Genomic DNA, 867,808 nt, shown 5'->3' on the forward strand with positions numbered 1-867,808 from the left:
GTTTTGCAAGGCACACCATATAAAACAGAAAATGAAAATCACTTAATTCTGCTACCTGCCATAAGGGAACACTTACTCTCATGGATTTTCTGGAAAGGAGAAAATGAGTAAAATCACAGAAAGATGGATTTTAAATCTTGAATGTGGCAATTACCCAATAGAGATACAAGTCACCACCAAACACCTTGTTTCCAGGAGATCTCACTCGTTCCTCAGACTCTGTCTTCCACCACTGAGTCCAGGAGGTGTATCTTCACTGATGCAGAATCATCTTCCAAAGGCACGAGGGTCCCCCAGGAAGTTGGCAGGTATATTCCCCCAAAACTCCAGCAGCTCTTCTTCAGACTAGGGCTGGTATGGCCAGCTCCCCACTCCTGCACAGCACCTGCCATGTCCCCCCACCAGCCTCGCCCCCCTCGAATTTTCTCACAGCCCCTGCTCCACTCTTGCTTGTCTTCATTCTTGTCCCTGAGCCCTTCCTCTTTCATGGCAGCTCGGCTGAAGCTGTTACAACATACCTCAGATCAGGGCATCCGCCCAGTGGCTTCTCACCTCCCGTAGGACAGAGGTCAATGGCTGAGGATGGCCCTGGTGACCCTGCGCATGGCCTCATGTCACCTGCCTACCTCAGCTGTGAATCTCTTCCTCACTCTGCTGCAGGAAAACTGTCCCTCTCGCTCCACCCAGCGCCTCCCCATGTGCTCAGAGCTGCTCATCCAAGGGGCACCAGGCCTCCCAAGGGATATGTTCCAATGTTGGGAGATGTTTTTGTCACAAAGGAGGGGGAGACGCTATTGGATCTAATGGATGGGAGGAAGAGGTGATGCTAACAGTCTTACGACACCTAGGACAGCCCCCACAGCACTGCCAAATCGGACAGTGTGCGTCCATCTGCAGACCCCCCTCCCTCAGACTCAGCATAGCATCTTCTGCACCAGTCGAAGTGTCCGTGTGCATGTCATCTCCTCATGAAGACCTTCCCTGGCCACCTTCCCTATCGCTGTGCCGTCCCTCCTCCTCCTGACACTCACTGCCCCCCCTGCATAGCACCCATCACCTCTTGACACTCCGCGGCATCTTGTTAGCGATACCACTTCCATTTCCCGAGATGTCGATTTCTGAGCACTCTGTGCACTGCCGTCTCCCTGGCATGGGGAGCAGAGTGAGTATATAGTAGGAGCTCGATAAACATTTCCTGGGTGGGTAAAATGCGTGTCTAAGCAGGGTTCTTTGGCACCGCTGTCTCCACTTTTTATTTTATTTTATTTTATTTTATTTTATTTTTTATTTTTTTATTTTTTTTTTAATTTTTTTTATTTATTTATGATAGTCACAGAGGGAGAGAGAGAGAGAGGCAGAGACACAGGCAGAGGGAGAAGCAGGCTCCATGCACCGGGAGCCCGATGTGGGATTCGATCCTGGGTCTCCAGGATCGCGCCCTAGGCCGAAGGCAGGCGCCAAACCGCTGCGCCACCTAGGGATCCCTCCACTTTTTATTTTAGAATAAAATCTGAGCATTACTTTTGTCTGTCCGAAAGATGGATTGAGTGTTACCCCCTGACCAAAGAAACAGCACACTCCATCTAGGAGCTCTGTCTGACTCGTGGAGCAAACAGGACAAGAAGTACTCCCTTTGAAGATCATTTTCCTTTCACGTCCTCCTTGTCCTTTTTCACAAAACAAAATAAAACCACAACCCCTGAGCACCTGCTTTGTGGAAGCTGCTAATTTTACCTTCCATTTATTCTCAGGACCTTGTCCAGTTCCGCAATATCTTCTCAAAGAGAACAGGACAGAGCCACCTTTACTATTCTAGGTGGAGGAGCTCTGTAAGTTTATAAATAAGGAGAGGTTGATGTTTTTCTTCTTTCTTTTAAAGTTTGAGGCTCTGGGACACCTGGGTGGCTCAGTGATTGAGCATCTGCCTTCGGCTCAGGTTGTGATCCTGGAGTCCCGGGACTGAGCCCCACATTGGGCTCCCCACGGGGAGCCTGCTTCTCCCTCTGCCTGTGTCTCTGCCTCTGTCTGTGTCTCTCATGAATAAATAAATAAAAATCTTTAAAAGGAATAAAGTTTGAGGCTCCATCTTCTTAAGGACACCCAACTCCTGTGCTTCTATTTGGTCAGCACAGCACACTGGCCGCATACCTCGAGAGTGTGGAATAATAATATGTCAGTGATACTGCTCTATTTCACTATTGTGGCACTCTCTTTTCTTCCAGTTTCTAGAGAAATCCACATAAGAATACATCCCAAAGATGCTGCAATTCCATTTATATCTAGCTCATCCACTATTGGCATAATCTATATTTCAAAAAGTAATTTATTGTTCCTCTGAAGGAAGTTCAATATTTGAAATCAGTTATCACACAATGAATAAAATAAAAGTTTGAAGACAATTTAACCTTTCCACTACCTGGCAGTCCAGCCAAGGCAATTAAGAGGCGTCTTGCAGATGGAAGCTGAACTTGCAATAATTGAATAGATCTCATTCCAAGCTTTCCTGACCGAGACATTACCTTGATGCTCAATTTACTATGGATGTGGATCCCAGCCTGTGCTCCTGCAAGTTGGTATAGCACAGGCTCGTTTCCAAAAGAAGCTTGAATGGGAGTATCTCATTCGTACCTGGAGATACTTAGTAGTTGGTAGAGATCACGGTGAGGATGAAAACCGATGGACGCTGGTCTTGTTACTAGGAGTGTTCTCAGCCCTGCTGCCCCCCATGGCCATGCTCTCAGGGATGGGTCTGTTCTCCATGTTCTCCATGTGGGGCATGGTGCTCATTCACTCAACCTGTGCTGGGTGTCAGGGCTCGCGTGACAGACACTATTGCTAGGATCAGGACATTTAAATAAGTAGATAAAATGGTTTTGGTGTTGGTTCATTCATTCATCCGCCACATCTCTGGCTGACCTGGCTCCTGCCCCATGGACCGTCTGGACCAGGCAGGGAGGCATAGACTCAACAACCAATCACATAAACAAATGTGTATTTGCAACTTTGTTTTTCAAATCCATCACGAGTCATGAATTTGACTGAATTGCAACTAACGTTTTAGAAATAAGTTGAGTAGAATAGAATAGAAAAAAAGGTACAAAATATCAGCATATCATTGATAGTAAAGGTAGCAGACACATGGGTACACCAGTCAGCATGGGCTCGGTTATGCTGTGAATAAGCAATCCATTAACCTCAGCAGCTTAAAAAAAAAGTTGAGGTCTTATTCATGCTGCCTGTCCACAGCTCATCCATGGAGTCTGCCATTCTGATCGTAGCCCCCACAGGACCAGGTCAACAGAGCACTTACCACGTGCCTGAAAGGCCAGCCAGCAGCACCAGGACTGTGAGGGTGATAACTGTAAAGTGTATTTCTTTCATGGTGTAGTGACCATTCAAAATGTAGTGACCATTGCTCCAGACAATATTAATTTTAGTGCTTAATTCCAGTGGAGTGGTGTTAAGCCATCTTTGAGAATGATCCCTCCCCTTCCCATCCTGCCCTGTGGGTGGATCCTGCCCACAGCACCCACCCTTCAGCATCCAGTTATTCTCCACTGGCAGCTAACTGCAGTCTCGTGGACACCACTGGAAACGTTACCTCTATTCCGCCCTTCCAGAGACAAAATGTGTCCAGTGATATGCGAGGGGCTCTCTCTCAATGGGAGCCCAGCTCTGACTGGCTCTCCCTTGCTAGCTGCATTGGATGAGGTCACCCATGCACTTGCCTTCCTGTGATTCATGACCCACGTATATGCGCCTTCTGTCCCCCGATGGGAGGGCAAAAGAAATGGGTTTGTAGGAGACTGACCTTGGAATCACTCATGTCCTACCATAAGCCCCCAACTCGGCCATCCCCAGTTTGGAGAGGGTTTGTGATCTAAAACCCTGCCAAGGTTTCCATGCTGAATTTCAAGTTGTCCAAAGAATCACAGGATGAAAGACATTTTATCTTTTAACAGGGGTTGGAAAGCTGATGGAAACAAGGTGGGCGATTCTCTGCTCATACAACATGATTGATTTTTGGATCGAGACAGAGAGACCAGATGTGTAGCTCTGTATGCTGAATGCCTCCCCCAAACACCAACCTACCCATTCAGCCATCTAATTCAGTTAATTAGAGGACTCACAAAGCAGAAATATTTTTGCTGTGTGATATAATTATTTCACGTAGAATCAGAGGTACATGGCTCCTGCTCTGGGCTGGCAGTGTCCTAAATTTGCCTTCAGGGTTAGAGAGAAAGAAAGCTATTTGGGAGCTGCCTTCCCAAAGTGAAGCCCTTTGGGGTGACCACCAGAGGTCACCAAGGAGAAGGGAGTCATGAGAGATCCTGGGTGAGTGGCACGCCAAGGACAAGTGTTGCTGTGGCTCCAGCAGAGCTGGGCTAGTCAGACCCATGGTGGTTCAGACCCGGGTGGACAGTCACACCGGCTTTCACCGGGCCAGGGCCTCTGCCCCTCTCTCCCTGCTGTCTGGCTTGCCAGCTCCTCCTCTCTGGGCTCTCAGCGGACACTCACCGCACCATTCCCTTCTCCCACCTCCTCCTTCCCCTGTCCACAGCCAGCCTGACTGCTGTGCAAGGGGGCCCCCTCTCAGGAGTTCCACGGAAACCAAGGAGCACAGTGAATGGTCTCTATCAAGACCTCATCCCAGTGCCTCCCCAGGGAGTCCACGGCAGGAGCACTGGCATGGTTGCCAACGGTGAGGGGGCCATGCACTAACTGGGCTTTCCTGGGAAGAACAAGAAAAAGTCCCCGGAGACCTCTTTGGCTTACCATGGGTGTCTGTCCATTCTAGACAACCAAGGCCTGCGCTTTCCTCCTTGGAGTGTGTTAAGAGTGTCATTTCATTACTTTGGACCAGAGATCAGTGATCCAAAAATAACAAATGTCTTTCAACCATTTTCCTGCAACGTTTACAGATTTTTTAAAGATTTATTTATTTATTTATTTATTTATTTATTTATTTATTTATTTATGAAATAGCAAGAGAGAGAGCACAAAGGCAGAGGGAGAAGCAGACTCCCCAATGATCAGGGAGCCCGACACAGGAATCAATCCCAGGACCCTGAGATCATGACCTGAGCCGAAGGCAGATGCTTCACTGAGTGAGCCACCCAGGTGCCCCTGTTTATGTATTTTTTTAAGTAAACTCTGTCCACAACGTGGGGCTTGGACTCACAACCTCAAGATCAAGAGTCACATGCTCCACCAACTGAGCCCACTGGGTGCCCTGCAATGTTTGTGTGTGTTCTTCTATCTTCATGTCTGTCTTTATCTCCTCTCTCTTCTCAATTTCCCGTTCACCCCTCCAAGCCTGTTTTTGGCCTCCCCTCCCATGGCAGACAGATTCCTCAGGTGGCCCTATCATCACCCCTCCTGATAGTCACCCCCTCTGTGACCCCCTCCCTGAGTGTGGTACTCATGCACATTTATAGCTACAATATGGTAACACCTACCTTCCTAGGATTGATTGTTAGCTCAATGCAGCAAGTGTTCACTTGGGGCACACAAGGCAGAGGGCAGGGGCAGCCCAAGAACTTCTACCTGTGGCCAGAGTGGGTGTGGAACCCACCCCTTCCCCCGCCAAGCACTTGGAGGACACACCATCCCTACGTGACCCTTGGATCACCCTTCCTAGGGGACTCAGCACAGCAACACCCATGTCCTCACTTTGAAACTATGAAATAATAAAAGTAAGGGATTTTATTACAAAGCAACTGATACAGCCACTGTGCCTCTTTTAAAAGAGGAATCTTGGGGCGCCTGGGTGGCTCATGGGTTGAGCGTCTGCCTTCGGTTCAGGGCGTGATCCCAGGGTCCTGGGATTGAGTCCCTCATCGGGCTTCTTGCAGGGAGCCTGCTTCTCCCTCTGCCTGTGTCTCTGCCTCTCTCTCTGTCTCTCTGTGTCTCTCATGAAGAAATAAATGAAATCTTTAAAAAAAATAAAATAAAAGAGGAAACTTGGTAGCCCCTGATGTATATTTTGTGACGTGTATCGCACGTGGCATTTCTCTGCTACTGTGGCCCTACCGCCTCCCTTGGCATTCCCCTCACCCATCGGAGTGCTGTGTTCCCATCCTGAAGTGTTGAAATAATGATCAGATATGGATACAGGCTTATCTTGTCAGGGATTAATATGTAGCCTCCTTCCTGCTGACATTGCATTCCTCATGAATAATTTGTTTCAAACGAAACCGCTGGATAATTTGTAGGCCACCTTCACTTTAAAGAGTGTTTCAAGCAGCTGCTGTCATCTGTGAAATAAGTTTGGTTTTTATAAATGAACTGTATTATAAATCAATGAACCTGACTCTTAAAGTACACGGGGATAATTTATGGATGTTATGTAAGGTGGCACAATCTTCCCTGGAGCTTATGATTAAATATGATCGCACCTGTAAGTGGAGAGCCCATCCCTCAGACGGTATCCTGCACGCGCTATGTGATGGCGTTTGGTGGCTGCCCCGTTTCCATCACTGAAGGCAGCAACAACTACCCCCGAACTGATGTTTCTCCTACACAATTATTGTTCGTTGGCCAGCTTCTACCTGGTGGGCGTCAGAGGGTACACAGCGGTTGGATCCCTCAGCCCCGTCCCTTAAGTACACATCTAGGTTACAGGAAGCAGGACAAAATTCTTCCCTGCAGAGAAGATCGTAGTGTTTGTCATTTCAGATCCGAACAGAAGCTCTTGCACCAGACATTTCCCATTGGTCCCCCTGATTCTTCTCCACTGCTCTCTGCCTCAGGTACTAAATCTTGTGAATGGCACCCATTGTTTAATTGTCCGCTGGTTGGACTTGGAAGCAATGGGGTGCTCTGGCAGGTGATGGGGCAGGGGGGAGAGATGGGGTGTGTACCTCACTGGCTGTTTCCCTGTGGGGTCCCCACTGGCGGGCTGCACCCTCCGTACACGGCCCGCCCTGGCTGACACACGCTGGCCCTGACAGCCGCCTGCACACGTGTACACTGGGTGGGATAATCTTTCTGTGTCATACCCATCTTTTCCTTCTCCTTCTCCCTTGTGTAGAGGCAGCCCTGCATTCAATGTCTCTGGACATGATGGAGAAAAGAGAGGAAGTCACCTGGAAATCCTCGGCTTTTCTCTGAAATGAATATCCCAGAGTGGAGAGGGGATTTGGGGAACAATACGGCCTAATTCAGAGCAAGAGGGATCATGCAGGGGCTTCTCCACAGGCCAACAGGCTGGATGGATATCTTGGCACTGGTGAGAAGGTGCCCAGAACCTAAAGAAGGATGCTGCAGGGTATGCTTAAGAAGAGATGTCATGGCAGACTCCTGGGAAGACAGTCATGTGGCAAGGATGGAGCTGGGTGGAGGTGCCCACCCCTCATCAGTCACCTGACTGGAAACTTTTGTGGACAATCTACCTGGGCCCTATATTCCCGGCACCTCCCCTAAAGAATCTCAGCAGCATGTGGAAACCTCTGGAGTGAGGATAGCCAGCACATACTGGCTTGCACGTATGGCCAGACATCAAAAGCCTTGCACGTCCTGGGTAATTGCCCTTCCCAAATGTATGAGGACTTTACAGAGGGGACACTGAAGTACAGAGCGGTCAAGGAAATCCTCCAAGGTCACACGGTTAGTAAACGGCAGAGCCAGGTTCAAACCCAGCACATCCAGCTCTCTCTACTGTCATTTGTAAAGATCCTTACCAAATTGGATAAACCCAGTACAATGTTAAGAAAGCTGTGTTTTTGTACCTGAGCTTCCAGGTGTAAGAACTCAGCTCGGCTAAACTGGTGATGCCTAGCAATGCTCCCTCTAATCCCCGCTGAGAGCTGTCCATGTCTTTCCTGTCCTAGACTCCTGGGTCCTCAGAGAGAAGGGTTAAGATTTAAGATTTGCTCATGTTCTGGAAAGCTGTAAGATCCAAATCTGGAAGGGGTGCTGAGAAGTCATTCTGTTCAGCTCCCTGCCAGTAGGTAAGGGCTGAAGATCTCCTTCCCCACAGATGACCAGGCAACCAGCCTCAGCACCAACCCCAGACCTCCTCCCAGGTCTTTCCAAATGAGTCTGCGGTCTCTGGCTGAGCCTGAGTGCCCTTTCTTGACTGTGCAACGTAAAATCCCACACCAGCCCATCTCTATCATGACAATCTGCGGATTTCTTCCAATATCCTTCTGAAGCTATCTGGGATGTACATTATCTGGATGACGGCCTGTTCTCTGGTCTAGGAAGGAAGCTCCTTGAGAGCAGGTGTCATGTCTGTCCTGGTCTCTGCTCCATTCCCTACACCCACGGCAGTGCTAGGCAGACGGCAGGAGATAGATCAGAATGTGTCCAATGACTGAGTCATCCTCACTGTTGAGAGTCACTGGATGAATCATGGATACACAGGCTCTCCAAGTTGGAAAGGATTTTAAACTTCTTCCAGTCCAATTTTCTACACAACGCATGAATCCAGAGCTCCATCTATTACAGAATCATGTCCATGAATGTTTTTCTTACTTTAATTTAAGGCACTTTAAAAAAAAAATACTGTTCTTTTGTTGGCAAAGAAGCAGCTGCTGTTCCGTCACGCACATAAAGTGAAGCTTCTTAATGACATCTCGTTTGGAATCTAAGTGTTTATCATTTGGTAACAACTTACAAAGACTGCCAATTTTACAAATAACTATTGGAAGGAGTGAATGGCAAAAATCCTGCAAATGGTCATTTGCTTTTAAAAGTCAGCTTTTGTTAATGAAACGCTGTGCTTTGCTCCAACTATCTTCACATTTTGCAAGTGCCCATCAGCTGCCTGCAACGCATGAACCCAACGTGCACGGATCACATTTCAGTTTCTAAAACTGCTGCTTGAGAAAATGGTAATAGAACAGTAAAAGGATTGTCAGTATCGAGTGTTGATGAGTATATGAGAAACAGGTATTGCTTCGCTGTGCTGGTAGGAGCATCAGATGGAATCTTAAAAGCATACACCAATTCCATGTCTTATAAATCCCTCCTGAAGAAATGCTCCCTGCCACGCACAATGACGTTTATTTCAGCAGTTGGTACAGAAAAACTGGAAACAACTCTAAATGTCCATTAGTAGGGAAGCGTGGTTTTAAACGAACAAGGTAGACGTATAAGTAACAATGTTTGAATTATCTCCCTGATGCTGTGTTGAATAAAAAAGCCGCATGAGTTCATCTATGGTTTTGTTGACTTTCCACGAAAAACCTACTTATGTGCACAACAAACACACACCTCTCCAATTCTCTGTGCTGGCACATGCCTGTAAATTCATAGGAAGAAGTCTGAGAAGATACGAAATAAAACAGGGACCAGAGGTTATTCCTGAGGAAGACAGAAGGATCTGTGCTCTCAGGCAAAGTCGATGAGAACTTCAGTGTTCTCCTTGAATTTCATCATCTTACAAGGAGAATATATGCATGTATTCCTGGTGCAATTAAAATTTAACTAAAATGCTACCATTATAAATCAGAACACCAAATGGAAGCATGAGGTTGGGGGAAACAATGGCAATGTTAGCATAAGATGTCATATTCCTATTCCTGCTTTCCATGTAAGATGAAGACTATTTTTCCCCAACAGGCCACAGGGGCTTTCTGGAAAAGGTTCAGTCATGACCAGCTGCCACCACTTCTCACCAGAGGCTGTAGGTCAGCACTCTCATTGCCTGCACTCAGCATCCCTGTGGGAATAGCCCGGAGACAAACAGGTACAGGATGGAGGACCATGAAAGCAGAGAAAGTGGAGAAGGCTCCCACCTGGCTTGTCCCACACCCAGGGCAGTGGAAGGGGGTGGTTTCAGTTGCCTGGCCTGGGAATAACTGGTTCTTCCCAGGACCTGCTGCATGCCATGGTTCCCAGACAGGTGGCCATGCTTCCATAACCCCTTCCCTCTGTGCACCCCATGTTTGGTTAGTCCACGGTGGCCAGTAGGCCCAATCTTCGAAGCCCATCAGAAAACATCTCAGGATGTTTGGAGCTGGGATTGAGCAAGGGATTAGGGTCCCAGACTGCAGTGGGAACATCATCCACCCAACCTGGTTGCCACTGGCAGCCACATTTCCCACTTGAGGGAGAATTCAGGCTCATGGCCAGGGAGAATAAAGTGATGTGCATAGAGAGGGATGAGAGAGGAAACAAGAGTCCAAATGGCTTTCAAACCTCCTTCTGCTTTTCCTGACAGCTGACCCCCTTTTTAGAGTCCCTGAGCCAGCCCATTCCTACCTGCAGAGGTGAGTCCTTACTAAGTTGAGGGCAGAGGCTCCAGGGAGCCCATCTCAGGAGACGGGACCCAGGCCTCAATCACAGGGGCTCCCTTCCTGCAATGCAGTCACTGCACACCCTAGCAGCTTCCACTCCTGCCTCTGGAGTCTGCCAGAGCCAAAAGAAAGCAGTCCTTGGAGTCCCGGATAATTCCAGCCTTTTTGGCAAGAAAGGATGTCAGAGAAGCCAGCTAACTACTCTAACATTCAAGGTTGCTGCGCCTCTACCGAGCGCCAACATTACTTCATATTTATGAAATATGTATTGGATTAGGTATTAAACTCAAGGAGTGTGTAAAGAGAGCTCTGCTTCTACAGTCAGCTGTCTTAGTCACAGAATGTTCTAGAAGTACCTTTGCCCTAACAGGAGACGGTGGCCTGCACTTAACTTCAGGACTCACAGCATTGCTTCCCAGAGGAATTCCCCTCCCAAGTTCTGCTTCTCTGCTTTGATGAAAATCAGCTCCTCCAGGAGGACCAGGCCAGCCATGGGCACATGATTTCTTACTCCCAGGCTCCAAAGATATAAGCAAGTACATTTGTGACTTTCTAGAACATTCTGGAGGCTCCACACTCCTGTCTGCTACCCCACATAGCAACTCTTCTGCAGAGAGGTCTGGTACATGTGGACACAGAAGGAGGCAGGACGGCAGATTGTCCTGAAGCATATTTCCTCCTGTGAAAGTTAGCTGGCTTCTCTGACATCTTTTCTTGCCAAAATGCTGGAATTATCCGGGACTCCAAAGACTGCTTTCTTTTGGCTCTGGCAGATTCCAGAGGCAGGAGTGGAAGCTGCTAGGGTGTGGAAGCTGTGAAGATGCGTGATGGATCACCCCTGTTTTACTCTAAAGAACTATTTCTACCGATCCTAAAATAACTGTTAAGTCCCCTAAATAGGACTGGACAAATACTTGTATCCTTGATTTCCTATTCATTCCTTTTTACATTGTAGGAATGCAATGGCTTCAGAAGAACCTGGATCCGGTGCTGGCTTGGCAGCTCACAGCCTTGGGAATGTCTCCTAACTTCCCTGTGCCTTAATTTCCTCAGTTGGACAAAAGACTCATATTAATCAGAAACATGTTAAAAAAAAAAAAAGAAACATGTTAACTTTTAGTAATGAATGTGCATGGGAAGTTTGTTCTCACAAATGATAAGACCTAAGGCATCAGTTTGTGGCTCAGTCATGTCCCAGAGCAACATGTTTATGATTCCCCTGATCCTTCCCTCATAGTTATAGGATGGCTGCTGTAGCTCCTGCCATCATATCAGTGTTCAAGTCAGAAGCAATTGGGTATGGTGGCAGCTATGCTGGTTCTCTTCTTTTCCAAATTTGTTATTTTTTTAATAAGAAAACACAAGCTTTAGCAGACTTGTGACTACTGTCCTCTCCCTGCTACATTTATATTTACTGGTTCTTGGCCAGTACTGTGTGTCGGTCTACTTTTGCTGTAGGGAAGCAGTATTCGGTTTTCCAGCCTTAGTTGAGAGCAGCAGCAGGGGAAGTTGGAGATGGATTTGAAGTTAATTTAATGGCATTATGAAGATTAAATAAATGATCAATGTGAAGTACCCAGCTGTGTCATGGTTATGGATGATCATTCTGTGTATTGGTTCACATTGAATACAATAGAATAATCACATTTTTTATCTGCTCCATATCATGCTAGTTTCATGCTTGATGAAATCCTGATGCACTCGTCAATGTCTCAAGTACCTGTGTCCAAATACCATGACTCTGAGTGGGAGGGCAAGAGTTCTCTTTTTGTCTCCTTTCAAGGTATTAATCAAGCTTATCATTTATTTTTCCATTACAAAGTAACATGGTCCCAGAAATGTAGTAATTGATTAATGGACGTCATCATAAATCCTTCATCACTCACCTTATGGGAATACATTTTTCCCATATTTGGAAACTTAAAAAAAAAGGAATCTGGAAAACACAGAAAAACTCAGAGAAAGATACAAACAAGTCATTGGTAATCTTGTAAAGGGTAAAATAGGAAAATGAAAACCCATGAACCTTTGTACGGTAGCTGGCCTGTGGGATGGGTGTCTTCAGTTGGGGTCTGCGTGTTAGTTGTGGTAAGTAATGCTGGTTAGTGTCACAGATAAAGTGTCCCCGTGTCCCTGTGTCTGAGCACAGGGAGGCCACCTCTTCACCATGCCACCACAAGCCAGCAGGATCCACAGAGACTTCTCTCTGAAGTCACTCGAGGATGCTGGTCCTTCCTCCTCTTGGCTCGCTGTTCCTCTGGATGTTCTTCAGAAGCCAGCATGCAGAGGGAGAGAAAGCCGTCGGTGTGTGTGTGGGTGGGGGGGGCGTCCTGGGCATGCCTGTGGGGGAACATCCACCCCCACCCCGGCCTCCTTGGCCAGCACTCCCCACGGGGCCTCATCCAGCTGCAGGGGAGGCTGGGGAGTGGCCTCACTGTGTGCCTCTTATTCCACAACAGAGACTGCATGCATCAGTGGTTGGGGTCACCACGGGGAGCACCCCACACAGATCAGAGGCCACCCTGCTGCCCAGTCACCCACAGGGTGCTGCATCCACATCGAGACTGGACATGTCTCTCTCATACTATCCCACCAATAGCACTTTTGGCATCTTTGCTGTGGCATGTGGCTTTTAAATGGAGAGATCCTGTGAGTCATTCAATGCCCTCTTGATAGATCCATTTTCTGCTGAAATTGGCCAGACTCGGTTTCTGTTGGTCACAACTCCAATGCCTAATGGATGTAGCTTATGGCGTAGCTCTCGAGCATTCTCACCGAGTGGGAGATAAAGGGTGACCCTGTGAAATAAGGACATGCTAATTAACATGACTATGCTATTTTGCAACGTACCCCAAAACATCATCCTGTGCACAACCTTAACATGGACAATTTTTATTTGTTACACACATCTCAGTGAAGCTGGAGAAAATACAATTGCCCCCTGAAAATACTGATCGGGGTTGCCTTGCTCATAGTCGACAACTAATATTTGCTGCATCAAAAGAATGACAAATTAATAAACACCTCCTGAGTGCTAGAGATTTAGCTGAACATTCACCTCAGAAGCAGAACTCTAAGGACCCAAGTGAGAACAGGGACCGTGAGGTCCAGGAGGACATCCTGTCTGGCACAAAATGTTTATGAGGGGAGAGCTGGCAGCTGGAGACCGTTGAGCAGCACTCAGGGCACAATACAGAAATTGTGTTTTCCAGTGTGGCAGTGAGTGTCTGGCGGGTGCTGTTTGCTCTCACTTCTATTGCTATGTTCATGGTCTGCTCTCTGGGGTTCCCTTTATACCTGGGGCCCTGCCCATAGTCTGGCTTGATGCTATTACTTCAAGTTGGTAAATAATGAATGTACAACAGGGAGTGTCAAGCATGCTGTTGGCACGTACTTGCATATACATGTGCCGTTCAGTATGGTTGAATTGGCTCCCATCTGGCCTAAATTTAGAGACATCAATTTTTTTCTCCAGATGGTGCCATGGCTTTCAGCTGATTGCTCTCTTTTATACTAATAGACACGGAAGTCATCTCGCCAAATGAGAGAGCTCTGGATGTGAACATGTGTGGGAACTCAAGGTGTCTTGTTAGTCCGGGTAGGCATGCCCCGGAAGACTTCACTGAGTCCTCGGTGGAGGGAGGTGCTCTGGCCGCCGAATGGTGTCGGGGCCAGAATCCGAGCAGGGCATGGAGATGGTGAGTCAGGGCCGCGGGCTTTCTCTGTCCTGTGCACGAGGGAGTGCCTGGATGGGCCTGATGATGAAGTCTGCTCAGCTCTTGGGAACCCCGCGGCTTCCCCAGCAATGCTTGGGGATGTGCACTCCTGCCCTCCAGGGAAGAGGGCGTGTGGGCAGGGCAGAGGCCGTCGGCCCAGGAACCCAGGTGAGGTCACCCCGGTGCCCGGCAGGGCATAGATCATGAACAGGAATGGACCTCATACTCGCACGGCCAAGGAAGACTCGGAAGTCCGTCTGCTGCATACCGTCCTCCCTTTCAGCAAGAAAGGAGTGTGTAATAGTAAAAGAATGGAAGAGGAACCTTGCTTGGGAAGACTGTGGCCCTGTGCTCCTGACTGTGTGGTGGGGGACCATACCCACAGGCAGAGCGGCATGGTGCTGGACAGCCCAGGACCTGCCCTGGGTCCCCATCCTGACACCGCCTAGTTGTGAGATCCTGGGGAAGCCAGGATAAGGCCTGTGAAGTGATTCGAGTGGCACCTGACACTCAGTGAGTGCTGTGTGTTTGATGTACAATTCGAAAAAAAAAACCTTTTATTTTATTAGTTTATGATAATATATCAAAAATTATTTAAATGAAACAGAAATACATGACCAACATGATACCACTGAAAAGTATTATTTTGGGACAGGATGAGGGGATGAACTGTTTCTGCATTAGCCTGACCAACAAGGCACATAAACGAGTCACAAAATGGTCCATGAATGCCTCCAGCATTAAGTATTAGGAATTACAAGCCAAAATATTTAGGAATGCTCCAGTACTCATGGTGGGGTCAACCAAAATCCACTAAGAATAATGAACCCAAAGCAATGTTTTTTGTTTGTTTGTTTGTTTGTTTTAAAATTTTATTTTTATTTTATTAATGAGAGACACACAGAGAGAGGCAGAGATGTAGGCAGAGGGAGAAGCAGGCTCCCTGTGAGGAGCCCCATGTGGGACTCAATCCCAGGACGTTGAGATCACAACCTGAGCCAAAGGCAGACACTCAACCACTGAGCCACTCAGGTGCCCTGAAGCCAAAGCAATGTTAGAGATTACCAAACAAAAATATTAGTGATTGAAAAATACAACCAGCTTAAGGTAAAACCGAAGATTCACCAATGAGTATCCATCCCCACAAATTGTAGAAATTCCAACCATCCACGTCTTTTATTTGTTGATTTGCAAATATTCTTTATCTATTGAAGATTTAATCCTCTGTCTCATGCAAATATGTTTCCCACTTTTTATTCACCTTATGTGTGTATATGTATTCCTGTGTGTGTTCATGCATCTGAGGGTCTTGACATTCAGGAGAAGTTGGTTTTCATTCATTCTCTCTAATCGATGTTTCTTCTCTTGTGGCTCCTCTCTTTGGGGTCTTGTTCACAAAGTTCATTCCTATCAAATATTTATATATTAAATTTTAACTACATTTTGCTGCAATCTCATTATATTCACTTCTACTCCTAAAGCATGAATGGCAGCCGGAAGAAGAATCCCAGAAATGCTCTGGGACAGGTCACTCGACATTAAAAGTTTAATGATTTTTTTATTTGTAAGTGTCGTGATTGTAGTTCCCAGGGAATGATTTCCAAATGGATGAGTCAGAAGTAAACGGTGTTGCCACATGATGGGTCCCCTACAGAACAGTCACTTTGGGTGCCTGATTAATAACAAGCAAATAAAATACAAGCGGGACAACTTTGCCGAAGCTATTGCAGAAACGTCACTTCGAGAATCTTTTGCTTGAAGGAAAGTTCTGTCTTAATTCTGTCCGAAAGTTACCCCCTACACCATGCATGACATGCCAGAATCATGTTGGATTTAATTAAGATCAACAATCTCTCCTGTCAGTTTCTGGATTCAGCTAACGTCCTTGATCTGTGTCAGGAATGCCATCAGTGAAATAAGGTAGCATCCCACCATGTCAGCTGCGTAAGGGCCCTAGTGGCATCCAGACCCTGATCCCTGGAACCAGTGAATGCTGTCTACATGGCAAAAGGGATTTGCACAGATAATTAAGTTAGATTATCCTGGATTATCTGGAGGTCTGAAATGTAATCACAAATTCCTCATCAGCAGGAGGCAGTCAGAGAGCAGAACTGGATGAGGTCATGAAAGCAAGAGGCAAAAGGCTGGATTCTCCCTCAGGATCTCCAGAAGGAGCTGACTCCGCTTGGTTGACACCTGTTGACGCTCAGTGACATAGATTTCAGACTTCTGGCTGCCAGGACAAGGGGACAAAAGCATCTGTGATGTTTCAAGCCCCCCAAGCTTGTGGTAATTGGTTACAACAGTTATAGCAAAGTAATATGCCAGCCTAATATATTTTGTACAATTTACGTGAGAAGCTTCACTAAAAATCCACTCTAAGATTGACGAATTTAAAAACATTGAGGTTGAGCCCTTAAAATCCCCCTTCAGGATCTGCTCTAGGTAAACCTGTTAAATAGGAGCAAGGTCCCATCTTCCTTTTTGGGAAAGATAGAAAAGTTTTTTATACTTCTCTCTCAAACTTCCCCTCTCTGGCTACAAGAAAACTCTGATAAATTCTGTCTTACTCAAGTGCTAAGGAAATAACATGTTGAGTAATTTGCTACTCAGCTCAGAGTATTTGCATTTTAATAAAAGTCTGGGGAGGAGGCAACTCCTTACACAAAGGAAAAATTCTGGGGTGGAATTGTAAGAATCAGCCTGGAAGATATTGGTGACTCAGAGGTCCGCCCAGATGTCCTCCGACAATGCAGTGGTGGCAGCTGCCTGGTAAGCTGAAGAAAAGTCCCTGCCTCTGTGAGATGCTAATCTGAGGTCCTGGGGTACTTATAGGGCAGCGTCTGATAGAAGAGTTTCAGAAGAAAGAAAACCAGCTATTTGGAGCAGGAGATCCTGAGAGAGCACAGACTGCAAGGCAGCCAGTGTGGATGCAGTGCAGTGAGGAAGGGGCTGGTGGAGAGGTCTTGAAGGTGATGGGGCCAGCTCATGCAGGGTCCTGTGGACTACTCTAAGGAATCTGGATTTGACGCAGCATGAGAAAGCTGGAAGCTACAGGGGCATTTGAGCAGAGGAGGTGTATCAGGGCTCTCCAGAGAAACAAAATCTATGTACGTATCAGGACGCCCAGATCCGTGGTTGCACGTTATTTCTGGGTGTGTCAGTGGTTGGGATGGATGAAACAGAATCATGGGGATGTGGGGTCCTCTCCTGGAAGGCTCTGAACAGCTCACTAGGCTGGTCAGCATGATCAATCTTAACAAAGACAGGAAGGTTGGGGTTACACTTGCAGACGAACATCTCAGGGCAATATGCCTTTCCCTGGCTGATCTGGGCCCGTGTGCAAACGTGAGCAACCACCTTGTGATTTCTTGTCTTTAAGATCACAGCTCATTTTTTATCGTATTCTCCAAATATCAAAAATTCGTCCCTCCATAGAAGCTTTAATTAACCACCCCATTGAGTCACTAGAAAGGAGAATAGGAACCACTAATATTACCCAGTTAACCCCCCTCACCTAGTAGATGCTCAATAAATCCTTATTGAACTGCTTTAGAGAAGCAGAGGAATCTCTCCATTCATTATTAAGCAGTACTTTCTCCATGGTCGGACTTGGCAAAATTAAAACCACCAACTGCCTTTGATTTCAGATTTAATTATTGAAGACCAGAGCTGCAAGAAATTGTCAAGATAACTTTGCATAAAAACCAGTGATATTTGAGGGTGTCTTTATTGCTCAGAACTTCTACAGTAATGCAATTTTTTTTCTCTCCTACGTAAAAAATAAAAAAAGACATTTCAGACTCTGGCTATAATTATTCAACACCAGAGTCTCCAGGATGAAAAGTAAAATATTCACGTCTATCAGGGTCTGTCACCCATCCTGATATTTGGTTGGAAGCACAGCCTTGAGGTTCTTGCCTCACTCCTGCCTGTGTGTAGACTTGAGGCTAAAATAGATTCCATCCACCTTTCTGACTAAGATTGGCTGGTGGAGCTTCCAGGGGTCTGTGTTGAGGGGTATTCCGAAGTCTGCTCTGTGGGTGAAGGAAGGGACACAGCATCACGCCTCTCACAGATCTGACCCTTCCGGAACTCCCTGAGGTTATTGCGAGGTGGTCAGCATCTTTGCTTTTACCCACAGGTTTGTAAACAATGACCTTTATCAGCTCAAAGTCACCCTCCTTTCAAGTCTTAGCTCAGACAAGTCTCTGTTTGCCCAGGGGAGCTCCTGTACTTGCACTGCCATTCTGGGCAAGAAGCTCTTTAATTCATTACTTTTCTGCAATCTTTGCTGAACCATAATCTCATTCCTCTAAGCCTAAACCTGAGATTTCCCGTAAGAATGAACATAGCAGTTCAAGAATCCACAGATAACAGGACCAAAGGACTGGCTTCTCTTTGTTCAAGGCAGGGGCACAGGAAGATGAGAGCAGAGCAGAAACCAACCTGAAAGGTTGGGAATAAGATGTGTTAGTCTGACTCTCATAAAAATAAACCCTCAGGGTCCTGCTAGCCTTTGGAATCTAGATCCCTGTTATCTTAATTCACTCTTAAGAGTTTAAATTGATGTCGTGGAAATTGGTCATCACTTATGAAGAAACAAAGCAGCGTCACACGGCTCAGATGGCAAAGCATAAGGCCATATGGGACAGGACAGGCTCGGGAGCAACAGGAACATTCCGCGGAATAGAGGTAGTAGAGGGAGCAGTGTTTTCTGAGATCTCGTTTTAGTCGGGATGCGTGTGTATGTGCATGTGCCTCTGTGTTCTAGGTCAGGTCAAATCTAGTTCTTACTGTGAACTGCAGTCCAAAAAGCGTAAAAGACATCGGAGCGGATGGCCTGTACCACAGGAGAGGACGCCTGTGTGTCCCCAGCTGCCCCAGCGTCCCCCGGCAGCATGTGTGCCCGGCGGGGGACAGGCCCTGGCGGCCGCCAGCCGCGTGCTGCGTGCTCGTGGGCATCGTACCCACACCTCCTGGCCGTGATGGCAGCGGAGAGAGCCCCTTGGGGGAGAGTGAAGCGGAGGTTCCGTCCACCCACCCTCAGAAGCAGGGGGACCCGGAGAGGGACGCGCAGCATATTGTAGACAGCCCCGTGGCCAGCGTGAGGCAGAATCAGGCCGCAGAGGCACACGCTGCAGTTCTGAATTCTGCTGAGCCACGTGGAAGTCGGCTTCCAGGAAGACGGGAGCTTCCAGAACTTTCTGTTTGGCCTGCAGGTTTGGAAGAAGAGCGCCTTTGGCTCACCTTGAGGATAGCCTTCCTTCCCCCACCCCGCCCTCTCTCTCCTTCCTCCCTCCCTCCCTCTCTTTCTTTCTTTCTTTCTTTCTTTCTTTCTTTCTTTCTTTCTTTCTTTCTTTCTTTCTTTTTCTTTCTTTCTTTTTCTTTCTCTTTTCTGTCAGTTCTTTCTTTTGCCTGCCCTCCCTCTCTTCCTCCCGCCCTGCTCTCCCTCCTTCTCAGGGTGCCTATCTTCAAGACGCCCCTTCTGCTCCCGACTTCTGCAGACAATTTTGTCCGTGTGTGGCTGAAAACATCCATTTCGAGGGGAGGGATTCCCACCTGTAGACTTTTTATGTGGACTTCAAAGAAAGGCAAACACCACTCGCTCACTTACTTCCCTCCACCATAATTTAAAACCAACTCTCAAGCGTAATGGGATGTTACAGCCAATATTTATTTTTTCCTTTCATTAGATAAATAGTATTAAATTGGGATCCTTGAGAAAATTGTACCAGTGGTATCATATTTGAATGTATTTCGAGCTCAAGACTCACTCAGGCAAATTTTGATCATATGCAAATCACCATCATTATGCAAATAAGAGCATCCTCATTGCCAAGCAAGTGCGAAATGGATGTTTGTTTTATGGTGATGAATTATCTTTCCCAGTTGCAGTCTATGGCGTGTGTGTGGCTAGGGAAGCTGCGTGGGGCTCCTGTTTGTTTTTCAGACATTTTTGTTGGTTCCAACATAAATCTTTTGCCAATGTGGGCAATATAGGGTCTCTCTTTTTTTTTTTTTTTTTCTAGGCCTGGGATTGACATCGCTTTGTTGAAGCGTTACTGGGATTCTTTATTGTAATTTGGAGTTTATATGTAAGAGCGGGTCTGCAGCTGACTTGAAAAGCTGTCAGTATTTGGGTAAACTGGGAGCTTCCCTGCTTACCTTCAAAATCTTCTGCACCCGTGTGACAGCCACAGGATTTCCTAGAGCCCCTCAAGGAAGACAGTGGTGCAGAGTGGGAGGTTATTTTATTGTGCTGCTGTCCGGGGTAGGGATAATATTAGCAACAATAAATCATTAGCCACTAATGCTTCCTGAGTGGACACTGTGTGCTAAGTTTTGAACCGGGTTTCTCATTTAATCCTCATGTAGTCTTGGAGGAATATACCATCAGTATCCCCATTTCATACATGAGGACCTGAGCTCAGAGAGGTTAGATAACCTGCTCATGGTCACACAGCCAATGTGTGTTAGAATCCGGGCTCAGACCCAGGTCCCTGCTTCTCCAAAGCCTACGCTCTTAGACACCATGTGTCTCTAAAGGTTGGAGCCATATATGCTGAATGAAGTCAGGAACCCGTCCGGGAGAAGGCAGTTCAAGGGACATGCTGGTGGACGTGTGTGTGTGGTATAACATCCACATGGACCGCTGGGTCCCTGTGCAGTCTAAGTGGAGGGAGGGGAGTATGCAGTGGCCTGAATGGGCTGCAAGGGCTGGGAGGATGGGCTGTGGGGGAGAACCAGCCAGGAAGGAGCCCTGCCCTCTGCCAAAGTGACCAGTGGCTCTGAGGGAGACAGAGGTAGGACCCAGGTCCCCAGGAAGTTGGTGGGACAGGTAAGTGGTCCATTAAGACCCCATGGCCTGACTCCTCTCAGCCCTAACATGCTTCTACCTCTTCCCATCTGCTTCACCTGCAGGGGTAGATCCCAGTAAGTTATTCCAGGATTAAGAGGGATAAGGCTGTGAGTGAGAATCCCAACTGTTCTAGAGCATTTCTTCTCAGATTCTGTGAGGTATCTTATTGCAGGAGATGCACACACCTGTAAGGATAGTACAGGCACACACATGCACCTGCACACATGTGCACACGCACACACAAGTGCCAGCTTCTAATATTCCATTTTTACCCACAGAAATGCATGGGGCAGGAGGCAGGTCCACCAGTCAACTGCCCCCCATGGAAGGGTCCTGATTTGTTTGTTTGTTTGTTGTTAGTTTCCAGGGAGGGGGAGCAGGAGAAGAGAAAGTCATGCCAGCAAAGGACCTTGTGAGGAGGCCTCAGAGAGCAGATGGCTGGGCCGGGAGTGTGGGTGTGTGTGTGAGCATGGCTGGTGTGGGAGGCCAGAGTGCACCTCCTTCCAGAAAATTGCCATGCACTGCCTGGACCAGGCTGGTTGGGAGGACAGTGTCACCCATGAGGCCTTGCACCCCAGGTCTTACACTAGCCTGTGTCTGGCCTGAAAGATCATATGCAGGATTTTGTCTGCAACCCATCTCCTCGGGCCTCATGATCTGACGGCCACAGGGATGCTTTAAGTGCCACTCTTCAGGGATGAAAACCAGAATCCTTCCTGGTCTTCCTCCACAGGAGCTCTTCCCTGCCCTCTGAGTCCCCGCCGCAAAATACAGAGGTATTTTCGGAGCACAGGAGCAACACATGTGTGCAAACAGTGGCCTGCAAGCAACTCGGAAGAGCTGTTCACAAGTCAGGGAAGGTGCAATGGAAAGGACAGAGGTGCGTGGTTCACAATCTGTGTCTTCCGCATGGGTCCACCCCACCCGTCTCCCACCCCAACATCGAGCTTGAGACACAGGCCCCTGGGAGACAACCTGAAGCCCTTCAGCCTGGTCGCACGCCTACCCAGACCAAGGCTCCATGTGTGGAGGTCCTTCCTTGGAAAACAGGTGTTGCTCCCAGGGGCAGGAGGGGCTGGAGGGATGTGCACTGCAGCCGTGCCTCCCCTCCTGGTCCTCAGCACTGCCAGAGCTGACATACTTCTGAGCCTGAATCTGCTGTGCCCCTTGCTATCTTCCTTGGGGAGAAAGTGGTTACAATATGTCCACATTTTAAAGAGAAAAGTAATACTGTGCAATTATAGGATTTTTACATACTCACGAAGCCCTCTCTTCACATTGTAGAAAGTCACTGTTCTTCGCAGCAATAGCAGTATGTCCCTGGTAGGGGCTGAGTTGTGGGCTCCCCTCGCTTTATGTGTTCAAGTCCTAACCCCCGGGCTCCTGTATGGGACTATACTCGGAGGTAAGATCTTTCATTTATTTTTTTAAAAGATTTTATTTATTTATTTGAGAGAGAGAGAGAGAGAGAGAGAGAGAGAGAGAATGAGTGGGAGGGGAGGGGAGGAGTTCAAAGCCCCAGGAAGGAACAACCCTGTGGAAACTCTGATCTCAGACTTTTATTTCATTTATTTATTTTTTAAGATTTTATTTATTTATTCATGAGAGACACAAAGAGAGAGAGAGAGAGAGAAAGAGAGAGAGAGAGAGAGAAAGGCAGCGACACAGGCAGAGGGAGGAGCAGGGTCCCTGTGGGGAGCCTGATGTGGGACTCGATCCCGGGGCCCCAGATCAGGACCTGAGTCAAAGGCAGTCGCTCAACCTCTGACCTCCCAGGTGCTCCCTGATCTCAGATTTTAGCCTCCAGAATTGTGAAAGAATAAAGTTTCTGGGTTTTAAGCCCCTGTCTCCTATCTGTATTACTATTTTACAGCTTCCAAGCCCACAAAGAGGGCCCCCTAAATTCTATACCTTTTAGGAAAAGTTATAGTGTAACCTACCACAGAAGTTTGGGGGAATATCTTGAAGGTTATTTTTGTTTGTTTTTCAAAAGTCCTCTTGTTTTCCTCCTGTAAGCAGACAGACTTTGAACCTTTCGATAAGATTAATTGTCCGGAAAACTGTGTAGATTAATTGCTTACATCATTAAAAGGTCAGTAGGAAATGGATGAGCCTTTTCCGAGATGTGGTTTGCTGTGTGGGTTTTTCTGGCTGCTGGGGGCTTCCATGAGCTCAGAGCTGCAGAATAGCACACAGCCACTCCCCTGGCACAAGAAGAGGCGCAGCAGGTGATGTGTAGGTGAGACCTTCCCCGCCAAGCCTGCGACTACATTCTGAGACGTCAAGGACTTCACAGGAGCAATGGCAAAAATGTCCACTTTTCTTCAGGATTTTTGTTTATCTGTTTTTGAGATCTAGGAGGTAATTTTGGCTTGGCTTCCCAGTATCTAGGCCTCTAAAAGGTAGTTATGGTGCACAGATTTGTCTTGAAGCAGCTTTAGTTCCCGTGGTCCAGGGCCAGTGCTCGGCTGGACCAAGCACACCATCCTCCAGACTGGCCATCAAGATTGGCTCAGGCATGGGCACATGACCAAAGCAGGTCCAATCAGAACGGGGCTCAGGGCTTTGTATGAGCCAATAGAGAAGATTCTGAGCATCCTGCACCTGAATCTGGAGGGCCGTGAGCCTCAGGTGCTCCCAGAAGAGGGCTGGGCTGGGGATGGAGTCCACACCCAAGCACCACTGAGAGCTGAGAGGAAAAGAGACAAATCAGATTCCCGTGACATCATCTGACCTTGCCGTGAGCCATGTGTGAAGCCAGATCTGAGCCTTTCCAGGTACACTGTCCAATAAATTATTGTCTTCCTATGCCAGCTTGGGTTGGGTGCTGAAAGTTTCACTTCTAAGCAAAACATCAAATGACAAAAGCTTCATGTTTGATGGGTAGCTTGAATTATTTGCTTCATACAGAGGAGAAAAGGTGGCCCATTTATTTCCTACATGATGCTTGTGCTAAGGATTAGGAGAGAGCTTATGCCACCTGCCATTTGCAATTTTGCCCCTTGAGGTCACCGAGAGATCTAAGCATGGATGTCAATGTCCTTCTAGGCAATCATTTGTTTGTTCAGACAACATCAAGACTCAGCCTTCAGGCAACAATACCCAAAACCAAGTTTGCTTTCACTGTAACTAGTAGGTGACAATGAGCTTTATCTTCTCAAGACACAAGGGAGAAGATGGTGGTTTCAAAAGAAAAAAAAATAGTCACCTTCCTCCCTCTGCGATATGCTCTCGTATTTCTCTCTTGTATTAATTATCACAATAATAATTACATCATTGGCAGCATTGTAAGTATAATTAATTTTTATGACTTCTCTCTTCTGCTATGATATTGACTGCATAAAGACATGGTTATATTATTGGCTGACACTTCTTCCCTTGTCTAGTGTAGGACCTCAGGAACAATTTGGTGCAGGAATGAGGAAACTGGGCTCAGAGATGCTGAGGAAGTTGCTCAAGATAGCACATTAGGTGAATAGAGGAGCTGGGATGAAATTTCCCCTTCATAATCCCTGGAGTGAGAAGATAAAGGAGGACAGGGAACATAACATCACATGACGTAGAAGTTGACCCCTAGCAGTGGTGGAAATTATGGTAAAGGACAAATGCACTGGACCAGTTCTCCATAAAACTGATGGATTGTCTTAAAGGTCAACATTTAAGAGGCACCAGGATGGGAGGGGGATTTGCTGGTGTGAGCTTCAGCAGGGAGACACTTTCTGTTGAGCACAGGAGAGTAGGGATCCAGAGAAGACAACCACTGACCAGGAGATGCAGGACACCTGTTGAGGGTCACTGATGGGAGTTGGAAGTGCCCATCTGAAAGAAATGAATCCCTAGGTCAGGAAGAAGCAGAATTAACAAGATTTTAGGAGGTACAAGGGAACAGGTTCCTGCAGGAAGAGACAGGTGAGTCTGTACAGTAGGCAGAGTCTGGTCAGGAAAGCCATCTACACCAGGTACTTGACAGGAGGACATGAATTGGAGCACTGGTTAAAATTGTTGGAGGAGCAGAAATACCAACCAGAGGACAGCGAGGAACCCCAAAGGAACTGCTAGCATCCTAGAGCTGGGACACAGAGGGAGGGAGGTGGCAGTTCTGAGGCCACTTGGTGAGAACAGGTGCCATGGAGACCCCTTTCATGCACCTGAGGCCCCTGTTGGCTGACTTACTCAGAAACCAGGTGGCCAAGGATCTTAGGAAAAGTAAACTTCAAGGGTCAAGCCTCACTGATAGAAGAAAGGGGGGGGGGGACCGAGACTGGATGGGAGGCAGGGAGGCGGAGTGGAGGACCATGGGAGGACGAGAGACCAAAGCGGTGCCTGAAAAGGCTTGAAATCAGTTCTTTGCTTGAAAATGAGGGGCATGAATGGAAGGGATGCAATTAAAGATAAATTACTTCTGAAATTTCATTAGTGCCCAAATGTTTTGTTCTTAGATAATAATTAAATAATAATAAAACAGAAAATGTAGTGTAATGGTCATACATTATTAAAATATAAACAATGCCCCCAGGAATCTGAATTTTCTTCTTTTCTCACTTAGCTGAGGGCCTCTTAGCTTTTGGGATGCAAATGTTTATCCAACACATTAGGCAAAAGCAATTCAAATTATTTATTAATGGTGCTCATTTAATTTGATATCTTGGGTGTTTTCTGTGCATGTCTGATGTCATTTGGGAAACAGACCTTTGTTTATCATTTTTATTCCTATAAAACAGATTTGAGAGTGAATTATTCATGGATGTGCTTAATTCTGTGGGAGTTTGACAATGCTGAGGCTGTGTCATCCCCCCCTTTATTAGGACCGCCAGAAGTCAATTATCCATCCCTAAATGAAATACAACAGATATCTCATTACCAGTCAGCTTAATATTTTTTCTAGATTCCTTTTCATTTATAGTAATAGCTTTTGTTAAGATGAATGATCTTACAGATACTTTGAAATCCATATGTAGAGCTTTTTTTTAAAAGTCAGTGAAAGATGACCATATCATTGCCAAATCCAAAAAAGAAACTTTCCTGAATGGTAAGCTGTTTGAGAGCAGGGACCACATTGTAATCCTCTTTTTAGGAATATTGGTTAACATTTAGATGATATAAACTATATGTAAGACACTGTGCAGTGAGAGTTGCAAATGTGACCTGATTAAATTCTCCCAAAAGCATTGTGATTTACGGGTTAAGAAGGAATCCAAGCTCACAATTGGCACTGGCCATTCCAAATCCTGTTACTTTAACCATTGATAATCTCCCTAAATCTGTCATAGTGACTAATAAACAAACTATAAATACTAGGTAAAATTTTATTTTGTGAATGAATGAAAAAATACAGCAGTAGGGAGCTGTTTCAGAGCTACTCCTGAGAAAGGTATAACATCACCTGGCAATCATGCAATCCATTTTGTTTTTAATGTCCATGGGCAATGTGGTGGTTGGTTAGTTAGGACCCCTTGTTGCAAATGACAGTATCTCAACTCAAACTTACTTAAGGAAAAAAAATGGAAATTTGGTTCATGTCCCCATAGAGGGGATGGGAAGTGTCAGATTCAGGCATGGCTGCATTCAGGTGTTCCAGTGATGGCCTGATCTCCCTTCATCACTAAGCTTTCCATTCTTCTAAGTTGTTTCCACCCTTGGGCAGCATGTCCCCAAGACACAAATGGAGGACAGGGAATCCACCTCCCAAACTCTTAGTGCCTCTTCCAGGGGCTCCAGCAAAAGACCCAAGAGAAGCTTTGGTTCACTGTGACCATGTCATGTGCCCACCCTTCAGCCAATTGCTGTGCAGAGAAGTGTGACGCTCTGATTGCCCATCCCAGGGCCATTTGCCCATACCAGGCCCAGGGCTGAGGTCAGCGCCATCCACACTGCTCGGCCTGACTGGGGGGCAGGTGTGTCATCTGCAGAGACTCTAAAGATTTTCACTCTTGAAGAAGGGAGGACTGATCCAAAGTAGGCACAACGCATAAACATTCACTTGTTGAACTTTGAGAAAGGTGTTTAAGATGCTTGTCACTTCTGATCATATCGTCTGCTCTCAATGTTTGAGTAACTCTTCCAGAAGATTCCAGCATTTTCCATTGTCTTTGCCTCAAGCTCCAGGTAGGAAGTCTGGGGTGTGGACCAGGAATTGTCTTACTTCTCTTTGGTTTTGTGTGCTTGGCATGTGATTCACCATGGATTCTGTTCTTCAAACAGGTGAAACAGGAATCCTGATGAAATCCCAGACTTGAGATGTTCTTTTCTGTCTTGTCATTTCTGCAAGTATCACTGAAAGCCTTGAAGGCGTCTTCGGGGAGACGAGTAATAGAAGTTAGGAGCTTCTATTACTGAGAGCCTCTCTTCTTCCTCACCTGCATCTCAGGTTACTATTAGCCCATTACTATCAGTGCATTTCCTCGCTGGCTGATGATAGCACAGAAATGCCTTTACGACAAGGTGTCCAGGTTGACAAAGAAACATAATATGAACAGGTACACAGTTCAAGGCTCTGTTAATTACTTAATGGAGATTCCTTAGTCTTGGATACTTTGGCTTTTCCCAGGACCAGTTTCTTCCCTAGCTTTGTGTCTGTCTGGTTCTGGGAAAAGTTGATTCCTTCCTTGGCATATCCAGTTTCCTCCACAGCCAGCCCACAGAACCTGCCGTTTTCTTTGGATTCACTCCCTGATTACCAAGAGATCCAAATCTGCTCTTTCACTGCAGTGGGCCTTCCTTTGCAGCTCAGTTTGTATGGCAGGTGGAAGAAAGGTGTCCACCTCATGATTCAGTTCCCAATCCCAGGGAAAGCTCTCTGACTGGTCTGGCTTGTGAGTCACCTCCCTGTCATCCATCCGGCAGTGGACAAGAGAAAATCTCCTGTTGTACTCATAGAACTGCTGGGAATCCCCACCGCAGGAAGAAGTGAATGCAATCTTTGGACCACTGTTGATACTTGTGCACGAGAGGGAAAGAGTAAGCCAGAAGGAGGAACCAAGCATGGTCAGGACTGAGGGGCTTTGTGGGGGCCTTGTCCCCTGCTGGCGGAGTAGCAGGAGAGTGTGCTGGGCCCTGAGACAGGGAAGTAAGTGAGAAAGTGGTCTAATTTATTCACAAGACTCCCTGAGCAGGCCTGGAGGTGCTCACATAAACCACCATTTCCACAAAGCCCTTCTCTACACGGATTAAGAGCTCCCAGGGTGGAAGGCCCTTTTCTCTGAAGCAAACATCACCTTAATCCTGTTTGCCAGGAAACAGGGAGTAAATAAATGCACTTGGAAACATAAATGCATAATAAATAAAATAAAAATGGCAATAGGACACAGCTTACCTTTTGAGTTACCTCCTTATTTTAATGAAAGCTTTTTTACCGCACGGTTTACCAACTGCATGTCTGATCAATATGGACCTTAATAATGTAAGAAGATCCCACAGTGCTTTCTGATGGGGCTTGTAAATTGTGTGTGTGTGTGGGGGGGGCGGTTACTTCTTGTTAGACTAAGATTAACTATGGCTATGAGAATTCTGCAATAGGGATCTAGAAGGAAAAGCTTTATTTCTGCCATTTCACAAGAAATGGCTCCAAATCTCAGTGACACATGAAAAGATCCCATTGTGATGAGCCCTGGCGGCACAGCAAGCCGTGGAGTGCGTGACTTGGAACAAAGCACTTAATTTTATTTATTTTTTTTTCAAAGCACTTACTTTTAATGAGTAGCCTTATACGTCTGAGGGTAGTGGACTTTGAAGACAAAAATGCTTGGTGTTTGACTGGCTGCCAAATGTTAAATAATTGCAGATAAAATATACTCAGGATACATCCATAATTGTGATTCCCAATGATTAGGATGAGGCTGATGCACCATGGAGATGGTGACATATTTCATCATAACACCCACGATCTCACAAACGCCGCTCCACGTTCTTAAGAAGCTCAGAAGTGCCACTGACACTTCCGGTCACAAGGAGAACCGGGCAACTTCATCCCTGGCGTTGGGACAGTTGGCTGTAGATGTAGAAGAGAATTACATCCTCCCTCCACATCACAGAGCACAGTGAACTCCAGGTTGTTTAGAGTTTAACTAAGAAAATGAAACCAAGAAAGTGGATGTGGTTAGTTTTCAGTTTTGACTAGAAAAACACAAATGCTAGTTTCTACACACCTCACAGAGCATAAATACAGTTAAGAAGCTAATGAGCCACTGGGAGGAATATTTGCCATGTACGACAAAGCATTTGCATCTTATGAAAGATACTTGTCAGCCACTCTGGAAGGCTGACACGTGATGGAAGTAACAAATAGACAAGTCACACCAAGAAGTAAAAAGTGACAAACTTGACATTTCCTGGTGGCAATAAGAGGAAATAAAAGTAGAGGCACCTGAGTGGCTCAGTGGTTGAGTGTCTGCCTTTGGCTCAGGGTGTGATCCCAGGGTCCCAGGATCGAGTTCCACATTAGGCTCCTCACAGGGAGCCTGCTCCTCCCTCTGCCTGTGTCTCTGCCTCTCTCTCTGTGTGTCTTTCATGAATAAATAAATTAAAAATCTAAAAAAAAAAGAAATAAAAGGTAGAAACCATTTAAGACAATGAGATACAACTTTTCAACTCTAAAACAGCAGATCACTTTAAAAATAGAAACACCCTTGTCTTTAGGTAGACAGCATCCTTCATAGGGGCACTGTTGATAATTCTGGAGAATTCTTTTTGGGCCATGAGTGTCTTGCATCCCAGGCTTCTACCCTCCAGATGTCAGTGGCCCTTTTTCATTGCAAGTGACGGTGAGAAATGTCTCCAGACGGTGCCAAACATACCTCTACCCGCACTGGGGGGCCGAAGTTACATACTTGGTTAAAATATGAGAAAATGCGTAGTCTCATACATTTCTGGCAGATAAGATAGAAATATTCATCTATATTAATAATAGTGAAAGGGAATATAAGGGAAGGGAGAAGAAATGTGTGGGAAATATCAGAAAGGGAGACAGAACATAAAGACTCCTAACTCTGGGAAACGAACTAGAGGTGGTGGAAGGGGAGGAGGGCGGGGGGTTGGGGTTACTGGGTGATGGGCACTGAGGGGGGCACTTGACGGGATGAGCACTGGGTGTTATTCTGTATGCTGGCAAACTGAACACCAATAAAAATTATTTTATTAAAAAAAAGAAATAAAGGGAGACAGAACATAAAGACTCCTAACTCTGGGAAACGAACTAGGGGTGGTGGAAGGGGAGGAGGGCGGGGGGTGGGGGTGAATGGGTGACGGGCACTGAGGGGGGCACTTGATGGGATGAGCACTGGGTGTTATTCTGTATGTTGGTAAATTGAACACCAATAAAAATAAATTTATTATTAAAAAAATATTCATCTAAAGACTTAGGACATACATCCTCTTTTATGTAGCAATAAACTCATAGTAGTTATCCTAAGGAAAATATGTGTGCTCTAAAATTTCATCTACTATAATATTCACAGCCTGTTTATAATTGCAAATAATTAAAAATAACCGAATCTCCAACAGCAGGGATTAAATTGGTTGTTAGAAAAGGTCATGCCACTTCTGGAATCACTACAACTATGAAAACCATGACAAAGTGTACACAGAATGTCCAGCCATAAAAGAGCAGTGAATGTATGTGGGAGGAGAAGAGGATACAAATGTGCATAGACAAACACCATTAGGGCAATTAGCAACCATTTTGCTGGATGGCAGATGAGGGCTATATTCCTTATCTACTGTGGTAACAAGCCCCAGACTATCTAGCTGAAAGCAACAATGACTATCTCATTTTTTCTGTGGGTCAGGAATTCAGGAGCAGCTTAGCTGGGTGGTTCTGGCTCAGGACCTCTCAGGAAGTTGCCATGAAGACTTTGGCTTGCACTGTATTGCCTGAAGGCTTCTCTAAGGCTGGAGGATCCACTCCTAAATTGGCCTGTGTGCAGCCTTGTTTAGAGGAGGCCTCCATTCCCAGCCCCCTGAACTTTCTGTGGGGCTTCTTGAGGATTCTCTCAAATTATGTGTTCCAAGAAGCTGAGAGCCAGGGTGACATATGATGCTTGTGGAGCTCCAGCCAGGGAGGTCACACACCGTAAGTACTGCTTCCTTCTGGTCACTAAAGGCTGAGGACCATGTGTATCTGGCATTTGAGGGGAGGGTGTGGTAGGGAGGCCAGACAAGGACAGGACAGATGGCATCTAAGTCTTCAAGGGAGAGCTCAGCAGAACACAATAGAAGATGCTCTCTTTCCCCCCAAAATGGAATAGTATATGCAAAAGCATGGGGTTTAGAAAAGCCTGATAAACCCATAGGACTGTTTTTGGAACATTTGAAACCTCCAATAATATGTGGAATAGAGGTGTGGGGGGGCAGGTGTGGTGGGAGACGAGGCTCACATGAGGGGTCAGGCCTTGTCTAGAAGGTCTCAGAAAGCCATAAATGATTTTAAGCAGGAAAAGAACACAATCAGATCATATTTTAATAACATCACCCTGCAGGCTGTGGGGCTATGGGAGGCAGCAGAGAACATAATCAAAAGAGCCCTGGGATACCCCTCAGTGAGAAACAGCACGGACAGTGGGCTCAGCAGCAGTGTGCAGGGGAAAAGAAGAGAGGACACTCCCATATGTTCAACAGGAAAGATCAACAGAATTCCATGATCAATTCTACATGGAGTTGAGGGAGGCCTAACACTAAGGGAGACTTCCAAGTCTGTGAGCAGCTGGGGGATGGTCAGAGACATTTATAGATACGAGATGGGAAAGAGAAAGAGAGGCTAGAGGGTGTATATATCTTGTGACATTATAGAAAAATTAAATCTTAATTGTCTAAAGAAGATGTCCAACAGGCAGCTGGGACTTCAGCATGGGTTTCAAGAATGATCTCTTGGGTAGACATGTGGCCATCTCATCATGATTGCTGGTTGAAGTGATGATGTCACCAAGGTGCCAAGGAGAATACATGGAATTGAAGAGGAATATATTCCTAGAGGATACATAAGAGGCAGGAAGAGAAACAGAAATCGACAGATTAATACTGAGGACAAATCATAAAGGGACAAATCACAAATCACAGTGGAATCACAGACTCAGGAGGTAGAAAGTGAATGGCGTCAAATATTGCAGAGAAATAAGATAGATCAGAAATTCAACATATCCTTGAGATTTGCAATTAGCAGGCCACTCGTGACATATTAGAAATGGTTTCCACAGATTTATGGGGAAAAGATTGATCACAGCCCACTGAACAATGGAAAATCTATTTAGGACTGGCAGACAAAAGATGTTTTCTTTTTTTTTATTTTTTATCTATTTATTTATTTATTTTTTTACAAAAGATGTTTTCAACAGAAACCTTGGATCATAACAATTAAGGATAAATGATTATTTGTACCCTATGACCAATTAATGAAGGAGCTTTCTACTCATCAGAAGATTTAACATTAGATACATGTAAAGATTAATGACAAAATGAACAATCAAAGCTTTGATACTTGTAGTGGGGACCGTAGCTTTCAAAGCCAACACAACATTGTTGCTCCTGGAGGGAAGTCGAGTATTGATGCAAATTGATGCCACTCACAGGTGGGATAAGCATAATAGGAAAGAGCTAACATTTACGGAACAATTCTTATGAGCCAGAAATCTTACATATCTCATTTCTGTCCACCCATCCTTGTAACTCCAGCTCCATGGGTTCCTGAGAACAAATGCAGCCATGGATGCTGATGCTCAAATGTGTTGGCTTTGAGCTTTCCTCTTACCTGTCACTTATCTTTCTGCCTGGGAGTCATCGCGCAGGGAGGTTTGTAGACATCGCTCAATGGAAACCCACTCCAAGTAGCTCAAGCAAAATGGCAATTCATTGGTTCACATTATAAAGCTGCTCACAGCGTAGGCAGGGATGCAGTGGGGTTCTCTCTTTTGCTCTCTAAATGTTGACTTAAATCTTTCAGCTCTGCTTTCTTCTACCAAGTAGAGGACCTGGTTACTGAAGACTCTGGACCTCACATTGTTTCAGCTTTTTTTCTTTTTTCCTTTTTTTTTTTTCTGGTCAGTCCCTTGTGAGAACCAAGTCTGTTCAGATTCTCGGGAAAGGGCCAGAGCCTGCCTCTAGATGAGGCAGTGTTGAGATGACGTTGGAAAGAGCTCACGGCTGGGGGACATGGTTTCTACCATCTTTGGGTACTACAGCATGCCACAGTCAGCTTGTGAAAGGACACTGACTTGGTTGGTGGTGGGGAGAGGTGGGCATTACTGGATAAATTAAATTATTGAAATTAGCAATGGATTATTTATTATTTATTTGCACTAGTTCACATAGTCCTGGTTTCTCTGCCCAGCCTGAAGGCAGTGAGTCTTGGACAAGGGTGCTCCAGAGGAGGAAGAGCCAAGGGCGTACCCTCACTGGGCTTGGAAGGCTGCCAGGGGCACCTACACGATTCGCCACCTGGTCATGTAGTTGCAGGCACAGCTGGGGCTGGACTCCGGAGGGGCACCAGGTCCCCAGCCCAGGTGAGCCGCTCATCTTCCTGCCACAGTGCACAAGTTATATAAACCCCCAGCAACACCATTTTAAAACAGCAAGTCTGACACTCGACTTGAACTCAGAGGTGCCACAGCTAACTAACAGAACCTGAAAATGTGGCAGGACTTTTATAACCTAGTCAGCACTTTTTCCTAAGTGTGTGCACCAGAATGAAAAATCAACAAACAGAGCTTACACCTGCAGACACTTCATCATGGAAAATTTGCAATTATATAAGGTGCCTCATGGATTTTTTGTCTGTTCGTTTTGGTGTTTTCCCCCCAAGCCTTGGAATTTTTATGCAGGAAAGAAAAACTTTGAGAACAACAACAACAACAACAAAAGCAAATTATTTTAAACTCCAGGATGAGTAAAGTTGATTTGTAGGAATTGTTTCTCTGACTTCTGGGTTATTGATGTCCTTAGAGGTCTAATGCAAGCATAATACCAACAAGACCTTCTCTTATGAGTCTGATCCCCATGGAGATCATTTAGCATCATGCTAAGAAAATCTGTATCTGGCCTTGACCCTGCAGAAACACCATAAATTACGTGGATAGTCAAATAGGGAAACTGGACGAGGAAAAACACAACATTTGGAAGAACGCATTGCTATTCCGCTAGAAAAGGATAATAGACATGCTCTCTTTTTAATGCTAACTATGTGCTAGGATGCCACGTACCATGTAGGTGCTTTATGCAGGCATCCTTAATCAATTATAGGACAGCCCAACAAGTCAAGTGATAGTATACTGTGCAATTTTTAGGATAAGGAAATGGAGGCTCAGAGAAGTTAAGCAACATGCCAAGGTCACACAGCTGTCAGTCCAAGTCCAAGCAGGGGCTTCGCTGCAATCATCCTACCGCACTGCCTCAGAACAGCCCTGGGTGGACATGCAAACTGGGAAATTATCAGTGTGGCAAGTTTTATACTAACAAACTCCAGGTGGGGGAAAAAATGTTCCAGAATGCCTGCATTATCCTGCATTGCTCTGGGCAGTGAGAATACAGCAGTGAACAAAGCAGACAAATCTATTGTTCTCAGGGTATTCACATTCCAGGTGGGAGGGAGTGACATTAATCCAACGTGATATTTTGTATCTTATATACAGTGTTTTATTTTAGTATTTAAAATGTGTTTTATTTAGTATTTAGTATTTAGTATTTAGTATTCGTGTAGTATTTTGGTGTTGATAGGTGACGTGACCCAACACAGAATGAGGACAGAAAGCGATTCTGTCCAGAGAAGGGATCTGCCATAGAGTGATATTTAGCAGAGACCAGATGAACCATGTAGGTATCCAATGGAGGGGTGCTCCGAGTGGAGGGGTGCTCCTAGCAGAGGGATCCATCTGTGCAGAGGCCCGATGTCAGGAGCCATGCCAGTGTGTTGGAGGAGGCAACACAGCTGGCTGAAACAGGAGAGGTGCAAGGCAAGGCTTGCAGGGCGCTGTGCAGAGTTGAGACTCGCACTGACTGAGATGGGAACCGTGGAAGGTCTGAGCTAGAGTGACAAGAGCTCATTTGCGTTTCTCCAGTGTTTCTTCAACCAGGCCGGAAGCAGGAGCCCGGCTAGTGGAGCCAGTTAGAGGACTGATGAAAGATGATCCCTTGAGAGCGAGGGACCACCTCGACCTGGACAGGCATAAGCAGTGGACTTTGTGTGGACCCTGACGTGTTTCCTGGAATGTGAGAGATAACTGGAATGAAGAACCAGGACGTCAGCCCGCCTTGGCCTCAAATCTGTTCCCCTGGTGTTGCCGCCCCCAGGGCTCCAGACCATGTCGTGGGCCACACAGCCAGCAACATCTAAGTTTAATAGTATATGTTTCAGACATCCAAAGACAGATAGCTCTCCCCTTCCCATCTCCTGCCTCAGGGGCAAAGGTCCTTGGGCAAGGCTGTGGTTGGCCTGGCTTAGGTGCCACTCTAGAACAGCAGTGGGAGCACTCCCAGGCAGTGGGTGTACCGTCTTGTGGTGGAGACACAGCAGTGCCAGATGTGGCAACGCGGCACACATTGGAGAATCTACCGGTTATTGACAAGCATCCATCCCAGGTGGGTGCATGTGTGACAAACTCCAATTTTGCTAGTGTGATAATATTAGCCAAACTGCGATTTTTTGAAGACCAATTTTGAGAAAAAAATTGAAATATTTGATAAATATGCATGCTTTAAATGCAGATTTTCTCATGACAGATTTTCTACAAATTAATTTCTAAAGCAGTCCCAGTACAGAAATGTCAAAATAAAAGAAAAAGAAGCCTCAATGACTTGAGTTTTAGTTTATTTGAAGCATGAAACTGAGTCACAGCTACATGTGGACACTCCCATTTCTTGCACTCAGACTTTCTACTGAGTGATTTAATCCACAGGGCAGGGTCTTTAAAAGGCCACAATAGTTGAGTCTGTGACTTCCCCCTTTCTGGCTCTCATTTTCTCAGATCCAACCTGCAGGGTTGAATCAGGGGAGGGATGTCTGGATGCTCCCCTGAAAGACCATCTGTTTTAACTGGGCACTGCCATGGTCAGCGGTGCTGGTACGAGTCCATACTTCTTACAAACTCATTTGTCTCTGGGGCGCCTGGGTGGCTCAGTGGTGGAGCATCTTCCTGTGGCTCAGGTCCTGATCCTGGCGTTCTGGGATCAAATCCCGCGTAGGGCTCTCCGCAGGGAGCCTGCTTCTCCTTCTGCCTGTGTCTCTGCCTCTCTCTCTTGTCTTTACATGACACATAAAATTACATCCTTCCAGAGCAGGACCCTGGGGCTCCTTGCTCCAGGTCCCTCTTGTGCAGCCCCTTAAAGAGCCCCTCCCCAAAGGAACCAAGGTTTTTTTCTTTTACTGGAGAGACTTTATCCTGCAGGGCAAGAGGACGGACCCAAAACGTGAAGGATGCTGTTGGAAGCATCTTGTTGGGAAACATTCCCTTGGATAATCAAGATAGGTGCAATAAGCTCATTTAAAAATATAATTTGACTAATTCAAATGTGACAACTTGTGTCCGTTGGTGACAGTGGGCTATGTCAATCATTTACTCTTCTTTGGGAAAACAGGTGTCCTGAGCTGTCAACTCTTCACCACCAGGGGTCACTGCAGGCCCACAGATGCTGCCTCGAGGCCCCAGGCTGTGCAAGAGGGAATGTTCCAGAAAGTCCTGTCTCCAGGTATTGCCTTTCAGCCTTTTTGATCCATTGACATCATAATGAAAATATTGATCCAGTGCCACCTGTTTTTACAATTTTGAAGTAACAATGTAAAATGATCTTTCCGAGCATCCCTCCCAGCCACCCTGCCGCTGCATTGGTGTTCAGACTCAGAGCTCACAAATGGTCACGAGTCATGTTCGTGGATACAGATATCCCTCCTGTGATGACTCAAAAGTCCATGTACATGTAATTAATATTATGTATTCACAACAGTTACTCTGTGTGGATTGAGTGAAACACCAAGCAAAGACCTTTTGATGAAATAAAGAAGAATTGTTAGAAATAATTTTTTTCAAAAAAAGATTTTATTTATTTATTCATGAGGGACACACACAGAGAGGCAGAGGCATAGGCAGAGGGAGAAGCAGGCTCCCTGTGGGGAACCCAATGCAGGACTCATCCCAGGACCCCGGGATCATGACCCGAGCCAAAGGCAGACGCTCAACCACTGAGCCACCCGAAATAATGTTTTTAAGAGACTTTTGTTATCATGTGGAGGTGGGATCCCTCCATTCTACCTTGGACCAATGCGTCTATGGAGTGGAAGGATATGGGGGCAGAAGCAGGTCTCTCTTCTGTCATTAGCATCCCTGGCAGATGAACCTGTGCCACTGTGGGATGAAACCGGAATATACATATGATTTAAGTGCTGGACAAGGAGGACTTTTATTAGGAGGGAAAACAGAGTTCTCCTTGGCCAGAAGTATTCCCAGCTCTATTATTTCCATTTGTTTATTCCCCAAAGAGTCTTTAAATCACTTCCAAATTAGGCCATTGAACATGTCCTCAGATTTGGGCTTTGAAGCTGTTACATGTTCATATGTGACAACAGCTCCCTTTGATGCTGGCAAACTCCACAAACCGCCAGCCAAGCCTTCCCCTTCTGGCCAATCCGACCCCTCCAGGGCAGGATCGGCTCCCTTATGTGCGACTGTCAGAAACCTTTTCTGGACGGGGGCAGGGGCATTTTCTCCACAGTAGCCCTGGGGTGTGTATGTAGTCTGACTCTGGGGCTTCGCAACCTACTCACCCATTCCCTGATGGTCAGAGCCCAGTCCTGCTGGTCTTGACAAACACCTGTTTTAAAGGGACTCAGGAAACCAAACCATCTGGGAGCTTAGTTAGAAAAGCAAGTGTGGGTCTTCTCGATGTGTCAGCCTGATGGGACAGTGTTTGGGGCCCAGGAAACTCCAGTTTTCCCTCCTTCGTGGTCAGAGCTCTGAGGAATTAGGTGGGGATTGGGTCTTTCTCTGGGTTAAGACCTTCAGATGGTCACCCCCCTGTTTCTCCTATGTGTTGCCATCCCACCTCCTGTGAGGAGCCGGCTCCCAGTTACCACAGAGACAGGTGCTGGAACGGCTGCCAGCTGTCCAACAGATTCCTGTTCTGGCCTGGACTCTGATGCCCATGAACCTGGGTACCATCCATCCTGTGCCCTCTGCCCCTTGCACAGAAAAGGCACAGTCAATCATTGCTAGGTGAGTGATGAGCAGGGGTGAGCCAGACCAGAGACACCAGAAATAGGAGAGGACAGTGGGAGCAGGCTCAGCACGCCGAAGGCCAGGAAGAGCCAGCACCCCAGGGCAAGAGCAGAGCCCATCTGACTACTGGAGGCCAGAGGCCGTGTGCCCTTCTCGGGGGGCCAGCTGTTAGCTCCGCAGCCTCCCTGGCACACCTGTAGCCCAGGGAAGGCAGGACACAGGGCTCTCCTGGAGGGGAGGAGAGCCAGCTGCGCCGCATTTTGCCAGAACCACACACACTGTGCCCCTGCCTCTTGGGTGCTATAGGACCTTCTCTGCTAAAAATATGAATTGAGTGGGGAAAAATTAGAGAGGAAGACAAACCATGAGAGACTCTTAAATTGGGAAACAAACTGAGGGTTGCTGAAGGGGAGAAGAGTGGGGGAATAGGGTAACTGGGTGACAGGCACCAAGGAGGGCACATGATGTGATGAGCACTGAGTGTTACACTATATGTTGGCAAACTGAATTTAAATTAAAAAAGACTAAGGGTTTTGTGTATGAAAATGCACATAAAAATAAATAAATAAAAATATGAATCCACTCACAGGACTTGACGCCCTCCCCTGCCTCCAGATGCCCTTATACTGACCCGAACCAACGAGCTCTGCACCTGAGTCTCCAGCCAGGATCCCAGACCTCACCTCCTCCCATTGGCCTCCCGGCTCCCTCAGCTCCAGCCACACAGTTCCTTTTGACCCAGCAGCTCTGACATGCCTCTCAGCCTTCACCCCCGCTGTCCCCTCTGCCCACATGTTATGACTCAGATCTCACAGGGGCACCTTCTCATCAGTGAGGCCTCGCTTCTGAGGCCACCTTCCCACAGAAGCCCTGCTGGACCCTCTCTCAAGATGAACATGATCCTGTCTGAATTTCTTCTAGAGTCTTTCTAAAACAGTCATGTTCCTTATTTGCTTGGTCCCTGTCTGTCCCCATGAGAACACAAGCTCCAAGGTGGTATGTTCCCAGCTCGATTTCAGTGCCCTGTCAACAACAGGTACATCATAAATACAGACTGTGTGGACTAAGAAATCCGTCTAAATCTCTCCCCACTGAGAACCCTGCACTTCCCCCTTAGAAGCCTAGAGCATGTGCTCCAGCCACGTGTCTCATAGGTAGATGGAGTGGGATGCACACAGCCAGTGGCACCATGACCAGCTCAATGAAGGACAAGTGTACAAAAAGTCCAGGAGGTCCTTTTGCAGGGGGCTTGCTGTAGGAGAGGAGGCCTGTACCTTATCCCCGACCCCCGTGGAATCCTCACCCTGGACCCAGTACCCTACAGGGCCTGACCAGGCTGGAGGTAGAAATGCAGGATTTATTCTGGGAGTTACAGCATACAAATTCAAAGAAGACCATTTAAGATTGATTGAACTTTTGGTATGGATCCATAAATCAGTAAATTAGGCCAAGGGGCTTGATGCTATTGATCTGTTCCTTTAGGTTCACTGAGGGCTCACCCAAAGATGCCACACGTGGGTGATTGGGAGACTGATGTGCTGGGTTCTTAACATTTGCTTAGGGAGCCCAAGGAGATAAGCAAGAAAGGACAGAGTAGCAGAGGGTGGAAGAACAATCTAGATATTAGTAAGGTAACTCAGAAGAGTCCACAAGTACAGTGACTTAACATAGTACTAATCTGTGTCTCCTGCAGGGTGTCTTGCATGGGTTGGCAGGGGTTTTGCCCTGGACCTGATGGGCTGGCTGATGGAGACTCACCACCCTGTAGCATTGCGGCACCTACTCAAACACGTTGTGTCCTCCAGCCTCCCACTGGGGGACATACAGAATAAAGAACCATAGGTGGGCTCTTCATTGCCTTATCTTGGAAGGGACCTTCATTGCTTCTGCTCATATTCCATCGGTCACCTCCCAGGGGCCCAAGAAGCATCATCATCCTTGTGTCCAGAAGGGCAGAATGACAGGCACTGGCGAATAGCAGTAGTGCCGTCCTCAAGGACACTTTCTGGAATCTCCCAGAGATAATCCTGTTGGAGGGATGCACTCCCCCAGCCTCCCCAGGAAGGGCAGGAGGTTCTCCTGATGGCTACCATGAACTCCAAATCAGAATGCTGTCCCCACTCTTGAAACAGGCAAGCTGTTTCTGGCCTTTTTATTTCCTCGCCATTCCACATATTTGGGGAGATTGCGAACAAAAAAGGAGTTCCAGAAAGTCTCCTCTGCACTTGCAGAAGGGATTGATCTGGTGGCTCACATGCAACGTTTTGGATTCTTGAGCTACTTCTCAAGTGTCTTCATGAGTTTTGTCACAGAGAGAAGATGGTACACATGCCTGTACCCGTGGTGATGGGATGCTCTGTGTCAGGTCAACCCATCCCGCAGAAACTTACCTCACGTAATTTGAAAGGAAACATACCACCAAAGTAAAGGGAACGTGGGAAAGGAAAAACATATTAATAATCAAAGAAGAAATAAAGCAACGTTAACACAATCTAGCTAGATAGTGTCACTCCCAGCAGAAAGATGTTTCCTCTATTTTAAAAGTGAGGGCATTTGCCACTGTGAACAGCTTGGAAGGCTTGAGCCTTTCTCCTTGATGCCATTGGAGGCACTGGAGGACTTCCAGTTTTAAATACTGCCCCAACATTTGGCACCTAGAAACACCTTCTACACCACCATGGTCTAATTCTCCTCCACGCTGAATTCTAGCAGGCTCCTTCCACCTTTACCAGCTCCTGGACAAAGCTGGCACTTCCTGAAACCTGCTGCAGGGAATGTTTTGTTTTCTTGAAAGACAGCGACTCCAAACTGCCTTACCTAAAAGCGTAATCCATACAGCATAATTAGTACACTTTAGTTACTGACAAAATTAGCGTTACAAATTGATTTATGGTCCTGCAGATGAACCACATATTCTTGCAGGAAAGCAGATTTCTTACAATTAATTTGAGAGACACAAGGCAGGAGATTTGGAGGGGATGTTGTCCCAGAGGCATAGGCTGCAGCTAGGGACCTGGCAGGCCTCAAGCGCTTCTCCAAGGCTTTGAAGGTTCGGCTTCCCCCATGATTAGTTGTGCTAATTTCCCAAAGAAGATTAGACATATTAGCTGGAACGACATATTGGAGAAGCCATTCTTGCATCTTATTTTAGCCACTGATCAGGTTTCTGGAGTTCTGGCTTCCCCAAAAGCTTCCACACCAAAGAGTAGAAAAAACTTTGCCTAACTAACTACGCAAAATGGGGAAGCAGTTGCATGTCCTGGGCAGGAGCTGGAAGCTGTCAGCCACCTTTCATCCTAAGGACACAGATGGAGAAATCTTTTGCAATGACACTCCTCCTCACCAGCCCCTCCCCAAAAGGGACATCTGATGATTGCAATTCTGAAAAAAATCTTAGTTTGATTTAAGGAATATAAAGTGGATTGTTTTCAATAAAGAAAATAGATCATGAATTCTAGTCTATACATTTGGGAGATGCTAAAAAAGAAGACCCCCTTTCACATTAAAGCTGACTTTGCCACCCTGGAGTTGGCATTTACAACAGACTTTGGCTCTGCCAGGAGGAGGCCAGATGAAGATGTGCAGGGGGCTAAGCCTCAGTGTCCCCATCTTGGAGGTGAAGGGACACAGTGAACTAGGCCAGGAGTCCTGGGACAAGCTGCATCGGCTGGGCCAGGAGCCTGTTAATGCAGACATTTAAGTACCATCCAGACCTGCTGAATCAGAGGCTCCGGGGAGGGCTCTGCACTCTGCAGGCAGTTTTTAACAAAGCTTCCCCAGGGATGTTGATGTTGTCTCAAGTTTCAGAGATGGTGAAATACACAATCTCCTAGCACCTTTGCTGCATTAACTCTTTATAATTTGATAGGAGACCCAAGGAGAAGAGGCTGAAGTTTAAGAAATAAACAAAAGAAAAACAGAAAGATGGGCATCCATTCAGAAAAGTGCAGAATAAAGGCGAAGTGCACCTCTCAAAAAGAGTGAAAGCCAGAGAGACAGTCTTTTGTAGGAAAACACTTGCTTGTCTGATCTTCCTTGAAACTTTGAAAACTAAAAACTCTTAAAGCTCTGGTATATCTTTGCAACCACGGGCATCTGGAATAAAACATCTGTTGCTCTGTTAGCCAGATGACAATGACCCATTTTTACCTACTGGGGAAATTCACCTCATTTGATTTGGTGGTTGTTGTCTTGCAAGATATTTTGGATATTCAGAATGCTCCGCTTTCCCTCTGATTTTGATCTGGTTAATTCAGATGCTCACGTGGAGCAGAAGGGTCCTTGGATTAAAATCACAGGCTGATGCTTTAGTGATCTCGGTTTCAGGGTTGTTTTAATTAAGGATTCAGGAAGGTATAAACCGAGAACCTTGTCTTTTCTCTTCTCAAGGCCACGTTGGCACACCACAGGGCCATTCCGGGTTCCGGATGGTCCCGTGGGGGGTGGGGTGGGGGGCGTGGGCGGGGGAGAGACATGGTGGAATTGTTTCAGGACCCCTGACCTGGCCATTCAGGGGTGGGGGCGGGGGGGCGGGAGGGCGCGTCCCAGGCCCGGGGACTCAGAGCTGGTCGGGGATGCCCAGGCCGGCGAGGGACCCTCCGCGGCCGCCTCTGCGTGCACGGGCCGGAGGACTCGCCCTTTGCCGGAGGCTCGGGGCCGAGGGAGGGCAGCTGCCCCCGGCCACCTGTTGGGGGGTGGGGGCCGGGTCGCACCTCCCGGCAGCCGGTGCCAGCCGCGCCCGCGGGGAGGGCGGGGGGCGGGGGGCGGGCCGGGGGAGGTGGGCTCTCCTTCGCGGATTGGGGCTCGCCGCTGTCACTCCGGAAGGGTGGGGCTTTTCAAAACAGGACAGATTGGGAAGGCAGAGGCCCCCAGGCGCGCAGGGCCCGGCGGCGCTCGGCTCGGCGCCGGGGGCGGGTCGGCGGAGCGGGGCCACCGCGCGGGTCCCCGAGCCGGCGGGCCTCCTCCGCGCGCGGGGCCGCGTCTCCCGGTGCCGTGCGCTCTGCGCGCCGGGGCCGCGGGCGGGGGCGGGGGCCGGGGCCGGGCGCGCGGGGCCGGGGCCGCGGGCGGGGCCGGGGGCGGGGGCGGGGGCGGGGGCGGCGGCGCCAAACTTCGGGCGCGGGCGGCATGGGGACCGCGCGCCCGGCCTGCCCGCCGGGGGCCCCAGCGCCGCTGCCGCCCGCGCCCCGGACGCCGCCGCCCCGCCGCCCCGCCGCCCGCGCGCTCTAGCCGGCTGCCGCGCTCCCGAGGCGCCCCTCGCCCGCCCGCGGGAGGGCCGACCCCGCGCGGACCCGAGCCCGAGCCCGAGCCGGGCGCCCGGCGGGGGCGAGGGGTGGGGTTTGCGGCGCGCGCCGGCCTCGGGGGAGCGAGTCCGGAGCCGCGCGCGGTCGTCCCCGGCCGGCCATGGGCTGGCGGGCGGAGGGCGCAGGGCCCCTCGGCTGCTCGCGCCCCTAGCCCGGCCGCGGCTCGGCCCCCGCTGGTCTGCGCCCCGACGGCGCCCGGAGCAGAGGAGCCGCGCTCGGGCGTCCGGGATGAGCCCGTCTGAGATGGGGACGCCGTGGCACCACTGGTCCCGCGTGCTCCTCGGCCTGGCCGCCCTATTCTCCGAAGGTGAGCGCCGCCGCCGCCGCCCCCGGCCCGGCACCAACTTTGCCGGGAGTGAGGGTGTGGGAGCGTGCGTGGCTGGGGTGCCCGGGACGGAGGGCGTGGAGGGCGTGGGTGCCGTGTGCGCGTGTGCACGCGCGCGGGCGGCCGCTCTGCAGCAGGTGCCCCCCCGGGAGGACTTGGCGGGGACGCCCGGGCGGACACTGCCCAGGGACGCGAGGAGAGACCGCCCCGAATTAGGGGAGGGGGCCCCGGCGACCCCGGAAAGGCGAGGGGGGCGCGGGGAGGGCTGGGCTCCGGGTCAGGGGAGGAGGCTTGGGGGAACCGGGAAGGGCCCCGGCAAGTGCGCTCGGCTTTCCCCGCTGGCGCCGACCTGCGAGCAAATGATTCCAGCGCACTCCTGCGCATGGGAATGCGTTTGGGGTCTGGGAGGCAGCCGCCCACAGGGCCCGGCTCTTGGCTCCCAGAGTGACCCGAGTGCCCCTAGGACAGGCCTGAGGGCTTTTGTGCGCGGGGTCTGCCGGGGTGCGGGTCCGCGCGGAGTTGCACCCCTCCTCGGGTCACCCAAGTTATCCCCGCAGAGCGGGGACCGGAGCTGTGAGTAGAGGCGGATAGTCTCCAGGTGACCCCCTCTCCCTCCGCCGGCACCCCAGCGGCTTTGGAAGCCCCGGACACCTCATTCTTTGAAGAGAAATTATGTGATTCGCGCCGGGGGTTGTAGAAGGAACCAGCAATTCTTTCTCATTATTGATCAGGACTCTTTATTTGTGTGCAGTTCCCTGCGAGCGCCTCCTTTCCTCCAGGGAAATCAATTAGGAAAGTGGATGTTCCTGCAAGTCTGCAGTGTGTACCCCCAAATCCCTGAAAACGGATTTTTCTGCTAAGATTTTCCAGATGAGACCCCTCTCAGAAACTTCAAAGCCACTTATCATGTGCAGAGTCTTTTAATTACAGAAATCTCCTTCTGTGAGCTTTATCAGAATCAGGGAGGTTTTGATACTAGAGGTTCTGATACTAGAAGAAGACGGGCCACTTACTGGGGTCTGAGCTGCCGTGGGTTGAGGGAGAGGAAGCCTGCTCAGCCTGCCAGCTGTCTTCTGAGTGCTGTTGCAGGGGGTTCACTGCTCCTAATGAGGAATTGGTGCAGTCCTGAGGACCAGAGCCTCCAGGATTTAGGATGTGCACAAGAAACCAAAGAAAAGGTTGATGAATTCAGTGAATCCAACCCAGGCAGATGTTAGGTTAAAAACAAAACAAAACAAAACAAAACCCTAATCCAAGGCAACAGCAGCCCAGCAGACTTGCCTATGGCTGCAAGGCATGGTTTTTATTGGTTGTCACTTGATTTTCTAATAGGAATAGGCTTCTCTGTTTTTATGCTGCAATAACAAGGCTTTATTAAGAAAGGTACAGAATAGCTTGGTAAATAGGACGTAACTATCGTGTCTCTCTGGGTACGTCCATAGTTTTGTTACTGATTTCTTTACTAGACTGAGTAGTGCCGAAGAAAACAGTTATTACCTCTGATGCCTTTGAACTTTTTCAAGTGGAAACCTGGAAATGTCCTTAAAACAGGGGCCTCTGTGATGTGTGTGTCTGGGAGGGGGGGTGGCGGGGGGGGGGTGCTCTGCTCATGAAATAATGCTACCAGCCCAGCATGTGACCTATTTTGTGTGTTGAATGGAGAGACCTTAACTCAGCCACACTGTTCAGAAGTGAGTCAGTTTTGTGTGGATTTTCAGAGTGAGCGTGGTGCTGAGCCCAGGGTCGGTTGTTCAGCGATTTTTCACACTATACCCAAGAATAAGAAAAAGTTTGACCCTTCTAATTAATGCCTTTGTGCTGTATGCAATTTTCTGGTGATTTCTAAATGCAGGGATGGTTTGTTGTGGTTCCCGTGTGTTCGCATCACTTTTCCTTCTAAGATTCTCTGACCACCTGAAAGTGTTAAACCAGCTGGAAATCAAATATGGATTATATTTATTTAAATTTTAAAATATGGACTATATTTAAACGGATTTTAATTGGAAGCAAACATACACACACACACACAGAGGCATGCATGCATGTAATCCAAAGTGCACAGTTGGTCTGGGGCTGATAGAAGAATGGAGATTGTGTCCAAATACTAAATGTCTCCTTCGGCAGATCATTGTTTTTACTGTATTGCTTTCGTTCCTTCCAAACATGAATCCTTGAATGAACAGATATGCACATTTTAATGCAGACTGATTTCCTTGAACCTCACATATATTTACATTTCACAAGCAGGAAGTCATCCGTCACAGAGCGAACCCACTCTTCTATAGATCTTTTGAAAAACAAAAAGAAAGCTTCATTACTTGTACTTCTGTCCCCAGGGACCTAGAGACGATATTTTGAAATCAACAAGTTCCCAGCAATGCTGACCTATGGTCCCAGCCTTTTCTGGAGAATGGGCTTATGTCCAGCTGCCAGAGAGCTTGTGTCTTATGTGTAGGGTCCAGTCTTATTGGGAACTTGATGGAAGTTCATTCTGGGGCAGGGGCCAGGCAGGAGTATGTCAGGTAAGGGCTGATAAGACAAATGAATCTGAACACAGGACGTGGGCAGAGAGCACGCAGTTCTCATGCACAAGATCAAGGTGGCCACACTTAGGCTGCTTGTCTGGACTTTCACCTGCATCCTGCAGAGTTACTTTGTTCTCCTGCAAATGCCGGTGAGGAGCAGACCATCAGAGCCCTGGGGCTGGACCTCTCTCAGGGCTGTGCTGGCCCAGTAGCATCCTGGGCAGTGGCCTTCTTGGTGTGTCTTCCTGCACAGTGTGTTTCTGTATGTAAAGCTTCCATCTTAGGTCAGAAGAGAAGCATCAGGCGGCAGAGTGCCTCCTCTTGGAGGATATGCCCAGGAGAAGTCCAGTACAGCCCTGGACTCAAAGGAGCTTTGGTTTACAGTGATGCCTTGTCTGGGCTTTCAGGGGAGGAGCTATCTAGGAGGGAGCCCGTTGGTGTGGGTGAGAGAGACAGAGACAGAGACTGAGACAGACTTTTTTGCTTACATTTAAACAATGTCGTAATTAAAGGGCCATGGGAACAGGGAGATCATTAACTTTCATTTTTTCTGAATAAAGTTGAATAAGAAATATGATTTCATAAATTTTTATATGCATAGAAAGGTAGAATTCCAAGTATGAGAATCTGTTTAATTTGGTTCCATTCTGGAAGCCAAGAAAAAAATGAAAAACAAAACAAAACTCCAAAAATACACTATTGCAGAAGCTTATACTACTACCTTCTATTTTTGTCTCATCTATCCATTTATCTGCTCGTCCATTTATTCAGCCAATCATTATCCATCCATCCATCCTTTTATTCATCAATCTGTTCTATCCATCCATCCACCCATCTCATTCATCCACCCAGCCCCTATCCATCCATCCATCCTTCCATCCATTCTCCTATCCATCCATCCATCCATCCATCCATCCACAAATTACCACAGACATGGTGGCTTAAAACAACAAATTTATTCTCTCACAATTCTGGAGGCCAGAAGTCCAAAATCAGTAGCAATGGGCCAAAATCGAGGTGTCCGCAGAAGGCTTCAGGGGAGAGATGTGTCTTACCTCTTTCAGCTTCTGGTGGCTGGCTGCCTGCACCTTGCCCCTCGGCAGCATCACTACAGTCGTGCAGGCCAGTGGCTTCCCGCCTCTCTTCTCTGTCCTCACATCATCTTCTGCTCTCTGTGTTTGAGTGTGAAGTCTCCCACCACCTCCTTTTAGAAGCATGCCCTTGCATTGAGGGACCACCAGAACAATCCACAACGTCATCTCCCACCTTACTCAATCTTATCTGAAAAGATCCTCCCCCCACTAAGGGGACATTCAGAGGTTCAAGGGATTTGGACATGGATATCTTTCATGTGTTCATTTTCCAACCTTTTATGGGAGTGACATCCTACAACTATATTCTATCTCCTGTTCTAAATTTCAAGTTCCTCTGGGGGCCACCCTGTGTATTTTTCTCTCTGGCTTCGATTTCTCTTCGGTACATAGTATGCTTCTTTGGACCTTGCAGGGGTTCAATCAGTTTTCAAGTATGGTTAACACTGTGGAATACTGCTGAAAGAACCTTAGCCTGATGGTAAAATTATTTGATGCTGTTTTTCCTGCCAGTTATTCAGAGTGCTGCAGGAAATACTTTGGTCAATCATCATAACAGCTAATTTCTTGAGTAATTAGTGTATGCCAGCCACTGTGCTGAGTGATTTATGAAAATGATTTTTGGGGAGAATTTTCCATAAACCTCACTGGGTGGAATTTGCTATTAACCCCATCTTACAGATGCAGAAAGTAAGGCTCAGAGCATAAGTAACAACCAGAAAGTGGCAGAGTCTGAATTCTGATTAGCCCATCCTGTTAGCCTGCCTCCATTCTGCTTGTGGTTTTTGTGATCACTAAAAACTAATCCGTTCATGTGAGGAGCCACACATGTGGATGATTGAGTACTGAGAGGCTTCCATTTGAGTTTTGGCTCAGAGCCTAGTGTATGGTTGGCGCTCAACACAACACACAAGGGTTGAGGCACCGACCTCCACCCTGCAGAGTAAAAATCACTTATAACCTTGACTCCCCCAAACATCACTGCTCATAGCCCACCATTGACTGGGAGGGAGCCTTACTGATAATGCACACAGTCGATGAGCACATATCGTGCATGTTATATGTATTACTGTATTCTTATAATAAAGTCAGATAGAGAAAATAAAATATTACTCAGGAAACCGTAAGAGGATACATTTTCAGGACAAGACTGTGTTTATCGAAAAAGATCCACATACAAGTTCAAACCCGTGTTTGACAAATGGGTAAATGAACATCCTGCTCTTTAATTTCTTCCACCATTATTTTCTGGCAGTGGTCAGGTTGGGACCTGAAAGGGGCTACAATGGAGATTTTAAAAAATGCCTTATTTTAAAATTTTTTAAATTTACTTTTATTACTTTTTATCTACTGATTAGTTTATAATTTATTATTACTTTTATTTACTTATTTATTTTATTTTTAAATACTTATCATTGAAGTGTAGTTGACGTACCGCATTCTCTTAGTTTCGGACACACAGCGTGGTGCTTGGCGCTCACCGTGATCACTGCTGTCACTGCCTGTCACCGCCTCTCACCAGACAGCATTGTTCCGGTCTCATTGACTGTCTTCCCCACGCTGTACTCTTCATCCCTGTGACATACTTATTTTATACCTGGAAGTTTGAACCTCTTAATCTCTTAATCCCTTAATCTCTTAAAATACAGATTTTAATTCCCAGACTGTCAGAAAGGGCAAGGGCAGTGATCTGATGTTGTGGAGTGTTAACTAGCATTCTAACACACCCTGGGGAGGAGAGGACTGATGTGTGGCCCCCAGGCCTGGGCATAGGGGTGGCCCTTTGGAGAAATTATGAAGAATGAGGAAGAAGCATGTGAAATGAAGGCAAAAATATTTTTTGCTCTCAAAAGGAGAATGATGGGTCCGGTGGATGTGTGCACTAGTGAGTTTGACTCTGATGCCAGACCGTGAGCAGGAGTGAGCTGCAGAGTCTCCTGGGGGTGCCAGCACAGGAAGGGGGTGGTCACTGGGGTCTGCCCTGCACTTGTCCGGGAGTGAGACTAAAGGCTCAGAATATACATCTATCATTTTTGTCATTTATTCAAGAAACACCTGCTTCTAGGAAGGAATGAGGGGAGCATCCAGCAGCCTGTGGCCGTGTCTTCTTCACCTCTGCTATCAGACACTGGTTATTTACTTATTTATACACACACACACACACATACATACATACGCTGGTTTTAAGGGTTATTTTTGTACAGAAAGACCGCCCAAGACTTCCTGCCACTTCCAGAGACTGTGTAAGACTCTGCAAAGGTAGAAGATCCTTGAACTTAAAAGTAAACAAACTGCTGACATCCATTGGAAAAGAGACTCGAGTGTGTATTGTCAGAGCAGATAGAACAACAGGAGCCAAGGTAAAAAATATATTTGAAAGAGCAGAAAGAATATGAGCGTCCGTCTCTTTGAAGGAAAGCGTGGAAGGAGATTTGGGTACACATTTGAAAAGACAGGCCGTCACAGAGCTTTTAGCTCCTACTGCCATTATGTTCTTTTGTGCATGTGAGACACAGTAAGTTCTCGTGTTTATGAAGGCATCACAGAGCAGGCTTACTAAGTTAAGAGGAGGACAGTCAGGTTTCAGGTTTCATCAGCGTCCTTGCGTGTGTTTATTATGTTCCTCGTGGGGAAAGCCGTCCTGACAGGTGGAGGATGCTGTAGCTAGCAAGGTATTTGACACACTCTTTTAAGACAATGTGGCAGTGAGTGATTTTGACTTGATCTCGCCGGTTCCCCCACCTGCTCCCATTCCCTGTTCCCCGGGTGCCTCTCTTCAGGCAGGTGACACAGGGCAGCTACCGCTTCTCGCTGCAGCAGAAGGCAGGCAGCAGAAGAGCCACATGCCTGACTTTTGGCTCCGAGAGCCGATGTCCAGCAACAAAAGGCCAAAGATTTGGGAGAACAGATATTGACAGGCACGTTTGCTTGCTCCCTCTCTCCTTCCTTACCATGGTAAATATTTTTCGTGGGGAGCAAGGGGAGGGAAACGTACAGTGAGCTTAGATGCTTCAATGCTTCTGAGATGCTCAGTCACTTTACTTCAGTGGTAGAGGAGACAATGATATTTTCCCAGATGTGCTGGAGAGTCCCCAAGGAGGAGCACCTGCCCTGAATCTTGTGGGGAGATGCAGAGGAAATGCCTGTGCATGAAGACCAGGCAGGGTGCTCCCAAGAAGTTTTGGGAGCCATAGAATGTTTTCCTGGTCAGTCGGGGCGTGGTGCAGACATGGCTGTGTGGGTGGGGAGGTGGCACAGGTGACCTCCGGAGGCCCTGAGGTCAAGACCATGGAGATGTAGCCGTGGTCCTCATGGAATGACTCCAGGAGACCAGATGCCGTGTGGACACATGACGAAGTCTTTAGCAGAAATGAACCCTTCTGGTGGCTATGGCCACTTTGACCCTCCCAGACCTTAGACATGATCCCTGGAACCATGGGGCTTGGTGGATCTGGGCACTCCCTGGTGGCAGATGGTGGGGGAGGGAGGTCAACCTTGAGCACAGCCTGTGGGGTCCAGTCCCAGGGCTCCGAGCCAGTCCTTCCTGGGTGAGTGTCTGCATCTCAGGCTGGCTGGGAAAGCAAGCAGAATACTGGTGCCTGCCGTAGACAGGCAGGTGCACAGTACTGCTGTCCCGACATGGGGGCCATCTAACAGATGGGGTGGGTGGCAGGCGTGCAGCACACTGACCCCAGGGCCACCGCAGATGCCAGCCGGGGAAGTGCAGCAGTCAGGAGCTCGGGAGCAACGTTGTAGGAGGAGGCTTGGGTGCCTAGGAAGACAAGCTTAACATGGGGTGGCGGGATGGATGGGTATTTTAAGGATTTTTGTGAGAACACAGTCTTTTTCCTAAGTGCCTTTTCTGAGAACTGTTTCTTAGATCACAGTACAGGGCGGGGGAATGGGTGGGGGGAAGCTGTGTTTATCCTGAGAAGTGGTTTGCACTTTCTCCTGTGAACACCGTGAATTTTCTAAGTGAATTTCTAAGTGTCTGTCTTTGCTGTAGCTCCTAGGACTCTCTGAGCCAGATTTGCTCTGTGTATGTGTAGGAACTTAAGACAGGCCTCTTTGCATCAGCTCTATCCTTGGCTTTGTCTTCTTTTCCTGCTCCTGTCTGCCTCCGTGCCTGCGTATTCTATCCCACAGCATTGCTTTTTTGAAAGCTACTTCAGATTAATTTTGAGATGAGGGAGAGGTAAAAATAGTCTCACCATCCAAGGACAACTGTTTTCCATTTTGATGTGTCTCATTCTTACTGTTTTCTGTGGATTTTTAATTTTTAAAAAATTTCTATTTATTTTTAAAGATTTTATTTACTTCAGAGAGAGAGAGAGAGAGAGAAAGCGCAAGCACTGCAGGAGGGAGGGGAGAGGGAAAAGCAGACTCCCTGCTGAGCAGGGAGCCCAATACAGGACTTGATCCCAGGACCCTGATACCATGACCTGAGCTGAAGGCAGACGCTCAACCACTGAGCTACCCAGGCACCCTTATGTGGATTTTTAAAATCATGTGTTCATACTGTGGGTGGTACACATAATTTGGGTTTTGGACTTTTTGAATTCTTATTTTTTTGTTGTTCTAATGTTTATATAATACATTCTCATATTTTAAAAACCTACCACAAATGTATTTTTAATGTCTGTATCATAGGTTGAAGGTTTTAGCTCTTGTTGGACATTTCCATAATTTCTAGTTTTCCACTATTATAAGGAAATCATTACCTTTGTGCATAGTTTGCTTTGAGTTACTTTCTTAGATTGATTCACAGTCATTTCATTACTGGGCCAGAGAGTATGGGTAGACCTTTTGTTGCCATGCTCTTTCCCAGAAGGGCTGTGCCTTTTCACATAGGTGTGAGCAACATGCGAGAGCATTGGTTTCTTTGAACATTGATGGTCTTCATGATGGCAGGTGGCGGTGTCCCTGGTACCCCACAACCGAAATTGCTGAGCACCTCAGTGTCCCTGGACACTATTCTCAATGTGTCATGGAGAAAGTCACTGCTCTTTGAGGCTGTGGCTCCTAATGCCCCAAGCTCTGTGTTTTCCTCCAAAGTGTGGTCTAGTGCCCAGAGGGGCTTTGCCTTATGGAGGCTGAAGGGTTGGAGGGAGTGAAATGACAAAGTCCATGGCCACAGTAGGAGATCCAGGATTGTTTATGGCAGGCACTCCCTAGGCTGCAAGTGAGGAGCCCCTCAGTCAGCAGGTGATGTGAGATGGAGAGACCATGGCTTTAGGCCTGGGGGGTTAAAGAAAGATGTGTTTAAGAATGGGGCTGAGAGGATGCTATTATTTGGTGGGAAAGAGACGGTCCCTTCTAGGACATGCTGTTTGGGAATCCCCATGACTGAAGGGCATCAGAGCAACAGGTAGATGTTCTAGTTTGCAATTTGTGGTTCTGTGATGGGATGGCATTTGAGAGACCCCCTGCTGCCCACATCATTAAATATTCCAGTTCAGCCTGCACTCTGCCTAGTTCCGAGTTTGTATGTCCAGGGAATGCCATGGTTCTGGGCACAGAGGGCCGTGGTTTATCTAACAGCGAGATGGGTTCCAAGGGCGCAGAAATGGGTATGAAATCCACTCTGGCCTCACGAGATTACAGTGCAGTGTGGGAAATGGTCATAACTGTCTCTGACGAGCCGTGTGATCCAGGGCTGGGGACATTCTTGGATGAGATGGAGGGAGGGAGGATGACATCCTTGATCTCCCCTGAAGAACTCTTTGGAAATCTCTTTCCTGTGCACTGGGCTCGTTTGGTGCTGGCCAGGATTCCTGGTCGCTGCCAGTGGGTCCGTCCTGTGCAGAGCGGTTTGCTGGGCCATGTGTGCCCACCCGCTGAGCGCCGTGGGGCCTCAGCCTGCCCGGGGCACTGCCACAGCTGCCAGGACCTCCCACCCACAGTCTTCTCCCACGCCGGCCCTCTCTTCCGTACTGTGATGACCTCGGGGCGATGTGCCCAGCACCTGCCTTCGCCCCTGCCCTCCTTCTGGCACCCGGGGTCCCAGGGGCTGTGTGCTGCCACTTCCCCAGGGTTCCCTGCTAAATAAGCAGACACCTGGCCCTGAGCCCGCCCTGGAACTCTGCACCCAGAGATGCCTGCCCGTCTGCTTAATAGGACTTGAGTCTCTTCAGCGCAGGAACACATGTCAGGAGGGATCTGGAATCGGTGAATATTCCAGTCTTTGGTATCCAGAGAGATTCTCATCGTGTTAAAATTGATGTGTGACACTATTGACCTTGCAGAAGTCATGCTGGAGCATCTCACCTTTGTTATCTTTGTCTTCCCAGGAGGACCCCTCCTGGGTGTTTCTGACATTCCTTGCCATGGTGTTGGTAAGGAAGTGCTCAACTAACGACTCATTTGATTTTGGTTTTTCTAGGCAATCCCTCTGCCTTCTAGGATTTGCAAGTATTCCTTGTGTTCCTTGGACCAGGAGGCCCAAAGAGGAGGAACATTCTGTTTTAACATCCCAAAGGCCTCTAGATTACTGTCCTCAGGCAGCATTTAACAGACGCTATAAAGGAAGAAGTCAAAGCAGGTCTTCAGCTGGGATACAGAGCAAAGTGTAATACCGTCTCCAGGAAGCTATGGATTCAGTGGAAATGCTCCACCTGAGTTTTTTTGTTTAAAGAAACACTTTGTAGAGATGCCTGAGTGGCTCAGTGGTTGAGCTTCTGCCTCTGGCTCAGGCAGGGCATGATCCCAGAGTTCTGGCATTCAGTCCCACATCGGGCTCCCCGCAGGGAGCCTGCTTCTCCCACTGCCTGTATCTCTGCCTCTCTGTGTCTCTCATGAATAAATAAATAACATCTTTTAAAAAAGAAAAAGAAAAAAAATAAAAAAGAAAAAAATAAAAAAGAAAAAGAAATACTTTGTAGTGATAAATAATTGGGCATATTTTGGTTGCAGGCATGAAACAAAAATGTGAGGTGGCCTAAGGGGTACATTAGTGAGGACAGGGCAGCTCAAGTGCAGTAATGAGCAAGATTCCGTGTCTTAGTGGCTTAATCTGGGAAATATTTCTTATCCACTGCGAGTCTAATTGACCTGCTTTCATCTTGTTGTTATGCCTTTTGGAGCACCCGGTCCCCAAGGTTGTCGCAGTAAGGGAAGAGAGGGCTAGGATATCATGTGGGATTCACTTAAAGTGCAGGGTTGGAACTGCCTTCACTACTTACGCTGACATCCCATTGATCAGCATTTAGAAACAGCCTTGTTCTAACTGCAGGGAGGACTGGACAATGTAAAGCAGCACATACACATTTGGTAAACCCTCACAGTCTTTGCCAGGAGGGAGAGGAAACATGTTGGTTCATGTACCTGAAATTCTATGGGCAGATGGCATCAGGCAAGGCTTGATCCAGGTGCTTAGGTGATGCCAAAAGGACCTAGAGTCTCTCTGCTCCTCTTTATCTGTATTTTTTTAAAAAAGAGATTTTATTTATTTATTCACGAGAGACAGAGAGAGAGGCAGAGACATAGGCAGAGGGAGAAGGAGGATCCATGCAGGGAGCCTGATGCAGGACTCAATCCCAGGACCCCAGGATCATGACCTGAGCCAAAGGCAGATACTCAACCACTGAGCCACCCATGTGTCCCCTCTTTAACTGTATTGCTTCTATAATTAGAGACACTGACCCTCACTTAGGCAAGATGTTTCCCAGCTCAGAATTATATCTCCTTTCTTGAGATTCACTGAAAAGAAAGCATTCCTGATAATAGTTCCATCGAAGTTCTGGACCTGCTCTGGATAGGCCACATTGCTCCATGAGCTTCCCTGAACCAGTGGCTATGCCCAGGAGGACGAGGCTGTGTCCCATAAGCATGTGCCCCATGCTTCAGGAAGAAGCAGTGAGCTCCCCCTTTGGAGCCTGGAGAAGGAATCCACCCAGATCACCTGTTTGGAAAAGAAGAGAGCATGATGCATACCATTCAGAATACTATTACCCAAAAGGGGTCATGGATGCTGGACGTTCGCCATAAGAGCAATATTCCACTCTTAGAGTTGTGGTCATTTTAAACCTGTTATGAAAATGTTCACGTGTTCTCCAATATTTAACCTTGAAGGGAATTTTGTATTCCTGCTCAGGTGACATCTCTCAGTATAGAATTGTACCCTCTCAGAGAAGTGATTCTATCCTTCTAGTGTTTAAATGTAATGTACGCTTTTGTCTCCAATGGTTGTAATTTTTCAGAGTCCTTAATTAGATGTAAAATCTATGCACAATGGAAATTACTGCTGTGGTTAAATATTTGCATTATGTGCTGTTAAAAGCAAGCATCAAAACACGCAATTGCTTGTTTTACAAGCATTCAATATTTTGAAATGTGAGGTCCCTGAAAGCCCTGGGAATTCTTTTGGAAGGGAGAGAGAACTGCTCAGATCATGTAATTTACATTTTTGGGAGAGGCATGTCCGCATGGGGAGGGGAATGGTGGTTTTGATGCACAGTCATGTAAAGTGCAGCTCAGCCGGGTCCCTGTCCCACAAAGTGAGCCTTCTCCTCAATTTCTGGAGCTCCAGTTTCACGTTAGGGAGTCACATAGTACAAAGAAGTGTAACCTGGAAATGATGCAGAGAAACGATTTCCAAGGTGCTCTGGATTATAGATTAATATTTTACATTTTGGAGAAGGGTTCTAAGGTGTATTTGGGTCAAATGTCTCATTTATACTCTTTTACAGTGATTTTCCCAGGAATTGTTTTGGATGCAGTAAAGAGACTTTTGATAAAGGACATTATTACTGTTCTTTTACAATTTAAATTTAAAAGTAGGCCTCGTGAATCTAAAGGATGAAAAACAAAGAGCTAGGGCACATTATGCCTTCAACAGATAGAGAAGATGACTGGCCATCCCTTTCTTTGTGTGCTTTTGGTCAGGGGTGTGGCTTTTGGTGGACGGGTGTCAGGTAGTACACCTGTGGCCTGCAAAGATGTCTCACATGGCTGCCACGACAGATGTGTCGGTATTTTGAAATCAGGAGACTTTCATAGATGTGTGGATCTTCCTGCTTCCATCAGTGGATAAGCAGCACTGATATATCTGCGTGGTGACAGGTGGCTCCAGCTAAGCAAGCAGCGGCTACAGCCACCAGACGGTGGGGCCCACTCCTGTACCGTTGTTGAGAGCTGGAACTGCCGTGTCATGGAGCAGAGAACTACGTGTCCGTGCCATGTGTCCATCCGATGGGGAGATGAAATGCGGAGTGCAGTGTCCATGTCCCTTGAGTGTGATGACATTCCCTCACTTATGGGATCTCCCTGTGCCCTGGCAGCAGGGGGAGTGTGTACAGGTCCTTCTGTGCGAGAGTTACCTTGAATTTCAGGAATTGCTTGGTTTTACGTGATGTGTTGTTTTTTTTTATGTTGTTTGTTGGAGTGATGACCCAGAAATGGGATGTGCGTGTGGAGGAGTGTGAGACAGAGACCTCCTGAGATGAGATGAATTTACTGGGGGCATTGGAGAGGTCATGAGTTTACAGATCCTTTGACTTCTATGTGCATTCACTCTTAAATGTAAATAAAAGTGTTTGAGTATAGTCGACACACACAATGATCTGTTTAAAGTGTACTATTCATGGGGCGCCTGGGTGGCTCAGTGGTTGAGTGTCTGCCTTTGACTCAGGTCATGATCCCAGGGTCCTGGGATCAAGTCCCGCATCAGGCTCCTCATAGGGAGCCTGCTTCTCCCTCTGCCTATGTCTCTGTCTCTGTGTCTCTCATGAATAAAGAAAATCCAAAAAAAAAAAAAAAAAAAGGTGTACTATTCACTCCTCAATTTGATCTCTCTAGATTTATGGTTTAGAGACATCTTTGTCTATTTGCATCTGGTGCTTGCTCTCTCACCTTTGATTTCACGAGAGAATGGACTCCTTCATCTACTCTCTCACTGTGATTCCCTCAGGTGTTCAAACCTCCACGGTCCCATAAGTACAACTAGACAATTCTTTTTTCAAGACAGCAAAACACTCCCACCCCATAGCTCATTAAGAGGTGCGTTTACAAGAAGGGAATTGCTTTTTGTTAAAAAAAAACTTATGAAATGGGATGCAATGATGTTGTTTGGCTTGTGCGACAATCATCACTACAATAATGCCAACTTGACATTTCTGAATGCTGAGAATCTTACAGTCTGAAGAAGCAAAAAAGTTTATGTTCGGTGTGTACCTACATGTATTTTTCCTGTAAGAAGGTTTAGTGAGATAATGGGCACATTATTTTCAAGATTGGACTCTATTACATTAGGATCCAATGTAATAGTATCCTCTCTCAGAGAGGCATGGAACGGAAATCCGGAGTTCAGGAGAAAGAAGAACAATGGTGCATTTCTGATTGTTAATGGAGACTTTTTCATGGATTTTATAAATGGATGGTAGTGGGTGTCAAGTCATTCTGTTATTTATATTCCAATGGATATATTTAAGAGAATGATGTAGCAGTTTAATTTTAAATGTCAAGATTTACAATACACTAGAAACTTTATCCTTAGCAACTGTTGAAAGTCTGATGAGAAACAATAGGTATCAATTTTCAAATGTGCGGGTGGGTACATGGTTTTAAAAGGTTTCTCTTAGGAATTTCAGGAGAAAGGCTCTTGGGAGAGCCTTGTCTTTAGAACAGGACTCTCAGGCTGGGCTCCACATGCAAGTCAACTGTCCACATCTTGCTGCCCAAGCTACCTGTAGACCAGGGGCATCAGAGTAGCCAGAGATCAGACTGGGATCAGACTGGGTGCTGGCAGTTTTGAAAGGGCCTCCAGGTGATTCTGATGTGAAGTCAAGACTGAGCGCCATGAGGCAAAGCCATCAAAGAAAGGCATCTGTATGTGTGGGCAAGAGGTACAGCAATGATTCTGAATCTGAGCTGCACATTAGAATCATGTGGGAAGGTATTTTTGGAGAGTTATGTGTGTTGTGTTAATTGAGGTAAATTTGCATAGAATACAATTCAGCTTTTTACAATACAGTTCTATGAATTTTGGCAAATGCATATAGTCTTGTAATCATCAGGATGTAGAACATTTCCATCACCCTCAAAAGTTTCCTTTTATCCTTCATAGCTGGCCCCTCCTGCCCTCATCTCCTGGCAGCCACTGATCTATAGTTGTGCTTCTTCCAGAATGTTACATAAGTGGTGTCATACACCATTTTGAGTTAGGCTTCCTTCACTCAGCATGATGCATTTGATATTCTTCCAGGTTGTGGGATATTTCAGGAGGTCCCTTTCCTTCGTGACTGAGGATACTATAGTATGGCAAACCAGAGTTTGTTTTTCCCTTTGCCAGGTGAAAGACACCAAAGTTGCTAATAGTTTTGGCTGTTATGAACAAATCCACTCTAAGTATCTGTGTACATGTTTTGGTGTGAATATATGTTTCCATTTCTTTGTAGATGAATACCTGGGGATGAGATGGCTGGGTTATATGCTGAGTGCATGTCTAACATAGAAGAAACTCTCAAACGGTTTTGCAGGATGGTTGAACCATTTGGCATTTGTGCCAGTGATGTATAATGTTCCAGCTGTTCCACACCCTTGCCAACACTTGATATTTTCACGCTGTAATTTTATTCTAGTTATTCTAATATGTGTGTAATGATATCTTATGGTTGTTTTCATTTGCATTTCCTTCATTACTAATGATGCTGAACAAGTTTTAGTGGCTTATTTGCCATCTGTATATCTTTTTTGGTAATCTTTCTTTTCAAATCCTTTGCTGTTTTAAAATGGGCAGCAAATGTGGGTTGTCTTATTCTGTTTTGAAGATTATTTGTGTGGCTTGGATACACATCTCTTATCATGTAATGTGATTTGAAAATAGTTTTTCCTCAGTCTGCCGCATGCTGTTTCTTCCTTTTAACAGGTCTTCGGCAGGGCAGAAAAAATATTTTGATGAAGTCCAGTTTCTCTTTGTATTTTATGGAATGGCTTTTGTTCTTATATCTTGAAATATTTGTCAAGCAAAAGGTCAGAAAGCATGTTCTTCTAGAAATGTAATTGGTTTGGGTTTTACATTGAGGTCTGTGACCCACTTTGCAGTCAGTTTTTGTGTGTCATGCCATGCATGGGTCCAGTGTCAATTTATTTGCTTATGAATGTCCTATTGTTCCAGATAATGTGTTGTCAAGACTGTTATTTCTTAAATTGGCTTTCTGTTTTTCTGAAGATCATTTGACTGTAAGTGGAAGGCATATTCTGGACTCTCCGTTTTGTTCCCCTGGTCCATGTGTCTATTCCTCCACTTATACCACCTTGTCTTGATGACTGTTCTTTATAATGGATCATAAAGTCAGGTAATGTGAATCCTCCAATTCTCTTCCTTTTCAGAAATGTTTCAGCTGTTCTGATTTCTTTGATTTGCAATATGCATTTTGGAACTAACTTGTCATTTTCTTTAAAAAAAAAAAGTCCTACTGGGACTTAATTTTAATTTTTTTTAAGTTAAAGATTTTACTTATTTGTTTGAGACAGAGAGAGTGAGGGAGAGGGAGAAGCAGACTCCCTCCTGAGCAGGGAGCCTGATGCAGGACTCTATCACAGGACCCTGGGACCATGATCTGAGCAGAAAGCAGACACTTAGCCACCCAGGTGCCACTGGGATTTTGATTGGGATTGCACTGAATCAGCAGAAAATATACCTTTGTAATAATGAGAACTGCCATCTTAACAATAATGAGCCCTCTGATCTATGAACATGGTACATCTGGCAGTCTATTAAGATTTTCTTCGTTTTTTATCATCACTGTGCTATCATTTTTAGCATACAGATGCTACACGTAACTTTTAGATTTATACCAAAGTGTTCTATGTTTTTAGGGTGCTATTGTGAATATTCTTTTTAAGATTTGAATATACAATCTTTATTACAATTATATGGGAAAACAATCAGTTTTGTATTTTGGCCTTGTATCCTAAACTCATTAGTCTTAGTAGCTGTTTTTTTGTTTTTTTTTTTTTGTAGACTCTTGGGGATATTTTACATAGTCAGTTGTGCCATTTGTGAGTATAGTTTTATGGTTTCCTTTTCCATTTGTTGACCTTTTCCCTTTGGACTGGCCAGAACCCTGAGGATGATGCTAAGAGTGACGATAATTCCTATCCCTGCCCTATTGCCAATCTTACACCATTAACTATGACATTGTAGGTTTCTTGTGGGTGCTTTTTATGAAAATGAGGAAATTCTGCTCTATTCTTCAGTGTTGAGAGGTTTTATCATAAATGGATACTGAACTTTGTCCAAATGTTTATTGTGTCAATGCCACAATCACATGATTTTTCTTGGTTAGCCTCTTGACTTTGTAGATTATGTCAATTTTCAGATACTGAATCACCTGTATTCCTGCACCAACCCAACTTGGTTATGGTACATTTCTTTTTATTGCTGTATTGGGTTTTCTAATATTTTGTTGATGGTTTGTGCATCTATGCTCTTTTCTATAGTTTTATTTATTTTTTAATATATTGCCTTTGACTAGTTTTGGTATCAGAGTCATGCTGGTGTCATAGAATGAAGTGTGGAGTGTTCCCTCCCATTCTGTTTTCTGGTAGAGAACATAAATTCAATGTTAGCACTTCTTTACATGTTCAGTTTATATTGTCTGGCAAAATCACCTGGTCTGAAGTTATTTTTTTTTAGAAGCTTTTAAATTGCAAATTTTGTTTAATAGTTTTAGGAATCTTCACATTATGTATTTTATATGGAGTGAGTTTTGGTAGTTTATGATTTTTTGATGACTTAATCCATTGTATCTAAATTGTCAGATATATGGAAGTAATGTTCATATTATCGCTTTATCCACTTTTTCATGACTGTGAGATCTGTAGTGATGTACCCTATTTCATTCCTGCAATTAATGGTATTTTTTTTCTCTTTGTTCTTGGTCAGTTTGGGTAGAGGTTTATGAATTTTACGTGTCTTTTCAAAGAACCAGCTTTCACTTTTCATTTATTTTTTTCTTTTTCATTTTAATTGATTTTTACTCTGATTTTTATTATTTTGTTTTGTGGCTTTAGTTTTAATTTTTTCTTTTTTTAAAAATCTAGTTACTTCACATGGAAGCTTAGATCATTTTTTGAGACATTTCTTCTTTTTCTGATAAAAGCACCTAATGCTATACATTTTCCTCTCGGCGCTGTTTTAGCTCTGTCCCTCAAACTTTTATAGTATACTTTTATTTTCATGTAATTTACAGTTGTTTCTCCTAATTTCTCTTAATTTCTTTTGTAACTTCCTTTTTGACCCATACGTTAGATATTTATTGTTTACTTTTGAAATATTTGAGGATTTTCCAGATGTCTTTCTGATACTGATTTCTAAGGGTTTTTTCCTTAAGAATTTATTTATTTGAGAGAGAAAGAGAGAGAGCAGAGTGAGAGAGAGCACAAGCAGGGGGAGCAGCAGAGGGAGAGGGAGAGGGGGGGAAGCAGGCTCCCTGCTGAGCAGAGAGGCTTGATCCTGGGATCATGACCTGAGCTGAAGGCAGATGCTAACCAACTGAGCCACCAGGTGCCCTTGATTTCTAGTTTAATCCCAGTTTGGTCAGAGAATACATATTGTAAGATGTCATTCATTTATATGTGTGAGTATTTTTTATGTTCCAAAGTAAGCTCTATCTTGCTAGCTGCTCCTTGAGTTCTTGAAAGGAATATTATATTGTTTCTGTTGGGTGGAGTGCCCTGTAGCTATCAGTTAGGTTACTTGGTTGATAGTGTTGTCCAAATATTCTATATTCTTACTAGTTTTCTCTTCCTTTCGTAATTAAGAGAGGAGTGTTGACCTCTCCAAATATAGGTAGGGATTTTTCTGTTTCTCTATTAGTTCTGGGAGTTTTTGCTTTAAGTATTTTTAAAGTTCCTTTGTTAAGTGCATACACATTTAGGATTATCACCTGTATATCACCAATATATTCAACTATTTGTAGGTGAATTGGTCCCTTTACAAATATATAATACTTCTTCCTGCCACCTCATATTATGGCTTATTTGGAAGTCTATTTTCCAGTTCATCTTAATATACATACTTCAGGTTTTTTTTGTTAATGTTTGCATGGTATATTTTCCCCATATGACTGGGGGTTGCTTTTATATCCACCACAGCAATCTATGGTTTTTAGTTGTTGTGTTTAGACAATTTATATGTCATAAAATTATGTAATTTTGTGTATATTTGGGTTAAAATCTGCCATCTCTTTACTTTAGTTTAGTTAGGTTATTCTGTCTGTTTTTTGTGCTCCCTGCCTTGCCTACTTTTTAGTTAATAGAATATTGTTTACAATTGTATTTTATCTTGACTGTTGGATTATTATTTATACTTTAAAAAAATCATGGCAGTAGCTGCCCGAGGGTTTTCAATACAGACCTCTACTTTATCACAATCTAATTTCCAAGTGACATTATACCACTTAACATGCAGTGTGAAAACCTTGCAACAGTAAATTTCCAATTTCTCTCTCTTACTCTTAGTTTTATGAAGGCCATTTATTTTTATTTTTAGATATGGTATAAACCTACACTATATTGTTACTATTTTTGTATTATACAGTCAATTATCTTTTAGAGCAATTGAAAATAAGAAAAATTGGATTTTATATCTACTTTCATTTTAACCATTACAAGGAGTCTTCATTTCTTTGTGTAGATCCTCATCCCTGCCTGATATCTTCTTTCTGTCTGAAGATCTGCCTTTGCCCTCCCTAATCTCAGAAGTCTCGTGGCAATGTATTCCTCCTTAGCTTTTACTTTTCTGGGATATTTTTATTTCTGAAAATATTTTATCTATTTAAAAATGCTGCTTTATTGTTGCCTGGCTTCTCTAGCTTCTGACAGAAAGCCCACCAGAATCCTCATCTTTGTTTTTCTGCATGTAATGTGTCTTTTTCTTTGGCTGTCCTAAAGATTTTCTCTTTATTTTTCTTTTTTGGTTATTCAGAGGTGATGTGTCAATATGTGCTTTTGCTAATTTATTTATCCCATTTGAGATTCTTTGAGCTTCCTGGTCTGTAGAAGCTGATGTCTTTCATTATTTTTGGAAAATCGGCACTCATTTCTCCTTCCAGATATTCCTCTTCCTGTTTTTCACCCTCTCTTCCTCTTGGAATTCCAGTTCAGGCATGGCAGACTTCTGCACCGTTCTGTGGTCCTGGATGCTCTGCGTATCTTTCTTTATTTTTTCCCTGTAGTGTGTCACTTTCAGTAAATTTTTTAAAGATTTTATTCATTTACTCATGAGAGACACACGAAGAGAGGCAGAGACATAGGCAGAGGGAGAGGCAGGCTCCCTGTGGGGAGCCCAGTGTGGGACTCGATCCCAGGACCCCGGGGATCCTGAACCAAAGGCAGATGCTCAACCACTGAGCCACCCAGGCAGACCCTTTCGGGTCTTGTCTTGTTGAAGAACATTTACTTCTTGACATTTATGTCCTAGTGAACTATTTTATGTATCTCCTAGGGTCTAACCTGGAAGACAGAAAGCATATGAATCACTTTCCAGAAGGGGACTTTAGTACAAGAAGTGAAGAGAGGCTGACAATTGATGCAGGGAAGGGATGGAGCCAGAGATTCCCTGCAGCAGGAGTCTGGCCATCTCCAGGTGAGGGGACAAAGGGAAGAGGTGGTACTCCCACAGTCTGGTTTCCTGGACAAGTGTTTGCTGCCGGGGATGCCAAGAAAAAAGATACAGCTGATTTTTAAGAAGCCCCTCCATACATAGCATATGGGGGTAGAAGCCCTGGGCCCTCTTCCTTTGCTAGTGGCTTTCTTTGCTCTCACTGAGTATAAGACCCACTGACCTGGGAACCTGGGGATGCAGCCTGCAGAGGTCAGTGTACCTGTGGTGCAGAATAGGACAGGGACTGTTAAGAAATGCTCGGAGGTGGCAACTATCCATTTCCCAGAGATCTCTAGTGTAACCACGTAATTAGACAAAGCTTAATTTTATTGCCTACCGCAGTAAGGAAAAGCGCCTGTGGTGACTCTCAGTAGTATACCAGGAAAGGGAGGTCAGGAATGGATGTTTAGGATTTTGAGGTCTGAGCCCAGCTGATTGAAGATGAGCCGTTCAGTGTGGGCATCGGTACACATCAAAGTGAAGAGAATGTGCATGCAGTTATTTTATGAGTGAGCTTTGCATCCAGGTGAGCCATCTGTTGTTCTGAAAGGGGGCTCTTTGCCCAGATGAGCAATATCTTGTTTACATAAATCAGTTTTCAGGAAATTTCCTGAAGCAAACAGTGAAGTTATTTATCATTTCAGTCTTAACTTCCTGAGTGGGAATTTCCTGGCATAGAACGTGAAGTCATTTTGATATAGATGCTCTTGGTTTTGAGTCTTGTTGGTTAAACTTTGTGGCTACAGACAGCCTCAGTTCCTAGCGCACAGTTGACAGAAACTGACCTCATTCTATAACATGGATAACAGCTTCCCAATTCCAGGGTTGGGGATAAATGTGGACAGCCCCTCGTGCGCGTTCTCAGCACATGATTAATATGAAGCCGTTAGAATAACTTACCCTGGCATGCTTGGAGGAGGAACAGTTACCTCTGTGCCTATTTACAGACACCCAGGAGTCAGCTTTCTGAAACACATCGATATCACTGCTTAACAGCTGTGTAAGGAGGCTGCAGGATGACACTTTGGGAGATAGCTGTGTGTGCATGCATGCCTATGTGTATGTGTGTGTGCCTATGCACGTGTGTGTCGTTAACAGGTGGTGGTAGGCTGCTGTTCTTGAATCGCTGTGCCTGGTGTTTGACCTATGTCTATTTGCAGGCTGACTGTAGGAGGCGGATGAAGGAGGCCCTCTGTGACCTTATTTGTCTTGAGCATTTAAGGATGTTTCTCAGCCGAGCAAATAGGAATGGATGCCTCCCTCTGCGAGCAAGTGCCTTGGAGCATCAGCTGTTGATGAGCTGGATGTGCAGTTCTGACGTGTGTACCAGAAATGGCTGGGATTGGGGAAAGAGCACAGACATCTCTGTGTACTTCATCCCATCGTCATGTGGTTCTCCAGAGGTGTTTGTGTCTCAGCCGTGGCTAATATTCTTTATTCCATCTGAGCTCTGGAATGATGGCATGAGTTTGTGTTCCTTTCCTGATGGGCATAGAAGGAGGTTGTTTCTTCATAAAGCTATGCCCCCTCCTGGAGTCAGGGTGGGATTAACTATCATCGTGGTGGGCGACAACTGTGTTTGCACATTCAGCTTCCATCCTGCATCTTTCTGTAGCATCTTTGTTTCCTTCTGGGAACCATCCCCTTGTCCGTATCAATCCGTATAGTGAGTGTAGGCTGAGCCCACCTCAATTCCAGAGGTGGGTATGTGGACCAGCAGTCACTGCAGTCCACCTCTTGGCTCAGTGACTGGGTCGAGGGTTGGTCCCTGATCCCATTCTAGTGAGAGAGAGGCAGGCTCATGACCTTTGGTGGAAACCACCAAAAAGATAAAGTCACATTTTGTGGGGTGAATAGTAGTAAGAATGACGTGTGCTGGGGTAGCCACCTCACAGAACACAGGAATGCAGCCTACACAGAGACAGGGAGAAGGCAAGCATAGTAGTGTCATTTGAGGCTTGATCCAGCCATGCCTAAAACTGTAACCTTCAGTGACATGAGCCAATAAAGCTTTTTTTTTTTTTAATCTGATTTTATCTATGTTTTTCTCATTCTCTGTTGAAAGAATACTGACTGATGTGCTTGTCAAAGGAGTAGAGCGATAGCCATGGAAATAGTCATGAGAAGCAATAGCCAAGCACACAGCCCCGAGCTAGCATCTCCACTGAATCTCCAAACAAGTCTCTCAGCAGAGACCTCTTGCTCAGTTGGCACCTATAATGTCTTGGCTCTTTCTCTGGGCTTTGTGAGCATCACTAAAACACTGGAAGTCCTGTTGTAAAAGGTAGAATTTAGTGATGGGGATGTAAACAGCTGAGTTTAAATCAGCGAATAGCTCTGTTTGAGATGGAATGAACATACTGCCTGCCCTTTAGTCATTAGATTTCACACACAGCATCATGGAACCCACTTGGTTCATTTGCTTGTGCTTTTACTTATTCGTCTACTTTCTGGAGCTCCATGGTGGGCCATCTGAGGCCAGGGGCTGTGTGTTGGGTCCCTCAGGGCTGAGAACATAGCCTGAGAATGCCTTCACGGCTCTCATAAATAATAGGTGAAGGAGTGAGTGAATACGGCAATGTTGATTAATTTGGAAATCTCCAGGTCAGAGTTAACAAAATGGCAGCTGGCAGGTCGAACATCGCCTCTGGACATGTGTTTGATCGATAGAATCTTGCTGTTGTTTTCTTAATTGAATTGTCAACATCAAATCACAAGAATTAACATGAATTTGGATTTCCAGTGTCTCTTGAAGGTTGGCAGCCCTGGCAGGGCTGGAGTCCCTACAGGCCCTCCTCCATGGGGCCCAGTGCTCGCTGTGCCCCCTAAAGAGGCACGTGCCCTTCTGTTTGCCCACCAAGCCAGCCCCACACATTCTGCTGTCTGTCGCCCACTGAACTGCAGAGCCAGGCCACGCAGCTGGTAAGACGCCAGTGCCTCTCTTCTGAGCTGTGCCCGCTGGAGGCTATGTATTGTCTTTTAAACAGTTGTCCTATTTTGTATCTATGGGGCCTTTCTAAATAGGAGTCAGGACAGCACAGTTCATCACCTTATGTGTCTGTTATTACGTAGAAGACGAAGATGGGAGACGAGAAGCAGAAGAAATGCCCAGCGGAGCAACCCAGATTCTGACATGCGCTGGACACTTCCATCAAATAAATTAGTGCTTCTGGCACATATGCGTTACACATACATACACAAACCCTTTAAGATCTCATTGTTAATGATGTTAGATGTTTGCTTTCCTGGGAGGTCGTTTGGGAAGGTAAGGTCAGATAGTTCACCTGATGCTACGGTCCATCCATCCATCTATTCATCCATCTATCCACCCACCCATCCTTTCATCTACCTACCCACCCATCCACCCACCCACCCACCCGTCCATCTACCCAACTATCTACCCATCCATCTATCCATCCATCCATACATACATACACTCACTCACCTACCCACCATCCATCCACCCATACACTCACCTACCCACCATCCATCCATCCATCCATCCATCCATCCATCCTTTCAGTATTTGGGAGCAGCTATAGTGTGCAGGGTACGGTTCCAAATAGGACAAGGGTGTCCACTTACATGGGGAATTGTAACAAAAGTTCTGATGGGGAGGCAGATAACAAAAAACTGATAAATGGAATAAACTCAGAGGTGATAAGTGCTAGGAAGGAGATACTACTGCATGTCCAGAGTGGGAGGTGGTATTTGGATGATGAGGAGGGAAGCCAGCCCAGTAGAGGAGGCATTTAAGTAGTTGACACCTGTTATGTGTGACCTGGGTCCCTAGTGTGATGGTATCAGGAGGTGGAGCCTTTGGGGGTGACAAGGGTCAGATGAGGTCATGAGGGCCGAGTCCACGTGCATCTGGAGGGCTTGCTTCCTCCCTGTGCTATCTGCCCAGTGGGGATACAGGGAGAAGATGGTGGTGGCAGCCAGGAAGCTGGGCCTTGCCATCACCTGACCACACCAGTGCCCCCTGACCCGCAGCCTCTGGAAGTGCAGGAAACAAATATATATTGTTTATAAGTCCCTGGGCTTATGTTATAGTGACCCAAACAATTGACCCTGAAGCACTTGTTAGGATTATGTGGGACCAGAACTTTATAGGGTCCGAGTGAAGGCCCCATGTGTGGAGAGCCTTGATGTTTGAAGCCGCGGTTCAGCAAATTCAGGCTTTGTGCTCCTTACAGTTGAGGTCACACCTGATCCATCACTTCTATCGTCATAGCGCTAAAGCAGCCAGACAGTGTGTACACACAATGTCCCGGCCTCTCTTCCAATCAAACTTTATTTATAAACACTAACAATAGCATTTCATATGCTTTTCACATGTCATGAAATGTTATCCTTTTATTGTTGGGGCCATTTAAAGGTGTGAGGCCATATTCACTCTGGGCTGTAAGGGAAACCGGTGGCTGTCTAGATTTGGTCCGGGAGCCAGTTTTCTGACTTCTGCTGTGTGCAGGGCACTGGCATTGGGATGTAGCAGGTAAAGAGGGTGGTAGGCAGTGGGATCTGTAGGTAGGAAGCAGACCACGCAGGGTAAATCAAGGGGGGACCCCTGGCAGGTTTTAAAAAGCAGAGGAACTGATCCAATTTACATGTAAAAATTGCAATCATTTCATCAACCCTCAGTTCAGGGTGGAAAGCTTTTCTTTTGCAAATTCTATGAAATTTGTCCTCAAAAAAAGCCCCCTTTTCACCCACAAAGAGGAAAACAAGGGTTCTTTTCTGCTTTGGTCAAGTTGGGTCTGTGTGAGTTTCATTTCCAGGGCTTTGACTCTGCGTGGTTCACCTGCTTCTTCAGTCTGCTGGTGAGAGAGGCAGTTGGAGACCCAGCGGCTGAGACCCCCAACAAGATGGATGGTGCTTTGTTGGTTTTTTTGTTTTTAAGATTTTATTTATTTATCCATGAGAGACACAGAGAGGCAGAGGGAGAAGCAGGCTCCATGCAGGGAGCCCGACCCGGGACTCGATTCTGGGACTCGATCCTGGGACTCCAGGATCAGGCCCCAGGCTGAAGGCAGGCTCTAAACCACTGAGCTATCCAGGGATCCCCTGGAGGGTGCTTTGTGAGGGGCTCAGGCTGGCTCCGCAGAGAGCTGGGATTTCAGCAATTTTATTCCTGACATTTCCTGCTGCTTTGGACGAGTCAGCTTAAGTTCCTATTGTTTGTTTTTATAATCACAGAGGCAACACCGGTCTGGGTCTCCCTTAATTGTCTTCCTTCCTGCCCGCACTTGAGTTGCAGCAAATCAGTGAAATGGTGGGATGATAACAATCATCAGAGCAGCGTCTTCCCTCCTGCAGAGCAGTCCGCCTTCTGCAGGATCATCACATCAGAGTGCTGCCTGGGCTGTGAGTGAGCCCCTCTTCCATCAGACGCAGGGATGGGAGGCAAAGAGATCTGAAGGTGGTCCTTGCTGCCTAGATCTGATGCAGAGGATTCAAGGCGCCAAACCCTCTGAGCTCCTGGACTAGATGGCATGTCTGGGCTCCAGGGCAGCTCCAGCATCCACAGTGCATCCCCCTGGTTTGCTGGGGGCTGTCAGAGGCCAGCTTGCTGGGGGTCTTTGCATGGGATCAGCACTCAGGCTTTCCCCGGAGAGCTGCCTGCCTCCTCATGAAGAGGTGGTGCTCTTAGACGCCACTGGAGATGTCCCTGGTTCTCCGTCCCCCTTGGCATGACTGCCAGTGCGTGTGTGGCTCATGCTCCCTCGAATTTACACAAAGTACACCTTTTATTAACGAGTTTGTTGACATGGTCGAAATTACCTTAACCATCCAAGCATGCACAGTTGGCATCCTGCTCAGCATTTAACCCAGAAATTTTCCTTTGAGATTCATCCCCGCCGTGGATGCAGAGGTATTTGAAGACGGCATACCCCACGATGTTCACCGGCTTCTGCTCTGCAGGTGTAGCAGATTTGGCTCCTCTGGACACACAGCACCAGTAGCTGGCTTCCAAACAACATCCCTGTATTTGTTTTCTTCCCTGGGGGGAGCAGATTTGACCTTTAAAGCTTTTGGACTGAGAAAAAAATAAGTTTATAAGTGACTCTGCAGTTCAGATAAAAAGTCTTTTTGAACAGCTAATCCTGAGGAGATAATAGCTCAGTTGGGGAGCCCTGAGCAGAGGATGCATCACAGTGGATCCCGATGCTCAACCTGGACATCATGATGGCCCTTTGATCAAAAAGTTCACGTGCTCCGTCTTCCCTTCTTTCCATCTCCTGTACAGACTGGATTATGGATTCTGTGCCTCTGATCTCCTACCTCTGCTTGGGGAGATTTCCTCGTATCCAGGAGAAGAGGCGGGGTATTAAAACAGGCTCACTGTGCGGGAGGGATTTAATCTTCTCCGTGGAGGCACCGTGATCACCGAGAAGTCACCAATTTAGAAAGTGATGGTCTTTGATTGAAGTTGCCGCAGGAGGAGTGCCGGCCGCATCGAAGAGTCTGATAACCTTCAGGAGCCCATAACTTGTGTGAGCAGAGCCTGTAGACGAAGGGAGGCAGCTCCTTGGCGAAGGTAGATGGAGCAGAGTGTTCCCAGCCGGCGCCCTGGCCTCCGCGGCTGGGACTGGAAACGGAGGGCCGCCTCTCGGGGAGGGGCTGCAGTTCAGCGCGGGTTCGGAGTCCGGCCCTGAGCCGTCCCACGGCCTCTGAGGATCGTTTTTTGGCCCAAGAGCTAGAACCAGAACATTTGCTGGTAACATTTAACGATTGGTTCTCACACCTGCAGGGCTAATTTCAAGGTGTGAAGAGTTTAACAACTGACATGCAAAATTCTTGAAGAATTTAACAGTTGGCCCCTGAAGACTGGTGTGAGCTGGCAGGGGCGGATAGAGCTAAGTGTCGGGGGCTTCCTGAGTTGCCTGTGTTTGTGGGGAGCATACCAGTGGCTTTCAGCCCCGTGTAGTCGGACAGTGCTACAGAAAACCCCTTTCTAACCTGCTAGCAGGGAAGGGGGTTTCATGACTGCTAATGGCATGCCGGGCGCTCCGCCTTGGGCCTGGGAGGATGGAGATGGTGCAGGGGATACCCCAAGGACCCAGTCTCTTCCTGAGGCTTGGCTTGGCCCTCATTTGCAGAGGGCCTGCCCTTGTGGAAGCAGAGGGGCATTCTCAGCTCCAGGCTTGCTTCCCATCTGCCTGACTACTTCAGCAGCGGAACAGGAGGGACTTCTTTGTCCTGAGGGTTTCCAGAAAGTTTCAGACTTTGCTCTCATTGGATTTGCAACAGTTTACAAGCTCACCTCGAACTAATCATTGGTTGGTTCCATGATGAGCTGATTGCCTTCAGTCTGTGGTCCATGTGGAAGTGGTACATAGAGCACAAGCATGCATTCCCACTTCTCCTGGGCTGCCTGCTAACCCCAAGTGCAGTGGGTGTGACTCATGGGGCCAGGGTTTGGAGGATACCAACCTCGTGGCAACCAGTCAGCTCCCATCTGCCATCTGTGAGTCTTGATATATATAGATGGAGATGCCCATGCTGTTTACCGTACTTACGATGACAGTTTCGTTGTAAAGCATACGAGTCAGGAACAGACAAGCAGAAGAGATGCAAAGGGCAAGGTCTGGGGGTGGACACAAAGCTTTTACATGGAATCTGGGCAGACTGCCCTCACACAGGGATGTGTTCACCAGCCAGGTAGTGCCATGGAGCATCGAGGCACGGGGGTTCATGTGGGGTTTCATTATGTTGGCACGGTTGGATAAAATCCTGGGAATACTCACTTCCCAGAGTTCGGGGCATGGGGCTGCAGCCTCCAGCCCTGTAGCCATCTGTTGGGTCTTTCTGCCTTGGTCTGCCCCTCCTGAAGGTCATCCTATTAGCATAAACTCAGGTGTGGTGCCCAGAGGCTTGTTATGAATAATGGACTGTTGTCACTCAGGGAATTCCAAGGATTTCCGAGGCTCTGTGATGGGAACTAGGGGTGCAGTCAGGTGCGGTGTTTATTATATCAGGTCTGGATATAGCTGTCAAGATACACAGAGTTATAGAGCTGTCCATGCGTCCACAGTGTGTGGGATCGTTGATCCTAAAACAGCCACTTCGCGCGTACATCCCCACTGATGTGCAGAGCCCAGGAAGATCATGGTCATCGTTCCTCATTCAGATACAAAAGGATTTTCATGCCTATTTTGAAAAATAATGATTTTTTCTTATTTACTGTATTTAATTTGATGCATAAAATTTAAGCTAAAACAGGCATTCCATTGGCAGTGTGCCATTTCCCCTGTGCCTCAATAAGGGCATGCTTGGTCTAAACCAAAGTTGTTAGTCAGAAAGTTCTAGGCACCAGCAGGTGCTTTCATATGGGAGTTGGCTCGGTGTAAGAGACTAGAGTGTGGGGAGAGTCAGGGTCCTGCTAAAGACATGCTAACAAATGAACAAAGCCTGAAGTGAAAGAGGGATCCTGGCAGAGGGGAAAGCTGGATGTGGCCAGGGGGTGACGCACAGGTGCACCAGCGCTCAGAGCCCTGGGAGTCTGCACCTTTGATGTAAAGCTGGTGTTACTCTGTCAGGAGTTGGTTCCTCCTCTTGCTCTTTGCCTTTTGGTGGCCGGACAGGGCTCCTCTGCACTCAGTCCTTCTGCTGGAGGACAGCTCAATGCTGAGGACAGGACAGGGGCACACCTGTTGTATCTCCCACTGCTGGAGAAATGACCTTTTGGGAGGTCAGTGTGTTGCGGCCTTAGAAGGGCTGTCCTGCAGTCCCATGCTTTTGAAACATCTGCCTGGGTGTCATGGAGATGTGGGTGGCACCTGCCCAGGGTATGGATGGGATGGAGGGGGGATAGGACCAATGCGTTCACTGCGTGAAATCCTGTGTAGATGAAGTGTGTCTCCACCACAGGGGCTATAGGAAGGAGGCTGCTCATGCTTGTATCTTCTGGGAGGTGCTGCAGAAGGTTTCAGGATGGCTTTTCAATGTGCTCCACTTACCTAAGTCCAAATAAGAAGTGAATATATGCCTCTAAAATCATTCTAAATCATTTTCTTGGGGCACAATTTGCATGAAGTACACCCCCCTTAAGTTTATTTATTTTTTTAAGATTTTATTTATTAATGAGAGAGAGAGAAAGAAAGAGGCAGAGACACAGGCAGAGGGAGAAGCAGGATCCTTGTAGCGAGCCTGACATGGAACTTGATCCCAGGTCTCCAGGATCACACCCTGGGCTGAAGGCAGGCACTAAACCGCTGAGCCACCCAGGGATTCCCCCCCCCCCCCTTAAGTTTATAGTCAATGTTATTTTGACGAATGTACGTACCACCTAAGTGTCATCACTTTGGGATAGAAAACATTTCTATCAACCCCAGAAACTGCCTTCTGGCCACTCGATGTCCACGCCCCTATCCCTGGTGTCACATTACTCCTGTTTTAGACCGGTTAACCTCCGGCCGCATTGAATGGAACCTCAGCATTGTGAGGAGACATCCAGCCAGCCACTCCTGATGGGGGCACAGTGGCTATGGCACCCCGACAAGGAAAGTATACCACCATAGGGAAGCTCCGGAGCCCGGCTGCCTGAGTTCACATTCAGGCTTCTCAGCCTCTGGCCACAAGACCATGGTCTTGTGCATCCCTGCATCCCTCTGTCTGCCTGATGGAATTGACGTTGGGAGAAGCACATGGGGTGAGCCTGTGAGGAGCTGAGAGCAGCACTCGGTGCAGAGGAAGCCCCGCAGTCCAGCCCTGTATGTGACACATTCCGTACATTCTGTGTACTAGGCTGGCAACACCTGATCCCACATCCATCCTTCACTTGCAGCCAGGATAGTGGGAGAACACACAGGTCAGATCCCTGCCCTTGCGACAGACCCACATCACTTCTGTGCCCACTAATCCTCAGATGTGGTCTCATTCCTGCTTCTGTTCCTGGGACTCCCCTCCTGCCATTCTCTCCGTTTCCTGTGCTCCAGCCACACGAGCATTTGCTGTCCTTGGGATTCCCCACTTCTGAGGTCAGTGCCTCCTCAGGGCCTCTGCACCTGTGGGACCCTTGCCTAGAATCTGTCCCCAGACTTTGCATCTCACTGAGCTGCCCGTCAGTATTTGGTGCCAGTTAATGATCACCCTGGGAGGGGGTTTGCCTACCCCATCTGTGTGTGCCAGTTCTGCAGGGCCTCTCCCTGAGGTGATCTTGTGGATGTACTTGTGTGTCTCTTACTTTCTGGATCCTCGGCTCCTCCTGCTAGGAAATAGCTTGAGTCCAAGCACATTTGTAACCAGCAGAAGTTCTCTGACTGCAGACTCCATAACGAACTCTCAGGTTTGGATGTGGCTCACCTCCTCTGGACCCACTTTGTACCCACCTGTCCTTGGTCTCATTGGCTGTGGCCAGGGTAGCACTATTGCTTTTGGTCCAAACATTTGGACCTACCCAGTTTCCTTAGAAGGACATAGCCTGTCTGGTGTACCACATAGTGTAACTGCAAGCAGGCAGCACACCGAGTATGTGGAGTCACCTAATGAGAGAAATCCCACCCAAACTGACTTAAAGTGAAAACACAGATGTTTGGAAGACTTACTGGCTCAAACAACCATAAACTTCAGGGTGGCCTTCAGGCGTAGTTTGATCAAGGGACTCAAATGACATCATGAGCACTCAGCTTCTCCCCACATCTTGTCTCTGCCCTTCTTTGGATTAGTTTTTCCACAGGCAGTCTCTGTACATGGTGGCCTCCAGCACCTCCTCCTGACTTGTCCAAGCTTCGTGTTCAGCAGGAAAAGCCCCCCTTTTTCCCAGTGGTTACAACAGAAGATCCTTGCTTGAGTCTTACTTGCCTGTGGGCGTGAGCTCAGCCCCCACATTAGTTATCAGTTGCTGTGTAATAGTCACTAGACAGGGACAGTTACATCCAGCAAGTTAACCATTTGTTATTTCAGTTTCTATAGGACAGAGACTGAGGTGGGGCCTGTGGAGTGCTTTGTCTTTCTTTATGCTTTCAGGGGGCTTGGCTCAGAGACTGGAAGGCTGGATTGTGGAATTACTGGAAAGCCTGGCTGGGCTGGAGATCTGCTCTGAGGTGGCTCCCTCCAAAGGCCAGCAGGTCGGCCTTGGTGCCCCCCCTTGGCTGGCCATGCACCGGGGCTGCTGGAGATGCCTTGTAAGGTAGTGCTGGCTCTCCCAGGAGAGCCATCAGGAAGGCCAGGATGGGAGCAGCATGTCCCTTGGGGCCTCTTGCTGCCCTCATGGAGTCACACATCATCTGTTCCATACGCCAGTCCTCGGAAGGAACCACGCGGTGGTTCTAGCACGCCTTGTCATGGCAGATGTGGGCTTCAGCTCATGCTTTAGAGGACTGAGTGGTAAAGAATTTTGACACCATTGCAGCCCTAAACTCATCTCTCTTGCTGGCAAGGTGGGTGCTGCTGATGAGCAAGGGGGAGCTGCAGTAGCTCATGGGGGCACCATCACCAGGACAGACCAACAGATTCTGTTATGCTCCCCTCCCTGCCCACAATCCCGCCCAAAATCCAGCTGCCGTCACAGTGCTACTTTATGTATTAAAATATGCTGGGCATATAGGAGATCTTTCTTCCTCCCTGGGGAAGGACACTGGTTTTACACTGGTCCCAATGTTTTTGAATTCTTGTTTTCGATCAGCCCTTAGGACACAAGTGTTACAGTGAAGGTAGTACTTGCCAGGCTCGCTCATATTCCTTGCTTGAGTGGGGATGTATGAGGGCTGCTTTAGCAAGCTCAATATACCGAAGAGAAATGCACTGCTGTCAAGTGGAAAAATTAAAGTGTAAGAGGATTCTTCATTTTATAAAAGAACAGACCAACAGGTTATTTAAAATACTAGGTTCTCCATTTTAATGCGAAATGGCACACACTCTGCCTCCGAGAATCAGCACGAATGAACGACGCCACAGCAAGGCAGGTGCACTTCCTCCATCCCTGGGAAGGATGTGGTTTTTGCATCTGCGCACCTGCTGGTTTCTGTTCCTGTGGACCAGTACTTTAGCAGGGGTCCCCAATCAATCCTCTGTTTGGTAAGAGCTTCGTCGCGTTCCCTGCCAAGCATTCCCATAAAAGAACCATCTCTTTTTTTCACCCAGCTTCTAAGACAGACACAGAGGTCTGTGGTTCATGCTCTTGCTTGAGCTAAAAATTATAGTACATTTCATTTCACACAGACCGTATTTGTCTGACCGCCAGCCTGTGCCCCTTCCAAGGCCAAGCTCTGCACACTTTCCAGTGCCCCAGATCTCCAAATGAATTGATGAATGGTCTGGAGTCCCCCTCTAAGCCTCTCCTGGAATGCCTCCACCACTGCAGAGGGCAGGTCTGCGGCAGCCAGGCCAGCTCCCTCCATCAGGATGCAGCGTGTGTCGCCACGTGCAGCTCTTCTGTCGCCTGGCTGCTGTGGATTTCTTTTATATATATACATACATCTATAAACGGCATTCATCTAGCTGCTGCTCAAAGCATTAAGCCTTTATCCCAGGCTGTGTCAACGTGCAGTGGCGTTTTATTTTATTACAATGGAATGGTTCTATTCAGCACAGGGGTACATGGCTTGGCTAAGTGCTTTTGAATCACAGACCATTCACTGATTATACTTGTGTCCCCTCTTGATAGAATTCAAATAAACAGTTCTTGGGCGTGAAAGGCCCTCTATTAGATTTATTTCTAAATTCTTTTAAGGATGTCAGTGTGCAGCCCGTAGGATGTGACAGGAAAGGCCTAGCCCATCAACCTGTGTGGCTGCTGTGAATTAGTCTGAATCCATTGGAGATGAAAAGCTCAGAGAGCATAGACGGGATGGATTGAACCAGCACCTCACGGTGCATGGAAAGGGCAGGTGTGCCATCTGCCTTATGGGCTGCCTTTGACCTGTGAGTCGAAGGTGTCGTGCTCGTGCAGCCTTCCACATGCCCGCAGGTCTGTTTCCCGGTGTGTCTTGGGCCTGCAGAGCACCCCCTGGTCCCCGGGAGGAGGAGCTCTCCCACATCAGCTGACTTGGGAAACACAGGTGAGGGCACCTGCCTTCTGTGGCTTCTGGACTCAGGCTTTGTAAAGCAGGTCTGCAGGGCAGAGCGTTCCTAGGTTCCTTCCATGGCAGCAAAGGTATGTCAGAGTGTAACGGACTGAAAATTACTATTCACAGAAAGCTAAACATTTTCAAACAGTGATCATTTCTCAAAAGGTTAAAAATGTAGTGTGGCCCATAAGTGAGGATCAGAGATTCATGTAATTTGTTGATGAGGGAATCAGTGACATGAAACAGCCAGATAGAAGGTGGTTACAAGAAACAGCACACACATGTGTGCAGACACATGCTCTCACACACGTGCACATGTATATACATACCCTCACACAGCACACACACTAGTGTACGTGCATGTGCAATGTACATGTGGACACATGCATGCACACAGATGCATGCAGACACGTTTGCAAGCACATGCACATATATACACATGTACTCACATACACAGCACACACACATAAGTGCATGTGCATATGCACACAGGAATGGGTATGCATGTGAACACATGCACACACATGCACACATGCATGCACATATACATATGTGCACACAGACGTACTCATATCTGCATACACGTACAAAATGCACAAGTGCATATACATGCATGAACACATATACATAGACAATACATGCACGCATGCAACTACATGCATGCACACACGTGCACACCTATGCACACACATGCATGCATGTTTAGCAGAAAAGAGGAAGCTGGGAAAGGCCTACAGAGTTTGATGTAGTGAAGGCCCCATGGACAATGCAACACAACCACTGAGGTGTCTTTTCCACACGACACCTGCTATTTGCCTGGCTCCTGGACATGAGTCATTGGCAGTTTCCCCATGTTCTCCAAGTTGACATCTGCATGTACAGAATCCGGGCCCTAATCAACAGAAAGTCAAGTGAAATCCCTTTTCCTGGCGGATCCTATGACATTTAGGTGAGCTTGTAGAGTGTTCTGGCGTGACTTTGAAAGGGCACACGGTAGTCTTTCTGCCTTATTTCCAAACCATGCCTGGTTTTCTTTAACCTGTCACCCTGCTCCATGCCCACAGGCAGGGTGGGGTATGCCAGCCTGGGGTGGGGAAGCCCTGTCAGAGGTAGCCAAGGGCCTGCTCGCAGATGCCGTATGAATGTCCTGTGGCCTGAGCTTCATGTTTTCCACGAGAAACTCTAAATCCAGATTTGTATGGGAAATTCCCAATTTTAGAATACAGGCTACTGGTCCAACGGAAACAAAGTAGGTCTGAGGTTGCCAGCCTCATTCTTCCAAAGGGGCTGCACAGACCCACCCAGTGTCACACACAGGGTGGTGAGGAGTCAGGGGCAGAGTGACTCCATTCTCATCCCAGTACGGGGGGTTGCTCCCTGGGCCTCATTTGTGGGGTGGTGACAGGGTTCTTGTGTGATCCCCCTGCATGCAGGAGCAAGAGAGCCCTGGTATGGAGTCGCTGGCACATGGTAAGTGTCATCTGGTGTCCCTAGTGTGCGGTGGGGAGAGAATATTTCCACGCTCTCTCCTGGTGGACAGTTTCCACCATGATTTTGTCATTGTTCTATGAGGATGGTCTTTCTCACACTTTCATTCAACCAGGCTTTTCTTGAAGGACTACAGGGAGGGTTTGGGGAATTTCACACCGCTGAGTTGGTACTGTTCCCACACCATTTGCCACATGGGGCAGATCCTGTGTCTGTTGATTTCTGGTCCCCTCCCCCATGGGCTCTGAGTCCCGATTATCTCCTGAGGTGTGGCAAGGGGGCCCACCTTGTCGGCTCAGTGGGGCTGGATGGGGCGGCATATGGCCAGAGCATGGAACAGGGCCTGGAACAGGGCAGCAGCTCCATGAAGCTGGCTGTTCCATGTTATCGTATGACCACCCTGTAGGTGTTACAGCTCATTTCGCTCCATGCCTTCAAACACCATGTACTCGAAGGGTAGGAGGTGACACGTAATGGGAAGTGCAAGCCATGAGGACTTGACATGAGTTGTGTGCCACCTGGTCTTACTTACTTTGCATTACTGCCTTACTTTGCATGATGTCACTGCTGATCTTCTGCTGAGCATGACTAGACTCTGTCCTGTTGCAACAGTTGTGTGTATCTTGATTTCTCATGGAGTCAGTCAGACGCTCTTGGGATTGTAGGATGGAATTGTCCTAACTTCAGCTAATGTGCTGAATCTAAAACCATCCCTTTTCCCAGAACATGTCTCCAGCTCCATGAGATGCTGCTCGTAAGGAGACAGAGATCAATGGCCAGGGTGGAAGCATCCAGCTGGGACCCTGGTGGTGCAGACCAGTTGCAGAGGGGTTCTCTTCTGCAGTTCCTCAGTGAGCAGGAGACCAATTAGCATGTGGACCTCTGTCGAACTCAAATCCAAAACATCAACCCAGTACTTACTGTGTGGTAAACATGGAGGGATGGTTGCTTTCAAACCAACAGCCCCTGTTACAGTTTGAAACATTAAGAAACAGGTCTGGTACCATGACTTTCACTTTTACAGAAGATTTCAGATTAAAGCAGAAGGAAGTAGGAGCACCTGCGTGGCTCAATGGTTGAGCATCTGCCTTTGACTCAGGTCGTGATCCTGGGGTCCTGGGATCCAGTCCCACATCAGGCTCCCTGCAAGGAGCCTGCTTCTCTCTCTGCCTGTGTCTCTGCCTCTCTCTGTGTGTCTCTCATGAATAAATAAAATCTTTTAAAAAAATTTTAAAAAGCAAAATGAAGTGAAACAAGTGGGGAGACCCGAGTGTTGGTCACCCTCCATGTGTCGCTCCAGGCAGAGCAGCTGTGCCAGGGGGTCTGCATGCAGACCTGTCTTTCCCTCTAGCTCTGTGGTCCTTACACATATGAGTCAGGAGCGTTCTGTACCAGAACATGTACCTGAAACCTGTGTTCTGTGCGTCATTGGAAGCTGAAGAGTTCTATAAACATGACTTTGACTATATGTTTTTGCTGTGGGCCCTCACTTTGGATCCCCTTTCTTCCACGTGTTAAGCTTTAGGTGCACTGGGCACACAGATGTCCTGTTAGTAAGTAATTGGAATTTATTTTCTTCTATCCAGTGGCAAGCATCTTTAGGAATATTGAAAGTCCAGTATCTCTCCATATGAGAAAATGAGAAAATATTCCAGAAAGATGTACTAGAGCTGCAAAGCCGAAGGTAGTCCAGATATATTCTTGAACTTTTGTGCCATGCTTTGGATAATTTTCTTCCACTTTTTCCAAACCATCTTACCCATGTTCCACACACTGTGTATTTAGTGGAATTAAAACATCACTCATTCTGAAAACCTCCAACAAAACATCTACCTTGGAACACTCAGCCAGTTTTTTTGCTGGTTTCTGTAAATATTTAGTCTAGAGTGGGGCATGGGTGGTCAGGCATAGGAAGAAGAGGAGAAGGAGTGGGGGTGGGGGGAGGCTGGTTCACTAATGAGGAGCCCTACACAAGGAACACACACATAGAGAAACAGAGATGTGCACAAACACACCCAGAGAACAGTTTTAGAATTAGAAACGGGATGAAGAGACGGAGACACCAATCAAAGGGGCAGAGAAGTAGACAGCATAGAGAGAATTACCCACCTGAGTGAGTGTGGGGTCATATGATCCTAAACCTTTTCCAAAATGCCCAGAAGGTAATAAGTAGGCAGCCCCCAGCAACAGAACACTTGATGTCATTTTTGGAAAGAGATAAGGTAAATTATATAAAAACTTGTAATAAAAGGTGGAAGTGCCAATGGGTCTGGAGTTCTTTTAAAAATGAAAGTAGGGAATAAGATACATAGCTTTATTCAAAGGAAGCCAAGAGGACACAGGACAGGTGAGGAGGGGAATCCTTTGGGGCTGGTGGTTGGTCATCTGTATCCTAGCGGAAGTTGATGGCCCTTTGGAAGAGATCATATCAACAAAACTCCAGAGGCTCTTGCACATAGCGATTCCCTGTCGATCCCAATGCTGGCCCTGTGGGGGCAAGGCACAGTTGTGGGGACTGGGGAGAAGCTTGAAACGGTCACAGCTTTGGTCTTCCTTGGGGTGTCTCCCCTTCTGGAGAGGAGGTGCACGTTGTACAGCGGCCTGTCCTTCCAGCTGACTAGCTCTCCCTGTGTTTCTATGCTACTCTCCAGGGATTTGGACATCTGGCGCTCATCTGACCACCCTACAAAGCCCTTATTTCTCATTTAAAAAGAACTTGATTTCCAAAGTTGAATGTGAACCAGAGTGGATTCTGCACATCCATGTGTCCCCTTCTATATTGTGAACTGGCAGGCGGGCTCGGAAGGTGGTCAAATGACCAGGACATGCTCTTACGAATCAGGTTTTCAACAGGCATTTCTTTAGCTATGATTGGGTCCCCAGTCCCTCTGCACCGTTCAGAGTAGAGGACATTTCCATCAGCCTTTTCCGTTACCCGTTTGTGGCAGTGAAGTGGATGAAACAGTCATAGTTTAGATGTGATATTTTATTTTAATGGTTGATGGTCAGACTCAGCCTCCCGACTCCGCTTCAGGGAAGTTTGAAGAGTACGTGGAAGGATGAATATCAGTCTGTCATAGAATCTTCCTTTGGAAATTTCTTTCATCAGAGATGATACACATTCTGGAAAATCCGTAATATGTAAGTGGAGCTTGATGACATGCAGTGAAGCACTCCCTGTGTGACCACGGTTAGGGGCAACATGTGAAACTTCGTCACCACCCCACTGTGGTGCTTCCGCTCAAAGCTCCTTCTCCACTGTGGAGCCTCTGCTCCGACTCCAGGGAACTACTTCTACTCAGGCACACGCCCCTCACCATGGCCTTTGGGCCTCAATTTTATAGTCTTTGAAAAGAAGTGGCTGTGCATGTCTATTGAGAAAAATGTGTACACGCAGCAAATAAGGTTCAACGTGGAAACACTTCATCAGCACTGCCCACCACCCCAATCCCAGAAGCCCCTACAGATAACATCTGTTACAGTTATTAACCATTGGTTGAGAAATTTTCAGCCCTTATGCATTTGTACTAGGTATCTGTGAGGCAGTGCAGGTTTTATAGGGCATAACTTTGGTGGGTGACATTCATATAGATCAGGGTCGCAATGGGTGGCTCACAGTCAAAGGTCATTTTTACCCTGCCCCTTGTTGTTGGGTGGTTTGTACGCTAAAAGCAGTTTTTACATTTTTAAATGGTTTAAAAAGTCAAAAAAATATTACATGACATGTGAAAATTATATGATATTCCAATTTCAGTGTCCAAATATAAAATGTTGTTGGAACAGAGCCATATTCATTCAGATGGCTGCTTTTTTGCTACAGTCTCAGAGTTGAGTAGTTGTGGCAGAGACCCTGTGGCTCTCAGAGCCTTTAATATTTACTGTTTGAGAACTAGGGGTGGTGGAAGGGGAGGAGGGTGGGGGGTGGGGGTGAATGGGTGACGGGCACTGAGGGGGGCACTTGATGGGATGAGCACTGGGTGTTATTCCGTATGTTGGCAAATTGAACACCAATAAAAAATAAATTTATTATTAAATAAAAATATTTACTGTTTGACCCTTTACAGAAACAGTTTGCTGAGCCCTGACATAGACTATGATGTGGACATCCCCCCTGGAGTTGTGCAGTGCATGCCATGCACAGCTGTATTTAAGCAGTGTTTTGGCCACAAGTGCACACGTATTTTACAAAAATAAAACAATGCTATCATGCAGTAATTTATTTTATCACTGCTGACATTTTGGTTGTCTATAATTTTTCACTCTTACAAATACTGCTGTGGTAAACATCCTTGTACATTCATAGAGTCTTCTGAGTGTTACTAAAGTTACAATTATCTCCAACTGAGAGCCATGTAAATGCTGGCATGTGTACAATTTAATCAACAATGTGGCAACTTGTGGTATATGAACAATTTTTCAATTTAATATTTATGATGGCAGCCTAAGAGAAGAAAATCTGTTCTGGTTAAGGAAAAAAAAAAAAGTCTATAATGAGTCAGGAGGTTTTAAAATCCTAAATGTGAAAAGCAAGTCAACTAATTTCCAAATAATTGAGAAACTATTCAGCGTGGAGAAAATATAGCTTTCACGTGCTTGGATGAGCTATCTCTGCAAACGTGATCCTGATTCACTTGTAGAAGTCAGTTTCCCCGTGGATAGCAACATCTGCCTTTGTCTGCATCTGTGCTAGTATTTGGACAGAAGCCTTCAGAACAGAGGCTGTGTTTTCCAAACTGAGCTCATATTTGCATGGATATTGAGATGTTCCCTCCAAAGTAAATATTGACCTCAGTTTTTCTCTGATTTGAGTGCTCAGATCAACACTCACCAATAACTGTTTATGAAATTGGGTTTTCATCATGGGAGAATCTGCTAGAACCATTAAAAGTGTCTGGCTGTGGATGTCTCTTGAGGCACTGCTTCTTTTAAAAGAATCTAATGAAGAAAAGTATTTTGTGTCTTGGCATGAAAAAGTCCTCCGTGCATGTGGCGCTGCATGCATATTAATAACTCCTAGTTGGGCAGCCCGGGTGGCCCAGCGGTTTCGCTGCCGTTAGCCCAGGGCGAGATCCTGGAGACCCGGGATCGAGTCCCGTGTCGGGCTCCTTGCATGGAGCCTGCTTCTCCTTCTGCCTGTGTCTCTGCGTCTCTCTCTCTCTCTCTCTCTCTCTCTGTGTCTCTCATAAATAAATAAATAAATAATCTTAAAAAAAAAAAAAACCTCCTATTTGACAGTGATTAACAGCATATGTCCTGAATATGTAGAGTATGTAACCTCACCTGTGGATTCTCTTCCCTTCCTTGAAGGTCCAGATGGATCTGCAGAAAGTTTACCCTGAGTGAATGACACTGATTTCTGACCTGTCAGGCTATCTTACTCAGTTCGGGGAAGTACTTTAGAAAGCACTCTGGTTCCTACAGAGAACATGTTTGTAAAGTGTCCTGTTCACCCTAGACCCTCACGAACAAACAAACCAACAGTCATGGGGTCTCTGTGTGGCTCAGTGACTGAGCATCTATCTTCTGCTCAGGTCATGATCCCGGGGTCCTGGAATTGAATCCCACATCAGGCTCCCTGCAGGGAGCCTGCTTCTCCCTCTGCCTGTGTCTCTACCTTTCTGGGTCTCTCGTGAATAAATAAAATATTAAAACAAAGCAAAAATCAAAAACCCACAGTTGTAGCTCACAAACCACCCCAAGCCCACTCAGTGTACATTTCGTATTTGCACAAAGCTTGATGTCACCTTTGCTTGCTTTTGCTCCCTCTTGTCCCCATAACCTGTTTTGTATTTGCATGGCAGATTTTTTCATAAGCTTTAAAATAAGCAACTGGCATATGTCCTTGGAGAAGTGGGATGGGCCCATTCCAAAGGCATATTTAGTAACAGGTTCAGAGTTATTATTTAGGGCACTCTGGAGTGTTTTCTGCCTGGCACTGGAGAGAAGACCCCTGATTTGCTCTCTTCTCTCTCTGAGTCTTGCTTGAACTCGCCTCCCTGACTGTGGCCCCACCAAGCCAACGTGAGCAGGAGAGAGGGATCCACCATTGTTTTCACACTTGAGCCAATAAATTCCTCAGCTCTCACATTAACTGCCCCCCAAATTAATTAAATTAGGGATCATAGTTTTCAAAACTTAAATCTAATATGTGGGAATTCCACATTTCACTGGATGCTCTTACCAAACAGAAGTCCATTGCTGTGTGTGTGAACAGTTTTCTCCTGCTGTTATGAATGCTTCGAATATCCCTTGACAAGACAGAGGATCTGCTGCGGTGTGGGCAGAGCCCATGGGTTCGTTAGGTGGTCAGTCAGCAACAAGGTAAATCTTCAGCTCTGCTCATATATTAACTCTTCACCTGAACATTCTCTGACCACTTCCCTTATCTGCATAATGGAGGAACTAATATCATTGTCACAGCAATGTTGCAAGATTCAAGTGGGATAATGTGTGTGAAATAGGAAGCAACCTGCCCGGCAAGGAGTTTCCATCAGCTTCCCTGATGAGTGACATTCACTAAGTGACCAACTCCTTTCTCTGTGTGATAAAGCTGTGTCTTTTTTTTGTCAGTGGTGTTGTAATTTAATAATTATCTTATGCTTGTATTCATCGTGTGTAGCTTATTAACAAAACCCAGGTAGATTCAAATCTAATTATCCTGTAAATAAAGCAATTAACTGTGTGTAGAGTGAAAGCAAACTGTATCCTAAGGTTTTGGTTTTGGTTGTGGATTGATGATTCAGACTAAGGGAGGGATTTGGAGTTTTTTCCCGTAGAAAAACAGAAGTGTGGTTTTATGCTTGTACTTGTTTGCTATTGAGTTCTACATTTTAGGAGAACTCATACATGCTGTATTTTTTTATATAGAAAAATATCAAAATGGAATAACTTTGGGTTTAGAAAATGGGATTTGATCCAACATGGCTATAGCACCATGTAGCCTGGAGGTGTCCCTTTGTAAAAGTGGAACCTGGGAAACGAGAAGCGGGCAAGGTGTACCCAGTGGCTTTGTAAGCTGCTGTCCATGAGTGAGTGCACATTTCTCTGGAGCATTTCCTTTGTAATTATTGAGTGTGCACTGAGTCTGGGAGTGAATGATTTGCAAGCTGAGGCAGGAAGGGGCAGGACACTGGCCCGGATGCAACCAGAGGGCAAAGGCGTTACCAGGAACAAAAGGGTAGAATTCAGCAAAGCAGAAAGGAAGGTGAGCCACAACATGAAAATTCATTTCTTCTTCCTCTTCTCTGACTCACATCTAGTGAAGGCACCTTGAAACTGGTGGGTCCATTGAGTCTTTGGGAGTAATGATTGAAAAAATCCCTCAAAATTATTTTTAATTTTCACAAAACAAAATGATAAACGGGAAAAATTGAAGTGACTAATCAAAGGGTTTTCAAGCCTAAGAAAAGACCATGTGCCTCAGTTTTCCCAATTTTCAGTGTGCCCCAATGAAAACTAAAGTCTTTCATTTTCTTTACCCACTGGTCTCTACCCATGCCTGGTAGTTGTTGCTAAGAGCCACATAGACTATTTTATCTTCTGAAGATATTTTTCTACCTTCTTCCTCATTGGAAAAGGTGTGTGTGTGTGTGTCTGTGTGTGTGTGTGTGTGTTTGATTTTCAAATCTCCTTTACTACTAGGACCAACTTATCAAAACAAGCTGTTTATATCTCAAGACTAAGCTAAAGTATTTATGTACTGGGTGACAGTTCTTTTTTTTGTATCAAAGAACAAAACTATCATTTCTGTGTCCCAATTCGAATCTCCATGTTTCATTTAAGGGCAGATCCTTAGGGGACCATTTACACTAAGTCTTTACAAAATCGCCGTGATAATTTTCAAAGGAGCCATTAGGAACTTATTTTTGGGTATTTCAGATATCGAAAGCCAAGAAGGTACCCACAGCTCCCAGGGAAAATCATACTGGAATGACAGTAATGCTCACTGTCTGGAGGGCAGTCATCTCTCCCTTAATTGAGTTAATTGAGTAGATTCATAATCTACTAAAGATGTAAAGTCATTGCTAAACTGCAAATTATATGTAGTGCTTCTAATCTGGAGTGGGCACACCCCCGTTTCAGATAATACTCATTGTCTCTTTAAAAACATGATAATTTGGGTGAGTGAAGGTGAATGGCTTACCTTGGAGAGAATATCAAATTCAGTTTATTATTTAGCTATGAATAAAATCTAATACAGTGAAAGTAAACATGGGGATAAATAATTTTCCATGCAATTCTGCTCTTAGGCCTAAAGGGTATCATGGAGAGAATGATTCATCATCTCTAAAACTTAGTTATATCTTAAATAACATTGGGAAGAGAATTCTTGAATTTGTTTGCTTTGCAACAATTCCTGAATTCAATTATTGAATTTTGTTTGTCAGATACATATGAATATCATCTCTGTGTGCTAAAGCTCTGATCCATGGCCATGACAGTAACACATAGCATTGTGCTCCATGTAATCGGGATGGGCTATCATGTGCTACAGTAACAAATAGCCCCTGAATTTCTAGTGTTTATTTTTTTTAAAGATAGATTTATTTATTTATTTATTTATTTATTTATTTATTTATGAAAGACAGAGAGAGAAAGAGAGAGGGGCAGAGACACAGGAGGAGGGAGAAGCAGGCTCCATGCTGGGATCCCGACGTGGGACTCGATCCCGGGACTCTAGGATCGTGCCTTGGGCCAAAGGCAGGCGCTAAACCGCTGAGCCACCCAGGAATCCCTGAATTTCTAGTGTTTAAAGCAGCAGAGATTTATGTCTCTCCATTCTCCATATCCACTGAGTTTCAGCTGCAGGCTGTGCTGGGCACTCCGAGTTCCCATTCTGGGACTCAGACAGATGGAGGCAGCATCCCCAACTGGATGCTGAATATACACATAGACACAGATACACATGCACAGACACACACACACAGATTTGCAGATGCACACACAGAGATTCACATGTACAGACACACACACCCCTACAGACACATACAGACACACACTGGAAAGACTCCCAAGCAGCTGAAATCGGAAGAAAGAAGATGTGGTTGTATATTACAGAGAAGGAAACCACTCCCAAAGTTAGCGTATTAAACCTACAATTTATCAGTGCCCTTCATGGTTCTTGGAGTTGATGGGGTCAGCTCAGTTTTTCTTGTTTGGGGCCCCTGATACTACTGTAGGCAGATGGTGGCTGAGGCTGGAGTCATCAAGGCTTCTCTGTGCTCATGTCTGAACCAGGGGCTGGTTGACACCATGCAGCCTCTCCACTCAGCTGCCTCAGGCATCCTCAAAGCTTGGTGGCTTTAGGGTAATCAGACTTCTTACATAACACCTTCTTTGCTGGAGCAAGTATTCCAAACTTCAGGAAGGAAAAGCTGCCATTCTCTTCTGGCATGGGCCTGGCAGAGCATCCCTTCCCCGTATTCTGTGGGTCACTGTGGTCACAGAACCTGCCCAGATTCCAGGATAAGCCTCCCTTCTCCATAGGAGGAGAGTCAGGATGTACCTGTAATCTGCCACAGAAAACATGTGCCTTGAACATTTCAGAACCACTGTTGCATTTGCTGATTTTAAGCCATGGCAAGAGGAAACTAAGTGGACCAGAGCCATCGGAAGTCCCTGGAATCTGGGAAGACCAAAGCTGGAGTTCAAGGTGACCCAGGCAGCAGTGCTGATGTAAGAGACACAGAGGAGGAAGAGGCTGGGAAGTGAGCCCAGCATTCTGCATCAGTGTTTGTCTTGAGGTGTTTGCCAGTTAATCGCAGCAGTGGGAATGCTTAGGAATGAACAGAATGGCAGCTGTGAAGCTGATGAGCTAAGCCAGTGTCCTCAGCAGTCTCATGATAGAGTTTTGCCAAGGACAAAAATGGGGTTCAGGACCTGTCCATGGGGCTTGGCCCATAAACACCCAGGCTTCTGGTTGGGGCTCCCCGGGGGCAAGAATAAGGGTGAACCGGATCACAAAAGCTCAACATCAGCTTTGAAATAGCTCAATTGCAGACTGGATTAAGATGATTTCTTCTAACTTGAATTGACTGCTGGAAGCAAAATAAGACCTCTCTGGGAAGAAGTTAATATAATCAGAGCCTTTACAGTTTTTCATATGTGTTGTCTGACATTCAGTAAAAAATTGCCCAGACACACCAGGAGCCAGGACCAACAGTAGAGGGGGTGGAAGTAGACCCCTGGGGGGGATCCAGGTACTAGAATTTTGATAATGGATTTAAAAATACCTATCCTGAGATGGCATAATGGCCAGATTCAGCAGGAAATCAAACTATGTTCAGTAGAATCAAATGAAAGGGGTAGGTACAGCTGAATAATAGAGTGATTGAAAATAATAGTTGGTTTATGAGCAAATTAGGATTAGTGAACTGGAATGGAGGTCAGTAGAAATATTCTGAAGTGCAAAGACAGGGAGAGAAATGAATTGGAGAATTTCCCCAATTGATAAAAAAACATCAAGGCACAGAATCAAGAAAACCTGTGACCTGACCTCAGCCCTCACTAATGCAAAGGGAACCGCATCCAAGTAAATCATCATAAAATTTCTCAAAAGAGACGAATGGCATTTAACTTCAAGGTAGAAACAGACTGACTTTGTACATTTCAAAGGAAATAATGAAACACAGAAGACAATGGAATCACATATTTAAAATGCAGAAGGAAAAAATATCTGTTCAAAATCTAGAATTCTATATATTAAGAAAGCTGTATTCAAATATAAAGACTAAATTGTGATATTTTCTTTATATTTTCATGATATATTTCATCTAGAACCATAGCAAATGTATCCCAGAAACCTTCCGTGGAAGGTATGACTAAAGGGCATAGGCAGGAAGGGATAAAGGGTGATGGTGAGTGTGTGGGCAATTGATTACACAAAGTAATGATCAGATAAAATGTGTAGGATCATTTTATTTGAATTTTAGTAGAACCTGCTTATGACATGATGATTCTGTGCTTGGAATCATTTTAATTTGGGATAAATCTGATATGAAGTTGTGGCTAAATTTTGGGACACACTTTACCAGTGGGCTGCTGATTGGCCTTGGTGGAATGATGTTTGAATGTGGTTGATCTATCTGGAATTTGAATCTAGCAAGACAGAGAGGGAAATTACTGGAATTATAATCATGGTGGCTCCAGTCTCAAACATTTTGCTTTCCCCAGAAAGATTATAAATGGTTTTACTATTGTTGATTTCCGACTCATGTAGGACAGGGGACTCTGGATATGTCTATAACAGCAAAAAGGGGAAAACATTCAGGTTCTCTCTGGGTTTTAGAAGTGATCCTTGCATGAGGCCATTTTCCAGCAATTTGTTCTGCCTCTAAACACTTTACTGTGGAAGCAATGTTTTGATTATGAGCCGTCCCTGGAATATGAACCACAAAACAGATTTACTTCACATGCAAGCTTAAATATATATATCTCAACTTCATGTTATTTCCCTTGGGTAATTTGCCTATATTTTCCTTTTAGATATTGAAATATAATGAATAAGGAAAGTGGCTGATGTCACCCATTCTGTGTCCACCAATAAGTCAACTTCTCAATTCAAGAACACAGGGAAAGTTTTCATATTAGGTCCCAACCATTCTCTTGAACTCCCATCTGAGGCGAAGGAAGGACATGTAAGCAGACAATGGAGCGTCGTAGTGCCCATCTCATGAATTAGGTGATTCCATCCTTTTTCCAAATGGGCAGTGCTTCATGTCACTTCCAGCACATAAAACTAAAATAGGAAATGCATTCTAAGTTGACACCCTATTGTCACTCATCCTTGGAGCCCTGTGGGTCAGCGGCTTGGCAGTACAGAGGAACTGTAAAGGGGAGAGTGTGGCCTGTGTTGGGGCTGCAATGTGATTTCCCTACTCTGGCCTAGGACAGCTGCTGACATTCTAGATGCTTCCAGGGGCGTGGTGGCTGGCATTCCATCTTATTAAGATGTACGTGAGGGGCTCATGTGCCTTCCTCAGGGAGGCCAGTACAGGAATTTGTCTTTCAGAGCTAGGAAAGGTCCCTCTGTCTTCAGATGAGCATCAGATAAAATGGCTGGATCTTTTAATAGGGGTAAATAATATCCTAATCATTGGGATTACACTTGCCTTATCAAGATACTTGTGGTAGGAGAGGTGTAGGGACTCCAGAAGTCTGACGAAAGGGTAGATCTGCACCCTGACTCACACTCCCTCCAAGACAGGTGCTCCGGTGGTAGAACAGTTTGCAGACTTACCTGCATCGTTTAAATTACTCTCTCTCCTCCCTCTCTGCACCTCCCTCTCACCTCACCTCCCTTACAAGCACACAAAGTTGAATTGGTTTAAGGTACTGTATTTGACTGAAAAGATGTCATCTTGCAAGATTAATCCCATTTTCAGATATGTTAAACCACACATCCCCATATAGACCAGATACAAAGGCTGCCTGTTTCAGGGGACTCATAATTTCAAATAGATTCCAGATAAAGGTTACTTAGATGGTCCTTAAAGTATCTTTCGAATTCTATTTTATCAGTAGTAATTTTTTGTGTATTTGGTCTTGTGTTTCTTCAATTATAAAAGCAATACATTTGCATTGTAAAAAACTGTGATTATGAAGAGCACACAGAGGTGGTCACAGGGGCTCGTCCTGCATGCGCACCCAGCACTCGGCGCCTCTTCATGGCTTCTGCAGAGCACCCACTCACGACACCAGTGTTCTAGTTCTTCTGCGCCCATGTATTTGATTTCTATTTTCCATTTCCTGAGGAATTTTAGTTACTTATGAGCTGGAATCACATCATGATTTTGCATATTCCATCATAGTAAGGATATGGCAAATACTTGAAAAATTCAGCATTGGTAGAATATTTCAATAGTTGTATTCTTAAGCATATTTATAATTCATTTTTAAATTAAAAAGTGCACTTCTAATTTTTTTTTATTCTGAAAAAAGTCTTATATGAACCAATTGGAGACCATATTTACACCAATTTTTGGCGATTCTTCTTTACAAGATGGGCCTTGTGGGGGCACCTGGATGGTTCAGTTGGTTGGGCGTCTCAATCTTGGTTTTAGCTCAGGTTGTGATCTCGGGGTTGTGAGATCGAGCCCTGCATTGGGCTCTGCACTCAGCAGGGAGTCTGCTTTGAGGATTCTCTCTCTCTCTCTTTCTCTCTCTCTCCTCCTCCCTCTCTGCCCCTCCCCTCCCCACTTGTTTTCTCTCTCTCTCTCGCTCTCTCTAGTAAATAAAAAAAAAATATTTTAAAAAATGGTCCTTGCGGGGGATCCCTGGGTGGCTCAGCGGTTTAGCGCTTGCCTTCAGCCCAGGGCGTGATTATGGAGTCCCGGGATCGAGTCCTGCATCAGGCTCCCTGCATGGAGCCTGCTTCTCCCTCTGCCTGTGTCTCTGCCTCTCTCTCTCTCTCTCTCTCTGTGTCTCTCATGAATAAATAAATAAAATATTTTTTTTAAAATGGTCCTTGCATTTAAATACATTGAAAGAATTCATGTCTGACATCGTGCATTCATGAGGCTGTAGCATACTAGTGAGCCAGCCAGGACTTCCAAACACAAGTTGTTTGCACTTTCCCTTAGTAATTTTTGCCATATCCACAACCAACCATGCTGTTATTGGCTTAATGTTCTTTTTTTTTTTGTAAAGGACACTTATAAAATACTTATTTTATAGTAGAATTTCATATTATAAAGATAAGTGGGAAGCCAGAATTATTTATGAAAATAGAAATAAGAAATGCAGTGAAAACAAATGAGATGACTGTTGTCTCCCTGGATGCTCTGACCTGTTTCATCCTCACCGGAACCAGAGATCAGTAACGCTGGAAATTTGATACTCCAGCCTCACCTGCACATTTTCCCTCATGTCATCAGCTGGAAAGACACAGGAAAGATAGTACCTTCATTGTGTTGGTATGACTATATCCTTGATTGGGTTGTGAGCCTCCTGGAATCTCTGTGTGGGCCATCAGGGTGTCCCTCCAACTGTGTGGGAAAACTGGATGTGATGTTTATGGCATGAAACATTTTCAAGCGAGACCGCAGTAGTGCTCTGGCTCATAGTAAGGACAACAAATACTAGCCATCCTCATCCTCCTTAGTCTTTGTTTTCTTGTATCTGATCTTAATTTTTATTAAAGGGACCAGATATCTATTTTTCCTGTTGAATATTCCTGAGGACATTGCTTTGGCACCGTAGGGCAATTCTCATTTAAATACAATTAATATTTCCGTGTTGGTGTGCTCACCATTAGCTTCTGTGCTACCCACCGTATTCTATCCTTGCCTCTGTCTGCAAATCTGAACTTTATCTATTAGAGGTAAGGAACTCAGGACAGAAGTCTAAGAAATAGTATAAGTGGAAATTCCAAACAGCATTAACATGTCAGAGCACCTCATTATTATAGAGGAGGGCAGAAAACAGAAAAGGTAAAATTCACACCCTCTTGGCTGATGTTCATGGTTTTGAAATTGTTCCCTCCAAGGAGTGATGGGACTTAGGGTTGATTAAACTGTGATTTCACCATCTCTCATCCCCAAATGCCTGAGATAAAAAGTCGTTTGATCTAATTAGAGATCTAATGGGGGCTTTGAAATACCCACCTATGGTGATACTTCTTTTTTTAAAACTTAGAAATGGATTTTAAACTTAGAAATGGGAAAAAAATCTTTTTCTTTCATTTGAGTTTTGTTATTTTCCAAGAAGGAAAAATGTAATACCTAGCACCCTAAAAACTGTTGGTGACTATATTATTGAGACTTAAAAAAAATCATAATTTAAAAAAATTATAATTTTATATGTATACATATAAATGTGGGTTTTACATGTGCATATACACCATGTAATGCATGTTAGGTAGGTATGTGCATCTTTACCGTTCCCCATACTGCACCTCTGCATTGTGATAAAGTTGCATAAATCCAACCTATACTTTTTTTTTTAATATTTTTTTTAAGGTATTTATTTATTTATTTGTGATAGTCACAGAGAGAGAGAGAGGCAGAGACACAGGCAGAGGGAGAAGCAGGCTCCATGCACCGGGAGCCCGACGTGGGATTCGATCCCGGGTCTCCAGGATCGCGCCCTGGGCCAAAGGCAGGCGCCAAACCGCTGCGCCATCCAGGGATCCCAATCCAACCTATACTATTCTATAGACTTCTGCCGCTTTATGATCTAACATACCCAACTAATTAATGATCATTCTTAAATTTAGTCACATGGTCAGTGGTAACGCATTCAGGTGATACTCCTCAGGCAAGTAGCACGGGTTAGCCATTGTTCTTGGGTATGGCCTTGTCGATTGGCACTGTGGTGCCTTGGAGGAGGGGTCCTGTCCCATGTTGCAGGTGAGAGATGGACACAAAGATTCAAACACTTGCCCAGGCTCCAGGTGATAAGGGACAAACTGGAATCCCCTAGTGTTGGCTGGAGAGGGATGGATTACTTCACAGGCCACTTGCTAGGGCTTCAAGAAGCCACAACCCAGTGAACCGAACTTTTTACTTTTATTTTTTTATTTTATAATTTTTTTAAAGATTTTATTTATTCATGAGAGACAGAGAGAGAGGCAGAGACACAGGCAGAGGGAGAAGCAGGCTCCATGCACGGAGCCTGACGTGGGACTCGATCCCAGGACTCTAGGATCACACCCTGAGTTGAAGGCAGACGTTCAACCACAGAGCCACCCAGGTGTCCCATGAACTTTTTACTTTTATTTGGTCATTTTAGAAGGCCTGGATTATCCTTCTGTTTTTACTTTTTTCTAAGGGGAATTTGCTTCCTAGGTTGAACTGGAAGGTCTGGGTTTTTTATTCCTATTTATTATATACTGAGAACTAGAATACTTAAAAATAAAGGAATTCAATACTAGGCCCCAGAAACTTGACCTCTGCCATTCATCCTCACACCAGGCCTATGTGGCAGGTATCCCCAGGGTCCCTGCAAGTGGGGGGCTGAAGCTCACCAGTGGTCAGGTCTGCCTCCCTCCCAGCCACACCCCCTTCTTGTGCCACCAGGCACATTCTAGAGAGGGAGAGAGGAGCCTTTCTGAGCTGTGGTCTCCAAGAGGGTGATGCTCCTGGGGGTGCAGACAGAAGAAAATACTGGAGCTTCTACTTGCATGTTTAATTTAAATTTTCTCATGAGCAATGTTTAGAGAAAGTTTTGAGATTACATTTCACAATACACATATTATTAGAATAGTTTGTGTATATAATCCATACATAAGAAAAAACATGTAAGTATATATCTTGTATTATATACATGTATGTAGATATAGTACAGTATGTACAATATTACATATATAGGAATATGTGTGAATTATGAATACGTGCTACTATACTAATATGCTACTATGTGTTATCTATAATATATGACATATCGTAATCTATATATGTTTATGTGTATTTACTTATGTGGGAATATAAGTGCATGTATATATATGGTGGGTATTCAAAATATCCTTTACTGCCTGGGGAGTGCATTTGGTTTTGGGCAGTGCAGAAGCTGGTGGGTGTGTGAGTCCAAGCCCTGGGAAGTCCTCGTGTCCTCTGCCTTGGCTGGCTCTGCCCTCCCAGGCACTGAAGGCTTTGGACAGCCTCAGACAGGTCCTTCTGCCATCAGGGAGGTTCCTTGGGGCCCTGGGCTTTTCATGGAAATATCTTTGATTGTAATTAGATTAAATCATTTTCTTGTTCATTTGCCCCTGTATTGTCTTTCTTTCTGAGGATCATCTTTGCTCTATTTTTCCTATCTTGTTTCTGTTTTTTTTTTCTTTAATTTTGGGTGTTCATCTTTTTAAAAAATTAGTTTCCAAGCTGTTTCATATTGGGGGGGTTACTTTACCATATGTGACAGGTCATTTTTTTTTTTTTTTTTTTTTTTTACAAAGCTTCAGCAGAGAGCCACGTCTGTGTTAAGCTGGCCCTATTTTACTTATCTTCCTTGGAATCAGCATGGAAGGGCCTGATATCAAATTTGAGTGAAGGAGGAACCTGTACCTGCCGACCTGCAAACAGTTGCATGGCCCCCAGCCCTGTACCTGGAGGTGTCCTTGCCCTCACTCACATTAGGTCTGGACAACATAGGCCTTTGTTTACTTCTGATTTTTATGGAGAAACTTACAGAGGAGTTTCTGTTCTAGAGGTCTTACTTTCTTATTTTTATCTGAGTTGAAGAGTGATTTAGGGAAGATGCCATTGACATCTCTGAGTTAACAGTAGCTTCATCCATGGCTTTTTGTCCTGATTTACAGCCACGGTTTCAGGGCAGGAATGCAGTGTGATGGGGACAGCCACTCTTCCCGAAAAGCACATCACGCGATCACATTTTATTGGTTCCTGAAAACGTCGGAGGGTTAATATCTTTGGCAGGACAGCTGTTTAGTGTCAAGCCTGGGAAATTGCTTTATTTTTTGTTTGGAGAGAGAAAACATAGATATTTTGGATTACATTTTGTGTGTGATCGTGAAAGACACGTGATAAATTAGCTTTGCCAGGGCTTTTGGAGATTGGCCTCCAAACTATAAGTTTTACTTGATGTTTTCATCTGCAGGTGGCATGAAGCTGCGTCATGTATGTTTCATGGGCTCCCCGGGGCCACGGACATGTCAGGACGAACTTGAGGCTATAGCTCATTCATTTGGAAGCACATGGTTGGGGGGCCAAGTTGTCTACACTGATGTTTTGGGTTACAGATATGAACAATCATAAGAGTGCCTGCGTGGCTCAGTTGGTTAAGAATCTGCCATCTGCTCACGTCATGATCTTAGGGTCCTGGATTGAGCTCAGGCTCCCTGCCTTGCGGGGAGCCTGTTTCTCCCTCTTCCTCTGTCCCTTCCCCTGCTCATTTTCTCTCTCTCGCTCTCAAATAAAAAAATAAAATATTTTTTTAAAAATATGAACAACAAAACAAAACCACAGAAACACTAAAACAAAGCTTTTTGTTTGGTGCAACAAACCCTATTACTCAGGCCTGAGCATGTTTATGGTCAGAATACATTACTTCTTTCCTCTCCTGTAAAAGCACAGACACTTCTATTTAGAGAACTTGCCTCACTGAGGAAGACAAAATAAAGATGTGATTTTTTTTTTTTTTTACTAATTCTACTACAGAAAGTTTTAGAAGGCATTTTGTTTGTAAATCTAGGAATTTAAATGAATTCCTTTGCATGTGTGAATGTGGTGCTAAAATCTTCACCACAGAACTCCTCACCTTGTAAAGAACACTCAGGAATGAAGGTAGTTGGGTCCAGGTGTATTTCCCATTAAAAAAAGAATATCCTTGAAAATAAATTATTTTTTGGGAGATGTCAAATGAAAAATATTATCAAGGAGTATTTGCCACAAATGTACATATTTCAAATAAAGCAAGCTGTGCCTATAAAAAAAATAATTATTAGAGTTAGGTGACACATCTGTTACTGTGTAAATGCCATGATCTTTCCTGAGGAGACGTGATGTGGTGGTTGTCACACATGTGGGTGTTTATGGACAGTTAACAAGCACCAAAGTCACGTTTTCTATTTCCTAGCAAGTGATCTTGAAACAAATTCCCTTTCCCTGTAGGTAAAGAATAGATTTTTCACCCTCCCTTTATCTGTTTTTTTCTTCTTTGCAAAATTTGGAATCAATTAGGGAATAGATTTGTTAATGGTTGTCTTAATTAATCTGTTAATAGCTATAGCTACAAAGTGATTTTTTTACAAACTACCCAAATCTATAAGTTTGTGGAAATAAAAGTGTAATAATCATTGCCTCAGACTGCTGTGTTTTACGAACAGTGTGTGTAAACACCAGGAGACAGCCAGGGAGTGATTTTACTGCAGTAATTCATCTCTTTATGGTGTTAGGGAGGGGACCCTTTCTCTGATTTTAATGATTCATGGGAAGCGTTTATAGGAACATAGAAGGGGAAGAGTGTTGTTACTTTGTTAGGTAATCCCCTGTTGCTTGGTAAAGAGCTAATACATATACATCCTTACATTGAAGAAATGCAGCACGTACTTGTGTGGCGTTAATGCACGCGCACACACATACATGCACACACTCAACGCTCGCATGCACACACACAGAGTCTCCACCCTTGGAGACACTGGTTGTCTACACCATCATAAAAGCCCTTCGGGGCACACACAGCAGTCCTGCAGATAGATGGAGCCGTGCATGGGTGTCAAGAGCCAGCAGATGGAAAACCATCTCTCTGCTGTCCCCAGAGGACCCCAAAATCCTGCGGTCTGCGCTGCATACGGCTGCAGAGATCAGAGGGGTGATGGCAGTGGGTTGTGCCATCCCTAGAACCGTGGTGGTGGCTGCAGCCCCTTTGAGGGACTTAACGGAGTCCTTCCTTTTGGAGGTTCCTCCTTGGTCACGTCCCATGTGTGAAGTGCGCTCACTCCACATGAATATGACTAAGTGGTGCCAACGTCTGGGATGCCTTGCAGCAGAGGCGCTGATGCAGTTGTGTCTGCTGCAGCATTAGGGCAGGTGAGCACCGGGAGGTTTCGAACTTGACCTGTGGTTCCATTCCTTGTTCTTACCACACACCAACTGCAGGGCAGCAGAGGTCCCCCCGCCTCCCCCGCAGGCTGGTGGAACCGTCATCAGTGTGCAGCTGCCATCCTGCTAAGCAGGAGGGGGCAGCAGGATGACCCCTTCCCACTAAGAGCAGCAATTCTAAAACCAGGCAGGGCAGCACAATCCTCTGGAGGGCTTGTCTGAATGTGAAAGATCCTGGCCATCATCTCCCCGTAGCTTGCAGGGGTTGAAAAAAATACATATCCCCTGAGTTTTAGGCAGGCTGTTGTAAAGAATGCTTGGGATCTGCAGTCCTGGTTACTTCATTAGCCTGAGAAGTATTTTGTTGAGGACACATGCCAGATGCTTTGATGAGTGGCCCATGGGGAGATGGGTGGAAACCAGAGCTGGGTTTGCCAAATGTATCTGTGGGACGGAGTGGGGATTTCCCTTTGATGTCACTTTATTCTGCCTGGATCATGGCAGGAGCTGACAGCCTGTGTGACCTGCCCTCCGTGCCACAGGGGATGGAAACAGACGCCGGGAAGCAGGAGAGGCGGTGCTGGCGTTCCTGTCGTCGAGCACTGCCACACTGTGCTTCCACGTACGGCATTGTTGGGCGTCCCAAAGCCTGGTGAGGAAGACCGGGCACACTCCACCCCCGTTTCACAAGTAGACAGGTGGGGTGCAGGCACATGATGCAGCTTGAGCCACTCTGTCCCTGAGAGGCATGGGGCCTGGTGACCTCACACTTGGATTCTTTTTCACAAGTGAGACATGAGATCTAACCCAGGGTGGGACAGACCTGGAGCCTGGCATGCCAGCTAGATCTGAACAGGGTTTGATGCCCCAGTCCATTGTTGATGTTGAGCATTGCTGCCCTGGTAGTTCTTTGCTCTGGGACCTTGGGTCATTTCAGACTGAGTATTGAGAGTCACTTTATTCAGGTGGCAGGGTTCACGCTGGGATGAAACCTTCCTATCTGCCCCCAGGTCACAGCTGAGGCCTCCCCCCACCCCCCGCCTGCCTGCCTTCCTTCCTTCCTTCCTTCCTTCCTTCCTTCCTTCCTTCCTTCCCCTCTGCCACCCCCCCTCCCCCATCATTGCTTCCTATTAGCAGAGACATAGGATACAGGTCTTGGCCTAGCCAACCAACCGTGTCTGCCAGTGACAACCACTTGGATTTAATTTCAGTGCTCACACTGTATCCAATCATAGGTGATAGGTTGTAATTTGGCAGGGTGGGTACGGCGCGGGGTGGGAGATGTAAGACTGCTGTGAATGCTAACAGATATTTTGAGATTTATGTGCATGGATAAATTAGAATTGTTAACATTATTTATAAAGATAATAATTACATAATTTCTAAAATCACAAAAATAGTTTGGCTTAATGATTTCTAAATGCACACAATAGTACATTAGGCGGTTTTTATTAATCCTATTTATGTATAGAGAAGCAGAGACTAAGAATCTTGAATCTTAAATATGCCCAAAAAGCACGCTGTAGAAAATTCTCTTGCCCTGTGAGTTGGATTTTTGAGCCATAGCAGTGGAGACAATATTGTGTCACAGAATCTTTGCTGATAATTTCTGCTTCCAAGAACCCCCACTCTGCCATGATTTGGCTACTGTGGGTACCTTTGCATATAATTTACATACAGTCATTTTCACTGCAGTAAGAGAATATAGTTATTAATGTGCCTGCTGTAAACTCGGGTGAGCATAAGCTTTCATTTACAGAGTCTGTCTTTAGGGCACACTTCATTTCACTTAGAATAAATTATCATACATTTATCATTAGTTAGCAAGTTATTAACATTAATATAAACAAATATGTGGCACATTTCTTCAGGAAGATTACGTTTTTAATCACTTAGTGAATGTAGCAGGCAGCTTATACATATTTTATTTTTTAATGGATGTGCTTTTACTAGTTCCCGTGATCACATTAAGAACACGACTCCAGCACTTTGCATCTGTTAGCTCAGAATGGGCTTCATCGAGGTGAGGGAGTGAGAAATGAACTTTACTCTTCCACTGATGAAAGAGCTTCCTCAGACACCTTTGTACCCTTCAGATTTACTGAATAATTCCCTGGGGGAGGATGGCTCATTCTACAACCAAGCAGGTTTGGAAATGCGACTTTAGTGACATGTCAAATCGGGAAACAAGGCATCATAGTGCTCCTGAGGTGTCTCATTCAGAACATGGGTTCTTACAGCAAGAATTAGGACAGAAATTTACCACGGACCATGTCTTGTAAGCTCTAACACTAAAATATCATCAAGGGATATTTTGCAAATTCTACTCTCGGCTTACATGAGCACCAGGTACAGGAGGAGTGAACCAGCATTGGTACAGGTGTTATGTTTCCTGTGAGCCCCAGGTCTCCAGAATTCTCCACAATCACTGACTCCCCAGGTTGAAACCTGCATTTTGGGCCAACAAAGACTATTTGTTAACTATTTGTTAACCAGGGGCCAGCAGGCAAGTTCCAAAGTTTCTTCACCCTTCAGTTTTTTTACCCAAGACCGGGGATGATAATAATAGTCTTTATTTCACAGGAGAACAGGAAGGTCAAGCATGCAAAGAGGTCATGCAAGACCAAACAGAAAGAAGTGCTCCATTATTAATTGCCATTATTAATATTTATTGCTGTGGGAGGCGCACATGCCTTAGGAACCGCCAGATCGTGATCCTGTGTTCACTAAAATGGTTTTGTATCTTTCACATTTTGTCATATCCTCCTTTTTAGAATATACCTATTAGCACAACCCTGTTTGAGTTTTACAGTTTAGTTCCAGACAGAATTCATTTACTCTGCTCTCTGAGAATAGACATCTTCAAACTGCGTCTGGTTCATCCTCTCGCACGGAGTTCTCAGCTGGGTTTCTGACGTCCTGGGATATCTCACCTCTGGTCTCTCTGCCGGCGCAGCAGGGAGGCTACCCGGGGGTGGGAACGGGATGGGAAGGTACTGGTCAGAGGGTGTGGGTACACAGCACGGGTCCTTCTAGGGAGCAGGTGGACGGCGTGGTGACCATGGTTCCCCAAACCCTGCTGAGTACTGGAAATGGGCAGCAAGTCACTTCAGGTGCTCTTAGCACGCAGACCAGGGAGACTCTATGCGGATGTAGGGCAGTTAGCGTGACAGTGACAGTCATCTCCCCACACACATGAATATATCACATTGCCATGCTGCTCACCTTACATGTATGCCATTTCATTTCATTTTTTTTTGAAGTTTTTTTTTTTTTTTTTTAAGGAATCTCTATACCCAACATGGGGCTCAAACTCACGACCCTGAGATCAAGCATAGCACATTCTACTGACTGACTGAGCCAGCCAGGTGCCCCCATTTTCTTTGTGGCTTTGAGGTCAGCTCCAAGCCCTGCATTTTGGCTTCTGAAATCCACTGTAAAGTGTGGGGATAGTGAGGGGTCACTGAAATGACTTTCCCTGACCTGCGTAGCTGTAAGTTGGTGTTAGGGTTCTGGCACTTCCATGAAGACAGTGTTGCTGAACTTCCCCAGATTGAGTTCAGATGGGGCCTCTTCCTATGTGTTCTTGGCATCGTGGAAGGCTGAGTACTCAGTGTGCTTTCCCATCTGGAAACACAGGAAGGGATGACACAGGAAGGGGAGGTGGGCTTTGAGGTCTCCATCCCAGGGAGACACTGGCTGTATCACCCTGTATCCTCAAACACCCCGGAGAAGACTGACCTCTCACTCCTGGAATGACAAGCCCAGCCTTGGCCAGCAGGATGGGTCCCCTCTGGTCCTGCTCACTCAGAAACACAAGTGGATGCAGGCTCCTTGGCAGCACCTGCCAGGCTCCCCATGAAATCCAGTGCTTCCCTTGGAAATTTCTACCTGAAATGACACATAGCACTTCTGCTCAGTCATGAGTGGAGCATGTGACTGGGCCACTCCCGACCTTAGGGAGGATGCCTGGAAGGAGAACTATTTGTGGACAGTGCTGATGATGACCCCAGGGTCATTCTGTCTGCCCTATCTGCTCCTAAACCACCCACCCCTCCTGGGCACGTGTCTGGTGTCTGAATGTGGCAGATCCACCAACCCAGCAGCACACATGATGCCCCTGGGACATAGGGAAGAAAGAGGGCCTGGATCCCACAGAGGGCTTTCCTGTGCCCCCTGACACGGCACGGCATGGCAGAGATGCTTGTGTCTCCCGCAGATGAGAGGACATTGTGGGGCATGGCCAGAGTTCCAGCCCCTTGCCGGCCATCCTGCTGACAGAGCCATCGGTGAGGAGATGACAGGCAGCAGCAGCAGCAGGAGGCTTCAGGGCGCCCTGCTTGGGATAGATGGAGAAGCAGGGAGAGCTGCAACCTGGACCTTGTATCCCCTCAAGGACACTGTCCTCGGTGGGGCCCATTCACTCTGAAGAACCCAAAGGGAAAGCCATCTTTGGACCTGGGAGAAGATAACTCACAGTCTGCCTTAAAGGAACAAGGTTCGCAGTTGTTCAAGACCAACAGGGAACAGCCAAGTAGCCAGGGACGATCATTGGCGGAGGGGGGTCTTCTTCGCTGCCCTCTTCTCTGCCCTGAATTAGAAGGGACGCTTGCTGGGTGGCAGCACAGTGAGCCCACAGAGTCCCTGACTCCACCCAGGCCACCAGACAGCTAATCTGCCTCGGCCAGCTCGGCTGCCTGACCAGACAACAGACGGTTATGTCTCCCAGTGGTGGGGGCTGGACATGCAAGGCTGGGTCCCAGCTGACAGATGGCCGGTGTCTCCCATGTCCTCACGTGGTGGACAGAGGGCATGCTGGTGCCTGTCCCTGTCTGGCTAGGTGCACTGACCCCACCATGGGGCCACCCTCATGCTCTTCTCTAGCCCCCATCCATCACCTGCCACAGCCTCCGCCTCCGAGTGGCACAGTGGGGGCTCGGCTCCGTGAATTCTGGGGGACACCAACAGTCCCCGACGTAATCTCACCTTTGCTGGGGACTGATGGGCTAAAACATGATTGAAACCTACAAATGGACAGAATGGAGTATTCATAGCCACGATAAACACTTTTTAGAAACAAAAAGTAACTAAAGAGTTACGGAGTTGCTCTGAGGCCCTGATGCGAGAGCATGCTTGCTGCTCAGTAGAGACCCAGTTGACCGAGCATAGTCCACAAAAAAGATAAAACTGCTTAATGTCCTGCCCTGTGAATTGAAGCTTATTGATCAAAGTGGTTTCCTTGATGGTTTGGCAGGTCCCCGACTTAAATTCTTGCCAAGCCCCTGGTGGCTCTGTGACATGGGGCAAGTCACTCGATCTCTCTGTGCCTCTGTTTTGTTGTCTCTGAAATGGGAGCATGATAAGCCTATATGTTGCAGCGTCGTTGTGGGAACTAAAGCCATTAAAAGATGAAAAGCACTTTTTCATACTGATGCCTGGCTCATTGTAGGGCCTCAGGGGATGTCAGTTCCTGGAGGCTAATGATGATAGTCCAGTGCTGCTTTTTCATAAGTAGGCACTCTGCTTCTTTGCATTAAGCCTGCAGCTAACGAGCTGAGGTCGAGAGAGGTTAAATGTGACATAGCCAGTAAGTGCTACAGCCTGGGATTTGATCACTAACCACCCAGGGATCTTCTAGCCGACGAAGCTCCAAGCAAACTGGCCTGCTTCCCTTTTCACGACCTGGACTGTGTTTGTTTCTTTCCCCAGGGCCCTTGCACGGAGCATTGCGAACAGAAGACACATGCAGGGAACAGTTCACATGGCAGGCCTGGTGTGGTGCTCGATGCTAGAAGGGCTGTTTGCAAAGTTGGCCCTTGGATGTGGGGTCTGGGGACCTCAGGCTGTAGGAGGGTCCCCCCAGCCCATTCCCTGATTGATAAAAGGAGGTCACTGGGGCTCGCTGTCAGTATAAACCTCGTGGTTTATGCCAAACACCTGCTCTCCCTCGGGCAGGCTGGTTATTGGCAGGTGCCAGGCAGAAGATGTCTACCTAACGGTCCCCAGTAAACGCCCTGGGCGGTGAGTCTCTGCTGGGCTTTCTGGTGATAGCTCCTTGCTCATGTTTGTCACAAGTCCTTGCTGGGGAGAACTAAATGCATCTTATGTGACTCCCCTGGGAGGGGATCCTTGGAGCTTGAGCGTGGCTCCCCCAGACCTCACCCTGAGTACCTTTTTCCCTTTGCTAGTATTGCTTTGTGTCCCTTCAGGGAGTCCATGGCTGTGAGCGGAATCTTAGCGGGTCCCTGAGCCGGTGCTCCTGAGGAGTCTTGGCATATCTCAGCTTCTCCTTTTTCTTTGGTTCCTTCTGCCCTCCAGCTGCAGCTCCAGTCCTCGGGGACACCCACCGGGCATCCTCTCTCCAGCTGACCAGCCCTCTGCTGTCCTCTGTCCTCTGACATATCCTCCAGCTTTTTTTTTTTTAATTTTATTTATTTATGATAGTCATCAGAGAGAGAGAGAGAGAGAGGCAGAGACACAGGCAGAGGGAGAAGCAGGCTCCACGCACCGGGAGCCCGACGTGGGATTCGATCCCGGGTCTCCAGGATCGCGTCCTGGGCCAAAGGCAGGCGCCAAACCGCTGCGCTACCCAGGGATTCCCACCTCCAGCTTTGTTGGTTTGTTTTCCCCAGTTCTCCAGAATCTCTCTGATGTGTTGATTCTGTCTCCACAATTTGCTCTGTGAGCACACACGTCTTTCAAACACCCTCTCAGATCAGACAGTTTCATTATTCCCTAAATCTCGGCTGGTCCAAGTTGTAGCCAGTGAAGGCCACAGACATCCGCAGCAAGTGGGGGTCTGATACAAATGCACATTCCCATCCTCACCTACCTCCCAGATCTTCTGAGTCAAAATCCGCATTTCAGGAAGGTCCTAGCTGGTCCATCAGTCCACCTGCAGGTTCACATTTGAGCCGCATTATCCAAATGGTCCATGTGTCTTTCCCTTCCCTTTTGTCCCTGACCAACACTGTTCCCATGGATGTTTTTACATTTTTTTTTAGGCCAAATAGGTTACTGCTTGCAATCTATTTTCCCTCTGAAAAATTCCCCTCTGGATGCCTTTGCAGGCAACCTTATTTTTGGCATAGAGGGTATGTAACCCATGTCCTGAAGCTTGGGGATGACAGACTGACTTCTGGTACCTTCCATTTCCTGATGATGGAGATGTCAGTTAGCTAAGGGCTTTGTCACCTGTTAGAGTTCTGGTCCCCTGGAAGTCCAACCCTGTGACTTCCTTTGGTCATTATCTGCCACCCCTTTGTACTTGGCACGTGTGTTCCCCAGGAAACCAAGCCCGTGGCAAAACTTAATGGCAGTTCTCTGTGGTCAGATACATTCTGGAGGCGTGAACTCACAGCACACATCCTCATGTTCAGGAATCCAAGGAGTCTCTGAGAGGATCTATCTCCACTCTTTGAACCCAGTGTTCTCCAAATGACTTTGACCAGGGACTGTTTTTTACTATAGAATGTGTAAAATCAAAAAAAAAAAAAAAAAAAAAAAAAAAAAGAATGTGTAAAATCAGGATCAGAATCAGAAAATACGAAAATACCACCTTAGGGTGGTTAATTTCACTCCGTTCTTAAAACTGGCGTAGGGAGGGTGGGTGGAGGGTGGAGGGTGTACTGAGGGAGGAGGGAAAGGAAAGGAAGGGAGCACCATGGAGGGGCTGAACAGAGACTCAGGTCATCTGTGCTACTTGTCATATTTATCAAGGCTTGTGTTGCGCCTTTACTGAGTCCTTAATGATTTATTAATTAAAATTTGGGGAGCACTAAATCCAGTTTTGTTTTTTTCTCTAGCTTTTGCATGCCTATACATTGTATCTTTGTACCCCAAATATGAACTCCTTCATGGGGGAGCTCTTACATGTATTTTACAGTTGGTGCCGGACAGCATAGTGGGGATAAAATGTAAGTATGTACAGTTGGAATTACATGGGCCTCCTCTGATTATATGTGAACACTCCATTTCAAGAACCTTGTGGCTAAATCTGAGTTTGAGATACTTGTAACGTGTGGGTAAGTGTTCCAGAGTGGAAACTAATGCCAGACCTGGGTCAGAAGCCCTGGCTTCGTGCCCCAGCTCTGCCACACTTGAGTTAAGACCCCAGAGCCTCTCTATGCCTTGACTCCTTTACCTGAAGAAGGCATCCCTCACAGGGTTGTTGGGAGGAGCAAGTGCCTGGTAATTGGAAAGGGCTTTGTCAGTACTTATGATGAGGTGGGAACTGCATGCTTTCCAACAAGTGGCTCTTGAATTCTTGGCACAAGGAGAATGGCTTTTGAAATAAAACTGAAATAAGTCAGGGTCCCCAGGGCCGTGGTGTCTGCTGTGGCCAGCATCTCAGAGATGGAGCAGAACTGCCGACGGAGAGGACAGGATGTTTGCCATAGCTTCGGAGAGAAAGGGGGAGAAGAGGAAGGAAGGGGCAGTGACCAGGAGAGGAAGGCATGCTTCCCACTTCTCACAGGGAAGGGGAAGATGCTCCTGAGCAGCATCACGAAGATTCAGAGCAGGAGTGTCCGCTGCTGGCAGCAGTAAGTGTGGCCATCCTCTCACTTGGCCTCTGCTCCCAGTACCACCCAGAGCCCCGGTGAACACAGGAAGAGCAGAGGGGAGGACGTGCCCAGAACCAGAGGAGAGAGCCTGCAGTAGATGACACGGATGGAGTGACAGCCAGGGCTGTGCCTGGACCAGCAGGAATCACACCGGCAGCAGCACTGATAGCTGACCCAGTGCTTCATGCTCACCCCCCACCAGGCACACTGTCCAGACCCAGTTGTATTCACTCTTACTTATCAGGACCATTCTCGTTCCCATTTCACAGGTGGAAGAGGTGATAGAGGAAGAGGTGACAGTGTCTCTGGGTCTTAGGTTCCCTGGACTCTAGAGTTTGCACGGTTAATGAGCATGCTAAATGCCACAGGAAACCGGTGATGAATCTGTACCTCCATATATGGTGGCGCTGGGGGCTTGAACTGGTTTTACCCAGATTTCACCCAACATCGAAGTTCACATGTGTGTGATGTTTCTGGTTCTTAGCATATTTTATTTGTCCAGGAGGATGAATGTCACGGCAGGGACAGTGAGCACAGAGGCCAGCTTTGCTCACGATGCCCTTCCCTGGCGCACCGTGCTGCCACCTTGGGTACTACCAGGTGGGGGTGTGTGAAAAAGGAAAAACAGGCTTCCTTGTCTTTAAGGAATGTGTGAACCAAGAGTGCATCCTTGCACTTGGTAGTGTGAATCTATGTTTGTATTCTATTTAAAGGTTTCCTGCCGCAGTTGGCAGGGGAGGGAGGGGGCCATAGGCTTTATGCAAACTTCAATAGATCGTGAGACATGAGAGTGACCACATGGGCTGTCTTGTGTACCACGGCTGTGGCGGAGCACCGCGCACATTCTGCGCGTGAGAACATCCATCTGTCCATTAAGACACGCCTTATGACAGACAGCCTGCCCTCTTGGGAAAGACCTAGAAACACACATTCCATCTCATCTTTAGGTTTTGACCTGATCCTTCCATCCTTCCTCCTGGCTGACATTTGGCCTCCTTCCCTTCTGTAACGGAGTGAGAACCTTAGGGTTCTTAGGGCCTTTCCCTACAGAGCCTTCAGAATTACATATAGATAGTATGCGGATGTCAAGAGCCAGACTTTATTTCCCCAGGCTCTTCATTGCAGAGACTAAATTAGTGAATTCTTCCTTCTTATTATCTGTTCTGATCTTGGATATTCCCAGGGAAGGAGGGTTACCTGTGGTCACCTGCTGCTCTGTGCACTGTTAGAGCTTTCAGCTCCTTGTCCCTTGCAGAAACAAAACATCTGTGCCTGAGCAGAGAAACCTAATAGCATCCCATACCTAGTAGGACTTCAATGCTTACACTTTGGATGAATGCATGAATATATGAAGGTGTCGTCAAGATTTTACTGCCAGGAATTTTAGTTGCAAGCATGGCGTATTTGTAAGAAATGAATTTATGGTCACTCCAACTTTATACAGTACCGTACCAGCTTTGACCATTCTTTTGCAGTCGTGAAAATTTTTTCCCTATAATCCATTTCTATTCTTATTAATGTCAGCTAGTTATTAAACTGACTCCTGCCTAATTAGCCAAGTGCTATTCTTGGATGAAATTGGATGGCTGTAATAAAAGCTGACTCATTGTTGGAATAGGGAAATATGGTGTCTATTTATGTTCCTGTTTGTGATTATATTCCAGAATTTTTGTCTTTGATAAAACTATCTCAGTATTTTAGAAATACTCATTTAAGCCTGAGAATATCATTTGCATTCGTTTTAGCAAATGCTGTAATCAAAGGCCTCACATGGGACAAGCAGCGTCAGCTATAGAATAAATAGTCTTAGGGTGAGCTCATGATGAGCCTCTGACATATGTCTTACAAGGAAACCTTTTTCTTGGCACTTAGGAAGATGGGTGGTTACGAAATAGATCTCTCTCCCACCTCATCTTAATTGTTGCATTCATCATTTTTATCTGCCATTTATGGGCTCAAAGATAGACTTTGCATCTCTTTTATTTTGACTTTTTCTATTTATGAGTGTTTTATTTTATTTCTATTTTCCTGTAATTAATATTTAGTCTTTCCATGGTGCAAATCACATGGAAGACCAAGTGTGCCGTTTGCAATCAATCTGAAGGGAGCATTGGTTAGTTCTCCTGCGTAGTTAGTAACTTGGTTTTTCCGTCTGGAAAGTGGAGCCAGTCCCTGCCCATGATCCACTCTGACACAGTTCGAGGTGCACAAATGGCCGTATTTGTTAAAAATGATTTATTTATTTGAGAGAGAGAGTGAGTATGTGGGGAGGAGCAGAGGGAGAAGGAGAATCTCAGGCAGACTCCCTGCTGAGTGCGGAGCCCGACATGGGGCTGGATCCCACGACCCTGAGATCATGACCTGCACTGAAACCACGAGTCAGCCACTCAACCGACCAGCCACCCAGGTGCCCCAATGGCAGACTTTGTAACACTGTGTAAGAAACGCAAACTGTAATTGTAAGACTTAGATGTTTTTATATGTTTCACATTTACACAGATATTCCCGTCTGGCTGATGATCCTTTTCTGTGTTCTCAAAAAAGAGGGCCGTGGCTCCAGAAAACGTATTCTGAGGTGTTAAAGTAGAAGTAGGGCAGTTTTGCAGGAGTCTCCTCCCAACCACCTGTCTGGCAGGTGCTATGGTTTGAGGTCAGTGTTGGGGGAGCACTGGTCCTGAGCAGAGCAGACACCCCGCACACTTTTTTGTTCACCTTCGTATCCTAATGATCCGGATGAAGAGAAGAGGGAGACAAAGAAGGCAAACCCCACATGTGGTCATTTTGCACCTGCTGGCTAGTGTTTCCTTGTGGTCACCAGCCTTCCTTAGCTTTTGCTGATTTATACCGCGTCTTGGTCTTGCATCTGCCTCTGTTCTCCAAAAGGAAACAGCTTTGGTTTCTAATTGTAAACAATACAAAATAATCGTAGAACATTCAGACGGTGAAAACAAGCCTAAAGTGAAAAATAAGTAACACCTGAAATGCCATGACCCGGACAAAATACCTCTTGTGTTTGGGGGAACTTTCCTTTCCATTGGGCATGCAGACAGACACACACACCTTTATAAACAGGAAACCAAGTCCCTGACAGCCATTGCATGTGCATCTGATTTAAAAAGAAATGCTTGGAGTGGTTTGACCAAATATCAGCCATTGGTGTACTCTAGAAATGCAGCAGGTGCCCAGATGCGGGGTAGCACCTGGAACAGGTGAACACGCGCCTGCCCTGCTGGCTGCGGCCCTCACGGCTGGGACTGCTGCACACACCGGCACTTCTGCACTGATGTTCCTCCCTGTGAGGTAATGGAGATTTATTTATTATGTTGTTTAATGATTCTCACAAAGCAGTGCCTGGGAGAATCATATTATTATGCTATTTTAAAATCTGCTATTTTCACCACACAATATATCCTGGATTTTGACATGTTTTTATAGAACTAAGAACGACCTCACTCTCTTAATGGCTGCATATTAATCCACCGCACGTATGTATTAACCTTTATTTAACAAATGCTCTTAGGTTCATTACCACACAATTAACACTCCTGTGTATGTCTTAAAATATTTTCCCCATAAATATCCACTAAGCATCTAGTATGTTCCAGGAAAAGTGTACAGTCTCATGGAGCTCTTAGGTTAGTTGGAGGAGAGTGAGGGCAAAATGTAAGAAATGGAAAAGATGATCTGAAGGAAGGTAATGGCAGATACAGGGGCTTGAGGCAGGCTTGTCTATGGCAGCCGCTGTCCCCTAGGTTTAAGCTGGATCATGACAGATGCCAAAGAGTTGTTAAGTGAACAGCAGGAAAAAGGCATCCTGGAGTGACAGGGGACCATCCCTGATTCCGGGTTGGGAAGAGCGTGGCGTGCAGGGACCATAAGCCGGCCAGAGCACCCTCTGTGCTGGCTACGCTGAAGCTGAGCTGGAGTCTGGTCCACACAGCCCCCGTAGACCAGGAATTTCTGATTTTATTCACAGTGAAGTAGTACGTGGGAAACTGATGAGGGTTTTAATAAAAGTGGGAAGTTATTTCTTGTATGCATTGTTTCCAAGTTCATGCTTACAACTGATGATGCATGAATGGGATAGAGGATGGGAAGGAGGGAGGAAAGCAGTGGCCCAATTTTGCTGGGGTTCACGGAACAGGTGACTGTGGCTGGGACTAGGGTGATGGCCAGGACTGGAGGAACACGGACAGATCCGGGAGATGTTTAGCAGGTGAAATGAACAGAAGTCCCTGAAGGATCAGGTGGGAGCGTGAGGGAGGAGGCAACACTCGAGTATTTCAGATTTGTGCAGCTGTCATGATGGTGCCACTGAGACAGGAAGATGTGGTGAGAACATATTAGGAAGAAATGCCTCATCCCATTGTCCAGTGTTGCGGACATTGCAGAAGCTTTTATGACACCTGAGCAGATATGTCAAGCAGGCATTGGATCTGCAAATCTGGGGTTATGGGAGTGGCACACCCAGACACATATGCAAGGGGTGAAAACTTACAGAGGCCATTTGAGCCACAGGGCTAGAGGGGTCATCCTAGGGAAGGAGGATGGAGAAGAAGGAATAGGAGGGACCACGGCTGGAGGGAATCCAGTGTTCAGTAGTTGTGGGCACAGGATTATCCTGGAGAAGAGAGAGTGGCCAGAGAGAAGCCAAGTCAGGAGCTAGCTGTGTCCGAGAGAGGACATTGGGACACGGAGAGGAGGCTGACTGTCGCACCCTGTGGAGAGGTCAGGAGGGACAGGTACCATTCCTCTGACTCCAAGCCCCATGACAGGTGGCCTCAGCTGTGGTGGTGGAGTTGGACAACACCAGGGTGGAAAGTCTTCATGGCTCAGCTGCAGGAACTAGAGACCTTCAAGAGCTGCTTCTTTGAGGGGTTTGAACTGTAGTGCCGAGGACAGAACAATGAGGCCTGTGAAGGCACAGGGATCTTTCTAAGACATGCTATGGTGGAGTGTGGTGCTATCACTTGGGTGCTTTGATGCCAACCAGAAAATCCATCATGGTAGATTTCAGCAGAAGTGTGGTTTTGGAAAAGGATGGCAGGTGGTTCACAGAAACTCGGGGAGGGCCATGGGGCAGCTGCCAGGACCCCTGAGCTGGGAATTATGCTCAGTGATTGTGCAGAGGCTCCTCTTGCGGACTCAATGCTGGCCAGGAGGAGAGATAGAGGGTAGGTGAGAACGTGGGCACCCAGTGCAGGGTGGTGTAGAGGCAGACCCAGCTCTTTCTGCACCCATGCGACCGAATGGCAGGGTGCATGGCACTGCAGGAACCTGCTAGTTTTTTGTGGCCACATGAGAGGTTGCCACCAACTTCACCGTGGCACAACACCCATAGATTAGCTCCTGGTCTACACGTCAGATGTCTAGGTGGGCTCCGTCCTCTGCTCAGGGGGCCTCACGGGGCTGATACCAGGTGTCAGGAGCCTGGGCTCTTAGCTGCAGGCTTTAGGGGTGACTCTGTCCCAGGCTCCCCAAGCCAACAGGAGAATCTAGTCCCCCAGGCATTTTAGGACAGAAATCCCTGTCTCCTTGCTGGCTGTCAGCTGGGTCTCCCTCCTCCCTTCTCCCATTGCCACCTCTGTCCCCAAAGCCAGTGGTAGCCCCTGGGCCCCTCTCAGTTGTCATTCTGCCTGGCTTCCTTTCCCAGGTCTGCTTTCAGGGGCTCCCACAGTGGCACTGGGTTCCCTGAGCAACCCGGAATGACCGCCCTGCTTCACAGGCAGCTCATTAGTCACCTGAACCGCATCTGCCAAGTGGTAGGGAAGCTGAAGGACTCCATGAAAGCCTGATGTTTGATCCTTTTGTTGCTGCTGTTCTTGCTAGGACTTGCACCCCCACTTTACACATGCCCCAGAATGCAAACAGTGTGTGTCCTCCTTGTAAGAGATGAGGAGTTAGTGTTTTCTTTACACTAGACCACACCTAGGGAAGGACTAGGGGAGAATGAGCAGATGAAGCCATCCTAGGTTCACAGCCGGCCACCCGCGCTGGATATCTTGGTGTCGAGACTCACCACCCCCAACCCCAGCTCCAAGGAGTTACTCCTGGGTTCTTGTCTTTGTTCTAACCTGTTCCCGGATGCCTGAAGGCACACATACACCCAACCACAATCCTCAATAAAAACTCCAAGACCCCACCCGGGCAAAGAAGAGTCTCCTGGACATGCTGTACCTGTACCCTCTCTACCTTCAGTGAACTCTGCTCTCACCTCCTGGGGCCCCTGGTTGATTTCCATCCGGAGCCCAGCCAGGGGCCCTCTTGTCTGGTCCTGGGGAACCCCTTCCTGCCCGGTCACTGTCGGTAACACATTCACAGAGGCCGTGTCACCTCGCTGTCATCCCGGGACCACGGCAGGAATCTTCTCGGGGCCCGTGACTCTGCCCACCCCAGAGGGTAGAGGCACACAAAGGAACGGAGTGTCATCTTTGAGGATGTTGAGGTCACTGAGAATGTGGACAGGCGCTGAGGATCCGAGGGGACTCACAGCTGGGTCTTTAGGTGTTCGGGTGGGGAGGGACCCTGGAGGGGGGTGACACCCACCGCTGTGAGCCCCATAGAGCAGGACAGGGTGTCCGAAGCAGGACAAGGCTGATCCCCATCAGCCCCGGGTGTGTTAAGTGCAGGAGCAATTGTTCCAGGGAAGAATTGATACCTGCAATTTCCCCAACATTGTGTGCTCCTCGGGATAGCATAAGCATTTCCTTAAAGAGATCTGACAGTTTTCCTGTTAGATCTGCTCGTGGATATCGTATTCTCTATTGAAGAATATAAATGGAAACTTGCCACCGCTGCCTTTGTACCAGGTTAATGGTTTCTGTAAACAGGTTCTTGACTTTGTGTTTTGTGCCCACAGCCTCCTCGCTGAATGCTCTTATGATTTGGGATTGTTTTTCTGTGGCTTTGAATGGATTTTGCAGGCATGCAGTGTTGTCAGTGTAAATATCAATATGGGTTTTTTTTTCTTTAAGAATATCTATTTCTTTTATTTTGGCTTAATTTTTATTTGGAGAGATTTTTGACTTTCCTTAAATATATCTTTTGGGCATGGCTCAAGATGGTGATATGCTTTCTCTTCTTCATTCTGTTAACATAGTGAATAACAAGTTAATAAATGTTTTAACAGTTCTGTTTTTACTCTTAGAGGGGTTCCCCTTCATCATAATGCTGAAGTTTATTTTGTGTAGATTTTTAGAGAAACATTCCTATATTGCTGTTCTCCTGGAATATTTTTCTTTATGTTAGGGAACAGGTTAAATAGTGTATGTGTGCATATATTTTCCTTAAATATGGGAAACAGTTTACATATGAAATCACCAAGGTGGCCTGATTTCCCACTGCCCCCTTTTGGCTAAATGTTAAATGCATACACGTGCATACACATGTTTCTGGGTACTGCCAAAAATAATGTTAACAGTCACTTATTTACTGATCACCCTAAATGAAGAAATGCTTTATTATGTGATTTTTGTTTTTTGACTTTTTTCTTTAGGTTTTTTTTCCCCCCATTAGGCTTCATGCCCAGTATTGAACCCAATGCAGGGCTTGAACTCATAACACTAAGATCAAGACCTGAGCTGAGATCAAGAGTCAGGTGCTCAACTGACTGAGCCACCCCATGTGCTCCTCTTTAGATTTTTTTAAATAAGGAAAAATAGACTTTAGGATTTGCCAGTGGCATACCTTAGATTTTTTGTAGGTAGACACTCCTGTTGTCTGCCATACTAAATCTTTCCCTCTTTCAAATCCATATGTCTCTTACTTCCTCTTTCTTGGTTCTGTTCTTTCACTAGGGCCTCTGCTGAGAAGTGCTAGTGATAGACATATTCTATTCTTCTTCCTACTAAAAACACCAGTGATATTTTGCTATTGAGTTAATTTTTATGTTTTGTTCTAAATTTTTGGTAGGATCCGGGTTGCGAATTTCTTTTTACCACTGGTTAGCTGGATGCCCTTCCCCTCCTCCTTCTGATGACCCATCCTTTTCTTTTTTCTTTTCTCTCTCTCTCTCTTTTTTAAAGATTTTATTTATTTATTCATGAGAGACACAAAAAGGGAGGCAGGGACACAGGCAGAAGGAGAAGCAGGCTCCCTGCGGGGAGCCCAATGTGGGACTCATCCCAAGACCCCAGGATCATGACCTGAGCCAAAGACAGACGCTCATCCTCATCCGCTGAGCCACCCAGGCGTCCCTGATTATTGGCCTTTGTAAAGGATTCTTTTTTTTCCCCCCAAACATGCATATCAGCTACTACTTTCCTAAGCTGTACTGGGGCCAGATTTTCAAAAATACAGGATTTGTTAATATTGGTTACGTGTTCACTTAAACGCTAAGTGTTAGAGCAAAACTTTCCCTGACCTTTTCTCTCAGGGCCGGCAGGAGTCCTCTTTCCACCAAGATAGGGAGACCCTCGTTAAGTGGCTCCCTGAGCTGGCTCCCCCCGCCCCCCCCACCCGGGTTGACCACAGGCTTCCATGCGTCCTCTTCCCATCTGAGCGCCTTTCCACCCAGTCTGCATCACAGCTTTGATTTCCAGCTTGAGCCCAGGTTTGCTAGTAGAGTTTATATATTTGTAAGCCATCAACTTGTTGCTGTTATTTTCTTATTTTAAAATAGCTTACAATATTACTAGATTGCAGTCTAAAAATTTACTCTCTTTCTCAGGGATTTATTGATACTTCTTGTGGACAAGGTCTCTAAATGTTTTTGGACACTGGAAACAGTAGAGTCCTTGTGCTGTTTTAGTTTCATATGTACAGAAGGCCATGAACTAAACATTATTGTTTATATTTCTCATATTCTCTTTAGCTACTTTCTTTCCTTCCATTCCATGCATATGACCTCTCAGAAGTAAAAGTAGCATGTTAAATATTATCTCCCATTTCTATTGTGTTCTGTCCAATTTTTCCTTATTTCTTTGTGTATCACCTTTGGCTTTACGTATTTCAATATATAACTCTGTTTTTAATATTCTGCAAGGGAGCCCTTGAGAGTTAATCATCGTGTCTGCATTGTACGTGTTACTCTTCAGATTCATAAATTTTGTTCCTTGATCTTGATTTTACTTTTTCTCTTATTACTGTTACTTACAACCCTGCTTTCTTAATAGACCCGTCCTCGGTCTTTATCTTCACTCTTCCCGCATTTCACAGACGGGTTGATTTTATTTTCTGAACGAACCTGAGAGTGTCTTTCTTTTAGTGGGTCCCTGTTTTGATTCTACATCTGTATTTTATTTTATTTTTGTTTAAAAACTTTTTTAAAGATTTTATTTACGCATTTTAGAGAGGGGGAGAGAGAGAGAGAGAGAGAGAGAGAGAGAGAGAGAGAGAGAGAGAACACATGCATGTGCGCTTGAGCAGGGAAGGGGACCGGAGAAAGAGCATGGAGCCCATCACAGAGCTTGATCCTGCGACCCTGAGATCATGACCTGAGCCGAAACTAAGAGTCAGACACTTACCGAGCCACTCAGGTGCCCCACTAAGTCTATATTTAGATGGGACCATATGGAATAATGCTTGTTCCCATTTCTTCCATAAAGAATAGATTTCTGCAGTCAGGAATGGCAGGAGAGTACAGTGTCATGACTGTGAGTAAGCTGTGCTCTGCAATATTTGTGTGATTTAAATTTCTTTTATGGTTAACTGTACTGTTTGGCAGGCCTGCACCAATTTCCTCTAAGCTGAGGATCTAAATCACCGTGTCCTAAATAGAGTCCTGTATTTGTAATGGCAGTGTTAAATAAGAAGCCAAGACAAACAGTAAGAGTTTTGTCAGCAAAAATAATTACATTTTTAGGGTTTTTCTCATGCTAATTCCCAAGACTGCCAGCTGCTTTGGAGTTCATTGTTTGGTCTCCATCAGCACCTTTATGGAAACCTCCTGCCTGAGGCTGAATGTTAAACCAGGCTATCTCAGATAACACGGATGGCTTTAAAAGGAGTGATAATGGAGAGAGGGAGGGAGGCTTTGTGAATGGCTGTTTGGTTGTTTATCAGCTGCGGTTGGACCTCAGTCAAATGGAGCTATTTCCATTGGACAGGTCCAGCCTCCACAGGATTGGGCCAGCCTGCCTGACTTTTAGGGGCAGGAAAGGCTTGCAGGTAGAAGAAAAGGAAAAATGAAAGATAGATTTGAACAACCAATATTACATCCGCTCTTAACTTTGCAGAAATAAAATACAAGAGCCAACAGTGGCAGTGCCCAACGTGAGCGCTTTGTTCCCAAGCGTTGGTAGTGGGAAGGGCTGCAGAATGTGATCAATGAGACCAAAAGTTCTGTTTTCACTTTTCCATAAAGTGATGGGGAGACTCTGGGTGTGGCAGGGCCGGGGATGCTGACGTGTGTCTGTCTATGTGTTAGCTTTTACGGGAACCTTGAAAGGGAATCATAGCTTCTCTGCTAACTGCCACATTGGGGAGCCATGTACGGTCTGTCTCCCAAATTCACAACCCATCCTGGCCCAGCCAGTTCAGCAATGCATAGGAGTGAGGTGCTGGGAGTGGGGAAGCCTCCCTTTCCAGGACCAGGGTGGGGGCAGGGGTGTCTTGCTTGTCATGGTCACCAGCGAACGGGGTTCCAGCCAGGTCAAATCTTCAATTGTTTGCTCAAGAGAATAGAAAATCACACTTTTGTGTATAATCTCTTAATTCTTTTTACCGGACACATATTTTAAACAAAAAGGAAAAAAGCCACCGTAACCACGATTCTGCATGCTTAGACACGTCTGTAGGCTTCTTGGGCTGCCACCCTGGGTATCAGGCAATGTGTGTTCTAGAGCATGTTCTAAAGCACCATTGCCCAGAAGGGCCTATGCCAGTTCCTCCTTCCCTTAGCCCTAGACGCCTCGGCTCTATTGCAGCCTTCTGCACAGGGGATGCTGCTCCCCTCTCTGTACCCTTCACAAACAGAAAATTGTTCAGCATCTGGGTGGGTAACCCACAACTCCAGAAAAAGAGAGATCAGAGAGTGCAGGCATCCCCCTGAGCTCAGCCCACGGTCTAGCGCACAACAGACTCAAAGGAGACTTGCAGAAACACGAACATTTGTCCTTTAACTCCTGGTTTTCTTCCTTCTCATCTTGCCCCCTCATTTAGGGAGCCTAGACTGGTTTTGGTTCTAAACACATCCTCTTCTTTTACATACTTTCCATTCCCCCATTCTCCCTCCCTTTGAAACTCTTGGAAAGACTTCCAGCAAGATGTATCCCCTCCTTAAGTCCATCCATATCTTGTTTCTAGAGGGATTTCTCTCAAGCCACATATTCAATTACGTGATAATGGACTGACTTTCTGGTTAGGAAAGCACACGGGTTAGGGACGCCTGGGTGGCTCAGTGGTTGAGCATCCGCCTTCAGCTCCCGGCATGATCCCGGCCGGAGTCCTGGGATCAAGGTTCACATCGGGCTCCCTGCAGGGAAGCTCCCTGCTTCTCCCTCTACCTATGTCTCTCTCTCTCTCTCTCTCTCTTTCTTTCTCTGTGTGTGTCTCTCATGAATAAATAAATTAAATCTTAAAAAAAAAAAAAAAAAAAGGAGAGCACACAGTGAGATGTTCCGTGGTTGGCTGTCAGGTCATATAGAATGTTTTCTTCAAGTTTCAGGATTATCAAGGACATCTCCAGTTCAAAAGCTGGAATAACAAATAAATGTGTATGTCTGAGGCACTGTGTCCTGTGGCCTCAGTGGTCTTGTGCCACTGACTCAGGGTGGAATGAGATTTGGCAGAAACAGGATATAGGATCCAGTGGAAGGTCTCCTGAGGAGGGCGCAGCCCGTGTCACCAGGCTGCAGAGCTGTGTGAGCATAGAGAACCCTCAGATGCAAATGCATCACCTTCATCAACCCCACAGCATCTGGGCGGAGATGGCTCATTCCTCTCTGGACAGCTTGATGCCAGTCCCCTGATACTCCTCAGTATCAGCACCTAGATTCCTCTAGAGTAGGGCTAGAAAACACACATACTTTTAAGGACCAGCCCATCTTTGAAAGTGAGTGAAGTGTGTGAGAGTGAGGTTCCCAAGAATCAAGTGGGCCGACCAGAGAACCACTGCCAGGGTGAGTCTGGCAGTGGAGGGCATTGTGTCCCATAGAGGCTAGAATCTGTTTCCCTCAGGTGACAGCTGACCTGTGGAATGCAGGCCCTATGTTGCTGGAACTTCCTACATCCAAAGGAAACCTGAAATTTGCATTTTTAGGTGAAGTCTTCTAATTCTTTAAGGCTCATAACTAATTTAAAAAATTAAACATTGTATAAGTCAAATGAAACCAGTTCATAAGTTGGATTGGCCTGTAGGTTACCAGTCTGCAATTTCCGCTGAAGCCAGAAGCCAGGAATTCTGGAACAGGAAGTGTTTGGAGAGTCAGACATGCCTGACTTCTCAGTGTCACCCAGGCAGAAGGCTGGACAGGAAGGCTCACTGGGTGCTTGGGGCACCGTCTCCGAGTCCTGCTTAACTCCAGGACAGGCACTCATTGGATGGCAGTATGGTCAAGAATTGTCCTGCACTATTTAAATTGTTACTTATTTTATTGCTTTAATTTGGCTGATTCCATGCAGTTAAGTTAATAAAAATTAAATAAGTTTAGATGTGTTTCTACTAATTATCTTATCTCTCCAATTTCCTTTACAGAATTCAAAAACCGCTAACCTGCTTGGCTTTTCCAGAATGTTTATATTAATAAACAAACATCTATTTTACCATTTGCATGTCTTTTGCCAAACTGCAGAGATTTTTTTTTAAATTTTACTCAGTTTTTCATAGGAAGGGTAAATTAGTCCAGTGGTAACTCTGAAATCTGACATCTCTACCCTCTTTTGTCACACCAACTACTCCCTGGGTCTTCTTACCGAGATAGGTGTGTGACCCAGAATTCAGAATATCTACAGAGTTCCGGGTGTCAAGGGAGATGTCTGTGGATAGAGCTCAAAGGAAGCCCTCAGACAAGATGGCTACTACCTGGATGGGGGATGACCAGGAAGGAAGACTGTAAGTTTCCATTACTCATTAAAAATGTGTAATAAGGGGGCACCTGGATGGCTTAGAAGTTGAGCATCTGCCTTTGACTCAGGTCATGATCCTGGAGTCCTGGGACCAAGCCCAGCATCAGACTTCCCATAGGGAGCCTGCTTCTCCCTCTGCCATGTCTGTGTCTCTCATGAATGAATAAATAAAGTCATTAAAAAGAAAGTTTAATGAATGTCCTAGAGATATATGGGAGTTTTAATAATAAGTGCATAGCAGCTACTTCTAGAACCTTTGGAGGCATTTCTCTTGGCCTTCCTCCCCAACCCGGGCTCCTCAATTAATATTGTTTTGGGATTATAATCAGCAATGTAATGAAGCATCCATGGAAATGGTGGTGCAGGCTGCACTACGAAAGAGCAAACCCAGAAGGCCCATGTGAACAGGATGCTCTGGGTGCCCCTGAGTAGGAAATATGATAGTGACACATCATGTGCCATGTTGTTGAGAAATTAAACTCCATTTCTCAAATGCAGCAGGATCAGAGAGTTGTCCCAAAGGTCAACAGATCTGCCCAACACATGGTACTGAACATTTAAAATGGGCTAGCCCTTAGGCTGATAATGTACACAGAGCCAAGAAAACAGTCAGGAGTCCTTCAGAAGAGATGCTTGATGTCTTGATGGCACCTGGACTGGATAGAAGTCTTAGCCATGTATGCAGAGAAAGAAACAGCAAAAGAATGACATGACTTGGTGCCATGAAAGATGGGGAAAGTGGTGTGGGAGGTTTCAGAGGATGTGTAATGTGTATAGTTTTGAAAGAAAATGTTGCTGAAAAACACCCCAATAATGTTCGAGTAAGATGGCCTTCATGTAGTGAGACCGAAAGCTGAGACAAGGTAGCAGGAGAATACAGAATTGAGTAAAGCAAGAATTAAAAGAGCTACATTTGAAACCCATATGTTTATAGAAGTGAAAACTATAGAAGCAATAAGTATCATTGTAGGCAAACTTTTTTTTTTTTAAACAAACACAAGTTGTAACAAATGAGTATGTAGGAAAAAACTTAAAATGTTATTAAACTCTTCTCCCATGGGGAAAGAAAAGGCACTGGGCCCAGATGGGTTTATCTGATTTCTTCACATTTTTAAAGAATATTCAATTCCATTGGCTATGAAAAATAAATAGAAAGGAAATGGAAATAAAATGTAGGTAAAAATAAAGCTCTGTTAGTGAATTTTATGAAGCCAACATAACCTCAAACCAAAATCTAAAAAGATAGTAAAAGAAATTTTAGAGAAACATCTCATTCACAAAAACAGCTCTAAATATCTCCAGTAAAATACTAACAAGTTAAACAGAGTAATACGATTCATTAATAAAGTTAATTTTTTTAGAAAAACCTTCGAGATTGTATAGCATTAAATGATAGGTTATGAAGGAAGATGCCTTGGTGTATGTCACCAGTTAGTTTGGATGAAACCCAACCTGCATTTTTCATTTAAAAAAATAAAAGCAGTAAGGTAGGAATCCCACATTGTAGATACCTTATAGTATCTCTGAATCCAGTAGCCACCTTACATGTAATGGCAAAAAAGAAGGAACATCAAAATAAGGATGCCAATTATTGGCACCATAACTTAGCAATATAGAGGTAAGTGAGACTGGTAGCTCTGGTGCCATGAACTGCTGTTTTTCCAGAATCACTTGTAAGGTGAGTCAAGACTAACGTTTTTATTATGGTGTATATTCTTCAGTGTCTAGAAATGATTTTGTTTAGGGGATATAGTGTAATCTGGTTGACACTGTTGCTTCCACCTGGGCATAGCATGGTCTTGCATACTTGTGCAGGTATGGAGGTGTGGCTTCATACCTGGGGAACTTCATACCTGGAGAACTCTGCATTTCTTCTGTGCACAGTTCATTCTTAGGGATTCTCTGAGCATGTGAGCATCCTCTGTCCTTTTTAACGCTGAAGTTAAAAACAATAAGGACTCTATCATAGCCAACACCATGAGACAAGAAAGGCATCTTGACTAACTACTGGAAAGGGTGACAGTGGATCATGTTACGTGACTATTAATGTTTTCACCATACAGAAGTATAAAGAAGGACACTATAAAATAGTCAACAATTCACCACCTTCAGATAAACCTCTTTCATGTTAAAGAACAATAAAGGAAATACATACACAAAGTTATTAACCAAATAAATATGTATAGTCTGGTGCCAAATAAGAAACCAAAGCCACTTCCCCTTCAGGCTGCCTATTCACATATAGTACACTTTACTACCATTCTTTAAATTTCTTCCAGAAATGCATATATGTGTGTGTTATTTTTTATTTACATGAGGAAAATCATTATTGAGAGATAATATGATTGTCTTCCAAAGAGTCAGAGAAACTCAGACAGGTGTAATAAAGCCACAACAGTCATTTTGTCCAATTACAGTAGCACTCGCATTGGAAATAGCATGGAGACAAGATCCCACTCAAAAATAACAAAAAATAGGGGATCCCTGGGTGGTTCAGCAGTTTAGCGCCTGCCTTTGGCCCAGGGCGCAATCCTGGAGTCCCGGGATCGAGTCCTGCGTCGGGCTCCCGGCATGGAGCCTGCTTCTCCCTCCTCCTATGTCTCTGCTTCTCTCTCTCTCTCTCTCTATCATGAATAAATAAATAAATCTTTAAAAAATATTTAAAAATATTTTAATATATTTAAAATATAAATGATTTAGGAAGAATTTAATAACAATGCTCAAAATTGAAGGAACAATTTGACAGAACTAAATTCTATCAGTCATAAGGAAAGGCAGAGAGGGCCACTTGCATAAAATTATGAAGTGTTCTGTATTATATAATATACTTATCCAGAATTCATCTGTGATTCTACCTTTTCAATCAAAATAGCAGTGTTTTTCTTAAGGGTAACATGACAAAATGATTCTGAAGTTCACTAAGAAAAAGAAATGCCTAAGTGGAACAAAGCAAATACTTAAGAAAGAATAATGTCGAAGACCTTCACTGTAAGATATTAAAACACACTATATAAAAAGATAAATAAAATACTGCAGTATAGGCAGTAATCCAAGAAAAGCCAAGATTTCGATGGTATAAAACTGAAAGTGATTTTATGTGTGTGTTTGTAAAAAGAACTTATTTATTTATTTATTTATTTATTCATTTATTTATTTATTTAGAGAGAAAGAGAGAGCAAGAGTGATAGAATGAGCGGGGGAGAGGGACAGAGAGAGAGATAAGCAGACTCCCTACAGAGCTGAAGGTAGGTGCTTAACTGACTGAACCACCCAGGCACCCCTGTTCATTCATTTATTTTTTTAATTTAAATTTTAGTTAACAAACAGTGCAATATTGACTTCTGAAGTAGAATTCAGTGATTCATCCTTTGCATACAACACCCCAGTGCTCATCACAAAAAGTGCCCTCCTTAATGCCCATCCCCCATCTAGCCCATCCCCCACCCACCTCCCTCCCTCAACCCTCTGTTCTCTGTCATTACGAGTCTCTTCTAGTTTGTTTCCCTATCTCCTTTTCTTTTCACCCTTCCTCTATGTTCATCTGTTTTCTTTATTAAATTCCACATATGAATGAGATCATATGGTGTCTTTCTCTTACTGACTTATTTTGCTTAGTATAATACTGTCTAGCTCCATCCACATCATTGCAAATGGAAGATTCCATTCCTTTGTATGGCTAATATTTTATTATATATATATATTTATATATGTATATATATGTATGTATATACAAACACTGTATCTTTTTATTCCGTTCATTAGTTGATGGACATCTGGGCTCTTTCCATGGTTTGTCTATTGTCAATAATGCTCCATAAACATCGGGAGTGCAGTTGCCCATTCAAGTCTATTTTTGTATCCTTTGGGTAAATGTCTAGTAGTGCAATTGCTGAATCATAGAGTAGCTCTATTTTTAACTTTTAAAAAAAGATTTTATTTATTTATTTGAGATAGAGAATGACCAAGAGAAGGAGAGAGAGACCAGGGGGAGGGGGAGGAGAAAAGGGAGAAGCAGGCTCTTAACTGAGAAAGGAGAGCTCAACACAGGGCTTGATCCCAGGACCCTGGGATCATATGGCCTGAGCCAAAGGCAGAAGCTTAACCAACTGAGCCACCCAGGTGCCCCTATTTTTAGCTTTTTGAGGAACTTCCATACTGTTTCCCAGAGTGGCTGCACCAGTTTGCATTCCCACCAACAGTGCATGAGGGTTTCCCTTTCTTTACATCCTCACCAATATGTGTTGTTTCTCATCTTGTTGATTTTAGCCATCCTGACAGGTGTGAGGGGCCATCTCACTGTGGTTTAGATTTGCATTTCCCTGATATGAGTGATGTTGAGCATCTTTCCATGTGTCTCTGAGCCATCTGGATATCTTCTTTGGAAGAATGTAAAAGAACACCTTCAAAGCATCAATAGCCCTGATTACTTACAGACAAAAATTACATTTCTGAATATTTAAAATGCCATATCCAAAGTAAAAAAAAAAGTGATTTGCTCTCCCGTGCCACCATTTTCCAAATACCTAACGATATATAATATGATTTTACAAGTAGGAGTGGGCCAGTATAGAATAGATCATATAAAAAAGTGAAACAGGACATTGACAGACAATTCACAAAACCATTTATAATAAAATTTGAAAAATAGCACCATCCTCCTGTAAAGCCAAAGGTGCCATTTTCACTTAACACAGTGGCAGAGGTTTGAGGACCTGCCAGGTCATGGGTGTCAAGGTGTTCCTGTACTCCCAAAGAGAATAGAACCTGCAAAGTGTTGTAAAAGGTTTTTAAAGGTTTTTAAAGGCCAATACTTACTAGAGTCATTCAGATGTTTCTGCCCTCTTTCTGGAGAATCTATCCTGTGGGAAAAAATTGGATGATGTGCCAAGATCCACTCTCAAATATATTCTCTGCATCTTTACTTATCTCAAAATTCTTTTTAAAAATTATTTATTTATTTATTCATGAGAGACAGAGAGAGGCAGAGACACAGGCAGAGGGAGAAGCAATCTCCTTGCAGGGAACCTGATGTGGGACTTGATCCCAGAACCCCGGGATCACGCCCTGAGCCAAAGGCAGACACTCAAACACTGAGCCACCCAGGTGCCCCTATCACAGAATTCTTGAGGGCAGATGTGCTCAAGGTGCAGTATTACGTGGAAGTGGTGGTTGCAGTCAACATGCACACACATACAGTGTGATGCCATCTAACATATATTTTCCTGGAAAGAAACATCTGGTGGTATTTGCACCACTTTGCCCCTTGGTGGTAGATTGTGAGTGGCAGTAATGTTCTTTATATTTTTATATCTTTTCCATATCATCTCAATGAAAATGCAATAAATGATGGGGAAAAAAAAATGTCAGACATGAGCCTCCTGGAAGCTTCCCTTTGATAATACCTATTCACTTTAAACTCACTTTTTTAAAGAGACTTCCCCCCTCCCCGCCCCAGAAACCTCCAGTCCAATTAAGGTTTTTCTCTGAATCCCTTAACCATTTTTTTCTTAAAATTACTTATTATGGATATTACTTATGTATCTATTGGTGTATTGATCTGTGTATGCCTGTCACTGTGCACTAGATGGTAAATCCTATGTTGGCAAGGACCATGTGTGGTTTGTCTGCTACTTTGTACTTAACACAATACCCAGCACCCTTCGGGTTCTCAGTCAATATTTACTGGATGAATTAATGAACCCTCAGTGATGATTAAAATGGCTAATATTCATCAGCTGCTCCTCATGTGCTGTTCATTGAACGCATCCTACCTCATTTACTCCCACCTCATCAACCCTGTACATGTTTATCCCATTTCCCAGCAAGGAAACTGAGGCCCATAAAGAGTACATATCCTGGTCAAGATTGCGTTGGGGCACCTGGGTGGTTCATTCGGTTGAGTGTCTGAGTCTTGATTTCAGCTCAAGTCATGATGTCAGAGTTAGGAGATCAAACCCTGAGTTGGCCCTGGGCTCAGTGGGAAGTCTACTTAAGGATTCTCTCTCTCCCTCTCCCTCTGCCCCTCCCCCCCCACCCGTGTGCACATGCAATCGCACGCTCTCTCTCTCTCTCTCTCTCAAATAAATAAAATGAATCTTTAAAACAAAGATTACATAGATGATGGGAAAGATAGTTGGTGTTTGAGATGAATTCCATTGCCTGGGCTTTTAGCTACAGTTCCCCGCAGTGTCTGACCCTATAAAAAAGGATACCCAGCCATACACGTATCTTAAATGAGGCTGATGTGGAGGAGAACATCCTTTACACTGAAATGCTCAGTCCATCTAGGAATCTGTAAGGTAGCCCTTTTGCGTTTTACTCAGTCATTCAAACATTTGCTTTGGTGTCTGAATGTCACCCTAGGAAATCAATATACTTATCCCATAAGCACTAGAACAAAATCACCCTGCAGAAGTGAAAACAGGTCTTCTCCCCCATCAGGAAGACCATCAGAAAAGAGGTTCCGTAGCTGCTACTGTCTTTGCCTCAAGTGTTGTGCACACGGGGGGGTATTAAGCATGCTCCATGGGAAGTGGGTCTGTGGATTGTCCAATACTACTGATGGCTCTGAGGCTATTTGCTTTTCAAATTGATTTTTGACAGCCCAGATTCCTGGCATCAGTGGCTAAGAAACTCCAAGCAGGCTGAGATTGAGAGATTCATTTGCTAATTAGATTTTGAAAAATCATAGCCTTGGTTTTTGCAACTGTTCAGAGTAGCACAGGTTGTTACTGTGGAGGTTAACCCAGGCTATTCCTTTCAAGAAATAGGATGTTTGGGATTGGAGGGGGAAGAACAATCTACATTCAAATATTTTTATTTTGTACTTTGAAGTGGTCAGAGTTCAAGCCAATGACAGCTTCTTAAACCATTTAAAATATTTTTTAACTCCCTTCTGTTGCTTAACTGTGAGTCGGAATGAATAACTTTATTTTTCTCACCACTTTGGTTGTGGAGCAATATTTTACATTCAAAAAAGATGAAACTGTGTGTAATTTCAAATGCTGCTCTTAATGCTGCACATAATTAATGGTGAAAGGTCAATTTCCCCTTTGTTGGGAGTCTGCAGGTACATTTCCATAAGGTTTATTCCCATTATATTTTTGATCAATATATTTGCAGACCTCGCTTCCTGAAGCAACTCAGATAAAAATGCATTTTTTTGTGATTTTAATGATGTAGGACCTGCTTGTCTGTCCTGATGTCTTTGAGCAGACACTGCTAATTTGACTGTCTCACTGCCGGCAGCATGCAAGCTATAAGTGAAGTAACATATACAATTTACATTAAGCTTGCAGCACTTCCAGTGGGGAGTGAGTAGGAATGTGCCACCAGAATACAGATATCAGTAGTATTAGATTGGGGATGTCAGTACTGAGGCCCCTTGGGTCGTTTGTCGGTTGAGCATCTGACTCTTGGTTTTGACTCAGGTCATGATCTCCAGATCATGGGATTAAGCCTTATGTGAGGCTCCAGGCTCAGGGGAGACTCTGCTTGTCCCTCTCTCTGCTTCTTCCCGCCCTGAGCTCTTGCTCTCATAAACAAATAAAATATTTTAAAAATAAAGGTCTCAGGACTTTTGGCTCTTCAATGATTCCCAGTTCAGAAATGTTTTCCACTGAAAACAAATTCAGAATTTCATAGGTGGATGTACTTTCATAGGTGGAATGTTTGGGAAGTTGTTCAGATTCAGTGGAACTCCAATCTCGTTTCAGAGACTTGGTTTGCCTTGGCCAGGCGAATGAGAGGTTTCTTTGCTGGGAGAACAGAATTAGGAGTGTTGTGCCATAGCCAGTGCAGAAGGTCACCTGGGTGCTGATGTGTGGGTTTAGACAGGTATCGTCCTCATGGACCACTGCATGATATAGAAAGACTAATGGTTCTCGTTTCTTGGTGGATTTTGATCGTCTGTCAAGAACTTTCCGGGGTTACAAGATGTTGTGGCTCCTCGTGTGTGGTTGTAGGACAAGTGTGCAGAAGACACCGGGACCCTACCTGGCACAGCCGTGCCTCCATGACACACCCACGCGGGGTCATCTGTCCTGGCTGGTCTCTTCCAGGTGGCTCTACCTGCCTCCAGGCAGTGATTGAAGACGTCTGTCCCTGTAAACATTGGGGGGTTGCAGATGCTTGCCGAAAACCCTGCTCTGGTTTGCAGTCATACTTAGGACCAGTCCACGCTTGGCCCTGGGCTCGCCATGGGAGCTTATGTCTCGTCTGAGTTCTGCACTTCTGTCCTGCTATCTTCTCTCATGCCATCCTAGCTGCAATGGCCTTCTCTCTGTCTTGCAAGGATGCTGGGCCGCAGTCTGTGTATTTTCTTCCATCCATCTGGGAAGCTCGTCCCCAGGCCCTCACATACATAGCTTAGCTCCTTGTCATTGATGCTGACCACCAGCTGCTCAGAGGGAATGTTGGCTCTGTGAGAGCAGAGATGTGTGAGTCTTGTTCATGGGCGGATCCTCCAGTACCTCGTGCAGCATCTGGCATGGACTACATCTCGATCAGTATTTGTTTGGTGGAGGAATGAGCCTGGCAACTAAAAAGGAGACAAAAACTCTGCTCTCACTGAGTTTCTAACCTAATGTTTGCAATTGATCGTGAAGTGTTCATTACGACTCAGGAGCAGGAACTTAACAGAGCGTTCTGGGGTGCACTGGAGGCTACCCTGCAAGAAAATCCAGGTCCTGAATGTCCGGACATAACAGCGAAGGCAGAACTGTCCGTTTCCAGCACTGCACTGATGACCCTGTGCTGGGGCTTTCCGGGGACTCAGAGAGGGCCCCAGGTTAGTGCCTTGGCGTCCAGCCACTCAGCATCCTGAGGGTCCCTGTGTCCTACCTGGCCCTTCGTGAAGTTTAGGACTGAGGTTTGAAGGAAAGTCAATTAGATGTTATCGTCTCTGTGTTTGGGTCAGTTTGGACAGATAAAACTTCACCTCTTTCAGCAGTTAGGGTGATCTACGGAATTTCAGAAACCACCTAGCACCTCCCCACTCCTCCTCTCCCCACCCCCTCTACCTCATCCTTCCTTCCTTCCTCCCTCCCTCCCCCTTCCCTCCCTCTTCCCCTTCTCCTCCCCTCCTGCCTTCCCTCCTTCCTTCCATCAAATCACTGGTAGCCAAAAATCTTAATATCTGCAAATTTAGGATTCAAGCCTTAATAAATGAAGGGATTTTGTAGTAACATGGGAAGTTCATTTTTTTTTTTTGTTGCTTGTTTTTTTGTTTTTGTAGTGATTGCCGTGAGGACGGGAAGAGGTATTTCCTTCATTAAATGTCCCTCAATTGGGGAGACACAGCTTTTCCTAGCTGCCTGTCGGCTGCAGGCTGCAGCATCCCGCAAGTTCCCTTCTTTGATGGGGCTGCTTGGGAGCCCACTGGCCTCTGCAGCACATCATCATTCTCTGCCCTGCCCCTCCCATTTGAGTGCACTCTGGGCTTGTGCCTTCACCATCTTACTTCGCTATCTTTTATTTTATGTGACAGTTTGGGACCGTCCAGTTGGCTGTGGAACATTTCATACACCGGAGTGGAGGCAGAAATGTGCCGTCGGGACACAGTGCCATGGAAGTCTGTCTGCACTGCTGTGGGGAGCTGATTAATTGCAGGTGCCTTTTCTGTAGGCTCCTGTCCCAGGGACAAAGCAGGACATGTTTGCATAGGACCTGGGGTCCTTTCCAGACTTGGAAGCTCTGATTGACAAGCATCAGCCATGAGACTTAAAAGCCACATGTTTTCTGACAAATAAACTAGGTTCAGATGCACTACTGGTGCTACATGGTAAATACAGTCAGTGTAAGCTGTCAGGAAACTCCGTGACAATTCACTTCATTTCTGGGTACGCTGGATGTCAGGTACACGTTGAGAGAGTATGTACCTGAGGAACCATCTGCTTTAACACAGAGTAAAAATCTCTGAATCACATGGCCGTTGGGAGCCACCTGCACTCCTGCAGTGAGCTGCCTGGTAATGACCTTCAGGCCAAAAATCTATACTCCTCCTGCCCTGGTCTTCTCTTGGGAACAGGCGGGAGAGCACGGTGTCAGTGCCAGCCCAGCCCCATCCTCCTCACTTCTGCTGTCTGCAGAGGAGCTCTGTAACCTGTGCATTCGACGGCATGTGTATGCTCGTGCATGTGTTTCCCGAGCATTCTGTCTCTTTCAAACTTGGCTCAACTTGTTGGAAGGCAGCACTTGTTCATACTTTACAGTGTAAGCACCAGTTTGTATTTTTTTTTTTCATTTGAAATCTTATTTGAAGCCCCAATCTATAACAGAGTAAGCGGGTGTGCTGGCCCAGGTGGTGAGCTGCCGTAAGAAAGCACCACAGATGAGCGGCTTAAACAACACATTGCTTTTCTCCCAATCTGGAGGCCAGAAATCCCCAATCTGGGTGCTGGCATTGTAGGGCTCTGGTGACCTTCCCACTGTGTCCTCACCTGGCAGAGAGAGTGGTTTTAAGGACACTACTCCCAACATAGGGCCCCACCCTCATGACCCCACCCAGCCCTGATGCTCTCTCAAAGGCCTCAGGTCATATACCACTGTGAGGGCATGGTTAGGGTGTGGGGAGAACGCAACTCTGTCCTGAGCAGATGTCAGGGAGAGGGCACACTGTAAAAGTCCCGCACAAGGGAAACTTCACACCTGACAGTCTCTGGTTCCTTAATGCCACATGGATTTGTACAGACAGCCATCATGAGTCAAGAAAGAGTGTGTCTTTAGCACATCTGAATACCAGGCAGCCCCATGTGTCACCTAAATCCTTACAGAGTCCTTGGAGGGAGATGGGACTGTCTCCATTTCACCTGTAAGAAGACTTGACCCTCCTACTGATTACCTATTGCCAGCATCACTCCTGGTGTCCGGCGTCACACCTGGTGCTTGGCGTCACTTCTGGTGCTCAGCATCATGCCTGGTGCCCGGCATCATGCCTGGTGCTTGGTGTCACTCCTGGTGTCCTGAGTCACACCTGGTGCCTGGCATCACACCTGGAGCTTAGCGTCACTCCTGGTGTCCGGAGTCACACCTGGTGCACAGCATCACTCCTGGTGCTCAGTGTCACACTTGGTGTCCGGCATCACTCCTGGTGCCCAGCGTCACACCTGGTATCCAGCATTGCACCTGGTGCACAGCATCACACCTGGCACCTGGCATCACTCCTAGTGCACAGTGTTACACATGGTGCCCAGCGTCACTCCTGGTGCCTGGTGTCACTCCTAGTGCACAGCATCACACCTGGTGCCCGATGTCACACCGGGTGCACAGCATCACTCCTGGTGTCCAACATTGCACCTGGTGCCCGGCATCACACCTGGTGCTTGGCGTCACTTCTGATGCTCAGCGTCATGCCTGGCGCCCGGCATCATGCCTGGTACTTGGTGTCACTCCTGGTGTCCTGAGTCACACCTGGTGCCTGGCATCATACCTGGTGCTTAGCATCACTCCTGGTGTCCAGAGTCACATCTGGTGCTTGGTGTCACACCTGGTGCACAGCATCACTCCTGGTTCCCAGCACAGAATCACACCTGGTGCCTAGCGTCACTCCTGGTGCCTGGCGTCACTCCTAGTGTACAGAATCACACCTGGTGCCTGGCGTCACTCCTAGTGCCTGGGTCACTCCTAGTGCACAGCATCACACCTGGTGCCCAGCATCACTTAGCACATAGCATTACACCTGGTGCCCAGCATCACTCCTGGTGCCTGGTGTCACACCTGGTGCACAGCATCACTCTTGGTGTCCAGCACCACACCTGGTGCACAGCATCATTCCTAGTGTCCAGCATCGCACCTGGTGCACAGCATCGCTCCTAGTGTTGAGCATCACACCTGGTGCCCGGTGTCACTCCTGGTGCCCGATGTCACAGCTGGTGCTCAGCATCACACCTGGTGCATGGCATCACTCTTGGTGCACAGCATCACTCCTGGTGCACAGCATCACACCTGGTGCACAGCTTCACACCTGTTGCACAGCAGAGTGGACACCAAAAGTGTGGTAGCCATTTCCAGAGTCTGACACTAACCAGATGAGGAAGAGGGTAGTAGTGAGTGGATCAGGCTGATTGTCGGATGGTGATAGCAGCCAGGTCAGGCTCCCTGACGCCCAGGATGCTGTCTGCTTGGCTCCTGGCTGCAATCCCCAGCATCTACCACAGAGCCTGGCATGCAGCAGGTGCATGCTGCATCTTCACTGGGGGTACCTGCTAATGCCATCTGATGCAGGAGAATTCAGAAATTTGCATTTTAAGGTGATGTTGAAAGCTCACAAAATGTTGGTGGCAATAAAAATAAATTTGCCACTAAGTGGGCCAATCGTATGTCATCCAAGCAAAAACAACTGTAGGCCTCGTGAAATTCACACTGCTAGTTTTTCACCTTTGTTTCATGTTGGCACCATAGGTGCCTGTGAGGATTAGCTGGAAAGCTGTGGGAAATTGCCTGTGTGCACATAGTGTGACATTTTGTGTGGGCCAACTTGCTGACTGTGTATGGTCTGTGGGATTAAAATGAAAGCCATATGCTCTACACCCAATGGTGTGTTCTATGGGATAAGCCTCCCATCAGAAATTATGTAAAAGGATCAGCCTTCATTCACTCAGTTGCTCACTACTAATAGGGAACTAAATGGTATATTCTCCAGCTCAGCTGACTTTAGAGTTGAAAGAAGTGCTTGCAGAAGGAAGGATGAGAAAAAGAGTGAGCAAGAGATAAGTCCTGTGGGCTGTCCTGAGCCTCGGCCTGCACACCGGCTGGATATGGGTGTGCCGTTTCCTCAGGAGCCTAAAAATCATGCCTTCTACCTTTTATCTGCTGTACTATGGAAATAAATTGGAAAACATCCATGGTATATGAAATGGATTTTATTTTATTTTTTTTAAAGATTGTATTTATTGAGCAAGAGCAAGAATAAGAGAGCACGAGCAGAGGGAGAGGGAGAGGGAGAACAAGACTCCCAGCTGAGCAGGGAGCCTGATGGGGGGCTAGAACCCAGGACCCCGGGAGCGTGACCTGAGCCGGAGGCAGACGCTTAACCCACTGAGCCACCCAGGCACCCCTGAAATGGGTTTTAATGAATTAATTTGAACATTGAAAAAGGAAGAAGAAAAGAAAGCACAGATGAGGACAGTTACACTCTCCAGCTTTGGCAGCTGGACCTTGTGCCCAGAGTGAGCTTCAGAAGTAAGACGGCTTGGCTTTGCTGTTCTGTTTTGACTTTAAGTTCCCACTTACCATTCCTACAATGAGCTTCCTGCTACTCAGAGAACAATTTTAGGATTTCGAGATGAGTATTTTATACGAAATGGGCCCTACATGCCAGCTACTGTCATCACCTGGGGACATCCTGAGGAAACGGTTATCTCCTTTGATTTTTGAAGAGGGTGAGGGGTTGAGGGAAGCAAACATAAAACTCTGGAAATTCCTGGATGTTAGGGTCGCTCCTGAGGGTATGCCATGATGCACTTTCAGGGGTAATTTACTGCCCTCCTTGCCGCCCCACAGGAGAGCTGACCTGCTGGGATGACAGGTGCAGGATGCCAGCAAACAGCCAGGTCACCAGTACTGTCTTGAATGGTCCTGCTACTCACACGTTGCTATTACTGCCCTCCCCCACCTCCCACCCCCGAATTCGGTTTTTATAAATCTCAACTACTGAACTTTGGACTCAAAACCAAAATATTAAAAACTGAAGATGTTCTAAGCATTTGGTGCAAATGCAAACTGTCATGCATACCTGTTCTCCCTGCACATCGGGCCCCACGGTGAGAACAGGTATGCCTGGAAATCGGATTCTGGTTTGATCACACACCAGCCCCCTGCCTGACCTTGTGCCCTGTGACCAGTCCCTCAGAGTGTTTGCAGAACAACGTGGGATGAAGTGAAGGAAAGCAGTTTATTACCTGCAGAACTCTTCCAGAGCAAAGATCACATTTATGAGCTTGTTACTGATCATTTGCAACTCTGAACATGAGACTTGCCTTGTATGTTACTAACCCTGTGACCCTCTGAGGCAAAATCAAGGCCCTGGCTTTCTTTTCTTTTTTTAAAAGATTTTTATTTATTTTTGAGAGACAGAGAGAGGGGGGGAGGCGCAGAGACACAGGCAGAGGGAGAAGCAGGCTCCATGCAGGGAGTCCGACGTGGGACTCGATCCCGGGACTCCAGGATCACACCCTGAGCTGAAGGCAGGCGCTTAACCGCTGAGCTACCCAGGTGTCCCCCTGGTTTTCTTTTTACTGTGAACTCTGAATTGAAGCATACCCACCTCTGGGCTCCCCAATGGGTTCATTGAGAGTTTTAGAAAGAGACCCATGAACCTGATGTGTGGCTCTTCCCAGAATGTGCGCCCATCAAGTCTTCACATCCCAGAGCCTCGAGAAATGGGAGTTGCTATTCGAAGAGGTAGAGCAATGTCTGGTTTCCAAGGAGAAGGGGACACTTACGGGCAGGGACTTCACCTCCCTCCCCACCGCAGCTGGTGCAAAAACCAGAAGCAAACGCACAGAGCTTGGGAAGCAGGATTAGGGATTAGTATGAGCAGGAGTTGAACCATGTGTAGTGCCCATCTCTTTGTCAGAGTTTTGAGAGAGAAAATAAGTTCAGACTCCCTTGCAGCTTTGGTGCAGCCATGTGACTGATTTCTGGCCACCGAGATGTGAGCAGGCATGATGCATGCCACCTTGCAGACACTGATTTGGAAGGGATAAACGTGAGCTTCCGGTGGCCTCTCTTTATCCCCCCTGTCTGGGGTGCAAGCAGGACGCAATGACGGAAGCTAGGCTGGCTTTGCGGCTTGGCCAGCATTATGCCTTTAGATTCTCACATGGGTGCACCAAGGTAGGGATTGTTTTCATCCCGTTTTTGCCAATAAAGAACAGAGGCACAGAGAGCTTGTCTAACTGGCCTGAGGTCAAACAGCTAGAAAGAAGGAATAACAGAAATCAGATACGAAGTGTCCAGCTGCAGAGCCTGTGGTCTGAGGTGCTGTGTGCAACGGTTCCACAGTCCCACCTTGGGGATCCCATGATGCATGGGCCTCTTTGTGAGTTCCCCCAAGTCTTTCCCAAGAGGTATCATGGCTTTGCAGGTGACGTTGCATTCAGAAGGGATGTGAACATTTTGAACTATTCTGTTTTAAATTCAGGAAGGGCTCTGTCCTCTACTGTAAATGTGGCAGCTAATTGCCCACCAGGAAATTTTCCCACATTCTTTCTTTCTTTTTTTAAAGATTTTTTATCTATTTGAGAGCGAGCAAGCAGAAGGAGGGACAGAGGGAGAAGGAGGAGGCGAGAATCTCAAGCAGACTCTATGCTGAGCACGGAGCCCAACACAGAGCTTGTTTTCATGACCCTGAGATCATGACCTGAGTGGAAATCAAGAGTTGGATGCTCAACCTACTGAGCTACCCAGGCACCTCCCACCTTATTTCTTTAATAAAGTAACTCCCAACCTTTCCCTGGACACATGGATGCCCAGCTGGAGGCTACATTCTCCAGCCTCCATTGTAGTTCAGTTAGCTCATGGGACCGTTCTCTTTCTAGTGAGTGGTGGGAAGTGAGAATGCAACACCAGTGCTCTCTTTTTATTTATTTATTTTAAATATTTTATTTGTTTGAGATACAGAGAGAGCACAAGTAGGGGGAGCTGCATGCAGAGGGAGAAGCAAACTCCCCACTGAGCAGGGAACCCAACATGGGGCTCGATCCCAGGACCCTGAGATCATGACTTGAGCTGGAGGCAGACGCTTAGATGACTGAGCCACCCAGGCACCCCAGGGACCTTTCCTTTTAAAAGTGCTTCCCCTGGCTGGATGTAGATGTGAGAGTGGACCATAGAAGCCACTTTGGACACAGAGGTGGAAGCCACATGTTGAGAGTTTCAGAAGTGCCTGCTGGCTCATGACTCAGACTTGAGAAAAAAGTAAACTTGTATGCTGCATAAGCCACTGTATTTTGGGGTTACTTTATGGTTTCCCGACTAAAACACTCAGAAATATGCCTCGTATCTGGCCATCCTCAGGAATTTTCCCAGGCTGCTTTGCAAAGTGTGTCTCATGTTGTGCTTGGAGTTTCTTCTGTGACTCATGAGTCAGAGATATTGTGAGGTTTACATGGGTTAAGACAATTAAACCACTTTAACGCTTATAGATATAGGGCCAAGGAAGACAAATGTGGCAGTTTCTGCATTGTTAGTATCTGCTGGGATCCCACATAAGTTCTAGAACTTTTTTTTAGGATGTTACAGATTTTATTTTATTTTTTATTTTTTTATTTTTTTTAATTTATTTTTTTTATTGGTGTTCAATTTACTAACATACAGAATAACACCCAGTGCCCGTCACCCATTCACTCCCACCCCCCGCCCTCCTCCCCTTCTACCACCCCTAGTTCGTTTCCCAGAGTTAGCAGTCTTTACGTTCTGTCTCCCTTTCTGATATTTCCCACACATTTCTTCTCCCTTCCCTTATTTTCCCTTTCACTATTATTTATATTCCCCAAATGAATGAGAACATATAATGTTTGTCCTTCTCCGACTGACTCACTTCACTCAGCATAATACCCTCCAGTTCCATCCACGTTGAAGCAAATGGCGGGTATTTGTCATTTCTAATAGCTGAGTAATATTCCATTGTATACATAAACCACATCTTCTTTATCCATTCATCTTTCGTTGGACACCGAGGCTCCTGCACCCCGATGTTTCTAGCAGCAATGGCCACTATAGCCAAACTGTGGAAGGAGCCTCGGTGTCCAACGAAAGATGTCACAGATTTTAAAATGTAGATTGCAACAAAGCTTTTGACGAAATGACCTTTTGTCATTCACTTTGCACCCCCAAAATACTCCTTTGGGCCCACAAAGCTCAGGCTGCCTTCACCTGTCAAGAGTGAATGGCGTTACCAACCCGAAAGATCCTCTTATGTACGTATTCACAAGCTAGTCAGAAATTCATTTCCTGTGCATGTTCCTGACATTAGCTCTTGGAGAAATACCACTAAGTTCCCTGCTAAGCAGCTCTCTTCCCAGAAACATGGTTATTAACATGCCTTTGCTGTAGATCAGAGAGATTCCAGCCACTGTTTCTTTTTTTTTAAACAGAGTATTAGAATTTTATTTTATTTTTAAATAAATTTATTTTTTATTGGAGTTCAATTTGCCAACATACAGAATAACACCCAGTGCTCATCCCATCAAGTGCCCCCCTCAGTGCCCATCACCCAGTCACTCTCACCCCCCGCCCACCTCCCCTTCCACCAACCCCTAGTTCGTTTCTCAGAGTTAGGAGTCTCTCATGTTCTGTCTCCCTTTCTGATATTTCCCACTCATTTTTTCTCCTTTCCCCTTTATTCCCTTTCACTATATTTTATGTTTCCCAAATGCCATCAGGGAAATACAAATCAAAACCACAATGAGATACCGCCTCACACCAGTGAGAATGGGGAAAATTAACAAAGCAGGAAACCACAAATGTTGGAGAGGATGTGGAGAAAGGGGAACCCTCCAGCCACTGTTTCAAGTGTTTCCTTCAATTAAATGATAAAGGGTTCTGGACTAATGTCCCTGAGGTCCTTTTTGGTTATTTATCTACAGAGCAGGTATAGGGGGCTTTTGGAAGCTTGAAATTCAGTGATTACAATCTCTGCCTGGAGCCTAGTCCCCATGAAATCCCCCACCTCCCGCAGGTCCTAAACTCACAAGCTCATGGAGCCAGGCAGGTGGAGTAGATTTGAGTGAGGTGGGCCAGGTGGGAGCTCGTCTCCATGGAGATGCATCCTGGCTCAAGGAGACAGCAGCTTCTCCATCCTGATGCTTGCCATATGCGAATGAGAGCCCAGGGTTACTGGATCTTTCTCTTTCTTAAGAGAAGGCAGATGTCCCGATATTGGTGAGAAACCTCCGATTTTTAAAGGTCATCATTAATTTGCGCGAAAGATTTCAAAATACTTTGGGCCAAAAAAAATTAAAACCCCAGGTGCCTCTTGAAGACTTACCTGCTGGCCTGTAGAAGCCTGATGGGCAGAGGGATCATAGCCCAGCACGGCACCCTGCGCACAGTCAGGCTGCCTGCTTGTGCAGCTATGTCTTTCAAGTGATACGTAAACATCAAGAAAGCAGTGCATCCTGGGCCTGGGTGAACCAGGCGAGACTCATGTTGGCAGGTTTGAAGCCAGGGACCAAAGGACTGCAATTAGCAGGAGGGGGTGCGTCTGTGGGCATCTCAGCAGCAGGCTGGTCCTCGCATTGGAGCAGGGCAGGGGCTCTTCACACAGGTCGCCGTGTCACTGCGGGAGGGTGCGCATCTGAGCCTGGCTCTGCTGTTGAAATGGGCAGAGGCTTCTACCTTGGAGGATGGCCATAGAGATTTCATGTAAAAGCACGTGGCCCTGTGACATTCGGTAATTAATGAGTGATGATCATAACGAGGAGACATAGTATATGAGACTTGGCCCTTGCAGGGGCTGTGAGTGAAAATGGCAGAGCCTTCAGATAGATGGTCTTTCCCAATATCTGGTCTCCTTCCTTAACAACAGGACCCTCGTTTAAAATGAACCCACGGCCTTCATGGAATAGAAACCACATTTTCTTGTAGTTAGATGTAGCCATGTGGCTGCAAGTGGCAGTGTCCAAAAGAACTTCTCAGAAATGTCCTTGAAGAGCATATGTCCTCCAGCAACTTCCTGCTGCCTGGATTCTACACGTGATGCCTGGAGCTGATGCAACTATTATGTTTCATGAGAATGTTAAGACATGAGTGCAGAAAGATGGAAGGGGCCAGGTTCACCACTGGCCATGGAGGCAAAGTTTCAGTTCTGGAGAATTTAGCACTGGATGGTGTTTACATGAGAGAGATATAAACTTACCTGGTTAAAGACACTGTTCTTTACCGTCTATGGAGCCTTTGTCACAAATGCAGTGCCCTATGTCCATTTTGAGTGCAACAGTAAGGCACTGTCTAAAGATGATGAGCAAGTCCAGGTGTGGTTGAAAGCAACACCCCACCCTCCTAATGAGAAAACAAAATTGTGTACAACACCTGAAGTTCCTCAAGGTTGGGATTATAGCAGCTCCCTTTATACCACATCTCATTCCCAAATAAGTCAAAATAAAGCCATACCTGGGTCAGAGTTCAGGTCACTCTTTTACAGTCACCCCTTCCAAACATTTGTTTAGTGTAAAAGTCTTGGATTGTCTGCAATCATCCCCGTGCATCAGCAACTTGCAAACAATTTCCTGAAGCGTCTTTGATGCATAGGATTATGGTACCCAGTGGTGTGACTGAGTGATATTAATGTGAACTTGATCAGGCTGAGCATTCCTACGAGTCTTCCAGGAATAGTAAACAGCTGGAAATAACTACTGACAAATTCTCCAGATGCTTTTTACTGGTGTGTTTGCAACTGTGTTCATGCTAGATCAATGCAGATTATCCAGACTTTTATAGAATTGAGCTAAGCATCTACCCCCAGTTGTTTGAGCGTCAGGCTTGGGAACAGTATAGTCAAGGAGGTAGAGCATTTGGGTTTGCATAGTAAATTAGCAAAACTTTTTGAACTTAAAAGAGAGCCATTTCTGATAATAGCTTTCTTTATACTGGGGAAGGAGGAGGAGAGAAGTTTTTTGTTGAAAATATTTTTAAAATCTAGGCAATATCCTATAGGGGAAAAATATATCTTCTCTATAATGATGGGAACCTGGATCTTGACTTCCTCTTGAGGCAGAGCACCATCTCCCAGTTCCCCCATAGCTCCTGCCTGAATACATTTTCTCATTCACCATATTGGACTGGCCCTGACACCCCGAGGAGTTTGGGTTTCCCATTTCTGCCTTAATAAATGCCACGTAAAGTAACAGTAACAAACATCACAAATGACACTTCCCTGGGGAAGGCTTACAATGTATAGATGCAACCAATAACAAGTCTCAGCTTCTCTTTAGCAATTTGTTAAGAAGAGTGAATCTGATATGCATGGCAGGTATTTAAAAACACCTTTGTGAGTAGGAAGGAAGATGTCCCAGTACCTGCCTTTATTGTTGGAAATGCCACTATTCAAAGGTATAGATTGATTTTCCTACTCAGGGGTGTAGACATCAATTAGCAACAGTTAAAGAAAGAGTGGACTTTAGTGATTAATAAGAGGATGTCTTTTTTTCCCCTCCCTGGAAAGAAGGAATTTTTTTTGAAGCCTATTATCTAAAAATGTAGCTACAGACCTGACAAGCTGTTCTTGTTACTTTTTTTCCTAGTTAAGAAGCAAGAACTTGCATAAATGATTAAGGAGCACAGTCTTTTGCTTCTTAAGTATCCAATTTAAATATGTTTATCACCAAGTGTGCTGCTACTTGAAAAAATGAATTAAGCAATTTTTACAAAACAGCCAACTGCATGTAAGCAGCACGGTAGGGCTGCCGTTTGTCTGTGATGTGTAAGGAGCATGGAACCACTGTTCCACCACCCTAACGAGTAGCCAGACATATGCACAGCAGGGCTGAGCTCACTCCACCATCAACCACAAGTCTGGGGAAGGAAGTGGAAAAGACAAGACTTCAGGAAATTGGGGGCCAAGTGAGGCTGAGGGGCCTTCAGTGCCTGACAACACACAGTCATTAAAAGGGGTTGGGCTTTCCTATTTTACCTTACAGCAGTCTCAAATCTCAGTGGCTGTCTGGAGAACTCAGGTCAGATGTGTTTAGACCCTGAGCTCTGGGGGGCATGTTCTTCCCTCCTGGCTTTCTTGTGGACCCTGGGATGTAAGGCGGCCCAGCTGTGGAGTACTGGCCTGGTGAACAGGCATCGGACTGTCCCAGGGCGGGAGAGCCATGCTCCCCTTCTACTTCTTTCCAAGGCTTTGCTCTCATGGAACATAGGGGTTAAAGACATTCCCCTTTCCCAGCCTTCCTGGAATGATTCTGTTCAAACCAGCAGCACAACACAAAATTCATTATAGCTCAATTTTAGGATTCATTAGTTGCTGGATCTTGGTTTCTGACCAAGACAGAGGACAATTTGTTTTCTTATTGTTGAAGTAGGGTAGCATGGAGTACTCAGTATCAAAAAAAAAAAATATATATATATACACACACACACACATACAGATATGCAAATAGGTGTATCGGTGTGTCTGTATATTTGTGTGTATATAGTTATGCATTTTACCATAATTATAAGTGGTGTGCATTTTTATGCAACAGATTTACTGCCTCCAGGAGCTGACATATGGGGAGAGAGAGAGAGAGAGCACAGCAGGGTGTCCCTAGGGGCCAGAATGAAGTCAGAGCACTTTTAACAGATTGCTACTTGGTGTTACCTATGGCAGCATCATCCTCTTCACTTCCTGATTCCCTCCTACTTTTCATAGTCATCTACCCACATCCCTTTTACAGATGCCATTGCTTCCCATCCCTTGGTTAATTGGCTTCATCTTCTGCCACAGATATGCTAACGGCGGCAGAAATGTGACAGCCCCCCAAATCCCAGGGCGACAGTAAACCGTGCATGGGGGCAATTTGTACCCTCTCTCCGGCAGCCTGAGAGGGATCCCTGTGTGCAGCCAGGTGGCCTCAGAAGCCTGGTTCTTTGGTGAATTAGGATGCTCACCTCAGCAGGAGATGTCGCAGGTTGATGCCTGCAGTATGCAGCTGTGATGCCTTCAGATAAGTGGAGTCTAACCATTTGGATTTTGTTGTACCGAGACCTGGGTGCGGCAGAGTGGAGTGCAGGGATGGCAGAGAGGTGTATGAGAAGACGAGGTGTGTCTTGAGAAAATACAGGATATTAGTCAAAATTTTAGGAACACCTCTAACTCTTCAACTGCTGGGTATTCACTGCATACATGTATTTGCTTTCTGCTTTTTGTTTACTGACATGTTTTCAGAAACTTAATCTGGGTTTCTGTTCTGTTGCAATCACTGTGTAACTCTAGGGGTCACATATGTGGAGAATCTGCCAGACACATAAGTCTGTCATGTTTCCACCCTTTTTTCACGATGCATCCCTGGTTATTCCCCACCCCATCCAGCAATGATTTCAACAACCATGCAGCAAATGCAGTGACATCCCCATCTGCTTGACTGACGGGGGCCTCACCTTAAGATAACACCTGATGTAGATAGCATCCATGAAAATCCCTCCCTGGAGAACATAGAGGTGGACCCAAGACAGGTAGATGGTCACTGTGCATAAGTTTGGACCCGAGGCAGGTCACCCTGAGAGCTGAAGGGCAGGCTCATGGCACAGATGGAGGTGGGTCTACAGAAGGAGAAAAGTGGAAGACACATAAGTTCCCAAGTAGCACAAATGAACGACAGGGAATGTGTCGCCGTGTGGCCATGGTAAAGTGTCTCTTCCCCTTGGAAGCATTTTTTGCCTCCCTGACAGGTTCAGTCTCTCTTTATGTCCTTGTGGTTCCCTGCAGTTCTCAAACACAGGACTTATGCAATTTTACATTTATTTATGTGGTTATTTGATTAATACTCTTCTCTTGCTTTTTGTTCACCGGGGCATCACCAGCCTGTACCTCATAAATAATGGCAAATATTTTTTAAGTGTGTACATGGTTCCCAGCATCATTCACAATTTTTACAAACGTTTTCCCAACTCAATATGGACAATAACCCACAGATCTATTTCTTACTATCCTCATTTAATTGCTGAGAAAATGGAGGCTTTGAGAAATTTGCCCAAGTTCCCATAGATTGTAAGTGGTGGGGTGAGAATTTCCTTCCAGTCCTTCTGACCCTGGAGGCCTAGCCAATGTGCACATATTCCATCCATTCCTGCACTCATAATAGCATTAGTTTGCTCCCATTCTTCATTAGTCATCCTGCTCTGAACATCTTTGGGGATGTATAAAGATACTCAGTATACGTACTGCAGCCGCTCAAGCCTTCTGTCCTTGGGAGCGATCACTTACCTCCACCTCGGAGCCTTTGCACTTGCTGTTCCTTTGCTGGCAACATGCTGCTCCTTCCAAATTTCCACTCACCTGACTCCTTGAGACTCAGCCCTCAAATCAAATTCAGCTCTCTGGTAGAGGCTCTCTCGAGTCCATTGAAATGACCACCGTGCCCTTACCTGCTATTTACCATCTTAGAATGTCTCAATAGCACTTACTGGGCTCTGCAGCTCATCTCCAAGACTGTGCCCTGCCCATTTCCTATCTCCCACCAGTACACTGTGTCTGTCTAGTGGTCATTGGCCCCCAGCACCTGGAGCAGTACGTAGCATAGAGTAAGCTTGCCATGTTGAAAACATGATACATGGAATCAGTATACCTTTTCATTTTATTCAGTTATTTCATCAGAATGAATCTCTTAGAAAAGGAGTTATTCTGCCCAAAGGAAGTTTGTATCTGAGATACCCAGGCACCCAGAAGTGGCCGATGCACAGAAGCAGCCTGTGTTTCCGCCGGCTTGCTGTAACAAACCCCCGACTCTTCCCAGGGGTTCTCTGCCCCACAGAGATGAAAAGAGTTCTGTCTCCTCTTGCTTCCTTTGCTCAGTGGTGTGGCAATGAATCTTGTACACCCTGTCAGCGTCTCTGTCTCCTCTGTTCCTCAAAGATGCAGAGGAAGATCAGCGATGCCGGGAAAGTCCCAGCAAAGCCTGGCTTAAAGGCCTGGTGACTTCCGTCCTGTGGTCCCTTGGTCCAAAGGCTCAGTCAGCCTTTGGAAAGGTCAGCAGCTCGGTTATGCAATTCCTGGCCTCTGCTGGCTTTAATGATCTCCTTTCAGACTCTGATAGGACTTCTTGTTACGCTTTTAGAGACATCTAGATTCTGTTATCCTGGGAAATGAAAAAGTGGGAAGAGAAAAACTCATAGCTTATTTACGTGCATGCGGCAGGAGAGCTATGTTTTCAGGGGCCCGTAGGAGATGGTGCCTTTACATTCATGCCCGGCGGGGAGTTGAACGCAGCTGTTATATGCATGCGAATCCCTTTCTGCAGGTTGTCAGCAGGATTTAGGTATCTGAGATGTAGGCTGAATGTGCACATTTATGTTATTTAAAATACCCTGCTGTTCCCTTCTTTGATCCTGTGATTTTTTATCCCAATTAAATGGACCCAGTTACTCACTGTATATGCAGTCCACATCACTAAGGCATTTGGAATTCCAAATCCAAATCACTCCAACTGTATGGGATCCATATCATTCAATTAAAAAAAACACTTTACAATTTTTCCTACAAAAGTTGTACTTTCTTAACAGCAAAAACTTCAAATTTTACAGTGAATCTTTGATGCAGATCCTAATCAATTTAAATGATATGTGTATGAAATAACTCAAATTCTATTACAGTCATGCTTTGGAATATTGTGACCTATTGAGAAGGACAGAGGTCAATAGTTTTTATACTAGAAATAATCATATGGTTCATTGAGTGAAGAATGGCGCAATCCAGGCACTACGTGATCCCATTTGTGACTGATAGATGCACAAGTTGTGTTTTACCCAGTGCTGCTGCTTGTGAAAATCCGGAACTCTACCCTCTTGGATGAGAGCCATGGCTCCATGGTTTATCCGAGCTGGGCAGTTACTTGGGGAGGGGGAAAACAGAGGTAGGTGATAGTTCTGACCTCACAGATTTGTACTGAACATTGATAAGCTGATATTTGTAAGGCACTAAACGTTTTGTTCAATTCTTACGTGTGTATGTGAAAGTGATTGATAGATTTGCCCTGGTCCCCATCATCAGAGAATCTGATTCAATAAGGGACCAGCAGAAACATCTAGTCTTCAAGGGGATTACTTAGTAGGAAGTGGTAGTGTCTATAACCGGAAGCCAGAGACCAGGGGTTGAGAATGGCACTGTCCTTTGAGACCTTTGGTGCTAAGGCACTCACTCGCTTTGGCATCAATGCTGAGCATCCTTCTGAGGCACACAGAAGGCCTCACTTTGCAGGTTGGCAAGACCGGTTGTGGCAAGATCAACCGTAGCATCTGTTCAAAGAGCGATTGAGAAATGCTGCTGTGTTTTACCACGCTGTTAATAATAATAATCGTACCAAGCCTTGGGCTCAGTCGTGTTCATATTTTACCTCCCTTAATCACCACTGAACCTCAGCCAGCCAGGGGTTGTTACTCTCCATATATTACATATGGGGAAACTGAGGCAGGGAGTGGGTAAACTTGCTCAAAACCACACAGCTGGGAAATAGAGGGGTTAGAGGGGTTTGAACCACTATCCCATACTGCCTCTTGGGCAAGGGCATACAAACCAAGCAGTCCATTGTTGTCTTGGTCCTGGAAAAACCAAGGGGCTTGGGAGCACCAGTGGTGAGCTTGATGCAAGTGATTCCAGTGTGTGCTCTGGAGAAAGAGATGCCCTCCCTCATTTGTGCCCACAGAGCTCTGGGATACTTGAGAGCCTGAGAGCTGTGTGTTCAGGGGCCTCCCGTGCCCTGAGTCTCTCAGATCTCAGGAATATGCAAGCTCACAATTCAGAGTAAGGCAGCTTACTTCATTGGGTTCTTGGCAAAGTGTTCCGGTGGGGTATGTCTGTCTCCACTGTGGTGCATGCATGTGGCTGACATCAGGATGCCAGCCCTTCATCTCCAGTGGAGTTCCTTCTGTGTGTCCTGAAGGCAAAACTCCAACTGACACAGAGGTGCTTACTGGTTTGCTCCCCTGGCCACCTTTCCGGCCTTCACTGTTTTATTCCCTGCATCAATACCCCTCGTGAATTCCAGAACTCCTCCTAGACCAGGACTGTGCCCTCCATCAGTGTATATGGTCGGCATCCTTCCCAGTGGCTTTCCCAGGACTTGCCAGCTTTCAGAAAGTCCTTGCAAGGCCTCACCTTCTCTCCCCTGTGTCAGGAGGACTTGCCTCCCTCCACAGCCAAGGCAGTTCTCAGAGGGGAGGTGTGTGTACTCAGGGAGTAGAAGAAGCCCTCTGCTCCATGTGGTGGAGCACCTCTCCCCCTCCCTCCCAACACGCTGTTCCTATAAAACGGATAAGTCTTTTTGTCAAACCGCGAGTCTGTAATCTTTCCCTGCACAACCACCATGATTGCACAGGCTTGCTTGTATGCTCCATTTGCACTGTATCTTCCGTGTGTTGGAGGAGATTTTGAGGATAGGCTGAAACAAATGTGATTTTCTCCTTGCCTGGTAACTTTGGGACCACATTGCGAACACAAAGCACAATCCCACCGTATCTAGAAAGATTGCAAAAATCTGCCATAGATTTCTATCAACTGATCAGTGTAGGAATGATTTGGGCTGAAAGAATAGAAAGCCAGGTTGCTGGCACCTGAAGTAAATGGAAGTGCATCTTCCTAACTCCACAGGAACTCTGGAGGGAGACAGCTGCTGGCATCGTGTAACTGGACTGGGCAGTTGGCTCCAGGCTCCGTCCCCGTTTCTTCTCCACAATCTTTAGCACTTTGACTTCTTCCTCATCCTTGGCACTCTGAGGTCTCGAGATGATGGATATACTCTCAGGCAGAAACAGGGGGAACCTGGCCATGAGGAGATTATCAGACACCTGTCCAGATGACCATGATGGAAAAATCAGAAGACGACAGTCCTGGCACAGATGTGGAGAAAGGGGAGCCAGCCCCCATGCGCTGCTGGTGGGAATGTAAACTGGTGCAGCCACTGTGGGCAACAGCATGGAGGTGCCTCAAAAAGCTAAAAATGGGTTTACTACGTGATCCTGCAATTTCACTTCTGAGTATATACCTCAATTAATTGGAATTGGGAGAGATATTTGTACACCTGTGTTCCCAGCAGCACTAGCCACAATAGCTGAAACATGGAAGCAACCTGGGTATCCTTCAAGGGGTGAAAGGAGGAAGAGAATGTGGTCCATCCACACAGTGGATTATGATTCAGCCTTAGAAAGGAAGGGGATTCGGACACCTGCCCCAGCATGGATGAACGTGGAGGACAGTGTACAATGTGAAATGAGTGGCACATGAAAGGACAAATGCTGCATGATGGCACTTGCATGAATTTTCTAGGATAGATTCATAGAAGCACGGAGTCAAAGGGTGGTTGGCAAGGCTGGGGGAAGGGAGTGGGGAAATTAGTGTTAATGTGGACAGTTTCTGTTTTGGAAGATGGAAAAACCCTGAAGACGGAGGGTGGTGATGGTTGCCCAGCATTGAGAGCATACTTAACTCTACTGAACTGTATGCTTATTAGAAATTATGGGGGATCCCTGGGTGGCGCAGCGGTTTGGCGCCTGCCTTTGGCCCAGGGCGCGATCCTGGAGACCTGGAATCGAATCCCACGTCGGGCTCCCGGTGCATGGAGCCTGCTTCTCCCTCTGCCTGTGTCTCTGCCTCTATCTCTCTCTCTCTGTGTGACTATCATTAAAAAAAGAAAAAATTATGGTGTGTCTATTGTATATTTCACCACAATGAAAAATAAAAATAAAAGCACAGAAATATACATGTGCACACACATGCACACACATGGCATTCTCCTTGAGAGGCTTTGCTGTTTTATTGGGGAAAGGGAATGGGTGCTAAGCAGTATAAGTAATTTCAAACTAGCATTGAAAAAGAGCTTCCAAAATAATCAGATAACCAACCCCAGGAGTACCCCACAGAATCGAGACAGTCCTGACTTCTTCACTGATACACAAGTACTTTCCTGTAGCCAGATGCCAGTCACATACCCACTTTCAGAATGATCATGGGCCAAAAAGAGTGGGTTTTCCAGGACAGGATCTTGGCAGCTGGTGCAGTGCTGGCTGCAACCTGGCTGGGCTCAGGGCTGCTTATTTCCAGGGGATGGGTGGAGGTCAGCTGTAGGGAGCCATGAACACACCCCACTATGTAACCTGTCACGTAAAGCCGATAGCATCATTCCTCAAGGGACATGACCTAATTGTTGCTGGCAGATCCACCCTGTTTCTGTGCAATGGAAAGACCACTGGGGAGAGAAGCCTATAAATTGCAAAGCTCTTTTTCAGGTTATTTTCCTGTTGTACGGAAGTAATTTTGCTTTCCACCTTTACTGACACTACCATTTTATTGTGGTTTGAATTTGGGGGGAGAAGCCCAGGAGAGAAGAGACTTTACCATTTCATATTTTTCTCTCCTGCTTTCTGAGGTGGATGGGATGTTGCTGTACATTGCGTTTGCATATGTTATACACTGGGATTCTCAAGATGCAAAAGAAAGAGAAACTAATGTGATGAGATTATCACCATTTACCTTGTGAATGTTGAGAGTTTCTATTATTCAAAGTGTTTCTGAACACCAGAATGTCTTATTGAGAAGACTTTCTTGGGAGTTAAATGTCTCAGAATCTAAAAACAGAAGCAAAAACAGGACGGGCTTTCAAAAAGGGTTTTATAAACTCAAGTGACAGCTGGGGCCAGTTGGGTGACCTATATGTGTGAAGAGCACAAGACGGTAGGGTGGCCAAGCTGGTGGCTCACCTGCGGGTATATCACATTTTCTATTCCACAGCCAGGGCTGCTGATGCTTTGAAATTTCAGGGTGAAAAAAAAAAAAAAGCCAGACATCCAGATTCTCCCTTGGAATTTCTCCTTTGAAAAGGTGAGTTCTAATTCGATTTTAAAAATGTGTATCATATAGATCAGACTTGGCCCTGGGAGGCTGGTTTACAACCCTTGGTTTAATAACTATCAGAAGTGCTTCTCCTTTTAAATGTAAATGTGAAAAAAATGTGCTTTGGAGTTGTGAGTTAGTGGGCTGTTGATTCCATCTGCACAGAATCTATCCTTTTGTACATTTCAGGCAAAGTGTAGGAAAAACAAAACTGTGGTGTTCAATAGACGGGCTTCCACCCACCCTAGCGCATTTGCATGGGTGGCACAAAACATATTGCCTGGCTTTTTCAGTGAGTTGATGCGTGAAACGGTTAGAGTGACAACAATAGCTTTCCATCCATCTCCCCAAACAGGGATAAACCAGTTGATTTGCACCATAAATGGCTCATGACTGCAGAAGCAGACTGCCTGGCTCTGGTGGATTGGCCAGACTCCACATCAGGAGAAGTTATGCGTGACAGAAGCCCCCCGAGTATGCAGCTTTGATGAGGCATCTTCATCCATTAGCACTGTCTGTCTCACCTGCTTGCTTATGAAGGCAGAATGCTGATGCTGACTTAGAAAGGGGGTGACCGCCTGACACTTGGAAGGGTGGAGAGGAGACAGAGGCAGAGGACCCACACAGAACAAGTTCCTGGGGCATGCTTGGAATGACTCTGCCCGCTGAATGAAGAGTCACTGCAATGTAGCATGGTTCTGGGATTTAAAAACAAAGACAAAAAACAAAAACAAAAACAAAAAACAAACTTGTTGGAGAAGTATGGCTGCTTTTTTAAAAAAAGAATTTATCTGCTTATCTTAAGTAGATGGAGATTGTCCACTCAGGTGATCAATGGGAATAGAAAATTAGTTTTGAACTGCTTCAGGCAATTACCCATCACTACCTTCAGGATGTTTTATTTGTAAGTAACAGAAAAGACAAACTGGGTTACACAATAAAAAAGAATTCATTGGCACACATAATTGAAACATCCAGGGGGTAGTCAGCATCAGGTACAGATCGAGCCAGGGTTTGCAATATAAGGGACTCTTCCTTATAGTTCTGGTCTCTTCCAGGTGTGAGTCTATCCTTAGGCTATAGTTTTTCATGGCAGAAAGATCACTGCATGGACTCTGGGCCTGCAGTGAAGCGAGCACTTTGGTCTAGCATTGGAATATGATAGCTTGATGTTTTCACGGTGGTAGGACCTATTTGGTCAGGCTCCCACTTGTGCCCCGTCACTGTTGGCCAGTCTGATGAGGTAGTCTAGGTTTGCAGCTTTATTTCTGGGGAAAGGATGTGAAGTCAGCTTCCTGGAACCTGTTGTAGACTCACACAGCTGAAGTTGTTGGCAGCTGGAAGGGAATCTGGAGGGAAGAGGTTGCTCAGGAGTCATCTCAACCCAGATTCCCAAAAAGCAGGCCCTGAAAAGCAGCCTACATGCTGTCATTTGTGTGTGTGTGTGTGTATGTGTGTGTGTGGTGGGGGCACAGTCCCAGAGTGAGCAAAAAGCATGAGAGACAGGAAGGAAGGGAAGTGAATAGCAGGTGTGGTGGGGCTGGCCCCTAGGGTCTTTCATGAAGACAAGGAAACACAGCGGGTCGCTGTTTGCGTGGTTGTGTTGACAGAGACCGGGTGGAATCCTGGTGGTTGGGACAATCCAACAGCAAGATGGAAATGCATTTATCTGCCTCTCCTTACTGATTCCTGAATGCCTTGCAAATTCCAGGCTGTCATCAGCCTTCTGGGCAGCCACTTGGGAAGCCAGATCTGCCCTGGTGCTGCTCCTGAGTTCAGCGGTGGGGAAGGAAGCCACATCCTCCAGGCTCATGTGGTTCAGCCCAGGGGCTTATCCTGGGGTCTGAGGTAGGGGATGTGTGGTGGCCCAGGCCCTAGGGAACAGTTCAGGCCTGTGTATGCAACCTGAGCATGAGGAGGGCATAGGATCCAGGCGTCCTATGGGAAGCAGCCAGCCTGGTGCTCGTCCGAGTGAGTGTCTGCTCCTGAATGCAGCTCGCCCTTTCTGCTGACATGGCAGCAGGTGTACAATGTGTAATGCACTGTTTAGAGATTACAGTCGGGTCTTCCAACCCCTTGTTATTCTCTTTAAAAGGCATTTATCTTCTAATGGACTAGACGTGTGAAGATGCATGAACTATATAACAATGAGCATGTCCTACATTCCTTCATCATGTCATGTGCTTTACCAGATGCTATTAAGTACATCTACACAAATGGGCATTTGTTTTGTTTCTCAAATTCCTATATTTAGAACACATGTTCTTCCTCAGCACATAATTATAGCCACATACATAATATTCTCTCAATCTGTCTTAACATCATAATGATCGGGTGATTTCAATGCCAAAAGTTTAAGCCCTGGGCTGCATTTTGGCTAAGTTTGGTTATATGTGTTTTTAAAAATTATTTTTAGATGTATTTTTTTAAATAAATTTATTTTTTATTGGTGTTCAATTTACCAACATACAGAATAACACCCGGTGCTCATCCCGTCAAGTGCCCCCCTCAGTGCCCGTCACCCATTCACCCCCACCCCCCGCCCTCCTCCCCTTCCACCACCCCTAGTTCGTTTCCCAGAGTTAGGAGTCTTATGTTCTGTCTCCCTTTCTGATATTTCCCACACATTTCTTCTCCCTTCCCTTATATTCCCTTTCACTATTGTTTATATTCCCCAAGTGAATGAGAACATACACTGTTTGTCCTTCTCCGATTGACTTACTTCACTCAGCATAATACCCTCCAGTTCCATCCATGTTGAAGCAAATGGTGGGTATTTGTCGTTTCTAATGGCTGAGGAATATTCCATTGTATACATAGACCACAGCTTCTTTATCCATTCATTTAGATGTATTTTTAAAATTAAATGTGATTTGCAGGGCACATGGCTGGCTCAGTCGGTAGAGCATGTGACTCTTGATCGCAGGGATGTGAGTTTGAGTCCTGCATTGGGTGTAGAGATTACTTAAAAAAAAATCTTAAAAAGAAAAAATAATAATTTAATGTAATTTGTTTTTGAAGGCTATATATAACATGGTAGACAATATTAGAATATAGAAAAATAAAGTTTGCTTAGTATTTTAATATTCAGATATATCAACTATTATTGGCATTTGGGGACTGTCATTTTGGTTTTTTTTTTCCTATGCATATTCATGGATCATTATTTATCTGGGGTCATAAACACCCATTTACATGCTATTTCTTGTGTGTGTTTTGACATAACTATCAGGATAAGACAGGCTCGGCTGCAGTAACAAATCCCAAATATCAGTAGTCTCATACAGCAGATCTATATGTCTTCATCATGCCGTGTGCCCTTCCATCTAGAGTTCCTGGCCGCCAGCTCCGACCCAAGTGTCCAGCCGCATGCACCACGCAGTTACCCACTGAGAACACATAATATCCCAGGTCCATGTGGAAAGGGAGGATAAAGTTGGAGATTCAAAGATGGACGGTTTTGAGGGCTAGTTTAGAGGTGACTTCATCACTCGTTTGGCTACACCTCAGTCACACAGTGTCACTGAAATCTCAGGACAGACTTTCCATGTGTCCCAGATGGGACGTGAGACAGACAGTGGCCACATTAAGTTTTTAAATGTTTGTTGAGAATTTAACTAATGGTTTATCTTGCATAGTCTCATGGAGGCAGGAGGGAGGCTGTGTCATTAAGAAAAAAATAGCAAAATAAGGAAGAACAAGGTGGTCGAATAGAGGGAGTGGGGAGAAGGAAGAAGACTGGGGGCACAAGACAGGTGGGGACGGTCCCAGGTGGACACATCTTGGATGTTTCCCAAGGCATGGAATACTGTCAGAGGCTTTGCTGTGAAGAGGAGGTGTGATTGTGTTTGCATTAAGAAGAAACAAGCAATAGTTTACTCTTGCTGTGTTGAGTAGTTTTGAGGACCACAGGGGTGCCCTGGGAAAGTGACGCAGACTTGGGTGGTGGCCGCGGTGGGGAGAGGAGTGGACAGGTCTAGGAAGACCTGGCAAACGAGGGACTGAGTTCTGGAGGACAGGGAGTGCTAAGTACCCAAGGTTCACTCCCTCTGTGAAGACATCAGACTGGCCAGAAGGAGCGGGTTGGAGGTGGAGATGGCCTTGAGGCTGGCTCTGAACTCCTCAAGTGGAAGATGCCAGGAGGACATCCATATGGGGCTGCTTGGTGGGCAGCTGCTACCAGGGTCTGCAGCTCAGTGGCAGGATTCTGGTGGAGGATACGAATTTTTGAGTCATTGGCATATAGATGGTATTTGAAATGACAAATACACCGTTGGAACAGAGCTAAATTGCCAACCTTTAAGCAATGACCCCACTGCAAAAGCATGAGATTAAAAGAAAAAAAAAAAGACGACTCATAACGGATTATTCTTTAATACCCAATGCCATCATCCCACAAGCACTGTTACTATTTGAAATAATGATAGAGTCTGCACACTGGTAAACTAGGGCTGCATTTAAAACTGCTTTTTGATGTTGAAACTTTGAGGCCCTGTCTTCCAGTTACAAATGGCAAATCCCATAACGCTGTGGGGCAGTGCTCCACCTTTTCCTGGTGACTGTGACTTCAGCTGGGATTCATTTCCCAAATTACCGTGACAGAGTCCTTTTCATTTGGTTTGTTTTGCGTCCCCTTGTCTGCAATCAGGGACCTGCTGTCGGTGAAGGTGAAGGAAGAGCCAGTCAGTTGGAAGAGCAGTGGAGGGAGCCTGTGGGAGAGAAGCAGGGAGGCAGGGAGGCAGGCCCCAATGGGGAAGGAAATGTCAGAGTCAGACCTTTCAGCTCTGAAGGGAGGTGGAGGGTGCGGGATTTGGGGTGAAGGAGCCCTGCGAACAGTTGAGCTCCTTGGAGTGTCAAGGGACTGGATGAAGAAGCTCGATTTCAATTATTCTGGCACTGAATAAAATTACCTCACAGTCCTTGCTCCTTTTTTGTTTTCTTTTTAAAATTTTATTTTTAATTGTGGTAAAATATGCATAACAAAATTTGCTATCTTAACCATTTTTAAGCGAATGGCTCAGTGGTATTAAGTAAGCACATTCACATTGTGCATCCACCGCCTCCATGGACCACCCCCATGGACCACCCACCCGGGCTACCCCTATAGAACTCCCCTCCGCCAAGGGTCACCCCCACAGGCCAACTCCAGGACCACCCCCACAGACCATCGCCATGGACTACCCCACGGGCCACCCCCACAGGCCAGCCACCCAGACCACCTCTGGGACCAACTTCATAGGCCATCCCCACGGGCCATTCCCATAGACTACTCCCACTGGCCACCTCCGGGACTGTTCACCCTGTAACCTCGATACTCTGTCCTGGTGAAACATTAATGCCTCTCTCTGTCCCTCAGCCCCTGGCAACCACCCTTCTCTCAGTGTCTGTGAATGGGACTCCTCTTGCAGGTCTCGTATGAGTACAGTCAGACACCCTTTGTCTTTTTGTGATCAGCTTGTTTCACTGAACATCATGTCCTCTGCTTCCATTCATGGAATCCCCTTCTTTTTAAAAGCAGGATAATATTCCATTGTATGAGCATGCCACATTCTGTTTGTTGTGGTTAAGAATACTTCTCGTGGCATCTACCCACTGATCTCATTTTTATATGTGTCATATGGTATTGTTAGTGGCAGGCACTGTGTTGCCCAGCCACGCTCTGGATGGCATTCATGTAGCATCACTGAAACCCCTCCCAGAGGAGCAGCCTCCCTCCGCCTCCCCTCCCCCAGCCCCTGGGAGCCACCCTTTGCCCTCTGCTCCCTGCGGAGTGACTATTTTAGGTGCCCTACGTGAGTGTAGTGACGCAACATGTGTCCTCATCAGGCCAAATGAAATACATCTGCCACAGAAGGACAGATCGATGGCTTTTTCTTAATTTTATTCAGATTTGTGTGTCACCTGGCCCAGGCACAAATAAAATCATCAATGTTTTGGGTGGTCTCTGAGCCCAGGCACACAAGGGATTCTCCATGTGGTCCTCAGGGGGTAGGGTGGGCAGGAGGGGGGCCTGAGAAAACCAGGTGGGCTTGACCTGGGCTTGGGGCAGAGGTTGGGGGAGGGGAGCAGAGAAGTTTTATGATCTTTTTACCTTTCCTGAGAACAAACATGCTGCCCTAATGGTTATCTTTTCATTCTTTTTCCCTTCTCTCAAATTCAAATTAATAAGCTAATGACAAAAAGCTAGAAAAGTAGTCTACATCCATTTCTCATCTGATAAAAGGCAGACAGATGAGGCAGCAAGAAATCCTGGGATCTGGAGGCAGACCTGAGTTTTGCTAGTGCTCCCTTGCTTGGTTTTCCTCCCAAACCTCAGAACTCAAATGAGTGTGATTGGATCCTGGGAGCTCCTATCCTGGGACTTCCTCCAGCCCTGCCAGGATCGGGGTGGCCATCCCAGGGGCTGTTCATACCATGGGCTCCCCTGGAAAGGGGTCCTCCGTGTGTGTACAGTAACACTTCTGTGAAAATATGCCACAGACGCATGTCAACACTAACATGAGCACCGTGCACTCTGTTGATCAGTGAGGACCGGATAGATGGGAAGCCTGGCTTACAGAGCCGTGGAGGAGCCGGGTGTTTATTGGCAGTTTGATGAAGGACTGTTGCACTGAGCTTGCCACATTTGCTGCAGAACCAGTGTCCTCTACGGCAATAAGCCGTAACTCTGAGTGCCCCCAGAGCTTCGCTGTGTGCACACTCCAGGCCAATAGTAAATAACCAGGTCAAGCACGGTGCCTTCTGCTAGATGACCAAGCAGCTCTTGGGTCAGCCAGTTAACCAAATAGGAAAGAACAGGAGTTACCTTCTGCCTTGTTTCCAAGTCTTAGGCAAGATTTCTTAACAGAAACATCCTTGCTGTTGAGAAATGCCGTGTGGGTGAGGGGTGTGGTGGCTTTGTCACTGCCATCTCCACTCCACTGTCAGCGGACCATACAGGATGTTTCCAGTCCCCCCATAAATCTGAGTTGGACGGTTTCTCTGTTTTCAGTGCTAAGTCTTGGTCCAGATGATACACACTGAAGGCACGATTCCTGTCTCTTTTGACGTTATTCACCTCCCTCCGTGGTTGTGGTTCTCCAGGCCACTTCTCCAGCTGTGAAAGCACTGCAGTTTCAACTTTGAGGATTCTGTGGCCACCCCTTTTCCTGCCTTGGGAGGAATCCAAGTCCCAGGTCACGGGGAAGGCATCTCTTCCTCTTTCAGTTGAATGCACCTTACTTATCGCATCTGGGAGCCACCTATCTGCCCCGTTGCATGTTGGCATCTTCCGAGAGCAGGTTCCTCCAGCTGCTCCCTGGATGCTTCATCCAGATCCCTGTCAACTGTGTGGTCCCTCCATCCAGAGCCCCCAATTCCTGCTCAGCATGAACTCACAGAGAATAGCAGTGCTCCTGACCTTCTTTGGGGCCACAGACTCTTGCTGTGTTGCCTCTACTCCTAAAGTTCCTGACTTAATGACCAGACCTGATTTGCTCCCTGGTTCTCTGTTCACAGTAGAAGTGTGGAACTGATGGGCTCAACACTCACGATGCTACATGGGACTTTAGGGCACAGATCCCTCTGCCTCACCATATCCCACTGTATCTGGGTGAGGTATGTTCGTTCTGTCTCCCCCACCCCCACTTCCCTCAGAGGTGGTTCTGCAGGCTGGCTGGACTGCTTCTCCTCAGAGTCCCTGTCCAGTATCTACTCTTCCTGTTCATGTCTTCCTATCTCTTCCCTTTCTCAAGCCAGAAAATTATCCCTTAAGAATTTGACTAGGGCATGCATTCTTTGACACCTCTTGTATATGACTTGGTGGACCCTGGCTTTTCAGACTCTAAAGCCAAGAGTTTGCTTCTATTCCTCACACTGGTGCTGTTAACATAAAGGGGAATTTGAGGCCTGGGAGCATCTGGGTCTTGGAGAGGGACATCAGGAGAAGGAATGAAATAAGAGACTGTAACAAAGATGACAGAGAAGCAATCAAGTAACAGGTAACTATTTTCCTACCTTAGCACCTTGCGTGCTCAGAGATTCACGTATAGTCACTGAGTGCACACACACACCCGAAGTAATAGGAAACATACAGGCAATGTGTCATTTTAATTTCCTTTTGTTGAAATTGATGGATTTTAAGTTTGTCATTTCTAGTACTTGCTGAATATTGTGTGACTGTATGTGAGTAGATCCTTTCTTCTTTTTTTTTTTTTTTTTCAATTAACTTGTCAAGCCTACCCTTATTTTTCAGGAAAAGAAAGCATTTCAGATCACTCTAAATTGTTTAAATAGATGTGGTTACTGATTTGTGAATGTCCAGGATTTGGTCTGAAATGTTTTTATGGGTATCTCTTTGATTTGGAGAACATTTGGAAGGCCTATGTAAAAGAAAGAAAAAAAACCAACAACAATTCTTACTTTAATCGATTGGATTAAGTTTAGGGAAGAATAGTCTTTCTGATTTCTTTCAGATGTGAATAATGCAAGAGCTATTGGTTTTAAAGGCCTTTAAACATTACATTCTGTTTTATGCATTTTGGCATAGTGCAGCCCCTCTGGCACTTTCAGGACAAGGACGATGAAGGATGATGTCCAGGGGCACGTTCACTCTGAGACGTTCAGATGTTAATGTGGGGGCGCAGATCAAAGGGAATCTGGGAGAACTTTATCCTAAGTTCTGAGGATGGCAGCACTCACAGATGGTTCAAGTAAATCTGGGTTATACAGAAGGCTTCATTCAAAGGACCATCTCCAGCTTTTTGAGAGATCAAAAGCTTGGGAAATGACACTTTCACTTGCCTCACCCTAAGCAAATCCTGATAAAAAAATGGGCACCATGCCTTTCGGTGTGGAAAGCTTATGTAACATTCTCAGCCACGGATGGGTCGCCACCTGTGGCTGTCTCTGTCCATCTACGCTGCTCCTCCAGTTGTGTCCTGCCAGAGTTGCTTTGAGGTACCATCCTCCCTCCTTTGGATGTGGTCTTGGTGGGAATATTAATTATGATGCCTCACTTTTCCTGGCGGAGAAGCAGCAGGTCTGTGAGCCAGACTGGGCCAGTCGGGTGCTATTTGCCACTGTAACAGCACAAAGACTAGAAATGGTGAGTTTATCCCAACAGGGCATCTTGGGGATGATCTCTCCGGGTTCATACACTGGAATCACCAACGCTGCTCAAGGATCTGTCTTGTCTTTCAAGTTTGGTGGTGTTTCAGTGACTACTTTTTCTCAGACATTTCCAGTGTGTGTTGGAGGGTTCCCGCACCCCCAGGAGGCGGTCCAACACCAACTGGTGTCCTCCAGGGAACTCCATCCTGACCCGGTCTACCCGGAGATGGCATTGGATCCCCCAGGCGAGGGGTAAGGTCCTGCAGGACTGCCTCCCCCGCCCCCCGCAGGTGCCAGTGGCAGTTCCAAGCCTGTCCCCTGTAGATCAGAGGTTCCCAACACCCCTTCGTCTGCATTGATTAATTTGCTGGAACAGCTGGCAGGACTTGGAGAAACCCCGACTGGCTGGGGTAAAGGATGTAACTCAGGAGCAGCATCCAGATGGAGGAGACGCCCAGGGTGGTGTGGACCTTCATATATCTTCCAGGTGCCACTCACCCTGAATCTCCATGGGCTTCCTGTCAAAAACTGACCTCTGTCCTTGGAGCCAAAATATAATGCCAAGACAGAGTTTGGGGTAAAGTGGAACAATAGCTTTCCTGGTTTGCCCAGCAACAGGCTGTGGCCTTCAAATCCTGTGAGGCTGCCTGGAGGAAAAGGCCAGGGTGTTTTATAGAGAAATACAGGATCTACTGGTTTTGGTAAACAGTAAGTCTCTTCTACCAGCCTCCTCTGTCAGGTGTTCCAGGGTGGTTACTGGGTTCCTGAAACAAAAGGCTAAGAAGAGAGGAGGGGAGTTTGCAGAAGAGATGGGAAGGCGTGTCTTACAATCCCTGAAGCATTCCTAACTTCATGCTCACCCACCTGCAAGCTCCAGGAACCCCGTCCTCCTGGGTTTCTCTGGAGCCTCCACTGCATAGGCACGACCAATAAATCGCTGGCCGTGGAAGATTGAACTCAATTTCTCCATTCAGTCAGACCCTGGAGGTCCTGGGTGGGGCTGAAATTTCCACCCCTCTAGCCTCCTAGCTAGCACTCCTGGCCACCTGCCCCACACGCAGGTGCTTTCAAAGTCGCTTTATTAACATAACAAAAGACATCTTTATGGCTCTCCTTACAGGAGATTCCAAGGGTTTTAGGAGCTCTGAATCAGAAATGGGGACCAAGACCAAACTTGTGTTTCTTGTTATAAATCATGGTATCCTGGTGACTGACCCCCAGGGTCTTTCTGAAACCTGTTCCTGACATAGAAGCCCTGTGTCAGGTAGTAGCAGGCAGTGCCTTTGGGTAAAACATGAGAGTCTTCCAGTTTCCAGATCGTGTAGAGGGATAATTTGATGGACTTTATCTGGGCACAGAAGCCCACTTCCTTGGGGTTTTTTACATTTGATATTTTGAATTTCCTTCCAGCGATGGCACACAGATACTGGGGTGAATGCATATGTGTGTATGTGGTCGGAGGGATAGATTTTAAGATTAGGCATTGAAGATATGGCACAATTTTTTCTAAAAGTTTTGTTTATCTATTCATGAGAGACACAGAGAGAGGCAGAGACATAGGCAAAGGGAGAAGCAGGCTCCCTGCGGGGGCCTCATGCGGGAACCTCATGCGGGAACCTCATGCAGGAACCTCATGAGGGACTTGATCCCAAGAACCCAGGATCATGACCTGAGTCCAAGGCAGATACTCAACCACTGAGCCACCCAGGAGCCCTGCTAAAGCACAATTTTAACTCCCTTTTAACATGTCTTTAGTTTTAAAATATTGAAATTATCTGGGTTTTCTTCCCCATCTGAAAGACTGGTGATATATAATCCATGAAAAACAATCTTTACAGTTGTGAGGATGGGGGTGCAGAGTGCTTGCAAATGGTTGTGTCTCTCACCATCATTCTAAAGCTTTGGGGTTTTGTTAAGCCAATAACAGTTGGAAGTTTGATGACATATTATACAAGATTAACACAGTATAAATTAGAGTGTCTGATGAGATTGTTTTAATTTAGATCATAAGGAAGAGAAAAATATTGAGAAGAGAGCATAGTGTAGTGAAGGGAAGGAGGAAAATTATGCTAAAATCAGCTTTATGTCCAACAAAGCGGTTTGAAAAAGGTCTTTACGCTCTCTGAGGAAAACTTTTCAACAGAAAACAAAATCATCACAGTGTTCGTTGTGAGGTTGCAAATCCTAGTCAGTATGTGCCTTGTCCAAATGCACAAAACAAGCGCGTCTCTGCCATTTATCATCCAGTGATAGTGGTGCAGTCTGTAACTTGGGCAATGGTCCAGTCTGGGAGCAAAAGGCTTACAAAGTTACCTTTATGTTTCAACTAATGTTTTATTTTATTTTTTAGCATTTGTTTTTATTTAAGTTCAATTTCCCAACCTATAGTATAACACTCAGTGCTCATCCCATCAAGTGCCCTCATCAGTGCCTGTCACCCAGTCACCCTAACCCCCTGCCTACCTCTCCTCCACTACCCCTTGTTCGTTTCCCAGAGTTAAGAGTCTCTCATGGGTTGTCTCCCTCTCTAATTTTTCCCACTCATTTTCCCTCCTTTCCCTTATAATCCCTTTCACGATTTCTTATATTCCCCTTATGAGTGAAACCACATGATGATTCCTTCTCCGATTGACTTACTTCACTCGGCATCATACCCTCCAGATCCATCCACATCAAAGCAAGTGGTGGGTATTAGTCCTTTCTAATGGCTGAGTAATATTCCATTGTATACATATACCACCTCTTCTTTATTCACTCATCTGTTGATGGACACATCGATGTCCTCCAACCAACATTTTATTTATTTTTTTTAAGGTTTGATTTATTTATTCATGAGACACACACACACACACACAGAGGCAGAGACACAGGCAGAGGGAGAAGCAGGCTCCATGCAGGGAGCCCGACGTGGGACTCGATCCCGGGTCTCCAGGATCAGGCCCTTGGCTGAAGGTGGCACTAAACCGCTGAGCCACCTGGGTTGCCCCAACCAACATTTTAAAAGCAAGTCTTGAGTCAATGCCCATAGGGAAGCTGATGGAGGTGGTGATGCTGGGAAGGGGTAGGGGAGTAAGAGGCAGTGGGGGCTTTGTGTCCAGAAGCAGAGATGTGCCCCCAGTAGGATTTTTAAATGCAAAACCCTTGGTTTTTAAAACCAGAAGGCATCCCAGCAGCCAACAGGTATGTGAAATGAGGCTCTCATCACTACTTAGGGAAATACTAATCAAAACCACAGTGTGAGGAAATCAAAGAGGGAGACAAACCATAAGGGAGTCAAGTCTGGGAAACAAACTGAGGGTAGCTGTAGAGGGTGGGGGATGGGGTACCTGGGTGATGGGCATGAAGGAGGGCACATGATGTGATGAGCCCTGAATGCGATATGCAACTGATGAAGCATGGACCTCTACCTCTGAAACTAGTAATACAGTATATGTTAATTAATTGAAGTTAAGTAACATTCACTTAAAAAAAAAAACAAAGAAAACACAAAAATCACGGATTCTTCAGAGTCCGGTGTCTTTTGCACCTCTCCCTTTTCCACAGGCAGAGCCAGAAAGAGAAGTAGCTGCCCTAGAGGTGGGGACAAGTGGTGGCATTTGTGCACCATGTAGAGGTGGATCCAGCAGAATTTGGTGATGGTCCATGAGCAGTCTGTGATGGTCTCTGAACGGGGAGGGATAGAGCTGCTGTCTACAGATCCAAGAAGATGTCAGGAGCAGCAGATTCAGGGGTGGAGATCCCAGGAGTGTGTTGTAATCCCCTTTTGCTGTGCCTCCCTCACTGCAATGCACCTGTCCAGAAGCTCTGTGCAGAATTAAGTAAGTGATTAAGTAAGTGATGGAATCTCTTTCCAGCCAGTGAGACAGGCTTCTGTGTGTCTGGATGTGTGTGTGTGTGATTATATATATGATACTATTTCTTTACCGAGAGACAGATGGACATCCTTGGTCCTGCACAGCATCCTGGCCCCCTGCCCCCATGCCTCACAGTGCTTCCCAGGCTGAACCCTCTCGAAGGCATTTTGAACGTGATGAGGTCTTCGCACCTCCAAGTCCACTGAAGACAACATTTTCCTCTGTGTCCCCTAATTGGTGGCCCCCATTCTGCTTCTGGCTCTTCACAGCAGCAAGAGCGATCTTAAATGCAAGCAAAATCAAATCACTCTGCAGTTTAAAGACCAGACACAGATTCCTCACCTGCCAGGTGGAGCAGGACCACACCAGCCAGCACGCTCACAGCCTCATGACCCTATGTTCCACCCACCAGGGCTCCTGTCTGTCTCTGGAAGGCTGATTCCTTGGCTGTGTTTCCTTCATCCATAAATGTCATTCCCCGTTGGTCTGGCTCTCTCTTAGGACATAGGTCCTGGGCTGAGTGTCACCCCTGAGGGAGCTTTTCCCACACTGCATGCAGCACCCTGCCCCCTCACCCCAAGAGCTTCTCTGAGACCCTCATTCTGTAGGGCAGGGGTCTGTGTGTAGGAAAGAGCAATTTATGGATAAGGTAGAGTCAGAGACCTTAACTCTACAGGTGAACAATTTATGCCATTCTTACCTTTGGAATTGGTTCCTCCAGCTCATTAGTTTGAGTCCTGTTTTATTTATTTAGTGAAGGTCATAGTGCGAGTATGTCATGCTATGTGTCCTGCAGGACCTCCAGGCAGGAGCGGCATAGCTAATCATCTTCATGGTGATGTCAAGAGCTGACACTCAGGCCCTGCCATGTGCCAGACCCTGTCCTGCATTGAACCTTAGCATTATATATAACCACGATTATGATTTCTATTTCAAAAGGAAGAAAATGAGGGATGGACAGGTTCGTGAGAGAGAAGGGGTTTGCACCTTTAGTCTGGGACTTTGAGCTGCTCAGCTCAGAGCAGCAGGACAAGAGGATGCTTGGGACACAGTGGAGTGACAGCACCATCCAGTCATGAGAAGCCAGTCATGAGAAGGTAGCAGCTCCTAGACACTCCCACCCCTGTGAGTAGGTGCATTTGGGACCTTGAAACAGTGCCCCAGTCTGTGTTTGCAAGTCCTGATCCTAGAAGAGTCACTATTGCAAAGCTGAGCAAGCATTATGAAGTAGAATTTGTCCTACCCAAAGCTTCCAGCCAGTCTTGGGATTAGCTTTGAAGCTGATGTGTATAGAACTTATACAGATGCTCTGGCTTTGTGTCATTGTACATTTTCCTGGGTCTTTTTTGCTTGTCTAGCTTGAGCACTTTCTCCTCGTTGTACCCGCTCGGGGCCAGGTCACTTGGATGGGATGCCCAGGACGCTCAGTGTCCAATCCACAGTCCCTGTGGAGGAGAGAGGGCCTGCCTGCATCCTGAGCCCTGGGCTCCTCACCTGCGCAGCCCCCTCCAGCCCTGCAGGTGCTCACAGCCTGGTGAGCTGTGTGATCCGAAAATATTCCCAGGGCTGGGAGATGTGCAGCCTCCCCACTTGGCATGGCCTTTTGCAATTCTCTGCAGACATTTGTCAGAGGTTCCCTTGTGGCCTGTTCCCTGTTGCCCACACCAGTGCAAGATCTCCCTCCCCACACACGTTTAATAATTAAAAAGGAATCCTTCAGGCATATGGGATTCTGGAGGAGAAACTTTTTTTTTAAGATTTTATTTATTTTTTCATGAGACACAGAGAGAGAGAGAGAGAGAGAGAGAGACAGGCAGAGGGAGAAGCAGGCTCCCCACGGGGAACCCTGTGTGGGACTCCATCCCGGGACTGCAGGATCACACCCTGAGCCAAAGGCAGACGCTCAACTGCTGAGCTACCCAGGCATCCCTGGAGGAGAAACTTTAAGTGTAGCAGTAATACTCACCACACAGAGTTAGGGACAGACAGCACTGCAGCTGTCTTAACTTTGTAACATTTGTAATATTTAGCAGTGGAAAACTGAGCATTCAATAGTTCTGTAGTAGCAAACATGGATTTCATGTCTAGTGTATGCTGGGCACCATGTTAAGGGTAATAATCTTCAGAAGAGCCCAAGAGCTGGCAATTGCTGCTACCCCCGCTATACAGGTGAGGAAGGTGAGGTCATCTACCCACACCGCAGCATCCAGTGTGCCTCCAAGAGCCACAGGCAAGTGGCAGCCCTGTGGATACCTGTGTGCATCTCCTACTCTTACTAAATTTCCACAAAATTAGTAGCTTAAAACAACACACATTTGTTTTCTCTTACAATTTTGGGGGGCGAAAGTGTGAAATGAGTCTCAGGAACCAAAACCAAGGTGTCAGCAGGGCTGGTTCCTTCTGGAGGTGCCAGGGGAGATTCTGTTTCTTTGGGTTTCCCACTTCCAGTGGCTCCTGGCTCTTCCTCCATCATCCAGAGGAAGCATCACTCCATCTTCTGCAACTTCATTGTATCTCTTCCTCTCTCCCTTTTATTAGGACCCTTGGCATCACACTGAGCATACCTGGACCATCCAGGCCAGTCGTCATCTCCAGTCACATCTGTAGTGCCACCTTTCCCATGTGAGGTTACATATTCACAGGTCCCGGGGATTGCTATGTGGCATCCTTGGGAGGGGGATGCATTATCCTGTCTACCACGATCCCCAGGAGCAAATCAGGAATTGTCCAGCATAGGAGAGAGGCCATATGGATGTAGGGGTGTTCTTACCATGAGCAGAGGTGCCTGTGAACAAGGCTCAGACCAAGAGGTCAGATTATTGGATTGGAGAGACCTTCTCGAAAACCTTCTTGGGGATACTTTCCCAGAGTGGATCCTCAGTAATTTTAAACAAAGGTAGCATGTTCATTTTCTCAATTTTGCCGGGTCAGTGTCTTTCAGCTAACTTCTCAGTGGGTTCCTATTCTGGAAGCCAGAAGCCAATTGAAATTGATGAAATCCTCACATTCCAGTGCTTCAAAGAACGGGGCTTTCATCAATTTCAGGCTCCAGGATGGAGCCAATCAGCAGAGCCACAGAGCTGGAGGACACAGGTCTGCGTGAGATGTGTGCAGGTGACAATTTGTTTTAAAGGATTCTCAGAGAGCAAAGATCCTAGGCACCCCAGGAGAAGCAACTCTCCCCTGGAACACACAGTTCTTATTGTTTGGATTTATATATTTTCTGCAACTATACAGAGAGCAAAACCTTAATTGTTCAAGGACCCAGACTGAATGCACTCTGAATGGCTTTGTCTTCTCAAGGCTAGAGTTGCAAGTTTTCAGCATCTGAATTTTTTTTTTAAATAAGATTTTATCTGGCAACCCAGGTGGCTCAGCGGTTTAGTGCCGCCTTCAGCCCAGGGCGTGATCCTGGAGACCCGGGATCAAGTCCCACGTTGGGCTCCCTGCATGGAGCCTGCTTCTCCCTCTGCCTGTGTCTCTGCCTCTCTCTCTCTCTCTCTCTGTGTCTCTCATGAATAAATAAAAAATATTTAAAAATATAAATAAATACGATTTTATCTATTTATTTGACAGAGAGAAAGGGCAAGAGCAGGAGAGGGAGAGAGAGAAGCAGACTCCCCACGAGCAGGAAGCCTGACTTAGGGCTCGATCCTAGGACTCTAGGATCATGACCTGAGTCAAAGGCAGATGCTTAACCAATTGAGCCATCCAGGTGCCCCTTCAGTATTTGAATCTTTTTTTTTAAGCCATTCTAACGTACCTGCCACCATACCCTTACCTTTGTAAGAAGAATGCACCAAAAAAAAGAAAAAAATCATTTAATGTTCTTTTCCTTGGTGTGATGGTTCATTTTAGGTGTCCACCTGATTGGGCTAAGGGATGCTTGGACAGGTAGTAAATAGGATTTCCAGTGTGTCTGTGAGGATGTTTCCTTAAGGAGCTGGCATTGGAATCAGTAGATGAGTGAAGAAGATGGTCCTCACTTTTGCGGGTGGACATCTTCCAGTACTTTGAGGGTCTGAAGAGAAGGAAAAAACAGAAGAACACATCCTCTCTCTTGAGCTGAGACATCCATCTCTGCTGCCCACAGACCTTGGTGTTCCTGGTTCTCCAGCTTTCAGAGGTGTGAGACTTCCCACTTCCAATGAAAATGCTTCTCCCTCCCCTCCCCTCCCCTCCCCTCCCCTCCCCTCCCCTCCCCTCCCCTCCCCTCCCCTCCCCTCCCCTCCCCTCCCCTCCCCTCCCCTCCCCTCCCCTCCCCTCCCCTCCTCTCCTCTCCTCTCCTCTCCTCTCCTCTCCTCTCCTCTCCTCTCCTCTCCTCTCCTCTCCCTCTTTCCCCTCCCCTCTCTTCCCTCCTTTTTCCTTTTCTTTATTTTCTCCAGCAAAAGCCTCTCCTCTGAGGGCCCCTGTGTGGCTCAGTCATTTAAGCATCTGACTCTTGATTTTGATTCAGGCTGTGATTTCAAGGTCCTGGGATCAAGCCCCATAGTGGACTCCATGCTCAGCGGGCTCTGTGCTTGGGATTCTCTCTCTCTTCTGTTTTCCACCCCACTTGCACATCCTCACTCGTGCTCTCTCTCTCTTTTTCTCTTAAAAAAAAAAAAAGATTCTCCTCCTCTGTTTGGTGCAGGTGTGCACTTGCAGTGCCCACGATGGTTATTTGAATGCCTTTCACTGCTTAGCGAGGACTAACATGACCACTTAGGTTTAGCAGCAAGGTCTCTAATCTCATTGATTTTTCTTGGTATTTGCTAGAATATTATAGCTGAGACAATTTAAATAAGATTTTGAAAATGAATGGAGGAGTTACTTAATCTGCTTAGCTTGTTCAGTAATAGCTGATCTATACAGTGCATTATTTTTTTGACTATAGAAATTCCATACACGCTGCAGCATGATGGATGACCCTTACCAATGATCAGGGGGCAACTGATTTTTTTTTTTAGCATTTCAGTGTTATGGGCTGCTGGTGAGTATTTGTGACATTGGCACAGTGGCTACAAACCAGAGTTGGACAGCAGGTGGTGATTTTCACCCTACAGGTTGCATAATGGGCAGCGATCCTGAGCCTCAGAGAGAGCCTGGTGACTATTCTTAATGTTGATCTTTAGGTAATTCCCTTTGGTGCTGTTTGTATGTTATTTACCCAACATTAGTTATTTTGTTCATCACAGAAGTGTCTAGGTCCTTTGGGTTTGGAGCAGGTGCAGCAAATGTTCAACCCTATAGGGACCAGAGATGAATTGTGCTATGAGTGAAGCATGCAGGTGTGAGCAGGAAAGAACAGTGTGAACCTGAGGACAGGTGGCTGTGACCATGGTGGTTGGGGGAGCACACAGGGCCACGGGGCTGCTGGTTCTGTCAGCCAGGGGGAGCCACAGAGCCCCCTACAAGACAGTGCCTTGTCTTCTGATAACTCAAGAGATACACAGAATTGAGATTTCTGTGTGGATTATCCAGAGCATTGAGTGTTTTCAGCTACTTAAAAACTTTAGGAGGCTGTCGAGCCACATGTGGGGATGCTCCTGGTGTCACACCTGGAGGAGGTGCCGCTGGCATCTCAGGGACCGCTGGCATCTCAGGGACCACAGGTGCTGCCGCACGTCTGCACACAGCCGGGGCCCTGCATGGAGCCGTCCAGCCGCTGCTGTCACTGTTGCTGGGGAGTGACCACAGCTTGGGTGGCATCACGCAAGCACAGCCGACCCACTGATGCTTCTCTGAGTATGTATGCTTAAGGCTTTCTTTGTCTTTTAAGAAGTACAGATTCAGTTTTATATAAAGAGAGGACATTTTTGTCTCTTTTAGAGCATTTTAATCTGAGGGTTTATGTGTGGCATCTATGTGTTTTTCAGCATCAAACTGACTTTTTTTTAGCGGCATTCGTCAGGAAGCCTGGAATTCCCTGGTTCCGCACCACTTCCTTCCTCACTGACGGCTGGCTCCAGTCTCAGGTTCCTAGTTCATGCTGCTGTGTTTGCTTCCCTGGAATGTGGTGTGTAGGTTGTAGTGTTACCCAGTATTCCATGTTATGTGTAGACTGTTGATGGAAATGCTTGGGAGAGCAATATTTCACATAGAAAGCACATTTCTGGGGCAGCTGGGGGGCTCAGTCCATGAAACATCTGCCTTTGGCTCAGGTCATGATCCCGGGGTCCTGGGATCCAGCCCCACAGGGACTCCCTGCTCAGTAGGGAGTCTGCTTCTCCCTCTGCCTCTGCCCCACCTCTACTCTATCTCACTCTCTCTCTCTCTCTCTCTCTCACAAATAAATAGATAGAATCTTTAAAAAAAAAAAAAAGAAAGAAAGCACGTTTCTCTCCACATGGCTTGCTTTGCTACCACTAGCCAAATAACATTTACTTGTGCGCCTGTGAAACCAATGTCAAGGGAAGCCAGTTCCTGGCGCCATAAAAAAGAAGTCTCATACTGTTAGAAGTGAGAAGTCTGTGTAGGCAGAGGGTGACTTCTGTAGGGCACATACCTCTTTAGAGAAATGGCAGTAAGTACAATTGTTTTCTGTTTGCCAATTTACCCAAAAGGAAAAACAGTGGAACCAAAGAAAAACACACTCATAGTGTGGAAATCTGGACAAGGGTGAGATCCTGACCTGCCTTCTAAGTGCAGAGAAAGGAATCAGGTGATCCAGAGATGCCTGAGTTTGGGAGACGTGGGAACCTGAGCTCACAGGTCAGGGTGGGATTCCACTCCCTGGGACGGTCACTCCTCAGGTATCTCCAGCCTTCCCCACCTGTGTGGAGCACCTCGAGGGTGATCTTTGCAGATTGCAGGAGGGAGGAGCAGTGGTTGGTTTGGTTTCTTTATTCCTCTCTTTATTCCTTTATTCCTCTCTTCTGGGGAGACCCCGATCACTCCCCAGGGCTGGCCCTGGGTGACAGCAGCAGCACCTGGTAGCTTTCATGGCAGGAACTACCCCTTGATACCTGGTTTGAGTGAGCTGTATCTTCCCTGATACGTCAATGCAGGGCACTCTAGCAGTGGTCCAGGGTGCTCTAACGAAAATAAAAACACGTTTTAATATTATGGAATTCTTATAAAAGTAATATTTGATTGTCATAGAAAGTAGACAACACAGAAAATGAGCAAAAATAAGAAAACAAGGAAATCAATCATAAATTCTATACCCAGCGAGAACTCGTGTTAATATTTTTAAAATAAATGGTATTCATCGAAGTATAACATCTATAAAGGAAAGAGAACAAGAATACAACTAAAGAGGTTAAACATCAGGGTTAAAAAGAAAAAAGAAGAGAGAACAAATGAATAATTACAAATAATTAACATATCCAGGATCAAGAGAGAAAAGTAGTTGCCAGGGGCTTGGAGGTGTGGGAGATAGGGAGGGGGTAGCAGAAGGGAGCAGATTCCGGGCACCTGGGTGGCTCAGTGGTTAGGCATTTGCCTTCGACTCAGGTTGTGATCCTGGGGTCCTGGGATCAAGTCCCTCATTGGGCTCCCTGCAGGGAGCCTGCTTCTCCCTCTGTCTGTGTCTCTGCCTCTCTCTGTGTCTAAAATAGTAAAGAAATAAATTTTTTTAAAAAAAGGAAGAGAGCAGATTCTCAGCTGTAAGATGAGTAAGCTCTGGGGATCTGTTGTGTCACATGGTGCCTATGGTCCATAACACTTGCACAATTGAAATTTGCTAAGAGAGTAGAACTTTGGTGCTTCCTATGTGTAGGGTTGTGTAGGGATGTGTAGGGATGGATGTGCTAATTAGATGATGGGAGTCCGGTCCCAATGGTACAGATCACCACTATGTACACTTTAAATATCTTACAATTTTACTTGTTGTTTATAACTTAATAAAGCTGAAAAAAAAAACAACCAACCCAAAGCCCCAGATAGAATTTGCATGGCACCCAGAACCTACAGTTACCCTGTTGCCTGGCACAATCCCAGGGGGGACCATTATCCTGAACATACATTGGTTTTGCCTGCTTTTGAATTTTACGTAAATGGCATTATGTACTGGGCAGCTGTGTGTGTATGGCTTTTTACACTACGTGTCATGTTTATGAAATCCATATAGGTTGTTGTGTCCTTTTGGGTCTTCTGCTGACTTACTGTCAGGTTTCCTGTTTTGTTCTTTCCTCGTTTATATGCCTAAGTATGTAGGGCTCTGTGATTTTGTTTCCAAAAATGTGATAGCCTTGTCGATTTACACATATACCTATGATGCATATAGTCCCGGGCCATCACATGGGCTTATTGCCCTGGACCCCTTTATTTCTTTAAAAGATTTATTTATTTTAGTGAGAGAGAGTGTGTGTGCAGGGCAAGGAGGGGCAGAGGAAGAGGGAGAGAGAGAATCTCAAGCAGACTCCCCACTTAGTGTGGAGCCCGATATGGGGCCCATCTCACAACCCCGAGATCAAGACCAGAGCCAAAACCAAGAGTCAGATGCTTAACCGACTGAGCCACCTAGGCACCTCCATCATGGAGGAGGTAACAGCTTCTAACAGCTGCCTAATGGCTGTAACCACTGTGCTTACAGTGCAAGGAGGTGTTGGCCAGAGGACGTTGTGCTAGGTTATATGGTCAGTGGTGAGCAGGGTAGGTAAAGTCCTTCCTCTCTCCATGTTCTGCTCACAGATGACTAGACCCAAGCGTTCAGCAGGTGATGAAGACAAAGACAGGGAGTGCCAGTAGTCTCTTCATCCCTTGTTGCTGTGTGATTGGCGGTGGCCAGATGATGGCTGTAAAATTCGAGTATTTTTTCCTGAATTATGTTATTTTGAATGTTGAACATTCAAATCCTTCTAGCCCTTAATGTTTACTGTGTTTGTCATGACTCCATAAAATGGGAGGCTCTGGTTTGTTCTCATGTCTGCTATCCCAGCACCTGCAGAGATACCGTTGATTTGTGCTTTTCCTGATAATTTGTGGTTATCAGCGTGACTTTTATGCTTTCTTTGTCTTCGCTTGTCTCCTGGTCTTTGTACTCTTATCGAGAAATAGGAATTTTTTTTCAAAGATTTTATTTATGTATTCATGAGAGACAGAGAGGCAGAGACATAGGCAGAGGGATAAGCAGGCTCCCTGAGGGGAGCCCGATGTGGAACTCGATCCTAGGACCCCGGGATCACCACCTAGTGATGGCAAATGGCAAATGCTCAACCACTGAGCCACCCAGGTGCCCTAGGATGTTTGTTTAGATTCAGAAATTTAAGTTAGTTATGTCTTCAGTATGAGGCAGCTTTGCTGTGTGGAAAGAGATCATATTCCCCAACACTTCAGAATTGAACCCTTTAAAAAATTTTTTTTAATCCTTAGGAATATCGGAGGTGGGTGGTAATAGAGTATCTGTTGGGAATTGGATTCTTTTTTCTTTTTTTTTAAATTGGAGTTCAATTTGCCAATGTATAGCATAACACCCAGTGCTCATCCCATCAAGTGCCCCCCTCAGTGCCCGTCACCCAGTCACCCCCACCCCCCGCCCACCTCCCTTTCCACCACCCCTTGCTCGTTTCCCAGAGTTAGGAGTCTCTCATGTTCTGTCTCCCTTTCTGATATTTCCCACACATTTTTTCTCCTTTCCCGTTTATTCCTTTTCACTATTTTTTATGGGAATTGGATTCTAATTTAAATAAAATCATTTCCATTTTTCTGTTAATCTGCAATAGTGTTTTTCTTTTATAATCAGTATGCCCAAAGAACAGGGGATCTCAGTTTGGGTAAACTTGATTTTGATTGAGTTTACAGGGTTATGCATTTGGTAAAGCATTCTGTTGTTCGTTAACAATTAATAATCTCAGAGCAGCTTCTCAGTGATGGAAGGAGTGTCCCGTGGAACTCTGAGGCTAATTGCACCATGAACTGAACAAACATTAATTGCTATAGAAGTTCAGAGAAAAATGGGATCAGGGATGGTGGTGGTGTTCAGAACAAAAGCCCCACTCAGGGGGTGGAATTGGGCCTGATTCTAAAAACATGAAAAGGATTTTGGTTAAAGGGGCAGAAGCTCATTTCAAGTGGCTAGGACACCAAAAACAATAGTTGGAGGGTTTTTCAGGGTATCATTTTTGGCTTTTGCAAACACATTCTCTTTATGACATCTTACATTTCCATTTGGTTCGTATACAAGGGCAGCATGAGTGGAATGAGCAAGATAGCTAATTATGGGTAATTAAGTGTCATGATTTTCTGTTCTCCAAGGGGAGCTGGCGCCGGGTCCCACCTCACTGGCCAATATTGTCCTTTTTCCATCATGAATGACTGATACTCATATTGCAAGCTATTTAAAAGCCACTGTGTCAGACACTGGGCTGCCAGCTGCATCTGAGAACAGATGAGAAAGGGTTCCATGTTTACCTCCTGAATCTCCCGTTGTGCTTTGCTTTGGAAGGCAGAGCCACAAGGCATGTGGAGTGTGAGTTGCAATGGGGCAAGGTTAGCTTGGCTAAGAGGCCGAGGGGGTCAATGTCTGATGCTCATGTCTCTAATATATCAGCAAACCCCTTTGAGCTGTGTCCATATTGTGGCCACAACTTCTCACCTGCACAGCTGCCATGTTGGCCCAAGCCAGCAGCCTCTGTCACCTGAGTTATTGCCGTGCCCCCTGTCTGGCCATCCTTCTTCACCCTTACTCCTTCTCCCACCTCGTCTCCATGGAGTTGCCAGAGTGATCGTTTGAAACATCTGAGTTTAGCGAATAATCCTACAGTCCAGAGGTTAAAAAAAACCCAAGTGCCTGGAGGGAGTGAGCACAACATGAATGAGGCATAAGTGCTGGGTGGGGACTGTGTCCAACTGGTAAGTTACTGCCCCACCTAATGGGCACCTTTCTTTTGCTTGGGGCAGTATGGCAGTAGACTCACAGGCTTGTCACATCTTGCAGTGTTTTAAAGAAACAACCTAGGATCAAGATTTTTATGTGATGTCTTCTGTTTTATAAATATTGGCATTAAAAACGAATTATGAATTTAAAATCACTCCGTGAAGAATCAAATAAAACAGTCTTCGCAGCCAGATTTGGCTCACGGGCCTTTGGTTTACATCTGCCGCGGGCAGTGGGGAGGGTTATAAAAAAAAGAAGAAGTAACAAAAAGACCAGTGGGGTGACATTCTGCATCCGTCTACCTGGGCTTCCTCCTACGACCATGTTTGGGGGGTGACAGTTTACTCTTGGAATAGTGAAGAGCTGGCAAGCCCTATATTCCTCTTTATAACTACAGATGCCCCTTTGCCACATGAAGGCCATCTTGGAATTTAATAATCAGAATTATTTTTTAAGATCTTATTTATTCATTCATGAGAGAGGCAAAGACACAGGTAAAGACACGGGCAGAGGGAAAAGCAGACTCCCTGTGGGAAGCCTGATGTGGGACTGGATCCCAGGACCCCAGGACCCCAGATCACGACCTGAGCCAAAGGCAGACGCTCAACCACTGAGCTTACCCAGGTGTCCTTAATTAGAATTTTTTTATAAAGGATTTGAAACTGGCTCTTTTCTTTTTTAGAAGGCAAGAATCTGAGCGCAGGAAAACAGAATTTACTGCAGAAATTAAAAAGGCCTTTGCTTCTCAGCCCTTGAATGTTCTAAACAAAGACCAAGTCTCGCAGGCTCCGGTGATTCTGCTCAGATTTCCCAGGTTGTTAAGGCTCCACACAGCAGGCGCCAGGCATCCAGAGTCCTCTCAAGAGAAAGGGGCTGATTGCTTTAGGATTAAGAATTTCCAGACAAACCTGAGTGGACTGCATATTAATTATAATCACTCGCAGAGAGAGTGTTGTGCTCACTGAGAGACAAAATTTGTTGTCAGATGAATCAAGAAACAGGAACAAATATTATAAGATGTGAATTTCTGTCTTGAATAATACTTTGAGGAAAACAGCTTATTTCTGTCCTCATTTTAGAGAACCCTCTGTACTGATAGATTTTTCTCTGGCTTCTTGTCATATTGCTTTTTTTTTTTTTTTTTTTTTTTACATTCTGTGTCTGTATTCTTTTATGATGGAATGATGTGAGAGATTTTTGGGGACCCATCTCATGGCTCCTCACCACCAGTACCCTCCATGTACCTCCACCTATTAACATGCTTGCAAAAGAGATTTAGAAGCACAGCCAGCCTAATGGCCGTGATGGAGGGATAAATGCTGACATGCTGGGTACAGCCTATGATCAGGAAAGAGGCCATTTCCTTATTGGAAAGGACGGTCACGGTAGCAGAGGGTTAGTGCTAACGGTATGTGTGTAGGGTGTCCCCTGTTCTTGCTCTGTACACTTTGCTTTTTTTCCATCCATCCAAAAAATATGTAAGGCATTTGAGGTTGCAGTTTGAAATTTTGTTCCGGCTATACCCTATTAATCCACCCACATTTAACATGCCATGTTTGAATCGTTAATTTGATTATAAGTCACTTGGGAGAAGACTGTCTCCTGCCGAGTAACCAGATCTTAGTAATAGACACTGTTGGAAGCTGGTGGAGGGTGCGGGAGAGACCCACTGGGTCCCAGCCATCCTTCTGCTGTCCCTGCAGCCCTAGACCTATGCCTTCATTCTGTTTTGTTTTGTGCTTGGTCTTGGTCTTCAAGTCTCCAAAATGGGGACAGTCGCATGATAATACAAGTGCTCTAACATGGGAGGATCCTCGGAGATCACCTGGTCCGGGGCTGCCACTCCAAGCTGCACGTTGGAGCCACCTGGGAGTTTTGAACAGTTCTGAGGTTTGGGCCAAATCCACACAAATGTATCAGTAAGGGGTGGGGTGGGCATCCATATCGCTCTAAAGGAGCCCCGTGTACAGCTGGATGGGGGCTCAGTCCTTCTTGGACAGAGTCGGGCTCCTGCCAGGCAGGATCTGAGCTGGAGGAGGGCTCCCTGGGCACATGTAGTCAGCTGCAGGGGGTGCCCAGACCTCTGGCCTGAGTTTGCTGTGGACTCACTTCACCTCTGACCCACACTAACCCAGGATGCATGGTTATCGTAGCTTGCTAACCAGTCCCTGTTCAGCAAGATGACCTTCCAACAAAGGTCAGCCTCTTCATGCCTCAGGGGCATGCATAGGATAAAGTCCAAAGACCTTATGTGCTCTGGCCCTTGGCTGTGTGTCTGCCTCAGGGCCTTTGCTCTTGCTGTACTCCCAATCTGGAAAGCCTCTCCAGCTGTGTTTGCATGGCCACCACATCCTAGCTTCCTGTGGGTGTCTGTTAAATGTCGCCTACTCAGGGAGGCTGAGTTGGGCATAGGCCAATCCAGATGCACAAATGGAGGACTGAGTATTCCTTCAATTGCTGATTCAGGATTTAAGATTCTTTACCTGTTCACGATCTGGTATTCCTGTGGCCGTAGGAGATTTGGAAAAGCCTCTTGTAGAAAACAGATGGATGTGGGACTTGTCAGGTGTCTGTGGCACCTGCTGGGTGGACAGTGACAAGCAGTTGGCACTGGGACCGTGAGCCGGTGACACTGCCTGCCGGGCTGTGGTTGGGCTCTGACTGCCAGCCCTGTGTTTTATGCTGCAGCCTGCTGTGCAGGGGCCTCCTCGTTTCTCACTGGGAAGGAGGAATTATCAGAAAAGAGGCTCATTGATGTGGGCAGGGGAATGGATCAGGCTAGTGCACAGAGTGAGGACTTGTCATGGGCAAATTAAGAAAATTATATTTACTGCGACCCAAGCCGGCGAAGGAAGGTTTGGAGCTTCTGCATGGGGTGCATGGCCGATGGATGGCAGCTGGCAGGGGGAGCGCCCTCCTGACAGGTGTCTGCACCCATGCACTCTCCCGCTGTGTCCACAGCCCTCTTCCCCCCAGGCTCTGCCATTTATTTGTGCAGGGTGCCTGTGGGCCAGGGGTCTGTCCATCTCGCTCCCATTCCCTGGAGTCACCTGCCCTGGACACGTCCCAGCAGGTGAACCTGGACAGCTGCGGGGAGGTCCCTCCACCCCCTAGTCGGGCTCCGGCAGTTAGCCCCAGGGACCCGGGGACGCAGGCCCTCCCTCCCCTCTCCTGGCAGCATCCGATGGGGTTCTGGGTTTTATCACAGTGACCTGGCTTATCTCTGGGCCCTGAGAGAGACAACGTCAGGACCTCCCACCCCTTTTTGTTACCTGTCCAATTCAGGGCAAAGCACCCTCCAGACGGAGCCCCATGGTGGTCAGATTCTTCAGTGGAGGGGACTGTCCCAGGTGAGGATGTGCTGTGCATACGTCTAGCTCCCAGGACCATGGCTGAGTCCTTTCAACATTTCATTTTAATTTTAGACATTGTCATAATTAGCCTGAGAGTAGGGATGGCACCATTCCTGTATGCCATGCTTTTATTAAAACCGTGTCTTTAAGTAATGTGTGGTGCATCTAATGTGGATCCCTTCCACGTGGAGGACGATCCAAAATTTAGTCTTCCTAGAACATTGACTGTATTCTGATTATGAATCTTTAATGGCTCACTTGAAATAGTGTGTTGTGTGTGAGTGTGAGTGTGTGTGTGTGTATATGTACGTGTGGAGGGGGATCAGGGGCCCAGATCACTGGTTATGACATTTGATTGATAAATTCGGCCCTTAAGGAGCTCAGAGGAGGGCAGTAAACAAACAAGTCGCAAGTGTCCTATTTGAAAAAGACTCACCTGTGTTTAGAACCCGATTTGTCAGGTGGAAGAGCCTTGTAATCAGAAGTTTGACCTGATGGTGGTTACTGTCTCGGGCAGTGCTCCACTGAGAAGCCAGCGCCCCGAGTAAGTACTTTCTGCTAGAATAAATAATTCCTGTGTCATTTTCAAAGCATCTTGGCTCCCTGGTGATTACAGATGTCTGGGTTTTAACCATGCTTTTCCTGTGGGAGACACTGAATGTTCACAGAAGCAGGTCCTTGGTGAATAAATGAAAAAGATAAACAATTAGGGGTTGGCCTGCATCTGTCATTCATGTAGATGCACAATATTATAGACAGACAAACCGAAATGCTGGTGATCGATCATGTTACTGCGTTGTATGATCACAGTATGTTTTCTTTTTTTTTTTTTTTTTTTTTTCACAGTATGTTTTCAGTCCTGTTATGGAGTTGAGCTTTTTTTCTGTTCTAGGAAATGCATTTTTTGATTATCAGACTGAACTGGACCTACCAATTTCTCACGTCTTTACTTTTGAGTCTACGCTTTCAGTATATAGGCAGCTGTCGGGTGTGGAGGGGGTTCGTGAGGACGGCCAGATTGCTGTTTCTGAGAATAGTGATATTGATAATACACTGGCTGATAGGTGTGGAGCTCTGTCTGGAGTAATTCATGTGGTCTCTGCGTGAGGTACCTGTAGCTTTTATTGATGCAGACATTGACAGGAAGAGTGACTGAATGATCTCCCAGAGTCACGCAGCAGGCGTGCGTGGGCTGCGATGAGGTACAGACCAGGTGGCCTGCCCCACATCCTACTTTTTCACCCACCTGCTTTTCTGTCTGAATTTCATTGTCTGCTTTGCCCTTTTAACAGTGGCAAAGTGAGCTAGTTGTTGGCTGTTTATTCCGTGCCACATAAATTAAGAGGAAAATAAATTATGACTTGGAGTGTGTTGGGGCTGTGGTGGTTTCTCTAACTCCTGTTTATCTTCAGAGATGCATAGAAAGGAAATGCCTTCTTCTAATACCCAACTTACTACTTTTATAATCAGTTTCCATTGTGCAGTGAAACCAGGCGGTCGAAAGATGAAGATTCTGTAATCAGATGGAGCTCGGCCACTTTCTACCTCCATCCAGGCTTCGGATTTCACGTTATCAAGGAGGAGGAGTTCCTGTCTCTGATGGACTTGGCTGTGGGAGAAGAGAGGCCACGAGCCGCTGGGGGCCCTGGGCAAGAGTGAGCCACCCTGAAAATAAACCCGTTAACTTTTGAGGAAACAGATGCTATTATATATACCTGGCTCCTAACATTTGATACCTCTGGATCCCTTATTTTGGATTAAGGGGAATTACTTACTTTGCTTAACTTGCTTCGATTTGGATTTTCTGACCGTTTTTATGAAAACAGTCAAACAAGCAACACAATACTTGGGAGATGGTTCTTCTCCCACTTATGTGAGGACTTTAAACTGAAACAAAGCATACACCTGTAAAATATGATGGAGGCTACAAGGCAGTCAAGAAGTGCCAGATGACAGGTTTCATACCATGTAGGAAACTAGGCGCACTGTCTTCTGTGGAGTGCAGATTAAGCACAGACAGAAAAGGCCTTCGAGGATGAAATTGGGCATGATCCCTTCTCAGCATCACCATGTATAGTTGTTCAGGTTGTGTACTGCACAAGTGCTCCTGTGTCAGAGGACTAGCGGGAGAAGGCCAGTCTGAGTCCCTCAGTGAGCTCTGCTAGCTGCCATGAGACCCCATTGGCCTGGAAAGGACACATTTCTAATTAACATGAAGATGTCATGTATGTTAGTTGCAGCATTCGTAGAACTCCACCTCAGTGGGGTGGCCTGCTCCATCCTACTCTCAGATGCTAGATGTGAGAACAATAATGCTAATAATGCTATGATCATGCGAATTAGTGCCACGATTCATCGACAGTTGCCACCTGGGTTTGTTTTCTATTGTTTCTGTAACAAATCCACACAAATGTGATGCTTGGAACAACATGCATTTATTTTCTGTGGGTCCTGTGAGTCAGCAGTCTGACGTGGTCCCCGTGAGCCCCAGGGTGTCACTGGGGTGGTGTTCCTGTCGGGAGGGTTCAGGGGAGGATCTGTCCCCTTGCTGTGTCCAGCTTTTGAAAGTTCTTACTGCATTGCCTGGCCCCGGCTCACCTCCTCCGCCTGCAAAGCCAGCGGCAGGGAGATGAGTCTCCTGTCCTGTCATTCACACCTGTGCTTACTTCGCTCTTTCACTGGCACAGACCCTGTGATTGCACGGAGCCTGTGCACACATTCTGAGATACTCTCCCTGCCATAATCACACCAGAACAGTTCCTTTTGAAGCATGCGATGCCAGAGTCATGCGTGATGGCGTCTGGATGTGGGCGTTGGGGGGGACAGTACTCTCCCTTTCTTAGAAAAGGAGGTCAGTTACACAAGGACTCAATCTGATGTTTCTAGCTTCTGGGCCGTGATAGAGGTACGTTGGGGTTCAATGTTGGTTTCCAGGCCGATGTGTGCTCTGATCTCACTGCCCGTACAGGGGTGTCGGCAGCAAGGCTTGCTCACTGCACTCGGGAAGCCTTTGGTACTCGAAGCCTCTTCTCACTTCCCAGGTAACTGAGCAGAAAGTCTGCTTCAGAGGATCCTGCTGGGCATTGGATGTCCCCCTGATGCCACAGATGGGCCTCTTCCTGGCCACCTTTTTGGCATTTTCAAGCTGCTCTCAGGCGGTTTGAGACCGTAGATCTGAAGCTGCTTGGAAAAGAGAAGTGATTCCTGAGGTCTTTCTAGAAGCTGAGTGTGACTGGGTGCACTTGCTGTATTTCCCATCCTGGGCTTAGGAACTCTTGGGACTGTGGACATCAACATGTGAGAAATAATGATCACTTTCCCCATGGAAACATATCCGTTGGCTTCTTCAGAGGAGGGTCCCACAGATGTGTAGGCTGCACGCAGCTGCTGAGCGTAACGATTCTCTGTCTCTGGGTGACCACGTGCCTGGCCGTCTCTGAGCCTCCAGCGGTGTCCACTCGGGCAGCTCAGTGAGTGCGCACTGTGGCTGCAGGCTTGAGATTCACTATCCCCTGTCTTCACAGGCTGGGCACCCAGAGGATGCACCCTGCGTCCTTTCTTCCCCGACAAGGAGATTTCACAAGGAGCTATAAGGGTCATGACTCTTATGCAAATGTAACATAACATCTGTTAAAAATTGTATTTAACACATTAATTCAGGACATCAAGCAGACATTCTAACAGGTGCAGAGGAGAAGCCGGAGAACACAGGTGTCTGGGCAGCGAGGGAATTTTGAGATGCATGCGTGCAGGTCCCCACAAAGCTGCCCCGGGTGTGTGGAAGGGCGTCCCTCCGCCAGGGCGTTGATTTGCGTGTCCAGGCAGGAATGATTTTGGATTACTCTCAGTTCTCTGCCGCATCGGAGGATAGCTTCATTCACGCCCTGGAAAGCCCGGAGGGTGTGCCAGGTTTTGCGTCAAGGCGTGGATCTTCCCCTGCCGCCCTGTGCTGTGTAAGTTCCCTTCCAGGCTGCCAGAACGGTTGTCCATACTTCTGACTGTTCTATGTCCATCTGTCCTTGGACTAAGGTGAACCTCACAGATGGGAGGCAGCATTGGTTTCTGTGCCCTGTGACCTCTCCTCTCCTCCCCCTCCCTCTCCCTTCCTCCTCCTCTCTCCTCCCCTTCCTCCCTCCTTTTTTCTCCTTTCTTCCCCCTCCCTCCTCACCTCTCCCTTCTCTCCCTTCCCTCCTCCTCCCTCTCTTCCCTTCCCATTTCCCTCGTTCCCTCTCCCTCCCCTCCCTTTTCCTCCTCACCTTTTCTTTCCCTCTTTTATCCTCCCTCAGGAAATATGGCATATTGATTAAATCACTCAAAAGGACTTTGCTCTCAGAAAGTTTGGATGGAGAAGAGTTATCTGTGAGATTTTTAAAAAATGCTGTTTAATCCCAGAACTAATCAAACCTTAATGTAAACAATCTTCAAAAAATTATGAGACGTGACACTCTACTAGTTTTAATATGAAACTGCTTGATGAAGTTCCTTAGCCGCATACTGAGCACACAGAGGGTGGCGAGGCCTCCTTGGGAGAGAGGTTGGGGTGGAGTCAGGGCTCCAAACCCACGTGGCATCTTCTCCCTAGCTCTCACTGTGGTCCTGGTCTGCAGGTAATGAGCTGCTGACCCAGCCTCGTGAGATCGGCTCTGTACAGTTTGCCCAGCATCCCTTTGTTTATCTGTTTATTCCGTCTTTTGCACATTTACTTAATGTCCGTACATGTCCTGGTATCATGCTGGGCTCAGAATCTGGAGCCCTGAACAAGCCAGTTCAGGTCTCCACCTCCAGGGACCCTTCCAAGAAGGAGGGGTCTGTGATTCAATAAGGAAAACTAACAGAAAAGACAATTTAGGATAGGAAGCAACTAAACAGGGCATCAGGGAGAGACCAGGTAGGGCTATGTCAGGCCACCTGCTGCCTCTTAGGCCAAGACCCGAATCAGGAGGGTTAGCCATGCAGAAGAGGGGCAGAAGAGGGGGCAAGTGCAAAGGCCCTGAGGCAGATCTAGAGAGAGAGCATTCAGGGCAGTGTAAATGGAGGCAGGTGGGCAGGAGCAGCTGTGGCAGTTGGAGAGAGGAGCATTGAAGAAGCCCTCTGAGCCATTCTGATGCAGGTCACAGTTGAGGAAGCACCGTGTTTGATGAAAGGAGGAGAGTTTTGCTTTTTTGTGTTTGATTCTTTGCAAATTCAAAAATTATGGTGGGAACTCACACATCTCCCTCTCTCTAATTACCAGGGAAGACCATCAGTGTAGTTACAGAATTTGAGTTAGATACTTTAGTGAAACCCACCAGGTGAGGATGGGACTAGACTTGCATATGGGATTATCTGCTATGCCTGGCTGGTTACATTTTTAAAAATTATGTTGGATTTACCCTCTTTTCTTCCTAAAATCACAAAACTTTTCCACACACACATTATTTGAAGGAATCTTGCAGTTTTTTAATTAGGAAAAAAATATGAGTGAGGTAAGAGGGATCTACATTTGAGCAACCACACACCAAAAAATTCTTCTGCAAATGGATTTATATGTATGTATGCAGTCATAAATGCATGTCTGCACATCACTGCACATTACTGCATATAAGAGAACCATTTTATCATAATTGGCTAGAATAGTGGTTCTCAAGCCATAGCCCATGTTGGAATCCCTTGGCAATAGTTACAGTGATTTTGCTTCACAGAGGGTCTGTGGTGGGACCTGAGGATCTGTATGTCTAAACAGTTCCTAGGTGTCTAAGCAGTTTGATGCTGCTGGTGTAGGGACCACACACACACGGGTCACACCGCTAAAACACAGAGCTAGGGAAAGAGGACTCTCATGAAGTGAAGGATGGGTTCAGCTGGGAGTAGCAGATGCTGCAAAACAGTGGAGATGAAACCAGCTGGGAGTTTGTTCTCTTGCTCAAAAAAATTCAAACTCACATGGCAGCATTTTGGCCAGCTGGGGCCCAGACCCCTTCTGTCTTGTTGCTCTTCTGTTTGCAACCTGTGCTTCCTCCTAAGGTCCAGTGTGCTTGCTCTATGCTCTGGTTTCAGCCCTCATATCTGGTCTGTCATTGTAACAGGAAGGAAGGGAAGGGGCACAGGGCACGGCTGCTCTGTGTATCACTTCTTGGAAACTGCAAACCCTGTTTTGCTTACGTCCCATTGACTAGAGTGGCCCAGTGTGGAAGCCATAAACCACATGTGGCTGTTTACTTCTATTAATTGAAATTAAATACATTTGGACTTCAGAATTTACTTTTAGTAAATCACTGGAAGATTTTCTGCAGAGGAAATACTAACTGCCTTATGTTTTCACAAAGTAACTCTAGCTGCTGTATTTCTCCACATATACTATACACTTTATAATATACTCTGATGTGTAATGTACCATATGCTATTATAATATGCCTTGTAATATTTAGTATGCTACAGAATGTAGATACACTGTATAGAATATATGAGTAGGAGACAAGGATGGAAGCACACGACCAGTTAAGGGGCAGTTGCAGTAACCCAAGTGAGTAAATGGACATTGTTTGGTGCAGAGTAGCTGTACTGTATATTCACTGTTTATCAGTTTTCCTCCCTACCCTGTACTCTGAAATGCTAACATTCATAAACTGCTGTCTGGCTTCCATGTGGCTTTGGCTATAGGAAGATAAAGCCAGAGGAGGAAGAGGGCGTGGGTTGGCAGAGACTGTATCTCTCCATTGAGGACCACTGCTCTGCTGGGCAGCCTTCCTTCAGCTGTGGCCCCAGCCATCCAGCACCTGCTCTTCCACATGCCCTTTCGAATCTAGGAATGTGTAGTTTTAGCTTTAACTTCTGCTAGCTCAGGGTGCATCTTTATCTCTGCTACATCTTTACATAACTCATCTTAAAACATCCTCAATCAATTTTAGCAGGATAAATGTTTTCTGCAGGGGCCCTGGGTGATTGAGCGTGGTGGTGGAAATGGACAGAAGAGTTCAGATTCTAGATATGTTTTTAAGGCACAGGCAGGAGCTTATGCATATAAATTAGATATGCAATATGAGAGGAAGAGAAGAGTAACCTACAACCTCAAGTTTTTGTCAAGGATACTGGGCTGATGAAGTTGCATTTTCTGAGATGGGGGCATCTAATATAGGAGAGATTTTAGAAAGACCAAGAAATAGATGTATTTCGGGCATGTCAGGTTTTGGATGCCTATGAAGTCTCCACAACATGATGTTGAGAAGGAAGACGGATGCAGGTGATGTTCAAGGAAAGATCCAGCCTGGAGATGTGAACATAACACCCAGAGACTGAATGGGACCAGCAAGGGGATGAGTGAAGATAACAAGGGCCAAGCTCTGGGCACTGTCTACAGGTAGTGTAGAAGAAGGAGCCAGCAAAGAAGAAATGTGAGGGAATACATAAGACCCAAGAGGTGAATAACAAAGAGTGCAAATCCTCATTTCTCTCTCCTCACCTTGTATGTCTTAAATTCATGTTTTAAAAGTGATCATCATAGTAGAAGAGAGGAAAAAATAAAACAAGATGAAATTAGAGGGATAGACAAACCGTAAGAGATTCTTAGTCATAGAAAACAAACTGAGGGTTGCTGGAGGGGAGGGAGTGGGAGAATGGGGTGATTGGGTGATGGACATGCAGGAGGGCACGTGATGTGATGAGCACTGGGCATTATACAAGACATTATATAAAACTGATGAATCACTAAACTCTACCTCTGAAGCCAAAAAAAAATTTTAAAAATAAATAAAAGTCAAAAAGACATTCCAGAATGCAGTTTGATATTTGGGATAAGCAAGAGATTCTTTTGTACACGACACATTATTCAAATAAAAAATAATAAGTGATATTTAGCGATAATGAAAAAATTTAGAGGAAAAAAACATAAAGAAAAAATTAACGCTCCAAATATCACCAGGTAGATACAACTCTTATTCCTGCTTCATATTTGGTATACTTCCTATTATTCTACTTCATGTAGTTATACTGTATTTTATTGTTACTGGGACTTTTTTTCATGTATAGTATCTCTAAAATTATGGCATCTTAAATTTCCTAGTGTTCTGAAATCAGTTATGATTTAGTATACATTGCTGTCCTGCTAGTATCACCTGCTTTCTGGGGTCATACCTTTTTCATATTCCATTGCTGCTATGAGTAAATAGTTTTAAATAAATATTCAGTAGGTATAAAATAAAAAACAAAAAAATCTTTGTGACATAGTTTAATCTTTTAGAGGTATATAAAATAATGTCTTATTTTAAAATTAATGGGATCTTAGAGTCTATGAAATATAATATGCAGTTTTGTATTGTAAACTAAATATCCTCATTTTCTTCAATCAATAATAAATTGTGTGATATTTGCTTCAGGCTAGTGGCCCAGACTTCCTGCTGAGTAGAAAAGCTGAATAACAGCAAAAAAATGCTTTAACGCATTAGTGAGCTATGGAGGCAGACAGGATATTAAGGAATGCAGAAGCCAGGAGGAAGGGAGGCACACTGTGGTAAATCCAACATTCTGAGATGTTTTCCCCTTGGGACATTGCTTATGCTTAGTTCATACAAGACAAAGAAACATAGAAGCTGAGAAGAAAGTGGTAGCTAAGAGGCAGGAAGCTGAGTGAAGTTTTCACAGTCTCATGGAACTGGGCAAACAAAAAATAGTATATTTTATGCCAAGGAGTAGGGGTAAACTCCCTAGGCCTTCAGAGAGATTTTCTGATTGCTTCATCTTGTCTATAAGCAAAAATACTGGAAATAACTAGTCCTCACAAGCACTATAATCCAATTTCAAACCAGGTCAACTCCCACTATATGAAGGTGATACAATCCTATTCTCCCCACTTTCCAGAAGCAAATTAAGTCATCCCTGGACAAATATAATTCCCATTTTATATTCTGGGTATGCCTGGATAATCCTCTATTCACAGGGTCTGGCACTCAATGAAAATGTCCTAGACACATCAGAAGACAAGATGAGACAAATGAAGTAGATTATAGAAAAATAAACAGAGGTATGTAGAAATTAAAGTTGAATTATTAGATGTATAATTTTGAATAAATGGGATACATATGGTGAGGTAAACAAAGAGCAAGATACAACATTAGCAGAAAAACAGAATCTACAAACTAAAATACAATAGGAATTTTGAACTGAAAAAGTATAATTACTGAAATGAGAAACTTCATACATGTATTATGCAGATTAATTAGAGCTGGAGTGACAATCACTGGAATGAAAAATAGTGTTGAAAATACACAGAACTAGAGAGATATAAAAAAATAAATAAGAAGAAATATGGCAATAAACTTATGTGACATTGTATAAATTTCTGAGGTATAATTGGAGTCCCAAAAAGAGGGGATTTGTAAAGAGGTATAAAGCCTGTGAAAAAATAACATCTGAGAATTTTTCAAAGCTAGGGAGATATTTTAAGATGGTTATTCTTTAGAGTACAGGCAGAGTTAGTCTGTTAACTTGTCTTCCTTGTCTTTTTGACTTTAGCCATTCTGACAGGCTAAGATGTTAGCTTGTGATTGACTTACTTCACTCAGCATTATACCCTCCAGGTCCATCCATGTTGAAGAAAATGGTGGGTATTTGTCATTTCTAATGGCTGAGTAATATTCCATTGTATACATAGGCCACAGCTTCTTTATCCATTCATCTTTCGATGGGCACCAAGGCTCCTTCCACAGTTTGGCTATTCTGGACATTGTTGCTAGAAACATCGGGGTGCAGGTGTTCCGGTGTTTCACTGTATCTGTATCTTTGGGGTAAATCCCCAGCAGTGCAATTGCTGGGTCGTAGGGCAGGTCTATTTTTAACTCTTCCAGGAACCTCCACACAGTTTTCCAGAGTGGCTGCACCAGTTCCCATTCCCACCAACAGTGCAAGAGGGTTCCCTTTTCTCCGCATCCTCTCCAACATTTGTGGTTTCCTGCCTTGTTAATTTTCCCCATTCTCACTGGTGTGAGGTGGTATCTCATTGTGGTTTTGATTTGTATTTCCCTGATGGCAAGTGATATGGAGCATTTCCTCATGTGCTTATTGGCCATGTCTATGTCTTCTTTGGTGAAATTTCTGTTCATGTCTTTTGCCCATTTCATGATGGGATTGTTTGTTTCTTTGCTGTTGAGTTTAATAAGTTCTTTATAGATCTTGGAAACTAGCCCTTTATCTGATAGGTCATTTGCAAATATCTTCTCCCATTCTGTAGGTTGTCTTTTGGTTTTGTTGACTATTTCTTTTGCTGTGCAAAGCTTTTTATCTTGGTGAAGTCGCAATAATTCATTTTTGCTTTTGTTTCCCTTGCCTTCATGGATGTATCTTGTAAGAAGTTACTGTGGCCAAGTTCAAAAAGGGTGTTTCCTGTGTTCTCCTCTAGGATTTTGATGGATTCTTGTCTCACATTTAGATCTTTCATCCATTTTGATTTTATCTTTGTGTATGGTCTAGTTTCATTGGTCTAGCTTCATTCTTCTGCACGTGGCTGTCCAATTTTCCAGAACCATTTATTGAAGAGACTGTTCTTTGTCCAATGGATAGTCTTTCCTGCTTTGTCGAATATTAGTTGACCACAGAGTTGAGGGCCCATTTCTGGTTTCTCTATTCTGTTCCATTGATCTATGTGTCTGTTTTTGTGCCTGTACCACACTGTCTTGATGACCACAGCTTTGTAGTACAACTTGAAATCTGGCATTGTGATGCCCCCAGCTCTTGTTTTCTTTTTCAATATTTCCCTGGCTATTCAGGGTCTTTTCTAATTCCACACAAATCTTAAGATGATTTGTTCCAGCTCTCTGAAGAAAGTCCATGGTATTTTGATAGGGATTGCATTGAATGTGAAAATTGCCCTGGGTAGCATGGACATTTTCACAATATTAATTCTTCCAATCCATGAGAATAGAATATTTTTCCATCTTTTTGTGTCTTCCTCCATTTCTTTCAGAAGTGTTCTGGAGTTTTTACGGTATAGATCCTTTACCTCTTTGGTTAGGTTTATTCCTAGGTATCTTATGGTTTTGGGTGCAACTGTAAATGGGATTGACTCCTTAATTTCCTTAATTTCTCTTTCTTCAGTCTCATTGATTGCGTATAGAAATGCCACTGATTTCTGGGCATTGATTTTGTATCCTGCCACACTGCCGAATTGGTGTATGAGTTCTAGCTATCTTGGGGTGGAGTCTTTTGGGTTTTCTATATACAGTATCATGTCTTCTGCAAAGAGGGAGAGTTTGACTTCTTCTTTGCCAATTTGAATGCCTTTTATTTCTTTTTGTTGCCCGATTGCTGAGTATAGGACTTCTAGCACTATGTTGAATAGCAGTGGTGAGAGTGGACATCCCTGCCATGTTCCTGATCTTAAGGAAAAGGCTCTCAGGTTTTCTCCATTGAGAATGATATTCACTGTGGGCTTTTCATAAATTACTTTTAAGATATTGAGGAATATTCCCTCTATCCCTACACTCTGAAGAGTTTTGATCAGGAATGGATGCTGTATTTTGTCAAATGCTTACTCTGCATCTATTGAGAGGATCATATGGTTCTTGTTTTTTTCTCTTGTTGATGTGATCTATCACACTGATTGTTTTACAAGTGTTGAACCAACCTTGCATCCCGGGGATAAATCCCACTTGGTCATGGTGAATAATCTTCTTAATGTACTACTGGATCCTATTGGCTAGTATCTTGGTGAAAATTTTTGCATTCATGTTCATCCAGGATGCTGCTCCTATAATTCTCCCTTTTGGTGGGGTCTTTGTCTGGTTTTGGAATCAACTAATGCTGCTTTAGCCCGGCTAGTTGTGGTTCCCCTCCCCCAATGTTTTTTGTTTGTTTGTTTGTTTGTTTTGCCTTCCTACATTGTTAGAAGTGAATACTTTTCTCTCTGTCGCATTACAGCTATTCTCTCTTTAAATTTTAGCTTGAATTTGTAGGTGTTCAGGATGCTTTGAAATTTATGTAGGTAAGTTTTTGGGGCCAGGTGTGTTGAGGATGCCTACTCTTCACTATCTGGCCCCTCGGCCACTCCCCGTTTTTCTTTTAAAAAGTTTGCATTTATTTATTTATTTATTTATTTATTTATTTATTTATTCTTTTGTTTGTTTATTTGTTTATTTATTTATTTGTTAAGTAATCTCTACACCCAAGGTGGAGCTCAGACTCCCAATCCCAAGATCAAGAGTCACATTCTCTTCCACCTGAGCCAGCCAGGCACCCCTCCTTTCCCCTTTTTTAATTGGATTCATTATTATTATTATTTGCTGTTGAGTTGTATAAGTTCTTTAGATACTTTGGATACTATCCCTTTATTGGTATATGATTTGCAAATGTCTTCTATACAGTAGGTTGTCTTTTACTTCTGTTGGCTGTTTCCTTTGCTGCGCAGAAGCCTTTTATTTTGATGTAGTCCCTATAGTTTATTTTTCTTTTGATTCTCTTGCCTCAGGAGACATATCTAGAAAAATATTGCTGTGGTTGGTGTCAGATAAGTAGTTGAGGGCTCTACTCTAGAATTTTGATGGATTCAGGTCTCATATTTAGGCCTTTAATCCATTTTGAGTTTGTTTTTGTGTATGGTGTAAGAAAGTGACTTCTGCATATGGTTGGCCAGTTTTCCTGACACCATGTTATGAAGAGACTGTCTTTTTCCCAGTGTGTATTCTTTCCTTCTTTGTTGAGGATTATTTGACTGTAAAATTTGGGATTTTTTCTGGATGCTCCACTCTTTTCCCTTGATCTGTGTATCTGCATTTGTGCCAGTCTCATACTGCTTTGATCACTACAGCTTTGTAGAATATCTTGAAATCTGGAATTGTGAAGGCTTCAGTTTTGTTCTTTGTTCAAAATAATAGTGGGAAAATTGAACACATGCTTCCCAGTAACTAAATAGACAAAGCTAGCAAATTTTCCATAAGATAAAAAATATCTGGGCAATACAAATTTTTAAAAATTAAATTAAATCATGGGCTTTAAAGCATGTTTGGCACTTTTTAAATGTTTGTGATCATATTTTTTCTCAGCCTTTTGTTGAAGTAAGCTAGAGTTCAGTAACAAAAACATAACTAGAAGTTAATTTAGAAAATTAATAGTCTTTATTATTTTTAACAGTTCTATGTTTATAGGAAATAATTGAGTGAAAACTCCAAAGCTCCCATCAATCCTTGCATTAGTGTGGTACATTTGTTGCAACTGTTGAGTAATGTTGATACATTATTATTAACTAGAGTCCATAGTTTACATTAGGATTCACTTTAGGGGTATACATTCTATAGATTTGGACAAATGTATAATGACATGTTTCCACCTTGATAGAAGCATTTGGGATACTTTTACTGATATATAAACCCTTAGTGCTTCTTTTATTCATATATCCCTTCTTCCTCCCCCCTCCCCCCACCAGGTTCTGGAAAACAGTGATTTTTTTTCTTTTTTTTTTTACTGGCTTTATAGTTCTGCCTTTTTCAGAATGTAATATAGTTGGAATTAAATACTGTGTGGCCTTTCTAAATTGGCATATTTCACTTAGCCATAATCATATAAGGTCCCTCTATGTCTTTTTATGGCTTGATACCTCATTTTTTAAAAACGATTTTATTTATTTATTCATGGGAAACACAGAGAGAGAGGCAGAGACATAGGCAGAGGGAGAATCAGGCTCATGTGGAAAGCCCCATGTGGGACTCGATCCCAGGACCTTGGGGTCATGACCTGAGCCAAAGGCAGATGCTCAACCACTGAGCCACCCAGGTGTCCCTTGAGAGCTCTTTTCACACTGAATAATACTTCATCATCTGGATATACCATAATTTGTTTATCCATCACCTACTAAAGGACATCTTGGTTGCTTCCAAGTTTGGACAATTATGAATAAGCGGTTCTAAACATTCATGTGAGGTTTTGTGGTCGACATGAATTTTCAGCTTCTTTGAGTAAATATCAAGGGGCATGACTACTGAATTGGATTTTAAGAGTATGCTTAGTTTTTTAAGAAATTACTAAACTGACTTTGAAAGTGGGTGTACCATTTTGCATTCCCACCAATAATGAATGAGAGCTCCTATTGCCCCATATCTTCACCAGTATTTGCTATTGTTGATATTTGGTATTTTGGTTGTTTTAATGGGGGGTGAAAGTGGTTATATAAAAATTCATTTGATATTTAGTTTGTTGCCATTTTTTTTAACTTTAGGCCTGAAATTGCACTAAACATTTTTAAAATACAGACTTTCCTAGGTGCTTTCTTATTTTTTCATGTCTTGAAATAGATTCCAAGGAATACAATGAAGGGGGCAGATAGAATGGGAATTTCATCCTTCCCTTTGATAATGTCAATCATCTTCTGGTTGGATGGCCCTAGATATCCTTCCTCACAAGCCCTGTTTTCCATTGTAGCTGTGGCTGAATTCTGGGCAGCATCATTTGTTGTGAATTAAAAACCATTTGCCAAGTTTGAGAGGAAAACTATGTCACATTGAATATGACTTTTATCTCTATTTTCAGAACCTGTAATAACAGATCCTGGTCTCCTTAATCTCATCCAAGTGAATCTTCCATACTCTGTCTGGAAGTTCAGTTGCAATTGTGTGTTCATTAATCTGAATGGTCAGAATATTTGATTGTGTCCCTTTGGCATGTATATCCATGACTGACATGCATGCATACACACATACATGTGTGCACACATACATACAGTTTTTTAAATTATAAATCTGGAGTAGTGGTTTTCAAGAACAATTTTGCTTCCTAACTAGGGTTGCCAGATAGAGCAAATAAAAATACAGACTGTCCACTTAAATTTGATTTTCAGATAAACAATAAATGTCTTATGCAATATTTAGGGCATACTTATATTAAGAAAAGTATTCATTGTTATTCTGAAATTCAGATTTAAATAAGAATCTTGTGTTTATCTGGCATCTGTACCCTGAGTGGACATCCGGCAATGTCCGGAGACATGTATGGCTGTCACAACTGAGTAAGGGGGCTCTACTGGCATCTGGTGGATTGAGGTCAGTGTTCCTGATAAATATTAGCAATGCACAAAACAACTTCCTGCAGTGACAAATTATCCTCAGTAGTCCTGGACTGAGAGTTCCTGATTGAGACCTTCTCAGTTTCTTTCGTTCCAAACTTTTGCATTTAGCTCCTGAAATGTTGAGACTGACAAGGCCTGAACATGAGTGATACATATGGGGATGTAGATAGGTCCTCACTGCCTCTCCCTGTCTTAGAGTTCAGTCTGACTTGACTGGGTATGCCACCCTCTACCCTCTGCCCTTTACCCCTGGTTTGCTTTCTTCATGGCTTGCTGTTGCAGGGACTAATCATTGCTGGTGTTTTAAATGTGTCCCTCACAACAGGATGTCGCCTCATGGGGATGGAGACCTTTCTGTTTAAGTGGCACTTCTCAGCACCGTGGACAGCGTCTCTGCATGCTGAGCTCAGCACATAGAGGCAGAGATGTGTCTTGCTTTTAAGATAACTTCACAGCCTCTAAACATGTTTCTTATAACAAATTATTGGTCAAGTGAGAGTGCTTCTCATATTTAAATCCACACAGGGGGCTGCTGCCTTTGTCATTGGCTACCTCCTTCAGTCATCCTGCTCCTTTGAGAAGCGGCAGTAAAATACCTGTTTCCTGACTCATTCAAAGCATAAAAATGTGCTTGAGAAATGACAAATTCCCCTCTGATATATCTGAAACAACAAATTCGGGTTTTAGAAGCAAATTAAGAACAGTTCATTGGAAGGAAATGTGTTAATCTCCATCTCAGGACCTTTCTCCTATATTCCCAGGGCAGTGCTATGGGGATGTAGAGGGGTGTGCAGTTCTCTGCAAGTGTCTCTAAAAGGGTCCTTGTATTGACAGAGATCCCAAAGAATAATTCATGTGTTTTTTCTGGAGCTATCATTTCCTCACTTGATGAATGTGTAATATGCCCCAAACTGTCCAGCTCTGTGCTTGGTCTGGGGGCCTTACACATGTCACCCTCACAACTTTTGAGCATTGGTAGGTTCTATAAGCCCTTCACATGTAATCCATGCAGCCAGTGTAGACAGATTAGCATGAAGTACTTCATATAGTGTCAACCTAAGCAATAGTAGTAGCCATGATTCTTGGACTTGATATGCGAATTATATTGTTTCCCATATTCTTTAAGGGAAATACATGGCTAATTACAATTTTATAAATATGCTTTTCTGTGGCCACTGGGAATTGTCAAGCATGATGCCACTGACACTCATGCCACATTCTTGGAAAAGCATGATTTCACATGGAAAGATGAACAAAATAGGGCTGGGTCCTTGGCTTAGTCCTAGAGAGGGTCACATTGTGTGGTGGTAAAGGAGCCAGACTATTGGGTTTGAATCGTGTCTTTGCCACTTAGCACCTGTGTGACTTCAGGCAAACAACTTAACTGCTCTGCTCCTCCATTTCTTCATTGTAAAGTGAGGATGATAAAATAATACATGAGGTCACTGAGAGTAACAGGGTCGTCCATCCTTCTAGAGCATACAGGACAGTGTTTGGAACTAATTCTGCATAATTATTACATACATAACTTGATGGGGGAAATAAACCCACTTAACTGCAGTGTAAAGCAGAGTTTGCTACTTTTATCCAAGGAGAAAAACAGAATCAAATACTGCATATACATGAAGACCCCTTTTGAATGGGGTCAATGGGGTGGATTTCTTAGATGGCGGAGCCCCAATAGGCAATGTTTTAGGACAGATGGCAATTTTCCTGCTAGAGATTTGCTTTGTTGGAGAAGCCATTGCAATTTGAAGAGTGAGAGCACTGCAGGAGGAGACTCAGAGGTTGTGTTTGGTGAATGACCAGTGTTCAGACTGGTGGGAGTGGAGGTTAAGTGCAGAGCAAGTGAGATGCCGAGACTGGACCGGGAGAAAAGCTGCACATACCAGTTCATTATGAATGTTGAATTGTAGGTTATGAATTTTACATGGGAGTCATTGGACAGCCAAGGAAACCTTTTTAACAACAAGAAGGACAGCAACAAAGTGATGGGATCACAGTGGAGTGTGGGGAGTAAAACCCCAGTCTTCAGACCAACAGAAATGTTTCACAGCTGGTTCTGGTGGGAGGTAGAGAGGGAGACTCCTGATCTATAGGGTCTGCCAGTTTCCATCATGGAACCAAGGCATGATGTCACCAGACGTGGGGCCCAAATGAGGTGTGAAATCAGCTCCTGTTGCCTGTGTCCATCAGCACCAGCACTCCACCCATCTGCATCCATCCCAGGCCCACACAGAATTGGTTGTGCAACCTTAGCCAAGGCATTAGTCCCTTTGGCTCTTAGTTTCCTTATCTGCAAAAGAAGAAAATCCTATAAAATAAACGACATGACATTTTCAATGATTAAAAGACAAGGAAGGCCAGAAGTACCCAGGGCAGTGTTCCTCTGTCTCCAGCTGCCAGAGGCTGTCTCCATCCCTTGGCTCATGGCCCATTCCTTCATCTTCGAAGCCAGCAAGGAGCATCTCTCTTCTCTGACCTCCTGCCTTTCTCTTATTAGGAACCTTGTGATTACATTGGATACACCTGGATAATCCAGGGTAATCTCTCCATCTCAAGATATTTAACTGAATAACATCTGCAAAGTCCTCTTTGACCTGGAAGGTCACATAGTCACAGGTTCTGGGGGTTAGATTGTGGATATTTTTGGTGGAGCCATTATTTAGCCTATCACAGTGACCATAGACAACCACCTGTGTTTGTGTGGGTATCTGTGTGCATAGAGCAGTCTATAGTCATTGATGCAAATATAAACATGTCTGTGTGTATATTTATAATAGCATATAATAGCATATCTGTGCATGCATACAAATATGAAGAGGTGAGGTGGTAAGGATGGAGTATTTGCTTCTCCCTCCTCCTGTGTCTCTGCCTCTCTCTCTCTCTATGTCTATCATAAATAAATAAATAAATCTTTTAAAAAAAGATTTTTTTCTTTGAACTGAAGTATAGTTAACAAGGATTGGGTTTTGATGAGGACTGTCAAGGAAATGGACCCTATATATATACGTTATTTATATATTATAATATAACATATATAATATATAAATATATAAATATTATAATATTTAAAATATTAAATATATAATAAATATAAATAATAGACAAAGACGGGTAGCAGATTTTAAGTCACTGACTAATTCGCTGGAGGGGAGATGAGAGGATTCCTTTCTAGTGGATTCTGTTTTCTTAGTGGAGTCTCCAGCTGAGAATGTGTTAGGTGTGGGGTAGAATAGAAGGTAGTGGGGGGCTGTTGATTATTCATCTTTGCATAGGGTAGCCAACCATGCCCAGGAGTGGGAAGGAGCAAGGCAAGGGAGCTGAGGCAGTTAGGGACTTTGCTTTGGTTCTGTCATCTTGAACACTCTCGAATCCAGGTTCCTGGGGGCACTTCTCAGTCTGGGGCTCTCTGTAAAGTCATCTGTCTGTTACTGCATCCCCTTCCCTCTCACCTTCATCTCTCCTCACTCCTGATGCTCACTGACCTTGGGTAAAGTCATAGCAAACATGAGTGTCCATGTCCATAGAATCCCTACTGTGGGCTGTCTGCTATGTCCTGGGGTTTTGTTGTCCTAAGCAAGTTAGACTCTTCTGTACCATGAAGCGATCTCCAGTGGCTCTGGAGGGAAGTTATCTCATCAAGGATAAATAATTATAGGGACGCCTGGGTGGCTTAGTGGTTGAGTGCCTGCCCTCGCGCCCGGGCATAATCCTGGAGTCCAGGGATCGAGTCCCACATTGGGCTCCCTGCATGGAGCCTGCTTCTCCCTCAGCCTATGTCTCTGCCTCTTTCTGTGTGTCTCTCATGAATAAATAAATAAAATCTTAAAAAAGAGATAAATAATTATATTTGCCATTGACATTAATAAATATCTCATACAGTGTTACCTGACAACAGATTTTTGCTACACTCGTGGTGAGCACAGCATGACAGACAGGTTTGTCCAGTCATGTTGTTCCACTTGAAACCAATGCAACTTTGTGCCAACTCTTCTTCAAGAAAAAAGTCATAAAATAAAAAGTATCTTTAGAAGCAATCCTAAAGGTGGTGCTCTCTGTTTCCGGAATTTGGTGAAATATTTATTTTTTGAAATCAGGGATATTTTCTTTTCTCTGTTGTCTTTCTAGGATGCTGCTTTTGAGTTTTTCTGGTATCTTCCCAGGAAGCCTATCTGCATTGAACAACTGGTGTGTGTGACTCATGTGTTGGCAGAGTGGCCTTGGCCATTTTTATTTCTTTGTCTTTAGCATTTACCTTTAGGGAGAGCTTCCAAAGTTTCTCATCTCATTTGATAAATTCAATTTTCTGCTTTTTCAAATCTGTTTTATTGCCTCTGGAACCATTTTAAATCCCTTACTTTTAATACTGCCAGGTCTTCTTCCCTCTTAGCCTTTATTTTATTTTATTATAAATAACAAAGGGCTTGTATGGTCTTGATTGTTAAGGGCTTCAAAATTATTCTGTGTAAAATGCACTTCTATATTCTTTGGTAAATATTCTTCAGAGCGTTATTGCTTTCTACCTCTTGAATGCCTGTTTAAATGTTTTTCTTTTATTTTACAGCTTTTGTGTATAGATTTTCTTCCTCTTCTGCTTTTTGTTTGTTTGCTTTTTCTCTTTAGATTGTCTCTTGCAGGGCAATTTCCCTTCACATAATGGAGTGTGTTTTCCTTGTCCCTGGTTTTCACTTGATCCTATTAGAGGTCACAAGAATTCACCTGGAGGGGCCACCTATCCTGTATTAATAACCCATGTTGTGACCCCGGTGGCTTGCAGCTTGAGCAGTGTGAGGGTGCACTGGGCTGGTTGATGCTCCCAGCAGGGGGACTGTGCTCTAGACTAGGTTAGGGTTGGTCTGGACTCATCCCAGGATCACAGGAGGCTATGTCGCAGCTCCTTCCTATTCCTTGTTAGCAAGACACTTCGATTGTTTGGGGCTTTCTGTGCATGTGACCAAGCTTACTCTTGGGTCTTTGAGCTCAGCTGATTGCAAAAGTTGACTACCAGCATCATGAACATCATCACCAAGTGTGGGGCGTCCTTGGGGTTCATGGATTTCACTCTGAGAACTATCAAGGGAGTTTCTATCAGGATACCTGCTGTTTTGTTTTTATGATCCTGCTTAGGGTTGCCAGACCTAGCAAACAAAAATACAGGATTCCCCAGGTACATTTGAATTTCAAATAAACAACAAATTTATTTACTTTCTCTTAGAAACATGTCCCCATGCGTTACTGTTTATTGGAAATTGAGACACAATTGGGTTCCCATATTTTATCTGGCAGCGTTAACCATGCTGTATTTTTGCATGTGTTGTTTGAGTCTCATGTGATCTCTCAGGAATTTCTGTGATTCCTGGTGTGCAGACTGAACTTCCATGTTTAGCACAGGTGATGATTCTTTACTGCTACCATATCCCCTCAGGTACTGCTTTCCCATCTCCCCAGGGGAAGATGTAAAGGTCGGTGCTCAAATTGCTATCTTCCCCATCTTTCTTAAAAGTATTATTAGGGGAAAATTATGTTTTCAAAAATGCTAAAATTAATATAAAATCTCTCCAGCATCACTGAATTGCTTTAAGATGGGAACATATTGCTTTCCTTCAACTTAGTGTGGAAAGCCATGGCATCAAAATCAAATGTAATTTTGTTCTTAATGGCTTATTAATTGAGATTTACAGCTTCTTGTTTCTCTGACACCTCACTCGTGTTAATGTGGAATTGGTGTTTGTAGGTTGTAAGAGCCACCCCTGTGGGGATTCAAGGGTAATGAGTTTTACTTCTTAGTGTGTTCTGTGTCTTGTGGAGCAGAATTGGCATTATTTTTACAATTTTATTTTAAAAAAAGAAAAGAATAAAGGAAGTGTAAGTAAATACCATGAACTTTAGTTCAACTTGGAGCACTTTTAAGCAATAAACATTGAGGCCAGCTACTAGGCAAAAAGATCAATAGGCCATCTGTGGAAGAAAGCTTAGAAATTACTTACCTTTTTTGAACAATGTTTGCAGTGACTTCCTTATTGCTTTCCCAAATAAAGTCAGGGGACTCATGGTCATTCCTTGGAATATGTAATTAGCTGCACAATTAAGTTTGATGTCTTCAAGGAGTAGGGGTTGTGTGTTCCACAGCAGAGTTCACATGGTCTTGCTGTCTATCGTGCATGCTTAACTCTCTGCAGCTTGGTGATTTGGTTTTGGCAGTTTCTGGGATGAATGAGAAGCTGGTGTGAGACAGCTTAAGGCCATTATTCTGAGGGGTTCTGAGGTGTATTTTTAAGAATCAGGAGACCCCGTGTCATTGATGTAGGTCTTTTTATGGATCTCATTGTGTGTAGAAACTTCTGTCTTCCTTGGCCCCAAATAGCTAACATCTATTTGGAGCTCCTGATGGGGTTAAGGATCCTGATTGTAGAGAGATGGCGGACAGAACACAACATCCACAATCCTGATGTAAAAATACAATTCGGGGATGCCTGGGTGGCTCAGCGGTTGAGTATCTGCCTTCAGCTCAGGGCATAATCCCGGAGTCTCAGAATCAAGTCCCACATCGGGCTCCCTGCATGGAGCCTGCTTCTCCCTCAGCCTGTGTATCTGCCTCTCTTTCTCTCTCCATGTCTCTCATGAATAAACAAATTCTTAAAAATAAAAGTAAAAATTAAAAAAATAGTCTTAAAAATAAAAATAAAAATACAATTTGCTCTTTGTACTATTAATGTCATAATTCATTTGTCGATCCATCCATTCATGCATTTATCAAATACTTATTGGGTACTTGGTATTTTCCAGGCGCCCTCCCAAGGATGTGAAAACGTAGAGTAAAGGCCCATCTGTTGTGTGTGCTCACTTGCACATAACCCACGGAGCATGGGAGCAGTTACAGCCTAGCATGAAGTCCTACAGAGGGGTATGCGGGATACATGGAAGAATGGGATGGCACCTGTGACCCAGAAGCAGGCAGCCAAGGGAGGCATTCCAGAAAAGTGACTTTATATTGAGACCTGGGGAATGGCAACGATGCAGCAGAGGGTGCGGAGGGCAGACCCAGTGAAGGGATGAAGCATTCAGTGCAGAATATTAGCAGAAAATCCACACCCTGTTCTTAGCTTTCACTAAAACTCACATGGGAAAGTACAGGATTATGAGAAATACGAATCCTGAGTGATTTCCGGAAAGTTTTTTAAAAAAGGTAATCCTGTTAAGGAGTGAAGTATCTGGTTATACCTATGATATTTTGATTTTTGAAAAGGAAATTCCTATTTATTGGTTGAACCGCGTGAAGTCACTGCTCACGTCAGTCAAAACTGCTCACTTTTTCGTCGATTTTAAATGGTTCAGCACCACGCAAACCTTGGTTGCTTCACTGGGGCTTAGCCTGGCCTGGGTTTGGTAATGCCACCCACTGACTGTTCTTCCCTGGGGGCTGTCTGTACACTCAGAACAATTGTATGAGTCAGACTGGCTGCTGGTCCAGAAGGGGGAGTGAATGCAGGTTAGCACCTGTAGCATTGCAGCTGGACAGGGCGTCGATGCCCTGGTCGGGGCCCTCACTCTGCACACCAGCCCCACGAGGCCAAAGGAGTCAGTGACTTGTCTGTCCCCTGGCAAACGTGCAGCCAAGCCACGCACAGAACCTCTTTCCTGAGTTCTTTGCTTTCTCCTCCGCTCACAGTCAGCTGCCTCCAGGGTTCCAGGTCGGGTTGGTGTCATGCATCCGAACAGGTTTTCACATGGGCCTTTTAAGCACGTGGGCACAGTGAATGTCAGGGTTTGAGTTGCTTTTATTGCAGAATAACCAGAGATAGTCACATGGCTACTAATGGGAAGGGCTTTGTACGACTTGTGGAACTTGGCCTAGAAAGTCAGTGTTCCCAAAGCCAGTAATTTCCATTTCTAAAACCCGTAAAATTCATTCTTGCATTGAATTTCTATGTCTGTGTTTTTCTTAGAGAAAATAAGGCATACTGTAAAAATGGCAGTTTGGTCTCCCTCTCCCCTCCCCCCGCCATGGAGGGATATGATCAGTAAGGAAGAAAAAGAATACCTTTTGTGCTCCGGGATCAAAACAGCTTTCAGGGAGGAGGTGGCTGTAAAGAAAATGATGTGTTTCTTGGGGGCATGAGGTGTGTGCTGTGCACACCTGGGCCCGCCGTGAGAGACATGGTCAGGTTGCCTCCTAGAAGACTCCTCCAGGCAAATCCTTCTGGGCTCTGAGTCTGTCAGCTGACATCCAAGGGGTGTGTGTGACATGCACGCGATTGTGAGATCCCATCTTCATTTACCATCGCCCAGCGTCCTTTATCATTCTCTGGTAGCCCAAGTGTCCTTAAGTGTTGCACGTGTTATCAGTGGAGGGAGGTACACAGGGTGTCAGGTGAGATGTGGCTGAAGCATTGAAGCCCACGCCAAGGAAGTTATTTCTGCACCTAGTCTCTGTCCTGGAGTTAATGGGAGCAGCCTCCTCTGTCTGATGCTAGCATGTTCTTCAGACTCCTAATCCCGGGTGATCTCACTTTTTAGCAAAGGGAGCGAGTCCTAGGCTCACCCCGTTGTAGAAGCAACACACGTCTTAGACAGTGAGTGGATGGCATCTGAGGTTTTGGGTAGAGAGGTGCATGGTTGGGACAAAGCTGGCAATCAGGGAGGAAGGGGTATGGAGACGGCGGAAGCATTGTTAGCACTGGCCTGGGTTCCTAACGCCTGCGCTCTGATTCCTCCTGACAGTGACTGAGAGCCGAGGGGTCCTGGAGAGCATCCAGAGGTTCTCCTTGCTGCCTACCTACCTCCCTGTGACCTACCACATCAACAACGCCGACGTGTCCTTCTTCCTGAAGGAGGCCAACCAGGACATCATGCGCAACTCTAGCCTGCAGTCCCGCGTGGAGTCCTTCCTAATTTACAGAGCCCAGAGGCTCCCCGTGCTCAGCGCCAGCTACGGGCCCTTCTCCATCGAGCAGGTGGTGCCTCAGGACCTCCTGCTGCCCTCCAGCCCCTTCGGAGCCACCAGCAAGCTCTCCCTCAACTGGAGGCTGAGGGCGCACATCCTGCGGGACAAGGTGTACCTGAGCCGGCCCCGGGTGCAGGTGCTCTTCCACCTGCTGGGCCGGGACTGGGCGGCACAGAGCCCCGGTGAGCGGCTGCCCTGCCTGCGGCTGTTCGCCTTCCGGGAGACCCGGGAGGTGCGGGCCGGCTGCCGGCTGCAGGGCGCCCTGGGGCTGTGCGTGGCCGAACTGGAGCTGCTGGCCGCCTGGTTCGGGCCCCCCACCGTGGTGGCCGGGAGGAAGCGGGCGCCCGGGCCGCCCGAGGGGAGCCCCGTGGAGCTCTACTACTCCGTGCAGCCGGGGGATGCGCGCGGGGACTGTGCGGGCGGCGGCGGCGACGTCAGGAAGGGCAACGCCATCCGGCCCGGGAAGGACGGGCTGGACGAGGCCGTGCCCCACCTGCAGAGGATCGGCAGCGTCTTCCTCTATCAGACGGGGGGCAGACCCGCGCTGCGGGAGCTGCATTTGGACAGCAACGTGGCCATCCTGTACTCCGCCAGGACAGCGAGGCAAGGCGATGTGCTCACCTTCCTTGTGGCCGTGTCCCGGAACTGCAGCGCCGATCGCTTCACGCTGAGGTGAGTCCCTGGGAGCTCCTGCCCCTGTGCCTCTGGGAGCACCTGCCCCTGCGCCTCCGGGGGCGCCTGTCCTTGAACCTTCCAGGCCTGGCCAGGCCTCCAGACTCTCACTCCCTGACCCTGTGAGCTGCGTTAGCACCTTCACAGGTGTAACACCTTCCAAATTTTATAAATCTCCTTTTCAGGGAAAAATGCAGAAAATAGTTTGCTCTTTCATGGTCGACAGTTTGGTGGTAAAGACTCTCCCTTTACAGGATCATTCGGGCCCTCCCAGAACAGCCAGGTGGCTGTGGATCTGTGCTCTGTCCTGAGCCTGGGTTCTCCCCAGAAGTTTGAGGAACGCGGGTGTGGAGGGGTGTGTCCCAGGGGGTCCTTTGCACATCAGGGTGTCAAATGGCTCACAGTTGAAATGAGTCTAGTCAGCACATGGGATGGTAACAGTTGTCTGAGGAGAGAGGATACAGTTTTGCCAACTCCAGTCTATGCCAAGCCTGTGCATTCTAAGTATGATATGGTACCAACCTCACTTTGTTTCTCCCTGGAAATAGAACTCAGTGTTCGAAACATAAAAGAGCATAATGTGTGAAGAATATACAGTAGAATTTGTTGAGTATCTTACATACGAACATACAAAGACAAGACATTTAAAGGAGTACTGTGTACTTTGGGTGGAAAATGAGTTAGTTTTCACTTTGGAATGTCATATATGAGAGAAGCCACTTGCCTTGACTTGGGATTTTCATTAAAGCGTTTTCCATTTGTTTTAAATACGACACAGCTTTGCTACACAGCTACTTGGGTGTCAGGGTGATGGGGTCACTAAAAGCGTCCTGCCATTGTTACCAACTCAGAACGTTGATTTCACGTGCCATGGATGACATTGGAGATGACCCCGGAAAATGTCTGTACATGAGATGCGGTTTCTGGGCGGTTTTTACTTTCTTTTTTTTTTTTTTAAATAAGAAATTTATTTTTTATTGGTGTTCAATTTGCCAACATACAGAATAACACCCAGTGCTCATCCCATCAAGTGCCCCCCTCGTTGCCCATCACTCATTCACCCCCACCCCCTGCCCTTCTCCCCTTCCACCACCCCTAGTTCGTTTCTCTGGGCGGTTTTTAAAGTCATGCCAGGATTATTGGTTCTCTCGTCCTTCTCCATGTGGGCTTCATATCTGTTTTTTCTTTGTTCTCTTTCTCCCCTTTCTCTTTGTTTTTGTTAAGAGGTGCAGGAGTTTCAGAAAGGAATCCTCCTTTTGCTTATACCTTCCACATTTAAGATTTGTTGATTGTGACCTTTTACTCTTAACTAAAGAAATAGGAGCTAATGCATGACATTAATCTAATGATTGAATGTGGCTGATTCTTGGCAGGGACAGACCTTTGGCATGGGCTGATAGTGTATTGGGGGGGGGTTGACCCTGGGGATTAGGCTGCATCAGCACATCTGTAGGGCTGAGGCCTCATTAATTCTCCTTTTGTCCCTGGAAGCAGACCCAATTCCGCTGCTCACAGACCTGCTGCATGGTGTGCGGGCTTTGTGCTCTGCTTTTCCAGGATCAACGGTCTTATATAATATTCTCTGTGGAGATGGCTGCTTATGTAGAGAACTGTTTGCTGGTAGAAACCAAAGGTTTGGAATAAGGAGAGCTTTGTTCTTGCATGATTTTGGAGCCTCTGCCGTCCTGTAGGTTTGCCAGCTGCTGGTTGTTGATTTCCTGATCCCGGGGTGAAAACCCAAAATCTACTGAAGTTTTAACTCTCCAGGAGATGATATCTGCATCCAGCTGTTTTGGGGAGGTAGTTGTATGTGTAGTATTAAACTTCACAGAAATCTTTGTATCTGATGACCGCCTACTGCACATTAAGACACGGGTGTCGGAGTCCTGAGGGCAGCTCTGTCTTGGCAAGCTGTAACGAAGCCAGCAGAAATTTGGTTTGCTGGGCTGCATAATCTAAGGAGTCTAAATCTTTGCAAATTCAGAAACAAACACATTTGAAACTCCTTGATGTGGTTGCTCTACATTAGAAGTCAAAGAGTTGAGAATTTTGGATATATAGCAAAAGTGTATTTGCTCAGAGTTCACCAATTAGAAATTTGAAAAGAAATAAATTCAGTATTTTGGTTCAGGTAATAGTGAAATGAATATTTCATGGCTATGTGTTTAACTTGGTCAGGTGGTACACTTTCTGTCCCCTTAAAAGCAGCATTCGTATGCTTGCTGCATACTTCAAATGCTGTTATTACGAGTGAGTCATAGGGGTTGTGACAACAGCTGGAGGTGAACGTGGATCTGGTCATGCTTTGAGCATTTAGTTTGAATTCTCATAATTAGAAAATAACACAGTATATCTTTTTTAATGAAGTCAATTTTACACTAATTTAGCATAGCTTCCAATATGTAGAATGAGTATGGGTCTGCTCTATCTGGCCTTCTGCTATAAATAGCTCTGCAGGATCCAGCCATGTATCTTTGGATGCTTTCCTCTGAATTTGTGATTTTTATTTCTAGACGCTCTGTTGACATGCTAATGTCATTGGGTGCCAGTTGGACGTCCACACCACTTAAGGATGACCAGGGTGAGAAAGGGACTGAAGTAAGTGCCACCAACAGGAGGGAGCCCTCCAGCCTGCACAGCAGCTGACATTTGAGCCCTTTTCTGATAGCGATTGATTGCCTTTGGCCACCACCCTATTATTTCTGTGCCTGTAACCTGAGGGTGACACAATGGCTAATGCACAGTGCTTCTGTTCTAGGAATCAAGTTTTGTCCTGCAAATTATCACTAAGTGTAGTTTAAAGCAGTTGCTGTGTATGTGCGAAGGTGGGTGTGTGCATGTATCTGCGTGTGTGTGCAGAGGAGTGTGTGCATGTGTACAGGTGGGTGTCTGCATATGTGGATGTGTGCCTGCTGTGTGCATATGTGTATGCATGGGTGAGTGCATATGTGATATGTGTGCAGGCGAGTATGTGCAGGTGGATGTGTGCATGTGTGTGCAGGTATGGATGTGTGCATGTGTGTGGGTGTGTGCATGTATGCAGGTGGGTCTATGCATGTGTGCATGTGTCTGCAGGAAGGTGTGTGCATATGAGTGCATGTGTGTGAGTGTATACGTGTGTGCATATGTGTACGTGTGTGTGATTGTGTGCATGCACAGTTGTGCATGTTAACTGTCGAGAAGAAGAGAAGCTGGGTGGGGCTATTTGTCATCTGATGAATTCTGTTCTCTCCTGGAGCTCCTGTCTTCCTAAGCAGACCACCACAAAAGAAGAAAAGCAAATGCTTTCATTCCTTAGACATCTGAGGATCCTTTTTAATTTCAGAAAATGTTTTCCTTCAAATGAACAACTGAAGCATCCCATGTACTTGGGCCCTTTCTTCATGTTCTCACTTCCTGTTCTGTACCACCTGCCCCCCTGGAGCCAATTTCAGAAGTATCTCAGGTCTCTAATCACCTGCTTATGTGTCTGGAAGAAAAACAGAATGCAGACTCTCTCTCACATCCCCACCACCACCACCTATTCTGTTCCTTTTCCTCACAGGACATCACTTTGAAAAGGGTCCCGGTCATCAGATCTGAATGTGGGGCTAGAGCCAAATATTTGCATAGCATGAGCTTGGTGCAAGCGAAAAGGTCCAAAACAGTAGCACAAAACTCAAACAGGGACTTGTATCAAAGTCAGAGATGTTCTTAAATTGATTGAACAAATGAATGAGTGAGTGGACACATTGTTGCTTATGAACAAGTGCATATACTTTACTGAGGCCTTTGCTGTATTAATGCTAAGTGCTCCAGAGTGTGAAGAGCCATGTGCCTGCCACAGTGGTCAGACGCAAGGCTGTCTCTGAATAAGGCATTATTGCCAAGGAAATGTTCTTGGAAACATGAGGGTTATGAAAGCAGCAGGAAGAGAATAAAATAAGAATAGGTGATGCGGGGAGAAAGGCAATCTGGGATGGGTAAGGCTTGAAAGGTCTTCATTGGTGGTTTGGGAAGCCCATTTGGCCAGATTCTGAGCTTGCTAGGAATTGATGTGGCAGTTTGAGTTTGGCCCTGAGCTTAAATCACTTGAAGGATACAGACTTTGAACCTGCCCTGACCTAGAATAGGCTCCTCTTCTTATTCTATTTCAGGTAAAATATGCCTTGGTGTAGCCAATAATATTCTTAGCTGCAGGCCATAAGGCCAGCCTAGCTTCTTTAAGAAAAAAATAAATAAAAGACTTGCAGGGTATGTATTATGGGTCTCAAGAATTAATAAGAGATGGGGGCACTGAGCTTGGTGTCTGAGAGGTGGTGGGTGGAGCAGCCTACCCCAAGCATCCCGCACTGTGAGCTCCTTCCTCTGCCCTTGCAGGCTCATAACAGGTGCTGAGACTTGGGAGAGGCTCCCACTGGCTCTTGTGTCTACTTGCTGTCTGCGCCGGGGGTGGGTGGGAGGGGGTGGGAGGGGGCCCCGTGTGGCTCTGGTACTGAAACATGGGGTCCTGCAATTACCTGTCACTAATATTCCCCAGGAGGAGGTATCTCACTCATGAGGACCCTGGAGTGCCATTGAGAAGGGGTGCATGCGGGGGTCCCCGGACCCCAGTGAGGTCTCTGACATCTGTGCCTGGGGATTTCCTTTCTTGATCACCCAATGGACATTCAGAGTTGCGTGGAGTAGACTATGGGTCAGCGGCAGATAGAGAAAGGAGGGTGTTCCATCTGTTTTAAATAAACTTTTGGTTGTAGAATTGATGTCGATTTACAGGGATGTTGTGGAGTCAACATAGGACAGTCTCAGATGCCTCATGGCTGATTTCTCCCATTAGTAACATGTTACATCATTGTGGGACATTTGTCACAATTAACAAACCATGCCTGATTCACATTCCTGTCTCTATGCCTCGTGCCGGGATTCCAGTCAGGATGTCCCATGCATGTGGTGTTGGGTCTCCTGAGACCCTCTGGACTGTGACCATTTCCCACACAAACGTTTTTGATGGACTCTGAAAGGTTAGAGACTTCACTGTTCAGACATTTGAAGAGCGTCCCTCCAGGGGTACTTGTCAGATGGTTTTCTCAAGACCAGATTGGAGTGATGAGTTTGGGTTGGAAACCAGAGAGGAAAAGTAATACAAATGTCATCACATCGTATCAGGGATGTGCCTGACTCCCCACATCTGACTTTGCCTTCGTGAGGGGCTGGGTGAGGGTTTACCTGCCCCCACCCCACCCTACCCCCAAGGATGCTCCCCTCCCTCCTCCCATGAGACTGTCCCCCCCCTCCCGCCCCCATGCCACCTGCTCTGGAAGGAAGCTCACAATTATGGAGAAGAGCGCCACACTTCACCTCCTCCAGGTTCTCATAGGTACCTACATTATTTGGAATTCTACAGGTGAAATTTATTCATTCATTCATTTATTTATTTCAGTAGGGGCATCTGGATATTTATTATTTTACCATTTGGGTTGTATCCCAGTAGAGCCGATGGGGTTTCTCCACCTCATCCTGCGGACATTCGCATTGGACAGTATTTTGGTGGGGGGTCTGGTCTCTGCTGTCAGCCTCCCAAGCTCCTATCATGAGTTGCTGTAGAATGGAAACCTGAGCTGCAACAGCCCAGAAGGTGCCCAGATACTGCCACACATCCCCTGTGGGAGAAAATACCCTTGCAAGTTAAAAACCACCAAATTCTCCAAGTAGAGTATGGTCGTTGGGGGAAAAAATGTTTACAGAGTGAGCTCATCTCTTGCACAGAGGGGGGTTCAAAGTTTAGAATTAAGGTGACCGTGTGTGTAGTCAGATTGTTCTCAAAAATCTTTTACATTGCATGCAGTGGTACCTTCTTCCTTTTACTAGAACATAACGCTCCACAAAGCAGAGACTGCTCACTGCTTACACTGCGTGAAAGAAACTACTTTCCCCTCCTGCCTCCAAGCACAGAACTCAGGGTCCCAAAACTCAGCTCTGGGAGTGGACTTGATCTTCCCAACTAGGGAAACAGCCAGAAGGGGGAAACTGGGAGGCCCAGGGAAGCATGTCACACTCTCTTATCTGCTCCAGTGGGGGGTGAGAGCTGTAGGAATGAGAGTCTCCACACCCCCCGCAGTGTCTGCCTTCTGATGCCACATCCAGGAAATGTGGGAGAGGAGACAGAGGCAGTGGGCCTGAGGAGATGTGGCAGTTCTCGTCTCCATCGTGGTTCTGGGAGGTTCTCTTGGGGACAGGTGGACAGATGTGTGGATGTGGTTCGGCAGAATGTGAGGGTACGGCCTTGGTAGCTGCTGGTCCCCCTTTGACCAGGGGGCCTGTCCGGCGATTTTTATGAAAGGGATTTCTCATATGGTTAGCCTTTTTGGTTTAAATGCTATAATTATTACTGTTATTTTATTTATTGCTTTAAAACATATTTTATTTATTTATTCATAAGACACACAGAGGCCGAGGCATAGGCAGAGGGAGAAGCAGACTCCTTTGGGGAGCCTGATGTGGGACTCCGTCCCAGGACCCCAGGATCATGACCTGAGCCTAAGGCAGACACTCAACCACTGAACCACCCAGGAGTTCCTCATTACTGTTATTTTAGGATGGACAGGGTTGTCTTGCAGCTAAAGTTCTCTGTGGTCCCCTTTGGCTCTGCAGACTTCTGGCCACTGATGTTTGCTCTCTGTCACCATGAACTGACCTTCATTTCCATAGGAGTCCCTCTCCATCACATCACCCTATATCATAGGGCCACTCTCAACCAGACAGAGGGCAGTGAGAGGGAATGGACCATGGTCCATCTCCAGGTCAGTGAAGCACCTGCTGGAATGCTCTGATGGCCAGGATGAGCTCTGGTCCATAGATCTGGGTGAGCTGGGAGATGTGGTGGCTGAGTAAGCCCAGGTGGGTCATCTCTGAGTTTCCCCACCACCACCTCCGAGGACATCGCTGTGCTCCAGGGTGGGGAGGGGTGAGGAAGGGTGGAGGACACCCCATGCCAAGGCAAAGAGGAATCCAAGCTGGGTTCTGGTCCTACAGGTTGTCCATTCATGTGGTCTCCATGGAGACGTCCACATCCTAGGTAGATTTGGTCGCAGTGCACAGAGCTATGGAGGGAGCATCTTCATGTCCTCCTCCAGCATGTTCAGATTCCGTTTCCCTGTGTATGGCTTCTGGGTTCCTCCTAGGAGCCCAGGGTGATGTGTGGGGCAGGGGAGTGGGGTGCATGAGATTGCTGAGTGCGTCAGGAGTAAGATCGATTGTACTCCCAGTAGCCGACACTTGTTATCTGTGGCAGGCACTGCTCAGAGTGATTCAGGTATTTTTTTACACATTTAATCCTCAAAACAGCCTTACAGATTGGACATAATTATTACCTACGTTTCCAGAAGGGGAAATTGAAACACAGGTGGTCCAGCGGCTTGCCAGAGTCCCCATAGCTTGTGACAGATGTAACTTAACGTCCTGAGAACTTACCCTTGCCGACACTCACCCCAGAGCACATATTAGAAAACCCATCTGTGTAAGTGCAGGGTGGAGAGCCAGGCACAGCTTCTCTGAGATCCATTTTGTCAAAGCACTTAAGAGAATGAGTCACCTGAACGGTTTTCCCTATTTTACAACAATTTGATGAGTATGGAGCTTGGTGCTGGAGATGTAACAGGGACCAGAGCACCCAGAGCTGGCTCTTGACTGGGGGATGGATCAGTGAGAACCAGCCATGTTTCCACTGGGGGCGTAGGTGCCCACACGAGCCCCTGCTCTCAAGAGGAGACCAAGGGAGGTTCTGTCCACCATCACCCACACCCATGAGTCCCCAGGGGCTCTGAGGGCAGGTAGTGGATTGTGGTGGCCCTGTCTTTGTGCTTCACACGTGGTAATGGCCACGAGGAGCAGCACTTTCCGATCCATGGGGTAGAGTTCACCTGCTGCAGGAAGCAGCAGAGTCTGGGGTCTGGAGTCCGGGGCCCTGGTCGCCTGGTGTTGTCACCCACCGTGTGCCCTGGGAAGGGCACTGAAGCTCACAGAGTGATGTGGGGTGTAAATAAAAGTTCACAGTGAACCTTGAACAGATTGTGTGGTGTCAGATGAGGCATTTAGTAAATCAGCAATCAACCGAGAAATGCATCAGGGTCCGCTGAAATGCAAACCTGACTGAAGGCCGCCTCAGATAAGCAGGCCCAGCTTACTGTGAAAGGGGCAGGAGTTAACACAAGGCGCAGGTTAGTTGCACCATACCCATAAAGAATGAATAAAGATGGAGCGTGTCCAAAGGTGCTTAGGGGCGTTTCCCGGCATAACGTAGGAAAGCAACTAACTCAGTGTATCCTGGGATGAGGTGGTAGAATGAAGCCACATGTCAACATCTTTTCCCCAAAATCTGAAGGCATGAAAAGCAAATTGATGAAAACAGACCAGCATAAATAATACCGGCATCAGCAAAGGACTGGTGAAGGGGTCAGCCTAAAGAGTGAGACAGAAGTTTCTAGAAAAAAAAAGTTTCTAGACACCAACTCTGCATCTCTCCACAGCTGTGTGTGTCCCTCTGTGAGAGGAGACCATTGGGTGATGGGTCCAGCATGGCCATGCATTCTCTGGTGCTCTTTCTGGGGGGATGTGGGCTCCCTCCTCCCTGAATGTGCCCTGGCTTCAGTGCATAGCTTTCCCAGTAGACAGGGAAGATGTGAGGATTTGGAAGTCTGAGGCTAGACCATAGCAAGCTTTGACCTTCCCCCAGGGTCTCCAGAGCACTTGTCCTTGGAGCCTGGAGCCACCATCTGAACAAGCCAGCTTGTCTTCTGGGAGAGGCTCTGAGACTACCTGGACAGGGAAGGACCAGGTGGGCCTGGTCTTCATGCCCCAGATGTGTGAATGAAGCTGTCTTGGATGCTCTAGACCAGCTGGCGACCTCAGCCAGTTCCAGGGGGAGCAGGTGGATCTTACATTGGAGCCCTGCTCACATCCCTCATACATAGAGTTGCCATGTCTAAAGAATCTGGTGTAGGGGCACCTGAGTGGCTCAGTGGTTGAACATCTGCCTTTGGCTCAGGGCGTGATCCCAGGGTCCCAGGATCTTTAGATTGTATTTCTTTATTCATGAGAGACACACATAGAGAGAGGCAGAGACACAGGCAGAGGGAGAAGCAGGCTCCACATGGGAAACCTGATGCAGGACTTGATCCCAGTCCCTCCAGGGAGACCTGGCCATTGGCCTCTGACAGCACCAGCTCCATGCTGTGTTCTCCTGACCTGGGAGAGAGGCGTCCTGCAGGTGTCGACCTCGGGATTCCAGCACCATTGTCTGGCTGGTCTTGGAGCAAGTTCAGCTGCTCTGTCTGTAACTAGTGCCTTGTATTCAAGTGCTCTGGTCAGTTGTGTGCTGTGGGGTCTCATCCCTGATGTGACCCTGTGAGTGTAGCAGTTTGAGGAGATATTTTTTTATGGAAAGTAGAATATCTTTTCTGATTACTTCTACATTGTACCAGAAGAAGAGACAGTCACTGGGATTTCTCATTTGTGTCTGTCTCAGCTAGAAGCAGAGGCAGAAGGGTCGTAGGCAATGCAGAAATGAATTCAGCCAAACAGAAAATGTAATAAATTAGATACAAACTTTGAAAGACCTAGAGGCAGCAGAAAGAGAACATGGCTAGTGAGATAATATTTTTCTCTCTACTCTGTGAACTCTTTGTGCATAGGTAAAAAATCAACCCTTGTATTTCTTTTCCTTTCTCATTTTGGGCAGTTGAAGGGTAGGCAGTGATTAAAGACACCATCCATGGATGCCTCTCTTTTGAAAACCAAGGATTCAAGATGCAGAGATGAACTGGAGTGATCACCTGAAGCTCAAGTTTATTCAAGCAGATGGCATGTACACACAGAGGGTTGAGTGATTTCAGGTGCAGTGTAAAGGGAGGGCACTCACCCCAGAGCACATGTTAGAAAACCCATCTGTGTAAGTGCCTGACTTACAACAGCCTGACTGAGCTCTTTTCAACAGCCTGACTGAGCTCTTTTCCTGTTGAAAACTCAAGTGTTGATACACACTTTGAAAGATAAAGCATGCCAGGTGAAATTCATCCACAGTACGTCAGCACAGATGGAAGGCTGGGGTCTGGGTCAGAGTTCTCCAGATTGGGCACTGATCAGATTAAAATCAAGATGGCAGCCCATTTTGTAAATATATTGTAGGAAGAAAGAAAGAAGGAAGGAAGAAAGAAGGACAAACATACAAGAGAGGGGAAGAATTTACTTTGGAAGAACATGTAAACCAAGGGAAAATAAAGAGATGTCTCTGAGTGCTTTAAATGGGTAGGGAGCATTTTGTTTGTTTTGTTTTTTAAGGAACATGAAATTAATCAACCAAGAATTCAAATATAAAAAAAGACAAAGACAGAGATGGTAAGGTAGACTAGAGAGATAGTCCATGAATGGAGGACCCAAATAGTGCAAAACAGAAATTACAAATAAGGAATATAACTGAATTATAAAGTTTCAATCATAATGAAACAATTAGCTAATTATTGAGACAGAATACATATTAGTAAGAACTAGAGAGATGGCTATGTCATGTTCAGAGACAGAAAGACAGGATGGCATGAAAGTGTCTGTTCTTCCCAAATTAATATGTGGAGCCAATGCAGTTCCACCCAGGCCAAGAATGGGTAAGACACTGAAGAGTAGAATAATATCGATGAGTCATTGAAAATCCAAGTCTATTTGAAGAGTGTGGTAGTGGAACGCAAGATCTAAATACAGTAATGAACAGAGCTCCAGAATCACCAGCAAATAGGAGGTCTCATGCGACAGACTATGATTATTGATCGCTCAAAAGAGATATAATTTTCAGAAATGGCACTGGGGGCATTATCCAAATGAGAAAAGAAAGAATCCGATCTCTATTTCATGCCATTTACAGACATCAATTTCAGATCAATTAGGCATCCAAAGGGGGAAAAAGGAAATCGATGTAGAAGAAAGTACAAAGCGTATCTTTGTAAGCTCTGCGGGGAAAAGATTTCTTCAACAAGATATGGAACAGTGACCACAAAGGGGACATCAATACTTTTGTCTAGGTTTTAAAACTAAATACTTAAAAAAAAAGCAAACCATAAATTTGGGGAGAGTGTTTGTAACACATAAGCCCAACAAAGAATTAGGATGCAGAATATATAAAGAATGCCTATAATGCAACAATTAAAAGCAAATAAACAAATAGGAAAATGGGTAAGAGCCTCTCACAGAAGAGAAAACACAAAGGACCAAGAAATTTAAGAAAAATACTCCATCTCATCTGAAATCAGAGAAAAACAAATTAAAACCATGATAGAGTTCAGTTTTGTAACCACCAGGTTGCCGAGAGTCAGGCAGTCAGCTGTTCTCCAGGGCTGTGTATGTGGGGAGAAGAAAAGCCTCATTATTGCTGCTGGAGGAAAATACAGGTGCAGCCTTCTTAGAAAGTACACTTTAAATGTATGTATGTGTGTGTGTGTGTGTGTGTGTGTGTGAGAGAGAGAGAGAGAGAGAGAGAGAGAGAGAGAAGCTAGATTTTAAAACATTTTGTCAGGAAAAAGCAAGTCACTTGTCAATTACAAGGGGAAGAAAATCAGGCTGGCTTTGGACTTCTCCATAGTAACATTGAGTGCCATTCATGTGAAAAGATGATAGAGCGATGTCTACAATCGTTAAGTGCTCATTAAAGATATTGATTATTTTATATTCACACAATCTGTTTCATGGAATACTATATAGCTACTTTGATATGAAAATTTTGCGAGGTTAGGTACAATAAAGTGAAGTACAAAAGATGGGATAGGATAGATGGTTGGATGGATGGATGAATGGATGGGTGATACATAGCTGAGTGGATGGATGGATGGATGGATGGATGATAGGTGGGTGGATGGGTAGAGGGATGGGTGGGTGATAAACAGGTAGGTAAATGGATGGATGGATGGATGAAGATAGGTGGGTAGATGGATCGATACACAGATAATATTCTTTAAATGTTGCATCTTAAGTAAAATCCCACACTTCCCTGCATCATTTTGCTTTATTTTATTAAAAATATTTTATTTATTTATTAGAGAGAGAGAGAATAAGCAGGGAAGCTGTTAGAGGCAGAGGGAGACAGAGGGAGAGGGAGAGGCAGACCCTTCCTGAGAGTGAGCCTGATGTGGGTCTTGATCCCAGGACCCCGGGATCATGACCCGAGCTGAAGGCAGACACCCAACCAAGTAGCCACCCAAGCACCTCCATCATCTTGCTTTAATCTGTGGGGCTTTTTTTGAGATCTTATTTTTAAGTAATCTCTATACCAGTGTGGGGCTCAAACTTAAAACCTTGAGACAAAAAGTTGCATGTTCTACCGACTGAGCCAGTCAGGCACCCCTGAAATTTGTGTTTAAAATAATTTTTTAAAAAGATTTTATTATTTGAGGTAGAGGAGGGGCAGAGAGAAAGGGAGAGAATCTCAAAAAAATTCCCCACTGAGCACAGAGCCCAACGTGGGACTAAATCTCCCTGATATCATGACCTGAGTGAAAACCAAGAGTCAGACACTTAACCAAGGGAGCCACTCAGATGCCCCCAATTTGTGTTTTATTTATTTTTAAAAAGATTTTATTTATTTATTCATGAGAGACACAAAGAGAGGCAGAGACACAGGCAGAGGGAGAAGCAGGCTTCCTGTGGGGAATCCCATGTGGGACTCGATCCCAGGACCCCAGGATGATGACCTGAGCCAAAGGCAGACACTCAACCACTGAGCCACCTAGGTACCCTCCCCCCCCCCCCAATTTATGTTTTGATAGCACTTAACCACTGCCTGAGATTTAGCTATTTACATAATTGTGCTTTGACCAGCTTGCTATCCTCCCTCTGCAAACTCCATGAGTTTGGCAAATTTCTTTCTTGTGTATCCTCAAAACCACAGTCTCTGCTGATCGAGTGCTTTGATTAGTTTAAAGCCAAAGATTATGACAAATTCAATGGCCCTAAGAGATTCTCTGCATGTTAATAAAGCCAGGTTTGCTGATACAGAGTTGGGACCACCCACGGCCATGCATCTCAGACTCTGTCATTTGATTTTTCCCAGCTCTGATCCTAAGGATGGTTTCTTAATCTTGGCACAACTGACATTTTGGACTGGATAATTCTTTGGAGTGTGTGTGTGTGTGTCTGTGTGTGTGTGTGTTAGTCTATGATAGTGTTGTACAAGATGGATGGATGGATGGATAGGTGGATGGATGGATGGATGGATGGATGGATGGATGGATAGGGTGTTGTAGGGAATGGACAGCATCCCTCGCCTCTACCCGCTAATAGCTAACAGTGTGCTACCTTCCTCTTCTGTTGTGACATCCCAGAAGATCTCCAGACGTTGCCAAACGTCCATTATCCCAAGGAAACTTTTCCTTCATATCAGAAAATGAAATATCAGTTGAATCCTAGATTTGCCTTCTAACTTACACAGTGATTTTCCATGAGGTTTGTATCCATTTTCTTTGACTCACTTGATTTAGAGTCTTCTACTATGGTCTCATTGTGTGTGTGTTTTAAGATTTATTTATTTATTTGAAAGAGAGAGAGAATTAGGGGGGGCCGGGTTGGGAGGGGCAGAGGGAGAAGGAGAGGGTGAGGGAGAACCCAAAGCAGATTCCCTGATGACCATGGATCCTTACGTGGGGCTCAACCCCAGGACCCTGAGATCATGATCTGAGCTGAAACCAAGAGTTGGACTCCCAACCTACTGAGTCACCTGGACTCCTCACTGTATTTTCTGGGCATTTCTCATTGCTTACTCACTGAAAATCACATTTGGGTGTGAGGATGAGTGTGTTACCCACTTTCTACATACTGTTGAGAGAAACCAGAAAAAGCAGAGGATGTGTTTATGGTCCAGAAGTTACATGCTAAGTTCAGAGGATAGCTGAGCAGGACTGGTTCTGGAATACAGTAAAACACAGTGCCACACTCACTGGGGAAAGCCCCCATGACGGATGCCATTTTGGATGAAGACATAAAATAAATGTAGACTTAGAGCTCAGTATTGAAGTGTCTTTTAAACCAATAATCATACATACAAGAGACTCCATTTGCAGGGGCAGACCTGGTTCATGCCTGAATGCAGTTATTTTGGTCAAACTAGATCCACATTATCAGAAGAAAATAAACTTTCTGACATTCTATATATTAGTAAAAATCTAATTGAATGAAAAGCTACCTTAGGGGTTTTTAAGGTGAATTTTTTCCCATTCTTTTTGCCAGAAGGGACATCTATACAGGAATGCCTGGATTTCCAAAATGCTGCTCAGAAAATGTGCCCTTTTCAGAGCCTATTTCAATTCCCTAAAGCCTTCAAAATTAACACCTGAGGCCCCTTCCCACTGGTTAGAGGAAGATTTGCTTTAATTCTGCTCTTCAAACTCTTGACCTGTTACAGCAGAGAAGACTCTGGGGTGGCTGCATTTCAGACCGGCATGAACGGAGGAACAGGGAGATGTACGCCTTTGTGCACCACGTGTGGTCTGGGCAGGAAGGAATCGTGTTGTGCTGGGCAGGTGGGAGCCTGTAACATCCCTAGAATCAGGCCTTCTCTCCCTATAGACTGGTCATCTTAGAGAAGGAGAAAAATTATTATTATTATTATTATTATTATTATTATTATTATTATTACAATAGCTAGCTGCTCCTCACCATCCCCTCTCCATTTTGTAGATTTTACTGGCCTATTTCTGTTGTATCAAGCCTTTGAATCAGAAACTTAAGGGATTCTTAGATTGGCAAAGAGCAAAGGTTTGATATTGTTTTTTTCCCAGAGAAGTAGGACATTGCAGCTGGGTCCTTTAGACATTGGGAACAGTCTGATCCTAAAAATGCAGACTCAGAAGTTATCAGGGTGGAATTTTGACAGTCTGCCCCCTGCCTCTTGCAAGGGTACGAGCATAATTCCAGTATCAGTATGGTTCCATTTATGTGACATTCTGGAAAAGGCAAATACAGGGATGGAGAACTGATCAGTGGGCTAGGGGTGACAGGGGAGATGTTGAAAGCACAAGGGGGTGTATGGGTGATGAAGCTGTTCTGTATCTTGATTTCTTGATTATATTGGTGGTTACCGGACTCTAGACAGGTCTGAAAAACTCATCCAGCTCTCTAGCAAAATTCTTATATACACACACGTGCATACATATATATGTGCATATCGAGTGCATGATTATGTGGGTCTATAAAACTGTCCAACCTGAAATGGATGAATTTGTCCAAACTCAACAATCACCTGAAATGGATGAATTGTATGAAACAATATAGGTTTTTAACCTGATATTTTAGTGTCTAACACTGACCTTACTAGCGTCAGTGGAAAAAGCAATGGGACATTCTCACCCAGGTAGTATCTGTCCATCTGTAAGCCTGTAGGCTCTGCCCTCCTCGGGGTTCCTAAACCAGACTTGCTTTTTGCGTGAGGTGGAGTAGTTAACCCCAGAAGCTTGTAGCAGATCAGCCCCTACTCTCAGGTGCCCAACGCAGGAAGTGTGTGCTGCTTGCTCACACGAAGTCCACGGTTCGTGGGTGGCTTCCACAGGGGACATAGGGACCCGGGATCCCCTGAGTCTCTGCCTTCTTATAGGGCTTAAAGTCCTTCACTTCCAGCCAGTAGACAGGGAGGCAGCAGTGAGGGTGTGGAGGAGCACGGAGGAGGCTTCCCAGTCCTGGAGATGGACATCCCTCTGCCCATATGCCATTGGCCAGACATCATCGCTCACGTGGCCAGGTGATCGTATTCTTGTCCCTCCTGATCTTATTCTTGGGCCTCAAAGGTAGATGGGTCTGCCTGAGACTTCACCCCTAGGCACAGCCCACCTCTTCTGCGTGCTTTTCTTCCCATCACATTGTTCCCATGTGGTGGGAATTCTGTTATTAGAATGACTCCATGTCCTGCAGTGGATGCATCCTGAAGCTTAGCATTGCTTCTGTCCTAACCCCTAACCCCACATGGTCTGATTCCCACATCTCTCCTCTGAGTGGGGCTTGCAACCTAATGGAATACAGACCATCCATCCCCATCCTTGATGGCTGCCATGCTGTTCCCTCACTTGGTCTTCAAGATCAGACGAACTACAATCCCTCCTACATTTACAGAGTAGCTATTACGTAAGCTAATATTGGTGCCTCCCCCCTTCTGTTATTTGTGGGATGATCTATGTGGTGCTCACCTTTGCACCTTTACCTCTTCGGGACATTCCTTCCCCATGTTTTCACCTGTTGCTCCTGTCCTTGGTGCTCCATCTCTCCAGGTCGTTCATGTGCATTCCTCATGGCCTTCCCTTATCACTGTGGCTGCTCTGTTTCCTCCCTTTGATGGTTAACCAGTATTCCAGATTCTTTAATTGACCTCAACAGCCAGTATTGTGATTTTTAAAAAAGATTTTATCTATTTATTCATGAGAGACACAGAGAGAAAGACAGAGACACAGGCAGAGGGAGAAGCAGGCTCCCTGCGGGGAGCCCGAGGCAGGACTTGATTCCAGGACGCTGGAATCACGACCTGAGCTAAAGGCAGATGCTTTACCACTGAGCCACTGAGGTGCTCCCAGTATTATGATTTCTGAGGGCAGATATCCCTTCCCCAGGCAGGGTTCTTGCCCTTTTTACCTCTTCCTATCTAAAGATGCACACACCTTAATTTGTTGGGATGCATTTTTTCCCCCTCGGAAACCCATTTTTAACTTAACATTAGCAGCCTGTTGAAAGCGACCATTATACCAGTGACTGGAGCTCATATGCCCCATGGAGGAAGGTCCAGCCCTAACCTCTGAAGCTGCCTCTCTTCCTCCAAAATAACACAGGGAGTGTCGCACATGTGGCTTCTCTCCTCTGGCCCCAAGTGTTTGCTCTTCCACTCTTTCATGAGGAGTGTTGAGAAACAATTGTTTTATATGTTACTTCAGTGTTTACTTTTCTGTGTGTTTCCTCTCCTTGCCATGCGAAGCTCTCAGTGCCTCTTCACCCCCTGAGAAGGGAGCATCAGAAGCAATTCCAAGGTTTTTAACAAAAGCTTCCAAATTCAGACTTATACTTTTGCTTTTGCAAGTGGGGAAGACATCCGATGCAGAGTCACACCAAACATAAGCACGTTTGTCTTCCAGGGTCTCCCCCACCCCAGCCACCACCCTGGGCACTTGGTTCCCACGGGCTGGCACCGGGTCAGGTTCTGGGGTAGCCAGGACTCCAGACACGTCCCTAAAACAGCAGTGAGTTTTAGTTCTTTATAAAGTGAGTTAAAATATCATGCCCTTAATGTGAGAAGAGAGAGTGATTGAGGGTCCCTCAGAACTTCCCAAATAAAGCCGCAGTGGCCCTCAAATCCAGAGGAAAGTTATAGGGTATTAGTTCTGGAGACTTTTTAAAAAATGTGCTTAAACAGATTAGTGCTTTGAAGTTCCCGACTCTTAGCTTAGGCAATAAATCAAAATGTATTTGAATGTCTTCTATATACTTATTACTGTGTGCAAAATACATATACAGGTTGTATATCACAAAATATTGCCTTTTTAATTTTTTTTTTATTTATGATAGTCACACACAGAGAGAGAGAGAGAGAGAGGGGCAGAGACACAGGCAGAGGGAGAAGCAGGCTCCATGCCGGGAGCCCGACGTGGGATTCGATCCTGGGTCTCCAGGATCGCGCCCTGGGCCAAAGGCAGGCGCCAAACCGCTGTGCCACCCAGGGATCCCTTTTTTTTTTTATTTAACAAAATATTGTCTTATATACAATACATATATAATAATAATGCATATATCTATAATAGGTAGAAAATGGGAGCATATATAATCTCTCCCCCTGGAGATACTCAGAAAGTTTAAAAACCCTCATGAAACTATTTACAGCAAATAAATAGTTATTCAGCAAATAAATAAATATTTATTCAGCAAATAAAGAAGAGCTCAGTTGTTCCATGTTGAAAGAGATCAGTATTTTAAGTTGAATACCCAAATGCAACAGTTGCTCTTTTTGGCTGGATGAGGCTTCAGACTCTTCTGCTTTCTACTTTGGACTTGCCCCGCTGCCCCTGGCTCTGGGTCCTCTTGGACATGCACTGGTTTCCTGTCTTCTCCCATGTCTGGCAACAGCTGGCAGCTCCACTTGTGACACTTTCAGGATGGCATGCTCAGGCAGTGACCTGAGCAACTCCTGATGCTGGTGTGTCTAAGCCTCCCTCTGGTTCCTAGTTTTCTGCCTAGGTGGCACTTGGGCCAGCTCTTCCTGGAGCATCACGGCTGTTGGAGGAGTTGTAGCACATCACTCCCCTGAGATGGCCGGCCCATCAGCCAAGCTGGAGGTGCCACTGGTTAGTCTGAAGTAGGGTGGCCTCTGCGCAACTACACATGCCTGCTTTCCTATACACAGGCGACCAGAGTCTTCCTTGTAGGTGGCAAGTGCTACCTGTACCTCTGTGCATAGGTGATACGGGGCAGTAGTGCGGAAGGCCGGCTGCCTGCCTCCTGCAGATGTCTGGTTCTTCAACCACAACACAGGGACAGGCACAGTATCTATCTCTTGTGATGGGAAATGCATACCGGTCACTTAGGACGGCGCCCTGCATTCAGGAAGTGCTCAGGAAGTGTCAGTGGTCAGCATCCTTTCTATCGTTGTTGCCACATTAGTGGTTGAAGGATTTTGTATCTGGTTTTGTTTCACGTGTTTCGGGACTGACCCAAATGGAGCATTCCTACCTTCTCTGAGCAAGCCTCCTTTTTGATATTTCTTAAATATTCTTCTGATTAAAATTGCAAAACACCAAGAGACAAATAGCAGTTCAAAGTGCTTCGGTCTCACTTTATTAGGGCATGCTCTTGTTACCCTACCAGGCTGGTTCACACAGACTTGAAGGTGGGGTTCTATAGATGTCTAGAACGTCCAGATGTGCCAGCTGGAGCCCTGGATGTGGAGAGGCCAGGCAAGCTGCCCCTTCCAGTGTCGATTTTCTCAGGATTGTGCAGTCAGTCTCTGACGACATGTCATCATGGCCTCCATATAAAGCCTGATGGCAAATTTCTCCCTGGCTTTTTTTTTTTTTTCTTTAATACAAACTAAAAAATCAAGTCAGATTTCTTTTTTTTTAATATTTTATTTATTTATTCATGAGAGACAGAGAGAGAGAGAAAGAGAGAGAGAGAGGCAGAGACACAGGCAGAGGGAGAAGCAGGCCCCATGCAGGGAGCCCCACGTGGGACTCGATCCTGGGTCTCCAGGATCAGGCCCTGGGCTGAAGTCAACGCTAAACCACTGAGCCACCTGGGCTGCCCTCAAGTCAGATTTCTAATCACAAAAAACTCCTTGTAAGAGAGTGTAAAGATTCCATTTCTTTTTTTTTTTTAAGATTTATTTATTTATTCAGGGGGGAGGGCAGAGACACAGACAGAGGGAGAAGCAGGCTCCATGCAGGAAGCCCGACGTGGGACTCGATCCCGGGTCTCCAGGATCGCGCCCTAGGCTGCAGGCGGCGCTAAACTGCTGCGCCACCAGCACTGCCCAAAGATTCCATTTCTCCTCTATTGTTTTGAATGTATAGACTACCCTTCTGCAAAGGACTCCCGGATAGTGATTTTCCTAATTGGAGGATAATTGTGAAAGTCTCTTAATCTCATATGATTTTTTCTTTGGAGAGGGAGAGAGATAAAAAGCACTGTATGATTACATGGGGAAGGGTTTCCCCCAGGATATCTGCTAATGCAAAGCAAAATATTTTGGGGAGGTTGGATATATTCATGGCCTTGGATTGAAAGTCTCTCTTCGTCTTTTATTCCTTAGGTGGATAGTCATAGATGGACTGCACAGTGCTGTGGTCTCAGCTATTCAGAATTTAGTCCTGGACACCGTGCCAGAAGCTGCTAGTTACCTAGCCAACATCCCATTCCTCCTTGTTCTTATCTAATAGAATTCTGATTTTATCCAGGGGGCAAAACATCCAGTGATGATTGTTACTTCTAGATGGTTTGATGGTTTGTGGCAGATGTGGGTCTTTGATCCCGTCTGCTCTGGTGAGGTCTGAATCTCGATCTTTGGGAATGACTTGCATGGAACCCTATCCTGCCTTGATTAAAAAAAATGGGGGGGGGTGGTAGATGTAGCCAGGACATGGCTTTACCTCTTACACTTTCTGCTTCCTGGAACAGCACCACACAACTCAGAGTCACAACCTGAATATGGCCCGAACAATGCAGAGAGCAAATGTCGCTACCAGTGACATTTTTTTTTCCTCTTTGAGATGCTGCCTTTCCTACCTGCCCTGTCGTAGCTTGTGTTTTAGCAGTGCTGTTTGTGAGTGGCTAAGACTAGAGAACAACCCTGGACAGTGAGAGAGTAAACTAACTAGAACAGGCTTTGATGGCAGTACACTACAGCCACTCGCGTGCCTCCCACCCGAGTACCTCCCACCTCTGTTCTGCTGGTGGCACTAGTGATATGCTCACCAAATCTGTGGATAGAGCATTTACACCTGAGAAAATAAGTTAGAAACCAGCTAGCATGGAGAGTCATTTGTCAGATCCCATAGGGTATCTGCTCCCACTGCCTGGCAAATCCCCACCCGGTGGACAAGGGGTTTTGAGATGGTGTGTTTAGGTGCCAAGTGTACAGATTGATACTTGGACACCCAAACATGGGCTCCTCCTCACACTCTATGAGATGGCTCCTTTCTGAAGGACAGCAACAGCATGCAGGCTTCATGCCACACGAGCCTTTTACTGACTTGCACAGTTGCTTGGACCAGGGGATTCCTGGGTGGCGCAGCAGTTTAGCGCCTGCCTTTGGCCCAGGGCGCGATTCTGGGGTCCTGGAATCTAGTCCCACGTCGGGCTCCCGGCATGGAGCCTGCTTCTCCCTCTGCCTGTGTCTCTGCCTCTCTCTCTCTCTCTCTCTCTCTCTGTCTATCATGAATAAATAAATAAATCTTAAAAAAAAAAAAAAAAAAAACAGTTGCTTGGACCAGACTTCGGGATCAACACAAAAGCCAACAAAATGCACACCAGCCATAAAGGAGGGCCGGCTGCATCAGTGAGTTATATTCCACACGGTACTTGACACAGCAGTCTGCCCAGCATAGTCCGCCATATTGGGTGGTTGCAGCCAATCCCACCAGACCTCTGTCTGGCCGTGTGAACACGAGATGCAAGAAGAAGAGGCAGGAGGAGGAAGTGACGGTTTCAGAAGTGATGGTAAGAAAGTGGTGCCTTTATGACTCCCCTGAGAGCTGGTTTTGCACCCAGGTCACTGCACTACAGCTGCCCTTCCCCAGGGAGTCTCAGAGTCTTGGGTACAGAATGAGTCACCTTTCTCATTGATTTATTTATTACTTTCCTATATATCCATGTAGGGTTGACCCCTGAACAATGCAAGAGTTGGGGTCATGACCCCCTCTTCTCCACCACATAGTGGAAAATCCATGCATAACTTTAATTCCTCCAAAACCTAACCACCTAGCCTACTGATGGCCTTCCCAATAACATAACCAATTGATTAGCACCTATTTTGTATGCTGTTTGTGTTATATACTGTGTGCTTACAATCAAGTAAGCAAAAGAAAAGAAAATGCTAGCAAAATCATGAGGGAGAGAAAATGCATTTAGAGTCCTAGACTGTATTTATTTAAAAAAAAAATCTGTGTCAGTGGACCCATGCAGTTTAAACATGTGTTGTTCAAGGGTCAGCTGTGATGTGATCACTTTACCTTCACTATGGAGCATGCCACTTTACAACATGGATTTCACCCCACCCTCTGGCCTCCACCCCCACTACCCATTCCTATGCCACACTGTCCCTTTTCAGGGGTTGCAGGCAATGACTGAACCGTGCCCCTGCAATAACTCCCTTACAGCTCGGATAATGCCTTTCTGCAAGCATCTCCTCCAGGTCTCCGTAATCCCGTCTAGTTTAGCCTCACTTCACAGGTGTGCCTCATTAACATTCCTTGGCTTTGACCTAAAGATAGGCACAGTGTTGTTCATGAGGTGAAAATTATACCTACTTTAAAGATTTAGAGAATGCTGTTAAATAAATTCAGCTGAATCATTCTCTGAAATAGCTATTATTTTTTAGAGCTGAATTGCATTTCATAAGAAAGCAGTTATAATCAAAATCTACTCTACTGTGTCATATACCCTCATATTGCAAAGGCTTTTTACAGTAATCTGCAAAAAAAGATATTCTGTGTTAAGACTCATTGCACAAAACTTAACAGAGCAGAGTTGTTTCTGGATTTTGTTTTTTTTTTTGGGGGGGGGGTTTACTTGCTGATTATCTTACCCATTATTAGAAGAAAATCAAGCTGTTCTCAGTTCACAAATAACAGCCCTTCAATCTGACTACTCTTTTGTGCTCTATTGGAGCAGAGAACATGAGTAAACACCTATTTGCTTTTGAGAATTTCTAAGGATCTGGAATGTAAGAAAATTATCTTTTTTCCCCTAGGCCAAACATTTTAGAAAGTTTCCTTTTTGAGTGGCAGCACAATATAGCAGTCAATTTTATAATGCTGGAATTCTTAATAAAAAGATGCATTCTGGTTATTAATCACTATATATATTCATCACCAAATTTGGTGGCTTACAATAGCACAGTTTATATCCTATATTTCTGTAGGCTAGAAGTCTTAAATGTATCTCAATGAATTAAATCACGATGTTGACAGGGATCTTTTTTTTGGTAGAAGCTCTAGGGAAGAATCTGTTTCCATGCACGTTTTCCAGCTTCTGGAGGCTGTCTATTCCCTGGCTCATGGCCCTTTCCTTCATCTGGAAACTCAGTAGTATAACATCTTCAGATCTTTCTGACTCTGACTTCCTGCCTCTCTGTTCTACATGTAAAGGACCTTCAAGCTTATATTGGGCCACCTCCTTGCATCAGTGTCAGCTGGTTAGAAACCTTAACTCCACCTGCAAGTTTAATCCCCCTTGCCTAGTAACATAAAGTGGTCCCAGGTTCCTGGGCATAGGACATGGACACCTTTGGTGCCATTTCCCTGTCTACTACCAGTACTCAAAATGTAATGGTTGAATGAATGAATGAATGAATGAGGGCTCTATGCTGAAAGTTGTTGGTTGGAGGTGGGCTTCCATAGTCATCTGTTGACCAGGTTCTATGCCATTCTTCTCTGTGGAACAGATACAGATTCAGGCATATTACATTGCTTAAAGAAGGTGTTTTCTACAAGTGACTCATGATCAAGGTTTCAAAGTGCCAGTAGAGTTGGTAGAAACCCCCTTATAGGCTGTTTGATCTAAAGCTGCATATCCTTGCTTTGATTCTTACAGGTGAATAGCTTACAATTCCATAGATTTCATTTTTACATGTGACTAAAGCTTACTACTTACTAGAACCTACTAAGTGAATTATCAATGTTACAAAAATTTGGAATTCAAAACCTAGAATCAGTATTTTACTCCAATTTGCTGAAGACGTTATAAAGTCTCTTATAGTCCCGTAATCCCTGGCACTATTGGAATGGATTAAAGGCCTAAATGTGAGACCTCAAACCATAAAATCCTTGAAGAGTACATAGGCAGTAATGTCTCTGACATCAGCCATAGCAACATTTTTGTAGATATGTCTCCTGAGGCAAGGGAAATAAAGCAAAAATAAACTATTGGGACTATGTAAAATTAAAAGCTTCTGCACAGTGAAAGAAACAGTCAGCAAAACTGAAAGAGAGCCTACAGAATGGGAGAAGATATTTGCAAATGATGCATCTGATAAGAGTTAATAACCAAAATATATAAAGAACTAATACAAGTCAACATCCCAGAGAATTTTTTTTTCCAATTAAAAAATGGGCAGAAGACATGAGTAGCCATTTCCCTAGAGAAGACATCCAGATGACCAGCAGGCACATGAGAAGATGCCCAATATCTTTCATCATCGGAGAGATGCAAATCAAAAACTACAATATCACCCCACACCTGCCAGAATGGCTAAAATCAACAACATATGAAGCAAGTGTTGGCAAGGATGGTGAGAAAAAGCAACCCTATTGCACGGTTGGTAGGAATGCAAACTGGTGCAGTTCCTCTGGAAGACAGTATAGAGGTTCCTCAAAAAGTTAAAAATAGGGGGCAGGGCAAGATGGTGAAGGAGTAGGGTCCCCAAGTCCCCTGTCCCCACCAACTTACCTAGAGAACTTTCACAGCATCCCGAAAACCTACGGATTCGGCCTGAGATTTAAAGAGAGAAGAGCTGGAATGCTTCAGAGACCAGAGTTCGCTCTTCAAACAAGCTACAAAGGCGGAAAAATAAAAATAAAAAAGGATCCAGTTGGGGCGGGGCCTCCAGGATAGGAAGGCCCAGGCCCGCAGAGGCGGGAACTTGGCAAATCCTCGGATCCTTCCCGGACGGAAAGGGAAAGGCGCTCGTAGGGAGCTCGGGCAGGATCCCAGGAGGGCGGGGGGGCCCCCAGGCTCCCGGGGTCGCTGATCCGGGAGGTGCCCCTGGGACGGCGCCCCACACCGCGGGCCAGTCTCCGGGGGGGCCCTGGGAGCAGCTCGGGCGCGGCCCCGGGAGGGCGACCCGGCGGCGCAGGCCCCGGAGCCCAGGGCGCGGGGGACACAGCCCCCATCCTGCGCTCCCCGGGCCGGGCGGAGGCGGGGAGGGCCCAGGACGCTCCTGCCGCCGGGTGCCCCGAGGGGTGCAGGTCAGCGCCCCCGCCCCGGGAGCACCCGGGCCCTGCGGACTGGGAGCGGCAGGGGGGGGGACTGCGGGAGCTGACCCCGGGGCTGCAGAGCTGGCCGCCGCCAGTGCCAGTGCGGTGGTTCCTCCTGGGGTCACCCTGTGCCTGGGATGGAGTGGGGCCGCCAGGGGACAGGGGCCTCACGGGGTAACAGCGCCCACGGAGCCGTGCACCTGGCGGGGGCGGGGCAGCTCCCCCAGGTGCACACACCTGAGGATCAGCGCAGCAGCCCCTCGCCCAGAAGACCAGCTGGAAGGACTGGGGAAGAGCAAGTGTTGACGGAGCAGCGCTGGGAAGCTCCAGGGGAAGGCGAGGGATTTACAGTATATAGAACCGAGGATACCTCTCATGTTTTTGTTTTTTTCTTTTTCTTCCTTTTTCCAATACAACTTGCTTTTAGCCACTCTGCACTGAGCAAAATGACAAAGAGAAGAACTCACCACAAAAGAAATAATCAGAAACAGTACTCCCTGCCACAGAGTTACAGCATTTGGATTGCAATTCGATGTCAGAAAGCCAATTCAGAAGCACAATTATGAAGCTACTGGTGGCTCTGGAAAAAAGCATAAAGGATTCATGAGACTTCATGACTGCAGAATTTAGATCCAATCAGGCTGAAATTAAAAATCAATTAAGTGAGATGCAATCCAAACTGGAGGTCCTAAGGATGAGGGTTAATGAGGTAGAAGAACGAGTGAGTGACATAGAAGACAACTTGAGGGCAAGGAAGGAAGGTGAGGAAAAGAGAAAAACAATTAAAAGATCATGAGGAAAGGTTAAGGGAAATAAATGACAGCCTCAGAAGGAAAAAATCTACATTTAATTGGGGATCCAGAGGGTGCTGAAAGGGACAGAGGACCAGAAAGCATATTTGAACAAATCATAGCTGAAAACTTCCGTAATTTGTGGAGGGAAACAGGCATTCAGGTCCAGGAGATAGAAAGATCCCCCCTAAAATTAATAAAAATTGTTCAACCCCCTGACATTTAATAGTGAAACTTGCAAATTCCAAAGATAAAGAGAAAATCCTTAAAGAAGTGAGAGACAAAAGATCCCTAACTTATATGGGGAGAAATATTAGATTAACAGCCGACCTCTCCACAGAGACCTGGGAGGCCAGAAAGGGTTGGCAGGATATATTCAGGGTCCTGAATGAGAAGAACATGCAGCCAAGAATACTTTATCCAGCAAGGCTCTCATTTAGAATAGAAGGAGAGATAAAGAGCTTCCAAGATAGGCAGGAACTGAAAGAATATGTGACCTCCAAACCAGCTCTGTAAGAAATATTAAGGGGGATTCTGTAAAAGAAAGAGGATGTCGAAAGAACCCACAAAACAGGGACTGAATAGTTATTATGATGACATTAAATTCATATCTTTCAATAGTAACTCTGAATGTGAATGGGCTTAATGATCCCATTAAAGGCGCAGGGTTTCAGACTGGATAAAAAAGCAAGACACATCTATTTGCTGTCTACAAGAGACTCATTTTAGACCTAAGGACATCTACAGCCTGAAAATAAAAGGTTGGAGAATCATTTACCATTCAAATGGTCCTTAAAAGAAAGCAGGGGTAGCCATCCTTATATCAGATAAAGTTTATCCCAAAGACTAGTAAGAGATGAAGAGGGACACTATATCATACTTAAAGGATCTATCTAACAAGAGGACCTAACAAACATGAATATTTATGCTCCTAATATGGGAGCTGCCAAGTATATCAATCAATTAATAACCAAAGTTAAGACATACTTAGATAATAATACACTAATACTGGGAGACTTTAACATGGCACTTTCTACAAATGACAGATTTTCTAAACATAACATCTCCAAAGAAATGAGAGCTTTAAATAATACAATGGATCAGATGGATTCCACAGATATTTTCAGAACTTTACATCCAAATGCAACTGACTACACATTCTTCTCAAGTGCACATGGAACTTTCTCCAGAATAAACCATATACTGGGTCACAAATCAGGTCTTTTTTTTTTTTTTTTTTGGCTTTCACTGACTTCTTTTTTTTTATAATAAATTTATTTTTTATTGGTGTTCAATTTACCAACATACAGAATAACAACCAGTGCTCATCCCGTCAAGTGCCCCCCTCAGTGCCCATCACCCAGTCACCCTCACCGCCTGCCCTCCTCCCCTTCCACCACCCCTAGTTCGTTTCCCAGAGTTAGGAGTCTTTATGTTCTGTCTCCCTTTCTGCAATTTCCCACACATTTCTTCCCCCTTCCCTTATATTCCCTTTCACTATTATTTATATTCCCCAAATGAATGAGAACATACACTGTTTGTCCTTCTCCGATTGACTTACTTCACTCAGCATAATACCCTCCAGGTCTATCCACGTTGAAGCAAATGGTGGGTATTTGTCGCTTCTAATGGCTGAGTAATATTCCATTGTATACATAAACCACATCTTCTTTATCCATTCATCTTTCGATGGACCCCGAATCTCCTTCCACAGTTTGGCTATTGTGGACATTGCTGCTATAAACATCGGGGTGCAGGTGTCCCAGTGTTTCACTGCATCTGAATCTTTGGGGTAAATCCCCAACAGTGCAATTGCTGGGTCATAGGGCAGGTCTATTTTTAACTCTTTGAGGAACCTCCACACAATTTTCCAGAGCGGCTGCACCAGTTCACATTCCCACCAACAGTGCAAGAGGGTTCCCCTTTCTCCGCATCCTCTCCAACATTTGTGGTTTCCTGCCTTGTTAATTTTCCCCATTCTCACTGGTGTGAGGTGGTATCTCACTGTAGTTTTGATTTGTATTTCTCTGATGGCAAGTGATGCAGAGCATTTTCTCATGTTGGTGTTGGCCATGTCTATGTCTTCTTCTGTGAGATTTCTGTTCATGTCTTTTGCCCATTTCGTGATTGGATTGTTTGTTTCTTTGCTGTTGAGTTGAATAAGTTCTTTATAGAAGTTGGATAGTAGCCCTTTATCTGATATGTCATTTGCAAATATCTTCTCCCATTCTGTGGGTTGTCTTTTAGTTTTGTTGACTGTATCCTTTGCTGTGCAAAAGCTTCTTATCTTGATGAAGTCCCTATAGTTCATTTTTGCTTTTGTTTCTTTTGCCTTCGTGGATATATATTGGAAGAAGTTACTGTGGCTGAGTTCAAAAAGGGTGTTTCCTGTGTTCTCCTCTAGGATTTTGATGGATTCTTGTCTCACATTTAGATCTTTCATCCATTTTGAGTTTATCTCTGTATATGGTGCAAGAGAGTGGTCTAGTTTCATTCTTCTGCATGTGGCTGTCCAATTTTCCCAGCACCATCTATTGAAGAGACTGTCTTTCTTCCAATGGATAGTCTTTCCTCCTTTATCGAATATTAGTTGACCATACAGTTCAGCGTCCACTTCTGGGTTCTCTATTCTGTTCCATTGATCTATGTGTCTGTTTCTGTGCCAGTACCACACTGTCTTGATGACCACAGCTTTGTAGTACAACCTGAAATCTGGCATTGTGATGCCCCCAGCTATGGTTTTCTTTTTAAAAATCCCCCTGGCTATTCGGGGTCTTTTTTGATTCCACACAAATCTTAAAGTAATTTGTTCTAACTCTCTAAAGAAAGTTCATGGTATTTTGATAGGGATTGCATTAAACGTGTACATTGCCCTGGGTAACATTGACATTTTCACAATATTAATTCTGCCAATCCATGAGCATGGAATATTTTTCCATCTCTTTGTGTCTTCCTCAATTTCTTTTAGAAGTGTTCTATAGTTTTTAGGGTATAGATCCTTTGTCTCTTTGGTTAGGTTTATTCCTAGGTATCTTATGCTTTTGGGTGCAATTGTAAATGGGATTGACTCATTAATTTCTCTTTCTTCAGTCTCATTGTTAGTGTATAGAAATGCCACTGATTTCTGGGTATTGATTTTGTATCCTGCCACGCTACCAAACTGCTATATGAGTTCTAGCAATCTTGGGGTGGAGGCTTTTGCATTTTCTAGGTAGAGTATCATGTCATCGGCGAAGAGGGAGAGTTTGACTACTTCTTTGCCAATTTGAATGCCTTTAATGTCTTTTTGTTGTCTGATTGCTGAGGCTAGGACTTCCAGTACTATGCTGAATAGCAGTGGTGAGAGTGGACATCCCTGTCTTGTTCCTGATCTTAGGGGAAAGGCTCCCAGTGCTTCCCCATTGAGAATGATATTTGCTGTGGGCTTTTCATAGATGGCTTTTAAGATGTTGAGGGATGTTCCCTCTATCCCTACACTCTGAAGAGTTTTGATCAGGAATGGATGCTGTATTTTGTCAAATGCTTTCTCTGCATCTATTGAGATGATCATATGGTTCCTGGTTTTTCTCTTGCTGATATGATGAATCACATTGATTGTTTTATGAGTGTTGAACCAGCCTTGTGTCCCGGGGATAAATCCTACTTGGTCATAGTGAATAATTTTCTTAATGTACTATTGGATCCTATTGGCTAGTATCTTGTTGAGAATTTTTGCATCCATGTTCATCAGGGATATTGGTCTGTAATTCTCCTTTTTGGTGGGGTCTTTGGTTTTGGAATTAAGGTGATGCTGGCCTCATAGAACGAAGAATGTGTATTCAGTTGAGTTTGGATGTAAAGTTCTGTAGAAATCTGTGAAATCCATCTGGTCCAGTGCATCATTTAAAGCTCTTGTTTCTTTGGAGATGTTGTGCTTAGAAGACCTATCTAGTATAGAAAGAGCTAGATTGAAGTCATCAAGTATAAGTGTATTATTATCCAAGTATTTCTTCACTTTAGTTATTAATTGATTTAAATATTTGGCAATTCCCACATTCAGGGCATATATATTGAGGATTGTTAAGTCCTCTTGTTGGATAGATCCTTTAAGTATGATATAGTGTCCCTCTTCATCTCTCACTACAGTCTGCAGGGTAAATTTTATTTTATCTGATATAAGGATGGCTACCCCTGCTTTCTTTTGAGGACCATTTGAATGGGAAATGGTTCTCCAACCTTTTATTTTCAGGTTGTAGGTGTCCTTATGTCTAAAATGAGTCTCTTGTAGACAGCAAATAGATGGGTCCTGCTTTTTTATCCAGTCTGAAACCCTGCGCCTTTTGATGGGGTCATTAAGCCCGTTCACGTTCAGAGTTACTATTGACAGATATGAGTTTAGTGTCATCATGATATCTATTCAGTCCTTGTTTTTGTGGATTGTTCCACTGAACTTCTTCATAGGTTTTTTTTTTAATTTTTATTTATTTATGGTAGTCACACAGAGAGAGAGAGAGAGAGAGGCAGAGACATAGGCAGAGGGAGAAGCAGGCTCCATGCACCGGGAACCTGACGTGGGATTCGATCCTGGGTCTCCAGGATTGCGCCCTGGGCCAAAGGCAGGCGCCAAACCGCTGCGCCACCCAGGGATCCCCACTGAACTTCTTCTTAAAGGGGAATTTTAAGAGTCCCCCTTAACATTTCTGGCAGAGCTGGTTTGGAGGTCACATATTCTTTCAGTTCCTGCCTGTCTTGAAAGCTCTTTATCTCTCGTTCCATTTTGAATTAGAGCCTTGCTGGATAAAATATTCTTGGTTGCATGTTCTTCTCATTTAGGACCCTGATACATCCTGCCAGCCCTTTCTGGCCTGCTAGGTCTCTGTGGGGAGGTCTGCTGTTACCCTAATACTCCTCCCCATAAAAGTCAGGGATTTCTTGTCTCTTGCTGCTAAGGATCTTCTCTTTATCTGTGGAATTTGCAAGCTTAACTGTTAAATGTCGAGGTGTTGAACGGTTTTTATTGATTTTAGGGGGGAATTTCTCTATTTCCTGTATCTGAATGCCTGTTTCCTTTCCCAGATTAGGAAAGTTCTCAGCTATGATTTGTTCAAATACATATTCTGGCCCTCTGGCCCTTTCGGCACCCTCGGGAACCCCAATTCAACGTAGGTTTTTCTTCCTCAGGCTGTTGTTTATTTCCCTTAATCTATCTTCATAGTCTTTTAATTGTTTGTCTCTTTTTTCCTCAGTTTCCCTCTTTGCCATCAACTTGTCTTCTATGTCACTCACTCGTTCTTCCACCTCGTTAACCCTTGTCGTTAGGTCTTCTAGTTTGGATTGCATCTCATTCAATTGAATTTTAATGTCTGCCTGATTAGATCTAAATTCTGCAGTCATGAAGTCTCTTGAGTCCTTTATGCTTTTCTTCTAGAGCCATCAGTAGCTGTATAATAGTGCTTCTGAATTGGCTTTCTGACATTGAATCGTAATCCAGATTTTGTAATTCTGTGGGAGAGAGGAATGTTTCTGATTCTTTCTTTTGAGGTGAGGTTTTCCTTCTAGTCATTTGGCTCAGTGCAGAGTGGCGAAAAACAAGTTGTATTGGGAAAAGGAGAAAAAGAGAGGAGAGAAAGAAGGAAAGAAAAGAGAAAAAGAAAAAAGAAAAAAGGAAGAAAAAAGAAAAAAGAGAAGAAAAAGAGAAAGAAAAAGAAAGAAAGGAAAAAAAAGGGTGGGGGAAGCAAACAGAAATCAAAAAGCAAAAAAAACAAAAAACAAAAAACAAAAAACAAAAAAACAAAACAAAACGTGGGGGAGTATCTTCTGCTTATGTATACTTTAAGTCCCTTGACTTCCCCTGGAACTTGTCCGTCTAGCTGGTCTTCTGGGGAGGGGGCCTGTTGTGCTGATTTTCAGGTGTTAGCACTTGGGGGAGCTGCTCTGCCCCCTGCCTGGTGAGGGCTCAGTGGGGGTTGTTTACCCCGTGAGGCCCCAGGAGGAACAACCCCAGTGGCGGGGCCAGCTCTGGAGCCCTGGAGTCAGCTCCCGCAGTAGCTCCAGAGCTCTCCGTCTGCAGGGCCTGGAGGCTCCGGGGCGGGGCCGCTGATCTGCTCAGCTGGGGCAGGAGCATCCTCGCTCTCCTGGGCCCTCCCGGCCTCTGCCTATCCCGGGGGGAGGCCAGATCCTGGGCTGTGTCCCGGCGCCCTGTGCACCGGGGCCTGCGCTGTTGGATTCTTGCTCCCGCCCCACAGCCCCCCTCCGCCGAGCTGCTCCCGCCCCGCAGCCCCCTCCGCGGAGCCTCCCCGAACCCCTCCGAGCTGCTCCGGGTCCCGCCGCGGGTGCTGCAGCCCTTAGGGAGCTTGGCGCACTCTCCCGGGGCGCAGGTGTCTGTTAGTGTCTCAGGGAGCCTGAGGGCATCCCCGCCCTCCTGGGTCCTGCTCCAACTCCCTGCGAGCCCCTTTCCGCCCGGGAGGGTTTGTGCAGCTCCTGCTTCTCCAGGAAGGGGCTCTCCTGTCCTGGGGACACTCGCCCCGGCCTCAGCCCGGCTCCTCGCGGGGCCCCTCCCCCTTGGATGCCTTTTGTTTCTTTATTTCTTTTTCCGCGTCTTCCTACCTTGATAGAAGCGCGAACTCTTCTCACTGTAGCATTCCAGCTGTTCTCTTTAAATCTCAGGCCAAATTCGTAGATTTTCAGGATGATTTGAAGGTTATCTAGGTAATTTGGTGGGGACAGGTGATTTGGAGACCTTACTCTTCTGCCATCTTGCCCCTCCTCTCACAAATCAGGTCTTAACTGATCTGGGATTGTCAGTTGGGATTGACAGGTCTTAACTGATTTGGGATTGACAATTGGGATTGTCCCCTGCATATTTTCAGACCATAATGCTTTGAAACTTGAACTCAATCACACGAAGAAATTTGGATGAAATTCAAACACGAGGAGGTTAAAGACCATCCTGCTAAAAGATGAAAATGTCAACCAGGAAATTAGAGAAGAATTAAAAAGATTCATGGAAACTAATGAGAATGAAGATACAACCATTCAAAATCTTTGGGATACAGGAAAAGCAGTCATGTGAGGGAAAAACATCACAATACAAGCATCCCTCAAAAAATTGGAAAAAACTCAAATACACAAGCTAAACTTGCACCTAAGGGACATAGAGAAAGAACAGCAAATAAAACCTACAGCAAGCAGAAGAGAGTTAATAAAGATTCGAGCAGAACTCAATGAAATAGAGACCAAAAGAACTTTAGAACAGATCAACAAAACCAGGAGTTGGTTCTTTGAAAGAATTAATGAGATACATAAATCATTAGCCAGCCTTATTAAAAACAAAAGAGAAAAGATTAATTAATAAAATTACGAATGAAAATGGAGACATCAAAACCAATACCAAAGAAATACAAATGATTTTAAAAACATATTATGAGCAGCTATACACCAATAAATTAGGCAATCTGAGGAAATGGACGCATTTCTCGAAAACCACAAACTACCAGAACTGGAACAAGAAGAAATAGAAAACCTCAACAGGCCAATAATCAGGGAGAAAATTGAAGCAGTCATCAAATACCTCCCAAGACACAAAAGTCCAGGGCCAGATGGCTCCCCAGGGGAATTATATCAAACTTTTAAGGAAGAAACAATACCTATTCTACTAAAGCTGTTCCAAAAGATAGAAAGAGAGAGAATATTTCCAAACTCATTCTATGAGGCCAGCATCACCTTAATTCTAAAACCAGACAAAGACCCCACCAAAATAGGAGAATTATATAGACCAATATCCCTGATGAACACAGATGCAAAAATTCTCAACAAGATACTAGCCAATAGGATCCAATAGTACATTAAGACGATTATTTACCATGACCAAGTGAGATTTAACCCTGGGATGCAAGGCTGGTTCAACACTCGTGAAGAAATCAACGTGAGAGATTATATCAACAAGAGAAAAAACAAGAACCATATGATCCTTTGAAAGGATTTGACAAAGAATTTGTCAGAGAAAGCATTTGACAGAGAAAGCATTTGACAAAATACAGCATCCATTCCTGATCAAAACTCTTCAGAGTGTAGGGATAGAGGGAACCTACCTCAGCATCTTAAAAGCCATCTACAAAAAGCCCACAGCAAATATCATTCTTAATGGGGAAACACTGAGAGCCTTTCCCCTAAGATTAGGAACAAGACAGGGATGTCCACTCTCACCACTGCTATTCAACATAGTACTAGAAGTCCTGGCCTCAGCAATCAGACAACAAAAAGAAATAAAAGACATTCAAATTGGCAAAGAAGAAGTCAAACTCTCCCTCTTTGCAGATGACATGATAATGTACATAGAAAACCCAAAAGACTCCACTCCAAGATTGCTAGAACTCATACAGCAATTCGGCAGTGTGGCAGGATACAAAATCAATGCCCAGAAATCAATGGCATTTCTATAGACTAATAATGAGACTGAAGAAAGAGAAATTAAGGAGTCAATCCCATTTAAAATTGCACCGAAAAGCATAAGATATCTAGGAATAAAACTAACCAAAGAGGTAAAGGATGTATACCCTAAAAACTACAGAACACTTCTGAAATAAATGGAATAAGATGCAAAGAGATGGAAAAAATTCCATGCTCATGGATTGGAAGAATTAATAATGAGAAAATATCAATGCTACCCAGGGCAATTTACACATTTAATGCAATCCCTATCAAAATACCATGGACTTTCTTCAGAGAGTCGGAACAAATAATCGTAAGATTTGTGTGGAATTACAAAAAACAGATCAATGGAACATAATACAGAATTCAGAAGTGGACCCTCAACTGACTATCCATTGGAAAAAAGACAGTCTTTTCAATAAATGGTGCTGCGAAAATTGGACATCCACATGAATGAAACTAGACCACTCTCTTGCACCATATACAAAGATAAACTCAAAATGGATGAAAGATCTAAATGTGAGACAAGAATCCATCAAAATCCTAGAGGAGAACACAGGCAATACCCTTTTTGAACTTAGCCACAGTAATTTCTTGCAAGATACATCCACGAAAGCAAGAGAAACAAAAACAAAAATGACCTAATGGGACTTCATCAAGATAAGAAGCTTTTGCACAGCAAAGGATACAGACAACAAAACTAAAAGACAACCCACAGAATGGGAGAAGATATTTGCAAATGACGTATCAGATTAAGGGCTAGTATCCAAGATCTATAAAGAACTTATTAAACTCAACAGCAAAAAAAAAAAAAAAATTCCCATCATGAAATGGGCAAAAGATATGAACAGAAATCTCACAGAGGAAGACATAGACATGGCCAACAAGCACATGAGAAAATGCTCCGCATCACTTGCCATAAGGAAATACAAATCAAAACCACAATGAGATACCACCTCACACCAGTGAGAATGGGGAAAATTAACAAGGCAGGAAACCACAAATGTTGGAGAGGATGCGGAGAAAGGGTAACCCTCCTGCACTGTTGGTGGGAATGTGAACTGGTGCAGCCACTCTGGAAAACTGTGTGAAGGTTCCTCAAAGAGTTAAAAATAGACCTGCCCTACGACCCAGCAATTGCACTGCTGGGGATTTATCCCAAAGACACAGATGCAGTGAAATCGCAGGACACCTGCACCCTGATGTTTATAGCAGCAATGTCCACAATAGCCAACCTGTGGAAGGAGCCTCGGTGTCCATTGAAAGATGAATGGATAAAGAAGATGTGGTTTATGTATACAATGGAATATTACTCAGCCATTAGAAGCGACAAATACTCACCATTTGCTTCGACATGGATGGACCTGGAGGGTATTATGCTGAGTGAAGTAAGTCAATCGGAGAAGGACAAACATTATATGTTCTCATTCATTTGGGGAATATAAATAATAGTGAAAAGGAATAAAGGGGCAAGGAGAATAAAATGGGTGGGAAATATCAGAGAGGGAGACAGAACATGAGAGACTCCTAACTCTGGGAAATGAACTAGGGATGGTGGAAGGGGAGGTGGGCGGGGGGTGAGGTTGACTGGGTGATGGGCACTGAGGGGGGCACTTGACGGGATGAGCACTGGGTGTTATTTTATATGTTGGCAAATAGAACACCCATAAAAAATAAATTGATAAAAAAAAGATTTGTGTGGAATTAGAAAAGACCCCAAATAGCCAGGGGAATATTGAAAAAGAATACCATAGCTGAGGACATCACAATGCCAGATTTCAGGTTGTACTACATAGCTATGATCATTAAGACAGTGTGGTACTGGCAGAAAAACAGACACATAGATGAATGGAACAGAATAGAGATACCAGAAATGGGCCCTAAACCCTATGGTCAACTAATATTCAACAAAGCAGGAAAGACTATCCACTGGACAAAGGACAGTCTCTTCAATAAATGATACTGGGAAAATTGGACAGCTACATGCAGAAGAATGAAACTAGACCATTCTCTTACACCATACACAAAGATAAAATCAAAATGGATGAAAGATCTAAATGTGAGACAAGAATCCAACAAAATCCTAGAGGAGAACACAGGCAATATACCCTTTTTGAACAGCAACTTCTTGCAAGATACATCTATGAAGGCAAGGGAAACAAATGCACAAATGAATTTTTGGGACTTCATCAAGATAAAAAGCTTTTGCATAGCAAAAGAAACAGCCAACAAAACTAAAAGACAACCTACAGAATGGGAGAAGATATTTGCAAATGACATATCAGGTAAAGGGCTACTATCCAACTTCTATAAAGAACTTATTCAACTCAACAGCAAAGAAACAAACAATCCCATCATGAAATGGGCAAAAGACATGAACAGAAATCTCACAGAGGAAGACATAGACATGGCCAACACCAACATGAGAAAATGCTCCGCATTACTGGCCATCAGGGAAATACAAACCAAAACCACAGTGAGATACCACCTCACACCAGGGAGAATGGGGAAAATTAACAAGACAGGAAACAACAAATGTTAGAGAGGATGTGGAGAAAGGGGAACCTTCTTGCACTGTTGATGGGAATGTGAACTGGTGCAGCCACTCTGGAAAACTGTGTGGAGGTTCCTCAAAGAGTTAAAAATAGACCTGCCCTATGACCCAGCAATTGCACTGGGGGATTTACCCCAAAGACACAGATGCAGTGAAATGGCAGGACACCTGCACCCCAATATTTATAGCAGCAGTGTCCACAATAGCCAATCTGTGGAAGGAGCCATGGCGTCCATCGAAAGATGAATGGATAAAGAAGATGTGGTCTATATATACAACGGAATATTACTCATCCATTAGAAACGACAAATACCCGCTATTTGCTTTGAGGTGGATGGAACTGGGGGTATTGTGCTGAGTGAAATAAGTCGATTGGAGAAGGACAATCATTATATGGTCTCATTCATTGGGGATTATAAAAAAAATAGTGAAAGGGAATAAAGGGGAAAGGAGAGAAAATGAGTGGGAAATATCAGAAAGGGAGACTGAACATGAGAAACACCTAACTCTGGGAAAGGAACAAGGGGGGTGGAAAAGGAGGTGGGCGGGGGATTGGGATGACTGGGTGTAGGGCACTGATGGGGGCACTTGACAGGATGAGCCCTGGGTGTTATGCTATATGTTGGCATATTGAACTCCAATAAATAAATATATACAAAAAAAAGTTAAAAATAGAATAACTGTATGATGTAGTAATTCCACTACTGGGTATTTACCCCCAAAATACAAAAACACTAATTCAGAGGCATCCATGCACGCTGATGTTTATAGCGGCATTATCTACAATTGCCAACTATAGAAGCAACCCAAGTGTCTACTGGGTGATAAATGGATAAAGATGATGTGGTATACGTGTGTGTATATGTGCAATCATGCCCCCAATACACACTGGAAAATTATTCAGTAATAAAAAATAATGAAGTCTTGCAATTTGCAACAACATGAATGGAGCTAGAATGCTAAGTGAAGTAAGTCAATCAGAAACAGTCAAAAGCCATATGATTTCATTCAGATATGAAATTTCAGAAAGAAAACAAATAAGCAAAGAGAAATAGAGAAACCAAGAAAAAGACTCTTATCTACAGAGAACACACTGGTGGTCACCAGAGGGGAGGTGGGTGGGCAGATGGGTAAAATTGGTGATGGGGATGCATCTGTTGTGATGTGCACCAGGTGATGTATGGAAGTATTGAGTCACTATATTGTACACTTGAAACTAATATAATATTGCAGGTTAACTATACTGGAATTTGAAATAAAATTTAAAATATTGGGTACAGATGTGTACTGTTCACACGTCACACCCCTGCCTTGTAGTTTTCATGTGGCTCATTCACAAAGGGCAGAGGACGCATCGGAGTGGGGCTGATTTCTCTGTCTCCCCAGGAGTTGGTCAGTATCCAAGGTCAAACAGGGGAGCCGTCACGTACCTGTCAAGTTTTAAGGGTGTAACATTATTGGCAGCTGGCATATTGCAAAGTGTATTCAAAACAAAATAGACAAACATGTGAAGAGTCTGTTCCTCAGAAAGCAAACCTGTGTTGTGGATGGCCCTGGAAACAATGCTCAGTTTCACAGATAAATGAAATAAAGTCATGGAAATGGAGATTGAACACGAATCAAGGTATGATTTGCACCCATGAGATGGACAAAAATTACCAAGTGTGATAATATCAACTGTTGATGAAATGAAGCAACGAGGACCCTTCTGGATCAATCGTTACAACTCTGTTGACAAGTGATTTTGCAATGCCTGGTAGATTTGAAGATGCATGATCTGCGGAGTGACCAATGGGTTTTTTAAAAAATGATCTGTTCCAGAGGAAATGCTCGTAAAGCCTGGGATTAAGACTGTTCCGAGCAGCATTGCTACTGGCAGTTAAAACATTAGAAACAACTTCCATATTCATCCGAAAAGGAATGTGTACATAAAAGATGAAGTTATTCATTCAATGTGTATGCTAGGGCAGAGAAAATGAATGAACTGCAGCCAGTTTACTAGTCACAAATGTTCTATTTAGAAAAAAGGTCAAACTCTAGGTAGGCACATATAGTATGATCTACTTTGTGTAAACTTGCAAAGTAATTACATGCAAACAGTTGTAGATATGCGTATATTGAATGTGCAGTTGTATCCATATAAATGGCAGCACCCAGGACATAATAGAGATTCCTCTGTGTATGAGGCAGGGACATGTGGCAAAGTAAACATGAGGCAGGAGAGTCAGTGATGCTTCAGTGGGATTTGTAAGATTTTATTTCTTCAGCCAAGTGTTAGGTGTATATGTCTTACCATATGTCTGAGATAGTTACTGTACATCTGAAATAGTTTGCAAGTTTCATAAAGAATGTCAAATGAACCCAGTATTTCCTTTTAGAGTCAAAGATTCTCTCAAGATCAGAGAAAAAGTTATATTCATCATAATTTTTTTGCAAAGATTAAAGAGTAATGGGTGGGAACAGGTACACATCAAATGATCAAGATTTCCATCTCATTTATTGCACTATCGTACCTTTTGGGTCTTTCTTATGCTTGTATTGAAATATACTGAATTGATAGCTTTTAGGGGGGAAGTGGGGCACAGGGGAGCAGGGGACATTTCATACCTGAGAATACAAGCCCAAATTATTCACTACCATCCCTGCTATTTGAGGATGCACACATGAGAGAGGATTTGGAAGCCAGTTCAGTAATGACACGTCATTTATGTCTGTTGTCAGAACTCTGTATCTGTAAGCAAATACCTGTTGAATAAGAAATGAGAGATCTGAGTGTGAGTCCTGCCTCCATCACTCCTGGTGTGACTTGAGGGAAGTTTCTGATCCTCTCTGAGTCTTTTCTTCATTTGAAAACATGAGAAAATATTACCCACCGTACATCGTGAAGATTACATGAAAGCACTAAGGAAGGTGTGTAGATTTGTGTCCACCCACAGTAGCTGTGTCCTTTGTCTTGCCTGAGGGGTGTTCATCATCAGGTTTGGGGGACTCACCTATTTTGCTTTGTAGTCTGTAGTTAATTCATTTTGGAGTTTTATTTTGTCAATTACACACACTAATTTATGAGGGTATAACACTATTAGATAGATTTTATTTGAGTGAAAATGTGTAACATGAAAATTTTGGAGCTGTATTTCCTATTTATTTGGTGCATTATTCATTGAAATCACATTTTATGTTAATCAAATACAGTTGTTTAGACAGGACATACACGATTTGCGGCAAATAAAATTGACTTGTATCACAAGTGAATGTAAACAGATACATCCTTGAGGGTGAAACTAATTAATCAGTAATACTCACTTTTTTAAACACAGGCTGTGTGCTTGGCACAGTGCTATGTGCAGAGTGTATGTATGACAAGAGAATTATAAAACAGGCTGTGTCTGAAACAACAAAGAAGAAATAAAAATCAGAATAATTAAAGGGCTCATGCAAATCAGCAAGAAAAAGCTAAACAATGCAATAGAAAATTTAGCAGAGTGTGGACAAGCTATTCTCAGAGAAGGGAATGCTGTCGGCCAATCATAAGCACATGAAGAGCTACTCAGTATCTCCAAGAATGAGGTAAACACAGAACATGCAGTACCATTTCATATTCATCCCATAGGCAAAAAGGTAAAGTCTGAAGAGAGGCAAATAATAGGCATGTGTGTATGGGCAAACATGCTGTGGGCATGTAAACTGATGTGTCCCCTTGGGAGAGCTATCCACGGTATCTTGCAAAGCCCCGCTGCTCTTCCTCTATGATGTGGTGGTTCTTCTGCTGGACAGATGCCACCCCCCCAATTGTATGCATCTAAGACCAGAGGCAGCAACAGAGATGTTCACTGATTGTAGCAGAGAAACATTTAGAAATGACCTAAGCTCTGTCAAGAAAGAAATGGATATGAATCTTCCATGCGTTCAGTAGAGCAGTATACCTGAGTTAACATGAATGAACTAGGATTTATGCATTGAAACGGACAAATCACAAACAAGTCAACGTTTCAGCAAATAAAATAAGTTAAAGGAAAATCATATGACACCAGGGCAACTTGAAAACCATGCCAGACAATGCCATGTTTGGTTTGTGTGTGTATATACATTGACAACATGTGCATATATTTATAATATATATGTATTTACATATACATGCATTTAAATTTGCATGATTTTTCGGTATCTATAGACCATTAATATTGTTGTATACTGAATGTATATGGGCTTATATTGTGATTAATAGAAGTTCATGATGTTGAACTCAAGTTGATGATAGTAGTTACCTTGAGGGAAGGAGAGAGTACAGTAGAATCAGGAAGAGCATTTATCTCTTAAACTGTGTGGTGGGGACATGGCTGTTCACTATCATACATCTACATCTTCTGTACGTCTCATATATTCCCTGATACAGAAGCCTTGCCCCTCCCTTACCTACAGGAGGAGACATCCTAAGAAGCCTAGGAGGTGTGGCCATTATGGTGTGCAGGAGACAGGTCAGGAGCAGGAGTCCAGGTGCCAGCAGCGACTAGCAAGTACCTGCAGACAGAGCGCTCACCCAAATGGACACTCTGCATCCTCTCTGCAAAATGGGAAAGATGATGCCTGTTCAGGGGTATTTGTGAAGAATTATTGAGACAGTAGGAAGTGTACTTTGTTAACTCTGGGGCAGTGTTGCCCAAGAGAAATACGGTGTGAACCACACTGTGTGCCACATACATAATTTTAAAGTTTTAATAACCACACTAAAAATAAATACATACAAAGAGACAAATTAATTTTGACAATAGAGGTCATTTAATTTTTAAAAATCCAAATTATTGGGTTGCCTGGCTGGCTCCATCAGTGGAGCGTGAGACTCTTGATCTCAGGGTTATGAGTTCGAGCCCCAGTGTGGGGTGTCGAGATTACTTGAATAAGTAAATAACTTAATAAATGATATATAAATAAACTTAAAAAATCCAAATCATTGTCCTTTAAACTTACAGTCAATGTAAATGTGTTATTAATGTTCTTTTATAAGGTAGGGCCTTTGAAATCCAGCGTCCCACGCTCAGAGCACATCTCAATTAAGAATAGGCGTGCAAGTCTGTGACTGGCGTCCATGTCATTGGGCAACGTAGCCCTCAAGAACTACACTAACATTGTTGGTTGGTTATATTCTCTAATAACTCAAAGGGCTTCAGGTATGGAATACAGGGGAAAATACATGTGAGTTAAAAATACATGGATTGGTAGATTTATTCATTCATTTATTCACAGAAGACTCACTGGGTGTTAGTGATATGCTTGCTGGTTTTTGTACATTATTCTCTCATCAATGTCATGGCAAAGTAGGTATTATAATTCCCCTCTCCGTGAAAGGGAACCAGAGCTCCTCCCTTGAGGGATCCTATAAAAAAAAAAAAAATAACTGACTTTGGGCAAAAAGGCATGATTCTCTAAGAATTGTCCATCCACTAGTGCAGGGGTTGACAAACATTATCCACAAAGGGCTACATAGTAAATATTGTTGGCTTTGTGGGATGTACAATTTCTACTGTGACTGTCCAACTCTGCCACTGTGTAGACAAAGCAGCCACAGAAAAAGCAAGAATGAATGGTGCACACCCGCATTCCTATGAGATCATTTGTAACAGCAGGTGGTGGGCTGGCTTGGGTAGCTGGGTTGCAGTTTGCAGCCCCTTCGCTGGTGGTAAGTCAAGTGATTTTAGGCGATATAGCAGCACGGCACATGTAATATTTAAGCCCACCGAGAGAAAGTAATTCCTTTTTAAATTATTTGTAAGGCTTTCTGTCTGCATGAAGGAGAAATCCTCAATTTTTGTTAGAATGTGTGTAACATTTCTCTAAATCTTGAAAATTTCTAATTTCAGCAGAAAGATACCTATCAAGGATGTACAATCACCAAACTTAAGACTTTTCCTAGAGTGCTATCGAGGTTCAATTTATAGGAATATGTGAGGCTTCTTTTCGAAGTAAATTTTTTTTAAAAAATGGAGTTGTTTTAAAGGACAATATTTAGTATATAACACTATTGGTAGTATATATAGATACTGAAAAAAGTCACAAAGGGTTTTCCTGAATATCTGAGGTTCAGAAAAGACAGTCCGTGTTCAAATTCCCCATTTGGTGGTAGATGTACTCAGAGTAGGGTGAGCCAGTTAGGGGCAGGTGGTTCTGCAAAGGAGCAGGGGGTGTAGAGTGGTGGAGCTGGGGGCTGGAACCTGCACTGAGTTTGGGTGGTGAGAGAGAATGCCGGGAGAAGAGCTGGTCTTGGGATCAGAAGTGGAACTGGGTTTGGGCTCAGGAGGACACAGTGAGCATGAGCCCGGCTGAGCTTTTCCATGAAACAGCAACTAGGGGCTGTTCTCCGTGGTTTAGTGCTTTCCCAACCACTGTTATTCGACCCTGGCCAGGAACTGGCTCTGATGTCTGCTGGGGCGAACGTGAACATCTATAACAACATTTGCTGGACACCAGGGCCCTCTGCCCTCTTTTGCTTGGGATCTGATGAGATTATTTTCGGCAGCACAGGAAGTGGAACTTAGAGGAGTGTTTTCTTTGGTTATAGAAGGTGAATTCATCTGTGTGCTGTTGTTAAGTGCTAAAAGACTGTAATGAAATCTCTGCTTTCTCTTATTTCTTCCTCCCTCCCTCTCTCCCTCTCTGCTTGATAACAGAGAGCTCTTCGATACAGAGCTGCCCAATTAATCTGTGATGCCCAGTGCTAGCCCGCCCAGCCAGCCCCTCTGTCCGCTAGCCCTACTGCCGCCCGCACCTCTGAACTGCTGGATTTTCTGCTTCGTTTGCGACGGGATGGAGCTATAATAGTGTTCCCTGAGACATGTTCAGTTTGTACTTGGACACTTTTCATGATATAACACAGCTCAGTAAGCTACAAAATGAGCTGCAATGAGACATTTGCACTGTTAAAATCTGAAAATAGAATAATGGGCTTTTAAAATGCACTGCCTCTGGATTGTTATGGTAAAAGGAACAGTGTATTCTGAATCCTCATTTGCATCTGCAAGGTGAGTGCCTCCTGCTGCCTGCCCCACTCAGCTCCAGAGAGCCAGTGGCTCTGGCCCCAGCAGTGCAGGTGCGGGGAAGACAGGGGTTTGAGGATCCAAGGCCACTTGGGGCCAGTCTGGATGATACTAATGTGAGCCAGAACATAACTGGGTACACAGGGTCCTGGTGGGGCTCTCAGAGGCTTCCCTGGAAATCACAGGATCTGCAGGACACCATCTGGCTTAGTTATAAAGGTTGTATAGATGCTTTCTTAGCATCTCATGGTCCCTCGGATGCCAACCTTCCTCTGCTTGCAGGGTGCATTCATTCATTCATTCACTCATTCATTCATTATTTTTTGAGAGCCTTTCATGGGCCAGGTGTTGATCTGGCTCTGGATGTGGAACAAAGCGACTGGTCTCATGGAACTTACTTTTCTAGTTGAGCTGAGGAAGAATGTATGATCAAATGAATGAGTGAGTGAAAGCGTGCGGAAACAGTGAGTGCTCCAGAGTGTTGGACTAGAGCTGGATTTCCTAATAAGCACCTGGCTGTTGTTCTGTATGCCACAGTGCGGTCGGGGGCTGCACAGGAGGTCATGGCTGGTGGGGACAGACCTAGAGGCTGGCAGAAATCAACCCTGTTGACTTCCCATAGCTCCTTCTGCACCATGGGAGCTCGCCAGAAAGGGCTGGGATGGCCGTGCTGGCAGCTGCTTGGAATAATGTGGTCAAAGGAGGTGACAAACAGCGTCAAGGAGTCACTTGTGGGAACATAAGGTGTCGTGGGGAGGTGCTACGTTGTAGGAAGTGAGGTCAGCAGGAGAGCAGGCATGGCAAATGTGAGCTGCAGGTGTCATTTACAGAAATAAATTCTTATTGGGACACAGATATGCTCTGTTAGGGTCTGTCCATGGCTGCTTTCATGCGGACAGCTCAGCTGCATAGTTATAGGGGAAGTGCATGACCCACAGAGCCTAAGATATTTATTCTCTGCCACTTTACAGAAAAAGGATGCTGGCCCCTGAAGTAAGTGAAGAAGGAAATAGGAGATTCATTTGAAAGATCGTGCCTTATAACTGCCTTATTTCCTTTGCTTTGGAAATTTGGTGTGCATGTGTGTCCATGTGTATACCTCTGTTATTTCTATTTCATGCTGAGAAGTAAGTGTGGTAGCATCCTAAATTGTGTCCATTTTAGAGCATTTGATACATAGTAGTTTTATATCTGATACATAGCAGTTTTCTTTATTATAGGTACTTTATAAATGCAAATTAGTATTATAACTCTGATACACAGTTATCCTCCATCTGCACATAGTTTTTGATTGTCCAAAAAAAGGAGAAAAAATTCACCTAGAATAAGGGAGTTTCCTCCCAGTGAACAAGTTCTGGTAGTGCTTGTCCCAGAGCCATGTAAACTGTCTTTGGGAGTGAGGACATAAGTCAGCAGGGAAGCCCTGGAGGGTCTTGAGCAGGCTGGCAGTGTGGATTGATTGACATTTTTGAAGCTGTTGCCTGTTGCTGACTATATGGTCTTTGGGAAAGGGGGTGGCTGATGTGCAAATGCAGAAGTGGTGTCCACACTCCGGGCCTTGGGACTGTGAGCTGGGCAGAGAGAGAGGGTACCGGACAGAGAATGAACAGAACCTCAAAAAAATAGCAGTGGGAATCCCCTTGAGGGAAGAGGTCATTCTGTGAATGCATATTGAAACCTTATGGATGTAAAGAAGTGATTCCTGACTTGTAGTACCTTCTATAATGATTATTTCGCCCAGAATGAGAAACTGCTGACCCAAACCTAAATCCATTTGTAGTGGACCTCATGCTACACTAACTCAAAGATTAGAAAGATATCATCCCTTCCACACACCAACCCCCTGGGTCTTGTTTTTGCCATTTGGAACTCTTGGCTTCGTAGTGCGACACGAATCTCTGCTTCATCTAAATGTGCTTTCACACTTACCATCCCCAAAGAGGAAGTTCTGTGGACACTTTCAGTGCTAATTACCTTGTGGATGCATCATTGCAGGACTGCTTATCACATTTGGCTTCCGTGGGAATCCTGTTCACACACATCACACCTGTGCAGTTGATAAATTCCCTGCCAGAGCTGAGAAGGCACTCTGAAAGAGATACCAGCAGTATCCACTTGGCTCAGAGATTGTGATAGTTCCACTTTCCATATGCCTTAGGAGATCCAGAAAAAATATTGTTTGCTGAATTTTTGATAGTGAAAAAGGAAATAAAGGGACTCCTGGGTGGCTCAGCCATTAAGCGCCTGCCTTAGGCTCAGATCATGATCCTGGGGTCTTAGGATAGAGTCCCACATCAGGCTCCCCACATAAGGCTCCCCACAGCCTGCTTCTCCCTCTACCTGTGTCTCTGTGTCTCTCATGAATAATAAATAAAACTTAAAGAAATGAAAAAGGAAATAAAATTTTAAAATTCCAGTTGTGGTCTTTCCTTGGTGTTGGTAGTGATCTCTCCTTTCTCATTCATGATTTTATTAATTTGAGTCTTCTCTCTCTTCTTTTTAATAAGGCTGGCTAATGGTTTATCTATCTTATTAATTCTTTCAATTCTTTCTTTGAAACCAGGAGTTGGTTTTGTTGATCTGTTCCACAGTTCTTCTGGTCTCGAATCTTAATTAACTCTCTTCTTCTGCTGGGTGTGGGATCTATTTGCTGTTTTTTCTCTAGCTCCTTTATGTGTAAGGTTAGCTTTTGTATTTGAGTTCTTTCCAGTTTTTGAGTGGATGCTTGTATTGCGATGTATTTCCCCCTTAGGACTGCTTTTGCTGCATCCAAAGATTTTGAACGGTTGTATCTTCATTCTCATTAGTTTCCATGAATCTTTTTAATTCTTCCTTAATTTCCTGGTTGACCCTTTCATCTTTTAGCAGGATGGTCCTTAACCTCCACGTGTTTGAAGTCCTTCCAAAGTTCTTGTTGTGATTTAGTTCTAATTTCAAGGCATTATGGTCTGAGAATATGCAGGGGACGATCCCAATCTTTTGGATTCCAGTTGTGGTCTTTGCTTCACCTTCATTCATGAATAGAATCATTCAAGTAGCTGCGCTGAGCCCAGAACAATGCCCTTCTTACCTCTACCAACGATGTGTCCCATTTTGTGGGTAGAGGTTGGAGTTGACTTTGGCAGCCATTGAACAGTGAATCTGGATGTTCCCTTCATTGTCTTGGGGTTTACCCTTATGCACCTTTTATCCTCCAAAAGTTATTGGAAGAGAAATAATCCTTAAAGTCAAATGATGCATTTTCCTCTAGAACAATTTGTAACTTCATGGGCTTTACAAACAGGGATACAGAAGAACCAAGGAATTTAGGCAACTCTGTATTCTACTTGAATCTCATTTATTGGAGCTATTCCATGCAGGGTCTCTTCTGCTCTGAAATCAAGATGATGGAATAAGACCAGTTAATAAAACACCTCAGGCACACACACACAGGGACACACGTGGGCAAACTTCCAAAACAAAGGAGACCCAGGGGGAGATAATCTCTCCCTTCCCATGTGGCTTTTGTCCCCTAAGGGGAATAAACAGCAAAGCAGATAAGAATGATTTACAATTGTTTATTTTCATAATCTCCTGGGTGTTCATGAAACCATAACACAAATCTTTTAAAAGGCAAAACGTTTTTTAAAAACTCTTAATGTGGGATCCCAGAAAATACTAAGAAGGCAAAAATGATACAGCTTTTCCTAGAAAACAAAATGCCTTGACCTAACTTTTTGAATAAAGTATTCAAACCATGACATGTCAAGATCCTGTGCTCTTTGTCACTGACATTTTCATTTAGACACAAAGTGATCACTCAAATCATTTTAGGATAGTCTAAAAGATGTAAAAAGCACCAGAATTGTTCCCAGGATTTCAATGGAAAGAAAGTCATGCAGATTCTTGGGTATATTTAGAAGTTGTAAAATGTAGGGTGCCTGGGGGGCTCAGTCAATGAAGCATCTGCCTTTGGCTCAGGTCATGATCCCAGGGTCCTGGGATAGAATCCCACGTCGGGCTCACTGCTCACTGGGGAGACTGCTTCTCCTTCTCCCTCTGTAGCTCCCCCTGCTTGTGCTCTCTCTCTGTCAAATAAATACATAAAATCTTAAAAAAAAACCCCACAAAAGTTATAGATCGTGGTGGCACTCTGCATGGTTCCCTCTATACCTGCTGCTCACCAGGCTCTGAGCGTGGGACACAGGGTGCCTGGCCCGGAGACGGGCAGGTCCTGGCAGCTGCAGGGAGTAGGGAGGTGGCCCATGGCTGTGCGCATGGGCTGCATAGAATGTTTTGAGAATTGGAATAATTCAGCAAGGGCCCACTGCTCCTTCTGCAGCAGAGACAGATTCTAGTGGAGAAGGTTGCCTTCTTCTTTTCTTTTTCTTTTTTTTTTTTAATATTCTTTTAGCTTAGAGGGGAGCTCATGTCTCAAAAGTTAATGGCTTACCTACTTTTGGCTGAGTATTTTTAAGTTTTAGGGGCAAAAGCCTCCAAAGCCACAGTGTTTTTGTTTTCTATTGCTTCTGAGTTCCCTGTGAGGCACACATTAGTGGTTCCCGGGCAATAAGAAAATGAGACGATATGAAGGAAGGCTGTCGGGCCAGACGGGCGAGCGGGAGATGGATGGCGGGCGGGATGGGCCCTGACAGCCGCGTACAGGCGGGCTTGCGGCGGCTCCCGTCCCATCCATCACCCTACTGCCAGGTCCCCAATATCATTCGGATATACTGAGACTCCCAAAGAGCTGGCAAAACGAATCCAGTTGGGGAAGGCTCAGGCGGTTAATCCTGCTCCCTGGACTTCAGAGGGGATTGATGCATATGAAGGAATACAAGCGAGGGATTCTGCGTTCACTGGGCCCTCAGGCACGGTTTGCTGCGAAGTCCTGTTTTTTCTCAAGACGAAGGACGTATGAGGCGACTGTGAGTTTTCCTGCTGTGTGGCATTGGCCACAGGTTTCTGGCAGGCTGATTCACAGATCAGGTCTCTCTTGCCAGGCTCCAACATGCACCTGATTTGGACAATGCTCAGGTCATTGAGTTTAAGTTGTTTCTTCCACTTAAATAGGTAGAAGCTTTTTATAACAGTTGGAAACTTGATCAAGACTTCTGAAAACTTTGGGTTGGCCTGGTTCCAGAATACCCATAGATGGTTGCTCCATAACACAGAAGTGCCACAGAACTTTGGAGAAAAAATACAAGGGACAACTCAGCCAAAACCTGTGGGGAAGACACTTGCCTGATGGCACACAGTTTTGCTTTATCGGTGATGTGCTGGTGAGCTGGACCCTGTTGTTTCAGTTTGGAGGGGAGGTGACTGCTCTGCTAAAATGAAAATTTCAGTAGCATTAGGTTCAGGAAACTTGTATCATAACCAGGCTCCTGCTTCCCCTGTGTGGGATTCAGGGTGGATCAGTTGTGGCTGTGGGGTTTGCAGTCTACTCAGGGGCAGGGGACCATCAGAACGTGGAGAACGACAGGGTGTGTGAAGGAACGTACCTACGTCAATGAAGGTAGGGACAGGATAGGGATGCTTGCTGTTGACAAGGCAGGTCTATAGGATGGCATTGACAGGAGGGTGGGATCATGTAAGAAAGTCTCAAGAACATCTTGGATGGTTTCATGAGTTTCCATAGCCAGGAATGGGGAAGAAAGCAGGTGTGGTGACTTCCCAGAGAGTGGGAGCCTTGTCTGACAGCCTTAGGCTCCCTGAGGGGGAAATGCGTCACTGCCAGCGTGGATGCAGGACGTAATGGGAAACAGAGGTGAGTGTCTCATCCTAGTGGGTCTCCAAGGCTGACCTTCCAAGATGAGATCCAATCCACAGGAAGAGGGGAAAACAGGAGCATTAGTGAGTTTTGAACTGAGGATCAATATCATTAGAGGTAAACATAATATTCCTCTTTTCTTCTTCCTCTTCTCCTCTCCCTTCTCCTTCTTCCCCTCCTCTTCCTTTTTCTCCTCCTTCTCCTTCCTGAAAAGCATTAAGGAAGAACAAAATAGAGTCTCCCATCTCACCACTCCGATTAAACGAACTATTCTGTGTCCTCTTTCTTTCAGTCCTTGGCCACCGTGGGTGGACTGTCACCTCCTCATAATTACATACAGACATGGCTCAGGTCTGGCCTTTTCTGTTTGTGCCACCATTTCTCAGTGTGCAAAATTAATTCCTAATTACAGTTTTCAGCCCCCATTAATAGTCTGTCACGAGTAAGCACCAGGCTATCTGCAGTCACTTCTCAGAGTGCTGAGGATGCGAGTTGGGCTCTGCTGCTGTAAGCAATGCTGTAGCGAACATCTTCATGCATTTCCCTTCGCCCATGTTTATTCCTGCAATAGGGAGTTAATAATCTTAAATTTTAGAGTTCTGGTATGCTAAGTTTGGACATCTACTGGATTTTCCAGGGTTTAAGAGTTAGTCATCTTTACAACCCATTAGCAAGGGCTCCCCATCCCCCAACCCATGATGCCAGGGGCTCATCCACTTTGCATCCCTCTGCTTGTCAATCAAAATGACATGAGCAGTCTGGCAGCTCCTCAGGGAAGATTTCATTTGCCTGAGAGGTGAGACTTTGCAGAATCTTGATGTCTCATTTTGTCTCCAAATGATCTTTCTCTGGCTAAGAGTTTGTCAGACGCATCAGTGGAGATCATCCATCATGCAAGCATCTCTGTGCTCCATTGAGGATTTCTATGCTTTCCCAGGGTGCACGTCCAGAACTTGCCCCTGCCACTCACCTAAGACATTTGTTCTTTGGGGTGCAGGGTGTTTCCAAAGTCATGCCTGTGTCCGTCTCTTCCATTGTCTGGGAGGTTTGCAGGCTGAGCATCTCGGGATCCTTTCTGCCCTTTCTCTTGATCAAATGAAGCTTTCCTCTTTCAGTTGCATTTTGCTGCTTTCTGCTCTTGTTATGAGACTGGCCTGATTGGAGGTCTCGAGATGGTGCACAGCTTTTGTGCAGAGCACTTAAGAAGTAAGAAATTTGCAGTTGTCCCAAGGGAAGCAGGGTCTGAGGTCATACCTTCTACCTGGGTGGCTTTGGGCAACTGAGTCAGCACACCAGAGCCCTCATATTCACGTCTGCAAAATGGAAACAATGAAACAATAATTACAATCCCCTGCCTGAGTCATTGTGAGGATTAAGAATAATTCTGTGGGGATTTACCGAGTGCTCAGCATGTCACCAGTGGTCTGGAGCCCCCGTTACTACTGTGCCCTGCTGTGATCACTGCAATGCTGGATCTGAAGTGCTTTCGGGGTCTCCCAACCGCCGCATCTCTGTGGGCATTGCTTCAGCAGCTCGGGTCTTCGTCCTAGGACATGTTCCAGGAGACCTTCTTTCCGTGTCACCCGGGCCAAGCTCTGACCCCTCTGTCCAACCTGTGCAAGGAATGTATGGCCTCTGGAGTCCTCACTTTCCTTGTTACCCAATTTGATTTCAGGATGTCTTCTGAATCTTGGCAATGGGGTCTTTCCTTTTCCTTTCTGTTCTCTGTTTCTAGTTGCCCTGAACTCCAATCTTAAACCACTTGGTCCCACTGTTTCCATCTGTCTGTTTTTCCTCAAACACAGACATGCCACATATAGTCTGAGTACCAAGCTGGAGCACGTTTACATTGAAAAAAGACAGCACCCACAACTACATCTAGGCGACAGGAGCAAACCAGAGCTCCGGGGCCAGCTGGGACATCTGGAAAATCTGCATACAGGGACCACATGCAACAGCTTTTCCTGCACTTGGTGTGTATCCAAATATGCCACTTTTTAAAAACGACTTAGCCAGCCACCCAGCAAATCTGTATCAACTACCTGCTATGTGCAAAGCTCCTTTGCAATTGCTGTGTAAATCCAAAGATAACAGAAACAAATCTCATTCTTCAAGAATATATTGTAGTTTTCCAAATGAATATTTAACTTCACAAATTCAACTCTATGTGCTCATATTTTTATACAAAATGGATCCTAAACACGAGCCAAGCTGTGTCATCTAGTGCACCACAAAAAATACCAGTCTGCCTCCCTATAATGGGCATATTGAGGGACCACAGAGTGTTGTGGGTTTGCATACAAGCCATGTGTCCTGAGCTTATAGGTCACCTGGGGCTATCCAAGGATGATCTGGATTGTATTGCTTTTCTTCCTCATGCATTAGCTGTAGGGATTAAGCCTAGGTGAGCTGTAGCAGCACAAAAGAAACAATAGGAAGGGTGTATAAGAATGTGGGAGACAGAACCCCTGGAAGAGGCATCAATAAACTGAGGGAAATTAAGGAAATTGTCTTTGAATTGAGAGCCAGGGTAGAGAGAAGGTGGACCCAGACAGGGAAGGCTCCCAGTGGCAGAGAGGCTTTAGACAAGAACTGAAAGATAAGTAGAAGGCCATTTAGGGGGAGAGGAAAGGGAGGGGTTTGCCAGACAGAGGGGACAGCAGGTGCAAGGCACTACGGTGGGGGCCTGTGGGGAGGGCAGAGGATTTGGGAATAAGGTAGGTTTGGCCGGAGCAGAGAAAGAGCTGGAGGGAGAGAGAGACAGAGTATATGCCTGTGTGTGAGAGAAGACTGATAAGAACAGAAGTGTGTAGGAATAAGACAGCATGGGATGTGTCTGTGGTGAGGAATTTTGGCTTCATTCTAAAACCAACAGCAAGTATGTGACAAAGATCACTAGCAGATGAGAGGAGGGATGCAGATGTGGCTGTCACACTGAACATCCTCTGGTTTTTACCGAGCAGCACTATCCACCTGTAGGTGCCTTGTCCGGATTTTCATGTGTTTGTCTGCTGTTTCCCTGGTTGGACAGTGGGTCACACAGAGCTGGGGACTCTGAACCTCTTGTTTCCCGCTGGATCCCCAAAGTCTGGTAAAATTCCTGGCATGTGGTAGGTGCTCACTATGTTTGTCAAGCAAAGGAAAAATCCAGGTATGACTGGACAAGCCTCTCTGCCTGAGGATGACTTTGTCCATGATGGGAAGACCTCCAGTGACACCTGGGGGGCTGAACAGACTGTCTCTGTGCATGTTCCTTCCTGCCTCCCACAGAATCCTCTGCCCTCTCTCGTAGTTGCCCTCTGGGAGCTAGGCAAGTCATGATGCATACTGTGAAGAGCAAACACTGTTCCTTCCCTGGTCAGGGTTTCCTGAAACTACTGGGCGTCGGTAACCTAGTCGTTTGGGGGGGAGCGTATGCAGCCTGGATGCGGTCATCATTAGGTGCATTTGGAGAGCGCTGCCTCCCGTCTTCCTCCTGGAGCTTCACAATGACCTGGACCAAGAATCCTTGCCAAGTCATGCAGACCGGAAACTCACTGAGCTTTATTCAACCTGGTGTTTCTCAAAATTAATAGACCATGGAGCTTTTTTGTTTTCAACTTAACACTGATTAAAATTCCATTAGAAACCAGTGTTCCAGGAAACACATTTGGAAAACTAGTGTACTTTGATAAGGTTATAATAGCCATGGAGTGTTCACTGCTACCGTGAATTATATACTTTCAACCTGTATTTGAAGAGTTCTCCAAGTTAAATTGTTGAAAGTTGGGAGTTATTTATGTAATTTGCAACAACAGCAATCATCTTTAAACACTCGAAATTGAGACTTCAGGTACCCCCTCTGAGTGGGTGTTTTTAAATGCAGCCTCATAGGCCGGAGTGGGGAGGGAGGGATACAGAATTCCTGTGGGTGTAAAGTATCTAATTGTGTTGAAGGTAATAAATCCTGTCTTTAAATAAGGCAACAACTGTGTGGGGCTTTCTTTGAAACACCTTGCATTTGACACCTATTTCTAAAGTGTTGCGGATCTCGCACTGTCAGAGACACAGTAATTGCTTTGCTGGTCTGTGGGTTGGAGCAATCTGTGCGAACGGTAAGGATAATGTCAGCCTGGAACTGTGAGGTGCTCCTCGCTGGGGAGACCACACTCATGTGAGCGTATTGATCCTGGAGACAGAGCCTTGGCTTCTCAGCTCTTGCTTTATCTTCCCCCGCTCCTCTGGGCATGAAGATCTCTCTCCCACAGACCATGGGTTAGCCCATCATTCCCTTCTTCTTCCAAATATTTCCACCTTCACTGGATTGTGTGTGTGTGTGTGTGTGTGTGTGTGTGTGTGTGTGTCTAAGAAGAGAGAGTTGGCCCACGGGCCAGATGAATCTCTTTCTGAGAAAAGGAGGAGTTGCCTTTGAGGGCAACATTTAAGCGCACAATCTTTACTTTTCCAAAAAAGTCCAGTGGGTTCTGGGTAGAGAATGGACCAGAGCATAGACAAAATATATTAATTATTTAATAAATTAAGTAACAGAACTTAGTGGAAGTGGCCATGGGGGATGGTTACACACAGGGGCTCTGGACCAGACCACCTGGTGTCAAAGCTTGCCTCTGCTAAGCAGCTGGGTGTCCTTGGGAAATTATTGTGCCTCTCTCTGCCTCAGACTCTTTGTTGGCAAAATGGAATAATAATAATAGAACCTACTTCACATAGTTGAAAGATTTAATGTGTTAATATTTTAAACACTCAGAACAGAGCCAGCACTGGTCAGCATGCCCTCTGCATTGGCGTACATTATTAGGATGCTAAAGCAGAGGGCAAACATCAGTGTGCATCAGACATTTGTTATCATGGACATTGTGCCAAGCACACAGTTTTGGCCAATAAGGCTATAATAGTGAATAAACAGACCCAGGGACTTCATGAAACATGCATTCTAGGTGGGGCAGAGGGGAAAAACATGTGGATACATGCCACGGCAGTGCTAAGCACTCTGGAGAGAACGTAACAGCAGAGGAGGGTAGGGGGACATAAGAGAGGTGGCTGTGTCTCGTTGCTTGGCAGGGAGGGCCCCTGTGATGCACAGAGCTGTCAGGAAGAGGACAGGTGGGGTCAGAGCGCTTTGGGCAGAGGAAGAAGTGGTGACAAGGCCTTGAGAATGGAGTGTGCTTGGTGCCTTCCAGAGAGCAAGGTGGCAGGTGGGCTGAAGTGAGAGGAGCAACTGGAAGACAGGTGTTTAGAGAAGTAGGGATGGCCAGGAACATGAGGGACCAGACAGACCACAGTGGGGGACTTTGGCCTTCACCATGAGCTATATGGAAAGCCGTGGTTGGCTTGGATCTGGGCAGTGGCTTGGCCTGACACACTTCAGGAGGCTGTCCTTGGCTTCTGTTGTGGAGAACAGATTGGAAATGGGAGAGTGGGAGCAGGAGTGGGAAGCGTGCTATCCCAACAGCATCTGGGCCAGAGGAGATGGTGGCTTGTCCAGGGTGGTAGCAGGGGAGGTGGTGACAGGTGGCTGGGTGCCAGGTGAGCCCCAAAGGTCGAGTTGCCAGCATCTGCTGGTGTATTGGTTGTGACTTTGAAAAAATAGACAGAGTCAAAGATGCCCCCAGAGACTTGACAGATGGCTCTAATAGGAAGAACAGGCTTGTGAACAAAACCAGAAATAAATTTATATAGACTAGAAATATTGCTGACTCAGTATTGTGTAGTTTGAGGCCATTTGAGAGTCCTGCAATCCAATACAACTGATTCTAGGTGCCTATCTGGAGAGGAATTCTGGTTTTTGTATTTTAAACATCCTTTTCCTTTAGGGCAGGTGCACTCAATTGAAAAATGAAATGTCCTTTAAGAAAAAAATTCCCCCTGGTGTTTAAGAAGGAAATGATTACTGAAACTCAGTTTGAGTCAAAGAAGGTTGTTTAACGAGTTCCATTAACACTACTGATTGAAACCTTTAAACCAAATGTCAGATGATCCTCATATTTAAAACACTGAAAACAGGAATTTGTAATGGGAACACGAAGGGAATTTAGATCAGCAAATGGGATTAAGGTGATACCTTTCCTTTTAAAAGTTAATTGAGTTTAAATGAACGCAATTTGGCTGACGTTAAAAAAAATCAAATGGGTGGGGGACGAAGGGTGGATAACCCAAGACAAATGAATGCCTAAGGAATAGGAATACTCTGGAAAATTAGCTAAACATAGGGAAATTGGAAGTGTCTCCATATTTAATTAGGCAATAAGTCCTGGGTTGGCAAGGACGTTCCCGGACACACACTTAGTCTCTGCTGACGTTATGAGTATCATGGTGCAGGGAACCTCGTCCCTTATAAGGAGGCTGTGTTCATGGGGGAATCTCAGTGGAGTCATGGATATATTCTGTTCTAGCACATGTATGTGTATACATGTGTGTATATTTTAAACATACACACCAAAAGTATGTTGACTCCAGTTATCACTGAAGCTAAAAAAAATATAGGAAATTTGATTCTCCCTGTGCAGCTTCTCCCTTAGTTCCTGAGTTTAGCTTGAATATAATTGTGTATCTGCAAGAGAGACTATATAGCCAGCAAAGCCAAAAGTACTGACTGTTTGGCGTTTACAGAAAAGATTTGCCAAACCATGAGATAGAACACCAACTGTTACAAAATGGATAAACAGTGATCTGTTGAATGAGCAAACACCTCAGGTGCATTTCCTGGGGGTTCAGATTGCTTCCAGTACTGTTACAACACTTAAAGCTTTAATACTCTAGGGACGCCTGGGTAGCTCAGTGGATGAGCATCTGCCATTAGCTCAGGGCATGATCCTGGAGTCCCGGGATCAAGTCCCACGTTAGGCTCCCTGTAGAGAACCTTCTCTGCTTCTCCTCCTTCCTGTATGTGCCTCTCATGAATAAATAAATAAAATCTTAAAAAAAAAAAGCTTTAATACTTTAGGCTTGATTATGATTTTATTTCATTTTCTGCTTCATTTAGAAATATTTATAGCTATTTTTATGAAAAAACAACCTCATAGTTATAGGTCCAGACACTAACAAATGACATATGGTCTTAAAAAACTCAGAGGAATAAAAAGCTCAGTGGAGAAAGACTGTTATGTCTATGTAATATTACACGTGCGTGGCATTTTGCATTGTTTTATCTAATTTAAACTCTGCCACTTGCGGGCCTGGTGTGAGGCATGTCCCCAGCATTGTCTGTGGTCCTCATAACAGCACTACAAAGTAGGTGCAGATTCCCCCTTGTTGTAGCTCGGGACATTCACCCGCTGGGAGGTAACGTGACTTCCCCAGGGCTTTAGCGCTTGGAGGGAGGCGAAGGATCAGATCTGAGAACTGAAAAGTCACTGGTCTGCTTCCGACACCAATGACAGAGGTATGGGGTTCAGGGAGATGAGGCAGACTTGAAGTCGGTTCCCACGACTCGACTGAAGGGGTGGAGGAAGGCCTGCCGTCGATGAGCCTCGCTCACCTGTGTCTGGCGGCTAGCATCTCTTTTCCTAGATTCTGTTTATCTTACCCATTCTTCCTTTTCTGCGTCATCCTTGATAATGGAAGTTTGCGGGGTGCCTGAATGGCTGGCACCCTGGCTCCGTGTCCCTCCGCTAGTGCACACCTGCAAGTTTAGCACTACACGTGTGGCTTTTGGGGCTCCTCCTGCCCTCCGTTAGGGAGTGCTTGTGAGTGTTTGTAAGGAGCTCTGTGACTCTGCATTGCAGGTGTGTATGAAGGCCCTTTCCGCCTGGTATCCTAGTTCCACCCCTGCGCGCTGCTCCTGTTCCTTATGAACAGGCACAGCCTGGCTGCCACAGTCCTTCCCTAGGTCGCCGTGTTGGGCCTGGCGTAGGGGATCCATGTCCATCAGGACTGTTATCCTTCTCCGAGTCCCTGTGGCTCTGCTCGCTCAGGCCTATTCTGTTCGCACCCGAGCTGCTCCATCTGTGGTCAGGCACACAGAACTGCTCTAGGATTTTGAGCAGAAAGGTATTTAATGGAGGGAATGAGCTGCTCACAAAACTGCTGACAGGTTGTCAGCTGTGCATCCATAGCTGGGGCCCAGAGGGTGCAAAAGCTGTGTTTTTGCTGCCCAAGACAAGAATGCTGATGCTGTAGTTCCTCAGCATCCCTGAGAAGGCTCCATGCAGGGGATGCAAACACCACCACAAACCCACACCCACCACGTGGTGGACGTGTCCCCGCCGTGAGAGGAATGGCCACCATCCTCCACCTCCTTTCCAGGTACCACACAAGTGCATTGGGTCGCCAACATGTAGAATGCCTCTGGAATTCCGGAGGCAAGGAGTCTGCAAAATGCCTGGCTTCCAGCCCTGATTTTGAGGGAGGTAAAGGAAGGGAACACAAGTAAGTAAATGATGCGTGTGCGAACAACAGAAGCCAGCATCCTCCATCACGTTGTCCTCCACCTCCATGTACAGGCTCACTCTCAAGTGGTAACAAAACCATAGCACACATAATTCTATGACCCTCACCTCTCTCATAGGCAAACAGAAGTGTATCTCCTGCCCCCCTCAAAGGAAAGGAAGCCCAAAGGCCCCTTACCATTGAGTCCATCTCTGGGTGATCTCCATGCCTCCTCCGGCTCCCTCCGCTCTCCCCTGGGTGTTGGGTCAGCCAAAGACAGAATTGTAAGGTTGCTGCGCATGTGGACCAGCCGCTTTGACTTCTGCAGCTCTCACTTCCTTCAGTGAGTGAGTCCCAGCACATGGGTGCTCTCACATTTTGGCACCTCTCACAGTTGTTCTGAAATTAAAGTTTTGGCTCTTTTTGAGCATCTGCCTGCCAAACACAGGAGTGGAGGAAGGGTGGCCTTAGTCATGTAATTTCTTGTTTGTTTCTTCAGTTTTAGTGGTGTTAATTTTGCTTAGTGGACTCACTGCAAACTTCCATGCCTTCCAGGGCTAGGCAGGTGCTAGGAATGTCAGAAGGGAGATAGCAATGTCCTGGGGCTGGATGGAGATTGGGGTGCCAGTACTGTGTTCTCAGAGCTCTTTTTTTTTTTAAATAAAAAAGCTCACATACATGGATTTATAAGGAAAGTTTTTCTAATTTAAGTGTAATTGCAAATTAAACTATTTGTGGGCCAAATGAAGCATTATTTGTGGTAAGGAACTGTGAGCCTCTTTTGCAAACTTTCACCTAAATCTCACCTCCTGATCCCAACAGGTCAGATATCTGCAGATATGACTTATGATGTTGGGGTTACTGTGGACCCCCAGATCCATCTTGAAGTGAAATTGTTCAGTGATTCCTTCACAGACAAAATCCACACGTCTGTTTTCTGAGTTCATGCCATGTGATGGCAGCGGTGGTGTCCAACCTCATGGCCGTCATTACATTGTTGTATGCTAAGCCTTTAGGCAACATTGGGAGAAGTAGTTATTTCCTTAGATCCACAGACATTTACTCAGACGTGATTTTGATTGCAAGAGAACAAAAGTACAAGGTGCAAACCCCATGTTGTTGTATTGATTGAGTCAGCTGTTAGAAATGGAAGATTCTCAGATCAAGGATGGGTTGGTTTGCCTTGTACGTTAACAAATCAGACAACACCAACCTTTTACAAGATATGTCACGTAAAGTCCACATTTCTATTATCCTTGGCAATCCCAGGAGACACAGGGTGACTGGGCTTGTGTGGCCTTGACTTCCTTGCACTGAGTGCTGCTGCCATGTGTCCATGGGACATGTGCCCCTTTTTCCTAGTTTTCATAGCCCCTACCAATCAGTTTGCTCCTTTCCTCTATCCCCCTGAACCCTGTAGATGTTTGGTTAAATTCTGCTCCTTCCTAGCAGAATTCTGTCCTGTAGTTCACAACAATCAAGGTATTATAGAGATGTGACTGGAATCAAATCTTGTGGACAAGAATTGTTTCAATAAGAGGGAGCAGGGAGATTGTATGTGACCCTGTTGGTCATCCGCCATTCCATTATCTTCCTCTGCCACGGAACTCCGGTTAATCCAGGCCATTCATGACAAAGCGTTCATCCACCCTTTCCACCCTTTCACCCACCCGTTTACAGCTGGGATGACTCATTCTGGTCTGGAAATCGCTGGGCTGTTGAAACTATGTGGGAAATAGCTTGATTCTAGACATTCTGTTATGTGGGGGAAAATAAATGCCTCTTTGGTTAAGCCACTCTTGCTGCATTTCTGTCATTCGTGCACAAGTTCACTGCTATCCAATAGGACCTGAGAGCTTTGGTGCTGACTTTCTCTACTGTAGTCATGGACCACAGCCTGCCCTTGTCCTGAAGCTTTCCTTTTGCAAATGGATATGCTTAGCTTACTTATGCTGTCCTTTGTCCACCATTGCATGGTGGGTGTTGCTAATGCGAAATACCCTGGAAATACAATATCTCTGTGATCCTGCTCGTGCATGTTTGTTTTCCTCTCCATGCCTCCATTTCCTAATAAATACCGTCTGGCTGACAAGGATTATATAAAGCACGTGTAAAGATCTTTGGACAGTGTCTGATACATGGTCGACATGAGACAGAAACAGGAATCTTCTAATACGTTTTAAGCAATCATGATTTGAATTCTCCCACTGTTTTGTTTTGTTTTGTTTTTTTGTTTTTGTTTTTGTTTTTGTTTTTGTTTTTTTTCTCCTGTGGCGCATCTGAGACTGTGAGGTTGGGGATTAATGAATATGGTAGTTCTTCCTGGATCTAGGTGAACTCAAGCTACTCCCTGGGGAAAAAAATTGGACCAGTGCCTCAGTCGATCTGTTATCAGAACATTGGTGCGGTGTCAGACTAATGCACTTTCGTCAGTACTTAACCTAATTGCCCTGTAAAATTCCTCCGATTATGTGCTGTTTACTTCCTAATGCATCCTAGGAACACACTTGTAATTCACTTATGGATGAACACAGCAATCTCCTAATAGTTTTTTTGTGTTAACCTCAGTAATTACTTACCTGCTTGTCACCCAAGGACTAGAACCCACTTATTTAGGAATTTGAGGTTTTTAGTGAATTTGGCTCAATGGACTGCAATGATAAGGACTATTTGCTCCCATCTCATTGGCTGGGTGGTAGCTTCACCTTAACTGGGCCCCCACCCTCCAGGAAACAGCCAGACTTCGAGAAAAGGAAACTCAGATGTTGTGAGTTGTCTCAGTGTTTGGCTCAGCTGGGTGATAAAGAAGAAAGAAGGAGTGAAGACTTGGTATTGTAAGAAGAACAGATCCATTAACATATTGGGGGAATAGCTATTGAAGCATGTTGCAAAGCTTGAGGTAGGAAAAAGGGCATCACCTGTGTCAGTTCTGGATGATAATGTCCTGCCTCCCTGACCCTCTCTCACCTGATCTGGTTCCCAATGGGGAAGATTGAACTAGGGTCCTCATAAACTATAGCTGAAACTCCTGTGTTGGCTGGGACTTGAGGGATGAAACCCCACTCAAGAGTGTGTTCTTGAGATAATGACAATGTCTTGCTCCTGTTTGTATTTTCACCATGAGATCTGCTGATGGGCACGGCTCAGAGAATACATGGGTGATTTAATACCAAGGAGGCACAGAAACATTTGCCATGAATAGCCTCAGACTCTGTTGTGAAAAATTGAACACAGAAATAAGATGATACCTATCCCACTTTGAGCACTGCCACATCACACACACATCCTGATTAATTCAACAAGATTTTCTTTATTGTGTTAAGATTTATATAACATAAAATTTATTATTCAACCCATTTTTAAGTGTGCAGTTCAGTGGCATTAGTACTTTGACACTGCCATGCAGCCATCACCACCATCATCTCTAGAACTTTTTCACCTTGCAAAAGCGAAGCTCTGTCCCTGGTAAGCACTTACCGCCACCTTCTTCTCTGGGACTGCAACAACTCTAGGGACCTCATAGAAGTGGATTCATACAATGTCCTTTTGTGTCTGGCTGATTTCACTCATGTAACGTTTTCAGGGTTCATCCATGTTAGAGCATATGTCAGAATTTCCTTCCTTTTTAAGACTGAGTAGGAACTGTAGGAATAGACCAGATTCTGTTGATCTACTCGTCTATCAGTGGGCTTCATCAGCAAGTTTTAAAGCCCAAATGGTTGTCCTCATTCATTCAGACTCAGAGAGGTGAAAGAACCTGCCCCAAATCAGAAACCTATTGATTGCTAAACTCTAACTTCAAGGAGTCTGGTTCATATTTTTCTATATAGCTCCCTCAAACTCTTTGAGTGATGATAAGATTTTAAAGATGGTCAATGCAGACTCATTTAAAAGCACCGAGTCAGGGCATGCACTAATAATCTGCTCACCTCCCTTAATTTCTCTGCAATTAAGAGGGTGGGTGCCCTCTAGGTCAGCTGTCTTGCATTGATTTCCCTTCTCTAAAAGCATCCAAGATTCCATAGTTAGAATTATCTTTCATGGATTGGACACAGTCTAGGGAGATGACATCAAATCTTGCTGATTTCCCGTGTGGGGCAGGCACTCGACCCGAACCAGTCCAACCATGTGTCTTTCGGTGGAAGGTGAATATGAAGCAGGCACCAAGAAACATGGTGAAGTGGTAGGAAGATTCCCTGCCCTCTGAGTGATAGTGTTCTGACCATAGCATTCTAACTCTAAGACCCCTTCACACTTGCCTCCAGTACCCCACCCATACCCAGGCCCTACACCTCACCTCTCATCAATCCTATGGACTTCTGGTGTCTTTGCAGTTGGTTCTGTCTTTTTGAAATTAACCAGAGTTGGTTTCTGCTGTTTGCAATGAAGAATTTTAAGTAATTCAAGAGTATGGTGCTCACATATTCCCATTAAACTAGGGCTTATTCAATTTTGGGTGCATTATGTACCAATTATTCTTTTACACTCCTGGAATTAAAAAAGAAAAATAATATGAGATAAAACCATGCTGCTTAAAGTTTGAATTGCATCACCTGGGAGCTGGTTAGAAATATAAAATTTCAGGTCCCACCCCAGACCACAGAATCAGAATCTCCAGTTTAACCAAAGCTTTGAGAAATATTGACTTAGCACATAATCTTTGATCACAAAAATATCAGCTGGTTTGGAGAGATAGAAATATAATTACAATAATAGGCAGATTAACAAAATAGTAGAGAAGTAGAGCCTGTTAGCTTTTTCTGCTGCCTCTTACAAATGCTTCTGGCTCCTAACAAAAGGAACATCACTTTCTAGTTTTTCGTTTTATTTTAGGCGTTCTTTTGGTTTATTATGTCCGTGAAGAGGTGGTTAAATACATTAATTTATTTCTCTTTTCATAATAATCAATCTAAGAAATTTTATACTAACTTGTCTAATGAAAAAGTTGCTCAGGTTTATCTGGATGAGTTGAGAGTGTTCGGACAACTGTCCTCTTGTGGACGCTGAGAAAAGAACTATGCCCACCAAAGCCTTGGAATGTCTTTTTCTGATTTAAGACATTTTCTCTGGCCTTCTCAACTGAATATGATCTCTATATTTCTTTTCAGAATTTATAACTCTTGCAGTATTTGCCAGGTTTTACCTTATGTTATGGGACTTACTTGAGAAAGAGCTCCAGAGTTCAGCAGATGATGACTTCCAGGCTTTTTCTTGTTCACGTTTGTGTCCCTTTCATTTTTTCTCAGGCTCTGGAGGATAGTATTTATTAATATTGTTGGCTGCATTTCTTGAATACCTGAGTATTTCTTGTTGTTATTTTCATTGTTCATCCTTTGTTCGATATGAGTGTTTGGATGCATCTAAAATTTAGATTTGGAAATTTAAAACCATCAAATCTCAAGAAGGGTAGAATTTAATGCCATATTAATCATGTCTGCTCTAAAAATATTTTCTCTGACGTATATTTTGATGTTGCCTTTAACGTATAGTGATGTTGCCTTTAACGTATAGTGATGTTGCCTTTATAATTAACGTATAGTGCTGGGAAGTGCTACATGAGAAAGGATGAAATGGGACTACTGTCTTACCCTGTACACAAAATAAACTCCAAATGGATTAAAGATCTAGTTGTTTATTAAACAATGGCAGCTGGACAACTGAGACATATACCAAACAGTTGTATATTGCCTGATGAGGAAAAAAAAATCACAGAAATAGGAGAGATAGCAGGTGTGTAGGTCTTGTTAACGATACTTCTAGAACAGCATGCAGAGATCTAGCGGGTGGGAAATCAGATTAAAGGGGAGAGGTCTTAACCCTTGATCTTGATGCAGAATGCACTGGCTCTCCCTCCAGCATAGTGTGGGATCAGAGCATAGATGACAATATCAACTGGTAGAGTCTTGACTTGAGCAATCCCAGGAGCTCCAGCCCCTCTCTGGTGTGATCAGAAGGTTAAGTCATGGGGCTGAGTCCTCCAAGACCTTCTATGACCTTCCATGACCTTAACTGATTGCCTCAAGTACTGCACCAGTGTCCATTTCCCTATAACTTTGTAAGAGGCCATCATCTCTCTTGGGAGGCCACCCATGCCTCCAGTAGGTAGGGGGTGGGGGTGGGGCAAATCCAGCTCTCAAAAGGTGGTCCCCAAACCAACTCCATCAGCATCACCTGGAAACTTATTAGAAATGAAATAATGCAGACCTACATTGTTGGAAAATATGGTAGTTAGGTCCAGGAATCTGTGATTCCACAAGCCCACTAGGTGGTTTGGGTACACCTGGACTTTGAGAACCACTGCTCTAGCAGCCAAAATAGGAGTAGTGTTGTTTGGGATTTGAGGTATGTGAAGCAATGAGGGTAATATAAAGAAGAGGGAGAAAGACGGGAGCTCGGAGCTTAATACATGGACTTTGATATTCTGGGTTTATCCATTAACAGAGGTCACCTGGTTTTCAATAGGCATACAATTTTGTTCTTACCTGTAAACTTAGCATTTTTTTCAGAAACAAAGTACATATAAAGGAGACTCTTTACAGGTTTTAGAAAGAAAATCAATTGCCATTTCCATCCAGTGAACAGACTGGTGTCTTATTAACTATATCAGTCATTTGTCTGATTGGAGCTTTGGATCTCTAAGAGCTGTCCTGACTCATAGGGTTTCTCTTTCTGGTGACATCTGAACCTTCATCCATCATCAACATGTTTGTGCTCCATCTTTGCAGACGGAATGTAGTTTGCATCTGGATGGCTTGAAGATGGGTTTGCAGAAAGGCTTTAGTCTTCTTGGCTGGGCATCACCACCCACTCCCTGCAAGAAAGTCAGCATTCTGGCACACCTTTTGCAAAGCACTCTGGTCTGTTAAGTGGAAAACCAATGCTTTTCAAGTGCATAAACATCACAGTTCTTATTTCTGCTACTTCTGGTCAAAAGGGCAGAATTAAAACTCCTTAAAACACACTTCACTGTTCCTTTGCAGTGATTTTAGTTTAAAAGCCAGGGATTTGTGGGTGATTATTCTGTTCTTTCTGCCATGTGTTTATCTGTTTTCCCCCATAGCAATCAATATTTCACAGAATCAAGCAGAAACAACTGCTCATCTGTTAGACTCCCCCACTCCACCCCAGTCAGCATATTCACTGGGGGCTGGGCATCATTATCTGGTGCAATACACTTGGGCAGTAGTGATTCCAGCCTTGAGAAGTATGTTATATGTTGATTGGTAAAATTAAATGCTGAACTCATGCCATGAACAACTCAGCAAGCAATCTCTAAATCTTTTGAGAGCTGTAGATGCAAGTTGAATATGCAAGTACTCATGAATAGGTAAAGACATTTAAAATACATAATTAATTTTGGTATTAGTGTCCATCCATCCTTCCATCCTTCCATCTATCCATCTAACCATCCATCCATCTATCCATCCAGTAGTCAGCCATTCTGTTTCTTCCACAAACACTGAATATGTGCTGGAAAGGATTGACCTTCCTCAAACATGGTTTTGGCCCTTTGTCCCTTGCTCCTGGGGTAACCTCTAAGCCTGACAAGAATGTCTTTGTTTATTCAGGGACATTGGGCCATGCTGGATGGTCTTTGCTAACAATGTGATCTATGGCAAAGCCTTGATCCCCAAGACACTAGCTCCATCTTTAGAGGAATTTGAGTCTAAGATCAGGCATGCAGGTGGTCAGTCATCTCTATGGGACCAATGTCCAATAATAGCTCTGGACACCAAGCTTTGGGTGAGCTTCCTAGTTGGCAATATCCATGTCTGTCCTTACACGTCATTGATGGGAGAATTACCACTGTATGCAGAACTATGCTAGGAGAGGACAACAGGAAGTTGTACCCCTGGGTTGCCCAAAGCATTCTTCCCTGTTGCAAACCTAATTTGTATCCCTTCACTCTAATGAACCATAATTCAGTGTAACAGTCTTCCTGAATTCTGTGAGTTCTAATGATTAAATTGTACTAGCTGGTCTTAGGGACCTGTCCTCATGGACAGGAATTTTCACAGCTTTCTCAAGTGGCTATGAGGCTATGGCAAACTCTGAAGCTATCTTAGGGTCTATGTACATAGACATGACAGACTTGTCTCTAACCTCCTATATCTTCCTTGCCAATTTCCCCACTTTTCCTGAGACCTACTCAAGAAAGTCTGGAGGAAGCTATGTATTGGCTTCCTTAACACCCTTCCGAACCCCTCCAAACATTCTTTCTGAGCTCTGGAAAGTAAAAACTAAACTAAAATGACGTTTCCCAAAGACCCTTGTAACTAGGGTTCCAACTATAAGCTGGGTTCTGCCAAAAAGATACTGCTCGTAAGACCAAGGGGGATGAAGTGAGTTCCATACAAGTTCAGGTTACCCTGTGCAGAAAAGTTAGCAAGCACAGTGGCTAAGGAGTCTGGTCCTTTCAAACCAGCTTTCATGGTGAGAGTATCATGCATTCTCTAACATGTATAGCTGCATGGGAAGTAGTAGCATCTGCCATGATTTTTTTTTTTTTTTTGCTAGAATAGTGTGGTGATAATTGTTGGAGAGGATGTGGAGAAAGGGGAACCCTCTTGAACTGTTGGTGAGAATGTGAGTTGGTACAGCCACTCTGGAGAACAGTGTGGAGGTTCCTCAAGAAATTTAAAATAGAGCTACCCTATGACCCAGCAATTGTACTACTGGGTACTTATCCCAAAGATAGAGATGCAGTGAAACGACAGGACACGTGCACCCCAACCTCATAGCAGCAGTGTCCACAATAGCCAAACAGTGCAAGGAGCCATAATGTCCTTCAACAGATGGCTGGATAAAGAAGATGTGGAATGGAATATTACTCAGCCATTAGACGATGAATACCCACCATTTGCTTCGACGTGGATGGACCTGGAGGGTATTATGCTGAGTAAAGTAAGTCAGTCGGAGAAGGACAATCATCATGTGGTTTCACTCAGATGGGGAATATAAGAATTAGTGAAAGGGATTATAAGGGAAAGGAGAGGAATTGAGAGGGAAAAATTAGAGAGGGTGACAAATCCTGAGAAGACTCCTAACTCTGGGAAACACACAAAGGGTTGTGGAAAGGGAGGTGGGTGGGTCGTTGGGGTGACTGGGTGACGGGCACTGAGGAGGGCACTTGATGAGCACTGGGTGTTATACTATGTGTTGGAAATTTGAATTAAAATTTAAAAAAATGTAAAAAAAAAGATGGGAAATCCCCAATGCCATAAATGTCCCCACAAGTGCACATCATTTTTATAATCATATCCATCATGTTTAAAAGTCTTCAGTGACACATTGATGTGTTTTTGTGTGCTACACAGCAGAACACAAACTACAAAATATTGAGAAAAAAATGTGAAAGCTGAACAATGATTAGAACATTCCAGAGTGTACCCCATCAAGGTCGTCTTAGATTTATATCTCTTGTATATTTTTAAGGATAAATTATCCATTTTTATAAACATCTACACTACAAAGAGAAGAATTCTAAAATTAACACATAGATAGGTTATAAAGTGAGAAAAATCTTGGTTCTAAAATTAATACCTCACACTTCTTGTTTACCACCCCAGCTCCCCAAGGCCAAGGCTGTTTTAATTAGAACTGTTTTCTTACCAAGGTATGCATTTGTATTGTTTAATATTAAGTCTGCTAGCAGCATCTTAATCTTATGCCTTGGCTGGGTACCTAGAACTCAGAATTCATTTGCAGCTAGCCAAGCTTAGGTAACGATAATGATAATTAAATCTCATGCTTCAGTATCTAAGTATGATAATGCTTCAGGCATGAGGGAGGAACTTTTCTCTTTTCTATGCCATTTTCCGATTGGTTAGGTGCATTAGAGTGATTTGAATGCATCTTTTCTTTCCTAATGCCACTGAAAACAATTACCAGAGGCCAGACAGTTGGGTCAGGTCTGGAAATGATGACATTTGTAATGTTTTGAATCAAAACGGCATATGCCCATGTGACTAAAATCAATAGCAGAGGCAAAGAATTGCAGTAACGAGACCATGAAATCTATGTCCTAGAGATTGAAGGTAACTGGCGTGAACCTACGATCTTACCTCTATTTCCTGCTTCCTCCGTGTTTCTTTTTATCTCCTTGCAAATTATTTTATCCTCTTCTCCCTTGTACTTTTCATTTCATCATTCTCTCCTCTCCACATTTAAAGAAATCACTGGCATCTCAGGCATTACTCCTGTCTACCTTTAGAAGTAATTTGACGTTATCATTGATAGCTGTGTTAATGTCCTAGAATCAATATTAGTTCCTCAGTACACTATTTTTTTTTATTTTTGGAAAGATGAGATATTGAGATATCGGTAGATGTTGGCACATTGGTTTTTTTGTGGGTTTTTTTTTTTTTTTGAAAGAGAGGGTGTGCAGGTGCGAGCAAGCAGGCGGTGGGGGACAGAGGGAGGGAGAGAGAGAGAGAAAGACAGAGAGAGAGAGAGAGAATCTTAAGCAGGCTCCATATCCAGCTCAGAGACTAACGTGGGGCTTGATCTCACAACCCTGAGATCATGACCGGAGCGGAAATCAAGAATTGGACACTCAACCAACTGAGCCACCCAGGCACCCCAGATTTCGGCACATTCTTAACTGACAATGTGAATGTAATAATTAGAGGCAGGTTGCTAGCTTTTACTTTTAACCTTTCTTCCCGATGGCTTATAATGTTATCAGTTGGCACTTGCAACTGTTCTACTGACAGAGCACCTCCTCTTTGCAAAGCGTTCTCCTGGGTACTGAAGTTAGAGGAACGATGTGGCTTCACCTGGGGAGACAGAAATAAATAATTGCAACACCATTCAATACAAGTGATAATGAAAAATATAGATGAAACATTTAAAGTGCATGAATTATAAAGTGTATGAGTGCTACTGATTCATGGCAATGAACTTTTTTATGGTTCTAAGATTATGCTTACAATGTGACAACTTGAGAACAATTATACCTTTTAACTGATCTAACATGTGATATGAGTAGTCATATTTTGGGTTTAAATTCTTTTTTATTTATCTGGATGGATTTTTTTGTATGAGGACTATATAATCACTGGTGGTTAAATCTTCTGTAATTCCAAGTCACATACTTATTATTACTTCTGCTGCAGATTGTAAACAAGGAATTACAAATGCTTGCACCAGAATGCATTAGTTGTGAATATGTTAATTGCAAGAGACAAAAACCCTACTGAAACCAGATTAGGCAAAATGCGAATTTATTGGTTCATAAAACTGGGAATTCCGAGGGTGGCACTGCTTTGATGCATGACTGATTCTAAGATTTAAACAGAGCCATTGGCAGTAAATCTTTCCTGCTTCTCAACTCCACCTTCCTCTGTCCATTCGCAGAATGGTTCCTCTCTTGGGTGAAAATGTGGCTTCCAGAAACCACAAGCGTGCCTTCTATCCCTCAACAATCCCAGGGAAAAGATGATATTCCCCAGGGTCCCTCAGAAGTGAATATATTCTCTGTGATTGGTTTGATTGCATCAAACATCCATCTGTGGCCACTTTTGATGCCATGAAATGATATGACCGGCCAGGCCTTGATCAAACGCCCACCTTGGCTTGGAGTAGAATGAACCTATCCAGTCCACTGGACCCGGACTTTGAGTGAGGAATAGGTGGAAATAGGACTTATTTTATCAGAGAAAGAGGCAGTGAATTCTTGGGAAACAGAGAAACCAACCAATGTCCACTATTCATTAACAGAACAGATCTTTAGACTTTGGTTCAGTCTCCCTGTGAGCCATGACTGTTCCTTGTGTCATTTTTTGTTTGTGTTTGCTTTGAAGTTCTGTTTTGTTTTTCCTTTCCTGATGGTATTCCTTTGGCTGATATGTGTCATGACTATGGCATCTCTTGCTTATTTTCTGCCATTATTGACACTAGGAACTTAGAACTATGGCAACCGCGATAGAAAACATAGACACACAAAATCTGTTTCTGATTTTTCGGTGGAGGTGGAAACCTGCATGAAGGGAGAGGTGATGGTTCTATTGGAGGGTGGTATGGTTCTGGAGTGTTCACATGGCCAGGGGAGTTGACCTCTTGCATGTCTGTCCTTCCTGTCCTCTGGAAGGAGTGGTTGGAGTCATTCTTGAGTACATTGTGCTCCTCAATAGCCCATGAAGGAATAAAGAGCATTCCGTAGGATGCATTTTCCTCATGGAGGATGAAATGTGTGAAAACGCTTCTGAGTTTCATAAGAATCTGTCCTAGGAATCTGGCTTACAATGTGCTAGAATTCTACACCTCCCAAATGTGTACAATTTATATTTGTGATTGAATTTCATTGTAGAATTTTTTTTTCAAAGAATGTCATGCTGGGTTCTTACTTTGAAAATTTTCCTATATCTTTTTACTACTTGTGGCTATTCCATCTGCCTCTGACCTTATCCAAATGTCCTTTTAAGAAACTCATGTTTGAATATACAGGTCACCTGCCAATAAAGTACATCTAAATGGAGGAGCCAGTTTGAACTCTGTGGGAAATTCTGTGATTGCCTGAGCTCTGCCATGAGGCCAAGCCCGATGGGAAGTACTTGGTCTATAGATAATGTCAGGCTCACCTTGGGGGCATTTTGTGGTCTGCAGAGACCAGCTCAGCCTGTGCAGCTACAAGTTCTAAATGCTATGTCATGGTGAAAATGCAGGTAAGAATCTGAACATAATATTTGGATTTCCTAGTTATATATATTTATTTTTAAAGGGATTTGCCCATGATCCATTTAGGGGAATGACATTTATGTCTTTGCACTGCCTCAGGGAATACGTCCATATGATGGGTTGAGAGATAATACTCTTCTCTCAGGGGGCTCTCTCACTTGTACTGCATGGATGTGCTATTTGCTTCTGGGAAATCCTGATGGAACATTTCTCTTTATAATCATTTTACTTATCACTCTGAAAAGTATCACAACTCTGTTTTATGTAAATACTGGTGTACATTAGAGGAGATTTGGCTACATTTTTTTTGTAAGTGTATCCTTATAATACTTTAGGATCCCAAAAATATTTTGTGATATTCTGGTCATTTTTTATGCAAATGAATTAGGATTATATCAGTATTATTTTGAATATCCCTTCCAATTGATATGAGCACAACTATTATCCATTATTTTGATATTATCATCCACTATCACATTTATATGATATATCTGATTATGTATATTTTACATATGATTCTTCATAGCTACATCATATATATCCCGTGCTTCTTCGGGATCATGAGGAAGTGCATTGTTTCACCTGAATGATCAAACTAGCTTTCTTTTGTCTACCTGCTTCTGTTCCTACTGCCTGTGTTCCATGCCCTACAGAATATCCAATTATCTATCAACAAGATAAATAGATCACGTCAGTCCCTTGTTCTGTAGCTTCCCATTGTGGTCATGATAAAATCTCTACCACATCCTACGGGGCCACACTCAATCTGTCCCCTTTCTACATATGTGCAGCTGCATTCCACCATGCTTTCACACATTGAACAAACCACTTTGCATTCTGGAATGACTCCTTTCTGTTCCGCAGAGTCCAACCTGTACTTTCCTTGGAGCCTTTGAAGGTACTGTTCTATTTTGCGGGAACATTTGTTTCCTAGTTCAGTATATCAGTGAACTATGGCCATGATGTGCTGCCGGACAGGTGTACCTAAAAGATGTGCAGCGTAACACAGTGGGCATTTCTGTGGCTCCTGTGTCACGGGGCAGCTGGGAGTCAACCAGAGAGACCGGTTGGTGCAGGCAGGGCTCAGCGAGGCAGCTCTTCTGGTCTCGGCTCACACGCCTGCAATACATTGGCTGTGCTGGGTGTGTATTGGTTCCACGTGCCTTTCCTCTCACTCCTGGAATCAGCACACTAGCCTGGGGATGGTCTCACGGCTGTAACTGATGTGCACATGTGCAAATGGGAATGTATAAGACTTCTTGAGCACTGGCTCAGAGGTGTGCCTGCCCATCCTGTTGACCAAAGCATGTCCCATGGGCTGAATTCAGAGTCAGGCCAGGCAGAAATATTCCTCTCCTTTCATGGGAGGAACTTCAAAGTCACACAGCAAAGCTGTGAATGTATGACAGATGGAGAATCGTGTCTGTGAATCAAAGTACAGCATCTTGGCTGATCCTTCTTGTCATTCAGTTAAGACACCTTCCAGATATCTTAGCTCTCCATCCTAACATCACACACCACTGGAGACATCTCTGTTACATTGCTGTGCCTTATTTCCTAAAATGACAGTGTTTGCACATGTACTGTATGTGTCCCTCCTTCCACACTAGAATGGAAAGTCCCCAGATATGCCCTCAGGATCTGAACCAGCCCAGGTACAGACAGGTACTCAGTAAAGTGTTGTCAGATTAATGACAGGTGGAAATGTCAGTTTATGTCACATTCTGGTTTGCATATTTCCAATTTCACTTAGAATTAATGAGGAGGTCAGATTTTGAGCCCAGGATCTACTTGGAACGTAGTCTGTGTCCAGGAGCCAGTTACTTTCACTCTTGCCCCTGTTTTGCCACCTGTGAAAAGAAACTATTAAGACGTATAGGTTCATACTCTGCTCTCAGTACTGCCTGTCTGTGATTATAGTCCTTGAGCCTATTGAATGTGGTAAAAATTTACGTTGCTTTCATTTGTAAATGCCTTGGGAAGTGGTCCATCTGCAATCTGAACATCATGAATACTGAAAGCCTTCTCAGTAGGGGCCGCCTAGGTCCCTATACGGTGCATGCTCCCTGCCCGGGCTTGAAGACAAGGTACGCCAGGCAAAGACTCTGCTATTAGAGTCTTACAAGAATAGCAAATGTGAAACACCAACATCTACAGGTCAGGTGCACTGTACCCAGAAATAATTCCCAAGGGGTCTGGGAAAGAAAGTGCTGAAGACTTGGGTGCAGGACTGAGTGTATTTGCTAAAATAGTTTTGGCTACATACATACTTTAACCTTAGTGGTGAATGATATTAGCCTTTATCATTCTGGCTGTCACACCTTCAAATGTCCTCTGTTTTGCCTTAATGAACAATATGTGATATATCTCCTTTTACCTTTGTTCCAGTGAGAACTAGAGGCATCTGTGTGCATGGCAGAGAATCTCTCCTGATGGTCACTCCTCCTAACAGTGAGGAAAACAGCATCTTAATTGCCCCTGGACTTGGGTGGGACTTGAATGCTCATTTAGCTGATCACGTCTCTGATAACTGTCAAGAACATCTCTTGGCTAATCTTAAATTACAAATCACGTGCAAGCAAATCATGTCTTAAATGAGGCCATGTGGCTTAGGGGTTGCAGAGCCAATAAAATAAAAGTTTTATGAAGCCTCTCTGCATACTGAGGGGAAGCCACGGGAAATGCTGTGTTTGTGGCATCAAGTACTTCCTATTCCCTGCACTGTGCAGGTGAAAGTGATGTGATCTCATGTACTTGTTGCTTAAACATGAACCACGAATGCCCAGAAGCAAGCCCTTTATTTTTTGGGAGGATGTCTTGGAAAGCTATCAAAATGGGACCTGTAATAAATTATCTTAGTCTGACATGAAACAATACCTGATAGGAGGTCACTTAATGGCAGGATGGTATGTACATAGATGGAGAAGGCATTGGAAAGCAGTAATTGAAATCATGAAACTTTAGAACTCTGGAGGCTCTAATGAACTTAAATTTTAAAGAAATACATGCCAAGTGGAGGAGCTCCTGATGATATCCACTCACAGCTGAATTTCCCTGTGCCTCCTGATACTTTCAGGTGTTGAAACAGTCTTTAAACTCAGTGCTATACTAATATAGTTTAGCCTAAAATATTGAATATTAAGCACGTAGAGGAAGGATATCTGGGGCTCAGAGTTGGCCTCAACTTCTTGGTGACATTTGCTAGGCTTCCCCAAAAGCCAAAGTCACACTATCTTCGTGTTTGGTGTCAGTATTTTTTCTCTTAACCCACCCTCTGCTCCTTCCTGCTACCCACCCACTTTCCAGCACATCTAAAACCAGCAAAAAACCCTTCCCAGCTTTCACGTGTCTGAGACCAAATCTTCAATTGGTCAATATAAACTCTCTATAAACTGATCTATGTCCTTGATCTATTAGCACACCCTTGGATTCAGAGACATGTGTGACCAGGCTTATTTGCCTTTCTCCTGTGCTTGGTAATGGGGATTTTATGGCAGAAGAAATACGTGGGGTCACAAGGTGATTTCTTCTCCTGTTTCCTTGAGTGAGTGTAGTTTTACCAGCACGGTGCTGAGGAAGCCTGCCTGCTTCTCCATGATCCTGCCCCCTGGGCTGGCCCACTGCCAGACGTGCGGCTCAGCACGAGGCTCTCCAAACTTTCCTCCGATCTTTCAGGCACACTCCTCTCCAACAGCCATTTTACATGGTGATTGGTCTAAGAAATGTGTGTTTAGACTTTTGGGAGAAAGTTTAGAATACATAAACTTCATAGGGCTCTATACCTCTTCGTAGTTGATGTGATGTCATTTGCAAATCAATCCTGGTTTCCACCCTGCTTCTCTTCCCCTTTTTCCTCATCTTCATCCCTATGAGAATCCTCATCCTCACCAATGAGTAGCTAATATATTACCTGAACAAAGCACAAAGTACAAAGGGCTCTGCTATTAATATATTCATCTTTCTAGTGGCTCCTGACAACCCTTTCCCCATATTTCCTTACTGACACACCATCCTTGTTATATATATGTGATTATATATAGAGATCATACAAGACCTACATAATGTTTGTTTTCTCCTCACAGACATCGACAAAATGCACACAGTTCTGCATGTTGCTTTGGGTCCATTAAGAGTATATCTTACATGGCATTTCCATGTCAGAACATATAGAGCTGGCTCATCCTTTTTAATAGGTGCAGAGTGTTTTATTGGGCAGATGTATCATTATTTATGTGATCAGTCCCCCACTGTTGGATATTTGGCTTATTCCCGATCTTCATTTCAGGTAATGCTGCACAGAATATTCTTGTGCGTGTATCATTTCATACACCTGGAAACATGACTGCCTGCTAAACACGTAGGAATCAAGTCAAAGGAAAGATATCGCCAAATTCTGTAGGCCTTTTGGGCTGTCCTGTGAAATGGCAGATTTCTAAAATGAGGACAATTTCATAGAGCTTAGGATAGGCAAGAGTAGCGGGGGTTTTTCTTACTCTATCTTGTTCCATCTGGAAAGCTGATCAGTAGAACCTGGAAGACAGTCTGCAACAAGAAAGCGAGATACTTCACCTTATTTTACCAACTTCAAGTCACAATCTTTTCTCATTCCTCGAATCTAGAGAAGTGTGTCACACTCGGGCTTGTCATAGCGTTACCTTCGTGGTATTTTTGCCTTCTTAGTAATGCATGAATAAAAGGCATGTCTTGTAATTGGTGGTTGAGATTCAATGAAACATGATGCTTTTTGTAATAAGAAATAGGGAAAATAATGTGATTTAGAAACAATGAAACCCTTTGCTTCTCGTCAGATATGCTATTTAGATAAATCTTCGATTGGTCAATATAAACTCTCTAGGTTAGTAACTCCGTATGACTTTTATTGTCGGTGCTGATTTTTGCTGTTAGTGTGGACACATCTTGAATTCCTGAAGGAAAGAGATGACCTTTTATTCATCCTTCAGTTAAATAATTCAACAGTCAGAAATATCCATTCAGAAGATGCATCAGATCATGGGTTCTTAAGCTCACAAGCACCATGCTTCATGTATTCTCACTCTTCTTCGAATGAGTCCTAACGGATTTCACCAATACCTGGTCCCTGCCTCCTCTTTGAAAGAAAGCTTCCTCAGGGCAGGATTTTTTTAACCTAGCACCAAACCTGCAGTGCCTGTCTCCTGATCAACACTGGATAAGTATGTGTTGAGTGAACGTGTCTCTGTAGCTGCACCACAGTTCTTGAGACACAAACACAAACCTCAGCCAGCGTGCTGATGGAACTCCTGTCTAGTGAGAAGGCTCTCTTTGGTCAGAGGGAAAAGAGTGTGTGGGTGCAGCTGAGTGCATCATGCAGCCTTTGTTTGTCTTACACCTTCTTCCAAAGCATGATGTCCCTGTTGATATGGAAACACAGTGACTTTCTGTATTGTGGGTGACCCAAGCCAGAGGCTCTCCACTCCAGAAAGAAGACATGTAATAATAAGTAATGGTGTCACGTGAGGGTTGATCAGGAACTCTTGGAAAGCCCTGGTGAAACTCTCACTTGCCATACTCTTGATTTCATCTGCCAGGACCTTTGCAATGCCTTTGCCCTTCTGCCTTCATTCTGGGGCTTCACCTGCCATTCAGACTTTGCATTTGTCTCTTCCTCCCTTTTCACTGATGTGAAGGTTTCCTGCCCTCATCCCCAATATGAATTCTGGGAATTCCTGGTTGTCCCTGATATTCTGATTTTTCTTCTCCATCATAACACAACCGCACCTTCATCTGGTCACCTGACCACCTTGGATAAAGACTAGATGTTTTAACCTGCCTTTCCACTGGGGAAATGTCATGTGCCATGTGATTAAGGGTAATGAGCACGATTTTCAAGTTGTGCCATGAAAGGATGCAGGCCCTGAAGACCCCATGACAGTTTGAATGTGGGTGTGGAAGTGAGACATCTTGGACCCAACAGGAAGCTGTTGGGAGCCCTCACCTCCTCCTCACTGAGCTGCCCCATGACGCTGGGCTGCTCACATCCTGGGAGCCTAGTGAAAGATCTCAGGTCCTCTTCAAGCTGCTGGTAGTGTTGGTCTCTGCTTCAGCCATGGAAATGTGGCCTGCACTAATGTGCCCGTTGTCTGTCCTCTCCACAGCCAGGTAAGAAGCACGGGGTACAACTCTTTGTCCCAATCTTTGGACATCAAGCCAGGATTGCAAGACTAATGGGAAAAAAAGGGACAGGAAGAGCAGTGGTGTTTGGAAGAATATCCATCTTAAACTTACACTCGTGAGTGTCAGCTGGAAGAAGACCCTGCAGGGTGATTGTTTGAAAGGGTGTCGGGAGGCAGGTGCACGTAGATCTGTTTCGGTCCTGGCAGGCCCAAGAGGATGTCCGTCCTGAATGGCCTGCTATGTGCCTCAAGATGCAAGCCAACATGCTACGCAAGAGGCTTTGCTCACCACAAGTGGGATGGAGTCTGCAGAAAATTACTTCATGCACACACACACCCACACACAATAATAATAATCAGACTTGGAAATCCACACCAGTAGCCGCTGGAGACCGATGCACCGCTGACCAGCACCCGACGGTGGAACCGTGGTCTCCCTTCCAGCTGTTCCTGGCCCTGAGCCTTTGCAAGAATGGAAACTGTGTAGCTTGGTGGAACTCACCTGCCGAACTGAGGTGCTTACGACAGGTCATGACAGGGAGCGCTGGAGGCCACAGTGGCATGGGAGTCTGCATGGGGATGGGATTCTGAAGGAAGTAAGGCATCTGTACAAATACAAGTCCTCCCATGTGGGCAGGTTTGGAAGTGTATTTTCTAGGATCTCTGGAGGGATTTGTTTCCCAGTGAGGTCCCACTCTAGTTGAAATTACTACTTGAATAATATTTTACAATCTGTATTTTTCATTTACTATTTTATTAGCATTTCCCAAATTATTTTGTGGTCTTTAGGCCTATATTCCAACTGTGTCATGAGGGATGAAGATACATCTTAGTTGTGTGAACCCAGTGGAGTTTTGTGTGGGGGGGTACAGTATTTAGCTCACATTTTCTCATTTTCAAAGTGAATGGGTAATAATTTGAACACAATGTAATGAGTCACCTTTTCTTCCCTTTATTTTAAACACTATTGCTCTTTTTATTACATATTATGTACCCTTAATGGTCAAAATAGGCGAGGTTATGGCACTGTGACACACCAGCCTTGAAATTCACCCCACACATGCTGGTCAAGGGGACCTTGTCCATCCTGGTGTTAGGGAATCCACTCCAGATGCCCTTCACGGTGGACACTACAGAACAGAAACAGTCTGGGGATCCAAGGCATGATTGTGAGTGGTAAGCCTAGATTTGCCTTAAATGATATTCTGCAGTCAAAACTCAGTTGCATGTCACAATCTAATTGCAAACATGGTTGAGAAAATTGATTATCCTGTATGCATAGGGAGAGACAAAGATACCGTGAGCCTATAGCAATATCTACTGTGGTACCAATAGGTGCATGCTTCTGCTTTTACATGCTCTGTTTGGTTCCAAAGAGCTATTTATCTATTTGTATTTCAACACAATTATTATATTAATTATTCAAATATTGTTATAAAACTTAAATTTTATTTTATTATATAGAAATTATATTTATTTTAAATAAAAATTATTATAATTTTTAGTGCATGCTGATATATAGAATGGCAAATCTATTTCTGTCAGGTCTTTTTTCCCTCCTAAATATTCTTGACTTTTCCTAGGCAAATACATTTATTTTATAAAATTATCAAGATGATTTCTACCTCCTCACACATACACAGCACATACACAAATCTCATTGGCATGTTGGTTGAAAAAACATTGTATTTATACTTTCATTTGGGGGACCATCAATATCTGTATGCTATTCACCCTTTCCTCTAGATGTGTCTACTCTGCAAACAAAACAAAACAAAAATATCCAAAATCTTTATTTGAAATCCATTTGAAAGAGTCCCCGGGGCATTTACTATATGATAAAAATTACTTAGGGAAAGTAGAAAAAAATCAACCTTGGAAATCTATGTCAGCATCACACCATCCACCAGTCCATTGTGCATTGGAAGAATCATTTGAGATAGCTCCTAACAGGTCCATAATGCATGCAAGTGTTGCACTCGTGGTGAATAATACACAGGGGTGCTCCGGTCAACGTCTGTCCAATAAATGACAGTGCTTGCTGCCTGCCATGTGTTTGCTCCACTTTCTCATGCTTTGAGACATTGCTCATCTTTTCTGCAAGTTCCTGAATTGCGCCCAGAACAAGCTGATAGATTTGAGAGCATGAGGATGTGTTTTCCCCTCCCCACTCAGCACAGACACGGGCTTGGCAGTGTGTAGATGTCACACTTGAGTCTTCAAAGTAGAGCACAGTTCTTGTTCAGATGTTCCACTTATGTTAGTAACAGATAAGATTTTGCTTGCATTTTATTAAAATCATTAAAAAATGTTCTAGCACTCAAATGATCACATATACTTCTTTACTACAGATGAAACCCTCTTTAATGCATAATGAAGCCTCTACTTAATTAATGATGTTGGTAACAAAGCTCTTATTTATTGAGCGTGTTTTGTGTGTCTGCTGTATTCTAATGGTTTCATCTGCATCAATATATTCCATGCTCAAATCCACTTATCAAATAGGTCCTGTTATTTTCTTCATGTTTCAGATGGGGAAACCAAGGCATACAGAGTAATTTCCCAAGGTCTTTTGCACTGTAAGCACAGAGTCAAGATCCAATCCCATATGCTTGGTACTGTTGCCATCCTCCTTCCATCATGTGATGGGACTCCCTTTCCATTCCCTTTAGGTACCTGACATACTCATTTAGAGCTATTCCTTTTTTCTGCCATTAGTTATTTCACTATACTTACTGAATGACTGGAGGAAGTCTCTATCTTTTTCACACCATCTTGAATCATCCAATGTCACTTGAATTAATGCAGTGTAACCAACTTGAAGGTTGGAGTGAAGCCCCATGGAGCCCGAGCCAGGCCAGCTAGTTCCTTCACCGTCCTACGACCAGTGGATAGCCAAGGAATGTTCTCCACTGTGAAGGTGAAAGTGCAACAGAGAAAGTCTGATCAGGCCTGCTTGTGTTGCACCTGCTCACGTCCATTGGCCAGAGCTAGTCACACAAAGACCCTAAAGGTGTGGGCAAGAAACATTCATTCACCAAGTGTCCAAAGGAATCCACCTAGCATACTCACAGATCATTAAGGTGCAAAGTACCAATTATTTATAAATAATAATCTAATCTTAGATTCATTTTAGAAACAGTGTCTAAACCATCCTTGGAGTTTTCTAAATATAGAAAAATTTCAAAACCTTAAACATTTCATATTATTTAGATAAAAATAAATATTAATACAAATGCAAGTCCTCAGCTAGTTCCTGAGTTACCAATAACAACAGGCAGTAACATATTGATGTTCAAAATTTGCTATCGTGGGTTCCCACTAGAGAGGAAAAACTTTAAAAAATTCAACAACAGGAAATAAATTTTTTGGGTATTTTGATTTAGAGCTTTTTGGCCAACTCTTTTTAGAAATTATTTTCCTAAAATTTACTTGATGGGAGCCGAGATGAAGCATACTTTTAGAAATTTCTTTGCATTTCTTTAAAATACATTTTATAGAAATTTTCATAAGAATAGTAGTAACAAACTGAAAATTAAAAGATTAAATTACTCATGATTCTTTTAAAAATTTGTGTTAAAATCTCTGTGACAGTTTTCCATTATGGAATCTTTAAGATACTACTTCTGTGTAACTCTGGGGCAAGGAGCAAGGTTTTCCCAAGTGAGTAGGAAGTGTCTTTCTCAGAGAGAAAGGGAAAAAATGGGTAGAATTTTAAAAAGCAACTTAGACCTGTTTCTTGAGAAAACCTATCTTATGGGTTTATAAGTCAATAGGTGTCACCATGTACAAGAATTTTCCTCCTTACATAAAGTAAATGAATATGAAACATCTGCACAACAGTGTCAGAATCACCTGCTAAAAATTCAAATCTGAATATACTAATTGGAGTCCAGTTCAAGTTTATTAAATTCGTAAAACGTTTATATATTCCTATTGATTCTCAAAAAACCTCAGAAAACCTCAGACAATATTATCTAACAAGTCTATGAAATTTTATTACCTTTTCCAAATGTTTGCTTAAAATATTGATCCCATTGTGCATATATCAATGACAAGTATACAAAGATGGTACATATTACTTTTCAGACAGTTAATTTTCTTTTTTTTTTAAAGATTTATTTATTTATTCGTGAGAGACACAGATTAAGAGAGAGAGAGGCAGAGACACAGGCAGAGGAAGAAGCAGGCTCCTCACAGGGAGCCTGATGCAGGACTTGATCCCGAATCCTGGGATCATGACCTGAGCCAAAGGCAGGCGCCCAACCACTAAGTCACCAAGATGTCCCTTGGAGGGTTAATTTTGTAATATCAAGGTAAAATATATTATTTCAGAAAACAGTCTTTTGTAAAAGACCTTCATTCGCACATTAAGAGAACAAGATTTTTTATTTTTTTTTATTTTTATTTTTTTTGAGAACAAGATTTTTTAAAACATAATCCAGATTTATTTTTTTTAAGATTTTATTTATTTATTTATTTATTTATTTATTTATTTATTTATTTGAGACACAGAGAGACAGGCAGAGACATAGGCAGAGGGAGAAGCAGGCTCCTCCATGCGGGAAGCCCGATGTGGGACTCGATCCCGGGACTCTGGGATCACACCCTGAGCCAAAGGCAAATGTTCAACCGCTGAGCCACTGAGGCATCCAAGATAATCTAGATTTCTGAACATATCTTCAGATTTTGGTGATTAAGATAAATTTTTCCTCCACAAGTATTTCCGTAATTAAGGAAAATATTATTTTGGTACGTTAGTTCCTGGGATGGAAAATTCTGAGGAAGAAAGCAATCTAAAAGTGACATGCCACTGGGAAAGGTAATTTGAGGACTTTTCACTTAAGTAGATAAGAGATTTCTAGCAAGATTACTATAATGTTTTCTATGCAGGTTTTAGGTTTGTTTCAAAAAAACAGACTGTTTTAAAACATCCCACGTATGAGAGTTTCTAAAAGAAACAGTGACTAATAATAATAATAAAAATACAGGAAGAGTCAAGTCTCCCCCTGGATGGTGTATGAGTTGTACACAACCCAACCAATTGGTCATGTTTTCCTAGTGCCATTTTGAATTTGAGTCTATAGAGAATTCTTACTTAACTAGAAAAAGGACCAGAAGCAGTTTTAATTTCCCTCAAGGTAACTTATCCTGTAAGGAGCCAGCTGGTAATATTTTTGGTTTTGCAGCTCTTCAGCTCTTCAATTGTATCATGAAAGCAGTTGGAGATAGCACGGGGACAAATGGATGTGGCTGTCTTTCCAATAAAACTTTATTGACAGTTAAATTTGAATTGCATATGCTATATATCCTGAAATGTTACTCTTCTTTTGATTTTTTCAACAATTAAAAATACAAAAATTACCAAACATTTAAGTTTGCCAATTGTAAAAAAAAAAAAAAAAAAAAAGAAAAAAGAAAAAACAGATGTTAGGATGGATTTGACCCAGTGACCTGTAATTTGGTTAACCCTTGATATAAAGATTATAAATTGGAAAGTGGATACAAAGTGATAACATCCTTTAACTGTCTGAGTGTATAAAAAATAATTCATACATTTAAATTTGGGATAAAAAGGCTAATTTTGTAATATTAAAAGCTCCTAAAACAATAAGAAAAACTAACAATTCAATAAAAAAATAGTCAAATGACAAGAACAGAAAATTTGCCAAAATTATCTGCAGATGGCTCTAAAGCATTGAACAGACAGACACAGCCTCACTCAGGATAAAAGCAGCGCAAATTGTCATCCAACAGATTGGTGAGAATCAGAATTCTTGATAAAGAAAAGTGTTGGTGAGGCTTGTAAAAGGAGGCCCTGTTTACATTGTTCTTGGCAAGTTTAGTATAGTACAATCATGTTGAAAGACAATTTGACCCTACCTCTATTTTTTAAATGAAAATCATTGTCCACCCAGAAATTTCATTTTTAGAAATGTTGCCTATGGCTGTGTGTGCAGAGATGCTGTAGAGGGACACTCACTGTGGCAGCATTTACACCATCAAGGGCTGGGAGCCATGAAATGCTTATCGAAATAGAACTGGTCAACTTTGGGATGGTCTACTTAAAGCATGGCTGCGTGTGGAGTGGAGAAAACACCAAGGTCTAATAGGTGGATCTAAGTCAATCTCCAAGATCTGTTATTATGTGAGAAAAAAAAAGTACAGAGAATGGAGAAAACTATCAATTATGTGAATAATAAACTCAAAATAGAGGTTGCATAGACGGAGACTGGCAGAAGAAAAATGTCTTATTTTTCTTCTTTGAAACTTTCTGACAGTTTGAGTTTCTTGCCATGTGCCCCTTCCATCAGATGTTTAAAAAGTTAGGATGAATTGTTTCCAACCAATTACTTATTTGTTTCCTCTCCTGCTTACTAAGGAATGTATTTTAAGATTTCCGACTTGGATCCGTGTTTCACCGAAGCGAGGTGGGAAAATCGAGTTGTCCATATTGAACAAAGCTAGAGTTTTGGAAAGTGAAATGTTTATTTGTGAGAAAGAAACTATATAAGGATGCTCTCTGTTGAACTAATAATAATGATAAGAGTCACTTAAAACAGAAACAAATTACCTTTTATTCCTTTGATTTTTTTCAATCAGAAGATGATATCCAACGTGTTGACAAAAGTGTGGTGGGTAAAGCGCTCCATCCCTGTCTGCACCTGGTTGGCTAGTTCTTTCTAGTAAAATCAGGTGCTGCCTTGACTCCCCTTCAGGGAGGACTGCACATTGTTCTCTGTAACGCAGACCCCCACCCCCACAGCTCGTTCTCTATCATATCGTCTTGTTTTATATTTATCACTCTGTGGAGTTACCTTGCATACTTTACTAGTTTGTCTGCCCCTGGAACATGAGCTGTATGAAAACAAGTCTTTTCACCTCTGAATCCACAGAGACTAGGACTATGGCTGCTAACAACACCAACCCAAATAATGTTTGTTAAGTTAATTTTTAACTTTCAAAGAGTTACAAAAAGTAACTCTTTTCTCTGGTATACAGCTCTATGAGTTTTGACAGATTCAAAGAGGTCCATAACCACCATTGCAATCAAGACACAGAACATTCTGTCGCCCTAAAAATTTCTATCATGTTGCCCTCCTTTAGTTAAATCCACCCTCTACCCAACACCTGGCAACCACTGATTTGCTTACCAACCCATAGTTTTATATTTTCCAAACTATAAATTCAATGTAATCAAATCATAAATAGCCATAACAAACATCAGTTTTTGGAGAGCTAACCATGTGCCAAACACTAATTTAAATGCTTTACACGCATAATCTAAAAAATGTCTTCTATGTCATTCCAGTATATAGATAATGAAGATGGGGCTCAGTTTCACAGGTAATGGGTACTAGTTACTTTAATTCTCAACACTAGTAAGGGGTTGAGCTGATGTATAAACCCAAGCGTGGAGCCTCCAAGCCAGAGCTCCCAAGCAGACTGCTTCCCAGGTGCTCAGCAGCATCAGAGACGATGAGCAAGTGTATATTTTATGGACCTGGAGTTCCACTTCCACAGCCATGATCCTGGGAACACAGAACCTCTGCTGAGGATCAGTCCTAAGCTGTGCTCTTAAATCAATATCTGTTGACTCTTGCAGAAGCATGGCCAATAAAAATGGCAGCGAACCAATATTCAACCACCTTGATGGGGGCACAAGCTCCCAAAACATTCTAGAAGGAAAAAAGAACTTTGCTAGGGTCACAATTATGATAGAAGCATGAGATTGGCCGTGTGGGTTGTACAATACAAGCCACATCCTTTTGTTGTGCCACAGTGTAAAAGCTCAACATTTTTCATTGAGATAGGGCATAAAACTACAGAAAATACAGGAGTACTTGGCATAAGTCAGCAATGTCAGCACGTCCATTTGTGCCAGCTGTCATTACTGATGCTGTTCCCTTCACTGCGAACGTGATGTCTGTGTCAGCAGTGAGGCCAATGAAGATGTTCAGGGCAATGGATAGTACTGGAACATCATGTTTCACCAAAGTTTGTGTTTTTAACAAAATGATGTCAGAATGCATCGAGGAGTGACCTGGGTGGAGAAGTCCGGAGCAATCTAGTGGTCTTCACTATTAATCATTAATCACTGTCTGTCTGGTGCCAGGGTAGAGAGGGAGATTTTCCCACTGGGCTCCTGCCTGTGATTTGAAATTTTGCATGAAGGGTGATGGGATTAAGTCAATGTAATTTACATTAATAGGGAAAAAGTCAAGACAAATGGTGACTTTTTCAGGAATCTTAGTATTTTGAAATTTTTAGTGTGATACTCAACAAGATGTAGACTCTTCTGTTACTGAGTAAATATTACCCTAGCTTCCCCCTAAACCTCCCCACATGCTCTTTTGTACCACATGACGTTTCTGGATCAGACCCTTCTGGGCACTACTTCATGTTCTTTCAAGTTCAACTCTGACTCCAGACGCAGATGCAGCGACTCTTTCTGCCCAGGCTTTGGCTAGGCTAGTTCAGGGATCATCTGACTGCTTCACAGCTTGGATATGCTGTGAATGCATCTGACTTCTATCCCCAGGGTTTTTCTTGCCTTGAAGTAACCACCGGGCATTCAGGTGTGCACATCCCAGAAACATGGGAGAATAAATGTCTCCTGGAGCCATCCTTGCCTGCCTGAGGAGATGCACCCAAGAGTTAAGTGCTTCCCTCTCTTCTCCCTTAGTGATGGCTCTTCATTGACCCCATTGCCTCTCAGAAAGTCCTCTGGGTCAAGCAACCTCTTGCCTCTTTTGACAGACAACTTGATGACACATCTTCCATTTACTGTCTTCTTTTCTCTGCTCATTTCTTGTCCCTCACTCTTGCACCCTGAAATCACATATCCAAATAAACCACTTGTGTTAGACTTTATCGGAGACTTTATTTTTCTAGAAGAATCCAGGCTAAGATATCTCTAAATGGGAAAAATTCTCTGCAAATGCTCATGACATATGAAAGAAGGTAAATTGAGTTGAAATCATTCTAATTTCCTTTTTGTGGTAATATTGTCAATAAATTCAATGTTTCTTTCTCTAAAAAGGGCAAAGAAACTCTAGATGGGATCAGCATTCATGATTAAAATGTGTTTTTTCCCTTGAAAAATGTATTTAATATTAGAGAGGCAGCTATTCATTTATTCTTTTAACAAATGTACAACACCTACAGCGAAGTCCCCTTCTGGATAATGGCCCACTATGGTAATAAGACAGGATTTCCATTTTCATGGAACTCATTCTGTGAGTCTGTTTCAATTACAAATTCAGAAAATTATTAATTGCTAAAAATCATACTGAAAGATCCCCCAGGCAGCATTCAAGAAAAATTGTTACTTTGAGCCACTCCATTTTGGGTTGGTTTGTTAGGTGGCATTATTTTGAATATAGCTAACTGATGTGGGGTATGGCACATCTTTCTAGAGAAACAATTGAATTTTGCACACAAAGACTCATGGATTGAAACTGGATCATAAATATGAAAATAGCATGAAAATATTTAAAGCATTCAATGTGTAATTGAACTAATATCCAACATTTGTATAGATGTTACATAAAACTGGATTTTTTTTCTTTCATTAAGAAATCAAATCTGACAACACTCCATCCCTATTTCCAGTTGGCAACAATTGGTTGGATCTTTCTAGCCTATGCTAACCTTAGCGATCCTTGCATTTCGTTTGGTCCTCTGTTGCCATCATCCCTATTTTGTGTTCGACACCTGCACATTCATATTACCAACTGCCTCCTATAATCATTTAATCATTTCAGCATTGACCATTGCAATAAAGGATTATCTCCACACCGATTTAGGGAGAGATTTGTAACACCTGCAGGCAAGCAAATAGCATTGAATAATTTTAACAAACAGCCTCTGTGGAGCCATAATAATGCATGAACCATTAACTGTACTGATGGGATGAAAATGGTCTGGGGCATGGAGGCTTTCAGTGACCAGTTGTTCTGGAAAGCCTCCTTCTCAGTGGCAGAAGGGTCTTCTTAGACTGCGTCTACAGCACCTGGCAGACATGATGAAGAAATTAGTCACCGTCCTGTAGAGTTTTGGCTTACCTGTTGCTCTGGTTCCATCGCTGCAGGCAGGCAGCTGCACTTGGTTGCATAGTTGACATCTGTATCTTGTTTTCTCTGGCATGGGGCTTCTTAGCTTCTATCACTTTGACCTTGCTGCTTCCTTAGCTGGAGGTCTTTCTTATCTGCTTCATTTTGCATTCCGTCATCTATCCTTTGATATTGGAGAGCACGAGGGATAGGGCAAATCCCAAATTCCCCAAGTGTTCATGTTAAGACTCACTGTGATTGTGGAGTCCTGTGGAGGGACCCTGGGCTAGATTCTTGGGTTTTCATCCTTGTGGATTCTGAGGGATTCTATGAGCTTGGACACATCACGTTCCTTCTCTAGGCGTCAGCTTCCTCCTTGCTCTAAAGGGCACCGATACCATCTGACCTCAGTGCTCCTCCTGCTGTCAGACAAGCTGGGTGGGAGGGACACATCTGAAAGGCGTTTTGCTTTGCACACAATGGCAGCTCTTGCTCATGGGGCATCATTTGCCTCTCTAGAAAAACAGAAATCCAAATCCTAGTGCATATCACATCTTTGCCTTTCATGAGATTTTTTTGAAAGTTTGTGATTTTTAATATTCCCTGAGATTCCAATTAGAATGGAGGGAGCTCAAGCATGTACGTTTTTCTCAATATTTCATTATAACAAGCCTTAGACATGCAGTCATATTGATTAGATTTTATAAGTTAGCACCCATATCACTACCACCTAGATTCTGTAATTAACATTTTAATTATGTCTGTGTTTTCATATATCTACCAATTTATCCTTCTTTGCATGTATGAATCCATCTTACTTTTGACACATTTCAGAATACACTGCAAACATCAGTGTACTTCATGCAAATGTTTTGGGATGCATATCGTTAGTTCAAATTTGTTGATAGTTCTTAATGTAAAATTTACACACAGTGATATGTGGCTGTTGATGAGTTACATCGAATGCAAACCCCTATCAAGACAGAGATGATCTTGCTCCATAGACTTTCTTCATGCCCTTCCTAGTCTGTGCTCACTCCTTTCCTACCAGAGGCAGTCATTATTCTATTTTAATTCCACCACAGATTGGGGTGGCATCATCTAGAGTCTTTTTTTTTTAATAAATGGAATCACACAGTATGTGCTCTTTTGTATGATGCTTCTTTCACTCAGAGTGATATTTGGGGGCTCATCCATGTCATGCTGTGTATCATTAGTGTGTTCCCTTCTATTGTTGAGTAATTTTTGATTATGTGAAGAAACCATCAATTGTTTATCCCTCATCCTCTTGGGGTCTCCTGGCTGTTCCCAGTTGGGGCTATTAGAAATAAGGCTACTATGAATATTTGAACAAAGAAAATCCATACACACACTTTCTAAGTTGTCATGATCCACAGTTTTATGTTAAAAAAGCATTTGTGCAGGGCCACCTGGGTGGCTCAGTCTGTGAAGCATCTGCCTTTGGCTCAGGTCATGATCTCAGGGTTCTGGGATCGAGCCCTCCATCAGGCTCCCTGCTCAGTGAGGAGTCTGCTTCTCCCTCTGCCTGTTGTTCCCCGTGCTCCTTCTCTCTCGCTCTCTCTCTGTCTCTCTCTCTCTCACTCATTCTCTTTCTCTCTCTCTCTCTCTCCAAAAAGAAAATAAAAGAACTTCCGTGGAGAATTTGGACCTTAGACTTCAGTGTCAGAGAGACCTGCGGCGGCGTCCACCTGCTCCACCTGCTAAGGGAGGGGAGAGGGCACTACTCCTCTCCCCTGAGATACAGGGGAACCTACAGGTAGAAATCCTCACCTGATCTGTGAAAACTAAGATACTGTAGCTTAATCAGGTGTCTTCTCAATAGTACACAGTGGACACCCAATAAACGGGAGCTCCTAGGTGTTTGATACACATTATGAGAGCAGTGAAAATACCCAGACTCCGACTGACTTACTTCACTCAGCATAATACCCTCCAGTTCCATCCACGTTGAAGCAAATGGTGGGTATTTGTCATTTCTAATAGCTGAAGTAAGTCAGTCGGAGAAGGACAAACATTATATGTTCTCATTCATTTGGGGAATATAAATAATAGTGAAAGGGAAAATAAGGGAAGGGAGAAGAAATGTGTGGGAAATATCAGAAAGGGAGACAGAACATAAAGACTGCTAACTCTGGGAAACGAACTAGGGGTGGTAGAAGGGGAGGAGGGCGGGGGGTGGGAGTGAATGGGTGACGGGCACTGGGTGTTATTCTGTATGTTAGTAAATTGAACACCAATAAAAAAAAAAAAAAAAAAAAAAAATACCCAGACTCTCCTTTTTCAGATCGGGCTCCTCTGGTCTGTGTGCAAACACAGGAGCGTCAGGTTTTGTTCTCTCTGGAGCTGTGGACTATTGACCTCCTCCTCAGTGACCTCTGCTCTTTGCTTTTGTCATCCCCGCCACACTGTGCCTGCTCCTCGAATAATGACTGTGTCTGAGTCCATGACTGGGCCGAGGTCCTGCTCAATGGGAGAGGAGCCTGGAGGGGCAGAAGCCTTGTGCTCTGGGTCATTCAGGGCCCCCTACTCGTCTCCAGGCCATGTCTCCTTGTGCTCCTCTGCCTCTTACATCTTGTGAACAAAACAATTAAAGAAGACAACTTAGGTCACAGGACAGACTTTATCTAACCCTTCTGAAAGTGGGCAGCCTCCTTCCGGAGAGCTGCAAAATGGGGATACGTTAGGAAAAAGAATAAAGAACAAGGAAGGGATTGGCTGGGGCCACACGGTGGGCTTCGTGTGGAGTGGGCATGGCGGGAGGGCTGGCTGCATATACTCTGATTCTGGGCAGATCCCCGTCCCCAGGGACACACAGGTGACCAGATACCAAGGCAGGAGCGGCACCATCTGCATCTAGAAAAGCATGTGAACAATGCCCTTCAGCTCAGTTTATGGGCATACCCTGCTGCTCTCACCTACTGTTTGTTGAGTGGATGCTGTCTTCATCTCCCAGTTTCAAGTGGTCATTTTCTGGACCTGGACCATCTAACATTTGTAATAAGGAATGGCTGGCTTTCCTAAATTTCTCCTTGTCTGCAAGGCTTTCCCCCACTAATCTCTAAACAACACCCTTTCATAGGGTAGTGGGTAGCACCTATCTTCCCTTTCCATCATGGGGTCAGGTTACATCTTACTGGCCTCTGCCTAGATTTGTCAGTGTCCATGCCTCAAAATGACCCCTTGATCCTGTCAGTACAAGCCACTCCTAGGTTATATCTGCCACCCAACATCCTCCACACACATTAATTTTAAATTAATGTTTGAAGGGAGAATAAAGGATAATCTGCAAATAACTTTTTACATTCATAAGGGTTTTTAGTTAAGTTTCTACTCAGCGGTGCCCATCTGGGCACAGGGAAGAGGACACCCTCTCTTGATGACATGTATAGGGGATGGAGTTATCTGTCTCCTGCCCCCATTGAGCGTGGTAGCTCTCAGGTCCCCTTAGAGTTGCCCCAAAGTTTTCTATAGTGGCAAGGGGCATGATAACAGGTCTGCAACCAGCAGCCTTTCCTTCCAGGCCTTCTTCCAGCCTTTTCCTGCTAATTCTTGGAGTTACTCCTTAAACTCTTTGCACTTGGGTGCTTGTCTCGGGGTCTGTTTCTAGATGGCAATAAATTAACTCAGATGTCACTGTGTCGCCATGAGGTGCTTGGAACTGTCCAGCCGTCTTGAGATCTGGAGGAGACGAACCCACAGGTTTCGATGGCAGAAAGCAGAGTCTTTAGTGAGCTGCTCTTTTTCTGGGTTGAATGGTTTGTGAGATGGAAAACCCCTGACCTGCTTAAGAAACTTCTAGATGGTCTTTTGTTACTTCATGCTCAAAGTATCCAAACTAATGAACCAATGTTTGGTTTGAGATTTGGATCCCACCATCATCATCATATCCACTAAATTGTGTCTGTCTGATTTTATTCAGCCAATAAGAAATACTAAAGTTTACTGTGTCATCAGGCTTCTTTCAAGAGTTAAAGAAGCTGCTGGCTTTATTTGCTGTCCAATAAAACCCACACACTGACGGCTTCATGGGGATTTAGAATTAAAATAAGATGTGTCCAGTTTCTCTAAAAGTACCCAGTGCACCTTTCCACCCACCTGCACAAAAACCCAAGTATGAAAATAAAAAGCCCCATCCTCCCACCGTGGTAGCACTGTTAGGTGATAATTGGCCTTGACTTTTGTTTGCAGATCTCTGGGCTCAGGAGACCACCATCTCTTGGCAGTGCTTGGTTAAACGAAGCTGTTGCTTCATTAGAGCTGCTTCATGAAGCCTGCGGATTCAGCTTTGATGGACATCATGTAATTGGCATGTTGTATAACCTTAAGCAATGCTTTTATTTGTGTTTATGCCTTCTGAAAATGTAGTTTCCAAAAGTCCAGTGAACTTGTGTTTAAAATTTGAAATACAAAAATGTTTTCATTCCACACTGAAATCCAGAGGATAAATGACTTCATGTTCATTCATGTCCATCACCCCAAGGTTTATACAGTGTCTAGTACACAGTAGGATTTCAGTGAGCATCTCAATCACTGATCAAATCCAGAACATGATGACATTGGCATAGTTGCTAAGGCAGGTGGCCAGGGTAGCACCCAGTCTGAAAACTCTTTCTTCCTTTTGGCACCTGTATGAATGAAACCATCCCTCAGTGCCTTCAGTTGGATCCCGACGTCTGGTGTTTCTGCGTGTTTTTGAACCGTCGTTGCTTTGGAAATGACAGGTGAGTTGATCTAAGCCCGAAGAGCTCTGTGATTTTATAATCAGAAGAGCATCCACTTGAAATCTTACAAGTCAGGTAATTTAATTAGGATGCTTCATGCACTTCTGTCCTGAAGATCTTCTTACTGCTCTGGTCTTTCCAAATCTCACTTGTAGAAGTTTGTCTCTAAGAATGGTACACGTTAAAAAAAAAAAAAAGAATGGTGCACGTTGCTTTGCTCTGTTAACCTAGGACGGTGGTTCTCAAGGTGTGAGCCATGGACCAGCAGCCCTGGGAGCACCTGGGAACTTAGACTTACTGATTGTGCAGACCCGCAGAGCCAGAGACTCTGGGGGTGGTGCCCAGAATTCTGTTTGTTTTTATCGAAGTATAGATAGACTGTCTGACATCACATGTATATGTAGTTGGAAAAGAGAGGAATCTTTAATAGCCTTTTCAGATCATTGTGTGTATATATATTTTTAATACTACACCAAAACTTATCATGTAGTGGCTTTTGAAAGGTTAGTTGCATTGTGGATGCTAGAACTTGAGTGGCTCCCTTACCCAAGCCTGAATGTAGCGTGCCATCATGCATTTGTCATTTGGAAAATGTTGATTTGCTCGTTATGCAAGACTTCCCCATGTGGACCCACTCCATTATACAATATTGAAAATCCACTTTCCTTTAAATATCAGCACCAATCTCATCAGAAAAAGGCTTTATGTATTGAAGAAACTTTCAAATCACAGTGGCAGATAACAGTTTTCTAAAAGTATGTTTTTTTTGTTTGACAACTATAATTTTGTCATCGGTAACAAATACTGTGAGTTGTTTTTCTTAAAATCGCAGACTCACGTTGCTCATTATCAAGAAAATGTTTGTCAGATACCCACATTGAATAATCACGGTGTATTAGTCATTCTTGTAAGTGAAAATGGTGTATCACAAGAAAAGGAGCTAGCCCAGCATGCAGTTCAAAGAATAACACACGTGTCTGTCAAGATAAGTGCGAAAACTCCATAGGTAGTAGACCTGGCACCTGTGTTTTGTCGTGCAGGGTATTAAAGAGACATGGTTTCAAGGACACATATTTAATAAAAATAGGCAGTTCTTACTACTGTATCAAGGACGTCTTTAAGTAAGATCAGCATTTTTCACAATGTGAATTACAGTGCATAATATAATAACTACTAGTACAGGTAGTTTCGTTGCCTTCATCCATGCCAAGGGGACACAGTATTATCCACCACTGCCTCTGCATCATTAGGACAAAGGACAGTACAGTGAAATATGTGAATAGCATTGTGGTAGTTATTATGAAAATAGTTGTGACTTTGCATCATCCTTGATGGGGCTGGTGAATCCTGCAGAGGTTCACAGGTGAGACTCAGAGAATCCTGGACATCAGCCACCAACAACGCTCTTATAACTAGGTCCTCTAAGAGTGGGGTTATGTCCTCAGAGCCGCAGGGCTTGGGCAGAGGTGATGGAAATGTTCTCTGGAGAAACAGAAGTGCGTTGTTTCCCCAAAAAAGTATAAAAGTAAGCTGAGTGATAGAAACAGCAGATCCTCAAAACAGTTGTCCGAGGAAGTTATGGAGTCCTTTTATCCACAGAGTTCTCGAGGGGGAGGAAACCATCCTTGTCCTCGATGATCCAGAATTCTGTCTCTCTTTACTGGCTGGAAGCACCAGGCTGTCCTCCATCAGACCTTGAGACCTCGATGCAACATCTGCCCTGGCGTTGGGTAGCAGCTGTCATGTGGCCTGTCAGGGAAATGCCCATTTTTATTTTAATGAATTCCTGAAGTTGAGGATACTTAGCTGCCAAGGCCACCACTGCCACTGATGAACATTTTACTCCAGATTTTTGTCATTCAGCTTCTCTTACCTCTAGTTTTCCCATCTATAAAATAAGGCAGATTGACTGGATAATCATGAAAATTAATGCATACTGCATTCTGTGGGAGAAATAAATCCTGTGAACTATCTTATTTATCATCAAAATGATACTGACTTGTAAAAGCAGCTGTTTTCTGTTTTCAAAGCAATAGAGGCCTGCTTCCTTTGGCCAAGGGTTTGACTCTTTATTTGCTCTCATTTCCTTTGGCCCTCTATGCTGTCCCAGGTCAAGGACACTGTCCCAGGTCAAGGACAGCCATAGTAGTATTGATGGCTGCCATGGCTGGTTCCTGTAACAAGTGAATTGCTAAATAATTTGGTTCTTACCCTCAGATACAAGACTGTAGTTCAGACAGGCATTCAGGTAAAGCTTTGATGTCTCTCTTCTTCCTCCCCCAAAATCCTAGATCTTTTCCCAGTCAGGCTATCCCTCCTGCAGGGTCCTGAATTCATCCTGAAAGGGGAACTTTGTTTGATCTTTGGTGTTCAATGCAGGAGGAGGCTTTAGGCCCTTTTGATTTTACAGAATGAAATATGTACCAGAGAAATAAATCTCACTCTTGTAAACTTGCTGACAGGTTAGCTGGGATGCCCTGTCACGCTGACCACCTGCGTGTCTCTGTAGTGTACCTTTTCTTTTCCCCTCTCAAGAAGGGTCAGGGGAGGGGCAGCCTGGTGGCTCAGTGATTTGGCGCCTGCCTTCAGTCCAGGGCCTGATCCTGGAGACCCGGGATCAAGTCCCACATCAGGCTCCCTGCATGGAGCCTGCTTCTCCCTCTGCCTGTGTCTCTGCCTCTCTTTCTGTGTGTCTCTTATAAATAAATAAAATCTTAAAAAAACTAAGAAGGGTCAGGGGAGGGCTGGACGAAAGAAGAGTGGGGAAAGATATTTACATATATCTATCCCCATACGCTGATACACATATACCAGGAGCACTGCAGATCGAAAACCCATAAAAGAACAAAAAAGGCTCTAAGCGTTCTGGAATGGTGGGAATTTATGTCCATGGTTAAGGTCTCCTATTCACACAGTTTTCACTGATCCTCAAGATAACCCTTTACTTGGATCACGTTTGTTCTTTAGCATTTCCCATAGGAAGAAGCTGAAGTGTAGAGAGGTTGTCAGGCTTCATCGTCCAAGGATGAAGAGCGCAGGAGGCTATCTTGAGCTGGAATCTAAGTCTTCCTTCTGCTAGGGTAGGATCTTCTTACCACTCTCTGAGGTTCCAGGAATCTGTTCTCTGCTGTCTGGTTATCTACCTGTAAGCAATTTGTTTAGTATCTTGATGGAAAGTAGTATTGCTTGCTGCTATACAGTGCTCTTCAAACTGAGTAAATTGGTTTACAGCAGCATTCTCTTTCTCATTAAAAGTAGACTATGTCCCAAATCTATTAAATTCTAATATGGAAGAATTGACAAATTCCATGATACCTTTCAAACATGTGGTTTGGGAACTCGAGTATCACCTAGACATGGACTAGGCAGAGAACAATCTATAAGAGATAACCCACAGTCAGAATCTTGTACCATTGTGAGTCAGGTGCTTGGGACTTTGTAGAAATCTATGGTTAGTTGAAACCAAAGTCCTCATAATTTTTATGAATTCATTAATAAATATGTAATGTATTCTACCCAAAGTTTCACTGTGTCACTTTAAAAAGTCATCAATAAATATATATATGTTTACACACACATACACACACACAAAAGCCATCAAAATAAAGTGGCATTTCTATTTCTATAGAGAAATCTACTGTGCTCTGAATTAATTTACATGGGAACTTATCACTTTCCTTCAGTTTAAGTGGATGGTATCTGAAAAGTCCTGCTCTAAACTCACAGCGCAGATAGTTCATAGGCTGAGTCCCAACTGGTCTTCTGCCCTTTTGATAATTAAATTTAGTACTAAAACCTCCCAAGACTTCTATTTTTTAATATCTTGATTTGAACGAGTGTTGTCCTCATATCTGGACAGAATGCCTTTCTTTCTGAACTGTTAATTGGGCAGAGAACCCAGAGATAAACAAATTGATTTAATTTTAATCTGCTTTCATGGTGATGCATAATAGTAACTGGTTTCTGTCTCATAGGGTTGAAAACCACAGCCCTTAATAAGAGTTTGTGGGTATATTATGCAGCTTTAAATAGCTTATGTTGTGCTAGACCGCTCTCCATAAATTATTCCAACTCCAGCAGCATCCGAGGGACTCCCAGTTCTTGTCTGCTGCAGATTTTCAATCAGCGAAACTATTAGTGTGACACGAAGAAGCTCGGAGCCTTCTCCTGTGAAGAACAGTGCTGATTCCATGCCTCATGTGCCGTAAATGAGATTTGTTCTGGAGAAAGCAGGGTTGCTCTCTGTTGTTACGTGAGAAGCCTGGGCAGGAGGCTTCAAAGACTGGGCATTCAGGCTCAGGAATTGGAAATGATCTTTATATAGTGAGGTACCCAGAAGTTGGTTGGATGAGTGGTTCAGGGTGTGGATCCTGAATTAGGGCAAGTTATGATCCAGGTAGAGTCAGAATGGTAATATTGTTGACTGTCAAAGCAGGACATGGTTTCTAGTTCTCCTCCAAGTAGCTCTCTTCTATCCTCTGCATTCTGTGTCTTTTCCTGAGAGGGGCATTCTCTGAATCTCTCCACCTAGTCTACTTTCTCATGCCTTAGACTTCTCTCTATTCCACTCATCACTGTCCGCCATCATATCGTCGCTATGTCTGTCTCTCTTTACTGGCCATTGCTACCACCCACTAAAAAAACCCACTCTGGGAAGATGTGGGGTATTCTCCTCCGCATCACTGTGAGATTGGTCATGCTCATACGGTTTTTCAGACTGAGGACAAGTAAGTGAATGTGATATTTAAGGCCCAGGTGCATACAGGGCACAAGGAGAGAGTGGCATGGGAGTTTCCATCATTTTTTTCTCCAAATGAGGTGTCCATCAATACTTCTGATGGTAGAGCCTCTGCTGGCTCTCCCTGAGGGAGACATCACTGATCTTGGGTGCAGAGGAAGAAGGAATAAATTGGTGTTGTTTACTTTGTAGATGTCTTTGTCACTGCAGTGTACAATGCCCTGACCTGACTCATCCCCACTCATGCCAGTATGAACTAGGACTGTTCTGTCCTCTGCTGTATCCCAACAGTTAGCAAGTACCCAGCACACAGAAGACACACATTCAATTTTTTTAAAATTTATTCAGACCCATCCTTGGAAATCCCCATAGTTCCATAACATGAGTTTGCCCCTTACACTTCGATTGACTTTGAGTGTTAGGAGACTCTTCATATTGAACAGAAATATATCTTCTCTGGATTTTCCTACATTTTTCTGGCCCCTGTGGTTGTTAATTTGCCATTCACGCTCACTTCACATAATGGTTCACATTTTTCCTGAAGCTAGCATCTGTGTCCTACCTGTGTCTTCTCTTACCAGCAGATTTTCAATATGAAAATTTCCTTGTATCTTTGGATTTTTATTAGACTTATGTGAGAGAAAGCAAGGGCATGCTTGTTCCTTCTACATTAGAAAATAATACTAAAGGAATTGAAGTCTTATAAAAGTGGGCTCAATGTCAAAAATTCTGTTGGGTTGACTTTCTGGAGTGTATTCTAGCACAGAGCCTAAGGTAGAAGAGCTGACTATTAATAAACACTTTGGATTTAGGGAAGAAGAAGAATTCTAGGTTAAATTGTGACCTCTGTATGTTAGGTGAAGTGGAAGGAGCCTCTCAGGTACATAAAATAGTACATGTGCAGAGAACTCATAACCTCTGCACCTGTTGGGAAGAATAGCTGGTGTGTTCAGTTATGTGTTGGCAGGTTGTCTTGTGATTATTCATCTAGCAGGGTGTTAGTCCCTTTTGGATTTCTGAGGGAAGTTTTGCATTGCGGAGGTCTTCACCTAGGACATGAAGGTGGCTGATGTTATGGAAAACCATTTAAGGAGTATAGAGACAGGAATTATTTTATTTTATTAAAGATTTTTATTTATTTATTTATGAGATACACAGAGAGAGGGAGAGAGAGGCAGAGACACAGGCAGAGGGAAAGCAGGCTCCACGCAGGGAGCCCGACGCAGAACTCGATCCCAGGTCCCCAGGATCACGCCCTGGGCCGGAGGCAGGTGCTAAACCTCTGAGCCACCCAGGAATCCCCCAGGAATAATTTTAAATGAATCTATTTGCTGAGTCCACTCCTCCCATATGTCCTCTCTCCTGAAATTAGTCTGCCCGTGAAAGCAGCAGAGGTGGAGGTGCTGAGCTGCACATTTGCCCTGCTCATGCATGTAGGGACATGGTGATGAGTTGCGGTGGATGTAAACTCTTATGGGTTGACAGCCCTATAGACAATCCACTTATGTTACTGCCTTTGAGAAGGCAAATTACTCTAATGACTACGTAACAAATCCTTTTTGTGAAAGCCATGTAATCTTGAGTTCTTTGCTTTCAAGATGAGAGGAGGAGGAGGACCTGGTCTCATTGACAGATCTTTAAACCTAACTGTCTACAATGGATCCCATGTGATTTCTGTCTTATGGGGCGTTCAGAGCATTGGGGTACCCTGCTGCAGCACAGCACACTCCATTCAGGGTTTCCAAGGACTCAATGTATTAAACAGAGAGGTTGAGATTGGGGTGACACTGACCTTGCCTCATTCTTTTCTTAAAAGGCCCCCACAGACAGAACATAAAGACTCCTAACTCTGGGAAACGAACTAGGGGTGGTGGAAGGGGAGGAGGGCGGGGGGTGGGGGTGACTGGGTGAAGGACACTGAGGGGGGCACTTGACGGGATGAACACTGGGTGTTATTCTGTATGTTGGTAAATTGAACACCAATAAAAAATAAATTTATTTAAAAAAAAGGCCCCCACAGACCCACCAACATGTGTCCTAACTAGAGAAAGTGTCCCTGTGCTAGGATATCTGTTATCAAGTCACAGGGACTGGCATCTCTTCCATATCCTTTTCTGGATTTCAGGGCAGGAACTGACATCTCCATGTCCCCAGCATCCTTTTCCTGTGTGGTTCTGGGTTAGAGTCTGCCAAGGAGAGGCATGGAGATTTGGAGAGCAGAAAAGAATGCAGTGTCATCTTGTGGATTCATAGAGATTGTTGAGGTCCCCAGCGGCTGGGGAGCTAGTGTTGGAAGTCACCCCCATTCATGTTGCAGGTGGTGGGGACAGTTGTCGGGGGTTTCTTCACCCTTGCTTCCAGCCTGCCAGTGGCTTCTGTGTCCTGTTCTTAAAGACTTTCTGCTTGGACTGTGCTAGACTTGCTTCAGTTTTTCTGTCCCGGTGGGACCCTATGGGAGGGCTACCTTTCCCTGGTTCCAGTGCAGGAAGTTGTGACCATGTGACATGCTTTGGTCAACATGCGTGAATGTTCCAGGCTCTCTGTTTTTGGGTTTGGGATGTTTTGAAGCACCAGATAGTGATGACATCATCAGAATATGGGTTCCATCAGCCTCAATTCGGCCATAGAATACCCTAAGTATGAACAAAAATAAATAAATCTGCTATTCTAAGGCAGTAAGAGTCAGGGTTGCTTGTTCCTCTGGCACAACATAGAATACGAGCCCATTCCTGTTTCTGATTGAAACGGTGCATTTCTGATCTTCCCTATTTTATGTTGAACATTCTTTAAAAGTTATACTGTTTTTGCCTAAGTGGGTATTGAATACAATTGTAATAAATCTCAATCTAGAATTTTAAAAACCACATTTAGAGACTGATGGACAGAGGAAACATAAATTTGAATTTATATACATATTTTTGTTGCAGAACAGTATGACAGAGTGATCAATAAAGAACTTTCAGACTTAAAAAATAGAACACATTAGGGTAAAATTCTGTGAACGAAACAAAATGAATACACTAGCTAAAGGAGAAAAAAACAAATCTAGAATTCAAGCTTGGGAAAGAAGAGATCTTCTGCATATTTTTTAAAATGAATAATGGTCAGTATCAAATCACCATGGTATTTAGATTCCAGTGAATACTTTTAAAAGAATGATATAACAGTTTAATTTTTAAATGTCAATAGTTACAATATACTGAAAATCTCAACCTTTGCAACTTAGGAGGGAAAATTTTAAATGTCAGCTTTAAAATGTGCCTGGGGAAGCATAGAAATTATTCCAGAGCATCGCTATCCAAAGAATTTCTCTGTAGTGGTGGACATGCTCTCTGCCTGTACTGTATAATCTGGTAGCCCCTGTCTACATGTGGCTCTCAGGTTCTTAAAATGTGGTCATGCAACTGAGGAACTGAATCTATTTTATCTTAACTCTTCTAAATTTAAATAGATTCACATGTCTGGGGGCTACCTTTTTGGAGAGTACTTTTTCAGAGCATATACAAGCAAGGCAGTTGGGTTACTGGGACATCGGATGTAAAAAAGTTCGAAGTCAAATTGCAAAATTATTTGTTTGCTGTTTTTATAGGAGGTAACCTAATATAGTAGCATCTGTGGTCTTTCCTACAATTTTAACTTCTGGTAAGACAACCCTGTGCTTCACATCGGAGCACCTTTGGGAGATAGAGCCTCATCTCATCACCAGGGGAGATGAGGAATCTGTGTAGTAATGATGGATATGCTGGATTCAGGCTGAGCTCAGGGGCCCCTCAGCCAAGGGCCGATCCAGGGGCAGGTGGCTGGCAGGTGTGGGCAGAAGTGATGGTCGAGACAGAAATGGCACCTTTGTCTCCCATGCTGGTGCAGAGACCCCTACAAGATGTTTGCATTAGAGGATAAGCATATTAGAATCAGAGTGAGCATTCATCTCATCTCCACACACACCCTCAGGGCCTTCTAAAGGCACTGTGGATTTGCAATCAGGGAAGGCAGAAGGGAAGTGGGTCGCTCCACATGACACCTTCTCCACTTTACCTTTGGGTGCACATCCTGTGCATGTAGGACAGAAGACTGGAGTTTTGGTGGCGAATAGACAAAGCAAAATATGTAAATCACCTGTCACCTAGTCACCCAAGATGTGACTCTAGTTTTGACATACATGTCCAGCTCTCTCATGCATAACTATGTTTTTATCTTTAAGATGTATAGAGAGATCATAACCCATTAACACTAAAATGTCAGAAAATCTTTTCACTCAAATATATATTATAAACAAATTTTTCCTTATCTTTAAGTCCTGCTTTTCACTTTATTCAGGTCCTAGGAGGGATAAGAAATGCATTAGCAGAGTCGTGCTAAGAATTTGGAAAGGCCTGGCCACCGGTAGATCATCGTAACTACTACCTTTCTCTGCTCCTTAATTTGAAATATAAACAAAATATGCACCATAAAATAGATTTAAAAGGTCCAGCAAAATCTATTTCCCCCCCAAATGATTATCTTTTTATAAATCAAAACCTTTGAGATAAATGTCTTCTTCAAACATATATGTCCAAAAAAAACCCAACCAACCAACCAACCAAACAAACAAACAAACAAACAAACATGTATGTCCTTAACAGGACCCGACACTGCTTAGCAGACAATCCTGCCCATCTCAAGCATCCACAAGGGCAAGAGGTCACCCCAGGGCAGTTCTGTGGCTGGAGATCCAAGCTTCCAACCACCTGTATACTTGTTCTTTGAAAGGTACCCTGGGGTCACCTGGGTGGCTCAGTGGTTGAGTGTCTGCCTTCAGCTCAAGTCATGGTCCTGGGGTCCTGGGATCGAGTCCTGAATCAGGCTTCCCTCAGGGAGCCTACTTCTCCTTCTGCCTATGTCTCTGACTTTCTCTGTGTGTCTCATCAATAAATAACATCTAAAAAAAAAAAATAAAAGATACTGCTTGAAAGTGCCCAACCTTTCCCTTAGGGCATTTTGAAACTGTAGTATGTTCCGTGGGAGGTTACCTAGATTCCCATGCATGCAGTGCGACCCCACTGTGTGGCTGGCTCTGTATCTGTGCCACTGAGCTGTTAAACAACAGTCAGCAATAGGGCCGCCTAAGTTCTGAATAATAAGCTTCTCTTTCCAAGTTGGAAGAGAAGGCATTCTAGTGGGTTTAGGGATGTGGAGCAGTTGCTATTATTGTCGTTGTTTTTACTGACAACCTACGAATTGGCAGGATATTTGATGTTTTGGAAGGACGGAGAGAGACCATAAAATAGCTGGAGAGAAAGCACTGTTTGGGACACTTGGAAGTTTTAAGCCATGATGGGCTGGAGGAGAGAATTATTCAAGTGACTGGTACCCTGTCAGCAGTAGGAGAAAGCAACAAAGGGATCTAGGCTTTCAGCATCTCAGACAAATGGACTGGGTGCCTTGAGCCTCAGCCTTAGCTCTGGTCCACATTGCCCAGAAATTCTGGGAAGGTGGACTCAGGTCCCCCAGTCCTTCTCGACCATAAGTCTTCTAGCCTCCAAGTTGCAGAGGGGTAGGTCTCCAGGTTTTTCTTCCCAATAAAGGAGAGTTACATGCTAGGAAATATCAAATGCAATAGGTGAGAACATTTTCTAGGCCTCTCTGTCAAGGATGGTAGTGTAGAGAAGGTGATGATAATTGGGCAAGGTGTCAAGATTTGGATTCAGAAAAGAGAGGGTTCTTTAAAAAGCAGGTATGGAGCTAGAAGGGAAACAGTGCATCACTAGAGAGGATGAAAGGTGTTAGAGATAGATAAGCAACAGTCAGATAGAGATAACCAGTCATAGATGGTAGATGGATAGAGAGATGGAGAGATAGAAGTTAATAGATGGAGAGATAGAATTGAATATGGGAGAAAACACAGTTACAATGTTACTTTCCATTGCAAATTCAAACTTTCCACTGCCAGTCTACACACATTACATGGTTTGGTTGGAAGCTGTCAATGTAACAGGTGGATGGGCCTTCCTGTGTCTTTTTGTTACATTATTTTCCAGGCACAGTTTATTTCATTTACTCTGAAGCCTGGACAGACAGAGGCTTTCCAGTCTTGTAGGAAGGAATTTAGAGCAATAGAGAAGGCTCACTAGTCTACGGATAAGGACCTTCCAGCAGAAGAGGACTAACCTTTATCTGTGCCCACGTATGTCACTTGGTTCTTACTTGCAATCTGTTCTTCACTCCAACTAAAATATCAGAGGGTGAGTTCTCCTTCTCCTTTCCTGGCACGGGGCAGTGATCCAACCACTTGAACCTGTGGTTCCTGATTTGGTTGCAAGTTTGGATCCTTTGTGAATCCCAAAGCTAAAAGCAGGGATCCCAAACCCAGTTGCCTTCAGGGGACAAGCAGGTGATAAAAATGAGAGAGCTGGTGGAGGTCAGGCATAAGAAAAGTGTTTGTGAAGCTCATTCATTTGGGGAATATAAATAATAGTGAAAGGGAATAGAAGGGAAGGGAGAAGAAATGTGTGGGAAATATCAGAAAGAGAGAGAGAACATGAAGACTCCTAACTCTGGGAAATGAACTAGGGGTGGTGGAAGGGGAGGGGGGTGGGGGGTGGAGGTGACTGGGTGACGGGCATTGAGGGGGGCACTTGACGGGATGAGCACTGGGTGTTATTCTGAATGTCGGCAAATTGAACACCAATAAAAAATAAATTTATTATTTAAAAAAAAAAAGGAAAGAAAAGTGTTTGTGCTTGGAGAGGCTCGGGGGAGGAGGAGGGAGCAGCGAGCACTGTAGAACACCTGTGCTGTTTGAAGGTGGTGGTGCAGCGGGCTGCTGTGTTAAGGCCTGCAGACCGAGTATCACTGTACTGTTTCAGGACAAGCCAAAAATCTGGATTTTGAAAGGAAATATAGTTTTAAAATAATTGGTTCAGATGGTCAAGTGGAATAAAATATGTCAGACAAGAAGTTTGCAGGCTACCTTCAGCCTGTGAGCCACCACCGATGACTCAGGACTGGGGGGAGGCCCACTTTCCTGAGGAGAACCAAGCCTCTAATGAACAGCTAGGATGAATAGGCAGTGGTGTCCACTTCCTGTCAGAACGTTGCTATTCTGCTGTCTTTTGCAGCAGAACAGACCACCCCAAACAGCGCTCTAGACAGAAACCATTTTCTTATGTTTATGGGTTCTGTGGGTCAGGAATCATGAAGGGGCATATCTGGGGTACATGTCTTTGCTCCCTAATGTTTGGGGCTCAGCCAGGATGGCTGGAAAGATGTGACAAGGCCCTGACAGCTGCACCCTCTGAAGGCTGGCTCTGCACATGTCTGATGTCGGATACAGGTGCCACGTGGAGCCTCAGCTGGGTGGGTAGTCAGCTGAGCGCCCGCCTCACTTCGTGGCGGAGCCTCCTTAAGATAGGGGCCTCTGGCTTCTGAGTAGTGGCGCCAAGCTCTAAAAACAAGCATCCTGCAAAGCCGATGGAAGCTGATCAACCTCGAAGGACCGAGCTCACATGCATCACTTCGCTATGGGTGCGAGCCTCCTCCTGGATGGGAGGGCAGGCAGGGCACATTGTTGCGAGAGTGTGGGGGGCAGGAGACAGGGACTGTCACAGTCATCACCTTTGGGAAACACAACCTGCCCTATCTGCCAAACAAACACCAAGCAGACTGAGATGATGAAAGCGGAGTGGAATGGAGGTTTAATTCAGCCAATTAAAATGCATAGCTGCCCCTTCTTATTTATGGAAGTGTCTGTCTTCCCCTCTCTTGCCTTTCTTTGTGGTTTACAACTAGTTGAGCCCTTGGCTTTCAGCTGGTGTCATTGTCACTGATTGGGATGGTTGTGAAATCTGTGAAATCTGTGGTTCCTGCCGGGGACAGGGGCACAGCAGGGGTGGGGGGTGGGCAGAGGCACCGGCTCGCAGGCTCGCAGGCTCCCAGGCATGCTGCTCGGAGTGAGGCTTCTGTGCCAGCCACAAGTCAGGGGCAGTAGCGAGAGAGCACAGCTTCAGAGAGACAGTCAGGGCTCAGGAGCACGGAGCCTCTGCTCCTTAAACAGACCCCATCTTGCCGTTGTGAAAGTGAAGGGATCAAGTCCTCTCTTTGACCTCCTGGGCTACAAAATCAAGCCTCTCTCTCAGAGCTTTTTAAGTATGAAAATGTAGGAAAATAGATCAGTGTGGAAGAGTAATTGGTCTCATCATAAAAATTCACCAGTACCATAGAATCCGGAAAATCCTCTGTTTTACACAAAAGATACATCTCTGTACTGGCCACCTGGTCAGTTGTGTCTTACGTAATCAGGACTGAGTTCACACCCATGGATTCTCACTCAGCCTTTTAGTTCAGTTGCTGGCAGCAGGAAGATGCAGGGAAGGGTTCTCTAAGTGGCAGCCTCGTCCGGGCCCCACTGCATCCCACAGAAGTCCCAGCCCTCTGTGTTAAAAGTCACCCAGTTGATCCGCTGATGCCCTTGCTCTGGTCTGTCCTGGGTCAGGGCCGGGATGACGGAGTAGCACCATGTAGACTGTTGACAGTCCGTGGGGTGTGGGGGAAAGACACCACAGCAAAGCATGCTTAAACTCTTCCAGCTTCACCCAGTTGTGAGAAGTGTCCCTGAAGCTCACGTTTTATTGAATGAAGCTACAGGAGCATGCCCGACTGCAAAGGGAGTGGAGAAGTGAGTCCTCCCAGGTGCCTGAACAGACATTGAGAGCGGCCCTGTCAGCTGCCACCGGGCAGCTGCCAACTGGGCAGTTGATAGTACCATGTCCCATGGCATCTTTCCTTTCTGTGTCCATCAGGCCACCTGCCTGAGCTCAGAAAATATCCCGTCTTTGTAGCCTGTTTATTTATTTTTTTATAAATATTGTATTTATTTATTCATGAGAGACACACAGAGAGAGAAGAAGCAGAGATGGGACTCCGGGATCACGCCCTGGGCCAAAGGGAGACACTCAACCTCTGAGCCACCCAGGCATCCCTCTTTTCTTTTTTTTAAGATTTAATTTATTTATTCATGAAAGACACACAGAGAGAGGCAGAGACACAGGCAGAAGGAGAAGCAGGCTCCATGCAGGGGGCCTAATGCAGGACTCGATTCCAGGATCCCTGGGATCATTTTCTGAGCCAAAGGCAGATGCTCAACCACTGAGCCACCCAGGTCCCCCAGTACCCTCTTTTAAATCTTGGGTTTCTCATTTGTAAGATGCAAGCAGAAGCGACATACATCCAGGTGAGAGGAGCACCGTGGGGTTGCAACATGTTCTCCTATGCTCAGGGAACAGGTTCTTCCAGCATCCAGAGAGAGGGAAAAGGTCCCTATTCGGGTTCTTACATCCCCAGTGTGGTGCTCCTTTCCCCAGAAAGACAGCCAGCCTGAAAGCCAGATTTCATGGAATGAGCCAGAGAAGAATATTTTGAAGATCTTTCTTATCTCCCCACATTCTCGATTTTTAGCTCCTCTGACAGATTAAATGAGTAGATTTTATTGTACTCCAGGGGCAGGGGGGATACAAGTGGGAGGTAGGAAGACCAGACCCTACCTCTCCGATCATGAATATAGGCCAGGGGACTGTGAGAAGGAGAAAGGGAGGGAGATGCTGGGAACAATGGGGCAGAAACCCAGATGAAGGAGAGAAGAATTTTCTGGAAGGATCAGCAGGAACTCTGAGGCCAGAAGGACCTACTTGGGTTCTGGAAGGAGTTTGCCTCTCCCATGAGTTACACAATGACTGCATCTTCAGGGTTTGGTGAGCTAGCCTGCCTCCACCCTGCAGGATGGAAGCTTCTGCGCACCAAGTCCCCATGTGCCCTGCAGGGCAGGGAAGGTAGCTACAGGTGCGCTTGTCAGGTTTGCTGAAAGATACCCTTCAGGGACAGAAAAGTTGCAGCAGATCACAGCCAGAATAGGGCTCCTGGAGCCAGCTTCAACCATCTGTCAGCTGTGTGGCCTTGGGCAAAATACTTAACTTCTCTGTGCCTCACTCTCTTCACCTGAAGATGGGATAAAGCTTGTCTGCACAACAGCCCCTGCTATACTAGTTTTTTAGATGAGACTCTTAGATGATGCATTGATTTTTTTTCACTCCACAAACACAGCATGAGAACTGTCATTGTAGGCTCATCAATCGTCAGGGATGTGCCTCGGTGGTGTTGCAGGACCGTGTTTACAGCAGGGCGGGGGTTATGTGGGAACTTTGTACTTTCTGCTTAGTGCTGCTGTGAACCAAAAACTCTAAAAACTAAAGCTTATGAATTTTTAAAACATTATATTTAAACATTAATGTTTTCCTGAAAGGCACAGGTACTGATTTGCTCACCTGACAGTTTCTGGTCAGAGGATGCTGTGTAAACAAATTTTAATTGGCCGTCATGTGTGTGTGGGTGAAAATTAATAAACGTCTGCCCACTGGAGTTTGCAGAGAACCCACTGTGATGACCTGCATTAGGGGGTTGAATTCTGTCCCCACAGATCCTAAGTCCCGGTCCTTACAGGAGATTTTACTGGGAGGTAGAGTCTTTGCAGACACAACCCCTATAGTATGCTATCGAGCACTTAAAAATGTGTTCACAGAGTAGATTGCATGATAAGTGTTGTTTTCACAATTAAAAAAAAAGGTAAAAATGAAAATGGAAAAAAAATAAAACCTACACTCACAATAATGAAAACAAAATTAAAAGCCAGAATAAGAGGGAATTAGTAGCTCTTGCTTCAGGCATGTGTCTGAAATCCAGAAATAGCAAAATTAAAACTGCGAGACCAATGAAAAAGCACTTAGTAAGAGTTTGTCGTGCATATAAGAAGTTTTCAGACTGGGTGCCTTCAAGTTCGAAACTGATGTGAAGCTCAGGGACACGATGTCAGAAGGTGGCTTATCAGGTGAAACAGGGAGGCTCTTTAACCTTTTCAAGGATATTTATTTATCACCCGGGGTTTCCAAATGGCAGAGGGTTAGTTAAAACCACTTTTAGGAACATTTCTTAAGTTTCTTTGATGATTATAAGGGGCACTGAAAAGAAATAACCTAAGTTTTGCATTCATTCATGAAATAAGCTGGACTTAGGTTTGCTCACATGGCTTACTGGATTTATTTGCTTGGCGGTGGGGGGGAATCTTCAAGCTTGGCCTCCAATTTATTTTCATTTAACTGTTGGATTCAGGGCTTGTGTACCAGCAAAGATCATCTCTTTCCTCCGGGTTCTTTCCTTCCCGTGAGTTCACATCCTGCTGGGTCCCTTCAGAGTACAATAGCTGAAGTTGTATGTCCTCCCAAGACTCACCTCGGATCAGGGATGAGGCCCGGGGTGGGGTGGAGATACTCTTCTAGTAGCTCCTGAGAAATTCCCGAGCCCACCAATCCCATTGGACCCAATCACTGTGACTAGAAGGAAGAAAAGTGCTGATTATCTGTGGGTCACCTCTTCTGTTTCCAGGACCCAGGCTGTTGCCCAAGAAAGTTGAGTAATTTCAAGGTAGACCGCACGTCCCTGTAAGCATGTCATTGTTCTGAAAGATGTTGTGTGTGAAGCAGCCAGGGTCATGTTCGGATTTAGGAGGCGCCTGGGCCCAGGGACAGTACACCTCTTTTGGGGAGAGGGCTGCTGCTGTGGCCACCGCCCCTATCATGGACTGTCTGAGGTGTTACTGTTTTAGACAGGGATGTTTGAAGGGAGCATCTTTCTCTTTCTCTTTCTTTCCTTCTTTTATAAACCAAAAGTCTATCTTCCAGAATGTGCTAACAGAAGATGATTTTTGTTGAAATAGCTATGAAGATATCCCTGAAAAATGAAAAAGAATAGGAAGGAAATAGCCCTACCAGATACTAAAACATGTCATAAGCTATTGTGTTTAAAACATTTGGGTCCTGCCTCACGAGAAGGCAGACAGATCAATAAAAGCAAATGCAGAGGCTAAAAATAAGCCTAAGGAGCAGACAAATTTAGTATAGATCAAAGATGGCATTTTAAATCAATGGGGTACTGGGTGAATCATTTAATAAATAGGACTAATGAAACCCATATGGGTAGAAGTAAAGCCAGATCCCTCTTCTACTCATGTCTCACATGAAAATACATTTCAGATGGATCAAAGGATTAATTTCTTAATAAATCAATTTCCTAATAAACAATAAAAATAAAACCAATAAAAGGATAAGGAAGTGGACAAATGATGTGAACAGACATTTGATAAAAAATTATTCAAATGTAAGCCTATGAAAACTATATTCAATGTCCTTCAGACTTAATGAAATACTATTTTTATTTGTCAAATATGCAACAATGAAAAAGGCAGAAAATGGGCAGCCCGGGTGGCTCAGCGGTTTAGCGCTGCCTTCAGCCCAGGGCCTGATCCTGGAGACCCGGGATCAAGTCCCACGTCGGGCTCCCTGCATGGAGTCTGCTTCTCCCTCTGCCTGTGTCTGTGCCTCTCTCTCTCTCTGTGTCTCTCATGAATAAATAAATAAAATCTTTTTTTAAAAAAGGCACAAAAAGGCACATGAAGACTCTCTGTGAATGTGTAAATTGCTAGAATCTCTTTGAATGGCAATGTAGTGAGTTCTATCAGAATTAAGCACCGGCATCTCTTCTGACTTGGCCCTTCCTCCTTTAGACATTTTTGCTGTGGACATGCTTGCCTGTGTATGCCAAGCTCTGCAGATGTGGAGCTTCTCTGAAGTGCTGACTGTAGCAGTAGAGATTGGAAACCACCAAGGTGCCCATCACACGGGCACTGGTCAGTGAGATGTTCTGGGACACCTGCACAGTGGATTCTTCTGTAGTTGTGACTCAAGGGTGCTTAGGTCTCTAAATGCTGATATAGATGTACCTACTAGATATGTATTTTAAATACATAGATAGTGTATAAGAGTGTGTGTGGTACTGCATTGGTATTTTTAGTTTTTTTTTTTTTTTTTTAGATTTTATTTATTTATTCATGAGAGACACACAGAGAGGCAGAGACACAGGCAGAGGGAGAAGCAGGCTCCCTGCAAGGAGGGTGATGCGGGACTCAATTCCAGGACCCCGAGATCATGACCTAAGCCAAAGGCAGACACTCCACTGATGAGCCACCAGGTGCCCCTGATTATTGGTATTTTAAACAATCAACATAGCTGCATATATTGATCACCCAGAAAATGTAAGTTACATTGGATAGAATTGAGAGGAGGGAAGTCTCCAGTGAGAGGAACTTTGTATCCCATTTGTAACATTTAGGTATTTATAACATGCCTGCATTGTTTCTTCGAAAAAAAAAATGATAATTAAAAATTAAAAAAAAAAAAAAAACAACCAAAAGACATCCCTGAAAGTGTGAGTTTGTTGCCCAAAGCTCTGGTTTTGACTTAGAATGTTTCCCTTAATTAAATAAGTATATTTAAGTAATTCCTTTAAAACACTAGTAACCTCGAGGACTAGAGAAAACAGCAATCCCATTCCATTATGTGCTTTCGTGAAATTAGAGGGTTGGCTCATAGCAGACAGCAAGATTAGGTCTCATCCCGAAGCCTGGGAACCATACACGGCGCATGGCCGTGCCCTGGAGCAGGAAAGCCAACAGTTTTCAGAAGTACTAGTCACGGCGCAGAAAAGCCACCCAACTAGCTTCTCTGCAAATACAAGTCCTGCTTGCTGTCTGAGGTCCTGCATAACTTTGAGTCCTTGTCTTCCATCTCCTGTGGGAGTACAAAGGTGGTTGTATTTTGCTATTTTGTATTTTGCTCTGTTTTGAGTGTGTGTGTGTGTGTGTGTGTGTGTGTGTTGTTGTTGTTGTTGTTGTCGTTGTTTTTAGAATCAGGGCTTTGATTAGTGATTATTGTATGGATGACATGGAAAGAGTAAAATTCCAAATAGCCAAGCGTCCAGGTTTCTGTGTCAAGAGCGATGTAATGATGATGATGATGATGATGATGATGATGATGGGTAAGGTCTGTTTTCTATGGGACACTCTAGGAAGGGCTAGGCATACGGTCGTCTCTGACAGTCTATCACATTCAGCAATAAATAGAGCTTTTTCCTGCACATCTGCTGGTTGGTTGGATGAGTCTACGATGGGAGAGTAAATAAGACGCAGAATGAGTGAAGCTGTAACATTGATCTCCATGTGTGGGCATCATGGAGACTGTGGGCACTTACTGCTTTAGTATCAGGGGCAAATGATATGATCATCTTTCTGGAAATGGTGATGAGTTTCCTTCTCTTGCCACCCATCCAGCTGAGCCATCATGGGAGCTGTGTTAAGGACTGCTGTCTCTCTCCATCAAGGCTTCGCTTGTCTGAACGGGAATCCTGGTTTGCATGGGGTGGTAATGATCGCTGTGAATCCGTAGACAGTGGGCTCATATAATAAGCCAAGGAACATTTAAACAGTGCCTTTCACTGTTGGGTGGTAGGCTGTTTTCAGCAGGAACAAGTAGAGTTTCCTTCCCCACTCAGATGCTGGGCAAAAACCAATCCACTGGAGAAGATGTCCATATATGTATGCATACTCCCCTCCTGCCTGCCCACTTGATTAATCACTGGCTGTACCATTGGGCAGGTCTGTTGATAATTAACTCTTTCTGGGGTAGCCACCCTATGCTGGGCTCTCTCTACCCTTCTCTTGCTTTTTTTAAAAATCCTTCATAGAACTTACACACGTTGAATGTGTGTTTGTGTGTGTGTGTGTGTTCTGTCTTTCTCTTTGGATATAAGTTCCGAGTCGATAGGAAATGTGTGTTTTGTTCATATTTGCATTTCCTGTCCTGTGACGGTCTCCAGGAAAATCAAACTGTGTTTGATGAATGAATCCAGGAACAAATAAACAGTTTGGTTTATCTTAGTGTTATTCATTACCTACTTCAGTTGCGTATACAGTCACGTATTTATAAAACTTTTTTGGGGTGGAGGGTGGGATCCCTCTCTCCAGAGCTTCTCACAGTTGGCTTCCACACTCCTCATGCCCACGGGGTTCCATCTGTCACACAGTCCTATTTCTACCCATCATGTGTCTGTTTGAACTTGTGTCTGCATGAAACTGGCCTTTGCACCCTTCTCATGGGCAGAGAGTCAGAAGGAAAACCAAGTGCTTGGGAGGAGTAGAGATTGTGTGCAGGAAACACTCAGCTTTAGATGCTTTTAAAAAAGTCATTCAGTCTCTGTCTAGGCTGGCAGAGAAAACCCATGGGCCAGGTTTATCAGGATGGCAAGTACTGACCCACCCAGGCTCCAGGGTAAACAGGAGGTCCTCAGAGCCAGCAGCCTGCCTGGCTAGAGACTGGTAGCACATGTTGCTCACCTTTTGGGCCAAGGTGTAATGTTCTGCTGTTTTGGCTTTTCTCCTCACTGGATTCTCCTGAGTTGATAGGTGGCCAGCCAGGTTCCTGCTTTAGTTATTTTATTTGTCCCTGGACAAAGTCAAGGAGAGAGACCAGGATGATCTGTGAATAAAGCAGCACATTTAATATAATAATGGTTGTCGCATACAGTTATGCAGGTTGTGCACTGCTCAACTCTAGAAGTGACACTTCATATCATAATCTACATAAATAATGCTTCCTGGGGTTGGCCAGTGCCCAAATTGTATGGTCATGTAGCAGTCCTGGGCATGATCCTATTTATGTAAATCTACAGGTCGGGTGTGGATAAAGCAGTACGTAGAAGGATGATGACTAAAATACTGTTGATTTAGTTTCAACGAGATGGAAGTTCAGGTCATTTCTACTTTCTTCCTCATATCTGTGTAGCACTCATTGTTTTCCCACAAAGAACATATTCCATCCACTTAGGACAAAAATGAGAAAGTTAACTCATCACTGTGAGTTGTACGTATGGGGGGGGGGTGTAGACGTGGGCGCATTTGTGTGCATGAATGCCTCGGTCCCACCCTGGTTGTAGCAGGGAGCTCTCCCATGGCTTCTTGATTCACTCACTCAGAAGAGGCCTGACTTACTGAACCCCAGCTAGTGGAGGTCACAAACTGGTGACCTTGGACACTTTCCAGTCCTCACTTGTTATGTCTAGCCGGGATGATGTTTTCCAAACGGGATCTTACACTCAAGTGGGGATCTCTGGCCTCTCTTCAAGATTGCAAAGGCTTGGCAACACCGGGCCTGCAGGGCAGCGGGAGGTGAGGGCTCTGGTCTGTATGCGAGATCTGTGCTCACAGCCTGAGTAGCCGATCCCTTGCTTGGTTGGTACTTTCTAGTGGATGCCAAAGCCCCACAGGCAGGGCCTTGTGATGTCTAATCAGTAAATCATTCACAGAGAGCTGTTCACCTCTCCACCTGGCCATGGGTCCCAGCCTCCCAAGGCCACATGCCCAAGTCTCCTCTGCCCCAGCTCCTCCCCCTGAGGGTCTTGGAGATGCCCCCTTCTCTTGAGGACAGACTCTGCCCACTGGTATTGACTGTTCTATAATGTCTCACACAGGTGATCCTTCAACAGTCAGGACTGTGCTACATTCCTTTGGTCCCAGTGCCTCACTGATAGCACAACATCAAAAACACTTTGCTGTAGACTGACTTGCCTTTATTCTAAATTTAACATTCCCCAAGAAATCGCCACATGGAAACAGATTCCCTCACCCCCTGATGCTGTGAACAGCAGAACTGGCAGGAGAGGTTCAGCATCTTGCCAGTACCCATCCACCTGCTTCATTGTACCATGACCTCTGGTCATCACGTTTCCTTGTCCTGTACTCAGAAGGCAGCTCGAATGGGACTTTCTCATGGATGTTCACCCCAAGTAGTGTGCAGTGATTCACTGAGTTGGTGGAGAATCAGGACTCCTCAACATGTGTCTCTTAATCTCATTATTTTCATGCATCCTTTTTTTTGGTGTGTGTTTTATAGTATAGCATGTTGCAATAGTCCAAGCACAAAATTGACAAAAAATATATGCCCACATTAAGGGTGAATGCTGACAAATAATTTACTGGCTTGAGTGCATGATGATCAACAATTGTGGGAATCTGCTATTTTAGATTTAGATTTTATGTAGCAGCAGCTCTTCCATAGAGCCACTGTATATATTGGGATCATCCTGAAGCCACGGCAGGGAGACTTAGCCAAGTACCTCCCAGGGGTAGAAAGAGGGGTGCAGTGTCACACAAGCCACAGAGAACTGCTGATAACATTGGAAACAAGCACACAAACGCACCTGCTGGCTGAGGCAAGGCCAGGACATGGGGACAGGCTGAAAGTGGCTCTGACAATAAATTAAATGCTCTGTGTCATGTAGTACGTGGACTAGTGGGGAGTGGCGCTGTTATCAAGTGCTCCTGGTGAAGCAGCGGTTAGATGCAGTGCGTGGTTGTCAGCCACGGTGAGATAGCTATGGCATCTGAGGATACAGAGCCGCATTGTTCTTTTCCACAGTTAATGAGAGAAAAAGAGTGCGTGTGTGAGGAACATTTTTTTTTTAAAGCTTTGCTTTGACCCAAAGGGGTTTTCCTTGGACTTTGAACCAACAGGGAAAACACAGGTTTCTATCACTTAATGGGCAGGGATGCTGATAACTAAATCGACAACACTTATAAGTGTGCTGTGTCCTTCTGTCATCCATAATAGGAGATGCTGGGTATGGGGGAGCAAAATCAGGTGTGCATGGGGTCGGCACTGGGTTACCAGCTGCTGGGATCATGTTGCTGGATGCTGTATTGGAACCCACATATGTTGTGTGTGTGCATGTGTGTATATGTGTGCAGAGGTATACAACTGACCCTGCACAACACGGGAGTTAGGAGTGTCAACTCACATTTAGATCTTTCATCCATTTTGAGTTTATCTTTGTGTATGGTGCAAATCCTAGAGGAGAACACAGGCAACACCCTTTTTGAACTTGGCCACAGTAACTTCTTGCAAGATACATCCATGAAGGCAAGAGAAACAAAAGCAAAAATGAACTATTGGGACTTCATCAAGATAAGAAGGTTTTGCACAGCAAAGGATACAGTCAACAAAACTAAAAGACAACCTACAGAATGGGAGAAGATATTTGCAAATGACCTATCAGATAAAGGGCTAGTATCCAAGATCTATAAAGAACTTATTAAACTCAACAGCAAAGAAACAAACAATCCAATCATGAAATGGGCAAAAGACATGAACAGAAATCTCACAGAGGAAGATATCGGCATGGCCAACATGCACATGAGGAAATGCTCTGCATCACTGGCCATCAGGGAAATACAAATCAAAACCTCAATGAGATACCACCTCACACCAGTGAGAATGGGGAAAATTAACAAGGCAGGAAACCACAAATGCTGGAGAGAATGCGGAGAAAAGGGAACCCTCTTACACTGTTGGTGGGAATGTGAACTGGTGCAGCCACTCTGGAAACTGTGTGGAGGTTCCTCAAACAGTTAAAAATAGACCTGCCCTACGACCCAGCAATTGCACTGCTGGGGATTTACCCCAAAGATACAGATGCAGTGAAATGCCGGGACACCTGCACCCCGATGTTTATAGCAGCAATGGCCACGATAGCCAAACTGTGGAAGGAGCCTCCATTGAAAGATGAATGGATGAAGAATATGTGGTCTATGTATACAATGGAATATTCCTCAACCATTAGAAACGACAAATACCCACCATTTGCTTTGACGTGGATGGGACTGGAGGGTATTATGCTGAGTGAAATGAGTCAATTGGAGAAGGACAAACATTATATGGTCTCATTCATTTGGGGAATATAAAAAATAGTGAAAGGGAATAAAGGGGAAAGGAGAGAAAATGAGTGGGAAATATCAGAGAGGGAGACAGAACATGAGAGACTCCTAACTCTGCGAAACGAACTAGAGGTGGTGGAAGGGAGGTGGGTGGGGGGTGGTGACTGGGTGACAGGCATTGAGGGGAGCACTTGATGGGATGAGCACTGGGTGCTATGCTATATGTTGGCAATTGAACACCAATAAAAAATAAATTTATTAAATAAAAAAATAAATAAATAAAATAAAAAAGGAGTGTCAACTCACCATGTCGTCAAAAATCTGAGTATAACCCTGACTCCTCAAAACATAACTCCCAACAGCCTGCTGTTGACCAGAAGTTTTAATAACATATGCCATTGAAAAAAGCACATATTTTGTATGTTCTGTGTATTATATACTGTATCGTTGCAAGAGGGAAGCTAGAGAAAATCAAATGTTACTAGGAAAACCATCAGGAAGAGGAGACACATTTACTTTGCTGTATTTATTGAAAAAAACTCATATGAGTAAGTGAATGTGAGCAGTTCAAACCCGTGTTGTTCAAGGGTCAACTGTGTGTGTGTATGTGTGTGTGGCGGGGGGGGGGTACTGTAGCTCTGCTATTTTTTTAAAGATTTTATTTATTTATCCATGAGAGACACAAAGAGAGGCAGAGACATAGGCAGAGGGAGAAGCAGGCTCCATGCAGGGAGCCCGATGTAGGACTTGATTCCAGGACCCCGGGATCATGACCTGAGCCAAAGGCAGATGCTCAACCACTGAGCCACACCCAAGTGTCCCTCTGCTATGTTTTAAAAACAGAATATACCCTTAACCCAAGCAGGTTTTACCGTGTCCATCCCCATGTGTGTGCCCACCATGGGGGAAATTGTGGCCCTGTCACTATGGGAGATACATTTTCATGCATAAATATGCAGCAGAGTGTCCTCGGAAATCAAGCACTGTGCTTATCTCTGTGTAATGAAGCTGTCAGTATAACCCGTATGTATTGAGGCACAAGTAGGTTATAAAACTTCCATTAATGAGTGTAAGTAACTCAGTTGTCATAAACAAAGGCAGGAATTAGCAGTTGGTTCAAACCCAGTGAAGCCAAACTGCACGTGTCCTACAAATTATCTAATAGTTCCAAAACACTGCAACTTAACTGCTCTGAGATTAGCATTCAAACATGATCAAGCCGACACAAACCGAGCTCAGTATACGCTGTCCATGTGTCTTCGAGGGACAACTGTCCAATGTCTTGTGTGGATTCATACTTGATGCAAGCTGTTCAGTGACATCTCTTGAGCAAGGATCGTCCTTCAGCTCAGAACATCTGGAACAGCCCCTGGAAATGTGTCTTCTCTTATGAAAACATTCTGTGTCTATGAAAAGTAACCTCCTAGTGTCCCACGCTACATTTCAGAAAGAATGTTCTCTTAAAAATAATGCTCTAACTTACAGCTTCATGTTACTGCAGTAGGATCGCCAAGAACAGATACTGGATACTCTGTAGGTTAAATAAGCAACTGTGTTCTTTCCTGAGAACTTAAGAATGATTCATGGAAGAAATATTATCTGAGTTCCACATGGCCTACTTGTGAATAAAATTTAAGAAAAATATGAGCCTGTTCTGTATCCGAAATGTATCCGAAAAGTCTTATGCAAGGATATCTCCTCTATAATGAAAAGATCACCACATCCAGGATGATGACCTATTTATTTAAAGCAAATTTGATTCAATAAAATTCCAGTGCACAATAATTGGGACAGCCCTTAGAATTCATCTCAATATAATAGCAGCTGTCCATAGTGAATTGAACTTTTTATTTTTCAACCACCACATCCTGGTTTCTTGCTATTTAATTGAGTTCCCGCGAGGCAGAAATCATAGCTTACTCACCTGCGGTGTTTCACCCAAGTATCCAGAAAATGAGATGGCTTTCTGGCCTATGCATTCAATTCCTAATTTATAAATGGCTGCATTCAAAGTGTTGGCTTGTATGATAATTATTTAAGACACAAAACATGCAATTTTTTTTTCTTGCAGAAATCATGCTATCCATTGAAGCTCACTTCCTAAAACTGCCTGATTAGCACCGAGGGCCACACATGAGACACACTTCCTCTTCTCTTTATAGAGCAGTCGCATCAGTATGTGTGAGTTGGGGCTCCCAGGACCACGCTCAGGTTTGATGACTTGCTAGGAGGACTCAGGATGGAGCATATTGTCTTAATCGTGACTGTGATTTGTTACAGCAAAGGACAGAAATCACATTCAGCAAAGGAAAAGACTTGTGGGGCGAAGTCTGGGGGAGCCAGGCTCAGGCTTCTAGAGCCCCACGGGGAGTCATGCCGACATCTCTAGTCCTTAGCAGTGACTTGTGACCTTTCGTGTGAGTGTCCCCTGAGCCTGGAAGCCCAGGGTTTGTCCTGGGGACTGGTCACCGGGCCTCTCTGCCAGGTGCGCACCATGATTTCAGATTCCGTGGGTGTAGGGCAGACACCGCATTGTTTGTGTAAATGGTGTGGGCACATCCTCTTCTTAGGGAATGGAGGGAACCCCCGCCCCATAAGCCTGGTGCCTGGATGCCAGCCAGGGGCCTCCCTGCCAATGGCCTTTCTAGAACGGCAGCCTCATACCCGCTGTTGACTCTTCTACACCATAACTTTGCAGTTGTTTCTGTGGGAGGTCATGTTCTTGGGGTTAGTGGCATATGCGTCCCTTTCTCTTCCCTGAGTCCTGCGAGTGTCTCATCCCCTTCCGCCCTGCTTGTCTCTGGCTGTGCATGAGGGTCAGAGGTGGAGGGCCCATGTCTGTGGCTTGGGCGCCTTGTCCATGCAAGCACAGCAGTTTCCCATCCGGAGGATGCCCCTCCCAGACCATCTTCTCCTCAGCCGCCCGCTCATTCCCACCGCCCTTGCTGCAAAGCTCTTCAACCCAACAGGAGCACGAAGCTCAAACACGAGGCCAGTTCATACATCAGGCGGTGGGCGATGCATTGCATTTTGTACTGTACACTCGCCATTCCATATGTTTTTCACTCGAAACTTCTTGGAGCAAAGAAGGGTTCTGCTGTGATATTCCCTTCCTCCTCCCTCATCAGCCTCCTGGGGAGGAACGAGGCCCCTCGTATCTTGGTGAGGAGCCCCTGGTCATATCATTGTCCCTCTGCCATGGGCGATGAGGAAAGAATAAACAAATGGGTGGGAGGGTACACGTGTGGCAGACAAGACACAGGCTTCTGTAAATTTGTCTTTCTGTAGCTGACCAGTGTTGGGTAGCAGAGGATGTGAGTGGGATCAGAGTAAGTGGTTTCCATGGTTTTCATGGGTTTGAGTGATGCCAAGGGGAGTCCTGGGCATAGTTCGAGCTGCCTGGTGGTTCAGGGCCATGTGACACTTAAGGCACCTGCTCCTGAGTGTGTGGTGCCCAGGTCCTCAGCCGCTTGGTGCAAGCGGACCCCATAGGGCACGTGTGATACTTAACAGAGTTGAGGCTGTCACACCTGGGAAGAGTGCCTGGTATGTGGCGCACAGTTTCTAAGCAGCGGCCGTGACCGTGATGCTCAGGGTAATGATGACAGTAAAGCCTGCATGGAGGGAGGGGCACAGGCAGGACTCAGATCCTGTGTTCCTGGGGCTGTCTCTGGTCCCAAATCCGTGTGCGCTACAGCCCCTCATTCTACACTGAGAACACCGGGGGTAGCAGGTAGTCCAGGTGAGGCATCTGTCAGTGCCTGGCACAGAGGGGACGGTCTGTGAACACGCAGTGTCATTACTAACTTCACTCATATGGTTTTAATTCACTCCCTTTTCTTGTTTAGTCTTTATAGTATGGGGTCTTTAGGAAAGTCATTAAAAAAAAAAAAAACTGAAGCCATCCATGAGTGCAACTTTCTTTATGCCTGCAGACTGCCAGTGTGCTGCGGCCAGCTCCTATGCCAAAGGTGGGAATAAGTGGGGCACCATTATTGCAAGGTGATGGCAAAGATGTGATTAAACCCTGTTTCACACAAGCATGCGCCTACCGGGCAGCCGCGTGCGGCTGCATTGCCCATGTCCCCAGAACCAGGTATCCTGGGATTCCCCAGAGCCGTCTGAGCTGTGCACTCACTGTCTCTTACAGGGCCAAGGTGAAGAAGGGCGTGAGCATCGTGGGGGTGAGAGCCAGCAGCCCTTCCATTTGGGAGGTCACAGAGGGCACAGAGTACACTGGCAAGTACGCACCGGCTGTCATCGTTTGTCAGAAGAAATCTGCTAGCTCAGAAAACAGGTGAGTCCCAGCGGCCTTCAACATGTTCAGACTCGCTGTGACGGGGGTTCGTTTCCCCTACATTTGCTAACAACCGTTCCCACTGTGGTTTGTATGTGGTGCCTGTATTCTGTGTTACTCGTATTTCCGGGAAGATGGATGGAATCCGTCCCTTGGGAAAGGTGAGCTATTATTACAGCAGACCTCCTTCACATTTTAGCGGAGCTCCGGGTCATCTGCAAGGACCACTCCTGCAGGTGGGATTTATGTACAGATGGTGCTGCACTGCCCCATGGCCTCCTCCTCGCCCGTCAGGGCAGCTCTGATAAAACAGCCTGTCCTGTGAGTGTCGCAACAACACTGTGTAACTCTTGGCACCTGTGGAGTGTGTTCCACATTTGCCATGTAGGTGTCTGTGATTATATTTGTGTGCACGTGTTTCTGATGAACGGTAAACTGTCTACTGTGCAATTATGGGACATTGTGAGTCACTCTAGAGACAAATTAAAACTTGAATCTGAGTCTGATACCCACCAAATTAGAAACCGTCAACTCCCAGCGGGGCAGAGAGACTTGAAAACTCAGTGGTTCTTGATTTGTTTCTGTTTCCTGAAACCTCATTTGTGGTTCTCGAGAATTCCTAGTCTGGTCACATATTTTTGCCACTTTTTGGCTGGTTGCTTTTTTGCTCTTTATATTACCGAAGATTGAAAAACAAACAAACAAAGAAACAAGCCAGTCGGAGAAGGACAAACATTATATGTTCTCATTCATTTGGGGAATATAAATAATAGTGAAAGGGAATATAAGGGAAGGGGGAAGAAATGTGTGGGAAATATCAGAAAGGGAGACAGAACGTAAAGACTGCTAACTCTGGGAAACGAACTAGGGGTGTTGGAAGGGGAGGAGGGCGGGGGGTGGGAGTGAATGGGTGACGGGCACTGGGGGTTATTCTGTATGTTAGTAAATTGAACACCAATAAAAAAAAATTAAAAAATAAAAAAAATAAAAAAAAGAAACAAACAAGCAGATTAATCCCAGGTGTGTAACACATTATTTTTCGGTGTCAGATTATTAAACTCCATTGGTCAGTGTTTGGAAAAAATAAAAATTTTCCATTTACTTATTCTAATATTGAAGTCCTGAATCTCAATGGACGCTTATGACACTTTTTTTTGGTTCATTATCAGGGAGCATTTGATGCCAGTTTGGGGATAGTTTGACTTGGGATCCCTTGTGCATTCCTTCTGGTTCACACTGGAGCACCAGGATTCAGGTTGTCAATTCTTGAGCTCTGGCTTGTGTCTCTTCTTTTGTGACCAGTGTCCTAAGAGTGCTTTTTGAAGATTTTCTTAAGAGAGTAGATGAGAAGAAAAAGAAGAAATGTGCATCTGAGCTCTGCCCCAAATGTCTGTGTAGTAATAGGACGCCATATGGATTCACAGAGTGAACTTGCACATAACCACACGTCCAGATATGTCTGCACCAGTCATGGGATTTGGGAAGTTAGGTGCCACCTCAGTAAAGGTTTCTTTTGTGTTGTGAAGTTAGCACAAATAAGGAAGGAAGGATGGATGGATGCATGGATGGATATGTGATAGACAGGCAGGCAGGTTCTTTACCAGAAGAGGAGAGGAATTTGAGAGGAAGGATCTCAATCACTCTGTTCTGTTTTCTGCTCTTTTTCTTGCATTTCCTTGGTGGGGAGGGGTATTATTAATAGTAGTAGTTGAAGTGTTTTCTATGACATGTGAAGAAATATGAACCATTTTAAACTTTTATGTTGCTGGTTTTTTTGTTTGTATTTTTTGTTTGTTTGTTTTGCTTTTGATTTTATGGCTAAGCATTAGATCAGTTTGTCTTGGGCCTGGAGGAGAGGTAAGGAAACTTTCTGAGGGTGCCTCATCCCCATTAAGATGTAAACTGATTTCCCATGGGTCAAGCAAAGGGCTTCCAAGGGGTGCTTGAACACTTCTGAGCGTCTGCAGAGCACGTGGAAACATAACAATGCATGGTGCTTGCCACTTCTCTTCTTTGATTTGTATCAGTATCTTCCTTAAGAAGCAAGTGCCCTGAGTGGAATATCAAGTTATTTCTTCAAAGCCCTGGTATCATATCACCATTCCCTATGGAGAACATGCCTTATCCTTTTTTTATCTAAGATTTTATTTGTTTATTTGTGATAGACACACAGAGAGAGGTAGAGATATAGGCCGAGGGAGAAGCAGGCTCCCCACAGGGAGCCCGATGTGGGACTCGATCCCAGGACCCCAGGATCACACCCTGAGCTGAAGACAGATACTCAACCACTGAGACACCCAGGTGCCCCAACATGTCTTATGCTTTGTAGATCCTGATGGCTATTTTCTATTTTCCTGCTATTGGTCCAGATGATATTAAAAGCACACAGGCACACTTGGCATACACATTTATGTATGTCTGTGTAGCTAATATGTGATATGTGATACACAGCATATTATGCATGTACATATACAACATGTGTTTGTTCTGAGAGACATGCACATCTATGTATAGATACATGTACATGTATTTAGTAGCACTACTATATAGAACATATATACAATGTATTTATTATATAGGTGTTTAAGTATGTGCATGCATGTACACACGCATTGCCATGTGATTTATGTGTACTCACGTGCATGGATATGGAGGTTATGGTTTTGGAATCCAGTTTTTAGGCCACAGCTAGGAAGCCTTTGCTTAAATGAGGAAGCCTGGAAATGGGAGCTCTCTCAGTTGGTAACATGTGTCTCCCTGTTTGCAGCTACGGCTCCAGTCCCTAGAGCAGCGTCTGGTGCACATGGGTTTCTCCAAAAATGTTTGTTTGCTGCAGTTCTAAAATTATACTTCATCTCTGTTACTGTATGCATTATGATGCAAACCATACATACTGAATCCCCTCCAAGACACCTGCTTAAAAAAGCAAGGCATATAACAGGATGTATATATTGAAGCCCTGTTTGGGGAAAACCCAGAGAAAGGTACTTTCCTGAGCAGAGGGTCTGGCAACTGTGCTTTCTCCTGAGTGGCTGTCAGGAAGTTGAGGCAGAAGGCTGAATGTAAGTTATCTTATATTGTGAACCATTTGGACTGTGAATTTTTTTGCTTTGTGCATGTATTACCGTTTAATAAAATGTATACAGATAAATTGACATTTTTTTAATATCATACATTCATTAATATATTCCATTTCTATCCTCACTTCAGAATGTTTCATTTCACTTCTGTCTGTACTATATTCAATGAAGAAACATCATGCTCCAGTATTTGGAGTAGTGAGTGGCCTGGGAGGTGATCTATTTCTCTTTATCTGAAGGATAATTGGAAAATGTATTACGGAGTGGATATTTTAGTGTTAGGAGGTTTTGCTTCAGAAGTTGTCTTGCTTTATAAACTCTTCCCAGTCTCTTTGAATATTTTTTAGTTATTCTTAAAAGTCAGAATCAGATCATCAGAATTCAAAGAGGCAATCTTAATTAGCTTGATAGTCATGGATTTTGTATTGCTAATAATTCACCATGGTTCACAAAGTTGTGTTAATGAAGTTAAGTCACTGTGACAGGTGTAATTTTATGGATTAAGGAGACACTTGTGGTAGTGATGAATTCAACAGGAAAGAGAGAAGATCTCTCACCTGAGTTAAAATACATTCTTTCCTTTCTGGAAAAGTTTGTTGCTGAAAACCTTATCATCATAGTATTAACATATGAATGTCATTGCAGCTATGGGGGTCTCTTGACTAAAGGGTTGCCAGGAAATACTATGGAACAGAGCAGAAGAACTAATGCTCCATCCATCAGATTCCATTTTGCACTTTTAGAATCTTACTCACTACAGCACAATGGAAACTGAGACCAATGTATAACAAAAGCCATATATTTTTTATGTACGTGCTCTTCTCTGCATAGATGAGTGTTTTCCAAAGTCTGTCACTGTTGCTATGCAAATGATATTAGGTGGTAACATAGATGTGGGTTTGAATAAATTTGAATGACAGAAGCTCCCATGGTTTTCTGTTCTCCAGCAAGACTTCTAATGGAAGCATTCATCTACCTTGTCCTAACAGCATCTCTCCTTTGCCAGCAGATCCTAGACAGGCAAGAGTACACAGCTAGAATTTAATTTTTTTCAGAATTATCATCTCCTTATTATATACGGCACTGGTGTTATGCTTATCATAGGTAGTATGTCTTGCTTTGAAATGTATATGAAGGACATGAACTGCCATAAAAATAATTGATATTTCAAATATAGACAGATACGATTAAAGTCATGAATGTATATTCAAAGTGACGATATTCTGGCATCAATAAGTATATCTCAAATTATATTTGTTAGGATTACTTGATTATTTAATTTTTAATGCAAATAAAAGTTATGGAAGACAGAATTTTATTTCTCTGTCACCCAGAAGAAGCCTGCAGTAAGCAGGCCAGGACTGGTACGTCAACTCTCCAATACAGTCAGGGTCCCAGGCACTTGTCTTTCTTTTCCTTTTTTAAAAGAATTTATTTGAGAGAGAGAGAGAAAGTGAGCGAGCGAAAGAACACAGCAAGGGAAGGAGCAGAAACAGAGGGAGAAGCAGACTCCTCGTTGATCAGGGAACCCAATGTGAAGCTCGATGAGATCATGACCTAAGCTGAAGGCAGATGCTCAAACAACTGAGCCATCCAGGTGCCCCAACTCCTGTCTTTATTGCACAGCATTCCAGTTCAGGGCTTCCATTCTCATGGACTAAGATGACAATCATTCCATCTGCCCTGTGGAAAAGATTTTCTCAGCTGGGTCAGCTCTCTTTCAGCAACTTTCCTGGAAACCATGCCAAACCCTGGTTTCCTTTTACATCTCCTTGGCTAGGACTTAACCAAGTGGCTGCACCAGACAGACAATGGTATGTTCAACTCAGTATCATTTTTTTTGCTCCAGAGACAGAAGAACATGGGTCAGGCAGCCCAAATCTTCTTTCTCGGCAATTTGTAAAGGGCAGGTGTTGTGAGACTTCCAATAGGATGATGACAAGTGCATGGTACCTGGTGATCACCTTCACTCTGTCAGGCATGAATGGAGGTTTCTAGAGAAGTATAAAGGAAGAATATGAGAAAGTGAGTTAGGGCAGCATTTGTTAGGTGCAGATGGGAATGAACTGAAGGAGGGTGCCAAAGTGGCTGGTCCCAAGTGCACACACATAGAGAGAGAGAGAGAGCTGGAATGAGAGTGGAGACGCAGGCCTGAAACACCAGGATGGCATCTTGATAGGGCAGGCGGTACACAGGTGCCTATGAACATGTTGAGCCACAGGCTTCCTCGCTGGAGCAGGCAGGGTCTCCATGGCAGGGGCATACCCAAGGATGGATGGGAGCATCACTCTGAGAATGAACTTGGGGAAACCCTTGAAAGTGAGAGACAAAGACAGAGCTGCCTGCATGATACAGAGATGGTTTGTGACACTGATCAGTGTTCTCAGACTCATGTCCTGAAGATCCAGCCTCAAGGACAGGAAGCCATAAGATTAGGAGGGCAAAGAGAAGCTGGAACCCTATGGCTGTCAGGGTTGGTGCTGCAGAAACTCAGATCAGCACAGTTGGGCAAAACCTTCAGGAAAAAGAAACTTCAGAAGTGGAAGTGATGAGAGACTCCTGAAAACCAGCCAACCAAGAGTATAAACATGGCCACAGGAACAGGAGAGTGAACCTAGTTACCATGAGGTCCAGCACTAATAGTTATACACTCGGGGGGATGGAAAGCAAACATTTGCACAAAAACTGTTGCACAAACTCTCACACCAGCAGCACCCACCACAGGTGAAAGGTGAATGGATAAACCATGTGGTGTGCCCACCCAAGGGGACATTGCCTGCAGTTACACGGAGAGAAGTGTTGACCCACCTATAACATGGACCAGCTTTGAGGATGCCACACCATGTGACACAAACCATTTAGATGACATGTCCCAAGTAGGCCAGTTCCTAGATCTGCATCTAAGCAGCTCAGGGGCTGCCTGAGGATTGGGGGCTGAGCCTGATTGCTGGTGGATATGTGTTTCTTTTGGAATCAATAACCAGATCCTGCAGGTAGGTAGTGGGGGATGCTTGGACCATGCTGTGAAAAAACTAAAAGCCACTCACTTGTATACTTTAAAAATGGTGACTTTGACAATGTATGTATTACATCTTACTAAATGTATTATAGAAGTAAATTAAAAAGAGCTCACAATATAATGTTTCTAAATAAATAGAGGGCAGCAAAAATTGAACCGGGTTCAATCAGAATGTTGACCGTGTTCATCCCCAGTTGGTGATGTCACACGTGACCCATGATTTCCCCATTGTTTGCTCAAGGTGTGTTTCTGAAAATACCCATAATGAACATGGATTGTTTTGAATTAGGAAAACATAAGATAGGGAAAACAGGAAAAAATGAAGCTGTAATGCACTGTGGCAATTGTTTAACAGAGGCGTGGATGTTTGTCCTTGTCATTGCTGAGTGGAATACGGACTCTTTTGGGATGCTGTGTCCATCTGCCAGGTTGCCCAGATTTGAAGTGAGAAAGAGCTGGCCTCTTTGTTTTCAGGTAATAATTACTTGTAATAGAGATCTTATAGATTGAAAATGTTCTGTGTGGCTTTAAAAACCAAAGTGTTGGGCAGCCCGGGTGGCTCAGCGGTTTAGCACTGCCTTCAGCCCAGGGTGTGATCCTGGAGACCCGGGATCGAATCCCACGTTCAGGCTCCCTGCATGGAGCCTACTTCTCCCTCTGCCTGTGTCTGTACCTCTCTCTCTGTGTCTCTCATGAATAAATAAATAAAATCTTTAAAAAGAAAAAAAGCAAAGTGTTAACAATTTGTACTTTGCTGCTGCTCGGCTCTACCAAGATGACAAACCAAGTGATGGAAAAGAAAAATCTTGAGGTTTTTTTTTTAATGTAATGATTTGATTAGATATATTTTTTCAGCAAGACAATTCAACTCTTTTGAGGTATAGAACCCAAGTTTAACAACAACAAAGCCAGAGACAGTGGTATAAAGTTGTCAGAATGGTACGTTTTTCCTGTGTGATTTGTTTGATGCCCTAAATGCTGGCAACATCCTTATCATTGACTTAGGGATTATGATACGCATAAATATTACCATTTGAATGATAATTCCTTTCCGAAGGGTAGAAGAGCATGGGCATCAGAGTCAGGAAATCTGGTATGTATTTCCCATTTTATTTTGGCCAGGTCATGTGCCAGACAGGTAATAAGAGGTAAAGCATCCTCTTCTGTAATATCAGCAACGGGAGATCAGCTTTTGCTGACCTCTTGTGAGCATCTCATATAATCCTGCGTGTGAACACGCTGAAATTATCAAGAGCACCATGCTAAGAGAAACATCTATTAATTGTTTTCAGATTGTTAAAATGGTGTATAATACAGGGAGCCTGCATACCAAGTTCTCCTAGATTGTGGAGAATTATATTTTATTTCCATACTCTAAATGAAAATTTCCTGGAGGACGAGATGAATTATGTTAGTTGGATGTGGAGGTTTTATCAAGTGTTGGGTCTGAATTTAGAACCTGTCAGAAGTATTTCCGTTCAAGTATGTTTTAATAACTTCTGCATTAGGAATACAACAAACCGAGGTATTGTTTCCAATATCATTTCTTCTAATCGTATTGTGGGGGCGGGGAGGGAGAAGATGCACATAATAAAATGTTTTCCTGAGAATGAGGAAGCACAAGGGATGCTTATACTCTCTGTGCTGAAAGAATTATAAAATACTTCATCCACTTTGGAGAGATATCTGTCAGTATCTGGCTAATAACATTGAAGACGTACATCCGTATAACCCTAAAACTGCATTTCTGGATACATCTAGTCCAGATTAAAGTTTGATTATGGACATGGAGAGATGTATACAATGGCATTCGTTGCTGCATCTTTAAAAATAGCTGAGGGCCACAACCAAACTAAATATTCATCAAGGGGTGAATTGATTTTTTAAAAAAATGCTACATTCATATGGTGGAATCCTATTCTGCCATTGTGAGAAGCAGCTGAGAGCTAGTTATTATTTTTTTAAGATTTTGTTTATATGAGAGAGAGCAAGTGGCGGGAGGAGCAGAGGGAGAGGGAGACAAGCAGACTCCCCACTAGGCACAGAGCTCACTGCGGGACCGATCCCACGACCCTGAGATCACAACCTGAGCTGAAATCAAGAGTGAGATGCTCACCTAACCAACTGCGCCCCCAAGCACCCCTAGATCTAGTTAGCAATGTATGTCAGCCTCCAATTGACCTGAACATCCAATGTTGTGCAGAGCAGGAAGTTGGAATACTGTGTCCAATGCTATCTCTCAAGTACTTACAAAAGAGACCCGTGGACGTGTGTTGTTTTTGAGGGCAACACTGAGTTAATGTAGACAGAGGCAGGATGGGATATCGCAGCTCCTGGAAAGGCTGGCCCCGAGCGCGTGCCTCGGAGGAAGGAAGGTGTGTGCGATGCTCAGCGGGCAGCGTGGAGGAGGTGGCTCTGGGATTGGCCTGAGACCATGCTGCCTTCTGCCCCAGGACATGGACGCTTCCCTGAGCAACATACCGACTATGGAAGGTGGCGTGATAATTCAGGCACATGGTGTTACCGTTAAGGGAAAATTATAAGCCCAATTCTCTGTGAAATTATACCTCAGGCTGACTCATTTACCATTTCCTGATGCCCACCCAATCCCGTTATGTGGAAGTGCGGGGAAGTGTGAGCTTTGCCTTAATTTACCTTTGTGTTGCTTTACTTTTATTACACCCATATATTTGATATTTAATATCTCCCGTTTCCAAGTAGAGTACCAAATTTGGAATTAAATTATTTAACACCCACTTTCAGCGGGTGACAGCAGTGCTTTAGTGCCACTCGTCCTTCCTTGCACAAGCTGCCTTGACTTTCATTAGGACCTCTGGGGCACGTGGGACTCAAGCGCCCGCTGCTCCAGCTGCAAAGTTAACGATTGCGGCGTGACTAATAACCTCATCGCAGCAGGGATTGTATCATGCCGCTCGCTGGCGTTTATCACCATGCTCTGTACACACCAGTGCCATGGATCACGGCTGATGTCCTGTTGCTGGCGACTTGTGATTTCACAGCGCCGGGGACCCACTCCACCCTGCGACAAGGAAGGAGAAGTTCCTCATTCATATCACTTGTGATTCCAGTGAATGAGGAGCTTCTCCTTCCTCGACGCAGGCATATCTGATGGGACACCTAACAGCCATCTAGAAAATGCGGCCTGCTCTCTGGCTTTGTATAAATTTCTGAACTGGAAACTGCATGCGAAGTGAATGTGTGTGTGCATGCGGGTGTGTGCATAAGAGTCCTATGGGGAAAAATAGGTCTATGTCTGTATCCGTATCTATGTATCTGTGTCTCATCTATATCTGTATCCATATCTGTATTTTGTCTCTATCTTGTCTATATTTATAGTTATACAAATGAGTAATATGGATATATGCATAATGTAAAATATAATTTTTTTAACTTGCTTTAATTTGAGTCATGAGTATCTGCAGTCATACTTGTTTTGATGGGTGTTCATTGTAAAACGGGTACATAGATCCCTGCATACCTTAGATGTTTTTGACGGTGAGGGAGAAGTTCTTGGGGAAAGCCAGACTTTTGATCACTTAGCTGTCTGGGTTGCTCTGGTCCTCTGATCTCTGCCTTCATACACTGTGACAGTGCTTTACTGTGAGCACCTGCAAACATCCTGAAATCTCCACATTTTCGCAGTGTGCTTAGCTTCATAGAACAAACGCTGTGTTTGGATTATCTGTTTCTTGAAGGCCTGGGGAACAGTTGAGAAAGATAATAGTATTTCATGGAATGTTAAAAAAAGAAACAAAAGAAGAATTATAGGATCCATCCAAAGTAGCTTTATTTATAATCCAACTGTGAAAACTATCATCTTGTTTCTTAGGGTCTAAAAATTTCATTCTGGTTATTGTTCTCTTGAACAGGATGGCTTATTTTATTTTTAAATGTACATGCTTTGGATTTTCTATCATTTCTAAAAGTGCCTTTCTTCTGACAGCTCTTCGCTTCTGTGCTGTGAGCCAATTAGTTTAAGAAGTTTCCGCAGTGACTTGCTAGCCTTTATCTCTTGTGATTAATTTTGTCGTCACTTAGCCTGGTGTAGCTTCTCTTCTTAGACATATAGGGAGAAGGTAGCAAGAAAGTAATGGAAGTTAGTATTCTTAATTTGCTTTTCTTTTCTTTTAGAGCTTTGGAATTCTAAATTACATGCCATAAAATTCACCCAGTCATTAGAAATGACAAATATCCACCATTTGCTTCAACGTGGATGGAACTGGAGGGTATTATGCTGAGTGAAATAAGTCAATCGGAGAAGGACAAACATTATATGGTCTCATTCATTTGGGGAATATAAATAATAGTGAAAGGGAATAGAAGGGAAGGGAGAAGAAGTGGGTGGAAATATCAGAAAGGGAGACCGAACATGAAGACTCCTAACTCTGGGAAACGAACTAGGGGTGGTGGAAGGGGAGGAGGGCGGGGGGTGGGGGTGAATGGGTGACGGGCACTGAGGGGGGCACTTGATGGGATGAGCACTGGGTGTTATTCTGTATGTTGGCAAATTGAACACCAATAAAAAATAAATTTATTATTAAAAAAAAGAAATACTAAAAAAAAATTCACTCATGTAAAGTATGCAGTTACATGAGTTTTAGAAAACTTCAACCATCACCACAATCCAGTATTAGAGCACTTCCATTACCAAAAAAGTCTTTTTTTTCTCATCTGCTATGAATTCGCACCTCCCCAATTCCAAGTGATCACCTGTAATCTTTTCTGTCTCCCATAATACTGCATTTTCCATAAAAGCCCCAATTAGAAACAATCCAAATGTCAATCAACTGGTGAAGGACTAGAAAATTGAGCTACACCTTAGCAGTGGAATAGTATGCAGCGATGAAGAAGACCCCATGTGTGTGAGTGGGTATGCTGAAACCTCCGCGGCATGCTGCTGGGGTGAGAGCCCAGAGACAGGAGATGGCGTGCTCTGTCCCTCCATGTATATGCAATTTCTAGACTTCATTTTATGGTAGTTCATTTTCAGCTTCTCATTGGGATCCACCAAGTTAGCAAGTATCAGATTACTTTATTGCTCCCTGAATTACTATTTTATTTTCCTCTTTATATGTGAATTTGCTCTTTTATGAGATTGCAAAATTTTTTCTCAGTGAAATCTTAACCTTAGTATAAATGCTCAGTGATCAGCATCAAGGAAGTGATGCAGTGTCCAGCCAGCCGTTCTAACCGCTGGCAGCACTAAGAGTTCTTTCATCTTACTGTTTTGAAGAGATTCAGCTCATTGAACTGAAGATTCCAATCAATAAATGCAGATCCTTCATCTTTGTCACAAAGGTAGATCTAATTTTTATACCATAGAAATAAGATGTATGACCTCAACCCCATTAGAAGGTCATGGGCTCTCAACTACAATCTGAATCCTAAAATACTCTGGAGAGGAAAAAAATGGATTTTTCAGTTGTGGACAGATGTCAGGATCAGTTTCAAGATGTATAGCAATCATTTGGGACCCCCTTAATGTGAGCAGGTGTTTTTGCACTCAGTTGACATCAGCATTAGTCATTGGGATGGTCTCTCTGTAACTGCTTAGCATTGTCCCTGTGTAACTTTCGGAGTCTGAGATGCTTGCTGGACATGGTTTTGATTACCCGTTCCTGGATGCCAATGGAACATGGATGAGAACAGTATTTTGCTGAGTGTGCAGGTGCTCATTACAACAGATCCTCATGGAGAAAACCAGCATGGAGCCCTCAGAAAGGGATGCGATGGTGCTAGTGTCCCAGGGCTGCACGGGATGGGCGGGTGGGTGTCAAATGCTAGGAGCACTGTGGCACAGATTTGAGAGGTGGGATGTCATAGGTACGTGCAACTTGGCGGTTGTGGGCATAGAGGCTGCTTTCCCATGAAATCATTAAAAGGGAGGCATGGGAGATTTAAAATCATTGAAGCCAGCCCACATTTCCCAAGGCTCCAGCAATAGCACGATGTGTTTATAGCACACCCCTTCCCATCTCACCTGCTGGATGGCCCACTTGCTCCTTGAACTCTGAGCACTCTCAAACAGAAGCAAATTTGCTCAGAAGGAGTTTATCTGACCTGCAGTGGGAACGAGGATCGCGTGGGTGCCGAAGGTAGCTGTGACATCCAGTGAGTGAGGCCAATACTGGAGAATTCTAGGGAGAGGCTGCTGCTTGCACCTGGCTGAGTGCTGCCTCATCTGTGTTGCTGGGGACAGGTGGCAGATCGTACAAGAGCTTAGGGGCTTGTGCACCAGGCTGAGCCTGCAGAAGGTGATCCAAAGGGCTGAAAGACAGAAGAGTGGTAAGTGGTCCACCACGTTGTATTTAATTGGGTACAGCCTGACGCTGTCCTCCTGTGCGGCCTTGGTGTCACCTGGCCCGCATACCTGGAGTCCTTCAGAGTGTGTGGCATGTCTTACATGTCTTCTCTTTGTTGTCTTCTGACTGTTCCCCAAGCTGCTGCCAAAGTGAAGGTCCACATCCTTTTTGGTGCCATGGACTGCATTGGTGGCTCCCTAATGCCTGTGAATCTTCTTAGAATACTGTTTTTAATTTCATAGAATCAAACTCATAGCAGTGCCAAGGAGGGTGATTATATTGAAACATGGTTAAAAAAATATTTTTGGTGATGCAGTAGATGTGCTCCCTTAATAAACCCTGCGAATGAAGCCGAGGAGTACATCTCATAGCCACTGCGATTTCAAACAAGTGTGAAGAGCAGAATATATTTTGAAGTATCTATTGAAAATGCAAGATGACATAAAGATCACTGCCATATCAGCTTGTGAAAAGTCACCATCCTTGCTGCTCTGGCTCTTGCCTACGTTCATTATTTGAGGGTATGATAAATTTTCAGTTCAAGGCTAAAAAAAAAATTATAAAAATGTATTTTCCCCATCCAGGTTTACAAACCCCTGAATTCCATCTCCTTGGGCCCCAGATTGATGATTCTTCCTTAAAACAAGTTCAGATTCCTTAGAAAGGGATTAGACATATTAAAGAACAAAATATTTTTTAACATATACAGCCCATACCCCCTATGCAGTAGTTGGAAAAGGTAGATTATATTACAGCTTCCAGTAAATATAATTATAAACAACAGAAAATCTTCATGGAATGTCCCATATATGAAAGTAATAGATCTGGGGGACCTGGGTGGCTCAGTTGGTGAAGTATCTGCCTTCGGCCCAGGTTGGGCTCCCTGCTCAGCAGAGGAGTCTGCTTCTCCCTTTCCCTCTGCCTCTCCCCCTGCTTGTGTGCACATACTCTCTCTGCCAAAGAAATAAATAAATCTTTTTATTTATTTTATTTTTTAAAGATTTTATTCATTTATTCATGAAAGACACAGAGAAGAGAGAGGCAGAGACACAAGCAGAGGGAGAAGCAGGTTCCATGCAGGGACCCTGATGTGGGATTTGATCCCAGGACTCCAGGATCATGCCCTGGGCTGAAGGCAGGCACCAAACCGCTGAGCCACCCAGGGATCCCACAAAATCTTTTAAAAAAGGCAGTAGATTGGGACACCTGGGTGGCTCAGTGGTTGAGCATCTGCCTTTGGCTCAGGGCATGATCCCGGAGTCCTGGGATCAAGTCCCACATCAGGATGTTTGCAGGAAGCCTGCTTCTCCTTCTACCTATGTCTCTGCCCCTCCTCTCTGTGTCTCTCATGAATAAGTAAGTAAGTAAGTAAGTAAGTAAATAAATAAATAAATAAAATCTTTTTTTAAAAAAGCAGTAGATCTATTTGTGTGCCAAGACTTGTTAAAATGTTTAATAGCCCTTTGGTCCTGTATTCTAGGAACCAATCCTAAATAGATAATCAGAATAAGATGTATAGGCATGGTTTTCACATTTTAATTTCACATTTTAACAAAAATTTGGAATCTGCTAACTAGATAAGGATAGAGGAATGATTGAGTGACTTTAGCATATTCACATAGCAAAATGTAATCAGGCCAATGAAATGGTGTTTTCAGATATTTATTGGCATTAAGAAAATGCTCTTAATTATCTGGTATGTATACATACACATACAACATAGTCAAAAGGTTAAAGGTGAAATGTGACAAAATTCAGTAACAATGAGATTAGAGGTGATATTTATTTTGTCCTGAATTCAAGCCCTAAACTTTTTTGAGAACCTATCGTTTGCCAGGTACTCCTTTGATTAAGAGCTCAATGTCATGTGTTATGTCTATTCTTTGGGACTCACAACCTCGATCTTATATTCATTGACATTTGCCTGTCTTTACAATAAGCTTGCATTGGTTTTGTTAATTACAAAAATATCCAGGGGCTTTGTTTCTTTTATTGTTATTACAGACTTGCCTTAAGAGAAATGTACGCATTTCCTTCAAGAGTGAAATCAGGGTTGACATAAAGGGAACAGTCCAAGCATTGGTGAAAGTGTTGACTCTTGTCGGAAAAAGACCTATCTTCAGGAAGGAGACTGTATTCTGATCATCTCAGTGATTACATATGTTGTTCATTTTTTGTGTCTACATTTAAGGACACAATACTAAATTCTCTTTGGCTTGCAAGAATGAAAATACCTGCAATGCTTATGAGATATAACATGCGTTGATTATCTTTTTTTTAGCAAGATAAATTAAAATCAATTTATTCTGTTATATAACAGTCCTAGAACATACATTAAAATCATATAACAACAAAGGAAATCAACTAGTTCTAATGCCATTGATAGCAACAGAAGTTGAATTTTTCTTTTCAAAGCATAAATATCGTCCAAAAAAAATCCAATCATAATTTCCCCCGTTCTTTATTCAACCATGCCAGCCACAGAGAAAACTGCCTCCAAACTAATTTCAGAGTGACCTTGTGATGGGGTTGTGAGCCTAAGAAATTGTAGCAGGAGCCTCAGGCAGGATTTATGAGAAGATGTGAATTGGATTTTGCATGGAGAAGGGAAATTTCATTTAGTATTTATTGTCTAGAGCTATTTTAACACAGGGCAATGGGATGGCTTGACACCCCTGAGGACAGTTCTGAGCCCTGTGCGAGCCATGGGTGGTGGGCATGTGCTGTCCCTGGAAACATCAGACACAGCAGTTGGCTCAGCATCCTCCAAACCTAATGGGCAGACCTGTGTCACTCGCCTCTGTTGTCTGCCCATTCCAGAACCTCAGGGACATTTCTTTCCCCTGGAGTGCAATGTCTACTTCTAGACACCTACACACAGTAATGTGACTACAAAATCTTGCATTGGATAAGAAATCAATATGCACCAACCTCTCCTAGGTGTTTTACCTGTAACCACCCTAATCTCAGCAGTTCATTCTCCTAACATAAAAGGCAGAGTTCACTCCCATCGTGTGGACCATGAAAGAGACACCCAGCCAAAGACAGGTAACATAAATTATTCCCTGTGATGGGATGAATGATGCCTCTTTCCCCTTCTCAAAATATGTGTCTGTCATAGCTCCTGGGACCTGTGAATGTGTGACAGGGTCTTGAGAGGGGGAAACGACTAACTTGGATTGTCCTGGTAGTCTCAATATAAAGAGGACCTAATGGTCCTTGTAAGGTTTGAATACAATGGGATCTGAGATCTGTTGGGATCAGAAAGGGGGACAAGGAGCCAAGGAGAGCAGGCCACCTCTGAAAGCTGATGACGCAGGGCAGTGAGTTCTCCCCTGGTGTCCTCACAAAAACCAGCCCTGCTAGTGCCTCAGCTCTAAGCTCCTGCCTTCTGGGACCAGAAGAGAGTCAGTGTGTATTACCTTAGCCAAAACATTTATGGGAACTTGTTATAGCAGCCATGGATATCCAGTGTACTTCCCCTGGTCACCTGCAGCTGTAGAAGGACGAGGTCTCAGCCCCAGGGAGGCAGGTCCCAGGCTTGGGCTGTCAGCCACTGCTAGCTTTCAGAGTCTTCTGACTCCTGAAATGTGCCCCGGATTTAGGAAGGTGTATGGGTGAGTGAATGGCAATGTGGACTCCCACGGTTTGGGTCCAGAGCCCCTCTCTGTCACCACCAGTTTTGTGGCCTTGGGCAAGACACACCATCTCCTAATCTTCACTATCCACACATATGAGATGGACATCATGGCTACACTTATCTATTGGGGGTCTTGAGGATGAAGGAGCTGAGTGCATGAGATGCCTTTTGCATGGTTCTTGACTCACAGTCTGCATCATGATCACACTTAGTCATTAACAGAAGACACTGCAAGGCTTTCTAAAGCTATGAGGGTTTATTTTATTTTATTTTATTTTATTTTATTTTATTATTTTATTGTATTTATTTTATTTTATCTTATCTTATTTTATTTTTATTTTATTTTATTTTATTTTATTTTATTTTATTTTATTTTATTTTATTTTATTTTATTTTATTTTATTTTATTCATTTATTCATGAGAGACATAGGCAGAGACATAGATAGAGGGAGAAACAGGCTCCCCACAGGGAACCTGATGCGGGACTCGATCCCAGGATCCCAGGATCACAACTTGAGTCGAAGGCGGATAGTCAACCACTGAGCCACCCAGGCGTCCCTAAAGCCACAAGGATTTAGATGTCAGGTTTGAATGACACTGCTGGCACTCCATTCTTTCAATCAGTCAGCGATTCTTATCCATTTTATTTGTAACCAATGTGTGTGGGGAGGTGTGTGTTCAAAAAGTCTTTCCTGAAATGAGTTCCAGTGATGGTGGAGAGCTGAAAGCTAGCTTACATGGTCATGGGGCACATCGTTCTTACATTGGAGATGGTTACGTATATGGCTGCCTGGTGCCCTCCTCAGGAAGTCGCATGGGGATCCTGATTAAGTCATCATGATGAAGAGATACCTAGAAATAAATGTGTAGCTGTGTATCCCCAGTGCTCATGGAGTAAGTATAGATTTTGAAAATGCTGAATTGGGGTTCTGGGGAGATGTAGGAGTTAATGTTCTTCTAGAGGAACCTCTTGAGATATAAAGCAGGAATTTCTGCTGGAAGGCTTTGATGAAATGAGTCTCTCCAAGTGAATAAAAAGATGTGTTATAGGCAGTGGTGGTTCGCCATCACTGGGCATTCCAGAGCATCACTAATCACAGAGCATATTGTCTCATGCTAGACCCTATTTTCCCATAAGATCAATGCCTTAACTGGGGGTTGCATTCTTGACTGAGGGCTTCAGCTTCAAACAAATCATAGCTGGCCAAAGAATGTATCATAAAAGCAAAAGTCTAACCATCCAAAACACCGACATTCTTTTTGAGCAGTGGCTGTACATCAGATCTGGCCTGGTCAACAGATGTATGGGAGGCATCTGACTTATAGCTGGCACTCTGCTAGGCACCAGGGCCATCTAGGGAATGGGGTCCTGCCAGTCTGTGCAGCTCTCATGCGCAGATAAATCATTTCATCTCATCAATGTAGACACGATGAGGGATGTGTGCACTTACCATTGGTTTTCTAAGAAGTCCCAGTGTTCTCCACACGACATAAAAGTCTGATGCTTCAGTGTCAAGAATCAGACCTTAAGTTGACAGCTGTAGTGTTTCAGAAGTAACAGCACATTTAGAGTGATGAGACGTATTTTTGATTTCTGTATCAGGCGGGGTTCTCCTTGTCTGTTGAATATGACAGAAAACACAAGTCTAGCTGGTCTACTCATGGGGGAACAAAAGGAATATACAAGGAGGTGGTGGTAAAATTATTGCCTCATGCCACAAAAAAGCCTTGACACAGACCTTCAAGTGTGCCCAGTGTGGTGGTGTCAAAATATGTCTAGAAGGTCTTTGACACCTTCCCTTCAAAAGGTGGAGTCTAGCAACCCTCTGTGAAATGGTGGTCAGACTTAGTTACTTGCCCCCAACAGATAGAGCAGAGCACAGTGATGGCATGTGGCTTATGAGGCCAGATCATCCCGATGTCACCCCTCCTCTTTGCTCTTCCCTTGAAACATTCACTCTGGGACAGCAGCTGGGGCTGTGACATGTGAACACTGAGGTAGCCTGTGCAGAGGCCCCCTGGGGACAGATGGGGAGCTCTAGCCACATGCAGCACTGGCTTCCCCACCATGGAAGCATGACCTCTGGGTGGCCACTGCCCTGCATGACCTCCATCAGTGAGGCTGCTGCAGCATTCCTGACCCTCAAAGGACATGGGAACCATAAGTACTTCCTGCTGTTCTGTGACACAGTCCAGCGGGGCTCGCCGTGGATGGGATGGCATCACCATTGAGTGCATCATTTGGCTCTTCTCCAGACTGGCTGCCATCTCAGGAGGGCTCCGCTCTCTGCCTGGAAAACCAATTGTTACTTTCTCACTTTAGAGCTTCCTGGGTTCCAGTCCAGAAGAGGAGACACAATGAATGTCTCTCCAGTAGTTCTCTAGAAATCCTGGGATCCATGCCAATGGGAACTGCCTTGGTCATGTGCCTCCTCTGGACCAGTCGCTGTGGCTGGGATATAGGTCACCTGCTAGAGGGATGAGAATTGTCAGTCAACAAACACAAAGGGTGGGCAGGGGACAGTTTCTAACCATCAGACCTTATGATGAGTCATCTTATGAGAAGAGAGTTATCCAACAATTATTCGAGTGGCTTCCATGTGCTGGGCAGAGCCCTGGAGCTACATCAGGGAATAAGAGAACATTTTTTCTCCCTCACGTTGTTTCATTCCCGTGGTTGAATTCTAAGTGGTTAAAAACACAGGAGATCCTGCTGATGGACCCGTAGGTGTCGCTTAACAGCTGTATAACATCAAGTGCATCACTTTCTTCTATCTTCTTTTCCTCACCTGCAAAATAAAGATATAACATGTCTTCTCTCCCTTGACAAGTTTTTTTCATAAGGATAAAATGAGGTGATGGATGTGGGAACAGTATATAAAATACAGAACAGAATTAGTTTCAATATTGAAAGCAGGTTCACAGCCTGGGAGAAAGTACTTGCAAATCATATTGCTGACAGAGGACTGAAATCCAGAATGGAAGACAAATGACCCAGTTTGAAAAATGGACAAAATATTTGAACAGGAGTTTCACGCACACACACACACACACACACACACACACACACACAGATGGCACAGGAAAGAAGGGTGTGAAATATACTCAACACTTTCAGTTATGAAAGACATGTAAACCCAGGCAACACCGAGATACCACTGCACGTCCACTGGGTTGGCCGAATATAAAGATGGATTTCTGTTCATGTCTGCATGGCAGCTGTGTTCCCGGCAACCACTGCCAGGTGAGCTGATGGACATGTGTCTATCCATCCACAGGTGGAATAAAACTTAGAAGTAAAAAGCAATGAAGTACTGGTGCACATACATTGAGGAAGCTCAAAAAAAATTTTTTTTTTTTTGTTGCCATTTTGCCAAGTGAAAGAAGCCAGACACAAATGAGTGTGCCCTGGACCGTTCTGTATACATGAAATTCTGTAGATGTTGAATCCCACAATGGCGACAGAAGGCAAGTTCAGGTTGCCCAGGGCAGTGGAGGACTGGGAAATGATAATCACATGGGCTGATTGATGTGTCAATCAGGCTGATGGATGTGTCTTGCATCTTGATGGGCACTGGGGTGACACGGCTGGACACGTGTCAGAACTCATCCAATTCTATGCATAATATTTTATTATATGTACATTGTACTTGAATAAATATCATTTAAAAATAAGTTAACGTTTGTCTAAGGCCTCACTGACTTGCCAGGATTTTAGGGTATGCTGGAGATGAGTCAAGGCAGCTAAGTCCTTCACAGAGGGCCTCGAGAATGTGAGCTCTTGCAGCTCTTTGCATTTGGGTATAGCAAGCAGGGACGTTCTGAATCATTCAATTGGCTCAATTGCTCAAAGTGGTAGGTTCAGGCAATAATGTGTGTTATCACAGATTGCGCTCCAGTGAACTGCAGGCCAGATCAGACCCACATATGTGTTTTATTTTACCCACACTATGTTTTGGAATTGGAGATTTCACATCCAAATGTAGATGCCTGGATGCTCAGGCAACACGGTGTCTCTGCCTTGGCATGGCTGTGCCCGTGGTGGCACTTGGCAGGAGGACAGTCTGCGCCCTCCATGTGAATAGTAGCACTAGAGTCTGCCTTAGGACATCTCCTGAGCCCCAGTGCCCTCTGCTTGTTTTCAACGCCTGATTGCTTCTTTCAGATGTTTTGTTTTAACACCCTTGGTTTATTATATATTTTGTGTATGCATTTACAGGCACTTAGATACATGTACACCTCCTGTCATGTTTAAAGTAATTCCTGAAAGATAGATCCTTTTATTTCCTTTTCACAGAGGAAGAAACCTAAGCTCAAAAAATGAAATGACCTTCCCAAGGTCAGGTAGGTAGGAATTTCCAGAGCTGGAATTCAAGGGACCCCTTCCTCTGGGCAGTTCTTCCTATTAGGGATAAGAAGAGCAGTTAGTTTTTAAATAAAAGCTAAATCACTGTCTGTCCTCCTTTCTACTTCCTTGTCTGGTTTATCCAGGCTCCAGCTAGCATGTAGTTAGTGCTCTGTTGTTACTGCCGTTGAACTGAATTGACCTGTTCTTGAATGTTCCCACTTCCTTTTTTTTAACTTTTTAAATTTTTTTGTAAAGATCTTATTTATTTATTCATGAGAGACACAGAGAGAGAGGCATAAACATAGGCAGAGGGAGAAGCAGGCCCATGCAGGGATCCCGATGTGGAACTCGATCGCAGGACCCCAGAATCATGACCTGAGCCAAAGGCAGATGCTCAACCACTGAGCCACCCAGGTGGCTTTTTTTTTTTTAAATAAAATATTCCCTCTATTCCAACTCTTGGGAAAGTTTTCCAGAGCATCACCTTTCCTGTATTGGATAGTGTTGCACAATTCAGAAAGAGTATTGTATAACGTAAATTAAACTCGTAGACAGATTGATAACCCTTCACACAGTCGATTCTGTTTGGCATCTTTTGCGTGCAGACTCCACTGAAACCTCTTGGTGTTCCCAAGTCCAGTGAGAGGTTCCCCTGCTGCTCCTACCCTCTCAGATGACAAGCCTGATGAGCAGAATTGTGCTGTCAGGAGCACGCATAGAATGCACAGGGTGAAGTTGGCAATAGACCATGCGGAGCGTGTGGCAAAGCTGGAAAGAAGCCGCCAGCACCACAAGTGTCACACGTCAGAATCAGTGAACACCTGCAGGAGGTGAGGAAGCTTTGGAATTCCAGAGACAAGAGATGAATCAGATGAGGAATAGGAGTATGGAGAAGGAGAACGAGGAGGGGGAGGATCTGGATGACTATTTCTTTTCTTTTTTTTTTTAAGATTTTATTTATTTATTCATGAGAGAAAGAGAGAGAGGCAGAGGCAGAGGCAGGGGGAGAAGCAGGCTCCCTGTAGGGAGCCTGATATGGGAATTAATCCCAGGACCTCAGGATCACACTCCGAGCTGAAGACGGACACACAACCACTGAGCCACCCAGGTGCCCTGGATGACAGTATTTCAAAACTGGAAGAAAGAAGGGAGCAAGTATTGGGTTGTTAGGTGCAACCAGAGAGGAGACAGTGTCTGGAAACTCTAAGCCTGTTTTCTGCCCCTCCCACCATCTATACATGCACCTCAGCAACTGTCAACACTCCTTCTGCAGTGTTGTTAGGATTGATTACATAGGCTGAAAGAGTTGACTTTATAGATTATTGTGCATATCATTCAGAGGGCAGATGGCCTGTGTGAACAAAGTCATGGTGCCATGCAATGGAGTTTATGAAACAACTGTACTTTCTAGATTTAAAATATGTGAGCAAAATATTTAAGATCGTTAGACCATATGATTTCACTCATGTGGAATTTAAGAAACAAAACAAACAAGCAGGGGATCCTTGGGTGGCTCAACAGTTTGGCGCCTGCCTTTGGCCCAGGATGTGATCCTGGAGTCCTGGGATCGAGTCCCACGTCGGGCTCCCTGCATGGAGCCTGCTTCTCCTCTGTGTCTCTGCCTCTCTCTCTCTCTCTCTCTCTCTCTGTGTCTCTCATGAATAAATTAATAAAATTAAAAAAATGAGCAAAGTGAAACACACACACACACACACACACAAAGAAACAGACTCTTAACTACAGAGAACACGTTGGTAGTCACCAGAGGGGAATGGGTGGGCGGATGGGAGAAACAGGTGATAGGTATGAAAGAGTGCACCTGCCATGACCAGCATCTAGTGATGTATGCAAGTGTTGAGTCACTGCATGGTACACCTGAAACTAATATTACATTATATGTTAACTATACCGGAATTTAAATGAAAACTTAAAAAAAATTAAGATAGTTTAAACAAAAACAACAAGGTCTCTGTATGTACATACTCTGTTTCCCTGCCCAGAATATCCTTCCCTCCTGTCTCTGCCCACCCAGATATACTCATCCTTTGTTTTATAGTTTAAATGTCCCCATTTCTGGGAGTTGCCACCCTCAGGTGTCCCAAAGTACCTGCCTTTCCTCTCTGTATCTGTAACACTCTGTCCATAGTTTAATTGCTTTTTTGGATTTTTATGTACCACTCCACATTCTGGGGGCTCTTCAGACTCACTCTCTGGACTCTGCATGGGACACATAACTATTAAGGTGGTTGGAAAATCATAAATGATATGGCCATATGTGAGCCCACTGAGTTCAATCCCAGGACTTTTGAAGAGTTAAGTCTTCTTTCCAGCTGGTAGAATGTATACGTGGAGCAGTATACAGTGGAGCAGTGTTCGTTTGCCATACTGTGGCCTACTTGCCTAGGAATCATATGCACAAAGAAGAGAGGGCAGGTGAAGGGGAGAACTGGAACCTCTGTGGCCGTGATTTACACCTGGATCTGGCTCTGCCCCAAGTCAATACCTTCCAAAGACTTTTTTTTTTATTTTTATAAATTTATTTTTTATTGGTGTTCAATTTGCCAACATATAGTATAACACCCAGTGCTCATCCCATCAAGTGCCCACCTCAGTGCCCGTCACCCAGGCACCCCACCTCCCGCCCACCTCCCCTTCCACCACCCTTAGTTCATTTCCCAGAGTTAGGAGTCTTTCAAAGACTTTTTAAAAACCTGAGCCAATAGAGTCTAGTTGCTCAAACCAGTCGAAGCTGGATTTCCGCCATCTGGAGATCTGTCTTATACCACAGATTATAGTTAATAAGTATAAAATTACATATTTTCCTTGATAACACATGTCACAGAATTCCAATAATGGCACACGGAGAAGAGCCTCTGGTTCCAGCCAAAAAAAAAAAAAAAAAAGCATTTATTTAAAATGGCTTAATGTATGGAGTTTGAGATTGCTAGGCTTCTGAATTTGAGTGTTGTTCCTATCAGAGTTGCTAAATCTTTGGGAGGATGCCCTCTGAGTATCTCTTTGCCTGATCTGTGATTTTAAGTCAGGAATGTATTAATACTTGATATTCTGTGATTTCACATCATTTTCCAGAGAAGTCTGCAATATCACTCGGATTAAAAAAAATAATCACAGAAGTGTGAGTAGGGACCGTTTGGCTCAAGATGTGCATTTTGCAGATGGAGGCACCAGACCTGTCAGGAACTGAGGATTTTGTTCGGAGCTTGGGTCATTGGAGACCAGATTTTAGGACAGTCAGGCAGCCACCACCACTGACCCGCTCACAATGTTAGTCCTATTGACTTCAGAATCTGCAATGACCCTTTGATGATTCTCTCCATGCACTGCTTGGAGAATATACTGGATTCTGGAAGCTTTAGATAACTTTTAAATGAGAAATGAGCACACATCCCTCTGATAGGATCAAACTTTTTTTCAAAAGAGAAATTGCAAGGTGATTCCCCAAGCTATGTTTCTTAGCAGCCTTGGAAATCATGAGACATGAGGTTGTATTTTAGGATCGTCTAAGCAAACCCCATCTCTCCCCTCTTGCCTTGCTTCCTAATCATAGGAGATGTATCTTGAATCTTTCAGTCTCTGTGAAATGGTTTTCACTTTGGTTGTCATTTTAAGTATGAGTTTCCCCTTAATCCCAGAAGTTTTATTTCATTTTGCTCCTTCTCCTATAGCCTGAAATTTAATTTTACTTTGATGCTGCAATTTCTAGATTGTTTTTTATGAATGCATTGTGCTCTGAGGTAGACAGAAGGTGCTCAAACTGTACCCTCATTTCCAAGGGAGGCTGCATGGAGAGACAGGGAGGGAGCAAATGTGTTATCGTTGAAATTACAGTGTTTGGAAGTGAAACTCACTTGGCCTGGCCTGTTTTCTTGTAAACCATTGGCATTACCATAGAAAGCTTATTGTAGACACATGCGACTTTTTACCAGCTGCCCATAAAGGTCTGGGGTCATTGGCACAGGGATGTTATGCATAATAACACGTTCAGAAGCTGAATGTCCAGTTTCTTATGGAGAAGAGTCCAGCTCTGGGGCAATATGCTGTTCCCGGTGGTGGCACTTGGCTTTGTCCCTTAGGAGCTCGGAGGTGAGGGGAAGATGAGGCTCAACATTCAAGGTGATGGCATGCTTTGTTCATCAAGGGTTAGACAGGACACTAAAATGTCAACTGTCTGAGACACCCACCCGTGTCCTCTGGGCATGTCTACTCTTCTGGTGGCCGCTGTGTGTGTGTGGCGGGGGGGCGGGGTGGAGAGGGAGCAGCTGAGAAGGCAGATGGAATAGTTGCCGGCAATTGAGGCAGTTCCTGAGGCCACCAAGAGACTGAGGACCATCCCCTCTGGGCTAGATGTCCCTCTAAGACCCACAAGGGGCAGAGGACGTCACAAGAGAGCCACCCTGCTTGGGCTGCTGGAGAGCATCAAGCAGCTCCCCCATGACCACGTCAGCTCTTCCTGTGCCCCCAAGCCCCCTGGACCCCCACATAGCCTTGCTGTCTGTTTCTTGCTCACATCCCTCTGGGATTTATACTAGTGACTCCCAAAGTGGAGGTCCCCACGCCACGGACCTGACTTCTCCTCATTTGCCATATTCTGTTCTGTGCATGGTGCTGCCTGCATGAGGAAGAGGCCATTACTGGGGAATAAGGAGGGAATCTTGTGGGGGGCCCACTCTGTTTGGAGCTCAGCCCCCGAGTTCTTGTGGGTGCGGGGAGGTGGGAGCTCTGCATCCCCTGTGTTATCCCCTGACCAGAGCCAGCCAGCAGAACCCTGCCCTTCCACTGTAGATTCATCACTTTTCCTTTCATACCCCATCTCGTGGTCCTCATTTGCCCCTCTGGCACAGGGTGTTTCTTTTCCCATCAATGCCACCATGACCCCTCTGTGAAGGTTGTGATTTTACAAATGTGAAACCATCTTCCGAAGGCAAACTTTCAACATTATTTGCCATGATTGGATTATGTTATTTACTTATATGAGAGTAATTTAGATAAAATATAAAACAAATCATGTAGCATACTATTTTTTTTTTTTGTAGTATTGCCTGCCTCTCAATGGATGAGACGTAAGCACGGTGCCATGGTCACCTTCCTTCCTCTCCCTCCAGGATCCCTAGCTCCTGGAATATTTGTGCTTTAAATAAATGAATGGGTAGAGGCAAGCTGACACTTTACTGTATTTGGCAGGCACATTATTCTAAGGCAGAGAAGCAGAAGAAGCTTGTGGATGAGCAGAGAGGAATGAGGTAATGCTCTGGGGAAGCACAGATGAGAGAGACAGCGCACACCCTGACCATTGGGAGTTCCTCATTTCAGGTTTTCTCTGGTCCTCTGTCCTCCCCACCCTGGGATTCCTTAGGCGTCTTAGGCCCCTTTCTTCTTGGGCAACATGAAATCTGAACCCATACGGGAGATGCTCGACAGACACATTACCCTAGACTGAGTAGGATACTCTACTTGCCCAAGAGTGTTCTTGGACTGTCTTGTACCAGAAGCCCCGTGTTCTGACCCATGCCGGCCAGCAGCGTTCTGAGAAGAGAAGGATGTGGAACTGGCAATTAGCAAGGTTTCTCCTCATCAGGATTTTGGTACAGTATGTCTCATCGTGGCGCTTCTAGCTCAGCCCCGCAGGTGTCCGTTCTGATGTGCTCACAAACACTTACCCTGCTGCGAAGACACTGAAACATTTTATTATTGAGCTTCCCATGCACTGTTTGCTCTCTGGGTTCACAGGGGAAGGTGAGCCATGGGGGGATGGTGTTAGAGTGTTTTCTTCTTAGCTATTTAATTTCACTGCTCAAAGGGGAAAAACAACAGGCAAGCCTGGAGAATGTGTTAGTATTGTATGGCTAAAAGAAAAAAAAATCCTCAAATAATAAGATTGCTCTAATAAACTTTCCAAAAGCTGGCAGACATTTTAGCCTTTCTGCCTTTTAGCCACAGACATTTGACATTTCCAGGTCATTCTGGAATTCTGGATGTTCAAGGGCCTTGTAAAACAATTTGAAATAGTTTGTATGAGCTGGGGTTCCACCAAGAAACTCCAGATCGTCAGAGTTAAGCGACCTGAGCGAAAAGAATCATCACTGTGGGGTGGGCAGGGTTAGGGAAGAGATGGCGATGTCTGTGCACCCAGAGGCTAGCATGAGAACACCCTGACAATCTGTAGGCCTGAGGACACAAGGGCCACAGGGTGCTGCATTCCCAGCCCAGTAAGAGGTGGGGCCACTGGCCAGAAGCAAAGATTTGAAGGAAAGCAGCTGCCACCAGCAATGGGGGATGGAGCAGAGCAGTGGGGAAGAAAACCCAAGCCTCCCCCTGCCTTCTATTCTGGGGCCAGGAAGTCCCATTGGCAAAGCCAGTTGGAAGCAGAAGGCCAAAGCGGACCTTGATTGAGTCAATGACACCACTCACAGGAACCAGCTCTGGGGATGGAGGAGGCCAGGGGTGAATCTTGGGGAACGAGGGCCAAACAGAAAGCAATCATCTCACCATGATTTCCCAGGGTCTTCCTCCTCTCAGGCTTGCTCATCTGAGAGCATTCCCTCACACAAAGCCATGAAAACCCTTTGGATTCTCCTCTCTGTCCTCCTACAGATACTTCCTTCTCTCCCCTCTGTGCCCTGTTAGCTACCATTGGGAAATAGGATCTAATATTATTACACTGACATCCATGGTGTTCTTCTTTCTCACAGTACTGTGTCTTGCTGGTGAGCCGCCTCTTAACAGAATTCATCCTCTAGTCTCTTGTTTGTGTGAATTTGAGCTGATGGTCCACATCAGCGTCCAGATAACGCTTCTTGTTGAAATGAGGTTTTTGAGAATGTGTCCCGAGCCCACCTGTGCCCTCTCCCCTCATCCAGGGCGGGCTTATGGAAGCGCCCCATCACTGGTAGCCTCTCTCAGTCCCGCCTGGCCAGGCTTGCCTCTGGATGCACCCCCACTCTACCTGGACACACTGCTCCCTTAAGCAGCTGCTGCTCATTAAACATGTCCCTTGTACCAGGCACTGTTCTAGGCACCGACCATCACATAGGAGATACAGGCTCAGCCAGAGGCCAGGGTGACTAGAGCCTAGAGACAGAGTGGGGATGAAAGGAAGGGAGTATGAGGCAGTTAGCTGGGGGCTCCTGCCAGGATGTGGACTGCCAGCCTTATTCAGTGATGATGGGAAGACACTGGACAGGCTGAAGAAGCACACGGCTCCTTTTTTTTTTTAAGGAAGGAGTAACCCTTCTAGAATAAAATATAAAGATAGCAGAGGCACAGGAAGAGAAACTGAGGCAGTACCAGTGATCAAAGCTGCAATATCAATTCCCATAAGCCTATCTGTCGAGCTCTGTACATTTGTTAATATGCAAATGTACACCCAACATTTACACATCCCACCAACATGGCAGCTGTTCACAAGCCATGTTAGGAAAATCAGATGCATGAGTGATGTCAAAAAGATAAAGGTGTGCCTGCAGGTGGCCAAGACAGTTAAGTGCAGGCTATCTGTCTGGAAAGCAGCTCATTGATGCACAGAGGTTTTTCCGGCCCTGACACCTCACTGTGTGACCTTGGGCATATTCCTTAACTCATCTGGCCCTTGACTCCTCATGAACTGAGGAAGGATGCTAAGGTGAGCTCCAGGAGCTACCCCTCCTGGTTCCACACAGGGAGATACTTCTGCCTCATAGTTGCTCAACGGCAGCTTCCACTTTTCCACTGAAGTCCTAGTTTCCTTTGAATGCCTGAGCCATGAAGTTTTAGCTCTTGGCTTTCCTTCCACCCCACAGCGTTGAAACAGGTATGGGTATAGTTTGGTGACGGGAACTTTCCAGCATGAGGCCCACCTCAGACCCTAGACTGGATGGTGGGAGGGGACAGTGGCGAGAGACGTGGGGACACCCCTTTGACATCTGCCTGCACCTGGCCCCTGTCACGAACCAGCACATGCCGAGCTCCAGCTCAGATTCTGCATCCCGATTCTCGGTTTCTTGCAAACCTAGGTAGAGAATTGGTTTGTTATTTCTTGATCCCCTAATGTGTCAGCAGAGCAGAGTGGCTGTTAGGAATTCCTGCTCTGAAGGCAACTACCTGTTTTCCTGTGTGCATTGATGCCTTGTCTCCCTCTTAGGATTATTCACTTCATGAGTGTCAAGAGAGTCAATTAAGATAGGAAGTGTGATGTGTTCAAATTGTACCTCATCTGTGCTTACCAGTTATTGGTAGCTGGTATCGTGTGTGAAAACTGAACACACATCGACATACAGGTATCCACACATTTTATTGTAATGCATATTTATTTATAAGAATGTTTCTGAGAGAATACAGAGTAGCTGGTGATCATATTCACTCTAAGAAAGAGAACAGGGAATGAGGGCTGGGAGAGCAGAAAGATTTACATTGTATACCAATTTGTATGGTTTGAATTTTTTAAAACAGTGTGTGTCTATTACTGTTTTAAACTATTTAGAAGAGTGCCCAGCATACAGCAAGTACCTAATAAGTGTTAACTAATTTCAGTGCTGTGTTAGACACTAAAATAGGTTGTATTAATTACCATGTTGGATGCCTGTCATATAATAGATGCTCAATCATGGTAGCTATAAGAAAATATGTTTCCATTAGCTCTTGGATTAATTAGAATTTCAACTGAGACAAAATAAAGAGATGGAGAGAGAAAGAGAGAGAGAGCATATTTTTTGACTGAAGGACCTGAGAATAATGAGCATATCAGATGCATCTGGATACAGAGATACGAATGGTGTCATGAAGGCATAGTTTCTCCACTGCTGGGCTCAGCCTTCTTCTTGTCACCTCTGTTATCCTCAGGAGGTTCCATGTGGCAGCTTAGTCTCTCCATGTAGGTCGTAGTCTCATGAAAAGTGGGACACAGCCATCCCAGAAAAAGTTCTAGGTCTGCATCTCTCTGGTCCACCTTGGGCCACGTGCACCCTCTGAGCCTCTGTTGGAGCATGGACATGCCCGGCTGCCCAGGCTTGGTTCATGGGCACATGTATGTGAGATGAGAGTAGAGCAGCATCTCATAAACCCAAAGTGTGGGAAGCAGATAACCTCTCACAATACTTGGGGTTCCATTGTCAAAGCAAGAAGGTACTCTCACCATATGAAAGGGAAAGAGCCCACCAGGAGGGTGTCTGAAGTCAACTTGGGATTGAATATACTGGATCTCTGGACATCAAGGAATCAGACCTTCCACTGAGCAAAGTGGCAAACACAAAATGACATGATTAGGTCATGTCACATGAGTGGATTTAGACAAATGAGGGCTACATATAGTTTTATTTTGTGCATCAATGCCATTCTATTACAATATATTTAATGACAGGATGCATGATTTGATGTGTTCTGCTATATATTTAAGGATACTTGTGTTCCGTCACTTTACATATTTCTTTCTTGATTTCTTTGCTCTGCACTGAAAAGCTCTCTCATGTTGGCTTAAAATAAAAATTAATTGCTTTTCAGAGAACTCTATGAGCAAGGAGATGTGTCTCCCAGGAAGTATTTCATAATCAGCCTGTTTCCAAGTGCTGCATTTGTAACCAAAACTATTCTTAATTGGTTGAAACTGACATTTGCTAATTCTTCTTACTAATTTTAACCCCCTCCCCCCTACAAAAAAAGAAAAAACTCAAACTAAATCCAGAATTTTTTCAAGTTGATACTCTTTTAGACATTGCAAACTAGCCATGAAGCAGCACTAGTGTTTTGTGGGGATTTTTTGTTTTTGTTTTTGTTTTTAACAAACAAAACGTAACTGGTAAGGGCTCACACATGCAAGTGAGGCTCATTTCTAACTCAGGTAAAATCCAAAATCCAGGTATTTCTAGGAGATAGCTCTCTATCAAGCAAAGCCTTAAGAACCCAGGCTCCTTTCAGTGTGGGTCCCAGTTTTCTTCAACATGTGGTTTCCATGGTTATCACAGTCCCTTTCTGGGTCTGAAGGAAGGGAGAAGAGGAGGGAGATGCTGGGAAAGGCGCCAGGACTACCTGCAGGTGCACAGATCACATCCCATTGACCTCAGTCATGAAGCCTCCTCTACTGCAAGGGAGGCTGGGAGATGTAGTCCCACTCTGTGCCACGAGTAGAAGGAAGTGGTTTTGGGGGACTAGCCCACCAGTTTTGGTGACATAAATGCAGTAGGCCTGGAAGGGCAATAGCCTAGCTGGTCTCCTTGGTCTACCTTCGCTCTTGTTCTCATACAACAGTCAGTATGATCCTGTTGACAGAGTAGGAAGGTTTCCCCATGGACAGATGATGATAGCACGCAGGTTTTAGGGCTTGGACAACATTCAGAGGACTTTTAATGTGAGTTATCGCCTTTGATATTCACAACTAACATGAGGGAATTGGTGATAGCGTCAGCGGGGAAAATTCAGTCCCACAGAGATTCCATTGTCTGAAGTCACACATCTGGCACATTTAAAGTTGGGATCCTATATTTTGGCCCCAATTCCAGTTTTGGAAAGCGGACATAGGTTTGTGCCATTAAATGAACAAGAAATCTGTGGCAGCCAACAGAGGGTCAATGCCAGAGGGGTGGGACAGGTGGGAAATGTAAAAGAGCAAAGAAAGCACCAGTGAGACAAGGAGGGGGTGTCGTGGCCAATGGAAGTGCAAGCTCATGGGTCCCTGGAGCTCAGACACTGCCAGTGGTTGTCATGTGGGGCCGGGGGCTGGGGTGCTTTCATGAGAAGAAGACGTTTAGACGTTCTGGGGAAGTTTTCCAATATTGGAAATGTCATCTAGGCCAATCGAAATACATCTGTGTCTGGGGCACCTGGGTGGCTCATTGGGTGAAGTGTCTGCCTTCAGCTCAGGTCATGATCCCAGAGTCCTGGGATGGAACCCCATGTTGGGCTCCCTGCTCAGTGGGGGTCTGCTTCTTCTTCTCCCTCTGCTGCTTCCCCTGCTCTCTCTCTCTCTCTCTCTCCCTTTCTCTTTTTTTCTCTCTCTCTTTCAGATACTGAGGTGGGCACTTGACGGGATGAGCACTGGGTGTTATTCTATATGTTGGCAAATTGAACACCAATAAAAAATAAATTTATAAAAAAATTCATCTGTGTCATCAGTTTGCAAACTCTGGCTGAGAGTTTTCTGTCTTTGTTAGAAATCCAGATGGGCACCGAGAGACCTGCAGCAAACCAACGGGTAGATTTTATCAAGTCCCCCAAGATGGCTATGGAAGGTGATTTCTTTCTGGGTGTTGTACATCGTAGCTTTGTGCTAGAAAAGCTCACATATCTACTTCTTTTGAGTTGACTAAATGGATTATAGGAGCTACATTTAACAGAATATAGTGTGGTCACCAGATGTGATGGCACAGATTTGAAAAGAAGATGCTCACTGTGATTTCATGAAGCACATGGATTTGGTCTGTCTCCATGGGCCCCTAGCTGCTAGACTCTCCTTCCTTCCCTCTATTCTTCTCCCTCCCTCTCTCTCTATAACCTCCTTCCACTCTCTCTCTCCATCTTTCATGTTGACTAGATGTATAATGGACAGGAGGGCTTTGTCTCTGTTGCCAAGGTGATGGGTCAACTAGCTGTATGGACTACTGTTGTATCAAAGATATGAAAGATTTTGGAGGAATCTGTACCTGAACATGGACGTTATTATCTCAAGATGATGTGATTCTCTAATGGTGACTTTAAAAAGGCACTTGCGTATCTGTTTATGAACTCATTTACATTTTAGAACTATTATTTGTATAGTTTAGAAGATAATAAAAGTTTTAAAGAGATGATTATGTTCTACTGTAATGATTTCCATTTCCCTCAAGTGATCTCACAGGAATAAAACACTTGAAATTGGCATTATTTAAAAGGGCCAAGGCCACATCACATTTACAGACCCACAGAGCCTGGTGGATGTGTGTCACCTCACATGCACAAGTGTCACTTGTCTGGTGGTTTTATCACTTATCACTTTATCACTTATAGTGAAGATTGTCCAGTGGTTTTCTCTCAGTGTCAAACTCTGTTGGACCCCCAGTAAACCCTGATGAAGATGTTGTGTATGCCCAAGTCCTGTCAGATATTTGACCCGGAATGGCAAGGTTGGATATTCCCATGGTTCTAATGGGGCCCTGTGCCTTGCACAGATATTTGATGTTTGTTCTGTGGAAGTGACATTGAGAAAGAGGGAGGCAAAAAGACCAGATCATCTTATTTTTCACTTGATTCCAGAAGAAAAATTGCTCCTTCAAAATAATTTTGATTTTCATAGAATAATAAGAAATCCTCATCAGGAAGGAAGGAAGGAAGGAAGGAAGGAAGGAAGGAAGGAAGGAAAGAAGGAAGGAAGGAAAGAAGAAATTGATAGACAAAGGTAAGAACCAGTGGCATGGAGGTGAGGTCCACTCAGGCCCAGCATAGACATCAGAGTCCTGACATTGGCCGTGTGATTTACAGTGCATATGATCTCTCTGCCGATCGTGTCCCTGGACCTTTGCAGGGACCCAGGAGATAGGTCAGGTGGATAGGACTCCCCGTCACCCCATCATGCAGATGGAGAATCTGAGTGTCAGATGCCACCTGTGCAGACACACAGCAAGTAAGGGACAGAGTCATGATCATAAGCATCTTTTATTATTTTATGTATTAGTTTGGGATCTTGGGCAAATGATTTTAATGCTCAAAGACTTTTCAGATGGGGATTGTAATGCTACCTTCTTCAGTTGGCTATGGGAAAGAGTCAAAGAATGGGACACCATGGTCACTGCAGCTGTTTACTTGGTTTGGATCCTCCCAGGAACAGGAGCTAGACAAGCATTTAAGTGCAAATATTTTTTGTGGACATAAAGGAAGGGGAGGCAGCCAATGAGAGGTGTGTCATAAACAGTCACTCCTGTGGATGGTAGCAGCTCTCTCTGATGGGGAAGCACTCAGAATGGTCCCACACTTGGGCTGAGGAAGCTGGGGCATTTTTATACTGACACCCATCGGTCTTCTGTGGAGGGGTGCTCCCAGCCCCCCACCCCACTCCTCGGAATCTCCTGCCTGCTGTTCTGGCATAAGAGTGGACTCCAGCAGTAACGGAGAGCCCTGAGGCACAGAGATGCATATTTGGCAGTTGGCTGCCTGGGCACACTGGAGCGGTGCAGCCCAGGGAATATGGGCGGGAGCCAACGGCATCTGCTGCATACAACATATGTCTCAATGCTCGAAAGTTATAAATCAAGCTAACAAACTGATAAATAAAAGGTGTTGTGTCCTCCCACTGTGACAAATGTACCTTTATGACAACCTGGAATGCCAGGTTGGGAGTGGAATCCTTGAACCGCTCCGATTCTGCTGTGGGACCTGCAGCCCCAGGGATGACCTGCCTTCCCACAGGCACCCCTCCCCAGCCATAGGGGCCCACTCACGCTCTTCCCTCAGTGCCCTCCACATGCAGCTGCTCCCCAGCTACACCTTGGGTCCAGCAGAGAAATTACTGCCTTGTGGGTCCCCCAGGGAGGACGGACTTGGGAAGAGAATGCATAGAAATGGACGTGGGCTTGGTTCATTTGGGCAGCACATTAGGGTCCTGGGATGACAGACACTGAGGGTGCCTGACCACCGTGCACCACATCCCCCCCATAACCCTGAAGCTGACCCCGCAGACATCCCATGCAAACACCTGTGACTTTCTGAGGCTCATCTCTGGTGGCTGGAGTCTTTACAGCTCATCCCTCGGTTGTCAGGCATCCTCTCCCCTCACTCTCGGAGCTCTCCACAGTGATGCATGGAGGATGCCATCCTTTGCCTTCTCATGCCTGAACTCCTCCATGGTGGTTCCTGGTGTCACCTTCCAAATTCAGTGCCTGCATCCACATACTTGTGTCACTTATGTCGTCTTAACGCACCTGGGTTCCTGTCTAGAAGGAGGTGAGGAGCATCAGCTATGCGTGCCCCTATAGTCCCATAAAGAAGAGAAATAGAACTGGGGCCTCTAAACCATGGGGCTTAGAGACAGAAGCGGCCCCACCTGCCACGTAAGAAGAGCCCAATAAATGGCACTTGTGCTATAATTACTGTGACATTGTTAAAAAACCCAGATCTTTTGAATTCTTGTGTGCTACATCCCAGTTCTTGCAGATACATGCCAACTGTTTCTAATAAATGGAAGAAAGCTGTGTTTAGGTTGATTTGTGGTTGATCATCTTCCTTGAAAAAGAATGTTCAGTAAGTGAACCAAGAATGCTAAGCTGGCCCTAACTTTCCCAGAAACGGGGCACAGGGCAGAGAAGGGAGGGCAGATTCCATTCCATCCCCTTAAAGAACGTGTGTCCTCTCCCCAATTCACGTCGAAATCCAGTGTGATGGTGTTCCAAGACAGCGTCTTGGGAGGTGGTCAGGTCCACCAGGCGAGGATGCCGTGAGAATGTGGATGACTGTCCCCTGAAGCAGATCTCCAGCCTCTAGAACTGTGAAAGACAAGTGTCTGCGGTGTGCGGCAGCCTGTTCGAGCAGCCCGGACATATTATTTGGGGGCAAGCATGTTGGACCATTTGAGAAAAACCACAAGATGAAATCTGTTTCACCACTGATGGAGCAATAGCACCAACTTGTCCAGTCTCTGGAGTGCTGGCTAACTTTCCTCAAATATGCAAAAATCTTTGTGACCTTTCCAGCACATGGGAGGGTATTTCAAGCAAACAGAATTGATGAGTAAAAATACTAATTAGGGGAGCAGGGACTCATTTGCCCCACCATGTGCCTGAAGCTGCAGAGAACACAACTTCCTATCCCTTGGAGGAGTTTAAGGACCAGCTCGAGAGTCAAGGGGTATCTCGGGCAATAAATCAAGTGCTCGAAATGTGCTTAATTTTTAAAAGTAAAGAGCAATCCAGAGCAAGTTCACCATTTTAAGTAGAGTTTGTTCACATATAGTTTGGTAGGTTCAAGCTAAAAGAGAGAAAACTAATGGAGAAATGTAGATGTTTTCATCAGGGAATACCTTATAGGAGGAATTTTGTGAATGAAACATTAGAAGTCTGCCAAAATACCCCAGCATGGCTTTCAAATGCCACCAAATTATAGCCCGACTCTGGGCCCTAGATTTGGAGTCAGTATGAAGCAGGGCATTGGTCTCTTGGTGTGGAGACACTTGTGCCGGCATCTGAGAGCCACCTGCTTGGGCTCACTCTGTGTGATGTTCTTGGGTAACTGAAATTTTAGATTAAATGACTTTGTTTTTAAACCAATTTTCAAACGACTATGCTTCAGTAAGGTAGAGCTAATATTAAAACTCTATGAGAGATAATTCAATTCATCATTGATTTAAGACAAAAGATTTGAACATTCTATGAGTTTTTTGAAAATATTACTCATATTCGTCCTAGATCAATGATTCCCAGCCTCCAGCGTATATTAAAATCACCTGAAGATTGCCTCCCAAATTCTGGGGTCAGGCTCCATCCAAATTAAATCAGAAGCCAGCAATTTATATTTTTTCAAAGCCTTCTGGAAGACTTAATGCGAAGCCCAATTTGAGAACCACAGTATCAGACTGGAAAGATGGACGAAGCCAAGCACATTGGCAAGAATTTGGCCAGATCTCATGATACATGCAGACGTTTCCTTCAAAAAAGAAACAGAGGAGGGAGCCTGGCTGGCTTAGTCGAAGGAGCATGTGACTCTTGATCTCAGGGTTGTAGAGATTACTTAGAAATAATAAAAAATCTTAAAAGAAACACAAATTTCAGTTTTTATAAAATAAAAAACTAACGTGCAGCATCAGGAATATAGTCAATAATATTGTAATAACTTTGCATAGTGACAGATGGTGAGTAGACTTACCGTGGGGATTGTTCTGTAATGTACAGAAATGTCGAATCACTGCGAGGCACACCTGAAACTAACAGGAGATTGTATGGCAATTACACTTCAATTTAGAAAAGTGTTACTAAAGATTAAAAAAAAGAAACAATGACAACTATCCAACAGCAAATTCTTTTTGTCATTTGTTAACATATAAGAATGTTATTTAAGCTCTTAAATCAAATTCCAGAGTAAGAGGAATTTCTGAAGATTTGATCACACACCTCCTGCACCACACACACACACACACACACACACATGCACACATACCCCCCTACATTGCCCAAACACACATACCACACGCATACACAAATACACACCACCATACGCACACCATATATTACACATACACACCACACAAATATACACCACACTCACCCATGCACACATGCACACCTATCCCCCCAACATTGCACAAATACACACACCACTAGACACACTTCACACAAGTATACATACACCACACATACACACACACGTGCACATGTACCCCCCACATCACACACACACACCACATGCACCACACAGATACACACAAAAAACACACATGCACACAACACACACACTCATGCACAAATACCACACAAAAATACATATATACAACATAATACATGCACACATGCACACATATCCCCTCACATTGCACAAAAACACCCTCACCACACAAATACACACGCATACTACTATATACACACACCACACACACACATACACACATGCATGCATACCACACACAAATACACAGAACACACACATGTGCACAAACCCCTTCACATAACACACACCACACACGCATACACACACACATCTGTAACTATGTTCTCAGAGAGGAAACCAGATGTTTCTTTCTAATAGAACATGCTAGAAGCAGAGCATATAACCATGGCAAATGTGCTTGGAACACCCCATGGAACACAGCTCTGGAGCCTTCCTATGGGTCTGTGCTCATCTGAGGCCGGCACGCAGGACATTGCTCTTCTACCTGGGGTCACACACCCCAGGCACCTCGGCTTCTCACCCTGTCTGCGTGACCATAGGCCAGGTCCCAGCCACCCAAAATTGTTCTGCTTTCCCGTTTCCCCCATGAGATTTTCCTTGGGTACCAGAGTAGGCTGGATCTGTGCAAATTACTTCAAAAACCTACTGAAATGTCAGCGCTGCCCACCTCTCCAAGTCCCTCCTAAGGAGCTGGTGTCAGCAGCCTGGACACCCTCCTCCCATGCTTCTGCAGACATTTATTTAACAGTTGTTTGATGTCCAGGGCCTGGTCCTGGCTACTCCACAGGGCTCCCCACTTCTTCCCAGTGGCCTCACTGTGCGGCTGGCCTGAGGTCCCGGCAGCATGATAGCCCAGGGGTCCCGGGGGAAGCAGCCCAGGATAATGGGCCCCGTGTGCATGCACATGTGGGGCGCCCACATGCCTCACACCTTCTCATCTCATTAGCCAGGCCCGTCCCATCAAGCCCGGCACTCATGCTGTGGAGGGGAGGGAGTGTGCAGATCAGCATCCACCTGGGACAGGCCGCTCGTCGGGGCCACAACAAAACAGGCACACTTGGTCACAGGGAGCCCGCTGTCTCAGTGTGAGGAGACACGGCGGAAGCACCTCAGCCCCAGTGTTGGCCGCCCACATTACCACTGCGAAGGGCCCAGAGGGCACCTTTCCTAATGTGATGCTTACCCAGGTGTCAGGTATTCTCATTCATCAGTATTGCGGGTGAAACTTGCTGCTGTTTTCATTCCCATTCATTTTACCATAGGAAGATTGAAAATCTTCACGTACATTTGTGGGTAAATTGAATTTCCCTCTTCTGTTTTTATATTTTTCTCCTTTTTCAGAGTCATTTGCCATATAGCTTTGTGGGATCTTTTAGGGTAAATTTTCCCCTAAATTCGAATTCAGCAGGAGTCGCCTGTTGGCATCTCTGGACTTCAGGCACACCTTGGCCCGTCCACATCGCTGTGCATATTTCTGGCTCGTGACTTCTAGGTGCCTCATGTGTCCCATAGCATTCATAGGCCCCAGTGAGGGCACCATGCTGCCACCAAGTCCCTGTGCATGTCTCCTGCTCCTGCAGTCCTGTGTGAGAACCATCCTGGGATGCGCCTCAGGAGTGGACGGTGGGGTGGAAGGGATGTGTCTGCTTCATCGGGGCGCCCTCTTCCCATCGTGCCGGCTGTGCGAAGGGGTCCTCTTCCTCACGTCCTTGTCAACACTCAGTGTTGTCCAGCATTCTGCTGTGGGTGCAGGGTTATCCAGCCCCCCAGACACCCATCCTCCTCTGGTGTCCCTGAAGAAATGATTGAATATGGGGGTTTTCAAAGCTGATTCAGGATGAGTTGATCATATTACAGAACATTTCTGTGGCTGCAGAAAGTCCTATAGGATAGCACTGCTCGAAGCTTGTCTCCAGTCCTCCTATGATTTCTGTGTCTGCGGAGTGCCTCTCCTCTCCATTATGTGGGGGCCTCCCAGTAGCCCCTCCTTTCCTTCCTTGCCCTCCCCAGTTGAGTCTTAACCAGGAGCCAGAGGGATGCTGTCAAAATCGTATGATGGCACTCCTGTACCCCTCCCCCGTGGCAGCTCCTCACTCTGCTCAGATCCAGTGCCTCCAGGATGGTCTATGGGGCTGGCGCTTCTTTGCTGCCCTTCCTCCTCTGAGCTGTCTGCTGTCTTTCTCCACCCCAGGCACCCTCCTGTGGCTCCACAGCTTCCTGGCTCTCCACCAGGAGAACTCCAGGCTCACCCCTCCTGCATTTCATATGCCCCCACGTCGCCCAGACTCCCCTCTTCCAGATTCTAATACCACATTCCCGAGGAGAGGCTCACTTATGCTAGCTTGTGTCATAAGGATCAACACTGAAGATCAGGGTACTGCAAAGTTCGCACACAGACCCCAGAACTTCTAGGTACCTGCCCTGCCACCTCTGGTCTGCTAAGTCCTCATGGTCTGCCATCCCCACTATGTCTGCTTTGTTCTTCTTAACCTGCAGACTAGCTTCTCTGGCCACTTACTCACCTACCTGTACCCCCATGGTTACCTCAAAATTCTCACAAATGACAATCTTCCTCTGCTTTTCTGGGGGCAAAAGTTACTAAGACAACCTGTGGTCGGTATTAGCCCCTGGGAGGAGCAACTGGTTAGTAAATGCCAATTGCTTATGGAAGAAGCAATTTCTAGAACTGGACAAATCGTTGCATGTTGTCAGGTGACCTGGAATTTTTCATGTACAGTTTCCAAGACATTTGTAACTAACCCCTTTTAGGGATATGAGTTCTAGAGACAGACCAACCTGTGTTCCATTTCTGGCTCACCGGCTATGTGTCCTTGGACAAGTCACTTTACTTCTGTGAAAGAGGATGTCCTCACCTGTAAAGTAAGGACAAAGACCCAAACACCCAACACATGGAATTATCCAGAGGATAAATTAAATTAGGAACATCTAGCAAAACCCCTGTCATATGCCTGACACAAACTAGGGAGCCCGCAACAAATGCTGGCTCATGCCATTGTTATTCAGAGAACCTCAAATTATTTGTTACATAAACTGTGCTTCTAGCTATGTCAGTAGGCACCTCAATCGCCTAAAATAATTTACTACACACATTTAAAAATACTTGCAAACTGCTCAGTAACTTCACAAAGTTACCCAGAAGAATTGTTTTTGAAGTTAATAACCCAAATGCATTCATCTTCTATGAATGTTCCACAAAAACAAATTGCTTTTATAGTCAAAACTACAAATTTAGACCCTTTGATCAATACCCCCATTTTATGAGCTGTCTCTAGAGATACCTGAAGATGCTACCTTGCTTGATTGCCTAGGAATAAAGATTGATCAGTCCAATATCTTCCCATCTATAGACTCCAGGCTGATTCACATACTATACACAGACCAGGCAGCCGCCCTTCATCCCTCTTCAAAATTACATAGTCAATACCTTTGCTGCTGAGCACATCTTACAAAGTCTTGAAGGAGAATATGACCCTGGAGAGAACACTTGGGAGGGGAGCAGGCAATTCGGAGAGGTTAGCTTTGCATCCAGCAGGGACTCAAGGCTCCCCTGTCTGGTTTCATAGCATCCCAGTACCAAGTATTTTCTGTGATTCCATTTGGAGATATGTCTGTGATCTTGGACTTCACCAGAGGCAAACAAATGATGAAACCAGGGTGATGTGAAGGCACAGCTGGAGTTTGTCCATTTAGTGTTCTAGAATCTTATTTTGCCTTATGTAGACTCGCCCCGATGAGAAGACCACCATGTTTGGCTCTTGGTAATCTGAAGACATTGAAGTAGGTGTCAGAAGCATACATGAGCCATAGCTTCTGGCTCTGTAACAAATCTAGACCACCAACAGCAGTAAGGGGTGGTATAATTCTTGCTGTGTGCCCAGGGGATGGTCCGTGTATCTTGGGCAGAGCACGTGATGAATGATTGTGGGCATGATGGCTGGAGTGGACATTCTGTCCTCTTACCAGACTTTTTGTTGTTTTGACTTCTCGCTTACCCTTTGGCAGTGGTTCTCAACTGTGAACACTTAGCCGAATCACCTGAAGGGCTTGTTGAAAACACAGATTGCTAGGCCCACCCCTAGAGTGTCTGATTCAACAGATTTGGAGAATATGCATTTCACTAGCTCAGTGCTGGAGACACATTTTCAGGGCTCATATCAAGTTTTGCCTTCCTTTTTTAAGCATCTCTAGAAGTAAAAAGCAAAATGTCTAGCATGTGTCCAAGTCAAAAAAGACAGTTTTAATCTCTTGATTTGAAGCAATGGATAAATGTCTGCCATACAAATGGAAGACAAAGGCCATCAACGGCCATGAAGATGCTACTTCTTGCATCTTCATGGCATGGCAATGTCCTTTCCTGTGATCTCAGCATCTCTTGCTTATGGGCCAGTTTTCCTCATTAAGTCAAGAAGGAAAAGTTTTGTTTTGTGGTGGTTTTAATGTGTGAGGTGATGTGCAGGTTTGGAGCACAGAGAGAGAGAGAGAGAGAGCACAGAGAGAGAGAGAGAGAGCAAGAGAGAGAGAGAGAGAGCTTATTAAATGGCCTGTCGTTTCCACTTGAGCTTCTTTCGGGGAATGCCACATTAAAACAAGCACCATCAAGGAAGCAAAACATCTGTTTCCATCTGGAAGAAGCCAGATTTTAAAGGCGTGACATTAAAATTGATTTATCTAATCATAAAGATAAAGCAAAATAAAATGCAACAAGCACCATTGGCTTGGAGTAATTAGAAATATATGGCTGTCAGGGGGAAGAGCAGTTGGCAAAGTATCTTACGTAAAATATTGTTTTATGAAGTGTGAAGAGAAAAAGAAGAGGCTGCCGAGGGGGATTGTGAAGATGTGTAATCACTGAGATACAATTGGGGAAATATTTATGGATGTACTTGCATTTTTGATTAATGTCTCATGACTTTCATTGGGAACTACAAAGAGATAAAAGAAAAAGAAAACAAAACCTATTGACTGCAGGTCCCCAAGGACTGTATAGATGCTTGGGACGCCTCTGAGACCTGAGGTGGAGACAAGTTCTGTGAAATTGTCAATCCTGTGGATGCAGAAGTAATGCCTGGGTGACATATGCATCATATCTTCTGTGTCTCCTCCACAGAAATGAATGCTAATGTGTGTGTGTGTGTCAGGGGAGGTAAGCAGGAAGGTGGTATCTGCCTCCTGTGTCTCTATTGGTCAGCAGAATCAGCCATGAGTGAGACCCCCACGCCCAGGGTCACAGTGCCACAGCTAGAGATGGAGCTCGCCTTCTTTACTCACTGCCTTCTTCCTGCAAGACAAGGAAAATGTAATCCCTCAGAGGCAGAAGCCAGAAAAGAATCCAGCTCCATGTAATGTCCAGAAATGGTAGCCCTTGGAAACGTCTTTGCTTTGCTCCTTGACAGCATTGCCAGGTATGGGGCTGAAATGAAGCATTAATGCCATCTGATCTGTTCCTGCATCTGACATCCCTGTGTTCTCTGTCCCTGTCACACTCAGATACCAATTATCTGTTACCAGGACTATTATGGTGCATTTCACACACAGCTGCCTGATGAATCTTTCTGCAGTGGAATGGTGGTCTGTCCCCCTTCTAAGTGAAAAGCATCAGTGGTCTCCCATTGCCTCCTAAATGAAATTCGCTCCTTTAGATTAGCATCCAAGGCCTCTGGGGAGCTGGTTCTAAATCCTATCTCCAAACATTTAGCCCATTATAATTGTTCAAGCACAAAGGTGGATTAGTCAACATGCTGCGCCTTCCTGTAGGCCTCCCATCTACATGTTTAAGTTTTTCCTGGCTTGCAGGCCAAGTGCAGATGCCTTGACCTCTGCATGACTTTATATGTATCTCATTTTCTTTATAAGGTCCAGAGGTCAAGTCTGCTCTTCTGGTTGCCTCTTCTGAGAATTGCATCCTGAGTGTGCGAGGGGGATCTCCTCCCTGTCACTCTTCACCTCTGGTCTTCACCAGATGTGGGCATCCAATGCAGCCCCAACGATCAGAACATTCCATCCCCTGGGTATTGCAGTGATTGGTGGGGATGGTCATAAGACTACTGTATGGCCAATGAATGAGATTCCACTCTTGGGTTTTGGCTGGAGCCTTTGGGAAAACAGCTGTCTTTCTAAGGCAGATGGGAAGCTGATATCACTGAAGCCTGAAACTGCGTGTCACAATCTTTGAAAGCCCACTTGGGAATGAAGTTGAGATGGGGAAAAGCAGAGCCAAGAGTTTAAACCGGGATCCAGCCATGTCTGGGGTGAGACCCACCACAGAGTTTCCCAGGAGGAGAATCCAATAAATTGTTATTTTTTGGTCTAAGCCACAGTTGTGTTACTTTGTTTTCCATTTATATACTTACAAGAGCAGTACTTATTTTTTGGATTATAATTATGGATGATATTTTTAAGTTTATTCCCAATTATTATTTAGCATATATTTTTATTAATCGTATATTATCTGTCAGATTCCCCACTCAGCACCCGGGATAGTTCCTGCCTCATAAGGGCTACGGATCCCCCATCAAGGAGAGATGGACAAAATTTCAACAGTGCAAAGTGGCTCAACAGACACTTGGGAGAATCTATGCTGTTCATGCATCCTGATCATATTCGAGTTGACTTCCTAGAGATAGTGATATTCAAGGGTATTGAAGGATGTGTAGGAGTTTGCCACACAAGCCACAAGGGAGACAGGGAATGAGCATTCCAAGCTTAGGAAATAAAATATGAGAACAAGTCAGAGCAAGCATAATGAGTTTGGGGAAAATGCACATAATTCATCATGGCTGGAAGATTGTCCACTGTTCCTGCTGAACTTTGAAGTACTTGTAGAAAGTGTCTTCCCTGGGGAATATACTTAATACGTATCTGTTGCGTGAGTGAATCAGTGAATGAACATTATTGGCAAGTGCTATTAGGTAGTAGAAGACTCACAACAGCTGCTGGGAGAAGGAAAGATTAATTGAGGCTCAGATAAATAAATGTTCTGTGAAAGGAAAAAGTCTACTCGACCAATTGCTGTTACACAGCCCTCCCCCTGCCAGACCACCTCTCCAATGACTTTTATTTTTTTTGGGGGGGGGGCTCGTCCGGGTCCAGTGACTTTTAGAGTTGGAGTAGACATGTCAGTCTTTGTCATTTCACTGGACCTGCAGAACAGAGTAATAAAAATGACAAAAAATATAATTAATAACAATGAGTTATTATTTGTTGAGTGGCTTTCACTGTGTTGGGAAATGTGCTAAGCAGTTTACATTCCTTGTGTCAACAACTGTTGACATTAATTCTGTGTCAGAGATACTATGATTATCCTCATTTTTAACATGGGAGAAATGGAGGTAAGAGATGTTAGGCAACTTGGCCCAGTTCATTAGCTCTTCAGTGGATATTCTTGCTCAAAGTCTAGTGGGGGTGAAAACCAGAACTTGATCCCAGGCAGGACTGTCTACTTTCAGAACTCTTGTCCAAAACAGTCGAGTTGACTGTATCTCAGGAACAAGTAGTGCTGGCTGGCCTCAGTTTCCCTTTGTGTGTATCCCTTGGGTCAGGTTCCTTAAAGTAAGAATTTCCAATGTTTGTCTGAGATCTCTGGGGTTTGAGAATTCCTGGGTTGGTTTCCCTGGATCATAAGAAATGGAGCCCACCTCTCTATTTGTCAGGATCCTTTCTTATGAAACACAGAAGACACAAGATGAGTTTGATTATGAAATAAGAGTCTCATTTCATGGAAAGTTTGGAATCCAGTGGGTTAATTCTCTACTGCCATGACCTCCCATTTTCAAAGTCCCAGTAATAATCAATTTGGAATCATTAATTGGACAAAAGAATTTTTTATTACCGTATCCCAAGGGTAGCCAAAATTTAATTGCTGGAGCCTTGTTTGTGAAGGCAATTTCTGTTTAACAAAGAGGAATATTTAGTGCTGTTGTAAAATTAATTGGGTGTGTTATGCTTTGACCCCCCACAATAGGCAGGGGCCAAGAGTTTGGTAATGTGAATAGTGTTTATTAAGCACACAGCTTTCATAATAATTTCCTTTGGAAAAGCAGCCATAAAATTCTCTCCTAAGCGCCATGTTATTTCCATCATACAAATGTAAAAATTACAACTCAGATTCAAACACATTTTTTTGGTCTGTGATGCCATTCCAATTTTTAAAATTCTGTGTCCAGTTTAAGGTGAAAATAAAATATCAAGCCATCCTTCTTTCTCTTGGCTTGCTCTGTGCAGCCCTCTCTCCTCTCTCTCTCTCTCTCTCTCTCTCTCTCTCTGCCTTCTTTGGTCTGTCTCTGTTTCTCTTTCCTCCAGTGGAATGCACCTGTCCCCGTGCTTCTCTGTCCACCATCTGTCATCCACCATTCCATTAGCTTTGAGGACGAGTTGCTTCTATAGTGATATCCAGCCAACCTGTTGGGCCCATAGCCTGGGGTGAGCTACCTTACACTTTGTGTTCAAATGATTTATCTGTCACTTGCCACAGCCATACCTATTGTTGAGCATTTTGGAGAATCCAATGAGATGCTTATTGGAGCTCCTAGAGTGCCAACTTACTTGGTCCTTCTGACCCAAGCCTCCCATCTTTGATGAGGGTATGTACGCATGTATGTGTCACATGCCCATTTCTGTTGGTCACCATTACTTGGTACACTTTTCTTCTCTTTCCTTGGTCTTGGTGGAAGAGCATGCACATCCACCTAGCCCCACCAACCTTTCCCGTTTGATGTGAAGATCAGAAGAAGATGAGTAGATAAGTAAGAAAGATGGAATTCTAATTGGAATTGGTCTATTCATGTGATGCAAAGATACAGACTTTATCTCCCTTTCTTGGGTCCTGTTTATCTTGTACCAGTCCCTTCATATCTATTTGCACACAGAACACCACTTTTACTGTCACTCAGCTGGCCTAGTTTCTCAATCCATGTTTCTACTCCTGCCCTTTGGCTTCTAGTTAAATGGCTTTCCCTGAATCCACTGAAAAGCTCAGTCTGAGAGCACCCTGGCTTTCACCCAGCGTCCCTTCTCTGGGTCTCCCTCATGACTCTTGTGCTGTCTCCCTAAAGAGAGCCTTCCATCCTGGTTAAGAATATCTTGACCTGCAAGCCTCTGAGCTGGTTTTTCTTGACCTTTTCCTTCTTCATCCAATTGTTTTTCCTCGACACCTCTACTCTTCATAGTTCATACTGCCTGGACTCCTACCATCATCCGCCTCTCTCAGCAGAGTGGCATTAAAACTTCCAGCTCTGCTTAATGCAGATCACACGGGTGAGCCCAGCAGCCAGAGGGCCTGCACCCATCAGGGATAACCTCTGTTGCCACCTGGCCAGCCCACATTACCTTCTCTCACTGATGCCCACAGGTATGCAGTGCTGGGCAGCCAGGCATTTGCTTCTCTCTTTTTTTTTTTTTTTTTTTTTGGGATTTGCTTTTCATCCACACCTCATGCTCTCCTTCTCACCTTCATGGCCACAGTCGCCTGAAGAGGGGGTACTCAGGAGCACCCCAGGGGGAAGTAAAGTTTTCAGAGTCCCCTTTAGCCTTTTTCTATGTAGATCTCCTGGTGTCTCTCTCCTCCCTGTCAGGCTGAGTGACAGGCTCCTGGTAAACACATGCCAATATGTGAGAAGTGCACCATTTATGACAGTGCTGACAGACCCATCCCTGGCCATTGCTAGATGCTCTCCAGCAGTCCTCACTGTCACCTCTTTACCAAGAGCTAACATTTCCTGAGTGCTAATTACATGCCAGACAACCGTTTTGATGGCTTTACACACGTTGAAGAATTTCATCTTTCTGCAATCAGGTTACAGGTGGTAATTACATGCCTTTTTACAGATGAGGAAATGGAGCCTCACCAAAGGGGTTGGCTAGTATGTCCAAGGTCACAGGAAATAGAAGGGCTGCTACTCAGACCCAGAGGGCATGAGTCCGTGTTCTCATGTGGGAATGTCTTCCCAGCATGTCCCAAGAAACGTACCTATTTTTCTATGTTTTGAATCATGAGAAAAATCAGTGGAGAAGTTGAGAAAAAGTATTGCAACTCTCATGTGACTACGGAAGCTCAATCATCCACATAGAGGGAGAACCTACTGATGTCAAGGGAAAGCAAGTGGGGGAGCAGTGTGAGGGGCTCTGAGGGATAAGGTGGGTGATTGGATCACTATAGGTGATAGCACATGGGAGTGAGGCCCTTATGAGCCAGTTGGTCCATCTTGCTTGTAGCTGGGGTCATATTAGCATGCCTGCTAGTGGTGCTGTCTTCTACTAGCAATGAGTCCATATTGCTAATAAAGTATCTATTTCCATCTGAAATGGAAATCACCCTGTTTATGGTCTGTCTCACCTACTATCTTTGAAGCTTCCTGAAAGAAAAACTCTGATCTGTCTTGTCCACCTGCATCATGCCAGCACCTAGAACAGCTCCTGGCTGGTTGTCAGAGGTCAGTCCACATCTGAGGGATCTGTGGCCAGATTAGCATGACTAACTGTATGCTGGAAAACACTGAAAAGGAGCAAAGAGTGTTCTAACCCTGGCCATTGAACAAAATGAATGCTTTCTTGATTTTGACTGCAGAAAGGATCTTTTTATGAAAGCCAGCAGATGCCAGCCTGCAGCCCATCCTCACTTGCCGCTTCTTCCCTGAGCTGCCCCAGGACATTCACAAGGTAGACAGTGTCTGTCCTCCATGAGCCAAAGTGAAGGGAAAGTCACTAGAGATCTTCAAGGAACACAGAAGGAGGTGTTTCTGGTGCCATTACAATCTGCTGAGCACAGAGCCTGATGTGCTAATTCTGGAAGTATGTGATGTTCCAAACCTAAGACAGTAAAAGCTAGCCATAGGCTTTTTCTTGGTAATTGAGAAAAATGTCTTTCCCTTTTCTGTTGAAAAGACAGTGTGGAGGCTGCAGTGGCTGAGCTCTTGTCTGGCTCCACCGTCCACGTCCATGACTTTGTGGGTTTTACCTACCCCCACCCCCCCGCCTCCTAAGGTGGGCATTGCCTTCCTCTGCTCACTGCTTCCGATGCTCCAAAGCTGATGGCTGATTTGTGAGTGTTCACTTCTAGCCTTCCCATGGCACCCGCTGGATGTCAGCACTAGCAGCCCCCAGGGGGCTCCATCTGAACCACATGATGTATCCCATCGCCCTTTCTCTGGAATAACCACTGCTGGAGAGGTTGTGAGTTCAGATCCCTTCAGAACCAAGTTTCACTAGTTCTCCCAGACCGCTTCCTCCCTCAATGTAATGCCCAGAGCCTCACAGGGGAATTGTCCTTATCAGATCCATCTGATTAAACTATTTCAGAAGTTCTCTTAGTACAAAAGGCTAACAAATTTGCAACGAATTTGGCTTGTGTTTCATGGTATCTTTATTGATGGACTCAAACCCTATTTTAAAAAAAGAAAAGAAAAACTGAACCTGTACCCACTCTGATTTGGTGAGCACTAGCTTATAAAATATCAACACCATTATTTTACTTGTTCTCTCTTTATTTTTTAAAATATCTTTTCCAGCAGAGCAGGAGGGCTCATGCCGAGAGATTAGCCAGCTCAGCTGAGTTTCTGCTCCATTTATTGCTACAGCTGGGAGCTCAGCGGAAAACGCAAGAGGCACTCAGTTAGGGTACGGAGGCAGCTGCCTTGCTGAGAATATTTACAGAGGTGTGGACGGAGAAGGGACCAGCAGCAGCAGGCTCTCACCTCCGGGCTCTGGAGCACAGAAGGGGAGGATGTCCTCAGAGCATCGAAAGAACTGGAACCCTAGGGGGCCCTTGGGGCTGGAAGCTCTCCAAAAAATCAGGGAGGAAGCGGGGAAGAAATACTTGCTCTGCCTTCTACTTTTTGTCCAAAACCAACCAGTAGCAAGAAAGAAGGGATCCAGGGATATGTAGTACAGGAGGTCCCAGAGCAGAAAAGTGGGGGTAGATCTGAGTGGCAGGTGGGTGGGTGGGTGGCAGATAAACAGAGAAACCCCCATTTTGTGGGGTCATTTATCCATGAAGGGAACAGATGAAGAAGACTTGGTTGTCTATGGTTAAAAAGGGAGTGTTTGGTATTCCTGTCAGGGCTAGGCTCAAATTCTCGATTCCATGCACAAAGAACTGATTGTACTATATCTGTAATGGGAGAGTTATTGGGAGGGACGGCTTCATATGCTCCCCAATGCTCTGGCAGGCCCTGTGGAGTCTGTGCTGGGGAGGAAGGGGAGCTGGGGTGCCCATGAGGCAGACCAGGAGTATGGGAGCCCAGCACTCCCGGCCAGGGAGCACCTCAATCAATGTTGGTGACATCAGTAACAGAGTCGAACACCAAACAGCAGCTAACATTTACTGAATGCTCTCTGTGTAGGAGGCTTTTGATGAGTAACTTTTAATAAATTTTTTTATTACTCCTCCTGATGGCCCTAGTGAGGGCCGCTGAAATTATCTCCAGTCTAGAAATGAGGAAACGTTAGCAGGCCTAATAATATATCCTACAAGGTTACCAAGTGGCAAAATCAAGATCTGAAACAGGTTCTATTTGACTCTGAAGGTTTTCCTCTTAATAATTTCACTGTCTTTTCTGCCCCATGTTCTCCCTCTACAACTGTCTTCAGCAGTGCCTCTGAGACTACCCTCCGCCTCCATCACCCCCACTCCTGAGTCCATTCTGTGCATGAAAAATGGGTTCTCCTTCCTGAAAACACAGTGTGTCATGGTGATTTAACATCTGTGGCTCCTCAGAGAACCCAGTTCAGTCTGCTTATAGCAGGCAAGATCCTTTATGACATGGTCCAAAGCCATCTTGCCAGCAGCTTCTCCTGATGTACCCCTCACCCTTCCTAAAACACGTTTTCTCAGACCCCCGTGCCTTTGCACATGCTGTAACTTCTTCCCTCAGCAATCCTTTTTCTTTTCTTTCCACGGAGCAAACATGCAATGCCTCGCAGCTCTCCAGAAGCCTTCCCTGGCTCCCTCCTCCAAGGCTGTGTCTGCTCTTCTACGTGGCTCCTATTATTTACATTTTATCATCAAGATGTATTGTGATCACGTTGCTGTGGTCAGCTTCTGGCTCAAATCTGTCCTCTTCAAAATAGTAACTCAGTGATTTTGCATAAATTATCTCATTTAGTTCTTAAAAAACACCGTGAGATAAACCTGACAATTATCTTCAAAGTTGAAAAAGTGGGATCCCTGGGTGGCGCAGCGGTTTGGCGCCTGCCTTTGGCCCAGGGCGCGATCCTGGAGACCCAGGATCGAATCCCACGTCGGGCTCCCGGTGCATGGAGCCTGCTTCTCCCTCTGCCTATGTCTCTGCCTCTCTCTCTCTCTCTCTGTGACTATCATAAATAAAAAAAAAAAATTTACAAAGTTGAAAAAGTGAAGACTCAGAAAGGCTAAGCACTCTGCCTGAGGATGCACAGCGTGTAAGTGGTGGAGCTTTGCTCACCTCTGTTACTCTGGAGCATCACTCTCACATCCACTCTGTGTGTGTCACATCCTCATGACTTTTTGTGGTCACCTTTGAATACCCTACACTTCTATCATGTTAGAACTGATAGAACCAAGTACCTGTCTGTGGGAGAAATGCAGTGTCTCCTGGAGTTGGCAGCCAGAGCCTAGACACACGACTGTATTAATTGATGAAGCCTGCAAGTCTTTGGTCACACGGATCTTCATCTGTCTACTTCAAATGTATTGAGTGTGGTTCCATGAGACCGAGCTGGGTGATGAGCTTTCACTGTCTTCCGGATGCTTTTCAAAGGCTCTTTGAAAGGTCAGCTGTTAATTAGCTGGAATTTTATACTTAAATTTGGCTGTCATCTATTAGAGATAGGAGGTCACGACCAGTATATATACCCGTGGAGTTCACCGAGGAAAGCAAACAAGCTCACAGACTGCCTGCTGTCCTGGATGGCTATGACAATTACAGAGGAAGTCTCAGAACTGGGTGTTGGGAACTGGAGAAGAGAGAGGTGGGAAGTGGACCCTCTCATGGGAGAATCAGCTCTTTGTAAACCATATCATCCTCGGTGAACACAGCTACTGAAGAGGTGAATTCTCAGGAGAGAGCTCTTAGCATTTTGAAAGGCAAATGCAGTGCTTCCTAAGCTTGACTTACATGCCAGATGAAGGATCATTTGGTTTAGCAAGTTGGTGAGAGATTTTTCACTTGCCAGTGAAGTATCATTGTGTCTTGAGTGCCTTCATTCACCATCCCAGAGCTCCTCCATCCCCCAGCTGGAAGCAGAACAGGACGCATCTTGATGTTGGGCGCAGCCCCCTCTACAAGGCTCTCACGAGAACCCACCTTGAATGTTTCCCAGATACCATCATTCCTACTGACTTTGGTTCCTGCATCTGTCTCCCACTCCATGCCCTGTGTCCCCATTGATACAGAGAACTTGAGATACTCAGGTCAGTGCCTTCCCAAAAGCCTTAAACCTGCATAGTTGAATATTCTTATTGAGTAATAACAGTAATGCTCAAAACTGCCATTCAGCGAAGTGCGTGATATTCGTGCACTCTGCCTCACATAGGCATGAAACACAGCTCAGAAACACGGAACTTGACATCATGGAGATGTTCTGGCCTGAAGCACAATTAAACTCTGCGGAGATTCATAACATGGGACATAACTCGAGTGATGATGGAGAGTGACCGCTGGAGTTGGTGCCGTATCTATTTCAGTAATTAAATGTCAACTACCCCTCCCTTACTGTTGGGTCAGGTGGTTAAGGAAATCATTGATATGACAGCAGCTCCACAGGGGAATGAGAACAAGGTTCAAACCAAACACAACCTCACATACACAGTAGTGATGGGGATTGGCTCACCCAAGGCAACCAGAAACGGAGGTACTCAATTCCGGTGGGTAGCAGTCAAAGGAGAGATGTTTTCAATCCTCTGGGTTCGATACCTTGAACAGAGGAAGCCTGGAGCTGCCAGGCCTCTCCAACGTGGTTGGTGCCCATGAACGAGTCACAGAGAAGAGAAGCCAGAGCCAAGTCAAGAACCAGACACTGCCAATTTATTGCAATTTTATTTGCCACTTATACTCCCCAGTAAAGCTGGCACACATACAAAAATAGCTGGAGGAAGCAGCTAAGTCAACCTGATTTGAACCCCTGGGTCTAGCCCCTGCTAGACTTTTCCATTTGCATGTGGATAAATCCTTTTGAAAATTTTTTCGTTTAGCTTCAGCTAGTTCAAAGTTTCTATTATTTGCAACCAGTGGAGATGTGTTATTATTGGAGCTTTATCCAGTGGAAAGATGCAGCTGTAACCCCTTCTCTGAATGCAAATTTAGAAGGGTGGTGTCATGGGAGGGCATCCTGGGGCAGGAATGCCAGGCTCAAGAGCCAAGAGGAAAAGCAAGCAGAGGTGGACTTTTCTGTAGTATGCAGAGAGCTTTAGACCATCTGCAGTATCCCCAAGCTGGCCCTAAGAGCTGGAATATGAAGATAATCCTAAAATGTTACAAAAGAATCCTTATATTGTATTCTGGTTAAACTGCTGTACAGGGTGGGGATGGGGGTGGTAAGTGAAAGCAAGAAAATAAAGTAGACAAAAAATAGATTTTCTCTCTCTGTTTTAAAAAACATGCAGAAGCCATGAATCCACAAAAATATCAGAAAGAAAAATTATCAACTTATGAACTCCTAGGATGTGTCCCTTAAGATAACGCTAATGCCAATGTGAACACCTTTTAATTTAACCTGGATGTTGACGGGGAATTCAGTTGCAGGGTCAGGTCAGGTGTCATTGCTGAGTTATCATGAGGATGGTTGTGCTCATGTATGACTGTTGCAAGATTGAGCCGACATCCACTAACAGTATGAGGAGGGAACGTGGCCAGAAGCCCTCCATAAATGTTGGTGATGGAACCCAGCCCCCATGCCTTTGGAAGGGTGTCTGGGTTTTATGGAAAGCGAGGAAAGAAGGTTTGAAGTGTTTGGTTCTCCGTCTACAAAACCAAGTCTGTTTATAGTTGTCTCCACAATTAGCAGAGAGTTGCCCTTCTTCCCACATTTGGTAAGCATTTTTTCCCAGACAGGTACTATGATGCACAGTCCCCTTTACAGGCAAAATCCAATAATTCTCCTTACTGCTCTGAAAAGTGGGTCAAATGAATAGCACAGAGGTTTCATCCATCATGATTCTTGCTCGGTGTCTCCCAGGAAATGAAGCAGCTGGGGAGAATTCACCAGGGCTTGCACATAGCACTCATCACTTTAGCCTGACCACTAGGGCCCCGCATGCAAGAGCACCTATTTATCCCCACCTTGGCATCATGAATGCATTTGCTGTTTGACCACCTAATATCTCCTGTGCCCGTCCTCCTTACTAGGGCAGCAGTGATCCCAGGTTAAATGACCCTCCCAGGCTCTGCCCCTTAGAGTTGCCATGTCACTCGGTTCTTGTCGATCAGAACCAGGAGAGTGTATTTAAGGGACATATTTCTTCAGTCTTGACACTTTTCCCTCCTGCCTGGGGTCCTGCTGGCATCACGAGGCTGCCACCCCAGTCCTGGGTGAGCCCTTGCTCTGGATTTCTCATTCCATGGGGAATCTCTCAATGTGGAGGCATGCTAAAGTGACACAAGCCTCTGTAGGCAGGTGTCCAATTTTTGACATCTTTCATGAATTCATTCAACCTCGGCTTCATCATTAATATTCGTTCTTTGGCTTCACATTTGTTAGCATAATATTTTTGCTTGATTATCAGTATGCTAGTTCCCCTATTTCTGAACATTTCATTTATTTACATGATTTATTACCCTGCGATTGCCACTCACATCTATGTGACTTCTGTACGAGCTGGAACTAAAGCTCATTCTGCAGGCACCAGATATGCAGCAAAAAGTTTACACAGACAAACAAGGTACCTGAGGGGGTGCAGCTAGGCAGTAATGCAGATCTGAATTTAACAGTGCCTCCACCTTGATTAATGCCTGTTTATCAGAGTTCTTTGCTGCCAGCTGGGGAAATTCTAGCAGATTTTTCTGATGTATATTTATGAAGATCTTCCCAGCATCTGTGCATCTTATCTACCTTGACAACTTTGAGGAGCTTCAGTCACTTTGTAGGAAACCCATTAAGTGAACATTTATGGGAGCACCGAGCATTCGAGGACCATCATTTGAAATTCAGTGCTCCAGGAAGCAAAAGATGGACACTTGCTAGAACCCAGGAAGGCTTGATAAAAAGCCATGGAAACTTCATGGAAGCCCCATTGCTGAAAATGCCTGTCTGGAGGCTAAGTGATTTCTTGGCACCAAACCTATCCTATTGCAGAGATGCCAATGAACTTGCAAGTCCCGGTTCACTGCTAATGCTACTATCAGCACATTATTGATCATTCTTTCTCAAAACATAGCACTACTTGTTTGACTTTTCAAATGCATTTCACTCCCACTTAAAATCAGAGCTGGAATCTTGACTTATGTAAGGATTAGACTATGAAATCAAAGCATCATCGAAAGTGATTTAGCATCAACATCATTCATGAAAATCCCTTACCACAAGACCAGCATAGCCACTTTCAACTAATTAAATGTATCAGCATATCCTCCAGCACCAAGCAGAGGACAGTGTCTTCCTGGGAAGGTTTGCTTTGTTTCGTTGGGTGTACCTGCAGAAGTCACCGGTAGGCTGGCATGATGGGCTGGCACGGTGGGCTGGCACAGAGAGCCCTGTTGAACGAAAATGAAGATGTTCAAAAGCAGGACACAGGCTCAGTGTGCTGAGATCTTTCAGTCACATAGCCATGATTCCCATCCCATACCGCTCCAGGGTGTTGATCGATGGGGTCGTGGCCAGCCCGGTTGTCAGCACCCTTTGCAGTTGTGTCTCTGTGATAAACATGCACGTACTGAGATTCCATGGTGCATGCATTGGGGTCCAGCACAGCCAAGGCAAGGCCTGCGGAAAACTATCTGGAAGGAAGATCCAGCCACGAGCCCCAAGGGAGGCTTCCTGCCCGGTGGAGGACGGCAAAGATCCTAATCATGCCAATCACCAGATGTAGGCGCCCATAGACCTTGTACCTCTGTATCTTCTTCAGGTTTGGAGCGTCCGAGGGTATTAAACTTGCAAGGCATTTCCTCACAGAAAGGAGAAGTGACACAACATTTGTAGAGTGCACAGCGGGGCCCTTCCAATGGCCAGCACGGGGTGGTGGACCTCAGGACCCTCTCTTGTGGTCAGGCAGAGACTCTGTTTCCTTCCTTTGGGAGCAACTCTACTGGGCGGGGTTGGCGGGGGTGCTGGCCAAGCGCCATATGACCCTGTGCTTACCAACACCAAGAAGTTCACTGAGGCCCAGAACAGGAGAGTGGTTTCTCCTAATATGGGAGAAGAATCAGCCCTTGGTCTCCATACAAGGAATGTTCCAGACTCAGCAGGTCCCATGGTAGTGGCTTCCCCAACAGCCTCTGGAGGTGTAAAGATGTCTATATTTCAGAGCCTCCTCTCGAGCCTCAAAACCCCAATGAGTGCATGAGAGACCTGCCAGGCAGTGTTCCCATACCCTACACGGTTGCTAGCAGTTGAACTGGTTCTCACTTATCCTTTCATCAATTGCTGGTTGGTGTTAAGCATCCTCATAGTGATTGAATGACTTGTGTTTAAAGCATTTTCGTTAAGGGATGCCCTGGTGGCTCAGCAGTTGAGCATTTTTGCCTTTGGCTCAGGGCCTGATCCCAGGGTCCCGAGATCGAGTCCCATATCTGGCTTCCTGCATCAACCTGCTTCTCTCTCTGCCTGTGTCTCTGCCAATCATTCTGTGTCTCTCATGAATAAAATCTTTAAAAAATAAAGCATTTTAGTCAACTGATTTTTATTTTTATTTATTAAGATTTCATTTACTCATGAGAGACAGAGAGAGAGACAGGCAGAGGGAGAAGCAGGCTTCACGCAGGGAGCCTGACATAGGACTCGATCCTGGGTCTCCAGGATCAGGCCCTGGGCTGAAGGCGGCTCTAAACCACTGAGCCACCCAGGCTGCCCTCAAGTTGATTTTTAAAATCACCACTTAATTCGTGAGGATATGATTGGTGATGACTGATCTGGAGTTTGAGCACCTGTGGTGACACTGCTCCCCAAACCCCAGTCACCTCATGCACGATGGGTAAAAAGCAAGAAGTCAGCGAGCAAGGACCCTCCTCCCAACATCTTTACGCTGTTGTATTTACTTCCAGTGATGAAGTCTGAGATGTGCTCTCTGCCTTCTAGCAGATTCGGAACACATAACATGTTTTGTAACTTTAGATCATTTAAAATTATTTGATTTGTGATATGTTACTGGCATTGTGTTGGATAGTAAGTATCGTAGTCTGTTTGGGCTGCTATCATGAAATACCATAGCCTGGGGGGCTTACAGACAACAGACATTGATCCCTCATGGTCTGGAGGCTGAAGCCCCGGGTCAGGGTGCTGGCACGGTCGGGTCACGGTGAGAACTGTCTTCCGGCTGTAGTCGGATGGCTGCCGTCTCCCTGTGACCCCTCATGGTGGAAGGGGCGAGGGGCTCTCTAGGGTCTCCTTTACTGGGCACCAGTCCCATCGTGGGGGCTCCACCTTCCTGACCTAACTGCCCCCCAGAAGCTCCACCCCCTCCTACCATCACCTTGGGGATTAGGATCTCAATATATGGCTTTATTTCAGAGGGGTTGTCTATAGCCAACAGTCTATAGCAGGAAGAATAGTGTAGGAATTCATGGCACATGTCAAAAGTATTTAGTTCTCCAGGATTTGATGGAGCAGATGGGGCGGAGCACAGACACCTGTAGACATCCAGGGGCAGGATATGCACCCCTTCCTGGTACCATTCCCTGGTTTTCCAGAGGCTTAAGTGTTTCCTATTCAATTTAAGGGATGTACGCTCCCCCAATCCCCAGACATTGATCTGTCCTCTGAAGAACTTGTCTGACCAGAATAAGCCCCCCTTCCCTCATCTGTGAAAGACACAGGATAAATGCTACATTGTGTAATCGTAAGGAGTGAAAAGATGAATACATACAGTGCATCTCACAGCCCCTGGCTCACTGACCATGTTCTGCCCACTACTTTCATTCATTCCTACATTCCATGCAAGTTTACTGAGCACCTGCATTGCACCTAGAGATATACACACCATATGTCATGCTATGCCTGTGCTGAAGGTATAGATAAAGAAGACACTCTTTTTAAAAAAATTTTTTTTTATTTATTTATTCATGAGAAACACAGGGAGAGAGGCAGAGACACAGATAGAGGGAGAAGCAGGCTCCATGCAGGGAGCCAATTTGGGACTCAGTCCCAGGACCCCAGGATCATTCCCTGAGCCAAAGGCAGAAGCTCAACCAGTGAGCCACCCAGGTGTCCTTAAAGGAGACATTCTTATTTCTTATCTTATTTATTATCTCATTTAGACTCTTTCAGGAGCTCATGGTTTGCTGGACACCAAAAGATACCTTAGGCATTATCACAACAACAGAAATTGGAGACACGCCCAGACGGACAAGGGGCCTGGGCCAGATGCACACAGCTCGTGAGTGGCAGAGGCAGCCTATAGCTGGGGGGTCCTGCCCCTGAGCAGTGGCTGTGTCATCACATTTCATTGCCTTGCTAGGAAAGCCTGATGCACTGCAGGGCTCCCCAGAAGGGAGTAAGTGGGTACACACAACGCCAGGGCATAGCTACAGAGAGCAATGAATCACACAGTAGAAAATTAACCTCCTTTCAATTCTTTTCTGACCATTCAGATTACCTCTCAGAAAAAGGCTCTGTTTGATAGGAGGGTGTCTTTAAATCCTAATATTTGCGTACCTCGTTTTTCAAAGTAAAGTACAAGTCGGAGGTAAAGCCTTTGGCGGGCAGCAGTATCTAGTTAGAATTAATAAGTTTGCTTTATTTCCTTCTTGGCTATGTTTATGGCTGCCTTCTATTTATGGCAAACGACACTAGCGTTCACTTAACAGTAGTGCAATAAAGTTTCCTTTCAGAATGAATGCATTTAAGGAAAGAAAGCAGGTCAATTTAATAAAAATACTCAGTTTGCATAATAGTTCTGGTTGCAGGCTGATAGAGCAAACATCAGATTCCAGAATGACTCAAGTAGAAAAAACAGGAGCCAGGCTATTTACTGAGATGAAAATTACTCTTTAGAGAGAAGAGAAATTGGAGGAAATACGGGTCTTGAACGGTAATCGGAAGGGCAAGCTGAGTGTGCGAGGGTACATTTGCTTTTGTCCCCGTGTCAGGGCAGCCCAGACGAGAGACGGAGCAGGTGGCTGGTTTGTGTTTCTGCTGGGCATGCCGGGCACCTGGGCACCCGGAAATCCGTGGGATTAGCCTATTTGGGGTTTGAGGTGACAGTTGCATGATGCTGTGTGTGGTCCACTGGGGGCTGTTGCCGTGGGCTCCAGATGCGAGGTGTGTAGGTCCCAGGGACGGTGCCTGCCAGCCCAGGCTCACAGCTGGGTGAGTCGATTAACACTCGGCAGGCACAGTTGCTGTTTCAAATAAAGAAATCACCACCGCAGCGTTTTCCAGAAAAAGAAATTGTGGGAAACCAAAGCCCGAAATATATTGTCAACAGCACCTTTGAATTCCTGACATTTCATCAGTTTTGCGCGGTAGCTGCCCTTGGCACAGCGCATGGAACAGCAATGCCGCGCACGTGTGTTGCTCATCGCCGCTCGGAAAGCAGGCAGGGCTGAGCTCCTGAGGAGCAGAGGTCTGAGAAACGTTCATGGACGTGAAACGGACATGAAGCACCTGTTACTAATAACTAGGATCGTCTATGTACTGATTGCCGGGCTCTGCATCAGCGCAGAGGTCCCATCTCTGCCATTCACTGCTCCGCCCTCCGCATCCAGGACGTGGTGTTCTCCGTAAGTACCTTGGGATGAAAAGGCAAGTCACTTCTGTGTGGGAATTGGCAGGACAGCCGAGGTGCACAGATCCAGAGCCCCCAGGAGTCAAGACATGCAAAGCTCGAGCTTTGGCAATGTTGCAGCCCTGGGTATGAGTGCTAGAAGCACCGGGTGAGCCACACCGTATTCTCCCACAGGTCACCGCTTTCTCCGGGTCCTCAAGGACGTGCTGCACCAGGAGTGGGTGTCTTGATGCACCACCCACGTCTTCTCATCTTGTGCTGGGTTTCTCCCACCACCAGCTGCTAGGATGATAGCAGTTGATACCTATGGACTGAGTCCCTTTTTCAGACTTGCCCTGAGTGGCATCCAAGATCCAGCCCCTTGTGGGGGAAGCCCCTGTCCAAATACTGGAGGACACAGCTGTATGAAGGCTCAGGCCCTGGTCTCAATTTGGAACTACCCTACAGGACCACCCAGCTCCCTAACCCCCTGGGGATAGGACCCCTGGGACTGCATCATGGTTTTGGCTGTTCCACCCCACCTCATCCTGCTTTCTTCCTTCCCCTGCAAATGGTTTCCTAATAACACAGCTCAACAAAGCTCCCATCTCAGAATCCACTTCATGAGAAACCTGGCTTGCACCACAAAAGAATAAAAATGCCTCATGCAGGCTATGCTGTGAGTTATTCTGTGAATGATTCATTTGACTGAACTCCGATACTTTAAGTTGCAGAGGATAGAAACACAACCCATGCTGGCATAAGCCTAAGAGGCAAGCCTAAGATTGACTCATAATCTGAAAAATCCAGGGAGAGAGCTTCAGGCACAGCTGGATCCAGGAGTTCGTATGCTGACACCTCTGTCATCCTGTTCCCTCTGGGTTAGTTTCAGACTTAGGCACACATCCAGGCAGTGGAAAGACGGCCTCCAGGAATAGCTTAGACTCCGGTACTTTGGATTCTGAAAGAACACTTTTCCCGTGTCAGTTCAGCGAAAAAAAAAATTAAATTCTGAGATTTCAATCACTGCTGTCATAGGGGTCACATGGTCAAATTGAAAGCTGTCCTGGTGCACAAAGAGTATGAGATATGCTTCTTGACCAGGCCTGGTTTCTGTGTTCCTTTCTGTGTGTGAGGTGGAGGTATACGCAGCATCTGGCCCATGTGGAGGGCTGGGGAGATACTGTGTATAAGAAAGGGGAAACAGAGGGGCACCTGGGTGGCTCAGCGGTTGAGCATCTATCTTCAGCTTACGGTGTGATCCTGCGGTCCTGGGATCGAGGCCTGCATTGGGCTCCCTGCAGGAAACCTGCTTCTCCCTCTGCCTCTGTCTCTGCATCTCTCTGTGTCTCTCATGAATAAATAAATAAAATCTTTAAAAAAGGGGGGGGGGAAACAGAGGTGTGAATAAAGGAGGAAGGACCAGTATAGAGATGGGGGCAGGGAGAAGGGAGGACAGGTTGGGGAGAAGGAGGGAAGCTAGAAGAGAATGTGTCAAGGACAGCCAGAGTGAATCTGTGGGATGAGTCATTACTCACCAAGCTTGGCTTTTATCTTCTCATATGTATCATCACATCAGAGAGCATGTAAAGCAGTTTTTGATGATATCAGAATGGGCTTAATGGTTCAGATACTAGAGCTCTGCAGTGCCCACGGATCTGCAGAGGGGGAGGTAGGTAACCTTGAGAATCCTGCTGCCAAAACGTACAAGTGTCTTAGGTGAGCTTCCCCAGCAAGCGGCCTCCAGCATGGGGGTCTCTACATGCAGGAAGTTGGGGGGAGGAGGTTAGGGCATACCTGATGTGGTTTCAACAAAGCCTCAGCCCATCCCAGGGGGAGCTGGGGAAAGCCTCCCTGCTTCATCATTAGATGAGGCCGTCTGCCTGGGAGGGAGCATCACCTGGAGCAGGTGGCTCTGCAGGTGGGGCAAGGCCTGGAGATCGTCTGCCAGTGGTGCTCCAGGCAGCTGGGGGACGGGGTCTGGGCAGCAACCTCTGCACCCCTGAGAGCCTCTGCACACAGCAGGATGAAAAAGGGAAGGGATGGGAAGGCCTTTGGGTCACAAATGAAATGCACTTGTGCCCGTCTGGACTGCGTTCAAGGAATGAACACCTCCAATCTCACCCAAGTGCAGCTTGTAGGAGGTTGGGTGCAGATGCGGCCATCCACAGCCATGTGTTCTGCGTGCTTTAAGCCTTGCCACTTCTAGTGCCCCATTCCACATCAGTGTGATGCTCTAGAGGCCTCCTGGCAGGTGCAGGGGGCATGGGGTGGATACTCAGAAGACGTTCTGGGTCCCAGCTTGTGTCTCTCCATGTAGCGTGCTGTTCAGTGTCTCACCTGAGGTTGACAGTTGGGAAAGAAAAGCCTCTTGGAACTTTTACATCCAGGATCCTGAAAATGACTGCACCAATTGTCTGGGCAGATGTGGAGCTGGGCATTTGTGGCATGCTGTTCACGGACCCCTTCTCCACACTTCCCTTGCTCTGCTCCAAATCACAAAGGTTGATTGCTGCAAATTCCACGTTTCAGGCTCCCTCGCCTGCTAGGTGCTGGTCACAGTGTGGCCAGTGGAGGACGAGTTCAGGACATTTGAGAGTGAGGATGGAGATCCAGGCTCCTTGCTGCTCTCTGCTTGGGCAGCAGCACGTGCACATGCCCTCTGTGGCTCTGTCTCCTACCAGATGGCCCCTGCCATGATTGCCGCTCCTGTCGAGGTGGCTCCGGATTCTGGCTCTGATCAGACTGCCTGCCCTGGCTGGCTCCATCCTTAGAGACCCGAGCTGCTCCCGGCCATCCCTCAGCCCTCACTCCCTCATCCGTTCTTCTCTGGTGTTTAGTTTTTCCAGTACCTTTTGCAATTTTTACTGAAATGTGGTGCATATACAGATAAATTCACATACTTTTATGCAACTGAGTGAATATCCAGCATCTTTTAAACTAGTCCCCTAGATTACATTCAGTCTATGAAACTTCAGACAGAGACCATTTCCTTGGCTGGATTATGAGCCCATATAATCACTAATCAAGTCTACGCAAATAAGACCTCAGAGACGGTTGGTAAATATACTACAGATGGATGCAAATCCCAATCCAGACACTTGTGTGAGCCAGCCATGGCTTTGCTGCCTATAGTTGATCCGACCGTGTATTCTTTCAGATGAAATCCCTTGGTCTCCATCATCTAAGGGGCTTTCAATGCTGTCACCCCCCAATCCAGATGTCCTAACTCTTTTCGGAATTGTTCCTGGGTTTTAGTGGCTTACAGTTGCCAAAAGTTGAGTAGGAAGCTGAGAGGGTGTCTGGCTGTAACATCACTGAGCCAGCTGATGCCTGCAGGGATGTCTTGGATCTGCCCAGTGTTCAGCTGAGGGTCAGCACAGGTATCTTCCAGGACATGATGCAGGTCCGGCTTGCACGGAGCTCTAGCTTGCATGTTCTGTACTTCTGGGGGACTCAGGTTCGACTTGCATGGAGCTCCACCTTGCACCCTCCATGCTTCTGGGGGAGTCATAAGAAGTTGGTGCAGCTCCCACATCATGGAGCCTGGACCAGTGCCGCCCTGTTGTCCCTATCCTCCTTGACACCCACACACCACACAGTCATCTACTATCTGGATTCTGCTTCTCCCTAAGAAATGAGCCATAGTATCTTGGCTCTTCACCTCACATCTCTCCTCCTTGGTGGGGGCCTCCCCTCCCCGAGACCTGGTAGCAGAGACCTGGCCCACTGTCTCTGCTCATTCCTTTCAAAAATCCACCTTGCTCCCCCTTAACCAGCACTTTCGTCTTTAGAATGGGACACTGCACTCCTCTATTATGGTGGATGCTCCACCATGTGTTACTTCCCCTGTGTGCATGAATCCTTCCTGTCTTTCGTGCTACATTTTGCTTAAATCCGCTACATTTTGCTTAAATCCACCTTGGTAACAAATGAGCTGAAAGTCTCGGAGGCTTATAACAGCAGAGGCTTGCTGGCTGCTCTCACTGCACACGCGTGTTCACCTGCTGAAGCTGTATGCTCACTCCTCTTCACTCTGGGACAAGACCAAAAAAGCTGCCACCCTTGGGAATGTATTTGTTTGGAGAAGAGGGAGAAGAAAGATCTTGAAGCCATGTAATTCCTGAAGTACCTTCTCATTTCATGGGTTAAAGGAAGTCGCATGTCCATGCCTGATGTCAGAGGTGGGAGACCATCACCCTGACAAGGCAAGGGCCGACACACAGTGGGAACCATAGAGGAACCTACATTCTTCAGCATTTCAGTGCCCAGGAAGCCGTGCACATCTGCTGTTGCTTACACTGAACCTTAACAGTAGAATAGACTCGTGTATGCTCGAATGGTGGGCAGGTGGATAATGACAAAAAAAGTGGGTTGGTGGGGAATAGATTAAGCTTGGTTTAAAAATAGGGTCTCACCATAAACGCAAGCAGAATATTAACCATCCAATGTTTGGATTGACCTTATTCTTGTTGATAGGGAAGCTAGCCCAAACAGAAGCCTTCCTACCGCTTCTCAAGCTCCCAAAGAAAGGATCGTTTGCCAAAGGTAAACCCGATTAACTCTGCGTTTTCAGTTTGTGGTATTTATACTAATTTCCATTTATTCAGTAATTCCCAAAGTCCCACATTCCACTTTAGTGCCTCGCTGTCTGCCTTGCTGCAGTGTTGTTAGCAGGAAGGGAGTCCTCGGAGGGAGTCATAAATCCTGAAGCTATTGGTCTATTTTTAACCCTGCGCTGGGCATGAAACTTGGGGATTTGGAATAAGAAAGTGCGGCCAGAAGCTATTGCAAAAGCAATTGCATTGAGAATGGCAGTGGAACGCTTTCCAGGCAGTTCCATATGGCATTCTATACGTAGCAGCAATGAGTAATGGATTCCGAAAACCCGTCGCATGCCTTGAAATTCTGTCTGTATTGCCCACCCTTCTTCCATTAAAATTTCTTTCTGTTCAACACCTAATTGGTAAAAAAAAAAAAAGACATTTAAAAAATTATCAAGCACTATCATATACAGTAAAAGTGCAAAAGTCTTAAGTGCACATTGTGACGAAATGTCACATATGCATGTAGGCTTGTCCTCCCCCTTGCAGGTCTGCGTTCAGAATATTTCCATCATCCCACGGGGTGCTTATCCCTCCGTGCCAGCACCCGCCTCCACCCTCAGACAGGAGTTATTCTGACCTCTCCCCCCAAAAGTTGATGTTTCAAGTCATACACCATATCCTCCCTTGTGTCTGCATCTTTGCCTAAAAATTCCATCCTTGAACTTTATCTGTGTTATTGACTGGAGGAGGGTTTTCTCTGTGTGGTGGTTGCTAGGTGGTATCCATATATGAATACACAGCACATTATTTATCCATCTTATTGACAAATAGGGATAGTTGGGTTGTTTCTGGTGGGCTGTGATGAAGGACACTTCTCTGAACATCACTGCACATACATTTTAGTGAACAAGAGTTCTCACTCCCCGAGGGGCTGCTCCCAGAGATGGAGTTTCCATGTCATATGGCATTCATGTGTTTAGCTTAAATCCTGGCAAACACCTTTCGAAGTGGCTGTACTAATTTATACCTCCCCACTCCTGCAGTGTGCAAGAGTATCAGTTACTCCACAGCTTCACCAACACTTGGAATTGTCAGAAGGTCCTTTTTTTTATTTATTTTTTATTTTTTTTTAGAAAGTCCTTTTTAAAATGAAATTTGACCTTTTTGAAATACAAATATGTCCACATTTCCCTTCTTTTAAAACTCTTTAACAAGGGGATGGGGAGATATTTATGAACATAAGAGAGGCTAAATGTTCAACCAGACAGACAGGTGGGGTGTGCAATGAGAAGTATTTGGGTTGCAGAAAACAGAGCAAGTGATATTTCTTTTTTTTTTTAAGATTTTATTATTTATTCACGAGACATAGAGAGGCAGAGGCATACGCTCCTCATGGGGAGCCTGATGCAGGACTCCATCCCACGACCCCGGGATCACGACCTAAGTCAAAGGCAGATAGATGCTCAACCACTGAGCCTCTCAAGTGACCCAGCAAGTGATATTTCATATGCATCTGATGTTATGACTCAAGGTTTAGAGCTAATAACTCAGGAACAAAAGAAGCATCCTGGGGGATATTTTGATGGGAAAGCAAATTGGAGCAACAGTACTCCTGGAATTCTTTCCAGAATACCTGAACGCCTGGATGGCATGTTAGGATCTTATGTATCACAGATATGAGTTCCCTGTAGCATGACACATTCTGCTTAGAAGAGGAAATCTCACAGCTGGAGAGACAAAGCCCCCTCACACCTGGGATTTCTCCCACTGAGGAATGAGACAGGTAGGTTATTGGCTAGAGGAGTTTTGCATGCAGTGGTTAAGAACCTCAGCTCTAGGGGCGCCCAAGTGACTCAGTCGGTGTAGCATCTGACTCTTGATTTGAGCTCAGGTCGTGATCTCAGGGTCGTGAGATTGAGCCCACACATCAGGCTCTGTGCTCAGCGCAGACTGTTTAAGATTCTCCCTCTCCTTCCCCCTCCACCTCTCCTCTCCGTGCTCTCTCTCTCTCTCTAAAATAAATAAATCTTAAAAAAAAAAAAAAGCCCCTCAGCTCTGGAGCCAGGTCCCTGAGAATAAATCCTGGCTCAGACACTTGCCGGGTGAATGCCCTTGGCCACTTTTGGCAGTCTTTGTACCTCCGTGTCCTTCTCTGTAAGTGAAGACCATCACCATCTTCCTCATGGGCCGTCATAAAGAATCAGTGATTTGTTCTGTGTAAAACTCACAGCAGCGCCGGACAGGGGAGCTTGGCTGTTGGTCTCAGCAGGAGGGGGCTAAGCAGTGCGGAGGTGGGGGTGTGTGTGTGAGAGGTGTGTACAGGTTGGGGCGCAGGAGGCCTCTGGAGGAAGGAAGCCCTAGGTGAATCCACGACTATCCAAGCTAAGTGGAGAAGAACATCTCCAGAGGCTGGCGTGACGGAAGCAAGGAGGTAAGCAACCAAAGCTAGAGTTGGTTTGGGCATCACATGTGCTCACCCCCTGCGGCCAGGAGAACAATGTGAACCAGTGGGGGGTTGGGGGGCGGGGAAGGATGGCCTGTGTGGCTCCAGGCCGGTGGCCTCCCGAGGGAAGATTCTAGAGCGTCATCCCGGGAAGCTCAGCGTTTTCTGCTTGTCCGAGGGAAGATTCTAGAGCGTCATCCCGGGAAGCTCAGCGTTTTCTGCTTGTCCGCAACAGCACGTGCCCTGTGCCGGCAGCTCCATGGCATCATGTTCCCCACTGTTCCTGGATGATTGACCCTGAGGCTGGTTTCCCTCCTCTGGGATGTGCTGTGTGCTGCTGAGCCTTCACTTTCTGGTTAAGTCCACCCTGGTGATTCCTTTTGTTTGTACTAAAGATTCTGACCTGTGCACGGCATTAAAAAAAAAAAAAAGTTTACATTGTAGTAGGCAGAAATAACACATACAGCTGTGTATAAACCTGGCAGTAGTAGTGGTGAGAGTGTGCAGGGGGTAAAGGTAATGAAGGTATACCTGCAGCCGAGTATAACTCCATCACCAGGGGTGGGGGACATCCTTGCTGATGCTGTAACATCTGAGCAGAGGCCCGGATGAGCTGTGCATATGTGCAGGGAGACCCGTGACCACGGAAGGGTGGCCTGAGCAAAGGCCCTGGGGTAGGAGTATGGTTAGTGTGTTCAAGGAGGCCAGTGGGGATGGGGCAGAGGTTCTGTGGCTAAGGACAAGGACCAGACTGGGGACTGGAACGGGGTAAGAATCTAAGTTCTATCCAGAATGAGATGGGAAACCAATGGAGGTTTCTAGCTTTCTAGCCAAGGAGGGGTGTGTTAGAGTGGTTTTTGCTCCTAGAGGAGCGATAAAAGTGTAGGGACTCAAGGGCAGACGTGGGATGACCAGTTAGGCTTTTGAAACAAGCCAGGAGGACATGTAGGTGTGGTGGACTGTGGTTGGAACGAGATCTGTTTTGTGCAGTAGAGCCCACGGCATGAGATCCAGTACCCAAAGAAGCCCCATGTGCATTGCTTTGGAGAAAGCGAGAGACACTGCAAAAGCAGCTGGGTACTCAGGCTCCCAGCCCAGACGTGACAGATGTGTCTTCACCTTCAATGCCTGTGCGAGGTAAACAGGAAGAAGATTGGCTTTCTGGAAAATCCGAAGCCAAGAGGAAGAGCTCTATGGGGAATGCAGGGGGCAGCATGCAGAGGGGAAAGTACAGGCTTGGGTGCAGTTTCTAGGACTGTTGACTGAGTCACTCGTCCTCCCTATAACTCAGTGTCCTCTTCCGGGAGTCTCTGCTGACCACCCCTGGTCCCCTGTCGCAGGCCAGGGTCCCTCCAGCAGGCATGCATCCTGACGCCCCAGCAGAAATGACCCGGGTAGCCAAGTTAATTAGACTTACCAGTGTAGTTCCCTCTTTCAGTTCCTGAGCCATTGTGCCACCAATCTGCCTGGCACCAGGGAGTAAACACAAGGATGTTTTTCCTTCTGAGAGTTTCTGTTGTTGGTGGCTGGCAGGGCACACAGGTAGCCAAAGTCACTGTGCATGTGTGTGCTGTTGGAGACTTTATGGGGATTGCTTTATTCTCCCAAATGACCCTGTGGAAGGGTGCCTTTTGTCACTGTTCTGTGAGCCTCAAGCTGAGGCTGAGTGCGGTCAGGGGTGTTCCAGAGCTGAAGTGGGGGCTGGATTTAAAACCACATGAGGTAGGGGCCCCTGGGTGGCTCAGTGGTTGAACATCTCTCTTTGGTTCAGATCGTGATGCCAGGATCCTGGGATTGGGAGCCTGCTTCTCCCTCTGCCTAAGTCTCTGTCTCCCTCTGTGTCTCTCATGAATAAATTAATAAAATCTTTTTAAAAAATAACAAAAAAATTAAAAATAAAAAAGGAAATAAATTAAAAAAACAATAAAGTCACACAGGGTGGAAATGGTGGGCTGGCCCCATCGGCACCTCTGTCATCATTCTCTGGCACCACAAAAATGAAAAAGCTGAAAGCCATCCTGCTAAGGCCCCTTTCAGAGTAAGGACCGATGGGCGGTCTAGCAAACCTGAGGCCTGGGAGCATTCTTCTGCTGGGGCAGGTCTGAGAGGCCAGCCTGGCTCTGGATGCAACAGTTGTAGCATGTGCCCTGGACGACAGCCAGGTGTGCCCTGGGGCCCTGGTGGGACCTGCTTCCTGATGCAGGGCCGCTTCCTGATGCAGGGCCGCTTCCTGGTGGTGGCGGTGGCTATAGGCCATCCTCGGGCAAGTCGTGGCCTAGTTCTGCAGCAGGGACAGCACTGTTGTCACCTAATTCCACCGCTCAACCCCGCTTCTGTGCAGCCAGTAGGCTGTTGTGTGAAGGCTCTTCACCCCGATGCACCGATGGATGGGCTCACTCTTCGTAGCCTCCGGGGTGGGACCCCAAGGATGGCCGGCTCAGCTGTGTCACATCAGGGGGAGCCATCCAGCACAGGTGATGGCGGTGTCCACGTTTGGTCAGCCGCAGTCCAGAGCCTCTGTTTCCAACAGGGAATGTTCCAGCAATTGCTGAGGCCTTTCTCTTTCCCTGCTGCTCAGTAGGGACAGGAATGTGTTGTCCTCTGGGGCTTTCCCACGGAGTCAGGCCTAGGTTCTGAGAGGGGCAGCTGTCCCCTTAAGAAAACATTCACGCCCTGCATGACGTAAAGCATAATACATCCTGATGGCAAATACTATTTTATCTCAGGTTCCTCAAACCTGTAACACGGAGCACCACCATGGCTAATGTGTTTCTCCACCAAGGAAAACTCGATTTGGTCCTAGGGCTTAAAAAAATTAAAAAAAAAAATTAAAAAAAAATTAAAAAACCATAAAAATTGGAATTTCCGTTTGAATTTTCTCCATAACATACAAGCAATGGAATTCCTCATCGAGCCATTAACACGTTAAGAATTCTCAAACATGCATCGCATGAAGCACAACCTTGTAAACTAGAAAAATGCAAATTCATAGCCTGTGTATCTCTGTAATCCTTTGTCTTCAGATTTCACACTAGGCCCTGCAGGGCTTTTTGCATTGCTTTTTTTGTTTGTTTTTTATTTTGGTTGTTTGTTTATTTTTTAAAGGAAAGGTGGTTTTGAATGTTTTATTGATAAGATGCTCTTGGGTTGTGACATATCTGTAAAGCACACCTGATTGCTGAATTATCCAGTTTAAACACGGATGTATAAATTCACACAAAAGAAGCAGAATTCTCATCCCCTGACTGCTCGACACTTGACCTTCCATCTCCTAGGTGTTCACTCTTGTTCTGTTGTGTACAACGTAGATGAAAACATTTACTGGTATCCATGCAATTTTATGGAAGCTTCAGTGGCCTGTCCAGAGGTTTCCATCCCTCCAGGTGAGGGTTGAGAAGTCTGCATGTGCAGTAGCGGGGAGCCAGGACGGGAGGCGTGGGGATCCCTCGCGGGGCCTGGTGCCTGACATCTGTGAATGCAGCAACCCAAGGGCAGACGTGCCTGAAAGGGAAGTCAGCCTCCCTCCCCATCCCATCTCAATGACCTAGGAGCCATTATTTTATTTCCCTCCTGTAAGAAATGTACAAGATTTACTTCTTCCAGAAATAAAAAAGAATAAACCAAAGTAAACCTTCACCTTTTTCTTGCAACACCCGGTTGCACAGTGAGCAAAGCCCAGGGGTGAGTGCGCAAACAGAGGGTGCTTCCTGAGGAGGGCAGGCATGCACCAGCGCCCTCCGCACCCCTCCCTGTGTCTTCCCACATACATCTCTCATCCTTATCCCCCGAGGGTAGACTCGGGGTCACACAGACGAGAGTCGTTTCAGCAGGAGGCTAGTGGAGTGCAGCTGGTGCAGGAGTGGGCCAGCATTGCGCCTGTCCTGCGGGCTCTCACCCATTCTTCCCCAGGGTGCTTTGGGATTCAAGTCACCGCCCTCATGTCGCGTGAGCAACAGAGTTTCAGCTAGCGGGACATGGGTTTCTTTCAAGGATGGAGGTTTCTAAACTAGACGGCACATCTGCTGGCAATGGGCAGTGGATCACTGGGAAGGAAACTCACGTGCTGGAGCGGCTTCTCTCACTCCCGCCAGGTTCTGACTGTGTGACCTTGGACCAATCACTTAATCTGTGACTCAGTTTCTCCCCTTGAGCAACGGGGATACTAGTACTTCCGCCATGTGATGATTGCGGGGTTTAAGTTTGATTAATACATGTATTGAGCTTAGCAGAGAATCTGGCCTAGAGTGAGCGCCACATGTGGGCTGCCAATGTGATCATTATTATTATATTGTTGTTGCCATTAGTATTATTTATAAACCCATTGTACTTCCAATATTTTAGTAACTTAACACTGGGCTGGAGGGAGTGTGTTGGTATCTCAACATGATGGTAGATGTTTCTCAGATCATTCTCGGACCACTGGAGCCTGAGATGACTCGACTGGACATGACTGTGCAACTCCTGCTCTCTGCGTCCTATTCCCCTTCTCCTTTCCTAATTACAGAACCCTGGCTTTGTCAGGGGGGCTAAGGGTCTCAGCTAATAAAACAACATATCTGAGCCTCCTTTGCTGGTAGGTGTGGTCACATCAAACAGTTCCCAGGAGGTTCTGCAAAGACTTTGCTTTTTCAAACAGGAAGCCAGCTTTCTCCCTGTTGTTCTCTTCTTGGAAATCTTCCTGTCTAAACTGTTGGTGTGAAGGGAGGAGGTGGGGCAGCCATCTTGTGACCATGAGGCGGTCGTAGGAGGAAGGCCACATGTGCAGAGTGGCAGGCCGAAAGACAGAAGGAGCTGTCATGCAAGCCTAGGCACCTGCTTCTGGACTTCTTGCCATTTGAGAAAAATGGTTTCAGTTTCAGAAATTGTTGAACACAATTTCTCATCAATTCAGTGATCCTGGCTGGAGACATGGGTGTCCTTGTGTTGATGTTTCATGGTCCCTGTGAATCCTGTGCACCCCACTCTTCCTTCTGGCATGTGCCAACTGCCACACTGCCCTCCCACAGATCTTGGGGTAGGACACCAGGGCTTCACATGTCACCTCTGCCACCCACTGCCTTGTGCCATCAGGGAATTTGCCCCATGCCTCTGAACATTATTAGTCCCTAAATCTATAGACTTCACCTGGGTCTTACACGCAGTAAAGCCAGAAATGACCTCAGTAGGTGCCTGTCCTTGAAAAGTGCTCAGTAAATGCCAGCTGTGGAAACCAGGTCAAGCCCACTGTACTCGTAGTACAGACTCACTTGTGTTTGTTGACTCTGTCAGGTGGGAACAAAGTCCCATCTCAGAAGAAAGGGCATGAGTAATATGTATCTGCGAGAATGTGATCTCTTTACTACTGACCACCAAGCTGCTCATTAGTTCTCTTCATGTTGCCGTGTCTCCATGGTGTTTTTCAAAGATATTAAGTCCACAATGTCAATTAGAAGGAAGTCAGCTAGAGCATAAAAGGTTCTCTTATAATGGTACCAAAGTAGGGATTACAAAGCACAGACTTGACGTACAAGGCGTGTGGTGAAACAGGACCCTCCTGCATTGCTGGTGGGAAAGGAAGGAAGTGTGTTCTGGAAAACCCTGGCAGTTCCTTAAGACATTAAACACACCAGGGGTTGTGTACTCAGTTCCAGCACTGGGCAGGGATCCTCACATCAACAAGGAACATTCTGATACCAGCTCAATCCTGACCCCATCCACCTTCAGGTGGCATGGGATCCCACAGGCAAGAGACTTACTCCCACAGGATGCCCCCCCGCCCCACGGTAGGTGCCAGTCACAGGTCCCAGTGGTCACCTGTGCTTCTGACAGACCCGCTACAAACCTTGGGATTCATTGATTCACTAGAGCAGCTGACAGAGTTCAGAAAACTCATATGCTTACTTACTAGGTAACCAATCCATGAAAAAGGACGTTAAAGGATACAAAGCAACAGCCAGATGGGAAGAGACCTAGGATGAGGCTCTGAATGAAAGAGCTTTTGTCCCCATGGAGCTTGGGGCTATGCACAGTAGCAGTGGAAGCTTTCTGGGTCCCCAGCCTGGATGATCTCCAAACCCAACGTTTGGGGTTGTTATGGGGGCGTCATTACATGAGCACGATGGATTAAGTCCCTGGTCACTGTGACTGACTCAACCTCCAGCCCTTCTGCTCTCCTGGAAATTGGCAGGTGGGGCAGGAAGTAACAACCCCCCACTCATAGCTCCCCTGGCAACCAGCCCGTGCCCATCTGCAGGAGAATTCCACAGATCACCTTGTTAACATAAACACGGCTGGGGAGCAAAGGGGCTGGTTCACTTCTGGCTCTGCAAGACTTCAGGAACTGAGGACAGGGGACCAAATCCCATAACAAAGATGCATCATGGCTCTTGTGGCCCAAGGGTTTTGGGAGCTGTGAGCCAGGAACAGAGGTGAAGCCCAGACATGAGTGAGAGACAGACTTTGGTCATCCGGATGAGCACACATTTCTTTCTTCTTTCTTTCTTTCTTTCTTTCTTTCTTTCTTTCTTTCTTTCTTTCTTTCTTTCTTTCTTTTTTTTTTTAATGATTCACTCATATGTAGATTTTTTTCATTTTTATGTTTATTTTATTTTTTTTAATTCTTTTTTTAAAATAAATTTATTTTTTATTGGTGTTCAATTTGCCAACATATAGAATAACACCCAGTGCTTATCCCATCAAGCGCCCATCCCAGTGCCCGTCACCCAGCCACTCCCACCCCCCCGCCCTCCTCCCCTTCCACCACCCCTAGTTCATTTCCCAGAGTTAGGCGTCTCTCATGTTCTGTCTCCCTTTCTGATATTTCCCACTCATTTTTTCTCCTTTCCCCTTTATTCCCTTTTACTATTTTATATATTCCCCAAATGAATGAGGCCATATAATGTTTGTCCTTCTCCGATTGACTTATTTCACTCAGCATAGTATCATCCAGTTCCATCCATGTTGAAGCAAATGGTGGGTATTTGTCATTTCTAATAGCTGAGTAATATTCCATTGTATACATAAACCACATCTTCTTTATCCATTCATCTGTCGATGGACACCGAGGCTCCTTCCACAGTTTGGCTATTGTGGACATTGCTGCTAGAAACATCGGGGTGCAGGTGTCCCGGCGTTTCATTGCATCTGTGTATCTTTGGGGTAAATCCCCAGCAGTGCAATTGCTGGGTCGTAGGGCAGGTCTATTTTTAACTCTTTGAGGAACCTCCACACAGTTTTCCAGAGTGGCTGCACCAGTTCACATTCCCACCAACAGTGCAAGGGGGTTCCCCTTTCTCCACATCCTCTCCAACATTTGTGGTTTCCTGCCTTGTTAGTTTTCCCCATTCTCACTGGTGTGAGGTGGTATCTCATTGTGGTTTTGATTTGTATTTCGCTGATGGCGAGTGATGCGGAGCATTTCCTCATGTGCTTGTTGGCCATGTCTATGTCTTCCTCTGTGAGATTTCTGTTCATGTCTTTTGCCCATTTCATCAAAATCCTAGAGGAGAGCACAGGCAACACCCTTTTTTGAACTTGGCCACAGTAACTTCTTGCAAGATTCATCCATGAAGGCAAGAGAAACAAAAGCAAAAATGAACTATTGGGACTTCATCCAGATAAGAAGCTTTTGGAAAGCAAAAGATACCATCAACAAAACTCAAAGACAACCTACAGAATGGGAGAAGATATTTGCAAATGACGTATCAGATAAAGGGCTAGTTTCCAAGATCTATAAGGAATTTATTAAACTCAACAGCAAAGAAACAAACAATCCAATCATGAAATGGGCAAAAGACATGAGCATTTATTTCTTGTAAACCCCAATGTCACACATACATTTATCCTGTGATCCAGCAATTTTAGTGCTAAGTATCTACTCAAGAGAAATGAAGTCATGTGTCCACACAAAGCCTTGCATGTGAATGTCCTTGGCGCCATTATTCAAAACCCAAAGCTGAAAACAACACATGTCTGTCCGCCCATGAATGGACAAGCAGTGTGCTCCTGTCCATACAATGCAACCCTGCTCAGCAGTGAAAAGGAGGGACTGCTGGCATGCTTCCAATGGATAGATACCATGAAAAGTGAAAGAAATAGATGCAAGAGACCACATACTGTACGATTCCATTTATTGGAAATGTCCAGAAAAGGCAGATCTGCAGACAGAAAGGAGGTGAGTAGTTGACTGGGGTTTGAGGGAGGAATGGAAATTAGATGTAAATGGACAAACACAGTCTCACTGGGATGATGAAGATACTGATCTACAAGATAGTTGTGAGACCTATGATAGATGAAGTATTGATCTTTGAAAAAAACTAAGTGATGATGGTTGCATGGCTTAGTAAATTGAGTTAAAATAATTGAATGATGGTCTGGAAATGTTTGGATTAACTTATATTCAAAATATACCTCAATAAGATTTTTAAATAAACCTCTCGACACAGTTTCACCATCGATGAGTCTTCCTGTGCATGGAAGGTGTGTTATTGGAGAGTGGGTGGGATTCTGAGGGGTAGAAGGGATGTCACAAGAGGCATGGGGAATGCTTTGCTGAGCCAGGATCAGGGTGGGGCGAGGGACAGTGAGGAATGGGAGAAATAGTGTGTGTTATGGGAGAGCCAGCCTCAGGATCTAGTGCCTGCATTCCTGGTGGGGGGTTAGAAGAATACAAAGACTCCCTTGGCAAACTTAATGGCAAAAAGAGTGGAATTCCTGCTTATGGAATTTTTTCCCCAGACCCTCTTGGACAGACATAAGAAAACTAATATGTAGAGGCGCATGGGCAGCATAGTCAGTTGAGTGTTTGACTCTTGATTATGGTTCAGGTCATGATCTCAGGGTGATGGGATTGAGTCCTGCATTGGGCTCTGTGCTGAGCAGGGAGTCTGCTTTGAGATTCTCTCCCTCCCTCTGCCTCACTCATGCTCATTCTCTCTAAATTTTATTGTTATTTAACTGTCATTAGTACTAAACAAATATAATGCTCATAGAAAAGAGTGTATCTTTGTAGAGATGATAAAAATAAGGCTGGGGAAATTTTATGTAATTTCCTAAAAATGTCAAATGTTTTCTCAGTCAAAGCTGCCCAGGAGACCTACCTATGAGCCTGTTATAAATTGAGGAGATTTCAGACTTATCATCTGTTTAGCTTTAATGAATTTAATTCCATGCCCTAATTTTCTCTGACTGGAAAATATATATTAAAAATTGGGATGCAGTAGGCTTTCCTTGTCAAAAATTGTGACATATTCTTATTTCAAGTCTGCAGATATTATCATAAATAATACTGGAAGTTAATATTTATTTATGAAGGCATTCTGTAGGTATCCAGCCACAGTGGGGTACCGGCCCCTGCTGCCGATGGTCACACCAGCTTCTGTGGTCTGTCTGTGTATCCCATCTGGGACTGCCCCTGGAACTAAGTTGGTGACGTGCAGACTCTCTTTCCCCTGTCCCTGGCCCCACCTGGGGAAGACACGGAACATTCTCCATGATGCTTTTCTGCGGTGTCTCAGTATGGCTCAGCCAAATTTGGCTCTGGAAATTAAATCCGTTTGCCAACACAACACTAGAAAAACCAGGCTTCCTCATGAGTATGCTGATCTGCAGAACCCTGCCTCATGTTTACTTGTAGGAGAGGAAGAAGAAAGAAGAGAAATATCAAATTATATCACTTCAGACTTGAAATGTCAGCCCCAGCTGTCTAGATGAGTGTATGCCTGTGCATATTTTTTATTTTAACTGGGAGTAACTTACCTTTTTTTACTTAAAAATACGTCCTGACTGTTCTTCCAGATTAATACATATAGACTGAATTCTTTCTTTTTCACACACCTGTGTAATAATCCATAGAAGAGTTTTACCATAATTTATTCAACTATTTACTATTGATTCAACTATTTACCTATTGATGGTCTCTTCCCGATATTTTTCTGTTTGAATAATTCTGCACATGTTCATTCACTCTAATGATTTTATTTTTGTAGGGAGAGTCCCAGGTGAGATCTGTGGGTCAAGGAAGACATGGATTTTTTTTATCATGATAGACATGGCCAGAGTAATTTTCAGGAAGTTGAACCAATCGATGTGACGACATTTGTAAAAGCTGCTACTTACCAACAGCCTTCTGAGACCTGGCTGCTAGCCCATGTCTTGCTAAATCTGATGAGGGAAGAATGTGGTCTTTGTGGTTTTATTTTGCATTTACATGACTACTAATGAACAAGAGCGTTTTCCAGGTGTTTACTGGCTGCTGGCATCTCCTCATCTGTGACTTGCTTGTCTCTACCCTTTGCTAATTTTCTCACATCTCATCGTTTATCTTTATCTTATCCACTTATAGTTGCTCTCATCCTGGGATGGCGAGATCTGCCACACTGATCATGCAGCAATGTATCCCTCTCTGATTTTTGTTTATACTGACTTTTACCAAAAACAAACAAACAAAAAACCCATTAAATTGTAGGAAGGTTCATGTTTGCCTCTCACATCAGGCATTTCCCAATGCTCAAATATATAAATGTTCTCCTAAATATTGACATTAGTGCCAGTAGCAAGGAGGATGACAGAAAAGTAGAGAAGCATTTTTTAAAGCATTGCTGAATGGATTGATTGTAATGACCATGAGCTAACTTTATAATTAAAAATATAGTGGAAAAAAACAAGATAATGGAGGGAGGATTTGACCACAAAGAGGCAGGACAAGGATTTATTTCTGAATGGGAGCCAGTGATGGAATTATTCTGTATCTTATTGTTGTGATGGTCACATGACTCTCTGCCTTTGTCGAAATTTAGGAAAGCACACCATATAAGGGGATTTTACTGCATGTTCATTAAAAAATAGATTTAAAAAATAGGCAAGATTCTCAAATATTGTATAAGCCTAGCTTTACCCGGATGGCAACATTTGGCAGTTGCTCAAAATGGAAGAATAATGTATGTTGAATCGCATATAAACATAAGTGTGAAAATCCTACATAAAATATTGTTGAATCAAGCAGTGAGTTAACAATATGGCCATATGGCCAAGTAGAGCTTCTCTTGTAGGTTATCTGGAGCTCAACATGAGTACAAGAGGGTCAGTGTTAGGGAATCCATCAGCGCTGTCAGTGTTTTGGAGTAGACAAGCCTTCATTTGTTGAGGGGTCGGGGAGGGCTGTCCTCTGCACCCTAGGGTGTGTGGGAGCCTCTCTGGTCTCCACCCACTAGCACCCATCAGATACGACAGTCAAAAATCTCTCCAGAAATTGCCGAACATGCCCTGGGTGACAGAGTCCCCTCTAGATGAGCACTAATTAATTAATGGATTAATGGAATTGATTAACAGATTAAATGAAGAAATTTATGATCATCTCCATTGGTGTCCATAAATATTTGAATAAAATGTTTCATAAAATTTAGTACCATTTCTCGATTTTTCAAATAGATATGCAAATGCCTTCAACTATTAGATGCAGGAATAGCTGAGGGTTTTCTTCATAGGTATAGGCCCAAAATCCTGCATCAGACACCATACACAATGATTAACTATTGAGGCATGAAAACATCCCTGAAATGTCTCGCCAGTGGACCAGTTTACTCTGGCTATCACATGTCAGGATCAAGAAGGTATTGAGTTTATTCTTGAATACAGTGCTAAAAGCGGTGCAGGGGGCAGCTACTCTGCTAGTTCAGCTGGAGGCAGATGTCGGAGTGGGCAGAGGATGAAGGTGTCTCCTGGGGGCTCCATCCCCCTCTGCATTGCCAGGTAGTGGTTGAGTTGACAGATCCTTGGCAGCAGGGGTGATTATTCACCTTCCTGACATCCTGCAGGACTTGGGATCCGACGCGAGCACATCACCATCCCAGCAGAAGAAATGGCTCTCTTTCTGGTCGTTGTGTCTGCCCTGGTGACTCAAAGCTTCCTTCTGCTGTCTTCTTCATTTATTTGACAGGTCTGTGATGGTGTCATGCCCTGGAAGCCACGCGGTGGTAGAGATGGTTTGGAACTGGACAGTGCGTAGGTAGAAAGTAGCATAGAGCCTGCCAGAGGCAGTGTACTTGCAGAGATGACTGATAATTATTCTTGCAAATGGCAGTAGCTCAGATAATCCCCCCCAGAATGTGTAATCACTTTAAATGAGCTTCAGAATCATATTTGAGGTAGTCAAAGAAAAATATGTACAGCACCATGGCCATATGTTTCTTCTAGCCAGGGACTATATTGGTACAGCACTGTAACAGGCATCATTAACTCACTATGGCATGCTTCCTCCTGGCCATTTCCCCCAGAGAAAACATCTCCTTGTCTGATCCCCACCTCTGACCTCCTTCCATGCAGCTGGCCCCAATCCTTCCCTACTCCCCAGTTCATCCTCCCCTGAGCTGTCATGGACTCTGAATCCTCCTTAACATACTTCTTCAGAAATCACCACCAAGCTGTAACAGTGGCCGCCCAAGAGGAAACTAAAGCACCCAGCTTGTCCTAAATTTATGTTTACAACAATTTCAATACCTTTGATTCATCTTGGTCGAAGGGTGAGGTATACTTAAACTGGACAAAACAAAAATTAACCATCCCCCTCCCCACCACCGAGGAAATAAATTAGCCACAAATAACTTTTACATAAATTAGTTTACATTTATTAAATTAATAAACACAGCTCTATAAAATCTCTAAAGATAACTTGCCACCTCTGAAACAAAAGGCCATCGACTTGGCTTTTTTTTTAAGATTTTATTTATTTATTTATTCATGAGAGACAGAGAGAGAGAGAGAGAGGGAGGCAAAGACACAAGCAGAGGGAGAAGCGGGCCCTATTCAGGGAGCCTGATGTGGAACTAGATCCCGGGACTCCAGGATCATGCCCTGGGGTGAAGGCAGGCACTAAACCGCTGAGCCACCCAGGGATCCCCTCCACTTGGCATTTTACATTCCTGTGGGGTAGGGTTTAACCGAGGATACAATGAAGAAAACATAGTATAATGTAGCCTTATTCAAACAAAAGTGTATCTAGAATTCGCTTGGTTGAAAGTAGCAGAAAGTAGAATCGAGGTGGATTGCCTATAAAAGGTAATATTCGTACAACTGAAAAGGTAAAGTGGCAGTTCCAGTTTTAGGCAAAGCTTTAATAATTACATTAACTGATGTTAGCAGAAGCAGAGCCTCTCTCTCTGAAGAATTCTTCATCCTCACGCAGCACAGTGTTCCCTACCAGCATCTGGCTCCCTCATGGTAGCAAAGTACTTGCAGTTGTGCCTGCACTTACATGTTCATCCCAGGACATCCAGGGGGAAAGACTTTTCCAGGAAGCATGGGATCTCTGGGATTCACCCTGTCTCATTGGCCAACACTGAGTCACACCCTTATTCCTGACCCGATCCCAGTCAATACTGATTGACCAGGCCTGGATCCTGTGGCTAACCCTGAAATCATGGGCACGGCATTGGTCCCACCTAAACCTGGGGGTGAAACAGGAAAAGGATTGCCTCCCCAAAGAAGTTGGTTCACCAATTTTCTGCTCCTAATTTGCCATAACAGAATACTACCCACTGGGTGGAAACAGCGAGAATTCATGCTCTCAGTTTTGTGGCTGGAAGTCTGGAACCAAGGTGTAAACAGAGGTCCCTGTGAAGGCACTGGGGCCCCTCCCTCCCTCCCAGCCTGTCTTGTTGCCAGGAATCCCTGGGGCCCTTGGCTGGGGCTGCATTGCTCTGGTCTCTGCCCCTGTGGTCACATGGCCTCTCCCTGTGTGTCTGTGCCCTTGTGTCTTTATGTGGCCTTCATGTGAGGACACCAGCTGCTGGATTCGGGGCCTACCCTAATGCAGTATGACTGCAACTGTAAAGATCCTACTTCCTACATGGGCACATGCTGAGGCTCCCAGTACATATGAATGTTTGAAGGATGGTCTTCAACCCAGGATAGAAGAGGCAATATTAACATCCTTAGGCCCCAAAGAACCCACCGCTAAACCGAACATGGCCAGCACCTAGCAAAGAAGAGCAGACGTCTGAATTTCCCAAAGGGGAGTGAGGGTGGACTCATCTCAGTGCTGACCTCAGGGTCTCAGCCCTGTCACCATATTTACCAACATGAGAGGTCTGTAGTGACAGGTACCTCCTTCTCTCTGTGCACCCACATGTCCTTCATGACTTTGCTGGAGAACTAGATGGACAGTCCTTACAGAAGAGGTGGCTCCTGTGGCACCCGCTAGATGCTAACATGGGGATGAGGTCCGGAGGTGAGCCCGACTGGGTGTGAACAGCATTTACACTTTGACATGAGGTCAGCGTGCATCGCAAGTTACAGTTATGGGCCAGGGGCACTATTTGGGAAGTAAATCTAGTCTCTGGCAGGAAATATTAGCTGTCTCTGTTAACTCATTTGTGTTTGCCGTGGAAGATATTTTTCAAATTTCAAGGATAGAACTTCCTTTCTGCCTTGGTATTTTACTACAAAAAATGGTCACAATGTCAAGCTAGACCTTTGGTTTGCATAGGAAGAAGTGACTTCTGAATGAAGTTAGAAGAATGATCACAGGGCAGCCCCGGTGGCCCAGCAGTTTAGCGCCGCCTTCAGCCTGGGGTGTGATCCTGGAGACCCGGGATCGAGTCCCATGTCGGGCTCCCTGCACGGAGCCTGTTTCTCCCTCTGCCTATGTCTCTGCCTCTCCCTCCCTCTCTCTCTCTCTCTCTCTCTCTCTCTCTCTCTCTCTGTGTGTGTGTGTGTGTGTCTGTCATGAATAAATAAATAAAATCTTAATAAAAAAAAAGAAAAATGATCAGAGCAGCACTGAAGCTCATTCATTTATCTAATGTGTGGTTATTGAGCATATACCATGTGGTAAGCGCTCAGGGGAAATAATGCACCAAGAGATGTATCCCGTTCCCTCCCGAGGGTTTCCATATAGTTAGATGAGCACAAAACAAATACATAACTTCAAATTGTAATAAGTGCTAAGCAGACAAAGTATATGATGTCGGGAGAGGGAAGAAGGAGGCATCCTGGCTTTTACTGAGCAATTCAGCATCAGGAGGGCTCTCAGGTTCAGCCTGAGGAGTTAGCCAGGCAAACAAGTTCCATTCCAGTGACTTGATTTTGATACTTCAGGATAAAGTGTTAGAAGACCATTGTATTCTAAGTATGCATGATTGTGTTCTGGCTGGAGATGTGGTCAACTACTTTAATTCTACCCAGAAAATATTTTATGAGCACCGATTAAGTTTTGAACATTATTAACTCATGCTAGCAAAGGTGTTTCTAATACTTAACTCATAGACTCCTTTCTCTGCATTTCAATAGCTGACTGTCCATAACCTTGGTTAGAGTGTTTACCATATTGTTTGATTAGATAGGAATAGATAGGGTGTGACCTCTCCAAGGTCAAGGTAAGAGTTTCAAATGCATTTTACACTTAGCAAAGTACTTAGCATGCAGTCAATGTTCATGGAACCCCAAACCTTGGAGAAATGTATTACCGTCCTCAAAAGTCCAAAGTAATTAGAAGCATGCTTGCCAAAAGGGCAATTTATCTAATTTTTTCTAAGATGTCCTCTATTTTTCTTTTTTTCTTTTTTTTTTTAAAGATTTTATTTATTTATTCATGATAGTCACAGAGAGAGAGAGAGAGAGGCAGAGACATAGGCAGAGGGAGAAGCAGGCTCCATGCACCGGGAGCCTGATGTGGGATTCGATCCCGGGTCTCCAGGATCGCGCCCTGAGCCAAAGGCAGGCGCCAAACCGCTGCGCCACCCAAGGATCCCACGTCCTCTATTTTTCTAAGGTGCAAAAATCCCTCCTTCCTCCCAAATGAGTTTTTTGCCCAAACTGTGGGAAATGGGATAGCTTACTTTCTAGAGAAATGTTTGAACTCAAACTAATAATATTAAATATCCAGCACAGTGTATTGGTTAGATATTATTTGAATCCATGTGGCAGAAACTGGGCCACTGTAATTATACCTGAGAGAGGATTGTATTTTTTTCAAAAAAATATTAGTTCAGATGAAGACTGTCCAGGATGGGTGCATCCATGCCCAGGATTGGCTCTGGATCTCCCAAAGTGTGTCTTTCTTCCATGTAGTTTTCAGATAGGTCCTCCCCATTAGTCCTTCTCTGAAGAAAGAACAAGTGGGAAGAGGCACCACATAGAGCAGAAGAGTAAGGTGTTCACAGAGCAGGGAAGACTTATTTTTACTAAACTATTAGGAAAACTGTGCCCCAGCCACCCTGAACACAAGGGGAGAGTTTGTGTTTGTTAAGGTTCATTGCCAATCCAAACAAGGTAAATTTTGTTTTACCTTGTAAAACAAGTTGCTTTGGGGTACGCAACTAACAGTATGTTCCATAGAGGGCTCCTGAATGAAGAAGTCGATGTTCAAGCTGTTCATGCTTTGGGGAGAGAACCCAGACCTGGTTGTTTGCGTTTATTGGTATGTCTGCTTGTTTGTTTTTTCAAGTGGGAATTTAGACTCTGCAAAAGCGATGAATGTTTTTTTTTTTGTAAATTTTAATGAGAGATATAAACAGAAGGATATAGATTAAATAGATTTTTAGATTGGATGGGTGGATGAATGGATGTAGATAGATATAAGCAGGTGATAGGATGGATGGATAGATGTAGATAGATATAGGCAGATGATAGAATGGATGGATGGATAGATAGATATAGATAAATATAGGTAGATGATAGATTGGATGGATGGAGATATATATAGGCAGATGATAGATACATAGATACATACATGGGATGGGTGGAGGTTATCAAGAGACTAACTTTCAAGACAAATGAACACAAGAGACATTTAAGATGGTGCTATGTCTTAGCTTCCCACTTGGCAATTCTAGGTTAGGGAGGATGATCATGTGCACATATGGGCACCCATGCCACAAGGAGCCATATCAAATATAGCAAGGAACAGAAAAGGGAGTGACACACAACATTGAGGAGTCTGGGCATGAAGACATGGGAGGAGGGGAGATGCCAGGGTCCCTGTGGAAGGAGGAAGGCTGCTGACCACTGTGCAGCACATGAAGAGCAGCAGACCCAGTATCCCCTCAGCACCTCAAAGAATTTAGGACTCATAAATACCAAGTCTAGCAGAAATAGTGCTGAAAACAATGAATTAAAGTTATGGATTTGCTCAAGTCAAGGACAAGATAAAGATGCCCACTCTCTTCCCAATCATTTAACATCGTGTGGTAGCATCTGTCCAACAGTTAGATAATCAAGAACAATTCCAGGCATGGGAATCAGAGAGGCAGAAGGGAAACCATCTCCCTTTGCAGATGATAGAATTATGTTTCCAGAAAATTCCGTCTGTGCACACTCGAAATGGCAAGACATACCATGTCCTTGAATAGGAAATCTTTATATCTTGAAGATGTACATTTTCCTTCAGGTAATATATAAATTCAATGCATTTCCAGTGAAATCACCAAAATTTTTTTCTGGACCCAGAGAAGTTGCTTTAAAAGTTCATTTAGAAGAATAAACAAGATTCAAGAATGTTCTGAACAGAAGGAACAAGGTGGCAATATACTACCAGATCTTTTCTTTTTTTTTTTTTTAAGATTTTACTTATTTATTCATGAGAGACACAAAGAGAGAGGCAGAGACACAGGCAGAGGGAGAAGCAGGCTCCACACAGGGAGCCCGACATGGGACCCGATCCCAGGTCTCCAGGATCACGCCGCGGGCTGAAGGCGGTGCTAAACCGCTGAGCCACCCGGGCTGCCCTATACTACCAGATCTTAACATGTATTACAGAGAGTCTATAATTAAAGCAGGATCACGGTATTGGTACAAGCATTATGGGTATGTCAATAGTGACATAAATCAGTAGAACACAGTAGAAAATTCTAGAAACTCACTAACATACTGAAATTTAGTAGAAGAGGAAGGTAGCACCACGAATCAGGGGAACAGAGATGGACTTTTTAAAGAAGAGGTGTTGGAATAGTTGGGCAAGCCATATGAAAATAATATAATTGGAGCTACCATTATTCACATATCATACCATGATAGATACCAAGCACAGCAAGGATTTTAATGCAAAAGCAAAACACTATGAAACAGTAAATACAAGTGCTAGTAGACAATATGGGTGAATTTCTCTATAGTCTGATACTGAGGAAGATTCTTTTGGGACTCAAAATTCAGAAAGAAAAATGTAGATAAACAGGATGACATAAACTATGCATAGAGGAAAAAACATCAGAAGGGGGAAAAAAGAAAGTGTACAAATATTTGCAAGTTATAAAGCAGACCCAAACACATCCCTGTGAGTTTTTAAAGCCAGAGAAGGAAAAAGATCAATGGCCCTATAGAAAAACATTTAGAGAAATAAACAGTTGCAAAAAATAAAAGTGAATAGATCTTACCCATATGAAAATATGCTCAAGCTTGCTCATAAAAAGAGAAATACAAATTTAAAGTATTCTGAGATCCCATGTCTTACCCAAATGTTTAATAAAAAATTAGAGGTTCGACAGCATCCTCTATGGGCATGGCTGTGAGCTCTCTCTTAGGTTTCTGGGAAGTGAAAAATGGCATGACCTTATGGAAGAGAATGTGTTGGAATCCCAACAGTTCTATGTAATTTACTCTTTGACCAGTAATTCCTTTTTTTTTTTTTTTGACCAGTAGTTCCATGTTGAGAGATCTCTCTCAGGCGTATACCGCCAAATATATGGAAAGATGTATAGGACTACTTTTTGCAAGATTGTAGATATGAGAAAAAGACATACAGGGTCTCAAGAGTTGGAAGGCAGGATCTGCCTAAACCAGATATTTTAAATCCACACAGCCTTCCTATTTGCGCTTCTCATAAGTGTTGCATGGGAGGACACTTCCATTCTGTATAGTCTAGTATGAACACCACTGGCCACCTGTGGCTACTGAAATTCTAATTACAGTGAGTGATAGGTTCACACCCTTGGCCACACAAGCCACATTTCAAGTGCTCAATAGCCACATGTGGCAAATGGCTGCCACATTGGATGGTACCAATGTCAAATGGTCCATGATGGGGAAGAGAGAGAGAGAGAGTTCTATTGCACTGTAGTGCCTGGAAGGGACCAGGTAGGCAAGGCTGTATTTCTATAAAATATAGAGCATAAGTTCTCATGAAGCACTTAAAACCTGAATGTGACTTTTCTAGCAAGACTAAAATTCAGAAATCTCCATTAGAGAATGGTCTTCGTCAGGCAGAAATCTTGGCTGTTGATACACTGTCTGACTTCCTTAGAGAGGCTTTTGCTACCACACTGAGGCATTTGCTCTTTGTGTGATAGGCAATTGCGGGGGTGGGGGTATGTCAGTCTCTAGGGGGATGAGTAACGAAGTTACTGGAATTCCAGGAAGGATGGCCTGAGTCACGGAGAGAAAGTAGAATTTGTGAATTCTCTCACGGTGTGATAGGAAAAGCATACATTTGGGAGTTAAAAGTCTGGGGTAAATTCATGTCTCTGACATTTGCATGAACAAACATAAGATAAATTCTTCCCCCAAAAATTATCCTTCAGAAAAGAGGGTGAATTCTTATCGTGACATTCTTATGAAGTTTCCTACATTGTGACATTTGATTTTGAACACTTACCAAAATGACAAATAACCACCAAAAAAAGCATATAACTTTTGAAACAGCCTTTAGGGGAAAGTCAAGGATTACATCATGCTGAGTGTAATTGCTCATGCAGAAAATGCTGTGGCCCTGCATGCTTGCAAAAACAAGGATTTTCAAAAGGATCCTTGCTCAGCGGACTCAGCGCCAGAATTCACTGAGAGGGACACACAATGGAAGCCCTCTTACTTGCTAATAACGGGTCGAGGAAGACAGTCAGCTTATCCTCACTCAGTCAATGCTAGTTATAGATGTTTACAGAGGTTACATCAGAACTGATTTTGAGGAAACAAGGGTGGGAAGAGAGGAAATTTAACACACACCTACTCATTATTCCAAAGGAAATGACCTCCTGGTTGCAAACAAGTTCTGTACGTTTCCGTCTGAAAAGCAATATGATGCAGGGTTATCTTTTTAAGGCTTATGAATATACAACCCACAGAATAAATGAGAAAATCAACTATCTAAATATTACATGAATGGGCTTTCGAAATTTGAAGTAAAACTCTAGGGTGTCAACATTCCAAGGGGCTGCGTGTGTCCTCCATGAGTGAGAGTACGTGGGAGTGACAATCCCATGCTTTGAAAAACTGAGATTAGGGAAGGACGTCTGTGATGAAGACAGCTGTGTGGAAATCATCATGAAATATGAGCGTGGAAAAATATTTCTGAATCAGTATATTGTTGTATATATTGTGTGATTTTTAAAGATGTTTCCATAATTGTCGAGTATTTGATGAGGTCACGTACATCCCTGAGGGCTTATCTATCCAGTTCTGTGGAGAGTAAATTGGAGAATTAGCCTCCTTGAGACAATATGAAAGTCATCTTCCACGTGGCGTGAGGCATAGACTGCACATCCCAGTGTCCCTATCAGAAGACAAGGATGCACTGCTCTCCGAGCCAGTGGCCAGAAGACCAGCGGACATGCAGTCCCTCTAAGGGAACAGTCAGCTCTTGGAAAATGCTGCTTCCCCTTTATCCTAATTCATTCATCAACATATTTATTACGAGTCAGGATTTCCAGTGATGCACCTGAGTACATGAAAGAGCATTTCAAGAGCAGCTGTGGGATCATTAGTCCTTCCTGCAGGTGATTGCATTCAGACTAGACTTAGGTTTGGGCACTGGTTACCCTTGACAGCTGTCCATCACTCCCAGGATGATCATCCTGGAACTCTTCAGGAGCGCACCACAACTGGAAGCACAGCATACTCAGCCTGTGAATTTGCTGCAGGGCTGGTAGGTAGCCTCTTAAATGAAGCCTAGATCCAGGAAAAACAGAAATTATGTTGTTGTATCTGGCCGTAGTCATAGAATGTGGGGTGGGACCTAATTATACAGAAATCTTTTCTCTAGGATTAATCCAGCCCATTCAGATGAATTTGTGTCTTGTTGTGGTCATCTGCCTTTTTCTCTCCAAATGGATTGACTTCCCTGCTTTTTCTGATTATGACTTTTATTATTTGGATGTTCATGATCAAAGTATTTTAAAATAGAAATGAAAAAAAAGTATTCCAGGAGCACATGAGCCTCCACCAGCATCACCAGTGTGAACAGATTTCACAGCCCTCTCATTTTTAATCTGTGCCTTTATAAACAAACTCAACTTCCTGGGCCATTCAGACACTTCAGTTTGGTTCTGTGTGCATCTCAAACTAAGGGAAAATGTTTGCTATTTTATATGTACTATTTTATAAGCTCCACGGTCTGAGTTCTATAACATACAAGGATGCACTAACACAGTATTCAAATATGTGAGTATACTATTTATAGATACTCAGGGTTTTCACACACCATATGTAAAGACATGCTTCTGTTTATTTTATGGAGGTTAGAACAACATAGGAGAGTCTCCTCATGCTCATGACGATTAGCTCCCCAAATTGTAGGAAGTGGTATTCGTAATTCATACAAGCAATTTATACACCAGTTTCTCAGCATGCACAGGTTGAAAATTTCTCTCACATGGAGTTTTTTATTGCTGGAACAGGAATGATTAAAGACACAGACTTTACATTTTCTCCAGGAGGATCCAATGAAATATTTATATTTTCATACTAGGTTGGCTTGTCCTCTTTCGTGTGTGTGTGTGTGTGTGTGTGTGTGTGTGTGTGTGTGTGTGTGTGAGAGAGAGAGAGAGAGAGAGAGAGACTTTCTTCCTTAATTTCCTCTATTTCCTTTTTCCTGAGGGAGACATAAGCAAGTTGGAATATAGACATAGCTATATAATGATCACTTTGAATAAAGGAGGATTTCTCTCCAAATGTGTAGCAGTTTCTCCATTTAAAAAATCATTAATTGGGGCACCTGGATGGCTCAGCGGTTGAGTGTCTGCCTGGCTCAGGTCATGATCCTGAGGTCCTGGGATCGAGTCCTGCATAGGGCTCCCTGTAGGGAGACAGGGAGCCTGCTTCTCCCTCTGCCTATGTCTCTGCCTCTTCCTGTGACTCTCATGAATAAATAAATTCTAAAAATATAAAATAAAATAAAATACAATTAATTACAGGAGTGCCTGGGTGGTTCAGTATTGAAAAAAAAAAAAAAAAAAAAAAAAAACCTTGTCATTACAAGGTTTACCTAACTCTTGGCCCTTGAATGGGCATGGAATCCATGAAGCTCTGACATGGCACAACAGGTGCACATATGTGTATACATGTGTACACACAGATACACAGTCATATGTACAGGGAGTGCATAAGCATCATCATATTCTCTGAGAGATTCATGACCCAAAGAATTTCAGAGCCCCTGACTTACTATTTTTCTTCCGAATACCTCTCAGTGCTACTAAAGTGGCTCGTGTAAAAATGTAAAGTTCCCAAGAGTCACCTCCAGAGCAACTGTTTGGGAACAGCGTGAAGAAAATCTCAAACTTTCCTAAGGGATAAGAAACATGACTGAAGTAACCATCATGGCATTCAATATTCATAAATCATAAAAAAGCTAATATTAAAAAGTGATGGAAGTGCCAGAAATTAATCTATAAATACAATCTTCATGCTCCTTATTAACAGGGTATTCAGAAAAATAAAATAAATGTCTAATTCCCATAGAAGAACAAATGCTTAAAAATCATCCAAATCCTTACATATAAGAAATAACAAAGGAAGATGCATCCTACATATACATTATAGCCCTGCACACTTGTAACTACATGGTGTTGGCACAGGAATATTCTGTGAGCCTGGATGGAAGGCTAACTGAGTCAGGAGTCAGGTGCTGTCTGCTGACAACAACCAAGAAAGGCAAAATCTCCTCCCTTCTATGAGGAGACAGAGGGGAAAACACAGAGGAGCCACGGTAGGAAGGGCCATATGTCATGAAGGAAGCATCCCAGGGTGAGTAGAATGCAGGTTGGGTTGGGTTGCCAGGAAAGGTGGGTCAGTGGCATGTATCTTTACAATCCAGGGGCACACACTCAGGCAGCTTGTAATACAGCATGCACGCATGGTGGCATTTCAATTCAACCCACCACGGTTGCTCAGGCATTTCTATACTTGCCTCTACTAAGTAAATAAATAATAAACTGAAAGCTCAACCTTATGCCTTTTTCTCTGAGCTTCTCAAATACTAAGAGAAGCAAGAGTTCCTTGCAATTTTTAAGGATTCCATAATTACAATGGATGGAGATAGAGCAAAGAGAGGGTGCTACATTTTAAAGGTTTGCATTTAGCAAATTAATGTTATTAACCTCTGTATACATTGTATTCGTTAGAGAAAAAATTGGTTTGCCTTCTTCCCCCATCATTGCAATACAACCGAAATTTTGCTGAAGTGGCAAGAACCAAACTTATTATAATAATTTTAGCTTCCTACCTCATGCCCTAAACCTTTAGACATTTATTTCATTGTTGATTTTGAAGTGTTGGACTCTGGTTTAAGAAGACTCTTTTCAAAAAAGAAAAAAAAAAGAAGAAGAAGATTCTTTTCAAGTTGTCTTTTCCTGTAGCAATTTTTCTTTGATCAAGGAGACCTTCGCCTGATCTAATAGGGACCATTGTTGAAAGAAAATTAATCTCTCATTAATATGCTGGCTGTGTTGGAGGGCACAGAGAAACCAGACAAAAAGGATAATTTAGAAGCTGGAAACAGATCTCATACATTCTGTGTCCATAACCAGGAACCAGCGGTACTGTGAGTGTAGGACGTATCATGCATGATTCTGGGTCAAGAGGTGTAGGGCTGCCATTCACACTAGAGTCTAAGTGTGCAACACACAGCTTATGAGGTGCAGGAGGCAACCGGATCTCTGACATCTCATTACTGATGATGTGAGTGCCTGTTATGCACTGTGTGTGCAATGAACATGCATGTACATATATGCACACCCATGTGCATATACACATATGTGCATACATGTACACATATGCAAAATATGCACTGAAGCTTTAAAATGTTGTTTCTACTCCATTACTCAGTTAAAGGCATTGTTAAACAAAAGTATATGTTGTGAAGTTGAATTTCTCAAAACTATGTGACTAAGTCTTTAACATGTATGACATTTCATTTTTATAAAAACATCGTGAAAATGCATGTACATTTGTGAAGAAGGATATTTCTATTTTTATGAGGTTTCTCAGTGGATTTGTAAATTGGGTTTTATGAAGGCTTGGACATTTTAATTAATTTTTCTAGCACACTATTATTATCTAAAAAAGGAAGAGCACATGATTGAGATTTCTTCTTCAGAAGAAAAAAATTACTGAAGAAAAATATCTGGTATCTTTCATAAAATCTTGTTTATTTGCCTTTTTTAAGATTCAAGGGAAGTCATCTAGATACTGCCCTTGCCTGCGACAGTGATGGGGAGGGGTGCGTCTTCCCCAGGAGACAGGGCAGTCTGGAGGATGTGGTGCTGGGATCCCCCGCCAGGCCCCACCTGGATCGTGCCTGCACGCGCCTATTCATGCTTCTCCCAGGTCCTGCCCCAGTCCTGCAGCCTCCCCTTCACACAGTGGCCGGGAAGAGTCTCATAATGATGGTTTTCTCAGTAACAAATACATTGAGAAAATTTTGTGAGTATCAAAATGATATGAAAATATCTACTTTGAGAAGTCTTGCTCCCATTTCATTCACGTGCTCACTATGGTCCTGCAGTTAGATTGTTGTACTTTTATTCTCATATTACATCAATTTTTATACTTTTTAAAGTGATTGTGTTGCATATATATATATATAGACACATAAGGTAGTATATATATATATATATATATATATAATAAAATAATTGGGCTCCATTCCTAGCACAGAGCCCACCTCAGGGCTCGAACTCATGCCCCTGAGATCAAGACCTGAGCTGAGATCAAGAGTTGAATGCCTAACCAGCTGGGCCACCCAGGGACCCCTAAAATGCACATGCTGTTTTGAACATGGACATCAGGGAGGGTCGCTCCTCTGCGAAGGAACAGCCGGTGACTCATATGTCACTAGAGTGAAATTCCTATGTTTCTGTGGATGACAGAAGGCTTGCACTTTTTTTTTGTTTATAAATTTATTTTTTATTGGTGTTCAATTTGTCAACATATAGAATAACACCCAGTGCTCATCCCATCAAGTGCCCCCCTCAGTGCCCGTCACCCACTCACCCCCACCCTCCGCCCTCCTCCCCTTCCACCACCCCTAGTTCGTTTCCCAGAGTTAGGAGTCTCTCATGTTCTGTCTCCCTTTCTGATATTTCCCACTCATTTCTTCTCCTTTCCCCTTTTTCCCTTTCACTATTTTTTATATTCCCCAAATGAATGAGACCATATAATGTTTGTCCTTCTCCGACTGACTTATTTCACTCAGCATCATACCCTACAGGTCCATCCACATCGAAGCAAATGGTGGGTATTTGTCGTTTCTAATAGCTGAGTAATATTCCATTGTATACATAGGCCACATCTTCTTCATCCATTCATCTTTCGATGGACACCGAGGCTCCTTCCACAGTTTGGCTATTGTGGCCATTGCTGCTAGAAACATCAGGTGCAGGTGTCCCGGCGTTTCATTGCATCTGTATCTTTGGGGTAAATCCCCAGCAGTAGGCTTGCACTTTCTGTCCCATTTTCTCTCTGACCCATTGCCTCCCCTTTGCTCATTCCTTTCTACCCAAGAGGACACTTGCTCCCTGAAACATGCTCAGCACATGCCAACCTCAGGGTCTTTGCTCGAGCCCTTGCCCCGACCTGGAACATGCTGCTCTTTGACACCCCCTGACTGTCTCTCTCACCTCCTCCTGGTCTTTGCTGGAATGTGGCCTCTGCAGAGAGCCTTTCCTCACTGACCTTTCTCATTGCTGCCCTCATGACATGCCATCCTCTCCATAAGATGTACCATTGCCATGAGTTTAGAGTTTTAAAGACTTTTCCTAACCCATGGCAGTCGACAGAGTGCCTGCAGCAGAGACCTCACCTCTCTCCTCGTCCTCTGTCTCTGTGGCCACCACAGCCTCCCCCAGCACACAGCAGATGCTCAGTGAGTGGGAAGTGGACACATTAGCGAACATTAGTTTATTGGGTAGGGTCGTTGCTGCTGCCTGATATTTTCCCCCATTCCAAGCGCACTGCTCTTCCCACAACACGTGTTCCTCAGGAGTTAAGCGTAAGCTGACTTTTTGCCAATCAGACTATTTCAATTGCATTAATGCACTTTTCTGTTTGTGATCGTTCACTCCACAGGAATGCTTGTAGCCATGGCTAACACATGTTCATGAATTTAGTGCTCGCCCTGCCGTCCCCCTTGAGGGAGGGGTGTGTGTATGCTGGAGCGTGTGTCCAGATTCTCCTGGGGCAGGCATCTTGAAGATCATTCTCTAGAGCCTCATGCTGCCTGTCAGTAATCTAGACAAAAGTTCTGACCCCACTGAGCACTCCTACCACAGCAAGCAGGAGTGCTCAAGCTGTGGGACCTTGATCCTTCAGGTGATGAGAGGGTGGAAGGACCTTCTAGGTGAATGCTATCCTTTGTGTATGACGAGGTCCTCTAAGAATTTCTACTTAGCCCTGAGTTTGGGATTTTAAAGGGCCAATGCAGTCTCGATAAATGATTCTATCAATGAATCTTCTTTGACAGTTCATGGCTGAAAGTGCAACCCAGTCCAGTAAAATACAGAATTCATTGGTTCACATGAGTGGGCATTCAGAAAGAGGTAGGGCTGACCCTGGGTGCTGCAAGAAATGCCCCTGGCACAATCTTTAGACTTTCCTTTTCAGGCTTGGATGGGCTCCTCCACTGGTGCCACAAGGCATCTGTCCCTCCAGACTCCCTGCTCTTCCTCTGGCATCGCGGCCAGTGGGGAAGAAAATCTCCACTCCATCAGCTGACAAGAGAAGTGGATCTGGCATGTCCCATCCTTGAACCAGGGGGTAGAGGTGCACTGATGGCACAAGACTTAACATTTGTGGTTAAGTACCACGTAAGGAAGCCCACAGATCTGTGCAACAGGTGGTCACCCCTCCCTTCTGTTCTCAGAGGGACACTGGGGGGAATCATTGAGCTGGAGCCACACATCCTAAAACAGCTGTAGGATTCTAGGCACACGTGAGTTTGATCTCTGTTATAGAAGCCTCAGGGCATGCTTGTGGGAGAAGCTGTTAACACTCCGGCATCCAAACTCCTTAAGAGTTTCCAGGCTCTCCCTCTATGAGGTTCTCTAGCTGGATAGCAGTCAACATTCTGAACTAGATAGTGAATGTGTACCTGGGAACCTGACCAGCCCCGTAGCCCACGTCCCACAAGAGACCAGGACATTGCTTCCTGCCTTTGGGAGACAGTGGGCTGTGGAAGCAGATGGAAATGCAGCCCTGGTGGCCAGGCTTCACTGTGAGCTCATTCCCTTCCATCTGTGTCCTCCAGTTGTGCTGTGACTTGGAGGGACAGTCGCTGTCACAGAGCCAGTGGACAGATCAGGAGAGGAGGCCGTGGTCACCCCACAGCCTGACCTAGCCAGATCTGCTCATGTCCTTAAGCATGATCAGATAAACGGCGCAAGGGTCACTACTGCATACAGAGCACGAGGAAGCTCCATTCCCAGCTCCTCAGCTGTGTGACCCAGGAGGACTCACTCGATCTTTCTGTGCTTGCTCATTTTTACTCATTTTTAAAGTGAAGACTAGCCTCCCTTCCTCATGTGGTTAGCCTGAGGATTACATGAGTCAGGGTGTGGAAACTGCATTTTATAGCAACCCTGGAACCCTGGGTGACCCTAGAGCTGTCCCCTCAGTGAATGCAGAAGCCCCAGCCCCATCATGTCTCCTCACAAATAGATTGTGGTGGCTGAGCAGGGACAGGATCACATGAGCCAACACGGCTAGAATCACTCAGCCTCGTCATGATCAGTCTCGGTGCTAGAAGACCAAAATTGCATCAGGGTCCAGAGAAAATTCTGGGGGTCGCAAAAGTAGGGGAAGGAGCCTCACCCCAGGTGCATCAATGGGGAAAGTCCATCAGTGGATTTAAAGGCATGTGCCCGACTTTTTTTCACGTTTGTGAAGTCAGATCTGGAAAAATTGTGCGATTTTTTTTTCTTCATTGAATATTTCCTAAATGACCAACATGATATGACTCACGGTTTTTCCATGAAGATATTGGTAGCTTTCCCACTCCAGTGGAGCAGCTGATAGTTACTTTAAAAATATTATATCTTTCACTTGGCATAAAGATAACATATTTTCCCCAAGGATTTTTACCCAGGAAGGTGACAGTTATACCACTTCCTTTCTGTTGTCGTAATTTCATGACATCAGTGTTGCATCAGTTGGATGGTGAAGTTCACTTATGGGATCTCGGAGGTGCCAGAGAAAGAGTTTCCCAGGGTGTCTGCACTGGACCGTGTCACCATTGGCGGGTACAGGTGTCCCAGGGCTGGGGTCACAAGGTCACAACAATAAAAGTACGCTCTTCATTAATGCATCTGCCTCTGGACAGTCATCTTGGAGTTGTGGCCTCTGTGTTCCTCCCCACCCACCCCTGCACTTGGCCTTGTCCCCCACTGGACTCTCCCCATGCAGACTTCTCCCCATCCTTCCCTTCTCATCTCCCGTGACTTCTGGGGACCACACACCTGCGTCTCCAGTGCTGTGCTTCCCCACATAGCATCCGAAGTGCTAGCCCCAAGTATGAGACCCTGGTGGCGGGCTGCTGTCTCCGTGTCTGTAGGTTAGCCATGGCTTTCTTGGAAGCCAGTGGTTTCACAGCCTGAGATGGGACAGACTCAAGCAGAGCTCAGCAGAGGTGCCAGTTGGACCCAAGATTCACCAGCAGAGGCCAATCTTATGGACCAGCTGCCAATATCCAGCCTTGCTTCTGTTCCAGGTGGTATTTGGAAAGAAAAGTGTCCACAGAGAGAGGCTAATAAAATTATGTGTGAAAAGCTTTCAACTAACCAATAAGGACCTCTGAGTATGTCAGACATGCCCCCAGACACCAAGGATGGGAGATGAAAACCTTATTGCCTTAGTTTTCCAGAATCTGTCAACCCCAGTCTTTGTCCCCTGCTCATCCCTGGTCCTAGGATAGACTTCAGGAACTCATCTGGACCCAAAGGAAAAAGCATTAAATCAAGTTTTTGATGAATACCAGTCTGATCACCTTCCAGGGATATATTTCATTAATTTTTATGGTGTGAGTTGGAAAGGTTAAATGCATAACATGATTAAGGATGAGCACCCCTGTTCATCACCATCACAATTAAATCTAGTCTCTGACCCCAAGTGACAGCCACACACTTGGTGAGTGATGGGCATGGCAAACTTCATCTCCCAGACAAGCAAGACTTTCCAGCAAGCTCATGAGGCAAAGAGGAATTTATAAAAGGCTATCTGAAGAGGTTAATAAGCACCCATTGCATTTTCTATACCGAGATGTAACGTGACAGGTGAGCTGCTGAATGCGGAATATGGTCTCCACTCCCACCTCAGAACCAAAACTCAGGGAGCACCATTGATATTCCCATCAGGCTGAGAGCTGGCTTGTTCGTCCACTCAGGGCTTGGGAAAAGAGAGCAGATGTTAACTGGATTCTGCTGCAGACCAAATGTGTTTGTGGGAGATATCCTCAGTGTGGGCAAGCCCTCAATCACCGTTTCAGGTGTACAAGCAATGTGGCTTATCTTATGTTCCTTTGGATAAACTTGAAAGTTTCAGGAAAACACAAAAATAACACAGCCAGAAATACCTATGTATAGACATAGCTCACCTCCATAAAAATTAAAATATCATGTTATCATATTTGTTCTTGGATTTGTTAAGAAATAAAAATATTCAGACAGGAAGTATGTAGAGTGTAGAGTGTCGAGCTTGCGTGCTTTAAGAAGGAATCCTTAGCAATGTGTGAACAAGAGATTTATGTCTTCTATGGAAGCCTGAGCTGGTAAGCAGCCTGGGTAAGGAAGACAGGTCCTTCCGATGTGGTCGCCGGAGAACTCAGGTCCCTGCATCTCGCTTCCTAGAGCAGTGCCCTTGTCCATGTAGACATAGTTGGGCCAGCCACCACCACTTGCTCCATCCAGTTAGCCTGGAAGGTGAAGAGCAGGTGGCTGCCAACAATTAAACCCCACTTATGGATGTGACCTCGAAAGGCAGAGATGATTCCTCTCATCTTCCGCTGGGTAGAATGTAGTCAAATGTCCACCCTTAACCGCGTGGTTTGACGTGAATATAGCAGGCCATACTCCAATTTACAAATCAGGGGTTTCTGTGATTGAAAGAGTGGGAAGAAAGGAAATGAAGAGGGAGACAATTAACTGTGTCTGCCAGAACAGACCCCTGCCCAGTCCCTTGCCCACCACTCTGTAGTGCGCTGCTGTCCCTGGATTGGTGTGCACCTATTAACTTCACATAAATGGGTGTTTATTTTAATTTCACATAGACAAATAATAATTAAATATAGCATGTTGTCATTTTTCTTAGTTTCACTGAATTTGTTTTTGAGGTGTATTCATACTCAAACATCAGCATATATATATATATATACACACATATACATATATGTATATATATATGTATTTATGCCAAATAGACCAATCAGATACATACATATATAAAATATGATAATATAGGTCTTTCATATATATCATAAAATATATATATATATATATATGTATAAATGATATCTAGACATAGATCTCTCATTTGTCTATTTGGACATTTTTGTCTTATCTTGTTTGCTTGGATAAACATTTCTACAGGGAGCATCACTTTGTAGATCTCAGCAAGTACATGAACAAACTCCTCTAAGGTATATTCTAGAGCATTCCTGGATGCTAGTTATTTCCTGCTTTACCAAATGCTGCCAAACTCCCCTCAAGAGTGGCCTGAGTGATGCACCACCTCACCAGCTTTCCACCAGAATACCATTTTCCTCGTTCTTGTTCTTATTAATATTGCCAGACATAACTCAGTCTATGCCAGTCTAATGGGGAAACAGTGATACTTCTAATTTTCCTGAAATAAAAGTTAGTTTTTATATGAACCTCCACTCCCCTTGGTGGTGGAAATCCCTGGTTCGTTTGGGGCACTCCTGTCCTTGGAGGAGTGTTTGGATAGAGGCATGGTAGATAAACAACAGAGCCCCTGTGTTATTACTGTTTAAGAGCTGAAGGTTATATAATTGGCATCACACAGTTTACCTGTGTGATGTATGTACAATTCAGTGACTGCCTGCATATTTGCAGAGTTGTGTGTCTGTCACCACAGTGTGGTTCTAAGACACATCTGTCACCCCAGGAAGACCCCCTGCAAGCCTCTGCAGCCTGTCCCCATTCTCACCCGAGCCCCAGGTAACCACATGCCTCCTCTCTGTCTATAGCTTTGCCTTTTCTGGACATTTGATGTAAGTGGAGCCATACAAGATGCGGTCTTCTCAATGTCATTGTGTTTCCATGCCAGTGGGATGTGGCACGTCCTTGAATCCGTCTAGGGGCATCTCGTGTGCATATTTTGGCACATCAGAGCCACCACACTTGGAATGTTATCCCAACTCTGCACCACTCTGCTTCTCAGATCCTTCCCTGAGGATACCTCTTGTCAGCCCCCCAGCTCCATGGCTGGCCGATATTTGGGAGTCCTTTATTGTGGCTAGCACAGGGAACTTGCACAGTAGTTTCCAAGAAATAATGCAGGCCCTGAGAGATCCAGCTGTTTCTTTAGTAGGGATGAGTGGGGAAAACACTTATTGTCAATGCTAAGTTAACTGATCTCAATAATTTTATTGACCAACGGCATCCAGCACTTGAGTTTGAAGGTAGTATTTCAGCCTAGGCAGGCAACCGTAATAGACTCTGTTCATGTTCAAGGTATATCCTCAGTTCTTACAAAAACGTATCGAGACAAGCAGCAATCACACACACCAGAAAGAATAAAATCTCTCTGTGTGTCTGGGCAGACACTGTAATTGACAGTTAGTTACAACCCTCAGCTCAGAGGCCAGTTTTCTACCCTTCATCATTCCGGTTGCACAGTGTGATCAATGGCTTAGCATTCTTCGCGTGCCGATGAAAAATGTGCAATGCCACAGGAACACTTTGGGATTGAAGTCGTTTAATTCAATTTGTAATTCTGCCTTGTTAAAGAGGAAGTGGGGATGATGGAACACATCGCTGCTTATTTCAATATTAATTTTAAATGACGCTTCTGTCAGGACAAATATTGCTCTGTGGTCGCGAGGTGGATGTCTCATCTGGGAAGCCTGACAGATCCGAGATTGAGTTCTGGGGCGGTATTTATGTTTCCCAGGGAAGAGCTCCCCTGCAGTAGTTGGAGAACATTGCTTCGCTTTGCTGTTGTACACCTGTCACTGTGTGTCGTGACGGGCATTTCTGAGTGATGTATGTTACCAGCAAGAGGAAAACCGCTTTGGTGTGGCATGATTGCTTGCTGAAGTGTTTGTGCTAGCTGGGGTCCATTTGTCTTCGTGAACGGGAAGCCACTCAAGATTTTGCAGTATGGGCTTTTGAAAAAAGTTTCTTCGAGTAGGTGAAAGTTTCAAGTTTCTAAGAAGCAGTGCAAGACTGTTAGGTGAACTTTGCTCCCATCAGAAAGCACACATGAAGACTGCAGTCTGGCCTGGTGCCCTCCAAACTGAAGAGGGTGAAGAGTCTGCAGCAAGCCCCTTCCTTCCATGCTCTCAGCTGTGCCCCTCCTGGAGAGAAATGAGAAAAATCTCCAAGAAGTCACTGCACTTAAATTTGGATCGATTAAGCAAGTCGACGCACCAGGGACCATGGACATTTCCCACAAAGAGCTGGATGGTACCAGTGTGGATTTTCTCATGCATTCACTCATGTATTCGGTGGACATCTGTTCTGTGCCTCTGCATTCACTCACACGGGACAAAAACAAAGACGAGTCCACAGAGTGGATCAGAGGTCAGAAACTTGCAGCAATGGACGGGATCTGTCCCACAGATCCCATTTCAATTGTCCTACAGGATGTGTTTTGAACCATTTTTAAAGTAAAATTAATTATATGCCTTGTTTGAAAAATCAAGAGCTTTCACCCTTGAAAAATGAACAACAGAAGTGCATGGGTGGCTCAGTCTGTTGGGCATCCACCTTTCGCTGAGGTCATGATCTCAGGGTCCTGGGATCAAGTCCCCCATCCAGCTCCCTGCTCAGTGGAGAGTCTCCCTCTCCCTCTGCCTGCCACTCCCCCTGCTTGTGCTCTCTCTCTCTCTCTCAAATAAATAAATAAAAGCTTTTAAAAAAGGAAAGAAAAATAAACATCTGTCCACAGAGGGCCTATTTTGGCAACTGTTGTGTAGACAGGACACTAGCCGAGGCTGCCTGTTTCATGTGGGAATCATCCTCCAGATGGCAATAGTCTTTCTTGCTGATGTCCCTCTCAACATTGGAGGTGGAATTGTGAGTCTTTTATCATTGATTTAGCTCTTTATTTTTATCACTGGTCTAGTCTATCCACTCAGATTACCTGTCTGGTCTGTGAACACCTGACTTGGTCACTTTTGGTATGGTCTGGAGGTTCTCAAATGGTGATGTCACATCATGATGGTCTTTAGGAGCATCAGTCAGATTCACATGGAGGTAAGGTTGGGGAGCTTGTTACTTCGAGGACTGAGCCCCACTCAGGGTTTCTGATGTGGTATCCATGGTAGGAGGCCCAAGAACTTATATTTCATAATATATTTGGAAAGTTTAGAACAGGTGAACTTGCAGGCACATAATGTTATGCACTAATATGATGATGATGATGATGATGATGATGATGATGATGTCATTGTTATTACTGTTATGTGAGTAAAAGTCAATTCACTTAAGGAAAACAGTGAAATTCCAAGAAGCATGCTAATGACAGAAACTTGGGAATGATATTCTTAGGGTAAGGGAAGAAAGTAACCATGGAAAGGTTAATGATCTTATTAATCAACAGATATGATAATTAACAGCTATATTGTACCTATGCTGTGCTAGACATATACATGGAGCATATGTATGTATGAGTAGCAGCACATATTGAACAATTTAGATTCCTGCAGTCTCATACTAGGTGATATTAAAAATGACATTTTACAAATAAATGAACTAAGACCTGGAGAGCTTAGGTAACTTGCCCAGCATCCCACCGATAGTGTGAAGCTGGGACAAAGACACAGCATGGCCCTTGAGTCAGTATGTTTACTCTAGGTACACTGCCCTGAGCCAGAAAGGTTAATCCAGAGAGGGTCACATGAGAAGGCCAGGAGGCTTGGTGACCACAGAGCCACCAGCTAGGAGAAGCCTGAGGACTAAGGAGAGTCCTTTGTATTGCATTGCTTTCCTGCAAGCATTTGTACCTACTTGCCAGTGAGAACACCTGGATTTCCCTCTGGAGAATTGCCCTAACTCAAGGCTCAGCCACGAAGAGACCAGAGGACTCTGGAATCTCTGGCTCCTTCCACACTGAAAGCCAGCATATACCTGAACTTCTCCGTTACAATAAAACACCAGCATGATCTTTGTGGTTGAAGCCAGTTTGAGTTGTCTGTGCCTTTTATCCACAAGCTTTCTAGAAACTTTGAAATTGTTAGAAACTTGTTTTTGGCTAAATGGCGTGGACTCCAGCGTGCCATGGGACGAAGGGGTATGGAGATGCAGGTGGGTAATTGTAGACTAGAACATGATCAGGGACTAAATATGTTTGGCTTTGGCGGCACCTGGTCTCTGACACAACTACTCAACTTGGCCATTGTAAAGCTAAAGAGACCCAGATAATCTGTAAATGAATGGGTGTGCTGTGTTGTTATAGAACTTCCTGTGCAGGGCAGCCCGGGTGGCTCAGCGGTTTAGTGCCGCCTTCAGCCCAGGGACTGATCCTGGAGTCCCGCGATCAAGTCCCACATCAGGCTCCCTGCATGGAGCCTGCTTCTCCCTCTGCCTGTGTCTCTGCCTCTCTCTCTCTCTCTCTCTCTCTCTCTCTCTCTCTCTCTCTGTGTCTCTCATGAATAAATAAATAAATAATCTTAAATTTAAAAATCTTAAAAAAAAAAAAACTTCGTGTGCAAAGGCAGAGCGAGGCCTGATCTGGCCCTTGGGTGAGGTTTGCCAGCCCCAGGTGTGGATTGCACTTGGGAAGAGTTTATTGGTATGAGGGAAGTCCGGGACAAGCTTGAACACCCATCCATGACCACATGAGTGCCCCACACGATGCACTTCCCCCCACCAGTCCTCCTGCACTGTGGTTGCCTGTGGCGAGGTTTGCATATGGGAGGTGAGGTTTCCATGCTCACAGATGAGAAGGGTCCCCAGAGTGTGTCCTAGGACATGCCACTGTGATTACAGGTACAGTCTAAATTCCCCCCGATGCTAGAGATACCATAATCCTGGACTATGGCGTCAAACTGCCCATCTTGAAATTTTCATTTTTAAATTTTTGAAAATATTTTATTTATCTATTAGAGAGAGAGAGAGAGAGAGAGAGAGAGAGAGCATGAGTGGAGGGAGAGGCAGAGGCAAAGGGAGAAGCAGACTCCCCACTAAGCAGGGAGCCCAATGGCAGACTCAATCCCAGGAGCCCAGGATCATGACTTGAGCCAAAGGCAGACACTTCACCTAGTGAACCACCAGGTGCCTCTATTTTTAAATTTTTTATTATCAGATGTTTGAGCTCAAACAAGAAACCTAGCTGCTCTCTGCTCCAATTTCTCATCTGTTAATGGAAATGACACTTTAAGAGTTGTTTTAGGAATTAAATGTGTATAGATTTTAAATAGCATAGAACATACAGTAAATGCTCAATCTGTATTGGCAATTATGATTTTATTTATTGAATATCATTAGAATTAGTCTAAGCATTCACATTCATATTTGTATGAATATAGAATAGCCTGAGTGTTAATTAACATGGGCATTAATATTGGTATGAGTATAATTAGTATCAGTGTCTCCAGACCTGGGAAACAATCACTTTATGTTCTTGTTACAGAGAATATTTGCAACAGGTGCTATTTCTGTAATTGGGCAATAGCATTTTCTCAGTTCCATTCAGGGTGTCAGATACCCTGGTGTAACCTGGGATTAGGCGTGTGCATATTCTGCAAACCAGCTGGTTACACAGGTCTGTGCCACGGTGAATTAACAAAGATGTGTTGGTCCTAATTGGCCAGTTTGTAAAGAGAACATCAGACGTAGGAACTTGCAGAACAGCCTAGGAACTGTGTACATCACAGAGTGGCCTGCCTCCAGTGGAAATTAATTAAGAGGTTCTAAAACTTACTCTGCAGAGCCTCTGGTTGGAATGTCAGGGTTGATCCCAGCTGCTCCCCTAACAGAGCTTCTTCTCTCTGGAAAGCCTGTTAAGTATGCACCAACGGTTCAGCGGCTGGCCGGCTCCTCTCTGGAATACGCCGTCATAAAATATGCAGCAGAGGATATTGTTTGCCTTCTGAGCAAACAATTCATGCTCTAAATTATTAAGCCTGAAGATAAGATGGAGAGACATTTTTAGCAGTTAATTCTTGTCTTTTTACTGTCTTGTCAGTACATGGGAGATTTGATGGAGTTTCCAGCTAATTCTGACTGCATATTTAAAGGTTTAAAGGAAGAGGAAAATTTCTGTCTTGTTCTTTTTAAAAACAACCAGACAGTCAGAGATCAGTTACTCAGTCACTTGGTGGATGGGAGGTGAATGAACAACCTGTTTGCTTTCAGAACACTGGGAGCAACCAGGATGCAAGGCTATTGTCCCCTAAATGTCCTAGTAAATCTATACTCTGGTATGTTTCAGAGCCATTTCCATCATTTAAAATACTCATTAGGATGCAGGAATGGACAAAACTGCAAGTTCAGAGGATGTTTACATTGCCTAGAGAATTAGAGATGAAAGGAGCAGTTTGGATGGTAAGAGTGTATCAATGCCCTCACCTTGTGAGGGATGGCTGGCTTAGAGTCAGCACTCTGGAATGCTGCTTCCTTTTTTATATTCTCAAAAATTGTAAAACATGGGGCACTTGGGAGGCTCTCTGGTTGAGCATCATCTGCCTTTGGCTCAGGTCGTGATGCCCAGGTTCTGGGTTCAGCTCCTGCATCAGGGTACCTTGAAGGAGCCTGCTTCTCCCTCTGTCTTTGTCTCTGCCTTTCTCTGTGTGTGTCTGTCATGAATGAATAAATAAAATCTTTAAATAAATTGTAAAATAGGATGTTACACTTTAAAATGGAAGCATAAGCCTAAAATGAAGGGGTGGGGAGCATAGGGAAGTTTTTTTCAGTGCTTTGGAGACTTATGAGTTGCCTGGAGATTGTGTTAAAATGCAGATTCTGACTCAGGATGTCTGCATGAGCCTGAGAGTCTGTGTTTGTGAATGGTGGTCCATGGACCGCACATTGAGTGGCCAAGGTTGGTCCTGGGAAAGAAGTGGAGTGGGAACTTGGTACAGACCCTCATGGATAAATGGTCGAGAGAGCAGAGCGTTCTCTTTCAATTGATGTCCAGGAGCCCAGGGACCAACCTTTGAGTTTTGAGACTTGCTTTTCTGGAGAAAAGAGAAAGCACAGTCTAAATCCCCTGGAGTTTCCTAGAGATTAAATGCAGTTTGTTGCAGTTGTCTTTTGTCTGCTCTTGTTTTGCTTTGTTTTGTTTAATTCATTTTAATGTTTCAATAAGCTCCTTGAAGTTTTCAGTAGTTGACTTGACAGATAAATATTGCTTTTTCATTTTTTTTTACTAATTAGAGTGTCATTTTTTTGCTAATCAGAGTGTCCACCCAAACACTTTCAGTGCAACTCTTTGTAGCTTCCCATCGCTCATGGTGAGTGCGCTGTACCAGCATTTGGAGCCTCTTCTTGAGTGTCTGTTCTCGTATGTCATCTATTCTTGCCAATTGGTCCTGAGCTCAATGAGGGTCTTGTACATCCTGTGAAGTTCTGTGGTCTTCAGAAGAGAGCAGATACTGGCTGACTGCAGAGCCTCCTGACACTGTTCCTCACCTTTGACCACAGATTGGAATTATCTAGGTGTGTCCGGGTCCCCCAAGACTGGCTGAGTTAGAGCCTCTGGGAGTTAGGATTTAGCCCTTGGAATGTCTTCATCTGTCCTAGTGTATCTGATACACAGTAGAGGCGGAAAAACAGCCTCATTTTTAATGAAATCGATATTATTTGACATAATTCGACAAAGCTTGTCAGCAGAGTTGACTTTCAAATGTACCAGGCTTCCGTGAGAGGAAAAAGTGGTACTTTCTGTTTCTCTGTGGATAGTGCTTGTAAACACCGCAGGTGTGGGCTGATGGACTCAGGGTGCCCTCTGTCTTTTCAGTGAGCTCGAACCTCATTCCCAGAGGCCCTTACAGTGAGGATTTCTGGGAGTGATTTAGGTTTCTCCAATCAGATGCACACAGGTAAATTTGGATTTGGAACTGGATCACCTGGGGAGACAGGCTGGGGGCGGCAGGGCATCTTCTGTTGCTGGTGCAGATTGCAGCCTGCAGCCCAGATCAACATGCTGATGTGACAGCTCTCTGCTTGGGGCAGGAGTGGGCAGTGCTGGGTAGTTCAGGTCTCCCACACACTGGAAACCTAGCCCGGATGAAAACTGGGACTTCTGTCCTTGCACATATCTGACTCTCAGGAGCACAGATTGGGCTCTGAGCCCCTGTTCATCCCAATACTCATTTTGGACCTTTCCCCAAAACTACTTATTCATGAAAAGAGGCCAGTTTGCTAAATTCCATGCATGGCTGACAAACTTGGGACACCATGGTGTGAAAATGGACCTGGCTTAGCATTTTTACCTGCTATGAAAGTAACATACATGGTTATGAAAAAAACTATGATTTCTAGTTACTAGCACTTCCTAGTGTTAATAATTAGGGCCTCTCCTCTTTTTTTGCTAGTTCAGTTGAATCAGTATCTTCCTTTGAAGCTGAGAGTTAGGACTTTGTGTTGTCTGTTCTCAAATGTTCAGAATGGCAGCAGAGAGCAGGCTACACGTGTCCAGCTCATAGATCACCGTGCTGCCTGTGAGTCACGCTGCAGCAGGGGTCTCGAATCCAGCACCATCCTTCAATGTGATGGGCAGCTGAGACCACTGTTCTGCTGGCCCAAGTCTCTTTGCTATAAGTGTTGTCTTGAGGCTCTATTCCAGCCCTGATTATAGTAATACTTGGTAATTGAATGCCCTTTGTCAACTTAATGGGCTGGAAGGAATTTAAGTGCTCAAAAAACAATGATCAGATGTTCTTATAAAATTTTTTTTAATTTTATTTATTTATGATAGTCACATAGAGAGAGAGAGAGAGAGAGAGAGGCAGAGACATAGGCAGAGGGAGAAGCAGGCTCCATGCACCGGGAGCCTGACGTGGGATTCGATCCGGGGTCTCCAGGATCGCGCCCTGGGCCAAAGGCAGGCGCCAAACCGCTGCGCCACCCAGGGATCCCCAGATGTTCTAATCTTGATTAAAATGACTATGGTTTGAAAGGTGGTAAATTTCAAAGAAAAAGTCTTGTAAACCAGCTTCTGAGTTGATGTTTTATTGCCACATAGAAGTAGGACGTTTTGATATTTAAACTGACTGCTGAATATTTCAGCATTTATGTTCCTTTTTGGTACCAGAATGGAAATTTGACCTGCTACTGAAATCTAGTAAGTTTTCCCAGTACTTGCACCACCTGCAGGTTTTCTAAGAATGTGGCAGGGCTGAAGAGCACTCTGTAACTGTAAATTACAATTACACTTCTAAGTAACGCTCAGAAGAAAGGAGGGCATATGTATTACCAAAAGATGTGTACTAGAACATTCATGGAACGTGGCCTTCGATGGTGGATGACTCAAGTGCTCAGCAAGAGTAGAATGGATAAATAAATTATAACATATACATTCACTGGATGGAATACTATTCTGCCACAATAACTAATGATCTATAATTGTGTGCAGCAGTACAGATGAGTTCATGGTAAATGAAAAAGCCAGACATAGTACAGTATATACAGTGTAATCCCTTTTACATCAAGTGCCAAAACCAGAAAAACTAATCTTGGCTTTTAGAAGCCAGGTAAGTGGCTACTTCGGGGCAAATAACTGGAGAGAAACCTGTGGGATGTTGCTAATTTACTGTTCCTGGATCCAGGAGCTGAGTACAAAATGTAAACATTTGTCAAGCTCTACACCTATGATGTGCACTTCCCTGTAGGTATCATATGCTTCCATAAGATGTTCAAGCTGTTCACAGGCTATACAGGCAACTCCAGAGTCAGACTGCCTGGAACCAGGTATAGGTTTTCCACTTCACAGCCAGGGAACCTGGGGAAATTCCCTTAATCATGCTGGGTTTAACTTTCCCCATATGCAAAACGGAAAGACTTAAAAAAAAATCTACAGCAGAGATGGCAGTGGGCATACAGAAGTGTTGGTCAAATGCTAAAAGCCAGAAAGGATGTTCCAAACAGAACCACAGTGAAAAGCTGCAGTCCCAAGTGGGTTAAATATTTGAAGGGAAAGGAGTGTTTCTCAATATTCTCCAAGGTAGATAAGCCTTTCGAGAGTCATTCAGAGCCTAATTGCCCTTCTTCGCTGGGTTTTCTTAGCAACCTTCTCACTGTTTATTTAAATATCTGGAAGAATTTGTAGGAGGAAAGAAACAAGAAATCAAATACGAATGGGCATAGCCACACTGAGCAATAGCTTTGGCTTAGAGAGCAAATGTAGTGTGTGGGATGGACGATTTCTAGAGCGGCCAGCTTCTGGAAGTACTTGCAAGCTCCTGCTCCACCTCCTCCACCCCTCTTCTTACTTCATGGGCTGATTGATAGCAACATCGCTGTCACTAACTTGAAGGATCCCTTCTGTTCTTTAGGAAGACCACACAAGTGACATTCTCTATATGCTTACTTAAATTCCCACTCAAAACAATCCTCCAAGGATTCAATATCTGTTTTCTTTCTTAAGAAATATTTAACTCAAGAAAAAAAAAAAGAAATACTTAACTCGGCAACAAAAAGGAAAGAACTATTAGTACCTAGGACAACTTAGAAGACTCTCCAGAAAGCTATTCTGGGCCAAAAAAAAAAAAAAATTAATCCAATTATAGAAGATTACATAATGTGAGTACATTTATGTGGGATTTTTGAACTGACAATATTTTAGATGTGACCATAGAATAGCAGGTGCCAGGGATTGAGGTAGGAATGGGAGACAGGAGATGTGTGGCTACTGTAGGGAGGCTGCAGAAGGGGTCCTTGTGGTGATGAACTGCTTCGTGCTCTGACTGTGGCCATGGACATGCAAACCAACACAGGTGGTAAAATGTTATAGAATTATACACACACACACACACACACACACACATACACACACAGAAGTCCAGGTAAAACTGGGGAAATCAAGTACCACCTGTGGATTGCATCACTACCAGTATTCTGATTATGACGTTGCATTGTGGGTACGCAGGGTATCCTCATGGGGAAACACTGGGTGAAGGAGACCTTTCTTTAATATTTCTTACAAGTCACATGAAACTACAATGACCCCAGTATCAATGCAAATTAGAAATAAGTAATTATTAATACTGTAAAGGCAGAGACTTTGAGTATTGATCATTTAAAAAATATTTCCTGTGAGAAAAGGAGACTTTTCTTCTTTGAATTCTATGTTTACCTGCTAAGTAAATCCTGAAGATAGTTAGCAGTTTATTACATATGTATCTAATGCTTTTAAAATGTACCTTATTGGGGCACCTGGGTGGCTCAGTTAGTTAAGTGTCCAACTCAGGATTTTGGCTCAGGGTCTCATCTCAGGGTCATGAGATGGAGCTCTGTGCAGGTGTCCATACTGGGCGTGGAGCCTGCTTGAGACTCTCCATCTCCCTCTCCCTTGGGCCCTTCTCCCTCTAAAAAATGTATCTTATTAATTGCATTGTCATGTAAATCGGCATCATTACCATATTCAGTTGGAACCCAAAGTGCCATAAAATAAAATGTACTGTTATTTTGATTCCCAGTAAAAAAAACAGCATGCTGCTTAAATTATAATGCAGTCTTTCTTCTTCATTATTTTTATGCTAAATGAAAGCTCTCTCTTAGGATCATGTAATTGCATTGTACATATGGAAAATAAGAGGAAAGCAGAATAAGTAGCTTGTGGCCTTTCTAAGCCTCTTATAATATCGAGCCTAACTTCTGTGAATCCCATCGACTCGGAGCTGTCAGTGGCCCCTTTTTGCTAGAGTCGCACCATTAAGGGGCAGGCATTTCTTAAAAGGATTCCCAACTGCTGTCTTCAGATTCTCTTCCAAGCCATCGACACCCCTTCCAGTGGCAATTCCAGGTTTGACACCTTCCTAATATTAGCAGTAGGTGTCCGTGGTACACATTCCAGACCCCCTCCCACCCCCAGGACTCGTTTATGTGCCTCTAATGTGTCTTGCAGCACACAATCAAGTGATATGCCAAACAGTTTCAGTTGTTGTTACACCACCAATAAAACAACTGAGCTCTCACCTCTGCAAAGACAACGTCATCATGCCTAGTTCAAAGATGTTAAATGTAAAAGAAAAAAGGCCTCTAAGAACGGATAAAATGAAGAAGTGCTGGGGTCTCTCTCCAAGGAGTTGTGCCGTTCCTAATGTCCAAGGAACACGATAGAGATGTCCTGTGGACGACCGTAGTTCAATCTGCCTGAAAGGACATGGACTACTCAGTTCGGTGGAGTCAGAGTCTATGGGAAAATACTTCTGCCTCTCTAATATCTCAGTTTACGTATGACACCATGTCTCCAACCACTTCTTATAACGTGAAAAGTCACCTGTGTTAGGATTGAAATACTGAGATCTGGGCAAGAGTTATCACACTCACAGGTGTTCTCATAATGTAGTATTTGTGAGTAATTCTCCATTTGAGAAGTTGTGTTTTCAGGTATCAGTGAGAATGTCTGCTTGTGGAAAGAGATATCTTGACTACAGTGTCATTCATTCATAGACCTGTAGAATGGCTGCCACCCAGGAGACAGGTGTAACTAAAGGCTACACAGAATCTCTTCTTCCTCTTGCTGAGTGCAAACTATCCAGCTTGTCATGTAACCACTGTGTGTGTGTGTGTGTGTGTGTGTGTCTGTGATTGACAGCAGAGTGGTGGCCAGATTCAGATTTGAATCACACAGACTACAAGGTGGGAGCAACTAGTATTTTCCATGACATTAAATCCCAAGTGAGAATGCACACCCCTCCCAGAGTAGCACATTCCTGTCGTTTATTACCCATAATCAGGTTCATTAAATGTAATCCATTGCTTGAATTAAGAGCATATTCTCAAGAGACCTATCTGATTAAGAGCACCCGTATTCCTAGGCGATTACCTCCTGACAGCATCCACAGGCACGTTGAGAGGAAGATTGGGTTTGGAGACACTCACTTCAGACTTGACTCGGGCAGCCTCTGCCTCTTGTGTGCTGACTGAACAACTGTGGAGGGTCCTGAGCCCCCATTCAAGTAGTGCAACAAGCAATAATGTGCTATCTTGTCTAGGTTTAAGCTAGCTCAGCTCTGGCACAGCTCACCGAGCCCCAAAAGCAGGTAAATGGAGCCCAGTGGGGGGCTGCATGGTAAGGAGGGAGACCCCCTTCCCCAAAGCACCTGCCAGACCCGCAGCAAGTTTTGCTCTACACCCAGGAAGGAGCTGCCATAGACAGACCCCAGTGTTTAATTCCATTTTAGCCAGAGCCTTGCAGCTCACAGCCATCCTTTGAAATGACTCATGGCATGTTCCCCCACATCCTTCGATTAGCTCTGGAAACATCCACACGCAGCTCTGGAAGACCGTGAAAGGGTCTGCCTGTCAGAACACGGCCTGACCACAGGTCTCAACATCAAGAGTGCAGATGGCACACAGGCTCCTGGAGGCAGCCAGTCCAGAGCAGCCTTGCTTTCATCCAGCCGGGGGTGTCCATGTGCACCTGGAAGTGGCCCCAGAGGTTGGGCTCACTGCCAATGCCAACCTGCTCTGGGGTGAGATGTGCCCATTCTCACCCGAAAACATCCTCACATCTCGTCCTTAATATGCCCTTTTAAGGGGCACTTGGGTGGCTCAGTGCTTGAGCATCTGCCTTTCAGCTCAGGGCCTGATCCCAGGGTCCTGGGATCGAGTTACACATTGGGCTCCCCACGGGGAGCCTGCTTCTCCCTCTGCCTGTGTCTCTGCCTCTCTCTGTGTCTCTGTCTCTCATGAATAAATAAGTGGAATCTTTAAAAAAATATATTCCCTTTGAGGCGTGTCGCTCCTAATTGTTCTCTGGTATATGTTGAAGCTTCACTTTGAGAAAATGATCATTTGGGTGCAGCCATTGATAAAGAAAAGAGCTGGTAGTGGCTGTTAAATGTCATTAAGTGGGGGGAGGAGGCTGTGCAGATACTTTTGGACATTGTCCCACAGGAGCAGAAGCCGACCAGGTGACAGAGGAACCTGTGTTGGCTTTGAAGAGGGAGACCATGGCTCAAGCGTACTGACAACATTTACATTTACTATCTGCATACCGACTTCGTTCCACAAGTGACCTCATGCCGCTTCCTCACTATAATTAGCCACAGGAAAGATAGAAGTAGTGAGCGAAAGGAGAATATGGGTGGAAACAGCAAAGTCAAGTCAGAATTCATAATGGAAATGCATGCCACCTGGTTCTACATGGTTGCAGAAGGTAGACCAGGCATTTCTCTTGGAAACTTCCAGTGGTCAGAAAGTGCAAGAATGCAATCAAGGAAAAGATTTGAAGTAGCCACAAAGTGGACATTTCAGTTCCTAGGGAGGCAAAGTTCCTCTTGATGCCAGGACCCAAGTGGAATTTTTTCTTTGGCTCCTCACGGAAGGGACAGTGTGAGAAATGGCAGACCATGCTTTTGGCGATATCTTGACAATTAGGAAGAATATTCAATTTTATTCTGCTGTTTCTTTGAACATTCTTCAGTTTGGATCAAGAGCCAAATGCACCTGTTCTTCTCCTGACCTGGAACATTGTTATCCATCACGCTCCCATAGCTCACTCCCTCACTGGAATTATGACTTGCGTAAAGTGTCCAGCCCCCAGAGAAGGCTTCTGTACCCAGTTGCTAGGGTGACCACAGCAAAGTACTGCAGAGTGGGGGGTGTAAACATGGCAGCTTATTCTCTCTGGTTCTAGAAGGTACAAATCTGAGACCAGGAGTCAACAGGATTGGTTTCGTCTGAGGCCGCTCTCCATGGCATGCAGATGGCTATATTCTATCTTCACATGGTCTTCCCACTGTGTATGTCTGTTTCTTGGTCTCCCCTTTGTATAAGGACCTAGTCCTATAGGATGACGACCATCCTGGTGACCATTTAAAACCTAGGTTTCTTCTTTAAGGGTTGTATCTCCCCATATGGTCATTCTGAGGTCCTAGGGGTTAGGGCTCCAACCTGTGAATGTCAGGTAAGGAAGTGAGGAGGGAAGACTGAGGAGCCAGCTGACCTCCAATCTAGTGAGATTTACGTGGCTCCAACAGGCAGCTCTGGAGCTGGGTGGTCCACATCTGGGACAGGTGTGTAACAGAAGGAGACAGGGCCCCTCTGGAGTAGCAGCCCTGAGCTTGGCAGGAACACCAGCATCCAGCACACCCTCACCATTGCCAGTCATCATATATGTGTTTGTTTTCCATTGTTTCTGCTCATTCATTGGTTCATGCCTCCTGACAACAGGAGTATCTGAGGACAGGGGCTCTGTCTGCTTGGTTCATGGATCTGTCCCCTGTGCCTGGAGCACTGCTGGCCTTGTGGGTTTTCCATCAGTATAGCTTGAATCAATGAATGAATGTGCCTACCCCCGTGAGCAAGTGCCATGGATCCTGTGGCTCAGCCATGGACAGGCCTTGTGCCCACCTGGGGAACCTGGAAGGAGGCTACCGGGGTACTTGGATGGAGGATTCAAAATGCTGTGGATGTGCTGTTAGGGGAATGAAGAAACACCCCACCTCCTCCAGAGGGCACACCTGTGATCCACCTGCTGGGCACTGTCTCTGCACCTCAGAAGCACCCAATAGACACCTGTTGTATGTGAGAAGCTAGCACTGTCCTCCTATAGTCCTTTGAGCTGCAGATGCTCTTGCTGCTCCTTTCAGTTCTTCTCCATGAGAACAATCTAAATTGTCTGACTTCATTGTTTGGCCTTCTGGGTGTCCTCTCCCCTTGGGCACCAGCCAGAACTAATTCCTGATGCCCAGAGGAACTGCTCTGTCCTCTGCTGATCCGCTTCTGGAGATGATCACTGGCTGAGCCCCCAGCTGAGGTAGGGACACGAAGGCTGGGCCCATAGCTGCACATTGCCCACCAGCCCCAGAGCTGCCTGTCAGATCAGCCAGGTATGTCTCTCCTCTGTCCCCTGTCCTTCCTCTTCACTTCTCTAAGGGGGTACCTTCCTGAGAGCCTCCCCAGTGAAACTTCTGAGTGACTCTTCCACTAACAAAGCCGTAAACATGTCCCCAAGGAAGTGCTGCTAACCTACTCCAAGGCGAAGGATTCTGCATGCAAATCCTGCCATGTAGCGAACAGCAGGTCAGCAGGATGGCTCCTGGGTACAGATAAGAAACATTAGTCTGTGGTGCCATCAACCTGTTGGCTGGTGGCCAAGGGCCAGGGAGAAGGGAGATAGTTTGAAAGGCCAGATCCCCTTCACATGTCACCTTGCTCTTTTTCTAATGCCTGCAGTTGTGGCAAGTATAGCAACATGGGGCGTGCTTTGGAAGATTTTGCTGTATTTCCCCCTGAAAAGTTAGAGCATCCTGACATCCACATTAATCTCTGGGATCCCAATATCACATTTTCACCCCATTCCAACCAAGTGCACAATTTCCAACCTCAAATGTCTAAACCGCTATCTCCCAATTCTAGGTGCTTATAGAATGCTCTGGGAAGCATTAAAAGCAAAAATAGCCCATTCTAGATCCCAGATCAATCTAAAATCAGAGTTTCTGGGGTTAGGCCTCAGATGTCAGTTTGTAAATCCCCCAGGCAATCCTAACATGCTCAGCAAACTGAGAGCCACAGTTTGAAGGAGTTTCATGCTGCCATTATCTGCTTGCTTTAAAAATCCAGGTGGCCAGACAGCATCCCAGACCAGTGGAATCAGAACTGAGCTTGGGGCCCTGGCTGAGCCATAGTTAAAGCTGCCTTGGCAATTCTAAGGTACAGATTGAGGACAATTGATTTGAATGGTCCCTTCTCTACATGTCCTCCCCAAACCTGATAGGATCAAGAGCCCCAAACAGTTTGGTTTCCTTGCAACTCGGAAATGGTGGTTCTCAACCATGGCTCTACAGTTGAATTGTGCAAGGAATCAAAGAAACAAAAAAACAAAACAAAACAAAAAAACGCAGAGGCATGCCCAGGGCACACCCCAGGGGAATTAAATTCAAATCTGTGGGAGGTGTGACCCTGGCATCCGTCTTGCCTGGCCATACAGGTGATCCCCAGTGTCTCCAACATCATAAGCCTCTGTTCTAAAGCGACTCCAATATTGAGCCTGTGGTGTAGACACAACTCACAGATGTGAGCCTGAATCATAATATCTCATGATTGGGCTATTTGTAAATTGCTCTGTGTTTACTGACTGCTGTACTGAATAATTTATTGAATTATTATAAGGCTCAGCATAATGCATTTGATGTTGATTTATTATCTACTCTACATAAAGTGGTTAAATGCCTGTTGAATTTGCTCTGGCAGAAATGATGGCTCCCTGTGGCTCCTTGAGGTTCATGTCACTGAAGTTTACTCCAGTCATCCTACAAGGGCATGGTTAATTTGAGTGGTGGGAGGAGTGCAGGTCCCTGGGAAGAGTGTTCCAAGGGCAGGGTGGGGAGTGGGGGGTTTACCAGGGTGGGACTGCTGTGATGTCCTGGAGCTGGGGTATTTGGTAGCACTCTCCTAGCACAGCGGATGGGGGTCTCCCCAAGCCACCCCCAAGGATAGTTCCTGGAGCATTATATTCCACATCACCGCCACATTTCCAGCTTGCAGCCTTCTGCCAGGCTTCCTAAAATGCTGTTGGGTAGCTGGGCTCTTTCTATGCAATCAGCCAAGTTGCACTGGGGCAAAAATTGTGTCCTGGATGTCATTCTCCACGCCCTTCCTTGCAACTCAAAACTGGTGGTTCTCAACCAAGGCTCTACAGTGGAATTTTGCAAGGAATCAAAAACAACAACAACAACAACAAAAAGGAATTTGCACAAATAAAATTTGCACAAAAAAGAAATTCTCATGGACGACCCTAAAATGGTGTGGACATTGGGTCCTGGCGATGCCTTAGCTTTCTCAAAGCAAGTGCCATGACTTGGTTTCCCTCCTGTTCTCTTCAGCTCCAGCCTCTTACTGCTCACCTGAGTCCCCTCCTCCCTCAGCCCATGGCATGTGCTCTGGACTGGATTGCATCCCTCCAAAATTCATATGCTGAAGCCTAACCCCCAATGTGACTGTATCTGGAGACAGGCTTCTGGGAGGTAATTATGCAGTGTCCCTATAAGGAGAGGAAGATCTCTGTGTCTGTCTGTCTCTCCACGATGTCAGGACAAACGGGGAAAGTGGCTGTCCATAAACCAGGAGCACTGCCCTCATCAGACCCCGACCTCATGGACACCCTGACCTCAGACTCACCACCCTGGGAACCAGGAAGAAGGGATCCGTGCTGTGTGAGCCACCAGGCCATGGTGTTCTGGAAGGCAGCCTGTGCCAACCAAGGCCACTCCTCTGACTGTGCTCCGAGGGACTGTGGGAATGTTTTTTTACACATCTTTTTTTTTTTTTATTCTTCTAAATGTTTACATCTTTAATTCCTTTATTTCCTTATTATCTTTATATTTCCCTAAGGCCCTAGGCACCTGAAATTTAAAAGCCAGGAAGTTAATCCAGCTTCTTCTTGCTTCCCAGAAGTGCTGAGAGCTGGGCAGCCTCCTCCCGGCGTGCTCCCTGTGGTCCTCAGGAGGCTGGGCTTCATGTCACGTCTTGAAGCCCTTAGAGATGAGCAGGGTCGTTGCCTTCTAGACATAAAATAGATGTAACCAGATGATACCCCCAGGCAATAAGAAGTGTGTGTTTATAAAATGCCAAGAAGTCCCCTATTTGCTTTTTTTCCCCTTTCTTTCTTCTTCTCTTTTTCAAATTCATGAAGCTAGAGCAGGTCCTATTTTCTTTTTATGAGATCCAAACTTTTATCAATGACGTACAGTACAGTCATTATTGGAACACGGCTTGAAATGTGAAGTGGTAAAGGGGCAATAAATCAGTTTGGAAGGATTTGTTCACATAAGTGATGGCAGGGAGCCCCACTCTGTGATCCCGTTTCAAATGTTCAGGATCTAAATACTTGTATCTACATAGAAACATGGTGTCTTTGTCTGTCTGGGCTGCTAGAACAGAATTCCACAGACAGGATGGCTTATAAACAACAGACATTTGCTTCTTGTAGCTCTAGAAGCTAGAAGTCCAAGATCAAGGCACCTGCAGATCCTGTGTCTGAGTGAGGCTGGATTCTTAGATCTTAGATTCTCAGATGTCTTTTTGCTGTGTCCTCATGTAGAGAGAAAGGCAGGGAGCTCTCTGGGGTCTCTTTTGTAAGGGTATTAATCCCATCATGAGGTACTGTCATCATGACCTCATCACCTCCTGAAGGACCCACCTCTTGTTACCATCACATTAAGGGTTAGGTTTCAACACAAATTTTAGTCTGTGGCACTTGGCATCTCACCTTGTCAATCTTTGAAATAGCATGTTTCCCTAGTAAGTAGGTCTTCCTAATATTGACCAAATTCCTGCTTGTGGTTGTTTCCTATGGCCTCTGGAACCAATGACCATGAATGTGTGGCTCACAACAATATAAATTTATTCCCCTACAGTTCTGGAAGGCAGAAATCTCAAATCACTTTCACTGGGTGTTGTCAGAACCAAACCCTTCTGGCAGGTCTGATGGAGAATCTGTGTCCTCGTCTTTTCGAGCTTCTATAGGCCACATGTATTCTGCTTCTTCCATCTTCAAAGCATACCCCCCTAATTTCTGTTTCTGGGACTGTCTCCTGGCCCTCTCTCTCCTATAGTGAAATCTCCCTCTTATGAAGACACTTTTAATGACACTTAGGGCCCCCACCCCGGATAATCACTCCATCTCAAGATCCTTAACTTAATCATAGCTACAAAATACCCTCTTTAAAAAAAAGATTTACTTATTTATTCATAAGGGACATAGACTGAGAGAGAGAGAGGCAGACACACAGGCAGATGGAGAAGCAGGCTCCCCGTAGGGAGCCTGATGCGGAACTCAATCCCAGATCCCGGGATCACAACCTGAGCCAAAGGCAGGCGCCCAACCATTGAGCCACCTGGGCGTCCCCTAAATCCCTTTTGCTACAGAAGGTAGAATTTGCATTTTCTGTTGATTAGACTATGGACATATTTGAGGGTCATTCCCCTAACCACACTTGTTCTTTATTGAAAGAAATATGTCAAGTATGACATAGAAAAAGTCAAAAGCAGTAATACATTATTTTCTACAGGCCCCATGCTCATATCTGCCTTGTGACATCCATCCAGTGGCAGGAACCAATGGCAAATCCTCCCTGCTGCCAAAGCCCAGCCAGGGACTAACTGTATTACTCTCTCTTTCTTGTTAACATTTGAAGGATAACTAATATATATGCTCAGACTGACCAATGATTACTGGCCCACATGTCAACTACCACAACAACTAACACATTAACCTAAACAAGGTCTGGGCTGCAGAATGTATGTTGGCCACCAGTAAGTGACTTACATTTATTGCTGTGACATGTAAGGAAATGAGGGGGCAGATAAGCAGTTAGATGTCTCTTAATGTATCCACAACATGGAGCTAGGTTTAATAGATATGTATAGATATGAAAACACATTAGTATCTTTCCAATTTTAATCAATGCCCCACTATCATCATCACCATGTCACCATCACCACCATCACCATAACCATCACCATCACCATCATCGTATCATTGTCACATCATCTTCATCACCATCACTATTATCGTCACCATGATCATTGTCACCATCATGCAAACCCAAAGGACTTTGTGCTGGGTCTAGCCTAAAGACACTTTTATTTGGCTTTGCTGGTGGTTTTAAGAAAATTTGAATTAGTTGTCAATGTTTAATAACCAAGAGCTTTCAATTTTTTTAAAAAAATGGATGTCTTGGGGAAAAACTCAGATAAGCAATCAATACCTGGCCTACATTTCTTCCCAGAACAACAAGCATGAACTGAGTTAGGGCAGCCCCATGAGTCATGGCGTGCCTTCTTCAGTTAGCCACAGTTCCCACCAATGCTGTTTTCCTTCAGTGGGCTGCTCTGCTCACTCTGTGCTTGCTCCTTATGGCATCTGAAATTGGAGATCTCATCCCCAGTACTATAGCTCATATGTGTCACAAGATAAAGAGAGCTAACAAGCATGCTAAAATTACTTGGTCTCACCTGGCTTTAATCTCTTGCTAAGAGAAGCCTCTTCCCTCTCTTTCTTTATTTGTAGCTTAAGATGACTATTCGCGCCTTCATCTACTTTCCGTACTGCTGGAAAATTCAATTGACATGTCTCATGACACCTCATCATGCAGCAATCTTTGCAAATGAGCCCTCTGGCAGATAGGGCCCTACCTACTAAGATCTGCCCCAAGTTGCCTCTCAACAGCTAGATAGGTGTTTAAAGAATAAATAACAGGAGGATGCTAGCTACCAGTGAGTATTTAAACACAATGGTGTCATTTTGTGATTGTATTCTCAAGCATTCTAGGGAAGACAAGTGTTCCATCAACTAACTGTTTCAGTTCCTATATAATTCACATGGCTGGACTCATTCAGAACTAGGAAGACAGCAGAACTTACTATCTGAATTTTGAAAAAAATGAACAATAGATATTTTTATTCAGTTAAATTTTTAAAAGGTGGGTTATTGATTAGGGAGATTGACAATGAGTGCCACTTTTCCTGGCTTTGTTTCTTGTCTCCCAGCAGACCTTCCCACAGACATCACCAATACACACCACAAGAGGTGTGCATCCTCTCTGTATTGTTAGGGTGGCATTCAGCTGCATGTAACAAAAGAGCAAATGTAATGACTTTTAGAACATTGTGATTTGTATATGCCAAGCAGTGAAAAGACGTTGGTGATGTGGGTAGGTACTCCATGGCTGGTACAGTACTAGATGGTGCAATGGGGTCTTTATTGCCTGTCTTCCTGCTGTGCCACCTCATATTCACAAGATGGCAGCTGCACATCCAGTCATCACATCAGTATCCCAGGAGGGAAAGAGAATGGAGGGAGGATAAAAAGCACATGCCCTCTGAAAATGCACCTCTTTATTAATGGAAACACTTGTTAACTCACAGAACAGTTACTGCTGACATCTTTTTGGCCAGAAATATACATATGTCATAGCTTCCCAGCTTCCCATAGCTTCCAAATTGGCAGGGGAAAAGGGAAGAATGAACTTTGAGTACTTCAAACACTGGCCACACAGTCACTGACTCACTGTATTATTGGATACTCATCCCTGAGAATCTAGGACATATGGGGGTCTGTACAGTTGAGTAAAAGGAACAGTTGAAAGGAAAGAAGGGAGCAAGGGAGGGATGGTTCCTGTCCTCAAAGCATTCACTCTGTGCTTAGAGAATTGCCTGTGTAAATAAGTAATTAAACAATCACAACGATGTCTTCGAATGCTGGTCAGGCCTCTGAGTGTGGTGTGCATATGATGCACTGAACAATTCTGGGGGCACCATTCACATAGTCAGAGTGGGTCATCTTTCAAGTGTGCAATGTACAACCAGTACAAAAGTATGAAACCATCCCAGCCCTGGCGATGATGAGTAAAGGAGATCATGTGTGCGAAAAGATAGTTGTGATTTTAACCATTTTATAGTTGAGAAATCTGAGGCTTCGGGAGGTGAGGCGTCAGATAGCATAACCAGTGCCAAGTCCCGATTCCACCCCAGGTATAATTCCCTGCAAGTCCATTGTCTCAAACACTATGTATCATCGCCAACTTCCCGCTGTCTAATCCTGAGTATGTCCGTGATGACACGATAGCCTTTCTTGCTGTAAAACTCCCAGGGAGTGGCATGAACTGTAAAGAGGTGGATGTTTGAAGCCATAGGTAAGATAAGGTCCAGCTAATTCTATTTCTCACTGATAACAGATGTACTTAACTGCTCGTATGAGAAGCTGCAACCTGCTGAAATCCTCCCTGCAGCTTTGTGAGATTTTAGGAAACCACTCATTGTGCCCATATCCAGAAAGGCAACATTGACTTAAAGTTTATCTTTAATTATATTTAAATCACAAGGCTTAACAGAATGTATTGACATTTATACCAAGAAATTAATTGACATTCTATTAACCTCAACTAGCAAATTAATTCTTCAGCTGAAACCCCTGAGCACTTCAAGGCTGAAGCACAATGACGTATTGATCATCGGATATGGTGTGGCCTGTTTGCGTGGGAGTTTACCAGCTAAGCCTCAAGAAACAGAATCATCTCTTTTATAGGAGGAATCAACGAGATACATACTTATTTTATCATGATACTTATTTTTTATCATGAAAAGGTAGAACACTGTAGCTTCTCAGCGCTTCTGTTGGCCACGTCAGATGGGAGTTGAGCAAAGCGTTAGTAAAGTTAGCAGTGATTGTCACTGTCAATTTATAGTCCTGTTTGCATTTGCAAATGAATGTAGAACTTTCTTTCTACCCCAGCACTTCAGCTACGTGCTTAGAGAAATCATGGCCAGATAGAGTAGTCTTTGCTCATCATTTCTTCTAGGATCCAGCTGATGGCGTTCACATTTTGGGGGGCCTAGCATGTCACATGCAGCTTAGCTGTCAGGTGTCAGTGTCTGGGGAAGCAGCCTGACTTTCTGGTTGGAGACAGTCCTTTGGCCAATGAGCTGGGAGCTCTAGCCCTTGCCCTATGACAAGACATGAAAACTCTTGATGCTAAGAATTTCATTCCAAATTGCCTTCCTTTGACCTGTCTGCCCAAAGATCCTGCTGATGTGGAGTCTGGATAGAGACCCCTTCTTAGTGCATGCTCTCTGAAAAACAAACAAACAAAAACAGAGGGAGTGGCAGAAGAAGCACTGAGTTGCCAGATGTAGCAGAAAAAAACTTTTTAACATAAAAATTCTCCAGGCTCAAGTCTGGAGGGAAATGCTGTGCTGCGTACAGTTGTCAGTTGAACCAAGAATTGGAAGAGCTTTGTGCCAAGCTGGTACTTCAAAGACAGACCTTTCCCTATCTCCAAAGGGAGGAGATGGAGAGATTCAGAACCTAATTGTGTGGAATCGGTTTGCTTACCTCCCGTGACAGCTCCACCCGACTCTGACTGTGTGTGTCCTGCCCAAGCCCCAGCTCGGCTGCACCAGAGACTCGGAGCCAAAGAGACAGTGTATGGCATCCTCGTGACCTGGTTCTGCAGACACGATGTGATCTCCATCCCCAACAGTCTGCGGCCCTGCCGAGAATGCTAATGTGTCTGTGACATAAGAATTGGATTTTGTTTTTGAGTCAAAAAATCCCAACTAAAAGAAATACATACACATAAAATTGCTCTCCATCTTTGAGTATGTTTAAGAAAGTGTCGTGATGAAAAGATCAAAGAGTTAGCTTTACTCTTTTTTCCCTGTATTTGTCTGCTGTAGAAGTTCCATCTCATGTGTGGGAGATCCTCTCAGATGGTGGTGGGGAGGGGCAGTGCCAGTGCCAGGACACTCCAAGGACGTTGCACTTTATTATTTTTTTTGGTGGTATATTTTTTATTAGAGTTCGATTTGCCAACATATAGCATAACACCCAGAGCTCATCCCGTCAAGTACCCCCCTCAGTGCCCATCACCCAGTCACCCCAACCCCCTGCCCACCTCCTCTTCCACTACCCCTTTTCATTTCCCAGAGTTAGGAGTCTTTCATGTCCTGTCACCATCTCTGATATTTCCCATTCATTTTCTCTCCTTTCCCCTATAATCCCTTTCACTCTTTCTTATATTTCCCATATGAGTGAAACCATATAATGTTTGTCCTTCTCTGATTGACTTACTTCACTCAGCATAATACCCTCCAGGTCCATCCACGTTGAAGCAAATGGTGGGTATTTGTCGTTTCTAATGGCTGAGGAATATTCCATTGTATACATAGACCACAGCTTCTTTATCCATTCATCTTTCGATGGACACCGAGGCTCTTCCCACAGTTTGGCTATTGTGGACATTGCTGCTAGAAACATCGGGGTGCAGGTGTCCCGGCGTTTCACTGCATCTGTGTCTTTGGGGCAAATCTCCAGGAGTACAACTGCTGGGTCGTAGGGCAGGTCTATTTTTAACTCTTTGAGGAACCTCCACACGGTTTTCCAGAGTGGCTGCACCAGTTCACATTCCCACCAACAGTGCAGAGGGTTCCCCTTTCTCTGCATCCTCTCCAACATTTGTGGTTTCCAACTTGTTATTTTTCCCCACTCTCACTGGTGTGAGGTGGTATCTCATTGTGGTTTTGATTTGTACTTCCCTGATGGCAAGTGATGCAGAGCATTTTCTCATGTGCTTGTTGGCCACGTGTATGTCTTTTTTGGTGAAATTTCTGTTCATGTATTTTGCCCATTTCATGATTGGATTGTTTGTTTCTTTGCTGTTTAGTTTAATAAGTTCTTTATAGATCTTGGATACTAGCCCTTTATCTGATACGTCATTTGCAAATATCTTCTCCCATTCTGTAGGTTGTCTTTTAGTTTTTTTGACTGTTGCCTTTGCTGTGCAGAACCGTTTTATCCTGATTAAGTCCCAGTAATGCATTTTTCTTTTGTTCCCTTGCCTTCATAGATGTATCTTGCAAGAAGTTGCTGTGGCTAAGTTCAAAAAAGGTGTTGCCTGTGTTCTCGTCTAGGATTTTGATAGATTCTTGTCTCACATTTAGATCTTTCATCCATTTTGAGTTTATCTTTATGTCTGGTGTAAGAGAATGGTCTAGTTTCATTGTTCTGCATGTGGCTATCCAAAAGGCCCTGGACTTTTGTGTCTTGGGAGCACCATTTCCCAGCACCATTTATTGAAGAAACGTACTGTTTCCAGTGGATAGTCTTTCCTGCTTTGTCAAATAGTAGTTGACCATAGAGTTGAGGACCCATTTCTGGATTCTCTATTCTGTTCCATTGATCTATGTGTCTGTTTTTTTTTTTTTAAGAAAAAACACACATGCAGAGAGAGAGAGAGAGGCAGAGACACAGGCAGAGGGAAGAGCAGACTCCATGCAGGGTGCCCGACATGGGACTTGATCCTGGGTCTCCAGTATCAAGCCCTAGGCTAAAGGTGGCGCTAAACCCCTGAGCCACCAGGGCTGCCCTATGTGTCTGTTTTTGTGCCAGGACCACACTGTCTTGATGATCACAGCTTTGTAGTACAACTTGAAATCTGGCATTGTGATGCCTGCGGCTCTGGTTTTCTTTTTCAATATTCCCCTGGCTATTCAGGGTCTTTTTTAATTCCTCACAAATCTTAAGATGATTTGTTCCAACTCTCTGAAGAAAGTCCATGGTATTTTGATAGGGATTGCATTGAATGTGAAAATTGCCCTGGGTAGCACAGACATTTTCACAATATTAATTCTTCCAATCCATGAGCATGGAATATTTTTCCATCTCTTTGTGTCTTCCTCCATTTTTTTCAGAAGTGGTCTATAGTTTTTAGGGTATAGATTCTTTACCTCTTTGGTTAGGTTTATTCCTAGGTATCTTATGCTTTTGGGTGCAATTGTAAATGGGATTGACTCCTTAATTTCTCTTTCTTCAGTCTCATTGTTAGTGTATAGAAATGCCAATGATACCTGGGCATTGAGGTTGTATCCTGCCACACTGCCGAATTGCTGTATGAGTTCTAGCAATCTTGGGGTGGAGTCTTTTGGGTTTTCTAGGTACAGTATCATGTCATCTGCAAAGAGGGAGAGTTTGACTTCTTCTTTGCCAATTTAAATGCCTTTTATTTCTTTTTGTTGCCCAGTTGCTGAGTATAGGACTTCTAGCACTACGTTGAATAGCAGTGGTGAGAGTGGACATCCCTGTCTTGTTCCTGATCTTAGGGGAAAGGCTCCCAGTGTTTCCCCATTGAGAATATTTGCTGTGGGCTTTTCATAGATGGCTTTTAAGATGCTGAGGAATGTTCCCTCTATCCCTCCACTCTGAAGAGTTTTGATCAGGAATGGATGCTGTATTTTGTCAAATGCTTTCTCTGCATCTATTGAGAGGATCATACAGTTCTTGTTTTTTCTCTTGTTGATGTGATCTATCACGTTGATTATTTAATGAATGTTGAACCAACCTTGCATCCCGGGGATAAATCCCACTTGGTCATGGTGAATAATCTTCTTAATGTATTGCTGGATCCTATTGGCTAGTATCTTGTTGAGAATTTTTGCATCCATGTTCATCAGGGATATTGGTCTATAATTCTCCCTTTTGATGGGGTGTTTTGATGGGGTATTTGTCTGGTTTTGGAATCAACTAATTCTGGCCTCATAAATGAGTTTGGAAATATTTGGAAGCTATCCTTTGGAACAGGTTTAGTAGAATAGGTATTATTTCTTCTTTAAATGTTTGGCAGAATTCCCACGGGAATCTGTCAGGCCCTGGACTTTTGTGTCTTGGGAGGTATTTGATGACTGCTTCAATCTCCTCCCGGTTATTGGTCTGTTCAGGCTTTCTATTTCTTCCTGTTCCAGTTTTGGTAGTTTGTGGTTTTCCAGAAATGCATCCATTTCTTCTAGATTGCCTAATTTATTGGCGTATAGCTGCTCATAATATGTTTTTAAAACTGTTTATATTTCCTTGGTATTGGTTGTGACCTCTTCTCTTTTTCATTCATGGTTTTATTAATTTGAGTCTTTTCCTTTATCTTTTTAATAAGGCTGGTTTATCTATCTTATCAATTCTTTCAAAGAACCAACTCCTGGTTTTGTTGATCTGTTCCACAGTTCTTCTGGTCTCTATTTAATTGAGTTCTGCTCGAATCTTTATTATCTCTCTTCTTCTGCTTGGTGTAAGTTTTATTTGCTGTTCTTTCTCCAGTTCCTTTAGGTGCGAGGTTAGCTTATGTATTTGAGTTATTTTTCCAATTTTTTGAGGGAGGCTTGTATTGCAATGTATTTCCATCTTAACAGCGCTTTTACTGTATCCCAAAGATTTTGAATGGTTGTATCCTCATTTTCATTAGTTTCCATGAATCTTTTTAATTCTTCTCTAATTTCCTGGCTGACCCTTTCATCTTTTAGTAGGGTGCTCTTTCACCTTCATGTGTTTTAGTTCCTTCCAAATTTCCTCTTGTGATTGAGTTCTAGTTTCAAAGCATTGTGGTCTGAAAATAATCCCAATCCCAATCTTTTGGTGTTGGTTGAGACCTGATTTGTGTCCCAGTATGTGGTCTATTCTGGAGAAAGTTCTATGTGCACTTGAGGAGAATGTGTATTCAGTTGTGTTTGGATGGAAAGTTCTGTAAATATCTGTGAAATCCATCTGGTCCAGTGTATCATTTAAAGCCCTTGTTTCTTTGGTGATGTTGTGCTTATAATATCTGTCATTTGCAGAAAGTACCATGTTGAAGTCTCCTACTATTAGTGTATTACCTAAGTATGTCTTTATTTGGTTATTAATTGATTGATATACTTGGCAGCTTCCACATTAGGGGCATAAATATTTAGATTCTTAGGTCTTCTTGTTGGATAGATCATTTTAGTATGATATAGTGTCCCTCTTCATCTCTTACTACAGTCTTTGGGATAAACTTTAATTCATTTGATATGAGGATTGCTCCCTCAGCTTTCTTTTGAGGACCATTTGAATGGTAAATGGTTCTCCAACCTTTCATTTTCAGGCTGGAGGTGTCCTTAAGTCTAAAATGAGTCTCTTGTAGACAGTACATAGATAGTTTTTGCTTTTTTATCCAGTCTGAAACCCTGTGTCTTTTGATGGGATCATTAAGCCTATTCATGTTCAGAGTAACTACTAAAGATATGAATTTAGTGTCATCGTAATACCTATTCAGTCCTGTTTCTGTGGATTATTTCTTTGGGTGTCCTCTTTCTTTTACAGAGTCCCCCTTAATATTTCTTGAAGATCTGGTTTGATGGTCACATATTCTTTCAGTTTCTGCTTATCCTGGTAGCTCTTTATCTCTCCTTCTATTCTGAATGAGAGCCTTGCTGGATAAAGTATTCTTGACTGCATGTTCTTCTCATTTAGGACCCTGAATATATCCTGCCAGCCCTTTCTGGCCTGCTAGGTGTCTGTGGAGAGGTCTGCTGTTAATCTGATATTTCTCCCCATACAAGTTAGGGATCTCTTGTCTCTCTTTGCTTTAAGGATTTTCTCTTTATCTTTGGAATTTGCAAGTTTCACTTTTATTTATTTTTATTTATTTATTTATTTTTTTTTTTTATTGGTGTTCAATTTACTAACATACAGAATAATACCCAGTGCCCGTCACCCATTCACTCCCACCCCCCGCCCTCCTCCCCTTCTACCACCCCTAGTTCGTTTCCCAGAGTTAGCAGTCTTTACGTTCTGTCTCCCTTTCTGATATTTCCCACACATTTCTTCTCCCTTCCCTTATTTTCCCTTTCACTATTATTTATATTCCCCAAATGAATGAGAACATATAATGTTTGTACTTCTCCGACTGACTTACTTCACTCAGCATAATACCCTCCAGTTCCATTTAAATGTCTAGATATTAAATGTTTTTTATTGATTTTTTGGGGGGTGGGCCTCTCTATCTCCTGGATCTGAATGCCTGTTTCCCTCCCTAAATTAGGGAATTTCTCAGCTATGAGTTGTTCAAATATGCCCTCTATCCCTCTTGGCGCTTTCTGGAATCCCAATTATATGTAGATTCTTCCTTCTGAGGATATCATTTATTTCCCTTAATCTTTCCTCATGATCTTTTCATTGTTTTTCTCTTTTCCTCACCTTCCTTCCTTGCTCTCAATTTGTCTTCTATGTCACTCACTCTTTCTTCCACCTCATTAACCCTTGTCATTAGGACCTCCAGTTTGGATTGCATCTCATTTAATTGATTTTTAATTTCAGCCTGATTAGTTCTAAATTCTGCAGTCATGGAGTCTCTTGAATTTTTTATGCTTTTTTCCAGAGCTACCATAGCTTTATAATTGTGCTTCTGAATTGGATTTCTGACATCAATTCTTTTTGTGCTTTTTTACTGTTTTAGGTTTTATTTTTTATTTTTGTTTGTATATTTTTTATTGGAGCTTGAGTTGCCAACATATAGTATAACACCCAGTGCCCATCCCGTCAAGTACCCCCCTCAGTGTCCGTCACCCAGTCCCCCTGTCCCCCTGCCCACCTCACCTTCCACTACTCCTTGTTCATTTCCCAGAGTTAGGAGTCTCTCATGTTCTGTCTGAGGTCGAATTGTAATCCATATTCTGTGACTTTGTGGCAGAGAGTACTGTTTCTAATTCTTTCTTTTGTGGTGAATACTTCATTCTAGCCATTTTGCTCAGTGCAAAGTAGCTGTATGAGCAGGCTGAGTCAAGAATATCAACCACAGCCTAAGTAAATTTCAGCCTAGATGGTTCTTGCTAGAAGCAAAATCCTTTCTCTCTGTAGCATTCCATCTGTTCTCTCTTTAAATCTCGGGTCAAATTTGTAGGTATTCAGGATGATTTCAAAGTTATCTAGTTAAGTTGGTGGGACCAGGTGAGTTGAGGACCCCTACACTTCCACCATCTTGCCCCGCCTCAACGTTGCACTCTAAATAGGATTTGCTTTTTCTTGACTATTTCTTTGTCTCTCTCTAAAAAAGATTCCATTTATTTATTTATTTCTGACAGGCAGAGACATAGACTGAGGGAGAAGCAGCCTCCATGCAGGGAACGTGGTGTGGGACTCCATCTCAGAACCCTGGCATCATGACCTAAGCCAAAGGCAGACACTCAACCACTGAGTCGCCCAGGAGCCTGTCTGTTTCTGAATGAAGACCTTTGGGGCTTCTGATTCCCCATCCTTCCTCCACCCCAGACTCCCTTTTCCTCTGAGATGTTGGAAGCTCTCTTTAATGGAGAATAATACACACTCTGTGAAAGATCATTTAAAGTCGATGCTGCAGTATTATGGTAAAGGTCACTTAAATGAGTTTTGATTAGGAACTTGCCTTTTACAAATGAAGCTTAAGATAAAGAAAATCAGGTTATTTCACCTTAAATGAGCAACAGTCATAAGTAGAGCTATGGCCTTATTCTTGGATAGAGATGGAAATCAGTATTGAATGGGTGGCAGAGGCGGCCATCTTTCAGGAAAAAAACAAAACTCCTTTTTGGTCAGTTTTGAGAAAGTAGTCTAGAATTTCATGAAAATTTCTCAGAGGCTTATCTTGTGCTTTCATGAGTTCTGTGTTTTTTGAAGTGACTGACTGGTCTTTGTTAATTTTCTCTTTCAAACACTAACACTTTTGATTCTCCCATGTCCTTGTTTGTCAGTCATATTATGCATGAATCAAAGAATCCCAACAGCTCTCTCCCAGATTCCATTCACAGATTTTATTAAATATGACATCTTTTAAAAGATGTGTAGTACCCCTGTGCTGTGGATCTGTGTGGTATTTGCATGTCATTGTGTTATGTATACAGGCAGCAATTCATGATGACATTTATGACAGACACTTAGGAAGCAAATGTTAAGTGAGAGAAGATCATTTATTTTGGCACTGGCACATTACATCTCCCTTATTCCCATACAAGAAACCCCGATATTTATGCGAGTCTTTTCTTGCTGCAGGGGAAGCTGGGCTGATTGGATTAGCACCTTTGTGGTTATTGGGAGCAGCGAACACATCTACAATATGTGTTTCCTTGCAAATCTGCGGTAGTAGGTGGTAGCCAGTGGAGATAGTCATGGGGCATGTAAACCGTGATTGCCAGCAGAACAGAACAGAAGCTCATGTATATGCCACAAGTGGCAGCCCTGCATGTTCCCCCACTGCCCACAGTCTCAAGTGTGTCTCTCCAACAGCCCTATTTTGATCCTGCCCCAACTACCCACATTTTCTCTGGTCCATTCTCAACCTTACAACCACAGTGATATTTTCAAGCTGTTAACCTTTGCTGAGAGCAGTTGGGTGGACTCCCATTGAGATGCAAAGGACTCCACGGGATGTCCTGATGTGCCCCAGGATGCCCTGAACACAGGACACTTCATTTGTGTTTCTAGACCAGGGCAAATTCATTCATGGATTGACTACTTGAGCCCTAAATCCCCCTATATCAGATCCCAGCTGTAAGCCTCTCCAGGGAGGAGCTACATGCTGACACATAGGCTCCATGGGCCACCCTTGTCATCAGGACACATTAGAACAAAGCCAAGATTGCATAGTGGGAAGCATCCAGAAGAGGATCAGGAATTGCTTGGCCGGGAAGATGGTGGCCATGTGTCCAGGAGAGACCTCATCCCACCTTGGATTGACCTCTTGACTACAGTCTTTCCTGACCCCCACCCATCTATGAACTAATTTAGAGAGTCCTCCTTCCTCATTCCCACAGCAAACTGACCCAGCACCCCCTGGTCAGGAACCCAAACTGGATGATCAGATAGAGGGTGAACATCATCACAAATTTCAGGGTGGGGCAGGCTTTCCCATTCTTTGTGGAAAGAGCAGATAATCACTGCCTGCTGCTCTTCTCCTCTTCAGAAGGACCCATATCCCTATCCCTATCCTTGTTCTGTCCACCCCATTGACCCTACACTCAGACCCTTATGTGGAGGAGTTCGGTGCTGAAAGAAGGGGGTACAGCTGGCAAGAAGTAAGGACAGGACCAGTTCTGACAAGAGCCCCACCTGGTTCAGAGTGTCCCTAAGGATCCTGAACACACGGCAGGTCTGTGCTTCTCTATAGGGAGCATGGGGGCATGGTTTGGATGTCAGAATCACTGGGGTTTACTACTGGGACACAGAGGACAGGGCCCAGGATGACAGATGTCCTGCAGTGTGTGGGGTGGCTCCACATAAGGAAGCATTGTTCCTTGCCCTGTTTGACGTTCTCATGCTCAGTGAACATTTTTGCAGGACTCAGAACACATCTGAAAGAATGTCACTTTTTTTCCCATTATGACAATCCGTAACTTGGCTTAGCCTACTTTTCCTAGTTCAGTTAATATAATTTTGTACTTTGTTATTATCTTACACAATAAATCTGTTGAATTCTTAGCCTAACTACAGTTTTTATTCCTGTGCTATGCATATGCCTGCTTCTTTCATTTTCCTATTCTTATGTAGAACAGTCTCAGATCAACACTTAAATCCAAATTTATTCATGTTTAGTGGAAATAAATATTGACCACCTTATAATGTCATCTGCTGAAGATATTCCAAAGCATTTACATACTGAAGAGATAAATGTTCTTTTGTTATTTTTAACATTTTAAAATGAGCTCCCATTTCTCTGACGATAAAAGAAGAGACCTTGGCAAACTTTTCCTGTAAGGGGTGAGATACCAAATATTTTAGACTTTATAGGCCGTATACTCTCTATACTACATGTCCTTTCTTTCCTTGTTAACAATGTTTAGAAATGTAAACCCCTTTTAGTTCAGGCTCTGTGCAGAGACAAGCTGTGGCTTGGATTTGACCTGCTGGTTGTAGTTTGTTGACTCAAAAAGACAATACCGCATGTGAGCTAGAAAGCCTTGCACAGTCTCCCTCTGCCTATCCTTCAGCTGCATCTCACACCTCAATTCCTGACCCTCCGGGTACTTCGGCCACCCTGGTTTCTTGTGTTTTCTGCAACACATCCTGTTCCCTCCAAGCATAAGGCATCTATACGTGCAGTTCCCAGCTCCTGGGACACTGAATTCCTACACATCCTCCCCAGAGAGCACAACCCGAGTCTTACTTCTCTGGGAGAATCATCCTTACTTCCCTGACTCCACCAGTGTCCTCAAAAATCTCACCCATACCTCTGCTTCTCATTTCCTGTTCCTGTTCCCTCCAAGCATAAGGCATCTATACGTGCAGTTCCCAGCTCCTGGGACACTGAATTCCCACACATCCTCCCCAGAGAGCACAACCCGAGTCTTACTTCTCTGGGAGAATCATCCTTACTTCCCTGACTCCACCAGTGTCCTCAAAAATCTCACCCATACCTCTGCTTCTCATTTCTTACAGTTGCCAATTTGCGTTGGTTGATGTGATCATTTATTTAGTATCACTCTTCTCCACTAGACTGTATGCACTACAAAAGCAAAGGTCTTCAGCAACGTGCTCTTGGAGGGCTTGGAGGGAACCTGATTTATGGCATTTGCCAGTTTTCATGGTGTGGATACTCCCAGCACTGCCAATCCCAAGCTACCAAAATGTTGTCACTGAATGTGGAGGTGGGAAGGCATGTGCAGAACCAGCTCAATCTGGGTCACCACCAAATGTTAATGCTCTAAAGCCAGCCTTTGCATCTGCACCCCCATCACCCAGCATGGTCCAACAAACAACAGGAATCTGAGGAACCTCCTTGATTGGGTGGATGAATGAAGTATGGAATGGGAGTGAGGACACACTAAAATAGAAAGAAGAAATGGAGCATACCTTGGCCCAAGCTAAGGCTTTCCATTTCTCTTTTCAGGATAACTCTGGTTGCCAGACCTCAGAGTATTATTATAAGGTAGAAATAGAGGACACGAGCAGACAAATTTATGGTGACAAAAATCTCATTATAAAGTATGTACATTAAAGGGATCAAACATATTTTACTTTCTAATGAAAGTTTTTATTCTGAAAATGCTAATGAAAAAGTTAGGGAAAAAAGAGGTCAGTAATGAAAAACTTGAATACTGGGATCATGCCTAAGAAGAAACAATTTGTTTGAATAATATCCTCATTTTAATCTTGAAAATGAGGTGTGGAGGAGGGGAGGGGCAGGGAGGCTCCTGCATTTGGGAGACACCTGGAAACCCATGTCTGTGTCCAGTGCAGATTTCCAAAAATGCCATGGAAAACTGGCAGTGGTTGGCTTGGTCTGGAGACCTCCTCCAAGTGGAGTAGTGATGCTGAGGACCTGGAGTGAGGGTCCCTTCGCAACCCCTCACCCCCAAGTCATTCCTTATTTCTTTTCCATTGTCAGAATCTCTCACCTAGCATCTGCCAGTTGCCTTTAGTGTCCTCCTTTCTTTAAAAACTCCTTCGGGGCATCTGGGTGGCTTAATTGGTCAAGAGTCTGCCTTTGGCTCAAATCATATTTTCGGGATCCTGTGATCGAGCCCCACGTCGGTTCCCTGCTTAGTGAGGAGTTTGCTTCTCCCTCTCCTCCCTGCTTGTGCTCTCTCTCACTATCTCTCTCTCTCTCTCTCAAATAAACAAATAAAATCTTAAAAAAAAAAACTCCTTCAGTTTCCCTAGAAGCAGATCACAAGTCAAGGACTTGCATGCAAGTGATTTCTGAAGGAAGTGTCCCAGGAAGACAGAAAAGAGACCAGGGAGAGTAGAACAGGGAAGGAAGAACCCAAGTACATGAAGGGTAGCTCCAGCCTGACTCTGGGGTGTGAGCAGTGCTCTCCACCTACCCAGCTGGAGGCAAGGGAGTGGGGCTCTCACCTCCAGAACCACCAGCCTGTGCCTGAGCACCACCTCCCAGGGAGAGAAAACCCCAGGAACTTTGAGCTCTTTGCACTGTGGGCAAAGTGGCTTTGGGAACTCAGGAAAGAAAGGCATCCAGGGAGGGGTAGTCACAGGTGGGTGTTCTTAGGAACAGAAACACTTATAAGCCAGAAGTGAGGCAAATAGAAATGATGCAGGTAGTATGAGGAGATAGTCTCTGCCCAGTGGTAGATGACTATCCTTCACCCGACCTCTAGGGAGAATTCTGAATTGTTTGGTTACATCTCAAACTAAATTCTAAGTACACAGCCATTTAGATATTAACCTCACCTCCTCTCTGGCTTTCCTTTTGTTCTCAGAAGTTTTACCCATTTATCTTTAAGAGTACCATCTGTAAAAGCCTATTTGAAAATGGAATTTCACTCCATGCTTCCCCTCCTCTACACCCTGCCAGCTTCATCACAACACTCACACATGCACTGGGAGCCCATTGCCTACATGGGTGGTAGCAGAATGAAGTTCGATCATTGGCATTCACTGCAAGGATCTACCATAACATGTTGGTTTTCTAATCTAGAAAAAAATTCAGGTAGTTTTCATATGCATTGACTTGAATCTCAAATACTTAGTTCTAGATGGTACTAGCACTAGCAGGTCCATGTCTACATGGTTTCTTATCCCTCCAATGGATGGTAGGCTCTCATATCTAAAGCTCTAGTTGCTACATGTCTACTTTGATTTGTAGACACATCATAGAACTAAAAGAGTTGGCAGAGGACCCTGAAGGCAGCCTGATATCAAAGTATCTTGTTCCAAAAATGTCCCAGCTTTGCTTGTCCAGACATTATTTGGGGCATCCAGTTTCCAGGTGTAACCTATGGACCTATGTTTCTAGTAGAGGATGAGAAGTTGCTGTCCTAGATCCTCATTGCTCATAAGCATGCCTATCTGACCATGGAAAAAGAGGTGGGGGTGTGCATATATCACACAGGGATCAAGGGTGGACATTTCACCTTCACATCTCCTGGATCCTTCTCCTGTCAGCTGGGTGACCCTGCTGATATCTTACCCTTGCGAACCTAGATTTTCATCTATAAATTGGCAGTCAATCACCGTTATTTACTGGAACACTGTGAGAATTACATGTGTGCATAAGACATAAAAAGCCCTTAAATACAGTGTTTGGCACAATAAAAGTACTCAATAGAGGCTGTTGTATCATCTGGAAAAAGACGTGATGATCCTAAAATAAGACTTTGTTTTTTGAAAATGATGTCCTTTTTTGGCCTTGGGATCTGCTGAGGTGGGTTTTGCAGAGCCCCAAATTTTGTTTCCTTCATTGGGTTTCTCAGCCATGGCCCTAACAGTGTTGGTCACTGTCTGTGCCTGAGAGCTTTGTTTGCATTTCCCTTAAATTTTGTGAAGCCTTGAACTGTGTTGTGCGGCCAGTGGGAGTGCCTTTGTCCATTTGGAGGAAGCCCCCACTCATGAAAAGGTTAGAGTTTGAACCCAATGCACAAAAGGGTCCACATAAGGGAAGGTTGTTGAGAAATGGGAAGAGCTCTGCAAACCAAGGAGATGGTGCTCATCTCTGTAAGGAGGACAGGCTGCAGGAAGGCACTGCCCAACCCCTATGGATACAGCCTGTCCACAGGGATTTGAGGTACCTATGAGGTGTGAGGCTGCATTACCACCTCTGCTCCCTCTCACTTGTCAGCTGCAGGCAAGACAGGGCAGGAAGGTGGCTTCTTGGCTTGCTGGGGCTGGTAGCACCAATGCCAGTGGAAGAAACTCAAACTGCAAGTGGTCTCCATGCCTAGAAGGCTGACAAGTCCTAAGTTTGATGTAGGCCTGATCCTCTTTGTGCAAAACCTGCCCAACTTAACAGTACTGCTTCTTGGGGGAGCTCACACGTGGAGTTCATCCTTATTGCTCTTTATCTGACTGGCCTGTGGGGCAGGAGATGAAGGAGGGTGGAAGAGTAGGGCTGCATCCAGGGCCATCAGAAGTGGTGTCTGGACACGTCAGTCTTATCCACTCCTTGGGCCTCCTTGGCTGGAATTCTGTTCCTGTCTCTCTTCACTGCATGCTCGTGGCATTTGAAACCTTCACAGCTCACCTTTGACTTCACCGATTTTCCCAGCCATACCTCCCAAATCCATTAACTCCATACATTCTGTTTCTGATATCTTCATATCCAGAATACTTCATGGAATGCAGATGTCCATGTAATTAAACCTGTATAAACTTAACTCCATTGCTCATAGTCCTAATTGGATGGTGGGATCACCTGGATAAAAGGGAGAGAGAGAATCAGTGAGACAGGTGCCTGCCCCTCCTCTGGAGCAACAGGAAATCTGAGGGAGTGGTGTCTGGTCATTGGTTTATTTATAAAGTTCCCCCTGGCAATTCTAATGCATGAACAAGGTGAAAACCTCTGCTCTCTGCAGACGGATTGTATAAACATCTACTTAACCTATCGTGTCTGTCCTATAACACAATAGATTCCATTCTGATGAATACCGGGCATTATACTCTATGCTACACGTAACTTGGAACAAAATAAGCAGAGCTCCTCTTTAGGACACTTCCAGTTAAACATACAAACTGCAAAGGTACAGGCCTTAGCTTTAGAATCAAACACCAAGAAATGATCAATATTGCCAAATATGCAAGCATTCCAGGATCCTGCACATGTTAACCATTTGCAGAAAGGTATTGAAATTCAAATATCCACTGATCCAAGTGACAAGTGATGAGCTATCCAAAGCTAGATCACTGTATACAGAATTCACAAGGGAAATGGTCAGAAATGTCCTCACAGCCATATGGCATCAGAACCTCTGAGAAGCCCATGCAAGTTAAGGAATCGTTCAAGAAAAACACACATTTGCACACGTTTCAGGGTCCCCAAGTCTGATATGTTCCCCAGGTTAAGAATTCCCAATGTAGGGAGCTTTTATCACCACATCAAAGAGATGAGAGTCAGCTCAAAAGCAACCGTGTTTCAAAAACGACATCTTGGCCAGGCAAGGAATCTAAAGGGAAAGAGAAAATAAACTTTATAGGAAACCTGGCAGGGTGACTGGATGAGTAAAACTAGATGAAGGAAGTAGAGCCCTTTTAAAATTATAGTTGTTGTTTTATGGCTAGCTCTTGTAGAATGGGAAGAATTTAAATCTACAGAGAGATTTACAGATACATTCCTGATAGAGCAAGCTCCATGAGAAAACACACAATCTGTGGCAGCAAATAAGTCCAGTATTCCACGGAGTGAGGATTGCTTGGTTTTGCTGGAGGTTAGGGCACCTGGGTGGGGCACCAGAGAACGGAAAGCTGTGTAGACAGTAGGGTCACGTTTCTGCCCTGTAGGGGTTCCCGTGATGCCTCAGCTGTGGCCCCCATGCCTCAGCTCAGTGTTGACTCATCTGTTCTGTCCATCTCTCCCTCCCCGTGGCCACAAAGAAGCAGGGCTCGGTACAGCTAAAAGAAGGACTTGCCATCTCCTGAGTGGGGAGGAAATGCCAGAGTTCTTGTGAGTTTCCAGACCAGAACAGTATGTGCTGGCATCCTGATCTCGGGGTTCCACTACCTATGGGAACTCTGGACAGAGGCCCCAAATAGGCAGCGGTCAACTCTTATCATGGCACCGATTCTCAAAGAGTTAAACTGCTCTTCTTTCAGAGGCCAAGGGTGGGGGGGTCCCTTGGGATTTAAACACCAGGTGCCAAATTCTTCCTGATTCGTGCTCACCGTGCTCACTGTCCACAGCAGCTTCTCCTGCTCCATGGCAGAGAGCTGCTGCAAGAGAAAGTCAACCTCTGTGGTCCAGTCGGGACACTCTCCTTCCCTGGGGCAGTCCCCTGATCTCACCCCTTGGTTCCTTGTCCATCTCCCCAACACCTCCTTTTCCTCCTCCTCTTCCTCTTCTACTTCCTCCTCCTCTTCTTGCTCCACTTCCTCTTCCTCCTCTTCTTCCTCCTTTTCCTCCTCCTCCTCTTCATTTTCTTCCTCTTTGTCTCCCTCCTCTTCTTCATCCTTCACTTCCTCTTCCACTTCCTCCTTCTCTTCTTTTTCCATCTCCACTTCCTCCTCCACTTCCTCTTTCTCCTCTTCCTCTTCTTCCTCATCTCCCTCTTCTACATCATCTTCCACCTCCACTTCCTCTTCCTCCTCCTCTTCCTCTTCTGCTTCCTCCCCTCTTCCTCCCTCCTCCCCCCTGCCTTCTTTCATCACAACTACCCCTAAGTTTCCAGTATCCCATCTCACCCCTTACTTTGAGAAGAAAGCTCCCTGGAAGCCCCACCCTCCATCTCTGAGCTTCTTATTAGATCTGAGGGTGTGATAAACATTTCAGGAGCTCCGTGTATATAAAAGGCCAAACCTGTAGTCCTGAGTGTCAGATATCAGTGATCATTTTGCAGTGATGTGACATTTGAATCTTTAGAGATGGATCTGATAGGTGGGAGTTGCTTCAGCCACTGAGGCTTAAATAGATCTCTCCTGGCCACCTCCTCTGTTATTCCTCACCTGCATGTTCTTCACTTCTTCCCTTAGGGAGCGGCTGGCCCCACACTTGCCTTTTTCCCACCCATGATATAGAAGAGCAGACATTTTGTAAAAGTGGACTATGAGGAGGCAGAAGGGGTAGCCAGTTAATTAAACTAACATACATAGCTACAAAAGTCATCCTGACAACCTCACTTGGACTCATTTCCAGATGCATCTTTATAGGAAAAACCAGAACGTCTAAGAACTAATAACTGTTACGATTACTCCCATCTCCAGGTGACATCAGGATGCTTCTCTGCATGTACTCCGTGGCCTCACTCTCCTGTCCCTGCCTCACCTCTGTGCCTCTGCAGCTCTATCTCACCACCACCAGATAGCAAAGCCACATCGCCCTCAGACTCTTTAAAATTCTCTGCATCCAATTTGAACTGACTATAGCTTTGGAAAATTCAATATAAGCAGCATATAGATTTTGAGGAGTGAGGGAGAGAATCCTAATCTCCTGGATGGACAGAAGAAAGGAAAGCATTTAGGAAATGTAATCACCACTTTTCATAACTATCCACAAGCACCTGCCCTGGGAAGCTAAGCAGCCCACAAAACCGGGGAGTGGTGCCGTCTAAGATGGGCCGGTGCCATGGATCAGGTTGGAAATGGTGTTTCTTTTTGTTTGTTTGTTTGTTTTTATTTTTTATTGGTGTTCAATTTACTAACATACAGAATAACCCCCAGTGCCCGTCACCCATTCACTCCCACCCCCCGCCCTCCTCCCCTTCCAACACCCCTAGTTCGTTTCCCAGAGTTAGCAGTCTTTACGTTCTGTCTCCCTTTCTGATATTTCCCACACATTTCTTCCCCCTTCCCTTATATTCCCTTTCACTATTATTTATATTCCCCAAATGAATGAGAACATATAATGTTTGTCCTTCTCCGACTGGCTTACTTCACTCAGCATAATACCCTCCAGTTCCATCCACGTTGAAGCAAATGGTGGGTATTTGTCATTTCTAATAGCTGAGTAATATTCCATTGTATACATAAACCACATCTTCTTTATCCATTCATCTTTCGTTGGACACCGAGGCTCCTTCCACAGTTTGGCTATCGTGGACATTGCTGCTATAAACATCGGGGTGCAGGTGTCCTGGCATTTCACTGCATCTGTATCTTTGGGGTAAATCCCCAGCAGTGCAATTGCTGGGTCGTAGGGCAGGTATATTTTTAACTGTTTGAGGAACCTCCACACAGTTTTCCAGAGTGGCTGCACCAGTTCACATTCCCACCAACAGTGTAAGAGGGTTCCCTTTTCTCCGCATCCTCTCCAACATTTGTGGTTTCCTGCCTTGTTAATTTTCCCCATTCTCACTGGTGTGAGGTGGTCTCTCATTGTGGTTTTGATTTGTATTTCCCTGATGGCAAGTGATGCAGAGCATTTTCTCATGTGCATGTTGGCCATGTCTATGTCTTCCTCTGTGAGATTTCTGTTCATGTCTTTTGCCCATTTCATAATTGGATTGTTTGTTTCTTTGGTGTTGAGTTTAATAAGTTCTTTATAGATCTTGGAAACTAGCCCTTTATCTGATAGGTCATTTGCAAATATCTTCTCCCATTCTGTAGGTTGTCTTTGAGTTTTGTTGACTGTATCTTTTGCTGTGCAAAAGCTTCTTATCTTGATTAAGTCCCAATAGTTCATTTTTGCTTTTGTTTCTTTTGCCTTCGTGGATGTATCTTGCAAGAAGTTACTATGGCCGAGTTCAAAAAGGGTGTTGCCTGTGTTCTCCTCTAGGATTTTGATGGACTCTTGTCTCACATTTAGATCTTTCATCCATTTTGAGTTTATCTTTGTGTATGGTGAAAGAGAGTGGTCTAGTTTCATTCTTCTGCATGTGGATGTCCAATTTTCCCAGCACCATTTATTGAAGAGACTGTCTTTCTTCCAATGGATAGTCTTTCCTCCTTTATCGAATATTAGTTGCCCATAAAGTTCAGGGTCCACTTCTGGATTCTCTATTCTGTTCCACTGATCTATGTGTCTGTTTTTGTGCCAGTACCACACTGTCTTGATGACCACAGCTTTGTAGTACAACCTGAAATCTGGCATTGTGATGCCCCCAGATATGGTTTTCTTTTTTAAAATTCCCCTGGCTATTCGGGGTCTTTTCTGATTCCACACAAATCTTAAAATAATTTGTTCTAACTCTCTGAAGAAAGTCCATGGTATTTTGATAGGGATTGCATTAAACGTGTATATTGCCCTGGGTAACATTGACATTTTCACAATATTAATTCTGCCAATCCATGAGCATGGAATATTTTTCCATCTCTTTGTGTCTTCCTCAATTTCTTTCAGAAGTGTTCTATAGTTTTGAGGGTATAGATCCTTTACATCTTTGGTTAGGTTTATTCCTAGGTATCTTATGCTTTTGGGTGCAATTGTAAATGGGATTGACTCCTTAATTTCTCTTTCTTCAGTCTCATTGTTTGTGTATAGAAATGCCACTGACTTCTGGGCATTGATTTTGTATCCTGCCACGCTACCGAATTGCTGTATGAGTTCTAGCAATCTTGGGGTGGATACTTTTGGGTTTTCTATGTAGAGTATCATGTCATCGGCGAAGAGGGAGAGTTTGACTTCTTCTTTGCCAATTTGAATGCCTTTAATGTCTTTTTGTTGTCTGATTGCTGAGGCTAGGACTTCCAGTACTATGTTGAACAGCAGTGGTGAGAGTGGACATCCCTGTCTTGTTCCTGATCTTAGGGGAAAGGCTCCCAGTGCTTCCCCATTGAGAATGATATTTGCTGTGGGCTTTTCATAGATGGCTTTTAAGATGCTGAGGAATGTTCCCTCTATCCCTACACTCTGAAGAGTTTTGATCAGGAATGGATGCTGTATTTTGTCAAATGCTTTCTCTGCATCCAATGAGAGGATCATATGGTTCTTGGTTTTTCTCTTGCTGATATGATGAATCACATTGATTGTTTTACAGGTGTTGAACCAGCCTTGTGTCCCAGGGATAAATCCTACTTGGTCATGGTGAATAATTTTTTTAATGTATTGTTGGATCCTATTGGCCAGTATCTTGTTGAGAATTTTTGCATCCATGTTCATCAGGGATATTGGTCTGTAATTCTCCTTTTTGGTGGGGTCTTTGTCTGGTTTTGGAATTAAGGTGATGCTGGCCTCATAGAACGAATTTGGAAGTACTCCATCTCTTTCTATCTTTCCAAACAGCTTTAGGAGAATAGGTATGATTTCTTCTTTAAACGTTTGATAGAATTCCCCTGGGAAGCCATCTGGCCCTGGACTCTTGTGTCTTGGGAGGTTTTTGATGACTGCTTCAATTTCCTCCCTGGTTATTGGCCTGTTCAGGTTTTCTATTTCTTCCTGTTCCAGTTTTGGTAGTTTGTGGCTTTCCAGGAATGCGTCCATTTCTTCTAGATTGCCTAATTTATTGGCGTATAGCTGTTCATAATATGTTTTTAAAATCGTTTGTATTTCCTTGGTGTTGGTAGTGATCTCTCCTTTCTCAGTCATGATTTTATTAATTTGAGTCTTCTCTCTCTTCTTTTTAATAAGGCTGGCTAATGGTTTATCTATCTTGTTAATTCTTTCAAAGAACCAACTCCTGGTTCTGTTGATCTGTTCCACAGTTCTTCTGGTCTCGATTTCGTTGAGTTCTGCTCGAATCTTTATTAACTCCCTTCTTCTCTTGGGTGTAGGATCTATTTGCTGTTTTTTCTCTAGCTCCTTTATGTGTAAGGTTAGCTTTTGTATTTGAGTTCTTTCCAGTTTTTGAATGGATGCTTGTATTGCGATGTATTTCCCCCTTAGGACTGCTTTTGCTGCATCCCAAAGATTTTGAACGGTTGTATCTTCATTCTCATTAGTTTCCATGAATCTTTTTAATTCTTCCTTAATTTCCTGGTTGACCCTTTTATCTATTAGCAGGATGGTCCTTAACCTCCACGTGTTTGAGGTCCTTCCAAACTTCTTGTTGTGATTTAGTTCTAATTTCAAGGCATTATGGTCTGAGAATATGCAGGGGACAATCCCAATCTTTTGGTATCGGTTCAGACCCGATTTGTGACCCAATATGTGGTCTATTCTGGAGAAAGTTCCATGTGCGCTTGAGAAGAATGTGTATTCAGTTGAGTTTGGATGTTAAGTTCTGTAGATATCTGTGAAATCCATCTGGTCCAGTGTATCATTTAAAGCTCTCGTTTCTTTGGAGATGTTGTGCTTAGAAGACCTATCGAGTATAGAAAGAGCTAGATTGAAGTCACCAAGTATAAGTGTATTATTATCTAAGTATTTCTTCACTATGGTTAATAATTGATTTATATATTTGGCAGCTCCCACATTCGGGGCATATATATTGAGGATTGTTAAGTCCTCTTGTTGAATAGATCCTTTAAGTATGATATAGTGTCCCTCTTCATCTCTCACTACAGTCTTTGGGGTAAATTTTAGTTTATCTGATATAAGGATGGCTACCCCTGCTTTCTTTTGAGGACCATTCGAATGGTAAATGGTTCTCCAACCTTTTATTTTCAGGCTGTAGGTGTCCTTCTGTCTAAAATGAGTCTCTTGTAGACAGCAAATAGATGGGTCCTGCCTTTTTATCCAGTCTGAAACCCTGCGCCTTTTGATGGGGTCATTAAGCCCGTTCACATTCAGAGTTACTATTGAGAGATATGAGTTTAGTGTCATCATGTTATCTATTCAGTCCTTGTTTTTGTGGACTGTTCCACTGAACTTCTTCTTAAAGGGGAATTTTAAGAGTCCCCCTTAAAATTTCTTGCAGAGCTGGTTTGGAGGTCACATATTCTTTTAGTTGCTGCCTGTCTTGGAAGCTCTTTATCTCTCCTTCCATTTTGAATGAGAGCCTTGCTGGATAAAGTATTCTTGGTTGCATGTTCTTTTCATTTAGGACCCTGAATATATCCTGCCAGCCCTTTCTGGCCTGCCAGGTCTCTGTGGAGAGGTCTGCTGTTACCCTAATACTCCTCCCCATAAAAGTCAGGGATTTCTTGTCTCTTGCTGCTTTAAGGATCATCTCTTTATCTTTGGAATTTGCAAGCTTCACTATTAAATGTCGAGGTGTTGAACGGTTTTTATTGATTTTAGGGGGGGATCTCTCTATTTCCTGGATCTGAATGACTGTTTCCCTTCCCAGATTAGGAAAGTTTTCAGCTAGAATTTGTTCAAATACATATTCTGGCCCTCTGTCCCTTTCGGCACCCTCGGGAACCCCAATTCAACGTAGGTTTTTCTTTCTCAGGCTGTCGTTTATTTCCCTTAATCTATCCTCATGGTCTTTTAATTGTTTGTCTCTTTTTTCCTCAGTTTCCCTCTTTGCTATCAACTTGTCTTCTAGGTCACTCACTCGTTCTTCGACCTCGTTAACCCTCGTCGTTAGGACTTCTAGTTTGGATTGCATCTCATTCAATTGATTTTTAATTTCTGCCTGATTAGCTCTAAATTCTGCAGTCATGAAGTCTCTTGAGTCCTTTATACTTTTTTCTAGAGCCACCAGTAGCTGTATAATAGTGCTTCTGAATTGGCTTTCTGACATTGAATTGTAATCCAGATTTTGTAACTCTGTGGGAGAGAGGACTGTTTCTGATTCTTTCTTTTGAGGTGAGGTTTTCCTTCTAGTCATTTTGCTCAGTGCAGAGTGGCCAAAAGCAAGTTGTATTGGGAAAAAGAGAAAAAGAGAGGAGAGAAAGAAGGAAAGAAAAGAGAAAGAGGAAAAAAAAGGGAAGAAAGAAAAAAAAACGAAAAGAAAAAAAAGAGAGAAGAAAAAGAGAAAGAGAAAGGAGAAAAAAAGGGGGTGGGGGAAGGAAACAAATCAAAAAGCAAAACAAAACAAAACAAAACAAAAAAAAGAAGAACCACCGGGGAGTATCTTCTGATTCTGTGTACTTTAAGTCCCTTGACTTCCCCTGGAACTTGTCCGTCTAGCTGGTCTTCTGGGGGAGGGGCCTGTTGTGCTGATTTTCAGGTGTTAGCAGTTGGCGGAGCTGCTGTGCCCCCTGCCTGGTGCAGGGCTCAGTGGGGGCTGTTTACCCCGTGAGGCCCCAGGAGGAACAACCGCAGTGGCGGGGCCAGCTCTGGAGCCCTGGAGTCAGCCCCCGCAGTAGCTCCAGAGCTCTCCGTCTGCAGGGCCTGGAGGCTCCGGGGCGGGGCCGCTGATCTGCTCAGCTGGGGCAGGAGCTTCCTCGCTGTCCTGGGCCCTCCCGGCCTCTGCCTGTCCCGGGGGAGGCCGGATCCTGGGCTGTGTCCCGGCGCCCTGTGCTCCGGAGCCTGCGCTGGTGGATTCTCCCGGGCCGCGCAGCCCCCTCCGCGGAGCCGCCCCCGAGCCCCCCGAGCTGCTCCTGGAACTGCGCAGCCCCCTCCGCACGGAGCCTCTTCCTCTGCCCGAGCCCCTCCGAGCTGCTCCCGCCCCGCAGCCCCCTCCGCGGAGCCGCCGCCCGAGCCCCCCGGAGCTGCTCCGGGTCCCCCCGTGCGCGCTGCAGCCCTTAGGGAGCTTGGCGCACTCTCCTGGGCGCGCAGTTGCTCTGTTACTGTCCCGGGGAACCCGAGGGCATCCCCGCCCTCCTGGGTCCTGCTCCACCTCCCCGCGAGCCCCTTTCCGTCCGGGAAGGTCGGTGCAGCTCCTGCTTCTCCGGGACGGGGCTCTCCTGTCCTGGGGACACTCGCCCCGGCCTCAGCCCGGCTCCTCGCGGGGCCCCTCCCCCCTGGAGGCCTTTGTTTCTTTACTTCTTTTCCCCCGTCTTCCTACCTTGATAGAAGCGCGAACTCTTCTCACTGTTGCATTCCAGCTGGTCTCTCTTTAATTCTCAGGCCGAATTCATAGATTTTCAGGATGATTGGAAGGTTTTCTAGGTAATTTGGTGGAGACAGGTGATTTGGAGACCCTGCTCTTCTGCCGTCTTGCTCCTCTCCCCGGAAATGGTGTGTTTTTTTGATGTTGCATCTCCAAAACACCCTTCATGGGGATAATGGGAACATACGTGTGTGTACAAAGACACATGTAGAAATGACAAGTGTTACCCATTGCCCCCAAGGGCGACCACTCTCCAGTGGCTCAAAGTTGTTGTCCTTTGCTTCTCTCCAGTGTGGATGGAGCCTCCTATGAAGTCATGCAGATCGACATAGAAATAGAGGAGCCCAGTGACCCACCGGCCACACAGCTTGTCACGTGGCAGGTGGAATATCCAGGAGACATCACGTCTGACTTGGGTGTATCCAAGATCTATGTGAGTCACAAGGACCTGATGGGCGTCATCCCGCTGGCCATGGTAAGAATGTCCCTGCCTTGGGTTGTCAACACAGAACCCTAGGGAAAGAGATGCTCCACACTGTCACCCAGACTTGGTGGAGAAGTGTCAAGGAACCAAGAACTAGGGTGGGGGGCACCTGAACCTGAATTCTACTACACACAGCTGAGTCTAAAAATACATTTTTTTCTCTAAATAATATTTTCAGAGTATTATTTGGAAAATCATCCAACTCCAGGCATTAGATTTGGAGCTTCAGTATTTGAAAATTATCGATCATTTAATAAACGTGTTCCTACCATATGAGGTACACTTTAAGGATCTCAAATACATACACCTGCAGAGACCAAACAGGTTAAGTATATGAGTGAAACATGGCAGGTGTCATGGCCAACACATGCCGAGTCAGAAAGCTACAGCTAATATTCACCACATGGAAAGCCAACATGGGAAGCCACACTTCACTTGTTAAGATCTGTGATTTTCCAGGAAACTCATAAATGTAGTTTTAATGTGAAATGTCAACTTGTTCGTGTTGGCAGCTAATTAAAAATAAATGAAACACTATATAGGCAAGCGTTAACTGTGTTCCATCCATAGGGCATCTGTTTACAGATCTTGAAAAAGATCGAAGATTGTAAATCTGTCTGTGTGTTCACTAGGATTTGTGGAACAAACATGGGCTTTCACCCTTGAAGGGTCATTCCCTGGATTCTGTGTCCTGTAGCCCGCTCCCTGTGGGAAGCCCCATCGTCCATTTTCCCTTAACAAAACATACAGATGCCCCGTATGTAGAACCTACCTTTCCTCAGACTCTTCAGGAGACTACAAAGGAATAATACATTTTTTAAATGTGAATTTTCACAATGGAAAAGCTTGGGCATGTTAGTCTGCTGACAACGATGTGAGCTTTCTCCTGTTACAAAAGTACTTTTCTTGTCAGAAGCAAAACATGGGTTGACCTATCCATGGACTGCCTGTTGTCTCCTCTGCACCGCTTGTTAGGAAATATTGACAAGGGTTATAATATAGTGCAGAAAGAACTTCGGGAATCAATCTTTCAATAAAAGGTAGCATGGACAGTTGCCTAGTGACAGCCAGTTAGTTATTATGCTGTTCATCAGGAAAGGTAAAAGTATTTGGGGTACTTCTGTTAATAAGGGCTCCTATGAATGATTTCTTTTATTTTGAAGGCACTGAGCCTCCCCTGGTGCATCATTTCACGGGTGAGGGTAGCATTCCTTCCATTAGGCTCTTCGTGAGTTGTTCTATTACGGGGGATGGCATGACCATTTGTCTTGAATAAGGAATTATTTGAATTTGCTCCTTTTCAGCACCTTTGGTCGAATGAGCTGTTTGCAATTCTTGAAACAGCTTCTGTGGCTTTGCTCAGCACAGCTTAACCTCCTGTTCATTTCCCACACTCAGCATTTCTCTTGCCTCACATGTCCCTGATGCTTCCGTTGCTTATCCCAAACCCCATTTTCTCCATAAACCATATGAATCCCCACCTGACCAGGCACCTGTCCATCCTCTGCTGATCTCCAAACATGCTCCACTTACCTCGCCTGTCCAGCCACAATAGCTCTGTAAGATCATGTGATGGCAGAGCCAACACCTACTTGACCCTTTTAACAGTTAGGAATTGCATTTGGTTGAAAGCAAGAGAGATCCTCACCCACCCAGTCTACTTTACCCCAGCCAATTGTGGCCTAAATACAAATGTGTTTCTTTTTTCCCATAAAGGAACTCCTAAGGTTGGTGATATAGTTTTTATATGGTGCTTCATGCCACCTGACACTCAGACTCTGTCTTGATTTCTGCTTCAGAAGTTTGAGGACATGAATTCCATCCTCATGGTTTATCTTAGGGTTCAAGATGGATACTAGAGTGCCAACCAACTTGTCTGTATTTTGTAGACCAGAAAAAGTAAGAAATTCAGGAGCTCAAACATGGCCAGTTACTCTTCACTTTCAAGAAGTAAGGATCTGACATATTTCTGGTTACATCCATTTAGCAAACACTTAGTCATATGGCCATACCTAGATGAAAGAAAGGCTGATTAATCTTTATTTTAGCAGGGCACATTGCTTAGACTCTGTTACAAGGAAAGAAGAAGAAGGTATTTATTTCAAGGCAATGGGCAAGATTTATAATAATTCTCCTTCATTTCCACATAAGGAAGCTGAGGCTCAGAGGGGTCACTGAGTGTTTTCCATTCTGTACTGGTCTTCAAGAAACTCCTAGGAAGCAAATAACCTAACTGAATCCTAGCCTCCCCTTAACAAGCTATGCAAGCGTTCTTATTCACAGTGCCTCGTTTCCCCATCCCAAGGCGGAAAAAGAGGCAATACCTCCTCACAGGTTGTTGTAAGGATAAAATGATAACTCTAGAGTGCCTAGAACAGTGTCCAGTCCACAATAAATGATAGCTATTATTATGTTTGTTTAACCTCTGGATGCAAAGTATAAGTAGTACCCTGACAATAATATTGTAGATTGTTTCAGGAAGGGAGTTTGGTCCAAGCCCCCATTATTTCATGACATAAGAAGAGTGGCAGACTGTGTGTAAGTGCTCACTGAATCTTGAATTGAGTTGAATGAGTTGGATTAGAACACGTTTGGTCTGATGAGATTTTACAAGCAATCTTGGAGCATCTTCCTCTGGAACTGAGGGTGAGGTCTTAAAGTTCTTGACTCCCCAATCTTTCATACCGTGTTCTGAGACCCCTTTCCCAAGAAGACTGCTTCATTTTGCCTTTGACTTCATTGGCAAAAGAGCTTTGGCCATTTTTAGGGGGATTAACCTCATTAAATGAGCTTTTTGCCATTTCATTTTATTTTAACTTTGTTTTTGGTCATCATATGTTCATTGGGGGATATTTGAAGGAGATCTGATATCCATACATCTATTAATCTATTCATCTGCATCACACGTTCTTGAAATATTAGAGAAACAGAAGGAAATCCAATTTATCAAGAACATGATGAGTGAGGAGAAGGTGCTCTGGGTTGAGATAACAGTCACTGAAAGCAGTTGGGAGCTAGATAAAGGGGGTGGATCTTCAAGTGTGCTTGGAAGCTATTGCAATACCCATGTGTGTTTTTAGAAGAGCACTCTGGCTGTAGGTGGAGAATAGATTTGGGAGAGTAAGAAAGATGTCAGAGAAAGTTAGATTTTGTCCTTTGGCTGCTGTCAAATAACCCTGACCTGGCACTATGAGCGTGGCATTTACTTGTTCCTAACCTCTCCTGTAGGAGTATGAGCAGCCTGGGGCTTATCAGATGCCTCCAGGGACTTAGGACATAACCTCCCTTTATCCTGTTGCTGAGTGATCCCAAAGATACTGACCTCATCCCCATGGCCTTGGGTTAATAATAGCCATGTTCCTGTGGCAGCCAGCAAGAATAAGAAGAAGGACAGAGGGAGGATGTCCCTCTTTCCATTCAGGACATGACCCATTTCTGAAAGCAGCACCTCTGCTCCCAGCCCATCAGCTGTGAACTCAGCCAAGTGACCACCTTTAACTGCAGAGGAGGTGGGAGAGTGAGTTTTATTCCAGAGGACATGGGTCCAGCTAAACCTATGTTACTGTGGAAGAAGGAAGGAACACTGATTCTGTTCTGGATGGCCACAGAGGGCTGAAGTAAGGACACTGGAGAAAGAGTGAGGTGAACCCTTTTAGGTACATCTTAGTAGGTAGACAGATGACTGGACTGGACTTTCCCATGCATTGGACATAGCTGTTAAGGAAAGATGGCAGAAAAAAACTATGAGTTCTAGTTCTAGGCACATTCAAAGAGCTTCCCATATATCTCCATGATCTACACACAAATCTAAAATGTTTAAGAGATCTTCTATTATGAAATATCCTATGGTTTACATTTTTCCACAAAAATCTTTGTACACATCTCTGATTTCTGTACATAAACTTTTAGGAATAAATTCAAATCAAAGGATACGAATCAAAGGATATGCAATATTATAATTTTTAATAAGTCTCTAAACTGCCTTCCAGTAAGTTTAACCAATTTAATTCCACCTACTGTGTAAGATGATACCCATTTCCTTGCAGCTTTACAAACGTAGGAGATTAAAATTTAAAGATAGGCAATTTATTAGGCAAAAGTGATACCTTGTGGTTGCCTTAATTTTTTTTATTATTGCCTTAGTTTGCCCTTTTTTGGTTCCATTTGTAAATTTCCTTTTCAAACATTTGTTCTCACCCATTTCCTTTCCCTGTTGGGAATTCCATTTCTTGTTACTTTGTCATAAAAAAAAATCTTTTTTATTGTGGTAAAAACACATAACATGAAATTTACCATCTTAATCATTTTTAGCTATAGAGTTTGTTAGTGTTAAGTATTTTCACATAATGATGCAACAGATGTTGGGAACTTTCTCATCTCACAACCCTGAAACTCTACCCACTGAACACTAATTTCTCCTCCTACTCCCAGCCCAGCCCCTGGGCACCACTTTCTACTTTCTCTTTCTATATATTAGCAATGCTGACCTTTTCATGGGCAAGTTACTGCAAGTATTCTTCCCAATTTATCATGTGCTTTCTAATCTCACAGATTTTAACATGCAGAAGTTTGGAGGTATTTGCTTAATTTTCATGCGGTCAAATCCACTGATCTTTTCCTTAATGGAAATCCCTCTTCTCCCCTAATTATGACCAAGAGGAAAAGCATGCTGTTTTTTTTTTTTACTTGTTCTTGTAAAATCTCAGAAATTCAAATACTCCCAGACAGCATATTTGAATAGGTAGAACTGTCATTTTGAGAAAATAAAGCTGAAGGTAAATGAAATTGTGACACCTTATATTATCATTAAGGATTTGAGATCAATTTGGGTTGGGGCTCATGGCCTCTCTATCCTTTGTGTGACATATAATTCCATCTCCAGGAAAGCTTTGAAATGTGATGCAGTTAAGCACCAACTTTCACAGCCAATTTCCCAAAAGACATTTATTTCTTCTTCAATATTTTGCCCATTTTCCCCCTGATGTCTACAGCCATAAAACCTTTTTAAAGAAACCCATTTATGTATTTCTCTTTTTATTACATTATTTTTTCCTGCTCAGGAAATGATGCCTTACCATCTTAGGGAGAAAATAGTGAGGAAGATGTCATTAAGTGTGCATTAACATTAATCTAATTAGTGCACTCTGTAACTGCATGTCACTGTCTGATTCTAGAAAGCAGTGTTTGCACTTCTTAGAAAAACTGGAACCTTCTAGAGGGAGGGGGCTAAGATGGGAAGCCCCAGTTGTTCAAGGCTCTTCAACATCCTTCTCCCCTGCCTCCAGGGTTTGAGTAAAACAAGTGTTTTGAGCTTCCACCAAGATTCAGATAACAACACTGATATCCTTGAAATCATTAGCATGTGCTTTTCATTTTAAACTAATTTTAAAGTGAAAGGGAATAAAGGGGAAAGGAGAAAAAATAAGTGGGAAATATCAGAAAGGGAGACAGAACATGAAAGACTCCTAACTCTGGGAAACGAACTAGGGGTGGTGGAAGGGGAGGTGGGCGGGGGGTGGGGTGACTGGGTGGCGGGCACTGAGGTGGGCACTTGACGGGATGAGCACTGGGTGTTATTCTGTATGTTGACAAATTGAACACCAATAAAAATAAATTTATTAAAAAGACTAATTTTAAATATGTTTTTGATCCTATTGGGCGGTGGCTGTTGGGATACTGTAGTTGTGGGTGCTGCTCTAAGTCTGGGGAATGGAAGTGGGTGATATCACTCTCCTGTGGATTGTAGGAATGTGCCTCCTCCCTGTTTGGCTCCTGATGAGGTCCCCCCTTTACTGTGTTTTTCAGCCTTGACCACCAGTCTTAGCCATCAGAATTGAGGTAGGACTTTAAATAGAATGTAATCAGAAGATATGGTCGGGATGGACAATCACAGTTCTTGAAAATGATTAAAAGATAGCCACCCTGATGAATGATTTGGCGATGGTGACGTTCTGTGATATTTGCAATGATGTGAGATATAGATGTCTCCACAGGTCCTTGGAGAAGGCCAACAGAGTTTTTATTTTTTATTTATTTATTTATTTTTTTTAAATTTTTATTTATGTATGATAGTCACAGAGAGAGAGAGAGAGAGAGAGAGAGGCAGAGACATAGGCAGAGGGAGAAGCAGGCTCCATGCACCGGGAGCCCGATATGGGATTCGATCCCGGGTCTCCAGGATCACGCCCTGGGCCAAAGGCAGGCGCCAAACCGCTGCGCCATCCAGGGATCCCGCCAACAGAGTTTTTAAACAAAATCAAAATTAAAGGTGTGCCAGGTGCTCTTCATGAAGTTCATAATGATCTTAAATGTTACTCTAATGAGAGCACAAATGCATCTTATGAATCTCTTTGTAGAGCCCGCTTCCAGTGCTACCTCCTCCAGGGAATCTTCCTAGATCCTCACACCTAGATATGATCTTTGTCAATTCTTCTGCTCAGTCCACCCCATGATTTCCTTGTGCATGGTGACTTCCTTGACAGTAGTCAAGTCAGGGGATTCAGACACTCTCGAGTTATTTTTCATCATTGAGATCACTCCATTGGGAGCTGTAATAGGCAAGAGCCGTGCCCAAGTTGTTTGGGAAGACATCAGCCCAGTACATTCCTTCATGTACCCTCCATGTCCTTCCCCATTTCATCCTATTCGAACCCCACCCAAACCCTTCCAATATTCAAGCCCCTTCCAAAGTAGAAGCAGCTAGATGCCAGCACACCAATGCTGGCTTACTGTTTATGCCATACTCAAATGCCTTCTGCTCATTAGCTTGAGTAAGGGTCATCCTAGCTCAGATGACTGTGAAGTAGACCTCATCAGACCCTTCACTCACCTGACAGAATGTTGAGTTCTTTCTTATGTGAGTCCTGGGATTACAAGAAACTAATCATGAAACAACCACTTCCCTCCTTGTCCACGTGCATCTCCTTAAGTCTTATTAATCAGGGCACTTCCTGAATCTGTGGTTCAGTAGGCTCTTATTTCTGTAAACCTAGCTCACAAAACTCACCCGTGTTTTTACAGCCATATAATTTACTATTATAAAGACAGGTAAAATGCATTTTAAGTAAGCTTTCCTGGATCTAATACATTCCTCCCCCTAAATACAGTTGACCCTTGAACAACACAAGGTTGAACTGCGTGGGTTTACTTGTATGGGGATTTTTTTCAATAATTACAGTCCAGTCCTGTACATGTGTTTTATTTTTCTTATGGTTTTCTAAATAACTTTTATCATTTCTAGCTTACTTTATTGTAAGAATGCAGTATAATACATAAAACATACAAATGCGTCTTGATTATTTATGTTATCAGGCTGCTGGTCAGCAGTAGGCTGTGAGTAGTTCCATTTGGGGGTGGAGGTCAGAAGTTATATGTGGATTTCCACTGTGGCTGGTTCAGTGCCCCTAAGCCCTGTATTGTTTTAGAATTAAGTGTAAAATGAACTTTCTTTTCATGGATCACACCCTCCTCTGATCTTCAGAATCTCATGACCTAATCTCCTGGCACCTTTACCTTGCTTGTATTGTCTCCCTACCATCAAACCAGGTCCTCTTCCTATTTGCACACCCAGCAGAAGGCACAGCACTATCCCATCATCGATGCCCAGAGAGCACCCTTACTGCCTACTGGCGATAGGGTAATACAGGGTCACTTGTCTCCTGCGTCACCTTTGAAGTCAGTGGAGGTAATGAGTTGTGACAGTAGCTCCTGAGATCACAACTGGAGATAAAGGCCCCCATATTAGGGAAGGAAACTCTCTTTCCTGGCTCCACTAATGAAATTTCTTTTTATTTTTGGCATGAAAGCAGATTCTTGGCTCTTTTTTGTTTGACTTTTCATGGTATTCTTTTCCTGTGTCAGCCTGTTAATTAATATGCCAGATCCCTCTGTTGTTTTACTCAGACTTTTTGAAAATTCAGTCACACCGGATAGCACAGCCTTACTTTCATTTTTATACGTTCTCGACCAAGTGCAAATTAAGTTGTGGCTGTAGCCCTTGAGAAAAATCTCTGCTTCAAGAAGCATTTTCACTTTGTGTGTTTGGTGAATAACCATGGCTGCCCTCAATAGCGTTCACAATAATGACACAGATCCTCAATGCTTATTATGTACCAGGTGCGGCTCTCCATACCTCCTTCTATCTATTAACTCATTAAGTTCCTTCAGGGACCTGGTGAGGCTGGTACTGCCCTCCCCCGCCCCAACTTCATAGAGGCAGGAGGGCACACGCAGTGGAAGAATGCTCCAAGCCATCCAGCCAGGAAACTGAGCCGGAAGAAGGGTCCAAATGGATGGGTTCCAGAACCCATGCTCTCAATCAGTGCACTCCACCACCCTCTCCGTGAAAACAGAGTTTAGGCTGTCGATCAGTTCGGTATGCAAAGGATCTTTGGAAAATGCAAATACAAAAAAAAAAACCCACACTCATAAAAAAATATGAAATTGAGAAGTCTTACTGAAATAGGAAAGTCATCTGAAAATGAATTATTTATTATGCACAAAGCCACTGCCTTTTCTCTTCAGCCCACTCTCGTGACTTTGATGCTGCTAATGAGCCCTCCTCTTCAGAGGTGATTTATAATGAGGTGGTGGCAGCTGAACCTCAGTGCTTTTAAAGATACAGAGTACAAAATAAGTCAGAGTGGTTTTGCTGTTGTTGGCTATCATGTGGTTATAACAGCCCCAATTGACGTTCAACCAGATGCGATCATTGGGCCAATATGCTTGTGATGTAACTGAGTTTGCAGGCACTCTGGAAAGCAATCTGTCCCAGCAGCACTTCCTGAGCTCCCACTGTGTGCCAGGCACTGGCCTTTGTGTTGGGGTTATAACAGAGTTCACGTCCCACTGAGGGGAGGGGCAGCTGGTAAATAAGCAAAAAATAATTGAGCAAAATGAATTCAGAATTGATCTCTGCTTGGCAGAAAATAAAACAGGATATAGGGAAGTGAGCCCTTCGAGACTGGGACATTGCTGCGGAGGTGACATTTGAACTGAGGCAGAATGCCAAAGATGGATCCAACATGGAAAGATAGGGCGAGAGCTGGGTTTCCAGATCAAAGGGAAGGCGGATGCCAAGGCCCCAAGCAGGTGCCAGCTTGGTGCACCTTGGAATGGAAAGGTCAAGTGGAGCAGAGGAATGGTGATTAGAGGGCATGAGGTCCAAGTGGGCAGGCACTGGATTATCTAGATCCTCACCAGCCATGATATGTGTAGGAGGATTTCTCATTTATTGTGTTTAAATCTCATCAGATTCATGATCTACTTCACTTTGGGGGCGACTGGGTGGCTCCATCGATGAAGCGTCTACCTTCGGATCAGGTCATGATCTCCAGGTCCTGAGATCTAGCCCCAAATCGGGATCCCTGCTCAGCGGGGAGTCTGCTTCTCCCTATCCCTCTTCTCTCCACTCATGCTCTCTCTCTCTCTCAAATGAATAAATAAAATATTTTTTTAAATAAAATAAAACATCACTCTGAAAACCAGAAGGAGAACAAAATTGGGGTGTGAACAATGAAGGTAGACAGACCATGTTGGGAGCTACCTTGACAGTCCAGGCAGAAAGGATTGGGGACTGGGTCTAGGGTGATGATGGTGGTATTGAAGACAAATGATTCCATTTGCCTCAGGATGTACTTTCTAACTGCGGCCTTGAGGACCTGCTTATAGACAAGACCAGGAATTTGTTTGAATGGGTGAGACCAAACATGAGTCTAGAGTAAACAGTACTGCCTGATAGAACTTTCTGCAATGACACAAATATTTTATCATCTGAACCTCCAATATGGCAGCCACAGCCACACATGGTTGCTGAGCCCGGAAGCCTTACCAAATCATCAAGTTGATTAACAGGTTTTAGGCGTTCTGTGTATTAGTCACTCCATTCTTATGATGAAGTAAGCTAGAGAAAAGAAAATGGTTTTAAGAAAATAAGGAAGAGAAAATGCATTTACAGTGCTATACTATATTCATTGAAAAAAAAATCCACATGAAAGTGGACCCACAGGGGCTAAACCTGTGTTGTTCAAGAGCCAGATATAATTTAGATTTGGCCGAGATGAGGCAGCACGGCTGTCTGATTGCTAATGGCTCTCAGATTAGACAGCAGGGCTCCAAAGCTTTGTCTTGGGGAATTGAGTGTATTTCCGAGATGGTGATCTATATATTCTCTACTTGCTCTGTGGGCCTCATCTCACGGCCTCCAAGGAGCTGCCTGGACTTGGTCAGTGGTAGGGAGTGGAAGAAGACTAGATGGAGGGTAAGAGAACGGTTGGGGCCTCATCTCTCAATGGCTGTGTTGCTCCGTCAGAAGCGCCAGCTCACATAGGTCAATGGAGCAGCAAGAGCTATGCTAGCTGTGGTGTTTTGTGTTGCAAGTGTAGGCTGCACTCGCCCGGGGTCAGGGGTGGGGGGTCAGGGAGTAGTTCTCCTGCTGCTCCCTAAGGGTGAAAGGGTCTGAATGCACCACTGTGTCTCACAGTGGATCTCCCACCCTGCGGTTCACGCACTGAAGCACATATTATTTTATTAAACTATTTGCTTTTATTTCTCATTATACTTCCTTTAAGACATTATATTGATTTTTTAAGCACGTGTGTTGGTAGGTGATATTCATTATGATTCTTATTTCAGGATCAAGTCAGCACTTCTTAATTTGTTGTATAAACTCTGTTATATTGAAAGGAGCATTAGCTCCAATGGGATTGCAAACAATGGGGTTGGCAAACGTTTCCTGCGAAGGCACAGAAGGTAAATAGTTCACTCCTGCGGGCTACACAACCTCTGTTGCAACAGTGCATCTGTGCCCTGCGTCGCCCCAAAGCCTCCCAAACACACCCCAAAGTTTGAGTGTGACTGTGTGCCACCAAAACTGTCCATGGATGTGGAAATTTGAATTTCATATCATTTACATGTATTGCTGGAAAGTATGCTTTTAAAAAATTTCTCAAACACTTATAAATAAAAAAGCTATGAAGGCTATCCCGAAACTAGAGCTTATAGTATGTAGTTTTGAAGCCGACCCTTCATCTACTAGAGACAGTCTTCCCCGCGTCTAAGGACCTCTCTAGAAGGGCCTTCTGTGGCCCAATGGTGATGTAAAGTTCGACCTCCTTAGAGGAATGGCACCCTAAATACAAAAACAATTTTGAAAAGCACCGTTATCGTGAGAAAAGTGTGTCCCCCGCGGTGAGTGGGGTTGCCACCCTGCAGCGCTGCACTCGGTGCAGGGTCCCCCCAAGACCCTGGCCAGCCTGAGCACGTAGAGCTAGCCTGCCGCGCCCCCAGATCAGGCGCCCCACACCCAGGCCTGATGCTCTGCCCTGTCCTTGTCACCTCCAGAGGCTGGCAAGCCCCTTGGGTGGGTTGACCCCTCAGGTTGAAGGAGTGCCTTCCACCTTGTCGGAGTCCTGGGGACTCTCCCACATTCCTGGGGGCTATTTTTCCTAAATCTGCTGAGCATCCCCAGCATCCTCCAATCAACTTTATCACCCTCTGAGGCGGTATCCCCTGGATGGTGGCAGGACTTGCCAGTGGTGCAGCTGCTATTAACCTTTCATTTAACCTCATTATCAAAGAGTCGAAGGTGGTTGCAGAAAGATAACTGGAGACTGATTTAAGAGCATGTTTCCAGTGAATTTCCAGGTTCCACATGATCTGAGCCAACACTTCCTTGCTTCTTAGATCATTTCCCACAGGCGGGCTCAGGCTGGTACCTCCAGAATCTTGGCCACCACCAGCAGGTGAACACACCTCTCGGCAGAGCCAGGTTGCACGCGAGATCCCTGTGTGCTCAGGCTGTAGGCCAGTTGCCTAGCCTGTGGCATCTCTTGTATCTGTGAAATGTGTTATCTTTCTCTGAAGAGAGGCCACCTAAACCCAAGCTCGTATTTTGGAAGGCCTCAGGATCGGTGTCAGTTTAAGATAGCACCAGCTCGACCTGGCTTCTGTGTTAGTATCAGTTAGAGGCAGGCATTCTGTAGCAGGTGGTTGGGATCACAGCCCATAAAATACACCCTCATCAGAAAGTATCCTATGTCAAGATCACATTCTCACAGCACATGCTGCATCTTCATTTCCTCTCTCTGTAGAACCTCTTTTTCTTTTAAGATTGATTGATTGATTGATTTGACAGAGAGAGATGGCATGCATGCCCACAAACATGGGTAGGGAAAGGGGAGGGGCAGAGGGAGAAGCAGACTCCCTGCTGAGCAGGGAGCCCAGCATGGGGCTTGATCCCAGGACCCCAGGATCATGACCTGAGCTAAAGGTAGATGCTACACCAACTGAGCCACCCAGGTGCCCCTCCACGATACCTCTTGATACCTAGCATGTCATATACTGATTTTGCCCAGCAGATTAAGACCAAAATAGGTGCATTGCTTATGCTATTCACCCATATGTGTGGCACCCTGACCAGTGTGTGACCCCAATAGAAGCTCACTATATATGCTGCAGTGAAGGATGAATTGGGTGGAGCTGATTTCATATCCTGCCTTCAGAGTTCGTGAGTGAGTAGACCTTGAGCAAGTCAAATGACCTCTCTGCACCTTACTCTTCTCACCTGTAGAATGGGTATCATCATCATATCTCTGCCCTGTCAGGGGGATGGAGACTTTAGTGAGAGGCAAAGTAAACCATTTAGCACAGGGCCTGGGGCTTCGTGGCTGTAATTTAACTATTGCTGCTGCTACTACTAACAACAAGAGAAAAGATAAAGAATATTAGCACAAAAAAATGAAGTAGTCTTTACTCTTTCTCCTATGTTCTTCTGAAAGTTTTCCAAGAAATTAAGGAAAAAGCAATGTCGTAGAGAAACAAATGAATGCCCTACAGAAGTAAAAAGACTCAATAAGCCTGCAACACTCTAAATAATAAGTAATAGTGGCTATGTCCTGTATGGCAGCCTTAGCTGGCCGGATGGACAGACACAGGATAACAATACTGAATGTGTTCAGACTTTCCAAATCCAGTCCAAACTGATTTATCTAGAAATCAGAACTTACTGGCTCACTTGGTAAGGTTAGATCCATTTGGCTGCATGTTAGAGAGTCCCCCAAATACAGGGACTTTAGCAATGATGGAAGTTCACCTTTCTTGCACATGAAATGAGTCCAGAGGCAGGGCTATATGATGAATATGGTGGCTTCCTTGCTCACACAAGTGTGTCATTCTACCAGGTGACTCTGTTCTCAAAGTCACCTCAGATTCCAGAATGGCTGATGAAGCTCCAGCCATCACGTCCACCCACCTTTAGGACATGAATGAAGCATCAGTTGCCTTTTTTGATATTTTGATGAGAGCTCAGGACTTTAAAGTATAGACATGATGTGATGGAATAGCACACAAAGAGAAACCCCAAACTGTCTAAAAGGAGCATTTGTTTCTTCCTCCTAAAACATGTTCATCTTAGAGAAGAAGCCATTTGGCATTCACCAGTGTGGGCTATGAAGCATACAGCAGTGAAAGCCCATCTCCATAAGAAACATGAAGCACCTCAGTACAAGTGTGCTGGCAAGAACATGTTGGTTGTAGTGAGAAAAAAATTATGTTAAAAACATTTGAAAATAGCACATTAGAATATGTATTTTCACCAAGCAGTGGTTTTCTCATGGGGGACTAAACTATTTTTCCAGTGTTCTGTAACTCAGAAGTTTTCAACCAAAACCATTATTTTCTTGACAGATGCTAAAGAAACTGGAGATTTCAGTGGATGCTGGAATATGGGCTGGTGTGTAGTTAAAGTAAAATATGGGTTAGGTAACAGCTCTATGAGCTCTTTAGTCCATTAATCTTTGCACGATGGGTAGTAAATACAGGGTTAGGACTCCCAATGTGGGCAAATTAGGGGAAAAAATCTGTCTTTTGAGTTTATATAAACCAATCTTCCAGTTGTGTGAGTAAATTACCCATTAAATTTAGCCCAAACGAAAATGATTGCTTTACCCTTGAACTTGATTTCTTTTTTGCTTTAAAGAGGAAGACAGGAATGCTAATGAAGATTCTTTTCCAGACCCTTCCTTTGGTGAAACAGAATGTCTTTTCCTCTCTCCTATCCCTCTTTCTCTGCCCTCTCTTCCTGCCATAGAGTTCTCTGGAGAAACAGAACCCATAGGGCATGGAGATATATATATATATATATATATATATATATATATATATATATATATATATATATTTATTTATTTATTTATTTATTTATTTATTTATTTATTTATACTATTATTTCTCATTTTCTCAGCCTTAAATGATATTATATGTAATGTGTATTTTATGTATAATAAATGTGAATGTCTATGAATATCATTATTGAGAAAATGAAGAACCCTGCCCCTGCATCCCTGCATCACTGCCTGAGCTGTGACATCCTGTCCCATCTCTCATTCCATCCTGCCCTCAGACTGGCATCTATACCTTCAGTTTGTGAATAGCAGGTGGTGGGACTCCTACGGATCTTATTGTTATTCATTAGTGGAGATGCCTTCAGAATTCCAGCAATGGGAGCCCCACTTCAATTTTTTTTTTAAGATTTATTTATGATAGACAGAGAGAGAGAGAGAGAGAGAGAGAGAGAGAGGCAGAGACACAGGAGGAGGGAGAAGCAGGCTCCATGCCGGGAGCTCGACGTGGGACTCGATCCTGGAACTTCAGGATCGCGCCCTAGGCCAAAGGCAGGCGCTAAACCGCTGAGCCACCCAGGGATCCCCGGAAGCCCCACTTCAAACGTGCTTGCCCAACATGCAAACTTCCCATGCCATACACTGGGGAGTCCAGAGGGCGGTTGAGACAGAGAAGATGGTCTGTCTGGAGACCCAGCTCTTTCACTCCAATTTGTTTGGTCTCTGCTATGGCTTGGTCTTGCCCTCTGCGTTCCCTGAAGCAAAGGGAGGCATTGTTCACATTGGTGGGAGAAAGGAGACATTTCTCCTCCAGCTATCACATAGAAGTCTTCCTGTCAGTCAGACTGTGCCGATGAGGCCATCCCCTGCCCTCAGCCTGGAAACTGTCACCAGGTACTGATTGGTCTAACAGGCTTCCTAAACTAATCACCACCAAGAGAATAGTATGATCATACCCAGCTAGGATGGGGATGCTGTCAGCATTCTCTGAGTTCACAAGCTGTAAATCAGCTTGGCAATTTGAATAAAACCAGATCTCTGATAGGCAGGAGAGAAGAAAGAATGGAAGCATGGTATTCCACGAGCTTGCCTAGAAAACCTGCAGTGGAAAGCTACAGGACAAATCTGATTGTGTAGGGTTTGGGATGAAGGAGATACCTGCCTTTCTGTTTTATTTACAAACAAATCTAAAACCTTCAACAATGACAAAAACGTCCTGTAGAAAAGGTGCATGATAAATAAAGATGAAACGACATGGAAAAAGAACATGCAGACTGTCCTTCAACTGGAAACCACTCATGTGTACACTGGGAAACAAACTCCCCCCATCTCCAGGGCATCACCAGGGGCACCGAAGCAAAAGCAGTGGTTCAGCTATAGCCCAGTGTCGATAGCCATGTTAAAATGCCTAGTTGGGGATTTTAAAAGTTGAAGATTGAGCTCCAGCCAAGATTTAAAGCTTCAAATTGTATTTCTTTCTAACCTGTGAAATCCCCCATCAAAAAGGATTTTAATGAACAAGTAACAGAGCAATCTGACAATCTTAAGCTTGAATCCAAACCATCTCTGATCACAATTCCCTAAAGAACTGTCACTCTTTTTTCTGATCAATTTAATTTTCTTTGGCTCACTGGCAGGGATTCTCTGGTTTGTTAATTCATATAATGCTATATATATATATTTTTTGGTCTATCTGTCTTCTCTGTTTGGAGTTGGTTCACAGAGCTTGGCGTTAATCCCCAAGGCCATAGCAAGTGGATCTGCATCCACTTCTCCACTGCTGAAATGACCATGTGTGTCAGATAATAGCATGAATAGATCAGAAAAGATGGGGAAAATTGGTATGTAAGCTTTTTAATTATAAAAACGTGAGAAAGGTTAGTGGTAATAAGAAGAAGGACCTTTTATGCCTTGTGAAAAGAAGTAGCTATACCACAAAACAGCAGAATGACAGCCCTGTCATGGAATTATCAAAATTACTACCTTAGTGATATGGTGGCTACAGTTCAAAGTGACTTTTACAGGACTTATTTTTCCTAAGCCTGTCAGCAGTAAACTGTGGGGAAGGAATTACTTAACCAGCTCTGTGTGTTCCATGCAGATCTGTTTTCCTGACAATTTTTCAATTGAAATGGAGGCTCTCAGTCCTTACGAATCCATAAAACAACATATGGAAGTGCAATGGAATGATTAAGGAAAGGATTTTGCTAAGCTGGTTACCAGAGCCTGAGAGTTCTTTCCATACATCTTGCATTTCCATTTTGAAAATGTGTGTGACTAGCTGGTTTATTCTTTTACTCCATGGAAGAACATTAGTGATTACATACCTCTTACTGTGTGTAACAGATCCATCTTTAATAAGTAGGAACAGGTTGAACTCATTTCTGACCTGGGGACAGGTGGCAAATTCAGCTTTCTAGTACAGGAATCCAGGTGTGGTGATGGAACCCAGGACCTAGAAAACCTATCTCTGATGTAATGAGATTCCCTGTGTGGTAATGAAGTTGGGAAACAATAATAAGCATACAGTTCAACTATCAGAATGGACTCAACCCTGGAAAATAAGCAGACTGTCTTCTTTAGTAACTACGTTAGTAGTTACTGCATTTTGCTACCTGACTCAGTCTCAGGCTCTTCTACACAACTTATTTAGACTTCACAGGATGCCACCCAGAGGGGCATTGTGGTCATTTTTCGGATGGGAAAATTTGAGATTTATGGAAAGAAAATAAGTCACTTAAGTTCACATGGCTAGAAAGAGACTGACTCTAGACTCATGCTTGCTGACATCCAGGATTTATGTGTGGAGCGATGCCAGTAAGAATGCACAAAGCCAGCATCTGCCCCCTGAGCATGTATGCATGATAGCAGACACCTGTGCCTGAGGAGGAGTGGAAGCTACAACATTAACCCCACACCTGAATGGATGGATGGGGAAGGTGTGCACGTACAATGGTCCTGGATAACTCTGACTCTGAGATGGAAGATGATAGAACACAATTGTCACATGACTGAGTGGTGGAAGTATGACATTCGAGATTTTTGAACTAGAGGAAAAAACAGACTCACAAGGAAAATCCACATTCCTGTCATCTATTCTCAGAGTAAATCTTGGCAAGTTTCTATCTTGGTACCTCCCTTGTCCTATCTATGAAATAATGCCACATGGGCCCCATCCATTTAATGGGATTCTTGACATTTTGTTAGGATGATCTGTGGTCATATGTTTTGAAACAACCTGTGAATTTTTCATGATATGATGGAAGTCCCCCACTCAACATCCCCACTAGGGATTTGCCTAGGATCCCACTGATATTTTCTGGGTAGAAGGAATAATATGGTACCATCTTAGGGAAACCCACACCATTATATATACATAAACACGATAGATAAAGATATGGATAAATATAGATATGGATGAGGATGATAGGAAGAGATAATGCAACTACCAACCAGATGGATGGATGGATGGATAATGCAGCTTAGACTAGATAGATAGATAGATAGATAGATAGATAGATAGATAGATACATACATACATACATAGATGGATGGATAGATGGATGGAATAGATACATGCATACATAGGTGGATAGATAGAAACATAGATAGATAATATCCTATGTTATCTATAGATACATAGAGAGGGAGAGATATGTGATGTTTAATATCCAGTGGGTGGCTTCTCTTCCCTCTTGTTACCCATTCAAGTCAAGTCAAGTCTTTGACACCTTTATCTCCCGTATCCTGATGTCCTTTTGATTTTGCCTCCTGTTTTTTAAACCTGTCCTTTTCTTCCTCTGTCCACTGCTGATACTGTAGCTCAAATTATCCTTTCTAGTCTAAATCATTACAGACATGCCATCCACTCCTGATCCTTCACTGCTCTGCTCTCTCCATGTCAGATAGTAATCTTTTAGAAACTCAGCCTTGATGTTGTCCCTATTTCCTGCATAAAACAGATTAACGATGTCCTACTGCTCTTAGAAGAGACAAATGGCACATGAGGCTGACTTTCCAGGGATCTAACCCTGGCCTACCTTCCCAGACTCTTCCAGGATTGTCTTCTACCCTAATTACACGAGAGCTGGGGAGTATAATTTCCCTGATTAGGAAGGAGTTGGTAAATCATCAACACCATGTCTCACTAAGGGTGTCTTTCTCAGGTTTGAATATCCCTCAGTTCTTCAACTACTGTTATTCTCTGGCCGTGCTGGGCATTCCAATCTAAACAGCCTTGGGTTGAGTAGGGTCCTTAGAGAGGTCAGTCTCTGCATCCCATTGCCCATCACTGTCACTTTGGATCTCAGACTTAATTTGTAGTCCCAGACCTAGAGATGGCATTCAGGTTGTGGGCTGACCAAGGGAAGAACTGAACTGTGTGCTAGCATCTCACTTTGGGACTGTTATCCCACTGCTGTCAGCCAGTCTGCTGAGACTCTCCTTGGTAGAAGCCACATCGCACTGTTGACCCCAATTACGTAGACCCCTTTGTCTTTTTCGCATGCTGGTTCTTGGCTACATCTCAACTGTGATTGTTCTCATACAGTGAAGGCTTAGAGCCAGGAAGCTGGATTTGGCATTTCTCTCTAAAACTTAATCTCGTTGGACACATTCCATCATCATTCCAGTCTGTTGAAATATTTTAGGATCCTGAATCTGTGATTGAGCATTTTGATTATAACTCTCAGCTTTATGTCATGTATAATATGATTAGCATGCTATCAACTTCCTCATTCAATCCATTAATTGAAATTCTGAACAGAACAGGGATGAAAACACCCTCTGTGGAATTCAAAGCTCCTGGGATGATACACACTTCATGTTGTCTTTCCTAATTCATGGGCTACTGTTTCTTGATCTCCTTTACTCTCTCCTCACCTACCCACCTGTTCCGCTCTGAGGAAGTCTTTAGAATTCCTTTCTGCCTACTCTGCATCCCTTGGTGATCTCATCCTTCCCTGTAACATTAAGTATTACCTATTCACTGATAATTCCAAAGTGCATGCCTCCAGCCTGAATACTTCTCAACCGCCTGGCTCCAGAATTCTTCTGGGTTGTCTAACATCACACTAGCATCCCTGATCTTTACCTCCAAACACATTGCTCCATTGTAGTCAAAGGCAGTTCCATCATTCCAGCTACTCAGACCCAAATTGAGGAATCCTTTACTCTTAGACCCTGTGTCCAATCTCCTGATCCTGAATAATAATTCTACCTTCACAGTATACTCAGAATCTGACCCTATCTCATACTAATGCCACAGTCCAAGATCTCACCTGAAGTGCCATCAATTTTCCTTGATGTTCTGTAAGTCTATGGGGACATGAATTTTTTTGTCTTTACTTCATGATCATTTTTCATAGCTAAACTATTTCTATATACATAGTAAGTGTTCAAAAATGTTTTCAGATGAATAAGTTAACAATAAATGATATATGCCCTCACATTCAGATTCAAGTCACTTCTCATTGTCCTTGATGACATGATGAGGTACATTGTATCAGCATCAGATCAGTATCCCAGAGAAACCTTGTCTACCATATTCTAAAAATTAATAAATTCTTTTTTTCCCCTAAACTGTATCTTTCCCTTATTTTATCACATCAATAAATGCACCCAGCTCCACCTGGTTCTCCAACCAACAAGTTAAGATTTCTCCATGATACTGGCTTACCTTAGCCTACAAGCCAACTGAGAACCACATCTCTTGGTTTTTCCTCCAAAGTATAGCCTTGCATTTGATCTTTTCTGCTATTCCCTAAGTTTAAGGTACGCTAATCTCTTGCCCTAAATAAATGGTCTCCCTTCCTTCCCTCTTGTCACTCACACCCCCACCTGATCCATTCTCCCCAGAGCTGCTAGGGAGCACTTTTTAAACATAAGGCACATAGTCTTCTTTCCTGCTTAAAACCATTTTGTGCAGTTTCATCTATGTGAAGAATAAAATTCAAAGTTCTTACCAAAACCCAAGGATCCTTTCATTGCCTGATCCCTCTCTACCTCTTCCATTTCATTTCCTAAAACTAACTTGCTTGCTGACAAGCTTCAGATACTCTATCCTCTGATGCTCCTGAAACTTACCCTTACCTCCAGGTGTCTGTTCTCACTACTCCTCTGCCTGGAAAGCTCTTCCACCAGCATATCTCCTGGCTGACTTACCCAATGGATTCTCTCTGTGTAAGCTTTCTAAATCAGCTTGTGAGTGGTGCCCCCTGACCCCCATTCATTCGGCCACGTGGCTTATTTGCTTCACTCTACTCTAAGTTACCTGAAATTATCCTATTTATTTTTATGTTTACTTGTGAGTGTTTATCCCCCACTGTATTGTAAACTTGAGGACAGGGGCTTGTCCACCTTGATTGATGCAGCGTCCACACACCTAGAATATTCGCTGGCACATAGTAGGGACTCAGAAGTATTTGTTGAATCCATAAATGATGCCACATAGAAGATCCAACAAGTTAATAACTGAGATTATTCAGGCATAACAAACCCTGCCTGAAGCTGTACTGTCTTCTGATTGTCAGTTTTTGTGAAGGTACATGATATTTTTAACAACCTATTCTGGACTCGTGTCTCTGTAGATGTTAGCTTTACTGGTCTGTAGTTTTCATGACCGACTTTCTGTCTTGTCCATTTTTATTCACTGAAAATTATTCTGGGACCTTTCCCTGTATACATAGCTCTTCGCAGGTTCAGTAAATGGTTCACAAACAGATTCCATCTGTGTGTCCCAGGTAATGGTGGCCAGGAGGCTGGAGGTCAACTAACAAGACTCAGACGTGGCTCTCAATGTGCTCACATGTGGATACAAGTCTTCTTAATGGCTCTCCCTTCCAGTCTGAGGACTCTCTTTGACAACATGAATGGGAGCACCAAGGGAAAGAGAGAGCTAGGTGCCTGGTAGCATTTTGTGAAGTGTTTCCATTGACTGGGTGTGCCTGGGATCCTTCTCTCATTTCCTCAGACCCATTGTCACTGTTCTTGTGCATATTCTACATTAAAGGACTCCAGGACCCTCTGGATTCCAGTAGGTTTGGCCAGAGAAATTCTCTATAAGTCCCAGCAGCAGCTCGGTGGGAGGGAGGTCAGAACGATTTCCCTCTTGGCTCCCCACCTGCACGGTCCCCCAAGGTGGGCTGGGCTTGTCGCTCTACCAAACATGACTGCCTGCAACACATTTGTTTCCTCCCCTCCAAGCCAAGGGGTGGTCGGTCACAGTCCGGCCACTGCAAGCTCCAGATTACAGACGCAGTTTCCATGGCTCCCCGGCATCCCCACCTTTCTAAATGAGCCTTTCTGAGATTGCCCTTCTGTTCTCAGCTGGGACATTGACTGGTCCCCCAGAAACCCTCCTCCAAGACCCATTTCTTGCCACATGCCTTCCTACTATTCTTCCCTGGCCAACCATAGATTCCTGTGGCTTTTCTTCCTCTGGCAGTCATTTGAGTCATGAAATTAGAGTTTCAGTTTTCCTACTTGCCCAGGCCTTATCTGGATTTTCTGTCCATAGTATTCTTTTGTGAGGTTTGTATTTTTTTGTTTTTTGTTTTTGTTTTTGTATTTTCTTGAAACTTTTAAGAATTTGGCTTTCTCCAGTGACCTTGCTTTGTTACATGACTCTTTCAACTTACTGTTGGAACTTACTGTTACTGGCCACTTCCAACTTAGCCATGGTGTCTTGTGGGAACCTTCTGAGGTTAAAGAGTGACTCCATTCTAGCTTTTATAGGTTACTTTCTTCCGGATTTTTTGAGATCTAGATTCATTTGGCTTTTTTCCCACGATTCCTCAGTTACATGATTTGACAGCCTGTTCACCCTCAACAAGTTTAAAATGCACTCTACTTCTTTTCCAATAAGAGCATTATGCACACATCTCAATGATTCAGTCTACAAGGCTCCTGCTCTCCTAATATTTGTGGGCTAAATAGGGAATGCCAGCAATTATGAAGACAGAGATTTAATTTCCTGGCCCTAGCTCTCCTCTAGCTGGTCTGGCTGGGGTTGGTTGTGACATGGGGACTGTAAGGTGGGTGGCCATCTACATAGGCCTAAAAGCAAGGAACCACCCTGTGGAATCCCAAGGACTCTGCTCACACTCCAGAGTATGTGTTGAGAGAAGAGATGGGCCAACTGAGACACATCCCAGAAGACCATAAAGATGAATCCTGGCATGAACGCTATTTAGATCATTTGATACCTAAGTAGTGATAAAGTAATTACTGAGCTGGTAATTAGATAGGTAATTGGACAGTTTCTCCCCTCTGCATTTAACAACAGAAAAAATATCATCAACAGCCATAAAAAGGACATTAAAAATCAACTCAACTTTCAAAACGAAGCAGAGGGAACGTATAATGCGAGACCTAAGAGGAATCCCTGTTTAAAGAAGATAATGATGATGCATTTCGCTATCAACAACCACATGACGTAACTACTCTTTGAGTGTGTTTGTTCGGGAGGTTACCCAAGTGACATGAGGAAAGGGAGCAAAAGTCCCCTTAATGGGTGGTGGGCTGAGGTTGGGAAGAACAGCCCACATACCCTGAAGACCCTGGAGATGGATGCTCCTTGGTTTTCCACAGCAAAAACAGCTCATCTGTAGCGACCTTTTCCTGGAAATTTTGACTAAACTCTACCATTGCCTACTTCTTTCCAGAGACTTAGCATCAAACATGACAAGTTCATCACTAGCTGCCTGGAGTCAGCCATTCACCCCTCACTCCTGATAGAGACCTCCGACTCAGGGCTTTCATTGATCAGACATTCCCTACCCCAGCATGGCAGACTCGAGCCCAGAAAGCTGATTCTCGACCGCCCTCTCTTTTCCAGAACTAGTTAATAAATCCATCTGCCATCTATGTGCTGTTTATCATGTTTTATCATTCACTGAGAATTAACCAGGAGGAATTCAGCTCCTCCTGAAAGATCCTTTCATTTTGCTACTATATTCAGTTTATGAATTCTAAACAAGGCAGCAGGCCATTGAAGGTTTTAAAGGGAAGTGATAGGCAGCAGGTCCTGCTTGTGTTCTGATATGTTGACCAAAGTGGCTTTTGTGGTGGAGAAATGGAAGGGAATTAACGAATTGCCTTTCATGGATGCTTTGCCAGTTATTTGTATAAAGTAAAAATTCAAATAATATTCCTTTTTCATAAAGAATCCTTTGTGGAATTTTACCCATTCATTTGTTTTTGCATCTGTTCCACAAAGATAGATAGATACTGACATGTATTTGTGCGTGTCTGTGTGTAGGTGCATATATGTGTACATATATATCGTGTGTATGTGAGCCTGGAATGTATCAGGTAAAGTGTAAGGTTTGGCCAATAAAACACAGATTCCCTGCCCCATGGAGGTAGCAGTAAAGATGTAGGAGACAGATAATGAGCAGGTGAATGAACAAGTGGGTAGGAATTGCAGAACATGGTGATGGAGAGTTAAAGGTTGGGAAAGAGGGATCCTTAGTCAGGAAGATCAGAGAAGATCTGTGTTAAGGAGCTGTTATTTAAACTAAGGCTCCTAGGACAAAGATGTGCTGGTCACACAAAAGGCAGGGACGTGAATGCTGCGGACTCAGGCCCTGAGGCCAGTCGGCTCAAAGGACTCCATGTGTGGCCAGTGTGGCCAGGATTTGAGCCAGAGAACACTGTCTCAGGATGAGTTGGTGTCTGGATTATTTTTTTAAGATTTTATTTACTTATTCATGAGGACACACAGAGAGAGGCAGAGACACAGGCAGAGGGAGAAGCAGGCTCCATGCAAGGAGCCCAATGCAGGACTCGATCCCTGGACTCCAAGATCACACCCTGAACCAGAGGCAGATGCTCAACCGCTGAGCCACCCAGGTGCCCCCAGTGTCTGCATTTTATTCCAAGGGCAATAGTTAGAATTTGGGGAGTGCCAATGAGGAAATGAAATATATGTATGTTTTGTGGTTTTTAAAATACTTTGCCACATGCAGACTGTATGGAGAAAGCATGGATGGGTGCAGCAAGACCACAGACCATTTTGCAGAGTGTAGTCAAGAAACGATGGGAATGGGGCGGAGAGGGAGAGGAGAGGCCTGAGCCCGGATGTCTGGGGCTGTGATCAGGAGGAAAAAGGGGCACCTGGGTGGCTCAGTGGTTGAGCTCAGGGTGTGACCCTGGAGTCCCAGGATCGAGTCCCACATCTGGCTCCCCGAAAAACCTGCCTTACCTCACCCTCTGCTAATGTTTCTGCCTCTCTCCGTGTGTGTGTCTCTCATGAATAAATAAACACAATCTTAAAAAAAAAAAAAAAGGAGGAAGAAGCCCTGAAGATGAGCCCAGTGCTCTCATGGGCACTGCGAGAGGGACAGGGCTCACTGGTGGTCTGTGTGGTTTCAGACAAGTGGGGACGTGGGGTGCTGTGTATGGAGAGAGCCAAGGAGATGGGAGGGTTTCAAGGCGAAAGCAAGAATGTAGATTTGGATTTGTAAGGTTTGAGATCGCTGGGAAACAGGAGCGTTAAGCTTTTAAAACTCATGGAAGTCATGTGTTCAGGGACAAGAGAAAATTCTCTAGGCTTCCTTAGTGACTAAGCACAGTGCTAAAGCCTAAGCTGTGCTGCTTCCAATGGTGTTACAGAAATAGGAGCAAAAATAAAAACAGCAGTGATGGATGAGAGTCGTCTCCTGAATGCCCCTCTTCGTTAGGTACACAGCCGGTGCCCATAAGTGGCTGTCATTACATAAATCATGTCCTTTCTATGCTGTTTTCAAGTTTCTCCTTAATTCTAGAAACTCTCTGAAGTCTTTCTGCATTAACATACGGCCATTTTCAAGCTAGTAGCACAAATTTTAAAACAAATTTAAATAGTACCTCTAAGAATGTCACGAGTTGAATTTGGAACTGCTAAATTTGCTTAGGGAGAAAAAAAGAATCCAGGGTAGTCTTTGCTCATTGTCCTGTGTTGCTTCTTTATTTCAGATTTTAAATCATTTGAGCTTGAGTTAAAGGCTCATCAAATCCCCAGAACCACCTACTTCCGAATCTACCTGTTCATGAGCTGACCTTAAACGGCTCGTCTTGCTACCTCTTCCGTGGCCAGTGGGATGCTCGTGAGAGAGGCTGTGGCGGTCTGCACTCACATGCGCTCGCCAGACCCCAGGTTTCTCATTATCACCCAAATTTTCCTCTGCACTCTGATTTCTCCACGTCAGCATTTCCCCAACAGTTGATCCATGGGACACTCGCACTCTGAATCTATTGATTTTGTATTTTAAAGATGCTCTGTGAGGAATGTCGAATGCTGGGGGAGCCACAGTTAGCAGGCCTTCTCCGCGGTGGGGCAACTCAGCGCCATGCATAAAGATCATTTTCTGCACGGAGGCCATTAAGGTTCTACAGTGTTCCACAGATGTTCTTCACAGTGCGGTCCAGCTTGCCAAGAGAAGTCCTGCTCTTTCATGCCACAACCGTCATGGGCTGTGATCAACCCAGGGTATGCAGTTGGGATATCTTACTTGATCGATCAATTATACTCCCAGTTCTTTTTTTTTTTTTTTTGGAAAGAGATTAAATACAAGTAAACATATTTTTTAAAAGTAAAGTCGGGTAAATTATAGAGGGTTTGTTATGCCAACGTTAGTTTTTCAGACTTATTTTCAGCTATTTAACTTCCGTCCTGAGTGACCCTGGTGAAGTTATCTGGTTTCTTTTTTCCTCTTTCTCTGCAAATGGAGTAAGATACCAGACTCTCTTGATTTTTCATGGATGTTGTGAATACAGACATGACTTCAACACTCAGATGTGCTTTTCAGCTTTTGGTAACTGAGGTGTTATATAAATCCCAGGCCTTGTTTATACTGTGGTTATAATAAGCAGTGTAACTTTTCTGCTGGGTAACCCTGAGATAACATTGTCAGGGAACTAGAAATGGCTGAACAGAGCCACTTCTGTGAGTTAAACCCATTCCTGACAGCTGGCTGGTGGGTGAGTTGCTGAGCTCTGAGATTTGAAGTGGCATTTACAGAAGACCTTATTTTGAGAAGGCACCACGGGGAAATTATAACAAGTGTTATTTAACAACTCTAATTATGATTTTTTTCTTTCTCTCCCTACTTTGCAACTACAATTTGATCCAAATTAATATTTATTTATACTAATAATAGCAAACCCAGATGGATTGCTTACTATGTACCGAGTGCCACTCACCAAAGGCTTTGCATGAACTAGCCCATCTAATTTTGATGACTGTGAGGAAGGTACTATTATTATCTGCACTTTCATCATGTGACACTGAGGTCAATAGAGGCTAAGAAACTCATCCAGAGTCCTAACTCACAGTCCAGCTCCAGAGCTCAGACGTGACATGCTGCCTTCTTTTGGCTTTGCAGAGCACCACTTGGGCTGTGCACACCTTTGCCCCCAGCTCCTTCACCCCTGCTTTGTCACCAATCCATAACTTGATGTCCCATGCTCTGGGGGTCACTTGAGACCCTTTGCCAAGCCTCAGGAGAGACCATGGCCATAGAACTCCCCGAAACTCAATCAAGCTGATGTTTCCCAAATAGAAGAGATGTGTGCCCAAGTGCATTGAAGTTGATGAATATCCTCTTCTTTAGGCATGATGCATATCTACAAAGCATCACTTTCTCCAGCTTGCTGGACTACACATGAGTGTCTTATTCATGTGTCCTCGTTGGGTCATCTTCTCCCTGCAATACATCGTTAAGGAGTCAATGATATAATGTGGCACTGTGCTCGTCATGGGGGGACATAGTGGTGAATTGGGCTAATCAGATCTTTCTATGGGAGGTATGGCTCTACCCAAGTAGGAAGATGTGAAGGACAGCTGAGCGAGTGGTGGGAGGGTATGTGCTAGAGGCAGGCGGTGTGAAGGGCTGGGGTCCCATACACTAAAGGGAAGAGCAAGTTCAAATAGCCAGGGAAAAGACCCAGGTCTGGGACATGAGGTCAGGGCAGCACTTGCTAGAGCTTGAAGGCAGGTGGTTGGCAGGCTCTGGAGAATATGGGATCCTTTAGGGCATGATCTGGAATTTGACTTTTATCGTGGATGCAGAGTTGTAAGGCAGGGAGTTCACATTTTCAGAGATCACCACGGCCCTGGCATGGAGACAGGGGTGTGTATAGGACACCAGGTTGTGTCCCTTGGTTCTTCATCCACTGAAGCAGATGCACAAGTGAGGGATTGTAGTCAGGAAAATGGAACCTCCACGAGGACGGAGGTCACTTCATCTCCCCTCTCCATTTGCTTTGACTTTAGCCACATGACTTTCTTTGGACAAGGTGACGGTAGTGCGCACGAACAGAACAGATGCTGGAAATGTCTGTACATGGTCAGGTTTGCTCTATCATGCTTCTGCCTTCGTTAGGAGGAAAACATGCCCATAGGCTGCTGGTCCCAGAAGAATGAGAGACGTGGACCTGAACCCAGCTGGGAGCTGTGGGCCGAGTGTGCAGGCCCTCTGAGCCCAGCCCACCTGCAGACCCACAGCCGGAAGCAGAGCATCAGCCGCTGAGCCATGTGTCGGCGATGGTGAGAACAGTACGTGGTGTCCCATGCCACACCTGGCCACCTGAGGCAGAGCCTTTGCACACACATTCTGCCCCATTCTTTTCCTAAGCAAACTCTTCGGAGCCTGGGAGTCGGCCAGGATTCACAGTGGCTACAGCTCACGCCCATTAGGTGGATGCTGTGGATCCCTGCAAAAGGAGGAGTCGATAGTTCCTCGGATGCATCAATGTGGTGAAGGCCTTTCCCAGTGTACCTCCTATGACATCATATTCCCCTTGGCCACATCATCATCTGTGACAATGGGATGTGGCTCTTGAGTTCCAGAGCCTGCAAATCAGACCACGGCAACAGTGAATCCTCTAGCCTCCCTGCACCTGCATTTCTTCACATGTAAAATGAGTCAAGGGTTCCCCACTTGCTGGGCTTGGAAAGGAGAGCAGATTTAAGGAAGTAATGCATAAAAGTGCCTAGAACCGTGCCCAGCAGTACACGAGTGCTCAGTGGACGTCAGGTGTCATTCTCGCTGATAGTGGTGGTGGGGTCTGGTGGTGGCAGGTCCAGCAGAGGCAGGGTCTGGTGGTGGGCAGGTCTGTCACTGCATCATTCTGGATGCAAGTGAAGGGGTAATACTCTACCCTGACCATGCCTCAGTTGCCCATCTGGGAAGTAGGAAGAATGCCTGTGGCATTCTTGCCTTGAGGCAAGTTTGATGAGGATGTAATTACCACGGGCACATGAGTCTCGTCTGTGAGCCTTTTTTCTTCAGACCTTCCCAACAAGAAGTCTTCTTCAGCATTTGCTGCACCCCTGTTGGGAGGCAGGGTGCTCTGTGGGCCCCAGAACTGCCCTGGCTTTCGGAGCTCCATCTGGCCGCAGGCTCTCTACATATACCCAAAAGAGGATTTGGATGTTGATAACACAGGCATCAGATGAGGCAAACTCTGGGAAAGGGTAGACGTTACCAAGAAGTTTAAGTAAACCACACAGTGAAACTGTGTTTGTTCCAAGGGGAGAGCCCTTTCCAGAATGCGAGGGCTCATGCCTGGTTTCCATCTTCTCTTCTGAAGATGATATGGTTAAATAATACCTACCTCCCCCCATTAGGATCCCCACATCCTTAATTCTGGACCCTGTGAATGTCAGCATAGGTGATAAGTGGGACTTTGCAGGGGTGGTTCAGGATGGGAGGCAAGGACGCTGCCCTCACCCTCCATGTGTATGTGACCACACATGTCCCTCTGTGAGGGAGGCTCAGATGGAGAACTGACCTGCAGCTGGATGCATGAGGATAAAGAGTCAGAAGGGGGGATCCCTGGGTGGCGCAGCGGTTTGGCGCCTGCCTTTGGCCCAGGGCGTGATCCTGGAGACCTGGGATCGAATCCCACATCAGGCTCCCGGTGCATGGAGCCTGCTTCTCCCTCTGCCTGTGTCTCTGCCTCTCTCTCTCTCTCTGTGACTATCATAAAAAAAAAAAAAAAAAAAGAGTCAGAAGGGACATGACAAATGGGACAGGTGCTAGAAAGGGACCACAAGCAATGGAATGTGAGTGGCCTCCAGAAGTTTGAGAATAGATTCTGTTCCAAAGCCTCCAGAAGAACGTGTTCGGCAATACCTTGATTTTGGACTCTAACCTCCAGAACCAAGATTGGTGCTGTTTAAAGCCACTGGGTTTGTGGTCATGTGTGATAGCGGCAACTAGAAACCCAAAGAAGAACTTAACAGGCCGGTGGCATGTGCATGAGCTCGAGTTAGGCAGGTACCCACTGGTGGCCTGTAGTCATGGTCTTCCCTCCCAAGCCAGCCCTGGTAACTAAGCAGGCATCGAATGCCTTTTTACCTTAACAGGTCAATGGCATTCCCATTTTTCTGGCTCAGAATTCTCTCCTTTTCTAGGGGAGCTATTTGGCAATGTGCCATGTTCCACAGGTTAATAGCTTCTGTGTGCATTGGTTGGCCTTGGGAGTATGGGATTCAGAACGCACACTCCTGCATCTTTATTAGCAGCTGGCTCAAATGTTCACCATCTCCTCTAAGCTGAACTGGGCTCCCTGGCACATTCTGGAAGGCCTATTAAAGCAGTCATTATTCTACAAATCTTATTTGTGCCCAAACTCTAATAAATGTGCAGAAACTCGCAAAAGAAAAGGTGTGAGGTTTTATTTTTTTTCTTCATTTTGCACCTTTTTTGGTCTACCTTTAAAGCTCCAAAGTTATCTTTGTATGCCTGACTAATTTCGGATTTTGAAAGCATTAAGAAAGTGCTTGAGATTTGAAATTTGCCTACAAAAATGATTAGGCATATCGGAAGGCAGTCAACTCGGGATGGTTCACTGCAGAAACCCATTTAACTTTGCAGCACAAAGGGGTTCATAGAAATTGCAGCTTCCTCTTCTTAAGCACCACCGTGGAACATCCTGAAGGACACCTAGGATGTGCTGTGCCCACTTCCCTCTTGTCTCAGCAGCGAAATCTAATACCAGTGAAGAAGAGAAAATATTTTATTATTAATAGTGTTCACATGTTCCAAAAGTTAAAAAAGATTGTTTGTTCAGTTTGATGAGAGGCGGTGTGGGGGAGACTATTATGAGTTGTCACACACAAAACTCTTTCGGAGTTTTCCTAGCTTTCTATAAATGAATTCTTAAATGGTTGGGACCAAAATGTACTTTGCATCCTGCAGGGCACAGCTTTGACCAACAAAAAATGAAGACCGGTGGATAAATTCTTCCCAAAATGGGCTATTCTGAGCAGCATTCCCAGAAAACAATCTGGCAAATTTGAGCAAATTGTCATGCTTGATACCAAACACCGGCCCCCTCAGTCCTATACTCACACCAAACTCCTTCCTGCCCTACCCTACAACTCCTGCACCCCTGCTTAGCATATAACCCTTGCTGCAGGCTCTGCTCTCTGTAGAACATAGGCTGAGCTGTGTCTTGTGGTTCATTCAGAAAAATCAGGTAAATTCTCCCTCTCAGATGTCATGAAGGACCCACCACAAACCTAGGACATTAGTGCACTGTGGGGAGAGAGATGTAGGGAACAGAAAGAGTTATAGATTTCACCTAAATTTTGCTGGTACTCGGGGTAGAAACAAGAGTATAAACTGGAAACTTCCAACACTTGTCTGCTGACCATGCTGCATGGCTATGAAAAGCATGAAGACAAAGGATATAACACAGGAGTTTTGTGATGCTACTCAACGGACATCTTGTTGCTTCTAGAACCGGACATAAAGATGTTTTAGATGTGATGAGGGAGGTATCTCTGTTGTAGTGGGCACTGTGCTAAGATTACAATCCCTGTTCTCTTGTCACTAGAGGTGGAATTCCTTCATTCTCATGGTTGAATAATATTCCAGTGTGTGTCTGTGTGTGTGCCTACATGTGCATGCACATGTACACATGGGCTCCACAATTTCTTTATCCATTCATTCATTCTTGGCTGTTGTGAATAATGCTGCTATGAAGACAGGGTGCAGATACGTCTTTGAGATACTGATTTCATTTCCTTTGTGTATATACCCAGAAGTAGGATTGCTGGATCCTAGGGTGGTTCTGTTTTGATTTTTTGAGGAACCTCCATACTGTTTTCCATAATGACTCCACCAATTTACATTCCCTACAAGGATGTTTTGCTAAGTGAAATGAGCCAGCTAGAGAAAGACAAATACTGTATGATATCACTTATTTGTGGAATCTTAAAAAAAAAAAGCCAGTCATAGAAACTGTAGAAGGATGGTTGCCAGGGGCTGGGGGTACCAGTAATACAAGTCCCAGAATAGGAAGCTTTATACTTCAATAAAGCTGCAGAAATTTTTTTTAATTAAAAATTACTATTATTGCCATTTTTCCCTTTGCAAACTACTCACCTTCTCCAAGCACCTCTCTGCAACACCTTTAAGAGGAATAAAGGAGATGATGTATTCAAGATCTGCTGGTACATAAACAATAACCAGAAGAGCATCACTGTTGTTGAATCTAGACATCCATGGAGGATTCTTGTACCAGTCAGGGTGCCTCAAAGCAATAGACCCAACTGGCTATCTCTCGACATAGATAGAAATAGACCAGTTGGAACTGGTATATATTCTCTCTTGCTCGAGGAATGCCAATCATTTTGTTCTCTTTAGACCTTCAACTGATTGGATGAGACCCTCCCATACAATACAGAGCAATCTGCTCTCAGTGTTAATCTCATCTCCAAACACCCAGAATATGGTGTGACCAACTATCCAGGCACCCCATGTCTCAATCAAGTTGACACATAAAATTAACCATCACAACAGTATTTCTCTCTCAAAAGACCCCATCAAACTGAAGGGAAAAAAAATGAACAGTCCTAGAAGAGATTTCAACAAAATATTGAAAGAGAAGAGGAAGACTGTCAGGTGGTAATTGAATTAGTAGAGCAGAGGCAGCTTGTCACCTGCAGAAGGGTGGTGTGGGGAGGGCATATACTGAATTAAAAGGAAAAGAAAAATGTGTAGGTCTTTAGGGGTTCTAGATATCTTGGAAATTGGCAGTGTCAGATGGCATTGAAAGCAGGAAGAGCTAAAAACTCTGTAAGAAACACAGTGTCCCAGAGTCCCTGTCTCTCTGCCACCGTCCGCATCCCCAGGCATGTGCTGACGGGCAGGTGAGGCTCTATACTGGGCATGAACTCCACTGTCTTCACTCACCACAGTGAGATGCCTCTTCACGATGCCTTCCTTGTTCCTTGTTTGAGCCCTACGTCACCAACACAGAGCAGGCAGTTGATGGTTTTATGATCAACCTCCCTGTATTGGTTCACTTTATAAAATATTTCATCTAATGACTTTGCTTTACAGATTACGAAATAGACATACAGACTCACCAAGCCCTCGGTGACCCAAAATTGGCATTTGAGGCATTGAGAATCTTGAAGCATGTTCTGAGTCACAGTAGAAGCGTTGAATGTCAGTGGTGTAATTCACAGTATTCTAATGACATAAATGTTCAAGATCCAGACATGGAGATCATGCCCTAACAATGCAAGATAAATACTTTTATTACCTATCAATGACTCAACTTAATTTTCTTTCAGATTTTCAAGCCCTGCCAGGCTAGTTGTCCCAAACATAATCTCTGTCACCTGAAGTTCCACCTTTCCTTCTGCTTTTGGGTTGTGTTTATGTACTGGGAAGCCCCAGAATATGTTTCCAGAGTGGGTGAGAGGGGAACATCTAACCCCATGGATCGTGTTCATGCAGGCATCGTCCAAGATTCCAACTGCCCCACCTGCTTTTATGTGAGGCCCAGGAAAACCTGCTGCACACAAGCCACCTTGAAAACCTTTTACCCCACCTCCCTTAGCCATGTCTTTCCAGGTCCAAAGACCTGTTGGCACTCCTGACCCATTCCTGGCACATGAGAGTCCTACAGCTGCCTCCCCACAGCCCAGGGTGGTGTGATGCATCTCCAGGATGTTCTGTGATGCCCTGCCAACCTTGTCAAGTCTCTGGCAGACTCCCCATGCTCCTGGGAATCCTCCTTGGGAAGCACATGGCAAGGCTTCTCCTTTGCAGGTGCCATCTCTGCTTCTAGGGATCAGAGGGTTAAGGCTTTGTGCAAGATCCTGCAATTTATCTCTATTTCCCCACAGCCCCTTTCCCAGATCCAGAAGCTAAGGAATCTTTGCTGTTATTCACCAAGTATTGCCCCAAATCTCAACATCGCCTGTGTTTTTTTTTTTTTTCTTATAGTATCGGTTTTAGAAATCAAAGGCTGTGAAAAGATCTTTTTTCTCCCTTTTCTCCTTTCTTCTCCACCTTATTCTCACATCTCCTCTCACCCAGTGGCATGATCCACCATCTGTCCTGTCTAATAAAAGTAATGTCTTTACAATCCTCAATATCAAGTGGATTCTATGGGCAATGAGACTTGCATTATCCATGTCCGTCTATACGAATGACAGTTGGTGGCAGGACATGGGGATCCAGAGGCTCAGGCTAGAATTGAGATGCTCAAGAACAGCATTCAAGTGTGCTTGTCTGTTTTCCTTTGATTAACCCTGGCTTTTCTCTAGTTAAAGGATTCTCCTTAGGAGATGGATCAATCTCATTTGCTCTTGTGAATGTGATTTGGCCAGAATGAGGGACTAACCTGGCTCCATCTTTTCTAGAAGAATATCTGGCTTCTCCAGTGTTAGTTCTTCCCACATTGAAGCAGGCTAATGTGGAATAAGATGATTAGTTCTTCCATTGTTGCTCTACTGCATTACAGCTGTGTTTTGGAAATGGGAGAGGAGGTGTCTTCATGGGGACTAACCTTCTTATTCATACCACATAAAGGAAGATGCAGAAGCTTTCTCATTGATGAGAATGACTTTATTTTGCTAAATCACAGAAAGAAGGAGAAGAAGGCCAAAAAACATGAATGTTGTGCTTGGTTGGTGTTCTTCCGTCTTATGATTGTAGGTGTTCTAATGTGGCAGGCAAGCTCTAATCACAGCATCCTATAGGACTTCTCTCACTGTCTGCTGTGCCCTGCACTCATGCTAAAAGCCATCCTCTCCGTCTCCCACAATCTCATGGCTTCCTACATGGCCTCTACAAACCCATTCACTCTTTCTTTCTGATTCACTATAGAAAGCCCATTGCCTTTTCCCATCCATGTGATGCTTGCTTTGGTAGCCTCTGACCTCCCTGCTTCCACTCTCCACTCAGGCCAGGAATCACTGCCCTACAGTGGCCTCTTAGTAATTTCCCAGCTCTTCTCCCAGAGAGCTCCTCCTCCTGGCCCCCAGATGGAACTCTGTTGACTGCCTTAGCAGCCGAGTGGGAACCCACCCTATAGAGACTTCAGGTCCCAGTTCCATAGTCTGTGCCCCAGTGTACACTGAGCATCTCCTTCCAATGACCATGTGCTGTTACAACGGTCCAGAGCAAATTTCTCCAAAGATGGCCCACCCTTGTAGGGAGGGAAGGAGTGAAGGACTGAGTCTCAGTTTGGTAACTCTGACTTAGGTGAAAAGATGTTGAAGGTAAGAACAAAACAAAAGCATTGTAATTTTTTGAGCTCATTGGCAGGAAGAGCCAGAGGAAGACCAGAGGAAGAGTTATGGACAAGACACTGTCACCTTTATGAAAGCCTTATGAAGCGAAGTCACACCCCGTTTGCCCTAATGTTTGAACTGTCTTTTAGGAGCAAACCCCAGGAAGACAAAACCTCATTATTTTGCTTAATTCCCCAACAGTGGACACATGTATTAGCATGCATTAAAACTGGCATAATATTTAAACAGAACAGAAGAAATCACACAGGCTCAGTTCTCTGGCCACTCTCCAGGGGCTGATAGGAATTTTGTACTTGACTTAAAAGTGGAAGGCTTTGGCCCAGACATCTGTGCCTGGCATTATGTCTGGCCTCTCTCGTGTAGTTGAGTGATCCCATAACATTCGAGCCATGAAAACCCATATACTGCACTGGATATAGGAAACTGTCTACTCTATACTTTGTGGACAATTTAAAGAAAACATTAGGAGTAATGAACTTTATGCAATTTCTGCCTTCAGCTCTGAATCTGGGACTTAATCCTCTGGGGAAATGCAACTTCATTAGACAGGAAACAGAGAATTTCTCCCTGACAAATTAATGATGTCTGTAATGAAAATGTATCTTTGCCATGGGTTTGCAAATCATTTAGCTGAGGTCAACAGCTTAACACACTGCCTGCTTTTATTGTGAATTTTAATTACAAAGCGATTCCTGAATATATCATCACGTTTAAAATATCCTGAGGCCTTCTGTCTTCATCAGAGATGACCACTCTTGAGGCTGGGTACCCTTCTTGAGTTTTTTATGTGCCTTTAACACACATTCCTGCAAATGTGAAAGCTGTATGCAGCTTTCGTGAATTTATTTCAACGTAAAATATTTCATTCTGTAGCTCTCGTTTGGCAACTTACTTTCTCCCTAATCCACAATGTTCCTAGAGATCTAGCATGTCTGTACACGTAGAACCAGTAGAACCAGCCGTCTCTGCTAACTGTCCCTTCCTTGCCTGCATCAGAATTGGGTAGGTTACACTATGGTAACAAATATTCTTTGAAAGCTCGGCATCCCTGCAGGACAGAAATGTATTTCTCATTCATGTGAAGTTAACTTCAGTTTGGCGAGGGTGCCTTCTCATCCAGTGACTCAGGGATCTAGACATTTTCCATTTCGTGATGCTGCCACCTCAGTGCATGACTTCCAAAATTAACATGAGAGAGGAAGAGAGAGGTGGGAGAAATACATTGACTTTCATTCGTTAACTTCTCATTTTGAGACGAGCTTAGGCTTCAAGCTGAGAGGCCAATGAACGAGAAGAATTCCCACAGTCCCTGTGTCCAGCTTCGCTAAATGTTAATGTGAACTACAAGGCAATGGTCAAAACCGAGAAGTAGACACAAAACTCTTAGTAGATACAGATCTACCTGAATTCCACCAGTTGCCATGTGAATGCCATGTCTCACCATGAGTGATCTGGTCCAGGCCCACATGCTGTGGATGGATGCCATATCTCCGTAACCTCTTCATTCCGGGATGATTCCTTATTCTGGTTGAGTTTTTCATGGCGTGGCCTTTTTCAATGAGTACTGGCCAGTGATTCTGTAGAATGCTCCTCAATTTGAGTTTGGCTAATGTTTCCTCGTGATTAAATTTGGGTTATACTTTTTGGGCATGATGAACATGGAAACGATGCTATGACTTTCTGTGTCGTATCAACAAGCACATGACATCGATGCATCTGGTTACAGGTGAGGTTGGCTTTGAGCATTTGGTCAAGTTGGCATCTGCCAGATTCATCAATTGATGCTTCTCTTCCCTGTGTGTTAGATACGTGTAGAGAGGCTTTGAGACTGTGGAAATAACCGATTGATTGTCATACTTTGCTCACAAATTTGACTCTGAAACAGTTGTCCCTGCAGTGTCTGCCAAATGGCAAATTTCTATTTCCATAATTCCTTCTATGTTATTAGCTGGAATTCATTTATTTATGGGGTGCCTGAGTGGCTCAATCTGTTAACTATCTGACTCTTCAGCCCAGGTCTTGATCTCAGGGTCATGAGTTTAAGCCCTGCATTGGGCTCTGCACTGGACATGAAGCCTACTTAAAAAAAAAAAAAAAAAGGAATTTATTTATTTATTCAATTGTGTATCTATATCAGTGATGGACACGTGGATATTAGTTTCATTCTGTGGATTATAATTCATTGCTGTCATTATTTATTTTCTTGCTCTTGTCTAATCTGTCCACTTGGAATACTTCCAGTTGGCTCCCATGTCTTTTCAAGATGCAACCACCCGTCTCTGAGCATTTCCTTACTTTTTGCCACTATGAGGGGTCCCAGGCTCATCCTTTATTTTCCTATCCTACTCTGGAGCCTGCTATTTCTCCAAGGAGCCTGAGTTCCTTTATGAGAGACATTCTTTAGATGCCAAGATCTGGTGCTAGCACCATTTGCTTGCACTTTGCTGCTTTTGAACAAAAAGAGCACCTCACACCCTGTTCTTCCCAGCTGCCAGCACCTGGTCACCTGCCCCAGCCTGAGATAGATGGAGACCCAGAAATCTTCCCTTTGCTCCTAGGAGGAGGAAACAATGCAATAAACACGTAGCATTGTTGCCTCCACAATAGAGTTTATCTAGCCATATAATGTGCTTCCAGTGTTTCACTCTCAAAAATAATCCTACATTGCCCTCCGTCAAGCCTGTCTCCTTGGTCACATTCCCAGTAGACTATCATACTTATCATCCCAAAAAAGTATCCCAGCTGAACTATAAGAAGATGAGGACAACTTCAAATATGGCACTGGTGATATGTTTTCTGAATTTTATGAAACACCATAAGTGAAACACCAATGCCCACATATATTTTGGGTTCTGCACTGTTTCTGGATTGATCATCAGCTGTTTTTCCCGTATAATGATCTCAAGTGGATTGTGGCAAGCTGCTATGTCTGAAATTCTGATCTTAGTTATCTTATTTTTAGTTTCATTTTCTTCCTAATGAACCCAAAAACTAGAGAAAACTTCTCTCCAGAATTGGACTCAGGGGTTGGTTGCCACAGTTTTCTATAAATCATTCTTTTAAAATAAACCTTTCTTGTTAGCAAGAAGAAAAGCATAGACTTTAACAGCAGTTTTTTTAAAAGCACGTTATCCGAATAAATAGAAATATGACACAGCGAGGCATGGTTGAAGTTGTATCATTTCGACAAGGATCTATGGCTGAAAAAAACCTGGATCTGACCCCTCCTCTCAGCAGATCATGGTGGAGTGACTGGGAGAGGCAGTTTGAGTCTTCAAGTAACATAAAATTAACCATTTCAGTGAACAGCTCAGTTGCATTCATCATATTGTGCAACCACTACCTAGTTCTAGGCTTCAAAACATCTCCACTCTTGCGAAGGGAAGCCCCCAACAACTGGTTTCTCCACAGTCCTTCCCCTGGAAACCACCTGTCTGCATCCAGTCTATGGGTGTGTCTTCTGTGTATTTCATATACATGGGATCATACAATATGTGGCTTTCCCTGTCTGGCTTCTTTCTCTTGGCATAGTGCTCTAGGGATGAATGCATGTGGTAGCAGGTATCAGGGCTTCCCTCCTATTTGATGGTTGAACATATCTCATTGTGCAGACAGACTCATACTCAAGGGGAGGGATGAATTCACTCATTCCCCATGCCATGCATGCACGCAGAGGGAGGCATGTCCAGGGCTGTCTCTGCTGACTCACTACCTTTCTCCCAACCAAGACAGGAGGTCACTGTGTGGACAGGTTGGTCTCTGTCATGGAGCAACCAATATTCCCCTCTTGGTTAGGGGCCTGAGGCTCTCAGAGGACAGAAGCCCGGCCAGTCACCCTGTGTGGTCGTGCCATCAAGTGCAATAGCAGGCAGTTCTATTTGCAAAAAAGAGGTTTTGAAAATCATCCAGTGCTTTAGAAAAAAAAAAAAAAAACCACTTTAGTCTAAGGCGTTTCTTTTGTTTATATTTATGCAAGCATAATAATCCCATTTCAGAAATAGAGGGGGCAAGTATGTACCATAATTGAGAAGGGTCTCTGCTGAACAGCAAGAAAACCTGTGTATGAAGTGCCTGATGCCTTGGGTCAGATGCTGGAGCCACACAAACTCGCATTGTGTCCAGGAAGGGGAAGAAGGTGAGGCACTCCTGCGGTTGGTAGGATGAGGCTCATTGCCAAGAATGCTCCTCAGGAAAGTTTAGAAATGTGAATACATATGGGGACCAATTTAATGAAGATTTCTTTTTCTATTCTGCTAAGAGGCCAGGCTCATTCACACGCTGGTATGTCCTCTTGCCTGGAACAATTCTCCCTTCTACTTCACCTGCTTATCCCCATCTCTCCACCCAGGCCCTACACTGCAGGTCCCCTGTACTGTCCCTGATCATGCTACCTGAAGAAGCCCCCATCTGAGCTCACCATTTAGTGTCATGCTGGCCTGCTGCCTGCAGCTGGTGAGCAGTGTCCCGAGGCAGGTGGATCGTGGCCACAGCTTAATGCCTGTCTGGTGACAGTGGACATCATCACGGGGACACGAAAGTCAAACTATTTCAATTGCGATCCACATTCCCACCTCTTCCTAGCAATGACTTTGGGCACATCTGTTAGCCTGTCCACTCCCCCCACACCTCCACCCCTGCCCCTTGTTCTGCTTTTACTGAATTAGGACCACAGTGGCACATACTTCATGAGGTTTTGATGAGGGCACTAAATGATGAATCCAGTAAAGCACTTGTGAGAAGGTCTACTGTGTAGGAGACATACTGGATCATTTTCAGAGTGCTTATCACCATCTGAAATTATATTGATGATTTATTTATTCATTGTCTCTTCACTACACTGCAGTCTCTGTGACAGCAGCTCCTTTTCTGTCACTATCACCCCTAGATGCCCAAAGCCAAGAAGAATGCCTGATTTATAATAGATGCTCAGTAAATAGTTGTTTGATGCATGCATGCATGAATGACAGATTGGGAGCTGTCAGCTCCTGCCCGACAAGCCCCCTCTGTTACTGAGTGTAAGCAGAGCCTCTGAGGAGACTTTGGGGAAGCAAGGATTTTTTTTTTTTTTTTTTGTCTTCTTGTGCCAGGAAACACACATTCTGGCACAGACAGCCGGAAGTGGTAGCATGATTCCCACAAGATGTGACTGAGCAGCATGTGTTCATCTGGCCTCACACGTGAGAAGGGCTGCCCTGAACTGAAGCTCCTTCCTCTTTCACAGCTGGTGCTTTCTGACTATATCATCCAGCACGAGGTCATAATCAGAAATGCTTTTGAGGGATCCCTGGGTGGCGCAGCGGTTTGGCGCCTGCCTTTGGCCCAGGGCACGATCCTGGAGACCCGGGATCGAATCCCACATCGGGCTCCCGGTGCATGGAGCCTGCTTCTCCCTCTGCCTGTGTCTCTGCGCCTCTCTCTCTCTCTGTGACTATCATAAATAAATAAAAATTAAAAAAAAAAAAAAAAAAAAAAGAAATGCTTTTGAGACCCTACTGGCTACAGCCATCCTCTCAGTAACTCAGATGTGCAAGAAATGTACATTTCTCTGATTTTTCTGCCTCTCAATTTAGTTTTCATACTTAGCTGCATTGCATATGTATCTCAGATTATTGGTCCCAAGGGTGAACTCACACTTGGTCAAGGGTGGAACCTTCCTGTTGCCAAGCCCTGTGTTGGGCTCAGGGGCAGCACACCGAGCCTCCAGGCCCATCCTTTCCACCTGGCCTCTAGTCATCAGTGAACCCAGATGACCCCTGGTCTTCACCAGGACCATGGGCACTTGCAGATCGCCAGCTTTCTGAGCCACACCTATACCCTTCACTTCAGGGAGGGGCAGGAGGCTCTGGCCTGTCTTGAACTTTATTCCCATGCAGTTGTTTCTTGATGATTATGCCTCAGGGGGTAACGTGAGCCCTCATCAGCTCCCCATTTCTTCTCTGAGATGGAACTTGGAGAAGAGACCTGCTCCCTCTGCTCTCCTATTCCCGTTCTTACCTGCTGGTGTCCTTACTGCCTTTGGAATTCAGCCCAGGGAGGAGACAGGATGTGACTGTCTCCTCTGGAACCCTCAGGTCCTGGCTGACTCTGACTTGATCTCTGGGTTACAGATATCACGGCTCTGATTTGGTCCTAGGTTGGATTTCCTAGAAGTAGGATGCAGATTCTTGTCTGTGTGATTGATTGAAGGACCATTTTCAGGAGAGAGAGGGAAGGGAATAAATAGAGCAGGGCAAGAAGCAGGCAAAGGGTTCTCAGAAGTCCATCTGCAGCCTGACCCCAGGGAGAGCCCTGAGCAGAGCCCCCAGGAAGCAAGGAAGCTGGTCTTTTGTCTTCCCCATCATTCAGGCATAAGAGGTGGTTTGGGTGGTTTGGGGGAGAGCATAATCTTCCAGATAATACCTGGAGAGAGGCATATCCCATTGGCCAAAGGCAGTTCTCTGGAGATCCAGGAGCTGTTAGCATCTAACCCCTCACAGCAGATGCGGGCTGGGATTAAGGCTTTCACTGGTCCCATTTATCTAGAAATGGAAGATAATTGGATGCAGATGAGCAGATGGCCCACCACTGGGGCATCAAGAAGATTCTTTCTATTCTCAATGAGTTTGCAATCTAGATTAGCCACATTATTCCAAAATTTGCAAAACAAACGCCTCTCCACCAACAAAATTCAAGGTCACGCCATTGGGTAGTCACTGTATATATCCACCAGTGGCCTGGCATGAGCTCATCCAGGTGACTTCTCGAGTCACGCAGAGGAGGAGGGAGTACGCCTTTGATTTAGTACAATATCTAAGGATATGCACATTTGTTATAAAAATCAATCATTTGATTTTCTTTTTGTTTGTTTTGTTTTAGAAAAGACAACTGTATTATGAATGTACCGTAAAGGCAATTATATTGGTTTAAATTGAATCTGCGATAATCAGCTAGTTTTGTGTGTTCCCAGGGTCATGGATATTACCCCCCAGCTTTAAATACCAGAGGCTTCAGATTCAACCACAGTACCTGTCATTATGCCTCATGCCATCCCTACTGCCACATCAGAGGGACTTTGCCGGTGTTGGAAAAACTCAGCAAGACGGCACCCACAGTGTGTCTCCCCCTAGAATGTGTGTTTCACTCCCTTCCTCTCTATACAGCCACGTTGTTGGGCCTTAATGAGAACATTAACTACTATAGTTTCCCTTTATGAAGCCAGCAGGGTTTTCTTTGCTGTGAAATGAGTAGTTCAATTACCCTCCTACTAATGGATAAAGTGTAATTAACATTGTCTTGAGGCTAATTTTCCTTTGAGCTGCCATTCCTCATAAGCCGCACATTATTCTTTGGAAAAGTCAATGTGTCACTTTTATTAGGCCGGTTTGCACTTTAACACCAAGAAAATTAATTCAAGCTACATTAACGTACTTAACTTCAGATACAATGGGATTATCTGGCGCTGTCCTTTATAAAGTCGTGTCACTTGCAAGTGCGTTGACGCAGCTGCGTGAAACATGAGATCATCTTTGGTGCTTGTGTTGGGAGTGATTTCCTACATCCCGCCACCGTGCGGGGAAGAATGTTTTCATGAATTAACAGTTCCCACTCGTGAGGACTCCATCTTTTGGGGGCGATTGGATTCCCAGCTAATGGATAGCCTTCAAGGATTTGCTCTAATTCATCATTTAATCTCTTATTTAAAGGTTTTCAACGTTTTGTGTTTTTCTACCCTCTCAAAAAAAAAAAAAGTCAAGAAAATCAAATATGAAAGAGCGAGCGTAGCCACTAGGGAGCTCTGAGACCCCCATCTTCCCCGTTTATGGCCACACTTCTGTTCCAAGTTTGCAGACCTAGCCACCATATTTCACATGTTACTGGAGCTCTTGGTCCATTTTCTCCTGACTGCAAAATCTTTATTCCTAAAATTTTATTTAGGAGGCAAAGGAAGTGGGAAAAATATATCCTTTGCCAGAACGTTCATTATTTTGCTGAGGTCCATTAGACTAACATTTTGTTAATGTGCTATTGCGCCACTGAGTTTTAGGAACTGACAATTATCCTGCAAGAGAAAATCCTATTTCCTAACTATCTTTCTTAAATACCAATTAGATGACAGTAGCTTCTCTCTTCAGATCCACAGCTGCTCCCTGGTGTCCCATGAGCCAGATATGTTGTGCTTGGTCTATGCAGCACCTTTTTATTTTTTTTTTAATGACTATTTCTTTAGAGCAGTTTTAAGTTCACAGTAAAATGCAAGAGAAAGTAGAGAGATTTCCCATCTCTCCCCTGCCCCATGCACACACAATCTCCCCACTATCAACAGCCCCGGCAGATGGGATGACCCACACTGACACATCACCTTCACCCGAGTCTGTTTTGTACATTAGGGATCTGTCTTGCTGTTGGACATGTCTAATGACTTGTCGGCACCATTATGGTCTCATATAGACTACTTTCACTGCCATAAAATCTACCCCACCCTTCCCTCTGGCAGTCATAGGTCCTGCTATTGTTTCATAAGTTCAGCTTTTCCCAAAATCAGGAGCAGGGGAAGGGGGCGACTTTTCAGACTAGCTTCTTTCGTGTAGTGATGTGTGCTTAGGCTTCCGCCTTGCCTTTCCATGGCTTCGTAGCTCATTTCTTTTTAGTGCTAAACAGCATTACATTGTCTGGATAAACTACAATTTATCGGCTCACTTACTGAAGGACATCTTGGTCCTTCACAGGACTTTATTTAAATTTCACTGATATGTATAACCCCAGTAAACCTTACATAGAATCCTGGATTGCTGAGTTCTTTTTTTTTTTTAATTTTTTTAAATTTTTATTTATTTATGATAGGCACACAGTGAGAGAGAGAGAGGCAGAGACACAGGCAGAGGGAGAAGCAGGCTCCATGCACCGGGAGCCCGACGTGGGATTCGATCCTGGGTCTCCAGGATCGCGCCCTGGGCCAAAGGCAGGCGCTAAACCGCTGCGCCACCCAGGGATCCCGACTGCTGAGTTCTTTAGAAAAGGGGAAACTGCCACACAGGTGGGAACCCACCTGGTGCAGACAGCTGGATCATCAGGAGCTTCTCCATCAGACACTGCCTTTCCTAGTTGGCCTTGAAACCCACTCAGCCCGCTGCATTTTGGGCCTTATGGAGGCGTTTGTGCAAAATTGAGCTGGTTGTTAATGCCCATGATACTTATCCTGTGTACTGCTGACTTCTCTGCAGTTCTTTCACCACCTGGACAATGCAGGGCTGGCTGTTTGGAGCACATAGTGGATTTCTTTGAAGGGAGGAAACCACAATCCTTTCTAAAGCAAAATTCTCTGTAATCCTCCCTGAGCTGAAGCCAGCAGAGGCCCGTGATGCTACAGGCACCTCTTCTCACCCCAGTGGTCTCATGTGTCCTAAGGAGGAATCCAAATGTGGTTGGATGCCTCCTCACCCTGGAAACTCCAGAGTTTTGCCAGAAATGGCTAGGACACAGATGGGGCTTCGTCTAGAAGGACTCCCCTCTGAGCCAGCCCCTTCCCTTCTTTGGAGAACTCATCTCTGCGTGTGTCCTTGGCTTTGGAGACCCAGCCGGCAGTGACATAGAGCGCCATCTAGGAGAGTCCGAGGCTGCATGCTCACTTGCTTCCTTTGGGTCATGGCCTGGCCAGGGAGTGATAGTTCCTGGATCTCCACTCCCTGGCTCATCCTCATTTGGAGTCCGTCCCTGTGGTGTGAAGTTTGCTGCTGGACTGAACTCACAGCAGCCATGGTGAACTCAAGTTAGTTTGCTTTTATAGTTTGCAGTCCAGAGGGGGTGCGAGTATGGCATGTAAAGGGTGTACAGTTAAGACCTAGGCTGGCCCCAAGACTACGTGTGTTTTCAGGAGGACTCCCTGTTTGCCCCCTCACTCTGCCTCCCTGGCATGTTTCTGGGTTCCCTTGTCTCTCACTCTGGCTGGGCTTCTCTCAGTGCAAAAGGAAGAGGGTCCAGTGGGGAACTAATGATCCTCAGCCAGGGCCTGGACAGTTTCCTGTCAACACAGAGATCAGGGTTTTACTAGAGGTTGGGGCAGAGGGGAGCGCTTCCCTGTGAGAAGTCCTCAGGGCAGCACTACCAAGCCTTGACCATCCTTGGGAATGTGAGGGACCCTGGAGGAAGTGGGAGGGGCCTCAGAGCATCTTGCAGCTGGAGGAGGTGGGGGTGCCCTGCCTGGAGAATAATATCTTTCTGCACATTATATGATCATGATGAGAAAAATATAGTGCAAGCAATTAAGAAGCAGGTTGGATATTGAATGTGTTTATAAGTTCCAAATACAACCTTTTAGATAAATTTTTAATGAGAGACTTCAGCTTGCATGCCTGAGCATAACTTAAATGTCAGGTCTTATTCTAGAAATGGCCACATCGAATTTTTTTTAATGAACCTTTCAAATTCTTGATAGTCATCATTGATGAGTAGGTGATAAAAAATATTTTTCACAAGCATTCAAAAACTTAGAGCAGTGGAAACTACGTTCCTTTATTTTTTTCCTTGACAGATTTAATGTTAAACTTTCTCGTGATCATCTGATAAGTATCTAATCAAATAGAACTTTTTAAATATCAAATATTTCAAAAAATGATGAAGCTCTAATGTGACAGAGATGCTTCTAAGATTTGGGTCTACTGTTTGGGAAGAATAAATCTCTCCTTGTAAAGACTCACAAGCGCACAAGACCAAATCCCTCCAGCCAGAAACATGAAATAAAGAGAGAAAGCCATGCCTGTTTCTAAAGCTTTTGTTTTATACACACCCATCTTTCTCCCACCCCACCCATGATCTAAGAACTCGAGGTTCACCTTTCTATTATTAAGCCCCTTCTGTACCGGTCTGTTCCTGCTGGTTCAGGGGACTCCAGCCTTTGGTCCCCAGTAGCATCTCTTCCCACAAGACCCTACTTGGGATCCTGTCTTGGTCTTGAAGTGTCAGACAGTGACACTGCCTAAGGAATACTGGCAAACAGTGCTGCTGCGGGGGAAGGGGAGGTGGGGAGGGCACCTGGCGCTGCCCCTTTGAGACTCACTCAAGTGAATAGCAATGGTTCTGATTTTGCATAATGAGGCATGATGTATCCAGAGCGCTTTGCATAATCTAAGTACAATAAATCATGCTGGCCTTGTCGGTAGTCCTCAGGGGCTGTACATTAGGTAAACAAATTGGGTGTCATTATACTTTGAAAGTTTGCAGGAAACCAGAAGACAGGAATTCTGTTATTGTACTTTTTTAAACAATAGGCACCGAGTAATTGTGGGAAACCATTGGTGTAAGTGGGTTGCGATCCATTTGTACTCCCTGCTTTGTCTGGCGTTGGAAGAAGACGGGCCCACCCCCTCTGTGGAGCAGCTACGCAGCGTGCCTGGCACTGATAAATGTATCGCCATCCTGCATGACTTTATCTGAGAAGCAGATTTTGATAGCTTGCTAGGATTTAGGTCAGTGGATAATTCTGCACAAATGGCAGATTGTAATGCTATTGATAAAAGAAGAGACACAAATAACCAGCAAATTCCATAAATCCCAGGCTTGTAAGTAGCTCACTTTTCATAGATTTATTGTAAGTGTCCTTGAAAGCTATCTGAAAAGAAAAACATTCGTGTGCTCTCTGCAGATTGGCAGTATGGTTTTCAGACATGCTGATAACGGAGTTCCCCATAAAAGCTGCTACTTCGCAAAATGGCACTTTTGGTGGCAAACGTCTTATCTTTGGGTACCAATAGAGAAATTTCGCATGGAAGAGTGATCCGTGAGTTGTTGAGATGCTATTTCCCTAAATGGACCTATCCTTGAAAAAAATCTTTTCATCGGTTAGACTCACACCTTTGCAAAAGGGCTGCTCCTCTGGGGCAGGAAAGATCCCTGAGCTCAGTGTAGCTTTCAGGATGCACGAGGGACCCGGTGCCTGGCAGGGTCTGAAATGGTTGCTCAGTGAACAAATGGGGAGCACAACCCTTCTGACCTTTATCTCTCTGTTCTCCCGTGTTCCAGCGCACGGTGGCCAAGCTGCCTGGTGTCCACCTCGAACACTGCATTTCGTGTAACTCAGCAGGAGGTGACGGTTACCTGTTCTGAGCGTGTGGCCTGTGGTTTTAGCTTCTTTTCAAAGTTGGCAAGTGGCACAGAAATAAGCCTACACTGGGTAGCGAATAAACACGGTGTTACTTACATCATTACTTACAGACTCAGGGGATCTCTGTGTCCCAACTTCTGCTGAGAGCTGATGCTCTTCTTCAAGTAGACTCCACTTTTAATTTGACAAATACATTTTTAAAGATACTTTGTACCACTTATATTAATATTATGGCTTGCGAAATATTGTAGCTGTAAAAATAACTCTATTATAAAACAATTCCAGAGCATCTTCTTGCCAGGAAAAGACCTCTTGGTATTCGTTAAGAGAAAAAAAGTGTGTGTGTGACTGTGTGTTGTGTGTGTGTTCATGCACATGTGTGTGTGGGGGGGGTAGATTGGCCGTATCTGAAGAATGGTCTAGTCACACCAGCATTCAGACTGGCTTCAACTCTGTGAAGTACTCAGAGCCATTGCTAGAGAATTGAGGCGGGGGTACTCTGTCTCATGCTACATCCATGCAATATGCACACACTAATGAAAACTGCCCCTAATCCCACCCTCTGCAAACTCCAGACCCATGAATTCCACGGCAAGGGCATCATTGTTGGCATGGATACTGTCCTGCTTTCTGTCATCTCAAAGACCACACAGTTTTGCAAGAAGTATTCACCCCAGGGTCCTGAGATCAAGCTCCACATTGGGCTTTCTGCTCACTGCTTCTTCCTCTGCCCCACCCTCCTGCTCGTGCTCTCTCTCACTTGCTCTTTCTCTCCTTTTCTCTCTCTAATAAATAAATAAAGTCTTTTAAAAATTTACATGCAAATACTCTTAATGACAGGGCTGTATTTTAATAATAAAGAAATACCCCATTTATGAAGAACCCCGTGGGACCACACTGTTAAAAATCATGGAATTTCATATTAGGAGCTCAATAATTAATGATGTTTCTAGTGAATTCACCTAATGAAGTTGGGGAGTGATCCTCCCAGAAGACAGTCAGGGGTTATGGATGACCTGGTCCTCTGACTCACTGGAGAAGTAATTCTCAGATTTGATGTGCATATTACCAATTACCTAGCAATCTGGTTAAAAGGAAGACTTTGACCAAATGGCACCTGGGTGGCCTGAGCCTCTGCATTTCTAGTAAGCTCCCCAGGGGGATGTCATCCCTGGTGCTGCCAGGACCAGACCTGGAAAAGCAAGGTGCTGTGTGGCTCTTCCTGGAGCTGGTTTAACACCTGGCAGTCAGCAACCCCCACATGGCAGAGGAAAAATCCTTTCGAGGTCTCTCCTTCCCCAGGAGTAGTGTGGATTTCCAGTCAGACCATTCCAGGAAAGGGCTCTCTGCTCCTGAATTTAGCTTTGGTGATACCAAGTGGAAAAGAACAATCTTGAAACCCCACAGACTCAAGAACACTCTTCTGAGAACACAGCAACATCTGGGTATCTTGTTTGATTTTGTGGACAAGGTCTCTCATTCCCAGCAAAACGTGGCTTGATCTATTTTCCAAATGAGTTCCATGAGCCTCACTAAAAAGCTAGTGCTTTGGGAAAGGTGCACTCCGAAAACCAAAATCCGAAACAAAGCCCAACCTTTGTGTGTGTGTCTGTGGCTTCACAAAACTCTTCTAGCCTTTTCCTCTCCTGGCCACTAACAATGAAGCCTTTGAGGCAGCTGTCAGGGGGAACCGCCTTTGATGGCAGGAGGAGCCCTGCCCATGAGCGAGGGGGCTGCAGATGCCATAGGAGGATCTCAACAACAAGCATCTTCGCGGTGCGAGTGAAACCTTGTCGTGACTGTAATTATCTGCCGTGATTCCAAAGGATTACTAATGTTTTGACATGTGACCAGCTTTGCAGATGGATGAGGACTAATTTGAAGGCTCCATGCCATTTTGCTAAGGGAGCACTCCTGAGCCCTGCTGGCACACAGAAACAAAAGGTGGATGTCTTTCCAACTTCCCTTGAGCCGTTAGTGGCATCATTGTCATCTGATGCCCACCCTTGCGCCCACCCAGGCAGTGTGGCATCCCTACTGGGCAGGACGCAGTGCCTTCATGGGGATAGAAGAGAAATCCTCCAAATTCACGTGTCCTGTTTCTTCCTGTCACTTGATGGAGTGCTGTCCAGATGTCATCCTCATGGCATTTCAGTCAGGTTCACCGAGAGGGATCGATTGTTTTCCCAGGAGGCGTGTGATGGGACTCCACGCACGTACAAATGCCATCTTGCCCAAGGATGCAGTCAGTTCCCGAAATAGACTGTCTGGATACCTTGATTTTGCAGGAGTTGTCTTGCACTCTCCAGTGTGAGAATTTAAGCTCAGGTGGGACACTACGGTCCGGCACTTCTATGGTAACCAGGCTGGGTTTCTGGTCCCAAAGCAACTATTCCACTTCGGTTACAGGCACCTGCTCTGGACAACACTTCCATTTCAGGCAGAGATGCAGATGATAAATCATCACTGGAAGAAGAGCAAGGAACCCACAAAGGGGGAACTGCCTCATTGCATACAGGACACTGGCATCCAGAGTGCACCCAGAAAGCCAGGGAACATCTGAGTGCCCAGAGAGCCTTCCACACACAGCCTGTGGCTTTCCCTGGTGGCCTGCGGGGCTTTCTGCTCTGGTCCAGCCGGCAGTGTCACTCAGGGTCAGTCCCACCCATCAAGTTCACGGCGCTGCCTTCTCTCTTGGAGGACCTGGGTCACATCCCCATCAGTCACTACACAGCAGTGACTGGTGCCCTGCTGTTCTGGTGCCTTCGCTAGCAAGAGGCTGGGTTCTGCAGGCAGCGTGAGGATTCCCCATAAGCTCTGCTCCAAGGACGCAGGGCTAGCTGACCCAGGAGTGACACACAAAGGACCAGACTGCCCAGGTGGGGCTGCGGGGAAGACGCAGAAGCAAAGCAGAGCCTAGAGCAAAGGTCCGGGGATTTGTGTTAGGAAGGAAAGTCTCGAGGCTCCCCGTGGCCTCCCCTTGTCCCCACCCAGGCCTGACAATGTCACGCTTTTGTCCCCCAGTCCTTCACACACCCCTGTAAATTGAACCTCTGCTGTGCCTGACACCCTGGGCAGCGCAGCGCTGGGAGATAAGCAGGCAGGTGCGCGCAGAGGGACCCAGGGAGAAGGCTGTGCAGAGTGGAGTGCGTGTCCCCAGACACTTGGTCAGCGCTCCGTTCTCTCGGAGGCCGGGACCGGCTGTGGTCACACCCTGAGCAGCCCCGCTGTTTCCCTGTCACCCTCCTGTCAGTGACACATAGGACAGGGGTGCCCCTCGTCTGTCAGACACTTGATGCTCTCAGCATCTGCATCCTCGGGCTCTGCGCCTTTCCTTCCCCTCCTCAAAGGCCATTCCTCCCTGGTCTCCCTGCTCAGCCCCCAGATGCAGTGGCCCCGGGCATCTGCACAAGGCCCTCTGCCCCTTCATGTCTCAGCTCTAGGTCCCACAGCTAGGCTCTGACTCCGGCATCTCCACTGCCCCGCCCCGCCTGGGTCCCGCTGCCTCGTGGATGGTTTCTCCAGGAAGCCTACTTCAAGTCACAGGTAGCGCGTGGAGGTAAACCTGGTGATGCCTGTCCCTCCCAGCCTGCCCCTGGCCTCCCCATCCCAGGGGATGGCACCCTCGCCATCCCTGTTGCTCACACCACAATGCAAGGAGCCGTCTTGCACCCTCCTCTGACTCCCATCCCACACACCCAGACTATTATAAGTCGTGATGGCTTTACCCCTAAAATAGTCTTGAATCTGTCTGCTTCTCCCCATCCTTACGGCTACCGTCTTACTCCAAAGCTGGGATGTCACACCCGGGCCCTTGCAGCCGCCTCCTACCCAATTCCCAGGTGCTGTTCCTAGCTTTCCTATCTTCCATTCTCCTCAGATATGGGATCTGGATACTGTCTCCCTTTTTAGTCTCACTTTACTAGGCTTTAGCCTTTTTGTATGAACACACTGACTCCTTTTTGCCTCAGGGCCTTTGACTGAGGTTCCTCCCTCACCTGGAGAAATTCCCCTGGATCTTAACATGGATTGTTCTCCTTTAGGGAGCATTTTACTAGTTACCAACGCAAGGATGTCAACTCTTGCTGGACTAGCTTCAAACCCTCACTGCATGTGTGGACGCTGTCAGCTCTCAGCCAGGTCCCCAGCTGTCAGTGTCAGCTGTCAAGGGCACACGGCTAGCTAGTCCTCCAGCCATCAGCTAGGCTGCCCGCTCTGGGGAATGACCAAGGTGTTCAGGAGCCACCTCACCTGGAAAGCAGTGCCCCTCTTGAGGGCAGCCCAGAGCTGATTCGTGGGTCAGAGTTGTAGACAGATTTGCCGTGTGCTTTACACCCCAGGGGCCCACGAAGATCCACCAGGGCTATAAACCCCAGATGCCCCCCGATACAAATTCTTGCTCATCTCTGCCCCTCGTTCCTATATACGTGTTTCCTGAGGAGCTATGCATGCCCAAATCCTTGTCTCAGACTCTGTAGGAAAATGGACCAAAGGCACACATGACCCGATGAGATGATGATACCCATTTATTTACTGTAAAGCCTTATCATTTTCTGAATTTATCTGGTAGACTGATTTGTTTTCTTATTATGTTCAATCTTCCTCTCCCACTCTAAGTTGTTTGAAAGTAGGTGATCTGAATGAATCCCGTGACATTCGAGCCTAGGATCGTGCTTGGTACTGATGACATGCACAGAAATACACGTGAGAACAGGAGGAGGAACACGTGAATGCATGCAAAGCAGGTGGCTTGTCTTACGTGACTGACTAGCAAAACGTCTATCTTTTGGCACAAAGGCAGAAAGTGAACACATGGCCTGGGTCATTAGCCTTTCCTCTTGCAGATGTCAATTTGAATTAATTTACTACAGTCACATAACTTTACCATTCAAAAATTATTCCTCCCAATGGGTGTCTGTAAGCCAATACATATTAGGGATGATTTACTTCCCAATTTGAGGATAAGTGGTTTCTAGGCACAGATAGTGTCTTCTCCACAGTGTCACCTCACACGCGTGCAGGCCTGATGCTCCAATTACTATGAATAAGGATGGTTGTCATATTATTAGCAATGATTACCTTTGATACAGTATTCAGACACTGGTTCATGTGTGTACCACTTAATGTACATAGATTATTTCACTGAATTCTTAAAACAATGAACTGGGATTCTAGCCCTGTGTATTAATGAGGACAAGGAAGCTCAGAGCATTTATTTATTTATTTATTTATTTATTTATTTATTTATTTATGCTCAGAGCATTTAAATGGTTTGCCTAAGATCAGCCATCATGTAGGGATTAGAATCAGCGGTTGAAACACATGCCTAGTTTTACGAAAAAACCATGTTCTATTTAAACAGTAAAGGGTGCAGACCGTGTATCCTCTCTTATCTGTTGAATTAGTTAGGACTCTTAGTTGCAGAAGGTAGATGACCTAACCCCAAACAGCTTACACCAATGGGCTCATGCAACTCAACATCTCATATAAATAACATATAATAAAACAGTGTAGTGAGCCCTGGCTTCAGGCGTGGCGGTACCCAGGAGCTCAAAGAGTGACAAAGAGATCTGTGTTCTCTCCATCTCTCAGCTTCTCACCATGTGGTGTTGGGGTGCCTGCAGTAGTTAAAGTTCAAATTCAAGTTCATGTCCTCCTAGATTCAAACCCTAGTGAAATTCCTGTGCTTCTTCGTCTCTGCATGGGGTGCATATCCATTTCCATACCCATCTCTGTGCCCGGAAGGATGAAAGCTCGGATCACCTAGGCCTGGGTCACAAGCTAGCACTGGACTACCTGAATAGAAAAGCAAGAGAGTAGTTCCTCAGGGGTATGTCCAAGTCCCCTTAGCAGGGCTATGTCCGAGTGAATGGTTATCAAAACCAGGGATGCCACTAGGATGGTGCATATTGCCAGGCTCAGCTAATTTGTCAGACACAGGTAAGCTCAGTTTACCTTGTGTCCACTTATCTAGAAATCACTGTTCTTCCCAAGCGCCTTTGGCATGTCATGTGCGGCCTCTCCTGGTGAGGTAGGGTGCTGAGTCCCACATGGTGGATCCCTGCCTTGGTGTGGAGACTAGACGTACTCTTGGCTACTTTACTATCAGGAGTGCTAAGCCTGGAGAACAGAGATGGGATGTGTTTGAAGGGAGGAATGAGGTACAGGTGGAGACTAAGGATTCTTAAAGCCATAGAAGTGCCAGATAAAATTTCAAATAAACAAGGAACCATTTTTTAGAATACATGTTCTGTACAATATTTGCAACATGCTTATACTAAAAATGTAAGTGTGGTTTACCTGAAACTCAACTTGGCATCTTATATTTTTATTTGCCAAATCTTACAGCCCTATAAAGCTGACACTGTGGAAAGCAGAGCCCATAAGATGGACAGAAGTCAGGTTCTTGCAGCGTGGCATGTTTCAAGCCACTAGATCAAGTCTTGCCTGAATAAAACATTGATAAAAAAACAAATTCCCATTTCAGTTTAAGCTTGAGTTTTCTGTGGCTTGAGCCTGAGAGTCCTGACCACTGAGCACAGTTTCTGGTGATGACTGAGAATCCAAGGCTGGGAAGAAATGGATTATAGCCTGGCTAACTTCTGGAAGGACATATATCTACATCAGAAGGGCATAAAGGAGGTGAAGGAGCAGGAGAAAGGACATCCCGACAAGTGTCCCTGGGTAGTGCCCCTTCCAGAAGTGCTCAAAGGAGCCATGTCCTTGACAGGTATGTCTTTCTTAGGAAAAACCAAACCCCACAGCACATCATCGAGTCCTTCGATGCTCCAGCACTGGAATAAGCTCCTTGTAGCCATGATCTCAGTTAATCCGCACTGCTGCTCTATAGTTTAGACCGTTTTGTTTGTTCCTATTTGGTGACTAGGGATCTGAGGCTTACAGGATTGACTTGTGAAAGTCCTAGATCCAGTAAGTGGCAGAGCTGGGGATTGGACAGAGGCCACCTAACACATGCTCCTCTGTAACCTCCCCACCCCTCTGAGGGAAACACACTTACAAGGATTGTTCTGCTTTGACTCCCCCTTCCTCAAGCACCTTTCTCATTTCTGGGTTTTCCTGGGAATGCGGTATGGAGACATGGAGACGATGTCCTGGCAGGAGGGCGGCCTTATTCCGTCCTTCTCGTGCCACATCTCCTAGTGAAATGGATGCTGGTCTTCTGATGTGTCAGTCCCTCTGGCTCAGGCCCAGGAAGTCAGCATCCCTGAGCCTGATCGCCTGGGGGAGAGACTACAGATCTGGGTTTTGTTTGGAGCATTTATATTGCCCACATACTTCCAGCTTCTTTCAAAGAGGTTTTTCTATTCAAAGCGCTTTGTGGTCAGGAATTAGTTTTAAACAACTATGTCTGATTTTCTCTTTGTGAGTGTTTCCGTGGAAAGAATAACCAGATCTGGTCTCCCCTGGGATCACCTCTGTGGGGTTAGGAGTCCAAGGATACATGAAAGTCCATCCCTGTCCCTCCACCTCCCTACAGAGAAGTGAGAAGAAAATCAGCCCCCAGACTCAGGCCAGCACAGCCTGTGCATCCTCGGCAGGCTCTCTCCTTGCTCTGCTGCACCTACCCACAGTTTGCAAGAGGCTGAGACAACCAAAGTGTCCCTTTCGCTCAGCATCAAAGGTCTGACTCTCGTTCACATAAATCACATGAGACAGCTCACTTAATCAAGAAATATTTATTGCTTTGTTTTTCTGTAACTCAATATAATTACCGTTCCAAGATCCCATTTTTGGCTTGGCAGGAAAATTAACCCTGGTCCCATTTTGTTTGTTTTTGAAGTCATTCACAGGCTGTGGTGAGTGGGCTCATAGTACACAGACTTTGGCGGGGGGGAGTGGCCATTAGATCCTCAAGGTCATCACCTGGTTTGGTGACCACTGAGAGGCCATGGTCCCACTCATCACGGCCACTGGAATTAGGGCTCTGACACCTTCCAGGGAGTGCTCAGGAGCCTGGGATCTTCCTAGGAGGCAACGGCTGCTTTGCCTGCCTACCTTCACCACCACACACTTCTGTGCATTTCCCACTGCTTTTCCAAGAAGCTCAGGAGGCAGAAGTCACCTGTCCTTCATCATCTCCCCACACCCAGAGACACCGCTCCCCTGGTTCAGGCGAGAGGGCAGGTCCACACCCGATCCTCTGCTTCTCGACAAAACAATATGTCCAGATCCTCATTCTTCTCTTTCATCATCAGGCTGAGATACTAAGTCTGTGTTCCACCTCCTCCTTTTATTTTTCCAAACAATCCTCCAATTTGCTCAGGCTTGTGAACTTGAAACATAGGAGTCAGAGAGGTTCTTAAGTCCCTAGCATATAGATATGGATGTGTACGTACATATTGAATATGTGAACAGTGTGGATAGGTTGTATCAGTTAGAATATATAGTGACAAATGAGCCCCAAAATGCAATGACTTGAATGGGGTAGGATTTGTCACTCTGTAAAAGTACTGGATAGCTGTCCTGGTTTTCAAGGAGCTCCCATGCATGTAATGATTTACAGACCCAGGTTCCCTCCACTTAGTGGCTCTGCCATCCCCAAACCGCATTGCTGTCTGGATGACCAAGGAGTAAAGCCTCTGAAGCCCAGCCAGCACAGGCATATAAAAAACCTGCAGCAAGCACATCTGCTCTCTTAAAGACAGGGATCCAAAAAGATCCTCCATTCCATCATCCCATTGGCCATTCCTAGTCACATGGCTGCACCCAGAAGCAAAGGAAGCTGGAAAATGTAGTCTGACTTTGTATCCTGGGCAAAAGAAAGGGTGGAGTCAGGAGATGGCCATAGTCTGTGCCCAAAACACTGACTTTTCAGTGCTGCTCACAGACCGTTTGCCCCATTTAAACTGCAAAAGGAATATAAGCATGTTTTGAAGTTGAGAGACTTAATATAGAGTGAAATGAAGACTCTCCTGCAGATGAGGAACACTTGAGAATCCCTCATCCTTGCAGGTTATTGGAATGGACAGTGGATGTGAAGATGGGAGAGTTTGAACTGCCAGGGGTCCTCGCAGGAGCTTTTCCACCACTCTGTGTTCAGTGCTTTCCCAACTTCAGTATGAAGGATTACACACCATGTAAATTGAAATTTATGGACAATTAAGCAGATTTTCAAAACCAATTTTGATTATACAGTTTTACCTAATGCACCTGCTGACATAAACTACCTCTTATGTAAAACACAACCCCTCTGCACGGGGAAATCCAGGGCAGAATAGTACGAGTTGGTATCTCACGCTTTCTCCCACCTCCTGACCCCAAAGAGCCAGAGGTGTGAGCACCAGGCCGGTGTGTATCCTTGCCTGTGGAGGGCCTGGTCCTCCTCGCTGGGGTCAACCACTAGCACCTGCCTACCATGTCCCCAGTATCTCAGGAAAGGGGGACACTCTGTCCTGGAACAGGTTTAGACCACCCCATAGAGGACACGAGAAGGTCACTCACTGCATTAAGCAGGGGTAGACTCTCAGCCTAAGAGGAAGGGGATTTCCGACACCACCGCGCCCAATCTAGCCACACTGCAGGAGTGCTCTGTCTGCCCCGGCCCCTCATCAGCGCAAGCGGATGGCAGTCAGGAAGGATTCCTGGTGTCCCGCAGATTGAAATCAGTGCTTATCTCCACAAGTTCACACAGAAAATGAAGGGTTTACCCCAAAGGCAGTTCCTACAGAAGAGTTTCCAAAAGTGCTCTGAGCAGTGGTGTAGATGACTTTATATCGGGCCCAGAGTGTGTGTGCAGGTAATTGTGGCACACGTGTGGAAACGGCAGGCTTGCTTCCTCAGCCACACTCCTCCCATCATTCAGCAAATGTTTCCTGAGTTCCTGCTGTGTGCCGTCCCCCCTAACAGGTGCAGGTGAGATGGGCCAGGGTCCCCGCCATGTGGAGTGGCCAATTGCTGTGTGCCCTGGGGCTCTCAGATCCAATAACAGATATCTACCTTGGCTAAGAGAGACAGAAAAGATATTCGGGTGTAAAGATACCCAGTGGCTCACAGATTCATGAGGAAAATTCTAGAACTACATTTGGAAAATGGACAGGAGATCATCAGGATCCCAGCAGAAAACAGATGACATGGTCACACTAGGATAATTTGAGGAGAGTTTAACAGGGTCTAGCCAAGACATTGGCAGGATGTGTTAGGGTGGGAACAGCCCCCAAGACCTGACAGAGCAGGAGAGAAAGTAATGACCAGGATTGGTGGACAGAGGGTTGTGTGAGAAGACTGATTTACAACTGCTGAAACCCTCAGTAAAAGGAATGAAGCCATCAGGGGAAGCCCTGCAAGGAGGTGGACCAGGCACAAACATCCAGGGATGCTCTCCTCCCTCCATCAGAACCTTGCTGACACTTCCTGCTGCCCGAACCCAACCAGAAGCCACTTAGGCAAAGGGGTTCGTAACTGTAATCCATACCAGTCACCACCCAGAACAACCAGCAGGGGTGAAGTGATGGGGACTCCATCGGGAAGGGGTACATGGACGAAGGCCCGCAGAAAGGATATGGGGTATCCAGGGTCACAGCCATCAACCTGGCACCAGCCACCTGTACTCCCTCCACTGTCGAATATATTCTCCAGTCCCTTCTTGTTCGTGCCTCTCTGGGGAGACAAGGTAGACAATGAGTAAACTTACAAGTGGGCATGACGATGGCAGATAGGAAAACATCCTTCAGGTAACTACAAGGCGCACGGATGTGGCGGCGTACTGACCCAGTCCAGGAAGACTTGGGAAGCATTTTAAGGCATCCCCAGGGAGCACTCATTATAAACAAGATTATTTCATTTACAATTCAGCACCCATTCAGTATTCTCAAACAAGACAAATCACCTACTATGGGTCAGACAGATGGGCAGATGTTATGATTTCATCACTCTTAGCTGTTTCACGGCAGCATGGGGTCTTAGAGGGTGAAATGGGCTCTATGTAGCTGATCTTGTCTGGAGCAAAATTTTAAAATGACATTTTAATAAAAAAAAAGTCAGCCTCTGTTCCATTAGCTTCTGAGTCCTTTGTGTGACATTAAATAGCAATTTTCTCAGTTTTCTTCTTATATCTTCAGTGATGTCTATGTTTTGGCACAGTGAGATTCTGGATTCGATTTTAAATTTAATCCATTAGAGTTATCTTCATTCTACTTGTAGAACAGATTTTGCAAGGAGGATTGCCTTTGCTGGTTCATAATATTAGGAGTGTCTACAAGCATTCTTTCATGATGGTTGAGTTAATTAGTGTGAGATCAGAGGGTCATACTGAGTTCATTATCTCCAAGTTGATGAGGAAATCAACTATCTATGACACAGTTTCCACATTAAGTGAGCAAATGCTATTTCCTTCAGCAAACATTTCAAAAAAGTGTAGAGCCCTCAGTAATCTTTCTTGGACTCAAAATGGCAAGTCAGAAGTGCCGACAATTATTAGATACTTCAATTTTATGTGAAAACACTTTGCCCTTCTTTGCAAATAGTCCTGCAGAAATTTAACTTCATGATATCAAGGTAGAAGAATAATTTTATTTTTTAACATTTTTTAAAGATTTTTTTTATTTATTCATGAGAGACACAGACACACACACACACAGAGAGAGAGAGAGAGAGAGAGAGAGAGAGAAACAGAGAGAGAGGCAGAGACACAGGCAGAGGGAGAAGCAGGCTCCATGCAGGGAGCCCTACGTGGGACTCGATCCCTGGACTCAGGATCTCGCCCTGAGCCGAAGGCTGATGGTCAACCACTGAGCCACCCAGGCGTCCCAAGAGAGAATAATTTTAGATTTGACTTAAATTTTATGTTACAGGTAGAGAAATATTCAAACAATGCAATCTTATTTATCTATTTAAATCTAATTGCTTGCTGTGAGCTTTGTTGCCTGAAAGTTTCCTATTCTTTCAAGTTTTATCATGAGAATCTGCTCCTTGAGTCTAGTGGCCTCAGCTTTGGGGGTTCATTTTTCCAGTTGGGCAGAATTGTTGTCTGTTTCCACACTAGCCACCTTGTCACCTTGACTTCACATTGGTGAGGGGGGAAACCCACCCATCATGAGGGAACTTTCCTGAGAACTAGGGACTGTTTTAGTAATTCTAGACAGTGCCGTGTGTGGTTATTCTAGATAGTGTCAGGTGTGGTTATTCTCACTTAATTATTAATTAAATAGATGGTGTACTGTCTGGTTGTTCTAGATGGTGTTATATGTGGTTATTCTAGATAGTATTGTGTCTGGTTGTTCTGCAGAGTACTGTGTCTATCCTTTGTTCTACATCTATGTGAATCTTATCAGGACAATTTGTATTGAAATTTTGTTCCCTGTGTTTGGTGAAGATGAATGAAAAGCCACAGAAAAGTATTAGGGGGGAAAGTAGTTGAGGATTTGTTATTTTGTGGTCATCAAAATACTGAGAAATGTCATTTGGTTGCCGAATCCATTACTATTTCAGTAATATTTTAGAAGACTGAGAGCATAATACATGTTGAGAATTCTGGAAGCTAAGGGAGAAGCTGGCCATTTGATCTAGCTGTCCCTTATAAACGTCATCATTTTACATATTGATTCCAATATTTGCCTGCTGCAGAATGAGGCCTGTCCATCCATGTTCTGAGACATGAAATGTAGAAAAATCCTTATGACTAACCCCAAATCTGAAGACCCCAGCAAAGTAAAAACTGATAGTGATTTGTATACTTCCTAGAGAAAATCTGTACATCGACTTCCAGATTTTTAGCTTTAGCAATTTGCTGATATACATTTTTAGAGAAACTAAAACGAGCTACTTAGAAGGCTTTTGAAACACCCTTTCAATTAAGGAGGCAGAGACATTAACAAGAAAATCCATATTATAGCTTGTACAGTTTTTATACCTTTGATACCAGCTTCATGAGCAGAAAAATATTGGCTGGATGAGTATATAATTTATTCTGGACCATAAAAGATCCTTCTATTCCAGTAATGAACAGAACTGGCCTATCATTGTTAGGCCACTGTATTCACGGATAATTTTATTGCGAAAAACCAATGCATTTGGTATGTCACTTCTTCCTGTTTCCACAGAAATACATCTTTTTTTTTTTTTTTTTTTTTTTTTTAGAAAATACATCTTGATCCCATTGTATAGTTCACCTGTGCCCTTGTTGACTTATTATCCCATCTCTCTACCTTGGTTTCAATCTCTCTTTTTCCACTTCCATCTGAAAGGAATGATTCCATCAGAACCACAATGACCACCCCGCCTTTCCCTTCTCATGCCCACACCTCTCAAACACTGAGATTGCTTTACAGTCTTTGCAGTAGAATGCCTTCCTTATGCATATGGTAACTTGCTTTCTGAGATGAAAACCCCAAATCTGGGAGCTGGTGGATGAGATGAAGTGAGTCAGGCAGGAAGGATGGCATGCCAGCAAATACTCTCTGCAGGAGGCTGCTGCCTCTCCGTTCACTCCAGTGCCGTCATGCCAGAATTGCACCTGGAGTTGGCAGATTTTCCTGTTTTTTTGATAAAAGCTATAATGTAGCATTTTTATGTGATACTTTCTGATTTTTAAGTCTTATGAGTAATTCCTTTTTTAAAATTTTTTGTATTATTTTTTAAACACCAGACAGGCTAAACAGAACACATCTGTTGGCCAGGTATGGCTTCTGGGATGCCAGTTCTCAAGTTCTGTTTGATAGGTTGATTTTCTTCTGCTCCTGTCATATTTTCTCCTCTTCATTGCTTTTTAGCCCAAAACAATGGTGTGTCCTATACTACCACCCACTCTCACTGTAGGTTTACAAACATATCGCTACGCCATAAAGATATGGGGAATGGAAGCTATTACTTATTAGCTGACAGTAGAAATCTATTAAGGGCAAGAACTGTCTCTTTTCAGAAAAAAAAAAAAGTTCTAATGAGTAAAAAAAAAAATAGCTGCTCACAAATGTTTACAGAAGTTTTATTCATAATTTCCCCAAATTGGAAGCAACCAAGATGTCTTTCCATAGGTGAATAACCTGCCACCTCCAGATAGTGGGATGTTACTTGACACACGAGAGAGAGCTACTGAGCTGATCCTCAGATTTTGGTTTTTGGTAGTGAGCCAATCCTAAGCTTCCATCTTTATTTTTCCTAGTTTCCAATTCATTTGTGGTCCCTTTCCAATTTCTTCATTATCAGACCAAAAATGCACAAAGCCATGTGAAATTTTTACCCTTTATTTTGTGGTCAGTGGTAAATCAGTTTCCTTGGACCCCCTCAGTGCCCACCACTGTTCCTGTCCCTGTGGGAAAAAATGACTAGTAAGATAGGGGCCCCCAGCATCTCCTCCCCAGGGGGTGTGAAGATTTCAGATGCCAACAGAAGCCAGATACCTGCTTCATTTACTCAAGAAAATCAAATTAATCAAAATGAGAATATTTCAACGGTTAATTAAAATTCCAAGATGTGATAGTAATAGAAGTAATTATCTACAATGTATTCAATTGGTTGTTAGCTAAACCCATAAAAAATTAATCAAGAATAATTTGCTATTTGATATTGACATTTTATATTTCTCATTCATGCTAAGGAAAATCCCATTAAAGAATCTAATTTACTTTGCATTAAACTCACCTTTACAAGAATTGAAATCAAGTCTTGCCAGATGATAATAATGAGATTCAGAATAACTGGAGATGAAGCTCCATGTTAGCAAGGCAGCAAGCAGAGGGCAAACTCTTTCCAGCTGTTCTAATCTGGCTTGCAAAAGTGTATTTTTTAGTAGCTGCATGTGCACACACAGAGTAGGACTTGGTTAAACTGATATTTGCACACGCTTTCCCACCACTTGCCCACCCCCAGCTTCTAATTAACCCTTGCAGACTTTTACAACATACAAGCATGCAAGGCAGATAATGCCTAAACATACTATGGATACAATGTATACAAATTAGTTAGCCTCCCCTATTGTAGAAAAGGTATCAGATTTGTCATAAATCTTACATTCAACTCTCCTGACTTTTTTTTTGAAGATTTTTTTTTATTTATTCATGAGAGACAGAGAAAGAGAAAGACATAGGCAGAGGGAGAAGCAGGCTCCATGCAGGGAGCCTGACGTGGGACTCGATCCTAGAACCCCAGGATCACGCCCTGAGCCAAAGGCAGAGGCTTAACCACTGAGCCACCCAGGCATCCCCAAACCTGACTTCTAAACTCGAATGTCCTCATCTGTAGAATCAAAATCAGATGTGTCTATGATAAGAAATAGCTGTGAGCAAGTAATAGTGTTTCTAACTGCAACACACACACAATTGCATCTGCTTACATGGCATCTGAAAAAGCACTTAGTGATTTGTGTTACAGTTTTTCTGTTTTGATCTGAGGCAGCAAAAGCATGTGTGTACATGTGTATGCACATGCATGCTTGTGAGCTTTCTTTCACCATGCTGGGATTGAGGGCTAAATCTGGCCTTTGGTTTTGAGTGAAACTCTGAAGCTCGGTCTTGATTTTGCAGCCAGAATGGGATCCATTAACAATGTCTTGCATAGACAAGAAAGGGGAAGGACTGTACTTGCAGACCCTTGCCTCTCTCTCTAAACAAGAGTATCCTCAAGAATGTTTTATTCATCTTTATATTCCCACTGGCTGGCATTTTGTAGCAGCTCAGTAACAATTAAATGATTAAAGGACTAATCAATAGACTTCATTAAAAATAAAATCTCTGGGATAATTACTTAAAATAGGGGCAAAATGAGTGTTTAACTTCTGACAATATAAGAGGAAGAAAAATCAAAAGAAAGGAGAAAAATAACAGCCCCAAACACCAAACAAAACCTAAAAAAATGTAAGAAGAGGAGAAATAAGAAATAAAACAAGTTTTAAAAGCCAATGCAAAAAGAGCACAAAGCATAAAAGCATAGAATAATTTTTTAATAATAAATTTATTTTTATTGGTGTTCAATTTACCAACATACAGAATAACACCCAGTGCTCATCCCGTCAAGTGCCCCCCTCAGTGCCCGTCACCCATTCACCCCCACCCCCCACCCTCCTCCCCTTTCATCACCCCTAGTTCATTTCCCAGAGTTAGGAGTCTCTCATGTTCTGTCTCCCTTTCTGATATTTCCCACACATTTCTTCTCCCTTCCCTTCTATTCCCTTTCACTATTATTTATATTCCCCAAATGAATGAGAACATACACTGTTTGTCCTTCTCCGATTGACTTACTTCACTCAGCATAATACCCTCCAGTTCCATCCACGTTGAAGCAAATGGTGGGTATTTGTCATTTCTAATGGCTGAGGAATATTCCATTGTATACATAGACCACATCTTCTTTATCCATTCATCTTTCGATGGACACCGAGGCTCCTTCCACAGTTTGGCTATTGTGGACATTGCTGCTAGAAACATCGGGGTGCAGGGGTTCCGGCGTTTCATTGCATCTGAATCTTTGGGGTAAATCCCCAATAGTGTAATTGCTGGGTCGTAGGGCAGGTTTATTTTTAACTCTTTGAGGAACCTCCACACAGTTTCCAGAGTGGCTGCACCAGTTCACATTCCCACCAACAGTGTAAGAGGGTTCCCTTTTCTCCGCATCCTCTGCAACATTTGTGGTTTCCTGCCTTGTTAATTTTCCCCATTCTCACTGGTGTGAGGTGGGATCTCATTGTGGTTTTGATTTGTATTTCCCTGATGGCAAGTGATGCGGAGCATTTTCTCATGTGCATGTTGGCCATGTCTATGTCTTCCTCTGTGAGATTTCTCTTCATGTCTTTTGCCCATTTCATGATTGGATTGTTTGTTTCTTTGGTGTTGAGTTTAAGAAGTTCTTTATAGATCTTGGAAACTAGCCCTTTATCTGATAGGTCATTTGCAAATATCTTCTCCCATTCTGTAGGTTGTCTTTTAGTTTTGTTGACTGTATCCTTTGCTGTGCAGAAGCTTCTTATCTTGATGAAGTCCCAATAGTTCATTTTTGCTTTTGTTTCTTTTGCCTTCATGGATGTATCTTGCAAGAAGTTACTGTGGCCGAGTTCAAAAAGGGTGTTTCCTGTGTTCTTCTCTAGGATTTTGATGGAATCTTGTCTCACATTTAGATCTTTCATCCATTTTGAGTTTATCTTTGTGTATGGTGAAAGAGAGTGGTCTAGTTTCATTCTTCTGCATGTGGATGTCCAATTTTCCCAGCACCATTTATTGAAGAGACTGTCTTTCTTCCAATGGATAGTCTTTCCTCCTTTATCGAATATTAGTTGCCCATAAAGTTCAGGGTCCACTTCTGGGTTCTCTATTCTGTTCCACTGATCTATGTGTCTGTTTTTGTGCCAGTACCACACTGTCTTGATGACCACAGCTTTGTAGTACAACCTGAAATCTGGCATTGTGATGCCCCCAGCTATGGTTTTCTTTTTTAAAATTCCCCTGGCTATTCGGGGTCTTTTCTGATTCCACACAAATCTTAAAATAATTTGTTCTAACTCTCTGAAGAAAGTCCATGGTATTTTAAGGAAGAATTAAAAATATTCATGGAAACTAATGAGAATGAAGATACAACCATTCAAAATCTTTGGGATGCAGCAAAAGTAGTCCAAGGGGGAAATACATCGCAATACAAGCATCCATTCAAAAACTGGAAAGAACTCAAATACAAAAGCTAACCTTACACATAAAGGAGCTAGAGAAAAAACAGCAAATAGATCCTACACCCAGCAGAAAAAGAGAGTTAATAACGATTCGAGCAGAACTCAACGAAATCGAGACCAGAACTGTGGAACAGATCAACAAAACCAGGAGTTGGTTCTTTGAAAGAATTAATAAGATAGATAAACCATTAGCCAGCCTTATTAAAAAGAAGAGAGAGAAGACTCAAATTAATAAAATCATGAATGAGAAAGGAGAGATCACTACCAACACCAAGGAAATACAAATGATTTTAAAAACATATTATGAACAGCTATACGCCAATAAATTAGGCAATCAAGAAGAAATGGACGCATTCCTGGAAAGCCACAAACTACCAAAACTGGAACAGGAAGAAATAGAAATCCTGAACAGGCCAATAACCAGGGAGGAAATTGAAGCAGTCATCAAAAACCTCCCAAGACACAAAAGACCAGGGCCAGATGGCTTCCCAGGGGAATTCTATCAAACATTTAAAGAAGAAACCATACCTGTTCTACTAAAGCTGTTTGGAAAGATAGAAAGAGATGGAGTACTTCCAAATTCGTTCTATGAGGCCAGCATCACCTTAATTCCAAAACCAGATAAAGACCCCACCAAAAAGGAGAATTACAGACCAATATCCCTGATGAATAGGGATGCAAAAATTCTCAACAAGATACTAGCCAATCGGATCCAACTGTACATTAAGAAAATTATTCACCATGACCAAGTAGGATTTATCCCAGGGACACAAGGCTGGTTCAACACCTGTAAAACAATCAATGTGATTCATCATATCAGCAAGAAAAAAACCAAGAACCATATGATCCTCTCATTAGATGTAGAGAAAGCATTTCACAAAATACAGCATCCATTCCTGATCAAAACTCTTCAGAGTGTAGGGATAGAGGGAACATTCCTCGACATCTTAAAAGCCATCCACGAAAAGTCCACAGCAAATATCATTCTCAATGGGGAAGCACTGGGAGCCTCTTCCCTAAGATCAGGAACAAGACAGGGATGTCCACTCTCACCACTGCTGTTCAACATAGTACTGGAAGTCCTAGCCTCAGCAATCAGACAACAAAAAGACATTAAAGGCATTCAAATTGGCAAAGAAGAAGTCAAACTCTCCCTCTTCGCCGTTGACATGATACTCTACATAGAAAATCCAAAAGCCTCCACCCCAAGATTGCTAGAACTCATACAGCAGTTTGGCAGTGTGGCAGGATACAAAATTAATGCCCAGAAATCAGTGGCATTTCTATACACTAACAATTAGACTGAGGAAAGAGAAAGTAAGGAGTCCATCCCATTTACAATTGCACCCAAAAGCGTAAGATACCTAGGAATAAACCTAACCAAAGAGGTAAAGGATCTATACCCTAAAAACTATAGAACACTTCTGAAAGCAATTGAGGAAGACACAAAGAGATGGAAAAATATTCCATGCTCATGGATTGGCAGAATTAATATAGTGAAAATGTCAATGTTACCCAGGACAATTTACACATTTAATGCAATCCCTATCAAAATAGCATAGAATAAATTAATTCAAATATATAGGTAATGATTTCCAATGAAAATGAATTAAACTTTGCAATTAAAAGACCAAGATTGTCATCATAAAGTTAAAAAATGTGTATAGACTTCAGCTATATACTTTCATCAAACACACACATGCACACACACACACACACACACGTGCTCCTAAAAATTAAGAACATGGCAAGACTTAAAGTAGAAGCTTGGAAAGCCATACTAAGCTACATCTAACAAAAAGAAAGTTAATGTGGCCATATAGCTATCCAGTGGAATAGACAGTAAGGCAAGAAGTGTAAGTAGACATGAAAATGGCCCTTGTCCCTGTGCACACAATCCCTACACTTGATGCATGCATAAATATCTCACCAACAATGATAGGCTTCTAAAACTTTACTCCCCTCCTAGGAGTAAAAACAACTCTATCAGATGTAAGGCAAGCTCTTTTGAATGGAGGAGGATCGAACTCTAGAACTGGTCCATGGGAAAAGTTGTGGCACCTGTTCTCCAGAGATCTGAAGGCATAGGGACACAGCCGTTTTTGGAATGGCATTTTGGCTTCTGGACTCTAGGGTCTCAACTGAGAGCCTTTGGACACTAGACATGGAGGTCACTAAGCACCCCTTGGCAAGAGTGCTCAGGGTCAGTGAATCAATCTTCAGAGTGTCTTTCTCTCTCTTTCTATCTCCCTCAGATTAGTGAGATTACAGGAGATAATGATTTTTTTCCTACTTCTTAAATAAGTTTGGTCTCCTTCTTATGCATTCATCTTTAAAATTACGGGTACCTCCTCTGCATCATCCATTCAGTAAATATTTTTAGTCATCCACTCTTTTCCAAGCACTCTGGTAGGAGGAAGAGATAAAGTGTAAACAAAACATGAATGATCTGTGCTCCTGGGGAGCCCAAAATGCAGTGAGGAAGACAGATCTTAATCAAATAATTAACACAAATGCATAAAAAGATTTACCTCTGATGAGTGCTATGAAGGAGAGAACATGCTGGAAGAGCTGCAGTGCAGAGGTTAGCTTATTAAGAGAAGATGAAGATGCTTCTCCAAGGACGTGCTGCTTGGTCAGTGACCTAAAGGATGAATGGGAGGAAACTGGGTGGCAGGGACTGGGAGGTGCTGCACGCTGAGGAAATAGCATGTGCAGAGCCAGTGGGCAAGAGGGAACATCAGGATCTGGGGGACAGAGAGCAGGAAGCAGGATCTGGAGCACAGAGAGCAGGAAGACTGCCTCCAAGGTATTCATGTGCAAGTGGCAAGTGGCCACATCAGCAAGGGCCTTGTGGGCCACATCAAAATAGTGTTGGCTGTTCCAAAAGCAGTGGAAAATCCTGAGGTTGGGTTTTGTCCAGGGACAGGTAAGGGAGGGCAGTGGGGCATCAGAAGAGGGAAGGGCTCTTCTGACTGAAGTATGGTGAGCATATTATTAAATGGGCTTCAGTAATGGGTGGGCCAATGCAGAAGCTCTCTTTAGTGCCACAACTCAAGCGGGAGACAATTGCAATTCAGATGAGAGTGTCTGTGGACTGGAGTGGGGCTATAGAGAGGAGCTGGTGGTTTTGAAGGAGGCCCAGAAGGTTGAATGGACAGGACATAGTGATGGATGGATGGATAAGGAGGTAAAGAAAGTCTGGAAGCTCCCTAGGCTGATGGCTTGAACACTTGATGAAAGGTGATGTCATTCTCGGAGACAGGAAAACTCAATTAGAGGGAAGATCATGAGCTTGGGTATATGTATGTTGATCTAAGTACCTTAGATATTAGGTATTAGTGCAAAAATACAGCCAGTTCCTGCACTTTGGACACTAGACATGGAGGTCACTAAGCACCCCTTGGTGAGAGGTCAGCCTGGGGGAGATAATATCTGTAAAATGTAAAGATGACACAGGTTGAATTCAACACTCAGAATTGCAGGTAGCCCTGGTGGCTCAGTGGTTTAGCGCCGCCATCAGCCCAGGGCGTGATCCTGGAGACCTGGGATCAAGTCCCACGTCGTGCTCCCTGCATGACGCCTGCTCCTCCTTCTGCCTATGTCTCTGTGTCTCTCATAAATAAATAAAATCCTAAGGTTTTTTGTTTTGGATTTTTTTTAATTGCAAATCAAGAAATTATTCTGCACACTGAGGCTGGCTAATAACTTCCCTCATTCTCCTGCTATCTGATGTCCAGGTTGATAGATTCTCATTAGAGAAAATTCAACAAAAGATTTCAAAGAATTTATAATACCTGCTGCCTCACCCCCTCTGTGATATAATACCTGCTCAAGCATCATAATTACTGCCACCCTCAGGAAAAATGCAAACCCATTTACTTCAGTAAAAAAAAAAAAAAAAACAAAACAAAAAAACAAAACAAAACAAAAAACCAAACCTAACCAACAGTGAACAAACTCACATTAGCTAGAGAATATGAGTTGAGAAGCATTCACAGTGATGTAAAAGGAAGCCAGGGACTCATTTTATATATAAAACAAACAAACAGTCATAGATACTGGAGAAAGTCCTAGAGGCTATATATACATCAAAATCATTAATGGTGGTTATGTCTGGGCAGCAGGATTATTGCTTCTCTCTATTTACTTCTTTACACATCTATGTATTTTCCAGATGCTCTACAGTAAAGCTGATACGAGTTTTATCTCTAATGCAAGAAAATGGCCATTCATCTACTTAGACTGAGGGCAACCTGAAAGCCATTTCTGCATTTCCCTTGCTAAGAGGAGGCCAATTTCATTAAGGTGTTGAGGGGGGAATATGTTCAGGAAATCTGGTTCCAGACCCAGGGGACTAAAATCACAATTGTTCTAAACAAAGCGTATTCATGTTCTAATGCTGCCATAATAAATGACCACAAACTGGGGTGGCCTAAGGCAAGAGTATAGCTCCAAGGTGGAAGTCTGAAATCAAGGTGTGGGCAGGGCCATGCTTGCTCTGAAGGCTCCCGGGAGGGTCTGTCCTGCCTCCTTCTGCTTCTGCTGGTTACCATCCTTGACATTCCTTAATGTATGGATCTCTACCTCTGTGGTCACTGGGGATTCTCCCTCTTTCTTTGTCTGCATCTGCATTTCTGTTTTCCTGTTAGGATACCAGTCATTGGATCAGAGCCGCTCTAAGTCATTAGGACATCATCTTAATTTGATTACTGATACAAAGACCCCTCCTTTTTGAGAGAGAGAGAAAGAGAGAGAGAGGAAGAGAGAACATGCATGGGGTTGGAGGAGGGACAGAGGGAGAGAGAGAATCTTAAGCAGACTCCCTGCTAAGCACAGAGCCTGATGCAGGACTCAATCTCACGACTCTGAGATCATAACCTGAGCTGAAATTAAGAACCAGATGTTTAGCTAACTGAGGTAGCCTGGTGTCCCAAACACCCCATTTTTAAAGGTCATCTTCACAGATTACCAGGATTAGGATTTGCATATATCATTTGTTGGGGGCACAGTTCAACCTTTGATACAAGTATTCTCTGACTTAGTTGTATATTATAAAAATACATACTAACTGATCCCATTTATATAAAATCTAGAAAATGCAGATTGATCCATAATGATGGAAAACAGATTGTTGCTTGCCTGGAGATGTGCTGGGAGAGAGCTGGTACCAGGAAGGTGTGGGAAGTCAGGATTACTGAGGATCACAAAGAAATTTTCAGGCAGATGATAAATGCATTATATTGATAATAGTAGTGGTTTTCCTGGTGTATACACATAGCCTTTAACACATTATGGATTTTAAATAAGTGCAGTTGATTGCATGACAAATACAGCTCAATAAAGGTGTATTAAATCTTAATAAATAAGGTATTTAATTTAAGAAAATGAGGTGAAAGTCTCTTTCAAAAATTAGAGACATATTCAAAATTTATTTTATGAGGTTAGGATTACTGCCATAATATTACCACACAAAGACATCAAAAGAAAGAAAATCATAGACCAGTATTCCTCAATGCAGATGCAGAAATGCTTTACAAAATCTTAGCAAATCTAATCTATAAATCGGGATGTAGGACAAACAATCCTATAAAAATAGCTAAATTATTTGAATCATAAACAAATAAATAAGTTCTCGAAAGTAGGCAAATGTCAAATAACCACCTAAAAATACATTTGACATTAGTTATTAGGTAAATGAACATTAATGTCACAATGAGATACAACCACACGTTCACTTAAAATGGCAAACATTCAAAAGATTGACAATATCCAGGACTGGAAGGCAAGTGGAGAATCCCAAACCCTCGTACATTGCTTGCGGGAAGGTAAATGTTACAGCCACATTGAAAAACAATTGGCAGATTTTAAAAGTTACATAAACCTCTATAGGACCTGGTATTTCCATCCTCCAAAAACAATGAAAATGTATGTTTGCACGAAGACTTCTGTGTGACTGTGCACATCAGCTGCATTCATCTCAGCCAAACTGAGAAAGCCCAGGTGTTTTATCAGCTGGTCAATGTATCAACAAAGAGTGATTTATCCATGTAGCAAATTTATCCATGTAGCAAAATGTTACTTTGCAGTAAAAGTGAAAAAGAGGGATACACATACAACAACATACATCATCTCAGCAATATCATGCTAAAGTGGAGGAACTGATGACACATATATGAAATTTCTGGCGAATGCACAGATGTGGTAGAGAAATGGGAGTCTTGAATTAGGAGGGAAACCTGACCATACAGGGGCACAAACGAACTTTTTAGGGGCTATGGAATGCTCTAATATTGGGTTGTGGTGATAGTTGGTCAATTGTATACATTTACTAAAACCCATCAAATTATGCATTTAAAATGGTTGAATTTACTTTATGTAAACTTTACCTAAGTAAAGCAGTTAGGAAACACATAATATGACTGGGACTGGTCTCTCAAGAAGAAAAAAAAAAAAACACATACACACAAGAATTCAGTGCAATGCTCTGTTCTCACGGAAAGAGAGGGACCATAAATTCAAGTTTTAATTTGACTAGAATTTTTATTAAAGTTACTCAGTAAAGCCCACCATGTCACCCTTAATGAAGTGTCTCAAATATGCCTTAAATACACATTTAATGTACATCTAATGAGACTCTTCGGCCAACTAATTATTAGGCATGTTTAATGGGGTTTAACAATTGCAAGGGAGAAGCAAAGCCCTTTCTACATGGATTTATTCTTATCAAAAATACTTTTAAGATAATGGATTTCACCCACATAGATTGCCTTTGTGAATAAAAATCATTACATTCACCCGGAATAATAATACTTCTATTTCTATCAGTTATTAACACCTACCCAATTAACATAAAGGGTTGTTAGTTACTATTGGCATTCTTTATGGATTTGTGATTCTGTGTGGCTATGATATTTTATAGAGATTTAGATAAAATCGGAAATTTCGTGAAATGTACTTCATTTTGGAAAAGAAGCAGAAAAGAAATACCAATTTTGTGTTTGAGGCAGGTGAGAACAGAGTGCAGGTTACTATAAATCAGGTTTTGAAGAAATGTAGATTTTTCAAGGCACAAGTTTTGAAAGCTAAAGTCAAGCCCAGATTTATTTTCTTGAGCACACAGAGTGGGCATTAACATAAATTCCATTGCTGCAGGTCTGAAAAGATTAGAAATTTAACAGTTGCTGCCATGCCTACAATGAGAAAGGATTGGAAGCCTTTACTTGGGTGTCATTTCTAAGAATATTTTTTACAAGTTTGATTATGTCTCTTCATAATAGCTTCTTAGACTGCATGTTTCCAAGTCTCCCTAAACTTGGAAATGACCAGCAGCAGTAACTGAAGAATGCCAGAAGAAGAAATAACTTCTTTTTTTCTACAAACTGTGGTCACATTCACCCACTTGCATATCCAGAGGGGACCAAGTACTTGAGTTGTGCCTTGCTGCATGACAGGATGGACGCATCAGTGAGCAAGACACACAATATCTTGTGCTTGTCCATTTTAAGAGTCTGGAGCAGGTGGTAGCTTAGAAGTCTAAACAGTTAAACTTAATGACTTAAATATTTTTTATCTCTTTATCATTTTAATACTCATATTTAATTTAACAAATTAAACTTAAAATGAAATGAGCATGAAAATAAGATAATCTCCAACCATAAGTGCTACTGTGTTGAAGAGGGGATGTTCTAAAGGGGAATGGGCTGGGGGTTTTGCACTGGGACTAGCAGTAGTCTCCCAATGGTTGCCTTGGAGGTGATGACACTACAGAAGAGAGAGGATGCAGGGGCTGGGGATGTGAAGTCATGCCTCACCCCCTGCACTTGCCTCACTTGGAATCTCCAGGCTGGATCACTGCAACACATACAAGTTGAAGCTCACATCTGTCACTCCTCCTGAATTCTATTGTGTGTGTGCATCCTTCCCCTGCTCAGTTTATTTTATGGCACCGTCACTTTCTTCCCATATTCCTTAAACATGGAGCAGTAAACCTTTTGCCTTGTACTAGCTTGGGGATTGTCTTGTCTGCTGAGTCCTTTGTCTCGGGCCCACCTGGTATGTGTGTGTGTTTTATAGATCCGACAGGGTGATACTTCTGAATCACTAAGGAAAGTGACCATTTGTCTTGGGCAAAGGTAATTCCCAGTGGTTCTCAAACTTTGCTGTCTATTAGAACTGCCTAGGGAGATTTTAAATCTCTGAATGTCCAGACTGCTACCCATGGCAGTTAAATCAGAATCTGAGTGCAAGATCCAGCATCAGCATTGTTTAACCTCCCCAGGTGATTCCTGCAGGCCACTAAGTTTGGAAATCTTTGGATCCAAATGCCAGGAGAAGATATAAACCATTACTGATGTTTGGGACTCACTCTCCAGCAATTCTGATATAATTGGTTTGGGGTGGATCCCCAGCATTGGTATATTCTACCAGATTTTCCTGTGACCTTGGTTGAGAACCACTGTTCTGGACCTAACCTCAGATGTGCTAGAACCTTAGGAAAACAAAGTGATTTGTCTCGGATACGTCTGACATTTTTCACAACCCCGGCTACACACCGTGGTGGCTTGACTCCACGTGCTCAAGGTGCTTTTGTCCTTGGAATATTAAGCCTTTGGTCAGAATCAGGGTTACCATCTCAGCCCACTGATTTTGAGCACACCTATAGCCAGGTAGGGATTAAACCCATGACCTTGGACTGATGAATATCATGCTCTGACCAGATGGACTCCAGCAGGTATGTTCTTGGCTGCACATCAGTTGGATGCTCCTGCCAAAGTCCAGTTTAATTAGATTAAGAAAATAGTAATGACCATGCAAGGTGGTGATCGCCCAATGACCCCAGCAAATGAAGCAACACTCTCCTATGTTCTGGCTCTGCATAAGGCAGCATCCGATGAAGCTGAGTTGCTTTCAACATGTGGCTCATTTTCCATTTCAAGCTTTATGAATATAACAAGATTTCCCGAGTCCACTCAGACAACATGGAAGCTAGACCTACCTATAAGGATCCACCAATGACCCATTTAGCTTTCAATGTGGAACATAACACTGAAGGGAATATGGCCATAGGGCCAGTTACCTGTTGAATTCCAGCCTTGATGAACCCGGTGCTAAACATGTGATGCGATGAAGACAGCTCACACAGTGTCTCCCAGTGGTGCTCAGGGCCAGGTGCAGAGCAGCACAACAGCCCTGCCCTTCTGGAGCTTATGTCCTGATGTAGTCAAACAGGCAATGCATTCATAGTAAAAAGTGATTTTGGGGAGTGACAAGGATGATGAAGTCAAATACCAGGATGGGTCGTTTCAAAGGCTTTATCATAACCCTGGCTCCACATCATGGTGGCTTAAGTGAAGTTGATGGCAGTGGAGATGGAAGGAAGTGGCTGGGTGTGCAGAACATACTGGAACCGGTGCTCCCAGGATGCTCTGATGGACAGTACACAGGGTTGGACTAAAAAATCAATCTGACCCTTGAGGTTCTGGCTGGAGCAACCAGATGCCAGATGGCATGACGTACTGTTTGGAACTCTGAAAGAGGAGAGATTCAAGTGGGGAATATCAAGTGTTCTGTTGGGGACCCAGTGAGTTGGACACACCGCAGCAGAGAAGTCAGGTAGGCAGGAGAATATGTGAGTCAGGAGTTCATAGGAGAGGTCAGGGCTGGAGACATCAATCTGCCAATGAGTGGAACACAAATATCCCAAGACTGGATAAGATCACCCAAAGAGTTTGGTCTTCCATGGTCCGTGACACCTCTAATACCCCCAAAACAGAACCTCTTTGCTATAGTGGACAGTTCTCTATATTTTTGTATGGGTGAGAGGAAGATCAGTGTCCGAGGGCTTGTTCACAGAGCTTTGTTGTGCAGGAGGGCCTATAATCATCTTCGTTTTTATCAAGCATGCCAGCACTCCTCTGTCTTTCACGGAGGACCAGCTAGCCGGCCAGTCACACCTCTGAATCATGGAATCCTTAGCCTGGATGCTGAGAAGAGACAGGGCAATAAAGCCTTCAGCTGGGAGAGTAGCCAAGAATTTTGTTCCTACTACAGGCAGCACCCTCACCCCTAGCACCTAGAAAAAGAAGGAGAGATCTAAGAAATATTTCCGTGGCCAGTAGTACATCATAGGGCTGAAGTCAATGCATGGATGGCTGTGGTCATTTTAAAAACCCAGACTCACCTTCCCCCATCTTCCAGAATAATCTTAATTGCACCCCCCCCCCACAATTCCTAATTAGTGTTGGCTCAAGACATGCAAATTCATTTCTGCATTAGCCTAAGAAAAACATAATTAAGAAGTTGTCTGGTGAAAGGAAGAAAAAGCACATAATGAATTCCAGGGCCAAACTACAGATGACTTTTGAACTTCACAGGATTAGCCATACCACTGAATCTTCATTAGCATAGATAATCAAGCCCTGGCTCTCCCCAACCCACGCCCCACCCCCATAAGTCTAGCTGAGTCCCTGTGGCTTAGAGGTCAAAAAAGGACTCAGAACCACTTACAGGCCTTGTGGAGGGTTGGGGTTCTAAACAAGACCCACTTTTAGGTGTGCCTGGTTAGTCAAATGAAGACTGGAGCAGCCCTTTGATGTTTATTAATTTTGTATGACCTTTCCGTACTGACTGAATTAATTCCTTAGTTTCATGTACCATAAAACCAATAGATTTCTTCCAGCCTACGGAAAATTCTGTTGCCTTTGACAATTTGACATGCATTTTTCTGTAGTGATAGAGAAAGGGCTGACTGCTCGTTTAGTTAAAGGCTACAGGCAAAAAACTCCCCCAGTTTCAAAGAGCAAATACTTTATGATATCAAGAGGACTCTATCAACAGACATAAATTAAATATTCATGCCGAGTTTCACAGAACTACCCTTTGGAGCCAAGGAAGAAGTGAAGTTTCTCATAAGAACCATCATTGACATCCACAATTGTCAATCTTGGATATATGTTGAAGGTACTCAATAGTATTTTTGTAATATTCAGATTTTTCTCATCAGGGAGAAAAGTGCATCCCTGGATTTAAAATTTCTGACACACACAGTAGCTTGCTTTGAAAAAAGAAAGTTATTAATGAAGCCATTTACTTACTCTTGTGTTCTTAACATCTCCTACATGTTTTAGCTTTAGATGTTGAGATCAGGCAATGTTTGTATCCCAGACTGTTGGATCACACATGTGTTGGCAGTCTAGAAGCATCCATGCAAGGCATCCCAGATTCAGAGCCTCCTGCGGCCAGCCACATTGCACAAAGGAGATGTGAATATTGGTGGAAGGGAGAGTATTCACTACTCCATGCCTATTGACATTGCCCCAGAATTGCCTGTTCTAAGTATTGAAGACAAAGCAGGAATCCATATTTTTGCATATCTCCCAATTTCTAAACACTGTGATCCTTTGAAAATGATTCGATCTGTACAGTTCAAGCAAAACATTCTGTGAGCTGGATTCAGTTCCCAGAACCCTAGTGTACAGTTATTTGAGTGATGTCTGAAAAACAAACTTTTGCAGATTGGAGGACATGTAAGTTCTTTACCTTGAGGAGTATTAGTCAGCCATAAAAGGAGTGAAGCACAGATACACACTACAGTGGATAGAGCCTAATGACTGAAGCCTCTTGAAAGAAGCCAGTCATGGAAGACCATGTAACAAGTTATTCACCTCCTCCTAAGAGTCCAGAACAGGGAAACTCTAGAAAGGCAAAGCAGATTAGTAATGGCTTGGGGCCGGAGCCAGGATGGTGATCCAGAGAGAAGAATAGCCATAGGGTACAGGGCTTCTTTTCAAGATAAGAATGGTCTAAAGCTGACTGTGGTGATGGTTGTACACATCTTTGAGTATACTGGAAAGTAATGAATTGCACACTTTAAATGGGTGAATTGTGTGGTATATGAATTATATCTCAATAAAGCTGTCCAAAAAAACACAACCATCACACCACCAAAAACTGGAATTCCTCAAGCAAGGAGCTGAAATTTTCAGCACGCGGAACCGACCCACAGAGTCTGGATGTCACCCTATGCCCCTGCCCATCCTACTGGAAACATCCCCCTAAAACTCAATTTGCAAGTTAAATTTATGTCCTATTTCTAGAAGATTCAGGCTGATGGTAATTCACATGTTCACTGAGCCTCTCTTCCTGCTGAGAAAGTCTTGGACATTCTTACACATGACCTGTTGCCAAGAATTAAAAGGAAACAAAAACTTTCATCATTTTGTACACTCCCTCCAGTGCTGGGATGTCCAGCCAGGACTTTAAGCTCACACTTAAAGTAAGGAATATACCGTAGTCTTCTCTCCTCCTTGGAAATCCTACTTTGAAAACACTAATCTTACGGATAAAATTGGCTTAAAGTCTTAAACTCGTTAATATGCCTTTGTCTTACTAATCAAGAGGAGGATAGACAGCCCATTTTGTGGGGATGAAGGGTTAATCCGAACTCCTCTCCTTAACACAATACTACTGAACACATGGGATTTATACACATCATAGAGTGCTTTTTGAGAAACTCCCAAAGGAGTCCTTTTTCTTCTTTTTTAATGTAGAGCCTATTTGCCTAGCATCCCTAAAGAAGCTCGTGTTATTTTTGTCACTTAGAGTCTTCTGTAGCAGTTAATGTAATAAATAAAAATCTCTATTTGACCACATCCTTGAGGATGTTGAGAATGCTTGGCCAATTGGCTTAGCAGCTTACTGACTTTGAACAGTGGCAGGAACCTGGCCCAAGGATCTCCCCACAGTTACGTGCTCCTCCTGGAGGGGATTTCAGTAATGCGGTCTAATCAGCTTAAGGAGTTAATTAAACAGCTGTCACTTAGCTCCTTAATTCTGAAACTTGATGCTAAATAAGATTTGAAATTAGTTATGCAAAACTGAGCAGTGCTTTTGTGGTACCAGATATCTTCAGGTGGCACAGAATAAAGGAGGCCTCATTCCCAGACAGCAGGGGGTCATGGGGTGACCCCAAGAAATGAACCAGGGTCCTGGGAAAATGCTTGCCTTGCTGGAGAGTGCAAGCAACCAGGCAAGAGTTCAAAATCTCATCCTTTTCATCCAAAAGGGACCTCATGTTTAGGGATGATTATTATCTACCAGAATAGAAGTCACCAAGTGGAGCTTAGAGGTCAGTGTGCCCTGTAAATGTGTTTTGTCTGGAGTTCTCAGTGGTTTTTGCAAAAAGTGAGCCAAATGTGAAAAATCGGGAGATTTCACATAAAAATATTGATCCTCAGCTTCTCTCAAAAAATCAGGAAATGTGCAAACCTGAGTTTGTGTTCCTGCAAGGCAAATATTTTGGGAGAGTTAAAATTGTCTCTTGATTGAGCATGAGATCCTGGCTCACCTGGTTATGGATGAAATCAGTTTTGATGCCATGTCCCAGGATACGTGTCTTGGCCAAGGTGAAGTGGCACTACAAGAGTAGGCTGTATGAGAATTGCCCCATCCCTTGAGATGCCTGTGCATCCTTACCTGTGGCTCAGAAAACCCCCTATAAGAAGGGTGCAAATGAGCAGAAAAGCTCAAGATCCAACCTGATTTGCCCCAGGGTCCTGCCCAGAGGTTCCTCCAGAAATAAACCTGATGTAGGTTTCCATGAGGAATGAACAAGGCCAAGGACTCATGATTCTATATGTCATCCAGCCATCCTAGCGCAAGCCCGTATGCACCAGACACTGAATAGAACTCATTGCCCAGGACGGCGAAGCCCTGGCTCATCCAGGAGTGTACGTGCCAAAGTGAACACGGCCAGTGAGAAGGACATGCAGTCAACATCACCTTTGAAAACTCCTGAGACCACTCGAAAAACAGTCTCTAAGCTTCAAAACTTCCTTCTTACCTTCAACATTGAAACAGATTATTGCTCCTTGCTTGAGCACCAAGTGAGGTGGCTGGTTTATTTATGCTTAGGGAACCTGTGTGCAAAAAATACAGCTTTAATGCTCAAGTTCTTGTCAATGCTGTGAGATGCTCACACTGGGGGTGGCATGGGTGGTGCAGGTGCTTGCCCACCCTCGTGCTCTCACTCCAGGACAAAGCCTGAGTTCACAGGAGGTCCTCCCCATTATGTGTCCCAGTCTTTCTCCTTTCCTTGCTCCCTGCTTTTCTCCTTCCTTCTCTCTCTCACTTTTCCCTTTTGCCAAGGACATACTGAATTCCTATAAGTCATCATATGTCTTATGATACTACTAACAATAACCAGCCTTAATGAAGAATTAATGATGCCAAGGACTGTCTGGACACTTGGCATGCATTGACATATCCGCCTCTCATGAGAAATGTCCAAGATAGAGAGGTAGATAGTACTTGTAACTCCACTTCCCAGATGAGGAAAAAGAGGTACACAGTGTTTAAATAACTCAGAGTCATACGACTAGGAAGTAGCAGAGCTGGGGTTTGCACCCAGACAGCCTGAGTCCAGAGCCTCGCGTGGACACATGAGCAGGCTCCTCCTACCAGATGCCATTTAGATCTTTTAAGACAAAGAGCGGGTATATAATGTGCCCAAGGTCACCTACCTGAGCTAAGTGAGGGCTCACATTGTTCAGGCTGGGCTCCTTTACTCGGGTCCTGCTTCCAGGATGGAAGAAATCCTGAAGTTAGGTGGAGTGGACAGTCCTAACTATGCCAACATGTGCTTTTCTTACCACCTGCCAGTCATGGTTCTAAGTGCCTTTCACATATGCAATCCTTACTTCCAACTAATAACATGGAAACATTTACAATCCCCACTGTAGAGATAAGGAAACCAAGGCATGGTGCAGTCCCTGGTTTGCCTCCAGTCGTGGACCTAGTAGATAGAGAAAGTAGGGTTCCAAGTCATGCCGTCTGGCTTTAGAGCAGGTGTCCTGGGATCCCTGGGTGGCGCAGCGGTTTGGCGCCTGCCTTTGGCCCAGGGCGCGATCCTGGAGACCCAGGATCGAATCCCACGTCGGGCTCCCGGTGCATGGAGCCTGCTTCTCCCTCTGCCTATGTCTCTGCCTCTCTCTCTCTCTCTCTCTCTCTCTCTCTGTGTGTGTGTGACTATCATAAATAAATTAAAAAAAAAAATAGAGCAGGTGTCCTTTACTCTATTGCCTTCATATAAAATTTACCACATACAATACCTATAATATTATATATAATAAACTGGAAACCATAATATCTATAATAAGCTAGAAACAGTAAGACTTATTGTTTCCACCTGGAGGCATTAAGAAAGAGGCAGCATTCTCGTTGGGCCTTAAGCTTATTCTCTCATGATCATTTTTAATAGGAAGCTCCACTAGTACAAAAAATACAATTTAAGAAATTTATTTATACTTAGTTTTCAAGGATATGTGTACCACAAACAGCCAGCCACCTCTAGCCGCATAGAGCCCTGTGCACAGCAGAGTTGTAATTGTCACAACGGGAAGGAAATTAAGGATTTCCTCCTTTCTTCTGTATTTTAAAAATTTCTCCTCCTCTTTGGTGTGTATATTTATTAAAACAAGCCCTGAGTCTAGCAAAGGAAAAGCAGAAGAAGAGGCCATCCGTAACACCTGGAAACAGGACAGAGTCCTAGGACACAGTTCAACCCTGCAGAGCGGTTCTTCTACTCTGCTCCCCAGGGGACATTTGGCAAAGCCTGGAGACACTCTCCACGCTCACAGCTGTAAGGATACCATTATTGGCATCTAGTGGTTCAGTCCAGGGATGCTCCTAAATATATGAAGTGCACACAATAGCCTGAAAATGAGGAGTTATCTGGCCCAAAACATCAGTAGCCCAAGGGCTGAGAAACTGCTCCTCCGTGAGCTACACTTGTGTGAGTATCAGAGATCCATTACCAGTTTTCAACTTTTAGATTCAACCTTTGTGCAAAGCATGGAAGACTTCATTATATTTCAGACACAATGTAGATGTTATCCACCTTGAGAGCATAAAAGTATCAGCTAGAAATGAGGAAGGTTGGAAGGTCAGGGTGGCAGGAAGAGCAGACGGGAGTTGGAGCCGGGCTTGCACGGTGCATGGAGATTTTGGGTGTCCGTGGCTGTGCGAGGAGACACATGGTGGTCACAGCAGCCACTTATGCTTCCAACAGGATCCTGGGAGTCAGTGGGACTTGTTACAGGGTTTCTGTTAGGGCAGGGGTCCTCTCAAAGGCTTCCTTATGGGCACATCTGAGGAGCGGGCTCCATGAACCAGACCATCTGCACTGGCCCTTCCATGTGCCTGGGCTTCCGCCCACCTTGGTGTCCAAGTTCCTTGAGTAAGCATCACCAAGGAAAAACCCGGCAGAAGCGAGATCACCTTCTCTGGCTGATCACAAGTGACATGGCCTCACCCTCATGACATTCTCAACCACAGGCAGGAATCACTGAGGCCAGGGCAAGCAGAGCTCCTGCCACTGCACAGGATGAGCGTCAAAGCCTCTGCAGACACAACCACTCAGGAATCGATACTTTATCTCTTGGTCAGAGGTATGTGTGCTTAAGTTATAAATCAAGCCCATGGAGGAACCAAAACAGGAATCTAATTATATTGGCTGAGAAAGGAGAGAGAGATGGGATTTCACCTGTCATGCCAAAAACTAGATAATGGCTGAGCTGGCTTTATCAAGAAAGTGTAATGTAGCATGTTGTTTAGATGGATGAAAAGCCTTCTTAATGGTTAGATGAGTCAAGAGTGGTTGCCTCAGGGGAAAAAATAGGGATAAGGAATGTGGATAAGGATGGCCTTTTGTGGCATGTTATGATAAACCTTTTCACAACCGCAGTGTTTTAACAATGACATTGCTTGACCTTGATAAACAATTTTAATTCACATAAAAAAGAATAAGTACCATGGATCTGGCTCATATCAATAGCTTCCATAAGACAGCCTGCATGGAAGGCCTCATGTGGGCTCTGCAGTGTGGCATCTTGCTGCTTCCCCGTGGGTGGGAGGATAATTTTATTTTACCTGGTATGGCTGCTAACATGCAGCATTTCTCCATACTGTGCCACAGCCATTAAGCCGAGGGGCTGGTGTACTGTTAAAAATGGAATGGTTTATAAATTTGTTTGCAATGCTGGCCAAATTGGCTGATGCTCCCCACTTACTAAAAGTAGTATACAGGTGCTCACTTCGGCAGCACATACATTAAAATTGGAAGGACACAGAGATTAGCACAGCCTTTGTGCAAGGATGACACACAAATCTGTGAAGCATGTTATTTTAAAAAAACATAAAAAGGAAGATCAAATAGAAGAAGCACACAGGTTATTGATAGTGATGCAGCATTTTTGCTAACGAGATGTATTATTTCTGGGGTCCTGTACTAGCTCTTCTATTTCATGTGTTATGAATAAGAAACCACAGCCCATCCTCTACTAAGTGTTTGTTATCTACAGGGGGTAGAGCCTGGAATGACAGGGCTTGACCAGACAAGCAAAAGACAAGGACAGGATAATGAGTCATTATTGTATTTATTAGGTGATTGATCTTTGTTGGGAAATGAGTTGAAAAGACTTAAAAAGTTAACCACAATTAAGAAACGACACGGAAGCCATGCACAGCTGTGGAGATGTTTGGTTTTGGCACTGCATCAGGCTGGGTCTGCCCAAGCTCATCACAAGAGAAATCAGGAGATGGAGCCAGCCACCAAACACATGGAGGAAATGTTGGCTTCTCATACCTGAACAGTTCAGAACTGAAGGAATATTTTTATTGTTTGGAAGCTGAAGGTGGGGAATGTTATATATTAGACAGGATAGGTTGGGTTATAGTGCAAAAACAAGTATCTCCAAAAGTCTCATTGCCTTAAGGCAAAGAGAGCATATTTATTACTCGTCCTTCACGTCCTCTGGGGGTCAGCAGGAACCTCTTCTCCATACAGCGATGGGGATAACCAGACTAATAGAGGTGCTACCATCTTGTGGCTGCACCATCAGAAATATGTAAGCTCAGTCAGCAGAGCAGCTGATGAGAAACAATGGTAATCGTGCACCAAAGCTTTATTGCCCCAACCCAGAGGTAACAGACAACACTGATCCTCACATTTTAAAAGCTCTAAGTATTCACGTGGCTCCAACTCCAAGGGACCTGGGAAATATGGAGGTGTAAATGGCATATTTCCTGAACCTTCCTTTCTCTGCAGTAAACTGGAATCCACTCACACGGTATTCCCGTCAGCATCCAGACTGATTGGCCAGGCGACTCTTCTGATTGATCAGTACTCCTGCCATACCAGGTGCTTTAGGATTTTCCTCCTGTACTTTAAATACCACCTTTGAGTATGATATAACCTGGCAGGAGGGAAAAAATCATTTTTGTACTGGATATGAGTATCTGCCTTTAGCTGTGCAGAATATTGTATTGGTATGAAAACTGAATTCTTGCATCTTATGTCCCTTTGACATCTGATGTCCTAGAATTCAGTCTGCTGTGGACAGAGAATCATAAGGTACTACTTAATTTGTGTTGTTGGAGGTGGAATCAAGAGCAGAGGGTAAACGATGCAATATTATAAAATTTTAAAGAGAATGGATTGATTTAGCAGAATATGCCTTTTTGTACATAACCATCAGGAAGATACCAGAGCATGTTGTGTTGATATAGGTCATGGAAAACTATCATTTGTAGCTGCCCAAAAGGTATCCCCTCTGTGTCCTTACAGCCCCTTGCTGTGTAAATTTCACGTTTTCTAAGTAAATTCCAAAAATCTGCTTTATTCAGCCTCCTTGGGAGAGAACAGAGTCCCTGAGGGATTAGGCTTGTGATTTAGTCTCTGCCAATTAGATGTGCCTGTGTGACACTTTCTCTCCAACGTGGGGAAGAGGAGGTATGTGGGATTTGGAGAGAGGCAGCAAAGGTCTTAAACAATCTGCCTGACTCCCCAGCCTCCTAATCAGGGCAGAGGCAGCAAGTCTGTGGCAGGCCCACCAAGGGTTCCAGACACTGATCTTGGGAGGTCGGTTGGGCTCTGTTTCCTCAGCCCCATCAACGATGCCAAGTCCTCCATAAATCCCTTTCTCCTGAAATGAGCAAGAACAGATTCTGTTGCCTGCAACTAAAATCCTTGAGTCACACGGTATCTCTCAAAACCAAATGTGGTTTCCAAGATGTTCTTGAGGAAGGAGCAGGTATGGGAGAAATGAAACACATATCCCATGCAACAAATATATTAGCAATACAGGAAGTGGCAGAGGTATCAGTAGGTGAGTAACGATGTTGCAGATTATAGGTAGAGTTAAAATGTGCTTGCAGGGCCTTGCAGTATAGCACCCCAGCTGGTGTCCACCCAGTCTGTGTGGCTCCTTGATGCAGGACGTGTCAGCTAGTCATCTCCTGAGGACCTGGACAGATGCCAACAAGCTTGCTGGTGGATCACCTGATGCTTCAGTGGAGCATTTGATATGGTCTTGTTAAGTGAGTGTTCAGTTTCTCCGAGGACTATAAGCAGACAAGACAAGAAGCATTACTTCTGAAGCCTGCTGTTTGAATTGCTGTAAATTCTGGCTGCAGGTCACCATATAAACAAGAATGCCTGAGCGTGTTCCTTTTATTAAGAAAGTAAGCAAAATACTTACCCCAGCCTTTATCATGGGACGTTCCCTCCCAACACACAAGAACTTTCTAACCACCTGAGTCCATTCCTGGAGCTGTTGCCTCTGGCACCCTGTCCTGTGCCCTTTGCTCTCTTCCACACTGGACAGTTCCCTGACCTGGCCCATCTCAAGTTATGTCACACCACCTTCCACGTTTTGCTCCAGGGCTTCTCTGACATGCTGGAAGTCCTGCCAAGTGTGGAGTTAACACCTCCGAGGGAATGCACGCTTCCAGGTTGCAGCCGGACCTCTGGAGATGCTAGCTTCCTGAGTCCCCTGATGCAGGCTGGACATACCACCTCCTGTGGGCTGTTCCTCCTTCCCACACCTCATCCCCCACTCCTACTCCTTGCAAATAAATTAACACCGCCTAGAGACAGTCCCAGGCTCTACTGGGGGGAGAATCAGAATAATGCAATATCCAATTTACACATTGGCAAACTGAGGTTGATAATCATTAAGAAATACTAAGTAAGTCTGCATCTCAGTGAGAATAGGAAAGAAACCCTTTGAACCACCTTCCTGATCATGTTTATTAATTAGGGGTTCCTTCTAAGCAAAAGGAACTGATTCTCGTTAAGTTTGGGATTTTTTAACTACTTTTGAGGTATGGTTGACATACACAAAGCTGTTTAATCTATATAACCTGATGAGTTTGGGGATAAATATACGCGCCCATAAAACTAGCATCACTATTGAGGCCACAAGCATAGGCGTCACCTTCCAAAATGTCCCTTATTATCATTATTGTATGTGTGTGTGTGTCAGGACCACTTAACATAAGAATCACCTTCTAAGGAGAAATTTGGTGAAAGAATACGGGCTCTCCCAAAGAACAGATGGAACAACAGAAAAGGCAGGAAACCAGAATGTTCCATGGGAATGCAGATAAGAGAGTAAATGACAGGTTTTCAGGTGCTGCTGATGGGGAATGAGATCCGAGCATCCAGGGCTCCTGCCTGCTCCCCTTGAATGGAATTCCCATCCCTGGGGTTGGATGGGGGGAGGCTGGCAGCATGGCCCCGGGATGCCTGCTGACCCCCGGGCGGCGGGGGGAGAGATGGCTGCTGTGTCTGTTCAAAGGAGAAGGAATGCCTTCCCCTGAAGATAATTGATGTGCTGTGATGGAGAAGAGATTGGGCAGAAAAAAACAGAAGCTTCCATCCCAATGACTCATAATAAACGATATTTTAAGGAAATCTGCCTGAGTATTTAGCTGCAGTCCTATCTGGGACTCATGTCCTCGTTAGCGGCCCATGTAGGAAATGCTTCCTTTGTGTGAATCTAAGGAAAATCTGGTTACCAGTTAACTCTACTTCCACTCTCCCAGAATGGTCATCTTCCAGTTTCCTGTCTCAGGGAGTTAAATGATGTGAAACTCTGTGCACTGGGGTGTGGGATGGGGCTGTGGGCCATGGTGACCTGAGGACTCCCCCCACTGGCGCTGATGCCGACCCCACGCCAGCTTCCCATGCGGAGCAGCCACGGTCTATGTGCCAGTTGTTTGTTTTATGGCACGTTAGCCCTTGTATGCCCGCCTCAGTGGGATGCTGTAGCTTCCCCCTGTGATGCTCTTGTTAGGAGGAAGCAGTGATGCTGCTAACACCGCACCTATTTTTATTCCTTCCAACCCTACTCATCTAGCTCAACACACATGGGACCATCTCAGAGCCATATGTTAAGATAGCACATCATCTCCAGAGGGGCCACGGTAACAGCGAAGGCAAAAAATCATTTTCTCCTCCCTCATTAGGGACCATAAGCTATTTGACTTGCTGGTTTCAGCCTAAGACCTGAGATATCTGTTCTCATGCCCTTCTGGAGATCACAGTCCAAACTCAAGGTGAAGACAGGATCACACTCCCTCTGAAGTCTCTTGGGGAGAATCCTTCCTTATCTCCTCCAGCCTGGATGTTCCTCGGCTCCCAGATGCACCACCCTGATCTTCGCCTGACCTTCACAGAGATGCCTTCCAGGGGGCTCTGTCTGTCTTCTCATCTTATGAAGACACCAGTCATTAGATGAGGGCCTCCTCCAGAACGACCTCATTTGAACTTAACTAATTATATCTGCAAAGCCCCTCTTCCAAAACGAAGCTGTAAGGAGGTTTTGAGTGGACATGAATGTTGGGGGGATGCTGTCCACTCTGGTGCAGCTGCCACTCACACCTGTGTGTTTATCAGACACTCAAAGAGGATGGATGAGGCATGGGCCATTGTCATAAATTCCCTAACATTGTTGACTCCTCAACACCAGGGAGACCCAGGAAGTGAGCAGTGTGCTACCCTCATTCCATTGTTGAAACTAATTAGGCACCGAGAGACAGGTGAGCCATCTGAAGTCTCCCATGGGACAGAATCAGAGGCTGGATTTACACCCAGCACTCTGCCCTTGACTGTGGCTTTTAACCACATGCTTTAACCTTAGGAGTATAAAATATAGCCCCAAATCATGTATCATCTATGTTTGGCCACAGGAAGAAAGGGAAAACCTAAAACAACCTTCAGAATCTGCTGTTTTAAGCAAACTTTTTTGGAAGCCTCACCAAATGACTTCCATTTATATCTCATGGACCAGAACCGTGTCACAGATGAAGGGCAGCCCCCTCCCCAAAATGCAGTAATTTTAGCTGGGCATCTTGCAGCCTCAGATAAAATTGGGGTCTTGCTAGGAGGGCAGAAAGGAAGGTGGACATCAGGTAGGCGGCAAGCTGTCTCTCACACACAGATCAACCTTTGCATGTGTTTTAGAAGGCCCCCAGTGGGATGTTTATCTGCCTCAATCATCTTCATCTCCTCCATTTTAAAATTAATTTGGAAGGGTGAATGTGAATCAGTGAGAATGTTCATGAAGCAGAAAATTAGGATGCTTGAAAGCATGAGGAAATTAAAAAAAACAACTCTTAATTCTGTTTCCAATCCATCAGACCTCTGGATGACACATCATTCCTCAGTTTTATTGCTCAATCCTCTGCTCCATGCACATCCCTTGCACCCAGCACGGCACAGTGCTCCAGACCACCATCCATCAGAGCATCCTTTGAAACCAGGAACAGCTGCTTTACCCGCACACACAGCAGGCTGGACATGCTGGGAACGGTCAGTCCTGGGACAGCTCTCTGGAGACGCGGTATAAATAACTCAGCTCCCTCGCCTCTCCATGGAACTATTTTTAGGTGTATATTTTAGGTAGTTTCCCTGCAAGGGAATGTATGATAATATATCTCAACATATGGAAATATATAACACACATGGTGTATTTTGCAACACGGCTCAGTCCTCGCACTACCCCCAGCCGCCCACTGCAGGAGCTGGCATAGCACACTCACCTTCCTGGCCATCTCTCCCCAACTCCCCTACTGTCACTTCCTGAACCTCTCTACTAAGCCACCCTGGCCTTGAATCCTTGTCCTAGAATCCGTTTCTAGAGGGGATCCAAACAAAGATATGAGCCATCATTGCTCCGGCAAGATCAGAACAGTCATTGTTTTCTTATGATTGATCCTCAGTTGAATCCCAAGAAAGGTATTTGTGGCCTCTCTTATGAGATTGCCTCAAAGCTCGGTCACTTTCCCCCCCTGTTTTTGCCTCCTCCTGGCCTCTGTAGAGCCTGAAGATCTGTGATCTGTGGGACACCCAGGGAGTCCTTGCTGGTGTGCAGTGTCCAGGTAGCAGAAGGGAGCATGGAGCTACCAATGAGAACTGACACGGTGCTTTCTCAAGACATTCTTGCCTTGCTTTCCTAGCTCTGAGGGGCTGGTTAAGGGTGACCCATGGCAGCAAGGCAGCAGAGCTTCCAGGGGTTTTATGGGGTCTAATCATCAAAGCAGTTGTGTGTGCGTCTCAACCCAAACTGAGGCTATGTGGGCACTTCCACCATCTCTTGCCTAGAGACTTGTGAGCAGCTGCAAATCATATCAAGCTAGGAACTCACAGAGGAGGGGGAAGAGGGGAAAAAATCCAACAAGTGCATGATCAATGGGCATTTAGAAGCTTCTGCAGATTGAGACAGTATAAGGCATGGTCTTTGAAATTCAGGAACATTCCAAACTGCAGTCTCTCTTTCATAATTAAATAATGAAAAAAAATATAGATATATAGTTCCACATCCAAATCTAAACCAAATGAGCTAATTATAAGATGAACTAGTCCTGTAAAGGAAAAACAAGATCTTACGTAAGAAATATAAAGTTAACATAAGGAAAACAGTTATGCAATGTTAGGATGATACATTTCTATTCCTTCCTCTGGCATGCTCCTAAATGGGAATTTGTGATTTCACATGAAAATCAAATTAACGAGAACCTGTGCAAGCCTGGCCCTAAGAGAGACATATCACCTAGCTCCCATCCAGGCATCTCCCTGTTGCTCTACTGAGGATGGGCCAGACGAGGTCGGGCGTATAGAAGAAACTCAGTATTCACGCCAACACAATCCCTCTCTTGGGGGCACCGTTGGCATGCAGCTATGGGCACTGAGCAGGAACGCCAGCATGGGCTAGAACTCGGAAGGCTTGTTGCACAGAAGCTGTGGGTTATATGGGGACATTTATCTTCATGTAATCGGCAGAGACAAATCCTGCAGAGGGGAATGAGACCCATTTCTGATTCTTGGGGCACAGTTTTCTCCATTTGAAAAGTGGGTTCCCACGTCGGGCTCCCGGTGCATGGAGCCTGCTTCTCCCTCTGCCTGTGTCTCTGCCTCTCTCTCTCTCTCTCTCACTGTGTGCCTATCATAAATAAAAAAAAAAAAATTGAAAAGTGGGTTCCTGTGATGGGTCTCCCAGGGCCCCGTAGGTGGAACTGCAAGGAGACACAGGTGCAGTCCAGGCAGATGCAGAGTGAGAGCTACTACGCGGGGTCTGGGACAAGCAGCCTGAGACCCTGGGTCCGTGCACAGGACAAAGAGCCAGAGACCAGGGAGGCAGGGGGGTGGATTCCAGTCCTCCCGGTTGAGTCCTTATCCACACACCCTGCAGATGTTGTACTGCTTGCTGTAGCCAGCACTACACCTGGGATTGGGGAACAGAAGGCAGATCCAGCCCCACGGAGCTGACAGCCTGGAGGAGAGATGGCCGAGTGAACAGGTCTTAGTAAGACAGCTATGGTGTTAGATGCCATGGAGGAGATTCTGTGCTTGGGTCTCCTGGGCTCTTAGGGGCTTGGAGAGCAAATACAAAGGCAAGTGGGGACATCCTGTGGGACACCCTGAGATGGATGAAAAAGGAAGTGTTCAGCAGGCAAACGCATGTTTTTGTGAGTGTTTGTGAGTGTGTGTATGTTGCACGCATGTGTCACATCACTGGGGCTGAGCATGTCTTTGGGGCCATGACAGCATTCCAAATGCACACAGAGACCAGGACCCAGTAAAAGCCTGGAAAAGGTACAAGAAAGAAAGACAACCAGAGCGACAGAGTTCTGAGAGTGAGGGTCTCAGCTTCCATGTGCACTCTACACGTTGGATGGGGTGTGGTTGGGGTGTGATTTCGGCTCCTTTTAGGGCCAACAGTTCTCAGTTCTCAGTTGAAAGAGGAATCATTTTGTGGGGGTTCAGACATACTGGAATAGCTAACACATGGACTCAGCCACTAGACATCCTGGGTTCAAATCCCACCTTCACTGTTGCCCAGCTGTGCAACCTCGGGCCAGCTGCAAAGCCTCTCTGAGCTGTCACAAAATGGAGAGAATCCTAAGCCTGTCAGTCTGGTCTGAGAGTTAATACGTCCACTCTTATAAAGCCCTGGGAATGGCCCTTGGCAGGTGGTGAGCTCTGTCCAACACAACACTAACAATACACCTGCTCCCGAGCCGCCGCACGTGCTACCCTTCCCCGTCACCTTCTCCCCATGGACGTTTGGGTGATGGCAGGATGTCACCTCTGGGCGGTGCTGGCACTGGGGTCCCTGGGGAGGCAGGGGGGCCGTCACGCAGGGGGCGGTGTGTGATGGAAAGGTGTGTTTGGTCTTCCAGGAGGCAGAGATCCTGAACACAGCCATCCTCACTGGGAAGACGGTGGCCGTGCCCGTGAAGGTGGTCTCGGTGGAGGAGGACGGCACGGTGACAGACCTGCTGGAGGCTGTGGGGTGCCGCTCATCTGATGAAGATGTCATCAAGGCAAGTTGACATCTCCCTGCCCCCTGCCCCATCCTGAGAGTTGCTGCCGGCTGCTGCCGTGACAGTGTCTGTGTCCATCAGCCGCTGGGGGGCCCCTCCCAGCCCGCTGTGCTTGTGCCAGGAGACCCTCCTTGGATTGGGATAAAACACCACGTGGAGGCCGAGCCAGGTCATGAAGCTCCTGACCTTTTGTGTTTGCCAAGTGCCTGGGGCCTCTACCCTGCCCCTGGGGTGGGGGGGGGCTATGGAGGGCTGGAGGGACTGGGATGGGGGCACACCTGGACTGACAAGTGTGCGGCCGCACTCTGGGATGACTGTGCGGTCTGTGGGGGTGTCGAGCGCCCAGCTGGGGTCCTGACAGGACCGGCCAGGGGAGGAAGAGAAGACACCATCCCCTACTCCCCTGGCCTACCCGGGAGTGCTCTGCCCTTGGGGAAGTGGTGGGCAGCCCCCTGTTTACATTCCCTGGAGCCCTTTCTTCCTGCCCTCTTCTCTCTCTTTATCACTGAATGCACAATGAGGCAAAACCAAGGCATGCAGGGAGATGCGTTGGCTGGGGGTACGGGGATGCGCTCGGCAGGGCACCTTGCGGCATGCTGCAGTCAGGAAGGCCTGGGCTTGTCATGCCCCCTTCTGCCCACTCTGGAGCCAGAGCTGGGGTGGCAAACACTGCCTGGCACCTCCCCTGAGCCAACCTTCCAGCAAACCCCCCCGGGGGTGGCAGGAGGGCTCCAGGTACACGACACACCTTCCCTCTGGTTCCAGCAGCAGTCCCAGCATGGTCGCCCTCCTTGTCTGGACAGAGCTGCTAAGCCCCTCTGCTCTGCTGGGAACATCCAGTGACTGAATCCTCACTAAGTGCCAGGTCCTGTTCATGGCGGTAGGACAACAGTCAGAGGCACGGTCCCTGTCCTGCAGTTGCCTGGAGAGAAGGCAGAGATGGGAAGGACAGACAAGCATCATGACACATCACTCACCCCTGCTCCAGAATCCCCTCTGTGGGTACAGGGCAGGCCGGTCCTCCCAGGGCGCCGACCAGTATCTTGGCTCACCCTTCATTTCTCTCTCTCTCCCCACGTCCAACCCCCAGAAAATCCTGTTGGGAGTGCCTTCCACCCGCCCCTGCTCCACCGTGGTCTGCTGCCTCCCAGCCTGAGCTCCTATATGCCTCCCGGCCCGCCCAGCGACTCCTCGGGGGCTCTCCGGGGCCACCTGCCCACATGCCTCCTCCCCGTAGTCTGTTTCAATGCAGCAGCCAGAGGGATGGAAATGCAGTCTGATGATGTCACTCAGCTCACAAACGTCCACCGGCTTCTCTCCCGTCTCAGAGGAGAAGCCAGAGTGGAGTGTGGACGCAGGGTCCTGCCCACCTGCCACCCCTGCCTGAACTCTGACCTCACTCTCTTCCGTTCCAGCTCATTCTCTCTGTTCTAGCCACACTGGAGTCTTTGCCTTTCCTCTGACAGTTCAGATACCCCGTCACCCTGCTTCAAACTCGCTTCCCTGGAGGGCCGAGAGGTCCCTCGCCTCCCCTTCTCCCCAGCCTTGCTGGTTGTTTATCCATTATCTTTATTCGTCTGTGTTATATGTGTGTAACGTGTATTTCTAAAGCTTCACATATATATTTGTATTTTATTTTGCATAGTTGTCTGACTGTCTCACGGGGCCATCGGCTCTGAGAGGGCAGGGCTGGTTGGTTCTCTTCCTGCACCGCTGTCCCCCTCACGCACAGTCCCGGGCAGCTAGCCTCCACACACGTGTGTCGAATTAACGCGTGAACAGTGCCGCAATCAACCGGAAGAGAGAGCGTGTCACCGAATCTCGAAAGCGCTCTCGGGGACATAGTTTCACCAAGACACTGAGGGTGGGTCTGCATGCAGTTGACCGGGCGCCACGTGACGTGGAAGTGCACCCCAGACAGAGGGACGGTGGGAATGAAGGTGGGGAGACGTCCGTGCGTGTTCTCGCCGGCCTCCACCCGCCCTTCTGATAACAATGATGTTTTCTCCAGGAAATTCCTCTGTGTCTTTGCACTTAATCCGTGCAACCTAAATGGTGCCGCGTCCACTCCAGCTCCTGGTGGCCAGGTGACCCAGGGTGGCCACTCTAGACGCCATCCCTGGCTCCAGGAAAGACACAGTCCCAGTCCCAGGCACAGAGGCGCAACCTGGAGAGTCAGGCTGCAAGTCTTATGACAGAAGGACTCCCCTCCTTTTGTTGTTGTTGCTAGCCATCCTTGACAAGATCTCCTGCAGTTACCAGGTGGTACCATCTCCAGAAAGGGGCCTGCCAGGGAGCATAAAACAACAGAGAAGCCAGAGTCACTCTGTGGGGAAGCCACGTCCTCTCGATGGCGCCCGAGAGCCTAAGTCCCACCAGACCACACCGGACTTTCCCAGAATGTTCCTGAAAATTGATTCCTTCGGAGTTAGGCTTGTAATAGCAAAGAAGTCCCCACTTATGCCCCAGGGAGTCCAGGCTGAGGACTCTGGTGATCCCGGGACTCCCAACACTACCCGCAGAAACACCCCAGAGATGGAGGCACAGCTCCAAAGTCAGCACCCACAGCCCCGCTGTCACTGTGCAGCTCAGGGTTCACAGACTCCCGGCATTTATAATGTTTGGTGTCGTTTGGAAACCCTTGAGACAGAAGGCCCAGGAGCCCTGGAGAAGAACCGTAGCCACCTGTGTGGGCTCCCCGAAAGCCTCCCAGCAGCAAGGTCCGCTTTAGAGCTCCAGTTCTTTTATTTTTATTTGTTCTTTCTTTCTTCCCACCCAGAGGTGGGATAAACCTGTGTGTCCCCCCCCCCATCTGTATCCAAACCTCCTCACAGGAAACCACTGGAAAAGTCATTTGCACTGAACTGTAAATTATGTGAAGGCACATTACCTTACGCTTCCCAAGGATGCTGTGTTTCCAAGGGCAGCAGATCCCTAATGGATGCATTTTGGGTGTTGGCAATAATATCCCTTGTGATTCTGAGGGTTTGGAAATAACAGGAAATCCCACCCACACCAACCAATGCCAGTTTTAAAAAAAAGTAAAAAACAAAACAAAACAAAACAAAACAAAAAAACTGTTGTTGGCTGATGTAATTGAAAAGAACAAAGTCAGGAGTATTTTATGGGAGTTTTATTCAGAACCTCAAAAGACATCGTGAGACTATTCTTTCTCTGCCCCTCCCTCCTTCCCTCCAGCTAGCTCTATCTCTCTCTCTCTGTCTCTTTGTCTCTATCTCTGTCTGGGTTCATTTCTCTCTCTATCTCTCTCTGTCTCTATCTCTCTGTTTCTATCTCTGTGTCTCTGTATCTCTATCTCTATCTCTGTCTCTATTTCTCTATCTCTCTATCTCCCTCTATGTCTCTATCTCTATCTCTGTGTCTCTCTGTCTCTATCTCCATCTCTCTGTCTCTCTGTGTTTATCTCTGTTGCTAGCTCTATCTCTTTGTCTCTGTCTCTATCTCTCTCTGTTCTCTCAGCCCCCGCCTGCAGACAGAGCTCCTCGGTTCTGTGTGGCTTCACCCCCCAGGCCAGTCCTGGGACCCACTCCATTGGGGACCCGTCTAGGTGGCTTCCTTACCCACGAGCCCAGGGCCACAGCCCCCCACACTCTGGTCCCTGGGTTGTGCAAAGCCTCATCGCCCAGGGATGCAGTCTGCAGAGGAGAGGCAGGAGGGAGGCCCGGGCAGCTCTGTGTGCTGTCTTGGCACAGGAGGGACGCGGCTCGCAGAAGCTTGGGCCCGGGGAGCTGCAGGTGACGGACTGTGAGAGTCCCCAGAGTGCGGCGTGGGCAGCTACTCCATCTCCAGCCACGGAGGAGCACGCAGCTTTGCTGGAGCATCACTGGAGCCGCTGGCGGAGCGCTTTCTGCCAGGACAGTCCCAGGTGTTGGCTGACGCTCCTCAGTAAACTGGCGCTTGCCCCGGGCCACTGCAGCGCCCCCGCCCCCATGACCCCGGGAGCCGCCTCACCACCCCCATGGTCCCCTGGCTCAGGGCCCTCCTGGCGCCTCCAGGGGACACCAGCCTGCGGGAGTGGGGCACCACCCAGCCTGCCACGTTCTCCCAAGGTGGGTCCATGCAGGAGAGAGCGCAGAGCTCTGTAAGGGGATGGAGAGCAGTTCATCCACGGGGTGAGACGCTGAGCAAGCTGCCTGGACGCATAGGAGGCAGGGAGCGTGGCGGGCAGGGCCCTCCACCTGCCCTGGGCCCCCCTGGACGTGCACCTGCCGCTGGGTTGCTCCTGGCGGGGCAGGGCCTGAGCAGAGGGAGCCAGGTGTGGCACGCGGGGCGGGTCCTGCAGGATGCTGCTGGGCTTCCTCCCTGGAAGCACACGGAGCCACCAGCGGGGATGGCCCTCGGTCTCGTCTTTACCTTCAGGCTGTTGTCCTGCTTCTTAGGGCAGCTTGGTTGTTTCTGCCCAAGAGTTTAGCCAAACGGCCTCGTAAATACCCCACAAAGGAACAGGCAGCAGAGGGACTAAGACTTCTCACCGTCCCTGCTGCCCCTTCTGAGGATGGCGCCTGGGGCTCCTGCAGGGACATAACCCTGTCACCCACCAGGTAGGAGTGTGATGCCTCTCCTGCCCTGCTGCGGGGATACACTTGTGTTTGTGAACTGATCCCTCCTTGGCTCCGGGGCCAAGGGGGGTCTTCCTGCAATGAGGGGACCTCCCAGTACACTGCTTCTTCGATCTTTGTAGGCAAGGAAGTCCCCACATCAGAGTGTGTGGGATCTGTAGCTGAGGAGTGGGGTGAAGCCACCTGCCGCTGGAGCCCGGACTACCACTCAGTGGACCCTGGGGACGCATGCGAAGGTGGGGCAGGAGAGGTTGGAAAGGGGACAGCCAGGGTGGGGGGACGACTCGGCATTCGTCTGGTGTTGTTTCTTTTATCCTCTATTTGGACACCAAATAATGATGTTCCTTGCCCGAAACTGACTTCTGAATGCTGAATTTGTTATTGCTTGATTGAGAATAGATGTTCTTATTTATAGGAAACAATACTTCTCTTCCCCATAACAGGCCCATCTCGTAGATTCCAACTGTTGTCCTCTGTGCCTGTCGGTTTTTAAAACATAATGCGTCTTCCAGCTTTGTTGGGGGGGGGGCTTGACTCCTGCTATAGTAGCCCTGTTACCCCATTAACAATGGAAAAAGTGTCTGAATGTGTATTGAGCACCCATTACAGAGCAGAGCAGCATCCACTTCTTTTTCTCCTTGCAATCATACTGTGCAATGATGATTTTTTTTCTGCATAAGGAAATTGAGACAAATAGAGGTTGTTTTTTTTTAATTGTGACAAAATACACATAACATAAAATGCACCATCTTAGCGATTGCTAAGCCTACAGTTCAGAGGTGTTAGGAATGTTCCCATGGTGTTTCATCCATCTTCAGGACTCTGGGCATCCTGCAGAGCTGAAGCTCTGCCCCTCGCACCCCCTGCCCCTCCACCCCTGGTAGACTCTCTTCTACATTCTGTCTCCGTGAACATTAACTCCTCTGGGTGCCTAGTAGGAAGAGAACTGTGCTGTATCTGTCCTGTGGTGGCTGCTTTAACTCAGCACTGTTCTTTAGGTTCATCTGCGGGGTGGCAGGTATCAGAATCCCCTTAGGGGATTGTTAGGGCTGAAATGCCACCGCATGAACGGCCCATGCTTGGTTCTTCCATTCATCCATCAATGGACACTTGGGTTGCTTCACCTTTGGACTGTTGTGAATCATGCCACTCTGCGCACACAGAGTTTTGACGCATCTTCAGAAACCAAGATTCATGGTCCCCGTGTCCAAGTCCCATTGCATTTTTGCCTCCATCACTCCTCTGTCAGGACAGGGTTTGGCGCACGATGCCTGCCGTGAGAACAAGTCGGGAATGCACGTTTGTGTGTTCTTGTCGGCAGCTGCTCTTGCGAGGCCGTGGTAGGGTTGGTTGAGTGGCAGTGGGGGAGGTGGTCCAGCCGCAGAGCCAGATGCGCTCACCATCCATTTCCTACAGAGGAGCTTGCCGGCCTCTGCTCAGGGACTCCACGCGGGCCTTTTCTCCATGGGTGCTTACCCACAGGGCGCTCTGAGGCCCTGCACTCCTGGCCAGAAATAATTCCTCCATGGATGGTTGCGATTCTTCCAGCAAAATTTCATGCCGTTGGATTGAGAATTAACATCTCTCGGCGATGCTTTGTTATAGCAAATATACTTCTGGGAGAGATGGTGTGTATCAATTCCTAGAAATTTCTGTCCAAACTTTCCTCCTTGGTAGGCAAAATCAGGTCAAGCAGAGATTCCACCTGCCGAGGAAATGGGGCAAAATGGGTCAGAGCTGGAAGCCGGCCATGCTCTACATACACCCTCAGTTAGCCTCCAGTAGCAATAGCAAATGGACGGCACACAGGGTGCTCCTGCCGGTGCCAGCCCCAGGACAGACGTCACCTGTAGAATTCAGCACATGTCTCTATTGCATTCAGACACTGGCCCGGCAATCAGTGCCAATCGTCAGCCTAAGATACAAAACCTCCTTGTCACCTCAGACCTAGAAGGAACCACATAGCTCCCCATGAGACCCCCGCTTCCATAGAATTTACATAAAGGATCTCGGAGTACTTCGACCAAGGATGGCCAACCCAGCTGAATATGAGCTCTAGGAGATAACGAATGTGTGAAGTGATAGGGAGTGGTGGGGTCTGCGGCACACACCCCATCCCAAGTTGCGGCTGCTACCACGTTCTACTTGACTGTTGCCACACGGAAGAGCACATAGGGCACTTGAAGGCATGGGCTCTTGTGCCACGCTGCCTGGATTTCAATGCCAGCTCTGATACTTACAGGTGAGAACCAGGGCTAGATACTTAGTCTCTCTGTTCCTCGGTTTCCTCGGTTGTGAAGTGGGTGTGATGACATTCCCATGGCTGACTAGATTCTTCATGGGGCTGGGGAGTCACTCCGATGCCTGGTGTATTTGTTTTGTCAGCAGAACTATGCCTGTAGCGGCAACATTAACCTGGAGAACGTCCCCGTGGATTCTTCCCAGGTTTTGTTTAGAGCTGGCTCAGGGGGCTAGGCTTGGGAGATGAAGTGAACCATCCAGGGGCCTCCTCCCTGGTGACTGCTCTCAGCTTTGTCCTGTGCCCCAAACTCTTTTCTGCACTAGCAGTGAATGCATCCCTGTGGAAGTGTGCATCACACCACATTTCTTGCTAGCTCTTCCCATGGCTCCCCATCTCCCTCCACATGAAGTCTGACTGCCTCACAGCTGTCGCCAGGGCCCCCATGACCTGTCCTGCACTCTCCCTCCCTGACCTCATTTCCCCATTCTTCCCCAGCTACACTGCTGTTTGTCTTCTCTCAGATACACACAGCTCACCCTCTGCGCCCTCTGGGGCTCGGCTCAGATGGCCCCCACCCCAACCTCCACTCCTTCCTCTGCTTCATTTTCTCCATGTCCTCTCTGAGGACAAAGGCTTGCTGACTGGATCATTGCTAGTTTCCCAGGGCTGGGAGCAAGACCTGCCATCTCTTGGGGTCTCTGCCAGTAGCTGTGCAGAGGAAGGGGTCTTAGAAGTTTCACAGTGAATGTGGGTGAAGAGCATCACCTCTCTGGATTGTCACATAGAGCATTCTGATATCAGAGAGGAACTTCTCTCTAGTAGGAAAAAATCAGTAAACAACCAAGAGCACCCTTCTCCTCATTTGGGTGAGGACATGCCTGCTTACTTACTATAAGGTGGGATTTCCCTAGACCTTCATACAAAAAAAAAAAAAAAAAATCCCCAGGATGGTGGATGGAACTTCCTCCAGGTCCTCCAGGTCCCAGGAGGCATGATGGACTTTGAGTTGATGGATAGTACTTAGAACCCTATGAAAATGGCTCTGTTGGTCCAGTTCAGAAAGAGTGAGGTATGTTGAGAAGGCAGTAGAGAGAACATTCTGGATGGAACAGGGATGAGGTGAGCAGGAAGGGATCCAGCCTGATTGCTACTCCATACTTTCCATTTTTTACATGAATGAAGAAATGCGACAGTTAATTGGGATCCTCTGGAGCTTAAATGGGAACAAGAAGCCTTGGGGTGAGCATCCCTTTTACAGACATGAGGTAGGCAATTAGACTCAGCAGGAGGACCCTGCACCGACCTTACTTCCAAGGCTTTAAAGATTAAAATGACAAAAGTCAGACGTTAGAAGTCAAAGGATACATTCATGGCCAAAAGGGTTTCAATTTAAAAGATTTTCAAGAGTAATTTTCACTAGGGGTGAATTTTGCCTTTCTATAGGTAAGATATGACTGTCCTGGGCTTGGATCGTCCTTACCCCGAGTTATCTATGTGTGGGCACTGCTGATGGATTTGGAGAAATTCTACACTGGGGACATATCTAATGCCTTTCTGTATTCCTGGACTAAACTGAAGGCCTGGCCTGTGGTAGTACCTGAGCAGTTATTTGTTGAGTGAATGAATGAATAGCTAAATAAACCTAGATTTGTATTTAAACATTGAGAAACATCTAGCAAGGTACAAAATATCACATCTCCTGTTTCCCTTCCATGGTTATTTCTGGTTAGATGGACTTTATTAACACACATACTTGTGTTTGATGGGCTACTTTAGTAAAGTTGGGTTTTGGAGGCATTGGTTGGTGAATGCTCAGGTGCATCAGCTGGACGGGTCAGAGGCACACCTGGGCCAGACACTGGCTCCTTGCCAGGAACCACAGAGGCCAGTTCCTGATGGGCACCACCCGGTGGCGGGAACCCAAATTGCAGTCATAGCACCTTCCAGGATTGTAACATTCCTATAAAGGGGAGCCTCGCTAATTCCCCTCCATTTCTATGATGGAAATTATTTGTTTGACTTGTACATCCATGACTACAAACACACTGTTATATGAAGAAGGAAACATATTGACAACAGGTGCATTAAGGCATGAGATACAGGCCATAACTCATTTTAAACCCTCTAACTCAGCACTCAGGCAGTTAAACACTGTGTATCATAAACAGAAGGTGTGTAATTGGCACAAAGCCGTTGCATTGTTGTTTTTTTTTTAAGATTTTATTTATTCATGAGAGACACAGAGAGAGGCAAAGACACAGGCAGAGGGAGAAGCAGCCTCCATGTAGGGATCCCGCCCGGTGTGGGACTTGATTCCAGGTCTCCAGGATCCGGCCCTAGGCTGAAGGTGGGGCTAAACAGCTGAGCCACCCAGGCTGCCCCTGCATTGTTTTTGGATTTTTTTTGTTTTTTGTTTCGTTTTGTTTTGTTTTTAACCCAGCATTAGAACAGTAGTGTTTTGCATGGTGATTTAGGAGACAAACCTCCATCTTCCATTGGTGCTAAAATGGGGCATGCAGATGTCAGCTCAAACCACAGTCAGAATGGTTCTGAGTTTACCATATACCAGCTGTGACATAAAGCCCAACATACAGCAGAAACTCTCATTAATGAAATAGTGATAGATAATTAGTACCAGTAGCATCCCCTTGTCTTCTTCTTCTACAGAGGCAAATTTATAGAGGGGAAAAGGTACATGTAGAACCCCAAATTAGAGATTATATTTACCCAAAAGGGATTTCTTAAAAATTATTTTCTTTCAGAGTCTTATCAGAATTCCTGTCTCACAAGAGCTTGATGTAGAATCTTGACTTTAATTTTAGGGTGAATTACAGAAACTTCTGCTGTCTTTCCCCTGAGGGGAAGGTGTTTGATCCAAGAAGAAAGAGAAAGAATGTACCAGGAAGTATAATGTGTGTTTGTGACAAAAAGGAGAACCAAGCTCAGAGCTTTTCCCAGTAGAACTCAGAGATTTCTCATTGCTGGAGGCGGTGCACTTAGTCCATGAGAGAAATGAGAGAATCAGCCCGGTCCCAAATCCCAAGTACGGACCCTCAAACCTCTAAGCAACATTTCTCGGGACACATCCATCAGGATGCAGGGCCCAGAGATCTATTCCAGAGAGGCCTCTTTGCAGGCTTAGACGTTACACACAACAGGAGGACACCAGGGAGGCCCAGCCCCGGGTCATATTCAGCGACCTCTCTACATGGAAATAGTCTTTTCTAAAAAACAGATTAAGACTTTAGAGACCCAAAGTTCAGCTCTGACACAGGGGAGGGGCAAGCGAGTCCCGTGGAGAGTGGGCAGGAAGGAAGAGTGTTTGCAGCAGGAGGAACAGCACCGACGGGCTCTCAGGTGAGCCAGAGGAGCCCGAGTAGGGCAGAGGATGGGAGGCACGGAGTGGGGCAGGGGCATGCGAAGCAGATCATGGCCAGCAGGAAGCAAGCAGGACGCAAGCAGGACGGTGCTTGCTTGCGGCCGGGTGGGGAGGCTGGGGGCCCAGAAGCATGCAGTGCAGCTGCTGTGGCAGGAGCCCGCTGCTGTGCACTGAGCCCTGGCTGCTGGTGCTGGGCTCTCTCCGCCCCGTGCAACCGGTGTTGGTCTTCCACTGCTGTGAAAAGGTACCACGTGTGCATTGTCCTCAAACAGCCTTTATTATCCTACAGTTTTGTGGGTTAGACCAGCATGCGTCTCAGTGGGCTAACAGTCAAGGGGTCCGTAGGGCAGCATCCTTCCTGGCCAGTTCCAGGGGAAGATCTGTTTCCTTCACTCTTCCATGTTCCAAAGATGTAGGTCAATGGGCACCAACTTCCAGTTATAAGACAACTAAGTTCTGGGAATCTGATGGACGGCACGGCGGCTATAGTTAATAATCCTGTGTTATGTACTTGAAAGCTCCTGAGAGAGCCGACCTTCAGTATTTCCACCATGGAGAAACCACCATCACTTGAGGTGTCGACCACTCCTGTTGTGGTGGCCCTTTTACAATGTATATATGTGTGTCAAATAAATCATCATGTGATACACCCTAAAATTACACAATACGGCATGTAATTTATATCCCAAAGAAGCTGGGGGAGGAAAGCTAACAACAAAAATTCACTTAATATTGAAACCAGACGTTATTCTAGCGTTCCCTCTCAGGGAAAACAAAATCTGTAAACCAAACAGGATTGTGATAGCTATAATCACAAAATAATTAAATACAATACAACCCGTTGGATGAAATAATAAAATATTGATAATGCTTATAAAAATAAAAGAATAAATCAATTTTTAATATTTCATCACATTTCAGTCATCCTTGATTTTTACCTTGACATCCTGCACCACCAAGACAGGAGCACCCTGTGGCCCAAACACAGCACGAGGCCGCGGGACCGCGTGGATAAGACAGGTGCTACACGGCGAACAGAGGAGGCCTTTCGGGAATCCGGGAAATCCACACTGTCCCGTGGGAACAGAATTCTGAGCTTGTTAACTGCACTTTGGGTGAATGGTTTCTCAAAGGTGCTTTGTTACTTTGCAGGATCCTTAGCAAAGGCATGCCTATGGGCACCAGGCAGAGGCTTATTGGCCAACAGGCCAGAGATGTTCCCACTGAGAATTTTTAAATCTGTCTTTGAAAAATCAAACGATGAGGCCATGCACATGTGTGGGCCTGTGGCCCCTTCCTCTGTGATCAAAGCTGGCCGTGCTGCATCTCTGACTGTACTGTGACGAGTGATCCCATCTCTGCAAGCCCCTTGTCTCTGACTCCCCTGGGTCCACCGAGCACCTCTGCCCATCTCAGCATCAGCTGATGAGCAGCCTGAACTCCATTCATCACCTTCCTTCCCTTTGCCATGTGACTTGACATATTCACAGGTGCCAGCCATCAGGGTGGGGACACGTCCTCCCACCTACCCCAGGCTGCCTTGCCGGCATCACTGCCGAGGAGATGCGCTGTCCTCACTTGTGGATGATGGCACAGTGCATGCACGTTTCTCCCATGGCCACGCAGAGCCTCACTCCATGCTGAGCAGCGCACATTTTCTGGATCTATGTGTATAGCCCGGCTGTCGGCCAGCCCCCGGCCCCCGTAATACCTCATGTTCGCTAGGCCTTGCAGGGGCCCCGTGGTGGCCTTGTCCAGGGCCCAGATGAGTCCTTCTTGCCCAGAGCATGCTGGTCTCCAGCACCTGCATGGCCACTGCACTCTGACATCGCATGATTTTCAGGTCTTCACTCTGAGGCCAGGGCAGGGGTCCTCTTCCTTACTGCCCAGCGGGTGTGGACGTGAGTCTCCACATCAAGCCATCTGTTCATTCTTGGTTTCATCACTGCCACACGGCACTGGGCACTTTGTTGTCCAGGGGCTCCCAGACTATGATATTTCAGGTCACCAGCCTCTGGCTTTTCGACGAGGTGATGGCCTAGACACCTCTAGACTCCTGAGTGCTCCTTTGGGGCATCCTTCTGGCAGCTTCCGATGGGCTATATCCTCTCAGGGACGTTGCTCATGGGAGCTGAGGGCCACCGGTGGTTCCATCTCAGGAACCCTGGCTTCCCCCAGTGGGTCAGCTCCTCCTGTCCGCGGTCCCCATCCCTGGGCTGAGCAGTGAGGGGTGGACAGCATGGGAGCAGCACGGCGCATCCTTCTGGAGCATGGGCGATCTCAGAATTCAGGATAGCACTCGCCATGAGCCTTTCACTGGTCTTCGCCATCAGCTCGACAGAAACTGGATCCAGCGAGTACTGAACCACACCCCGTCTTGTGTAGAGTGCTACATTTACATGTTTTCTAGGGACTCTGGTTTCAGATCTCTGGAGGGGCTCATCCAGGCTGAAGGTTCTCTGCCTCTGTTTCTCTGTGTCTCTGTTTCCCTATCTCCCCTTATCTCTCTCTCTGTCTCTGCCTCTTTCTGTCTCCCTCTCCATCTCTGTCTCCCTCCCTGCCCCCTCTCTCTGCCTGGTTAGTACCCTAGGTACCCTGTCCAGAAGCCTGGAGTAGCTCAGCACTGGGGATGGATACATCATTACAGAACCAGGCGATGAGAGTCATGGGAGGAGTTTCAACTCACAGAAGAGGGACCTACCGCCAGGGTAGAGGGAGTGGGGGGAGATGTGGGAAGACTTCCTGGAGGAGGAGGCATCAGAGTTGTGGATTGAAGGGACCACAGGGGAGACGGGGGTGGAGGGCTTCCCAGGCAGAGGAAACAGGGTACCTCTGGAGGATGCTGGAACTGAGGGCCACAGTGCGCTGCAGAGTCTGAGGTGTGGCCAAGGCCGTTGAAGGGATAGGACATGAAGCTGACTTGCGTGGGGTTGCTAGACCACCTCCAGTCCTTGCTGACCATCCTCTGGAAGCAAAGTCCCCCCTGTTTAGGAACCACTGGGCCAGAGATGTGTGTAGGAGGGGGCTTATGGATCCCAGGTGCTAGAGTGTCGTGTGTAGCTGTTCCTTGTCGCCACACTGATACTACCCAGCAAGAGTCGCAAGACCTAACAGCTGAGGCAGCCGGCACTTGTTTCCCTAAGAAGCCTGTGGTACACTGGGCACTTGTGCCAGCCTCAGCTGCACCCGGTGCCAGTGGGAGGCTGCAGGGCTAGCGGACTCAGGGTGGTTTCCTTTGTGTTGGCTGGGGCTGGGGGTCAGAGGTGATGGGGCTGCCGGAATCACATCGTCCTGGGCCAGTTCCACTCTATGGGCCAGGTCCATCTTGATGCCCAAGCTCAGGTGGTAGAAAACAGATGCTTGCTCCTGATTGGATAAGCTAGAAGTTGCAGTCCATCCACACACCAGGCTAAGACATGTGGGGTCCTGCCTCCAGGCTGGGTGTGTAAGCCAGGACGAGTGCCTTGGGCCAGGGGTGCTACTGGGAGATCCCTCCAGTCACAGCACAGTGAGTGGATGACAAAAGGGGCCAGGGTTGGGCCCTGTTGTTTAAATAATCACAGGCAAGAGATGATGAGTTAACCATGAGTTAACCATGCTAACCCCCTATAGTGGGGGTTGCAAAAGGAAAGTAGATGTGAGCCATGAGAGATAAAATGGACAGGCATCACCAGTCAGAAGGTGATAATAGCATCCACAGATGACGCCCACTCTCCTGGCATGGGCAGATTTGGGGGCCATGGTTCCATTCACAAAATACCGATCTTGGAAGGAAGAAGCAGGTTCATGGGGGACGTGAGGATGAAGGAAGGAGCAGCACAGGCATGCTGTGTGTGAGGCTTCAGGTGCTGAGGGAAGCACGTGATGGGCACTGCCAACAGGCTATTTGTGAGTAGAACATAATACAGTATATTCCTCCCATGAGGCCATTTTTTAGAATAAAATGGGACATTTTTCATGAGTAGGGGTGTACAGCTGTCCCATCCTAGACAAACCAGATGTGCAGTCACCCCAAATATGGGGCCGCCTCACTGAGCAAGGACAGGTCTGATATTTTGGGGGAGATTTCTAAGTACAGAGAAGAACTGAGAAGTGAGCATTGATGTGTCTCAGTCACACCAAGGACCCCGAAGCAACATCTCACTGAGTCACAATCTGTAACCTAATTGTTTCCAAAGGAAAAGTCATCCCCAGGGTAAGACTGAGAAAAACCATGATCATGATTTTTGAAGGCACCTGGAGCTGGCTCACTCATCTGTATGGTGTTAAGAAGGCATCGTGCCCTGGACACTCTCCTAGTGTGATTCACAGCATTTGCTGAGACGGGAACAAGAACATTTTCTGTGTCAGTAGGTTTATCCTCTATGTTTATTAGAAGAATACATGTCCAACATCGCCCACGGTAATTTCCTCAATATTCTTTCTTGGGACTAGACTAAATTTACAAAGGATTTAGTATAAGGAAGAGGTAAAGAAGCATTTTGATAAAGAATAATAGGGGTGGTAGGTGGATGGAGTGACAGGTGGCAAAGGTGGCACACAAGAACCAGAAAATCCTCCTTTGCCAGAGGACTTCATTCCATAAGGAAATTGTCACCTTCCTCAGTCAGCACAGGTGAACCTCATGTGCAGAGGTGTGCAGTCGCTCTATCTCATGCTGGCAGGAAGCATGACTGTCCAGGAGAAGAGACACGTCCAGGCCCAGTGCCACACGGTGTCACCACTTCTTCGGAGGAGTACGGCAGGCTGTCACTTCTAACTGTGTGATGACACAAAGGGCATTCACTTTGCATAGCCGGGTCTGTTACTTTTTTTTAAAAAAATTAAATGGCTCTGGTTTAATTATGGCCATAGAGGTTTATAACCCAAGCTCATTTTTAAGTAACATTAAATTAACACTAGTTCAGACTTTCAAACTGGCCCTCATGGCTCCCCACTATATGACCACCAACGCTTCCCCGACATCCTCACCCAAGTCCCCCCTGCCTCATTTTACCTCCAAGACTGTGCAGCTGCTTAGCATCCTCCCTTCTGCCCTCCTGCCACCCGGCTGGTTAGAGTAAGGCTTGCCGTTGTAACGCGCAAGCCTCTAAAACATTCATGGTTCATTTCTCTTTGTGCAACAAACAGTTCAACACTGTGTTCCTGTTCCACTCCTCATGGCAATTCAGGGACCCAGGCTCCTTCCATCTTGTGGCTTCTCCATTCCCTAGTTCTTTTTTAGCAGGACGGACGGCAGCCTGGAAAATCATGCCATATGCTTGTGGGCTGTGTTCCGTCCACTGGAGCTCGATCTCATGGTCCTACCTAACTGACAGGGAGTCACTTTGTGCCCAGAAAGAAGTGGAACAAAGGGGTACTCTCAGGGTGGAGGGCCCTGAAATCCAAGAAAGTAGGAGAATCTGTAACAGCTGCTTATTTACATTAAATGGACAATAGTTGCTTAATACGTAGCATGCTAAGAATGTGGGATTTACCTCATATTTCATAATACATAAAATACTGTATCAAACATGTATTAAATAGTGTTATTTCCATGAATTCTGAACATTCATAAGATGTTGGTATAATGCAGAATCAAATCTGAAAAAATGAAATTGTCATCTGTACAGTGAATTTACAGTGACCATTGTAGTTGAGCAGATAATGATCAGTACACCTACTGTTCATGGTTATTCAGGTCCCACAACTATTCTGAGCACTGACCTGCAATAGCACATTTCATCTTCGTGACATCCCTGAAGGGAGGGGGGCCGGGTTCAGATGGAGAATCTGAAGTATTCACCCAAGTTTGAACCCAGGCAATCTGGCTCCAGGGTGCACCAGGACCCATCACAAATAAACACACTTCTTGATGGACTGGGAGACACCTGATGGGAGAGCCAGGACGTGGGCACCGGTGACAATGAGGTTGGCTTAGAGGGGGCCTGGGCCCTCTGCTCCATGGACCCCTTCCCAGGGGACCAAACCTGGGAAGAATGCAGGTCAGAGTCCCTGCCCCAGCAGAGGCACAGAAGGAGGCAAGGTGGGTCTGGAGGGCTCCCTAAACATGTCATAGCCTGGGTGGCCAGAACAAGTCCCGAGGAGCAGGAAGTAAGTCAGATGTGCATCATGGAGCCTTTGGCTTACCTGAATTTTAAATGTGTACTCTCAACAGGGGTGTACGTAAAACCGCTGTAGGGACCTAGGTTCTCTCAGACCCACCCTCCTGGTGGGAGTGCCAGAGGCTCTGAAAGGAAAGGTCTGGCATTTTGCAGATTACAAAACTCTCTGAGCTCTGCTGTCAGCGGGAACCAGGAGCTCAGCACGATGTTCTGACTCTCTGTGCAAACCTTCAACAGCTCTGAGGAATTCTTGTTGTGGCAGCTCAATTTAGAGGCTTTCTGTGGTGTTGTCAGAGTAAGATCACTTCATTAAAACTAGACACATTTCCAGGACCTCTGGACAGTTTCTAGAGCTCTATGTGCAGTTTATTTCAGAACAAAGTGGTTTAAATTCAGTGATGTAGAGATAAGTGGGTGGATGGATAGATAGATAGATTGGATGGATAGATGAATGGATGAATGGATATAGATAATAATAGATAGGGTGGATGGAGATTAGATAGATAGATAGATAGATAGATAGATAGATAGATAGATGATAGAATGGATATAGACATGATAGATAAATGGATACATGGATGGATGGATGGATGGATGGATGGATAGATGATAGAATGGAAAGATATAGAAATATAGATAAACTTTAAGCATTCTTCCAGGAAATCAATCTTAAAGCCAACCACTTGAGAAGGAAATGTAGAATATTGGGCATACTAAGTGAACATTTGTTACTACATCTGGCAACACCTGGGGAAAAAAATTTTATTTTCAAGGTGCACAGTTAATCAAGAATTAACCATTGATAACTTGTTCTCATTCATTTTGTTTTCAAAAGTTCTTTTGAACTGAAAAAAAAGGTTCTTTCTTCTGCACTGTCACATCTTCCATTTATTTCAGATAACAGAAATCTTCTTTTCTTTGAAACCTTGGAAATGCTTTTTTAAATACGATGATCATTTGTGCCCTGATGCCCCCTTTCTTTCCTGGCCCACTTCTGTGGGGTGGTGTAAATGAGCCCTTGGATCTTCCTCCCTCGAGGTAGAATTGGGAATTTTGACCTTTAAGGTCAGCTTCAAGCTCAAGTGTGAGACCATTCTGTAATCTTAGAATATAAGGAAGTTCAGCTCAGGTTCAACCGGGCTCACATTAATTGGTTTTAGACTTGAGGTTTGGTGAAATAATTTGCACCTGTGTTCAGTGTGATTCGTTTAGCAGATTAGTTCCTGCTCATCTTGTGCGGGGCTCAGCCTGGGGTCAGGCCCAGTGGCCCGGAGCAAACACACACACTAGTACTACCCTCTTCACCAAGACACCTGTCCTGTTTCTCCCTGGCACCAAGTGACTGAGGGAGCCCATAAGGGGACATACCACTTCAGAATCTCGATAAGAATTTGTCTTAATATATGAATTCATGGGCTTTTGAACATAACTCACAAGTAAAGTAATTCTGACTTGTGATTTCACTTCTAAGGATTCGTATCATTTTTTCTTTGTCCAATTAATTCATTTCCTAAAAATTTAATCTTGCCCACTGTGCACTTGCCAACATGGTACCCCTCAAGCCGGGGTAAGGAGTGTGCACAGCGGGCGCCTCATCACAGCGAAGACCCTCGGATAAAGGCCAGCCACAATCGAAGGCTACCGTGGCTGTGTTTGCATTTTTTCTTCCGAGGTACTTGACAGAATTGTCCCCAGATGGCAGCTTCTGTTCTCAGGCTAAGTACACCTCACCGCCTAGCACTTGGCTTCTTGACAGCTGTGACGGAGCAATGCCCATAACACACATACAGAAATGATCTGATTTCTTGGAAGCTCATCGCCAGACTTGGTCCTCACACCTGTGATGAGCACTGCCAGGCCTGCCGTCACCGACCGCCCCTCTGCAAAGCTAATTACTGACAGTAAGACGTCTCACATTCTCTCAGAGGCCACAGGAGTCTCAAAATGGATTTTAATTCACTGTAATTAAAGCAGTGTATCCTCTGCCGTGGTGGAGAGAGAGCCATCAAAGCAGAGTGGAGGGTTGCTGAGAATCCCGGAAGGCATTGAAATCCCCTACCTGGCATAGAGAAGAATGACTCTTCCTGATGCTCTAGCTTCTCCTCCTGGAGGCCCACCTTCGTCCATGGACATGGCCAAGCAGTCCAAAGATTTCCTGAGATTCAGAAATGAACGTTATGAGTCCCGAGGATTGTGTGAGGCAGGCAGCTGCTTCTGAGCAGTACAGGGGAGCCACGCTGTGCAAATCTGTCATGGAGATGCACTTACTTACATGGGCTTAGGAGGGGAGAGAGAGAGAAATCACCATTAAGTAATGAGGGAGATCTCACACCTTGCATGCACTGAGGATCCCCTTGTGGTCATAGTGAGGAGGGAGCCAGAACCTGTGCATCCCCACGACTCCCTTCCCCAGTGCCTCTGGGGTGTCGGCGTCTGGTACAGTCAGCATTGGAAGACACCAGTTTCCACACAATGTAGTTTCTGCCACAAGCCCCCTGCCCACATCCCATGCCCAACCAAAGAAATTGGGACCATTTCAGTTGCCAGGAAGAGCAGGGATATTGTCAGATCTGCTGGGATGATCTCCAGACCCAACATGATGCTGCCCTATATAATTTACAAGGGCATCTTGCACTCTGCCAAATATTTGCCCTCAAGTCCCAACCCCTGTACGAGATGAAACCCAGAAGGTTCTTGAGAACGCTAATTCCAGGAAGTTAGGTAGACAAATCACCACTACACTTGCAACAGTAACAAGTTTGGTAAACTGAGGCAGGCAGGTAGGTACAGCAGTGAGATAGCATTGCCTTATTAGGATGACTTCATTGATGCAGCATTGTATGAATATATGAACATATTCAGAGCATATGAAGGCTTCTCATATATTCTCCTCATTACCGACAAACTTGTAAAACACATAAGGGGACTGAAATCCATGTCAGACATGCTTGGTATCAGGTGGGCAGTTTAGGGGGTGGCATCAAAACCTGGATCCTGGTGCCACGCCCTGGGACCCTGTTACTCCAGCACATTACACTTCCCTGAGAAGAGGGCATTGTTTCTCAGAAGGTCTGATTATCACTTTGGATGAGTATTTACGTAGCCGTCTAGGTTCATTCTAGTGCATTTTTATTAAAATAGATGTTCATTCCCCTCCTCTCTTGAACCACAACTTAAAATTACTCCAAAATTCAAACAATTAAGATATAGCCTTGCCTTTCTTCACATCTAAAAACCCCGAAAAGGAATGACAAATTTTTATCACCTCTCCATCCCATGCATTGTTAAATATCCGGGCATTTGGAGGTATGGGGTGAGGACAATCCATTACGAAGAAGTTAAAGCCCCTCCCTAGAGATCCAATCAATGCATTCATTAGTCATTACGGATATTCACAAAACTAATCATGGACAATTTATGTCTCGGCTCATAAATGCAAAGTGACAGCCTATGACTTAGCTACAGAAATGATGTTATCGAGACAAAAAGAATCTGAGAGGAAATCGAGAATACAGGAAGGAGAAGGTGATAGAATTGAACACTGGCATAAATATAAATCACAAAGGAAGATTGGTTTAATGCAACATGATAGAAACTGCAGGTGTTAAAAAGATCATCCACTCATCAGGGGTGAAGAGTCCCTCGGGCTGGAAATCTTCGGTGAGAAAAAGCCTGGCTTTGGACAAAAGGAGCTGGCAAAGCAGAAGCTGTTTAAGTTGGTGTGAGAAATAAAGAATCATTAGAGAAAATTCTGTTTTATAATATTTAGGTACAAAATGGAAAAATGTCTGGGGGCATGAAGCATCATGTTCTTCATCTCAAAAGCAGTCTTTCTTAAAACAGCTCATTTGGAATACTTTTGGAAGAGCCAAGACCTATTAATCTTTATATCAGCAAACATTTGCTGGGCTTATTTGCTCACTCCCTGCTCTGTAAACCCCACCCTGAGCATGGTGGTGAATGAGCCACGGCTTCGAGGGGCCCTGTTCCAGACTCAGATCTCATTATCCTTTATCTGTTCGGTTTGCATACAGTAAGAGCACTTGGACTCACTCTCCCTACAGTGCCTCACCCTTGACCTGAGAGGAGCAGCTCTAAATGAGAATGGGGTCCGGAGACTTCATGATTATTCACGAACAACTTAGACCCCCGTGGACCCAATTAAGCACTGGCTGTGGTCCAGCATGCCATCCTGACATGCAGGCAAGATGCAGCCCATAGCAGGCATAAGGATTCTAGATGGTATGTAGATGGATGCTTTCAAAATACAGTCTGTGCACTTAATGTATTGCAAAACTATAAGTAACACATCAAAACTGGTTTTGCAAATATTTTGCTTAGCAGAAGGTAAAGAGTATTTTTTTAAGTAAGTATTAGTAGACGTGGTGTTTAGGCATGCTGTGTAAACCCTGAAAACGAGATGCGGACAGGGCGGAAGCTTGCGAGGAGTGGCGCTGAAGCCCTTCCTTCTTTCACCAGTTGTGTCTTAAATCCCGTCTCTGTATTAGACCCACTTCTAGATACAGAGATAAACCAAAAGTAGACGGCCTAACTTCCCTCATTGTATTTGGATTTTCAAAGATATTATCAGCTGAAATAACAGAACAACAGATCAGAAGTGGCTAATAAGAGGAGTTACAATCCATTCTGCAGGATCACAAGCTCAGAGACTGCTGATCTCAGATGTGGCTCTGTCAGCAGCTCCATGATATCAGCCTCCTCAGGCTGGCTTCCCAGCACCTCTCTTGGCTCTGGACTCAGGACCACATAGTGGCTGCCACAGCTCTGCTCCAGCCACAACATCATCATACCATCATGTCTCATAATTATGTTTCCTGTTTGGCCACAGCAGGAGCTTGTGTTTGAGCATCTTAGTTCATAAAAAGGGGTAAGATGAGCTTACTCTCAGGTGGTTCTCCGGGTGGGATCCCCAGACTAGCAGCATCGGCATCGCCTGGGAACTGGATAGAAATACAAATTCTAGGGCCCTACACCAGACCTATCAAACCAAAAACTCTGAGGGTTGGGACTGATAATCTGTAATTTCCAGGGGACATTTGGCCCTATCTGGCGACATTTGCGGTTGCCATCAACATGGGAGGAGATGGTGCTAGCGTCTAGTGGGTGGTGAGCAGGTTGGTCCTAGGCAGGGCAGCCTCCCAAACAAAGAAGGATGCAGCCCAAAATATCAGCAGTGACAATGTTAGATGAACTTGAAAGCACAGCTTAGGCTCTAGGTGTGTCAGGACACAGATGGACCATGAAAACATTATGTTAAGTAGAAGGCACCAGACATAAAAAGTCACATATGGTATGATTCCATTTATATCAAATATCTAGAATCGGCAAATCCATAGAAATAGGAAGCAGATTACAGGTTTCCAGGGGCTTGAAGGGGGCCAGAATGGATATGGGGTTTCTTTTGGGGGGTGACAAAGGTTAGAAGTGGTGATGGTTGCACAGCTCTGGCAGGATGCCACAGACACATACTTGTACCCTTAAGAAGGGTTGTTTGTGTGGTATGTGAATTATAGCTCAGGAAATCTGTTCTAGCAGGTCGAAGACTTTTTAGCAAAACCATTATTGGTGGTAGGAATGTTTCTTTCTCTTAAGAAACTACAGTTATAAGTCTTACACAAAGCTGCATTTTCTCCCTATGGCTAAGCCCTTAACGCTTTTCAAAAGTGAATACATTTTTCCAAGAATTGCCATGACTGACTTTTTTTCCCCTTCTCTGAACTCTGAATCTGTCATTTTATCTTGATGAATGTGGCCCTCATTTTTACCTTTTCAGAGCTTGATTGTTTGGTCCTCCAACCAGAGGAAAAAAATACTTATTTTCTACAGCTTTCTCATTCTGGGGGGGGTTCACTTCATCCATTTCTCAAGCTACAACAGAGACAGTGTACTAGCCTTTGCTCACCGCCGTCCCCCCTGCAATATTCTGGGTAAAGGGTAATTCTTCACACTTCCATGAGATCCCGTATCTTAGAAACTCTGAACGCAGGGCTTGGGCTGCTTCCCAATTTGTCAGACTGCCATTTAAATTCAAAATTAGATGATTTTAATGTTAAAGAGATGCACATCCTATAGATCTAAGTTATGTCTACTGGGGTGCAAAGTGGTTTAAGGCAGATTCCATGATGTCATGTGATATGTGTTAAGAAATAAGCCTTAATGAGGAAAATTGTGAGTCAAGAAGTAGCAAAGGGAAGGCAAAAGTCCTCTGATCTCTCATTACTCTGTGGAGTGAAATGTTGGGACTGTGGGCTGCATATGGAAAGGTGGCCCTGACTCCTGTTGCCTGTGTTGATTTTTACCTGGCAGGTGTCAAAGCGATGGTGCCAGACAAACAGACCACCTGTGCACTGCAGGCTGGGTTTTGCTATGAGCTCTTTCTAGGAGTTGTCTGTGGGGGAATCTATCTGCCCACCAGCTAGAGACGTTGTCACCCCTCCTCTGGGGAGAGCAGGCCAATGACCTCATAGGTGCTAAGTTCCACCAATGTCCTATCTTAAGATCTTACGTGAGTGGATCATCCAGCGTGGAAGCCTTCTTCAATGCAGTGTAATATTTTTGATATTCACTCGTGTTATCATGTGAGTCAGTAATTCTTTCCTTCTGAGTGGTGAGTGGTTTTCTACTGCAAGAATATGCCAATTTGTGTATATATTTTTCCTTTGATGGACACCTAGGATGATTTTGGTTTTCAGCGTATATAAATACTGCTGTGAACACTCATATGCAAGTCTTTAGGTGGGAACATATTTTTGCTTCTTTCTGGTAAATACATATGAGTGACATACCTGGGTCATAAGCCAAGTATATGCTTCGCTTGATAAGAAACCGCCAGCTTTCCTGTCCACAGAGTCTGGGAATTCCTGCTGCTCCACATTCTCAGCAACACGCGATGGTTTTAGCCCCTTGTAGTACAGTGGGTCTCTCTGCTGTGGCCACACTGCCAGGCCCACGCCAAGTGTGGGTACCAGGGACGTTAATGCCTGACCTGGTGCAGAGCAGGTGCCCGCACCTTCCTCGCTGGCTACCCGCTGGCCAGGGAGCAACCTCCTGGTGAGCACAAAGCTGGGAGCGACCCTCCCATCAGCCTCCAGACCCCAGGTGTGTGCTGTGGGTTGTTTCTGAGGATTGTGCACATAACTCGAGCTACCCACTGGGGAACTTGCTGAATTGCCAGAGGTCACAGTGTTCAAGTGCCCGGTCCCAGCCAGGGAGGGCACAAGAGCCACACAGAAGCCATATGCTTGAACAAGAATGGACCATCACTGTGTGCTGACTTCCATCAAGCAGTGCACTTCAATGTTTCTCTTTCCTGCAGAGAAGATTGCCATTTCGAGGCAAAGGCAGAGGATTGAAGGGTGCAGAAGAGCTGGGGTAAAGTGGGTTACAGGGGTAATAAGGGTATCTCTTGGGCCAGCATGAACCTAGAGAGGAGAGGGGAGTCCTAGGGACCAGTAACAGTGAGAAGCCATCGTCTCCTGTAGGCCTGGAGGGCAAGGAGAAGGGGCTGGCTCTGGACCCTGGAGGAGCTCCATGCACAGGTAGAGGAACCAGAGGCAGCAGATGGCAAACAACAACCCAGCAGGGAGGGGGTGCAGGGAGCAAATACCCCAGCCATTCTCTCCTCCTGCTCTGATTTCCTTCCCTTGCCGTCCACTGGCCGCCCCTGGCCTGGAATCGAGTGAGGAAGGCTATCTGATGGTGTGCATCAGAACCATGGACTTTCTGAGAGAGGCCAGGGGCAGGGAAGGGCAGACCATGTGTCTGCAGAGGCAGAGAGGAAAAAAAAATCACAGCACAATCCCAAGGCTCATTGAATTCATAGTAGCTGTTGCTTGACTGTAGGAGGAAGAAATTAAAATGAGATTTGAAACAAAAGCTGCTGCACTGCTTTGACATTGCTATCCTGAGAAATGCTTCTCCGATTCCAGACACAAATACAATTACCTCTTATATTGTTGCAGACTAATTTCTTAAGAACACACCTGCCTTATTATCAAGACGTCTAGAATCTCCTTTCAGCAGCCACCCACTTGGTGCCTTGTCCAAGCTTGCGGAGCATGCAGAATCCGGAGGCGGGGGAGGGTTCTGATGCCACCCACAGGGGACGCGGTTTGGGCAGGCGCAGCCACGCGGTGTCTCTGATGAGGATGGGGTCTGTGGGGTCCCGCAGCCGCGTGGTTTTTTGGTTTTTGGTTTTTTTTGTTGTTTTTTTTTAAATTTTTTTATTGGAGTTTGATTTGCACCCAGTGCTCATCCCGCCAAGTGCCCCCCTCAGTGCTCGCCACCCAGTCACCCCAACACACACACCCCCGCCCACCTCCCTTTCATTTCCCAGACTTAGGTGTCTTTCACGTCCTGTCACCCTCACTGATATTTTCACTCATTTTCTCTCCTTTCCCTTTATTCCTTTTCAATAATTTTTATATTCCCCAAATGAATGAGAACATATAATGTTTGTCCTTCTCCGACTGACTTACTTCACTTAGCATCATACCCTCCAGTTCCATCCACGTCGAAGCAAATGGCGGGTGTTGTTTGTCGTTTCTAATGGCTGAGTAATGTTCCATTGTATACATAAACCACATCTTCTTTATCCAGTCATCTGTCGATGGACACCGAGGCTCCTTCCACAGTTTGGCTATTGTGGACATTGCTGCTAGAAACATCGGGGTGCAGGTGTCCCGGTGTTTCATTGCATCTGTATCTTTGGGGTAAATCCCCAGCAGTCCAGTAACTCTGAACGTGAATGGGCCGCGTGGTTCATGCTGGGTGGTGACCTTGCTGGCTCGGGTCTGAGACAGGCCTGCAGGAAGGCAAGGGCACGTCATGGATGCCAATGCTAACACTGGCTTAGCTGTCTCACGTTGACTGCGTTAGCTTCCTCGGCCACCATAACCGGATCCTGCAGGCTGGGTGGCTCACCGAATAGAAATTTGTTTTCTCCCAGTTGTGGAGGCTGGAAGTCTGAGATCAGGTACCCTCAGGGTTGGTTTGTGGTGAGACCTCCCTTCCTGGATTGTGGGTGGCCACCTTCTGGGTCAGCCTCCACGTGGCCTTTCTCTGGCGTGCAGGGAGATAGAGCACTCTGGCATCTCTTCTTGTAAGGACACCAGTCCTAGTGGATTGGGGCCCCACCCTATGATCTTATTCAAACTTACTCATCTCCTGAAGACCCTCTCTCCAAATACAGTCACTCTGGGAGCTAGGGCCTCGGCATACAAGTTGGGGGATACGCTTTAGGCCATACTTCTCTTCATTATTCTCTCAAACATGACACTGACGATGGCACCAAATGCCCCCCAATAAAACCATTGGGTCTTTGTGTGAGCCCCAGTCACCAATGCAGACTCGAGTGTCCTTGTGATGAGGCCACCACTTTGGATCACTCAGCACTCTCACATGGTTCTCAAAACCTCCTCCATCTCTAGCAGCAGAGGGGTTTTCGTGAGGACCTGGCAGAGGTGGTTGTCACTACATCTTCTCGGGACAATAGATGCTTGCCAGCGCTGCATTTCTGAATGATGAGATCCTCACAGAGCCAACTAGGTCATCCTCAAGGGGGCCACAGGAGAGGCTGGCCTAATTTGGAAGATAATTTCAATGTCTTTCCAGCCTAATCTCTCTGCAGAGGGATCCAGAGAGAGGCAAAAGCCATCTCTGAGAAGAGGAGTTTAGGAAACTATTTTGATGTATTCAGAGAACCACGTGAGCAGCTGTTTGAGAACAGAAAGTTAGCCAGTACCCCTCCCCACCCTGCACTCCCTCCCCTTGCCACCAGCTCAACTGGTAATGACAGGTGTGGCTTGGAAGGAAAGGATGTAATCAGTCCTGCGAGAAATGAAGCAACAAAGTGCAGGTTGGGGGCTGGCGTTTGGAAGGAAGAGATGGCAGAGAGGGTGGATCTGCGGGCCAGTGGACGCTCCCGAGCAGGACACGCGGGCATCAGTGCCCACCATGCGAGTGTGAACATCGTCTGCTGTGTTCTGTCCCATGAACACCTCTCTTATGCCCAAACCATCAGTAAATGTCTGGTGCTTTCACCATGTCTCAGCAGCGTTCTGGCGGAGGGGTGGATGCATGTGGCGTTGTTCGCGCAGGGGTGACACAGACGTGGTCAGAGAAGAGACAGAAAAGAAGCCTGTGCCATCTCCATATAGTCTGCTCCTCAGGGCCAGGGGGAGCCTTCACCTGCTGGCCGGGATGGAGGTGCCTAGCTGTTCATTTGAACTTTCAAGCAGAGTTGGTGCCCGGAGCCCTCCAGCTTGAAAATACCTGGGTTTCATCCACATTGGCATTTGCTGACCTGCATCTGGGCACAATCATTCCATCCTTTTCAGAACCTCTGTCTTTTCCTCTCTCTGCCTTCATCCTGGGTCTTCATCCTGGAAGCAGAGGAGCCAGGCAGCAAAGAGAAAGTTTCATTTTCTGGGCTGGACAAGAGGTCCTCTCAGTCCTAACAAGATTCTGAACCTAGAATATTTTAGTGTTTTACCTTTATCTGTTTTTCATGCATCTTTGCTGATTTGCAAAAGGCTTTATGTGTCCGTGGTAGAGCACTCCCACTGGAGATAGCATAATAATTCACACTCATTTGGCATTTGATTTGAGCCAGGTACTGTTCATATATTAATCCAGTTCATCTTTGCAGCAACCATATGAGGGAAGCACTAATATTATCCCCATTACAGAGACAAATATGCTGAGGCTCGAGGTTGAACCACTCAGCACGGTGACTCACATAATATGTGGAGGAGGCAAGATGAGACCCCAGGCAGTCTGGTTATGGGAACCACACATAAGCATTCATGAAGTGATGTCAGGGCCCTCCTGAAGCTCATCTGCCACTATAATTAGTGTCAAGTTCAAGCTCCAGTGACATTCGTGACTTTTGCATACCTACCCTCCACTCGGTGATGTGCAGAGTGTTACACACCACATCTGGCGTCATGCACCTGGCTGGCATTTCCACCAAACTTGGAGATCATGCCATGTTAGCATACATAGAACTGCTCCATTCCTTTTCGACAGCTCCATAGTATTCTGCTTATGGAATCATGGATTTACTGAATCAGTCATTTACTGATGGACATTTCAAGGGTTTCTTGTCTATTCCAACTATTTGTTGAGAAGGGAGTAAAAGTTTCAGTTCCTGTGCCCAAGGAGAGGGAGGAGTGCAGAGAAGGGGACCACCGTGGGCCTCTCCTAGCAGGACAGCTGGCGGTCAGCACAGTGCATGGCCCACGGTGGCCATGGGTACCACTCTGTTGGAGCAGAGGCCAGCCAGCATGTGCTCCTGTGCTCACCGGGTGAGAATCGGCCCTGACTGCAGAGAGGAATTTACAATGTGAGCATTTAGGATGTAACAACAAAATAGGAGAGAATTTAAGCTTCCCAGAATCTGCTGAAAGCTTTTGCTCCCTCTTTAAAGATCTTGGCATTGTGGGGGACTGTGACAAAAGTCACCGAAAATGTCAAAGTCAGAAAAAGAAATGTGTCATTTTCCCAACAGGATCAGATAAATAGAAGGAGAACTTAGCAGTTTTATATGACTTCTGGCAAACTCTGGGAAGTGATGCTTTTTGGACATTGAAAAGAAATAGTGGGATTGTGATCTTACTTCTTACTCATTAATAGTCGCTTAAGAGGTTCTCACATTACTGGAAACCCATGAAGGATCAGCTTCGAAATAAGAAATTAGATATTTGCTTTGCTTTGTTAACATAAAAGGAATTTATTGTAAGTGTTCCCCAGCCCTTTGAGATGATTCCTTGAAATTAGTCCATTGTGATGCTAAATGTCTGCAGAAAGCTTAGCTCACCAGAAGGTTCTGGATTTTGATGTCTAGAGGCCTATTCTAGATGCGTGTTCAGTTAAATACCTATTCAAAATGTTCAGTTAAATACCCCTGCTAAGATTTTTGTTTGGGTTCTGGTATTAGTGTGAGCATTGGGAGTAAAGGTAATTATTACAGTGTGTTCAGAATAAACGCAGACTCGATCAGAGGCATGCTGGCTCTTCTCCTGGACTCCCAACTCAAAGCCAGACCAGGTCCCTGCTTCCACGACTCCTGGAAACATGTCTCATGTGGATTCAGGGACTGAAGCAGCATATACTTGACAGGGAGATCAAGATGCTAAAGAAATTCACTGTATTAGTTGTTAACCATATCACCATTCTTGGTCATTCAACACACATTTATCACCTGCATAGCATGGTCTGAGCAAAACCCACTGAGATGGAATGTCTGTCTGAGGTCTTGGCTGCAAGTGATGGAGACTTAATCACAGTGACTTAATCCCACCCCCAAGAAAGGGAGGCGAGGGGATTACCACAGCTGGGGTGCAGCTTGGTCTTGGTCATCAGGACCTGGTCTCTGTCCTCTCGTCCTCTGCAATGTTGACATCTCTCTCCAGCAGGCTTTTCCTTCGTAGTGGCAATGTTGCTTTCTGCAGCTCCAGGCTTTCTTGCTCACACTCCAAGACAGGAGGAGAAGAGCGCACCTCTCTGCAAAACCTCAGCCAAAGCCTCAGTCACATGCCTGTCACCAAGGCAGTTCCTAGCCTGGAGGATGTCACAATTCAGGCCTCAGTCCTGCCCACCTGTGGGGCCAGGTTCAGCCCCAGCAGTGAGAGACAAGGACTTGGGGAGGATGGTTTTCCCCAAAGGAACCCAGGGGACTAAGAGCAGCCGTGAATTCTTACTGAGCAGAAGGAAGTAGCCAGTGGTGAGGTCAGCAAGATGGTAGAAGAGACGGCCTCAGGTGTACGGCCCTCAGCAGTAATCAGGCAGCACACCCAGACACATGTGCCTCTGGGAGTGGCAGAATCTAGGTGAGAGGTTTTCCAAGACCAAGAAGAGCCATTTGAAGGCAGACCTACACCCAAACTCTCCACCATGGTCCCAGCGATGACCCAGAAAGAGCACCCTGCCCAGGACTCAGCTGCAGCCCTGGCTGGCTCTGGTTCTGTCCCCAGGACCATCTGCCAAGGGACCTGGAGGACTCTTGGCCACCCAGGCTTTGGGTAACAGGCATAGGGACCTGAGTCCTGGCTGTGGACTCTGCAGTGGCCCTTGTGCTGGCTCCGGTCCCCCTTGACGGTGAGCTGCCAGCCCCTGGAAGCAATGCCTTCAAAATGATGGCATAAGTCATTTCCTGCTTTGGTCCCCCGAACAGGAGGACCAGCTAGCAACTGTCCATCCACTAGGCACCACTGAAAATCCACGAGTGGGGAGGCCAGTCTGAGAAAGATAGCACGAGAAGAGTGAGCAGCTGCACTGACCTTACCCCAGCCAGCACCGCACCACGCCACATGGGTCCCTGGGACTGTGGCTTCTACAGTGGGACCGGGAGCCCGCTGCACATCCAGCAGCACCAGAGTGGCAGGACGCTCCTCGTGAGGCCCACTGGGTCATACCTCACAGGAGTGGCTGGGGATCAGACAGAGACAAGGCTCCCAGCCCTGGAACCCAGATCATGGTAGGCTATGTCCTGCTGGCAGTAGTGTTCATGCAGAGATCCAGTCGGAGGCTCTGCCCATCTGCAGAGCTGAGTCTGTGGCCCCATCTGGACCAGCCAGTGCACTTCTGCTGATGAGGGTCCCCAAACACATGATGTTCTCTGAAGTGTACACCTGGCCTACCCGTCTCTTGCCCCAAGGTGCTCTGTGATCTGCCACTTCTTTCCTCTCCCATGCCATCCTGCCCCCACTCACCTGTCCAGTTACATTTCTCCAGCCAGACCAAACCATATCTCCATAAACACATCTCCCCCCACTGACTAGACCCCCCCATTCTAGCAGATGATGTACAACAGGCTAGCACGTCGTTTCACAGCTGCAGAGGAAAAAGCGATGAGATTGTAGATGTCATAAATTTTAAATATAAGATTAATTATGATTATTAAGAAAACCACATTATATTCTTAATAATCATTACAATTTTAAAGTATGTAGGCCATGCAAAGACCAGATGGTCTGGGATTGCATTTCCAGCTAGCACTCAGTTATCAGTGTATAATTAATATTGGCTGACGTATTTGTGTAGAATGTGTGTGTCTCCTTTACATTTGTGAAGTCTGCGATGGATATTGTTTCTGTTGTGTCGGCATTATATTCCGAATTCATAGAAATAGATCAATGGCTCAGCAGAGATATACCAAGTGTAAGACATGATGATGAAAGTAATAATATTCATGTTACATCTGGAAAGTCGATATTAACATACAGAGTGGCCAGATCTCGAGAGTAAATCTGAACGTACTGAGATAAGTGAATCTGGAAATATGATGATCTGTTAATGACCAAGGAAAGGGTGAAGTGTAAAAATGCTAATGACTCCCTGAAAATTGGATTTTATTAAACTGACATGGGTCTTTTCCAGCCCTTCATAAGAAGCACCTCTCTAATAAAACCTTTTACAACAGGAGCCACATAATGCTTTTATAACAAACTAACATTCTAGTTAAAGGTAAAGAAAACAAAACTATAAGCCCCATCAAAGATGCATGGGCTGCTTGTAGCACAAAATGAGTACAAATTACACCAGTTCTGAGAAGCTTGCAAAGTCAGGTGCAAATTGCATGCCAGATAGGCTTGGGGAGTGCGTGCAGCACAGTGTTGGCGGGTTCCTTTATTGGCGGCATTCTGTGTGCAAAAGCAATTACTTGTATCTGTATTCTCGCAAATATTTTACTTTGTAAGGAGTCATTGGTGCGCATGTTTCCTACAAAACAGCTCTCAGGATGTATGCTGTGCGTGTGTGGACAGAAATGGTAAATTACTTCATAGTCTGTTCATCGTTTTGTGGTCAATGTTGTGCTCCCTGATCATGACTCTGTAAGGGCAGAAAAGTGTAAATGTGATCAAAGACATGCTGGGAATGTGTTCTCTCGGTGGGACGTGTGGCCAGATGTGCAGTAATTAGGTGACTCTCGGGATGCGATTGGCAGCAAGAAGCCACACCAAATGCTCCAGGTCTGAGGTCATTTCAAATATCCAGAACCATTGGAACCAATGAACTAGTGTCAGAAGAAAGGGGTGGAAGGGAGGGAGGGAAGGAGAAAGAAAATGAAAAGTAACCCAAATAGTTGAGAAAATGGCTTAGGGGGCACCTGGGTGCCTTGGTCAATTGAGTGTCCAACTCTAGATTTTGGCTCATCCATGATCCTGGGGTCCTGGGATCGATCCCTACCCTGGGCTCCCTGCTCAGCGGGGAATCTGATTCTCCCTCTCCTTCTGCCTCTTCTCTCTCTCTCTCTCTCTTTCTCTATCTATCTCAAATAAATAAATAAATCTTTAAAAAAAAAAAGAAAAAGAAATGGCTTAGGGCACCAGCCATCTGTCACTGAGCCAGATACAGGTGTCACAGTGTAGTAATATCACAAACAATATGATCCTTCCTAGTAACAAGTGTCATTGCCATTAAGTTTTTAAATATTATGTTTTATTTATCAATTTGTGATAATCCAAATAGCTATTATATTAAATGATCTGAGGAGGCCAGATGTTGAGAAAGCAATACCCAGCCACAGGATCGTCTTTTGTACAATCCTGTAGATGTCATATCACAATGGGTCCTGAGAAACCTGTATGTATTGAATTTGTGAATAACTCAGTCATCTCATTCTGGCTCACTAATATAAATTGCCAAACTTGGGGAACGAACGCATATTTCCCACAGTTCCTAAGCATGTGGAGGCAGGCAGCCCTCCCGTGGCCCCTCGGGTTCTGGTCCCTGCTCATGTGTCCTGTGACTCCCTCCCACTCCCTAGGAGGCTCCGACCCACTGCATTGTAACCCACCCGTGCACTTTCTCACTGCCCTTCACTGCATCCCCAGAGCATCACAAAATATGGGCTATGGATCACCCAGCAAACTGTCAAGCTTGCGATCAGTTGTCCAAGTAGAGGCATTGAAATGTTATATGTCTTGAACTTTAAATATAAGATTAGTGACAATTTTCAAAGCGAATTTTGAGGATGAAAGACTAACCAGAAATTCAATGATCTTACCTGGAGTGGGAGGTAGCGTCTGCTGTGATGTGTCATCTCCCACCTGTTAGTGTGGTGAGGGGCGCAGAATGCACTTCCTGTGTCACTTGCCAGCCCCAGGCACATAAGAGAAGGCGCAGGACCACCAGCCCCCCAAAATCACCTTCACCTGATGCTTCTGCCTTCATCACTGATCCCCAGCTCAAATGAGGGGCCCCAGGATCTCCTTGACTTCCTATTGGGGTGGCCTCACCCAGCTGAGTCTGGGGTTCTTTGAAAAGACATGTTCCGGGATCCCTGGGTGGCGCAGCGGTTTGGCGCCTGCCTTTGGCCCAGGGCGCGATCCTGGAGACCCGGGATCGAATCCCACGTCGGGCTCCCGGTGCATGGAGCCTGCTTCTCCCTCTGCCTGTGTCTCTGCCTCTCTCTCTCTCTCTGTGACTATCATAAATAAATAAGAATTAAAAAATAAAATCTTTTGAAAAGACATGTTCCTTCTGATTCCAGCATCCTGAAAAGCACTTACTTAATTTTCAGGTGAAATATTTATTATATTTCTTTAAAACTATGATGTTATGAAAATGCCTCATAACATCAGCCTGAGAATGGTCACAAAGAGCATGAAAAGCCAGATGTAGAAGTAATTAGTATGTATAGCTCGGCTTCCATTTCTCACAGCGGAGCCTCGGGTGGTGTGACATTTCACTGTGACCTAAGCACCAAGATCCAGACTCACAGGGACACAGCAAAAGCTATAGAGCTTTGATTTCCATTTGTTTAGGTGGAAACCTCTGATCTTACCATATTCGGTCTCTACATGCCATGGGCAGCACCACATAAATTCTGCGCACGGTGAGCTCTCCTAGATATGCCGCGCATGTATCTCTGGCTTGCACCTGCAATGTCACCGCGTGCCGACTTGCTTGCCTCCAGGTGCCTGACACAGGGCTGGATGCCCAGTAGGTACATTAAACAGGGTCCAGTCAAGAAACCAGAAAATACAGTGAGAAGCTCCCTGGAGGGAATTTAATATGTGGGATTAGTGCTGCAGACCTGAAAGTGCAAAGGGGAAATTGTGAGCTGCTCAGACACCAGCCACAGCTGGCAGCAAGGACCGCCTCTAGGTCTGGGAGACAAGCAGAAGAGCTGCTGTCGCCAGAACCCAGGACTCCTGGCTGGAGGTGCCCAGTGAGAGGTGGAACGGTGAGAGGATCCCAGCCTCTAGAAGAAACACTGTCCAGAGCACAGAGGGAAAGAGGGGACACATCCCTGGGCATCTCCGCTCCTCCACCCCACATGCCACCAGTGCATCCACATGACTGAACCCACCTGGAAGCCAGCCGACCATGAAGCCTGGGAATGGTTTGCAAAGACCTGTGATATGGAGCAGAGGAAGGGGAGCAATTAGGAGGGACACGTCAGATGCCCAGAAAATAATTTCTGAATGACGGAAGAGCTAACTGAGCTTGTGTCAGGACCACTGGTCATGCCCTGATGCTCCAAAACCTCGTCTTTCTGGGAGACATTTTTGACCTCCTGGTGAGAAAACATGCTCACAGGAGTATTTGGAGATTTTAGAAATGGCTGTCATCCCGGGCAAACTGCTCGTTAATGCAATGCCTTCACACGGGAGCCCAGATCTATTTTGGGTTAAACCTGGGTGATTTTCAAGCCCTTCTGTGCCCCTGCCTTACTGAGAAGGAGGTCTTGAGCAGTGGTGAGATCCCAAGCCCAATTGCCCCTGGTCTCCCTCCCCAACACTGATTAAAAAGCAGATGGAAGGTGAGATGGATTTGGGCTCTGCATTATTAAAGCCTTGGCGGAGAGCATTCAGGCTGGCTTGGACAACATGGAGAAATGCTCTCTTCTGACGCCCTGTTCCCCGTGTGGGAGGGCCTACAGGACCTCGAGGGAAGATCCCAACTCCTGGAAGATCCCATTGGGTTGGGTGCTTGCTTTAAAGTGAATTGATTTCAAAGCAAGTTGATTCAAAAGGTACAAAAAATGAAGGAGGTCCAAAACAACACTGCTGTAACACTGTATAATAAAACTGCAATTTGCTGACAGCAGAACCTGAATGTTCATACCCCCAGAAGATAAATATGTGTGGTGATGGATGGATTAATTAATGAGACGGGGAATCCTTTCACACTACATGTTTACAAATCGCCCCCATGTACATTCCGATATCTTCTAATTCTATATCTCAGTAAAGCTGAAGTTTATAAGGGTTTATGTTAAATGAATATCAGTATTAATGGCACATGGATTTGGACAGGTGATATACAAATATTTAACACAGGTGCCAGAAGCACAGAAAATCCAGGGTGGAGGCGGGTAGTGGACATGGAGTCTGTCCCAGAAGGCTACTCTGCTCCTTAGTGGTTACAAAATGGGCACAGCCCATTTTTCCAGTCCCAGGAAGGGATTGGGGCAGCCATGGAGGTGGATGGGGTCCTTGGGGAGCTTGAGAGTGTGCTCGTTTGCTAATTGGTGCAGAAATATTCCAGAATATTATAACTGTTGGGACTATATGCTTGCCAGCTGAGTCTCACCTGGGATGTGAGAGCGTCGTGATGGGGTTTGCAGGTGGCAGCCATTGGGGAAGCAACATGGAGCTGCTGACATTGGAGATGTCACAGAGCTCAGGGGATGGTCTTCACAGAGTTGAGACAGGAGATGAGCACCCTGGACACCTCGCACTGCCCCAGGAGAGCTGTGCTCGTGTCCCAGGAAGCAACCCTGGGATTCTGGTTGTGAGTGCTCTGTGAGGGACAGCTGCCAGCCTGTAGCCCCTCAGGGCAGGGAGATGCAGGAGCCCTGGCTGCCACCAGCCAGGGGACGGGACAATGGGGCCGGCAATCCCAAAAAGGGGAGACCCCAGCTCAGGGGGGGCCCAGCGAGATCCCGGATGATCTCACCGATGAAGCCCAGTGGCTACGAACACAGGCTCTGGCATCGGAACCTCAGCTTCCTCTTCTGCAAAATATCTCTTGGAAATTTTCCTGAACACTGAGTGAAATGATGCATAAATAACAAATTGTAAAATAACTCTAATAACTAAACATTTTATTGAAGATACTACTAATAAAAATCATTTCTAAAGCTATGTGCAGAGTACATGGCGTACTTGAGTGCTCAGTGAACTGTGATGCTGCGTACTCTGGTTGACCCATTGCCCTGCCATGTGTCCTGCCCTGTAATCCTGGGCAGCCACATGAATGCCTTCTCCCTGCCCAGAACATTCTGGATGTTCCAGCAAAGAGATTCTGCCACAGATTTGCTCTATAATATCTTTGTCTCCCTCCCTCCCAGAGCTGCAGAGCCCTCCAAGGAAGGTGACCCATTAGAGAGTGCAGTATGTGGGTGGGGTATTGAGATTAAGGAAGCAAAAGCAAAAAAAATCCTCCTGTCTTCCTCTCCAGGGTGGATTTAGAAGTAACTGAAAAATGAGAATCAAGCAGCTGAAGAGACAGAAATAAAAATATCAGCTTTATCATTTTTAAAGCTGATGGTAGAGAGGGCATTAGATAGGTTAGTCAGGGTAGGCTGTGCTGTGTGTCCATAGAAAGTAAACCCCAGGGCACCTGGTGGCTCAGTGGGTTGAGCATCTGCCTTTTTGTTTTTTGTTTTGTTTTGTTTTTGTTTTAATAATAAATTTATTTTTTATTGGTGTTCAATTTGCCAACATACAGAATAACACCCAGTGCTCATCCCGTCAAGTGCCCCCCTCAGTGCCCGCCACCCAGTCACCCCCACCCCGCGCCCACCTCCCCTTCCACCACCTCTAGTTCGTTTCCCAGAGTTAGGAGTCTTCATGTTCTGTCTCCCTTTCTGATATTTCCCACCCATTTTTTCTCCTTTCCCCTTTATTCCCTTTCACTATTATTTATATTCCCCAAATGAATGAGACCATATCATGTTTGTCCTTCTCCGATTGACTTACTTCACTCAGCATCATACCCTCCAGTTCCATCCACATTGAAGCAAATGGTGGGTATTTGTCGTTTCTAATGGCTGAGGAATATTCCATTGTATACATAAACCACATCTTCTCTATCCATTCATCTTTCGATGGACACCGAGGCTCCTTCCACATTTTGGCTATTGTGGATATTGCTGCTAGAAACATTGGGGTGCAGGTGTCCTGGCGTTTCATTGCATCTGTATCTTTGGGGTAAATCCTCAAAGAGTTAAAAATAGATCTGCCCTACGACCGAGTGTCTGCCTTTGGTTCACATCATGATCCTGGGGTCCCGAGTTCGAGTTCCATGTCATAATCCATGCTCAGCAGGGAGTCTGCTTCTCCCTCTACCTCTGCCCCTCCTCTCCTTCCTGCTTGATCTCTCTCTCTCTCTCTCTCACACACACACACTCTCTCTCTTTCTCTCTCAAATAAGTAAATAAATAAAATCCTTAAAAAAAAAAGTAAGCCCTGAAATCCCCCCATCTTGCCTTTGCAACATTCAGTGCAGATTGACTAGACAATATTAATTCTGCCAATCCATGAGCATGGAATATTTTTCCATCTCTTTGTGTCTTCCTCAATTTCTTTCAGAAGTGTTCTATGGTTTTTAGGGTATAGATCCTTTACCTCTTTGGTTAGGTTTATTCCTATGTATCTTATGCTTTTCGGTGCAATTGTAAATGGGATTGACTCCTTAATTTCACTTTCTTCAGTCTCATTGTTAGTGTATAGAAATGCCACTGATTTCTGGGCATTGATTTTGTATCCTGCCACGCTGCCAAATTGCTGTATGAGTTCTAGCAATCTTGTGGTGGACGCTTTTGGGTTTTCTATGTACATTATCGTGTCATCTGCAAAGAGGAAGAGTTTGACTTCTTCTTTGCCAATTTGAATGCCTTTAATGTCTTTTTGTTGTCTGATTGCTGAGGCTAGGACTTCCAGTACTATGTTGAATAGCAGTGGTGAGAGTGGACATCCCTGTCGTGTTCCTGATCTTAGGGGAAAGGCTCCCAGTGCTTCCCTATTGAGAATGATATTTGCTGTGGGCTTTTTGTAGATGGCTTTTAAGATGTCGAGGAATGTTCCCTCTATCCCTACACTCTGACTAGACAAAGTTGCTATTCTTCCAAGTTACTTGGGAGCCACCTCCACCCATCTTATGATGCTGCCGTCTCTCCACACGTGGTTTCCAAGGACAACTCACGGTGGGGACGTTGGGGTCCAGGAGGCTCCAAATCTGACACCTGTCACTTGAGCTCATGACCTATTGGCCAGACCTGGCTGTGTGGCCTCGATCCATTTCAGAGGAGGTTGGTACATGCACTTTTCACAAAATGGAGCCCACTGGGAAGCTCTGTTCCTCCTGCTAAACTTGCCAACTGAGCAAGTCACTGCCCTCCTGCCTTGGGATGTGAGCAAGGCTCCCAGGAGAGACTGGCCATGTTCCTCCCCATCCTTCCTCTCTCCAGGGGGACCGCAGGGGGACAGAGCATGCTTTCCCTCCACACTGGCTCCTGGGCCGCCACCTGGAGCTATGCACAACCATGGTGGCTGTGAAGGTTTGCGGGAAGGGATCACTGCTCTGTGCTTCTCCTGTTCCGTGATGGAGCCTCCCAACACTCCTCGCATAGGGAGCTCTGCCACCTATGAGCCCTGTCACCCAGCGTATTATGCTCACACCTTTAAGCCCAAGCATCTTGGCCCTTTAGACATGGAATGAGGCCACCCGCCTTCCAGGGAGTAAGGGAGATTGTGTCTATGAGCTCATAGCATGTTGGTGTTGATCTCACTCATTCATGGAGGACATGAGGTCACGAGTGAATTACATAGCATGTTCAAGGTCAGCTGAGAGCTCCAGGCTTATGCTGTCATGGGGGAAGAATGACACTCCTCCCCATGGAGTCACGGCTTCCTGTCCGGCTGCCGCCCATGTTTTATGTCTGTGGGAAAATGACATCAGTGCTTCAGAAATTGTTCCTCTCTATCCCGGGGTGTACGTTAGGTTTTTGACCAAAAGGGTTGGGCTATGCTTGGAGAGAAAAAGCAAATGAGCATCCAGGTTCACAAACTAGAGACATGGCTAGCGAGCTGCAGGAGCGGTGGCCGTGGGTCACCGTGAGCTTGCTTCGGTTTCTTCCTGCTGCCGCTGGACGCCTCGATGTGCCTGCCCTGCCCCCCTGGCGCAGAGGAGTGCGCATGGTTCATGGAGGCGAAGAGGCGGAATGTAAAAGTGAGATCACCGCCTCACTCCCTCCGTATCCCTTCTCTTTATCCTTTATCAGTCCCGCAAGTCTAAAGGGACCCGAAAGCCCCAGGAGATACTCACACCTTTGCAAGAACAGAAGTACAAACCCTTTGCTCTCTCCAGCAATCCCTGATTGGGCTTTTTTCCCTTATCTTAGTCTTGAACCGTCACAGAAATCTGGGGTAAGCATCTCCCTGTTTTTGTTCCAGGGGCAGGAAGACTTGAGCCTCATGGCTTTGGGGCAGCATTTCTATGAAAGATCCTTTTGCATCAGCTCGAGGGACCCACAGTGGAGAACACTTTCCTTTTGACAAAAGGGGAGCCAGCCCACAACGTGGCCCGCCCACACTGGGACCTGGTGCTTCACAAGGTAGCTTGGAGAGCAGGAAGCCCTCAGACGTAGTCCTCCTGGGGAGGGGAATGAGGGTGTGAGGGGTGCCCCCTGCACACAAGGAGACCTTCTTTTACCTTGCCAGTTGGGGGGAGGAGGTGGGGAACATTTCCCATCAAAACTTTAGTATCAGGGTCTTATTGGTGCTGTAACGAACTGCCACAAACATAATGGCTTTAGAAATAGAAATGCATTCTCTTGCCACTCTGAAAGGCAGAAGTCTAGAAATGGATTCTAGGAGCTAAAATCCAGGTATGGGCAGGGCTGCATTTCTTCTAGAGGCTCTGGGGGAGAATCCCATCCTTGCCCTGCTGCAGCTTCTAAAAGGACCTCATGGTACTTGGCTATTGGCTCCTTTCTCCATCTTCAAAACCAGCAGCAGAGCACCTTCTAATATCTTTCACTGGCCCTGACCTCCTGCCTTCTTCTTAGAAGGACCCTTCTGATGATCCTGGACCCATGCAGAATATCCAGGGTAATCTGCCCATCTCCAGATCCTAACCTAATCATATCTGCCGAGTTCTCTTTCCCATGTAAGGCAGTGTATTCACAGGTTCCAAGAATAAGGATCAGCTTTAGGGGGCCATTAGTCTTTCTACCACATCAGGCAACAGATTTCATCTCATGGAAAAGCAAATATTCCTGATCATTTTAAGACAAGCCCTTCTCAGCTGCCCGTGGATACAAAGGTGGAAAGGTGGAGTGCTTGCCCTCAAACTATAAGTTTTATAGTGAGAAAATTAGGTACACCAAACAACTGCCAAGCAATTAATTTCTGTTGTAGTAGCATGGGGATATAGGTAAGGGATGCCTAAATCTGTCTGGGAGAAAGAATGGAATCATAGCATCTGTGCAGGTGTTAATTGGAGAACATGCAGGGAGTGCTGGAAATGGGGGGGGGGGAATCATGATTTTGAAACCATCCACTAAAGCTGGTTCAGACAAGAAACATTAAGTCATGCTAAATCTAGGGTGAGGAGGAGGATATTTGGTGGAGCAGGTTACTCGTGTTCTTAAGTGTCTCTCAAAGAAAAGCTATTAGTTGCAAGAAAAAAGTACTAGCTATAGTGGCGTGAGGAAATCAGACACTACCTTGATCAGGTGATCAAAATTAATGTCACTAATGAAGGGCAGGTGGGCATTTAGTGCCTGCGATGTGACATGCTGAGCAGGATACAGCATCATCTCTGTGGTGTCCCAGCTGGGGATGCATAGATCTGTCTAATGACAAGGAAACTATGAGACTGACCCCAACAAGGAACATCCTATTAAAAATTGGCAATATTCTTCAAAAATGTCAATACTTTAAAATAGAACAAAAGGTCAAGGAAATGTTCCAAATTAAGGAAAAATATGATATATAATGCAACACCCTATCCAAGACAGAACCTCATACTGGAAGAGAAAAAAATCTATAAAAATGTTCTTGGGTCACATGACAAAATTGGAATATGGACAGAAGATTAAATCAATTTAAATTAAAAGTTTCCTGAACTTGGTAACTGTACTGAGGTTATTTAAGAGAGTATCCTTATTCTTGAGAAGTACATGCATGAGTGTCCAAGGGTAAATGGCCATGGTGCATGTAATTTACTCTTAAAATGTTCAGATAGGAAAGATAGTCTGATAGACAGGTAGATGCATACATAGATGATGGATAGATAGGTAGATACATACATAGGTGATAGATGGATAGATAGGTAGACATACAGATAGATGATAGATAGATAGATAATAGGACAAATAATGAAAAATGGGCATAATGTTAACAGTAGATAAGGCATTCTTTGTATTATTCTGGCAACTTTTCAATAAATGTGGAATTATTTCCAAATAAAAAATATTTTAGGAAATATCAGAAAGGGAGACAGAACATAAAGACTCCTAACTCTGGGAAACGAACTAGGGGTGGTGGAAGGGGAGGAGGGCGGGGGGTGGGGGTGAATGGGTGACAGGCACTGAGGGGGGCACTTGACGGGATGAGCACTGGGTGTTATTCTGTATGAAATTGAACACCAATAAAAAATAAGTTTATTATTAAAAAAAGTATTTTTTGGTCATCAAAACTGACTTCAGAAGCCAGAGTGCCTGGGTTTGAGTCTTGCCAATGCCCTCTTGCTAGCCCTGTGATTTCATAATTCCTTTGGGCCTCAGTTTCCCATCTGTAAATTAAGGATACTAAAAGCACCTCCCCTCTAGGGCTATTTGCAGCTCAGATGAACTCACTCATGTGAAGCCATTGGCAGCTGGCAAAGCGTTGTGTGCTCATCAGGCACTAATCACTACTATTGTCACTATTGTTCCCAGAAAAGTCAAAATTTAGGCTGAGGTTTGGAGGATGTGTAGAAGTTTGCCAGCTGGACAGACAGAGTAAGAGTGCCATAGGGGAAGTGTGCAAAGATTGGAGACGGGGCATGTTGATGGGATATTGCTGAATGCTACAGTGTGAGGAGGGCATGGCTTAAGGGACAGCTTGACAGGTGAGCTGGGGCCAGTTGTGAAGTGCCGTTCGCCCACGCACAGGAGTTTCTGTGATTTATTGTTCTGCAGTGTGGACAGTGGAGAATTACTTAGTGTTCAAAGAGTGAAGCGATGTCATAACATCTGTAATTTTCAAAGACCACTCTGGTGGCTGTGATACGAAATGGACCTGACAAATGCAAATCCCACATGGGGAAGCCACTAGGGAAGCTCTGGTGACAATCCAGGAAATAGACAGTGAGCACTGGGACAGAGACAGATGCCCAGAGGCTAGTTAAGAAAGAAGGATTTGTAGAAGCAGAATCCACATAGTCCAAGGAGGGAAGAAGCATCAGGAAGTTTTCGAGGCTTCTGGCGTGGAAAATTGCAGGAGCAGCTGGGATGTGGTAGAGGGCGTGGGTAATAAAAACACTCAAAATCTTTGGAAACCAGTAGTTTGGGTGTGCCTTTAGGACATCCAGATGGAAGTGTCCAGGAGGCTGTTGGCTGCAAATCCAGAGCTCAGTTTTGAAGATAGAGATTCAGGGTTATGGCTTTCCACTTGGTGACAGTGTGACAATGGGCGGCATCACTGAGTGACTCAATATCAATGGTTGGTTCTTCCAGTCTGCTGAAAGTCTGGGGCCAGCTTCTGGAAAATGCACATGCCCACTTGCACAGAGAAATCTTCATATAAATTTAAGGAACTATGCCTTGAAGCTCATCCCTGCTACCCTCCTTCCTGCCCCAGGTTAAAAATACGTTATCTAGACCAGGGGTTTTCAAAATGTGACTGATGCACTCCTGAGTTGTGAAATTAAGTTAGTGGATTATTAACCAGAATTAAAGAAGGAAAAAAAGAGTAAATAAGAGAAAGAATGAAACAAAACAAGAAAGAAAGGAGTAGAAATATTATCGTGCATCACATGCCGGAAAATGAGTCTGTGTTCTATAACTTCTGGTTAGTGCACGTATATATATGTATACTGTGTTTCAACTGATAAATGTGTCAGATAAAAATTATATGTGACTAGTTCATATATGTGCTTTGATATGCACAGAGACACACATACAGATATATGTATATATATATATACTACTTTAGATTATTGATAATGGAATGTGTACCAGTTACCTCTTGCTGCGTGAAAACAAGCATTGATATATATGCCTGACTCTACAATTTGGGCTGGTCTCAGCTGCCATCACACAAGCAGTACCCACCATTTGGATGGTCCAGTAGAGCTGGATGGTCCCAGACACCTCACTCACAGGTCTGGCAGTCAGCCCGGACCTTGGTTTTCTTGCACAAGGCTTCTCTGTCAGCTGGATGGGGCTTCCTCGTGTGGCACCTGGCTTCTAAAGGGCAAGCTCCAGTGTGCAAGCGCTCCCCAAACCTCAGTGTTGTGTTAGCTGATGTCACACCAGCCAGAGCGAGTTGGAACATCATCATTTTGACACTGAGCCCACAGTTGATGTGGGAAGGGATTGCACAAGGGTCTGGATATTGAGGACACGATAGATTAGGGGCTGTTCGCCTGAGCTCCGCCACAGAGGGATAAGCACACAATTCCTAACTTCTGTGTTCCACTTGTTCCAGAGTTTCAAGACTTGTCCTTCAGCCTGGCTCATCGCTGCTGCCCCTCCCTTCTTCTCCTTCTTTTTCCACCTTTCTTCTTCATTAACTGAGAATCTGCAGGGAAACCTCTGCTAGGATCAGGGTACAATACCAAAAAGGGTGTGACGATAGCATCCTGGCCCTCAGGCCACGGATGAGCCACCTGAGTCCATGAGGGTCCAGCAGAGAAATGCCAAATACTAAATCAAGGCGGCTGCCCACCGGTCACAAGACAGCCCCAATTAAGTGTCGCCTGAATAGTGCAGGAATCTCCCCTGGGAGTTCAAAGTGAGCAGAGTCATCAGTCCACTCGGCAGGGCTCTGGCTCACTTCTGTTCTGAGGGGCGTAATCTGAGTTCTCAAACTGCACTGACCTTCAGAAGAAAAGGGGGAACAATGTCGAAGCTGAGGGATTCCATAAAAAGGCCTTTCATCTGCGTGAATCCTGTGCTGCCAGGAACTCAGAGCTCGAAACGGCTGTCTCTCCTTTTCTCTGCAGTTTTTATGCATCTACAGGTGTTGGCTCTGTCTGGCAATTCCCCCTAGGTTTCACTTCCTTGGGAACTTTCCCCATGTGTTCTTGTGGCTTGAATGGGCCACCTGTTACAACCCTCCCTGGCTCAAGAACTGTCAAGGGTTTTTAACACTTTGATCACGACTGGGAGAGGCCTGAGCACGTGACCCAACTCTGTCCAATCACACCGGATCTTAGAAATTAGTGCGTGCTCTCAGAAAAGTGCCTGAAACCACCAGCAGGCATCTTACGCCGTAAGGGGCATGCTTGCCAGAGGGTCTTTGCGATCAGGGAAGCAAAGGAAAGCCACGGACAGAGACCATTTCCCGATGACAGTGTTGCAGCTGGAAAGCAGCACAAGACTTGTATTGTGTCTCCTGTCCAATTCCTCAATCTTTAAACAATTAACATTTCTCTAAATGGTCATCGGCTACTCCGGCTACAAATAAACTTAAAATTTTGATTTTAACAAGTTTAACATATTAAATTAGATTTAAATATTGATTACACACTTAATTATACATTTCTAAACATTCCATTGAAATCAAAATCTCATCTATGAGATTTTCATAAATGTTTTTAACTTGACAAGATACACAGTGAACCAGGAATATAAAACCAATTCGAGGGCTATTGTGGCTGTAAATCAGAGCTAATACCATGGTTGCTACTGTGTTCATTATCTCTGATTGACCTTATTATTTCTTTGGGTAGGGAAAGAAGTTCCTCAACAACACAGACAATAAGGGTTGCTGTCAGCTGAGGTTGAAGACATGTGAATAGGTGACAGTCATTACACTGAGGACGGGCCAGGAAATTTGGGGGTAACTTTCAAGGCAGTTCTCAAATGTGTGGCTAGCTGCACAGGATTTTTTTATTTATAGTTACATTTTTTCTACTTATGAGATGCCCAGTTTACTATTTCTGGCTGACCATTATTATAAACAACCTTGTCTTTTCCGGGAAAATCATACTTGTTTTGACAGTCTGTCAAGCACAGCCCAATATAAGCCTTTTTTCCAACTGCTTGTTCTAGGTAATACTTGATTGTTACAATTATATCTAGGGTAGTTGTCAATTGATTACACTGTCTTTTCCCTGTTGACATCCCTCCAGGAGCTCTTCCTTAAACATTTAGCCCAGAGAATTGCTCACCATCATGCCACAATGTTTTAATTTCTCCATCATACATTTAATCACTGAAAATAATCCTGTTAGTTTATTTCTTTCACATTGTGTACCCACTGCCCAGCCTCGCATTTAAATAGTAATCACTGAAAAAATAAAGGATCTAATTCACAATTATGTTTCCAAGTCCTGGAAAGGGTTTTGGCATAAAAAGTGCTCAAAAAACATTTGTTGGATGAATGAATGACTTCCCATCGAATCATGTTGGCCATGGAACCTGAAATGGGTCATAAACCCCAGGGCATCAACCTTCCCTGTGGCTGTTCTAGTTCTAGCATCACCAGTGATCAACCCATTAAAGCAAAGTTATTTCCATTTCTCTTCTTTTATATATTTCAAACTAAGATTTGCAAGGTCATCCATGTGATGTGTGGTGCTGAAAGTCAAGCCAAAATTCAGAGTTTGTGATATAATTCATAAAAGCCAAAACCTGGAAGCAGCCCCATTGCCCAGATGTCCAGTAAATGGTGAATGGATAAATTAATTGTAGACGGTCCCTACAGGGGAATGCTTCTGAGCCATCAGGGTAGGTCAGCCATCAATACATTCAATAATACGATTGCATCTCAAAAGCATTGTGAAACCCAAAAGAAGCAAGCATAAAAGATTATATAAGGTTCCCTTTTTATGAAATTCCAAGAAAAAAATATAATGGCAGCAAATAAGTCATTGCCTGTGGTCCATGGTGGGGACAGGAAGTCAAATATGAGCGTGCATAAGTATCTTTAGGGTGAGAGGCCGTCCTGTGTCTTGATATGGTGGTGGTCACATGATTGTATACCATCACCAAACTTCATCGAAGTTTATGCTTCATACTGTGGAGTTTTATTCTATGTGAATAGTCCTCTAATAAACAAAAAAAAAGGGGGGGGGAGTTCACAGCAAGTTTGAAAATGCATGCTTCTCTACAGACTTTAAAATCAGATACTAAAACAGGTACGTAAAACCAACAGGATCATCAATTGTTTATTTGGACAGGCAACAGTTCCACAGGAGAGACAAGGTTGGAAATGTGCTTGTATTTGTTGTTAAGTACCAGGGGCAAGTGCAATAGGTCAGATAAATATGCCTCCTTTCCCTCCTGCTGTCCTTACCACTTGGGGTGTTCCCTATGGCCACAGGGGATATTCAGAAGGATCGCACTAGCCTGCCTGAACTGCTCTGTGGCTGGTGTCTGATGAGATGGCCATTCTAAGCATGCCATGTTGGTGGTTGAGTAGTCTGAAAATTAGCACTGCATCTGACAGTACCTGAAAACCATTCACTTGCACATACATGCACACACACGTACATGCGCATGCACACGTGCATGCATGCACACACATAACTTTTTTAGAGTTGGAAACTCATCTGGAAAGAGAAAAAAATCTGAGATGCAAACAACCTATCATTTGCTCCAGGCAACAGTGCACTTCCTTCTGCTGGACCTTGGAGAATTGATTTTCTTTTTCCCTCTCTATTTTCTAACTGTAAACTGGGTCTCGTGTTTCTCCCCCATGCAGGTTTTAAACAATATCACAAAAAAAATTCAGAGTTTGCACAAGAGGATTTCAATGTGCTCTTACTAAAATAGTTTGTCAGGGCTGCTGCCTCCAGCCCTGGAAGTCAGCATACCAAGGCTGGGTCTGGAGGCAGCTTTTTGTCATCAGAACGAAGGCTGGGTCACTGGTGTTGCTACCATCAGAGACTCAGCAGAGGCTGGAAAAATGGGCTTCCTTGTCACAATATTTCATGCTTTGCAGCTTCCGTGTTGAAGAACAATGGCAATGTGAGAAGACACTATTTGTCAACTTGTTTTTGCTGTCCGTTTTTATTGCCAGTTCAAAGATCAAAAAAGCTCCATCTTGGTTTCTTGCAAAATCCCCCTTCTCTTATATCCCTCAAGTAGACAAATGTCATGAAGTTAGCTTTTTGTTCTAAGTCAGAGGTTGAAAATTGGAGGCCCTTGGGTCCTACACATATTGTTTTTGGCCTGAAAGTTTTTGAATCCTGGCCAAAATTTTACTTATTTTATTTATTTATTTATTTATTTATTTATTTATTTATTTATTTATTTATTATTTTTATTTTATTTTTTTTTGGCTAAGATTTTAAAATCTGGAATTGTTACATTAAAATTTGCATTGAAAATAGAATTTATAGCTTCTCCTAGAAAATGGAATGCCTGGCAGCACTGACCTCTCTTTCACAAAGGCAACAGCGGGGTTACCTGGCAGTTGCTCATCCACTGGGGAAGGAGCTATCTAGGTCACGTCTAACTCGTTTACTTAGGTTTTTGGCTCTCCACAGCCATCTGAGCTTGTGACCCCCAAACTAAACCAAAAATTTTAGGAAAAGGTTTAGAAAATATCATACTTTAAACAAAAGGAAGCTACATTTGTACTTGGGGGTCAATTAGGATCACACATGTTTGCAAATAACAGGTATCTGACAGTAGCAAAGTAAGCATACACACAGACCGTATTCATATTGCTGCAAATGGCAAGATTTCATTCTTGTTATAGCTAGGTAATATTCCTTTGTGTCCATTCAGTGTGTGTGTGTGTGTGTGTGTGTGTGTGTATACATACCACACCACATCTCTTTTTTCCATTCATCTCTTGATGGACACTTGGGCTGCTTCCATATCTTGGCTACTATAAATAATGCTGCAATTAACATAAAGGTGCATATATCTTATTTTGAATTAGTGTTTTTGTTTTCTTTAGGTAAATACTCAGAAGTAGAAACAGCTCATGTCTGTTGCCTTATAGTTGTAAAATGACTGTCATATCTTCAGCCACAGGTCTACATTCCAAGCAGGAATAAGAATGAAGCAAGAAGGAGGCATAGACTATATCAGGAAAGCAAAACATTTCCAGAACCCGTCAACTTGGGGATCCCTGGGTGGCTCAGCAGTTTGACACCTGCCTTTGGCCCAGGGTGTGATCCTGGAGTCCTGGGATCGGGTCCCACATCGGGCTTCCGGCATGGAGCCTGCTTCTCCCTCTGCCTGTGTCTCTGCCTCTCTCTCTCTCTGTCATGAATAAATGAATAAAATCTTAAAAAAAAAAAGAAAGAAAAAACACATCAGCTTATTTCCCCCAAGGTATCATATGGCCACAACTACCTTCAAGGGAATTTGGAAAGGTTGATTCATTGCAGCATTGAACACTATAGGGGCAGACAGAAGGGAATGTCGAATTCAAGGAGGCATGAATATGATAGGGGATATGCCATCACCAAGGCTTAGATTCAAGTTATAATTTAACCACTTACTTCCAGTGTGACCTTGGACAAGTTACTTAGTCTCCCTGACCCTCAGTTTCTCATTTGGTAAATAGGGATATTAATAGCACCTATCATATAAGATTTCCATGGGAGCTAATGACTCGGTGACTATGAAGTAACTTGTGCAGTACCTGGCATATGGTTGGCAATCATAAAAGATGGTGATGATGGTAATGATCATGATGGTGATGACAGTGAGGGTGATGAGTAATTATGATGGTGGTGCTTATAGGGAGAGTGGTGATGATGGTGATGGTGAGGATGGTGGAGGTGGTAATGATGATGGTGATGGTGGTAATGGTGGTGATGATAATGATAACAATGGGTTTTCATGTAGAATTTATAAATCAAAGCCATAGGCTTTTTAAATAGAGTTTCAAAGTAGTGCTAATGTACCCCTGATATGAGGCACTGAGAAAGGCATATTACCTCATCCCCAAAATGCACAATTTCAACTTAATCATGAGAAAACACCAGGCATCTAAGCATCAAGGGAAATTCTACCAAATAGCTCCCCAAATTCTCAAGGTCATGAGAGACAAGAAAAGCTGAGGAACTGCCCTCACTCTGTGATGTCTCTACCTTAGCTGGACTTCTCTATCTTTGTTCACATGACTTCTTCCATATCCAACAGACTTTTACCATCCCCATGGGAGCATGGCCCTAGGAAATTCCATTTATTTCTCCTACATGTCCCCATGACCAGAGAGGACAAAAGAACATCTCTTCACAGACTTCAATTTGAAACAAAATATCAGAGCAGGACACTGATTTGCCCAGCTTTGGTTAGGGACATAGCCTTGAACCAGTCGCTGTGACCAGGGGCTGTGATCAGCCCTGCCTGAGACCTGCCCCATGTGCAGCAAGGGGATGAGGCCTGTCTCAGAAGAAACAGGGTGGTCGAAAACCAGGCCACAAGAGGAGTCACTTAGGTTCTTGCCCAGTCTCTCTGTAACCAAACATCAAGCTATTAGACACAAATGGTGTCTGTCTGACCAGCTGAACCCCAGAGTCTCCCCCAGTCCCTGGGAAGAGGCTTTGTCAAGCCTGCATAACACCATGTGTCCCTCATGGAAGGGTCAGTCTCTGGAGGTGACTGCCCAGGCTTGAAGTTGGCCCATTAATTCCTTACTAAGGAACATTGCCCAGGGTTTCCCCTGGTGTCTCTACCTTCTAACTATTAAGCGGAATAATATAAATGATCTCGTACATTGGTCAAGTGGCCTCTATTGGATACTGTACAAAGGTTCCTGGAACAATGCCTGGCAGAGTAAGGGTTCTAAATCATGTCCAACCCCTGTCCAGGTCAGGGAAAAAGAATTACCTGTAGCTAAAGATATTGACATAGGAGGAAGAGAGCTAGTCCTGAGTCACAAAGGGGCAGAGGGAGGGACAAGAGAGAATTAGGGGAGGGAGGGAGAAGCAGGGGAGAGAGAGAAGCAAGTGAGGGGAGAAGCAGGTGGAGGAGGGAGAAGCAGCTGGGAGAAAGAAGAGGGTGAGAGAGAGAAGCTGGTGAGGAGAGAAGCTGGTGATGGGGAGAGAAGCTGGTGAGGGAGGGAGAAGCAGGTGGGAGAGAGAAACAGTGGGGAAGAAGCAGGTAGGAGAGAAAGAGGTCTCAGCACCAACACCTTGTGAGATCTAAAGTTGTCGGCCAGCCTCACACCCAGCAGCCAGCACCCCTCAGCCTGGTCTGAACATCCTCGGCTGCTGCCTCCTAGACCCTAACCTAGAATCAGTCCAGCACCACTGAAATGGGCAGTGATCTGCTGCTGCACCCACCACCTCCAGGACTGCACAAGACAAATCTCCTCTTTGTCTTTTTATTAAAGGTCTCTGGAAATGGAAATTGTTCCTTTTAATTTACCAGAGACACAGTTACCTATAATTTAACTTTTTATGTAAACGTATAAATGTAGTTATAAGGACTACATTGCTATTTCCTCAAGACAGAATCTTTCTTTTAAATTTAGGAACTTAAGAGATATATATGTGTGTATATACATATATATGTTAAAAGATATATGATATATTTATATATATTTTAAAAGATATATAATTATAACTATATTATATATAATTACATTATAAATAATAATAGTATATATTATGTGTACTATAGGGACACCTCAGTGGTTGAGCGTCTGCCTTTGGCTCAGATTGTGATCCTGGAGTCCCGGGATTGAGTCCAGCATTGGGCTCCCCACAGGGAGCCTGCTTCTCCCTCTCCCTATGTCTGTGCCTTTCACTCTGTGTCTCTCATGAATAAATAAATAAAATCTTTAAAAAATATGTGTACTATAAATACCTTACAATATATAATTATGGTATATATTATATGTGTATATACAGATATATACATACATTTTCTGAGCTGCTTTACAGATTCCCGGCAAACATTTTTTCCAATTTTTTTCTTTTTTTTTTTTTCCAAATTTTTTTTTATTTATTTATGATAGTCACACAGAGAGAGAGAGAGAGGCAGAGACACAGACAGAGGGAGAAGCAGGCTCCATGCACCGGGAGCCCGACGTGGGATTCGATCCCGGGTCTCCAGGATCACGCCCTGGGCCAAAGGCAGGCGCCAAACCGCTGCGCCACCCAGGGATCCCCCAATTTTTTTCTTTTTAAAGCAACTGACTGCACCAGCTTTTCTTTTTCGTAAAAATGCTCATAAAATCACTTATTGGAAATACACACGACAGCAAAAGTATAGGATAAAACTTAGAATTCAACTCTTTTGTAAACAGATGATAATTGCTTTGTGCCATAAATTCTGCAGTCTCGCTTTCACCAATTTGGGACAGCAAAATTTGCAACCACTCAAGCGAAGCCTAGCTAAACGTTCGATATTTGTCCTCCTGTAAAAGTTTGGGAGTACTAAGAAAATATTTGCATTTAATTTTGGTCGTTTCACTGAAGTTTCCAAGAACAGAGACTGTACTGGGTTGGAGCTGAATGAGTCACGGGTACGGTGGCCCCACAGACTTGAACTCTCAGGGAAGTACAGCTGGGGGGCTGGTGGCATAATAACACTGTGTGCATTGCTTGACAGCCCCTTTTTCATGCTTCTGGGAGTTTTTTTGGATGTATTGAAGTTTTAGTTCTCTGAAGGCACAGCTGTAGAATTTGTTTGCACACCTCCATGAGCAGCAGGCAGTGAAGGGCCCCACCCTGGGTGCTTCTGATGCACATGATGTGAGCTTCAGGCTGCTAGTGAGTTCAAGGAAGCCAGAGCCACCCTGCCCGGAGCACCATGCGCCCTTGGGCCCCCACAGACAGCAGCTGGGGTCCTCAGCTGTAGCTGGGAACTTCATACATGGTCTGTCACATGCCACTTTGTCAAAGAAGACCAGGCCATGGAACTTGTCCCATACTTGGCCTCTGGACCACAGCTCATGTTCCCAGATTGGGTCATGGGGTCTTTGTCTTTCTTGACCCACTTTCCGGCATCTTTCTTTTTCTTGTCATCCTTGGGGTGGCCTCATGAAGCTCAGGGAACAGCCACCAGTATGGCAGCCTTGCTGGGATGTCCCTTCATGGATTTTTCCCACATTTTACAAAATATATTTTGAATGAACCTGGCTCTGATACTGGGTAATGACGTGCAGCTTTCTAGGAGAATGTGTTGTATGTGGGTGCTTCGACCCCAAGTCAGCAAAATGCTCTGGAGTGTGGGCTCCTGTCCTTGGGTGCTTGGTGTGTGAAGGCACACATTTACAGGTTCATACGGGGGGCACATGTGGTTGCATACGCACGTAATTGCACATAGAAGACGTAGGATGGTTTATGGGTTTTTTTTTTCCCACTGGTTCTTTTTGTTACCTGAATGTCATGCTCTCCCACGTGGATTAACTCGAGTGTGTGGATCACTGATGTCAACCCGACTGTGCCTAAAAATACCTGTAGAACCGCAGGTGCCCGGGCCGACTGCTGTCCACTTGAATCAGAACCTCTGAGCCGTGGGTCCAGGAATTGACATTTTTAAAGTTGTACCCACCCCTGATGATTCTAGTGGGTAAGAATCACAGCAGTGCCATTTTACTCTGCCTGATACTGATCCTGGGGCATTGTAGTTCCATTGGTAGTTTATGGACATCAACACTTGCTGGTTCTGGAGAGCCTGGCACCACCCAGAACGCCTTCCTGACCACAGTGTCTAGAGGAGCAGCTCGGCACTCCCTGTCCCACACCCTGATTTTCTGTGCATTGTGTGCCCCACTCCCGGACACTACACTCTCAATCCTCTTGCTTCTTTGGTTAGTGTCTATATGCTTCTCTAGAACATAAGTTCCACGAGGATGGGATTTGTTTGTTTTAACTTCTATACTAAGTATCAAGAAAGTGCTCATATCAGGTTTTGCTCCGCTGAAGCAGACCCCGAGGTGGAGGTGAGCAGGCAGGCTTTCCCTCAGGGGCCTACACCTGTACAAGGGAAGGGGCAGAGGCAGGAAGGGGAGAAGGAGAAGCTGAGCACAGTGAAGCCCTCAGAAGGGTTCACTGGACCCCTCAGGTGTTCTGAGGCTGCTGTGGCTCTTCAGAGCTGCCCTGGGTTGAATGGGGAAGGTTGAGCTCTGCACTGACATTACAGCAACCACCACAGTGCTCAAAAATATTTCAGAAAGTATGTCTTTCTGTCCCCACTCCAAAAAAATAGTGCTTTGATTTTGGAGCTTGCATGCAGGTACGTATTTTTGGTGCCAAGGAGCAGGCTTAGGAGACTGGGAGGAGCAAAGCAGGAAATGAGGGGAGGATCCATTCGTCTATAAGCCTGGGTGGGAAGCTTAGAGGTACTCAGGGCCCTTGGAGGAGGTATGTGGAGCACTCCTTAGGAGGGAATATTGCCCACAGCCCCCATGGCTCAAGCGTTGCCAAGCTCTTAGCTATTTGCACATGCATCCAAATGGCCAAGCAGAAGGGCCACCAACTGTCCTGTTGTGCCTGTGGTTACCTCAGATTTAGTGCTCAAGGTCCCAGGTCTCATGGAGGCCTGCAGTCCTGCCAGTCGGGGACAGGTGGGTGTCACCCTCCAAGCAGGTTCTCCCAGGTGCCCATGTGGAGCCACAGAGAAGCCTCAGGGCAGGGAGCAAGGCAAGGTGCTGGTGGGCTGCACGTGGATGCAGCTGATGAAACCAGAGGTAGGTGGGGATGCAGACATAGGACACGGGAAGCATCAGCACACACCAGGCTCGATCATGCCTTTGGTCGTCCAGGGCCTGAACTACAAACTCAAATGCACCAAGTAGGGATGCCTGGGTGGCTCAGTGGTTGAGCATCTGCCTTTGGCTCAAGTTGTGATCCTAGGGTCCTCGGATCGAGTCCCACATTGTGCCCCCACAGGGAGATTGCTTATCCCTCTGCCTATGTTTCTGCCTCTCTCTCTCTCTGTCTCTCATGAATAAATAAATAAAATCTTTTTAAAAAAATGCACCAAGTATGCAAAAGTCTGTTTCGCTGTGTTTGAATTAGTTGCTTCTTTCTTGGCTTGAGGTAGTGTTTATGTGGCCTTCTACTGTCAACCTATCCAAAAATTGAGGGTAAAATAGAGAGAAAGTGCTGTCAAAAACCTCAGTATTTAGCAAATGCCTAGAGATCAGGTTTTTTACATGTCCTTAAACAGCCCATTTCCTTGTGCATCTGGCTTATTTCCATTCATGTATATAGGAATAAAGACCGAAATTTGACTCTTGGGAAAGCTTCTGGACCTGCTGGAAGCTACTGGCAACTGCCAAGTCTCCCCTATCTGATGATTGTGAGTCTCCAGTGAAATGGTGATGAAATGAGCCTCCGCTGCTCTGGACTTTTTTGGATTTGGGGGCATTGAGGCATTTGGTGCAGAGGGTACCAAACTTCTGTTTGTACTGCATTCTTCATTGGGTGCTAGTCTTGTTTTGAAAGATCCTAAGGTGAGGAGAAAAAGTGCCCTTTGGATGTGAGTGATTGGAAATATCAGAAATTTAATCAGGGAAATGTGCGCTTTGGTGCATTTAGTATGAGTCCAATAGGAAAGCCTTGAAGCAAATGCGTTCATCTATTTTATGAACGATCTCTCAGCCTGCATGACTGATGGGCAGGTCTACTGGTCCTTGGCATCGAATGTTTTCCCTCTTAGTGTTTCCCTGAAGCAGATGAGTTGGTTTGGATGGCATACTTGTCCCTTAGATGGCATCCCCAAATGCAGAGCATCGCACGCCCAAAATCACTGCAGATGTGATACCTTCCTCGTGATGCATCTTGGCGCTCCAGTGACAGATCTGTTAGCACTAATGACATATCTTTTCATGTAGAATTTGGCCCTCGTTTATAACTGCCTGATGCTAATAATGCAGAAAAAAGCTCTTTGTTAATTTAAAATTTTAGTGCTACTAAGATAGATAAAAACTCTCCACTCTGGCTTATTTTATCAAACTCTTGAAAAATGTATTAAACTAGAACCCTGTGTTAATTCAAGGAATGCTAATTCGATACCTAATATACACTCCTGCTGAATGCATACGTATTGTAATGTGATTATTCCCATACCGTTCACCCACCACCCTGACAGGGCTGGCGTATTTTATATTTTAATGAGCCAAATCCCTTAGACACTGATGGGGTGCTTGCAGCCTTGAGTGGGTTAGTGTACATGAGATGTTATCCACACTAATTAAAGTAAGACAGAAGGAACCCACTGTAGCCTCTCAAGCTGCTGTTTATAATGCCTGTCCCTTCTGCATGTGCTCTGTGCTCCAGGAGCTCTGCTGGTAGAGGGGTCTAGGGGTCAGAACCCGCAAACCAGATCTTGCTGGAAAAAAGAGAAGGTGAAGGCAACAGAAGGAAAGCCTTCTCTCCACAGTCACAGAACCACACAAAGATTGCTCCTGGCTGGGGAATGCCACTGGAATAGATACCAAAGCCCCAGACATGAATATGGATATGTAGATAGAAACGTAGGGAGAGATTCATGGATATTAATAGCTGTGCATTTAAATACCTGATAGGTCTTGCCTGGGCTAATTTTAAAGCACATGTACTTCTTGCGACATGTTGAGCAAAAGTAAAAGTAAATTTATTGGAAAGACTTACGGGCAGCAAGGCACGCAATGCCCAAGTTCCCTTTTCCTCCTGAGAGGCACATGTGGGTTGACACACATGTGGGTTGCTCTGGCCGGGCACACCAGGGCATGGCCTCTAGGAGATGGTGCCCCTGTACACCAAGTGAATTAGCAGGGACATTGTGGGGACAAGCAGCACCATGTTGATGGTGTTTGGAAGGGAGCTTCCTGGCCAGGAACAGATGGGCCGTGATACTCAACCAGGGGTGGACAGGATACTAACCCAGGTCCAGACCCCATCGCTGGTCCTCAGTGAGTTTGGTATGGAAGTCAAGAGTAAAAAAAAAAGTAAAAAAAAAAAAAAAAAAAAAAAAGGAAGTCAAGAGTAAGCATCCAGAAATTCTGACGGCAACTGGACACTATCACATCCTCCAAACACATTTTATTGTGTTTTGCAAAAGAGTTAGTCTGTGCTGGCTTGAACATTAAAGAAAAAAATATAACTTTATCACAGAAAGCTTAAAAATCCCTGAGCTAGAAAGATTGAGTTCTTATGTTGAGATAACTCAGACCCGCTGAGCTAGTTTCTTGCTAAATTCTGATCTGAAAGGGAAGAAGGAAGGGGTTTCCAGGCTGCGTGCTTCGGCTGCCCTCATTACCTACTACTTCGATTAGGAGATAGTGTCCTGCAAGGTATTTAATCACAGGGTTGGAGTTTCCAGCTATCGACATCTGCAATGCCTCCACACACTTCCAGGAACACGTCATATTATTCCTGAATTCATTCACCACTATTGATCAGTGCAAAACCATCAGAAAAGCACAAAGCATCATTAATAAGCTCCAGGCATCCCCCTTGCCCTCGGCCTTGTCAGGATGTGCTTCATCTCAAAAGTAAACACACCGCTTTCTCCTTGTCTCCCTCTCCAGATTAGTTCCAGCCACAGTCATGTAATTGTAACAAGATGGGGAAATGTAATGACATTAATAGCTAGCACCAGAATTCCTCTAGAAACTGAGTTTGTTGGCCGATAGGAGGTGGAAAGCCTTTAAAAGTTCTGGGAATGAAAAACATCTGTCCATCCACAACAAAGCAGTTCTATCCCCAAGAAAAACCAGGGCATGTGTCATGGAAGTTGTAGATGAGAACATGCCCAATAGCTCCATTCATGATAACCGACAGCTGGAGATGGCCCCCACGCCTGCAAACAGGAGAATGGGTGGATGCAGTGTTGTGTTCACGTGTATGCTCATCAGCGGCGAAGAACAGTGAGCATGGAGACACCTCTCAGGCCAGCAGTGAGAAAACGAAGCTGGGAATGAAAGACTATATGCTGTATGGTTTCTTCTCTGTTCTAGAACAGGGAAAACTAACCTATAGGGAAAGAAGTCAGAATAACCATTAATGAGGTGCAGGAGAGGATGATGGAGAGCAGGAACTGACTAGGGAGTCTTTGTGAGTGCTGTGGATTCTGATCTCAGGATGCTTATACAAGCATACACATGGGTACACGCCCATTGACTTGTCTAGTTAAGGTCTGTGCACATTTGAGCATTAGATATTTTTATTTTATTTAATTTATTTTATTTTATTTTATTTTATTTTATTTTATTTTATTTTATTTTATTTTATTATTTTCAGAGAGAGAGAGAGCGAGAATCCCAAGCAGCCTCCACAGCCAGTACGGAACCCAACTCAGGGCTCAGTCTCAACAACCCTGAGATCATGACTTGAGCCAAAATCAAGAGTCGGATGCTTAACCAACTTGAGCCACCCAGGTGCTCTTTGAGCATTAGATTATAACTCAACTTTTGTAGAAATAAAATTACCCATGCATACCAGGTGACACTTGGCAGTGCTGAGTGTGGGTGGGGTCATCGCTGGTGGGGCAGGGGGAACACATGGCATGTTATTTTAGAGGAAGAGAAGGAAGGAAGGGTTGGCATGTTGACCATGCAAGGGCATGTGCAGGCAGTGCAAGGCCCCCATGACCTGCAAATCTGCCAGGAACTCATAGCAGACTTTGTGAGGGCATCCGTTGTGGGAACCAGCAGAGGATTCTATTGTGGGTTGGCTTGGGATGAATTTAACAGAGCCCATGTGGACAGAACAGAGAGGGGAGCTGAGCTGGAGCAGGGCCAGACCCATGTCTCCAACAGCTTGAAGCTTTCACACTTGAGCTAGAGGCACACCTCTAAGAAAATAAATACAAAATCATGTACATAAACTTACTGAATATTTATTTATACTCAGTAGAGAAAAGAGCAACAAATTATAAGTTGTAAAAAATGGGAAAATGCTACAAACATCACAAAATATATAAAATGTATTATAATATCTTTATTTTTAAGTAACTAAATAACTAATTGACCCTTCTCTACTGTACCTTCTTCCTACATATTTCTGGCTACATCTGCTTTGAACAATCCAGAACATGATTTTATAAGTGCTTTACTTAATGATAGGGCTGATAGTATTTCTTTTAGCATCACTAAATACTGATAGTTCAGAGAGGTTTCCTTTAGCTTTATAACCTGATGTGCTTAATCCCATGCACATATTTATGATTGTTCTCAAATTTGAGTGAACCCTATCAAGTGTCATCCTTTTAGGAGATGTAAGGTTTTAGGGAATTTCAAGTTTTCTTACAAAGTGACTAAATACTCTGAATTCCTGGCAATCATTAGCCTCCACCAGCTTGTCATCAGCATCTTTCTGAAGCGACGTTAGGAGTCTTATGTCATCTTTGTCACTGTCAGGAGTTCACGTCAAGTAAGCAAGACATTAAAACAGAAATTCTGATAAAATCTATTTTGCATAATTCCCACTAAAAAAAGAAAATGTGGAGTGTGTTTATTGCTGTGCATGCTGCATTATCAAGTCAATTCCTAACAAGGTGGAACATATGTCTTACTAAGCATATCATAAAGATGGGCACTGAATTCTCTACTTCCAATGTGACATGTCACATGATTGGGACAATTTTCCAGTCAAGCTTCTGACTCCTCAGATTGCAAACCTTGTTTCTTCTCTACTATCCACATTTTCCATAGCCGGATGCCATACACAAATTCACGGGATGCAGTATGTCACATCCTCCAGCTGTCCCACGGCGCCATCTAAATACTTCTGGAAGCCATGCTACACCAAGATAGCCAGCAATTCCTTCACTTTGTATGGAAGTAACCACACACCACATAAATGGATCCTAGTAGAGCCAGATGAAATATATAGCCCAAGTCCAATTGCCCTATCATAGCGGGACATAAAACTGCCACAGCCATTCAGAACCCGTCCGGCATAGAGGAAGTATAATGAGGATAAAGTTGCAATGGAAAGAGTTTAAAGAATTATGGTTAAATCACTTATTTTGCAAATGTTACAAATGTTGCAAATGTTACAAAAGCACGTGAACTTTGAACACATTTCTTGGAAGGAGAACCCATTCAAGGCATCCACTTGGATTTCACTAGCCTTACCATAAATCTCTTTTGGGACAGATCTCTTTTAAACTCTGCTAACTTCCAAAAGGCAAGAAGTCCTTATGACATATGATATCTGAATTCCATACTTTTGGGCACATATGTAGACATTGAAACATTGACGATGCCGATTAAGACTGCTTTCAACTGCAAGCCACACTATATCCAACCTCTAACAGCAGCGTAAACCGGTGATCTCAACCTCAGCTGCACATTCAAATAATTTAGGAAGCATTTAGCATTTAAAAAAAATCACAATTTTGGCTCCACACTACCTCCACTATCACCAAGTGAAGATTTAGAATGCTCCAGGGTGAAGCCCATTAATCCATATTTTCTATAACGCCCCAAGTAATTCTCACGTGCAGTCACAGCTGAGAAACATTGTGTGCAGATACTTGTTCTCCCGCTGAAAAAAAATGATTTCAGGTAGGCAGTTCCAGGATGAAGTTAGCCTTTCACTGTCCTCTCCTTGTGACCTTGAACAGAGATTCCCCCCATGACTAGAAGGTGGCTCTTGCAGCCCCAGGGACCATGCCTCATGTGGAAAAGCAGGAAGGGACAAGTAGGGTGGTGGGGAGCTCTCTCTTGCATCTGCTAAGTCTTCTCCAATCTGGGATTGCTCCTTGGCCTTCTCTTCTTTTCGTGAGCTCAGCATTTTTGAAGTGTGCTGGTCAGCTGTGTGATAGAATGCTTCCCAGCTTGGGTCTGTCTGGTATTTTCTCATGATCGGATGGAGGGTATGCTTTTCATCAATATGGTGTTATCATAGGTTTCTTGGTTAAGATTACTCCACTGTGAAGTTTCTTTTTTGCCTCGGTAACCCACCTCAGCTGGTACCCTGACAGGCAGCTGGCCTGCCCCTCCTCAGGCATTCACAGGCTCTGGTGGCATCCACCAGACGATGCTTCAGCTCATGCTCCCTGCAGTCTGCTCCTCACCGAGATGCCAAAGTGGCTTCTTCACAATGTGACTCAGGCTGTATCCCTTTCATGCATGAAACATCTTAATGGCCTCCAGCAGTGCTTTTAATAAAATCCGACCTCCTCACCAGGACGGACGTTCAGGCCTTGTGTGATCTGGCCCTGGCTACCCCCACCCCTCCACACACACTCCTCTCACTGAGGCTTCAGCCAGAGTGCCTTGCATTTATTTTATTTCTCAAGTATTCCATGCTCATTCCCACTGTCTGACTTTTGCACTCTTCCTAATAAATAACCTTCATGGGTGCTCCCATGGTTAACACATGACTTAAGATTCAGGTCTCGAGGAAAACTTGGCCTCCCTGCGTGGCCACCACCCCTCCCACCAGCGCCCTCTCCTATGTCCCATTTCATTTCTCACCCCCTGCCACTGTCTGGATTTACACCTTTGCCCCCAACAACACCATCAGCTTCATGAAATCAGAAATTTTATCTCCGTGATTCACTGCTTTGTCTCTCGTGTTGAGGACAAAGAGGTGTTCATAAAATAGTTGTTGAATGAATGAATGAATTTCTTTAATCTCATGTGCCCAGCCCACAGCTCTAGCCAAAGTGCATGGAGGAGCACTTATTTTCATGCATTCACATGGCCTTCATTGGACTCCATGGTGGTTCCTAATTCTTGCATCTCCAGATCTGGCAGCTGAGTTCCTTTATGCAAAGTCTGGTCAGGAAACAGCATTTCTGTGTCTTGTGTTCCCAAGCTGGAATTCCATTGATCATTTTGATTTGTCTTCTTCTGTGGCTCCATGAGCAACCCCTCAATCACAGGGTCACTCTCCTGTCATGGAAAAACTTGTGGGATGGGCCTGTGGGATGATCTCCAGGGCAGCATAGAGTCCACTATTCTCTTCTGGGGACTGATGTATGGGGTGCAGGAAGCCCTTTCTAAGAACAATTCATTTGTCAGACATCCCCTATAGAAGCACAGCAGGCAAGGACAGCAGTGGGGGGCACATGAGCCTGTGAGCGAGGCCTGCGAGGTGCCCCTGCAGGTGAGCCGCAGTGTCGCGCCATATCTGGATGCTTACAGCGCAGGCAGTGAGCTCAGGCAGACTGGGCCGCTGTCTGGGATGGATGGCTGGGGCTTTCAGGACATTCCAGGGCCCATTTCATTTAACGGCATTTCACCAAAGACTTGTTTGGACATCAGAACAGCAGTGCCAAGCACATTCTGCATTCCCATTAACTGGCAGCAGCACTGTCTGATTCCTTGTTCTCTAAAAGGCCCTCGGGTGGATTGCTAAATGGAGAAGTTACCAGAGAACACATGCAGGTCCAACAGGCTAGTGGCCAGTTAGATATTCCTGTGTGCCTCATCTCAAGAAACCAGAGCAGCCGGGCCCCATCCCAGAGTCCAGCAGTGCAGAAGGGGCAGAGGATGAGAGAGTGGGTGCCTCCTTTGCCCTGGGTGCATGACGGCTGGAGAGCAGGTGCATTCCAGGCACGAAGAGCTGCTGCGTCATGTGTTCTGGAGCTGCTAGGGAGGCCACTCTGCAGACATTTCCTGATAATTCAGAGCACACCTTGCTTATACCCATCCCCTAATTTTAAAGGAAAATTGGTGTCCATTTTCCACTTCACCATCATCTGCAAAAAAGATGGTTTTGATTCATAGATTTTTGAATATTAGGAACCTGAAATTCACTGAGAATGATTTAGGACTATCTACTTCCTTAAAAAGGAAAAAGCCACAGAACATAGGATGTTGGCCATCATGTGTTTCGAAAAAGTAAGAGAATGCGTCCTTAAATGTGTGTACATGCATAGATTCTTTGAAAGGCTGCACCAGAGCTATTATCGATGAGGGTCACTTCCAGGGAATAGGACCCAGAGACTGGCAGGTGTGGGCGGGGCTTACGATTCACAGGTATTCACAGGTGCATACTTCTTTCATTCACTTTCTTCACTTTCTTTCACATAGGCCAGTACTGACGTTCCATTCTTATGCCAAAAAAAATCAGCAACTGGAAAGAAAATCTCCAATGAGGTATGCAGACTTGAAAAGCTAGTATGAAAGATTCATAACACATAACAAAGCTTGATGAATTTTAAAAATCACAAAAGAAGATGTGCTCCTTGATGTCATTGTTTCTTCCACTGCAGTAGAGTGGAGATCAGACTGTCACCGGGACTCACTGGGGCTCTTCTGAATAGAGCACTGGGGGCAGTGGGCAGCGAGCTCAGGTTCACGGCAGCTTACACCCCAGCCATCGACTTCAACCCACCATCCTCAGTACCCCTCCCATAAACAAGGCTGTAATAACGCTGGCCTTGTTGGGTTGTTATGAAGATTAAATAAAACATGGAAAACACTTAGAATAGCACCTGGCACATAATAAATATTATGGGCACACTGGGGATTTTATTGAACCAATACTGATACTTTATCAGTAATGAAGGCCCAGTGTCTCCCTTGGGGTCCTCTCCTGGTTGTGCATTCTATGGGTTTTCACCAAACACATAATGACGTGTATCCAGCATTTTGGTATTGTCACCCCAAAGAAAATATGTGCTCTGCTATTCCTTCTTCCCTCCTTCCTGACTCCTGATCTTTCTACCCAATCTTTTCACCATCTCCTGAGTCATGCCTTTGCCAGAATGTTACAAGCAGTATGCAGCCTTTCCAGACTGGCTTCTTTCACATAGCAAGATGCCAGGGAAGAACCCAGTGGGGGCCAAACCATGTCCAACCACGTGGGGCACAGTGGGAGTTTACTGTATTATCCCAAAGCGATGGAAACCCACGGATGAGTTTTTAGAATGGTGTCCTGAGGGGAATGTGGTACTAATATGGTAAGTCTGTGTTTTTAAAAGAAGGCTCTGTGCCCTTTTGTCCAAATAAAAGTGATTTGGGGAAACTAAACAGGAGAGATATGGAAACTCTGTGAGCCGAGGATTCCACACCCAGATATGTCCCCGACCAAAATGCCTGCATCTGTTCATTGCAGGACGTGTACATGTCGGGTCATGGCAGCGTCCTCTGGTGTAGCCAAACCCTGGAAACACCTAAATGTCTGCAAAAGAGGAGGGTGGATGAATGAACCATGTGCATTCCCACAAACCAGTCTCACAAAGACAAGAACATGTGATGACACCTTATTTACACCAAAGGTTAGACACAGGGAAGTGTGGGCTGCGATATTAGGGGGTGGTTAGCATGTCCTCAGGGAGCAGTGTGAGCAGGGGGCCCTGGAGGGTGTGAGGGGATCCAGCAGAATAATAACATGCTGGTTCTTGAGCTGCGTCCAGGTTATGGGTTTGTTCGCTTTATGAAATGTCATTGAGCTGCGCACTCATGGTGTGTTACCTGGATGTCATAAGGGCATTAAACAGAAAATAAGTTCATAAGAAGATTTTTTGAATAATAAAGATAAGAAGGAAGAAGGTGAAAGATGGAGGAAGGATGGGGAGAAGTAGCAGACATTCTTGTCATGGCACCGCCACCCCACCACCACCACCACTGAGCAAAGGTGCTATAGTGGCTCCTCAGGACTGTGGCCAAGGCCTTTGCACCTCCAGTGACACCACATATGCAGGTGGAGCACGTCAAGTAGGTAATGCTGAGTCGACCCCATGTGGCAAGGCTGTGCTTGAAATGCTGGTGTTAATGAGCCCAGATGTCCACTGATGGATGAATGGATGAAGATGTGGGATATATATATATACACACACATACACATACACACACACTGGAATATTACTCAGCCATCAGAAGGGATGAATTCTTGCCATTTGCAATGATATGGATGAGACTCTTAACACTAGGAAACTGAGGGTCACTGGAGAGGAGGGGATGGGGGTGACTGGGGAATAGGCATCAAGGAGGGCACGTGATGGAATGAGCACTGGTTGTTACATGCAACTGATGAATCACTGAACTCTACCTCTGAAACTAATAATACACTATGCATTAATTGAATTGAACTTAAATTTTTAAAAAATTTCAAAAAGAAATGCCCGTGTTAGCATTCACATAGCCCCAGTGAGTATCACTCCCCAGTACTGCTGGATATTAAGCAGAGAATCCTCCAGCTGAAAGCAGCCAGGAAAGCTGGGCTTCCTTTGAAGGACTTACAGGGAGGGAAGACTCTGAAATCAGTGCTCATCCACTTTGGAACACGCAGTCAAAAGCGGAGCCTTTCAGAACCAATGGGCAGATTTCATCTTTGTAAGAAGCCCTTGGGTCAGCCCATTCTTCACGGACAGCGCTTCTCTGGGCTCAGGCCCTCCGCTTGCGGGGTGATAAGAATCAGAAGTGAGAAGCAGCTGTTGGGATGCAGACTCGCCAGCCTCACCGAGGAGTCTCAGTCGACAGGCTAGTTTCCCGGGGCTTCCGTAACAATGACCCTAATTCTCTCTCAGTCTTGGAAGCCAGATTCCAAAACCAGGTGTCAGCAGGGCAGCACCTGCTCCGAGGTCTCTTGGGAAGGGTCCTTCCTCTGCTCCTCCTGCTTCCAGGGGCTCCTGGCATCCTCTGGCTGGTGGCCCCATACCTCCAGCCTCTCTTTATCATCACGTGGGCTTCTCCCTGGATGTTTGTGTCTCTCCTTCTCTGTCTCTCACATGCTCATTGGATTCAGAGTCCACCTCAACCCAGTATGACTGCATCTTAACTAAATTATGTCTGGAAAGACCCTATTGCCAAATAAGATCACATTCTGAGGCTCTAGGTAGACGAGAATTTGGGGGACACTATTAAACCCCATGTAGAAGGTCTGCAGTGGATCCTGGAGATCCCATTTTTATAGTTTATTCTTATTAGGTGATATTCACATGGTTTAAAATACAAACGTTATGTGGGCAGTTCCTATCTGGCAATAGTGTCCTGCTGGTGGGGTCTCACGCATGAGAACCTTGTCGTTGGTCCATGACTATGTAGTGGGGAACCCCGCTGATGTGCACCTGTTCCACTGGCACGATGCAAACCAAGGGCTGCCTGGAGGAAGAGACTAAGCTCTTGCCATAGGTGATGCATAGACCTGACTCCATGTGCCCCAGAGTCATATGTGGAAATCTGGTCCCCAAGGTGATGGCATTGGGAGGTGGGGTCCTTGAGGGGGACAAGGTCATGAGGGTGAAGCCCCATTAATGGGATTAGTGCCTTTATAAAGGAGACCCCAGAGAGCTCCCCCACCCTTCCACCATGCGAGGACACAGCAAGAAGACTGCACCTGTGAACCAGGACACTACGAACATGGGTCCTAAGGGTGCAGGGGCCACTTAGACACTGAGACAGTGACTGCCAACAAGGTCAGTGCTCAGGGCAAGTTCGGCCTTCACCATGGGTGCTGAGTGATGATCAGAGGCCCTAGCTGCCTTACACTTGACCTTTGTCACTTAGAGGTCTACCCTGGTTGTCCCTCCAGTCAGTACAGAGCACTGCTTGCTCCTTTGTGCACATGTGTAGTGTCTGTGGCCCTTGGACGTGTATGATCGGCAAGTGCCTGGGTGGTCTGTGCCAACAGAGGAAGCAGGCAGAGCATGGCCCTCCCTGCCCCTTTTCTGTCAGCATTGCTGTCCCTCTTCTCTGCTGACTTAGGCAACACAGATGAGACAGAAAGGGAGGGTGTTGTTATTACGGCATGGAGTTATTTCTTCTGAGGCAATGAGTTGTTTCTTGACTTGGTGATCTATGCTTGCTTTGTAATTATTTGTACCATCTTACATGGTTAATGTTCATTTGTAAATATGTCCTATTTTGTAACAGAAAAGAAAAGAATGCAAAATTCAAAAAAAGACTTAAGGGTGGCTCACTCTGGGGTTAACAGGGACCGAAAAGCCTTATTGCCAAAAGAATAAATCACTACTGGTGAATTTTTTAAATTGGAGGAGGGAGGTAGAAGACGTGATAGAGCTTGCTGTGTTCTCCTTGTGCCCGGGCTCTCGGATGTCAGCACGGGGGGCACACTCGGGCCACGGGCCATGTGCCTCTTTAGGAGTGGGCAGAACTGGGCGTGCAAGCCACTCTGTGAGGGGAATATCTGGGAGGGATAGCGCAGAGAGGCAGGTGCTGCAGGCTGAAGCATTTAGCATTAAAGATACTGATGTTTGCAACTTCCTTTGAAATGAATCGTAAAAGGAGATGGAAAGAGAGTTGGAATGTGGAGAGATCTGTGATAAAGCAAATACAGAAAAAAATAGAAGCTAGCTGGTGTTCATTGTACAATTTCAGTGTTTCCATTTAAAATAGGTCATAATAAAATGTTGAAAAAGCAGGTCAAAAAGGTTAATCAAAATATTAAAACTATAGGTGATGTCTGACTCCGATGGTTGTTGTGCAGGTAGACGGAGCATTGCCAAAGGTTGAGAGGTGCTGCATTTGAGCAAGCGGGCCGAGGCAATGGCAGAGAAGGCTCCCCGGGTGGTAGAGGGGCTCCCCAGCGGCCTGAGTGGGGCTGTGATCTCCCCTCTTCCTGAGGGGCCGCAGCTGCTCCCACCCTAGGCAGGCTGTTCAAAGGTTTTAGATCAGAGCCATCGCCCCAAACCCAATAGTGCTGCCAAAAAACCAGGTCGGGAAATGAGATAAGCTGCTCAGCTCAGGCCCACCTGCCAGAATCAGGAGAAAAGCAATTTTCAGCGAGCTTCCTTGGGGCCACAGGGCCGAGGCTGGTGTCAGGGAGCAGGCACACGGCTCTCGGAGAGCTGGTGGCATATGCCTGGGAGACACAGTGCTGGGGATGAGTCCATCCTGCAGCAGTGCAGAGATTTAGACTAGCCTCGAGATGGGAGAAATAGCTGCCTCGCCCATGGGGAAACAGAGAAGCGCCAGCAGGTGCTTGTAGATTTTGTGGGTGATGAGCAAAGGAGTTTGCATAACATCAACTAAGTGTCTTCTACTGCATGCTGGGACCTGCTCCTTGTGCCTTGACCACCATTTACTCCCACACCTCCGTGAGGGGAACGCTAGACGATTGCTCCCATATCGCAGGTGAGGAGCGTGCAGGTGAGGCAAGCAGCTCGCAGTACCAGGGCGGAAAGCTGTGGAGCCAGGGGAGCTCCCGCCCTGCACCTCTCTGTCCAGCTGCTGTCTGTGGGATGTCTGTGGGGTTTCTTTCCCTACAAGTGGGGACAACATCACAGGTATCTGGACAACTAAGGGAGCCCTCCACCTTGGTGACTTGCAGAGAGGACCTCAGTAGGAGAGGCTGGGGCCAGTGCGCAGATGGTCCCAGGAGTAAGAGCAGATAGTTCCACTTACCAGTAAATCCTGACTGGGAAAGCCTGAGACAGGAGTTCCAGAACACCCTGTGCTTTGCAGCCGGGAGAATGACGGCAGAGGGGACTGCAGCACATCCAGCTTGGGAGGGAAGGCTCATTGCCAGGAAAAGAACTGAGCAAGAAGAGCCCATGATGCATTTGGCAACAGGGCTGGTGATGTGATGATTTAGTGTTGTTTTCCCTGTTTCCCAGTCAAGAGCTGTCTTCCAGAATCGCTGTGTGTGGTTGGACAGGTTGTGCACTGCAGAACTCTGGTGGAAGGGTGCCACTCACACAGACGCATCTGCCTGGAGGAAGGATGCCCTCTGCTTTCTGAAGGACACTGGCAGCAGTGACGGGGGCTCGAGCCTGGGGCATCCTCCAGCAGTAGGACACCCTGTACCGGGGCCGGCCCTGGCCGCTTCCTGTGATTGACGGTGTTGTCAGCACAGAGGAGGGCAGGCATGACTCTTGATTGCAGGTGGACCACTTTGTGGCTGGTGTATGCTGATCACATGCGCACAGACAGGAGGTTAGGACGGGGATTGATGAGGAGAGGAAAGCCATTAATAGGAAGGCTCGTCCTCGCTGCATGGAAGAGAAATGTGTGTTGTCTCTGCAGCTCCCAGAAGCCGCTTCTTCTTCCTTTCCCTGCCACAAAGCGGAGGGCCTGCCCAGCCGCACCCCCGGCTCTGCACGATGACAGTTCACCCTTGTGGGTTTGTCTGCGCATGTGCCAACAACAGATGATTCTCCGCCAGGTGTCTGCTTGTGTCCCCTCCTTGGGGGTGTGGGATTGGGGCAACACAAGTGGACACAAAACGGGTCACTGTGTGCCCCCGAGGACCCAGCAGGGGCCAGGTTGAAGGATAAAATGTCCCGTCTAGAGCCATGAATGGCCACAGGGACGTGGCTGCCGCAGGGGGCGGGGGGGAGGGTTCAGTAAAAGTCTGGGAGCGCTGTGTCGTTTTGTGCACTTCGTGGGCAGAAGGCAGAGGTGCTGAATGTCTTGCAGTGTGGTGTCCCCAATAGCCCATGCTGTGCAAAATGTCCTGTGTCTCTCACAACACTTAAATGTCCCTCTAGGGGAGCAGAGGCCATTATCTACCATAGTTTAATACGCAGAACTCCACGTTTTTCAGGAGTGCCATCAGGTAAATCAAAGGAATACTTTGTGTCTGTTGGTGACTTTACCAGGAGCTGTCCCCAGCCTGCAAGGTCTCCTCACCAGGCGCCCCACTGAGCTGACACAGCAGCACCTCTGTGCTGTTGCCCCAGTTGCTGCTGCGTTTATTGTGGGGCCATACGTTGAGTAGGGGCTGCAGGCAGCGGGCTTCACTATGTTTCCTGATGAGTTGTGCTCAAGAAGCTGCCTTTTGAAATATGCATTATTCCATCATAAAGTCACATTTACTGTCTATCCAGTTAGGGATATTAATTTTTATAAAATATCTTGTAGGTGGGCTCCTTATCTGTGAATCCCATTTCAAGACTTTAAAGCAGGCATTGCAAAGTATTTGTTGAATGATGAAGGTATGACATCTGGAAGGATTGGAAGCATGAGTTTAGGAAATTTGGTGCCGTATTGGAGTCAATGCTAGGACCTCTTGCAAAGTGATCCTCACCTCTGTTCATTCAACAGCTCTTGACGGCACATCCACTGTATGCCAGGCACTGTTCCAGGTACTGAGGATGCTGTGGATCCGAGAGATGGGTCTTCACCACTGTGCCAGTTAGTCAGGATGGGCTCCCCTAGGCCAAGCACCAGAGCCTCAGCAGGTGCCCCCAGCATGCAGATAGCGGCAGAGGACTCCACAGGGCAGCACCCTCCCTGGAAGGAGAGATGGTGCAGCATCTTGGGGCACCTGCATCTCGGGGCTCCCAGGCAGGAAGAAGGGACACAGGGAATGCATACCAGCTCTCAAAGCTTCCCCTCAGGGGTGACACACATCACTTCCACTCCTGGCCACTTCCTTGCTTGAAGCCGCCTCCACGGCCACACGACACTGGCAGAGGCAGACAATGTCAGGAGTTGGGGGAGAAATGAAGAATAGAAACGAGGTCCATCTCCAATGATGCTCAGTCACCTCCCCGTCCTGTGGACTTCTCCAGAAAGATCTTATAAGTCTCAGTGCACCTGGCAAAGGCAGCTGCCTCCACCCTCCATCGTATCCCTGAGGGCAGAGCTGGCAGACAGAATTTGTATCGGTCATTTGAACAGAGAGAATGTTATATCGGAAATCGCTAACTAGATAAGAAGATGCTAGGTCCCTACAGAAAGGGGGAACCGGGACCCAGGTGGTGTCGTGGAGGCAGCATGGTAAAACCCGGCCACCCCGCACCTGCCAAAGCAAAGACAGCACCGGAATTATGCACAGAGACGACGTCCTCTCACACAGATTGCTGCTCAGCAGGCCCTGGTCCCTCTGAATGTGAAGGGGAACTGTTGGGTGGGGGACCCAGAGCCCTTGTTCTGAGAAGCTGAGATCGGGTGGCTTCCAGGAGTGTGTGGGGAAGCCGCATGGACCAGCCGCTGCCTGGCAGCAGGGAGGACACTGGCATGATGCCCACAGGTCCCGGAAGGAGATGGGAAGAGCCAGCCCTTCCTCCTCCGGCCTGGGAGACAGCACGCAAACGGGCGCCTCATCGATACATCAGACCATGCTCAGCGGGGTCGCCCGATGGAGGCTGGCGCGGTGGGAGCGCCCAGACCATGACTGCCTTCCGCACGTTTAATTCCACGCATACCCCTACGTGCATCTCCCGGGCGGCATTTCCAAGAAGAAAGCCCACTGTGCTGTGCTCCTGAGCTGCTTCCCTGAGTGTGCGGGAGCCACGGCTCTGTGCTCCCAAGGCTGTGGCCGTGCACGAGCCCCCAGGACTGTGAAGGCAAAATGGACCCTCGGGCCCAGAAGGAAGCATGTGTTCAGTCCATCCTCACTTTGGCTGCTCCTTCCATGTCAAGAACATCTTGCACTCAAAAGAGAAGGAAGAGAGATCCACATTCAGTTTCCAGAACGGGGCTTCCTGTTTCCCAGGACCGAGAGAACTTATTTTAAGGAAAGGCTTAGCATAGAGCAAGCGGAAATCAATAGCTGGTGGCCGAAGAGGAGTCAGTCCTCTAAGAGATGCTTTTCCCAAGGATTCCCATTTTCCCTCCGTGTCTGTTCTTTGGTCCATGTATCTGCCTGTGATTAATGGGGAGCCGTTTCTCCAGCTGCCCTAGAAGGAGATGCACACACACAAGAGCCTCCATGTGTGTGGCTCCTGCCTGCCCAGGGACACGTGCCCACTGTCATCCTGTGGCCCAGGTCACACTTTGGGTTGTTTGGAGAACAAACAAGGGAGCATTCACCAAGTACATTATTCCTTCTGACCCAGGGAAACACCACGAGTGGGAACGTCAGCTTGTAAGAAGGTTTGGGTTTGATTTTAAAATAACAGAGCTTCCTGGGAACTTAAATTTAGGGTTTTAGAAGGAAAAATAGGCTATCGCATACAGGTGATTCCAAAGATGCCAGAATATCCGTGTTTGGTATATAAATAAGAGGCCTGGGTGGTGCTAGGGATGCTCCTCCAGAAAGGGCTCTCAGCTCTGCCGCAGGAGTGTTGGCGACTGAGCTCCTTGGGCCCCTCGATTCCAAGCTGAGTTGTGCTGCTCCTCGGGGGACCCCAGCTGGCTGATGACGAAGACTGTGGCATGAGGCCCCGGCTCCTCTCCTGGGCAGCTGGCCTTGGCCCTGGGCCCCTCGGTGCAGCCAGCAGGGGTGCCATCACATCTGCACCTGACCAGAGAGCCCCTCACCTGCCCTGCGCCCCTTCCCACTCCCTTCACAGGTGCTGCTGCCTCATAGACCTCCTGTCTCAGGGTCTGCTCCCCAGAGACCTCCGTGGTCACACTATTGTGGTGTCAGAAGGGGGCCAAGACGGCCTGCATGCAAATCCCAGCACTTCCCAGCCTCGCAAACCTGACCTGGTCCCCCAATCACGTGGTACTTCGGTTTCCCGCTCTGCACAATGGGCCTCGTCAGAACCCCCACATGCTGGATGACTGTCCCGGATGAGACAGCCCCTGCGTGTAAGCCCTGGGAAGGGAGCCAGCAGACAGTCCTGGGCACCCGCTCTCCACCATGTGAAGCTCCCACTGGGCACCACGGGCCCCCTGCACTCCCTTGGTGGGAAAACAGGCTCTGGGAATCGGGTCGGGGGCTGCATCATTGGGTTCAGGCCGCATAAGGAGATACCCCAGCCAGGGGCTTAAACAGCAGACTTTGCTTTTCCTATGATACTGGGTCTGAAAATCCAAGGCCAGGGTGCTGGCAGGGCTGGCTTCTCCTGAGGCTGCTGTTCTTGGGGACGGCCGCCGCCTCCTTGTGTCCACACATGGTCTTCCCTCTGCATGCGAGCACCCCAGGGCCTCTGCGTGTCCTGCTCTCTCCCACTAAGGGCCATGTCTTCACTTTATCAGCACTTTCTAGGCTCTGTCTGCAAATTCAGTCACATTCTGAGGTTCTGGGAGCCAGGGCTTCCACAGAGGGACACGGGGGGCTTGCAGGTGAGCCCCTAACAGGGCCATCGATGCACAGTCAGCTCTTACTCCTCCTGCACACATAGCCTCGGCTCCTGCTCCTCCACATGTTCACTGAAAACTTACTTGTCCTTTGGCAGGAGCCTGTCTACGTTTTATTAACAGACACCAATGAGGTAGGTTGCCTCCCGATAAAGTAGCCTAGCGTGATAAGCCAGATAAAGCTGTCTTCTGACAGTTAGCCAGTGTACCACGCCCCTCACGGCTATGGGATACGGTGCCTGTTTCTCATCTGGAACATGGGGCAATAGTACCTCCCCAGCAGAATTATTTTGAGGATTACGTGGAATTGGATATTAGATGCTCAGCATAGGTTCCTTCTGTGTAATAAACACTCAGTAAAGATTAGACACTGCTTTTGTCGTTCCCACTATTATTAACGGTATGATTTTTGTGCAGGATAAAGACTAATCTCAAACAGGTAAAACCTGGCTTGGGAATTGAATGCAAATATTCCTGTCGGCTGTTTACTTTTGCCAAATCTGGGTGGAGGGGTAGAATTTTAACATCCTTACCTCTAGCTCTTTGGGGGAAAAAAAGGAAAGAAAAAAAATAGAAGAACATAAATTTTACCATGAATGTTAGTGATAATTTAAGTAAGACTTAAATTCCTACAGCATTCAGGGAAAGAGGAATGGCATTAAATTCACAGAAGTGATGGACTGTGCATAGCAGAGTCCAAATTATTAACAATATCCTTACAATGGCACAGCTGGCTGGAAGCAGACTCTGAGAGAGGGTTGAGTCCCACCCAATCTTTCCCTCACACCGTTAGCACCATGCAGGGTCATTCGGAAGAAATGGCCAGGTCTTGTCTGCTCATCTGGACTGATCCGTGTGTCCATTCATCTGATGACAGTCAGGGAGATGGGGGCCTGAGGGCCAGATGGGCAAGTTCTGCCCATCTGGCTGTTGCGGAGACCACAGGATGCAGGCAGACCCAGGTGGGCTCTTGGGGAACCAGGCTGGTATCTTCCTATCTCAGGGTGGGCCCAGCCTTCAGTCAGGTTCCCTGGACCCAGCTGTGGGCTGGTGCTTTGTGCAAGAGGCTCAATGAGGAAAGCCCCAGAAGTAAGGCCTGTAATTGGGGCACAGAGCACAGACAGCCATGCCCAGGTGATGGGTTAGTCTCCTGTGGCCATTCTGACAAGTCACCATGAGCTTGCGTCTTCAAACAAAGGAATGCTTTCCTCACAGTTCTGGAGGCCAGAAGCCTGCATGATGCCCCCTTGGGGGTTCCAGGACAGAGTCTGCTCCTGCCTCTTGCAGGGGCTCGAGGCAGCCAGTGCTCTCACGTGTGGCCACATGTGGTCCCTGCTACATCGGCCTCATCTCCACAAGGCCTCCTCCTCTTCTGTCTGCCAAATCTCCCCCTATTTTTCCCTTACGAGGATACTGATTGCTTTTGCAGCCTGCCCCCAAATTCAAGATAATCTCATCTCCAAATCTTTAACTGAATTATGTCTTCCATGTGACTCTCCCTCTCCCTCTCTCTGGGGTATTTTTACACACTCCCCTTTTCTTTTTTTTTTTTTTTTTTTTTAAAGATTTTTTATTTATTTATTCATGATAGTCACACAGAGAGAGACAGAGAGGCAGAGACACAGGCAGAGGGAGAAGCAGGCTCCATGCACCGGGAGCCCGACGTGGGATTCGATCCCGAGTCTCCAGGATCGCGCCCTGGGCCAAAGGCAGGCGCCAAACCGCTGCGCCACCCAGGGATCCCACACTCCCCTTTTCTGCATCCCCTGGGTGGGCTAAACCACATTTGGAAGCAACAAGGGACCAGGAGAGCCAGCAAGGCGGTAGCCCCCTGACTCACAGCCCAAGCTGAGTCATAGACAAAGATTCCTGACACACCCAGGCTGAGGTCCCCTCAAAAATGGCAACAAGCAGGGCCCATTAGCACCGTGGTCCCCAAACTGTGCGATTATGAACATCGGTACCCCCAGGTAGGTGCTGTGCCCCTGAACTATCCAGCGCATAGGCTCCGGACGCCCCCTTTCATTCACTGGCAAAGTCCTTCCTGGGTGGGATCTCGTTCTCTCTTCGGATCCCCTCCAATCCCCCCCAGAGCCTTGTCCAAGGTGAAGAGTTCAAGGCCACAAGTCGCTCCTTCTAGAATTTCATTTCTTCCTTTGCACCCCCTTTCCATCCTTATAAAGCCATAGTATTAGGAAGTGTTGGTGGGTGGGGTCCCCTACATTGGGCATTATGGAAAGATGCTTATTTATAACCAAGTCCTCTGGCCCCAGAGTCAGACCCCAGTTACATTCCTGGCTTATGTTGTGTTTTCAGGAATTAAGATCTTCCTAGCCACCCCCACTCCTCATTATTTCATCTGCCTTCATGTGTCTCATTCATCCCCCTCCCCCAATCCACAAAATCTGTTAATTTGGTGCACTTTTTCTCTATTAATTCAGTAATCAGAACATGTCTGTTCATGTTGCTGGGGTGGAAATAGCTTGGTTCACGTGAAGTAACATAATCCAGGGGTATCAGCGACTTCAAATGAGACAGCTGTGCTTGCCACCGCTGTCACATGCCACCTATCTCCACAGCTTTGTGGGGGTCTCTGCTCTCAAGGGTCCAGGCTGCGGGGCTCCGAGGCTGGAGTCACCACCACCAGCCCTGCCGGCACCATGGACAGGGAGCCCTAGGAGATCCCTCCTGGGAAATTAAGTATTCCCACAAGGAGGTGACACATGGTACCTGCTCACAACTTATTATCAAGGTAGTCCCATCCTTGTCGAACAATGTGCGCTAAGAGAGTCCCTCTGTGTGCCCAAACAGTGGCCAGACACTGCTGCTGAGCACTCCCACTCACGGCCTCCACGCAGACTCTGGCCGTGTGCGGAAAACCAGAGAACTCTAAGGGCGGAGATTCACAGACCCTCCAGTCAGACAGTTTGTTTTTATTACTTGCCATAAACACTTGAAGCATCCTTACACACACACACGTGTGCACCTGCATGCACACAAACCTGCACGCCCACACGTGTACACAAAGCACACACATACATACACTCACATTTGTGTGTACCCTGCACATGTGTACACACATGCATATACACATGCGCACACACCCACACACGTGTGCACATTTGCACACATGGCACACCTCTACCTGGGTGCCCCGCCCCCAGCCCCAGTATTGCAGTTCCTGCCTCTGTCCCCGCTGCCTCCACCTCTTGCTCCTAGGTGCATAGTTGTGAAGTCCTACCTTCCTTCATCTTTCACTCTAGATCCTCCTTTTTCTTATTACTTTGAGGAATTAACACTGAATTTCAAAAAAAAAAAAGCAAACCAAAACACAACATGAAGACTTAGCTCTACATTCACAATTGACATCAGACCTGCTCTGTCTTCCATGGGAGGCTCTTGGTGGCAGGCGTGCCTAAGATGCTCTCTCACCTCTTTCTCTTAGAACACCTGCTTCAGCAAGAGGACCAGAAAGGTACATTCATGAAACAGCCCCTGTCCCTGAAACAGGTCTTACACTTGGGCCTTCCTCCCTCCATCCCCTCCCTCCCCCTTCCCTCTCCCTCTTCCTTCCTCCTCCTCCGTCCTCTCCCTCCCGCCCTCTCCATTCCTTCCTTCCCCCTTCCCCTCCCCCCTCCTCCTCCTCCCTCCCTCTCTATTCCCCACTCAGCTTATCTGTGACAATTCAGCCTGAATCCTAAAGACTTGAACAAGAAAAAGCCTGAGATAACAGGCCAGTGGCAGGGAGACCCGTGGCCAGACCACAATGGTGACAAAGCCGCCTGGGCCCTTCCATTTGTCCTTTCAACCAGATTTAAGCACTTTTGCTATTGGCAGATACTTAGGATGACAACCTCCTGTGACTCGTAAACGGGCCCATGTCCATGGTTCTCTACAGAGCTGTTGACCATCTTCAGACGCCGAAGCTCTTGGTGCCCCTTTGTGTGTTTGGTATCGCTGCTGCCTCGCCACAGATGTTTGAACAACCTGATAATTTCTGCTTTGCTTTCTTCACACCCCTCTGAGCACTGAAGGGAGGACCATTCAGGCAGGGATGGGGCAGCTGCAGGAGGAGGCAGCAGTGTGGACTGGCCGCAGGTCTGGGCTCTGCGTTTCCAGCTGTGCATCCCAGGGAAGCACTACCAAATGTCTCGGGGCCTCAGGCTGGCCATCTGTGAAACAGCACCTGAGACCGCATGCATGGTGCTCAGCTGCCAGTCGGCACGTGTGTTAGGTGCTCAGTAAATGTGGGTGCTCCCTCCACACTCACTTTGGGCTTCTGTCCACATACGGGGGCTGCTGGAACACACCACTGCACACCTGGGATGTCACACAGCACTTTCTGGAGGGCAGGAGTCTGGAGGCAGTTCAGCAGTCTGGGCACCAGAGGTGAGCGGGCTGCGCTCCCTCCTGAGGTTCAAGGGGGAAGCATTTCCTTGCCTCTCCAGCTTCTGGAGGTGTCTCCGTCTTGTCCTGTGTCATCACAGTCAGCAGCGTGGCATTTTGCTGCGTGGCATTTTGCTCACATGGCACGTGGCCTTCCTGCGCCGCAGCCACCAACCTCCTTCTGCTTCCTTCCTGCTAAGGGCACTCAGATTACACTCAGAGCCCACCCAGATGACCCACGATAACATGCCCATCCCAATATCCTTAACTGAACTAGGTCTGCTAAGTCTCTTTTGCCAAAAAAGGTAACACTGCCAGGTTCCAGGGGCTTAGGACCTGACTTCTTTGGGGCTACGAGTTAGCCCGGCACACTTACCCACTTCTTTAGAATGAGGAGAAATGCCCCTGGATTGCTAGAAAACCAGGACTGGAGGAAGGGGAGACCCCTTCACTGAACTCGGCTCTTCTTTCAGACGCAGGCAGGAGGAACAGCATTGCACGGGGAGGTAGCTGAGACCTCGGACTGCAGAACAACCCCCCCCCCCCCGTGCCCAGCTATGCTCTGCCCCTGCCCCAGGGAGGGATGGCATGAGCTAACGTGCACCTGCATCTCCCTGTCTGGATTGTCGGGGACACAGAGCCTGGGACATGGGCTTACCCGGGGAGTGGCTCCATGAGGAAGAGCGAGGGAGTGGGGGGCAGGACAGGACACGTGAAGGAAGAGACACCAATGGGGGTAGCGACCCTGTTGGGCAGGTGGGGAGAAGTCCTGAGGGACTCAGTAAGGAACCATGAAGAGTATGCATCAGATCCGTCCCGATGACTGTGAAGGGATGTTCTCTGGGGGAAATCCATATGGGAGCAAGAGAACACAGGACCCACAGGTGCACAGGTGAGGGAAACCCAGCAGGGTGGTTCCAGTGAAACTGGCCTCAGCCAGACCACAGGAGGCACCTGGCGTGGTGGCCATGCACCCAGACTGTCCCTCCTCCAGGCAAAACAGGGGCTGGCGGGCCAAGAGGCACACGGGCAGCACACAGCTACCAGGTAGCTGAGGGCACTGCTCCTGGCACCCAAGGGATGGGCCACCTGGCAGAGGAGGAGCAGCAAAAGAGGTCAGCAGCGTGCCCACAGCGCCTGGGGGCTGTGTGCAGACTAGAAGAAGGGGTCCCAGGAGAAGCAGTCGGACGCCCACTGAATGTGCTGCAGCAGAGAGCAGTGGGCGGCATCCACGCCAGGGCTCATCCTCCCGCAAAGGGCGAGGGCACTTTTCCTCACCTCTTCCACCTTGTCTGCTGTTCCCGAGGCGATGGGAGACAGTGAGAACTCACATGCTTCCCACCCCTCTCTCCTCCTCACAGGTGTCTGACAGATGTGACTATGTCTTTGTCAATGGGAAGGAAATGAAAGGCAAGGTGAACGTGGTGGTAAACTTCACCTACCAGCACCTGAGCAGCCCTCTGGAGATGACAGTGTGGGTTCCCCGGCTCCCGCTGCAGATTGAGGTCTCAGACACCGAGCTCAACCAGATCAAGGGCTGGAGGGTGCCCATCATCTCCAACAAAAGGTGGGTGTGCTAGTCACAACCCCCTTTCAGAGCCCCCAGTCAAATATGCTTCGCTAAAAATGGAACTTTGCAGACTAGCTGATTTCAGGCATGGCTGGATCCAGGGATTCAAATGGCAGCCTAAGGATGGTGTCTGTCCCCACCTCTCAGGCTGCTTTGCTGTATGTTGGCCTCCTGCTCTACCAGGTTTTTCTCCTGCAGGTCCTGATTTGCGGAAAATGCATCCTCTCTTTCCCCTTGGTCCCAGCAGAAGTCCTGGAGTTAGGTTAGCCTCCCATGGGCTATGTGCCCATTCCTGAAGCAGTCACGGTAGTGATGACATGCACTGACTGGCCAGGTTTCAGCCACCATCCCCTGGCTGGAGCCAGAGGAACTGGACGAGGTCAATCCCACCCGAACCAGAAGAAAGGGCTAATTGATCCTGGGAAGGCATGAACAACAGACGTCCAGTAGAGAGACCTGGGAGCAGACTCTGGCTGGCCTGGGCACCCTTTCTGTGCCCCTGCCCAGAAGCTCTGAGATTCCATGGTCTCGGAGATGGAATCGGAGCCTGTCACCCATGGCCCTGGCCTTTTACTCTGGTGGTATCTGCTAGGGGGACAGGTCTCCTTTATCCACATGGGTCAGCAGGGATCAAGAGAGTAGCAAGAGGATAGGCTCTTTGTTCAGGGACTCTGTCATCCTAGAGAAATGCATGCTTGAGGACCCGCATGCTGGCCACGTGGAGAAAGTCGAAAATGAGCGTAGACAATTAGAGAAGGGAGCACTCATGCTGTGTGCGTGCTCCGCAGGGGAAGAGAGCTGGCACTCCTCAGAGGGATACTCTCTACGTCCCGGCCCTTGGAGCTCCACCTGTCTGTTCTGTGGTCCTGGGAGAGGGGACAGCTTCAAGGATGCAGGGCCAGGAGGTGTTTTCTGCAGGGATCCTCCCCTTAGCCACTGGGGTTAGGAGAGGTTAGTGTGGCCGGGAGGACGTGCCAGGGGACTGGCTGAGTCTGATCGTGGCGCATCACAGCGTCAGGGCTGTCTAGCTCAGGTCTGGCCACAGACCCGGGCTGTTGTTTGGATGCCGTGATGTGCCAGAAAAAACTGACTGTATGGAAAGAGTCAGACACGAGGGGAGCAGCTAACATCGGTCCCCAAGCCAAAGCTTCCCGGTCCTTTCTGTGTTTACTGTCATGTTACCTTACCTTGAGTTCAACACTAGCCCCCTCTGTGCTCATTTATGGGGCGATTGCAGGCATCCACACAGCCCTAGCATCCTCGTGCTGCACAACTCAATGCCTTGTCCCCAAACATAGTGCCTTAAAGAAGATGCATATGATCTCACAGTGTCTCCACCTCAGGAACACAGCCTGGTGTAGCCGGGTTTCTCACAGCTGTGGTCTGGATGCCAACTGGAGCTCAGGGTGGGGAGGGCTCTGCATTCAAGCGCACGTGGTCATCGGCAGCCCTGGCTCCTCACAGGCTATGGAACGGAGGGTCCCGCTTCCTCGTTGGCTGTTGTCCTGGCAGATGGCTAGTTCCGTAGGATGATCGCAACATGGCAGCTCCCTCCATCAGGGCAAGCAAGAGAAGACCAAGGAAAGAATACCAAGCAAGACAGATGTCATAGTCTTTTTAAAGCAGAATCCTAGAAGTGAGCTCCCCTAACTTTGGCTGTAATCTTCCACTGGAAGAAGGTTACTAGGTGCAGCTCCCAGCCAAAGGGAGGAGATTCCACCGACTGCATTCCGGGAGGTGGGGCTCAATGGGGACACCTTGGAGCACTGCTGACCACACCAGCTCCTTCAGAGTGTCAGGACTCGTGTCGCACCTTTGGTCAGGTATTCAGGGTATCACCCGTGCACTGTCTGAGCCCCACCAGGCTGGCTCACTGCCCACTCGCCTTTGCAGCCCCTGCCACACTCCACGCACAGCCCCTGCCCCTGGCCTGAGTCAGAACTACTAACCAGAACTGACTCTTTGACAGGCCAGCTCGCGACAGCGAGGAAGAGGAGGACGACGACAGGAGGGGGGGTCGCGGCTGCACGCTCCAGTACCAGCATGCCATGGTGCGGGTCTTGACCCAGTTTGTGGCCGAGGCGGCCGACCGCGGCGGGCACCTGGCCCACCTGCTGGGCTCAGACTGGCAGGTGGACATCACGGAGCTAGTGAATGACTTCATGCAGGTAGAGGAGCCCCGGATTGCCAAGCTGCGAGGGGGACAAGTCCTGATTGGCCAGGAGCTTGGGATGACCACCATTCAGGTAAGCAACCCCCAGGGCAAGGACCCTGTCTCTGTATCCCTGCATCTTCTCTCCCAGATGAGAACTGTTTGTCATTCCTTAGGACATTTCTTTCTAGAGTGAATGAGATTGTCACCTAAATTATATAAGTGGTGTCAGGATATGACAAGAGTCTTGAAATTGCTCACGTGTTGTTTGCATTTGACAAACACTGGACGGCTTCTCTGGTTGGTTTATGTCTGAAAGCTCAGTATGCTGTCTGTCTCTACAGCATGGCAGGTGTTACCACCTTGGAGAGAAAGCTCCGGATGTGAGTTGGCCTCATGGGGACCGTGGGCATGGCCAACAGCTTCTCCCTGAGCCCCGCCCCACTGACCGTCATCATGTGTAACAGCGTTCCCTCCCACCGTGAGGCCATGCTGCCTCAAATCCCACCCCAGGCCATGTGAAAACTAGGACATCTCAGAAGCAAGCTGAGGAAAGGAACAAAGTTGTTATGCTCTTCATCATCTTGGAAGCACCTGTTCCCCAGGAACAGATGGGAGAGGACAAGGGTGCAACATGGGGTTTTGGAAAAAACACTCCCCCAGACACTGTTCCAGGAGGTCCCCTGGGTTTAGTCATCTACCTCCTGTCTAAGAACAAATATGATTGCCCCATGGCTGCCCTGATCCTGCTACTAGCCTGACAGTGGGGTTTCTGACACTGCTGCTCATCAGTGAAAGTTTGGATTATGCAAGATTTAAAGCATATCCATTCTGGAAAATCGATTGGTATATAAAAGACATCATTTTACTCAAGGAGGAAAATAAATGGATTTGAAGTGACCCAGGGGTCACATGATCCGATGGTGTCTAAGACCAGAGAAGATGACAGTGAGCGAAGCAGGCTGGGTGTGAGCCAAAAGACAGCAACTCACTTGGGCCCCAGGTGCTGAGAACAGGATGGGACCTGATGAGGAGTGTGGGGAGGACGGGGCTGCCAGTCACACCCCAGAGCTGCCAAAGAAAATGCAAATCTAGCACAGCCAGATGTTGCAACTTTTCCAGAAAAGCAAGAAATCTCTTTGTTTTGTTTTGTTGTTTTTTAAAGATTTTCTTTATTTATTCGTGAAAGACACTGGACAGAGAGAGGCAGAGACATAGACAGAGGGAGAAGCAGGTTCCCTGTGGGGAGCCTGATGCGTAACTCGATCCCAGGACCCTGGAATCACACCCTGAGCCAAAGGCAGATAGATACTCAACTGCTGACCTACCCAGGTGTCCCTCAAGAAATCTCTTTGCATGAAATCCTCTCATTTTTTAAAGCATGGCCATGAATTCTATTTTAAAGTTTTATTTATGTCAAACAAAACATATCTGTGCCCTAGACGAGAGCTCAAAAACCTCCACGATTGACTTTTCATTGAAGGATCTAAACCTGTGGATAGACTGAAGGGATTTAGATCTTTGGTTTAAATCTCCAGGTGTCAGTATTGGAACTAGTCAGAGATTGGAACCAGCGTGGCATTAACCACTCCCCTAAGCAGTAGCATAAGGGCCAGAAGAATAATAGCACAAGTCAGGGCTTGCGGTGGAGGACGTAGGCCAGCTTCCCACGTGTTCAACGCAGACCCTGTCCTGGTGGGGCAGCAAGTCCTGAGACCTTTTCTTTATTCCCACTCAGTCCTCCTGGGTTATAAATCCATTTGTCCACTTTCTTCTGGGGACTCATATCTCATGCTCACTGCCATTCAAATTGCCCCAACCAGACTTAGAGACCGAAACTGGTTTTGGGATAGAAATGTGGAGCTTGATAAACGAATTTAAGAGATCTTGGGGAAACTGCCATATTGACATTTGTCTTCATAATTATCAGCACCACCTCGCAGGGAGAAGTATGTAGGGAAAGCAGGTTGAAGAACCTGGAAGCCATGCCATCCAGGGTTACGTCCACGGGGAGCAAAGCTAACTCTTCAAACCTGAGTGCGGGGTGAGCAGGACAAGCGGCTCCACAAAAGCAAGATTTCCTCTGCAGGATCTAAGTGGAGAATAAGCTTCATTTCCTCTGGATGCCATAGGTGTCCACGGGAGAAATGAGACTCTGGGATGTTAGCACCCACAGTAGAGACTCACAGCTCTGTTTCTGGGGATGTCAGCTGGTCTCCCAAAAGCTCAGTGTTTCCCAAGGTATGGAATGTGAGCTGTGACACATGAGATGACGCAGGTGACACACAGACACAGTCTCCCCTCTCATATGTAAGAGAGAAACATATAAATATGTAGCTAGCACGTCAAAATCATTTCTCCTTGATGCTGTGAAATTTCTTAAATCAATTATTTAAGTAAAATAATTTTAAATAAAATATGCACTAGATAACAGAAAAATGGCAGTGCAGTACAAGAATCATAAACCTAGCACTCAGTGAATGACAATGTTAACTCCTCCTCTGAAGGACCATGGTGGTGCCTAGTGGGTAGTGAGGTTTGTCCGTAGAGTGGGGTGAGGCACCAGGTCCCCCCATCTGCTGCCAGACACCACCTTTCTGTTACTTTAAAAATACATTATATTTTCATAAGAGAGATATGTCTTTTGGAAGAAGACTTCAATGGAAAAGACCCATTCTGTTCGTTCTGGCTCATTCGTCTGTCTCCGTGAGCATCATTTATGCCATTGGAGGAAATTCTGGGACCACAGAAAGTTTTTCTTTACATGTTGGTTCTGCCTTTCAGATCCTGTCACCTCTGTCAGATGCCATCTTGGCAGAAAAGACCATCACCGTGCTAGATGAGAAGGTGACCATCACAGACCTTGGGGTCCAGCTGGTGACAGGGCTGTCACTCTCCCTACAGCTCAGCCCAGGGAGCAACAAAGCCATCTTTGCTACTGCAGTGGCTCAGGAGCTTCTGCAAAGACCGAGACAGGTACAGGGGCAGGGCTGGGGTCACACACCAGGTGGGACACCGATCAGGTGGGTCACACATCAGGTGAGGTCACATATCAAGTTATGTCACACACCAGGTGAATCATACATCAGGTTAGGTCACACATCAGGTCGGTCACACATCAGAGGAGGTCACGCATCATGTGAGTGAGACATCCGGAAGAATCCCAAAGTCAGGCCAGATCACATGTTAGGTAGAGTGATTCATCGAGCAGGTCCTACACCGAGTGAGTCATATATCACTCAAGGTCACATTGTGGAGTGTGGTCACACGTTAGATCAGGTTACCTATCTGGTGGAGTCACCAACTGGGGAATTCCATAGAACAGTGGGATCTCATGTCGTGGGTTTCTCAGCCTGAAGAGGGGTTTGAGAGGCAGGTGACTGTCTGGCTCATGCCTCCGAGCTCCCCTAAGCAGAGCTACAAGGAAAAAAAAGTTTGCCCAGGGTAAAAGATTATAGGGTGCCAGGAGATTAGGGGCTGGACAAGGACTCCACTCCCCATTAACCACAATGCCAAGTGCGTTCAGGTAGTCGCCTGGACTGCCTCCCTCTCTTCTGCTGCCCACACTGCCCCGGATGTGGCTGCCTTCACTCAGTGGTGAAACAGAGGGGATGCCAGGAGGTGCCCACAGCTGGCTGCTCGGTCCCCACGAGGCAAATGGGGTAGCGGGCCTGGGGCGATATGGGAGATCGGAGGAGTTGCTCTCAGCAGGTTTGCAGTTAGCTCAGGGTGGGAGTAGGGGCCCTGTGGTGATGTCCATCAGCATCTCCTTTCTCTGTATTTGAGACCAGTGTCTGCTGACAGTGTGCTATGTGGATGTCAAGTGTTTTTGTGTGTCGACGTGATGCTTTCCAACAGGCGCTGGAAACAGGACATTTGCAAATGTTATAGGTCCTTCTCCCTCATTAGAGGTGGGTAAGCTTTATTTTATGGAGGGAGTATGGAAGCTTTGGTGAAGCTTGCTGAGCAACAAGACAGTGGTCTCAGCTGCTGATTCTCCCTGTGGCTTGTGAAGCGGGACTGTCCCCTGGTGGGGGTGCTGGAGAGCCTCCGGGACATGTGGGGAGTTCCTGGCAGCCTCCATTCTGGGTGGGAAGCCTTCCTGGCAGCTGTACCCCCAGTACCCCCACCCCCAGCACTGCTGAGGCTGTGACCGTGCTCCAAGTTGAGCCAGACTTGTCCTCTTATCCCAGCCTGTACTTGTCACTCAGCGCTCATCAGGGTTTAGCTAATCCTTCTGTCCCTTCACTATGGTTGTTGTGTGCCGGGGTTTGGATTATAAAACCCTTGAACGTAGATGATTCCAGTAACAGATATGAATTCTTGCCAAAGACAAACCTCCTTTTTCTCAGGGCAGAATGCCAGCCAGGATTCAAGGCACAGATAACAAAGGAGAAATAACTGGGGGCTGGTTTCTCTCTTCGTGGGGTGATAAAAACCAGGCAACCGCCTGTCAGGAGTTAAGGAAGCAATAAGACAGCGAGAATGAGGCCAAAGAGCTAATCCATTTCCAACATGCAGAGCTGAACACACTACCCTGTGGTCTGCCCATACTTGGTTTGGATGGCCCTTAGTCCACGCATGCACTTGGCTCTGACACTTAGGTTTTGGGAAATCCAATGGCGTTTGAGTTTCCTGCTCCAATTTCATGGCAGATTGGAAGAACCCGGTTGAATCAGTGTCAAGCCCAGGGGCCCTTGCGCTGTGTCTTGGCAGCATTCTGTAGTCAGTGGCTGGTCTAAGCCAATACCTGACAATAGCAGTATTTAGTGGCTGAGCTGCAAGAGGACCAGAAGCCACCCATCACACTGGAGGGGTTCTTCCTACTTCCAGAGACCAAACAGCTCCGGAAGAAACCTGGCTTCACTCATGGTCCCCTGGGAGTTCTTTGGTTGCAAGAAAGAGAAATCCACTCAAGCAAGCTCGAAAAACGAGGGGTTTATTACCAGGGTTTCACAGACCCCAGCTGCAGGAACTCAGAGGAGGTGGGGTATCCACATGCCCACACTCCCTCCCCTGTGGCTTTGTTTTGGTGTATTTTTTTCCTTTCCCTGTGATAAATGTTGGGCCCAGACATTTGCTTATTCTGGTTGCCCCGCCCCCCAGTCTTACCTGAGCCTTCACTTGTCTTCCCACAGCTAAGTCTTCACTTCCATCTGTCTTATTTCAAATTTGAGAGAGAGAGAGAAAGAGATAGCCACTGGCTCAGAGCTGCTGAGATGAACAGCTCTGATGGCCACTTTGTCCCTGGTCCAATCCACCATGGCATTGTGGCTGGGTGTGCGGGGTCATGTGCCTCTCCAGGCTATTCATTCTTTTGGGCTCTGGGTAGAGCAGGTTCTCCAAGATCTAGGGAAGAGAGGAAGCAATGGGGTCACCAGTTCACTGTCAAGCACAGTGACAGCTTCCCTGAAATTAAAGGCTCGCATTAAGTCAGAGATTAACTCCTCTGTTATGGTTTGCCTGGTCTGACTCGTCCCAAGGAAAGTTGATCTAAAGCACCAAGAGATTGAAATGTGTACAGACCTTGGCCAAAAATAATGTAATAAGTATTTTCCATTTAAATGTGTAACACTTGGGACACCTGGGTGGCTCAGTGGTTGAGCATCTGCCTTCGGCCCAGGGCGTGATCCCGGGGTCCTGGGATCGAGTCCCACATCGGGCTCCCTGCATAGAGCCTGCTTCTCCCTCTGCCTGTGTATCTGCCTCTCTCTGTGTCTCTCATGAATAAATAAATAAAATATTTTTAAAAAAATAAGTGACATTCATAAGTGATCTCACTAACCAGGAACATCCTTTGACATGTGATTTATGGTTACGCAGAAGTAGATCTTGCACCACCTAAAGATTCCATCTTTCTTTCAACTGTTCAGGGATGAAAAGTAGATCTGATTATGGAGTGTTTGGTATGGGCCCTGCTTTGCTGTCATGTCAATGCCGTGTTGTGTTCTTTTGGTTTTGCATCTTCATGAGCATCGGTTCTTTTCCATGACCCTCGTGCATGTGGTCTCTTATTTCCGCACTGCTTTAAAGTGATTGTTCTTGTTGCATCATCTTTGCCACTGAATGCCTACTTTACAAAGACTTGGTGTTCTGTGAGCTCTGGGGCCCGTGCTCATTGACTTATTTTATTTGACAGGAAGCAGCCATCAGTTGCTGGGTCCAGTTCAGTGACGGCTCCATCACCCCCTTGGATATCTACGATGGGAAAGACTTCTCCCTGGTGACCACATCCCTGGATGAGAAAGTGGTCTCCATCCACCAAGACCCCAAATTCAAGTGGCCTGTAATCGCTGCTGAAACCGAAGGGCAGGGTGCTCTGGTGAAAGTTGAGATGATCATTAGCGAATCATGCCAGAAATCCAAGCGGAAGAGTGTGCTGGCTGTGGGAACAGCCAATGTCAAAGTTAAGTTTGGCCAAAATGATGCTAACCCCAATGCCAGTGACAGCAGATACACTGGCTCAGGAGTTCACCTAGAAGATAATGTCGGTGACAGAAGAGCCAAAAAACCCTCTCAAGAATGGGGGAGTCAGGGGGGACAGTCCTATGGCAGTTCTTCTATGGGGCTCGTGGAAGGAAGAGGATCTACAACAGAGAAGTCAACGTTCCAGAGAAAGAACAGCCAGGGAAGCCTCTTAATTGATGACAGCCATCTGCAGACCATCCCCATCGACCTCACCAGCTTCCCCACCCAGGGGGACCTGCCCAGAGACAATGGGGAGATGGACGAGAATGGCCTCACCCAGGCATCCAAAGGGCTGAGTGACCTGGAGATCGGCATGTACGCTCTGCTGGGGGTCTTCTGTCTGGCCATTATGGTCTTCCTCATCAACTGCGTGGCCTTTGCGTTGAAGTACAGGCGCAAACAGGTTCCCTTCGAGGAGCAAGAAGGTATGAGTCACTCCCACGACTGGGTTGGGTTGAGCCACCGGTCGGAACTGCTGGAGATCCACACGAACTTTGCGTCCTCCCAAGATGAGCAGATCACTGCCATTGACAGGGGCATGGATTTCGAAGAGAGTAAGTATCTCCTCAGCACAAACTCCCAGCAGAGCATCAATGGGCAGCTGTTCAAATGCTCGGGACCCCCAGCTGCTGATGGGAAGGATCAGAAAAGTGAGCCCCCAACGTCCCCTACCTCGAAACGGAAAAGAGTAAAGTTCACCACGTTCACCACCATCCCCTCGGATGAAGGATGTCCCACTGTGAACTCCATATCGACCAGTGGTGAGGATGTGAGCTGGGTCTGCCAGGACCTGGACCCTGAGGAGAGCAGACAGCCACACAGCTACATGGAAAGGTTACATGAGGATGTGTAGCCGGACACTTGCAGACGCTGGTTCTCACTCACCTCTCAGCCTTTAATTTGGGGATGTGTGGCAAGGGTGCCCCCGGGAAAGAGTGAAGTGACAGGACCACATAAGATCGCCCCGATATCAGGAGAGCCCTGGTAGACAACACCTATCCCATGTCAGGATTGGTGCACACGTTCTGGCATCCAGTGTCTTGGCCGGTGTTACGAGACGGATTGTGCACAGCAAGATTTTTAAAACTTGGAAGAAAAAATGAGTTCTGAATCACTGAGCTTCTGAGAGGTTCCAGGAGAGAACAGCCCCCCTCTGTCCGCCCCTCTCTTTCTCTCTTTAATCAAAGCCCTGTGGATGTTGTGGAATCCACATGGGTCCAGAATTCACTATCCGCAGACTGCAGAACGCCAAGACTCAGGGGCATCGATGGGAGTGGATGGATGGGAGGCAGTGAGTGATTTGAGCCGAGGCACACATCCCATCGCGAGTGGGACCAGGGGCAGCGTCCTGAGTGTGGGCAGCTCCCAGCGGGTGTCACGGCGGGATGTCATCTTCCCTAGACCCAGGCACTGCAGCTGCTGACAGGCATTGAAGGGGAGCACCATGGGCAAGTAGGCCACAAGTCTTTTTGTAACTAGATATCCAGAACAAACGAACAAACCCTCTGGGCAATGTGGGGCATTTCTTTCTTTATAAACGAGGGATATAGGGCACAGGATGTCAATCCTGTTCAAAGAACCAGGCTTTGGGGGGCAAGATCGCTGTGTTTGAATCTGTACTCCACTGCCCTGCCAGCTTTCTAAAAGCTGCCGCTCACCCGTAGGCACTGGGTGCCTTTCCAGCACCCACCCTCTCCCCGTGGCCTGTGCATCAGTTCCAGGTGACATTCTGCAGTGGGCCCACCAGGCAAACATCACTCGTGTCCTTTCCTTGAAGAGGCGGATCTTAGAGGAGAAGCGGTTGTCACGGCGAATTCAACACCAAGGGACACTGGTCCCTCTGCTCCTCTGGAAGGACCAGAGAGCCGTTTTGTGACGGCCCTGTGGACGGCCACACCAGGTCTCCGTCCACACTGGGTCCCCCCGGACCCAGCTGCAGAGATTAACGTGGGTGTCGGTGTGGTGTGGGGGGCACTGGGGAGCTTGGGTGAGCCGGGGCCCGCCGTGCTGCAGGTGGGCCTCAGGAGGCCCATCCATACCCCTGTGCGGGCTTGGACGGATGGAGGGACAGAGGTGCCTGCCCTTGGGGGAGAGAGGGAGGCCCTGCCTGTCCTGAGAGCTTTAATGTGGTTGTTTGAAATCAGAGTGATTTTGAATGTGTCCCAAACTCCCTGCACAGGTATGGAGCCGGTAAGAAGGTCAGGTGTGGGGAGAGAGGAGCGGGTTCCTGTCCCGGCTCCAGCTCCCACCAAGGCGGGAGGAGCAGGAGGTCCCAGGCAAGGAGGGCCAGACCCAGAGAGCACAGCAGGGGGAGCACAGCGAGGCCGGCTCTCTCCCAGTCCCTGCCCTCTGTCACTTTGTCTTTCTGCTCCGTGATGCTCTTCTCTGCTTTCTCTCCTTCTCTCTTTCTCTGTCTCTCCCTGACCCTATTTCTCTGCTTCCTCTGTGTCTCTCCCTCCCCCTTCTCATTTCCTTCTTCTTCTCCCCTTCCTCCTTCCTCACACCCCCTCTCTAATGAATATAATTGAATTCCCCTTAGATCACGGGTGTCACTTCCACCAGCTCAGCCTTCCCACCTTAGCACCCCCTAAATGAGGTGCTCCCCATTTGCTCTTCCACTGGGATTCCAGCAGCCCTGAGCCACCTGCTCCCGTCCCCGAGTCTACTCACCTTGTCTGGTTGGGCGATGACACTGTCAGCCCTTCTCCATGACTCTCCTTTGCTTTCAGTCGACTTCCTGATATTTCTTTCCCTTCGTACCTGCGTGATGTCCAATTTCATGTGGCAGCTGCTGCCCACTCTCACATCCATCCCCCTGCAGAATGTATTGTAGATCGTAAGAATGTAATATATGTTTATACACTTACCGACTGTAAATATAAAGTTTGCATTCAGCAGCTTTATGGCTGTCCTTTGTTTTTCTACACACTGAAACCCTCCGAGGGGCTGGCGCCCGATTGCAGATGGCTCTCCAAATGCTGTGGCTTTGGTAAATGAAAATGCAGATTTAAGGATCCCAGCACAATCCAATTACACTCTTACATGGTGTAATGTTACTCTCTGCATCAAGACAATGTTGACACATGATGACAAAGTGCATTATGTACTAACTATCTGTCCTTCAAGACCTGAAAGGATTTTCAAATAAATCACATGTGCAATTCCCTGCTAAAAGCCTGCTGACTGATGGTGGTAAGTGAGAACCATGTCAGGCAAGCGTATATCCCAGCTCCCTCTGGGCTGCAGCAAGCAAAATTGCTGTCCTTCCTTTGGATCTCACACATATATTCAGATGTCAGCTTCCTGAGGTGTGCCCACGGTGGCTCTGGGCTGAATGAAAAAGGCTGATTTTTAGATTCCTCCAATGGCCAAATGCAGCCTGAGACCATTCCACAGAAAGAGAAGTTGTATGAAATCCTTGGATCCATGCAACAGTATCAAATGATAGATCACTTACTTATTCACCTGGTATTTACTGAGCACCTACTATGTGCTTAGACCTGTTGCAGGCACTGGAGATGGTGCACTGAATGTGACATGACTGCTCTTGAGAATGTTACAGCTAACCAGGCAAGGGATGACATCAAAATAAATTTCAGATCCATCATAAATTATAGAAAGGATGATAAAACAGATTACAGAATAGACAAAAACTGAGTCAATATTGAACTATTTTCTTTTGAAAACAGACACTTTGGTAAAATGAGGCTTACAACCCCACTTGGCCCTCATTGGAAACAGTGGATTTGCTATTGCCACCTCCGGACAGGACACCCAGATTGTCTCCCTGACTGACTTGCCATCTTTGCTATCACTTTCCCTAGAATAGAGAAGTAGTCCTTCCTGGTCACATCTCTACCCAAAAGTGCAAAAAGAAAATATAGGCAGAGGGACGTTGTGTGTTCCCAAGACAATTAGGGAAAAGTCTATTGCTGTTCGAAAGAGAGAACAGCCCTGTGTGTCTCCCATGAAAACACAGACCGTTGTTGTCTAACAAACACGACTTCACACAGCCTGTAACGCCGTCTCTGTGCTCGGAACTCAAGAAAGAAGAAGCGATCTGAAAGTCTTGACAAAACGCTTTTCCAACAGAGTGCCTTTTGAATGTGAATAGAGTGCAGCTGTCCTGCTTTCCCCCACACCCGCCTGCATCCTTGTTTCTGCTCCCGTGGGGCCCTTGGAGCCAGTGAGCTCCCCACCTGCTGACGGAGACCCCCAGAGCAGCAGGAGCCGTGCCCTTCGTGTTGGTCGTGGCTGGCCTGTCGTGGTTGGTCTGTCGTCAGGTGAGTTGGGCCGCCAGGGCCGCCTCCACGCTTCCCCAGACCTGGGGCTGTGAAAACAGAAATTTCCTTTCTTACAGTCTGGAGGCTAGAAGTCCCAGGGTCAGCCGGCAGCAGGGTCGGCTCCTTCTGAGGCCGTGGGGGAGACTGTTCCAGGCCCCTCTCCAGCTCCTGCTGATTTGCTGGCCGTCGTTGGCACTCCTTGGCTTGTAGATGCTTCACCCCCACACCGCCCTCATGTTCACATGGCATTTCCACACGCTGTGTGTGCATCTGTGTCTGAATTCATCCTTTTATCAGGACACCAGGTGTATCGGAGTGGGGTACAAATTGCATCTGCAAGGATCTTGTTTCCAAATAAAGTCCCACCTACTACTGAAGATTAGGACTGCAACACAAGAATTTGGGGGAACACATTTCAACCTATAATGCCCATCTCTGGCCCAAGGTCTGGGCAGCTCCACTTGTGAGCAGATTGAGGGCAGCTGACTACAACACAGGCCAACCCAGCATTGGGCAGGGGCCCACCATGAGCCCGTCCACAAAAGTCTTTACATACCCTCTGTCCACACCCACTTTACAAGCGGGGCTGTGCCAGGACACCCTGAGAGTGCCAGGGAGCATGTATCTGTTTCCTCTGGGAAGGTTCAGAACTGTGAATGACCTTGTTAGTCACTTCCCAGGTATGGTCATGATCTCCTCTCCAGGGGATCCCCCCAGCCATTGTAGCAGCAGCCAGCAGGGCTCTGGTAGGATGGGAGTGACCAGGAGTACACCCCAGGGCAGCCTGTGTCCCCAAGTCCAGCGATCATGGATGATTTGGATTTGCCCTGGGGGTGACTAAGGGGTGATGGAGAAATGGGTAGTGGGAAGAGGATGCTGTGGCCAGAGGTCTAATGGAAGTCTGCCTTGGAGCAGTAGAACTCCTGCCTGAACCAAGACCCTCCTCTCAAAGTCCTGCCCTACACCTGCCCTACATGTGGCCCTACACCTGCCCTATACCTGGCCCTACACCTGCCCTACATCTGGCCCTATACCTGCCATACCCCTGCACCAAATCTGGCCTTACACCTGCCCTATATCTGGCCCCAACTTATGTGTTTATGAGGGAAAAAACACAAATATGTGTGTCATACATGTATGAGTAGGAGAAGGAAAAGGCCAGAGCTACATGAATTTGGGGAGATGTGTTCATTTCCCTGGGGCTGCCATAACAACTGTCCATAGACTGGGAGACTTAAAACAATAGGAACTGCCCCACTGTCCTGGCAGCCAGATGCCCCATATCCGAGTGTGTTGGCAGAGTTGGATCCCCCTGAGGGCTATGATCAAGTCTGCCATGCATGCCTCTGCCCTAGGTACTGGTGGTCCTGGCAATGGCCTGTCACCACACCTCCTTCTGTCTGCTCCCTGGGTCCAAATAGTCCTCCTCCTACACGGACATAAGTCACTGGATTAGGATCTGCCCTGTTCTAGTTTGACCACATCGTAACTCACTTCCATCTGCAGAGACCCTTTCCTAATCAAGTCATATTCACAGGTTCTGAGGGCCAGGACTGCAGTATAACTTGGGGGTTCAGGGATATGATTCTACCCTATTCCAAGGACGAAGCAGTCCCCTCAGATGGGAAGAAGACCGGTCTTGATGTTGGATTTAGTGAGAATCTTTTCATTGCAAATGATATTTTTAAAAAAATTTTTAACTGGGCTTCAGAAAGGAAAAACAATAGAAACACAGAATTTAGTCTTCTGAAGGCTGCACAAGCAAAGGTGCGTCCTACTCCCAGAGTGGTTGATCTGGGGGGTCCTGTGTTACCTGCACCATGTCCAAGCTCTGCGCTTACCTGTTTGACTTCATTCTCAGGCAGAGCTCTTCCACACAAGGGCTTCCAGAAGTTCCAGCCATGTTAGTTTCCCAGCTAAGAATCTGAGTAAAGACAGAAGCCGTCCCCTCATCTTCAGAAAAAGGCCCTTAATTGACCCCTGAAGGCCTGTTTGCATCACAAGCTGAAGTGAAATCAAATCTGTTGCCTGCAAGCTCAGAGGGCCCAGGCCTTGCTCACGGGTATCTCCTTCCAGGCCTGGAAGCTGGGAAGGGAGTAAGCCCCCATCTACACCACATGGGCTACACCACATGGGCTCAGAACAGAGAGGGGACGGTGTCCAAGAGGAAAATCAAAAGACTTTTGCCGTAAGAATAGATCTGGTCCTGCCACACAGTTGACGCAGTTGATGTGCTACTGTTTCCTTGCTTTTTCCACACCCCCCATGCTGGAGCCATAAATACGGGACTCCAGAAAATCGAGGGCCAGGCTGTGGAAGGGAGACCAAGCCTTCTTCAGAGATAACCTGCGTGAAGAGTACAGTGGAGCCCCACCACTCTGGCTGGGTCCCCCTGAGGGTCCCATGGGCCACATGCTCTGTGTCACTGCCTCTTTCTCGATCGGCCAGACTTTGGATTTCTTGTGGCTGCTTTTCTCTGATGTTCAGTCAAGTCTGATCCACCAGTTATGCTAACGGACTCAAAGCACCGTGGTTTGGTTCATAACTTTAAAAGCTCCTGCCTTGTTCTACGTTGCTCTCCCTGCATTCAGAGTATTTCATGGCTTTTAAATGAATCTATGAAGTAGACAGTTGATGTTTGTTAAATGAAAATTAATAGAGTGACCTTTTTAAAACATAAATCATGTCACTCCCAGCTTAAAACCCTCCAATGATGCCTATACGTCCTCCAGTGGAGTCCAGAGTCCAGACCAAGGCCCACAGGCACCCAGTGACGTGGTGCCACCCATCACCCCATCCTCATCCCGCCCCTGTCCTGCTCTCCCACTAAGTCCCAGACTCATTGGTCTCCTTTGGTCTTTTCCCCTCATAAAACAGGCTCATCTGCACCTTGGAACCTCTGCCTGTGTAAGCTCTCCTCATCATTCAGCCCCCAGCTCCTACGTCCCTTCCCTTGGCCTGCTCTGATGACCTTAAAGAAGCTTCGCCCTCCTCTTCCTTCCCCACCCAACCCTCTCCCTTTCTACCCTTCATGGTTCTCAGGGCACTCTGGAGCTGTGCTTTCTAAGTATGTTCTCTCTTGCTTGTTGTGTGCCTTACCTTATAGAATATACTTCAAAAGAGCAAGGATCTCATCCAACCTGCTCTCTGCTATATACCCCATGACTGGAGCCATGCCTAGCAAGTCAGCAGCCAGTAAGCAAGCATTTTTGGGTGGATGGATGGGGGGATGGGAGATAGATTGATGGGGAGATGAGGAGGATGGATGGATGGATGGATGGATGGATGGATGGATGGATGGATAGGTGAACAGATGGACAGATGATTTTATGTTTGGATGGATTGATGGGAAAACAGATGGACAATGAATGGTTTATAGAACAGAGGTGATAAAGGCATCATCTAATAAATTAAGTTGGTCACGTGGTGGGAACCAGGAAACTGAACTGTTGCCAGGGAAATTTTAAAAAGGCATCTATCTAACTGCTGCACCATATGGATGTGACACCAACCTCTTCCTCTGGGCCAAATAGGCAAGTCCAGATTTGGTCACTTTACAGGAGGGAAAAGTAAGTCAGAAGCAATACCTGCCCTCAGGAGACACACAGATGATAATAGCTGCCCTTGTCTCTTTCTTAAGACCTTTGCTGGTTTACTTTGATTTTCTGAGCTTCTGCATGCAGAGTGCAGTATGAACTCAGTGTCCCTCTTCTTCCCAGATTAATCTCAGGGTTGTGCCAGTCATGCTGTACACACGAGTGTCTGCAAAGTCTGCTGACGAGCAGAACTTCCCCGGCTCTCTCCTGCCGGGGGAAGGAGACAGGAAGGGGATCCCTTCCTGTCCATGGACAGGAAGGGGATCCCTTCCTCTCTAGCACCCCCTCCCTGTACTGGAAGTTTTTGGGCACGTGGGAGTTGGGGCAGTCCAAGCCTGCCTTGTGGTGCACTTGGGACCCTGTGACTGACAGTGACGAGGACAGTGCACAGTAACAACAGTGACAAGGACTGTGCACAGTAACAACAGTGACGAGGACTGTGCATAGTAACATCCCAATGGGGGCTATGAGGAGTGAGTGGGAGTTCCCCACACTTGGCCCCCGTGGTGGCAGGAGGAGTGTAGCCTGCAGAGCACCCCACCCTCACATGCCCCTCTTGACATGAGATAGATCTGTGTTCCTTACACCACTGCTCTTGTGCTTTATTTATTACTGTAGCAGCAACCTGATTGATACAGCCCGTTAAATACAATATATTCATTAGATGCTACTTAGTTCGCTGAGTGGCTGGCTTCCTGAGAACAGACCTTCATGCTGAGGTGAGAACTTGGGGGTGTGGGGAAGCAACAGGATTCCTCCCCCCCACCCCATCAGGTGCCCCCGGGGACCTGGTCTGGAAAAGCAGAACAGATGCACCACCTAGACAGTGGGGCCTCTTCTTGATTCTGAGACCAGCTTAAGGAAAACACGGGGGACCCCTTGCCTGCCGCTGTGAACTAATTAGCTGGCCCAGGACTGTCTGCTTTGTTCCATCCCCCAAGACTTGCCCCAGAGGCCTCTGTGCTGCCTGGCTCTCCCGGCCGCGCTGCTGGCGCCTTCCCCGCGTGCCCTCGGAGGACTCGGGGCTGCAGGTGCCGTGGCGGCTCAGGCCTACCTCGCTGTGCCCACCCGCCGGGCAGCCGCAGGGAAGGGAGGGGACGGGGCTCTCCTGCCCCTTCCCAGCGGGGGCCGGGGCCGACCACCGGCTCTGACCTCAGCGTGGCCTCAGCTGCTGGGACCAAAGCTCACAATGAAGATGAGATCCTGTGCGTGTTGGCCATGTCTATGTCTTCCTCTGTGAGATTTCTCTTCATGTCTTTTGCCCATTTCATGATGGGATTGTTTGTTTCTTTGGTGTTGAGTTTAAGAAGTTCTTTATAGATCTTGGAAACTAGCCCTTTATCTGACACGTCATTTGCAAATATCTTCTCCCATTCTGTAGGTTGTCTTTTAGTTTTGTTGACTGTATCCTTTGCTGTGCAAAAGCTTCTTATCTAGATGAAGTCCCAAAAGTTCATTTTTGCTTTTCTTTTGCCTTCGTGGACGAATCTTGCAAGAAGTTACTGTGGCCGAGTTCAAAAAGGGTGTTGCCTGTGTTCTCCTCTAGGAGTTTGATGGAATCTTGTCTCACATTTAGATCTTTCATCCATTTTGAGGCACTTAATGGGATGAGCACTGGGTGTTATTCTATATGTTGGCAAATTGAACACCAATAAAAAATAAATTTATTATTTAAAAAAAAGAAGATGAGATCCTTGTTTTTCTTTTAGCCCCTCCCCTTTTCCCATGATCTTAGGAAAATGTAAACCCAAGAAAATCTATCAAGTCACGCAATGAAGCTAAATATCCCACTGATACTTCAAAATGTTCATTTCCGGGCAGCCCCCGTGGCTCAGTGGTTTAGCGCTGCCTTCAGCCCAGGGTGTGATCCTAGAGACCTGGGATCGAGTCCCACGTCGGGCTCCCTGCATGGAGCCTGCCTCTCCCTCTGCCTGTATTTCTGCCTCTCTCTTTCTCTCTCTCTCTCTCTCTCTCTCATGAATAAATAAATTTTATAAACAAACAAACAAACAAACAAACAAAATGTTCACTTCCCCCAAAGGTTCCACCCATTTCCGCTATCTGGGGTGATTGTGGACTCCATCTGTCCCCGAGGGGCGTGCTCCTTATTTCCTCCCTCTCACCTTCCCATCCTTCCTGTGTGCTGGCACCACTGTCACCGCACATGAGAGTGGCCTCGCTGTTCTGTGGGGATCGCCACATTCCCAAGGGGCACTTTGCCAACCATGACTGTCACCTATAATTCACTGCGGAGAAGAGAGGCACCGGACCTGGAGGGACCCCTGAGGCAGAGCCCAGCCATCTATAAGCAAGAAGACTTTCCAAATTGCATTTTTCCCCCCATGGATAAATAAACAAAATCTAAATCCTTCCCATTTTAAAAAGCCTCAAGGAATATGCAAAACTCAGTGTTCTCCTTAAGGTATTTGAAAATAATTGTGGTAGAGAGAGAGAGAGAGAGAGAGAGAGAAAGAGAAACAGGTTAAATGAACCTGTGGCCCAGAAAATCCCCCACTGGAATTTCAGTGAATGCAGGGCTGTCTCCTCCTCGGAAACACCGCAGCCAGACCACTGTGTGGGCTGCTTACTAGGGCAGGATTCATCTTCTGGACAATCCCATCTGGAAGAACTGGGTCAGGTTGCTTTAAGAAGCCCGCATTCCCTGGGGCATGTGGGTGGCTCAGTGGTTGAGCATCTGCATTTGGCTCAGGTCATGATCCCGGGGTCCTGGGATCAAGTCCTGCATCAGACCCCCCACAGTGAGCCTGCTTCTCCCTCTGCCTAGGAGAGAACACCAAGACTAGGTATTCCTACAGTAGGAGTAACCACTGCCCAAAATAATAATGTGTGTTCATGATTCACTGCTGCACAACAATCTCCCCAAAACTTAGCAGCTTCCAACGATGTGTATTACTCATCACACTTTCTGAGGGCCAGACATCTAGGCATGGTTCACTGGGGGGGGGGGGGGTGGCTCAGGTCTCTTGTGAGGTTGCCACCAGATCCTAGCTGGGGTTGGATGATGCACTTCAGGGCAGCTCACCCACTTGTCTGAAAAGTTAGTGCTTGCTTGAGATTCTTGAACATTCAGCTCTGCTCAAGTTTGCTTGAGTAACCTTACACATGGCAGCCATCTTCCCCCAGAGCCAGGGATCCAAGAGACAGCAAGAAGGAAGCCATAGCATGTTTCATGACCCCATTGTGGAAGTCCCACGCCATCATTTCTGGTATTTTCACAGTTACACTGAGTGGTTGTACTTAGCGTGGGAGGGAACCACACAAGGCCCTGAATACCTGGAGGTAAGAACCATGGTGTGCCACCTTGGATGCTGGAGATCACCACCTTCTCAGGTAGGCTCTCTCCAGCTACCAACAAAAATAGTCTTCTCTATATTGATGAGCTTACATCCAACTGCTCAGAAAACCCCTAAGGAAAGGGATTGTCTCTTTCCCAACGGTTTCAACAAAAATCTAGAAATGGAGTCCTTGATCTAATCTGAGTTATGCGCCCATCCTTGAACCAGTCACCATATCACCAGGAGGGAATGGAAAGCTTCCACTGGCCCAAAGTTGACCCTATACCCACTCCTCAGCAATCCTCTCCCTTCAAATCACATGACAGTCCTCATGAAATATTTGAGTAAGCTATCTTATTTTCATAAAAAAAGGAAATTGATAGCAGGAAAGATCAACCAAGGTCAATTAAGGCTCTAGTTGCTCCTAAAGAGAACAAAGAATTGGCTGCCCTGAAGTTCAGTGCTCAACTCCTGGCCATGTTCTCCACTCCCCAGGTAGATCGATGGGCATCAGAGGTTCAACCTCGGGACCTTTCCTGTGGGATGAAGGGGAGATGAGATTCCCTAGTTGCCTCTCTTTGGCTATATGGAATATTCACAGCACAGTAAATTCTGTTCTGTTTCTTCCCAATTTCTGAGATGCTTTAAAGTATATGAAGGCTTTGAAAATAATCCTCACCCTGTCTCAATGCTCTTCAAATAAGTGAGACACAATGTGTGCACTTAAAATTTTCCATTTTTTGATATATAATTGTACAGACAGATAGCCTGAGCCCTATGTGTCAATATATACATCTTGGCAGGGAGAAACATCTATTACCAGCAACAGTTGAGCATATTGAGTGGTTGAGTGGATCTGAGCGACTTTGTGCAGGGGTATATGCATGTGAGAGAGCCTAGCCTCGAGCTTCAGGCACAGAAAGTCAAAGGGATTTTCACAGAGTCACATGGCTTACAAGTGACAAAGCCAGAAGTTGAACCTTGTCTCCTGACTCCCCACTCAGTGCTTGCTGGTTAGGGCTACGGGATTATCCAATCCTACTTTCTAGTGACACTCCAAATTACTTGGGATCACCTAGGTTGTGAGCATTCTCTGTGGAACAGTAAAAACAGCTGGCTGTCTGCCCAGGAGTCAAAAGTCACCTGGACACTCTTTGACTCAGAGCCTTCTCATCACTGTTGGGTGCCGGCCAGCAGGTGGGCACATTCTAGGCTTGGTTAACTGGGTACATGCTCTCTCTCCAGCCATTAACTCTCAAACGAGTGACCCAAGGCCAGAAGAGGCAGCTAAAATACATCCATCCCATCGAAGCCTGTTCAACACACTCATCCCTGCTTGGGGTCATTCCTGCTTCCCAGTCTCTAAAGCTATGCTCCTCTCTGTTTCCTCTTTCCTCAATGCATTTGTGAACTTCTAGGGCCTTCCAGAAAATTATATTCCACTTGAATGAATGGGAGTCAGTTTTGTGCCTGCAATCAAACATTCTATCTGAGAAAACTGACCTTCCTCGTATATGCTTCCTGATAATGACAGGGCATGTCTATTCTCCTAGTATGGCATCTAGGCCACAGTCATTCGGGATCTCTGATGCCTTACATTTTGATAAAGTCCTGTATGAGGTACAAGCTAAACTTGCAGGAAAAAGAAGATTCAGATGTACATCACATCCTTTCTCAGCCTCAGCATCTCCAAACATTTCCACCTGCCCCAAGGGAGGCAGAATTTCTTCTGGTAGAGGACCTCTCTCCTTTACCAAATCAGAGCCCTCATCCCAACCCACAGGGAGAAATAAAAGGGCTGCAGGGGGAGGGGAGCAATTTCTCTTTAGACATGACTCTGGAGTTGTACACCTCTTCCACTCACATACCATTAGCCTGGACTCGTCACCATGCCACCCTGAGCTGCAAGGGATACTGGGAAATGTCACCAGATGGGCAGCCATGTGCCTGGCGCAAATTTGGGAGATCCTTTTACTAAAAGGAAGACAGAAAGAATGGATTCTGGGGACAGTGAGCAATCTCTGCTCAGGTCCTGACATACCACCTCTCTGAAAGCCCATTTCGTGGGGTCTTCCAAAGGCATGTGCCAAGAAGATCCATTGATTGAAGTCGCTTTGGCTGGATATGTGTGGAGATGAGTGTGTATTATACACATGCACATGCATGTGCACACACATACATATATACACACACATACACATACACACAATTTAGATATCTTCATTTATATACATATTTATATATATAAGTATATATGTATTTTATTGTGCTCCCCAGAGGCAAGGGAACCCAGAACAGGTAGAGGTTGTAAGAAAAGTCACTGGGCATCATCTTTAACTGGAGAAGCCTACCCTATGCATTGCAGTGAAGTCTATAGGTCAAGAGTCAGGGCCTCAGGGCTTTGGAGGTGAGGGTATGAGCTGGCTGCTACTGCTGCCCCATCTCATGGAAGAAGCAATTCAGGAAAAGAAGAGTGCAGGCTTTGGGGTTGCACAGGGTCTGATTTGAACTTCTGCTCTGCCATTTCCCAGCTCGATGCTTTCCTGTTTACAATCATCAGCTGTTATACGTAGAAAGTGGCGGTGGTGATAGCACACACGGCATTGGCTAGTGAGGGAATGAGGCGCATCGCCTGGCTATAGTAAGTGCTCAGCAAGCAGGACTCACCGTCACTGTGAAGTAGTCCAGATCCTTCTTTTGTGGGTGTCGGGGAATGGATTACACCCTGGGCTGTGTCTGCAGCTCCTTGGATCTATTCGGAGAGTGTTCACAAATTACAGACGGAAAGACCCACCCCTAAGAAATGTCAAGTTGGTAGACATGGGGCAGGGCCTGGGGGTTCCTGTTTGTGTGTGTGTGTGTGTGTGTGTGTTTTATAATAAATTTATTTTTTATTGGTGTTCAATTTGCCAACATACAGAATTACACTCAGTGTTCATCCCGTCAAGTGCCCCCCCTCAATGCCCGTCACCCATTTACCCCCACCCTCCGCCCTCCTCCCCTTCCACCACCCCTAGTTCGTTTCCCAGAGTCAGGAGTCTTTATGTTCTGTCTCCCTTTCTGATATTTCCCACACATTTCTTCTCCCTTCCCTTCTATTCCTTTTCACTATTATTTATATTCCCCAAATGAATGAGAACATATAATGTTTGTCCTTCTCCGACTGACTTACTTCACTCAGCATAATACCCTCTAGGTCCATCCACGTTGAAGCAAATGGTGGGTATTTGTCGTTTCTAATGGCTGAGGAACATTCCATTGTATACATAAACCACATCTTCTCTATCCATTCATCTTTCGATGGACACCGAGGCTCCTTCCACAGTTTGGCTACTGTGGACATTGCTGCTAGAAACATCGGGGTGCAGGTGTCCCGGCGTTTCACTGCATCTGTATCTTGTTTTTAAAAGCTCCCCCCAGTTGATGCTGATATATAGCTGGGTTTGGGAGCAGCCTTCCAACTCTGAGATTTTATATTCCAATTCCTTAACTTCCTTCTCTGCCCTTTTATTTTCATGCCAGAAACTCCAGCACCCATCCCTTCTCTGCCGTTAATAAGTGTTTATGAATCTCCATCCTCCTTCCTCCTTCCACACCTGATCGGTAACTTTCCTCTCAGCATTTGGCATTCCCGTGCACATGCTGGGCTGGTTCACAAGGTCAGAGATGGGCAAGGAACTTTCTTCTGAAACACTAGCACTGACCCTTCCTCTGGGCTGGATTCAGGATGCTCTGCAGTACTGAACCATCCTGCAGAGATCTGACTGAACGCAGCCCTGTGCTTCACGTGCATGGCAGCTGGCCCCGGGGGAATGCGGAACCCCATGACCATGTTGGAAGCCCATGCTGACCACTGTGGAGGTGCGCTGAGCATAGCGTCTGCGGCAGACACAGCTGGCCTCTGGCTACTGGCCCTGGCACCGCTGCTCTGATGATGAATGACTTCCCAGAGCAGGTTTCAAGGAGCTCTGTTCTTGTCTTGGGCCTGCATGTAGTTATTTAGATACCTCGCCAAATGACACCCCACACACACACCCAAAGAGAGATTTCCTCTTCAAAGCACACTAGATAATTGATCCTTCGGGTGGACCTGCACATTTGCACAAAGGGAGATGGAGGCATGTAGATATTTCTTAGAGAGCTCTTGGCAGTGACAAAACACTGGAAACAACCTCAATGTCTACCGATAGGGAACTGGCTGAAGTATCCATGGGGCTCCCTTGAGGCAGGGCCAAGTTCTCAGGCCTGAAGGAGTCAGTACAGGCGCCCTTGAGGGCAGGCTGGGCTGCCCAGGCCTTCTCTATACCCACAAGTGTCTCCAGGCTCCAGGGACCCTTACTCTACTGGTACGTCTGACCAATTGCATAAAGGGGCCCAGTTCTTCTCCATATGCACACCGTTTCCAACATGACTTTGCAGTCCCACTTATCAAGAGGTGGAGTGTATTCTGCTCCCCCAGCCTCCCTTGAATTTGGGCTGGTCTTATTGTTTGGTGGAAGTGACACTGTGCCCGTTCCACCCCGGGTCACAAGAGCCCTGCTCCTGGCCACCTTTTGGGAACTCTGCCTCTGGATGAACAAGCCCAGGCCAGCTTGCTGGGGATGAGTCACATGGAGCAGTAGAGGCAATTGTATCATCCTAGCCAAAGCCCTAAACACCAAAGAGCCTGTCAGTCTGACAATTAACTTACCAGCCAACATAGAAACAAGAGTAAGCCCAGCCAAGACCAGAAGTGGGGAGCCAATGCACAGGTTTGTGAGCTAAACAAATACTTATTAATCTAAACCATTGGATTTTCGTGCTTGGATATAATGCAGCAATAACTAGCTGATAAACCTTGGTAAGGCCATGATAATTTCACTAGTCTCTGTTGGATCAATGTGGTCTCCTGGCACCACATAGGATTCATGGTACCACAGGCTCCGTGGTTATGTAGGGTCTATGGGGTTATATAGGATACACGGTACCTTTGGTGGTGTGATGGTTTCTGGAGAACAGATGGGTCACTGTGCCACCAGAGCCATCGAAGGGGCTGTGGTTATCGTAGTTCACTTTGGAAAAGTCAATCTGGTTATTGGCTGAGCTGCCCACCCCCTTCTTCACCAGCATGATGTTGCTCTAGCAAGGGTGGCGCCATCATGTCTCACACCAGGGACAGCTCTACATAACAGGGTTTACGTAAAGTGCATTAAAGGAATAAAGAATATCTTCACGTGATGCAGAACACTCTATGTCCTGTTGTTAAGTCAAACATGGACAAATATAAGGAGTAGGTCAGACACCTGTTCAATCAAAATCTGTATTACTGGGATGATGCATAAGAAATCAGTGACTATGTTTGGCTCTGCAAGGAATCAGGACAAAAGATGGGGTGGAAGGACATTTTTTTGTCTTCTTGGCTTAACATTTATTGCTATGCTAGAGAAGTAGTGCAGCAGAGTGATTTAAAGCAAGGACTTGGGAGTCAGGAAGCCTGAGCTCAAATTTTGAGCTCCCTGGTAATTGCCCAGGATCATGTAGCCCATAAGTAGCTTACCCAGGATGTGACATTTGACTGGCTGCCTCCAGAGCCTGCATTCTTAACCCTTGTTCTATAGATATATGTGGTGTGTGTGCACACACACACAAACACACACACACACACACACACACGCTCAAGATGACAATCCGCCTTATGCCTATGTAATGTCTACTACAGAGAAGATCCACTCATTTAATTTCTGCCTTTTCTGTTTTTGTTTCCAAAGCATTCAGCTGTTTAGGTGAGGCCATAACTTCTCAGTTGATTCAGTTGAGTGCACCTTAGCTGAAAACAATGCATGTTCCTTGTGATTTATATTCTCAGATTAAATGACCTGTACAAAAAGTTATCATGTTAATTGCAGTTCCTCAATCTGGTAACTGGGCTGGGCTGGTGATCATGCATTTATGACACTGAGGCTGAGCCCAGAGCTCACTCAGCTTGGCTGTTACCACAATAAGTGAGATGCAGATGAATAGACCTGTCAGCAGGGCTTATTAACTCACTAGAGAATAAAGGAGGGTAAATGTGCTCATCAAGACACAACCCTGCCATCTCCCCTTGCTCTGCAGCAGAGAAGTCTGGGAGCAAGACTTGCATTTCCAAATCTGCAAGATTCTGAGGAGGTTGGCCAAGCTGAAAAATCACCGCAGAAAAGCAGAGAGATGAACTTAAGTAGTTCCGTGAAGAGAAGAGGCTGAAGCTTGAAGGAGGGAACAGTCTGATGCACTAATCTTATACAAGTCACAGATTCTGTGATGAATTCAGAGGATGTGTTTCCATGCATGGTTTCCAGGGCTCTGGAAGGGTGATACTCAATAAAGTTTCCTATTCCCCAAGGGAAGTAGTAGCAGGGTGTCCTGCCTGCCCAGGGCTGCAGGAAGCCCCAGGTGGGAATTTACCATGCCTCTCTCCGCATCCCCAGCTATGTTGCTCTGAAAAGACCCCAGAACCACATTTCTTGATTTCAAAAACTGCTTCGAGCACACCACAGCTCCTCAATTTCCATGTGCCATGCTGAGTAAAAGATTACATATCTTACTATGTTGTCCATAAGTCACAGGAAAAAGGCAAAGCAAGCCATGCTGTGCATGTAACTATGTAATGGTGTCTTTGGACAGATGGGATCTAAAATCTAGAAGGGCTTGAAAGGGATCAGGCACAGCAAGCTTAGCTAGGACCTCCACACAGGGAACATGGTCACCAGAGTACTGTTAAAAGCAGCAAATGCTGTCTGCATGGTTAAAAATTAAATGTACCCATTCCGTCGTGGCATCTGAGTGATAGGACACTGTGGGGTATGATACCATGGATGGTAGGAAAATGAGATTGCTGTCAGCCACTGTGTTGGGAGAGGATGCTGAGGGGACCCCGAGCAGCACCAAATCAACATTATCCATCAAGCGAATCCATTCTCTTTCTCTAGTGGACACAAAATTAGTATACAACATTATATACGTGTCAGATGTACAACACTGTAAATTGACATCTGTATTAATTACCAAGTGATCCTGTGGCCCCGCAGTAAGGGACATTCCCCTCCTGCAGCCATATTGTTTGGCATCATCTGGAGGAGTTTTATTGCTCAAGAGAGGCAATGGAATGTGGTCCTTAAAAGGCAAGAGCCAAAGCCACACTGCCTGGGTCCAGCTGCTGACCCTTCTGCCCCCTGGTCCCAAGCAGGTTGGTAACAGATTTACTCTCTCCCCGCTTTATAGTTCTCCAATCTATAAAATGGGGAAAATAATGAACCAGCTCAATCATAATTGCAATCATAATTGTGAGGATTGAGTTAAGAACCATTAAATAATAAATTATCTATAATAAATAACAAAATAATTTAATGTTTAATTAACATTGCTATTAGTAATATTTCATTGTTTTATTTAATAGCATATTTATATAACTTTATATTATAATGCATAATGAGAAACAATACATTGTTTAGAGCAATTCCTAGCACTTAGCTAGAGCTCAATGAATTTGCTGAGCTTGGCCATCATCTTCAAACCCAGGATGTTTTTAGAAACCTCTGCATTTTTAAAAACAAATGGTATCTTCTTCTAAGCAGCTTGTTGGGGATGGTTGGGGATCCTGGTTATAGGGAACAGAAAGTGACCCCATTACTGGGAAGATATCAGGGCTCAGAGAATAAAGGGGATGAATGAGCAGAAACCAGGGGATGATGGAGTGCTAGATACGCGGTGCCACAGCAAAGGTCACGGAAACACGCAGAGAGAGCATCTTGTCTCCCCCTTCCGCATCCAGAACCACACCCAGGGAGGCTTCCTGCAAAGGAACTCAGTGCTGCTGCCTGAAAACGCCAAGCGCCTACCATGGTGGGAACCAGCTTCTGAGCAACGCTCTCCTCGAAGATGACATTTCACACAGGCAGTCCCTTCACAGATCCAGGAAGACCTAAACCCCAAGAACCTATCTTCTGCTGTCCAGGGAGGAATCCAAGGCAAAACCTTGGACTGAGGAAGGGTTCTGATTCTTCTTCTCCCACCTTCCCATTCCTTCTCAGTTCCAGGACCCAACGAACTTCTGAAGTTGAACACAGCGGTGAGGCTGCCTGTTGTCTCCTGGTAAGGAACACGTTACTGGGCCACCTTCCAGCTCAGCCCTTCACTTGAGTCACCTCTGCTTGTGGCTTGCACACTGAGCGTGTTATGAAAAAAAAAAAAAAACCAAGAATGAGCTCTTGCATTCATTATTCACTTCATTTATTTTGATACAATATTTAGAGCTACTTTATTAAATTTGCTTACAGTGTCCTTCCATTTTTCCCTCTGCCAGCGTCTGTTTGACACAGATAATATAATATGCAGAGGGTGAAAAAAGTTTCCTTAGAAAGGAACAGAAATTATTTAACTTGATTTATAGATTGGAGTGAGCTTTTTTCTTTTCTTTTCTCCCCTCAAAGGATCCAAATAGCATGAAACATTTCATTAGTGAACATATCACTGCATTTGGTAACTAAATGGCTGAAGCAATTAAGCTGTTGTTCTCCTGGATGAAAAGAGACACTGCTTGGCTTAGCTTTGTTTTTTCTTATTCTTTTTTTTTTCTTTTCTTTTTTTTTTTTTTTGGAGGAGGCAGATTTCTCCAGATAAAGCCAGCTCTGAGAGCAGAAAAAACACTAAACAGGCAGCACAAGTGTGTGTACTTGTAACTTTCATCAACGTGAGAGACAGGGATCTTCACGTCCTTGGCGACCTTGCTTTTCCATCTAAGAGAGCAGCCGCAAGACGAGTGGCTGTCTTACTCAGGAAATGTTGCTTTTTGACAGCTAATGAATTTGTCATCCATCACACGTCCCAGAGAAATGCTAGGTGAACAGGATTTTAAGAAACTTGTCAAATTCAATTAGATTTAAAGGACCAGAGCCTCAGTTTCACAATGGGAAATCTGAAGCCCAAATAAAACAACAGGACCTAAGGTAAGAAGGCGAGTTGAGATGACAGAATGTCAGAATTTCTAAACCTGGTGCTCATCCCATTAGACACGCTGGTCCAAAGTTATCCAGAGACCATACAGAGGAGGAAGACAAGGTAAACGAGAAACCAGTGTGTTTTAACACCGACTTCTCTAGCCTTCAGGACAGGAAATGCTTCTGTAAGTGGGGGATGGTGCGTGTCTGCAGCTGGGGCTGCTGTTCAGCTGGTGTGGCCAGTACAGTTGTCCCCGTTGCTGACTGCCACTTCCTCTCTGGCCAGTGTTATACTAGTCATTAAATATTTTCAACACAAGTCCTGAGTCCATCATGAGAGGGTAGGTCAAAGAGGGTAGAAGAGTCATGTGCTGTTTTGCTGTTTGTCCGTTTTGGGGTAGCAGCAACCTGAATTTGCTTTGGGAGCTACATTTCCTCTATTGGATGCAGGTGGAGCTGTCAATCAAGATCCTGGATCGCCCTCTCCCCCTGTCCCAAGGGATGTCCCCACAGTTGCCCTCTGATCCTGTGACCTAGTACAGTTCTGCTGCCTCATTCTTTCCCATCCAGTCTAAATCCAGATTTCCAGCCTCATGCATTACTTTGTAAGATACTCCCATAAGCTTCTAACAAACTCCATTCCTCCGCCAAGGGTCCCACCTCTGGGTGACAGGGAGACCTGAGGGCCCCCACTTCTGGGTGACTGGGAGATGCCGAAGGCCCCCCACTTCCGGGTGACCGGGAGATGCTGAGGGTCCCCCACCGCCGGGTGACCAGGAGATGCCAAAGACCCCCCACCTCTGGGTGACAGGGAGATGCCAAGGGCCCCCCACCTCCAGCTGACAGGGAAACATGAAGGCCCACCCATCTCCAGGTGACCAGGAGACGACGAGGGCCCCCCACCTCTGGGTGACGGGGAGACACGAGGGCCCACCCATATCCAGGTGACTGGGAGATGCCGAGGGCCATAATTGCTTACAAAGCAGCCATCACCCATGGAGATTGTGCTTTTTTCTTGCCCCCAACCACATGTGCTCCATCCGGTGTAGTCCAAAGGGCGGGTGGTGATGGTGGACATTTGGGTCACTGTTGCCAGCTGTGTATAGGGTCGAGGAGAAGCCGAGGGAGGCACCTCCTCACAGCTCCCTTCTGCACAAGGTGGTGACTGAGCAGGTGCTGTGAGACAGCACAGGTGTGCAGACAGGAGATAGACTCACTCCCACGCTACATCTCATCTTCCAAATGGGCAACATTACTTCCTTTTGGTGTATGCCCTCAAGAGGTGGCTCTGGGCATTATGCCCCAAAATGAGCCTTCATAATCTGACACTTCCATTCTCTGGTTGGAATGGAGAGAAGGGGTCTGTGGGCAAGGTTCATTCCCTCCGTTTGTTCTCAGCCCAGACAGACAGCCAGGGTTCCTGGTGGGATGATGCCTCAGTGGTCCCATCCGCACCATGGTCTCCTACAGCCCCATACTGCCATTCATTCACTGTCTTGCTCACTCACTCATCAAGCTGAGTCTTGCCAACTAGGTACCATGATCAGAACCAAGTATAGAGGCTTACAGTCAACTGAAGAAGACCAATAATTACAATCTAGGGTGATAAGCGTATCGTCATCAGGACTTCTCACATCCTTCACAGACCATAGTGGCTTCCTGGGGCTGCTGTAACAAATGCCACAAACCAGGTGGCTTAAAACAACAAAAAAGTACTCTCCTGCAGTTCTGAAGGCAGCAAGTCTGAAATCAAGATGTGGGCAGCCTCTCCCAAGGCTCTAGGGAGCGCACGTCCTGCCTCTTTCAGCTCCTGGTGGCCCCAGGCACTCCTCTGCCTCTGTCTTCACAGGGCATCCTTCCCCGTAGGTCTCTCTGCCCCGCCTCTTCTTACAAAGACACTTGTCCTTGGATTTAGGGCCCTACGTTCAAAATGACTTCATCTTAAGTGGCCCAGCAGTTTAAGTGGCCCAGGGCGTGATCCTCGAGACGGAGGATCGAGTCCCACATCGGGCTCCCTGCATGGAGCCTGCTTCTCCCTCTGCCTGTGTCTCTGCCAATCTCTCTCTGTGTCTCTCATGAATAAATAAATAAAATCTTTTTTAAAAAAAGATCCTTAACTAATTACATCTGCAAAGATCCCATTTCCAAACAAGATTGCATCTGAAGTTCCAGGTGGATGTGACTTTGGGGGGACCCGCTGTCCTCACAACAGACTGGGACTGCTCTGGAAGGAGGCGTTGCACTCTGTAGGGTGAAGAACAGGACCAACCCCAGAAGCATGCTACCATTTCTGGGTGGTATTTAAGCTGAAAGAGAAGCAGATTGCCGGAGGTCCCACCTGACAAAGTAAAATCTGGCACCTTGCTTAACAGCTTTTCTCGGACATTGTCCTTCCCTGGCATTGTGGGGCAAAGAGAAGACATGTGTGCCCATATGCACCTGTGTGTCCGTTTGAAGGGAGGTTTCCAGAGACAGAACAGCACATCAAGGGGAACTGAGGGTCCTTTAGAATTATCAACTGTGCACAGGGCTTTTCTTCACTCTGTTTGGGGCGGGGGTGGATCTGAGAACATTTGCCCTCTGCCAGTGGCATGATACCAACCACTTCTTTAACTGCCTGATTCTAGAAAGAAAACTCCTAGCTGTGCTGGCCAATTATGACAGTAAGCCAGTAAGAGGCTCATTGCACATTGCACAAAAGGGCACATTTGGAACCCCTTCCCAGCCCTTTCTCCAAGAATAAGGAGAAATCTGTTAGATTCTGCAGCACCCAGAGGCCCAGGGGGACATGCCGGCCACACCCACTGCTCCATTTCCACGTTCTGCAGCGACATAACATTTCCAGTGCGGCAGCCTGGAAGGCATGCTAGCCCACGGCAGCCAGGACACTTTCTCACTGGAGTTGCTGCACGGCCGCTCCTGAATCTGGCGGGGCCCAGGGTCAGTGACTGCCTGGTCAGACTCGTACGTGCCCGGGACGGCCCCAGGGTCACTTTGCTGAGAGGACGGTTGTCGCCTATGTGAGAGCACAAGCACGGTGGGCAGGAGGTCTGGGGGCTGTTTGTTATTCATTCATTGGAGGAGGGGTCCTGGCCACAGCAGATCTCGAGCAACAGCACCCCTGCAAGAACTCCCTGTTCACCGTGTCCAGCACTCTGACACACGCTCGGCTCTGCCCTTCTCCTGGCTAGGTGGCAGTGTGGGACACTCCCCAGTCCCCAGCATCTGAGAGCCGGAAGGCTAGGATCTACAGAGTGGAATCGGGGTCCCTGGCTGGATGGGTGCAGAAGGCTGATGGCTGTCGGCTTCCTGAGGGGCAAGCATGAGGCCAACATCACCCACAGACGTGCTAGCCAGACCCATGACCCCCATGGGCCTGCCTCAAGTGGAAGAAAGGTTAGATCTACTATGGTTCCCCTACCTCAACCTCTCCTTGCTGCAGAAAAGTGGACCCTTAGGAATCCAGGCTCCTGCTGTGATCACAGTGCCCGTATTCATCCTATAGACTCAGATGCTCCGGTAGCATCTGAGTCCAGGAGCAGGTGCTTTCCACTGCCACCCAGAGGTTGCTGTATGAAATAGGAGTCTGGTGTTGCCAGTTTTTGTTTTGTTTTGTTTTGTTTTGTTGTGGTTTTTTTTTTTGGGGGGGGCGCGTAATAGGGAGTGGAAAAGTATTTGGATACCAGAATTTAACATAAACCCTCCAGTGTTTTAATACTGGTGCAATCTGTAAAAAACATTCTGAAAACCATACCAAGTCAGCCGGGAGTTCAGAGGTGACTCCGAGGCCACCAGTTTGCCGCCCCTACCGACTACTGGCACTCCTCAGATATAATAAAGATGGGTGTCTTCATGCAGCCCCACCTTTGCCCCAACCCAGGCTAGGAGCTTTACAGACCATGTGTCCTGTGATTGTCTGGCAACTCTGTGAGGTGCATACTCATTCCTTCCTCAGATGCCCCTCGAGCGCCCCCTCCAGGCAGGGCAGGGTTCGCAGCCTTGGACCTAGCATGACCAGCACCACGGAGCTTACAGAGCTCTCCTGTGGTAAGGGGCGGGGAACGAGTACCCAGCACATGAGGAAAGCAGTACATGGACAAGGTCATTACAGATCATGCCCCTGGGGGATACATGACCGTCCTGGGATGGGCAACCCTTTGGAGAAAGGGGTAAGAGGAGTCTCCCCAAGGATTGGACATGGGAGCCAGCCTTCTGAGTAGAGGCAGGCTGGTTAGCACAAGAAAGGGGACCCCAAGGGCCAAGGCGCAACGTGTCTAGGTCCAGGAAGAGGGTGGGAGGGGGGGTGGCAGGATGGCGCTGGGGCAGGACACTTGGGCCCTGGGTGGGGCCCCCTGACCAGGATGAGGGAATCCTCCTAAGTGCAAGAGAAGCTCTTGGTTGGGCCAGAGTCTTGTCTGCATCTTGTACTGATAGCTCTGAGCGCCGGCGGGGCATGGACCATGGAGGGGTGGGAGAGAGGGGCTCTCCCTCGCAGGTGGGGTGCATAAGGACCACGTTCACAATTTGCTGGTGTCCATACAAGGGGCAATGATAACTAAGAAATCACTACTCAAGGAAAACAGAAGAGCCAACTGTGCGTCTGGGACCCCTCGAGGGAAGGACCAGCCAACACCCCAGTATCGTGAGCTGTGACCCCTGGCAGCAAGCTGGAGGTGTGGAAGCAAATTTCTACTAATTCACCCGCGGACTGAAATTCAAACACAAGCCATATGTCTTTCCCCAATCTGAGCACCACAGGCCTACACACTCCAAATCCCCAGTTCATCATTAAACACTGAAAAAATGTCACATCTTTCAACAACAAAAATGACCTTTGAGGGGATCATCTGGTTGTTCATAGGAGCAGGAGGCTGTGAAGAGCAGCTTCTCTCTCAGGACCCGTCAGGCCCCAGGCAAAGCTGCCAGACTGGAGACATGGGCAGCATCTGCGGCTGGCTGCAGGTGCTTCTAAGGGCAAGGCTGGCAGACCCGACCGATGGGCACATGTCACGCGAGGTGGCTTCCTAAACCTCAAAGAGCCCTCAAATTCAAACTATCCTTCCTTCCATCTAGGTGGCTAGATGCCACAAACCCCTACATTAAACATTGCTTTTGGGGGTGCCTGGGTGGCTCAGTCAGTTCAGCATCCAACTCTTGATTTTGGCTCAGGTCATGATCTCAGGGTCGTGGGATCGAGGCCTGCTTGAGTCTCCATGCTGAGCGTGGAGTCTGCCTGAGGTTCTCTCTCTCCCTCTCCTTCTGCACCTCCCCGCCTAAAAAAAAAGAAAGAAAAGAAATTGCTTTCAGTTAAGATACTTTAGGTCTTCGGTGAATGCAGTACATTGCCAGAAGAAGTGACTTTAATCCATTATTTTAGACACGGCTTGATAAGATTGACTGTTGTTACTCAGCAAGGTGGTGCACAGGACCGGTCTGTTTTCACTGGGGTCGGGGACAGCAGCAGGAAGGGAATGCCTTAGCTGATGTCCCAGTTATAAATGAGCATGTAATTTCCCAGACAAGAGGAAAGGGGGCTTTCTGAAGAACTAGTGAGGAGAACCCCAAGACACAGTCAGGACAATTAAATTCATCAAGTTCACCAATACTTGTTCAGAGAAAAGGAAACCTGTGGGGGTGTGATAAAGAGCGAAGTGTTGGGTTCCCATACACAGGCAGCGACATGGGGCTACAGCTTGGGGCCTCATACGGGGTCAGCAAGAATGATTCTGCAGAATCGAACGCAGAGTCTCAAAGAGTTATTAGTACCCCAAGGCCCTAGTAGCATCATGCACGAGGGCAGAAGTTTCCGAACAGGCCAGGCGAACGGATCAGCAGAATGTAGTGTACGGCTACAGCAGGTATCACTCCTCCACAAAGGGAACCCAAGTGTTGATCCCGCGCTGCGACACTGGAGGATGTTATGCGTAGTAGAATAAGCTAGATGCAGAGCAACATACTGTGTGAGGCTCCCCCAGTGGGCCAGCTCAGGGCTGGGTGAGGAAGGCAGAGAAGTCACTGCCTAAGGAGCACAGAGATTCTGTTGCGGATGCTGGAAGCCATTTGGGTGTAGAGAGTGGTGGCAGTCACACGGCACTGTGAGTCCCGTAACCTCGCTGACTTGCATGTTCAGGAATGGCTACATGGTAAATGCTGTGTTACACGGATTTCACCACAATTTTAAAAATGAATGGAGTGAGACAAAATGAAAACAAAAAATAGAACGGTTTTGATTCCATTTGTTTCAGTGCGAGCTCTTTAATGCCAGCAACAGAAACTAATTTGGAATTTTCTTTTTTTTTTTGGAGGCCCAGTAACATCCAAAGACTGTGCAGCCAAAGGTGCTTCTCCAAATGCCACCATCTGGCGCCGCCGTGTCCAGGCACCGTGGTTTCACTGTGTGTGGTTTCTCTGCCTTACTCCATGGGTCCCCCCAACCCCCAATGGCATCCCCGGCAGGCAGGGCACAACCTCATTCTGGCGAGCTCACACCGGCCTTCAGGGCTTTGGTGTCTTAGAGCACAGGAACACCCAGGAACAGCCATTTCCAAATTCTAACCCAGGGCCAGAGACCGCACGCTCGCAGAGTGTTCTAGATCCGTCTGTGTTTGGGGACGTGCCTTGTATTGGTGCCTTGCAGGCCACCCGCGGGGCACGGCCTCAGAGGTCTATGCTGTACTAGCCACAGATTGGTACATATGGTCCTGCTCTGCTGTTCTTACTACATCACACTTCCATTCCCCCCTGAATTCACATACATTGATCCCAAGAAAATGTGAGATTGCTTGCTCCTGTGTTAGAAAAATAAAAGAATAATGCAGGGAAAAGACAGCACCAGCAATGAGAGGACAGAAGTCCCAAGGTGGGCTTTGTGAAGGATTTCCTGTGTGACATCAGGCCAGTCACTTACGTCTCTGAGCTTGTCTGTCAAATGAGAACTCTGCATTCTCTGAGTGTGGCTGTAATAATAATGTTCCCTGGAATGATTTCTTCCCCGGACTGTCCCCTGGGCATACATGCTCTTCCCCAAATGCAGTTTGTCTCCACCATCTGTTCCTCGCTGACAAAAGTGGTGGCATGCTGTCATGGGGCATGGCCTCTCGAATCATCACAGCAGCCCCAAAGCAAAGAGCACTTAGCATCTCCATGGCCCAGATGAGGACCAGGAGGCACAGCAAGGTCAGATGTTTTCTCCAAGGTTATGCATGATGGGATGCTGGGTCTGGGAGCCGATGCAAGGTTAACTGATGCCAAAGCATGTGCTCATCACCCACACCTTGCTTCCTCCCATGCTGGGTCCGGGCTACGCCATGTTCTGCTAGACCATCACTAACTCCTCAGTCTTTTCTCCTGTTGGCTTTGCCAGAGGGATGTTTGAAACCTGCTCTGACTCCTAACACATAACATCGGTGTCTACTGAGGTCTTTTACGTGCCCAAGGCTGTGCTAAGGGCTTCTATGCCTCCTCACTGATCTACAATCCCTCATCCACAATTCCAAAATAAAATAAAACAAATCTCGACAATCCAGAAATATTTTTCAGAGGTTTGCAGCAACCGTATTTGCTGGTCTAAGAATGAGGAACCACGTGAAGTGTTCACTTAGTATATTTACCACAATTATTTTTCATTTTTGCTGCATAAATGTGAAAAAAAGTCATAATGGGATGTGCCCCCAAGAGGCGGGCAACACTGCGTGTGTTACCGTGCATGCACACAGATGCACCTGCCTATCTGCATACGTGCCACACGGACTCCCTCCCTCCCCCCATGCATAACTCCCCACCTCCTCTGAGCCCATTTATTCCGACAGACAACTTCTCTCCTGCCGGGATCCATTTCCCTTCAGACGGCCCCTAGTTTCTGAGCAAGCCTGTTGCATAACCTCGGGTCTCTTTTATTTCTGGGGAAGTCAGCCTGTGTGTTGCCTTCAGACCAGCAAGAACCCACAGGGCCTCATCAGAGCTGGGCCTAACGAGGGAAGGTTTTCCACAGAGCGCTGATTTATTTTCTTCCCTCCTGAGGTGTGAACTGTGTGGGTCAGAATAACTTAGTTGGCTCTACTGAAGAGAAATTATGTCTCTACAGCTCCCCAAAGGACAGTTGAGTCCTCTGTCCATATGTAAAGGCAGCCGTGGGAATGTTCTGTTCTGAACCCATAAAAACAGCAGAGTCTACCTTATTACCACGCTTGCAGCAGACTAACTTCCTTAGCTGTAAACTCTCCTGACATCTCCAACTGAGATAATTATGGTACTTAAGGGAACTTTTGGCCTTGCTAAAAATACTTACCAACAGTTTGCGCAGCAAGGAATGCACTTACAGGTGATCCAGTAAGGGCTCTGCAGCCAGCATTCGCCAATTCATCAGGGAGCCCTCCCAGCCGCCGGCCGGCTCCCCCGTGGCTGTACCTCCATTCCTCCCACATCGTTGTCCTCCTTGGCCTCGCAGCCCTGCTTCCAACACTAGCGAGCTTGGGTGAGCCCAGTCCCACCTAGCGTGAGGGAGTAGCTAGGAGGTGCACCATGGCCTACACTGCTGGAGGTTCGCCAAAACCCAATTTCTTTTTCTCTTGGGAACACAGCTAAGCTGTCCTGGTGTCTCTCACAGTGAAATAAAGCAAATGCCTGAGATTTGGCCAATGCCGTTTACATGCAAATGATATGTGCCAGTTAAGGCCTGTGGAAACCTTTTAGCTCTTGTGCCCCATCCACCAGATGAACGAAGAAGCTCCGAAGGAGGATAGAAGAACCTCGGTCCCAGAGTCACACGCCGATCCGTCTGTGTGACACGGATGCCCTCCATACAGCGGCCCTGAGCACGCACCAGAACCAGAACTAGAACCAGACTGTTTTCATCCCTAACCTGACTGATGCAACATCCCAGGCTCCACGTTGCCTGTATTCACATTGCAGGTGTCCACAGCTAGGATCCGGGCATTGCCCAGCATGCTATAGTTGAGATACTCGTCCTCTACCCTGAACCCGCTTACACACGATCTGCCCCTCGATTTATTTGGCAAAGACCACAAAGGCTCAGTCTCCGTCCCCAGGAATATATAGTCCAGGGGGGCAACCACTCTGTGAGATTCAAGTCATACAATCCTAGCAGGTGGTACGTGCAGCTATTAGCACCCAGAGAGGAAAGTCTGGTTCGTTTTCCCAAGAGAGGGAAGCTTTGCATTCTCATGCCACATCTCCCAGGTGTCCTGGGCTCTAATGTACTTACAGGTTATTTGAGCCTATCTTGGAGATGATTCTTGCAAATCAAAACCAGACATCTCCCTGGACTGGAAGGAGAAGTAAATCTGGCTGCTGAAGCAGCCCTCTCAGGGCTCCCACACTGTCAAGGGAAGACGCTCATCACCTCCATCTCTATCTCGTATGCAGAATGCTCTGGCCCCATCTCTTTCTCCACCCAGTGGTAACTTTTACGCGGACCCTGATCTGCTAATGTCCATCTGCTTCTTTCTCGTAGCAGTGGCCCTTGGATATAATGATCAGTTATCTGCGGCTCTTGTTTTCTGGTTACATAGTGACCACTTTCTTTCAAAAGTCCAGTTGTCTTGGGGAAAGGAATCCCAAGGGCACGGAGGAGAAGATAGAGCCCATTGGTTTATTTACTAACAGCTATGTTTTGAGCATTGCCCTGGGCCAGGTATTGTTCAAGTTGCCAGTGAAAAAGTGATCAATAACAAATATCAAGTCTCTTCCCTTCTGGGACTTACATGCCGGTGGTGAGGGGGGCGGGAAGAGACAACAAACACACAGGTGCTTTATGTGTGTGTGCGCGTGGTCAGTGCTGTGTGTGTGTCTCTGGGTGTGCGTGTGGTCAGTGCTGTGTGTGTGTCTCTGGGTGTGTGGTTGGTGCTCTGTGTGTGTGTGTGTGTGTGTCTGGTGTAGGCTGTGTGGGCGCCATTCCACACACAGCGTTCACAGGGGCTCCCGCAGAAGACACCGGCGGCAGTGAGGCCAGAAGCCATGGGGTCCAGCTGGGAGATCAGGTTCCCGAGCTGCAGAATTGCCCTGGGTGCTGTGTAAACTGCTGGTCCCGAGCCTCTGCAGCGCCCGGACTTACACGCTGGGTGGTCTGGACAAGACTGGTTCTGCTTGCACGAGAGGCAAAGATGTGCCATCGAGGAATTGATGGACGCAGATAGTATGGAAAGAGGAAAGATGCCATGGAGGTTTCCTTAAAAATCAATAATAAGCTGATTGCATTGCTGATTCGGCAGAAAGAAGAAAAATAATAATACTGCAAGGGGGCCAGGGATAATTTTTGGCATGAGGATGTCCTTCGGGGGTGACAGATGGGATCCAGGGTCCAAGAAGAGGGTCGAGCTTCCATCAGAGCACAGGTCAGTCTCAGGAATGGGATGAACCCCGCGTGTAGGTGGCAGGTGCGGGATGAGGAGCTTGTGGAACTGTCCTCGCCGCCACTGCGTTGCTCAGAGAGCGGGGTGCTTGTCTTGGCCACGGCCAGGCTGCTCTGAGGATCCACCGCAGGTTACCTGCGGCACAGGCCCGTGTCCTCCCCGGCCGTCTTTACCTGCCTGGGTGCAGCCAGGAAGTAAATGACGATTGGATTTCACTCGGGGTGGTTTTCTCTGGGTGAATCTAAGATGTGGCGAGACAGCCAGGAGAGTTAGGGGGGTAACTAGCATCCGGTGATTACTGCCGAAGGTGGCATCTGCCCTAGGTGACGAGAGCAGGTGTGAATACCAGGATGGGGGGAATGTGCTGGAGACCCTTATCCCCAGGTGTCACAGAGCCGGGAGCACTGACAGGGCGCCAGGGCAGGGGTGGGGACGGGGGGCAACAGGAGGACTGGCCGTCGGCAGGGAGCACCCCAGCCCTGTCCGGTAGCCCCTTTCACCCAGTTGGAATCTTCCATGACAGTCCTTTGTACAGTGACGTAGAACCTAGGTATACGGGGGGGGGGGGGGGGGAATTCATGTAAGTGATAATAGTGAGCATATCTGTTGGCAGTTGTTTATATAATAATATGTCGTGGAATTTTATCAGTATTAATACACGTATGCCTAATTTTTTAACTGCTGTATGGTGTTTCATACAGTGTTTGCACCTGTTTATGTAACTATTCCTCTGGGAGCATCCTCTTAGGGAGGATCCTCTTCAATTTTGTGTTATTAAAAATGATGTTGGCCAGTCTCCAAAGGCATATCACCTGCTTCTGTTTCTGTACTGTCTTCAGAAAAAGAAACCCAAAACAACACCACCAGTGCTGATGGAGAAGTCGCCATCCCCTTCTGTCGCCAGAGATGGGAGGGAGGACAGGAGCAGGAAGGGACGGCACCAGGGAATTTCCTGGGTCCTGATCATGGTCTATACGTGTGTTAAAGTTCGTGGAACTACAGAAGAAAGAATGTTTAATTGTTAATTTTTTTAATATTCAATTAATTTTTAAAAGCTATCACTTGTGCGCACATGCCATCCTGACGGTCTGCGCACTCACAAAAGTCTCGTTCCGGAGCAGCCTTTCAGAAAAGAGGTTTCTTCATCCCGGGGCATCACATCCTTAATTTTAGTATTTTCCTCTAAGCTGTCTTAAAAGTGACGGCATCCGTGGGCACCCATGGCCTTTTCTTAAAGGCAACATGACTGTAGGATTGTTTCCTGCCATGGAGTCTGTGGAAACCTCAACAGGGAATTGGAAATCTCCATATTAGGAATCCTACAATGTCTCCCATGTATTTTCCAGGTGCTGTCCTTTCTTTTTACTGGTATAGTTTCACAACACAGGAACAGAGTGGGAAATAAAGCAGTAGATGGGAACTAGATCAGGGGTTGGAAACTCATGTACTTACAAAGCGCAGCTGGTAACACAGGTAATAATCATAATAAATAATAGAAAACACTTCCTAGTGCTTTCAGGGTGCCAGGCACCAGGCAAATCACCTTGCGTGCCCTAAGTTATTTTGAACTTCACAACAAGCCTATAAAGTAGCTACCTTCATATTCCCATTTTACAGATGAGGACACTGAGGCATAAAGCAATCTGAGCCACATACTTGTTGCTATGGCTAGCAGGTGGCACAATCAGGTCTCAGTACAGGTCTCTGTGGAATGCACAACCTTAGATGAGCAAGGTGGGCCAGAGGTCAGAGTGCGGTCGTCCCGTGTGGTCACGCCTCACGTGGAGCTCTGCAGCCAGCAGCAGACTCAGAACTTAGCGGGCAGTGGGGAGGCGGGCATAGCGCAGATGCAGCAGCGGGAAGCCCGCTCTGCGCATCGCTGCCCTTGGGGAAGGCATGCTCGGCATCTTCAGACATTTCATTTTCTTAGAAGAGGTCAAAATCAGAATTTCTTTATGAAATATCTCAATTAAAAACTGACTCAGATCACACCACATCCTTAGAATAAGAGCTTGATAAAAAATATGGTGCTTGAAAATGCTGGCAGCGGGATTCCTGGGTGGCTCAGTCGGTGAAGTGTCTGCCTTTGGCTCAGGTCATGATCCCAGGGTCCTGGGATCCAGCCCCACGTCGTTGGGCTCCTTGCTCTGCAGAAAGTCTGCTTCTCCCTCTCTCTCTGCCTCCTCCCCCCTGCTTCTGCTCTCTCTCTCTCTCTCATAAATAAATAAAATCTTAAGAAAGGAAAAATTGTTGACAGCAACATTGCAGCGTCTCAGTGATTCGGTGAGACCTAGCCCAAGGAGCTCCCACAAAGTTTACTCTCCGTTTTGTATACCTGTTTATTTCATAACAGACCTGCACAAAGGTTCGTGACATAAAAATGAAATGGTGTACTTTTTATTGTCATTTATTCATTGTAATACATGATATAGTTTCTAATTATTTTAATGACTGATTATTATAATTGTTGCTCATGAATCGCGTGCCGACTGTGGCTGAGTTCGCACACGCATCTGTGTTGGCCATGGGCAGATAGTCTGGAGTGCCTCCCCCCAAATCCACCAGGGCTCTCAGCCCCCAGCATGGCCTGCGCTGGTTCGCATGGTGGCAATTCGGCAGGTTCCCACGAAAGCAATCAGAAGCATGCAAGCCTTATTGGGGTCCAGACTCAGAACCCATGAGACACTGGTTCTGTTGCATTCTGTTTGCTAAAGAGAGTCAAAAGGCCGGACAGTGCTTCTCACCCATGGGTGGGGAGACAAGACCCTCCATGAGTGTATTGGCAAGGCACTGGGGTCGTTGGCAGTCTTACCACCTCTCTGTCTGGATTCCCCTTTGAAACCTTTGCTGATCATTTTAATGAAAGTCAAAGTGTGGAAAAGAGCAATTAGGCTTTCAGAAGGGCGATTAAGGGAAATGGTTCATTGACACCTGATAAATTCCAACTGTTCAGGCCCAATTTTAATCTTCACTCCTATTCCCAGGGAAACAGTCGTCTAAAGAAGCCAAAATTAGAAGCCCAACAGCATTGAGAGTTATTTCTACAGACTGCAAACCTTGAAAATAATGGGAAAGTGTATAAACTTAGCAAAAATGGAAGTTTGGTAATGCATTAGCACCACCACCAGAGATGGCTCTCCTGCCTTCCTGCAGAATGCACATATTCCAAGTAATACAGCAGGACAGTGCCTGGGACACGAGTGAACAATACACATACACGCGATCACTCTTATCACTCAGATTCCACAAAATCTTACTAAGAACCTACTCAGTGCCACATGTGCTAACAAATGCATGTCGTAGGATTTAATAAATGTCCACTAAGTAGAAGGGCAGCTGATCACATAGGTTTACTGCTTGATTCCCAGACTGATGCACTCACAGGGGAACCCAGCACAAATGGGTCTGCAGAAGCCAAGAATGTGGATTAATCAGATTTGTGCGAGGCTCTCTCCCCAACTCTTCATTTAGATAACATGGCAAATAGAATGTGAACCCCTCCTCCCCAGTTCACATCCTAAACCCTGGAAACTGTGGATGAAGAGGTTGCCTTCCATGCTCCAAGGAGACTTTGCAGATGTGATTAAGTTAATGATCTCGAGGCAAGGAGATTGTCCTGGATCATCCGGGGGGCCATGAGCTGACAGATTCGGAGAGGAGGGACACAGGGGGTCACAGTGAGAGGAGAGGTGAGGTCAGAAGGTGCTGAGCAGCTGGCTTTGCAGATGGAGGGTGGGTCTCTAATGCAAGGAGCGTGGGCAGCCCCTCACCCTGGAAAGGGAAGGAAATCATTTTCCCTGAGAGCCTCCTGAATAAAGGCAGCTCTGTCAACACCTTGATGTAAAGCTTCTGCCTCCAGAACTGTCCGAGGATAAATGCTTTAAGCCACTGAGTGTGCGGTCATTTGTTACAGCAGCCGTAGCAATCAGTGCGGATGGGAATGAGTGCAGAGGCTTCCTAATTAGTTCAAACATCAGCCTCTCCAGTTCCACCAAGGAGCCCAGCACGTGGCTGAGGTGGTGGTCGCCAGAACCAGACAGCACGTCGTCCAGCTATCCACTCCCTGTGCCTCAGTGTCCCCATCCACACAATGGGCAGTAGTCCTAGCTCATGCCTCACAGTGTGGATAGAAGGACTAAGTGCATTAATGCAGGAAATGTGCCTCTAGCTTCTAGCACTGGGGGGAAAAAGTTAACAATATCAAACATATGTCTGATTCTTAGGGAGCTTCAAATCTTTTTTTTTAACTATACTTCAGTTACATTACACGAGGTCCCTGGGAACCTGGGCTTCCCTGGGGCGTCAGCATTGGCCCCCGGGACCCTGCTGCCCAGCACGAGGTGGCTAAGTGGCTGGTGCTTGGCATACAGGAAGCACACGAGTGTCTGCAGTTACTGCTTTTCCCAATGGGGCAGCCTTGGCGAAATCTCTGTAAAAGTCAGCCCAGCTCTGAGAGCCACAGTGTGGGTAGCAGACGTGCTCCTGGAGCCTGTCCTCCTGGGTCACCCTGTAGCAGAGCTCCTACAGGTGAACTGTTGCTTTGGCACTTCTGGAAAACCTACGGGCCCCAGCGGCAGTGTTGGCAGGAGGCCCCACCCCAGAGCCACCACCACAGCCTGTTTATGCTTGGGGCCAGGTGGGTCGGAGTCCAGGCTGCTATCTTCTGCAAGCCTCCATGATGGCTCGTCTCCTCCTGCACACATCTGCTCCCTACAACCCACCTCTGTACAAGTGCGAAGTCTGACCATGCTAAAAACTCAGACTTGAAGACCCCTTGCCATCAAGGGCTCCCAAGACCCAAGCTCATTGCCCACCTTGCTATGCTTTACTCATGAGCTCCATACACAGTGGCCTCCTCCCCTACTCCCCCAGCACAGGGGCTCCCTTCCCCTCCAGCACGCTGGCATTTACTCTTCCCACTCTGGGAAGAGTGACAAGTTCTCTTTCCAGCTGCTGGCACACCTCCACCCTTCCCATCATTCCCACTGTGGTGCAAGGGCCCCTCCCTGACTCAGGGCCCACAGATCTCACCTGCTCACCCACACCCCAGCCACTCAGAAGCCCTGTTCTATCTCCTCACCACACATGTCACTACCTGGAAATATCTTCCTAAAACCTGATCTGTGTGCCTTCCAGCCTGTAACCACTCTCGAGGGGGAAGAGCTTGCCTGTCCTGGCTCATGGCCGCAGTCTGGGGTGCAACAGGGTCTGACACCTAACAAGTGCTTCACAATTGCTTGTTGAGACAATGCATGGATGGATAAATGAGCGAATCTCACATGAGGTCAACCTGGATGAGATCAGAGCCGATTGCAGTTGGAAGCCTGGAGCAGGCCTGGGGATAATCACCCAGGGTCCATTTCGAAAGAACAAACCATGGAAAGCCATGCTCACAAATCAGTTAAGAACAAAGTAGTAAATAACACATCTTGAGAGTGAGCTCTGAGAATTCCTCCCCGACTACGAAGCGGGGCACTGAGATGGAGCTAGTGTGGACGTGCTCACGTCTTGGCTTCCATTCAACCCAGAAGAACAGAGGAAAGAGGACTTCTTCCCGAATGATGAGATTACACTGGACAACTTAATGGAAAATTCTCGGGTCCCGCTGAGGCATTAAATAGTTGGTTTCCACATGGAAGCCTCCATCGCATGGGACAAGCCCTTGACAAACTGTTCCTTTGTTTTTTTTGTTTTTTTTTTTTCTTCTTGGAAGTGTTATGGGCAGAAAATAAAATGAACCAGAAAAGTTTTCCCCCAACTACCGCATTGTCTCTGAGCTTCACCACTCAGCAGTAAGGACTCAGCTTAACGGGTGGAAGGACAAGAAAGTTCGAAGATGGATGATGCTTTTGCGTGCAATTATAATGGGATATTAATTATGTGTTTTTGAGTTGGCTAGAGTTATAAATGGTTCATATAGAAGGAGGGCCAGCTTTCTTTTTCAATGTATTTCATCATCACTGCTCTTCGCCAGGAAAAATAAACCCCCTCCCTCTCTGGGGATTATCAGATTCTCCTGAGATTATTAAGTAATGGAAGAAAATTTAAGCTCTGAGAGGTCAGATTTGGGTAATCTTGCACTCCTGAGCTGGCCGTTAGGTGCTCAGATCACCCTAAGCTCCTGTGAATTGAAACTGGCACCCCAATGTCTGCCATTGATCCACTGAGCACACTTGCTACAAATGTCAGGATTTCACATCGTAGAGTCTTCTACCAACTGGACGTGGCTGAGAAGCTGACGGTCACAAAAACCGCTAATTTCAACTGGGTTGAGAAGTGCATTGGCCGTACAGCACACTATATTTGACGGGAGACTGAGTCCAAATCTCTCCCCGGAAACCCTCACAGGTGGAAGTCGGGAGCTGGCCTGGGTAGTTTGCCTTTCAGTTCCAAGACTGTATTTAGACCTTGCCCTAAGTTTATGTCAATCTTCTGGTTTGCTACCATTTCCTTAACTATTTCCAAGAAGATCAAAATACAGCCTTAAACAAGGAGCCTGGGAAATACTAAAACAAAACATGAGACTAGCTTTTGATGATTTCAAGACTATTTTTGAAGAAGGAGCTCCAATGAGACACCCAGAAACAACAGGGAAGGATGCCCTTCATTTTATGTCATGCCCTCAGCTCTATGTTCCAGAGACAACACGTAGGCACCGCATGTGAGTTTTTGGATCTGGTGGGGCTTGAGAAATAGCCACTGAGAGATGGAGAAGTCTGGTCTCAATGATGAATTTCCCTGCTTCATTTCCTTCATTAAGACAAACAACAAACATAGTTTTTAACCTACAACAAAATAATATATTTCTTTTAGAAAACTAGAAAACTATAGAAAAAAATGCCTACAAAAATAAATATCACCTATAACTTCATCACCCCAATACATGTACATGTAGAGTTACAAGTTCTGGTTTATGCACATATATGCATAAGTTTTAATAAAACTGAGATCATACTCCACGTACTAAGGTGACTATGTCCTCTATTATGATATAGTTTCTAAGGGTGGCACACTATCTCATGTCTTAACTATATAAAAACCTTATAAATTAATTGGTTATTTCTGGATATTTGCATTGCTTGAAATCTTAAGTATTAATGCTGTGATGGCTCTACTTTCTACATAAATCTTTTTGATCACCCCTGATTATGTCCTAAGGATAAATTCCAGAAAGTGAAATTGCTTGGTCAAAGACTATGTGTGTGTATATATAGGTTATATATATATATATATATATATATATATATAAAACTACATATATAGTTATATATATTGTATATACTAAATATATGACTATATAAAATAAATATATAATAAATATTTATATATTATTATATATCTTCAATTATATACACTATATATGTATATGTATGTATATGTATATATTATATATAGCATATATAATTGTAGAAATTTTCCTTTTTACTGCAATTTTCCTTTTTAGTATAATTTTAACTCTAACAAAATTAATAAATAATCACCTCTTTATGTTTATATATTTGGTTATATATAAAAATATTTATAGACATAAGTTAGTTTTTAATTATAATTTTTAATTATAGATATCTTAAAACTATATTAGTAAATTTAATAAGTTAATTTCATTTTAAATTATAGATCATTTTGACTTGTATTATTTTATTTATAAGCTTATAAATACATATTAATTATTTTATAAATGTGTATAATCTTAATTTATGATAAATTGTTATAATTTATAAATCATAGCAAATTCATTACATATGTATCTTACATATAAATATTTTATATTTGTGGCCATTTGTTATGGCAGCCTCAGAACTAATGGAGCTGGATATCTCGCAAGCACCCCAGCATGCACACTGTCCACTCCTCTCCATCCACACTCTGCCTCCAGGCACTCGCTTGTAAGGACCACAGCAGGGGGCTTGCTGACCTGCTGCTTCCAGCTGGGCTCTGCCCAGGAGAACAGGATGAAGATGGAGAGCAAGGGGCTGCTCCCTGCAGGGACCCATGGAAGCTGGGCTGCATCCCTCCACTGGAGGCTGCAGCTCCTGTCAAAAGGTCCTCTCCAAGATCTGGTGCTCCCATGGGGCCCTGGGAGCAGGGCATGCCCCCTCCTCTTGGGAACTGTGAGGAAGATCTGTGTGGAGGTTCCTCAAACAGTTAAAAATATACCTGCCCTACGACCCAGCAATTGCACTGCTGGGGATTTACCCCAAAGATACAAATGCAATGAAACGCCGGGACACCTGCACCCCGATGTTTCTAGCAGCAATGGCCACGATAGCCAAACTGTGGAAGGAGCCTCGGTGTCCAACGAAAGATGAATGGATAAAGAAGATGTGGTTTATGTATACAATGGAATATTACTCAGCTATTAGAAATGACAAATACCCCCCATTTGCTTCAACGTGGATGGAACTGGAGGGTATTATGCTGAGTGAAGTAAGTCAGTCGGAGAAGGACAAACATTATATGTTCTCATTCATTTGGGGAATATAAATAATAGTGAAAGGGAATATAAGAGAAGGGAGAAGAAATGTGTGGGAAATATCAGAAAGGGAGACAGAACGTAAAGACTGCTAACTCTGGGAAACGAACTAGGGGTGGTAGAAGGGGAGGGAGGGCGGGGTGTGGGAGTGAATGGGTGACGGGCACTGGGGGTTATTCTGTATGTTAGTAAATTGAACATCAATAAAAAAAATAAATTAAAAAAAAAAGATCTGTCTTTTAAATGGCAGCTGATCAATTGGTTCTACCCTGCCTCAATGGTTGTGTTACTGCGTGCATTTTAGAGCAGGTGCTATGTATAAATAAGGTCATGTCTTTCCTGCCCCAGTGTTCCTGGGGACCATGATGCAGCTCTGGGGCTCACCAGGCTGCAGAGGCTCCGTGAGGAGAGGGGTCTGGTATCTAGTTTATGCCCCAGGCAGTGTGGAGGGGGGCAGCGTCCAGCCTCAGGCTCTGCTCCCCCACCCCCAGCCCGATCACCTGACTCCTCATCCAGTTCTCTCTAATCTGATAATTAAAGTATGCCTCCAGTCCTCCAGGATTTTGCTTCTGATATTTGTCTAGACCTTGCATTTTGAAAGCTAAAGCCTTTCTGTTTCAAATACTCCTGCTTTTTGATGCAAGACCTTCGGTTTTCAAGACTTGTTTTCTCTCCCAGGAAATTCAAAACCCTCCTCAGAAACTGAAAGCCAAGGATTTGACTGTTTCTTATTGAATTTGGTGGTGGATGTGCCCATCACCATCCCCAAATGCAATGAGTTCTCAATGGTCTCATTTGCATAAAGAATTATGCAAGTGTGTGCATGCAAAAAATACTTATCAGTTAATATGTTGGTATATTATCCTGCTCCCAAAAACTAGAAAAATTTGCATAAAGGCAGAATCTCAGCTTATGAAGTTATTCAAAGAATAGTTACTGCCAAACTATTAAAATATTCTAGAAACAATAATATCTTACTGTATTTAAGTCCTGCAGATCAAAACTCCATCTCCATTCTACTTACTGAAAAATAACAATTCTTTTTTTTTTTTTTGAAAAATAACAATTCTTATACCTTTGTAACTCATTCAAAGTGGATGTTAAAACTGATGGTTCTAACTGTTTGAGGAACCTCCACACAGTTTTCCAGAGTGGCTGCACCAGTTCACATTCCCACCAACAGTGTAAGAGGGTTCCCTTTTCTCCGCATCCTCTCCAACATTTGTTGTTTCCTGCCTTGTTAATTTTCCCCATTCTCACTGGTGTGAGGTGGTATCTCATTGTAGTTTTCATTTGTATTTCCCTGATGGCAAGTGATGCAGAGCATTTTCTCATATGCATGTTGGCCATGTCTATGTCTTCCTCTGTGAGATTTCTGTTCATGTCTTTTGCCCATTTCATGATTGGATTGTTTGTTTCTTTGGTGTTGAGTTTAAGAAGTTCTTTATAGATCTTGGAAACTAGCCCTTTATCTGATACGTCATTTGCAAATATCTTCTCCCATTCTGTAGGTTGTCTTTTAGTTTTGTTGACTGTATCTTTTGCTGTGCAAAAGCTTCTTATCTTGATGAAGTCCCAATAGTTCATTTTTGCTTTTGTTTCTTTTGCCTTCGTGGATGTATCTTGCAAGAAGTTACTGTGGCCGAGTTCAAAAAGGGTGTTGCCTGTGTTCTTCTCTAGGATTTTGATGGAATCTTGTTAAAAATATACCTGCCCTACGACCCAGCAATTGCACTGTTGGGGATTTACCCCAAAGATACAAATGCAATGAAACGCCGGGACACCTGCACCCCGATGTTTCTAGCAGCAATGGCCACGATAGCCAAACTGTGGAAGGAGCCTCGGTGTCCAACGAAAGATGAATGGATAAAGAAGATGTGGTTTATGTGTACAATGGAATATTACTCAGCTATTAGAAATGACAAATACCCACCATTTGCTTCAACGTGGATGGAACTGGAGGGTATTATGCTAAGTGAAGTAAGTCAGTCGGAGAAGGACAAACATTATATGTTCTCATTCATTTGGGGAATATAAATAATAGTGAAAGGGAATATAAGGGAAGGGAGAAGAAATGTGTGGGAAATATCAGAAAGGGAGACAACGTAAAGACTGCTAACTCTGGGAAACGAACTAGGGGTGGTAGAAGGGGAGGGAGGGCGGGGTGTGGGAGTGAATGGGTGACGGGCACTGGGGGTTATTCTGTATGTTAGTAAATTGAACACCAATAAAAAATAAATTAAAAAAAAAACTGATGGTTCTGAGGGGAGGAGATTCCTTGTAGGTTCTATGAATGAGGGCCTGCAAACCCAGTCCCAGGAAGAGGAAGAAAGGGCTTATTTCTCATGCTCATGGGGCGAGAGCTCACAGAAAATGAAATGAGCTCCCAAAGTGGTGGTCAGGCTTTTACAAAACCCGTTTGAACAAAGGACAATGCATCTGTGGAGAAGTTACAAGTAAAGTGAGCTTTTGAGCTTCCAGGGCAGTAAAGTGTGGGCAGGTAAATATACAGGGAACTCTTGGGAGATCAGGGTTATTTAGTTAAGTTCGTGCATGCAGGTCAACGGCTGTCCAAGTGCCCTGGGAGGGGGATTTATGGCAGACCTCATTTCTCAGAAGTGCGAGCTCCGAGTCAGGTGAGGGAAGCATCGGTTCATTCCCAGTGGCCTCCAGCTCAGAATAGCCCAGGTACCAAAGGGGCATACTTGGAGGTCACCTATTCTGGCCCCTTTCAGCTCCCTCCCTTTGACCTGGTTTGAACGCTTGTCCGACTCCTGGATGGGATATGGAGATGGTCCCATGTAGCATCAGAGCGACAGGGAGAGACAGACAGGGGGAGAGGGAGGGAGAGGCAGAGTGAAATTGTGAGCACTGAGGTATTGTGGAGAAGTCCCCACCAAATGGGAAGCAAATCCTGCTGGGTACAGAGGGATCTTCTCTGCGGGATTCTCAGGATTCTCAAGGATTCTGACAATGGGGAGGGCACTCTGACCATCAGAGCTGTAGGCATCTCGTGGGGGTTGGAACACGGCTTCTATTTTATGGGGAGGAGCCCACGCGGCTGGAGAGAATGGGGTGGGGGAGCGGCAGGGGTGTGGCTGGCCCAGCGGGGACAGCCAGGCCCCGAGAGGACGGGGTCTTAGACAAGGCTGACGGATCAGTGGGGAGCAGCGCGGCAGCCCAGGCCTGAAGAGAGCCAGCGGGGACCTGTGGCGACTGGGCCGGCTGGCAGGGGGCAGGGGCGCCGTCCCTGAGGCCCCGGAGTCCTGTGGGGAGGCGGTCCTCTGCAGTAAGGCCCTTCCAGAACGTGAAAGCTGGGGACTTTTTTTTTTAATTGTAATAAATTTATTTTTTATTGGTGTTCAATTTGTCAACATACAGAATAACACCCAGTGCTCATCCCGTCAAGTGCCCCCCTCAGTGCCCGCCACCCAGTCACCCCCACCCCCCGCCCACCTCCCCTTCCACCACCCCTAGTTCGTTTCCCAGAGTTAGGAGTCTTTCATGTTGCTGGGGACATTTCTTAACCTCTGTTGTTCGCCAGGGGCTTGGGGCTTGGGGGACAGTCTCTGTTGCCAGCACTGAGCACTGTGCCGGGGACACAGGGGGTCACCTAACGTTCACTCTCAGTGACAGACCTGCGGTGCCTTCCAGTCCCCGTTGTTTATATGCCTGCTGAGTCCCTAAATGGGGCCAGAGGTCCGGGCAGAGGGGCCAGGGAAATAGAGGGAAGGAAGCCTTCTTAGCAGGTGGCAATCAGCAGGTCTTCAGACTTTGTAAGTGGTTTTTCTGGGTATTTGTAAATGGGGGAACAGACACCAAAAACCAAGTCAGAAAGCTCCCTGGCAGAAAGATGGAGCTCCTCGCTCTCCAGGTTCTTGCAGACATCTGGTTCCTAACCTTTCTGGTTTGCAGGAAATACTTAGCATATTTTTCTATTAGATGATAAAGAAGAAAATCCGTTTTCGGTGGAGCGCAACCCTTCTGGTAGCAGAGGCTTGGGGACGTGAGGGTGATTCCAGGGCCTCTGCTGAGCAAGGCTGCACCACGCTCATTTCTCCTCCCTGCGGAGAAAGCTTTTGCCATTTAGCTGAATTGCATTCATTTTTGGAAACACGCTTCTCTCAGCCTGGATTTCCAAGGCCTACTTACGAGTCTGAATGGAATAGATTGTAAAATAATCTCTTTAAAAGAGATGTGGCCACAGATAAAGATAAAGTCATTCCTATGAACTCGAGGACACCCCCACCTTATCCGTATTTGTACCAGAAGCTCCTGTAGAGTCTGCGAGATTCTCCCAGAAACTGCTTGTCCCCCCTTGGCTGTGGTTTCCACTCCGAGACCCTTGGGGCTCCGTGGTTCTGTGGCTATGTCCTCCCCGACTCTGACCCCAAGGACTCTGTGTGGCTTGACTCCAGGATTTAGTAAAGCCTGGCGCAGGCATTGGTCCGCATCCACGCAGTGGGGAGGCTCCTGGGGCAGGGAAGCCCTGAGAGGGAGGGAGCTCCGTTGGTTGACAGCTGGGTCCCCGGCCCTGGAGCACCAGTGCACGGCCACTGTCTGCTGTCCAGGTAAGTGCTTGCTGGATGAGAGCATGGAACACAGGTGATATGAAAACAGGAAACAGGGAGGGCTTCCCCGTGTCCTGCTTAGGGATTCAGCTCTCCACCTAAAATCCTGACCATAGGATACCCAGGCATTCAGGGCTGGCTTCCCCTGACCTCATGCAGCACTGCGCAAACTCACCTGTGAGCCAGACTCTGTGTGCAGGGCAGTGTGTGCACACTCAGCCTGCATGCATGCGGGGGGCTTCCACCAGAGCTCGCACTGCGCAGCATTTGTTTCACACATGATCTGTAGGGCCTAAGAGCTAGGCCAAAGGAACTTCACTGTATCTTCTTTATAAGACAAATTCTTCTTTGTTCTCAGCCGAACTCGAAGTATGGATCCCTTCCAAAAAGATTCCAATTTCCCAAGACCTTCCACCGTGAACAAGGACCTGGGGCTACCAGGACCACGTTCGTGGCTGAGATCACATACACGTCGTCGATACACTTTATCGCTTTGTTGTGTCTTCCAGGGTCAGTTGTGTGTCACCCAAAGGGAATGAACATTTTAGGAGATTCAAGTGAAAACTCATGTGTTCTCTGACTCAGAGCCGTTCATTCCGTTGCTGCGGGGTGTGAAGTTCTAATGGATATGCTGCCCTGGCGGAGGGCTTGTATACAAATGAAATCCTGGGGAGGGAAGGTGAGCTGTGTCTGGATGACTTGAAAAAGTAAATTAAAACCTTGTGGAAAATGCTTCTCTTGGCATTCAAAGGTACCCAGTGGTTAGTAATAGGATGTCTGGGGTTGCTGAGTCTACTACCAGCCTATATCGATAGCCAAGCACCTGCAGATTGTCTCTTGATGCGCAATCTGCTTGTCTCTTCTGATAATAGACTCCTCCCTGATTTTTAAGGGGCACATGGCTACTGGGAGTAAAGCCAGCATTCCCAAGTGTCCCTTGCAACTGGGTGTGGGACACAGTGTGTGACTAGAGGTAGGAATTGTCCTGAAAGAAAGGAAACAGGTAAGTCTCTGTTCCCACCTTCCTTTTACCCTCTTGTGGCTTGGAAATCAGGCATGATGGCAGTGCTTGGGCAGCTACCTGCTGCATGAGGTAGAGATGGCCATATACTGAGAATGGAGGAACAAGAGGATGGAGGGTCTGAGTCCCTGCCCCTGGGAATGCCACATCCCTGAACTTGGGAGAGAAAAAAAAATCATTTCCCTCCTGCTTATGCCACTTTTACCTTGAATTTCTGGTCAGGTGCAACCAGGTGTAATCGTGACATCCTCTTGCTCCCCATACCTGGGTAGGGTTGGTCCCTCTTACTATTTCATGGTCAAAGTGTTTAAATACCACCACCTCTGGAAATCAACTGAGAAGTAAAATTGCACATCTTGTGAGAGATGAGGGATCCCATGAAAGTGATGGACAGGTGTCAGAGAGCAACGTGAACCACAGGCAGGTCCCTGGTGGCCTGGAACCAGGTAGCCGGTGAGGGCGGGACAGTCTCCAAGGACTGTGGGACAGACATTCCAGACAAAAGTGAAGCTCAGAGGAGGGAGAAGCTCTGGGGAGCATTGACAAGTCCTGGGCTGTGCTTGTCAGCTACTTGTTGGTGGGAAATATCTCTTGGCCCTGCACTTAGAGTTTCAATTTTATGGGCATAATCAATCATGTTAAACATAAGGCAAATTTAACCTATCTTTTTCATTCTGGAATTGACTTTTCAATATGACATCACCATCCAGCCTCTTCTCAGATGTTTGTTTACTGTGAAATTCTGGTCCCTGTTGAGATGGACCATGTAAGGCAGTAGCCATCCATCTTGGCAGCATGTTGGGTCGCCGGGAAGCTTCAGGCCTGGGTGTCTCTAGCCCCGAGATCTGATGCTACTGGTCTGAAATGCAGCCCAGGAACCAGGATTTTTAGAAGCTGAGGCTGGGAACCACTGCTTTAAAGAGTGGCCTCTCTTGTCAGGGTGGCCTTGGGTGGGGAGGTCTTTTGACTGTCATTCCTGCATCAGCCCCTGGCTTTCCAAGAGGACACTGGTCAGAAAGAGTAAGTGAGGGCAGGGTGTGGGGAGATGCAAGGAAAAAGGACATAGGGGATGGGAGAAAGAAGATGCTGTGTCATCATTGGAAACATGCAGAAGAGCCAACTCTGGACACAGTAGAAAGCTATGGCTCAGTGACAGGTGGGCAGGCTCAGCCAGGAGAGCCCACGCAGTCTGCTTCTGTAGACCTGAACACCCATGTGAAGCTGCCCATCCAACAGGTTCTGTGGCATTCGGCTTTCTGGGACAGCTGAAGGGGGTAGGATGGTGCCCAGGAGAAGCCGAGGGAGGCGGCGCCCCATTACGTGCATTGTCCCTCCGTATGCAAAGCCACAGTATCTCCGTTCTCTCTGGAGGTTTACTTCTGGAGCATTCAAACCTGGACTTCAACAAGCTGAAAACGATACACAAGATATTTAAACAAAGTATGAAACTGGGACCGTCTACAGTGTGCATAGAAAAGCACTGTTTCACATCTGCACTTTGGCATTAAAATAGTGACTGTGCATGAAAACCCTCCTCGTGAGGTGCTTGAGCATCAGCACCTCTCTTTCAGGGGCAGCAACTGGAGGCGGGGCGGGGGAGCGATTTCTCGCCGATGCTGCGCACAACACCAACACACAGCGGCTGTCTCTGTGGACTGACAGCGACACGTTTTATTCTGTGGACTCCTGTCTGTGGACATGTCTCAGTTTAGTTTCTGCTTGTGGAACACTGAGTCATAGGTCATCAGAAGACAGGTGGGAAGTGTCTGTAGGGGGATGGCTGGTCCAAGAGTCCTACAGCAGCTAAGGCCACTCTCTCCAGGGCTCCCCTCCTGGCCCCGTGTGTCCACGAGCATCCTCATCTCCACCAGGACTGACCAGGTAGACACATCCAGGATGTTATCTGGAAGCCCAGATGGATTTTGGATGAGGTCCTGCCTTACAACTGATGTTGCTTATCGGTGATTCATTTAAACTGGCTTGATTCATACAGAGCTGGACCTGTTGGCCCAGAGCCCCGTCTCTGGGTACTCCCTCAGGGCTGGGCATTGGGCTGGGGCCGAGGGCAGGCGTGTGACAGCACCCTTACTCCTCGGTGCTCCCCTCGAGGGTACAGATGAGGTTCTGGTAAGTGTCTCTTTCCACCTGCCATGAGTGATACATTCTCACGTATTCCTTTCCGTTGGCCACAATCTCTTTTTCTAATGCAGGATCACTAACCAGTCTCTTTGCCAGCTGAACAAACTCCTGCAAGGAGGTAGAAGAGAAACAGGTGTAAATAAACTGGTGACAAGCTTTAGCAAAGGCACCCAAAGCCTGTGCCCATGTTAGCTTCCAGCATCTCCTTCATCCACTTCCTGTGCTCTGGAGACGTGGCTTTCAGGGGGGATGAGAGTTCATTCAGACGTGGGCTGAGTGACAAGTCACATGAACCCACACACATATGCATGCACACACGTGCCAGGATGACCATCCACATGGGGACCCCCGCTCCATAATCGGAAAGAATTAGAATGATTTCGATTGTTCAAGAGTATGGAGAGAAAGGAGGGGGGCATCCATGTGTGTTACGTTGCACAAAGTAAAGGGCAGAGTGCATGAGCCGGAGGCCTGCAAGTGACCTCATGTCCTACCTTCACGCCATTGACCTTGGGGACATTCCTTAGCCTCTCTCTTCCTCTGTTTTCTCGTGTGTCACTGAGGGACGATGGAAGCACCAGCCTCATGGTGTGTTGGCAGGAATGAATGGGTTGGTACATGGGGCCCTGGCACAGCCTGACGCAGACTTCACCATCATTATCACCAGGAACCCCCGAAGCCCATGCAAGTTCCAATTAGACAGCCAGGCCTCATGTGAACATGCGGCGCTTTGCCATTTAAAAAGAATGCCCACGTATTTTCAAAATTATTCTTAACTAAATGTTGAAAGCTCTTTATAGCTAGCAATATAAATAGCAATATTGATGATACAGCAGTTATATTTTTATGTGTTATGTATACACTTTTTAGTAAATTGGTGTTCTTTTATAATAAAAGTGAAACACATTTATTCCTACCTCATAATTGAACGTTCGTATAAAAATTATTCAAGACACTTACAACTTCGGTCTATTATTTTCTGACACTAGTCACATCTTGGATTATCTGACCCGCAGACCACGGCGGCAGCCACCTCTTAGGATTTCGACAGAACACTGACCACTTTACAAACCGAGCACTGAATGATGAAGCTTCTAGGGATGGAACCTGAGAAAGTGCATGGTTTCCGGTCCGCACGGAAGACCCAGCAGAAACACAGACTTCGGTAAAGCAAGAGAGCCGTGGGTGGCGAGGAGGAAGCCCCCGGCCGCAGCACAACCAAACCCCGTGTGAGCGGCAGAGAGTGAGGAAGAACATCGGGAAAAGCAAAGGGAACCCGGACTCGTGGGATGTCAGACTCATTCCCGGGGGCTCTGGGCCAAGCCCTCCTGTGTGAGCAGAGGGAACATGTAAGTGCACGCCTGTGGACCCTGAGATGCTCGTGGTGACAGATGGCCAGGCTCTTGCCGGGCAGACCATGTGCCCTCTGTCCGCACACGCGCACCACCGTGCAGGCTCCTCCCATGTGCTGGAGGGGGTCTTTCTCCCAGCTCCAGAGTCTGTGCTCCACCCACAGACTAAGTCAGAGGTGATGTGTCTGAGCCCCAAGCAGAGCTCCCTGGCATCTCCCGTTCCCACTCATGCCCTGAGGCCTGGGCTGCCCCCTGAGGATGACAGTGCGTGGACAGAGACACCCACGAGGACAAGGTGAGGATGCCTCACTGACTGGCCTGGACAATGAGGCAGTAGGAGCTTCGGCACTGCTCCCGGGAAAGAAGCACAGGTGCCAGTTGATCAGCGTGTTAGCAAGAGCACTGTGGATTCTCTGCACTGCCATCTGTGGAACTTGCCAGAAAACCGGTCAACTGATTGCCAAACAGTTCCTTGAGGAAGGGGCTGCTCATCAGTGTCGGGATCTGCTTCCTGCAGCATTGGGATCTGCTCTTGAAAATCGCTCAGGGCATACACAGGACCCATGTGTGGGTATTCCACACCTGTGAGAGCTCGAAGGCCCATCTCGACACTGTTCTAGGCCAGGACTGGGACCCCGAGCACCCACCCCGCACCACAGTAACCATGGCCTGGACTTGACGCCACATCCTCCATTCAAGAGAGGCCTAAAGCCTGGGGTATCTACAAAAAAGCACCTCGTGCTAAATGAGCCATGTGAAACTTTAAGAACATGGCCCAGAACATGGTCCAACCCTAGGACCACAGGTGTGCAAGCCCTGGCTCCAGTTATATGTTTCTGAAGTTAAAAAAACAACAAAAAATTATACAAAAGAGCATGGTTCTATTTTCGTCATCATACAATGAGCACTTCACCTTTCCTCCAGTGGCTGCTGGGAAACTTCCCTCTGAATCAGGGGCAGGGGACCTGCCTTCTCTTGTGGAGGCACCGCCAAGGTTCAGGGGATGAGAAGTGGAGTCCCTCTGACAGAACTGATGTTCAGACCCCTGTTGGGATCCTTGTCATAATACTGTCACCCTAACATCATAGGGCAGGGGGATCTCAGGGAGAAGCAAACGGCCCTGCAGGCCGCACACCGAACGTGGCTCTCAACAGGGACGGTTTTGGGGAACATTCCATTCCAACCACCTCTGGAAGTTGTATGGACCCTCTTGTCCAACAGAAGCTAAAATCCACTGTATAAAAACAGCTTCAGGCTGGGGATGCTAAGAAATAGCCCTAAAGCTCAGGCTATCCTGTAGGAGGGCACCTGGCTCACACCCAGCTAGGCAGCCCACAGACCAGGTCCCTGAACCCACGAGGCCCAGGAGCGAGGGGCAGAGCGCAAGGCGCCTGGGTGCATGTCCTGACCCCCGTTCTGGGCTGCTTGGGACGGGACAGTCCTCGGCTGTGACCGGCATGCTGGGAAGGTTCATGCCCTTCCATTTCTCTTTTGCTCCCGAGTCAAGGAGAAAGCCCAGGAGAGGTACGAGCCTGCTCTCACACGCTTTCTGCCGAGGGCAGCTGGTGTGTGGCCTGGAGCCTCCAGCGGGGCTGGACCGGCCACAGATCAGCATACAGCCAGCATCTGTCACATGCTTACCGCCAGGGAGCAGCTCACGTTCAGAATCCAGGATCTGGGGGATCTCATGATGGGGTTCATGCCCTCTCTCATTACCGTAGGCCCCATGGTGGCTCTAAGCAGCGCCCCATATGCAACACACCACAATTTCCAAATCAAAACGTATGAATAGTCACACAAAGCAGGACAAACAGCCACAGATAACTTTGCATCAGCTCAGATACGACTTTGCTGCCAAGTCAGTTTTGGCACCAAACTCCCAAAAAATCAAATTGTTTTTCAAGCGCATTTTGGATTTTGCAGTTGAAGAAAGGGACTGGGACTGTGTGCTATCCCCATGACTCCTTCCTCAGACAGAAACAGGAGCAGAGAGAGGTTCAGGAACCGGGCCCAGGGCCGCAAAGGGAGCAGTAAGCGGCCAGGACGGAACGACACTGGACAGTTCAGCTCTGGGCCCATGTGCTCCTCCTCCAGTCTTGGCAAGCAAAGACCAGAATGTGAGGGAATGCGGTGGGAGGAGAGCTGGCCCTGAGAAGGTTCCAGAGGGCAGAGTGACACAGCCAGGTCGGGGGCTCAGAAGGTCAGAGAGAAAGAGCAAAGCCCTCGAGAAATGTAGAAGTAAATCTGCCAGGAAGTCATCTTGGCTGTGCTACGGGGACACGGGATGACATGGGGTTAACTGAAAGAGGTCACCTCAGGAAGTGGGCTTTGGGAGGCCGCCCAGGGGGCTTTGCAGCAAAGGCTCCTGGTCAGCATTGCCCTGCTGAGGCTGGGGGAGGCTACCTGGGCCACAAACCCTCCACAGAGGGTGACAGTTGCACCTCAGCTGGTGGCTGCCCTCCTTGGCCACACGAATGTCCGTCCACACACTGCCCTGTTAGTTGTGGGCACGGCTCGCCCTGCCTCTGACCTCAGCCACCAGCCATGCCTGCAGGTGCCAGTAGTGGCTCCAAGCCATGGTTCTCAAGGACCACCAGCTCTGAGAATGGCCGCGGCAAAGCAGGAGCCCCTAGATGGCACGTAACCAAGCCGTCTGGGTCATGTGCCCTCCCTGCTCAAGCAATTGCTCTGCTCTGACAAGCACACTCTACCTCTGGTGTGCGGGTACCCTGGGGAGAAGGAGTGCACTGGCCCTATGTCCATGAGAACAAAGACAAGGATGGAATCGCCACCCGTGGCTTCGGCTGAGAGCAGTGGCAGTGGACGCAGAACAGCTGGTGATGCACCATGAAACCAAAGGGCCTGGTTGACCGTCCAGATGGGTCCTAGAAAATGCGTCCTGGAAAAATATGAGGTTGTTTCCAAATAGCCAATAATGGATACTTTTTAATTTAATTGCTATGTTGTTGATTTTTCTATTAAAAAAATGTCTGGGTGATGTAAAAAGATGACAGCCTATCACCAAGACGTGGGGACTGTGAGGGCCGCTTCAGAACCATGCCCACCTAGTCCCGTGTCCTGTACACCTTACATGTGAGTTCTCGTTCATTTCTGCCACTCCCTGCGGGGCCCGCGTGCCGCACTGTGCTCCCCCTAGCTCCCGAGCCGCACGTCCCCACGCCCCAGCTTCAGTACACGGGGATCTGCCTGCTGTGAGAGCCCTTCCCTGCTTCCTTTGAGGCGGGCCTCATCCTCGCCGGGCAGACCTTGTGCGAGTCCCAGGAGTCAAGCCCTACAAAGCCGCAGGGGGCCAACATCCCATTGGGAGTGGTGCCTGTGGAGCTGAGGACGGTGGAGAGGCTGGGCTGCCCTAGCCTGGAAGCACCTGCTGACACTGTAGGCCCCGGAGGCCCTGAGCCTCTCCCCTCAGCTCTTACCTGCAGAACCCAGCACAGCACAATGCCTGCCACACAGCGGGGCCTTGAGCAAAGTTCTCTGCCTAACCCTCCTGGTGTGTGGCGGGAGCGGATTCACCTGCCTTGTCTCCGAGACGGACAGAACACACCACTCTGGTCCTGTCGTGCCAAGCCCAAACTCCTCTTTCTGGCTGCGGAGACCTACAGTCGGGCCCCCTCCACTTCTGACGTTGCCCGAGGACCCCTCGCCTTGTCTTCTGTCTGGAGGACAAGATGTGGTCCCGAGCTTAGGAAGATGCTATTGGACACGACCTCACTGGGAATGTCACTCCTGTGGGTGACAGTCTCATCCCCTGCTCCTTCAGAGAAGGCACAGCCCTCATCCCGAGCAGACATCTGTCTGGTGGCCTGCCTGGCAAATCTTCCTTCCCCTGAGTGTTTGGATAGGCCATAGAGTATTTAAACCAATAACCGACTGAATTATTGACATTTACAAATTGGTGAATTCCAGCCTCTCCTCACGCTCAGCAAGGGCTGTGTCCCCAGAGCAGCCGGCAGTGGGCACTGTGCAGGCCCCTGGCTCCTCCGGCGCCCCCAGACAAGACAGCACGCGCCAGTGGGCCTCAAACCCGCTTCTTTTCTGTTTCCTGCCTCCCAACACCGAGGCCACACTTACTTATCATACGCCCCTCCCCTCCTGCCTTCGGGACTGACCAAGGTATTAAGCTGGTATCTGCCGCCACTCTGAGCTTTTACTCTCTGTGGCCAGACCTAAGGGCCGCGGGGGGCTCTGGGACACAGCACCCGCACACACGGCCAGCTTGGCCCCGAACCGGAGCCATGGCCCAGGATGTACAGGCTCTCATAGATCCTGAAGACAGGGCTCCAGGAAGGGCAACAGGGGGCGAGGGCCGGGGCGGGGACGCCAGAGTACGGCTGCGCTCTCAGGTGGCAGGTCACGGGTCTGCTCCCACTGCTGGTTTTATTTATTTATTTATTTATTTATTTATTTATTTATTTATGATTTTATTTATTTATGATTTTACTTATTTATTCATGAGAGGGAGAGAGAGGCAGAGACACAGGCAGAGGGAGAAGCAAGCCCCGTGCAGGGAGCCTGATGTGGGACTGGATCCCGGGACCCCAGGATCAGGCCCTGGGCTGAAGGCGGCGCTAAACCGCGGAGCCACCTGGGCTGCCCTGGTTTAGTTTTATACAAAAGTTCACCAAATAAACTAGAAGTTAAGCGATGCCCTTTGACAACCCCTGACATCCTTCAGGCAAAGGCTTCGTGAAATTTGTTTGCTGTTTGAAGGCTGGGTGACCGGGGTCTAGCACATGAGACAGCGATTGGCGACCTCACCTCTTCCCGTCAGGTTGCTGCAGCCTCTCCATCAGGCACAGAGAGCTCACTCAGAGCTAGCTCAGCCTGGGCCGCACTCTCAGTTTACACTATACACCAACTTCAGCAGGCTGGCACCGGTGCACAAGATCCCTCTTAACAGGTGAAATGCTGCTTCTGATGCATATCTGGATACAGATTTGAAATAAATCTTGCACCCTCTGGCAACCAGCCAGGGGCTAATGCCACCTGAGCCCCTCTCCACGAGAGGACTAGAACCACACTTGCTGGCTTCTTGAAAATGCATTTTAGGTTTCTGAGGCGAGCTCCCACCCTGCGCTTGATTAAGTCTCGTCGACACCATAAAGCAGACAAAACAAAGCCGGGTGTGACAGCCACGTCTAGCGCACTTTTTAAAGTGTGTTAGAAAACACAACCTTCTCCCCATGTGAAATCTAAAGTGTTCTTTTTTATTTTTTTTTAAACATCCTTTGTGAAACCAATGTTGAGATGTTGGAATCGAGATAAATCCTAGACTTAGCTCTGCGTGTGCTGCAGCACGTCTGCGAGCAGAGCTGACACGAGCCTGTCGGCGGTGGGACACTGATTTGCAAATGCCAGAAGGAATCGCTTGCTGGAAGCTCTGTGAAATAAGAAAGCCAAAATGCTTCTGCCCTCATGTTCAGACACTCACTGACCACTTAGAGAGCTCTGAAATTGAGCTATGAAATAAATAGCTGTTGAGTTTGGAGAGATGAAAATAAAGTGCCTTTACCAGGGTGGAGACACTACTGTCTGACCTAAAAGCTTGGCTGGCATTGATTCCAGAGATCCAGAATGTGGTTCAAAGCAATAAACCTTTGTTTGGAGAAGAGACAAGTAACTACTACAAAGTCTCCCTGTCCTGATACTGCTTTGGCTGGTAGGTGTTGCTGCGGAGAGGGAAGGCATTAGTGGTTAGGCCCCCTTTGCTGCTGCGGTCGGCCCCCCGGGGGAGCTAGCGCGCCAGGCAGCCGTGAAAACAGGTGAACCGTGGTTGTAGCAAGGGAAACAGAAAGCTCTCTTGGATTAAGCATCTGCCATAGGAAATCTGAAACCTGAATTTTCAAATATTTGACTTGACTATAATTTTTTAAGTATAAATCCCTGTATTCCTGAATATGATATGTGCTTTAATAAAGACGCTGGTAGGTAGAACCTAATTTTCAAAGACTAAAAGAACAAGACTTGGGGCTAAGAGTCTTCTTTACTGCTGCCTGACACAAGGCACAGGCTGCAGCGGTCCCTCTCCTGTGGTGACAGCAGGTCCAGAGCTCTGGCTGCGTGCCATGAACACACTCAGTCTGGTGTATCCCTCCTTCAGCCTCTGTCACACTTCCAGGAGGCAGAGGGCCAATGAGCTCCGCTTGTCCGGAGGAGAAAACAGAGCTTGGAGACTCAGGCCAGGCCACACGCCCTGCAAGCAGTCCCTGGGGGTTCAACTGTAGGCAGACATGCACAGGCACACTCGGGACCCCCACATGCTTCCTCGAGGTCCTATGCACACACGTGCCCAGGCTGTGTCCACTCTCAGCTGCACCATCCTATATGTTACTTTCAAATACACGTGTAGGTGCGTGCATATGCACGAGTACTCAGCTTATTCTGCACGCTGTTTGGAGGCATTGCAGTGATCAGATATGTGGCAATCTTCTGAAAACCAGTAGGTTGCTAGAAATAGAAGATTGTATCTGAGGAGCATCCGCTTTGGATCAGAAATCCAAGCAGCTCAGAAGTGACCTGACTTGTTCAAGGCCATGTCGCACGTTGGAGGCAGAATCAGGAACAGGCGCAGGTCTTGTGTTTGAGTTTCTGTTCTAGGTTTTTCTGAATCACGTGTCCACCCTTGTGGCCACAGCGGACACGCGCCACACTTGGGGCTCCCATCATGTGAGGGGGAACCACTGGGCACTGGTGAAAACATGGGAACCGCGGAGTCTCCAAGTGAAATGCCCATGAAAACCATTCCAGATAAGCTGATCACAGGGACCCCATCCTTACCTGAGGGTCTGAGAACAACAGCCCTGTGACCTCATGCTTCACCACGGCCGCGTTCCCGGGGATGTTCCTGGCCAGCACTGGGACTTCCAGATCCATCGCCTGAGGATATGAGAGAGAGAACACAGGTGGGCAGTCATGATTAAGAGCTTCCCTGGAGAGATTGAGCCAATTTGGGGGGAAAATAACTTCTATGTCAGCCAGACCTCTGGCACATTATGGAAAATACAGCTCGTCAAAGCGATATCCCAATCTAAACACTCCATTTTCAAAGTACATACTGCATTTTAATTACGTACTGTTGCAAATTCTGGAAATCTCTATACTGCAAGACTTTGTCTGACATAATTACCGCAATGTCACAAAGAAACCCCCTCTCTCCAAATGTTCGCTTGACACTTGTGCAGTGACAGTTTGGAGTACACATCATTAATTATCCTCATTACTCCCCCAATGAGTCATTTTCTCCCAGCACAAGCCTCGTGAATGGCACAGGAGGACCGAGCAGGTCTCTTTGGCACACAGACAAGAGTAAGAAGGAGAATGATTGATCATACCGATTATTCACTGAGCAGATTCCATTCCCAAAGGTCTGGGATCAGCATGCGGCATCTGCAGCCCAGCCCAAACTGGCATCGAGGTCTCGAAAAATGCCCAAGAGCATAGCGGGGAGAGTTGGCCTCACATCCCCGGCGAGGCAGCATCTCTTTGGTTCTCCTCCTATGTGTTGGGGAACCTGACCTGGAAGGGTCTATTTTGGCCTCCTACGTGGAGCCTCCTGGGGCCACTTCTGCCTGGGACCACTCACCTCTCATGTGGCAGGTGCCCTTCAGCAGATGAGAAGGACATCCCTTTGTAACTTGGTGTCCACAGGCAGGACTGGCTTACATCAACAGCTAATCGATAATCTCCCTTTTACTCTACTAAAGTATGTCTGAGGCACTCTGATTCTGTCTGTGGCATCTACTTTCATGTAATACAAATCTGGTCATGAAACGGTGACATTCGATTTTCAGAAATGTAAAGTTCCCCCACTGCAGCCACAGTGGGAAGCTCTATGACACTGAGGCCTTCCTATGGCAGGTACGCCAGCAACACCAGAGCACCCAGAGCACAGTGTGACACACAGCAGATGCTCAATAAATAGCGTGGAGCTGATGCCCCAGGAGCATCTATGGCAATGTCGTCCAGCGTGGCCATCTTAACCAGCGGCTGCCGTCTTGGTAGGCTCCCTGGTTTCCTGGTTCTTCATCATCTATATCGTCCCAGTCTACTTTGAGTTTAAGATCCAGGCCCTAGAGAATGCGGGAGCTAGCAACACCTTTCCCTTTCAGCACGTCTCTGAGGCTATTCTGTTCCCACCATCGGGGAGAGTGGAAGAGCTGGCCTGATGAAGGACTAGAGCCCCATTGTCCTGCTCCTCCCCAGCCACCCATCTGCTTCCCCAGTGCAGTGGTGGGTCTCTCTCTGTCAGGCTCTCCTGTTGGTGTTGGGAAGGCATGGAAAGTCTCCAAGTCAGATTTTCCATTTTCATTTTGTAGGGTCAAGAGCAGAATCTTTAGTGGTTATTCACACTCAGGAACGAGGCACCTTGGTAGCAGAGGGGAAAAGTAACCTGAAATGGTCACATCCCAGCTCTAGAGTCACAAGTGCTTACGGACCCCTGGTTGGGCTCCCTGGGGTTCTGATACACTGCAGGTACAGTCTGGAGTCCTGGAAGATGGCACAGGGCCAGGGATCAAGAGGCCTTCCTTGGTCTGGAATTAAGATCTTGGTCTTATTATCTTTGCTCCGGGTTCACACAGTGGTTGTCAGCCCCTGAGTGCAGCACTTTCACTTGGAATGATGAGGAACCCTGCCCTGGCCCCTGTTCCACCCCACTCCACCCTACCCCACCCTGCTTTGCTCTGCCCACAGTCAGGCAACTGTGAAAGTTCCTCCCATAATCCTACTGTTCAGCTCAAGAACCAGTGAAGCAGCAAGTACACCGAGGGGGTCCTGGATATCTCACTGGGTCTTGGTTGCATCATTTGGGAATAAGGAACTAAACTTTCCTCTCCACAGCACATGAAAAATTCGATGTCATTTTGCACAAATACCATTATGTGGTTTGTGGCATAAGCTGACTAGTACATCCACTACATCAGTTACGAGGCCATAACATAATTGTGGTGAGTGATGCTACGAGTCATATGGCTTGTCTCTCTGCTTGTTACACGGTGCAGGTCGCTGGCTCGTTAAACTAGCACATCACACTGTGATTTCATTTCTAGACATTTGTCAGCTAACTGCCACACCCCCCATATGGATGAGACCTCTGGCATTGTCCTATCTCACCCACCATCTCAGGTCAGGGCAGAGCTCAGAAAGAGGGTGATTGGCATGTCAGGGCACATGGTGAGCCCCATTTCGTGTCCCTCCTCCTGGTGGGTCCCATAGTATTTTCATACTCCAATGGTACATTTGACTCCTGATTTGGGATAAGCACCAGAATATTTGAGAAGAATCTGTGGCAGACACAGATTGAGTGGAGCTATCTAGAAATGTAGATGTAGAGAGAGACAAATGTGGATTTATAAAAACAATGACCAGATCATCACAGGATTGGCTGATCCTGAGGGATAACAGAGTTTAAATTTCTGTCTCAGGCAAAGAAGATCTTATCATCATCTCTCCTATATAGACTCCCTTGTATATCCATTCAACCAGTGCTCATTGAGGACCCTTCCTACATGAAAGGCTGCGCACCACTGAGCACTGTCCATTCACTGTCCACTTGTTGGACAAATATTTGTTATCAATCGGCAAATAGCAGGATGCAGGAGGCTTAGGCGATGGGACCCATTGGTTGAAGGGGGATAATGATGTAGTATTGCCTAGTAGGGGGCACCTTGCTTGACTCAAAGGGCCATAAAGAGAAAACAACAAATCAACCAAAGGAAGTAGAAGGAAAGCAATAATAAACGCAGCAATTAAAGAAACAGAAAGCAAAAACAAAGGAAATGATATATCTAAATGCAGAGTCTTTGAAAAAAAGTCAATGAAATAAAGAAGTCACCAGCTACCCTGATCAGAAGAAAGGGGAAGGCAAAACAAAACAGAGCAAGGGGAAACAGATCACTGAAACACAGAAGAATTTTAAAGTCATGGGAGGATATTCATAGAAATCTTTGCAAATAAATTTGAAAACCTAGCTGAAGTGGGTAGTTACCAGGAAAAATACTTCTTTTAAAAAAAATTAACCCTGGTAGAAACAAATGCTTAAACAGATCAAATCCTATAAGAGAAACAGAAGTTATCGAGGAAACCATGTACAACAAAAGGATCATCTCAACGATGTCACAAGAGAATTCTAGAAAATCATCAGACTGTATCATCCTAGTACTGCAGGAACTGCTCCAGATCACAAAAAAGGAAAGAAACATTCCAAATAATTGTTATGAAACAAGTTCAACAATAAACCCAAGCATGAGACAGATGGCACAGGAAAGGAAGGCACAGGCCAATCTCATGTTTAAAGCTCTCCATAAAAATCCTAAAGAAAATAGTAGTAAACAGAATTCAGAAGCACATAAAAAAATCATGGAAACCAATCATTTCAGTCACGTATAAAACATTATACGTGAATGGACTAAACACCACTCTCAAAAGGCAGAAATTATCAGACTTGGTTAAAAAAAAAAAAAAAAACCAGCAAGACTCAACTGTATTCACTCCCTACAAGGGATACACTTTGGATTCAAAGACACAAGAATTTGAACGTAAAAGGAAGAAAAAATGTACCTGTAAACTGTAACCACAGAGCTGCCCTGGCTATATTTTTACATCAGACAAAATGGCCTTTAGGACAAGAACTGTTACTGGAGACAAAGAGGGGCATCCCATAATAATAGAAGGATCAATACATTAGGAAAGCAAACATTAAAATCATAAAAAAAAATCATAAAAATCACACACCTAGGACAGAACTCCACAATACCTGAAGCAAAAACTGACAGAATTGAAAGGAGAAATAGGCAATTTAATGATGATAACTAGACATCTCAATACCCCACTCTCAATAACTGGTAGAACAAATGGACAGACACCATTCAGGAGACAGAAGGCCTGACAGCACCAACCAACTGACCTGATATTTACAGGACACCCCCTGCCAATGGCTATAGGAGACATGTTCTTCCCAAGTATACATGGTTCCTTCTCCAGGACATATCATATGATGAATCCAAATAAATAATACTCAATAAATATAGAAAGACTGAAATCATATAAAAGTATGTTCTTTGACCACATTTTTGGGAACCAGGGTATGGCTGTGGGATAAGGGAATATAAATATGAGACAGAGGGGATCAGGAAGACCCTAGGTAATAGGATTTAAATTTTAGGTATCTTATGAACACGTGTGTGTGGGGGGGGTGGTGGGGGAGATGGAACAAGGAGGTGAGTATAGGTGAAGTGTATATAGCTACTCAGTATACCATTCTTTCAGTTCTTCTATGGGTCTTAAACTTTTAAAAAAATCAAGAAATAATAATAATTTTCTTAAAGTGCAAGCCTGAAGCTATTGTACCTGGGTCTGAATCCTGGTTCTTTTACACAGCTGACCCTTGAACAACAGGGCTTTGAACTGTGCAAGTCCACTTACACATGCATTTTCTTTTTGACAAATATGCTATAGGACTGTGAATTTTCCCCTCCTGATGATTTTCTTGACATTTTCCTTTTTTCTAAATTACTTTAGGGTAAAAATACAGTATATACTACATACAACATACAAAGGATGTGTTCAATGACTGTTACACATTATTAGTAAGGCTTCTGATCAACACTAGGTTATTAGTACTTACATTTTGGGGGAGTCAAAAGTTAAATGCAGATTTTTGACTGCACAGGAGTTGGTGCCCCTAATCTCCACACTGGAGATTCCAACTAGTTGGAATCCAACTAGTGGGTCAACTCCACTAGTTGTATGATCTCGAGTATATGTCACAATCTCTCAGCTGTTTGCCTGTTTCCTCTGATGTCAAATAGAGACTATAATAAAATCTCCTTCATTAAGGGTGGTGAGGAGGATTACCTAACAGTACTGAAGAATTTAGGCTCATTTCTGGGCATAGTTATCATTGCAGGTAAATTTGAGATTGTTGATGGTCTCTCTCCCTGAATCAGTAAGATTCATATGTAGTTTTAACTACATGTCCCAGAGCTCAAGACTGCATTCCACACCCCCATGATCCCAAATAAAAAAACAGGTGCCCTTAGAAAATAGGGAGCTGGAAAGAACAAAAATTAAAATTCTATTAAAGTTTGGGATAAAAATGATAGCATACAGAAGCACAGAAATAAATTTGGACCCTTTTCTTAGACTATACACAAAAATGAACTCAAAATGAATCATCAGCCCAAGGTAAGAGTTAAACCAAAAAAACTCCTAGAAGAAAACACAAGAGTAAATCTTTGAGTGCTTAAGTTAGGCAAGCATTCTCAGATATGACACCCAAAGCAAAAACAACAGCAACACCAAAAAAAAAAAAAAAAAAAAAAAAAAAAAAAAAAAAAAAAAAAAAACCACAAACAAAAAAACCCAGATACTCTAGACTTAATAAGATTTTTAAACTTTTGAACTTCAATGAAAATCACTAAGAAAGTGAAAAGACAACCCATGGAGTGGGAGAAAATATTTGTAAAGCATCTATCTGGTAAGGGACTTGTATCTATAATATATAAAGAACACTTACAACTCAATAATGAGAAAGATAGCCCAATTTAAACACAAGCAAGAGATTTGAGAAGATGTTTCTTCAAGGAAGATACAAATAGAGCAATAAACATCTGAAAAGATGCTCAACATCATTCATCTTTAGAGAATTATAAGTCAAATCCACAGCACATTATGACATCACACACCATAGGGTGGCTATCACCAAATAGATGGTAACAAGTTGATGAGCGTATGGAGAAACTGGAGACTCCACATGCCCTGTTGTGGGATATGAGATGGTGAGGTCACTTTGGAAAACAGTGTGGCTCCTCCTCAAAGGGTTAAACAGAGTTCCCATGGGATCCAGCAACTCCACTCCTGGGTGTAGACCCAAGAGAAATGGAACTATATGGTCAAGCAAACACTTGTGTGCAAATGTTCACAGCAGCATTATCCATCATGGCCAAGCAATGGACACAGCCCAAATGTCCATGAACTGGTGAGAAGATATAGAAGTGCAGTGTATACGTGCAATGGCATGTTTACCAATACAAAGGAGGTCCTGACACGTCCTGCAACATGAAAACATTATGTTGGTGACAGAAGCAAGTCATAAAAGCCCACATGTTGTCAGATTCCCTTTATATGCAGTGTTGGAGGAGGTAAATCTGAGGTGTTTGCCTCAGGCTGGGCTTGGCATGGCCAGGGAACACTGGGAAAAAACAGTGACTGCAGATGTGTCCAGGATTTCTTTCTGGGGTGATGAAAATTTCCTAAAATTGACAATGCTGATGGCTCACAACTTGGGAACATGCTAAAAGCTCCTGAATTGTACACTTTGAATGAATTTACGCTTTAAACAAATGAATGCATGAAGGCTTCTTACATGAATTACATCTCAATAAAATTGTTGTATTCAAGAAGCATTTTAAAAAGACGTCTGAGGGATCCCTGGGTGGCGCAGCGGTTTAGCGCCTGCCTTTGGCCCAGGGCGCGATCCTGGAGACCCAGGATCGAGTCCCACATCAGGCTCCCGGTGCATGGAGCCTGCTTCTCCCTCTGCCTGTGTCTCTGCCTCTCTCTCTCTCTCTCTGTGACTATCATAAATAAATAAATAAATAATTTAAAAAAAACGTCTGAATTTACTCAGAGTGTTGTGTCCTATAATCAAGAAAAAAAGCCTCAAACAACGATTTATAAAACACATGCCCAAAGATTGTTTTTCAATAAATTTCCTTGCCGAGTAAGTGAATATTTCATTGCTAACTTTTTATTGCTACAGCACTAAATCAAATAAAATATTATGGTGTAAGGATGGTGATGTCATAGAACACTAATTAATGGGTTTTCCTTTATTTTAAAAACTTCTTTGTTTTCAGTCCCGTGATAAATTTTGTGCTTTTATCTTTCTATGATACCTTGTCTTGGCTGCGTGGAAATAGCACTTATTGGAGATCGCCTTCATCAGGAACAGGTGAGGTCACACAACTGGCATATTCTCAATGTGGTGAGCAGACAATATCTCCTGTAGGGTGGCTGCCGCATGGCTGGTTGGTAATAACGTTTTCTATAAAAGTCACCACACCCATCCTGCAAGGAAGGTAGCTTGCTGTCAGGCAGAGCAACAACAGCCATGAACTGGGAATGTATGGGGTTCTGGTCGCTCCACTAGTACTGCTGTTGTCCCCTTCAGCAGATTCTCTTCCCACAGATCCTGTTGGGGGTGGCTTTTCTCATCATTCAGGGCTGAGTTCAAGTGCTCTCCTCCTGTTGCAGTAGCGTGCTAGGGAAACAGAGCACCACACACAGGGTGGCTTAAAGCACGAAATGCACCGTCACAGTTCCAGAGGCCAGAACGATCTGGTCCAGGGATCCCTCCCTGGCTGGGAGATGCCATCTTCCCCCTGTGTCTATGCATGCCTATCTGTCCAAATCCCCTCTTCTCACTAGGACACCCAGCACAGTGGCTTGGGGTCCACCCTAATGACTTATCCTAACACGACTGCCTCTGTAGAGACTGACCGCAGCTTTAGAAGAGGTCCTGGTGGGGGATGATTAGGACCCTGATGCAGCTCAGCCCCGAACCACCACTCCCTCCCTGACAGCTGGCCGCCTTCCACCCTGTCCCCTTGCACCCCCTCGCTCATTTCTTGCCAAGAATTTGTTACTTTCTAAAGCCCTACGTTCATTGACAGATTTCCTCACTTCCAGTTTCTAATTCCTTCTTTCTGCCCCAAACAAGGGCATACATTCCCCACAAACCACGACTTTTATATGTCCTGCTCCCTGCTGTGTCTCCAGAGCATGGCCCAAGCCAGGGCACTTTGCACACCCGGCACGCCTTGGTCAAATGAAAGGATGCCCAGGAATATATATCTGATTACTATTTCCATTACTATTACTATTTCAGCCAGACACCGGGGAAGATGTGCTCCGGTCAGCCAGGAGAGCTGCGATACCTTCTGGGTTGTGCTGGCCTACGGTGGGGTGGAGCAGAAGGTATGTAAGGGGACCCAATGGTTGTGTATTCACAAACAGGTAACTGTGAAGGCCCCTCTTCAGAAATACACTGTTGTTAGGAAAGGAAACGTCTTTAGAGGGAAGAAGCCGGTGGGAAGGCTGTTTTCATATGGTCAAGACATGGCATTCAGGAATCTGATGGTTAATTCTTAAGTTGCTTTCTCAAGATGTGAAGTCACCTCCTTATAAACAAGCTGCCCTTAAGAAAGGCAAAGTCCAGGGCAGGACAGGGTGTGAAGTGGGTCCCGACAAAACCTGGACCAGCAGCGCGTCTTGTGCCAGACGGTGTTGGAGATGGGCGCGTGCACCCTGTGTTCCACTTTCTGGAACACAGACGAGGCTAGTTCAAGACACGTGGGGAGGATAGCGGCGCAGACCTGGTCCCGGGTTTCAGGGACTCAGAGGTGCCCGATTTCTCCGTGAGTGAGCTCTCCCACCTGTCGTTGGTGGCTGAAAATCAGATTCCACCTGTAAAAGACCCTTGTAGCTAGTGCCCCCTTTTCTGCAGAGCTGCCAGAAAGGTCCCAAGACGCTGCCACCCCTCCATGTGCAGACCAGCCTCTAGAGCGCAGCTGCTAGGGCCCCTCCACCGAAGCTGGGGAGAGCGGGCCTCGAAGCGTGGGCACTGGCTGTCACCTGTATTTACGGAGGGGCTGCTGATGCACACCCTAGGTCAAAAGCCTCCGTGGCCTGGATTTTCTCATGCAGAGGTTTGCTTGTGTTTTCACAGCCTTGACTAGCGCGTGTTCAGGGCGGTGACCATGGCCTGTCAGGTGGGCACAAGGTGGGTCCGAGATCCCGCTGACACACACACACACTGGCTGCCCTGGATCTTACATCCCTCAGGTTAGAATGTTTCTCAGCACGGAGGCCCATTGTATTTGGGAAACCACTCTCAGATGCAAGAGACAATCTTGTGCCTTGAGAAGTACTTCATCTCCCTGCAGGTCCCTCCCCGCCACCCTCAACTAAATGCCAGTAACACCCTTTCCACTGTGACCACTCGAAGGGCCATTCGCTTTTTAGGGTGGGATAGGCACAGCCCAGCCACACACACTCACTTTCACACTAGCCACAGTCAACACGGCACATAGTCACAACTGTCCTTGGGGAGAGCCCTTCAGTGACTCTTCAGTCACTAGGGACTGGGCCTGGAAGTTAAGAGCTTGACAATTATCTTGTTACTCTTGGCCTTAGAATATGGCCCTCCCTCCCCATGGGCAGCAACGCTCTGACCGGGAGGGTAGTGTGTGTGTGGTGTGTGTGCTTGCACTCGCGCGTGCATGTGTGTGTATTTGTGTATGTATGTGTGTGTTCCAGGGTGGGGTGGAGAGCCTAAGTACGGGGACTGAGGTGAGAAAATACTTTTCTGTGTTACTTCAATTTAATTCTACAGGGCGAAAAGGAAAAGACAGAGAAAGAGAAAAAATAATAATTTTACAGGGCGTTCACCTCCATAACAAGCCCAAGCTGGAAACCGTGGATTCACTGTAGGAATATTCACTCTACTGCCCACACATCCAGCTCAAGCAGGGTTTTTGGAGTTTATCAGTAAGAGATGTGTGTTAGCAAATGAGATTTTTATATACTTCCAAGAGAAAACAAAGCTAATTCTGGGAGGTCGAAAGATCTCTTCCTTCCAAAGTGATATGTTCTCATTCTGTGATTAACCACTTTGGTTATCTGAATGGATTCTAATGAAATGCACCCAGACCACTCCTCTAAAATCAGCTTTATTCAAAACCCTCAACCCAAAGGTTATTTTGGAGTTTTCCAAGGGAGCACAGCATCAACATTTAAGGCAGTCACATTTGGTAACAGCTGCCTTTCCTTTGAAGGAAATGAGATTTGACAGTAGTTCATCCGCTGTGAGATGCGCTGTGCGCCGGTGATGAAATCATGCCTGAATTCGACTTCGCTTTTTCTTGGGAACTTGAACAAGAAAATGTATATTTACATACAAAGGGCATTTGAGCATCCATCAAGGACTGGTGGGGTAAGAACGTGCCTTTCTAATGCCAGCATGAGGCGCGAAAGCCCTGGCCCCCGGGACCGAAGCCAGCCTGAAGAGGCGGCCGCCGCCGTTGCGGCTCCCGTGGAGGTCCTGGCTCTGCCTGGAGACAACGGGTCATGGTCGTGCTGTGCGCTCTGAAAGCCCCCAGCGCTGGCGTCGAGGTTTGGTCATGCGGCTTCTACCCCTGCTCCCGATAGCGCTTTGGGTTTGGGATTTTGCTTTTTTGGAGGATGCACAAGAGAATATGAGGCACAGGACATCAGTCAGTTCTTCAGTTTAGGGAGGGTTATTCTTTTGGCTGCTTTCATGATCTACCATGTTCTGTGCAGCTGAATTGTACCTTTTGCAAACAAGTTCAGTAAATCCAACTAGCGTCCAAAGGAAGAAGTGGGGTACTGCAAATATGACAAAATGATGGCATGGCTCTAGGTAGGCATTTCTCACGCATTGAGAAAGAAGATGTGAACCCTGTCCCAGAGTCCTGGAGGCCCGATCGTCAATGTGCCCTTCTCTAGAGAAGGTTTTATGGTGAGCTAGTTCTTACGCACATCTACCAAGTGCAGGGCATATGTTCGAAGCTGGAAGCAACAGCACATGATGACATGTATGCTGTGGCTTGTGACTGAATGTTATGAAGGAACTGCAGGAGTGAGGGTTGGTCTGGACAGGGACAAACAGAGGCCATTCTGTGCTGAGCTCATTCTTGAAAAGGAGTCCAACCCATGATGAAGGAACAACAAAACGACAAAAAGGAAAGCCTTCTTATGTTAGACACATGCTGACACCTCAAGCAGCTGTGCAAAGCAGCAGGTGTTCTGGTGAACTGCCCGGCCACACTGACGGCTCACATGACAAACAATGCACAGGGGTTCTGGGGTTGGGTTGGGCCCTTCCTTGGATGCCATGCCACGGCCAGCCAGGACTTTCAGGGCAGAGGCGCCTTATGCCTGCCTGTCCCCGCAGAACAAGTGACTCAGCACTGGATGGCAGTACTGTGCTGCCTTGTGTGGAGGAAGTGATGCTCTGGGGTCAAATGCTAGATGAGGGTATCAGCTCTCCCCTCACAGCCCTGCCCACCCCTCCCCGTGTACCTGTCACCCCCGTCCCATGCTGTCACCCCCATCCTGCCACATGCGGAAGTCCCACCCATTCTCATCCTGAGTTCTGGGATTATAGAGCATACTGAAAAGAAGGAGAAAAAAAAAGATCAAGAAAGAGACTTCTTGCCAAAACACACTTTAACCCCATCTCCTGGGCAACCTCTTATAACCATGGTGCCCTCCCATCAAAGATGAGAGGTCACCTCTCTGACCTAGTTTTATTTTATTTTTTAGCTGCCAAGGACAATTGGCAAAGAGAAATATAAGGATATTTTCTGAAGTCTCAGATAGAACTTAGAAACAATTTTCGAGGTCCGAAGGAGAGGCTGTTTTGCTTTCCACAGTGCTGAGGGGTGCACGAGTGGATTAACAAGGACACCCCCTTCATAGATGAGAGCAGGAGGGATGTGCTCCCTGATCCCACCTCCAGGACCCAGGCTGTGTAATTACCTCCAGAATTGCCGCAGACATGCCCTCGGAGACAGAGCTATTGAGCACCGCGAAGCAGTTCTTGAGCGCCGCGTGGAGGTCTTCCTGAGGCATCTCCCGGAGCAGCCTCACCCCAGGGGTCCTGAAACAGGGGCAGGGACAGTTTCTGCCACTGGGAATCTTATGGGGAGGGGGTCCCGGGGAGGACAGGCAACAGCTCCGGAGAAATTCTCCAGGAAAAGTCGGCATCACAGATAGCGCAGTGGGTTTGACATGGAAAGCAGCGTGGGGATGAGGGGTCTCTCCCCTTCCCCACCCTGATGAGCCGCCAGCACCGTGAGTCATGCCTCCCAGGTATCAGAAGCCAAATATAAGTTTCTGGCCACTTTTTCTAATAATGCAACTTTTTTCAAATGACTTTTTTTAAATAGTAATAGGGACAATAATTGAAATACAATAAACAGAAACAGAAATGTTAAAATAGAGATTGCAACAAGCACCCAGGTGCCTACTGCCCCAAACTGACATATCACGGAGGTTTTGTTTTATTTTTCTCATCCAGCAACACTGATTCATGTCCATCCAACACCCTTTTCCATCACTCATATAACTGCTTATAGTTTTACCTGCGAGCACTCAGGATCTATAAGCAATAATAGAAAGATGCTTGCTTATCTATGAGGATGAAATCAGGACTTCTCAGTGCCCTTTGCTGATGGGGATGACCAGTGACACGGAGGAGTCATTCTGGGGGATCGATCATGAGGATATCACCTGAAAGGGGGCTGGCCCAAATGGGAGGTGACCCTTTTGGCTCCTGCTCTTTCCCATCTCCCCACTGAAAACTCAGGATGTGCTGGCGGAGCTCTGTGGACACTTGTCACCCTCAGGACAGAAGCCACAGGCAGAGGATGGCTGGACTGAGGCTCAGGACCCATCTCTCCAAAGTCATACTTGGTCCCAGGCCAACCACATATGGTTGTTGCTTTTGTGAGCAATTAGCCGCCACATTTTCAAGCCTGTGTTCTGGAGCCTCTGCTACTGGCAGGCAAAGGCACCATGGTTTCCCTTGGTTCTACCAAGCACTTGATATTTTAGGTCTTTTTGGTTTTTGCCAATGTGATCAGTGGGAATTATAATTTCAAAGTGGCTTGCATCAGCATTTCCCTGAGTGAGCAAGGCTGGGCATCGCCACTCCTGCAGGGATTGCTTACACTACCAGCACAGTATCCTTCCTGTCAAGTGGGGGTAAGTACAACACCTGAATCTCCTAGGATCACGGGGAGCTCACAGGAGGTAGCATTTGGGAATACTAGGAACAGAGCCTGGGCACGGTGAGTGCTGCACAAACATTCAAGTGGGATTGGCCACTGGGTTTTCCTCTCCTGCAAAATGCTGGTTCGCTCCCTCTACGTACCTCTTTACTTTGGCTTTTACTTCCCTTGTAAACACTGGGTCGACCTGAAAAGAGACAAAGGCAGATTTTAGCAAAAGCCCGGGATGAGCCTAAGTCTCAAGAGAACTGCATATCACGGCAACAGAGCCAGACTCCACAACTCAGAAAGGAAAAAATCACATGGAATACGAACTAATGACCTGATGGCACTACTACATAAGAATCCTGAGGGAGAGAGGAGCACTGGGGAGGGAGCTCTGAGAAATACATTTGTCCTCCTGTCTGTTCTTGGGCCCATCACACAAGAGCCTGGTGCAGCCCTGGGGACGGTAGGGCCAGCCCCCCATCTCACTCAAGGTCTTGAGGCAGAAGTGATCCCCAGCCATGGGGCAATCTGCTGGCCACATGACACTTGGAGGGAAGGTGGACTTTGTCATAAAACCTTCGAGGCAGAGTGCATTGGAATCCTTAGCAGATCTAAGACAAAGGACCTGATAGAACTAAAATTTTATTTCTGACAGGGAGCATTCCCAGAAACACAGTTTTAAAGCCAAGGGCACATCCATCAAGTTGATGTGTGGATAAACAAACTGGTCCATCCACACAAGGGAATATAACTCAGTCACAAGACGGAGTGAAGTCCTATGCCATGGACGACTCTAGAAAACGTAATGTTCAATGAATGAGGCTATTGACAATAGGCCATGTACTAGGTGACTCCATTTACATGGAATACCCAGGATGTGCGGATCCAAAGAGAAAGAAAGTAGATAAGTGGTTGTCAGGGACTATGACTCAGCCACACTTCTCAGCACCCGGGACTGAGCAGTGAAGAGCAAGATCCCGCAAGCCTGTCGGCCATTGCTGGATTCACACAGGGACACACACATTCCCGGCCCTGGGGAACCCAACTGGAATACCATTTGCTCGTACAACCTCTTCTCAGGTGGGCTTGCTCTCTGAGGCACCAGGAGGACATGAGGGGATACTTGCCCACTGTCACAGGTTCCCACAGGCCCACCCAGGATGCAGCCGCAGTGTAGATTCACCACATTGGACTCACCAAGTACAAACTCAACCAGCAGACAGCGGCTTTGCCCTTGGCTGTCTCTCTATGGGCGTTGTCAACAATGAACACACTTCCAAAATAACAAATATTCTTAAGTTTATGCCAGTGTGACACCAAATTCTGAGTACTTCCTCAAAGATACAGACAGAAGAAGACATAAACACACTCTACTAACACAGTGTCTGCTGGCTCATCCTGCCCTCCTGAAGAGCAAGCGGTGAACACAGAATCAATTTCTATTCTCATTCACACTTTGCCAGTAGGTATTAGGAATTACAGAACAAGTCAGTCTAATGAATGACAATATCCTTATACTTTATCACGCCAGATGAAATAATGTTGCGCCTTCCAGAAACTTTAAGTTTTGTGTGTATATGTTTGTGTGTCTCTGTGTCTGTGTGTGTGTGCTGGGCCCCAAATCCTTCAAACCACTGGCATAAGTGAAATGTATCCCAACAAGTTAACATATCGAATGTGGATGAATGCATAAGGAACACTGAAAGTATTCTCAGAAAAAATGTTTTTAGAGTTTAATGTATTGTAATAGTGATGCTACAGGAATAGCACAAAAGACAGTCGTATTTGCATGTAGGAGAGCTCAGTGAGAAATGACTATTAATGGGTAGAATCCAGCTTATGGTCAAGATGCAGTGAACACCATTTAGTTGCCATCAATAAGTGATTTGCTTGCTCTCGGAAAATCCAGATGCTTATGTGACCTGGAAACATTGAACGGGTATGTGTATGATTGTTATAAAATTTAATTGCTTAAGTTCTTGCTGAAGCATTTCGACCTGCACAAATGCTTGAAGTCTCCACTCTTGTATTAAAAATTTGCACACAAATTAAAGTGGAAATTCTGCCAAGACCCGATTTCTGTCCCTGTGTTTCCACTCACAATCACCTGTTTGGGTACTTTAGAACTCCACGGGGGGAAAAAATCTAGTGTTCAGGACTACCAATAACAAGAAGAGAACCTTTTGTGGGGTTTTTCTGGTCTTTGTTTTTATCTATTCATTTGAGAGAAGAGATAGTGAGAGAGCGAGCACAAACAGGTGGATGGACAGAGAGAGAGGGAGAAGCAGACTCCCCACTGAGCAGGGAGCCCAATGTGGGGCTCGATCCAAGGACCATGAGAACATGACCTGAGCTGAAGGCAGATGCTTCCCCTATGGAGCCACCCAGGCACACTGTTTTTTGTTTCTTAAGAATGAACTGTTTCCTGCCATAGAGGTTTCTTGAATTCTCCACGTGTGCAGCGTGCTAGCTGTGTGTCTTTTGGCAAAGTTATTACACACTTGGCATGGATAACACTCGGGTTGTGTCTTCCAGACATACAACCAGACAGACCTCACTTGCCTCTCGCAAAGCACCAACAGCTGAGCCCTGGAAGCTCAGATTTGTTTGGAAGTCCCGGGGAATTTCTGCACCAGACGTCGGAAACGAAGTCTGAGCATCACTTCTGATGAGGACAGTTTCCAGAATGCCCATGCAGGCCTGGAAGCAGTTTCCATCAGCCACCAGCAGAGGGCACATGCTCGCAGGTGGCTTTAGTAGCCAGATGTTTCCCTGGAGGCTTGCTCCAGGTCAACTGGTCAACCTACAGGCAGTGGGCCCTGCAGGAACCATGCTCTGGAGGCCTCCTCACCTGCTTCCTTCTCCTTCAGTGGAGCTGGGTCAGCTAGAAGCAGTGCCTGGGTTAGAGATGAACCCATGGAGACTGCAAACACACTTCTATTCCCAGAAAGATCCTTAAAGGAAATACTCATACTTATGAACGATTTATTTACTGCTGTTAGGAGTCAGTATTTATTCATCACATACTCTGGACCTAACGCATGCTAAGTTCTAAATATGCACTAACTTACTTCTTGCCAACAATGCTGTTATGATTACCTCACTTTACACAAGAGGATAGTGAAGCTCAGAGAGCTCATGCACTTTAACCAGGATCACACAGCTAGAATGGTGCCGGGCCAGGAGACTGAATTCTTAAAACCACTGCCTCTCTGGCATCTACTCAGGGATTTCATCAAATAGTTCATAAAAGTCAACATGCATTATGGAATAAGTACTTGCTTATCTATTTATTTCCCCATGATCTCCTATCTGTAGCTTTCTATTTCCCTCCCTCTCTTATTGTTGCCATTCTCACCACCAGGAATACTCCCCTCTGTCCCCAAAACCTATTCATCCCCAAGACACAGGCAGATGCCACCTCCATGGGAGACTTTCCTCCATCATCTAAACGAGAAGCAATGTTTCCTCCCCTACTTTCCTTCTACCTGCTAACAGACCAAGTCCTGCCTTGTCTGCTACTCGTCCACCTTGCCCCCATATGCGTGTCCCTGTCCCTCTAAGACCAGGCCCGGTGCCTTCCACACAGCTCTCTGCTTGATGAAATTTACTATATGCATGGTATCCAGCTGGCCCCACCTTTCCAGTTCTCATTTCTGATTTTTTCTGTTAAAATGATCTCAAACAACTGAATTACATTATAAGTCCAACATCTTATTGTGAAAAAGCAAACAACCTAATGAAAGCCTTCTTTTGGTTTACATATTAATTCTCAAAGTCATATTTTACTTATGATCATTTTTAGCCAGAGACCCCCTCATTTTTAATTTTATTAGCATGCTTCTGCTCTCATGATTAACTACAGAAAAGTAATTCAGTGAGGATAATTTTAAAAGTCTGCTGAAGTACCTCGCACGTTAACTAAAATTCAGCTGAAGGTATAACAACTTCCAAGTTGGAACTACAAACTGCATTAAACTTTTCTGGATTTGCCTTCCACATCAGTTCATTTTCAAATCTCCCAGTGAAGCCAAGTGGAACAAAATACAAGATAAAGAAAAAAAGAAGGGTAGATTTTTTTTTTTTTTATGTAATGAAAGCACACGTTATGAAATTTTAAAAAGCAAAACCATTGCAAGCAGCAAAGAAAATTCTCATTTCCTCCTTCTAAGCTTATTTATTTCTGAGCAAAAGATATTGTTTCAACTCCCAGGCTTAAGGAAAATAATCTTTGATATAAGAAGTTATCGTGGGAAGTCATTAAGCTGTCATGCTCAAACCGAATGCTCATACCACTCTCCTTATCAAAGAGCACCAGAAAATGCACCCACTCAAGACCCTCCTGCAAGCAGAAGCCACACGCTTTGCTAAAATGGTTGAACTGAGAGATCAAAGAAGCTTTAATAGAAAACCAAAGCCAGACTCAAACCATCCTGCAGCTAAAGCAGAATCCCAGCATGTCTGTGCCCAAAGGAAACATTTGCATGAAAAGGTCTTTTTCCCTTAATATCACAGGACACTGCCTCTGAGCGAGGCACCGTTCCAGGCACTGTGCTGATACTCATTCAGTCCCCACAAGAAGCGATGAGGCAGGTGGCATTGTCTGGGTCATGCCTACTTTGCATATGGGGATCTTGAGGCACAGAGAGGCAAGGTGTAGCCAGCTGACTCCAGAGTCCGTGCATGCGACCACTGTACTACAGGGCCATGCAGAACGACCCTTTGCATGACACGGACGATACCACTTGGTCTAAAGGTATTCACTCACTTGCCAGCAGTTAGCAGCAATGAATGATTATGTAGATTCCGTATGGGACAGAGATCTAGCTTTTTAAAATGTTCTTGCTAAGAATTACCATGAAAATAAACATATGTATGGCATCTAAAAAATAAAACACACACAGCATCAGTGATTTTTCAAGTGACCTAAGAACATTTGCGCTACTTATTAAAAGTGGTTACTAGAATCAATAAATGCTGCTTGACAAGTGGAGCAAAGATATTCACAAGAGCAGTGTGGCCCTGCCCTCTGGGCTGGGCAGGGGAAGTGGCAGGAGCTGGTGTCAACACCCCGCAGCCCCTGGGCTCTCCTTTGCTGGCACAGCTCCAGTCTGCCTTCTGCCCTGGACTCTGTGCTCCATGAAGGCAGGGGTCATATATGTTCTAGCCACTGGGATATGTCCACATGCTTACAATACAGTGGCACTCAGTAAGTATTTCTCGAAGGACTGAATGAAGAAGTCAAGTTTTGCATACATAATTATACATGCACACACTTACATATACACATTTATTGCAACATACATGTTTTTGTGAACATACAATAAAATAAATAAAGATAGCTGGGTCTCCTACTGAGACGTGGCTCACCGTCACTGTCACACACCCACACGTTCAGAGAGGAGGACACGGCAAGAGCAGTCTTGCAGCAGTTCTACCAATGAGCACAGATTTCCTTGCTAAGGGGCATTCTTCCCACTTCCCTGAAGCGAGGTGCTGGGACCCCATGTCGTGGCTGTGTCACTCCCATCACCTGACCTTTAAGAGTCTTCCCTTCCTTTGAGCGTTAAAACAAACAGGGGATCTGCACATGCTCTGAACATCTACTTCTCCTTTGACACTAAGCATCCACGTCTCTTGCCAGAGCCCTCCTTCCTTTGGCTCTTCCTCCCCTAGACACGGCTTGTCAAAGTGGAATCGAGCCTGATCCTCTCCTTACAGAAGGGTGGGATGCAACCCAAGCTGCATCTTGGACCTTGAACAGAAGGATCTGGAGACCAAGAAGTGGGTAGAGTTCATTTTTCCCCAGCGGGATGCCTGGAATGGAACATTCCCAGCTAAGACTCCCTGGCCTCTGAAATTTCTGGTCTCCAGCCTTCCAACCATTCTCTTCGTGGCTGTTGTTATCTTCTCATAAGTTGCATTCGCTGGAGTTGGTGTGACACTTGTAGCCGAGGGGCACTGGCTGAGCTGGTGCCATTTCTTCTTTGCTGGTATGTCCCATGTGATGGGGCTCCTTGCAGAGAAAGGACCAAAGGGACCACTCTGTGCGCAGCACAGTGATTCTCTAATAAGAAACAGATGCTTTAGCTCACCGAGTCAATGCAGTTTTGTACTGAGAAGCCAGCATGTGACCTGGAAAGGCTACAAGCTCTCTGAAAGTGTGTAATTCGTACCTAAAGAGTTTATTCAGCCACGGATTCACAGTTAACAAAGGATGCGATAGATGCAGAACTCTGCATCTGATAGGATCTGATAGGATAGGATTGGACTCCTATCAGATGCCAAAGATAATGAATATTCGGGGTGTTCAATGTCTTACGTGACATGGTCATTAAAGTGTGGGTTTCAATGCGTCCCAAGGCTTGACCTCTGACCCACTTCTCAAATCCATTTCCAAATTATTAACTGATAATGTTGTAGCAAGGTTTCAAATCAAAGTGTAAAATTGTTTGAATCCCCTCCTCCTTTGGTATTCAGACACGATGTTTGATTGAATCCTTGACCCTGAAAATGGACAGATGTTTGGAAATCTTATAATGATGAAGGGGAGGGCTGGTTTCAATGCGGTGGTCAGGGGAAGCATATCTGCCTGCATCCCAGCAGAGCAAGGCCAGCATCTGGGGAGGGGCTCTTGCTGCGGAAGCCACTAGTGCATTGGCCTTGGAGGGGACATACATCTAGTGGGACTTTCTTACACACATACCATCCAGCATGGCCAAGTCAATTATTTTCACACTTCAGATTAGGAAGCAAATCAGGAAATCAATTTTTGGGTAAAAAAAAAAAAAAAAAAAAAAAAACTTTTTAAAAGTGACATGAAATAGAATAGCCTAACATAGCAAGGGGTGGCACAGGACAGTCTTTTACAAAGGACTAGAGTTAAGTGGCCAATTCTTGATCTCAGCTCAGGTCTTGATCTCAGGGTTGTGAGTTCAAGCCCCACATTGGCTTCCATGCTGCACATGGAGCCTACTTCAAAAAAAGGACTAGAGTGCACAACTGCATGAAGTGATAGAAGCATTGTCTAGTAAAGCTTGTTTCTGGTGCATTCGCAGGAGCTTGAGTTCACGTGCACATGTAGCAGGGCACCACGTGCCGTGTGCTAGTTTGGTTTTGCCCACCCACAATGGCCACATATGCACACATGCAACTCTCTTCAGAGACATCCCCCGATAGCTTGAAACTGGCCGTTGTAGAAGATTCTACACCATGGAAATAGGCCAATCGGGCTTTCAGAAAATAGGGCTCTCCTGCCCCACCCCCCATGGGCACTGCCTGTTGGACCCTCACCAGAACACTGCCGGTTATGTTAGGAAGCAAACAAACAAGCGAAACTTTGACACTAGCCTGCCTGAGTTACCAGAGGTTCTGAGATGTGTGTCTAGATATGTCAGTTATACATCTTTCAAGAGACACACAGAATCAAGAAGAAAACAACTTGTCTGAAGGAACTGGTGACTCATTGGATGCAATGATGTCTTATTTAGAAGCTCAAATTATTCTGTCTGCTGAGATGACATCAAGGTTTTGGTGGCGGTTTTTTTGATAAAAATAGATTTGATAAAGACCTTTTATGAGGTGGGGGCACTGCAATGGCCTCAATATTGTTTCCCTCACCCCCCAAATTCATACCTTGAAATCTTAACCCCCAAAGATGATGGTGTCAGGAGGTGGGGTCTTTGGGAAGTGAGTCCTTGGGAATAGGATCAGTCTTATACGATGGGATCAGGTCTCACAAATGACCCCCGAGAACATCCTTGTCCCTTCCCTGATGTGAGGACACAGAGGGAAGAGGCAGTTATGAGCCAGGAAGTGGCCTCACTGGAACCCGATCATGCTGACACCTTTACCTCAAACTTCCAGCCTTCAGGAGCAGGAGAAATAAATTTTGTTGCTGGTTCATCACCCCATCCAAAGGATTACACTGCAGCTGCCCAAAGGGACTGGGCAGATATCAACTGTCAGGCCCAAAGCCTTCGCTTCTGCCCTCAGGCCCATGGAAGGGTGCTGATGTGCATCACCCAATGTGGACTCAGATGTGTTAGATGCTAACTCCCTCAGTGGTGGAGGAGAAGCAGGCAAATCCAAGGAAAGCTCCAGGCTGAGTGTGAACATCGCACATGTCTGGGTACTGACCCTTTCTTTTGTTGAACAGTAAACTTGCACCAAACAGATGCATTTCCCCATTTCCTGCAGGGTTTCAATTCAAATCATGAAGTATTTTGTGAAAGAAATGCTTTCAAATCATTAGGAATTTGTGACAGTGAGCTAAAGGGCCAGTGAATCTCAGGTCACAATGCTTCATGGAGGTTCCCAGGCCCCCTACTCAAGCATCCACTTTCTTAGCTACCCTCCCTTGTTGCCACTTTGGGTCCTTTGCTCCACAAAAGCAGACCAACATGTGGACTGTCCATGCAGCTCCGATGTCCCTGGGGCCCCAGTTGGCCATCTAGCTCGTAGGTGAGCCAGGGCTCATCTGGGATCTGCATTTGCCAAGCAAGCAGCTGTTCTTAGGCATTGTAGGTTTATTAGACTATCCGGGGAAAAGCAAAGAGGGGCCCCTGAAAGTTATGGAATCATGAAGCATCCCAGTGACGTGCTCTCCAGCATCACTGAGGACCTGCTTTCCCTCACCCAGCTCCAAACCACCATCAGTTCCCTCATCCTGGAATGTCCAGTTCTGATTGGCTCATCATGAGACGAAGTCAAGACAGCCTTTGCTCAAAAGCACTTAGCACTACCTTCCTTCCAGAAGTTAAAAACTCAAAAAGAAACTACAGAGATGTATGTTGTAAGGTTTGTCTGTGTGCATACGTGGGTGTGTTTACTTATTCCCAGCACCCATTTCACACATTTCTAAGCAGCCGTGCTGGCCCGTGGCTCCTCTGGGGAAGTCCGCAGCAGGACGTCTGGATACACGAATATGCCGCAGCTGCACCGCCGCCCCCCTCAGCTCTCACCCCCTTCGCCACAGCCTCTGGCCTCCCCTGCTCCCTGTCCCCCAGCACAAACCCAAGGCACAAGGTTCCCTGCCCTGAAATTTGGGGGAAAGAGACAAATTCTGTGTCCTCACTTCTCCTTCAAAAGTAAGCAAGCACAGGTTACAGGAAAGTGATGTGTTCCAATAGCAAGTGGTAGAAAAGACACCTTTCCTCTGGGACATGAGTAACAGTCCTCATTGTTCAATATAAACTACAAAATAATAGTCGTGTCTCTCCTGAAAGATGATGGCTGAGGAAGCCCTCAGGAGGCAGGCAGTGCCAGACCGTCCCTGCAGGCTCTGGGCTGGAGGTGGGGGTCCCAGGTGGACCCAGGGAAGCGCCACCTGTGCCAGTCGCCCCTCCCTCTGGCCGCTGCACCAGCTCCAGCACCATGGGGGTCATCACTCCTGGGATGGGGTTTCTGTCCGAGTTCTGTGTTCCCAGTGTGTTCCCAAGCTGGCCACCTGCCAAAAGGCTTTCCTTACAAGGAAACGCGATAGAGAGTCCAATGGAGGAAGCAGGTCACCAACCTTCAGTTGGTGCAGGCAAACGTTTCTGTCCACCAAGTCTTCGTTTTGGGGTTGCTTGCACCCTGAACACACTTAATAACAACTGTTTTCCAAACTTTGGCCATTTGTGTGCATTTTTATAATTTGTCATATCTGCATACCATCTGTCTGCTGCTTATTTAATACATTTTTGAAGACAATACAATTTATTTTTAAGGAAAATTTTCGTAGCTGGAAAGCCAGTATCATGCGCCTTAAATAGAATGTCACCATGAAAACAGAAACAGTGAAAGAGAGAAACCACATCACTAAATTCTTTCTAAGCCTGAGGCCCTCTCTCTCAGAGAAGATTTTAGCATCAAACTAAAACTATTTCTTTCAGTAATGCTCTTCAAACAGAAGAATGGAAAGAGAACTAAAATAATCATCATAATAAACAACTCTGCTGCGCCGGGACTTCACACTAACCAGGGCACCTGGGATTTATCTCGTTGCCACCAAAAGGCTGGTGCTGAGCATGTGTGTATGTGTGTGCCGTGTGGATATGTGTGTGCAGGCGTGTATAAATGTGTGAGTGCACATTGCACCAAACATGGATGGAATACGGGGTGGTTCATTTTTCACATAGTAGATTCGAGCCCTTGATATTTTTATTAGGTTAGGAAGCCTTTTTCCAGGTAAATGTATTGTCTCCAGAAGTCTTTGCAAATACAGAGACAGGTGCATGTGTCCCACTGCATGCTGTATGTCCCCAGGGAGCTAGGAAACCTCCAGGAGGAGAGCCTGCGCAACAGCTAAGACTCTACTCACTCAAGGTCTCCGGGGTGCCCTCGATGTCTAAAGTAGGTGACATAGCAAGGTCGCAAGCTCAACTATCCCAGTTTGGCAAGCAGGACAAAGGAAATGAGTGATGCTTTTCCCAGAGGGTGCCATCTCCTAGCCCGGCACAGACATTCCATGGAGCACGGGGGTTGCTTCTGTGATGTCATATCCTATCTTGCTGGAAACACAGAGCTTACTTCATTTTCCAAACTGCTTGAAGTAAACCAAAGTTCATTCTCAATACATGTCTCTACCTCAGTTCCCTGAATCCTGAGTGCTCAGCCCTGCATGGCGGACAGAGCAGCACGCTCTCGACCTGCGTTGTTAAGGGGACATGGGAATGTCCCAGAGGCTTGTGAACAAGTCACAGGGTCTCGCAGGCTTCCCATAGGCCTCTGCTCCCTGGACAGCAGCTGAGGTCAGGTCTGAGCATCTCCTTTCCCCATGCTTATAGAGAGTTATTTCCCATACCCCTTGGCTCCTAAATGCAAGTCAACTACTTAACCTGGTGATCGGCTGAAGGAATAGCTCTGTGTTGTTTTGCTGTGCAGCTTAAAGGAGTTTCAGAGAAAATGTGGACCATGTACACACAATGTGTGCCTTACAACACCAATTTAGACTTTCACTTCATGGGACTTTATCCTGATGTGACTCCTCCGCATTTCCTAAAAACCTATCCTTTGTAGCAAGAAATTAGCTATAAAGATTTACGAAGCCTCATCATCTTTAACCTTGGTTTTCATTTTTAAAAAGCAGAGTTCAGTTACTTAAAAAGGAAAAAAAATAATTTGGTTAGAAGAGGAATGTCAACTAATTTTAGGAAATATGTAAAAAGTATAAAGAGGAAGACAGACATGAGAGCAATGTTTAAGACGTATCCACTTACTTCAGGACCTACAATCACCATGTAAACGTTAGGCTCTTCTTGATGCCATTCTTGGGAAGAAAAAGAAAAAAAATTTTTAGTGGTTTCATGTCATAGATGGAAACATAATTAATAATAATTATGTGATAAATCATTCATATCGTTTTGCTCTCATTCATAACAGTCAAGTTATATGTATTTAAAATGTAAATATTGAACATCATATAGTTTTAAGTAAAATGCTTTTTCTAGAATGTTATGCATTATCCAGATCTCTCACCTACTGGACAATCAGGAGTAATCAGTCCACAAGCCAATATGGACTTTAGGATATTCAAGCAATGCAGCAAATCTCCAAACGCGTCACACAAATTGACATGTGTAAAATATTTCTGGATGAGATTATATTAGATTTATAATTCTTCACTATTTTTGTGATTTCCTGAGAAGCCGAGGGCACATGAAAGTAGAAATGCGTGAGATCGCTACCCAGCACTATTATTTTTCTGTTTTTCTTCCAGAATAACAAACTAGAAGTAGTTCTGCTCATGTGGAAAGATGGAGACAGCAACACTCAAAATCCCAATGGGAGAGGTGCTAAGACCAGTCCCCATACAGAATTCCATAAACAAAACGTACCTGAGAATGCATCCACCAAATAAAGAGGGTCCTTAACTTGTCTAAGTCCACACACCAGGAGAAAGATGTGTAAATTATCAGCACTTTGGTTAATTCCTGCAACAGAAGAGGTCAGATATTTTCAGCAGAGAGAAGGCAGCTTGATGCCATGGGAGCAAAGATCCCGAGACACAGCTCCAACGCTGCAGGGCTCTGACCTCTCTGCACCTGCTCCCACCCCCAGTCTGCACACGATTCACTGCACGGACTGCTTCTCCTGGCGGGTAAACTTGAGCTGAGCTCAGCCCAGTAAATGTGAACCCAGCTCTGTGCAATGAGGAAGGGGACAATGTGAACTGCGGACCCTGGAAGATATTTGGATACAATTGTGGTCAGGAAGAGCATTTTCTTCATGAAAGTAGAAAGGTGTTGTACATAGTCATGTATTCCTGAGCCCGTGTGTGTATATAGAGGTGCACACATTGGATGAGGATGAGCTCACAGGTCCATAAGATAAAGGGGTGAGTGGCTCCTCTCACGGAGCGCTGGAACCGCCTTCTTCGCCCTTTGGCTCTGGGCAGGCCTGGTGATTAGCATCGACTGACAGCCCAGTGGAAGGGCAGCCAGTGACTTCTGAGTCTCCGTCTCGGGAACCCTATGTCGCGGTGTCTCACTCCCTGGAGCACCACCGACTCGCAGCTCGCAGCTGGGCCGACTGCCTCCTTGAGGGTGAGGCTCTGCGGGGAGATGCCCGGCTGCCCTCCTGAGGAGGCCACGCAGGACCGGCAGGCCTCACCCCAGCGCAAAGGGAACGGGGACCCAGCAGCAGAGCGGGGAGGCCGGCAGGAGCTGCCCCCTGAGCCTGGGCCAAGCTGCCAACCCCACGCAGTCATGAGAAACCAGGGGCTTTCAAGCCCATTTATGCTGAAGTGGTTTGATGGGCAGCAACAGGCAAGTGATTCGATAGAAATTATTCGTGTAATTAACACAAGCTAACCTAAGACTTCATCATTTCCAAATGCATATAATTGGGCATAAAATCATGCAGGTGAGAGGTTTTCATTCATGCATTTTATTTCACCCATTATTTTATGCAAACACTGTCAGTTTCTCTGTGCTTTTGTAAGCCTTGAATAGTAGTATCATCAGAGTGAGCATGATGAGGCACAGTGACACTGCCTCACACGGTCACACATGCTGCACAATAACCACGTGTGACCACATCTGAGGATATGTGCTGAAGTGTTATGGCTGGGGGGTCCCCCTGGGAAAGACCCTAAAAATGCACCACAGGCTCCAAAGTACTGTTAATTTCATTCAGGCATGGTACATTTGTAAAATATTTCCCCAATATTTGGAGCACCTCGAAACTAATCTTAGGAATATAAAACTTACTACTTACTATTTGTTTGACCAAAAGCCTAAGCTAGAAGCTGTGTGCAGAATTCAAATCCAAGATCAGAGGCATTAGAGGCCAGAAGACACGCTATTCCCTTTAATAAATGATAAAGTTGAAGAAAACCTTTAAGGGACAGGAAGATGAGGTGTGAGAAACAGAAAAATCTCACATTACCAGGCAAGACCTATCAGTGACACTGAAGCCAGTGAGTGAACATCTGATGACAAAAATTAAAAGTGCCTTCATGAAAATTAGTTAGTAGTGACAATGGAAAGATAACAGAGGTACAAGGAGAAACTCAGGGGATGCCCACTTAATTATGGGAGGAAGCCTTAGCCCAGGGCATGTGGTGTGTGCACGCACACACAGGCACATGAACACATGTGCACAGGTGCACACACACACACAGAAGTCCACACATGCATGCATACACACTTTATATATTATATATATATATATATATTATATATATTTTTTGTTTGTTTGTTTGTTTGTTTTTTTAAGCACCAGTACAGGGGAAGCTGATGTGCTGTGTAACCCACTGGGCAGGACACAACATCACAGATATCATCATCATGTCTATGGAGTATCTCCTCAAACAGGCAAGAAGAAAGTAAGAAGGAAAGTAGAAGGAGATGCATGATGCACCCAGAAGGGGGAAATCAGAAAACCTGTATTAATGAATTGAAACAAAGTACAATAGCAAAATAAACACACAAAGACCATCCAGAGATAGTAGCCAAAGAAAGCACGATTCTAAGAACCAATGTGATGTCCTAGTAAAAAGACTTCATTTACTTCTGTATTTTTGCTGTGTGACAAAGCACAGATGTTGGAAATCTATTTTGTCCCTTTATTTTGATGAGACATGCATTAGCTACTCAGAACAGCAGGTTTGGGAGATCTGGGGCCTTCTGCTCAGGTGAAGCTGGAAAAAGTGTCCCTCTACCTACCCCTACCCCAGGAGCCCTAGAAAGCTAACCTTGAGAGAGAGTAGCCCACAATGGACAAAACTGACCTTCAAAACGCTCTATGACTTAGGGAAGTATACATATATCACATTGAAACCTTGTACACCAGGCGCCGGGGTGGCTCAGTTGATTGAGCGCCTGCCTTCAGCTCAGGTCATGATCTCAGGGTCCTAGGATCGAGCCCCGTGTTAGGCTCCCTGCTGAGTGGAGCCTGCTTCTCCCTCTGCTCCCCACTCTCCCCCTGTTCATGCTCTCTCATTCTCTCTCTCTCTCTCAAATAAATAAATAAAATCTTAAAAAAAGAAACTTTGTACACAACTTTGTACACAAGATATATATATATATATATATATATATATGTTTATATACACACACATTCCCCAACCCCCCAAACTAGTCTAATTACATATGAGGAACTCTGATGTTTTCTAACTCATTTCAATTTTTTAAAGTGCTGGCCCCTGGGACTGCCTGGTTGGCTCAATCACTGGAGTGTCCAAGTCTTGATCTCACCTCAGGTCTTGATCTCAGGGTTGTGAGTTCAAGCCCCATGTTGGACTCCACACTGAGTGTGGTGCCAGCTTAAAAAAAAAATGAAAATAAAAAAAAAACAAAAGTGCTGTTTCTCAACTTACTCACTGATTTTGAGAACCCTACTTACCAGACCCTAGAGGGAGACAGAGCCAGCCCTATATATTCTCTTGTCTTTCTCCTCATCTTCTTCCTGGGAGATTAAATGTCATGAGAATTTAGGAAACTAAATTAGGCCATGGCAGGACACAGGACTACATGCTTTGCCTTATTGTAGGATTTACAAGATTTTAAATATAAAATACAGAGGCAGCATTTGGTTTGAGTAGCATTTGTGCACTTCCCGAGCACAACAGTATCGTTTTCAAGGATATGGAGATGAGAGTTGGAAAGTCATGATCAAGCAAGCACATGCTGAGGCCCCAACCTGGAAGTACCCAACTCAGCCTGTGTCCTGGGCCAGGGCTGTGGACATGTATGGTGGCCGTTCTTAGATTTCATAGCAGAATGAAAAGAAAGTGGCCTACAGACGTCTGGAGGTGAGGCAGGAGCCTACCTAACATTTTAGTGCATTTCATTTCTTCCTTTTAACTCCAAACTTATGTTTCTTTCTGTTGTTTCTCTGTGAGCATCCAGGTTGAACAGAAGTCAAGGACTGAACTCATCCCTCACAAATGCTCGGATTTTCATGTCTGTCCTTCCGATGTTACCATTTCCTGGAGAATGGTATTTTTATCTTCAAAACAGTGAGTTGCTTTCGAGAGCTGGCACCGTATCCCTGAAGGCTGAGCGTCCGCCATACTCCCCAACCCTCTGCATGATGCATCAGCTGGCTCTGCAGCGCAAACTCGATCTATGCTAAGCCATTTTTTCTCCCATCTTCTGTTCTAGCCACTGTTTATTTTAGTTTTTCCATGGGTCATTATAAGGAGAAAAGAATACAAGGACTTTGGTTGAGCACATTAGACATAGTGAATTGTAGCTAGAAAATCTGATTTTGGGGCTGTGAAAATATCAAGGGATCTGGTAACATGAATTTTCCACATGAAAAACAATGGGTTTTCTAGGGATGCCTGGGTGGCTCAGTGGTTGAGCATCTGCCTTCAGCTCAGGGCGTGATCCCAGAGACTGGGATCAGGTCCCATATCGGGTTCCTTGTGGGGTGCCTGGTTCTCTCTCTGCCTATGTCTCTGCCTCTCTGTGTCTCTCATGAATAAATAAATAAAATCTTTTTGAAAAAATGTGTTTTCCTAGGCACAGCGAAGGAGGAAAGATACCACCATCTGAGCTTGGCAGATTCAAATCTCCACATAGAAATATAAATACAGTTTACAAAAGGAGAGGGGAAGAAAATTAAATAAATATGTTAACAATAAATATATAAATAGAACAAAATCAGGAAGGTATGGTCAAATTGAAGTTTTCATAGTTTTAGGTTTGGTGGCCCACAAAGAATTGCTGTATAAGGTGCAATAGTCATTGGATTTAAAAGCAAAAATCACACATCCTTGAACCATAGCAACATTCAAGTTGGACATGGAAATGCATAGAAACACTAAGGTGACTGACTTGATACCTGTACATGTATCTTCTGATCAGAATAACTATTGTAAATATCATGTGAAAAATTATAACGATGCTACTTAGTGCATTTAACCAACTTTATTTTTCCCTAGCTGATTTATTGGACTGTGAAATCTGGTTAGCATAAACATCGTTCAATGTTTTAAATTAAAGGATTTAGTAGTTTGTTAGTTGGGGCTTAGAGACACTGAATATTCTCAGAAGGACCTCTGGCACGCTGTAAAGGAGAATGCATCATAAACTCGGCACCGGAGACCCCAGAAGCAGATGGTACCCCTTGATGGCTAACGAAGCACTCGTCTGCTGGTAGGCACTGTTAAATGAGACCCTTTCCCACCCATTCCTCTTGATTGCAAGGTTAGCAGTTTATAAGAATTCAGAGGGTGAGTATCTGATCATAATAGTCTATATCAAATTCACTGTATCTTCTGTTTTCACTGTCTGAGGCTCAAAGTGGAAGTGACAAATCACAATCACAGGCTCTGAACGCCAGGGTAAGATCAAGGATGGGTGGGGAAGACAGTCCATCTCTAAAATCTGAAAGATGACAAAGATGAATGACCCCGTAAATGAGAACAGACGCCTGGTTATAAAACCCAGAGACACCGATTGATTCTGCCTCCACCTTATGCCATGATCCAGCAGAGCCGGCGACTATGACACCACCACGCTTCCCTCTGCCATGTGTCCCGAGCACGTTCACAGCTCCTAATTGCACACATTAAGTTGGAACTGCTGCCCAGCAGGTCTCCGGGGGAAGTGCCGCCTGAGGAGTCTTGAACATCCCTTGGCTGGCTGTTCCGTTAATCACTCAGTAGTAAGACCAATGATACAAACAACCATGAGGCTACAGGCTTGATGAAAAATCACTCTCCTTTTGGAAATTATGACATAGTCACACAGCAACGGCATCCCATGATATATAGAAGATGAAATAACCTCCCAACAGGCAATTTACAATGGGCCCACTGGTTCTGAATAATGGCCCGTACTCCCCAGTGTGACAGAGCAGTCGGACAGCAGGGGTTCATCTGTGATGCAGAGAATGGCCCTGCTGCTGGTCCCGAGGTTGATGGATGCACTTGGAAAATTGTTTCTAATAAAATGCTTGGAAATCTTTTTTCCAAGGGAACCTAACACTGGCATGCTGTAGGGGATGGGAGTTTTTGTCTGATGTTTCTGGAGTGAAAACAGGCTCGGGGTGTCTACATGTGTTGCAGATGTGGCCCACAGTTTGCATTTTCAGCTCTTCTCTGAAGTTTATATCAGGCTTATAACATCAAGCCCCTTCCCCCCACCAGTACCCTTGCACTGTTGACTCTTGTGAGAAGCAGTTCAGGTTAAAACAGATGAATTCTTAAACTTTCCACTGCATTTGGTGAGTCAGTGTTAGCTGTTCTCACACCTTCACAGAACTACTGGGCTGGGTAGCCTGTAAGGCAATGATAGCTGCCAAGAGTATACACTTACAGGCCTCATTTGTGGACAAAAACCTTTCTTTATTTAAAGATATTTTGCAACAAAATTTTGTTTGAACTTCGTGACTGCACTTAGATCATACCACATATGGAAAATATGAAGGCTAGACTCCATTAGCTCCACTGTGTGTAGGAAAAATGGCACCCTCATCTCATAGCATTGCTGATGGACATACTCACTGCTGCTACCTTTCCAGGAGACATGACGCATGATGTACAAAGGCTCTGATTGAGTGCGTAATCTAACCCAGAGACTGTTTTTAGGTGTTCCAAAGAAAACAATTGGGCAAATGTATGAAGATTGAAATCCTAGCACCTCCACCACTACATATCAAAATGTTTAAGTTTATAGAATTCAAAATAATACTACAAAGGAATTGGAACTATGCTGTAATCAGAATTAATAAATACATTTAAAAGATTTCAGGATATAATGTAAAAAATAAATTATATTTTTGTATACTAGCAACAAATAATTCAAGAATAAAACTTAAAAAACCTTTAGAGTAGCATCAAAAACAATAAAATCCGTGAAAAAAAGACATAAGACCTGTATACACAAATCATTATGAAGATAAAAAAGACTTTAAGAAGTAGACAGATCATGTTATGGATTTTAAGACAAATTATTTTTAAGGTATCAATTCTCCTTAAATCAATCTACAGATCAATACAATAGGATTTTATTAGAGATTAACAAGATGAGCGGAAATGTATATGGATACGAAAAAGACCTAGATCAGCTGAAACAATTCTGAAACAGAGATGTCAACTCACACACTACCCCTTTTCTCAACTATAAAGCTGCAGCAGGAAGACAACACAATGTTGGCATATGGATGCAGATCAATGGACCCTCATATACAGTAAACTGATTTTGAGCAAAGCAATTCAACGAAGGAAAAACATTTTCAATGAACAATACTAGAACAACTTTCACAAAGAAAGGGATTTTGATCCCTACCTCATACTACAGGCAAAAATTAATTTCAGATGGGTTAGAATCCTAATGATAGAACTGAAACACTGAAACTTCTGGAGGGAAAGAAATAGGGAAAATATTTCTGTGAACTTGGAGGAGGCAAAGTTTCTTGATCAGGGCTCAGGCAGTGCTAAGCATTAATGAAAAGTGGATCAATTAGAAGAAAATGGAACGATAAACCAGAGGAAACAGAAGAAATATTCACATATATGCATGTATCCAACAAAAGACATTAATCCAGAATGGATTAAAAATCCTCCTTCAAACTCACTCTTCCTCCCATTCTCTCAAGAAAGAGAAAAGAGAGAAGCCAGGTGTGTCCTGAACCCAATTCTTATTACACTCTTCCCTGTTCACCTAAAACAGTAGACATCTTTGACCTGAAGAACCTCTTTTCCAAAACCACGTGAGCACACCATGTACCTGACACTACTGGACAAGATGCACTCTGGTCAAAATCTTGTAAGAAGGGATGCCTGGGTGGCTCAGTGGTTGAGCATCTGCCTTCAGCTCAGGGCGTGATCCCAGCATCCTGGGATGGAGGTCCACATCAGGCCCCCTGCAGGGAGCCTACTTCTCCCTCTGCCTATGTCTCTGCCTCTCTCTGTGTCTCTCATGAATAAATAAATAATTAATTAAAAAAATATTGTAAGAAGGTTCATCTCTCACCTGAACAGTGAAGGAAGGTGTTCCAGTTAAAGGCGGCGTTTGGTACTGTCACGATTCCTGAGTTGAAGGGGAGAGACAGAGAGAGAAGAGAGAGAGAGAGAGAGAGAGGGAAAGAGACCACGTTGATGAGATGCAACCAGCTATTTTGGGGTCAATGTTCAAATATTGGTCTCATACTTGGTTCTTAACAAAGAACTCAAAGTTCTGAGTGCTTTGTGAACACCTGTTCATCCCTCCCCAAAGGAGGTTCAAAGGGAGCCCACAGGTTCCCAACAAGGAAGGGCACACCATTTTCAACCTCCATTACTGGGCGGGACAGCTGCCAGGTCGTGGGAAACACAAGTCTCTAACAGACACCTGAAAGCAAAAGGCTTCTAAAACACAGCCCCACATATGAATTGTGTCTCTGTTTAAAATTCCTAATCTCAACCCTCTCCACATCACACACAATTGCCCGCTATCTGTGGCATCTCCTTGAGCAGATCTAAGTTTAAAATTCCCTGAATTGAACATTTTGAGATGTAGGAAATTCAGAGGCAACATTTAACATATTATCCTGATAATAGGAAAAATCTAAAGTTTTATGAAATGTAAATTAAGTCAATAACCCTTTTTGCAATGTACCTTTGAGATCATCATTTGCACTGAACAACACAGGGTACTCACTATTGTACTACTTAGTGACTGTGCACTGCACGCCTGTCCTGGGCGTAGACTCTAGCTGGGTGCAATCCACACACTTCTGGAGCCCCTTAAAGCCCTGCTGAGTAGACTGACTCCCTTAGTTTATCCGGATGGGAATGAGGTTCACAGAGGTTACATGGTGTTCATGGAGACTCAGCATGTAGGTGGTGGAGGCTACGTTCAAACCTGTGTGTTGCTTCAAAGCCCATGCATATCTGGTGTGCCTATGTGTTCCCCGACTATAAATCAGGCCCCAACAGAGGGATGAGGAGGTGCCAACCCTGCACCTGCCCTGACACTTAAAGACACCTTTTATTATATATAGAGTCAGGGTATTTTTTAAAAAATGGGCATTCCAAGAAAGGGCTTACTTGGTAAGTGATTCTTCCGCTAAAAACGTCACTGAAACCACTGGGACATTTATACGTGTGATAATGCACGGTGTGCAGCTAAGGCAGACCTCGAGGGCTGTGCCCCTCCGGGCCTCATCACCTGAACTGACCTGAGCTTGCAAGGGGTTACGTGCTCCTATTTGCAACTGCCTCTTCCATGATTCCTATTGTTTAAACAATAATACAGTGGTTCCCTTGCTGTGAGATTTTTTTACTCAGGTGACCAAAATATATTCCTCATATATATGTGGTTTTGTCCATGGCTTATGGTCCACAGCTCCTAAAAAACCCTCACTGTGTTTAGATGCTGAGGGTTTCCCGAGAGGTTGTGGAGGCCACTGTCTGGGAGGAACTGGGTGAGGGCAGGAAGGGGTAGATTGGAGCAGAAGGACTCTACTTCCCCTTAACTAAGAGAGAAGCTCAGCTTTCTCCTTTTGTAACATACCCCTGGGACACTACATCTACTGTCGAAAACGTTAAAGGATCTGTATTTTAATTTTTTTTATAATGTCATTATATTTGTTCTTTATCTTCATGTTAGGCAATATAGGCACATCCATTCTACAAATTATTAGTAGGTAAATCTAAGACATCATATAATTTCATCCACAGGCACATCAGTACATGTCTCTAAAGGGACTCATATTTTAAAATGTGTAAACTTTAAAAATTCTTACCTTGACTCTGGACATAGATCTTATCCCTGGCATGCGGCTTTTGAAAAGAAGGGAAAAAGGAAAATAAGTAAATGGGATAGTGCATTACAACTGCTTTTTAGAAATAAAATGAAGGCCATAAGAAAAGCCGCCTTGGAACAAGTCACAAAGAATCATCCACGCAGCCGCTCATATACTGGTTACTTTCCAAGAGCAGAGTTCCTTCTGCTTTTAATGGGGGTTAGCCCATTAAAAACACAGCATTTTCAAGGTAAGAAGCACAAAGAAAGAGGTCCTTTAAATTAGGCGTAATGCGTTATTACAATCATATAGTTACTACATTAGTATAAAGTTACTGAAGCTCAGAGAACACGCCAATGGCAGAGCCCGTGGGGAGCCTATCTATTGTGTGCAGGAGCTCGAGGTAGAAGTTTGGTGACACAGATCCTTGAACAGAGAAAGTACACTCCCCAATCCCCACCTGTGGGGAAGAAACAAGGAGAGGGAGGGAAGGTGAGGGAAGATAGGGGTGGCCCTCCCCTCTGCCCCGTGGATGGGAAGGGCCTGAGAGGTGCAGTATCTGGCCGTTTTTAGGGCAGCTGAATGCAAATCTGTACATGGACAGGAATCTCTGTTTGCTTTGCTTTTGTCCTCAGTATTACATTCTTTATCTAACCAGCAGAAGCACCTGATACCTTCTAAAGCCTGGACTATCCTCCTCAACTCACCATACAGCAGGGAAGCACCTTCTTTGAAAATGCCCTTACAATAGTAAGCCTTAAAATTTTTTAAAAAAATTCTCCTCCCTACTAGTGAAAAAAACAAAAACAAAAACAAAAATGTTAACTTTAAAGGGAAGTTTTTAATGGAAAAAAATGGCTAAAAGCAACAAATTGAAATTAGAAACTGACGTTTAGAGGCTTAAAACACTCTTTTTGTGTAATTATAATTTCACTGGAAAGCTGAAGAGACTTTTACTGGCATGCAGAGGAGGCTGGGCATGCTTCTTCTTCAAACAGCCCTGAGAAAGGGATGCTAACACATTGGCAAAAACATATCAGCCTGGCTGTTACACTTTAAAGCGAACACCAGCATTTGACAAAAACAGATTCAATATAATTCTACATAGATTTGATTAATTAAGGGAAGGCAAAATAGGGTTTTTGCCTTGCCACTGTTTCCATTAGAAATATGCTCCATCTGCAATTAGAAATACATAAACCCAAGATGCTCCCTTCAAGACAATTTCTTCTGAAACAAACAGAAATTAATTAAACCGGCATCCCAACTCCATAAGCAAAATGAATGGACTCTATGTGGAAATTCCTGAATTTATCCACTGGTCTTTACATATCTCCGAGCATTGCTTCCCCTAAATCTACCAAAACCACGAGAAAATAAAGAAGTATCAAGTCCTATCTGGACATTTAAAACACGTTATGAATAGTATTTTAAGATCTTATCCTAGCAAGTCAGGAAAATAGGGTTACAATATTTTAAAAATCTGGACTTTGGTTATTTTTAACCTTTGTAATAAAAGAAATCTGGCAAAAGCCAACTGGCTTCTATCGATTTTGAAAAGCATTATCTATATTAAAATGCTCTAAATACAAATTAGTTTTCTTTGCTCAATATTTATTGTTGGTTCTCTTGCCTTGAAATAAGAGTCAAAATCCTTGTATATCACTTCCCTTGCAAGATTAGCTCATTGATGCAGAAAATGAAAAAGGAGACTGTACGTGTGTGTGTGTGTAGAGGGTGTGGAGGGAGGATGCTGCATGGTGTCTATGAGAAACCATTACTTAATTTGGCCCATTTACTAGATATAAAAAGCCAGTGTCCTGTTGGTTAGATACTTATAAGTACACATGACTTTTAACAGACACTAATGCTAATTAATGCGTTTTTATAATGGAATAACTGACAGCGGGGATCCCTGGGTGTCTCAGTGGTTTAGCGCCTGCCATTGGCTCAGGGCGTGATCCTGGAGTCCCGGGATCAAGTCCCACGTCGGGCTCCCGGCATGGAGCCTGTTTCTCCCTCTGCCTGTGTCTCTGCCTCTCTCTCTCTCTCTCTCTATGTCTATCATGAATAAATAAATAAAATCTTTAAAAAAAAGGAATAACTGACAGCAACAACAAATAGATCCTCCACTTCTTAATGTATATAACCTTCTGAAATTAAGCTCTCTCCAAGTATAAACCACAGTAAACACTACTTTTTAAATATACAGCACAATGCATGGTCTACAGGTGACAAAAACACTAATTTTTATTCTAAAATGACAATGTGACTTCTGGTGATGACTTTGTTAACAAGTACTTTTAAAAGAGCTATAAATTGCTTTAAAACAATCAAATAGTGGAAAGCTCTCAAAATACACCTATGTCCAAAAAATACATACGAATTGGGCTCTTTTCAGGGGACGTGGTTCTCTTCCTTCTCTCTCCACCCTTTTCCTTTAGAAATTGGTTTTTAAGCAAGAAAAGAAAATAAAAAAGAAAAAGAAAGAAAACCACATGAATGGGATGAGGAGTGTCTCTGAAGACTGGATCGAGATCCCGTCCCATGGGATCCAAAGCTAGCTGGCAATGCAGAAATAGGAATGCTGACAGGAAAACTCAGGGGAAGATTTTTAAAAACAGTTAAATACACCGAGTAAATAGCTGGGAGTTATTGATGTTATTTAAAGCTCCACTCCCCTCCCACCCCGCACCCCCATCCTTCCACCATTCTGTGCCTTGGTGATTTGAGGAATTCAAAGAAATTTTGACCATTCCAGATGTCTGAGCCCCAGGTCATGATCCTGTGAAAGGTGGGAGTCTGTGCTCTGGACCTAATGAGTTTTCCATCCTTTGAGTCATATTAAAACTTTCCAATTCCCAGGGATCTCATTTGGGGAAGAAAAATGCAAAGAATATTTTCAGTTCCATCAAGAAATCTCTGAGGAAAGCCAATCTTAATAGAAGTTGTTAAAAATGATTAGCTTCCTAGGGTATGCTCCAACCCCAGAGTTTCTCTTAAAGAGTAGTTGCAGGGAGGGGCGCCTACAAAGAGGGCACCTTGAGGATGAAACCCAGGAGGTGAAGGATTTGAAGTTTCTGTTGCGATTGGAACCATAACAAAAGCTGTGGTCTGTGTGGCTCCTGCTGCTGCCAGCGTGATTTTCAGAGATAGTCAGATACAGAGCAATGGGCCATGCAGAAGGAAGAGGGAGCAAGTCACTCATAGGACAACATGCGTTCAGTACATATAGTTCAGCAATTAGTCGACTCGAGGCTCATTCAGATGGGCTGACATTAACACCTACATTTGCAGGTGAGCTCACCTGTGCCGCGAACCGCGCATGTGACAGCCAGTGAAATCTGTCTTGCTTTCTGCGTTTTAATTTCCAAAAGAATTTTGATGAGTACATACACACACTGAAGGTGAAAGTACACTTTAGCTACTGCCTAACCCAAACTGCTGCAAGAGAGTTCTTATTGTTTAATAAGTGCCAAGGCAAGGCACAACAGTGACACCCCAGAAGGCAGCCAGGCACAGTCTCCAAACCAAACCAAGCCAAAACAAACCAAACCAAACAAACAAAAACCCCCACAATCTTCTAAAAAATAATGACATCAGAAGGCTTAGCTCAGTGCTAACCTCAGCCAAGGGTACAGATGGGCCATGTTGGTGCTCATCATGCTTCTCAAATTTGATAACCACTTCAAGCAATATTTACTCCAACTCAAGATGTCTAAAAAAACAGCTAGCTCATAAATAAATATTTGAATTTGGAAAAAGTCCTGTTAGCAGAGTATTCCTTAGAAAAAGTGGGTTGACAGTGCAGTTGAATTTTCTGTAGGTTTGTGGGGATTTGAACTCAATGGAGACATATTAAACCCAAAATCATTGATTCTATGGAGAGAAAAGCCTTCCGTTAAGATATAGACCTAATTTGCTTTACTTTTTTTTTTTGTTGTTGTTGGTTTTTTTTTTTTTGGTGAAACAGTCACATTTTCTGGTGAAATCTGGTGAATTCAGAGAAAGCAGCCTTAACTTTTAACACAAATTTGCAGGCTGAATGTCTGTTACATATCGTAATAAGAAACCAACACCTTGCGTAGACTAGCTTTATGTTTCCATAAGGCATACATCAAAGTTAGAAGTGGGTAGTGAATCAAATTCCTAAGAAAGCCAAATTGAGGTTATAATTCCACAAACCAACAGAGCATTGTTTTCCCAAAACACGATCAGTGTTGAACCTGTGTGACAAATATTAATGATGCAGCATGCAGACCTGGTAAAGAGCCCCCTGGGACTGTGACCTTCACAAAGTGGGTTTGGTGTCACGTTAAGGTTGATATAAACAACACTAAAAAGAGTAACAGACAAGCCCAAACAAAGGCATTTCAAATTAAAAGAGATAAAATAAAGCTAGCTTTATTGAAATCCAATCAAACTAATTTGTTTAGTTAGCCAGAGACAGATAGAGGATCATAAATAGCTTCCAAAGTAGAGCCCTGGCTTTCTCAGAGGACTCGGGGCTGACAAAGATGTCTCCCACTGCCAGATGCTTTGTGCACACATATCTAAGCAACCCTGAAAGAGGTCATCTCCCACTTGTATGTACAGAACTGGGGTCACCAATGCAGCAGTCATCAGCCACACGAGACCATGGAACCCTTGAACCAGGACTGGTCTGAACAGACATGTGCTCTAAGTGCAAAAGGTATGCTTGTATTTTGAAGACTTTGTGCAAAAAAAAAAATATGAACTATCTCATTAGTCATTTTTATAGTGATTACATGTTGAAATAATAAGATTTGGGATATAGATAGTGTGCAGTAAAGAACTTGGTCTTTGTGCGAGACCTCCAGGAAATAACTTATCTGAGACCTGACAGAGTGTCTTTTTTTAGGGTGAGGCCAGTCACAACCATTGGTCTTTGGGTTGGAGCCAATTGGCCATACCACAAACACCACCCACATGATTTAGGGTAGGAGCTTGGAGTCAAGTGGCATCTGTCCACGTAGACGCTGGCTTCAACCATGTGGACAGTAAACCAATCATTCGAGCCTAGAATGAAGAGCTCCAATAAAAACATTGGACGTTCAACTTGGGTAAGCTTCTCTGGTTGGCAATCCTCCACACACATTGTCTCAGATCAATAACCAGAGCGTAGAAGGCTTGACTCCACAGGGAAGAGGATAAGGGTGTCTTTGCCCTACACAGCTCTTCATGGGGTGGGTTTTAGTCCAATAAAGTCTATTATTTCCCTAGAATAAACTGTAGCTATGAGCAGAGCAATCGTCAGTGAGTTCTATGCAGTAAGAAGCAAATGCTGCAGATCTTTCTAATCTGGGACTATGGAAATCTGATTCTGGTTGATAATAATAGGTGGAATGAATTAAACGACAACCTGAGTCAGGTCTGCTCACTAAAATAAAGAACACAAAATTAAAAACAAAAGCTGACAATTCGATAATAAAGAGGCAAACTTAATTACTCAAAAACAACACTGTGCAGAATACAAGTAAAAACCATCTTTCTACAAAAATCCATCTAAAATAATTATATAAATACGGCTGAGTAATGAAGCCTTACATTATTTATATGTACTTTTTATTTGTAAAAACTAATCAGATAAAGGTATTGAACAGAACTTTATTGAAAAGTCATCCACCAAAAAAAGTACAGAAAACTGTACTAAAAAAAAAAAAAAAAAAAAAAAAACGGGCTCACATTCGAATTTAATAACTAACCCCCACCACTGTAAACTCTAAAACCAGAAACACCCTTTCTTATTATTAGCTTTTATTATAGTGCATCTTACATCATCATTTAAGATGGAACTTTTGTTGCCTGTTCAATTTTTTAAAAATGCTTTGTTAGATACTTGGAAGAGTATCTTTCTGAAAACAAAGAGCAGGGACCCAGGATCACCCAGTCCTGGTGGCAAATCACCTTTATCTGAGAACCAGTGTCAGCAGATGCTGGACTTGGCTCCAAGGCGGGAGCTGGCCCATCCACGGGCGTGTCCCTGGGGCATTATCCCCTCTACTGTCCTGGCTGCCCAAACTCTGCCTGCCATGTGCGTTCGGGCCAGTCCCCTTCTCACTGCATATCAAAGTTAAACTACCATAAGAACTGTTCCGGGTCAGCTGTCCCTTTGCCACCAGGGACTCAGGGCTCTGTATCCCCAAGTGCGCCCTCTCCTGAGCACAGACTCACAATGCAGCTCCATTCCGAGCCTGGTGCCTGAGTCTAACACTATCGCTAGCTAATTCAGTGAGTCTGGGACTCAGAAATGCCACTCCTCTCCTCCAAATTCTTTCACTTGAGTTCTTCCAAAATGTAATGATAAAAATCTTAAATCATGCTACTGTTTGAGTCCCACTTTATTTCTTCCTTACGTGCTATGGTATTCCCACACAAAAATATATCCAGAACCTGGTACTTAATGTTAAAAAAAATCTTTATCAAAGTGCATTTACAAAGAAGGTGGAATCGTATATTTGCAGGTGAAATGGCATGATGGCTGTAACTTTTAAAAAAATATTTTTTAAAAAACTTTAAAAAAATATATGTGTATGTGTATGCATGTGTGAATGTGTGTGCAAATGTATGCACATGTGAATGTGAGTGGGTGCAAGGGTACACATGTGTGCAGTGTATGTGTGTGTGCATGTGTGCACATGTATGTATGTGTGTGCATGCATGTGCATATGTGTCCAAGTGTAGAGAATGGCAGTAGATTAAGTAAGAATTGAAGAATGTAAGCAGGTGGTGAGTACAGTGCACCCTTTTATTCTTGCTACTTTTCCTTATGTGTGGAAATTTCTGTAGTAAGAAGTTCTAAGGAAGCATCTGTCCCTGGTAAACTCAATTCAACAAATATCTATTGAACATGAGGATGTGTGTTACCCCCTGGAGATGCACTAGCAAGCCCTACTTTGTGCCCATCCTCACGGAGCTCACAACCCTGTAGGGTTAAGGAAAGGACAGGCTCTGAGTGTATCCCTCCCTGAGTCTGTCTGTGCCCCTGCAAACCCACCTTGAAGACCCTCTGACCCTGAGGCAGACTGTACCCCCACACCTTGACTTGCTTGGGCCATCAGGATGGGAGCAAACATTACTCAAGCAGAAGTTCCAAGAAGCCTTTCACCCTGGTGCCTGCCCTCTCCTGCTGCACAGCCTCACAAGGGATGGTGGTCCAGGAGACAGAGGCCTCAGCTGTCCTCACTGTCCTTGGCAAAGGTCCCAGCCACGTCAGCCAGGAGGGTACCCCAGACCACCCAGTCTGGCTGAGCTGACCCAAGCAGCACAAGGAATAAACAGTGTTTTATTTAAGGTGTTGTATTTGGTGTGGTTTGTCATGTAACAAAAAACAACATATACAGTAAGTGAACACATCTATACTGATTTGGGAGGGCCCCAGGGTCAATGGATGAAGGTGACATTTAAGATGGAGATGCTGGGGGAAGGGTTGCAAATTCATGGACAAGGAACATCTGCTTTGACAGGTAAAAGCTTCCTTTCGTGTCTGGCTTAGAACAGTTGGCTTCTGTACCTGCTACTCCATGAGATCTGTTCTGACTGAGGGATGTAAAGAGAGCCCAGCACTTGCTGATAGGTGGCCAGGAAGGGGTGAGCCTTTTCAGATCATCGTAGCTGTTATTCTAGGGGACTTACATAAAAACTCAACAAATGGGAATGTCCCAAGGTAAGATGCAATAGGGAACCTGAATTCCTATGATGCTCCGCTCCATCCAAGTCCACCCATCTCCCCCTCACTTTGGAGGGATCTGTGACTATGTCACACTGTGTATGATCATTGGAGAAATACGGGTTCACCGGGAGATGCAGGTCTTCCAGACACTGAGGCATTGTCATTATACGACATCCAAACAAAAATCCCGCTTCAGTGTACAACCACCGACCTCACCAGAGAAGCCTTTACGTCTGGGGAGGTTGTCAACCACATGGTGTGGTGGCTTTCCAAAATTCTGATTTTTCTCAACGATTCAAACATTCTTGTTGGCAACAAAGACCGCCAGTTGTTTTGCTTAACGAGATTGGCTTGATCCACTCATTTTTAAGAAAACATCTGACAAATGCCCAAATCCGAATAACCCGTTTGTCTACCAATCATTCTTTTGGATACAAAATTTTATTAAGAAGTATCTGGTTCAATTTGTAACCCAATCACACAAGAGCCTTTTCTCCAGGTAAATGCCATACTTCATTCAGGATGCGGCAGATAGGTTTATGCATACATCCTGTCACCACACGAACATTTAAAAACACATGTATTCAAAGGTTAATGTTAATGTTAATGATAAAATCAAAAGTTTTTATGGCTTCATCAAGGAGATCTTAAAGTGATTTTTCTTTTAAACTCCAAGGGGTGGTGTGGATAATCAATGACTGGCTCACATTGGCGCCACTGCCTTCATTAGGATGAAGGGGTCAGCGGTTTCACTCATTTCCTAAAGGTGAGAAAGGCAAACAATGTCTCACTGTCATGATGAAAATAGGCTTGACTTTGTGGAGGCCCAGAAGGAGTCCAGGGATCCCCACGTTGACACGTTGACACTACTGGTTCAGACGATCACCTTTTAAGAAGGCAGTCAAACTAGTCAACATAAAACCAGCAGCTGGGAAGCTTGTCCTTTTTCATTATGAGATTTACAGTTTGTTAAACTGCCCTGAAAAAGTGCAACCTCCAGTTCCTGCCTGGGAAGTGTGTGATGTGAAGAAGAGGGTAGGCACACTGTGGCTGTAGAGATGAGCGTCCACACACGCACAGTGTTCAGAGCCTTGGTAAGGGACCACTGGTCCCACAAAACACTGCATGTACCCTCACCCCAACACGCAGTCTCCAAGTGCCCCAAATTGAAACTCTATAAAGAAAGTGCATAGCCTGCAAAATACCCCTGCCAGGAATAATGCCGACAAATGATAGGGGCATAAGCAGTGGGCACAGCAGATGAGCTGGCATGGCACAGGGACCAACAGTGCTGGCGACCAAGGCTCCTTGCAGATTCCCTCCCCCTCCCCCCCAAGAGCAAAGTCTCATGCTCAGGGGTCCCTGAGGCAAATGGGCCTCTGGGTTGGCTGCTTTGGTTTTGCAGGTGCCAGCTGTGCTGCGCCTTTCCCTAACTCCCCACTGAGAACTCAGTCTGCCATCAGCTCTTCTCACCAGCTCTTCCCACCAGCCCCCGAGTCATCATGAATTTAAAAAGTCAATAAGGGAATTAGCCTAGAGAGCTACAAAGTCCTCTCCTCTTCAAAGCTCTTCAGATAAACAGTCCAACCTTAGAAACTACATATACCACCTCAAAGATTGCGGCTCTCCACGCACATGGGGTGGCTGCAACCTTTATAGCACAGCCTCTAAATCACTCATTCTGAGCTCATGAAAAAGAAAACAGAAAGAATACTACAAGATTTGGCTATTGGGCTGTTCTTGCCATTTGGCAAAAATATATTTAAAAAATCAGTTAAGTCTTAAAAGTATCTACACGAATAAAAGAAACATTAATATATGGGATCTGTAATACACTCTTGTGGCCACAATGGGCAGGGTCGATAGAAACACTAGCAGGTCCCATCAAGGGTCCCTGCTGCCCTTAAACTCCATGGCCTCCAACCCTCTAACTCAGCAGCCCCTAACCCCACAACCCCCCGATCCCACAGCCCTCCGATCCCATAGCCCCCCAACCATGAAGCCCCCGACCCCACAGCCCTCCCATCCCACATTCTCCCCAGCTCAGCCAGCACAACACCACACAACAAACACATACCCACTGCATTTGCGCCATCTCCTTCATTGATTCTGTGAAAGCGACAGCGAATCTGGTAAAAAAAAAAAAAAAAAAAAAAAAGGAGGGGGGGAATTAGCGCAGAATCCAATTAACATAACTAGGGACCAGCTCCGTGGAACAAATCATGAGAGACAAGGTGAGAAGCTGAATTCCAAGTGTCATCAATCTTTATCGTGCGCGGTCAGTGGTTTTCAGCTCCAATCTCCACTCACATCAAAACAAGTTGTGTATGCAAGAAATTAACAAATGAAGCTCAACATTTCAACTTTTTGTTGTTACTGTTCCTTCCATGTAAGGTCAGAGAAGCAGGGGAAAAGTCAGAAGGCCAGATGCAGAAGAGAAGCAAAGGATTTAGTTAATCCACTCAGAACATCCCAGGACAAGCTGTCCAGTCCATTAGCTTCAGCGAGGAAAGCCTATGCTAAAGTAGTCAAAATGTACCAAATGCACATGGATAAGGGATATTAATCTCTACATTTATCAAACAATGGCTGTTTCTAGAATTAGAGCTGGGTACACATGGGATGAACCAGGGACATCTCATGGAGGTCAGACAGTCAGAAATTGCTCAAAACTGGTGAGGGATAGGAGGCGCAGAGGGCATCACACCTTCCACTGGGGCCATCTTCCCCACCCAGGCCCTGCATGCAGCTGGCATGAGCATGGGCTGACCCAGCAATGATGGGTGTGCCGGCACCCCTCATACAACACTCCACGTGCCCCTGGACATGGACAGGGGTATGGGCCAAGTGTGTTCTGAGAGCATCCACCACATTCTGAGACCTATATTGCCACGCAAGGACAGTGCAGGAACCTTCCTTCATGGGAGACTGTGAAAACAGGACACTGCAGAGCCAAACAAGAAGCACAACATGGGTAAGCTGTCACCAGGTTCCTGGTCCCTAGCAAGTATTTCCTGTTACTGTTTTCTACTAAGATTAACACCATCACCATGACCCCTGCATGGTGCCCCATGAACATACCATGGAACAGCTTTAAACCTATAGGAAAAAGAAGAAAAGAGAAGACCCCAAAAACAGAGAAAAGTTGAAGAGCAGGGAATGAGGTCAATGACCGAAGGACCAGGCCTTTCCTGCCATCACAGAGTTTCTAGACAAATGCGCAGTGCAGCCTCAGGATGGCCCCTGTAAGATTAATCCACCCCTGTGGCAAACTTGGCCACCTTCTCTTGAATGGGGAGGCCTGCTTGCTGTCACATACCTGCCCCTGGCTGGAGTCACACCTGGCACCCCAGAGATGGGCAAGAGTATGCAGACTGAATAAATGACCAAGTGCACGGGTGGAAGTCCTGCCTTACATTCCCACAGGAAGCAGGTCAGGGGAAGGAAGAAGGGAGAGCAGGTGTGGGGGGCTGACTGCAGAAGCGGGAGGATGGGCACGCTCACCCAGCAGCTGGTGACTGTCCCCACCCTGTAGCCCTTTCTGCTGGCATGCCCCATTTGTCTCAGACCCAGACATCAGGGGATCAACAGCACGGCTGACCACAGATGGGAGCAAGGAGAGCCTTGGAAAGGTTTCCATCAGAAAGAGCGATGTGTAAACATTTTGGGATCCAGTGGCAGGTCTGCATGAACTCCATCATGTCCTTTTATTGTGGAGCGGCAGATAACACCTTCCTTCTCGGGGCCTCACTACAGAGACCCTGGCCCTGGGTTTGCACCACCTTCCTAACAGATAACCCTCAAGAGAGTTTCTGACCCAGTGACCCTAAGAAAATAAAGAAATTGAAAATAACCCATTTCTTAGGAAAAGTGTAAAACTACCACTTTTACACCGTGAGGGAATATTGCCATTTCAAAACATACTCACTTTGATGTGTGGTTTTGTTTGTCAAAAACATCTTTAGCAATATCATAGCTCAAAAACCCCATGAAATGATACTGAACCATTTTGGCCTACCATTTCACATGATCTAACCCATCATGTGCTCTGTATTTCCTAACTGTGAAACTATTTCTTAGGCAATTTATTTCATATAAACTCTTTTGCTCATTTGCTGGGCAATATTAATTTTTTCTAAGATGCACCTGGATGATTCTTCACAGAACAATTTCTACAAGTTTCAAACTCCTTACTTAATTTGGCATTTATAATTACCAAATACTTATATTATAAAACAAGCCAGAAAGCTGATGCTGAAGTAATTTCAAAACTGTACCATACAGGGGGGGAAATGTTTTAACTATAAAACAAGCTAAAAAATATACCTTATAAGAAAAATATAACTATTTAAAAGTATTTGATTAAAAATGAAACTCATTATAAAGCAATACAAGTCCAATACTTTATTTTACAGAAAACTATGCCATATGCTCTCCGGCAAGAAATTTATGATTCATCCAACTTCCCTGACCACTGACTCAATCAATACCCCTTCCAAATGAAAATCAATGTGTTTTAATAACAATGCAATGAATAATGCTAACGATAATACCATAAGATGAATTCATTCAATATTGTTTCTACCTAGCAGAATTATTTCCCCTCTGTAAGACAGTGTAAACCACATGAATCAAAAGGTAATAAATTTTTAGAGCATAAGAACAACAATATCGAGAAAACCTATAATAACTGATCACCTTTCAAGATCAACCTCAAACTCTGGGTACCTTTATTTACTGTAATTCTCTCTCTATCTGACTCACATGCTCACACAGGCACACATGGCTATTTGGCTCTATTTCGATAAGGCTGTACTGCCACATTCATGTCCAGGAAGTTATCAGGACGAAGCGGGTCCTAAAATGTAATGATACCTCATGGTAACCCTAGTTTCCAAGAGCAAGACTACTTCTCACCTTATAAAAATGGAGGGGGGTTGCCTTAACGCTTCATGGCAGAACAGGGAGTCCTGTCCTTTGTAAGAGATCAGGAATGCTCCAGTGACATAAAGAGGCAAAGAGTTCTGAATTCCCTTACCACAGCTTCTCAGCCGTGAGACGGTTAGAGATGAGCCACAGGCATTTCATGGTCAGTCATTTATTGGGGGCATGAAAGCAACATAAATGTCCAGCAAGAGACAAATGGACCAAGAAAATGTAGTAAGCACATACAGTGGAGTATTACTCAACCTTGAAAAAAAGAGGAAATCCTGTCATTTGCAACAACATGGATGAACCTGGAGGACATGATGCTCAGTGAAGTGAGCCAGACACAAGAGGACAAATATTGCATGATCCCACTGATGTGAGTATCTAAAGTACTAGAACCCCCAGAAGGAGAAAGCAGGGCGGTGGTTGCTGGGGCCCGAGGGAGAGGGAACAGGAAGGTATTTATCCAAGAGCACAAGGTTTCACTTGCATGAGGTGAGTAGGTCCTGGAGATCTCCTGGAGCCTACAGTTAAGGATGCTGTCATGTAAGCTTACAAATTTGCAAGGAGGGTAGATTCTATGCTAAGTGCTCTTTGCATGATAATAAAGAGGGGTGGGAAGAAACTTCTGGAAGTGATAGATGAGTTTATGGCACAGATCATGATGATAGTTTTACTGATGAAGACTTATGGGGCTGTATATATCAATTATATACAGCTTTTTGCACATCAATCATGCCTAAATAAAGTGTTTTTTAAAAAGAATTAATAAAGCAGTTTGTCCACATTAAAAACATAATGATTGCCTGCTTTATTTTGTTTTTGTTTGTTTTACAATGATTCAAAGATTTACAAGAATTGAAAGGGAGCATTTGTGACTATTTAGGTTTTGTTTTGATTTCTTTAGCCTTTTCAAACAATGTTTATATGGACATAGAGGATTTCTATACTGTTACTATTTGTGTTAAACATTATCATTATATTTCTGATACAGAGGAATGGGGGTGATTTTTTTTTCCCCACCAGTCCTTCTGGTTCACTCCACAATGCTGTACCAATAGGATTCTCTAAGCATGTCTGGACAAAGAAAATGTTGGGGAGTGCATCTCTGGATTCTTGCGTGGAGGCAACAACTCCCACTCCGGGGGCTAGGAACGTATTGGCCTCAAGCTGCAGCATCCAGCAGGTGCTGCTGATGTGCAGTGTCCAGGCTCCGGGATGTGCAGCACAGCCCCCTACAACAGCCGTCCTACCCCAAATGCCCACAGTAAGCCGGTTGAGAAATCCCGCTGGTGACACCCTCACAGATGGTTTTCTGTAGCTCAGAAATCTATGGAGCTCAGAGATATGCCAAAAACATGCAAAGTAGAACCTGACTCATGCACGCACAGAGCTGGAGTCTGTGTGTGGTGTTCTCTTGGAGGACAACAATGCCGTGCCTTTTACCCTGTAGGACCTTTCAAGAAGGCTGGCCCAATGTTAATGTCCTCAAAAAGTCATTCACATGCAATGACTTGTTTACAATGACTCTTCATGGCAAAATTCATAGGTGCCAAATGAAAAAAAGAGATTAGCTTTATTATGGTAAGATGTAAACTTCCCAAACTACTGCTTTCTTTAAGATTTAGGTTCCCCATTGAGAATGATATTTGCTGTGGGCTTTTCATAGATGGCTTTTAAGATGTCGAGGAATGTTCCCTCTATCCCTACACTCTGAAGAGTTTTGATCAGGAATGGATGCTGTATTTTGTCCAATGCTTTCTCTGCATCTATTGAGAGGATCATATGGTTCTTGGTTTTTCTCTTGCTGATATGATGAATCACATTGATTGTTTTACGGGTGTTGAACCAGCCTTGTGTCCCAGGGATAAATCCTACTTGGTCATGGTGAATAATTTTCTTAATGTACTGTTGGATCCTATTGGCCAGTATCTTGTTGAGAATTTTTGCATCCATGTTCATCAGGGATATTGGTCTGTAATTCTCCTTTTTGGCGGGGTCTTTGTCTGGCTTTGGAATTAAGGTGATGCTGGCTTCATAGAACGAATTTGGAAGTACTCCATCTCTTTCTATCTTTCCAAACAGCTTTAGGAGAATAGGTATGGTTTCTTCTTTAAACATTTGGGGAAGCACTGGGAGCCTTTCCCCTAAGATCAGGAACAAGACAGGGATGTCCACTCTCACCACTGCTGTTCAACATAGTACTGGAAGTCCTAGCCTCAGCAATCAGACAACCAAAGGACATTAAAGGCATTCAAATTGGCAAAGAAGAAGTCAAACTCTCCCTCTTCGCCGATGACATGATACTCTACATAGAAAACCCAAAAGTCTCCACCCCAAGATTGCTAGAACTCATACAGCAATTCGGTAGCGTGGCAGGATACAAAATCAATGCCCAGAAGTCAGTGGCATTTCTATACACTAACAATGAGACTGAAGAAAGAGAAATTAAGGAGTCAATCCCATTTACAATTGCACCCAAAAGCATAAGATACCTAGGAATAAACCTCACCAAAGATGTAAAGGATCTATACCCTCAAAACTATAGAACACTTCTGAAAGAAATTGAGGAAGACACAAAGAGATGGAAAAATATTCCATGCTCATGGATTGGCAGAATTAATATTGTGAAAATGTCAATGTTACCCAGGGCAATATACACGTTTAATGCAATCCCTATCAAAATACCACGGACTTTCTTCAGAGAGTTAGAACAAATTATTTTAAGATTTGTGTGGAATCAGAAAAGACCCCGAATAGCCAGGGGAATTTTAAAAAAGAAAACCATATCTGGGGGCATCACAATGCCAGATTTCAGGTTGTACTACAAAGCTGTGGTCATCAAGACAGTGTGGTACTGGCACAAAAACAGACACATAGATCAGTGGAACAGAATAGAGAATCCAGAAGTGGACCCTGAACTTTATGGGCAACTAATATTCGATAAAGGAGGAAAGACTATCCATTGGAAGAAAGACAGTCTCTTCAATAAATGGTGCTGGGAAAATTGGACAGCCACATGCAGAAGAATGAAACTAGACCACTCTCTTTCACCATACACAAAGATAAACTCAAAATGGATGAAAGATCTAAATGTGAGACAAGAATCCATCAAAATCCTAGAGAAGAACACAGGCAACACCCTTTTTGAACTCGGCCATAGTAACTTCTTGCAAGATACATCCACGAAGGCAAAAGAAACAAAAGCAAAAATGAACTATTGGGACTTCATCAAGATAAGAAGCTTTTGCACAGCAAAGGATACAGTCAACAAAACTCAAAGACAACCTACAGAATGGGAGAAGATATTTGCAAATGACGTATCAGATAAAGGGCTAGTTTCCAAGATCTATAAAGAACTTATTAAACTCAACACCAAAGAAACAAACAATCCAATCATGAAATGGGCAAAAGACATGAAGAGAAATCTCACAGAGGAAGACATAGACATGGCCAACATGCATATGAGAAAATGCTCTGCATCACTTGCCATCAGGGAAATACAAATGAAAACTACAATGAGATACCACCTCACACCAGTGAGAATGGGGAAAATTAACAAGGCAGGAAACAACAAATGTTGGAGAGGATGCGGAGAAAAGGGAACCCTCTTACACTGTTGGTGGGAATGTGAACTGGTGCAGCCACTCTGGAAAACTGTGTGGAGGTTCCTCAAACAGTTAAAAATAGACCTGCCCTACGACCCAGCAATTGCACTGTTGGGGATTTACCCCAAAGATACAGATGCAATGAAACGCCGGGACACCTGCACCCCGATGTTTCTAGCAGCAATGGCCACGATAGCCAAACTGTGGAAGGAGCCTCGGTGTCCAACGAAAGATGAATGGATAAAGAAGATGTGGTTTATGTATACAATGGAATATTACTCAGCTATTAGAAATGACAAATACCCACCATTTGCTTCAACGTGGATGGAACTGGAGGGTATTATGCTGAGTGAAGTAAGTCAGTCGGAGAAGGACAAACATTATATGTTCTCATTCATTTGGGGAATATAAATAATAGTGAAAGGGAAAATAAGGGAAGGGAGGAGAAATGTGTGGGAAATATCAGAAAGGGAGACAGAACGTAAAGACTGCTAACTCTGGGAAACGAACTAGGGGTGGTAGAAGGGGAGGAGGGCGGGGGGTGGGAGTGAATGGGTGACGGGCACTGGGTGTTATTCTGTATGTTAGTAAATTGAACACCAATAAAAAAAAAAAAAAAAAAGATTTAGGTTTCAACGAACTCTGCCCCAGTGTTACCTCCTGTGAAGTTCTCAGAGGCATTACCTGGCTTCCTCGAGGACTTTCCCCATCACTTGGTTTTTTTCTCTCTGGTTAATGTCTTCATTTAAATCAGTTCCACCAAAGATGATTCCAAAAGGAATTCCATGACCTGCAAAATATGAAAGTTAATGAAGCAGAGCATGGTTTTGGAAACAGACCTCATCAGCCCATCCCAAAGCAGCATGAAACCTGTGTTTCCAGAACTCGGGGACCATGTTTTGATGTTTGTTTCATTTTATCCAGCTCACCTGAGGAGCAGAATAGGACTCACTATTATAAACATGACATGGGGATTAATCATATCAGACCGCAGGTGCCAGGACCATTTTAAATCAATTAGCTTTAAATTTTAACAAATGAAGAATCGTGCTGGCCACCATCTATCAAAGCTGAGCTTCTTGCTCTCGGGAAACGGGCTGATCTGGAACCACTGGCATTTTGACAGAGTAAGAGCAGCTCAAATGCAGCCCGGCTGGGGCTCCCCACAGCAGGTGTCATGCTCTCCAGGAACTGGGGTGATGTCGGGCGCCCTGCCCACTGTGACTTCGGGGTGAATGCAGCACAGCTATGGCAGGAAGCAAAAGTATCCAAGACACTGCACGTGTCAAGTGTGGAAGGATTCACCAGGGATCAAGTTTGTTCTGGGGGAAGCTCTTTGTGTTGCTGACAGGCTTAGTTGAGAGACATTTGCTGAGCAAGGGCGAGCGAGGCAACAGACATGCACAGACCAAGCTGAATGATGTGCTCATCAGAAGCAACCCTCCAGACGGACTTCCAAAAATCAACCAAAAATTTGAAGAGATGCTGGCCAGCAAACCACCAAACTGACCAGACTAACTAGAGTGTCCATACAGGGATTTCTGGAACACACCATCCCTTTTGAGATTTCAGTATGTCAGTCAAAGGGTACTCGACTACTCCTTTTATTTGCCTTAGAATTATTCCTGTCCATGCAAAGGAGCAGATGTCTTCTCTCTGGGAAGGTGACTCTTCCCCTGGAATCTGCTAAGAATTCAGCCTCTAGATACTAAGCCCAACAGAAGCATACTCGGAGACAGCAAGGCTGCTAGTAAGAGCAAAAGATGAGAAACAATTCAGATATATAAGTGGAGACCAGCCTTTAAAAAAAGAAAGCAGACAGGGTTGTGTGTGTGTGTACACTGACATAAAAAGACTGAAAAAAATCTATTATCACTATTATTAGGAGAAAAATCAAGCACATGTTGGTTAATACAGTATACAAGTATTATATAAAAATGATAAACATATATACATTTCTATACACACATATTTATATTTATGTTTATGTTTATAAGTTCTGTGAAAGAATACACAGAAAACTGGGTTGTTGTTGTCTCCCAACAAGGGACCTACAAGCCCACAGATCTGGGATGCAAGGGAAACCTACTTTACATCCTAACATTTTATGTTGTTGGCACTTCTTGCTATTGGCACTATGACCTTTTCCCAAACCACAGACAGACAGGGAAAGCACACTCCGTAGAAATGATTCACCTTTTGCGATGGGTGCAGACTTGTGGGGATGCTGAGCGTGAACGGTTTTAGCACGTGGGATGGACACGAATCTCTGGGGCTGAGGGAGGTGTGAGGTGGGAAGAATAATGACCCCAAAGATGTCCATTGTTAATTCCTGGATCCTATGAATGTTTCAGGGGAGAGGCAAATTAAGCTATTTAGAATTGAGGCTGCCAGTTGGCTAACCATAAAACGGGACAGATGATTGTGGATTTCCCAGGGAGGCCACTGTAATCATGGGGTCCTTAAAGGTGGAAGAGGCAGGCAAAGGAGGAGCTCCCATCACTGCCGTGTGAGGAGGGGCTGGACCATGCATCTCTGGCTCTGAGGGTGGATGGGGCCATGAGTCAGGGAGTGTGGGTGGAAAATAAGGAAACAGATTTGTCACAAAAGCCTCCAAAAAGAAACACAGTCCCACCAACGTTTTGATTCTAGCCCCAAGAGACCCATTTCAGCTTTCTGACCTCGGGAGCTACAGGATTAACAAGTGTGTGTCGTTTCATACCACAGGGTTTGTGGTAAACCATGACAGCAGCCCTAGGAAACTAGTACAATGTACCTCCCTAATAAAAACTGCCAGTTTAGGAAAATCTGGGTAAGAAAAATCACAGAAAAAGTCTTTTTTCAGTGAAATCTCCAAAGACAGAGAAATAGAGACCAGAAAAATACACACCGGGTATCGTAGAAGCTGCTCAAAAGTTATGAGAATATTCAATAATTAAAATGATCAGCCCTGCCAGCTAATTAAGCCAACTGGCAACTGCTCAAATATATCAGATCAAATTTAGTAAGAAAAACATAAGACTTTGACACCAGATCATCCTGGGTCCGAATCCTGGTTCCCCATTTGGAAAATGGTGACTTTGAGCGAGTCACTCAGTTTCTCTGAATTTCCGCCATCTCATCCATGAAATGGAGGTCATGATAATTAGCTGACTCGCTCCTGGGATTAAATGACTCACTACATACATATGACATACAGGAACAGGATGGAATCTGCTTGTGATGCTAGTATAACTGTGCTTTACGATGAACGAGTTTTTAAATATATAAATCCAGAAGCTCTCTGAATTAAATTAGTATTTGGAAGAATGGAATGTGAGATATTTCATTTACTTTCCTATTTTTTTCAATACTCATTCTATTGTTGAGAAAACAGAGCTTCAAATAAGTAGCATGTTAGTCTTTTTTTTTTTTTAAGATTTTATTTATTCATGATAGTCACACAGAGAGAGAGAGACAGAGAGGCAGAGACACAGGCAGAGGGAGAAGCAGGCTCCATGCAGGGAGCCCGACATGGGATTCGATCCCGGGTCTCCAGGATCGTGCCCTGGGCCAAAGGCAGGCACCAAACCGCTGCGCCACCCAGGGATCCCAGTAGCATGTTAGTCTTAATGGCAATGCATCCATAATTATGAGTGGGAAATTCTGGAAGTCCTCTGAGATAGCATGATGCATATAAACTGTCTGCAAACTCTTACTGACCCTTCAAAACCTCAGTCAGGCATGCCCTCCTCACTGAAGTCTTTCTCAGATCCTTCAGAAGTAAACCCCCCACTTTGATGCCCTGCCATGTATCATAAGGCTTTAGGATTGATTTGCAGACTGGAAAATCCGCGAGAACCGGCACCGTGGCTTATTAATTTTGTATCCCTTGCTCCTAATAAAATGCCTGCTACACATTAAATCTCTAAACAGCATTTGTGGAAATGAACTGAGCCTGAAAAGTGCTATACAAACTATTTTCCAAGTGCATTTACTCAGAGCCACCCAAGTGACTGGTCCTATTTCATAAATCAGCTCCTCTGCTTTAAATGTGTCATTCTCAGGAGTCTGCCAAGAAAAAGCATCAGTTTCCTGAACCTGGCTCCTTAATCAGCCACCTGATGCCATCTGCTTCCTCACCAGGTTCAAGCCTGAAGCAGATTCTCAAAAAGAAGCAGAGAAAGAGCTTCATCAAAATGTTTCTCATCCAGTTTTCTGCCAATGTAAGGTCACCAGGCAATTTTTCTTTGTGTGCTACATGGGGCCTGTGAAGGAGAGCCCAGGGAGCATTCTGCACAAGAGCAGTGTTCTATTATATTTCAGGCAAGGATAGCTATGAAGTTCTCTTCCTGCACACTTGAAAGGCTGGTAGGTATACACAGTGAACCTCTGTCACAGACATGTCCAAGAGGGAAGAACAAATGCAACACATTACTTTGACGTTAGTATAGTAATTGGTCTATGACTTAAATAAAGCATTAAGATTCATGTTTTTTTTAAACCATGTATACCTGTAATATAGCTATAATAAATATTAATATTGTTAATGTGCTATTTCTCATCACTTGAAGTCTTCTTAGCAATTTATTTACCTAATTATTTGCTCAGTAAATACTGGTTTTAAAAAGAAAAGCAAATTTCCATTTGTCCATGCCATTATGGTTTTATTTAGATATATTTACTATGCACAGACATGTTAAGGTGGCTGATTATTCATTGGCAAGATGTATCTGCAGTAAAAATGCACAGGTATGTCCTGTGAGATGGCTGTGTTTCTCTTAGAAAATCCTAAAGTGAACGGGTTACCAGGGCTTCTGCAGATGCTCGCCCATCACAACATTGCTTACAGTCAAGGGGGAAGATGGAAATAGGATATGACCGCTCATAATCATGCTGTGGAAGACCATTCAATGACAAGAAAATGTTCCTAACATGTCAGTAGGTAAGACAGATTGCTGAGCTGTGAGATGATCATGATTTTAAAAATACACATAGAAATTGCAGAGAGAGACAGACCAGAATGTGAGACACAGTGTCATCTCTGTGCTTATAGCACCTACCACAGCACTTAGCCCAGGTAGCAGCAGTTAATAGTTGGTTAAAAGAAGTTGCAATTTTATATTGTAAGAGTGGATCTCCTTTTGTAAATTTAAATTTGAATAAAAATACAAAATGAATAAAAGCAAACATGCACAGGAAACATTGGTCACATCTGGGTAGTGAAAGTCAAAGTGCTGTATTTCCATCTTTGTATTTTTAAGAAGTTTCCAAATCATGTGCTTAGGTAATCTTTTAAAAAATCATAAGTGCTATGTTTTAAAATACAGTTTAATTGAGGGGTGCCTGGGTAGCATAATTGGTAAAGCGTCTGACTCTTGATTTCTTTTTTTTTTTTAATTTTTATTTATTTATGATAGTCACAGAGAGAGAGAGAGAGACAGAGACACAGGCAGAGGGAGAAGCAGGCTCCATGCACCAGGAGCCCGATGTGGGATTCGATCCCGGGTCTCCAGGATCGTGCCCTGGGCCAGAGGCAGGCGCCAAACCACTGTGCCACCCAGGGATCCCTGACTCTTGATTTCAACTCAGGTTGTAATCTCACGGTCTTGAGATGGAGTCCCACATTGGGTTCCCTGCTCAGCAGAGAGTCTGCTTGCCACTTTCATGTTTTTTTGTAAAGGAAGAGATACATGCAAATATGTGTACACGTTTATCCAGCAGCCAGCCTCCAAGATGGTGAGCTCCCGGAGGACACGACCAGCGAGGTTCCATCTCATGCCTGAGAGGGCTGATCTGTGTGATCCAGATGCTCTGGAACTCATGCTGTATGGCTTCAAAGGATGGGTCATGATAGACCAGTCAGCTTCCAATTTCTATCCTAGATGGGCCTTTCTTGGAGAAGCCAGCTGTCACATCACAAGGATGCTGCTGCCAACAGCTACCTTACAAGTGGCCCTTGTGGGACCAGTCAGGCCTCCAGAAGACCCAGCCCCAGCCGGAACACACAGTACGTGGTCTCGACTGCCACCTCACCAGAGACCCTGAGACAGAATCCCAGCATAGCTGTTTCTAAATTCCAGACCCACATAACTATTCCATATATATATATATACATATATATTTTACATTGTTTTTATATAGTACAACACCCAGTGCTCATCCCATCAAGTGCCCTCCTCAGTGCCCGTCACCCAGTCACCCCAACCCCCCACTCGCCTCCCCTTCCACAACCCTTTGTTTGTTTCCCAGAGTTGGGAGTCTCTCATAGTTTGTCTCCCTCTATGATTTTTCCCACTAAGTTTCCCTCCTTTCCCCTATAATCCCTTTCACTATTTCTTATATTTCCATATGAATGATGCCATATAATGTTTGTTATTCTCCAATTGACTTACTTCACTCAGCATAATACCCTCCAGTTCCAACCATGTCAAAGCAAATGGTAGGTATTTGTCGTTTCTAATGGCTGAGTAATATCCAGTGTATATATAGACCACATCTTCTTTATCCATTCATCTGTCAAAGGATATCATGGCTCTTTCCACAGTGTAGTTATTGTGGACACTGCTCCTATGAACATTGGGGTGTAGGTGTCCCGGCATTTCACTACATCTGTATCTTTGGGATAAATATCCAGCAGTGCAATTGTTGGGTCATCGGGTAGCTCTATTCTTAAATCCTTAAAGAAGCTCCACATGGTTTTTCAGAGTGGTTGTACCAGCTTACATTCCCACCAACAGTGCAAGAGGGTTCCCCTTTCTCCACATCCTCTCCAACATTTGTTGTTTCCTGTCTTGTTAATTTTTACCATTCTCACTGGTGTGAGGTGGTATCTCATTGTGGTTTTGATTTGTATTTCCCTGATGGCAAGTGATGCGAGGCATTTTCTCATGTGCTTGTTGGCCACATGTACGTCTTCTTTGGTGAAATTTCTTTTCATGTCTTCTGCCCATTTCATAATTGGATTGTTTGTTTCTTAGGTGTTTAGTAAGTTCTTTATAGATCTTGGATACTAAATCTTTATCTGATATGTCATTTGCAAATATCTTCTCCCATTCTGTAGGTTGTCTTTTAGTTTTGTTGACTGTTTTTTTTACTGTGCAGAAGCTTTTTATCTTGATTAAATCCCAATAGTTCATTTTTGCTTTTGTTTCTTTTGCCTTCGTGGATGTATCTTGCAATAAGTTGCTGTGGCCAAGTTCAAAAAGGGTGTTGCCTGTGTTCTCCTCTAGGATTTTGATGGATTCTTGTCTCACATTTAGATCTTTCAAACATTTTGAGTTTATCTCTGTGTCTGGTTTAAGAGAGTGGTCTAGTTTCATTCTTCTGCATGTGGATGTCCAATTTTCCCAGCACCATTTATTGAAGAGACTGTCTTTCTTCCAGTGGATAGTCTTTCCTCCTTTGTCGAATATTAGTTGACCATAGAGTTGAGGGCTCATTTCTGGGTTCTCTATTCTGTTGCATTGATCTATGTGTCTGTTTTTGTGCCACTACCACACTGTCTTGATGATCATAGCTTTGTAGTACAGCTTGAAATCTGGCATTGTGATGCCCTTGGCTCTGGTTTTCTTTTTCAATATTCCTCTGGCTATACAAGGTCTTTTCTGATTCCATACAAATCTTAAGATTCTTTGTTCCAAGTCTCTGAAGAGAGTTCACGGTATTTTGATAGGGATTGCATTAAATGTGTAAATTGCCCTGGGTAGCATTGACATTTTCACAATATTAATTCTTCCAATCCATGAGCATGGAATATTTTCCCATCTCTTTGTGCCCTCCTCCATTTCTTTCAGAAGTGCTCTGTAGTTTTTAGGGAATAGATCCTTTATCTCCTTGGTTAAGTTTATTCCTAGGTATCTTATGCTTTTGGGTGCAATTATAAATGGGATTTATTCCTTAATTTCTTTTTTTTCAGTATCATTGTAAATGTATAGAAATGCCACTGATTTCTGGGCATTGATTTTGTATCCTGCCACATTGCCGAATTGCCATATGAGTTCTAGCAATCTTGGGGTGGAATCTTTTGGGCTTTCTATATAGAGTATCATATCATCTGTGAAGAAGGAGAGTTTGACTTCTCCTTTGCCAATTTGAGTCTTTTATTACTTTCTTGTTGTCTGATTGCTGAGGCTACGACTTGTAGCCTCACCATGTTGAACAACAGTGGTGAGAGTGGACATCCCTGTCATGTTCCTGATCTTAGGGAAAGGCACTCAGGTTTTCCCCATTGAGAATGATATTTGCTGTGGGATTTTCATAAATGGCTTTTAAGATATTGAGGAATGTTCCCTCTATCCCTACACTTTGAAGAGTTTTAACCAGAAAGGATGCTGTATTTTGTCAAATGCTTTCTCTGCATCTACTGAGAGGATCATATAGTTGTTTTTTCTCTTGTTGATGTGATCTATCACATTGATTGTTTTATGACTGTTGAACCAACCTTGCATCCCAGGGATAAATCCCACTTGGTCATGGTGAATAATCCTCTTAATGTACACTTTGATCCAATTGGCTAGTATCTTGGTGATAATTTTTGCATCCATATTCATTGGTCTATAATTCTAATTTGGGGTGGGGTCTTTGGTTTGGAACCAACTAATGCTGGCCTCATAAAGGAGTTTGGAAGTATTCTTTCCCTTTCCATCCTTTGGAACAGCTTTAGTAGAATAGGTATTGTTTCTTCTTTAAACATTTGATAGAATTCTCCTGGGAAGCCATCTGGCCCTGGACTTTTGTGTCTTGGGAGGTTTTTGATGGCTGCTTCAATTTCCTCCCTGGTTATTGGTCTATTCAGGTTTTCTATTTATTCCTGTTCCAGTTTTGGTAATTTGTGGTTTTCCAGAAATGCATCCATTTCTTCTAGATTGCCTAATTTGTTGGTATATAGCTGCTCATAATACATTTTTTAAATCTTTTGTATTTCCTTGGTATTGGTTGTGATCTCTCCTCTTTCATTCATGATTTTATTAATTTGAGTCTTTTTTCTTTTTAATAAGGCTGGCTATTGGTTTATCTATCTTATTAATTCTTTCAAAGAACTGATTTTGTTAATCTGTTCTACAGTTCTTCTGGTTTCTATTTCATTGAGTTCTGCTCGGATCTTTATTATCTCTCTTCTGCTTGGTGTAGGCTTTACTTGATGTTCTTTCTCCGAGTCCTTTAGATGCGAGGTTAGCTTGTGTATTTGAGTTTTTTTCCAATTTTTTGAGGGAGGTTTCTATGTATTTCCCTCTTAAGACCTCTTTTGCTGTATCCCAAAGATTTTGAACAGTTGTATCTTCATTTTCATTAGTTTCAATGAATCTTTTTAATTCTTCTCTAATTTCTTGGTTGACCAATTTGTCTTTTAGCAGGATGCTCTTTAACCTCCGTGTATTTGAGTTTCTTCAAAATTTATTCTTGTGATTGAGTTCTAGTTTCAAAGCACTGTGGTCTGAAAATATGTAGGGGACAATCCCAGTCTTTTGGTATCGGTTGAGACCTGATTTTTTGACCCAACATATTATCTATTCTGGAGAACGTTCCATGTACACATGAGAAGAATGTGTATTCAGTTGCATTCAGATGGAAAGTTCTGATATATATATATATAATCTTTGTAATCCATCTAATCCAGTGTATCACTGAAGGCCCTTGTTTCTTTGGTGATGCTCTTCCTAGATCCATCATTTGCTGAAACTGCCATATTGAAATCTCCTACAATTAGTGTATTATTATCTAAGTATCTCTTGACTTTGGTTATTAAATGTACTATTATCTGAGCAGCCCTGGTGGCTCGGTGATTTAGTGCCACCTTCAGCCTGGGGTGTGATCCTGGAGACCCAGGATCAAGTCCCACATCGGGCTCCCTGCATGGAGCCTGCTTCTCCCTCTGCCTGTGTCTCTGCCTCTCTCTCTCTCTCTCTCATGAATAAATAAATAAAATCTTAAAATAAAAATAAATGTATTATTATCTAAGTATCTTTTTACTTTGGTTATTAATTGATTTACTTGGCAGCTCCCACATTAGGGGGATAAATATTCATGATTCTTCTTTGTATTTCCTTGGTATTGGTTGTGATCTCTTCTTTTTCATTCGTGATTTTATTAATTTGAGTCTTTTCTCTTTTTAATAAAGCTGGCTAATGGTTTATCTATCTTATTAATTCTTTCAAAGAACCAACACCTGGTTTTGTTGATCTGTTCTACAGTTCTTCTAGTCTCTGTTTCATTGAGTTCTGCTCAAATATTTATTAACTCTCTTCTTCTGCTTGGTGTAGGTTTTATTTGCTGTTCTTTCTCCAAGTCCTTTAGATGCGAGGTTAGCTTGTGTATTTGAGTTTTTTCCAATTTTTTGAGGTATGCTTATATTGCGATGTATTTCCCTCTCAGGACTGCTTTTGCTGTATTCCAAAGATTTTGAATGGTTGTATCTTCATTCTCATTAGTTTCCATGAATCTTTTTAATTCTTCTCTAATTTCCTGGTCGACCCTTTCATCTTTTAGCAGGATGCTCTTTAACCTCCACATGTTTAGATTTCTTCCAAATTTCTTCATGTGATTGAGTTCTAATTTCAAAGCATTATGGTCTGAAAATATGCAGGGGGCAATCCCAATCTTTTGATATCGGTTGAGACCTGATTTGTGACCCAGTGTGTGGTCTATTCTGGAGAAAGTTCCATGGGCACTTGAGAAGAATGTGTATTCAGTTGCATTTGGATGTAAAGTTCTGTAAATATCTGTGAAATCCATCTGGTCCAGTGTATCATTTAAAGCTCTTCTTTCTTTCTTTTTTTTTTTTATTATTGGAGTTCAATTTGCCAACATATAGCATAACACCCAGTGCTCATCCTCTCAAGTGCCCCCCCAGTGCCCATCACCCAGTCACCCCAACCCCCCGCCCACTTCCCTTTCCACTACCTCTTGTTCGTTTCTCACAGTTAGGAGTCTCTCATGTTCAGTCATCCTACTGATATTTTCACTCATTTTCTCTCCTTTCCCCTTTATTCCCTTTTGCTATTTTTTATAATCCCCAAAGCTCTTGTTTCTTTGGAGATGTTGTGCTTAGAAGATCTTTCATTTGCAGAAAGCGCCATGTTGAAGTTTCCCAGTGTAAGTGTATTATTGTCTAAGTATGTCTTTACTTTGGTTATTAATTGATTGATATACTTGGCAGCTCCCACCTTAGGGGCATAAATATTCATGATTGTTAGGTCCTTTTTTTGGATAGATCCTTTGATATGATCAGGTATATGATATAGTGTCCCTCTTCATCCTTACTACAGTCTTTGGAATAAACTTTAATTTATCTGATATGAGGATTGCTACTCCAGCTTTCTTTTGAGGACCATTTGAATGGTAAAAGGTTCTCCAACCTTTCATTTTCAGGCTGGAGGTGTCCTTAGGTCTAAAATGAGTCTCTTGTAGACAGCAAATAGATAGGTCTTGTTTTTTTATCCAGTCTGAAACCCTGCATCTTTGGTGGAATCATTAAGCCCATTCACATTCAGAGTTACCTTTGAATGATATGAATTTAGTGTCATCATAATACCTATTTAGTACCTGTTTTTGTGGCTTATTTCTTTGGGCTTCCTCTTTCTTTTACAGAGTCCCCCTTAATATTTCTTGCAGAGCTGGTTTGATGGTCACATATTCTTTTAGTTTCTGCCTGTCTTGGAAGCTCTTTATCTCTCCTTCTATCCTGAATGAGAGGCTTGCTGGATAAAGTATTCTTGCCTGCATGTTCTTCTCATTTAGGATCCTGAATATATCCTGCCAACCCTTTCTGGCCTGCCAGGTCTCTGTGGAGAGGTCTGCTTTTAATCTGATATTTCTCCCCATATAAGTTAAGAATTTCTTGTCTCACACACCTTTAAGAATTTTCTATCATTGAAATTTGCAAGTATCACTATTAAATGTTAAGGTGTTGCATGGGTTTTTATTGATTTTTTTGTGGGGGGGGAGGGGAATCTATCTCCTGGATCTGAATGCCTGTTTCCTTCCTCAGATTAGGGAAGTTCTCAGTTATGATTTGTTCAAATATACTTTTTGGTCCTCTCTCCCTCTCAGCCTCTTCTGGAATCCCAATTAGACGTATATTCTTCCTTCTCAAGCTATTATTTATTTCCCTAAACTTTTCTTCTTGGGTTCTTCATTGTTTTTCTCTTGTTTCCTCGGCTTCCTTCCTTTCCATCAACTTGTCTTCTATGTCACTCACTCCCTCTTCACCTCATTAACCCTAGCACTTAGAGCATCCAGTTTGGATTGCATTTCATTTGATCTATTTTTAATTTCACCCTCATTTAGATCTCAATTCTGCAGTAACAAAGTCTCTGGAATCCTTTACACTTTTTTCCAGAGCCACCAGTAGCTTTATAATTATACTTCTGAATTGAATTTCTGAAATCATATTTAAATCCAAATCCTGTAACTCTGTGGCAGAGAGTATTGCTTCTGGTTCTTTCTTTTCTGGTTCTTTTCTTTTTCTAGTCATTTTGTCCAGTGCAGAGTGGCTGTATTAGTGGACTGATTCAAAAATATCAACCATGACCTAGGTAAAATACACTCTAGATGATTCTGAGGAGGTCAGAGACCAGAAAATAAAAGAAAAAGAACAGAACAAAATAAAACAAATGGACCACTAAAGTGAAAAACAAATTTTAAAATTAAAAGTCAAAAACAAAGGAGAAGAACAAAGAAAAAGAAAAAATAGTAAGGAAAAGAGAAAAAAGGGGGGATGGATTGTGGTGGTGGTGAGGAAATGGTGATGGAGAGATAATGTAGTGTAATGAGGGGTCCTAGAGGGTGATCCTCTTGGTTCCGAGTGTATTTTGTTCTGTATGTTAGAAGATGCTCAGTCTCCAATTTATATAAACCAGCAATACTTATACAGAGTCCCAACATTGATCATAAAAATGTAAACAAGATAAAAGAGGGGGGAAGAATGGGAAGGAAGAGAGAATATAATCTCACAGAATGAACCACCACAGGGTTCCACTTGGTTCTAGGTGTATGTTGGTCGTGTTGTAGAAGGTACTAACTTCCACCATTGTAAAACAAAACAAGGCAGAAAAAACAGAAAACAAAACCCATATCTCATGTATCTACCAAAATTAAATTGAATATGTTGAAGGGAATCCAGAAGTGAAAAACATATCTAAGACATATAATTGTAGAAATATGAAAATCAAAAAGGAATAAACTCAAAAAATGAAGAGTTGGTAAAATATTGTAGTTAAGGTGGGAAAAGAAAAAAAATATTGGAAATATTTAGTCTGATATAAAAACGAGTCGTAATGGAAAAAGAAAAAAAAAAAAAGGACCGTCTAGTTCTATATACTATTATGCCTTAGTCCTGGAGCTTTCCCGAGCTGCTTGTTCAGTAAACTTGCTCTTCCCTTGTACTTCCAACTGGTGTTCTGGGGGAGGACCTGCTGTGCTGACTCTCAGGTGTGTGTACCTGGGCGGAGATGCCCCCCCCCACCACCAGGTGCTGGGCTCAGTGGGAGCTGTTTACCCCGGGAGGCCTCTGTTCCCTGGCGGCCCCATCCCTCCCACACACAAGGTGAAACAAAGAGGAAAATAAAAAACGGTGGCAGCCAGATTTCTAGCTCTGAAGTTGAGCTCTCCGCAAGTTACTAACCACAGTCTCCCAGTCCGCACTGGCCTAGGTGCTCTCAGGGCTGGCACAGGTGCACTGCTCTGCACAGCTTGGGGGCACCTGGTAGCGGGTGAGAGTCCTTGCTGCCCGTGCCCTCCCCACTTCCGACTGTCGCAGGCGGAACGGAGGATCGCAGGCCTTGTCTGCTTGGGCGCCCTGGGATCCGGGCCGTGCTGCTGGACCCGCGCTCTCCCGCAAGGAACAGAGTGCAGCCCCCTCCGGACGCTGGCAGCCTCTAGGGTAAAGGCAGCTCCGCGGGCCCACCTGACCGACTGGCTTTTCCCAAATACTCCGAGGGCTGCAGCGCTCCAGCCCTTTACCAATATCAGACCCCGGTTTGTGGTGAACTTTCCCCTGGGCACTCCTTCTTACAATGACTCCAGGAATCTTGAGGCTTCACTGCCCCTCTCTCGAGTCGGCCCGATTTCCCTGCTAAGCACTTTTCCATCAGGGAAAACTCTGACTCAGATTTTAAAGTTCTTGCTTCTCCAGGGCTGGGCTTTCATGCCCCTGAATCTTTTGCCACTCTTCTTTAGCCCTGCTAGTTGCTCCCCCAGTTTATTCTTTTTTTTTTTTTCACCTTCCTACCTTGTTAGAAGTGAAAACTTTTCTCTTTGTAACATTCCAGCTGTTCTCTCTTTAAATCTCAGGTTGAATTCATAGGTGTTCAGGATGTTTTGAAAGTTATGTAGGTAAGTTTGTGGGAAAGGTGAGTTGAGGACACCTACTCCTCCATCTTGCCATTCCCTCCCAGAAACTATTCCATATAAATGCACTGCTATAAGTCACTCACTTTTGGGGGTAATTTGTTACGTAATGACAGATAACTAGTATAGTACCTATAATACATTTCCAGGAGAATACACAAGAAAACAATAACTAGTTGTCTCAGGGGATAAGAAATCAGACAGTTGGAATATGAAGTGGGAGAAAGATTTACTTTTTGTGCTTTATCATTTAGTTACATTCACTCTGTGCTGGGAGGAATTTTTTAAATATGTGTGCATAGCAGTTTAAGTTTTAAAAAATTTATGAAGTGAGGGAGCCTGGGCGGCTCAGCGGTTGAACATCTGCCTTTGGCTCAGGTCATGATCCTGGGGTCCTGGGGTCAAGTCCTGCATCAGACTCCCTGCAGGGAACCTGCTTCTCCCTCTGCCTATGTCTCTGTCTCTCTCTGGGTCTCTCATGAATGAACAAAAAAAACTAAAAAAAAAAAAAAAAATTAGGAAGTAAGCATCCAGATAGGACCTAAGTCCCAGCTAGGTGCAGAGGGCAGGAGGAAGACCAGGGAGATGAAGCGAGGCTTGATCTAGTGTGGAAAAGTAGAAAGTCACCTTTGGCAATGAAACTTCCAAAAATTTCAGAAGCTTGTTATCCTGTTGCCTGAAGCTCTATCCCAATGTGAAGATCTTTGTAGAGAATTTTGGCCCTCAAATGACACACTATACCCCTGAAGTGTGCTACCACTGCCATGTCAGTGAATTCATTTTTGGGAAGAGGCACTTGTTGCTCGGCTACAACACAGTGATTTCTTCTGCCTTCACTTGGTGGTCTCTATACTTTCACTGAAGTCAAGCTGGTCTTGGGATGCTAAGAAGAAATATCCCCAAAATGTAGCTAGAGCTAAAAGGGTGCATGTCCCTTCAGTGATCTAGGGATCAGTGTTTTAAGATTCCCCATGGATTGATTAATTTTTTAAGAGAGAGTACTGTTATCAACTTCACTCTTTATGACTAATTAAGAGCTCATATTCTGTGAAGTTGGGCGCCTGGCTGACTCAATCTGGAAAGCATTAGACTCTCTTGGGGTTTTTTTGGTTTTTTTGTTTGTTTGTTTGTTTTAAGATTTTATTTATTTATTCATGAGAGACACACAGAGAGAGGCAGAGACACAGGCAGAAGGAGAAGCAGGCTCCATGCAGGAGCCCGATGTAGAACTTGATCCCGGGTCTCCAGGATCAGGCCCTGGGCTGAGGGCAGTGCTAAACCGCTGAGTAACCCAGGCTGCCCTGTTTTTAATTTTTTAATTCAATTCAATTCAATTCAATTCAATTCAGAAGTAGAGTTCAGTGATTCAGCACTGCATATAACACCCAGTGCTCATCACATCCTCCTCATGCCCATCACGCAGTTACCCCGTCACCCCACCCCCCTCCCCTCCAGTGACCCTCAGTTTCTTTCCCAGAGTTAAGAGTCTCTCATGGTTTTTCTTCCTTTTGATTTCATCTTATTTTATTTTTCCTTCCCTTCCCCTATATTCATCTGTTTTTTTTTTTTCCCTTAAATTCTGCATATGAGTGATAGCATATGTCTTTCTCTGGTTGACTTACTTCACTCAGCATAACACCCTCTAGTTCAGCCATGTCATTGCAAATGGAAAGATCTCTGGGTCCTGAGTTCAAGTGCCATCTTGTACATACAGCTCACTCAAAAAAATTATACATACTTTGTAGCTTTGGGTAAAGTAGCGATGTAAGTCATTTCTGTGTGGTTGTGATGTTAAGCTATGTTTGAGCTAAGGGACAACCAGACAGCTGGTGGAACATGATTTCTGGGTGTGTCTGTGGGGGTGTTTCCGGATGAGATTAGCATTTCAATTGGTAGACTGAGGGGCAGACAGGATGCCCTCCCTGATGCAAGTGGGTGTTAAGGCATCTGCTGAAGGTCCCTGGAGAACAAGAAGGCAGAGGAAGGGCAAATTCACTCTCCGGGTTTAGCAGAGATATCCGTCTTCCCCTGTGCTCGTCAGACATCCCAATTCCTGGTTTTCAGGCTTTCAGACTCTGGCTCCAGAGCCCCCTGATTCTCAGACCTGCTGAACCAGACTGAAGGGCAGCATTGGCAGTTCTGGTTCTCCCCCCCTGCAGACAGCAGATTGTGAGACTTCTGGGCTTCAGTAATCACGCAGGCCAATCTCTACCATAAATCTCCTCTTCCATGTGTCTGGATATGCACTAGTGGTCTCATCTCTCTGGGGAGCCCTGACTAATGCACCTCTGGGAAGGATAGCCCCAGAGCTTCCTACATGGCATGCTGGACATGAATCTGCTCTGCAGCTAAGCTGGCATACTGATCCTGACACTCTCCACTACATCACCTGCTTAACACCCAGCTCCTCAATAGTGCTCTAAATTGGCTTTAGATCTCAGCGTTTCCCTTGTTAGTAAATCAGTGGAATAAAATGTTTCAAACGTGCCCATTCTATGTTTGTAAAAGACTCATAAATGTTTGGCTTCTGAAAATCATACTTTGAGTTAGAAACTATACCTCAAAGATATTCAGGATAGTTCTCTTAATGAAGTAAAACAGCTACAACACACAGCCACTCTCGATAGGCATAGTTATCTCCTTTCAGAACATTAGTTACTAAGGACGGAGCAAAGCAGATGATTGTGCTCCCTCCAGGTTTGAACCGGGTAAACAGGCTAAGCTGTCTCAGCTCTGTTTTACCAGACGCTGGATGTGTTTCTGGTTTTCATGATTTCTCATGTTTCACCTTTGGAGAGAAAGAGGGTTACCTTGCAAAAGTCGGCCTCCTCGGTACAGGTGAAGAGCCAATGCTGCCTCGAGCTTCTCTGCCTTGATGAAGTGGGCGATTTCAGACGAGCTCTCCAGGTCAGAGGTATCTTTCAGAAGACATATGTGGCCTGCGGCTTCTAGATGCTCCCTTTACCAAAAAATATAAACAGAGAAAGAAAATGGTGAGGGCAAAACATAAATATGTCACAGGTGGCTACTGTGATTAACATTTTAAATCAAAAAGTTAATAAAATTTATCTTCTGAAATGCCCTGTAAGGGCAATCCTCCTAAAATACAGGACAAGGCTCATCATCAATGGCAGTAACGATTCACCCACCAGTGTCCGGTCCCTAAGACTATGGCAAAGACCAAGGCCAGTCAGATGAGGGCTAATTCAGGAAGTCTTCTTGGCAGCCCTTAGACAAAAGGCACATGCTGACACACACTGACATTTTTCAATGGTATTTGCTGGACCAGAGTTCCATTTTTTTTTTTAATCTCCTTGATTCTGCATTTTTCTCCTGTCCCTTAATTATGGATGATACTGAAAGTTTGCTTTTAAGCATCTAAAATTCAGTTCTTGGGATCCCTGAGTCGCTCAGTGGTTTAGCACCTACCTTCCGCCCAGGGCGTGATCCTGGAGTCCTGGGATCAAGTCCCACTTCAGGCTCCCTGCATGGAGCCTGCTTCTCCCTTTGCCTGTGTCTCTGCCTCTCTATCTCTCTCTCTTACTCTCTCTTTCTCTGTGTGTGTCTCATGAATAAATAAATAAAATCTTTAAAAAATAAAATAAAATTCAGTTCTTAATAAAGACTTCAAAAGTCACCCATTATCATAGCTTCCAAAGATAGTTCATGTGCCCTTTCCATTCTACCTCCAAAACATCTTTCAGACATATCTTTCTTCTCATCCTGCTTTGGTTTCTTATAACATAAATCTGAAATAAAAATCTAATAAAAGAAATATTCTGAATGGTGACATAGTATGAGCAAAATCAAAAGACAGATAAACTGAGAAAAACTACTTACACCACTTACAAAAGGAAAATTAGCTAATTTGCTTAATAAATAAAGAGCTCTCGGGATCCCTGGGTGGCGCAGCAGTTTGGCACCTGCCTTTGGCCCAGGGCGCGATCCTAGAGACCCGGGATCAAATCCCACGTCAGGCTCCTGGTGCATGGAGCCTGCTTCTCCCTCTGCCTATGTCTCTGCCTCTCTCTCTCTCTGACTATCATAAATAAATTAAAATAAATAAATAAATAAATAAAGAGCTCTCATAAATCAATAATAAGAAAAAAACAATAATAACTTGAGAGCAAAGGCTATAGAAAAAGAAATTCAACTGGACTTTTAGATGTAGGAAATGGTGCTCAACTTCAGTCACCCTGTTTACGTAGAATATTGTAAGGATCAAAAGCCTAGGGACATCTGGGTGGCTCAGTGGTTGAGTGTCTGCCTTCGGCTCAGGGCGTGATCCAGAAGTCCCGGGATCAAGTCCCATATCGGGCTCCTTGAATGGAGCCTGCTTATCCTGTCTCTGCCTCTCTTTCTCTGCCTCTCTCTGTGTCTCTCATGAATAAGTAAATAAAATCTTAAAAAAAAAAAAAAGAAGTCTGCTGAAAGTTTGTGAAATAAACACTCTCCTATATTATTTCTGAGCAGGTAAATGGGTACAACCTCTTTGGTGGGCAATGAAGAAACAGCTAGAGTACTTAAAATGTATGAACTCTGTGACCAAACACCTCCACTTCTAGGAATTAATTAAAAAAAAAAAAATACATGCGCCCAAGACAAGGCTCTGCAGCTATATTTCACTTACCAAACAGACTGGAGACCTCAGTGCTGGTCAGTAGGGGACTCATTACAATCAAGCTCTGCCTCCATCAAAGGAATGCAGTAGATCACAGTGAAGTACAGTTGACCATTGAACAACATGGGGGTTTGGGGCGTCAACTCTCCCCCACACAGTAGATCCATGTATAACTGATTCCTCCAAAACTTCACTAACAACCTACTGTTGACAGGAAGCCTTGCCACTAACATAGACAGTTGATTAATACAGATTTTGTACGTTATATGTATTATATACTGTATTCTTACAATAAACTGGAGAAAAGAAAATGCTCCTCAGGAAACCATAAGGAAGAGAAAATATATTTACAGTCCTGTATTTATATAGGAAAAAACTCTGCGTGTAAGTGGGCCCATGAAGTTCGAACCCCAAGTTGTTCAAGGGTCAAGTGTGATTTAGAATTAACTCCAAGACATATTGTTAATGAGGAGAAAGCGAAGAATACTTTGTGTATATATAGTGTGTGTGCAGAGAATACCTGCAGGACGCACAAGCAGGAGACGGCAATGATTAGGTCTACAGAGGACAAACGTATCGTTTTATGTTGCTGGATATTTCTACCATGGTCAGATATTATGAGTGTTGGAGGTGTGTGTGCCTGTGTATATACAATGAACCCACCCAGGCCTCTTTGACTAAAACCCTTCCATAGTTCAGGGTAGCCAGCTCAGCTGTCAACTCTGTGAGAACAGGCCCGAATCTGTCTTGCTTCCTGAATGAACTAATGGCGGAAGACATCTCTGGATCAAGTCCAAAAACCTCACCCTAGCCCACAGTGCCCTTCACAGCCCATGTGCCAGCCGCCCTCACTCCACCCACTTTGGCTCCAGACCTGCTTTTCCACCTGCAGGACACCCAGCACATCAGGCATTCGACTGTCCATTTCCTACTGCCAGCTCCTCTCAGTGAGATCCGATAGCTCCTGCTCCCACCACATATCTGTCCTCCCAACACCATCGTGCTGAGCCTCTCTCGCTCCTGATCCTTCTGTACTGCGTGTATTCGAACAAGGGAGTTGCATCGCACTTAGGCTTCAATTACAAAGAGATGACAATCAAGTACACTTAAGATTACCCTTGAGCATCTCTTAAATCATCCAGAAGTCACTATAGTACAAAGTTCAAATCCCACACAGCTTTTTTTTTTTCTCCAGCAATAAAACAGATTGTTATTTCTTCAGCTGTTTAGCTGAAGTGCATGGTGTTTACCAGGTGCATTAGCTGGCTTGTATTTAGGGGAAATAGTGTACAAAACAAAGATCAGAATAAGAGAATGAAGGAACTAGAATCTTTGAGCAGAGTGGTCATAAAATGGCCCAGTTGTTTACAATGTGGGAGCCACAGGCAAATTCAGGAACTCTGAGGAAACAGCAGATTCAGACATCTTGCTCACACCCACTCTGGGGAGTAGGGTGAGAATCATCACCTGCACTACTCTGCAACTGACAATTATTCTCTTTGGGTTTTTTTTTTTTTTGTACTATAATTAAATGCACATTGCTGTAGCTATCACTGGACAAATACAGAAAAGCTGAGATCTTGCTTAAGTTACTGAAGTACAAGGAGTATCCTTATCATTTCCACTGCTATGCTGATCAATCATTATCAGCCAATAACACTGCCCCTCCCCACCTCACCCCACCTCAACTCCTCTGGAAGGGCTGCAGGCAACCGACAAGCAGAGCTAGCTCACATCAGCCTAAAAGTTAATGTTTTACAAAAATAAGATAAGAATTCAACCGTGCTTCTGGGCATAAGTGAATAACTGTTATTCCATTTTCTTAAAACTCTAGGAAATAAGAAACCAAAAACAAACGTGTGATAAACAGAAAATTAACAGTTTGAATCCCACGTAGAGAATCCATTCCTGAGATTTTTTGGTTTATGCAAAACTGATAAGATAGGACATATGGAATGGAGGTGGTTAGGTACAGATAATGAGTTGTTCTTGATCTATTAAACATATTATTTTTAAATGGCATTTCAACACTAAGTTTATTATCTTATAAATGTTCTAAAATAATTTTTTATATCTTAATTATCTATGACTAAGAATTTACCCTTGTTTCTGGTTGACTTTTAATGCCTTGAAATTGCTCTAACCCTCTTCTTCTGTAAGTGATCACTTGATTCAATATAAACTCCATGAGCACCTAATATGCCCAAGGGGTTCACGTTTATTTGACTGAAGACTTTTTTGAGAAAGGAATCATCTCTAACAAATTATGAGATTTTAAGCACTACTTGGTAGTTCTAGGAAGTGATGAACCTATCTGCACATGGCCGACTCCAGACTCAACCGGTCTTACCTGCTTCCAACTGGCTGAAAGCCATCCTCTTTAACTGAGGGAATAGAGAACCTTGATCATTTCTGTGTTTAATGTATGCAAATTTGCATAAACTATGATGTCTGGAATACAAAATATTGCAGGAGGAACTTAATGAGAGTGGGCAACACCAAGGGCATTCTGTTCCATCTCCATGCACCCCTGCATGATCCTGAGATAGGAACACAGGTCCAGTACAATTTGGGGCTGTCCCACCCTGTGGGCCTCTCAGTGTGTGAGCCCCTGGCCAGGCCCAGTGACATAGCATCTACTGGCAGGCCAGCCACCTCAACGGCAACTTGCGGGGGAAGCAGAGATGTGCTATTTCTGGCGGGGAAAGGTTGGCTGGGCTGAAGAAAATGTTGCTCTTGGACAGTATTTCAAGAGTTTCTGATGTATAAAAGAAATCATGCTGGCCTTGGAATGATGAGAGTGCTCATGAAGATGGAGGCCCTTTGTGAATGCCTGCACAAACTCGCAGGCCCTAGTTTTGGAAGAGTGATCTAGCAAGGACACTGCACCACATAACTTTCTGTGGATTAATTGAGATAATAGCACATTCGGAGGACAGGGTGTTACTTAGAATAATGTGGTCAATGTGTGTTATAAACTGTAAAGTGGATCTACTTTTTAAATGAGATTCTAATAGGATTCTGGTAGTTAAGAGATTTGCTATTGGGAAACCAGTCTTTTTAAAAGACAGCGGAGTCCCATGAAAAAAACAGGCAAAATGGCAAGATCAGAAAGTATCCCGAGCCCCAATGTCTGCTGAGATGGGACTAATGAAATAAACAAATGAATGGGGGAAAGGAGGGAGGCTAGGGAAAACCATGAGATGTGATGAGCTAGCCTGAATAGATGTTCCAAGTGTAAAATATGCGCACAGCTCATTAATAATTTGCATAGTGATGGCATGTTGACATGATATTTGGAAATACTCAGTTCAGAAGAATATATTATTACCATTAATTTTATCCATTTCTTTTGCTGTGCTTAATGTGACCACTAGGATATGTAAAATGACACAAGCCTTCACGCTGCTTCAACCAGTACCAAACAGACATGCTCCTCACCATTGATGGTTCTGTCATTTTACTAAAAGAAGGTGGGTATTTGAATTTGTATGGAAAACTTCCTGATTTTAATGTTCCCAAAGGTATTTCTTGCTCCTTCAATGCCAACATTTGTTATTCCCTTAAATCTCAAAAGTTCGTGGAGATCTGCTTTCTCCTTCTCTTTATAGGAATTGGTGAAGCTTTCACATCCACAATATCTGGATATGTGTGGCTCCTGTAGCATGCATTCCCATGTTCCCCCCTTCCTGATAACCTTGAATGTCCGTATCACCCATCTGAGTGGGGTGCACCCCACCCCCAAGTCTAGGGGTGCTCCTGCTGGCTTATGGCAATCAGAGCATCCCAGTTGTCCATGCTTCCACCATGGACTTGGGTGGGGGGGGGGGTGCTCACTTGTATTTGCAGAGACTCAGGTGCTCCATCTTGCTGGGCCTGTGGTGGGAGGTGCCGGCTAGGAAAAATCTAGCAAGAATGTGAAGTGGACCCAAGAAGCGGCAAGCAGTGGACTCCTGTGCTTATCATGTTAGCTGCAACATCAAGCCTGAAGCCTGCCCCCACCTCTAGACCTTTTATAGGATAAGCCGCTCAATTCCCTTCATTGTTGGGGCAGTTGGGGTTGGGTTTCCACTTACTTAAAGCTGAAAATCTCTGATACCACTATAGACAAGCAGCTTAGAGCTTTTATTGGTGTTTCATACATAAGCTGCTTGCTACATCAAGCTCTTTGTACAGCCATCCAGTCTCTGACCACAATCTTATCTTTCCCCCAGGCTCCTCAATCACTCACACCACAAAGACCTCTGACCTCACAGACCTTCCAGACCCTGGCCTCCAGTAGCTCCTCCTGCACGTTGTCTCACAATCCCGCAAAGATTCCCTTTCCTGTCATTCCCATGATTTTTCTTGTCAATACATGAACCTCTCCTCTCCCATGGCCTTTGGTAGCATCCGAGGTGCCCATGGCAGGAAGCACCAGCCCGGGATGCTCCAGCCACCACGTCTTAGTGGCCACTGTTGGAGACTGAGATGGGAGTATGAGATGGGATGTGATGGTCACAGCCCGGGCCCTCGATTTCAGGAACCCTTCACAGCACTGGGAACCGGCACATGCCCCTCCCTCGGCTCCCCCTGCAACTGGCACCACCTGCTCTCCAGCACTGGGTGTCTGTCCGTTGCCACCCTGGCTTGGATGCACACACCCCACCCTGGGTCGGGGCGTCCCCCTGGCCACAGAGCCCTGGGCCCGATGGGCACATGAGGCAGCAGAAGCAGCCCTCTTCTCTCCCAGGCCCTTCCCATTGCTATCAGACCCCTATTGTCTCTCATTCCACAGGGGCCTCCGCAGTGGCCTGCAGTCCTATGAGCACTCTGCGTCCAGAACCCTCACCATGGCTCCACCTGCCAGACCAGCTGCTCTCTGGCTGTACCTCAGCACCTCTGCGTCTCTGGCCCTTGGGCCTCTGCACACATGGTTCCCATGGCCCGGAATGCTATTCCCAATGCTCTCTATCCTCAGTTAGCTCACCCACAGGGCTCTGGCTTAGACGGTTATCCACCATATAACTCATGTATCAACGTGTTCACTATTCATTTCCACTTCCTAGTGGAAGCAGCGTAAGTGTCCTTCAATGGAGGATGGGACAAACAGAATGTGTTATGCTCACCACTGGAGTATGACTCAGCCATCGAAGGGTTTAGTAGTGAAACGTGTGCAAAGTCCTTAAAAAGGACCACATGGTGTGTGATTCCATTTACAGGAATGTGCAGAAGAGACAAATCCACGTAGTCGGAAAGCAGATGAGTGGGGGCTGGGGAGTGGCTGCTAACAAGTGTGCGGTGTCCAGTGAGACACATGCAAACGTTCTGGAATTAGACAGTAGCAATGATGCATGACTTTATGAATATACTAAAGATCTCTGAACTGCACACCTTGAAAGTGAATTTTTGATATGTGAACTATATCTCAAAGCAAACTGTAGGAGAAAGAAAAACCTTTTTCTCACGGGAACCCCCCAGACCCTCTAGAAGGGCTTGCTCCTCTCATCACCCTGCACTTCTTCCTGCACTGATGACAAGGCAAATTGAGTCATTTGTGCAAATGTATGTTGTTCATCTGCCATGCAGAAATGCTAGAACCTTTTCTGCCATCACCTGCTGAGCATTGAGCTGATGTGCTAAGGACTGTGTGGCTGAATGGCTGTGCGCTCGGGAGGTAGAGGGCACCCGCGGGCACCCTGCCTACAGGAGATGTTCAATAACAAATATTTGTGGAATGAAAACATTAGTGACTTTCAAAAACGATTACTCCAGGGGAAAAATGAGAAAGCCTTTTGCTACTGACTTAATGTACATCTGCAGTTTCCTTGGCATCTGCTAAAGAAAAGCTAGAACACTAGAAAACTTTCCTTCGGGCCTTTTTTTCTTTCCAGAAGGCTGGGCAATCACAGCAGACTCCAGAGGTACAAGGGCAGGGAGCAGTGGGGTTGGGTGTCTGTGCTGTGTTGGTTGCAGGGCTGTGTCTGCACTTCCTCCTCTCCCTCCCCAACAGTATGTTTCCGGGCAGGATCCTGTTTGCTTCTGGTATCTAAAGTGGCTGCCATTGTTACACAATGAGGGAGGAAGAGAACAAGGCAGCACCACCCTCCGCGCAAAGTCCAGCTCCCACGTGGCGACATTCACCTTCATGCGGATGCCAATACGCTCATCAACACTAACCCTCAGAACTCCCTCCTCTGGACTGGAGGGACCTGAACCCTCTGCCCCTCGCTGTGACCTTAGGAGCTCTGCAGACAAAACTACAGGAGTGGTACCCAGTACTCTGGCAAGCATCCCACAGCTTGGTGTAGGACAGGGGTCAGAAATCCTTCCCTGGAAGTGTGGCCAGAGAGTGCATATCTTTGGGCCTGGGGCAGACGGTCCCTGTCCTAGCACTCAGCTCAGCCACTACAGTGGGGAAATGAGGAAGCAGCCCCCCGCACCCCTGGGCACAACCTTGTCCTCCAGATTTTCCTCACCACACAGGCGCTGCCTCTGAGTGGCCCTTGGGCACAACTCTGTCCAGCCTTGATTGAGAAGGATATTTCAAGGGTTCTGAGGGCCAGCCTCCCATGTTAGTTAGTGCTCTCTGATACTGTGGATTTGCCACTATTTCACTACAACAATTGCATCTATACTTTTTTTTCACATCCATTACTTGTGCAATTTATTTCTCTGCCACCAGTGAAATTAACTTTGTTCCCTAAAGAACTTTGTTCCCTAGGTTTCTGACCCTGTTTTTAATTTACCGGTGCAGCTTTTCATTGTGACCTTTTTTTGTTAGGAGCTAACCTGAACCAATTTGCCTGATTTAGAGGCTTGTTGGGATCATTGTCAGGTTCTTCTGAAAAATGTTTACAGCTTCAGGGGGTCAGAGGTGGGTGGGGAACTGCAAGTGCCCTTGCTGGACCACTCGGAGAGCCAGACCCCCAGCCTTGGCAGTTTAATGTAGTCCCACCGTGAGGACTTCATGTTCACCCAGGGACCCCAAACCTTTCCAGCACACCAAAGACCCTTAACACCAGTAATTACTCCTGAGATGCTTTTTACTAATGAACAACCCTTTACTAATGAACAAACACTCACAGGGCTCAGGGAACAAATCTAGAAGTAGGTACCCAATTAGGGTATTTAAAAAATGCCAACTGACAGTCCCCGATTTAGAACACAAGGTGAACTTCCATGCATGGCACACAGGTCTCTGGAAGGGCAAAGCGCCACACAGACAATAAAATAGTCACTCTTAAGTTACTGATCCCCATCCAAATGCCTTCTTCCTAGCTATCACCTGTACCTGCTAACATACTTCATCTATCAGGACCCACAAAATGGAGACTGTCCAGTGGCCTGGCCTACATCCCAAACCTGAACCTCAGTCAGCCAGGAAATGCATCACTGTTGGGGAAGCCTAACACAGGCCAATCGGGCTCCTCCAACTCAGTTTAGCTAACTCATCTCACCCTAACAGACAGGATCTGCTAGCTTTAGAGGAACCCTGACCTCCTAGGTAGCCAGGACTGTCCCCAGAGTGTGGCTTCTAAGGCTCCATGAAAATAGTTCTAACAAAGAAAAGAAAAGAAAAGAAAAGAAAGGAAAGGAAAGGAAAGGAAAGGAAAGGAAAGGAAAGGAAAGGAAAGGAAAAGAAAGAAAAGAAAAGAAAAGAAAAGAAAAGAAAAGAAAGAAAAGAAAAGAAAAGAAAAGAAAAGAAAAGAAAAGAAAAGAAAAGAAAAGAAAAGAAAAGAAAAGAAAAGAAAAGAAAAGAAACTCCCTCTAGCCTCAAATCTTTCGGAAGTGCGACCCTGCTTGTGAGGCAGGGCAGCCCGACTCATGGGTTGTTTTCCCTCGAATAAAAGACATCAAACTCTTTACTAAATGTTTTTTTTTTTCACTTGACATTCACTACATTCAATAACCAAGCACTACTTATTTTACTTTTGAAATATGTCAGACCCAAAGGCTCACTTCCTCTGCCCCTGACCCAATCCATCTTTCAAAATGCAGCTCAAATATCTTTAAAACTGGATAGCTCTTGGTGGCTTAATTCTGTTTGTGGCACAAAACCATACATCCAGGCTGACATGGATCTTGCCCACCTCTGCAGCCACGTCTACCCGTTCCACCCTAGAGTGAGGTTTGTCTCAGCACTACTGACATTTTGGACTAGATCATTCTCTTCTGTGGGGGTAGTCCTAGGCACTGCAGGGTGTCTAGCAGCACCCCTGGCCTCTACCCAAGAGATGGCAGTGGCCTCTCATGCCCAGCATGATAACCAAATAATGGCTCCAGACACTGCCCAATGTCCCCTGGGGCAAAATCATTCCTTCCTCCTCTGCACATCCTTCCAGCCCTGGATCCCACTGAGAATCACTTACCTAGTGTATCTGACATTGCTAAGGCTGCACTCCTCAGATCTGGAAGGGATATGCCGTCCCCCTGATCCCACCTGCTGCCCCTTTGCCTGGGACACCCATCCTCCCTTCCCACCAACCCTTGCCCACTTGGGTAATTAAGGTCCATGGTATCATGAATCGAATGCATTTATTAAATGCATAATAAGCACCTGGCCATGGTTTAAAACACTGAAAATGTATTAATTCATGTTTGATTCTCATAACAAACCTATGAGGCAGGTAATAGCGGCATACCTTCTTCATGGATAAGAACACTAAGCAGCAAAGCATTTATGTAACCCAGTCTACCTTTTCCTTGCTGGGGAGCGGCATGTGAAGGCAACTCCAGAGCTTGTGCCTTTCCTCAGTTTGCAATGCCGCAAAATCTCTCCCCATGTCTGGCCTGGGATGGGTCACCTGCCTACATGCTCCCAGAGCACTTATACCTCCCTATCCATGTACTCATCAGGATTCAGGAATGCTATTTATGGACCGGGTGTTAATTTACAACTACAGACAGATGCACAAGAATGGACCCATTTCTTCATTTTAAAAAGCCAATCTTTAACTCAGACTCCTTCCTCTCTTAGACTGAAGGGAACTCCAATCTTATTCATTTGAGGGACTCCCTGGGCCCTGGGTCACTTGAGGATCAGAGGGGTCTTTGGCAGAGAAAGTGTGAGGAGATGCTCTAGCTCCACAAGAAACTGTCACCATAGGAACCTCCATCCCCTCCCCTTCCAGGACACCTGGCATTCTTTCCTCAAGGAGCCTCCATTTCTACAGGACTCAGGATGTTTTTTGCAACTTCTGATTTTCCCTTTTCTGCATTCCCTCTGGAGTAAAGGGGAGACAAAGCTGGCTCTGCAGAGACAAAAGCACAAAGAGCCATTGTCGTCATGTTTCATGCACAGCCAGGAAAACTAAAGACAAGTAGCTCAAGGGCCTGCATCCCAGCTAAATGTCAGTGGTCCCGTGGACATGCCTGCCTACTTCTCCTAATGGCTCTCTGGCTGGGGGTGCCTGAGGGCCTTTGGAATATTGGGGTTCATGTGTACAATTCACATTGGGAGCAAAATGTTAAATAAAGAGATGCTTTCTCTAGTTCTCCTATGGGACCTGGCATCTCGCTCTGATCTCCTTTCTCTGCACTCACCCCCTCCAGGCACTAGATTCCAGAGAGCTTGGCCTTCTTTCTGTTTCTCAGGCACATCAAGCTCTGTCTGGCCTCTGGACCTGTTCTCTGGCTGTTAGCCCCTCCCAAACCATCCTCCCAGATCGGAGTGGCTGCTCCCTTTGGTCACAGAGGTTTGAGCTGGAATCTCACCATGTCAGAGAGCCTCCCCACCCCTGGCACTAGTCAAGGCCTGAAACTGCCCCCTGTAATTCTGTGGACTCCTGCAGTCTCTCTCCCCTGTTGGAATGTGCTTCATCAGAGCAGAGGCCACACTGCACTTCCTCCCTCCTTGTGCCCAGGAGTGAAAGCAGGGGCACTGAAATTAGATCGAAGATAAACCTGTAGATGAAAATCTTCATTGTGAAATCCTAATTGTACACCTCAGAAAACTGATTTATCCTCTATCACATTGCCACTTATGATCTGGAGGAGAACTGTAGCATCCTTTTGTGGAAAGGGACAAATTAAAGAGTTGGCTTTGCCCCAATCGCTCATTTTAATGATGGGGAAGCCAACCCATAGAGGGGAAGTGAGTTGAGAAATTTTATGAAGCAAGTCAGTTATAAAAAAAAAAAAAAGGGGCTCCATTAAGCTCCAGGCACTAATCTGCTCCAAGTCTGCCCTGCGGGGCCTACAGCGCCCTGAGAACACAAGAAAACACCTGACAAGACAACTGCAGAACAAGGTGAGCGCTGGGAAGGTGGGCACACGGGAAGAGTTAGATGGGAACCTGGAATGCTGGGGGCGCGGGAAGGGGCCCCCGCGGAGGTCAGGGCCCACGGAGGACGAGGGAGGGCTTGCACGTTGCCGCACCCCGGCCTCGAAGGTCTCCCCAGCCCCAGGCTTCCAGGGGCCCCTCCGCGCTCGGCCCCTGTGCAGAGGGCCCCCAGCCTGAAGCAGCCCCCGCGCACCCGCAGCCCGAGCCGCTCACGGTCATACATGCACAGCGCGCCGTGGGCATCCTGCGCTCGCTCTCGGGCCCCCGGGGTGCACCTCGCCGAGCCCGGGGCCCGCGGCCCTCCTCCCACGCAGGGCATCCGCTTGCGTGCGCAGCAGCCGGCAGCCCCCGCGGCGCCCTCTCCGCCCTCCTGCCGCCCCGCGCCTCTCGGCCGCGCCCCCCCGCCCCAGGCAACCCCAGAGGCCTGCGGGGCGCGGAGGGCCCGGGCTGCGGCCGCCCTGACCGCGCGCCCCCGCCGCATCCCGGCGCCCGCGCCCCCCGCGCCCCCCGCGCCCCCCGCGCCCCGCCCCCGCGCGCAGGCCGGGCGGTTTGGGCGCGCGCTCAGGGGCCCCGCGGAGAGCCCCGCCGCGGATGCTCGCCGGCGCCCGCACCTACCGGACGCGCTCGGCAGTGACGGCGTTGCCCGTGTGCCGCCGCAGCACCGCCAGGAACAGGAGCCGCATGCCTCCGCCGTCCCCGCCGCCGCCGGTCGGGCGCGGGCGCGGGCGCGGGCGCGGGGGCGGGGGCGGGGGCCGGGCCGGGCCGGGACAGGACTGGACGCCCGGCCGCGGGCGGTGGCGCTCGGTGGGTCCCGCCCGCCGCTCCCGAAGCCGCGCCCGCGCTCACGGGATTTCGGCGCCGGGGACCTGGGCGCGCGAGCAGCGGGGGCGGGAGGGCGCGCGAGACCGCTTCCAAGGGACCGGGACCCCGGAGCTCCCCGGGCCACGGCCCCAGCACCGCTCCCCGGGGCCAGCACCGCGGGGTCCTCGGGTCCCCTCCCATGGGAACCAGAAGAGACAGAGGGCGCCGTCTCATGGGTCCAGGGGAGAAGAGGGCCGCTCTTAGGGGACAGCAGGGGTGCCTACAAGTCCCTTCCCACAAAGACGATGGTCGGCTACCACCAACCCCGCCCCCCACCCCACACAGGGCCCGGGGGTACCTGCAGGTTGCCCCCTTGGGATCTACAAGGTGCTGGGTCCCTTTCCTCGGGGGCCACAGCAGGGGTGACCGCATTGCCTCCCTCTGGAACCAAAGGCGGCCATGGATAGACTCTTACTGGCACCAGGGTGGTCAGAGATGTCCTAGGGCTGTCAGCACCGGGGATCGCACGTTGCTGGAAAAATCAGAGATGTGGCAATCTTAAGCCATCATTTCCAAAACGGACTAGATCTAAGAAGGAGCTGTGCCCTTTAGATGTGTTAAAAGATAAACTGAGGCACATTAAACATTTTAAGTTTATTTGCGAAAAAGTTGATTTCAATAGAGCAGTACTAAGCTGGAAGTGGCTGGTGGGGAGCAGGAGATCCAGGAGAGGCCTTTACACAGAAAATGCTGAAACAAAGGAAGTATATTATTAATTGGCTCCAGCTTAAAGCCTGGTTGGCTATTTGTGATTGGTCATTCTTACTTCCAATTTTGTGACCTTAACCATGAGGCGTTGACAGGGTTCCCTCTTGGCTTGGTACACAAGGCCCTGGAGTCCCATCAGTCTAGTGGCCTCCTGCTATCATCTGACGGATGGGACCTGAGGGCTCACGTCAATTCCTTCACGATCTCCGCCTGAACGTTAAGAAGACATTGAAGTTTATTTCTCGGTTCGACAGTCTCCAGGAACCCAGGCTTCTCTCTCGCTCGCTCCAGCACCCCAGCACCTTTATAACCATGGCCTCCATTCTCCCCATGGTCATAAAGAGCAGCATGGCTGCTGGAGCCCCGCACATCACGTTCATACTCAGCAGAGAGGACAAGGAAAAGGATGCACCCAAAATGGTGCGTTTAACTTTAGGAGCTCCTCCTGGAGTGTCATACAACCCTGAGGCCTTTATCTTTTTGTGCACATGACCACATCTTGCATCCAAGGCAGCCAAGAAATGCAGTCTGTTAGCTGGGCGCACTGCTGCCCTGAATCAAATGGTGGTCACTAAGAGATAACACAGGTTCTAGGGACGTGGATGTGGATATATCTATCTGGGCAACTCGACCCACTAACTGGCGCGTTTCAAAAATGACTGTGTGTATGAAGGCCCTGCCGCACACACCAGGGACTATTCACCACTCTTCCTACACCCATGTCCCTTCCCCTGTGCTGGTCCCATTCTAATAATCACAGAGCAGCTGGCCCCTCCCTCTCCACTGGGTCTGAGTTCACTCGTGGCTGCAACCTCCACTTGCTTGGAATGATGTTGTATGTAGAGAAGACACTCTGTGGATGTTTGTTGAATTAAAGGAAATCACTGGATTTGCACTGCTGTGAAATTTTATTCCTATGATAATGCATTCCTGATTTTTTAATGGAAGTCGGTGCTACAATAGAATTGTTAGACTGAAATTCACTTTTATTCGATTTTTCTGGAATACACCTGCTCTGTAAGTTAGTGAAAGGTTCTGACGTATCTGTGAGGGCCCATTACTGTATTCATCCGTTGCTTCAGTTCACCCATTTATAAGACAAGACTGTAAACAGTATCATAGCTAATTAGTTCATTTTGGTAAAGTTAGTTATGATTCTCCCAAGTAGATAATAGAAAAGGGTACAGAGACAAATGTGCTACTATGGGATAATATAAAAATAATTAGGGGGGGCAAGACTAGAACAGAAAAGGCTGTAAGCATCTCCTAAGATTTCTCTAGATGCTTTTAACTCAAGGATCTTAAAATATATGTAAAGCAAAATCTGCTTTTTCTTTCATCATAGTATTTGCTCAGACTATTTCTCTAGTTCACGGCACCAGGGAAAAATGAAAGTTTATTTATCTACCCTGTGTATATTATCTACTCTGAAAAGTGATAGCATTTCAGGGGAGAGCACCATGGGCATATTGACTTTAGAAATGGCTCATGATAAAAATCAGCACCTGACATCTTTTTTCTTCTTTTTTTTTGCATATTGACTTTAGAAATGGCTCATGATAAAAAACAGCACCTGACATCTTTTTTCTTATTTTTTTTTTTTTTTTTTGCCTTCATGACATTAACAAGTGGGGCACTCTCATTCTCTTTTTCTAGCAGATCCCAATCTCTGTACCATCATTCTTCCCTACCGTAGTACTGAGAACTATAAATACAAGGGGTGTGTGTGTGTGTATGTGAGAGAGAGAGCGAAAGAGATCGTCCTAAAAACAGAAGCCACAGGCAGAACTGTGGTCTGAGAGGCCTGGTTACGTTCTCTTTTCCTGTCTCTCACTGACAGCAGTCCTACATGACCAAATGCAAGAACAAGTTATTGGTCTCAAGTAACTAGTTTCTTCCTGTCATGCCTAATGAACACAGGGAAGTCAACTCGAACTAGACAGTTTTCCCTTTGAGCTTTTGGCAAAAAAGCAGGACTTCCCATTGTTGTGCTGAAGGGTGTGTGTGTGGGGGGGGAGGCATACCAGGTTCTTGACTCTACAGCACCAGGACGCTCATCTCAAAGCTTCTCATCATTGCAATGCTTGACGTCTGACAGCATTGGTGCAGTTATAAGGCTTCCTGTTTCTAATAATGTAAGAGACAGAGGTCCAATGCTTGTGCATCAGAGGTTGACTATAGGGAAGATATTTTTATTTTTTTAAGATGTTATTTATTTATTCATGAGAGACACAGAGAGAGGCAGAGACATAGGCAGAGAGAGAAGCAGGCTCCATGCAGGATGCCCTGGGCCGAATGCAGGCATTCAACTTCTGAGCCACCCAAGCATCCCTAAAGGGAAGATATTTTAACTGCTGCTAGTAACAACCTGTTGTATGTACTGACCTTTATTTATTCTTAAACTTTTATTTATTTTTTAAGATTTAATTTGAGAGAGATTTGAGCAGAGGGAGGGGCAGAGGGCAAGAGAGAATCCTAGCCGACTCCCCACTGAGCATGGAGCCTGATGCAGGGCTCGATCTCAGGACCCTGAAATCTTGACCTGAGCTGAAATCAAGAGTTGGACGCTTAACTGACTGAGCCACCCTGGCACCCCTTTTTATTTTTATTACACTCACATATAATTAACATATGCAGATGAACAAAACAAAATTTTTTTTGGTTTGTGTTTGTCATTTCACTACAAAAAGTAAAAATGCTTTATATGAGTTTTTTTGTGGTTATTTGCTCAATTTGTAAAACTTAATAATCATGGTAGGCAAAATTGTAACATGGCCCCAAGATTTCTAGCCTCCTGATTTAGGTCTTCTTCCAGTTATTCCATCAGATGCCCATCCAGGTGATGGGGTGCAGAATTTGTAGATTAAATTCCCAAAATAGTCACCCTTGAGATAGGGAGGTCATACAGGGTGAGTCTCACCCAGTCATTGTCCCTGTAAAGGCCCTGGGCATTTCTTGATGTCATCAAGACTCTAGTGCGAGAGGGACTGCACGTCAGGGAGAGTCTCTGCTGCTGGCATTGGGGCCAAAGGCGGCCAGGTGCACGGGGTACTGGGGGTTCTCGGGGCTGAGAGCAGCTCCCAGCTGACAGCCAGCAGGAAGTGGGGCCCTCTACTACCCCCTCTCACAGAACTACATCTGGCCACAATCACAGAAGCCAAAAAGAGCTCCAGATGAAATCTCAGCCAAGCCCGCACCTTCACTTCTGCTCCTGAGACCCCAGGCTGGGAACCAGTCAGCCATGCCCAAACTTGTGGCTCACACAGCTGTGAGCTCACACATGGGTGATATCTGAAGCAACAAAGTTGTTGTGACTTGTAACAAGAGAATGTGAACAGGATCATAGACTGCAACCCTAGACTGCGAATGTGTTTCTACCTCAGAATCCGGTACCATTTGAGTAACTACATAGTTTCCCAGTGTACCCATGGACTACAATTTAATCCATGCCTGCTGTTTCCAATCTTTTTGCTATTTTAAGCAACATTGCCATGAACATTTAAGTTCATGCTAAGTCTCCACATGCATTTTAAAATTCCTAACAGTGGCACTGCACATTCAGAATGCAGGCAACTGTGGTTTTGATATACATAGCCAATTGCCCTCTAGAAACACTACACCAAATTTACCTTTCCACGGGTCACTTGAGTACACTCACTTCACCGCCCAACAATTGCCAAAACTATTTTTCAGTTCAAGTGACATGTCCCCTCTTTTTGTTTTTAAATTACTTGTGTAATTTGACTTTTTTCCCCTCGAAGGGTCTTCTTTTTTTTTTTTTTTTTTTCCCATGTGGGTGCATGCATGGATATGTACTGCTTCTATTAGTTGGAAGTTTTCCAGTCGCAAGGAACTAGAAGTCACAGTTGCTTAATCAGAAAGGGAAGTCACAGGCTCACCACAGAAAAAGCTCCTGTAGAGGATGGGCAGAACCTAGACCCAGAACATGTCCATTGCAAACAAGGTCTTTCTCTCTGCATCCCTACCTTTTTGAGTTGTTTCATTCTTAAGTTTTACAAGATGGCCCTTGGCAACTCCAGACTTCTATCTTTAGGATTACAAATCCAACAAAAGGAACATTCACTCCTGGTCCTCCAGAATAAGCCAAGGGATTGGCTTTGACTAGATCAGAATGGGTCAGAGTCCATCTGAGCCAATCACTGTATCAACAGATGGAATCCTGCCATTGGATGGACTGAGATCACGTGACCATGACCACAGCTAGCCTGGCCAGGCCAGTCCTGCCTGCGCCACCCCAGGAGCTGAAAAGCAAGGTGCCCCTAGCGGAAGAGATGCTGAACAGCACCAAAGGACAGCTATTTTCTATGACACCTGGCCATTCGTTTTGCCAGTTTTATTTATTGGGTATTTACCCAAGAAATCCCGTAAGATTCCTAAGAACTTATAAAATAAAGACATTATTAGCTTTGCCACTTGTATTTCAAATATTTTTAAATTTGTTTGCTGCCAGACAACAGTTATCCTTTTTTTTTTAACGTAAATAAGTTTTAAGTCGTTATGTAGCCAAATTTATGGATGTTTTCTGTTATGGCTTATGGGTTCGGTGTTCGGCTCAGGAAAGATTTCCCCGCCCTGAGATTCTCTATTTGCCAATCATTTCATATAACACTTTTTATAATTTTTTTATTTCTCCATGGTAATATTTTATCTGTCTGGAATGTATGCTGGTTTGAAACGTGAAGCCTGTTCTTCTCACGTGTTATAGTTGCTCATTCCAAGGGAATTCACTGAATAATCCGTTATTTTCTCCATGCATAGGACAGGCTTAGAACTACACGCTGGATGGTGTCACGTACGTGCTTCAGTTCCTCTCCTTGGACCTCTTCTGTCAGGTCCATCTAAACACAAATACACTGCAGCTGCCCACTATCTGTTTTGTGAATGCTTTACAGATAGACAGGTTTACAAGGAACCGTAGGAGTGGAGTTGAAGCTGAACAGGCAGGTTCAGTCCTGCGTCTTGCACTTCTTCAAACAGAAGGAAGCAGAAGCCCCTTTTCTTTCACCTACTCTCTCTCCTGCCTCCCTCTTTCTGTAGGTGAATGCCTGACTCTTGCAGAAGTCTCACAGTTTTTTTTAAAGCACAAGAGAAAAGGAACCCAAAGAGGTTGCTACTAACAATGGTCAAAGAAAATGAGTGAAAAAAGTCAAACCAAAACCCATCCTGGCCACACAGTCTCACCTCCCCTGTAAAAATAAAACACAAGTCATTGTGAGAGCTAAATGAATTCACACAACAGCAGGTCAGTGTGGCTTTGTTTTGGACTTGGGAATTTAAGGCCTAACTCTGTCCCAATGGGTTGACTCTGTTTTTACTTCTATTTTCTGTTTCTACCTACATTTTCAGCCAGACAAAACTATTACAACAGGGACTCTGTGAAATAAACAGAAATTATGACTACTCCATATCTAAGGAGAGTCAAAAGATGGACAGGATGGCCTGACTCTAATGCAGCTAATGCCTCATAGCACAGCCTGGCACACAGAGATGAGCTGGGCCTCTTGTGATCCCTGGGATGGAACCGGAGAGCCCGAAGAAGCATCGGCCATGAGTGCTGACATTGAGCCGTCCTGACACGTGGTGAAGAGTTGGTTAGTGACACACAGATGGTACAGGACATCCATAATGCCTACTTGTAAACCAAAGTTTTGAGGAAGCTGAAACTGAGTAAGCAGATGCGGCTGTGCGGTGGCAAGGGCTGAGCCATGCTGATGTGAAATGAGAAACAGAGATACCGTAAGAAAGTTGACAGCCCCTAAAATGTCCTCAGTTCCTCACTGGTTTCTGAATTCACTCCATCAGATAGCATCTCCTATGGGTTCCACACTGAGCAAGAACAGGGGATAGGCGGTGATAGAGAAGGAAGGGCCCAGCGTCTTAGAGTACATGCTGCATTTCAGCCCACACTGCAAGCATTCTTGCAGAAAGGTCCTCTTTCCCAGAGGGCCCTTGAGGTGGAGACAGCCCACAGAAATATACTCTGTAAGATAATGTTACCTATCCCCAGACACCAGCTGTTTCAGTTAGGTCATACTTATTTATTTCAACAGCCAAAGAGAGACTCCCATGATTACTTTCATTAACACGGGCCTATTACAAGTGTACGCCATAAAGTGGTGAGTCAACTCACGTCAGTTTAGCGTTACAATCCTTGGGGCTTAGCACAGGAGCTCCGCACACATTGGTTACACAGGCCAGGCAGAGACTCTAAGGCTGCCTTCTTTTATTCTTTTGTTTTCCTGCTTTTTGATAGAATCATGACAGGTGCTTTTGGCTACAAGTAACAGAAAACCCAACACAGTGGCCTGAACAGGGTAGGATTTATGATCTTTTACTGTCTAACTTCTCCCTGATTTTCTGTGCCATCCACGTCCTGAGCTGGTTCCTCTCGTGCTTGTGAGACAGCTGCCAGCAGCAATTAGGGATTTAGGCTTGTGAATCCATGCCCCATTTGAAGAGTGTGTCTTCTTTGCAGTCATGGAACAAGTCCTTTCTTTTAGCCCGACTGGGCCACTTTATGTTATCTGTCCTCTGCTGGGCCCTGGGGGAATTTGTCTTGAATGGTTGCAGTCTGGGTTTCCCAACCAGTCACTGTGAAGAGGTATGAGACACTAGCATTGGCTTTGAATAGTCAGATTTAGAAACAAAAATGAAGTCAGCTTCTCCTGAGCTACATGGATACATAGATAAATGGTAGGGAGCAAGGTGGGGTGAGGACAAATTGAGAATAGACAGCTGAATGGAATCGGGAAGGACAGGAGGGTGTGCACGTTGGACAAGTAGTAATCAAGGGTGTGGTGCCCACTGCACGTTAGCATGAGGCAGTGCTTATACTAACCCAACAAATTTCTGCAGTGGGGTGATGTATACTGTGCTGTTCACCATGGTGGCCGCCAGTCACAGGAGGCTACTGGGCACTTGAAATGTGGCAGGTGTGACTGAGGCACAAAATGTTTCATTTTATTAAACTCGTGGTAATTTAAGTTCAAATAGCCACACGTGGCTAGCGGCTACTGCACCAGATGGGCAGAGAGAAAATTTCTCTGCAGTAAGAAAATAGGACAGCAGGGAGTGAGCAGGATTCAGATAAAAGCAAAGTACGTGCCCCACCTAAGACAGTGGCTGCTACCTGGTGTCAGCAGATTGTGGCCACGGGAGAAGATGTGTATTTTCGTTATCTGATGCTACCTAACGATCCTGCCCTGATCTTAGTGATTTAGAGTAACAAGTATTTCATTTGTTCGCAATTCTGTAATCTGGTTTGAGGCTCAGCTGGGGCAGTTTCTGCTGATCTTGCTGCTGCTGCTGACTTATGTAGCTTCCTTCAGCTGGCAGGTCGGCTGGGGTGATGGCGACCACCTCTTGACTCAATTGCGGGGTCTTCTTCAATAAGGTCTCTCCAGCAAGGTGCCTGGACTGCTTACGTGGTGGCTCATGGCTTTGAAGGCACAAAAGCAGAAGCTTCCAGACCTTCCTAAGGCTTAGGGACAGACCTGGCCCAGGGATACTCCACTACATTCTCCTTACCAAGGCAAGTCACAAAGCCGGTTTGGCTGTTAAAAAACAAGGCGACCAAACCAGCCCATTTCTTCCTACTGGACTGTTCTGCAACTTCACGGTGTCAGAGACTGCAGGGTACGGCTGATTTCCTTACCCACGAGAGGAACTGCTCAAAGTTCGTTCCTAGGGTACGTCCTGAACTCTCGCTTTGCTCACTTAGCTTTATACTTCTTAGCCGAGATAATCCAACTCCCTTCCGTTGCCGTCATCTGAAATGGCACATCCGCAGGGGCCAGGGCTTCCCACTAAATCATCACACACTAAGTCAGACGGCTTAACTTTTATCCCCTATTTACTCTGCGCTTTGCCTGAGTGTCAGTTTTACCAGTCTTTTAGCAAATACTTGAAGGTTCTGTCTCAGATTCCAGCCAGAATGTGGAAGAGGCAGAGCCTTGTACGAGGAATTAAGTAAAAGCCTTTAATTGAAGACTCCGCTCTACTGAGTGTATGACCCCAGACAGAAATCTTAAGCGGTTTGCCTTTCAGCTAAATTAGGAGACTGATGTATGCTTTAGAACATCAGGGAAGTCCAAAAAAAAAAAAAAAAAAAGAATCGAACATAAAACTTTCTTTCGGCACCACTTAAAAATCAACAAATATTCGTTTGTTGGGTTCCACATGTACTTACCGCTTGCGAGGATTTGTGCTAGGTTCTTGGACTACGGGGGACGGACAAAGAAATTCCCATCCCTCCCAGGTCTGAAGACACGTTAAGTCATTTTCGCAAAACGCACGATCCTAACTTTACACGGTGCTGTGCAGACAGAGGTGTAGGGCGCTCCCGGGGCGTGAGGAGGGCTCCGCCCTCTGCTGGGGGGTCGGAAACGTGACATCCGAGCTTCCGAGCTGAGAACGAGGAGCTTGAACGCACCGTGTGAAGGTCCCTCCAGCACGCAAGGGCTCCTCTTTTTTTTCTTTTTCTTTGAAGATTCATTTATTCATGAGAGACACACACAGAGGGGGGGGGCGGAGGGAGAGGCAGGCCCCACGCAGGGAGCCCGACGCGGGGCTCGATCGCGGGCCCGGACCCCAGCCGGAGCCGAAGGCGGACGCTCCCCCGAGCCCCGGGGCCTCCCTCCGGCCGCTCCCTGCCGCCTGCTGCGTGCCGGCCCGGGGCGGGTGGCGGTCCAGGGGGCGCGCGTCCGGGAGAACAAGAGGCGCAGGGGCGCTCGCTGGAGCGTGGGGGCAGGCTCCCTACCTGCGCGCCCGCCGCTCGGCTGGCCCCGAGGCCGGAGCGAGGCCGGAGCGAGGCCGGGTGTCGCGGGGCGCCGTCGCCGTCGCCGGGGCTGCGGGCACAGGGACAGAAGCCCCGTCGGCGCGCGCACCCGGAGCCGGCGCTGTGGGGCCACCGCGGCCCGGCGGAAGCTGCCCCGCCCCGCCCCGCCCCGCCCCGCCGGGCTTCCGGGCGGAAACGGAAGTTGCCGGCGGCGCGCGGCCCCCGGCCCAGGGCGGCGGGCCGAGCGGCTCTCGCGAGAAGGGCGGCGGCGCCGCCGGGAGGGACGCGCGAGGGGCGGGGCGGGCCGGGCCGGGGCGGGGCGGGCCGGGGCGCGTCGTCGGGCGGGTCTCGCGAGAAGGGCGGCGGGCGAGCGGCGGCGGCGGCGGGCGCATGGAGGGCGCGGCGGGCGAGCGGGCGCCGCTGCTGGGCGCGCGGCGGGGGGCGTTCGCGGGCCGGCGGGCGGCGTGCGCGGCGGTGCTGCTGACGGAGCTGCTGGAGCGCGCCGCCTTCTACGGCGTCACGGCCAACCTGGTGCTGTTCCTGAACGGCGCGCCGTTCGGCTGGGAGGGCGCGCAGGCCAGCCAGGCGCTGCTGCTCTTCGTGGGCCTCGCCTACCTGGTGTCGCCGTTCGGGGGCTGGCTGGCCGACGCGCAGCTGGGCCGCGCGCGCGCCATCCTGCTCAGCCTGGCGCTCTACCTGCTGGGCATGCTGGCCTTGCCGCTGCTGGCCGCGCCCGCGCCCCGCGCCGCGCTCTGCGGGGCCCCGCGCCCCACGCGCCTCCGCAACTGCTCCGCGCCGCCCTGCCCCGACGCGCCCGCCCGCTACTGCGCCCCGGCCGCGCTCTCGGCGCTGGCGCTCGTCGGCCTCGGCGTGGGCGCCGTCAAGGCCAACGTCACGCCCTTCGGGGCGGACCAGGTGAGCGGGGGCGGGGGGGCGGGCGGACGGCGAGCGGCGAGCCCCGAGCACCACACCCCGGGGCCCCCGGGAGACCTCGGCCACGGGTGCAGAGCCGCGGGGCCGCCACGGACCGACGCTCCGGTTCCCCCTTTTTTTTTTTTTCTTAAGATGTTACTTATTTACTCATGAGAGGCACAAAGAGAGGCAGAGACCCAGGCCTCTAGAGGGAGGAGCAGGCCCCCTGCGGGCAGCCCGCCGCGGGGCTCCAGCCCGGGACCCCAGCCCGGGACCCCGGGGTCACGGCCTGGGCGGGCGCCTCGCGGCTCCGGGCTCTGAAGAGGCCACGTGACGCTCAGGCCGCGGCGCGTCCCCGTCAAGTCAACGCGGAGGCTGCGCGCTTAGCCGCAGACGGCAACTATGCTGCAGGGAAACAGAAGTGGGAAAGGACCGGCGGGCCGAGGCCAGGTCCCGTGGGGCTTTTAAAAGACTCGTGGGTGTGCTTCGAGTACAGTAGGAAGCTGTTGCGGGTGTGCCGCGTCGAGCGGCGTCTTGGAGAAGCAGGTCCTCCGAGCGCAGGTGCGCCCAGCAGCTGTGTCCTGGCAGCCAAACCTGCCCACTTCCTGCTTCGGGGGGGCCTGCGAGCCAACAGCGAGAGTGGTTCTTAGGTTCTCAAGCGGTAGGGAAAAAGCAGAGTCTCCTGTGACAGGGGAAAAATTTATGAAACTCAGACGTTGGTCTCCCTAATTAAAGCTTCATCGGAACAGTCACGGCCCGCTGGGCCCACACCAGCTGTGAGTGGCCGCTGTCACCTTGCAGTAGCACAGCTGGGGACTTGTGACAAAGGCCAGATGTCTCTCAACTCAATACCTAAAACGTGTGCGCCCCGCCCGTTCACAGAAGAAGTTTGTGATGTGTGCAGACTAGGGAGGGAAGTGAGGACCTCAGGCGTACCAGAAGGCAGTCCATCATGCTGGCCGGGTTCCAGAGAGGGATTTGGACGGAGGTGGGTCGAGTGGGCACAGAGTGAAGAGCGTGGAGGTGGGGTCGGCAGCCGCAGGGAAGATGATCCCCAGGTGTTTGTGCTGAACTTGACGTGACGGCACATACGGCCTACTGTTCTCCAGGTCCTCTCTCCATGCTTCATCAGTCGTCGTGACGCTGCTGCTGCTCTTGTGCCCATTTTATACATAAGGCTTGAGAGGTAAATCATTTGCCCAAAGTCACACAGCTAGTGCCTGACTGAGCCAGGATGCAGGTGCCTGTCCTTAGTCTGAGCTTTAAGTGGACCCTGTCCGGCTACCCTTTACAGTGAGGTGGCGCCTTGCTGAATCTCAATAATGTTGAGAGATCGCTGCCTCATGTTCCAAATTCTTCTCTGCACCAGGAAATGAGCATGTGTTACACACATGACCTCGTTGACTCCCCCAAGGAGGCGGAGGTACAAAAGATGACTTCTTGTAGTGAGTGGGCAAGCCACGGTTGTAGTCCGGGTCTGATTTCCTGACCTCTGTTTTAACCATGGCTTCGAGATGTGCTTTCTGAGACCTACCTAGCACAGCTGGGTCATAGTCGGGTCTCAGAGCCCAGGCTCGTGGCTTCCGTCTTGGGTGTCATCAGTGAAGGCGCAGCATTGGCAGCGCAGTGAAGCCCCTTGAAAGACACGGCCCACATGCCATGTGAATGTTTGTCGTGTCCTCACTGTACTTGTTACTTTGCCTTCTCGCAGCCTCAGGACACTCTACAGACTGCATGTGTCTATCTTAACACAGGCTGGGGACGTTTGACCGGCCCAGAACCACAGCAGGGCAATAGGAGCTGTGTTTGGACCTGGGCAGGCCAACATGAAGTCCGTTGTCTCCAGTCCATGATGGATGAGCGATCAACATTTCATAAAGGAAGGAGTGGTCTTATAGAGGTTATCGAGAATGCATGACAGGATGTGTAATAACGTGTCGACGTTAAAAAAAAAAAAAAAAGTGCTCTCTTCTGTGAGTTAACTGGGCTAATCTCTTCAAATATGACACTATCCTGAAAGAAATAGGGCCACTCTAGATTCAAGGATGTTAGACTTGAGAAACAAAGGCAATGTGTGTGTCCTGATTGGATCCCTGGTGTTTTGTTTTGGTTTTTTTTAAAGCCATTTTGAGGGACAATTGGGGTAATTTGATGATAGACCACACATTAGATAAAATGGCATTGATGTTCAATTTCTTGGGTGGGATAATGGTTTGTGGTCATGTAGAAGAGTGGCTTTATTTTTAGATTCATATGGGGTGAAATGTTATCATGCTGCAATTTATTTTTAAATCATTAAGCCTCAAGAGTATTTCATTTATAAATGAAAAACACCGGGAATCCAATCAGGACACACACATTGCCTTTGTTTCTCAAGTATAACGTCCTTGAATCTAGAGAAAAAGAGAACCAAGAAGCTAAGTGAAGTGTATATAGAAGTGTATGCTTTACTGTTCTTTCAGCTTTTGCATGAGATTAAAGCATGTAAGTAAAAAGTGGAGATGTCCTTGCATGATGCATAGATAGAGTAGATGGTACAGTGGGCCATCCCTCCACCCTGAGTGCTGGTACGTGCTACAGTGGGGATGAACATTGAAAACACCATGCCAAGGGGAAGATCCAGACATGAAGGACCACACATTCTTTCCTTTCTCTTGTACAGAAGTGCCCAGAATGGGCAAATTCATAAAGACTGGAAGAGGAGTGGTAGTGGGGAGTAGTGGACAAGGAATGGGAAGTGGTGTGATGAAATGTGGAATTGGATAGTGCTTGTGGTTGCTCAAGTGTGGGTCGGCTGAAAACCTGGGAGCTGTACGTTTCAAAATGGTTGACTCGGGCTCCCCGGGTGGCGCGGCGGTTTGGCGCCTGCCTTTGGCCCAGGGCGCGATCCTGGAGTCCCGGGATCGAGTCCCACGTTGGACTCCCTGCATGGAGCCTGCTTCTCCCTCTGCCTGTGTCTCTGCCTCTCTCTCTCTCTCTCTCTCTGTGTGACTATCATAAATAAATAAAAATTAAAAAAATATATGGTTGACTCTTCTGTGTGGACTGTATCAGTGAAAAGCATTTAGAAGGAAAATGTGGGTACCCTTCAGCCAGGGTGCCTGCTCCATGCCAGGGGCTGTCTGTATGTGTGTGGGGGCAGGGGGTTGGCTCCAAGACCTGGGTCTGCGCTGGTCCTCAGAGGAAATTAGCTCCTCATCTCTTGGCTCCCCTTGTTTTCCGGAAGCCACTGTGTTTCTGAGGTACTTCTTAGGCTTCTCTGTCACTCCCCCTTTATCTCCAACATAGGACGTTTAGGGAACTTTCTGAGCGAGAGATGAGCGGGCGCAGGCTGTGCAGCTCTGGGAGGCCTCTGTTGACCTGGGACAGCAGGTAGGCCACTAAGGAGTCCAAGGTGATCCAGGCTGATGCAAATCGTGCCAGCCCCTGCATCCTCCCCGGTGCATTACCTGTTGCAAAGGTCACACTGTCCTTTCAAATAGTGAACTGAAAGAAGAAAAGCTTACTTTACAGATGCAGAGAGCAAATCATACAACTTTTTTTTTTATAGTGAGGAAAAAAGTGGCAGTTTTGTGCATTTTAAGGAATTTTTCCAAACCAGCCAACTTGTCTGACTTACTGTACACCATCCTGTTTTAGCTGTGGTTTTTTGAACTAACGGCAGCTGCATCTGGTGACTGGTCACATGAGAGGCTTGTTTACCTTCGCCCAGGAAGGGCAGGAGGTCCCTGCGCGGATGATCGGATGATGATGTAATGTGACTGGCAGTGGGCTTGCCAGCTCAGGGCACAGAAGCATGTGATTTGCAGTTTATAGGAGCCAACTTCCCATTTGTGGAAGAAAAAAAAATTACGGGTATGTGGTTATTTGAGGCCTTAGTAAGAGGCTTCATTTTCTTAAGTAACATTGGAGAATTACACTCGGACGTTCAAAACAGGGACTGCCAAGTTCACACAGGACCATGTGCGCAGTACTGACACAGGCGATGGGAAGGGCCTGATGTACTTCAGCCAATACGTATATTGTCTGTATAATTTTAGATGGTCTGTTTACTGGCTCTCTTCCCTTTAAGACTTGCTGAGCACCCCCCCCCCACCCCATTACTGGGTTTTATATCTTTAGTTATATTTTCCCTGTAACCACTGCTCTGCTTATGATGTTTCTTTCCTCTGATCTGCCTCTAGGATAGAATGAATGTTTGTGTCCAGTTTAGTAACATTCATATACATCGTGTCCCCATGAAGAGCTGTCTTAGAAATAAGAGAAATTCCCAGAATGAATCACTCATTCATCATGCCAGCATTTGGTCTAGGACCTCTACCCAGATCTGACATAGGCTAGAGTCAAAGCACCTCCTGAAACCTGTGGTTTATTTAAAACTCAGATTTTCAGTTTGGGGTGCTGGTTACCATGTCGTTATCTTAATTAAGCATGTCTCTTGTCAACACAGCCACATTTAATCCTTTTGGATTATATTTTTTTTCTTTTAAGGAGCACACAATTTTGACTGTTTTATACCTGTATTTTGATCTCAAAAAATAGAGCTTACGGTATTGTATCAACTTATGTGACTGCTAACAAGGTGCTTTTTTATATCTGGCCCTTGGTTCTTTGGGCCCCCATGGGTAACCTTCTTTGTGCTCTGCAGGTGGGGACTGCTTCATGGAACACGTCACATCTGTGACTGAAATAGAAATCCTCCTTTTTGTAACTTGTAAGGAGGAGACAACAGAGGTTCCTAGGACAGCCTTTGTATGCAATCTAGTGTCAGCCTTTAGCTAGTAAGCTGATTTAGAAATTGTATATGAGATCACCAGCTAGTGTAGAGGTGGCATCTGTGTAGATGCGGATGTCATGGCAAGAAGGGAAGGTGTGTGGGGCACCTGTCCCCCCCCCGTGGAGTGCCACTAGCACCGTGGGGCCCATTGCAGTAGTCCTGTGAACAGTGTTACCCCCTACTTCTGTCGAAGTTCAGGAGGTGAGGGATTGTTGAAGCCTCCAGGAATCTCTGTCCTTACCAGAATGTCTTCTGATTCCCTCCATAGCCTTCCTGGTCTGAAAGAGTATATAGGGTTAGTTTCAGTCTGGAATTTCCTTTGTGCGTGGAGCTCTATAGCAGTGGTTCTAAAACTTAACCTGTGAGCAGAAGTCGCCTGGAAAATGTTTAAAAGGCCAATCCCTGGGTCCGAATCCCAGAGATGAGGACTCATTAGCTCTGGCCAGAGAGGCTTGTGAATCAGCACTTTTAGGGAGCATTCCGGTGTTTCCAGAGAAGGCGGTCCCCAGATGTTACTTTGAGAAACTCTCTTGGATTTCTTGGATTTCAGCATAATTAAGAAAAACACTATCCAGAAAGTATAGTGATTGGAAGTTACAGGGTGCTCCTTTGTCAGGGACACTGAATATATCTGTAAACACCGGTCGATTGTGTTCCAGTGACCTTAGTCACTTCATTATACAGGCTTTTCTTTTTCTTTCCTTTTTTTTTTTTTTTTTAAGATTTATCTACTTATTTGAGACAGCAAGAGAGAAAATGAAAGAGCACGTGTGCATGTGAGCAAGTGCATGCAGGCACACAGAGGGACAGGGAGAAGCAGACTCCCTGCTGAGCAGGGAGCCCAACATAGGACTTGATCCCAGGCCTCTGAGATCATGACCTGAGCCAAAGGCAGACGCTTCACCAACTGAGCCATCCAGGTGCCCACATTATACAGGCTTTCCATCCTTGAAGATCACCATGTTTTAAAATCTGTTTCCTCCCTATTGTTTTAGGTTAAAGACCGAGGTCCAGAAGCCACAAGAAGGTTTTTTAATTGGTTTTATTGGAGCATTAATCTGGGAGCAATCATTTCACTGGGAGGCATTGCCTACATTCAGCAGAACGTGGGCTTTGTGACTGGCTACCTCATCCCAGCTGTCTGCATTGGCGTGGCTTTCCTGGTCTTCCTCTGCGGCCAGAGCGTCTTTATCACCAAGCCTCCCGATGGCAGTGCCTTCACCTATATGTTCAAGATACTGGCATATTCATGTCGTCCCCAGAAGCGAATCGGAGAACACAGTCAGAGTGGGTAAGTACCAGGTTATGATCATAGGCTTCACCTAACACGACTTCCCCATTGCTGTCAATAAAGTACTCGTGTGTGTCTGACGCAGGCTTACTGTGTGCAGGGAACTGGGCCAGTGGGTTTCAATGTCCCACATCAGTTTGAGAAGGTGCTGTAAGGTGTCTGTTCTCCTCATAGAGGCAGACTTTTGGTGTCTAACTTCCACATTGAATTTCGTCTTACTGCTGATTTGGATGGATCTCTTGCTTCTATAAAGAAATTGGCAGAGCATGGGAGAGACACTACACATACAGTGTACATTTCTCTTTGTATTTTAAAAAGTTTTGAAATTCATTTGAATGAAAAATCAAGCAGTTGTTTGCTTTGTAGGTACCTCTCTGTATTCCTTAAATAGTAAGCTGTTCCTACTCTGAGTGGGCCACTGAGTGGGTTAGATTGGGCCTGTCATCCCGTGGTCACTGCAGCCATTCTGTGCCAGAAGGACATAAGAGCAGAGTTTTGAGATGCAGGCAGGGGAACTACATCATCCCCTTTGTGTGGGACTTCCTTGTTTCAGCACCGAAAGCCCCGCATCCTTGGGAAGTCCCAGACAAATAGGGACAGGTGGTAGGTTACCCCAGCTGCATATTAATAGAGGGAAGTCCAGAATTTAGCCTGAGAAGAGACTTCAGCAATTTTGGTGTTTGTTATTGAAGCATAATCCACGTGCAGTGCAGTGCAGGCTTCTCAACTTTACTGTTCTGGAATTATGACAGCCTTATGTGATTGTGCAACCACCAAGCACTCAGGATATATAGAATATTTCCATCACCCTAGAGAAGTTCCTGGGAACCTTTGTAGTTGACCCTCCTCAAGTAATATTTTGATCAAAGTAGGCATTCCTGAGGGGTGGTCAGTCCCTGAGCCAGAGGCTAACCATTTAGCTCCTGTCAGGGCAGCACGCTCATTGCTCGGGGGGGGCCCTGGCTGCAGGAAAGTTCTGCCCCTTTGTGGCTGATCCGCATGTATCTTATGTATGCCCTTGGAGTCCTGTGAATGTCTAATACCTGCTTCCACGCAGTAGGTTTGAAGCTGTACCAGAATAGCTCTTGTGGCTGTGCCCCTTGGCTCCAGGCTACTCTGGTTCCTCAGCTGTCCCCGCACAGAGCTCCCTCCAATCTCCCAGCCAGTCCTGGCATCCTTGTGGGTCAGTGTGGCACTCAGACTCCTCATTCAGAACCACAGTGGTGGCACCACACCAACAAATTTTTGAGCATTAAAATAGTGCTGCCTTTCTGCTGCTTTGCCAGAGCCTTGCTTCAACTAGGCAGAAGTAGGGTTTCATCGTCCAGATGTTTGTTCTGTAGATGGATTACTCATGAGCAAAATGCATCCTTTTGAAGGAACAGCTTTTAAAGTTTCAGTGTGTCTGTCTGGGTGGTACCTGGTAGACATTTCTGCAAGAGGACAGTCCTGCTTCATGGACATTTTTGGGTTTTAAGTGCACAGATGTCATGACGAGAAAGATCCGCACTTCTACTTCAGAATCTGGTTTCCCTTTAGATTTGTTTTTGACGACTGGCACAGTTAAGATAAAAAGGATGATCTTGCAGAGAGGTCAGTGGTCCCGAGAATTCTCACATTATGCTCTCCTGGTACACAGACTCTGAGCTCTGTGATCTTGGACAGGTTAATGATCTTGCCAAGCCTGCATTCTCTTTTTGTACAGTGGATGTGGGGTTCATCTCACACGGTTGTCGTGAGGCCTGAGAAACTGAAGTGTGTGCAGTTCTCAGGAATGCCTGGTCCGTGATGAGAGCCCCATTGATATGAACTACTTGGTTAGGATATTCTTGTAGAAAGTCGGCTCCAAACACCTACAGAGGTGCAACATCAGCCATTGTTTCCTTCATCTGGCCCAGTTCTGGTTTCTTGCTGGTATAGGTGGATCAGTGTCTCGAAGATTAGTTTTAACACTCATTTTACGTGAGACATCCATGTGTATCTGTTCAGTTCATCTGACTGGGAATAGTTCTAAACCTTTTTTGAGATGGATACTTCTTGAGTTGAGAATCTGAGAATTAGTAGCCCCCCCCTTCCCAGGAGAGTGCCTCTGTGCACATAGAGCCTCTGCAGACAGTTCTAGGGGGGCAGTGGCCCTGTGGAGCTAGGTCACCATTTGGTCCTATCTGTTCCATGTTATTTGTGTCTGTGGCTCCATGTTGGACCCTTGTGTATTCATAATAATACACTAGCCGTGTGTATGAGGTAGGGAGAGCCTGAAGTGCATGTGGACTTAGTACTTCCCAGAATATTTTAATGATACAAAGTAAGTAATGTAACCAGTAACATGTCTGAGTGATTCTATGTGTAAAAATGGATTGGTTACTTGACTTTGACATGTTTTTAGAGAAACACATGTAGTATGATGTAGTTAAGTCACTGATTGTATCTGTAATAGTTATGTAAGGACTTCACATATTCTTCTTTTTTGCCCCCCACCCCCTCCCCCCGCCAAAAATGGAGAAGCTGTGAATACTTTCAAATGACAGTATGAATAGTATTTTTGGAGTTTAGAGTTTCTCTTTGAGTGTGGTTTTCCTGATAATTTTTCCTTACTAGATAAGCTACATATGATGCGAGTAGTGGAGTAGTATCTTTTTAAAATTTATTTGTGTATCTCTAGCACCCAGGCATAACAGACCTGGGCATAATGAGTATGTGCCCGATAAATATTTGCTGAATTGAATTTAGTTGTCCTATGCAAAATTTGGCTAAAATATTAAGTTGTGGTTTCAGTTTTTTGGTTATCTCCCCCCACCCACTCTGAATATTCAGATGAAAAAATGTCAATGTTATAAGACAAAAATGATTTAAAATAGTAGTAACTTAGTTACTTTGGATAAGCGTTTATAAACTAAAAAGCAGACAACTGCCATGTATAGCTGCATCTCAGAATTGGAAGAATTCTTAATGGTAATTAATTATGTCCTAGTATTTCTAGTTTTAGAGAATAGTTGGCAAATAAAACAATTTTTGTTTTGTTTTGTTTTGTCTCTAAGAACCTAAGCATACATGTCCAATAGAGTGTTTTGGAGCTATCCACTGGGACCTGTTCATTTTATAATTAATGAAACTGTCCTAGCATAAGTGAGCAGGTGCAGCCGCTAATGCATGAGCTAGGACCACAAGGTTCAACACATCCAGCACACCTGAGCATGAGGGTGATGCTTGTGGCCAGGGAGCAGAGGGGCAGGTAGTGTGCCCTGGGCTGCCTGGCTCAAATTCCAGCCCCAGTTCTCTGCCCTGGGGCCCATAAGCTGGTCTTGATGCCTCACAGGGGCACGGTCCAGGGTAATGAGCAAGCACTGAGTGCCACCTGCTGCCAGTGACATTGGCATGTTACCATCATGATCATCACAGCTTTCCCTGCCAGAGCAGAACCTTTCCTTATGGTCCTATCAGTGGCTGCATTTAAATAAATGCCTCTATTAACAGCATCAGTATTATGGTTTTGAAGTTTTCACATTTGAAAAAGCCACGTGATTCAAAATCCAAACAATCCAGCCCATTTTTTTTTTTTTTTTCTCAAACGCTAATCCAGCGATGTAGCTGAAGTAGTGGGCAGCTTCAGGTGAGATGGTAGGTCTTTCTCAGCCTGAGTGAGCGGAGCTGGGGAAGAGTGCAGTCATGTTCCGAACAGTCGTGCTGTGTCTGTACCCTCGTCCAGAGGCAGGAGGCATGGGTGTGCTTCCAGATGGGACCCTCTGCCAGCTGTGTCCACAGTGCTGTGTTCCTGGCTAGCCTAGGTTGCTGTATTCAGTGTGTGTGGTCAGTCAGGAATAGGATGGCATTAAAGCAGATCCGTATAGTAAGCTGGCTTCCTGCCTCCGAACTTAAATTGTTGCCAAGTACTTGATTTCTAGGGGTGGAAGAAAACTAACTCCTTCATTTTATCTCCCAAAGTGAAGGCCTTGGAGTCCTTCAGCACTCTTCTAAACACAGTCTGTTTGATTCATGTAAGAGGTCTCGTGGAGGGCCGTTTTCAGAAGACACAGTGGAGGACGTGAAGGCCCTTGTGAAGATCATCCCTGTTTTCTTGGCTTTGATACCGTACTGGACAGTGTACTTTCAAGTGAGTGGTGATAGTCGGGTGAAAATTACTTTCTGTCCCCACGCTCGCTTTGGCCACCACTGGAGTGCAAGGGTGCTGTGGTGTCCTTTCCAAGAGTCTCTGGGATCTTGCAGTCCTGTTTCCAGTCATGGAACTCACTTCTGCTGAGTTGGGCATTTTGAGAACCCTCCCATGAGAGAAGCTAAGAATGGGTGCATTTCTGTTTTTTCAGGCCCCGACTTTGAGTTTAATTCCTCTGTTATTTCTTTTCCAAAGTTGATCTCCAGATGACTTGTATGATGACTAAATAATTGATCTGTTTTCAGACCCCAGCCATGTGCATGTCCTCACAGAGCGGTCTGGGGGTGGGCAGCATGCTGGAGTGTTCCCTCTTGTAACAATACCACTTTTTACACCCAGATGCAGACAACCTATGTTCTGCAGAGTCTTCATTTGAAGATTCCAGCAATATCCAGTATTACAGCCACTCCTCATACGGTGAGAATAACTGAAACGATCTGAAAATTGTCATGCAGAGCTTATGTAACAGGCAGGTTCCTTCGGCCAGGTTAGGTCCTTCACAAATATCAGCGGTTGCATGAACCAGCAGTATTCTCGTTGGAATGGAACTTCTGCTTCTTTTAGGGACTATTCTTCTATTGGCCATGTTGTTTATTAGATTGTTGACCGATGTCAACCAAACACTAATTTCCTATCTGATTTTTTTTCTCCCTAAAAGCACAGAAGAACAAATGCAAATGCACTTAGAGATGAAAATCTTTTTCAATTCCAACATCTTGAAAGTGAGGCTTTTTCCCTAGGAGGTTATACGCTAATAATGGACTCTTGTAGAATAAAGATTTTCCCAGTTATACGTTATGAGTTATGAGATAAGTGACAACTTACTCTTTCGGAGAACTAACCTTATCTCATGTGTTTCGATTCCAGTTCCCCGCGGCCTGGCTGACCATGTTCGACGCGGTTCTCATCCTCCTGTTAATTCCCTTGAAGGATAAACTGGTTGATCCCATTCTGAGAAGACACGGCTTACTCCCGTCATCCCTAAAAAGGATCGCTGTTGGAATGTTCTTTGTGATGTGTTCTGCCTTCGCTGCAGGTGGGGAGGCATTTCTGTCTCGTTTCTGGAGCTTGAAACTGGCATTAGCAGTGGGTGACTCAGAGTACTGTGACCAGCCCGGTCATGCCGCGTGTGCACAACCCAAAAGAAAACAGATAGGAGTTGTTGGGGTACAGGTGGTGTTCACTTCTAGTTTCTATTTGTGAAGGGAAAGATGTTCTCCTTAGAGCTCTGCTCTTTCTCTTCTTGAGCTGAAACCAGGAAAGTGCTCTGCAAAGTGACTTGATTTGCATCAGAGGAGGTTTGTTCTCTCTTCTGATGGAGATTGCTGACTGGATGAGTTTTTCTATCATTCTCAAGGCCTGGGTTCATCTCTGTACTCTTCCTGTTGGGTACAGAAGCAGGCTTTGGTGCCCCTCAACAATTGCCTATGCTTTTCGTCAGGAGAAGGGTTTTATCAAACTAGGCTCGTGACCCGCCCCCAACCCCTAGCCTGAAGCGCCAAAACCCTGATGAGGGGAGTTTCCCTTGGGGCCCCTTTGTGTTTCTGTGATTCTTAACATTCTGAGCTGAGAGTTGGAATACCTTCTGCTGATAGAGCCGAGATACCGCTGGCTTTGTTAACTCACTCTGGAGTTCTTCCTTCATTAATATTTGAAAATCATTGAACCGTGAGACAGCTCAGTTACATAATAAGAACAGAAAAGCTGATACTCTGGAACCAACTATGTATCACCCAGGGTTATGAGAAATTGAACATTAAGCATTGCTGAGACAGAATTTAATATTCTCTAGTAGTGCTTTCCAGCAGCCTCCATGCACTGTCCCCGGAGTGAACATATTGATAGAGTACTTCATAGGTTTAAAGAAATGAGTCCCCAGGCTTAAGAAATCTATATTCCAGGGACCGAGACATTTTAGAAGACAATTAGGTTTTCTCATGATCAAACAGATAATTACAGCGAGGTCGTGTGTGCATGATGTTTATACTGTGTGCTTCATCCGTGATTCCACTTCTCCAGCCCAGTGGCACGTGGGGAGTAAGCAGGAGCAAATAACAACCAAACAGACCGTGCTGGTGCTGGAGCTGGGGTCTCGTGAAGCAGGGTCAGAGGTCCTCAGGGCCGTCTGGGCTAACAGAGCTGCCCAGGGATGCTGTCTGTCCTACCTCCTCTGAGCACCCACCATGGGTTCAACTTGGCCCCACAGCTCCCCTTGTCCCTCCCCTTGGGAAGGGAGGTGTTCGAGGTTTACAGGCATTTCCTAGGAGATTCTGGCTTAGGGTTCCTTTAATACCATCTTGTGTTTTGGTTTGGTTATGGGCTAGGTGGCTTCTGGCGGCCTCCCTGAGAACCACAGCAGGTGTTCTGCATGTGTTTGTGTAGGAGGCAGCATGTGGTGGCTGACCACTGACAGTACACGGTGGGCATGGCATCCACCTTTCCCCAGGGTCAGTGGCACATGGCACTTCACTCCCAGCATGGGCAGGATGGTCTGTGCTCTGCCTGCCCACTGCACCCCAGGTAGGGGGAGCTATACAGTCATGTGGCCCTCTGGCTTCTGAGGTAGAATTGTTTTCTTAGAAATGAAAGACACCCACAATGCTTGTGTTCTTATTTATTTACTTATTTTAAGACTTTATATATTCATTCATGAGAGATAGAGAGAGAGAGGCAGAGACATAGGCTGAGGGAGAAGCAGGCCTCATGCAGGAAGTCGGACTCGATCCCAGAACTCCGGGATCATGCCCCGGGCCCAAGGCAGATGTTCAACCGCTGAGCCACCCAGGCGCCCGCCCCGCTTGTGTTCTTAAATAGTAGGAAAGAGCCTCAAAGTCACTGGTTCCGAGGTATTAAGTATGTGGTACTTGACTTAAGCACAGTTTATTAAATGTAATGTAAAAGTGGCCAGAGCTTCGCACAGTTTTACTTCCAGCTGTAGTGGGTATTATTTAATTGGAACATTAATAAGTTTTGAGTAGAGACCTGAAACCATCCTAGCAAACCAAAATTTTAATAGAAAGGGAACTGTTTTGCCTTTGTACTTACTACCCTCCCCCATAACCAATCAGTATCTTCCATGTAGAACCATGGCTGCTGGTAATGGTTCTTTCTGGTCTCTCAGATGAGAATCCGGCAGGCCCCGGGGGTTTTTTCAAGTGTGTATAAGGAAAAAGGAAGTATGTTCATTGGTTAGATTTCCTTTTCCCTTTAAAGAACTGTGTGTATCCTCCTGAGTTACTGGAGCAATAGATGCTTGCTGGAGGAAAGGTGGTCTTGGGAGCATAGAGAAGAAAATAAAAACCAGCTGTAATTTCCTTAGAGATGCTCTAAGGAAACACCCACTGGGGTGTTGTGAACCTGTCTGATCTTGTTTGTGTGTGTGTGTACACATACCCTCTGTGTTGTTGCAAAAACGAAATCCTGTTGTGCAAGCTGATATGAGCCTGATTGAGGAAAAAAAATAAGTGTCAGAAAAACCCTAAGAGTATAATAAAAGCTGTGCATGCTACAGAGAAGGAAAAAAACCAGAGATACAGATGAGCCATTGCATGTGCACGCACACTAATTCCACCACCTGAGGAAACCAATAATTACCATTTTGCAGATGCCTGGGGAAAATTACATACATGTTATGTGGTAGATAGTTTATATTTCCTTTGTGTGCACTTTGAAAACAAGCCCTAATGTATCACGAATATCCTTCCCACATCAGACGTTCTTCTGTAGTCCTCTGCTCTTGGGGATTGCTTTTGGGTGCTTGGGTTTGTGACTATAGTCCTTACTACAGGGAGATTGATTTACTCTTCAGATATCTACAAGTGTAACCGTGGCATCCTCTTAAGGCTTTTATTAATCTGACAGAAGGATCTTCAGAGAGGTAGTGACTCCACCATCATCCCAGGCTGGCAGTGCCCTCCCATCCGCCTGCTGGCTCCCCCGTCCCACTGGTGGTATCCTAGGTATCCCGTCACACAGGGCTGTACGTGGGAATCCGTGCCCAGGCGTCAGGGCCAGAGAGCATCAGAAACGGGGCAGAGGGGATCCCTGGGTGGCGCAGCGGTTTGGCGCCTGCCTTTGGCCCAGGGCGCGGTCCTGGATATCCGGGATCGAATCCCACGTCAGGCTCCTGGTGCATGGAGCCTGCTTCTCCCTCTGCCTGTGTCTCTGCCTCTCTCTCTCTCTCTCTCTCTCTCTCTCACTGTGTGCCTATCATAAAATAAATAAAAGTTTAAAAAAAAAAAAAAAAGAAAAAAAAAAAAAGAAACGGGGCAGAGTCCACTGAGAGCCTCTCCCTGGGTCATACCTTGCTTAGTTAAGAACCACTGGTCTGCAGCAGGGTTTTCAGACATACTATCACATAGTCGGTCCATGGTCATTACAAACACACAGAAGAGCAGGGGAGACCCCCCTGTGCCATTATCCCACTGTCCAAGACGACCACGTGACGTCTTCCTGAGACAGTTTCTGGACAGCTACATTCATTTGTTTTTAAAAAGAAATGAAACCAACTATTCACAGTGTAAACTTAATTGTTTTTGTATGTTGTATCTGTACCGTGTCATTTACACATTTGTGTTTTTTAACAACTACATCATATTTTCTTGTTAAATGTACCATCAGTTTTTAGACCAGTCCCTTCATAGTATGCAGATAGCTGCGTCCAGTCTGTGCACCACCCCCGCATCCACATGTACTCTCAGCCCGCTGTCCTCTCAGTGGGTTCCTCCACTTGAAAGTGTTCAGGCCATGAGCTCTGCCCTGTCAGCTCCCTTCTCATTACGTTTTCTGTGAATCTCTTACCTGAAGGATTTAAATACAGTGTATCTTCGTTTTGATGTGTATTTTATGATGATGATCCTCTCCCACATTATCAGTCATCAGATTCTGTGTACACTTATGCCCTGGGGCATTTCGTAGCAAGGTTTGCTTTTTCTTTTTTTTAAAGATTTTTTTTTTTTTTTAATTCATTCGAGTGAGTGAGAGTACGAGCAGGGGGTAGGGGCAGAGGGGAGAGGCAGACTCCTCGCTGAGGAGGGAGCCGGGTGTAGGACTCAAACCCAGGACCCTGAGATTATGACCTGAGCTGAAGGCAGACCCTTCACCAAATGAGCCCTCCAGGCCCCTGTGCCGAGCCTTTCTTGTTCGTGTTGATATGTAATCAGAACTTTCATCTGAGGAATACTCTTTACAATGTTTTCATGTTTTCTTTAATTTATGGTATCGTGCAGTTTTATGCATTTCTTTCTTTTAGGTCCTATGCATTTTATGTTAGGTTTATTCCTAACTACTTTTGTATTTTTGCTTGCTCACATACGGGATTTTTTAAAATTCTGAGTTCAGATGAATTCTTTTCAAATGGTCACTTAATTTTCTTCAAATACCATAGTTTATTTTCTTGCCTTCATTGGTGATTCTTCCTCCCTTTCTGTTAGGTGGTGTTGGCGAGACTTTCTTTTGTGCTGGTAGAGCTGGTGGTGATGGAGAACCTGCTCCCACCTGGGCTTTAACGGGGGCATCTCCAGGGCAGCTCACTGGGAAGCTTTGAACTTGGGTTTGAGATACATATTCATGGCGATGCTAAATTTCTAAACTTTATTTCAAGTCTACTGAGTATTTTTGGGAGAAATGTTGAGTTTTTCTCTGGTAACATATTTTGGTTTCTAATAGGATTATATGCCTCCCCCCCACACACACACCCAGTGTTCATGTTTTTTTAATTTACATTAAATTCCTGATACTCATTTCTGCGTTTCTAAAACAAACCTGTTTGTCCAGAGGGCTGACTTTGATTGTGTGCAGTCTCTGCTATGTGCCTCTATCCATAGTTGACATCAGTCTATGATTTGGTGTCAGGGTCATATAGCTTCATAAAAGGAATTAGTAGGGATGCCTGGGTGGCTCAGTGGTTTAGCGCCTGCCTTCGGCCTAGGACATGATCCTGGTGTCTCGGGATTGAGTCCTGCATTGGGCTCCCTGTGTGGAGCCTGCTTCTCCCTCTGCCTGTGTCTCTGTGTCTCTCATGAGTAAATAAATAAATCTAAAAAAAAAAAAAGAAGGTATTAGTAAACCCTAATTTCTCTGAGCAGGGGAATATTTCAGCAGGGGGAGAATTATCTGTCTGCTCCCAGGGGAGCCTGTTACTCTCTCAGGAGAAATGGGGTGATGTTTTCATCTTTTTCTCAATTTTGTGCAGATTGTGTTTTCTCTCAAATACTTAAGTGTTCTTCAAAAAAAGTCCCAAGTAGGGTATCCCTTGGTGGCTCCTCGATTTATCGCCTGCCTTCGGCCCAGGACATGATCCTAGAGTCCCAGGATCAAGTCCCACATCAGACTCCCTGCTTCTCCCTCTGCTTGTGTCTCTGCGCTCTCTCTCTCTCTTCCCCCCCTCTTTCCCTCTCTCCCTCCCTCTCTGTCTGTCTCTCTCTCTCTCTCTCTCTCTGTGTCTCATGAATAAATTAATCTGTTGTGTTTCCTTCCTCATTTCTAGTTTCATGTATTTATGTGCTTTTTTTTCTTATATTAGGCTTGTCAAAACTGTGTTTTATGATTTTTTTCATAGACGTATCTCTTTATTTGACTTTATGTTTTCTAATAATAGAGAAAAATTAAAATATGATTTCTCTCTTTTCCTTGGGTTTGTTTTGTGATTTTCTCTCTCATTGGTTAGAGTATTCATATACTTTTGATTTTTCTTCCCTGTTTAATGGTGAAAACCACAGAACGGTATGAATTAGCCTTTCAGTGCTGCTTTGTCAGGTCTCATGTGCTTTGATTTGCTGTGATTTTTGTTTTCTAAGAATACTGAACCTGGGTGTTTGCCTCCTTTATGACCCAAGACTAATTCCAGAGAACTGCTTCAGTAGGACTGATGTTTATCCATTTGTTAACAAAGCCTAGTTTAATTGTGGTGTGGGGGAGACGATGGCTTTGTAAGTCCTGCATTCAGACTTCACGCCTTCCTTTCTGGAAATGTTTTCAGGGAGCCAATTAGGATGATGGTTCCTCTGTTGTAGTGCCATCAGCTGTATTCATCAGACATGTTCTGGCAGGTGCTCTGAACCCAGTGCCTGCGCGGGGCCCAGGGGTCCCGTGGATCCTGTGGATGTGCTCACGGTCCCGGAATTCGTGGTGGTCTGTGCATCGTCGGGTGAATGGAGGCACGGGTCCCACCCGGATGTGTGCGTCTCCCAGAGTAACCCGTGAGCACTGACCTTTCTATCTCCATTCAGTGAGTCCTGAGCTGTGTGTCATATCAGTGGAGGCCAGGGCTTGCCTTTGAATGTCCAGATGGCAACCCTTGCACCAAATGAAGCCTTCGTGGGGTTTGTCTCCTTGTTCTAACCAGGACTTGGAGAGGTGTGTGTCCGTCACTTCGTCACATGTTTCTGTCTTCTCCAGGGTTAGGTGTGTTCCCATGGGAAGATGGCCCCTTGGTGGGGAGGTGGTGCACCTGGAATCCTGAGTCTGGGAGCAAGGCCAGATTTAGTGCACTCATGTTTCGAGAGCATGGTGCTGTTTGCATCTCTGGCTTCTGTGGATCACCAATGGCATCGTGTCTGTGAAATGTAATGGAGCAAATTTGTGTTTTGGCATCACCTCTTCCTTTGCTGGTCACTGCCAGCTGTATCTTGGCCAGTCCTTCCTCTCACCTGATCCCATCCGGGCTGGTATGCATTATGCCCCCATCCTGCCCACACTGATGAGTTTGGTTGGCTTTGATCTCTGCAGAGTGCAGTTGGTCAACAAAGAGGGTGCCATGTTGGCTGTCCTGGCACCTTCCTTCACATTAATATTGATGCTTCCTTGTCAGTTCTGCTGTTACTCAGGATGGCCTGGACCTGGAGTGTCGGTGCTTGGTGGCTTCCCTTCCTCCCCTAGCAGCTCCTGCGGGCAGCGCCCCATTCTGTTGTTGCCTTCTGCAGGGTCAGCCATGTGTGCCACACCTCCCTATCCTTCCTGGCCCCCCATAGGACAGCTCTCATTTATTTCTACAGGTTCTGCTCCAGCCTTGTCCTCTGTGTGCCCCCAGCCAGCACCATTCATTTCTGTCTCTTCTCCCCCCGTCTGCACGGCATCTGTGTTGTGGGTAGGACCACAGAGCATGTCTTGTCCCCAGTGGAACCCCTCTGCCCCACACACAAATGCACAAATCCTCTCAACTGCCCGGCCTTCCCTATGGATGAGAGTGTTTTTCTCCAGCTTGTTTTCATCCCTCAGGACTGGTTGAAAGGGTCCTTCCCTACAGACCCAGCTACACTAGAATTGCTCCACAACCTTTCAGCTGCACACTGGTGGTCAGTACAGTGACCTTATTGTGAGGGGAACCTTGGCTGACCCAGAGGAAGCTGGTCATACTTTGTCCTGTGCACAGAGGACAGCTGTCACTTGTGGCTAAGGCACTTGGTGCCACCACCAGCATCGTGGCAGAGATAGCCACGGCACTGCCACTCAAACAACCCATCTAGAGCAGCTAGGAGTGCCAGGCAGACAGCTCTAGGTCTGCTCCTACGCTTCACCCTGTATGACAGGGTGCAGGGGTTAGGGCCCCTCCATGTGCCTCCAGGGAAGGGATGCAGGTGTTTCTGATGGAGCTGGGCCTGTCCTTACTGTGCTCCCTTGATACACACTCTTTTTTGTTTTGTTTTGTTTTTCATTTCTGAGTCCTTTTATTTTTTTTATAAATTTATTTTTTATTGGTGTTCAATTTGCCAACATACAGAATAACACCCATTGCTCATCCCATCAAGTGCCCCTCTCAGTGCCCATCACCCAGTCACCCCCACCCCCGGCCACCTCCCTTTCTACCACCCCTAGTTCGATACACTTCTTGTTGGGACATTTCACATGACCTTTAGGCTTGGGGACAGATTCCAGAGTTTGTCTTCCCCTCCTCTTGTTACTGGTAGCCTGGACCTTTCTCATTCTCAGGTTTTAAAATGAGTATTTTTAATAGATGGAGTCCATTGTCCTCTCCCAGACAGCTATCCTTCCTCGTACTCATGGTTTTAAATACTAATTGTTTTCATATATATTAAGCACTAGGGCTTATTATTCTATTCACAGAGTTCTTTAGAAACAAAACTGGTGACCTCTCTAACCTAAAAACTTGGTTCTACAGCTCTTGCTTTTAAACTTCACTCTGATTGGTTTATTACTTGTTTCACAAGGAGTGGTTGTGCTCTTGCTCATGTCCTTGTGTCTTTTTGTTTACCTTAAAAAATGACCGGTAGTTTCACAGGGCTGCTATATAGTCTGTTCACTGTTCACCAGTAGGGGAACTGGCGTCAGCAGTAGTAGCTTGGGTTGTAGTCATAAGGGTAATAGGTCAGTGGACCAGCCTAAATCCATTGCCATGGCGAGAAAACCATCTCAGAAGTGGGTGCATTATCACTGTCCTTACTGCAGGACTGCTTAACAGAAGAGTACAGGTGCACCATACAGACATTTGAAGATTAAACCACATTTGTGGAGCATCTGTTGCCTGAGGCGGTGGAAAGCACCCACCTGAAATAATCTGTTACGATCAGTGTTTGAGTAATTAGGAAGTCAAGAGGTCCCTTAGGTCAGGTGGTTTTGGAGCAGGTGTGTCATTGGGCCTCATCCCTTCTACTTTTCACAATGGTCAATAAACATGTAGCAAGCCTGTAGTGTTTTAGTTTAATTGCAAACGTTAGTGAACGAGTGTTCTATTAACCTGCTTATGAATTCTAGGAATTTTGGAGAGCAAAAGGCTGGACCTTGTTAAAGAGAAAACCATCAATCAGACCATCGGAAAAGTGGTGTATTATGCTGCTGACCTGCCAATATGGTGGCAGGTCCCACAGTATGTGCTGATTGGCATCAGTGAGATATTCGCCAGCATAGCAGGTGAGGCTTCCCTCCTTCCCAGCTCTGGGGCTCGAAGGATCCTAAATGAACAGGAGCATGGTGTCTTGTACACACCCTGTTAGAATGCACGGAGACACAAATACCCTGCTGCCCCTTTTGTTTCGTGGCAACAGTTGTGGTTCATGGTGTGAGTTGTTCAGTGGTACCGTGGCTGAGGTTCTCGTCTCTAGATATAAAAACAGGGTTCCCAAAGACATGTCCATGACATCGTCTGTTGCCTTGGAGATGCCACAGGAGAAAGGAGGAGGAAGAGCTTGTGGTGGGTGGTTTCTCCCAGGTTGGCTACTTTCTAACCTCAGCTCTGTGGTCACACTGCAGCAGCCGAGCCACCAGAGCTCTGAGTGTGTGAGGTCAGCTTTGTGCAGGCGGCAGACCTGATTCCTAAAAGCTGTTCGCACAGGCCTCTCCTGTGAGCAAGGTTCTGTGGGGTGTGGACAAGTACATGGTGTGCAGACCTGTTCCCAGATGCTGGAAGGGAGGGAGAAAATTCATGATGACCAGAGCCGATCTATTGTGGGGGGGGTGTAGGTGGTGGTTCTTCCTCCTCACCTTCACCAGACTCATCAGAATGGACTCATGAATCTGTAAAGGAAATAAATCAGACTGGTCCTTCATTTGGAGTACGTTATACATCTCTACATGCAGTTGTTATAAAAATCAGAATTTTTAGATGTCCGTGTTGAAATTATTTTAAAACCTATTGCCTTTAAGATAGAAGTCTTACATAGAATCCCCATTTTAGTCTGTATACATTGTTTTCACAGTCTCCTTAGTTGCTTCTTTAACCCTCAGATGAAGAAATACTAGAGCCAACAAGTCAGATGTTAATAACCCTTAAGTTTGAGAGCAACAAAATGACGTTTTGCTCCATGACTTGAAAGACTGTCACAGTGAATAGAAGGGGCCCTTGATTTCTTGACCTTGTGTTAAATACAGTCTTCCAAATAGGGAAGGGAGCTGCCTTGCTTTCCCAAGTCCCCAAGTGGGGCCCCTGCTAACCCCGCCGTATGTAGACGGGGTCAGCCCGCCTCTCACGGAAACCATCCTCTTCTTTTTATAGGTCTAGAATTCGCCTATTCAGCTGCCCCCAAATCCATGCAGAGCGCCATAATGGGCTTGTTCTTCTTCTTCTCTGGTGTTGGCTCATTCGTGGGCTCTGGACTGTTGGAGCTGGTGTCCATCAAAGCCATCGGGTGGATGAGCAACCACACAGACTTCGGTAAGGGCTGCACTGTGTGTTTGAACATTGCCTCTGACAGGACCTGGGCTTGGGCTGCAGCGGGTGTCCAAGTGTTTGTGGTCGTGTTAGCAGAGCACAGCTGCCCAGGAGCTGCTAACGTGCAGGTCCTGGAGCTGCCTGAGACTACTCCCCACCTGATCTCCCACATCCTCACAAGTTTGTTGGGACACAGATGAGCCTCTTTCTGTTGCGGGGACAGATGTGCCTCAGCCAAGTGTGCCGGGTCTGCAGGGCTGCCACTTACTTGAAATCTCCTTCATCAGTAGGCTGCCTTTTCCACCTAATATCTGCCACAATCTTTGTGAGGCAAATAGAGTCTGTATCACCAAGTTCCTTTTATTTACCTGAGTTTGTATTTTTTGTATTTGGGTTTTTTTTTTTTTTCTGACAATACCTTTAAATTCTCTGCTTTATTTTTATTTTTTCTTTAAGATCTTATTTATTTATTCATGAGAAATGCACAGAGAGAGAGAGAGGCAGAGACACAGGCAAAGGGAGAAGCAGGCTCCATACTGGGAGCCCAGTGTGGGACTTGATGCAGGGACTCCAGGATCACACCCTGGGCTGAAGGCAGACGCTCAACCACTGAGCCACCCAGGCGTCCCAAATTCTCTGCCTTTAATAACACGGACAGATAATTTCCTTACTTTAATCACAGCTATGACTGGTGACCATCATGAGGGGATTTTATAGCTGATGCTGTTAGCATATCGGGGCGCTGAGCAAAATCACTCACAAAAGATGAGAGTTTTGCTGTTTCCCAATTTATGGTAGCTTTTAACTGGATGCAGGAGGTGAAGGTTTCTACTTTTAGGTAATAAATCCCCATGTAACTCTGATGAAAGCCTGGGGACTTTCCCCAAGAAAATACAGAATTCCAAAGGCCCCTCCCAGATTGAGTTAAAATTCCTGTCCTCACGGATGCCTGAGTGGCTCAGTGGTTGAGCATCTGCCTTCGGCTCAGGACATGATCCTGGAGTTCCAGGATCGAGTCCCACGTCGGGCTTCCTGCAGGGAGCCTGCTTCACCCTCTGCTTGTGTCTCTGCCTCTCCCTCTCTGTGTCTCTCATGAATAAATAAATAAAATATTTCAAAAATAAAAAAAAATTCCTGTCCTCAGGGGTGAGTTTAGGATATGGAGTCCCAGTGTAACTTCTAGAAACCTAAGCCACCCTCGAAGCCCTTGGGCCTTGGCCACACTGCGTTCCAGCTGTCAGAGCATGTTCACGGCTGGCTCAGGTCTGGTTGTTTTGAAGAGAGCAGGAGGCTCTGGGGCTTTGCTGTTTATTCCCGGGCCCCTTGGACAATAAGCAGCTGTGGAATAGGAAACAGGTGCATGGTGGCTTCTGGGAATTTTCGTGGATTCTTGGTGTCCTATGATCTGTTTTTCTGCATACAGGACAAACCTTCAGAGAAAGCTTTGCTGCAGAGACCAGAACTCTGTGATTCTTCTGTTTCTTTGTCTTATTTTTCAGCGTATTCTGAAATATTAATTTTAGTGATTTCAGCCCCTCGTTGCTGATTTAGTATCTCTGACTTTACTGTCATTGGCCCTTGACTTCTGACAAGGTGGCTTCCAGCCCATCCATTGTGAGGTTCATCTCGACTTGTCAGGCATGGCACAGACATGGGGTTTAAGCTGGATCCTGTGTGTTAGTGTTATTTTCATAGCAGTGTCCTAGAACAGCCCCACACCATATCTCGTGGCACAAGGAGACCTGTCCTGTCCTTATTTTCACACCAGTGAGAAGAGGTTCAGTGAACCATGCCCGCAGCCCACTTGGCAAGAGGAGGATGCGGATGTGGGAAGTGCCCGGTGGGTCAGGCAGCTCCTCTCAGCTCCCTCCCACTGGGGATTTGGGGGGAGGATGGGACCAGGTAAGCCCCCACCCCCCACACCAGAATAAAATCTTCAGTAGAAGGAGTGGCAGGTGTCATCCTGGGCTCTTTGTGTGTCTCTCTGCACAGACTGTGCTCTTCCTGGCTCTGCTTTTCCATAGCTTCCTTTCTGTATATGGGTTCAGGTTGCTGATGAAGGAAGCAGGTAGATTTAGAGCATCCTGTGTAGTTACAGGAATGTGGTGTGGAGGAAGAGTCCCTGTTCTTACACCATTCCCTTCTGTACTTGTTCTCTCAGGAGGCCAGGTTTTCATGAACATCATCATTTAGATCTAGGATAATTCAGACTAAAGCACAGCAATCTTTTTCTTTTTTTAAGGATTTTTTTTTTAAGATTTTATTTATTTATTCATGAGACACAGAGAGAGATAGAGACATAGAGGGAGAAGGAGGCTCCTTGTGGAGAGCCTGATGCAGGACTCAATCCCAGGACCCCAGGATCACAACCTGGGCTAAAGTCGGACGTTCAACCACTGAGCCACCCAGGTGCCTAAGGATTTTTTTAAAGATTATTTTTTCTAGAGAGAGAAAATCCTCAAGCATATCCCATGTTGAGCAGGGAACACCCCCCCACACCCCAGTGCAGGGCTAAATCCCATGACCCTACGGTCACTACTTAAGCCAGAACTGAGTCAGACACTGAACCACTGAGCCCCCAGGCTCCCCTAAACACACCAGTCTTTTTTTTTTTTTTTTTTTTTTAAGGATTTTATTTATTTATTGATGAGAGAGAGAGAGAGAGAGGCAGAGACACAGGCAGAAGGAGAAGCAGGCTCCATGCAGGGAGCCTGACGTGGGACTGGATTCCGGGTCTCCAGGATCACGACGCCCTAGGCTGAAGGAGGTGCTAAACTGCTGAGCCACCCAGGCTGCCCAAAGCACACCAGTCTTAAGCACAATTTGAAACATGTTTAATCCAGATCAGGATACAGGACATTTCAGGGGGCTTCCCTACGGCCTTCTGTACCCTGTCCACTCACCACATGTTCTGCAATGTCAAGCCCTGTGGACTCTGCTGATTTTGTGCTGCTGTGTCCCGCTCCATTCCACACATCTGTGAATCATCCCCTGTAACTGCTTTCTTCTGAGGAGTAGCTGGTGGATGAGTCAGTCACAGTTCACTGATCTGATCTACTCTTGCTGGGTGTGATGTTTCCAGTTTGAGGCTGTCATGAGTAAAGCCGCTAAGGACCTTCTTGCACATATGTCTGGGGACATTGTGTGAGATTGTTGCTCCGGGGCCCAGGAGTCTGTCACCCAGAGTTTACTACCTTTAGGTCTGCGAAGAAGCCCAAGGAAGTACAGGGTGACTGCTTACAGGTAGTGAACTGGCTTCTGAACACCCTTCCTAATCCCACACAGGTCAACCCAAAGAGGGAAAACAGCGTGTAGTTCTCTTGGTATGCCAGCTTTGAGCTTCAGAAGTTCTGAAATGTATTTATTTGAGAGAGACTGAGTAGTGGGGAGGGGAAGAGGGAGCAGCAGACCCCCCCCCCCAACGCTGTGCAGAGAGCCCAGTGGGGTACTCAATCCCAGGGGAGCCCAGGATCATGACCTGAGCCAAAGGCAGACATTTAACCAACTGGCCACCTGGGTGCCCAAGCTTCACAACTTTTAAATGACTCCTTAATTTGGGGAGATGCACATTTCAGTATCAGTGCGTAGAATGACGTCATTATTATCCTAACAGCAATCTCCTCTGGTAGCACGGAGCTAACACAGCAGTGGTGACAGTGTACCCTGGGCTCCACGGGGTGTGCAGGCCTCCCAGTACCTGAGACAGAGCCCAGCACACAGTAGGGGCTCAGTCACCGTTTTTTTTGTTTTGTTTTGTTTTTGTTTTTGATCAGTCACCATTCTTAACTATCTGTTATAGATGGTCTGCTAGAAATTTGGGTATTACCAGATCCCTTCCCAAACCAATCCATGTGGGAAGTCACTGTTTTCTGCAGCCTGCTTGAGCGCTTGTACAAATGTGTGTTATATAGATCCTTAATTGTGCTTACAAATACAAGCACCATAAAACACTGGCCATTAGTACTTGTTCAGACACAGAAGGGAAGTTCCAGAGTAATCCAGACAAATGGAAGCCTCGATTTTTAAATTAAGCGAATCAGAGAGCTGCATGTGATACACGTGAGAGAGAACAGCTTTCTCTGGAGACACTGCTGACCAAGTACATCTCTTTGCTCATCTGTCAAGAAATGTGTCAGCCTTTTCAGTTGGTGACAAATGGTGTAAATGGTAGGACACCTGTGGGCCATGGCGATGGGGGTCAGGCTTTGTAGGGAGCTCAGGGCGATGTGCTGTGAGTGGCTCTGAATGCTTCAATACAAACATCGTATTTCAATACATTCTTTCTTCTCCACATTGAGTGGTTGTGGTAAGTGGTGCCTTGAAAACTCGGTTCTCCATCAGAAAGCCTCCCAGTTTACAGACCTGACGGTCCTGGACCCACATGTACAGTGAGGATGGTAACAGGCAGGCGACAGTACAGCCTTAGTGCGTCCTGGGTCCAGTGTTGGGTATGTTACCTGCACATTTGGCCCTCACGATGACACTGTCTGCTAGCTGCTATGTTTTCCCCGTTTCACAGATGGGGAAACAGCCCAGATACAGCAGGCCTCTTGGCTTTGAGCTTTGTTGGTTGAGCTTCAGGGTCTGTGACTCTAACCTCTTCAGCCTAGTTGGGGTGTATTGGGAGCTAAACGGAACAGTGTGTGTGTGAAAAAGGCCATGCTTAGTGCTTGGGCCAAAGTCAAGCATTCAGTAGGTTAGCTGCTGAGATGAAGTGTGTCCCTGTATCACCCTGAGGATGCTAAAACCTGAACATTTTGGAGAAGAGTTTTAAAAACACACTATCTACATGTAGTATGTGGAGTGTATGTCAGCTACCCGCCCTAGCTTGTGAAAGGCACGTGTGTTGGAGGGTGCTCACTATACCTGAATTACTGAATGGCACAAGGCATCCAGAACTCCTGACTGGACATGGCATCTGAGCTGTATCGAAGTGTGGTGTTGATAAGGATCCAGATTCTAGACCCGAGCCGTGGAGAACATGGCTTTCAGGATCGGCATGAGGATGGCCTCCTTGGAACAGCTGTCCATGCTAGGCCAGCTGTCAGTCCTAAAGGGGAGGGAGCTGCTGGAAAAGACGAAACACCATCCCGTCCAGTGTTTGCTTCTAGGATGGGGGCAGGAACACAGTGGGGTGGTTTTTTCACTTTCCCCAAACTTTCTGCACTGGAAAATTTTAAGGAGAAAAAAAAAAAAAAGACTTTCTCCACATGATTTCAGTTGTGGCCAGTGGACGCTCACCTCATTTACCTCCTCAGATTCTCTTCAGCCCATTGCATGGATTCTCTGGAGGATGTGGTCAGAAATAGGCTTTGTTACTGCATTCCCGTGGCCAGGGGCTTTGTCCTCATCCCTCTGTCGTCCAGCGGGGAGACGTTTGAGGAGCAGGGAGCGCGGTTCATGCCAGAGACTGCGGTCCAGAGCCTGGGGTAGACACACAGCTGGCTTCAGAGTGACTTTTGCTGTGGTTTTAGAAACAAAATAATTGTGTGTTTTGAATTACAAAGATATAATTTTTTTTTCATTTCCTTTCTTTTTTAATAACTGCAGTTAAAAATCACCCTGACCTTGATAGGAACCAAACATAATAGATAAAATCTTGAGAAGTCCCTAAGTGCAGCTGATGTGTTTCTCTCTTGTGTCTTCGTAGGCAATATCAATGGCTGCCATCTGAACTACTACTTCTTTCTCCTGGCTGCGATTCAGGGAGCCACCCTCCTGCTTTTCCTGATTGTTTCTGTGAGGTACGACCGGCAACGGTCACGGGCAAATGGGGCACCTGCCAGCAGGAGGACCTGATACCCCCGAGGCCATGTCTGGTGGACCGTAGGTGGCCATGCACCAAGCAGGAGATGCTTCTCCACCTTCCTGACCGTGCACATGGGGCACCTAGACTGTTTGTCGTGTTCTCCCAGATGAGCTGGGTAAGTGCCTTCCTGTGGTCTCCCATCACACGGGGCCCCCTGGAGCAGACGCGAAGCTCCTCAACAGAAGCTGTGGCGAGGTGATAGGGGCTCGAGGAGACTGCGAGTGTGTTGGTCGGTGTCTTCCCATGTTAGACGAGGGTGACCATTCCCTCCCTGCAGACAGGATGATCTCACTTTTTTTTTCCCCTTTTTCATTAATAAACATCTTATCTTGAGAAATAGGAGGGCTTTTTAAGAGATAAAAATGTAATCTGATGCTGCAGAGATTTTGTGTGAAGGTCTCTCATAAGCCACCAATCTTGCCACTGCTGGCTTGTCAGAGCAGGCTGGTACTGAGCGTATTTCATCTGCTGCTTCAGAAATGACTTACCTTTTCAACTCTTGATGTTGAATTTTTTTCTTAAGAGCTTGCATCAGGACCTATTTAAGACCATGTGTCCTAACTAAGCTACAAAGCAACTTACAGGGTATTTTAAACCTTGCTTAGTCTGTCCTTCTGTGACATTTCCTTTTGGACGCCATTGAGCTTGAAGACCAGTCATGGAGAAATGTTACCTTACTTTGAACAGATTTAGTGTCATTCAAGACCGTTGGCAGTGTTAAACGTTACCTGTGAATTTCAACTGTGTGATAGTCACCGGCTTTTGTATTGTTCTCTTACATGGATGTGGGGGTTCTAATTTTGTCAAATAAACTGTTCTTTATCTGTTGCTGTATTTTTGGTATAACTTTATTATGAAAAGTCCCTCAAATGTGAGACCCATTAACTACTTCTCTTTGTGGTTTGTACCTGGTTTCCCTTTTTTGGCTTTGGACGTTATAGGGGTTCATAAACTGCCACGTGGGAGGTGCAGTTTCTTGAATCAAAAATTGACAAGAATTATAATACCCGCTCTTGTCACAGCTCTTTGATTTTTCCAACGTAGTGATTCTTAAGCCTGCTCTGTATTAAAATACAGTTTTATACCTGGAGGAAAAAATGAACACAAAACCCCTGCTCTGTTGTTTGTACGTAATAGAAAGTATGGAAAACCATAAGGAAGTCCTCTGACTGGTGGAGTTCAGGCAGAGCAAAGACAGATGACCAAGTTGTCAGTGGGGCTGACGGTGTGAGTCTGGGGTGAAAAGCACCACTCTCAGAAATAGTGTCCACTAGAGATATAGTTTATGTCTTCAGGATATACTGAAAACTGTTAACCCATACTGTTAACCCATTGAAGGAAGTGGCGGGGAAAGGGAAGAGAGGGTTGGGTGATGGGGACAGGCGGTCCCTACCCGGTCCACTTGACAGTGTTTACGCCCTGGACACATGTCCTGTGAACATCCCTGGATCTGTCCAGACCATCCAGGAAAGTCTCCCCAGGTCATTGGAGGACTGACAAAGCAGTCAGAAGGACAGCCTTAGAGTCTGTCTCAGCTGAATTAGGTTGTAGGTGATCGGCTTCACCCTATGGCGCTAAGCAGTAATAGATGAAAAAAATATATACAAAACCAATATCCTGTCGTGGGAGACTTTAGAAATGCTGTACCCTGAAGATGGGATATGTCTTTAGCTCATTGGTGTCAGCCTCAGAGGGCCAACGCTCATGCTCCATTTGAAGACGCTCCCGCCTGCCTTATCTGTTGAGGGTGTGCCAGGTGGGGCTCTTCATTTCTCCCCAGTATCTGGGGCAGACTCATAGAGGAGGTTTTAATAAGACGGAGCTTTCCCACACGAGCTTGGGGGAACAGAACCTTGTTTTGGTTTCAAAGGGACCTGTGAAGCCTGTCCATGACGTTCAGGTATGGCCCAGTCGGTATGTCCTGCTGTCTCTCTGGGACCTGGGGAGGTGGGGGATGGTGTCCAGTGGAGCATCCTGCCACCTCACTGGGCAGAGGTTGAGACACCCCTTGTCAGTGGATGGGAACACATGGTCCTTTATGTGACCTCGCAAGACTGCAGTGGCCCCCACTGGCTGCCAGATTCTCTGAAATCTGATACCAGAGTGTTCCATTGGTGCAGAATGACCCCATCACTTAAAAATCAAAGTGCATTTAAGAGGAACACAGTGCTGTCAGAACCTGAGATTGCTGTGTACACCATGTGATTCACTGTTATTAAAATAGGCCCAGTATTGTAGGGGCGCTTTCCAGTTGAATGAAGTCATTAGAGCAGATGCTTTAGAATGTTTAACACCTTGCTCTTTTGGAAACAGGGCCTTTTTGAGGAAACAGGGTGCCTGATTGAAACAACATATTAAGTGAGAAGTACAAACTAGAGAGCAAAGGGGGAAAATAGTCAATGAGACAACGCCACATAACTGAAAAATCAGCGTTTGCTAATTTTCAGATCGGCCGCAAGCCCACGGCTCCTTGGCAGGGAAGCCAGCGTGGTGTTAGCTGGAGGTTACATCTGTCCTACACACTTTACCCAGCCCTCCAAACCAGCATTGCTCTGTGGAGCTTCCGCGTCACAGAGTCACAGGCTCCCGGAGGGCAGGGAAGGGACCTTGCAGGAACCCTTTCCTTTCTCCTCTATGCCCTGCTGATTTTCCAGAGACTTCGGGACCCAGCAAAACGGGCCAGATCAGGAGCCAAGGAGGTGACAGACTGCCTGGCGTTTTTGAGAAGTGCACGGTCAGCCTCTTGGCCTGCAGGACTCCACCGTTTGCAACCTGCCACTGGCACAGCCTCCACCACCTTCCCTAACTGCCGGCAGGCCCAGGGCCAGCTGCCCTCAGCACTTGTTCCTAAAATCAGATCAGCATCTCAGTCACTAGTAATGCGTATGGAGTTCAAGCTTGGAGACCTCCCTGGACATGTCCATCAGGGCTCTCCACCTGACTGCTGACTCCTTGGGGCTGGAGATCCATGTTCGGAGTCATCTGTGGGGAGGTGATGCTTGATGCCTGAGCCTCCCTGAGAAGGATCCAACCCTGGCTGCTCCCAGGACCTGAGGTCAAGGAGGTGAGGGTGGAGGAGTGTTTCCTGGAGAGAGAGCGTCTGCCCCACATCCCTGCCAAGTGGGATGACCGCCTTCTGCGGAGCGGTGAGCCCAGCTGCAGGGCATTGGCTGTGCAGGTGGACAAGGTACCCACTTGCCCTGAAGGGACCCAGAGGAGGGGGCTTGTAGCACGGGCTGTGGGGGCAGAGGTGGTCCTCCGTTCTGTCCCTCCCTTCTTTCCATTTCTGTCTTCTCTCTCTCCCGGCCCTCCTCCTTCCTCCGAGAGTACCAGGCAAAGGGAGGTCTTTGTGGTCATTCTAACTCTTACAGAATGGAGAATCAGAAGCTTTAGGAGATTTCAGCTTCTATATGAGGGGATATGTGGGATGTGGCAGAGTGCTGGACACCAAAGTGATGTCCTCCCTGCCTCAGGTGGGCAGGACTCCGGTCCCCTGAGAGGGAAGAAGAGTCAAGGTGGGAATGTTTGGAGGCCCCTTGCATGTGGCAGGACATAAACCTGCACACAGGAGCCCCGGTATGTAGAGGATACTGCCTCTGTGTCCTCAACTCTGTTAGCAGAAGCCTAAGCAGAAATGCAAGGGATGGAGAAGGGTGCTGAAAACACTGGGTGCTGCCCACAGGTGTGCATGCAGGGCCAGGTGGGCCCTGTGAGACATGCAGCCATGAGGGTGTGAAGCCTGGACCCTGCTTGTAGTAGACCCCCCCCCCCCCTTGGTATCTGTCCTGGCAGAGAAATAACTGGCTGCGGTACTGGAGTGAATGGTGTCCCCCAAAAGTCACGTCCACCCAGAGCCTGTGATTGTGGCCTTACTGGAAATAGGATCTTTGCAGGTGGAATCAAGATGTCACTCTGGAGTTAGGTGGGCCCTGAATCTAGTACAACTGGCATCCTCATGAGCAGCGAGCACCAGGGAGGCATCCAAAGAACCATTAGCACAGACTGGAGAGACATCTCTACAAGCCACGGGAGGCCGATGGTGACCAGCAGCACCAAAGGCAGGAAGGGCTCTCCTCCAGAGTGTGGGGGGGGGGGATTTCTGTAGTTCCAGACCCCCCACTGTGTGGGACTTTGCCCTGAGCACAACAGCTTCCTGGGGCCCTGGGGCCACCCTGATGCTGGTCCACCACCTGGGTGGATCAGCACACTGGAGACGAATCCCCTGATGGTTCTGCAGCCTAGAAATCTCTCAGAGCCAGCTAGTTGGTGCCTGTATGGCCATGTTCACAGGTTTAGGTGTTTGCATGTGCCGCTACTCTGCCTGCCACAGTGGCTTGCCGGCAACCCAGATTCCAGAAGGTCGAAGCCACTGTGTGAGGCTCTGACATGTCCCAGGAGAAGTTCCTAATCCATCAAAGTACCTTGCACACACACACACACTCGGTGAAATGCTACCATCACTCCCTCTAGGTCCACTGGTGCTAATAGCCAGCAAAATTAAAGATATCGTGACAGATCCAGACATGAATTTTTATGCTTTATATTATCACATACATTCACATGGTACAGATGTGGACATGAACCAACTAGCATATGTGAGAAACTGAATTAGGAAGAACATGGGTTCTCCCATGAATCCGATACTGTCAGGCCCCCCAGATGCCGAGTACGGCGCACCAGCCAGAAAACACGCACAGTCATGTCAACTTCTCGATTTTGATCCAGGACTCTTGATTTTTTTTTTTTTTTTTACATCCTGAGCACAAAAGTGGTATGTTCCCAAAGTCAAGAAAATTACAACAGGCCATTTGTATCAATTGATAGTTAAACATTTACTCTGCTTATTAAGGCAGATTAAACAGCGCTTTATTACCCTCACTGCTCCAACTAGAATCTTGTCTCTGCCAGGCAGAATGCTCATCCGTACGGCTGCTCTTCGTGTTCTCAACGCAATTTAAAATCCATCAGGGAAGTGGGAAAGAGGAGCTCTGGGGCTGTCACCAGGGGACATCTTTGAAGCAGAAATGTGCTGAGATGGTAAAGGCTTTGCCGCCCTCACTGCCCTTCTTGGGGTGGGGCTTGGCCTCCACCTGGAACCTGCTGTGAGAGGAAGAGTGTCACTGCCCCCGCGACCCCCCCCCCACTCCCACTGCCTGACATTTTAAGTGAACAGGTGCACATGGGACAGCCGGCCTGTGGCTTGCACACAGCAGTGAAGGTTAGAAATCGTGGCACATGGCCCTTAAGGTGGCCTCTTAGAAATAATTAGTTTTCTTGGGTGCCAGCAATAGATGAGTTTTTTCTCCATTCTGTTAACTGAAGGCTAAAATTCAGATCGGCATTGTCATAGGCTAAATAATCTCCACCCACCATCCTGAAAGATATCTGCGTTCTAATCCCTGGAACCTGTGAATATGTTTCCTTTACGTGGCAAAGGGGACTTTGCAGATGTGATCAAGTTCAGGATTTTGAGATGTAGGAGTTATTCTGGATTGTCTGGGGAGATTTGGAATCACAGGGTCCTTATAAGTGAAGAAGGGAAGCAGGAGATTCAGAATCAGAAGTGAGGACAGAAGTAGAGGGCAGAGTCATGCCACTGGTGGTTTGGAAGATGGAGGGAGGGGCCCCAAGCTCCTTGCTCTGCAATACTCAACCTCACTGTCCTCACCCTAATCCTGGCCCTGCTGTTCAGGTCCACCCACTTTCTCAGTCCACAGGGTATAACATGTGCAGCACTCCCCAGAAGCCCAGCAAAATCTTTTGACTGCTTTGACTAATTGCAAATGGGTGATTTATCTAAAGAAACCTCAGTTCACCAGAATTTACAGTCTCACTGCTACATGAGTCCTTTGTCGATCCTGGAGCTGGAAAGGATGGACATCCTTCAGGCGTGATCACAGGAGCCTCCAAGTAGATTTATGCTTGCCATTTTAAATTTTAAACTCAAACCAAGCTAGTTAGACCCAGAGGACTACTTGCTTACTGCTCTTCAGGGCTCAGATATTTCAAAGACATAAACCAAACTGTGGAGTTCAGCAGTTTGCTAACATCCCAGACACCACATAAAGTGCAGATTTTCATTCACAGTGAGTCGTGATGCTTTTGGAAACAAGAAAGTCAGAGGAGACTTGGACCATTAGTGTGGATCAAATGTCACATTCATCTGTCACTCCTATCATTCATCCATTCAACAAATACCTCTGAGCTACTTGGATCTATTTTAAATTCGGGGGGGGGGGGGGCAGCTAGGAATAGAACAAAGTCCCAGCTCTTCTGGAGCTCATGTTATATTGAAGGAGACAAACAGTAAACATGTAGGCAAACAATAACATGTCTGAAAGTGTAAGGTCTGTGGTGAAAACAATATAAGATGATAATGTAGCATGATCCCCTCTGGTGAGGCAGTTAATGCAGAGCAAGACTTGGAGAAGGCGGGCAGCCCCGGTGGCGCAGCGATTTAGCGCCGCCTGCAGCCCAGGGCGTGATCCTGGGGACCAGGATTGAGTCCCATGTCAGGCTCTCTGCATGGAGCCTGCTTCTCCCTCTGCCTGTGTCGCTGCCTCTGTGTGTGTGTGTCTCTATGAATAAATAATAAATAAATAAATGATAAATAAACAATAAGTAAATAATCAATCTAAAAAAAAAAAAAAAAAGACTTGGAGAAGGCCACTTGCCTGTAGACCCCTGCCCCTTCTTGTCAACTAAGCCCATTAGGATCTGCCAGTTCTTGTTTGTCCTGCCATCTAGTGGCTAAAAATGGAACCGCAGGTGATTTTCAAAGCCTAATGAATTTTTTGAGTGCCTCTACAGTCTAGGAGCTAGTAGATAAATAAATCCTGGAGAGATGATGCATATCACAATGATTATAGCCAACCATGATGTATTACAAACTTTGAAGTTGGTAATAGATCAGATGTTAGTTCTTCCCACACAAAAAGGAACTGGTAATTCTGTAAGGCGAGAGAGGTATTAGCTAACACGACAGTGGTGATCGTATTGCAGTTTGTACATGTATCAAATCAACACATTGTACACCCCAAACTTATGAAGTTGCATGGCAATTGTATTTCAGTTTTAAAAAACTAAAGAAATTTGCATCAGGACAAAAAACAGAATCCACCAAAATGTTTATATGTCATATGGTCATTTGAGTGATTTTTCTGAAACTTCTTACGTTCAAAGTCAACAAAATTATTGAGAACCACTTAAAATGTATTAGGGTTGATATAAGTTGCATTTGTCTTTAGCTTCATTACACTTCTTGCATACAGGGTCTTGTAACAAGGGCTGATGAGATCGAGCACAAGTATATAGTTGTGTTTTGTGGGGTCTTGTTTTTCTTTTTTTCTTTTTACTTTAGCATAAGAGGATTTGGCAGGTTGTGGATTTCCTTTTGTAACACATCAAGGATCATGTGCTGGTTCTTGCTTAACGGTCTAAGCCTGAGTTTGAGAGCAGAACCACGTCTGTGAGCCCATGTCTGTCTGGAAGAGAGCCTGCAATGGGGGCTCAGAGCAGCAGTGGGGGACGGGGAGTGAGAAGAGGGAAGGAGCAGATGAGAGACAAGTTACTAAGTTGGTTGCTGCCACCACAGGTACCTGGTCCTGGATTCTGTGGGTCCTTTGGAAAAATCTAAAATGTATCCCAGAAGTGTCTGCCTGGGCAAAGGGGGACAGTTCATCCATCAGTCCCATCCCCCACTGCCAAATGTGGCATTCACTCCCAGTCTGCTGGTAGGTCACCCAAGGATGAGGGCTGAGCAGGTCCTCAGGCATCCCACCCTGGGGAGTCAGAAAACACCCAGGGCAGGAGCCAGAGGCTTCTCCTTTGCCAAAAAGGCTTTGAAGGAGAGGAGAAGTGTCCAGTCCTGAGGACTGAGCCAGTAACCAGCCTGGGGAGTTTGCAGAAAAACCTCTCAGGGGCAAGGGAGGCTCACACACAGAAGCAAAGACCGCCCACTTGCAGGCAGTGGAGTAGACGTAGACAGACCCCTCTTATCTATGCCTTCACTTCTCCCAAGAGAGAAAATACTAGGCCTCCTCCCCTCCGTCAACCATGGAAACACTTCTAAGGGCAGAGACTCTTGACGGACATGGTTTACCCCTGTGGGTTCTGGGAACAGGTGTGGTCAGATCCGCTTGCTGGCCTCAAGGAGAAAGTCATCTTTGAGGGTTGGACTGGGTCAAGATCCTGAGCCTACATAAGGCTAAGCTTGAGTATTTTTAAAAATTCACCCAATATATCAGCTTTCTGGTGCTGTTGCACCAAATTACTACAAACTTTGTGGCTTAAAACAAATGAAGTTTATTCTCTCACTATTCAGAAGACCAGAGATCTGGCATCAAAGTGTGGACAAGGGCCATGTTCCTTCTGAACACTAGGGGAGGATGCTTCCTGCCTCTTCCAGCTCCTGGGGGCTCTAGTGTACCCAGTGTGTGGCCGAATCATTCCCATGTCTGCCTCTGTCTTCCTGTGGCCTCTCCTGTGTGTCTCTATGTGTTCTTGATCTCTGATAAGGACTCTTGCATTGGGGTTAGGGCCCAGCCCAACCCAGTGTGAGCTCATCTCTATCCTTCCCTTAATTATATCTGCAAAGATCCTGTTTCTAAATAAGGTCACATTCTGAGGATCTAGGAGATTGTGAATTTGGGGGAACACCTGTCAAACCACTACAGCCAACAGTGGAAAATCCGGAGATTTTACGTGTTTGGTTTTTTTTTTTTTTTTTTTTAATCTAAGCCTCTGAAGACATGAGAAAATAGGTCAAGATGGGATTCCAGTCCCTGGGGCATAAGTGGGAGCTGCCTCTTTTGGAAGGGTGTCTTTCTGATTTTCACAGCTCCTGCCTCATTGAGGAGGCACACATGCAGCTTCCACCAGGCTACGCAATGTATTTATGTCACCTGCCTGGGCCAGGCACGGTCTGAGCTTCTGGCCCTTGATGTGAGACGTGCTGGTCCGTTATGGTCATTCAAAACAAAAGCACCGTGAGTTGTCAGCACTAAGCAAGATCTTTTTATTAAATTGCCAAGCACGGTGCTGCATGCCACTCAGGGGCTCCGCCCAAGGGGTGGTCTGCTGTCTTTTGGGTGTATCTCTGTGAATCTTTGAGGGCACTCCTATGCTGGGGACTGGCTTGGTGTTGGCCTCTGAACTGTGGGCTGTGTCCTGTGGAAATGGTGACAAAGCCCAGAGCTAAAGCTTGCAAACCACAACAGTGGGGTCTCCAGGGGTATAAGTCTGGGGATCTGGGACACTGGTTGTGTGCCTGGGTCAGTAGAGGACAGCGGGACCACAGTACTGAAAATAAAGAGGTGGTCCTGGAAGGGGAACCCGGAGCCCAGCTGTGGCCCATGGTGCTTCCAGGTCTCACATTCGTTCAGGTACCACAGTGAGTTTGCCGCTCCACATGTGGCTTCCTAGGGCTGTTCTGACAAAGTATCATACACGGGGGCTTCAAACAACAGAAATTTGTTGTCTCAGGGCTCCAGAGTCCAGCAGTGTAAGATAAAGTGAGGGCAGGACTGCGCCCTCTGAAGCCCCTGTGGGGGGGACCCTTCCTCGCCTCTTCCTGAGGCTGCCACAACCCTGTGTTCAGTCTCTGCCCCGTTGCTATGTGGCCGTCTTCCTCTGCATCTCTGCATCTTCTTTCCTGTCCCTGAGGACCCCAGCTATTGGACTCAGGGCCCACCCTGACCTAGCACTTGATTCCACCTGCAAAGACCCTGTTTCCAAATAAGTTCACACTCACACATCCTGGGTTTGGCCCTGGGTCTTTGGAGACATTGTTTTGGTGGACACAATTCATCCCACAATGCCCAGTATTATTAATATTTTTCTTTAAACCATGTGTTTTGTCCCACCTCCATGAGAGCAAGCACAGAGTGCTGGTAGGGAACAGATCCAAGAGCAGATTCCCCAGGACGAGTCCCAGCCCCTCTCCTTTCTAGCTGAGGAAGGAGGCTCCAGGTGCTTGTGGCCTTTGCCGAGCCCGAGAATAATCGTACCTGCCTAGTGAGGTGGTCAGGGGAATGAAACAAGCGGATGTGTGCATAGGACCCCGACTGGTGCCTGGCACACAGGAGAGGGGTGCCGAGGGTGTCCTTACATGATTTATTATAAAAGAAAATCATATCACACTCTTAAATGGAAAACCACAACCACACACTAACAATGAAAGACAATTGTCAAATTAAATGTCATAGAAACAGCTACACATGGTTCCCCACCAATGGCTGGCCCCTTAAAAAATGAAAGTTAGCGAGAGTTGGAGCAGTGTTAACGCCATGCTAGCACCTGGCTCAGGCTTTCTCCTGGGTCTCCGGGGAGATCGCAAAGGAGTGATTCTCTCACGTGGAGTCTCTGGGTCAGTGCAATTTCACGCCGTCATGTGTAGCCTCAGACCATGGCCCAGAGCAGTGGACTCCTGCTTCCTTGGCTTCCAGTGATGGGGTGTGGCGGAGAGCGGGGTGCTGTGTGTGCGGCTCGTTCCACAGGGTGTGAGCATGCCTGGTGCCAGCCGAGCCAGGCCAGCAGGTCCACATACCAGGCCATCTCCCCGGAGATCAGCCCTCCGTCAGCTGCTGCAGGAGGAAGCAGTCCACACTCACCCCAGAGTGGCGGCTGTGTTTGGTCCCCAGTCCCCAACAGCTCTGTCAGCAGTTGGAGTCTGTAAAACAAAGTCCCCCTTTGTCTTCAGATTCTGCATTGAGAGGGGGACCTGCCAACAGCAAAGCTTAGTGGCTGTCTCCTCATACACTCCCCCCACATGAATGTGTATCTCCGTGTACACACCAAAATGCAGACACACATGCACATGTACTCAGGCACGTGCACACACACACACGTGCATGCATGTACACACACAGGCACACGAGGGTCCTTGGTCCTCTTGCTCCTGCCAGCCTCTCCACATGCTAACCTGGAGCCGGGGCAGGAGAAATGAAGCTCACTTTTTAATCCGAGGGATTGGAGGGATTGGAGGGATTAATAGAAGAGAAGGGCCGAGCTTGCCCATTTCACCAATAATTCTCCCTCTCTGAGCTTCTGAGCATTGCATGCACGTTATCCTACATGGATGCCCCCTCCTTTTTAATTAAATGATACAGGGGCACCTGGGTGGCTCAGTGGTTGAGCGTCTGCCTTTGGCTCAGGTCATGATCCTGGGATCCAGCCCCACATCAGGTTCCCTGTGGGGAGTCTGCTTCTCCCCCTGCCTGTGATGTCCCTGCCTCTCTCAGTGTGTCTCTCATGAATAGAAAAATAAAATCTTAAAAAAAAAAAAAAAACTTGTTAAATGATACAAAATTCCCTGTTTAAAAAGTAACGCACAAAGCCTGACTGTCATATAAAGGAGAATAAGACAAGCCCCCATGCACCACCATCCAGGGAAGGAGGTACTTCAGAGCCTGCTTTGTGTCCTCCTTTGCCCCATCTTCTGTTGGGAAGTTTGTATTTTTCTCTCTTTCTTGTCTTCATTATTTTACTACACATGCACGTGTCCCAAACACAATTCTTTAGTTTTGTACACAGTGGAGTGTTGCACGGATGGATTCACGCTGTAGGCATTCTTGGATGACTGGCTGCAGTGTTTTGGACATGGAAGCCGCTCTGCCGATGCACCCAGCTGCCACCCACTCATCTTCACTCCCACATGGTTTTCTGTTACGTGGCTGCAGCACAATCGCTTTATCTGGTTTCCGGCTGGTCGCATTTGGGTCGGCCCAGATTTTTGCCAACAGAGCTGCGTATGGAGAGGCTGGGACACATCTGCTACACATGCCTCCCCAGAATGGAATTGGTGGGCTTTCCTTCCTGTTTATGTGCTCAACACCTGCCCTACTTCTAGGACTCCATCCACAGTTGTGTGTTCTGACATATGTTCAGATCAGGTGCTCCCCCTTACAGCCCCTTGCTCCACTATGAGTTAATAGCAAGGACATTGGGGGCCTTAATCCCCCCAGAGTGACGTGCATGATAGCATGAGCCTGAGCTCTGGAGCCACCCTACAGAGGTTCAGGGCCAGGCTGCCACTGGGGAACCTGAGCCCTGAACAAGTGATTAGGCTCAGCTTGGCTCCTCCTGGCTCTGCCCTGGAATCAGAAAAGACCTGCAGTTCCCCGGCAGGGTTGGGGGTGCCTCCTGGAGCCAGGCAGGCAGGGGCACAGAGGTCAAACCCCGAGAGTCCATGGAATGCCTCGGCCTGGGTCTGGGCTCCATCCGGTTGCCCAAAGCCAGCTTGTGGCCGAGCCCAGCGCTCAGTGGAGAAAACACATTCCATTCGAAGGGGCACCTTAGCAAGGGGAGGAGGGTAAGAGATGAGAACACAGGAGTCCCCACCACCTCATCTTGCCTCCCAGGGAGGCAGGTCAGCCCCCTGGAACTGTCGGTTATTCAAGGAGGCCACATAGGCAGCTTGGCAGCCGCAGACAATGTGAAGGACGGAGGACCCCCGGGAGGTGGAGGTGTGGCTGCATCACCAGTACCTGGAATATTCCTCAGAGCCAGGCAGGGGTACGGGCATCGGGTGGCTGTGAGCAGGGCAGTGATATGATGCATACGATCCAGGATTTTTAAAAATTGCTCTGTTTGCCGGGTAAAGCGTGGCGTCAGAGAAGCACGAGGCACTGCAGAGGAGGGGAGCGTTTGGGCCTTGGTACCTCCAGGCTACCTCTCTGCCCTGCCTGCACTCTCAGGGGTGAGCACTCTGCATTTGGCCTTAAAGGACGAGACCATTTCAAACAGAGAATGTTTGATGGGGAAAGAGAGTGCATCACTGGTTGCAGCAACACCACCAGCAAAAAGCTCAGAAACCGGAAAGAATAGAAGAAATCTCACAGGAGCCAGTGAAGTGTACCCACCAGGAGGGACGCCTCTCCCCATCCCTCCTGGTTTCGAAAAGGAAATGTCCGTCCCTTTACTCAAGAAGGGTGACCGATCATTTATCACCTAAGCCAAGACATCCTTCAGAGTCAGAGTTTTAGAAATAGTTAATGCTCCACTCCATAATATCTTTATGGACTGACAGATTGGTTTGATGATGTCAGTGGATCTGTGAGATGTATCTAGAAACTATTGTCAAAACTATAGTATTTTCTGAAAAAATGTTAAATTATTTATATTAAAAATAGTTTGTTATTCCATTTTATATAAATATTTTATATTCATTTAAAACTAATGTAAGCAGGCTAATTATTCTTGGTGGATGTATTAGGGTTCTCCAGAGAAACAGAACCAATAGTACACATGTGTATATAATACATATAGTATTTATATACAGAAACAAAACATATATAAGTCAAGTACATATGCATATGTGTATGTATATATGAAACACATGTAAAGAAATATGAGGAATTGTCCATGTGATTATGGACCTGTGATCTTGTCACCTGCAAGCTGAAGGCTCAAGAAGGCCAGTGGTGTATGTAGTAAGTCCCATTCTGAGGGTTGGAGGGGCTAGAAGTCCTGATGGTTGGAAGGGACAGGGGTCCTGAGGGTCAGGGGGAACAGGGGTCCTGAGGGTCAGAAGGGACAGGGGTCCTGAGGGTCGGGGGGACAGGGGTCCTGAGGGTCGGGGGGACAGGGCTCCTGAGAGGTGGAGAGGCAGGAGTCCTGGGGATCAGGGGCTCCAGCTCAGCAGTCAGGCCGAGAGAGAGGGAGGAAACTCTTCCTTCCTCTACCTGCTGGGTTTCCTCAGAGCCCCCAGTGGATTGGGAGGGGCCCGCCCACGTTGGGCAGGGGCGTCTGCTTTACTCATCTACCAATTCAGAGGTCAGTTTCTTCCAGAAACAACCACTCTTGCAGACAGACCTTGAAACAGTGTTTAAGCACCTGTCTGGGAAGTCAGGTTGACCATGAGATTAACCATCATATTGCAGATTCCTATCATTTTATTAGTTTCTCTGTCACATCTGTCTCTAATACTCTGCCAGTTATTTTTTGAATGAATACATTTTTTGTCAGTAAAATATATATCTAATATAAATTTAGAACCAGTGCAGCCACATAAAACACATTTTTGTTAGGTATTAAAATATTAAAATTAATAGAATATTTAGCCCAAATATTTTCACAGACAGTGTCCTTTTGGCCTCCTTCCAGAAGACCTTTCTTTGACAAATATTCTTACCACACAAAACCTGTCAAACAATTGACCTCTACTTAAAGTTTCCTTTTAGTGTTTTACCACATTTGGATCCTTCAGAATTACAGCCTTTCTCAATTTTGCTCCATTCTGACACAGAATATAGATTTACCTAATTAAATAGACAAACTCTATCCAAACATTCTCCCGGGCCAGGATGTCTCCCACCACAAACCTGTGATTTCAGAATTAAAGCTCGCCTTTCTGCACCCTCACTGCTGAGATTTTCCTGCTCCTCCCTTACTTTTGTGGGGATACACCACAACGTCTTCTTGCTCTCCAGCGTTTACCCCCTCAACAACTGTAATTTGCTATAAGCTCTAAAAGCTAAGGTTTGTGACACTCACTGTTTGAATACTCTGACTAGAGAGCTCTGTCTGGTTTTGGACAGAATGCAAACTGAATCTCAAGTTTTTAGCAAATCGTTCAATAGCATTGCAGGACGCTTGGGTGAATTTGCAAAACAGCTCTCCAAAGACTCAGACATTCTAAACCCAGATCGAATAGTGGCCCCAAACGAAAAGTGTGCTCTGCATTGGTGAATTTTGCACGTGCAGGTCACCTTCATGGAAACATGTTGAGGTCCACTTACTCTGAATGTATAGAAATAGACCTAAGTTTTTATATCAAGAGCTTTATATTAGTTCTAGTGCTGCATAATAAATTACCCCCAAACTCAGTAGTTCAAAACAACAACCCTTTCTTACATCATGGGTTCCGTGGGTCAGGAATCTAGGCAGAGCTTTGCTGGGTCCTTCCACAAGGTTGTAACTGAGGTGTTGGCCAGGATTGCCATCATGTCAAGGTCTGATGGGGGCGGGGAGGAGGATACTCTCCTAAGCCCACTCATGTGGCTCTTGGCAGCCTCAGATTCTCACCGGCTGTTGCCTGGAGCCTTGGGTTGCTTGCCACATGGCTTTTCCATCGGGTGCTTACAACATGGCAGCTTGCTTTTCCCACTGAGAGAGTGGAAAGAGATGGAGCAAAGCAGAAAGCAAGATTCTCGCAAGAGGCTCAGAGGCGATACCCCTTCACTTTGGCTATATTCTGTTAGTTGGAAGTAAATGCCGCCATCCAGCCATCTCTCCAGGGTAGAGATCCTCCAAAGGCATGAGGACGAGGTGGTGAGGACCACCAGGGTCCACCCTAAAAGACTACATGCCTTGGCATTTACTGGTCTGGGAGGGCAATTGCCCTGCCTGCAATCAAAACAAGGAACTTGTGCTCCATAAAGTTTCCTGAGTTTGTACACTATTGCTTTTCTCTCATGATTTTGTGCCACCCCAAAGTTTGTGTTCTTGTTATTACTGTGAAAACAACTCTTATCTCCAGTGTGGGTATCGGTGAATTTACAAGAACATTCACAGTTGTATCAGACATCCATCTTCTGCCAAATGAACTTCCAAAATCTTGGCTTTGATTTCAATAATCGGATGAAAAACAACTGAGCCCTTATTGTGATAACCGATGTTTATTGGGAGCATTCAATATAAAATAGGCATCATTTATGTGATCATCGTCTGCTAGTAGAGCAAGCACCTCGCACCTCAGTATTTGAACACATGCAAGAATGTAAGGAATCAAAAATAAGCAAATTAATTTAGAAGAGTAATGGTTTGATCTAACAGAAAAGCCGTACCTCACAGGAAAATGTCAATGACCTTACTTCAGCTGTATGTGGGAAACCCTCACCTTGGGAAGAGAGCATTCAAGTAACTGCTCATTGTTCAAACTCTTTATGTCGGGAAATGTTAAATATACCCATATTTCAAATCAAAATGCCATGTATTTCAAACCCAGCTGCAAGAATTATTATCTTGGTTACTCTTGTGTCCCTATACCTTATCCACTTCCTTCCTACCTGTGTTATTTTGTAGCAAACCTTAGACACTATATTATGTTATTCCTGCATATTTATTATGTACCTCTAAAAGATCAGACCTGTAAAAACAAACAAACAAACAAACAAACAAACAAACAAACACATAACCATTTTCACAACTAAACCCATCAACAGTAGCTCCATAGTATCATCAAGGGCCCAGGAGATATTCAGATTTTTAGTTGATCTGTAAATGTTTTATGTATTTATTCATTTTTACAGTTTGTTTGAATCAAGGTGCGGGAGTCCTGGATGGTTCAGCAGTTGAGCGTTTGCCTTTGGCTCAAGGGTGATCCCCAAGTTCCGGGATCCAGTTCCACATCGGGCTTCCTGCATAGAGCCTGCCTCTCCCTCTGTCTACGTCTCTGCCTCTCTCTCTGTATGTCTATCGTGAATAAATAAATAAAATTAAAAAAAAATCAAGGTGCAAGTACAGTTTGCACTGCAACTTCGTGCCGTGCCAATTCTCATCGAATCTCTAGATCCTGCCTCTAGGGCTCCTTCACTTCTGGTCCCACACTACCTGGATTCACCCAAATTTCACTAGTTGAGGCTTCCATGGCATTTTATGAGGATGAGAACGCTGATTCTTTCTGTCCTTCAGCTGTCTTTCCACTGGCATCTTCCCCCGAGGTTGACAGAGTGGCTACTGGCTCTCCACATCCTCTCAGTTCCGTGTTTGAGAGTAAGAGGGATTGTCTTTGTTTTGGAGGGCTCCTGCGAGAGTTCTGAGGCTCACGGGGATGTGGTGCACTCAGATCACATGCTTACCCTTGAGCGAAGCAGATTGGCCACAGCCATGCTACGTGCCGATTGGCTTACGTGGAGGCCATTACCTGCTCTGTGATGCACTGGGCTGAGCCAGAGAGGTGGGTTCACACACAAAACAGTGCCTTTTCCTGGAAAACGGGGACAGAAATCACGGAAAACATAATATCAGCACAAACGTCCATCGTCTTTGGCATCCTTCCACCTTATGTCTTTGGGACTAGATCTTTGCCTTCACCCTTCTCTTAGATTATAAAGACAGGACGTTGGGTGAGGACCATGACCACAGGGTCTGGGCCATCCTGGAGTGCTGACAGCTCGCCTCCCTGGGACCTGCAGAGGGAAGCCCACCTTCCCCCCCTCCCCTCACCCCAGCTCCCTGCCCAGAACAGGGAATGGGTGCCTTGTGGATGGGTTATTTTGGTTTTGTTCAGGTGTTGTCTAAATACTGACTCTCTCTGGGAGCAATAGACACTGACACAACCTTCAGAATTATTTTCAATCAGTTCAGATTAAAGAAGCTCTTGCAAAGGGGAGTGAACACTATACAGGATAAAGATGGAGAAAAGGGAGATGTGGTCTGACTGATGGGCCCCTTCGGCAGGTGGACTCCAGAGCCTAGAACAGCGAGGATGACCAACCTTGCACGCACAGGAGAGCCAGTGAGGAGTGATGGCCCTGGGCCCAGCCCTCTCCATTCAGTGGCTTTCAGTGAGCTGGGAAGGAGGTGGAATCATTAGCAGGAAAACCTGCAGCAGGCATAGCTTCTCTCAGAGGAGTAACAGAACATCAACGTCAGATCCCCAGGACACTGCCTTGTGCAGGACCTTTACAGACGACCATGTATCCACACGTTCTACCTCTGTGATGTGGTTTCTATGACCCCCTGTTGTTGTTACACAGTACTAGGAGGTGTACTAGGAGATGGGAATTACTGTTCCATGTTAACAGAAGAGAAATTTGGGTGCAGAGACATGTTCGTATCCCTCATCCATTCCACAAATGTTTGCCAGGCACTAGGGAATGTGCAGGAAAGGAGTTAGTCCTAAATCCCTGCTCTCACAGAGCTTAAAACCCAGTTGATGGAAGACTCAGATGGACAGGAAACAAGTCAACAGCTCCAGCCAGATGAGGCCACAGGTGCATCATGTAACACAGGGATGCGATGGGGAGCAGGCTGGGGACCCCTCAGACTGGGGGAACTTCAGAGAAGAGGGACATGTGAGCTGGGCCGAGTAAGGAATAGTGCCCATGAAGCCTGCCTCCATTAGCCCTTCCAAGGAGCAGGTCCACCAGGCAAGGGGTGGGGTGGGGGAGAGAAGGATCCGATGTTAGGTCTCTCTGGAGGACAGAAGGATGGCATGTAGCTTAGCAGGGCAGGGAGGAGGTGTGTGGTGAGAGCAGAGAGGGAGCCGGTAGAGGGTTGTGTGTCCCTAGTAGCCACAAGCGGGGAGACAAGCATTTGATCTGGCTTCTGTGTGTAGGACATGCTGTTCTAGTCACCCATTCTGGCTCCAGCCAACCAACCAGTGAGGTGGCTCTGGTGTTTCCCAATGGGACGGCAATCAACCTTTGAGCAGGTAACTTGTCACTTTGCTGAACTGTCCTGAGTCTTGAAGGGTACGTAGAAGCCCTGATGCTAGGGTCTCATCTCTGGCATATTCAACTGATTGCAAGAGTGAGGGTTGAAACCCAGTTTCAACTGGGTCTGCGCTTCCCTCCTGTCTGTTTTAATCACCTCCCACTCAGCACACTGGCGAGGGAGGGATTCTCACCATGGGACGTGGGGATGACTGAACACGTGACAGTTGATGTCGGAGTGGTGAGCCCAACAGCAGTTTGTTGGTTGTGTGTACTCACAGCCAGAGAGGGAGGATGCCAGGTGCCAAGGAGCTGGGCCTGCAGGGCTGGGATGGGGTGCATGAACCAGCCAGGGCTGTGGAGTAACTGGGGGTGGGTACGCCTGGCTCCCTGGGAGGGTGCGATAGGCCTGCTTGAATGGCACCCGCACAGACAGACAATCAAACCCCGCTGCTAGAGGGTGAGCAGGAGCCCCACCTGGTTCCCGTGCTGCAGACTTCATTTGGCCTGGGGACCTGATCTCTGGGAGCAGAGCTAGGGAGGAGCTTTCAGTGAAGATTTTGAGGAGCTTCTGGTTTTCCCCAGATGCCCAGGTAACACAGTATTGGGCCTTACTTTGAGACCTGACATGAAACTATGCTGTCCACTTGCAACCTCTACTAGATGACACCCCCATACCTCCTAGCGCACAGCTTATTGTCTCCTTCTAGAATACTCAGCAAAGTCCCCTTCCTCAGGGAGGGTTCTGCTACAATTGTCACCTGTATCATTTTGCACACTCATGCGCACTCTGCTGAATATGACTCCGTGTTTGGTGTCGTGTATAATTCTTACAGCAGCTGCGTGGAATAGGTCCTGCTGTCTGACGCATTTTATGGGAGAGGAAACTGAGTGTCAGAGAGTTTAAATAGCTCGCCATGGATACACAGCCAGCAGGGGGAGGTGGGGGCCTGGAGTGCAGATGTCTGGATCTGCACTCAGACCTGTGACCCAATCCCTCCCCCACAGCTGCACCTGTCACCCCAGGGTCAGTCCCTGGAGTAGCATCCCACTATATCCGGAGTTCCATTCTCTGCCAGATTCAGAGACTGAATCCCAAACATCCTTGAAATTGAGATGTTTCCATTCAAATCAGATTCCCCGTGTCAGTTGTACGCTGGGGACAGGCAAACCAAGTTTAGCTACAGTGAAAGATGATTGAAGCCATCACTCAAGCCCTAACTGAGTCTCAGCCTGGCCTGGGAATTGCATGATTGTGTCCCACTGGTGGAGTTTCCACTTTGCAGAACTTTCACATGGAAGCCTTGGCCTGCACTAGAGCCAGGCTCGCACCGCGTGCATCAGGCAGCATGGTGGGGGACCATGCCGCTCCATCCCAGGCTGAGGTCAGAGCCTGTGTCACACTCAAGTCTGCACCCCCAGTGGCAGGTGCATGGAAGGGGCTTCAAATGATGGCAGAGGCTTCAAATGACAGCCAGGTATGTGCACACCATCATCGCTCAGCCTGTGGAACGCCTACTGTGTGCCCAACACTGACTTAACTCTGCTGCACATCAACTCCCTGAATCCTCATATGTGCCCTGTGATATAGATCCATTTTTTAGACACCTCTTCAGATGGGAAAATTGAGGCACAGCAGTAAGCACAGCCTGTACCCCTTCTGGGTCCTAGCCAGGTGGCTGGCGGGAGGTCCTTGTGCAAGGAGCGCCTTATGCATCGCTCCCTGACACTTGTAGGAGAGACGGATTCCTGGTCTCTGAATGGCAAATGGAGGAAGGTCAAGGATGCCTGGGACCTCTCTGGATGGGGCGACCCCTGAGTGGAAACTTACTGACCATCACCACACCAGACACCTGGCAATTCAGAGTTCACTGTCCTGCAGGGTCTTGGATGGCCAGATCTCTGGTTCAATGATTAAATTTCTAAGGCTGTTGATAGGGACCTGCTTGGGAACATGTCTCCCTGACAAGGATACAGAAGAGGCAAATCCAGAGTTGATAAAACTGCAGAACGTCACTGTGTCACAGCTCTGAAAGCAGAAGTCCCAGATGCAGGTGTCCACAGGGTTGCTTCCCCTAAGGGCCCTGAGAGACAGCCACCTGCCTGTTCCACTTCTGTCCTAGGCTTGTACACGCTGTCCTCTCCCTGTGCCCTCACACCGGCCTCCATCCCTTGGTGGGTGGTGGTTTGCTAAGGCAGCTCCAAATAGCTGGCCCCCGGGGTGCAACTCAGTGCAGCACAGGGTTGATTCCTCTCGGGGGCCTCGAGAGGATGCGTCCCCTGCCTCTTCCAGCTTCCAGAAGCTGCAGACATCCCTCGGCTCATGGCTAATTCCAGTCTCCGTGTCTGTGGCCCACCTCTTCTCTCTGCCAGCCTCTGGTATGTCAGTGGCGTCTGCATCCCTCTCAGAAGGATCGGGCTCTGTGGTCAGACTTGCCCCCGTAGCCCGAGGTCGTCTCCCTAGCAGTGAGGCTTCATCCTGGCGCTTCTGCCATAAGCGTGGCCATGGGAGGCCTTCCTGACTTGCCTTGGAGGACGATGTGAGTGACAAACCAGTCTGCGCAGTGTCTGGGTGGCTCAGTGGTTTAGCGCCTGCCTTCGGCTCAGGGCGTGATCCCAGGGTTCTAGGATCGAGTCCCCCATCGGGCTCCCTGCAGGGAGCCTGCTTCTCCCTCTGCCTGTGTCTCTGCCTCTCTCTCTCTCGCTCTGTGTGTGTGTGTTTCTCATGAATAAATAAATAAAAACTTAAAAAAAAAAAAAAAGAAACCTGTCTGTGCCTTTGCAAGGCACTGAGATTGGAGCGTTTCTTACCTTGGCATCAAGGGACTCCAGGATGCTCGCCATGGGTGGCCTTCTGGCCTTCCCTAGTGAGGGCCCAAGATGCGTGTCATGGATGTTGAGGGACTTGCTGAAGTGACGAGTAAACCTCTATATTTACAAAGGAGGGTTTGTGTCACGTTTAACCTTTTTGGACAGTAGGGCTGGGCTGTGCTCCAGATCCCATGTGACGTGAGCTTGGCACGTAGCAGATTGTTTTCCACCAATATCTGCTATTTCTACGCCCCTTCCTCGCCGCAGCCTGCCTCGCTCTGCTGTATTCACTGCTGTGAGATTTCTGCTTTCCCTTCAGTGAGAAAGGATGATTTCCTTCCTCGAATAATTACACCTCCATCCGATATCTAATTCCCTTGATTGCCGTATCAAGAACACTTTTCTTCCTTGCCTCAAAGGAATCCTCGTGCCTTTGCTTGCTGACAAATCACCTGGTGAGCCACAGCATCTGAGAACCACTGCCTAGGGTCCTCCTCCCCCCATAATTATTTCCCCAATATTACATGATCCCTAATTACCTCTCCATCGACTTCTCTCCCCGGGGCCTGGCTGCTGCTAACATTAAGCTCAAGGCTGATGGGAAATTCAATCTGATTCACACATTCTTCGGCCCCACAGAGGACGTTAATAGATAAGAAAGTGTCACTGTTTGGGTACTTAAGTTAAACGGCTGAGAAGTCTTTGGACATCTGATCAAAGTGGCAAAATGCTGAACACAGACATCTTAAAATGCTGGTCAAGAAGAGTGATCGGTGCTCGTGAGTCTGGAAGAAGGTTTAGGAGTCTTCAGCTTTAAACGCGTCTCAGCAGAGCCCAGTGCTGAATGGCTCTGCCGGGATGCTTTCTTCCTCGAGAACCTTCCGCTTTGGAGAGCAGCTCAGCTCCCACTTGCCCACAGGAGCCCCTGTGACCCCTGCACCTGCCCTCCGCCTGTGCCGAAGGAACCTGTCCTTTCTGGGTTGATGCTCACCCTCCCTGTGGAGCCGTCTGCTTCTCCAGACCAGTCATGAGAACCCTGTCTTGCTGAGTGGGGACTGGTTCGAGAAGAAGCACATGAAACCATGCTGGCCAGAAGGTCAGATGGGACTACTTGGCGGCTTCAGGAAACGCTCCTGTTTTTAAAAACAGATGTGCGGCAGCCAGCAGTTTATCCCCTCACCTGTCTTGTCCCTAGCGATGCCCAAAACTTGGCTGCCAGGTTGAAACTGTGGAGTGAGCTTTCTGAGGGAACATCTACACCCTAAATGGGAAGGTGCAAAGAACCCACTTCCTCGCATGCGCTGCTGATCATCCGAGTCAAGAACTGTAACTTCCCAATCTTGGAGCTACTGTCACAGGAATAGATGCAGGAATACATTTTTCTATTGTCAAAGTCGTTTGGAAGTGGATAATCCTGTAGGAACCCCAAATGTGGGTCCCTGTGCTGGATGTGATTCACTCCAGTGAACTTCCTTGCTGTACTATGACCCAGTCTGGACATGCTGGGAGGTTATCTGTCCGGGCCCTGTTTGTTTTGCTCAGCTGAATACCCCTTGCAAGCAGGTGTCTTAGGATGCACTCCCCAACTTGTCCAGTCCCAAGGAGCAACCCTGGCTGTAGATGGCACAGAGCGTAGTTCATTTTAAGGAAGATCTGACCACTTACCTACTATGGCTACATCATTCCGGACCACAAAATTTAGTGGCATTGAACAGCCATTAGTTATGTTCATGGATTTCATGGAGCAGGAATTTCGACAGATCATCTCTGTTCTGTGATCAATGGTCTGGAGCCTCAGCTGGAAAATTTAAAGTCAGGGGCTAAAACCCTCTGAAGGGTTAATGCCAGCTGTTGCCCGTGAGCCTCAGTTCCACGCCTGTGGAACCAGACCACTCCTGTGGTCTCTCCATGAAGTATCTCCCTCCGTGTGGTCTCTGTGTGGGTCCGTCTCTGCGGTCCATCTCTGGGGGTCCATCTGTGTGGGTCTGTCCTTGTGGTTCCATCCCTGTGAGAACAACTTTGGCTTCCTTACGGCACAGTGAAATAGTTGTCTTCTTCCAGAGTGAGCACTGGCCAAAGAGAAGAGCCAAGCAGAAACTGTATTCTTTTTAAGACCTACATTTGCGAGTCACCTACCATCACTTCCAATGTACACTATGGGTGGAGCTGTCGCTGGGTCCCACCAAGATTCAAGAGGGGGGAACTTGGTCCACCTTTCAGAGAAAGGAGCATCTGCCCCTCTTACAAGAGCAGGTGGGATACGAAGGCCGGGTGGTTGCTCAGGAAGGTACAGCTTGCCGCACAGACTTACCAGGCACCCCCCAGCCCATGTATTCAGCTCCACAACCATCCCTGGGCATCTAAGGTCTTATCAGGGCCTACCCTGGCCCTGAACCTATATTTTCAGGGTGCACTGTGGTTTGCCAAAACCTGTCCCTTGCTTCCTTTCAAATGGGATTATCACCCCCCTCGTTATGAGGAAGAGATGTCCAAGATCTGAGGGGATTTGGAGAATCCTCCGAAGATCACAGCAGAACACTGAAGACAGTCCAAGTGTACAGCGACAAGAGCAGGTTAAATACATGCTAGCTCTCCATACAATGTCCTGTTGGGCAGCTCTTACATGGGATGGACTTTATGTTAAAAAGTGGGAGGATCACCACCCTGTAGCTTATTTTTTTTTGAATATTTTTTATTGGAGTTCGATTTGCCAACATATAGCATAACACCCAGTGCTCATCCCGTCAAGTGCCCCCGTCAGTGCCCTACACCCAGTCACCCCAACCCCCCGCCCACCTCCCTTTCCACTACCCCTTGTTCGTTTCCCAGAGTTAGGAGTCTCTCATGCTCTGTCTCCCTTTCTGATATTTCCCACTCATTTTTTCTCCTTTCCCCTTTATTCCCTTTCACTATTTTTTATTTTCTCAAAATAAATGAGACCATATAATGCTTGTCCTTCTCCGATTGACTTACTTCACTCAGCATAATACCCTCCAGTTCCATCCACGTTGAAGCAAATGGTGGGTATTTGTCGTTTCTAATGGCTGAGGAATATTCCATTGTATACATAGACCACATCTTCTTTATCCATTCATCTTTCGATGGACACCAAGGCTCCTTCCATAGTTTGGCTATTGTGGACATTGCTGCTAGAAACATCAGAGTGCAGGTGTCCCGGGGTTTCATTGCATCTGTATCTTTGGGGTAAATCCCCAGGAGTACAACTGCTGGGTCGTAGGGCAGGTCTATTTTTAACTCTTTGAGGAACCTCCACACAGTTTTCCAGAGTGGCTGCACCAGTTCACATTCCCACCAACAGTGTAAGAGGGTTCCCTTTTCTCCGCATCCTCTCCAACATTTGTGGTTTCCTGCCTTGTTAATTTTCCCCATTCTCACTGGTGTGAGGTGGGATCTCATTGTGGTTTGGATTTGTATTTCCCTGATAGCAAGTGATGCGGAGCATTTTCTCATGTGCATGTTGGCCATGTGTATGTCATTTTTGGTGAAATTTCTGTTCATGTCTTTTGCCCACTTCATGTTTGGATTGTTTGTTTCTTTGGTGTTGAGTTTAAGAAGTTCTTTATAGATCTTGGAAACTAGCCCTTTATCTGATACGTCATTTGCAAATATCTTCTCCCATTCTGTAGGTTGTCTTTGAGTTTTGTTGACTGTATCCTTTGCTGTGCAAAAGCTTCTTATCTTGATGAAGTCCCAATAGTTCATTTTTGCTTTTGTTTCTTTTGCCTTCGTGGATGTATCTTGCAAGAAGTTACTGTGGCCGAGTTCAAAAAGGGTGTTGCCTGTGTTCTCCTCTAGGATTTTGATGGAATCTTGTCTCACATTTAGATCTTTCATCCGTTTTGAGTTTATCTTTGTGTCTGGTGCAAGAGAGTGGTCTAGTTTCATTCTTCTGCATGTAGATGTCCAACTTTCCCAGCACCATTTATCGAAGAGACTGTCTTTCTTCCAATGGATAGTCTTTCCTCCTTTGTCGAATATTAGTTGACCATAAAGTTCAGAGTCCACTTCTGGGTTCTCTATTCTGTTCCATTGATCTATGTGTCTGTTTTTGTGCCAGTACCACACTGTCTTGATGACCACAGCTTTGTAGTACAACCTGAAATCTGGCATTGTGATGCCCCCAGATATGTTTTTTTTTTTTTAATATTCCCCTGGCTATTCGGGGTCTTTTCTGATTCCATACAAATCTTAAGATGATTTGTTCCAACTCTCTGAAGAAAGTCCATGGTATTTTGATAGGGATTGCATTAAATGTGTACATTGCCCTGGGTAACATTGACATTTTCACAATATTAATTCTTCCAATCCATGAGCATAGAATATTTTTCCATCTCTTTGTGTCTTCCTCCATTTCCTTCAGAAGTGTTCTGTATTTTTTAGGGTATAGATTCCTTACCTCTTTGGTTAGGTTTATTCCTAGGTATCTTATGGTTTTGGGTGCAACTGTAAATGGGATTGACTCCTTAATTTCCTTAATTTCTCTTTCTTCAGTCTCATTGATAGCGTATAGAAATGCCACTGATTTCTGGGCATTAATTTTGTATCCTGCCACACTGCGAAATTGCTGTATGAGTTCTAGCAATCTTGGGGTAGAGGCTTTTGGGTTTTCTATGTACAGTATCATGTCATCTGTGAAGAGGGAGAGTTTGACTTCTTCTTTGCCAATTTGAATGCCTTTAATGTCTTTTTGTTGTCTGATTGCTGAGGCTAGGACTTCCAGTACTATGTTGAATAGCAGTGGTGAGAGTGGACATCCCTGTCTTGTTCCTGATCTTAGGGGAAAGGCTCCCAGTGTTTCCCCATTGAGAATGATATTTGCTGTGGGCTTTTCGTGGATGGCTTTTAAGATGCTGAGGAATGTTCCCTCTATTCCTACACTCTGAAGAGTTTTGATCAGGAATGGATGCTGTATTTTGTCAAATGCTTTCTCTGCATCTATTGAGAGGATCATATGCTTGTTTTTTTCTCTTGTTGATATTATCTATCACATTGATTGTTTTACAAGTGTTGAACCAGCCTTGCATCCCAGGGATAAATCCCAGTAGGTCATGGTGAATAATCATGTTAATGTACTGTTGGATCCTATTGGCTAGTATGTTGTTGATAATTTTTGCATCTGTGTTCATCAGGGATATTGGTCTATATAATCCTCCTGTTTTGGTGGGATCTTTGTCTGGTTTTGGAATTAAGGTGATGCTGGTTTCATAGAACGAGTTTGAAAGTACTCCATCCCTTTCTATTTTTTTTTATCCAGTCTGAAACCCTTCATCTTTTGTTGGGATCATTAAGCCCATTAATGTTCAGAATTACCTTTGAAAGATATGAATTTAGTGTCATCATAATACCTATTCAGTCCCTGTTTTTGTGGATTATTTCTTTTTGCGTCCTCTTTCTTTTACAAAGTCCCCCTTAATATTTCTTGCAGAGCTGGTTTGGTGGTCACATGTTCTTTCAGTTTCTGCCTATCTTGGAAGCTATCTCTCCTTCTCTTCTGAATGAGAGCCTTGCTGGATAAAGTATTCTTGGCTGCATGTTTTTCTCATTTAGGACCCTGAAAATATCCTGCCAGCCATTTCTGGCCTGCCAGGTCTTTGTGGAGAGGTCTGCTGTTAATCTGATATTTCTCCCCATATAAGTTAAGAACCTCTTGTCTTGAGCTGCCTTAAGGATTTTCTCTTTATGTTTGGAATTTGCAAGTTTTACTATTAAATGTTGAGGTGTTGAACAGTTTTTATTGATTATTTGGCGGGTCCTCTCTATCTCTTGGATCGGAATGCCTGTTTCCCTCCCCAAATTAGGGAAGTTCTCAGCTATGATTTGTTCAAATATAACCAAATATGCTTTCTGGTTCCCTCTCTTGGTGCCCTCTGGAACCCCAATTTTACGTAGATGTTTTCCTTCTGAGGCTGTCATTTATTTCCCTTAACCTTTCCTCATGATCTTTTAATTGTTTTTCTCTTTTCCTCACCTTCCTTCCTTGCCCTCAAGTTGTCTTCTATGTCACTCACTCGTTCTTCTACCTCATTAACCCTCATCCTTAGGACCTCCAGTTTGGATTGCATCTCACTTAATTGATTTTTAATTTCAGCCTGATTAGATATAAATTCTGCAGTCATGAAGTCTCATGAATCCTTTATGCTTTTTTCCAGAGCCACCAGTAGCTTCATAATTGTGCTTCTGAATTGGCTTTCTGACATCGAATTTTAATCCAAATGCTGTAACTCTGTGGCAGAGAGTACTGTTTCTGATTATTTCTTTTGTGGTGAGTTCTTCTCTTTGTCATTTTGCTCAGTGCAGAGTGGCTAAAAGCAAGTTGTATTGGAAAAAGGAAGAAAAAAAAAAAACAAAACCATGAGGGGTATCCTCAGTTCTATATACTGTAAATCCCTCGCCTTCCCCTGGAGCTTCCCAGCGCTGCTCGGTCAACACTTGCTCTTCCCCAGTCCTTCCAGCTGGTCTTCTGGGCGAGGGGCTGCTGCGCTGATCCTCAGGTGTGTGCACCTGGGGGAGCTGCCCCGCCCCCCGCCAGGTGCACGACTCCGTGGGAGCTGTTTACCCCGTGAGGCCCCTGTGCCCTGGCGGCCCCACTCCATCCCAGGCACAGGGTGACCCCAGGAGGAACCACCGCACTGGCACTGGCGGCGGCCAGCTCTCCAGCCCCGGAGTCAGCTCCCGCAGTCACCCCCGCCGCTCCCAGTCCGCAGGGCCCAGGTGCTCCCGGGGCGGGGGCGCTGACCTGCACCCCTTGGGGCGCCCGGCGGCAGGAGCGTCCCCGCTGTCCTGGGCCCTCCCCGCCTCCGCCTGGCCCGGGGAGCGCAGGATGGGGGCTGTGTCCCCCGCGCCCTGGGCTCTGGGGCCTGCGCCGCCGGGTCGCGCTCCCGGGGCCGCCGCCCGAGCTGCTCCCGGGGCCCCGCCGGAGACTGGCCCGCGGTGTGGGGCGCTGTCCCCGGGGCACCTCCCGGATCAGCGACCCCGGGAGCCTGGGGCACCCCCCGCCCTCCTGGGATCCTGCCCGAGCTCCCTGCGAGAGCCTTTCCCTTTCCGTCCGGGAAGGATCCGAGGATTTGCCAAGTTCCCGCCTCTGCGGGCCTGGGCCTTCCTGTCCTGAGGCTCGGGCGGCCAGGACGCAGCCGGCTCAAAGCAGGGCCCGCCCCCACTGGATCCTTTTTATTTTTATTTTTCCGCCTTTCTACCTTGTTAGCAGTGCGAACTCTGGTCTCTGAAGGTTCCAGCTGTTCTCTCTTTAAATCTCAGGCGGAATCCGTAGGTTTTCGGGATGCTGTGAAAGTTCTCTAGGTAAGTTGGTGGGGACAGGGGACTTGGGGACCCTACTCCTTCACCATCTTGCCCTGCCCCCCTGGTTAATTTATTTCAAAAAATGATGTATACTAAAGTAGTGGCTACAGATAAGGAGAAGATGGAATTATAATTGTGCAGAACCACATGGAGGGCTTCTGGGTTGGATGGCACAGGTGGGGCTTCCAAGGGTGTTCTTCTTATAACAACTTATTAATTAACGATAAATTAGCACTTTGTATAAGTTCTAATCTAATAAATGAGACATTAATTGTTTTTTCAACTTTCTGCATTTCTGTTATATTTAATTATAAAAACATTTAAACAGGGCACTTTGGTGGTTCAGTGGTTAGTGTCTTCTTTCGGCTCAGGTTGTGATCCTGGGGTGCTGGGATCAAGTACCGCATCACATTCTCTGCAGAGAGTCTGCTTCTTCCTCTGCCTATGTCTCTGCCTCTCTCTGTGTGTCTCTTATGAATAAATAAATAAAATATTTAATAAAAAAATTTAAATTCAGAAAAGGCCCAAACACTCTGGCAGTCCCTTGGAAAGTTAAACGGAACTAACCTATGACCCAGAAATGCCACTCCTACGAATACGACCAAGAGAATGAGAAACAAGTGTTCAAACAAAAACTCATATGTGGATATTCATGGCAGCCCTATTCACAACAGCCCAAATGTCCATCAGCAGATGCATGATAAATAAAATGTGGTATATCCATATACTAGAATAGTATTCAGTCGTAATAAGGATTGAAATACTGAGACATATGGCCATGTGGATGAACTTGAAAGCATGATACTGAGGGAAGGAAGCCAGACACAAATGGCCATGCTGTGTGCTTCCACGGAAATTACACGTCCAGAGCAGGTGGATGCCCAGGGACAGGAAGCAGACTGGTGGGGGCGGGGGCTGGGGGCTGGGCAATGGGGAAGGACTGCCAATGGCCACAGGGCTTCTTTTTGGGGGTATGAGATTGTTCTGGAACTAGATGGAGGGGATGGTTTCACAATGTGAATGTACGAAAATCGCTGAGTGGCACACATTAATGCAGGTAATTTTATTCCATGTGAATCTCACCCCTGCAACAACAGAAGGCAGGTTTCCCTCTCATGGTGGGAAGCAGTAATGATGCATGAAAGGGAAAGTCATGGGCTCCCAGTAACTGTACGACGAAGCCAGGCGGATCAGTCTCCCAGACCCACAGCTCTGTGTGTGTGAGTTGGGGGGACTGGAGTACAAACCAGTGAGAGCCGCTGCCGTCTTGATCCCTCTGTTCTCTTGGATGAAGCCATGTGCTGAGGGTTGCTGGCCTGCAATCCCCTAGGAAGGCAGCGTGGCAAAAAAAACTCATTTGTTAGGAGCTAAGTCTTTCATCTCATGGGATCCTTTTCTTAAAAGGATGTCTACACAATCTGCATGATAGTAGAGACCCAGCGCTCCTTCTCAGGAAATTCAGATTTTAGCTGCAGTCCTCCATGGCAGACCTCTGGTGAAGGGCCTCCTGACCACAGACTAAACGCGTCTGGTAGCAGTGACATCTGGGAACGTAGGGTCAGCTAGGGAAAGGCATGTGTGCATATCTGTGTGCCCATGTGTGGTTGTATGTGTGCTGTGTCTACATGCGTCTGCATGTCTATGTGTGCCCTCGATTCATGTGTATTCATATGTGTCTGTAGTACATGTGTGAGCACATCTCTGTGCATATATACATGTGTACATTAGGTGTAGAGGCCATGCATGTGAGTTTTGTGTGTCTTTCTCTTGTGTGTGCTTATCTGTGTGTATATGTTTATTTGTTCATGTGTGTGTGAGCTTGTGTGTGTGCCTGTGTGTGTAGGGACCATGACTGTGAGGTTTGTATGTATATATGTGCATGTGTGTACGGATCACCTGAGTTGTTCCCGTGGGCACAGAACCTCAGGAATTATCACTTGCTGGAATACTTAATGTCATCCAAGTTCTTCTCGCAATTGTAGGTAATTAAATGACCTCCTGGAGACTCAACAAGTCTTTCATTGTCCTTGACCAAAGGGGAAAAAAAGCCCCATCTCTCCAAAATGTTAACAGCGTCTTTTTTGTCACCTCAAACCAAACTGCTTTATAATAAAAAATAAAATTACTTTATTGTATGCAGACCTCCAGTTATTCACTTTCATCGCTCAAAAAATTTTATTTGCTCCTAACATATGGAAAGCGAGCATCAATGGCCCATAATCCCTTAAAATGAGAAATCGTATATTTTTTCTCCTAAGATAAAAAGGCTCGGCTCTGTGAGGACAGTGGAGCATGCTGGCGGCTTTCCTGTAGTTATCATGCTGAATGAAGGTCACTCACCAGGAGGAGAAGCATGCTGTCCTGTAGAAGGGGCACTGAGCCTGGAGGTGGGAGGCACAGAACACTCATCCTCTGTAGCATTTGTCTCTTGCTCCCCTGGTATCTGGACAGGCCCTGGAGGGGAACATCTCCTTTCTCCATGGCTTGTTATGAGAAGTTTGACTATTTAAAAAGAATAATGGAATAATATAGCTTATTAGTTCCCAAGGCTGCTGTAACAGAGGGCCACAATGGAATGGCAGCTCTGGAGGTGACATGTCCAAAATGCAGGTGGCAGCAGGATTGGCGTCCATGTAGATGCATCACACTACTCCCACTGCCACATGGCATCTTCCTGTGTCTGAATCTCCTACTACTCAGAACATCAGACATTGGATGAATGATTCCCACCCCATCCAGTGTGATCTCATCTTAATGAGATTATTATAGCTATAGAGATCCTGTTTCTAAAAAAGGTCATGATCTGAGGGTCCAGGGGCATGTGAATTTAGGTGGACATGGTGTTCAACTTGGGACACACAATGAGAATTCTACAGATGTTGCATTTGGGGAAAATCATGCACGGTCACAATGACCCTTAAAAGCCCCTTGGGAAGTAGACGCAGAAGTCATGTATAGCTAACTCTTTGTTTATGAAGGAAGAAACTCTTTTCTGAGACCCCCAGCAGACTCCCCTTAATTGTCATTGCCCAGAGCTATGTCACATGTCCCCCTCCCCCAACAAGCTTTTGGCCAAAGAATGAGATTGCTGCTTGGCCTGGACCAATCATGATTCATCCCTGAGAATGGGCACAGCGTCACTTGTATGAAGTCAGTGTAGCAAAAACAGGGGGTAACCACTGAGAGGGGACCAGATGTCCATCACAAAGGGGACACGCGCTTCACCAGACACAGCCAAACCGCTCTCCAAACTATATAAATGGATCCGTGCCACTGGGTAGATTGTTTGCCAAGGTGGCCTCCACTCCCTGCCATCCTGGTGTATGCTCCTTGCAATGCAAGTTTGCTGCTTCTCTATAAAGAGGGGGAATCTACAGCCCTTAAATATGGGACAGACACACAATGGGACATTGCCGAGCAATGAGGCACTCACAGCTGCTCCAACATGGAAGCAACCTGACAACAGGATGCTGAGAGAGAAGGACTCCGTTTGTGTGACATGTCCAGAATCAGTCGGTCCAGAGACATTAGCGTTTGCACAGGGGATTGCAAGGTTAAGGGGTGAGGCTGAGAGGCAAAGTATTTCTCTGAGAAGTAACAAGGATTTGCTAGATTGGACTGTCATGACATGAGTGTAGCAGTGGATATACAAGAAGCCATGGAAATGAACACTTTAATGAGACAATTGGACAGGATCCAGAAGCTGTCTTAGTAGGGCCATTAAAAGAGAGTCTGTGCTTTTGATTCAGGACTATTTTTGCCATTTGCCATGGCCTAAAGGATGTAGTGGAGGTGAGCCATGTCAGGTCCTAGGCCTCCAGGGGCTTCACACATGGCAGGGGCCTCGTAGACAAACACAGCCCAGTGTGGGGGAAGACAAGGACAGTCTGGTCACCCCTTTGCCTGGCTGACAGCAAGCCAGCCAGCAGACATGTGAGTGAGGCCATCCTGGATCAGCAGCCCTCAGCCCCTTCTCCAGCTGACCACCAGCCAAGACCAGCCAAACCCCCAGCTGATGTGTAAACTCAGAACCCTTCACAAGCAATTGCCAAGTCCCATCTTCTTGGGGCAGCACATTGCTCAACAGTAACATACAGTCACCATTATAGTTTTCCCGTAACAGTTTTATTGAGATAAAATTCACATTACTGCATTTACCTTTTCTTACAACTCGGTGATCTTCGGTACATTCAGAGTTGTGTGTCCATCAGCACAATTGACAGTAGAACATTTCGTCATCGAAGAAAGACACCTGGCACCCTACCTAGCCATGACCCTACCCCTCCCCCTGTATCCCTTTTCCCATCCTCTGGCATCCACCAGTCCACCTCTGTCTATGGGTTTGCCTCTCCTGGACTTTTCATATCGATGGAATCATTCAATATGTGGCCTTTCACCACTGTCTTCTTTGAGTTGGCATAATGTTTCCAAAGTTCTTCCACACTATTAGCATAGCCATCATGACTTTTTTTAAAAGATTTTATTTATTTATTAGAGACACAGAGAGAGAGAGAGAGAGAGAGAGAGGCAGAGACACAGGCAGAGGGAGAAGCAGGCTCCATGCAGGGAGCCCGACGTGGGACTCGATCCCGGGACTCCAGGATCACACCCTGGGCTGCAGGCGGCGCTAAACCGCTGCGCTACTAGGGCTGCCCGCCATCATGACTTTTTATTGAAAGTACCCTTCGTTGGATTCCTTATTAACAATCTATCTTTCTCCAGTAAAGTGTGAGACCTGTGACCTCAGGGAGTTTCCTTGTCTCATTAGCTGACGCTCCTCCACTGCCTAGGACTGAGCTTTGCACGCAGGGTGCCTCCTGAATGAATGACAGGGTTAACAGGGAGATTAAGAAATGTGGCAAGTGGATATTTAATGAATCTAAACAGGCTCTGAGTTACAACCTTGTCCCCACTAGGGCATGTCTCGGGATGCGACTGTCACACAGCGGCTAAGGGCCACAAGGCGCCAGCTGCTTCTTCCTCAAGCCTCAGACATTTTGGTTCCAGTCTTTTGCAAAGCAACGTTCTTTCCACGGTTGTGTAACAACCAAAAAACATTTCTTCCTTTGCTTCTGGCAACATCAACAAATTGACAGTGGAGGGAAATCTCCTTACCTGGTAATGAGACTAGTTTTGCCTCAGGTGCAAAATGTTCCCCAGCTGCCCTCGTCTCCAATTCATGCAGGAGGGCACTAACTGAGCGATGGGTGCCGGGTTCCTCCAGATGTACCTGCGTAGTTACCTTAATGCCAGGACCCCAGGTGGGAATGAGTTACAAGGTTATTTAGACATGCTTCACCACAAATCTTGACAAAGTCTTTCATTTAAAGAGAAAAAAAATGCCCTTCATATCGGAAACTTGCCATTGGCAGTGGTGAGGCCAGGCCTGCAAATGGTTTCTGCTGCCATTGTGTCTGTTTTCCTCCTCCACCCCCATGTGATTGGACAAGTCTTTATTGGCATCATTGTATCAGGCTGGGGAAGACAGAGAGATCCAACTGCAAATCACCTGGATAATACCCTTGTTGCAAGATGTAATCATGTTTGAACCAACATCAGGGCCCCGGGGTTGGTGTTGACTGGCGGAACATTCCAGATTCTTCCCACCTCTGAGCAAAGCTGTGAAGGTCAGAGCCTGTCTGCTAAGGGTGTGCATCTGTTGAAGGGCAGACTTGTGGAAGAGTAATAATTTTCAGACCTCTGGAGAACCATCCGGCATTCCAGTGTTGACACATCACCTGTGCTGGACTCACCCAACAGATCTGTAACGCGTGTACCTAATTCAGCGCCTATAAAGAGCCTGTTAGGAGCCAGGGCAAAGAGGACACATTGATGGCGTGGTATGTGGGTGAAGAGAGTCACATTCAAGACCGACCCCCCTGGGGAGGTGCGGAGGGGCACTAGGAGATACCCTGACATTTCAGGTGTGTGACTTCCTTTAAGCCTCACAGCCACTGGGCAAGGGGGCTCTGGGGTGTACCACCCTGCCGAGGACGCAGAGCACAGGCAGGCCAAGAGCTGGGCTCCTCCTGGCTGTGCTGGGGCTACTTTTGCTTACCTGGTGGGAAATGGCATCAGAATGTGTCAGTACACAGCACAGTGGTCACAGCAGACTTTATTCCACAGATTTTAATCGATGGGACTTTTTAAAAAATATATTTATTTATTTATTCATGAGAGACAGAGAGAGAGGCAGAGACACAGGCAGAGGGAGAAGCAGGATCCCTGCAGGGAGCCCGATGTGGGACTGGATCCCAGGACCCCGGGATCACATCCTGAGCCAAAGGCAGATGCTCAACCACTGAGCCACCCAGGTACCCCAATAGATGGGACTCTTGATGCATTTTTTAATTTAGGGGATTCCTGTCATTTAAAATATTACTAATCATTGAGATTTTATTGGTATTTTAAAGTCACCCCCCTCCACCCCATACTCACGTAAATCCAATTCATGTCACTTTACAAGCCAAATTCTGAGTGCTGTTAATGTGACCAGAGGACTGAGCCCAATGGGGATGGATGGACTGGGTTCCAGAACCTTCCATCATTGCATCCTGGGCAGCCCTCATCTTCCCACCCAATTCCTGAAAGTATGTCAAACAGGAGCTCTATGTGTCTGTGGACCCAGGGATCTGGGGAGTAAGTATCCTCAGTAAATAATCATAACAGAATATTACAAAACCTGTCATTACATCTCACCTTTTAGACAGTTTTCATGATGTATTTTCAGCAGTTATACACATGCCTGAAAACAGCTACCCATCTTCACTTTTATTAAGAAGCATGAGTCTGGGATCCCTGGGTGGCGCAGTGGTTTAGCGCCTGTCTTTGGCCCAGGGCGCGATCCTGGAGACCCGGGATCGAATCCCACTTCGGGCTCCCGGTGCATGGAGCCTGCTTCTCCCTCTGCCTGTGTCTCTTCCTCTCTCTCTCTCTGTGACTGTCATAAATAAATAAAAATTAAAAAAAAAAAGAAGCATGAGTCTTCCTGTGATGCTTCTTTTGTGGGTCACACCGGCAGGACTGAGAGGTGCCCAGACAGCAGGTGAGTGTTGCTTCTGGGTGCATTGGTGAGGAAGTCTCTGGAACAGATCAGCCTCTGACTCTGTAGACCAGGAAGGTCACCCCCAGGGTGGGCAGGTGCCATGCAGTAGGTAGAGGGCCTGTGTGGAACAAAAAGTAAAAGGATTGCAAATTCCCTCCATGGGTGACCTGAGGCCTCCGCAGACGTAGGCCTGCTGGTCTCAGGTCACAGTGCTCAGAGTGGGGCTTCCACACCAGTCTCCTAGTTCTCAGGCCTTCAGACCTGGTGCCATGTCACCCCTCCACTGCTCCTGGTCCTCCAGCCGCAGATGGCAGGTGGGCAGGTCATGGGACAGCTCAGCCTCCGTAATCATGAATCAGTCCCGTAGATCCTGTTGGCTCTGATTCCCTGGAGAACCCTGACCTCGCACAACACTGTCCTGTGTCTCCTCTTTCCTACATCATTTTGTTCCCTCATTTTCTTTTGAGTAGTCTCTTACCATTCAGGGAATGTATTAGTTTCTTATCGCTGCTATAAAAAATCACCCATAAATGTAAGTGGCTTAACACTACACGCATTTGTTATTTTACAGTTCTGTAGGTTGGAAGTCTGAAACAAGACTCACCAGGCTGAAAATCAGGACATGAGCCTGTCTATGTTCTTTTGGGAGGCTCTGGGAGAAATCACCTTCTTGTCCTTCCCAGCCCCCCCAGGCTGCTGGCATTCCTTGGCCTGCAGGATAATCCAAGAAAATCTCTTCATCTGCAGGTCCTCCATCACATCTGCAAAGTTCCTTTTGCTATGAATCTAATACATTTGCAAGTTCCTGAGTCTAGGATGAGGGTAGTGTTAATCTGTTCATCTCAGGGAAATTCTCCTGACATTGGCCTCATTTTCCCATCTTAGGAGGCAGAGCCCAAGTGCCTCGGCTCTCCATCTCCTGTCTTGTTGCAAGGACTCTGCTTCTCAGAGAAGACCCAGAGCCATAGAAGGACAGGGAGAACTGAGACTCAGGCAGATGATGAAGGAGGTGAGCTGCTTGGGCTGCCACAGTTCTATTCTGCTGGTGCAGGAATTCACCACTCACGGCACATGAAACAATGCCTGTGTCTGCATTAGAGTGCCCATTCCCCTGTCCCAGGTCCCATGAGGTGGGAGGCTACACAAATACACACAGCGCACCAAAGCCAGGAAACACAGGATCAAGACCCAGAGCCTTTGGTAGCATGTGTGGGGAGTGAGCATGCAAGGTCCCTCCATGGGCACCTTGACCTTCTGCATTGCCTGTATGACTAGCTACTGAGACTGCCCAGTATTGGGGATGATGGTCCTCACAGCAAGGACACACAGAGATGCTCTAGGACCAGGGAAGTGCCTCTCTCAACATAGGCACTGGCTCCATGCGATCCAGTGAGATCCACCTGGATGTGACTTGCATCCCAAGGTGAAGAATGGGAAGAAACTCAGCCTCGCAGCTGTCGCATTTGTTGGCTCTCATGGCTGAAGTGAGGTCAGCGATTAGCAATGGGAGTGACTGCTCTCAGTGATGTGGGGCAAGTTCCTGGGGCAGAAGGGGAATCACCGAGGGGAGTGGACGTTTGCACCTTCTCTGGGACTCAGCAGGTCAGTGACAGCCGTGCCAACTTCTTCAGCTGGCTGCATCTGCTGCATGGTGTGGGGCGTGGTTCCCAGATACTTAGCTTGCTTGTTGGTTCTCCAGTCCTGGCAAGGATCTGTGAGGGCCCCAACGGCATCGAGGGAAACTTTTTTGAACTCAGTCAGTTTCTGATCATTATGACTAAGAAACTTGATCTTCAAGAAAGGTATTCTTAAACTATGACTTCTGGCCACTGGACTATTTTCTTGTGTTTGCTATCATGTAGCACCATACAAGGCTGAGCTATCTGGGACCCTGGGATTTACACATGTGTGTGCATGCATGTGTGTGTGTGTGTGTGTGTGTGTGTATAAATTTAGGAAAAGAATATACCCTGAAAGGTTAGCTAAATTGTATACCTGTTGACCCCTGCAAACACAGTATAAAATGTGTCTCAATGTCCTGCTGGTTCAGTAAATGAAAATATCTTCCCAAATACACTTTTCTCCCTGGGGCAGGTGGACTCTTCTCCAAAATGCACCATTTCCTCTGCTAACGCTTCTAAACTGAAGACTGCAGAGACAGAAAAGGGAATCAGAGAGGAGACATTATTAACATTTCCTGTCTCTGAACCAGGAAAATCCAGCTTTCAACTGCTATTGATTTACTTTCTGTTTGGAGAAGTTGTTGCTTGCTCTGATGAAGGCTGAACATAAGCGATTTCAGCATTGCCCTGGTGAGCACACGCAGAACTTCCACTTGACCGATCTGACAACATCACAGACCTGTCCACCTAAAAACCCCATATATTTATATAATCCAAAATCTTGTTATCTTTCCCAGGCACCTTGGCTAGCCTAGGGGTGGGGGCGAGAGAAGGAAAGCAGAAAGAGAGATTTGCTATTTTCTTAAAGACAAAATGTCAAAACCACAAAATTATGAACTACGATAAGAAAATGACAAAGCATATGCTCAGTTGTATTCAGCAATCCCTGGATTTTTTCCCCAGGTGCACCACACTTTCCTAGAGCCTGTGCGTGGCGTGCCAGGGCCAGAGGAGTGAAATGCATTAAGGGAGGGCATTAAGATGTGATGTACGTGTCTTAATGCCCTCCATTGCTGGGTGGGCAGGGGAAAGGAAGAGAGTGGAGAGTCATTCATTCATTCACGAACCTCCTGGGCTCTCAGGGTGCCCTGTCGTCACCTCTGAAAGGCACTGATCCTCTGAGTGCTGAGTTGTTTGGTAAAGCCATGCAATTTTCATCTCTTACCTTATCACTCCTTATTCTGGTAACAAAACCATGTAACTTGGGGGAAGAGTGACCTTGCTTTCAGACTCTGCTTTCATTGACTCTGGAGGTAGGCATTTGACCCAGGCAGCCAGAGCATCTAATGCCTGTAGACATAGCGGCAGCTTGATCAGTAGACATGTAAGGCAATGGTCTAAAGAGATCCAATTCTGAGTATCTTGTTTGAATGGTCAGTAAAAAGAACAGTTCTTAGAGGCACTGAGAGGCTGCAAAGCCAGTGTGACACTCCTGAGGGCCATCTTTCTGCCTGCCTGGCCATGGGGTTAACTCAGAAAGACGGAACTGAGAGCCCACGAGAGTGACAACAATCCTATGAGAACCTCATAGGAGCACCTGGATCCAGCTCTGCCTGAAGTTTCCTGGACCCTTTAATGTCAGCTAGCCACCCCCATCCCTTTCTTCCTGAAACAATTTTGAGTTGAATTTCTTACTGCTTGGAACCCAGAGAGTCCCGCCTACTACAGAAATCACATACTATTTCTCATTCTTTCTTCTCCCTCCTATATCTCCTTTTCTGTTGTGTTTTGCCCTCACATTATCACATTCTGTTGTTCTTATCTACTTCCCCTTCCAGTTGGTTTTCCAGCTGTCTGCTAGCACTGTCACAATGTCACCTTTCGACCATAATGAACGAGTTGGGCATTGGTGCGGTATCACAGCATCAACACGAAGGAGGTCATGGAGCTGACCTGGGACACAGCTGTTCCAGGTCCAAAGTTAGGCTTCACTTTTCAAGCTCAGACATCTCTTTCAAAAGCTGATTTTCTCTATATAGGTGTATGGACCGAGGGGGCTCTATAAGGTTTGGGGGGATTTTTAATTTTGAAAATTCCCCAAGTTAATGTTTGTGCTCAAGTTTGCACTTCCAAGGGCCAGGTCATAGTCTCCACTTTCTCCGTTTCCAGGATTCTTACAGAACTGAAGTATTAGTCAAATTTTTTAAAAAAGATTTTTATTTATTTATTCATGAGAGATACAGAGAGAGAGAGAAGCAGAGACACAGGCCGAGGGAGAAGCAGGCTCCATGCAGGGAGCCTGACGTGGGACTCAATCCCGGGTCTCCAGGATCATGCCCTGGGCCGAAGGCAGGAGCTAAACCGCTGAGTCACCCAAGGATCCCCCAAGAACTGAAGTATTAGTATATGATCTCGAAGCCTGTACTTATGAGTGAACAGAATCTATCATTATTCCTGGCATCTGGGTAATAAATGTCCCACTGCAAGGAAGAGGCTGTTTGTAATCTCTCTTCCTTTCCACAGAAGAAAACCCTCAACGAAGACCACAGAAACTGCAGCCTGATTCCAGATACCTGTTGGACAGTGCCCAGCACCTCTTCTTATTCCCCGAAGAAGACAAAAAAGAGGAATTTGACTCTCTGATTAGGGGCTGTGTCTACAAACATGGCAATGAACCGATTCCTAGGAAAGGCACAATTGCGCTTTGAGCTGTAAGTGCCGGGACAACATACACTATATGAACATATGAACATCAATTATGGAGGGAGAAGCTTCAGGATAATTAGAACACATTAAAATTTTTATAAAATAAAAACCTGGACATCGTGGATGACAAGAACCTGAGTATGGGCAGCCACAGAGCCTGAAAGGGGTTTCCATGGTAACCCCACTTTGCTAGCACAAACTGCTAACCGCAGACAACCACAAATTGGAGCCTAGCTCTGTAGAATTAGACCCACCACCCTGACCGAAATCCTGCTTTTGTGCTGTGCTCCTGAATCTGCTGTGCCTGATTCACAGCGCTTTTTTCAAGCTTGTCTTCAGCCAGCACCATTCGTAACTCCCACAACTGGATATGTTTGGCTGACTTTTCTATTAAAGCGGCTGGAAAAAGCCGCTTGAGAGAATCCATAGACTGTCTCTCGGCCCTGCTCACCATCAGGATCAGAGGAGATGTGGCCACCCAAAAGCCCATGTCGGCTGGATGCTGTTGGCCTTATCCCCCCATTTGTGGCACCCCAACACAGGAGCATGAACGGAAGCCCACATGCCATGTGCAAAGGCACCAACGTTACTAATCAAGCTAAGTATGCAACGAAATGTCTTCCATCCCTTGCCTCAATGCTCTGCCTTCCTAACAGCCCAGATGGCCAGGCTTGACTTGAAAGTCCTTTGGCTCTTTTGGAGTTGCATGCAGAAAATGCTAGAACAGAGAAAGCAGCCTCTGATGCCTAATCTATGGTCCTCCAAACTTTTCTTCCTTCCCATGTCTTTCTTCCATGCTTGGATGCATGGGGACCCCTGTCCTGCAGAAGCAAGCCTGCTCAGAGCCCGGAATACAGCTGCCCCCTGGCAGCTCTCTCGGCCAGTGCTGGGCACAGAGGCTTCAGTTCCTCCCTAAGGAGGTCAGACTCATGGTAGAAGAAGTGGGTCTGGGGCTGGGGCACAGGTGATTCTGGGATCCCGGTACCTCGAGCATGGTCAGGAAGGAGGGCACATCCTGGTGGGCATGTTCCATTGGCCTCTGCATTAACTTCCAGCCCCAGATGAAGGTGTTGGCAGGTGTTTCTTCTGAGGCCCCTCTCCTTGGCTTGTGGATGGCTGCCTTTTCCCTGTGTCCTCACGTGGTCATCCCTCTGTGGGTGTGTACTCCCAGGGCCCTTGTGTGTCCACATTTCCTCTTCTTATAAGGCCACCAGGCAGGTTAGATTAGGGCCCATGCCAAGAGCCTCATGAACTTCATCATCTTTGTAAAGACCCTACATTCAAATACAGTCACATTCTGAGTGATGGAGTGAGAGCTTCATCATGAGTTTTGGGAGACACAGGTCAGTCCCAAACAGGCTTCTTCCTCAGGAGAGACACAGTTTTGTGACAATACACAGAGCAAGGCCCTCTGACCTGGAGGCCCACTCTCCCCAGGCGTAGGGGCTCCGTTGCTCTTGCCATTTGCCCTCCACTCACACTACTGCTCTGGTCTCTCTGCTTTTGGTGACCAATTTTCACAGACAGGTCATTTAAATGGTACTCTTAGATCCTACTTCCCATGGGACATGACAACATCTGCCCATTGCACTAGCCCAGTGACGACGAGCTTTGCTCTGTAGAAACCACAAAGCTTTCTTCGTAGGACCCCTGGTAGGAGCAAGGCTGTGACACTACAGCATTTTGCTAATAGTAACAGGCTGTCCATCCAATTGACCGTGGTCCGCTCATAGAAGAATCACTGAATCTATTGTTAGATTAACCTTTTTCAGAACTAAAGAAAGGAAACAAATGCCAGCCAGTGATATTGATGGGAGAAGCAGACTTTTCAGTGGTTTCCAAAAGAGTGTATTGTCTTCACAAGGGACATGCAGAACACCATCATTTCTGATGGAAAAGCTCTTCCTGATTGATCAAAAGATTCAGAGTTTACAGTTTAAGCCAAGGGTGTACTGAACCGAGGTTAATTTTTCTTCTCTAGAGGGACAACCAAGTTTGATCATTTGCTAAAATGGAAGCATTAGCAAAAAGTCAAATTTCCCCATGGAGGCTCCCAGCAAAGTGGACATGGGGATGCAGACACATGCTTGACTTGTCAATCTTGCCAGCCAGGTCCCCTTCTTAACAAATCCCTCAGGAGTCCCATCCCCTCCAAATTTTTCCTCCCAAGAACAAAGCCAAAAGGATAGAATTTGCTGAACGTGGAGCCTCAAAGACAATACCCAGCCTGTAACATGCCTGCATGCCTGAAGCCTACCACAGAGGCTTTTGATCCACACTCAACCCAATAATAAGTGAGTGTTTCCTCATTGCAGCAATTAGGAGACCTACCAATATTAGCACCCTCTATGGGGAACTTCCCAAGAGCAAGCACCAGGCTCTCTTGCCCACTTTAAAAATGAGACCATCTACCAGGGATGCAGGAGGTGGGCCTTATTCCCATTTTGCAGCTGAGCAAACTGAGGAAAAAAGTCACTGGGTAATTTGCAGATGGCCACTCAGCTCATAAATGTCCAAGCAAGTCAGGCTTGTCTGTTTGTTAAGTGTACCATTCAGTAGTTTCCAGTATATCTCCAGAGCCATGTACCCATCACTACAGTCATTTTTTGATTATGTTTATCTCAAAAGAAACTCCACATTTTTCCTTTGTCTCTTTCCCATTCTCCTTAGCCCTCAGCAACAACTGCTCACTTTCTGTCAAAGTGACTTTTCCTGTTCTGGACATTTCATATCAATGTCATCATACAGTTCAGGTCCTTTAGTGTCTGGCTTCTTTCCATGAATATTTTTTTCAAGGCTCCTCCACATATCTGTAGCATGTGTCAGAACTGGCTTCCTTTTCATGGTTGAATAATATTCCACCATGTGCTTGTACCACATTTTGTGCATCCTTGCATGCACAGATGTGCATTTTCCACCTGTTGGCCATTATGACGAGTGCTGCTATGTACATACAAAGTTCAGTGTAATACCTTCTTTCATCCTTTTTTTAATAAAACCCACTTGATTGAGGTATGATTGATGTGTACATATTTAATGTATCCAGGTTGATGATTTTAGAGGTAAGGATACACCTGTGAAACCAGCGTCATCACTGAGCTCACAGACATATACATCACCTCCTAAAGTTTCCTTCCACCCCCATTACTATGACAACCACCGCTGCCGTATTGTATACCACCCTTCCCAGCTTCTCCCTTGAGTGGTTGACGGCCATATAATTATTTTTCAATCTTTAGTTGGTTGTATTTGTAACATTAAATAATATACAGCAATCTCTACTTTTCGATACACCCACATCAAATTTTATGTTGTCATGTCCTCATGACCAGATGGGAATGTACCTGTTTTCCATCTCTCTTTGCCTTCTTATGTCAGTCTACCTTTGGTTTGATAACACAAAGTTCAGAAACTTTTGCTCTTCAGCAATCCTAATTAAATAACATCTGCTTTAACTATAAATTGATTTTAAAAGTTGAAAATGAGCACACAATTTCGCTACTTAAGATTTTCATTTCACCACCATAGGGAGTCCTAAGATATAATTTTCCATCCTTTCCCTTCAATAGAATGGCTCAGATGCCCTCAACAAAATGACAGTTGCTTATTCTCAGCACAGAAAACCAAATTATCGCCATACCTCTTCCATCAGGAACCAGAAAATCCTTACTAGTAACCCAGAGCTGTGTTTTTCTGGTATGGTTTATTGGTTTCCAGATTTCTCGAACTACCTTTCCTTATTTTTGAGGAGAAGAAATATATGTCTTCCCAATGTTGCTAAATCTTCCAGTTTTGGCCTCATTTCCATGTCCTGAAATGGAGCCCTCCACGTTTCTTCTTGAAGGTATTCTCCAGCGAGACATTGACTTCATGCTTAATTTGAATTTCTGTCTCCTGCTCCAGCTGGAGCAGGCACATCGCATTTGGGGCTGGTCACAATCCAGGGAGATGGTGCTGTTTTGCTTCCAGTGGGCATCCAGATCAGTTTTGCAGCTTCATAGGCTTCCCTCTGACTCCTTTAGAGTTCCCATCACTGTCCCCCATAGCTCACTAATTCAGAAACGGGCAGGGTTGGGGGGCTTTGCCTATGAGGAAATGGCTTTGTTTTGCACTCATCTGTGCATGGCAGTTCGCCTAGGCTTGAATGTCAATGTCCAAAATAATTTCCATGTAGAATTTTGAAATAATCATTCCACATTTTTGTGGCGTTGAGCATTGCTGATGAGATGTTTGCTATAAGCCTGATTTGTAACTCATTTACAGATGTTTTTTTTTTTTTCTTTTTTGGAGCTTTTAGGATTTTCTTTTTGTCTGTAAAGTCCTTTAAATTTCCAAGCATGTCTTAGTGTGGATGTTTTAAAAATGTGCTGTTGTCTATATGAGGTGAACTCTCTTTTTTAAAGATTAATATCTCTCTATTGGGCTGGAAACTTTTCTTTTATTATTTCTCTGATATTTTTCTTCCCCCCATTGTCTGAGTATCTCTTGAGCATCTTTTGGGCTCTTCATGGTTGTTGACTCACTCTGTATCCTACAAAATTCCTACAGTGTATTTTCCAGCCATTCACCTTAATTTGTAGTTTAAGCAATGCTACTTTTAAATTTCCAAGAGCATTTTTTGGGGTCATTTTTGGGTTTTGATGGTTTCTTCATCATATTCTTGTGGGTGATGCTCTGGGTATGGCTGTTCTGAAAATGGTAATGAGGGATTCTTGATCCAATCTTCTGTTCTCTGAAATATTTCTGTTTCCTATACGGCTGGTTGACCAGCTTGCTTGTATTGTTTGTGTCTCTTTGGCAATCCATTCCTATTTGGAAACAGGTCTTCCACATTTGCACAATTTTCCAGTTGCTCTGCAGATGAGTTATAATATCTAAACCCCCGTCAGCCTGTGTGGTTACATTGCTCTCGCTCCATGTACCTCCAGCCCTGACTTGGAGTAACTTCAGTAAGGCAATTCAGCAAAAATCGTTGCTACTTTGGAGGATGACTGATGATGGACTATTTTCATTTGCAATCATTTGGCCATTTTTTAGATGCTTATTGATTCTTTACGTTTCTTCTTTTGCCAGTTAGGGGCTGGTCAATACACGAAAATGACCTTCGAGGAGGGAAGAAGTTGCTAAGAAGCTGAAAACAGAAGAAATTCTCCAGCACCTCTGAGTCCTCATTAAATACCATCCTTTCTCTGCACCCCCGAGTCTGAATTGTCTGTGTTTCCCCTTTGTCCTTTCCCTCAGTGATAAGTAACAATTCATGGGAAGACTTACTCCATTCACCTGGGAAGGGAGACACATTAGTCAAGCCCAACTATGACTTCTATGGAGCTGCAGAACATGCTCAGCTAATGAGAATAGAGACCGTTTGGCAGCTCTTCTCATTTCTCTTCTTGTTCTCTTCTTGCCATTGCATTAGGACTTTCTATTTTTCATTAAACTGCTCCAAATGAAGAGAATTGACCAAACTACAGAGGTACCGTTTTGGAAGTCATAAAGCAAGCAGCACAGGTTGAATCAGACAAAAAGCCCTCTCATTATTTGGGCATGCTTGAAATGTTCAGACGTGTGGGCATGGATTGTGACCAGCAGCAAATGCGACGTGCCTGCAGATGCCTGGGTTCATCGCCTGGGACTTGCCAACTCCCTGTGGGGGAAGGCAGATTAACAAGAGAAAAACCAACACAAGTTTATTAACAGGTGCCTCACACATACACACAGGAAAACTCAGTGATCAGTAACTCAAAGCATGGCTAGAACTTGCCATAAAGCTTTTTCACAAAAGGACAATAATTTTGTATAGAGTGACAAGACAAAGGGCGGGGACTGTGAGCTTCTAGGCAGGGTAAATGTTGTGGGAAGACAAATATACAGAGGAAAGCGATGGAGATAAGAATATTTGGGGAAGCTTGTTGTGAAGGATCCCCCCTGGTGCCATCTCCGGGCTGGTGAGAGTTCAAAGTTATGCCCAGTGATGGAAAATCACCTGTCCTTCCTGATAGAGAAGGGGATGGCAGAGAGAGTCTTTCTTGTGATTGCTTCAAGTGTCTTCAACTCAAAATAATTGCGGTGGCATACTATGAACCCCTTAAAATACTACTGAGCACTCGAAATGTGGTGAGTCCAAACTGAGATATGCTCAGTACATTATTATGGATTTACTTGTACTTATACAGTATTTACTGGATTTTGAAGACTTAGTATTAAAATACAAGATATCCATTAGTAAATGTTTTTACTGATTGCGTTCCAAAAGGATATCATTTTAGGTAGATTTAATTAAATATAATATAGCAAAACTAAGTTCAGTGTTTTGTTTTGTTTTACTTTATAAAATGTGTCTCATAGAAAATCTAAAATTGCACCTATGACCTGCATTATATTTTTATTGAACAGTGCAGGTCTAAGACCAATGTGAAATGTCTTGTCTGTTCACACAACCAACGCATTTATTGAGAAGCGACTATGTGCAAAGCACAGGTGACCCAAGAGGGAATACGGACAGATGGAATGACTGTGTCCCTCACCAAGGACCGTCTGGGAAGCATGCTGGAGCAGGAAGCCCGCGTGGGCAGATCCACGTTGCCGTGTGCGCCAGGGCAGGCATGAACGGCAGTGTGCACATGTGTGTCCCACCCGCCCTCTGGACACGCAGAGCTATTTGAACCTGCAGAGGGAGCAGAGCCCTCAGCTCCCCAGTCTCTCCCAGCACTGGTCACAGGAGTGTTGCGGGCAGGAGCAGGTGGCTTCACGGCTGGAGGAAGGACCATTTCATCAGTAATTCCAGAAGAAGTGGAGCTCTCCTCAAAGTCCGCCTGCCTTTAACCAAACAGAAAAACTGGGTGCCCAGGGACTCCTGGGTGGCTCAGTGGTTGAGCATCTGCCTTTGGCTCAGGGTATGATCCTGGGGTTCTGGGATCAAGTCCTGCATTGGGCTCCTCGCTTCTCCCTCTGCCTGTGTCTCTGCCTCTCTCTGTGTGCCTCTCTCTCTGTGTCATGAATAAATAAATAAACCCTTAAAAAAAAAAACAGGTGCCTAGACATTCAGTGTCACAGAGATGGGCACTGTTGTCAGGTTTCGTCCCATCTGTGGCCCACTCCTGGGCTCTGGGGTTTTCTGAGCACTGACACGGCAGCCCTGGAGCAGCGGCCCTGTCCCAAGAACCCAGCACGCCATGAGTGTGCATGAAAGCATGGCCCAAGGGTGTGGACACTGCCTGCCCTGGAAAGCTGCATTTGTGCTCCCGAGGGAGGAAAAGTCTGTGGTTGCTTCCTAATCTCTCCCTGATCCAGGAGGTCAGAGAGGACCACAATGAGCCCACACGTACTGAGCATCCAGCAGGCACCCAATATGAAGTGTGTTACTCGGGGATGTTTGGGTGTGGGGGGCAATGGGTGCAGAGGTTAGAATGGACACTGCTCCAATCTAGTCAGGCACAGTGAGGTGACCCCCACCAAACGGTGTGGCCTCCTGTAGGCTCATTTTTCTCACTTGTAAAATGGTGACTGTAATAACAGTAGTCTTCTGTGGGTTTGCTGCAGGGAGTGAGTGAGTCAATGTCCTGCAGCCGATGGCACAGACCCAGTGCGTTGAGAGAGCAGTGTCCTGTCTCCTGCCATTGAGTCTTCATGTCCATGCTGGGAGGCAGAGTATGAGTGTCCTGCGGCTGCTGTAACATGGCACACAAGCCCCTGTGGCTGAAAACAATCCCAATGTACGGTCTTCCAGCCCCGGAGTCAGAAGTCCTGACATCATGGTGCGGGCAGGACTGTGCTTCCTCTGGAGGCTTTCAGGGAGGAGCCGCGTGCACCTCTCCTGGCTTCTTAGGGCAGCCTAAGTCCCTTACTTCGTGATATTTTGTTGGCAGCCCTCCGGCCTCTGCCCCCATTGTCACATCTTCTCTGACCTCCTGTGTCCCTGGTTCCCTTACGAGGACCCTGTGATGCTGGGTAAGGTGACACATTTACAGCCTCCGGGATGAGGATGTAGATACCTCTGGGGAGTTACTTATACAGAATATCAGAGAGAGACAGTCTTATTCTGATTACACCTGTTTCCTCCAACATCACAGGGAGGCTCACCTGGGCTGTGTCCCACTGACAGTCCTGCTCACAAACACAACTGTGGGGTTTCAGAGTTGATACAGAGCGGCCCTCCCTTTCAGGATTGAGGTGTATATTCTAACCCATTCAAGTCGCTGACTCAGGGTTTCCACCAGGTCTGTGAATCCTTGCCTTGACTACCGTGCAGGAGAAGAAGGGATCTCTAGGGTCATGGGCATGCTGAACAAAAAAAAAAAAAAAAAAAAAAAAGAACTGAGGGCCAGTGACTCACCTGGACTAGTTCTCGTCCCTTTGCTCATTCACTCAGCTGAGGCCTTTGGAGGCACTTTATTTCATTTTATTGTTTTAATTTTTTTTTCCTGGAGGCATGTTATGTACCAAGTGTCATGCTGAGGGTACGAATGCCAATATGCATTGAGAGGCCAGAATCCGTGCTGTCCTTCTACCTGTCCCCTATAACCCTGAGTATGTTGCTCTTTAAACAAATGTGCTTGTGCATACTGTGTGCGGAGTAATCACATTTCAAACACAGCCTATGCACTTACTTTTTAAAATCTCTTCTGATGGAGCCTTTTGCAAGGCATAAAGTTTTAGGGAAGGTGACTATCCCAAGTCTTGTTAAAAAATTAAATGGAGCAAATACAAGTTTTAATACTCAAATTGGGGTCTGTGAAACATATCTTAGTTTGTATTCAGTATATTAATCTCTGTTAGGGTAGACATCACTAAAAACCTGCATCAAAGAGTCCCTTTATGCTCAAGGTGGTTTGGTTGTAACAGGTGTGATGCCCCCAGATGTAACACGGGTGTGGGGAGTGGTTTTAGACAGCCTAGTGAGGTCTTCTGCAGGCCCCACGATGGGTGAGAACCCTAGAATTGTCCTGTGAATTCTTGAGCAGCCTGGGAGCAAGTCCTGGCGGGTGTTGTACCGGGTATAGGAATGGTCCCACGGGTACCTGTGTGGATCAACCACCTACCTAGATGAGGTCCTCCCCTCATCCCCTCAGCCTGTTGGAAGTTAGATGCATCCCTGGGGGGCAAGGAGGAGAAGATGAATTGCTTGAAATTAACTTCTTGTTCCTAAAGGTAAAAGCCTTCATCATAAGAAAAATTAATTTCAGGTATAGCAAAAAAAAAAAAAAAAAAAAAAAGAAAAAGAAAAGAAAAAGAAAATTCTATTTTTCACATACCTGAATTTGTGGCCTAAAACCCATCCCACTGGAAATAAGTTTTCCTACCTTGAGGTTGTTTAAATTGGAGGCCCATTTGCCCTTACTACATTAAGTCATTTATTTACTTTTCTGGCCATTTGTTAAGAATCAGAGGATTCTAGAACCTTCCATGTCTGCCTGAGGCCATGAGCATCCATGATACAAACCACCGTCATTGAGAGCACAAATGAGGAACATCCTCTTATTTGCTACTTCTGAATTTGGGTAATTACAACTTTTCTTTTTCATGAAATTGATGGCCTTTATTGGTAAATACCTGATATGTGTTTAAGTACTGCTGTGTATCTCAGTCATCCTAGTCCCCACATGTTTATGCAATTGTGGGATTTGCTGCAATTCACATCTCTTTTCCTGGATGGGCTCTTGAGAGTGGGCTCCCCTGGAATTAAGACTTCATTTACACCAGGCAATGAGATCAAAGGGAGAGAGAAAAGAGAAGAGTAGTACTTACTCAAGACCAGACGAAGCATCCAATGCAAACACTGACAGGCTGCCAGAAGGTGGCTGCTTGCCCTGCTCCCACACAGAACCTGCATCCTGCTATGGTCTGGGCTAGGGCACTTCACAGAGGCTTCTCTACAGATGTCATTTGTTGGGATTGTATTTGTTTTAATTGTTCAACCATGATCTTAGTAAATGGATGGCCTGTCTCCCAGGTTCTTGTCTTTCTCTTAACCCAGGTGTGACCTATTAGCAAATCCCGATGGTCTTCCGTCTTAGGTGATGTTCCAGTAGGAGTAGAATGGGGGGCAAGGATCTGGGCTCAGGTGACTAAATTTGTATATTCTGGGTTCAACAGTGTTCCTCAAAAATCACGTCCAGAACTCCAGATTGTGAACTTATTTGGAATGTGGGTCTTTGCAGATGTAATTATTAATATAAGACCAAACTGGATTAGGATGAGCCCTGAGTCCAATGACTAGGGTCCTTCATTATAAGAAGGACAGAGACACAGACAGGGACACACAGAGAGCAGACAATGTGAAGGCAGAGACAGAGATTGGGATGATGCAGCCACGTTTGGAATGATGAAAGCCTGGAGCTGCCAGAAGCTGGAAGGGGCAAGGGAAGACTTTACCCGAGGCCTCCAGATCAAGTGTTGTCCTACAACACCTTGACTTCACATTTCTGGCCCTCTGACCCAAGAGAGTAAATTTCTGTTTTCTCCCCTAGTGTAGTTAACGTACAGTGTTATCTTAGTTTCAGGTGTACAACATAGTGATTCAGCCAATTCTACTCACGACAGGGGCGCTCCTTAATCCCCATCCCCTATCTCACCCATTCTCCCACCCCCATCCTCTGGTAACCATCGGTGTGTTCTCATAGTTAAGAGCCTGCTTTTGGCTTGTCTCTTTTCCTTTACTTGTTCTTAAATTCCACATATGAGTGAGATCATAAGGTGTTTATCTTGTAAAATATTTTATATTTTATACGGCGTTTATCTTTCTCTTATTTCACTTAGCATTACACTTTCTAGCTCCATCCATGTCACTGCAAATGGTAAGATTTCATTCTTTCTGACGACTAATATTTCCTTGTTTATGTACCACATCTTCTTTATCCATTCATCTGTCAGTGGACAGCTGGGCTGTTTCCATAATTTGGCTGTTGTTGATAATGCTTCTATAAACATCAGGGTGCATGTATCCTTTTGAATTACTGTTTTTATATTTTTGGTGTAAGTATCCTGTAGTGCAATTACTGAATCATAGAGTAGTTCTATTTTTAATTTTCTGGGGAATCTCCATACTGTTCTCCACAGTGTCTGCATCAGTTTGCACTCCCACCAACAGTGCACAAGGATTCCCCTTTCTCCATAGTCTCGCCAACACTGGTTGTTTTTTGTCTTATTGATAGTAGCCATTCTGACAGGATGAGGTAGTATCTTATTGTGGTTTTGATTTGCATTTCTTTGATGATAAGTGATGTTGAGCATCTTTTCATGCGTGTGTTGACCATCTGGATGTCTTCTTTGGAGACATGTCTGTTCATGTCCTCTGCCCATTTCTTAACTGGATTATTTGTGGGTTTTTATTTTGAATTGTATCAATTCTTTATATATCTTGGCTACTAATCCTTACCAGACATGGAAATACCATTTACCAACATCTTTCTCCTTATCCTAGGTTGTCTTTGTGAGAGAATAAGTTTGTTGTTTTAAGCCACCCAGTTTTTATAGCAGCCCCAGGACTCTGACACATGCAGTGTTTCCACCAACTTCATGATGTAAACATTCCCTGCTGATGGCTGATTTCCAGTTATCAACAAGATGTCCCTGAACAACAATTTGAGAAGAGAATCTCACAGTCAGGTTTTCTGAGCCAGTGCAAGCCAGCTGGGGGGCATCCCCGGATGGTGCTCAACACACCTCAGAGTCATCCTACCCCAAGCACACGGGTGCATCGGTTATCTGTTGCTGTGTGACAGAGCACCTTGGCACTGGGCAGTTTACAAGGCAGACATTCATGGTCTCACAGGTCCTGGGGTAAAGATCTGTGAGCAGTAGAGCCGGGTGGCTATGGCTCAGGATCTCCTGAATTTACAGTCCGAGCTTCAGCTTGCCCCATGTCGTCTGCATCAGGAGGGCTTGGCAGGGGCTGCACCATGTCAGGGAGTGTGGGCACCACTGACAGCGTCTGCCATGTCCACTCTGCAAAATGCATGCTGTGTCCTCCACCTCCCCCGCCAGAGCTAAAACCCCACAATCTGTCACTAGGACAGGCACAAAAAGCCTCCTCATCCAGTGCCCTTCCCGAAGTTCTCTTCTCATGGGGGCACCACCTGTCCTCTCAGACCACTCAGAGAATATCACCTTCTGCTCGGAGCCTCTGGCAGCCTCTCACTCATGCCTCCCCTTACTATACATTGTGCCTTGCACACTTACCATCTCCCGCAGGGCTCACTGCCTTCCAGCCACCAGGGCGATTTCTGGTTCTCCAAGGCAGCATCAGCTCATTCTTGCTGCAGGGACTTTGCACCTACCCTTCTTTGTCTGGAACCTGTTACCCAGTATAATCTTGCCTCGTGACTACTATATGTCAAGCAGTCCCTTCCATGAATGGTGCCCAATTATCCTTCTCCATATCTGCTTATGCCCTTTATTATGTTATTTTTTTCACAGTCTGATAAAAAATCATTGGTTTTGTTAATACTTGTGTTCTATATTTTCCCCTGTGAACAATATAAGTTTCACATGCAGCTTACAGAGTTGCGCCTGGGAGCACAGGGCTCCCATTGCTCCCATCTGCAGCCATATTCTGAGGACAGAGGCTAGCCTCTCCTCCACAGACAGGACAGGTGAATGCACTTCTCCTCTGTCTGAGGCCCCGTTCTCTGCCCTATCTGGTCTAACCCCGCAGCGTCACACTGAATGTGACATCTCTCTCTGGGCCGATGCCATGCTCTGAAGGCCCAGCACTCAGACTCCTCCCGGGTCAGAACAGCCCTGCCCTTCTCAGCATGCCCTCACTCAGAGCACTGAGAAAATCAAAGAAAATGTAAATCTCGACCCTGAACTTAACCTGCATTTTTAAGATCAATGAAATTTCACAGTCTGGTAATTTCTTTCACCCAAATGCCCTTTCTGACAGGAAAAAAAAAGAAAAAAGGCTTTTGGACATTTTGGTCAGTGGAATATAAATTGAAAAAAAAAAGTCCTGATTTGCTTCATTCTTTGAAACATTATCTAATGTTCTTCCTGAAAGAGAAACGGTAACAAGATAACCTGACTTTCTCCTTCTTCTCAGCTCTACTTTATAAACCTGCTTGATCCAAATTTTCAGATGAGCACCTGCCTCTCAGAGAACCCCCACGTCAGAGCCCCTGGGCTCGCCTTTACTTTAGTTGTTGGCTGTGCAGAAGGTAGTGATCCTGTCCCAACAGGCTCTTGGGAAGCCCACCTCGTGTTGCTCTTTCCAGCTGGGAGTGTCCAGAGGCAGAAAACAATGAAGAACCTCAGGATTTGGTCGAAACTTCACCGTCCAGGGCGTGTTTGGGAGGCCACCATGTCCCGTGCACTTGGCCCGTGGTCCCCGCAGTGCCTCAGCCCCGGGCAGCACCCTGGAGGTCACCCACATCACTCAGCACCTCAAATGCACCCATACTTCCAGCCACCTCATGTCCCCAGTGTGGCTTGGCTGAGCTTGGTGGCCACCCCAGTGCCCCAGTCAGGGGCTGTCCTGGCTTCTGCCTCTGTGGACACATGTCCCATTGAATGGTCACGGCGCTCTGGAGTTCCATCAGTAGTCGTGATGGGTGGTGGTCATGCCCACCCAGCTCTAGGGCTCTGGGTCCCGGCTCCGGGGTGCATCCTGCCCCCTACCCCCGCCTCTGGCTCAGGGACCTCCTGCTGCCCACCTGCATGGAGGCCATGCTGTGCCTGCAGGTGTATGTCCTCCCAGGGCAGCTCTTCACCAGAAACATGACAGTGAGAGATGTGTGAGCTTAGCCTTTCCCTCTCCTGATCCTTTAGCTTTCCTTCATTTCGTGGTCATTGTCCCATTCATGTCCAGTTCAGGGACTGGAAGGTGCCTGATGAGGACACGGCATATTGCATCCAGGGCTTGCTTCTCTGCAGACCCCTTTCTGAGGCATATGGGGCCGTGGATCCTTGCTGCCTTCTGAGTCCTGGATCTAATTTTTTGTTCATCCAGCCCGGAGAGCCTGCTCTAAGCTGTGACTCTGCCTTATGTTCAATCTCCGAGCTCTGCAATGCGAGCCAGTGAGGCCCCAAGGGGAAGCGTGGCGGTGGATGGGTGCTCACTCTGTACCCTGCCCATGTCCCTGGGGTCTTCGCCCCTCAGTGCCAATGCCTGGGTAGCTCTCTGATACCTTCGAACAGCTACTTTTTAGATTTCCTGCCATTCGTGCCGTGATTGTCTGTGGGATAGGCAGTCGGATGGAGGAAACCTTCCCTGGGCCAGAGAAGGTGAGGCGGGTGGTCACCGTGACACCTTTTACATTGTCCCCCCCTGCCCCTTCTGCCTTTGGATGCTGAGTGTGGCCGGGAGCCTCCTCCTGGAAGAGCCAGCCCGCATGCCTCACCTGGCAAGCAGATGGTGCTTTAGTTCAAAGTAGTGCCATCGGCCTCACCTCCAGGCAGCCACATGCTGACCAGCAAAGATGGGCTGGATTTCAGGCCCCAGGTCCCCCACCCCCTGGGGCCCCGGCATGCACCTCCCCACCTGTGCTACCACTCATGACTTATGCGACCATCTGTCTTCTGTCAAAGTCTGCAGAACTTACCCTGTTCATTATGCTTAATGATCAATATTTGCACTTTGATCTCAACTTTGGAAGCAAAGAGAAATCTGAGAGCAAAAACCTATAAAGGCCACAGCCAAAGCACCAACACAGGTGCATTCAATCATTTTTCTAAATATTTTACTCTACTCGCGGGCTACTAAAATTGGGAAAAAAACTTTAAAGTCACATCTGTAATGATACACTTTCAAAAAATATGAATTGTGTGCACTGGTTAAAAAAAAAGGAAAGGTTTATAAGGCGAGTTGTTGAGTTTTATTTCTGGGAAGGAGGACACTAGAGGGATTTTTTTCCCCTTTTACTTCTGCTTTCCTTTGTTTTCCAGATTTTGTGTAATAAGCCTGAATTTCTTCTTAGTTCTATTACATTTTTACGCTAGAAAAAATATATATACAGCTTGTATAATTATTAGGACTGCCGTCTTTGGGGACATAAGCATAAGTTTGAGACCCAGCTTGGCTCTGTCCCAACTACGGGACCTTGGGAGGGACACTCGGAGCCTGTTTCATCATCTGTGACATGGCGGTAACACACCTGCCTCAAGGGATGGCTGCGAGGGAGCCCGTCAGGGATGCTCCCCACTGGGCCTGGCACAGACTTGCGCAATGGAGTGGCTTACCTTTATTACTGTAGTTAAGGTTAATATTTAAAAAGCATTAATGTCAGCAAAAATAGTATCAAGATGTGCTTGCCAATATTAAAAAAGATTAATGCTAATGCACACTAATATTAAAGATCTATTCACATCTGAGATAGAACAGTCTCGTGTCCTAAGAAAATGCACGAGTCTGGCTGGGGCACACACAGGTGGGAACGGAAGAGCAGCGGGGAGCACGCCGCCCAGCACGCACCAACCCGGCGCTGCCGCCGCCCCTGACTCTGCGTCTCTGCCTCCACCCTCTGCCGGCGCTTCGGGTCTCCTTTATCATTCCATCCTTTGCGCCCTGCCCCGGGCCAGGCCCAGAGCAGGTGTTCAACAGGTGTGTGCCAAATGAATAATGGGACCAGCAACGAGACAAGCTACTCTTATTCTCCCTGTTTATCTGAACAGAAGAATTATAGTTCGTGTATCTGAGCAGCCTCCCTGCTGCTGTGAGCACCTCTCCGTGCTCAGACGCACGTCGCTGTAAGCGGATGGACCTGGTGCATCTCACCTGTGACCTTATTTGCAGAAGGAGCTGATGCACAGCCACAGACTCAGTCAGTGGGGACACAGGCCACCTGTGAGGCGGGCGGGCGGGCTTGGAGGGCGTAGAGCATCGGTGCTCACGAGAAGGGAGAGTAGGGAATCCTCATGACTGATCCAATGTGTTTTAGGGTCTGACAAATTTTTTTAAAATTACATTTATTTAGTGCATGTACACATAAAAGAGAAATCGCTCTGACCCCACTCGGCACAAACCCCAGGTCTACACATAGGATAGGGGCTCTGGCCCCGAGGTAGAGGTTGGCATGGTGCAATCCTGTGTCATAAGCCCATAAGGCGGTGGCCCCTGCTGACAACACAAAGCTTTTAATGGGAGTTGGTATTGCTAACATAGATCAGGGTGGTCAGCCATCCCAGCTTCCCTTGAGAGGCTTCATGGGACAGAGGTATTCTGATTTATTTTTTAATTAATTTATTTTTAATTGAAATATTTGACACATGACATCGTATACATTTAAGGCATATTATAATATGTTAACTTGGAAATTTTTTTAAAAAAGGGTCTTCTAGTTTTAAAACCGGGTCAGCCCCAGGGGAAACGGGACCAGGCAGTCACCCCAGCCCAGACTCTCAGCTCTCCACCGACAAGGGCAGGCGTTCCTTGAGCCTCTTGCCTGGGGAGGAAGCCTCCCACTGCCCTCAGTCTCAGGAACTGGTGCAGCTCAGGTGACTCAAGCGGACCATGGGGCTATTTGCCCAGGGCCAGCAGCTGGCCTGTTGCAGGTGCACACAGGTGAGGTGTGGATGGTTCTGGTCCATTTATAAGTTCAGGGTAAGGATTAAGCACCCAGCCAACTACAGACCCCCTTTCCCTTATCTGGAGCCTTCATCTTTTGAAGAGATGTATGAGCTAGCTAGGTAGGTAGCTGGATTTAGGGTCTCCCACCGGACCCCTCCAGCTGTGCTGCACAGGTGCCTTAATTAGGAAAACCTCACAGCACATGAAGCCCATCAACCCCACCATGAGAAGAACAGCCGTCATTTGATGTCATTTGACATTGTGGGGATTACGATCCCACTCAGGGAGTTATCAGGAGTCTCCCATAAGGTAAGACAGCAGCACGTCTGGCCAAACCTGAAGAGATAGAGAGTAGATCCAGGGTTGCCTGGAGTTGAGGGTTTTCGGGGAAAGGGGAGTGATTCTAATGGATATGCAGTTTCTTTCTGGAACCAACAAGATACAATCAGTGTAGTGATGGATGCCTAATGCTGTACATAAACTAAAAACTATTGTATTGTGTACTTTAAATGGTTCATCGTGTCTTGAATAAAACTGTTATTAAAAAAAAATCTCGGGATCCCTGGGTGGCGCAGCGGTTTGGCGCCTGCCTTTGGCCCAGGGCGCGATCCTGGAGACCCGGGATCGAATCCCACATCGGGCTCCCGGTGCATGGGGCCTGCTTCTCCCTCTGCCTGTGTCTCTGTCTCTCTCTCTCTCTCTCTGTGACTATCATACATAAATAAATTTAAAAAAAAATCTCACCACCTCACCTTCTACCAAAAAATTCTCTACCCCAGCTAACCAATAGCAACAACAATCCCATGGAAACCTCAAACAACAAACACAGAAACAGTCAAGCTAGAAGAAGACCTTGTTTCCCCCGGTGGAGACACGTCCTCCTCGTACAGCGGGGGGGCCTGGGGCCAGCCGGGAATGCTCATAGGGCGCCGCACAGCACTCCGGGGGTTACCAGCCCTCCTGGCGGGTCGGGAGGCGCGCAGCTTGGAGAGGCGCTGGGCCCAGCACGGTGGACGAGCCCCCCAGGACTTGCTCCACGTCAGATCCAGAATCAAGAAGAGGAGAGAGCTCAGCTCCGCAAGCCTAGCGGACAGGAGGCTTCTCCAGG

General features: G+C 45.6%; 3 protein-coding genes, 3 long non-coding RNA genes and 1 other non-coding gene across 14 annotated transcripts; 3 read left to right on the plus strand and 4 right to left on the minus strand.

The window, feature by feature from the left end:
* The first annotated feature begins 43,422 nt into the window (after window positions 1-43,422).
* Window positions 43,423-640,304, plus strand: TMEM132D (transmembrane protein 132D). The gene is made up of 9 exons (XM_077875236.1): window positions 43,423-43,618; window positions 198,791-199,685; window positions 318,392-318,538; window positions 461,389-461,572; window positions 551,452-551,595; window positions 628,577-628,782; window positions 630,755-631,031; window positions 633,722-633,913; window positions 637,077-640,304. The coding sequence occupies exons 1-9, from the start codon at window positions 43,540-43,542 to the stop codon at window positions 638,256-638,258; spliced, it is 3,306 nt and encodes a 1,101-aa protein (XP_077731362.1). The 5' UTR covers window positions 43,423-43,539; the 3' UTR covers window positions 638,259-640,304.
* On the minus strand, window positions 487,215-489,521 carry LOC144299704 (uncharacterized). The gene is made up of 2 exons (XR_013366365.1): window positions 488,660-489,521; window positions 487,215-488,384 (listed from the first exon to the last, which is right to left on the minus strand). It is a non-coding gene; the product is annotated as an uncharacterized LOC144299704 (long non-coding RNA).
* On the plus strand, window positions 543,013-543,116 carry LOC144300085 (U6 spliceosomal RNA). Its single transcript, XR_013366726.1, has one exon. It is a non-coding gene; the product is annotated as a U6 spliceosomal RNA (small nuclear RNA).
* On the minus strand, window positions 543,344-552,823 carry LOC144299706 (uncharacterized). Its single transcript, XR_013366366.1, has 2 exons — window positions 552,573-552,823; window positions 543,344-545,328 (listed from the first exon to the last, which is right to left on the minus strand). It is a non-coding gene; the product is annotated as an uncharacterized LOC144299706 (long non-coding RNA).
* Window positions 566,189-580,450, minus strand: LOC144299473 (uncharacterized). The gene is made up of 3 exons (XR_013366181.1): window positions 580,251-580,450; window positions 569,960-570,055; window positions 566,189-566,555 (listed from the first exon to the last, which is right to left on the minus strand). It is a non-coding gene; the product is annotated as an uncharacterized LOC144299473 (long non-coding RNA).
* Window positions 640,305-683,618: 43,314 nt separating the features above from the next.
* On the minus strand, window positions 683,619-773,172 carry GLT1D1 (glycosyltransferase 1 domain containing 1). Of its 8 annotated transcripts, XM_077875244.1 has the most exons (14): window positions 772,507-772,653; window positions 759,817-759,965; window positions 743,363-743,468; window positions 736,219-736,270; window positions 729,769-729,804; window positions 727,045-727,056; window positions 726,449-726,485; window positions 724,696-724,752; window positions 717,103-717,198; window positions 716,485-716,534; window positions 705,439-705,482; window positions 704,043-704,163; window positions 692,259-692,357; window positions 683,619-684,216 (listed from the first exon to the last, which is right to left on the minus strand). In XM_077875244.1, the coding sequence occupies exons 1-14, from the start codon at window positions 772,572-772,574 to the stop codon at window positions 684,055-684,057; spliced, it is 1,089 nt and encodes a 362-aa protein (XP_077731370.1). In that variant the 5' UTR covers window positions 772,575-772,653; the 3' UTR covers window positions 683,619-684,054. The 8 variants fall into 8 exon arrangements, 7 of the variants coding, with proteins under 7 accessions (XP_077731370.1, XP_077731364.1, XP_077731365.1 ...); XR_013366369.1 differs by lacking the exons at window positions 727,045-727,056; window positions 729,769-729,804; window positions 772,507-772,653 and adding exons at window positions 699,377-699,548; window positions 773,051-773,169 and having other exon boundaries at window positions 684,179-684,216; XM_077875238.1 differs by lacking the exons at window positions 727,045-727,056; window positions 729,769-729,804; window positions 772,507-772,653 and adding an exon at window positions 773,051-773,139.
* A 9,460-nt stretch (window positions 773,173-782,632) lies between these two features.
* Window positions 782,633-811,155, plus strand: SLC15A4 (solute carrier family 15 member 4). Its single transcript, XM_077875237.1, has 8 exons — window positions 782,633-783,172; window positions 788,942-789,237; window positions 793,180-793,348; window positions 793,748-793,825; window positions 794,276-794,444; window positions 803,120-803,275; window positions 804,357-804,515; window positions 810,163-811,155. Exons 1-8 carry the CDS (start codon window positions 782,648-782,650, stop codon window positions 810,309-810,311), a joined length of 1,701 nt encoding a protein of 566 aa, XP_077731363.1. The 5' UTR covers window positions 782,633-782,647; the 3' UTR covers window positions 810,312-811,155.
* The last annotated feature ends 56,653 nt before the right edge of the window (window positions 811,156-867,808 follow it).

The sequence above is a fragment of the Canis aureus genome, chromosome 27 (assembly GCF_053574225.1).
Source record: "Canis aureus isolate CA01 chromosome 27, VMU_Caureus_v.1.0, whole genome shotgun sequence".
NCBI classification, from domain to species: domain Eukaryota; kingdom Metazoa; phylum Chordata; class Mammalia; order Carnivora; family Canidae; genus Canis; species Canis aureus.

Bases quoted from the DNA above. Each gene is read 5' to 3' on its own strand.
- TMEM132D (XM_077875236.1), top strand. From the start codon at position 43,540: ATGAGCCCGTCTGAGATGGGGACGCCGTGGCACCACTGGTCCCGCGTG. The intron at 43,619-198,790 runs GTGAGCGCCGCC...TCCTCCTGACAG, and splicing joins GGCCGCCCTATTCTCCGAAG to TGACTGAGAGCCGAGGGGTC. The intron at 461,573-551,451 runs GTAAGAATGTCC...TTGGTCTTCCAG, and splicing joins GCGTCATCCCGCTGGCCATG to GAGGCAGAGATCCTGAACAC.
- GLT1D1 (XM_077875244.1), bottom strand. From the start codon at position 772,574: ATGCGGCTCCTGTTCCTGGCGGTGCTGCGGCGGCACACGGGCAACGCC. The intron at 743,469-759,816 runs GTAACCCTCTTT...CATATTTTGCAG, and splicing joins AGGAGGCCGACTTTTGCAAG to GTCATGGAATTCCTTTTGGA. The intron at 724,753-726,448 runs GTAAGAATTTTT...CCTTCAACTCAG, and splicing joins GATCTATGTCCAGAGTCAAG to GAATCGTGACAGTACCAAAC.
- SLC15A4 (XM_077875237.1), top strand. From the start codon at position 782,648: ATGGAGGGCGCGGCGGGCGAGCGGGCGCCGCTGCTGGGCGCGCGGCGG. The intron at 783,173-788,941 runs GTGAGCGGGGGC...CTATTGTTTTAG, and splicing joins CGCCCTTCGGGGCGGACCAG to GTTAAAGACCGAGGTCCAGA. The intron at 793,349-793,747 runs GTGAGTGGTGAT...TTTTACACCCAG, and splicing joins ACTGGACAGTGTACTTTCAA to ATGCAGACAACCTATGTTCT.